The sequence below is a fragment of the Monodelphis domestica genome, chromosome 7, assembly GCF_027887165.1.
Source record: "Monodelphis domestica isolate mMonDom1 chromosome 7, mMonDom1.pri, whole genome shotgun sequence".
Taxonomy (NCBI): domain Eukaryota; kingdom Metazoa; phylum Chordata; class Mammalia; order Didelphimorphia; family Didelphidae; genus Monodelphis; species Monodelphis domestica.
This window is the reverse complement of record NC_077233.1, coordinates 267,768,917-268,922,349: the sequence shown is the minus strand read 5'-3', so window position 1 is coordinate 268,922,349 and position 1,153,433 is coordinate 267,768,917. Positions and strand designations below refer to the sequence as shown.

Below are 1,153,433 nucleotides of genomic sequence, written 5' to 3'. Positions count from 1 at the left end.
TCCCCTATTCCTATATTTTCTGGTGTTTTCATTAGGAAAGGTTGTATTTTGCCAAAGACTTTTCTGCATCTATTGAGATAATCATGTGATTTCTGTTGGTTTGCTTGTTAATATGGTCAACTCTGTGAATGGTTTTCCTGATGTTAAACAAGTCTTGCATTCCAGGTATAAATCCCACCTGGTCAAAGTGAATAATCCTTCTGATGACTTGCTATAGTCTCTTTACTAGTATTTTATTTAAGATTTTTGCATCTTTGTTCATAAAGGATATTCATCTGTAGTTTTATTCTCTGATTTTAGTCTGCCTGACTTTGGAATCAAAAACATATTTGTGTCATAGAAACAATTTGGTAAGATTCCTTCTTTGCTTATTTTGTCAAATAATTTGTATAGTGTTGGGTTTAGTTGTTCTTTAAAAATTTAATAGAATTCACTTGTGTATCCTTAGGGCCTTAGGAATTTTTTCTTAGGGAGTTCCTTGATGATTTGTTTAATTTTTTTTTCTGAGATGAGATTCTTTAATTATTGTATTTTCTCTTTTTTTAATCTAGGCAATTTATACTTTTGTAAATATTCATCCATTTCATCTATTTCACCTAGATTGTCATATTTATTGCCATATAATTGGGCAAAATAGTTCTTAATTACCTTTAATTTCTTCTTTATTATTGATGAGATCACCTTTTTGTTCTTTGATACTGTTTATTTGATTTTCTTCTTTCTTTTTTAAAAATTAGATTAACCAGTACTTTATTTTATTTTTTGAAAGTACCAGTTCCTAGTCATATTTATTAGTTCAATAGTTCTTTAACTTTCAATTTGATTAATTTCTCCTTTAATTTTTAGTATTTTCAATTTAGTTTTTTCTGGGGATTTTTATTTTGTTCTTTTTCTAATTTTTTTAAGTTGCAAGTCCAATTAATTCATCTCCTCCCTCTTCAATTTGTTGCTATAGGCACTCAGTGATATACATTTCCCCCTGAGAATTGCTTTGACTGCATCCCATAGGTTTTAATATGATATCTCCTCATTGTCATTCTCTTTGATGAAGTCTGTGATTGTTTCTATGATTTCTTTTTCTACCCACCAGTTTTGAAAAATCAGATTAGTTTTCAAATAATTTTAGATTTGCCTTTATATGTACACTTGTTAATATAATTTTTATCACATTATGATCTGAAAAAGTTGCATTTATTATTTTTGCTTTTCTGCATTTGTTTGCAATATTTCTATGTTCAAGTACATGATCGATCTTTGTATATGTACCATGTTTTAAAAGAAGGTATATTCCTTTTAATTACTGTCAGTTTTCTCCAAATATCTATTAACTCTAATTTTTCTAGCATTTCATTCACTTCCCTTCTTTCTTATTTATTTCTTGTTTTGATTTATATAGTTCTGAAAGGGGAAGATTGAGATCCCCCACTAGTATGGTCTTATTATCTATTTCATCCTCAAGCTCCTTTAATTTTTCCCTTTAGGAATCTAGATGCCATATCATTTGGTGCATAAATGTTTAGTAATGATATTACTTAATTGTTTATAGTACCCATTAGGAAAATACAATTTCCTTACTTATCCTTTTTAATCAGGTCAGTTTCTACTTTAGTTTTGTCTGGTACCATGATTGCTACTTCTGCTTTTTTTTTATTTTAGATGATGCATACTAAATTCTGCTTCAGCCTTTTACCTTGAATCTGTGTGCCACCCTGCCTCAAATGTGTTTCTTGTAGACAACATATAGTAGGATTCTGGTTTTTAATCCACTCTGATATCCACTTCCAATTTATGGGTGAGTTCATTCCATTCACATTCAGCATTATGTTTACTATCTTTGTATTGTCCTCCATCATATTATCCCATTTAGTTCCTACTCCATTCCCATTTACTCTGTTCCTCCTCACCAATATTTGATTTTTGTCACCCCCCCACTTCCCTCTCCCTTCAATTACCTTGTCTTATTTTGTTTCTATTTCTTTGTAGGGTGATAGAATTCTATACCCCACTGAGTATAATTGTTTTTCCCTCTCTGAGCCACCATGAGAGTAAAATTCAAGCATTGCCCATCACCACCTTTATCCTCTCCTCTCTGTGATTTTTTACATCTCTTTATGTTATATAATTTATCTATTCTATCTCTTCCTTCCCTTTTCTCTCAGTGCAACCCTTTCACCCCTATTTTCATTCCTTTGATTCTTCTTTACTGTTTCTTGGTTTCTCATGAAATCATTAGTTTCTAGATGACTAATTCTCATATTAAAGGCCTGATCTTCCTCTGTCAGTTTTTGGTTCTTCTTTTTCAATTGGCTCATTTCTTCTTGCATCACTTTCATTTCTCCTTGCTTCACTTACATTTCTCTTTCCCACTTTTCCTTTGCCTGTCTTAATTTGTTTTTGATGTCTTTTTTGAATTCTTCCAGAATCTGTGTTCAATCCATATTTTTCTTTTGGACTTTGAGTGTATTTCCTTTGCTTTCATTGTCCCTTTTTGTGTCTGTATATTGTTCCTTGTCTGAAAAATAATCTCTAGTTTTAGGTGCTTTTTTTGGTGTTTGCTTTATTCCTGTCTAATTATAGGTAGGCTTTTGAAGGATGATGAGATGGTCTGAGAGCTGAGAGCTCTGAGAGTCCCTTCTGCTTACTGATTCAATTGAACTTTGAGATGCTGATAGCTTAAAGACATGCCTCAGTCTGTAAACTTTTGATCTCACTCTGATCTTGATCAGGTCAGGGGTGAACAAATTCTAGCCTCAGGCTTAGGCTCAAGTTTTTGTTCTCACTGTGTATTTGATCTAGACAGGCACACATTTAATTGTCCTGTGTTCAAGCTCCTCCCTAAGTTTTAGGCAAAAAGATCAATACTTAGTACTTTGTACTATCAGCCACCCCAAAGTGTGAATTATGTATTTATCCCAATCCCAGACTAGAATTCCTTGGGCTGGTGCTCCAGAATTCTCCACAGGCTTGGAATTTTAAAGAGTATGGGTTGGCTTGTACCACTGTTTGCCGAGGCAGGATCTCAGGGTCTCGATGTTGGTTTGGTCTTAGGTTCCCAAATCTTGGACAGCAGATGTGGGGTAGGGGTGTGTGGCTTGCTCTTGCCTTACTCTTCCTTCCTTGCTATAGCTTCTTGCTGGCTTTGCTCTCCTCTCACCCCAGTGCCCCAGATGTTCTTTGCCTACCTTTTGGATTTTTATTTTCTTGAAAGCTGTTTCACTCTGTCTCCTTGTTGGTTCTTTCACTCCTGTATTTGTTTTGTAGTGATATTTTAATCTTGGTTTGAGAGGATTCTCATGGTGGCACAGAGCTTCTCTGGACTACTCTGTCATCTTGGCTTCACTCCTGGAAGTGTCCTTGATAATTTCTTAAAGATGTTATCTAATCTCTCTCTCTCTCTCTTTTTTTTTTTGGCATGATTCTCAGGTAGTCCAATAATTCATAGATTCTCTCTCTCAGATTGATATTGCAGATCAGTTGTTTTTCCCATGTGACATTTCATATTTTATTATAATTTTTCATACTTTTTGACTTTTTTATTTCTTTACATGTCATGGAATAATTAGCTTCCAAGTGCTCAATTCTACTTTTAAGGCATTATTTTTATTAAGTGAACTTTTGTACCTCCCTTCCCTTTTTCTACACTTTAAAAAATATTTTCCTCAATGGATTTTTGTATTTCTTTTTTCCATATGTCAAATGTTTTCTATTAAGAAGTTCTCTTCATTACATTTTTGCATATATGTGTATATATATATATATATATGTCAAATGGAATATGTATAATTTTGTGCTTCTTTTACTAATTGGCTGGTTCTGCTTTTTAAAGTATTAATTTTATCTGTATTTCTTGTGCCTCATTTATAAAATTATTGACTTTTTTCATGATTTTCCTGTATCACTCTCATTTATTCTTCCAGTTTTTCTTCTGTTTCTTTTATTTGATTTGATTTGAGTTTCTTGATTAAGTCTTTTTGGGCTTAGAAGCAATTCATATTTTTCTTGGAGGCTTTGGATGCAGCTGTATTGACTTTGTTGGCTTCTGAGTTTGTGTTTTGATCTTCCTGTTACCAAAATAACTTTCTCTGTTGAGTTCCTTTTTTTTCTTTTCTCCATATTTTCCAGCCTATTTCTTTTCTTTTAACTTAAAACTATTAAAATTGAACTCTGTAACATTGCTGTGGGTAGTAAATTTCTAGGTTTCAGATTCTTTATACAGCTGCTTCAGAGGTAGCTCTAAGGATCTATAAGCTTTCAGTTCTTCCAAGGTGTATATATATATATATATATATATATATATATATATACATATATATATATATATATATATAGTAACCACAAGCACTCTTTTCTGCCTTGGAACTGTTGTAATATTTATTGGGAAAGGAAATGCAGAATTGGACAACAGGGGGATAATGGAAGGTTTGTATGGGGGTATGGAGGAGTTGAGGGGAGAGAGAGAATAATGCTTGGTGAGGCAAGGGAGGGAGATGCCCCTTGCTGAGAGGAAGCAGCAGGGGTCCAATAAGGACTGTTTGTCCTGAAATGACTGAACCTAAGTTCAGCTCCCTCTATGACCAGAAAGGATAGTCCATTTATCTGACTGTGAATTCAAATAGTATAAAGTGTAATAACCAGTTGGGATTGGAGTTTTTTTCTCAGCTTCAGAGTTGAGGCCAGGTCCTGAGGTTGGAGGAGGGTTCTCCCACTCCTGTCTACTCTATATCAGTTCTGGTTTGTCTAATTCAGAATCTTAGCAGTAGACAGAAAGCAAACAAGAACAGTTCTGACCTTCACAAGTAATTGGGCCTAAATCTTTGGGCTGAACCAAGAAGAGGCACACCACACCAGATTGGACTGAACATGATCCTCTCTCCTCCAATACCAGGAAGGAAGTCCAAACCCTGGCAGGAAGGAAGTGTTAGTCACAAGACCCAACTGCCACTCTCAGTTGCCCCTTCCCTCACCAACTGTCAGTCTTTTTTCCTTTCCACACTTTGAATAGGGGCCCCTGCTCCTCTATGGCCATCAGTGTTTGTGAGTGTTAGTGTTCCTCCTCACCCTAAGAATGTGATGCTGGACTGTGACTTAGGTCTGCATATGGGCAAATGTGACAAGTTTCTTGAACCCAGAGCTAGAAAAGGGATCCCTGTAGTATCCTTTTGAGCAGTTCTCTGACTCCCTTTTCCATCTGTGGCTGAGAGCTTCAGAAGTCACCTAGGTGTGTGGCAGTGGTGAGGCATGTCTTGGCATGCTGCTTAGTGCTTTATATCTACCCTGGTGAAACAGAACTTTTCTGCTAGCCTTCTAAGTTGTTTTGTGCTGAAAAATTATTTCACACTGTCTTTTGGGGATTATGATGCTCATTTATTCATTTTGAGGCATTATATAATATTTTTGAGGGGAATTTTGTAGAGATCAGTTGAGTCTATGTTCCTTCTCCACCATCTTGACTCCACCCTTATAATTATCTGTCATCTGCAACTTGAGATGGGACTTGGACACCACTATTTCTGCAATTTCTATGCCATTAAAACTGACTCTGGCAAATTGGAATAATAGGTTATTTTTTTAAAGTACAGTTGTGTAAAAATAATATTTCACCTTGAATACTTATCCATTTTACATTTTTGTGTCTATGTGATATCCTAAAGTAAATTAAGTTCTTCTTAAGATGAAATAATGAACATAGGTTATTTGCTTCATTATTTTGTTTATCTAGTAATGATTCTTAACACATTTTGTGTTATGAACTTCTTTTTCAGTCCAGTGAAGTATATAGAACCCTTCTCAGAATAATGTTATGTTATGTTATTTTATTTATTTATTTAGTTTTAAAAACCTTAACATCTGTCTTAGAATCAATACTGGATATTGGTTCTAAGGCAGAAGAGTGGTAAGGGTTAGTCAATGGGGGTTGTGACTTGCCTAGGGTCACACAGCTAGGAAATATCTGAGGCCAAGTCTGAACCCAGGACTTCCCATCTCTGCCTGATCCTCAATCCACTAAGTTATCCAGCTGCTTGTTTTTTTTTTTAAACATAATTGATGAAACAATTAATTAAGGTAATTATTTCCCCAATATGTTAAGAATCTCTAACTAAAAGCAGGTCAATACGCACAACATCTTAAGAACATAAAAAAATGAGAATTTGATCTGAATATTGTTCCTTCTCATATTTAAATCATTTGCTCCTCAATAATGATAAGGCAGATTGATAAATTGATTAATTCTTTTGCTTTGTCGTTTGCTTTTTATTTATTGTCTTCTGTTAAACTCAACACTCTTATCACCACTCTTTCCTCAATATCTTTTCTTCTTTTAGTCATTATTTTCCTGGGCTTATTTTTGGTTTCATTGGTACAATTCTCATAATGATTGGAGTAATTTAAAGTAAACTCTGTTTTGGGATTAAACTGAAATATGGCCAAGATATTATTAGCATGATGTTTTCCTAAGACATTAAAGCTATTGATAGATTTAGCTTCAATTTAATCTATAATGAATTTATGATAAAAAATAGATCTGCTAAAGAACAGAAGATGTCATATAGAACTTGATTTTCCAAATAAAAACATTAATTGCAAGTTACTCAAATCTATTTAAATCTATGTAAGCCTCTCTTTTAATCTGATAGAGGAAAATTTACTGAGTAATCTCTAAGGTGTTTTTGAGTTCTACTAAATATAGAAAAATCATGGGGAAGAGATTTAGCATTATTTTATTAAAGAATAAAAGACATTAACGTAAATCACCAAAAGATATATATAGTGATCTTTCAAGATAAAATTTTAGCCTTATTGTCTATGCCTTAAATGTCTTTGTCAGTTTGTATGTATGTGTGTATATATATGTAAATATATATGTGTGTTTTGAAATGAGTATTGTATTGACTTTTCAAATGTACTAAAACCCTTTGAATCATTTTTGTCAACAAAGAATGTACAGTAATGGAAAAGACTTTATATAATAAAAGCAGGAAAATCAATTGAAAATATCTGGAAAAGGAAACATTTTATACATGGATTTTTGTAATCTTCCTTAAAAAGACAATAATGTAGATTAATGTATCCTCTCTGGTCTATGAGAATGTTGTTGGTTTTTCAAAATTATCCCCAAGGAGTAACTTTATAAAATATAGAACAATAAACAATGGTTTTCAATTTTTACACCAGTTTTCTTACTTAAACCAGTTTTCTTTGATGTTCAACTTTTCATTTTCTTTTATTATTTCAGAGTTTGTGTATTATTTGTATTTAATTCCATACATCAATATTAAGAAGAGGGGAAAATGACAAGCATTTATATTATGCCTACTATGTATAAGGTGTTTTAAGTGTTTTAATTTTTTTTTCCCAATTTGATCTTCCCAACAGCTCTACAAGATAGGTGCTGATAATGATCATTTTACAGTTGGGGAATTTGAGACAAATAGAAGTTAAATAATTTGCCCAGATATGCAGGTAGTAAATGTCTCATATTGGATTTGAATGTGTGTTCCTGCCCCCAAGCCCAGCATTGTATCTATTGCACCATCAGTTGCCTGAATAAAATAAATGTACCTTACCTATTTTTTTTTTTTGCATCATCCTAAATATAGGTACCATTAGTTGGGGAACTAAATTGTTCATTGAAATTTTAAAAGTCCAATAGTTACATCCCTAGTAAGATATACTTTGTCTACATCTGTGATTATTAATTAGATAAGCATATTTTTGTTGTAAAGGATATTTCATAATATCCCTAAGTAATTTGCATTAATACGCTATTCTCACTATCATTTTAAAAAATCTGGTGTACTATTCGTTTATGTTATAAGAGTTAGTCTAAGGCTTTTATTTTTGTTTTTTAACTTGATACCATTGGGGTTGTTAATTCTGTGTTTGGTAAGAATCTCACAGAAAAAGTCCAAATGAAAAATAGTAAGTTTTATAAATACAGTAGAACAATGCACACTGAAAATACTAGAAAGATTTTATGTCTCAGCAGTAAGCAGAAGCAGAGACAGTGCAGAGGTATGGTATGAGGCAACCAGTGGCTATGGAACATGAAACATTACCTTTGACTTACTGAGAGAAAGAATATTGAATTTGAAGCCAGTAGATACAAGTTTGAGCTCAAGGCCTGTGATATATGCCTCTGTGAGATTGGACAAACCAATTTACTTTTCTGATACTGTTTCCTCATCTGTAAGATTAGTACTTTGGGCTGCTTCTTTGGGCCTTTCCAACTCTAATTACTATTATAAAATGAATTATTTTTTTTAGTATTCCTACTGTAAGAAGGAAACTTAATTAAGCTGCCCCTCATTTGTATTAGGTTAAGAATCCCTTTAGTTTCATAACTTTAAACTGTAATTTGTGTTAAAAATTTAGTCCCAGGAAAAAGTCTGTGTATATAACCAGATTAAGAATGGAGTGCCAGGATCATTCCTGAACTATAATTTCAAGTGTTTGGATTGTGAAAATAACTTTAAGTGTGTGTATGTGTTATCATATTAACCATAAGCACATTACTATGTTAATCACAAATGTGTCAATTCATTCAGCAGTTTAATTTGGGGAAGCTATTTTGTGCATGATATAGAAGGCCTCCCAGGTGTCTCAGGGCTACCTTGGACTTTCAAACAAAGACCCAGAACCCTTCAGGGCTCTGGATGAGCTCCAGAAGAGACCTCAGAGATTCTCAGAGATCCAGGAAAAAAAAAAGTTGCCAGATCCAGAAATGAGTCACTATTACTCGCATCAAGCAGGATCCTTGATAAGTCTTTAACCCCTTCTCTGTAAATTCCTCTTTTTGCCTTTAAAAACCTGTGAATGTCAATATCCAGTTTTGAACTGGGAGGAAACCTGCAGACCTCTGGCTGTGATTTCTCTGTCACAGGAAAGCCAGATCTTCACCCAGAAGGGTCTCCTAACATCTTATTTTGCACTAATTACTGTGAATAGTATTCATATCCCTTGAACATATTCTCTATAAAGTCCTTTCCTTGTTCTCTCCTTGATTTAGTTGCTGTCTCTATATTCCTAAGGTTCCATATTTTACCCCAAATCTGCTTTGCTTAAAACATGAAATGAATAGCTAATGAGAGAAACAGCTAACACTGTGAGTTTTCTTTGGTTGGCCAAGAAACTGTGAAGCTTCAGAAAAATCCCTTTCCTACAATTACTGGAAGACAATGAGATTGCAGGGGCATTTTTGTGGTGATAATTCATGAAAATAACAGTAGAATAATAGTTCCTGCACTAAATATTATAAAAATTAAACTGTAGCAAAAAAAAATACTTTTCCCCTCTCTAAAACAGAGCATTTTCAGTGTGTGTACATATCAATGTTTATTTCTGTTTTATTATTAATTTTAATTTATTGATGTTTTTATTTTACATACATTTAAAGATTATTCCCCAACTCATGAGAACAGTTATGTAAAACTAATAATATGACTTCATCTGAAAATACATGTAACATTTTACACACACACATACATATGTATATAAATAAATATCATTCCTCTACTTCCTTTTTTTGAAAACAGAAATCTATTTCTCCCATTCCCATCCCCATAGCCACACTGAATAAAGAAATTAAAAGAAAAAATTAACAAATTTTCATGATCAATTTCCCAATAACTATTCTCTGTCTCTCTGTCTCTCTCTCTCATTCTCTCTCTCTCTCTCTCTCATTCTGTCTCTGTCTCTGTCTCTGTCTCTGTCTCTCTGTCTCTGTCTCTGTCTCTGTCTCTGTCTCTGTCTCTCTCTCTCTCTCTCTCTCTCTCTCTCTCTCTCTCTCTCTCTGATGTCACAGTGGATAGAGGGTCAGGCCAGGAGTATGGAACACTGATCCTGAGTTCAAATCTGGCCTCAGACACTTACTAGCTATGTGATCCTGGCAAAGTCACTTAACTATGCTTAACTCAGTTTTCTCATTTATAAAATGAGATTAAGAAGGGAATGGAAAACTCCTCCAATATCTTTACCAAGAAAACTCTGAAAGGGTTTACTAAAAGTAAGGCATGACTAAAAAACAACTAAACAATAGCAAATATACACATATATGTAAACAATTACATATAGAAGTAGTGAATTTTTGAATAAATTTTATACATATAATTATTATATATTACATTTAACTATACAAATAAATTACATACATAATTATGTAACATTTATAAAATTACATAGTTTCCTCATAATTCCATTACCTTTCTATAACAAATAGCATTAGAGAAAGACAGAGACAGAGAGGCAGAAAGAGTCAGAAATTATTTTAAAAGTACAAGGAAAGGATGGCACTATTTTAAGTTTAGACAGTTTAAGAGGTCAGTGATCCAGTTATTGAAAATGCTTATAAAACATCCTACCCCTCCCTATTCTGGTGGTTTCTCTCATCATCCTCAAGGGGAATGTTTTCCCTTTTCACTTCCAGTGTGCCATGAATGGAAGCCGGTGGTGTGAAAGTGAAAGCAAGCTTACTAATTCTTTGCCCACTTAAAAATGATAACTTCTTAATGACTTGTCTCAGGAGGAATGTGGCTCCAAATATTATTATTTTCCTCCCTCTAATGTACAGTACTTTCCATTAAATACACAGTTCAAACTCCCAATAGTTTCCACTGATGAAATACAAAAAGTATGCAATATGCTATCTTGTTCTCTTGCATTCTTCTTTTGACAAAGCACCAAAGGGTGGGGTATGTATTTCTTGTACCTATCAGTGACTACCATGGCATGAAGATTTAGTTGATTCTCTCTGTTTTTAAATTTGTTCCATCAACCAGGATACATGAGAAAACTAATAATAATGACTACTCACTCTAACACCATGTATATAAAAACTGAATCCCATTTACAAGCATACCATTCACAGTATTATAGATTAAAGTCTTATTGAAAGGAAGAAAGCAAAATAGAAACTCTTAAATAAATTAACAGTAGTTACAAAGAGGTATATAAATCTCATAAGTTAGTGTCATTTCCTGAACATTTCAGACTGAAATTCCCCACAACTCATGTCTTTAGAGACTACTCACATCAGATCGAAGGGATGGAATATGGGTACTTTTAATTTAAATTTTATTTTACAAATTAAGATGATTTTTAATATTCATTTTCTGACATTTTGAATTTGTGTTCTCTCCTTCCCTCCCCACTCCTCCTCCTTCTTCCCACCTCAAGAAGGCAGGAAATATGATATAGATTACACATATATTATAATATATCAAATATTTGCATGTTTTGTCATTTTGTAAAACATGTTGAACATTAGAGAAAAGTTCATGAAGGAAACAAAATGAAGAAATATGAATTCAGACACTGTTCCTTCTAAGAAGGTGGATATTCTTTTTCATCACAAGTCCATTGAGTTGTCCTAAATTATTGATAATATTTAAGTAACTTACAGTTTATCATCATGCATTATTGTTGTGAAGGTGTACAATGTTCTCCTGGTTCTGCTTACTTTACTTTGCAGCTCTTTATACAAGTCTTTACAGGTTTTTATTATTTTTCATTTTTTTAGAATCACGTTCTTTCTCATTCCTTATGGCATGAGGTTATTCCAATACAGGCATAGACCACACCTTGTTCACCCATTCCCAAGTTGATGAACATCCCTTCTGTTTCCAGTTCCTAGCTACCATAAAAAGATCTGCTATAAAATTTACATACAGGTAGGTTCTTTTCGCTTGTCTTTTCTTTCTTTGGTATACAGACACAAAAGTGATATTGCTGGGTCAATGAGTAGGCACCCTATTGTGACTCTTTGTTCATGGTTCCAGATTTATCCCCCAGAATGGTTTTATAAATTCACAGCTATAGTAATAGTGTATTAGTGACCCAATCTTTGCACATCTCCTCCAACATTTATCATTTTCCATTATTTCCACATTAGCAAGTCTGAGGTATTGCCTGAGAGTTGTTTATTTGCATTGCTCTAATTAAAAATGATTTGAAGCATTTTTTCATATGAATAAAGATAATGTTAAATTATTTACCTGAAAATTGCCTGTTATCCTTTGACTGTCAATTGGGAAATGCTTTGTGTTTTTATAAATTTCACTCAGTTCTCTCTATGTTTGAGAAATGAAGTCTTCATCAAAAAGTCTTGCTGTCATTTTCTCTCAATTGTTGTTTGCCTTTTAATCTTGATTTCTTTGCTTTTGTTTCTGCAGAACCTTTTACATTAAGGTAGCCAAATTGATCTGTTTTATATCTTATTATATTCTATATGTCTTGTTTTGACTAAATTCTTTCCTTATCCTTAGGTCTGATAGGTAATCAATTTTGTGCTCCCCTAATCTGTTTATGATATAACCTTTTATTTCTAAATCAATTTTGACATTACTTTGGCATATAATGTGAAGTGTTGGTCTATGCCTAATTTCTTCCATAATGTTTTCTAGTTTTCCAAGTATTTTTTTAAACAAATATTTAGTTCTTCTTGAAAAAGCTTAGCTCTTTTATTAAACATTAGGTTACTATGGTCATTTCCCACTATTTATTGAAAGCCTGTTCTATTCCATTAATCTGCCATTCTTATTACATAGCTGGTACCATGTTTTTTATGGTTGCTACTTTATAATATAATTTGAAGTCTGTTATGACTATTCTACCTTAATGTTTTCACTAATTTGCTTAATTTACTAGATTTTTGATCTTTCAATGAATTTTTAAAATTATTTTTTTCTAGATATTTGTCATAATTTTGGGGTAGTTTGATTGCTATGGCTCTGAATAAGTAAATTAGTTTACCAAGCATTGTAATTTTTATATTGGTTCAGTCTACCTATGGGCAAGAGATGTTTTTTTTTTCTTTTTTCCCCCCAGTTATTTAGATCTGACTTCATTTATGTAAAAAGTGTTTTATAGTTGTGGTCATATAGTTCCTGATCATAAAGTCTCTTTTTATTTTTGAAAAATTTATTTAGTCAATTTGTAACATTATTCATTGGTGATAAGAATCATATTCTTTTCCTCCATCCCCTCCCCTAATCCCTTCCCGTAGCCAACACACAATTACATTGGGTTTTACATGTGTCCTTGATCAGAATTAATTTCCATGTTGTTGTTTGCACTAGGATATTCATTTAGAATCTACATCCCCAATCATACCCCCTCGACCCATGTAATCAAGCAGTTGTTTTTCTTCAGTGTTTCTACTCCCACAGTGTTTCCTCTGAATGTGGATAGTGTTTTTTTCTTGTAGATCCTCCGAGTTGTTCAGGATCACTGCATTGCCACTAATGGAGAAATCTCTTGTACCACAATGTATCAGTCTCTGTGTACAATGTTCTCCTGGTTCTGCTCCTCTCACTCTGCATCACTTCCTGGAGGTTGTTCCAGTCTCCATGGAATTCCTCCACTTTATTATTCCTTTTAACACAATAGTATTCCATCACCAACATATACCACAATTTGTTCAGCCATTCCCCAATTGAAGGGTATTCCCTTGTTTTCCAATTTTTTTGCCACCACAAAGAGTGCAGCTATGAATATTTTTGTACAAGTCTTTTTCCTTATTATCTCTTTGGGGTACAAACCCAGCAGTGCTATGGCTGGGTCAAAGGGCAGACAGGTTTTTAGCGCCCTTTGGGCATAGTTCCAAATTGCCCACCAGAATGGTTGGATCAATTCACAACTCCACCAGCAATGCATTAATGTTCGAACTTTGCCACATGCCCTCCAGCACTCATTACTTTCCTTTGATGTCATGTTAGCCAGTCTGCTAGGTATGAGGTGGTACCTCAGAGTTATTTTGATTTTCATCTCTCTGATTATAAGAGACTTAGAACACTTTTTATGTGCTAATTAATAGTTTTAATTTCTTTACCTGAAAATTGCCTATTCTTGTCCATTTATCAATTGGAGAATGGCTTGATTATTTGTACAATTGATTTAGTTCTTTATAAATTTGAGTAACTAGACCTTTGCCAGAGGTTTTTGTTATGAAGATTGTTTCCCAATTTGTTGCTTCCCTTCTAATTTTGGATGTATTGCTTTTGTTTGTACAAAAACTTTTTAATTTGATGCAATCAAAATAATTGATTTTACATTTTGTGATTTTTTTCTAGCTTTTGCTTGGTTTTAAAGTCTTTCCTTTCCCAAAAATCTGACATGTATACTATTCTGTGTTCATCTAATTTGCACATAGTTTCTGTAGAGTCTATGGTTGCTACAGCTGTTGCCACAGGTTCCCCGTATAGCCCCAATTAAATTTTAATCTCTTTCCAGAACTCTTTATTTAATGCAATTTTTATTACCTAATGATATGAAAAAGATGCATTTAATATTTCATTGGCAAATTTCTTAAGAAGATAAAATATAAAAAATTATAGTGGGGAAAAGTTCTTTCCCATATACTACCAAGAAAAATATGTTAAAAAGAGTCTCTCTCTCTCTCTCTCTCTCTCTCTCTCTCTCTCTCTCTCTGTCTGTCTGTCTCTCTCTGTCTCTGTCTCTCTTTCTCTCTCCACATATATGTATATCTATGTATATATCAATGTCTACATATGTATATGTTTGTGTATAAGCCTGTCATATTTTGGATTGGAACCAATTCCAGGGTGGTTCCCGTAAATTGTCATAAAACCAGAAGATACTCCAAAGAAGGACACTGGGTGGGTGACAAGACATCATGAGCTCTAGTATTTAGTGTTTGGAAATCAGATCTCTGCCTTGGATTTTCATAATCAAAGAGTGGGACATTGACCTTTATAAAGGGAAATGGAATCTAGAGCATTGAGGCAGTGTGAAGTAATGTAGGGGATAAAACCAACTCTCAAACTGGACATCTCTACATGGGAACCTTACTGAAGGACTGGGATCAGTGTAAATCCAACATCAAACTATCTTTTAGTTCCATAGCTGAAGATGATATAATTGCATAAATTGGGAATGGACAAGAAGAAAGTTATAGAGAAAGCCAAGAGACAAGTTCATAGTGTACCATAAGAACCCTGAGACAGAATCTTCAGTACTGAGACAGAAGGCGAGGGGCTTAGTAACATCTCCCAAAATGGCAAAGGTGTCCAGACTGCACAAACAGGATTTATCCAAGTTATCCAAGAATGTTGAAGGGAATGGATCATGGATCTAAAATAAAATCTCATTCCAAATTCTGAGGCCAGATACTATTAGTATCATTATTTGTACTTCATTTTATAAAGCAGTTCAGTACATCAAGAATTGATGTCTTGACTTGCATGAGAGTTGGGTTTTAATATGAAGTAGAGTTTCACAAAGTTGTGAACCTCACTTTCTCTTCCAGAGTCATTAAAGTACAGTGGCAAGGCAAAAGTCAGAATGATTGGTGATGGCCCAGGATTCAGTGGAGTTGTAAACAGTCTACAGAGCCTGTTTCAACTGCCTTTAAAGCCACTGGAGCAAATTTTTCACATTAGTTTATTTGGCCAGGGAAGCATTCACCTGTTTAGGGATAGATGCTCCACCTAAGTCAATGATGTTTTGCGCCCCAAAGGTCACCTTTAACCTGGTTTATCCCATTTACTGGGATGATTTACATAGCTATGACCACTGCATATATGTTTTTCAATAAAGCTAGATATATTAATAAACAAAGGAAAATACTAAACACAATGCAAAAATACTGAGTTAACAGAACCCCTAATGGTAAACCCCAAAATGGAGAATAACTGTATGCAGACAAATACATGCTTAGAGGGATGGGTGGGGCATGTAGAACCATTTTGTTCACAAAAACTCCAAGAGCAACAGAAAGAAGTGAAGTAAAATATTAAAAAATAATCAAATTAGAATTGATATAAGGTGCCTGGAGATAAGAAAAAAAAGAAGGGAATTAATGACTAAATAGCAAGTGGAAAATTTAATCAAGTAGTGATTGACCACAAGTAACAGAGTGGGGAAATTAATAAGCCAGTGGGTGTGAAAAGGAAAGATTAGCCCCTTCTCATTAAATGCTTTATCCCTTCTGAGCTTGCCTTCTCAAAAGTAGACTATTAAAAGAAAAATAAAATGAAATAAAATTACGGTATCTTTCCTATACCATGGCATAATATCCAATCAGTAAATTGTTCTATCATTCTGGTTAAGGTCTTTAGTGCTTATGAATAGGTTATTTCATTGACTTTCTGGTTACATCAAATTTTTCTTTTGTTCTCTAGCAAATCTTAATGCATTGCTATTTTAATACCTCATCCTATTTCTTCCTATATTCAATGAGATAAAATTATTACCAATACCATGACAGTATATTTTATTATATCATTTCAAGGAAACTATTTCACATATTCTCAAAAAGCTCATCCTTGGTCCTGAGCCAATTGCTGCCCAGCTCTGTCTTCCTTTCAACCTGCTATCTTCTTGTTTCTTCCTTTAATATATGAGAATATCCTTACTCCATTTCTGATTCTATAATGTTCTCAACCAAGGCACAACACTCCATAGTCTCATACAATATTGTGAACATCCAAGTAAGCATCCAACCAAGAGCACATTATAACTGTTATAAGAGTAAATCAAAAAGCACAGAGTAAATGCAGGGATAACATCAATTTGTAATTATCATCTGTTAGGAACTTTGGGTTTCCATGACCAAAATATTTTTAAACCAAAGATGCCACCTATCAGAATTTTAGTCTTAATCTTAATTGACTAACTCTGGTAAAATACTAGACATTCTGATATTGAACATTTCACTGCTCTATACTTGGTGTTTTATTTCACCCCCTACTGTGCATCCATAGTAGAAACACCATTAAAATAGACACTCATAATGAAGGAACAGTTATTTAGCAATCACATGTACATCATTTAATTTGTCGAAAATAGGCTGAACATCAATTGATATTAGTTTCTATACAGACACAAAATGTCCAACTGGATTGTGTTTTTTCCATCTTCAAAATACCACACCACAATGATATCTAGTCAGTAATACTGTCAATGTTTATTGGAACTATTGCTCCACTTAGTGAAAATACACATTTTCCCAGTATAATATTTCTCAAAATCAAAAATAAATCATTTTGGATGCGATTATTCAGAGGGGTAGTATTTTTGAGATGACTATTGAATATGCATTGCTATTTGATGATTGTATTTTGAAGCATTCCAAAAGATTAGAAATATTTCACAAACTGTTCATTTTTTTTTCATTGTGATCCCTAAATAGATTCCCATTTTTCACCAAACATAAAATAATGTCACTGATTCACTCCATTGCATTTCAGTTATGGCAACATACTTTTTTAAACAAGTAAACACTAGTTTTCATCCATTACATAATTGTTTGACTTTATTAAAAGTTGACTATGAAGAAGAGCTCAATACCCAAGGTTTCAGCAGTTGGTGATTTTTAAAATATTGTCCCCATGTAAATTTCTAAATCCTTTATCCATAAATACTGCATTATAAAGATCTTTGTTATATCATTTTAGAAGAATTGACAGAAAGAGCAAAATGCTGCATCCTTTAATAGGCTATATTCTAACCACCTCAACTTTTTCATCAATTGAGCTGAAGCCTTCTTTGTTAGTTTCCTGCTTTACTTTGAAGAAATCTGCATAATCTAGGGGAATAAAGGACTCATAGACATCAAAAATAGTTCTTTAATCTATTTCATAAAATTTTACTGACTAGGCCAATAGAAAAGATGCTTGATTACCTTGGATTATGACATCTAAGATAGGGACACAATCTGTTTTGTTTCAGTCATTTCTCCCTTTTACTATATATACTGAATAGTCAGTAAATGTATTTAATTAATAGAGTTTAATTAATGAGTGCATTATTTGCATTGTTATCAGCATATTAAATATAATTATGTCCCTGCTCCTTTTCTTATTCTAAAAATATACTAATCTATATTTTAAAATTAAAAGAGGGTAGCATATGACTGTAATAAAATATTAAGTTATGGGCTTGTGATGCTTTTTCTATAGGGTACAATTGACAAATATTACAGTCACTGCACTGCACCGGACTCACAGTAGAATTACAATTACTGCATTTAATGTTTTGACAAGCAGAGAACTTAAGCTAAGGGGGAAATTGTGTTAAGACATCAAGCAGCTTTGATGGCTGCTTGATCAAAGTAAGCTTGTCTCAATGATACAAAGCTCAGGTCATCCAAATTTTTATTATATGAATGGATGGATATTTCTTGATGTCATGGTCAATTACTTGAGAGACCAACATGTGGAAAGTAGCAGCAGCAAGAAAATGGAGAAGTTGATGATTAATAGAAATATAAAGTGTCATTGTCAGTTTAGGATTTACTTACTGAAATTGACAAGGTAATGTAACTCTAAAAAATTTTACAGCTGTAATTTTGATGTTACACCTTCATTAATTCAGTGTGGGAGGACTAATCAATTTTATGACAAGGGAATAGTATGTCCTCGGTATTTTGTGAGCATTTAAAAACACTGTGAATCCAACCCTATGAATACATGCTACCTACCATTTTGTGCAATATTTAGCAATTTCCCCATTTTCTTGCTGTTTCTAGTTTTCAATATGTTGGTCCCTCAAGTAATTGACCATGACATCATGAAATTTCTGTCTGAGACAAACTTACTTTGAGTAAGCATCCATCAAAATGGCTCAGTGTCTTAACATAATTTCCCCCCTTAGCTTAAGTTCTCTGCTTGTCAAAACACTGAGCACAGTAATTGTAATTTGCTTGAGGGTAGAAATATGATAGGCTGAAATTAAAGAACTGTGTTTTTATCAGGTGGATTTAACTGCATAGCTTCACACATATATCATATGTAATGTGATTCATCACTCAAATAATTGTACCCTGCTACCAAAATATATCTCTAGAGTTAGTATGCATCATTCACTTCCATGCACTCTTTTTGATTCAGCCAAATTCTTCTTCTTGATATTTCCTATGCCTGGCATCTCTGTGTCATTGTCCTACTATTGAATGCCTCATGCCTATAATGGACTTTCACCATATCTTTGCTTCTCAGGGTCCCTATTTTTCTTCAAAGATTAGCTCAGTTGCTATCTCCAATAAGACATTTCTTTGTCTTCTAGAATCCTGTCAGTGTTCCTTCTATTTTCATTATTTTAGTGTGCATATGTGTATGCAAGCATATTTCTTTTGATATTTGTTTCTCGTTAAATGTAAGCTCTGTGAGGGTAGAGGCTAATTAATTTTTGTCTTTTTATTCTTATCTCCTATCAGAATCCCTGATAAACAGTTGGTGCTTAATCTGTACTTATTCACTGACAATGGAATCAAATCAAGGCTGGAGGTTACAAAAATTCAGTGAACAGTTCCTAGAAGTCAAAATGGTTAGCTAGTGTTTCACCTTTCCAAATTTGTGAGTCCAAATTTACTGGGCTGAGTAAATTATCAAGGTGAAAAGGTTCAAAGAGGATAACCGAGAACTATAGTGATTTGCCTGTTTAATCATATATTCAGAATGGGCATTGTGAATGTTTTTAAGATTTTCATGATATATTTTCAGATATTCAATTGTTGTCCTCAGTGATCATAAAGGGCATAAAATAGAGAATTGCCCGTTTGCATTTGTAACAGAATTGTAAGGATATATTTACATGCTGTTCATTTGTCTGCTTTATCTTTTGTTGGAGTTTTTTTTTTAGGTTTCTTAATATTTACAAAAATATAAATTGCCTAGACTAACAAAAGAAGAAATAGAACACTTAAACCCTAAGAAAAAATCCCCAGAACTAGATGGATTCACAAGTGAATTCTATCAAACATTCAAAGAACAATTAATCCCAATACTACACAAACTATTTGACAGAATAAGCAAAGAAGGAATCTAACCAAATTCTTTTATGACAAAATTGGTATTGATTCCTAAGCCAGGAAGACCAAAAACAGAGGAAGAAAAACTACAGACCAATATCCTTAATGAACATGGATGCAAAAATCTTAATTAAAATGATAGCAAAGAAACTATATCAAGTCATCACAAAGGTTATTCACTATGACCAGGTAGAATTTATACCAGGAATGCAAAGTTGGTTTAAAATTAGGAAAACCATCCACATAATTGACCATAACAATAACCAAACTAACAGAAATCATATTATCTCAATAGACACAGAAAGAAAGTCTTTGACAAAATACAAACCTCAATCCTATTAAAAAAATTAGAAAGTACAGGAATAGAAGGGCGTCTTCTAAAAATAATAAACAGTATATATCTAAAACCATCAGCAAGTATCATCCAAAATGGGGTTAAGTTAGAGACCTTCCCAATTAGAGCAGGAGTGAAAGAAGGATGCCCATTATCACCACTATTATTTAATATTGTATTAGAAACACTAGCAGTAGATATTAGAAATGCTAGTGGTAGCGATTACAGAACAAAAAGAAATTGGAAGGATAAGGTAGGCAATGAAGAAACTAAACTATTTTCTTTGAAGGTAATACTTAGAGAATCCTAGAAAATCAACAAAAAAGGTAGTAGAAATAATTAATAACATTAGCAGTTGCAGGATATAAAATAAACCTACCCAAATAAATTATCATCATGGCTACATATTTTCAACAAAACTCAACAGCAAGAATTAGAAAGAGAAACTCCACTTAAAATCACACTAGACGAGGCAGGTGGGTGGTTCAGTGGATTGAGAGTCAGGCCTAGAGAGGGGAGATCCGAGGTTCAAATCTGACCTCAGTCACTTCCAAGCTATGTGATCCTGGGCAAGTCACTTAACTCCCATTGCCTAGCCCTTTCCATTCTTCTGCCTTGGAACCAATGCACAGTATTAATTACAAGATGGAAGGTAAGGGTTTTTAAAAAATAAATTACAAAAATCACTCTAAAAAACATAAAATATTTGGGAATTTTTCAGCCAAGACAAACTCAGGAATTATATGAACACAATTACAAAACACTTTTAACACAAATAAAACTAGATCTAAAGCATTGGAAAACTTTAATTGCTCATGATTGGGATGAACTAATATAATAAAAATGACAATCCTACATAAACCAATTTACTTATTCGATGCCATACCTATCAAACAACAACAACGAAAAACTTTTTTAGAGAATTAGAAAAAAATTATTACAAAGTTTATCTGGAAGAACAAAAGAACAAAAATATGAAGGGAAATAATGAAAAAAAAATTGAAGGATGGAGGCCTAGCAGAACCAGATCTTAAACTGTACTATAAAGCAGTGGTCATCAAAACAATATGGTACTGACGTAACAGACAAAACAGTGGATCAATGGAATAGACTAGAGATAAATGGCCTCAATAAGATAATGTTCAATAAATCCAAAAATCCCAGCTTTGGAGACAAGTACTCATTATTCGACAAAAACTGCTGGGGAAATTGGAAAACAATATGGGGAGAATTAGGTTTAGATCCACATCTTACACCCTATAAATTCAAAATGGGTAAATGACTTAAATATAAAGAGGGAAATCATAAGTAAATTAGGTGAATATAGAATAGTGTACTTGTCAGATCTATGGGAAAGGAAGAAATTTAGGACCAAGCAATTGCCTGAGGATATTTAAAAATGCAAAATGAATACTCTTGATTATATTAAATTAAAAAGGGTTTTGTTCAAACAAAACCAATGCAACTAAAATTAGAAGGTAAACAACAAACTTGGAAAAAATTATAACAAAACTCTCTGACAAGTATCTAATTTTCCAAATATATAAGGAATTAACTCAAATGTAAATGAAATCAAGGCATTCTCCAATTGGCAAATGGTCAAAGGATATAAATAGGCAATTTTCAGATGGAGAAATCAAAACTATCAATATTCACATGCAAATATGTTCTAAATCCCTCCCACTTAGAGAATTATAAACCCAAAGAGCTCTGAGCTACCCCTGCACATGTAGCAAATTGGCCAATATGAAAGTAAAGGGAAATAATGAATGTTGGAGGTGATGTGGCAAAATTGGGACACTAATACACTGCTAGTAGAATTGTGAGTTATGCAGGACAATTCCAAGAGACTTCTGAGAAAGAATGCTATCCACATTGAGAGAAAGAACTATGGGAGTAGGAACAAAGAAGGAAAGCATTAGATTTTTCACTGGTTCATATGGATATTGGATATAGGGTTTGTGTTTTTAGAAGATTATTATAAAATTATTAATATGGAAAAATTATTTAGTGATAATACATGCATAACCCTGTGGGATTGCTTGTCAGCTTAGGAGGAGAAAGCAGAGGGTGGATCATGAATCATGTAACCATGAAAAAATATTATAAATAAAAATTAAAAACAAGAAAATGTAACCATGGAAAAATACTTAAATATTTTTTTAAATGTTTCTTAATCAAACTTAGTAGAATCATTAAGCAGTTAGGTAATGTTTGAATGATCTACTATAGTGACCTTTAAGAAAGCAAACTAGAGATTTCTTAGCAGGGAGGCAAGTTAGTTGTGGCAATCGAAAATCAAGCAATGAACGGGTCAAGTCTAGGGAGCCGAGATGAACAGTCTTCCTAGCAGAGATGTAAGATCTAGATGGAGTATGTGCATGAGGTCAATTCCATAAAAGGAAGAGCATCTGGGTCTTGCAGTGCTAAAAGTAGAAGCTGTCTTCTCCATGTTTTCTTCAAGTGTCTGCCTCACTAATAGATAATCTCTAGATGTGCTTTCTCTTCCCATGTGCCTCAGTAGCTTCAACTGTTAAATGAAGATAAACAGGACCTAACTCTGAGGGTTGTTGTGAGGATAAAATGAATAATATATGTAAAGTGCTTAGCGCAGTGCCTAGCACACATTAAGCACTATAGAAATGTGAGGTACTTGTTATTTTTATTAATGAGAACTATATCCTAGTTAACAGAGGAATATTTTGTTACTATTGTTCATCCTATGTCCTTTCAGTAGAATCTTTCTTTTCTTTAGAGCTAATTGTATCAAATGTTTAACTACTAAAGGTGAATGCATCGGTGAGTGTCTGTGACTAGTTAAAGAAAGGTGGACCCACAGCATAATCATAAGAACTTGACCCGTCAGTGTGAGTTGGTAAGTCAGGTTTGTTAGTCCAGAAGAGCTTACATTCTTTAGAATTTGAAGGATACATTCAAGAAAAGTGTAATGTATTGTTTTCTATTCTTCTGCTCTCAGCTTATAAATGGAGAGTTTTCTTTTAAATTTCCTCTACAGGTCAGATTAGATTTTTTGAAATAGCATTTTAAAAAATTTTTGGTGCTTGAATACTTGAGTATTGATAACAGCTCAATTACTTAGGTCCTTATGAATATGGAAGCTGATATAAACAAAATTGTTTCTGCATTCTCAGAATACTGATGGACTTGTAACAACACAGTGTGAAAGGAGAGCCTTTTGACTTCAGGTAGTGGTGTCAACCTCAAAATAGAAATAGATCTTTCAGAATTCATCTTGACTTGAAAAAACTACAAATTAACATGAGCTTTTTTATATCACATTTCTATTTTTTTAAAGCCTCACATTCCATCTTGAAATCCATACTATATATTTGGGTTAGGAAATGGGGGTTGTGACTTGTCTAGTCCCACAGCTAGGAATTTAGGGTTAGGGTTAGGAAGGGTCTGAGGCCAGATTTGAACCCGGGACCTCTCATCTCTAGGCTTGGCTCTCAATCCACTGAGCCACCAAGCTGCTCCCTGTATTTGTTTTGTTAAACATTATGCAATTTTATTTTAATCTGGTTCTGGCCACTGATGCTCAGAAATTTTGAAAGGCTTACTGTCTTGATTTCACAGATTTGAATGATAAAGATACTGAGAATATTCTTCCAGATACTACAGATAATCTGAGATGTAAAATAATGACAAACTGCATGGTATCTTACTAATCCCCCCATCAGAGACCCATACCTTTTAATAAAAGTTTTTGTTTATTTATTTTGTTTTGTTTTGAGACTCAGTGGCTTTCTCTCACTAAGGACTGAAATGCAGCATCCCTTCATGGCTCTATCCCTTTGCTGATGGGCATGAAGCTTTGACCTACTCTGTTTCTGACCAAGGTCAGTTCCTCCCTCCTTAGGCATGAGAGCTAACCATATTGATATTAGACTTAACTGTATACAACTAATAAACTTGAACCCAACTGGAGTCCAGAACTCCATGAATAAAGGGATCTACCATCTTGGGTCTCTCCTTGTAGCAGTGATGGAGGCATATAAGATCAAGTTGAACTCAATAATTTTTTTTAAGTTTACAAAAATGAAAAAAAACAATACTCCACCCAAAATTTGACCTTCCTTACAATATCCCTTATCTGTGTACCCTACCTTCTGCAAATGAGGTAGAAGAAAGTATTTTCTCCTATCTCTATTTGGCAGAAAAGGTTGACTACATCTCTCTCTCCAGGGGAAAAATATTGGCTCTTTGAGATCAAGGACCATGTCTTACATGTCCTTTTTTAATATGAATAGCATCTTATGCTATTCTTAGAATATAGTGTGAGAAGAATAGATATTTAGTTTATTGAACTCAATTTAATTGTGTATACAGACTTGAACTATTATCCATAATATAGAAATCTGCTCAGAACAGAATGCCCTGTGGCACAACCAATGTAAGAATATGACCATTCCACACTCATAGTTGCTTCTGAATTTCTGCTCATATGTTTCATGTTATTTGTCTGAATGTAGAATGTACAACTCTTTAAGGATTGGTATATATAGAAAAAAATCATGATCCTGTTCTCATCTTTATAGCTAATTAATTTGGGTGTAGCATACCGTCTGTGAAGCTCTTTCCTATTTGTTCCTTGGTCAAACACTACTCAAGAGACGTTTTTTTTTAAACCCTTACCTTTCTGTCTTAGAATCAATATTGGGAATTGGTTCTAAGGCAGAAGAGCAGTTAAGGGCTAGGCAATGGGGGGTTGTGATTTGCCCAGGGTCACAAAGCTAGAAAGTGTCTGAGGCCAGATTTGAACCTAGGACCTCCCATCTCTGGGTCTGGCTCTCCACCCACTGAGCCATCCAATGCCCCCTACTCAAGAGACTTTGTTATCATTTGTGTGGGTATGTTTATGTACTATCACAATCTCTTACTCTTTTCTCCATATGTAAAATGTCCTTTTGGGTGAAAAATATTGTCTATGAAAAGCTATGTGTATTTTAAAATGTCAAAATCAAGTAAAACCAGAAAATATTTTTGTTGTTGTTTTGAGTTTTTTTTTTTAACTAACCACTGAAAATAAGACAATATGGTAGGCAATTTGGGGAAATTTTGGGGGCATGGCATTAAGTAGTAGAATTAGAGAACTTTTTTGTCCTGACTCTACCATTTTACTCTCTCTGTGACCTTAGGAAAGTCACTTAATATATTTAATTCTTAATTGTAAAATAAAATAAAGGAAAATTGAACTTGGTGAAACATAGGGTCCTTCAACTTATATAGTCATGATGCCATAAGAAAGTGTCTCTGGCTTTTAAGATCTTATAAAATAGTTGAGGGAAAATTAGTATTTGAATAGTTAAAGCACAGGATTTAATTTAAATAAAAGTTCAAGAGAACTGTCTATATTAAATCAAAAGGTAGCATTGTGGATGGTCATCCATGCGTGACTCTTTGTGAACCCATTTAAGATATTCTTGACAATGATACTGACGTGGTTTGCTGTTTCCTTCTCCAGCTCATTTTACATCTGAGGAAACTGAGGCAAGCAAGGTTAAGTGACTTACTGAGAATCACGCAGCTAGAGTATGGGACTGAATATGAACTCAAAACTTCCTGATTAGACCAAGAATTCTATCTACCTTGCTACTCAGATGCTAAATTAAAGTTACAGAAAATAACAATTAAAAGGTTTAAGAAAAAGTTGTGATATCAAGCCATGCTGCTCAGTAAAGAATTTTATGGTAGAGCTGTGGTTTGCATAGGTTTGTGAAGAAAAGATAAGTTTTGAATAAGTAAAAGGGAAGGAAATAAGAACATATATGTCCTTTTTATTTTGTGCATAAGGAAAATAAGTCAGGAAATTCAATAAACTTCCCCAAAGTCATATAGCAAGTATATGATATAGTTTGAACTCAAATGCTGTTTTGAATAGTTCATAGTTCTGTATACTATATTACATTGAAATCTAAGAAGTCAACTAAATGACTAGATTTTTCTTTTAAATTAAGGATTATTATTTAATCAGGTTTTTCATTTCATGAATCTAGATAGCTGATTTAAAAAAAAATTATATCAGACTTTTTTTTGTTAAATCCTTCTTTGTTAATTTTGGAATTTATTCATTTCTTTCCCTTGAGAATTTTAAAATATTAATTTTATAATCTAACATGTTAGCTATCTCAACTTGACATCTGAAATTTTCAAAAGTTTAATCCAGATAGCAACAAAGAGCTCCAGAGAATGCCATTAGAGACCAGCCTTTGGTTAGCAATGGCTTGTCTATATCAGCAATCTCTTTATATTGTTGTCCAAATTGCTGTGGCTTCACTCAACTGTTTATTCATCATCTGGAATTCAGTCTTATCCACAAATAATATCATGAGAAGTTCTGTCAAACAACCAAATGTTTGCTTAATGAATAAGTGAATGAATGAAAATGACGTTCTAAAATTAAACTTCCATAAAATGGATCCTACCTATCTTTATGCAAAGGTGTAAGTTTGTTATTTGGCTGAGGAGAAATGGAAAGTTCAAATCTGAATATCTGTTTATTTTTGAAACAGATTTTCATGTTTTTTGTGATTTTTCTGGGACAACATATATAATTTCCTTTTAAATTAACTGCCCAGTTAAGATTCTAAGAAATTTTAGTACTTAATTCAATTTTCATGTGAAAATAAATTAGATTTCTCTTTTAAGCATAATTAAAATAATATATTAGAAATTGTTCGTTTACTGTAGAATAAATCTTATTTTAAAAGATTTAAATACTTCTGCAAACTCCATATTTTCGTCTTTTCCATGATCAAATTGTTCAAATGATCTTATCAGTGCTTGTTTCCAATTTATTTTAGGAAGCAAGATTATATGTGGGACTTGATAATTTACAGGAGGCTAAGAGCAAGGATGGCCTTTTGTTACCCAGTCTTAAATATTACAAATGAGGCTGTCAGCTCTATGTCATTAAGTTATAGATCAGGAATTTTGCCTGGGTTTAATGGAGATAACTTGAGCAGGGAGCACGCTGCCTCATGTTGTGAAATTTCTGCCCCTTATTGTAGTACTGATTACTATCAAGAAAAATCACACAAATTATAAATATTATAGATGTGGAATATGATCCCTGACTGCTCAATTCCTTCATCCCAATATAAATTAGATAGTGATTAATGATAAATCAAGATTAGTTGTCACCTAATACATACAGGACCATTTTAAGAACCTATTCTCATGGGATTTAAAATTGCTGACCATTCCCACTCTGTTCTCAATTGGAAATTTACCAGCTTTATTTTGAACTTGTTGATGCCTTGACATGTTGTGCTTACCACTCATGATTTAAAGAGTAATTTGGAAGGCTATTTCTGAGGTCATTTTAGCTTTAATAATCGAAAACTATGCCCTTATGCCTGGAGGGGTGAGAGGTTTTTTTTTTTTGGGGGGGGGAGGGAGGAACAAGTGTACCTTTAATAACAGCTGTTTCTATCTGTTATCCTTGGTATTAAATGATTTTTAAAAATTTAGAGTTAATTTCTTTTCCAATTTTATCTAGACTTTATAAATATAATTGTACAAAGACAGTTTGGCATAGTGGAAAAATACAGACTATGGAATAAGGACAACTTGGCTTAAATCTAGACTTACCCTTAATGTCAATGAAATTTTCACACATCACTTAATCTCTCTCTGCACTTAGTTCCTCCATTTTTAAAATGAAAGAGTTGGACTATGTAATCTCTGAGGTCTTTTATAACCCTAAACATATTTTCTTGTGATGCCTGACTGTACTCCTAGGCTTTGCCTGACCCCTTCATTCAAAATTTTCCAAAGGAGTAGCATTTTGGCTGCTGATGACCAGGAATACAGTAACAATCATTAAAGTAATTTGTCACTACTTCAAGAACTCATGACTTTACCACCAGAGATACATCTTCCACTGAACTACACTGTAATCCTTAAAGAATATAGTAGACAGTCTTTAAGACTTGCTAAAGTTTAAAAAAAAATTCTCTCCAAACTTACCTGTGTAGCTCCAAGCTTAACAAGGTCAATCTTTTATATAATAAATATAGTTTATCACTAGTGCCAAAATTGAAACCTTTCTTGTTTGATAAGACCAGAAAAAAGTGGTCCATTGGGATAGCCTTTGAGAACTCCATGCCATAGTTATATTTGGAATTGAGTAGAAGCTGAATCACTTAACAGCATTTGGCACATAGTAAGTAGTAAATAGTAAATGATTGTTAGAGGAAACATTTATATTGTTTTTAATATGTTTTTTATTTGTTCATATTCTTGATCCTCCCAATAACCTTGTCAGATTGATAATTAAATCTTATCATCTTAATTCCCATTTTATATATAAGGAAACTACTTTCACTAAGTTAAGTAACTTTACCAAAGACAGGCTAAAGGACAGTGTTAAAACTTGACCCTGAGTTGTCTTTTTAAAAATATTTATTAAATGTTTTTTTCATTAATATATAAGTATAATATGCATGATGTGTATTTAATTTAAAAAATAACTGGGTGGCATGGTGGCCTGGAGTCAGAAAAACAAATGAGTTCAAATCTGGCCCCATCTATAAACAGTTTATAGATGTTTGTCCCCTGGAAAATTCTTTAACCCTGTTTGCCTCAGATTCTTCATCTGTAAAATCATTTGGAGAAAAGAAATGGCTAACCATGCCACTATCTTTGTCATGAAAGCAGAAAATGGTGTCATAGAGAGTTGAAAATGACTGAAAAACAAATGAACAACAAAAATTTAATTAACAAGCATTGTTTTTTTTTTAGCTCATTTCTTTTCCTTTCCTGCCCTCTCCCACACAGACACATTGGAGTCTGGGGTGGGGGTTGGGGCAGGAAACTCTGTATTAAATATGTATAATCAAGCAATAAAATTCTCTTACTTGACATGTCCAAAATGTTTTGTCCATCACCTCTCTGAAGATCATTGTAAAACAGGAAAAAAAATTGTTCCCCTCTTTTCATTCACTCCACAGTTTTTAACAGTTCATTCATAGTTTTCAAATATTATTAATTTCAATATGCTCGAGGGGGGAAAAAAACTCCAAACTACTTCTAAGACCAGGCTCTCTAATTGCCAGTGTTCCTCATCTTACCCCCCAAAAAGGGAAATGGGTTAAAGGACCGTCCAACTTTATTCCTCAGTTATGGTTTAACAGAGTGTATAAAAAAGGAAGTAGCAATCATGATATTTCAGAGTTAGAAGTGACTTCAGAGGTTATGCAGGCCAGGAATCATCTCTACAATATACCTAGTGAATGTTTATCTAGTCCTTCAGCTTGAAGATCCCTCGTAGACAGAGCCTACTCAGTGCCTGAAGCAACTCATGCCACTTTTGGATTTCTTGAGTTCATAGGACATTTTCTCTTATATAAAGTCTCGAATGTCTTCTTGCTATTTCTATCCATTTCCTCTAATTTTCCCCTCTGGATCCAAATAGAATAAAGCTATCACCCTTTATATCTGATGACTTTCAAATACTAGAAGAAAAGGAATTCTCATGTCCTCCATAAATTTTCTCTTCTCCAGAATAGGAATACAAAGATCTTTCAGGGGATAGACATGCGGCATGATCCCAAAGCCCATCACATCCTATTTTCCCTCTTTTATAATGTCTCTATTTAGACAATATATTCACTAAAATATGTCATACAGAATTCCAATTATGTACTGAACATGGAATAATAAAGTAGGACTGTCACTTCCAATCCTAGACACTACCCTTCCCTTAACACAGCCTAACACTGAAAATACTTTTTATTTCAGTTGTCATATCACTTTTTACAGTCGTAATCCACTAAATATCCTATTTCTTCTGACAAGACTAGGAGTGTAAAATTGGCACAATTTCTATCACATAGTAGGCACTTATTAAAAATATTTATTAGTTGATTGAAGTAAGGGTAGGAGATAAATTCTCTGATGTTAATGCTTAAGTTTTTGTTTATTCTTGAAAAGTTTACCACTTAGGTCATGGAATTAAATTATTTCAAAGTAAATAAGTTTGCATTATTTGTATAGTTATAAACTATGGCTCACTCTTGAGTGAACCTCACCAGTAAGGACTTCTAAAGAATGGGACAAAAGATATCATTAATAAATTATATGATATATTATGTGTATATGTATATGCTATAGCATGTATGATAAACACATTATTGGACTGATGACATGGCAAGAAAAAGGAATGACAGAGGAATAAAGCATTCTATTATACTGTTGGGAAAAAGTGAAGATCCAGAGAGGAAAAAGTCTATCTAAATTTTTGGATAAACTACCTATGAAGACTTTGTGGAATGATGTGGACATGAGTCACACAGGATGGGCAGGCATGAGTAGAGTTTTATATTATTCATTATTGAAAAGAATTTCTATATCTATGCAATCACAGATTCAGGAAAATCAAAGGTTTTTCCAAGTCAAGGAGGTTTATGTTCTTCCTCGTTCAGGATATATCTTGAATATTGTTTTTGTTTCTGACTGTCACATCTTAGGAAGGACATTGACAAGTTATGACTAATATTCACTAAGGCTAGTGAACTAGTAGCAAAGAATATGAAGTTCAATGATTCCGGCACTTCCTGAGAATTATAGTTATCCAAAATTGGAATGAATTCAGGAGTTAATGAGTTATCTTTTCTGGTGATATTTAAGCAAAGGCTGGTTGACCAAATTGTTCGATGTCTTATAGAGACCATTTTGTGCAGGTTGAGATAAAGATTAGAATAAGTGCCTTCAGACATATCTCCTGACTATGATTTTTTGTGATTATATGATGCTGTGGTATTCCATGTCTCTCTATTACATAGCATCACTAAAAGATTCACATTATCAAAGAAAATGGATTTCTACATAAGCAAGGAGATTGGAATGACTAAAAAACACTTCACAATCTCCCAAATGGCATTCATATTGAATATCTCCATTTTGGACCAAATTCATTGATTATCTATAGCATCTATCCACGATTTTCCAATTGATGGCTAATTTGATGTTTTTCTATTCTGTTGTATCTCATGATGAGCAGTTTTGTTTCTTCATCCCCTCTACTTCTCCAATTCAAATGGCTAGATTCACCTCGGTGCCATTGCTACATATTTCACTGACATAATTACAAATCATTCCAAATATAGTGCAGTTAGTACAATGTGAAGACTCAACACACCTACACAAAGTGAGCAATTGCTTACTCATAAAGAAATCTGATTTGTATAATATTGAGTGTCAACTGTGTTGGTGTTATAAAATTAAATCTATTCATTTTCTTTTAGAGATGATAAGCAAGCTGTATTTGAAGCCTATAAACCACATGAAACCCATCTTATGTAGGATACCATAGTGTTGGCATCCAGCCAGATCTTAGAGGTAGACAAATGTTTAATTAGTCAGCAACTCCTGTAATTTATAGCTATGGTGCAATGAGATCCATAAAAGGTCAGACTGGGTAACATGGTTATAAGGAGAGCTGAATTCACAGAACCCAGGGAGCAGGCACAGAAGTCATATAAAATATTAGTTGAATATAAAATAAAGACCATACAGAGTATTATAGGAGGAAAGCAAAAATAGCAACCAAGAATAAGAACCTTTGGCAAGATGCACTGGAAAACACAACTCTGGACTATTAAGGAATGTTGAGCAATGAGGTATATTGTTCCCTGGATTCTTTTTTGACTGGACATGTTAGTCATACAGAATTTACCATCACAAAAGGGCCACAGAACAAGTCTTTGGTCCTAATGTTTATTCCAAAACCTCCATTTAGCTATCCATGAAAAAAATAAAAGCTTTTCACAAACAACAAACAATAAACATAATGGGATCATCTATTCTCCATATCTTTCAGTTATTTTTGAAATTGTGATGATGTAGTCCACTGTGGAATATCACTAGTGAAGAATTGCAAAGTCCATGAGAAAATAGATAACCAAGGGAATTGTGATCCCCTAAGAAGACATTTACCTTACTCTAGTCAAACAATAATCTTTTCCTATTTTTCCCTAAAATTCTACTAGATAGCTGTCACTTAGTTCCAGATAGTCACAGGGTCTAAAGAATAAGTTTACAAGCAAATAAATGCATAGTACAAGTAGGATAGAATCTGGGACTAGAGGAAAGTTTGAAGATTATTTAATCCTACCTCTTTCTCCATTTAATAGATAAGAAAAATGAAAAATTGTTTTTGTAATGACCACACAGATAATAGATGATTAATAATTTGAACCTTTTCAAATCCAATACTTATATATATATATATATATATGTATTTATATATAAACTACTTATATTTTAGGAAACCTTGAGAGGTAGGTGCTACTATTATCATTTTTATTTGACAGTTAAAGAAATTGAAACAAACATAGACATTTACTAAGTTGGGAAAATAGGTAGGATTTCAACAGATTTTGGCAGATGATAGAGAAAACAGTAAATTTAGACCCAAGGGGCAGGAAAAAATAACATACATTCAGGGAATGGTGAGTTGCCACAAACCAGCTGCATGGCTTTGGCCAATTCATTCACACTTCCAAAAATAAATGATCTCTTTTGCAAATTGAGAGTTGAACTGGATGTTCTTCCAGCTCTGACTTTCTGATTCTATGAAAATCAAACGAGCCTCATGGGAAGATTTTAATTTGGTTGTTAGTTTGAGTTGAGTTGAGAAACAATTGTATGACATTTATGATTTTTTGGAAATATCTCCTGATACTTCCTGAGTAAAATACTGAAACAATTATCTATGAATGTCTGAGCTAACTTAAAACTGGAATTAGTGTGATTGATTTTAACATGAGAAAAATTATTGTGTTACTTGGGAATCCCTCCATGAGGTTCGTGAAGTTGATGTGGGCAAAAACAATTGTATTTTAATTTAAAGGTAATGAAACATAATAGAAAGAGTACTGGCCTGTAGGACACTGGAGGTCTTATCCCACTTTTAATTATTTGCTGTCACCTATGAAAATTGAATATTCTGGGTTTAAATACTTTCATTTTAACATGATGAAATTGAGTTAGATGAGTTTATTTGTTTATCTTTGCCAAACCAAATGTCTGTATCACTAAATATCTAGTAATCCCAAAGTCTGAAAGAAAACATGAGGATCAATTCAAAATATGGCTTGCCAAAGATTTATTTCCCTCTCAGGTTTCTTTTTTTTTTCCTTCTGAAGTTCCCACTCCATCATGGTATATTTATTCCCCAGGTACCCTGTCTTCAAACTTGTTATTTCTTTTAGCTTTCTTTATGGATGCCTTGTTCAGGCACTTCTTCTAACCTGCCCTACACAGATTTCTAAGAAAATTAAATTAAATTAAAAATAATTAGTACAATAAAGGTTACTGTGCCCTGATCTAGATTTTCCAAGAAATTATTAGCATACAGTGATTAAAAGAATTACATTCAACAGCATTCTGATTTTCTGAACAAAAATATTTGAAATTAGACTAAAATTGTATATGCTCTAGATGTCATCTCCAATATAATTACATTTATTCCAATGTGGATTAAAAAAAATTTAGAAACTAAAAATAAAAACTGCAAAATTTTCATATACAGTTGCAGTCTAGAGCTGCGCCTGACCATGTGAAAGTCAAAGTTAATGTCTTTGGGGATTATTTATTCTGTGAAAAATGGTCCAAGCATCAATGCTAATAAGGATGTGAATAAATCTGTATCATCTGAATGCATAAAATCTAAGTAATGGCTAGCAAAATGTCAGTGACATATAAGGATACCTAGTGGATCTATAAAAGGAAGATTTCTGGCATTGTCTTAAGTATCAGCATTCAAAAGGAACTTTGTTGGAAGCAGAAAAAAGGTAGAAAATGTCCTTTCATGTAACAGAATGATAGTAGTCAGTTTTATCGATTATTATATTTGTACAAGTAGGCACTTTTCCAAGACCTCTGGATATCTTTTCAAATTTTAAAAACTAATTAAGACAACATGACATATTTGTCAACTACAGGATATTGTTCCCTAAAGCAGGATAAATTGTCACCATTAAAATTCAGATTCTTCTGGGAGAAAAATGTCTAGAGAATGTGGTACTTTTATATTTCAGAACAATAACATTTTGGGTGTCAAAAGGCTTGATTAATGTTTCTATTATAGTCTATAATTACAATATTTCAAAGTAGGTCAAAATGACTGAAGCACGATTGAACATGTTCAGAATATTTGGTAGCTCTGAGTTACCATGGCTGGTGAAAACATCATAGAATGCTATTTCTATGTTCTCAGATGTGTATTATGCAAAGCTTTCTGCTGGCACTGAACAAACAATCCAACTTTTAAAAATTCCGTTTTCATATTTCACTTATTGTTCATCAAGGCAAGGTATGAAACAAGGGAGGGAGTGTTATATTTGGAGTCAGAGCCTATGGGTTTTACTAGTATTTGATGTCAATTGAGGTTTATGCCAGTCTAGTGGTTCAGGAATGGACAGAACCATTACAGTGCCTTTGGGCCAAAGCTCTGAATTCACAGGAAATGAGAAGCATAAATTCCGTGATATTTAAGCTAAAAATATTGTCACTTATCCGCATGAAAGTAAAAAGACGTCGTTCAAGGACACAGACTTCAGATCCCCTCACTTTCCAAGACCCACAGAACTCTATCCACAGAGAGAGTGCTGGAGCCAGTCAACACAGCAGAGTTGTGCTAGATCCTATGAACAATGTTCCCTGCCCTACACATTGAATGAGCCATGCTTACAGTAAACACTTTTCTCCCAGACACCAACCAGATTACTGCAAGCTATTACATTCCCTCCTGTGGTAATCTAGGGACAGTTTGATATCAAGGATATTAAAACTGTTCTTCCTGGTGAGGCTTCACTGGTTTTAGGGAAGTGATTTCTTATGCTCTGGTCTATTACATTTAATAATTTCCTGTAAGCCTTTTGCAAGTCATTTAGTCTCTCTTGGTTTCAGGTTCCCTTATTTGTTAAATAAAGAAATTGAACTAGATCATATTTAAACTACCCTCCAGCTCCACCATTTAAAGGGACTCTGCTATCAGAGCCCATCATTATTTTTATTATGTTAGTGCACAGATCGGCTCTGCTTAATAGACTACTTTAGTAAATCCTATATAGACTAGGTAGGTCTTTGAGACAATGAAAACTCAAGATCTAGCATGCTATGGTTGGTTGCCATTTTCTTTTAGTTTATATATATATATATATATATATATATATATATATGTATATTTTTACATATAGTATATATGTGTGTGTTTGTGTGTGTGTGTGTGACAGAGAGAGAGAGGAAGAGAGAAATATAGGTATCAATGTGTAATGAGAGTAAGCATATGAGCCTTCCTGATTTTCAGGACCATAAGACTCATCTGGTAGACCATATGGCTTCCTTCTCAGACCTGAAAGACTTTGTATTTTAAGGTGACACACCATCCCCTTAATGCCTTCTAAGCCAGGAAAAACATACCACTCAGAAGATTTTCAAAGCAGATACCCTTTCTTTCTAAATCTCTTCTTCCTTTTTCAAGAATATATGGTGTAAGTTTCTCTTCCTGGGTCTTCCATTGAAGTAGGAAAGGGAGAGTCTCTCTTTTCCCTTGGAATTTATGACAGCTACTTACACATGTCAGTACACACAGTATTTTAGCTAGTTGATCCTGATTTTATGATGGTCTCTTTTGGCTTGTTCTTTTTTTTTTTTCCTGAGAACTTAGGTGACTGAAGAACAATCAGGAAATATGAATTCTGGAGCAGGAAGTTGCTGTTTCTCAGCAGATGCTGGTTTTCCTTCAGGAGTCTTACAACAAATATGCAAATTCTTTGAGATTCTAAGAGGAAGATGGCCCCAGACCCAGGAATGAATGAGTAGAAGACCAACTTTGAGAAAGTCATTGATATGGCACAGAGCCAATATAAAAGTGAAGTATCTACTCAACAGTCCCATTTATTTCTCCATGCTTTAAGTTAAAAATTCTTGGCTGTTACTACATTATGCCTTAAAACTTTACCAATGAATACTAATGAGATTTTTGCATTTTAGGAATTATATATGTGTATCTATAAATATCTGCCCAATTATATAATTAATTGGATTTCTCCCTACTCTCAGTTGGTGAGACCCTAGGTATAAGCTATGCCTTAGCTTTATGAGATTTTCCTAAGACATCTAGGGTAGGAGTTTAAAAAAAAAAAACAACTGAAAACTATAAAGATGAGAAAAAAAAGAACCTAATTCCTTTCACTAATCCTGTATAGTTTTCTCTAGGAATGAATTTGTTACTCACCTAAGACCACAGCTAAAGTCCTTTATTGGAAAAAGGCAAATACCCTCAAACCCCAAAGCCTCAGTGATTCTTTTGTTATAGATGGATCTGAGCCTAAGAAAAACACTCTTAAGTTTTATGACAACTATTTTAATAAAGTTGGCAGTTCGTTTCATAGAAAGAAAACTTAGAATCAATTGTCAATTTCAAATTGGACCTTTATATTTAAATTAGATACTAATAAGTACCAAGATCCTTTGGCAATTATTTTGAATTTCTATTTATTTTTTAAATCACAAAATATTGTGGGGAAGACTACTGATACTTGCGTATCTCTGAGGTTCTTGTTAAATGATATTTGAATACTTTAAGCACACTTAATAGAGCAAAATTCAGGTCTACAAATATCAATAGATTATATCTTCTTTTACAAAAGAATTATTTTGAGTCCCTAATGGTTAATGATCCATGAAAAAAAGCAAAGTAGGAATTTTTATATTCAAAATCTAGAGTAGAAAAAAAAATCACAACTAGATGATCAATTCATATTGGACAAAGAAAATGCAAATTCCATGAATCTGAAGAGTTGAAACTTAATATTTTCCAGATCATATTGGAGAACACAGGCAAAGCTCACAATACAAGGATGCAGTGCAAGATGGGGCTTAGAAGTCCAAAATGCAGAGAAGTCACATCAATATACATTCACACAACATATGATGTTGTTGTTCAGTTGTTTCAGTAGTGTCAGACTCTATAGTGGTTTGCCATTTCCTCATGTAGTTCATTTTATAGATGACGAAACAGAGGGAAATAGGGTTAAGTGATTTGCCCAAGGCAACTTAGCAAGTAAATATCTGTTATGTGATTTGAACTCAAGAAGATGAATCTTCCTTACCCTGGGCCCAGCACTCTACCCAATGTACCACAACAGCATGAATACTGAAAATCAATCTTCAGTAGTTCATATTGGGTCAAGGAAAAGAAGCAGAAACTAGATATCAGTAGGCATGACTCAGGATTTGGAGTTTAAGTTGATTTGAGGTTTCAAGAAAACTAGACATTTTTATCAATGATTTAAGCCAAGGATCTTGAGTTTAATAGCATGCTTCATAAATTTAGGGATGATATTAAAAATAACCTCTATAACAGAATTAGTATCCAACAAATTTTCAAGATGGTAAAAGTGACAAATTACTGACAGCTTCCATGGGATAATTTAAATGACAATTTGGTTTATGAAATTCTGATTTACATATACATTTTCTGGAAGACATATTCTACAGAAGGTGAATTTCACATCTACCAACAAAATCCAAGTATAAATTATGTTATGATCATATAGATTTCCTAGAGAATTTGGTACATAATCAACAGATAAAATATGCTAATTACTAGGATTATGGAAATACCTCCTGAGAAATGGTTTTGCAGTTTGTATTAGAATATTCTCTCTGTGTGCAACTAATCTCTGTAGCCAAAATTTCAAGCAGCTAGTAAGCTAACAATACATGGTCCATAAGCAAAAAATGTTTTGAACTCGTTTTTATTTGAGAATTTCTTCATTTACATACATCGACATTTACATTCTATATTTACAGTGGATTTTTGTTATTTGAAGGAATCTTGGAATAATTTTCTCCTGTGGATGAGAGCTTTCTATATTTTGTATTGCTTCTATTTTCCACATGATCACAAAGATAATATTTACAATAAGTAGAATTTAGTATTGTATGTAAAATATTTTACTAATGACTATCTTTCAAATTTAAAAAGTTAATAAAAATTCTTTTTTTTCTTAGCATTTACTGTTTAAGGAGAAATTATTACTGAAATTCTCATTTCATATTCCTATATTGCACATGATAATAGAGATTATCAAGCTAAATATTTCATGTGGTTTTTAAGCCTTATTGGCTGATCTGCTTAGAATTTATGAAATCATATTGTTTAAAGGAATGGAAAATGCTAGAATTGTATAGTAGATTTAAGGTTTCTGACAAAGAAGTATGCAAATAGTGCTCTGTGTGATCCTCCTCCCCACTTTTTTCTTTTATTCCTTTCCTCTCCTTTTTTTTTAAAGATGGTAAGGGTTTTGATAGAATTCTTTGTAGACAGTGACATGATTGTTAAGTGTCAGAAATGTTCTTTGGCAGTACCCTGAGGGACTGAGTGATCTTATTGAAAATTGAAAGATTAACTCCAAAGAATAAAATATCTATTTTATATGTAATTTTTCATCTATTAGTCATTAAGATATCTTTGGGTGCAAATAATAATTTAGATAACCAGATAACCTTGTTTTCTTCCCTCACCACAAAAAATAAAACATAAGTTCCTTCCTCTGGTTCCAAGAAAATGATGCTCCACATTAGAAATGTATGCTATATTTTCTATGCTATGTTGGCAAATATTCTTTTGAAGATCTAGCTCAATTTCTTTGTGTCTAAAACTCATAATTACATAATGGATGTTATTTGAATTGTAGTGGTTTTTCCTATCAGAGTGAATCTGATGTATGCTAATAGTAACTTTGATGAAAAGATAGCATTTCTGACTTTTATGTAAGAAACTATTGGAACTATGGTTCTTTCCAATTAAATACCCAGAAAGAGGAAAAACAAAGATCAACCCAATTTTCAGTACTCTAGGCTAGGTTATGGAAGGAAAGCATCCCTAGTGCTGGTAGATGCTTCTGCCTGTTGGCTCTGCTAAAAATTAAGTAAACTGTATTTATAGCATTCCCATAATATGCTAGTTTAGCAACCATTGCAAAAAGAAAAATAAAGTCAATCTTATTTAATTGTTATTGATCAAGCCATCCTAGCTTTGTATAATTATTGCTTCCTTTATAAAAATGTCTTTAAGCACTTCATTTTCTTCAATAACCATTTATTTTTATACATAACAATATTATATGTAACATAACTATAATATAGTAATTTGATTTATATGTGTAACAAATTATAATAAATATACTTATCCAAGAAAAACAAATTCTCACATTATGTCCAAAAAACTGTCTCATTCTTTTTTCTTCTTCTCCCTACACCTTTCCCCTCCCCATTAAGGCAGGTAATATGATATAGGTTGTACATATGAGAATATAATACATATTTCCATGTTTGTCATATTGTGAAAGAAAACACATATCCCTTACACTAGGGAAAAATTCATGGAGGGAAGAAAGTGAAGAATGATATGTTTCGATCTGCATTCAGATTCTGTTCCTTTCATGGTCATGGATAACTTTTTTTTTTTGTCACGAGTCCCTTGGAATTGTCCTTGCATTGTTGATAATATTTAAATCACTCACAGTTGATCATGATTCATTATTTTTGTAACTCTGTATAGTGTTCTCCTGGTTTTGCTTCATTTTATATCATATCATAGAAACCTTTCTAGATTTTTTTGTAATCATCTTGTCTGTCATTTCTTAAAGCACAATGGAATTTCATTACTATTCTATAACACAATCTTTTAAGATCATTCTCCAATTGAGAGATATACCTTCAGTTTCCAGTTCTTTTCCACCATGAAAAGAGCTACTATAAACATTTTAGAACCTTAGGAAATAAAACTTAATAGTGATATTACTGTGTCCTGTAAAGATTAAAATTTAGGGAAACTGAGGCAGGTAGAAATTAGTTTCTCTCTGCAAGGAGTATTATATTTTTATGAGGTTTATTGAAGATTAAAATATAAAGAAAACACAAGTAAGAAAAAGCACGTGTCTAGGCCCAGAGAGCCTATTCACAACCACTCACATCTTGCCTCCTAGGTGGAGAGCCGTGTGTGCTCCAAAGCGGAAGTAAAAAGAGAAAAAAAAGAGACCCCACCTATGGAGAGAACCTTTAAATAATATTTTGCTCTTGTCCCAGGTGAGAATTCAGTGAGATTACAAAGCATTCTGGGGAAGTGGAGCAAGGGCTTCTGGGGATTGAAGTCCTGGATTCAAGTCTATTTTTACAGTCCAGATGTGAACACTATTTTATGTAATTCTGTGAACAATTCCAGATTGCTCTCCAGAGTGGTTGGATCTATTTGCAATTTCAACAACAATGTATTAGTGTTCCTATTTTATTACATCCTTTCCAATATTTTTATTTTGCCCTTTTATCATTTTAGCCAAATAGGTATGAAATATCTCATAGTGATTCTGATTTGCATTTCTCTAATCAATAATGGTTTATAACATTTTTCACATAGTTATTTATAGTATTCATTTCTTCATTCATAATTTTTATATTCATATTTTTGACCATTTTTCATTTGGGTAATGACTCATATTCTTATGTTTGACAAAGTTGCTTATATATTTTAGACATGAGACCTCTATTCACTATTCAAGAAATTGTGTTTAAAATATGCCACCTCCCAATTTATTGCTCTTCAAATACTGACTACATTAATTTTACTTGTACATTTTTTACATTTTTTTAATTTAGAATATTTTTTCATGGTCACATGATTCATGATTCCCCCCACACACACTTTTTCCTCCCTCCTCCTGCAGCTGACAAGCAGTTCCACTGGGTTATACATGTATCATTGTTCAAAACTTATTTACATGTTATTCATATTTGTAGTAGGGTGATCTTTTAACATCAAAACCCTAATCATATCCCAGTCCTACTACATGACCGATCACATATTTTCTTGTGCATTTCTGGTTCTACAGTTCTTTCTCTGGATGTGGATAGCATTCTTTCTCATACTTTCATCTCATTTGTCCTGGATCATTGCATTGCTGCTAGTAGAGAAGTCAGTTACAATCATTTGTGCCACAATGTATCAGTCTCTGTGTAGGATGTTCTCCTGGTTCTGCTCCTCTCACTCTGCATCACTTCCTGGAGGTCCTTCCAGTTCACATGGAATTCCTCCAGTTTATTATTCCTTTCAGCACCACCATTCAGATGGAATATTATTCCATCACCATCAGATACCATAATTTATTCAATCATTTCCCAATCAATGGGTACAAACCCAACAGTGCTTTGGCTGAGTCAAAGAGTAGGCATTCTTTTAAAGCCCTTTGGACATTTTACTTGTACTTCTTAATCTATTATAGAATTTTCTCGGGAGTCAAAGTTGAGCTCATTGGCTATAGTTTTTATAATTTCAGAGACTTTATATATGGATTCTAAAAATCAATTTGACAGTTATGACATAATAAAAGGGAAATGCAAGACAATGTTTTAAAAATGATCTGGAAAAATTGGTGGATTGTAAGCTCAATATGATTCAATAATATGATATAATGCTCCAAAAATTAAATTCAAACATGCACCCTGGATTGAAAGAGACAGAGCATTTTGAAATAAGGAAGAGAGCTGTCCTTTGATCTACTCTAATCAGATTACATCTGAAAAATCTTTAATTAGTTCTTGACACCATAGTTTAAAAATGACTTTGGTAGCAGAAGAATGCCCAGAGAAAAGAAACAAAGATGGTCAAGAACTTTAAATCCATGTCACTTAAGAAACCATTGAAGGAACTTCTAATTTTTAGGTTCACTCCTTTGAATCACTATTTGATATTATTTTATTTCCCCTTTATTCAATTCAGATGGTGATTATGTGAAAGATAAATGGTGTCTTGTATCTTCTATAAGACGTTTTGAGGATTTAACATGTAGTTAATTCTTTATTGCTTTCTATTCCCTTCACCATCTTGTTAAATTTAATCAGATTCATAGAAAACAAAAATATTGATTTTTTGGTAGCTCAAGGCACAATGAAATCATTTACAGATTTGCAATCCTAAGTAAGCAACATTGTGTAATTGATGTCAAGTGATAAGAAATAAACTATTTTATATCTATATTTGGAGGTTTGTCACCAATATAAGACAGATTAAATTTGTTCTGAGCATAGGACACATGCCCAAAGAAACACCACACACTCGAGTTTATTGATCTCAATCAGGTATAAGCAACATTACCTTTCCAAATGCATACACTTTAATGTCTTCCAATACATTAGAAATTAAAGGGGGGAATGTAAACTACCCAAAATTTATGAAGAGAAGTTGTTGAGATCATCATTTGATTGAGACCCATATTGTACTAGTAAAAAGAATATTGTCTAGAAATGCATAGCAAAGTTGAATGAGAGAGAGATTAGGTTTCTTTACTTCTTAATTTCAAGCCAAGTTTTCTCTATCAATTATCTTGTCCCAGAAAAAAAACAAACAAACATAACAGGGCTTCATTGTCCTTGTCAGTAACTTTAACTTTCTCTTCAGCATCACTATTTGAGAAAATTCCCTGCTACTATTCTTTACTTCTCTCTCTACTCTCTGTTCATATCATCCTTGACTCTAAATGACACTTTCCTCACTTACAGTGCTTCTAAAGTTCTGGACCTATAATCAAATAGCTTAACTCTGACATTATGCCTGGATGAAGTATTATATTCTCTATTGTGGTTCCACTTATCTCGTTACCTTTACAGAGAACTTCTCCATTTTGGCATATGTATTATCTCTTATTAGAAGGTAAACGCTTTGTGGGCAAGTGAAGTCTTTGCTTTTGTATTTGTATGTTCAAAATTTAGAACTGTACTATGCATTTAGTAAACATTTAAATGCTTTTTTTGTTCATTCAGTGTTTGTCAAATGGGGAGCATTTTGTTCTAAAACCCCTTTACAGCTAAATTATGAAAAGATTCCAACATTTTGATGTTTATCTCATTAAAAAGCTTCATTGAGCTAGGGAGTGCACTGATTTTTATATAAAATTCCATTTTCTGTGTGGGTAGCTGCTAAGTCTTTTGATCTTGTCCAACCAGTGTCAACCAATGATTTAGCATTTAGCTCCTGGGTTTTTTACAACTCGTAATGATAAATCAAGAGATTTCAGGGGCTGTGTTCAGGCAGAGGTCACTACATGTCTGAGACAGAAAGAGATCTTTGTTCAATCTCTTTTATTGTAAATAAATTATTCAATAAACTTCCCTCAGCTATAAGAGATACGCAAATAAAAGACAAAAATACCTCTATTTACTAGTTTTCTTAGAAAATCCTAGAGGATAAAAAAAAATTGAGACAAATAATAGCCTCAGTTAACATATAGGATTCAAAATAAACTCCCCAAAATCAATAGATTTCTTATATAGTAATAACAAATCCAGGGAAGAAGAGTGAAAGATGGATCCCATTCTGAATAAATACAAAATGTATAAAATATCTCTGAATCAGTTTACCAAGGAATGCTCAAGACATGCAGAGATACGTTTATAAAATGCCCCTTAAAAAATAAAGGCTTAGATAGTTCAAGGATTATTCTGTGCTCCTTGTGGAGCCAAGCCAATTAAATGAGTATTTTTCATTTACCTTAACTCAAATAAATTAATAATGTTAATCCTATACCAAACTACAAGGCAAATATTTTATTTAACTACAGAAAATATTTTAAACTTATTTAGCATAATAAAATATCTAGAATATTAAGAAAAATGAAAGATAGAAAGGTAAAATACAACCTCCAGATCTCAAGTTATATATATATATATATATATATATATATATATATATATATATTTGATTAACCTTATCTTCTGTCTTAGAATCAATACTGTGTATTGGTTCCAAGGCAGGAGAGTGTTAAGGGCTAGTTATTAGAAGTTAAGTGGTTTGACCAGGGTCACACATCTAGGAAGTATCTGAGGTCAAATTTGAACCCAGAGCCTCCTAATTCTACCTGGATCTCAATCCACTGAACCACCTAATTACCCCCTCAAATTGTATTATAAAGAATTTTTGTATTTTTTTTTGTATTTGTATTTGTATCACAAAATCTATCAGTGTGTATATAGGAGAGAGAGAGTGGGAGGAGAAAAAGAGAGCGACAGAAAGATAAGTAGACAGCATAATATCTCAATGGAATACAATGGATAAGGAAGATGTTTTTGTTAACTTCCTTAAGCCAATTTTTGATAATCATGGAAACATAAATTAGTTAGGTAAGTACTTCTATGACAAAAATTGCAAAGAAAATTGTGAAGTTTTTTGGCATACATGTTCAGATGATTATCTTGTAGCATACTAAAACAATTTTCAATTTAATGCATAATATGCTAAAAGTCATAAGATAAGATGACTAGAAACAAACTAGGTCATGTGCATATCACAGTTAAGATCGGACAAGGAAAAAGACAGATATGATGAGTAAAAGATTTTGTAAGAGATGATATCTAGCACTTTGAATCTAAAAAAATTGCTTGAATAAAATAAGTTAAAATAATGGTGAATAAGTATGGTAATCATTGATGTGAGAACCCTTTGCCTCAAATATCTCTAATAAAAGCCTAATACACAAGATATACTAAATTAATTAAAGTGTATAGGGTCAAAAAGTCATTCTCTAAAAATTAAATCATCACAGAAAATGACTTAAGAGAAAGGTAAATTATTAATAGTCATATAAAATAATGATTAAATTATTAAAAGAGAACCTGAAATAAAAACAATTCTGAGGTTTTAATAAGCAACTAGAAAGCTGTCAAAGATGACAAAATAGAGTAATAATCAATGTTGAAGGGGTTATGGAAAAACAGACATATTATTATATTGTTGATAGAAATCTGAAATGGTCCTTTGATTCTGTAAAACAATTTGGAATTATGCTAAGAAAATTAATAAAATGGCTGTGCCTCTTTATTTAAATTCCACTGCTAAGCATATACCCAAGAAGGTCAATAATAAACAAGGATGCCAAACTCAAAGTAAAAAATGGTATCATAAAAAACTTAATGAAGTATTAAGCTTTAAGAATATAAGGTTTCAATCTAAGAAGGTTTAACACTCCAATACTACAAATTATGGGGAATAAAAGTCATGAAATGTCCAGGAGATGAATGAGAAGTGTAGGAAGATCTATATGATCTGTTGCATTCCAGAGCTGGGGAAAAATAGTTTTATCTTATTAAATGGACTAGATAAAAAGTAATTAAACATACACAGAGTTTGGTTTATTAATACATTTAATTTATAAACAAAACAAGTAGAGAGTGTGTAGCTCTCTCAGAGGGGAGAGAAGCTTCAAGGTAGGAAGATAGAGACAGGATAGAAGTTTTAGATACCACGAGGGGGATGACGGAGTCAAATTAGAGATATGAGGTGGTCAGAATGAGTCTTTATTAATTATCAATGAGCCACAGCCAAGCTCTGATCAAAGGACCATTCCGAAGGCTTTTACCAGTCCAGAGATCCATATTTAATACCACACAGGTCAGAGAGATGAATAGAGAAAGATTAAAGATGGAGCTTGGCCAGAGGCCAAGCTCCTGCAAGGACAGCCATCAGCTAGCCTGAAAGAGAAGGAGAGAGAGGCGGAGCTTGCTGGGCCATAAATACCCTTTGCTACATAGTACATAGGGATGACCCTCATTGGTTAATGACAAGGCATAGGTGTGGTTTCTCTTAACCAGGCGAGAACAAAGAAACTTGTTTTCCAGCCTAAGCTGGGAGAAGCTGGGGTCAAGGGTCAGAGGCCTTCCCAGCCATGAGCAATACTGAGCATGCTCAAGACTGAGCATGCTCTCTTTTAAGGCAATCTGCACATACCAACTGTTCCCCTTGCCCATAGCTAGGGGTGGACTGCTACAGAGTGAAAGGAGAGAGTAAATCAAAATTGGGGAGTAAATATGTGAAGATAATAGTCTCAAGCAAATAAAATTAATTGTTGAAAATGAATCATAAAGAATATTTAAAAGAGAGAAGCAAAACCAAAGAACCAGAGATCAGTCAGGACTTATTAAAAAGAAGGGTAGAGGAATAAGAGTAGGGCAATTAAATTACAAAATACTATTGATAATCACAGGAGCATCTAAGTGGTACAAAGAATGGTAGTCTTGAAGTCAGAAAGACCTTAGTTCAAATCTGGTCTCAGACTCTCACAATCTATATATAACCCAGTAAATCACTTAGCCCTGTTTGCCTTAGTTTCCTCATCTGCAAAATTACCTGAAGAAGGAAATGTCAAACTACTCCACTATTACTGCCAAGAAAAGCCCAAATGAGGTCATGAAGAGTGAGGCATGAGTGAAAGAACTAATAATTATTCATGAGATCCCTTCTTTATTTCCATTCTCATCTTTGCAAAGGGAGGAGAGCTAGTGAAAAAAAAATAAAAGTTCACATTGAGAAAAATGCAAATCATCAATTTTAAATATGAAAAAGAATGGAAATAAATACATTTGTAAAATGGATGGGGTAGGAAAATGAATTGTAATGTAGAATTTGGCAATACACTGTTTATAAGAAGTATATTTGAAATATTCAATTCATAAGTCATTAAAAATGGAGATGGAAAAAATATTTCAATTCAGACAAATTAACAAAAGCAGGGAGTCAAAGATTGTATCAAGAAAATAAAACAAAAATATAGTTTACAACAATATAATAGAAAGAACATATAAAATGTGTTATAGATAGTGAAAGGTATATCCAAATGTGTATATGTATATGTTTATCTATATATCTCCTATTCATATATACTTACCTGTATCTTATACAGTCATTTCTAGATCATGTCACAAATAAGATAATATTTTAGTCTTAAAGGAAATAGTTAATCCAATTATCACGAGAAGTAAACAAAAATGTTATAATTGGATATTTCAATTTACCCTTCTTAGACACAGACAAAGCTATTCATTCTTTTTAATAAGAAAGAAGTACATGAATGGAATTTTAGAAAGGACCAATCTCTGGAATTTATTGAATGGAAATATAAAATTGTGTGCATGTTCCTAAAATGTTCTTGACAACTTTATAAAAATCTTACTATGTACTACTTAAAAAAAATCTAAATGTAGAAAATCAAACTTTTAATCAGATCTTTTGTTATCATCAAAGAAAATTGCAGTCAATAAGAACCTTTGAAGAAACTTAAGTGAAGATAATTTAGTGCTAAAGAATTAGAGGATCAACAAGCAAATTTTTAAAAATGTAGATGATTTCATCAAAGAAAATGATAGCAATTAGATCATATATATAAAACTTTGGGAATGCAACTAAATCTGACTGCTGGTGAAATTTCAAAATTTTTAAAGGCATTCATAAAAAAAAAGAAAGAATGGCTTAAAAAGTTGAGTAACACCTAAACAAAAATACCTAGATAATTTACAAGTAAAAACTTAAATCAATACAAAAATAGAAATAAAGAATTTAAACAATCAAATCTCAGTGGAAAAACTGATTTTTCTCGATATCAAGGTGAGGTTTTAAAAAAAACTAAGACAACATAATCCTGGTTAACTTTGTGGAACAATAAATGAATTAATTAATTACACCCAAAGAATATGTTCAACAACTGAAAATTAAAAAAAAAAATTAAACCACCAAAAAAGTAAAAAGTTTAAACAAATGCGGGCATTTGATTTTGAGTACATAGAGGTGTCTCTGCAGCAGATTTTAACAGTATTTGTACTGTTATGTCTTATCAGAAAGCATTAATGTGACTGAACTCCATGTGGACAGCCAAACAGACCAGTCCCCCCAGAGGAAGGAACCATTCCATTGCACAGCTGGCATCCCATGCTCAAGGCACAGAAAGGAAGTTAGAAATTAGGACATTAATTAAAACCTATTTCATGGCTAGCACATACTCGTGGATCATATAACTTTTGAATAATGATGGGAAAAACTTTGGATACATTTTACTCCTTGATTTTAAGGTTTTAAATGATAAGGACACTAAAAACTCATGCATGCTGCAAAAAAAAAAAAAAAACATCATGCACTAGTTAAGGCAAACCATCCAAGCAACCTTTAGTTCAAATGTGGAATATTAGGAACTAGAAGTAAAAATTAGTTAAGTGGAAATAAGTATCGTGTATACACACATTTACCTCTTCCTTCTGAATGTATACAGTGCAACAAGAGTGACAGGAATGAAATTACAAACACCAAAACAAACCCAAGGTAGTTGTTGTCCAATTTGATTGGATTTTGATTGACTTTCCATTGCCTATGTATTGTATTTTCTTTTTTTCTTTTAATTTTATTTCATCAAATTATAATATTATTTCTTGGTTACAAGAATCATATTCTTTCCCTCCCTCCCCTAAACCCACCCTTTCCACAGTCAAGGTGCAATTTCATTGGGTATTACGTGTCCTTGATCAGAACCTATTTCCATGTTGTTGATGTTTGCACGAGGATGATCATTTAGTCTACATCCCCAGCCATATCCCCTCGACCCACATATTCAAGCAGTTGTTTTTCTTTGGTGTTTCTACTCTCCCATTTTTTCTTCTGAATGTGGATAGTGCTCTTTCTTGTAGATCCCTCAAAGTTGTTCAGGGTCAGGTTTCTTCTTCCAAATGAACTTTGTTATGGATTTTTTCTAATTCAGTAAAAAAGTTTTTTGGTAGTTCTATGGTAATGGCACTAAATAAGTAAATAATTTTGGGGAGGATGGTCATTTTTATTATGATAGCTCATCCTACCAATGAGTTGTTGATGTTTTTTTCCAATTGTTTAGATCTAGTTTTAGTTGTGTGGGAAAGTGTTTTGTAGTTGTGTTCATATAGTTACTGTGTTTATGTTGGCAGATAGATTCCTACTTATTTTATATTGTCTAGGGTGATTTTAAATGGATTTTCTCTTTCCAATTCTTGCAGCTGAGATATGTTGGAGATATGTAGAAATGCTGATGACTTATGCAGGTTTATTTTGTATCCTGCAACTTTGTTAAAGTTGTTGATTATTTCCACTACCTATTTGGTTGATTCTCTAGGATTCTTTAAGTAGACCATCATATCATCCGCAAAGACTGATAGCTTGTTTTCCTCATTGCCTATTTTAAAACCTTCAATTTCTTTTTCTTCTCTAATTGCTACTGCTAGTGTTTCTAGTACAATGTTAAAAAATAAGAGGTAATAATGAGCAACCTTGTTTCACTCCTGATCTTATTGGGAAGGTTTCCAGTTTATCTCCATTGAAGATGATGTTTGCTGATGGTTTTAGATATATACTATTTATTATTTTTGGGAAAGGCCCTTCTATTCTTATGCTTTCTAGTATTTTCAATAGGAATGGGTGTTGTATTTTATCAAAGGCTTTTTCTGCATCTATTGAGATAATCACATGATTTTTGTTAATTTGCTTGTTAATATGGTCAAATATGTGGATGGTTTTCTTAATATTGAACCATCCTTGCTTTCCTGATATTAATCCTACCTGATCATAGTGAATAACCCTCGTGATCACTTGCTGGACTCTTTTTTGCTAGTATCCTATTTAAGATTTTTGTGTCTTATGTTCATTAAGGAGATTAGTCTGCAGTTTTCTTTCTCCATTTTTGACCTGCCTAGCTTTGGAAACAGTACCATATTTGTGTTGTAAAAGGAATTTGGCAGAACTTCTTCTTTGCTTAATCTGTCAAATAGTTTGTATAATATTGGTATTAATTGTACTTTGAATGTTTGATAGAATTACTTGTGAATCCATCTGGACCTGGGGATTTTTTCTTAGAGAGTTCTTTGATAGCTTGTTCAATTTCTTTTTCTGATATGGGATTATTTGAGAATTTTATTTTTTCTTCTGTTAATCTAGGCAATTTATATTTTTGTAAATATTCATCAGTATCAACTAGATTACCACATTTGTTGCCATATAGTCCATATAGTTGGACAAAATAGTTTTTAATGATTGCCTTAATTTCCTCTTAATTAGAGGTGAGGTCTCCCTTTTCATATTAGATACTGTTAATTTGGTTTTCTTCTTTTCTTTTTTTTAATAGATTGACCACTACACTGCCTATTTTGTTTTTTGTTTTTTTAAAGTACAAGCATCTAGTCTTATTTATTAATTCAATAGGTTTTTCACTTTCAATTTTATTAGTTCTCCCTTAATTTTTAGGATCTATAATTTAGTTTTCATTTGGGGGTTTTTAATTAATTCACTTTTTAATTTTTTAATTTGGATTCCCAATTCATTGAACTCTACCCTCCCTAATTTGTTGATATATGAAATCAAGGATATAAATCCAATAGATTTCAAAAGGATGTCGCATCATTTTCATTTTCTTCAATGAAATTATTGAATGTTTCTATGATTTGATCTTTAACGTATTTTGTAGAATCATATTATTTAATTTCCAATTAATTTTTGAAGTGGCTCTCCATGTACCCTTACCGATTATTATTTTTCTTGTATTATGATCTGAAAAGGTTGCATTTATTATTTCTGCTCTTTTGCCTTTGTTTGCCATGTTTTTATGACCTAGTATGTGGTCAATCTTTGTGAATGTACCATGTGCTCCTGAAAAGAAAGTTTATTCCTTTTTGTCCCTATTTATTTTTCTCCATATATCCATTAACTCTAATTTTTCTAAGATTTCATTCATATCTCTTATCTCTTATTTATTTTTATTTGATTTATCTACATTTGATAGTGGTAGGTTCAGGTCTCCCACTAGTATAGTTTTACTATCTATTTCCTCCTTCAACTCCACTAGTTTCCCCTTTAGAAATTTGGATGCTATCCCATTTGGTGCATATATGTTTATTACTGATATTTCCTCATTTTTCATATTGCCTTTTATCAGGATGTTGTTACCTTCTCTATCCCTTTAAATCATATCTATTTTTACTTTAACTTTGTCAGATATTATGATTGCAACTCTTGCCTTCTTTATAACTGTTGAGGCCCAATAGATTTTACACCAACTTTTAATACCAGCCTTGTGGGTTTCTACCTGCCTCATGTGTGTTTCTTGTAGAAAAGATATGGTATGATTTTGGATTCTAATCCACTCTGCTATTTGTTTTCTTTTTACAGGTGAGTTCATCCCATTCATGTTCAATGTTATGATTGTTATTGTGTATTCCCCAGCCTTTTGATATCCTCTCCAATTCTATCCTTTCTTCTTTTGCTATATCCTTTGAAACCAGTGGTTTGCTTTTAATCAGTCCCCCCAAACCCCACCGTAATATGCTTTCCTTTCTGCTTCCCCTCTTTTTGTTCCCTTCCTATAATTTTTAGGGTCTGTTAAGTTCATTCCCCCCTCTCTTTCCCTCTCTTTTTCTACTCCCTCCCCCTCCTCCACTTAGTTTTCCCTTCTCAGTTTCCCTGTAGGGTAAGATAGAATTTAATACCCAATGAATCTAGATGCTCTTCCCTCTCAGAATTGGTTTAACTGAGAGTAAAGTTTAGGTATTACCTATTAGCACTCTTCCTCTCATTCTTATAATAGTATTCTTCCCTTCCCTTTCCCATGTGCCTCTTTGTGTGGTATAGATTATCCTATTTATCTTATTTCTTTAAGTTTTACTATATAATTACTATAATAATTAATATAATTTTGAGTTACAAATACCATTTTCCCCATATATTGATATAAAAAAATTTGATCTTATTGAAGCACGTAAAGAAGAAAGTTTGAATAAAAACATTTTCCCCTTTTTCCTCTCTTTCTTATTTACCTTTTCATGTTTCTCTTGATATTTGTGTTTTATATGAAATGTTCCACTTAGTTTTGATCTTTTCTCTACAAACACTTGGAAATCTTCCCCTGGAAGTATATAGTCAGTTTTGATGTATAGGTGATCCTTGGTTGAAGATCCAATTCTCTAACCTTTCTGAATATCATTTTCCAAGCTTTGCAGTCCTTTAGTGTGGAAGCTGCCAGGTCTTATGTAATCATGGTTGGTGCTCCTTGATATCTGAATTGTCTCTTTTTGGCTTTTTGTAAATTTTCTCCTTAGCTTGGAAGCTCTTGAACTTGACAATTACATTCTTGTGAGTTGTCTTTTGAGGATTTAGTGTAGAGGGTGTTCTATGAACTCTTTCAATGTCTATTTTGCCCCCTTGTTCAAGAACATCAGGGCAGTTTGCTTGGATAATTTCTTGTAGTATGATGTCCAGATTTCTGTTTATTTCTGGGTTTTCAGGTAGACCAATGATCCTCAAATTGTCTCTCCTTGATCTATTTTCCTAATCCATCATCTTTTCAGTGAGATATTTCATGTTTTCTTCTATTTTGTTAGTCTTTTAACTTAGTTTTATTAATTCTTTCTCTTTTGCAAGATCATTGGTTTCCAATTGCCTGATTCTGGTCTTAAGGCTTGATTTTCTGCTATAATCTTTTGATTTTCGGCTATAATCTTTTGATTTTCCTTTTTGGTTTGGTCTATCCTGCTTTTTGTGGCTTCCAGCTGTTTCTCCAATTAGGAGTTCTTGTCCTTTAAACTGTTATTTTCTTTTTCAACTATTTCCCACTTTTCTTGCCAGAAGTCTTCCATCTTTTTGGTAAGCTCCAATTTAATGTCTTCAAGAGCCTGTGGACAATTTCCATTTTTGGGTGGTTTGGGTACACTTATTTGGATTTCCTGATGTTTTATCTGTAGTCTGGATTTTTCCTCCATAAAAGTTATCCAGGGTCAAGGCATTCTTCTTGTTGTTTTTTTGTTCGTTTTTGTTTTTTGTATTTTTTGGTGTTGGAAAGTTGTTTCTGGGCACTGCTTTCCATTACTATGGTTATTTTTCCTTCCCTTTCCAGTCAGAAATCTGAGTGAGGAGGGTAGAGTCTGTGTATATAGCTAAGGAGCAAGGATTTTTCCTGAGGCCAGTTCTCCAGTTTCTGCAGCTTCTGCTGTTTTCTGCCCTTCTCTGTGCTATCTACCCTTCTTTAGTCTGCTGGGGTTTCAGGTTCATCTGCTCTCAGGGGTAGGTCTTTGGTGGTCTTACTCAGATTCCAAGGACCTAGAGATGCCTCTCACTTGCTCTAGAGGTGCCCCTCACTCACTCACCGATTCTAGTGCACACTGGTTCTGACTTTGGCTCTGTAGATAGGGTGGTGGAGGGCAGATCAGCTTGCATTTTGGTGGAAGCTTTTTCATCCCCTTATGGTGTGGAAATGCCCAAATCCTTTGTACCTTCAATGCTGAGCCCTACTGTAGAGTTTGTAAACCTCAAATTTCCTTAGACTTATAATTGTTGAAAATTTCACCATTGGGATATTTCATACTTGGAAAATTTCTTACTGATAGTCTATTGGAATGGGAACTCCATTGGCATGGGAGGTTCCTTCTCTTCCCTTCTTAAGATTACTTTAGGACAGAAGCCCTTTGCTGAACAATGGAAAGGACTTTGACCTATGCTTAAGCATAGAACAGGAATTTCTTTGAGTCTTGATTGATTTTAGAATTGATACAATGGAGATACTCCACCCTATTCAGTCCTAATAGGATTGAGTAAGGACTGCAGCCTAGATCAAAATTTAATTATTCCAATCTCTACCATACTCAAGTTAACAGGATTTAGAAAGGGCTGTAGCAAAGGAGTAAAGATTTAATCATTTGAAAATTATGACCTTCAACAGACATGTGCAAAAGCCAGAAACCTCTGGGCGGTCCTGGGTTAAGCGAGAGCCTCCATTGACAGGGAAATTGATGAAGAGTGATTGGTAGATGTGAGGACTGAGGGGAGGCAACTTGGATGGTTTCCTTAAAGATAGGAGGGTCTGGAGACTCGAGGAGGGTGGAGTTTTTGGTCGGTGTGGTTCCTGGGCTCTGAGGAAGCTTGCTCTGAAGGAAGCTGAAGGTGGGGGCCTCTGAGACTGTTTCTCCATTTTGGACACGTGAGTAATAGGGACTGATCTCTTTTCTTTGCCCCAGCTATCTAAGGGCTTGGGCCTTTTTGCCCAGCCTAAACAGAAGGGGTATTTAAGCCCTATTACCTTCTCTCCCTTTTTCTCTCTCTCTATCTCTAATTCCTTTCTTACTCCTATTGTAATTAAACTCCAAAAAAGGCTGACGGCTGACTTGAGTTTTTCATTTAGGAATTACATAGCTGATTCCTTGGCGACCTTAAATTAATATATATCAGTCTTTTAAAGTGATTCCCTTGTAACAAGTTCCTTCATTCATATGAATTTGTTTTTCTTTTTTTAAAACTTTTTCAGGTAGTATATATTGTTAGGTGGTGAGGAGAGGAAGAGTCCTGCCTCTAAACTGCTGCCATGTTGACCCAGAAGAGTATAGTGCTTTGTATTGTATTTTCATAAAAAATCCAAGATTTTAAATTTTGTTTGAGAAAATTTTCAGGAAAAGAGGCTAATTCTTTTAATCTAGAGAATGAACTATTTGGAGAAAGATGTCTGCAGAAACCTACACTGCATCAAGAAGATCCATAATAAACTTTGGGGTAAAATCAATTGAATCAAAGGGGGTTGAACATTTATTTTGAATGTATACTCTTATACAAAGGGGACTTCCCCGTAATTGGCTTTTTGTCAATGTGCCTAGAAAAAAGTTGGGTTTTCTTTTTCTCTTATATTTCCCTCTTATCTCTAACTATTGTAGTTTCCTCTTAGAAAGTGTAATATTGTATATACCTGTCGTTAGAAATTTTTTAGGGGTACAACATGATTATGTCAAATGATCACTTCAGGAGACTGGTCTCTCAAATGATCACAGGGGGAGATTTTGAAGATTAAATTAACTCTCCCCTGCCCATTTTTAGATTTAATAACCAAAAGCATATAAACCCTACTCACACTTGAGTAGGGAAGGTCCGTGACCCACATGTGCACTAGTCTAGTGGGTGACAAATCAGAATCAACTGACTGCCCCTGGGCAATACTAAACAAAGCTTTAGCTGTACACATCAAAATGAAGGAAGTCACAGGAAGTGACAAAAAGGAATGATCTCTAAAAATGCCAAGAACTTCCTATGAAGACGCTTTGGTCTTTCATCTTGATCTTGACTTTGGAGGAGTTCAATCTTGAGATATCAGACTGCTTCCCTTTGGACTGAATCTTGGTGAGTGAAAAGAACATGACTCCTTTCCTGTATTTTTGAAGGGACTGACCTCAGGAGAGACCTACCCTCTTGAGAGAGGTTTTCTGAATCCCCAGGTTCTCAGCTCAATGCCAAGGACCTCTGGCTATTGAATAACTAGCCCTGCCTGGTTTGAGACAGGGCTGTAGCAAATTACTTAGTGTGGAGATAAGATATCTTACCCTATACTCTCAATGATTTTCTTACTTTCTCTTCTAAATTTTATAAATAAATTGTTAAAACAAATCTCTTTGGAATTAATTAATTAATTAAAATTCCTGGTGACCCTACTCTTGAATAATCCAGTCAAATCTTTCATAAAAACTCCTCACAATTCTACTCATTACAACTGACACTATTTCAAACATCATAGGGTCATTTAACCTCTGAAGGTTATAACACTATTGTTCTCCAAAAGATTAAAAATCAGATGGATTTTTGCGTGAAAGTTGTTAAAGTATTGAAAGAAAAAATTATATAAATTGTTTGAAGAGACAGAAAAAATAGTTCTACTATATGTGGTAAAAAATACATAGATCACTATTTCAAAAGAATGATGATACAAAAATGTTAAGGTACATCTTAGCAGTTAATCAATACTTATTTCCCATCGAGAGCAATAAATTAAATCCAAGAGAACTTCAAGAACCACTTACCTAAAACACTGTATTCTAGGGATGAGAAAACTGAGGTCAATGGAAGTCATAGGATGTGTCATTCAGAATGAAGATAGTTTCTTACCTTTTCTTTGCATCCCTAGTGACCTAGTAGGTCCTTTGAAATGACTTATTGACTTGATATGACATCCTTTGGCTGTTTGTAAAACGTTGAGTTTGGAAAAGATGACCCTTGAGATAAGAGATACTGAAATACTCAAATGAGATAATAAATCTAAAGCATTTTGCCAACCTGAAAGCATTGCATAAATATTTAATGTTGTTGAGGAGGACGACAATGTTATTATTGTTTTTTAAAAATCCTTACTTTCTGACTTAGAATTGATTTTGAATATCTCTTCCCCAGAAGAAGAGCAATCAGGACTAGGCAACTGGAATTAAGTGACTTGAACAGGGTCACAGAGCTCAGAAGTGTCTAAGGCCAGATTTGAACACAGGACCTTCCATGTCTAGACAAAATACTTTATTCATTGAGCAAACTAGTTGCCCTGACGATGTTATTATTATAATTATTAATTAATTAACTTATAATCACCAAAAATTTAGACTTGTGTTGACTTCATTTTCTTTGCCTTTTCTTACACCTTTGTTAAGCTCAAGAAATTTATATGGAATAATACAGATAGAGTTGGGTAAAAAATAATTACTAGTTCACTGAAAAAATTTACATAATAAACATTTAAATTTCATATGCATTATTGATACTTTCTTATGTCTATACAATCAACCACCAATAAATCAAGCTTATTTATGTGTTTATTTCAGAACTGTATACATATACATACACTTAAATTTTAACAAATTCTTCAAAAACTATTTAGAACTGGCAACAACACAGCCTTGCTTCAAGTACAGTTCTGAGGTATTCTTGAGGTAAAAGATTATTGCGTAACATAGCATACAGCATGCAGTAAAAACATATGGGTGCGGAATTTGTTAAAAACAGAAAAAAATAAATTTAGGTTTTGCTGCCCAAATTCTAGGCTCATTTTAATATAATCACTTGAACTTTTCATGAGTTCAGGAAAGTTAAAATAAGATAGTTGCAATTTAAACAGTATATTTAAATTCTAAAGTTATTGGTAGTAAATAACCTTATATTAATGGAACAAAGGTAGAATTTCTATGTTTTTTATATCATAAAGATATTTCATCACTCTTCAATGCGTAAACTAGTGAAAGGCCTCCTTTCTGTAGGTCATTATTCTGCTGTTAGTAGGAAAAAATGATAACCATAGTTCAAACAATTTTACAAGTTGCTTCTTTTTTTCTTTTCTTGGTGACTGATTACTATTTTATACTAAATTTTACTTTTATCCACAAAAATCTATCTTCTATCTATCAAATCCCCTTCATCACTGAAAAGAATAGAAATCTATTTTAATATATGCATAAACAAAACAAATGCCCACATTGACCATATAAAAAAATATATTTCTCATTCTGCTCCACTTTAAAACACTTGGTAGGTTGCATGCTTCAGTATTTCAGAATCATGACAGGTCATTGCATGGATCATATTGTTTACGTCTTTCAAGTTATTAGAGTATCATTATTATTTTACACATTATTCTGTATTGGTTTATATAACTTCCCAGTTTTCACTGAAATAATACCCTCTATGTTTTTCCCCCTCTTTGGGGTTTTATTGTTACTACTCAGAAATGCTCATATTTTGGTGATTTTATTTTATACACTGCAAGTTTGCTGAAGTTATTAATTATTTTAATTGATTTCTTTCTTCTAGATTTCTCTAAGGGAACTATCATATATCTGAAAACCTAATAATTTTGTTGTCTCATTTCTATTCTTTTGATTTTTTTCTTTTCTTATTTCTGTAGCTAGCATTTAGATCTAAAGAAAATGGTAGTGGTGAAAATAGAATTCTCACTTAATCATTAATATTACTGATAAAGCTTCCAGTTCATCTTTTTATATATAATGTTGCACTGAGTTTTAAATAAATAGTACTTACCATATCAATTAATGATCCATTTATTCATTGTTATATTTTCTATTGTGTGTTTTCTCTATACTAACATTTGTTCTACCTTATCAAAAAACTGTTTTCCCTTGCAAATATTAATATATTTTTTATTTTACTTAAAGTCTATAGATTCATGTTTTTCATAATATTGAATATAAATTGCCTGTCATAGATCCTGCATGTTCATAGTTTATATAATCTTTTGTTTATGTTATATGCTTGTAAATAATATTTTATTTAAATTTTATGTGTTCATTAGGAATATTCTCTATTTTGATTTTCCCTAGCTTAGGTAACAAAAGTATATTTGTATCATAGAAAAAATTTGGTAGGATTCTTTACTGGGATAGGGGGAGGGAGGAAGGAAAGTATTTAATATAATATTGCAATTTGTTATTTTGAATATTTGATTAAATTCATTTAGAAATTCATCTGGTTCAGTTTCCCATTCCCCTTGGGTACTCACTTATAGCTTGCTCAATTTATTTTTCTGATATTTGGTTGTTTAAATATTTCATTTAATGTTCTGCTAATTTAAAGATTTTATATTTTGGAAATTCTTATCCATTAAAATTAAATTATTGACTTTTTTTTAGTATCATTGAGGGAAAATAGTTTCTATTACTTTTATTTTTTCTTTATTTGTTCTGAATTATTCTAAGTAATATTTAATACTCTTTATATGATTTTCCCTTTCATTTAAAAGTCAAATTAGCTAATTGTTAACCTGTTTCTTTGTTGTTTTTTATTAACCAAAAAAAGTTTAGATTTATGTGTTATGTCAGTATCTTGTTTTCCTTGGAATTTTTTACTAATGTTTTCATTTTTAGGATTTCTCTTTAGTTGTTTAATGCTTCTATTGAATATCTAATATGATCATTGATCTTTTCTTTTTTTTTCTTTTTTTTTTACCACTGACCTTTCTGTTGGGAATGCCTGAGATTGTCCTGTTTCATTAAATGTCCATTTCTTCTCCTAAAGAATTATGTACAATTTTGTTAGGTAGGTTAGTTTTGGTTGTAGGCCTTTAGCCTTTGCCTTGTAGAATATCATACCTTCTAATCTTTTTTTTTTTTTAATAAAACCCTTACCTTCTGCTTTAGAGTTAATACTGTGTATTGGCTCCAAGGCAGAAGAGTGGTAAGGGCTGGGCAATGGGGGTTAGGTGACTTGTCCAGGGTCACACAGCTGGGAAGTGTCTGAGGTCAAATTTGAACCTAGGGCCTCCCATCTGTAGGTCTGACTCTCAATCCACTGAGACACCCAACTTCCCCCTTCTAATTTTTTAATATAGAAGCTGCTAGGTCCTGTGTCATCATGATTATAGCTCCACAATATATGTTTTGTTTTTTTTTCTATCTGCTTGTTGTAATTTCTACCTTATCTGTGATTTTTGGAAATTTGTTTTAATAGTCATGGGATTTTTTAAATTTGGACTTCTTTCAGAAGATGATCAGTACATTATTTCAATTTCTAATTTGCTTTTTTATTCTAGAACATCAAGGACAGTTTTCCCTGATAATTTCTTGCAATACTGTGTCCAGGTCTTTTTTTTTTTATCCTTGATATCTTCTCCAGGTCTTTTGAATGTATTTGATTGTTCCCTGTTGTCTCTTTTTCTTCTTTGATAATTTCTATTTCCTTTATTAGGAAGTTATTTTCCTGTTTGAGGGACTGTACATCCTTGTTTAGTGAACTATTTTCTGAAGTTAAGTATTTTCCACTAAACTGTTGATCTTTTTCTTTCATTTTCTTTCTAATTTTTCTTCCAAGTCTCTTATTATTTTTTCCAATCCTTTCTTAATTTTTTTCCAGGGGTTTATTTTTGCCTTGACATCTTTTCATATTTTCCTTTGAAGCTTCACATAGTTTCATTTTTGTACTGATATCTTCTTCTGAACTTGTATATTGATCATTTCTCTTACTGAGATAATTTTCCCATTATTAGGATTTTTCTCTGTCTTTTTCCTTTGGGGGTTATTGTTTCCCTTCTTCTTGTCTATATCCTGGGGTGAAAGGAGTACTGGTTCAATGCTAGTACTGTTTCTCAGATGTTAAGGTCTCAAACTGACCACTCTTCAAAGGTGGCCTGGTAATATGGCATATATTGTACAAATGTTACCATATAATACATATTTCCATATTTATCATATTGTGAAAGAAGGCAATATTCACTTACACTACAAATTTATGAAATAAATTAAGTGAAAAACTGTATGCTTCAATTTACATTCAGATTCTGCCAATTCCTTCTGTGCTGTTGGATCATCATTTTCATGAGTCTCTTGAGGTTGTCCCAAGCCTTACATTGTTGATAATAGTGATATTCCAGACTGAAATCTATTATATCTGACTTTTCAAAAGTTCTATTCAGAATATTAAATTTCTTTTTTAATCTTGTATTATATTTTGTTTTCTATAAAAGGGTATTTAGTTTTTCCTTCAAGTATTTAGATGCTATGCTAATTCCGGAATATATGTTATTTTACATTAATTCATTATCTCCATACTTTTCTGTTTTAGGGAATGAACCAGAGTTTTCATCTTCTAAAAGACATGCTTCTTCAAGAAAGTAAAGCTTTTCTACCTTGGAGAAAATTATATCATCTTTGCTCTTTGTATGGTAAAAAGCCTATGTCACTTCTGTAGCTTCAAATCCACTCACAATGCAATAAATTTCCAGTATTAGGAGTATCTGGACTCAGTTCCAAAAAGCTAAAGGCATGCACAAAACATGTTCTTGCCCAGGCATTTCCCAGGATTTTCTTTGTTAATTTACTCCTAATATGATTATAGACGAATGATACGCAGATAATTATTCAATCAAAAATTGGGATTTTTTCTTAATATTAAATCTAGCATTACAATATACCACTATAATACTGGATATATAATAGGATTACATGCAGAGCATATAGATTTTTTTTCTTAATTTTATTTTCTCCAATTATATGTAAAAACAATTTCCAACATTTAAAAAAGGATGTTAAATCTTGAATTCTCTCCCAATTGAATCCTGCCCTGACGGTAAGATGATGAAAATCTCATATAGATTTTACATGTACAATCATGGAAAAAATTTTCATATTAATTTTTGTGAAAAAGAAATTAAAATAAAAGCATAATAAGGAAGAAAGTAAAAAAAAAATTGCTTTGGTTAGATTCAGACTTCATAAGTTCTCTCATAAGATCCTTTTTATCATGAAACTTTTGGGACTTTTTCAGATCATTGTATTGCTAAGAATAGCTAAATTATTCACAGTTATTTAGTGTACAGAATTCCTGTCACCTGTGCAATGTTCTCCTGATTCTGTTTATTTCACTCTGCTTTAGTTCATGAAAGTCTTTCCAGGTTTTTCTGAGCTCTTCCTGCTCATTTTTTCTTGCAGCACAATATTTTAATACAATCATATATTATAACTTACTCAGCCATCCCCTAACTGGTAGGTATCCCTTCACTTTCAAATCCTTTACCCCTACAAAAAGAGTTGCTGTGTTTTTATACATGCATGTCCCCTACCTCCTTTTTTATTGTTTTGGGATACAACCCTAGTAATGATATTCCTGGGGCAAAGAGTATAGACTGTTCTATAGCCCTGTGGGCATAGGTCCAAATTGCTTTCCAGAATGATTGAATCAGTTTAAAACTTCCCCAGTAGTGCATTAGTGTTTCAGCTTTCCCATGTCCCCCTGAAGTTCTTTTGCTTTCCTTTTTTGTCATAATAGCATAGGAATGGAAGGGGGGTACCTCAGAGTTGTTTTCATTTGCATTTCTATAATTAATAATGACAGATCATTTTTGGAATGATAATAGAGAGCTTTAATTACTTTGTAAGAGAACTTCCTATTCATATCCTTTGACTAAGACTATGACCTGAATCTATATTCAATGTGACAGGAATGTTTCACCCAGAGCCAGAAAAGAGATCGATGTGATCTCCTTCTGAGAAATTGTCCAGCCCACTGCACTGCCTTACTTTCTGTGACTGAGAGTGCCAGAACACTTTGCTGCTGACTCAGCCACCCCCTGTTGCTGCAGTGGGGTCTACTTTAACATGCTGCTTGGAACTCCCCTTCCACTTTGGTGCCATACATCTTTTGTGCCAGCCTTCTAAGGTGTTTTGGGCTGAAAAATTATTCCATCTCGTCTTTTTTGTGTGCTATGCTGCTCCAGAATTTGTATTGAGGCATTATTTTGGAAGGATGATTGGATAGAAATATGTTGAGTCTCTGCACCTTCCCCACTATCTTGACTCTGTCTCCCCTCCACCCAAGGATTTAATTTTTAAAAGTCATTAAACAATAAATTTAAACTGATTAAAGTTGCTTACTTAAGTTAACTTTTACTCTAATTGGGTACACATATAGTAAGCATGAAGAATATGTTCAATCATTTAAAAAGATATATTGGAGGCAGATTATAATATACTTTACAGGTCAAATAACAGTGTTTACATTTCTATTAACATGTGTTGATTAGCCTAACCTAGGTAGCTGGGTAATTTCAGAATTTAAAAAAAAAAATCTTTTCACCTTTCTTTCACGTTTCTACCTATCAGTTCCTAAGTGAGGGAAATTTAGGGAACTGTATGTTGTCTTCTCTGATTTTAGATGAACGGTATGGTTTGTAAATACTAGACCTATGAATCCTAATTCTAAAGTCAAATCCCAAATATACCCTAATATTTATCATTATTTGCTAAATGTAGGGAATGAGGGAGGAAAGCAGTATCTGTCTGTCTCTCTTGTTTTGGTTCTTTCTTTGTGCTTCCTGTGAGGATTGGGTGAGGAGCCATCTTTACCATTGCAAATAGGGATTATGTACCGGGCAGAAGGTATACATCTTGCTCCTTGAATCTGATCCATGGTCTTGAACTATTTCTTCAACGTCCCTATATATGGGTGACTCATTAACGATTGTTAGATGTAAGTTTCTAAGCTCAGAAGCAGCTTTCTGATTTTAGGAGGTTGGGAGCTCCCTAAGTCCTCAGTTGATATAGTCTACACTTTAGGAGGAACCTTAACAATCATTATTGTTATATAGCAGAAGATATCCACCAGTAAATTGGTGAGCCCATTCTGCCAGAAGTCACAGACATTAAGGAATTCGTTTGAGCAGTGGAGGTGAAACGCCAATTCAGCAATCATGCAAATGAGCCATAAATTGACATATTAATTATCAATTTCCTTGGAGAGTATAACTGTAGTTAAAAGTTACTGTGGTTCATTTAATTATAAGGAGTAGGTGGGAAGACTGGCGGATGAACACAGTCCTTGAAGTATCTGCAGACATTCTCTGCCAAGTGCAAATCTAGCTGCTTTCAGATGCCGTCATTGAGAGATTCAAATGATGAGTTCGCAAAAGTCTTTTAAATGGACTGCTGACCTGGAATCTCCTGGCTATACTAAAGGAGCTATCCCTCAGGGCTCTCTTTTCCCTTATGGCTATATTGTGAATTGTGAGATAGAGGAAAGTCAACTACTTTATTGACCTCCTACTCACTACATGTCATCCAGCCCATCAACTTTGTTTCTTTTATGTTTATATTTTGCTTATGTAGCACATTAGACACTTTCCTACCGATTCCCATTCTCCCAGATGAATCTGAAATCAAAAAACAAGAATATATTTCCCTCAGGATGCTAGAAGTACAAATAAGGAATTGAGATGATTCTTTAGGACTTTGGGAGGAAGCCCCCATTGATGTTTCCTCCTTTTCTCCACAAGATTACAGTTGGGAATCATTTAGTCATGTAGCTATTATATATAGATATATGTATATATCTATATATAACCTCTCTTTATATAAGGTTTTTGTATGTATATATATATATACAAAAATATATATGCACAGGGGTAGATATATGTATTTACTAAGAAGGGAAATTAATGAAGCTTAGTACAAAACATTCCCATCACCACCACCTGAAGCCTGTGAGTAAATTATGATAAATACAGGTCCCAGGGGAAATTTCTTTCATGCTGAGAGCACATATTTAATGAAAGGATAATTCATGGCTCTTGTTTATTAGAAGTGTTTTTCTCCCAAACATAGCATCCTAAAGGATGCACCCTTAGACATGATGTAGTTACTTTTCTGGCATCCTTGTGTATCTGTGAATCCACAGTCAGTATTTTCTTGGCAAATTTATTGAACACTTCTTAAAGGGAGAAAATAACTCCTGGTGCCAGAATTCTCATATTCCCTACTAAAGACTTATACTAGAGACCTTAGGTGTAACCAGAAGAAATATTGTGCTAAATACTTTATTTTTTATTGAATTTTATTTTTTCAGTGACATGTGGAAAAAATTTTTGACAAATGCTTTTGCACATTTTGTAATACAGATTCTCTCTGTCCTTCTTCCCCATTCCCTGAGGAGATAAATCATCTAATATAGGTTATACCAGTGTTTTCACATAAAAACATATGTCTATATGATCTATGTCATGACTAAAGATACATATCACATATACAATTTAAAAAACTGATGAGGGAAATAAAGGATGGTGTGCATTGATATGAAATCAGGTTCTAACATTTCCTTTTTTGGCTGTGGATAGCATTTTTTGCTGTTCTGGGTTTTTTTTTTTTTTAATCAGGAGTCTCTTGGGTTTGGTTATCTTGGAACCTTATTTTACTGATAATAGTTTAGACCCATTTGTTACTGTATATACTGTTCTGGTTCTGCTTACTTTGTCTTGCTTCTTTCCATATAAGTCTTTCTAGATATTTCTGATCTCATTCTGTTCATCTTTCTTATGGTATAATAGTTTTCAATTACAATAATATAGTACAGTTTCTTCAATCAGGCACAAATTGATGAACATCCCCTCCATTTCCAATTCTTTGATAATATAAAAAGAGCTGATAAAAATGTTTTTATACAAGTAGATCCTTTTCACCTATCTCTGATATCTTTGGGAAATAGAACTAATAGTAAATGACATTAATTTGTCAGAGGATATGCATAATTTTGTTGTCCTTTGGATGTGGTTCCATATTGATCTCCAGAATGGTTGTATCATTTCACAATTCTACCAACAGTGCATTAGTTTCCCTAATTTCCCAATTTTCATCAAATATGTATACTTTTTTTTTTGTCATATTAGCCAGTCTAATAAGAGGTGGTATTTCAGAGTTGTTTTAATTTCCATCTCACTAATCCATAGAGATTTGGAGCATTTCATCTGAGTATAGTTTTAATTTGTTCATCTGAAAATTGCCTGTTCATATCCTTTGACCACCATTTGAGGAATGCCTTCTATTATAGTACATTTGATTAAATTCTCTATATATTTAAGAATAAGGCCTTTGTCAGAGGCACTTGCTGTAAAATGTCCCCTAGCCCCCACCAATTTGTTCTTTTTCTTCTAATCTTGGTTGCATTGGTTTAATTTTACAGACATTTTCAATTTAATGTAATCATAATTATCCATTTTATCTTTTGGAAGGTTTTCTTTGTCTAAGTTGGTCATAAATTCTTTCCTTAAAGTATAAGTCTGAAAAGTAAATTTTTGCATGTAAACCTAATTTGTTTATGTTATCCCCTTGATTTCTAGAGCAAGTATCCATTTTGACTTTATCTTGTAGTACAGTGTAAGATATTGGCCAATTTCTAGTTTCTGCCATATCATTTTCCAGTTTCCTAGCAGTTTTTGTCAAATAGTGAGTTTTTCTCCCCAATAACTTGGATCTTTGGGTTTGTCAAACACTAGATTCCTGTGATCATTTTCTACTATGTGTTGATTAGCCGACATTCCATTAATCTAGTGTTCTATATTTTAGCTACTACCAGATTATTTGGATTACCACTTTATACTATAGTTTGTGATCTGGCATATTTAAATCTCCTTCCTTCATATATTTTTCATTAATTCTCTATATTGTTGAACTTTTATTCTTCCTGATGAATTTTGTTAATTTTTCTAGTTCTATTAAATAATTTTTGAGTACTTTAGTTGTCATGCAATTGAATAAGTAAATTAATTCAGGTAGGATTGTCATTTTTATATTGTTTTGGCCTGTCCACATGCAATTAATATCTTTACAATTGTTTAGGTTAGGCATTATCTGGGTGAAAAATGTTTGTAATTGTGTTCATAAATTTGCTAGATTTGTTTTGGTAAGTATTTTCCTCAGGATTTTATACTGTCTACAGTTATTTTAAATGGAACTTCCTTTTTCATCTTTCACTTTGAAAATTTTGTTGGTAAGTAGAAATGTTGATGATTTATGTAGACTAAAGTGGCTAATTGTAAAATGTATGCCCTTAATATTTCAGCTTTTCTACATTTGATTATGTCCTATTATATAGTCAATTTTTTTGTGAAAATGCCATAGTCTTCTGAAAAGGTTTGGATTTCTTTCTGTTCCCATTTAGATTTCTCCAGAGATGTCATATCTTACTTTTCCAAAGTTTTATTTATTTTATTTTATAAAGTATTTATTTATCTCTTTAACCTATTTCCCATTTATTTTTTGGTTGGATTTATCCATTTCTTAGAGGAGAAATTTGAAGTCCCCAATAGGAATGCTTTACTGTCTATTTTCTTCTGTAACTCATGGAATTTCTTTAGGAATTCAGTTGCATATTTTTGTTGCATATTTATTGATTTGTTGCATATATTTTTAGTAGATATAGTAATAGTTCATTGTCTATGGTGCCTTTTATCAATCTCTTTTGATTAGGTTAATGATTATTTTTGCTTTGTCTGAGATCATGATTCCTAACCAACCCCCTTTTTTTTTTCTTTCAATTTGGCTGAAGCATACTAGATTCAGCTCTAACTCTTTCCTTTTACACTGTGTGTGTCTCTCTGCTTTAAATGTGTTTTCCATATACAGTATATTGTAGGATTTTGTTTTTAAATTCACTTTACTATCTGTTTCTATTTTATGGATAAGTTCTTACAATTCACATTCACAATTTTGATTACTAATTCTGGGTTTCCCTCCATCTCTCTCTCTTTACTGCCTTTTCCTGTTCACAAGTGTTTTACTTCCTATCACCACCTCCTCTTATTAACTCTCTTTTTTATCCACCCCCCCCCTTCTCTTATTTCCCTTTCCCTCCTACTTCCCCCTAGGTTTGGTAAATTTCAATTACTGGATAAGTGTGAATGTTATTCTCACCTTGAACCAATTGTGATGAAAGTAAAGTTCAATCATTGTCCAATTCCCCTCACCCCCCATTTTCTCCATTGTATTGACATTGTACATCAATTTCTTCTCAACTCTGTGTTGTTGGGGGTTTTTTGTCAAGAATACCTGCAAGTTCTCTATTTCATTAATTATTACTTTTTTCCCCCTCCTGGAACATTATGCTCAGTTTTTCTGTGTATGTGATTCTTATAAGTCATTTGCTTTTCAGAATATCATATTCCATACCTTCCAATAGTAATTTTTTTTTATTGATTATTTATGAAATAGACACTGATGCTTCTTAGGGTTTTTTTTTTTTGATGGTCTAAAGAAGCTAGCTGAGGAAGAGGTGAGACGTTGAAGTCTAAATGAAGTGGCTCCTACTCTCTCTCTCTCTCTCTCTCTCTCTTTCTCTTCCTAGGCTGTGCTATCAAGGTGTGTTATTCAGGAAGTTGGGGTTCCTCTGTTATGAGAGGGTAATGGGAAGATGAAGGAAAGTCCCCCCTATCAGGTTATATAAGGGATACCCAAAAGTCCCCTTACATGATATGGTCTCCTTGACCTTATGCTTCTTGGCACTGCATAATGGTTCTTTTGTTCCCTTCTACTGGAATCAGACATAATCATTGAGCACAGTCCTATAATATTTATAATTAATGGCAGGTTTCCATAGGCTAAAGCTTTGCGATGTTTTAATATTATAACAAATACATATTTTAACTTATATTACTGAAAAATTAAAAAATAAAGAAAATCTTCTCAAAACTCATGATGTGCTTCAAATAAAAAAGAGAAAAAATAAAACTGAAATAATATATTGCTCATGCAATCAAAAACAATAATAAAATGTTTTAAAAATCAAAATTATATAGCTTACAATCATTGACACACTGTGTCAGCTAAGGAAAGTTAGAATACAAAGGTTTCTTATCCAAAAATGATATCCATTTACTTTTTAACTTGGCCATGAACCACGGTGAGGGTACATTATGATTTTCAGAATAAAATAGTAATACAGTAGATAATGCACTTTCAAAAAAGTACCAAAGTCCCCAAAATTCACAATAGCCCAATTAATTACAATAGCAAACAAATCCATTTTCATTAGGATTCACATGAGTCTGCAGTATGACATTTAAAGCTAATGGATACTTGTCACAAGGTTTTTTCAGGTGTTGCATTCTTACAACCTTGTCTGAGATATTTTAAAATATCTATCACTACCATCATTACAAAAATGTTGCAGAGGAGTTTAGAAGAAAAAAAACCAAATAAACAAACCTCTGTACTCTTGATGTTGTGTCTAAAAAATGTCATCAAGAGTCTAGATCATTCTGGTGGAAGGGTAGAGTAAGCAGAAGTGTTAAAAATGAGAGATGCTCCCTCTTAAGAGCCATCCAGGAGTACCAGGCCCTGGTATCAACTTCCCAGATCCTTTGGTATGAGGCTGTTATGTCACATCCATTTACATTTTTACAAATGTGGAGGTGGGGATTATAATAGTGCTTCACTTTAGCTACTAAAATGAACCATTTACCTCTTATTACAAATAACTCAGAGGCAGGCAAAATGATCAGTCAGAGTTGTTGAAAAAAAATTTAAATCATGTCCAAAGACCTCTTAAAATCAATTTAAGATATTTAGCTCATTAAAATTTTCAAAAGTTGTTAGCCAGGTTGAGCCCATCCATCATCTATGTGACAATTAACAAATACAAAATGGAAAAAAAGCTGTTCATGGGCTTTTACAATATATATTATATTTTATAGGGGAAAAGTAACAGAATATATATAATAGTTAAAACACAGTAGATTAAAACAATTCATAGTAACAGAATAGCATTGATCAGATTAATATATGAACTTAAACAACAAAATTAAGTCATAACAAACCATCAACAAAATACAATAAAATACAGAGACTTTCATAAAACAATGGAGTCTGAAAAGGTTTAAAATTTTCACCTCCCAGACTCTTTAAAGTTCCTTTCTCTATCCATTCAGATGCCTTTTGTCAGGGCTCTGGGATTTCCCATTGCGAGGGGAAAAATGAGTTTGGTGAATCTCAAACTGCATAAATCTTAGAGACCGGGCAGGCCCAAATGGCAAAGGGTTTTAGGGAGATGAATTTCTCCCCTGAATCTCAGGCAAGACAGTTGAAATGATTAGTGCACCCATGAATGGTAGAAAATATCCTAAAACTGAAAGCTGTTTGAAATAGGCAAGGTACTGCTCTTTCATAGAATGTGCCATGCTTGCAATTTTTACTTACTATTTGGAAGAGTAACTTCCTTATTCCCTCCCCCTCCCCCCAAGGTCCCCTGCCACATGGAGGCTAATTATTGCCTAGGGAAAGCATGCTCAGGTCTTTTTACCAACTTCCCAGAGAGCAATTCCAAGGACTCTCAGCTTCTTGGCAGCAGCAATCAGCAGCACAAAAAGGATCAGCAACAGGGGCAACTACCAGGTTTGGGGCCTGTTGCTGGGGTTGGTGCAGAGCAGGAGCAGGGGCAACAGCAGGAGGAGGAGAAGGGATTGGGATCAAGAAGGTCAGACGCAGATGGATGGGACAAGCCAGGAGGCTGAATCAGCAGCAGTATCAACCATGCCAGAGGAAGTAGTGGCGAATTAAGGAACATGGTTCAAGCAGATGGGTGAGTGAAGTGTCTTATCTCCTCTTTGCCAAGAGTATCTTGGCTAAAAATAGACTGTCTGGTAGGGAGAGCAACCAGGAAAAAAGTAGGGAAAGAAAAAGGCAGCAGCTCCAAAGAGAGTTCAGAGTTTGTGAGGGAGGGAAGGGGGTAAAAAGCCTTGGCAGGAGAAACATGGCTTAAAAAAATTCATCTAGGCTATCTTAAAAAATTGAGAGGTTCTTCTCTGACTAGTGGTTACCATCATTATAAAAATTTAAATTATATCAATAATAAAAATATTATATTTTAGGAGATTTATTAATGATCATTAGAAATAAGGGAATAAAGAGGATACAAGATAAAGATAACCTGCCCATGGCTGATCAACCCATTTAAAATCCCCTAGCTTAGCTTACCACTGCCACTAAGTTCACTGTCATCAAGCCAAAGAGGTGGGAACCTCCACATCCCTGTCTAATATCCCCTGTCTACAGGAAGTATGTAATGACAGGAAGTCAGAGGGCTCTTGGGAAATGTAGTTCTTTTTTAGGGGGACAGATTTTCAATTATACAATTTTAATGTTAGCAGTAATATTTAGATAATCATAATTATAATTCTAAATAATTAAATTATGTTAACATAAGTGATGATCTTAGTAAGCCTTTTGTGATTATTTTAGTATAAGTTTTAAAATAAGATAACTGCTTGAATATAATTAATCATTGTTAGCTTAAGCCTCAGTTTTTGCCTTAGTCCTCAAAATTGCTATATCGTGCACCCTGAGCAATCATGGTCTTAAACTAGGCTTTTGACTCACTTAGAAGCCTGGTGACACCCCCTTATACATCAGAAGGTTTTTTGCCCACTGTAAAGCCTGGCACCTTCTCCTCATCCTGGTCATCTCAGTATACATTATCCTTGACATCATCAAGCTTAGAAAGTAGAGTTCAGGCTCCTCATTCCCCTCATTGTCCATCAAGTGATTTCTACCCATGAGAAGTATTTCCTGATTACTTCAAGGAATCTACATCTCTCTGTTTTCATCACTGTCTTGGATTCTTGTACTGGTATCAAAGTTGTCTAATTCTTTGGGGTATATAGGAATTCAGTCCTTACAGTGCTCAGGGTCTTTTGGTCTTGACCAGAGGTCTGACTTTGTTGTAAGATGGACCCTCCCTCTTACAATAAACCTATTTCTTTAAGGCTTGGAGACTTGGTTTATCATTTGCATTCCTATGCCTAGAAATTACATAACACAAGTGAACTAATTCAGATTATAGATTAAATTACATTTTTAAAATTCACAAATAACCTGATTGAGGAAGAGGACTTACATGGCACCAAGGAGTAAGAAATAGTTGAAATTCTCCCTTTGATTTCTTATCCAAGGGATATTTAAGGGTATAAGTAGATTTTAACATATCATGAAACAGTTTTTGGTCAAGTGAGGTTAATATTGTCAGGCCTTGAGTTTCAAATAATAAAAGATAATAAAAATGTTAACTAGTTAATATTGATATCAGGGGAATAAGTTAGTCAGGTTTCTGTGTGCAATAGTATTAGAGCCTTGGGCTCCTGAGTGTTATGCTTAGAGAACTGAGAAATATTCATTTCCACCTTGTGGACTTAATTTGCCAGTGAAGTGTTGGACAACTGTATTGGTTTGTGGTACTATCTTATTTTTGTTTTTTTTATACATGGACACTTGGTAGCCAAATATATTCTTAAGCATTTCTTTTGGGTAGAGTAGAGAATGTTTCTACATAATCCTTTGGGAAGACCTCAGATGTTAGTCAAAACTAATCTTCAAATTATGTTCTCTGAGGTTTGGGCATGGGAGTGGGTATTTGGTATGGAAAGCCAAGATGTTCAAGAAAGAGTCTAACTTATCTCTTCAAATGCCAAGATTCTTCAAGGAGCAAACCTAGTCTATGTTTCTTGGTATAGACTTAGCAAGGATTCTTGACTGGAGACAGAATGTGTGTATGACAGTCTCCCTGAGCAATTCTTATAGTAACATTTAAAAGGAACATTTTAGTAATGCCTTTTGTATTTACATCATCTTTTTTCAATATAAATCATAAAGCAAATTTATCCATTATAGTAACTCTATCTCACCTGGCATAGAAGATTCTTTCCTAATGGTTCTCTGACTGTTCTCCAGTACTTGTGCTGGTTGTTTAATTTCCCAGTTTTATTTCCATCTCGTAAACCATTCACATTGTTATTATTTTGTGATAGAGAGAGTCTTCCCTCTTATTTCCACTTACTTTGCTTTGCATCATAAAATTCTCTCTCTATGTCAATGAATATTTGTCAGTTCTAACTGCATGAAAATAATCTACTTTGGTAAACCATAATTTTAGCTACCAATCTTACAGTCACTGTTCAATCATTTTGCTTCAAGTTCTTTGTTACATCAAAGACGATACTAATAGGGTCATTTGGTTGTTATTTTTCATATCAGAATAGAAAATATTTGTATTATGACATAAGATTATTTTTTACAATACACTATTATACCATACTATACCATATAATACAATAAAGTCTGAGTGATAATGTGAAAAGGCCATTAGACATTAGAACACAACTGCCGATTTTTTTTTTGGCTACTAATCATGTATTTAACTATAACCCTCATTAGAAGCCAAGTCATTGCCATAGTTTTATAGATAAAAAAATTGAGGCATCAAGAAGTTAAGTAACTTGCATTGGCTAAGTAACGGAGGTAGAATTCGAACCCAGACTTTCATGATTCCCAGTCCCAAGCTTTATCCACTACAACAAGCTGACTCTCTTCTGGGTCTTACTCTTTTCATCCTTAAAATGCGGGGCTTGGATAAAATAATCTCTAATTTATTTCCAATTTTAAAATTTCATAATTCAGTAAGTTAATTTTTTAAATTACTCTTAAAGCATTCATATCTTAGCAAAGCTCACTTTTTAGAAGAAGGTAATTATTTTTGATGGCACCTATTAACATGCTAGAGAAAGTATAACACAAAAATCATCTCGGTGAAATGATAGAAAGTAAACTTAGAGACATTCCGCTGCCCCCCAAAATATAGGAATATCATACAAACAAAAGTGAGCAAAATAAAGGTGTTTTGATTAAAAGTCCATTAAAGCTCTATATACACATAGTCAAATTCTTTTAGATGAATAGATTAAATTAAGCTTCCCCTTCTTTTTTGATGAATTTAGAAAATAATTAAATAATTTATACACTAGATAAAAACTATTTTTCTGACATACTCTGGTAAGACAATGACAAAAATATTATATTGCATTGTGGACATTGTGTTTTAATATGGACTCTGACAGACAAGACTATCTCTTGAAGAGGAAGACCAGAATTGGCAAGGGAATAAGAGGTCAAATGAATTCTAGCAGAAGAAACTGAAGTTGTTTATAGAAAAGAAAAAGACATGATTTGGGGGCAAGAGGAATTTTATTAGTCTTCAAACTGTTTGAGGACTGTGCCATAAAAAAGTAACTTGAATGTTTTCTTCTGGGCTCCAGAGAATAGGACAAGGAACAGTGGTTAAATATTCTCTAGAGGTTTTAGCTTAACATATTGGGGGGGAAAGGGCTTAATCAATAAGTAATACTGCATTAAGTGCTGACTATTGGCTATATATTCTGAGTATACAAAGTAAAATCAAAAACAATTCTTGCCTTTACTTGAGGACCTTATCTTACTAAGGGAGAGAAAGAATACGAATAAATGTATAATAAAAATTTAACATACATTCACACAAAACAGCATATATTATATATACTATATATCTTATATGGATAGGGATATTTATGATACCTACATATATTACATATATATATTACATGTTACTATATGTGTAATGTTATATATTTCTAGAACATGCACAATACCATATATGCAAATTGTGTATACACATATATCATATATTCGTAGTATATATTATGGTTAATACAAACATTATGTAAACACATACATATATACACATGTCTGTGTATATATAAAATATATTTTTTATTTAGGGAAGAAATTTAGGGAAAACTTAGAAGGGAAAATCAATAAAAGTAGGGGAGATGGAAAAGGCCTCCTACAGGAGATAGCATTTAAGCTTTCTTTGAATCCCCACCACAATACCTCTTTGCTTTTTCATAAATACTTGTTGACTTGACTATTGTTTGTTTAACTAAATATTAAAAGACTCTAGGAATTTTAAGAGGAAATGTTAAGTAATGAATGCATCACTGGCATGGTGGAAATAATGGACAAAACACAGAAACTAGAGATGGGGGTGCCACATTTTAGCAAGTAAACCAGTGTTGTTAGAACTTATACTGGTGAAGGAGAGCAATGTGGCCTAACAATGAAGGCTGTCCAAAATTGAATGGTCAACCTTGAAAAGCAGAGGGTACCTTCCATATTGGATATTTACGATTTATTTTTTCTAAAGTCCTTTCTAACTCAGATCTTATAATTTAGTGAGTTAAGTCAGTTGTATCCCTTTATATTTATGTTTAAATAAAAGTATAAAGTAAGAAATATGTAAGCATTAAGAATAAAATGTCTATGAAAAAACCATCAGATAATTTTGAAGTAGAACCGTACAGAGTTTAGACTTGTAGATAATTTGCAAATTCTAAAGAAGTAATCAATTTAAAATATATTTGCCTTCTAAATTCATTGTTTTTACAAATAAACCTAACATGGAAAAATAAATGCTACTATTGAGATTGTCTTTAGAAAGTTTAATTATTAAGATAATGATAAAGTATCCCTTAATGTGAGATAACATCGTGATAATGACTTAAATGAAATCCAGTAAGCTCTTATAAATGTCAAAATTAACTTAATATAGAGTGAATAACCCTTTTCAATTTGTTATTGTTTTTTCCAATGTGCCAGGAATAATATAACCTGATCAAGCTTATTCATTTAAAATATATGTAGAAAACATGAAATGTTACCCTTAGAGATACAGCCATAGGAGGTTGAGTTCTACCTTCTAAGTTTCCTTTGTATCACATGAGATATAAATGTTTTTGTAATGACAGTGAAACACAGACGAAAGTCTTGTTTTAATATAAAAATGTAGTCTGTAAGCAAAGCAATAAAAAAATCTTTCCTTCTTTTCTTCTTCAAAGAAGCTATATTTTTCTCTTCAGAGAGGTTAATGTTGCAACTACAAAACTAGAGAAGAGATGATTAGACAGTTAAATTAATATAGACAACCTAGTCCAAAACATTATATAGTTCTATATGAGAGCTATTAAATACACGATAGACATTTATATTGCACTTTAAGTTTCCAAAGTACATTAAATCAATTATGTCATTCAATCATTAGATAGTAACTTGGGGATTAATGAAATAAACATAGCATGACTTGAGTTAGAATAATTTGGACAACTTCAAAATCTTTATTGAATGTGTGCTTTATATGGAAATGACAATCATTCTTTAGGATGGTAGCTTCAAAGTTTTCAGTTTTGAGAATGCCTTTCAAGAATTCATATTTATATGTGTATGCATTGTGTATACATATGTATATATACATATGTATATATATATATATATATATATATATATATATATATATATATATACATGGTTCCGGAATAATTAATTTACTATTGATGATATTGTGGAATTATTTACTGCTTATGGTATCATTAAAGAAGTTTTAACATGAATCTCTAAGATCATTATTTTGAACTGATCCCCTAGAAGTTCACAAATTATTAAGTGGTAACCACCTTGAGAGAACAGCAAGCTCCTTTGGTAAATGTACATTTTCTAGTTTAATGTACTGCTTGATGTTAATGATCTGAAGATCACTGAAAAAAATGTATCAAGTTTTGCTTTTCCGTCTTTCATGAAATCTTATATGAAGATAAACATCCTCCAAAACATTTAAGTCTTTTTAATATTTTTCAAAAATGTTTTGTAATGGACATGGACATGGACAAGAAGATTGCTAGATATTTCAAATATTTTAGTTATTTTTAAAAGTATTTCTGTTTCCACATCCTTCTATTGAGTTCAACTTACATTTCAGGCTTCACTGATCATTTGCATTATCTTTTCAAGAAGTATGTAATGTTACATAGGATTATTAAAAAGTTGTTGAGAATACAAGACTCCATTGTAATTTTTTATTATTGATTACAAAAAATAAACATTATTTATAAAATGTCTTATATCAAGGGGGGAGTCAAGATGGCAGCCTAGAGGCAGCAAAAGTTCAGACTTCTGAAAACACTTCCTTACCAATTATAAACTAAATGCTCCTAGGGGACTGAAAATCAAACCTAACAAAAAGACAGAGCCAAGGAACCCTCCTGATGAAATTAATTCAAAAGGTATACCCCCAAAAGCTGGAATTCAAGAACAATCAGGTTAAAGGGGAAGAAAGAAGGAAGGTCCCAGGACCCTTGCCCCACCTAGAGCTCTAAGCCTCCAGTGGCAGCAGGAACCTCCGGGCAGGCAAAGGCTATGGTCAGAAGGGAGTATATTGGGGGCATGGCTGTGCCAGGCTCAGAGCATCAAAGACAAGCAGTGGTTAAGGAGCTAGAGAGGGAGCACAGAGCAGACAGTTGGTCACAGCAGCTGGAGACCCTCCATATTGCTCTAGCCTAACAGGAGGTTTTGGCCTCAGGGTACATCAAGGCCAAACCAGATAAACTTAATCCCATCAAAAGTCTTTAGAGGTCAGGGAAGCTAAAGCTCCAACACCCCTCCCTTACAGACTGCTGGACTTTAATCCAATCAAAGCCTCCAGAGGACTGGGAAGCTCAAGCTCCAACAACCCTCCCCCACAGACTACACTGAGAGATCTGACAAAGCTCCAAGAGGGCAGACTGACAGAAAGCCCCAAACCCCCCCCCCAAAAAAAATGAGAGGAGCAAGAGCACAGATAACTACAGGGAGCAAAGAAGGGGTAAATTTGAGCAAAGAACAGAAAAAGAAAAATGAAATTACAATCAACAGCTTCTCTATAGGCAATGAACAAAGAGAAAACAGAACAGAGAAGGAGGGAACATCAAGCAATAAAACAGAAAACCAAGCGACTTGGATACAGGCTTTGGAAGAACTCAAAATGCAATTCAAAACACACTTAAGAGGGGCTGAAGACAATTGGGAAAAGAAATTAAAAACTAAGATAAGTTATCTGGAAACAGAAAATAGTGTCTTGAAAGCCCAAAGGGCGATAAAACACTATCTGCCCTTTGATCCAGCCATAGCACTGCTGGATTTGTACCCCAAAGAGATAATAAGGAAAAAGACTTGTATAAGAATATTCATAGCTGAGGTCTTTGTGGTGGCCAAAATTTGGAAAATGAGGGGATGCCCTTCAATTGGGGAATGGCTGAACAAATTGTGGTTTATGTTGGTGATGGAATACTATTGTGCTCAAAGGAATAATAAAGTGGAGGAATTCCATGTGAACTGGAACAACCTCCAGGAACTGATGTAGAGTGAGAGGAGGAGAACCAGGAGAACATTGTACACAGAGACTGATACACTGTCCTACAATCAATTGTAATGGACTTCTCCACTAGTGGCAATGCAGTGATCCTGAACAACTTGGAGGAATCTACGAGAAAAAAACACTATCCACATTCAGAGGACAAACTTTGGGAGTAAAAACACAGAAGGAAAACAAGTGCTTGAATACATGGATTGAAGGAATATGGTTGGGGATGTAGATGCTAAATGAACATCCTAATGCAAACATCAACAACATGGAAATAGGTTCTGATCAAGGACACATGTAAAACCCAATGAAATTGTGTGTTAGCTACAGGAAGGGTGGGTGGAGGGGAGGGTGGGAAATAATGTGATAATTGCAACCAAGGAAAAAAATGTTCTAAATTGACCAAATAAATTAATTCAAATTTAAAAAAAACTTCTTATATCCTCTTTTACTATAAAATATTTTTAAATCCGTCAAGATCCTTTGAAATATGTAACAGAACATTGGCCCGTTATTAATAAATATCAAATGAGACATAAAAGAGAGGATACATCCTTACTAAATATATTCACCATGTTACTTAAAAAGATCCAATGCATGGCCTCGGCCAAAGAAAGATTCCCTGTGAATAGTAAGGTTTGAGAAAGTTAGTATAGCCAAATTCTTAGGATCTACTTCTGAAGTTTTGTAATGTTCAATATCCTTGCTTGTTTGTATCTTCCTGAACAATCTTCCTCTACACAGGATACATAGTGGGTCAAAATGTACAGATTAGTAGCAGTCAGAATATTGTGGACTATTCTGCTAATCTCTCAAAAATAAACAAACAAACATAATTAGTTTCAGTTTGTGCTAGCACTGGTGATAGATGATATATCTGGCACACCAAATCCAGGGTTTTGTTCTATTGACACTAACATCCTTGAGAGATTGCAAGTTTACAAGAAAGTAACATAACTGTGATTATACTTTGTTATTCATTCCTCTTGGGGCAAAGTTATAAAGACATTTATTTCAAGCATCTTTAAAAAAATTTCTAGAATATGTTGATTACTTTTGCTCCACTATCTAGGAAAGCTTTGCAGCCACCAACCTCATCATCTCTATATAATTGTGAGTCCAGAAAGGAAAAAATAAAACATAAAGGAATTGATGATGCTCACTGTTGGCAATGAGACTTTGTGACCTCCTTCATGGCCCCGTCATCTTTTCTCAAATATGTTCTTGTAGCCCTCAGCTTTTGCACCACTCAGGCAACATTTTCCATATAAGTACATGTGGTCTGTGTCCATATTTTTCACAGCTAATATAATATAATTCTGTCTTTTTGGCTCTCTCAGAATGGTGATGTCTTTGTTATATAGGGAACTTCTATTTCCTTGTTTCATTACCCTTTTAGGTGTCCATTGGTCTGTATTTTATCAGATTTTCTATGAATCCTTTCATCTGGAACTTGAAATGTAGGGTGGTTTCTCTGCTTTCCCCCCACCCCCCTATTCATCATTCATGAGAAGAAATTTCTGAGGTACATGAAGTTACAGGTCTGAAAGACTGGACATTCTTTTGGACCTTTGCTATTCACTTAAATAATTTAATTTTGTTTTGATTTTTTAACTACCTTAAAATTTCATGATTATTATAGAACTTTATATAGGAATAATCTCTATCTCAAATCAGCCCAATTTAGGAGTTATTTGTCTATTTGGGCCATTCTGATTATTAATTTTTAACTACCTTAAAATTTCATGATTATTATAGAACTTGATATAGGAATAATCTCTATCTCAAATCAGCCCAATTTAGGAGTTATTTGTCTATTTGGGCCATTCTGATTATTAATTTTTTAACTACCTTAAAATTTCATGATTATTATAGAACTTTATATAGGAATAATCTCTATCTCAAATCAGCCCAATTTAGGAGTTATTTGTCTATTTGGGCCATTCTAATTATGTCTACATTTTTGAGAAAGTGCCAGTGCTTTCCATACCAGTCTCATTCGTTGTCTGTCCATGCATGCCAAGAACAAAATTAGCAATACCCCCTTATGCTAAAAAAATTACAAAATGTATAAGTATCATTAATTCCATCAGGTCAAAATCAGAACAATTTGAAATCTTTTATGTGTTTTTGATATATGATGCCAGAATTTCTGTTTTTTAGCCTTTTCAGATTTTTAAATGTAAGTCTTCTGATATTTCCCACCAAACAATTTTATTTCAATCTGATGCCTTCCTACTCTAATTCTTATATAGAAAACATAGCCCAAAATCTTCCCTGAGTTTTCCTTAGAAGGACAAGCATTCAGTCCTGAGAAAATTCCTTTGTTAAGCATGTTTTTGTTATTTTAATAAGATATTAGTTATGTGACATGCTCAAATCTTCTGTCACAAAACACAATACCTATCTGTACAATTTATGGGAAATAAACTTCAAATTATGTACAAGATCTGTTTTGCAACTATAATGGATAAAGCTTTAGCTTTTCTCACAATTAGTATTCCCCTATCTCACAAAGGAAACTAGCCCTCAGACTAGAGATTGGTAGAGCTTTCATATTTGGGTATAGAAAATATGGACTCTTCATCACTCACAGATGAAATATCTGATTCTGCTAGTAAGAATCCTGTCTCAAATTTCCATGTAGATGAGATGATTCCACGTATATAGTGCAGGTATATTTCAATGGCTATACTATTCTATTCCTTCTATTCATTAATGTTGCTTGCCCCCAGTTTTAGAAGATTTACAAAAATAGAAAACAAATAACAATGAATCTATATCATTTGGTTTTTGAGCTCCCATACTCAGAGATTTATGCTCTCTTGCCTCATTCAGATAATTCAAATGAAGTCTCTCCTTTTTGCTCTTTTCATTTTTATCTGTATACCAAGCCAGTTATGATGTATCTCTTTTGAAACTCCATATTCTCAAATAATGAAGCATGAAAACCAGAGCAGTTTTGATCAATCAAATCTTTATCTAGAGTAAGCCAGCATTAGTATTAATAGAAGATATAAATGAATTTTAAAGAAGGAGAACTGTGGGTTTAATTACTGACTTCTTGAGCAGTCAGAGTGGGGAGAGATGCAGGCACTTCTCTGTTGAGTAGCTCTTCTCTTGAATAGAAAGTCAATAATGACTGGTGCTGCAATATGCCAAGTGACTGCGGAAAGCAGAGGAAGTAGTATATAGAGGTCTGGTAGTAGTGCTTAACTATTTGCCTCAATGTACTCAAGTCTCCAGTTTCCTACATGAGCCTCAGCTTTTTCTCTTCACTTGTTTCCTTGAATTACTATTCCATAACTTCTATCTAAAATTGTTGATTCAATTTTTTTTTCTTTTTAATTTAATTTTATTGATTAATTAAGAAAAATTTTCCATGGTTACATGATTTATGTTCTTTCCCTCCCCTCCTCCCACTCCTCTCCCATAGCCAATGTGCACTTCCACTGGGTTTTAGATGTGTCACTGATCAAGACCTATTTCCATATTAGATTCAATTTTTCTTAATAATTTTTTGACATTTTATGTTATCTCCCTCCTTTCCACTCAGCTCCTCTCCCCCAGAAGGTACATAATATGATATAGGTTGCACAAACATTAAATTTATTTCCATGTTCATCATGCCACAATTCCCTTAATATAGAGGAAAATTGATGGAGCAAATAAAGTTAAGATTGGTATACTTCAGTCTTCATTCAGACACCATCAGATCCTTCTTATGGAAGTGGATAGGTGACTCCCTTGGAGTTTTCTTGGATCCCTACATTTCTGATTATCATTCACAGTTGTTCAGCATGCATTATTACTGTTACTGTGTACAATGTTTTCCTAGTTCTTCTCATTTGCAACACTTCATATAAATCTTTCTGGGATTTTTTTGAGATTCTCTTATTCATAATTTCTTATGGCATAATAGTGATCTCTTACAAACATAAACCGCAACTTGCATACCCATAACCCAATTGATGGATATCCCTTCAGTTTCCAATTATTCATCACCACAAAAAGAGCTCATATTAATATTTTTGTACAAATAGGTCCTTTTCCCCTATTTTTTATCTCTTTGGTATATAGATTTAGTTTTGGTTTTGCTGGGTCAAAGTATATACAGAGTTTGATGGCCCTTTGGACAGGTATCCAAATTCCTCTCCATATTGGTTATATCAGTTTCCAGCTTCACCAACAGTGTATTAGTATCCAATTTTTTCCACATTCCTTCTAACATTTATCATTTACCTTTTCTTTTAAACCCAGTTTGAGAAATATAAAGTGGCAGCTCAGAGTTATTTTAATTTGCATTTCCCTAATCAATAGTGATTTGGAGCACTTTTATATGACTCAAGATAGTTTTAATTTTTTCATCTGAGAAAATCTGGTTCACATTCTTTGATCTTTTATCAATTGGGAAATGCTTTGTATTTTCATAAATTTGACTCAGTTCTCTATATATTTGAGAAATGAGGCCTTTGTCAGACACTTGATATAATCCCCCCCTTGCCTCTTATACATTGTTTTTCTTCTAATCTTATTTATATTGGTTTTGTTTGCAGGAAAACTTTTTTGAAAGATTACAAAAGAAGAAAAATTTAGTTGTTAATGGGGTTGTAACAGTAGTAGTAGTAGTAGTAGTAGTAGTAGTAGTAGTCTCTCAGTAACCGAGGATGACGATTGTCTTTGTGCGTTTTCATCTATGGTGTATAGATGAGTGTGCACAAAGACATTTGTGCATGAAGGAGATTTAAGTGGAAAAGTCGATGCACAGAGACAGTCCCACTCTCTCGGTGTTGGAAGCCTGGGTCCATTGACACGAAAAATTGTTAAGTCTGGAGACTTCCTCAGCTGCATTGGATGGCCCTGTTGTCCTTTGTGCTCCAACACGCCCTAAGCACTCCACAGTGCCTTGCTGCATCGCCCTCTCAGCCGTTGAACCTTCTTATTGGTTTCTTCCGCCTGTTCCGCCAAAGCAGTCTTCACATGCTGGGTGAGCAAGGCCCTGGCTCACCAGGGGTCGATGACCCGATGGCTACACTCACAAGGTTTAGCCGGCCTGTCGAAGCTATTGCCCGGGGGTGTGGCCGCTGCCTCATGCTAGCAGCTACTAGGAGCCACAAGTGAGAGCTGGGTGTCAGGTGGGGGTCAGAGGCTGGAGAGCTGCCCTAGGAGGGCAGGACAAGCCCTCCATATCAGAGATATTACCCCTCCCTGAGCACCCCATACACCCCATATATATATACATATACACAAGAATATCTATGAAAACCCTTCTCTAAAGCAGAATACTAGAAACCAAATGGGAACTCAACATGGAGAATTGCTGAACAAAACTTGTCTATACATATAATGGAAAACCACTGAACTTCAAAAAATAGATATTATGGAAGAGTAGTCTCCTGTGAACCAATGCAGAAAGATGAGCAGAACTAGGAGAAATGTATATGATGACCACAGTAATCTAATGGGAAAAAATAAACAACTCTGAACGACTTCAGAATTCTGATCTTTAGAGTGACCAGTAGACATCAAGGGATTGACTATAAAGCATGCCTCACAACACTTGGCAGTGGGTAGATAAACTAGAATAGCAGCAGACAGGCACACTTTTTCGGATATGATTAATATATTGATTAGTTTTTCCTGACTAATTATCTTCATATGTAGGGTTATGCAAGATCTTTCTTTTTGTGAATATTTTACTTATTTTTGTGAGATAGTAAAAGGAAAGTAACTTGAGAAAATATGCATACAGATCTGAGAGGACCTGAAAAAAGCTGGTCCTCAATAGCAAAAGTATTAAGCAATGAAGAAGATAGCTTCAGTGAATTGTTTTCTAGAATCTAACTTACACATTACTTCTTTCTACTTTTAAATTTATGGTTTTACAGCCTGAATCAATTAATTATTTGGAAGACAGTGAATATGTTGGATCTGTCTAATGCATTTGAAATTTGCAAATTTGGTCTTCTACCACCAAAAATAGAATGCAATGACACAGGAAGAAGCCCTCATATGAAATTGAAGTCACATGAGAAACCAAGGAATTATTAAGTAGATGACAAGAGAAAGGGCTTACGGAAGATGAGATGTTGCTGAGGTGGTACTGTTTGTCTTTCATTTTTGAAGAGGTCTAAGGGCATTCCAAGGTGATGTCTTCTTTTTCATGAGAATTGGATTTAAGTGAGGTAGTTGCACAGTTATCAGTCTCGTTCTCACTTCCAGAGTTATTGAAGTTTGGTGAAAAGACAAAAATCAGGACAGCTGTCAATGACCCTCAGATATTTTGGGGTAGACATCTTCCTCACTCACTCATACGTTTGAGACCTGTTAGTTTCCTTCAACTGGTTTAACCAAGTCAGTTTTACCTGGCTATGGTCACTGAACATGCTATAGCTTCTTTGAGCTACAAGTAAGAGTTACGTGTAAGGTAGACAGCAAAGGTGGATGAGAAGCCTTGAAAAGGGCTGGAAACCCCTTACACCAGAGATTCTTGTCCTCCCTGAACACCTCACACACTCCAGGAACACGACAGGACAAAAGAGAAAAGCCTACAGAATTTGGGATCAGGCAGAGCTGAGGAAATCTGCCTACCAAATAGTAGATATATATGGAATTGTGATTTGATTGAAGGAAAGTTCTGATGCTGTAAGTTCATTGGACAAAGGAGCACTATCTTGGATTTGGAGAACTGAGTGGAGAAAGGTTAACTTAATCTCTAATATTATGTATAGCCTGAGAGAAGTTAAGGTCTTCCCAGGCTTCTGGTATATTTCTCTTTAATGACTTTTATGGCTCTTGAGGGAGAAACCCTTTTAGATCCTAGGGAACAGTCCTGAATAATTTTGTATATCCTAGAATTAAAGGAATTGTTTTTCAATGTATGAATATAACACTGTCTCAGAAAAGGGAACAGATTTGAGAAAGTTTACAGATAATAGACTTAGAGCTATTTGCCAGAAAGAATTTGACAATGCTTCAAGAAATCCAGCACTTGCAGAAATGTGGCTTTGTCCAGCAAGAGAGTTGAAAATCCCAGCAGAAAGAAAAGGAGTAATACTACTCAGCAAGTGGTGTATTGTGCTAATTATTCCCTAAGCACACAAAAGATATGAAAATCTATAGCCCATTGTATTCTGTTGCAATAGTGAATGTGCCCCATTATTGAGTTTCTATAGGTCTGTATTCATTCTATCCCATAGAAACTGCATTTAGAAGAGATCAGTCTATAGATGTTTTTTAAATTTTATATATACTTTGATGCCTTCTCCAGTGCAGGGAGGGGAGGGAGGCAGATACCTGAGAACTTTAATGTAACAAACAAATCAAGAAAAAAATTTAGATTATTATTGCTTTGCCTTCTCAGTAAAAGTTGTAGGATCAGTTTAATGAAGTCACCCTGGTTAATTTATTAAGATGGGAAGAATACCAGTTGGGGTTCAGGAGCCACAGTTGTGAGTAGTAAGTATATATATATATATATATTTTCCCCATGCTAGGATTCCTGCAAAGACCCTAAGAATGAATTGTTACATCATAACTTTCACTCCGTTTGGGGGTCACTCTTATCAGCCATTGTCTATACAGTTGGATTGAGTGGCTAGTGTCAAGACATGATGATGAAGTTCAAGATCACACACCCCATCCTAGAATTATCAGTGATGATTTGGAGGGAGGATAGTGAATGGGCCATGAAAAAGATGTTTAAAAAAAGAGAAATATTTTTAAATAGAAAAGAAATTTTAAAAAGATGTAAAAAAGCAGGGAAATGTTTTATTGCCTTGTTCAATTTAATATGCATTTTAAAGTTTGTTTTTATAAAGGGCCTTTAAAAGATTGTATCAACAAGTGATCAATGGGCTAAAGAGTAATGACTAGTGAGATATATGAAAAGGAAAGACTATGAAGAAAAGAAAGGAGGGACTTTATTTAGCTTCCCTGGTTCCCAAGAAACCATATGCTATTAGGGATAAGGATCTGAGTTGGAATTCATGGCAAGAAGCTTTTCTTCAGTTCATGAGAAAGAAAAAAAAAACATTAATTCCACAATATTACATAATTCCTAGAAGTAATGTCACTTGAAAATGCAGCATTTATTTACCTAGAAACAAGTATCTATGGGTATCAAATTCTTCCTATGGAAAAGTCAGAAGTCAACAAATATTTATTTAGTACATATATGTGTCAGATTTTATGCCAAAGATTTATGATATTAAAAAAAAACATACAGTATCTGTCCTCAAGAATCTCATATTCTAATGTGGGGGAAAGCATGAATAAAACTTTACATAAACCATATAAACATCATAAAAAGAAAAAAGCCTCTTCTATATTACTTAGTGATTTCATTAGTTCTTGGGGATATAAATTACAATCTCTGTGCTGATGATTCCTAATCTACTTTTCCTGCTCCAGCCTCTCTTCAGACCTCCCATCTCTCCAAATGCCTTTCAGACATCTTGAATTGGATGTCAGTAGACATATCAAATTTATTATATCTGAAATGAAACTCATTATCTTTCTCCCTATACCTTCCCTTTTACTCAAGAAGGCAACACTATCAGAGGAGGTTCCTCAGGCTCATAATCCAGGAATTATTCTGGATTGCTCATGATTTCTCATTCCCATATTCAAATTGTTGCCAAAACCTCTCAATTTCACCTTTGCAGCATCTCTCAATTATGCCCCTTTCTCTCCTCTGACCCTGATACCTCTCTGATGCAGTCCCTCATCACCTCATGCCTAGACTATTGCAGTAGACTGGTCTTGTCTCTGTCTTCCTCAAGTCATCACTCCAATCTGTCCTCCATGCCAGTCACTAAAGTGATTTTCCTAAAACTCAGGCTGTTTCATGTCACCTTCAGTTAACTCAATAAACTCCAGTGACTTCATATTGTCTCCAAGGGCAAATGCCAAATGCTCTTTTCATCATTCAAAGTCTTTCATAATCTAGCCCTTTTCTATCTTTCCAGTCTTTTTATTACTTATTCCCTGAAATATACTTTTCCACCAGTGACACTAGCCTCCTGGTTGTTCCATTAACAAGATACTCCATCTCTCATCTCCAGGTATTTTCAAGATACTCCATCTCTCATCTCCAGGTATTTTCTGGTTGTTTCCCATGCTTGGAGAACTCCTTTCTCTCTCTCTTCTGACTGTCAAGTTGTTGTTGTTTTTTTTTAAGTCCTAACTAAATTCCTACCAACCAGAAGCCTTCCTTAAGAACAGTGATTTTAGCCTGTTAATTGTGCTCTATTTATCCTGTATGTAGTTTGCTTTGTATAATTCATGTGTATATTGTCTCCCAAATTAGATTGAAAGCTCTTTGAGAACAGAGTCCATATTTTGCATTATTGTATTCATATGATTTAGTACTATGCCTGGTACATTGTAAGCAATTGGTAAATGATGACTGAGTGATTGATTTCAGAGGGTTGCCCTGGTCTGGCTATGGGATATGCTAATCTTCTTGCATAAGATTGAGTTTGAGAGAAACGTATAAAGAAATTAAGGAAACCAGAAGGTAAAGGGGAGAAAGAAGAGCATTCTAAACATGAGAGACAGACAGTGAAAAGGTAAAATTTGGGAAATGGAATGTCATGTTAGGGTTAAAAAAGCAAGAAGTCAAAGTTATTGGATCCTAGAGTATACATATGAGGGTAATGAAGCACAAGAAAACTAAAAGAGACATATTTTAGACCTTGAAATAACCAATAGATTATTTGTTATTTCATTATAGATACTATAGGAAGGGACTAAAGTTTATTAACATGTTCTTTAGTGGCATGGTCAGAAATGGTCTAAGATTGTTATTTTGACAGTTATGTAAAATATGGATTACAATAGGGAAAGACTTGAGACAGGGAGACCAAAAATGAGGCAATTGGAATAATTCAGGTGAGAAGTACTGAGGGTCAGCAACAATGAGGCAGATATGTAAGTAGGGAAAAGAGGACTTGCAAAAGATACTTTGTGAAAGTAGAAATGACAAGACCGAACAAGAAATTTCATATGTCGAGGGAGGAATCAAGGATTCTATTAAGGTTGGTAGTTTTACTGGAAGGATGCTTGTGACCGCAACAGCAATAGGGAAGTCTGGAAAAAGAGGAAGTTTGGTAGGGGAAAGAGAATCAGTACTAACTGGGTATTCTAAGTTTGAGGTGTCTAAAATATAACCAATTTGAAATACCTAAAAGGCAATTGGAAAATGAAAATAGAGCTGAGAAGAAAATAATAGGTCCTGATGAAATGATCAAGTGAGATAATGTAGAAAGAAAAGAAAAGAGGGTCCAGGACAGAGCCTTAGAGGATACCTACAAGTCAATGATCATTATGACCTGAATGAAAATCAAGCAAAGGAAACTCAGAAAGAGTAATCTTTGGTGGAAAGAGAACCCAAATTATAGAGATATCTTGAAAACTAGAGAGGAGAGACTAGTCAGGGTAAGAGAATGACATTATCAAAGACTTGATCAAGAAGGATAAGGATTACAGATAGGAGGTTCAGTGGATTGAAAACCAGGACTAGAGAAGGGAGGTCCTGGGTTCAAATTTGACCTCAATCACTTTCTAGCTGGCTGACTCTGCATGTCATTTAACCTTCATTGCATGGCCCTAACACATTGCCTTGGGACCAATCCACGGTATTGATTGTAAGACAGAAGTTAAGAGTTTAAAAAAAGGGATGAAAATTGAGATAATTAGATTTTGCACTGGTAACTTTAGAGGGAACCATTTCATGTGAAAGATGAGGTCAGAAGTCATATTATAGAAGGTTTTGAATTAAGTTAGAAGAAAGTGGAGATGTCACATTTTGATTTTTTATTTTCCCTTTACTTCCCCCAAAAAATATTTTAGCCTCATGGAGAGTAGAAATATAAGGTCATAGTGAATAAGGAAGGCAGAATTAAGTAAGAGTTATTGTTGTCATTGTTTGGTCTGTGTGTTTTTGGTTTTTATATTGTTATTTGTTCATCATACTGGGAAGATAATGGACACATTGGTAGGCAAAAGCAAAGCATTGAGTAGATAGGGAAGATAAAATAGATGAGAGTGGGCACAATCTGCTAGAAAGGACAGCAGAGAATAGGAACAAGACTCACATAGAGGTACTTGTCTTGGCAAAAGGAAAGGTTTCCCATTCATGTGATATAGGAATAAAAGAAGAGAAAATGAAAGAAGATTTCTAGGTGGTGTCAGATGAAGGAAGAAGAGGGCTCTCTTGAAATGACCTCAATTTTTCACTTAAGAGTAAAAGGGAAGAGAGTCATGTAAGAAGCTTGAGAAGGGATGAAAAAGTTTGGAAAGATTGCTGAGTTGATTTGACAACAGATCTCAGGTGGGTATAAAAAAATGATACCCTACTGCAGTAAGTACCCAATAGAGACAATAAAACTACTTTTAATGGACCCAGGAACCATGTTTTTGTGAACTTCGCTAATTCTGTTCAGCAGCATGTGAATAGCAAATGTCTAAGAGCATCCTTTTTTGCCTTCAAACACAGTAAAGGGAGAACAATTAATCAATTCATCAACTATTCACTTAAAAAGCTTTTTCTAAATGCCTACCATATTCCAAACACTGTGCTAGATGTTATAGATACAAAAAGATAAATTAAACTGTCACTGACCTTAAGGAGTTGTCATTCTATCTATAAGCCAGGAATAGAATAGAGATACATACACTTTCACATCCTTTTTCTTGTTCCATTGTGGGGAGTGGAGGTAGATGGGCTCATAATCCACAGTCCTTTGATTTAACATTTTTTAAAAAGTATTATATTCTGTTCTAAGTAAATTCTTTTACTTCATTGTGATATCAGAAAAGATTTATTCTGTTATCTATAATAGCAGATTTTTGTGTTTGCTGGAGGGAAATTTGGCACTGGTAAAAAGGGATATTTGAAGATAAAAGCCAGAAGGCCAGTGTGGCAGTAATCAAATCACTGGATTAAAAATAAAGTCAATAAAGGTGATTTTCTACCACTTCTATGAATCCATGTTGAATAGATTTTTAAAAAATCTAAGTGTGGCTGTCAGTACAGCTTTAAAGCCTTCTTTATTTGTGGGGTTATATTATACTTAACTTCAAATCTTACTCACTCTCATGACTTCTTCTGATACATCTATTCTCTAAAGACCAAAGTGAACATTCTATCTCCTCTGCCCAGATAAAATTTCTTTTTCTTTTATTCATAATCTCAATTTCCAGTAGAGGAGTTTTATTTTTAGAACGTTCATGCCATAATTAGGTCTTATGCTTTCTGACAGTGTCATGTTTTGCAGATTTTTAAATTTATGACTTTGGTCTGCTTCCTTGAAGGGGCACAAAATAAGAGTCATTACAGTAAGTCCCTGCTGTAGTCATGTCAGCAAGGCATGCGAGTTTTGTGAGTTTAAATGTTTTAAAATATGTGATCTTAATAATAATTTAATGAATAATTCAGTTTTTTGAACTCTGTCTCTTAAAAGGCATCACCTATTCTGAAACAAAGAGATTCTGTCTTCCCTGGTAAAGGGCAGTTATGGAGCACAGTGATGAAAAGTCAGGCAATCTTGTATGATCTTAACTTACACCTAGAAGACACCTTATTGAAGGAGATCCTTTAAAGGTGAATTTTGCTGTACTGAATCTTATATCAGTAAAACTCCAAATCAAGGAGCTACTTTTTACAGAGAGTATTTTCAAGTAATGTTGTGTGCCTCAACTTGGGAAGCAAATAGTTTTATTGATTGCTTTTTAAAAGAGAGAAATTCAGAGCCCCTCTGCAACCATGAAACAGATTGTTATGTAAAGTACATAGCAGTTCCTCCCTTTCAAATCTGAGTCTCCCAAAAAGCTTCTTGAGGAGGTGAGGTTGAGTCCAGAAATTGCTTAGTATTCATTAAAGCAGGGAGCTGTTGAAATCTTTTCCAAAGAGAATTTTAAAAGCACTTGGGATTGTGCCTCCTTATAGAGCCTGACTTTGATCATTTTAGATTTTCAGATAATCTTTTTCTGTACTTTGTATCCCCAAGCTAGTTTTTATTTTGTATGACCCAGGTAAAACATGTTCCAAGAAAATGAGCTGTCTAAAATAACCTCAGATATGGATAAATTAATGTTTGCATTTTGTTTGGAATATATACATAAATATGTATTCCATACACAATCCAAGTAAAATGTTAAGTATATATGTATATACATATATATATATATACATTTCTGTATAGATATAATTTAAAGAAACTTTCAATGGATAGTTTCATGTTAATACAAATGAGGTCATATAAAAAGCCTTTGATAAACTTTCAAAGTACTTTTTATCTTAAAATTGCTGTAGGCAATAAAATATCTATAATAATCTTACTCCTTTAAATAAAACTCTTCAAAATTATGTGATGAACTCATTCTACAACACTTCAATGGATGGATCCAAGATCTCATCTTTGTACTTTCCTCCAGCAATGTAAATTGCAACATCCAGTGTGATTCGCGTCTGTGTCTTCCTTAAATTCCCCTCAAATTTCTTGGGACCTTCCATATTATTATTATTACAGTGTGCTAATGAGACCAGATAGACCACCCAAATAGTATAGTATAGTGGTAGTCTCTCGGTGACCAAGAATGACTATTGTCTTTGTGCAGTTTCATCTACGGTGTACCCTCATGTGGCTTAGGAGTCCAAAGGCTGAGGCGCACAGTTTGTGGCACTTGGGGCCTGGGACTCCAGTTGTTACGGGAGGTGCAGCTGTGACCTGGTGTCGGCGTTCACGCGCAGCGGCAAGACGTCAACGTCGCTCATCTTCAAAGGTGGTGGCGGCATGGTGAATGTGGGTTTGCCAGCTGCTTCTGTCAGAGGCAGCGAGTTCTCGTTGCTTTGGTGTCATGCCAGCCCACTTTAAGTTTGACTTTAGCTGATCCTTGAATCTTCTCTTTGGTCGGCCTTGTTTCCTGAGTCCAGCTGACAGTTCACCATAGAATACCTGTCTTGGTATTCTCTGTGGGTCCATGCGGACCACCAGACCATCGTAGCTGGGTTCGGAGGACCAGGACTTCGATGCTGGTGGAGTTGGCTCTGTCGAGGACTTCCTGGTTGGTGATTCGGTCCTGCCATCGGATCCTCATGACTGACCGGAGGGAGCGTTGGTGGAATTGCTCCAGCTGTTTCATGTGCTTCCAGTACAGTGACCATGTCTCACAACCGTACAGGAGCGAGCTGAGGACCACTGCGTTATACACTTTGAGCTTCGTCGCAGTGCTTACACTGCTGTGTTGGAGAACTTTGGAGTGCAGCCGTCCGAGTGCCTGGCTGGCCTTTTGGATCCTGGCATTAATCTCGTGGTCTAGGGACCCGTCGTTGGCGATGGTGCTGCCCAGGTACTTGAAAGTGTTGACGTTAGAAAGCTGCATGTAGTCGACTGTAATGCACGGCTGGTTGGTTGGCCTCCCTGGTGCAGGTTGGAACAGCACCTCTGTTTTGCTGAGGCTGATAGTCAGGCCAAAAAGTTCTGTTGCGGTGGAGAACCTGTCCACAATGGTTTGAAGATGATTTTCTTGGTGGGCCATGAGAGCACAGTCATCTGCAAAGAGAGCTTCCAGGATGAGTCTCTCTGTTGTCTTTGTTTTTGCAGTCAGGTGGCGAAGGTTGAATAGTGAGGCATCTAGTCAGTATTTGATGTAGACGCCCAGGTCTAGATCCATCAAAGTATGTCGTAATACTTGGGTGAAAAATAGGTTGAATAGCACTGGAGCAAGGACACAGCCTTGTTTCACGCCATTGGAGAGGTTGAAGTGATCAGAAGTCTCTCCACCAGATAGGACTTCCCCTGTCATGTCGACATGAAAGAGCTGGATCAGTTTGAGGAATTTTGCTGGGCAACCGAACTTGCTGAGGATCACCCACAATGCATCCCTGTTCACTGTGTCGAAAGCCTTTGTCAGGTCTATGAAGACAATGTAGAGACTCAGGTTCTGCTCAAGGCATTTTTCCTGCATTTGCCTCACCATGAAGACCATGTCGATGATGCTGTGATCTGGTCAGAAGCCACATTGTGATTCAGGCAGGTTCTGCTCTGAAACAGATGACAGGAGTCTATTGAAAATAACATGGGCGAGGATCTTTCCAGCAGTGGAGAGTAGTGAGATGCCTCTGTAGTTGTCACAGGCTGCTCGTGAGCCTTTGTTCTTGTATAGGGCTATGATGGAGGCATCTCTGAGTTCTGGGGGCATGTCTTCCTCTTCCCATATGCTGGTCAGCACTTTGTGGAACACCTGGAGCTCCTTTCCATTTAAGGCCTTGTACACCTTGGTTGGGATCCCGTCTTTACCGGGTGCCTTGCCTACACTCATTTGTGTAATGGCTTTTTGGACTTCCTCTATTGAAGAAGGGACATCAAGTTGTTAAATGGAGTGGTTTTGGGAGATCTGGTCAAGGGCACTTTGGTCGACTGAAGAGGGTCAGTTGAGAATCTGATTGAAGTGTTCTTTCCACCTGTTGCTAATACCTTTTTTATCTTTTATGAGAGTGTCACAGTCAGTGGATAGCAAGGGAGTGGTAGTGGGTTTTAATGGCCCATAGACAGTCTTGAGGGCACTGAAAAATTGTTTGTAGTTTTTCATATCAGCAAAACGCTGGATTTCTTCTGCCTTTTTTTTCCCACCATTGATCTTGCATCTTCCTGATCTCACACTGCGCCGTGGCTTGGAGAGACTTGAATCTGTCCTTTTTAGGAGCAGAGTTTGGGTTATTTTGCCACTCCATAAAGGCTTTGTTCTTCTTCCTCAATAGGTCTTCAATAGCAGTGTTGTTCTCGTTGAACCAGTCTTGGTGGTTGCATTGTTTTGGGCCTAGGACTACCTTTGATGTTTCCTTCACTACGTCTCTGAGCTGGTTCCATTTCTCAGTTGAGCTTCCAGTGAGTGGTCCCTTGGCAGACAGCCTGTTGTCCAGGCAGGACTGGAATGTTTGCAAATAAGATGGATCTCTAAGACGACTCACCTTGTAAAATGCGCGAACTCTCTGGGCGCATTTTGGATGGCGAGGTGGAATGAGCATTTGAAGAGTCGCTCTAACCAATTGGTGGTCTGTCCAGCATTCAGCTCCTCTCATGGCTCTGGTGATCTTTACATCCTGGATGTCTCGCCAGAGTACAATGATGTAGTCAATGAGATGCCACTGTTTTGATCTTGGGTGCATCCACGTTGTTTTATATTTGTTCGCCATTCTGAACACAGTGTTTGTGATGGTGAGTTCAAACTCTGAACATTTGCTGAGTAGCAGTAGGCCATTGTTCATTTTGCCCACGCCGTGTTTGCCGAGCACTCCTTTCCATCTTTCATGGTCTTGGCCAAAGCGGGCATTGAAGTCTCCCAGTAGTATCAGCTTGTCATTGGTGGGCACTGAGTGCAGGACGGCACTCAGGTCAGAGTAGAAATGCTCGATGGTCCCCTCTGTGCTGGTCAGTGTTGGGGCATATGCGCTGATGATTATGGCATACCAGTCTTTGCTGAGAGGCAAACGGATCTTCATGAGCCTCTCGCTGATGCCCACAGGCAAGTCTGGCAGCTGTTTGAGCAAACTGGTCTTGATGGCCAGGCCAATGCCGTGGATTCTGTCTTCATTTGAGGCTCTACCTTTCCAGAAGAAGGTGTATCCAGGCGTGGGTTTGCTGAGTGATCCCTCTTCTGGTAAGCATGTTTCGCTTAAGGCTGCGATGTTGATGTTATATCGCGCCAGTTCTTTACCGATTAGAGCTGTTCTTCTCTCAGGTCTTGGGGTTTTCTCTCTATCAAGTAATGTCCTGATGTTCCATGCTCCTAGTAGGAGTTTCTTTGTATTTTTTCTTTGATTTCGACCGCTTAAAGGGATGACCCGCCAGCCACGGTGTGCTGACCGGGTGTTTGTAGGGCAGGCAATGTTTGGGACACCTTTTCTAGTCCCCTCCCTTGATTAGGGTGAGCAGTGCTGTCCTAGAGAGGGCTGCTTAGTCTCCCAGGATGCTGCCGAACTTCCCTGCTGCCCACAGGGCCGAGTGACCACTGGTCCGTGGGCCGCCTACGTGCAGGATCGTGACTATAACTGCCAGCGGTCACCTCCACCTGTTGCGTCGTCACTCCCCCATCACCGCAGGTCTTGAAGAGGATGGACAGGGTTAGGATAGATGAGTGTGCACAAAGATACTTGTGCTTGAAGGAGATTTAAGTGGAAAAGTCGGTGCACATCGACAGTCCCACTCTCTCGGCGTTGGAAGCCTGGGTCCAGTGGCACGAAAAATTGTTACATCTGGAGACTTCCTCAGCTGCATTGGATGGCCGTGTTGTCCTTTGTGCTCCAACATGCCCTGAGCACTCCACAGTGCTTTGCTGCGTCGCCCTCTCAGCCGTTGAACCTTCTTATTGGTTTCTTCCGTCAGTTCAGCCGAAGCAGTCTTCACATGCTGGGTGAGCAAAGCCCTGGTTTACCAGGGGTCTATGACCTGATGGCTACCCTCACAAGGTTTGGCCGGCCTGTCGAAGCCATTGCCTGGGGTGTGGCCTCTGCCACATGCTAGCAGCTACTGGGAGCCACAAGTGAGAGCTGGGAATCAGGTGGGGGTCAGAGGTTGGACAGCTGCCCTAGGAGGGCAGGGCAAGCCCTCCATACCAGAGATACTACCCCTCCCTGAGCACCCCATACACCCCGGCACCCCATATACCCCTAATTAATTATAGTGTCTTTCCTCTATTGATTATTTCCTATTCATCCTACACATAGCTTTTTCATATAGAGTTGTTTATGTGCTACCTTCCCCATTAGACTAAGAATTCCTTTTCTTTATATTTCCAGTGCTTGGCACAGTTTTTGTTATATGATGCATGACAACTTAATGTTTATTGATTGGTATCCTTCATTCTTACCACATTACTATATACCTCATGTGTCATTCACATATTTCTTGAAATTTAATTTTGATAATGCTTTTTGTTAAGTTGTCCAAGGAAACATAACTGAAATCTATTTATTCCCTCCCACTATTGTCCTCTTATGATTGTAATTTTGATTGTCTAGAAATTGTTATATTATATGATGCATGGAAATATAGCATTGCCAGAAGATTATTGGTGCTAATTTTTATTTTTAACTGAGAAACATAGTAATAGTAAGAATATTCTAATACAAAATATTCCACGTGAAATCTAGCCTCATTCTTTTTGTTTGATTTTGGAACAAGTTAGCTGTCCATTTGTGGTGCCTGACTAAGGTACTTATATACAATCCTTATTGTACTGTACAAAATCTGAAGATTTACTTATCATTAGATCATCCTCTTGGGGTTTCTGGTATGGATTGATTGTCCCAGTTCTTTTCAGCAGAAATGAATCTCATTGAGGAAATTGTAACATTCAAGGAATTAATGCAATAAGCAATACATTTCCAACAAATAGGAATTTAAAAAAAAAGATCTTGACTTCTATAAAGAATTCTTTTATATGTACTTTGTGGTAGACATCTTCCAAGACAGTGAGCTACTTTTTATTATCAATCAGAGGGTCTTTAAAGTTATGTATATACCACATATCGACAGGAATCTAATATTTGTGGGAGACATCTTGTTTTACGTGTTCTTTTATATTGGTATTTTGTTTCATATTTCCAAATACTATTTTATAGTCCATAACTAATGAGAACAATGGCATCTTCTATTCTCTGCAAATTAAAAAAAACCCCAACATATGAGTTTAAAGATGTGGTCTGCTTTAGAATATAATTCATGAAGACATGCCTTTCTTATATTTTGATTTTGAAAACCCTAAATATATACTTAATTTGTTGATCAGTCATTTCAGTTGTGCCAGTTTTTTGTAACTAACACCATTTGAGGATTTCTTGCCAAAGATTTCTTCCTACAGATCATTTTGATGAGAAAACTGAGACAATAGGGTTAAATGATTTGCTCAGAGTCATATAGATAGTAAGTGTCTGAGGCTGGATTTAAGCTCAGAAATTGATGATTTCCTGACTTCAAACCTTATACTCCATCCGCTATGCCACCCAGCTTCATTCTCATAAAGATATTTTTTGTAGCTCTGAGGTACCACCTGACACCTAGCAGATTGGCTAATATAATAGTAAGGGAAAGTGATAAATGTTGGAGGGGATGTGGCAAAATTGGGACACTAATATAGTGCTGGTGGAGTTGTGAATTAATCCAACCATTCTGTAGGGCAATTTGGTACTATGCCCAAAGGGCTTTAAAAGATGTCTGCCCTTTTATCCAGCACTATAACTGCTAGTTTTGTACCCCAAAGAGTTAATAAGGAAAAAAAAAACATTAAATATTTATAGCTGCACTCTTTGTGGTGACAAAAAATGGAAAATGAGGGTGTGTCCATCGAATGGAGAATCACTGAACAAATTTTGGTGTCTGATGATGATGATGGAATACTTTTCTGATAAAAGGAATAAAGAACTGGAGAAATTCTATGTGAACTGGAAAGACTTCCTGGAATTGCTGCAGAGCAAAAAGAGAAGAACCAGGAGAACATTGCACACAGAGACTGATACACTGTGGCACAATCAAATGTAATAGACTTCTCTACTAGCAGCAATGCAATGATCCAGGACAATCCAGAGGAACTTCTGAGAAAGAACGCTATTCACATCCAGAGAAAGAACTGTGCGAATAGAAATGCAGAAGAAAAACATATGATCAATCATATGGTTCAATGAGGATATTATTGGGGATGTTAACTTTAAATAATCACTCTATTGCAAATATTAATAAAATGGAAATAGGTTTTAAACAATGATACATGTAAAACCCTGTGGAAATACTTGTCAGCTCTGGGAAGGGGGAGAATGGAGGGGTGGGAAAAATTATGAATCATGTAACCAGGGAAAATATTCTAAATAAATGAATAATAAAAAATAATAAAGATTTTTTGTTTCTTTGTTTTTATGTAGAAAAATAAGCATATATGCCAGTAATAATTTTTTTCTGAATCTTCTTTCCCCTCAAGACTTAGTACTGAGTGTGATTTTCTTCCTAATCATTCACTATCTTCACTTCTTTTAGAGCTTTCTAAAATTAGTTTTTGAATTCCCTAAGAACTTTGCAACTTCTAAAATAGGCATTTCCTATATCTCTTTGGAATGATCATGTCCAATATAGTCTTTCCATTTTTACTTTAATTAGAATCATGTCAGTTTCCTGACGGAATGGAAATTAAAGCTATGGCATCTATGATGTTAGATTCCCAGAGTTGGACCACTGCTACTATTGATGAGGAAAATTACATATTTTAGAAACATTGATAGATTTTCCCCTATTTTTGTCTCTCATAATCCTTCAGTTTCTTTTATATTTGTTTCCTTTTTAGGAAGTGATTCCTATATCAGATATAGTTATTGAGCACTCTTGTTGTGCTTAGGAAGAAGGGAGAATGGACAAGATAAAAGAGCAAATTCTACAGGGCTAGGACCCAAAAAAAATGCAACTAATTCACTTTATAGGTAGTAAGAAAGGGTTGGTGATCTTTATTCAAAAAAAAAAAAAACATTAAGGAGTCGGGGAGGCAACTGGGAGGCTCAGTGGATTGATAGCCACACCAAGATACAAGAAGTCATGGGTTCTTATCTGGACTCAGATAATTCCTAGATGTGTCATCTTGGGCAAGTCACTTAATCCCCTTACTACCCCTTACTGCTCCTCTGCCTTGGAATCAATACAGAATATTGATTTTATTACAGAATGTAATGGTTTAAATAAATCAATAAGATGTTCCTGTATCCTGTAAATAAGGTATCAGTAAACATGTCCAAGGTGGGGTGCTTTTCAGTTGCCTTCAAATAAGGCAAATTGTTTGAAATCCTATCTTGTTGGTTAGCTTTCATTTTTAATGATTTCTGTGTCCTATGGAGAAGGTCCTCAAATTGTTCATGAACTTTCTAGATGCATATCCTTATACCATTTATAAAAGTACACATTAATTATATTTCTATTATTTTTCCCATTCTTTGAGTTTTTACTACTCCTGGTGCTCTGAAATGATGTGAACAACAAATATATAGCTCTATGGTGGTCTTATTGTTTATACTTATAATGAATATAGAGATGATAAAATATCCTATGGAATAAGAAGCCTTTTCAGATTAAAGGATCTCAGGTTACAGGAGCCCTAGTGCCCTGAGTCTTCTATCTCCTGCTCAATGTAGCATGCCTCCTAAGGGATGGCTACTAAGGGCCAGGCTGGGCATCTTTCATCTGTCCCAAAGCAACCACTTCCAACTGTGCCAATATAAGGCATTTTCTACCTCTTGTTGCTAGCCAAATCCTCCATCTTAGATATTAATAAACTTTAGTGTAAAGAAGTACAATCCATCTTTCAACTTCAGGTCTCTTATGTCCTGTTCTACCTATCCTTTGAGGGTAGAGGAATAGAGTCCTTCACTTCATGATGAACATTCTTATACATGGTCATTCCCTGCACATCCCAATGATTCCAAATTTCTTCAGATCATCATCCAAAACTTTTAACACTCAACTCCTCATTCCCATGCCATTCAATCTTCCCAAAGTTCCATCTAACTCCGCCCAGTCTTTTTCACTGCGCCTTTTGGAATGCCTGTTCCATAGCCAACAAACTTCCCTTCCTTTAAATCTATTCTCCTACCAATTCCATTTATTAACTTTTCCTATAACTTGGCTATGCTCTTGATGTCACACCCACACTGACCATTCTTTCCAGTACAAACTACACCTTTAATCATTCTCTTCTGCTTACAGGTCAAGTGCAGGGAGTTAGAATACTACCTGCTTCCCATCACCACTTTCAGGTTCTCTCCTTCCTTTTTCACTCAATAACCCCTCTTCTTTTGAGATTCATGTTATCCATATCTATTACCCAATCGAATTCCTGGTAGTGATTTCTTACACCCTCAGGTCACTCCTCTTCCTTCCAGAATGAATGGACAAATAACTCTTCTCAACTATCGCCCTTATATTAGGGGGTTTCAGAATACATACTTATTTTCCCACAAATACCCTGACCATTCAGTTCCTCAATGTACTTTCCTTTTATCAGTTTCTCTTCCATCTAACCTTAGGGACCCTTAACCTAGCCATCATCCACAAATGTATTTATTACCTATTACTTTCAAGAATTCTGAAATCCCTTTATACAAACAGAATCATTTTATTGGCTTTTCACCCCTACCTCTACCTTCCTTTATATAATCATACTCTTCATTCTTGTCATAACCTCCAATCTCTTTACCTTTCAGTTCTCTTCTAGGTTATCTCCTTTGCAGTAATCACACTTTCTTTTTCCCCCCTCTTGCCCAATTTTGTGAATTGGTTCAACTCTATGCTATCCACTTCTCTTGAATCCCTAGCCTCATTATTATTTTGCTGATTATGCCCAGCCCTATTTAAGCTTTATATCACTCCCACTATTTGTTGCCTAGCAACTATACACAGTGTTGAATGAAGGTAGAGAAAATCATGGAACTATTGTGATTGGGTCCTCTACAATTTTAAGATACATAATTTTATCTGAGCCCTTTCCTGTGAGGCAATCCTACTAAATCTTCCTCAATTCACCATTCCACTCGCCACAGTAGCTCTTTTAATTTTTTTTCATCCATCCTCATACCCTCATGCCTCCTCTTCCTCTAACCCTCTCACAGGAGAACTTTGCATCATATTTTACAGAAAAAAAATGAGGCAATATCTTGTGAATTCTCTCTTATCCCTTCTTTCTTACCTCTTATCATTCTGGTACCTACAAATTGCTCCTTCATTTCTATTTCTTACCAATTGTTCTATTTGTTTTATAGCTCCCATTCCATCCCATCTCCTGCAATAGATAAATCCCTCTCTGGAATCCACTCTTTCACTCATTTTTAATGTATCCTACTGCCTAAAAATATGTTCATGTTTCCTTCATCCTGAAAAAATCACTTCATCCTTTTATTCCTGCTAATTATCATCCTTTTTTCTATATATGCTCTTTGTAGTTAAACTCCCTAAAAAGAGTGTCATAATATTCATATTTTCTCTTCTCTCACTCTTTTCTTAACCACTTAAAGTTGGCTTCCAACATTACTATTCCACCAAAATAGCTCTCTCCAAAATTACTAAAGATTTTTTAATTGCCAAATTCAGTGACTTATCTGATGCTTATTTCTTTGTCCCCTTTGCTGAATACTACTTCAAATTATATTCTCTGAAAATAGGTGTCCCTGGGGTTTTGTCCAGGGTCCTCTTATCACTTTTTATCACTCATGAGCTTCAAAAGATTTAATTATCATTTTGACTCTGATGATTCTCACATCTACCTATCCTCCCCTGACTTCTCTGCTGACCTCCCCTCTTTCATATTCAACTGCCTTTCTGACATCTTGAACTGGATTTCCAGTAGATATCGAAAACTCATTATGTTCAAAAAATGTCTTTTCCCTCTAAATCTTTCTCTTTTTTTATTTTCCCATTACTATAAAAAGGAAAAACATTTCTTCAGGCTTATAATCGAGGAGTCATCCTGAGATCCTCACTATCTTTAATCATCCACTTCATATCCAAGTTGTTGAGAAGACCTGCCAATTTCACCTTTTGAATACCCCCCCTTCTCTCCTCTGACACTACTACCACCCTAGTGCAGGACCTAATCACCTCTTTCCTTGATTACTGCAATAACCTGCTGGTGGGTCTGCTCACCTCAAGTCTGTCCCTACTCCAATCCATCTTACATTCAGGCACTAAAGTAATTTCTCCCTAACTCAGGTTTAATTATATCATCTTTCTACTTAATAAACTCCAGTGGTTTCTTAGTGCCAAAGGAGCAAATGTAAAATGCTTTGTTTGACATTCAAAGACTTTCATAAACTAGCCCTCCCTTACCTTTTAAGTCTTTTGTCTTCCTGATTAAAGCATATTCTTCAATCCTGTGACTCCAGCCTCCTGGCTCTTCTTGGAACAAGATACCCTATGTGTCAGTGCTAGGTATTTTCTTTAATTGTCTCTCCCATAATGCAGATATTCTCTTTTCTCCATTCTAACTACTGAAATCCTTGGGTTCTTTCAAATTTCAACCAAAATCTCACCTTTTATGTTATCCCTAACCCCTCTTAATTATATTGCTTTCTCTCTTTTATTTCCTATTTATCTTGTATATAGTTTGCTTTATATATATTGATTTATATGCTCTATTCCCACTGTATTTTGCCTCCTTTTGTATCTTCATTTAGTCCCATGACTGGCACATAGTCAGTACTTAATCAAAGTTGATTGAATTGGAATTTAATTGTTTTTGGACAAAAGATGAAAATGATACGACCAATTTGTATATCAAATTTTCATTTGGCCAAAACTTCCTTATATTATTTTGTTTCCATTTGTAATTGAGGACACCAGTATCAATACTACAATGGTTTCTCCATTACAAGTCAACACAGCCTGGACAAGAATCTTAGTTTCTATAAGATTTAGCTACTAACATAAAATAAATATCTGAGTGAATAATTATATAGGTCAAACATAGATATAAATATGTATGTGTGTACGTATTGTAAATAATAATTATAATATCAAAGGTTCATATGTTAATCTGCTGTTGATTCTCCCTCAGAAATTTTAAGATATTTATATATAACAAATCTATAACAGAACTTATTAATCCTGAGTTTCCAGAGGCATAAGATAAAAACCTAATGATATTTGTGTAATTATTTTTATGACCATTAACTCATTTATTTATTTACTCAACCAATCAATCATTTAGTACTTAATATATGCCAAGCATTGCACTAGAAGCTGGAAAAAAAAAAGAAGCAGTCCCTTCCTTAAGCATCTCTCAGTCCAATAAGGAAAGAAAACACATGCATACAATATAAGCATGTGATACAAAATATGAAACATAAAAACAATGCAAATTTAGCAGGTCAGGGAGCTAGAAGTTTAAAAAAAATCAGAAAAAGTATAATGTAGTATGTGGCACCTGAAAAAACTCAGGAAAGAATCAAGGGATTCTAAGAGAAAGTGATGAGGAAAAGTGCATTCCGGTATACAGGAAAATTTGTTCAAAAGTAAAGACATGGAAGATGGAATGTCATGTTTGAGCAAGAATGAGAATGGGTTTACATTCCACTCGCAAATTTAGAATGCTAATATACGGTGACAAATTTGTCATAAGTATGCTTTTTGCATTTTGTAATCTACCATAAGCAGTTAAATATTTTCCTTCTAATTACCTACTCCTCTTTCTACCTTGATCTCTCAGTAAATATATACCATAATTTTTCTTACTTTTTCATTTAAAAAAATATTTCTAGAATGCAATTTGTTTCTCAAACTGAGTTTTGAGTTAGCAACAATAGCAGATGGAGTCAAGACAATATCTCTTTCTTCCATTCTTTTATGTAAAAATAATCCTTTTGTTCATTAAGACATATGATAACTTTCCCATAAAAGCTTTGATGAAAAATAATGAATTTTGAAATTTTATTCTCATTTATAAATATATATCTAAAAATCTAAAGCACTCCCCATTATCTGAGGTATATTTTGTCAGTGAAAGTAGCACAGAAGAACCGATTAGTTCCACCTGTCAAAATTCCAGTACTTTCCTCCATATGAAAAAGAAAACTTTTTTTGAGGCTAAAGTGAAGAGAAAAGTATACTCTTGTATTACATAGGAAAGTCTGATTTAACAATTTGACTAACTTCACTTGTTTTTAATAATATTTATATATTATATTATTATAGAATATATAATAATATATATAATATTATATATATTATAAATAAAATTTAATAATAAATTATTAAACTTATTAGGTAGACACTATAGTAACCTCAAGGAAACTGCTTGATCTATACTTATTTTGTTGGTTATCTTTGATCTGTAATGATTTTCAAAAAGCAATAAGAATAATTTCTCAAAGCAAAAATAGTTTATCACTTTCTTAAATTCTATGGGAAAATTGTAATGTTATTCTTCCTGCCCTTCACTCTCCTGACTAAAAATATACTTTAGCAATGTTGCTAGTCACTATATATTTTTTCACTACAATAGGAGGTTCTACCATTCTGTTCATTTTAGGCCCATAAGTAAATAGAAAATTCAGGCCAAGAAGAACTAATACATGTCATAGGGAATTTATATTCCATTAAAAACACTTTCATGGGTTGTTTGGAAATGCAAACTATTTTTAATAAAGACAGCATAGGTGTTGAGTTGTTTTTTAATGCAGAATCTATATTTGTAAAGGACCCTACTCCATTGAAAATTTTATGATTACGTCCTCTTAAAAAGAATCAGAATGAGGCAGACAGAACACTGAACATCCTATTCCTTCTTGAGTATAGCTACAAGCTTCTCCACACACATGAGGATTAGAGGGCACATTATCTCTTCCTGGTTCCAAATGAATTTAATAATTATAAATTAATTGATTTGGATCTGAAAAGATCCTTACAATTTGTCTATTTCTTTTTTCCTTGCCTCTACAATGCCTTTTCAATTTGGAGATGAGATATGACCTAGAGACTTTAGATGATCTGCTGGAGACAATGCAGAAAATAAATAGCAGAGTTGGGATTTGAATACAAATTCTAATTTCAAATCCAATTATTAGATCCAGTTCCCTTTTTATTGCCTCAGAGACTCCTTTAAAAAAATATTTTATTTTCTGCTGTTACATGTATAAACAATTTTAACATTCATTTAAAAAAAGTTTTGAGCTCCAAATTTTCTTCCTTCTTATTTTTAGTCTCTTCCTTCCCTCCCACCTTTCTGAGATGGTAAGCAATATGATATAGATTTTAGATGGGTAATCATGTAAAAAATTTCTCATAGTAGTCATTTTGTGGAAAAGATTTTAAAGAAAAAAAGAGAAAAAGGAAAATGAAATATAGTATGTTTCAGTCTGCATTAAGATTCCAGTTCTTTCTCAGAGGGCAGAGGGCATTGCTGTCACTATATACAATGTTCTTCTGGTTCAGCTTATTTGATTTTGCATCAATTCATCTAGATCTTTCCAGATATTTCTGAAATCCTCCTCATAATTTCTTATAGCACGATAACTATCATATGCGACTATTTCTAGGCTCTACCATACCATTTTCCATTTTTCTCAAAAGTCTTTTGTCAAAAAGTGAATTTTGTCCCAAAAAGTTATATCTTTTGATTTACCAAACAGTAAATTATTATGATCAGTTATTACAAGGTTTCGTGACCTAATCTATTGAATTTATCCATAACGCTATTTCTTAGCTAGTATCAGATTTTTTTGATGATTACTGTTTGAGATCTGGTAGTCCCAGACCACTTTCCTTCACATTTTTTTCACTGATTCCTTTAATAGTCTTGATCTTTTGTTCTTCTAGATTAATTTTTAAATTTTTTTCTAGCTCAATAAAATGATTTTGGGCAGTTTCATTGTAAGTCACTGAACAAGTAAATTAATTTAGATAAAATTATACATTTTAAATATTTGCTTAGTCTACCCATGAGTAATTTAATGTTTTTCCAATTCCACAATTGTTTTGTGTTTTACCAAACTGCTCTCCTGACTTTTGTTCAAATTCCTACCAAAAATGTAACCCTTCACAAGTTCCTTGTTTTGTAAACTCCTAAGTGTCTACTATTGATATAAATGTAATTTTTTATCAGACTCATTTTCAAAAAAAGAGGCAACCTGCTTTTCAAGGGACAAATCTGTTTTGAACCCAATTACTAAAAATAGTGACTACTGATTGAAAAGTATGAACATATTTACACACATGAACCTTCCCTTGAAGTTTCCTGCACAATACTCATGATATATTTCTGAATAACTTCCCCCAAATTCAAAAGTCACACTTGGCAGGGGGCAGCTGGGTAGTTCAGTGGATTGGGAGTCAGATCTAGAGATGGGAGGTCCTGGGTTCAAATCTGACCTCAGACATGTCCCAGCTGTGTGACCCTGGGCAAGTCACTTGACCCCCATTGCCTAGCCCTTACCACTCTTCTGCCTTGGAACCAATACAGAGCATTGACTGCAAGACAGAAGGTAAGGGTTTAAAAAAAAGAGTCACATGGACTGAATCATACTCTCTTCCTATTTTTTAGCTCCCATATCAGCTGCATTTGACCAAAACTCTTATCTATCTAGAAGGAATCACCCTATTCCTATTTATAAGATTTCAATAACATAACATAACAACTTGGCTTTTCTAGAAAATACAAGAAACAATAACAAATACTGTAATTTGGCTTTTCTAGAAAATATAAGAAAATACAAATTTGTTTGGTCCTAACAGATGCCCCTTGTTGGTGATCTCTGCTCCTCCTCTCTATTTTTCATCAAAACTGCTGCTCCAGTTCTTATTGTCCATGTACTACATATGGACTTCCCCCAGCGTATGTCTCAGTATACTGTTTACTCTCACGTTAGCCCCCGAGTCTCTTCTTCCTGATTGTTCAGCTCCCAAGTGTTGTTGCTGCTTACAAATCAAGGTCAGTTTCTCCACCAATTTTGTTCCCCATGTGTGTAAATCTAAATAAAAGTAATTTGGTTACCAAGGCAACATATATACTGGGAATACCATTCTTTCAGGTGGGACAGCAATTCTTAATTCTTTTGTGACTGTAGTCTTTATAGAAGAAAGAGGAACTGTCTTATAGAGACATATTGTCTTAATCTTACCCTACAGAATATCTCCTAAGAGACAATCTACAGAAAGAGGAACAGGACAAAAACTGAGAGTCCCCAGGGAATACTTGAGACAATGCTCTCATTCTTTCCATGATTATAATAGACTGGAGATGGGGAGAAAGGATTTACAGAAGTCATCCTGAACTGAATGGAGAGGGGTTGCAATTTTCTGTATTTACCAAAAATAATGATGAGAATTCTCCTTCTACCTTTTGCATTGTATCTCTGCCTCCCAAGAAGACAGAGCATCCATTATAAAACTTATCTTTGTTCTTTAAAGTTTGTTTACATTTCTGTTTAATTGGTATTGACTACTTTAAGACAAAGAGATGCCATTTGTAAGTGGTTTGTTTTCATCCTTAGGAATGGTTTAACTAGGGGGAAAAAAGGCAATGGCATGCCTGGTACAGAAAAAAAAAAGTAGTCATTTTTTAGTCACGACTTTGTGACCACATTTTGAGGTTTTCTTGGCAAAGAGTCTGGAGCAGTTGGCTGTTTCCTTCTCTAGATCATTTTACAGATGAGGAAACTGAGGCAAACAAGGTTAAGTGACTTTCTTAGGGTCATACAGCTATTAAGTGAGACCAGATTTGAAATCATGTAGATGAATCTTCCTGACTCTGTCTAGACCGGACACTCTATCCACTGTACCACCTACCTGCCTTACAGAGAAAAGTAAAGAAAGAGAGACAAATTGGTCTCTCCAGTTGAAATTGTTAAGATATTTTCACCAACTAGGAGCTCTGGCCCTATATTAGAAAGACTAATTGACCTTTTAAAAATATTCTTAAACTTCCTAAGCAGTGTAAAAAAACACATTAATATGGACCATTGATCGTAGGAAATGACTGAACCATGACTAAACAGTGCCATTAGAGGAAGAGACTGAGTAAGCTAGAAACGTCCCTCAGATATACTTAGCAATTGTACTTTTCTCCATTATTTTCTTCCTCCAACTCTTTAAGATTTCTCTTTCTGAGATGATGCAGAGGGAAGCATCTAAAGAACAGAGCATATGCAAAGAGGAGTCTAGTAACTGGGAACAAGTTGATAGGGTCTGAATTCCAAGGATGGGTGCCAATTAAAAGTTGGTATTAAAACTGAAATAAAACCATAACCTATTAAAACCAAACACTTAAACCTTTTTTTACATTTTTAAATATTTATAAGGATACAAGGAGAATTATCCATCCATATTCCTCAATAATTACAGAGGACCTGGATAGTTGAAATGACAAGATGAGTTGATCAATTCAACAAATTAAATATCAACTGATTGAGTCACATAGGAAAGTATTGGAAGTTATTGCATGAAGTGTAATGACATGACAAAGGAGAATAGAATTAGATAAAGAGTCTCAGTCATACCTTGTGGATTTTGTATAAATTATCAAGCAAGTTTGAGACCAGATATTAAAGAGTCTACAATCTAGAGGAGAGAGTGGTTCAGTCCAAGCTTCTGAGAGTCTCTTAGGGAGGAAGAAAAGTTTCTATTTTCCTGACTCTTACTCACAGAAGAAAGCCTGGATAACTTAAAAAGGCTCAGAGTACTTTGTATTTTCCATCAATATTTTTACAAGGAAATACCATGGGAATGCCATGAAAGGGGAAAAAAACCCAAAACCTTTCACGAAACTGTGATATATGTTCCTTTTTGCCACATTTATACCACAAGTTGAGCCAATACATTTAAATCCTTCCTCTAAGATATACTATCTGTAAAACTATAGACATCATCTCAGGACTCCAGGAATATTTGTAAAATTTCAGATTACAAACCATTTCCAATTATAAATTAGATATGAGCTATATGGATTGATAAAATTACCATACTCAGAGTTCCAATACCAATAAAGTCATATTTCTGGATTTTGCTTAAACAAACAAAAAACCTATAAAGAGGTAATAAAATCTTACCTTCATCTTTAAAAATGAAATTATGAAAGTAAAGATATAAACATATCTGAATCTTTACATTCAACACATTTATAATTGGTCAGTCAACAAAACATTATTAAATAGTATTATATGCACTGATGACATTCAAATAAAATACCAACTAAAAGATAAAACATATCCCAGTATATTCAATTCAATAACAAAAAGCATAATGAATAAAAATAAATTATCAGATATGGTTTTTAGATACAACAATGTTAGCTTTCTGAAATCTATAGATACTTTTGGGTAAAAATAGAGAATATAGCTGTAAAAGTATATTTTCTTGCCAAGAAAACCAAGAACTGCTGAGCTCAGTTTCCTATTTGTGAATCAATAAATGCTGCTTTTCCCTTGGCTCAATTATTTGCATTGAGTTGGAACTAAGCTTTCATTTTTAAAAAATTATGAAATAGATTTCCTGAAGAATTTAAAAACAAGCTAAAAAACCATTCCATGAAGAAAAAGAAAACTATGGTATTATTAATGCTTTGAAAACACAAAGGTCATTCCTAAACTTAAATTCTTAATTTTAAGGAGGTAAACAGAGCTCAGACTATGTATAGGTATAGAGATATAAAGATTAGACTTGTGATTTTAATGATATAGGGAATTTTCAGATGAGAAAATTCCTTCTTCCATTTGTAAGTCAAAAACTTATTTGAAATTTATTTAAAAACCTGCCCAGAACCTTGAGGTTAAGTAACTTGCTACAGTTACACAGTAAATGTCAACCTCAAGACTTAAACATATTTTCCTTGGTTTGGAAGACAGCTCTATTCACAGTTCCTAATTATGTGAGGTGTGTGTGTGTGTGTGTGTGTGTGTGTGTGTGTGTGTGTGTGTGTGTGTAGGAAAAAAAGAAGAAATACTGATTTATTATTCTTTAGAAAGATATTTACTTCTAAATCACATTTGATTAGTGAAATGCAAATCAAAATAACTCTGAGGTACCACCTCACACCTAACAGACAGGTCAATATGGCAGCAAAGGAAAATGATAAATGTTGGAGGAGATATGGAAAAATTAGGACACTAATACACTGCTAGTGGAGTTGTGAATTAATCCTACTATTCTACCATTTCGCATCTGAAAATTCCCTATATCGTTAAAATCACAAGTGTAATTTGGGCAATTATGAATTATGCTCAAAGGACTTTAAAAGAATGGCTGCCTTTGATCTAGTCATACCACTAACTAAGTTTGTACCCCAAAGAGATAACAAAAAAAGAGTTGTACAAAAATATCCATAGCCACAATCTTTGTGGTGGCAAAAAATTGGAAAATTGACAAGATGTCCCTCAATTGGAGAATGCTTGAACAAGTTGTGGTATATGAAGGTGATGGAATACTATTGTGCTGTAGCGAATAATGGACTAGAGGATTTCTATATGAACTGGAAGAACCTCCAGGAACTGATGCAGAATGAAAGGAGCAGAATCAGGAGAACATTGGACACAGAATGTGTAACACTATGGAAGGACTAAATGTAATTAATAGACTTTGCTACTAGTAGCAATGTAATGATCTATGACAATTATGAGGGTCTTATATGAAAGAACACTATTGACATCCAGAGAAAGAACTGTGGGAACAGAAAAGCAGACGAAAAACATATGACTTATCACTTGTTTATATGGGTTCATGATTTGGGGTTTTGGTTTTAAAAGACTGTTCTAATGCAAAAATGAATATTATGGAAATAGGTATCAAGTTATAATATTTGGATAACCCAGTGGATTTATTTGTTGGCTCTGGGAGGCGGGAGAAAAATAGAGAAAGAAAATGTATCATGTAAATATGGAAAACATTTTTTAAAAAATTTAATTAAAAAAAAAAGAGATTTACTATTGTCAAGAGAAGCAACCAGAATATGGAAGTCATTAGTATTTTGCTTTTGAAACTTGCATACATTTTCTTCCCACAAATCTTTTTTTATTTCTAATTATTCTTGGTTGGTGAAGTACTAACTGATAATATGAATCTTTGTTGCTATAAAAAGGGATCTAAAAGCACACTAGCCAAAGGGAGTTAAAGCACCTTAAAAGATGATATAGATGGTTGGCTTGGGTTTTATGTATCCTAGTTGGGTTAAGATATCCTCCTCAGAGGCAAAGTGTTAGCCAGAGAGAAAGAGGTTAAATGATGGTTGATTGGGACTTGACTTAATCCATTGGAAGTAAATCCTCTTTCTTCAGGATAAACCTAAACTGTTTCCCCTTTTATGATTCTATTTGATGAATCTGACTCCTTCTCAGATGCTAACATTTATTTGTCTACAGAGAACAAAGATAGGATCAGGAAAGAGATTGAAGAGTTTATAATAGATGATCAGAATGTTCAGTTGTGAGATTTGTTCTTCCTTCTATCTAACCTTCAAGTGCAAAGGACACATTTTAGAGAATGGAGAGAATTCTTCTTTGGGTGAATGGCTTTCTAACAAAGTCCCATCCACTCCTTTATCTTAATCTGGTTTCAAGGGGGTTTGGGTTCCCTGAGAGGTGGTCAATGCTCAGAAAGGTCTTTGGTCTCAGAGGTTTCTTTCACACCAACCACTCCAGGAGAGAACCCAAAGAGAAGTGAGTTCATTGGGCAATTTCTCCTCAGCTCTTCTATGTTCCTTCCTGGAATCCTCCATATTCCTTGCCCTTCCCTGGCTTGGGTTGCTCTTTTCCATGGTGGATCTGACTTTCTCTCTTACAGGTTCCCTAAACTAAAGAACTATCCATGTCCCGTCTTTAGCCCTCCACTAAAGCAGAGGCCAATTTGAATTCTCCTGTCTATGTAAAGGCTTTCTGTGCTGTCTTCACTAAGCTAGTTCACAAGAGGAATGAGTCTAAATATCAGTTAAAGCTCGTGAGAAATCAGGAACTAAGAGCAATTCTATATACCTCAGAGAAATAACTCCTGAGGATAAACTCAGTGGTTCAAATCTGCTCCCTTCTTGGTCTTATTCTTCTTCAAGTGACAGGAAAGATACCTGGACTCTGTAGATCTCAGGTTTGAGAGGGAAATCCTTGGCAGGAGTAAGGTTCACTTCCAAAGCTCCACTGAGGGTCTTGGAGTTCAAGAACAACTCCCCCCTGAGCTGCCAGTTGAATTTCCAGCTCCACCCCTCCTCCAAGATTCTGAGAATCTAGCAAATTCTCTCCTGTCAATCACTGCTCCACCATATTCCATGGTCGTTCCTTGCAAACATATTTCTTCTGTCAAAATATCCTCTCTCTCTCAGTGCCAGAGCTCAAACTACCTGACATTATGTACAAAACCCAGAAAATTCAATGTAAGAGTAAAGAGGACATGGATTCAAGTCCTCCCTCTGACTCATACTTGGCATGTGACCATGAGGAAGTCACTTAATCTCTCATTGTCTCCAATGCACTCTCTATAACCATAAATAAAAGACAAGTTGCTTTTATGTATTAGTAGAAAAAGTTTCCAATGCAAAATTTCTTTAAACTGATGTGAGTACAAGAAAAGTCTCATTTCCTTTACAAAATAAATAAAATAATTGAATTTGGATAAGTAGGATTTCATCAGGCAGAGATATGGATGAGAATGGAGATTCTAGAATAAAGGATACTTACGAGAAAAAGCAAAGGAGTAAAAAAAAAAAGAAGATTTTGGGAAATGAGAACACAACTTTCATAATGTAGATATTTCTTGCAGCTTATAAAAATGAGGGATTATTTCCACAACAAATTAAAGTGTAAACTGCTGAATAAAAACAATCATCCTTTTATGCCAAGAAAACCTCCAAATGATTCCACTATAAACTCTTATGGAGACACAAAAAGCTTCAAAATACCCACCTTGTCAGCTTGATAAGGCTTATGTACATAAAATTGCATCTAATTTGTGGTGGAAATTATATATGTTGTTTTGGGGAGGCTGAAGTTTTCTCCTAGTGATTAAGGATGGGGTGATTGCTGCAAAAAAGCTTTAAGAACTAAACAATAAAGGAAAACATCGTTGATGAGTGCAGACAATATCTGCCAATGAGTAAAGCAATTGAATATGTAATGAGAGATGCATCATCTTAGCTATATAGCACTACAACATTAGTATGAGTGTATACTGTTTGCTGTCCCAGAAGTCTTAGTTCAATTTTATGTTTTAATTGCTTAAAACTCCAATAAGATTTTTGGGACACCTTGTATAATAGCAACCTATTAATCTATGTGTGTATGTGACTATGTATAAGTATATATATATATATATAGAGAGAGAGAGAGACATATATAAATTCATATAAACTATACAATTATGTTTATTCCATATGCCTTTCCCTTCTGACTTTCCCTCCCCCCCTCCACAGGCATATTAAATGTTAATGTTTTTACCAAAGTGATTCTGAAGGTTATGTTGAGGAACTAGAATTAAAAACTTTTTTTCTGAATAGCTTGCACTTCTATCGTGCTTTTTATTTCACAGTTATCTCATTTCATTCTTACCACTTCTTTATGAGTTAGGAAGAAAATCTATTTTTATGAATGTTTTGCAAGAAGAGAAATTAAGGCACTGGTTCTATAGCGATGGAGGTCTCTTCACTCTCCCCTGTCTCTTTGTCTCTGCCTTTTTTCTCTCTTTTTCACATGGAAATATATGTGTATTATGAGCTTGAAGTCAGGAACTCTTTTAAGTTGAATTTCTCCATTTTTACCTGGTTTCTTTGGACTTTTATAGCGCTTCAAGTTGAAGGTGACCTTGCCTTTTGAGTATACTTTGTATTGTTTGTTTTATATCTGCCATTTTTATTCTTCTTTCAAATAATGAAAACTTTATTTGAATAGTTCAATATTTTATATGTAATCAGTCTTTACATACTGTGTGTGTGTATGTGTGTGTATGCATCCACGCCCGCCTGTTTGCTGAAGACGGAGGGCTTAAGGACAAATGGGAAATGAGGTGCCATTTTTATGAACAAGCCCAGTGGACACCCAAGAGCAATATACGCTTCATTCCATTAACCTCAGCTCTGACCCAGAGATATAGCTCTGTAGACAGCCTGTCTTAATTATGGGCCTCCCCTAAGAGCCAAGAGAAAAAGTGCCAAAGTATTCATGCTACTTTTATAAAATACCTACCTTGGGGAACTGCTGAAACTAGATCATTTAATTTTGAATCTGAGGTTGGTGAGGAACTACAGTCATGTCTAAGAAGAGTGTAAGGCCAATTTATATTAACAACATACCCATTCTTTGTTTATTGCAATTTTTCTTAATGAAATGGGAGCTCGATTTCTAAATACAGCTGAATTTCAGAAAGAGGGAGTATTTTTACAAACCAGAGTAAATTAGTTGAACATTTATCTCATCACTAATTATTACTTCCTGCACTATAGAGGCATATTTCTCTTGGGGAAAGTACTACTAGGATAAAAATGTGTATGCCAGTTAGTCATTGGTCTCCCTTACACCAGGGACCTGGTTTAATCTCTGGGAATAGGAGTCCTTTATTTGATACATTAGAGAGAGAAGAGACAGATAATGGGGACCTGTTCATAGGGGACATATATATATATTATATATATATATATTTATATAAACACAGAAAAGAAATACAAATATAAATGCAAAATAAATGTAAAGTCATTGGTGGAGAGAAATACTTACAATTGAGGTAGTCAAATTTGTATTCTTGTAGGAGTTTGATCCTTGAAGATTCCTGGGAGTTCCAAGAAGAGCAGGTAACAAGAGAGAACATTCCTGACCATGGGGGCAGTACCGGGTGATATTGTAGGATTTATTTAGCTTTTTAAAAAAGTAAAAAAGCCAAAGATCTAGTTTTATGGGTCCTGAAGCTTAGAGAAACTGTTTTTAGACTGTTGCATGATAGGATCAATGTAGTATCAATAATCTTATCATGCATAGCAAAGCACAAGCAAATCTTTCCATGCCAGTGACTTTCAGGGACCAGAAAATTCATATGGCAAGACCTAATAGTCAAGAGTTTCAGAAATGGAAAACCAGCATAGCCGGAGATTTATAGAATGAGACCAGATGGAGACATAAATGATAGAGTGTGAAGTTCTGTTTCAGTTGAACAATCAAGGTTGCCCAGACTTTGGAACTTCCTTTCAAAACTTCTGGTTCTATTGTGGGCCCCATTTCTACACCTTCAGGGCAATATGGCATGCTTTTTAAATTTGGTTGAAATGAGGTCTTTCTGACTTTGGACTTTTGCCCTGTAAATATAAGGGGAGTAAGACTGCTCTGTATTACTGTGTATTGACTCAATACCAGCCAAGCAAAGTCAGAAATGAGTTTGTTGATCTTATATGCATGCATATCTTTTCTTTTCCCAGGGGTGGCACTTAAGGCTGGGAGGAGCGGTACCTGGACTCAATAAATGTATTGATTTTTGCTTTTGTTTTTGTTTTTGTTTTTATCTTGGAAAAAACAGGTTTTACATAATTGGAGAATATTTTCCTCCCAAGGAAAGCAGGACTGTCCACTTCTACAGTTTCAGAGCTTAGGGAGTAGCTGAGTTACATGTTCCTATCCTTAGGCTCAGGTCATGCTCAGAATGGAAGAGCCAAAAGGGCTTTTAAGTTTGTCTTTCTCCATGGTACTGAGTAGACAGGGAAGTTGGTCAAGAAATAAGGGGCCTGGGGGCAACTGGGTTGTTCAGTGGATTGAGAGCCAGGTCTAAAGATGGGAGGTCCTGGATTCAGATTTGGCTTCAGACACTTCCTAGCTGTGTGATCCTGGGCAAGTCACTTAACCCCCATTGCATAGCCCTTACCACTCTTCTGTCTTGGAACCAATACATAGGATTGATTCTAAGGTGGAAAGAAAGAAAGAAAGAAAGAAAGAAAGAAAGAAAGAAAGAAAGAAAGAAAGAAAGAAAGAAAGAAAGAAAGAAAGAAAGAAAGAAAGAAAGAAAGAAAGAAAGAAAGAAAGAAAGAAAGAAAGAAAGAAAGAAAGAGAGAAAGAGAGAAAGAGAGAAAGAGAGAAAGAAAGAGAGAAAGAAAGAGAGAAAGAGAGAAAGAAAGGAAAAGAAAGAAAGGAAGGAAGGAAGGAAGGAAGAAAGAAAAGAAAGAAAGAAAGAAAGAAAGAGAGAGAGAGAGAAAGAAACGAAAGAAAGAGAGAGAGAGAGAAAAGAAAAGAAGGGCCTCAGCAATGCATATTACAGATACAGTACACTTTTTAAAAGTGAAATAAAGAAAAGCAATGGTCAGCCTAAAGTGCCTTTAGGTTTGTAACAAGCCATAATTGCACTTAAAAGACAATCAATATGTGATTGACCAAATTGCAGAAGTAGTATCCTTTTCCCAGGGACTTAACTTTGTCTTTGTTTTGTGGTTGTTATTTGTTTTGTTTTGTCCCAATCACTCTGCTACAAGGGAGAAAGCAAAAGTTTAGGACTGAACAACTGAAGAACTCCAGGGCCCCAGTTACTTTATCAGTTTATGATAAATAGCTCTTATGGTATGTGCCTTATGGTTTCTTTCAGAATATGCTCTGTAGTTCAGACTTCAGAGATTGGAATAAGGAAACATATGGAATGCAATGCTCAAGATGAGGCTTGAGCTACTGAGACAATACCCACATGGACTAGAAGCACAGCCCTTGGCATTGTAGCCCAATAAAAGCTAGATTTAAGTTCCACCAGGCACTGATTCCTTAACTGAAAATATCTGTTTGTTTGTTTTTTTAATAGGACTTGGCTGAGAATCTTTTGAGGGATCAGAGGGATGGGGAATAACTTAAAGACTGAGAATAAGATATTTCACTCACTAAGGAAGGGGAAGGTTTTCTTTTTGTTTGTTTGTTTGTTTTGTTTAGTTCTGTTTTGCTTTTGCCAGTCTGTGGCTGTGGTAAATGTTTTTCTTCATTTTTTCTTTGGAAAAAAGTTGATGCTTTTGCCTTTGTTTTATGATCCTTTTCTAGTCCTGTCTTTAGAGAAAACCATTCATTCATTTGGGGGAAAAAAAGAAATGTGAGTGAGCAAAAAATCTGATAATGAAGACTTTCTTTGAAATTGTGTACAGTATTCTGTAAATAGCAGTTCTTCACTTCTCTGCCATAAACAAAGCCTTATATCTCATTATTTCTTCTCTAGGATCTTCATAATTTTTTCAGGTTTATTATTTATTCCCATTCACTGTCTTATTAGTGACCTTTTCATTTATATTGTTGTGATGTCTGTGTCTTGTTCTATTTCTTCTTGATACTTTATCAGTTCATAGAAATATATTTGTCTGAATCCATAGTTAAAATTCTTTGTTAAATAATAATGTTCTATTAACACCATATATTATACTTGCCTTAGAAGCACATATACTAAAAATAGCACAATGCAGAGAGGATTAGCATGGTCCCAGAGAAAGAAAAAAATTCATAAAGTATTCTGTATTATTTTGTTAAGAGTGATTAATAATTTTAAAAAGTCTTATGTCATTTTTTTAGCCTTTCTTAAATCCTTGGACAGGCATTTTATTTCCAATATTTTGTTGTCACTAAAAGTACTACAGTAAGTATTCTGTCTCTAGGAACTGTGTTTATATTTTTTAATTCCTTAACGTATTACTTGGAATTCTAGGTCAAAGAATAGAAGCAATTTAGTCACATTTGTTCCCAAATTCCAATTTGAAATTCAAAATAATTGGTGCATCTCAAACCAAATGGTACATCTGTGTGTTCATTTTCCAAAATTTCTTCCAATATTGTCTGTTCTCATATTTTCCATCTTTTCTAATTGTAGAGTTGTTTTAATAGGCATTTCTTTTTTGTTAAAATAAGTTTTTTTTCTAAATTACATTTCAATGCAACTTTTAATAATCATTTTCTGATATTTTGCATTGCATATTCTCCTTTTCCTTCTTTTTCACCCCTTCCATTTCCCCAAGAAGGCAAATATATGATATTATCATCTAATAACATATTTCCATGCTCATCATATTACTTATACTGGAGAAAACATCAGGTAGAATATAAAAGAATTTTATGTTTCAATTTGCATTCAGACTCTGTTCCTTCTTTGGCAGTGGATGTCCTTAATGTGCATGTTTCTAACTAGTAATGATTTACAGTAACTTTTCACATGATCTTATACCTTGTAACTCTACTTTTGAAACTTGGTCATATCCTATGAACACGTATCTATTGGTATAATTTATTTGTGCCAATTCTATATTTGGGGATCAGACTTAATAAGTAATAAATGACAGAAAAATTCCTACTGTATAGATTCTCTTGTGATTTTATCTTAGTAGATTTGATTTTTGCAAATGATTTTTAAAAATTTAATGAACCCAAAACAGTCTATTTTGTGTTTTATGATCTCTTATGTCTTTATATAGTTCCCCAGACATGGTTAATAAAGATACTTGATCTCATTCTCTTCTAATTTTCTTTTTATGGTGTGACCTTTTAAATTCTGATCACATAGACATTTTAAGATTATCATGGTGGAGTTAAATGGCACAGCAGATAGATAGCTGGATTTGGAGTGAGGAAAAGCTTAGATGAAATTCTTCTTTAAGACACTTAATAGCTTTATGACCCTGGGCAAGTCATTGAACTTCTCAACCCAAGATTCCCTATTTCTATAATTTGGGTGAAATAGCATCATATGGTTATTGTAAGGATCAAGTGATATGTACACATAAAGTATTTGGCAAATTTTACAGTGCTATAAAATTGTTGGTGATTAGTATCAATATTATTATGTATTATTTAATGTTGGTTGATTCCTAACTCCTGCCAAACAGATTTAACATTTTCTTTATTTCTCTTAACAAGTTCTTTGACTAATAATTAATATTATTGGATTTATCAATACCTAGGCAACAATTTTTCATCCCTTCTCTCTCACCTATTAATTTTGTCCAATTGATGTGCTTTTTTTATAATTAGTCAATACTAGGTGGTAGTGAGTAGTGCTACTTTTCAATATACTCTTAATTTTAGTATTCTTATATCTTCTCTATTTGTGTGTCTTACATTATTTTCCTTTAAATTCTTTTGTAAGTGAATTTTCTTATTTTAGCTAATTCTAAAAAGTATCCTCTTGGTAATTTGATTGGTATAGCACTAAAGCTATGAATCAGTTAATGTTGCTGTTATTTTTGTTGTATTGGCACAGCCCAACAATGAGCAGTGATTATCTCTGTAGTTATTTGTACTTCTTTACTCCTATAAATGGTGGCTTTTAACTCTCTTATATGTATTAGTTTTGTCCCTTTTTTTCTTTTTTTGACAACACATATATTTCTTTCATATGGTACTTTATACTGAGGAATATCCTCTATCAATTTTGATCACTTCAAGATCCACAACTTCTAATCTTAGAAATAGAATTCCATTTGTTCCCTCTTTGACACTTTGTTCTCTTCTTTAATTGATATAACTAGCATTTAATATATATCAAATAATGGGGTAAAAAGAATTCTAACTTTACACCTAATCATACTATGAAAAAGTCAAGGGTTTCTCCATTGCAAATAATGCTTACTTTATTTTAGGTAAATACTTTTGGTCATTTCTATTTTATCTTTACATTACTATATTTTTTAGAGTTTTTAACATAAATTAATGCTATATTTTTCTAAAGCTTTTTGTTTCTCTGTTGAATCATGTAGTATATTAATTTATATATGTGCATATATACATGGAAAATGAATGTTTTTAATATACTAATTATTCTTCCCTCTCCAATGTTGAATCATTAAAAAATGAATGCCTGGTATCTCACTTAGTTGCAGCAATTTACTGGATACGCAATACTTTCCTTGCAGTTTTATTTAATTGTCTCAATATCCTCTACTAAGACTGGACTACAATTGCTATTTGCCATTTTGTTTCTTTCTTTTTTGGGTATCAGGTCCATATTAACTTCATGAAAGGATTTACCAGAGCACCATTTCTCTCTAATTTGAAAAATGAATGTTGAATATAGGTTTTTCCTTTCTCTTGTCATTCAGTTATGGCTTGATCTTTGTTTTGTTGAGATTGGGCTTTATACATTCTCTAATTCTTGTTTTGGTAATTTAAATATTTGCATAGAACACCATTTTGCTTGCTTAAAATTATCAATCTTTACTTCTATATAACTGCATTAAGTAATTTCTAATGATTATTTTATTAATTTCTTCTCTATTAATTCACAGTCCATTTAAAAATGGCAATTTCACTTTCTTCTCCTTTTTCCTCATATAGACTTAGAGTTTAGCAATTTTGTTCATCTTTTTTAAAAAGATTAATTCTATCAATTCTCTAGTCTTTTATTTAAAAGTTTCTATTTTTGTACTTTCAAGATCTTTTCTACTGATATTATTATGATTATGTTTCATTTTTTAATCTTTTTTCTTAGTCTTTACATTTTATGTTTTCAGATATATATTTTCTAACTCTTGCTTGGTCTTAAACTCCTTCTTTTTCCATAGATCTGACAGGTATATTACTCTATGTTTACCTAATTTATTTATGATTTCACTCAATATATTTAAGTCATGTACCCATTTTGAATTTATCTTGGTATAGGGTGTAAGATGTTGATCTAAACCTAATGTTCCCCATATTGTTTTCTAGTTTTCCCAGCAGTTTTTGTCAAATAGTGAGTTTTTTTCCCCAAAGCTGGGGTCTTTGGGTTTGTTGAACACTAATTTACTGAGGCCATTTACCCCTAGTCTATTCTATTGATCCTCCTTTCTGTCTCTTAGACAGTACCATATTGTTTTGATGACCACTTCTTTATAGTACTGTTAAAGATCTGGTACTGCTAGGCTCCTATCCTTCACATTTGTTTTCATTATTTCTCTTGATATTCTTGGTCTTTCTTTATTCCATATGAATTTTGTTATAATTTTTTATAATTCCATAACAAAAGTTTTTTGTACTTTGATAGGTATGGCATTGAATAAGTAGATTAATTTGGGCAGGATTTCAATTTTTATTATATTAGCTCATCCTATTCATGAGCAATTAATATTTTTCCAGTTGTTTACATATAGTTTTAATTGTTTGAAAAGTGTTTTATAGTTGTGTTCATGTAATTTCTGTGTTTGTATTGGCAGATAAATTCCTAAATATTTAATATTGTCTAAAGTGATTTTAAATGGAATTTCTCTTTCTAACTCTTGCTAGAGGGATGTGTTAGAAATATATAGAAATGCTGATGATTTATGTGGGTGATATTTTGTACCCTGCAACTTTATTAAAGTTGTTAATTATTTCCACTAGCCTTTCTGTTGATATTTTTTTTTACTATACTTTCTAGTTTTTTCAATAAGAATGGGTATTGTATTTTGTCAAAGGCTTTTTCTGCATCTATTGAGATAATCATATGATTTCTGTTGGTTTGATTATTGATATGATCAATTATGTGGATGGTTTTGCTAATATTAAACCATCCTTGCATTCCTGGTATAAATCCCACTGATCATAGTAAATAATCCTCATGATCACTTGCTGAGTCTTTTCGTTAGTATTCTATTTAAGATTTTTGCATCTATATTCGTTAAGGAGATTGGCCTGTAGTTTTCTTTCTTGGTTTTTCCTATACCTGGCTTTGGAATCAGTACCATATTTGTGCCAGGAAATGAATTTGGCAAAACTTATTCTTTTCTTATTTTGTCAAATAATTTGTATAGTATTGGAATTAGCTGTTCCTTAAATATTTGATAGAATTCACTTGTGAATCCATCTGGCCCTGGGGATTTTTTCTTGGGGAGTTCTTTGATGGCTTTTTCTATTTCTTTTTTGAAAATGGGATTGTTTAAGAATTCTATTTCCACTTTTGTTAATCTAGGCAATTTTTATTTTTTGTAAATGTTCATCCATTTCATCTAGATTGTAATATTTATTGCATATAATTGAGCAAAATAGTTCTTAACAATTGCCTTCATTTCCTCTTCATTAGAGGTGATATTGCCTCTTTCATCTTTGATACTGTATATTTGATTCTCTTCTTTCTTTTTTCATTAGATTAACTAGCACTTTATCTATTTTGTTTGTTTTTAAAAATGCCAGCTACTATTCTTGTTTATTAGTTCAATAGTTCTTTAATTTCAATTTGATTAATTTCCCTTTTAATTTTTAAGATTTCTAAGTTAGTTTTTATTTGAGCATTTTAAATTTGTTCTTTTTCTAAATGTATAAGTTGTAAACTCAATTCATTGACCTACCTCTCTATTTTGTTGGCATAGGTACTCAACAATATGAATTTTCCCCTAAGTACCTCTTTGACTATATCTCATAGGTTTTGATATGATGTCTTCCTATTGTCATTATCTTTAATGAAGTCTGTAATTATTACTATGATTTCTTCTTTGACTCCTTGTTTTGAAAAATTAGATTATTTAGTTTCCAATTAACTTTAAATTTGACTTTCTATGGAACTCTAAATTTGCCTTTCTATTGTTAATTATAATTTTTACTACATTTTGATCTGAAAAAGTGACATTTATTATTTCTGATTTTCTGCATTTGTTTGCAATATTTCTATGCCCTAGTATATAGTCAAGCTGTGTATATGTGCCATCTATTGTTGAGAAGAAGGTAGTTCTAGTTCTAGTTTTGAGAGGGAAGGTTAAGAACCCCCACTGGTATGGTATTATTATCTATTTCCTCCTTTAGCTCCTTTAATTTTTCCTTTAGAAATCTAAATGCTATACCATTTGGTATATACCTGTTTAGTAATGATATTACTTCATTGTTCATAGTACCTTTAATAAAATTTAATTTCCTTCCATATCTCTTTTAATTGAATCAATTTCTCATTTGTCTTTGCCTGGTATCATGATTTCTACTCCTGCTTTTTTTTTTAACCTTTTGGTGATGCATAATAAATTCTGCTCTAGCCTTTTAACTTGAATCTGTGTGTATCACCCTGCCTCAAATGTGTTTCTTGTAAACAACATATAGTAGGATTCTGGTTTTTAATTCACTCTATCTGCTTCTTTTTAATGGTGAGTTCATCCCATTCACATTAAGCACTGTGATTACTAACTGTATATTGCCCTCCTTTTTGTGCCACTGGACACAGGCTTCCAAAGCCAAGAAAATGGGACTGTCTGTGCATCGACTTTTCCACTTAAATCTCCTTCATGCACAAGTGTCTTTGTGCACACTCATCTATCAAAGATGAAAACGCACAAAGACAATCACCATTCTCGGTTACCGAGAGACTACTACTAACTAATTGCCCTCCATCATATTATCCCCTTTAAATACTACTCTATTCCCTTTCACTCTATTCCTCCTTGACAGTATTTTGCTTTTTGTCACCCACCCCTAGTTCCTCCTCCCTTCAATTATCTCTGCTTCCCTTGTCTTGTTCCCCTTCTACTTCTCTGTAGGGTAATATAGAATTCTATGCCCCACTGAGTATACTCATTTTTTCCCTCTCTGAGGCAGTTACAAAGAGAGTAAAGTTTAAGTATTGCCCATCACCACCCTTATCCTCACCTTTCTGTATTGATTTTTTCACCTCTTTATGTTGTATAATTTACCCCATTCTTTCTCTACATTCCCTTTTCTCTCAGTGCAACCCTGTCTTTCATCCCTTGATTGATTTTTTACATCATTCATATGCATACATATCATACATACATTTCATTCCATATTATCACATTTATATATACATCATGTCATATATGTATATCATATATACATCATAACATATATCATATACATCATATTATCATAATAAGCTTAGTTTTCCCCCTCTTTATGAATAAATTCCTTCTATCTTCTCTACTACTGAAAGTAAGTTTTGAGAATTTTAGGAATCCTCTTTCCATGTAGGCATATAAACATTTTTACCTTAATGAGTTCCTTAAAGGTTCTCATTCTTATTCACCTTTCCGGTCTTCTCTTGTGTTTTGTGTTTGGACTTCAATTTTTTTGTTTAAGTCTGGCTTATTCCTCAGGAATGCTTGGAAATCTTCTATCTTATTGAATGACTATTTTTCCCCCTGAAAGAGAATACTCAATTTTGCTGAACTGGTGAATCTGGGTTGTAAGCCCAAATCTTTTGCCTTTCTGAATATCATATCCCATGCCTTCTGATCCTTTATTGCAGAAGTCGCAAGGTCCTGAGTGATCCTAATTGTAGCTCCACAGTATTTAAATTGTTTCTCTCTGGCTGTTGAAAATATTTTTCCTTGGCTTGGTGGCTCTTGAATTTAGTTATTACATTCCTGGAATTTGTCAATTCAGGATTTCTTTCTGGAGGCATTCTGTGAATTCTCTTAATTTAAATTGTATTTTCTTGTTTGAGGAACTCTGGGCAGTTATCTTTGATAATTTCTCATAATATGATATCTAAGGTTTTTTCTTCATCATGCATTTCAGGTAATCCAATAATTCTCAGATTGTCTCTCCTAGATCTGTTTTCTAGGTCAGTTGTTTTTTTTTTTTCAATAAGATATTTTATGTTTTCCTCTGTTTTTTCATTCCTTTGATTCTGCTTTATTGTTCTTGATTTCTCATGAAATCATTAGTTTCTAGATGGTCAAGTCCAATTTCTAAGGCCAGGTTTTCCTGTCAGTTTTTGGTTCTCCTTTTTTAAATTTAATTTTTTAATTTAATAAATAATAATAATAATAATAATTAATAAATTTTTAAAATTTCAATTAAAAATTTATAGTTGGTCTATTCCTCTTGCATCACTTTCATTTCTTCTTGTATTACATTCCTTTCTTCTTGCATCACTTTTATTTCTCTTCCCCACTTTTCCTCTACCTCTAATAATTGAATTTTGAAGTATTTTTTGAGCTCTTCTAGAATCTGTGTCCAATCCATATTTTTCTTTTGGACTTTGGGATTGTATCCTTTGCTTTTGCTGTCCCCTTCTGGGTCTGTACCTTGCTCTTTGTCTCTATAAAATATCTTCAGAATTAAGTGTTTTTTTATTGTGTGCTCATTTTCCCTATCTAATTATAGGTAAGCTACTTTCTGGGAGGCTGGGGAACCCCCTAAAACTTCAGTCCTTTTTTGATGTTATTTTTGACTTATTTTCTGGGTTGTTACTAGTTTACCAGATTGTCTGAGAAACTGAGATCTCTGAAAGTCACCTCCCCCTGCTTATTCAATTGACTCTTGAGATGCCAATACCTTAAAGACTTTTCTCAGGCTTGGGTGTAAGCTTTTGATCTCAGTCTGAAATTGATCAGGTCAGGTGCTGATCAGATTTTTAGCCCTAGGCTTAGGCTCATGTTTTTGGCCTCAAGGTGTTCTTGATTCAAACAGGCATAGCATTGATTGCCCTGTCCTGGAGCTCCACTCTTAGTTTGGGGCAAAAATGATGGGGGGGTCCCTCTGAGAACTGTGTCCTCACCAGAAACTGTGGATTATGTCCTCACTCCAAGCCCAGACTGTGAGTCCTGGCTTTGCTCTGGGCACATTCAGATGGGCCCTCTTCAACCCAGATTGCTTTGGGCTGGGACTCCAGACTTCTCCACTAGTTTGCAATTTCAAGGGGTATTTGTTGGTATGGACCAGTATTTGCCTGACAGGGTCTCAAGATCTGACTTAGCTTGGGCTTAAGTTTAGGAACTGTGTTAGCAGATATTTAGGGCACTGAGGATGTGTGGTTTGCTCTTGGCTTGCCTTTTACTCACTGCTATGCTTCCTGCTAGCTCTACTCCCCTCTCATCTCAGTTGCACAGATGATCTCTGCCTACCTCTTTTTTTTTTTTGAAGGTTATTTTCTTCTGTCACTTTTTGCTTCTTTCACTCCTGTATTTGTTTTGCAGCAATATTTTACTCTTGATTGGAGAGGATTTTCATGGTGAAATGGCTCACTGCTGTCCTAGTTACTCCATCATCGTCCAGACTGGTTATCTCTGAGCTATATACCAGCCTACCAACTTCTTCACTCCCTTGAAAATTGTGTGTCCAATCAAAACTGAGGTCACAGCATCATAATTCAGTTTGATTTTTTTAATGAATTTTAATCATATTTTTTTATTTTTTACTTCACCATAATATCCCATGTATTCTTCTATCCCATTTCCAGAAGGCCATTCCATATAATAAACAGTATGTTTTAGAGAGGAAAAAAAAGGTGAGAAGTCAGTAAAACTAATAAATATATTTAAAAAGTCTAAAAATATGTACAATGTGTAATACTCATGAACCTCTCACCTCCAGGAGGAGGTAGATTGAGAGATGGATGTCTTCTCCTTTTTCTTCCTTTGAATCCCCTTTGGTATTTGGTGTATTGTTTTTTTTTCCATTTACATTGTTGTAGTTACTATCTATATTGTTTCTTGGCTCTGCTTATTTCATCTTTCACTAATTCATATAGGTTTTTCCATCCTTTTATGTATTTATAGCATATTATTACCTGTATCAAAATAATATAACATTATATTAGTGTACTAGGATTTGTTTAGCTATTCACCAACTTTTGGGCACCTACTTGGTTTCTAATTTTTAGCTATCAAAAAAGTGCTACTAAAAATATTTTGTAGTATATAGGCTTTTTTTTTCATTTGTGGCTTTATTGAGCTCTTATCTCCACAAGAAAATTTCTAATTTAAAGGTTATAAATATTTTATTCAGATTATTTGCATATTCCCAATTGCTTTTTAAAATAGTTGTAACTTTTCACAGCTCCATAAACAATGTATTATTTTGTCTATTGTTCTACAACCTCGCCAACACTTAAAATTGCCATTTTTATATTTACCAATTTGTGGGCATTGTGGGCAGCCTCTTGGTTGTTTTTATTTGGATTTCTCTTATTACTATAATTTGGATTTTTTTTTCTGGAATTCCCTCACTTTATCCATTATTTACTGTGTTTTGGCAATTCAATCTTTAGCTCTTTTGCTTCTTTAAAAACCAGCTTGCTCTTCTGTTACTTCTTGGTCCATATGTTGCTGAAGCCTAGCTTGCATAATCTAAACCATAACTTTACTATTGTGTCAGTCAAACACACTTGTTTGTTAATTTAACATTCTTTGGTATTGCCATTCTTTAGGATTGGGATATAAACTAATCTTTTTCCAATCTAGCAGTCACTACTGAATTTTCCAAAATTGCTGCCATTGAGTGCAACACTTTAACAATCATTTTTAAAAGATTTTAAATAATTCAGCTAAAATTCCATCACCTTTACTACCCTTATTTTTAGCAGTTTCTTAAGGCCTATTTGACTTCCTTCTCAAATATGTCTGGCTTTTGATCAGTAGTTAGGCTACCATAGGTATTAGTGATATTAAGATGTTTTTTGTGTAGTTCTTCTGTGTATACTTTCTGCTTTTTCTTAATCTCTTCTACTTCTAAGTCCCCACAATTTTTATCTTTTCTCATGCCCATTTTTGCATGAAATGTTCCTTTGATAGCTCAGATTTTCTTGTAGAGATCTTGTCTTTCCCTTTCTATTGATTTTTTTCAAATTTCTTTTAACTGCTTATTTAAGAAAGCCTTCTTATCTCTCCTTAGTATTCATTGGAATTCTTCATTCATTTGGGGTTTTTTCTCTTTCTCCTTTTCTTTTCTCATTCCCTCTTTCTTTGAATATTTGTAAAACTTCATCAGAAAGACATTTTACTTTCTTGCTTTTCTTTTTCTTTGGGAGGCTTTTTTTTCATACTGTTTCCTATGCAATATTGAGAACCTCTGTCCATAGTTCTTCAGAAGCTCTACCTACCAGATCTAATACCTTAAGTCTATTCTTCATTTCCACTTTATATTCATAGGGGATGCTATTTAGGTCATAGTTTATGGTTGGATGATTTCCCTTACTTTTTTCAATTTAAGTCTAAATTTTCCAATAAGAAGCTCACATCTGAGCCACAGCTAGCTCATTGTCTTCTTTTAACTGGCTGTATAGAGCTTCTCCATCTTTGCCTTCAAAGTATATAATCAATTTGATTTCAATATTGACCATCTGATTATGTCCATATATAGAGTCACCTTTGAGGTTATTGAAAAATAATGTATAATGTTAAGAGAAATCAGGGTCAGGGAGTCTTAGTTTTAAGAGATTTTTAATTATTATTTTTTAAGTTCTGTGTGACTTAGACCATGGAAATAGCTGAAATTGCTTCATCTTTGACATTTAATTTCTTTTTTACAATAAATTGAAAAGTTGTGATCATCAAAAAAAAAGTCTAGCCTGACATTCCAGGTTGAATCCTTAAACAAGATAACCTTAAGTAGACTCACTAGAGAACACAGCGACTGCAAAACCTATCACCCCTCACCCCAACCCTTCCTTTATTTTCTCCATAGATGTGGCAGAAAAAACAACAAGTACTTTTGAAACACCACCTCACTCCAACTTAGGCAGGGCAGAACTACAATACTCACTCACTGAATCAAAATCAGTTTTCTCTCCCAATATTCAAAAATCAATTTGCTGCAGTTTTCTGTCATCTGACTGCTTCTATTTTCCATTTCTCCAAGAGCAAGGCTTTTTCATTCCCTAATATGTATACAGTCTTCAACATAGATTCTTCTTATCATTAGCCTCCTTTTATCAGGATCCTATCCCATGGTCTTGTATTTTTAATTGTCTAGATAAGAGTCTCCTGGAACTGAATGATCTGCTAAGGTATCAAAAGGTAAAAAACAAACAAACAAAAAAACCAACTCATTAAATTTTCTCTATGGGATGAGGAAACATTTTATTTTCAAACATTTCTGTCTCCAAATAATTGAAGTAAGGTTGCCAACAGGGTTGCTGGGATCCTTTTCCATTTGCCTCAAAAGACTTCACTCAGCTCAAGGAGTTTCCCACTTCCTACTACTGCTCTTTGCTAGTCTCATCAAGAGAAAAGACTTCAGATCATATGATCACCCTGTGTAAGATTAACTTCCATTTCTTACTGCATCATTTTCCTACAAAAATGCCCAGCTTTCTGAGAAACAAGAAGTTGTGAAGTGGGACTTCTGGTCTGACCAATTGCCTCCCACCTCCCACCTCCCACTCATATACTTTGGGCCACTCTATGATTTGGATTCCTCTTAGCAGAGAATTGAATTTGAAACTGCCAATACAACAAAACTGTGACATTCTAGTAAGTGCTCATGCCCACAGGAAGGCAAGCAATCCATCTTCGATTGCGGATGTCTTCCTCCCCTGACTCCAGAATAGTATTATTGTCCTATGGTTTAGACTAGCCTTTTGGAAGAAAAGAACATTTGGAATTACTGTATTATATTGTTTCCCAAGGGACTGTCATTTGTCTTATAGCTCGCTTTAATTGCAGAGTACAAAGCCTTTATTTCTTGTTCATCCAAACCATGAAGTGTATCCCTAGATGTTGCTCTGCTCAGGACCAGAAGTTACTTGCTTAATTTTTTTTCCCAACTTAATAAGGCACTTAGCTCAGGATATTCCTCTCCTCCAGTTAGAGGCATATATTCCAGGACCACTAGGTGACTCAATGGATAAAAAGTCAAGCCAAGAATGAGAAAGAACACTATCCACATTCAGAGGAAGAACTGTGGGAATAGAAACACAGAAGAAAAACAATTGCTTGATCACATGGTTTGATGAGAATATGATTGGGGATGTAGACTCTAAACAATCATCCCAGTGCAATTATCAATAATCTGGAAATAGATCTTGCTCATTGACACATGTAAAACCCAGTGGAATTGCATGTTGGCTCGAGGCAGGGGGAGAGGAGAGGGAAAGAGCACAAATCATGTAACCATGGGAAAATATTCTAAATTAATTAAATAAAATTTTTCATTAAAAAAAGTCAGACCAAGAGACAGAAGGTCTTGAATTCAAATTTGACTTTAGACACTTCCCAGCTCTGTTTATATTGGCCAAGTCATTTGACACTAATTGTTTATACTTTACTGCTCTTCTGTCTTGGAACTAATACTTCATATCAATTTTTAAAAAAGGGGAGAGGTTTAGAAAAAAAATTTTTAAATGGGATAGAGTTCAAAATTCTTGAATTTGGAGTAATGGATAATATAATCTGCAGTTTGGTATACCCTGATAATTACAATTTCTTTAGTTAGAAGACCACAATGCTGAATTATACTATCTAGGCAATTCCCTCTTTTAATTATGACAGTAGAGAATAAGAATGTTATTTCTAGATCCTCTTTTTAGGCTCTTCAAAGTGTCACTAATGTCTGTGCTTTCAGGTTCTCTGTGTATTAAAAAAAAAGCTGAAAAGAACTTAAAGTTTCCAATAAAATCCTATAACTAGGGTTGGTCCTCCTAAGTCCTAGAAAGCCAGTACTTTTGGAGAGACAACTCTAGACACTAATGCTCATCTTCAAGGAATCAAGAAGGCACCAAAGAACATGCTCATATCTTCTCTCCAGACATGTAATTAAAGGTCTGAGGCACACACACAAATAAAGCTCCTTAAATTGATCAAGGAACTCCCTTGCTCAATCCACTAATCATTTAAATTCCTTACCATTGTTTAATTTTCTGCTTGGATTTACTATTTCTATTCTTTCTAAATCTTATGAAATTTTAAAGGGCCAGGAATAAGAATAGATGTACAAATAAGGATAGAGACCAGAAATATGATTTTATTGGCATAGGTAAAATTTGATTTGCCAAAACAGATCAACAGATTCTCCTCAATTTATGGTCAGATGGTTGCTTAGGGCTCTGAAAGGACAAGTGACCTGACCAGGGTGTTACAGACAATTGACACTTCAGAATAAGAACTTGAATCCTAGATCTTCTTAGCTTCAAAGCCAACTTTATATCCTATTGCCTCTCATCAGTTTATATTTTATAATATCTACTTATTGGCAATTTGCAGTCTTTTAAATTATTTTTCAAGTTTATAAAATACTCAACACTGATCATCCTTAGGGTGAAGAAGTTTTATGGCATAGCAGCTCCTCAAGACCAACAGAGAAACATTGCAATCAGGGGTGAAAATATCTATTACTTGAGATCATATGCCTCTATTCGCACAGTTCCTAGGGGGCCTACACATTATTGCTTACTTTGTTGATTTTTAAAAATATTTTCAAGGGGGCAGCTGGGTAGCTCAGTAGACTGAGAGCCAGGCCTAGAGATGGGAGGTCCTGGGTTCAAATTTGGCCTCAGACACTTCCCAACTGTGGGACCCTGGGCAAGTCACTTAACCCCCATTGCGTAGCCCTTACTGATCTTCTGCCTTGGAGCCAATACTCCAAGACAGAAGTTAAGGGTTTTTAAAAAATAAAAAAATAAGAAAAAATTAAGAAAAAAATATTTTCATCCAATGATTGACCTGAACAATTTAAACAATCCATCTCGCCCTGACACAGATATATCCTTTCTTGTAAGACAGTTAAAGGAGAGGACTTACTATAAATAGAGCACCTACAAGACTGAATTCAAATCATGCCTTAGACTTCCTAGCTGTGTGTCCCTGAGTGAGCCATTAATCCTCCCTCAGTATCAGTTTTCTCATCTTTTAAACTGAATGATAATAATATCTACCACACAATTCTATTCTGACGATCAAATGATATGACATGTAAAATACTTCACAAACTTCAAAGTGCTATGAAAATGCTATCTATTATTATTACCACTATTATTGTTCTTTACTGCGCAGAAAATCAGAAAATAAGAATAAAAGCAGTCTAAAAGAAATATGTATTTGGTTCAAAAATACATATATACATTAAAAGAAAATTTCCATACCTAGAGAAGAGAGGTCCTGGGTTCAAATTTGGCTTCAGACTAGCTGTGTGACCTCAGCAAGTCACTTAACTCCCATTGCCTACCCTTATTGCTTTTCTGCCTTGAAACCAATACTAAGTATCAATTCTAAGACAAAAGGGAAACATTTTTATTTCATTTTCCACCAATTATATGTAAAAATAGTTTCCAAAGTTAAAAAAAAATCAAATCTTTAATTCTGTTCCTTTCTCTCTTTCCCTCCCACCTAGGCCCCCATAGAGGTGGTAAGGAATCTAATTAGATTTTACATATAGAATAACATAAAACATTTTTCCATATTAATCTTTTTGTGGAAGGAAACTCAAACCAAAAAATAATTATAAATGAAGAAAAAAATGAAAAAAAGTTTGTTTTGATCTGGATTCATATTCCATCAATTCTTTCTCTGGAAACAGGTGGCATTTTTATCATAAGGCCTTTGGGATTCTTTTAGATTACTATATTGCTGAGAATAGCTACATTGTTCATAGTTGTTCATGATAGAGTAATGCTGTCATTCTGTAAAATAGTCTGCTGGTTCTTCTTACTCCACTCTGCTTCAGTTAATGTAAGCCTTTCAAAGTTTTTCTGAGCTCTTATTGCTCATAGTTTCTTACACACAATAGAATTCCTTTATAATCATATATTATAATTTACTCAACCATCCCCTAATTAATAGGTATCCTCTTACTTTCCAATTTTTTGTCCCGACAGAAAACCACTTTAAACATTTTGTATATGTATGTTCTTCCCCTTTTTATTTTTTATCTTCTTGGGATACAAATGCAGTAATGGTAAGGTTAGGTCAAAAGGCATATATATATATATGTTTTATAGTACACATGACCACAGGTCCAAATTGCTCTTCAGAATGGTTGAATTAGTTCATAATTCTCCCCAAAGTGCATTAGTATCTCAACTTTTCCATATCCCTCCAAGTTTTGTCATTTTCCTTTTCTATGGTAAAAATCAATCTGATAGGTATGGCATGGTACCTTAGAAGTGTTTTAATTTGTATTTCCCTAATTAATAATTAGAAAGCATTTTTGCATGAATATAGAGAGCTTTAGTTACATTATCTGAGAACTGCCTGTTCATATCCTTTGACCATAAGAGGTATGGGTTAAAAAAACTTTTTTTAAAAGAAAGAAATTCCAAGAACAATCCACACCTCATTTCTACGACATATGTGTAAGATCAATTGAAGTAGTGACAGGATTTGAGATCAAAACATATGAAAGTCAATTAGAGGAGGTTTGTATGTTTCATGCACACCCACTAAAAAAAGGGACTTTGGAGGGACATGATAGCTGTCTTCAGCCTAGTCACACTCATTGTGTTTCTTCATTTATAAAGTGAGGAAGTTGTTTTAGATGGTTTCTAAAGCCTTTCTGAGGTCCAGATCTATGAAGTAGTCCACTAAAGAATATCTACTACACTTACCTGTGTTGCCCAGTCCTTTGATATATGTAGAAGGTTTTTAGCTTAGTTTTCCCCTCTAGAAATCTCATTTGCTTGAGATACTCTAAAAACTTAAACAAGAGGAAAATGGTGAATATAGGATTTATCCTCTTTTGGTCCACTATTCTGGACTTTCCTGGCTTAGTACTTAGTTACTTGAGAGATTAAGGGTGATCAATGTTGATCTGTTTAAGAATGAAAGTCTCGGAAATTCTGAGGTGAGAATCTTTACAGAGGAAATCCTCCTTGACAGAAACCAATCTATTGGTCTTTTCCATAGATACAATTGACCATGGGTAGTAAACAGTGTGAACACATCCTGATGTGTTCATTGTCACTTCATTGTCATAAATATTGAGAAAAAAAAAATATATATATATATTCAACCTAAATGGATATAAGCAGTATTACATCTAAGTATATGTAAGTTTTCTCTTTCATTATTGTTCCAGCCAATTTAATGATCGCTTACTTATGTTGACCTGTATTATACTTACATTTAATTTTTTTAGTGATTTTAGGCAAGTCACTTTCCATCTCTGAGCTTCTGTTTCACTACTGAGACACCAGTCAAATGTTCAAGGTCTAGTGAAAGGTCATTTAATTTTAGATAAAATAACCTATTTGTGGGCCTATTTAGAAAACTACCTTCCAAACAAATGGAGTATATGCTTATGGAAGAATGAAATATATTTTTAAAAAAGAGAATAAGGCATTATTTCCAATTGGGAGTCCCTAACAAAAACAAAAGGTTAACTTATAGAGTTATAATAAAAAGACCTAGAAACTTCTATCCCAACATGATTACGATCCCATTAAGCTTCCCCAGAAATCCTTACCTCTTCCTGCCTACTTCGTCCCTTCTTATTCTCACCTCCTAAACTCAACTTCTTTTTGATACTCCCAAGGATAGTCTGGACATCTGGTTCTCAATTTTTTTCTATTCTCCTAGTATACCCACCATAACCTAGTCCTTATATACTCTCTCCATTTTATCTTCATATCCCCTCTATCTCAGATCTACCCCTCTATATGCATCAGAAAATAATAGATATATCTGTTAAATACTATTCTGCTGAGCTGTCTCCTCCTCTTGACTATTGATAATCTTCAGGATAACTTGAGAATTTAAGAGAAAAGAGTCAGGTTCATGAACATTCATTCAATAAACATTTATTTATTTTATTTAAGTTAATTTAGTCAATTTAGAACATTATTCCCCTAGTTTAAAGAACTATATTATTTCTGGGGCGGCTGGGTATCTCAGTAGATTGATAATCAGGTGTAGAGACAGGAGGTCCTGGGTTCAAATCTGGCCTCAGACACTTCCCAGCTGTGTGACACCGGGCAAGTCACTTGACCCCCATTGCCTAGCTCTTACCACTCTTCTGCCTTAGAACCAATACACAGTATTGACTACAAGATGGAAGGTGAGTGTTTAAAAAAAAAAGAATTATATTATTTCCATCCCTTCCCTCCCCCGACCCTTCCTGCAGCCGACTGGCAATTTCATTGGGTATTACATGTGTCCATGATCAAAACCTATTTCCATGTTGTTGGAGTGTGCATTAGGATGTTTATTTAGAGTCTACATCCCCAGCCATATCTCCTTGACCCATGTATTCAAGCAGTTGGTTTTTCTTCTGTGTTTCTCCTCCCACAGTTTTTCCTCTGGATGTGGATACTGTTTTTTCTCATAGATCCTTCCAGGTTGTTCAGGATCGCTGCATTGCCAATAATGGAGAAGTCCATTACATTCGATTGTACCACAGTGTATCAGTCTTTGTGTACAATGTTCCCCATAAGGTAAGATCTAAATAGGGTGGAGTAGTTTAAAGTTCACAATCCCCCCTGATTTTGTTAGACTAAGTATCTTCATTGTTAAAATCAGAAAACAACTAAATCCAATCTTCACACCATGTACCCTTACAAATTATTATTTTCATTGCATTGTGATCTGAAAAGGTTGCATTCATTATTTCTTCTCTATTGCACTTGTTTGCAATGTTTTTATGCCCAAATACATGGTCAATTTTTGTGAATGTACCATGTGCTGCTGAAAAGAAGATGCATTCCTTTTTGTCCCTATTTATTTTTCTCCATATATCTACTAAGTCTAATTTTTCTAAGATTTCATTCACTTCTCTTACCTCTTTCGTATTTATTTTTTGATTTGATTTATATAGTTCAGATAGAAGAAGGTTCAGGTCTCCCACTAGTATAGTTTTTCAATCTATTTCATCCTTGAGCTCCACTAGTTTCTCCTTTAGAAATTTGGATGCTGTTCCATTTGGTGCATACATGTGGAGTATGGATATTCCCTCATTGTCTATACTGCCTATTATCAGGATGTAATTACCTTCCCTATCTCTTTTAACTAGATTTATTTTTACTTTAGCTTTGTAAGATATCATGATTGTGACTCCTGTCTCCCTTTTATCAGTTGATGCCCTATATATATATATATATGGCTCCACCCTCTTACTTTGACCCTATGCATATCTACTTTCCTCATGTGTATTTCTTGTAGACAGCATATAGTAGGGTTTTTAGATTTTAATTCACTCTTCTATTTGCTTGAGTTTTATGGATGAGTTCATTCCACTCACATTCAGAGTTATGATTACTAGCTGTCTATTTCCCAGCATTTTGATTTCTACTCCTGGTCCTACCTTTTCTTCTTTCACTATTTCCTTCCACACAAATGTTTTGTTTTTTAATCAGACCCCTAATCCCCACCCTTATTTTATTCTCTTTCTACCCCTCCCTTCTTATTCCCCCTTATTTTCTTTACTGTTCTTTTAAACTACCCCCACCCTCTCCCTCCCTTGTACTGCTTCTGTCCCCACCAGACCATTTGTTATCCTTCTACTTCCCTATAGGGTGCAAAACAATTCTCTGCCCTAATGGATTGGATTGTTCTTTTCTCTTAGGGTCAATTTCAAAGCATGTACGAGTTGAATATTTCGTATCTCCAACCTCTTTACCCTTCCAGTGTATTGATGCTATCCCCCCCTCCCACCCTGAGCTTCTTTGTGACATATAAATTTACCCCCTTCAGTTTCTTTACCCATTTCTATTAGCATTAACCTCTTTTTTAGCTCTAGTTGTATATATAAATATATATATGTGTATATGCATTTATGCATACATATATCTATATACCTATTTATGCATTGTCATTTTATCCTATACAGTTTGTCACTGTTCCCTCTAAGTGTGCTTCTTCTAGCTGCCTGGGTGGTAATAACAATTTTTAAGAGTTACCAATGACCTCTTTTCTTATAGGGATACATATTATTTTAACTTATTGGGTCTCTTAAAAAAAGTTTTTTTGTTTTGTTTTGTCTTGTTTTTCTAGACCCACTGACAACGTAGACAACACAAATAAATAGATACCTATATACAGACTACTAGCTGCCATACTAAAGGTCCATCCTACCCAAATTGATTGATCTAAGGTAGAATTATGTAAATGGTTGAAAGGAGAGCACCCAAATACATTTGCTAAAAGATATTTTGGAAATCCTTAAATACTCTACTAAGAGACTAAAGAGAATAGTTCTCTAATGATATCTACCCTCAGAGTAAACCTACTTTCCCACATCAAAAGTACCATGAAAAATTTGATAGTAAGGTGGAACAGTCACACATTGAGCCAAAGCAGACACTCAGTGCTTTAAGGATGTTCCATAAGAGGCTTAGAAAAAGAAGACATTTTAAAGTACTCTTTTAGCCCTACAAATTGCAGCCCTAAAAAATAAGTGTACCATGGAGTTTGCTCCAGATCTTGAGTAAAAGAAAGTGCCACTTCAAAGTAAGAAAAATAAGAAACTAAAAAATACTCTCAGCCCTACAAATTGCAGTCTTCCAAAATAAATGAACCACTGAGTCTGTTCTAGATGATGAGGGAGAAAAAAGGGCCCTTCTAAAAATTCCAAACTGCTTGGACTTTACAATATTGTAAAAATCCAGGCTATTACAGACATGAAAACTGAGAGTACCATAGAAATCAAGTCCAGAGACCTTTAATAAGAATGAAAAACAAACTTTATATAACATTTCAGTACTACAATAAGTTGGACAATTTCCTCATCATGGTACTAGCTTGCTCTCAGTAGGACCACAGAACCTAATATCCAATTTGCAATTGGGGGCCAGAAACTGCATTTTTTATTGCTACTATGACAAACTTCTTCACCATTAATGATAGTAAAGTTGATTATTCCCATTCTTTTGCTGTTTTTTAGTTTATTTAGTCAATTTAGAACATTATTCCTTGGTTACAATAGTCACATTATTTCCCTCACTTCCCTCCACCCAACCTTCCCACTACCCAAGTGCAATTTCATTGGGTAATTCTTGTGTTCTTGATCAGTACCCATTTCCAGCTTGTTGATGTTTACACTAGGATGTTCATTTAGAGGCTACATCCATAACCATATCCCTTCATTCAATGTATTCAAGCAGTTGTCTTTCTTTGGTGTTTTTGCGCCCATAGTGTTTCCTCTTAATGTGGATAGTGGTTTTGCTCATAGATTCCTCCTAGTTGTTCATGATCACTGCATTACCACTAATGGAGAAGTCCATTACATTCGATTGAACCACAGTGTATCAGTCTCTGTGTATAATGTTTTCCAGGTTCGGCTCCTCTCACTCTGCATCAATTCCTGGAGGTTCTTCCAATCCCCATGTAATTCCTCCACTTTATTATTCCTTTGAGCACAATAGTATTCCATCACCAACATATACCACAATTTGTTCAGCCATTCCCCAATTGAAGGGGAGCCCTTCATTTTCCAATTTTTTTAGCACCACAAAGAGGGCAGCTATGAATATTCTTGTACAAGTCTTTTTCCTTATTTTCTCTTTTGGGTACAAACGCAGCAGTACTATGGCTGGATCAAAGGGCAGAAATTTTTTTATCACCCTTTGAGCATAGTTCTAAATTGCCCTCCAGAATGGTTGGATCAATTCACAACTCCAGCAGCAATGAATTAATGTCCCTACTTTGCCACATTCCCTCCAGCATTCATTACTTTCTTTTGCTGTCATGTTAGCCAATCTGCTAGGTGTGAGGTGATACCTCAGAGTTGTTTTGATATGCATTTTTCTGATCATAAGAGATTTAGAACACTTTTTCATGTGCTTATTAATAGTTTTGATTTCTTTGGCTGAGAACTGCCTATTCATGTCCCTTGCCAATTTTTCAATTAGAGAATGGCTTGATTTTTTGTACAACTGGTTTAGCTCTTTATAAATTTGAGTAATTAGACCTTTGTCAGAGGTTTTTGTTATGAAGATTGTTTCCTACTTTGTTGCTTCCCTTCTAATTTTGGTTGCATTGGTATTGTTTTTACAAAACCTTTTTTAATTTAATTTTTTAATTTGATAATTTAAGTCAAAATTATTGATTTTACATTTTGTGATTTTTTTTCTAGCTCTTGCTTGGTTTTAAAGTCTTTCCTTTCCCAAAGATCTGACAAGTATACTATTCTGTATTCGCCTAATTTGCTTATAGTTTCCTTCTTAATATTCAGGTCATTCACCCATTCTGAGTTTATCTTGGTGTAGGGTGTGAGATGTTGATCCAAACCTAATCTCTCCCTTACTGTCTTCCCAATTTTCCAAGTACTTTTTATCAAAAAATGGGTTTTGGTCCCCCAAACTGGGATCTTTGGGCTTATCATAGAATGTCTTGCTGAAGTCATTTACCCCAAGTCCATTCCAGTGATCCTCCTTTCTGTCTCTTAGTCATTACCAAATTGTTTTGATAACCACTGCTTTATAGTATAGTTTGAGATCTGCAAGTCCTCCTTCCTTTGCTTTTTTTTTTTCATGATTTCTCTGGATATCCTTGATATTTTGTTCTTCCAAATTAACTTTGTCATGTTTTTTCTAATTCAGTAAAAAAAGTTTTTTGGTAGTTCAATGGGAATTGCAGTAAATAAGTAAATTAATTTGGGCAGGGTTGTTATTTTTATTATGTTAGCTCATCCCAACCATGAGCAATCAATGATTTTCTAATTGTTTAGATCTAGTTTTAATTGTGTGGAGAGTGTTTTGTAGTTGTGTTCATTCTTATAGTTCCTGTGTTTCTCTCAGCAGATAGACTCCTAAGTATTTTATATTGTCTAGGGTGGTTTTAAATGGAATTTCTCTTTCTAATTCTTGATGCTGAAATGGGTTGGAGATATATAGAAATGCTAATGACTTATGCCGGTTTATTTTGTATCCTGCAACTTTGCTAAAGTTGTTGATTATTTTGACTAGCTTTTTGGTTGATTCTCTAGGGTTCTTTAAGTAAACCATCATATCATCCCCAGAGAGTGATAGCATGGTCTCCACATTACCAATTCTAATACCTTCAATTTCTTTTTCTTCTCTAATTGCTATTGCTAATGTTTCTAGTACAATGTTAAATAATAGAGGTGATAATGGGCATCCTTGTTTCACTCCTGATCTTATTGGGAAGGCTTCTAGTTTATCCCCATTGCAGATAATGTTTGCTGATGGTTTTAGATATATACTGTTTATTAGTTTCAGGGAAGGCCCTTCTATTCCTAAAGTTTCTAGTGTTTTCAATAGGAATGGGTGTTGTATTTTATCAAAGGATTTTTCTGCATCAATTGAGATAATCATATGAATTTTGGTGGTTTTCTTGTTAATATGGTCAATTATGTGGATGGTTTTCCTATTATTGAACCATCCTTGCATTCTTGGTATGAATCCTAATTAGACTGACTAGTACTTTGTTTATTTTATTTGTTTTTTCAAAGTACCAGCATCTCATCTTATTTATTAAATCAATAGTTCTTTGACTTTCAATTTTATTAATTTTCCTTTGATTTTCAGGATCTCTAATTTAGTCTTCATATGAGGATTTTTAATTTGTTTAGTTTCTAGTTTTGTAATTTGCAAAACCAATTCATTGACCTCTGCCCTCCCTAATTTGTTAATATATGAACTCAAGGATATAAATTTTCCCCTGAGTACTACTTTGGCTGCATCCCATAGGTTATAAAAGAATGTCTCATCCTTGTCATTTTCTTCAATGAGGTTATTAATTGTTTCTTTGATTTGTTCTTTAACTAACTGGTTTTGGAGAATCCTATTGTTTAATTTCCAATTGATTTTTATTTACCTCTCCATGTGTTCTTACTAATTATTATTTTCATTGCATTGTGATCTGAGAAGTTTGCATTTATTATTTCTGCTCTTTTGCACTTGTTTGAAATGCTTTTATACCCTAATACATGGTCAATTTTTGTGAATGTACCATGTGCTGCTGAAAAGAAGATGCATTCCTATTTGTCCCTATTTATTTTTCTCCACATGTCTACTAACTTTAATTTTTCTAAGACTTCATTCACTTCTCTTATGTCTTTCTTATTTATTTTTTTTTGGTATGATGTATCTAGTTCAGATAGAAGAAAATTCACGTCTCCCACTAGTATAGTTTTTCAATCTATTTCATCCTTGAGCTCCACTAGTTTCTCCTTTAGAAATTTGGATGCTGTTCCATTTGGTTCATACATGTGGAGTCCGGATATTTCCTCATTGTCTATACTGTCTTTTATCAGGATGTAATTATCTTCCGTATCTCTTTTAAATAGATTTATTTTTACTTTGGCTTTGTCAGATATCATGATTGTGACTCCTGCCTTCTTTTTATTAGTTGATGTCCAATAGATTTGGCTGCATCCTCTTACTTTGACCCTATGCATATCTACCTTCCTCTTGTGTGTTTCTTGTAGACAGCATATGGTAGCGTTTTAGATTCTAATCCACTCTTGTATTTGCTTGCGTTTTATGGGTGAGTTTCATGAGTTCCCAAGAGTTGTCCTAGATGCTTATATTTCTAATAATAAATTAATTTTTACTTATCATTATACATTATTTAATATATTTTAATTTAATATATTTTTCTTCAATTACATTCAAAATATCTTAACAATTAAAAACAACAATTTTAACAATTATTTTTAATAATTTTGAATTCCAAAGTCTATTTCTCCTTCCCACTCATCCAATCCTACCTGATCATAGTAAATGATTCTTGTAATATATTGCTATAATCCTCTTGCTAGTATTTTAATTAAAATGTTTGCATCGATATTCATTTGGAAGATTCCTCTATTGTTTTTTTTCCTCTCTTTTTAGGTTGGGCTTTTTTCCTGATTGAGATATGAGTACCATATTTGTGTCACAAAAAATAGTATTTCTTCTTTGACTACTTTTCTAAATGGTTTATACAAAATTGGGATTAATTGTTTTGTAAATGGTTCATAGAATTCACTTATGAATCCATCTGCCTCTGAGGATTTTTTCTTCTCTGAAGGCTTGTTTAATTTATTTTTGTAAGATGGCATTACTTAATCTCCTCTTCTGTTTGTCTGTATAGTTTAAATTTTTGTAAATGTTCATCCATTTCACTAAGATTATAAAATTTATTGTCATGGATTTGTGTAAAATAAGTCCTAATAGTTACTTTAATTTCTTCTGCATTAGTGGTGAAATGGCCCTCATCATTTTTCATTTATTAATTTGATTTTCTTTCCTTTATTAAACCAAATTAAACAATTATTTAACTATTTTGTTGGGGTTTTCACAAAACTAATTTTTACCTATATTTATTAGTTCAATGTTTTTTTTTTTTATTTTCAATTGTATTAATCTCCCCTTAGATTTTCAAAATTTCTAATTTGGTGTTTAATTCAGAATTTAAAATTTATTCTTTTTCTTCTTTATTTGCATGCCCAATTCATTGATTTGTTCTTCCCCTAAGTTATTGATGTGATTGTTTAGATATATAAACATTATACTAATTACAGCTTAGGCTATATCCTGATAATTTTGATATTTTGCTTCATTGTTGTCATTCACTTCAATAAAATTACTTATTGTTTCTATTACTTGTCCTTTGACTCACTCATTCTTTAGAGTTAACTTATTTAGTTTCCAATTAATTTTAATCCATTTTTCCATGGTCATTTGTTGAATATAATTTTCATCAGATTATGATATGAAAAAAGACAGTATTTCTCCTTCTCTGAAATTTTTGTTAGGTTTTTAGGCCATAATACATGATCAGTTTTAATTTAAGTGCTGTGCACTGCTGAGATAAAGGCATTTTCTTTCTTATTGCATTCACTTTTCTCCATAGGTCTGTTATATCTAACTTTTTTTAAAAATTCTATTCACCTCTTTAACTTCTTTCTTGTTTATTTTGTTTAGATTTATCTAGTTCTGACAGGTAAAGTTGAGGCCTTCCACTAATATAATTTCACTGTTCTATTTACTCTAATAAGTTATTTACCTTTTTTTTTTAAATTTGGATGCCATACTATTTTGTACATATGTTTAATATTAATGTTACTTCATTATCTGTAGTACTTTTTAGTGTGATAAAATTACTTTTCCTATCACTTTTAATTTTTTAAAATTTAGTTTTGTCTGAAATCATAATTGACACTTTGGATTATTTTTACTTTAACTAAAGTATGATTTTCCTCTAGACTTTTACCTTTAGTTTATGTGTGTCTCACTAATTCAAATGTGTTTCTAATATCCAGTACATTTTAGATTCTGGCTTTTTATTCTGTCCTATTCTCTGCTTTCATTTTATGGGTCAGTTCATACTATTCATGTTTATAATTAGAGTAATTAACTATGTGTTTCTCTCTATACTACTTTTCACATGTTTATTCTTCTCTTTCTCTCTCCTTTCATTCTGTTCTTCCTCACAAGTGCATTGCTTTTGAGCACCTTCTTCCCAAATTTGTCTTTTCTTCTACTGACTCTCCCCAGCCTCCTCTTATCTTGGTCCGTTTTTTAATCCTCTCCCTTATTTCCCTCCATTATAATAGTTCTTTCAGACTTCTTCTTTTGAGATAATTCTCTCCATTATTTTCCTGACTTTGCTCTTCTCCCAGTGCAATCCTTTCTTATCTCTTAATTCTGTTTTTTAATCATCCCATACATTTTAATTCACAACAACTTTGTCAATGTATATTCCTCATAATTGTCCTAATATTGATAAAATTCCTAAGAATTACACGTATTACTTCCTTATATAAGAATACAAAGTCCAATCTTATTGAACCCTTTATAATTTCTCCTTCCTCTTTACTTTCTTATGCTATTCTTGAGACCTATTTAAATGGCAAATTTTCCATGCAGTTCTGGACTTTTCAATAGGACAATAGCATATTCTCAATTTCATTCAATACCTGTTTTCCCTTTGAAAGATTATACTCATTTTTGTGAGTTTTCTTTTATTGTAACCCTATCTCCTTTATCCTCTCCAGTTTCAAACCTCAGTCCATCAGATCCTTTAATATAGAAGTGGCTAAATATTGTATAATCCTCACTGTAGCTCTAAAATATTTGAATTGTTTCTTTCTGGCTGTTCGTAGTATTTTCTCCTTAATCTGAGATCTATGGGACTTATCTGCAATATTCTTGGCATTTTTCAAATTGCAATCTCTTTCTGGAAGTGATTGCTAGATTCTTTCCATTTATATCTAGACCTTTGATTCTAGCATATCAGGAACTATTTTTCTGGTAACTTCTTGAAATATATAATGTCCAGATAATTTTTTGACCATGACTTTGAGATAGTCCAGTAATCTTAAATTATTGTTCCTTGATCTACTTTCCTGATCTGTTGTTATTTCCAATGAAAATTTTAATATTTTCTGCTATTGATTTTCATCATATTGATTTTGTTTCATTGTCACTTGATGACTCATGGAGTCATTAACTTCTTTTTTTAATTCCAATTTTTATGGAATTATTTTCCTCAATGAACTTCAATAACATCTTTTCCATTTTACCACTTCTAAATGTTTTGTTATTGATGATAGTGAACATTTTATTGCTCACCTCTCATCTTAATTCAGCATAGGGGACAGTTCAATAAATTATTTTTTTTCCAGTTTCATTCTTTTTTATTTTCCATTTAAAACATACTCTGTTCACATTAATGCGGATAGTCAAATGAAGCCTGTATCTTTTCCCCTGGATGCCTTCATTGGACCTAGAATCCCCCAACATGCTCATCAAATCAACACCCTTAATCATGGAGTAATATGTGCAGTTACTATCAGCATCCCCACAAGACAAGTATACACTAGTGGGAAGGGATGCATCAAATTCTGGGACATCAGCCACTCAGGAAATAAGAGTCCAATTTCTCAGATGAACTGTCTGGTAAGCAGTCAGTGATGAGTAAAACTCTAATGCCTTTGAAACTAATGGACTTTAACAAAGGAGTATGGGTTGAATAAGTCGTATGAGTGAGTGAAGTAATGTGATGATCATCAAAAGAGACCTACTTCTAATTTTTAAGAAATTTTTTATCTGTAGTGAATTTCTGTATATTCTTTCCCATTTTGTGCACTTCCTTTACCATGCTATTATCTTTTATTTCATGATTTTCCTTCATAATTGTCATTTTTTTTAACAAATTTTCTTCTAACTCTCTTTTGTGATTTTTAAAGTCCTTTTTTTTTATCCTCTTCCAATTCTTTTAGAGCCTGACTCCAATTTACATTTTCTTTGAAGTTTTACTTCTAACCATTTTTTGTTCTCTTCTATCTTTTCACCCTGATCTTCCCTGTCACTATAATAACTTTCTATAATTAGGCTCTTTCTTGGAGTGTTTCTTTTTGTTGTTGTTGCTGTTGTTTATTTTTCTAGTTTGCTATGTTATTTTTCAATGTATGTTAAAGTTGGGCTTGTTCCCAGGTTGAAGAAGGCACTATCCCAAGTTTCTTCTTGTGGGGCTTGGGGCTTTGCTTCTTCAGTACACAAGTTTCAGGGTCTATGCGCTAGTTGTACTGCTGGGAGTCCTCACTGGTGGTTTGAACTAGATGGAGGCCTCAGTGCTTAATTGCATTTTGAAGGACCATGCTCCTTGGCTTGTACAATGGAGGAACTTTGTTGGCTTGCAAAATTGGATTCCTCACTGCTACCTTTCACCATTTGGGGGTCCTTGATGCTAGCTTGCTAAATGGGAGGCCCCACATTCTGATTTGCACAGTGGGGTTACCTCACTGCTTGCTGGTACAGTGGAGAGGGCTTTGTTGCTGGCCTTCATAGGGGAAGCCTTACTGGTAGCCTGAACTGTGTGCAAAATCTTTTGGAAGCTTAGGTCCTATTAAAATATCCTTAATGAAATTTCCTGGGGACGGTGTCTCATGGATAGCTTATAAGGGGTTGAGGCTTTCCTGCTACAATGGTGAAGCTTTTCTCCTGGCTCAAATAGTAGGGGGTCTTGTTGATAGCCTGCACTAAGAAGAGTGCCCTGGTGTAGACATATCCAGTTGAAGCCTCTCTACTGACTTTTCCTGGAGCCTGGATTCCTACCGGTTTCTGTGGGTTGAAGTCTCTCTACTGGGGGTCTCATCCTTCCCCTGCTGGGATGAGGTCTGCCTTTGCTCAGGCTGCCCACTGAGTTCTGTGCTAATTTCCCATCCCAGGGTGACAAATCTTCTACTGACTCTCCAAGTGTTTCTGAGTTGGAAAACTGCTTTACTGCTCCAAAAATCAGTTAAGAGGCTTTGACTTAAAGACAAGAATTTGGGAGAAATCAGGCAAATTTCCCCTTCACTCTGCCATCATGGCACTGCAAGTTCCTATCATTGTATATAATTGCTATTATTATGTACATCATTATGCCAGTCCTGCTCACTTCATTATGCATCACTTCATCAAAATCTTTCCAGTTTTTTTGATCATTTTGTTTGTCATTTCTTATGGCACATTAATATTTCAATTACAATCATATAACAACTTGTTCAGTGTGTGGAGGGGATCTTATTCCCTCCCCCTCCTAGAGGGCCAGCCCAATTCTTCAACATTCCCCACATATCAGAGTTTGTATCAGTGAACTTCAGAACATCAATAAAAAAAAGTAGGTGGGGCATATCTGGGCTTTTTGTGTGGACGGCTGGAGAGAGACCAGTAACAGGGAAGAGGAAGATACTTGGAGGCTAGGCACATGTGGTCTGAGAACTTAAAGTAAAACAGAAACTTTAACTCTGTGCTTATCTACATTTCTATTGAAAAACTTTATGAAAATATTAAATGATATATATTAATTGTACTTATAACATCAGACATTCCCCAACTGATGTATATATCTTCAATTTCCAATTATTTTTATTGGTTTTAATATTTGATACAATTTTTAACAAGTGTTTTCTGACATTTTCTGAACAATTTTCTTTCCCATTCATTCTAAGATAGAAGGTAATATGATATAGGATGGAAATGCATTATCATACAGTTGCATGTATCTATATTCATCATATTGTGAAAGAAGACACACATTGCTTATACTAGAGAAAAACTCATGGAGGAAATAAAGTAAAGAATGGTGTTTTTCAATATTCATTCAGAATCTATAAGTTCCTTCTATGGTGATTCTTTCTATGGTAGCCTTTTTTGTCATAAGTCCCTTGGCATTTTCCTATGTTTAGTTAGAAAATATTGAACCCCTAAAACTACATTATCCAGAATGCTTTTTCCCTTTGTGCACATCTGCATCTTCACATAATTTGCTTATAAGATCTGTAGCTCTGCTCACTCTCTCTCTTCTCTCACAGGGACTGGTTAGTTAGCTTTTTTTCTTTAGTTATTATTAATAAACATTTAAAAATATAATAGTTATTGTATATTAATTTTAATCTTTACACCTGGATCCTTATATTGCTGATAAAAGGTATTTCATTTAGAGCTCATCATCAAATATTATTGCTGTTATTGAATACAATGTTCTCCTGGTTCCGGTCACTTCATTCTACATCATTTCATATGTCTTTCCAGGGTTTATGTGTGAGTGTGTGTGTGTGTGTGTGTGCGTGGGGGTTGATTGTCTTGCAGTTTTCACCACAAAAAAAGCTGCTTTAAATATTGCACTTGGAGGTCATTTTCCCCTATCTTCGATCTCTTTGAGATACAAACTTAATAATGGCTTTTTAGAGATGATATGAGGGTCTACTTAAAGAATCCTAGAGAATCAACCAAAAAGCTAGTCGAAATAATCAACAACTTTAGCAAAGTTGCAGGATACAAAATAAACCTGCATAAGTCATCAGCATTTCTATATATCTCCAACCCATTTCAGAAGCAAGAATTAGAAAGAGAAATTCCATTTAAAATTACCCTAGAAAATATAAAACACTTAGGAGTCTATCTGCTGAGCTAAACACAGGAACTATATAAATGTGGAAAGGAAACTAGGCTGACAGTTGGTGGGGGAAGGGGCATCTGGGAGTGGCAGTTGGGTCTTGGGACTAGCACTTCCTTCCTGCCGGGTGGGACTTCCTTCCTGGTGGTGGAGGAGAGAGGATCTTGTTCAGCCCAGTCTGGTGTGGTGTGTTGATTCTTGGTTCAGCCCGAAGATTCAGGCCCAATCTCTTCTGAAGGTCAGAATTGTTTTTGTTTGCTTTCTGTATACTGCTAAGATTCTGAATTAGACTAAGCAGAACTGATATAGAGTAGATGAGAGTGGGAGAAACCCTCTGCTGGCCTCAACTCTGAAGTTAAGGGAAAAACTCCAATCCCATCTGTTTATTAAACTTTATATTATTTGAATTCACAGTCAGATAAGTGGACTATCTTTTCTGTTCATAGAGAGAGTTGAACTTCAGTTCAGTCATTCCAGGACAAACAGTCCTTATAGGACCCCTGCTGCTTCCTCTCAGCAGGAGGCATCTCTCTCCTTTGCCACACCAAGAAATATTTCCTCTCTCCCCTCAACTCCTCCATACCCCCATACAAACCTCACTTTATCCCCAGTTTTTCATATTGCCCCATATCCTTTCCCAATAAATATTACAGAACACAACTACAAAACACTTTCCACACAATTAAAACTAGATCAAAACAATTGGAAAAACTTTAACTGCTCATAGGTAGGATGAGCTAACATAATAAAATGACCATTCTACCCAAACTTATTTACTTATTTAGTTCCATACCCATTCAACTACCAAAAAACTTTTTTTACTGAATTATAAGAAACCATAATAAAGTTCATTTGGAAGAACAAAAGATCAAGAATATCCAGGGAAATCATGAAAAAAAAATGTGAAGGAAGGAGGCCTTGCAGTCCCAGATCTCAAACTATACTATAAGGCAGTGGTCATCAAAACAAGTTGGTACTAGCTAAGAGACAGAAAGGACGATCAGTGGAATAGACTTGGGGTAAGTGACTTCAGCAAGACAGTCTATGATAAGCCCAAAGATCCCAGCTTTTAGGACCAAAATCCACTATTTGATAAAAACTGCTGGGAAAATTGGAAGACAGTGTGGGAGAGATTGGATTTGGATCAACATCTCATACTGTACACTAAGATAAACTCAGAATGGGTGAATGACTTAAATATAAAGAAGGAAACTATAAGGAAATTAGGTGAATACGGAATAGTATACATGTCAGATCTTTGGGAAAGGAAAGACTTTAAAACCAAGCAAGAGCTAGAAAAAAATCACAAAATGTAAAATCAATAATTTTGACTACATCAAATTAAAAAGGTTTTGTAAAAACAACACCAATGCAACCAAAATTAGAAGGGAAGCAACAAAGTGGGAAACAATCTTCATAACAAAAACCTATGACAAAGGTCTAATTACTCAAATTTATAAAGAACTAAACCAATTATACAAAAAAAAATCAAGCCATTCTCCAGTTGATAAATGGGCAAGGGGCATGAATAAGTAATTTTCAGTTAAAGAAACCAAAAGTATTAATAAGTACATGAAAAGGTGTTCTAAATCTCTTATAATCAGAGAAATAAAAATCAAAACAACTCTGAGGTATCACCTCACACCTGGCAGATTGGCTAACATGACAGAAAAGGAAAGTAATGAATAGAGGGGATGTGGCAAAGTTGGGATATTAATGCATTTTTGCATTAATGGTGGATTTGTGAATTGATCTAACCATTCTGAAGGGCAATTTGGAACTATGCCCAAAGAGTGCTAAAAGACTATCTGCCCTTTGATCCAGCCATAGCACTTTTGGGTTTGTACCCCAAAGAGATAATAAGGAAAAAGACTTGTACAAGAATATTCATAGCTGAGCTCTTTGCAGTGGCAAAAATTTGGAAAATGAGGGGCTGCCCTTCATTTGGGGAATGGCTGACCAAATTGTGGTATATGTTGATGATGGAATACTATTGTACTCAAAGGAATAATTAAGTGGAGGAATTCAATGGGAACTGGAACAACTTCCAGGAATTGATGCAGAGTGAGAGGAGCAGAACCAGGAAAATATTGTACACAGAGACTGATATACTGTGGTACAATCGATTGTAATGGACTTCTCCATTAGTGGCAATGCAGTGATCATGAGCAACTAGGAGGAATTTATGAGAAAAAATACTATCCACATTTAGAGGAAACACTGTGGGAGTAGAAACACAGAAGAAAAACAACTGCCTGATTACATGGGTCAAGGGGATATGACTGGGGATGTAGATTCTAAATGAACATCCTAATGTAAACACCAACAATATGGAAATAGGTGGTTCTAATCAAGGACACAAGTAATACCCAATGAAATTGCGAGTTGGCTGCGGGAAGTGTGGGTGGAGGGGAGGTAGGGAAATAATGTGATTCTTGTAACCAAGGAATAATGTTTTAAATTGACTAAATAAATTAATTTTTTTAAAAAAGAAAGAAAGAACTTGGAATGGCTAAAAATAAAATAATGGCTTTATCGAATCAAAGGGTATACAGTTTGATGGTCCTTTGATTGCTCTCCAGAATGGTTTTTATCATTTCAAAGTCCCACTAACAGTCTATTAGCAGCCCAATTTTACCATATTCTCTCCAACATTTATCCTGTTCCTCCCCATTCCAGATTCACTGTAGACCCCATCTTTCAAACCAAAGACATATCTACAAATAGTCCTTTTTGTTAATCTTTCCAATCATTTTCTCTCTTGTGCTGAAATATGGCTAATCTAGTAACCCTCCAAGGACTCCCTTATGAAGGAAAGTCTTTTTTTTCCAAATTCCATCACTGCCTTTACTTTTTACATTTATCTGTGAAACTACATGAACACAACTGAAATCTCTCTGTTTAACCTTGACTCAGTTCTTTTCTGTAAAAGATCCTGTAAGGAAGCCCCAAATTGAAGTGAGGCCACATTCTGTGACACTGTGATCCCTACTAATATCTTTGAATCTTAAATCATACAAGGTCACCATTCTATTCCGGCAGTTGAGCTCAGTGCTCTAACCCAAGCTTGCCATTTAACCTCAAGGATTTTAGCAAAGAGCTATATTGTTTTTTGTTATGCTTTTGGTGTGCTCTGCAGTCAGTAAATTTGGAAGAACCAAGACTTTCTGAATTGAATTGGAACTGTATTTTCACACATTCATCTCATTTCCACTCTACTAGAGACAATCTAATTTCCTTCAGCTATCTCTAATCAATTGCTCTGTTCTACTAATGCTTATGATATTGATATGATAATTCTATAATTAGTTGCCCTCTTCATATTGATGCTGTCTATTCTTCCCAGTAGGAAAGCTGTGAAAGTCACTTTTGTTGCTGAAATACTGTCCCTTTTCCCTGTTGCTCTTGTATACCTGGCCCTTTTCTTACATAATATAGACATAATAGATATAATGTCTTCTTTTTAGCACCAACACAAGAGCATGAATAATAGAGCTTCAGGATTTTGGAGCACTGCCTCTGGTCTTGTGGTGACTGAATAATCTCTCTGTAACATCTAAGATTCTGCTCAATTAGCCTGAACTTGTTTTTCAACCAAATGTACTACATATACAAAGAGGGAGAGGGAGATGGAGCATAACAATAATATTATAGAAAGGGTATTGTTGTTTCTAAGCATTCACAAAGTACACAGCTTTATCTATAGCAATATACAAGTTGCAGAGAATTTCACAGTGTTCAAAGAGAAAATGTTTCCATCAGAACTCTATCCTAGACATTACCCATTTAAGGTTTTCTATGTTGATTTTATTGAACTACCAAAGTACTTTTGGTTATAATAATTTTAGTAGGTGAGTAGAAATCTATACCACCAGAAGAACTAATCTGTTAGCAATTATTATGTAATTAATCTTTTGAGTGTTTTTTTTTTCCCATCTGGAATCCCAACTAAGTAGAATTGCACTCATCCACACACTCATTTTACCTCTGATTTTGATCATAAAGTTGCCAAATATTTAGAGTTTTACCTTAAATTTTCATACCACACTCCATTGTCTTCAGTCACTTAGACAAACAGAAGGGAAGATAATGTTGAAAATTTGATAACGTTTGATAATACTGTAGAGAAGTGTGTGGCAAAATAAGACTAAACTAGCCATTACCTTAAACTTCAGTCCTTTTACAGCTGTGAAATTCTCCAAACTTCAAACACAAATTATCATACCATGAGCAAGTGTCTGGCAGACTCATGTATTCAACCATGTGAGCCCATCTAAAACAAGAATTAAGAGGACAATTTGAGGTAGCGATTGATTATTATCTTGGACCAAGAGCTACTATAGACTATATAGGAAAATTCAGGACTCGGGAATTTCAAAGAAAATGTCGTGCTGCAATATTCAACATAGATATATGGTCTACATCAATATACCTACCACCAAAAATCCTTTTTATTGCTTTGGTGTTATAGGCATTTCAGATTGTTCTCACAATATTGAGAATGATAAAGTTTGAAGGGAATAAAAACATACTATTTACCTATAGCTCAATCTACAAGAGATCTAAAGCTATGGATTTAAAAAAAAAAACTAGGCTCAATGAACTCCTTAGATTGGGAGAAAAGTTGACGGTTACATTGTCTTAAGCATTCAATTTGTTGATGCCTTGTCCCTGTAGATAACTTCTTGATTCCCTTATCTTTTCTGACTATAAAAAAATTCAACACCATATTCCCATCTTATCTTCCCAATCCTCCTTTAGATTCTCTCTGTATTAGAATAAAATCCTAAATTGCATCTACCATTCCAATTTGAGGACACTTGATGAGGAATGTTTTGCCTTCATGAAAGATTCCTGTTTCTCCTACTAAAAACTTAACCTATTTCTATGTCAAGTAGAAAATAAAGGTTATTCCCCTCTCCAATGAAAACTAGGAAATTACTAACCTACATTTTGATAGCTTCTTGATTATCATTCATGTACTTCTGCTCCTCAACCCCACCTGCCATCCAATGATCTCATAAACTGGGCTTCCTTTTTTTTTTTTTTGCAGGATTCCTGTTATTTGCCATCCAATAGATGGTCAACCTAATATCTGATTTCTATGACATGGCATTATGGAATCAATATTATTAAACAGTATCAGAATTCATGGTAGGAAACAGTATATGTCCTCATTCAGACTAATTCTCAATGTATAACTTAGAAACTGAAGCTGTTGGATTATATTGATTAATGGGAAATCTCCAAGCAATAACACACAACCCAAAATCCTTGCATATAAAATATCAATTTTTGATTATCAACATAATATCTTCACTAAATCAATATTAAAGATCTCCTAAAGCAGTCAGCCTCAACAACTATTGAATCAATCAAAACTCCAGAAACAGTGGATTACATGTACTTAGATTCTCTACTGGAAATCCTTCTTCATTGAATAAATAAATACCTCTGGTATAGGTTGTATTTTTCATCTTACCATATGACTTCTCAACACCAGTAGAAATATACAGCATTTCTTCTTTCCCCAGGATGAGGTAAAGAGTTGAAAAGAATTATGGTAATCTGATCCTTCCCCAAAGGCTAAACAAAAGTCTGAAGTACCGTATACATCTTGAGTACAATATACAACACGAAGCTATTTCATCCTTGCTTGTACACAATGTTAATAGAACCATTTAGAAGATGTACCTAGTACAGAAGATGAATCCTGGTATATGCCAGAAGAACATATTGACAATAATTACACAAGTGGTAAGAAAGATCCCCTCTCTATATGGAACTATTTTGCAACCCATAGTTATCGCACCATTCTTTTCCTTAGCCACAAATCTGAGATATAAGGGAAAGTTTAACAAATCTACATCCTACTCAGAGGTGGGGATACAACTAGTCCAAACTTTAAGATAACTATAAACTATCCAAGAGATCAAAACAGTAATACTCTGTTCAACGCCACCTCAGTCCTTCACAAAAAAATAAATTTTCTTTCAGCATCTAAAATAGTATGACACTAGGTATGATGCTAGTGCAACAAAGTAATACAAAGTGCTGCTTTTATGCCATTAGAAGTGGCTAGATCATTTAGAATAGGAACAAACTCAAAACCATTATCATCAGTTTTCATAATATTTCCCAAGATAAATTGATTTCTATCACCCACTGGAGTTTTTAGCACTAATCAAATATTTCTAGATGAATAAAAATCTTGTGTAAAGGTCTTAAAATGATAGTTATAGCCCTCATTGGAGTGAGCTTCTTATTTTGTTACACAATAAACTTCTTTTCATCATTATATAAGGAGGGGACAAAAACCCAAGATGATCTCTCAAGTTAAAATATCGAATGCAAAGAAAACTTCCAAAAAGCAAGAGAAGGCAGAGTAATTGAAAAACTAAATTAACATAAGCTTTGAATAGTAGAGACTTGGTAATACTAAAAAAGGATAGTTAAAGAGGAATAAATTGAGGAGAAGATCAAAATTCCTTTTTTTGGACACCCTTTCTTAGATTACATAAAAAAATAACAAAAGGATCAAAGTTCCAGGGATAGACCTACAGAGACACTCATATATTGGCTTTAGTATGCTGTTATAATCTCTGTAAAGAGGCTGAGCCTTATAGCCAAAGTCCATTAAAAGCTCAGCTAAACCTTTGTTTGGGGAATCACTTTCCAGTGAGTGGCTCCCTAAGCAAGCTTTGAATAACCTTATTATATGCTTTTCAGCCATTCTCTGAAGTTATTGACCTCTAGGCTATAGACCCAGCTGATGGATAAGATTCCTCCTGGTCTCCTTTGGAGTATAATTTGAGAAATTTGCCAACAACCCTATTGTAACAGCAGCAACTACTGATGGTTAATTGTAGAGAGGGAGGGGACACTCACCACCTTCCTTCCAGAGCCCATCTCTGGACTACAGCCTTTCTTTCAGGAAAACCTGGCCTTCTGGTAAGAGGAAGAGGACTCCCTTTATCTCAGTGTCTGTCTCTCTGCACTACTATTTACTTTAGACTTGCATTGTGTTCACAGAATTCAGATCTCCTGGCCAGGAAGGCTTGGTTTTCTTAGCAATTTACTGATCCTCTTGATCATGTTTCCTGTCTCTGAGAAGTATATTATGAAAATCATTTTCCACTGTGCACCTGGCATCAGAGACATGAACTAATGAATTTGATCTCCCAAAGAAGATTTCAATGCCCATTTCTTAGGTATTGTAGGTTCTAAATCATGCTCAAGGAAAGAACAAATAATAATAACTAACATTTATATACTTCTATGTGCCAGGGACTTGCTAAGTGGTTTATATTTATTTTTGATTTGATCCTCACAATTATGAGAGGTAGGTGATATTATTAAACCCATGAAGCAAAAAGAATATAAGTGACTTGTCCAGGGTCACACAGCTAGTAAGTGTCTGTCTCCAGATCCAGTGCTCTATCCACTGGCCCATGTAGGTACAAGATATTTAGAGTCAATTAGGCAAGTACATTTGTCTGCTATGGTGCAACTGGTATTGCTACTGAGGAAGAATAGGGAAGAAATCCTCCTCTTTTAATTCAATTTCCAACTTGCATCCTTTACTCCAATGCTGCAAGTCCAATGAAGTGAAAATCATAGCAAAGACTTTGGAAAGAGAAGAATACAAAAATGAAATGACAATTTCTCCTAGTTTTAAAAAATAGAAGCAAGGACAAAAATCTGTCCACTTCAAGTCTCAGTCACATTATTTTTTATTCTACCCCTTTCTAAAGATCAGTCCAAAGTAACTAAGTAATCAGGCCAGTAAGGCATATATCCTTCAGTAATAAACTACATGAAATGCATATCCAACTCCAAGGGAATTGCCCTAATTTAATAAATCAATAAACCTCTGAATACTTCTCCATTTAGATTTGAAATTATGACGTGCTAGCTCTAACATTTTTATTTTAATAACTAACATGACAATTTTCACATAATTATGTGTTTATTAAATGTTTAGTGAAATGTTTTTCAGAAATAACCTGTTTCTTTGCTACAAAGGGATTCAGAAAAAGAAAACTTGTGACTCTAACATAGATAAGTTCATAATCATGCATAAAGGAAGGAGATCTAGTTTCTTTTGCTACTAAGATATGTTTGTCAACTTAGCTTGAATAACAAAGGAAAACTGGGTTCGTTATACATGAAAGCAGTTTCAGAACTAGAAAGCAAGTTATTGTGGGACAAAAAGTAATGGACCAAAGATATAGAGACAAGCTGAAGCTTCATAATTTAGGGACTACCTGATATAAATGGAAGAGGGGACAACATAGACTGATGGATCCATTTTGTAAAATACTGAGCAGCTGAAATGGAAGTTTAGACTATAAAAACAATAAAATTCCAAATGAATCAATGAATAGGAGTTTCCAAGATAGAACTGAAGAGTTGTCTGAAATAGGGGAAGAAGTAGCATTGGGGAATAGATGAGGAAGAATTTACTTTAGGAGTTGTGTTTATTTATTTTTATTTAGGGACATTTTTCTGAGACTAGAAAGAAATGGGAGAAAGATTTTGCATCTTTGTTCATTAAGGAGATTGGTCTATAGTCTTCTTTCTCTGTTTTTGACCTACCTGGCTTTGGAATCAGTACCATATTTGTGCCAAAAAGGAATTTGGTAGATCTCCTTCTTTGCTTATCATGTCAAATAGTTTGTATTGTATTGGGATTAGTTGTTCTTTGAATGTTTGCTAGAATTCACTTGTGAATCGTGATTTTTTTCTTGAGGAGGCCTGGGAATTTTTTCTTAGGGGGTTCTTTGATGGCTTGTTCAATTTCTTTTTCTGATATGGGATTATTTAAGTATTCTATTTCTTCTTCTGTTAATCTAGGCAATTTATATTTTTATAAATATTCATCCATATCATCTAGATTGCCATATTTATTGTCATATAATTGGGCAAAATAGTTTTTTAATGATTGCCTTAATTTCCTCTTCATTAGAGGTGAGGTCTTCCTTTTCATCTTTGATACTGTTAATTTGGTTTTCTTCTCTCCTTTGTTGTATTAGATTGACCAGTTCTTTGTCTATTTTATTTGTTTTTTCAAAGTCCCAGTTTCTAGTCTTATTTATTAATTCAGAATTATATCATTTAATGTCTGATTAATTTTTGATTTGACTCTCCATGTACCCTTACTAATTATTATTTTTATTGCATTATGATCTGAAACGGTTGCATTTATTATTTCTGCTTTTTTTGCACTTGTTTGCCATGTTTTTATGCCCTAGTACATGGTCAATCTTTGTGAATGTTCCATGTGCTGCTGAAAAGAAGGTGTATTCATTTTTGTCCCTATTTATATTTCTTCACATATCTATTAACTCTAATTTTTCTAAGATTTCATTCACATCTCTTACCTCTTTATTGTTTATTTTTTTGGTTTAATTTATCTAGATTTGATAGTGGTAAGTTCAGGTCTCCCACTAGTAGAGTTTTACTATCTGTTTCCTCCTTGAGCTCTACCAATTTCTCCTTTATAAATTGGAATGCTATATCATTTGGTGCAAACATGTTGAGTACTGATATTTCCTCATTGTCTATACTGCCTTTTATTAGGATTTAATTATCTTCCCTATCTCTTTTAACTAGATCTATTTTTACTTTGGCTTTATAAGATATCATGATTGTGACTCCTGCCTTCTTTTTCTCAGTTGATGCCCAATAGATTTTGCTCCAGCCTTTTATCTTTACCATGTGTGTGTCTTACATGCCCCATGTATCTTTCTTGTAGACAACATATGGTAGGATTTTGGTTTCTAATCCACTCTGCTATTTGCTTCTGTTTTATGGATGAGTTCATCCCATTAACATGCAGAGTTATGATTACCACCTGTGTATTCACAACATTTTTATTTCATTGCCTAGTTCTGTCCTTTCTTCTTTCACTATTTCCTTCTACACCAGTATTTTGTTTTTAATCAGTCCCCTTAATTCCCATTCTTCTACTTCCCTTTCTACCTCACCCCCTTCTTATTCCTCTCTTAATTTTTCTGTAGGGTCCTTTTAAACTACCCCTCACTCTCTCCCTCCCTTGTATTGCTTCCCTCCCCACCAGTCTGTTTGTTTCCCTTCTACTTCTCTTTAGGGCATGAATCAATTCTTTGCCTCAATGGACCTGATTACTCTTTGACTCTTTTAGTCAATTTCAATGTATGTAAGAATTAAGTATTTCCAGTCCAGTACTTCAAGTGTGTTGGTTTTCTACACAGCTCCTGCCATGTGCTTCTTTATGAAATATAAATTTACCCCATTTTGTCTCTTTTCCTATTTCTTTTAGTATTGGCCTCTTTTTTACCTCTAGTTTTATATATATAAAACTATATTTTTCATCCTATTCAGTTTGTCACTGTTACCTCTAAGTATAATTCTTCTAGCTACCCAGGTGATAATAACAATTTTTAAAAGTTACCAATATCATTTGATTTGAATACAAATCATTTAAACTTATCAGGTCCCTTTAAAAAGGGTTTTTTCCCCTCTTTTTTAATTACCTTTTGGTCATTATCTTGTGTTCTTTGATTGGGCATCAAATTTTCTGTTTAAATCTGGTCTTTTCTTTATGAATGCTAGGAGGTCTTCTGTTTTATTAAATGACCATACTTTCCTCTGCAAGAATATAGTCAATTTTACTGGGTAGTTGATTCTTCATTGTAAACCTAGTTCCCTTTCTTTCCAGAATGTTATATTCCATTCCTTTTGGTCCTTCAGTGTAGATGCAGGCAGCTCCTGTATTATCCTCACTGTGGTTCCATGGTATCTGAATGACTTCTTCTTAGTAGCTTGTAATAGTTTTTCCTTGGTCTGGTTGTTCTTGAATTTGGCTATAACATTCCTGGGCATTGTCAATTGAGGATTAAATACAAGAGGTGATCTGTGGATTCTTTCAATCTCCACTTTTCCCTCTTGCTCTAGAATGTTGGGACGATTTTCTTGGATAATTTCCTGTAGAATGATGTCCAGGCTTTTTCTTTTGTCATGATCTTCCAATAGTTCAAAATTCTTAAATTGTCTCTCCTGAATCTGTTTTCCAGGTCTGACATTTTCTGAATGACATATTTCATATTTTCTGCATTTTTTTTCATTCTTTTGATTTCTCTTTAATGCTTCCTGATGCCTTGTGAAGTCATTTGCTTCTAGTTTTTGGATTCTAGTTTTTAAAGACTGAATTTCATCCTGTGTTTTTTGATCATCCTTCTCCTTCTCCTTCTGGTCTGATTTTCTTTGTAGGTCAACTTTTATCTTCTTTGCCTCATCTTTCATCTTCTGTGCCTTATTTTCAAGCTGGTTAATTTTGAATTTCAAGACACTATCTTCTCATTTTAGTTCAAGTGTCTATATTTCCAGATGACTTATTTTGCTTTTTAAGTTATTTTCCCAGCTGTCTTAAGCCTCTCTGAATTGTTTTTTGAACTATATTTCAGTTCTTCCAAAGACTGTGTTTAATTTGCTGGAGTTTCTGTGTTTTTTCTTGGTGTTCCTTTATCTTCCTCTGTTCCATTTGCTCTTTGTTCATTACTTGGATAGAAGCTGTTGAATATAATTTCTTTTTTGTTGTTGTTTGCTCATATTTTTTCCTTCTTTCCCCCCTCCGCACCCGCCCCCCTGTGTGATTTCCTGTAATCTTGATCCTCTGATTCTGTCCTCTATCTGTGGATTTGGGCTATTCTGTCATGAAGGGACTTCTTCTCTGCTGTGCTGATTGACCAGTTTAGGCTGATGATATTGATGAACCCTGACATCAGATCTTCCCCAGCTGGCAGCAGAATCTGAAAAGGAGTTGGGCTTCCTACCCTGTTATTGAGGTTGTAGCCTGTGGTGGTTACAGCCTTCACCCTTGGAACTTAGTCAGAGGTTCTCAGAGAAGTCTATGGGGGAGGTTGAGCTTCCCTACTCAAGGCTTCTTATCTGCCCTTTTGATAAGATTAAGCCAGGGCAGAGGTGATCTGCATCAGAGATCTGCAAAAGAGCTGGATGTGCCCTGAGGCCAAAATCTCCAGAAAGAGGAGGGACAAGATGGACTGTTTTGGCTGCTGTGACTAGGCTGCCCTTCAGCTTCCTCCTGCCTGTGTTCAATGCCCTGAGCCGGGCACAACTGTGCCAGCAAGGCACTTCCTCCAGATTAACGTCCTTGCCCACCCAGAGATTCCAGCCACCACTGGAAACTCAGCATTGTAGGTAGGAGTGTGGTCCTGGGACCTTTCTTCTTCCTTTCCCTTGAACCCAAGTGTTCAAGAACTCAAGACTTTTTTTCGGGGGGGGGGCATTCCTTTTAAGTTGAACCCATTAGGAGGGTTCCCTAGCTCTTTCCTGTTCTTAGATTTGTTTTTCTGTCCCTCAAAGTACTGTGTTTTGATTGGTATGGAAGAGTTTTCAGAGGTCTGGACTTTAAGGGTAAGATTTCCCAAGAGTTGGCCAGTTGAATATAAGAAGATGGTTCTTGATCCCACAAAGTCACAAAGCTATAGACCGAAAATACTTTAGGATGCAAACTCCTACATGCAAGAGTTTAGAGTATCCTATTTTGGAGGATTTTGAAGGGTGATGCTTTGAGCAATGGAACTAAGTTAATAACAGGGATTAAAAGAATAAAATTAGCCCAAAGGAAACCAAGTAAAGGTTTTTTTTTTCTCTGTTAACTGTTGTTATAATCTATCTCCCTTGCTTACCATTAAGTCTCCCTGTGATTATCCATTGTAAGTTCACTTTAAATACATAAGGTATCATTTGTTGTTATTGGGGAAAAGTGGAAGGAGAACCACAGGAATCCCTGCATTTTTCTCTGCATAAGGGACAAAATTTACAGGAAATAGAAGTAGGGTAAGGGAAATAATTATAGTTTGGAATCTTAAGGAGGCACCAACAGGAGAAAACCTGGGCTTCCTGGTGAAGCAAAGTTATAATAAAAACAAATATTTATAAACTTTCTACTGTGTAGGAAATGTCTGGTCAGAGCTTTGGGACACAAAGATGAAAGTGGCTCAATGGTTGTTCTCAGGAAATTTACAGGTTAGTAGAAGGGAAGTGACAAATAGAGAAATAAATACAATACAAAGTATTCTGTGACATGTACTTGTTCAAAGGTAATTTGAGGAAGAAGAAAAGTGTTGTGTTTTTTTTTTTTTTCAACTGAGAGGGTCAAGGAAAGCTTCATGGAGGAAGTTTCACCTTGAAGGAGAAAAGGATTTCAATAATTCCATATAAGGAGGCAGTGAATCACTGGCATGAGGAATAGCTTGAATGAATTCATAGAGGTGGAAAAGAAAGGACTAAATCTAAGAACATATCAGACTCTAGTTTTGTTCTTAAAATTATGTGGGTTTTTGTTGTGGTGGTGGTGGTTGGAAGAAGTTGAGGGGTTTACGGTTTGTGAAGAGGAATACTATGAAATAATTATAAAGAGAGTGGAACCATCTGACTCTAGAAGCTTCTTGCTTCTTAAGTATAGCAGTCAGTTTTGATCTAAACCAGAAACAGTAGTTTCTAGACTGTGACAGAGTACATTAAAAAAATTGGAAGTAAAGAACCATAAGATCTACAGCTGCAAGGGTATTATCATTCAGTGACTTGTAAAGACAATTTACGAAGGCCATAGGTTGCCTTCTACAGAGAAGCGATATCTTCACTGAATAAATCATAGATCCTTGAAATATCATAGCAAATTTCACATTGAAGTTAATTTAACATGCAATTAACTGCCCCGAAACATAATTTGAACTAATAAGATGATTTCTTAATGAATCAGTCAATAAGGGTAGAATTGGATATGTGTGTACTGTAAATAACCTCAGAAAGTTTATTAGGTAGGGTTCTCACTAATGAGAACAAGAATGCAGTGGACTGGAACTTGTGGCTGCTGCTTCTAGTATCTATCTATGGGTCAATTGACAGGCTTTTCCCCCTGCTTACCTGATAACGCAGAGCAACACTGCAATAGCCCCGACTTTATGAAACAGTGACTACAATTCTAGACTTATTGAGTTGTGGCAGTGAATGCTATAATAGATATTATGTATTACACTAATACCCAAATACATTGACAGTAAAGCATGGGCAAAAGTCACTCCCCCAGAACCGAAAAACTTCTGTGGTGGCCTTTTTGCTATTAAAATGGGAATTTATTGAATTTTTCCACTTAAAAGTTACAAAGTACCAAGAATTATACATTCCACTTTCCAAGTTGTTGTTTTCTTGGGGTTTTTTTGCACTTTAATGGGTATGATGACTTCACAGTCAGGAAGATTTACTTTCTGACAAGCTAATGAGCTCTAAAGTACACAGATACTTTTTAAATTTGCTTTACATTCCACTTCAGTTTTATACACAAAATAAAATGGATTGAAGACCAAAAAAAAATCATTTCCTCTTAAACCAATGAAAGTTTGAAAATGCTACAAAGGCAGAATTAATCAATGTCAGATATCAGCCACGTTGGGGAAGATACTACGGAGTTATGATTCAGAAGTCCAACTCATACATAGCTCTACTGACTACTGGATCTTATCCACTGAAATCCATCAAGGACCCCCCCCTCCACTGTCATTCCTTGAGCTATAATCTTTTTGTTAGGGCCACATTGTAAGTCAATGCCACCTTCTTTCATTATTTGTGTTCTTATAGTTTGTAATGATATAACTATAACTATGACTGTATTATACACATATATATATATATATATATATTTCTGTGGTTAAGGCTGATAAAAAGTTCACAACTCTTTAGGATGCAATAGAAATTCTTAAATAGTGCTCACTTTTACTTTTCACTGACTTCTATTACAAATCCTTTACTAATTAATTTATTTTTATTTTATTTATTTATCAATTCCTTATAATAACCATAAGTTCATTTATGAAATTAAATGACACATTTGGAATATTATTGTACTGCTCTCACTGTGTGCATGTAAAAGAGTTCCAGCTTATTTCCTTCTATTATTTCCTATTTTATCATCAATTCATCACTTTCCTCTTTGTTTCAAATATAGCATCACTTCCAAGTAAATCAATCTTACTCCCAACTTTCATTCAAGCATTAGGTCCACAGAGAATGGCAATTCTCAGATTCAGGTTACTTTGTGGGTCTGACTCCTAAACACTTAGATTTCATGATAATTCAATGGTTCCCTAGTTGATGCAATTGAGGACAGTTAGGTGGCTTAGTGGATAGAATGCTAGACCTGGCATCAGGAAGACTTGCATTCAAATCTGGACTCAGAAAGTAGCTGGCTGACCCTGAGCAAGTCACTTAGCCCTGTTTGCCTCAGGTTTCCTCATCTGTAAAATGAACTGGAGAAGGAAATGTCAAACCACTCTAGTATCTTTGTCAAGAAAACTCCAAATAAGGTCACAAAGAGTCGGATACAACTGAAACAACTGAAAAACAATACAAAGTTGATGCAATTAGCTGAAAGCAAAAGCATAGAAAAGTAATGCAACATTCCAATTATTTCTCTAGGGTTCGATTATATTTATAGAGTTGCTTTCTTCTCAACTTCCGGAGATGGCTCTCTGATAATTGACTTCCAAGCTAGCTAACTCTTGTCTATATTGGCACAAAAGACATTGCCAATCCTTTCGCCCAATCACTGGATCTTCTTGAATGGAGGCCAGCTACTTTTACTAAATGGCATATAATCGTCTCATTTAATAACGAACTTCTTCACAACTCTTAAAGGAGTAATTTTAAAAAATCTTCTTTTTCTTCTAGGAGCTGTAAATAAGTCACTTTTAATCGTTGATCCTATATAATCCAAGAATAGGTCACTTAAAATATATTCCATGTCCTTTTAAAATTCGGAGTGCTAAATTCTAAAAGTTGCAAAATCTTAATACGTCATTGTCTCTGTTACTTGCTCATTACATGCTCTAATGTCTTCTGGTGGGTGATGGCAAAGGGAGGGTATGCTCAAATGATTAGAGATCACTTGATTAATAGCCTCTACCCACCGCTACCAAGGCCACATTTTAAACATAATTCTTATACTTGCTGTTTCCAATGGGAACAGGGCGCATAGGACTTTGGATAAATAGGATCTTATTCTTACTTTATTATGAAATAAAATAATAGAAGGGTGAACCATTCTCTATGAATATAAGTTAAAGGCATTGAGGATGATTAGACTGTAGAAGAAAAGAACACATGGAATAGTTGTCTTCAAATATTTGAGGAATATTTGTACAGCAGGGATTAATAGCTAATATTTAAATAGCACTTTAAGGTTTCCAAATAATTTCACATACTCTGCAATTCAGGCCTAGGATTTTAATAAATAGACACATCCACACACACTGCTCAGCTAACACAAGGTTTAATGATAGCATTACAAAGAAATTTATGAATCAGTCTCATTGCTACCCTTGAGTCTTAATGTTGTTCTGACGGGAAAATAAATCCAAATAACTAACAATTTACATCTTAATTTCAATATAAGCCAACACCAAATGACACGAGGCTCCCAAGGTATCTGTGAATTTACATTAAATCAATCATGCATTTACTAAAGATTTGCTCTCTACATAGGTGCCAGCCTTTGTTCGGTACTGGGAACAGAAATATTAAAAAAAGGAATTATTTCTACTTTCAGGTTTTTATCCTAACGAGGGAAGACAACATGTACATATATAAGTATACAGAGAGAAAAAAATTAAGATGATATCAAGTACTTTAAGATAATATTCTTGGAAGAGATGATGTAAGGGTATAGAGAGACCAGAAAGGGTTTTACATCAAGAATGAAACTTGATTTTAGTCTTGAAGAAAGAGAGGGATGGTCTGAGGTGGAAATGAAGAGGGTTTTATTTCCAGGCATGGGATGAAGGCAATACAAAGACATCTATAAAGGAAAGAGATGGGGTGTCATGTGAAAAGAGCAGAGAAAAAGTGAGTTTGATTAGGTCACAGTGAATTATGTTTATTAGGATTAATTATATTCAAAGAGACTACAAAGTTAGTTTCCAGTTTGTGAAGATTTTTTAAAATTTTTTATCTCTTATCTCCTATCTTAGAATTGATATTAATTATTGATTTTAAAGTGAAGAATGGTAAAGACTAGGCAATTGGGGCTAAGTGGCTGATTCATAAATTTCTTTGTAATGCTATCATTAAACCTGAGCAGTGTCTGAGGTCAGATGTGAATTGTGAAGGTTTTTAAAAGATATCTCATTTACTCATAGGTGATTGCACTCCTTTTAGAATTCTTTGACATCTCCACCATGCTCCTGGGTCAGATGTATGCTGCCTTTTAAGCCATTATGAATTCAATTCGATTCAATTTGAGAGGAATTTGTTAAGCAGCTATATTGTGGCAGGCAGTGTACTAAGCACAAATATGGAAAAGATTCCCAGGAGTCCCAGTTCTCAAAGATCTTTTATAATCTAATGGGGGAATAGCAAACAAAAGGAAGATAAAAGGAGTTGTGGAGAGATGGTATTTCGTGAAGTCAAAAGCAAGCAGAGTTGTTTCTGACGAATGAAATGATGAGCAAATTATGAAGCCTCCACAAAGGACAACTTTAGGAGAATTCCAGCACCCCATTCTCCAGTTTTCCCATCACAAGAGAAAATAAATAAGGCCAGTGGAGAAGATGATCAGTTCACCTTGGGAGAATTAGGAGTGTGGAGGGTAGTAGAGAGCAGGACAATGCCAAAGCTTTCTCCAGATTTCCCTAAATTCTAATTAATCCTAATTTAGGCAGTTGTTCCTTAAAGGAAAGGAGATTTAGAAATAGCTCTCCTAGTCAAGACCTTAGGGCCCTGTTGCTAAGATTTAAAACAGCTGTGTTCTATTTAATTTAAGGAGAAATCAAAATTGTTTTTTACTCACCCAGTCTTGCAGCTGTGTTTTGAAGCTGAGTTAGCTTGTTTAAAAAGACTGACTGATTTGAGCAAGTAATAAAGAAAGGAAAGAAATTTCACAGAAATTTGAGGTTTCTTGTCACAACTGACATTGTAAGCCAAAACTATAAAGGTTTAGACTGTAAATGCCAAATCTGTAAAGGGTTTTGGCCAAAACTGTAAAGGATAATTTTTAGTGTTTTGACTTAAAATCTAAAATAAGTGGTCCCCATGGGAAATTCCCAAATATGAAAATAACCAAGTCAGCTGGGATTTATGGAGATTTTAATTAATAAAGAATGAAGGAATTAAGGGAAGGAGAGAGAGACAGACAGAGAGAGAGAGAAGAGAGAGAGAGAGAGAGAGAGAGAGAGAGAGAGAGAGAGAGAGAGAGAGAGAGAGAGAGAAAGAGAGAGAGAGAGAATAGCCAAGTAGTAGAAAAAGGCCTAGGCCAAAATGGCCTATGCCTGGGCCTAAGGGAGAGCGAGTCAGTCTTTATCACTCACCACAAGATTGTCTCCAAGGAAGCTCCAGTCCTCCACTAAATCTCCTGAACTGAGTTCAGAGTTGAATGCCACACTGAATTCAATTGAGAACTCCATTCAAAATGTCCTCACTTCAACTCCAAACTCCAACTACTAAATTACCTTTTACCCCTTCCTTTCAAAGAAATTTCTCTCATGTCACCTCCCCTAAATTTTCACATCTACCAATCACAGTAGATGCTTTTTCCCACGACTGCCCATTCTTAGTTCTCATCTTCTTTGGTTCTCACCTTCTCTGGTTAGATGAAATCTACTGGGTACTTCACACCTCTTTGTTAAGCTTGCCTTTTGTAAGTTACTTGATCTTTTTGTGATTAATTTAACCTTGGTACTTAGCACCTTTTTGTATTCGATCTAAAAATAGACCTAGCTTAAGGTTCTAGCTTTACTATAAGGTATGAGTTGGGGACTTTCATTGTTCAATCAGGAGTTTTCAACTTTATCTTCCCCTAAGGCACTGTCTGAGTAGGGTGGAGTAAATTCAAAAGTTCTCAATACATTCCTGATCAAGTACCTCTATTGTTAAAAATGGGGAATAACTTGATCAAATCTTCTAAAATAGAGTCTGAATAGTTTTAAGATTCACATGGTATATGATGTAAGTTTAAAAGATGTAAGTCAAATTAAAGTGTACCAAATTTTTCCCAATAATGTATTGAAATCCTTTAGAAATGGATAATTCCTCCCCAAATCATTTCTATTCTAATGTTTATTGGACACAGGGTTGTTGAATGCAATTGCTTGTGATTCATCTTTTTGTAGCCTGTTTCATTCCTTTTTCTTATTTATTTATTTAATTTTTAAAAAATCTTTACTGTCCATCTTGGAGTTAATACTGTGCATTGGCTCCAAGGCAGAAGACTGGTATGGTCTAGGCAATGGGGGTTAAGTGACTTGCCCAGGGTCACACAACTGGGAAGATTTGGACCTAGGACCTCCCATCTCTAGGCCTGACTCTCAGTACACTGAGTCACTCAGCTGCCCCCTTTTCTATTTATTTTTAATCAGTGCCAAGTTGCTTTTTTTTTACACTGATTTATAATGTAATACTTGGTATTTGTGTTCTAAAGTAACACACATATATGTGGAAATTCCCCTGAATCTCCATGGAGGAGATAGAATAAGTCCAAAGATAGGGTCGGTTGTAAATTACATGATTACCTCTCTTGTCCAGAGACACCAAAAACAACAATGCCTCTTATTTTAAGTCATTATCTTTTGTGGGAACACAATCATTCATAAGTATGAAGAATCTTTTGATTCAGCATTACCATTCCATTGTCCTCATTCTTTTCCTTTGGATAATGCCAGAGTACAGGGGCGCCCATTCTTTCTCACAGTAATGATTTCCCTCTCCTATTATGTATAGAAGAATATCTATCATTATCATTTAAGTTAACATATAACTGAGCCAATTTGAGGTTTCTTAGTAAACATACTGGAGTAGTTTTCCATGTCCTTATCCAATTCACTTTACAGATGAGGAAACTGAGGCAAACAAGGTTAAGTGACTTGCTCAGGGCCACAGATCACATATGTAGTAAGTGTTAAAGTCAGATTTGAAATCACAAAGGCAAGTGTTTTTGACTTTAGACTATTCACGGGGCCACCTATTGCCAATGGCCGTGAAGACAGCTGAAGCAGGTGTACTGGAGAGTTCAGAGCTTGGTCAGATATAGAAGACTGAAAGGTCATGCATTGCATCCCAGGCCATTGTCTCGCCACTGGATTTTGGTGACTGGAAGAAAGAGTGAGATTGATGACTTTGTTGAATCCTGCCTTGCTTAAATCAAATTCATCAGCTGTTTTACCCCAGTATCATGATGTCATTGGTCTTCTTTGAAAATGAAGGATGACCTCTTAGACCCAAAGAAATTGTACTAAATAAATAACACAAACCTTTCTGGACCAGCCCAGCACCAGGAGGAGGTTCTTTGCCTTTAAGAGAAAACATTAACTCAGCTTACATGACAAATATTATTTCTACCACATCACACCCTCGAGGGCAAAGTCCTAAAGGTCTCCTAAAAGAACTTTTGCCCCTTAAACATTTTCAATCACAATTACTGTTTAACTCTGGCATTCGAAATGTGAAAACCTACTATGAGTAGCACTTTAGGAAGGACCTAGCATAGGTAAAAGGAAAAAAAAATAAACAGAAAAACTGGGGAAGGGAGGAAGGAATCAATGTAAAGGTCTCTTGAGGTACTGGAGCATCAAGACAGCTAATTATGGAGCAGAGTGAAAACCAGAGATCCTCCATCTCTGTCAAAAGAACTGAATCTCTTTCCAAGGATTTATAATTGCCCTCGCGTCATCGAGGGGATTTTCTTTCTTCTAGGTGAATATTCATACAACAGAGTTATGTAAAGATGATTTTGTTTACCTCCCAAGAATAACAACACTTGGGTCCTCTGAACCTTTTCTGGGAAGCAATTATCTGAAATATGTCAAGGGAATGAGGACATCAGTGATCTCTCTCAAGAATATGAAATTAATTTGAACTCTCTGACAGAGCAGATATCCCAAAACTTGGGCAATTCTATATCGATAGTTGAATGAGTTAAAGAAGGCCAACCAGAAATGTCAAAAAGTGCTGAATTTTTATCAGATAGATCTTCTGTAGGCTGTATCTAGGATAGTGTTGAGAATAGAGATTCTGAGAGGTTTAAAGACCCAACCCGATTAGCCAAGGACATGATTATGATATTGTCATTTAGCATAGAAATTTTCTTGAATTGAGATTGGGGAAAGGGACTAATTTGCCCTTTAGAGTCCTATCAAGGACTACATTGTATAGATGTATATTCTGACAGACACAAAGAGCTTTGTTGGTCAGAATCAGCTGAGGATGCTTCCTCATTTTGGAGGACCGTAAGATGCTGTGAGTAGTGCAAGATGAAATCACAATTTCTATTCCATATTGCGGTGGATTTATTCCTCAATTTGTGTCAGTCTAGTAACATCAACCTAGCTATATAGTTCAGCAGAGAGCATATAATATCTCCTATGGATGCTGACAAACCACACAGGCAATATGCAGTATCAGCAAAATTCCTTTGATGATCTTGATCCCAAATGATAGAGCATTGTACGGTCTTTTTCTCTATAGACTGCAGATCCGTGTTCTCAGTACGATCATGGCCTAATGATGATTTTCTATGCTGGGGCTGAGCAATACCTCCATAGGCTGGGATCTGAGAGCTCCCAATTGTGTCAGGCTAGAGCTATGTAGAAAGTGTAAGCTGTGTTCCAACAATAGTTTTTCAAATGTTTGGAAACAGCATGTTGCTGCTAGTCTTTTCTTCTGCAGACTAAACATCTTCTGTTAATGGTCTCTGTTTCAATTGCTCTCCAGGTTGCCTCTTTCTAGGATTATTTCAGGAATTTTGTCAAGTGGTACATCAGCCAGTGTTGGGTTTGTCTGTAATGTGCCAGACACTTTGCACAGTATTTGATACATTTACCATGATAAAAATGCTAGTTATTGTTGTCATTGATGTTGTTATTATTTTTGTGGTTGACCATTTCTAAACTGATCCAAAAGCATGAGATTCATTGTATGGAGTTGTAAATTTAAAAATTAATATCCAAGTTATATACCAAAAACGTAAAGATGAACATTCATAAAAGGGAAAAGGGAATTGTGGGGAACGTAGTCCAACGGTTCAAGATTCTAATTAATACAGTGTTTGCTGAACCTGGAATCAGGAAGGAGAGTTCAAATCTGGGCTTAGACACTTATTGGATATAAGTTTTGAGAAAAGTAATTTTACCTCTGTTTGCTTCAATTTCCACATTTGTAAAATGAAGGTAATAATAACAATACTACCTCCAAGGATGGTTGTAAAGAAAAAATAAGATAATATCTATAAAGTCCTTAGCACAGTGACTGGCAAATATGAATATAGATTATATTATAATTAATACAATTAATCATAAATAAATCTAATCTTAATAAATTAATTACTAAGGGAGCAGAGATTAGAACATTTTCCTAATTAATTCATGCTTTGCTTTTTGAATGAAATTTAAACAAAATACATTCTGTCTTTTATTTCTCCCTGATGTCATGTTGCTTATTGTTATTATTATTGAAAAGAGATGTTATGAGAATATTCTTCCCATTGTGGAATTGACATTCAATGTGCCTCAATAATTCACTCTCTTCATTGAAACCTCTCTCCCACAGAATCTCAGCATTTGAAAAACCTTAGATATTACCTAGTCCACACCGTTCATTTAAAAACTTGATAATTATAGAAATAGTATATTTGAATGAACTATCTCATCAATGTCTATAGGATATAAAATTAAATCTTTAAGTGTCAATTATCAGGAAATAATTTCCCAGCTCAACTGCAAAATTTGATTGTTAAATTTAGTAATGTTTCATTTAACCTTTCAAGAGAATATCTTGAAATTCCTTTCCTGTGTGTGTGTGTGTGTGTGTGTGTGTGTGTGTGTGTGTGTGTGTGTGTGTGTGTGTGTAGGGGGGGGTTCAATTTCACAGTCTGAAATAGATAAACACTTTTTTGTTTGCTTATTTTGACTTTTAGATGTAGCATTTCTTCAAATGTGAGTGTGACAATGTTGCTATGAAAATATTTTAGGAAGTAGGGAGATTTCCAGGTAATAGTTTGTCATTTCAAATATACTCAGTCTCATCAGTTTTAGCCCCATGCCAGTCATTCTAGCAGTGCACAAACACAAACAACTGCTTTATTCCCTTTGGTTCCTAGCAAAGCGATGGACATTACAGGGATAATATAACAACTCCTTGCTTCACTAACCACCAAGAGGGAGCAGAGATTGGAGCATTTCCCTAATTAACTCATGCTTTGCTTTTTGAATGAAATTTAAACAAAATACATTCTGTATTTTATTTCTCCCTGATGTCATGTTTCTTTTTTTTATTGCTTTGGAAATTACTCTGGATATATGAATCAACATATCCTTCCATGTAAACCATCAGGTCTGTTTATGAGAAAACAAAAAAATCCAGGTTTACTATAAATGTAGTTAGACTCTTAGGGTCTTATGATATATAGCAGAACATTATGGATGGATCTTTCATATAAATAAAGGAGAGTTAATTGATCTAAACTACTGGTTCCTGTATTACACAAGGGCAAAATGTTTAGCACTATGTATATATTATGTGATTCATTTAAAATACATTTGAGTACTAAAAAAAGGTAAAACTTAGCCATTTGAGGATATTGAATAACAGGCTTTCCCTAAGCTTTTCTTAATTAGATCCTGGCTAAATAGGTTTATTAGTAATCATAAAATCAGTCTGTGAAAGTAACTTGTAAACATTTAGAATTTACAATGTAATGAATACTTCAGGATGGATATTACTTTCTACTAAGGACATTGGGCATGTGATGGATATACTACACTATGCTTAATTTGCACCATGAAATATTTTGTTATTGCAAATAGGTTGTTAATGTCAATTTTTAAAGAAAAATATTTCAGCCTGTTGCATGAAAAATAGTTGGCAGACTGTTGCTATTAGTTTCTATGGAGTGTTGAAATAAAAAATGAAACATTATTCTCCATTATCCCCTGTACTAGTGTTACTCTGATATTCATTTAAAGCCTTAAGGTGGCACATTAACAGTTTTCAGGTCACAGGTAATTAGTTCATTTGGTGCAGTAAAGAGTCACATTACAATTGAAAATAATAATAATTTTAACTAAAGTTTACATTGTAAAAAAATATATATATATATATATCTCCTAAAATGTACTGTGCAATAATAAAATAACTTATTAGCCATTTCCATTAAGATTTAAATTTTGCTAATTTTAAGGCATTTTACTTACATAATATGTTTTGACTCACCACATTCTGTTGTTATTTTATTGAGTTTTGTAAAGTATCCCTTAAGTAATTTTATTAACTGAGCATTATAACTGTAATTTATCTTTATAGTATTGTCATTTTCATTATTTTGACACAGCTCAGTCATGAGCACTAAATATTTATTATTATTTTATGAAAATACTACTGATTTTCTGGTGCTTCATTTTTTAGCCTGCAACTTGGCTAAAGTTGTTGCAAATAGTTTGTTGATTGCCTAGAATTTTCTAAGTAAAACATGCTGATAGCTTTTGTCCCATATCTCTCCCCCCTTTTATGACTAATATAGAGAAGATCATCTACAATACAAACAAAATACCTCCATTTCCTTTCCTCTTAATCTTTTCTTTTTGTCCTCCATTCTTATGGACTTGATTTTTTATTCAGTTACTATGTTATAGAAAGCCACATTTTTATCATTTATATTTAGCCATTTATTTTTCACCATGACCATCTGTATGCATTAAGGAGTCATATTATGAATTTGTGAGAAATCAGGAAAATAATAATTTCTTCTGGGGAAAGTTCCTCATATTTGCCATAATAGTCATCACCACCACCACCTTTCCAGAGGAACAACAAATGGTTGTCAAGGCAACACCGAGCTGGGTGCATCACTCTTCCACAACCAGGGATGAGAGTCCTCCATCTCTTCTTAACCATTTTAATTCTAGCTTCTTACCTCATCCTTAAACTCAAACTCCTCTCCCCCAAGTTACTAATATCTTTTAATGACCAACTCTAATGACCTTTTCTCAGACCTTTTTCTTGTTTACTCTTGTGTAGAATTTTGGGGGAGCTTACACCCCCCAGAAATTATTCTAATGAGCCGACAGGAGATTTAGATAAGATGCTAACAGAGAAAATGTAGCTTTATTTGGAGAAAAACGGTAGACAGCAGCAATGGGGGAGTGTGGGAGAGGGGAAAGGAAGGAAAAGGGATTCTGCTCCATGCAAAAATATCCTCTCTCTATGTGGAAGTATGGAAATGTATAATAATATTGATACAAGATTCTCCTCCTCCCCCTCTCCATAACCCTGTGCAAGGTGGGGCTGTGACATTCATAGTCCTGAGCTTGTGATTTTCAACTTTACATACCCCTAAAGACCCCCATGATCAAAAAATCCATGACTATCATAGGATTTCCAGCCAGGGACAGTAAAGATACAACTGAAACTCCCTCTTTCTTCTTATCTTGCCCCTCTTCCTAGAGTTGGCATCTTTTCATGACTAAAGATAAAATCTTCTCAAGGTTTTTGAAAATAGGTAAAGAAAACTAAAAAAAATTATGGGGTGGGGAGGCAATTTTAATCTAAGGGGGTCTTGAAAATTGTCGTTACAAGCCAAATATTACTCTAAGAATTACACACTAAGTCTCATCCCACACACTCTCATAGGCTTTGAAACTAGTAATTGCATTTTCTCCTTTCTGGTTTCTCCTCTAGTTGTTGTTAATAAAACACTGATCTCTCCTGTTTCTTCTCCTACATGTCCGACTGCTCCTTCAGTGTCTACTTCTCAGAATCTTCATCTATAGTGTGCCTGCTAATGACAAGTGTCACCCAAGACTCTTTCTTGGGCCTTATTTTCTTATCCCTGTACATTGTTTTACTTAGGGATGATAACAACTCCCGTGATTTTAATTATCATCTCTATTCCAACAATCCTAATATCTACTTATCCTGCCCCATGCATTCAGCAGACCTCCAATGTCTCACATCCAACTGCCTATTAGAGAGCTCAAACTGGATGTTCTAAAGACTTAAACTCAACATGCCCAGAACTAAATTCATCTTTTCCCCAAAACCCTCTTCTCTACTTAACTTCCCTATTACCCACCAGCATACCATTATCTTCCAGTTCCATAGGCTCATCAAGTGGATGTCTTCCTTGAATCCTTACTTCCTCTAACCTTGCCTCCCTCCCATAGTCAATATGTTGGCAAGTCTTGCAATTTCCTTTGCCTCCTCTAGCACTGCCACCACCCTTGGTGCAAACTCATCCTATTACACCTGGATCACTGAGACAGTCTGCTGTTGCATCTTACTGCTTCAGATTTCTCTGTTCTCTACTTCATGTATGACTGGAAATCTGTTACCCTAAAAACTACATTTCCCAGGAGTCCACTGACTTCCTGTCATTATGTGTTGAGTAGACAAGGGCATATATTGGGTGGATTTCCAGGTCTCGGCCTCTTTGCTTCCTGGGCTGTGATTGTGGTAGAGCATGGGGTTTTGGAACAGGTAGATTAGCTATGGACACATGGTTTTATTTTGTTACCTTTTTATTCCTTTACTTCTAATGATCATTAATACATTTCTTAAAATATACTAATTTAAATTATTGCATATTAATTTAATTTTTATATTTATCCTCCACTTAACTGTCAAATAGTTCTTCCTAAAGCAAAGGCCTGGCCATATCACCCCATCACCCCATTCAACAATATCAAATGACTCATCACTTTCAGTATTAAATTTACAATAATCACCCTGGATCTCATTATCTAAAGGTCAGATATGTTATATTTCATCCTTCCCTGTGTTCTTTGGTACCTTTAAAGAGTCCAAGAGTATCTACTCTCTGCTATTACCTCAAGTTCCCACCAACTGTATTCCCTAACATCAATGATTCATTTTTGTTTAACTGTATAACAAATAGATTAGTTTTTACAGAGGCATATTTATTTCAAAGGCATAGCAAGAACAAATATACAAATATCCTCCCCCTAATACCTTGGAAGGTACATAATCCTCTTTACCTTACCTCAGTTTCTCCAGAGAGAATAAGGATGAGATTTACAATTTATTTTCCCTATAGCATAGTCTTATCTAGCTTCAACTCCACCCCCTCAACTCTGGGCTCAAGCTCCAAAGTCCAGTCTTTTACTTATTGACCCTAGAAACAAAAAAGGGTGACAAAATAAAAGCAACATTCTTACCATGTTTTTCAAGGAAATAGAGAAGAAGGATGTGGCCCTTTCCTACCTACCTTAAGGAATGGTGCCCAGGAGGCAAGTACAAAAGAACTTCACTCCTGGACGCTACTGTGCCTTTGTGATGAACATTTAAAGACAAATCTTTTTGGCTGTGTAGCCAGTGGAAAGAGGCTCTTCTCACCCATAGGGAAACATAGAATATCTTCTCCCAGATTCAGCTTCCTGGTATCTCTTGTAAGGATGATATTAGAAAATAAGTATTGTTTTATTAGTTTAAGGATAAGAAGTAAAGTGGCTGCTTGAGAAAAGAACTGGAGTTTGAAGCCAAGCTGAGAGAGCATGCTAATTTCAACTGCTGACAGTTATAACCATTTTTCTATGTCAATTATTCTCTCTGGCAGTTGGGAGGTGGTCTTTTACAGTTGGCAGAGACTCACACTCAGAGACTCTCTCTCAGGGCTGGAGGAGATAACATCTTTGCCTCTCTGTGTCTGAGGGAAATATCTGATGGAGCTCAGTGTTTTCCTTTCCCAACTTGGGAAACACTATTGAATATCTATTGTGGTTTTATAGATTGTTTAACTCTGAGAAGACCAAAGAAAACCCTGGTCTTTGGTTTAACTTAACTTAACTTGATTCTTGTTGAGACTCAACCAGCTAGCCTTTGCTATTTTATAATTTGAAAGTGAAGTTAAGATTTATTAAGGATAATAGTTGTAGTTTTTATTTAGATAGTATAAATTTGGGTTAGTCAGATCAGGGAGGAGTAGTGTAGCCTGTGAAACACAGGAGAATTGGCTCCTTGTGGAACCTGGCAATTTATTTGGGTGGATTTAGAATCCCTTAAAATTAGAAATCCTTTATTTATCCTTCTACATTACAATAAACATTTTATTTTTATAATAAGAATCTCTTTAGTGTCCTTGTGCCTGATCCTGAAGGGAAGTGCACATTTGAGCTTTACTTCATCACTGAAGATACTTTTGATTACATCTATTTTGTGTAGCTTGCCATTATTATTACTTTTTTTTCATTCATCAGGTGATTTGGGCATGAATTAAAGGCCCATCATATACAAAATTCTTTAACTTTTTTGTTATAATTTCTTTTTTACGTAGGTCATAATATGTAACATAATATAATATTATGTTTTAAATATGTAACAAATAAAATATAATAAATATGCTTATCTGAGAGGAATTTTCATAGTTATTTCTGAAAATCTTTGTCTCATTCTTTTTTGTCCATCCTTCCCATCCTATCCCCTCCCAAGGAAGGCAGGTAATAAGATACAGGTTGTACATATATATTAAAATATGTAATATACATTATAATATACACATATAATAAATATTTCTCTGTTCTTCATGTTGTAAAACAAGACATGTATTGCTTATACTACACAAAAATTCATGGAGGAAATCAAGTGAAAAATGGTATATTTCAATAACTTCATAATCTCTTCCCTTCTTAACTTTCCAGATTTCTTGTCATATACTCCTTTCCACATTTCATATGACCTTAGTGACACTGACCTCCTTCCTATTCACCTCACAACACTCCATTTTCCAACTCTAGCACTTTCACCGGCTCTCTCCAATGCCTGATCCTCCTCATCTCCACCTCTGTTTTCCCTGGTTTCCTTCAAGTCTCAGCTAGTCTCACCTTCTGGAGTAAACCTTTTCCAGTTCCCCTGAATACTAATTGCTTCTTTCATGATCTCCAATTTCTCCATAAAAGAGGATATTGCTTGTATGTCAATGTTTTTTTATTTCCTTCCCCAATAGTCTTAACTCCTTGAGATCATGGGCTATATTTTGCTACTCTTTGTCCTTTGCATAGAGTCTGGAAGATAGCATGTACTTAATAAATGTTAGTTGAAATAACTTGAACAATTCTGTCTTATTTCATCTTTGCATCTCCAGAGCCTTGCACATAGATATCATTTAATCAGTTTGTGGTTGCTGAACTGACATCATGGAATTCTGCTCAGAAATTTGATATATGACTTATAACTTGAACTGAATTATTGTGAAAGCCAAAATAAGAAAGTGGGATTAGCTAAAACAAATGTAATATTGGTAATCCCTCTGCCTCTTCCATTTTTTTTTTTCATTTTCAACACACCATTAGTATCATAGATTTATATCCGGAAGGATTCTTCAAAGCTATTTAATCTACCTCCTCCCTTCATTTTTAGATAAGGAAATTGAAATCAGAAGATCTTAGATAGAAAGCTAAAAGGAACCCCAGAGGGCATCTAGTACAAATCCCTCCTTTTAAAGATGTAGAAATGAAGACCCTGAGGGGATAAGTGACTAGTTCAAGATTTCAGAAGCAGGAAGGGACAGTGCTATTATATGAAACCCAATTACTTTGACTATACATTTAATGTTCCTTTTCCCTACTGTACTATTCTGCTTTGGCAGATATTTCACAGTAGTGAAATTATATATCTTACTAAGTATTGAGATAATTATATATAATAATGTTTAATGTATTTTATAATATATTTAATCTCTTTATCTTTCTACATTATTAGACACGTCATTATTTAAGCCGTGAACTATGAATTACATATATATGCATATAAATGCATTTACCTATTTGTATTATATGTATATATTTTTGTCTATTCCTCTGTATATCTATCTACCTATCTGTCTCTGTCTTTCTGTCTCTATCTATCTATCTATCCACAAACAACCATTAATAAGTGATTGAATGGCTACCAAAAACCATGGAATTTGTAGTTCTCCCTCTTTTTGTAGTAGGAGAGTATTCAAAGTGACAGCAGTTTGAGTAACTGTCAAGGAGATTAATGAGGAAAAAAAAGAAAAAAGCGATCCTCTTCTCATGGCAACAGCAGTACCAATTCTTCCTTTTTTAAACAATGAGAGGGGGCTTCTATCCAAATAGACCAACTAAAAGGCATTTATGACTGTTTTTTTTTTACAGATACTCCGTTAAGTAGCAGGAGAATGAAAAGAAACAAGGCAGGCAGGCTATTCCCCATCCCAGCTTTATTTTCACTTAATTGTGTTTTTAAATTGTATTATGCTATGTAATACATTTGCCAGCATTGATATTATTTCTCACAAATGCCAGTGGCTACACCTGTCTTTAAGTTACCAGGTTTACTTTTGTTTTCAGCAAGTGGGCACATTGGGTGCCACACAAGAGAGAAAAATAATTTCTAGATCAAGTTTGGGAATTAAAAACCCAGACCATTGTCGGAAAGTTGGGAGGGACAAGCACAAGCATTCCATACTCAGAACTTAGAGTTAACATGAATCTGGGATTTATAAAATAAATAAATAAATAAATAAATGTGACATACACATAAACCTAAGTTACATCTCATACATACACAAGCAAGTAAAGCATATATACATACAAAAGTGTTTTGAATGATGCTTGTTCACTGACTATCATCACAGTAACCCTGTGAAGTAGATACTATTACTTCTACCATTTTACCTAACAAAAATAATTTGGAGATATTCCATGAAATATCAAGGAGGTATTTTTTAAATTAAAGGTAAAAATGAAGGAGAACTTTCAACCTCTAACTGTTAGGAGGTACAAACCATTAAAAAAATCTGGTATTGGTTAAAACATAGAAAAGAGTATCAATGGAACAGACTAGATAACAGAGATTTAGAATTAAGGGAACTCAAAAATACAAGATTTGATAAATTTCCCAAGTATAAATTAATTAGGAAAGAATTCTCTAATATGTGAAGAATTTCTAGGGAGAAGAGAAATCATTCAGGTAGAAATTGGATTTAGATTATTATCTTAGATAACATAACAAATTCTTCAAAATGGATACATAATCTAAATATTAATGATCATACTTTAAGAAACATTAAAAGAGAAATAGATCATATATTTATATCAGCTATTGATTGGAGATAACCAAACAAATAATAGTTAATTTAAAAGAATATATACAGATATATGTGTATACACATGTATATCTATATATTCACTTATATATAAACTATATATGTATATATATATATACATATGTACAGTATGTTTCGGTCTACATAGACATTTATAAATGTATATATAATACATGTGTATACACACAAATACCTACCTACCAATACAGATAAATACCTCCAAAATTTAGAGTTCAAGACAACTTTCTAGGACATGGAGGAATTTAGTGCCTTGCACAGATAAGGTAATATTACTGGCATGGTTCAGAGGTGGACTAGGACTGGTGAACTAGGGCTTTGCTCACCCAGAATGCGAAGACTGCTTCAGTGGAACAGGTGGAAGAAACCAATAAGCGTTCAAGTTCAATGGCTGAGATGGCAACGCAGCAAAGCACTGTGGAGTGCTCAGGGCATGTTGAAGCACAAAGGACAACATGGCCATCCAATGCAGCTGAGGAAGTCTCCAGGTGTAAAGACTTTTCGTGCCACTGGACCCAGGCTTCCAACACCGAGAGAGTGGGACTGTCTCTGTGCTCTGACTTTTCCACTTAAATCTCTTTCATGCACAAGTATCTTTGTGCAAATGCACAAAGACAACCTTCATTCTCGGCTTCAGAGAGACTACTACTACTTCAGAGGTGGAATTTGAATGCAGGTATTCATGAGCGCTAATTTACTCTTCCATGATGCTTCTTGTATGTGAATACAAATATGCATATTGACAGATACTTATAATGCAAAGTTTATGTGTATATGTGTATATATACACATATCTCCATACAAATATATGTATTTGTATAATTGATATTGTTGTACTTAATATAGTGCATTAGTCTCAGAGCCAGGAATACCTGAGTCTGAATCCTTTCTCCAATACTTAGTAGTTATTTGACCTTTGGTAAGTCATTTAACTTGTCTGCCTCAGGTTTTCTCATCTGTAAAATGAAGACAATAAAGTCTTTACCTCAAAATGTTGCTGTGACACCAAAGTCAGTCAACAAATACATAATAAGTTTTTTAGGGTCTTCCATAAGAGTTAGGGATACAAAAAAAAAAGGATCAAAAATGTTAGTCTCAGTGTTTAAGGGTTATATGCTCTCATGAGGCAAATCATTTTAAAGAACTATGTACATGTAAGATATATGCTGAAGAGATAGAAAGCAATCTACAAAGACAATCTGAGGAAGGTGATAATGGGGGCAAATTACTGGAGAAATCAGAAAGAGATCTAAAATTGGAAGGAAGAGATAGTAAGGAGAACTTGGCTAAAGATTTAGAGATAAGGAAGAAAAGAGAAGGGGAACATTGTGGAGTGGTCTCATATTTTTTTAGTATGAGGTGAGGGTCCTCATTGAGAGGAAGGGACATGTATATGTAATTGGAAGAATTAAGGTAGAAGAGAAAATTTCGAACAACTATTATGGAGTCAGCAATTAATTAGGGATATATTGAATATTTGCCTTATTGAACTGATGGGCCAATCTATGAAAAGTACTCCACATTTCTTAAAAAATTATTCTCGCTAGTTATTAGATGTGGATATTATCCAAATTGTTCTGATTTTGTTTACTAAGCTGTTTGCTGTGTTATAGTCTTCTGGACACTGTATTATCTCCTTTAGATTAATAGGGAATCATGTAGTTAGTGAGTAATGAACAAATATTTATTGTATTCCCTGAAAAGTCATCACTGGGAATCCAAAGGCATCCTTAAGCTGTAAGTGGGCCAATGTAAACATTTGCAGAACAGTGACATCAAATTGGTTCACACAGAAACTATCAACCAAAAGATCTGGTTGGACAAATTCCTACTAAGTGCCTCTCACTATGCTAAGTGTTGAGGGGACAAGGACAAAAACTGAAATCATCCCTGCTTTCAAAGAACCTACAAATGACTGGAGGAATCAACAGACACATATAAATATAAACAGAGCAAATACCAAAAAAAGAAAATATAGGATAGATAAGAACAATATAATTAGGGAGCATTAAGATGGGATTAACTCTCCCCTGCCCATTTTTAGACTTAATCACCAGAAATTTATGCACCCCACTTTTGCTTAGTCATGGGGAGGTCTGTGACCCACCTGTGCTAAAGTGGGTGATGAATCAAAACCCACTGACTGCCCCTTAGGCAGTCCTAAGCAAAGCTGTAGCTGAAATGGGTTCATGTAAAGTGAAAGGAAGGCACAGGAAGTGACAAAAGGAAAGGTCTTTAAAAGTGGGAGAAACTTCCTGGGACCAGCTTTTTTGCCTTGGAACTTGGTCTTGAAGGAGCTCCTTGGATTGCCCTTTGATCTTCATTTAGGACTAACGTTTGGGTAAGTGAAAAAGGCTGATACCTTTTCCTCAATACCCTTTCCTTGCTTTTCTGGAGGTACTAGCCTCCAGAGAGCCCCCTTGTCTTGGAGGAGGCCACATGACTAAAACCCTTCTTTAGTTAACCTCTGGGCCCCTTTTGCTGGGGCCTCTGAAGTCCTGCCTGGTTCAGACCAGCTGCAGGAATTATCTACTCTCTCTTTGATTTGCTTACTTTCATTCTTTCTCTTTTTGTAAATAAACTACCATAAAAAGCCATTCTGACTTGAGTAATAATTTCCGCAACCACATTTTTATATATTTAGTCCAACCCTTTAATTTTTTAACTCTTATAGGAGAGACAGTTTAAGGAGTTGGGGGAAAGTTTCCTATGGGGGACTGAACTTAAGATACTTGAAGGAAGTAAGGGCTTCTATGAGGGAGAGCAAAACTCAAGGGAAAAGAGTAGCATAAAAACATTCTATGGAAGTCCTTTAGCCAGAGAAGTCGGAATATTTTAACATCATTTTGTAGTTCAGTGTATCTGCTTTGATTGTGTAGCTAGTGGTTTTATAGTTGGATTTTATAAAGTCATTACATGCTTCTTTCAATTTCATGTGCTAAAATCATTGATTCAAGGTTTGGGCAAGGGACTTTTCAGTGGAAGCTAAGGCACATTCAATTTTTATTTATCATCACATATTAAAGCCTAACATACTGCTTTTACAGAATCTTATACAGTATCTCCCAAGGACATCCTAGCTAATTCCAGAAATAGAAGTATGTGTGGTTTTAAATTTAGTTAGCAATATATATATATATATATATATATATATATATATATATATATATATATTACCTCCTACTACCTTCTCTCCTTATTGAAAATAAACAAAACCAAAACATCATAAAATGTGTTCATAGTCAAGGAAAAAAAACCCTCCTATATTGACCCATCCAAAAGTACATGTGTCTAGTTCTAAGAAGCAGAATATTAAGATGAGGCAACATACCTTTCCCAACCCATAGTATATTCAGAAAATACAAATTCAGAGTCTATGGCTGTTCAGGGGAGAATCAGGGAATTTGGCTTATCTCTAATGAAGAGGTGGTAGATAAACCCTTAATTTTTTTTTTCTAAAAAATGTAAGAAATAAAGGATATGTCTGATTAATAGTGAAATAACCAGACTTCATCAGGAATACACCCAAATCTGAAGGCAGAGACAGAAACGGAATCAAGGGCCAAAGTAATATCATTGGAACCAGGAATAAACATGGAAGGTTCAATAGTATACTGGCATGGAACTGTGTTGAGTCAAAAGGCAGATGTACAGTCATAGTACAGTAAAAGGGTTCCTTTCCTTTGTTATGTTCTTTATTCTAAGCTATTTTAGTAGTTAGCTGATTGGGGGAAGGGGGGAGGCTTTTATAACTTATATAGGGCCTTTATAAAGATTTGATGCATTTTTCTTATTTAATACCTTTTGCTTTTATATCATGTTTTTCTCCAAATACATTTCCCCCTCTCCTTTAGCCAATTAATCTTTCTTTTTAGTGAATAAAAGAAAATCAGTTCAGTAAAACGATATCAGCTATTTCTAACAGCATATTAAACATTCCAAACCTCTGGTACTCCACCTTCACAATAAAGGGGGGAGGATGCTTTTTTTCCTCATTGTTTTCCAAAGTCAGACATAGTGATTATAATGACACAGTCTGCAGCTTATTGGGGGGGGGATTTCTCTTTACATTGTTATAGCTGTAGCTTTGATAGAATAATCCCATTAACAGCATTTTAAAGTGTATCAATTGCTCTGCTATAGATATATTAAACTTAAATTTTTCTTGCCATAAGAAATAAGTTATCTTCTGTTATATGGTAGGCCTGAGGGTCCTATTTTGAAAAATAATATATATATATATGTATTTATCAGATCCTATGATAAAAATTACTATATAAATGTTATGTATATGCATATATGCACTAATATACACACATATATATTTAAACTTTTATACATTTTAAATGTAATTTTGATTTTTTTTCTTATGTCAATGTAACTCCTTGTTTTCTCACACTGTCACTGTGGGCTTCTGTTAACTATTCCAGACTTAGCCTTTCAATGGGCCAACAACCACTAAAAAGTGTTGCTTGACAGTCTCCATTATAGACATACTATAGACATTCTATATGGCTAAATAAACCACATCCTTGAAACAAAATAAAACAAAGAAAAAATAATCCAACAGTAAACAACAAGCCACATTTAGTTCCATGTTCCTCTCTGTACCCATCCTCCCCTGTGCACACATGGCACACACTTGCACGCTGATTATAATATGCATTGGTAGGCAAGCTTTGTACCTAGTTGTGATCTCAAATCCTTCTCCACACTTGGCTAGGATGGACCTCAGAGCCTCCTCTTTTCCTCTTTTCAAAGAGTTAGGTTGAACTTGCCAGAGTTTGCATTCTGCCAACATGGTTTTTGAGAAGCAAGTAGTATTTCCATGCCATGATGAGAAATTAGAGTAATCTGTATTGGGAGATTTTCTCTCTGTTCTCATCCATCCTCCAGTCAGCTGTCAAAATAATCTTCCTAAAGCACGTCTGACCAGGTCACTCTGCCACTACTCATCAACTCTAGTGGCTCTCAATTAAATCAAGAACCAAACATGAAATCATCTGTTAGTCTTTTAAAGTACTTTATAACTTGACCTCTTCCTGTCTTTCCAATCTTCTTAGAATTTATTCCTCTTTGCATATTCTTTGATCCATTCATATGGACCTCCTTGATGTTCCTAGTATGATACTCCATCTGCAAACTCATTGCATTTTCACTGGCAATCCTGTATGCCTGGAGCGCTCTCTCCTCATCCATAGTGGATGGCTTTTCTGGCTTCCTTCAAAACCCAGTATCTACAATGTGTCTTTCCAGCTCCCCTAAAAATTACTTCCTTTTTGAATTGTGGGAGTAGAAACATGGAAGAAAAACATTTTCTTGATCACATGGTTTGATGGGGATATGATTGGGAATGCAGATTCCTGGTGCAAATATCAATAATATAGAAATAGGTCTTGATCAATGACACATTTAAAACCCAGTGGAATTGCTCATTGGCTACAGGAGGGGGGGGGAGGAAGGGAGGGAAAGAATATGAATCATGGAACCATGGAAAAATATTCTAGATTAATTAAGTAAAATTTTAATTTTTTTAATTTAAAATTTTTAAATTTTAAATTTTAAATTATATATATTATATATAAATAAAAATTTTAATTTTTTTTAATTTTTAAATTTTAAAATTTAAAAATAATTTAAAATTATTTTTCCTGACAATTATTTCCAATTTTCCTGTCTATTTGTACATTATGTTTTGTTTGTACATCATTACTAGAATATGATTTTCTCCATTAGACTATGAGCTCCTTGAGCACAAAGATTATTTTTGTCCTTTTTTGTATTTTGAGTTTAGCATTGGAGCTGGCCCAGTGTAGTCGCTTAATAAATGATTGTTGATTTGATTTGCATTTTAAAATTAGGCAATAGATTTATTATACATTTCCTGAAAATTAGGATATACAGCTTTTTTTGTTGGACAAACTTTTTTGTTCTTTTTTCCCTAGTCCCTGGTCATGGGAACTATCAAAAATGAAATTGAGTTAAAATAGTTATTGGAGTGTGCTCTAGGAAACATGAGTCTTTTTATCTACAGCTAAAGTTTTGTATGAGGAAATCTTACACTATGGGATGGGGAATGATTCTTGTATGTCTTCAATAGTATGTTCTTTTATTGTTTTTATGTGAGGCTTATGATCTTTTATGATGCTTCAAATTCAGTGGGACAATTAGCCCCAATGCAGCAGCCCCTTGAATGAAAAACATTACAGTTTTCTGGCATTGTAAAGCATTTTTCAGCAATTATATTTTGTCACTTGCTGAGTAATGTTGCATTCAGAAAATGTTTCTCCTTTAAATATTTCATTCTAAAAGCTTATTCTCAAAAATATTTTTTATTACAAAAATAAAATTTGGGAAAATGTTTCTATACAATTTTAACTTCAGATTTAGAATAAAAGTCAATGAAAAATGTGATCTATTCATTTACAGATAATTTTTCATTTCAATGTAATTTTGCATATTAAAATATTATATGGTAAGGTCAAAATGTAGAAACCAATGCCCTTAAAATAGCAAATGTGTGTATATTATAATATATATCTACAACTATATTTAGATCTGTATCTCCATCTATTCCTATTACATATCAGTCTGTCTACTTTATTATAGCTAATCTATTATTAAAATGAATCATATGGGGCTAGACTGAAGGAAAGCTGACCCTGGTCAAGAAAACATCCATTAGTTCATATTTGACACCTTATAGTATTCTAAGTTGCGGCCAAGTTGGCTTAACAATGGAAGGAAGTACTTTATTTTTTTTTTTATTATTCCCCTCTTGCCAGATAAAATCTAAAGGATTTGTTACAAAGAACTAATTTTCTTTTACTTCATTTACAACCTACTTGCTATATACAAGAACCCATATTTTATCTGTCAAGAACCATAGGTTGGCAAACCCCATCACTCCTTTAAGAAAAGACTGTGAGATTCTCAGCCTGATGTGATGACTTCAAATAGTCTTTCTCTTCTCAGTATCATAAATTTCATTTTGTCAAGTCTTTGGAAAGAAAAGGTCATTTCTCAGTTGAATTTAGATAGAAGAAGACACATGAAAAATAAATAGATCATTAATAACATCTCATTGTTTATAACTAGGTAGAAGTTTTTCAGTGAAATTGTACAATTACCAAAAAGTGTAAAATATGACCATTTTCCTTGAGGTTTTTTGAGATAAGTGATTTGATTACTTCATTAAATAATTAAAAGTCACTCAAAAAAAGGAAGAGTTCCCATAGATTCAGATTTCATAAATTCACTGAATAATGAGACTTCAAATCCCACCTACTGTTATTTCTCTTACTACATTCAAGAATTTGGGCAGATCAATTATTCTCTCTATGTCTCAATTTCTTCATTTGTAAAATGAGAAGATGGGACTAGACAACTTCTACGAGAACATCTTTCAACTCTAAGTCTATCAGTCTATGACTACTAGGTAATTTCAATCACTGATAAAGATCAAGAAATTAGGCAGAGTAAGGATCTGGGACAACTCCAAGAGACTCATGACAAAAAGGAAAAAAGACATTTACCATCATAGAAGAATAGATTGACTCTAAATGTAGACTGAAACATATCATTCTTTATTTCCTCCATGAATTTTTCTCTAATATAAGTAATGTCTTTTTTACAACATAGAAATATTTATTATATGATTATATATGTATAACTATGTCATATTTTCTGCTTTCTTATGGATGTGGGAGGAGTGGCAAGGAGGGAAAGAGAATATGAATTGTAAAAAAATCAGAAAACAAATTTTAAAAATTGTATTGACATGAAATCTAAAAAAATTAAAATGTATTATAATGAGAAAAAATAAATTAGGCAGAAAAACAAATGAATATTTCTAGAGTGAATTAACCTAGAAAAGGCAAATAATAAAAAAATGTGACATTTAAAGTTTGCAAAGCACAATGTGTATATATATATGTGTGTGTGTGTGTGTGTATGTGTGTGTTTCTATAAGATTATTTCTTCATATTTATAATCAAAGTCAATGAAAAATGGAATCTGCTCAGATTACAAAAACAATAGATAATAATTCAAACCTCACAACTTTATAAGGAAGGTATTGAAATTTTTATTATTCATATTTCATGAATGAGGAAATGGAAGCTGAGAGTGGTTAAGTCTCTTAACCATAGTCATATGGCTAGAAGATATCAGAGGTCAGATTTGAGCCCAGCTCAAGATAAGAATACTTTTTGCATTTTAATAAACAATAATTTTAAAATGCAAAAATCATTTCTTAGTCCAAAAATCATAAAAAACAAAAAACAACCAAGTGGACTGGGTACAGTCCATGGATAATAATAGTTTGTTAGCCTCTATACTAAACCATGGAAATATAATAATATTTAAAAATGACATTTATATAGTACTTTGAAAATTAAAACAATTTATTACTCTTTTACTTTTATATGATGTTCATTTTGCAATGTTTTCTTTTCCCTCTACCATCCCTTATGATGAAGAATTAAAGAAAAAGAAAATGTTTAGCATACTTAATAAACCACTTGACATACATTCCATGCACATAGGCTCCCACCCTTAGTAAAGATGTTTTCCCTCGGCTTTTTTTCAACTCCATCTCAGCATCAAATCTAGTTTTTGTTTTTAAAAATCTACATTCAGTTTTAGATTTTTGTTCCTTTTATTTTCATGTTTCCCAATATGTATATAATTTTCTTGGTTCTGCTAGCTTCATTCCACACTAGTTTATCTAAGTTTGAATTATTCATGTTTGTCATTTGTATGGTACAGTAACATTCCATTACAGTGTTGTAGGAAAATTCATTGAGCTATGACCCAATCAATGAGCATCTATTTTGTTTGAAGTTATTTACTTTCTACAAATGTGCTGCTATACATTTTTTAAGTATATCTGGAGTCTTTTTACTTCAACCTCATTAGGATATAAAGTTCCAGGGAAACAGGATCTCTGTATAGATATTATTGTGACCTTTTGGCATAATTTAAAATTGCTTTTTCACAGCAGTTGTACCAATTCATATTAGCATTTCAATATTGTTTTAATAAGTCTTTCTTTTTTTAAGTCTATCTCTCTTTAGTCAACCTATCTTTTCACAACCCTTGTAACATCAATGATTTCCATCTTTTCTCACCTTTGCCATTTGGAGAGGTAAGAGGTTAAAACTCAGAATAGTGCCATTTAGAACCACCTCCCAGTGATTTGGATCAATCTTACATGTGGTTATTAATAGTTTACAATACTTGTGAGAATTCTTCACATCCTTGATCATTTGCTCATTGAGAAATGATTCTTCATTTTATAGAGTTGTGTTTTCTTTATATCTTACATATCTGACCTTTAGCTGAGATATTCAACGCTAAGATTTTTTCAAATCATCACTTTTCCTTTTTATCATTAATTCTATTAATGTAAAAGATCTATTTAAATTTCATATAATAATCAATTGTACCTTTTGTGATCTATGCTACACTTGTATTAGATAAAAATCCCCTTCCCATACTCCCCATAACTGTGAATATCTGAGTCTCTTCTATTTTCTTTTTTCTAGCCTTTAATGCTCAGGACACAAATTCATTCTGAATTAGTTTCTGTTCATCATATAAAATACTTTTAATCTTAATTTCTACAAAATGTCTTTCTAATGTTTTTAATTAATCAAGAATTACTCAATAATTGCTTATCGGCTGACAGGCACTAAGACAAAGGTGAAGATAGTCTTTGCTATCATTGAGCTTACAGACTAATGATGGAAGGAAACAATATTACTGTACATGGGCATTAAAAAGCTACGCATAAAGAAAATTCAAAATAACCTCAGGGAGGGAGTCAATATGATTGGGATAAACTAGATAGGCCTCCTAAAGAAGGGTCTGCACTGAGTCTTGAGAAAACCAGATACTAAAATGAGCAGAAGTGAGGAAGGAGAGTGTTCCAGTCATGGTTACTAGACAGCTTAATGTTATAAAAATAGTTGAAACTTATTATATTTTATTATAGTTATATATTATATAATATTTAATATTTATACAATATATAATAATATAATTATATTTACATAATTCATACATTCATTTCATAATACATAAAAAATGTGTGAAGAGCAGCAAATAGGTAGGGCTGAAAGGAAAAAAAAAGTATAGAGAGGAGTAATAAGTTAGAATACTGGTAAAATATGAAAAGGCCAAGTTGAAAAAAAATGTTTTAAATATCAAAGAGGGAATATCTAATCAAAAAGTAGTACAAGGTTATTGGAGTTTTTGACTAATGGGATGACCTGGTTAGATTTACCCTTTAGCATAATCACTTTGGCAATTTTGTGAAGTCTGCATTGGAATAGGTAGAGACCTCAAGGAGGGACATCAAATAGGAATCTTTTAAAATAATTCAGATAAGAAGTGATAAGATCTTGGACTGGGGATATGGCAATATAAATAGCAAGAAGGAAAAATATTCAAGACAAGTAGATATTGAAATAAATGATTTGGCCATTGTTTGATTATTATCAATAATAAGGAAGTAGGTCTTGATCAATAATACATGTAAAACCCAGTGGAATTGGGGGGGGTGAGAGGGAGGGAGGGAAAGAATATGAATCATGTAATCATGGAAAAATATTCTAAATTAATTAATTAAATAAAAATTTTCAACTAAAAAAAGAAAAAGTGGAGATACCCTTTGTATATAGATTTCCCAAAGAATTTCATTGTGAAGAGGAAAAGAGATATGGAATAATATCTAGAGAGATGGAGTCACGTAAGTATTTTCAGCATTGGGAAGACATGGGTGTGCTTAAAAGGAGTAGAGAGGAAACCAGCATATAGAGAGATATTCAAGATAAGAAAGAAAATAGCAATGATATTGAGGAGAATATATTTGAGAAGTTGGAAGGGGATAAGAACAAGGGTACATGTAGAGTGTTAACTCTTCACCTGGGTCTAGTTTGTGGGATGAAATAATAGATGTATTCAGGGAGATGAGAAGATGAAGGGTAAAGGGAGATGATTTCAATTACTCTTGTAAAATTTCAAGTGAGGTTCTCAGCTATGCAGGGTTAAAGAGGTATGCCATGGTACAATTGAGAAGAGATGAGAGGGTAGAAAATGAAAATCATTAAGAAGGAGTAAAAAGGTTATCTTGATGCTGTGAGGATTGAGTTGAAATAAAAAAGCATAAGTTTACAATAAGACACAATTAATATGATTCTCTGGATTCCTCTATCTTCAGTAGCACATAAATAAGAATCAGAGGCAGATAAAATAATCTAGGGTTTGTGTCTGCAAAGCATTAGCACAAGAAGGCAAGAAATCCAAAAGTAATGATGATAGCTAGCATTTATATAGTACTTTGAGCTTTGCAAAACATTTCCAAATATGATCTCATCGTAGCCTCACAACAACCCTGAAAGGTAGGAACTATTAATATATGCATTACAGATGAGGAAATTGAGGCTGAGGGAGGTTTAGTGATTGTCTGCAGTCACACTGCTAATCAGGTCTTCCTTGTCTATATAAGGTTCTAGTGCTATATCCAATGAACCATATCCATTTCTCCAGTTAAATAATATAGAGTAGGGGATAGTGGAGTCTTAGACTTTTACTACGACATCTAAGTTGAGAAGAGTAAGATGTGAGTGTAATCAAAACAAGGGTAATGGCTTGGGAATCTCCTCACATATAAAGCAGTTAGATAGATATCAAGGAGAAGATGAAGAATAAAATTTAAGAGGGGTAATCATAGTTGGAAATTAAATGCTAGAAAATTATGACTAAAGGAATTTCAGAGTTTTCTGACATGATAAAAGAACATTTTATTAAAGATATATTGAACCAACCTTCTGGGTAGCAAAGGTGGAATAGAATAAGAGGTCAATGAAGTTAAGTATACTGAAGAACTGGGAAATTAAGGCATTTGAGAGCATGGCAAGAAATATCTTTGGGTTCCCTAGTATGAAGATAGAAATTGAGGTTCAGAAAGACAATACAAACTAAACATTTTACTTATTGAATAAGGAAAAGGATGATAGATAATAACAGCCATCTAGGTCTGGAAAGGATGATAAAATCTGGCTGGAAGTAAACTCAAAGAAGAGGTTTCTGAGTGACAGCAGCAAAGAGTCTAGAAGTGGATGCAAGAATTATTACAGTTTCCCTACTATTATAAGACCAAATGAGGCACAATCAGTCTTAGGGGAAAAAAAGGTTAATGGTACAGTGTTCTCACTAGGAGTAAATTCTCTGTGAGTGTTAGAGGATGGAAAGATGAAGAGATCTATAATAAAGGGAATTTTGTTAATTATGATTTGGAAATTCAGAGATCACAATGGAAAAATCAAGCAAATCTAGAATAGGATATTATGGGCAATGGGACTGGGAAGTTGTATGGGCATGATAGAAGGAGATATTAATTAGGTTAGTGTAGTTTGTGTTGCAGGGGCTGGTTTTCAGTAGTTGATGGTTCTACATTATTGTGATGCTGGGGAATAAAAGGGAATGGAACTATTCTATTCATTTGAAAAAGAGCTCAGTCATTCTCATATCATTCATTGGAAGAGAGGAGCTCTGCTTAAAGTTAAATGATTCTACTATTCAAGATCACTCTAAGTCTCTTGAGATCACCTATTGATGCTCAACTCCATGGAAAGGAAGCCTTGGCAGGAAGAGGAGAGAGGAGCTGGTGTTGGTATATCTCAGGGTAATAGGAACTCCTCTCATTAGTCATGTAAAAAAAAGATTTTTAACATATAGTAGAAGTATATATAGAATCCAGACCTCAGGGGAGGAAGGAACAGGGACTTACTTTTTCCCTTTTAAGGCACTTCTTGAAGCTTTGCCTTCTGGCAGGCAAGAACAGGGGAAAGATGTTTTCCTGCTGTCCTTTCCAAATAGGGAAATCTTCTATTTTATATATATACATATATATATTTTTACATTTTTATTATTTTTATTAAAGTTGATTAAACAAAGTTATTGAGTTCCATTGCATCTGAGTCTTTCTTAATTGATTTGTTCATTTGATTTACTTTTTAAAAGGAATTATTATTCTCAAAACTTTGTGAGTTAAATACATAGCTAAAGAAAGCCATATTAATTTCCTACTGATGTTTATTTTCTTTTCCTAAATCATCTCCAATTAGGGAAAATTCTCTCAATGGACTTGAATATTTTTACTAATTTCATTCACAAAACATCCCTAAAAGTGGAAAAATCTTGTTATAGTTAGCTGTATATCACACATAGAGGCACACAAGATCAAGTTATTTATCTAAAGTGATACAGTTCATGAATGAGCCTAAAGGAAAAGGATGGGATTAAGGATAATTTTTTTTCAGGTTCTGTCCCTATGAAGGTAAGGTGATATGGGGAAAGGAAATCTTTTCTGGTTATTATGTGTTACATTTAAACAATTCTCTCACTTTGCTGATACATAATTTAAATTTTATTATTTGAAGTAAGTTCAATGATTCTAGACTTTGTTTAAAATTCTTCACCCGCATTTTCTCAAGAATTGATTAATTACAAATTGTTAGACTGGAACCAAAGAGTGGGAACATAAATAGGAAAGCTGTGAACCCATTCTCTTGCTATAAGAAAAGACTCTAACATACTAGAATGTTTTAGGATGTCAAATTCAACTCCAAATCTGCGGTGTCTACTAGAATATAAGATAAAAATGTCGGCTTGGGAAGGCCTGTTGGTTTGATAGCAGAAGTCATCACAAGCATTTTAGAAACTCAGATTATGTACCATTAATGGTATTTCCTTGAAATCAAAGCCTCCTAAAGGCAATTGTTTTCTCCCACGCTAACTGGAGTCTTTTAGTTCCACCCTAGTTATTCCTACAATATGGAACATTGGTGTCCTATCCCACCCACACATTCACAGCACCTGGGACTCCCTGCCCAGGGCTTCATAATTTCCTTCTGATTTCTTTTTCCAGTTCTATTTGATAATCAGACAAAGAAGCAGAGTTAATCTAGGTGTTGCTAGGGGTAATGAAGGATAAACCCATAACAACTATTAGGGTTGATGACTGTTTGGGGAAAATTATTTCTTTCAAGATAGAAGAGTTGCCTTTACCATATGTTATAGGAGGCAAATCACCAGGGGAGAAAAGGCAAGGCAAAACTGAAAATAAAAGTTTTAAATGTAATTTTTATGTTTCCACCCAGACCCATGATTTCCTTCAGTGGGAGAAGTTTTTGGAGGAGAAATACCTTCTACCTATGTTGAAGGCAACTTATCTGTAGAAGTCTAGAGAGTTTCTGGGATATAGAGATGTTGAGTGACTTGTCCAAAGTCACACAGACAGAATGTATTAAAGGCAGGACTTGAATCTAGATCTTCCTAACATGGAGACCAGGTCTCTATCTAATGCTATCTAGGAAACAATGTCATTATTCATCTAAATGTAGACATAAAGATCTTCTTAAATCTAAGGAGCAGGTTTATCTCACAAGAGAAAATAGGGATAGAAAAGAAGGATAAAATCTTAATGTCAAAATAGGGCAGCATCTTGGTTTAAAAAAAAGTTGAAGAGGCAGGGTCAAGATGATGGCATACAGGCAGCAAAAGTTCAGACCTCTGAAAAACCTTTCCTTACCAATTACAAACTAAATGCTCCCAGGGGACTGAAAATCAAACCTAAAAACAAGACAGCAAAGGAACCCTCCTGCTGGACCCCATTCAAAAAGTATACCCTCCAAAAGCCAGAATTTGAGAACACTTGGTGTAAGGGGGAAGGAAGAAGGAAGATCACAGAACACCTACTCTTTCCACCTAGAGTGCTAAGCCTCCAGTGGCAGCCAGAACCATTGGGCAGGCAAAGGTGCTGGTCTGGAGGGAGTACCTTGTGAGCATGGCTATGCTAGGCTCAGAGTGTTAAACACATGTGGTAGAGAAGGAGCTGGTGAGGAAGCACAGAGCCCTCAGCTTAGTCACAGCTGCAGAGACCCTCCATATTTCTCAAGCCTTCCAGGAGGTTTTGGCTTCAGGGCATATCCAGCCTAACCCAGCTGGACTTAATCCCATCAAAAGATTTCAGAGGTCAGGGAAGCTCAATCTCTAACATCCCTTCCCCACAGAATGCACTGAGAAATCTCCTAACAAAGCTCCAAGAGGGGAGACTGACTGAAAACCCGATACCCCCCCCAAAAAAATGACAAATGACAGAAGCAAGAGCACAGACAACTTCAGGAAGTAAAGAAGTGGTAAATATGAGCAAACAACAGAAAAAGAAAAAATAAATTACAATCGACAGCTTCTGTACAGGCAATGAGCAAAGAACAAACGGAACATAAGGGGAGGGATCAACAAACGATAAATCAGAAATCCCAGTGAATTGGATACAGGCTTTGGATGAACTCAAAATGCAATTCAAATCACAATTAAGAAAGTCTGAAGACAATTGTGAAAAGAAGTTAAAAATAAGATAAGTCATCTGGAAACAGAAAATAGTGTCTTGAAAGCCAAAATCAATCAGCTGGAAAATGAGGCAAAGGAGATGAAAGATGAGGCAAAGGAGATGAGAGATGAGGCAAAGAGGATGAAAGATGACCTCCAAAGAAAATCAGACCAGAAGGAGAAGGATGACGAAAAAGCCAGGGATGAAATCCAGTCTTTAAGAACAAGAATAAAACAATTAGAATTAAGTGACCTCACAAGGCAGCAGGACACTATAAAACAAAAACAAAAGAATGAAAAAAAAATTGAGGAAAATATGAAACATCTCATTCACAAAACAGAGGATTTAGAAAATCATTCAAGGAGCGACAATTTAAGAATCATTTGTCTACCAGAAGACCACAACAAAAGAAAAAGCCTGGACATAATACTACAGAAAATTATTCAAGAAAACTTCCCCGATATTCTAGAACAAAAGGGAAAAGTGGAGATTAAAAGAATCCACAGATCACCTCTTGTACTTAATCCCCAACTGACAACACCCAGAAATATTATAGCCCAATTCAAAAACTATCAGACCAAAGAAAAAAATATTAAAAGCTGCAAAGAAGTCATTCAGATACCATGGAACCACAGTGAGGATAACAAAAGATCTGGCTGCATCTAGACTGAAGGACCGAAAGGCATGGAATATGATATTCCAGAAATCAAGGAAACTAGGTCTACAACCAAGAATCAACTACCCAGCATAACTGACTATATTCTTACAGGGGAAAGTATGGTCATTCAACAAAATAGAAGAATTCCAAGAATTTGTAAATAAAAGACCAGACCTGAACATAAAATTTGATCTCCAAGCACAGAACACAAGAGAACCATCAAAAGATAATTTAAAAAGAGGGAAATAAGAAAAACAAAACAAAACAATAACAAAAAACTTTTTTTAAGAGACTCAATAAGTTAAAATGATCTGGATCCCTATAAGAAAAGAGATCAGTGATAACTCTTAAAAACTGTTGTCATCCCCTGGTCAGCTAGAAGAATTACACTTAGAGGGAACACTGACAAACTGTATAGGATGAAATAACAAGACATAAATAGGTATATAGATACATGTATGCAAAAATACATATACATGGATATATATATATATATATATATATATATATACAAATAAAGCTAAAAAAAGAGGTTAATACTAAAATAATTGGGAAAAGAAACAAAAGGGGGTAAATTTATAAGTCACAAAGAAGCTCATGTTGGGAGGGGTTGAACATCAATAAAGTGGAAGGGTAAAGAGGTTGGATACAGGAAATACTCAACTCTTATGTGCATTGAAATTGACCCAAAGAGGGAAGAATAATCCAATCCATTGGAGCAGAGAATAGATTCACACCTTATAGGGGAGTAGAAGGGTAGCAAATGGACTGGTGGGGAGGGAAGCAGTATAAGGGAGGGAGAGGGTGGAGGTAGTTTTAAAAATATTTCAAAGAAAATAAGGGGGGAATAAGCAGAGAGGGGAATGGAAAGGGACATAAAATAAGATTGGGTACTAACTAGGGGGACTGATTAAACAATAACATTGGTGTAGAAGGAAATAGTGAAAGAAGAAAAGGCATAACTAGGAATAGAAATCAAAATGCTGGGAAATACACAGCTGGTATCATAACTCTGAATGTGAATGGAATGAACTCACACATAAAACTCAAGGGAATAGCATAGTGGATTAGAATCCAAACCCTACCATATGCTGTCTACAAGAAACACACCTGAGGAAGGTAGATACGCATAGGGTGAAAGTAAGAGGATGGAGACAAATTTTTTGGTCATCAACTGATAAAAAGAAGAGTCCCAATCATGATATCTGACAAAGCTAAAGTAAAAATAAATCTAGTTAAAAGAGATAGGGAATATTACATCCTGATAATTACATCCTGATAAAAGGCAATATAGACAATGAGGAAATATCTGTACTCCACATGTATGCACCAAATGGCACAGCATCCAAATTTCTAAAGGAGAAACTAGTGGAGCTCAAGGATGAAATAGATTGAAAAACCTTCTTTTCAGTAGCACTTGGTAAATTCACAAAGATAGACCAAGTATTAGGGTATAAATACATTGCAAACCAGTGCAAAAGAGTAGAAATAATTAATGCCACCTTCTCAGATCACAATGCAATGAAAATAACAATTAGTAAGGACTCAAGGAGAGGTAAATCAAAAATCAAATGGAAATTAAACAATATGATTCTCCAAAACTGGTGAGTTAAAGAACAAACCTTAGAAACAATTAATAACTTCATTGAAGAAAATGACAATGATGAGACATCCTTTCACAACCCATGGGATGCAGCCAAAGCAGTACTCAGGGAGAAATTTGTATCAGTTTCATATATTAACAAATTAGGGAGGGCAGAGGGCAATGAATTGAGCATGCAAATTAAAAATCTAGAAAGTGAATAAATTAAAAATCCTCAGATGAAGACTAAATTAGAGATCCTAAAAATCAAAGGATAAATTAATAAAATTGAAAGTCAAAGAACTATTGATTTAATAAATAAGAGTAGAAGCTGGTACTTTGAAAAAACAAATAAAATAGACAAACTACTGGTCAGTTTAATTAAAATAGGAAAGAAGAAAACCAAATTGACAGTATACAAGATGAAATGGGAAACCTCAACTCTAATGAAGAGGAAATTAAGACAATCATTAAAAATTATTATTCCCAATTATATGGCAATAAATATGGCAATCGTGGCAATATGGGTGAAAACTTACAAAAATGTAAATTGCCTAGACTAACAGAAGAAGAAATAGATTACCTAAACAAACCCATATCAGAAAAAGAAATTGAACAAGCCATCCAAGAACTCCCTAAGAAAAAATCCCCAGATCCAGATGGATTCACAAATGACTTCTGTCAAACATTCCATTTAAATCACCCAGACAATATGAAATACTTACAAATCTATCTGCTGATACAAACACAGGAACTATAAAGAACACAACTACAAAACACTCTCAACACAACTAAAACTAGATCTAAACAATTGGAGAAACATTGATGGCTCATGGGTAGGATGAGCTAACATAATAAAAATTACAATCCTGACTGAATTAATTTACTTATTTAGTGCCATACACATTGAACAACCAAAAAACTTTTTTTTACAAAATTAGAAAAAAACATAACAAAGTTCATTTGGAAGAACAAATGATCAAGGATATCCAGGGAAATAATGAAAAAAAAGTACAAAGGAATGTGGCCTTGCAGTCCCATAACTCAAACTATACTATAAAGCAGTGGTCGTCAAAACAATTTGGTACTGGCTAAGAGACAGAAAGGAGGATCAGTGGAATATACTTGGGGTAAGTGACCTCAGCAAGACAATCTATGAGAAACCCAAAGACTTCAGCTTTTGGGACAAAAATCCACTATTTGAGAAAAACTGCTGGGAAAACTGGAAGACAGTGTGGGAAAGATTAGGTTTGGATGAACATCACACACCCTATACCAAGATGAACTCAGAATGGGTGAATGACCTTAATATAAAGAAAGAAACTATAAGAAAATTAGGCAAATACAGAATAGTATACTTGTCAGATCTTTGGGAAAGGAAAGACTTTAAAACCAAGCCAGAACTAGAAAAAAATCACAATATGTAAAATCAATAGTTTTGATTACATCAAATTAAAAAGTTTTTGTAGAAACAAAACTAATGCATCCAAAATTGAAAGGGAAGCAATAAACTGGGAAACAATTCTCATTACAAAAACCTCTGACAAAGGTCTAATTACTCAAATTTATAAAGAACTAAACCAATTGTACAAAAATCAAGCCATTCTCCAATTGATAAATGGGCAAGGGAAATGAATAGGCAATTTTCAGTTAATGAAATCAAAACAATAAATACGCATATGAAAAAGTGCTCTAAATCTCTAATAATCAGAGTAATGCAAATCAAAACAAATCTGAAGTATCACCTCACACCTAGCATATTGGCAAACATGACAGCAATGGAGATAAAAAGGAAATAGACATATACAAAAATATTCATAGCTGTGCTCTTTGTGGTGGCAAAAATTGGAAAATGAGTGGACGCCCTTCAATTGGGGAATAGCTAAACAAATTATGGTATATGTTGGTGATGAAATACTATTGTGCTCAAAGGAATAATAAAGTGGAGGAATTCCATGGGAACTCGAACAACCTCTAGGAATTGATGCAGAGTGAGAGGGCAGAACCAGGAGAACATTGTACACAGAGACTGATACATTATGGTGTATGTATGTATGTATGTAATGGACTTCTCCACTAGTGGCAATTCAGTGACCCTGAATATCTTGGAGGAATCTACAAGAAAACCACTATCCACATTCAGAGGAAACACTGTGGGATTAAAAAGACTGAAGAAAAACAATTGCTTGAATACCTGGGTCGAAAGTATATGGTTGAGGATATAGACTCTAAATGAACTTCCTAGTGCAAACAACATCAATGAAATAGGTTCTGATTAAGGAAACAAGTAATACCCAATGAAATTGAGTCTCAGCTGAGGTAAGGGTGGGTAGAGGGGAGGGAAGGAAATAAAGTGAGTATTGTAACAAAAAAAATTAAATTAAAAATAAAAAAAAATCCAAAATCCTACCATATATTGTCCACAAGCAACAGAGTTGAGATGGGTAGACACAAAAGGTTATAATTAAAGGTTGGAGCAAAACCTATTGGGACTCAACTGATAGAAAGAAGGCAGGACTTTTAATCATGATATCTGACAAAGCCAAAGTAAAAATAGATCTGATTAAAAGGGTTAGGGAAGGTAAATACATCTTGATAATAGGGAGTATAGACAATGAAATATCACTCATCAACATGTATGCACCAAATGGTATAGCATCCAAATTTGTAAAGGAGAAACTGTTGACATTGAAGGAGGAAATGGATAGTAAAACTATTCTAATGGGAGACCTGAACCAACCACTATCAAATTTAGATAAATCAAATAAAAATAAACAAGTAAGAGATAAGAGATATGTATGAAATATTAGAAAAATTAGAGTTAATTGATATATGGAGAAAATAAATAGGGACAAAAAGGAATGCACCTTCTTTTCAGCAGCACATGTTACATTCACAAACATTGACATAAAAACATGGCAAACAAATGCAGAATAGCAAAAATAATAAATGCAACCTTTTCAGATCATAATGCAATGAAAATAATGATCAGTAAGGGTACCTGGAGAGCCACATAAAAAATTAATTGGAAATTAAATAAAATTATTCTATCATATTTTGTTAGTTTGAGAACAAATCATAGAAACAATAATTTCATTGAAGAAATTGACAATGATGTGACATCCTTTCAGACTATCATATCATGCCCCTAAACTTATCTCTAATTACATAGGAAAAATAAGCAAACAACAAAAAAGCACCTAATATTAAAGAATTTTTTATGAAGACAAAGAGCAAAGTACAAACCCAGAAGGGGATAACGAAAGCAAAGTAAACATGCAAAGTCTAAAAGAAAAATGTGGATTGGACACAGATTCTGGAAGAACTCAAAAAATACTTCAAAAACAAATTAAGAGAGGTAGAGGAAAAGTGGGGAAGAGTAATGAAAGTGATGCAAGAAGAAAGGAAAGTAATACAAGAAGAAATGAAAGCAAAGCGAGAAAAAATGGGACAATTGAAAAAAAGGAAAACCAAAAACTGACAGAGGAAAAACAGGCTTTAAAAAATCAAATTTGACCATCTAGAAACTAAAGATTTCAAGAGAAATCAAGAAACAATAAATCAGAATCAAAGAAATGAAAAAAGAGGAAAACATGAAATATCTCATTGAAAAAACAATTGACCTAAAAATAGATCTAGGTGATACAATTTGAGAAATATTGGACAACCTGAAAGCCATGATCAAGAAAAAAATCTTGGACATCATATTCCAAGAAATTATCAGAGATTACTGCCCAGAAATCCTTGAACAAGAAAATGAAATTGAAATTGAAAGAATTCACAGATTACCTCCAGAAAGAAATCCTCAAATGAAAACTTCCAGGAACATAATACCTAAATGCAAGAACCCTTAAGCCAAGGAAAAAATACTTCAAGTAGTCAGAAAGAAACCATTCAAATAACATGGATCTATAATCAGGATCACTTTGGTCATAGTGGCTTCTATATTGGAGGATTGAAAGGCATGGAATCTGATATTCAGTAAGGCAAACGATTTGGTTTTACAACACAAAGTTTCCTATCCAGCAAAACTTAGCATATTCCTTCAGGGGAAAAATGGTCATTCAATAAGATAGAAGATTTCCAAGCATTCCTGAGGAATAAGCGAGACCTAAACAAAAAATTTGAAGTTCATACACAAGAAAGAGAAATTTTAAGGGGCACATGAAGGCCAAAATATTCATATATCTATGTGGAAAGAGAATTTCTTAATTTTCAAAAATTACTCTTAGTAGTAGAGAAGATAGAAGGAATTTACTCAGAAAGAGGGTGGAGAAATAAGCTGATTATGATGATATGATGTATATGTAAATGTGATTATATGGAATGATATGTATTTTGATATGACATAAATGATATTTTTTTTAAAAATCAATCAAGGGCTGAAAGAGAGGATTGAGCTGAGAGAAAAGGGAAGGGAGAGATAGAATTGGGTAATTATATAATATAAAGAAGTGTGAAAAATCATTATAGAGGGAAGGATAAGGGTGGTGATGGGCAATGCTTAAACTTTAATCTCATCATAACTGGCTCAGAGAGGGTTAAGAAAAGAATACTCAATGTGATATAGAATTCTATATTATTGATAGAGAAGTAGAAGGGGAATAAGACAAGGAAAGAAGAAAGCAATTAGAGTGGGAAAGACGAGAGTGTCTAAAAGCAAAGTACTGGTAAGGAAGAACAGAGAGAAAGGGAATAGAGCAGGGTTTAAAGGGGATAATATAATGGAGGGCAATATACAATTACTAATCATAACACTGGATGTGAATGGGATGAACTCACCCACAAAATGCAAGGGGATAGCAGAGTGGATTAAAAACTAGAATCCTACTATGTATTGTTTATAAGAAACACATTTGAGACAGGGTGACACATACAGATTTAAGGTAAAAGGGTAGAGCAGAATTTATTATGCATCATCTAAATTAAAAAAAAAATCAGCAGTAGCAATCATAATATCAGACAAAGCTAAAGTAGAAATGGATGTAATTAAAGAGATGAGGAAGGAAATTACCTTTTGATTAGGGGTACTATCAACAATGAAGTAATATCATTACTATACATTTATGCACCAAATGGTATACATCTAAATTCCTAAAGGAGAAATTAAAGGAGCTTAAGGAGGAAATAGTTAGTAAGACCATACTAGTGGGGGATCTCAACCTTCCTCTTTCAGAACCAGATAAATTGAATCAAAAAATTAATAAGAAATAAGAGAAGTGAATAAAATTATAGAATAATTTGAGTTAATAGATATTTGGAGAAAACTGAACAGGGATAAAAAGTATATACCTTCTTTTCAGCAGTACATGGTATACATACAAAGATTGACCATGTACTAGGACATATAAATATTCCAACTAGTTAACCACATACATATGTATACAGCACCATATGCAACTATCATTCCTTCTTTTGTTACCATTATTTTTATTACTAGTTACTGTGAAGATGTGATTAACTTTCCCCTGTCCGTTTTTAGATTTAATCACAAGAAATGTATACACCCCACTTACACTTGAGTGGGGGGAGGTCTGTGACCCACATGTGCAAAAGTGGGTGATGAAGCAGAAACCACTGACTACCACCTGGGCAGTCCTGGGCAAAACTATAGACTATAATTTGTCCACATAAAAGTAGAGAAAGACACAGGAAGTAACACAAAGAAGCCTTTTTAAAAGGAGTTACAACTTCCTGTGAGGGACTTCTTTATTCTTTGGAGTTCTATGTTTGAATTAGAGGCTGGTGAAGAATCTACTTACTGGACCTGAGGCCTTGGACTTGGACTATTATTAAATCTCTCCCTTTGAAATACCACATGGAGTAGTGAAAAAGGCAAACTCCTTTCCTGGATTCTCTGAAGGCACTAGCCTCAAGAGAGGCCTCCCTTTTTGAGAGAGGCTCTGTGACTGAAGCCCTTGCTTTATTCATCCCCAGGCCCTCTGCTCAAGGCTGAGGCCCCTCTGGTTGAGGACTAATTAGTCCTGCCTGCATTGAGCCAGGGGCAGGAGCAAAATACTTAGTGTGTTAGGTTAGATATCTTGCCCTATCCTCTCTGATTTTCTTACTTTCACTCTTTTGCCTTTTGTAAATAAATTACATTAAAAATCATTTGGAATTAAGTAATTAATTCCTGGTGACCATACTCTTAAATAATTTAGTCCAACCCCTTACAATTTTCTCCCCTCACATTACTCAAAAATTGGCAAAAGAGAGTAAGGAAACTTGGATGTAGCAGGTATTGTTACAATCCATCAAAGGGTTCTGTTGAAGCATTTGGGAAAAAAAATTATGCACACACACACACATACCTTTAGAATGTTGTATGTTCAATAGTTGTGAAGACGAATTTGGTGACACAGATGAGCTAATTCATCTAACTTCCAACTTTGATTTCAAGAAGATGAAAAATGCCGGTAGCCCATTTTGTTTGTGTGAATTTTAGATTTACTCCATCCTGCTTAGTTTAACAAAACAGGAATGTCTACACCCCTACTTAAGGATTAAGTATTAAGAAGGATGGCCTGTGACAGACAAGTGCTAACAAATGACAAATCAGAATCAACTGACAGACCCCTGGGCTGTCCTAAGTCAAACTTAAGCTACCATTGGTACATGTGAGATACAGGAAAGTGATGTGAAATTGGTCTATATATTTGGCATCACTTCCTCTCTCTGGCCTTTTTGCACAGAGAGGTGGCTCTGGCGGCTGTGTGCTGAGGGTCTTGGCATCTTGGTAGGGTGACAGCTACTGTCTGGGTTTGGTGGTGAGTGTCCTTGATACACTACTGGGGAAGCTTAGTAACCTAGTTCAGGTGAGGTGTCTTCTCTGAGCTCCCTTGAAGTTTAGGCTGATTCTTTTCTCCTTTACCTTCCAAAATAGTATTCTCTTAGGAAAGCCTCTAATCGTCTTAAAATACCTTGTGGTGGAGGTCTTTGAACTTCCCCTGTCACAGGCCAGGAGGGAGAAATCCTATACACTTTCCCTCTCTCTTCTCCTTAATTTCTTTTTTTTTTTAAACCCTTACCTTCCATCTTGGAGTCAATACTGTGTATTGGCTCCAAGGCAGAAGAGTGGTAAGGGCTAGGCAATGGGGGTCAAGTGACTTGCCCAGGGTCACACAGTCTTCTCCTTAATTTCTTCCCTTTATATTAATTAAACCAGCATGAAATTTCCAAACTGACTTGGGTATTTTATTTGGGATTCCTTCCCTGGCAACCAATTAAATTTAGATTAAGTAACAACCCTAAAATTTCCCCTTACATTTGGAATAGTCAAAGTTTTAAATAAAGAAATTTGTGTAAGGAAAAAAAAAATATCAGACACATTGATAATCTTCAAAGGAGCATTATTATTTACTATTAATTAATCTGAGGAAACTGTTCATTTTATTGATAAAGCAACTCATCTTACTAAATATCTTTTGTTTTCTCCTTTTTCCTCTCTTAAATACAATGGAGGTTTGGATAGGTTATCACAAGTTCTATAGTCTTTTAAAAGAAGAGCTATTTGTTTTATTGAGTAAAATAAATGTTGGGCAAGTAAACTTCTTTATTATTAAAGTTCATTTTACTTCATTTTTCATATTTTCAATTATTTATTTGGAGTATGTTTGGGTAGAACAATTTCACAAGTAATATTTTGATGATTTTATGAAAATTTGAAGTTACTTTGAAATACTTATTGGAATCCAAAGGGATCATGAATTAGCCATTCAAATCTTTTTGGGCAATTTTGATTTATGAAATTTAGAGAAAAAAATTAGACCTTTTGAAATATATTTTGACATTATAGCTTCCTTCTTTCATTTCTTTTTTAAATTCATTCTTTCCTTCTCATTTCTTTATTTCTTTTCTCCTTCCTTCCCTTCTTCCTTCCTTCTTTCCTAATTCCTTCCTTCTTTCCTTCCTCTCTCCCTTTCTTCTTCTCTTTCTTCCTTCATTTCCTTCTTTCATTCCATCTCCCTCCCTTCCTTCCTAAATCAGGGCCATCATAAATATGTATGCTCTTATTTTTTGCTTTATCTTTCAAAATTGATGAGCTGGCTTGCAATTAGATCCTACATATTTTAAAAGTAATCCTATAAGTTATGTGAAGATAAGAAGTATAAACCAGAGCCTAGTTCACTTCTGAGTATATTTTTGAATCAATCAGGACTTCTTGGTTGATTGATTAAAGTGCTTTTTGAACAAAGTCTAAGTGAAGCAAATATAAATCACTACATTTCATAGGTTCTCTTCATACATAGCCATAAGGAAAAATGTAGTTTTCTTGCATTTTTTTATTTGTTTAAAAAGTACTTACCATGGTAACTTCAGCATTAAATAACCAAAAGATAACAGCCCAAAATATATCAAAGCTTATAAAGAAATACACTCATCAGTACAGAAAGCGCACATCTACAACTTTTTACTGTTTTAGAAAAAAATTATTATATATTTCCCCAATTTAAACATTTATACAACTTTTAAAAATATTTCCTCATTTTTATTTCAAAAATGCTCTTTATTATTAACAGACAAGAGGGGAAAGGTTACAAATTCAGGAAAGGAAGGCCAGCGAAGGGACAACTGGATGGTATGCTATGTTTCAATGCACTTTGGTGCCACCATTTTGTTGTCCCTCTAGGAATGCAGCCAACAATGTACTGTGCTGCTTCTCCAACTATGAACCTGTATAAACTTCAACTACTAATCTAAGTAATTCTCCTATGGGATAGAAATGAACATTTGCTTCCAGATAATGATGTGGTGATATAATAACATGTATAGACAGCTATGTCATTGACAAAAATCCATCTTTACTTTGCAAAATCCTTTCTTAACCATCACAAGTTTTGTGGATAAACTAGCTATGTCTATCATTCACATTGGTATTTTCTTTTCCTTCCCTTTTAAAATTAATGCATTAATTAGGAACCTGATATTTTTGTATATACTTTCAGAGCAACATCAATGTAGATATAATGCCATGAGAAAAACAGCTCAATTCTGAAAGAACAACAATTAAAAAAAAAGATTTTGGTTTTATTCTATCAGAAAAAAAGAACAGAATTGTTAAGACATCAGTGGGATGTAAATATACATTTCCAACTTGTCCTGGTGTGAAGAAACCAAAGATTCTACTTGGCAGGCACAAGGTAAGAGAGTAGGATTGTATAGCACCTCTTCTTTAAGTGGCTTTTGAAATCCAAATGGTAGTAGCATGCAACTCTCTAATCAGTATTGTCTAATTACTATGGAACTATCCCCTTAACAGTGTACTTAAGTTTTTCTCTCATATATTTTTCACATCACAATGAAAATATATTCAGTAATAATTGTTGTCTTTCAGGAAGAGTTGGTTAGCTTTGCAGTAGTATCATGGAGATGGTATAGAAAAGTAAATTTAGTGAAGTATCATATAATATCCTGTCTTGCAATTTTTCAAGAAATAATATTGTGTCATTATATCTTCTTTTCCAAGAAATGTCAAAAGGAATGAAACTCTTTGAATAAGAGAATAAGAGAATATCTAATACAACAGTAAATATATGACTAGAAACAAATCAACATTTAGAAAGGGAAGTAGAGATTTACGTTTTTAAGAGAGAATATTTTTTTTCTCTATATATATGACAAGCAAACTTGTAGATTTCAGGTACAGGCTAAGATATTTTAACAAAAGTCAATCAAAGAGCCATTTTGTGTATCTAGGGCAAATGCTTGTTATATTTCCTTTAGGTACAGGTAGAGAGAGATAGAGCATGAATTTTCAGAGGACTAGGAGATTTATGAATCAGGCAATAAATATAGAATAAAAGTCATATATTCCCTAAGTATTTAGTATCAGGCAGAAATCACAGTTTGTCATTTCTAAAATGAGATAACGAATTTTAATTTAAAAAATCATCACCATATACTGACAATCCATTTCTGCACATTTTGACTCTTCTTATTTTATATCCAACATTATTTTTACACCAACTGAATTAAAAAAAACACTTTTATTCTAAAACAGTCTCATCTCAGTCTAATACTGCATCATATTGGCCATTTTACAAGAAAAACCAACAGGACAATTTTTTGGGGGGTCTACTTGGCTATTATTCACAAGTAGGTGTTCACACTAAACCACTTTTTCCCATTCTATTCTTATGAAGAAGGGACTACTAAAATGAGAATAGAAAAAATATAATTAAAGCAAAGCATTATAGTTCAACTTTGAATTTTATCCTTGAACAAAACTTTTGAATTTCATTTTAAAGAAAGAAGTAGGTCAACAGGTTCATAACAATTCTCCCATTTAAAACCCATATGCATTATACACATTAAATTTCAGGTGTAGAGGAGCACATCGGAACAGTCGGAAACTACCAACAATGAAATTGGTTACAATATCTAATTCACTGTTACATAAAATGCATTTATGATAGCTAAGGAATATATGTCATTGAAAGAGGCCTCCTAGAGCAATCACTGAGACTGAAACATATGCATTAGAAGAGTTCTGCAAATCCATTGCATTTATTTTGAGTGCAAGAGCTTTTTACTTTCTTTTCTTTTTTTTTTTCTTTTTTTGTCCATTGAGAGCCCCTGGCTTAGCAAGAAAGTCAAACTATCATAGTAGCAAATTCAATCATAAGTCCAATCAAAAGAAATATTCTTTCTGATTTTCATTAACTCTATTTTGCACGGTGAGCTCACTTTTCAGGGCAGTCTCAGCACAGTCTTCATTTTCCGCCCTCTTTGCCTCATTTTTTTTGTACAGGCTTTTCTGTTGATAAATCCGTACTGCAATGGCAGTGATGCAAAGCAAGATAAATATGACAACTGCTATCACACCTAGTGGGGGAAAGAGAAAAACAATTCAGAGTCAGTCTCTAAATAATGTCTTTTTCCAAAGAAGATGATTAAATAGAAACTACCCTGAGACTTCATTGATCAGGAAGAGATAAAATTCCTAAGCTTCTACAAAAACCAATAATCTATTTTTTTAAAGCTTTGGAATTCCATGTATTTCAAAAATCATAACACAAGTTATATCATATATTCTATATTGCTTCTGGGACCCATCAAAATCTATGTCACAGTCTTATTTTATGGCTTTAATCTAATCTTGTAAGAATGCATTTGAATATATTTAGATTTCATCATAGACCTTCTTGTCCACATCACTATATTTGAAAACTATATTAATAAAGAGGAATGTTTAAATGATTAGAACATACAAATTTTTAACCACTTATAATAACATAAAAATTAATGAGAAAAAAATGAGAGTGTTTTAGTGGAGTTATTTTCAAATACCTGAATAATGATAGACTTGGAATATATGTAGTGTGATAATATTAAAAAAAAAGATGAATCCTAATTTTAAAAGGATTATAGGCTTCCTCTATAGTTTTTTAAATCATCTAGGAATCTTCTCAAATTGTTCTTTTAGGAAAGAAAAAGAGAAAAAGAAATATATCAAGATTCTGTGAAGTACTGTAAAGATTAAAATTTAGGGGAGAATCAGTCCTTAACTCACGTGACCGCTCTGAAGGAAAGCTGTCTGCGGGCGTCCTCCCTGTCCAAGCTCCTAACACCAACCCCTGTCTCGCTCTCTCCACAGGAAGTGAGTGAATTCCAGAGGCTGTTCCCTACCTCACTTCCTGTGTCTCACAAGTGCCAATGGTTAGCTCTAGCTTGGCTTAGGACAGCCCAGGTGGGCAGTTAGTTATTTCTGATTTGTCATTGACTAGCACATGCCCATGTAGTGTGGGTGTGCACAATTTTTGGGTGCTATACCAAGATGGAGACTTTTAAAATTCACAATCCCCCCTGATGATGATTGGGAGACTAGTCTCCCCAATTGATCACTAAACATAAGCATACTACACCCCAAAAATTTCTAACTGTAAGTGTATACAAAAATTTTTTTTCCACTAAGAGGAAAATTATAATAGTTGTAAATATGGGGAAATAGAGGATAGAGAAAGACAGCAAACCAATGTTTTGCTGGGCGCATTGACAAAAGCCAATTAGGGGGCAGTCCCCTTTGGCATAAGAGTGTACATTAAAACATGTAGTCCCCAAATGAGGCAAAACCAGTCATTAATCCATTGATTCTATATGGTCCATAGTATGGTAAGCTTAGAAATCAATCTACCATCCCCAGTGAGATCAAAGTCACATGTAAATAAGTATATATTAATACAGGAAGCAAGAACTGATATTTCTTGGACCTGGAAAATTCTGTGAAGTAGAACTAATTCTTCATAACCAATAAGCACTATTCATAAAAGTTTTGATTATTCCAATCTGGACTCAGGATTTGCTGACTCAGTCACTATGATTTTTCTTATTAAGATGGGTAAGGTTGATTTCTGTTTTAAATCTAATGTAGTATTCCTGGAGGAATATGATATTCGTAATGTACTCATTCTATTAAATATGAAAAAAATTATTTAGGTTTTAAAGAATTCTAGGTCTTATAAAAAGCAAATACCTTTAAAAGGTTGCCTTTTAAAACAAAAATTAATTTTGAAAGCATATTTTCTATCTCATTTTAATGCTATGAACACTTTCTAAAATTATGTATCTCTAGTTCAAAGATTTTTATTCTGCTATATCACCAATTTTAATTTTAATATAAATGACTTTCAGTTATTGACTGAAATAGGTTAAAACTGAACTGGGACACGTATGGTTTGAGTGGCAATATCAACGCTATCTTACTCAGTCCATTTAGGCCAGGTATATTTAACCTGCATTATGGGGACTTTTTAAATATCTGCATTTTAATATCTTCCTTTTGTTATATATATATTTTATTTAAGGCATTTAAAACTATTATTCTGAAAAAGAGTCCACAGGCTTCACTTGATTGTCAATGTCATGTCATGTCATGTGTCAATGTCATGACACACATAAAAATATAAGAACCCTTGATTTAGTTAAATTCCTTGATCATCTCAAAGAAGCTTATTTTAATGCGTGATTTTGAGGTAGACTAGTGTACTGGAAAGTGACGGATTTGGATTTAGGAGACCTTTCAATCCATTATCAAAAAATTATTATTTTGTGACTCTGGATAAATCATTTAAACTCTCTGACCTTCATTTTCTTTATCTATTAAATGAGAAAGGAAAACATGGACCACCAACCTCAGTGGGGTATTCTGAGAAAACAAACAAACAAACAAAAACAGGATCCTAAGAAGCTAAGTAAATAAAAACAATTGAAGATTCAAATCTACTTCAATGATTTGTTGGAAAATACTTTTCTGAACCTTAAGATACTATAGAAATTAAGGCAGTTAGTCAATGCAGTAAGTGGATAAGGAATTAAGCCTTGAGGCAAGAAGTTAAGATCTGAGTTAAATCCTGCCTCAGACACCTACTAAGTATGATTATGGGCAAGTCACTGAGTTTTCCTCATCAGCAAAATGAGCTGGAGAAGGAAATGGAAAACCACTCTAGTATCTTTATTTAAAAAAACCCAAATGGGCTCATTAAGAGATGGACACAAACAGACAAATACCACCACTATATAAGCTGAAAGTTACAATTATTCTGTTTAGGTAAACTTTTCATTTCATTTTGAATCTAGGCAGTTCCCCTTTTCATATTCCTAGAGCCCAAGAAAACTGATATGTTTGAATTATACTGAGGAAAAATTGTTATGAATTACAGATGGGAAATTCAAGTTAATTATTTATAAATTATTTGAATCAGTAGTTAATGCTATGGTAATGAAAGAGCTAAAGCCATAAAATCTCTTAGGACTAATATTGTGTATTTACTTAGTCTTAGATAAAACCAAATAAAAACAAAATATCAGGTTAATTCATCCATCTCTGTCTTCTTACAGGTCATTTGGTTTTGGTTTTGTTATTCTTTTTTTTTTTTAATAACTGCAGGTTATTTCCCCCACTAAAAGATAGCTGTAGAGAGAATCTAGGCCATGATTATAAACAAGATATCATTAAATGAGATCTTGATTGGTAGTGAGATATATATTTTTTTTAATTGTGTGGAATTAAAAAAAATAAATGACTTTCCTAGCTGAAGATAGTTACTGTTGATGGAGAATCTTCTGAAACAGTTAATGAAATAGAAAAGGTGTTTAAACCTGAAATTAAGCTCATTTCTTACATGAAGAATTCTAGAATCTCAAGAATTCTATAAAACAAAACATAATTAGAATGATAAAGTACTCTTTATCATAAATGTTGCTGAATGTTTAAATAATCTTCACTGATGTCTAGTTTACTAGTCTGGGGGTAAATTTTTAAGGAATGAAATATTCCTTCTGATTGCTCATTTAAAATGTATTTGTTGTTACAAATTTAATTGTCAACTACATGTAAGGGATTGTATTTTGGCATATTTGTTATGAAATGGAAGAAATAATTCTGAATTTGAAATCAGATGATTTGGTTTAAACTCTACTCTAATATTTATTACCTATAGGATTTTGAGCATTTTGGGGTCTCAGTTTCTTAATTTATAGAATTAAAAGATTATATTAGATTAATACTAAAGTCCCTTCCAGCTCTAATTCTATTTTTTTTAAGTTTGAAATTAGTAAACCTCCTCCAGGAGATGTTCCTTCTGTCCTTGAGGCAATTACAGGACTGTAGGAAAAAAAAAAAACAAACACTTCCATAGAAAAAACTGTAAAAAAATCTGAAATTGTCAGTGTGGAAAGGTGTCCAGAAATGAGAAAAAACAACAGCTAATGTGCTTTGTCTTTAATAAATAGCTCATCTAACTCAGTTTTAGTTTTGTGACAAATTTCAAACTGATAATTATACATTTTAAATCTTCAGCAGTGGCTGCAATTTTCAAGGAATTTCAGAAGCAATTACTATATGGCCAATATTACAAATGCCATCTCTATGATTGAACAGATAGAGGACAGTCAATTGGTATGAACTTTAAATTGAACAGCTTAGAGGAAATAATTAATCAGGGACTATGAAAAATGTGTCAAAGATCAAAATATCTATAAAATAAGAGGATGAACTTGAAATGAGTCATTCATGTTGTATGCTGACTGCATGGCTCTTCAGTGATCAATGTTCTCCAGCATTCCCCTCACCCCCATTGCTCAAGGTGCTCTGTATCATATCTACTGCCATATTTAAAGGTAAATATTTAGGATTCCTTTAGGCAATCAACTCCTTATCTGTTAAAATGCTAAGGCCAACCTTTTGTCTTTTATAGAGATTTCTGTGTATAGATCTAGATATTAAACACAAACACACACATATAAAGGAATCAATCATAAAATCTTATTTAGATATAGATGTAAATAGATATCAATTAAATTAAAATTATCATTAATCCCTAGAAACTAATAATACATGTATATACATATATAGACCATAAATTTCTTATATATGCCACATAGAAACATGTATATATTTGTGTGTTTCTATGTGTATATATACATCTACACACACATATACACTGTAAATTTCTTGGTGTGGAACAGTAATTTTAATTAATTGGTATCTATTCTGAAATAACAACAAAAAGGAAATACCAAGTAGTCCAAGAAGAAAAGCTATATTACCCTTTGTTTGCTGACTGGCCATTGACTGGCCATTACAAAAATAACTCTAAAATATAACTTATTCTTACATTTGAAAGTTGATTCTAATTTTTCTTTTCTGCTTTGAAACATAAATTATTTAAAATGTCCAGTTGTGTCCATTCATTGTTCTGTGAGATATAGGATGGTCTTTCATTGGTTCCTTTATTTGGAGTAGAAAGGATCCTTTAAGATGATCTACTCCAACCTCTTCATTTTACCAAGGCACAAGAGCAATCAATGACTTGCCCAAGGAAATAAAATGTCTTTGCAGTTCTATGAAGACTTGAGTATTCAATGGGTCCTATACAGTTGAAATGACTATTTTAAATAATAAGTGACAGAGCAAACAAGTCTCAGTCCTTTGACTCTAAATCCAGCTGTTTTTCTACATTGTAAGACTCTTTGGCCTCATCTAACCTTATGCTTTGTTATTGACTTTTCTGTATAATCAATGTTTGTGCTTTCTAAACAAAGGCAAAGATCTCTAATTAAAAAATGCTGAGAAACCATTCATACACTATAGTGTCAAGTTTTGATTTTCAAACAAGATGAATGAATGGTTCCCTTTAAAATTTGTGCTTTCTATCAACTGATTCAGAAAACCTATGTTTTTCATGAGAGAAATAAGGAAACGAGATATGTGTTCTTATTTCATTTTTGACCCTCATTTTATTTTTGTAGAATGGGAACCCTAATTGTCTAAGAAAAATGCACAGGACCTCAGTATTTCAATAATTCTTTTCTATTTGAATAAAAGCTGTATTTAAGTAAGTGTGGGCTACTCAAACAGCATAAGTAAAAGAACCATAAATCAGATTTTTAGACTTGCAGAATTTGTTGTATTGTCCACCATGCCATTGCTTCCTCTCCAGTAATAGCGAATGTAAACATGTGCTGTTTTGAGTCATTTTCTTTTGATATTATAATTAGACCACAGAGAGGGCATTATTCCTTTTGCAAGGAGGAAAAAAAATAGATTTTAAAATAGATCTTATTGTTTTCTCAATTTGAAATCAAAGCAAAAGACTTTTCCTTTGGGAAAGCCTCTAAACACATGCAAATTCCCATTTTCTTAAACATTAAGGCAGCACAAAATGTGTGCTTTAAATAGCAATTTTATCACAGATTCCATTACTCTTAATATAACCCACTCATAAAAGCAGCAGCATGTCCAGGGAGCCATCGGAATATTTTTTTCCTTAAGCATATGCTGTATGCCTAGGGGTACCTGGTGTCCATTTCCATATTGTAATGTTTTCATTGGATGGCTTTTCAACTATTCTTAAAATGTTCTGCTTCGGCACATTCCTCAACGACTTAGGTCCAACTATTTCTAGAGAAGCTGATATCAAGAAGATATTAGAAAAATAGAAAATAGGAAAACTAATCTGTTGATGACTTGTGATGACAGTGCTTGAAGCTTTTAAAATAAAGTTCTTTGCAGTTCTTTGCATGATGCATCATCACTAATTTAACCCATAACCAAATAGCAATAATGATTAAAATAAAAGGTTTCAAGGAAACTACTGTCATAGTCCCTATTACCTCCAATTATTGCAGAGTCACTTCTGATTGCATTAGCTAAGGGCTCTCCCTCATCTATTGGTCCAGAATGATCTGTAGCAGAAAAAAGGACAGTGACAGAAACAGGAAAATAGGGTTCTTAAATAATTCACACATGTTTGAAATGAGAGCAGAACATCTGGATGAATCAGAGGAAGAATCTCTGTCACGTTAAAGTTTAGAACTTTTCAGTGGAACATTTTCAAAGGAATAAGAAACAAAGAAGATGAAAAGAAGAAGTCTGCAAAACAGAGAGAAAAAGGCCAAATGGAAAACATTTAGAAAAGTAGCCCAGGGTGTCACCCAGTGTAAAGGAATGGCAATGTGAGGAGTGTTGCATACTCAATGGGCAAAATCTTGTCAGGGAACAGAAATAAGGAGAAACATATGCTACCTGCAAATGAATGTGTTGTTTCACTCAGTGGTGATTCAGCTCCAGCTAATGCTCCACAGTTGGACTCGGCTACATGTCCTTTGACAGTGACTGGGGCTGAGCTGGCATGGTACAAAGCAGCTTTCAAAGGAGCAATGTGGTTAAACTGCACAGAAGAGAGACATCCAGTGAACCCCTGAGAGCTGGCTTTCATTGTCTCCTGGTCCACATCACTATTTTCTGTTAATCAGAAGAAACAGAATACATAATTCCAGGGCAAGGCTAGAAAAGTAGGGGGAGGCAAGTCCCCCCAATAGGCACAAAATTAAAATTAGTTACGTATTGGAAGTATTATCCATTGAAAGTGTCACACCTTTATATGCTTGTATACATTTACTTATAAACAATCTATCTGCATATATGCATTCTAAGGAAATAATTTTTAATTTTTACCATGTTGGAAAGTATTCAGAAAATATTGATTAGTTCCACTTGAATGTAAGTGTAGCAATTATGGCTTCTTGTTAATCTTCCATAGTGTTTAGAGTAAAGGTTTTAGCAAAGGAATACTTTTTTTAGGTGAGTAAATGAATTTAAAGATGAAAAGGTATATACTATTATTATTATTATTTATATTTGAATTTTTAAAACCTACCACAGTACCTTTGCATATCATGGGACTTTAATATATGATTGTAGAATCAAATTGAGTTAAAAATAAAAAGATCAGAAAACGATATTAAAGAAGGAATATATTTAGCTTGAAGTTGATAAATTTGAATTGACTTCACTTTCTTCATATAAAGAAAGGATAAATATTCCATGATGGCAACAGGCTGTTTTGTCTTTCAAAATCAGGTGACAGTAAATTTAAATTGCAGAAATGAAAAATCAAGTTAGACACATTGAAAATGTCTGCATAATAAGTTCTGAAATACTTTTCCCTTTCCCCCACAATCTTCAATATATATTTATTGTGAATATATCTGATGTATAGAAAGCAAACACGGAAGGTGAATGGAGTTGTCATCCTTTGGGATTCTTATTAATAAAGCCTCTCAAATTAGTTATTTTTGTTTATTCAAAGTTGTATTTCCACTCTCCTTTTTATTTCATCCATTTTTATAAGAGTTCTTATTTTAGATAAGGGTATCACTGCTATTTATAGAGACACATTGTTCTCCCTTTTCCTTCTGAGATGTAAAGTAATGCTATATATCCTTTCCTTAATTATTTCTATTAATTTGGGTTTGACATCCCTGAGGCCAAAGGAAAAAGTTCAGAACTGATAGGGATTTGATAACTTTGCCCAGAATAATGCTTTAAAATTCTTATTAGTAACCAAAAGGGGTGGTGGGATGGTGGTGGCAGGTATTTCTTAATATAAACATATTATTGTGAAAGCAATTCAATTTTTCCCCCTAATATACTGAATTTTTTCAACATCAAGATTATGCTATGTAATTTGGGGAATTTTTTCAGAATACGAAGGTAATGTAGATCATAATATTCTGGAAAAAGTTTCTTTTTTTCCTAAATTATCAATTTATGAGACCTAAGCTTAGAGTATCAATAAGTAGAGAAATAACTCATTTTCACTTCTTAAGTCAAAAGATCCATCAATTTTTCTTTCTCTCCTAAAAGACTAGTAGAGTGTTGTTTTCATAACATTTTAAATATTAGTTCTTTCCCCATTTTAGGTGCCGTAATAAGTGATGGTTATGTGCACAAAACGTTTGGGATATGTGCTTATTAACAACTTTCTGTAATGACCAAAATATATATAGTGCCTGAATAAGGGACACATGTGCACTCAGGATGGGTCAAGTTCAATAAATTATAGAGCAGATTTATGCCATATGCCTTGGAAAAATTAGCTTCAGTTTATTCTAGTAGAGAAATATAGAAGAAATATAGAAGAAACAGTAAAATGGTAAACTTATCATAAGCACTAGTTTTGCTAATAACTCACAACAAACATTATTAGGAGGTATGGTGTTGCCCCAATATGACCTTGAGGGATTCCTGAAAACAACCTTATAAATAAAATAATATATTTATTCTAAAAGATACCATATTTTCACAATTTTCCTTAATTTTATTTATAGGGAAAAAAGGCATCCAGTCATTATTATATCATACAGTTGCTCCTGCAGTATATAGTAAAGAAGGCAATTAAGTGAGCAGACTATCTATGCTAAAAGGGGGCAATCAAGTAATCTAGTTTTCTATCCTATCACTTGGGAAGTTATGGCAATATTCCTAGAATTTAACCTTCTGCTCTTGAACATGCACAGTGTTAATTAGATATCTAGTACAGTGAGATTCATTTGCTAGAATAAAAGGTCAGGTATTCAAAAGGATGGAGCATAAAGAAAGAGCACTCAGTGTGATGGCCCCAGACTGTTTGACCCTAGGCAATTACCTAGCTCTAACCACTCTTCTGCCTAAGAATTGATACCTAGTATTGATTCTAAGGGATAAGATAAGGGTGTTTTGTTTGTTTGTTTTTTAAATGCAAAGGGACAATAAAAAAGAAAAACAAATAGGCATCAAAAGGAGAGGGGCTGGGTTCTATCAAGTCTCAAAATTTACTAGAAAACATTATTATTAAAACTATCTAGTACTAGTGAGAGTTTATCAGCATCGGTGGTGTCAATGTGGAATCTAGAAGCCTCCAAATTTGTAGCCTAGTAAGATTTGATGACCCCCCCATCCCCCAGTTTAGTTAGTTTAAAGGCTAAAAGTCCCAGTTTTGACCTTGTCACATGAGAGTCTCTCCCTGCAGGGTAAGTCCAACCTCAAGAGTCTCAGACCAGCATAAAGTAGTTTCCTGCTAGATCCACAGTGGTTCCTCACTAGCTTGGTTCAGGATGATGCTTTTTTGATGACAAGATGGTCTAAGTAGGGAGAGAGCTGACAGCATTCAAATCACAGGTTCTTAAAATACTAAAGTCTTAAATATTTTTAAAATAAATCTGAACTTATTCTGGGATAAAAATCAAATGTCGTCAGACCCATGAATTTTTCATAGAAGTCATTAATCATTACTTCACTGACAGGCAGTGCCTACAGGACTAAGGTTACTGCGAAGATTTGTCCAGACAACTTGGTTGCACACTTTCCAGTTACACGGTTATATCATGTAATCCAAATAGAAAAATTAATATGATTCAGTGGAGGATGTTTGACAGACCCTTTATGATCATCTGATAATGGGACAAAACTTAGTGTCTGAATGTAAAAGGAAGTTCCCTCTTTCCTCTAATTATTACTTAGCACCATTGCTATAGAGTTTTCATTAACTCATTCTTTTATCTCCTTGGCTAAACCTTATAGTTAGAACAGGGCTACATCTGCTTCTTTGTCCTTTTGGGGTAGGACAATGAATGAAAGAAGGAAACAAGCATTTCTTTAGCACCGGAATGTGCTGTGTACTTTACAAATATTTTCTCATTTGATCCTCACAACAACCTAGAGACACAGTGATTGGCTTGCCCAGAATTATACATCCAGCAAGTGTTAATAATCAGATTGGAGCTCAGGTTTTCCTGACTCCAGGAACAGAGTTTTAACAATCCTACCATCAAGTGTCACTATGATTTCATAATTCAGGAATAACTGGTAAGAAAATTCCCTGTCATAGTGAGTCAGTATCTTTATTGAAATTTATTGTCTTAGAGACATTTTAAGGGGACTTTGAGAAGTTAGAAGATTTGGCCAAGGTCATATAGCCAAAATGGGTCAGGGATAAAAATTGAAATGATCTGATTCTCAGGTCAGGTTTCTATGCATTATTCCATACTACATCTTTTATATTATTATATTAATAAAAATGTAAGCCTTATCACTTTTCTAAATCCAGCTCTTATAAAACCTTAAAATAGTTAGTTTCATCTTGTGCACTGTTTTTCCTTCTAAAGATATCTTATTATATATATATATGTAATCTATATTGGGGCGGCTCATTTTCTGAACAATAAAGCATTCTCATATTTAACTTAATAGACTTTATTGAATATTTTTCAAAAGAAATATTTTTAAGCCAAATATGTTAGGCTATATCAAAGAAAGTTGACATCAAAATGAAGAGAATTTAGAAACATCCTCAAATGAAATTTCCTACTAATTTTTAAAATAATTTTTCCAATATAAACAAAGTAGCAACATTCAGGGAGCAATATGATACCATGGAAATATTATTGGGTATGGAATCAAAGATCTGGGTTCAAATTCTATTCTCTGATACCTCTCACCTATGTGTCAGTTGGGCATATCACTTAAATACCCGGTTTCTCAATTTTTTACCTGGAAATTGAGGTACAAGATTGCTTCTGAGGTACCTTCTAATCCTTGATCTCAGTGACTGTAATCTGGCATAAGGAAATAAAATGTTTTCCTTTCTCTTTTTTTTTTTGAGTTTAAAAATATTTGGCCTTCCTGAAGTGAAATGTAAGTGAACGATAGCTAGAAAGAGAGAGAAATAAAAAGGGGAAAAGAAAGAAAGAGAGAAAGAGGAAGGAAGGAAGGAAGGAAGGAAGGAAGGAAGGAAGGAAGGAAGGAAGGAAGGAAGGAAGGAAGGAAGGAAGGAAGGAAGGAAGGAAGGAAGGAAGGAAGGAAGGAAGGAAGGAAGGAAGGAAGGAAGGAAGGAAGGAAGGAAGGAAGGAAGGAAGGAAGGAAGGAAGGAAGGAAGGAAGGAAGGAAAGAAAGAAGGAAGGAAGGAAGAAGGAAGGAAGGAAGGAAGGAAGGAAGGAGAGAAGGAGAGAAGGAGAGAAGGAAGAAACAATTGATTTTGATTTCTTTAGAGTAATGGTCCAAAAGCTGTATATTTGGGCAAAAGAATTTCCACAGTTTATAGCTTTAAAGGCAATTCCTCATTATTCTCCATGAGAGATGGTTCAAACCACAGCTAAACCAAAAGATACAAACGCAGCTGTTTTCATGAAGCCCCCTCCAAAATGTGTCATTGTCTTCTTGACAAGCCTGAAAGAAGGTAGAGTGGAACCTCAAGGTTGCTTTGATTTACCTATTTCCAGTTATTTGTATTTTAGCACTAATTGATGATTAGCATTTTTAAACATGGTTAATAGCATGAATATTTTGCTTTGAAACTGCCACTTCAAATCCTTTGACCATTTATCTATTGTGGGATACTTTTGTTGTTGTTTTGTAAATGTTCTTTTACAGTTAAGGTGACTAATACCCCAGGGTCCCTAAGTGATGGAACAGAAAGCATAGTCTTGTCTCCTGGTGTTTAGGCCTTTCATTATATGAAATATCATATCAAAGAGCACCTCAGAAAACAGAATCCAAATCATCTAGATGACTACTTTTTTCTATAAAACTGAAAACAGAGACTTTTTTCTACATGTTTACAGAGAAAAACCCTAGTCAATAATGACTAATAAAATTTTAATGTAAATGATATACTATTCTAACTAAAGTGGTGTTTTTTAGTGTTACTTTTGAAAATAGTGTGGTTTAATCTTAAAATATCCTAAAACAAAACCACTATTTCTAGTCAGATTTGTTATTAGTCAAATATTTACTTTTAAACCTAATTACAGGACTGTGTTTCTGGGAGCCAGGAAGGAGGAATTAGGAGTGCTCTGAGCTTGCCTAACCCACTTCCAGACAGACACAAAATAACTTCAGAATGCCTCAGAATGAATCCTGGAGCAGCAATCCTTCCAAGAGAAGACAAGGGGAAGCAATTCCTCAGACCAGGTCAGCATGGAGGAAAAGCAAGGACAGCCCATATCTCAGTGAGGCAGGAGAGAAAAATATGGTCCAACACAAGTAAACTGAACAATAATAGCAGGTGTCTTCCCAGCATGCCAGAGAGGCTGCCCTTGTGAAGGGCTCACTTAATAATCCAAGAAGAAACTGAGTTTATACCAGGCACTAGATTAGGCCACAGTACAAGCTCTAAGCAATACTTTTCCCACTCCAGGAGCAGAATGAGCTTCAACATATAGGCAAGATTGAAAAAAAAAAAAAAACCTTCCAAAATTAACAAAAGACAAAGAAAAAGCCTGAACCTGGAAAACTATTTCAGCAACAGGGAAGATCAAAAATTCAGCTTCAGAGGAAGAAAACAATGCAAAAATGGAAATGTGTGAATCCTCAAAGGAAAATGTGAAAGTATGTCAGGCCCCAAATTAGCTCCTTGAAGCTCTTCAATATGAAAATTTTAGATGAACAATTAAATACTATATATCATTATATGAAAAAAATGCTCTCAATATTTCTTGATTAAAAAATACAAACCAAAACAACTCTGAGATATCATCTCAAATTGAGTAAAATGATAAAAGAATAAAATGACACATGTTAGAAGAAATGTAAAAAAAATGAGAACATATGCACTGTTGGTGAAACTGAACTGATCCAACCATTTTGGAGAGCAATCTGCAATTATGCACAAAAATTATAAAAATTATGTATATATTTTGATATAGCAATGCTACTATTTAGTTTATTTCCTAAGGTGATCAAGGAAAACAGAAAAGAACATATACATTTATAGAAACTTTCTATGTAGTGGCAAAGAACTAGAAATTGAGGAGAATCAACTAGAGAATAGCTAAACAAGTTGAAGCATATAATTGTGATGAATACCACTGTGCTATAAAAAACGACAAGAAGAAAAATTTAAGAAAAAACATGGAAAAGCCTACATGAAATTATGAAGAGTGAAATGAGCAGAAACAAGAGCATAGTATATATAACAAAAATATTGTCTGAATAATGACTTGTGTATATCTAACTCCAAAGAAAGAACTGATAAATAGAAACAAATTAGACATAGTTATTAAATATGAATGTATTTTTTTGTCAAATGATGCCTTCCCTAGTGGGGAGGAAGTGAAAGGGGAGGGCTGGAGTTACCTGGGAATTTTAAAGTGATAAATTTAAAGTTAAAAATAAAAGAGGATCACAAAAGAAATAACAAGAGAGAAAGAATGAAAAAATATGAGAGGAAAGAAACCTAGAAAAGGAAGTACAAAACCTTAGGCAAAAAAATTGTTCCCTAAACAAATAAAATTGGACAAATGGAAAAATAATGATGCTACAACATGTCAGGAAACAATGAAACAAATTCAAGAGAATGTAAAAATGGAAGAAGAGATGAATTATTTCACTGAAAAAGCAACTGACATAGAATAATAGAGCCAGGAGAGATAATTTAAGAATCAATGGACTACCTGGAAATCATGATTTAAAAAAAACCTAGACACCAAAGTGCAAGAAATAATCAGGGAGAACTGCCCTGATATTTTTAAACTAGAGAGGAAAATATAAATTGACAGTATTCACTGATCACCTACTATAAGAGATCCCAAATTTAAAAATCCTAGAACTATTATAGCCAAATTCTAAAATTTACAGGCCAAGGAGAAAATATTGTAAGCAGCCAGAAAAAAAAAAATATCATGGAGCCACAGTCAGGATTATAGTCAGGGCTTAGCAGCTTCTACATTAAAGGACTGCCAGGCATGGAATATGATATTCTTCAAGACAAAGGATCTATGTCTAAATCTAATAATATGGTCACCAATCATCTTCCACAGTAATACTTTAAACAAAAGTGTTAATTTTATATGTAAAATTATTTCATTTTCACTTCAGTTTGGTAAAATTCCTTTGCAAATCATCATTTGTTCTATAAAACAGAAAACTTAGTGGTTGTTTAGTAGTTTTCATGCATGTCCAACTCTTCTTGACAATACGGGGTTTCTTAAAAGCTATTAGAATGATTTTCCAGTTTCTTCTTTAGCTTAAATAATACCCTCCATTAAGGGGTTTTGAGAAGTAGAGAAAGGAAAAAAAGAAAATTCATTGCAGTAGGTCTCTCCTTTCTCAACATAAGTGAGATGAGGTTTTAATTGTTGTTCAGTCATTTCATATAATTCATGACTCCATTTGGGGTTTTCTTCTAGAATATACTGGATTTGTTTGCCATTTACTTTTCTAGCTCATTTTATAGATGAAGAAACTGAGGCAAAGAGGGTTGACTGGCTTGCCCAGGGTCAAACAGCCTGTATTTAAGGCCAGAATTGAACCAAGAAAGTAGAGTCTTTCTGACTCAAGGCTGGGCACTGTATCTACTTATGCTACCACTATGCTACTTAGCTGCCTAGTAAATTTGTAGAATAATGTAATTCAACATTTCCTCTGTCTGAAGAAAATGAATTCATATGCATAATGCCTGCTGCAGTATCTACACATATTTAATAAAATAAACCTAGTTCTGTTTTTCAGACTTCTGCTTCAATTATTTAACAGTACTGTGCTCATTTAAGCAGTCTCCATTTTGGGTCAGAAAATATAAAGAAAGAGAATAATGACCAGAGTCAAAATACAAGTAGCTGAAAGGGTCAACACTATTCTTTTTTATTTAAATTCCCCCCAAATAAACTAGGTTACTAATAACTACTAACCCAGAAATAAGGAGGAAACTCAGCAGGATGATATCTTATTCTCATTGTCGTGGGTAAATTTCAAGGATGTTTATATTTTCTCTATTCTTAAAAAGTAACTGTGTCCTTAGTGATGAGGATTAGAAAACAAAAAAGGAAAAAAGAAAGAAAGTGAGGCATTCACATTATTATTCTAAAATGATCATTATATTTTTAAGGAATGTAATCAAGGGAATTTGGCAAGAATCAATAAAGGCTTTGAAACTTCTGGAGTGGGTATAAGGATAACAGACTGCAATCACCAAACCTCCATCAGCTATATTTTATTACAAAAAAGCAAGACCTCGGTCACTTCCCAGGGCTTATTCATTAGCAGAAATAAAGCAAACAGATGCTTCTCTTTTTTCTTTTCTTTCATATGCTCTAACCTTAGCTTCAGATGATGGTTTCTAGATTTGGAAACGGATTAATAAATAATCTGTGGTCTTTATACCTCCTTTGATCATAGTTCTTCTTTTTTGGAGGATAAGCAAAATACCACATTTCATTATGTTTGATTGCCAAATGAGAGAGATAAGTGTAAAATTATTTTTAATGGAATGCACTTGCTCATCTTTCAGGAAGCACTTAGCCATGATTACATGTGCACTCTGACAGAAGTATAGTTTCTACCTTGATTGTCACTCACTATATAATTACATCGAAGACAAGGAATTTCTTTCAGGAAGATTAGTGTTTTTTGCTTGAGTAACATGACAGTTTTGATCTGTATTTTGAGGGGAAAAAAAGGTGCTCTTTCTCCTACTTACCTAAAATCTTGCCAAGAACAAGGGATTTGATTGCATTGAATTCTATACCAGACGACAGGGTGACTTGTTCTCTTGCATTCTGGTTAACCTATAAAGTTGTTTTCCAAAAGACAATAACAATAGAATGGATGAAAATTTGTTGATAGAAGAAAAGGAAGTCAAAGAAGACTGAGATGCAAAAATAAACAATGCTACCAAAATAGTTAAATAAAAAAATTCTCAACAGTGAAACATTACAATAGAGAAGAGAGTTTCATAAACAATTCTAGAACAAATACAGGGGACAGATACATGGCTCAATAGATGGAGTCCGGCCTAGAAAGAGTAGTTTCTGGGTTCAAATCTAGCCTTAGTTTCTTCCCTAGTTGTGTGAACATGCATGTCTCTTAACTCTAATTGCCTAGCCCTTCCTTACTGCTATTGTGCCTTGGAACTAATACTTAGTATCATTTATAAACTAGAGGCAAGGATTAAAAAAAAACACACATTGTTAAATTTAATCTTGAGTGAAACATTGTTTTAAGACTATTAATGGATCAGTTGGGTAGGGCAGTGGATCGAGAGCCAGGCCTAGAGACAGGAGGATCTAGGTTCAAATCTGACCTCAGACATTTCCCAGCTGTGTGACACTGGGCAAGTCACTCAATCCCCACTGCCAGCCCTTATCACTCTTCTGCATTGGAACCAATACACAGTATTGATTCCAAGATGGAAGGTAAGGGTTAAAAAAAAAAAGACTTACTTTTTGGGGGAAAGGGAAATTATTGTTCTACTTTAATCCTCCCCCCACCCATGTGCATTATATTGTTTGATAAGTGGTATAATAACAGGTGTAAGATTTTTTGTCTTAAAGATAAAAAAAATTATTTCTCTTAGAATGAAACTTTAAAATCAAACAGTTAAATGTTTTTCTGAGACAATATATAAGTTATGAGTCAGTCCTATTCCATCAGATATCATAAAGTCAATTAGGAAGAAATTGGCTTTTTTAACAAGTTACATATATTTCAGAATTCTTTAAAAATGATTCTTTGTAACAAAATGTCCTTAGTATTTTTGTTCTCATGATCCAATGGGCATATTTCCCTCCATATAGCAATTATTAATTTCACATCCAATAATTTGAAAATATTTCTTCATCAGAGGAAAAAAAAACAAAATACAGGGGGGAAATGACATTTTAATATGAAACACTAATGCCAGTTCAGTTAGGTGGCTCAGTGTATAGAATCATGCTTAGAGATCCTGGGTTCAAATTTGGTCTTAGATATTTCCTAGATATGTGAACCCTTAACTGCAATTGCCTAATACTTATTGGATTGTCTCTTCTGCCTTGAAACATATACTTAGTATTGATACTGAGACAAGGCAAAAGTTTAAAAAAATAAAGCAAAAACAAACACCCATGCCAAGAGATTTCCATTTCTACAGAATAGACTGAATATGATTCTAAATCCTTCAGCTATGAAGATGCTTTGAGTATAAGTTTTTAAAAGATGATTAATTGTTCAATTTTCTTTTAAGTTGTATATTCGGGTGTATCAATCTTTTCAATTTACCTCTACAAAGAGGACACCTTCTTCTCTGTTAATCTTCACATGATGGAGCTGCCCATCAGCCATGTTTTTGAAATTGCTGTTAAAAACATCTGCCTCTTGATGGCTATCTAATTTGTACCTGATCTGCAAACTTCCTAAAGGAACAAAACAAATATACACATATATTAGGACCAATGTTATTTTTGCAGAATAGCATATGCAAAATCTATAATATATTTTTCTTTGTTCCAGAGAACAAAATGCAATTTTAATCTCTTTGGCATAGTTTATTTGGATGTTTCATTTCTCCCTTACACATATTTCATCAAATGTTTTCTCTTCAACCTCAAGCATAAAATTCTCAGATGACCACTTCCTTGTATAGTTACTAATTTATGAAGAGTGCTATCATCAACATTATGAACTTCTGGGTACATTTAAAATGTAAGATTTATCAATGACATTGAGAGTTAGAATTGTGAACTAGATCATCTCTAAAGTCCCTTCCAACTCTGATCTTATGACTAAAAGAGCAGTCAATAATGTCTCCTTCTTATAGTTAACCGATTACTTGTGTTCCCCTAGAAACTTATAAAAATGAAATTTATAAAATATGAAAAATCACTGCACCAAGTTCTAAAGTCCCAACATTCTGAGTAGGAGATTCCATATATACAATTTGGTAAATCAAAATAGCATTCTTAGCAGGATAATGATAATTCTTTTAATTTTCACAAGAAAATTTCCTAAAAATTAGGAATGTGGGTGAAAATCATTCCAGACCACAATTGTAGATTTCAGAATGAAGCCATGTGGAAATGAATAGTTTCAGACCCACTGTACCCTCAAAACCAATACCGCTCATTCACCTGCAGAGAGCCAATTAACTTGCTTCACAGGATACCTTCCCAACTTCAAGTTCTCCCCTGCTCAGTTAAGCTCAGAGCTCAAAAGAAAATATAAAAATTCTTGTTTTCCCTTGTTTTCAATACTCCTATTACCATTAATTCAGGTTTCTTACCCAGCTCACAAATTTGTATGAAGATTTTTTTTTATAGGAGGGTTGGAATGGGCCTATACCTTTATGAGTGAATTGAAGTACTACAATAGAAATTCCCTACAATACTGCAAATTAGGCAGCCCATCTGTCATTTAGAAGTTTAAAGAGTTGCCTAGGCATTTTGTTTGCATCTGAGTTTTCCTGATACCATATATTGTCATCTATCCACTACATTATATTCCCTTTCTTTTTTATGGAATATTTAGCTATAATAAGCAAGGGGGAAAAAACGAGGAGGGGAATTTTAACAAGTAAAAACTCTGGAGGCAAATTTCTCAAGTATATGAAGCTACCATGCATAATTCATAGAGGAAAATATCAAGTCAGGTGCCTATGTTGATCAGAGATTAACCTACCATTTCCCATAACGTCTTAAATGAGACACTTTACTAAGGCTCACTTACAGTCCATGAAAGCAACCTGCCAGTTATAGGTGCCTGGAAGATCCTATAGAAGTTGCAAGGCTAATAGATTCTTACTATACTCAATAAAGAATTTATAGAAAAATTCCTTGTTTAGGAAGTTAAAATACGTCAATACATGACTAGACTAACAGGAAACATGTTAGCCTGAAGCTTTTATGGAACTTTAAAGGTTGACATTTAACAGCCTTAATTTGTCTGATAATAATTAAATGCTATTGAGTGCTGTCACTATTTTTCCAACACAAGAAATAGGCGAGATATCTTTCCGATGTAATGCTCCATGGCACTACTGACATTCTGACTATCGGCAGGCAAGCATCAGGGCTTCAAATTAGTTTTCATTGGTTCTGCATTTGGTTTATGTAGAAAATTATACTTACTTGATGTTATTATGTTAACACCCACATTGCTTTTACTATTCTTTATGAAATATTTGCCAAATGCTACTAGATACGTTATTTTTGAAGAGCTAAAATAATTGAACTCTGATTATTTTTATGCATCAATGAAGAACTTTAATCCTAAAACATAGTTAACATAAAAATATTAAATGATCAAAGATATAATAGGAGAAAGCCACCCTGACTCAATCACTGAAATGATACCTCTATGCGGAAATGAACATGTTGGATATTACCGAAAAAGAAGTCAATGGTTAAAAAGTATTAGTTTAAGAGCATATTTTATGTTTTAGGTGGTATAAGTATTGCACAGATCCTTATTTCTCATTTTCTCATTCAATTTCCTTTTGGCTAATTCTAAAAGGGAACTTACCATTTTTGGCAAGAATAACTGAAAGATATTCTTTATAGAAGGAGCCTACATAAAGTAGCAAGCTTGGAGTCCGTGTTGTTCGAAAGCTAAATGTGATCATTTCTCTGATTAGTGTCATATCACCATGAAATGAAGCAGCATGAGAGCTGGAATTTTTACTTAAGGTATAATATTCTTGAAAATTATAAGCCACTGAGGAGCCAGATCCAAAATATGCAGAAATTTCTGAAATGACAATTAAGTTCCATTATGATACCATGTTAATGATGTATAACATTTTCCATTTTACTATACCTAAAGCATGTCCCCACTATTCCCAAAATACCATGGCATAAATCAATAGCATATTTTATAAATTCAGTATCTTCTCTAGTTGTCAAAATATCTTTATGTTGGTAATACAAATAATACATTTTCCCTTAAAGCATAAATCTGTGAGCACTTATAACAAGGAATAGAACAGAAAACAGTTTTATTTAAAGTCTATTTTCTCTTAGTTCTTTGTTGTTAGTCTGACCTCCTATACAGAACTATTACTGCAAATGTGTCATGTAAAATATGCCAAGAAATTATTGAAAACAGAGGAGGATGGGTCCCCAAATGAAGATGAACTCCTGAAAAATATCTTTTTACATCAAAGCACCTTATGATTTCCATTCCTTTTCTCTCCTTTGTGTTGTAAGAGATCTAAAATTAAGCTAGTCATGGCATCAATCTAAGAGAAGGTGAAATCTATCAAAAAGCATAGAATATGGAGTGGGATTTATTTCTCAAGTAAGATGGAAAACTCATTTGAGAAATCTTCATTTTTTTATTCCCTTAAAAAAAACCTTTAACCTAAAAATAATATATACTATTATGTTAAGCACAAAGAAAAATATCCTTTTTACTTGAATGGGATTTTGGAATAAGGATTATCTGTTGTTTAAGAATAATAATACTTTTCTCTAAATATGATAAATAATCAAGGAAATTATAACTTATAAAATAATTTTATTAGGTAATCTAATCAATTCAGGGTCATCTCCTTATCACCTACACTATGTTTCCTAATATCTAACATAACATTTGGCTGCATAATAACATTTAAATTATAATTGGCAAAAGGGGAATTGGGAATCATTTAGAAAATTAAGATGAACACACGGAGTAGGTACAGTTTAATTTTGCCTTGACTTGAAACTGAACTGTTTAGTATTGGAATATTTTCCTTATTAGTATTTGTTGGCACTTATTTTTTACTTATTTGGAAGAGGTAGAGGAATGGATGATTTTCAGAAGGATAGTTTGTTTGGAAAGCTTTTTACTACTTAATTTCTAAATGCTTCTTTCTTTGGGAATTTTTGGTTGCTTTGGCTTTCTACCTAGCATTAATAAGTGTTCAACAAAGAAATCTATTCCAGTGGAAAACAAGTTCACCTGGTTCCTAACAATTTGGAAAGGTTTCATTTCATTATGGGTTTAGCAAAATGTTGTTTATCAAAAAAGAAACTCATTTGTCCCTCATTTAAATGTAGAGATCTCCAGAATGTTGACTCCTAAGTGTTTTTTTTTTCTTTTGAAGGGTGGTACTGCAATTCTCAGAGGCATAGGGGAAACCATAATGTTTTTAATATTTTCATGAATTTTACATCAAGAATTTTTCTTTGGGGCAATTTTAATAATTATTTCACTATAAGTTCCTTTGTAGCCCTATGTATTTTATTTTATGCATTTAAAAACATTCTGAGAAGAGGGCCATAGTTTTAACCAGAAGGTGATAAAAAAAAAAGGTTAAGAACATCTGACTCATATAGACTCAATCCTCAAAATACTCTTCAGTTTAAAGGGGAAAAAAGAATACCCAATAAATATATAGATACAACCAAAACAGTGAATTTTGCCTTATTCTCTCAATTTTCAATATGGGCTGATAAAAATTTAATACATATATATATATATATATATATATATATATATATATATATATATGATATAAGGATAAAGACAAACCCTAAGATTTCATTGGCAGTGTGAACTCTTAGATTAGGAAATTCCCTCTATGAATAGAAGTTGGTTCTTTTTCTCAAGATGTTGCCTAGAGTACGGAGTAGTCCGGTAATTTGCCCATGATCAGGTGATGTATGTGCCTATGGGAAAATTTGAACCTGATCTTTTGACCATAAAGTCAGTTCTCTGTTCACTAGGCCTTATTGCTTTCTTTTCTATGAGTGATAAACATCTTTATTCATATATATGAAAGAGAAAGAGAGAGGCATAAAGAGAGAGAGACAGAGTGAATCATATATTTGATAGAGCTATTGTCTTTTTTCCCCCTAAAAAATGACTTTGAATTGAGCCTACTGAGAGATACAAAAATAAAATAAAATAAAATAAAATAACAGCAGCTACTCAACACATGCTAAAATGAATGGTCTAAGTATCTCAGTTTTATTCCATATGAATATTTAATGGAAAAAGTATTTAGGCTTTTGGTTGAAATATTTGGTTGGCAAGAAAATAAAAAACACAATGCTTTCTAAATCTTCTCCTATGACTGAAAGTCATTACCACAAATAACAATGATGCTTTTAATGATTTTAAAAGTAGAGAATTGTCAGATGGGGCAAATTGTTAATAACCACATTACTTGAGAGCATCAGCTTTAGCTAGAAAAAGAGATTGCACATATAATCCCCAGAGATACCCATAGGTGATGGATATCACGATTTTACAGCATTAGCCACTGGCTTTTCAAGAATACAGTTGCATTTTTTCCTCATTAAATAAAAATGCCTTCAAAACAGGTATTTTGGAGAAAAGAATTTAGACAGCAAGTAGTAGATTCATTCAAATCAGGACATGGAATGAGTCATTCATCCTAACACAAGACTGCAGTCTTATTTGTCCTGGCATAGTTTCTCCACATATTTTATCCTTATATGTTTATTTTTCATCCTTACCATTCAAACAGAATGGCCCACTGTATGCAGAGAAACTACAATCACAAGAGAATCCGCTGTGCTTTTCTTTACATTTTCCTCCATTGTGGCATAAGTTCCCATAACTACTACAATGACCTGGACACCCTGGGTCCACTCCTGGGGTGATCTTGGCCCTCTCTTCCAAATCCAGGGCTATCCCATTCAACTGTAAAGATCGAATGCACCCCAGAAATCCTTTCTGCCGGGAGGCTGTCCCACCTGAAATTTAAAAAGGGTAAATGAGATAAATTGCTAAGAATTTCACACTTGAAAAATAATGACCACGATAACGTGCCGGTTAAAGGCAGCACAAATGAAAAAATCATTATGATCTGCACCCTTTCAGGGAACACACACCAATTTTTTTCAGTCATTATCAATAAAGATAATACATTAAACCATTTTTGGATAAAGAACTAGTTGATCAAAGGGAAAGAAGTGAGCTTGCTTAATACAAAAATTTGTTTTTTCAGACTTAATGTCAACCTTATTTCCAAAGCATAAGCATAAATAAATATGTGCATATACATACACGCATACAAGAATGTCTGTACACACAGGTAAATCCACCTACCTTTTCATGTTGAAAGACTATTATCTGATGATACTATAGACTGGAAAAAGTGTTTCTGAAGATGCTACTCACCCAGAAATCAATTTTTTAAATACTGATTTGACATAAAGCCTAGTTTTTATATGGAAGATTACTATAGGCTACTGTTAAAATAATTTTATGATGAAGAAAGATTTAAAATTTGAATGACTAGACTAAATAATTTGAAAAATAGGTGTTGCCTCTACATTGATCTTTATGTTATCACTATTTTAAGGAATTTCACTTTTATATTTATTTTTTGATGTGAGAATATGAGACAGCTGAACCACTGCCTTTTGGCCTAATGAAAGACAGAAAGGTTTCAGATCTTCTGAAGAAAAGAAAATTGGCAAAATAAAAAGTATTTTTAATATCTACAATGAATGAATGGGACAATTTCTTGTGCTTAAACAAAAATTCAGTTCATTTCCTCAAAACGAAACAACTGTCCATATGACACAACTAGGTGGCACAGTAGGTAAAATGGAAAGACTTAGAATCTGGAAGTTGTGAATTCAAATTCTGCTTCAGAAACTTATTTCTATGGTCCTGGCTGAGTCATTTTACCTTATTGAGCTTCAGTTTCTTCACCTGGAAAATGGGGATAATAATATCTATTGCAATGGTGATGTGCATCAAATAATATAATATTTATAAAGCCCTGTGCAAACCTTAAGGCAGAGGTGTCAAACCTGCAGACTACAGACCAGATTGTGGCTGGCAAAACTTCCTAGTGCTGCTGAAACAGAATGTAGTGTAACTGGGAAATATTTAACAATATAAATTAAAAAACAAAGCAAGATAGATAACATTGATGTGATTTTCTAAGTCAGTTTGAAGCCATCAGAGAACCATTTTTATTTGAGTTTGACACCACTGCTTTAAAGTGTTATATGTATGGTAGGCATCCTTATTATTCTGTTGTATACCAATAAATACTTTATAACTATGACAAACTGTTTTGATAATCTTATATCACTATTAAGAAAGCATTGATAGGAGTAGCTAGGTAGCACAGTGGATGGAGTGTCAGGACTAAAAAACTGGGAGGACCTGGTTTCAAATCTGACCTCAAAACTAGATATTTGTCCCGGGGAAGTCATTTAAGTCCTTACTTCTTTTCCAAATTACAATGGATACCAAGGCAGAAGTGAAGGGTTAAAATAAAGTGAAACTGATGAAATAATTCTAAAAGAACAATTAGATATCCCTGATAGTTATCCAGTCAAACATTTATTAGCTACCTACTCCATGCCAGGCACCAGAGATGCAAAGAAATGTAAAGATGATCCTTTACTCCCAGAAGCTCAATGTCTAATAGGGGAGTCAAATGCAAGTATGAAAAGCTATGAAGGTCAAATAGGATTTTATATTTGATCTTGTGGGGCAACAGGGAGCCACTGGAGTCTAGTGATTAAGGAGTGACATGATTGGACCTGAGTTTTAGGAAAATCACTTTAGTGGTTTAGCAGAGAATGGACAGGAGTGGGAAAAGACTTGTGCAGCAGAAGCACCAGCAGCCTATTACCATAATTCAGCCATGCCATGAGGGCATGTGCGAGGCTGGTGGAAACTATCAGAGAAAAGAAGGGGACCCTTTCCAGAGATGGCACAAAGGTAGAATTGACAGGCCTTAAACAACAGATTGCACATGGGGAGGTGACAGAGTGAGGAGGGAAAGGTGATGCCCAGTTTGTGAGCTGAGGGGAATTGGAAGAAAGTTTGGAAAGTAGGATTTGGGGAAAGATAATGACTAATCCCAAAGGAAGTCACCTCTCTTCATTAATGGATATGGAATGCTTTTTAATAAACAAGGTAGATGATAATTAATACAACTATAATGAAAACAAATTTGAATATTATAAAATTATAGAACTAGATAATTTTACAGATGAAGAAACAGAAACCCAGGGAAGGTAAGTGACTTACCCAAGCTCACATAGTGGGGATTTTAACCCAATTCCTCTAATTTCAAAGCCAGTCATCTTTCTTTCCAATGGTTTCCAAAGCAATTCAGTATAATAGAAAGAAAACTGCATTTAGAATCTAAGAAAGGTTTTTATTTCCAGCTCCCTTATGTACTTGTTTAGTGACCATAAACAAGTCAGCAGTCTAGTTTAGTTCTTCAAGATATGGGAAAGACTAGAAAATATTTAGTATGTAAATCAAGAAATGTTAATATGTGATACTATCTAGGATAGTAGATACTAGGCAGAAATAGAATAACATTGTTTTAAACTGTTTCAATAGCACTGCCTGTATCTTTTAAATCTCTCTAAGTAGATGGAAATTTCTTGAGGCTATAGAACACATGGTTGTATATTCTAATGAATCTATTATTTCACTGCCTTAATGTGAAGGTTTTTAACACATTTTTTTTGTCAGCGCCCTTTGGCAATCTAGTGAAACCTATGTACCCCTTACCAGAATGTTTTTAAATGCATAAAATAAAATACATAGAATTACAAAGGTAATTAATTTTATTGGAATGCAATGCTCTGTTTCCCTCCCTCCCTCTCTCTCTTTTCCTCCCTCCCTCCCTCCCTCTCCCTCTCCCTCTCTCTCTCTCTTGTTGAAGTTAAGAATCCTTTTTTTTTCCTTTTAGACATTATTTTATTTGGTCATTTTCAAACATTATTCATTAGAAACAAAGATCATTTTCTTTTCCTCCCCGCCTCCCACCACCCCTCCTATAGCTGCTGCACAATTCCACTGGGTATCACATGTGCCCTTGATTCAAACCCATTTCCGTGTTATTGGTATTTTGTTTTAGAGTGTTCATTTAGAGTCTCTCCTCATTCATGTCCCCTTAACCCCTATAGTCAAGCAGTTGCTTATCTTTGGTGTTTTTACTCCCACAATTTGTCTTCTGCTTGTGGATACTGTTTTTTTCTCCTGGATCCCTGCATAATGTTCAGGGACATTGTATTGACACTAATGGAGAAGCCCATCACCTTTGATTGTACCACAGGGTTTCAGTCTCTGTGTACGATGTTCTCCTGGTTCTGCTCCTCTCGCTCTGCATCACTTCCTGGAGGTCGTTCCAGTCTCCATGGAATTCCTCCACTTTATTATTCCTTTGAGCACACTAGTATTCCATCACCAACATACACCACAACTTGTTCATTCCCCAATTGAAGGGCATCCCCTCGTTTTCCAGTTTTTGGCCACCACTAAGAGTGCAGCTATGAATATTCTTGTACAAGTCTTTTTCCTTATTATCTCTTTGGGGTACAAACCCAGCAGTGCTATGGCTGGATCAAAGATCAGACAGTCTTATAGCATCCTTTTGGCATAGTTCCAAATTGCCCTAGAATCCCTTTTCTAATAGTTTAGATTATAATCCATTAATGCCTTTTAGCCTGCATGACTCTTGTTCTCTTCCTCACACAAAAGCTGGCTGTCTATCCAATGTACTAACAAGTCTTCTTTTCCACATTACACATTATAGAGCACATGAGCTGGCCATGAGTATCCCTCGTTTTCCTAGCTAATTGTCTCTCCTCCCTGTCTGGCTGTGCCTATCTATGATGATAACTTTTCCATTACTTTTCCTATTCAATTCCACCTTATTAACATATAGGTTTCTATATGCAATCTGACCATTTATCTCACAGAATCATAGTGTGGTAGTTGTAGGTTTTCTCAGTATACATCTAATTTAGTTTGTAGCTGGAAAGAACTGTCCCCACCCTTTACCATGCCAAAAAATGTCATCTAACCTTTAAATTGGGTGTGTGTGTGGGGAATCCCTCTAGCTCTGGATATAGGTAGTTATTCCACTTTTAGATAACTATAGTTTGGGAGAGTTTTGTTTTCTTATTTTTTCCTTAACTTCAAACTTAAATATAACTCTATATCCACTAATTGCTTCTGGTTCTTCCATCTGGGGTGAAATAGAACAAGGGTAATCCTTTACCTATATGATAGTCTTTTAAATACATAGATGAATATGAACAGATCTCTCCTGAGTTTTCTTTAGGATAAACATGCCCAGTTCTTTTATCTGATCCTTATTTGACATGGAATCAAAGCCCTTTGGTATCATGTTTACCCTTATTTGGACACAAAAACATGTAAATCTGTGGGCCCTCTAGTATTAGGAGAACATTGACAAGCTTTTGGTGTCCAAAGAACTGAACATGACACCCCAAATTATATATGGCAAAGGTAGAGTATATTGAGACGATCACCTTTCTATTCCTAAAACCTATGCTCTATCTTTATGCAGCCTGATATTTTGCATTGACTTTGGAGGGCTATTACAACATACTATTGACTCATATTTAGCATGTATTCCCCTAAAATGTCAGTTCTTCTTAAAAAAGAAAGCCTCTATGTATTCCCTACCTCTTACTTGAAAAACTGGTGTTTGTGTGTGTGTGTGTGTGTGTGTGTGTGTGTGTGTGCGTGTGCACATGTGCAAGACTTGACTTTTAGTCCTACTGAACTTTACATTTTAAGATTTAATCCAATGATTTATTCCAGAGTTGGCATACCATTATGGTCTTAGTTTCAAATTCTGGCCTATTATCCATTTTTGTAGCCTAGCAAACAAAGAATGGTTTTCATAGTTTGATACATATATGTTATAGTTTTTTGTGTGATTTTTAATAGTGTTTTAGTATGATTTGTATAGATTTTTGATGGTTTGATTTAATTTACATATTAAGTCATATAAGTTATTAATTATTAAATATAAATTAGATTTAAAGTTTTACTTAAAAAATCTAAAAGCTATTTTTAGTTTGTGGGCCAAACAATATTGAGAGGTCCACAAGGTCTAGTTTACCAATTATAAATCTAGTTCATAAAATTTGGGGTAAATACATAGTATGCCTTTTACTAACCCCACGCATCCTGTTTATTTTAAAGCCTTTTAAAACAGATTCAGAAGACACAGAGAAAATATATTTGCACTAGCATTTGCTAAGTATATTATATCTTTAGCCAAGAAACTTCTTTGTTCTTTTATTTTGAATCATATTCCAAATATTCAAATACCATTTTTTAGGAATTAAGTTGAAAATATAAGATTATTTAAGCTATAATTATTGTTGCTTAGTCATTGTTCAGCCATGCTCAACTCTTTGTGACCCTTGTTGGAGTTTTCTTGACTAAGATATGAGAGGGGTTTGTCATTTCCTTCTCCAGGTCAATTTAAGATGAGGAAACTAAAGCAAACAGAGTTGAGTGACTTGACCAGATTCACACAGCTAATAAACATCTGAGGCCAGATTTGAATTTAGGTCTTCCTGACTCTAAGCCTGGAGCTCTATCCACTTGTACAACCTAGATGCTACTTAATTAACATTTTTTACAAACTACTATTTTAGTCAACTGTTCACTTCTCAAAATGACTTTTCTATTCTGCATTTCTCATCTTCAGTCAACAACAATCAGGAAAAACACAACCTCTACCCCAGTGGCCTTCTGTTTCTTATCCAGGACTTTATTACCATTGGCAAAAAAATTTTTTTTCTTCTTGGCAGCTTGATGTGTGGCATCATGAGTTAAAGTGAGTAGTTGTCATACACAGAGAATCACTAATTACAATTATTCTTTTTTTTTTATCTTTACTGGATATTTTCTTACTTAAAAACTTATGGGGTTTAGTGATATAATTCATTTGAGGAAAAGTAGTTTCTTCCTCCTCAGAACATCCACCCCCTCCTCTTCATGAAGAGTCTCAAATCTATTTTTAAGATCTAATTATATAGCTCTCCTTCCCCTTCCATTTTTCCTTTCCATTCTTTAACAATCTGCTATGAGATTGTCTCCTCTACATTTCCCCAATGATATCTCACTTCTGTTTCCTTTAGAAACATGTCATTCTCTCTAACAGCTTGGGGTATGGAGGAGTATATGTTGAGTCTCTTTGGAAAGAAATCAACCTACAGATAGAACGCAAATAATAGTCATTTAGCTATGGCAGAAATGCAAACATCACACACTTAATGCTAGTCACTGAACAATTTCCCCACTCTCCACAATGGTTCATATTTTCAACCTTGTTTTCTTTCTTTCTTCCTTCCTTCCTTCCTTCCTTCCTTCCTTCCTTCCTTCCTTCCTTCCTTCCTTCCTTCCTTCCTTCCTTCCTTCCTTTCTTCCTTTCTTTCCTTCTTTCCTTCTTTCCTTCTTTCCTTCTTTCCTTCTTTCTTTCTTTCTTTCTTTCTTTCTTTCTTTCTTTCTTTCTTTCTTTCTTTCTTTCTTTCTTTCTTCCTTCCTTCCTTCCTTCCTTCCTTCCTTTCTTTCCTTAATATCTTCCAGATTTTACTCAATTCTCCTTTACAATATCAGCATTCTACTTTTTGTTTACTACTTCATCCCTCTCTAAGTCACCCACATGATTCTCTTTTTCTTATTTGGATCAAGTCATCTCTTCTCCCACTCCTTTTCTTAAAATTGCCTACTCTAATAGCTACTTAAAATAGTTTCAAGTTATCAGAAGGCCATCAGATAAAGTTATCACTGTTGTTCTATCTTCCCAAAATATCTTGCTTTATTTTAATATATGCAGACATATTTTAACATCTTCTTTGTTGGAAATGTTTTTAATAGTCAATAATTAATAAGTGCAGCATTTTTAAATTTTAGTCTTGGCAGTTTAATTTGTGGGCATATGAGTCAAAGTGAGTAGCAGTCAACCATTTGTTTAAATGTTGAGGTGTTCTCTGTTATTTCTTAACTATATGCCCAGGAAGATGACAAAATTCTCTATTATTATTATTATTATTATTATTATTATTATTATTATGTTGCTTAAACAGATAACTTAGTACCCCTGAGCAGGGAATTACCAATTACTATTTTTTTTCACCTTTAGTAGATGTTTTCCCATTTAAAACTTATGGGGGGGGGGTGAATGATGTAATTCTTTAGAAGAAAAGGAAATGTTCCTTAACTTCAAGGAGCTTAAATTTTCTGAGGAGACATAAAATAATAGATCACAGACTCATAGATAGAGAACTGGAAAAGAACTTTATATGTTTTGCAAAAAAAAATCACTATTTTATATCTTTTGAATGTCATATAATGAGGTCTTAAACTCAAAATATAGAGTGACACATTATTAATGTCACTAATGCCTGCTCCTTTTGGTTCTTTTGACTTCTTGCCTATTTGAGACAGTTGTTTTTGTTTTGTCCGGAAACAGACTTAAAGGAAACAAGAATATTGTAGTTTCATTTCTGTTAATTCTCTCACTGGATGCCTGATAGTCCATAATCAAACCAAACACCTTCATTTTACAGGTGAGGAAATAGACACAGATATATAGGAAGTGATTTGCCAGGGTCCCATGACCAGTAAGTGTCTGAATTGAGATTTGAATATAAAATCCCTTACCTCCAGGTCTAGCATCTTTCTATTGTAACATTGAAACAAGTACAAGAAAATAGGGGATAGGAGTAGTAGTGCACACAAGAGCAACTGAAGAGAGCAGAAAATACTTTATATAGAAACAATCATTGAAGCAAAGTTTTGATAGCAAGAAACAGAATTCTAAGAGGCAGGAGTCAGTAGGAATATTCCAATATAGGAAACAGCTCAACGAAAGGTGGAGAGAAAAAATGGAGTCTTATATGTGAGGAAAAGCAAGAAAATCAGTTTGGATACAGCATAGAGTGAAGGAAGAGTGTGTAATAAGGTTTGAAAGGTGGCTTGAGGGTATGTTGTAATGGAAGTTAAAAGCCAAACAGAGAAGTATCATTTTGATCACAAAGGGAATCGGAATTTTTGGTTTTATTGAGCCAGTGAGTAATCTCCCCAGAACAGCACTTCAGGAAAATCACTTTGTAGTTATGTGTAGGATGGATTAAAGAGAGGATAAATTTGGAGAAGAAATTCCAGAGTAGAGGAGATGAGGATCTTAGTTTCTCTGTGCTGGGAAAAGGATATGGATTCCAAGATTATTGTGTAAGGAAAAATGACAGGTTTTAATAACTGACTAGGTACAAAATAAGTTTTGGGGAACCTTAAATCCCAGAGCTATTTGAAGTTCATAGAGCAAATAGCCATTACCTGCTTTGTAGATTAGTCTTCAGAATTTAAAACTGAGAGGATGATGGAATGCATACCTGAACTGGAATAGTGTTGCCCACATACATCCCAGGCTCAACAGACAAAAATTTAGTTCTCTGAAATGTTCATCCTAAAGGAACTAGCTAGGAAGTTTCTGCTTTTTGTTTTTTTAAGAGATTGATACCTGGGCTGAGAAGAGATCAGAGATTTATAATTTAAGAGGAGAGAACCTGAGGGATAGCTGTTTACTAATAGCAGGCAACAATTCTTATCTTTTCTAAAAGAGTCAAAGATGGAAAAGACCTATGGGCTTTAAGCTCAAAGAGCATGGTAGTACTCAATGTTCTCTTTAAGGAACAGATAGCTAAGGATATCAGTTGAGCCAGAAGCTTAAAGCAGCTGATCAGCATCCAGTGGAAAATTGTCTTCATTTGGCAGAATAGCGTCTGGTGAATACTACACAGCCATCAGAATAATGTACAACAGAGCAGAATTCAGCAAAGATTATAAGGCTAGAAAAAGCAGCCCAGCGGGATTAAAGTAATGAAATCATTAGAAGATATAAGCAGTCAGGCAGAATCAGGGGCATAAATTGACTCCGCCATGCAAGTGCCCTGCCACATGTGTTTCCTCTCTGTGCCTCTCCATGAGTGTACCTTGGATATGTATTGTTTTCATGCTGTGCCCCTCTGTGCTTTTTACATACATATGTATGCCTACTTTTGTCGCTGATATATATATCTGTAAGAGGTCATTCCCCTAGTTCATGGCAGAAATGTTTAGTAGTTATTTGTACCTGGTCCTTGATGAGACTGTTTAGAAAAACAACATTAATTAAAAACCTTTGCTTTGAATTTTATTTCCCATAGCGGACTACTAAACAAAATATTGATGGAAGATCATGAACTATGGTAAACAAACCAAGTAGCTTGAATCTGACGTGATCAGTCTCTGTGTCATCTACTGTTCTTCTTGTTTGATATACATATATAGTTTATTCTTGTAAATATTTTCTTTAGATTGGAAATTATGAGTATGGTTCATAATTAGCATTATGTTATAAATCATTTTGGGGGATAGTGAATATATCTGCTTACAATAAAAAAAAAGAGAGACCATGATTCAAGGTAGATAATGAAATGAGATGGAGTAATATTCTACTTTAATTTTGGAAGATTTTAGATACATCAACTGGGTGCAAAATCCACTCTAAATGTATTCTCTATTTCAATACATATTCATTCAATTAAACAAATATGTATATACTTAGGAATAAAGCTTGTAAGAGAAATAGACTAGAGCACGAGGAATCGAGATTTGTGGAAACTAACAGAAGTTATAAAATAGTATATTTTCTTTATTTAAATACATCCAATCAAAGAGTTAATCAGTCCTTAATCAAGTGTAATCAGTAATTTAATTAAACACCCACATTTTCATTAGATAAAACTTCTGTGAACAAATATGAACATTTAAGTAAGGTGTAAGCTAGGAAAATAAATAAGCTTGATATATTCTCCAAGTTAATAACTTTTTTATTCTAAGGTATTATTCTGCTAAAAACAGATTCAGTAAGTAGAATAGGTATCAGAATTTAATTAAATATATCTGCCTCACTTTTTACCATAAGAGTAGGATAAAATTAAAGTGGAGTTTCATTTTGACCAATTTATTCCTCTTTCTGCTGAGCAATTATATTCATTAATTATTTTAGGAAGTTTTCTCTCAATTATTAATTTATATTATAAAAGTCATATATTAATAAGTTAAATATCTTTGCTTTATGCCATGAAATACTCAGAGAAACAATTACATTTCATAGAGCTGACCATTACTTAATTAATTCATTCACTCAGCAGGCATTTGCTGAGTATCTATTAGGTTCTAAGTACTGGTTGGTGCTGCAAGAAAGAAAAGATGAATATTACTCTTCCTAAACTTAAGAAGTTTATATCTATTTGGGGAGTTAAAACTTATAGTGAAAATGCATTTAAATCAAGGATATAACCCTAATGAGACAATAATACTTCAATATTTAGCATATGATATCTAATAAACAATATAAGCAGTCTGGCACAAGGAACACAAAACTGGCATCAAAGTCAGGGATATTGGAGTTCAAGTGCTACCTCCCATTCATACTGGCAGGGGCAAGGAAGTCAGTTGACAAATCAGAGCCCCAGGCAATTCTCTTAGATTAGGTGTCTATCTGCTTTTGGCATAGGTAGTTTTCTTATTAGTGAATCCTCTATACTAGAGGTGTCAAACACTAGATAACATTCCATAGTGCCATATTGAACCAGATTAAAGTGCAATTGAGAAATATTTAACAAAATAAATAAAAATTCAATAAAACATAGATAACATTACCTTTTTAAAATTAAGTAAATAATGTTGCCTACAGGGATCCTTATATATGAGGAAGGAAAGAAGGAAGGAAGGAAGGAAGGAAGGAAGGAAGGAAGGAAGGAAGGAAGGAAGGAAGGAAGGAAGGAAGGAAGGAAGGAAGGAAGGAAGGAAGGAAGGAAGGAAGGAAGGAAGGAAGGAAGGAAGGAAGGAAGGGGGGAAGAAGGAAAGGAGGGATGAAGGGAGGGAGTAATATTTTGCCTATATATTTTGTATCTATTTTTGTATAAATGCTTTTCCACAACATTTTTTTTTTCACAGAAAACAAGCTCTTTGTGAGAAGAGACTGTTTCATTTTTATCTTTGCATAGTATAGTGTCTGGTACATGTAAGTGTTTAATCACTATGGAATTAAATTTGTAGTAGAGTTGGATAGTTCAACTATTCTTATTTACTTTTCTCTCTTCCTTTATTTCTTCTCTGGGGACATTCCCCCTTTGGTTGACTACTCCAAATATAATTTCTAGTAAGAAGACCCAGACTAGTAAAGATCTCTAGTTAACAATGTTTATAAAGAGAAAGTTCATGTTTAACACAAAGAAAGCTATGTAGATTATTTCAAGGAAAGTTTAAAGCATAATCTTGGGGTCTCTTCATAGAGCATCTCTCCCAAATTCCATGATGCCCATTTAGTCAAAGACATTATGATCCTACAGTCCTACCCTCCCATTTTTGGATTGGTTGTTGTTCTCCCATTCCATATGATTTTTACTTATACTTTATTTTCTTAAGCACCATGTATCAGGAGTTGGTTTCTTCTCTGAGGTCAGACCATTGACTCAATGACATAATTTTAAAGATCAATCTGAGACATTGGCTCATATTCTTTACCATATCAACTTGATGACTTTTGATTTATTCACAGGAGTGATACACACCTCATTAGGGTATGACTTAGCCTTAGGTTTTAGGGTTTATTTAATGACTATTTGTCCATCTCTTTTCTGAGAAGAAGTCCTGGGTTTTGAAGGACTACTCCCTTTCAAGTTCCAATTATATTCACTATAAATAGATGAAAATCATTTCTAGTTATTAGTTTGATAACATACTTTGATTTGCCCAAAATATTACCATCTAACATTTTCATAAATTCAAAGTGTAATTGAAAAGCACTGTGGTAGTGTGGAAAGAGTATGTGCTTTCCAGTCAAAGGTCCTAAATTCAAATTCTTCCTGTTACTTATTACTCCTGTGGCACTGGGTAAGTCACTTACTTTCTCTAATGTCTTCTAATTTTTTTTCCAGATTAGATGTCAATATAATTTTTAATAATCATTTTCTGACATTTTTCAATCCATATTCTCTCCCTCCCTATCACACCTTCCCCTTCCTCAGGAAGGTAAGTTGTATTATATAGCTTGTACATGTGATATTATAGAATACACATTTTCATGTTCATCATGTGAAAAAAGACACATATTACACTCGAGAAATATTCATGAAGGAAATAAAGTGAAGAATGTCATATTGCAATTTGCATTTGGACTTTCTCAGTTCTTTCTATAGCAATAAATTAACTTTTTCATCATAAATCCCTTGAAGCTTCCCTTTATCCTTGCATTGCTGATAATAGTTGAATATTCAAAGTTGATAATCATACTTTATTATTGTTAGTGTGTTCAGTCTTCTATTGGTTCTACTTACTTCACTTTGCAAAACTTCATATATGCCCTGTTTTTTTAACTACTCTGTTTTCTTGCAAGAGGACTAAATAGCTCGTAATGTTCCTTTCAGCTCTATATTTTCAATCTTATATTGTAAACTATTTTGCTAGAGATGAAAAATAACTAAACAATGTCTGGAGCTTAAAGTTTGCTATTATTAAGACTAGTTATGAGACAAAACTTTTATACTGTTGATGTGATTAAACAACTTTTAATTCTTTATATAACAGTCCTGTAAGCTTTAAATATAAATGTTGCCTTGAGTATCTTTGTTCTAATATACTTTCTCAGAAAGTGTTTTCTGATATTATCATAGCATAACTAAAATCTATTTCAAAAAGTATTATATTTCAGAATGCAGTTTGTTGAAGTGACAATTGCACTAGCAAGTAAAAGTTTAACTTCACATAAGACTCAGCTATTATCTTTATTTTTTTTTAAATCCTTACCTTCCATCTTAGAGTCAATACTGTGTATTGGCTCCAAGGCAGAAGAGTGGTAAGGGCTAGGCAATGGGGGTCAAGTGACTTGGCCAGGGTCACACAACTGGGAAGTGTCTGAGGCCACATTTGAACCCAGGACCTCCCATCTCTAGGCCTATCTCTCAATCCACTGAGCTACCCAGCTGCCCCCCTCAGCTATTATCTTCATTGATTGAGAAGAGGAAAGAAGGTAGAGTTCTTTTTATAATGGGAAAAAAAATAATTACTCAAATTTTGTGAGGCACAGAGAAATTAGAAGAGTTATATTAATAGGAAGATGCACAAAGTACAAAGCTTTCATTTATGCATTTCACAAATATATAATAAATGCATACTATGTATCAGGCACTATGATAAACGCTGGGGATACAAAGACAAAAATGAAATAATTAAAAAAAAAGTATTAATTGCCTAAGATGTGCCAGCCACTGTTCTAATGACAATCTATTTTTCTAGAGGACTCATGATGAAATAAAATACCCACCTCCTCATAAAAAGTTGATAAACTGAGACGTCTATTTTGGACATAAGCAGTAGAAATTAATCTGACCATGAATGCTTGGAAAAATAATTTTGTTTCTTTCTTTCTTGGTGTGGCAGAGAAAAGGTGATAGGAAAGGAAGAGAGATTTTCATACATGGAAAAAAAATTTAAAAGGAAGAAAAAGAGACCCATTAGTTTCAAAAAGGGAAGAGAACTAACAGGTGTGCAGGATCAGAAACCTTTTCCATTGGAGGATTCTTCAGGTAAAATACTGGCCAGCTGCTTTTTGAAGTTCTCTTGAAGTACACAACTCACTATCCCTAGACACTACTAGTGAAGGCCTCACCATTCAGAAGTGCCCCAAGGCTACCTCAGGTACAAAGTCTTAATTGAGAAAGTGAGACTGAGGAAAGAGTAGACAAAAAGAAAACACCAACAATATTTTGGAGTTAACAGGAAACAAATCCAGAAGAAAAGATTAATTTCACATCATCTATAAGCAAGTCCTAAAGAAAATCACAAGCATGCTACAAGCTATACTGAAATTCCTATAAGAAATGAAAGAAAAAATTAAAAAGATCTTATCTCTGAAAAAAAGTGTCAGATGCAACAATTAAAATAAGAATTCCACTTAGAAGATGGGAAATCATTCTTTTTATATCTTTTAAACATTATTTTATTTGGTCATTTTCAAACATTATTCATCAGAAACAAAGATCATTTTCTTCCACCACCCGCCCCCACACACAACCCCTTCCAAACGTGATGAATGCTTCCTCTGGATATCACATGTGTCTTCAGTCCAAACTCTTTTCCATGTTGTTGGTATTTGCATTAGAGTGTTCATTTAGAGTCTTCCCTCAATCATATCCCCTCCACCGCTGTAGTCAAACTGTTGCCTTTCCTCGGTGTTTTTACTCCCACCATTTGTCCTCTGCTTGAGGGTAGTGTTTTTTTCTCTTTGATCCCTGTGGGTTGTTCAGGGACACTGCATTGACACTAATGGAGAAGTCCATTACGTTCGATTGTACCATAGTGTATCAGTCTCTGTGTACAATGTTCACTGACTCTGCTCCTTTCACTCTGCATCACTTCCTGGAGGTTGTTCCAATCTCCATGGAATTCCTCCACTTATTATTCCTTTTAGCACAATAGTATTCCATCACCAAAATACACCATAATTTGTTCAGCCATTTCCCAATTGAAGGGGATGCCTCCCCTCATTTTCCAATTTTTGGCCACCACAAAGAGCGCAGCTATGAATATTCTTGTACTAGGCTTTTTCCTTATTATCTCTTTGGGGTACAAACCCAGCAATGCTATGGCTGGATCAAAGGGCAGAGAGTCTTTTAGTGCCCTTTGGGCATAGTTCCAGATTGCCCTCCAGAATGGCTGGATCAATTCACAACTCCACCAGCAATGAATTAATATCCCACCCTTCGTTGAAGACCCAGTTCTCTTGTCTTTCTGAATATCGTGTTCCAGGCTTTGCGGTCTCTTATTGTGTTTGCTGCTAGGTCTTGTGTAATTCTTATTTGTGCTCCTCTGAATCTGAAGTTCCTCTTTTTAGCTCCTTGTAAGATTTTTTCCTTAGCTTGGAAGCTCTTGAATTTGGCCATTACATTCCTGGGGGTTGTCTTTTGGGGATTTGGTATGGAGGATGTTCTATAAACCCTTTCTATTTCTATTTTGCCCCCTTGTTTGAGAATATCAGGGCAATTCTCTTTGATGATTTCTTGTAGTATGGCATCGAAATTTTTGTTAATCTCTGGTTTTTAGGAAGACTAATGATTCTCAAATTGTCTCTCCTTCCTCTGTTTTCCTGGTCTGTCATCTTGTCAGTGAGATATTTTGTTTTCCTCTAATTCATTAATTTTTTTACTTTGCTTCATCAATTCTTGCTGTTTTGCAAGATCATTGGTTTTCATTTGCTCAATTCTGGTCCTTAAGGCCTGGTTTTCTGCTTTAATCTTTTTGCATTCAGCTGTAATTTTTTGGTTCTCTAATATAATTTGTTGGTTTTCTTTTTGAACCATTTCCGACTTCTCTTTCCAGAGGGCTTCAATCTTTCTGATGATAAGTACCATTTGAGACTCTTCCAGGGATTGTGGACAATTTTCATTTTTTTTTTCCAGTTTTGCCTGTTTGAGTTTCGTCCAGTATTTCTTCTGTAGCCTGAGTTTTTCCTCCGTAAAAATTTTTCGAGAGTGACAGCTTTCTTTTTTGATCTCTTGGTGGGATTTTGAGGCTCCTATACACAGTTAGCCATTTTTTTCTGGATGTTTTCAGTTCCCTCTTTAATCAGTAATCAGAGTCTGCTGAGTAGGTTTTTTGTGTATGAAGTTAATGAGCAGGCTCTTGGTTTTCCTCAGTCCTTTGTGGCTTTTCTTGGTACCTTCCTCCAAGGGGCGCTTAGTGTCTGCTCTCTCTTGCCCGCCTGGTTTTCCAGTTCATCTCCTTTTGGGGGTGGGTCCCCTGCAGATCAAGTCAATTCCCAAGGACCCAAAAAACATTCCCTGTTTGTTCCAGAGGGAATTCTGTCTCACTCTCTGGCTCCGGTGGGTGCGCTGGCACTGGGCACCTGATTTCTGCACTCTCTCGCATCTTGAGTTTTTCTGCCTACCTGCCTTCAGGGGCAGGGTACCCCTGTTGTCCTAGTCAGCTCCCAAGGGCACAGAAGTGCCCTCTCCTCACTTCAGAGGTGCCCCTTGGTCATTCGTCTCAGAGTGCACTGGCCCTGGCCCTGGCCTTATAAGTGGGGGTGAGGGAGGATGGATCCACTTATTTGGGTGGAAACCCTTTCCCCCTCTTATGGGCTGGTAAAGCCTTGATCCCACACACCTTTGCCATGCCCCACGCTATAGCTCCTCCCCTCCTCTGATAAAGATTCTTAAGGTTTTTTGGGGTGATCCTTATCGGTGTATGTCGGGGAGAGTGAGTAAGCCACATTTAGCTGGTCGCCATTCTTACCTGGAAGTCTTCTCTGAAATCTTTCTTAAGAAAAATACTCTATAAAAAGCAGAGTACTATAGGTACTCATAACTCCATTAGGCTTTAGTGAATGTCTTTTATACCTAAACTCTTGCAGCAGCTTTTGATTTGTCTTTCTTTCTTTTCTCCTTCCCTTGCCAACTTGTTCTCTATTTTTAATGGTTTATATTTCCCCTAACATTGCTACAATTGTGACATTTCAATTCTCTAAAGATTCTATAGCTCTCCACTGCCTATAGGGTATAATTTAAACAATCTATTTCATTATTCAGAACACTCCATGATTCAACATTGTTGCTCATTTCCCGGATCCAGCTAAACTAGAGTCCAGTAGAAAGATATCTAGAATTTCAAAAAAACACTGTCAATATCTTTGGATCTAAGTTGTAGGGTATTCTTGGTTAGGAATAGCTTAAATTAGATGACTTTTGTGGTTCCTTTCATCTCAGGGTTCTATGATTCTATGATAAAAGTAGCAATTAGGAAATAATGACACCGCCTCCTGAAATAATACAGATGAGTTTGACATTTTCACTTAGAAACAGAGACAAAAAATAGAAATTACTGGATATGGACATCAAATAAACATTGCATTATAAAGGGGGACCATGAAAGGAATGAAGGTAATTCAGATTGGGCTTGGCCAGGAAGACAACATATCAGAGAATAAACTCCTTTGATAAGTTCATATATGTACTCTAAAATGAATATTTATAGTTTCAAAATCAACCACTTTCTGAGAAATCAAATAGGAAAAATAGTTTCTGAAATTCTAGTCAAATATTGTCCTATCACAAGATTTAAAATAACAAAAAATACACTTTTGAGAAAAATGATCACTTAACTATGCTCACACTAACCTCTGACAGTATGTCTGTAATTTTTTTAAATTACATTACTTTCTGCAAATTTATCACCAAAGCTGAAATACATGTATATGCCTAAAATATTTTTCTTTTTATGTGTGAAAAAAATCAGCTTACATAAAGAAAATAAAAGAAAAAGCCCTGTGATAAGTATACTGAGATTCTACTAATAATCACTTTTATCAATGGTACTATTTTACAAATGTATTTACTTTTGTGATAACTCCTGGTAAGGTGCTGACTGGCTATGAACTTCCTCGCCTTCAGAATTTGTTCTCCTTTCTGGTTTAAGAAGAAAAGAAACTAATGCAAGATAAGCCCCTGGAAGAGGGTGGAAGTAATCAAACACCTTTATGGTAGGTGTTTTGGGATTCTCAATGAGAATAAGAAGATATGAAACAAGGGGCAGTGATGCTATGGCAGCAGCACAATATAGTGCCCAGTGACCAATTTCCCTGGAATTGACAACTTCAGTATCATATGACTTAAAAATAAGAAATAAATAGGTGTTATAATCAGTGCAATGCTGAGAGAAAAAAAGATATAATGAAAAAATAGTCCTTACATCCAGCCTCTGTCTTCTATTTAGTTGTATATATATTTTTTTAAATGTTGGATTATGTTTAGCAACTTTTAAATCAATTTTCATAATTATATATGGCAGAATCCATCTCTAAATTGCCAGATGTCCTTTGTATAAAAAAGTGCTGATGTAGGAAAATCTTGGAACACGATATCCTTGTTAGAATTCCTTGTTAGAAATTTAGAGGTTACTTCCTAAGTGAAGATACAATCATGAAATATTTCCTAACAACCCTTCCTATGGGTGGAACTACTAGAAATGTTAGACTCCTCCCTTTTTTACCATAAATCTGCCTCATAGACATGCACCAAATTTAATTCGTAATGCAAAACCTAAATGTGACGAATAAAAATAAAAGATTTGTTCACAAATATTTTCTTTTCTAACAAAGGTCCTTCCTTAAATCAATTTTAATAATGGCATGAATCCTGAAATTTTCTCCTGAGTCTGTAAATATAGGGAAAGGTCAATTACTTAAGCAGTTCAACAGATATACATACTAGATCTTATACTCTTTCATTATTATGCAAAGAAAGTAAATCCTCAAGTCTGTTCTAACACACTGTGCAAACTCTACAATGCCGCTCATCATTTTCTATGCCTTTCTGAAATAATTCGTGCTCCAAACCTTATATTTAACTATAGAATCCAATATTTCCACATTGGACTGTATTGCACTGTTATCATGAAGACAGAATTCTCATCAGGAGCAAATATGTTCTTCGTCTCCTGTTAGACAACACTAGATATAAATCCAATTTTGAAGATTATTTCTTCACAAATCCTTTTCTTCTCTTTTTCCAAAGTGTTTTTGTCATTGTTATCTGAGCTGGGAAATACTTTGGGAACAGCCCTGCTGATATAATATAGAGCTACCTGGGGCAGAGAAAATGATTTGCTGGTACAGGACTATTTCTGATGTCTTAACTTTCCTCAAATATCCTTAGTTAACATTTTTTTTTATTAAGGACTCTGAAACAGGTAATTGAGTTTAATCGACTTTTTAAGTATCACACAATGTCAGATGAAGAACAGATGCCTGACCATTAATTTCTCAGAATGTAGTTTAAATAAAGATTCTATAACATGTTAGTAGCAGCAGCTAGAGTATCTTCTAGAACACAGAACTCGATTTTGAGTTAGGAAAACTTAGATATCAATGCTTTCTAGTTGTGTGACCCTTTTTAAAAGTCACTTAATTACCACATATCTCTACTAACTCAAAATCTTTAGGATTTATCTAAAACATATATATGTAGTGACTTGTTTCAATGACAAGAGTTCCTACACTAGGAGTTCCCCATGCTGACAAAATCACAAATCCTTCTTTTAAAGCAGACAGTATTTTTAAAAAACCTGATGAGCTAAATTCAAAGGACACCATATTATACTGCAATTACATTAGAAAATTAAAAAAGTATAATACTATATGTTTCTGTGAAGCAGATTCTTTAATTTTCCCTTCCATTCTGAAAGGAAGAGTCACAGACCATATTTCCTGGGCTAGTTTAGATCCAAGGGTTTCTGCAGTCCTCCTAGTTCTCTTCCTCTCTCTAAGTTAAAAGGGGAAAGTTTAAAATTCAAGACCTACAGTCAAAACTTGAGCTGCAAATCTTTATCAAAGCCTTAATCTTCCAGAGGAAATTTATGTGAAAACTAAATACCAGTTTTAGGCTCCTACTTGGAGAATTACACAATAATTCATAAAATTAAAGTGTGACTTAACTTCCAGAGAGACTTGTTAAATTCTCAAGCTAAAACAACAGGGTTATACCTGTAGTACAATTTTTAAAATTCAGAGAAAATAATAAATATAGCTAGCAATTATATAGTACTTTAATGGTTCCTAAGCACTTTATAAATATTATTTAATTTTATCCTCATCGTAACTTGTATGAACTACTATTATCTTCATTTAAAAACAAACTAAAGAAAACAGAAGTTGTAACTTTCCCAGATTCACACAGCTAGAAAGCTTCTGAGAGCAGGTTTGAACTCAGAACTTCCTGAGTTAGGATTCAGTGTTCTATTTTTTGTCTTATATCACTATTTCTGTAGATGGCCATTCTTCCATGTACACTCTAATATTGAATAACTATATGCCTACAGCCAAAGTCAACAAACTCAGTTATTAAAAGAGAGAGACAGAGAGAGAGACAGAGATAGAGATAGAGAGAGAGATGGAGACAGAGACAGAGACAGAGAGATAGAGAGAGAGAGAAAGAGAGAGAGAGAGAGAAAGAGAGAGAGAATTAAGCTTACAAATAACCAACAGCACACCAATGGTGGTGGGTATCAAAATGCAGTCTTAGTTGCTAAAGTCACATCTGCCTGCCATGGGCATGGAGACTACAAATGGTAGTCTATTTTCTACCCCATTAAAACAATATCTATTCTGTTTTGCAATTTCTGGCCTTTACTTCCTACTCTGGTCCATTCTCCACTCTCTACTGGCAAGATTTTGAACTTCTCTCCTTCCACTCTTCCTGAAAATAGCCCATAAATACCTGTAAGTTTGCAGGAAGGGTTACATGGCTACGGGATTTAATATGCCTACTCTACTTGGTATGAGAAAATTCGATTGTTTAGGCAATGAAGTCAGGTGCTGATATCAAGAATTTAGTCCAAAGAGTTCACTATTCAATAATAATTGGGCTATTATAATAAGGTGAGAATTATTCCCCTTTCAATGTGGTTTCTAATGGGGTTTATATGTCTGTGTGGGGTGAGCTAGAGAAAAAATAATTTTGAAATCTTCTTTGTAAGCAGGTTGGAATTGAACGTAGTTTATAAAGCATTGTAGGAAAAAAAAATCTTAATGTTCTTCTTCCATTGGGGATTGGGAGAATGAGAGTTAGAAGACTTCCATTACTGGAACTATTGATTGCAATGAACACGGTATTGAATTAATGTTTAGTTAAAGGTAAATTTTCACATATGGGTACAAAGAATAAAGCATTGTATTTAGTTACAAATGTAAATCATGAGTCTAGGAAGGAAAAGGGTACAAAATAAGTTAAGAAAAACCTGAACTGTGTCTACTTGGAACATAATTAATTCCAGCTACCAATTAAAATCAATAGAATGCCATTGTGCTATAAGAAATGGCAAACAAGATGATCACAAAAACATTAAAAAAAAACAATACCTGGAGATACGTATGATAAAGCAATGCAAAGTGAAGTGAGGAGAATCAGGAAACTTGTACACAGTAACAATAAAAATGTGTGATGATCAACTGTGAATGACTTAATAATTATCAACAAAGCAAAGATCTGGGATATCTATAAGGGACTCATGACAAAAAGGAATATCCATTGCTGGAGTAGGAACAGACAAAGTCTGAATGCAAATTGAAACATACCATTCTTTACTTTATTTCCTCCATGATTTTTTCTCTAGTGTAAGCAATATGTGTCTTGTTTCACATGATAAAAAGGAAAATGTGTGTTATATGATAATATATGTACTACTTCTGTCATGCTACCTGCCTTCTTGGAGAAGAGAGGTGAAGGACAGGGAGAAAGTGTAAAGATTAAAATTTAGGGGAGATGGGGAGACTGAGGCAGGTAGAAATTAGTTTCTCTCTGCAAGGAGTATTATATTTTTTTGAATCAGCTTAAATACCTTCTTGATCTCAGCCCAGGTGAGATTACAAGGCATTCTGGGGAAGCGGAGCAAAGGCTCATGGGGATTGTAGTCCTGTATTCGAGTCTATTTTTTACAAAAGCATGGATTGTAAAATATTTTTAAATAGTACTGTCATGTAATCAGGAAAAAATTTAAATGGTAGAATATGTTTTTGTTTTTTTTTTTCTACCTGTGAAATTTTCTGTTTTTGGGGAAAACTCTATGGCATGCATCTACAAGAAGTGGAAGTTTGAGTCTAAAATTTCTACTGACAGCATAACAAGTAGGTGAGAAATAGATGAAGGAGAAGGATGGTTTGTTAAAATAAAAATGATAGGATGCCTCATAGACATACACCAAACAAAATGGGGTAAAATTAATAGTTTGGAATACAATTACAATTTGTCTTTTTATTTTCTTAAACTTAATGCATTTAGTTGGCATAGTGGTTAGTGTTGTGACTGGAGTCAGGATGTTTGAATCTAGTCTCTGACATATATTAGCTCTGTGATCCTGGGCAAGTCACATAACCTTGTCTGCCTCAGTTTCTCATCTGTAAAATGAGTTGGAGAAGGAAATGGCAAACCACTTTGATATCTTTGACAAGGAAAACCTCAAATGAGGTTAAAAAGAATCAGGCACAACTGAAAACTACTCAACAAAAACAACAAATTAATCTTTAACACTTTCCTAAGAGTCACCATTCCTACTTGTACTTCAAAATTCAACTGCACAATAACTCCAAGGAATACTTACCAACAAAAAGCTGGCTGTTGAGCTGCAAAAGGATATGTCCATCAACAGGAGCAGGTTGTGATTTTGTTGGGAACTGATCCACTTGAAGTGATGCTTCTTTAATATTTCTTTCAGCTCTGACATAGTGCCATTGATTGTCATTTAGGTGAGTGGGTGACTGCACCACAACTTCGAATGGTCCATTCCCCACATCAAATGAAAATATCACTTCAGCTGGAGCTAGAAATGGCAGAGATGGTAGTTGTTCATGTTATTTCACATCAATAGGAATTTTGTATCTTAGATCATTAGAGGACTCTAAGTCTATAGAATACCCATTGTACCATGCCTGAGGGGGTTGTGTTTATGGTTCTGGAAAAGCATTCTAGGATAGGAAGTTATCTTTCTTATGAAAAAGTTTGCTTTCAGCAAGGTTGACCTCAGGTTTCATTCATTATTAAAGTTATTCACTTATCATTAGAGTGAATATAAATACTATTCAGTTTTAAGGCAATGGTGCTTTTACTTAAAGGTAATTCATGGAAACTAAAGAAACTTGGCTTCTTATAATTTAAAAGAATTTAATTCATTTAAATGATCTCTAAACAATCCAACACTGGATAATTAATGGTAGGTTACAGCTACATAAAAATTAAAACAATTGATTCATTTAGGTAAAAAAAATATCACTGAATTATTTTAAAATTTTATTTAAAATCAGTTGTTCTGAATTGAATCTTTAGTTCTCTTAATCTGCACCAAGTAGGAATAATGAAAAGGATATATAGCACTTTGCAAGATTGAGATGATTTTCATAGAACATCAAGTGCTGAATGGCAAACTATTTTATTTCCTTTCCTGACTCTAAAATTCATAAAATTTTTGAGTAATAAATGCATGTTTAACAAATGTAAAAGAGAAGGAATGCTTTCAAAATTAGGTTAGTTAATAAGGGGCTGACTTCCCCATAAAGTGGATACCCTAGGTATTTGCTAGTATTTTGAAAGTATGGGACTTACAATGTAGCTCTATCCTTATAAAGTCTTTAATCCCCAGGTTCTCTAAAAATACACCTGATGAAGCTGTAGTCTTAAAAAAAAAAGACACATCTGCGCTAAGTTCTCCATGGAAGGTAGGGAAATGAAGGTATGAAGTCTCAGTATTGAAGGAAGCTGAATTCCAAAATGATCCTGTTCCATCAAAGAAAAGATAAAAGGAAAAATGGAAGACAAAAAGGGAAATGAATTTAAGAATCAAAATAATATAGGTTTTATATTTAATTCACATTTTTGGCATTTTTACTAATGTTATGCATATAATAAAACCACTAGTTCATTTTTCAGAATTCTTAATTTCATGAGCCCATGTCACATTGAATAGCAAAACCAGTGTGACCTTGAACAAACTCCCTGGGCCTCAGTTTCAACATATTGAAAATGAAAGAGTTAAACTAGGTGACCTCTAAAGTCTCTGCAACTTTAAATCTTTTGCTTGTTAATTCTGCTGAAGACCCAACATATGTATAGTAAAAATGTTCAACTAAGTGCTTTTGATACTCATGGGTTTCTTTTTCTTTTAATAAACGTTGTAATTTTCTAGATGAAAATCAATAGCCTAATCTCATTAGATAAGACAAATATAAAAAGTTTCTTTGTTTTTAACCATAATATGAAATTTGTGGTGTGAAGTTTTCCTTTACTATGTACTAAAAACAAAACAAAACAAAACATAAATGATTTAGAAAAATCCCAGGGAATTCTCTGAGGCACATAGAGATTAAACCACTTCATCAGGCTCATATAGGTAGTGTTAAGATATGGAATTTGAAATGAGGGCTTCTTAAATATGAACCCCCCAGTACTCTATCTTCTATTTTATGTTGCCATTATTCGTATTTAATTGAAGCTCAAACAAGAACCTGTTTACTTTTGAATATTTTAAAAATATCCTGAAAATAAAATCCAAAATTGGAAGGAGCCATTTTCATCACTCATGTTGATGTCATGGAATTTTAAAAAAAGACTGTCATGTATTGCCAACTATGACACAAGTGAAATGCATGAAGGGAGGAAAGTAAATTGAAAATATGAAAAATAAACTATGAAATACAAAGTTAATTTGTATTACAATCTAGATAGAGTTTTCTTATTTTTACTTACCCGTTTATTCATTTTTATTGCTGGCTATTTGTGTATTCCTTATTGAGAAAATATTATGGGGAGCTTTACATTTTATCTTTGCATTGTGTTACAAAAGAATATGTTGTAAAGCATTATGATAAAATGCAATACAACAACATAAAATGACGAGTGACATCAGACTTAAAATCCAGCAGATAGATGAGAAGCATTAGCAAAGTAATGAACTGTGGTTCTATATATTGTATAAGGAAGAATGCTGCCAACAAGAAGTTCTAGGGACATCAATTATAAATACAGTTGGTTTAGTTTTAAACAACTCGTTCTCTATATATTCATGACCCCTGTTACAATCCTTCTATTTAAAGGATTTTTAATGGAAAAATCAATGGATTTGTTTTTAAATCAGAAAAAAGTGATGTTAAAATGATTATTCATTTTCTTATAAGAACACATACCTGCATAAAATTAAAATCAATATCCATATTCTACCATTGTAATCTCTTTACAGTTCTTGATATGATGGCAATTTATAGGAATTGTGACTTTTTAATTTGCCAATTTGTTTTTATCTTGGAACTGGATTCAAGATTTAGTTCCTTGTTTTGTTGCCCATTTGTCAATTGGTTTATCAATAAGTATGTATTAATCATCTATTATTTGTTAGGCACTGCAGTAGGTGAAAAGGGTACAAAGACAGAAAACAACTGAAAAAAAATTCCTGCCTTTAAGGAATTTATATTCTATTGGGGCAAGGGAAGGATAATATGTGGATAATGGGAGGGGGAGTAGGAGAGAATCAGAAAAGGCTTCCTGTGGAAGGAGCTACTTGAGCAGAATTTGAAGGAAATGAGTTATTCTAAGAGGGAATAGTGATTGAAATTTCTTTCCAGAAGAGGTATATTGGGATCAAGTTGTCAAGTGCTTTAGAAGCTTAAATAAAAGAGAAGATAGTTGCTAATAAGGGCAATGAAAAGCTGCTAGAGCTTGTTGAATGAAAAGGTCACACCTCTTCTTTTTTTTGAAAATATCTTTGGCAGCCTTGTGGGGAATAGATAGGAGAGAGACAGGTTTTGCAGCAGGAGATCTATTAGGATCCTGTTGAAATGTTCCAGGTGAGAACTGATGAAATCTTGTACTAGTGGGGTGGCCATGGAACTTAAAGAGGAAACAGATGCAAGGAGTATTGTGGCAACTGATTGGATAATAGGTAACATTACAAAGACTCAGAGATAATGGTTTAACTTTGGAACATAGTGAGTTGGAGATGCCTTTATGATACACAGTGTGAAATATCCACTCAACAGTTGGAGATGAACAACTAAATTTCAGGAGAGAGAAGAGCTGGACATATGAGATAGTGAGAAATTAAAAAAATAAATAAAAGGGAATGCTTATGGATGAAATCTTTTGGATAAGATAGGATGGGATTAGATAAAGGGTAAATGTAGATTCTCCATTTTAAAAAAGAATAAAGTAGAGCCTTCATCACTTAAAGGAGTAAAGGAAGAGAGAAAGAGGAAAGACTGAAAGGGGTTTGGAGAAGTAGGGAAGAGAAACAGTTCCTTGGAAATGGTCTCTGTTGTCTCAAAAATTATGAGATAATTTTTTTTTTGTTATTATTCAATTGTTTCAGTCATGTCCCACTCTTAGTGCCCCCACCTGGTGTTTTCTTGGCAAAAATACAGGTGCAATTTGCCATTTCCTTCTGCAACTAATTTTACAGATGAGGAAACTGAGGCAAATAAGGTTAAATATATGCTTAGGGTCATATAGCTGGTCCCTGTGTGGGACAAGATTTGAATTAAGGTCTTCCTGATTCTAGGCCTGACACTCTATCCAGTGTACTACCTAGCTGCTCATGAGATGAGGAAATAGGCTAAAAGGGTGAAGAGATGGAGTTGGGACAGTGATGTTAAATTTAAATAAAAACAGGGGTCACTAATGTGTATGTAAAAATCTTTGCAGGTGCTGCACATTAACTTAGTTCTGAAATGTAATATTATCTATGTTTTATTGTTTTTGTATTTATTTTGTTAAATATTTACCAATTCTATTTTAATCAGGTTCAGACCACACATGTTCTGGGCTACAAGTAGACTGCATTTTTGCAGTGAAAATAGTGAAAAAACTTGAGAAAAGATAAGAAAAGTTTGAAACAATCTCTACGGTGAAGAAGATAAAGAATAATTAGGAGTAGTAAAATAATTGTTTTGTATAAGTGAGGGCCTCCATTAAGATTAGAGAGATAATTTTTTAGTGGACTACATCAGGTCAGTTGTATGCTTTCATCTAGCTCCATTCTATAGATCACGAGTAGAAGTGAATGAAGGAGAAAGGAGGAATAAACTAGTCCTAAAAATCAGAATCCCAGTAGATCTACGGGCCCCAACTCTGTGCTCATATGGCCTGGACTCATGTCTTCGTGTCCTTTGGGAAATCTCCTCCTAGAGGGGAGTCAGGCTCTTTTTATATTCTCTTGATTATCATATTCCCGTCCCAGAGATCTAGAGGAATTTTTCTTAAAGCTTCCACTTGAATCACATCTAGGGCTTTCCCAAAAATAATTCAGTCTGTTCTACAAAGGGACTTAATGACAAATTAAACAGGGCATCGAACTGATACTGATTTCTTCCCCTAAAAAAAGAAATGCTTAAAACAGAAATGATTCATAGAGTGCCCTGACAGATTAAAATATGAAACAGAAAACCATTACACATTATCTTTTTCTGTAGGTTCATACTTAAAATATTGAAAACATGAATCATTTTTTGAAACTACTGAGTTGGTATTTCTTTTTCATCTAAGTTCTTCATTGTCTATTTGAATGAAGCAATTCATTCAAAATCCCTGTCTTATGAAGAGCCAAAGCATGGCTTGGGCTCATTCATTTAGCCATCACCATCTTATCTGAGAAGTAGTTTGTTTCAGAATTGTTGAGAAAATAGCTCCTGGACTCCAGAGTTCTGGACCACTTTACTCTTGAAGTTGCCATCAAGGCTCTATAAAATAGACATCTCAGGATCACTGTTAAATCACCTATACCAAGGAAAAGAAACTCAAAACAGAAGAGGTAACCAGAGGCTTGTGGTTCAGTATCAGGCACATATAAATAGCATAAATTCTTGCTGTCAGAAGCCATGATATAGCATGATATAACATGGCAACCATGGTAGCTGTCAGAGTGTGGGGATTCCCCCACCCCTTGGAGGGACCAATGACAGATTTAAAGATTCCTCATCTATTTGTTTGTCAGATAGACAACTAAATACAAAAGAAGACATTCTCTCTTTCTTTTCCTTCTCAATGGCTAGTCCTCTTTGATGCTGCCTTCTCCAACACCTGCCAATAAATTGTGTATCATGGTATTAATAAGAAATCTGCTTCAAGACCTCAAAGTGTAAGTCCAAAGGGACCAATTTAGTAGTTGTATCACCCCAATGCATATGTCTGTCAATTCCAATTTAAAGCACATAGTGGGGAGGTATATAATCATCACTCACATTACACACTGACCCTAATTAAATATTTTCTTTTTCCAAGGATCCTCTGGGAATGATTTTGGCACTTTTGTCTATATCTTCAATACTGAAAATAGTCTTTGAGAATATGGGAAAGCCATTATCCTTCTACCAATACCTCAGATTAATGAATTTCAATGAAGTCTATGCAGCATAGTTGTTAATGATCACTTCAGTGACATAAAGAATACCATAAAATCTACTAAACAAAGTTATTAGACAACTTTCCAACTTTTATGAGTTCACAGACCAACCTAAGCTGAAAGACCAGAGGATTAGATTCTCCTGAAATACAAAGTTAAATAAATGGTACAAACACCACTTTACAAAGTTCTCATTAAGTAAAATTATATTAAAAAATAAGGAAAAGGAAAGGAAAAATGATTTTTCCTCTTATGAGGAAAGGTGATTCTATAATAAGCTCTCAAAGCTTGTATAACTCTCCTAACAGTAAATAGGACCCTGGGATCAAGAAGAATGGAATCCTTTTTCCCTCAGGCAACAAACAGACATTCTATATAAAACCTTCTCCCATAGTGTGTAAAGGAATCTATATATCTGCCCAGTGGAGGCCTTGCCAATTCATAAGGATAAGTGAGATGGAGGTTAAGACAAACTCTCTACCAAGGTCACTGTAACAAATAGGGTACTCCATTTTTCCCTCAATGGCTCTCTGTAAAATCATAGTCTTGAAAAGGGTGGTCAAAATCGACTAATAATAGAACCAATGGGCTAATTTAAAAAGCAAGTAAGTCTAGATGAACCTCAAATACAAATGGAGCTACCCAAATGGAATTAAGTCCCTATGGGCTTGGAATTGATCACTCTGATCCTGACAAAATTTTCAAATATGTATCCATGTCCTGGGGCAAGGAAGATCCAAGAAGAGGAGTCAGACCATTCTGGAACGCTCTGCTTCATTATATTCCAATTTGAAACCTGAGGAAGACATCTTAAAACTAAGATTTACCTCATAACCACCTCAATGGTTTAACAAAGTTCTTTCTAGGAAGGTATTAAATACACAGACAAGTTTGGTGTGGTATACCAAAACCAAAAATAATTGTAAAGAAAAAAGAATTCTTAAATGTGCAATTACACACATTTTAAACAACAACAAAAACACAACTCAAAATTACTAATTAGAGAACATGTACTTAAGGGGAAGAAAAATGCAGAAGAAATTGGGGGAGGGGAGGGGAGGAGAGAGATATCCTCATTCTTCCTTTGCTGGAAGTTAAAATGAGCAACTAAAAAAATCTGACATATTCCACAGAAAAGGAAGAGGGAAAAATTAAAGTTGCTTCTCTTTTTTCCAGAGTGGGCAGCTCCACCTATTAAATAGTTACTCCTTTTTGAGAGAAACCCCTCCATCATCACAGGAACCAAGTGACCAGTAAGTGGCTTGTTTTCATTATCCCAAGGCATGCTTCTTTCAACATCTACATATTTCCTCAGAAGTGACCTGGACTCCAAATGATTAGAGAGCCTCCCTCTATTATTCACTCCCTACACAGGGTTGGGTTTTCCCAAGGCATGAATATCAATAAGGCAAAAGGGTGAGGGTCTTATAGAGATCAAATCATTACCTACAGGACTGAGAATAAGAAAGGAGGAAAAAGAGGTTAGCCCAAGAGAGTACTGGTATTGGGGGCTCTCTGTTAAGGACATAAAATTAGATTAGTAGATAAAAGGCATAGAGTGTAGAGTGTGATCTAATACAGAGATTTCAAAGTTTTTTACAGTAAAATGGAACTCTTGTGATTTATGGGGAAATCAATGGAGAAACTATCCCTGGAGGTAGTAGAAGCAGACTAGAGCAGTAGGTCATGGGAGATGAAGAAATTGAAGAATTGAAAGATAAGGATTTTTGAGGGAACATTACCTTATTTGTGAAAATTTTAAATAAGGCAGAAGTTGAACCGGGGAAGAAAATTCTGAGCTAAGTACTTAAATCCAGGAGAAATGAGGGAAAATGTCATGTGGGCTAATAGATAATCACTACTAGGATCTCTATTGAAGGTGCAGTGGGGAGTACAGTCTTCTAACTTATCCCACAAGAAAAATAACTTGGTAGAGAAAATCACAGCCAGTTCTAGAGAGGGTGGCTCTGAATGGCATGTTTTTTGAGGAGAGGCAGATGGCTGTGAATACAAGCAGATATAAAGAGATCTCATAGAAGGGGCCTAAAAGGGAAAGGAAGCTAATAATACTTCATTAATCTCATTATTTGGATTTTAACTCATATTTATGATACATTGACATCTCTTTTGGTATTTTGTTAAATTGCTCTTGGAGCAATGTAATGTAAAATGGAACAATGTAAAAATTTTCAAGGACGTAACAAAAGTCTATGTGTTTCAGAAATCAAACATTTCTTTTCATTTTCTTTCCCCCAGCTTTTATAGAAGTTTGCTTTGGGAATATATTATGCTATTTGAATAAGAAAAAAAAAAGTAGCATATACTAAGGAATGAAAGTGAATGCAACACTGTAAAACAGAGTTAACTATATAGCACCTTTACTTTTATGAAGTTATATAAGAGACTGATAAGAGATTTATTAAAAATCCTGACAATTGATCTATTAGTTGTGGAAGAAAACAATCCCAAGTGTGAGACTGTGTAGTAATGGAAATAGCATGGAACTAAAAACTAAGATATCTGGTTTCCATCGCCAAACCTGCCATGGGATGATAGGCAAGTCAATTTGTCTTTCTGATTCTAATACGTAAAATGGAGATCTTAACATTCACCTCTACCCATCCTCCTCTGAAGGAAGCACTTTGAACAGTGCTATATTAAATGTCAAGGGCAGCTAGGTGGAATAGTAGATAGAGCATAAGTCCTAAAGTCAGGAAGATTCATCTACCTGAATTCAAGTCCAGCCTCAGACACTAGCTGTGCAACCGTGAGAATGTCACTCAATGCTGTTTGCCTTGATTTTCTTATCTGTAAAATGAGCTGGAGAAGGAAATGGTAAACCACCCCAGTATCTTTGCCAAGAAAACCCCAAATGGGGCCACAAGGTCTTGGATAAAATGGAAAAATGGCATATTAAATGTGAGATATATTTAGAAGTGAAAATTAGTAACATTAAAATTTCACCAATGTTAAGGAATTGGGAGAAATGAGACTGATAGATGCCAGGGAACTTGGAGATCATCCAATCTCAATTATTCATATTATATTTGAAGGAACAGAAGCCAGGAAAAATCATGACCTTCCCAAAATCAGACAGGAAGTAAGTTACAGGGCCAATATTCAATCTCAAATCTTCTGACTAAAAATTCAGTATATTTTCCATCATAGCACATCCTTTTCGTTAGTCTTAATTAATGAAACTTAGTATCTTTTTCTAAGATAATATAATTTTATTGACTCTATACATTTATAAAAAATTCCTTTTAAAACTTATTACAGAAAAGATGACTGTAAGAGATTTTGTAGCAATGAGTGGATTTATGATTAGCCACCTGATTGCATATAAATCATTGTTCTAAAAGTCCTGGATGGTACTGAAAATAACCTATTTCCTTAAATAATTTAAAGGATTTCTTTGAAATCTTGTTTAAACTACTTGTTTAGTAAACTTTTCTTTTATAGTACAAATATGGTAGGTTTCAGCCCTGCCTCACATATTAATGATCTTAAATTCAGGATAGAATCAGAATAATGAAATTTTATGTAATAAATTATAATTTATATATAATATTTTACATAGCACTTTCAGGTTTGCAAAGGACTTTTACAAGTATTACTTTTTTTTATCCTCATACCAATTCTGGGAAATGGATGATATTATTATCCTCATTTTATAGAAGAAGAAACTGATATGGGCTGAATTTCAATGATTTGCTATGAGTCAAACAGCTAGTAAATATCAGAGCTCACACTGAAACTCAAGTTTTCCTGTTCCAAATGTTATATAATATGGTTGCAGTTGTTAGCAGATGACAAATATTATAAAATACTAGGTTACTTGCAGAAAAAATATTATAGTCATAGTGATCTATTAATACAGATAGGATATAACAGTGCTCTCCAAAATTACTAATTATCTCCTAACAAATCCAATGGTCTTCTCTTTCTCTTCATTCTTCTTAACATCTCTATAGCCTTTGCCAGTTAACCCTCTTCTCCTTAATTCTCTCTTCTTTCTAGGTTTTTGTGACCTCACTCTTTCTTGTTTCTCTTCCTTCATATCTGACTGCTCCTCTTCTGTCCTTTACCAGATTCTCATCCAGGTTATGATCAATAATTATATGAATCCAAGAAAGCTCTGTTCTGTCACAACTTCTCTTATCCCTCTATACAACTTCACTTGATCTCATCAGCTCTCGTGGATTTAAATTTCATCACTGTGTTGATGATTCTGAAATCTACTTATTCAGCCCTATATTATCCTGATCACAAGTCTTACATTTTCCAACTGCATTTCAGACATCTTGAACAGGATATCCAGTAGAAATCTTAAATTTGGACATTCAATATATCCAAAACTGAATTCATTATCATTTCCCCAAATACTAATCCCTTCCAACCCCCACCCCCTTTACTATTAACAGCATCACTATCCTTCCATCTTCTCAGGATCCATCCTTGACTCCTTACTTCCTCACCTTCCACCACGGTCAATCTGTTGACATCCGTGAAATAAAACATGACTCAAAAGTGCTCCATTTTCTCCTCTGATATTGCCACTGCCCTGGCATAGGCACTTATCACCTCATGTTCTAGCTCCTAAAACAGCTAGCTGCTGTTTGTGCCTACATCAAGTCTCTATTACTCCTCCATCCTCCATTCATCCACCATAATGTTTTTTCTCCTAAAGTTCAGGTCTTTTTGCAACTACACTTAATAAACTCCAGTGTCTCCCTATTACCTCCAGGATCAAAGTCTTTCAAAGTTATAACCTGTCTTCCCTCCCCAAACTTTGTAGTTTTCTTATATTTCATACTTCCCCATGTATTCTGCAAACCAGTGTCAATGGCCTCCTTGCTCTTTGATGAACAAGACACTTGATCTCTTGATTCTAGGTATAGTCTTTGGCTTTCTCTCATGCCTGTAATAGTTTTCCTTCTTGCCTCATGCTCCTGATGTCAAGACTCATTCAAAATTCCATTTCCTAAAGGAAACCTTTCTCAATATTGTAGCTCTCAATTTTTTCCTCTGCTAATTATTTCCCACTTGTTCAGCATGTCGTTTCTTTGTACATATGTGTTTGCTTGTGTAGCATCCCAGGTATATTACCATCTTGAAAGTATTTCTGATCCTGCACATTAATTAATATACTTGTGGGTGGACACCTAAGAAGGAGAATTGGGAAATACATGCATGCTCCTCTGATGGTGGTGCTGAGAAAGTTGATGGCATGTGTTCCCAATCTTTTATTGGAGAATCCAGGAATGTGGAGTGGGAGGTAGCTAATGAACATGCGACATGGCATAGGATTTAACATTGGCTCAATTGACAACCATATAATCATAGAGGAGGAAGTTAATCAAACATGTGACCTGCTATGGAATGTGGACTAACAAGGAGGTAGCTAGGACCCTGTGGCAGTTAATGTCCTGCTCAATAATTCTTTTGTCCTTTGGACTGAAGTTTTGGAAATACAATAATGAAGAAGTAACCTGACCATGAGTCTGGTACATGAGCACATAGGTTACAATAGCAATACATCAATAATACTATCGAGATGATAATATATCTGGGATGCTACATCTCGCTATCTCTTCCATTAGACTGTGAGCCCCTAAAAAGCACAGTTTTGCCTTTTTCCTCTCTTTGTGTGCCCAGTACTTAAGACAGTGCCTGACACATATTGTTGTTCATTCATTTCAGTTAGTGTCTGACTCTTTGTGATCCTATTTGGAGTTTTCTTAGGAAACATACTGGAGTAGTTTGCTATTTCCCTTTCCATTCATTTTATAGAGGAGAAAACACACAAACAGGGTGAAAAGTAACTTGCTCAGAATCCCATAGTTAGTAAGTGTCTAAGACCAGACATGAACTCAGGTCTTCCTGTCTCCAGGCCAACCACTCTATCCATTATGACCCATAGCTTCCAGTCATGTAGTTGGTATTCAATAAATGCTCAATGGCTAATGTAGGCCAAATCATGCATCCAGCTGCTCAAAACAGAATTAGAGAAAGAAAAGAGGAAATTTCTTTTTTGTTTTGCTCAAAGAAAGAAAATCTCATTTCTATATCATTTTTCATCTAATACTTTATGTGATTTATGATTTATAATTTATATAATTGATGTTATACTATTTTCATTTCATTGGAAAGTCATATTTTAGATTTTGAAAGAAACTTGGAGAATAAAAAATTTTAAAACCCACTTTTTTGAAAGCTAAATTTCACATTTTTGGATTTTAGGACTATAATATTTCATAGTAGAAAATAATGGACACTCAAATTATTATGCATATAAAAGAATGAAAATCTAGATGAATACAATTTTATACCTAAAGGAAAATGATCATTTTGGTTATGACAATGCTTTATAAAATATACATTATTATCCATGTCAAAATATATAGAGAAGAAAAGATCATTTACTTCTAAGGTTTCAAAGAATGTTCAAAATGTCTATTTTAATTTTGAAATTTGGACTAGAGGGTTAGGAAATATGAGGGAAATGCAGGCACTGAGTATAGTCTAAAAATACTTTTGAACAATGAGACTTTTGAACATTAAAGGATATAAACAAGTAAAAAATTTTCAAAGCAGAAAATTTTTAAAGTTTATTATTATATGTATCAATAAGACTTTAAAATGTTCATCAATGGACTGGCTAGAGAATAAAGTATTTTATTTTTGTCACAGCAATTTTCAAAGATCAACTACCCTGGAGTAAAGGGGTTGCATGATATATGAAAACTAAGGGAAAACTAAAATTGATGAAATCACAAATCCCTAATGTATTGAGGAATGATTTAGTCAATTTTTTTCAGAGCATAAATACACTGATTCTTATAACAGCAGTATCTCATTAAAAATAATTTTAACAGAATTTCTTTATATGAAGTAACATTAAATATAAGCATAATAGTAACAGTAATAAAATTCAAAATAGAAATTATTGCTTAATTTGAAAATCAATGGCTAAAAAGAATGAAGTCATTTGTAGACATTTTTTTTTTAACAACAGACACTTAAAATAAGCCCGGCATGATATATAGAAAATGGTCAGCCCTCTCATAATAAAGCTAAATAAAATCTTTCTCTATGACAAAAATAGTTCATGAGCTATCTCAGAGGAAGATATATTCATGAATGTTTTATTCTTATATTTGCTTCTGAGTTTGCACATAAATATTTAGATACTGTATTAATAGCTAATAAATAAATGTACATTCATTCCATTTGGATTATACATGTATACTCTGGTTTCAAATTCATGTTGAAACAAGTCCTTTATTTTATTACTGCTATTCTTGATTACTCCTACTCCTTTAAGAAACCTACATCCCTAAAATAGCTAGAAAAGAACTTCTGAAGCAAAGTATTTAATTGTCTCCCACTCCACTGAAAGGATCAGCCAAACAAATAAAGAAAAAAAAATGGTTTAAAGACCTTATATTTAGGACTAGAAGATCCCTTAGAGGGCATTTAGTTGACTCCATCATTTTTTGACAAGGAAACTAAAGCAGACAGAATAAATGAACAGAACTTTCCCCCGGGTTATAAAAATGCAAAGTGTGCAAAAATTTTAAATAATGAATTTAATAATATTGTTAAAATTTTAAATGTCTTATAGCTACATGTTGACAGAGTGTGTTCTCCTTCAGCAGTTTAGAAACAACTGAGGTTAGTACTCAGAAAAAAAAACTGAATAAATGGAAGACAGTGCTAATAACACCTATCTATGTCATATATTAATATCATTAAATAATTAAAGCAGAAAGTAAGTCTAAGGGGGAATTAATTACTTTGTATATTATTTTCACATCATGGCATACAAAATTAAATTAACCAATAATGAATTTTAAAGACCTATTATTTCCTAGGGCCATTAACATAGTAAAAGGTCCATTCTATGCTGCTTGTCATCATTATTATGTCTTCTTACTATGTGCCAGGAACTATGCTATGTACTTCACAATTATTATCTCCTAAAAGTTAGAATATCTCATTATATTATATTTTTTTGCAATTTGAAAAGAATTATAGAGTGATGGTCAGAAATGTGGCCTTGAAACTTCTGATACATTCTTCAGATATTACTGAGCAGGTCATTTAATTTCTCAGTGATATAAAAAGCTTTCCAAGAAACTACACACAAATATAGGGGAGATGGCCCCTTACGTGGTGAAGAGATACAAGTATGGTTTTTATACCAATGAAATAACAGGTTCATTCTATATTTCCTTTATTTCCCTTCTCTAAAATTATAATAAATATGTTTAGCACCACATTCATGCTTTTCTCCTCTCATTTATTTATTCTCTCTTAGATTTTTTTTTAAACACTCACCATTCATCGTAAAATCATTACTGGGTACTGGTTCCAAGGCAGAAGTACAGGATAGCTAACTGAGTTAACTGACTTGCTCAGGGTCACACAGCTAGGAAATATTTGGGGCCAGATTAGATCCTTGACCTCCTATCTCCAGGCCTGCCGTTCAATCCATCAAGCCACCTAGCTATCTCCTCCCTTAGATTTTTTCTGATAAAAACTGGCAAGAAATATACTTTCTGGGATATCTAGATATTTTATCATTCAACTTTGTACTCCTGAATACTTCTTGATACAAACTTGAACTTTGGATTTAAACATTCCAAATCTAAAATAATTATTAGAAATTTGATACCACGAGTGTCTTGTAGTGGGTTTTCATTGCAAGAACAATTACAGCTTAGATAGTTCAACTCTAATTTTCCTAAATTCTCAATTTTGAAAATCATGTCATTATAGTGAATTATGGTATTATACTTATTTTAAATACTTTTCCCTTTCAGTTTCCCTTTCAGGCTTCTCATGTATAGTGGAGTTCAAATTCTATTTGGTCTTAGCAAACTGAAGAAAGGCTAATATTGTCCGAGTAACAAAACATGAAGAGAATTGAGTCTGTATTTATAGAAAAATTATTCCATTCTTAGAAAAATAAATTTACACGTATTTTAGAAGGTATAGTTAGTGAATATCCAAAAACAAAATATTTATCAAGACGAAACTGAGAAAGTAATGCTATAACCCTTTCTCCTCCTCTTCCTCTTCCTCCCCACCCTCTCTATGTCTCCTCCTCCTCTTCCTCTCCTCCTTTTTCTTCTCCTCCTTTAGTCTTCCTCCTCCACCTCATTCTTTCCCTTCCTCCTCTTCCTCCTCTTTCTACTCCTCCTTCTTATTCCTCTTCCTCTTCCTTTTCCTTCTCCTTACTCTTCTTCTTGTTTTCCTGCTCTTCCTCTTCCTTATTTTCATGGATCTAGGTTTGTTCCTCTACAGTGCACCATTTTAATATTTAAAAAATATTTTGTTAATGACAAAATGACATTTAACAAATTTTCAGATGACAAAAATGGAATGAGATCTAAAATAATGAATAAGGAAGCAGAATCAAAAAAGTCTTCATACGACTTAATAGAAGCAAATCTAATAAGATACAGTAATTATATCTTACTCTTGGGCTTAAAATAGATATTGTACAAACATAAGATGTATGAGGAATGTAGGAATAGCAGATCATAAGAAAAAAATCTCAAAGATTTTAGTGTTGCCCAATTTCATTTTGAGTCATAAGTGCATGAAGACAGCCAAAAAAGCTAAACTAATATTGACTCCATTAAGAAAGAATCACTGTTGTGAATCTTTCTTAAGAAGATAAAGTTGTAAACTCCTGATGGATCAATGAAAAAGTCCCTAACTCATACTTATAGTAAAGCTAGAACCTTAAGCTAGGTCTGTTTTTAGATCTAATACAAAAAGGTGCTAAGTACCTGTAAAGATTAAATTAATCACTAAAAGGTCAAGCAACTTAACAAAGGTGAGCTTAACAAAAGAGTTGTGAAGTACTCAGAGGATTTAATCTAACCAGAGAAGGTGAGAACCAAAGAGTGATGAGAACTAAGAATGGGCAGTCCTGGGGGAAAAACATCTACTGTGATTGATATATGTGAAAATTTAGGGAAGATGACATAAGAGAAAATTCTCTTTAAAAGGAGCTCTCTGAACTCAGTTCAGGGTTCAGGAGGTCAGAAGGAGTTCAGGAGTTCAGAGGAGGGTCTCTGAACTCAGTTCAGGAGTTGAGGATTTCAGTGAAGTACTGGAGCTTGTTGGGATGATCTTGTGGTGAGTGATAAAGACTGATTTTCTTTTCCTTAAGGCTGAGGCCTAGGCCATTTGGCCAATGGCCCTTTCTACTATTTTCTCTCTTCTCTCTTCTCTCTTCTCTCTCTCTCTCTCTCTCTCTCTCTCTCTCTCTCTCTCTCTCTCTCTCTCTCTCTCTCTCTCTCTCTCTCTCTCTTCCCTAAATTCCTTCATTTGTATTAATTAAAAATCTCCATAAAACCCAGCCTACTTGAGTATTTTCATATTTGGGATATTTCCCATGGCGACCACTTATTTTTAATAGAAACCAAAACACTAAAAATTATCTTTACAATTTGGCTGAACCTTTACAGTTTTGGCAGTTCACAGTCTTGGAAACCCACATTTTTGTGGTTACAATGTACAGAATAAGGAAGGTATATATGAACCTAATTTATCTAGAAGAGATGTTATAAGAAAACCCCAATCTATTTGTTATTTAGAAATTATAGAATGGTTCATTCAGGCTATTAGTTATGAAAACAAAAGGCTATCATCACAGTAGATTTTAACTTATACAAGGAAAATATTAAAACTTTATATTAAACATAGAGGTATAAAAATATGGGACACAAGAAAGAGAAGGAAGAAAATATATCTACTGGGGAAGTTTTCAGACCTCAATCATAACTGTCTTTAGGTTATAACATGAAATTAAATTACAAAGAGCTCCAGTGACTTGATGATTTGCTCTTCTCAAGTTGCCTCTCTAAAGCTCAGGCCCAGTGTTTCTGTTTCTATTTATTACTATTAATGGTAGAAAATTGTGTTTTCCTCTTCTTTAGGACAGTATGATCTGCCATATTTCATTCTCACTCAACTACCCTTGCTAAGACTTGCCATTAGAGAGGTTAGCCATTGGTTAATTAATTCTCTTTGACATAAAGTACTGCAATCTGCTTGGGAATTTGGAGTTTCCTCAATGAAGAAAGTGTGTGACAGAGAGGAAAGGGCACTGCATTTAGAATCAAGGAGCTGATGTTCGAATTCTAGCTTAGCGACAAATGAGCATATCATTTGACACCTATGGGTCTCAGTTCCCTTATCTTTAAATTTTATCTAAAGTGGGAAATGAGCTCATCTTTTAAGTTTCTTTCTTATGCATCTTTTGTAATACTAAAGTTGTTTCATTCTTTTTGAATGATATTTTCACAAGATATATTTTGTATATACTTTTATTGTAAGAAAAGAAATACTTTATATTCATGAGAAAGAAGTGAATGCAAAGAGAACTATCACTGAAATCAGGAAAACATGGGCTCGTTAGGCATCTGATATGTAATTATTATGTAATCATGAGAAGATCATAACCATTTCAGTGTTTCTCATAGCTCTCTATGATCACTAATTACAAATAAATTGTTAATTTACATTGGTCAAGATAGTTTCCTACTCCCTGGAGTTTGATACAACACTGAAATTAGATATGAACTATCTTCAGAAGATGAAATCTCCATTTTACAAATGTCACCACTGAAGTACTATTCTTACTGAAGAGTATTTTAAAATTCTTACTAGTTTTTATATTTTATCTCTTTCTTTTATGATACATTTCTTTAAGCTACTCTGAATTTCAAGTTATTTTACTTGGCTATGCCATTATTACCAGACTAAAGTGGTAGTTATTTCTCTAGATCTTAGATGTTGTCATATTATTTTTATAGAACACAAAGACAAAGTTCTTTTTAAAGAACACAAAGATGACTACTTGAGAAGAAGTAGACCTGTTATGAGGATCAGTAGAACTCAGTTCTCATCTAAGATGGATTATGTTTTGCACAAGAAAAGATTAATTAGGTCATTTTTTAAATCTCTTTTTCATTAGCTATTATTAGGAGACATTTGCTCCTTCTCTATTATCCCATTACTTATATCTTATCTGTTCCAAAAGAACTGATAAAATTATTCTCTCTGGTTAAAATACTATACAAAGAAGCAAAATTATTTTGGTTTCTGTTCATAATTTCCTGATAGATGTAAATTTCTATTTAATTTCTCTTAAGAAATACCAATTCTCTAATTACTGTATCAGCAAGGAAAATATTATCCTGGCATGGAAAACTGTAATTACTTTCCATCATTTTCTGATTAAAACCTCACTTATGGTACACAGGAAGAGAGTTCAAAATAGAGGGAAAATAAGGAAAGGTTGTGAATATTTATATAGTGCCTACTATGTAAAGCAGTGTTCTAAGGCATTACTCACTTGATTTCTCATAACAATTCTGTGAAGTGGGTGCTAATATTAGCCCTATGTTACAGAGTTTAGTGATTTTCACAGGATTACACAACTAGTAATTATATGAGGCCAGATTTGTACTCAGGTCTAACTGACTCCAAGTCTAGTGTTAAACTTTTGTACCTGCCTGAATATATGATACTAGTTCCATGAATATATGACTCTAGGAGATGTGAAAGGTAAATCCAATGTTTTATTAACTCCATTTATTTTATAGAAAGGGGGTCATTTCTATCCTATGCTTTCCCTAAACCACTGAAATCATTGGTTTAAATGACATTTAGATAAGAACTATATTCTCCAAAAGTGACCTCTAAAGCACTATCTCAAAAAACGATTTGAAAATTCTTGGGGCAGCTCTATTATTACCCCTTATTTCACTGTGTACATTTTCTTGCTTGGGATTGTATGTTGCTTACATAATGTGACTGTCACTATTTTCAAAGATTAAATTGCCAGGTATCTCCTCAGATCTCAGATCTTGCCACATTATTTTCAGAGGACATTAGGTTTCAGTGTTCTCTTCAGTTCCATCCACAGTGGATTTGGCCCCTCAGCCATTCAGACTTAATTTTACTTTAACTTATCCCCACTTGACATCTAACACAGAAATTCTATTCTTCTCTGTACTTTCCATTGGCAGATGCATTCATTAACAATAGTCACAGATACTACTAATACCTGCTTCACTTGTCCAGTGACAAGGATGGAAAAAAAATGGACATGCCAAATTTGTTCAAGTACTACAGCATTCTAGCATTAGACAAGCCTTGATGATATAGAGGAATGGAATGAAGGGATAAGCCATTTTTTCAGAGCTTCTTAGTGATCATAGCATTTAAAGAAATATATTTACAGCACTCATGATTTCACTGACTGGTTTGTTCCTAAGGCAGGGCTCCAATTCAAAAATTATAAAATATGCTGTTTTCTGCTTCTAAATATTTTATATCCTTGACATACTGGGTCTGTCAGAATATTAAAATAATTTGATTTTTCCCTCTAAATTAAGAGAATGCTCTGTTCAGAGAGCAAGCACTAGCTTAGCTATTACATTTTCATCAGCTATAGTAGCTTTCTATCTATCTGCTACCATATGCCAGTAACAGAAACACAGAATTGAAAGGAAGATTAGTTTACATCTTTGCTTCAGGCAAGTGAATACCTCCCATATGTATCTCTGACAGATGAGTCTGACTCTATTTTAAAAGCTACATAGTTTCTTAGCAACTCATTTTTAACAATCTCTGTATGTATAGCCTTCTTTAATCCCAAACCTTTTACTTATCAGCCAAAGTCAACATATTGGTCACTGATTTTGTCCTCAGGATTGTATGAATGACATCTGATCATCCTTTTGATGAATAATAAAGTCACCCACTGACTCTTCTTTTATAGTATAGGAAATCTCACAATTTAAATGTACCCAAAAATAGTTTTCCTTATTTTGCAATCATTTATTTATTTAGCCAAGCACCTTGATTTTTTTCATATTTTCTTTCTCCATATTCTTGATGCTTCTCTGGTAAGTGAAGCGCAGAATAAAATCCATATTTGTGCTTGATCTTTTCTTAGTATAATGTCAAAATTATATCTACTTCTGATAAATAATTTCATCATTAAATAAATACAGCATTTCTGTTCCATATTTTTCAAACCATATCTAACTCTGAAAAAATACAAAACAGTAATAATACATAGATTTATATTCTCATACAGATAAACACTAACTTATAGATAAAAAGCAAATTGACTTTAATAAAATGTTATGTTTTTTATAAATAAAATCAATATTTTAGTCATTTGAAAGTCAAGCATTTCCAGAAAGGTACTTCATTTAAGTATTATTTTTCTGAGCTTTCTTCATAATAAATTTAAATTTTAGAAGAAAAAATGTTGAAAAGCAGTTTAAAAATGAGTATATGGATTTACTTTACCATGGAAAAATTTTTTCAGAGTTGCATATCACAAAATAAAAGAGAAAATTATGAGTATTAAGAATTGTGGATGCAAAATTGAAATATAAATTCATTTAATTTGATAAAATTACCATTAGTTTCCAAACTCAACTTGAGCACTAACAGTTGGAAAGTCTCATTTATTTCATCAAAATTTCCAAAGACTTCATGGAAAGTAAAATTTAATAATTCAGGTTTGCTGGTATGAATCATAACCACACGCATTAGAATTGATGAGTTATCCATCTTTTTCTCAATGTCTGAGCAGAGTTAGAATGGCAGCACAGAATCTATTATAGTACAGACACAGTATTTTTAAATGAATAAATGAATGTAAATGAATATTTCAAGTAATTTTTTATTTATAATATTATGTGAATATAATAATATTATATAACTCAAAACTATCCCCAAAGAGATTGCTTTCTATATTTATACTCTATAATTTTCTCTCTTGAGATGAGCACTTATTACATTATAGGGAGGTCTTAAGGATAGATATCTAATTATATGTACAATGTTGGCAATATATGACCATGAAGAACAACAAAACTAAACAAAGGAAAAAAGTCTTCTTGGCAGTACTTACTATCACCTCGGCAAAGTAATGGCCCCAATTTATAAGCTGCTTCAGAGTTTGGTCGGTCTGTATCTGTAATTACTATCTGAGTTACTGGCAGATGTTCTTTATAGGAAAGAAATCCAGTATCATTAGCCCTGAAAAAATGGAGAACACAAAAAGTATACTTAAAATCAGCCTGATTAACATTCATGTCATAGAAAAAAAAGATATTTTCCTTGTATTCTGAAAAAGGAAGAGGTGAATTTGATTACATATACCAGTAAAGGATCAGCAATTACTCACTGGAAGGCTTGTAAACATGATCATATTTTTTAATCAGGGTACCTAAGAGCACAAGGTCTATTTTTCATCTAAATTACTACAGAGTAGTAAGTAGGCAGGCCTAGAAGTGTAGTCATCTATTCAAGTGTGAGATTACATTTTTGACCTAATTAATTAGCTAACTGCTTTCTATAGTTAGACACTGTACAATTATTATTCAATATTTTCACATACAAAAACTATTCTTTACTGACAAATCACCTTATTGGTTAAGAATTAAGTGATTTTAATTCTATTTGACAAATTAATTTTGTTATTTAAAAAAAAAAGTATTTCTTTTACTGTCTTGAAAAGCATAAAGCTGTTCATAGTTTTAATTCTAACATTAACTAGTTAAATGACCTTAAATTATTATCTCTTTGCCCCAGTTTTGTGGATGAAAAGTAAGAGACTTGGAGTAGCTTATCTCAAAGTTTCATTCTAGCACTAAAATTCCAGGATCCTTTAACTAGAAAAACATGAGAAATAACATGTAATGAAATGCTGAAATTATTTTACATAATCAAATATGACTTGATCATAGAATTTAATAAATAAATAAAGTTAATGTGTATCAGGTAGAAAAGTCACATGTGCAAAATCCAAGCAACAATTTTCTTTGCCAAGTGAAGTTCTGCGTTGACAAATTTGAGATAATTCACTTCAGTGGTCTGGGCCAAAGAGAAAGATAATTGAATATGTTTTCAAGATATTTTCATTCTAGTCCTGCTTCAGCCATTAACTTGCTGTGTGGCCTTGGGTGACTCATTTAAAAAAAAATAGAGACAGAATATTAGATTTAGAAAGGTCTTCACAAGCCATATGCTCAAATTCATGGGTCTATCAAAACATAATTTTCAACATACATATCTTCTCTGAATCATTTTCTTCATCTATAAAATGAGGAGAACTGCAAAATGAAATAACTAAGTTGTAAGGTCCCTTCCATCTCTAAATTTATATCATTGTTCTGCCATTCCTACTGTAATTCAGGCCTGTATGACTTTTTGATCCCGTTTGGAGTTTCTTGACAAAGATACTGCAGTAGTTGGCCATTTCTTTTTCATGCTCATTTTACAGATGAGGAACAGTGGCAAATAGATTTAAATGACTTGCCCAAGATCACACAGCTAATAAGCATTTGAGACTGGTTTTGAACTTGCAAAGATGTCTTCTTGATTCCAGTTCATACATTTGCTGTAAGTGGCAATTTATTCTTCAGAAATCCCAGTTAGTACAACCTTTATCACTAATACAACTGTCAATATAACACAGACAGGAACACTCAGAATTCTGAAGCCTGAAAGAAGCTTCTGAAAATAAGTCCTTTATATTTATATTTTATAGCAATGAGTCTAAATACATAACTATTTGGTTATTCCTTTTCTACTTTACATTTAGAGCCAGAGAGACTCTGAGAAAAAGACAAAACAATAAATAAATTCAGATTTCAAAATTAAATTTTTTGGTCAATATGCTCTGATGCCTTATATTAGTATGAAAGCAATCCAGGATTGAGAAGTAATGCAAATAATTCATGGTAATAAAGTGCTTGTAGACACAGCACTTTTCTGGTCAATCCATTAGTTTAGGTAGTGGTACCCAAGGATTTTTCTTTCCACTCAAAAAAAAATAAAATTAAGAGAAGTGACCAAGCAGAGATTTTTTTATTTTTTTATTTTTATTTTTTAAGACAGAGTAAATTTAATTATGTATGGAAATTCAATACCTAATTCATATGTAGGATTAGTTCTCTAGCTAACATCTGCTTTTAATCTACTTTTTACAGCATTATTTATTAAAAAGTAAGTATCATTTGTGGAAGTTACTCCATCATCGTTTTGCTGACCTCATAAAAAGGCATTTGTACTTCCCAGGTTGTTTTTTTGACTAGTGAAGAAAAAAAAAAGTTATGTTTAGGATAGATCAATTCAGATACTTTTTGAACTATTGTAAATCTGCTTCTTGCTTTTCATAATTAATTTAGAATGACTCTGTCTTTCATTCATAGGCTGGTTTGTGGTGGGATGGGAATTGTCCATTAAAAGCAACAAATGTGATTAGAGACTTCAGGATAAACATAGCCACAGTCTAGACACAGATTATTCTTCTCCTCAGCACCCACCAATATAGATCACCTCAAAAGACCAAAAAAGCCAAATTCATAAGAATGAAGGGACTCTACAGTAGGGTGTAGCAATGAAGGTATGTGGGATTTGGGCATTTCCACTCTATAAGGGGGTAAAAAAGCAAATCGATCTACCCTCCCCACCCCTCCTACAGAGCCATAGTCAGAGCCAGTGCTCTCCAGAATAAGCGAGTGAGCAAGGGGCACATCTAGAGTGAGCAAGGGGTCTAGGTCTAGGTCCTTGGGAGCTGACTAAGACCACCAAAAATCTACCCCTGCAAGCAGCTACACCTGAAAACCCAGCAGGCTGAAGAGCACAGACTGTGGGCACTCACAGGAAGCTAACACAGAGAAGGGCAGCAAACAGCAGAAGGTGCAGAGATTTGAGAGCTTGCCTCAGGCAAAATCCTTGCTCAACTCCATACACAGCAAGCCTGCCTATTTCACTCAGATTTTTGACTAAAAAGGGAAGGAAAAACCTCCACAGTGATGGCAAATTGGGCCCAGGAGCTACAACCTCCCTCGACCAAAACAAACAAACAAACAAACAACAAAAACAAAAAACAAGAAGAGGGGGTGGACCCTGGAAATTTTTTACAGAGGGAAAAACCCAGTCTACAGAGGAAATAAAAGAAGAAATTCAAATTAATTCAAAACCCTCCAAAAAAAGGAAATTGTCCACAAGTTCTTGAAGAATTTAAATTGGAGCTTATCAAAAAGATGGAAACCTTCTGGCAAGAAAAGTGGGAAATAGTTCAAAGGGAAGATAACAGTTTAAAGGACAAGAACTCCCAATTGGCAAAAGAGCTGGAAGCCATGTAAAGCAGGATAGACCAAAAGGAAAACAAGTTTTAAAGAACAAAATTAGGCAACTGGAAACAATGAACTTGCAAAACAGCAAGAATTAATAAAGCAAAGTCAAAAGACTGACAAAATAGAAGAAAAAATAAAATGTCTCACTGAGAAGATGACAGATCAGGAAAATAAGGAGAAACAATCTGAGAATCACTGGTCTACCTAAAAATCAAGAAATAAACAGAAATCTTGACATCATAGAAATCATCCAAGGAAACTTCCCTGATGTTCTTGAATAAGGGGGCAAAATAGACATTGGAAAAAGTTCATAGAAGACCCTCTACACTAAATCCTCAAAAGACAACTCCCAGGAATGTAATTGCCAAATTCCAGAGCTTTCAAGATAGGGAGAAAATTCTACAAGAAGCCAAAAAGAGACAATTCAGATACCAAGGAGCATCAATCAGGATCATACAAGACCTGGAAGCTTCCACACTAAAGGACCACAAGGTGGAACATGATATTCAGAAATGCAAGAGAATTGGGTCTTCAACCAAGAATCACTTATCCATCAAAACTGACTATATACTTTTAGGGGAAAGTATGGGTAATCAGAAAAATAGAAGATTTCCAAGTATTTGTAAAGAAAAGACCAGAACTAAGTGGAAAGTTTGATATCCAAATACAAAGATCACATGAAACATGAAAAGGTAAATAAGAAAAAGAGGGAAAGGGGGAAAATGTTCTTTTTTTTCAAACTCTCTTCTTTGAGGGCTAAAATTGGATCAAATTATATATATATTAATATATGGGAAATTGTTATTTGAAACTCTCAAAAATTATATTCACTATTATAATAATTAGAAGAATCATTCACAGGAAGAGATTAGGGCATTAAAGGCTATAAGATGATATGCAAAAAAAGGAGAAGGGAGGGGAGAATCAAAGATGGCACCAAGAGATACCTGAAGAAATAAAATAAATAGGATAATCTTTATCACACAAAGATAAACATGGAACCGGGAGGGGAAGACTACTCTTATAAGAAGGAGAGGAAGAAAGTGCTAATAGGTAATACTTAAACCTTACTTTCAGTGAAATCAATCCTGAGAGGGAAGAACATCTAGATCCATTGGGATCTTGAATTCTATCTTATCATACAGGGAAAGTGAGAAGGGAAAACTAAGGGGGATAGGGGGAAGGGGGTACAAAAAGGGAGGGAAAGAGAGGGGTGAGGGAACTTAACAGACCCCACAAAAACATGAAGGGAACAAAAAGGGAGGGGCCAGAAACTGAATCATTTGAGAGAGGGGATTAGGGGGATTAATTAAAAGTAAACTACTGATTTAAAAGGATATAGCAAAAGGAAAAAGGACAGAACTATGAGAGGATATAAAAATGCTGGGGAATACACAAGTGACAATCATAACTTTTAATGTGAATGGGATGAACTCACCCATTAAATGAAAACAAATAGGATAGTGGATTAGAATCCAAAATCCTACCATATGTTGCCTACAAGAAACACACCTGAGGTGGGTAGATACTCACAAGGTTAGAATTAAAGGTTGGAGCAAAAACTATTGGGTCTCACCTGATAGAAAGAAGGCAGGAGTTGCAATCATGATATCTTACAAAGCCAAAGTACAAATAGATCTGATTAAAAGGCATAAGGAAGATAAATACATCCTGATAAAAGGCAGTATAGACAAAGAGGAAATATCAGTAATCACCATGTATGCACCAAATGGTATAGCTTCCAAATTTCTAATGGAGAAACTAGTGGAATTGAAGGAGGAAACAGATAGTAACACTATACTAGTGGGAGACCTGAATCTCCCACTATCAAATTTAGATAAATCAAATAAAAAAAGAAAAAAGAAAGAGGTAAAAGATGTGAATGAAATCTTAGAAAAAATTTGTATTAAAGAAATATGGAGAAAAATAAATAGGGACAGAAAGAAATGCACCTTTTTTTTCAGTACCACATGGTACATTCACAAGGATTGACCACGTACTAGGTCATACAAACATGGCAAACAAATGCAGAAAAGCAGAACTAATAAAGGCAACCTTTTCAGATCATAATGCAATAAAAATAACGATCAGTAAGGGTACATGGAGAGCCAAATCAAAAATTATTTGGAAAGTACATAATATGATTCTCCAAAATCGATTAGTTAGAAAAGAAATCATAGAAACAATTAATAATTTCATTGAAGAAAACGACAATTATGAGACAACCTTTCAAAATCTATGTGATGGAGCCAAAGCAGTACTCGGGGAAAATTTAAATCCTTGAATTCATATGTTAACAAATTAGGGAGGGCAGAGGTCAATGAATTGGACATGCAAATCAAAAAACTTGAGAGCTAACAAATTAACAATTCCCAGAAGGAAACAAAATCAGAGATCCTAAAAATTAAGGAGAAATTAATAAAATCTAAAGTGAAAGTGCTATTGAACTAATAAATAAGACTAGAAGCTGGTATTTTGAAAAAAATAAACAAAATAGACAAAGTACTTGATCAATCTAATAAATAAAAGGAAAGAAGAAAGCCAAATTAGCAGTATCATAGATGAAAAGGAAGACTTCACCTCCAATGAAGAGGAAATTAAGGCAATCATTAAAAATGATTATGTCCAATCATATGGCAATAAATATGCAAATCTAGGTGATATAGATGAATATTTATAAAAATATAAATTGTATAGATTAACAGAAGAAGAAATAGAATTCTTAAATAACCCCATACTGGAGCAAGAAATTGAACAAGCAATCAAAGAACTCCCTAAGAAAAAATCCCCAGGCCCTGATGGATTCACTAGTGAATTCTATCAAACACTCAAAGAAGAGCTAATCTCAATACTATACAAACTATTTGACATAATAAGCAGAGGGAATTCTACCAAATTCTTTTTATGACACAAACATGGTACTGATTCCAAAGCCAGACAGGTAAAAAATGGAGAAAGAAAACTATAGACCAATCTCCTTAAAGAACACAGATGCAAAAATCTTAAATCGGATACTAGCAAAAGGAGTCCAGCAAGTCATCATGAGGGTTATTCACTATGATCAGGTGAGATTTATACCAGGAAGGAAAACCGTCCACATAGTTGACTGACATATCAACAAGCAAACCAACAAAAATCACATGAATATCTTAATAGACACAGAAAAAGCTTTTGACAAAATACAAGACTCATTCCAATTGAAAACACTAGAAAGTATAGGAATAGAAGGGTCTTCCCTAAAAATAATAAACAGTATTTATCCTGTAAAAATAGACTCAAATCCAGGACTTAAATCCCCACAATTCCTTGCTCCCCTTCCACAAAATGCTTTGTAATCTCACTGAATTCTCACGTGGGCCGAGATTGAGAAGGTATTTAACCTGATTGCAAAGGCTTTTGTGTCTCCTTTTGGACTTCCATTTTGGAGCAGATGCGTCTCTTTCATGATGTGAGGTTATCTTGTCTAGACCTCTGGCCTAGGCATGTGTTTTTTCTTATTCTGTATTTTCTTTAATCATTAACCTTTAATAAACCTCTAAAAATATAATACTCCTTGCAGAGAGAAACTAATTTCTACCTGCCTCAGTTTTCTAATTTTTAACTGTTACAATCCAAAACCATCAGAAAACATCATCTGTAATGGGGATAAACTATATGAATTCCCTGTCAGATCAGGAGTGAAACAAGGATGCCCATTATCACCTCTATTATTTAACATTGTACTAGAAACACTAGCAGTAGCAATTAGAGAAAAAAAGGAAATTGAAGGTATTAAAATTGGCAATGAGGAGACTAACCTATCAATCTTTGTGGATGATATGATGGTCTACTTAAAGAATGCTAGGGAATCAAATAAAAAGCTGGTGGAAATAATCAAGAACTTTAGCAAAGTTGCAGCATTCAAAATAAACAAGCATAAGTCATGAGCATTTCTATAAATCTCCAACACATTTCAGCAGCAAGAATTAGAAAGAGAAATTCCATTTAAAATCACCCTAGATAATATAAAGTACTTAGGAATCTATCTGCCAAGACAAACACAAGAAGTATATGAAGTCAGCTACAAAACACTTTCCACACAATTAAAACTAGATCTAAACAATTGGAAAAACATTAACTGCTCATGGGTAGAATGAGCTAACATAATAAAATTGACCATCCTACCCAAATGTATTTACTTATTTAGTTCCATACCCATTGAACTACCCAATTACTGAATTAGAAAAAATATATAACAAAGTTCATTTGGAAGAAGGAAAGATCAAGTATATCCAGGGAAATAATGAAAAAAAAATGCAAAGGAAGGTGGCCTTGCAGTACCAGATCTCAAACTATACTATAAAGCAGTGGTCATCAAAATAATATGCTATAGGCTAAGAGACAGAAAGGAGGATCAGTGGAATAGACTTGGAGTAAGTGACCTCAGCAAGACAGTCTATGATAAGCCCAAAGATCCCAGTTTTAGGACAAAAAATCCAGTATTTGATAAAAAAAAACTGCTGGGAAAATTTGAAGACAGTGTTGGAAAGATTAGTTTTAGATCAATGCCTCTACACCAAGATAAACTCATAATGGGTGAAAGACTTGAACATAAAGAAGGAAAATATAAGTAAATTATGTAAGCACAGAATAGTATACATGACAGATAGTATACATGTCAGAATAGTATACATATCTTTGGGAAAGGAAAGATTTTAAAACTAAGCAGACAGAAAAAAAGTCACAAAATGAAAAATTAATAATTTTGATTATATCAAATTAAATAGTTTTGTACAAACCAAAACCAATGTAACCAAAATTAGCTGCGAAGTAACAATTTGGGAAACAAGCTTCATAACAAAAACCTCTGACAAAAGTCTAATTGCTCAAATTTACAATGAGCTAAATCAATTGTACAAAAAAATCAAGCCATTCTCCAATTGATAAATGGGCAAAGGACATGAATAGACAAATTTTAGTCAAAGAAATCTAAACTAATAGTAAGCTCATGAAAAAGTGTTCTAAATCTCTTATAATCAGAAAGATGCAAATCAAAACAATTCTGAGGTATCACCTCACAACTAGCAGATTGGCTAACATGACAGCAATGGAATGTAATGAATGCTGCAGGGGATGTGGCAAAGTTGGGACATTAATGCATTGTTGGTGGAGTTGTTAATTGATCCAATCATTCTGGTGGGCAATTTGGAACTATGGCCAAAGGGCGCTACAAGACTGTCTGCCCTTTGATCCAGCCATAACACTGCTGGGTTTGTACCCCAATGAGATAATAAGTAAAAATACACGTACAAGAATATTCATAGCTGCGCTCTTTGTGGTGGCAAAAAATCAGAAATTGAGGGGATGCCCTTAAATCGGGGAATGGCTGAACACATTGTGGTATCTGTTGGTGATATAATAGTTTTGTGCTCAAAGGAATAATAAAGTGGAGGAATTCCATGGGAAATGGAACTACCTACAGGAGGTGATGCAGAACAAAAGGAGCAGAACCAGGAAAACATTGTACACAGAGACTGATACACTGTGGTACAATCGAATGTAATGGACTTCTCATTAGTGGTAGTACAGTGATCCTGAACAACCCAGAGGGATCTATGAGAAAGAAGACTATTCACATTCAGAGGAAAAACAATGGGAGAAACACAGAAGAAAAACAACTCCTTGATTACATTTGTTGAGGGGATATGATTGGAGACATGGACACTAAATGAACACCCCTGTGCAAATATCAACAGCATGGAAATAGGTTCTCATCAAGGACACATGTAATGCCTAGTGGAATTGCATGTCGGCTATGGGAAAGGCAGGAGAAGGGGAGGTAGGAATAGAAAATGATTTTTGTAACCAAGGAATAATGTTTGAATTTGACCAAATTAAAAAAAAAAATAAATGTTTTTAAAACATATCGGGAAAGAAACTTTAGATTGTTCGAATTTCCCCTTGTGGAATATATTCTAATTGCTGGTTTTGGTATTCTTCTCAGGTATTAGTTTCTACTGTCAGACCTTTTTTTTTTTCTTCAGACCTTCCACAGACTCCACAGAAAGTAGAAAAGGATACCAACACCAGCAATTAGAATATATGCCACAATGGGCAATTTGAACAGTCTAAAGAGTCTGTGGCTACATCCCAAAGCATCCTTGAATTCATATGGATAAAATACTCACCACCACCCCCTTTTATTTTAACTAATCTTTGGGTTCCATTGTAATGCCATGTATTTTATTTTATGTGATTAAGAACTTTATTCTGTGATGTAGTTCCTAGGCTTCATGAGACTGATATAGGAATCTATGATACTCCACAAGACTAAGATTCCTCATTTCACAGGGAACCTAAGGATATGTTCCCTTCTCATCCTTGATGATAAAGAACATCAGGAACACTAAGTCTGATTTTTGTTTTGTTTTTCTTCTCCAGCAAGGCCCATTCTGTTCCAAAGCCAGAAGAAGTCTTTGTCACAGACCCTAGATAGTTCCCTATTCTTTTTTTTCCCTATTCATAGTAGGAACATTTACCAAATAATTGATAACTAAGACTCTTGTCCCAAGTGAGCCTAACTCCTTCAGTTTCCTTTTACATGTAGGGGATCACAGAATCAAATGAATCTTGTGCTCTTCCTTCAGATATTTACAGTGCACTTTAAATGTTAATCATAATTTCTTTAGGGGCTCATGTTGTCTTACAGCATACAGTGGCCAACTCTCCCAGGGTTGTCTCCCTCCTTTCCTAATGTCAGTTCCTTGATTGATAATGAATATTTTCTTATGACTAGAAAGTATTTTAAGCTAGAAGTGAACAGGAAGACTGGTCAGAGATCCCAGAGGTTTCAAAAGAAACAGGATTCTTACCTGTTTGACATATCGTCAGAGGACATGGTAGCATCCAAATGAAGTAATTGCTACATATGAAAAGAAACTATTTTAAGAAAAAAATGTATTTTTAAAAATGAATGGTAGAAAGTTACTGAGATACAGAAAATGGTTGCCAAAGCCTGAAGGGGTGTCAGTTTTGAGATGACAGCGAGACACCCTAAGTTTCATTGTGTAAAACTTACATTTTCATTTAAAGTAGTATTGCTTGTAATAAAAGAGAGGATTCTACTAAATTGAGAAATAATTGATATATCACAAATATGTAATTATATGGAAAAGTGAAAGATTTTTGTGAAAATATAAGCCATTGAATAAGAGTAATACCCAATGTGGTGTAGTAAATAGCATGCTTGACAAAAAAGCAACATGGCTTAGTGAACAGACCCTGGGATCAGAAAAACATGGGTTAAAATCCTGTCCAGGACACTATCAGCATTATTCACTAACCTCTCAAAGCTCCAGTTTCCTGATCTACACAATAATGATATTAGTAATCTATAGGGCCTATCCTGTAGGGACATTATGGAAAAATCAAATTATGTAATGAATATAAGAATTTTTTAATATAAGATATTTTTTAAACTCAAAGCAGGATATTTTTAAAACATGGAGGAAATATTTGGAAAATGAATGCAGATATATAAAATATTTCCCATATGTAAAATGGAAATATAAAAATATCCATGGTTGACCTATTGCCTCAAACTTTAATTAATTGGCAAGTAAGAATCTCAACTTTGAATCCTAATGAATATAAAACTGAAGAGTAATTTTCAAAAATCCAAATTTTAAGCTTTAATAACTTAAAACTACACTAATATTTTTGGAACAACAGACATATGTACACATATTCATGCGTATGAATATATATATTTACATACACATATACATGTATCTATAATACCATACATGAATATGTGTATAACTCCATCTCATTATAAAAACATGCATAATGCATAATTTATTATTCAAAAGTGACAAAGTACCATAAATCTTTAATATTCACACTTGAACTTCAAGTTAATTATATTACATTTAATCAAAACTCATGCCTTTAATTTTTTTCAATTTACAATTGTGTACAAATTACTTGGTCTAAGCAATAGGTTTGATATAGTTTCATTTCATAAGAGGAAGAGTCAGTTCAGAATATCTAATCTTGACTATATTGAGCCAAACTGAAGTAGTTCTTATACTTTTAATTAGTTCTATTTGTGGGGTATGGAATTCAATCCATGAACACAGGTGTGTTCTTTTGTTATTAATTTAATTCTGTTGTTGTTAACCATCACTTTTACTTTTAGGTCCTCCTCCATGGAGAGGTGAGTCTAACTCTAGGTAACAGCAGCCTAGAACACCAAAGAACAAAGTGGGTCAGTTAAAGTAAGACTTTTGTTTGTTTGTTTGTTTTTGGTGGTGGTGTTTTTGTTTGTTTGTTTTGTTTGTTGAGACAGATGGTTCAGTGGCTAGACCTCTAGGCCTGGAGTCATAAAGGCCCAAGTTGAAATCTGTCCTCAAACACTTACTATATCTATGAGCCTGAGCAAGTCACTTATTCTCTGTTTTCCTTAATTCACTGGAGAACGAAATGGCAAACCACTCCAATCTTTCCAAGAAAAACTCAGCAACGTACGGTCTATAGGATTTCAAAGAGCAGGACATGACTAAGAAAAACAGCATTTCTTTTAGGAGCACACTTAAATGACTCTTAGAGATATTGCAGTGCTTGCTGGTATGGAGAAATCAAACATTTCAAGAAGTATTCAAGCATACAGTAAGTTACACCAAAATTCAAATTATGGTTGAAAAGAAAAACAATTCCAACAACTGACAAACTGCTCCTCGGGCACAGTCTTATTAATTCTTAGAAAACAATAAATACTATCAGAGATATGGCAGCTGGAGGGGTGGATTTATGTTACTCTATAGAATAATATATATTTCATTAATTTGAAAGATCAGTGAAAAGACCTATAAAATAAAAAAAAAGCTGGGAAAGAAAACAAGTTTTACTAAAGATATTCACTATATAATTCAAGACTATGTCAAAATCATGGTATAAATATATGCAAATGAGCCTATCAGATATGCACATCATCATCAGATAATAAATTATCTACCAAAATAATTTAGAGAATTTTTTCTTCCAGTGGGACTAGAAAATGTATACCTTTTGAATGAATGAAAAAGTCAAATAGGTAGATATGATTAAATGTAGATATACATATAGATATAAATATTGATCCAGATTTATCAAAAATTCCAAAAGGAGATGGAATAATGCAATATCACCAAGAACCATCCCATATGTCATTAAAATTTAAGAAATTTATTTAAAATGTGGAAATAAATATACTTCAATGGCCTGGTATCATTCTTGTTTTAAACCTCACTAAAAACATAGAACATAATTACATATAAACTAGGAATAATGATTGATTCATCGAAAGTACACTTAATGCTTAATGTGACAAAAGATTGCTTCTAGGATAAGAATTAAAAGGTATGTGTTAAAATTATATATGAAAGCTACAAAACCAAATATATATATACACACACATATATATATATAAGATTTTCAAAATACAATTTTGAAAGCAAAAATCAATACATTGATTATCTCATTTTAATGCAGTTAATTTGCATACCCCTGTAGTTTATTTTAATTTATTGAATGTAGTGTTTTTTTCCATATTAACCTCACAAACTAAGAAAATATATTCTTTAAAAAATAAAAGAGCATATTTCATAATAAAATAATATAGTAATCACCATTCATTTCGGTCGGCATCACAGTTGCAGTAATATTGAGAATCAATGCAGTTCCCCTCTAGTCCACAAGTGCATTTTTGAACATCAGGTAAGGAACCTCCCCAATAAGTCTGGGTTTCATTGGTTCTTCCAACCCACCAGCTTAATGGTATTCCATCTAAAAGACAAATAAAAAAAAATCTTCTTTAACCCATTATGAGAAACTTCTATTGATAACCTTTCTTCCTCTCTGTAGAATATTTGTTTTGACTCATCTAATTACTTTAACATAAATGTTATTTTTATGTTTAACCATAACTATGTTTTTAAAGTGTTTAACATAAAAACAATTAATTTAACATAAAATGCATATATGTATATTAAACACAAAACACAGGCAAATAAAAACATGGATACTTTGGAAGTAACATAATCTTAAGTATTAAAGAAAGATATTTCTTTAAGCATAATCAAGTTAATTTTTAAAATATTTCATTATCAAAGATTAAATGATTGTCACAGTTTTATGCTTTCATTGGAAAATGAACAAATCATTCTTAACTCATTCAGGCATGATATTAGAATAATTTATCTTGAACAGTATGCTTATGTGATTTTTTTTAAAAATAGAAATTAAAAAAAAGAGATGCTATCAAATCTAAAGTCAAGGTAATTTATACAGCAAAGCAAAAACCTATTAAAGATTATGAAATACCCATTGAGGAAATTAAATGTTCATGTATAGCAATTTTTCTCATATGTATTCCTAAAGTATGTTTTGTTCACATTAACTTCTTTGTACTGCTTTTGAGAAATGTAAAAAATATGAAGAGAATATTTTTATATAATTAAGGATATGATTATTGGGAGAAATAAAGTCACTAATTGATCCTCTACATGACTGAAGTGAATCTTATTAATTTCATAGCACTGAGAGTATAGTATCTAAGAGCAGAATATGGGTGGCATTTCTTTATTCTGCTCTTGTCAGATCATATAAAAATATGCCAACAGTTTTGAAAGCCTCATTCCAGGAAGGAAAGTGATAACCTGAAGAACACTTTGAGTACTATAACTAAGATTGTGAAGGTACTCAGAACCATAAGAGGATGAAATAAGAAGATTATGTTAAGGAAATGACGATATTTTTCCTGGTTCTAAATGGCATTGGAAAAATTGGAATTAGAAGAAGAGACGAGGAGAAGACTGATAAAAGAAGCAGCACATGTTGAGTTTTTAAAGATGCTCAGAAATCTTAAGAGTCAAGGAGGAAGAGGAAATTCATTCTAGCTAGCAGGATGGGCAGAAAAGTCTGTACAAAATCAAGGAGCCCAGATATGGAAGGAAACGGTGCAATAATATTATGACTGTTTTCTAATCTAAGAGTGGTCATATAACCCTCATAGATGAGAAGTTAAACCTAGAATGTGGTCCAACAGGGAGAAAATAACATCTTTTTTTCATTAAACTTTTGTTTCTTTTGTAATCTTATACATTTTATTTCATTCATTTAAGAAATATTCTTAGGAGTCCATATATTTCTCAAAACTGCCAAAGGACTCCAAGATATTCACACAAAAGATTAAGTAATGCTGTTTTAAACTCTGTTTGGACTGAGTGGAAGTTGGAAGAAGTAAATACACATAAGTAAAACTTCCATAACAATAAGAGTTGATTGAAAATTAAATGGGCTACCTTGGGAGGTATTAAGCAGAAGCTATAGAACCACTTGCAAGGGATACCATAGTTGTGACTCACCTAGAAATATGAATCTAAGGGATCTTTGATGTATTTTTCAGGCCAAACATCGTATGTGTCTCAATAAAAATAGCCAGCATTTATACATTGTATTATACATTTTACTTTATACATTGTTCACAAAATCCTATATATAATTTCATAAAGTTTCCACAATCACTCTCTAAGAGTGGTACTACATGCATGACTGTATCCATTTTACAAGTAACAAAGCTAAGGCTCAAAGAAGTTAACTGACTTTGCCATGGTCCTGCACTAGTGACAGAGACTGTCCCAAAATCTACATTGCTTCTTTCTCCAAGTCTAATATTGTATCCATTGCAGCACCCTGCTGTACTAAGCAAAATTTCTCAGAGCTTATGATGATGGTTCTGTTCTATCTCGTCATTCATTATTTTATCTTCTCCTCAGAGTGTTTACAATTATGTGATAAAAGTTGAATATTGCTTTAACTTGAGAATATTACTCATTAAAACTAACAATGTTCCTAAGAAACCAGAATTGGAAATTCACATAATATGCAGGGAAGGGACATGAAGGCAATTTATCTTCAAAGAAGTGAGAGGCTGAAAGGTGAAAACTGAAGTCATACAAAGTCAAGCCATGAGGGGCAATTAAATCTTCTGGCTCCTCACAGATGTCTGGACATTTTCATGTATTCATTCAAACTCAGAAGTTGTCATCCTTAGGCACCCACTGAGAATTTGGAACGTATCCCAGCTTCTTTCTTAGGTACAGCCACCACTGTTTATTATAACTCAGTGTAAGATAAGACTTCTGCTATGCTGACAATCTCTTAGCTCATAAACATAACACTTCATTCATTACCAGACAACTGCTAGCGCAGCAGGGTGCCGCAAAAAGCACCAAATTCACTTCTGGGAAGAAAAGAATATAAAAGTTTTTACTAGCTGATACTGGCAGTTTTTTTGGTAGGTATCTCCTCCAACCTCTCACATCTCTCCTTCTAAATATGAAAGCTCACCTTGGAGATGGAAGGTGGATAATGGGAGATAATGAAAATATTTAATTGATAATCTGAAAAATATCACTTTAAAAATTAATTACTCAACCATAATAGTTTTATAGTTTAAGAATAAATCAAATCATTATAGCTTCTATATACAATGAACAATTATACGTACAACTATGTTTTTGTGTCTATGGTTCCCAAATTCTCTATAAAGTAGGAATCATGAAAATTGCCTAAAGCATTTTGAAGGACATCATTCACCAGCTGGCTCCATTCACAACATTTGAGAGTACCGGAAGGAATTTAGAGAAAACCAAAAAAAAAAAAAAACTTTGGGAAAGGAATTATCTGGAACAATGTAAATAATGTGTTAGAGAAAGGAAGTAACAACTATAGACAATTGAAAATAGGACAAACAATGCGTGACGTCAGATCAGGATATCTCTGATGATAGTACTTCAGGATAAAGGGGAAATATTGGAATGAGAGGGAAAAAATGAATGCCTAATCATGGTCCAATCAATCTATTAATTTACAGCTCCAGGGAACCACAGGTGATACTTCATTTTACCGATAGGAAATCTGATACCTATAAAAGTGCAGAAATTTGCCCAAGATCTTACCATTAGAGAGTATCAGAGTAAGAGAAGATTCATTGCTCTTTAAACCAGCAAATTTGTATGGCAAATTTGTATAGCCTATATTTGAATATAATATTTTTGTTTTCCTTTTGTGTATTATACCAAAATGTTCTTTCTTCAAAGTACTCCTATACTTTGCTCATTATAGTATCTCCACTTAGACTGTGAGTTCCTTAAATAAGCATGCACTTATGTCCTAAATGTGTAAAACTGATCAAAACACCTCTCTGATTAGCTGGGATTCTAAGACTCATTACTTGAATGGAGAATCTAAAGGTACTTTAAAAGATGTTATGAAAATGACATTTTAAGACTTTTCCCAGTCCCATTTTGCTTCTTCATAATTCAATATAACAAAATGATAGATTCAGATGTTAAGTTCAAGTTCTGTGTATATGTCTGCATATGCATTCAACTGACTTTTAAATGGGAAAGGGCTAGCAATTATTTATTGACCATAGTCCAACAATTCCAATTGATCCTTTGGATTTCTTCTGTTTGTTTCCAGTGTATTCTGGGAGCTGCAATTTGGTGGCAAAAGTTGAAAGAGAATTAATTCCAAGAGGAGCATGGTCAATATAAATTATCTAAAGCAGTCATCAAGACTGCTACACAGATAGTTTCTTCCTAGATTTGAGGGCCCAGGCAAATAAAACCCTTTACTATTGAGTAAATTTCATGATACAGATAAACCTCTAGCTAAAGACATTGCAGTTGTGTTGATAATACCTGGATCCTAACCTAGGCTATGTTTCTGATTAGCTTTGTTATCTTGAATAAAATGATAAACCTTTCTAGAGCTGAGCTGCCCCAAGTATAAAATGAGAGAATAAAAAGGAAATTTCTCATTTGTTTCTTATGTCTAACACTCTATAAACCTATATGAGATTGTATTGAAAATTTTCAGCCAAAGGAACTGGAAATATTGGAATACAGTAATAATATGTAGTTCCTTTTAACAGGTACTTATTAAGCACCTGCTTTGTACAAGGCACTATACATGCTTGGTGCTGGGATTCCAAGACCAAAAGAGCTCTCTCCAAAAACAACAAACAAATCAGAAAATTCCTGTCTTTACATAACTTATTTTTTTTGGTGGGTGCAATAATATGCACACAATTTATGAAATAGGATGAGATCAAGAATGATTAGAGACATCATGAAAAGTATTATAAAGGAGAAGATATTACAACTCAGAATTTAAGGATACTGGGGGATTTAAAAGGCAAGAATGAGGCCAGACATGATGGGTAGTCTGTTCATGAGCATGTAGACAGTAAATAGAATGCTATGAATAAGGGACATAAAATAGGCCTGTTTAGCTAGAATATAAAGAGTATGAAGGGAAATAATGCATAATAGGCCTGAAAATGTGTAGAGGGGCCAGAATATAAAGAGTATTAGATGACAAACTGAGAAATTTGCATTTTTTTCCCTTGAATGAAATAGAAAACTACTACTCAGTGAGTTACTGTGGGGCATTAACATGGTCGGCCTTCTACTTTTGAGAATTCATTTTTATAAAAATAAAAGAGAGAAACATTCATTAAATGCTTACTTTATGCAAAGCACTAATGTAAGGCTGAGCATATAAACAGGAAAATGAGGCATAAAAATGAGCATGTGCTTTATGAACTTGAATTATAATAAGGGAGAGGAGATAGGAAGGTCTAGTTAAAGAATAAATGGAAAAGTCCAATGGTCCTAATGGTCTTTAAAGAGCAAAAAGTAATAATCAGTGGGCCAGGTGGAAAGGAATCTAGTTTGGCAGATGTTTAAAAAGGGGAGGTAATAATAATGAACAAATATATCTTCCTTGTTATCATTTTAATTGACAGAAGGATGTGTATGGTAGAAAAGGGCCTATAGGTAAATATTTCTAATAAGTCAAGGCAAAAAGAATTTATCACATGTTTACCATGTGTCAGGTACTCTGATAAGCAGTTGAGAGAAAAATATAAGCAAAAAGAAAGTCAATCTTTGCCCTTAAGGGAGCTAAAAAGTGGGGCATTAAGAAAGAGTGCTACTGAAATTTTCTTCATGGGGGCATGATGTTGAAGCCTAGAATATTATAGGCATGGACATGAAGGAAGAAGTAGAGGAAGAATCTCAGTTTTATTTAAACCAACCAAAGTAAGATTGGGCATGCATACACACATAGTTTAATGTAAAATACATAAAAATCAATAGAGAAAAAGTAGGAATTGAGGTAAGAAGAATTTAAAAGGAGGAATGGGGGGGGGGATAAAATAATCTTGCTCAAAAACAAAAATAAATGAAACAAACAACAGACTTTCCTGACCCGAAAAGTGTAATCATTAGAAAAAGGAAAGGGACGGAAATATAAAGAGGAGTTTCTGAGTTGTAGAATAATTGAACAAATTATGATATAATGAATGTAATGAAATATTATTGTACCATAAGAAATGATGAAAGAAGTGATTTTAGAGAATTCAAGGATTATGAGATGCAGGAAAATGAGTTATAAGGATAATATTGTGAAGAAAAACAACTCTGAAAATTTAATAACTTTGAGCTAAGCAATGACCAACCACTTCTTTGGAAGATCCATGGCTTGAGAAAGGGGTGATTGGTTCATATAGCAGAAAATGATGCATTTTGGGACATGTATTCTTTGTAGATTAAAAAAATAATAATCATTCCTTTTTTGGTTAATTTTTTTTCTTTTTCTTTATTTCAATTTTTAAATGAGAATGGTGTGGAGGGGTTGAGATATGGAGGAGAATAAATTTTTTAAAATAGTGATGCAAAAAAAAAAAACAGGAAAGAGCACTTATACCTCTCCTTAAAACCTACCAACTTAGAAGCATCAAAAATCTATAGATTACCAGAAATATTTATGAAAACAGCAGCAAAAAATATATGAAGATTACAATTCCCCCTCCAAGCTAGGATTAGATTATAACAAACATGAAGTTAAAAGTCAAGAAATAGGCCAGAAAATGAGCAAACTACCAAAAATTTAATATGACTTTAAGTTTCTATTGTGACTAGGAAGATAAAGACACAAACCCCAAAGAATACAACAATGTCAAAGAAGTTACAAGTAAAGTCTCAAAGAAAAATGGAAATTCCATATAAGTCCAATAAGAATTCCTAGAAGTCCTCAAAAGGATTTTATAAATAAAATGAAAAAGGTACAAGTTGAATTAGGAAAATAAAAGATAATGAAATAATAAAATTTAAAAATTGAATCAACAGCTTAATAAAAAGGCACAAAAATACTGAAGACAAAAAACATCTTTAAAATATATTTGGCCTAATGCAAAACAGACACAAATATACACTGAAAAGATTTCCTTAAAAAGTAGAATTTCCCAAATGGAAAATGAACTACAAGGTTTCAATAAAGAAAATAATTTCCTAAAAATCAGAATTGGGCAGGTGGAAGCTAAGGACTCCATGAGACACAAAGACACAACAAAACAATTTCCTAAGGCTGAAAAAAAAACAGAAAAAAAGAGGAAATATCTCATTGGGGGGAAAAAAACTAACTGGGAAAATATATTGTGAAGAGATACTTTTAGACTTATTGTATAACCTCAAAGTCATCATCAAAAATTATCTCTAAATATAATATTTCAAAAACCTACTGGGGAAATCTGCCCTGATATTCTTGAATATCAGGAATTCTTCAACAATTACTTTCTTAAAGAGCTCTCAAAAAATATTCTACAAACATTAGAAGCAAGTTCCAGAGCTCTCAGGTCAAGGAGAAAATATGGCAAGCAGCCAGAAAGAAACAAATCAAATATTGCACAGTCACATTCAGGATCATGCAAGATTTAGCAGCTTCCACATTAAAAGATCTTGGAATATGATATTCTGGATGGCAAAGAAACTAGGATTACAATAAAAAATAATCTATCTGACTAAACTAAGCATAATCCTTCAGGGGGGAAATGTTATTTAATGAAATAGAGGACATTTAAGAATTCCTGATGAAAAGATTCAATCTGAATATAAAATCTTACTTTAAAATATCAGTCACAAGAGAAGCATAGAAGAGTAGACATGTAAGAAAAATCACAAGAGAATCAATAAGTTTAAACTTTTTATATTCCTATATAGCAATGTTAGTAAGCCTTTTAGAGATTGCATGCAATGCCCCACCTGCCCAGAGACCCCATGACATGTGCAATACACTCCCCCTCTCTGGCCTTATCCCAGACAGAGGAGGAAGTGCTTCCATTGGGCTGCTGGGCAGAGGGGTGGGTGAAGTGAAGACATTTGTGGAGACGGGATGGAGAGTGGCTCAAGAGCTCATTTCCCCTCCCAACTCTGCCATATATGAAGCACTCCCATTAGTCTGCTAGGCAGAGGGGAAGGTGAAGTGAAAAAAAATTGTCAGCATGGAGGAGAGAGAGAAAACAGCTCCCCCAAGTCTCTCTGTCTTTCTAGTAAAGAACTCTGGCAGGCAAAGGCTCACGTGTCCACAGAGAGTGTGCTCTCTGTGTGCTCAGTGTGCCCTCTCTCTCAGGCATGCCATAGATTTGCCATTAGGCCTCTATAGGAAGATTATAATTGTAACTGTTAAGAACATCATCATTGTTAGAGCAGTAAGAAGTAGCATACATTTTTTGAGGGCATGGATCTGAGTTGACTATGATAGGATAATTTAAAACAATAATTATAAAGGTTGAGAAAGCAGGATGCATTGGAAGAACATAGAAAATTATCTTGTATAAAGGCAAAAAGAAGAGCTTTTATAGTGGAGGTAAGGAAGAGAGGGCAATGACTGAACCTTTACTCTTATTAAAATTTGTTTAGAGGAAACTAAGTAGAGTGTAAAAATCTCTTTTCCTACAAGGAAGTAGGAGGGGAAGGTAAATAAAAAAGGGGTAGTGGACTGATAGAAGGCAGGAGAGATTGAAGGAGGAAGTGGTCAGAAGCAATATATATACATATATATATGTATGTATATATATATAGGGAATATATATATATTGGGAATATATATGGGAATATATATATATATATACACACACATATATATATATATATATGGAAGAAAAAGGGTAAAAAGGGAGAGAGAAGCAAAAACAGGGGGGGGGGAATAGAATTTATGGAAATATACAATTAGTAAGAACAAACTATGAATGTGAATTGGATGCTCTCATCCATAAAATGGAAGCAGATAATTGAATGGATTTATAATCATTAATAACAAATGTTATTTACAGGAAACACATAAATCAGAGAAACAAAAGGTAAAAATAAGAGGCTGGAGCAGAAGCCATTATGTAGCATCTGAGGTAAAACAAACAAAGAAATAAAAAATGCAGAAACATCAGTTATAAAATCAAAGTAAAACCAAAAGTTGATTTAATTAAAAGAGATAAACAAAGTAAAATCATTTAGCTAAAATGTCCTATAGACATTGAAATAATATTAATACCAAATATGTATGTGCTGAATGACATAGCTCCCAAATTCTAATAGAAGTTAAATGAATTATAAGAGGAAATTGACAGTAAAAGTATACCATTAGAGGACCTCATCTTTCCCCTCTCAGAACACAATGAATTATATATATTTTTTAAATACGGAGGAAATAAAGAGATAAACAGAATATTTTTAAAAGTTAGATAAGATATACCTCTGGGGGGGAAAACTGAATTTAAATAGATGATGTATTTAATGACCTGAAGTTATAGTTGATGGAGCTTAAAACAGGGAGGTCTTTATATAGAGAGACAGATATAGAGAGAGACAGATAAATTGAAAAATAGAGATCTGTATCTATCTATCTATCTATCTATCTATCTATCTATCTATCTATCTATCTATCTATAGATATAGATATATATAGATATAGATCTATATATATATGTATGTATGTGTGTGTGTTTGTATCTGTATCTTCTATGGTAAATGAAGACTCCTCTTATTATTGGCATTTCATTTTTCTTTAGAAATCTCTTGTAGATTTCTTTATCTTTTATTTTTTTTAATTGCCATAGTCCAATAAACTGAGGAAATCCATTATATTCATGCATGAAAAAGAGATTTAATTAAATATAAAAAATTAGGTCATATGATAAAACATGGGCATAAAAACCTAACAACTAAATGTGGAAACACAGAAATATAAAATGCATCTTTTAAAGTCACAATAAAAATTATTTTCAATATATTAGCATGGGAAAAATAAAGATTATTTGAAAGTAATTTATCTAATCCTAAAGAATGAGTGGGTCAAAGAACAAGTAATAGAAACAATTAATGATTTAATTAAAGGAATGGGCAACTATAAAACCACACACTAAAATCTATTGAATATAGTTAAAGCAGTACATAGGAAGAAGTCATATTTCTAAATGCTTACATCAATAAGCTAAAGGAGCAGATCAATGAACTGGCCATGTAACCAAAAAAAAACTAAAAAAATTAATAGTCAATTAAAGAAAACTTAATATCTTGAAAATCAAAGGAGAAATTAATATAATTGAAAGCAAGAAAACCATTGAATTAATATATAAACTAGAAGCTGGTTTTATAGGGAAAACACAAATAAAACATAAACAATTTATTAATTTGATTTAAGAATAAATAAATTAGATGATCAAATTATCAATATCAAAAATAGAAAGAATGAATTCACCACCAATGATGAAATTAAATCAATTGTTATGAGCACTTTTGCCCATTTATATGCCAATAAATTTGATTATCTAAGGGAAATACATCAATTTTTATATGTACATATGTATATATATATATACATATATATATATATATATGCCAGATTAACAGAAGAGGAAATAGAATACTTAAATAAACCTATATTAGAAAGTGAAATTGAATGTCATCAATGAGTTCCATAAGAAGAAATCCCCAGGACTAAATGGATATACAAGTAAATTCTACCAAACACTAAAAGAGCAACTAATTCTAATGCTACATAAAATATCTGAAAATATAGCTTAAAAAAAGTGTCCTACCAATTTTTTTTAACAAAAAAAATGTGGTGTTGACACTTAAGCCAGGAGGAACAAAAACAATGAAAGAAAACTATAGACTAATTTCCCTAAAGTATATTGATACAAACATTTTAGATAACATATTAACATATATTAGAGCAATATATCATAAAGATCACACATTATGACATGGTGGACTTTATTCCAGGAATTTAGAGCTGGTTCACTATTATGAAAACTATCAGCATAATTGAGAAAACTGTAACAACAGCAAAACATACATATGATTATCTCAGTAAATGCGGAAAAGTCTTTTGACAAAATACAAGTCGTTCCCTTTCAAAATATTAGAAAGCATGGGAATGAATGGAGATTTCATTTAAACAATGTTATAATAATTTAAAACCATAAGCTTGCATTATCTATAATAAAGATAAGCTAGAAACCTTTTCAATAAGATCAACAGTGCAGCAAGAATGCACATCACTACTACTATTATTCAATATTGTTCTAGAAATACTAGCTATAGTGATAAGACAAGAAAAATAAATTAACGGAATTAGATTAGGCAGTGAGGAAATAAAATCATCACTTTTTGCAGATATAATGTTATATTTAGAGAAATCTGGAGAATCAACAAAAAAGTGGAAGTAATTAAGAAAGAGAGGAGAAACAATTTAAGAATCATTAGACTACCAGAAGACCATGACAAAAGGAAAAGCCTGGACATAATACTACAGAAAATTATTAAAAAAAAAAAAAACCTGCCCTGATACTCTAGAATAAGAGGGAAAAGTAGAGGTTGAAAGAATGCACAGATCACCTCCTGTACTTAATCCCCAACTGACAACACGCAGGAATGTTATAGCCAAATTCAAGAATTATCAGGCCAAAGAAAAGATATTACAAGCTACCAAGAAGAAGTCATTCAGATACCACAGAACCACAGGGGGAATAATACAGGATCTGGCACCATCCACACTGAAGGTCCGAAAGGCATGGAATATGATATTCTTGAAAGCAAGGGAACTAGGTCTACAGCCAAGAATCGACTACTCAGCAAAACTGACTATATTCTTACAGGGGAAAGTATGGTCATTCAACAAAATATAAGAATGCCAAGAATTTGTAAAGAAAAGACCAGACTTGAACAGAAAAATTTGATGTCCAAACACAGAATACAAGAGAATCATCTAAAGGTAATTTAAAAAGAGGGGAAAAAGAAAAGCAAAACAAAATAAAACAAACAAACAAAAAAAAAACTCAACACTTTTTTTAAGAGACTCAATAAGTTAAAATGATATGTATCCCTCTTATAAGAAAAGAGGTCATGTGCAACTCTTAAAAACTGATTTTCAATTGGGCAGCTAGAAGAATTACACTTAGAAGAAACAGTGACAAATTGTAGAGGATGAAATGACAAGACATAAATATATATATATATATATATATATATATATATATATATATATAATTTGGGCTAAAAAAAGAGGTTAATACTAAAAGAAATGGGAAAAGAAACAAAAGGGGGTAAATTTATATGTAACAAAGAAGCTCATGGTGGGAAGGGGGAGAACATCAGTACAGTGGAAGGGTAAAGAAGTTGGAGATAGGAAATACTCAACTTTTACATGCATTGAAATTCTCCCAAAGAGGGAAGAACAATCCATTCCATTGGGTCAGAGAATAGATTTGTGCCTGATAAGGGAATAGAACAGTAACAAATGGACTGGTGGTGAGGGAAGCAGAACAACAGAGGGAGAGGGTGGGGGGTAGTTTTAGAAAGACTGCAAGGCAAATAAGGGAGGGGAATAAGAAGGGAGGGGTATAGAAAGGGAAGTAAAACAATGGTGGAAACTAGGGGGATTGACTAAAAACAAACATTGGTGTAGAAGGAAATAGTGAAAGAAGAAAAGGCAGGACTAGGAGTAGAAATCAAAATACTAAGAAATACACAGCTGGTAATCATAACTCTGTGAATGTGAATGGAATTGATTAATAAATCACCTACAAAATGAAAGTGAACAACACAATGAATTAGAATCCAAAAAGCTACCATATGCTGTCTCCAAGAAACACACCTGAGGAAGGTAGATACACATAGGGTGAAAGTAAGAGGATGGAGCCAAATCTATTGGGCATCAACTGATGAAAAGAAGGCAGGAGTCGCAATCATGATATGGCACAAAGCCAAAGTTAGAATAAATCTAGATAAAAGAGATAGGGAAAGCAATTACATCCTGATAAAAGGTACTATTGACAATGAGGAAATATCCATACTCAACATGTATGCACCAAATGGCATAACATACACATTTCTAAAGGAGAAACTAGTAAAGCTCAAGGATGAAATAGATAGAAACTATACCAGTGGGAAACCTGAGCCTGCCTCTATCTGAGTTAGATAAATCAAACCAAAAAATAAATAAGAAAGAGGTAAGAGAAGTAAATGAAATATTGTGAAAATTAGGGTTAGTAGATATATGGAGAAAAATAAATAGGGGAAAAAAAAGGAATACACCTTCTTTTCAGTAGCACGTGGAACATTCATAAAAATTGACCATGTATTAGGGCATAAAAACATTGTAAGCAAGTGAGAAAGAGCAGAAATAATAAATGCAAACTTCTCAGATCACAATGCAATGAAAATAATAATTAGTAAGAGTGCATGGAAAGGTAAAGAAAAAATTAATTGGAAATTAAACAACATGATTCTCCAAAACCAGTTAGTCAAAGAACAAATTATAGAAACAATTAATAACTTCATTGAAGAAAATGACAATGATAAGACATCCTTTCAAAATCTATGAGATGCAGTCAAAGCAGTACTCGGGGAAATTTATATCCTTGAGTTCATATATTAACAAATTAGGGAAAACAGAGGTCAATGAATTGAGCAGGCAAATTAAAAAAACTAGAAAGTGAATAAATGAAAAATCCTCAGATGAAGACTGATTTAGAGATCCTAAAAATGAAAGGAGAAATTAATAAAATTGAAAGTCAAAGAACTATTGATTTAATAAATAAGACTAGAATCAGGTACTTTGAAAAAAAACAAATAAAATAGACAAAGTACTGGTCAGTCTAATTAAGCAAAGGAAAGAAGAAAACCAAATTGACAGTATCCAAGATGAAAAGGGAGACCTCACCCATAAAGAAGAGGAAATTAAGGCAATCATTAAAAACTTTTATGCCCAATTATATGGCAACAAATATGGCAATCTAGGTAATATGGATGAGTACTTACAAAAATATAAATTGTCTAGACTAAGAGAGGAAGAAATAGATTACCTAAACAACCCCATATCGGAAAAAGAATTTTTACAAGCCATCAAAAAACTCCCTAAGAAAAAATTCCCGGGTCCAGATAGATTCACAAATGAATTGTATCAAACATTCAAAGAACAACTAATCCCAATATTATACAAACTATTTGACAGAATAAACTAAGAAGGAGTTTTACCAAATTCCTTTTATGACACAAATATGGTACTGATCCCAAAGCCAGGCAGGTCAAAAACAGAGAAAGAAAAATATATTCCTTAATGAATATAGATGCAAAAATCTTAAATAGGATACTATCAAAAGACTCCAGGAAGTCAGCAAAAGGCTTATTAATTATGACCAGGTAGGAGTCATAACAGGAATGCAAGGATGATTCAATATTAGGAAAACCATCCACATAATTGACTGTATTAACAAGCAAATTGACAAAAAATCACATGATTATCTCAAGAGATGCAGCACAAGCCTTTGATAAAATACACCCATTCCTATTGAAAACACTAGAAAGTATAGGAATAGAAGGGTCTATCCTAAAAATAATAAACAGTATATATCTAAAACCATCAGCAAACATCATCTGCAATGGGGATAAACTAGAAGCCTTCCCAATAAGATCAGCAGTGACAAAAGAATACCCATTATCACCTCTATTATTTAACATTGTACTAGAAACACTAGCAGTAGCAATTAGAGAAAAAAAATAAATTGAAGGTATTAAAATTGGCAGTGAGGAGACCAAGCTATCACTCTTTGCAGATGACATGATGGTCTACTTATAGGATCCTAGAGATTCAACCAAAAAGCTGGTCAAAATAATCAACAACTTTAGCAAAGTTACAGGATACAAAATAAACCTGCATAAGTGATCAGCATTTCTATATATCTCCAACCCATTTTAGCAGCAAGAATTAGAAAGAGAAATTCCATTTAAAATCACCCTAGACAATATAAAATACTTAGGAATCTATCTACTGAGACAAACACAGGAACTATGTGAACAAACTACAAAACACTCTCCACACAATTAAAACTAGATCTAAACAATTGGAAAAACATTGATTGCTCATGGATGGGATGAACTAACATAATAAAAATGACAACCCTACCCAAAGTCATTTACTTTTTTAGTGCCATATCCATTGAACTACTGAAAATCTTTTTTACTGAATTAGAAAAAAACCATAACAAACTGCATTTGGAAGAACAAAGATCAAGGATATCCAGGGAAATCATGAAAAAAAATACAAAGGAAGGAGGACTTGCAGTCCCAGATGTCAAACTATACTATAAAGCAGTGGTCTACAAAACAATTTGGTACTGGCTAAGAGACAGAAAGGAGGATCAGTGGAATAGACTTGGTGTGAATGACCTCAGCAAGAGAGTGTATGATAAGCCTAAAGATCCCAGTTTTGGGGACCCAAACCCACTATTCGATAAAACTGCTGGGAAAATTGGAAGACAGTATGGAAGAGATTAGGTTTGGATCAAAATCTGACACCCTACACCAAGATAAACTCAGAATGGTTGAATGACCTGAACATAAAGAAGGAAACTATAAGCAAATTAGGCAAACACAGAATAGTCTACTTGTCAGATCTTTGGGAAAGGAAAGAAATTAAAACCAAGAAAGAGTTAGAAAAAAATCACAAAATGTAAAATCAATAATTTTGATTACATCAAATTAAAAAGGTTTTGTACAACCAAAACTAATGTATCCAAAATTAGAAGGGAAGCAACAAATTGGGAAACAATCATTATAAAAACCACTGACAAATGTCTAATTACTCAAATTTATAAAGAGCTAAACCAATTGTACAAAAAGTCAATCCATTCTCCAAATGATAAATGGGCAAGGGACATCAATAGGTAATTTTCAGTTAAAGAAATCAAAACTATTAAAAAGCACAGGAAAAAATGTTCTAAATCTCTTATAATCAGAGAAATGCAAATCAAAACAACTACGAGGTATAACCTCACACCTAGCAGATTGACTAACATGACAGCAATGGAATGTAATGAATGCTGTAGGGGATGTGGCGAAGTTGAGATATTAATTTATTGCTGGTGGAGTTGTGAACTAATCCAACCATTATGGAGGACAATTTGGAACTATGCCCAAAGGGCACTAAAAGACTGTCTGCCCTTTGATCCAGCCATAGCACTGCTGGGTTTGTACCCCAAAGAGATAATAAGGGAAAAGTCATGTACAAGAATATTCATAGTTGGGCTCTTTGTGGTGGCAAAAAAATGGAAAATGAGGGGATGCCCTTCAATTGGGGAATGGCTGAACAAATTGTGGTATATGTTGGTGATGGAATACTATTGTGCTCAAAGGAATAATAAAGAGGAGAAATTCCATGGGGACTGGAAGAACCTTCAGGAAGTGAAACTGAATGAGAGGAGCAGAACCAGGAGAACATTGTACACAGAGACTGATACACTGTGGCACAATCGAACATAATGGACTTCTCCATAAGTGGCAATGCAGAGATCCTGAACAACTAGGAGGAATCTATGAGAAAAACCACTATCCACATTCAGAGGAAACACAGTGGGAGTAAAAACACCAAAGAAAAACAACTGCTTCAATACATGGATTGAAGGGATATTGTTGGGGATCTAGACTAAATGAACATCCTAGTGCAAACATCAACAACATGAAAATAGGTTCTGATCAATGGCACACCTAATACCCAATGAAATTGTGTGTGGGCTGAGGGAAAGGTGGGTTGAGGTGATGGAGGGAAATAATGTGATTATTGTAACGAAGGAATAATGTTCTAATTTGACTAAATAAATTAATTCAAATGGAAAAAAAAGAGAGTATGATTTAGGGAGGAGGAGTGTAAAGATTAAAATTTAGGAATATTGGGGAGACTGAGGCAGGTAGAAATTAGTTTCTCTCTGCAAGGAGTATTATATTTTTTAGAGGTTTATTAAAGATTAAGGATTAAAGAAAATACAGGATAAGAGACACGTGTCCAGGCCATAGAGAGTCCTAGACACAACCTCACCTACATTATGAAAAAAAGCCACGCCTGCCCCAAAACGGAAGTCCAAGAGCCCGGACAAGACCTTTGCCACCAGCTTAAATCCTTCCTAGATCTCGGCCCACCTCAGAATTTCCTTGAGATTACAAAGCATTTTTGGGGAAGTGGAGCAAAGGCTTGTGGGGATTGTAGTCCTGTATTCGAGTCTATTATTTACAGGAGGTGATATCAGGAACTGAGAATAGTTAAATGAAGTTTCATTTCCATATCAACTTTCCATTTTTTTCCCAATGCCAGTCACATCACCATAGAACCTACTTTTTCTTAATGGAAAATATAAACTGAAAAAAAATAAAGGTTAGAGAACTATGGCTATCCAAGTTTTATATCTCAAGCAATGAAGGAGTCCATAAAGGATGAAAAAATAGAATGAAAAGGAATGGAATCTCCAGAATCCACAAAGAGGTGAGAGGAGTCATGAAATCAGTGCTGATAAAAAAAAAATCAGTCCTAAGCGGTATATATGTACACTTATTGGGCATTTATATTAGTTATAAACCAGTTCTATTTTCTTATCAGAAAATATTTCTGAGGCTTTTGTTATTGTTATTGTTGTGCTTTTCAAAATGAGTGATCAATTTTCTTGCCAAGAGGTAGAGTCAGCATCATTATATCATCCTTTGTTGGGAAGTCAAGTAAGTGTCTGGAACATGGTAGGGATTTAATAAGTGATAACTGATTTATTTTATTAGAAGTGGAGAGAGGAGCAAAGCAAGTCCTTGTCAGAGGTTATTCTAAACTTAAATAGTTAAGTTGAAATATGATACCACATTTTTTGTTTCCTAAAGAAATACTTTGTTAAAATTTAAATTTAAAGTGATAAAATAAATGAAATATATCTTTGGTGCCCCCAATTGACCTCTTTTTGTGTCTTGTCTCCTTTTTCCCACGGTATTTCCAGTGTCATCTTTGAAAACCCATTGTACATATCACTATTAGAATATACTCCTAGAAAAGGATTTTTCCATTCATAATTTTACCCATCAGTGAAAGGATGAAATAACTAAGTGGCAGAAGTGTTTTACGTTTGGGAAAATTTCCAAGAACCCTGGAATTCATGCTCCATATAGGCAGCTCTTATCCTGCCTATGTGTATTATAAACATGAATATATATTATTATAAATTTCTTTAGAAATTTAACAAAGATTATCTTGAATCTTGTGGCATCATAGTTTTCTGGAGGGTGAATAGGCCTCTTGAGACATGCCATCTGCCAAGATGCAGGTATTGAAATAATAATGAGTGATGACAATTACTTGTAAGTGCCAAATAGCTTTTTGGAGCTTGAATAGTAATGCATTTTCTTGGAGCCAATTTAATTTGTTTGGGGTTAAGGAGGGAAAAAAGTAGTGGTAGCAGGAAGCATAGCACAATGTATAGTTCAACCATGAATATAGTTATACTAGAAAGGTTAGTTTCTCTCCTAGAGTTCAGATCAATCTTCTAGGAAGAGTAGCGTAAGATAGATCTGGGTAGAGGCATGCCATGAATACCAGACTCTCCATTTTGCAGCATATTTGCAGCTAATTTAAGGCTTTATTTAGGTGTAAAGATTGTGAACAGCAATGCCTTGAACCAGAGCCACAATCACTGAGTGCTAGTTACAGTCGTGTGGCTTTTTTTTTTTAATTGCTTCTTAGAATGATTTTAAAACATGTAATTGTTAGCAAATTGATAAGTATATAGCACTCAAACAGCAGGGAATATAAGTCTTGAATTTTTTCCTTCTCGTTTCTCTCCATAAAACAAATGATAATGAAGCCAATACATTAATTGTCTTCAGAAATTTGAACTGGTTGGAATTGAGTGAAGGGAGAAATTTGTTCAAATGAAAATTTCCCAGCTCTTAAAAATAATTTCATGAATGCAACTTCACTCCCTGTTTCATATTTTCAATAAAAATATGAGATATAAAATAATATTCTCCTAACCTGGATCACTAACAAAATAGTAGGACTCTAGTTTCCCTAGGTAGTCAAAGAAAACCCAATTTATTCCTTCTAAGTTACTTAGTCCTTTTAAGAGACACTTCAAGACAAGGAAGGGGATGTTTATTTGAATATGCCAGTGGTTTGAAAGAAGAAAGTAATTTCCCAAATGTACCATTGGGAAAATTGGATATTAAATATTAAAGGAGATTATGTACTTCAGAAAATGTGAAACAAATATTTTAGATTTACTTTTCTTGGTGTCCATGGGACTCTCTTATGGTAAGTTGAGGAAGTTCAAGAAACGAATGCTTTTGATTTTAAATGTTTCCTCCTCTTGATAGTTAATATAACTTTGAAATTTCCTACTTTACGAACAAGAAATGAGTTAGGCATGAGAGTACTGAGTACTGGATGACTGATTTAAAGAAAGTAGTCAGAAGTGGAAGGAAGGGAATGATGTCAAAGACCAAGCTCAGTACTTAAATATTAGTTCCAGAGACTAACTGTAAAAACAATAAACACGTAACAACAGAACCAAAGAAAGTCTAATTTGCTACCAAGAAAGTTTACCTAGACTGTAAGGAACGAAGCTTTTATGTTCAGTTATTGGATAGGGTAGTATTGAGAGAACAATTAAGGTTACAAAGAACCTCATAAAGAATTGACCTTGGTCTTCCTTCCTGAGCAAAGGCCTCTATAACTTCCACAATGAGACCTGTTTGCTAAGTAAACAAGAATCTTGCGAATTAAATGGCACCATGCCATAACCTTAGAAGAATTAAAATCCATAACAGCTAGTTGAATATAGCACATTATGCAACATAATAAGATTCTTCAGCTTTACTCACCTCGCTTATTTAAAAGCCTGGACTTTTTGCAATGGTAAGCAAGCTCCTGTTCACAGTGTTCTGCATGGTTAATTGTAGCCTGGAGCTGTTCGGTATTGGCAGTATACTTGAAAAACACAGTATGAGGGTTTTCTCGATTGGAACTTTTTACTCTGGTGAAGTCTGTACTATTGTGCTGTACGATGGTCCACGCAGTATCTGGAGAAATGCAGAAATAAAGGGAGTATCACTCTGCTGAAAAAGGTTAAAAAAAAACAAAGTAAAAAATCATCTTGATAGGAAACAAATGCTTTGAGCTGTCTAGTAGCCAAGTTAAAATGTAAAGGAATCAGTACACAATTAACACTTGTCCCTTTCAGAGAAATTAGTGTAGTGTGTATTCAATAAGATGGTTTGTAGGGGAAAATTCACTAAGCTAGAAGTGGAGAGCAGATCATTAATTTTTTAGAACAAAAATGGAAACTGTAAAATGTTATTAAATTGCTTTTCTTTCCATTTGTATTTCTTCATTTTACCTGCAAATCTTGCCAGTCATTCACAGTTTATTTTTTCCCAGCATTTTATCTCTATATGTTTATTTTTCTCCATAGTCTGCATTTAAAAATTTTTTAAAAATTTTTATATAGTTATGGGTAGTTAAAGAAGATTTATGCTATTTGTTAGTTGGTTTATACATCTAAGCAGTGAAGTTATAATTTGCACAGGCTGTTCTGGCCCAGCAGTGGTGTGCATAACTATAATTATTGTTCCCAGGGAAGCCAAGGCTAGTGGATTGCTTGAGCTGAGGGATTCTAAGCCACAATAGTGATAAAACCAGTTGCACAGCTGCATTACATCAGTATGATAAGAGGGACCCTCTAGGCTACCTAAAGAGGGGATAACTGGTAGAATTCACAAGTGGCACAGATCAAAACTCCCATACTGAGTGATGGGATATGGCCCATCAGTGGCCATTGCTTTTCTGACCTGTGCAAGGGAGAGCCCACCTGAGAGAAAGCAAGAGCATGAAAGAGAGTCAGTCCATAAAAACAAAGACAGAGGCAGCCAGAGAGAGAGAGAGAGAGAGAGAGAGAGAGAGAGAGAGAGAGAGAGAGAGAGAGAGAGAGAGAGAGAGAGAGAGAGAGAGAGAGGAAAGAGGCAGAAATGGAGATAGAGATAGTAAGATTATGTTCCATGACTAGACATCTATAGATCAGCAATTCTACTAGTGAAATAACACTAAAGAAAAAGAAGATAATCTTAATTTTGTACATCTTTTGGTCATTATGTGTGATAACCATAGTGATCTGAATGTCAGATAGCATCATTTATGTCATTTATCTGTTTTGCCTATCAACTCCATTTATTAAATGAAATATATCCCAAAGAAGGGTTTGGGGACAGAAGTTTTTATATATATTTCCAAAATTCTATTATCATAATATGTAGGAGTTCATCAGGTCTTTTGACACTGTTTTGCTTTTTGACTTTATATTACTGGTATTGAATTTATCTCCTGAAAAATGGATGTGATGAAATGGTACACTTACAAAAAACATAATTTTTTCCAAAATAGAGAGTTAAGGGCCATCTTGAGTAGGATGTTAAAGTAATTGTGTCAGGAAAATGAGTTCATATTCAGCCTCAAACACTTAAAAATCTTATCTGATCATCTGAACAACCTCAGGAAGTAGGTGTTGTGATCCCCCCACTCCATTTTTCAGATGAGGAAACTAAAGTCAAGAAATGTTTAGTGTCTTGTCCAATTAGGAAATGTATAAGGATAAATATGAATCCATGTTTTCCTAACCTGAAATCTATCTACTATCCCACCTCACTGCTTCTAGATATAGGACTATTTGCCTCAGAGAGGTGAAATAATTTTCCTAAGGCTGCACACAGGCACTAGGTACTCTATCCCCAAACCCAGCAGCCTTTCTACTATGTTATGCTTCACCCCTTGGGCATAAGGACTTTTAAATGGCTTGCTATTGTCACCAGTGTATGAATTTTTTAAATTCCCTAGGGACCTCTTTTCTTTTCCCATATGTAGCCTATTTCTACTGCTTGGGCACTCCTAACGAGGGGTCCAGGAAAATCCACTCAGTGACTGATCTTAGTGTTCTAAAACATTGGGAATAAATTTGGTTTAAAATGCCTCTGAGTACACTCTAAATACGTAGATAGATGTAGAAAGATCCTACAGGCAAAATGTGAACTAAAGTGAGCAAAGCAGTACTGAAATCAATAAAGAAAAAGAAAGATTTTTAGATGATTTGGTCCTCTATACTCACCCAAGGAGGCTGAGTGTTTCCATAGCAAAGTTAAATCCTACAGGTTCTTATCCTCATCCTATCTGAACTTGGAATTTTAGTTTAACACTTTGTGGAAAATTACTTAAATTACCCTTTTATTATTTTTGTCTATTGCCTAGTCTGCATTCATCTTCGATGTTTCTTCTATCAAAGGAATGAAGTGTAAAGGGAACCTTGTGAAGTACTGAATTAGGATTTGAAGCTGATCAATTATAATGTCATTTTTTTGTCATCTAGTTCCTTGCTTTGCAGCACACTGGAAGAAAAATGATACACCCGAATAGTTCATATTGGCTGGTGGTCAGTATGATAGATTTACAGTCATGCATGGTTAAAATGTAATAATAGAAAACTTTCTCAAGGAAAGAGAAGGAAAAGGTTGAGTAGACAGCTGTAAGAATACTTTTCTGAAGGTCAGAATAATAAACTGGACACAATCTTTTACTTCCACCTGTGTATACATAGCCAAATCCATTTCTATCATATACCCCTATAATATGAGTATTTCCAAGCCTCAGGCAAGGGCACATAAAATTATTTTATTCTTTCCTAATATTTCTGTGATTTTTACTTTTATACAATCTCAGACCTGAAGGGAATATTACAGATCATCCAATCTAATACTCTCATTTTCTACATAATGGCACTGAAGCCCTAGAGAAAGTTTATCCCCCCAAAAAAAACAAAAACAAAAACAAGAGAGAAATAGAGAATATAATTCATCTCTTATTAAGTATGAAATGTTAGTTGGAAAAAGAGATTATAAATGATCATATCCCTGTTTTATTAAGATCGAATCTATATACTATGGATGAAATCAGATATTGAAATATTACATATGGCCCTTTCTGAGCTACTAAAGGCTTTTTAATGGTCTTTAAACAAAGTATTTTTTCTAGTCAGAGTCCCCAACTCCAAGGATTAGTCAAATAGACACACTATGACTAACAAGACAAATTAACTGAAAGTCACAATTTTATTATTTTGAGCATTTTGTATAAACATGGTCTAGATTCTCAGTTTGTTTCCTCATATATACAGGTGGGAGAATATCTCTTACTTTATAATATATGCTAAAATAGAGAAGTAATATTTAAAGAAAAGAAGTATTGCACCTATCTTGATATCTCAGCCACTTTGAATATAGTTAAGAATAAATAAATAAAAAAGGGGAGTCACTGTAGAGAAAATGCATTTGAGTGCATAAAGTCTATCTCCTGAAAAGTGTATGCTTTACATAGGTGAACTGATACAGATCTTGCTCAGATCCAATGTATTTTTAAATAGTAGTCTAACAAGCCTAGTTAAACCTTTTTTTTCTAAGATCACAACAGATACAAGTAGCATATTAAGGAGAAGTATTGCTAGATCCAGAAACACGGATAACACTACAAAATGACTATTAACAACAAACAAGAAACTGAAATATATGTGTATATACATAAATATATAAAATATACACATTTTTAAATAAACAAGCGCTCAAAAATCATAACAATTTGGAATAATTCAATGTCATGAATAGCCCTATGTGATAAAAATAAGTCATGAGAACATAACTATAATAAAATACAATGTAAAAATTATTTATGTCCATAATGATGCCCCTAGGTCATCAAAGAAAATTAACCTATGTTCAATATACACATTTGAGGAAAAAATAGTCTTATTTAGAAATATTTTTGGCATAATTTTATCATTAAGTTAAATAAGAATTTTAAAGGGAGGGAAAGATAGAAACAAAATATTATGAACAGATAAATAATAAGATTTTTATAATCAGAGTTCATAAATTTAGAAGTATGATTCTTGTTGATGATAGCAAGATCTTGGCAATTTGGGAAAAGTAATCATTCCCCTTAAAACTGTTTGGCCTTTGATGCTAAATGAACCAAGTGAACAAGAGTTGTTTTTGTCTGAATAGGTTAGATTATCAGAAAAATTTTCTATACACTATAAAGAGACTCATTCTTAAAGAGACTCAGTCCACATAAATTCCTTAGATAAAAATTATGGAACAAATTCAATTTAACCACCATGAACTATGTTCAAATACACTTAAAAATATGATCTTATCAACATATACTTATTAGGTTGCAAAAGGATTTTTAAGAACTTCTAGCAAAATGGCAAAAAGTGAGGATGAAACTAAATACAGCTTTTCATTATTGACTTAAAATTATCAGATATGCAACAAATAAAATGAAAGAACTATAAAAGGAAAAATATCTAAGAAAAAATTTCATATGTAAAAACCTCAAAATAAATCAATAGATGGACTACAGAAGTGATTAGTGAAAAACAGTTTCTAATAAAATGAAGAAACACTACAGAGGAGAAACTGCCCAAGGAAGGAAATGATCATACCACAACTATAACTTGAATGAAAAATAAGAAAGAAATAATAATTAGAATCTTCAGAATAGCCATAAATCAAAAAAAGAATAAGGAAATATTTCAAAGAAAAAATGAAGAGATTTGATGGTTTGGGATAAAACTGGACATTCTTAATAATTTAGGAGGTATATTAAAAAAGAATGGCAAGGATAGAAGAAATATAGATTTTAATAAATAAAAGAGCAACCTATCCAAAGATAGCTATCCAAAGATAGCAATATTCGAAGATAACCTAACTTCTCAGTTCATTAATTTACTCATTTTCTATGACATGTTCTTCAAAGATCTTTTTGTCACCAACAAGAGTTAGATTTTCACATTTCTGAATCTTAACTTTCTTAGTCAGATCATAATCTTCTTAATTTTATCATTGCCTATCTTTACAATCTCTAATCCTGTTCTTCAGTCTCTCAGGTCCTTCATCCCTCAGCTCTTTCCCAGGCTATCCTCCCACACTTGCCATATTCCCTTTTGTTTTTTGACTCAGGTGAACCAGCTCAAATCTATTTTATCCTATACTTTAGTTTCACCAGTTTTTCTTTCTAAAACTTAGTCTTGCATTACTCTGAAAATCTATTTCTTTTAGTCCTATTCAAGTACTGCTAAATGGAGATGGAGAAAATCACAAAACTGTACTGATTGGGTACACTAAAGACTGATGATTCTTAATTTAACTAGGCCCTCCCTGAATTGAGGCAATCCTTTTCCACTTTCCTAATTGATTCAGTATTTCAAATCATCACAAAAGGTTTTCCAAAACTTTCATCCATCCCTAAACCTCCATCTCCCCACTCTATCAACTAGAACCCTACCATATACTTTTCTAAAAAAAAGTTCATTTGCCAAGAGCTTCCTTTTCTTCCTTTTACATTACCCAACAATCAGATGTTTTTTCTCACAGTTTTCTCCTTTGCTTCTTTCTTACCTGAAGAGGTGGCTGTTCTTTTTAAGGCATGCACACATAATTCCCATTCCATCCCATGTTCTGCAAATAAACTATCCTCTTTAGTCTACATTTTTTCATGAATCATCAACATCTCCAAGTTGCCTCCTTGCTGCTTACTATCCTATCCAGGTCCAATGTGACTATTAAAAAACCTTATTTCACTATCTTTTTCTATTTAAATTCCTTAGGACATATGTCTATCAATAATGCCTCAACTTCCTTTCCTATCACTTTTTTTCTTAACTCTCTATGATCTGACTTCCAATCTCATTATTCAACTGAAACTGCTCTTTCAAAAATGACCAGTGATATATTGACAAACATAATGTGTGTGTTTTTTCAATCCTTTTCCTTCTCTTTCCACAGTGTCAGTCATCCTCCTTTCCTTGCAAATTCCTTAGTTTTTCTTAGGACTATTCTTTCCCAGTTCTCCTTTTACTTCTCTGACTTTTTTTGTCAGATTTTCATGCAGGTCACCTCCAATGGAGTGTGTTCCACAAATTCTGTCCTCAGTTCTCTTTTTTTGTTTCTCTACCAGCTTGCTCAGTGATTTCATCAATTCTCACAGATTCATTTATCATTTCTATGCAAGTTATTCTCAGATTTATTTCCAGAATCTTAACCTTTTACTGCTGTCTAGTCTCACATCTCCAATTGCCTATTAGAAATTTTGAATTGGAGGTTCTATATTCATCTTCAACTCATCATGCCCAACCTAAACATAAATCTCTCCCTTAACTTCCCCACCCAATATCCTTCTCTTTTCTTAACTTTCTACAAGGAAAAAGTGGAAGGAACTATCCCTAAAGAGCAATGTGGACACACAAGGGTGGAAGACATGATAAAGGGACAGATTCAATGAGAACAAAAGGAGAGCATGTCTCTAATTTCCCTAGTTCCAGAGACAGACAAGTATCTCTTATACAAAACAAGATATAGACTCCAATCCAAGATCCCAGCCTACTCAAAACTCAAAATTATAAAGTTTTAGACAAGAATTGAATTTGCATTAGTAGGAGACTTTGTTGTTACCTGTAGAGGGAAGCAGTATGGGCAATTGCTGAATTTGGATCACTGAACCTGGATCACTGAAATTAAAATATTTTCTAAGTGTTCTAATAAGTAAGGAGGAATGGTAGGGAAGAGATTTAGAAAACGTAATTAACTTTGCCACAATAAATAAATGACTGGGACAGTGTGAAACAATGTCTAATCTCTGTGTCAGGTGAATCTTAACATATATTCATTGTGAGAACTTAGGCTTTAGGAATCAAATGCATACCACTATCTGCTTAGTTACCTAGACTGTAAACCTAGGTGTCACCTCATCTCCTTATTTTCATTTACCCTACATATCCAATTGAGGCAGGACTTGGCAATACACTATATACATACATGCATATAGTGAGACATAGATATAGATATAGGCATAGAAAGATTTAGATAAATAGATAGACAGACAGATAGACAGATGGACAGATGGAATGAAGAACAGACAGATTTATGGATAGACTGACAGATGGATGTATAGATAGTTAGAGAGATAGATTCTCTTCTCTGACATAACCATCACTGTAATTCTCATCACTTTATATTCGGATCCTGGATTATTTCAATAGTCTTCTGCATAATCTCCCTTGCTCAAACACTTCTCCCAGATAGACAATTCTCCACTTAGCTTTAAAAGTAATTTTCCCAAGTCATATATTTGACCATTCTGTTTCCCTACTCAATAAATTGCAATAACTATTAATTTCAGGATAAAAAAATTATATGCTTTTTAAAGATCTTAATAACCTGACCACTGTTCTTATATTTTCAATTTTATTTTACCTTACTTCATCCATGTACTCTCTAATCCTATGACATTAGGCACTTTGGTATTTCTTGAAAAGGACATTCCATCTCCCTTCTCCAATTCTCTTCCCACATTTCCCTCCATCTACCTGTGGTAGAGGAGAAGAACATTACAGAAAATAAAAAGCTTTCTCTCCATGGGGTGGCAGTCAACTACATACAATAACAGTGCTTAGCCAGAGAAATAACAAATAGAGTAAAATTGTGTAGGGTGTCAGTTTCTGTGTGGGGACCCATCAAGCCCGAAGAAAAGGAAATTGTCATCCAGATAAGGCCAGTTTTATTCCCCTAGAAGTCACTTATGAATAGTGTTTGAAGCTGGTGAAAAATTAATTTTTAGCATGGGTAAAGGCTGAAACAGCTTTGAGATCCAGTTTTTGGGAATCTGCCATTTAAAGGGAAGGAATCATAAAGTAAACAAGTAAGGCTAAAATAACAAAAAAATCTTATGAGGAAGAAAGTTCACTTAAAAACCTTATGTGGAAAGTCATAAACTAACAGGGAAGAGATTAATAACTAAAGCAAAGATAGTCCTCAGGACATTTAAAGGACTAAAGTCATCTCAATAAATATTTTAAGACAAAGACGAATCAGCACCTTCCAAGAAAGCATGGAAGATCAGCAATATGTTAAAGAATGTTTCAAGAGATAAATTGAATTATAAAATGCAAAATTTATTTTTCCATACTCAAACTGTTGTCAATGTCCATTAATTTCACCTTTGCAATACTTCTTGAACATGTTCCCTTCTCTCCCCTGCCAATGTTAAATTAGAGGGTTTGCCTGTCTTATTTTTAATATTTTATTTTTATTTTGCTTTTATAACAAATTTCCAAAAAGTTTTCCACAGTTATATGATTCATGTTGTCTCCCTCCTTTCTTCCCTACTGTCTCCCAAGGTTGACAAGCAATTCAATTTTGGTATAGCATATATTATCATGTAAAACACATTTCTATATTATTCCTTTATGTAAGTGATTAATCATTATGAAACCAAAATCCCAAATAATATACCCAAATAAATAAATGATAAATCACATGTTTTCAACCACATTCCTACTCCAACAGTTCTTTCTCTTGAGGTAGATAGCAGTCTTTTTCTTTAAGTCCCTCAGAATTATTCTAGATCATTTTATTGCTATTAGTAACAAAGTCTATCACAGCTGATCATTCCACAATATTTCAGTTATTTTGTATAAAGTTCTGCCTGTCTTAAGTTTCAACCTATCCTCCATTCAGTTGCCAAAATGCTTTCCCTTAAACACAGATCACATCAAGTTACTTCATGAACATCAATGCCTTCGAGTTACTTCTAGAAGTAAAAGCAAAATGCTGTTTGGCATTCAAAACCCTGGCTAACCTAGCCACTTCATAACTTTCCAGTGTTTCTGCATCTTATTCCCAAAAGAACATGTACTCTTTATTCACTGATGTGCTGAGTATTCCTAGAACAAGACACTATCTCTCAGTTCTAGGCATTCTCTCTGGCTGACCAACATACTTAGAACACTCCTTCACTCTAATCATCCTCTTCCCTGGCTTCCTTTAAATGCCCACTAAAATCCTACCTTTTACAGGAAACCTTGCTCAATCCTTCTGAATTCCTCTATTATTGCCTATTTGTCCTGAGTATAGCTCACATTATATATATTTGTTTCCATGTTGTCTGCACTATTCGAGTATAAGCTCTCTGAGTGCTATTGTTGTCTTCTGCCTCTTTTTATATCCCTAGTTCTTAGTTCAGTGCCCATAATAGATGATTGTTTCATTTATTAAGATAAGATAAGAAAATAAAATCTTGAGGGGTGGAGTCAAGATGGCTGTGTAGAGGCAGTGAAAGTTCAGACCTCTGAAAACCCATCCTTACCAAGTACAAACTAAATGCTCTTAGGGGACTGAAAACAAAGCCTAACAATAGGGCAGGGCTAAGGAGTCCTCCTGCTGGACTTAACTTGGAGGGACACTCCCCAAAAGTCTGAATTCGAGAACACTTGGGTTTAAGGGGAAGGAGGAAGGAAGGTCCCAGGCACTCCCCCAACTAGGGCACTGAGCCTCCAGTGGTGGCTAGAACCTTTGGGTAGGCAATGGTGCTAGTCTGGAAGGAGTACCTTGCAGGCAAAGCTATGCCAGGCTCAGAGCTTCAAACAAAGGTGGTGGGGAAGAAGTTGGAGAAATGCAGAGTGGGCAGCCTAGTCACAGCAACCAAGACACTTTGTATTGCCCCCACCCACCCAGGTTTTGGCCACAGGTCAAATCCAGCTTTGCAAGTTCAACTCAGCTGGGCTTAATCTCATCAAGCCTTCAGAAGGCAGGGAAGCTCAAGCTCCAACACCTCTCCCCTACAGACTGCACTGAGAGATTTCCAGCCTAAGCTCCAAGGGTGAAGGCTGATAGCAAAGCCCCAAACCAGAAATCCAGCGCATAATGAAAGGAGCAAGAGTGCAGACAACTACAGGGGGAAAAGAAGGGGCAATATGAGCAAACAACAGAAAAAGAAAAAACAAATTCCAATCAAAAGCTTATATTGAGGCAATGAACAAAGAGTAAATGTAACAAAGGAAGATCAAGGAACAGCAAGCAAAAACACAGAAACTGCAATGAATTGGACAGAGACATTGTAAGAACTCAAAATACAATTCAAAACACAATTAAGAGAGGTTGAAGAAAACTGGGAAAAGAACTTAAAAAGCAAGATAAGTCTTCTGGAAAAAGGAAACAGTGTCTTGAAAGCCAAAATGAATCAGCTTGAAAATGAGGCAAAGGAGATGAAAGAGGACCTCCAAAGAAAATCACACCGGAAGGAGAAGGATGACCAAAAAATCAGGGATGGAATCCAGACTTAAAAATCAGAATACAAATATTAGAAGCAAGTGACAAGGCAGGAAGAAACAAACAAACAAAAAAATCAAAATAATGAAAAAAATTGAGGAAAATATGAAACACCAAATTCACAAAACAGAAGATTTAGAAAATCGTTCTAGGAGAGACAACTTAAGAATCATTGGTCTACCAGAAGACTATAACAAAAGAAAAAGTCAGGACATCATACTACAGGAAATTATCCAAGAAAACTGCCCTGACATTCTAGAACAAGAGCAAAAGTGGAGATTGAAAGAATCCACAGATCACTTCCTTTACTTAATCCCCAACTGATAACACCCAGGGATGTTATAGACAAATTCAAGAACTATCAGACTAGGGAAAAATATTAAAAGCTTCTAAGAAGTCATTCAGATAACATGGAACTACAGTGAGGATAACACAGAATCTGGCTGCATCTATACTGAAGAACCAAAAGATATGGAAAATGATATTCCAGAAAGCAAGTAAACTAGGTTTAAAAGCAAAAATCAACTATCCAGAAAAACTAACTATATTCTTACAGGGGAAGGTATGGTCATTCAACAAAACAGAATAATTCCAATCATTTGTAAAGAAAATACCAGACCTGAACAGAAAATCTGATGCCCAGACACAGAACTCTAGAGAAACATGAAAAAGTAATTAAGAAAGGGGGTTAAAAAAGAAAAACAAAACAAAACAAAACAAAAATTTTAAAGAGACCCTATAAGTTAAAATGATATGTATCACCTATAAGAAAAGAGGACATTTGTAACTCTTAAAAATTGTTATTATAACCTGGGTAGCTAGAAGAATTATACTTAGAGGGAACAGTGACAAACTGTATGCATAAATACATATATATATATATATATATATATATATATATATATAACACTACAGTTTTTTAAAAGAGGTTAATACTTAGAGAAATGGGAAAAGAAACAAAATGGGGTAAATTAATATGTCACAAAGAAGCACAGAGAGGGAGGACATGTGAACATCAATACCCTGAAAGGATAAAGAGGCCAGAGATAGGAAATACTCAACTCTTTCATGCATTGAAATCGACACAAAGAGGGAAGGGCAATCAAATACATTGGAGCAGAGAACTGATTTGCACCCTGTCGGTAAGTAGAAAGGTAACAAACGGACTTCTGGGGATGGAAACAATACAAAAGAGGGAGAGATTGGGGGGGTAGTTTAAAAAGACTGTAAATAAAATAAGAAGGGAATAAGAAAGGAGGGGGGGTGGAAGGGAAGTAAAATAAGGGTGGTTATTAGGGGGATTGATTAAAAACAAACATTGGTGTAGAAGGAAATAGTGAAAGAAGAAAAGGCAAGACTAGGAGTAGAAATCAAAACACTAAGAAATACACAGCTGGTAATCATAACTCTGAATTTGAATGGAATGAACTCACCCAAAAAAGCAAGTGAATAGCAGAGTGGATTAGAATCCCAAACCCTACCATATGCTGTCTATAAGAAACACACATGAGGAAGGTAGACACACATACGGTAGAAATAAAAGAATGGAGTCAAATCTATTGGGCATCAATAGAGAAAAAGAAGGCAGGAGTCACAATCATGATATCTGACAAAACCAAAGTAAAAATAGATCTAGTCAAAAGAAATAGGGAAGGTAATTACATCCTGATAAAAGACAGTATGGACAATGAGGAAATATCGGTACTCAACATGTATGCACCAAATGACATAGCATCCAAATTTCTAGAGGAGAAACTAGTGTACCTCAAATGATGAAATAGAAAAAAAAAACCTATATTAGTGGGAGACCTGAAACTTCCTCTATCAGAACTAGATAGAGCAAACCAAAAAAATAAATAAGAAAGAGCTAAGAGAAGTGAATGAAATCTTAGAAAAAATTAGTTAGTAGATATGTGGAGACGAATAAATAGGGACTAAAAGGAATAAACCTTTTTCAGCAGCACATTCACAAAAATTGACAGTGTACTGGGGCATGAAAACATTGCAAACAAGTGCAAAAGAACAGAAATAATAAATGCAACCTTCTCAGACCACAATGCAAAGAAAATAATAATTAGTAAGTGTACATGGAAAGACAAACCAAAAATTAATTGGAAATTAAACAATGAGATTCTTCAAAAATGGTTAGTTAAAAAACAAATCATAGAATCAATCAATAATTTCATTGAAAAAATAACAATGATGAGACAACCTTTCAAAATCTATGGGATACAGCTAAAGCAGTACTCAGGAGGAAATTTATATCCTTTAGTTCATATATTAACAAATTAGGGAGGGCAGAGATCAATGAATTGGATATGCAAATTAAAAAACTAGAAAGTGAACAAATTAAAAATCCTCAGATGAAGACTAAATTAGAGATTCTAAAAATCAAAGGAGAAATTAATAAAGTTGAAAGTCAATGAACTATTGATTTAATAAATAAAACTAGAAGCTGGTACTTTGAGAAAACAAATAAAATAGACAAGGTACTGGTCAATCTAATTTAAAAAAGGAAAGAAGAAAACCAAATTGATTGTATCCAAGATGTAAAGAGAGACCTCACCTCTAATGAAGAGGAAATTAAGCAATCATTAAAAACTATTATGCCCAAGTATATGGCAGTAAATATGGCAATCTAGGTGATATGGATGACTATTTACAAAAATATAAATTACATAAACTAACAGAGGAAGATTCCTAAACAATCCCATATCAGAAAAAGAATTTGAACAAGCCATCAAAGAATTCCCTAAGAAAAAATCCCCAGGACCAGATGGATTCACAAATGAATTCTATCAAACATTCAAAGAACAACTAATCCCAATATTATACAAACTATTTGACAGAATAAGAAAAGGAGTTCTACCAAATTCTTTTTATGACACAAATATGGTACTGATCCCAAAGCCAGGCAGATCAAAAACAGAGAAAGAACACTATAGACACTATAGACCAATATCCTTAATGAACATAGATACAAAATTCTTAAATAGGATAGTAGCAAAAAGACTCCAGGAAGTCATCACAAGGGTTATTCATTATGACCAGGCAGGACTCACACCAGTAATGCAAGGATGGTCCAATATTAGGAAAACCTTCCACATAATTAACCATATTAACAAACAAACTGACAAAAATCACATGATTATCTTAATAAATATAGAAAAGTCTTTGACACAATACAACATTCATTTCCATTGAAAATACTAGAAAGCATAGGATCAGAAGGTCCATTCCTATATATCTAAAACCATCAGCAAACATCATCTGCAATGGGGATAAACTAAATGCATTCCCAAAAAGATCAGGAGTAAAACAAGGATGCCCATTATCACCTCTATTATTTAACATTGTACCAAAAACAGTAGCAGTAGTAGTTAGACAAGAAAAAGAAATTGAAGCTATCAATCTTTGCAGATGGTGTGATGGTCTACCTAAGAGTCCTAGAGAATCATCTAAAAAGCTAGTCAAAATAATCAACAACTTTAGCAAAGCTTCAGGATACAAAATAAACCCACATAAGTCATCAGCATTTCCAACACATCTCAGCAACCAGAATTAGAAAGAGAAATTCCATTTAAAGTCACCCTAGATAATATAAAATACTTAGGAATCTATCTGCTGAGATAAACACAGGAACTATATGAACACAACTACAAAACACTCTCCACACAATTAAAACTAGATCTAAACAATTGGAAAAACATCAGTTGCTCATGGGTAGGATGAGCTAACATAATAAAAATGACCATCCTACCCAAATTAATTCATGTATTCATTTCCATATCCATTGAACTACCAAAAAGCTTTTTTGCTGAATTAAAAAAATATATAATAAAGTTCATTTGGAAGAACAAAAGATGAAGGATATTTAGGGAAATAATGAAAAAAAAAAACACAAACCAAGGTGGCCTTGCAGTCCCAGATCTCAAACTATACTATAAAGCAGTGGTCATCAAAACAATTTGGTACTGGGTAACAGACAGAAAGGAGGATCAGAGGAAAAGACTTAGGGTAAATGACCTCAGTTAGACCGTCTATGATAAGTCAATAGATTACAGTTTTGGGGACCAAAATCCACTATTTGATAAAAACTGCTGGAAAAATTAGAAGATAGTATGGAAGAGATTAGGTTTAGATCAACATCTCACACCCTACACCAAGATAAACTCAGAATAGGTGAATGATTGAATATAAGAAAGGAAACTCTAAGCAAATTAGGTGAACACCGAATAGTTTACATGCAGACCATTGGGAAAGGAAAGATTTTAAAACCAAGCAAGAACTAGAAAAAAAATCACATAATGTAAAATAAATAATTTTGATTACATAAAATTAAAATGTTTTGGTACAAACAAAACCAGTGTAACCAAAATTAGAAGGGAAACATCAAATAGGGAAACAATCTTCATAACAAAATCCTCTGACAAAGGTCTATGTACTCAAATTTATAAAGAGCTAAATCAATTGTACAAAAAAATCAACCCATTTTCCAATTATTAAATGAGCAAGGGGTATTAATAGGCAATTTTCAGTTAAAGAAATCAAAACTATTAATAAGCACATAAAAAAGTGTTCTAAATGTAAATCAAAACAACTCTGAGGTATCACTTCACACCTAGCAGATTGGCTAACATGACAGCAATGGAATACAATGAATGGTGGAGGGGATGTGGCGAACTCAGGACATTAATTTATTGCTGGTGGAGTTGTGAATTGATCCAACCTGAAGGGCAATTTGGAACTATGCCCAAAGGGTGCTAAAAGACTGTCTGCCCTTTGATTCAGCCATAGTAATGCTGTGTTTATACCCCAGAGATAATAAGGAAAAAGACCTGTGCAAGAATATCTATAGCTGAGCTCTTTGTGGTGGCAAAAATTTGGAAAATGAGGGAATTCCCTTCAATTGGGGAATGGCTGAACAAATTGTGGTATATGTTGGTGACAGAATACTATTGTGCTCAAAGGAATAATAAACAGGAGGAATTCCATGTGAACTGGAATGATCTCCAGTAATTGTTGCAGCATGAAAGGAGCAGAACCAGGAGAACATTGTACACAGAGATTGATACACTGTGACAGAACTAAATGTAATGGAATTCTCCATTAGTGGCAATGCAGTGATCCTGAACAACCCAGAGGGATCTACAAGAAAGAAAACTATCCACATTCAGAAGAAAAACTGTGGGAGTAGAAACACAGAAGAAAAACAACTGCTCGAATACATGGGTCAAGGGGATATGATTGGGGATATAGACTCTAAATGAACATCCTAGTGCAAACATCAACAACATGGAAATAGGTTCTGGTCAAGGACACATGTAAAACCCAGTGGAATTGTGTGCCAGCTACGGGAGGGGTGGAAGAGTGAAGGGAGGGAAAGGATATAATTCTTGTAAGCAGGAATAATGTTCTAAATTGACTAAAATTAAAAAAAAAAGAAAAGAAAATGTTATATTCCATTGCCTAAGTGAAAATGCTTCTAAAGACATATACGGAATTTAAAAGAGGGGCTAGAAAAAATGTATTGTTTATTAGATGCTTTCAAAAAAGCAGACATCAAAATCATGCAAAAGCAAACATTCATAGCATAAAAAGTAAAAACAAACAATATTAGGTTGAAACAAATAAACAACAAACTGGTATCAATAATAAATTTATGTGCTCCAAATATCTTAGCATTTACAAACTGTTGTGAAATTATCTAGAAGGTCCATAGATCAAGATTTTTTAAGCAATTTTAAGGAAAAAGATTACCAGTAAAATAGATCTTCCAGACAAAATGCTGTGAAGTGTGTCATGATACCCAATGTACCAAAAAGATGACAGCAATAGAATATATCCCCAGAAATCTAACATTATATCATGAGACTCTGAGTGAGTCTTTGGATATAATGAACTAAACTATGGGCATTGGACCCTTCATCCACTTCTATCCTTCTCATGTGCCATTATCTCATTTTGATTGTACACTGTTTGTGTCAATGCATCTATGAATAATTGTTATTATGTTAATAAATTCCCAAATATAGTTAGACCCATCTTGAAATGTATCATATATCTCTGCCCTTAGGTACCCTGGAGAGATAATCCTGAAATGTATAATGATTCATTGGGAAGACAAATGTGTCTTCCCATGAATCAGAATTTGCAATTCAACCCCACTTTCTGATTGAGTTAAGATTAAGAATATAATAATATAACACTAAATTCAAAATACTTCAAAGAATAGTCACAGTAAAAATGAATGACTTGCATTGAAAAGATTTTATGGCATGAAATGAAAAGTTCTTAGAACCTGGGTTTTTATTCTCTTTGTGTAGATTATGGGTCCTTTGAGCAGACTAAGGAAGCCTATGAATCCTTTCCCTGAATAATATTCCTAAATATATGTAATAAAATAAAAAGAATATAAAATGATGTCAGAGACTATTGAAAATAACAACTAGGGCAGCTAAGTGACTCAGTGGATTGGGAGTGGCCTGAGAACCAGGCCAAGAGACAGGAGACTCTGGGTTCATATCTGGTGTCTGAACCTGGGCAATTCACTTAAACCCCATGCCTAGCTTTACTGTTCTTAACTTTGGGATTGATACATAGTATTGATTATAAGGCAGATGGTAGGGGATTTTTAAAAGAAAGAAAGGAAGAAACAAAGAAAGAAAAGAAGATTATTTTTTTTTGTAATCCAGATTCACATATACCCTAAAATTTATCCACATATCATTTAGGGTCCACTAATTCCAGATAAAAATATTTTGCCTTAGAAGAAAAAATTTATCATAGAACAAATAGAAAAATAGAAAGAAAACACAAATTAATTGAATGTTTATTACTTATTGATTCTGATTCTTTTATTCAGAATAATTTTATTTTTCTCTCAGAAAACTTTATATTTATTGTTTCTTAGAACATGGAATTTGTAATTATCAACTTATTTAGTCATTTACCAATCAACGGGTCAAGATTTTTCTCAATTGCAATTAGCTATTAGTACCTACCATAACCAAATTACCTTTTCTTTGTCTATTATCTTGTATATAATTATAAAAGTATATGTATTCACATATTCATTCTTTGTCATAAGAATGTAATTTTTTGTAGAAAAGTTTTTGTGTTTGGCACACATTTGATTCTTTAACAAATGATTGTGATTTATGGATGCCCATTTTATTTATAGCTTTTATAATTCTATTTATATAATTTGAGTGTTATAGGAGATTTAGCTTCCAGAAATTTTAACCATTTTTTGTTATTTTCAATATGAATAGCAGGTTGGGTTTCAATGAATTGCTTAGAGATAACTAGATGAGCTAAATGTAAGTAGAAAACTTCTTGGGCATTATGTAAGAAGTAATTCTATATTTAAGTTTGTAAAAGTCTTACTGATTTAACAATAAAAGAAATGATTCCCAATCTGGGAAGAAGTGAAGAAAAGAATAGTTAAAAGAGAAGCAATTTTACGTGTTTCAGATGTTCCTATGTAGAGCAATGATACTAAAACCTGAAGCATAGAGCTCTTAGTTTACCTGAGAACATTAAGTTTACTCCATTGTTTGCTTCTAGGATAGAAGTCTGTAAGTGTGTATCCTTTCCTCCCCTGTTACCCAAATTTATGTATGAATTATGCAAGAGATATTGTGGCATTCTTTCCATATATTGACATTTGTCAAAGAACTTGGACCTTGTCAATATAAATGTAGAATCAATTGAGTTAGTCAGACCAGAGAATAAATATGTTAGGATAAATCCATGAAGGTGTTACATGAGTGTGCTTTTGTAGACAGATTCACAGATATTGAATAAATTTTAACCTATTTTCAGTGTGATTTATCATTCTATCATTTTCTCTTGGTTTCTGTTATAACATATACATTATATACAAATGCTGCATTGATTTTGTATTCTGCTACTTTGCTGATACTATTAACCATCTCAATTACTCCATGGCATAGTATATGTAAGCCATGTGCAAAAAGAAATAATTTTGCTCTTATTTCCAAATGTTTATGCCTTAATTTCATCTTCTTTTTTTTTCTATCATTGACATTTCTTAAACTCCATCAAATGAATGATTATTCTTGTTTTATACATATATGTATTGGAAGAAATTTTAGTGGTTTCCCTTGACCAAAAATGCTAGCTTTTGGTTATTTTTGAAAATTAATATTGAATCGGGACATATTTTTCTCTTTGCTCCCCCTCCCCTGAAAAACAGTTTGCTATTAAGACTGAAACAATTTCTTATCCAAAGCTATGAAATTGGGTTGAATTCTCCCTTTTCTAAAGATCTTTATAAAGAATAATAGGATTTAGGATAGGACCAAGAAGTCACTTCACTCAGTTAAGAGAGGGGGTAATGAAATCAAAAAGGTCTAACTGCCATGCATTAGGCAACCACCATTTTAGACTGCAATGGCTGAGGCACCTGGCAGAATGTGTTGGTGTTTTCCAGGTCTCAGCAAAGGTCCGCTCCTTCCTAAGATGAATATAATAAGAGAAGACTTGATGTCTCTGAGTCCACCTTCTCTGTGGCTGTTCACCAATGAGCAATTTTTTGGGATGCCCAGGGTAGTGAATGAATGATAAAATCATAAGGGGTATATATTGGAATACACACTCTTGCTTGCCCTTCTTTTTTGGCCAAGCTCTCCCTCTCTTGCCCAGCTTATCCTCACTTGGCCTACCTCTGTGCTAGACACATGGGCTATTTGCCCAACTTCAGGTTCTTTGTTGTCCATTCAGACTGCAAAGGGAATCCATTGATGAGTTTAGATTTTCTTGATCAGTGTATTAAGAAATTCATTTTAAAATTAAGAAATAAAAGCCTCTAGAGAATTTCAGCCACTATACTATATATTTGCAAATACATTGCAAATATATACCTATCTATATCTATATAATTAGTATATAAAGAAGACCCTACTTTGCCTATGGTTTTTAGTGTGTTTGGCATAAATGGGCACTGAATTTTGTTATAGGTTTTTTTTTCAATATTTATTAGTATAAGCCTCTGGTCTCTTGCTTGTTTTCTTATGTTAATTATGCTATTTTTTTTTAGTTTTGAGTCATCCAGTTTGGTTTTAGGGAATAACTTTTTTGATATGCTGCCATAAATTTTATTAGGATTTTATTTAGAATTTTTTGTATCAAAACCTATTAATGATATTGGTCTACTGCTTTCTACCATTATTTTATGTGAAAAAACTCACCATATTTTCTTTGCTCTGATTTAGATATTCAGACCATATTCATCTTGTGAGTTTCATAGACTTCATTCTTTCTCATATTGTGAAAATTATTGAGATATTGTACATATTAATTTTTCTTTAAATAGTTGGTAATATAAATGTTGACACGTTCCCTCCCTGCCACCCTTAAGAGCTCTTTTTTGATTTGGTTAGTTTCATATCTTTGTGTTCTATTTGTATAAGATCTTTATAAGCTAATTTGAGCATTTTATAAATTTGATGATTGCAATCCATTTCTAATTCCAAGATTTTATTATATTTAACTCTAGATTTAGATTACTAAAGAAAATATGCTGTTTTATCACCTTGAAAAATAATTCTGGTTGGTTTCTCTGTCTTCAGACTCTCTAGCATTTTAGTCCATTGTACATTCAATTGTCAAATTGGTATTCCTAATGTATAATTCTGACCATATCACCCCCATCTCTATTCAATAAACTTCAGTAGCTACCTATTTTTCTAGCATCAAATATTAAATCCTCTGTTTGTCTTCTAAAGCACTCAGCAATACCTACCCACTTTGTAATCTTCTTATGTCTTTTTCTCCTCCATATGCCGTACAATTCAGTGACATTGGCCTCTTTATTGCTTCTCTTACAATACCCATGATTACTTCACTGTGTATTTTCACTAGTTATCACCATGCCTAGGATTATCTCCTCCCTCATCTCTGACATGTGACTTCCTTAAAATAAACTAAAATCCCATTTTCTGAAAGAAGCTTATCACATTACCCTTGAATCCCAGTCTTCCTTCTGAAATTAATCCCCACTTTATCATGCATATGTTGTTTTACTGTTATGCTATTTTTCAGTTATTTATTATCTTTATGGAATAGTCTTAGCTTCACTCAATATTCAGGAAGCCATTTTGTCTCCATTTAGGAATCTAATTTTTGTTATTGAATTAATATCATCTTGTTAATTCACATAGTCTTCAAGGGAGAATTTAGTTTGTCTTTTTTTTTTTCATTTATAATTTATCTTGGCCCCAGGATATTGATTCTTTTTTAAAGGTAATTTTTGGAGTAATATTCATGTTCATCTTCTTTAATCCTCCTTTTCAGAAGATAGAATGAGGGTTCCCATTCTAACTTTCCTAATAATTTCTTCAAGTTTTTCTTTCTGTTAGATTTATTCAGCAAAGAAAGTAAATTCAGTATCTTTCAATTACTATGATTGTATTTATATTTTTACAGTGTAGTCAGCTTTCCCTTTGTGAACCTCTCTCCCTCTTACATCCCCTAATTTTTGTAATGGTGCAAAACATTTTTATGAAAGTAAAATTTTAAGCAGATATTTTGCTCTAATTAATAATTTTAAAAAATATAATTAACAGGCAATAAATGCAAAGAAATCTTGTCTAAAATCTGTTTATCAGTATGTTTTATCCAATTTTATGCCTTTATCTCACTCTTATTGCAGAACCAGAAAAGAGTTACATAGGATTTTGGCATCTTCTGCACTTAGCTTAATAAGTAGCCATAGAAATAAAATTAATCACCAAGCCAGACTAGTGGTGATGTTTTGTGATGTTTAATTAATCTTTTTCTGGGAAATCAGACTTGGTATACTTTCAAAACCTTTCTAATATGGCAGAACTTTCCAGACCTATATGCTTTCCTGGCTTAACCTTTGAGAAATAAGTTAAAGTTTCTAAAATTCAGGAGATGTATTATGTATGTTTTGAACAAATGAAAACAATGCAGGTAGAATTAGAAGAAAAGTGATGAATTATGAAAATACAGCTAATAAATATCTGATAGAAGTCTAATATTTTAAATCTATGGGGTATTAATATACATTTGAGTCATTTTTCTAATAAAGAGAGTGAGCACATTTTATAGAAATATAAGCTATTAACAATCATTTGAGAATTTATTAAAATTACTTATTAGAGTCATTTGTAAGGAAAGAAATTCTAATTAAAAGAACCCAAAGGTATTGTTTCACATAGATGAAATTGCCAAAGATAGCAATTAACAGGAAATCTCATTTTTGGGTATCTCTCAGAATCTACATTCATTATTTAGTGAAGTTTTGAATAAAAATATGGAAAACAATTTGGAATTACACATAAAATGCATTGAATGATTTGTCTACTTTGACCTAGGCATCCCACTGCTTGGACAATATTCCAGAGAGGTAGTTGACATTTAAAAAGGCCATTTAAAATGAAAGAGGAAATGGGGAGGAACTAAGACAAAGGATTTTGTACATGGCTTCCGAAGGAAGGAAGGAAGGAAGGAAGGAAGGAAGGAAGGAAGGAAGGAAGGAAGGAAGGAAGGAAGGAAGGAAGGAAGACCACATTTTGGAAATATTGATGTAATTGTAATTGTATGTCACTTATGACATAGAAAATAATTTTGAAGAAAGTGAGGACAAAATCAGCTTCTTCACTGTTGCATTGAAATAAATTCTCTTTGTGTTAAAAATAAAAACAAAATATTAAAAAATATGTTGCAAGAAATATAGCCAACTGCTGTCATTGCTTCTGGTGGGAAAAGGGGAATATGACTCAGGAAGAAATTGGAAAGTAAACATTCATAGAAGATTTAACATGTCACATTATGTCTCTAGATGAAGAACTGATCAAGGAGATTCACTCACTATGTTGAATAAAGGCTGACTGATGAAAATATCAGCATCTGCTCTGGGATACACATGGATAAACTAGATACAACATTGTGCCTCTGAAGATCATAGTCAGATTTTTAAAGTGCTGAATTTATTTCACTCATGAAAACAGAAACAGAGATAGGTGAAAAAAAAAGATAAGAGAGAGAGACAGAGGGAAAGAGACAGAGAGGCATACAGAGAAAGAGAAAGAGATGGGGGGGGGTGCAAGGAGACATAATAACTGCAGAGTATGCCTCGTAGTCAAGCAGAATGATACAATTAAATTTTATCAAATTATGCCATCTCTAACGTAACAAACAGATAAATTATTTTAGTTTAAAAAGAAAAGATCAGAAGATATGGGTTCAAACCTTGCCTCTGGTAACCATGAAGATGTCATGTAATCTTTCAATGAAGGCAGGCAAAACTCTACAACTACAAATTACATAAAGGTGCTACTAGGCAGGATTGGAAAGAATTCCACATAGTATTTTCATTCAGGGATCAAGACAAAAGCTTAATTATACACTATGAGTAACATGATCAGTACTTAAGTCCACACCTTGCCTAGCACTTAAAAATATTTTTGTTAGTGTTTACTGTTAGTGTTAGTTTGTTAGTGTTGAATTAATTATAAAGAAGGCACTTCTTACATTTCCTTTCAAAATAAGTCAAAAAAAGTGGGAAAATGGTCACCTTTGCCTCATCCTTGATTTCTTGAGAAATATCCGAGGGTTTCTCTTATTAAAATAGCAAATGTTCTTGATAATATTGGCATTTCATAGAATAATGTATAGAGGGTACAACTGGACCAGAACATTTTGACAAGCTTTTCTCTTCCCTAGAATTCTGTTTCAAGTGTTAGTTTGGTGGTATAGTTATACAACTTCCTAAAACTTCTTTTGAGTTCTGGTTGTTATGACTTTTGAATGAAATTTTGATTATCATTCTGTTCAAAGTACCATAATGATTCTAAAATTAAATTATATTACAGATTTCTTGAAGGGTATTATAGCCCTTTTTGGATGGTTCCCATCTTTCATTAAATTTTTATCAGGATTTGTGAGTTTATTTTCCAAATCTGTTATGGTCCATTTTACAGCTCCTGAAGTGTGTATTAATATTATTATGTTCATTGCTTTAAATGAGTTCTTCCCATTCAATTTTGATTTCAAAATGCCAATAAGTCTCTTTAAAATTTAAAACGATCATTTCTTTGATTTCTTTATGTTTAATAGGTTTTGCCCAAAGTAGTCCAAGATATCCCATATGTTACATTCATCTGTGGTTTAATGAGTTTTAGATCAAAAATAAAGCCTCTGAATGGCCAATATCAAACTTATATATAAAGAATTTTGGACAATACCAGATCTCAAAGTGCATTACAAAATTATAATCACCAAAATAATCTGGTAGTGGCGAAGAAATTGAGTGATAGATCAGTGAAATAGATTGGGAACACAATATCTAGTAAAAAATGACCACAGAAATTTAATATTTGATAAATGAAAAGATCCAAGTTTTTGGGACAGGAACTCACTGACAAAAACTTTTGGGGGAAATGGGAAATGATATGGCAGAAATTGGAGATAGAGTAACATCTAATAACACATATCAAAATAAGGTTAACATGGATACATGGTTTAGACATAAAGGTTGAAACCATAAGCAAATTAATGGAGCCTGGAAGAATTTATCTGACAGATTTATAGATAAAGGAAGAATTTATATCCAGTGAAGAAACAAAGAAAACTAAGGAATTTAATGACTATTTTTCATTATATAAAATGAATAAGGTAAAAATAAAACCAATTCAACTAAGATTACTTAGAGGGAAAGCAAAAAGTTGGGATTTTGTGTTTTTACAATTATCACTGTTAAAAATTTATTTTCTCAAATAAGTAGAGAACTAAATCAAATTTAATTTTTAAACCCTTATCTTCCATCTTGGACTCAATACTGTGTAGTGGTATGAAGGCAGAAGAGCAGTAAGAACTAGGTAATGGGGATTAAGTGACTTCCCCAGGGTCACACAATGAGGAAGTGTCTGAGGCTAGATTTGAACCCAGTTCCACACAGTTGTGGACCTAGTTCTTAGTTCATTGAGCCATCTTATTGCTCCCTAAGTCAAATATATAAAATTATAAATCAATCTTCAATTGGTAAATGTTGAAAGAATATGAACAATATGTTTTCAGATGGAGAAATAAAAGCTATGCATAATTATATAAAAAAAGACTCTAAATCACTCTTGATTGAAGAAACACAGAACATTTGTGTTAGGTTGGCCAATATGACACAAAAAGAAAATGATAAATATTGGAGGGGATGTGAGAAATCAGGACACTATGAACTCTTGGTGTAGTTGTGATCTGATTCAAACATTCTGGAGAGTGATTTGAATCTATATCTAAAGGGCCATGAAACTATGCATAATCTTTTGATCCAACAATAGCACTATGAAGTCTGTAAACCACAGAGATTTAAAAAAGGGAAAAGTACCAATTTATACAAAAAAGATTTATTGTAGCTCTTTTTGTGGTAGTAAAACATTGGAAATTGAAGAATTATTCAACAATTGGACAATGACTGAATAAGTTGTGGGTATATGGCTTTAATGGAATACTGTTGTGCTATAAGAAATGATTATGTAGGGTTATTTCAGAAAAAATCCTGGACTTACATGAACTGATGCAAGTAAAGGGGACAGACTCAAAAGATTATTGTTCATAGTGACAGCAATATTTTTATGAACAAATATAAATAACCTAGTTATTCTCAACCATACCATACTACAAGATAATACTAGAGACCCAAGATGGAAAAGGCCATTTGCCTTCAGAGAAATAGTTTGATGCAGAACAAACCAACCATATTTAACTTACTTTTTTTGTTTGAGATTTCTTTAACAAAATAATTATTATGGAAAAATGTGTTACATAATTACACATGTAAAATCTATACCAAGGAGGCAGTAAGGGATCAAGTTATGCTAAGTTCTACTTAGGAGAGATAGGTGATTATATGTACTTTTTAAAAAGTGTTTTTAAGTATTGACACAAGTACCATAATTATTTTTAACTGTTTCTTCAAGAAGTGGTAGGTTTTATGCCAATTGTTTTTGACATTATTGTATTATTCATGTTTTACTAATAGATAATAGTTTTCCATATTTCTGTCATATATTCTAATGTTTTCACTATCCTTGAGTCTGACTACATTAAGTATATGAAAATATATTTTGGGTATCCTTTTAAAATTACCAAATTAATAATATATTATTCTTTTATACCTTTAGAATTTCTCTGTATAATTTTCTTTTTATTATACTTAATATCCTTTTTCCTTGTGTCTTTTTAAAATGATCGGCCTAGGACAAGAACTTACTATTTGAAAAAAAACTGCTGGACAAAATTGGAAAATGGTATGGGAAAAATTAGGTTTAGATCAACATCTTACACTCTACACCAAGATAAATTAAAAATGGATAAATGACATATATAAAGAGTGATATCATAAATAAATTAGGTGAACATAGAATAGTGGACCTGTCTAATCTGTGAGAAAGGAATTTAAGACCAAGCAAGAGATAGAGAACATTACAAAATGTAAGATGAATGACTTTAATTATATCAAATTAAAAAGGGTTTGTACAAACAAAACCATTGCAATCAAAATTAGAAGGAAAGCAACAAATTAGGAGAACATTTTTATAACAAAACTTTCTGACAACAGTTGAATTTCCCAAATATATAAGAAAATAATTCAAATTTACAAAAAAAAATCAAGCCATTTCCCAATCAATAAATGGTCAAGGGACATGAATAGGCAGTTTTCACATGAGGAAATAAAAACTATAGAAAATCACATGAAAAAGTGTTCTAAATCCCTCCTGATTGGAGAAATGCAAATTAAAACAACTCTGAGGTACCACCTTGCACTTAGCACACTGGCCAATATGGCAGCAAGGGAGAGTAAAGGACTTGTACAAAAATCTTTATAGCCTTGCTCTTTGTGGTAGCAAAAAAATTGGAAAATGAGGAGGTGTCCATTGATTGGGGAATTGCTGAATAAATTGTGGTATCTGATATTGACGGACTATTATTGTGCTGAAAGGAATAATGAACTGGAGGAATCCCATATGATCTGGAAAGACCTCCAAGAATTGATGCAGAGTGAAAGGAGCAGAACCAGGAGAACATTATACACAGAGACTGATACATTATGGCACAATGGAATGTAATAGAGTTTTCTACTGGCATCAATGTAATGACCCAGGACAATTCAGAAGAACTTATGAGAAAGAACATTATCCACATCCAGAGAAAGAAATGTGGGAACAGAAACACAAAAGTAATACATATGATCAATCACATATTTTGATATAGATATGATTAGGGTTTTGATGTTAAAAGATCACTCTATTGCAAATATGAATAACATGGAAATAAGTTCTGAACAGTGATACATATATAATCCAGTGGAGCTGCTTGCTAGCTCCAGGAGGGGGTAGGAAAGAGTGGGAACAGAGAAGGAATCATGAATCATGGAACCATGGAAATATATTCTAAATAAAAAAGGAAAAAAATAATAAAAAATAAAGTAATAATCCTGTGAAATCTTAGTATAATGTCCATAAATTACTAATTGGCCTATTTTTTCAGAGGTCAATGATTTTTTTTATTTCTCTGAAGGCAGATGTATGAAATGTTATGTGATTTTTGTCTATCAAAAAACATAAAGATTAGGCTTACATCAAAGAGGAAATAAGTCAAGCGCCTTACTTGTAACTACTATACCTCTATGGATAATTTGAGCAAATAATTATGATTCTTATCTTGCCCACATTTTTCTTGTTTTGCAGAGGTCTTGGAGTTTTAATCACTTCATTAGGGTAAGTATTCTGTTGTTTGTTACATCAATAGTGCAAAGACTTTTTATTTCTTGATTGATTCAACTTGAGATTTTTTTGTTATGATTGACATCTTTTGAATGTACAGTATTGGAATTCTTAACAAGGATCAATGAAACATAAATGGGTCCATGATTTGGATAGAGGAATAAATATATATCTCAGGAATTCATAGGCTTCATGTGATTCCTTTTCATTACTTTGGCTCCTTGGTTCCTTTAGATTTGTTTTTGTTTTCCAAATTCTTTTCTAAATTTCCTTTTTTGTTGTCTTTTGTTAGAAAATATGGCATTCAAGTTTTCTACTGCATGTGCCAAGTCAATATTGATATAATCCTCCATTGACATTCTACAGATCTTCAATATTTTTAGTCACTTTTACCATCACAACATTTGATATCCTTCCTTAGGGGTAGTCCTGGATAGTTTCATCATTCCTCCTATGGTTTTTATCATGACAATAGCTACTACATTTACTTTTGTATGCAGAGCCTGGAATGTTTTTTATAATTGCTTTCAAATGTTGTGGAAGAATACATTTATTTAATATTGTTAAGTAAAAGCAAGCTTTTTTGAATTATTTTGTTTTTAAAAGTTGATTCCTAGTTATTTTCAGATCATCATATTCAAAAAGTACTTTCCAGAATTCCAGTCCATGTCCATCTCTTTTATAAAATCACATAATATTCTTTATGTTTTTGTCATGTTTTTCATTATTAGGTAGACCATCTGATATTTGCACTAAGGGAACTTTTTGAGAGTGTCATGATTTTCAACCTTACTCCCAACTACATCTATTTTGTTTAGGTAAACAGTTTGTCTGTTTGTTTTTGGATATTCCATATTGGTCAGCATTATACCACAATGTGACTTGGACCTGAGATTGAAACTATTACTTCTGCCTTGTTAGATCTTTTCCAGTATTGCTTTAGGGGTGCTGCATAATGAAAGCATTCATATTATTGTTACCATATAAACTATATTTCAGAGTTGTTGTCCAACTCTGATGTTCTCACAAAATAATTTTGTGAGAGAACTGTTTCCATCTCTACTGTTTTTATCAGTTATATGCAAACCTGCAAATATGTCTTGCAAAAAAAAATTGTGCAAGCTATTTTCTTTACCTACTTTAGTATATCATAAGCTAACTTTGTATTGTTTTTCTCAATGATAATTAGTAGTTCTGATTGATTAAAACCAGATATTCTTGTTATCAGAGCTTTCTCTTCCATATGTCCTCTTTGATGTCTTGACCTTGGCAACTACATTTTAGTTTAAAGTATTGCTGTATTCCTCCTACTGGCATTCTGTGGATTCTATTGATTGATACTTTGACCTGTGTTTCCAGTAAGATCATATAACACAAAGTAGAGTCATAGACTAGACCTGGAAGGCATCTCAAAGGTTACCTAAACTAACCCTTTAATTTACCATGTTAATAAACCGAAATTCCAAAAATTGAAGTGCCTTATCTAAGATAATAAAAATGAAGTTTGGATTCAAGTCCTACTTCAAAGCCAGCTTCCAACATTTCTAGAAATTTTTTTCCATGTCCTTAAATACAAAACCCAACCCCCACACCTCTACACACACACACACACACACACACACACACACACACACACACACACACACACTAGTTTAGTGGTGAGAGTGACAAGGGTCAAAGTTTCTTATACCATTTCTTCATGTTTTATTTTCTAGGCTAATTGTATTTTGTCTTTATTTTAAGAGATTCCATGTATTCTTTTCATTTTAATTTAGCTGTTTATTTTTAATGATTATTTCATTCTTTTTATTTATAATATCTCAATTATTATTCACTGGGTATTCACTCCTTCCTTGCCTTTTACTAATTCCTCATCTAAATTATTTATTCTTCTTAACAGATTTTTTAGACCTCTAGTTTTATCATAATTCCCTTTAGTTATAATCAGTTTCTCAAACAGTTCCAGTCATTCTATTCTTTCTTGTAATTCTAGTTGCAATTATTGAGAATTATTATTTTCTATTAACTACCCCACCCCTCAGCCAAATCATGTTTTGCATTTTACATGTTTTTGTTGTTATTTTGCATCATCTGGTGCATTGCTTGTTATTTTCAGATAACAACAAGGAGCTAGATTTAGATTGTTTTGATCATCCATCTTACCAAAATTCAAATTATGCACTAAGAGAAAAAAGTGTCATGGGTGATAGCAACCAAAGAAATGTATGATCAGAAAAAGTCGTAACTCAATTAAGTGACAAGAGAAAGTGATAAAGAAGTCACCCAAACCCACACATTGTAAAAAGACCCAAAGGAAAAATGTTAGCATATCAAGTAGCATTTTGGAGAAGGATTTTTGCAAGAATGCATATAAAATTTCAAAAGAATAAAAAAGGCAAGGATAGAATTCAGTTTTCATTGATGGAAGTAATAACCTTTTTTGTGTTATTACTGTTCCAATAAAGTATTTTTAGTAGAGGATCAGGAAGAGATATTTGACTATATTCCTGACACATGTCTAATTACCTACAGCCACCTGGTTGCAAATCAAACTAAGATGACAAGGAGGAGAATTGAACTACCACCTCTGAAGTAAAATAATTCCAGTGATATGTCATCTAAAGATTAATAATTATATTCTTCTTATAGGAATCAATGACGTTTTTAGTTCCATAATCTTACAGTTTTTGTAACTTTCCAGAATTTTAGATAACACTGTTAACACAAGAAGCCTTAAGCTCTAATCAAGTATTCCCCTTTGTAGCTAGCACTCAACTGTTGCATATATTTTGCATAGTTATTTTACTATTTCTTTCTCCCACACAGCCTTATTCCCAAAGGAATTTTAACAGCCCTTTTGAAAGAACCATAAAACTTTCACTTAATATTTCACATTGAATACACTTGACTGTGTCTGCTCCTTCATAAATTTAGGTAGGATTTGCCTAATGAGATTTATACTTATTCCTGGACAAAGGAAGGAATAAGTTTTAAAAAATTAAAAAAAAAGATTTACTTCATTTGTCAAAACTCCATCCATAGACAAACAGACAAAGTAATTTTCAGGGAGAAAACAAAATGTGTGTGTGAGTTAGATCACATAAAGATTCTCAAATATCTTTCAATTCAGTTCTATTATAAATGGGTTTGATTGTGGTTGATGTCATTATCTTAGCTGAATCCTCCTGGAGAAGTTACATTTAAATTTTCTTGTGGAACAGAGTTTGAAGTAGAAGCAATACCAGAGAGAAAAAGTTTTAATTCTTCCAGGAGAGCAGGAAAGCAAACCCATTTGTATTTTTATCTTTTATCTTTTCCAGGTATATCAATCATGGAATATGCCAACAGAATTTATTTTTTGATGTCCTAGCCCTCATAGGTTCTCTTGGAGGAAAACAACATTTTCCCCTATTATAAGTATGAGAGCATGAATCTCTTGTTTTCCTAAGTGAAAACACAAAGAGAAGACTCAAAAATTTAATGCAGTTAAACTCAATGTAGTGTCTTAGAACTGCTGGTGATCTTTGAGACTCAGGGGTTTTGCAATGCAAAAAAATATTTACATAATATTACTAGCAAGTTTTAATTTCCAATTCAATATATACTGATAGAATTTCTTTAATCAAAGCTTTTGACATTGATTCACATTAATTTTAAAAGAAATATACAGGTCCTGAGACCAAATATTTTAAAACCACTAGTCTAATGTACAACCTAACTAAATATGTAGTTCACTTTATCCCTTAGAAGTAGATAACATTTTAATATTTCATTTAAATAATTTATTTTTCTTATAACAGAAATATTTGAAAAATACTAAAATTATACTTATGCATCATTTTTCTGACATCTTCAATTAAAAAGAGCAATTCAAATACTATGAAACATGAAAAACAAAAAGTCATTCATTTTGAGTAATCAGAATAAAAATAATACAATTTGTTGAGTAAAGATTATGGATTTTTACTAATACAAAACCATATCAGGTTCTACATATGAGTCTCATTTTCTTTATTTTTTGACAGAATTCTAACAACCTTCACAATCTGATTCAACAAATAGAAAAGAAGTAGCACTTAAGGTAGAAGGGATGATAGAGGCAGTCAGTAATATTAATAACAATAATTGAGAATTGACAAATGGATAATAGTATAAGAAATAAACTATAAAAACATACAAAAAATCTTAGAAAATATAGATATGTTAGCTATCTAGCTGTTTCCACTACTCATGTAAATAACCTGTGAATTCATCATTATTTACAGCACAGGATACCAGGTGATGGTCTTCATGATGAGTTTGTCATCAAAAATAAAAATAATGAATAATATTATGGCATTTTAAAGTTTACAAAATGCATTAAAACATTACTTCATTTTATCTTCACAACAACCATGGGATGTGGGAACTATCATCATTCCCATTTTACAGATTAAAAAATTTGGACAAAGACATGATAAGTGACTTGTCCAAATTTAAATTAAAATCTTTTGATGCCAAGGTCAGGATTGTATCTAGTATGTCACAAAGATGTCTCAGGTTAAAGTTTAACAAAAAGTCTCCATCATTTTGCAGTCATGGAAACCTGGCTCCTTTTAGAAGGCCTGTAATGGCAAGTTTCTTTCTTTCATGCTCACACATTTCAATACCATCACTAAGCAAGCTCTCTATTGATATTCAATCAATTAATTTTAAACTTCTGAACCATATAATTTTCAACTTAATCTCCTGGCTTCCATTTTACTTTTCCTCCTTTCTTCAAGGCATTAAGTACAAGTCTCATGGTCTTTCTTAGTCTAAACACTGTCCTCCTACTCAAAAGTATCAATAGATGTTAAAATTCCCTTCAATGACTTTTGAACTAAGATGGCTGCAGGATAGAAGCAAGGATCTTCTTCTCCTTATAATTGACCCACATAAAGCACCTCAAAAGGAAAAAAAAATCAAAATCCAACAAATGAATGGGCTCCACTTTAGGGTACTGCCTTAAAGGTAGGCAGGGTTTGGGTATTTCCACACTATAAGGTGGTAAAATTACACATAACAAAGTGTAAGCTAATCACCCCTGCCCATATCACCTACCATGCCAGTGCCAGAGTGAGTGCTGGGGCAATCTCTAGGTTCTTGGGGGCTCTCTGAGGGTACCATGGACCTACCCCTGAGGGAAGTAAGTCTTGGAACCCGAAGCTGAGGAACTCAGAGCTTGGACACAGAGATAGAGTAGAGAGGGGCTGACTACAGCAGACACAGAAAAGATGGAAAAATAGCTTTAGGGGAAAAACCAGTCTGTAGCTTTGCCTTCCTTCCTCACTCAGAGTTATGGTTGGGAAGGGAAGAAAAACTAGCACAGCAATGGCCACCATCCCTGAAGACGTACAATCTAAAACTACTTCCCCCCCCCAAACCCTCAATAAGAAAAAGCCTCTCAACCTGGATAATGTTTATGGAGAAAAACAACAGAGAACAGAGGCGATAGCAGAGAGAGACAAACAAGCAAACACATCCAAATTTTCCAAAAAAAATTGAACTTGGTCACGAGCCTTTGAGGAACTCAAAAAGAAATTTAAGAACCAAGAGAGAAAGAAGAAACTTGGCAAGAAAAATGGGAAATAGTACAAAAAGAAAACAAAACTTTCAAAGATAAAATCTCCCACTTGGAAAAAGAAACATAGAAATCACATGAAGCAATAAATAAACTGGAGATCAGATTTGACCAGCTGGCAGCTATGAAAAGTAGGATAGACCACAATGAAAAGGAAAATCAAAAGATCTTAGGAAAAAACCAGTCTTTAAAGACTAGAATTTGGCAAGTAGAAGCTAATGAACTCATAAGATAGCAAGAATTAATAAAGCAAAATCAAAAGAATGATAGATTAGGAAAAAAACACTAAATACCTCATCGAGAAGTTGATTGACTTGGAAAACAGGCCTAGGAGAGATAATTTGTAAATCATAGGTATACCTAAAAACCTGGAAATAAACAGAAACCTTGACATCATACTCTACAAAATTATCCAATAAAATTGCCCTGATATTCTTGAACAAGAGGGTGCAATAGACATTGAAAGAATACATAGGTCACCCTCTACATTAAATCCTCAAAAGAAAACCCCAAGGAATTTTATATTCAAATTCAAGAGCTTCAAAGCTAAGGAGAAAATATTGCATGAAGCCAGAAAGAGACAATTCAGATATCAAGGAACACCAATCAAGATTATACAGTATCTGGCTGCCTCCACACTAAAGGACCACAAATCTTGGAATATGATATTCAAAAGGGCAAGAGAATTGGGTCTACAACCAAGGATCACATACATATCAAAATTGACTATATACTTCCAGGGAAAAGTATGGGCATTTAACAAAAATAGAGGATTTCCAAGTATTCCTAAAGAAAAGACAAGAAATAAATGGAAATCTTGATGTCCAAATCCAAAATTCAAGAGAAATATGAAAAGGTAAACAAGAAAGAGGAAGGAAAATCTTTTTTAAGGACTTCTGTAAGGTGAAATTATTTATATTCCTATATAGAGAAATGATAATTGTCGCTCTCAAAAACTGTTTTCATTATCATAGTAGATAGAACAATTACTCAAAGGCAAAGGTTGGGGAACTAAGTGTTTTAAGATGATATATGTTAAAAAAAAAAGAAGGGGTGGAAATAGAAGATGACACCAAGAGAAACTTAAAGGAAGAAGAAAAATAGGATGATTTATACAACATAAAGAGGTGCATGTGAGGGGAAGGGGAATAATACTATCATAAGAAGGAGAAGAAGAGAGTGGTAATAAGTAGTACTTAAACATTACTCTCAGTGGAATCAATTCTGAGAGGGAAGAGTAGCTAGATTCATTGGGGTATTGAATTCTATCTTACTCTATAGGGAATTTGAGAGGGGGAAACCAAGGTGGGGAGAGCAGTGGAGAGTATCAAAAGGGAGGGGGGAAGAAAATTTAATAAACCTTAAAGGAAAATAAGAGGAGAATAAGAAGGGAGGTGGTGGGAAGTAAAGTAAAATAAGGGTGGGGAATAGGAGGACTGATTAAAAACATTACACTTATGTAGAATGAAATAGTGAAAGAAGAAAGGACAGGATTAAAAGAGGAAATCAAAATGATAGGGAAGACAGGTGGTTGGTAATCATAACTCTGAATGAGAATGGGATAAACACATGTAAAAAGAAGCAAAAAGCGAGAGGATTGGAAACCAAAAACCTAGTATATGTTGTTTACAAGAAACATTGAAGAGGCAGGTAGACACTCACAGGGTAAAGGAAAGAGGCTGGAGCAAAATTTATTGGGCATCAGCTAAGAAAAAGAAGGCAGGAGTTGCAATCATGATATCTGACAAAGGCAAAGTAAAAATAGATCTGAGTAAAAGAGATAGGGAAGGTAATCACATCCTAATAAAAGGCAGTATAGACAATAAATAAATAGCAGTACTCAATATGGATGTACCAAATGGTATAACATCCAGATTTTTAAAGGAGAAACTAGTGTAACTAAAGGAGGCAATAGATAGTAAAACTATACTAGTGGGGGACCTGAATCTTCTTCAGTCAGATCTATATAAATCAAACCAAAAATAAATAAGAAATAGTGAAGATACGTGAATGAAATCTTGGAAAAATTACAGTTAATAGATATGTGGAGAAAAATAAATAGGGACAAAAAGGAATATACCTTCTTTTCAGCAGTACATGGCACATTCACAAAGATTGACCATGTGCTATGTGAATCTTAAAAACTACTCAGACTGTACCTTAGAAGATTTGATTAAGCTATTCCATATTGTAAAAATGGAGGTACTTGATCAAGAATTTATTCAAAACTTTTAAAATTACTCCACCCTACTCAGACAGTGCCTAAGGGGAAGATAAAGTTGTAAACTCCAGATTGAAAATGAAAAGTCCCTAACTCATACCTTATAGTGAAGCCAAACCCTTAAGCTAGGTGGTATTTTTAGATCTAATACAAAAGGTTGCTAAGTACCTATAAAGGTTAAATTAATCACTAAAAGGTCAAGCAACTTACAAAAGGCAAGGTTAACAATAGAGGTGTGAAGTTTTAATCTAACCAGAGAAGGTGAGAACTAAAGAAGATGAGAACTAAGAATGGGCAGTCCTGGGAAAAAATGTCTACTGTGATTGGTAGATGTGAAAATTTAGGGGAGGTGACATAAGAGAAAATTTCTTTAAAAGGAGAATCCAGTTCAGTTTGCAGTAGTTCAGTGTGGAAGTTGAATTGGAGGGGAGTTCAGGCATTCAGAGGAGGACTGGAGCTTCCTTGAGATAATCTTGTGGTGAGTGATAAAGACTGACTTGCTCTCCCTTAGGCTCAGGCCTAGGCCATTTGGCCTAGGCCCTTTCAACTATTTTCTCTTTCTCCCTCTCTGTCTCTCTGACTCTCTGTCTCTCTCTCTCTGTCTCTCTCTCTCTCTGTCTCTCTCTCTCTCTCTCCTTTCCTTAATTCCTTCATTTGTATTAATTAAAATCTCCATAAAACCCAGCTGACTTGGGTATTTTTATCTTTGGGAATTTTCCCATGGTGACCACTTATTTTTAGATTATAAATCAAGTCACTAAAAATTATCTTTACAGTTTGGCCAAAACCTTTACAGTTTTGACAATTCACAGTCTTGACAAACCACATTTTCTCCGTTACAACTAGGGCATAAAAACCATTACAAACAAATGGAAAAAATAGAAATAATAAGTGCAAACTTTTCAGATGATAATGCAAATCAAAAATTAATTGGAAATTAAATAATATTCCCTAAGATTATTTTGTTAAAGAGCAAATCATAGAAACAATTAATAATTCCATTAAAGATAATGAGGATGCATCATAGGAAACTCTATGGGATTCAGTCAAAGCAGTGCTCAAGGAAAAATTTATATCCCTGAGTACATATATCAACAAATCAGAGAGAGAAGAGGTTAATGAATTGGGCATGAAAATTAAAAAAAAAAAACCCTAGAAAAAAAACAAATTAAAAATCCCCCAGAAAAAAATTAAACTGGAAATCTTAAAAATCTAAGATGAAATTAGTAAAATTGAAAGTAAAAGAACTATTGAATTAATAGAAAAGACTAGCAGCTAGTCCTTTGAAAAAAACAATAAAATAAAGTATTAGTTAATCTAATAAAAAAGGAAAGAAGAAAATCAAATAAATAGTATCAAAGATGAAAAGGATGTACTCACATCCAATGAAGAGGAAATTAAGGTAATCATTAAGAATAATTTTGCTCCATTATATGACAATACATATGCTATGTAAGGGATATGGATGAATATTTACCAAAATATATATTATCTAGATTAATTGAAGATTAAATAGAATACTTAAATAAGCCCATCTCAGAAAAAGAAATTGAAGAATCCATCAAAGAACTCCCAAAGAAAAAATCCCTAGAGGCAGATGGAATCACAATACAAATATTATACTAATTCTAAAGCCAGGCTGACCAAAAACAGAAAAAGAAAATTACAGAACAATTTCCTTAATGAACATAGATTATTGATTATTCACTATGATCAGTTGGAATTTATACCAGGAATTCAAGAATGGTTTAGTATTAGGAAAACCATCCACATAATTGATGGTATCAACAACCAAACCAATAGAAATTACATTATCTCAATAGATGCAGAAGAAGCCTTTGACAAAATACAACACTCATTCCTTTTGAAAATACTAAAAAAATATAGGAATAGAAGGGCCTTTCCTAAAAATGATAATCAGTATATATCTAAAACCTTCAGCAAACATCATCTACAATGGAAATGAATTATAAGCCTCCCCAGTAAGATCAGGAGTGAAACAAGAATGCCCAGTATCACCTCTATTATTTAACATTGTACTAGAAACACTGGCAGTTAGCAATTAGAGAAGAAAAAGCAATTGAAAGTATTAAAATAGGCAATAAGAAGATGAAACTATCACTCTTTGCAGATGATATGATGGCCTACTTAAAGAATCCTAGAGAATCAACTAAAAAGTTAGTGGAAATAATCAACAACTTTAGCAAAGTTGTAGGAAACAAAATAAATTCACATACATCATCAGCATATCTATATATTTCCAACACAAATCAGCAAGAGTTAGAAAAAGAAATTCCATTTAAAATCACCCTAGACAATACAAAATACATAGGAATCTATTTACCAAGACAAACACAGGAACTATATGAACACAACTACAAAAAGCTCTCCACACAATTAAAACTAGATCTAAACAACTGGAAAAACATTAATTGTTCATGGGTAGGAGGAACTAACATAATTAAAATCACTATCCTACCCAAATTAATTTACTTCTTCAGTACCATACCTATCAAATTACCAAGAAACATTTTTTACTGAATTAGAAAAAAATACTATAACAAAGTTCATTTTGAAGAACAAAAGGTCAAGAATATCAAAGCAAATAATGAAAAAAAAATTGAAGGATGGGGACCTAGCAGTACCAGATCACAAAATATACTATAAAGCAGTGGTAATCAAAACAATATGATACTGGCTAAGAGACAGAAGAGAGGATCAATGGAATAGACTCTGGGTAAATGACCTCAGCAAGATACTGTACAATAAACCCAAAGACCCTAACTTTGGGGTCAAAAACCATTTGGCAAAAACTGCTGGGAAAATGGAAAATGGTGGGGGAGAGTTTAGGTTTAGATCAACATCTCATACCCTACACCAAGATAAACTCAGAATGGGTTAATGACAAATATAAAGAAACAAAGTAGAAGTAACTTAGGGGAAAGATCTATGGGAAAGAAAAAATTTTAAGACCAAGCAAGAGTTAGAATATATTACAACATGTAAAATGAATAATTTTAATACATTAAATAAAAAAAGTTTTTTAGAAACGAAATCATGCAATCAAAATGAGAAGGGAAGCAACAAATTGGGAAAAATCATTATAACAAAAACCTCTTACAAAGGTCTAATTACTCAAATATAAGGAACTAAATCAATTTTATAAAAATTCAAGCCAATCACCAAAGGATAAATGGGCAAGGGATGTGAATAGGCAATATTCAGATAAAGAAAATCAAGTCTATCAATAACCATATGAAAAAGTGTTCTAAATCTTTTATAATTAGAGAAATTCAAATCAAAACAACTCTGAGGTATCACCCCACACCTAGAAGATTGGCTAACATGACAGCAAAGGAAAGTAATAAATGTTGGAGGGAATGTGGCAAGATTGGGACATTAATGCATTGCTTGTGGAGTTGTGAATTATTCCAACCATTCTGGAGGGTAATTTGGAACTATTTCCAAAGGGCTTTAAATGACTGTCTGCCCTTTGATCTAGCCATATCACTGCTGGGTTTACACCCCAAAGAAATAACACGGAAAAAATTGTGCAAAAATATTCATAGGCACACTCTTTGTGGTGGCAAAAAAAATCAGAAAATGAGGAGATGCCCTTTGACTGGGGAATGGCTGAACAAATTGTGGTATCTATTGGTGATGGAATACTATTATGCCAAAAGGGATAATGAACTGGAGGAATTCCATGTGAACTGGAATGACCTCCAGGAATAAATGCAGAGTGAAAGGACCCAAACCAGGAGAACATTATACACAGAGATGGATAATCTGTGGTACAATTGAATATAATGGACTCCTCTACTAGCAGCAATGCAATGATCCCAGACAATTCTGAGGGACTTATGAGAAAGAACTGTGGGAGTAGAAACACAGAAGAAAAACAACTGCTTGTTCACATGCTTAGATTCAAATATGATTAGGGATCTAGACTCTAAACAATCACTTGTGCAAATATTAATATGAAAATAGGTCTTGTTCAATGACCTATGTAAAACCCAGTGGAATTGCTCATTGTTATAGGAGGGTTGTGGGAGGAGGTAGGGAAAGAAGATGAATCATGTAACCATGGAAAAATATTCTAAATTAATTAAATAAACTTAATTTAAATTCAAATCAAATCAAGGCTTTAGTGCCTTAAAAAATTCCCTTCAACATCCTGAATTCCCAGTTAATCCACTTCTTCAGCTCTGATAGTTTACAGGTTGATTCTACTTCAGCCATTCATTAAGATGATCATACTTTAGATCTGAAAGTAAATGGTATATATTTACACTATCCCAAGGAACAGGCATTTTATATCAGCACTAAGAAATGTTAACTAAAATAATTAGCTCCTTGGAATTCTCTGTCTGTGTATGTGACCAAATAGCCCACCAATTTTAAGAAGTTTCAAATTATTTTTACTTGATAGGCATGAGTGACCTTGAATTCCTTGTTATGGAGTCTTTTTTTAACCCTTCCATCCATTTTTGAATGAAATCATTCCTTCCTGTTTTAGTATCTCATTATTATGTTTCTATCTAGACTAAGGGGATGAATTAATCTCTTCAAATTTTATAATTTGCTTTGGTTTATGTTCCCGTTCTCATAGGATTTTGTTTTCTTTTCCAATTTCACATGACCTGGACCAATGTTTATTCATTTCTATTCTTATTAAAATACACATTCTTTGAAAAACTTAAATGTAAGACAAAATGAAATAAAACCTTCTCTTGTATGAGTAAGCAAAAATTACTGCACTTTCCGTTTTCTTTTTTTTTGCCAATCACAACTTTGCAATTTCTACCTATTTTTCTTGTGTTGTTTCTCTGATTTCACCAAGGTGAAAGTACCTCAAGGGAATTTATACAAGTTGTTTGATCTCTTAGACATAATGCAAAGGAAGGGGTTATTCTCTCACCACTGTCCTTTTCACTCTCGCAGTTAACGTGAGCAATTATGATTGTAACTATTCTACAGAGGTACAATATTTACCAATTTCAAATGAAACCTTAATTTTAATGCTTCAGTCAGTGTATTGCGAAGTCTCCAAGGATATTTATTACTTTGAGATCTTCTTTTTTACTTATCTTGTTTCCCCCACTTGCATTTAAAATTTTCCCAACATTTAAAAAAGAATTTTGAGTTTCAATTTCTCTACCTTTCTTCTTCCCTAACTTGCTGAGGGAGTAAACATTCTAATTTAGCTTTAACATTTGCAATCATGTTAAACAATTTTTCCTATATTAATTCTTTTGTGGAAGGAAACTCAAAGAAAAAATTAAGAAAGTAAAAAAAAAGTTTGCTTTGGATTGGATTCAGAGTCTATCAGTTATTTCTCTAGAAATAGATGCCTTTTCTATCATGAGTCCTTTGGGATTGTTTGGAATTATAAATTATTATATTATATATAGAATAGCTAAGCTAATCAAAGTTGTTCATTGTACAGGATTGTTGTCACTGTGTGCAATGTTCTTTTTGTTTTTCTAACTTACTCTGCTTCTGTTTGTCTTCTTTTTGAGCTCTCCTACTTATCATTTCTTATAGCACAATAATATCCCATTAAAAACATATATAAACTTACTCATCCATCTCCCAAATAATGGGTATTTGCTCACTTACCAATTCATTGCCCCCACAAAAAGAGCTGCTTTAAATTTTTTTGTTCATATAGGGCCTTCATTTTGAGGTTTTTTTGTTTTTTTGTTTGTTTTTTTGGCTTTTTAATTCTTTGAGATACACACTTAGTAGAAGTATTGCTGGGTTAAAGGGTATGTATTGTTTTAAACCCTTTGGGTATAGGTCCAAATTGCTCTCCAGAATATATGATTCTGTACCCAATTTCCCCAAATGGTGCATTGATGCCTCAATTTTCACACATTGTCTTCAAGTTTTGTTATTTTCCTTTTCTGTCAGAATAGTTAATTTGATAGTTATGAAATGGTATCTCAAAGTTGTTTTAATTTGTATTTCTCTAATTAAGTGATAGGGAACTTTTTTTTTTACATTACTATTGAGAGCTTTAATTTGTCAGAGAACTGCCTATTCATATCCATTGATAATTTATCGATTGGGGAATGATTTACCCTTTTAAGACTTAAGAAAATACATTCTTATACATTCAAATAATTTCTCTATTTGAGAAATGAGATCTTCATTAGAGAAATTTATGATTCCTGTGTATTAGTCTCCATCCCATTTTACCTTGTTTAGTTTCTGACCCTAGCACTCCCTAATTTGCTATCTTCTGTACCTTCTTTCTTATACCCCATTCTCCTCATATTTTCCTATGGAATAAGACAGATTTCTAACCCTAATTGATTGTGTATGTTTTTCCCTCATTGAGCTAAATTCTGATGAGAATATGGTTTATATCTGCCCCTCCTCAACTCTGCCATCTTCCCTCCACTGAAAAGGATAACTTACTTCATTCTATAATTTGCTTTTCTCTTCTCTGAATGCATCCCTCTTTTTCATGCCTAAATTTTAATTTATTTTTAGATATCATCCCATCATATTCAACTCAGACCTTTTCCCTATATCTACATATGCTACTTCTAATTGCTCTCACAATGAGAAGTTACAAAAATCACCATCCCATGTAAGTAGGTGAGAAGTTTAACATTACTGAATGCTTTTTTATTTTTCTTTCTCATTTTCCTTCTTATGTTTCTCTTGAATTTTGTGGTTGAGAGTCAAATTATACATTCAGCTCTGATATTTTCATCAGGATTGTTTTCAAAGTCCTCTATTTCACTGAATACCCATTTTTTTCTCCCTGAAAGATTTTAGTCAGTTTTTCTGAGTATGAGATCATAATCATCAAAAGTTTAAAGAACTAACTTGGATAGCATTGAAACTAATAAAAGAAATGTTAAATTGATTTAAAAATGATATAGATATAAGATAATAGTATACTTCAATATTACTCTCTAAGAACTGGACAAATATAGTAGAAAAAAAGAAGACAAAGGACAATATAGACTGGAAACGTACAATACAGAATGTGTAGCAATTGGAAGAAAGAAGTCCAAATAGTCCAGCCATAACAAAGGTTGGGTATGAACCAGTATGGGAAGGAACTCAGTTCAATAAAGCTGGGCTTTTGCAGGTCTAGCCAGAACCTAACTCAATCCAGAGCAAATAGCATTTGAACTGAACATCTGCAAACTTCCACACGGCAGGCCAATAGGCTCAATGTACGACAGAGACAGCAGATTCGACCACAATTGGAATAAAGTACAAGATTGTACTTCCCTCCTCTCCAGGAACAGAGAAAAGTTTCAGTATATAGACATAATCAAGGGAAATAATAATGCCCAAATGAGAAAAAGATAGATAAAAACCCTGACACTCGAAAAACGTTTTAGCCACAGAGATGATGAAAATGAAACCTCACAAGAGGACATCAATACAAAAATGAAAGTGTGTGAAGCCTCAAAGGAAATTGTGAAAGGATTTCAAACCCAAAATGAACTCCTAGAAGAGTTTCAAAAAAGATAGAAAAACAAGACTTGAAGACTTGAAAGAAAAAATTAGAAAAGAAAATGATAGAAAAAAAATCAACAGCTTGGAACAAAAAAATTCCTGAAGAAATAATTTTCTTAAAAAAAAGGAAATAAAATACCTCAAATAGGAAAATAATTCCCTAAGAATGGAAATATAAAGTCTCAAAGAAAAATAAAGGCTCCCTGAAAATTAGAATTGTATAAATGGAATCTAATGATTTAATAAGACAGCAGGAACAAAAAAAAACATTATAAAGAATGAAGAAAATAAAACAAAATTTGACATAGCCCACTGGAAAAAAACAACTGACTTAGAAATAGATTCAGGAGATATAATCTAAAAAACATTGTATTGTTATGATAAAAAATGAACCTGAAAAGTATATTGAAAGACATCATCAATGAAAACTGCACTCTTGTTCTTAAAAGGGGGGGGGGATTCACCCAGAACCTCCTGAAAGAATTCCTAAATTTAAAAATACCAGTACTATTTTAGCTAAATTCCAGAATTCCCAAACCAAGGAGAAAATACTTTAAGCAGAGAAAAAACAATTAAAATATTTTGGTAACATAGTCAAGATTAAATGGAACCTATAAGGTTGTACATTAAAGAATCAGAAGGTATTCAATATGATACTTCACAAGGTAAAGAATCTAGGCATATAATACAAAATAATTTACCCAGAAAAATAGTATAATACTCCAAGGGAAGAAATGGCTATTTGATGAAAGAGAGGACTTCTGGGCATTCCTGAATAAAAGACCAGAGCTAAAAAGAAAATTTGATGATAAAATTTGACACTCAAGAGAAGCATAAAAAGTAAACAGAAAAAAAAAACAAACAAACTCAAGGTTATCAGTGTGGTTAAACAAATCACATCCCTTTATGGGAAAGTAATAAATAGAATACTTAGGATCTCTATGGATCTAGAGATACCTAAAGTTCTTCATATTCTTAAGGTAATCAAGGGAAACAATGGGGCTAGAATTATTATATTACTAGTTAGAAGGTGATAACTAAGATACTTTGGCTATCTATGACACCTGAGGCACCAAAAGTACCTAGGATATTGTAGGTACTGAAGATATTTAAGAACTTATTACTAGGTAACTGAATAAAAGAATATACAGACAAAAAGCAGGGAATAAATTGAATATGATGAAATGATATCAAAAACCAAATGATAAGAAAGAGAACTACACTGGGGAGAGAGAAAAGAAAAGTTGGGGATAAATGATCTCAAAAAAGGAAGCATGAAATAATCAATAGCATAGAAAGGGGTGGCAGGCAATGCTTGAATCTCTTTCATTGAAATTGGCACAAAGTGGGAATATTCAAACTTGGGTATAGAAATTTATCTTATACAATAGGCAAATAAGAAGGGGAGGAAGAACAAAAAATGGAGGCAGATAAAAGGGAGAGGGAATTCAGAGGTGGGTCAACAGAAGCAAAAACATCTGTGAACAAGGAAAGATTGAGAGGAGAGAAAGAGAAGAATAAACTGGATAAATAAGATGAAAGAAAACACACAGTAATCATAATTGAGAATATGAATGTGATGAACTCACTCATAGAATGTAAGAGAATAGAAGAATGGATAAAAGCCAGAATCCCACAGTATACTATCTACATGAGACTAATTTAATGCACATAGAATCAAGGTAAAGGGCTAGAGCAAATCTACTATGTGTAATGTTGTGAATGAGAGAGTGGGAAAGTCTGAAGCAGTGCTGGCTCACAAAGGACTGCAGAACTGTTAATCAAGGAGGACATTCTAAAATGGAATGATGACTGGGGAAGGACAGTTGAGGAGGGAGAGAAAAACTGAAGAAACTTGGTCTCTTGCCCTTGGGACAGAAAGGAGGAAGGACAGAAAGGTCCTGCTCTTTGGTTTCTCCCTACAATATTCAAGTGACTGAATCTTCAAACCTCTTGGCCAATTTCCCAAAATATAGACTCTATTCCACTATCCTCCAACTTGGGAATTATTTTAGGATTAGGGAAACCTCAAACCCTCTCTCCCCTCTAATTCCCTACTGTCCCCTTCTCCTAAATAAACGTCTTTTGTTTAAAGTTATTAAAGAATTATCTGTCTGTTATATCAAAATATTCACTCAAAGCAGATTTCCAGTGATACCAACTGTAGAACTAATTTGACCGTGGAAGGGAGGAGGGAGGTAGGATAGAGAGGAGGAAAGGAGAAGAGGGAGGAGGGAATGAAGGGAGGAAGTGGACAGATCTGATCTTTAATTCATCATCTCCCTCTCAGAGTAATTCCCTAATGCTATCTACATGAGACTAATTTAATGCACATACAATAAAGGTAAAGTGCTAGAGCAAATCTACTATGCTTCAGCTAAAGTTAAAAAAGCAGGGTTAGACCTCCAGGTAAGCATGGCGGCAGTCTAGATGCCACATGCTTCCCCTCCCAAGCACCCAACGAAATAGACTACCTCAAAAGAAGCAGAGAGTGACTGAGGGACACTTCCTGAGTGAGCAAGGGGCACCTCTAGGTCCTTGGGAGCTGACTAGGACTACTGGGGATCTACCCCTGAGAACAGTTACACAGGAAACCTCTGAGCACAGGAGAGCGCAGACAATGGGTGCACTAGGGAACAGCTGAGGCTACAGAGATTCGAGAGCTTGCAAAAGCCTTGCTCTTTAACTCCATAAACAGAGAACCTTCCCATCTCACTCATATTTCTGACTAAAAAGGGAAGGAAAAGCACCACAGTGATAGCTCATTCTTCCCAGGACCAACAGACACCATCCAAGAAAAACAGGAAGAAGACATGGACTCTTAAAAATTTTTACAGAGGGAAAACCAGGCTACAGAGGAAAAAGAGGATGAAATTCAAACAATATCAAAACCTTCTAAAAAATGGAAATTGTCCACAAGCTCTGGAAGAATTCAAATTGAACCTTATCCAAAAGATGGAAGCCTTCTGGCAAGAAAAATGGGAAATAATTCAAAGAGAGAACAACAGTTTGAGAGACAAGAACTCCCAATTGGAGAAAAATCTGGAAGCCCCCAAAAGCAGGGTAGACCAAACTGAAAAGGAAAACCAGTCTTTAAAGACCAGAATTAGGCAAATGGAAGACAATGATCTTGCAAAAGAGCAAGAATTAACTAAGCAAAGTCAAAAGACTGACAAATTAAAAGAAAATCATCTCACTGACAAGATGACAGACCAGGAAAACAGAGGAAGGAGAGACAATTTGAGAATCATTGGTCTACCTGAAAAACCAGAAATAAACAGAAATCTTGACACCATACCATAAGAAATCATCCAAGAAATTTGCCCTGATGTTCTTGAACAAGGGGGGGAAATAGACATTCAAAGAGTTCATAGAACACCTTCTCCACTAAATCTCCAAAAGACAACTCTCAGGAATGTAATTGCAAAATTCCAAAGCTTTCAAGCTAAGGAGAAAATTCTACAAGAAGCCAAAAAGAGACAATTCAGATACCAAGGAGCACCAATCAGTATCACACAAGACCCGGAAGCTTCCACACTAAAGGACCGCAAGGCCTGGAACACGATATTCAGCAAGGGAAGAGAACTGGGTCTTCAACCAAGAATAACCTATCCATCAAAACTGACTATATACTTCCAGGGAAAAGTATGGGCATTCAACTAAATAGAAGATTTCCAAGTATGTGTAAAGAAAAGACCAGAACTCAGTGGAAAGTGTGATATCCAAACACAAAGAGCAAGAAAAACATGAAACAATCAATATGAAAGAAAGGGAAAAGGAGAAAAATGTTTTTTTTTAAATTCAAAAATCTCTTCTATAAGGGCTAAAATTAGATCTATCTATCTATCTATCTATCTATCTATCTATATATGTATATATATATATTAATATATGGGGAAAATGTTATTTGTGACTCTCAAAAATTGTATTCATTATTATAGTAAATAGAAGAATCACTCATAGGGAAAGATTGGGGCATTAAGGGCTATAAGATGATATGAAAAAAAAGGGTGGGAGGGGAAATTGATGATGGTAACAAGAGATACTTGAAGAAATAGAAATAAAATAAATAGAATAATCTTTTTCAAACAAAGAAAAAAATGGGAAGGGGAGGGGAAGAATATTCTTATAAGAAGAAAAGGAAGAGAGTGCTAATAAGTAATACTTAACCCTTACTCTCAGTGAAATCAACTCTGAGAGGGAAGAGCATCTAGATCCATTGGGATCTTTAATTCTATCTTATCCAACAGGGTAAGGGAGAAGGTAAAACTAAGGGGGGGGTAGGTGGAAGGGACTACAAAAAGAGAGGGAAGAAGAGGGGGAAGAAAATTAACAGACCCTAAAAAAACTAAGATGGGAACAAAAAGGGAGGGGACAGAAAGGGACCATATCAAGGGAGGGGATTAGGGGGGACTGATTAAAAGTAAACTACTCATTTAAAAGGATACAGAAAAAGAAGAAAGGACATAACTAGGGGAGGATATCAAAATGCTAGGGAATTCACAAGTGACAATCATAAGTTTGAACATGAATGGGATGAACTCACCCATAAAACATAGACAAATAGGAGAATGGATTAGAATCCAAAATCCTACCATATGTTCTCTACAATAAACACCTGAAGTGGGTAGATACTCACAGGATCAAAATTAAAGGTTGGAGTAAAACCTATTGGGCCTCAACTGACAGAAAAAAGGCAGGAGTTGCAATCATGATATCTGACAAAGCCAAAGTAAAAATAGACCTGATTAAAAGGGATAGAGAAGTTAAATACATCCTGATAAAAGGGAGTATAGACATTGAGGAAATATCACTAATCAACATGTATGCACGAAATGGTATAGCACCCAAATTTCTAATGTAGAAACTAGGAGAATTGAAGGAGGAAATAGATAGTAATACTATACCATTAGGAGACCTGAACATACCACTATCAAATTTAGATAAATCAAATAAAAAAAAATAAGAAAGAGGGAAGAGAAAGTGAATGAAATCTTAGAAAAATTAGAATTAATAGATATATGGAGAAAAATAAATAGGCACAAAAAGAAATACACCTTCTTTTCAGAAGCACACGGTACATTCACAAAGATTGACCATATACTAGGTCATAAAAACATCACATACAAATGCAGAAAAGCAGAAATCATAATTGAAACCTTTTCAGATCATAAAGCAAAAAAATAATTATGATCAGTAAGGTTACATGGAGAGCCAAATCAAAAATAAATTGGAATTAAATAATATGATTCTCCAAAATTGGTTAGTTAGAGAACAAATTATAGAAACAATTAATAACTTCATTGAAGAAAATGACAATGATGAGACATCCTTTCAAAATCTATGAGATGCAGCCAAAGCAGTACTCAGGGGAAAATTTATATTCTTGAGTTCATATATTAACAAATTAGGGAGGGCAGAGATCAATGAATTGGACATGCAAATCAAAAAAACTTGAAAGCAAACAAATTAACCCCCCCCCCCCAGGAAAAAAATAAATTACAGATCCTAAAAATTAAGGGAGAAATTAATAAAATCAAAAGTGATAGAACTATTGAACTAATAAATAAGAATAGAAGCTGGTATTTTGAAAAAAATGAACAAAATAGACAAAGTACTGGTCAATAAAATAAAAAAGGAAAGAAGAAAAGCAAATTAAAAGTATCATAGACAAAAAGGGGAACCTCACCTCCAATGAAGAGGAATTAAGGCAATCATTAAAAACTATTTTGCCCAATTATATGGCAATAAATATGCCAATCTAGGTGATATGGATGAATATTTACAAAAATATGAATTGCCTAGATTAACAGAAGGAGGAATAAAATTCTTAAATAATCCCATATTAGAAAAAGAAATCTAACAGGCCATCAAAGAATTCCCTAAGAAAAAAACCCTGGTGCCTGATGGATTCACAAGTGAATTCTATCAAACAATTAAAAACCAGCTAATCCTAATACTATAAAAACTATTTTACATAATAAGCAAAGAGGCAGTCCTACTAAATTCCTTTTATAACACAAATATGGTACTGATTCCAAAGTTAGGCAGGTCAAAAACGGAGAAAAAAACTACAGGCCAATCTCCTTAATGAACATAGCTGCAAACATCTTAAATAAGATACTACCAAAAAGACTCTAGCAACTGATCAGGAAGGTTATTCACTATGATTAGGTAGGATTTATAACAGGAATGCAAGGATGGTTTAATATTAGGAAAATCATACACATAATTGACTGTATCAACAACCAAAACAACAAAAAATCACATGATTATCTCAATAGATTCAGAAAAAGCCTTTTTCAAAATATAACACCGATTCCTATTGTAAACACTAGAAAGCATAGGAATAGAAGAGTCTTTCCCAAAAATAATAAACAGTATCTATATAAAAACATCAGCCAAAATCATCTGCAATTGGGTTAAACTAGATGCATTCCCAATAAGATCAGGAATGAAACAAGGATACCCATTATCACCTCTATTATTTAACATTGTACTAGAAACAGTAGCAATAGCAATTAGAGAAGAAAAAGAAATTGAGGGTATTAAAATTGGCACTGAGGAGACCAAGCTATCACTCTGTGGATGATAAGATGGTCTACTTAAAGAATCCTAGAAAATCAACTAAAAAGCTTGTCAAAATAATCAACAACTTTAGCAAAGTTGCAGTATACAAAATGAACCAACATAAGTTATCAGCATTTCTATATATCTCCAAAACATTGCAGCAACAGGAATTAGAAAGAGAAATCTCATTCAAAATCACCTTACACAATATAAAATACTTAGGAATCTATCTGCCGTCACAAACACAGGAACTATATGAACACAACTACAAAACACTTTCCATACAACTAAAACTAGATCTGAGCAATTGAAAAACATTAACTGCTCATGGGAAGGATGAGCTAACATAATAAAAATGACCATCCTACACAAACTTATCTATTTATTTAGTGCCATACCCATCAAATTTCCGAAAAACTTTTTTTTTCCTGAAATAGAAAAAACTATAACAAAATTCATTTAAAAGAACAAAAGATCAAGGATATCCAGGGAAATAATGAAATAAAAAATCAAAGGGCGGTGGCATTGCAGTCCCAGATCTCAAACTACACTATAAAGCAGTGGTCATCAAAACAATTTGGTACTGGCTAAGAGACAGAAAGGAGGATCAGTGGAAATGACTTGGGGTAAGTGACCTCAGCAAAACAGTCTATGACAAATCCAAAGATCCCAGTTTTGGGGATAAAAATCCGCTATTCCATAAAAGCTGCTGGGAAAATTGGAAGACAGTGTGGGAGAGATTAGCCTTGGACCAACATCTCACACCCTACACCAATATAAATTCAGAATACGTGGATGATTTCAACATAAAGAAGGAAATTACATGAACACAGAATACTATATGTGTCATATCTTTGGGAAAGAAAGATTTTTACAACCAAGCAAGACTTAGAAAGAGCCACAAAATATAAAATTAATAATTTTGACTACATCAAATTAAAGTTTTTGTACAAACAAAACCAATGTAACCAAAATCAGAAGGGAAATAATAAACTGGGAAACAATCTTCATAACAGAAACCTCTGACAAAGGTCTGATTATTCAAATTTACAAAAAGCTAAACCAATTGTACAAAAACAAAAAGCCATTCTCCAATTGATAAATGGGCAAGGGACATGAAGAGGCAATTTTCAGTTAAAGAAATCAAAACCATTAATAAGCACATGAAAAAGTGTTCTAAATCTCTGATAATTAGAGAGATGCAAATCAAAACAACTCTGAGGTATCACCTCACACCTAACAGATTGGCTAACATGACAGCTGTGGAAAGTAATGAATGCTGGAGGGGATGTGGGAAAGTTGGGACATTAATGCATTGCTGGTTTAGTTGTGAATCGATCCAACCATTCTGGATGGCAATTTGGAACTATGCCCAAAGGGCGCTAAAAGACTGTCTGTCCTTTGATTCAGCCATAGCACTCACTGCTGGGTTTGTACCTCAAAGAAATAATAAGGAAAAAAAAAACATGTACAAAAATATTCATAGCTGCGCTCTTTGTGGTGGCAAAAAAAAAAATGGAAAATGAGTGGATGCCCTTCAATTGGGGAATGGCTGAACAAATTGTAGTATATGTTGGTGATGGAATACTATTGTGTTCAAAAGAATAATAAAGTGGAGGAATTGCATGGGAACTGGAACAAGCTCCAGGAAGTGATGCAGAAGGAAAGGAGCAGAACCAGGAGAACATTGTACACAGAGACTGATACACTGTGGTACAAGCGAATGTAATGGACTTCTCCATTGGTGGTAATGCATTGATCCTGAACAACCCAGAGGGTTATTGGAGAAAAAACACTATCCACATTCAAAGGAAAACTGTGGGAGTAAAAAAACACAAAAGAAAAACATCTACTTAATGACATGGGTTGAAGGGATATGATTGGGGATGTAGACTCTAAATAAACATCCTATTGCAAATACCAACAACATGGAAATGGGTTCTGATCAAGAACACATGCGATACCCAGTGGAACTGCACATCGGCTATGGGAGGGGTGGGGGGAGAGGAGGGAGGAATAGAAAATGATATTTGAAACAAAGGAATAATGTTTGAAATTTACTAAATAAAAAAAAAATTAAAAAGCAGTAGTATCTAATATGAACTCAAACAAAACAAAAGTGAAAACTGACCGAATTAAAAGAAATATGGAAAGAAATTACATACTGAAAAAAGGAACCATAGACAATGAAGTAATATCAATATTAAACATTTTTGTATCAACTGTTATAGCATTCAAGCTCCTAAAAGAGAAAGTTAGAGTTAGAAGAGTTAGAAGAGGAAATGGCCTATCAAACTCTATTAGTAGGGACATTAACTGTCTCCTTTCAGAATTAGAAAATTCAAACCAAAAAATAAACAATAAAAAAATTTAAAAGGTGAATAGAATTTTATAAAAGAATAAAACAACAATGTCCAATCCCCCCATTTGACAAAGTTCTAGATACTAGCAATTGCGATATGAAAAGAAAAATAAAGATATAAATATAGTCAAAGAAGAGAAGAAAACTATCCCTAATGCTGACATGATCATTCATTTAGAAAATTATTATTAATTACAAATAAGCTATTTGTGACAGTTGTTTTAGGAAAGTGTCAGGCTTCAAGTGAACCCCCAAATGTCAAAAGCAGTTTTATGTAATAATAACAAAATCTAAGGGGCAATAATAGAAAGAGAAGTCCTTTTAAAAATTATATAAAAGTGAGGGGGCAGCTGGGTAGTTCAGTGGATTGAGAGCCAGGCCTAGAGACGAGAGGTCCTAGGTTTAAATCTGGCCTCAGACACTTCCCAGATTTCTGACCCTGGGCAAGTCACTTAACCGCCATTGCTTAGCCCTTACCACTCTTCTGCCTTGGAGCCAATACACAGTATTGATTCCAAAAAGGAAGGTAATGGTTTATAATAAAAAAAATAAAAAATATATATAAAAATGTATAAATGTTTGTGATTCAATGTACTACACTACATTCAATGCTTGTGATTATTCAACTAAAATGTGTTCCATGAAAAAAAAAAAGAGCATACACTGCTTAAATGACTTGGCAGACATTCAGTGCTCATGGCTGGCTCATTACAATGTAATAAGAAAAAAAAAACTTTAATACTTTAAATATTTTTCTTTCATCTCATATCTATTTATCTTCTTTCTTGTTCTGAACACTAACTATATCATTTCTCTTTGAGGAGGTAGATGATATTTTTCATCATCAGTCTTTTGGAATCATTGATGACTATTTTATTGATCATAGTTTTACAGCTTTCAAAGTTGTTGCTCTTTATTGTTGCTCTTATTAGTTAAATAGTTAAATTAGTGTTTTTATTGAAGTATTCTGATTTGGACAATTTCATTTTAAAGAGTTAATAAATTTCTACATAATTAGTCCTTTTCATAACACTGATGCTAGAGAATTAATTGTTCTTCTGGTTCTACTTGCCTCAATCTTCATGTCCCTTTGAAATCATGTATTTCCTCAATTTTTTATAGTACACTAGTATACCATAACATTCATATACTACAATTTATTCAATCATTCCTCAGTTGGTGGTATACCTTTAGTTTCTAGGTTTTGATGCTTTGTTTTGTTTGGTTTGTTTGGCAAAATAGATGTATACATTTTTGTATATTTAAGACCATTTCTTACTCATTTGAACTTTCAGAGGTATTGGCCTCTACATGACCTAGTTTGGTCAAAAGGCACTTCCTCTTTAGAAAATATTTCTGTATATAATTACAAATTGCTTCCCAGAATAATTGTATCCAATTTCATATTCAACATCAGTGCCTCAATTGTGCATTTTCCTGTAGCCCTTCCAACATTTATCTTTTTCCTTTTCTGTTGTTATTTTTCATTTATTTGAGTAAGAAATGTGTGAGATAATATCCCAAAATTGCTTTACTTTGTGTTGCTCTAATTAACAGTGATTTGGAGCATATTTTCCAATGGCTATTGATTATTTGAATTTCTTCCCCTGAGAAATGCCTGTTCATATTCTTAGACAGCACATCAAATGAGGATTGGCTATTATTTTTCCTAAATTTTATTAAGTTTCTTATTTTGGAAAGGAACACATTTATCAGATAAACTTGATGCAAAGATTTTCCTCTCAATTAATTCTTTCTTCCTTAATCTTAGTTTTACTGGATTTGTTTGTATAAAGCCTTTTAAAATCTGATATAAACTAAATTATTCATTTATCTACTATAATCTCTTTTATCCTTTGTTTTGTCAGGAACTTTTCTTTTGACAATAACTCTAATAGGTAATCTCCCCCCCCCACACACACACACACATACATTTGTTTAATTTGTTTAAGATGCTACTTTTAATATTTGGGTCACTTAACCTGGTCAAAGTTGATAACATATAAAGTAAAAATATAAGCACAAAGAATACTACTTTTCTTTCCCTGAGGCCTCCTTTTTTCTCATGTCCTTTTAACACTATCCACACTTATGCCCTTTCCCACAAATAAAAATTTTCCATATCCAAAGAGATGATACCTTAAATTATAAATGCTATTATTCTCATGAAAGCATTAGCAAAGAATACAAAAAGGGACGAACATTTTACACATGGTAATAAAGTGTTAGCCCCAAAGAAATGAACTCGCCTTCCTGGATCCTTGATGCATAAGATAATTTTACTTCCCTAAGGAACTTCTGATTCACTTTAAACTGTTAATCTCACTCTGCTAACAATTCCTCCGGCTTGTCAATTTGATCTGACTTGTGAATATTATCACAAGGAGCTGTCTAAATTTTTTCAGTCTCCAAAGGGAATTACTATGATGGCATCTTCCTTTACCTCCAACTGAACTTCTTATTTATCATGAATCTATATAGACATCTATCCAAATGGTTCTTATCAGCTACACAATAAAGATGAACAATTGCTGGGGTTTCTTATGAATTCAAAAAGGGAGATAAAACAAGATAGTGAAATAGGAAGAAGCCCAGATTTCCCCCTAATTCCTCCAGCAATGATCTAAGGAGAATGCTAGACTGACTATTAAAGAATAAATAAAAGGAGTAAACTATGAAGGTCATCTTTTCAGTCTTAGATAGAAATACGATTATAGGCAAGTAACTAAGGCAGAGACTTTATAACAAGGATGGGCTATTACTATGAATTCAGTAACCAATCAAGACTGATTTGGGCCCTAGGCCCACGCCAACAAGAAGTTATCACCCCCTTGGGTTCCAAAACTCCAAATTAGGTCAATTCAAGGAAGATCATGAATTTAGCCATAAACCCAGGACAATAGACGAAGGCAAGAACCCAGTATTAGTGCTAACAGCTCCAAACTAAACCTATAGAGCAGAGAGTTCCAGAGTTGATCATGGACTCATTCCCTGGTCCAGTTCACCAGCTCTAGATTTGGAGTACCAACTGAACACTGACTCAGAAAGCTAAGTCCCCCCAGCACAGGTTTGCCCAGAGAAGATTTTGGACTCAATTCTCCAACACAGAAACTAACTGAGGATTTGGGATCAGTTATAAAGGAAGCAGGATCTCTAACTCAGCCCTGAAAGAGCTCCATGCTATGCCAACCAGATAGCCTAAAGAATTACATTAGAAGAATGATCAAAAAATGAGAAAGAGGTTCCTCTCATAAGGAGAAAGTCATTGCAAAAATCCTACAAGCTTCATCTCAAAGAAAAAGGAAAAAAAAGAAAAAAAACTTACAAGATCAGTTAGAATCACCAGAAGAAACCACACAAGAATTAAAGGAAAATATTTTTTAAATGACATTGGAAATAAAATGAGAATTGGTCAGAAAAGTTGGAGGAGTGCCTAGGAAAAAGAATGAATAGCTTGAACAAAATGTATAAATGTTAGCTAACAGACTCCCTGAAAATTTTAATTGGCCAAACAGAAGCTAATAACTCCAAAAGATGAAATATTTGAAAAATTTTAAAATATTAAAAAAATAAATATCCAATACATAAAATTGCTATAGAAAAAAAGATGGAAGAGAAATATTTTAGGAATCTTTGGACTTCAGTATATGAAAACTATATCAAAACAAAAACCAACAAAAAAAATCATGTGGAATATCACACTTTAGGAAATCATGAAAGAAAACTGTCTAGATTTCATAGAGGACAAAGTGAAAAAGAGATAGAATGTACATAGCATTTAACTCTTGAAAGAAACCTCAAAATGAAAACATCTAAGGACATCATAGCCAAAATATCAGAGCAAAATTCAGGCCAAAGAAATAGTATTGCAAGCTGCCAGAAAGTTAAATACTGAGGAAACAAGTCATGATCATACAAGATTATTAACAACTCTTTCAAAAGGGTAGCATTGAATAAAATATTCCCTAAAGGAAAAGATACAGGCTTACAACAGAGGATGTCTTGAGTATGATTCTATATAGGGTTGGGAGTGGGGGAGAGCACCATTCCTGGTCTGTCACCTTGTCAGTGAGATATTTTATGTTTTCTTCTAATTCATTAATTTTTTGACTTTGCTTTATTGATTCTTGCTTTTTTGCAAGATCATTGGTTTCCAGTTGCTCAATTCTGGTCATTAAGGCTGGTTTTCTGCTTTAATCTTTTGGCATTCAGCTGCAATTTTTTGGTTCTCTAATATAATTTGTTGATTTTCTTTTTGAACTATTTCCCACTTCTCTTTCCAGAGAGTTTCCATCTTTCTGATGATAAGCTCCATTTGAGACTCTTCCAGGGCTTGTAGACAATTTTCTTTCTTTTTTTTTTTTTGGTTTTGCCTTTGTTTGAGTTTCGTCCAGTATTTCCTCTGTAGCCTGGGTTTTTCCTCCTTAAAAATTTTTGAGGGTGATAGCTTTCTTTTTTGATTTCCTGGTGGGGTTTTGAGGCTCCGGTGCACAGTTAGCCATTTTTTTGGATGTTTTCAGTTCCCTCTTTAGTCAAAAATCAGAGTCTGCTGAGTGGGTTTTTTGTGTATGGAGTTAATGAGCAGGCTCTAGATTTTCCTCAGTCCTTTGTGGCTTTTCTAGGTACCTTCCTCCAGGGGATGCTCAGTGTCTTCACTCTCTTTCATGCCTGGTTTTCCAGTTTAGCTACTTTCAGTGGTTGGTCCCCTGCAGACCTAGTTCCAAGGACCCAAAAAACGCTCCCTGTTCATTCCAGAGGCACTCCTTTCTCACTCCCTGGCTCTGGCAGGCTCACTGTCTCTGGGCATCTGAAGTCTGCACTCTCTCATGTCTTGAGTTTTTCTGCCTACCTGCCTTCAGGGGGGAGGTCCCCTGCTGTCCTAGTCAGCTCCTAAGGGTGCAGAAGTGCCCTCTCCCCGCTTCAGAGGGGCCCCTTGCTCATTCATCTCAGCGTGCTCTGGTCCCAGTTCTGGTCCTATAGGTGGGGTTGGGGGAGGGTGGATCAGCGTCCTCACATTTGGGTGGAAGCCCTTTCCCCCATCCCCTGCACCTTCACTGCTGCTCCCCGCTCTACAGAGCCTCTGCTCCTCTGATAAAGATTCTTAAGGTCTTTTGGGGTGATCCTTATCAGTGTATGATGGTGTATGTCGAGGAGGGTGAGTAAGCCACGTTTAGCTGGCCACCATCCTTACCTATAAGTCCAGGAGAGCACCATTCCTGATAAAAAGCTCAAAGCTTAATTGAAACTTCAAAGTAAAAACATGAATAAAGAAAAATATTTTTAAAAGAAAAGACAAGGAAGCATATGAATAATAGTCCAAAAAATAAAGTGTTATCATTTTAATAAGGAGGAGGCATTCATGAAACAATCAGTCCCTAAGAATCATTGCATCAACAATATCAATGTCTCTCAGAAAGAGGAGTTGGAATGTGAAAAATGACAGGGCTGGATGGAATAGGTTCAAATAGTCCCAAATCCTCCAAAATGAAATTCAAACTCTAAATTCCAAATATCACTTAATTCACCTCCTTATGGTGTTCATTTTCCCAGAAATTTCCACAAATGTCCCAGAAGTCCCAATTTCATAATGTCACATGTTAATTGATGTATCCATCTCTGGATGTATCCTCAGGCAACATAGGTTGTATTATTGTTTGTTTCTTGAGTCTTCTTCCACTTCTACACCCTAATCTTCTTTAATTTTTCCTAATCCACTTCAATTATTTTTTATCTTTATTTATTGTTCTTGAATCTCCTGTTCTTTCAATATGAGAATAAAATCTTTATCTGGACTATTTTTTCGCTTTAAATTTTCTTCAATTTCTTAAAACTTCCCCTCTTCAAGATCAAACTATAAATGACTTCATTAGTTCAAATTCCTGTAAGTCACCTATATGATTTATTTCTTATTTAGTTTAAATCCTTTTTCTCTTCTCCCTGGCTTTTTTCAATTCCTCAGTGTCCTTCTCCCTCCACTCTCTACTATAGAAGCCAGAAATAGATAACAAAGAAAGGATATCTTTGAAAGAATAAAAGGAAATCTTCCTAAATATCAAAGATAAAAGGATATAGACATTTCCCAAAAGAATTATAATCCATTAACAAATATATGATAATACCAAATTACTAAAAATAAGAATATTGTTAATTAAAATGTCATGTTTTACCTAACCAAAGAAATCAGAACTTATTAGAGAACCTATCCTATTGTGGAAGGACTATGGGATAGGTTCTTTAATAAGTTCATAATAGATATACAAATTATGTCTCTCCCCTCTTATTTTTGAAGACACATTGAAATTAAATTAAAACCAAAACAACCAATTTAAGAGTCTCTACCCTTTACCCAGAGATCAAAATATGTGGCAAGGAAGTTTTAGACAGATTTAGCATATATTGTAAACCTTAAAATTCCTTAGACTTATAAATGTTGGAAATTTCACCATTGGGAAATTTCATACTTGAAAAATTTCCTATTGATAGTGGGAACTCTATTGGAATGTGAACCCCATTGGCAAGGGAGGTTCCTCCTCCTCCCTTCTTAAGATTACTTTAGGACAGAAACCTTTTGCTGAACAATGGAAAGGGCTGCAGCATAGATCAAAATTTAATTATTCCAATCTCCACCCTACTCAGGGTAACAGGATTTAGGAAGGGCTGTAGCAAAGGATCAAGATTTAATTATTTGAGAATATGACCTTCAACAGACATGTGCAAAGCCACAGACTTCTGGGTGGTCCTGGGTTAAGGTAGAGCCACCATTGGCACAGGGAAGACATGGACAGTGATTGGCAGATGTGAGAACTGAGGGGAGGGAACTTGGATGGTTTCCTTAAAGATAGCAGGGTCTGAGGACTGAAGGTGTGGTTGGTTGGAGAGGTTTTTGCTCTGAGAGGTGGTGCTTTGAGAAGTTTGTTCTGAAGGAAGCTGGAGGTGGAGGCCCCTGAGACGGTTTCTCCATTTTGGTCACGTGAGTGATAGGGACTGATCTCTTTTCTTTGCCTCAGCTATCTAAGGGCTTGGGCCTTTTGGCCCAGCCTAAACAGAAGGGGTATTTAAGCCCTATTCCCTTCTCTCCCCTTTCTTTCCTCTCTCTCTCTCCCTCTCTCTATCTCTAATACCTTTCTTCCTCCTGTTTGTAATTAAACTCCATAAAAGGTTGATTGCTGACTTGAGTTTTCATTTAGGAATTACATAGCTGAATTCCTTGGCGACCTTAAATTAATATATATCAGTCTTTTAAAGTGATTTCCTTGTCACAATACTAAAATAGTCATATCAGTCATTTATATTTTTGTCATAGCAAAGGATTATAAAGAAATGTAAAGCCTCATTTACAAAGGAATTAATGAGTAAATCATGCTATATGACATTAATGTAATATTGTCATAAAAATACAAAAATGAGGAATTCAGAGAAACATGGGAAAACTTATAAGTAATGATTCTTATTGAAAAAGTAGAAACAAAAAAATAAAACCACATATAAGTATCATATATATTTTTTAAAGAAGAGAAAATTAACATAAAACTATATATTGTATGGCAAACAATTTTGGCCACATAGAAAACATTAGAGAATCCATATCTCTTGTTTTATTGGCAACAACATTGTCGTGGGTTTGGGCTATATTGTATACTCTCAGACACAATTCATGTTGAGTAGTTCTTTTTCTTTTTCTTTCTTTCTTTTTTAATACTGAAGGCTCATTGGATTAAAAAAAATGGAAAGAGGCATATAAAAAGGTGTTTGTGTTGGGAGGATGATGCAACAACAAAAGGCAGTAATTAAAATGAAAAGAGATGAAAAGAAATGTCCAGTGAGATCTCTATCCAAAGTGGTAAAAATTGAAAAATAAAATTGTTAGTTGGGAGCAACTAGGTGGCTCAGTGGATAAAGAACCAGGACTAAAGACAAGAGGTCCAGGAATCAAATCTGGCTTTATACGTTTCCTAGTTGTATGACCCTGGACAAATTACTTAACCTCCATTGCCTAGTTCTTATTCTGCCTTAGAAACAAACATAGAATTGATTCTAAGATGGAAAATAAGGATTAAGAAAAAATAGAGTTAATCCTTAAGGAGTATGCTTCATTTAACTATAAAATTAACTTGTAACAAGATCTCAAGTCCCAATTATAAATAAAACAGTATTAACTAAATGTACAACACACAGACACTATACCCTATACATATACATGTATAAAATAATATTATATATATATCTATTATATATATATATAAAACACTATAAGCAGTATATTTTCCTTAGATCTCTTCTCTTGCTCTGGAGTTTCTTATCTTAATTCGAATAAAAGGTCTGAGAGTCTCTGGAGACATTTAGCAGCTTCTTGGCCTGACTCATTTTTTTTCTGCAGCCCACTGCTTTTCAGATGGCTTTGTATTTTCCAAACATCCCCTGTGGCCTGCCAATATTCTTTGTGAATCTGGATTTAACCTTTTTTTTCATTCCCATACTATCAAGGCTGCTCTTTGTCTTCTTTCTTTTATGTTGCTCTGTGATCTATTTGATATCACATTTCTAAATTCAAGTTTATGAGAGCTTAGTAGTTGCTTTCAGAACAATAGACAAAAGACAGCCTGAATTTATTTCAGAATTCCTCTTTCTTCAGTCTGCATTTCCAAAAGTTAGGTTACTCTCAAATCATATCAATTGCTCATATGAAAGACAGACATGTAGAACCATATTCTATCATGAAGATGAACTAATTTGTTATATGATGAAGAATAAAATGATAAATAGTATAAGCCAACACAAAAAGGGATGCTGATGTTTTTTTCCTAAGTTAATTTCTCATAATTTCTTCATAAATGGCTATCAAATTTGTTTCTGTCCATATAAGCTATATAAGTTTTTAATGATTTTCAGCAAGTTTGTAAAACATGTTTGCTATACTAACAATTTGATATAGGCAGTATTTTATCACATATTTTATAGATGAGGAAATTGAATTGCAAAGTACTAGAAAATGTCATATATAGGATTCAAACCTAGATACTTTGATGCCTAGTTCCTTTCATTATAAAATCCCCATTGCTTTTACAAAACAAAGATGGAAAAATCTTTATTTTGAAAATTTTGAAATAGTGTATTGTAAATTACCTCTGGAGTCATATATAAAGAGATAAATGAGTACCTACCATTAAGAAGGTAGTTTTCTTAAGTTTATTAAATAAATGATATTTATTAATATATTTAAGTATATTAATATGCATAGTAATATATATTTATTAACATGTACTTAGGAGGAGAAATTAATTGACTAATCAATCTAAAATATTATGCTTTTATAAATTAAGAAGATATGCAAACTTATTCCTGGATGACCCTAGTGTTTTAATTGATAAAATATATTAAATATGGGAAGGAATTGAGTAGGAGGCAGAGAGTTGAAATACATGTGAGTGCAGGAAATCTTTGACCCTTCAACATTTTCACTGTGTTATGTAAAATCATATCCCCATTGACACATGTGATCAAGCAATTGTTTGTCTTCTGTGTTTCTACTTCGACAGATCTTCCTCTGAATATGGATAGTGTTCTTTCTCTAAAGTGCTCAGAATTGTCCAGGATCATTGCATTGCTACTTATAGAGAAGTCCATTAGGTTCAATTGTAACAGGATGTATCAGTCTCTGCATACAGTGTTCTTTCTCTTGGTTCTGCTCTTTTCACTCTGAATCAATTCCTGGAGGTTATTCCAGTGGACATGGAATTCCTTCTATTCATTGTTTCTTTGATCACAATAGTATTCCATCACGAATATATACCACAATTTGTTCAGGCATTCCACAATTGAAGGGTATCCCTTCATTTTCCAATGTTTTGCCACCACAAAGGGCGCAGCTATATATATTCTTGTACATGTATTTTTCCTTAGTATCTGTTTAGAGTACAAACCCAGAAGTGCTATAGCTGGATCAAAGGGCAGACTGTCTTTTAGCATCCTTTGGGCATAGTTCTAAATTGCCTTCCAGAATGGCTAGATCAATTCAAAACTCAACCAGGAATGCATTAATGTCCCAAATTTGCCACATCCCCTCCAACATTCATTACTTTCCAATGCTGTCATGTTAGCCAATCTGCTAAGTATGAGGTGGTACCTCAGAGTTGTTTTGATTTGTATCTCTCTGATTATAAGGGATTTAGAACACTTTTTCATGTGCGTATTAATAGTTTTGATTTCTTTATCTGAAAATTGCCTATTCATGTCCCTTGCTCATTTATCAATTGGAGAATGGCTTGGTTTTTTGTACAATTGATTTACCTCTTTATGAATTTGAGTAATTAGACCTTTGTCAGAGGTTTTTGTCATGAAGCTTTTCCCCCAATTTGTTGCTTCCCTTTTAATTTTGGTTGTATTGGTTTTGTTTGTACAAAATTTTTTAATTTAATATAATAAAAATTATTTATTTTACATTGTATAATTTTTCTAACTCTTGCTTGGTCTTAAAATCTTTCCTTTCCCAAAGATCTGATAAATATGCTATTTTGTGTTCATCTAATTTACTTATAGTTTCCTTCTTTATATTCAAGTCATTCACCCATTCTGAGTTTATCTTGGTGTAGGGTATAAGGTGTTAATCTAAACCTAATCTCTCCCATAATGTTTTCCAATTTTCCCAGCAGTTTTTGTCAAATAGTGGATTTTGTCCCCAAAACTGGGATCTTTGTGTTTATCATAGACTGTCTTGCTGAGGTCTTTTTCACTGATCCTCCCTTCTGTCTCTTGGCCAGCACCATATTGTTTTGATGGCCACTGCTTTATAATATAAGTTGAGGTCTGGTACTGCTAGGTCACCTTTTTTCACATTTTTTTCAATATTTCCCTTGATATTCTTGATTTTTTGTACTTCCAAATGAACTTTGTTATAGTTTTTTTTTCAAATTCAGTAAAAAAGTTTCTTGTGTTAAATTTTATATAGTTGGACTGAATATTTAATTGGTGGTCACCAGGGATTTAATTTCTAAATCCCAAAATGAATTACTCAAGTAAAATGGAATTTATGGTAGTTTATTTTTATGATGGAGGGAAGATATTAAGGATGAGAGAAAAGTGAAGAGAGAGAGAGCTCTGCTTCCTCAAAGACAAGTAGAAATTCTAAGCCCCAGCCAGGGGAAATGAGTCTCAAGGTGATGGGCCTTTCTTGGAGGTTCACTCCTCCAGAAAGGCAAGGAAACTAAGTTAGCCTTTCACTCACCAAGGTGACCATCTAAAAGGAAAGAAGTCAGAGGTCTCCTGTAGGAGCTCCTCCAGAGGTCCAGTTCCACAGTCAGGTATCTTCACTCGAAGTCTGAGTGTGTCTTCAGTCTATCCTCTGAGTGACTCTTCTTCACTCTAAGCCCAAGTGACTAATCTTGATTCCAGTCCAACACTGAATGACTGATCCTTTGATCTCCTCCATGTTCCTCTGTTTCCTTTACTTAAAGACCTTTTTCTCTTCTGTCACCTCCCCTTAATTTTACATCTACCAGTCACTGCAGACACTCATCTCCAGGACTGCCCATTCAATGTATGAAACCTTTTTTGTAGTTATTTAACACCTTTTTGGTTGGTTAACACCTTTTGTAGTTAAAAAATGGGTAGATCTACTTTAAATACTGAGTTAACACTTTGGGGATTAAAATCTAAAAATAAACAGGGGATTACAATTTAATATTCACAATGTGTCAAGGAAGTTTATCCTCTCCCCCTCCTAAGGAATTTTACCTATCAAACATTCCTGACATACCACCGTTGTGCCAGGGTTGCATCAGTGTTTGTTTTGTATGTGAATAAAAGTTAAGTTTTGGGGCAGAATCGGGAGATCAAGGAGAGAACCAGGGGAGAATTGGAAGGGAAAATGGAGAAGAGACGGAGCAGGCATGTGAGGGGGAAAGAGGAAGAGACTGGAAGACTAGGCACCATGAAGTCAGGTTACTTATAGGAACGTTGTCCACCTTTCCAGTAAACTTTATAAAATATATAAATATGGGTAGAAATATTATTTTAATTCTTATAACAATAAAGGAAGAGCTAAGTATCCTCATTGTTACAATCAGGAGATAGCTAAATCCAATATTCACACTTGGTAGTTTAATAGATTTGTCACTAAGTAAATTAGGTTGGATAGGATTGTCATTTCTATTATATTAGCTCACCCTACCCATGAGCAATAAATGTTTTTCCACTTATTTAGATCTACTTTTAATTTGTGGCTACTGTTTTTAGTTGTGTTCAAATAGTTCCTGTGTTTGTCTTGGCAGATAGATTCCTAAGTATTTTATGTTGTCTATGGTGATTTTAAATGGAATTTCTCTTTCTAACTCCTGCTGCAGAGTTGGTAATATATAGAAATGCTGACGATTTATGTGTGTTTATTTTGTAACCTGCAACATCGCTAAAGTTGTTGATTATTTTCACTAGCTTTTTAGTTGATTCTCTGGGATTATCATATCATCTGCAAAGAGTAATAGCTTGGTCTCCTCATTGCCTATTTTAATACCTTCAATTTTTTTTTCTTCTCTAATTGCTATTGCTAGAGTTTCTAGTGCAATGTTAAATAATAGAGGTTATAATGGGCATCCTTGTTTCATTCCTGATCTTATTGGGAATGTTTCTAATTTTTTTCCCATTTCAGATGATATTTGCTGATGGTTTTAGATATATACTGTGTATTATTCTTAGGAAAGGCCTTTCTATTCCTTTCCTTTCTAGTGTTTTCAATAGTAATGAGTGTTATATTTTGTCAAAGGCTTGTGCTGCATCTCTTGAGATAATCATGTGAATTTTGTTGGTTAGCTTGTTGATATGGTCAATTATGTGGATGGTTTTCCTAATATTAAACCATCCTTGCATTCCTGATATAAATCCCACCTGAGCATAATGAATGACTTTCATGATCACTTGCTGGAGTCTTTTTGATAGTATTTTATTTAATTTTTTTTTTTGCATCTATGTTCATTAAGGAGATTGTTCTATAGTTTTCTTTTTCTGTTTTTGACCTGGTGACATTGGAATCCATACCATATTTTTGTCATAAAAGGAATTTGGTAGAACTTCTTCTTTGAAAATTATGTCAAATAGTTTGTATACTATTGGGATTAGTTGTTCTTCAAATATTTGATAGAATTCACTTGTGAACCATTCAGACCCTAGGGATATTTTTCTTAATGATTACTTTGATGGTTTGTTCAATATATTTTTCTGATATGAGATTATTTAAGTATTCTATACCTTTTTCTGTTAATCTAGGCAATTTGTATTTTGTAAATATTCATCCATATCATCTAGATTGCCATCATTATTAGCATATAATTCAGCAAAATATGTTTTTAATGATTGCCTTAATTTTCTCTTCATTAGAGGTGAGGTCTCCTTTTTAATCTTGGATACTGTTAACTTGGTTTTCTTCTTTCCTTTTTTAAATTAAATTGACCAGTACTTTGTCTAATTTATTTGTTTTTTCCCAAAATATCAGCTTCTAATCCTATTTATTAATTCAATAGTTTTTTCACTTTCATTTTTATTAATTTCTCCTTTAATTTGTAGGATCTCTAATTTAGTTTTCAACTGGGAATTTTTAATTTGTTCCCTTTCAAGTTTTTTGATTTGTTTGTCCAATTCTTTGACCTCTGCCCTCCCTAATTTGTTAATATATGGAATCAAGGATATAAATTTCCCCCTGAGTACTGCTTTGGCTGGATCCCATAGATTTTGAAAGGATGTCTCATCATTGTAATTTTCTTCAATGAAATTATCAATTGTTTCTGTGATTTGTTCTTTAACCTTGTTTGGAGGATCATATTATTTAATTTTCAATTAATTTTTTATTTGGATCTCCTTGTACCATTACTAATTATTATTTTTATTACATCATGAACTGAATGGATTGAATTTATTATTTCTGCTTTTTTCCACTTGTTTGCCATGTTTTTATACCCTAGTACATGGTCAATCTTTGTGAATGTACCATGTGCTGCTGAAAAAAAGGTGTATTCCTTTTGGTCCCTATTTATTTTTCTCCACATATCTATTAACTCTAATTTTTCTAAGATTTAATTCACATCTCTTACATCTTTCTTATTTATTTTTTGGTTTGATTAACTAGATCTGATAGATGAAGGTCCAGGTCTCCCAATAGTATAGTTTTACTATCTATTTCCTGCTGGAGGTCCACTAGTTTCTCCTTTAGAAATTTGGATGCTATGCCATTTGGTGCATACATGTTGATTACTGATATTTCCTCATTGTCTATATTGCCTTTTATCAGAATGTAATTACCTTCCCTATCTCTTTTAATCAGATCTATTTTTACTTGGTTTGCTCTAACCTGCTTTTCATGACTTCCAATTTTTTTTTTAATTTTGGTCTCTAATTCATTTGTCATTTCATTTGATTTCTGAGCCTCTTTCTCTAATTGAAAGTTTCTATCTTTTAAACTGTTGTTTTCTTTTTCAACTATTTCCCACTTTTCTTGCCAATATATTCTTCCATCTTTTTCAAAAGCACTGATTTAAATTCTTCAAAAGCTTGTGGGCAGTTTCCATTTTTTGGAAGGTTTGGATGCATTTATTTGTTTATCCTCTTCTGCTTTTTCCTCTGTAGTCTGGATTTTTCCTCTATCAAATTTATCCAGGTCAAAGCCTTCTTGTTCTCCTTGGTGTTTGGAAGTTGTTTTTACTGGGCATTTTTTGCCATAACTTTGCTGGTTTTTCCTTCCCTTTCTAGTCAGAAATCTAATTGAGGAGGACAGGCTCTCTAAGTATGGAGCTAAGGAGTGAGGTTTTTGCCTGAGGCCACCTCTTCAGTCTCTGGAGCTTCTACTATTTGTAGCCCTTCTCTGTGCTATCTCTACACCCAAGGTCTGTGCTCTTTCACCTGTTGGGGTCTCAAGTCTTGCTGTTCTCAAGGGTCTTTGGTGGTCTTAGTCAGATGCCAAGGACCTAAGGGTACCATTAGGTATATATATATATATATATATATATATATATATACCCCCCATTTACTAATTTATATATATATATATACATATATATATATATATACACCCCCATTTACTAATTTATCATTTCTTTAAAAAGATTTTTTCTTGGCATTGTGGTAGAGGGTCTATAAAGCTTACCGCTAGGGAAGGCTGGTGAATTCTTTGTGCTCAAAAATGTTCATCTACAATATATATATATATATATATATATATCTTATAATTTTAGTTTGAATTCCATTTCTTGTTGTAATATTACTCCATTCTCTTCTCTCATTTTCTAGAACCATAGAAACCCTCTGCATTATTTGAATTGTCTTCTCTTCATATTTTCAGGTCTTTTTATTGGCCCCTTATATTGTTGGCTTTATTCTGAATTTCTAAATAGTGCTTTTCATTATTTTGAACATTATGGCATTCAAGATTTTTTATTTGTCTTATTTGAACACCTATAATCCTTAAATTATCTCCATACTTTATGTCTTCAGTGCCATTAGTTTTGATAATGTATGTTTTCTTTTAACTGTTACCTTTTTATTTTTTATGAGTCAAAGTTTCCTGTACCCCCATTTACTAATTTACTAATAAATATATATATATATAAATATCCCCCATTTACTAATTTATATATATATATATATATATATATATATATATACATATATATATATATATATATATATATATACACCCCCATTTACTAATTTATCATTTCTTTAAAAAGATTTTTTCTTGGCTTTGTGGTAGAGGGCCTATAAAGCTTACCACTAGGGAAGGCTGGTGAATTCTTTGTGCTCAAAAATGTTCATCTACAATAGAGCTCCATTAAAATCCAGTCTAACTGTTGCCTTTACTCAATCAAGTAAGCACCTCAGATGGGAGGATGAGTTTGTGGGGTGGAGCCACCAAGGTGTCTAAGGAAGCGTGAACCAGGATGATCAAAATTTCAGTGCCTAGATCTGGGATCAGACACTGAGTTATACTTCCAGCCAGAGGGACAAGACCCATTCTCATAGGAAAAGAAAAACAAAAAGGTTCTTTATTAACTATTTAATTTGCCCTATTGAAATAATAGCATTTTTAAAATTCTGAATTAAAACTCTATTTTCTGTTTTGAAAGCTAATTTCTGACAAATTCCTCTTTTTTTTCCAGAGCACTTCTGAGGTTTCTTGATGTTCCAGGTTTATGAACTGCCTTCATTTGGTATCCTTGACTAACTTTCCTTCATATTATAACATTTATAACATTTGCTAATTGTATTTTGGTCTTTCGTTGACATTTTACATATATTTACTTCTGATTTTTAGGATCATCTCTATTGTTTTATCTATATGTGCACTGGACTTTTAATATATATTTTTTAATATCTTTGACATTCTGCTCTTATTACTGCCACTAACACTCCTCTCTATTTGTTAGTGTTGCAGAGACCCTGAGGTGAGGCTGTTTACCCAGACTCTTGTCCTAAAGTAACTCTAGGGCAGTGATGATGAACCTTTTAGAGACCTAATGCCACCCCCACCTCCAAAGTCGAAGTAATACAGACTGCCCCAGCATTTTCATGACAGGAAAAAGCACTTCCACTGGATTGTTGGGCAGAGGGGTAGAAGAAGTAAGGAATGTCTCTCAGGCATGTGGAGAGAGGGAAGGGAGTGGCCTAAGTGCTCCACTCCTCTCCAGCTCTGCTGTCTATGAGCTACCCACCTTACCTAGACTGGGGAGAGAGGAAATGCCCTCATTGGGCTGCTTGGAAAAGTGAAGTGAAAAAATGTCTGCAGGCATAGTGGAGAGAGGGAAGGGAGCAGCTCTGCCAGAGTCCCTCTGACTTTCTAGTAAGGAACTCTGGTGGGGGATGGCACATGAGCCCACAGAAAGAGCTTTGCATGCCCTCTTTGGCAAAAATTCCATATATTTGCCACCATGGCAATATGGTATAGGACTGATCCAAGCTAAGACCTTTCCCTGAGACTTGAATCATCTTCCCTTACTGGCTTTGAGAAAATTCATGTTGGAATGTATTATTTATTACCAGCATTTCTATGTAAATCTATCCATTTCCTCAGAAGGCAACCTCTGAAGGTCAGGCAGTTTCTTAAATGTATAACTGAATAAAGTAATTACTGCCAGCCCCACAAGGCATCTACCTGGTCATGGACCTTTGCTTTTTTATTTATCCTACAAACAAAAACCAGTTCAAGGAAAACTTTACACAAATATGCCCTTTTTGTCCTTGCTATTCCCTTCTTCAAAATTTTGGGGGAACTGATCTACAGTTTAACCAGTGAAAGCCTGATTGAGATGGTTTATGTTTTTCTAGCCAAGGAATGCTAGAGGAATCTGGGTTTCATAAACCAGCTAGCTTTCCATTTCATGCCAGAGAGGGGGATATCAGTCATTTTCCCTTACTATAGGGATCTTCTCACTTAAAGAATAGTCCTTCCCATTCCAATGATGAAATAATGGGGGTGGGGTGGCATGGAGGGGAAACTGTGAGCTCTGAGCCTCTTTACTATTCCTCATTAAAATATCCACTAAACAGGATTGCCAAGAGAGTTCCAAATGTACTGTCAAGCCAATCAGAAGGAAGATACCGATCAGTTTAAAAAATCTGTCAGCCTACACTCTGGGTTCTTAGTACAAATGGAGGAAGGTTAATTACTTATCCTTTATTGGTAGTTTACATGCACCTATTAATAAAATGTTGGGAGAAAAATGAGAGAAATGATCTCATTTTATTTAATGGTTAAAAATCCCAATCTCTACTCTTTGTTTTCAGTCAGCCTGATTCTTCCTTCCTGGCTCCTCTTTTCCTTTACACACTTGGTAAATTCAGTGTCTACCAGCATGGGAGAAGAGTGAGGATGTTTATGTAGGATCATTGCTTTAGCCCCACACAAACCTGCAATAGAGCTGGTGTTCACCACCAGTGATGCCTAGAGAGGGCTCTGAATAAGCACTCAGTATCAAAGTTAGGATAAATCATAAGATTAACTTACTGGACGTGTTTTGTGTTGTTATATTGAGGCTTCAGCTCAAATTATTCTATATCTAGGCACAGTAGGTCTATTTGAGGGTTGAGGTTTGCATACAATAGCACATTTGCCATCTTGCTGTTCACATCCTTCCCATCTCACAATAATGGTTCAGATCTATTCTCATGTATTCAGGGAATAGAAACTACCTATTCCCTACTTCTTCTTGGCAGAGAATTTTGTCTCTTCCAAAACTGTTATAATAGAGCTTTGGTACATATCCAGAATATTTAAGATATCTTCTTTCCATATGGAAAGGTTGAAAGCCTATTTCAAGAAACATAGTGATGACATGGGAACGAAGACATGTGTAGACATTTTGAGTCTGCCTCCAATTAGCCTAACAAACATTTGGATGATTTTTAAGTTACTGCATAGCTGAGCCTATTTGTATCTTCAAAAGAGCTTATATATTCCTAAGCTCTTCTTTCTTTCCTTTGTTTGTGTCTGGGAGAGCAAGGTGACTCTTCATTGTTTCCAGTGAGAGAAGCAAGTTATAGGGGAAAGGATTTAAATGTCTTTTTGTTCTTTCTCTTACATTCTCAATTCTGGAAATGGGATCTCCAATCAGGGAATTTTCAGGGTTGAGAGTGTGAGCTCAAGGAATGTTGCTTTCTAGGAATCTAGGAGAGGTGTTACATCTAGGAGAAAATGGATGCTGAATTTGACATGAAATAGTAATTAAGCTAAATTGTGTACCTAAACTTAATCCCCCAATCTCCAGAGACTGAGGTGTCATAGAGATCAAGAGCTGAAGAATAATGTGCTGGGGAATTATGGTAAATGTATGGTTATTCTTACTATACCTGTGAAGTAAATATCTTTTTGTAAAAGTCACCCAGTGTCAAGTAGTTAAGTGGAACTGGAGTGTTAGTCACTGGCCCCCTTACAAATGGGAAGAACACAGTCAGTGGATGTTCTGAATGTTAGCAGAAAGAAAAGATATAGTTCTTGAGTTCTTTAAGGACCCTGGAACCCTGGGGTTTTTGCTCTCTCTCTCTCTCTCTCTCTCTCTCTCTCTCTCTCTCTCTCTCTCTCTCTCTCTCTCTCTCTCTCTCTGTCTCTCTCTCTCTCTCTCTGTCTCTCTCTCCCTTTCTTTCTCTCTCTCTCACTCTCTCTCCCTCCCCCCCTAAGTTTTGAATAAGTATGCCTGGCAGGGGTGGAGTTGGGGAAGAGGAATGCTGTTATCTTTATATGAGGAGAGGACTTCCCTGTTCATTTCCCTCTCACCAGCTTCTTCTTTTAAGGCCTGTAATACATTTCATGTGGCAGACAGGTGTTGTCTGTGCCTGAAAGAACACAATTTGAGACCATTCTCCAAAAATACCAGCTACTCCTAAAGTTCAAGTGCGCTGCTAACTTGTCAAAAAGTCATTTCTATTGTCTTCATATCTTAGCATATGTAAGTTATCTCCACCCACTCACCCCCACTTCCAAAGGAGTTGGAAACCTATAAGGACCACTTTTACTCAGGGTTCATAAGAGAGAGGGAATTTGACAATGCTTTTATACAGAAAGAATACAGTGAATAAATGATATCTCTTCAGTTCAAACTAAAGGAATTCCATACAGCTAAATTACAGGCCAAACTTAATCAACCAGATGGTGATATTAACCTGGCAAAGTAGATTTCTTAATTTTTAATTAATAAGAGGAATTCATGACTCTCTAGGCCACATATCCTACAATAAAATTTCTAAGTAAAAGGGACTATCTTAATCTGGCCTATGAAAAATTCCATCTAGCTGAAGCCTGTGATGACCCAAAGATTACCTTATTGGTATCTTTATCCTGCCCCAGAAACATGTGTTTATCCCCTGTAATAAAAACCCTTGCTATATCAGTGCTCTCCTTATTCAAACTAAAGTCCTTCACAGGCTCTCTCCCATTGTCTTGCTGAGATATTGAAGAATATTTTTTCTGTTACCTATGAACTAAGTGGGAGCATATCTTAAAATCAGTTTTGTAATTTATAATCCCTTTCTCTAATTATACAACTTCTAACTATATTACTCTTCCAATAAAACATTAATTCATTCATAGGGTATCATAAGAGTCAGTAAAGTATTAATTCAGCTTTTTTTCTATTCTTTCATTTAATTCTTTACATGCCCTCAAATGTTTATTCTCATTTCCTTTCTTCTTTTAGAATATCTCTTTATTCTCTTTTCTACCCCTCAGTTCAATGTCTTTTAAAAGTGAATATCCTTGAAAACATAAAATAATTTCTTCCATTATTTAGGATTTTTGTAATTAAAACTAGATGTAAACAATTGGAAAATCATTGATTGCTCATGAGTGGGATGATCTAACATAATAAAAATGACAATCTTAGCCAAATAAATTTACTTATTTAGTGCCATACCCATTGAACTTACCAAAAACCTTTTTTGCTGAATTAGAAAAAAGCAATAAAAATGTTCATTTGGAATAACAAAAGATCAAGGATATCCAGGGAAATCATGAAAAAAAAATGCAAAGGAAGGAGGACTTGTAGTCCCATATGTCAAATTATACTATAAAGCAGTGGTCATCAAAACAATTTGGTACTGATTGAGAGACAGAAAGGAGGTTCAGTGGAATGGACTTGGCGTAATTGATCTCTGCAAGACAGTCTATGATAAGCCCAAAGATCCCAGTTTTGCGACCAAAACTATTTGAGAAAAACTTCTGTGTAAACTGGAAGACAGTATGGGAGAGATTAGGTTTGGATGAACATCACACACCCTATACCAAGATAAACACAGAATAGGTGAATGACCTGAATATAAAGAAGGAAACTATAAACAAATTAGGTGAACACAGAAGAGTATACTTGTCAGATCTTTGGGAAAGGAAAGAATTTAAAACCAAGCAAGAGTTAGAAAAAAAAATCACAAAATGTAAAATCAATAATTTTGATTACATCAAATTAAAAAGTTTCTGTACAAACAAAATCAATGCATCCAAAATTAGAAGGGGAGCAACAAATTGGGAAACAGTCTTCATAAAAAAAAAAACCTCTGACAAAGGTGTAATTACCCATATTTATAAAGAGCTAAACCAATTGTAGAAAAAAATCAGCCATTCTCCAATTGATAAATGTACAAGGGGCATGAATAGGCAATTTTCAGTTAAAGACATCAAAACTATTAATAAGCACATAAAAAAGTGTTCTAAGTCTCTCATAATCAAAGAAATGCAAATCAAAACAACTCTGAGGTATCACCTCACATCTTGCAGATTGGCTAACATGACAGCAAAGAAAAGTAATGAATGCTGGAGGGTATGGCAAAGTCAAGACATTAATGCATTGCTGGTGGAGTTGTGAATTGATCCAACCATTTTGGAGGGCAATCTGGAACTATGCCCAAAGGATGCTAAAAGACTGTCTGCCCTTTGATCCAGCCATAGCACTGCTGGGTTTGTACCTCAAAGAGATAATAAGGAAAAAGACACATACAAAAATATTCATAGCTGTGCTCTTTGTGGTAGCAAAAAATTGGAAAATAAGGGGATGCCCTTCAATTGGGGAATGGTTGGACAAATTGTGTATGTTGGCAATGGAATAATATTGTGCTCAAAGGAATAATAAAGTGGAGGAATTTGACCTATGAAGGTCAATTTAAAAGGTACCTATGAAGGTACCTAGCACCCTTTTGTATTAGATCTAAAAATAGACCTAGCTTAAGGGCTTTTGCCTTACTATATGTATGAGTTAAGTACTTTTTATTGTTCAGTAAGGAGTTTTACAACTTTATCTTCCCCTAAAGTATGCCTAAGTATGGGTGGAGTAATTTTAGAATTCCCACCTTCCTGAGCAAAGTCCCTTCATTGTTTTAAAATGGGGAATGGTCCTAACAAAAAGTTCTAAGGTAGAATCTGAGAGTTTTTAAGATTCACAAGTCTGAGAAATTTTAAGATTCACAAAACAGAGACTGATACATTGTGGTACAATCAAATGTAATGGATTTCTTCTTCAGTGGCAATGCAGTGACCCTGAACAACTTGGAGGAATCATTGAGAAAAACCACTATCCACATTCAGAGGTTACACTGTGGGAGTAAAATCACTGAAGGAAAACAACTGCTTGAATAAATGGATCAAAGGGATATCATTGGGGGTGTAGACTAAATGAACATCCTAGTGCAAACACCAACAACATGGAAATAGGTTCTGGTCAAGGACACAACTAATACCCAATGAAATTGTGTGTTGGCTGCGGGAAGGGTGGGTTAGAGGGGAGGGAGGGAAATAATGTGATTCTTGTAACCAAGGAATAATGTTCTAAATTGACTAAATAAACTAATTCAAATGCAAAAATAAATAAATAAGGCAAATGGTAGCTCAAGACACAGCTATGAACAAACAAATGATGATACCTACAGGCAAATCTTGAAGCACAATCACACAAGGTAAGTTGAATTGAATGTATTTGGCATCCAGACTGGGCTAGAAAATTGGGAAATTGAGTGAAGTCTACAAGTAGTATAATAGCTCAAAGTTATTTCATGACATTTCTTCCTGGTTTAGTGTTTCTGTCAATTTATTTGGGGATTCACTATCTGGGCTTGATATAAATGGTGGGTTTTGATGTTTTTGTTTGAGAGAAGTAATTTATAGAAAAAATGTACATTACCAGTCTTGCACTTCATATAATCTTGCACATATCTATAATACCGAGGAATATTTCAATTTTAAAAATTTAAAAATACTTTGCGTAACTTTGAGTGATAGGACATATTGCAGATTTTCATCAAGTAAAGTAGATCTCCTTTTTCCATGTCTTTGTACAATTCTCAAGGTATGGAATGTATTCTCTCCTTATTCATGAAGCCAATCCTAATCCTATGGAATTAGCTTTTATTTAAATAATTTGTATCTATTTCTATGAATCTTAATTTTTTCTCTGTGTACTCATATACTTTTTGTTTCTTCTATAAAAATGTTTCTTGAGACTATGCATTGCTTCATTCTTTGTATTCTATTCCTTGCCCTTAGCATATTTAATACTAATAAATTTAATAATAATAGTACAAACATTTAATAATTTTTGTACTTTGATTTATTTTTCTACTAATACATACACATTTCTTATTTCCTTGAGTAGAATGAGGTAGAGTGTAATTTCCTAAATTATTTAGTATCTATATGATTTGGGAACACCATTCCATCTCACTGGGCCTAAGTAATCTCATCTGTAAAATGAGAGTATTGGACTAAATGACCTATAAGTTTGATTCCAGACCTAACATTCTAAAATTCAAGGCTGAAAGCATTAAAAAAGTTTTATGAATTCACAGAGACAGATATAATGGATAGAGCACTAGACTTGGAGTCAGATTGATCCCAGTTCAAGTCCTAGCTTATATGCCAATTGCCACCCACAGGGAAGGCAAATCAACCTAACAAGCAGCAAGGAGAGAGATAGGAGACATCAAATGGTAGGAAAGTCAAATGACCACCACAGTTATGCCCATCATTTTCCCTCAGATCCCAGTGGAAACTATTTGGGATCTGCAACTAGAGGGCATTAGGACTAGCAATACTTCTAGCTCAGCATGCACCTCCATAATGCTGGGAAGTAATTTCAGTGGAGATGCCCCCTGTCAACTCTTCTTGTAGTACTACAGCCACAGATACTAACAACCCAGAAAAAACTAATCAAAACAAAACAAAAAGCTCTTGCCTTCAAAGATCTTGGCAGAGTGATATGATTCAACATTACAAACTATTATGATTTTATCAGAAGAAATTACATTTAAGAAGCATTACCATCTGCTTTGCCAAAATGCTGTAAATCCATAATATTAAGAGTTGCAACTAAAAACTTCCCTAAGTAGTGTTTTCCCACTAAAATGTGAACTCTTTGAGAACAGAAATTACACTGCTTTTTTCTACTTGTATCTGCAGCACTGAGAACAATATTTTTCATAGTAAGCCCTTAATCTTTTTTCATTCATTCATTCATTCATTCATTCATTCATTCATTCATTCATAGTTAGGTATATGATTTAATGTCTCTTAGCATCCATTTTTTCAAATCAGGAGTAACAATACTACCTATTCCAGAGAATTTCTGTGAGCATCAAATGAGATTATGTAAAGGTATTTTGTAATGTAAAAATTATGTAAAATGCTTTATGATTCCTAAAATACTAGATATATATTACTTTCGATACTATTCTGGCAGAGGTAAAATAGGTAGCATCCTGAGCTGAATTTTCCAAATTACCTGACCCAGTTTTTATTCTAAGACTTGTGTTCACTTAGTGCTACACTAAAACTAGAAAATCTCTTTAATATTACCTGGCCTCTTATTAATCAAGCCTCAAATAGCATCAAACAGCATTGTACTCGATAAATTATGATTCAGGGTGTAATGAGCAGGCACACAAATAGAACAATGTTCAAAGGAAGCTTATTAACTCACCTGTCATATTGCAGTACACAAGAAAAGGTCTCAGGGGCCCACTTCCATCTGAATCGATATAGTAAAAACCAGAAGTGTTACCTCTGTGTTTATAGGCTTCACAGGATTGCTCATAGATGGCTGTAAAGGAACAGTATTTATTATAAAAGGAATAGAATCTGTTAACATTTTTAATTGCTGCAAAATAATGTTCTAGATTTGAACTACTATGTATACCATATAGTGCCAATTGGGAGAAAATTGCATTGTAGTCATAAACTTCATATTCATAATGAATAAGTAATTATATGTAACTAGAATGGGGAAAAACATAGTAGGATTATATTTTCATCTCATGTAATTTTATTCATTTCAAGCACCAAAGGAGAATGGATTTTCAAAGGTAAAACCCATGTTACTGAATTTCTCAATTAAACCCCCAAATTAAGCAACAAATACTTTCTCTATTATAGTTATGTAATATTAAACTGTACATCTAAATCGCATTACTTTAATGACCATTTCAAAAGCTTTTTTATCATCCAATAATCATAATGTAGTTAGAAAATTAAAAAGTAATTATACTTTCCACTTTTGTAAAAATGATTTAAAGATGAAAAGTATTTTAATTTAAAAGGAACATATTTAAAATGGCAACTTTTATCATTAAAATTTTTAAATGGTTTATAATATTCACTTAAATGTTCTGCTAATGAGGCTTTAAGATATTTTGAATTCAGAAGAAATATTTACATGAAATATAAATTTCCTACTTTATATTCTAATTGATTATTAAATGTTTTGCATTATACAAGCTGTGTGATTAAAAGATAAGGATAACATTTTATTAAGCCTCAACACAAACTTGTATGTAAGAGAATCAGGTTAGATTCTTTGCCCTGTGCATATATGTTATACATACCATATACATATATAACATACATAACATATGTTATACATAACATGTATTATGTTATATATATGTATTATAACATATGTTATGTATCTCCCCCACTCTATACATGAGTATTTTGGTTTTCAAAATAGGCATAAAAAATAATTTATATAATGAAAACTGATATGATCATCTAGAGAAGAAACAAAGTCCCTCTGACAAAATGCTAAAGAAAGATTTAGAATGTTCTGGGGACCAGAGAAAGAACTACTAGATAGTGAAAAATATTTTGAGAGGACTTGTTTTAAGACAGCAAGGAAAAATAGGACTAGGGCATTACATTATAATTAAATCTGACTATTTTAAGAATTTAAAGGCTGTAATTAATAAAGGGTTAATTAAACAACTGTTCAGGTTTTACTGAAAGATTATATCAGGATTGAGGAGTCACAAATGACAGAAAGATGGATTTTTTGAGCTTCATATCAAACATTACAGGTACCGCTGTTTATGAGGAAATACAACTGAGGCTAAATTGGAAGCTCAAAAATAAGCTGTTGGAAATGTAAAAGAGCAGGAGGATAAAATATAATCTCAGAGGGGCAGGACATTAAAGGTGAAGTGAAAAGCAGGAGAGTCACCTGTTTGAGTTTGTTGCTTACTCACAGGAACATCTATACAGCTGAGAGAGGCTAAACTTCTCAGCGTTGCTTGTTATTCTTTCTACAATCCTTTCTGGTTTGAAAGAGCTGATCAGAGAGAAACACAGTTTTCATACCTGTTTTCCTGAAGAGCTAACTGCACAAAGCAGAATACTTTGTTTTTTTGTGTTAGAAGGCTATATGGTCTTATTATTAGCTATAATTTGATAGAGAAAAACACATCAGAGCTCACAGCATATCTGTGCACCCTGACAGTTCTCTATCTTAATGCAAGTACTTGTGACTCAAAAAGAATAATCCTTTTCCAGCACTCTAAAAAAAAAGGTAACTATTTGCTAACATCATTTGTAGCAAAGAGTAGAAGAGAAGTGGCTTTGCATATCTGTAGAACTATGAGATTCAGAAGGGGAGCAGAAAAGTAGTTTTGCCAACAAGTAACATTTGTGGGAGACCATTATCAAAAAAGATCCAGGATATCAAGGATGCTATCAATATTCATGAGGTGTACTTTCCCTACTCCTATATCTCCTTGTTAATTTCATGTAAGTGTGTATATCTTTTGAAGCATACCACTATTAGGTTTATTTCTTAAGGTAATCAAAGAAAAAGACTAAGAAAATAAATGTTCTAAAATATTTATAACAGCTCTCTTTATAATGAGAAGGAACTAGAAATTGAAGGCGTGCCTCTCAATTGGGTAATGGTTAAAGAAGTTGTGGCATAAAAATTTTTTATAGTTTTTTTGTTCTTCCCATCTTTTTTGTTTTTGTATCTTATTCTTTTTTTAAAATTTGCTCAATTTCAAACATTATTCCATGGTTACAAAAATTATATTCTATCCCTCCCTCCCCTCCCCTGTCCTTCCCAGAGCCAATGTGTAATACCACTGGGTTTTACACGTGTCCTTGATCAGAACCTATTTCCATGTTGTTGGTGTTTGCATTAGGATGATTGTTTAGAGTCTACATCCCCAATGATATACCCCTCGAACTATGTAATCAAGCAGTTGTTTTTCTTCCATGTTTTTACGTCCACAGTTTTTCCTATGAATGTGGATAGTGTTCTTTCTCATAGATCCCTCCAGTTGTTCATGATCACTGCATTGCCAATAATGGAAAAGTCCATTACATCCGATTGTACCACAGTGTATCAGTCTCTGTGTACAATGTTCTCCTGGTTCTGCTCCTTTTACTCTGCATCACTTCCTGGAGGTTTTTCCAGTTCCTATAGAATTCCTCCACTTTGTTTTTATTCCTTTGAGCACAATAGTAATCCATCACCAACATGTACCACAATTTGTTCAGCCATTCCCCAATTGAAGGGCATCCTCTCATTTTCCAATTTTTTTTTGCCACCACAAAGAGCACAGCTATGAATATTTTTGTATGTGTCTTTTTCCTTATTATCTCTTTGGGGTACAAACCCAGCAGTACTATGGCTGGATCAAAGGGCAGTCTTTTAGTGCCCTTTGGGCATACTTCCAAATTGCCCTCCATAATGGTTGGATCAATTCACAACTCCACCAGCAATGCATTAATGTCCCAACTTTGCCACATCCTCTCTGCTCGGTGTGAGGTGATACCTCAGAGTTGTTTTGATTTGCATTTCGCTGACTATAAGAGATTTAGAACACTTTTACATATGCTTATTAATAGTTTTGATTTCTTTGGCTGAAAATTGCCTGTTCATGTCCCTTGCCCATTTATCAATTGGAGAATGTCTTGATTTTTTGAACAATTGATTTAGTTCTTTATAAATTTGGGTAATTACACCTTTGTCAGAGGGTGTTTTTATGAAGACAGTTTCCCAATTTGTTGCTTCCCTTCTAATTTTGGTTACATTGGTTTTGTTTGTATAAAACTTTTTAATTTGATGTAATCAAAATTATTGATTTTACATTTTGTGATTTTTTCTAACTCTTGCTTGGTTTAAAAGTCGTTCCTTTCCCAAAGATCTGACAAGTATAGTATTCTGTGTTCACCTAATTTGCTTATAATTGCCTTCTTTATATTCATGTCATTCACCCATTCTGAATTTATCTTGGTGTAGGGTGTGAGGTGTTGATCCATACCTAATCTCTCCCACACTGTCTTCCAATTTTCCCAGCAGTTTTTTTCAAATAGTGGGTTTTTGTCCCCAAAGCTGGGGTCTTTGGGCTTCTCATAGACTGTCTTACTGAAGTCACTCACACCAAGTCTATACCACTGATCCTCCTTTCTGTCTCTTAGCCAGTACCAAATTGTTTTGATGACCACTGCTTTATAGTATAGTTTGACATCTGGGACTGCAAGGCCACCTTCCTTTGTATTTTTTTTTCATTATTTCCTTTGATATCCTTGATCTTTTGTTCTTCCAAATGAAGTTTGTTATGGTTTTTTTTCTAATTCAGTAAAAATGGTTTTTGGTAGTTCGATGGGTATGGCACTAAATCAGTAAATAAGTTTGTGTAGGATAGTCATTTTTATTATGTTAGCTCACCCTACCCATGAGCAGTTAATATTTTTCCAATTGTGTGATCTAGTTTTAATTGTGTGGAAAGTGTTTTGTAATTGTGTTCATATAGTTCCTGTGTTTGTCTCAGCAGATAGATTCCTAAGTATTTTATATTGTCTAGGGTAATTTTGAATGGAATTTCTCTAATTCTTGCTGCTCTGATGTGTTGGAGATATATAGAAAGGCTGATGACTTATGTGGGTTAATTTTATATCCTGGAACTATGCAACTTTGGCATATAATTTTGATGAATTACTACTGCATGTAAAAATGATGAATAGGTGAATTATGGAAACACATGGAAAGACTTGAAATTATGAAAAGTGGAATCAGAAGAACCAAGGGAACATTTTATATGGCAACAAAAATATTGTTTAAAGAATAACTTGTATATTAACCTCTAGAGAAAGAACTGATAAATAGAAATGACAAAGTTTTCTATGTACATATACATGTATATATGTATATATATATATATTTCCTTAAAAATTTTCCTTTTCTAATGTGGGGAGAGGAAGGAAGAAGTTAACTGGATATTTAAATCTAACAAAATCAAAGATATAATTTTTACTGCTTTTATGAAAATGGCAATGATGTTGGTTGAGAATCAGAAGCTAGAGTGGTGAATGGTATGAATATCTCCCTTCTTCCCTCCCTCCCAACCAGGGTTAACTCTAGTAGTCTAAGAAAATATTAAGTTGTAGCCACATGGTCATTTTAATGGCCAGTTCCATTTTGAGGGGAGGAAATAGTTATATGAGGAAGGACAAGAGCAAATGAGCCATCTGTACAGAGATGAAGATGATAAAGGTTCTAGTATTGGATGTCATGCCTATTATTTACAATTCAATTTCTTTCCTATAGGGCTGGTAAAATGTTGGGGAGAGGGAGTCCCCCACTGTGGATACAAGTCGCCACAAATGTACTTCCCATTTAAAGTCAACGTGACATGAATAACTCCTAAACAACCAAAAAGAAAAAAAAGCATTTTCTTAATGACATGCCAAAGGTAGGAATAATCTTGTAATTTACCAAATAGAGTAATTTTCATTGGTTAGAGAGCTATATAGAAAAACTGAAATGGAAAAGGAAAAGAATGAGGAGGTTTGGAAACAAATCAAATGAATGTCATAAAGGTTTAATGATGAAGGATGTCAATTATCTGAACTTCTGCTGGATTTCTTTTTTGCCAAAAGTAGAACACCTGAAACAAGGGGAAATTTGATTATAGATATAATTCTCATGAACAAAGAGTAATGGGATTGTGGAGTGGACAAATAACAATTTTGCAGGAGGAAGTGCCCCCTCTTTTCCAAGATTTGTGATAGAAAAGGGAACAAATTCTAGTTAAATGCTCCATTTGGTGTAAGCAGACAGCATGGTTCAGGGAGAAAATAGATAGGGCCAAAAATGTTGTAGGGTTAAAGACACTCAGAAGGAAGGTATCTCCATCCATCTTGTAAATGTAATTATGCAAACTCAAAGAGAAATATTTCCAATAAGAAAGAATATTGATTTCTCTGAAGAGACCATATGGGTCCACAGGAAAATTTCTAATCAAAATAAATTCAAAAAAGAGATATATTTAGAATATAGAAGACAGGCTAGGGTGAAAAAATAACATAAAAATAGCATCAGGAATACCAAAATTCAGGATGAACTGAGACTAGAAAGGAAAACTAGATTCAAGGGAAATCTTCTGTCATTTCTTCTAATTATATTAGGAGAAATATCAGAATAAAAGAAGAGATCAGATTTTTGCTTAGGATGTTTTTGATGATGATAATTGAAAACAAAAAGAATACAGAACTGCCCAATTTTTAATTTATTTCTATTTACTTTGGGAAAAAATGAAATGACCTTTTACTCTGGTAAATGACAAGATAAAAATAACTAAAAGGAACTTGACAGTCAAGAAAGGAAATATTAATTTCCTCTGGCAATTTCATTGTCTTTGATGAACTCAAGTCACCTGACACAGATGAGTTACTTTTTTGAGTCCTGAAATAACTTGAAACTTACTGTTAGTGACATTTGAAAGATTACAGAAAATGGAAGAACATTTAGAAAAGGGAAAATGTCCCAATTTATTAAAAATGGAAGAGAACAAATCCTGAAAAGTGCATATCAGTGATTATAACATTTACTCCCATGAAAATAATTAATAGATAATTGAAAAAAAATGTTCTTCAACAGTTAGAAAGAAAAGTGAAAAGCACAAATAGACAACAATTTATGACAGCCCACAGCAGATCTATTTCATTTCCATTTTTATAGGATTGGGAAACTAGAGGATAAGGAGAATGTTGTAAATATAGTATCCCTAGTTTTTTAGCAAAAAAAAATTATTTAAATGATACATACACACGTGTGCACACATACACAAACACACACTTTTCTAGAATTTAGAGGTTTTGATTAGGCAGTATTACAACCAGATACGTTCAGACCTGTTTGGATGGCCAAACTCAAGAGAGTAGCTGTTTAGTACCCACTGTTTGATATTTTTTTAGAAGATGTTCAGACTTTTTATCATTTTCTTGTGCAGTTTGGAAATAGATGAAGCAGTTTATTTATTTCCCTGTGGCTTTATAAATGATTATTTTATCTGGTATCCTTTTATATCCTTGTTGGGAATTTATTTAGGGAACTATAATATTTCAGATGTATGTCTTTACTGATCTTTATGATGTTCCTCTTCCTAACTTTTACCAAACCTATTTTGCCTTTTTATTATGAATTCCAGTCCCTCTATCAATCCCTGTTCTTTCAGGCAGCCACCATTGTTTTGTCCTTTTCTTCACCATCTTGACTCTACAATTAACTACATTCTTCTACATCTTGACTCTACTTTATCTGTATCATTGAGTTCTTTTGTCTTATCCAACCATTTCAGTAAGAGAGAATATTTAGATAGATAATAAAATAAAAATTCCTTCTAATATATTTTGCACTACGAGACAGACTCTTCTCCTAATTCTACTTCCTATTCCAAAATCCTTTTAAAGACCTTCCTATATAATCATATTCTGTTTCTGTCCTTCATTGCTTATTATAAATGCTTTTTGCATCGTTACCCAGGTGTAACCTCAAATTTACCCTTTTCGATACTCCTAATAGTTAATCTATTTCCAAGCCTTATTGATTCTACTTCTACAACATATGTCAATTTTTTCTTCTTCTTTATTCCTTTGGCCACTGACCTAGTTTAGGCCTTTATCTCTCCTTACCTGGACAACTGCAATAGATTTTTAATTGGTTTCTCATCTCCAGTCTCTCATTTATCTAATCTATCTTTTTCTTCAGTTAACAAATTAATATCCCTGAAAACTTAGACACATTTCTGACCAAGCCACTTTCTGTACAAAAAATCCTTAGTAGCTGTTATATGAGGTTAATATTGGAGATATTTTTGCTCCTTTTCCCTCATTAATTCTGATAAGAGCAAAGACTTTCTATATATTGAAAATGATTGGTGGCAGATAAATGAAAAAGAACAGGATTTTAAAATGAGATAATTTTGTTGTTGTTCAGTCATTTCAGTCATGTCCAAATCTTTGTGATCCCTTTTGAGGTGGCTTGGCAAAGGTGCTGGAGTGGTTTGCCCTTTCCTTCTCTAGCTCATTTTAAAGATGAGAAAACTGAAGCAGTGTAAGTAACTTTCTAGGACACATAGCCAATAAGTGTCTAAGGCTGATTTTGAACACAGTTCTTCCTGATTCTAGGCTCAACATTCTATCTACTGTTCCACCTGCCTACCCCTCCTTCAAGGGCAATATAAAACTCAGAAATAAAATAGACATCAAAACAAAACAAAAAATTTAGGGCAGCTGGATGTCTCAATGGATAGAGAGCCAGGCCTAGAGATGGGAGGTCCTTCATTCGAATCTGACCTCAAATACGTCCCAACTGTGTGACCCTGGGCAAGTCCCTTGACCCCCATTGCCTAGCCCTTACCACTCTTCTGCTTTGAAATGAATACACAGTATTGACTCCAAGGTAAGGGTTTAAAAAATAATCTTTCCAGATACACCTAATTGTATGTGCTTTCTCCTTCCTGAAGATGATATTTTATTTATCTCTATGTTGACTTTTTAGTTATCTCTATAAGTCTTCCATATTAGAATATAAGGTACATGAGGACAGGGATTTTTTCTCTCTATTTGTTTATTTTCTTTATATTCCCAATCATTTAATTGGTACTTACATATTTGTTTAATTGAATTGAATGCAAGATAAATTAAAAACAAAATAGAATCATTTATGAAAGGAAAATGTTATTTTGTTGCCACTTAATATCTTTATTCATTATTTTCTTTTTGTGAAAAGGAATATTTTCATGATATGTAAAGGATTTATTTTAGTAGCATTTTTCAACTTTCATTGACTATGAAGTTTTTTAAAATGTTCCTCTAAAAAAGATTCATAAAAATAAACAACTTTATTCCTAAGCATGAAGAAATGTGAAATAAAAATGGTTTATAACAAATTGCACAAAATCAATATTGCTTTGATTAAAATACACCTGAATGGATATTTAAAGTGTGTGGATTGGCTTTCCATTTGTTCTTTAATTTTGTACTAGTGGAACAAACCTTTAGATTTATGGTCCCAGTTTAACTGAGTCTGCCAGGGTAGTCTCTACTCAAACCATTATGACTAATCAATTACCTTATTTTGAGAAAATATTTATCTCTCTTTGACATATCTTTCCAATAGCACAATATAGCCAATTCAATTATCAGGTCAAATTTGAGTCACTAAATATATTCTATGTTTATGCTATGACATTTTTTTCATAGGATCATTGAGTTTAAAAACAGGAAAGGAACTTGGAATTTATAACAACTAAGCCCTTTATTTTACAAAGTAGGAAATTAAAGCTTAGTAGTTAAGAGTCATGCCCTGGGGAAGCAGTATTCATTTGCAATATAGTTAGATCACAGGCTCAATGAAATAAATGAATATATTCATCAATATTTATTGAAAGCCTTGTATACAAAAAATGGACCAGATAAGATAGAGGATTTCAGGATCTTCAAGAGAAATGCATGCTTAAAAATAAAAGTGAGAAGTGAAAGTCATAAACAATAAACACTAGACATATTCAATGAAAACAAAGATAACTTGGAATATTAAGGGTCAAGGTATGTTTAATTAAAAAGATAGCATTTAAATTCTTCCTTGAAAGATTGAGGGGATAGAGTGCAAGGGAGAAATATTAAAAGGTATGAAAATGTATCAAGAGGTCTGAGTAGGTGACCATGTCTAAACCTAGATATCTTTTATCACTTTAAACCAGCAATTAATGTATTAAAGTAGAAGACAAAACATAGGAAAAGGAAAGCAATTATTTAAAGGACCACAGAGAAAACAACAGTGAGAATGAGGGGGAGAAAGGAACTCCAGTGTCAAACAAATGAAACAAAAGAAAATGAAAAGAAATATCCAAAAGGAAAGAATAGACTAACAACTACATTCCCCAAAGAGTAACTAAGACAACTGTAAGACCCTGCAGAGTAGTTGAGAATCTCAATAAAAATAATTTATTGAAAGTGAAATTATGCAAACTAGAGTTCTTAAGGAATACAAAAGGAAAATGAATTGATTATTTAGAAAATATTGTGGAAAATAAAAATAAACCAGTGTGTACTCTATAGAAAACAAAAGGCAAGTAAACAGGTAGAAGAAAAAAAATAGAGCAAAATCAAAAGACAGGTAAACCAGAAGAACAAGATGCTGACTTTGAACAGAGAACATGGAATGATTTATCCTTATAATTGCTATACTTCCAGAAAATGCAATGAAACAAATGTCAGAATGCCATATGCCAGAAAATCAAAAGAAAATGGCAAGAAGTACTATATACAGAGAACAAAATGAAAGTCAGTATAATTCACTGAGTGGCAACAGACAGCTTGAATTTTACTCTGAAACATAGCCATTAATTTCAGGACCAATATAAATGAGAAAAAGCTAGTGAGCTGCCAGGAATAAACACACATTTTAAAAAGGCACTAATTAATATCTATCAAGATTTTTCAGTAACTATTATAAAGGAAAATAGATCATAGGGGGCAGCTAGGTAGCTCAGTGGATTGACAGCCAAGCCTAAAGACAGAAGGTCCTAGGTTCAAATCTGGCCTTAGATACTTCCCAGCTGTGTGACCCTGGGCAAGTCACTTAATGCCCATTGCCTAGCCCTTACTGCTCTTCTGCCTTAGAACCAAAACATAATATTGAATCCAATATGGAAGATAAGGATTTTTTTAAAAAGTAAATCATAGGCCAAAAAGATATATACTATCTCCAGTTGCTCTTCAGATATAGTTATATTAAATTACCAAGGGTATATTTTATAAATTTAGACAAAATGTTTTAAAAAAAAATAACATTAAAGAACTGTGAAATAACGGAGAAAGTGCATAATGGAAATAAAATTTTAAAGATAGAAAAGAAGTGGACTTTATATCAGCAATTCAAACTAAATTACAAAGCAGTACTTATTAGGACTATAACAGAGGGAGGAAACACATAAAAGATAACTGGTCTAATAGACTGGATAAATAAGATTTAGCAATTATGGCAAATAGGAATCAAGAATTTGATAAATAAAAGAATACAAATTCCTGGGAAAGGATTCCATTCAAATAGCAATTTTGAGAAAACTTGAAAGGCTTTTGTCAGAAAATTGTCAGAAAATTCCATAAAATACTTAAATAATTTTCATAAAACGATTAAATGCAGACAATGAGAGTTTAAAGATATTTGGATTGGTGACTAAATTTTGAACTCTTATTTTAAATGCACCGAGGAAAGATTTACAGTTATGGCAAAAGTAGGGGAAAAGTGGCCCCAAACATTCTCTGTGTTGTTTTCCTTTATTCCTTATTTAAAGAAATGATCTATACTGTATCTTATAGCACTTTCCTTTGTTACTATATATAAGGTATGTGGTTTAGTGGAATGAGCACAAGATAGAGTCTGAAAAGCTGAGTACAGTCCAAATGCTGACATTAAATGGTAGCTGTGCTCTGCATTTCAGTGTTCTCTATATATTTCTATTATCAATCTAGCCAACTATTTTAAGGAATGAGCTTTGTAAACCTTTAAGGATTATGTAAATTTAGCTACTTTGATGACTGTGAAGAAGCCAATACCTCTCATACCTCTCTAGGATTCCATTATGTCTGTCTGTCTGTCTATCTATCTATCTATCTATCTATCTATCTATCTATCTATCTATCTATCTATCTATCTATCTATCTATCTATCTATCTATCCATCCATCCATCCATCCATCCATCCATCCATCCATCCATCCATCCATCTATCTATCTATCTATCTATCTATCTATCTATCTATCTATCTATCTGTCTGTCTGTCTGTCTGTCTGTCTGTCTGTCTGTCTGTCTGTCTATCTTTCTATCTATCTATCTATCTGTCTGTCTGTCTATCTATCTTTCTATCTATCTATCTGTCTGTATGTATGTATACATACATACACACATATATGATATATCAACTACATCCTAGAACAAGATACAGAGTTAGAAAAATTCTCATAATTAACTTAGTTCAGTCCCTTCAGTTTACAGAAGAGGTACCTGAGATCTAGAGATGTTAATTTGCATGTGATTCCACAAGTGGTCAACAATATTAGAACCAATATTTTAAAATAATAATAACCACATATATAATCGCTCACATTTATTTATCCCTCTAACATTTTTAAATCACCTTACATCTATTATCTATTTTGATCCTAATAACAAGTCTGTGTGGCAAATGTTTTTATTTTAGATAAGTAAACTGAGACTGGGAAATATTGACTAGCCTAGAGTTGCAACAAGTAGCTCTTCTGTCTCTAAATCTACTAGATTTTTTCCTAGTATAACAGGTCATTTTTCTTTCTTGCAATAAAAATGCTTCGTAAACCTTAAAGTACAGTGCATAGTTGAAGATGGTAAATGATAGACAGAAAAATTGATAGATAAAGTATATACATATACAGACATATATAAATAGATAGGTAGGTAGATAAGTAAATAGGTAGAGATGGATGAATGACTTATTGGAAGGAGGGATTTCAACCTATGGAATCCCATGTGGAGAAGTCCTGGTGTGAAAAATCCTTCCACTAACATGCTTCCATACTTCCATACTTCCATACTTCCACTTCCATACTAAATGCTTAGATATTTCATTAGGGGAATTGAGGTATTTAATACCTTGCTCATAAAGCTAACATTTGTCTAAATGAAGAAATGAAACTAAGTTTTTCTGACTGCAGGACTGATCCTGTCTACTATGACAAAACAGTTACCTATGTTGGAAAAGCAAAACAAACAAAAAATAAGTATCACTAGTTCTTAGTATTAGTGTTCAGATTCAATGTTAGACACTACTCTCTGTCTAACTTTGGACAGGTTACTTAATCGCTCTTATCCACAATTTTCTCCTGAAAAATGATGGGGTTGGCTTAGATGAACCTGGGGTATTTTCCAAGTTTAGGCTTATGCCAACTAAATATAAGTTATTAGAATAATAACAATGTGAATCATACTTACATATATATTATTTTTCCCTTTAAGGTTGTAAACGCCTTGATTTCCTAAATTTTATTTTATTTATTGTTGGATTTTCAATGATATCTTGTAGCTACAGATCATAGATTCATAATTATAAGGGACCTCATCTTTCATCTATTCTAAACCCCTTTTTAATAGACTGAACACTAGAGAGATTAAGTGACGTATTAAAGGATACACAAGTAGTAAGAGGAAGAAATGTTTAAAGAAAAAAAGAAAGAATGCATGAATGAATGAATATAAGCAACGACTGACATGCACTTTAAGGTCCAAACAAGAACATATATCTATATATGGGCATATGCACTAACACCCACTAAAAACAGAAATAAATAAATATCATGGGGTTCAGTAGAAGGAGACATTACAGAAAGCAATAGTGATAACCATGGCAATTGGGACACCAACAGGCATAAGCAAATATATTTGACTTACAGGAATGACAAGTAGCTCCCATGTAACCAGTATTTGTACAGTTGCAATAGAAACTGTTCCATGATTGTGAGCATTCACCACCATGTTCACAATAGTTAGGTAAACACCTAAAAGGAGAAGCCAATACAATTACTATCTTCCCATATTCAGTAATCAAAATTAGACTGGCTTTACGGAATATGACTATTCTAATGTGACTCTGAGGGTGACAGTAGTATCATAACCAGTGAAATTAAACATGACTAATGATCATTGGACCTGTCGCTAAGATTTTCTAATCATTTCACTACTCTACATATTAATAGAGTCATCAGAAACCTACTTATTATCATGGACTGGTGTGAGTTGTACTTTCTTCTCTTAGTATCAGAGGATCTCTTTCATAAGTGGCTCAAAGTTAATTGGATATATGACCAGGAATATCAATTGCTCATAGAAAAGAGTATGTCTTTGTTATGTTAAATACGTATATAAATGGTGTTCTTTTGTCAATTACTGCATAATTTGAAGATATAAAGAGAAAAAAAAAGATGATAAAATTCCATACACTAGAGAAGGAAGGGTTAGACTTGGACAAATTACATGGATAATATATCCCAGAGATGGTTAGCATCTTTGTAAATTTAGGAGAAGAGATGAGTAACTCAGATTTCAGAGAGCACTCCTAATAGCTGGGCTTACCCTCCCTGCTGAAATCAGAGCTTTGAAAGTGCTGACTATAATTAAACCAGTTAAACAGGAGAGGTGAGCATCTATTACTCTGAATGACCTCCATAGAAGAAGATTCTTCTATGACCTTTGATCAAATTAAAAGTTTAATTTAGGTTAGCATTCTTGAAATATTGTCACACTTTCTTTTTATATATATTGTAATCCATGGAAGATTAACAGGAGAAAGAAGGATAAAACAAATGAACTTAAAAATGAGAAGTCAATAAATAACAACCAAAAGAACAGTTAAAACACTATTTTGCAGATCTTGAAAATGACTTAATCAGACTGCATTGGGGCATCTGAGAGTAGTTTAAAGTTTTAATCTTTTATGTCTTGTTAATAAATACATTTCTTATTTTATCTATTTTTATAAACTATCAGCTATATTAGTTTTCCTTTACCTCATCAAGAATTTGAATTTTATGAAATAAAAGCAAAACTATTGAACATATTTATAAATATGTGTATATATGCATTTATTTTTACTTATATGTAGGTAATATTTGAATGCTATTGAAATACGAAATGTTACATTTGATTAATAGTTAATAATAAAAGCCAGTATAGTGCTTTAAGGTTTGCAGAGTACTTTACAAATAATGCTTCATTCTATCCTCATTAAAATGCTTAAAGGTAAGCATTATAATTAGACCTATTTTACAGTAAAATAAACCAAGACAGGCAAAGGTTAGATGACTTGCTCAGGGGCACCCTGATAGTATCTGAGGGCAGATTCAAACTCAGGACTTTCTGAGACCAGGTCCAGCACTTTCTCCACTTTAAAGAACCATTTATTTTCACAATAGATGCATTTTCAAATGTATCTACATTTTAAAATATTTCATACATGTCTTTGTATAGCACATGACTCCCTCCATCCCCTATTTTCTGTCTTCTGGCTTTTCAACCTAGTTTTCAATACTTAAAGAGAAAGGGACTTTTATCCACAAATCTCAAGTGATTTATATTATCTTCATTTATATTGATTCCTTCTTTATTCCAATTCATCTTTCTAATGTTTTCCACAAAATGGAAAGCTTAGGTGAAATTAATTAAAATTAACTGAAGTCCTTCAAATCATCACATTAGGAAACAATTAAAAGTACAATTAAACCTGACAGAGCTTTAAAATCTTCTTTCTGTTATAAAAAATGAACTAGACTAAGGGGAAGGGGAATGGGAGTACATAACCAATACATAAAAGAATGGCATGAATCTATATGATTAGTGTCAAAAAGGCTAGATCCATTAAGTTTACTCTAGAGCTCAAAGAAAAATGGCTTCCTTAATGCCATTTAGAACAAGATAGTGAAGAAGGGAGGATAACAACTGAGTGGAAGAATATGGCATCATTATCATCATCATCAATAAGGATAACAATAAAATATTGAGCATTTATTTGATGTTTTAAGGTTAGCAAAACACCTTATATAAATTATTTTATTTGATTGTCACAAAAATACTTGGAGTCTGGTGTTACAATCATCTGTCTTTAGATGAGGAAATTCAGATTCAGAAGTAATTTTTTGAGAATCATGTAGTGCATGAAGTGAGCAGAACATGGAGAACACCACAAAGTAATACCAATATGGTAAGACAATCAACTGTGAATGACTCAACTATTTTCAGCATTATAATGATCCAAATTTCAAAGGGCTCATGATAAAAAATGCAACCCACCTCAAGAGAAAGAACTGGTGAAACCTAAATGATGATCAAGACATACTATTTTTTTCACTTTATTTTATTTTTGCTCTATTTTTTTCATATGACTTATAAGGGAATATTTTTTGTATAGTTGCACTTCACCCTGTTGACTTGGAAAAAATACAGAACTAATAAATATTCAGAAAAATCACTCTTTAATCAAAGAAAAGGGGTTCAATTTAATAGTAGCCCTCCACACAGGAGTGTGCTAACACCCATACAGAGCCTGAGGATTGAACTGATGCTCTGGACACTGACCCTTGGGAGAGCCAAGGGCACTAGATTGACAACTCCAAGGAACAAAAGAATTTGGGGAAGCTATATACCATTTGGGAAACCAAGGGACTAGATATTATGATTGATTGACATTACAATGGTTACAAGGAAATGGGAGTGTTCAAATTATAGTGACAAAATACAATCAAGCTTAGGAAAAGAATCATTGCGAAAGACTAAGGTGTCAGGGAAGAGGCTACTTACAATGGATACTAAAAGAGTGGTCCCTGCCCAGGTGTGGGTCTTCTTGGGAAAGGGTCTCTGATACAAAAGGGTCCATTATTCCATCTGAAACTGCTAGCCTGAGATTCTCAGGTGGATTCTCACAGGAACAGGGAACAAGTACAAACGTTGGCATCTCCAACTTACAATCTACTCCTAAAACTTGTGGTTCATCAGATCTTAATAGGGTACAAGTTTGGGGTTTCTAGATTCCATGTTGACAACCTATATCAAATTGCTTAAGGTCTCAAAGGGAAGAGAGCAGAGGGTGGGAGATGACTCAAAATTAAAAAAAAAAAACATTAAAATTGTTCTATATACACTTGGGAAAAATAAAATACTATTAAAAAATAAAAGTCTGAGTTAGAATGTAAACTCAGATGTTTTTAATTTCAAGACCAGCACTCTATCTCTATGCACTCCATCACCTAGCTGCCTTAATATGACACAGAGAAAATAACATCACTCAGCTCCTATACTGATTCCATCTTCTTTATCAAATAAAATGATTCTTAAAATAAAAAAGGTAGAACAGACATGGCTATGAGGAAATTTAAGCCCAGGTTAGCCAAGCAAATAAGAAAATGCCTGTCTATTTTAGGTGCTATGAAATACAGGCTAGAAGATTTGTCACATATCAAGAAATGAAAGAATCTACAGATATGATTTCTGACTCACTGTGATCATTAAATAATAATAATAATAACAACAAGAAAACAAGAAATATAAAAAAGAGATACGAAATGACTGTAGATGGACAAGTTTCATTGAAACTTTGAAAAAGTAAAGAAATTAGATTCTGAAACAATAGAGCAGTTACTCAAGACAAAACTCCTTGAAAATTCTACAACAGATTAGTAAATGGATAACTCATGAGTACTAAGGAGAAAAAAAAAGATGATGGTAATTAGGATCCAGATTGAGTTCACAGAATAATAGAATCAGGGAATTGAATGGGATTCCAGACACCATCTTGAAGAGAAATGAAGAGAAATAAAGGAAAACATGAATTCAAGTGCTGTTTCTAACACAGAATATTTAAATTTCTTAGTGCCTTTAGTAGCTGTCTAAAGCTATCTAATATTAAGCAAACTTGGCATTTGCTTTACAGTAGGAATTTTCTACAGAGATAAAAATCACAGGTATGATACCCTACCTCTTCCAATTAAAAAAAAAGGCAAGAAAATATTAGTCATGGAGGGCATATATCATTCACTTTTGCAAAACCTTATTTGATGATACTATTGGAACCAGTACATGTGATCGTTGACATGATACAGTTTTTTTTGTGTATATATACACATATATAATATATGTTAATAAAAATACATCTTATTAATTTAGGCCCCTTTTAACAAAATATTTCCTTATAACAATCATAAAAATAGTTACTGTAAATGTTTTTACCTATAATTTATGGAAAGAAAATGAATTCCTGTTATGTGACTTGTCAGTGTCTACACTGCTATTTCTTGCCAGATGTGTAACTCAATCTCAGATCCTTTTACTTGTAGGATGATATACCAAGCTTCCTTCACATAAATCCTAGAAGATGTATAGTATTTTCTATAAGCTTGGGTACATTTAGATTTTTCTCTTTTCTGAGTTGCAAATCAACTTCTCAAATTGTTGCTAAGGGTAAAATGAACCATAATAATTGATAAAGAGAAAGTAGAACTCAATTATTATTTAGTTTTAGTTTTCTCTGTCATGGAGAATGAAGTCAAATAGGGAAGATTTCAATTGTTAGCAGACAGTTCATGTCAAAGATGAGTGAGTCAATAATAAGAAAATTCCTAAAAGGACTTCATTAAAGTAGCCCTAAGGCTCAGTGCAGTTATCATAATATTATCTCCAAACACAAGCATCTAGAAAAGATTATTGTCCAATGGAACATAAGTTTCCACTTGACCTTTGCAAAGTATGTGCACCAACAGATATTTGAGAACATATTTGAACAATAAATGTTTACTTTGTTCATTATTTATTATTGATTTTGATATTGATTGATATTGATAAGAGGATTACTGCATAAAATTTCCTCTATTGTTGAATTTATCTATGCATTTTATTGGAGGAAAGATTTTAATTATGATAATTTTCCTTGTGAAGGAAAAATACTAGTTATTTATTCAATCTGTATTTTTTAAAGTATATATCCTCCTTTGTTAAATACTTTCCCCATTTGTTTAAATCAATCAATGTAGAAAATTATCAATGAAAATTTGTTTCTCATATTTTTATCATAGATACTTTTGAATATGACATCAAGAATACAAAATGTCATGAAACAAGTATTAAAATTGTATGAATATGTAATCAGGGGAATAAATATATATATATATATATATATACATATATATTTAAAGGATTTATCTTGAGGTCAAAGCTTGCCTTAGACACTAGCTGTGACCCTGATCAAGTCACTTAATGCTATTTGTCTCAGTTTCCTCATTTGTAAAACAAACTTGAAAAGGAAATGGTAAGCTACTCCATTATCTTTGTCAAGAAAATTCCAAAAAGTCACAACTATAGCATGTGACTTCTTTCATTTATTAATTCCTTAAATATTTTTTCAATCAAACTCCCCTATCCCTGCATGTATATTCAGGTTCTCATAGTATGAATTTTGATATGGTCTGGATGCTATTAGAATAGAAATTCTGAGAATATCCTGACTACTCTTCTATAATGGATCCTGAATGACACATAAGTTTTAGCTATAGAGTCCACTATGGAACATGGAAAGTCAGTGATCATAGCAGGTCCCATGAAATAATATTTCTTTTGCTTTTGTTGTATGAGATTAAATCGACTCTCATAATTCCCTACTCCTGTAGGTAATCCTGTAGTCTGCCGGTATCTATCATCTCCTCTCTCTCTGTCTCTGTGTGTCTCTCTCTTTCTCTGTATCTCTGTCTGTCTGTCTGTCTCTGTCTATCCACACACTCATACATACATATGTAAATGGATGAACATCCCACAAATTCATATTTATAGATGGGGCAAAAACTGTCATTAAAAACACCCACTGCCCCACTTTGCATTACTCTTCCACCATCATTGCAGAAGTAGAAAATGGCCACAAAAAAACTAGAGGATATTTAGTATTTTCATCTATTCCATAAGTTTCCAAGACCAAAGACATTATTATGAATTACTCTTTGAATAATTAGGTTGGTCTTTCTCCAGAAAACAATCGGTAATCAAGATCACATTTGAACCCTTGAGCTTGTTAAAACCTCTAAGTATTTATTGGTGCTCCACCTATTTTGACTCCAAGGAACCACTATTACATTATTGCTAAACCTCGGTGAGACCGAGAATTGGATATTTTAAAAACAGTATTGGATTCCATATTTATTTTTCTACTTATACACTATCTTGGAGCACAATGATGAACATTTCCTTCCATATATATGGAGTTACCTGATATTCTGACTAGTGTGGCCAGTCATTACCAAGCCAACTAGAGAGCCATAATGAGAAGTGGGCACCAAGGTTCTATGAATATTGTATTGGTGGATTAAAAAAGTCATGATGAGGGAGAACATATTTAGCAGTAGCTGAATACCAACACATACACACACATGCGCACACACATAAACACAGACCACCTCAACTATAGAACCCAATACAATGTTTCTTCATTTCATTCTCTACTTAAATTCCTTAACTCCAATGATTCTGTGGTTTGGAGGTGGGTCTTAAGTAAAAGACAAGTCTGCCTCTTAAAAATTTTTTGACTTTTAATTGTTTATTTTTTGCTTTGTCTCTTAAACCAAAAATTGTCATAGACTATTAATGATAGTTTTTACTAAAAGCACGTATTAAGCAAGGAAGATGCAATTAGGAGATTGGTGAGTGTGTGTGTGTGTGTGTGTGTGTGTGTGTTTGAGAGACAGAGACAGAGGAGAGGGGGGGGGTGAGTGTTCAGAGATGAAAACAAAAAGAGAGAATTGTTGCTTTATTTTTTATAGTACAATATTATGAGCAATGAGTAAGTCGGCAGGAAAAACAAGTAATGAAGATCCAAAAAGTGATTTGGGAGTAGTAGCCTAGTCTATAAAATTTGGTGGCAGGGTCAGGAGGATACAATTCGAGAAGGGGTTATTAGCAAGTAAGAGTGACTTACAGCCCTTGCAGCAGGGTAACTCATTTTTGATAGACATTTATAAATATTATTCCAAAAATTAGATTATAGAAAATATTTATAGTTAATAATTAAATATTTCCTTTACTTTGACTTCATATTAAGTTTGAATTTTTCTTTCAAATGGAAGGAATATTCATTTCTGGGAGAATTATGCTACAATGATATACCTGAATATATTTAACATTGATTCTTATAGAATAGATTACATTTCAAAAATTATTTATATGTATATATATAAATGCAGACATTTATTAATAAAATTATTTGTAACTTGCTAGTCTGTTTAATTTTATTGAGGTTACAAATCATTACTTAAAATATAATTGGTTAAGAAGGGAAAACTTTAATTAGTTTAACTTAAAGGTATATTGTAGTACTTGATATAGCTTGTCCCAAAAGTCTTAATGTAGTTTTAAGTTTCTAAAGCATATATTTACATTAAAAACTTTGGAATATTTTATATTTCCCTCTCCTGAAAAAACTTTTCATACACATATAAAGATATATATGTATATTAACCAAAGATATCAAGTATAAAAGCCTTTTAATTGAAAAGTTCATTTTTTTAAATGAAATTGATTATTATAAGACCTTGAATATCTTCATTTAAAATGTTTCCAAATAATTACCCTTCTGGATACCTGGCTTTGGATACATCTTTTTTTTTTTGCCCCAATATCTTTTATCCTATAGTATGGTACCTTGCTATATAGGTCTATTGAGTCTACTTGAGTACTCTTCTACTATATATGATATAATTTCTCCTTCTGAAGTCCTCAACCTTTATCTAAAGTAGTTACTGTTCTGATTTTCAAAAAAATCTTATTATTGTAGAAAGCATTGCATGAGAGAAGTATGAAGAAGGATAATGATTGAGTGCTGATATGACACATTTACCTCCCTATTATAAATAATCATTAATGGGAATGAAAGGAATCATAATGAACTATATTAATCCTCATGGAATTGTAGTAATATATAAATGTGTGTATATAAAAAGAAAACATCAATAAGGCCTTAATCCCTTCCCCACCTCAAAAATATTTTAATCCAATTTTGGACAACCTTGTATCCTACACTGTTAACATTTTTATCCTCAGTAGATAACAAAATGCCATAATACCTTGTTGGAGGGAAAGATAGAGAAATGGATGAAATATAAGGAAGGAAATAGTTTTACAGAAGAGCTACTAGCCTCATGCCAGGAACCAAATGACAATGGATTCTGGAACTCAGGGAGGGAATTTGAGGGGACACCAACTGGAGCTGGGAGCTCTTGACTTCCTGTCTCTTGAGCTGACTGGAGGCCTTGACTTCCTGTCCCCGGAGCTGAGGAGAGTTAAGAAACCTTATCTCTGTTTGTTCCTACTTGGATAAAACCTACATTGAAGTGAAAGTAAAGTGTTCTTGTCTAAGAAGTACTGTCCTAACTGGGAAGAATGACCCAAAGAAGATCTGTGTACTAGCAAGCCTGGTCTAAGCAAAGACAGAGTCATTATAACACATTGGTCCTAGGAGTGAGGCTTTACTTTACTGAGGGGTACTGAGGATTGGAATAAACCTCAGTATCTCAACATCATTATTATTATAATTATTTCAACCTTTATTATCATTCATTTTATGAACTAGTTATTTATTTTGTTAAGATACTAAAAATATAAGAAAAAACAACAATGTATTGTAACAAAATATTTAAGATTCTCTTATTATATTTGAATTTAATTTAAAATAAATCTTTTTTTATCAAATTGAAGACTATATTCCTATTTTACCTTGCACCAAATGAAAACAAAGACTAGCATTTTTTTTTACTATCTGTGAGATTCATTTGTCTTTACTCAAATACTTGAAAGAGAATCATTTCAAAATATGGATGTAAGATTGCCCTTACCTGTCTATAAGGCCACATAAGTCAATCTGAAGGTCACTGAAATTTCCAAAGATGCTCTGCTGCACCAAAATTAGATCCACAACTTTGTTGCTAATGGAAATATGTCTCATACATCCCTGAAAACCACCAAAAGGATTTTTGCATTCAGAGTCAGAGCTGGTATTAGGACAACCTGAATAGAAAAAAGGAAAAAATAACTGTAGTTGTAGTAGTAGCAGTAGTAGTAGTAGTAATAACAATAGCAGCAGTAACAGAAGGAACAAAAGTAGTCATAATAATATGAGGAGGAGGAGGAAAAGGAGGAACAATAGTAGTCAAAGTAATGAAAATTTATATTTTCATTATATATGAATTATACATATATATGGAAATAATAATTCTATCATACCAAAAACATTATTAGATGAAGTTCATGATAGGAAAGACTAGCTTTTATTTGTAGATTAAATGTTGATAAAAATTATTGGTTTCTAATAACACGTTTCCAAATAAAAGTGCAAGGAGAATAGACTTTCCCAACATTTTAATTATCACATCATGAATTAGAAAATTGGAAAGAAAAGTTTGTGCTAAGATATGGAGGAAGTCAAATCAGAAATGTTCATTTAATTCTGAGAAAAACCTGATTTCTCTTAAAGAGTACATTTTAAAAATTAGTACTTTTTAAAATGAACATGCTGTGTAAGAAATAGAAATTCATTTGCAAGTAGATTTAAAATGAGATTGGCAATTAGAGAATACATTTCTTTTAGAATTTGCAGAAATCACAAAATTTAAAGAAAATGCTACTAAATCAACAATGAAGCCAGATTCCACCTCTAGGTAGTAAACAAAAGTAATTTATAACAAAATAAAATTATATAAGCAACATACTGAATCTCTACAAATATATCATATTTGTATATTAAGAGATCAGTGAATTATGGGATCTGAATAACCAGTTCATGATTAATATGTTCTTTTCTATTTCACAATAATTTTGAATATTCTGTTTTAGGCAATCAAGATTTGTTTCAATACGATCATGATGAGGGAAAGAAATGCAATCAATGAAAATGGAAGTAATATAAAATCAAAAGGATGTTGATGTAGAGTAAAGAGATTATGAAGTAAATATTTCTAATGAAAATTGGATAAAAACAGGGGAAATGGTCATCATTCTTTTTTATATATTTAAAGGTGAAAATGTTTGAAATTATTACTAACTTGGCCTGAAATACAAATCTTAATGGGTTACTATAAATATTCAAATGACATGATTAGTTTCCTTTCCTAACACCCACATTATTCTCTATTTTCCTTCCACAGAAATATCCTTACAAAAATTAAACATAATTTTATTCAGGAAATTCTTAGAAAATAATGTTGAAAACTCTGATGTACTATATAGAATTTTATGTTCAATAGTGTTTTTAATAACCATTATTTAATGTCACTATTAAGTACTTATTATGTATTCATCACTGTGCTAGAAACTAGAAAAACAAATATAAAAAATGAAATATCTCTGCCCTGAAAGAGCTTACATTCTACTGAAGAGAAATAAAATTAATCTCTCTCTCTCTCTCTCTCTCTCTCTCTCTCTCTCTCTCTCTCTCTCTCTCTCTCTCTCTCTCTCTTTCCCTTTCTCTCTTTCTTTATTTCTTTCTCCTCTTTTTTAAAAACCATTTAGAAACTTCTTGATAGGATTATGTGCTTTCTTGGGACTACTTAGAGGATATTTTTTTTGGCAACATTTATTAATTCATTTCTGGACTTGCTCTGGAGGCCAAATTTCCTTATTTTGTTGATATTTTTGGTGTGATTTTTTTTCTGCTAATTCTCAAAGTCATTAATTAAATTTTCTTCCTTCTGAGGTTTCTGATAATTTCAGGCTCTGTTTACCTTATTTTTTCCTATTGATCACTTCCTGACAGTTTCTTTGAGGAAGGTTTCGCTAGGGTTTTATCTTAAAATCATCTCAAACTCCTTCCAAGGTGAGCCACATCAACCTCCATCTGTGTCCCAAGTGACTTGCAAGGGGACAGAATTGATGGTCTCTGGAGGCTAGTCTTTCTGCCTCAGGCTTAATGGGATGCCCCACAACCACGTTGTCTTATTCCAGTTTCCTCTTGTTGTGGCACAGAGTGCTTCTAGGTTACTATTACAGCTTGAGGAATATTCTGTGCTTTATCTTTCTAAAGCACTAAAAAGTGAGATATTCTTTTTGAGTTCCATTTCAAGTCCATGAGTCAGTTTGTGTAGACCTAATTTCATATTTTAAACTTTGGGTTCTTAAGGTCTCACCTTGTGGTAACAGCCAAAATCGTTCTACCTCTTGCCCATAATTCCTATTTTGGGAAGGTTGGAGAACTAATAAAAGTCACAAAAAATATCTTGTTGGGGAGAGGAGGGTATTGGGAGAAGGAACATAGGAATGTGAGCAGGGTAGATTGCAAAGTGTTCTGGGCAGAAAGTTGGATGGGTTATGAACATGACTGAGGGTAGGGTGGATCTACAGGACTGATGATGAAATTTCCTGATCACCTCTCGATGGAGAAATATAGACACAAAAACCACAGAGACAAACATTGTCAGTCATGAAAGACTTTGCTTTACCATTTATATTTCTGGGCAGCTAGGTGGTGCAGTGGTTGGAATCCAGAAGATATCTTCTTGAATTAAAATATATGAGATCAAATTTGATTTCAAGTCTTTATGATTACAGGTCAAAACACTATTCCCTTAGCCACCTAGCTGCCCAGATTGTAACACTAACCAAACGATATTGGTCACAAGTTGAAAGAATGCAAAATATGCTAGCCTACAATACTCTATAAATTATTCTGGTCTCTATTAAACTTCTAACAAAAAATGTAGTGGTGAAATGGAGATATAGAATGTATAAGTTAAGATATAATTAGAAATAAAAGTTGTAAAAAGTATTATAACAGTAAATAGTAAATTTATTTTAAAACTATTTATGAGAAATATTAAATTAACCTAATAACAAATATGCTATATAACAAAATTTAATCAAAATGAAACAATGTTGAGAATTACTTAAATAATATTATATTCGTTAATAGTATTTTAAGTTTTACATTGTATTATAGTATGAAATGAAAAGTTATAGCCTTTATTTCATTCATTCTTTGTATAACAAAGAGAAATAAAGAAGTAATTGTAAACAAACATAAATACCACACTAATTTATTTCTATTTTAGTAATATTTTTTAAACCATTGCCTTTTGTCTTAGAAGGCAGAAGAGTGGTAAGGGCTAGGCAATGGGGGTTAAGTGACTTGCCCAGGGGCACACAGCTTGGAAGTGTTTGAGGCCAGATTTTAACCTAGGACCTCCCTTCTCTAGGCTTCACTCTCAATCCACTTAGCTACCCAGCTGCCCGTTTTTAGTAATATTTTCTGTAAGTTCTTGGGTCATTTTCTTCCATGGCCAATTTCTATATCTTTTATTCTTCTGCATTTAAGTTTCAAATTACTTAAGTAATAAAATTCCATTTAATTGTATTAACTTCAATAGCACCATTGTTCTGGGTTTCAGTTCAAATTCTACATTTTTTGTCAAAGGGAAACAAATATAAAGGAGCACTCGGGAAAATACTGTGAAAAAAAGTTCAAAGATTTCTGTATTTTCTTGTTTTTAATTAATTTTATATTCCTGTCGATCACTATTACAATGAATAGCAATAAGAATTTGGGATTCAGCATTTTCTTAACTATAATAATCTATGATAATGTAGCTCTGTATTTTTTTATTTTCCCAATCATATTTCTAACACAAATAGAAATTTACATTCATAATCAAAACTACTATGCACACTGTAAGTACACTAACCCCATAAAAATTTTAAAATGCATCAAACGTGAAGCAAACTCTGAAAAGCCTCATTACTTATTTCTCCAATTTATATGACTATATGGAAATAGTGGTGATTTTTCAAAATTTACTTCAGAAAATGGGATGAATTTCCAAAAGAAGAAAATATATTGTGGAGTATAATTTTTACTAGAACTCAAAAGTCAATAAATAATGTTAGAATAATAAGAGGTATAGATACTTTCTATTATATGATGCAGGGTCTGTTGTAAAGAAGTTATTTACTCAGTTCATTTTCCTTTCTCCAGATGGCATTTCATTCAAATTATCCTAGAGCAAAAAGATTATGCCCATTACAGACAAAACAAAAACAAATCAAGGAGCTGTCAGTAAAAGCAAAGGGGATTTCAGAAAGGAAAATATAAATCAGAAATGTATATTATGTTCATTTCTTTTAAACTCAATAAACTAAGGAGAACTAAGAGTTAAGAGAGATTCAAGATAGTGATTACATATCTAGCCCATGGGCAGCTCTTAAGGAATATAGTTGATGAAATAAAATAACTGAGTTTTTTCAGCTCTAAGTCTATTTAAAGACCAGGTTCTAAAGCAGGGATATTTTCTATAATTTGAATACGACACGGTCTATTGGTCTCTTAGAAAGAATGCACTGCTCTTGAGAAAATCTGAAAAGTTGAGTACCTCCTGAGGGTACTGGGTAACTTACATTATGCTCTCCAGAAAAGGAAGAGAAAAGAATCAGAAGGTAGTATATGATCATTATTTCACTACTCTGACCAGATTTTATGAATGGAAATGCCATGCTCTAAATTTATAGTGTAATGAGGATTATCTAAATGAAATCATTCCCTTTCAAAGAGAACTTAATGGCAAATGATAATTATTTTCAAATGTGGATGTAAAAGCATTCTACAAACTTCATATGAGAGAAAGTCACTATGCTGAGAGGATAATGAAAACTATAGTTATCATTAAGGTCCTTTTTCAGGATATTTATAAAGCTTTGCTACATCAAAATTTTGTTATTTTCTTATAAATTATCAAAAGGCCAATAGATTAGTACTTCAGTTTGTAACATGCTAGTTCACACTAAAATAGATATATCAATGATGGAAACATCTGAAATTCTTGAGAAATAATTTTCACCTTCGATGTCCCTTGGAGAACTGCAATAGCTACTAGAAAAGCTTTTCTAAAAGAAAAAATATCTCCCAGCATCTCAGTTTCCTTTTCTGTAAAATAACAGATTTGGACTTAATTACCATTAAAGACCCTTTCAGATCTAAATCTATGAATCTAGGTGGAAATCCATAAGCCTGTCAAAGAAATACTACAAATATAGAGAACCATAAAACTTATATTAACTGATACATAATGAAGCAAGTAGAGTCAAACAAACAAACAAATGAATAAAAAAAAAACCCAAGGACTATAAAAATGTTAATGGAAGAACTATGTCATATATCCAAAGTGAATGTTGCAGAATTATAAAAAATTAGGAAAATGAAGAATAAATACAGGACAACATCTTTCCCTCTATTCTTTGCAGAGATGGTATGTCTGTTGATGTGGAATATTGTATTTTCAGATTTTGATTCAATATATTAATCAGTTTTGCCGATTTTTTCTTCTTTTCTTCATCAATAAAAATATTTATTGTATAATATAGAACACCAGCTGTCTCTCCTAGATCCTGATTCTTTCTTTTGCCACCTACAAACACTTCTCCATTACACCTCACACCATATAAATGGCCATCCCTATCACTTTACCTGCCGATTTGAAATGAACCTCTCTTTACCTCCACAGTCTGGTATTTGAAATAGAATATTTATCAATACATTGTTGTTTGTTTCATTGATTCAAGATTTCTGCTATAGTGAGATTTCAGGTGTGGAGGAGAGGTTTTGTTTCTCAACAAATGTTTGCTCAAAAATGTGTGTCTCTGTTTGTGTCTGTCCATATTCTATTCTGTGATATATACTGCCCGTACCAAATTAAGCCACTTATAAGCTCTACAACCCTGAGTAAGTCACTTAAACTGTGTCTGACTCAGTTTCCTATCTGTTAAATGGGTATAGTACCTATCTACCAGTTCTACTGTGAAGATTATATAAGATAATAATTTTGAGGTACTTAGCACAGTGCCTGACACCCAGTAAGTACTCTATAAATGTGGGGAATTTTGGTTGTTTTTCACTTATTCAGTCATGTCCAGCTTTCTGTGATCCTGTGGACTATACCAAAATAGACCTTTCTCACATATGCTATTTTCCAAAGTCTGTCAGAGCTCATTATAAAACTGTTAGCTATCATTATTATTTGAGGTAATAGTTTGTTAGTTTATCGAGATCAGCATTTCAAGAAAATCATTTTGAAAGTGGTAGGAAGGGTGAAATCAAGAGGGGAGAGAATTGCAGAAAGGAGATCTATTAGGAAGCTATTACAATAGTTCACGTGAAAAGTGATGAGGGTCTAAAATAGAGTGATAACTGCATAATTGGATAGGAGTTTAATTTGAGAGACACCATGGAATTACAAAAGACAAGATCTAGCAACTGATTGGATTGAGTAAAAGTGGGAACCTTGGAGATTAGAAGAAAGGTTGCATATTCAATAAAATGGGTAAATTTAGAAGAGTTGTAAATTTGGTGAGATATAAAAGTTCAGTTTTGAACCTACTGAACTTGAGATGTTTACAGGACATATAGCTTGAATTTTCCAAGAGGATGCTGGTGATGAGAAAATTGTACTTTGGAGGAAAACAGGGCTAGAATTATAGATCTGGGAGTAATCCGCACAAAATGATAAATCCTTGTGAGTCAATAGGCCTAGAGAGAGAATATAATAGGATCCAGGACTGGGAAACTTGACATAACTAGGGTTAGAGGATGTGTTGTGAATGCTAATTCAGCACAGGAGTCTGAGAAGGAGTAATGACCCTGAGTAATTACAGGTGACAGCCATAGGTCTAAATGGATAAGATAATTCAGAGATGCCACTACCTATTCAGTGAACCATCTAATATTTTGTTTTAAGGTATACCAACTCCCACAGTCAGCTATCCTTGAAGGAAGATGAAGAATTTCCCACAACTCCACCTACTAAACTTCAGTCTGACCTCTTCAGATGTCTTTAAATATGAGCCTAATGATGTATGAGAATCAATCTGGGATCTAAGCAGAGTGTGAGTATTCAGTACTCTTTATAAATGTTCTATCTGGGCAAGCCAACAAGGAAAACAGGAAGTGTATGAAGGGAATTCTTTAATTCTTTCCCATGATCAAAACACAGAAAAAATTCTGGAAGTTTTTGGCATCAAAGGTCATGGAGAAGAGGAAACAAAGTACAGGTGTATAGTCACTGGATGCTTCAAGTCATCTCATTAAGAAAGTAGTTGTAACCCAATGGACAAGATGATCTGGGGATCTACTATCCTCATCTAAGTATTATTAATAGGCAAAAATAGAGTTTCTGTACTCTCTTTCCTTTTTACTCTTCTCCTGCTAAAATTAGGGATGATAAGCCCATTAATGGATAACAAAAGCATCTCTTACTCTATCTGAATAACCATTTACTCTTTTCCTTTAAAATTGGCACTTTATAAGGGTTAATGGTCAGAAGTAGAGTGCTGAAAGGCTTACTTAAATCTCCCAGTGCTAAGAGAGTCCTTCACCCTGCAGGTCTCTGGGTGAACACAATTGCATCTTTCTTGCAAGATATAAAATCAAAACTCACAGCTTCAATCATTAAATCACAGCTACTCAACTTTTAGCAAACTGGTGTCCTAATTCACCCAGGTTCAAAGGACTGCATCCTAATCCCCTTGGGGCATCTGTCTCCTCCATCCAACAATCACATTAAAAGGTTTCTGGGCACAAAAGTCCTACTGAACTTCCAGGCAGTGTTGCCTCTATTATAAAAACTCCAGCCACAAAAAGCTAACTAGGTCAGGCATAAAATGTGTGGAAGTGGAGTGTGTGGAAGTGTATGAGGGTGGGACCAATCAGGACAAGTCTGGGAATAGTCTTATGAAAGAAGTCTTGAAAGGTAGGTTATAGTCAGATTAGGGAATGTCATAAATGTCAGGCTAAGCAGTTTGTATTTGACTGAGTAGGCAGTGGAGAGCCACTGAAGAAGGTTTTTGAACAGGGAAATGATGTGATTAGGAAGGATGTGATATACTTTAGGAAGATTATTTTCACAACTAAACTGGATCAAAGAAAAGAGAACCTAGAGGCAAACAGATGACTTGGGAGGCTCTAGAAGAGAAGGGAGAAGAGTTTAAATTTGGGTGATGGTCAAAGGAATGGAAATAAAGGGCAGATTTGATCATATACACACAGAGACCACCAAAAGTGAACTGTATTTGATACTAGCACTTAGCATAATAATGAATACAAGAGGTATTTTTATAAATATTGATTCATTTATGCAATAATATTTATTTTTATTTTACTGGGATGGATCTATTTGTTCAGTGTAGAATGAAAATGCAGACTGTTAATATGTATCATAGAGGATTATTCTGGGGGTTCAGGTAGCTAAATAATAAAAATGGATAAATGTGTTGCCTTTCCAGGAAATTGTTAAATTGTCTGATTTAATTAATTGTTGATTATTTAATTAAAATAAATAATGAACTATTAATTATATTTTTAACTCATAGACTCTCGTGATAAAATGGAGGCACAGAGTTCTGAGATTCCCACCTTTGCTTTTCTAAGGATATGTCACTGAGTTAACAAGAGCAAATTGGTATGGGAATATAAGAGTTGTAGTTTGAGAAAAGAAATTAAATGTAATGTACTATGATTACTTACCTTCTTTAAAATTGGATTTGGATATTTAAAAGGCTAGCTTGTGGTTTCTGGATTGTTTTCTATTGCCTTTTCATCATTAGCTGAGTTACCACCACAGAAGCTCAGAAGGAATTTTTGAGGGGAAGAAGGGTGAAACAAAATGGAGCAGATCAAATGGAATAAGAAGTACTTTCCCCACCTCCAATGATTATGAATCCTTCCTTTGACAGGTTTTATAATTTTACATTTAGGGCAGAAACCAACTTTGCATTTTAATCCCTTTCTATTCAGTGATTATTTACTGTTAAAGAAAAAAAGATTTCTTTTTCAGACATAAATATACCTTACACTAGTTAGGCTTTCAGAAAAAATCACTGAAAAAGTAAATTGCTTCCTTTATTGCTGTCTAAAGCACTTGCTAGAATTTTAAAAGCTGATTGCTTGTCTTGGTAACTTCTAAACCCTCTAAGTTGAAATAGTCAGTTAACTTAAACTATTGGTCGGCTGGGTATGGCACTGTTAGAAAAAACAAGTTAGGAAGTGAGAAACCAATCAAAAGACGCTAGAGATATTAGAAATATCATTCAGAAAACTCCCATTTACTGTATCAAGGTTAGTACATAAGATCAGAAAGAAAAAAATGGAAATTCTTTCTATCACAAAATATGTTATTAAAGTTATGAAGAAATGACATAGAGTATGAACCACAAAAAATTAATCCTGCTAAATATAGAGTGAATGTGAATGAGACCATCTGGTAGACATGCATTTTAGGACACATTCCACAATCTTTGTCATCTCACCAAGTCTGTTAATTGTAAGGGCGGTTATTATGTTCACAGAAAGGGAAAAAATATGAACATTCTTTTATTAGTAGAATCTATTTAAAAGACTATCTCAAAATGTTGTCAAGATGAGACATTGTTCAGTTTCCCATATATTCTGGCCATTTCACTCACCTCCAAAATAATAGATGTCTCCAGAATAAATCTGCATTGGCAGCACAAAATGCGGAACTGAAGTCACATCATTATCTATCATTATACTCAGGTGATTTCTTTTAGCAGATAAGAAAATGGAATGCCATTGTCCATTATTTAATTCAACTCCTAGGGGGAAAATGAAATCAGTTACAAAGAAATGTTTATAAACTATGAATCACAATAAGTCTTTCAAAACAATGTGATTGCCTTCCCTCAGTATCTCAGATAAGTATAGCATTAACATCCAGAGAAAGGAGTGGGAGGATATGATTCACATTGAAAGAGAGAAACTGAGCCAAGTGGGAAATCATTGTATTCTGTTTGAAAATGGAGAACATTTTTTCTTCCATTTGTCAGGTCTCCATAGAGGACAAAAAAACAAACTGTCTCAACAATCCCAAATAATTCTAGATAGCCAGAATATTATACTTATCAAGAGATAAAAAATTAGTCAGAAATTCCATAAAAAGGGAATAACAAAAATCATCTACATAATAGCATAGTATAAGGATATATTAAAATCCCCGGATTCATAAATATGATTAGTCTCTTCTTAAACCTGTGTGTTCACGAATTATAAAACTGTTGCAGATCTGTAGTCTTTTTCAGAAGCTGACCTTTGCAGTTACCATCTCACTACCATTCAACTATTATATGTTCAATTCATTGGCATAATTAAAATAGAAGTTTATGAATATGAATTTTAGTGTTTCCTATGTACAAAACTTTATGATAGGTGCTAAGGCTACTGACTAAAATAGCAACAAATGACAGAGAAAAAATGAATGAATAAATGAATATTCCTACCTTTAAAGACCTTACATTCTATCAGGGAAGTATAGCAAGTAAAAAGATAAGGTAATTAGTTGGCACAGTGGTTAGAGTGCTGAACTTGGAGCTAAGAAAACTCTTATTTGTGAGTACAAATCTGACCTCCAACATATATTAGCTGTGTAAGTTAGTGTGCTAGTAAGCTTGTGTAACCTGGGTAAGTCACTATTTGCCTCAGTTCCTCATCTCTAAAAGGAGTTTGAGAAGAAAATAGCAAACCACTCCAGTATCTTTGCCAAGAAACACCCATCCTCCCACCCCTTCAAGGGGCCAAGAAGAGTTGCAAATGACCAAACAGAAATAACAAAAAAAAATAATAATTTTAGGGATAAAAGAGTAGAATGAAGGGCAGCTAAGTGAGTCAATGGATTCAGAGTAGAGCCTGGAGTCAGGAAGATTTGAATTCAAATTTGGCTTCAGATACTGTTACCCTATGCAGCATATAATACTGTTTGCCTCAGTTTCCTCATCTGAAAAGTGATTTGGAGAAAGAAATGTCAAAACACTCTAATGTCTTTGCCAAGAAAACCCCAAATAGTCATGAAGAGTCAGATAAGACTGAAACAACTGAACAACAACAGTAGACTGATAGGATGCAGTTAGGCGGTTCAGGGGATAGAAAGCTCAGCCTAGAAACAGGAAGACCTGAGTTCAAATTTGCCTTAAACACATTAGCTTTGTGACCCAAGACTCTAGGTAAACTACTTAATCTCTGTTGGTCTTAATCTACTGGAATAGGAAATGACAAATCACTCCAGTATCTTTGCCAAGAAAACCCCATGGATAGTATTGGTGTGCTATGGTCCACAGCCAGTCTGACCAAGAAGAATCAGGCACCACTGAAAGACTGAACAATAAGTAAATTGATAAGTATAATTTAGAAGGAATGAATGTGACCTCTGTTTTGGTCACATCCTACCCTAGTTTGGAACACTTTGGTCAAGAGCAAATACTATGTTAAAAGTTGGAAGGTGAATGGTAGACTTCCTTCCCCTACTTTAAAGATTCAAAAAAATTGTTTTTACTCAACATAGAAATACCAGGTTTATATACAATACAACGTGGTTCTCTGTTCTGAACAGTCCCCTTAAGATTCTTTAGTGAAGAGTAGTGAGAAGGGGAACAGAGAATACCCACATATCACAAAGATTTTGTGCTGCCAAACTTTAACTTAGTTATTGTTACTTTAAATATGAAAGCTCTTATTCGTTGAGCAACACTGAAATAACCCTGGAAACACAGGAAATAATCCCAGAAAAGCTAAATCATATCAGTCTTGGCCTTGTCTCTTTAAACAAAATCAGAAGAATGAATGATTAATCCTATGTAGTCCATGAAGAAGCAAAGAAAGGATAGGATGGAGTTAGATTCATGGTTTGCACCAAGACACAAAAAATATAACCTGAGATATCTGGTCAACTCCTTTTACAATGTTCATGGTTACCATTTACAAAAGTATCACCACAAAAATGACTGTAATTTATGTTACAGCATTCATTATAAAGAATAAAGAAACACAGAAATTCTACAAAGAACTCAATACAATGCTCAAGATTAAGTAAATAATGAAGCTTGATATTTAGTGATCTAAATGTAAAGGAAAATAATAAAGATGGTAAGAAATGCATTCAAGAAAAAAGTCTGGAAGAATGAATGAGAGAATATATAAGAACTATTGATCACAGAGAATTATCCTGCCTTTACATTCCGAAAAACCTTAAAAAAAAGGTTTTCTAAATCTTAGACAAGGCAAGCATCAGTTGAGACATAGGTGTCAATGTTGATTATATTTTAATATAAAGGGAAAAAAATAATTATTGAAGTGAAAGTAATCATGGAATCAGCTGTCCCTATAAAATTCAATCATTAAAATTAGTAGACAGGTAGAAGAGATTATAATGAGGAAAAAATATGACACATAATGGAAGCAATTCAATTCTAGGCTATTTAAATAAGTTGGTTGTTGTCCTTCATATACAAGAAGCAAAATAACATCTGAGTCAATGTTTGATTAGACCAATAAAAACTTTGGAAGCCTCTGCCCATATAAATATTTGGGATGGGAAAATGTGACCAGTCTTTCAGAGTTGTACTCTTCACAATCAAAGGGAGGGAGAAATGGTACACACCTTTCTGTTACCAGATAATGGAGCACTCAATGCAGCCTCTGAGAGTAAGAAACAATAAAGTATGGACTGATTATGGGCCACTTGTGGCAATTGGAATTGTTGTGATGTAATCTCAGGCCAATCAGAAAAAGAAAGAAATATGGTGCTCAAGATTTCACTCATTTTATAACCTTTCTCATAGTCAATTGCCTAACTGAAGAAGGCAATCAAACAACTTTGTTAACAGATTTCCACACTTTGTTAATAAACTATGCACAGAAATTTAAGCCTCAATATACTTTTATTAATTTTCATCCTATCATTTGTTGATACTGAAAATGGTGACTTGGCAAATATCACCTCTCAAACTATATGCCTACTTTCCCATCAAGAAAATCTATATAAAGTTTTCATGATGCTAATTTACAAGGATATGCAAATCATTCCTTTTAAACATTTAATTTATTTGTGTATTTGTTACTTTGAAACACCCAGGTATCTTTCTTTCTTCCCTAAACTAGAAAAGGCATCATATGACAGAAAGATATATGTATGTATAAAACTACGTCTTTCTTGTTTCTGTTTATAATATAGTTCTTTCTCTGGAGGTAAACAAAAACAAGTTATTCTTCAAACAATATTTCTGTTGTATAGATATTGTATATAACATTCTCGACTCTGCTCATTTTACTCTTTCTAATTTCATGTAAGTCTTTCCATTTTTTTTAGTTAGTTAACCTAATTGTCATTTTTTAGAGCAAAATCACATTCCATCACAATTATATCCTATAACTAGTTAGCCATTTACACAAGGAATTTTCCCCCCTAAAACACTTAACTTCTATTTAAAATCCATAGTAAGTATTGATACTATGGTAAACGAGTGGTAAGGACTGGGCAATTAGGATTAAATGACTTGCTGAGGGTCACATAGCTAAGAAATGACTGAGTCCTAATTTAAATTCAGGTCTTCTTGACTCCAGATCTGATACTTTATCCACTGAGATACCTAGATTTCCCTATATAAGGCATTCTTGATGAAGTGATTTTAAGAATGGCCTGTTTCAGACAATAATCTATACTGAAATATATTCCCAATTCATATATAAGTGAAAGATGTAGAGACTACAAGGTCTCATAATATGCTTATTGTTTGATTTTTTGTATGTTTGATTCTGTAGATGAAAACTCTGCCCCAATACACTTTTCCAATAAAGCAACTCCCATCTAAACATTGAAATCATTCAAGATTTCTTAAAGGATATACTAGAAATAATCTGGCTCAACAAATTTCTGCTTATAAAAATCAGGGTGTCATGGGACTCTGGGTTTCCCTTTGTACACCCCAAATTATAGAACTGCTTCAGATTAAACTGTAAGCAGGAAAATTTCTTTGTTTCCTTGCATTCTTGTTAATGCTGAGGAAAAGGAGACCCTTGACATCAAAGACTCATGATAAGAAAGACCTCTGAGACAAATGTTCCCCTTGGATTTTTCCCTAGATTCTGAGATGGACACATATATTCTTGTTACACTCTATTAGCATCAGGTGGTAATCAAGGACATATACTTGTCCTCTGTGCTATGCCTAGCCAAACCCTGTGTCTTTGGGACTTAAAACTCCACTCAGACCATGATCAGATAACCAACCTCTCCCAACCCTCCACTTCTGCCTGAACTCCTACCCTTCTCCAGTCATGTTGCACCTGTGGTCAATAGGGTATAAAAAGATCCAGAGTGGATCCCATTGGGTAGGAGTGTCCACACTTGAGCCTGTCTCCTGATCTTTCAACATTACTCTCTAAATTAAAAACTTTCTCTTTTTATTTTTAAGCTAAGTTTTGGAGTATTGCCTTTTTGAAAAGTGACCCCATCCTGAACCCCAGGGGTTCACTTATAGCCCCCCACAACATGGGGACAACAAGGAGTTGGGGGAAGTCATTTATCGAATCCCTATTATGACCCAGGCACTTTGATAAATGCTTAATACATATACTTTAATGCTTAAATAATTCAGTGTGAAATCTCTATTTTATAGCTGAGGAAACTGAAGCTGACAGAGGTTAAGTGAGTTGCCCATATTACACAGCTAGTAGGTGTCTAAAACCAGATTAGAAATCAAGTTATCCTGACTCCAAGACCTGTACTCTATCCACTAAGCACCTAGAAGCTTCAGAATTAGAAGAGGGAGATATCTGTTGCTCATCACTGTGAAAGAAGAGATACAAGGCAGAATCTAAATTAAGAGGAGGTATCCTGTTGATTGTCATGTTCTCTAGGTGTTTTTGTTTCTGGCTGATGTTATTTTGATGGAATTAATCCCCAGAAAATAATAGAGCTTCCAGGAAGAAATTTTTAACTCTTAAGGAGTTAGGTCTAAATATCTATATAGGAAAAACAAATGGAATGAAGAACATCTATTGTTCAAGTTATTACATACATTTAGATAAATAATCTTTTGAACTTATGCTTTTAAGACATAGAGTACAAATGGCGGACATAGTTGATTCCCAATAAGGCTTTTTAAATTAATGGATTAAATCTTTCTCTTAAATCTTTTCTTATCAAAGTTAAAAATGCATGAGCATTCAATATTATATGACTGAAAGATCAAATTTTAGAATAGAAGAGACACTCTACTAGAAATGAAATGTCAAAGACCCTCTGATCCAACCTTTAACTTTCATTTTTTCAGTCATTAAATGAAAATTATTCTATTCCCCAATTCCACCTTTCTTTAAGACTACTATAGTTATAATTTATTTGTTTTTAAAACTCTTTGATGTTGTAGACATGTTCAATACAAGATAAATCCCAGTCTAGAATACTGGAATTACTATCTGCAAAGATTAAAAAAAAATTAAAAGTTCTAACATTGTTTTGATTTGTGAAAAGTAGTGAGGATGAGATGCAAATTAGTACATGGAGAATTTCAAAAAGCTACTTAAATAACTTGTCAGTGTGGGAGTTGTAGCTACTGATAGAGATCACGACCTATCTATTACTTAGGTTTTGAAAGCTGCCAGATTCTTTGAGAAATCAAGAGGCTTACCAATGGTCACAGAGGGTCAGAGGTAGCATCTCAATCAATTTCCCTGACTTGAAGTGTTACATACTCTCCATGATGCCAAAAATGACTTTATTTAAGTTACTTTCATTGAACAAGAATTTTTTGACAGTTAAAACAGGGTTAACTTCAAAATAATCATGAAAAAATATTATGCAATTTCCTCCTTTTTAAGGTTTTAAAATTAGATTAGTTCAGTTGTATCTGAAGAGAAGAGATGATGTCAGTGATCTCTCAATGTCTTCTTCCAGGTCTGTGGTTTGATTACAAAGTATTTTTAAAGTTAAATTTTTTAATAAATTAAGTCATCTCTCTTTCTCTTTCTCTGCTTTCTCTATTCTCTATGTTTGTTTCTCTATCTCTGCCTCTCTTTGTCTCTCTTTCTGTCTCTCTGTCTCTCTTCCTTCCCCCCAAAATAAAACAAAACAAAAACTGAAAGAGAAGTTACTAGCACACTGGGTAGATGCTCTGTGAAGAATTTTGAGGAAAATATGGAAAACAAAAGTGCAGAATAAAAAGATAAAGAATATTTACAACCCATGTTGATTAAGAAGAAAGAATGCAGAATCCACATTTGTCAAATGATGACTCAATCAATGTAAAAGCCTACTAGAGGGAAAATTAGCTTTGTGCAATGAGTATATCAATACAAACTGGTAAAGTTTCTGTAGCTCAAACTTCAGTGGGAAAGCACTGTAGAAAATTATTCCTATATTCTATGGAAGTAAATTTTTATGGCAACAATCATTTTATACATGTGAGGTTAAAGTGTAAGGTCTGGTTAAGAGAAGGCAGAGAAAAAAACAGAAAACCATTAGATTATGGTCAGATAAGGTTTTGGAATTCTTGAACATCAAGGTGTTACATCTGCAGGTGTTGGTACATGATGGTAAGATTAAGAATGCAGCCATTGTTGTGTGTGGCTGAGGTAAGGAAGAGCTAAACCTATATGTGTTTAAATATGAGCAGGAGATATTTTTCATATATTTAGTATTTTTTTGTGTGGTTGGGCAAACTAAACTTTTTTGAGTGACTACAAATCTCTTCCAGGAACCTCTGCAATGTTTTAGGGAACAATGGAATCCACACAATGTCATTCCAACATAGGATCTACAAGACCTTATATTCCCCAGGGAATCTCTTTCTGATGTGAAAATTCTATACTCTATGGCATATAATAAAGTAGCAAAAACATTTGCTGAACAAACATTCCCATATTTTACATCTCACAAGTTTTATGGTCAGGAAGTCTTTAAAGAGGTTTATTTGTAGGACTACAAATCACAAAAAAATCTTGAATAATTTTGCAAACATATTAGATCCATCCAGGTAGTAGTATTGTCTAATCTAATCGAATACTTTCTCAAAATCAGCATTCAAAGAGCAAAACAAGAGGTTATATTTCTATATTTTTCAGTGTATTTTCAAAAGCTAAGGAAGGAGTCAATTGCTGAAAATGCTTGAGAAAGCTGTCTTATTTCTTGTTAAAACCTTCACTTAGGAAACCCTTGATTGATAAAACATGTTTGTTTGGATGATTAATTAGCATATAGAATAGGATTTATACCCTTTTGTTAATATTATTATGGTACATTTTCCCGCCATGGTTTTGGACTCTTCTTCAGACATCTTTTATATTATTCCATTCTGCAACCTCCGATATAGATCTTAACATATATTTGCTTCAGTTTGTCTTCTTTTACCATTCATCTTCTCTTTGGTGTTATTTCTATCTCTTCTATAAGCTAATCTGATACTACAAAAGGTACACATGATATTTCTACTGTTCCTGATGGAGATTTTTAAGATTATTTTCAAAATCTGTATTTCCATTTTTCTTCTAATTCTTTATTCATTTTTCATTTTTCTTGGGATAGCTTTGTGTTTAGTTGATTATATTTCCAAGATAATCAAGATCTATATAAACTACAACTCCAAGGTACTACCTCACACCTAGCATATTGATCAATAATAATAAATGTTGTTGGGGATGTGGCAAAATTGGAACACTAATACATTGCTAGTGGAGTTGTAAATTGATCCAACCATTCTGGAAGGCAATTTGGAATTATGCCCAGAGAGCTTTAAAAGAATGCATGCTCCTTGATCCAGTAATACCATTATACCACTACTAGGTTTATACTTCAAAAAGATAATTAAAAAAAGGATTGTACAAAAATATTCCTAGATGTGCTCTTTGTGCTGGCAAAAAAAATTGGAAAATGAGTGGGTGTCCCTTGATTGGGGAATGACTGAACAAATTGTGGAGTCGTGTGGTGATGAAATGCTATTGTTCTATAAGGAATGATGAAATGGAGGATTTCTATATGAACTATAAAGACCTCCATGAACTGATGTGGAGGGAAGTGAACAGAACCAGGAGGATATTATATGCAGAAAGTGAAACATTATGGAATGATCAAATGTAATTGACTTTGCTACTAATAGCAATGCAATGATCCAAGATAACTCTGAGGAACTCATGAGAAAGAATGCTATCTACATCAAGGGAAAGAACTGTGGGAGTAGAAATGCAGAAGAAAAGCAGATGACTTATCCCTTGTTTATAGGGGCATATGATTTGGGATTTTATTTTTAAAAGATTAGCTCTATTAAAAATGAATAATATGGAAATGGGTATCAAGTGATAACAGCTTTAAAATAACCCAGGGAAATTGCTTGCCAACTCTGGGAATGGGGAGGGAAGAAGGGTTGGAGATAACATGAATCATGTAACCATGGAAGAATATTAAAATTTTTAATTTTTAAAAAGATCTGCTTAAACTGATTTTCCCTTCCATTTCTTCTCTTTGCTTTTTTGAGATTATGCAGCTGATCATTTATCACTAGCCTTTGACTAATTTTACAAATTACTTCATTTGCTAACCTGCTTTTGGCAGCTATCTCTATTTGACAAGTAAATCAGACATTACTGACTACACTCCTTTCTAAGTTGTTTTGATCTCCTTGATTTGGCATTTAATTTACAATGGTTAAACTTCCGGATAAAATTATTATAATCAGGGTGGATGTCACCTATTTTTCTCATTTCTATTTTTTATTTTCAACTAATTGTTTATAATTCAAAGGTTAAGCTATATCAAATGTAAACCATATTTTTTCTTATTCCTAGTCTTTATAAAAAATTCTTAATTAGTTGATGTTCTGACTAAAAATAGAAAGCTGACTCAAGAAAAACTCCCACACAAATAACAAGTCTATTCCTGCCTGCTTATTCCGTAAAACAAAGTGAGTGTTTTATGATGATAAAATTGAGAGGAACAAGCAAAAATCATAACTATGATTCAGGGCTTCATCTAGGAAAAGGCGAAATATACAGTAAACTGTATGATTTGATTTGAAGGTGTCAAGAGATCAGCCATATCATGCACAAGATGGCCAGAAAAAGTTCAAGAAAATCCCTAGTCTAAATATTACTCATTTGGGTCAAGGCACTGTGTCTCTAAGAAACCCTGATAAGGTGAGGCAATATCCCAACCTCTTCCGCCTATTTAGTTTTATTCTCCTTAAAAGTTACTTAAAGCACCCTAGAGAATTGATTAACTCAGGGATTAAAGTCTCCAGTTATTGGCCTCACTTTCTGTTCCTTGGAGTACAAAAAAACTATGAGAAGCTCCATCTTTGATGTTCATTCCTAGAAAACAATAAGCAATTCAGTTAATGGAGCTTTACTCCAATAAATCTACTTGAAATGTCCTCAATATATATTTTTCCTTGCTATGGCTAAATAAATCTCCTTTATTTGACTGCTGAATGACCTACCATTATCTTATTCTTTTCCAATATCAAATATAATCTATCCAGAGACTGACCTGAGTTAGTGTCATCCCACAAGAATTGGTATATTTTTGCAAGATTGAAATAGATCTATCTAATTAATGGGAGGAGTGGACAGTAAAGAAGGTGGGCACTAACTAACCTTCATTCTACTTACAATGTCTCTAGATATGGAATTTGCATATCAGTTTATGCAATTATGCAATTATGCAATTATGCAAATCAGTTATGCAATCACCCCTTGGTTGATTAGAGATGAAAATGTGACCATTGAGCAACAGGAGACTAACATAGCTATGTTCTCTGGCCTTAAAAATGGACTCTGGAATATAATTGCTGCTAGTTATCTTAAAGTCCATCCGCTGAGTCTTCCAGATTGTTAACCGAAGCCTCTTCCACTTTCAATTAGGAGATTTCTTTAGAGATAAGTTTGCCATCAAAGTAACCAGGAGGAACTAAATTTCTGAGGAAATGAAAGAGATTGTCCTCTCACGAGCAAAGGATAAATGCAGAAAATTATGCTCTGCGCTTATTAGGACTGGATGTCTTGGTATTGGTAAAGGTCGACATTATCCTATTGCCTTCAGAGAAGCTTACTGAAAGAAGATGCTCCCCTGTTTAAGGGAATCATATTTATGTATGAAGAGTCTTTGGATTTGAATGAATTATTGTTAATGATCAATGCAGATGAATAAACATTCTTTTATCTTTCAAATTGCATAAAAAAACTGACCAAACCATTTGAGAGTTGGCATGAGGAATCTCAACAATGAGAATAAAATATCCCTGGAATTATTAACTAGTAGAAGGGAAAACACACACCAATGCTCAATACCAGGAGTGGGAGAGGGGAGAGAGGACCAGAATCCAGTATGGGCATAAGGCGATAGAATCAGGCCACAGAAGGGATAGAAAAACAACATTCAGGCCCATGGTGATGCACTACACCCCAGCATGGTACCACAGTAATGGCATTTGTTCTGCTCCAGCCCATAGAGGTAGAAGTTAATAATGCCTTTTAGGGGGTAGCAAGCAGAGACACCGGACCCATCAGTAACAGCTCGTGAGCATCAGGTTCAGGTGGGGATCAGGAGGCAGCAAAGCCATGGTGGTACAAGACAGTTCTCCCACCTCTGTGACAAGATCAGTGACTATGCAGGATGTGGCATCACATTTACTCTTACTGGTGCTCCTACAATATGGAAACTTTTACATTGAAAGATCCACCACCTGCACGTCATGATTTAGACCTTTGACATATTCCTTCCTGGGATTTTCCCATATTTAATCACTCCTTCAAGGAAGCATTATGTTGGTAGCTTTGTTTTTGTTTTACCTTTTTTCCCTTTTTCTTAGTGCTGCCTCTACATGGTTTCTTGAATACCAGAAGACAGTTGACCATTATCATCTATTAAGTAATTTAAGTGGTCAAAGGTTTTCTAGAATAGTGGTGACAAACCCAAATAAAAATGGGACCCAGAAGGGCATGTATTTACTTAGAAAACCACAAATTAGTATTATCTATATTGTATCACATATTTATTTATTTTGTTAAATATCACCCGATTACATTTTAAACTGATTCAGGCCATATTTGTGAGTTTTAAGTCATTAGTTTAAAACTTCTGTTCTATAAGACCTTTGAACATTAACACCAAGAGGAGGAGTACAGTAGAAAGCAACAGTCTTTCCCTTTAACCACGAAAGTTGTTTTTGTTATTTTTTTTACATAAAAGGCCATAAAAGCAAACTTGAAACTTGATTAAATCAAAGGACAGAAGGCTCAAGCTGTTGATGTCACTTCTTGATCTTGTGAGTACAACAAATCCAAGAGGAACTGAATACCCATTTTTTGACATTTGACTAATAGAAAATGTTGGTCATCTAAAACATGGGAATTTTGATCATCTAAGTGAAATCATTTCCTCAGTACATATTAATAATGAATATGATTTTACCCAAGAACCAAGTAAATGTTGCTAAATTTCAAATGACTTATAAATATCTTATTCCTTTAAAACAGGGGTTCTCAACCTTTCTAATGCCGTGACCCTGCAATACAGTTTCTCATGTTGTGGTGACCCCAAACCAAAAAATTATTTTGGTGGCTACTTCAAAACTGTAATTTTGCTACAGTTATGATTCGGAATGTAAATACCTGATATGCATCATGTATTCTCATTGCTACAAATTGAGAGGTTGAGAACCGCTGCTTTAAAATATCAAACAAAAATGACCAAGAAAATGAACTGAGTTGGGATAGAACCAAAACATTTGGCTAATATGAAAATGCTTGTCACACTAAAATTGGATACATTGACAGGGAATATTTAGTGAAAAAAAGGAGAAAGAATCCAAATTGTATTAAGATGTGAAGGAACTTTGTGTTATGCACTATGTAGTCTCTGAAATATGACTAACAATAAATACTGTACATTTTATTATAATTATTCATTTTATTGCTATTGCTGCCACCAGATATTTGATACTTTTGAAATGTGTAAAGTTTGGACAAGGCTGGAAAAATATTCAGTGATATGAGAGTTGATGTTGAATATTTTAAAATTTTATAGACTATTTTTAAATTATTTAAAATTATATTTCAAAAAGCAATATTTTTTCATTAGGAAATTTAGACTGGTTGGTTTATACATTTATTAAAATTTCAAATTAACTTGGGTTCAACATAACACAGCTCAACTTTGATGACTTGGGTTTTTAAAATCTCTAGATTTTAAATGAATAGTAGATGACTAATTTCCATTTTACTATAAAAAGATAAAAATAAACTACCCTTCATCATTAGAAGTATTTTGTTTATAATCAATAAGTACCTCTTCTCCCCCCCCAAAAAAATAATGGTAATGAATTCTGATCAGGGGTAAAAAGTAATATTCTCTGATGTAAATGATCAAATGTTGTACATGTGAAACCTAGATCAAAATTTGTTGCCTAAAGGGTAATAAAGCTGTCCATTCATACTTAATTTAATTAGTCAATTCCTTATTGTGTAATTTACTTTCTCCTGTGACTCTAAAAGCAACATTTCCAAAGCTCATTGTAGCTTAATCCTGAAATATTCTGCTTAGTGAGGAAACAGAAGTTCATCCTCTTAATTATATCTACTTTCTGTATTTACAGACATTTAATGAATTATTTTAGATACTTTATATCAGCTATGAGTGTAAGCATACTAAATTACATGGTGTCAGTGATAAAGTCTGACTATTATGATTTCAAAGTCAGTGGAGATGTTTTGTATATTCTTATGTCTTTCAGTGAATCTATCAAAAATACATGCCAATAAAGTGTTTAGAAATGACACTACCTTCCGAGGGCCTGTTAGAGTGACATTGCACTAAAGCAATTTCATTAACAAGTTTATAATTGGGCTATGATTGAAACTGCTACTGAAGAAGTCAAATACATCACAATAAGCTGTACATCAATGACACACTTACTATGAAAATAACATTTTCAGATGGTGGTCTCAGGAAATCTATTAATAATTAAAATGAAACCGCTTTGATTTATTCCTTTTTCAGACGCACTTATGTAAATTTCTCACAGAATTAACATACCATAAGTAGGTATGACATAGTAGTTGTCACTAAAACTGAATGCAATATTCATATTTAAAAAAATTAAACTCAACCTTCAGTCATTTATAAAGGAGAAACCACAAAATAAGGAAAGAAAAGTGAAGTTGAAGTTTATATTCTTATTTTTTCTTTGTACATTTGTTGCCCTCATTTTTTTATTGCATTTTAACTTCAGAAATTTTACCATTTTGGTTAAAAGGTCATTACAATATTTATTTAGCAAATAGCAGAGATGTGACCTTTAAAACATACTGTAAACATAAGTTTAAAATTAAAATAGTCATTAACTTTTTGTGACCTCTACTATACTACCTCTATTACTTGAATATCATTCCAATTATGCAAACTCCCAATAAACACCCTCAGTTATGAACAATAATCTTATTTCAAATAGAGAGGGCATAAAAGTACTCAGTCAAAGAATTGACCAAAATTGAACATTAATGCTAGACTCTATCATTGGCTTAAGAAGTTATTTGAAAGTCAAAGTCAAATCAAAACACATAAAATCTATGTGGTTTTTTTCCTTGTTGTTCTCTGTTCTGTCCATATGCTCATCTATCTATAAACATTTAACACCTGTAAGGATGATAACTGGGAGGGAATTGGTGACAGGGATTGCTTCATTTTCCTCTTTGTATTCCCAGTGCCGCCTTGCAATACATATTTATTGAATTGAGTGACTGAAACTGGACATTAAATGATCAATATTTATTAAATGCCTAATGTGTGCCTAGCATACTAAATTTTAGTCCTATGCACATAAATTATCTCTAATATTTTCCCAACCATCATTAAGAATATTATGTCCTAAAAAGCAAAAGGCTAGGGAATATAATCAAAGTTGTTGGAAAGCTGTCTTTTAGGTCCCTTCTAATTCTGAATCAATCTATGATTTTATGATCTATTCTTAAAGGTTTTAAGAAAATGCCAGAGAATCACAATAGCAAAACTCCTGTTATAAAAGGGCAAACATCTTTTGAGTATGTTATTAATAAAAATATTTTTAATCAATTAAGTCATAAATTTATTGATCTAATAAGTGTTGAATGCCTATTACGATGAAGAAAATTATCTAGGTCTTCCCTGTTACATTACAAAGGTCAGATAACTATTATAAATATGTCTATTAATTAAAAATAAAATACATTACCTGTTGTGACATCACTCTGTTGTTTTCCTTGTTTGAAGATATTGAGTCTAATTTTTCCATTGTGAAGATAGAGGAGGAGGCTCCCTGTATGCTGATGAAAATTACTGGATAGCAAAAGTCCCATTTTGTTCCAAGTACGAAATTGAAAACTCACAGATATCTCATCCTGCCCAGAGGAGCCATGTAGAGCTAGGTAGCTACCAGAGCCCAGAAAAGTGACTGGGACTGTTTGTGGTTGTGAACAAGAAAATGACACATTTCCCTAAGAACAAAATAAAAGAACAAAGCGGTAAGATTCCATGATGGCATTTCTATCTTAGAAATACATTTTTAATATAAACAATTAATTGGTACTTTAAAAAGTATTTCTGGAGTGCAGATAGATGGCTCAGTGGATTAAAAGCCAGGACTGGGGATAGAAGATGCTGAGTTCAAATATGGCCTTAGATTATTCATAGCTGTGTCACTTCACCCCCATTGCCTAGCACTTACTGCTTTGACTTGGAACCAATGGACAGTATTGATTTTAAGACAGACGGTAAGGGTTTAAATATACATATATGTATATATATATGTTTGTGGGTTTATATATGTATATATATACATGTATATAGCTGTCAACTATCAATGGCATTTCTTCCTTTTTAATTTGCTACTCCTCCCTCACCTCTGAAAAAATAGGAGATTCCCTTTCATTCTTTACTTTATTTCTTTATGAATTTTTCTCTAGAGTAATCAACATGTATATTTGCTGTCTAGGGGAGAGCTACAGGATGGGAAGCATGAAAGAGAAAATGAATCACCAAATGTCAGAAAAAAGTTATTTAAAATTATATCAACAGATAACATAAAAATACGTTTTTAATAAAAGGACTAGGAGAGATATATTGCAGAAGTTTAAACTTGAACAAAGCCAGAGAAATAACTAGCTAAATATAAGGAGAGAGAAAATTCCAGGGATAGGGAACAGACAGTGAATACATTCTGCACAGGGAGATACCTGTGGGAATTAAAAATATGGAAGCCACTGTAACTGGCTAGCAAAATACATGGAGGGGAGTGAGATGTCAGAAAACTGAAAAGTTAGGGAAAGGAGAGCTTATGAGGAGTTTTAAAAGCCAGAAAATTTTACATTTGACCTTCAAAGTAATAGAGAATCACTGAATATTACGAGACCACCAAGACCTAAGCTTTTTAATGAATGAATTTAATAAAAGCATAATTAAATTTTATAATGAAACAATTTCCTTATAGCTTAACATTTAATTTACTGTTTTTTTTTTTACTTTTTTGTGATGTCATGACTGGATTGCAAAATGTTAAAAAAGACCTTTAATTATTTGAAACAAATAAAATTTATAGACACAGATCTGCATTAATTCAAGGAGAATTTGTTAAGCAATTACATGAAAGTTAGTATATTAGGTCTTGGGAATACAAAGACAGAAAAGAATTTTTTTAATTTAAAATTTTATTTTTTATTTTTATTATTTTAAAATTATTTAAATAAAATTTAATTTTATAAAGTGTTAAAACTTTTTTTATAAATTCACATTCTTTTGATGTGAGTCAGGGAGTGAGGTAAGAGACTTCATAGAGAAAGTGTTGGTGGTGAGGAGATAATGAAAGATCTGCCTCTCAGCAGAGGAGCAAGTGATTCTGTCCACACTATGTAGAAGTAGTTCCTGCTACCTTCTTTTTTTTTTTTACTATTATTATAGGGAGGTTCAGGCTGGTGATAAGGGAAAGGGTGTTAAAATGACCACAATGTACAGAAAAAATAAAAAAAAAATATAAAGGGGGAGGGATAAAGAATTGGAGTCTTCACAGAATGCGTTGTAAAGAAGTCAGTGAAGAAAAGGGGCCAGAGGTAGGAAAGTAATAGATGTGAGATATAGTAAAAAATGGAGATGGAATATCTTGTTGAGAGAGAAGCAAGTAGAACAGTTAGACTAGAATGGAGTTTGTATTTGTATGTATAATGCAGAATAACTTCAATTTTGCTTTGAGAGTCTGAATAAATATATCTAATTTTCATAATAAAAGTAATTAAGACATGTATTTTCTAGAATAATAAAATTTGGAATTGGAATTTGTCTTAGGATGGTTAAAAAGTAATATATTTCATAATACTGTTGAATATTATAGTAATTTTTAATTTTTAAACCAAATCTTTGCTTTTCACAGCTCTAATAACTAAAACTTCATGTTCACACAGTGACAATCTCTTCAAGGCTTCATATATGGTTAAAATGCCATTATAGAGCTAAAATTTTAGAACAGGAAGAGATCTCAAGAATCATTTAATCCAAGTGACTCAATTTTCAGGTGAGGAAACTGAGACCTAAGAAGGCCCCGGGATTTGCCTCACAGCACAGTGAATTAGTGGCAAACCAGACAGGAACCAGTCTTCTGACTCTGAGTCCATGATTCTCAGAATAATGTTTCTGCTTTCCTTTGCTAGAATTTTGATATTAAAGTGATAAATGTAGGCCAGACAATAGTGCCACTTTGGGAAAATGTGTAGTCATAACAGTTTAATAATTCCTAATTGATATTAATTTATTGGAAACCACCATACCAAACTGTTAGGTTTATTATCAATGTATTAATGAGTGATACTTGGGGTCACTGTCTGGGAACCTAAGATTATTCTCTAATTGGATTATTAGAAACTAAGGAAAGAATTAAGAAAATTATACAGGCTGAAAAACTGGCCTACTGGGAACAATAACAAAGAAACCCAACAAAACTGCAGCCTATGACATAAAGGAAAATTTAAATCTCTTTTTAGTTCCTTTTTATGTGGAAATGAAGAACCTGTCTCATAAACCATTGTAACAGGGCTGGGCCTGGTTTCTTTTCCCCAGAGTTGTTACCATGGAAACTAGTTAGGTCACTACCAAAAGTTCAGGAAGATACTACACAAAATTTCCCAGGTTCCTGGAGTTTCCTTCTGGACTTAAGAATTATTTGAGTCTTCTTTTATTCCCCAAAAGCTATAGGGAAAAGCAGAGAAAATTTCTGGCAGAGTATGAAACACCTAGGCAACCCACTCTATCACAGAATTACAAAGGGAACCTGATTTCTCCCTCCTTCATTCCATCCTGCAATATGTCCTGGAAATAACCTAAATAATAAGTGGCAATCCAATCTTTGCTCAAAGACTTCTAGGAAAGAAAATATTTAATTCCACCAAACTATACTATTATCGATCACACATTTATATTTTGTCACCAATAGTAATGGGGGTTTGGGTGAAATGTTTTACAAAAATAAAAAATTTTTGTTTTAGTTAGTGAAATGAAAGTTTACAGAGAAATCTGGCTCTCCTTTATAAATTTCAGAAAATATCTAAAAATTGCTCCAGAAAGACCACAGGTACAAAAAATTGAAGGGAAAAATTATACAAGATGTTCACTTTGAAACCAACAGACCTAGAGAGAAAAATCAACAACACAGAAATAAGTGTAAGGTCAGACAATTGGACCATTAGCTGGCAAAAATAGGGGCAGGAATTTTGCTAAAGATCAACCATTTCAAGTTTCTGAAAATGGATCTAAAGGTAATCAGATCATTGGAAAGAGAAGAGGTGGCAGGCTGGAGAAATATGTTTTTAAACCCTTAACTTTTGTCTTAGAATCGATACAAATATCAGTTCCAAAGAAGAACTATAAATGCTAGACAATTGGGGTTAAGTGAATTGCCCAGGGTAACACAGCTAGGAAGTGTCTGAAGTCAGAAATAAACACAGGTTTTCCAAATTTTAAAACTGGCACTCTATCTACTGAGCCCCTTGCTGCCCCTGGACGAATCTTGTTAGTATGAGCTCCAAAAGTCATCAACTTAAAGCCAAATCCAGACTGTCAGACTATAAGTGGAGGCAACAAAAGCCCTAAATTGTAAAACAGAAAGATAAGACATGACCACATATTTCTGGGAGCCACAGAAGTTGATAGGACTATCTTAGTTGCAGTGAACTAGAGACATAGGTTACCGTGCCTAATAAAATTCATACATCACTGGAATTAGTCGAGATTATAGCAAGAGATTAAATCAACTCCCACTTTAGGATCATGTCAGGAGAGGAAACATTGTTGGTATAGAACCAAGAGACCGAGACAGAAACCAGAGACTCCGGTAGAGATAGGCATCTAATATCAATAGCTCAATCAGTATTGGCAAGAGGGGTGACATCCAGATTACAGACATGTAAAGGACCAGAGTTTACCTTATGTACCTGGGAATTAATTATTCTGAATACACAATCTCAAACCAAGAAGTGAGGGTGAAAATATGAAGAAAGTAAAGAAAACTAAAAAGTCAAGAGATAACCACAGGAGAACTGCATGCAAAGCCACAGAGAAAGAAACATAACTTGGGCCTAAGAACCACAAGATGTGTTTGAAACAAGAGATTAAAAATGAAATTATAAATGCAAGAAGATCTTGGACTGGTCCACTTTAAATTTAATGTCATTTTATATTTGGCTCAGTAGGCATAACTGATCCTTTCAGCCAAATGATCAATTTCTTACTTAATATAATTAAAGTGATTCATACCTCACAAATATATCATAAAATATAGAGCATCTGATTTACATTTCTGAAAATTCATTCTTTGTATAGATTGGGGCAGAAGAGAGATACTATCCTTACATGTGTAATTGATAATCTTCTGGAAATAATAATAAGTATTTATATAGCACTTCAGGGTTGCCATAGTACTTTATATGTTATCTCATTTGATATTCATAATACTCAGTGGTAATTATTAATATAACCTCCACTTTAGATGAGGAAACTGAGACTGAGAGAGGTTAAATGACTTGCTCAGGGTCATATAACTATGTCTGAAGCAGGATTTGAAATCAGGTCTTCAGACTCCAAGTACATCACATTATATACTACACCACCTAATAAGTGTTTCTGATGAAGTACATTTAATAAGGGAAAATATTTAACTAAAATCTTGTAAATTTAATAAAAATAACTTTAGACTAAAAAAAATTAAAAAAGAAACAGGAAGGGGAGGGAAAGAGAGGAGGAAAAAAAGAAGAAGAATCTTTTAAGAGTATTCACTAAGCTAGATAACATAGGAAAAATATTCATAGATATTCAGAATATCCAAGAAAAAATGCAATAAAGGCTATTTAAAAAACACAATTTCAGTCATGTATATAATAATTCAGAGTATAGGCAACAAGTAAGATAGAGAAAAGTAAAATTGCCCCCTTACATATTTCTGAGATACGATAGATGGGCAATGAATGAAGGACATTTTCCCCAACAAGTTGTAGGCATTCTTGACACCCTAGGCAACTCCTTATATATATATATATATATATATATATATATATATATATATATATATATATATATATATTTTACTTTTATCATCTCTTCATTGGTACAGGGGATTGTAAGATCTTGGAAGGCACCTAGTATCTTTCCCCCATCCTGGGTCCTGAGCAGTAGGTTACTGGCAACTATAGTGAATACAGTGGAAATTGTGGTGATGATAAAATTTGAAGTAAGAATGAATGAGAAAGAGAAGCCCACAGAGAAACAAACTATAAGAAAAAAGATCCCACTTGACTCTATTCAGTGGAAACACCTGAGCATTAGGGCACTGGTAACTGTAGCAAGTACAGTGGAAACAGTGGTGGTGATAAAAGTAGAAAAATGGATGAAAAGGAAAGAGTTGTCCAATGAGAAACAAATCATCAGAAATAAAACAATCCATTTGGTTATACTCAATGGAACTGAAATATAAAATTTATAATATAAAACTTGCAAATTGGAAAAATTGGCAAAAAAAGGAAAATTGCAAACATCCTGAGGAAACTTACATATTAGTCTCTCATCTGATTATATTTGTTTTATTATTTATTAACTTAGCCCTTTCTCTTTCTGTGGGGGAATAAAGTTACTGTTTCACACATAATTCCAATATGCATTTTGGGAATCTTTTTTATTTCTTTTCCTTCCTGGGGAAAATTCCTTAAGCTAGAACAGAAATGGAATTATTACTCAGAAATTACTCATCTGAGCTCTTGTTCCCCTCCTTCAAACTGTTGTTTTAATTTTTAAAGTCTCAAAATGAATTATAGTGCCACAGAATAAGCAAAAAAAGACAGTGAAAATTTTCCACTAAGACAACTTTGAAGGTCCACAGGAAAAGTCTGTCTTACTGAGGCGAGAATGGAATGCAGTTGACCACAGGCGGCATTGGGCAAGACCCAGTAGAAAAGCCACAAATTCAGGGAAAAGGCAGCTAGCAGTGACCAACATCAGGGACAAAACCGTAATGTGGCCCCATGCCTAGTGGTCAACCAGCAGCAAGGACCTAAGCCCCAGTGCAAGCCAGAAGTAAGGCTTCAGGGCAACTAATTTGGTAGTTCAGTTTCTCGAGCTCTCAATCCATAGATGATAAGGAAGTCAGACAGCTGGTCAGAAGGAAATTACAGGGCTCCTCTTACTGGTACTGAGTGCTGCACTATTACATTATCCTTATGCAGTCATGGGTCAGTGCTCTAGGGCACAAAGGATCACTAGTACACTATAGCCTATGACTACAGAAGATCAGAGATGCTGGTCATAGTTGCAGGACAAAAAAAGAGTTGCTTGTAATATTTTACCAATTAGAGCATAGGCCAAGAGAGCAGTGATTTCATCTACCTGTATATCATTCCACCTTAAAAGAACTAAAAACTTAAAGGCTCCCAGAATTAGTTCTGGAAAAGAAGCAAAAAAGGCCTGAAGCTTGGGTCACTGCCTCTTCTATCCTAGGAACAGAATCCAACTCTTAACATGAAGCTAAAAATCAAAATACAGGCGCAGAAAATGAGCAAATAACAACAAAAAAGAACTTGATTATGGAGTTACTGTGATGACTGAGAAGATCAAGACACAAAACTAGAAGAAAACAAAATCAAAAAGACTATATCCAGAGCCTTAAAGAAAATGGTGAATTGGTCATAGGATGAGCATTAGGGGTAAATTGGGATAAGAAATTAATAAGATGAAAAATCATGAAAAAGAGTCTAAAGTTGGTTAAAGAGGTAAAACAATCAATGAAGAAAATATTGCTTTAAAAACCAGTATGCCCAAACAGCAAAAGAGACACAAAAATCCACTGAAGAGAATTCTTGTAAAGCAGAATTGGCCAAACAGAAAAAGATACACAAAAAATCATGGAAGAAGAGATCTTTAAAAGCAGAATTGGTCTTATTTTTTAAAAAGTACAAAAGCTTAAAAATTCAGCAAGGTCGAAAAAAGGTCGAAAAATTCAGCAACTCCCTTGCTCTCTACCAAATTCCTTTCCAAAAAAAAACTTTAAAATAATGAATTCTAGAACAGCAGGACCCACAAAAGGATAGGGTATTTCCCCAAGTAAACTTAAAGGTTGGCAGGAATGGTCTTCCACCCCAGGGTGAGGAGAATAGATCAGTGTTCCAAGGCAGACAATGTGTCAGCATAGGACTAGAGGGTAACTAATTAGCACAGGTGGTAAGGGAGTTGGGCAACTGGTTAGAAGGCAATTACAGGAGTTCTTTTCCTAGTCCTGGGTGCAGGATTCTATTGTATTTTCCATACACAGATCCAGATCTGCGTTGTAATCCTGACTTCCAGGTCTAGAATGAAGAGAAAGAGTAGCACATTAGCAATTGTAGCCACAAAGGAATTGTGACCCTTGTCACAGTTCCAGGACAAAGAGGAGTGTTTTTGTTACCTCAGAGGCTAGAGCACAAGCCAGGAGAAGTAAAATATTCATCTCCTTAGATCATATCAATTTGGAAAAAATGCAAACTCCCAGAACTAGCTCTGAAATAAGCTACACAAAAAATCTGAACCTTAGTGCAGTGTACTCTCTTAAACAAGAACAACTTTAACAGTTTTTTTTTAATGAAAGGTTAAGGGAAAAGCTGAAAAAATAAGCAAACAACAACAACAACAAAAAGGAGGGATTATAGAAAAAAATTTATGGGCCATGTAAGATCAAAATACAAACTTAGAAAATACAACAAAATAAAAAAATGCTACATCCAAAGTCCCAAAGAAAAATGTGAATTCCTCTCATACCCCAAAAAAAATCTTTGGTAGGGCTCAAAAATATTTTTAAAAGCAAATAAATTAGGTATGGGGACAATTAGTTACAGAAAAAAAAATGCAAGTAAGTCCTGGAAGAAAATAACATCTTAAAAAATAGAATAAACCAAATCGTAAAAGAAGTACAAAAAATCACTGAAGCAAATAAGTTTTTAAAAAGAAGAATTGGTCACTTGGAAAAGGAGGTCCATGGAAGAAAATAATTCATTAAGAATTAAAATTGGATAAATTAAAGCTAATGATTCAATGAGTCATCAAAAAAACAATAACAAAATTGGAAAAAAAAGAAATAATAAATGAAAAAGTGAAAGATTTATTGGGACAACAATTGAATTGGAAAACAGGTTTAAGAGAGATCATTTAAGAATTATTGGACTACCTAGAAACCACAATAAAAAGAAAAAAAAACATCCTATTTACCAGAAGGTAAAATAGACATGGAAACTTTCTTTTTATTTGATTGCTTTGAAATGTATTTACTCCCTGAAAGACACACCAAAATGAAAACTCCCAGGAATGTTAGAGCCAAATTCTAGAACTCTTCAGCCAAGGAAAAAAATATGGCAAGCAGTCAAAAAGAAACAATTAGAGGTTGCATGCTGGGAGCTAGTATGGCAGAGTAAAGGACATTCCACTCCCCTAATCCCTCCATGTATTCAAAAAGAGAAAATAAATTTCCTCAAAACAAAGGAAAGCTGGAAGAACATGTATCACTGGGAACAAAGGAGGGAACACCTTAGATAGCACAGTATCCCCTAGAAGCAGCAGATCTTGGATCAGCCCATGACTCTGCCAAAGGTAATGAAGCTGTAGAACAGGAACAAACCCAGTCAGAGGCACTCCATATAGGTAGGGAAGGCAGAAAACCTTCAAATTCTCATTTGGCCTCAGAGCTCTAGGGCTACAAGGGTGAAGAGAGGGGAAACTAGAGCTACAGTGCCTTTTCTACTCCCACATAGCAGTAGAGCCTTGAAGCTACAGAGAAGCAGAGGCAGAGAACTAGAACCATAGTGAAATAACCTCATCACTCCCACATGGTAGCAGAGTTCCTGAGTCAGTAGAAATCAAGATAGGGGAGTCTGCCCAACCTAGGCCAGTTGACAGGAACAGGGAAGCAGAGGAGAAGGGAACAAACCAGCTAACAAAACAACCAGGGAACTGGTAACATGGGGTACTGAATAAAGAAGGGCAAAAGAGCTGCAAAACTCCCCTAAGAAAAAACCACCTCCTTGACAGATGTACCCTAAGGAACAAAGGGTAGCAAGTAATACCCCAAGTACCAGAGAAGAATAAACTAAAAGCTTGGGGTAGTACACCCTCTGTTCCAGAAACAAGAAGAGCTTCGACAGATAGATAACATAATGGGAGTAACTAGAAAATGAGCACAAGAACATTTTTAATATCTTGTAGCTACAGTCAGAATGACATAAAATGTAGTATTGTCTACATTAAAAAAGAGGGCCTTGATATTCCAGAGTAAAAAGGAGCTAGGATTACAACCAAAAATTGTCTACCCAGCAGGAAAAAATATATATTTTAATAAATTAGAGGACTTTCAAGCATTTGTGATAAAATGATTGGAATGAATGAACAATCTGATTCTTAAATATGAAACTCAAGAAGAGTATAAAAAGGTAATTGGGAAATAGAAATCATAAGGAATTTCATGAGGTTATACTGTCTACATTCCTATATGGGAACATGCTACTTGTAACTCTTAAAAACTTTTTTATGTTTGAAGGACTGTACATGGACATAAAGCACAAGTATAACTTGAGTATAATGGAATCATATTTTAACAAGTAAAGGGGAGATAATGAAGGATAAATATGATGGGATGATATAAAACATAAAATTAAAAGATGAGAAAGAGGGACACACTGGGGAAAAGAAAATGGAGAGATAGAATGGGATAAATTATCTCAGACAAAGGAGGCAGAAAAGACATTTTTATAATGGAGGGAAAGATGGGGATTTGGTAGGCAATGATTGAATCTTACTCTCATTGAAATTGGCTTAAGAGGGAATAACAAACACTCAAATGGAAATAGAAATCTACCTCACCCTACATGGAAGTAGGACGTAAGATCATTAAAAGAAGGGTGTGATAGAAAGGAGGATATTTTTGAGTAGGGACAAGGTGTAAGAGAGAGAGAAGGATAAACAATGGAAAATTTGGATAGAGGGAAATAACAGTAAAATAAAAAGTAACATATTTATAGCAAGTTTCTCTGATAAATACTTTATTTCTCAAATATATGAAGAATTGAGTCAAATTCAGAAGAAACAGAGGTCATTTCCAATTGATCAACAGTCAAAAGATATGAATGGCAACTTTTAGATCAAAGCTATCTATCTTAATATGAAAAATTCTCTAAATCACTGTTAATTAGAAAAATGCAAATTAGAACTACTCTTAGGTACTGTCCCATACCTATCAGATGGGCTAATATGAGAGAAAAGGAAAATAACAAATGTTAGAGAGGAGATGGAAAAACCAGAACACAAAAACACTGGTGGTGGATTTATAAACTGATTTAACTATTCTGGAGAATAATTTAGAACTATGCCCAAAAGTCTATAAAACAGTGATTACCTCTTCACCTAACAATACTACTACTAGCTCATTTCCCCAAACATATTTTTTAAAAAGAAGAAAAGGCTCTATATGTACAAAAATATTTTGAGGTTTTTTTTTAAGGTAACAAAGAATGTGAAATTGAGGGGATACCCACCAATTGGGGAATAGTTGAGGAAATTATGGTCTATGATTTTGGTGGAATACTATTGTGCTGTAAGAAATGACTTTCAGAAAAACCCAAAAAGGCTTACATTAATTAAGGCAAAATGAAGTAAGCAGGATCAGGAGCACAGTGCACAAAGCAACAGCAATATTGTATGATGATCAAATGAAACTGATTTAGCTATTCTCAGCAATACAAAGATCAATGGCACTTCTAAAGGATTTATGATGAAAAATGTTATTCAACTCCAAAGAATAGCCTCAATGCAGATCAAAGCATATTTTATTTCACTTTATTTTTTGTAAATTTTTTTGAGGAGGCAGGGGTTGTGCTTTTTCCCACATTACTAATACGGAAACATGTTTTTCACAAGTACATATTTATAGAATTTCTTATCTTTTCAATGAGGGCATAGTGAAGAAAGTGAGGGAGAAAATCTGAAACTCAATTAAAAATGAATTTTTAAAATTCCTTTAAATGTAATTGGAATAAAATACTAAATTAAAAATTAAAAAAAATATGAGGTTGGATTAGTATTGGAAGCAATGGGAGCCAATTTCTTTGAGGAGTCAAATAGCCACAAAAAGAGGATTAGAGGGATTGGTAAAGATCACCATCCTCTGTGACTTCAGCCTAGCAGAACTTGAATATTTGCAGTGCCAGAGCAATCTTTGAAAATATTTCCCAGTACTTTAACATTTTGAGAAGTGAAATCTTTTATAATTTGTTTTTATTTTAATACATCCCTTTGAAAATGACTATCATACTACTTCTTTAGTGTCTGTACCTCCAGAGTTATTGTCCCCTCTTTGGAACAATTCTTCACTTTGTCATTAACATGACCGCCACATCAATTTCCTTTCTCTTATTTTACCTACCCTTTGCCTTGCTTTAACTAGTTATTTTAATCATGGTGTATTATCAATTTTCTCTTTTTTGCATTCTGCTACCTCTTTTTCTTAGGCGTTCATTCTCCATTTTAAGTTCATCTCTTTCTGCTTCTCTTCTTTCTTCTCCTCCTTCTGTTCTAGTTCATTTCTTTCTCATTTCATTTATCTTAAATTCGTCTAGAGCTGAAGTCCTTCTCATTGTCTTCCTCCACTTAAGATCTTTAATATTTCCCCTCTCTAAGTTTTTCATCGTTATTCAAACACTCCAAATCTTCTTTCTAATTATTTTCCCTTATTCTTTAGCTTAATTCTTTCCCTTGTTCCTCTCAAATAACTTCCCACTGAAGATAAAAATATATTATTAGATTGAATGGAAAAGATAAGAGGAACCATCTTAAATTATTAAAAAAAATAAGGCCTCTTTCCCTTCTCTCACTTTCTATTCATCTCCATGACTTCCCTTTTTTAACTCCCTCATTATACCCTTTTCCCCATTCCCACCCTCCATCCTTTGAAACTCTTACCATGATGTAGATCTGAGGTTTCTGTCTCTTTGCCAAATTAATTATGTTAACTCCATTACAATAAAGATTTTCAAAACACCCATGGAAGTTCTTATGGGAAAATGATACTGATTTTCCAGCTGCTAGAATCCCTCCAAAGCTGAGCTTAGAAAGAAAACAGACATCAAAAAAACCATTTAATAATTTTTCTGACAACTTATTCACAACATAAATAATAAACATTTCAAATAGAGTAGCAAGAATAACAGATTGTCCAGATTTCCATTATTTTGCTTTATGGCTTTTCACTGTTGTTGGATGTGCTCATATCAAACAAAGGTTAAATATGTCAATTAAAGGAGAGATTCATGGGTCTACCAAATGTATATATAAGGGAACTTCTTTAATAACATACATTTTAGGAGTTAGCATAGACTTATAGTCTGATACCAGGCTTTTACTTGATGCAGTTACTTGGTGGATAATGAGTTGGGGGTTGATGTTGCTCATCATATATCAAAGTAATAATAAACCTGATCAGGACAGGGTTATTATATATACACATTTCAGTCTGTGTGTAAAATTGTAGGCTGTTACCCTTTGCCAATCCATTGATAAATTAGTCCTATTTGACTGTGGTAAATTAGACATAGAGCTGAGATGTTCATTTCCTGTATTTGTCAACGCCATTTCAAGCCTCATGAACAATAGAAGTTGTATTTCTGGCTTCCATAAAGATGAGCAACAAAGGACTGGACAGAGAAAATATTACATTTTGATGCAATTTAGGCACCATTGAATAGACAAGCTCAAAAATGCTCTCAGTCCCTTAAAAAAAAAACTAAGAAAATTAATATTAATCATATACTTATTTTTCATTCTTTATCTTATCAAGTAATGTAATTAGGATATGCTATTCAATTCTATGAGTTCTCATAGGTGACTTTATATTGTCAGGAGTTCCCTAAAACATGATGAAATTCCTCATGCTTGATTTAATGCTGGTGAGATTTCCAAAAGCAATTTTAAAAAATATTCTTTTCAATATTGGTTTCTCATCATTTGTGAGATGTTTTCTGAAAATGATATTGTGTCATTGTATGCTTGGATAAGAAAAGATTATCTATACTAATAATGTGCCACAATTCTAGGGAGGAGCCACAATATAATAAAAACTTCTTATTATTTATTGTTATCTAAATAGAAATTTCAGCAAAATTTTTTGCTATGATGAAAGGATAATGCCATAAAATCTTATTTCCTTTTGCTTATTGAATTGAATTTAAATCATGAAGTTTTATTCAATGAAAGGTAATTTTCACACCTCATAATTTAGGTCCAAGTAATTAAATTCTCCCTTTGCATGAAAATGTTGAGTATGTTTATCCACAGTAAAGTTTACTTGTTTATTAAAGTGCTCAATAAGGACAGAATGCCAGTGTTGATCATCCAAGAGGCTGCCCGTTGTGATGTTAATGAGGCTGTTAGTAGAATGCAGTTTAACATCACCTTAGGAGAGATAGAGAAAAAAAAAAACAAACTTCAGACCTTTTGAAAATTACAGTTTCCATGTTGTAATTCGGTATCTATCCTGATGATTGCAATTCCTTGGTTTCTCCACAAACTAAATATTGGTTGACTTGTCTTAAATAAGTCTTAAAAAGGGTAACTTTTAAATTGTGTTGTTTCTACCTTCTTAGATCTTTTCTTATATTCTATGTATTTCTGATATTAAAGAAAAACTTAAACTTTGCTAGAACTTATGCGTAAAGACGCATAGACTTCATTATGCTACTAAACAAGAGGCTTTTGGAGAGATTCAAATTCTCTAAATTATCCAGGCAAAGTAAGGCCTGTAAAAACCCTGGTTCTTCTAGCAGAGAGTTTTAGTACCAAATAGTTCTCTTTCCCAAGTGCTCTCAAACTCATAGCACCAGTCTTCTGGATTTGAATAGTAATACAGAGTAAGACTCCCCATTCTGTCCCCAAGACACCTGGTCCTACTAGATATAGATTACCCTATAAAACCCCACTGGACATTATAGGTTTTGATGTCCCCTTTCCCAGATTCCCCATCAGACCTACTCCTGTTCCATCATCATTAACTTGCCCACTGACTGTATTTCCCCTCATTAAAGATGGCTTCTAACTCTGTGCTTTGTATTGTGGTACTCTAAGCTTCATTGCACTAGTTCTTAGTGTCCCAAATCTCAGCCAAACTACATGAAGACTTTATATAAATTTAAAAAAGTTTTATGATCACCTAATCTTAAGCTGATGACATTACAGTAGTTATATAGATATATTATTATGAAAACCAAAGATCACTTGTTTTTTTTTCCATTATCAAGCTAATTTCAAGTACAAACATAGATAGGAAAAATAAATTCTGGCACATCATAAATATCAAAAGCTTTTAAACTGTTAATGGATGCAAAGATATTTAACAACATGCATGGGGGATCTAGTTATACTGGCGTACTCAGGCACACTGCATGCCTATGATTTTTAACATAAATAATATCTATTGAGCCATATAGTCATATGCTTTCTCATGTTTTTACCTGAATTAATGAATAAGAAGAGTTTTCCTCTTATTAATTCCAGAGTTATATAATCTCCATTTTGTCCTTTTCTGTGGAGCAGAATCCCATCACTTTCCATTGTTTTAAACTTAAAAGAAATGATATCTTTTAAGGGGCTTATGGATTTTTCATCAAATCTATAGAGCAGGAAACTGTTTCCATCAAAATCCACCACTTCAGATCCTGGAGATAAAGATATTAAAAAATAACTTTATTGTTTTTTTCTCTTAATAAAGGTTTATGAAGATATGTGTAGATTCTCCTTAAAGACTATAAAACTATAACCTATATGCTTAGAACTGTGATTTCATCGATATAAGGAAATACTGGTAAAGACATTTCCTTCAAAAATGTAGATCAGCCACTGTTCTAATAAACAAGGCTACTTGGGGGTCAAGTGCTTTACAGAAAAACAAAGGTGGAAATAGAAACATTGTCTTCTTAATTCCAAAGCCAACCTTTCAGATCTTCCATGTTAAAAGGCAGGGAATGGCAATGTGGAATGGACTTGTAATTCCCTTAGGAACTCATTGGTGAGGAAACTCATTCTGCTAATACAGTTTGATGCCTTTTCTTCAGCTTGCAGTTGTACAGAGATGATCATTATTGAGAGATTTCTAAGCCAGTGCATACAAGAGGTTGGACATGAATCTGCACTTTCCTGGTTTCTAAACCTCCCCTTCATGTACAAAGGGACATTGTACCTTTGCCATATATATTATAAGGCAACAAAGACATCATAGTTATCTATTTTATTCCTTGATATCAGGAATTGATGAACCTAAATAAATTATGCAGATGAACATAGAAATGATAATGTAATCTATGCAAAAGGTGATATTTTTCCCTTTTAAACCATTTTATGAATTAAAATGAAATCCATTATCAGAAATCTTACTTTTATATGTGCTAAATTCTCCTGCTAGAGTAATAATTAATTCTTTTTCAGTCAAAGGCTAAAATTGAAAAAAAGGCATAATACATGACAAAAAAATACAAAGGCTTGTTATTTAATACAGTATTAAATGATGTCCTCTGTAATATTTATTGGGAAAGGCAATGGGGGGATTGGAAAAATGGGGGATAATGGGAGGTTTGTATGGGGTATGGAGGAGAGAGGGGAGAGAGGGAAGCATTGCTCGGTGAAGCAAAGGAGAGAGATGCCCCCTGCTGAGAGGAAACAGCAGGGGTCCAATAAGGATTGTTTGTCCTGGAATGACTGAACTGAAGTCAGGTCCCTCTATGCCCAGAAACGATAGTCCACTTATCTGAATTCAGATATTTTAGCAGTAGACAGAAAGCAAACAAGAACAGTTCTAACCTTCAGAAGCCTGTGTCTTCAGGCTGAACCAAGAAGTGCATGCCACTCCAGACTGGGCTGAACAAGCTCTTCCTCCATCACCAGGAAGCAAGAAAAACCCCCGCAGGAAGGAAGTGCTAGTCACAAGATCCAACTGCCACTCCCAAATTGCCCCTTCCCCCACCAAATATTAGTCTAATTTCCTTTCCACACCTCAAAGTATTATGTTGCTCATCCAATGCCAAAAACTAAACTGATAATGAACATTTTAAATAAATAATTTGTTATCATATAAACTGCTATTCTGTGCTACCTGCATACAACTGCATACAACATGACTCTTTTCAAAAGCTTGCTCCAATGGATAACTGATTTTGATTTATGTAAATTGGACTTTTTCAAGACCACTTCATCTATGTATATTCCAAGTTAGAGAAAAATATAATATATATATACATATATATTTAATATCCATTTTTATTCTTAATTCTAAATATTATATCTTATATATTTTCTATTGACTTGTATAAAATATATCTTCTTTATAATGAGTAAAAGTAAAAAAATGTTCTGTCATACTAAGGTCACAAATTAGAAACTTTGCTATTCTTTCAACTTTTAAGTTTCTCATCTAGTAAGTGTCAAGGTCACATATACTAAGTTTACCTCAAAAAGAAAAAAATATCAGACTGATAATATAAAATAACATCTATCAAAATAACTTACATGGATAAAAAAAGATACAAAGGAGCTGATATTAGGTACAGAAGCTCACAGTGCCCTTCACACTTCACAAGTAAAAACGAAAAAAGTAACTGCTTTTGAAAGATACTTTTATAAAATAAATGAAGCTGTACGGGAAAGCCAGTAAAATAGGAAACTATTTTCCAAATGCTTACTGAGATCTTTCCAGTGAATGGAAAGTACTATCTATTTGCCAACCTAGTTTAACTTGGGGAAAAATAGAAAGAAAAGAAAAAGACCTAATTTCAGGTACATGAAATGTATTTAATTCAAATGATCCATCATTTTTAAAAGGAGTCATTTTTATTCACTACCTTTGAAAATCTTGTAAATTTTATAGTCAACCTTTGAAAATTCTAAGGTCTGATTTTTCTGTACCTTATTAATATATTTATATATATTAAATAAGGAGTAGTCACTTAAATGGAATAAATATTATATATTTCATTAAAAGTAGTCTAATTGAATACCTCATTCAACAGAATAAATGTTCATAATGAAAATATATATAAAATACAAATGTAACAGATTTTTATCTCAAGTTCATAGAAGTTCAACGTGCATATGTGTATCCCTCAAAGTAATGGTAATAATATTTATTTTTGATAAAGCCTTTGTAGCAATAAACTATCAATGAAGTTTTCTTTAGGAAATATCTATTCTTTGATTTCTTCTGCCCATTGTTTCTTCTTCTTTAATAGAATTACTCTATAATAGCAATATTCATCTTCTAAGCCATCAAAAGACTTTTCTATGAAGCATTTCCATTAGAGCAAAAAGAGTTACTAAAACATATCATAGGTAATTGAGATCATAAGCTATGACTCCAATAAAATACTATTTTCCTTGAAAATATTACTATTAGTGGCCTATCAAAATGCTTGGACTCAGTCTCAAACCAGATTGCTATAAATTGCTTATAAGCATTTAGACATATGATAATCATCAGATTTGAAAACATCCAGAAGATAAATTGGAAAACCTGTAAAAATCACCCGTAAGTAATACAATGCTGGCAATATAATTATAATAGTTCCATAGTTTTCAGTGTAATGTCATGGAAACTATTTAGAGACAGATGACTGGGATTTAATTCCTATCTCTGACTATGTCAATGGTACTTTGGGCACATTATTGAGTTATCTAATGTTGATAAATTTATTAAATATCACAAATTATAAATAGAGACACAATACTTATTTTCCAAATTCATAAAACTAGTATTTATACTATCTACCTAACAGAATTATTGTTGATAAAGTGCTACATAAATGGACTTCTCATTTATTTTTATTATAAACAATATACAATCTTCATTTTTACTTCACTTTAACATTTTGATGGACATGCAGACATTTCTTGGATTGACTGATATCCTTTTATGTCTTTTCACATACCAGTTTAATCTATAAAACCACAGTCTGGTCTTTTGTAAGCTTACAGGACCTTAAATCCTTGGCAAAATTTAAGGACAAAGTCAGATCATTGTTCTCAGTATCTGAGCTCTACCAGTTCAACACTTAGTTTTGGGTCTGATTTGAGTAGACTACTGATGGCCTCAGACCCGATCAGCCAGCTGGGAAATTCTGTTGGTTCAGAATAACAAACATTTAGGTTTCTCTGCTTTTCTCTGCTTTGTGGGATGGAATTCTGACCCACAAAACTATTATTATTATTTTTTTTTGTAACTTGCTCCTTGCTGGGGACACATCCCAGGGCAGTGACAGCTGCAGCTTGGACTGCCACCCCTAATCATAGGTCTTTTCTTTCATCTGGATCCACATGAAAGTGGATAGTGAGCAAAAGACCTAATAATTGTCACATATTTCTATACCCTGCACTTCACACTCAAGGCCATATAACATATTTTGCCTTAATAAACAATCTCTTCTTATGCTGGAATATTCATTATCTAAGTACTGGCCATAACTCATCTTTCACCCCAAACTCTCAACTTCCAGACTTTTTTCTCTGTCATTTCATCTCTCTGTGCTAACCTGGGAAGGAAAAATGATTCATGGTGATTTTTTTTACTTTTTTCTTGGATTTCCTAACCATGATTCAGTTTAGTGTTTTAACTAGATCTGTTTGAAAGAGTTTTACTGAAGAGAACCCATTGTATTTCTTCCTTCTTTTCCATTTTGACTTTGCTTCTTGGAATTCCTTTTTACTCACAGCTTTATCTTCATTAATTTTAGGGATATAATTTGATGCCTTCAGATCATTGTAATTTCTATGATTATTAGTAATTTTATAATTTTTTCAAATGATTACAGATACTGTTTATTCCATCTTTTTAAGATTTTATTTTCATATGCTTTTTTAAAAGAATAGTTCTTAACTTATGTAGTTTATATTAATTAGTTATCTCATAAAAAGTCAATGCTAATAATTAATATGGTCTAAAAAGATAAGTAGGGACATCATGTTCTACATAAAGGGCACCATAAATAATGAAATGATATCTTTCTGGTTGTTTGGTCATTTTCAGTTATTTGTCATTGCTGTTGCTTTCAATCATATCTGATTCTCTATGACTGTATTTGGGTCTTGGAAAATATACTGTAACGGTTTACCATTTCCTTCTCCAGTTCATTTTACAGATAAAGAAATTGAGGAAAATGAGGTAAAGTGACTTGAACAGGATCACACAGCTAATGCATGTCTGAGGCTACATTTCAACTCAGGAAAATGAATATTTGTAGTTCCAATGTCAGCACTCTAATCATTATGCAATCTAATTGCTGATGAAACAATAGAAATAATGAATATTTTATATACCTGCCTATATAAGCATGTATATTTGTATACATTTGTATACATATTTGTATTTGTATATATTTGTAACCAATCAGCACAGTTCCTGGAACAAAGTAAAAGCTATATGTATATGCTATTTTTATTATTATTATTACTGTTTTTATTACTAAATTGAAAAAAGGGACTATAACAATTGAGAACTACAATATGCCCATTTCTGACCAGAATAAATCTAACAAAAGAAAAATTAAAAAGTTAAGAAAATAAATGTTGGCAAAAGTTAGATAAGAACTACCTCTGATTAATGAATTGAATCAAAATTACAATGACATATTTTATATATTTACACATACATCTATGTGTACATATATGGGTGTGTATGTGTGTCAGTAATCATTTATTAACAACTTAAAGTGTTCCAGATATGATAAACTCTAAGAATACAAAGAATGATGAAGGACCAAGGACATCTCCTGCTCACAAAGCCACAGGCTATTACAGGAGACAACATTGAAACAACCATGTAGAAACCCTCTATCTATAGAATAAACAGGAAATCATAGAAGGGAAGTTGTAGAATTAAGAAGAATTGGAGAAGACTTATTTTAGAATGTGGGAAGACCTGAAGTGGAGATGAAGAGGGAGAGGATTCCAGGAATGAGAGGCGGCCATGAAAATGTCTGGTTTGGAGATAAAGTGTCTCATTCAAAGAATAGAAAGAAAAACAGTGTCACTGGATCACATTGTAGTGAGAAAGGTATAAAGAGATTGGTGAGGTAGAAAGGAGACAGGTTATAAAGGTCTTTAATTGCCCAAAAGAGAGTCTTACTTGATTCTGCATCTGGTGGGAAACTATTAGAGTTCTTTGAATAGTGGAGTGACATAAAATATATCCTATATATTAGAATGATGAACCAGACAGTTGAGCAGAGACTGGGCTAAGGCTTGAGTCAAAGAAGTCAACCAGAAAGCTATTACAATAACTCAATTATTTGGTGATCTGGGCCTGGATCAAGTTAGTAGCAGTGTGAGAAGAAATAAAAAATTTCATATATGAAAGACATTACAAGACAAAAATGAATTTTATATAAGCCAGAAAACCTGACCTCACAGAGAGAATATGCAGAGATAATGTAATGAGCATAAGGCTCAAAAAGCTTTGAAATATTACAGAGCCATAATCAACATAATGATCGACCTTCCAGAGGATCAATTATGAAAAATGTGACTCACCTACTTATCTCTTTACAAAGATGTGATGGAGTAAGTATGCAGAATGAGACATAATTTTTAAAAATTCCAATACAGGAATTTTCTTGACTATGCTTTTTTTATTATATAGAGATTTTTTCTTTTCCCGTGGGGAAGAAAATGGGAGGGAGAGAAAATAATTTTTAACTCAGAAAAAGTAATGATGTTTATAACAATTAAAGGTGCCCTAAGACCTCTAGACTTTAGTCTCCCAAGTCCCAAACACTAACCAAAAAGCCTGAATAACATAGGAAATTTTATACCTCATACCAAACTTAACATAGAAAATAAAACATTGATCAAGAGAGTGCACAAACTGCTGCCAAAAAGACAAAAAGAAGATATAAAAGGGGAAAAAGTCTAAAAATTAAACCAAGAGAAAAAGAAAATATGACTCAGTTAAAATTTTGCCAAAAGAGAGTCCAAATCACATATAATAATTATTAGAACTGGAAAAAAAAAACTTAGAAACCACACTACCAAACTTCTTCAATTTATTCATAAGGAAACAAGCATGTCCTTACTCTCAGAGCAGGGAATAAACCACTATCCACTGCTATTTTTAATATTGAAATTTGACTTTCTTAGGTCTAAAAGGGCCCTGAGCACATTGGCCCTTCTGCAGTACTGAGAAAATAGTTCTCTTAGTCTTTCCAAGGTCCCTGTGCCCTCAAGCTCAACAATCCTAATTTAGACAACTAGTAGCCTCAAAAAGGAGGAACAGGAAGCTGAGCATCCTCCCCATCTGTCTTCCCAAGATCCAGAGTTCATTTCTAGGACCACTGGCATTGAAGACATTCATTCAACTAAGCAAGGTCAGGCCAGGTCTTCCTCTCAGCCACTAAGAGAACTGGATCACAGGTCCTACCAGCCTCAAACTCTGTCTTATCCTACATACCACCTCCTTCTTTGCCTCAGGAATTCACAAAACCTGAGCTTAGAGCCTTAATAGATCTCTTCCTTGCTCTCACTAGCCTCATTATTGCATTCTGTACTGCCCTAACTTTTTGTCTTAGAGGAGTTGAAGTTCTATTTTAGCCTTCTCAATTTCCTGCTTTGGGGTAAATTTCCCATCCTGGGTCAAAGCCTTCTTACCCATATTCTCTTAATCAGTGTTACCTTGTTTATCTAAGTAGCCAGGACAAGTGGAGGGAGGAAATAATGATTTCAATTTTTAAAATGTCTTAGTGTGCCTTTGTAGAGAGATAGGTTTAACTTTTAAAGCCATACAAAATGAATTTCTATTTACAAAACCTCCATTTGCAATTTTACTCTATTATACTCTGTGTGTGAGACAGAAAGAAAACACACAAACACAAAGAGACAGACAGAGAGAGAGACAGAGAGAGACAGAGAGACAGAGAGAGAGAGACAGAGAGACAGAGAGAGAGAGAGAGACAGAGAGAGAGAGAGAAAGAGACAGAGAGAGACAGAGAGAGAGAGACAGAGAGAGACAGAGAGAGAGACAGAGAGAGACAGAGAGAGAGAGATAGATAGGTAGATAGAGAGAGAGAGAGAGAGAGAGAGAGAGAGAGAGAGAGACAGAGAGATTTTTAAATTCTTATTAGGATACAAAGCTATACCTCTGGCTGTCAGTTCTCTTAGGAGTTAAGTTACTATGTCAATTATAGGTGACCTAAATCTAGTTTGCTTAGTATCCTCATCTTATCTCCTCATTTAGAAGAAAGCAAGAGGATAAAGGTGCTTTTTAAAAGATTATAGGTGCTGCTATCACATAATCTCTGTCTTTTTTTAGCCTATGCATCTTAAATAAAGGGCTATTTCTTGTATTATTCAGAGTGGTCCAGAAGTGCTTTCTCTGGCTAGGATTCAGACCTCTGGTATAGAAAATATTCATATAGAAAACAAGGAGGTACTTGTTTATTCTGCAGCCTTGAAGATATATGATTCAGGTCCTTAGTTGTTCACAATCTATATATTCCAGAGATGTGGCATTATCTTTTTGTATTCAAAACTTGGCTCACCATTTTTAACTTTTACATCATTATGATTTACAAGAGAGATGAAAAACTGAGTCTGATATAAGGTGCTCTTTCTCTGAAAATGTAGCCAAATCAGAATAGTCCTTTTAGAGAGGGTCTAGAAGAATTGGTGAGACACTAAAGATACTGTTCTACATAATAATCATTTCATCACAAAGTAGATCATTACATCATAATTTTAGACTTGATAACTTTGAAAAAAGGATACATGCAAACTAACTACTCCATGACATAAAGTCATTATGCAGATAATAAATCCTTTGAAAAAATTTACAAGATTTTATTTATTAGCAAATAATTACAAAGGTTAGTATCTGAACGTATTTATTTGGATGAAATGCACTGAAAGAAAAAGGAAATTTTAATATGTTTTATATTCCAATTGCTATTCAAATTGATGGAATGTTAGACGAGGGTGTAAAGGAATTTTAAAAGTTATCAAATTGAAACTCTTCATTTTATAGAGGAGGAAGCTACAGTCTCAATTAGTAGTGACTTGTACAAGGTCACTTTTGTAGTAAGTATTAAAGTGAGAATTTTAACAGCCCTTTCTGACTCTAAATCCCATATTCTCCTCTAAACAGTGTATTATTTCATCCAACTCCTAACAAGATCACTGTGACTCTTTATATACTACCCAGTATTTTTGAAAACTGAAGGCATGAAAGGTTTTACGTTCAAATGTGTAGCATCAGATACTTCCTAGCTATGTGATTCTGGGCAACTCACTTAACCTCAATTGCCTAGTCATTACCTCTTTTCTGCTTTGGAACTAATATTTAATATCAATTCTAAGACAAAAAAGTAGAGGTTAAAAAACCAAACAAATAAAAACCTGAAGCCATATTCAACAATGAACAAAAGAAATTATAATTTTTAAAACATTCCCCAAAGCAGCAAAACAAAATATGAAAGATTATCTGAAAATATAAACTAGGTGATTATGGAAAATCCATGACCATGATTTCCAGGGGAAATGGTTAAATGGAAGATTACAGAAGAGCTAATTTGATCTTTAATTCAATCCAGTATTAAAGAAGCAAGAAGAGATTCTATTAATCAAAACTAACATTACCTAGTCAAGTACCATGATTTGACTTTCAGAATATTCCAAGCAAGTTAGAGGGATCTAAAAAGTCCAAGAGTTTGAGTGAATTGAAGTTAGTGTTATAGATAGGTGTATTTTAGCACAAAGGCATTTATTTCACAATGTCTCAGGATAAAGAAAATCAAATCCTAGAAATAAACAGTTTTGAATTTAATTAGGAAAAGGTATCCTCTCAAGGTTATGATCAAAGCATCCAGATGATATAACTAGAATTTGCATTAAGGGATAGAGTTTTGTTTTTTTTTGTAATACACATTTATTTTTGTTAACACCTCAAACTTTTTGGTCAAGTTCAGAAGAAGAGATGAAAGGCATGCATTCAGAAGAATCTAGTAAAACTTCTATGATATGCTATGAAGTGAGCAGAAAGAAAAGAACAATTTATGCAATGAGTATAATAACTTAAAAGAAAATAGCTTTGAAAGATTTAAGGACATGGATCAATACAATGACTAATCATAGCTTCAGAATACTGAAAATGAATCATGCCTCCCATCTCTTAGAAGAGAGGAAATGGATGCAAAGTATAGAATAAACCATATATATTTTTCAGACAGAACATATGTGAATGTCTTTTATTATTATATTTATCTATTAAAAGACAAGGCTTCTATTTCAAGGTAAGGGAGTGTGAAGGATAATTTGTGGGTAGTAATGATGTTGGGAAAAGGGGGGAAAATGGTCAGTGAAACATTAAAATAATAAACAGAAGAGAGAAGTTCTGAAGGGGGCATAGATAAATAGAACAATGTGTTACTATTGTATAAATTTAACATATACTCAAAAATACATTTAATCTAACAGAACCTAAAGGTTTTTTTAATGAAACACTTTTATCTGTTCTTTGTATTAAAAAAATTTCTCTTTCTTGATGTTTGTCAATTTCACCAAAAAAGAAAATGTTAAAAAAAAGCTTCAAGAAAAAAAAGAAAATTCCTGACCTCAATAAGGAACATCTGAATAATAGAGAATTAACTTTAATTTGATAGATGATAAATGAGATCTTAGTGAGAAGGACAGTAATCTATTCTATTAATTCCTTTGGCATGCCTCCAAGTATTTAAGTAGAAATATGTCCTTCCAAATAATTGGGGGAGAGAGAGAGAGAGAGAGAGAGAGAGAGAGAGAGAGAGAGAGAGAGAGAGAGAGAGAGAGAGAGAGAGAGAGAGACAGAGAGAGAATAATTAATCCCAGACTGTAGATCAGCAAAGGGGGACATGGGATAGCATACTAGCATACATGCTGAGTCTTTCCTGGCTATTTATGAAGTGAAACTTGGAAAAAAATAACCATTTTGTAACATATTAACATTTATGTTCTACAAATGAATAGAAGCTTGTTTCTGCTTCATTAAAGGAAAATATAAATCAAATCAAGACAATGCTAAGGTTCTCTGTAACAACTATAATAAAGCCACAGCACTGATGTGGAATGTAGGTACTTGAAATCTACATTACTGAATTGGGCTTTTAAGAGATGCAGAGGAAACACTCAAATGGCACTTGAAAAATCAACAGGAAGAAGTTGTTAGACATTTATGCAGTGGCATAAAAGAAAACATTGTAATTTAAAAGATGTTAAGGTATAAAACATCTACATTTGGCACAATAAAAAAGATGATGATGGCATCTAGTGAAATATATATGTACATGGACAGTGGATGACTTTAATAATGCTATTTCAGACTGACTAAAGTAGAGAGTGAAATGAATGCAGCACCTATAAGTGTTCAAGATTACAGTGTCAATGTGACCTAGCACTTATTATACACATGAACGTTGTGGTAAATTATTATTATTATTGTTACTGCTGGTATTATTATATACTATTTAACATTAAGTAGGATAACTAGAGGATTGTGAAGGAATTTTTAATTTATGCTTCCTAACTTAAGGCAAGAGTATAAGAAAAAAGTCTTCCTTTAGAGGATAATCTATTCTTTCTTTGAAGATTGTTATGAAAATAGACTCAAAATTTTTTTCTTATTAAATAATTTGAAAATAAAATTTCAGTAGTTGAGTGGTAGAAAAGGGAGCAGAAATATATAAAGAATCACATAACTGAAAGGCTGTCTAAAAGTATTTGAGTATTTATTGGTCCTCTGAATGCAAGATCCTTGTCCTCTGATCACTGAGGAAATAGAGACTAGTACCTGTTTCATCTAGTAAGTTTTTGATCTACCTCTCAAGTAGGGACAAAACATCACTAGTTCAGAAGAGATTTGTTTATAAAATCTTACAGAGGAGTAAAGTGGAAGATTATTGCATTGTCTCATGAATCAGAGTGAAGCTATTGAAGGAAAATAAGTTTTCATAATGAATGCCAAGAGGCTCAAGACTCATGAGGGCACTTATGCCCTAAATGTATGATGTCTTGGACTAGGCCTACTTCAGGTCAATACTTTGTGTTTAATTGCTATTAGAAAAAAACCTTTGCAGACCACTTGAGTCTAGGGGGCACAGAGATCAGTGTTTGCTAGTAAATATTCCTAATTTCTGTCTCTGGGAACCACTGGGAGGCAAAGAATGAGTGTGAATGTGAATAGGCAAAATATCCCTTTATCTCATATGAAGTATGTGGGTGGTACAATGCCAAGAGTGTAGTGTTTATTGTCATGTGTGCCTGAGTTCAAATACTGCCTTAGAAACTTATTACCTATGTGACCTGAATAAGTAATTTATCCTGTTTCAGAATCAATTTCCTCATCTATAAAATGAGGATAATGTTAGCACCAACCTTGCTGAATTGTCAAAAGGATATAAAATATCATACAATTTAATCTAACTGAGAGAGGAGCTCAACTCTAAGGAGATATAAAAGATGAGCCATGTGCTTAGTATAGGATGGAACCTCTCAACAAGCCTGGGAGAGGAATATGAAAGAGTATCTACCTCCATTGCCATGACCAGTGCCATAAGCAACAACTTGAAGAGAAGAGAATGCCAAGACAAAAGAGAGAAAGAAATTGCCACTACTTTCAGAGAATAGTCATGATGAAAATTCTAGCTCTTTGTTTTCAATTTTGTGTAACATTGTCACTGAACCCATTTCTAGTTCTTATATAACAATACAATGTAATATAATATACTGTAAAAAGCCATTAACTTTGTGTTGACCAAGTGTTCTCAAAAAAGAGAAAATGGATTCTCTAAGATAATGTTCAGTTTATGTGGATGTACTCAAGAGGATAAGAAGGAATAGGACAGTGAGAAATTTAGTGACCTTGTGAGAGAAACAAGTGAATTCATTTTTCAAATAACTGATTTCCTTTGATTTCCTTTACTGGGAACTCGAAAAGAATAAAACACATTTTTATGGATGAGCAGCATTATAATTAACCTAACATAGGGAAAAGTTTAAACTACGTCAATCTAGACTAAATTTGATTCCTTTAAGCAAAGAATGAGCTAAGCAGTGACATAAAGAAGACTGAAATTTTGTAAGATGACTAGAATGTTAGAACTGGAGAGATAGAAAGAGTCATAGCAGTCAACTATGTCAACCCATTTATGAAAGGAATCCTAACCACAAAATACCCAATAATTGATCATCCATCCTTTGCTTCAGAAATTCAAGGTGGGGGTAAGGGGACTTACACCCATTAGTGCAAGCCAAACTACTATAGGAAGCTTCTTAATGTTGGCATTTCCCCCTGATAACACATGTAAATACTACAACTTCTAGTAATTGCTTCTACTCAGTGTAGCCCTCTAAGCCCAAACAGAGGAAATCGTATTCTCCTCCATATGAGAGACTTTTCAATAATAGAACATTTTATTTATTACCAAAAAAAAGCATTTTAAACATCTTAGAGAAAAATGAATGATGGGAAATATTAAAAAGGGAAAATAAAAATAGATTAATGAAAGAAAATTAAGCTCATGATATTAACACAGATGAAATAAGGAACCATTGCCAAAGAGAGGCTGTTGATTTAATCCTTTGGATTAAGTCTTAAATTCCCTGAGGAGAGGTTTTGTGTTGCTTTTAGTTATTGTATTACTAGTGTCTTATATAGCATATAGTGGGAAACTGATAATTTTAAAAGTTTAGTTGAAATGAATTATTTCTGAAATTTTCAGGAGTTATAAAGGTAGAAATACAATTATACATAAGAAATGTCTCACTGTTATGTACACTTTTCCCACAAATTTTCAAGCTTACTTCTTACTGTCTTTATAGTTAATACAACAAACATTTATTAAGCTCCTACTTTGCTCCTACATTAGCATGCCCTCTCCATCTACTCTTGGGCAGGCTATATACTTGACATTTAAAATTCCATCTGTCAGATTTTACCTGCCTCAGGAAGTTGCCCTTGTACAAGTCCTCCTCAGTATGATTATGCTTCTACTCAGCACCTGATACAGACCATAAACTTAGTTTGTGCTATAGTAGTTAGCACTTCTGCAAATGCTATTCCAGTGTTCTCCTGACAATCTATATGTATATAATTTCTCATTCAGTATCTTGTAAGTTCTTTTATGATAGGTTGTATGTTTTTGTTTTTGTTTTTAACATCATTTTCAGGGCTAAAAGAAAATAGAAAATACTCAATAAATTCTTACTCTCTGAGTGAATGAATGAATAAGTAAATGGATGTCCTTGACCACTATAACACATTCATGTCTCTCTTTTTCAGTGATGGGTTTATGTACAAGTAAAGCATGTGGTCATCTACAAAGTCTCTTCTGAAGAATAATGAAAGCCCCACATTAAAAAAAAAGAAAAGGTCATGGCAGGAATTCATAACATGAAAGTGATTGTCTGGGTTAACCATTATTTCTAAAAGATGTGTGTTAAAGAGGTGGAGTCAAGAGGGCTGCATAGAGGCAGCAAAAGTTCAGAGCTCTGAAAACCCTTCCTTACCAATTACAAACTAAATGCTCCTAGGGGACTGAAAATCAAACCTAACAAGACAGAGCCAAGGGACCCTCCTGCTGGACTCAATTCAAAATGCCCCCCCAAAAAGCTTGAATTCAAGAACACTCAGATTTAAGGAGAAGGAAGAAGGAAGGTCCCAAGACCCCTTACCCACCTGGAGTTCTAATCTTCCAGTGGCAGCAGGAACCTCTGGGAGGCCAAAGGAGCTGGTCTGGAGGGAATGCCTTATGGGCAGGGCTGTGCCAGGCTCAGAGTGTCAAACACAGGTGGTGGGGAAGGAACTGGAAAGGGAGCACAGAGTGAGCAGCCTGGTCACAGCTGTGGAGACTCTCCATATTGCTCCAACCTTCCAAGAGGTTTTGCCCTCAGGGCACATCCAGCCCAACCCAGCTGGACTTAATCCCATCAAAGGTCTTCAGAGATCAGAGAAGCTCAAGCTCCAACACCCTTCTCACACAGACAGCACCAAGAGATCTCCTAACAATGCTCCAAGAGGGGAGACTGACAGAAAAACCCAAAACCCCCCAAAAAAAATATGAGAGGAGAAAGAGCACAGACAACTTTAGGAAGTAAAGAAGGGGTAAATATGAGCAAACAACATAAAAAGAAATAATAAATTACAATTGATAGCTTCTATACAGGCAATGAACAAAGAACAAACAGAACAGAGAAGGATGAGGGAACATCAAGCAATAAAACAGAAAACCCAGCAAATTGGATACAGGCTTTGAAAGAACTCAAAATACAATTCAAAACATAATTAAGAGAGGCTGAAGACAATTGGGAAAAGAACTTAAAAACTAAGATAAGTTACCTGGAAAAAGAAAATAGTGTCTTGAAAGCCAAAATCAACTAGCTTGAACATGAGGCAAAGGATATGAAAGATGAGGCAAAGTAGATGAGAGATGAGGTAAAGAAAATGAAAGATGACCTCCAAAAAATTAAAAACAGACCAAAAGGAGAAGGATGACTAAAAAGCCAGGGATGAAATCCAGTCTATAAAAACCAGAATACAACAACTAGAATTAAGTGACTTCACAAGGCAGCAGGACACCATAAAACAAAATCAAAGGAATGAAAACATTGGGTAAAATGTAAAGAGCATCTCATTCAAAAAATAGAAGATTTAGAAAATCGTTCCGGGAGAGACAACTTAAGAATCACTCTTCTACCAGGAGACCATGACAAAAGAAAAAGCCTGGACATCCTACTACAGGAAATTATGGAAGAAAACTGCCCCAATATTCTAGAACAAGAGGGAAAAGTGGAGATTGAAAGAATCCACAGATCACCGCCTGTACTTAATCCCCAACTACCCCAGGAATGTTATAGCCTAATTCAAGAACTATCAGACCAAGGAAATGATATTACAAGCTCCTAAGAAGTCATTCAGATACCACAGAACCACAGTGAGGATAACACAGGATCTGGCTGCATCTACACTGAAGGATCAAAAGGCATGGGATATGATAATCCAGAAAGCAAAGGAATTAGGTCTACAACCAAGAATCAACTACCCAGCAAAACTGACTATATTCTTATAGGAGAAAGTATGGTCATTCAACAAAATAGAAGAATTACAAGAATTTTTAAAGAAAAGACCAGACTTGAACAGGAAATTTGATGTCCAAGCACAGAACTCAAGAGAACCATCAAAAGGTAATTAAAAAAGAACAAAAAAAATGAATAACAAAACAAAACAAAACTTTTTTAAGAGACCCAATAAGTTAAAATGATATGTATCCCTATAAGAAAAGAGGTCATTAGTAACTCTAAAAAACTGTTGTTATCACCTGGACAGCTAGAAGAATTACACTTAGAGGGAACAGTGACAAACTGTATAGGATGAAATGACAAGACATAAATATGCATATAGATATATGTATACATAAATACATGTGTGCATATACATATATATATATACACAACTAGAGCTAAAAAGGTTAATACTAAAAGAAATGAGAAAAGAAACAAAAGGGGGTAAATTTATACATCACAAAGAAGTTCATGGCAGGAGGGAGGGAAACATCAATACACTGGAAGGGTAAAGAAGTTGGAGATAGGAAATACTGTGAATTTCAAAACTACTCAACCCTATTCAAACCATTCTTTAGAACATGGGATTTAGGTATTTCCTGATCAATAACAATAGAGATACTTGGAATAACAGAATCAGGTCTTGGAAACTACAATCTCCACCCTACTCAGTGTAACAAGATTTAGGAAGGGCTGCAGCAAAACTCAAGATTTAAATATTTGAGAATATGGCCTTCAACAGACATGTGCAAAATGGACAGACCTCTGGGTGGTCCTAGGTTAAGCTAGAGCCACCATTGGCACATGTGAGAGACAAGAAGTGAGGTAGAGGACAGCTCAAGAGTTCTGGGGACTTCCTGTGTGGAGGGAGAGAGGGGGTTGGAGCCTGGTGCTTGAAGTGGAGGAGCTCCTTTTGCGTGAGTGATAGGGACTGATCTTTTTTCTTTGCCTCGGCTATCCAGGGCCTTGGGCCTTTGGCTCAGCTTAAGCAGAGTGGGTATTTAAGCCCTATTTCCTTCTCTCCCTTTTCCTTCTCTCTCTCTTTCCCTCTAATACTTTTCTTCCTCCTGTTTGTAATTAAAACACCATAAAAAGGTTGACAGCTGACTTGAGTTTTCATATAGGAATTCCATAGCTGAATTCCTTGGCGACCTTAAATTAATATATATCAGTCTTTTAAAGTGATCTCCATATCACAATACTCAACTCTTATGTAAATTGAAATTGACCCAAAGAGGGAAGAACAATACAATCCATTGGGGCAGAGAATAGATTTAAACCCTATAGGGAAATAGAAGGCTAACACATGGACTGGTGGGGAGAGAAGCAATACAATAGACGGAGAGGGTGGGGGTAGTTTTAGAAAGACTGCAAGGAAAATAATGGGGGGAAGAAGAAGGGAATGGGTAGAAAGGGAATTAAAATGAGGGTGGGAAGTAGAGGGACTGATTAAAAACAAACATTGGTATAGAAGGAAAAAGTGAAAGAAAAAATGCAGCACTACAAGGAGAAATCAAACTGTTGGGAAATACACGGCTAGTGATCATAACTCTGAATGTGAATGGAATGAACTCACCCATAAAATGCAAGCTAATAGCAGAGTGGATTAGAATCCAAAACCCTAACATATGCTGTCTACAAGAAACACACCTGAAGAAGGTAGATACGCATAGGGTGAAAGTAAAAGGATGGAGCCAAATCTATTGGTTATCAACTAATAAAAAGAAGGCAGGAGTCACAATCATGATATCTGACAAAGCCAAAGTAAAAATAAATCTACTTAAAAGAAATAGGAAAGGTAATTATATCCTGATAAAAGGCAGTATAGATAATTAGGAAATATCAGTACTCAACTTGTATGCACCAAATGGCAGAGCATCCAAATTTCTAAAGGAGAAACTAGTGGAGCTCAAGGATGAAATAGACAGAAAAACTATACTAGTGGAAGACCTGAAACTTCATCTATCAGAACTAGATAAATCAAACCAAAAAAATTAATAAGAAGAGGTAAGAGATTGAATGAAATTTTAGAAAATTTAGAGTTAGTGGATATGTGGAGAAAATAAATAGGGACAAAAAGGAATACACCATCTTTTCAGCAGCACATGATACATTCACAAAAATTGACCATGTATTAGGGCATCATTGCAAACAAGTGCAAACAAGCAGAAATAATAAATGCAAACTTCTCAGATCACAATGTAATGAAAATAATAATAGTAAGGGTAAATGGAGAGATAATTAAAAAATTGATTGGAAATTAAACAATACAATTCTCCAAAACCAGTTAGTTAAAGAACAAAGCATAGAAAAAATTAATAACTTCATTGAAGAAAATGACAATGATGAGACATCTTTTCAAAACCAATGGGATGCAGCCAAAGCAGTATTCAAGGGGAAATTTATATCCTTGAGTTCATATATTAACAAACTTGAGAGGGCAGAAGTCAATGAATTGGGCATGCAAATTAAAAAACTAGAAAGTGAAAAAATTAAGAAACCTCAGTTGAAGATTAAATTAGAGGTCCTAAAAATCAAAGGGGTAAATTAAAAACATTGAAATTAAAAGAACTATTGATTTAATAAATAAGACTGGAAGCTGGTACTTTGAAAAAAAAAACAAAACAAATAAAATAGACAAAGTACTGGTCAATCTAATTTAAAAAAGGAAAGAAGAAAACCAAATTGACAGTATCCAAATGAAAAGGGAGACCTCACCTCTAATGAAGAGGAAATTGAGGCAATCATTAAAAACTATTATGACCAATTTTATGGCAACAAATATGGCAATCTAGGTTATATGGATGAATATTTACAAAAATATAAATTGCCTAGACTAACAGAAGAAGAAATAAATTACCTATACAACCCCATGTCAGAAAAAGAAACTGAACAAGCCATCAAAGAATTCCCTATGAAAAAATCCCCAGGTCCAGATGGATTCACAAATGAATTCTATCAAACATTCAAAGAACAACTAATACCAATATTATGCAAACTATTTTACAGAATCAGCAAAGAAGGTGTTCTGCCAAATTCCTTTTATGACGCAAATATGTTACTGATTCCAGAGCTAGGCAGGTCAAAAACAGAGAAATAAAAATATAGACCAATTTCCTTAATGAACATGGATCCAAAAATCTTAAACAGAACACTAGCAAAAAAACTCCAGCAAGTGATCACGAGAGTTATTCATTATGATCAGGTGGGATTTATACCAGGAATGCAAGGATGGTTCAATATTAGAAAAACCATCCACATAATTAACCATATTAACAAGCAAACTGACAAAAAAACACATGCTTATTTCAATAGATGCATAAAAACCTTTGACAAAATACAAAACCCATTCCTATTGAAAACACTAGAAAGTATAAGAATAGAAGGGCCTTTCTTAAAAATGATAAACAGTATATATCTAAAACCATCAGCAAACATCATCTGAAATAGGGATAAACTAGAAGCCTTCCCAATAAGATCAGGAGTGAAACAAGGATGCCCATTATCACTTCTATTATTTAACATTGTACTAGAAACACCAGCTGTAGCAATTAGAGAAGAAGAAAAAAATTGAAGGTTTTAAAATAGACAATGAGGAGACCAAGCTATCATTCTTTGCAGATGATAAAATGGTCTACTTAAAGAGTAAAGAAAATCAACCCAAAACCTAGTCAAAATAATCAACAACTTTAGCAAAGTTGCAGGATACAGAATAAACCCACATACGTCATCAGTATTTCTATATATCACCAACAAATCTCAGCAGCAAGAATTAGAAAGAGAAATTCCATTTAAAATCACCCTAGACAATATAAAATACTTAGGAATCTATCTTCCAAGATAAACACAGGAACTATATGAAACATTCTCCACACAATTAAAACTAGATCTAAACAATTGGGAAAACATTGACTGCTCATGAGTAGGACGAGCTAACATAATAAAAATGACAATCCTACTCAAATTAATTTAAGTATTCAGTGACATACCTATTGAACTACCAAAAAAGCTTTTTTTACTGAATCAGAAAAAATCGTAACAAAATTCATTTGGAAGAACAAAAGATCAGGGATATCCAGGGAAATCATGAAAAAAAAAATGCAAAGGAAGGACTTGCAGTCCTAGATCTCAAACTATACTATAAAGCAGTGGTCATCAAAACAATTTGGTACTGGCTAAGAGACAGAAAGGAGGATCAGTGGAATAGACTTGGGGTAAATGATTTCAGCAGGACAGTCTATGATAAACCCAAAAATCCCAGCTTTTGGGACCAAAATCCACTATTTGATAAAAAACTGCTAGGAAAATTGGAAAACAGTATGAAGAAATTAGGTATGGATCAATATCTCACACCCTACACCAAGATAAATTCAGAATGGGTGAATGACCTGAATATAAATAAGGAAACTATAAGCAAATTAGATGAACACAGATAGTATACATATCAGATCTTTGGGAAAGTAAAGACTTTAAAATCAAGCAAGAGCTAGAAAAAATAACAGAATGTAAAATCAATAATTTTGATTACATCAAATTAAAAAGATTTGTACAAACAAATGAAATTAATCCAAAAGTATAAGGGTAGCAAACAATTGGGAAACAATCTTTGTATCAGAAACTTCTGACAAAGGTCTAATTACTCAAATTTATATAGAACTAAACCAGTTGTACAAAAAAATCCAGCCATTCTCCAATTGATAAATGGCCAAGGGACATGAATAGACAATTTTCAGTTAAAGAAATCAAAACTATTAATAAGCACCTGAAAAATGTTCTAAATCTCTTATAATCAGAGAAATGCAAATCAAAAAGCTCTGAGGTATCACCTCACACCTAGCAGATTGGCTAACATGACAACAAAAGGATATAATGAATTTTGGAGGGGTTGTGGCAAAGTTGGGACATTAATTCATTGCTGGTGGAGCTGTGAATTGATCCAGCCATTCTGGAGGGCAATTTGCAACTATGCCCAAAGGGCGATAAAAGACTGTCTGCCCTTTGATCCAGCCATAACACTGCTGGGTTTGTACCCATAAGAGATAATAGGAAAAATATATGTACAAAAGTATTTATAGCTGTGCTCTTTGTGGTGGCAAAAAATTGGAAAATGAGGGGATGCCCTTCAATTGGGGAATGGCTGAACAAATTGTGGTATGTGTTAGTGATGGAATACTATTGAGCTTAAAGGAATAATAAAGTGGAGGAATTCTATGGAGACTGGAACAACCTCCAGGAAGTGATGCAGAGCGAAAGGAGAAGAACCAGGAAAACATTATACACAGAGACTGATACACTGTGGTACAATCAAATGTAATGGACTTCTCCATTATTGGCAATGCAGTGATCCTGAAAAACTTGGAGGAATCTATGAGAAAAACCAGTATCCACATTCAGAGAAAAAAACTGTGAGAGTAGAAACACAGAAGTAAAACAAGTGCTTGAATATATGGTTCAAGGAGACATGGCTGGGGATGTAGACTCTAAATGAACATCCTAATGCAAACGCCAACAACATGGAAATAGGTTCTGGTCAAGGATACAAGTAATACCCAAAAAGATTATGCATCAGCTGTAGGAAGGGTGGGTGGAGGGGAGGGATGGAAATACTGTGATTATTTGTAACCAAGGAATAATGTTCTGAATTGACTAAATAAATTAATAAAATAAAATAAAATAAAAGATGTCTGTTAAATATAAATATCCAAAGAGCAAGGATTAATGCAGTAACCTATTTACTAAGACATTATTAACAGGGCACAATTTATTGAATCCTGTCTCTTATGCATCAAGTAGAAGGATCCATTTGGAACAGGATAAAGAACAGATACTGAAGATAGCTGGGTGGCTCAGTGGATTGAAAGCTAGATCTAGAGTTGGGAGGTCATAGGTTCAAATCTAGCCTCAGACACTTCCTCACTGTGTGACCCTGGACAAGTCACTTAACTGCCATTCCCTAGCCCTTACCACTCTTCTGCTTTAGAACAAATATTGGTGCTAAGATAGAAGGTAAAGGTTTAAAAAAAAAGAACAGATACTTTTGGTAATATTTAAAAAGAAGAAATGCTTGCTTAAAAGACCATTGTTAGAAAGTCTAAAAAATAGATGACAATGCTCAGAGAAGACAAATTTTGGATAGAGAGTAGTAAGACAAAATGTGAGGAGAAATGAACTAAAGTTTAGGAACCCTCTGTTCTAGTACTGATTCTGACACTATGTACCTTTAGAACCTTGTGTTTATCACCATTCCTCTATGAATCACTTAAATTATTTATGAAATAAGGACTAAATGATCTCTAATATTGCTTCCAAATCTGAAATTCTGCAGTTCTTTGGGAGTGGAACTCTAAGAGCAAATGCTAGGTTTTAAATTAGGAAATTTGAATATGAGTCTTGGATTTGTGTAACCTTGAGTAGTCATTCAACTTTGTTCCTATATTTCCCAACATGTGAGTGAATTGTATTACCATCTTATTTTCCCTACATTACAAAAGTGGTCTTAAGACAATGTGGATGAATGGGCTTTCAAAGTAAAATTCTCATTAAAATACCATATATGTTATTTCAATGATAAAGAATATGATCCCAGTCACGTTGGTAAGGCCCTCAAAAGAAACCACAGCCAACTCAGCAACAGTGGCACATGTGTCCACGATGGAGAAGTAAGAAACACCCAAAGCCTACCAAACATACTCTAATGACCAAAGAAGAACAAAAATGTATCAAAACTCATGCTGGAGAGCAGACCAAGGGAAGAAGGTGTGAAGTAGTGCTTAAGCCCAAAACAGTGTTGAGATATAGTAAGAAGGATTAGTCTCAAGGAAGGGAAGAGTGAAGAAACCTCAGTGGAACTTCGGCAGGGAGAAAAGTAGAAACCAAAGCAACACAGAAAAAGCAGCAGTGGGAGGGTATACCCCTGCAACATATAGTAGGTACAGATGCCAGGCATGACCTAGGACAGGCAGCAGTAGGAGGAACTCAGTCCAACAAGGTCTATCTGCCATAGAACTGAGCAGAATCCAATTCCAACCAGTGTAACTGAAAAGCTGAAAACATTCTCCCAGCTTGGCAGCTTAGCTGACCCCAAGAACAGTACAAGCCCTGGACAGTATATCTCTACCCCAGGAAAAAGATAAACTTCAGCATAAAAACAAAATAAATGGAAAAAGTAACCACCAAAGATCAAAAGGCACAGAAAAAAACCCTGATAAATCTCTCAACAAGAGAGATCACCAAAATATAAGTTCAGAAGAAGACAGTAATACAAAAATGAAAATGTGTGAAGACTCAAAGAAAACAGAAAAAATGTCAACCCCAAAATGAAACCCTAATGGGCAGAGTCAAGATGGTGGTGTAGAGGCAGCAAAAGTTCAGACCTCTGAAAACCCTTCCTTACTGATTACAAACTAAATGCTGCTAAGGGACTGTAAATCAAACCTCACTACAAGACAGAGCCCAGGAATCCTCCTGCTGGACTCAACTTAAAAGGTACACCTCCCAAAAGCCTGAATTTGAGAACACTCGGGTTTAAGGGGAAGGAAGAATAAAGGTCCCAGGCCTCTGCCCCACCTACAGCACTAAGCTTCCAGGGGCAGCTGGAACCTCTGAGATGTCAAGGGTGCTGGTCTAAAGGGAGTACTTTGTGGCCAAAGCTGTGCCAGGTTCAGATCATCAAACACAAGTGGTGGGGAAGGAACTGGAGAAGAAGCACAGAGTGGGCAGCCTAGTTGTAGCAGCAGAGACACTCCATATGCCCCCCCTTTCCAAGGTTTTGGCCTCAGGGCACATCCAGCTCAACCCACTTGGATTTAATCCCATCAAAGTCTTCAGTGTGTAGGGGAGCTCAAGCTCCAACACCCCTCCCCCACAAACTGCATGGAGAGATTTTCTGACTAAGCTCCAAGGATGAAGGCTGACAGAAAAGCCCAAAACCAGAGATCCAACAAAAAAAAAAATAAGAGAAGCAAAGGTGCAGAAACTGCAGGGAATAAAGAAGGGGGTAAATATGAGCAAACAACAGAAAAAATAAAAAATAAATTATAATTGACATATTCTATACAGGCAATGAACAAAGAGCAAATGAAACAGAGAGGATGAGGGAACACCAAGCAAAAAAACAGAAACCCCAGTGAAGTGGATACAGGCTTTTGAAGAACTTAAAATACAATTCAAAACACAATTAAGAGAGGCTGAAGACAACTTGGAAAAAAACTTAAAAAGCAAGATAAGTCATCTGGAAACAGAGGCACTTGAACTAAAAGAAGAAAATAGTGTCTTGAAAGCCAAAATTAATCAGCTTGAAAATGAGAGAAAGGAGATGAAAGCTCAGAAGGAGAAGGATGACCTAAATGAAACCCTAGAAGAGCTCCAAAACCAGACACAAAAACAAATAATAATAAACATAGAAGAAAAATTAGAAAAAAATGATAGGGGATAAAATCAACTGTCTAGAATAAAAACTTACTGAAGAAAAGTTCCATTGAAAAAGGAAATAGAATATTTCATACAGGAAAATTTTATCCAAAGAAAATAAATTCAAAGTCTTAAAGTTGAAAATGTCTCTCTAAAAATTAGGATTGGATAAATGAGATAATAGAATATAATAAAATAAATTCAAAAGAATGAAAAAATAGAAGAAAAATTTAAATCTCTCATTGGAAAAACAACTAATCTGGAAAATAGATCTAGAAGACATAATTTAAGAATTATTGTATTGGCTGAAAGCCATGATCAAAAAATGAATCTGGACACCATACTGAAAGAAATCATCAGGGAAAACTACCTTTATATTCTTGAACAGGAGGAGAATTAGAAAGTGAAAGAATCCACCCATTATATTCTGAAAGAAATTCCAAATTGAAAAATCCTAGGACTATTATAGTCAAATTCTAGAAATCAAACCAAGGAAAAAATACTTCCAACCCCCCCCCCCAAAAAGAAATTCAAATATTATAGAATCACAATAAGGATTACACAGGACCTAGTAGCTTCCACACAAAAGGACTGGAGGGCGTGGGATATGATATTCTGCAATGCAAAGGATCTAGACCTATACCCAAAAATAATCTACCCAACAAAACTGAACATAACACTTCTGGGGAGAAAATGGACATTTAATGAAATAGAAGAATTCTAGGCATTCCTGACGAAATGGCAAGAGTGAAAAAAGAAATTCAGTAATCAAATTCAATACTCAAAAGAAGCATAAAAAGGTCAGTAGAAAAGAACTCAAGGAAATCCTTAGAATTAAGCTAATCACATTCCTGCTTGGGAAAGTAATAACTAGGATACTTAAGATTTCTATAGTAAAATAAACACTTCAAGTTCTTAATATACTTAAAGCAATCAAGGGAAACAAGGGGATTAAACTGATTACATTCCTTACAAGGGAAAATAATACCTAGAATACTAAAAATATGGTATGGTACAAGAGATATTTAAGACTTAAGGTACTATAATGTAATCAAGGGAAACAATGGGATTAAGCCATTTAAATTACTAGAAAGAAGATGAGAACTAAGATGCTTAAGGTATCTATGATATTGTAATCTTGGGGGACTGTCACTCCTTAGATGTAGAAATGAGGGTTGAAGGCAGTGAGGAAAGGGTTGATGAAAATTACTTCCTTCACGACTCTCTCCTGGAGTCCCTGAATTACTTGAGGGAAGTAAAATGGAGATCTCCCCTAGGTGAAGACTTGCCCCTTGGTGGCCCTGCAGGCCCTCAAGGGTGGCAAGGAAGTCTTCTCTACAAGGAAAGGTATGAAGGACCTCAATCCAGATATGTGCTGCTTTGGGGCTCTCACAAGCCTCCTCCTCATGTCTTCTTGAAAACTGGCCACAAGATAAAATACTCTCTAGATGTAAATAAACAAGATTGAATTCACTATCTTATTGTTTATTTGATTTAATTGTTGATTGGGGAAAAGGGGAAGAGGTTAGAGGGATTTTAGGTCAACCTAAATCTTTTTCTAAATAATCTAATTACTGAAGTAAAAGGTTTTCTTGTAGGTAGGGGAGACGTAGAAAAGGGGAGAAAACTGCTCTCTCCATCATTACAATATCCCAGTTTTGATTTTCATGAGTCTTTTGCTAAAATCTCATGCCACGTGTGCACTTTTTCCTATTCTTATCCTATGTTCAATCCCACCAAAATAATAAATTCCTATCTTACTCTATCTAAGATTCTCTTTATCTATGCTAAAAAAGGCATATAGGAAAGTTCTGGGTAGGAAAGGATATAAAACAAATTCCAATCACAATATTGCAATGGGTGAACAATTTTATAACAGCAAATAGGTTTTTCCTCAAACCCAAAGAGTAAATTCAATGTAAAAATACAACAATTTTTCTTATTAATCATTCATTACCTTATGCTAAGCTATATATTTTTCTATTCTAAATATTAACCTAGTTATGTTTAAAAATAATGTTGTTATGTTATTATTTTTTTCAGTTATCTATCTTATTTTTGTTACTATTCATATCCAAAAAATAACAATATATTATAGTCTTATCCTTATGCTATTCCTAAACTATCTAGCTAAAAAAAAATAACTTTTTTCCTAGTCCCTGTTTCTTTTGCTATGCTATTATTTTAATGTGGTGAGTTACTGCACTATTCTATAGGTTAGAATTTTGTTAGTAAGTTTCATCAACCTTTATGCATATTTGATACAAGTATATTTACATATGATACATTTTACAAGGTTTTTCAGTTTTGCATAGACATTTTAGCCCTACAAGGAAATGAAACATGTCCTTGTCAGGTTAAAAGACTCTATAGACTTAGGAAGAATATACATTTATACAATATATACAAATATACATTTTTCACATATGCAATCTTCAGACACTCATTTATTTACACAAGGTCCATGTCTAGAAATCAGTTTTTATGTTGTGTCATGTCTAGTATGTCCTGTTGCATGCACATACTTACCCTGTTTTTGTTGCAAGGTGTCCTTTGTCTAACTAGCTGCCTGTAGGTTCTCTTCTTTCTTGAAGTTAAGTAGTGTTTGCATTTTTATAGTATGATGTTCATTTGTGAGGGTTTTTGTGTGTTTACGCTGCACTAGTCTTACATATATGGTTTCCCTTCTGTCTTTCTCCTTGGACTGTCCTTTTTTGCAAGTTTTAAAGTTCTAATTGGCCATTTTTTTGATAAGTTGATTCATTTCTCATTTGCTTCTATCTTTTGTTCTTTTTCTTCATCTGTGGTAGTCTATTATCTACATGTTGGCTGACAGGATCTTTCCTCTTGCACTGGAACTTAAGATATGAGTGTGATGTGATGCTTATTGGTTTTAGTTACTGGAATTTTCAGTGGTCTTTTGTGTTTTCTTCATTAATTCTCTGGGTTTTGATTTGATTCCATGTTTTGAGTAGTTTGTGAGTATTCCAATTGCTCTGTGTCTATGCTTGGTTTTTGCCATTTTATGTGGGAACAGTGGAATCATGAATCTTTGTTTGCAACTTTTACAGCCAACGGAGAAATGAACAGAACTTCATGTGGACCCAGGTTTTATACTGTTGAGTGAATAGTCTAGTGGAGCCCTTTTGCTATAATGTGCCCATTTCATGCAATTCTTTTAGTCTCTGTTGAATAGCCTGAATATATTTATGTAGTTGGTAATCTGCCCCTAACATATGATACTTATGCAGGTTTTTGTGTTCTCCCATTCCAGATTGTATGACCATATAACATCTCGAATGAAGATAGGTGTCAACTTTGTCCTGAGATGAAACATTACTATTGGCAGAGCTTCTGTCCAGGATAGTTGGTTTCTGTAAAGACTTTCCCAAAATGCGTTTTTATATCTCAAATCTCTCAATCTGGCCTGTGCTTTCAGGATGGCAGACAGTGTGATAATTTCCTTTTATCTCTAGGTTTTTATATACTTCTTGGAGTATATGGTATGTGAAGTGCTTTCCCTTGTCTAAACATAAAGATTGAGGGATCCCAAAACTGGGAATGATCTCTTTCAAAAGGATTTTTATCATGAAAGCTGCATGATTCTTCTTAGCTGGAAAAATTTCTGGCCATCTTGTCAAACAATCTATTATGAGAAGACCATACTTAAACCCTTTGTCATTTGGCATTCATATGTAAACAAGTTGTAAACTCACAAAAGAAATATACACCAATGATTGACCTCCCAAAACCTTGGTTCTGAACACTCCTTAGTTGAACTGTAAACAGATCTTGCATTTTTGACAAACTCTAATACCATAAGAGGAAATTCCAGGAGCTGCCCAAAATCATTTTACACAATCAATGATTGCTTGTGTGCCATGATGCTTTTGTTCATGAATAGCATTGAACACATGGTAATACAAGTCTTTTGGTAAGATGGGACTACCTCTCTTGGAGAACTATATGCCCCTTAGTTGTTTTGCTCCAAGTTTTTCTTTCCAGCTGGAAAAACTATAGAAAATGCAGAAATTTTTAATGAACTTATTTCCACTCTCCAGTTACTTACTGAAGCCCAAGCTGTAGTTCATTGCTCTACCTATAAAGGTGGACATGATCCTCTCTCTAAGGGAAATGACTGGGCAGATGCCACTGCAAAGTTAACAGCTGTAGAAGGATCTAAATTAATTTTAACATTAACAACAACAAATGAGGCAGATTTATCACTTTCCTATACTGAAAAGGAAGTGGAAAAATGGAAGCCACAATTTAAGGCGAAACAGATAAATGGAGTATGGGTATCCTCTGAAGGAAAACCTCTGCTCCCTAGAAGTTTTTTTTTTTATCACCAAATATGCTAATCAGTGCATAAAAATGGTCACTTTGGCACTCAGGGTATTGTAGACTCTGTTAAGATGGCATGGATAGTCCTTGGAATAACTACCATAGCCTCTAAAGTGTGTGCAGCCTATTCCACTTGCCAGGCATATAACCAACCATGCCTAAAGCTGGAATTACAAAGTTTGCCTGGTCATAGTGGACAAGCTGACCAGTTGGCCAGAGGCTTTTCCTAGTGCCCAAGCCATAGCAGCTTTTGTTGCTAAAGTACTTTTAAGAGAAATTATCCCTTGCTTTGGTTGGCCAACACGAATTGATTCAGACAGGGGAACCAATTTTACTGATTCTGTTTTGTACCAGATTTATTCTTGTCTGGGGATCACTCCCCAATTCCATGTTACTCCCCCTATGACTGTACTGGTGATAATACCATTATAAAATTCCATAGAGAAAACTCTTTTCCAAGGAAATGCCATTGGTCCTCATGGGTACTGGGTTTGTCACCAGATCCATTGGAGCTCTGTTTTGTCATTGGCAACAATTCCAGTCCACAGTAATGAGATGTTACCACAGTTTGCAACACAAGGAGGTCACATGTTGTCGAAATGGCCTTTTGCTCCTTTTGCTTTTGTTAATTGTCACATTAATGATGAGTGGACCCCATTGAAATGGTTGCGAGCTGTGTCAGTAACTTGTCAGTAACTTGAAAAATTTGATGAGCTAAAAATCTCAATTGATTTTAAGAGTCTTCAGTAATTTTCAGATATGTAGGAGCACCACTACCTATGACTGATCATATGCCCACCTTTGACTGGTGTGTAAGAAGAGGTAAGGGTCCCTTAAGTTGTAGTAAGTACATGGGAGACAAGGCACAGTGCAAACATACTACTGTATTCCCTAACTCCACATTTATCTGTGTTAGAGTACAGCTTAAAAATGAAATGGTTGGGACATTTAAATACATGAGTTTTATGGCTATTACAATTTCATCCTGGAAGAGGGAGGATTTCCCTTGGGGTTTGGTCACCTCTGGACAGTTCTACATTTGTAACTCCCCAGCTTACTCTACCCTTCCACTAGGATGGAATGGTACTTGTGGTTTAACCTATGGTATTACACCTGTATCCATGCACTATCACAATGCTGGCTGGATACGCAAATTAACAGGCCAAGTTCTAGGTTCTGGGTGGCATTCTAGACCCAAGAGGTCAAGACCAAATTCATTAACTTTTTCATCAACAGGACAGAGGTTTTTCTAGCCTCTCCTGCCAAATTTTGAAATGATGGCAGTAATAGACTCTATTAGGAATATTTCAGTTGTGGTTAAAACATTGGCTCAAGACACAGATCAAGGCATCTCACAAGCCACTAAAGCTATTTCTTATTTACAGGAGCAGATTGACTCCTTAGCAAAAACAATCTTACAAAATCAACTAGTGAACTATATGTTCACTGCCACTTTGGGAGGTACTTGTGCATTTATTAATCAGTCTTGTTTTTCTTATGTAAATAGGTCTGGAGAACCTGTGACAAATATCTATGAGCTTCAAAAGCTTTTTATTTACACACAGAAAAATAGCTATAGAGATTCATGTAAATCCTAATGATAGCTAGTGGACCTTCTCATGGCTGCAAGGAATGGATTTTTTTGCAGTTATCCTTAAATGGGCTCTTATAATTTGGGGGATTTTGGTACTTCTTAGAAGCTATATTAGTTGTTGTACTACTATTTTTAAAAGGCTTTTACCTGGTGAAAAAAATTATGTACACTCACACTGTGGATCCTGGCCAAGTTAAGAGGGATATAAATCTCATTTTTGAGTGAGCACCTTTTGTGTTGTGCCTCTGCTTGGCTAAGTCATTGTCACATGGGATATGAACTGTAAAATTATGATTTTTAAAATTATTTTTTTTCTCTTCTTTATGTTTGTAATGGGATATATGATTTATTTTTATTTTATTTTATTTTATCCTTGGTGATAATTGAAGTACATGACATCAGTATCAATGATTTTTTTTTTCTTGAAGGATATACTTTACAGTTTAAGTTTACAGTATCTATTTGCCCTAGTAACTATGCATACCCAAAGGTTTTAGACTATGGAAACCTGCCATTTACTGATAAATGTTATGGGATTTCATGATTGTGTCTGATTCCAGGAAAAGGGAACAAAAGAGCCACTATACAGTGACAAGTAGCACAAGGTCAAAAAGGATCAAACCCAATCCAGGAAGGATTGTTGAACTTCTATGCCAATACAAAAGGACTTGAACCTAGTGTGAGAATCGAGGTTATGGCACTTGACATATGTTAAGGTGCAGGACTCCCTTGAACCTCACACCATGTGCAATATTTTGAGTCAAATACCTCAGGTTGGCTATCATCCTGGATCCCCCTATCTCTGACAGTAAAGGTAAAATCAGAACAGGGAATGACTTTTCCTATTTGCTGCTGAAACTTAGTCCTTTCTCTCTTATAGTTTGACAATGTTCTGTAGTCCTGGCTGCAAATGGGTATAGTGCTATACTGATGCAATTGTCCTACAGTCTTGTGGGACATAATTCACTTTAATAGAGCCTTGCTGTGATTCAAGAACCTGTTACAGGTTTATTTTTTCTCAAAATTTTATACATGTGAGATTTTTATTTTATTTTTTTATCATTTTTGTACTTAATATTTTTATTTTTGTTTTACATTTTGGGTTTTTTTGGGGTGGTTTATTTTTCTTTTGACAATTGTTTCATAAACTTCATAACTCAGTAATGTATCTCAGGATGATTCTGGTGTTTGTCAACACCCTCCTCAGGGGGGGATTGTGTAATTATCCTAAAATTCAAGATTTAAAAATTTTTGGAGAAATTTCAGGAAAAGAAACTTGCCAACATCCTGAATCAAGAAAGTCTATCCTTTTGGAGAAGGTGCTGGAAAGAAGCCTGCAGAAGCTACACACTGCATCAAAAGATCCAGAATGAACTTTGGGATATAATGAACTGAATTGAAGGGGGTTGAACATACTTATTCTGAATGTAATAGCTTATGCCAAAGGGGACTGCCCCCTAATTGGCATTTTGTCAATGTGGCTATCAATCAATTTTGTAATTTTCTTCTCATATTTCCCTCTCATCTCTAAATATTTTAGCTTCCTCTTAGAACATGCAATATTAAATGTACTTTTAGCTGAAAGGTATTTAGAGGTTTAAAATAGTTATGTTTAAATGATCCATTGGGGAGATTGGTCTCCCAAAAGATCACAGGGGAAAGTGCCAAGGGGATATCATACTCTCCCCCTCTTGAGTAGCCTGACCCGTCCATCAACATTCCCTAACACAGCTATGCCAGGTTTGAGTCCATTATAGACTATACATCAATAAATGAGAGGGGGCAGGGTTTTTCTGGGCTTTTGCCTTCTTGGACAGACATGGGGATGGAGAGAGAGGTGAGAGGGGAGAAAGATAATGGAGGCTAGGCGCAATTGGTTTGACATCTTAGAGTGAGTCAGTGAGATTGAACTTTAGTCTTACTTACCCTTTATAATAAACTTTATATATTTAATAACTGTGTGGTTATATTCATTTAATTCTTACAAAACTCAATGTTTTATAAATTAATGTTAAAAAAATCAACATGTAATTGGGAAATATTTAACGAAATAAAATATATTATAAAAAAGAAGTGTATAATCATGGAAATTACAAATTTCAGAAAAAAATTTACATTTAACAATCTTAAGAAAAATGCATTAAGAACAAATTTAACAGAAAATTTATATTGCTTACCAAGTTATTCATTTTAAAAATTCATATTTGGATTTAGGTTGTTTGCTATTACATCACAAGGTGAAATGTTTATTTCAGCTATAGAGGTTAATTTTCTAAGATTTAATTATCTTAGGATGCCTTGAAGTTGAAAAATTTTCAAAGTGAAAACCCATCTCTATTTATTTAAATTTGAGGTCTAAAAGTAAAGGCTGATAATAACATACAATAAGAGAACAAAGCACAATCAGAACCAAATATTAAATAACTGAAGTTTAGCATGTAGAAAGTAAATAACCTTTTTGATTAAATGAACATGGGGCTATATATTTAGTACTTTCATCTTCAAATTAAAAATGCAAAGGCCTATAAAGTTAAAGTTGAAATACAGAACAAAAAGGCTTTTCATAAAGATCAGGCCTATTTAAATATTTGGGAAACTGCATTCAGATAGCAGTTTGTTTTGTTTTTACTTTTCTAAATTCCACATTGACATATATTTCTCTTAGGTAAATAGGCAAATACTCACTGTACGAGCAACCATATACTTCAATCCGCATGCCAATCCTGCCATTAGGGTTCCAGGCCAAAGGGATGAAACGTAGAAATCTAGCTTTGATGGAATGTTGGAGTTTATAGTATACAACGCTGTCTGCATTTGTGTTTCCTGAAAAACCCTAGAAGAGAATTTTTAAAAAATCAATATATCCATAAAGAACTGCTTTTGTCTAGCTCCCCTGTGCCAATGAATAATGTCTTGTTTTTTTTCTTAATTTAAAATTAAAAAAAAAAACTAGTTTTAATCTATAGGTAAAGAAAAGAAAAGAAAAAGAAAACTATTCTAATCTATAACAATAATGTGAAAACAACTGTTCCAACCATGGATTGGTTGTTATCCAAGGAGATTTCCTTTATTTTGAGGATAGTTTAAATTTGATAATAACAATATTACACTGGTTCTGAACTATGATTCACTCATTATAAGGTAGCTATAGCTTTTAGAAAGTGTTCACCTTACAAATCCTCTTTCCTCATATATAAGTAGGAAAAACATATGTATAAATTACAGACCCACAGAGCAATCAAACAGAAAACATTGGGGAAAATATTTTACTTTATAAAAGAACTCAAGAATAAATTGTAATGTTGTTCCAAAAACTAATATAAATCTTATTATCCTATATAGGTTAAACCAAGTGAAAATTCTTAAATTCTATAATATCAGAATTGAAAAGGATCTTGGGTCAAAGAGTCTGACCCAAACCTGAATAGGAACTTGCTGTGTTCTATACAAGTAGACAAGTTCTCCAGTGAGAGAAAGTGGAGTAGGGATGGGGAAAAGGTAGGGAATACATACACAAACACACACACACACACACACACACACACACACATATATCGAGAGAGAGAGACAGAGACAGAGAGAGAGAGAGAGAGACAGAGACAGAGAGACAGAGAGAGAGAGAGAGAGAGAGAGAGAGAGAGAGAGAGAGAGAGAGAGAGAGAGAGAGAGAGAGAGAAATAACCTACTTTCCAAGTATCAAAGCCAAGAACTTTGATAAGTGATTTTTAAAAATATGATTATATTTGTTCCTCCCACTAGCTTGTGAGGTAGGTGCTATTATCATCCCCTTTTTATACTTGAGGTCTTGAGGCAGAGATGTTGAGTAACTTGTCCAGGATCACACAGTTTATAGGAGTCTGAGACTATATTTGAACTCAGACTTTCTTGACTCCAATCCCAGAACTCTACATTCTTCCAACAGTTTATGTTCCTGAAGCATCCCATTCCACTTATAGTTAGCTCTAATTGTTGCAAAGTTGACACTTTGGAGAAGATAATGAGAGGATAATGCCCCTGAATCATGCTCTCAAAGACTCATCATTTGTAGGAAGAGTCAATAATTCTAGGGATTGCTATTCAGTAATCTTATTACTAGGAAAGAATGAATATATTGTAAGAGTTTATATAAACTTTACAAAGTTTATATAAAGTTTATAAAAACTTTATAAAATATATATCTGGGTAGAAATATTATTTAAAGTTTATTAGAAAGGTTAGACAATTATTCATCTAAGTAACCAGACCATAACGTCCCTAGTCTGCAAGTTCTTCCTCCTTCCTTTTTACCCCTGCCTGCTCTGATCCTGCTTCTTCCTTCTTCATTCTCTTCTCGCTTCTCCCTCTCTCAAGCTCAAAGCCTTGACTTTTATTGACATACAGCATGTCCAGGGACACAAGCCTGGCACAACTACGTTATGGCAGAAATGTTTGATGGACAGGTCAAACTACTCAGGAGGGTGAGGGGATGAGCTTCCTTGTCATCATACCCCCTATGATCCTTTGGGAGACCAGTATTCCCAATGGATCATTTAACTATAACTATCTTATAACTCTAAATACCTTCTAGCTAAAAGTACATACAATTTTGCATTTTTAGAGGAAGTTACAATTGTTAAAGATGATAGTAAAATACAAAAAAAAATGATTGATAATCTCATTGACAAAATGCCAATTAGGGGGCAGTCCCCTTTGGCATAAGAGATTACATTCAGAATAAGTATGTTCAACCCCCTTCAATTCAGTTCATTATATCCATTATATCCAGAAAGTTCATTCTGGATCTTTTGATGCAGTGTGTGGCTTCTTCAGGTATCTTTTTAGCACTTTCTCCAAAAGGATTGGCTTTCTTGATTCAAGATGTTGGCAAGTTTCTTTTCCTGAAATTTCTCCAAAAAAATTTAAATCTTGAATTTTGAGGATAATTACACAATCCCCCCCTAAGGAGGGTGTTGACAAACACCAGAATCATCCTAGGATACATCTCTGAGTTATGAGGTGTATGAAACAATTGTCAAAAGAAAAACAAAGACAAAGACAAACCACCCAAAAAATCCGTAATAAAAGAGTAAAAAAATGAAATTTTGTATAAAAATAAGAAATACAGAAATGATAAAAAATAAAATCAAAATCTGATGTGTATAAAATTCTGAGTAAAAAAATAAACCTGTAACAGGTTCTTGAATCGCAGCAAGGCTCTATTAAAGTGACGTATGTCCCACAAGACTGTAGGACAATTACATCAGTATAGCACTATACTCATTTGCAGCCAGGACTACAGAAAATTGTCTATACTATAAGAGAGAAAGCACTAAATTTCAGCAGCAAATGGGAAAATCATTCCCTGGTCTGATTTTACCTTTACTGTCAGAGATAAGGAGAGCCAGGGTAATAGCCAACCTGAGGTATTTGACTCAGAATATTGCACAGTCCTTTTGTATTGGCATAGAAGTTCAACAATCCTCCCTGGATTGGATTTGATCTTTTTTGACCTTGTGCTACTTGTCACTGTATATTGGCTCTTTTGTTCCCTTCTCCTAGAATTAGGCACAATCATTACACAAAGTCCCATAAAATTTATCAATAAATGACAGGTTTCTATGATCAAAAGTTTTGGGGTATACATATTACTAGGGCTAATATATACTCTAAACTGAAATTATAAACTCTATCCTTCAAGTAAAAAAAAAAAACAAAAAAACATTGATACTGATGTCATGTACTTCAATTATCATCAAGGATAAAATAAAAAATAAATAAATCCAAACTCCCATTAAAAACATAAAGAAGAGAAAAAATAATTTAAAAAATCATAATTTTACAGTTCATATCCCATGTGACAATGACTTAGCCAAGCAGAGGCACAACACAAAAGGTGCTCACTCAAAAATGAGATTTATATCCCTCTTAACTTGGCCAGGATCCACAGTGTGAGTATACATAATTTTTTTCACCAGGTAAAAGCCTTTTAAAAATAGTAGTACAACAACTAATATAGATTCTAAGAAGTACCAAAATCCCCAAAATTATAATTATTTGAGGATAACTGCAAACAAATCAACAATCATTAGGATTCACATGAGTTGCTGTTTGACATCCAAAAAAACCTTTGAAATCATGAATACTTCTTTCAAGTTCTACAGATTTAGCCAATCTTTCAACCTTGGAAGAGATCTTATTAACAAAGTCTATTATTACCATCATTCCAAAATTTGGTAGTAGAGAAACCCAGAGAACCCTCTGTACTGGTGTTACAAATATAAGAAATCAATTTTGAAGCTACTTGGCTTCCCAGGAAAAATTAGTCTTACCTTCTGGAAGAGATTATAACACATCATAGGGTAACTAAGACACTTGGGCACCTCCCTCCCTCATGGTATGAAACTGTAACAGTGTAACAAAACTGTCTCCAATATGTCCCACCCATTTTCACATGGAGTCAAGGACTAAAAACTGAAAATCACTGCAGATATGTCATCCATTACATTTACAATAAATGCAGAGATGGCAAAATACAATGCCATTACACTGTATTTCAACTACAAATGGAGTCTTTCCTCTTGTTACAAACAACTCAATGATTAATCAGAGGTAGGGATGCTCCCAGATATCTGAAAATCTCTTTTAAAGACTCATTAAAATAAATTTAAATTATTAGATAAATAAATTCACAAAACTTGTATACAGGTTGAAACCAATGTGATGGAGTCCATTCATCATTGCATATGTGACAATTAACAAAGGCAAAAAAAAAAGGAAAAAATGTTGCTCATGGGCTTTTACAATGATATTCTTCAGTACAATCATAGGGAGGTACAAATAAAGACAATGTAACAGAATATTTCAATTTTGATAACTCATGAAGTGGTTAACATTAAATTAAATACATCTTGTATTTAGAATTGTGTTACAAAGACCTTCATACTGGGGAGGGCAACAACCTGAAACAGTTAAAATCAACAAGGCAATGAGGTCTGAAAAGGCTTAAAAATTCATCTTCAGACTTTTTGATGTTCCTTCCCCTCTAAAGTAACATCAGTCATCTAAATCCTTTTGTCCACACCTGTAGGGTCCCCCATACTGAGGGGAGTTCCAACACTGAGTACAGATGTTCAGGTGTAAGTTTTTATTTTCCTCATTTGAATAATTATTCCTCCTATTATTATCATTATTCCTGAAACTTTTATTCCTATTTTCCTTATTTCTCTTCTTACAATCCATAATTACATGATCCACTTTTCCACAAAACTAACATGTTAGTGGTTGTTTTGTGGATTCTTATAAGGGAGCTATGATCTCTCCTTCTTTACCTTTCCAAGTGTTTCTGTTAATTCTTTTATTTCTTTCCTCAATGTCTCTACTAAAGTAGCATTTTCTTTATCCTTCTCACCCTGTTTAGAAGTCAATTCCTTTATTTACTTCCTTAATGCTTCCACTAAATCAGTGTTCTCCTTCTCCTTTTCCTTATGTTCCTCAAAAGCAACAACTGCCACCCTTTTCAATTCTTTAAGGTTCATAGTAGGCCAGTTTGGACAGCTAGTCATAAAATAATTTCTAACTACCTTACACCTGTTTTTCACAAATTGTATTCTTATTTGTCTAAGGTCTCGTTCCCTATCAAGATTGAGCTCAATATATCTTCCTCCCAGCTCAATAAGTCTATTCATAAACTGGGAAAGATTTTCAATGTCTTCTTTATTAAGATTTTCAAATTTATTCTATGTACCAGGCCTATCAGAACAAGCTCTCATAGCTTTTAGCAATGCATTTCTGACCTAGAATAGTTATAAATAATCTTGCTCTGAATTTGGGTCTCATTTGGATCTTCAGTTGGCCAATGAGTTGTTCCCTCTCCTTGGGCCTGATTAAAAAGAGGAAGAATCTTATTCCTTTCCCTTTCTATTAGCAAGGTCTGGAGCAAATCTTCCACATCAACCCATGTGGGGTTATATATACACAAAAAATGTTCTCATGCCCATTTATTAACAAGATAGGCTCAGTTTTAAATGAGGGAAACTTTTCTTTTACTGTCTTGATGTCCTATGGAGAAAAAGGTGCATGATGTCTAATGTTTACTAAATCTACATCTGTCATTTGTAGGGACATCCCTTAGAAGGAAAAGATCTTTATTTTAATCATCTGTGGCAACTGCTGCTTGACCTGTGTTCTGGAGATCAATGGAGTGGGTTTTAGTGAGGCTAGTAGGGGAAATGGGTAGGGTGGTGAATGGAGCTGGTCAGCAGCTGGGGAGGCAGAGTGAAAAGATCAGGGATGGGGATGGGGGCATGGTGGAGAGGAACTGGGGAGGGGCTGGGGGCAGGGTGGAGAGGAGGGGGGTGGTACCAGGTAAGAGGTGGAGAGGAATAGGAGGGGTGAGGTCTAGAGGAGTCATAGTAAGGTGGGTGGAAAAAGGGTATGGAAAAGATTTGAAGTAGGGATGGTATAGGTGGGAATAGGGGAGATGGGTAGGCACTGGGTGTGTTAAAGGAGGTAGAGAGGTAGATTGGGGGAAAAGGGAATGGGAGGAGAAGGGGATGAGTGAGGTGTGACAGGGAGAGAAGAGTTCATGTCCTGGTTTGGGTCAGTATGAGGAGAAATCTCCTCACAGGCCAGGTGGGATAATACAGTGTGTTTCTTGCTAGATTTCACTGGAGGAGTTAAGATAGAATGGTTTGGTTCCAAAAAAGAATGGTTTCCTCACTGGAGGGAATGTTCAATTTATCCACATGATATGTGGAACAAAAGCCAGTATTTATAATCTTTGGAATCTTTGTTTTTAATGACTAACTTCAAATCGTTTAAGATCTTGAAGTCAATAGAGCCATATTAAAGGCCAGGTAAAAATATGTCCATCCATGCCTTACAAAGCTTTCTAACTTCTTTCTTTGTCATCCAATTCTCCTTTGGTATTAGCCCAAGAATTAAGACATTTATGCAGGGGTAAATCAGGAGGAATATTTCTTGATTTCCCTTGATTTGTTGCAGTATTTCCCATATTGTCAAGTCTGCATGTCCTATTTAAGCTAGTTTGAGTATTTCTAAATGGTCAGCTTAAACAACGAAAAGTTCCTAAAACATAAAAAAATGGAGACACAAAGTTCTTCAATGTTATTGTGTAAGGCATTAAGAGGAGGTTTAAAATGAAAAGCTAATGTAAAGAAACAGTAATTGTTGTGCAGCAATAGTATAAATAATGAATATATATTTAGTGCAATAATTGTTATTAACAATTAATAACAATATGCATGTGTTGTAATTATCAATTTTGTTATTAATAATTAATAGTGTGCATTTATTATAATTATCATTATTAATAATCAGTCACCACAAACCATAAACAACATGCATGAATCATCAATAATAATCATTAGTAATTAATAATAGTGACTAATAATAGTTATTGAAAATTAATAATTATTGTCATTCATAGTATGATTAATAATATTTTGTTCTAAAATTATTCCTTAATATTGCATGTAATTAATTTGATTTAATGTTGGCTTTGTTCAATTTTAGAAATTTGGTTTTAACTTAAATTCAATATTTTTAATATTTTCTATTAATAATCATTTTTTTAAAATTTATTCAATTTAATATCAATATTTTAGATCACTAGTAACAGGTATTCTTTTTATTTTCTTGTAGTTTTAATTCTCACCAGTAGGTGGCACTACAACTGCATGTAGATTGGAAGGAACTTGCAGGTAGGCCTTTATCTAAAAGCAGTGAGATAAAGGAAGAGAAAGAAAAAAAATTGTGTCTTTTGATATGCTAAAGAAGGCAGGCAGTTTACAAGGTATGTTTGAAGGTGGGGGAGGGAGAGAGAAAATTTAAAGAGAACTTCCTTATAAAAATGCAGTTTCCCCTCTCCCAGAGGTTAGGTAGTGAGGTAGGGAGCTCCTAACCCTAGTCCATAGCTTGGAAGGACCCCAAGGATTAATTTAAAGGGTGTCTCTGTGCAGGTCTGAGCAGTGGGTGTGGCACATGGGAAAGTCAGGCAGACACTGGGCTAGGAAAGACCTGTTGGGTCCTAGTGCCCCTTGATTTAAAACAAAACAAAACAAAACAAAACTGGGAACTGTTTGGGATGGGGGGTGGGGGTCCCATGCACTGGGCTGTGCTGAGCTGAGGAAAGGCAGCTGGCATGGGGAACCCATGTCAGTTTCCCCTGTATCTCACACCTGGGGAGATTGCAGAGGCTGGGAAGAAACAGGAGTATGTTTTTTGTGCCCAGGAAAGTCAGACTGTCATGGGGAGCTCAGGATCCTGCCCCGTCCTCTACTGCCCCACTCTCTTCCAAAATGGTTTGGATTAGGTGGGGTGGGGAACCACATGGGGAGAGTTCTTAATGACCAGGGAGGACAAAAACAGCACTCCCCTGCCTGGGTCCTAAAGACGCCCAGTTCTATTTGGGCAAAAAGCCAGGACATCTGTTTCTACCATCCCAGGGAGGTCCTAACTAATCCACAGCCCAGAAGGACCCCCAGGACTAATTTAAGGGGTGTCTTCATGCTCAGCTCAGTACCTTGCTGAGCAAAGGGACAGTAGGAACCAGTGGTTTCCCTGCCCCGGAAGTCAGAGGCTGAGCTGGGCTGGGTTCCTGTGCTCCAGGCAGGACTCTACTGACCCACCCTTGCTTAAATGGGTGGGGGTGGGGTCACACATGGGAGGGAGGATGAGGAGGGAGTTTTCTCACCAGTCCACCTGGGGATGAGGAGTTAGATGGTTCTGCTTCTCTTTCTCAGCAAGTTTCATTTATGCAGGCAGGCTCAACCGAGTTTCTATTAACCTATGCTGACCTAAACACTTATTTAAAACTTCTCAGAAGAAAATTAAAGGTCCTTTTTTAAATCAAGGTGGTTGACATGTTGTAAGAATTGAAATAATATTTCTACCCAGATACATATTTTATAAAGTTTATTAGTGAGGGTAGACAATTATTCCTCTAAGTGACCTGACCACGTGGTCCCTAGCCTGCCAGTCTCTTCCTCCTTCCCTCTTACCCCTGCCTGCTCTGTTCCTGCTTCTCCCTTCTTCATTCTCATCTCGTTTCTCCCTCTCTCGAGCTCAAAGCCTTGACTTTTATTGAAGTACAGCACGTACAGGGACTCAAACCTGGCACAACTACGTTATGGCAGAAATGTTTGATGGACAGGTCAAGCTACTCAGGAGGGGGAGGGGATGAACTTCCTCAACACAACATGTAATGGAATCATTCTGAGGTACATGCAGAAGGCTGACCTTCATAATTCCATCTCTCTACATGTGTTACCTACCTAAGTACTTTTATTCAACTACAAAAAGCAGCAGTTTTATTGATCCATAGAATATTCAGTAAAACATTAAGCATAAATGAATAATAGCAGGGTAACAATTTGTTCCAGAATCCTTTCTGTGTTGTAAAAAAGAGAATAATATGATAGTGATTATGGAAATAATGACACTAATGAAGATTCAGATCAATTCAAATAATTTCAAGAAATGGGAAAAAATAGGTAACATCATTGCAGGTCACACAAATTGGGGACCTACTGAAGGTCTAACAAGACAATCTTATGGCTAAAATTATATATAATAAATTCCCTATCTTTCCTGAATGCATAGATGATAGATACCTATACTATTATCACAGACCTCTGACTTTAGATTATCCTGGAAAATTAAAAAAATAAATTGTATTTGAACCAGACTAGTATCACAAACCTAACAGTCACCCCAATTTAACTGGCTTCATTCATACAAAAATTTTAAATTATCAATCAATCAATATTTATTAAGCTCCTGCTGTGGGCCAGGCACCACACCAAGTACTGAGCATACCAAAAAAGAAAAAAAAAGACAAAAGACAGTCCTTATGGCAAAGGAGTTTATTGTTTAATGGGAAAGACAAAATGGAAACAAACAAAAGTAGAATAAAAAATAAGGCATAACAAAATCTGTTTCATGGAATAAAAAATTTCCAAAACATAAATATCTAGCAAGAGAAATCAAAATCACATAAGGCACATATCACATATGAAAAAGGCAAGATATATAAAATCCCCATCATGATGCATGCACGTAGACGTGTGTAAAAAGAACATACATCCCACTACCTCTATTCAAATACTACCTATGCAATTGTTCACCAAAAGCTATGTGTAAAAGAATAATAGCAGTATAGCAAATTTTCTGAATTCCATTTTTTAAATTATAATATCAACAACTATAGTAATATGCATTTATATAACATATTATTGTTTGCAAAGAGCTTCATATACATTACATCCTTTGAATTTATAACAACATTGTCAAGTAGATATTTATAAATCCATTTTACAAATGAGGAAACTAAATTTTGGAAAAGTTAAAACACCAAACACATAATAAATGGCAAAGCTGGAATTCAAACCCATATCTTCTGACCCCAGAACCAATGTTCTTTCTATTATGCCACGTATAATTCTCTCTTGACATTAGGTTTAAGGAAGATATAATTAGTAAATGGATGTACTTGCCTTGCTTAACTAAAATGTACTCATATAAAGGATATGAATAGGCAGTTTTCAGAGGAAGAAATCAAAACTCTAGATAATTACATGAAAAAGTGTTCTAAAACCTGTCTGATTAGAGAAATACAAATCAAAATAACTCTCAGGTGCTACATCATACCTAGCAGATTGGCCAATATGACAGCAAAGGAAAATAAGTAAAGGAAAATAATAAATGTTAGAGGGGATGTGGCAAAATTGGGACACTAATACATTGCTAGTGGAATTATGAATTGATCCAAACATTCTAGAAGTCAATTTGGAATTATGCCCAAAAGACTGTAAAAGTTTGTGTGCCCTTTGATCCAGCTTTGTCACTACTGGGTTTGTTCCCCCAAAGAGATAAAAAATGTCTACACAAAAATATTTAAGCTGATCTTTTTGTGGTGGCAAAAAATTGAAAAGCAGGGGTGTCCCTTGATTGGAGTGTAGCTGAACAAATTGTGGTATATGATAGAGATGGAATACTATTGTGCTATAAAGAACTATGAATAGCTTGATCTCTATTTTAACCAGAAAACCCTCCATGAACAGATGTGGAGTGAAATGAACAGAACCAGGAGAATATCATACACTGAAAATGAAAATTGGTGGGATAATCAAACACCATAGGCTCTATTATTAATAACAATGAAATGATTAAGAACAATCCCAGGGAACTTATGAAAAAAAAAAAGCTATCCACATAGAGAGAAAGAACTATGGGAGTAGAAATGTAGATGAAAACCTTATAATTTATCACTTGGTTATATGGATATATGATTTGGGGGTGTGGTTTTAAAAGATTACTCTGTTACAAATATGAATAACATCAAATAGGTTTTGAGTAGTAAGCCATATATAAATCAGTGGGATTGATTGTCGCCTCTGGGAGAAGGAAGAGAAGAGGGGAAGGAGAGAACATGAATCATGTAACCATGAAAAATATTCTAAAATAAATAAAATAATTTGGAAAAAATAAAAAATAAAATAAAATGTACTGACATAAGAACAAGGAAGCCATGAAACTGGTCTTTTTTTTTTTCTCTAAAACTTTGCTTTGGGCAACTGGAGACGCTAGAAAGAAATTGTGAATGTCTCAGTTCTCTGATACTCCCAATAATAGAAAATATCACATCAATTACACAATTTACTGGCAATATGTATTAGTAGGTCCTGGACCAGAAATTACTGGAGAAATAAGTATCAATAGAGGAATAAAAGTTGATTATGAATCATAGCATTGCAGCTTAAGCCTGCCAGAAAAATATAATGCTCTCTGAGGCTACATTGAAAGAAGAATAGTTCAGAACAAAGGAAGTGAGATATACCCCCCTACTACACTGTGCCTGGAGAACACATACATTCTAGGTACTGTATTCAGTCCTTAGAACCACATTATTAGGCTGCCATTTTTAAAACCAAGGCCATGCAGTGAAAGGTAAAAAAAATTCTTGAAAAGTCACAAGATCAGGACCTCTGAGGTCTCTTTATACTTTGAGATTCTGCATTTTTGAAATATTGTCCCACGGGTAACTTAATGAGCAGAAAAGTTATTAATTGATTAATTAAACATTATTAACTAATAAAGTAAGGACATGAAGCGGCTATAGTCCTGAATGAATCATTTCGAATATATGCAGTTAGGAGGCATATTGGGTAAAGGGCAGTAGCTGGAGTAAAAAAGATCTGTGGTTAAATCTTGCCTCCAATATTTACCTGCTCTATGACCTTGGAAATATCACTTCACCTCTTTTATCCTCAGTTTCCTCATTTGTAAAATGGAGATAATAATAGGATCTGCCTCTCAGAGTTATTATAAGGATCAGATGAGATAATCCATGTAAAATGCTTTTCAAACTTTAAATCACTGTCTGCTAGCTGTTTTCATATACATGATTACTAGCCTTTAATGAAATATTGTTTTAGACTTAAGCCAGACTTCACTGGTGTATGGAATGCACAAAGAGGAAAGTCCCTTTATAGCTTATAGTGTTAGGGAGTCAACTGGTACAGAGTGCCCCAGTTTGCAGTTTGGATGTGTTAGAGACTGGATTGAAGGTAGATCTTTTATTTATTTTTTTAATCCTTATGCATCATAGAATTAAAACTGTGTATTGGTTCCAAGGCAGAAGAGTGGTAAGGGTTATATTATGGGGGTTAAGTGACTTGCCCAGGGTCACACAGCAAGGAAGTATCTGAGGTCATATTTGATCCCAGGACCTTCCATCTGTACTAGTGGGGGATCAGGAACCAAAGCTTGAAAGATCCAAGAGAGGGAAGGAACAGATAAATAGAAGCACCACTTCTTCTCCTAGGCAGAGTTGGCCAAGGGAAGGTGAGATTGGATCAAAGCCCAGAGCTGAAAGGTAAAAAAGGAAATCCCCTTCAATCTCTGGTTTATGTTTTCTTCTATGTTATGTTTCCTCTCTGGATATTATCTTGATCTCCTTAGTACATTTGAAGAATGAGATGTTCAGTTCTTCTGAATTAATAAGATCTATTTATTGTTTGGAGATTCAGGATTGGTAGGTTTAGAGAAGAGGGAAAAATAGGAAGTCTAGCTCTATTTCAACCTAAATTCCCTTCAGGGGTTGAGGGCAAAGGTCTGGGAACCTGGGATCCTGAGGACTGTTGAGGAGTCAGGCTAGTGCAGTTTCCTAATATAGAGAGAAACAGCTATTAAAGATATTAATGGAAAATCTTCTTGGGTGGATAGTCTCTTATCTTCCCCAAAGGGAAAAAGTCTCTCTCCAACACTATTGAGGAAAGGTGGTTAATCTGATTTCTTCAGATCCATGAGGGATTGCAGCAGGTTAAGTTTATTGAGTTGCTCTTCTCCCTTTCAGTTCAGAAGGGAAAAAGAACCCCTTTCCAACTGTCCATCTGCTTTTCTTGGCTAGAGATTCTAGCCCCATCCCCCATTGTCAGCCAAGTTCCATTTCCTTCCTGCATGAGGTTTCCTTGTAAATCAAGTCCTTGCAATGCACACTGTATCTCTCTCATCCACACATCAACAGACCCATCTCTCAATCCACTGAGTCACCTAGCTACCATTTGAAGACTAGATCTTAAACTCAATAAAGTTTCCCGAATTTGAGTTTAGTTCTCTATCCATTCATTCATTCATGTTGCCACTCCTTAGAGAAATATAAAACTAAAGAAGAAAAACTATCAGTGTGTTAGAGTGAGAAGCACTGCCATTTGTAATCAAACAATGTGTATTTAAGTTTTACCACCAGGATGGCCTTAGGCTTCTGTTCCTTATTTGTAAAATGTGAGAGTTAAATTTGATGACCTCAAAGTTTTTTTTTGTTTTTTTCCCCCAATTATAACACTACAATCCTATTTGTAATATTCAGATATTTGTAATATCTGAATAATAAATGATAAAGAAGTTCTCTAAGTGGTAGAGAGGATAGAGTGCCTGGCATCAAGAACTAGATATGTGACACTCAGGAAGTCACAACCCTGTTTGCCTCAGTTTCCTCATCTATAAAATGAACCAGAGAAGGAAATGGCAATTTGCTCCAGCTTTTTGCTAAGAAAACCCCAAATGAGATCACAGAGTGTCAGACATGACTGAAAGAACTGAACAAAAAGTAAATGGAAACTATTGTTATAAATATACATAATTTTTAAAAAATTGTTTTTCTTTTTTTTACATGTGAATTTTATAATTTTGAAAGCACATTGAGATAAATAGATTTTCATAGCATAAGTGCTTTTGGACTTAAGTATTTGCTGAAATTATATTCTTTGAAATATGTTTGTGAACTGAAGCATAATGATAAGGCTACATTGCCATAGAAATAATAGATTAAATTTGAATTAAAATATATTTCAAGATTTTAAGTACACTGTGATTGTCTAGGAGATTTCTCTCAAGTAACTTTGTTGATTGATTTTTTTTTTGTCAAAAGACATTTCATGAAGAAAAAAATGTGTTGTCTGGAATGTACCATTTTGTAGTACTTTTACTTAAAGATGACACCTTTTCTCTCCTAGTCAATTGCCATTGCACTCCAAGTGGAATTTGTAGTTTCAGTTTATCTTCTTTTTTGATCCTTAACACAACTGAGGACTATTCCTAATGCTTCACTAGGATCCTGCCATTCCTTCCTCCAAAAACCTTTAATGGTTTCCCTTGTGTACCATCTAGACTAAAGAAGACAAACAAAGCTGAAATAAATAATCTCTCACTTTTACCCTTTCCCATCTGTACTATGCTAACTGGGTACATTGTACATTTATAATGTAAAAAATGCCCTCTCTGAAGCAATGAAATCTTTTTTTTTTTATTCCTTCACAATTTTTCTCTCAAAAAAGCTATTTCCAAACCTTCTGTCATCTCCTAAATCTTCCCATACTTCTTCCACCCCCATCTTTCTCTGATGAGAGCCTTATCCCTTATTTTTACCCAGAAAAATTGAAGCTATTTGATGTAAAGTCCCTTTACTCTATTGAATCATGGTAGTCTTTCCACATACTACCTCTCTTCTAGATTATTTGAAAGACCTTCCCATTAATATCACTGCCTCAGAATTTCTACCACTTGTACACCTTACATAATGTTGCAAATGTAATTTTCCTTAAGTACTGATTCTGACTCTTTCACTTTTCTGTTCCACAAATTCCTGTTGCTCCCTATTCCCTTGAGGATAAAATTTACACTTCTCTGTTTAACTTTTAAAGCCCTTCCCAATTTAGAATTAGCTTGTCTTTTTAGTATACTGCAAATTATACCTCCTCCCAAAGCAGGCAAATTGGTTTTTATATTTTTCCAAAGATAAAGCTCAATCTTCTATCTCTGTGTCTCTGCTCTGTCCGTCTCCATGAATGGAATTGAGACCTTATTCAAGCATATTTTGCAATCTTTCTCTTTCTTAAGCCATAGATCAAGTGTCACTCTCCACATGAAAATTTTCCTCTTTTGAACTTTTTAATTATTTAACCTCTCTCTCTCTCTCTCTCTCTCTCTCTCTCTCTCTCTCTCTCTCTCTCTCTCTCTCTCTCTCTCTCTCTCTCTCTCTCTCATCTCCCTATCTTTCTCTCTCAGAGAAACTGAGATCCTACCTCTGAAACTTACTAGTTGTGTTACCAATGGCAAGTACCTTAAAATTCTGTCAGCCTCAGTTTCTTCCTATGGAAAATGGGGGAAATAACACCTACCTTCCACAGCTATTCTGAGGATTAAATGAAATAACATATGTAAAGTACTTTGCAAACCTTATGCAGAGTTTATAAGCCATATTGACATTTTATCGTCATTGTCATCATCATCATCATCATCATCATCATCATCATCATCATCATCATCATTATTACTAGGTTCCTAGTGCCTGGCACAGTTCTTGGCATATAAAAGCTTAATAAATATATGTGGTTCATTTGCTGATTAAAGTAAATACTGATTCTAGTATTTCAATCTCCCTGACTCTGGTTCCAAGTTACATATCTACTCTTATCTAATATTATGTCTCTTAAAGTAGTGTCCTTTCCAGTAAAACTGTGCTGTTTTTCCCTTTTCCTCTCAACCTTTAATTTACCTGTAGAAATTTCTCACTTACTTAAGCCATTACTGAAAGTGTTACCTACTCCATTAAACTTTTCTAAATGTAAAAATACTCTCCTTTTTCAAATTACTCAAAACACTGACTAGTTCTCATACATACGTATATATATATATGTATATATATATGTACAAATACCAAAATACCCTTTTAACAGGAATATATATATAAACATTATTTTTAACAACGTTTGCATATAAGAACCTTGAAAACAGAACCTGTGCTGTTTGTAGCCTCATTATCTGTAGTGTATCTGGTACAGAGCCTTCACCACTATGTAATTTGGTTTTTGTTTTTGAATGTTTTTGTAGTTCCAACAAAATATTTGTCAATTAGATGTAAAATATTGTGCCTACTATATATCATGAATGTATTATGATAACCACTAGGGATAGAAGAACAAAGAAGGAAAGAAATAGTAATTAAAGTAAATATTATTGCATGTAACATAATTTAGTAGGGAACATGCTGGAGTCAGTTAAGAAAACTTGAGTTGAAATCTTGTGTCATACTAATTATGTGGTCACAAATGAGTAACAGCCTCCTAGAGCCTAGTAGGATCACTAGTGACACTTTATTAATAGTTTTTGATAGGTGTTGTTACAGTGAGTTCTCATACTGGATCAAAATCAAAAATCCTTAACAGATTGACCTAGTATATGCAAAATTGTGTTATAAATTATAGGCTTAAAAATATGCTCATGAAGTTCCTTATTGTCATATCTGGAAGTAGGTCCTAAAAATAAGGAATCAAATGACAGGAAAGTTAGGGTGTAGGAAGAAGGAATCTCTAAAGAAAAATCCAAGGGTATGGGTAATAACTGAATATTTTTCATTCTCTCAATCCTAGCCCTTGATTTTTCTTCAATGATTCAGCCAAAACTTATGATTGCTGGAAAGGCACACTCCATTTCCTCTTTTGATAAACCAAAAGACAATGTAGGCTACAAAGATAGGAGAAAAATAAAAGAACTTGTTGAAATGAGGAAGGTGACCACTCTGACTAGCTAAGCAAAGCAAGTTGTTACTACCAATCAGAGCACATCAAACAATTCATAACGTGGAAAATATATGTGCAGACTATTAAATTCAAGTTTATTGCAGATAATATTATAGAATAGTGTAGTTGATGCTTTCTATTCTTGATATACCAACTGGCTTCAATGGAAAAAAATCAAAACAGAAAATTCCTCTGTATTTTGGTCTTCCAGAATTTTCTCTTATTGATTTAGTTAAAAGGCAATGCATTTTAAGTCTTCCTTTTTATTCTAATACAAAAAGAAGAAAAAAACTTCAAAAGAATATTTAATTTATAACTCATTTCAATTCTGTGCTTGTTACAGACCATTAAGAAGATATAGAATTCCTATAAATTTCTCCTTTTAAATATAATTTAATTTACCATCCATGGTACTATTAAGAGCTCCACTAAAATATCTTATTCTACCTTGAAAATTAAAATGAAAATGCTACTGTGATTACCAGTACACATTCAAATGCCATTCCTCCTTCCCTAAAGAAAATCACTGGATTTGTTATAGATTTTATAATTGATTATTTTTTACTTATCTCAACATCCCATTAATATAGTATTGACCAGGAAATTGATTATCCTTCAGAATGTTTCAAATTACAATTTATTTATCAATTTTGTCACCAATAGTTTTCCCAAATAATGATTTAAAAATTCATATTAAACAGGAAAGCATAATCAACTAGTCTTTCCAAATTAGTTTTCCTCTCCGAAATAAAATACCTTATTATTCTTACCTAACTTTTTAGATTCATAAGCCCATTTTTAGCAATGAAAAGATGTTTCAATGTGCCTAACTATAATACTTTAATATTTAAAATGATAAATATTAAATAATAATTAAAGATTAAATTATATTTAAAATGTTGTTGCAAATAATTTTATGTCTGAAACTAAAAAATTATGCCATTTGGGTATCCCCCACATAATTCTAAGTGTAGATTAAATTAATGTTAATTATATGTAATTTATGAGAATTGACCATCAACAAACTCTAATAACATTTCTGAGATGGAGATTTTAAAAATCCACACAAAATCTGTAGATATTGATCCCTTTATTTTAATCAAGGAAGGTGAATTTTGTTCCTTTTGTTTTGTTTTATTTGTAATATGGGGATTTTATAGCCGAAAGTGCTCAGGATGCAGCTTTATTTCTGTAAACATTAAGAAGGCATGGATAGTGATATGCATGGAATTAAGAATATCACAGAGGCAAATGCCTTAGTAAAAATGATCAAGTTCACATTATACTTCATGCTATTTTACAGTTATGAAAACATGCTATTCAGGTAAGGGGAAAAAAGGTTTAAGTGGCACTTAGTCACTCCTGTCTTGTCAAAGAAAAGTGCATCTCTCACTCATGCTGACATCCTCTTTTCCTAATGAATGATTTTTAAAAGAGTACAAAATGATTGGAAAAGACGGAACTTTAGAACATTCACAAAAGGAAAACTTTTGACAACATGGGAACTTTTCTTTATTCTACTTGTCTTTATTGTACATATTTAAGGGTATATTTATATAAGTACACAGCTGAATATTTTCGCCATGGACAATGTCATAAGACTGAAAAGAAAAATAGCCAAATAGAACATAGTGTCATATAATTTCCTTCTCAGAGAAATAGGCAAGACATGAGGAAAGAAGGAATCCATCTCTCTCCTGTTTTACTTCTCCTTTCTGTTTCTTGGGCGCTCTTTCCATTCAACTACCTTGTAAGCCCCTTGCAGGAGGTAAGCAGAGCAAGCTTAGGAGTTTGGATTTCAGTCCATTCATTTATCAGACTCTGTCCTCTCCCGACCCCCATTCTCTTTCTAAAGACTGTCTCACCCAGTATTTTTACTTTATTCTATCTCAAATTATTTTTACAAAGGCTCATCAAGGAAAAAGAAAAAAAAATTAGAAAAATAAGTGCTTTTACAACATTAGGAAAAATACTTTATCCATTATGTTTAAAGGATCCATAGAAAATGAAATAACTATAAACTATAATAATAGCCAGCATTTATACATCACTTTAAGGTTTGCAAAGCACTTCATCAGTGTTATCTTATGTATCCTCCAACAAACTTGAAAGGTAGCTCCTATTATAATCCTTACTTTATAGATGAGGAAATTGAAATTGGGCCACTTTCTCAGAATCACATAGTAATAACTGTCTGAGATAGAATTTTAACTGAGTTCTTCCTTATTCAAGACTTACTGATTTTTCCATTATGCTACCCACATGTCAAATGTCTAGGGTCTAAGTTCATATTAGAAAAATTAATTTAATTCCCAAAAGGCATTGGCAAAAAATATTACTGTTGTAGGAGATGTTATGATTCTCTCTCAGAGATAAAAAAAAAAAAGATAAAACAGGAAGAGCCTGAACAAAATGTTGGAGAAAGATTTTAAAAACTTAGGATATTTAGGGGCAGCTGGGTAGTTTAGTGGATTGAGAGCCAGGTCTAGAGATGGGAGGTCCTAGGTTCAAATCTGGCCTCAGACACTTCCCAGCTGTGTGACCCTGGGCAAGTCACTTAACCTCCATTGCCTAGCCCTTACCACAGGTAAGGGTTTAATTTAAAAAAAAAAAAAACAAACCTTAGAACATCTGATTGGAAACATTAAAGTACAATGTATACAGAATTCTCAGCACCACCTGGTAACTTTTTATAAATGAATGTGTTGTAGAGGTAGTACATTTATCTACAGTCTATTTTATCCAGTTTTTTCTTTAGAATTTATTTTATCCTGAAAAATATTCATACAGTATTATTCATATTGCTAATTTTTGCCCACATTTTTAATTTTTCAGAAACCCACATCTGTGATTTCAGTCATCCTGAAGTCTTCCCTATGTCTTAGCTCTTGCATCATATTAGTTAACAAGTCTTGTCAATTCTACTTCCAACATAGTGCTCACCTCTGTCCACTTACACAGCCACCATCCCAGTTGAGGCCCTCATCGCTTCTTCTCTGGACTAACTACTTCAATAACATTCTAATTTCCCTGCCTCCAGTGTCTCTTCTTTCCAATCCATTATCTATATAACTCCCTAAAGGATATTTGTAAAACACAGGTCTGATCTTATCATTCTACTGCTTAAGAAGTTCAACTCCATATTCTGTAATGACAAAATGCACATTTTTTCTGTTTTTTTTTAATGTTCATTGTTGAAAACACTTTATAATTTGATTTCAATCTACCTTCCTAGGTTTATTGTGCATTATTCATCTTCATACACTGTCTTCAATCTAAACTGGCTTTTTGTTCTTCCTAATACATTGAGTCAGAGGAAGTGGATCCTGTGAAGATTAAATTGTAATCCCTTCATTGTAACAATGAAGGTACTTAGCTCTTCCTTTATTGGGAATATTGAATTGTAATCCACAATCTATTTTTAGATTTTAATCCTCAAAAGATGATAACTCAGTATTTTAAGTAGATCTACCCATTTTAACCACAAAAAGGTGTTAAGTAACTAGTAACCCAAAAGACATAATCTAACCAAAGAAGGTGTGAACTCAAGAGTGGGCAGCCCTGGAGAAAAGCATCTGCTGTGATTGGTAGATGTGAAATTTAGGGGAGGTGATACAAGAGAAAAAGATCTTTAAAAAGAGAATCAGAGGCCAGAAGAATATATTTGATTCAAGATTCAAGTTGTATGGAGAGATTCTCTCAGATTCGGAGTTGGACTGGAGGAACTGGACCCTGGAGGAACTTGTGGAGGAGACCTCAGACTGCTTTTACTTTTAGATGGTCACCATTGGTGAGTGAAAGGCTGACTTAGTGACCCCACCTTTCTGGAGGCATGAATTTCATTTACTTTTGTAATTCGTTTTGGGGGTGTCCACCTATATAAATAATCAGAGTCCAACCACAATTAAATTTAACAATCCAGATCCCATTTCTGATACTTAGTACTTGGGCAATGTTGGACAAGTCCCTTAAACTTCCTGGGGTTCAGGATCCATATATATATATATATATATATATATATATATATATATATATATATATGATTTGTAGATGTGAATATATATATATATATATATATATATATATATATATATATAATGAAATAGTTGTAGTAGATGGCCTTAGAGTTTTTTCCAGCTTTAAATTTGTAATATTGTAACAGTATTTTTTCTAAAAAGCTTGAACTCATTACCTTGTTACCTTGGGACCCAAGTTGCTAAAGACCTTAAGAATTCTATTTCTTTCCAGTGCAGAAAGAAAGCAACAGGATTGGAACTGGAAGGTGGATTTTTCCATTACAGCATTTATAGTTTGAAAATCTCTCTGGAGAGGAATATGGAGAAGACTTGGAGTGAGAATTGGAGAGAGTAGTAGTAAGTGTAGGAGAATTATCATAAGCATATCTAAGGTACTTTCCAGGGGATTAATAGTAAGCATTCTAGCAACTGGGGCTTATCCCTCTCTATAGATTGAAGCTCAGATGATTAAGAGTAATCATCAGGGAGGGACTAAATTATGGCTACTTGGAGAAAACACTGGATTTACTTCACTAGCTTTTCTTCCTTTTTTTTATTGCCAAGTGCAATGGGCATCAGGATTCATTAAGTGATTCTTTTCTATTTCAAATTTTCCATAACAGCTATTTTCATTTTTTTAAAACAGCAATCTACTAAATAAAGATGAGTTGGTTTTAACTGAATCTTGAATTGTGATTTATTTGGGGGTGCCTTACAAAATATGGGGACTATGGATGATTGAGTACATTAAATTCAACTTGATATGAGACCACTGTCAGAGAATTTTGTGGACTTTATTTGCAGTGTGTTTTTATAAATTTTTAGCATTACAGAGAAAAGAGGTCACATGAAATTGATATTTTTATTCTAGACCATAATCCTCACAAACTAATTATGTTAGTAGAAATTGTGCTAGTAGAAATGTCCATTTGCACAAGGAACTTTTGGGTTTTTCTTCAATTATTAGAGGTAGTAGAAGAAATACAGACTCCAATGGAAGACCATCTTAAGCTGTTCAGAAAAGGGTGTGGTTAATTCAGGCCACTTTTCCAAAGGGAAAGGGGAATGAAAAGTGCTTCATTTTCAAACTGCATTCCTCAGTGACCCTCTGCAGGCAATAACATTTTCCACCTGCCTTTGAAAAATGTTGTCTTTTACTATAGCTGGAATGCATTCCCTCCTCATCTCAGATTCTTAGGATTCCTAGTTCCTTTCACATATCAATTCAAGTGCATCTCTCACAGAAAGCATATAGTGATCCCTGTAACTGTCTTTTGGACATTCATACAACTTTTGTATTTTAATTTTCTGTGCAAGTGTAATTTTCATCCAATAGAATTCAGTTCCCTGAAGGTAGGGACTATTTCATTTTTTTTCTTGCATCTCATTCATCCTTAGCACTGAAAATAGGAACTTAATAAATTTTTTTAAAATTGAATGTTATATAAGAGAATTTGAATGTTTCCCCTCTTTTGTTCAGTTATGGGAAAACCGATGACCCCTTTGAACTATTACAACAAGCTACCCTTTCTTTACAAAAATGATAATCCTTTTCTACCATCAGTAGGGTATAGACCTTTATTTCTGTTTTTTTTGGGGGGGTTGTTTTTTCTTTTTTCCCTCTTTCTTAATTACCTTTTGATGGTTCTTTTCAGTTCTGTGTTTGGGCATCAAATTTTCTGTTCAAGTCTGGTCTTTTCTTTAAAAATGCTTGGAATTCTTCTATTTTGTTAAATGACCATACTTTTTCCTGTAAGAATATAGTCAGTTTTGCTGGGTAATTGATTCTTGGTTGTAGACTTAGTTCCCTTGCTTTCTGGAATATCATATTCCATGTTTTTCGGTCCTTCAGTGTAGATGCAGCCAGTTCCTGCGTTATCCTCACTGTGGTTCCATGGTATCTGAATGACTTCTTCTTAGCAGCTTGTAATATTTTTTCCTTATTCTGATAGTTCTTGAATTTGGCTATAAATTTCCTGGGTGTTGTTAGTTGGGGATTAAGTACAGGAGGTGATCTGTGGATTCTTTCAATCTCCACTTTTCCCTCTTGTTCTAGAATATTGGGGCAGTTTTCTTGGATAATTTCCTGTAGCATAATGTCTAGGCTTTTTCTTTTGTCATGGTCTTCTGGTAGACCGATGATTCTTAAGTTGTTTATCCTGGAATGATTTTCTAAATCTTCTGTTTTGTGAATGAGGTGCTTCATATTTTTCTAAATTTTTTCATTCTTTTGACTTTTTTTCATAGTGTCCTACTGCCTTGTGAAGTTGCTTGTTTCTAGTTGTTGAATTCTGGTTCTTAAAGACTGGATTTCATCCCTGGCTTTTGGTCATTCTTCTCCTTTTGGTCTGATTTTACTTGGAGGTCATCTTTCATCTTCTGTGCCTCATCTTTCATTTTCATTGTCTCATCTTTCATCTTCTTTGCCTCATTTTCAAGCTGGTTGATTTTGGCTTTCAAGAAACTATTTTCTTGTTTTAGTTCAAGTGCCTCTGTTTCCAGATGATTTATCTTGGTTTTTAAGTTCTTTTCCCTCTTGTCTTGAGCCTCTCTTAATTGTGTTTTGAATTGTATTTTGAGTTCTTCCAGAGCCTATATGAAATTCTCTGGGGTTTCTGATTTTTTTGCTTGGTGTTCCCTCATCCTTCTCTGTTCCATTTGTTCTTTGTTCATTGCCTGTATAGAAGCTATCAATTGTAATTTCTTTTTTCTTTTTCTGTTGATTGCTCATATTTACCTCTTCTTTACTCCCTACTGTTGCCTGAGTTCTTTCTCCTCTCATTTTTGGGGGGTTTTGGGCTTTTCTTTCAGTGTTCACCCTTGGAGCTTTGTCAGCAAATCTCTCAGTGCAGTCTGTGGGGAAGGGGTTTTGGAGCTTGAGCTTCCCTGCCCTCTGGAAGTTTTGATGGGATTAAGTCCAGCTGGGTTGCTGGATGTGCCCCGAGGCCAAAACCTCTGGAAAGGGGAGGGGGATATGGTGTGTCTCTGCTCCTGCAACTAGGCTGCCTGCTCTGTGTTCTGCATTTCTTCTCTAATTGCTTCCCCACTGCCTGTGTTGTATGCTCTGAACCTGACACAGCTTTGCCCTCAAGGTACTCCCTCCAGACCAGCACCTTTGCCCGTTTAGAGGTTCCAGCTACCTGGAGGCTTAGAGTTCTAGGTTGGGGAGGGGTCCCAGGACTTTCCTTCTTCCTTCTCCTTAAACCCGAGTGTTCTCAAATTCAGGTTTTTGGGGGCATACATTTTAGGTTGAGTCCAGCAGCAGGGTTCCTTGGCTCTGTCTTGTTGTTAGGTTTATTTTTCAGTTCCCTAGGAGCATTAATTTGTAATTGGCAAGAAAGGGTTTTCAGAGGCCTGAACTTTCGCTGCCTTTATGCCACCATCTTGACTCCACCCCCCTAGACCTTTATTTCTTATTTCCAATAGTAGTAGTAGTTTGTGCCAAATCATTAAATCATTTCACCTAGGTTACAGTATGGTTTATGGCACACATTTGTATGATCTAAGGTTAGCAATTCAGCCAATGTCAATGAAACAAAGTGAAGCTAACTACAGCATAGGTATGATAAATAAATCCTGACTTTCACCTTGCTGACCCTATAATCTAACCAACTGAACTTAACTGACCTAACAGGAGGAAGGCAATGTGGTTTTTAAGGGGAAATCATGTCTGAATTAAATTCTCTAAGGGCAGTATGTGGACAAAAGGGAATTATTGATTGCATTTTAAGCAAGCCCTCAAAAGCCATTGAGAAGGTTATACACCAAAGAGTATTTTAAAATTGAGCTCCAGTGGAATCAGTTTCTTCAGTGATAAAGAACTAGATGGGGAAAAGAAAAAAATACACATACATATGTATATGTAGTGAGTTCCAGTTTTAAAATATTTATAATTGGTCAGGAAAAGGAGTATAGAGTGAAATCTCTAACTCTGAAAGTAATATTATTTTTCTCCAGGTAGCTGAAAAGCCAAATAATCTGAGATAAATTTTAGGAATTCTTCTAATCTGTTATTTTGATTTAAAAATCCTGTTCAAGTGTCTTAGCATATTTGTTAAGATGGACTGAAATTTTCTAATGCTATGTCAATGGGTGCCAAATTCTGCATGTGACTAGAATTATAGAAAATCTTAGATTAATGCACAAGCAACAGACTTATATTTGCTTTCTAAGAACCATCCTAAAATATGTAGTTGGTCCAATTTCATCATCCATATAACAAAGATAATAATGGCATCTATCTCCTAGGGTAGTTGTGAAAACAGAATGAGGTATCATCATCATCATCATCATCATCATCATCAAAAAATGACTAGAGGGGTTAAATGATTTGCCTATTGCTCAAAATTTCTTTCTGGTCACATGAATTCTTGCAGAATTAGAGGATAGATTCAATGGCATTTAAAGTTCCCTCCTAATATTAAATGGAGGATTAATTTTAAGATTCTTCTATGTTTATATAATTTATTTGGAGAAGGTAATATATTTATATAATATAATCTTACTATTATGGAGGACCATAATATATGTTTTTGAGTGAAGCTAACTGAGTGGTACCTACCAATATTGCAGTTTCCAAAAAATAATTCACTTTACCGCCCCCCCCATCCTAGTCCTTTATTTTCTTTTATAAATAAAACACTTATCTTCCATCTTATTATCAATACTGTGTTCTAAGGCAGAACTTTAATATGGGCTAGGCAATGGAACTTAAATGACTTGCCTTGGGTCACACAGGTAGGAAGTGTCTGAAGCCAGATTTAAACCAAGGACTTCCCATCTCAGGGCCTGGCTTTCAATCCACTGAGTCACCTAACCCTCCTCTATATATCTTCTTATTTGAATCTAAAAGTTCACTTTGGGGCAGCCAGGTAACTCAGTAGATAGAGAGCGAGGCCCAGAGACAGGAGGTCCTGGGTTCAAATCTGGCCTCAGACACTTCTTAGCTGTGTGATCCTGGACAAGTCACTTAACTCCCATTGACTAGCCCTTAGTTCTCTTCTGCCTTAGAAGCAATATAAAATATTGATTCTAAGAGGGAATGTAAGAGTTTTTTTTTTTAATTTTAGTTTATAGTTTATAGTATATTTTGACTTATGTAATATTTTAAGATATTGCAAGTTATAATATTAGTTTTAATATTTTAACAATCTGTTTAATCAGTTTCTTCTTTTCTAAATTGCAATTAAAGACATTGTAATTTCAAAAAGAATATATTTTAGATATAATTTTTGCAAAATAGTATTCTATTAGTTAGAGACAATATAGATATAGTTTTTATAAAATGAAAAGTACTATGTAAGTAGAAGAAGAGGAAAAAAGGATATAATTATGGCTGAGTTGTTAGTTTGGGTTTAGGTGCAATGAAATAACTACTAATGGGGAAAAATCTTTTGGAACTGGGCAAGGAAAACAAATATTAATGTGTTCATACTTTCATTTAAAATTTTTTAAAATAGAAATAGTATTGATTTTCATTTGTCATTGTTGCCTATAGTTTCTCCCATGGGTGGCTCATTTCTCAGTGGGTCTCCTTATGTATGGAAACCTTTGGCTGTTCAAATTTCTGTTACCTTTAAAAATAGCCTCTCCCTTAGGACATTTGCTCTAATTGGTTTGGATCTGTATGCTTCATTAGTAACCTCTGCTACTGCTAGTCAACTACAAAGAGCATAAAGATATCATTAATTGAGAAATTTAAACAGTAGGAGTGCCTAGAGAGTGAGAGGTTAGTCATTTTCTATCCTCTTTTAATCGTCCATGAACTTCTCTGAGGCTAGTCATTTACATATATTCTAAATACAAAAATAGGTTTTAAATAATCTTATTCTTAATTGTGTTTTTAACCATTCCTACATGCCTCCTTGAGAAGTGGTTTACTTTTTATTATCTCTCTTTTTCCCCCCTTTCCTTCATATGGATAGTCCCAGGACTTTTCATTATCTTCATTATAACATCAATCATCATCATCATCATCATCACTATCATCTATTAAAGTAAATTATTAATAAGATTAAAGATAGTAGAGATTAATTTAAAGTCCTTTGAAAAAGAGAAATATTTAAGGGGATTAGGATAGGCAACGGTTTATGTGACACAAGCATTATTTTTCTTTGTAGCAAATGAGTAAGAATTAGCAGTGAAAAAAATGCTAAGGAAACCTAGGATATCATTAAGTGTTCTGTATTTGAATATTTTTTTACCTATGTCCTCAAGGGTACTATTCCATTCCATTCCATAATATAACCAGAAAATTATAGGCCTCTAAAGAGCATCTATATATTTCCAGAAAAAGTATGGCCATGATGTTTTCAAAAATCTATTTATCTAATTTTCTTTTCTCCAGGAAAAATATCTCCAATTCCCTCAATTAGTTTTCCAATAGTATAGTTAATATTCACTTTACCAACCTGATTTTTCTCCTCTAGATGCAAATATTTTGTCTTTCTAAAATGTGGTACCTAGGGGGCAGCTGGGTAGCTCAGTGGATTGAGAACCAGGCCTAGAGATGGGAGGTCCTGAGTTCAAATCTGACCTCAGCCACTTCCTAGCTGTGTGACCCTGGGCAAGTCACTTGACCCCCATTGCCTAGCCCTTTCCACTCTTCTTCCTTGGAGCCAATACACAGTATGGACTCCAAGACGGAAGGTTAGGATTTTAAAAAATAATAAAATAAATAATAAAATAAAATAAAATGTGGTACCTAGTCCTAAATATAGTAATCTATATATGAGGGTTTCTTAACATTTTATGTGTGTGTGTGTTTGTGTATATAATAGACAGGTCTGGTGAAAGCCTAAAGATATCTTCTTATATTCCCTTTTGAATCCATAAAATTGTATGTATGCATAATTACAAAGGAAATCAATTATATTGAAATAAAGGTATGTCTTCCCCTTCTACTCCATCCAAGTCCTTGGATCCCATGAAATCTAACCATGATCCCTAAATTTCTAACTTCTACATGCCATTTTACCAGTGCATAGTATAATGGGACTATCACTTCCACTATTATTCAATGTCCTGGGGTTTATTAACTTTATGGGGCTTTACCATTAACTCTTACTTATCTGCCAAAAAAGAAACTTCTTTTCACACAGAATGTTGTCTAATTTCATCTCCTCGGGTATTTATCATCATTAACGTACTGTAAGTTAATTTCTACTAGATTTGCTCTTATTAATCAAAGATGAGCTACACAAGTTATAGAAAGCCTGGTAGGCAATAGAAAGTGAAGTAAGAATCAAAGCAAAAATGTCCTAAAACAACAGATAGAAAAAAAAAGATTCCATCTAAACTATCAAGGGCAATATAAAATAGTAAGGAATCTACCTACCAAAACAAACCCAGGAACTATATAAATTTAAATAAAATACTTTTCAAACTAATGAAGTCAGATCTAAATAACTAGAAAAAATATTAAATGTTCATGAATGGGTCAAGCAAACGTAATGAAAATAACAATTCTATCTAAACTAATATATACTATATATATATATATATATATATATATATATATATATATATATACCACATATATACCAATATATACCAATCAAATCCTCCCCTGCTCAAATTTTATAGAGATAAAAAACTACATAACAAAATTCATCTGGAAGAACAAGAGGTCAAGATTATAAAGGGAATCAATGGCGGGGGGGGTAACTGTTAATGTAGGTGACCTAGGAATATAAAAATCTAAGACTACTACAAAGAATCATCGAAACAATTTGGAACTGGCTAAGAAATAGAGTGGCAGATCAGTGGAATGGACTAGATACGCAAAGCCGATATAATAAGTGGCCATAGTCATTTAGTGTTTGATAAATCAAAAGATCCAACATTTTGGTACAAGCATTTCACCTTGACAAAAATTGTTAGGAAAATTGGAAAATGATATAGCTGAGAGTGAGAACAGATCAACATCTCATGCCATATACCAAGATAAGTTCAACATGAGTATATGATTTAGATATAAAGTGCAATACCATAAATAAATTAGAGGAGCACTCCCTGTCATATCTATGAATAAAAGGAGATTGTAGGATGAAACAAGACATAGAGAACATTTATAAAATATAAATTGGATGATTTGGGATATATTAAGTTAAATAGGTTCTGTACAAACAAAACAACATGTGACCAAGGTTAGAAGGAAAGCAGAAAGCTACAGTAAAATTTTTGCAGCAAGTATCTATTTTAAAGGACTAATTTTCAAATATATAGAGAACTAAGTCAAATTTATGAAATAAAAGTCGTTCTTCAATTGATAAATGGTCAAAGGATATGAACAGTCAGTTTCAGATGAAGAAATCAAAGTCATTTATAGTAATCTGAAAAAAATGTTCTACATATCTTATAATTAGAGAAGTGTAGACTAAAACAGTTCTGAGGTACCACCACACACCTATCAGATTGACTAACATGACAGAAAATGAAAATTATAAATATTGGAAACATGCTAGAAAATTAGGACACTAATATACATTTTGTGAACTTCAAAGCTGATCTAACTATTCCAGAGAGCAATTTGAAACGAAGCTTAAAGGGATCTAAAACTGTTCATATCCTTAGACTCAAAAATATCATTACTAGGTCTGTATCCCAAAGAGATAAAAAAAGGCGAGGGAAGGAACTAGATGTACAAAAATACTTACTATAATTTTTTTTGTAGTAGCAAAGAATTGGAAATTGAGGGGCCATCCACCAATTGGGGAGTGGATGAACAAGTCGTAGAGTATGACTGAGAGAATACTATATGTTCTATATAGTATATGTTCTATGTTCTATACGTTCTATAAGAAATGATAAGGAATATGATTTCAAAAAAAATCTGGAAAGACAAACTGAGGCAAAGTTTAGAGAGCAGAACTGGCAGAACATTATGGAGGGTGACAGAAATATTTCTTAATGAATAACTGTAAATGATCTAGCTATTTTCATCAATTCAATGATCCAAGATAATCCCAGAAACTCATAATAAAAAGATGCATTCTGCTCTCTGAGAAAGAAATGATGGAGTCTTAATGATAACTGAATATTATTCTATTTCATTTTCTTTCTTTCTCTTTTTTTTCACTTGAAATCTCTTCTACAAAATGAGTAATATGGAAAACTGTTTTACATGATTATACATGTAATCTATATTAGATTGCTTACTTTATCAGGGAAGGAGAAGGGACAGAATTTGGAATTCATAACTTTAAAAAATGCAGATTAAAAAGTTTCACATAAAATAGGGCAAAAATAAAATATTTTTAAAAAGTCAGTTCCTGTCAATTTTCTAACCATCTCCTCTTCTTCCTCCATGAGCATTAATTCCTCATTGTGAGACAGCTGGTGTTGAAATGTATCAAGGGGTTGAGAGGGAGATATATTTTTGCTGTGCAGAAAAAAGGGGAAATTCTCTTTCTGAGATACTAGTATAGTACTTAAATTTTCCAGTGTACTATTATAGGAATTTACCTATGCATGTACTTACTTAGGAATTATGAGGAAGAATTAAGTGAACAAAGAATGTGTATACTACAATACTTCCAAGTATTCCTTACAATAGTGTCTCAGTATCTCTTTAGATAGTATCATGTGTTGTCAAAATAAAATCATCTGGTGACCAATCCTTTATTGAGAGATCTCTCTGAATTTAGCTAAGCTTGCCCTTGCCATGTAACAGATATATATATATATATATATATATATATATATATATATATATATATATATATATATATATATATATATCATCCATCACCAAGCCCACCCATACTGTAATTTTTCAGCTTGGTAGATAGAACTTGCCAAAATTTGCCTGCCATTAGGATGCTATTCTAGAAAGTATGTCTCCATGCCAAGAAGAGACTTCAGAATAGGTTTTTAGTGGTGGAAACTGAGGATTATAAGTTTTACCTTCCTCTTAAAAACACAACAACTGGAGTTGTGATTTAATTAGTGTAGGGAAATTCTATTGGGTAAACTTCAGCATATGCTCTGCAACTTTTAGGGAGATGAGGGCAATGGGAGCTTAGTCTACTTAGCCCTGGTCACCCAGGTAGGATGTATGATAGGTAGATCTTAAAACTACATCTTCCTAACTGAGGTTTGCTCTCTTTTGGTCAGCAATGACTGCCTTTCTTCTGATATCTTACATTTTATTTACTTACAAATACAGCACAAAATAGTCCTGTAGTTGATATTGGGATCTTCAAATACAATTTTTATTTTGTGGTAGGGCCAATAAGTTTTCAATTGGAAAATGTCTTGAAGTACAGCAAAAGTCAGTGGGAAAAATATGAACACTTTGACTTCTCAAATACATTTTCAGAAGCACGTGCAAAGCCAAAATAGAACAAAGGATAAGTTGCTTTCAAAGACTTCGATTTTGGAAGTCTTAAAATGAAAGTGTTCTATTAATATTTACAATAGTTACTCAACCTGATACTTAGCCTATGGGTTACATGACAAGCTGTCACAAATTTATGGAAGATTACTCCATGGGGAGAGAATTGGTTTTGGCCTCTGAAAGAATAGATTACTGAGGCATTATATCCCACAGAGGATAATCATTGCAATGACTTTGTAAACCATCCATTGCTTTTTACTGAATGGCTACTTTGTATTTGACACTAGCACAGATAATGAATATTATGTTGATTTTTTACATAGTATCGTGCAAATACAACCTTGTAATCCACTTGAATACATACATGATGTGGCTCTACGAATAACAGACACATTTTTGGAGCAGGAAGCTTGGAGATAATCTAATCCTTTCTGTCAGATGACCTAACTGAGCTTAAATATCAAGGTGATCCTTCTCAGAGTGGTCAGAATTTCAAATTTCTCTCCCTTCCCAAAGTTCAGAGTTCGAATAGAAAGTGGAGAAGCAGGACAATAATAATGATAATGATGATGATGACGATGATGATGATGATATGTGAGCTGAAGAATTTAATGCTATCTAATATATGAAGAAGTTAGTAGTGCAGGTCAACATAATAAATATTCATCATCAGAGCCAAGCCTAAGAAAAGTCCTTGAGGTACAAGGAGGGTTTCAGGGCTATAAGGACTAATTCTTTTTTAACTCAGATCCCTTCTTTCAACTTGTTTCGTGTTTGTTTCTAGAGTAAAAGACTGACACACATTCAACCTTAGGATCTCTGCTTTAACATCACAGGCCTCTTCTCCATTCTCAAGTTAATGGCCTTTGGCTCATGCATCCCTCTTGGTCTGGTTGTAGCAATAGATAATCTGTTCCTCTCCCTTCTGCAGAATACCATAGGGCTGAGAGGATTTAAGGCATTGATCAAGGAGGCCCCAATTATTGCTTTCTGTTTCCTCTGCCTTGGCCATTAGTGCTTTCCACAGTCATGGCCTACTGCTCCAGTTAACCCCCACAAATCTCAGGTCCCCTTGGGATACAAGGTTAATGTAACAGTAATGTGCAGTCAGGTTTACAGCAGAGCTAGCAGAAATGAAACTTCAAAACAGGCTCTGTTGCTGACTTATATACATAGGAAGATGACTGAAGACCTCGATTCTAAATTCAGTTCATTGTACCATTTAAGGACTTATTTAGGCATTTATTATGGTCACTGGAACTGTTATCAATGAGAGACAAAAACCAAAGAGAGAGCTTCATAAGAGACTGTGTCATAAAATTATAAAGGGATGAATATTACAGACTAACTATGAGCGAACGAGTGATTAATTCAAAAAACAAAAAATACATATTGCTTAAAGTTGTGCTGAGCATTTGGAAAACTTCATTAAATTTGGGTTAGGTCCAACTGAAGAGGCCATTCCAGCATATTTTAGGTCTTGTAGTCTCTTGATAAATTTGTTACTTTAATTCTGAAGGCAGAGGAATCGGTCTTGATGGCCTAGTTCAGAGAAAGATTGGCAACTAGAAGTCCCAAGGGTCCAGAAATGGTAGCAAAAATGTTAATTTCGACTTTGGAATAACTCAAAGGAATTTACAAAAGAAACCAAATTGAAATCATAGAATAAGAAGGGTTGTTAGACATTATATAGTTCTGCACTTTCAATTTCCATATGAGGAAACTGGGTTCTACTTCAGGCGAAGTGAAGTGACTTGCCCAAACTTACCTTGATGCTTAGAGGCTGAGTTTGTGTTTCAGATGAAATAATAACAACAATAACTAGCATTTACATAAAGTTTTAAGATTTATACTGCATTTTACAAATATTATCTCATTTTAGTTTCACTACAGCCTGCTGAAATAAGTGCTATTGTTATTCCTATTAAAATAATAAAACAGAGTCAAAAGGGGGGTTACACAGATAGTAAATACCTTAGAGTGGCTTTGAATTCAGATCTTCCTGACTCCAGGTCAAGCGACTATTCAGTTTCCTTTGTAATGATAGTTTATATGATCCAAGTTTTACAAAGGATTTTAAATAACTAACTGAAGTCATGTTTGATAGTACCAACCTGGAGTCACTGAGTTCAAATCTAGACATTTATTAGCTAGCTATTTGACCCTTAGTAAATCACAAGCTGCCTGCCTCAGTTTCCTCATATGTAAAATAGGGATAGCACCTACTACCTTTCACAATTGTTATAAGGATCAAGTGAGATAATATTTCCTAAAGCCCTTACCACAATTCCGGCTACATCCTGAGTAATGACATTTTTATCAATACTTATTTGAATAATTCAAAGGCTTTATGATATCAGTATAATATATGGACATAATAAAATTAACATTCCCATTTTTGACACTAAACACAAGATTTTCACATTCTTTAAATGTGTTCTGCATACCTAGAACTTGAAGAAAATCAGTTAACATGTGTTTTACTTCTCTAGATGATTCATTGAGTAACCTTAAACATATAACAATATCTTTTCCACAATTTTCTCAATTAGGAGAATGAATAATGATGCTTCAAGGATTAACATATTGGAAAATTCCACTCAGAGTCACAGATTTATAAGGGACCTCACTGAGCTTGTAGTTCAGCCCATACTCAAATGGAATCCTCACTGTGATGTTAAGAATAAGTGGCTTTACAGAATCGGGTGGAAGATATTAAATAAGTGTAGAAGGTACCACCACTTCCCAAGGCTGTCTCTTCCTCTTTTGGGCAGTTCTAATTGTTACAAGGTTTTTCTGATATTGAGCTTCAATTTGTCTCTTCACAACTTCCACCCAATATTTTTTGTTTTGCCCTCTGGGACCAAATAGAACAAGTTAATCCTTCTTCCACATGACAACGCTTTGGATACTTGAAAAACCATTATGTTATCACCTCTGAATCTTCTTTCCTTTAGGCTAAGCATTTCCAGTTTCTTCAACAAATTCTCATAGGACATGATCTCAAGGTATTTCATTGTCTTAGTTGTAGGCTTATCGGTGTCCTTAAAAATCTGATGCTCAGAATTGAACATAGCACTCCAGAGATGGTATCATATGCAGCATATGGAAGGACTACTACTTCCTTTTTTTCCTAGAAGGTATGCCTCTTTTAATAGAGATCAAGAAAATATTCAAGGTTCTGCCTGCTTTAGGATAATGGTTACTCACAATTAACTTGAAATCTACTACTCTGCTTCTGAGACCTTTTTAATTAATTAATTTTAATTAATTTATTTAAAAAAACCCTTACTTTTCATCTTAGAATCAATACTGTGCATTATTTCCAGAGCAGAAGAGTGGTAATGGCTAGGCAATGAGGGTTAAGTGACTTGCCCAGGGTCACAAAGCTAGGAAGTGTCTGAGGCCAAATTTGAATCTAGAACCTCTCATCTCTAGGCCTGGCTGTCAATCCACTGAGCCATTCAGCTGCCTCCTCAGATATTAAAAAAAAAATTGTGTTTAATCATATCTTCCCCATACTGTACTTTTGAAATTTATTTTTAAAACAATTCTATGTTTTCATTTATTTTTATTGAATTATAGCATATTAAATCCTAAAAAAAGTACTCTGACCTTTTAATATATTTTTGGATCTTGACCATTCTGTGTGTTAGCTATCACTTCCTTCTTAATGTTATTGGCTTTCTCCAAAGCATTGTTTAAAATGTCCAACAACTTGGGTCTGAGCATAAATGCCTAGAATGTTTCTCTTGGTGTCCTCTTTTCAATCTGGCTTTGAAACAATAACAATCTTTTGAGTACAGTCATTCAAACATTTCCAAATTCCTACAAGTGTATCATCATTCAGTCCATATTTATCTATCTTTTGTAAAAAAAAATGTAATATTTTGTCAATTGTTTTGCTAAAATCTGTATGTCTAAACTATTCACCGTATGTGCTCATTTAGTAGCCATTAAAAAGAAGAGGTTAAACGTGGAAATGATAAAATGATGCTAGGTCCTGACAATGTCTGTTCCTTTGGCAGATATCTTCATGAACCATCTTTTTTATTATGAATATAGAATTTTTCTAATAATCAAAGTCATGCTGCTGACTCATAGAAATTAGTTTAGACACTCTCTTTGTCTCTGTCTCCCTCTCAAATCAGGACAACTTTTGTGTTTCTCTGGCCCTGTGGGATCTTTCCTGATTTCTTCAATCTTTTAAATATTGCTAACCCATAGTAGCTCATATTCAAATCTGACACTTCTCTCTGGCCTGGAGGATGCCATTTATCTGGGTCAGGACATATAAATTTACAAAGAATTTTTCATTATTTCTTTTTTATTGTGGGCATAAACTCTTTATCTATTTTTATCTTATAATTTCCAGGTCAAAGGTCATTTCCCTTGGTAATAAAAACAAATAAAGTATGAATTCACCAATTTTATTCTGTTTTCAGTAATATCATATCTTCTACCCCCAAGCAATACTCCTTTCTCTTCTTTTATGTTCTTTTATTCCTCAACATAAAAAAACCCCTTAAAATCAAAAACTTTTTTTCCTCTCTTATCTTTAACTTCCCTCATGAGACTCAGGTTGTTTTGCACTTTAACAATCCTTTAGTAATCTTATTTTTACAGAACCCTTTTGCACTCTTGCTCATCCTGTCACCTACCCTTGCCTCCATCTTTTATACATATATCCTCTGAAGCTAAGTAGGTTTTTGCATCCGTATCATCTTCCGGCAGCTTTCACTTTTCTTCCTCTTGGAAATAGTTTCTTTTTATATCTTAAGGATTTCAGTCTTGAAAGTTCTCCAATGCTCTTGGGTTGACTTGACATGTAGATTTTAGTCCATGGGGTTTTACCTGTCTTTTTTCTGAATGCTTTGAAATACTTTAGGGTATAAATGAGTCAATATTTAGCTTTTTTCTCCTCAATAAAAAATTTTAGGAGGAAAAAATTCTTTCTAAAGTTTTTTTTTCTTAATTTTGATCATGAGTAATTAGTTTCTATATGATGGTGAGATTTAGTATAGAATTTTATAGAATAAAATTAAAGTACAGAATACAGAATTGTGGATTCTTCCATTTTTGAAAGATGACACAATAAAGTCAAGATCCTATTAGTTATTTTGCTTTTGGCAGAAAGAGAAGTCCCTCAAACATGTTAATAATTGAAGTCTTGTATCATTGCTATTAGAGAAGGAAATGGCAAATTACTATAGTATTATTGCCAAGAAAACCCCAAATGGGATCAAAAAGAGTCAGACAAGGAAGAAACAACCAAGCAACAACAAAAATCATTATTATATCCTGCCTCCAAACTAAACTTTTGATCTATTTCCCAAGCTTCTCATCTATTTCATCTTTCCTCCCAGCTGATCTATAGAAAATTTGAATAATAAAAATAATCTGTTATTTTTACCCAAATGTTCTTACTTTACCCTGTGGTTCCTGAATTTCCTCTAGATATAAGATGACTTAAGATTTACTTAAGACATAAGAAGTATATGAGAAGAAAATCTACCAAACTTCTTTTATAAAATGTGCTTTCTTCATATGTAATATTATCCCTACACACACACAAACACACACCCTTTTGTCAATTCTCTTTCTCTTACATAAGGAATAAAAATCAAGGGCCATTTCTTAATCATTTATTCTGATACCACCAAGTCTCAGTGATAATTAAAAGGTAAAATTTACTTCTTCACGAGTCCCTTGTGTGTGTGCGTGTGTGTGTGTGTGTGTGTGTGTGTGTGTGTGTGTGTTCTTTGATAGTTGATCCCTCTGTCATTACTATCAAATGGACAAATCTCTACTCCTGAATAGGGAATGACCACTGCCAACTTCTGTTCATTTCTTCCCCTATATAATAATAGATTATCTTGAAACTACTGCCTCATTAGTTGGTGAAGAAAAAGTTTATTTCTCTTTTGAGTATAAATTTCCTCCTCTTCAGAAATACCTTCAAAAATAATAAAAAATAGAAATACCTTGAAATTTATTTTTTATTTTCTAAGTGTACAATTGGAATTATTCTTCCCTTTTTCTTCTTTATGGCATTTCCTGGCTTTCTGATATCATGACAAGAACTGTTTTCTTTCCTCCATCTCAGTGCCTTTTCTCAGTACATCTTTTTTTTTTTAACTGTCTAATTGTCCTCCATAGCCAGAAACATGAAGTATTTTTTGAATCCCCTTCTCCTTCTTGAGGATACATCAGTCCACCACACTTGAAAGCCAGATAGTGGTAACTTAGCTCTGGCAGAAATACATTTACGTACTCAATGTGAGTAACTCTAAAGTTCACCCCACGTTCCATGTGACTTTATTTTATTTTGTTTTTATTGTTATTTTTGTATATAAGGTTTTTGCACCTCACCCCTAAGCACACCACTGAAAACTTTTATGTCACTATTAAGGGCAGCTAGGTGATGCAGTAGAGTATATAATAGCCAGGAGTCAGAAAACCTGGATTCCAATCTGGTCTCTATGACCCTGTGCAAGTCACTTAACTTCTGTTTGTTATAGTTTCCTCATCTGAAAAAGAGGAGTTTAATAGCAACTACTTCCAATGGTTGTTGTGAGGATCAAATGAGATAATAATTATAAAACATTTAGCATAGTGTCTGGCACTATACAAATAATATTAACTATTATTGATATCACTTAATAATTTTTTTTAAACCCTTACCTTCCATCTTGGAGTCAATACTGTGTATTGGCTCCAAGGCAGAAGAGTGGTAAGGGCTAGGCAATGGGGGTCAAGTGACTTGCCCAGGGTCACACAGCTGGGAAGTGGCTCAGGCCAGATTTGAACCTAGGACCTCCCGTCTCTAGGACTGGCTCTCAATCCACTGAGCTACCCAGCTGCCCCCATACCACTTAATAATTGACAGCTAAACCCAACTTCTTTTATTTAAACACAACTTTCCCTCTCATTGCAACCACCTGTCTTTTTCCACTAATTCATCAGCTCACCAATCTATTTTACCAGTTTACTTTAGCCAACAATTTGTTTACCTTTTCTTTATCCTGTCCTGCCAGCTAACTTCTTTTTTCCTACCTTCTAAGGTCATCCTTGAGTATTTCTCTCATGATTTCTACTCCTTAATTCTTAATTCTCTTTAAGTTTCCTTGGTTAAATGCCTTCTCTTTCCATTTCTTTCATAGAAAGCAGAATTAGAATTTTAAATTAGATTTTGTCTCAAATTCATTTTCTGGTATTCCTCACAATGACAAAATACTCATACATTTTTCTTATCCATATTCAGTTCATATTCTCCTCTTTTCTCACTGCTTTTCCACAACCTTGCCCAGTGAAAGTTAAAAGTAAATCAAGCGAGTCAGTGAGGTGTTTAAATTATACTTAGAAGTGTTTTATAAATATTTAGTATCACTTTTATTTAGTACTTAAAACTTTTTTCTTTTATGTAATGCAAAACATCTGTTTTAGAGTAAGCATTCAAAGTTTTCTTTACCAACATATAGTGGTCAATTCATCTGTGATCAATAGTTTAAACCATTATTTTAACATGGGCAATGATCTAATAATAAGTTATACTGCTTCTGGTTTTGACAATGGTGTGGTATCTACATTGATTAGTGAAGAAATTATAGAATTAGTATGCTCTCTCAAGCCAGAATTAAGAATCATTTCTAGCATCATTTGCTTAGATTTGGAAATTTAGCATGCAGAGTATCACTCTGGCATATTTTGATGAGACATTTTTAATTAGCTGGTAGAAATCAGCAATATTGATCTATTAATATTCAGAAGTCACATTTTGAACTTTGGTTACAATGCAAACAGTAAAAGCCACGATGTACAGTTCTTATCAATTAGCTTATATTGGACCCCACTATTTTTAACATCCTACAAAATAAATTTCTAAACTACTAAGCTTTTAGAAATCTATGAAAGTGGAAGATATTTGAAAATAAGAATTGTTGAAAGCATAATCTCATTCAGGGCAAGTACTATGTCAATTATTTCACTGTATTCAAAGTCTTGTTCTGCCTAGATACTATTTCAAAACACTTATCTAAGGGGAAGCTTGTTGGTTAGATTGTGAGTCTGGTCTGAAGATCGGAAGTCCTAGTTTCAATTCTGACCTCAACCACTTCGTAGCTATATTATACAATGGTTAAGTGACTTGCCCAGTGTCATACAGCTAGGGAGTGTCTGAAACCGGATTTGAACCTAGGACTTCCCATCTCTAGGCCTGGTTCTCAATTCACTGAGTTATCTAGTTGTCCCCTCAATAAGCACTTTTTAAATTCCTGCTGTGCCAGGCACTATACTAGGCACTGTAGGTACGAAAACAATTTTCATTTGAATTTCCTATATGTCTTCAACTGATTACTGGTCTTATATTCCCACCTGTTCTTTGATAGGTTTCCTGGGACTGGGTATGTCTCTATTATCCCCCAAATCTCTCTAAATCAAAACATCCCTTTCCATTTATGTCATAACTCAATTCTTTCACAAAATTCTTTTAAAGATTACTTAAAAATCTGCCTGACTGTGGGAGGGTCTATAATCTTGATTCCGTTACCCAAGTTACCACATAGCCTAGTCTAAGCCTTATGAAAAAAGCAACAGACAGGTCAGACCTCTTTTTAATAATAGGGAGAAGGTGTTGTAAGGGAAAATAGGAAACCAAGGGATCAGGAGGCAAGAGTACTGCTAAATAGGCAGGGAGGGCCAGAGAAGTACAATATAATTTTCTTAGAAATTTTCTTAGAAATTAATAGGGTACAATTACTTGTGAATTCCTTATTTAATAATTTTTACCTTTTTATTAAATTTTATAATCTTCTGTGTTGATTAAAATGAATGGTTGTAGAAATAGCCAGGTGACTCAGTGGATATGGAATCAGGCCCAGAGATAGGAACTGCTCGGTTCAAATCTGGCCTCAGACATTTCCTAGTTGGGTTACTGGGCAAGTCCCTTAACCCTCATTGCCCAGCCCTTACTGATCTTCTACCTTTGAGCCACAGTACTGATTCAAAAATGGAAGGTAAGGGTTTAGAAAAATGATTTAATGGTTGCAGAGGAAACCAGGTCTCACTAATATACTCCAGCAAAGATTGAAAAAGAGCATGAAAATGAATTATCATATTAAGAAATCTAAAGAATAATTACAATAATTCCAATCATCTAGCACAAGACATATATAAAGACAGCTGGAAGTTTAGGGGCAAAGGGAAAGGGATTCCATCAGAAAAGCCAGCTGGAAGTCTGAAAGCAAAGGTCAGAAATCCTCTAAAGATACTTTTGAGCCCTGCAATATTTTGAATATGGTGACAAGCCAACCAGATTCAGTCAATAAAGGTCTGTAGTGCAGTACTTTGAACCAATGCTCTAAAGAGACACTCCAATGATTCCTGAACAGTGTCTCAGGATGAGTCTAGAAAATCTAGAGGGTGTTAAAACCTATAACCACTAAAAATCAAAGGTTAAGTAGAGACCAAGAGCAAGAACCCAGGAAATGGATGTATATATCAAATGGAGACATCACCCAATTCAAGAATGCAAAGAGTCTGGTCCAGAAAATCAGGAAAATATCTTAAATGGGACGAGTAATTATCAAAATTAATTGATAATGGAGGGTATCTAGGTAGCACAGTGGATAGAATACCAGGTCTGGAGTTGGTAAGTCATTGGTTCAAATCTGGCATTAGACTTGTCTAACTGGGTGACACTGGGTAAGTCACCTAATTCCAACTGCCTTCCTTCTGTTCTGTTTTACAATTAGAATTTAACCCAAGAAGTTAAGGGTGTTTAAATTTTTAATTGGTTACAGTTAATAATAGTGTTTTGATGAATGAAAAAATTGGGTAAAAAATATCTAAAAACAAATGAAGACAGTACTTGGTCTTCAATAAATACACGTAACCTAAATACCGAGGTAAAGATTTAATATTCAAAAGATTGCTCAGAAAATTATACAGTAATCTGTTAGAAATTAAATTTAGATCAGCATCACATAATTTATACCACAATAACCTTGAAACAGATCTAGATATAAAAGAACATATAAAATAATTCAGAGAACCAGAGAAGGAGATAGTGACATGGGTGGAAGTAATTTGGGGGAGTTAATTTTCAGATGACTGAAATGACAGAATGGAGCTAGGTTATGAAGGGCATTGAATACAAATTTTCTCATACTGGCAATAAGACATCCCAGGAGTTTACAGAGTAGGAAGGTGACATGATCAGACTCGTGCTAACAAGTTTGGTTATACTTATTTACAGTTTACTTTAATTCAATTTTTTAAAATAAAAAAGCTATTACTAACTTCAAAAAAATTAAAAAGGGACTATTCTGAGTTCTGGGAATATAAAGGAAAAAATGAAGCATTTCTTAGTCTCAAGGAATTCACATTTTATTGTAAATATGAAAAATTTGCAATGTAGAGAACATCCAATTCATCTAGTCTGCATTACCTCACTAAGAAAACAAACATAAACTAAAAAACATAGATCTATGACTACTAGAGTAACAAAATGATCAATAAATCATATCTTGTCCATTGACTACCTCATTAAAACCTTTCAGTTTCAATCTATTTGACCCAATATATGACCTCTACTTTACAGATTTCTCTAATCCCTCCCTCCAATCTCATATTACTGGTTTGATTCAAAGTCCTCTAATCTATATTTTGTTGAAACTTGACTAAGTAGACTAAATGAATCTATAACAGCTTAGACCTTAGCTTTGACAGTTTCTACAAGAACATATAGCCTTGAAAGAGAAACAAATAAACAAGCACTATCATTTAATATTTGATAGGTATTCATGTTAACTTTTATAATTGTAATAAATAATAATACTATGGTGCTATATTTGATTGGTAATTGATAACTAACAGATCAGGCAGTTATCTTCTTTCTTCTGTTTACCCTCCCTTCCTCCCATTTCCTCCCTCTCTTCAGCCTCCCTTTCCTCCCTCTCTTCAGCCTCCCTTTCCTCCCCTCTCCCTTTTCTTTTACTTCTTCTTTCTAAATCACTTAGGGTGAGTTTATGATGTTTTGAATGAAATACTCTTTCTCTTCTTTATCTTAAGTAAGAAGTTTATTTGGGGAAGACCAGAAAGATAGAGAATGGAGGTAAGAGGGTTGAGGATTTCCCTAACACTACAGTGAGTCTTATGTTGGAGGATGTCGGGATATGGTTCAAATTGAGAGAAATGTCTGATAGGTTCAGAGATTCAGTCACTATCACCAACAGAGCAAGTCAGAGAGATGTCTGGACTTTTGTCCTTCTTTCTTCTGCCTTTAAAGTCACCAAACCACCTCCTGTCTGTCTTCCAGGTTAAAAGACATAACCCTTCAATTTGTCTGTTCCTTTCCTTCAAACTGCTCCTCCTGGTAAAATTCCAAATAGAACCTTCCTTTGACTGACAGGTCATCAGCCTCTGCTTCTGCCGTTTTCATGCTTCCCAATTTCTCTCCTCCACAGTATCCTTTCCTTGGAGTTGAACAATTGCACAAAAAATTTATAGAAAATATATTCTACAGCAAAACATGTTAAATTGTCCAAAGATGCTACTCTATGACAATCAAATCATTGCTAAGACCAGAAACATTTCCTTCTAACAACCACAAGTTGAGAATGTTTGCGTTAGTTTTTCTTCCTTTCCAAATAAACATGCTTTTTTCCCTCAGCATTTGAAGCAAACACAAATGTTCAACCTTCTCAGAGAAAGCGACTTAGCAGTTATGCTATGACAGCCACTCCATTCATAATTATACTTTCCCATCATATTGTTGTGGTTTATCTTAACGTGTGTTTGAGAAAGAATTAATGTGAGTAGTGGTGGGAGGAAATTGCTATTGTTTTTATAAAAATAACCCACCAATTACAAGTGTTGCTGACAATGATGTTAAAAAGAGTTGATAATTTATCCAGGACGTAGACACGTGTTTCAAAATCTGTCAATTCAAGTAACAGTAATTCTAAAGCTGTGCTAGCACATTTTGTCTTAAAAAAATACATTAAGATGTCATTCTTGGTACTAATTGCTAAAGTCATCAGTATTTTAGATGAAAGTAAACCTGCCCACCTCCCCAAAATCATCGAGCTCCCCCATACCATTGTGAAAGTTACAGAGGTTGTTTTCATAACTTATATCAGATGATCATAGAGGGAAATGGGGTCAAGATCAATGTGACAAAGTATTAGAGTTTGGGCCACCAGGTAGAACAAAGTTGTGGAATTCCAGACTATGGGATTGGTTAGGATCTGATGACCAGGGACAGGCCACAGGCTTTTTCCAAGCCAAGATCAGTATCTGGAAGTTAAAAGGAAAATTGATAGCCATACCACATAGAATGACAATATAACAAGGCAATCTTAAATCGATGGGTATAGTATTTAACTTGTTATATAACATTGTTAAATGTGGTGGGGGCTAGTGAATGCTCTGGGATTTATATGGCCCAAGAGGGCAGATTCACATTTTGGCACAAACACATTAGAAGAAACTGAGGCTAATGATAAAAATATAATAAAGAAAATTTTCATAATAAATGAAAAAAGAACTACTTGCCAGTATTATAGGAGTAATATTTTCACCCTTCTTTCCATGCAAATTAGGCTAATTTCTCCTTAACATTTTTAGGACATTTTTGGAGTCTTAGTTGGCTTAGAGAACTAAGGGCTCATTCTGTGAACTTACCTTCTTTAGTATCTATATACAAAGCAAGTCATGAGGAGTTAGAGGTGCTTTCAGATGTTTGAGTGCTGAATCTCAATGGTATCTTTGATCAGATGAATTGATTTGCGGGGTTCTCAATGCCTATCCTTATTGAACATACAGTCTCTTGTTATGTCTAATGAATCTCCTTTTGTTAACTATTGAAAGGTCTATGCATATTTCATTTTGTTCCAATATCAGAATAAACTACCAGGATCAGCACAGTCTGGACAACTATTGTAGTCAGCAAAATTACAATCCATGAATCCTCTACCTCTTGAGTGTTTGGAGTATAGAGGTCCCACAATTGAGAAAATCTATGTAAAACGTTATGGCCCTCCCTTTATACCAGAGAAGAGGTCTGAGTTTTTTCTTTTTCTTTTATGAGTACTTTTATGGTACTTTATATGCATTTATGTGTTACTAAACTTTTTAAGCTATCTGTGCATTTCTGGTCTTTGTGTGTCATCTGCTGGCTTTTGTATTCTTTTTGCAAACTTTAACTTTTTTTAACTTATTTTAACTTAAAAAAATAAATTGTGTATATTTGTAGTATTAAAAGAAAACTATGTTGCCATGAAAAAGGACTTTACATATATTTTATGCATTTCTGGGTTTCTAAGCTTTTTCTGTGTTATCTGCTGTCCTTCAGGTATTGTCTAAAACTCCTGCAAAACTCGCCCCAAATTTTCAATTAATTTTTATCCCTACCCATGACATATTGAACCCCCAATGGGGAAAGTTTCTGTGTGAAAGGGATACCTGAATAATGACTATGTTAAAGTGGAAGGTGGGTAGTGCCAAGGAAGGTGAGTGCAGAACACTCTTCATGTTCCTAGTGGTAGCTTTGGTGCAGCCTCTATAATTTTGCTTACTGTGAATTATACCCTGGGAGATGACATTAAATTGCCTTTAGACATTCAGCAAGAAGAAAAGAATGTTAAGTATTATTTTTTATCTTTAAAGACTATAAGTTGGAAGATAATTGCACTAACCTAGGTTTTAGGACCTTCTTTTTTATTCAATTTTCTAGCCTAGGAATTTAAGTCTTCTCCAAGTTCTAGAGGAGGATCCATTCAGAACTCATTTAACATTCAATGCCTTCTAGGACTGAATTTTTGGCAGTGGAGAAAGATATTTTTCCCTTCATTAGAAAAAGATAAATTCAAAATGTTTTTCGAAAGCATGAGAAGATAGTTAGGGCCCAGCAATAATAGCCCCAGCAGAGCTCCTGTGAAACACAGAAGGGCAGTGCTACTATAGGCTTACAGAAACATTCTGCATAGGGAAAAGTATGCCATGGAGGGCTTTCAGCGGAGTGTGGCAGGGCAATGGCAGTGCAATAGTGTGGCCAGGTCTAAAGCTATATTCTTCTCCAGAATATTGCTGAATTGCTCAGGACATAGTGGTAGCTGTTGTCCTGCTCAAGCATTGGGGAGAGTAAGTGACACCGACTTAAGTGGCAGAAACATACAGAAGCAGACAGTGGGTAAAGAAAAGGGTCCCAACATCAGCTGACCACGTATTGGTTTCCGAAAATCTTGGCAAAAGAGTGGTCAGGCCCATTGCTCATGATTATGTAAAAGTCATTGACTTCTCTACTTTGTTGCCAACAAAATGACCAGCAATTATAAAATACCTACCCAAGAAGGGCTTAGAGGTTTGAAGAGTGTATTTTTGGATGGGAACTTGCTTTCTGGTGGTAATTACCCAGTGAATGCATCTAGATATCCTTTTCCACAACAAGGACTATCCTAAAAGCCCCAGAGGGACATAGTAGACTTGTTCTGGGTGGCCTATGGGAAACTCCTTCATAGAAGATGTTTAAGTGGTCCCTCAGTTTATGTGAGTAACATTGCTATCTGAAAATATTTAACTTTCTGCCCTTTATTAGTTTGCATACTGAAAATCAGGCTGATCTCTGGGTTATTTTTTTCCAAAGGAAGGATTCAAGGGTTTTTTGTTTGTTTGTTTTGTTAATTATCTTATATGTTCTTTGATGTTTAGGCTCAGCATTGTACAATATGCTATTTTAGAGGCAAATCAATTTACCTTGCCCTTGGAAATTCTATTTTTTCCCTTTGATTTCTTGTATCCATGGAACAAAAGTAGATGTCTTCAAACAATGATTGAATGACCATTTGTGGTAGAGAAGACTCTTTTAAAATTATAGATTGGACTTAATGACCTTTGAAGGCCATTCCATCTCTGAAATTCTATGATTCTATTTTAGACTCTATTTGATATGACTAAATTATGCAAACATGCTAATTTTATATTATACTAAATGTATTTAATTATGACTTTGTGTGATCTAAGATGAATATGTATTTCTGAAAACTTAAAAAGCTTTAGATTTATTGCAAATTAAACTAGGCTATGATTACAAGGCAACTTTGTTATATATCACTATTACTCTCCCACCTCCACATACACACTAAAATTCCACTCTGATGTCTCAACCAAACAAAGAAATGACTAGATTAATGAAAGCTATGCATGAAGTGAAAGCTCTAGACATCCTATGAAGAAGAAAATTCTTTTAAGCAAAGGCTCTGCAACAGACTCAATGAATTTTGTCTAAAAACAAGCCTCAGTAAATTGATAAAAGTTCATCAGCAGAAGCCTGGCTTTAGATGATCATTTTATGGGTCTATCAAACAACAAATACCATACATTCAGAAATAGATGGGTTGTAGTTTACATTGGTTAGAGGGAATCCATAGTCCAATGAGATCGAGGATCTCTGAAATAATAGTTTTACTTAGTTTTGCATCTCTTGGCTGCCAGGGTATACCTAGAGAAAATAAATTTCTTTATAAGTTTAAACAATAATTGGCATAGGAAAAAAAAACAAATTCTGCAACTTCTAGAACTTAGGAGTGAGAACCATTTGTACTAAAATAAAGAAATTAAAATGTGAGATGGAGTTCTGACATTATCTATTGTGAATAGTTTATAATACTAAATCTTAACAGAGATTCTACTTATCTTAATATATAACTAGTCATATATCAGGGTCAAATACAGCAATGAGCAATTAAATTATTGTTATTGATACATGAGGAGAATGATAATGATGATAGTATAAAGAAATAATATTTTTAAACTGGTCATCATTCTAAATAAAATCAGTTTAATTTGATTCACTTAGTTTGCAATAAAAATCAATTTAGGTTTGTTACAACTATAATAATTATACCCAGTCTAGATGTTTTCACTTTTTAAATAGTCATTTCCAAAAACATTAATTGCAAACGTACTATTTGCAAGAACAAGTTAAAATCTGGGATTTAAAAGCAACAACAACAACAACAGTCTTCCCTCAAAAAGCTTATATTCACTAGCATTAGACTAAGTTATAGTATCATCTTTATTAATGTGATGCAAGACTTGGCATTAAGATAGATTCATTCTTTCTAAAACCTCAAAAATAGCCTGGGGTATATTTGTGTGTATAAAATATTCAGAACATCCTTTAAAGTAGGGACAATATTATCTTCTCTATTCAATAGAATAGAAAATTGAGCTACTGTTTAAATAACTTGCCCCAAATCAGCTAACAAAAGAAGGATGGTTTCCTGACTCCCATTTCAATCTGTCATTTGACAGATAGAATAACCTCCCTTTGTTGGAAAGTGACTAAACACAAAAGCTAAGTTAAAAATAGTTTCTATTATACAAAGGGGAAAATTATGCTCTTTAATCTAAATAAGTTTGGCTTGAAGTGCAATATTATTCAAAGATTCCAACAATTATAAGCATCCTTATATCTGAATGTTTAGCAAACCAAATCAGAAATACTCTGCCACTCTCTTATGTATATGTAAATTTGAGAAAAGATGATTATTCTTGTGCTTTTTAGGTGTTTTGAAATCTGACCTAGAATATATGTTTGTGTATATATGTACCTATACACCTTTCCCTTCTTCCCTGCTGTTGTGTTATTTTGTTTTTCTTCCTGGCTATCTCTATGATGTGAATAAATGTGCTGATCTTAAAAAAATAACGTAAGTTGAAAGACATAAAATTTTTCTAGTTTAATGCAGGTTTTTTTTTTTCAGATGGGTTAAGTTTGGATTGACATTTTCTTCTCCCCTTGAACCCTTTTAGACACTGTTAATGGTTGTGCTATTTTTACAGTTGCCACAGCTTTACAGACTGATCCCAAAAGGTATTTCAACACAGTTTGAACTAGGCTGTATTACATTTGCACCTAGTTTCCCTTTAGAGAACATTTAATGATTAGTATAAAGGTCAGGTATTGTCCCCAGTATTTTCTTCTCTAGTTAGATACTCCTACCTCCATCACATTGGTTCATCTTTCTTCCTTTTGACTGAATATGAACACAAGATATTTATATTTATTATAAAAGAAAGAATTAGAAAGTGAGATAGCTAATGATGTCAATTTCAGAGACATATAAAGGAATTTTATACTATTTGGATACTTATTATGTAGTTACAAGAGACATGGAATATTTCTAGTTGTTTTTTTGGGGGGAAGCTGGCTCCCCACTGATGAAACGGTCTCCCTCGCCATATTATCTGGTTCACACTGAACCTTTATTCATTCTCCTCAGCTCACTGGCTTGGGCGCAGGAGTTGGAATGCTCCTTACCCCCCATTGCCACTTTCAAATTCTCTCCTACCTCCATTGAGGTTCATGATATTTACATCTACTACTCAATGAAGATTCTGGTAGCTATTATCTCTTGGCCTCCAGGTCACTTCCATTCCTTGTTTAATGAGATCAATATTCACAATTTTTCTCTTCTCCCTAAATCCTGTCCTCTTACTTGGGTATTTCAATATAAATATTGGCTCTCCTTCAAATACATTAACAATTCAGTGCCTCAACCTACTCACTTCCCATAAGCAACTCTTCCAAAGAACCTCAGCAATATACATATATGGGAATACTTTTGATCTTTTCCCACCCACAAATGTACCACTTCTGTGTTTAAAAATTCCAGAAACACTTATCTGATCATATATTGTCTTTAAACCTTTTCCTCTGCCTTCCCTTATGAAACCCCACTCTCCCCTCACTGTACTGACCTCCAATCCCTTGACCTTCTCAGTTCTCTTTCAAGGCATTTCCCTTGTGCTAGCCACTCTCCTATTTCATTTTGGCTCCTTGGTGAACCAATTCAACTTTACAGTCAAGTTCTCCTAACTTGAATCCTTAGCCTCATTATCATATCAGCAATTGTACCCAGCCTAACCTCAGCCCTGGATCACTTCACCAATTGCTGCCTTTACTCTTACACATGTGCTATTTAATGAAGATGGAGAAAATCATTCAATAGTTCTGCCTGGGTCCACAACAAATTTATGTTACACAATCTTAACTGAGCCTTTATTGCTACTAGGCAATTCTACTATACTTCCCTTAGCAACTCATTATCCCATTCTCCATTTTTCATCTCTCTTCAAACTTCCCAATGTTTCTTCCTTCTCATGTTCTCTTAGCTGAGAAACTTGACTCATATGTTACAGAAAAAAAAGTGAGTCCATTAAGTTTGAAACTTCCTGTTCTCTATTTCTCATCTCTTATCAGTCAGGCACCTATTTCCTTCTTCATCCCTATTATTTTGTATGATGAAGTGATCCTATGATATCATCTACTCCACAACTCTATAGTCCCATCTTCAGTAATTTTCAATCTTTCCCTGACTTATGTCAGTGACTTATTCTCTACTGCTTACACACATGTTTGTGTTTTTTCCTCCTAAAAACAAAACAAAACAAAATCTGATTAGATCCTTCCAACCTATTATTGTCTAATATCTCTTTTGCCCTTTTTTTCTAAATTCCTCAAAAAGACTATCTACAGTAGATACCTTTATTTTCTCCCTCTCACTTTCCTTTTAATCCCTTTAAAATCCATGTTCCAGATTTTTCACTACACTGAAACTGCTCTCTAAAAAGGTACCAGTGATATCTAACTGCCAAATATAATAACTTTTTCCTCAATCCTCTTTCTTGCTCCTTGACCTTACTACAACCACTGGCATTTTGATTGCTCTCTTCTACTTGATACTCCCTTCTCTAGGGATTTCTGATAATATTTCATCCTGGTTCAAGTCCCAACCACTCTTTGTGTCTCTTTTGTGCATCCTCTTCCATACCATGCATTCTAACTGTATATATTTCTCAGGACTCCCTTCTTCTCTCCTTTTATACAACTTCATTTAGTGATGTAATTTAGTGACCTATGTTCTCATGGATTTAACTGTTCTCTTTTGATCTTGTTTTATTGTTTCTTGAAGTTTCATGGAGTAATTAGCTTCCACTTGCTCAATTCTAATTTTGTATGAACTATTTACTTCAGTGGATTTTTATACATTTTTTTTTACATTTGGCCAATTCTGCTCTGTAAGGAGATTTTCTTTGCTCAATTTTTGTGCCTTTTCCCCTTACCATTTGACTTATTCTGTTTTTAAGGTGTTACTTATTCAGTATTTTCTGTGCCTTATTTACCAAACTATTGACTTTCTTACCCCATGAGTTTCTTGTATCACTCTCATTTCTTTTCCCAATTTTCTTTCAAATCTTAAAATACTTTTTTTAGCTCTTCCTTTGCCTGAGGTAAATTCACATTTTTCTTTGAAGTTTCCATGTAGATTCTTTGATTTTTGTTGTCTTCTTTGATCTTCCATATCACTGTAGTAACTTTTTTTCAATTTTTATTATATTTTTCTTTTCCAGATTATACATAGATACAATTTTAGATAACTGTTTTCTGACATTTTGTGATCTATGTTTTCTAGCTCCCCAATATGACAGGAAATATAATACAGTGCTATTGACTAATACATATTTTTATGTTCATCATGTAAAAGAAGACATATCTTACTTTTACAGGAAAAAGGCATTAAGAAAATAAAGTGAAAATGGCATGCTTCAATCTGCAGTGAGATTTCATCAATTTCTTCTATGATGGTGGATAACTTTTTTCATCATGAGTATCTTGTAATTATCTTGGATTCTTGCATTGCTGATAATATTTAAATCATTTACAGCTGATCAGCATACATTATTGCTATTACAATGGACAATATTTTCCTGTTTCTCCTTACTGTACCTTGCATCACTTTATATACATCTTTCTAGTTTTTTAATGACCATTCTATTTATCATTTCTTATGGCACAATAATATTCCAGTACAATCAAATGCCACAGCTTGTTCAGCTATTCTCTAATTGAGAGACATACGCTCACATTCTAATTCTTTGTCTTCCCAAAAAAGAGCTGCTACATAGTAACTTTCTATGGTCAGGTTATTGGTTGTTGTTGTTTGCTCAGTTCCCCAATCTATTTCTTGACTTCTCACCTTATGTTAAAGTTGTACTGTGTTCTTGAGATGGAGGGGGCATAGTCCTAAACTTCAGGTTTTTCAAAATGCTGTTTTCAGAGCTAGCTCTGGAACTCTACAAACTCTCAGTTCTGCCCTGGAAATGTGACCATGATACCTTGTCCTGTGACTGTGACTGAATTATGCATGAGCAAAGCAAGAGTCATGCTGCTTCTTGAGACAGTAAAAGTGCTCTGTCACCTTCAGCTGAACATTTGTCTGATGGCCTTACCATCTGCAGACTAAGAGCTCCAGAAGGCACTGAAACTGACTCAATCACCCTTCAAGCCTGCTGCTGGCTAAGCCTGCACTACTAGTCTGTGCTCCTCTCTCACCTCAATGAAATAGACATTTCCTGGTAACTTTCTAAGTTGTCTTCAGAAGAAAATTTGTTTCACTCCATCCTTTTGTTGGTTCCACCACTCCAAAATTTATTTTGAGGAGTTATTTTAATGTTATTTGGAGGTAAATTTGGGAGAGCTCAGGTAAATCCCTTTCTTTATTTCACTGTCTTGACTCTGACCTTCTTAGTTAATATCTATGTGTCTATGTCGATCTCATCTCTTCCTATTCTGTCTCAATCTTTCCACCAACTTCCAATTTTACATCTCACTTTCCTTTTAGACACCTCTAACTGGATGTTCAGTAGACATCTTAAACTCAATATGCCCCAAACAGAACTCATTTTCTTTCTCCCAAATCCTTCCACAGCCCTTACAATCCCTATTACAATTGAGAATAACACTATGTTCCCAGTACCTCAGGCTTGTAACCTATAAGTCATCCCTGTAGAAAAGTAATGTTGAATTGTGATATTCTGAAATTATTTTCTCTTTAAGTTTCTCAGGGTCAGCTTGAAACTACCTATGGCCAAACTTGAGGCCACTCCCAAGTGTCCCCCACAAGGCTATTAAATTGGGTTGGGACCTTCTCCTTTTGTCTTAAGATCTTAAAAGTATGAAAGACTAAAGGCTGGATTATCCTGGTGAGGCTTGCCATGGCACTCTTGTCATCCTTTGTGGTGAGTTAATGAGGAAGGAGTCAAGGTCTACCTCCTCTTGAAATATCTACCAATAGGGATTATCAAGGATGGTCCACAGGTTGATCTGTCAGATCATAAAGAGGACCTAACTCCATTTACAAATGACAGGTAGGATTCACTCTTTTTAGCAGAACGGGGCAAGTGAAAAGTATACATTATTTGTTGATGGAAATTCCTTCCCCCCATGAATAAACAATATTAATTTTGGAGAAATAGTCTTATATTCTTTATTGGTTAAAATATGAATGCTACATCCTGAACTCCTCACGAACTCTTATCCCACATATACAATATGTTCCCCAGACCTATAGATTTTACTTTTGCAACTTTTGTCTCTCAGTATCCTTCCTTCTCTCCTCCAACACTACTACTACTATCATGTCACTTATGTACTATTGCAATAGCCTGCTGGTGAATCTATTTGCCTCAAGTCTTTCTCCATTCTTACCTAACCTCCATTCAGTCATCAAAATGATTTTTCTAGAATACAGTACTCATCATGTCTCCTCACTCCCTAATCCCATCAAATTATGGGATTCCCAATTGATTACAGAATAAAATAAAGAAAATGCTATTTGATACTCCAAGATCTTCCTAACCCTAGCCCCTTTTTTACCTTTCCAATCTTCTTACTTATTCTGCCCAACTTATCCATTGTTCCAATAACACTGGTCCTCTTGCTGTTACAAGGAATAAGATATAAAATCCTTCAGCTCAAGATATTTTCTTTGTCCGCGCCCCAGACCTACAATGCTTTCTGTCCTTTTTTTTTCTAGCTACTGACTTCCCACTAAAATCCCATCCTTGTAGCCATCCACAACCCTTGTATGTTCCTTGGTAGCAGTGATTGTCTTTTTGCTTCTTTTTTTTTACCTGCAGAACTTAGCAAAGTATCTGACACAGTAGCAGACACTTAATAAATAATTATTGATTGATATGCAAAAAAGTTAATAATCCTGAAGTTCAGTGAACCTCCCTGTTCACTTTTGTTATTTTTTTCTTTCAAAATTACTCTGGAGCCTTTCAGAAAGTGTTACATTTCTTTGATGCCAATGTATGCGAGTGTAGAATTGGTTTTGCTTACAAAGTAGAAAGTTTCTGTGAAAGACTGTCAATAAAGACGTTTATAATCAATCCTGATGAGATCACTCCTGGAATATCATTTTCTCAGAGGCATATTTTAGATCGCTAGATAGTATTTAGAGAAGAGTAACCAAGTAGGATGCTAAAGATGTCATTTTATGAGTAATGGTTATAAAAGTGGGGATATTTATCCTGACTAGTAAAGATATAGTATAATAACTATATTCTAATATTTTAGGGATTAACATGCAGAGTGGCATTGGGTTTTTTCCTGCTTCTTGTCAAAGTATCCAAATAGGTTCAGTAGGAGAATCAGTGGAAGTTAGAGACAATTAGCAATTACCCTGAAGTGGAATGGGTTGCTTAGGAAGATAATGGATTTCATCTCACCAAAGACGTTAAAACATAGGATAGGGGAAGCTAGGTCACTCATTGAATTGAAAGTTAGGCCTAGATATGGGAGATCCTGGGTTCAAATCTGACCTCAGACACTTTCTAGCTGTATAACCATCATCAAGTCAATTAACCCCCATTGCCCAGTCCTTGTCGCTCTTCTGCCTTGGGACTTATACACCACATTGACTCTAAGACAGAAGGCAAGAGTTTAAAAGAAAAACAGGATAGATGATTAGTTCCTGGGAGAATTGCCAAAGGGAATTTTGATCAGATTGGATAGATGACCTTTTAGTTTCTTTCCAATTTTGAGAATCTAATTCTGTAAACACATTTTCCAACATTTTAAAGCTTTCATTACAAAAATTTTCAAAGTTTATTTTGTATGTTCTATTAGATTTCATAGAATCCTAGGTAAAGATGCAATGATCCCCCAATTTATAATTTTACTTATATAAACTTCTATTAAACACATTTTATGAAGCACCCAAATACTGAAATTCCTCACATTTCTGCATTTAATGAAATAATCATCTCTTAAATATTCTTCTTTAATATTATAATTATGTTGGTTCTTATACTAATATTTAACTTTTTAGCTCTCATATAAATCCAGTTGGACTGTAGTGGTAGGTACATTATTGGTAGGTAGGGGATGCTATATTTTTAAACATACATTTGAATTTAAAAGCTTTTAATTTCTTATCCTTCCTATGTAGTATCTTATTACCATAGTTACATTATTTTATTCTTAGAGGTAATGTTAGATCCATGTGGTTATCTTTGCTGCTCATTATAACTGCTTTGCAGTTTATATTAGACACAAAAGTTTTGAGTTTAATCATACTGTTCTGAATTACTAGTTAGGAAAATATCTAACACATAGGCAGAGGTTGGCATCTACTCATATTTACCTATCTATCTCAAGTCTCTGTTGTTGAAACTGAATTCAAGTTGATGTTTTGGTTATTGGGGTAATAGCATAGTAGATAATATCATCTTTGGACAGAATGGCATCGAAAGATGAATTGTGGGAAAAAGTATAAGATTTTTTAGGGACCCTCCTTTGTCCTTATTTATTAAATATGTAGCTGGTATAATCCTGGGTTTTCTGCTCTAAGTTTCTTTAGATGGCCTTTGTGATATCACTCAACTCTATCAAAACTCATTCTTGGCTGTTCTTTTTCCACTTTATTAATTGTCTTTGAGAATTCAATTCTTGTCAGTTGCCCTGTACCCTTTTCTGTTTCCTTCCAATACATTAAGAAAGTTAAGAAAGACTCAAGAACTGACTCAAATATTACTGGAGGGAAACCTGAGAATAAGGGGGAGAGAGGTGACTTTCTCTCCCCATGAAGAAGAGAACTTGTCACTATAAGCCTCTTCAATAATATCCTTCATAGAACCCAGCAGTCAAGGCTGAGGTCAACCTTAGAGGAGGAGAAGACTCCATTCCCTTTATCACCCTTTCCCCCCTTATCACAAATCTCTCCCATTTTACCCTCTATTACACTACTCTCCAAACAACTTTGATATAACACTTCAAAAATAAATTCTGGAGTGGCGAAACCCACAAAAGGATGAGGTGAAATAATTTTTCAGCCCAAGAAAACATATAGTTGATAGGAAATGTCTGTAAGACCAGACTGGTAGTAGACTATAGAACAGTGTAACAGAGTATGTCACTGTGAAGAATGAATCAAGCTCTCTTTGTCTATCAATCAGCAACTTTTAAGATAATTAATCAGAAATGTAAGTACCGCTACTTAGTACCTTACCATTCACTAAGTATGAGAATCCACAAGTCACTTACTAGAGTGGGAGACAACTCCAGAGGCCACTGCCCCACCCTTGGGAGTGACATCACTTCCTGCCCCTTCCCCACTTTACTGGAACCAATTGCAGTCTTTCACTTTGCCTAGAACTGCCCAGGGGATGGTCAGTGGCCTCTGGGGTTGTCACCCTCTCTAGCAAGTGACCTGTGAATTCTCATACTTAGTAACTGGTAAGGTACTAAGTAGGGGTACTTAAGTTTTTGATTAACCTAAAAGTTTTTGATTGATAGACAACAAGAGTTTGATTCACTCTTCACAGCACCCTTGGTAAATCAATGCATGGCTTAGGGGCATTTGAATTAGCAGCAACACCTTAAGGAGCTCTCAGCTCACTTAAAAAGGTAGGTCAGATAGCTGGTCAGATGGAGAGTACAAATATGCTAGGCACTATGATCAGGGTCCCCTTCTCCCTTGTGGCCATAAGCTTTTTTTGTGCTAGTGCTTCTGAGTTTGTTTTTTTGGTCATAGTTTCAGGACAGAAAAGAGGGCTTGTGTTGTTTACAGACCAAGTATGATCCAGAACAGTATTAAACACATCTCTCCTTAGATCATACTACCTTCGAAGAACTGAAAACTTAAAAATCTCCAGCAATATCTCTAAAAGCAGTTATTCAAAGAAGCTGAAACGAGGGGGAATGCTACTTATACCATAGGAAAAAGAATTCAACATTAACAGTTATTTTTTAAAGTTAAAAGTCAAGAAAATGACTGGAAAAATGACAAAACAACAAAAAAGTCATCTTTAAAAGTTATTTTAATAATAGAGAAGACCAAAAACTAAACTTAGAAGAAAACAGCAAAATCTAAATCTCTTTATCCATAGCCTCAAAGAAAGTTGTGAATTGGTTTTAAGACCAAAAAGAATTCCTGGAGGAGCTAAAAAAGGATTTTGAAAATCAGATAGGCTAAATAGGAGAAAAATTGGAAAAAGAAATGAGAGTAATATTAAAAAAATTCATGGAAATTAAGAGCTTGATAAAGGAAGCACATAAATGTTGAAGAAAATAATACCTTAAAAATAGACCAATTGGCAAAAGAAACACAAAAATCTATTGGAGTGAAGAACTTTTTAAAAAGTAGAATTGGCCAAATGTAAAATAAGGTACAAAAAACTCACTGAAGAACATAATTCCTTAAAAATTAGAATTGGGAAAGTAGAAACCAATGACTCCATGAGACATCAAGAAACAATAAAGCAAAATCAAAAGAACAAAAACTATTTAAAAATGTGAAAATTTCATTAGAAAAAATATTTATGTAGAAAATAGGTTGAGGAAATACAATTTAAGAATTATTTTATTGAACTATCTGAAAGCTATAGTAAAAAATGCACCTAGTTATTATCTTTCAAGAAATTATCATGAAAAAATACCCTGAAAGACTCTTTCAATCATCCAAAATGAAAATTCTCAGGAAAATTATAGGCAAATTACAGAACTCCCAAGTCAAGGAGAAAATTCTACAAATAGCCTAAAAGGAAAAAAATATCATGGAGACATAGTCAGGATAGCATAAGATTTAGCAATTTCTACATTGAAATATCAAAAGGCTTGGAATATAATCTTCTAGAAGGCAAGCAAACTAGGATTATGATCAAGAAACATTTACCCAACAAAAGTATTATCCTTCAGAAGTGTTAAAAGGAAACAAGAACAAGTTCTGCACTTTCTGCCACTGTGTTAGAATAAGCAACAGTGGGAATATCAAGAGAGAAGAAATTGTCAAGACTGACAGTTTGTGGGGGAAGGGGAAACTGGGAGTGGCAGTTGGGTCTTGGGACTAGCACTTCCTTCCTGCCGAGTTTACTTCCTTCCTGGGGTTGGAGGTGGGAGGAGGGTTGTCTTCTCAGTCTGGATTAGGAGTGTTTCTACTCAGTTCAGCCCAAAGACACAGGCCCAACCAGCCCTGAAAGTTAGAACTGTTCTTGTTGCTATCTATCTACTGCTAAGATTCTGAAGTTGACAAAATTAGCACAGAGGATGGGAGTGGGAGAAACCCTCCACCAGCCTGTGAGGCCTGGCCTCAGCTCTGAAGCTGAATAAAACCTCCAACCTTATTTAGGGACATCCCTTAGCCCTCTTTCCTGTTACCTCTCCAATCCAAACTGGTTATTAAACTTCATCTTATTTGAGTTTTCAGTCAGATAAGTGGACTATTTTTTTTCTGGGACAGAGAGGGAGCTGGACATCAGTTCAGTCATTTAATGACAAACAGTCCTTATCAGACCCCTGCTGCTTCCTCTTGGCAGAGGTCATCACTCTCCTTTGCCGCACCAAGCAATATTCCTCTCTCCACTCAACTCCTCCATACCCTGCTACAAACGTTCTTTATCCTCCATTTTTCCAATCCCCTCAATTCTTTTGCCAGTAAATGTTACAGAAGAAAAAATGGGCATTCATTGAAATCAAGATTTTTCAAGCATTCCTGATGAAAAGAACAGAACTGAATAGAAATTTGGTTTTCAAATACAAGACACTAGAAAAGAATAAAAAGGTAAACAGGAAAGAGAAATCAAAAGGGATTCAATATGATTAAACTTTTTTCAGTCTTACATGGGAAGACAATACTTATAACTCCTAAATATTTTATCATTATTAGGACAATTAGAGGGAATATATACAAAGAGAGAAAGGGTATGAATTTAATATGATGAGATGAAATCTTAAAAAAAGTTAAGGGTTGAAAAGTAGGAATGCAATGGGAAAAGGGGGAAAGGTAAAAAGTAGGGAATTTTATCACTTTAAAAAATATAAGAAGGCAATTTTACAGTGGAGGGAGATGGAATTGGCAGAAAGAGGGAAGAATATACTCATTCAGGTATAGAAATCTATCATATCATACAGAAAAAATAGAAAGAGAAGGGGATAATATAAGGAGAGGAGCAAGGATTGTAAGAAGTAAAACAATTTTGAGGATGGAGAGAATGAAAAAAGAGAGTGAGTAGTATAAATGGGAAAAACAGGATAGAGGGTTATACATAGTAATTATAAGTGAAAAAATTATAAATTTCTCTAATAAAGGCTTCATTTTTAAAATACATGAATGCATTTTATATAATTAAATGTAGAAGAATAAAAGTTTTACCCTAATTGAAATATGATCATTGGATATGAACTGGTAGTTTTCAAACACAATAATCAATCTATCTATAGTAAAGTGGAAAAAAGCCCCCTCTAAATCATTATTGATTAGAAAGCTGAAATAATAATTGACACGTACCAGAATGGCTATTATGACAGGAGAGCAAAACAGCAAAGGTTGGAGTAGTTGTGGAAAAATTGAGACACTAATGAATTGTTGGGGTACTTGTAAACTGATTAAACTGTTCTGGAGAATTTGGAACCATGTCCCAAAGAATAGAATATATATGCTATATGACTCAGTTTTTATTACTAGATCAGTGTTCCAAAGATAAAAAACACAAAGGAAAAGAACTATATATATACAAAAATATTTATGACAACTCTTTTTATGGTGGCAAGGAATTGGAAAGTGAGGAAAAGCTCATTAATTGGGGAATGGCTGAATAACTTGTAGTATACAATAATTAATGTTCTATAAGAAATCAGAGTCAGGATAATTTCAAAAAACTTGGAAAGACTTGTATTAACTGATGTATAATAAGTTAAACAGAACCTGGAGAACATTGTTCACCATAATGGCAATATCATAAAGAACTATTGTGAATGACTTAGCTATTCTAAATAATACAATGATCCAAGACATTCCCAAAGGACTTAAAATCAAAAATGCCATCTGCCTCCAGAGAAAGAAGTGATGGTGTCTGAATCCAGACAAAAGCATACTGTATTTTACTTTATTTCTCCACTTTTTTGTATGTTTTAAATGACCACACATGTAAAACCCATATTGGATTGCTTATTGTCACAAAGTACCAATATCAAATAGATCAAAAATAAAGGAAAAGGACCTATTTGTACAAAAATAGTTATAACAGTTCTTTTTATGGTGCCAAAGAACTGGAAACTGAAGGGCAGTCCATAAATTGGTAGATGGCTTAACAAGTTATAGTATATTATTGTAATGGAGTACTATTGTGTCAAAAGAAATGATAAACAAGACAATCACAAAATCATCTGGAAAACTTACGTGAACTGATGTAAAGTGAAGTGAGCAGAGTCAGGAGAACAGAGTACACAAAATTCTTACTATCCCAGTGAGTGGGGAGTAGCAGAGGGAGGAAAAGAATTCCAGGCTCTAAGTTTAGCAGAAAAAAATATTAAAAACTATTTTCATGTGAAACTAGGGAAAAAAGAAAATATATTTTAAATAAATAAAAGAAAATGAAGGATGAATAAAAACATGAGACCTGAAGCCCTTGATTGTAAATCCTGGAAAGCCTGTTGCATAATCTCACCATACCTCATTCTTATCTCCTTTATATGTCCTGTGTAGCTAAGAAGATTTTTTTTTTATTACTACTAATTAATCTGATCTACTTTAGTCGGGGATGTGTTGATAATATTTAACAACAGATTCTCCCAAAAATGTATAATTCATTTTTAAATGTAATGCAATGTATTAACACTTTCTTCAATCACTTTCTTAAGTCAAGACGAGACACTGGGAAACTACTACTGTACGACTCTTTATTTTAAAATGTAATAACTCATTGACCCTATAAAAGTAGACAAGCAAGTCAGTTAAGATCAAGGATTGCAATTTGAAAATGTCAGTATAAACAATTAACAAAATAAGAAATCAAGTCCTGAATTGTGGTATTTGCAAATTTCTAAAGGTGAAAATGCTCTCACTGAAAACAGAATAATCAGTTCTTTTGAAGGAAGCAGGTATGAACTAGCTTCAACCCATCTTTAACTTTATATTTAAATTAACTAATCTTTTGATCTTCAGTGACTTTTGATTCTGGTCTTCCTTTTTATTATTAATTTTTATTTTTTCCAGATTACTTGTTGGCTCAATTTTCAATAATTATTTTCCTGAAATTTTGTGATCTATGTTCTCTCTCCCTCCCAGCCTTTCTCCTTCAGCTCTTCTTTTTTTGATATTGTTTATCTTCTGGTTTAGGAATGACTTCCACCTGCTTTTTCCTTGATACTAGATAATTCCCTATGTACTTTGAGAACAAAATGCTAAAAATTCTGACCATGACTCACAGATAAATCTTCATAAATTAAATTGTATCATATCAAACAAATTCTGTGGCAATGTATAACAGTTATTTATGCTAACAATACCCAACAATATATACAAATAGATATCATATTACTATGATTGGAAAGTTATATCTGAAACAAACAAAAAAACTAGTATTCTTTGTAATATGAAAACACTGGAAGATGTCCCAATAAATATAGGAATAAAGCAAAGATGATCTTTTAGCTGATTATTATTTGACATAGTTCTATAAGTTCTAAGCATAGCAGACAAGATAAATTAAAATAAAATTAAAATTAAAATTTTCGTAAAAGAAGATAAAACTATCGTGATCTGTAGATAATTTGATGATTTACTTAGAAAATCCAGAGAATTAGTCGATAAACCAATTTTTAAAAAGTAGCTTCATTAGAATATTGGCATTATGAAAACTCATAAAACATCAACACTTCTGTAGAGCAAGCAAAATTCACTTCCTTGAATGGTATGTACTTGAGGATCTTAATTATTGTCATTGGTTTCATCTGAATTCTTTTTAATTTAAAAGTGGTCTTCTTGAGCAGATTCCCAAAACTGAATACAATACTCCAGGTGTCATTTGATGTACAAAATAGTTTGGGACTATCACTTTCTTATTACTAGATAATATGTACCCCTTTTAATGCAATCAAAATTGGAATGAGTTTCTTCTGTCATATCATAGTAGGTATGCACAGGGAGCTTTCAGTCCAATAAAAAGGTCCTTTTATAACAACAAACTTGATGTCTAATCATGTTTCCCATCTTATATTTGTGAAGTTGATTTTTTAAAAATCTGTTTTAAGATTTCGTCTCTACCAACCAAATTTAATTCTTACTAAGAACCAGCCCAGTTTTCTAGATTGTTTCTAGATTTGTGTGTCTGCTATATCAAAAAGGCAGTATAACTTAGGTGATAGAAGGCCACATTTGGTTTCAGGAACATGATAGTTCAGTTCTCATTTCCTTCCCAACCTATGTGATCAGAAGTACATCATATAACCTTTCTCTGCTCTATACGATATTCTAAAACTACAGGTTAAAATAAGCTGTCAACCCACACTAATGAAAAACATTTCCTTACTAGGTTTCCCCCACAATGTTAAAATCATAGTTCTATACAAAACAAACAAACCTTTCCCTAAATACCTGTTTTTATAAGTTATTTTATAAATGCTTCTTGAATTGAAATAAATTTCTTTCATCCACTGAGAGAGTAAAAGAATAATTCAAAAGGCAGTTAATGTTGCTATAGCAATTAGGTTATATACAGAAAAGCTGATGCATTGCTCCCTTTTCCCCCTTTTAATATTTTTTCCTATCTTTTTTCTTTGCATGACTATCATCTCTGGAATAATCCATCTCTCAGGAGGAAAAAAATTTAAAAAATTGATAGACGCTTTCTTCCTTCCTTCTTTCCCTCCTTCCCTTTTTCCTTCCTTCCTTCCTTCTCTTTCTTCTCTCTCTCTCTTGTTCTTTCTTTCTCTCTTTCTCCTCTTCCTTCTTTCTTTCTTCTGCCATTTTTCTCCTTTTCTAACTTCTACATCCTCTTCCCTTTTACTTCTCATCTTTCCTCTTATACTTCACACACTACTTTTTAGAATGGGATATTATCTCTCCATATTTTAAGATTTAATTCTGAAGACAGAATTAGACATGGTCAAAACTAAAATATTCAAGAGAATTAAGTATTGATGTATGGTAGCAAAAGAAGGAGAAAACTAAAAATGGAAGGATGGGAGATGGTAACTCTTGACCTTCATTTCTCACTTTTCCATATTGCACTCATTCATAATTACCTTTAACATCCCACAAATAAACTCACACTGGGGGGATTAGAATGCTAAAAATGTTAGAGCTAAAAATCATGAGTTCAGTTGTTTTTCAGTCTGACATTTTGTGACCTCATTTGTGGTTTTCTTGACAAAGATATTGGAGTATTTGTTCATTTCGTTCTCCAGTTAATTTTATAGACTTGAAAGGGAGACAAACAGCATTAAGTGACTTTCTAGGGTCATATAGCTAGTAAATATTTGAGTCCATATTTGAATTCAGGAAGATTCATCTTCCCGATTCCATGCCTAGTATTCTATCTACTGTATTACTTAACTGCCCATATACATCCCCATCTACCCTTACTTGAGAGCAACTTAACTATAACTATAGTGAGTACTTTTCCTTGTGAAAGCATTCAGTCATTTAACTATAACCCATATTTTCAATTGCTGTATTAGAAACTTTTTTTTATTTCCTAAAAAAAGAAGTCTTAAGAGGGTAGTATGCTTTTGTATAAATGGAGATTTTGAACCTTTGACTTCATTCCCCAGAAGTCCTTAGTATTTCCCAAAATTCCCTATAATCTCTCCACACTGGCAAGATCACGTTATTGGTATTTAACTGAATGTAACTCCTCCCACAAGCTCTCTTTTTTTTCATGCAACCAGGCTGAGTTCAAGTACTTCCTTTTACTTTAGTTATTATTAATAAAACTTTAAAAACATGATACTTAGTTATTGATTATTCATTTTAATCTTTACACTTTTTATCATTTATTTGAAACCTGAATATATCTTGAAAGTCTTAATACTACAATGGTAATTTCAGTTTTACTTGCATCTCAAATAATGAGCTATAATGCCTAAATATAGCCAGCACTACTAACTGTTATGTGTACTTTTTTGGAAGCATCATTATTTCCAAATCCTTTTAGCATTTCTACTGCTAATGGCAGTTTGCTTGGTCCCCATAATGCTATTCTTCTAAGCAACCCAGGAGCTCAGCATGGGTAGATATGTGACTTGCCCTCTTAATTGTGGCTCTAGGATAACCATTGAGAAGTTCAAGCAGAATAGGGACTTTTTATGATTCGTTTATCTTCTGATACCCATTTACCTTGCAGCTCTTTGCAGAATTCCCCTGTCAGGCAGTACCCTGGGCAGTCATTTTTCAACCATTCACTTTCTCCTCAGGGACACCTAATCAAAACTGAACTATCTATCACCAGCTTCATTGAGCTCACGCCTCAATCTTTAGAGATAATGAGTTTATTTGCATTTGGAATGCATTATATGATATTTTTGCAGAAGACTTACCATCCTAATTATGTTTTCCTTAGGTGAATATAAATGCACTGGAGAATTTTGATGGCAGCAGTAACTGAATTTTGTATAAATCTCATGGATGTCAGTTATAGATTCTATGGAAATATTGTATAAAACTTAAATAGCATAGTGCTCTCATAGTTTTGATAACTGATAATGAGAACAATATGATCAATTTTTCTTTCCCATAATTTCAGTGAATTAGTCTCATCAGCAGAATACCTAACAAAGTTATCCATCTCCCCTCAAAAAGGGTTAAAGAAAGGAGTGGTTGGAGTGATGAGAAAATTTGCATTTCAGGTCTAAATGTGTCCATTTTATAGCAAGCAATAGTTTACCACAGTGCCATAATTAGGACTAGCAAAGGATTGCTCTGGGCAGCTAAATTTAGTGTCAAATTTAAAAGTTACTCAAAGCATCTGCAGTCTCTTCAATACATAGAACAAATAAGTTATAGATTAGTTGGCAAGATTTAGTTAAAATAAAAAACTGTGAATGACCAACCGGGATTGGTAACCCTTCATCCTTTTCCAACAAGTTCTTATCTTTGGTTATTCCATTTTCTTTCCCTACATTAACTGTAGGTGATTTATACTCATACTTCTCTGAGCAGTGGTTTTATCCCCAATAATCTTAATATTGGAAATTTGCAAGAACACCCCATTTTAATACTATATTTCTTTATTCCATGTGACTAGCCACCTTTAATAACTTAGTCAAAAGAATCACTGATTTACTTTAAGGTTCTTTGTATAATCCTGGCTTTCACTTGTTACTTGCTTTAAAATATTTTGATTATATATTTCTTACCCACACTAATGAAATATAAAGTTTATACTATTTTTATGCTCATGATCAGAAGTCTTTGAATGTAATTTGGTTCTAGATTTTTCTTTCATGGAGAATATAAACTAACACCTAATTTCAGTATTTTGTTCTTAAATAGTCAAATTTCATAAGATGACCCTTAGTTTGCTATGAAAACTCTTCATTTCATCTTATCACAGTAGTTTTTAAAGTCTGGTTTCCTAGGTGAATGAATCTTAAAAAATGTGATGGACTATGGTATTAGTTATTTATCATTATTTTAAAGATAGATGAATGAAATGTATATGCTAAATTCATCAAATGAATATTTATAAGTATTACAAAATTCTTGAGGAGTGTGTAACTGGGCTTTTGACAAAAATTTCCATATGCCCTAATTCTATACAGTACCTTTGTTTTACCATTAATGTCTTTTGAAAATTAAGATAGTTTTTTTTTTAAGAGTGACTGTCCTCCCCTAGAAGTATCCTTCTGTTAGGTAGTGTGCTAATATAATAATTCATTTAAAGAAAATGTATTGCCAGGAATTACATTAACTAATTTATACCACCTTTTAAGTGAATAACTGCAATATAATGACTTTTTCTCCTATGTCATGAAGTTCTAAAACTTCTCAAGAATATGTTAGTCTTTTTCTTTTTAGAAATTATTCAATTAAGGTGATGCCAACTACATTTGAAGGTATCTTTTAACATTTTAATTACTTTATTCTTTGAGAAAGTCTTGAGGGGTTTGTAGCTGTTGGTCTGAGTCTTACCTTCCAGTTACACTTGGAATAGTAAATAGATTGGCTGCCCTAAGTATGATTGGCTACTGTTCTCCTCACAGAGATAGCCTGAGGGCTTGGCATGTTATCCTTTTCTAATGTTCGCCAGCCCCCATTTTAGTGCTCTTCTCATTCAATATTAGATATCAATTAATCAGCCAAACTTAATTAGTTAAAGATATTTTCTAACCTGATGTAATTAAAATATCTGGTTCAAAAACAACCCCAAGAGGTAGTCTTCCACAAATATATACAGAATAAAGGGAATAGTGAGTTTCAGCTTAGAGAGTTCATGTGGCAAAGGCATAAACTCAAATGTTGCATGCTGCAAGCCCTTTTCTTCCTTTCATAAAGTTCTCATGCAGTTCACTATACTATGACTTCCTATAATGCTTATATAATTTTGAATGTCTTTTTAGTAATGGTCCAATTTGACCTCAGTTATCTTAGCAGACTTGTTCTTCAGTCACTGTCACTCTAGGAATACTATTAGGAAGCTCATAAAAAGTCCAAAGTCTTCTGAACTTTCAAAATTCTCAACATCACCCTTTGGATGAGTGGGAAAGATTTGGAGAGGAGGGGAGATGAATAATATTAATCTATCCCCATCAACAATCAATTCCTTATGAATGTCTTGGATGGAATTATTTTCTATACTTTGTGGATACAGCATCAGAATTCCAGATTCCAGCCCTATAGAACATGAACTGACTCTTCAAACAAATCAGATTTATTTCCTACATATAATTTCTATTTTATCCAATAGTAAGATGATTTTCATTACTTCTAAATTGACTAAAACATTTCACAGCTAGTTTAACAACTTTTATTGATTGATTCAATGGAGGGGGATATTACTCTCCTAATAAGATGTCAGAGTGTAGAGCTATCTTATTAGTTACATTACATGTGGTAGGATTATTGATTGATTCAATTGACTTCCACTCATATATTATTTATTTATAGCCATTATGTATAACACATAAATAATTTCTGTCTCCAGACCAGTCTTTTAGATTTTTCTGTGGCTCAGGCAACAAGTCCTATACCTGAAGTTGATCTACCCCAGTCTATATTACAATCCTCTTGGAAGATAGATAAAGACTGTGTTTTGGATGAAAAGGTCAGGAGTCACACTAGAGACCTTGTACTTGATAATTACTCGTCTTCTCAGTTCCACCTATCCAAGAGAATGACAATTAGGAAACAACATATCAAAATCTATGGGATGCAGCGAAAGCAGTACTCAGGGGAAAATTTATATTCCTGAGTGCATATATGAAGAAATCAGAGTGGGAAGAGGTCAATGAACTGGGCATGCAACTTACAAAACTGGGAAAAAACAAATTAAAAAACTTCAGATAAAAACTAAATTGGAAATCCTAAAAATCAAAGGAGAAATTAATAAAATTGAAATCAAAAGAACTATTATACTAATAAATAGGACTAGGAGTTGGTACCTAAAATAACAAATAAAAGAGATAAAGTACTGATTAATGTAATCAAAAGAAAGAAAGAAGAAAATCAAATTAATAGTATCAAAGATGAAAAGTGTGAATTTTAAAAGTACTCCACCCTACTCAAACCATACTTTAGAAGATCTGATTTATCTATCTCCTGATTAGTAACAATGGAGATACTTGGTTTAACAGAATCAAGTTTGGGGAACTTTACATTTCTCCACCCTACTTAATTTAACAAGGTCAGGAATGTCTTCACTATACTCAAGGATTAAGTATTTGAGAAAATGGCCTTCAAAGGACAAGTGCAGAAACAGAGGACAGACCCCTGGACTGTCCTAACTCAAGCTAAGCTAACATTGGTACAGATGAGATGCAGGAAAATGATGTAAAACCATCTATATAGGGCAAGTCACTTGCTCTCTTCAGCCTCTCTTCACTGAGAGGTGTCTCTGGCTGGCAGCGTGCTAAGCATTCTGACATCTTGGCATGGTGGCAGCTATTTATCTGGGTTTTGGCAGTGAGTTTTCCCTTGAGCTAATTCAGGTTCAGGCATCTTGGCTCAGCCCTCTTGGAGTTTAAGCCAATTCCTTCCTCTTTTTCTCTCCAAAATCTTACCTTGTAGAGCCTTTAATCTTCCCACCCAGCACAAGCCAGGTAGGAGAAATCCTACACCCTTTCCCTTCTCCCTTCTTTTTAAATTTCTTTCCACTATATTAATTAAATCACCATAAATTTCCAGACTGACTTGGGTAAATTTTTTTTGTTATTTGGGACATCCATGGTGGCCAATAATTAATATAGTTTAGGTCACAACACTAAAATTATCCTTTACAAAAGGAAGACCTCACCCATAATGAAGAGGAAATTAAAGTAATTATTAAGAGCTATTTTGTCCAATTATATGGCAATAAATATTACATTTTAGGTGAAATGGGTGAATATTTACACAAACATAACCTGCCTCAATTAACAAAAAAGGAAATAGAATACTTAAACAATCCCATCTCAGAAAAAGAAATTGAATGAGCCATCAAAGAACTCTCTAAGAAAAAAAAAATAACCCAGGCCGAGATGGATTCACAAGTAATTTCTATTAAATATTTGAAGAACAAATAATGCTTATATTATACAAACTATTTGACAAACTAAACAACCAAATTATTTTTATGACACAAATATGGTACTGATTATAAAGCCAGCCAGACCAAAAACAGAGAAAAAAAAAACAAAAACTACAGACCAATCTCCTTAATGAACATAGATCTAAAAATCTTTTTAAAAAATGCTAGCAAAAATTCTCCAGCAAGTTGTCACAAGGATTATTCACTATGATCAGGTGGGATTTATACCAAGAATACAAGGATGGTTTAATATTAGAAAAACCATCCATATAATTTACTATATCAATAATCAAACCAATAGAAATCACATGATTATCTCAATAGATGCTGAAAAAGCCTTTGTCAAAATGCAATGCCCATTCCCATTGAAAATAGTAGAAAGTATAAGAATAGATGGGCCATTCCTAAAAATAATAAACATTATGTATTTAAAACCATCAGGAAGCAACATTTGCAATGGGAATAAATTAGAAGCCTTCCTAATAAGATCAGGAGTGAAGCAAGGATGCCCATTATTACCTCTATTATTTACATGGTACTAAAAACACCAGGGGTAGCAATTAGAGAAGAAAATGAAATTGAAATGATTAAATCAGGCAAGGAGGAGACCAAAGTATCATTCTTTGCAGATGATATAATGATATATTTAAATAATTCTAGAAAAGTAATTAAGAGACTAATGGAAATAATTAACAATTTTAACAAAGTTGCAGGGTACAAAATAAAATTACATAAATCATCAGCATTTCTATATATTTCCAACAAAACTCTGAGCAGAAGTTAAAAAGGGAAACTACATTTAAAACCACCCTTGAAAATATAAAATATTTAGGAATCTACTGGACAAGACAAATGAAGAAATTATATGAACACAACTACAAAATACTTTCCACACAAAACTAGTTCTAAATAATTGAAAAAAAAATTAATTTCTCATAGGACAAGCTAATAAAATGAAAATGACAATCCCACCTAAATTTAATTTATTTATTCAATGCCATATCTATCAAACTACCAACAAACTTTTTTTTTATTGAATTAGAAAATTTTTTAACAAAATTCATTTGGAAGAAAAAAGCTCCAGAATATCAAGGGAACTAATGAAAAAAAAAACTACAAAGGAAGGAAGCCTTGCAGTCCCAGATTTCAAACTGTACTATAAAGCAGAGATCATCAAAACAATATGGTAATGGCTAAGAGACAGAAGTGTGGATCAATGGAATAGACTTGGGGTAAATGACTTTAGCAAGAGAGTGTACATTAAACCCAAAGCCCACCTTTAGGGACAAGAACCCACTATTTGACAGAAATTGCTATGAAAATTGGAAAACAGTATGGGAGAGATTCAGTTTAAATCAATATCTCACACCCTACACCAAGATTAATGCGGAATGGTATAAGGATGATATTAGAAAATAAGTATTGTTTTATTAGTTTAGAGATAAGAAGAAAAGTGGCTGGCTTGAGAAAAGAACTGGAGTTTGAAGCAGAGCTGAGAGAGCATGTTAATTTCAGATGTGACAGTTATAACCATTTTTTTCTATGTCAATTATTCTCTCTGGAAGTTGGGAGTTGGTCTCTGGCAGTTGGCAGAGAAACACACTCTGAGACTCTCTCTCAGGGCTGAAGAAGGTAACATTTTTGCTCCTCTCTTTCTATCAGAGGGAAAGATCTGAAGGAGCTCAGTGTTTTCCTTTGCCAACATGGGAAACACTATTGAATATCTATTGTGATTTTTATAGATTGTTTAACACTGAGAAGACCAAAGAAAAAACCTGGTCTTTGGTTTGTACTCTGAGACGTAATAGATTCAGAGTCCTAACTGGATTCTTGTTGAGACTCAACCAACTAGCCTTTGCTATTTTATAATTTGAATGCTAAGTAAAGATTTATAATGACAATAGAGGTAGTGTTATTTCGATAGTATAAATTTGGGTTAGTCAGATCAGGGAAGATTAGGGTAGCCTGTGAAACACAGGAGAAGCAGTTCCTTGCAGAACCTGGGAGTTTATTTGGGTGGTAAATCCCTTAGAATTAGAAATTGTTTATTTATTCTTATATATTTCAATAAATACTTTATTTTTATGAGTCTCTTTAGCATCCTTGCGCCCGACCCTAAAGGGAAGTTCACATTTGAGATTCACTTCATCACTGAGGATACTTTTGATTACATCTATCAAAAATATCCAAATAATTTTAAGCCTATATTGGAACAGTCTTGAACAATTTTTCTATCTACATTTTGTGTAGCTCATCATTATTTTTTTTTATTTTTACAATGGGTGAATGACTTAAATATAAAGAAGGAAACTATAAGTAAATTAGGTGAACACAGAATAGTATACCTGTCAGATCTATGGAAAAGGAAAGATTTTAAGACTAAGCAAGAGATATAGAATATTACAAAGTATAAAATGAGTAATTTTTATACATTAAATTAAAAAGATTTTGTACAACCAAAATCAATGAAACCAAAATTAGAAGGGAAGCAAGAAATTGGGGAAAATCTGTGTTACAAAAACCTCTGACAAAGATCTAATTACTCAAATATATAAGAAACTAAATCAATTGTATAAGAAATCAAGCCATTCCCCAATTGATAAATGGTCAAGGGACATGAATAGGCAGTTTTCAGATAAAGAAATCAAAACTATCAATAAGCATATGAAAATGTGTTCTAAAACTCTCATAATTAGAGCAATGCAAATCAAAACAACTCTGAGGTACCACCCTACACCTAGCAGATTGGCTAATATGACAGCAAAGGAAAATAATAAATATTGGAGCAGTTATGACAAGATTGGGACACTGATGTATTGCTGGTGGAGTTTTGAATTCATATAACCATTCTGGATGCCAATTTGGAACTATACCCAAAGGGCTTTAAAAGTCCGCCTGCCTTTTGATCTAGCAATATCACTATTGATTTTGTAAACCAAAAAGATAATAAGGAAAAATACTTGTACAAAAATATTGATAGACATCCTCTTTTTGTTGGCAAAAAGTTGAAAAGTGAGGGGGTGTCATTCTATTAGGGAATGGCTGAACAAGTTGTTTTATCTATTGGTGCTGGAATAATGTTGTGCAAAAAGGAATAATGGAGTGGAGGAATTTCATATGAACTGTAATGACCTCCAGGAATTGATGCAGAGTGAAAGGAGAATAACCAGGAGAACATTATACACAGAAACTGATACACTGTGGCACAATCAAATGTAATGGACTTCTCTACTAGCATGAATTCAATGATCCAGGACAATATGGAGGGAATTATGAGAAACAACACTATCTACATCCAGAGAAAGCATTATGAGAATAGAAACACAGAAGAAACATATAAACAATCAAATGGTTTCATGGTTATATGATTGGGGATTTTAACCTTAAATGATCACTCTATTGTAAATATTAATAATATGGAAACAGGTTTTGAACAATGATACATATATATAACTCAGTGGAATTGCTTGTCACGTCCAACAGAGGTTAGGGAAGATAGGAGGGATAGAACGTGAATCATGTAACCATGGAAAAATATTCTCAATTAATTAATTAAAAAGAAAATTACTAAATAAATAAAAGAAAATTGAAAAACCTTTATTATTAAGTAATTGAAGTAATATTCAATGTTCCTGGGTGGATTATGACAATATAATAAACATTTCAATAAAAGAAATATAATTTAATATTTTAGTAGTATATACCTTATAAAAAGCAAAGAATCTCCCAAATTTCAGAGCTATCTAGAGCTATTTTCCCAAGAGATTAAAAAAGCTTCCTTTCTAGACTACCCCTAAACAGTGGTGATATTTTGGAATGAGTTTTATAAATTTAGCAAATATGATGTCATTAAGAAGTGATGGTGAGGGGAATAATTCAAGTTGTAAAACTATGTTATGAGGCTATATAATTAATACCTTTTGGGACTGGATAAAATAAAAGTAGATCTGTGAAACAGAATAGATAAGGAAGAATTATAAATAACCTTTTTCAAGCACTGTTTACCAGAATTTAAAACAATAAAAATTTCTAAAAAATTTGACAAAATTGAGGATTAGGCAAAATTCTTGGTCAATATAGCACAATAAATTAAAAAGAAATATATGATATAGATAAAAGGTCATATCATATCATAATCAATTTTAGAAAAGAATCAGATCAGTTATCTTTCATAGTTATGTGTATGGGATGAAATTTCAATGAAACAATGGACTGAATTAATTACAAAACATAAAATAAACAATTATGATTATATGAAATTAAAAAGGTTTTTCTTAAGCAAAATAATTTATCTCTGTAAAAAGGAATTCTTTAATTTCTTTAATTTAATGGGGGACCTGGAGGTCCTCTTACCATAGACATATATAGGGATTAACCAACCCATAGTGACTGGATGTAGGAACCAGGGAGGCTCTTGCTGAGTCATTGTCAGTTGCTGGGTTGTCAGTAGTTGACAGTTAAGGCAAGCAGCTGGTCAGTCAGTTTTGGACAGTTAGAACTGGCAGCTGTGGGGAAAATGGCTGGAAGTTGGCTGCCGGGTGTGAGTTATTCATTGGGGTTTGGTTGCTGGTAGTGTGGTTCGCATTTAATTGCTGGAATGGAAAGGTGGATCTGAGCTTACTGAGAGGGCTTTTTTATTTAATTTTTAAAATTTATTTTTTTGTAAAATTTTATTTAAATAGTTGATTTAGAGTACTTTCCCATGGTTACAAGAATCATGATCTTTCCTTCCTCAGCCCCCAGCCCCTCCTGTAGCTGATATGCAATTCCACTGGGTTTTATATGTGTCCTTGATCAAGACTTATTTCTATATTATTGATATTTGCACTAAGATGATCATTTAGAGTCTATATACCCAATCATATCCCCATTTCCCCATGTGATCAAACAGTAACTTTTCTTCTGTGTTTTTACTCCCACAGTTCTTCCTCTGGATGTGGATAGCGTTCTTTCTCATAAATCCTCAGAATTGTCCTGGGTCTACTAGCATTGTTGCTAGTAGAAAAGTCCATTACAGTCAACTGTACCACAGTATATTAGTCTCTGGGTATAATGTTCTCCTGGTTCTGCTCCTCTCGCTCTGCATCACTTCCTGGAGGTTGTTCCAGTCTCCATGGAATTCCTCCACTTTATTATTCCTTTTAGCACTATAGTATTCCATCACCAACACATACCACAGTTTGTTCAGCCATTCCCCAATTGAAGGGCATCCCCTCATTTTCCAATTTTTGGCCACCACAAAGAGCGCAGCTATGAATATTCTTGTACAGGTCTTTTTCCTTATTACTAAGAGGGCTTTGGGCTTTAGCTTTTAGAGGGCTTTTTGTCTCTGGGATCTTCAGAGAACAGGAGGTCTGTCTCATAGGCAAGGATCTGCTATCAGTTGCCTACTGACTGTTGGGCTGCTATAGAAAACTGATTGAAGTAGTCAGTGAGTGGTGGCTATCTATTATTTTAGGAAGTTGGTGAGATAGTGAATAATTTATAAGTAGAATAGAGTAGGCCTAGTATGTCAGGCAGAAGAACCTGTCCTGAGAAGATCAAGATAGTTTTAGGAAATTTTAAGTAGTTATTAGGAATTTTAGGTATATTTCACAGGGTATAAGATTAATAATCTCCCTTTCCTCTTTTCTATCTTTCCCTCCTCTACTATAGTCGTTTGCTATCTCTATTTTAACTAAACTCAATTGTTAATTGTTAAAAACTGCTAGAAGTTTTCTTTTCTCTGGTTTAAAGGGATAATATTAATTTAAAACTCAACTATATTCTCATTAAAACTTAAATTATTAAAAGCCGCTCTCTTATTTTGTCAAAACCCTTATTTTAACTCTTAAATCTCTATTAAACAAATGTGACCTGCTAAAGAAAATATATGAAATAAATCTCTTGAGGGAACTGCTATTAAATATATATTAACAATCACAGACATATTGCTCTTTGTTAACCAATACAAATAGTATCAAAAGAGGAAATACAAATTATTAACAATTATATGAATGCCTCATATCATTAATGAAGAACAATGCAAATCAAAACAATATTGAATTTCATCTCACACCGAATAGTCAATGTTGAAGAGATTATATGATGAACACATTAATGTATTGTCTGGAGAAAGGTGAATTAGTCCACTCATTCTGGAAATCAGGTTGAAATTATGCAAATAAAGTAACTAAACTTTCTGGATCCTTTACTCCAATGATTTTACCGCTAGACATGTACCTTAAGGAGTTAACTAATAAAAATAAAAGTCTCATGTATCTCAAATTATTTGTAACAGCACTTTTGAAATAACAAAGAACTGAAAACAAAATAGATAATCATTAAGGAAATGAATAAATATTATATATGCACATAATGGAATATTATTAGGTGTAATAATATGATGAATACAAAGAATCATGGGAAAGCTTGTATGAATTGATGAAAAGTAGAACAAGTAAAACCAGAAAAAATAATATTCCCTATTATTATAACAATAAGATCAAAATAATTGAAAATGAATACTTTGAAATTTTGATAACTAAGCTATACTCTCAAGAAGAGATACAAAAAGACATTTATTCCAGCTTCTTTATATAGGAACAGGCCTATTCTGTTGAACATTTTGTTTATTCTCTCATAATAATAATATCACTATTATTATTTTGCACCATCTAACTAGGTGATCTCATTTTGCCTCCCTGGGTGTCTCTATACCGAAAATTCCATATAGACTCTAAAGAGTCACTATAGTGCAAATATCAATAATATGGAAATAGGTCTTGATCCAATGGAATTGTGCATTGGCTATGGGAGGGGGATGGAAGGATGGGAGGGAAAGAGCATGAATCATGTAACCATGGAAAATTTTTCTTAATCAATAAAAAAGTTAAAAAAATAAAAAAATACAGAAAATCCCAGCTCTATATATATCATGTGCTAGCCTCTCTCCTGAGCCAATTCTACACCATTAAACCTCTAGATCCATAGGTATTTCAAACTCAACATATATAAAACAGAAATAATTATTTTTCTCTTGATAAAACTCACTAATTTTCTGAATTTCCCTGTTCATCTTGAGGTAACCATTTGTGTAACTAGTGAGGCTATTTTGAGGCATGACTATTATTGGGTAATCATTTTCTGGTTACCCAGATTCATAACTCACTCTCATTCAATCATATACCCAATGGGTTGTCAAATCTTGCCATTTCAATGTCTTTCTCTTGCATGTTTCCTACCTTTTCCATTCACTCAGACACCAAAATTAAATCAAGCCTTCATCATCCTAGTTTCCCTGACTCAAGTTTATTCTTGTTCTACTCCATTAGCCACAAAGCTGCCAAAAGGAATTTTCCTAAAAAGTTGGCCACTGTCAACTCTTGCCTGATTCAGGGAACTCCACTGGCCCAATAGTTACTCCATGATCCAATGGAATCTCATCTTTTTGGCATTTGAAGTCCTATATAGCCTGAGACCTACTCCTGTTTCCAATTTTCTTAACATAGTACTTCCCTTACACACTGTCATTCAACAATACAAGCCTACTTGGTGTTCCATCTCCTATCTCACTGCTTTTCCATTGGCTGTCTCCCATGTCTATTAGGCTTTCCCTCTCCACATCTGGTTCTTAAAAATCTGTGGTTACCATCAAGACTCAGGTGACCAACCTCCATAAGGAGCTTTGTTCTGGTCTCCTGGATACTTTAATGCCTTCCCCTCTAAAATTGGGTCATATCCATTTTGTATGTATTTTGGATATACTTAATTTATGTACATTTTCTCATTAGATTTTAAGGTAGGTGATACAGTTGGTAGAACCCTGGATCTGGAGTCAGAAAAAAACATGAGTTCAAACCTGTCCTCAAATGCTCACAGACCATTTAACCTTTGTTTGCCTCAGTTTCCTTATCTGTTAAGTGTGATTAATAATAGCACTTACCTAGCAAGGTTATGATGAAGGTCAAGTGAAGCAATATTTAGAAAGTATTTTGAAAATTTTAAAGTTCTATTTAATGTTAGCTGTTATTATTATTATTGTTTTTATTATAGCTAGTATGAGTCTCCTTGATGACAAGAACTACAGTTTTTTGATTCCTTGGAGTTTAGTACAATGCCTTGCACAAAGTGAACACTTGATCAATGCTTGTTAATTGACTAATATCTCTGGCCTTGAGACTACATTGATATTTTCAGCTTTAATTTCATAGCTCAATAAATCAATTAAAATCCCTAAATATTAACCAAATGGTTAACTTTATATATATATATATATATTTTTTTTTTCTGGATGATACTTGTTTTATCCTGCTTTTTAGCATTTTAGCTACTTGAATGTTACATTTATGTGATAAATAAAGGACATGTTAAAAGAAAAATATGGAAAATTTCTCATGATATGTTGAAAAGAGAAGCAGAGAGAGTTTAAAGAGCAGGCTAACATTTCAACCCTGACACTTAATAGCTGTGTGAACTTAAACTAACCATTTAGGCTTTGGGTACTTCAATCTTCTTACCTGTAAAATGAGAATTCAATAACACTTGTACCACTCACCTCCCTGGGTTGCAATGTAGGCAAAGTGTTTTGTAAATTGTCAAGAGTTATATAAATGTCAATTATTATTATCTTTCTCATAGGATTGTTATGAAAGAAGCAATTTGTAAAGTGGAAATTGCTACATAAATGAGAGTAATCATTATTATAACATTTTGTTCTCCAGATCAAACCCAACATATTAGGCCACGATGATAGCTAGTATTAAAATTAATTAATAAAATAGAGAATTCATTATTTCAAGGAATAGTTTTAAACTAATTGTAGCCTTTTGCATCTTCTATAAATTCAATGAATATTAAAATGTGGTAAGTTACAGATTTATAATCCATTCTGTCTTACAAATCAGACTGATTAAAAATTATTATGCACACAGCTGTCAAGCATAGGTTAGCATTGTAGTCATATTAAACGATGGCTATATCTTATAGGATTTCCTTAGGCAATCTAGTCAAAGAGTCTTAGGAGTTACCAATGCAGATAATTTAGGAATATCATTAGAAATGGGACATGGGAGGTTAAGTATACACACCTTATGATTTCCTAAATTTGTATAACTCATTCCAACATATCACCACTTTCTGGGGCACTCTAAAAGGGGAAAATAGCTCTGGATATTTCTGAAATTCTGGAGATTCTTTTCCTTTGTCTAAAGATATAGAAAATAAAAATCTAGAAATCTGAAACAGACTTAAGAATTTTGGTCCTCAGATACAATTCCATGCCAGATACAAAGCCAAAGTAAGGCCCTCCAAACTCTATTCACATTTTCCATTGACGAACACAGTCCTGATCACATCTATACAAATGATTTCTAATTCCATATTTCCAGCCTTTATCTCTCCACTTACTTTGGAGTTTAACATGAAGAACTGCTCATATAGAATCTTAAATTCAATAGGTTCAAAATTGATTTTATCTTACTCATGACCTATTTCTTATTTCACTATTTATGTCAAGGATATCAACGATTGTCAGGTTTGCCATGGCCAAAATCTTGGTGTTGTCTTTGACAATTTCCCTCTAATTTTTCATATATCACATACGAGTTTTAGTCAAGGCTAAGACAAAATCCATTTTCAAAATATCTAGTGTCTACTTACCTATTCCTACTATAACCACTCTAGTAAGACCCCTTCTCAACCTTTTAGGGATATTCTGACAACTCCTTAATAGATTTTTTTTTTCCATCCAATTGTTTCTAATTCAGTTACTTCTTTTTCTTCCTTAGGGCTTTGCTCAAAAATCTTCAGTGACTCCCCATTGCCTATAAAGTTAAGTTCAAACCCGTTTTACTAGTCATTCAAAGCATATTTCTAGCATAAAATCATCTCACTCTACGAAATTTTCTAGCCCAGATGGACTAATTTCTATCATCTGGGCACACACTCTAGTTTCTCTCCTTTGTGCTTCTGCTCTTTTATATGATTAGAATATGATTCCCTTTATTCAAAAGTCACATCCTTATTTATCCTTTAAAGTCCAATTGAAATGTCATTTTCTTCACAAAACTTATCAAATATCTCCAGTTGGTAACCTTTACTATCAGATTTTAAATAGAGTTTTTCTCTATATCTCTTAATTCATTTATAATGTAACATAGGGTATTCTAATTATTTTTGTATGTCATATTTCTACTATATTTTACGCTCCATGAAGGCAGAAAATGTGCCTTTGTATCTTCCCCTGGCACTTATCTCAATGACATCTACACATTATAAATGTTTAATAATCATTCAATTTGAATTTTAATTACTAAATAATATCTGTGGAGTGGGGGCAGCTAGATTGTGCAGTGGCTAGATCATTGGGCTTGGAATCAGGAAGACTCATCTTCATAAGTTCAAATCTGGTCTCAGATTCTTACTGACCCTGGACAAATTACTTAACCATGTTTTCTTCAGTAACTCATTAGTAAAATGATCTAGAGAAAGTAATGGTAAACCACCCCAATATTTGGGCAAAGAAAATCACAAAATTGGGTCACAAAGAGTTGAACACAACTGAAACGACTCAATAACACTAGTGTTACTACTACTAGACAAAAATTCCAAGAGTATCATTTTAAGAGACTTGATTCCTTTGAAGAAATTGATGGTGGTCATTGTGGTCTATTAAAAGTTGATAATATTTGTATGATTGAAAATCTGTTACCCTAAAAAAGAACTACATATCCCAAGAGCCCACTGACTTCCTGTCATTATGTACTTCCTGTAGACAGAGGATAAAGGGTGTGGGCTTTGGAGGCTCCCTCTCTCTGATGTAGAATCAGCATTGATGGTGGTGAGTGGGGTTGACTAAAAAATGCCTAACCAGCCATGGGCACATGGCCTTTTTTTTTGTATCTTCCTTATTCCTTGATTTCTAATGATCATTAATAAATCTCTTAAAATATAATGCTATTATTGAGATTTAATTTTAACTTTTATATATTCAATAAACAATTATCTTCTATTAATAGCTAGGAAGCACAGTTAAAAGAGCTCCAGGTCTGGAGTGTGGAGGACCTGAGTTCAAATTTGACCTCAGAAACTTCGTAGCTGTGTGACTGGGCAAATCACTTAACCCTGTTTGTTTAGCCCTTGTCCTTATGTATTAAAGTTTTTACCAAGATGTAAAGAAAGGGTTTAAAAAAAAACAATCAAACAAGCATTAAAAAGTATCTTCTTAGCAAATGTAGCCTGCCCAAGACTGGAGTTATTTAGATGTTGAATAGTGACAAAGTTATGTGAAAGAGATTAGGAATAAATGACAATGGATAATGGAGGGAAGAAATGGTTCCTAAAATGACAGAAGAAGGTAATGCAAAAGGTTAAGAAAGTTCATGAAGCCAAAAGATAGAGCCACCAAAATTAGCCAATGGTTACTAGATGAGAAAGGAAGATTGTGAAGATGGTGAAACAAGCATCAAAAGAAAGTAGAGGTAACTTCAATGACTTTCTTATTGCACTGGTTTAGAGTGTGTAACGTCTCTCAATTATATGGAGGAGAGTTTTTGTAAAACATCCATTTTTTAACTGGAAAAACAGCAGCAGCACTAGCAACTCACCATTTTAGTTATTTCCCAAGCACACAGTGGCTGTACCATTGATAGTTACAAGCATCACCAAGGCCCTCAAATATTTATAACCTGTCTGGGTACACATTGTACTGTTCTAAGCACCACCCAGAGTGACTCAAACATTAAACTAAGTAGAGGCAGAAGTAAGCTTCAGGGAAGAAGTATCTTTTTCCCCCCCCAAATAACCCATTGGTGGATTCTTTTTTACAAAAGAGATATTCCTAATTGCACTGTTTCAAATTTGTTTCTTAGTCACCTTAATGTTACAATTTGTCTTCAACTGCTTTTCCTCCTACACTAAAGCAAACTAAAGTATGCTGTGACTGTATTTTAGTCAAATAATTTGGATTATTTTCTAAAAAGGGGCTGAAAATGTTTAATGTACAAAAAAGTAAAATTCTCCCAAGACCTTTAATAGAACTCAAAAAGGATTTTAAATCTACCTTCTCCCTCTAATCTCATTCCACCTTTTAAAACAGAAGTCTGGAAGGTTCATCACCAGGCTCCAATTGTAAATTTGAATTTATTACTGAAATTACAGTTATCATCAAAAATATAAAATTCATATTCAGATTTAGTTGGGTTTTTTGTTTTTGTTTTTAGTTAAGAACTGCTCTCCTGCTGCCATTTCCCAAGAAGAAGCAGAAAACAATTTCTGTTCAAGTAGCTATTCCTCATCAGCAGAGGGTTTTAAAAGCGAGTTATAGCCATAATACACCACCAGAATGTTCCTACAAGCACATAAAGTTCCTGCTATGTCAAAATCCCCACACTACTGAAGAATCCTATGCCAACCTGAGTTAAGCCTGGGTTGACTGGAAATCTCACAAGATTACTCTCTTTCCCTGTCATTCCATGCTGAGCAAAATTCATTGATCTGCCACCGGCATTATTAGAATTAATATCAATAAAAAAACCAAACTCTGAGAAACTAAATCACTAATAGTGTTTCCAGAAAATGGATAACGAGATGTTTCTTTTTATGGAGAACAATGGGGGAAGATTATCACAAATACTGTCAGATACTAGTGGCTATTTAGGCTTAACATTTTTTTTTTCTTTTTATGAGAGTGTTTTGAAAAAAAGGGTGGCAAAATGTTCTGGTTAAAGGAACTGTGTTCACATCCCACTTTTGATATATATTCTCTATGTGTTCTTTGTCAAGTTAATTAACCTCTCAGTTTCTTGGAAAAGTCTTTAAGTCTATTAAGTTGAAAAAAAAGTTGTTTCCAATCTTTTGTCATAGAGCTAGTATCCTCACTGGGAAGTTCCTTTATCCATTGAAATCAGGCCCCCTTTCCACATCCCCATTTATTTGTTTATCTCTTTTTTTATTAATAGAATATATTTATAAATGTCTCAGCCCCTTCTTCCCCTCCCTGAATCACAGAAGGTCTATCACCATTTAAATAAAAAAGAGGAAGGAGTCAAATTTTTTCAAAGGCTTTGACTTGATGTATACATCCTTAGTTTTGCTACTGTGACTTCTTTTCTCCTACTAATTTGGATAGAAGAACAAAGTAATTTTGAAATAATGAAACTGGAGAATATAACCCATAAGGCTTCAGATATTTTTTGAATGAACAGTATTTACATGGATGATGACTAAGTGTAGTTTAGCTACTACAAATTAAACAGGATGACACATGGTATATCTAGGTTTAGGACAGAGAATACTCTACAATGAAAATGCAAGATTACCTAATCAGGAAATGGTTTGAAAAAAATTGAATGGCTTAAAAGTGGTTCTGTTCTATGTTCAAAGGTTCTGGTGCCTGGGGCAAAGAATGTCTTTCTGAAAATAAAAACTCTTTCTAACCAAGCCTCTGAAACACACACACACACACACACACACACACACACACACACACACACACACACACACACACACTCACTTCTCTGTAGGGAGGGTTTTCTCCTCTTTGTAAGATCCCCCCACTCCTTTGCCTTCCCCAAGAAAGATAACTGGATATTTTTGGGTAAAGTTCTGAATGCACTACTTAAAAACAAACAAAAACAAAACAAAAGCCTTTGTGATTTACACCAAAAGAAAATAGCAGAGTCCATTCTTCCTATAAAGAAAAAAGAATATCTAACTTAATAATACATGTGAAGCCAGAAAGAAACAGCAAGTAAATTTATAATTTAATGACCAATGGCATATAATCTGGTAGCAAACAATAGTAACTATGGAACCAACAGCAATGGCAAGCAGCAAATTATGCAAGATGAAAGGAATAGCTGGTGGAGTCTATACATACAACAGGAACTGCATGCCTTATGAGATAAGCAAGTTGACCCTGTGCCTGGAGCAAGATGAATCAGCAGAAGATATTAGCAATATTTCAATGTCAGACTTGTGGGTTGTTCTTCTGCCCATGTGCCTTGATCATACAAGTTGGTATGCATCAAATGCATGGCCTTACAAGCATTCCCTCTATGTATCCCTCTCAAGACATGTCCCTTGCATCTATGCACCCAACCCAATAATATGATTTGAATTCATGGGGCATTATGCCCAATGTTTAGGGGGGAAATTTTATCAGTAACATTTCATGCTATTTCATTAAATGCTTCTTCTTTGAATTAGTTCTGTCCTCTAACTAATAAAGGCTAAAAAAAATAAAATGAGGCATAAGCACTACTGTTTTGAATGATTATGGATTTAGAGACTATCTTATCTGGGTACTTATGTGAAGGAATAAAAATATGACTAGGGAAGAAGGCACCGGGTATTTTACTTCCTACAAGGGATGACAGATTTTTGAATTGGGGGAAAAGATAGTATTATCTAAAAATGAGTTTTATGGAACATAAAAAACATCCATTTTTTTTCATTAACCTCAAGACAATATTGAATAGACAAAGATGATACAAATTTGGAAAAGTTGGGATTATTTCATTTTTTACTTTGTGTCATTAAAGCCCAGAAGAGTGCCTGTAACTTAGTAGGTGCTTAATCAATACTTATTGATTAACTAATGGAAGACAAAATGGTAGAGGATTAAGAATCCATTGATTGGGGGCAGCTGGATAGCTCAGTGGATTGAGAGCCAGGCCTAGAGATGGGAGGTCTTAGGTTTAAATCTGACCTCAGCCACTTCCCAGCTGTGTGACCCTGGGCAAGTCACTTGACCCCCATTACCTAGCGCTTACCACTCTTCTGCCTTGGAGCCAATATACAGTATTGACTCCAAGACGAAAGGTAAGGGTTTAAAAAAAAAAAAGAATCCATTGATTAAGTAGGGAATTGGTAGTGAAAGGACCACCTTTGAAACTTGGGGCTAGGATTAATGAGCTATTTGACCTTAGGCAGCCATTACAGCCTCTCAGATTCAGGCTTTTTATTTGTTCATTCGTGGGGGGGTGGGGGAACAGGTGGAGGAAGTACCTGAATGCAAGACTTTACTTTATTCTCATTTAATTTCATCTTCTTAAATTTACTTATGGCTTGATCTTTCAAAGATTATTTTTAATTCTGACTCTGTCTGCAATGGTTTCAGGTATTTCTCCAAGTTTTCTGTCATTTACAAATATGATTAGTACACTCTTTAGCTGCCTTTATTCAGGTCATTGATAAAAATAGCCAATAACAAAGGATCAAGCATAGATCCCTTGAGCCCTCCTCTGGACATTGACATTGAACACTTCAACAATTATTATTTGAATTTAGACATCCAACCAGTTCTGAATCCATCTATAATCATATTATTAAGTAATATATCTCTCTCTAGCTTCTCCATAAGAATTTATTTTTTGCTTAAATCGAGGTAAACTACACACACATTTCCCAAATCTACTAATTTAGTAATCTTGTCAAAAATTGAAATCAAATGGATACAACACTGAGGTACCACCTCACATCCATCAGATTAGCCAATATGGCAATAAAGAAAAGTGGTAAATGTTGGAGGGAATCTGGCAAAATTGGGGCATTAATAATGCACTGTTTGTGGAACTTTGAAATTATCCAACCATTCTGGATGACATTTTGGAATTATATCCAAGGGGCTATAAAACTGTGCCTACCCTTTCATTTGGCAATGCCAATCCTGGGTCTGTGTCCCAAAGTAATAATAAAAAAGGGGAAAGGATCTATTTGTACAAAAATGTTTATAGGTGCTCTTTTTGTCATGGTAAAGAAATAGAATAGAGTCCATCAACTGGTGAATGAGTGAACAAATTACAGTACATGTTGGTAATGGAATATTATTGAGCTAAAGAAATGATAAGCAAGATTATTTCAGAAAAAGGTGGAAAGTTCTGTGGGAATTGATGCAGAGTGAAATAAGCAGAACTGAGAAAACATTGTACAAAATAACAATATTGGATGATGATTATCTGTGAAAACATTGCTACTCTCAGCAATACAAGAATCTGGGGCAACCGTGAAAGACTATCTATCTCCTGAGAAAGAACTGTTGAAGTAGTCTTTAACATCAGTGTATTTTTGGTTTTAAATATTATGGTTTTGGTTATATAAGGCTTTACACTTAAAACAATGACCAATATGTAAGTGTTTTCTTTGACAACAAGAAATGGAAAAAATGGAAATTGAGTTAGTCTAATCTGAAGAATCTTTGCATTCACTGCTTCATTTTCTTGATGTTCACTAGTTACCTTTTAATGATCACTCAGAACATTTCCATGTATGAAAAATAAACTCATTGATCTATAATTTGCAGACTTTCTTTTCATCTCTCTTTTTTCCCCAAAAAATGTCAGCAATGTATTTTTTCCTAGTCTTATGCTACCACTCTCATTTTTCTTGATCTTTCTCTGACTGGAGAATCTAAGAGTGAAACAGTGAACTATTCCAAAAACCTTTCTTTTTTATAAAGGGGTCACTTTTCAGGTAACTTTCCTTTTTTGAACAACAATTTGATATCAATTTCATGGTATATCATGGTATCACCAAGTATCCTTGTTCCCTCTCTCCATTTCAGGTTTCTTTTGTGTATATCTTCTCACTTAGATTTTAAACTCATTAAGGGCAAGAAATGTCTTTCTTTTCTTATTATTTGTATCCCTGTTGCTTAGAACAATGTCTAGTACATGTTAAGGGCTTAACAAATATTTATTGAATTGAATTGAATTTCAGATATCAGTGACTATGTCTAAGCAATAACAATGGCTAGTTCTTTCTGGATGTGGGTCACCTGGACCAAATAAATGGAAATTATCAAGGGTACTTATGCATTATTTTACTACCTTCTTATTTATATTGGGAACAATTCTCTGTTAACTGTGTCATCTCTGGAATAAATGTTATTTTCAATTGCAGAGAAAAAAAGAAAGAAAATAAGTATTAAGCAATTTTGCCTCCTTTCTGTTATCTTCTGAGTCATCTTAAACTGAAGTCCCATAATTTCTTCAATCCCTCCCTGTCTTTTCTCCTCTCAACATAGTTTAAAAGCAAAATAAAACAAACAAAACAAAACCTCTTTCCCCTCTTAGCTTTCCTTGCCAGCCTGTTTATTCTGCGCTTTAGATTTCTTGACACTTTTTACAGGATTTTGTCATGCTAGCTATTTTACCAATTCTCTGGGTCCTGGACACAGTTCTTTTTTTTTTCTTTCTAAAATCTTTATTGTTTGGTAAATTCCATATTTATACAGATAGATCTGTTCAAATAAATGAAATTTTTAAAAAATAATCTGAATTGTGTATTTTTCTATCTTTGGAAGTTTATTCTTAAACATTTCCCAAATCTCCTATTCCATATTCCCAAGATTACTTTATTTGGGAGATCCTATCTATATATTTTTTCTCAATTTTTTGAAGTGTTTTTTTTCCTCCAAATCTACATATTAAATTAGTCTCAGATTTCTTCTCTCTATTTCAAATTCTAAGAGGGAATGCTCACTTTCCCCCATATTTTCTATCATTCTGCCCCTACAACATATTAGTACAAATCAGATCCCAAATAGAATTTCTCTTTGTTGTTTATTCCACCTTTTAATGGGTGATATTATCTTTGAAAAAAGTGTAACACTAATTTTACAAGGAAACCTGAGACTCTCTTCACTTACTCTTCCCTTCCCTTGGGAAAAATTAGTCTTATGATCTTGGGCTCACCCTCTGCTGAACTACACTCAAATGGTTTATTCCTCCAAGAGAAATCTAAGAGAGTTTCAATTTCAGATTTTAAAGTTATGTTTGTGAAAGCCATATTGCCATTTACATAATTAAACGGTCTTAAGACTTCATCATAGCCTCTGATGGAGAAATGTAGAGTGTTAGGGTAGAGAGTTTTTAAACTACAAAATCCCTCAGGGCCATCCCTACATGGACATTTTGATCTCAAATCATGACAAAAGGAAGTGACTCATTTATAAAATGAGATTCAGGTTTACAAAATTCTACTAACAGTGGCAGATATTGACATGAGAGGTAGCTTTTTGTTGTTGGTGTTGTTTTTTGCACTTTATTCCCAGCCCCTTCTTCTTAAACAGTGGAAGAGGGGGGAGAAGGAAGGAGAAAAAAAATAATTCCCCTCAGACAAGGGGAATGGGTTTTGGATGACACTGGCCACTCCAGAGGGAGCCAGTATGCTTTCTACTTCATTCAGCAGTTTCTGGCTTGGTAAGACCTTTCACCCTATTCTTCTGGTGCCCTGAACTTGATGTGGATGCCATGCCCTCTTTAAGAAAGCTTTCAACAGTCAAAAAAAAAAAGAACACTATCCCAAAGCAGTTATTGAATTCCCTGGAAGCCTGTAAAGCTACACATCATAAATTATTGGCTATTCTGCTTCTATCAGAGAAAAAGACCAAGACAGAGATATGGAGAAAGGAAGAGGAAGAGAGTATTAGCCCTACTTAACGTATTGAAAAATAAACTCCCCCAACAAATTTATTTCTACACATAAGAAAGCCTAAACATAAAAAGTAATACTATAAGCATCTATTAACAGAACAAGAGATTCAGTAACAATTTAGAACTACTGATGTGATGTTCAAGGGAGGACGATATTCAAGCTTTATTAGCACATAAAACAGTCTGTGAGATTGCTGGCTATACATTTTACATTTTACTTCAGTTCTGCACTATCACACTACTCCAAATTTGAACTTCCTCTAAACTTACGAATGAGCAGTCAAAATTTCCAAGTCAGTCGCCCTTAAAACTGCTATTGTCAACTACTCCCATGTCTGCTACAACGGATTGTTTCCTCCATCAACTGCAACCAAATACGTTTCTCCTTGGATCTAGGATTCAGGATTTTTCATCACTATGTAACTTACAATCTTGGATAGGTCCCCCTGCAAGCTGATATTTTGTTACCCACTCTGTAAAAGAAATACAAATCAGAAAAGGCTATTGGGGTCCAGGCACAGGGTTGCCTAGTTAAATTTATGTTCCATTTAAGCCTTGTCACAGGAGAGTGGTGGTAGACATAGTAATAGCAGAGGGGCAGGTATTATCCTTTAAAGAAAAATAAAAACAGAGAACATATCATTTACTACATGAGAGTCACAACTAAGAGAACAACAAGCTAGACACTGTCTTCCTCTAATTGCTGTGGTACCCACATCCTTTGCCTGGGCAGTGGTGTACCAAGAAGCAACTCAGGATTTATCACATGTGGTGGCTTTCTACCAAGAATTTCCCCATCTCCTATGAAGGAAGGGGTAGATTTCCCCTATCTTGAGGATATGATCAGCTCAGGGATCTGAGTTGTGCCTTCTTTGATACAACTTTTGGGATACTTAATGTCATAAAAATACTCCTGTTGAGTTAGGACCCTTTGAGTTTGGTGACATAGTAGTCAGGTCCACCAACACATGACACTGCATCATACTAAAGTGTTGAGTCCTTTCAGTAATGGGTCATCAAATGGAACAAAGCAGCCAGAAAGTCTGTCATTCTCCAAAAGCCCTAACAATGAGTCACCATTTTCTTGGAGTCTCTAGGAATCTCTAAGAGAGCTATGGGCTTATATTTCTTTTAAGAGCCCCTATGGGGCCATTCACCTTCATTACCTGGAAGAAATGATTTGTTAGATCTTCAATACAGATCGCATTCATAAACATCAGTGTTACTAGCTCATTCTGTCCCACCAAAAGCCAAAAGGAGGGGGCTAGGATTCTTATTGTCCAAACCTACTCTTGTAGAGATTCCAAAACTATGAAGTGATCTGGGAGCCAAGTTATTTTTTTTCCTATTGATGCAATTTACTACCTGTCCCAAGTGGCTTGTATGCCTAAACTTTGTTCAGTCTGCAACAAAAACAATTGAGGGAGGACTCTGAGCTAAGAATTATTTATTAAAGGGACCTGATCCTCTTCAATGAATAGGACCTCAGAACTTCCTTATGATCGAGACACTCCCCAACATCCACCACAGCACTGTTTTATAATGCTTGATATCCAGATGATATAGGTATTACTCAGTAAAACACAAAAATCTTATTGGTTAATAGACTTATACTTTGACTTTCCAGGTAGACCAGAGAAGATGCATCTATATAGGTGATCACAGGATGGACATGGTAAAAGTCATCTCCACTGACTAAGTAGTCATAGGATGAATATCATTGAATATTAGGCAATGGAGGAGGGTCACAAAGGATTGAGGAACATTTAAAATAAAGGACTTTCCACATTATGATGATACTTCTGTTATGCTAGCCTTGGGGTATGTCCAGCAGCCTCTCTGAGGACCAGGGTCTGTCTGCCCAGATGTAACATCACGGTCAGATAAATGAGATGAGATACACTGTGCATTCAGCCCATGTACACAGACGTCACACACAGTGCTCTGCCATGGTATCATGGTATGTTTGTTATATAGGTTTTTGGTACACACATATAATCAATTCTATACGTATGTGACATTCTACAGTTTGATTGGATATTATCAAATCACCTAAACAACACTCTTGTGATGTTACTACAACAAAGGATTATGTGATCATTTACTAGGTTTCTACAACACTCTGTGATAGATATGATGAATGTGACTAAGTAGGTTCATACTCCTTGAGCTGCTGAGAGGATCATTGTGCTTTTGGTCAGCTTTCACTATCCATCATAATTGCTTGGGAGATGAACAACAAAACATATTCATATCTAGGTGTGAGGACTTTAGGCAGACCAATTTGGGGTTTTCCTCAATTTACAAGTTCTGTTTTTTTATTTTACTTTGAGATGCCTAGTGACATAGCTTGGCTTCTGTTCCAACAAATTCATTCAAATGTGGTAACTGTAGGACAAGATTCATTATGTTATAGGGCCTTGGAGCGTATCTTGTGCTTGAGAAAGGAGGGGTCATGGGCAGTAATATTTGGGCTTTTACTCTGTAATTGCAATCTTTTGGGGGTAATAACCTAGGGGGCTTAAAGTAGGGCATATATTTATTGATCCTATAAGTATTTGCTCTCATGTTATTTATCCGATATTGGGGAGAGAATAATAATCATAACAAGTTGACTAGTGGGGAAAATTTTGGGAAAGAAGTCACAAAGGAGGATCACAAAGGGGCCCTCATTCTGGGGTCTGCTTTGCTGATCTTCCTTCCTCGGACCATGACCTTGTCAAGTTGTTGGGGTATGATGGCCTCCAGCATGCCAGATTTGAATAATTAGGCTCAGAATAGAAGTCTGGAGGTCCTCTCACCCATGCTAAAATTTATTACTCATTAGATCAAAAAGAGGGAGGCTAAGCAAAGACACTTAACTAAGATCTAATATAAGAAAGAATCAGAATCTACTTAAACTGAACTAATTATCTCTAAACTTATATGTATTAATATATTAGTTGATTAAATTACCTATCCAAATGTTTATTAATGGGGGATTCTAAAAGAAATAATACTTCCCCTAAGAAATTACACTAAACTAAATAATACTGATTAGGAATAAAAAGTAGGGAATGGACCAATAAACCAATCATTTCTTATGACCTTACTTCTCACAAAGGCAGAATAGGAGTATATTACATGATAACTGGTGAAATAAATGATGTAATTGTAAAGGAGATAAATTTATCAATAATAGGACCTCTGATTTGATCCATTTTCACACACTACTTTTTTTTTACCCTTTAAGAACATCCATAAACCCACTAAACTCATGCCATAGCTCATTGGAGGTAGAAAACTTGTCTAAAAAATAGTGGGATTTGATGGCCAAATTCCTTCTTTAAAGATGATTCAGTGGTGGCCTAATATCTTTGCCACATTGATTTATAAAGACTGTCTATATGTCCCAGTTTCCTTGCTTATCATTATCTATTTTGGTTTACTTGCTATTTTTCTGATGCAAGGACAAGAAAGTTATTCCCAAAGTAACTTTACCAGTGTCCTTGGGACCCTATTTCTGTAACTCCTTAAACCTTCATAAAATAAATATGCGCCTTTTCCTGCTTGTGATTTTGTCTCTGTGGGAACTTAAGCTGATAAAGCTATTGCTGAAGTGTAGCACAGTAGCTCCCTAGGGATCTCTTTCCATTGCTGCAGCAATTTTTTTTCTTCACTCACACTTTTAAAAAAATCACATTAAATACTAAAAATGTTTATGGCTCCAAAAGGAAGAAAAATCTCTTCTGTTCAAATGATTAACAGGAACATTAAGTGAATACAAAATAAAAGAAAGGAGTTCAAATTCAAATAACAATTCCATTTAGGGCACAAATCAAATTTGATTCATTTTGGCCTTCAGCTGTCTGTTTTATAAAAGTGGCTCTGTGGGATAAGTCCTGAGTACATCTTTCCCCCTCTTGTCTTCTTCCTTTCCTGTTCTCAACTACTTCTGGACAAATGCCCTGACACTTGAAACTTGTCCAAAATATGACTCTTCCAAAGTACCCCAAGGATTTTTCTACGGGAACATTTGTGAAGGAGATAATATGCAGATAATACTATAAAGAGAGTGTTTGGGACAATACATATTCAAATGTATGACACATGAGGATAATCAGGAATACGGATGCAGTACAACCCATATGGTTCAAGTCCCAGTTCATTTGAAAAATATCTTTCCCTGGCAGTATTCACACAGGATGTCAGTTGGATAGGTTAGTCTCAGTGTGTGTGCCAACCCCTGTAATACATTCCAGAAGAGACATGACTAGGTTATAAAATGAATCACCCTTTATTGGCCACACACATACAAAAAAATGTCCCTGAGGGAACATTTCTAATATTAAAATAGCACCATTCGTACATATGATTACTTAGATAATCAAAAAGCATCTATTAAATCCATGTTCATTTGTTGAATTGTTTTATATTCTATACACATAAAACTGCAGCCATAATCTTTGTTTCCTGGAACCTAAGAATCTAAAATGAATAATCAAAGTCAAGGGTTCTTAACTTTTGTTTTGTCATGAACTCCTCTCCAGGATGAATGATCCTATAAACCCTTTCTCAGAATAATGATTTTAAATGTGAAAAATTAATTGAATTACAAAATAAGCTAATTATATTGAAATATAGATGTAAAACCATTTTTTAACCCTTACCTCCCATCTTGGAATGAATATTGTGGATTGGTTCCAAGGCAGAAGAGTGCTAAGGGCTAGGCAATGGGGGTTAAGTGACTTGCCCAGGATCACACAGCTAGGAAATGTTTGAGGCCACATTTGAACCCAGGACCTCCCATCTCTGGGTCTGACTCTCAATCCACTGAGCTACCTAGCTGACCCCATAAAAGTATTTTTAAAAGAAGTCCAAACACCCTAGTTTAGAGATAGCAAAACTTTTAGAGACCAAATGCCCAAACTAATGCATGTGAACCCCTGTCTTACCATAGAGAGGGAAGGGAGGAAGCACTTCTCTTGGACTGCTGGACAGAGGGGCAAGTGATGAGAGAAATGTCCTCAGGTGAGCATAGAGAGGGGGAAAGGAGCAGCCCCCTCCAGCACAAGTGCCATAGGTTTGCCAACACAGCCCTGGCTCAATAAAAATCCTAATATATCTATAAATGAATACGTTTATGATAAACCATTTTTAAAAACAAGCCAATAATACATTAACATATAGAAATTAAGGACAGGAAAAGGGAGAAATCCAAAGTAGAAAGTAAACATATACTTTGTATAATAGTGATACCTGGGGAAGGCGGGGAATGGAAGATTTCTCAGTGTAATAAGATTATTGTCAGAAAAGCTATTTGTTTTCATTCGTTCAGTTTGGGACTTTTAAAATTGTTTGTGTGTGTTTATGTATTTGTGTGATAGAGCCCTTTCATGGTCAGTTAAAACCTATGAAAACCATAGATCAATGTTCTTTAAATACATAAAACAAAATTTATAAATACAAAACATACAAAAGAAACCAATTATACTGAAAAAATCAAAATATTTAAAAAAGAAATTTACAGACATCAGGTGAAGAACTCCAGATATGTCTTCCTACGCTTGAACCTTCTATATAGTCATATGATTTCTACTATTGATCCTTATCTTCTTATTAGTGCCACATACCTGATATTTTCCCCATACTTTTCTGTACATAATATGCCATTTTAATACTATCATTCAAGCTGACTCTGAAGACTTATTTGTTCTTAACCTGAAATCTGACTAAATAGGAATTTTGTAGTAATGACTACAAGGAGGGGGAAGGAAGGAATTATTTAGTATCAATAGAAAATGAGAGTCCAAGGTGTCTTATCAATGTCTTTGAAGCAGAGATTGAAGTTAGAAGGAATGAAGTCAGAGGAACTAGCAAGAGGAGATATAATCATGAACTGGGTTCAAGTTTGTGAATGGAAAAAAGGGGATGGATGTAGACATGTGACAGAAGAATAATAAACAGAGTTTAAATGATCCCTCCAGAGTTAAAGAATCACAAAACATTCACAAAATACTTTATTTTTTAGAGGGTAAATATATTTCTCATACAAGAATAATTCTCAATAAATGACAAATTCCCATACTATTATTTCAGATCTCAAAATAGCCTGGAGAACTCAATCAATAAACTGAATTGGAACTAACTGGACCACTATCCTAGAATTTTTTTAAAGCACTGTTCAGCATTATTCCAACTTAATTTTGATTTAGAAAACAAACAAAAAACTTAAGAATGTCTTCAATAAATGGTGGTATCCAAAATATCCATAATCTCTGACATATATACATACACATATATATATATACATAAAAGATTTTCCATATGTATACATATTTATATGGAAAAAGCTTTCAAATTATAATAACTTGGAAAAGAACATCAAGATTATATGGGGCCAGGATTAAGTAAATGTCATCCCTATTGTACTATGTGTTCCTTCAGTGGTACTAAGAATCCTTTCAGTAATTCCACAGAGGATAAGCTTACATCATCATACTTTTATTCAACCACAAAAATAGCAACTTTATGTATCTGTGCACTGAATATAAACAATAGCAGTATCATAATTCATCTTTACCTAAAACCCTACACAAGAATGAGATATAATAATCATGACAACAATTCTTTCAAAATCCAACCTATGTCCATGTCAAGGGGAAAGACAATGTCAGCAAAGCAAAGGGATGCTGATGAGATGGATGTATTTTGGGACCTTCTTTGGGAACTTTGGAAACTTGGGAAGAGAAAAGGCTTCTTCTATAAGATATAATTTTAGCTGGGATTAGAAGGAAGATAGGAGGTGGGCAATCAATAAAAAAGTTCAGAGTTGTATGATGAAATGTCTTGTTTTAGGAACATCAAGGAGGTCAATGTCATTGGTTTACCCAATATGAGAGTCTGGTTTAAGAAGGCTGGAAAGGTAGGAAGTGACTAAGTTCTGAAGACCATTAAAAGTGAAAGGATTTCATATTTGATCATGAAATGTTAGGAATTTACTGAATGGGGTGATATAGTCAGACACACACTTAAAGAAGTTCACTTTTGTAACTAGAGGATGGATTAGAGAGGGGAGGAATTATAGAGAAGCAAATAAATGAGTAAACTTCTGCAATAGTCCAGGCATAAGATAAGAAGTCTTGGACCAGTGTGTGGGGCAATGTCAGAAGAGTATGTATAAGAGATATTACAAACCTAGTACTGGCAGAATTTGACAATTAATTGGGTATGGGTACTAAGGAGAAGGAATGAAAATTAAAGGATAACATTTAAGTATTCAGCCTCAGTAACTTTTAAGTATATGGTAGTACTTTAGAAAGACAGAAGAGTTTGGGGGGAAATAATGAATATAGTTTTGTATTTGTTGAACTTAATATAACTAACAGAAAACTGAGGATGGGAGACTTACACTCAAGAGAAGGGTTAGGACTAGAAAAATAAATCTGAGAACTACCTGCATAGAAATATTTAAATCTATAGGAACTGACACTGTTGCCAGGCAAAAGAACAAAGAAGGAGAAGAAACAAGGGCCCAGGATAGAGGCTTGGAAAGAAGAGAAGAAAATATAAATTGTAAATCCTCTACCAGAATACAATATTCTCTTAACAAATATTTCACAACAATAATAAAAAAGAAATCAATGTCTATTATAGACCTTCAAGAGATCCTTAAGAAACAAGAAGACATTCAATGTATCAAAAGTGAAATGAAATACATAAAATAAGAAATTAAGAATGAATAAAGACCATAATTTAGAGCTCTCCTGACAAATTTTAAAAACTTAATCAAAGCATTTGAAGAAAAATGAATTCATATAGGAGCTGAGCATATTTGAGAAACAGAAATACTGAAACATAACAAATCTGCAAAAGACAAAAATGAGGTCAAGAAAAATATTCAGTATATACCGTAAGTTTTCAGGATATGAGATAATTTGAGAATCATAAATCTCTCCCTTAACTATTATAATTTTTTTAGGAATCTGAATTCCATAATGCAATATAGAAACACTTTCTAGAGCTCCTGGATACAGAAAGTATCCTGCTAATATACTTAAATTATTTTTTTGTTAATTTATTGGATCTTATATCAAAGGCAACTTTGATCATTGAATATGCTAATTTCTTCAATTGAATTTTCTTGTCTTATTATTGTGGTTATCTTTTCTATGCCATATAAAATAATAGTGGTGATAATGGACATTTTTGCTTTACCTGTGATTCTCTTGGAAAAGTATTGAGTTTCTCTATTACAGAACATTCTAGCAATTGCTTTTAAGTAGAAGCTTCTCATCATATTAAGGAAAAGTTGATTTATTTTTATATGTTTGGAGTGTGTAACATAAGAAGATTTATTTATTAAAAGTTTTTCTCCTTTTATTACTTTTTATGAAATTTACTATTTTTGTTATTACTATGGTGAATCATGCTGGTAATACTCCTAACAATTAATTAACCTTTCAGTCCTGTTATAAATGGAATCTGTTTGTACTGTTTAATAATTCTTTAACATATTGATGCAGACTTTTGATTACATTTTATTCAATATGAGCATATATTAAAGATTATGCCAAAAGTTTTAGGTCTGATATGTATTAGTACCATATTGTATTCTTACAGTTTAAGTAATAAATTGTCATTATTTTTATATAGAATATATATATATATATATATACATATATATATATATCATACAGTGGAGTTTTTTCTTAATTGTCTATCTAATTAATTTTCATATGTATCTGGTCTTAGGTTTTCCCATCTTTGGTAGTTCATGAATGGATTTGGGGGCAGTTATGTGGCTCAGTGGATTAAAAGCCAGACCTGGAGATGGAAGGTACTAGTTTAAAATCTGACCTCAGGCACTTCCCAGCTGTGTGACCCTGGGCAAGTCACTTAATCCCCATTGCCTAGCTCTTACTGGTCTTCTGCCTTGGAACTAATACACAGTATTGATTTAAAGATGGAAGGTAAGGTTTTATTTTTAATAAATGGCTTATTCCTTTTTATTTTTTAAAATTGGTATTAAAATCATACTTATTATGTAGTCATTATATATTTTTGATAAATAATTTTCTGTTTCATTTAACTTACCAGTTTTGTTGTCAAGTAATTCAATATACATTCTAATAGTTTCCTTTTATTTTTTCATCTGTTGTGAATTATTTTTCATTTCTAATTTTAATAACTGATTTTTCTCATTTTACCAATTTAGCAGATCATCTATTTTATTACTATTATTTTTTTAAGTTTCCAGTTTAATTTGTCAATACAATGCTTCTACTACCACTCATTTACATATCTCTCTCAGTAAGTCAATAATAATATAAATCATCATTTATCTTTAAGATTTGAATATCCTACTAAAAAAAGAATGTAAGCTTCTTTTTAGAAGAGACTTTCATTTTGTCCTTGTATCTCCAATGCCTAGCACAGTGCTTGGCATCTAAAAGGAACTCAATTTATATTGTTGATTAATTTATTCAATTCTAGATTCTTACAATATGTTGAGCTAAGTGTGATGAGAAATTGTGATGAAAAATGATAATAAGAGGTATTGAATATTTCATGCTTGGTTACTTGTAAGACATTAAAAAATATAATATCCTTCTAGTAGTATTTTATTGAATGTTTTTAAAAATGGTCTTTTTTTGTAATAAAAGACTTATAGAATCTCAGAATTAAAAGGTCCTTCTTTTCAATGGGAGGATCCACCAAAACATATCATCCAACTTTTCCTCAAAAGACATGGAGGCAATCCATTATGTTTTTAATAGGTCAAATAATTAGTATGTCTTTGTTGATATCAAACCAAAATATGTTTCTTTGCAATTTCTTAACATTGTCCATTGTTTTGCCCTCTGGAACCAAGAAGAAGTATAATTCCCATTCTATATGATAGACCTTCAGATTCAGAAAATTCTAGATTATTTCTCACCCCACCTACTACAAACTCAGTTCAAATCTAAACATCTCCATTTCCTTCAAGTAGTCTTGAACTGGTATGCTCTTGAGTCCTTTCATCAATCATCCTGGTAGCCTTATTCCAGATTATCAATAGATTTCTAAAATATGGTTCCCCAAAGTGAACATAACACTTTAGATGTAGTCTGACCCAGGAAGAGAACATTGAGATTTTTCTACCTCATCTGGAAATGATGGTTCTTTTATGATGCCAAATCCTGTTCCCATAATGAAATGGGGAGGGGGGGGGTGAGCAATGTGGTTGAACCCAAATTCTTTATTATAGCTAGTGGCCAACAAGTTTAGGTCACATATAAATTTAACTTTTATGACTGCCATATTGCAGTATTAGGAATAATCTAAAATCAGGTAGTAAGCAGATAGCACCTGGACAAGAATAAATAAAATAAGACAACTTCCTGCTAGAAAACCTGAATATGTTTCCTTTCAAAAAAACAACACAATTTTTTTTGCACAATCTTGTTACAAAAACGTGGAATCATTAAATGGTTAATGACAATTAAAGCATATGGTTGGGTGGGGATAACAAATTGCTTATTTTTCTCTCAGACAGTAATTTAGACCCAGAGAAATGCATTTGATTTTATTTGGGCTTTCGAAAAGTCACAGATATATCTTGGAGTGAAACCAAAAGGATGAAAGGTATATTTAAAAGTAAGCTGACTGAAAAGGCTAACTGAACTAGATTTCTCCAGCCAAATAAAGTGTGATTTCCAGCACAATAAAGCATGATCACTCTCAAGTAGTATTTATTAAGCATCCCTACTTTCCTGGTAATTTTCTACAGGAATACACAAAGGAATTCTATCTGAAGAGGATAATAATAAATTATTCAGTGATCTCACTGAAGAAAGTACAGCCTTTCATTACTGCTTAAGGATAAATGTTAACTAAATAGCTAGAAAAACCTCTTAATTTGTTGGAATACAAATTTTAGTCTAAACATCACTGTAGACAAAGGTTGAAAATAGGAATAGAAATTTTTAAACTTACTCTGATCTGTGTATGTCATGAGATCATTTAAAATATTTCTGAACCTAAAGAAAAGCCTACCATTTTAGAAAACTGTGCAGTAGTACTAGGTAATCATCTTCAAAAAGGTCAGAGAACTCATATATAAAAGAAAAGCAAAAAAAAAATTCTCTGAAGATAGAGAATGCCAACCCCAGTTTTTATTCAAAATGTCTCCCTTAGATAGCAATAAAAGAAGTTTTGAAAGGTGAATGTAGCTTAAATAAATCTCTAAAGCTTCACAGAACTGCTGATATAAATTGATCCTGAAATGATCTTTCCACAGTGCCATAGTACTATGAAAAGAGAACTAACTGAAGCCATAGGACCTGGGATCAGATGCTGTCTCTGCCATTGTATTTAATTCTGTGAAGGATCATGAGTAGATCATATAATCACCCTAAACTTCAATTTCCTACTCTGAAAAATAAGAATGTTAAAACATATGAAAGATAAGGTCCCTTCCCCTATGACCTTATTTTACTGTTCAAGGAACAGAATCACTAGTAGCATGAATAAAAAGAAAATTTCATAAGTGAATTATATACTGGATTAATATGTTTTACACTTAGTGTATAGTCTAAGATTTTAATCTATTTAGTTCATTTTAAAACCATATATATGGGGCATCTGGGTGGTTCAGTGTATTGAGAGCCAGGTCTAGCGATGAGAAGTCCTGGGTTCAAATTTGACCTCAGACACTTCCTAGCTGTATGACCCTGGGCAAGTCAATTAACCCCCATTGCCTCTTCTGCTTTGGAACCAATACACAGTATTGATTCTAAGATGGAAAGTAAGAGTTTAAAAAAAAACATATACATAAGACAGGTCTTGTATATATCTCCCTAACTGTGTTAGGTTTAGAGTCAGTAAGATCGAAATTCAAATCTTGCCTGATGCATTTTTTAGCTATGTGATCCTGGGAAAATCAAATGACTTCTCTGTTTCTTGGTTTAAATTTGAGATGATAAGTATGAATTTAGATGATTAAGATAATGAATGTAAAATGATTATGAATCTTAAAGTCCTAAATGACTTCTTCTTGTTCAGTCATGGCCAACTCTTTGTGACCCCATGAATTATTGTCCATGAGGTTTCCTTGGCAGAGATACTGGAGTGGTTGGCCTTCTCCTTCTCTGTGGGTCCCCATTTAATAGATGAGGAAGTGAGACAAATAGGGCAGAAGTGACTTGCCCAAGGTCACATAGCTATTAAGTATCTGAGGTTATATTTGAACTTGAATCTTCCAGATTCTAGGTTCAGCACTCTTTCCACTCTTTGCGTATCCTAGCGGTTCATATAAATTCTAGCTATTATTATTATTATTATTAGAAAGAAATCTAGTAGATATGAAAAGTGAATTATTTTCCAAGAAGAGTTCAATACATTTACAATTTTGCCATGTTTTTCTCAAAATGTATCTATTATTTTGCAATCAGGCAGCTTAAAAGACGTTTACCATGTTGTCCTCTACAAATTATTTTAGAATATTACAGATAAATATTTACTTAAGTTGACTCAAATGAGTGTTAAAAATCTTTTCCTTTACTTTTGTAAGATGACATTTCTACTTATGTGGCTTATAGAATTGAAAGTCCCATCAATCACTGCAATGATAGCTCAAATCCTTTGTGACAAGTAGCACTTGGTATGAGTGTGTGTGATTGCATTATGCCCCTGAAGACTTCTATCCTCATTCCAAGTGAGTAGAAATTGGGAGAATAAGAAAATGAGCTCTTAAAACATTATAGAAATAGAGCAAATATTTTGCTCTGAAAACAGGTACTACTACTAATTCATTTTTTTAATGGAGAATTTTTTTTTGGTAAATCTAGAAAGAAAAAGAAACATCAAATGCTAATACACAGTGTTCACATGCTTCTTTAGAGATCTTCTTTAATAACCACCTTTTCCCTGTAAGGCATGATCTAACCCTTGTCATTTGTGAGAACAAGACAGCAAAATATTTAAAGGATTAATGTAGGTAAGAAGCCATGGCTTGAGATTCTAATGCAGATTTAACTTAAATTTCTAAGTCATTGATCTTTTCATGTACTAGGTAAAATGTCCTTCACTCCATTTTCAGAATTTCTAAGAAATATTGCTCAGTGTTTTGTTTAAATGGGTTGTTGTTAGGCTGTATTTTCATTTATTTGTTACTGGTCTGAAACCATTGAGGAATGCTCCAGTGGAAGAGAGGTAAATTCAATTAACTATCTACCAAACATTTTATAGAATTAAAATGGAGGTAGTAGGAAAAGAGTGGAAAATAGTATTCATGAAGGGATTCCATTATCCATTGTAAATATAAGCCTAGTTTTAACAAAACAAAACAAAACAAACTGACTTCTTACTCAATGAATGTGTTTTATATTGTGTTCTCCTTGAAAGAAAACATTTTTGTTAAGTGTATATTCCATAAATTTTTCTTGAATGTAGGTCACATATTAAATAGCATATGTTAAGAGATTTTTATTAATTTCTCCTTTTTTTATATTTAAGAGGAAAAGGAGCAATAATATTTTCCAGTAAGAGACCCCCTGCTGTGCATGTTGAGAGTTGGTCACAGTGAGAAAGGTGTGGTGGAGTGTGGTTTTTGTAAGTTACAGACCATTGGAAAGTACTTTTTGCTTCTGAGTCTCCTGGGGAAAGGAGTGTGTGACTCCCTCTCTCTGGTTGGAGACAGCGAAACAGAAGAAGACTTTATCAGCCTTATTGATAATTGACAACTTGGGTAGATAGGTAGTTAGATAGTGGTTATATTATCAGATAGAGAGAGTAGAGAAGAATAGGTAAGGGCTTCAGCCTAGCAGAAGACACTGCTCTCTGAGGCAGATAGATGTAGGGTTTTCTAGAACAATTTAGTAAGGATTGGGATCTTTAGTATAGTAATAATCTATTATAAGATTACTTTCACTTTCCTCCTATTTCCTATCCATATTTCCTAATAACAAACTAATTTTTTTGCATTTAATGAACTGTACACTCACTTTTGATCAAACTTCTCCCCCTCCAAAAAAATTTAACCCTTCACTTTGCTATAATAAAGAGATTGCATCCAATGGTAAATGAAGTTGAACAAAATAAATAAGTGAAAAAGCAGAAAACAACTACTAACCTGAAAGCTCAATGAAAACAGAAAATGTGTCTTCTTAGCATATTGGATTAATGGAAGGCCATTGTATTGATTAGAGTTCTTACAGTTTTCAAAGTTGTTTGTTTTTATACTTTTATTATTATTGTATGGTCTTCCTGGTTCTGTAGATTTCCTTCTTAATCAGTTTATATTAGTCTTCATAATAGTTTTTATAATAGTTTTTATGAATTGTTCTTTTGGATTTGCTCACTTAAATCTGCATCTGTTCTGACTCTGAAATCTTTTTTTTCTCTTTTGCTAAGGCACAAAAATATTTTCCATTATTCTTTCAGTTTTTTTTTTTTTTATCAGCCAAGACTGATTCTCCCTCACCTCTTTTGGAATATCTTTGGCAAAGATGCTGGAGTGATTTGCCATTTCTTATTCCAGCTCATTTTAAAAATAAGAAAACAGGCAAACAACATGAAGTGACTTCCCCAGGTTCTCATAGATAGTGTCATATTTAACTCAGGTCTTTCTATATCCAGATCCATCACTCTATCCACTGCACCACTTTGTTTTTAACAGGGAACATGTAAGAAAGCCAACAATATTGATGGAAAAGGAGATTTAAGGATTAACCTTGATAACTGAAAGTCAGATATAACTACTTTGGAAATATTCAAAGAATTCTCCTTTTAGGAGTTTATAAACTCAACTTTTCTATTGAATAGCAAAAGTATTTTGAGTAGTGGATGTTATTTAATAGGCATTTCTCATATGCTATTTCACAAAAATAAAACATTCCTTTAAACCCAATAGCTGTGTAATGAACTATAAATAACTGTCTTCTTTGCAATATTTAAGTATAGTAGAGTAAAGTACTACTCATGTAGGAGAAAATTATACCTTTATGGCTATCACCCAGTAAAATAAATATAAAAAGCAATACCATTGAAATATACTTAAACTGGTTTTACATATAGATTAAAACAACTTAGTCTTTTGCTAAATATGTGTAGTACTCATTGATTAAATCCATTCTCTCAATATAAAATATGGAAAGGCCAAAATCTTAAAATGAATAAGTGATATAAAACTTTTATGGGGATCCTTTTTTTTCTCTTCATTAAAAATGGAAACTTATTTATGAATAGAATATGTCCAATAAATCAGTAATGCCATTATCCTAGGACAATGGAAAGATATCACATTGATAGGGCTAACTTACTGAAGTTTTCCTATTCAAAAATAAATTTCAATGAATATAAAATATACACATATTAAATAGTTTATAAAAATGAGAAGTGGCCATTTTGATATAATTAGTTTTCATTGTTTGCTATATTATATCACTAATGATATTTTTAATATTTATGTCTAGAGTATTAAATATTTCACTTTTCAAAAATACATTTTAAAAGAAAAAATGTGACATTTCTAACCTGGTGTTTTTTGTTGTTTATTTGTTTTTTGTTGTTTTTTTTTAACCAGAACATGAAAAGCTCCCTAGTTCTTCTGACATTACTCCAAATTCTATTGATGACATAATGGATTAATGGTGTGCCTTCACCCCTGACTACTGTCATTTTGGAAACTGATGACAAACAACATAAACTTTACTCTCTTGTCAAATGGAGTCCTTCAAATGACTGAAAATTACTCCCATGCTTCCTGTCTCCTCTTATTTAGGTTAAATGTTCATAAAATGATAGGATGATGGACAATGTAGTTGGGAAGAACCTTAAAATGATCATGCCCAAACCCCTTTCTTTACAGAGGAGGAAACACAAACAAAGAAAAGTTAATTGTCTTACCCAAAGTCATTTAGTAATAAATAACAGTCAAAGGGCATATTCTTTCAATTACTGTATGATTTCAACTGATACTTATTAGGTATAACTTTTTGTCTCCTCTCTACTGTATTTACCTTAATCTGGATATTCTCTGATGAACTTTATGCCTCCCACTATGTATTTATTTAGGAGAACCAAACTCAGATCAGTAATTGAAGGCTTCAGAAAAAAAAAAAAGATTTGTGTCTATTATGAGTGAGAAAGGGGAGTTGATAATAATTAACTCTACAAAAATGGAATTGGTTGTCTCTTGGAATGAATATTTGGTCAAATGAGGTTCTCAAGCAGAGCTTCCCATGCAAAGAATACACTTTCTCTTCCCTGCTGCTTCTTAGAATCTTTTTTTTTTGTATTTTATTTTATTTTTTTAAACCCTCCCTTTTTTCTTATCTAATTGAAAATGTATATTTAATTAAGTAATTTAGAATATTTTTCCAGGGTTATGTGACATGTTCTTTCCTTCTCCTTCCCCCTCCTTCATAGCCGACTCACAATTCCACTGGGTTTTAAATGTATCATTCATTGATCAAGACCTATTTCCTTATTATTGATACTTGCACCAGGATGATCATTTAGAGTGGCAGGATTATTTTTTTTAATTTAAATTAATTTATTTATTCAATTTATAGCATTATTTCTTGGTTACAAGAATCATATTTTTCCCTCTCTCTCCTACACCCACCCTTCCCATAAATGATGCCCAGTGTGTCCTTGATCAAAACCTATTAACATGTTGTTGGTGTTTGCATTAGGATGTTCATTTAGAGTAGATATCCCCAACCATATTATTCAAGTAGTTGTTTTTCTTCTGTGTTTCTGCTCCCACAGTTTTTCCTCTGAATGTGGATGGTGTTTTTTCTCCTAGACCCTTCCAAGTTGTTCAGGATCACTGCATTACCACTAATGGTGAAGTTCATTACATTCTACTGTAACACACTGTATCAGTTTCTGTGTACAATGTTCTCTTGTTTCTGCTCCTTTCTCTCTGCATCAATGCCTGGAGGTTGTTTCAGTTCCCATGGAATTCGTCCAATTCATTATTCCTTTTAGCACAATAGTATTGCATCACCAACATATACCACAATTTGTTCAGCCATTCCCCAATTGAAGGGCATCCCCTCATTTTCCAATTTTTGGCCACCACAAAGAGCGCAGCTATGAATATTTTTGTACAAGTCTTTTTCCTTATGATCTCTTTGGGGTACAAGTCCAGCAGTGCTATGGCTGGATCAAAGGGCCGACAGTCCTTTATCACCCTTTGGGCATAGTTCCAAATTGCCCTCCAGAATGGCTGGATCAATTGACAACTCCACCAGCAATGTATTAATGTCTCAACTTTGCCACATCCCCTCCAGCATTCATTACTTTCCTTTGCTGTCATGTTAGCCAATCTGTTAGGTGTGAGGTGATACCTCAGAGTTGTTTTGATTTGCATCTCTCTGATTATAAGAGATTTAGAACACTTCTTCATGTGCTTATTAATAGTTTTGATTTCTTTAACTGAAAATTGCCTATTCGTGTCCCTTGCCCAATTATCAATTACAGAATGGCTTGATTTTTGTACAATGTGTTTAGCTCTTTATAAATTTGAATAATGAGACCTTTGTCAGAGGTTTTTGTTATGAAGATTGTTCCCCAGTTGGTTACTTCCTTTCTAATTTTGATTGCATTGGTTTGTTTGTACAAAAACTTTTTTAATTTGATGTAATCAAATTATTGATTTTATATTTTGTGATTTTTTTTCTAGCCCTTGCTAGAAAAGTCATTTAAAGTCATCCCTTTCCCAAAGATCTGACATGCATACTATTCTGTGTTCACCTAATTTACTTATAGTTTCCTTCTTTATATTCAGTCATTCACCTTTTCTGAGTTTATCTTGGTATAGGGTGTGAGATGTTGATCCAAACCTAATCTCTCCCACACTGTCTTCCAATTTTCCCAGAAGTTTTTATCAAATCGTGGATTTTGGTCCCAAAAGCTGGGATCTTTGGGCTTATCATTGACTGTCTTGCTGAGTTCACTTACCCCAAGTCTAATCCACTGATCCTCCTTTCTGTCTCTTAGCAGTACCAAATTGTTTTGATGACCACTGATTTATAGTATAGTTTGAGATCTGGGACTGCAAGTCCTACTTCATTTGCAGTTTTTTTTCAAGATTTCCCTGGATATCCTTGATCTTGTATTCTTCCAAATGAACTTTGTTATGGGTTTTTTTCTAATTCAGAAAAAAAATGGTTTTTTTGGTAATTCAATGGGTATGGCAGAGAATACTTAAATTAATTTCGGTAGGATTGTAATTTTTATTATTTTATCTTATCCAACTGATGTGCAATCAATGTTTTTCCAATTGTTTAGATCTAGTTTTAATTGTGTCGAGAGTGTTTTGTAGTTGTGTTCATATAGTTCCTGTGTTTGTCTCAGCAGATAGATTCCTAAGTATTTTATATTGTCTAGGGTGATTTTTAAATGGAATTTCTCTTTCTAATTCTTGCTGCTGAGATGTCTTGGAGATATATAGAAATGCTGATTACTTATGTGGGTTTATTTTGTATACTGAAACTGCTAGTTGTTAATTATTTCCAATAGCTTTTTGGTTGATTCTCTAGGATTCTTTAAGTAGACCATCATGTCATCTGCAAAGAGTGACAGCTTGGTATCCTCATTGCCTATTTTAATACCTTCAATTTCTTTTTCTTGTCTAATTACTACTGCTAGTGTTTCTAATACAATGTTAAATAATAGAGGTGATAAATGGGCATCCTTGTTTCACTCCTGATCTTATTGGAAGACTTCTAGTTTATCCCCATTGCAGATGATGTTTGCTGATGGTTTTAGATATATACTGTTTATTATTTTTAGGAAAGGAGCTTCTATTCCTATACTTTCTAGTGTTTTCAATATGAATGAGTGTTATATTTGGTCAAAGGCTTTTTCTGCATCTATTGAGATAATCATGTGGTTTTTGTCAGTTTGCTAGTTAATATGGTCAATTATGTGGATGGTTTTCCTAATATTGATCCATCCTTGCATTCCAGCTATGAATCCTACCTGGTCATAGAGGATAACCCTCGTGATTATTTGCTGGAGTCTTTTTGCTATTATCCTAATTAAGACTTTTGCATCTATGTTCATTAAGGAGATTGGCCTACTGTTTTCTTTCTCTGTTTTTGACTAGCCTGGCTTTGGAATCAGTACCATATTTGTGTTGTAAAAGGAATTTCATAGAACTCCTTCTTTGCTTATTCTTTGAATGTTTGACAGAATTCATTTGTGAATCCATCTGGACCTGAGGATTTTTTCTTAGGGAGTTCTTTTTCTGATATGGGGTTGTTTAGGTAGTCTATTTCTTCCTCTGTTAGTCAAGGTAATTCCTTTTTTATATTGTATTATATATTTATATTTTTGTAAATATTCATCCATATCACCTAGATTACCATATTTATTGCCATATAGTTGGGCACAATAGTTTTTAATGATTGCCTTAATTTCCTCTTCAATAGAGGTGAGGCCTCCCTTTTCATCTTGGATACTGTCAATTTGGTTTATTTCTTTCCTTTTTATAATTAGATTGACCAGTACTTTCTCTATTTTATTTATTTTTTCAAAATACCAGCTTCTAGTCTTATTTATTAAATCAATACTTCTTTGATTTTCAATTTTATTAATTTCTTCTTTGATTTTTTATGATCTCTAATTTAGTCTTCATCTGAGGATTTTTAATTTGTTCACTCTCTAGTTTTTTTCTTAATTTGCATGCCCAATTCATTGACCTCTGCCCTCTCTAATTTGTTAATATCTGAACTCAAGTATATAAATTTCCACCTAAGTACTGCTTTAGCTGCATCCCATAGATTATGAAAGGATTTCTCATTATTGAAATTTTCTTCAATGAAGCTATTAATTGTTTCTATGGTTTGTTCTTTAACTAACCAATTCTGGAAAATCGTATTGTTTAATTTCCAATTAATTTTTGCTTTGCCTCTCCATGTACCCTTACTAATTATTATTTTCATTGCATTGTGATCTGAGCAGGTTGCCTTTATTATTTCTGCTCTTTTGCACTTGTTTGCAATGTTTTTATGCCCTAGTACATGGTCAATTTTTGTGAATGTATCATATGCTGCTGAAAAGAAGGTGTATTCCTTTTTGTCCCTATTTATTTTTCTCCACATATCTTCTAACTCTAATTTTTTCCAAGATTTCATTCACTTCTCTTATATCTTTCTCATTTATTTTTTTGGTTTGATTTATCTATTTCTGATAGAGAAAGTTTCAGCTCCCTCACTAGTAGAGTTTTTCTAGTTATTGTATCCTTGAGCTCCACTAGTTTATCTTTTAGAAATATGTATGCTATGCCATTTAGTGCATACATTTTGAGTACTGATATTCCCTCATTGTGTATACTGCCTTTTATTAGTATGTAATTACCTTCCCTATCTCTTTTACCTAGATTTATTTTTACTTTGGCTTTGTCAGATATCATGATTGCAACTCCTAGTTTCTCTTTATCAATTGATGCCCAATATATTTGATTCCATCCTCTTACTTTGACTATATGCGTATCTACCTTCCCCATGTGTATTTCTTGTAGGCAGTATATAGTTGGGTTTTGGTTTCTAATCCAGTCTCCTAATTGCTTGCATTTTATGGGTGAGTTCATTCCATTCACATTCAGAGTGATGATTACCAGCCGGGTATTTCCCAGCATTTTGATTTCTACTCCTGGTCCTGCCTTTTCTTCTTTCTCTATTTCCTTTTCCACTAATGTTTTGTTTTTATTTAGTCCCCCTAATTCCCACCTTTATTTTACTTCCCTTTCTATCCCCCTCCCTTCTTATTTTCCTCTTATTTTTTTACAGTCTTTTTATAATACTCCCACCCTCTCCCTCCCTTGTATTGCTTCCCTCCCCACCAGTCCATTTGTTACCCCTCTACTTCCCTATAGGCCGTAAATCAATTCTTTGCCCCAATGTATTTGATTGTTCTTCCCCCTTTGAGTCAATTTCAATATGCATAAGAATTGAGAATTTCCTATATCCAACCTCTTTACCCTTCCAGTGTATTGATGTTCTCCCCTCTCCTGCCATGAGCTTCTTTGTGAAATATAACCTTTTTTTTGTTTCTTTTCCCATTTCTTTTAGCATTTACCTCTTTTTTAGCTCTAGCTGTGTGTATATATATATATATATATATATACACACATATGTATGCATTTATGCATAAATATATCTATATACATATTTACATCTTGGCATTTCATCCTATACAGTTTGGTCAGTTTTGCTGGGTAATTGATTCTTGGTTGTAGACCTACTTCCATTGCTTTCTAAAATATATTCCATACCTTTTGGTCCTCCATTGTGGATGCAGCCAGATCCTGTGTTGTCCTCACTGTGGTTCCATGGTATCTGAATGACTTCTTCTTAGCAGCTTGTAATATTTTTTCTTGGGTCTGATAGTTCTTGAATTTGGCTATAACATTCCTGAGTATTGTTAGTTGGGGGTTAAGTACAGGAGGTGATCTGTGGATTCTTTCAATCTCTACTGTTCCCTCTTGTTCTAGAATATTGGGGCAGTTTTCTTGGATAATTTCCTGTAGTATCCTGTCCAGGCTTTTTCTTTTGTCATGGTCTTCTGGTAGACCAATGATTCTTAAGTTGTCTCTCCTAGAACAATTTTCTAAATCGTCTTTTTTGTGAATGAGCTGCTTCATATTTCCCTCAATTTTTTCATTCTTTTGTTTTTGCTTTATAGTGTCCTGCTGCCTTGCTTCTAGTTGTTGTATTCTGGATATTAAAGATTGGATTTATTCCCTGGCTTTTTGGTCATCCTTCTCCTTTTCTGATTTTCTTTGGAGGACATCTTTCATCTTCTGTGCCTCATCTTTCATTTTCTTTGCCTCATCTTTCATCTTCTTTGAATCATCTTTCATCTCCTTTGCCTCATTTTCAAGCTGATTAATTTTGGCTTTCAAGACACTTTTCTGTTTCCAGATGACTTATCTTACTTTTAAGTTCTTTTCCCTGTAGTCTTCAGCCTCTATTAATTGTATTTTGAATTGTATTTTGAGTTCTTCCAAAGGCTGTATCCAATTCATTGGGTTTTCTGTTTTATTGCTTAATCTTTCCTACCCCTTTTCTGTTCCATTTGCTCTTTGTTCATTGCCTGTATAGAAGCTATTGATTGTAATTTCTTTTTTTTCTTTTTCTCTTGTTTGCTCATATATTACTCCCTGCAGTTGCCAGTGCTTTTGCTCTTCTCATTGTGTGTGTGTGTGTGTGTGTGTGTGTGTGTGTGTGTGTGTGTGTGTGTGTATTTGGGCTTTTCTGTCAGCCTTTACCCTTGGAGTTTTGTCAGCAAATCTCTCAGTACAATCTGTGGGGGAGAGTTGTTGGAGCTTGATTTTACCTGAGCTCTGGAGGCCTTGATGGGATTAAGTACAGCTGAGTTGCAGAGCTGGATGTGCCCTGAGGCCAAAACTTCAGGGGGAGGCAATATGGAGTGTCTCCACTGCTGCAACTAGGCTGCCTGCTCTGAGCTTTACACTTCTCTAACTGCTTTTCCACCACCTTTTTGATGCTCTGAGTCTGGCACAGCTTTGCTTGTAAGCTACTCCCTCCAGTCCAGCACCCCTGCCCACCCAGAGGTTTCAACTACCACTGGACGTTTAGCGCTCTAGGTGGAGGAGGGGTCCCAGGACATTTGTTCTTTTTTCCCCTTAGACTGGAATGTTCTTGAATTCCAGCTTTTGGGGGTATACCTTTTAAGTTGAGTCCAGCAGGAGGGTTCCTTGGCTCTGTCTTGTTGTTAGGTTTGATTTTCAGTCCCCAAAGAGCATTTAGTTTGTAATTGGTAAGGAAGGGTTTTCAACGGTATGAACTTTCACTGCCACTACTCTGCCATCTTGACTCTGCCTCCTTCTGAGAATCTTTTGCTCAAAGCCTTTCCTGGTTTAATTAGTGCCCAATCCCTCCTGGAATTTCTTTGTATTTTCTTGCTTGTGTACACATTGAATCCTTTTCCTCTCCATCCTTATTGACAGCAACATACATGCAAATATTAGCTCATTGAACCAGAGATTGTTTCATCTTTCTCATTTTCTCTTGGTGACTAGTACAATGTCTTTCAAAAGGAGTAGAGTCAACCTCAGAGTGAAGAAATCTTGGGTTAAGTCTTATATCTCATATACACTAGCTTTTTGCCTCTGGGAAAGTCACATCTCAGTATTCTAATCATCATATAAATTGCAGATAAGGTACTGATATGAATTAAGACAGGTTCCTCCCAGGGGTTATTTATATTAAAGAAATTAAATATCCAGGTTCTGTGCAAGAGCAGGAGCTTGCAGGCTTGTAATCTTGCTGGGGTAGGGAAATCTCAGTAAGGAAACTTCCCTCTGTCCAGGCAGATCAACATCTATTCTGCAAATAATATTTTTAGAGACTTGTTTGAGGAAATGAGAGGTTATATGACTTGTACAAAGTCAGACCGTTCATTAACGTAAGAGATAGGTATTAAGGCCAAGTCTTCATAAATCCAAGGTTGGCACTCCAGTAGTCTCTATGCTATGCAGCTTCTCCTTTCATGTAATACGCAATTAATATATATTTGCTGACTTATTGAATAGATGAATAAAAAAAAAAGGATTTATTATGTACTTCCTACCTTGCCAACTATCTTTGTTCTAGAAATACACTTTAAAAAGCCCCTGCTCTCAAGGAGGGGGTCCCTTTTCTCTAACTGGTAGAAACAAAGCATGGAAAGAAAATTAAGCTGCAGGTCAAATTGAAAGACCTAGAAGTCCCGAAGGTTCAGAATTGGGCTGGTTGATGTGGTCTGGATGTCTTCAAAATACACAAGTAGTACAAATAACAGATACGTTCCATCTGGGTGACATTAATAGGTAATGGTAGAGAAAATGATAAGACTTGGGGGGGGGTCTTCTATCTCATTAGGTGAAATAAAATTTTGGATTCTGTTATGGGAATTTTTTTTTTACATTTAACTAATTTTGTTATTTGGGATCCAGAGACTGTAACTTTCAGTTAACTAAAATTCTGTCTTCTGCTAATATTAAATTCACGTGACCAAAACCTGATTATAAGAGTACTAATACTAAGGAAAGAATGTTTGACATTCCTTTGATAAAATCCAAAGGAGAGTCAGAGTACCCTAAAGTGATTTAGTTATGTTATCTCCCCTAACTAACTTTGTAAGGAAGAATTTCCCTGATGTTAGTGGTCATGATTATCTTGGTGATAGATAAATCTTATCCCTCAATCACCCTATTTTGGGTATCCTCTAAATAGAATTCAATATATATAACCTCTCATAGTTTACCTATAAACTCTGTTTAACTGTTCAACTTTTATGAAATTGAAGGAAGCATAAGATTATAAAGCTGGCTAACTTTTATGGAATGTACAAATTTGCAATATGTAAAGCATCCTTTCTCTGTCATTTTGACATGATTTTGTCCATAAGAGGCTTTGTTAAAATGCTAACCTTTGGATTTAAATTTTTGCTTGTTTGAAATCTGAAAAAAATGGTTAAATATAATGATAAAATGAAGTTGGTTTTCTTACTCCTCCAATTTTTTTCACTGGAGTGGATCAATTTTGAGAGCAATCACTTACCACATGGACTCAAAAAGAAATTATTTCTCCTACAACAACTCCTATTTCATCTAATACTTCTGAAGTCAACAGCTCAAGCCAGGTGGATATCTCACTCGCTGTGGTGCCACCAACCAGCCATCAGGATGTTAGCTCATGAATGCTTAAATTTGGGAAAGGAGAGAGACAAGGAAGGCAAGGCTTTTCATTTTTGGTTAAACATGAAAACTTATTGAGGACATTATGGAGGAGATTCATTACTTCAGCAGAGATTGGATTAGATAGCCTTTGAGATCTCTTCTATTTCTAATTCTAAACCTTGATCACATTAGAGGGATAGGAAACCATCCCACCATAACATAAGAAACTTTTAGAAATCAAAGCAATTTGGTAAGCTATTTCAATATATTCTGAAATAAGGATTTCCTGTCCCTCTATAATATATTCAAATGATTTATGCTGTGATGAAATTTGCCAGTGGTTCAAAAATCTCCTTTCACTGGCTATAGTTATAAATAAATTATCTTCATCACTAAGATATGCCAACAAATGCTTATAGAATCTATATAATCTCAAAAGAATGATTGATATTATTATTACACTAAAATGGAAGAAAATATTGTACTAATAGCCATAATTTTTCATGAAAAGAGGAAGCTCAGAAATGAATAATGGAAGCACTAGAATGCAAGAAGAAATTCAGCAATGAAGTAAATTTTAAACAAATTATACAAAAAGGAATTAAACAAAACAAGTTTTATATGAATGTAAGAAAGATAGAAATTATGTGGCATAGAAATGTAATATGGTACAGGAAGATGGAAAAGAAAGGGAAGCATTCTGAAGAAATGATAACAGTAAAAGCATTGGATTTTAAGAATTTAGCACTAATCTATATCAAATCTCTCATTTTAGCATGAGTAGCTCAGTAAGGTTAAGTGACTTTTTTGAGGTCACATAGAACAATCAGGATTCAAAGCCAAGTCATATGACTACAAATCTAGGCTGTATTTCCTTGCATCACAGTAGTCTCTATTATCAAGAAAACATGAATTGCATATTTCTGATATATAAATTCTTCATCTGAAAATATGACAATAAACTCGAGAGATTGAGCTGGCTCCTTCAGAATTCTCAGCATAGACATCTTAGACTGATAATATATATATATATATATATATATATATATTATAATATATATAATAGAATTTGTGATTCCTCAAAAAATATAACTAAGCAACCCTATTCCTAAATTCCTTATTTCTGTTGAGACCACAACCATCCTTTTATTCATATGGTCCTTACTAACTGAATGATTTGTAGATTGTGTCCAAAAAAGCAATGTAGAATCCAACAAACTCCTAAATTTCTAGACTCCCAATTTAAAATTATCTTCCTAGGCATAGTAAACCTCAAAGACCAACTCGAAAAAAATTACAAATGGAATCATCATAGAGCCTAATATTCTATATGGTTCATTCATAATTGAAGCAAAGACAAGAAAGAATCATTACTTTTCACCAACCTAGTCAATATTTCTGCTTTTATTTTGACTATCTTTTATCTGCAAACTCTCTTGCTTCGTAACAAGTTTGAAAGGTCTAAGAACTCTGATTATATGATAAATAACCAACCATAATTCCAGAGATAAATTATATATATATATATATGTATATATATATATAAATTATATACTACCCACTTTTTGATGGAAAAGTTAGTTAGACACAAGATAAAAAAACATACCTAATATTTGAATTTATTATATTTGCTATGTATATTTGCTATGATGTTTTATTTGTACCCTTTTTTAAAGCAGGGGGGATTGTTTAAGGGTTAAAAAGGAGGATACGCTTAGAATTGCTAAAAGAAAAAGGAAAGAAAGAATGATGTAGGCAGGAAAAGAGGGAAGGAGAAGAGGGAAGGAAAGAAGGCTGAGAGAAAAGAGGAAGAAAAGAAGGCCGGAAGGAAGCAAGAAAGGAAGGAATGAAGGAAGAAGGAGGGAAGGAAGGCAGGAAGGAAGAAAAGCAGGAAGGCATGCAGGAAGGAGAAGAAAGAAAAATTTTTTTTTTCAGTTGCTAACAATATACAAATAAATCTAATTTTTAAAACTGTACTTTTTGAGCCACCTCAGCAGTGGCAGGGGCAGCAGCAGCTACCTAAGCAGCAATAGATCAAGGCAAGATGGAAAAGTAAGAAACACCTGAAGCCTGCCCACCACCCTCCAAATGACCAGAGAAGAACAAAAGTGACTCAAAATAAATTCTGAAGTGGCAGATCCAACAGAAGAAAGGGAATAGGAGTATTCTAGCCCAAAATAATATTGAGATCCAGCAAGTAAGAGTCATCTCACTGATTTATGTGGAGAAAGTGCTTAATAGCCTCAGTAAAATTCTGACACAATATAGGGAAAGCAATCAAAGAAAGAACCACTGCCACAGCCCAGCCTCCCCAAGATAAGAGTGGAAACCAAATACAATACAGAACTAGCAACAATGGAAGGAAAGTGGCCCGACATAAACCAGCCAGAACAGAGGCTGAGTGTGACCCAGAGCAGGCAAAAATGGGAGTAATTCACCTGAAAGAGGTCCAGACTCCTTAGGATTAAGCAGAACCCAAATCAAACTAGCTGAACTGAACGACTGTGTGTTTCCAAACGGCAGGACAACCAGCGACCACTACAGAGTGCTCAATCTGAGACCCAGACAGCTGAGCCAACCTCAGACACAGTATAAGCACTGGACAGTTAGGAATAGAGGTTAGCTTCATCATAAAGACAAAATCAAAGGAAAAAATAACCCTAAATGAATAAAAAACAGAGAAAATGCCCAATGCTAGAAAAAAGTATCTCAACAAAAGATATGACCAAAAAATAACTAAAAATAGTATAGCAATTCAAAAATGAAAATGTGTGAATCCTCAAAGAAAAATATGTAAGGATATCAAAGACAAAATGAAGTCCTATAAAAGCTCCAAAAAGGTATAGGAAAACAAGTAGTAAGAAATAAAAAAAATTAGGAAAGGAAATGACAGAAAAAAAATCAATAGCTTAGTACAAAAACTTACTAATTGATAGTCCCCTAAAAAGAAATACAATACCTCAAACAGGAAAATAATTCCTTAAGAAAGAAAATATAAGGCCTCAAAGGAGAAAATGACTCCCTAAAATTAGAATTGGACAAATGGAAGCTAACAACTTCATTAGACAGCAGGAAATAATAAAACAAATTTTAAAAATCATAAAATCAGAGAAAATTTGAACTCTTGCTAAAAAAAAAATTGGAGGGGGTGGGGCAGAAACCCCTACATTTTATGAAACTTATTAAAGTTTAAAAATATGTAATTTTAAAATAAATTCTTAACTTTGAGTTTATTCCTATTTTTCTAAAACATTTCAAACTTTTACATTCTTTTACCTTTTAGACTGTTCATATTCTGATATTTCAAATTTTGAATGTTTTTAAAGCTTATGTATCTCAAATTAAAGAACATACACTGTTGACAGATATAAACAAAATATTTCTTTTTTTTCTTACCTTTGGAAAGCTTAATCAGGAATGTTTTTCAATAGTGGAATTTACATTTGATACTATGTATAAAACAAAGTTAGCATAGAGTAGTAGATAGAAAGCCTTCAATTTCTGCTTGTTATACATTCTGGCTAGATGAGCCTGATCAATTAATTTAGAATCTCCATGTCCCTAGACTAACGTTTTATTTTTTCAGAATTGTTGCTGTTCTGCTTGAAGATAGCATCCTTATCAAACGTTTCTAATGCCAATTAAATCATTGGTTTACAGTAACCTTCTTCACCCAGGTTTGGGGTGGGAGAAAAAAGCTTAAATAAGAATGAAATTTCCAAAATTAAGTCATTCAAAAAGAGAAAAAAAGGAAAAAATATGATTTTTGTAAACTTTTATTATCAATGAGGCCAAAGGGATATGGAATTTTACTCTGTTAGAAGGAGAGACCAAGGGTTCATGGGAAGTAAGAGCCACTAAGGAATGAGGGAAGCCTGGGAAATTTTCAGCATCACAGAAATGAAGTGGAAAACCACAAAAACATGAAAGTAATCAGTCAATTACAAGAGATTCATACTGCTGTCTAGAGAAGAATATAGTCATGAGGAGTTGGGATTTTGTCTTGCTTACTGACATGCTTAAGGATTGACCTGCCAAGAAAGAATTTGGTGTAGCAGTGGGACCAGTGAATTTATTCTGTCTCTTCTCTGCCTTACTGATACCTCACAAACTAACACTGCTTAGTCTTAAATCTTGTTTATTTGCTGTCTATATTTTATAATGGTTTTTGTCTCTAGATAAAGGTAAGCTGATTTTTATTACATTCGGGGCATCTATTTATTCAGGGGTATATCAGGACAAATAGCTCTTAACCTGGACCATAATATCACTCTCTCTCTCTCTCTCTCTCTCTCTCTCTCTCTCTCTCTCTCTCTCTCTCTCTCTCTCTCTCTCTTTCTCTCTCTGTCTGTCTCTCCTTCCTTCCCCTGCCATCTCTCTTTTAGTCTCTCAAAGACCAGTTTCTATTACATTAATTATCTAGTCTCTAGAAATCTAAAATATTACATGCTGTTGTGAAAATATAAAAGTCCATCCGAGGTCAATTAATTTATTTAGGATGTGATCCTTGTAGGTACTACAGAATTCATTCAACTCCGTTTTAAGGCCAGTATTACCCTAGTCCCTATCAACTGTTTCAAAATATCCTTTAATGAATATTATATTTATGGAAGAGATTAGTAATTTTTACCAATGTCATTAGAAGAACTGTATATGGTAGTATAGATCAAAATTAGTCAAAATTATAGTCAAAATTAGTCATTATTGATATATAGATTTGAATAAGGCAGAAGTGTGAAACATACTGCTACTAACACTCCCAAATGACAAGGCCAGCAAACCAGATATAATTGGGACAAATTTAACAAAATAAATAAATAATTTATTAAAACATAGTAATGTTAATATGCGGTTTTCTTAGTCAAAATGTGGCTCATAGGGATCCTTGTGTAAATTTTAGAAGCCCCTTTTTTCTATTTGAGTTTGAAATCACTTGTATCAAGATTCTGTAACTTCTGATTGAAAGGATCCTGAAGCTTCTGACCTTATACAGTAGGTAGCACAACCCTGTTTAGAGACATTCCTAGGTAAGACATGTAGACAGCACAAGTTCTGTCACTAAGGCACTAGGCTCATCAAAGTTACACTATTTTATTATAAAATGTCTTTATTTCCCCCCCCCCCCCATTATTCTTTCTCCCACCAATGCAATTAACTCTTTAGGCACAGGAAAAGAACTACTTTAGGAAACTAGTTTAGAGCCACTGAATATCCTTTATTCTTTCTGATACTTGCAGACAACCTCACATAACAAGTTTTGTCCTTTTATGCCTGTAACTCATTTGTCTGGGAGCCTTGATTTTTTTCTTTTTCACACTCATACTGGCCAACATATTGGGGGGGGGGATGGTAATAATGGCTATTATCTAAATAACACTTTAAGATTTTCAATTTGCTTTATAGATGTTATTCCATTTTTGCCTAATAGCAGCCCTGAAAGTCAAGTTCTATTAGAAAAAAATATAGGCAGAGGTTAAATAACTTTTCAATAGTCACACAATTAATATGTATCTGAGTTCCTGTTTCAATTTCAGTTTTCCTGATTTCAAGTCCAATGCTTTATCCATTGCATCATCTAGCTAAGACTAGGGGGTAAAAATTCATAGTAGCATATTCATCTGCTATCAAATAACACATATGATTATCATTGTAAAATTAAAATTACAATTAAAAGTTAATGGTAAAGAACCTCTGCCATGGGATGAGTTGGAGGGGGGAGCACATTTTGATTTCTATTCACTAGTGTAATGGACTCGAAACATTCTGGCTTCCCAGATTCTTGAATCTTTGCTTTTTTGCTTTTTAAAGTTAGCATACCCCTGAACTTTTCTTGACTTCCTGAATATTGGGCATTCATTATCTATTATGACCCACAAGGCTGGGACAATCCTAGCCTAACCAGATTTGTAGGACTCCAGGTTCATTTCCTTTGTGGACCTCAGATACATTAATTTAATATCTGAATCCCACATAATCACTTTATATTCTACTGCTATTCCTGATCCAGGAAGGTATTTCCTATGGAAAAAATTCAATGGTGATTTTTTTTTCACTAGAATTATGATCCTTAAATCTAAATGGGAGCGGGGGGGAGTAAGGGTTCAATGAAGTTGTCTACTTTGAGACTAACAATACTAAATTACAGTACTTTAAGAACCAAATAGGATATTAGTAGCCTTCTAGTATATGCCACCAAAAGGGGGGAAGGAATTCCTACTATAATAATATAACAGATAACAGTCATTGTCCAGGCTCTGCTTGAAAACTTCTAAGAAGGATGAAAATCTATCATCTCTTAGAGTATTCCATCCCTTTCAACTTTTGGAGAGTGAGTTGTTAGTGTGAAGATTGGATTTAGCTATCTCCTGATTGTAACAATGAAGATACTTAGCTCTTCCTTATAGTGAAGCTAGAATTGTAAGCTACAATCTATTTTTAGATTTTAACTTTGTAAAGGTATTAAATAACTACAAAAGGTGAACTTAACAAAAGAGGAGCTAAGTAATGCAAAAAATATATATAATCTAACCAGAGAAGGTGAGAACTAAGGAGTGGGCAGTACTGGAGAAAATCTAACCAAAGAAGGTGAGAAGTAAAGAATGGGCAGTCCTGGAGAAAAGTGTCTGCTGTGATTGCTAGATGTGAAAATTTAGAGGAAGTTACACAAGAGAAAAATGTCTTTAGAGGGGGAAAAAAAGACTGAATAGGACACAGTCAGTCACCCAGGCTTGGAGTGAAGGATGGAAGAGCTACTGGAAGACCAACACCTAGACTTCTTTTAGACTTGTTAATGTTGATGAGTGAAAAGCTAACTTAGTGACTCCACCTTTCTGGAGGTGTGAAGTCTCCAGAAAAAGCCCATCTTCTTTAGACTCTCTTCCCCTGGCTGGGGCTTAAAAATTCTAACTTATATCAGAAGAAGCCAGAGTTGTTTTTTTTTCTCTCTCTCATTCCTTAATATCTTCTTTCTATTGTAAACATTGTAAATAAACTACCATAAATATAATTTACTTTAGTAATTCATGTTTTATTTAGAAATTAAATCCCTGGAAACCACCTAATAATATATTTCAGAGACCAACCACAATTAATTTTAACATTAGGAACATTTCCACCTGATGTGAAGTCTAAACTGCCCTTTTTGAAACTTCTACCCACTCCTTCTTGCTCTGCTCTCTGCTGCTTAAAAAGAAGTCTAATCCTTCCTCCATAAGACTTCCATTTGTAGTCTTGAACACAAGTGTCACGTGTTCTTATTTCCACGGTAACCATGCCAAATCATTCAATAGGTCTCTTATGTCAGGAACTCATGTCCTGCTAGTAGGCATAGGATGTTTAGGAAATACTAGAACCTCTCAGAGGGTTGGTTTCCTCTCTTCCTGTCCACCTGCCACCCAGTTCTTACCTGTGGCTCCAAGAAGCTATAGCAAATGCACTGACTACATCCTGATTAAACTGTGAGTACAGATGGAATAAACCATCATTGAGTTACTCTTTGAGTATTAAAGAAAACAACCAACCATGCAAGGTTCTTCATCATTATAGTTGTCTTCTGGAAACTTTCTAGATTATTAATATCTTCTTAAACCATGGCACTAAGAACTGGACACTATAATCCAAATGAAGTATGTCCATGGTCTAGTATAGAAGAGCTGGCTACTATCATCCTTTTCTTTGAATATATGCTCTTATTAATATAATCCAAGATCGTGTGTGTGTGTGTGTGTGTGTGTGTGTGTGTGTGTGTGTGTGTGTGTGTGTGTGGGCACTGGAAAGGTTTACAAGGACAGAGTAGATCACATCTCTCTATTGACACACAGTTAGCTTTCAATTTACTAAATCTCCCAGATTTTACAAGATTAATTTTTTATGTCCAAATACAACACTTAATAATTATCCCAATTAGGTTTCATTTTATTAAATTGACTTCAATATTATGCCCTATCAAGATCATTGTTTGGTTTTGGATTCTGACTTTGTTATTTGGTATGTTAACTGACTGTCTTTTTTTTTTGTTATTTGAAAATGTGATGAATCTACCATCTATTTCCTTTTCTTTTTGTTTATTTATTTTTACATTCCTCTATATGTTTTAATAGTTATTTTCTGACATTTTGCAATCCATGTTTTCTCCCTTGCTAACATCCCTCACTTCTACCCAAGATGACAGGCAATATGATACAGATTATATAATATATATATAATATATATATGTTATCATAAAATATACATTTTATTCTCCTCATGTTTTGAAAGAAAACATTATAACACTGAAGAAAAATTCATAAAGAAAATAAAGTGAAGATTAGTATGCTTCAATCTGTATTCAGATTGTTAGTTCCTTCTATGACACTGACCACCATTAATTCCTTTGAATTGGGTAACTGAGCTGCTCAGATAACTCATAATAACTTATCCAAGTAATTTACCATTTATTTCGAGAATTTTTCAACTTGCATAGTTTATAAAATTAATTTTTGAATTGGTATTTTTTTGAGAAATGACTCCCCCTTGGAGCCCCAAAACTTTTTTATTTCAAAGCTCAGTCACCCCCAGGCTATTGTAAGGGTTAAATGTAGGAGTTTGACAAAATGAGAAGAGCAGTTTAATAAAAATTTTGTTTAATTTAGAAAGAAGTATAGATGGAAAGATAGAAAAGAGAAAAATAGAGATTATTTATCTTATATCCTATAAATCTACCTAAACTAAGTCTCACTATTAAATAATTCCTAATAACTACCTAAAATTTCCTAGTACTATCTCTGTCTTCTCAGGAGAGGTTCTTCTGCCTGTCACACTAGTCCTAATCTACTCTATCTGTAAAATATTCTCCAATTTACTAACTCCTACTCTATTCTATCTTAAAATATTCTTTAATTAACCAGCTAACTGCCAGCAGCCCCTTGACTGAGTGCCAGACCTCCTGCCTCTAGAGATCCTAGAGGCAAAAAGTCCTTTCCCTCAGTGACTGCTTCCTTTTATCTCCTCACTGACCAACCACCATTTTACCACCTTCCTGCCAGAAAGCAGTTCCTACTTCCTCTCCTCAGTGTTCTGGTCTCCTTGGGAATCTTCAACTCTGACTCACTGCTCACTGAACCTGTGGGTTCTCTGATCCACTGAGAAACCCTGCTCTCTCAACTCTTCAACTAGACAAAGGGAGAGATTAAGAAAATCCCTATAACACTAAGAAACTGGATTGGTTCCTCTCTTCTTTAGAATTTTTATCTTTGTTAAACTCAACAGAGTTAAAAGAATATCAATGGGCTAGTTTTTGTTGAAGGCAGGGTGGAGACCTGCTCCATATTCATCTGTAAGTAAGAACTCTTTTAGGTGATAAATCAGTCAGCTCTAATTGCCTTGGTGGTCCATCCACTTGGTGAGGAGAAAAGGGTGTATTGGAGTCATCCTGAGACAATCCTCTTCTTATAATGAAGTGATGAGAGAGGAGTTGAGATCTCTGGGACCACTTCCTGAATGGCTATTTTGCAATCAGAGATGTTCAGGGGAGAGATTGGACAATGACATAAGCACTGATTTATATTGGCTTGAATAACAGGAAGTCTTTCTCTCTTGTCTTGCCCAACCTAATTGCTCACAATCCCTTGGACTCTGGCCTTCTGCCTGATCAAGCTCTGTGATGTTTTTTTCAGATTGTGAGGCAGTTCACTACCTAGTTAGAAATCTTGAGCAGTCAATTAATACATTAGCTAAAATTTACCAAAATGGAATCCCAGGATCAAATTCATTTTGTAAAATTGCCTGCATCTTTTCTTATTATTCTCAAAACTGGCAGTTAATGCTCTTCAAGACTACTATTTGGTTAGCAAGTTAAGAGCTTTTCATAATGAATCTCAGTTCAATCTGGAAGAATCTAAAATGGATTGGTTTTGGCTTAATGGTAAACCTTAAAACAATAGACAGACTGGTGTGTTTGAACCTACCATGGTTGAAATTAAAAGGCTGAAAGTTCTAACATAAGCTATAGTTATCATACTTCTAACTGAAGATTTCATTAAGTGGTATCTAGGAAGTAAAGATGATAAAAAGGAAAAAGTTATGAAGATGAAGTTCACTCGAGAGCTTTTCAAGTTTACTTAGATATTTTTATTTCTTAGAATATTATTGATGCATTTCAATCTGCATCATTTTGTTTTGAATTTACTCTGTAGACATTAAAAATATAACTTGTCATATCAAGACATGAATTTTTATGAGGGAGATGAAAGAAAAAATAAACCTCTTTTCCTCTGTTATTAAAATATGGTTATATATGTATATACATATACATAATATATATAGTATGAGTAGTCAAGATACAAAAATTATGGTAATATTTGCTGACAAAAATGATAGAGTAAATATGATAAATATGGTATATGTATGGAAAATAAATATTATACATAGAACATATAATGAATATAGCACATAAATCATGATTATGGCAGATAAAACAGATCCAAGCACAAATCCCTACAGTATTCTGCTGGAGATTTCCTGCCACTGTGACATTAAACTATTCACAAATCTTTTTTGAATCTGGTTATTCAACCAATTCAGAATAGATCTGCTTTTATTATCATCTAAACCATATTGCTCCATCCTTCTTCCCCCTAAATCGTAAGAGATACTTTTTCAAAAAATTTGCTAAAATCTAAGTAAATTATATCCATGGCACCATCAACTAATTTAGTAATATCATCAAAAAAGAAAATGAGGTTAGTGTAGCATGACCTATTGGTAGAACCTCATCTAATAGTTTAGTAATACTGTCAAAAACAGGAAATGAGTTTGGTCTTCCATGACCCATTGGATGGAAAGCTCATAAATAGAAGAACAAAGAGGAAAGACCAAAAAAAAAAAAAAGAAGAAGATAATTAAGAAGACAAAACAGAGAAATGAAATGTCCTTTGCATAGGAGGAAATTAGTAAAAGAACAGAGTGATGAGAAAAGGGGAGATAATTTTGAAATCAGAATTTGAATGTAACAGATTATAAAAGAGAAAGCTGTTAAAGACACTTAAATGTTTTCATGTTATTATGACCCAAGAATGTTAATAAAAATGTAGTTTAGAAAAACATCAGTTGGAAGGAAAAGAGGAAGAGTGAAAGAGAGAAATCAATAACGAATTTGAACATTCTAATGAAAATGATTATCAATATGTTAACTATCCTCCATGTAAATTAATGGATTTTAAATATTGAGTAAAAGGGGTGGAGAAAAGAAGATTGGTATATATTTCAGTGTTTCATGAAGAGGAATATTTTCTTACCTTGGAAACCAAGATGAAAATAAGTTTAATGGTGAAAGAGTGAAAGGAGTGAAAAAAAAAGAGTTAACTGTGAGGTGAAAGGAGTGAAAATTTAAAATAACTCAGTCTTTTTGATGCATAAAAGATGAATACCGAAAGGGATTGAATAGGGACAAGAAATGGAAGGTAGATTAAAGGGGTGAACATTTTACAAAAAAAGAAAAAAAGGTTGAAGATTGAGGGGGAAATATTTGTAAAATCAAATCTATTTAGATATCAATGTAAATGACAAATATTGTACTAATTTTCTTTGAAATATTTGTAGAGGAATGAGTTTGAAAAGAAACCATTCTTGATAAAAGAAAAGCAACCATTTAAAATATCAAATCATCTGTTGTCAAAAGTAATACTCAAATATCAAAAGAAAATCAGACTATATAAGAGAAGACTGACATAGTGATATGTAATGACAGGATTCAGTGTAGCTTGGGTTGGGGGAATTAGACCCTGAGAAAAAGGGCAGATACAGACTACTCAAGGCATGAGTTCATAAGGATACAAAATTATATATTGCTTATCCATATGACTTAGGGTCTGAGAAGATGGGGGGAAAGTGGGCATTTACAAATCTAAACTATATAGCAGTAACCATTAAAATCATTTGACACAGAAAAAGTAAAATGGTAAGTAGAAAACTGATCATTGGAATAGATCAGATAAACAAGGCAGGAACAATTGCATATGTAAATGTAATGATTCAGGAACCCATCAACACAAACTACTGTGGTATAGACACTCCTACCTGATAAGAAAAAAATAAAAAAAACCCTTCTGTGAAAACTGGAAGAATTTGGATGAAAATGGATTTAGCCCAACATCATCTAAACCAACTCATTCAACATAGTTATTCATGAGCTAAATCTTGTATCTATTTTCATAGTGCATCTACTATATGTCTTTTTATCCCAACTCATAGAACCATCACCCCAATTCAGTCCTTCATTATTCTCACTTGGACTATTACAATAGCTTTCTAATTATTTAGTCTCGCTAACTCATCCTTTATCACTCTAATCCATCCTCTACAGAACTGCCGAAATGTTTTTATTTTTCCTAAAATGCAGGTCTGATTAAATAATCTCTCAACTTAGTAAATTTAAATGGCACCCTATTACTTCTATGAACTTTTCTGCATGTCATTTAAAACTTTCATAACCTAATATTGGCTTACCTTTCCAACTATTCTTACACTCTCCTAATCTACTTGTAACCAATAATCTTACCATTCTTGGCTACTTGCTCTTCCCTGACACCTGACCCTATGTGTTTTATCTCTGTCTATATGCACTTAATGTTTCAAGTGACTAGAATTCTTTCCCTTTTCACCAGTGTCTCCTAGTTTCCATGACTTAAATAGCTTTAAATCTCACCTTCTGTAAAAGGTCTTTCTCACTGTTATCCCAAACCTTTTAATGCATTTCCTCCTCATATTTCCTTCTACTTACTATGTACATATTTTGTATGCAGCTTGTTATTTATATATTATCTCACTTATTACAGTGTGAGCTTCTTAAGGGCATGGGTGTTCTTTGCCTTTCTTTGCATCCCCAGCACATAGAATACTTGCTAGCACATAGTAAGAGCTTAATAAAAAATATTGATTGATGGACAATATTGAAGAAAATCTAATTTATGTTCCCATAGTCTATATTTCTTCATTTTATTGCCACAAATTCCTGTTTTTTTTTTTTTTTTGGTAATACTTTTAGATGGAAGGCAGATTCTAAATACTTAATAAATGTTTTTTGATTCTTTTACTGACTTCAAAGTAAAATTGATCTTTTAACTTTTCTGCCCTCTATATTTAATCTTGCTTTTGTAAGGGTTAAAAAATAAGAGTTCAACAAAAGTGAGGAGAGCAGTTGAATAAAAAACACTTAGTTTAATTTGAAAGAAGTAAAGATAAAAAATAGAAAAAGTAGAGAGACTATTATCCTTATATCCTATGACTATACCTAAAATTCCTAATACAATCTAAATTTCTAATAACCTACCTCTAACTGTCTTTTGAAGACAGTTTCTTCTTGCCTGGCAAACAACTGGCCTACTCTAACCTACTTTATATAAGATTCACTAACTACGTAACTCCCTAAATAATCTATAGCTACTCAATCTTTCGATCGGTTTTCTATCGCCCAACTGGCAGTAGCCACCTGCCAGTCACTCTTGCCTCAGAAACAGACCTCTTGTTCTCGAGAGATCCAGAGGCAAAAGCCCCTAAATGTCAGCACTGATTCCTTTGCTCTGTCCTGGTCAACCTCGTAAAAGAATCTTCAGCACTGGTTCACTGACACCTTTCAGTTTTGATTGACTTAGATCTGCCTCTTAAGGAGACAGAGGGAGAGATAAAAAAAAAAATCCCTTTAACACATTCTAAAAACAAACAGAATAAATCTAATACCTCCTTTATATAAATGCCTTCCTTATTACAACTAGGGTAAAGTATAAAATCTTAGGTTTAATTCTTCAAAACTTAGTCCTTTCCAGACTTTCAGTATCTTTAAACTTTATTCCACATGGTATACTCTGAGATCCAATAGCACTGGCCTCATTGTTTGTTCTTTGTATTCTTTGTACATAACACCTACATCTTAGTACTCTAGAAATTTTTCCTATCTTCCAATCCAGGAACTCTATCCCTTCTTATCTCTCCATTCTGGCTTCCTTGGATTTTGTAAAAGGGAATTCTTTAATTTCTTTAATTTAATGGGGTACCTGGAGGCCCTCTTACCTTGAGATGTGTAGATGTGTAGGGATTAATCAGCCCACAGTGACAGGAAGTAGGAACCGATAAGCCTCCTATTGAGCAAGCATCAGTTGCTGGCTGTCAGTTGCTGACAGTGGGTGAGTCAGTTGCTGATGGGGTTGGCAGTTGTGGGGAAGTTGGCTGCTGGGTGTGAGTTAGTCGTGAGTTAGTCCTTGGGGGTTGGTTGCTAGAAGTATGGGTTGGCATTTAGTTGCTGGAATATAAAGGCGGGTCTGAACTTACTGAGAGGGCTTTTGGCTTTAGCCTTTAAAAGGCTTTTTGCCTCTGGGATCTCAAGAAAGCAGGTCTGTCTCATAGACAAGGATCTGCTATCAGTTGGCTACTGACAGTTTGGCTGCTATTGAAAACTGATTGAAGGAGTGAGTGAGTGATAGCTGTTTATTATTTTAGGGAGTTAGCTAGTCAGTGAATAATTTACAGATAGAGTAGATTAGATTAGGTCAGGGTTGTTCTAGGCAGAAGAAACTATCCTCAAAAGAAAGTTAAAGGTAGTATTGGGAATTTTAAGCAGTATTAGACATTTTAGGTATATTTATAGGTTATAATATTAGTAATCTCTTTCATCTTTTCTATCTTTCTATATTCTCTTACTATCTCTATTTTAATTAAACAAAATTGTTAGAACTTGCTAGAAGTTTTCTTTTCTATGGCTTAAGGGGATAATATTAATTTATAATTCTACTCTATTATCATTAAAACTTAAATTATTAAAAGCTGCTCTCTTATTTTGTCAAAACCCCTATTTTAGCCCTTACACTTTCTTTAACTATCAGTCAAATTTTCATCTCTATTAGTCCTTAAACTTAGTGCCTTTCCTGAGATTATCTTTAATTTATTATGCTACCTGTCTTGTTTGTCATAGTTGTTTGCAAATTGCTTCAATCATTACACTGTGAACTGCTTGTGAGAGACTATTTTTGATTTGTTGTTAAGCCTTGGCTTTCAACTTATTTTCTTATATAACATCTCCAGAGCCAAGCATAGAAGCTGTCACATTATAGACTCTTAATAAAGGCTTTTTAACTGATTGGCTCTCTTTCAAGTACATTACAACATTATGTTATTTGACCATAAACTGCCCATTCTGAAACTTTTTTTCCAGATTTATACATACTCATTTCCTTTAAGAGTTCATATAGAATAGATCTAAGGAACTTACTGTTTGTAATGACAATGATTGATTCTCATCCCCTTGTATATATATATTATTATTTTTTCAATCTAATTTAAGAAAAAATGGCAACTCAAGAAAAGAACGAGTATAGATTAACAATAAGTACTTTGTGTGGTTTTATAATGGTAGAAGGTAATTCTAGAAAAGAAAAATTGAGGAAGTAATTTCTAGAAGAAGAACCTTCTACCAATATGTTAGCTCTTTTTCTTCTGAAGTATCATTCTGGAGAACTACCTAGAATACTAAAAGGTTAAGTAACTCACCCAGGATCACATATCACTATGTAACTTTGACTTTCTCTTCTGGATAATCTCCAACCTATAAATAGTATTCTAAACTTCAATACCCAGAAATAAATAAAGTACTTCATTTGTGCACTTCTAAAATACAGACCCAAAGGAGTTTTCAATAATAACATCACTAATAAAATAGAGATGAAATAACAAATACATAAATAGATGAACAAATATATGAAGAAATGAACAAACATACAAATGAATAAATAAATTGATTAATAGTAAATAAATAGATGGTATTGGATTAGATGACCTCAAAGGTTCCTTCCAGCTCTAAGTCTATGATACCCCTGAATATTATTCTAATTTTTAGATAAATATGTTGAGGTAGGCATGAATTCAGATGTTGCTGCTGATTATTAAGTAAAAACCTAAATAATCGTTGTATACAACTAGTAATAAAAACAAAGACCCATATTTGAATTGAAAGCCATAAGGCACTCACTGCTATTATTTACTGTTGAAATGTAAAGCAAGAATAGAGGTAGATTTTAAAATATATAATTATTTTTAAAATTCATATTTCTCCAAATTCTTAATCCTAGCATTTAGTATAGTGGTAAAATAAATTTAAAAAATATGGGAGTATATCTCTTTATTAGTTTTAAATACATGTTCCCCTTTTCTATAACAAACAAGTTATTATGTTTCTTTCCAACATTGAAAGAATTAAAATTTTTCACTTTATTTTTTAAAAAGAAAAAATATTCACAGTGCTAAAGTTCAATGATTTCCTTGCTTAGGATCTAAAAATATGTAAACCATTGACACTTCCAGTTCATCTTAAATTTATTTTAATCATCTTTTTTATCACTTAAACAGGGTTATATTTTGATTGTTAACCAAAACCCAAATGGTAAACATTTGTCTGTGAGGGAGCAGACACAGAGAGTGACATGAAAATGTGACTTGAAGAATCATAAAATATTTATACATATTACTGTGATTGTGGTTTATACTCACTAGAATGTTCTAAAAATAACCATGCATTTCTATATTTTTTGAAAATATTTAGTCTATCTATTTTACAAAGATTATTAAATCTTAGATTTACAAATTTTTAAACATATTTTGTTAACTATATTCCAATATAATTGGTTTATTTTACAATCCTTTGATTTTTATCCTATTCATTAAAATACCTGATTCTCAAATGAGACTGTTTAAAATATAAACTCTGATCACAAAAAATTCTTCCAAATCACTAAAAAAAAAAGATTAAAGCAATTTTGTAATATTATCTGATAGCAAATTCACAAAGATGGAAAAAGATGGAAGGACTCAATGTTGGACATGTTATACAGGGATATGAATACCCTCATCAACTGCTAAGGGAGCTGTGCTTTAATCCAAATATTCTGGAAAACAATTTGAGATCATATAAGCATAGTTACCGGTTGATTATGCCCTAAAATCCGATGGTCCTATTATTGAATCACTAACTACAAGAATTCAATGACAGAAAAATCCTATCTATGCTAACAAATTTTATTAACAATATTTGTAATAGCAAAAATAGTTTGCTATTACTTGAGACAATATTTGATTCAGAAAAATATGTACATAATATACAGAAAGTATTATTTTTTTCATTTAGGGCATCTTTCTTTCCTTCTATTCCTATATTTCATTCATTAGTTTAGTAGTTATGAATCAAGGCAGGGTGATGCAATGTATAGAGTGTCTCTTAGTCCAGGAATCTCTGGTTCTCATCTTGTACATAGTAACTTTATGACTATGGATGAATTACTTAGTCTTTCAGTATCCTAGCTAGCTCTCCAATACTATTCTTTGGAAGAAAAGGAACTAACATATTGGTGGTGGGTTCTTCCTCTCCTAGGAATTACTTCCCCAATTTTTCTATTTTGGAATCAGTCTATCATTAAATATTTCACAGAACATAGTTTCTCCTTTTCTTGAGTCACCATTTTTTATTAAATAGAATACGCAAATCATTAAAATAAGAGTTTATATGTCATAATAGTATATATAAATAATAGTATACATACACTTGGAAAAGTATAAACTTTGAAAATTAGTAGAGAGAGTGAATATATGTGTGTGGTTGTATATAGATAAATATATATATATATATATATATATATATAATACATTTTCCAATTGATATTTATCCTACTTTTTAAACTATTTTTCTTTTTTTCCTAAAAATTCCTCTTTGCTCAAATAAACCTCCCTTTTCTCCTTCTTTTTTGTGCTTGCTCACTAACCACAAACTTTCAGGAGGAAATAGCTGACATTTTCCCTCTACATTCTTTTCCCCATTAGAGAGTGGCTTTAGTTGTAAGCATTAACAAAAGCCTTTTTGAAGACAAAATAAGAAAAATAGAAGAGCAATGACCTTGTTTGCCGAGAGTAAAACAGAACATCAAAGAGGAGAAAATAATTATGGGCAACTGTTCTGCTCATGCTTTTTAAAATAAACTAAGTTTTATCTTTCTAAGATTCTTCTCTCAAGAACGATATTGCCTCCCTATTATTCCACCAGGAAAAAAAAAATCTGATAAACCTCAGGAAAGAATTGCTTCTTTAATATCTCAGAGCTCTAGTTTCATCAGGGTTGACATCCCCTCCTCCTGTACAAGATTACAATCTTTCTGTGCCTTAGAAGATAGTTTCCCCCCAAAAAATTAAATCAACTGATCACTTCAGAGATTAGACTTTCTGAACTTAGTTTAGTTGGGTCTGTATTAACAGGTAAATAATTCATCAATAGGTTTTTGTTAAAATCTCCCCCCATCCCATCCCGCCACTACTTTCAGGAATTTACCTCAGAGCTTTTTCTCTGTTGGGCAGGCAATTGGTAGCCTTGTGGTTAGAATTCTAAATCTTGAATCAGGAAAACTTGAGTTCAAATCTAGACTGATGTACTCCCTACCTGTATGACCCTGGGCAAGTTAGTTAACCGGTACTTGTCTTGATTTCCTCAATTATAAGGTGAAGATAACAATAACATATACCTCAAAGGGTTATTATAAAGATAAAAGGAGATAATATTTGTTAAAATACTCATTATGCTGCCTAGCACATAGTAAGTACAATATAAAGATTTATCCCCTTCCCTGGGATAGTCATGTCTATTCTATGTCAAAGTAAGATTTTGGTTCAATGGGCCAATATGCAGTGGAGTAAGATATTATTAATTTTTTCCAAACATCTCATCCTTTTTTTTTAATATGCTATCAACAGAAAGTAAGGGAGAAGTTTCCATGGAAATTTACTTAACTTCCACTTGAGGAAAATCTGTGTTAAAAAAGAGAGGAGAAACTATTGAAAAGAAACAAAACCTAGATCTATAAAACAAATGTATGCATTTGAAGAGGGTGAATTTGGATCTTTGAGAGGAAAAAAACCTCAATAATCAGTTCATGTTGTATACTAAAGATTTTTAAAGAGTTATAGACTTCAGGAAGCACAAAACCAATTTTAGTAGCCCCCTGCCCTCCACCAAAAAAAAAAAAAAAAGATTTCATTTTGTCTAATCAGAAGATATTTCCTAGAGTACCTAACAGAAATACAATTGTCATACTGGTAATTCAGTTCAACAATTTTTCCTGAAGTACCTACCATGTTTTAGGAACTGTGTGAGCTTAATGGTAAGAAAAGAATAAAATTCGTGAAAACAATTCTTGTTCTTCAAGGACTTACACTCTACTGGGGAGGAGCAATACACACACAAAAAAGGAATCCAAAAACAAAGATATGAAATTCAAGGTAATTGGAAGAGGGCGGGGCAGGTAATTATTTATGTTGGAGGCAGCATGAGTTACCTTTAGAAATGAGCTAGAGATTCCACCACACTGAGGTGAAGAAGGAAGGAGAAGAATCCAATATTTATAAAAACTATAAATTACTACCCACTTTTTTTGATTAATGTAGAAATGACTGACAATAGTAAAAGGAAGCTAGAATGCATAGTTATTGGCTTTAAAAGTCCAGGCAGAAACTGCTAACATGTTAAAGTATTATTCTAATTAAAGCTTATATTTGGAAGAGATAGGAGGGTATGAATAGTGGGCAGAACTATGGAGATGATTTCAATTAAATATGGATTTGTTGGTTAGACTTTTTCTTTATATGCATTAACTGCATAATGAGATAAAAAATAAAAGAAACTATTTCTAAATTTTTTCTAAAACAAAAACAACTCGTTTAGTGGTGTCCCTTTCTGTGACCCCATTTGAGGTTATCTTCGGAAAGATGATGAGTGGCTTGATATTTTCTTCTCCAGCTCGTTTTACAGGAAACTGAGGCATACAGTGTTAAGTGACTGACCCAGGGTTACATATCCAGTAAGTGACTGAAACCAGATTTAAGTTGATTACAAAGATGAGACTTCCTGACTCCAAATATACCACTTTACCCACTGTGCCATCTAGTTGTCTCAAAAAAAAAAAAATCATGACCTAAGATGAAGTTTGATTATTGGGAATTAAATCTGGCTTATAACTTGCATTTAAGAAAAATACCATTAAGGACCTTTAACTTGCTCTTACTTCCTATTAACCTTAACCAAGAGTTTCAAGGTTGCTTTTACCCTTCTCTCAGAAAACTGTGGGGCTTTTCATATTATGTCATGATGCCCTTGACTTTGACCTATTATCCCAGCTGTTCCTGCCACTTTTAAACCTAAAAAAGCACAGGTAAGCTTTAGACCTTGAAGTTATTAATCCTTTCCAATAACCTTATCTCTTTCCCAGTTATGATACTTGGGCTCCATGGGAGAAAAGCTCTCTATCTAGAGTTTTTGCACAGTTTATCTGAACTGAAGAAATCTTAATCGTTATGATGACAATTAGGCTTTCTTCTCTCATGTAACCAGAAGGAAATCAGCTAATTTATAATTTTAACATTCATTGTTACCTTTTCAGTCTTATGTTATTTGATCCAGTCAAATGGGGATTTGGATTTTTTTTGATCTTCACATATGGTTTTTCTTTTCTCATTACCATATATTTTTACATTTTGTCCTTCATGCCTTGGAATGCAGTCCTTCCTGAACGCTATCTCTTAGAATTCTTAGTTTCTTTAAAAGTTCAGCTCAAAACCCACCTTCTACAGGAGATCCTTTGCTTATCCCTTTAAATATTAGTTCATTGAATAAAACTAATCCTATTTTGCATATGCTTATTCTTTATTCCTTTATGTCTTATGTTATCTCCATCTAAAGAATAGAAATTAGTTATTTAGGGACAATTATTTAATTCGCTATAACCAAGAGGATTTTTCACGTGGGTTAAAATAAAATTTCTTCCTTTATGTATTGAACCTAAGTTTCAGAGTCTAAAAGAGTACCTTTTATGTAAGGATTGGTAGAGAAAAAAAATTTCTGGTCACGAAGCTCACTTTACTATAAAAGTTGGTACTTTCTTTGAGTCTTAGAGAACTGTCTGAAGTACAGGGAAATTCTAGACTTAAATAGCTATTATATGTTAGAAGCCAGAAAAGAACCCAGGTTTTCCTGGCTAACTGTATTCACCTCATCATGCTATCTGATACATAATAGACAATAAATCTTATTATCTAATTTACTTAAAAAAAAACCCTTACTTTCTATCTTAGAACCTATACTGAGTATTGGTTCTAAGATAGAAGGGTAGTAAGAGCTAGGCAATGGAGGTTAAGTGGCTTGTCCAGGGTCATACAGCAAGGTGTCTGAGGGCAGATTTGAACCCAGCACCTCCAGTCTCTAGGCCTAGCTCTCAATCTATTGAGCCACTTAGTTTCCCCATTTAATTTACTTTTAACCCACTTTCTTGTTAATGTTTAATCACCTCTTAATAAAGGAACTCAAAACCTCTCAGAATGGTATTCCATTAAAGGCCCCTTTTAAATATTTTTTTTTTGGCATTACATGCCAAAATAATTTTTAGTATTTGTTTTCTGACATTTGCAATCCATGTACTCTTCTTCCCTCCTGTCCATTCCTATCCCTAAGAAGAGAAGTAATATGATGCATTTTGAACATATTTTACCATGTAAAAAACTTTCCATGTTAGTCATGTTGTGAAACAAAACATATATTGTTTACACTAGAGAAAAATTCAGGGAAGAAATTAAGTGAAGAATGGTATTCAGACTCTATTGGTTCCTTCCATGGCAGTGGATATCCTTTTTCATGATGAATCTCTGTCACTTGCCCTGGATCTTGCCTTATTAATAATAGTTAAGTCATTCACAACTTATCATCATATATTATTATTGTTACTATGTACAGCATTCTCCTCATTCTGTTTACTTCATTTTGCATCACTTCATATAAGTCCAGAGTTTTTTGTGATCATCTTCTTAGTCATTTCATAGGACAAAATAGTGTTCCTTTACAAGCATAAAGCACAGTTTGTTCAGCCATTCCCCATTCCTTCAGTTTCAGGGTTTTTTGCCACCACAAAAAGAGCTGGTGCATATTTATAAATTATAGATATATATGCATTGAATTACACATAGGTTCATTTCCTTTATCTATAATATCATTGGCATACAGAACTAGTAGTGGTATTGCTGGGTCAAAGGACTCACTTTGATGATACTTTGAACATGGTTCCAGATTGTTCTCCAGAATGGTAGTATCAGTTCACAGTTTAACCAACAGAGTTTTAGTGTCCCAATTTTTCCACATCTCCCCCAACATTTATCATTTTGCTTTTTTGGTCATGTTAGTCAGTCTGGTAAGTATGAGGTGGTACCCCAGAGTTGTTTTAATTCACATTTTTTAATTAGTCGTGATATTGAATATTTTTTCATGGGACTAAAGATAGTTTTAATTTCTTCATCTTGATTCATTTTCAGCCTGTTTATATTCTTTGACCATTTTGTTGTCCATTGGGGAATGCTTTAAAAGGCCTTTATGTCTGAAAAATTTAAAATAAATGACAACTTAGAAAAATCTAAGAAAAAGGAAACTTCGTTGTAATCTAAGTTCCCAAATCCATTGATAGAGGATTCTCTCCTCATTGGTAGAGATCAGTGCCCTAAGCCTTAAGGAGTAACATCACAGAGTTGACTAGAGCATGAAAGAGGAACTATTTCATTTTCTTCAAGTATCTGAATTTGCTTCAAATCTCTTCACCTTTCCAGTAGTTCTGGTTTCTAGCTTCAAGAGAGAAAATGGATTCTACCAACCCAACTCCAGGTTGCTGAAGGAAAAGTCTCTGGAAAGAAGCTAGCATCTGAGGAGCTATCAGTCTCCATCATGTCCCTGATCTGGCTGGCTACACTAGAGACTTCAAGGAACTTTTCCTTGGGTGAGATCTCTAGCATTCTCTCTCTCAGCTAATCTGAGTTACTTTGCTCTGTAATGGGTGGGTTAAAAGAAGGGTCCAAAACTAACTAACTAACTAACTCTCTCTGACTCTCTGTCTCTCTGTCTCTCTGTCTCTCTCTCTCTCTCTCTGTCTCTGGCTCTGTCTCTCTCTCTCTGTCTCTCTGTCTCTCTGTCTCTCTGTCTCTGTCTCTCTCTGTCTCTGTCTCTGTCTCTCTCTCTCTGTCTCTCTGTCTCTCTGTCTGTCTGTCTTATATATATATATATATATATATATATATATATATATATATATATATATATATATATATATACAGGTTTATTTAGCTAAAGGGAAGAGGGGAAAATGGGAATTAGGGAATAACTAACTCTTAACCCCAAAAGAGATTAAAATCCTTATACCTTCTATAATTATTCTAAACCAAATTCTTAAATTAGTAATTGGTGGGGGGGTGGTAGGAACAAGGACCAGGGCCAGAGAATCTCACAACCAGGAGTCCTCTTTGAGTCAAGCAGTAGCCCCAGTATTAGCTCTGTTGAAATCCACTTGATAGCAGCAGCACTGGCAGCAACAGCAGTAAGGATGGGCAGAATATCAAGAAACCCAAAGAAGAGAGAATCACTGGCTCTCTGGGTCCACCCTAGAAATACCAAGCAGAAGCCTCTTGGCATTCCTGACTGCTAGGGAAAAGCAACAGCCTCTCTCTCTTCCAGAGGAGTCCACCAGCTGCTCCCAGAAACTGCCTATGTATTCCATTCTCCAGCTCCTGAGAGTTCTGTGTGGAATGTTGGTTTGCAGGATCTCTTGCTGTCACCTTGCTCTTGCCAAAATCCCTTACTACAACTTTAACTGAAAAATTCCTCCCCACCCTCCATTTTCTATGTATATTATCTGTGATTTCTATTTTACTCTTGAATTGGATAAATGTTTTTCTTTGTTCATTGATAGGTGTTGTTCTTTGTGGACTTATTATTTGGTTGGAAGGGAATCAAGACTTGGTTCTAAAGCTTGAGGTTCTCCTTTCCACAAAAAGTATTCAGTGATTATGGGTTATCCTGAGTTTGGAAACCACATCTCCTGGACCCATGTTGGCAAACCTATGGCACAGGTGCTGGAGGAGGCTGCTCCTCAATCTCTCTCCACACACACTAAAAGATATCTCATATCACCTGCCCCTTTGCCCAGAAGCCCAATGGGAGCACTTCTTCCCTGCATTGTCAGGGGCAAGGTGGTGCAGTTTGGGCACACAGTCTCTAAGGTCTCTAAAAGTTTCACCATCACTGTCCTAGACTAACAATATTTAAGGAAACAAATACATAAATTTATAATCCTATTTGTAAGCATAGGAGAGTGATCAAGCTTCTAGTTCCAATCTCTTGTTTTTCTTCTGGTCAGGGAATCAAATCTCCCTTGATGAATAGTAAGGTAGAGGTTGGGGGTTGGGGGTAGAAAGAAGAGTCTAGAGATGTTTAATTCTACCTCCCTTCAAGTTATATGTCTTACTATATGTCAGGACAACCCTCATTACATAAGGATTATGTTTCATTGTTTTGTTGTTGTTGTTGTTGTTGGAAACTAATGCTTAACAGGATGGTGAAATGAATAGAGTATTGAGCCTGGAGTCAGGAAGATCTGAATTCAAATTTGACCTCAGATCCTTACTAGCTCTGTAACCATAGACAAGTGACTTTACCTTGCTTGCATCAATTTCCTCATATATTAAATGAGCTGGAGAAAGAAATGGCCAACCACTCCAGTATTTTTGCCAAGGAAAACTTCCAAAAGGTCAGGAAGAATTGAACAAGACTAAAATGACTAAACAAAAAATGCTTCTTAGATTTTTTTTTGCCATATCCTATCTTCAAGGTAAATTGCTTTTGCTTGTAGATAGTTTAAATATTCTTTCCACCTTTCTGGCTTTTTTATTTTCCTCAAATGTTTTCTGATGCATCAGTGCATCATTGCATTATTTCTGCTGTCCTATATTTTTATTGATTTCTTTTAAAAACTGCTTTCCAGGCCCATTTCAATAATCCTTCAAAAATGAGTTACCTCCTATAATAAAATATTTTAAAAATGGAAAAAATAATTCAGCAAAGCCATCCAACAAATGGAATATAGTGGACCATATTTGACAGTATAGTATGAGAATACTATAATAGATCTTGCCTTCTGAAATGATAGGATTAAAGTTCTAATAGTCTCTTTTTTCAAAAATTCTATTTACATTGTTAAAATTTTCTTCCTTCATTTGTAAACCTTCAATTTTCTTTTTTAAAGCTTGATTCTTTTCTTCATCTTTTTCTAGATGTTTATTTTGAAATTTATAGACATCTCTCTTTTTTAAAAGATCTTACTTTCTTACTAAGAATTCTAAGACAGAAGGGCAAGGCCTGGTAAAATGTAGGATCACATAACTAAGAATTGTTTGAGGACTGATTTGCACCTACCACTACTCAACTCCAGGCCTGGTGCTCTCTCTACTGTGATACCATGGTGCCCCTGATTTCCCCAACATCTCAACCATTCTGAGGCTTTCTGCAATTGTTTCCATATTGTTTCTGTGAATATGGTTATAGTTATTATAAGACTATCATATTTTCTGGAGATTTTGCCTTGGAATCATATTATTTCCTTTCTATCTGAAGATATTTTCTGTTTTTATTCCTTTATTAAACCACACATAGATTTTCTGTTGGCTTTTCCTCATGAGATTTATTTCTTTTACTTCTTTTACTTTATTTACTGTATATCTTGTACTTTTGAGGTGAAGACAGAAATTAGACAATTCTACTTATTCAACTTTCATGCCATTATTCCAGGAGTAGAATTCTATGTGTCTTGCTAACAAATTCTATATAATTAGTTTCAGCATTTTTTTCCTAAATTGTGGGGTCTATGGATTAAAAAAATATATTTTTATAACTACATTTCTATAAAAATAATACCCTTTATGATATATTGTGTTTTTCATCTTATGCATTTATAAACTTAAAAAAATCTTTATTATTGTTCAGTCATTATTTAGTAATGTCTGATTCTTCATAACTTCATGGACCATATTACCCATGAGGTTTTCTTTGCTAAGGTACTGGAGTGCACTGGCATTTCCTACTCTTGTATTAAGGCAAAAAGAGACTAAGTGACTTGACCAGAATCACACAGCTATCAAGTCTCTAAGGCTGGATTTGAACTCTGGTCTTCCTAACTCTAGGACCAGTATTCTATCCACTGTGCAACCTAGCTAGTGACTCACCCAGGGTTACACAGCTAGTAAATGATGGAGATCAAATTTGAATTCACGAAGATAAGCCATCTAGCTGCTTATAAACAATTTATAGGGGTTTATAAGTTTCAACATATTGCCAAAGTAGTTTAAGAACCCTTGTTGTAGACTATAAAGATGTTTCTTGATTCTATTATCCAAAGTATTAACTATTATGTCTAGTTATTTGGCACTCATAAATACAATATGCATGTCCTCTATTCTTTCATTATTAATAAACACATTGAATAGATTTCAGTTAAAGAAAGAGCTCTGTAGTACTCTTATTTATACTTACTCCAAGTTGATGTTTATCCTTGGATTAATCATCCAATCTTCTAATTCACTTAATTAAAGGCAAGTTAGGAACTGTCAATATAATGGTTTTTTCCCATTACATACAGCACAATGGCTTAATAAATATTGGTTGTTATTTGATTTCAAGTCATTCAATTCATATCTCTCCAGTTTACCTACAAGAATATTGTGATATATTTTATCAACTGACTTAATTAAGTACAGGTGATCATTGTTCATCAAATTTTCCTGACCCAATAAGAGAATTCTGTAAACAAATCTAAAATTTCACCTGTTCTTTGGGAGACAAGGGAAACGAAACAAATGAGCACATATAAACAATATACACAAAATGATTAACATAATGATAAATGCTTTAGAGAAGGGGAATTATAAATTCCGAAAAGCTATGATTTGCCTCTATTTTTTCATTTCTTATTCACTTTTCAATCCATTGTAATCTGATTTCTGATTCCATCACTCATCTAAAATTGTTTTCTCTAAGATGACCAACAGTGTCACTTCTAAAATAAATGGCATTCTTTCAATCCCTAACCTTCTTAACTTTTCTTCAGCATTTGACATTGTTGATCTCTTCTGGTCCCTCCAATTTTTTTACTCTGTAAGTCTATTATACTGAATATTTCATATATTCAGACATTTTTCACAGAAACACCCTTGCATTATTTTTAAGTGTGACTAATTTCTATGGTAAGAAGCGATTTTTCCCTTCTACTACAATTTTTAAAAACTTAGCCCTGTCCCTACTCACTTCAAAGACATTATCAATAAAGAAACCTTTTTTTAGAAAAGGAACTATTTGATAAGCACTATTTTGGCAAGGTAGTCAGAAATCTATTTCAAATAAGCAGCAATATTATTCGCCAATACTGCTCCTGGGAAGCTTCTACTCTAAGCCAATATTTTTCTCAACTTTTAGTAGAGGTTGTTTTTTTTTTTTTAACATGCCTAGAATGCAGGCAGCTTTCCCATCTAATATACTGCCCTAATGCTTAGAAAGATTGAAATTTTTCTTCCAGTAATTCTTATCACCTTGAGAGTTTTTATACTATGATAAGAAATAGCCTTTAAAATATCTATTTAAATGCCTCATTCCCCATTTGCAAAATTTATAAAGCATTTGGTTATCATATTTATTGTGTCATAGGTTTAAATATAAAATTATTAACTTCAGATATTGCTATCCTGACAGATTGAAAATGGCATCAAATATTTTTGACTAGACAGGTTATTTTTTATTTTGTCATCTTATTAGCAACTAAAAATAGAAACATTCCTAATATAAAGAATCAATAAATCTCTAAACCATTATAAATGCTATAACTCAGAATCACCGTGCATTCTGTAGCTTATCATAGAATTCTGGCTATGCATGGTTCCTTTTCAGTTTTCTAAAACATACTCAGTGATTTGCATGGATTTTTCAGCCCCTGCTTTGTCCTACACAGTCATATTTATTCATCTTCAAAAATGTGTAAAACTATAAATTTTGTACCTTCAAAAGTTTTCTGTATTTAAAATTCTTTGAAATAGTGCATAATGGATGTATTGTTCCCCACCCCAACCCCCCATGTCCTTCTTTGTTATCTTCAGTTAAGAATAGGATTTCATTAACATTAGAAATAGAATAAAAAATATTAGACCAAAAGAGGACTTTGAAAAATAACTAGTTTAATCCTCTCACTTTATAGATGAAGAAACTGGGGAAGAAAGTTTAAACAAGTAGCCAATGTTCATGCAGCTATTTAGTGACAGGGCAATAAACTAGAATCCATGTTATCTGATTCCTACCACATTATACCTCCTTTTTAAAAAGCTTATTTATTTAATTAATTAATTTAGAATATTTTTCCATGGTTACATGATTCATGTTCATTCCCTCCTCTCCTCCCACCTGCCTCCCATAGCCAATGAGCAATTCAACTGGGTTTTACATGTGTCATTGATCAAGATTTATTTCCCTATTATTTGTATTTGCACTAGGGTGATCATTTAGAGTCATATCCCCATTGAACAATGTGATCAAGCAGTAGTTTTTCTTCTGTGTTTCTGCTCCCACAGTTCCTTCTCTGGATGTGGATAGTGTTCTTTCTCATAAGTTCCTCAGAAATATATTAGATTGTACCACAGTGTATCAGTCTCTGTTTACAATGTTCTCCTGGTTCTGTTCATTTCAATCTGCCTCAGTTCCTGGAGGTCTTTTAAGTTCACATGGAATTCCTCCAGTTTATTATTCCTTTTAATGCAATAGGATTCCATCACCAACAGATACCACAATTTGTTCAGTCATTCCCCAATCGAAGGTCATCCCTTCATTTTCCAATTTGCCACCACAAAGAACATAGCTATAAATATTTTTGTACAAGTATTTTTCCTTATGATCTCTTTGGGGTATAAACTCAGAAGTGGTATGGCTGGATCAAAGGGCAGGCAGTCTTTTAAAGACCTTTGGGTATAGTTCCAAATTGCCTTCTTTACCTCCTTTTTAATTCTTATTTTTTTCCAAATTAAATTAAAGGATCCTATATATATATTTAGTAATGTCTTGAACAGAGCAATTGCTCATTAAATGTTGAATGAGTTAATGAGTGATTGTTAACATATTCCCACTCTCCAATCCCTCAGCCAAAAACATCCTTAATTATTTATGTCAGACCTACTTTATCATGGACTCATGAATCTGAGGACTTCCAAAGTAATCCAATCTAATGAAGATGGCCTCAAGAATTATTGTCAGATTTCAACTTTCCCCAACAGCTAAAATCATCCAAGTATACTGAATTCAAAATAGCACCTTTTTTATTGACCAACATGTCTATAGATTGTGACATACTTAGGGATAGCAAAGAAATCAGTAGGCAGTTTGTTCACAATAAAAGAACTGTGAACCCATATTTGTGTTAAATTTATGGACCAGGACAATCTTCCTGCTTTTAACTTTCCTCTTCTATTAAATAAGTTTGGGTTATGCAGTCCTCAAGGTTCTGTCCAGCATAGTTGGGCTATGATTCTCGTAGAACAAGTTAACACAGATGTAAACTTAAAAATGACATTAGAGTCCATGTAGTCTATTTCCCTTATTCTTATTTAAGAGGAAAGCAACTTGCCCAGTGTCATATAATTTGGTTATTTTTTTTTAGCTCTAAATGCAAGGTCTTTCCAGGAACTTCTTGTCAAACATATCTTAAAAATTGCTTGTAGCTCTCATAATTATGAGTATTAAATGCATTTTCAAATGATATTTTAAAAGTATTAAACTACCATACTGAGCAAATATAATATATAATTATATATATATTACTTGTTATTATACATAATGTTATAATATTTCTGTTTGTTTATATTGTATTATAATATTATATATGTATATAATCATAAGCAAAGCCATATAAGTATTAATCATTAAACTACTGAATTATTCAGGTATACTTTTTTCTCATCTTTGTTTTATTTACTCTTAGAGTAGGAAAGGCATCTTAAAAAATAGAACATTTAAAATATATATATATATATATATATAAAGAATCTTGATGTCATATATTGGGTTCATGTATGAAAAAAGTCATAGCAAAGAAGGAGTAAATATTGGAGAACTACAAAATATCAAAGAAAAACATTCTAATGCATGAAAAATTAAGAGAAAAAAAATTTATCCTACGAAATCCAGGTTTGAAGAAGAAATGTTCTTTTATTATGTCTCTATCTTGTTTCACTTGATGGATATGACCAACATGAATGTATGGGCAGGAAGGGAATAATCTTTAAGTATGTTCTAATTTAAAAGGTTCAAATGGACAAGTACAATATTGGTTATTAAACCAAACAATAAAGATATTTTAGAACCTTGCAAAATGGCAAACAATAGAATGGTGAAATGTAAACATCCTTGACCAGGAGTCTGCTTCTGATACTTCATAGCTACATGACCTTAAATTGGTCATCTAATCCCTCTTTGCCTCAGTTTCTCCATCTATAAAACATTTATGATGATACTCGCTTTGCTTTCCTCAGAGGATTGTTTGATTGTTTTGTCTTTGTGCAACTGAAAGTATTGTGTAAGCATGAATTATTATTATTTCATTCCTTTGAACATTTATTCCTTTCAATGGCCATAAGAAGATCCTATATAAGGAGAAGATGACATGATTTGGACCTTGAAGGGAGCTAGGGATATATTTCTTGGCATATACTAACATAGTATAATATTTATTCATATTATATATTATATTATACATGTTATTCATGTTATTATATATATTTTTCTATTTGTTTTATATTATATTGTACTATTATCTATGTACATAATCATATATAAACCTACATAAGGTTAGCTTGTAGAAAGATCATAATCAGTATCATAATTGTTTTGGTTTGCTGGTTTGTGTTGTTATAATAGGAATTTGGTGAGGAATGAACAAGTAGGAAACATAAAATATTCAGATTTATTGGTTGGGAAGGGGAGTAATTTTCCTAACCTCTGTTCCTTCCTCTACCTCCCCCAACTCCCAGATGGCAAGGAATATGATAAAGTTTGTACATGCTTTATCATGCAATACATTTTTCCCCATCCATCATATTGTGAAAAAAAAGACACATATCTCTTGGAGTAGAGTAGAGAAAAAAAAAATCATGATTGTTTTCTTTGTTTTTTAGACAGATTAGCAAGTTCCTGGAAAGGGCAGCATGAAAGGAGTCAGAGAAATTTACTCAAATCAAATCTCTTAACACTGACTATGGCTTCTGGTAAGTCACAGCATCTCAGTTTCATCATATATTAATAGTGTTAGCCTGGGTGACCTCCGAAGTTCCTTACAGCTAAGGGTGTACTCATAAATGTTAAATGATCAGGTCTAAAAAGCAGAATATATAAGCGGGGCATAATTTTAATTATTATTATTTTTTAAGAAGTCTTACTTTATGTCTTAGAATCAACACTAAGTATTGGTTCCAAGAGAAAAAAAGTGGTAAGGATTAGGTAATAGGGATTGAGTGACTTTGCCCAGGGTAACACAGCTAGGAAGTAAGTGTCTGAGGTCAAATTCAAACTCAGGACCTCCCATGTCTATGACTGGCTCACTATCCACAGAACCATTTAGTTTCCACAACATTTGAAATTGTAAACTGAATTATTAACATTTCCTCCATTACTTTCTTAAGTCTAACCAATCAACAAAACTATAAACCAAGTCCTGATTTGTAACACTTGCTAATTTTCATGGTGTAAATTTTAACAATTGGCTTTCCAGTGCCAATTCCAAAACACTCTTTCTAGCTCTCTAGCCATGATTCCGTGATTTCTGGTGACTAGAAAGAGCTAATGCACGTCTCAAGATTAACCTATGGAAGAAACATAATTCTAAAAAATTCACTATTTTCATGACACCCTTTTACACAAAATATAAACAATAGCAACACTTTAAGTACTATGTGATATAAATGACAAATGCAACCTTTAATCAGTTTTTCTTTGTTTTTGCTCCTGCAGTCAGACTGCAAACCTTTGCATAATTACATAATTAGAGCTCTTAAATTTGAAGGTCCTCAAGACCATTTATGTGAGCTTTATTTGGCCTCTAATTACACATTTACAGGTATATTACAATTAGTAATGTCCATAAAGAAATTCATAGGAGAACTATCAGTAGTTTATATATTGTGTGTTTAAAATAAGGCCTAATAATTGAGTCTTATCACTGCTTAATTTGGAAGTTATTAAAACAAATTTTAATTAATATGCTATGAAAACAAATAGCAATCTCACTTCAAAAACTTTCAGGTGGATGAGGAAAGTATTAAAAATAACTGCTAATATTTTGAAGTAGCAAAATGTCACAAAACACAAATTCATTTCCTGATCAACACACTAGACCAAAACATAACTACAACCAAATATGCAGAATTAGAGCAGAGTTCCATGATGATAAAACATGAGACATCAATTATCTCATAACCCTGAAGGTAAAGATTTCAAGACCAGAAATTTTTTACTCAGAAGCAAAGCTAATTTAGTTTATCTCTACTAAGTTCTTTCCTGACTTAGTCATCAATTATTCTAGTCATCAATTATTTTTGTCGGGTATGGGAAAGGAACAGAATGGAAGAATAATGATTAATATAATTGAAATTAATATAGTATAATTAATACAATTGGAGAGGAAGGTAGCATAAGTATAGAGATAATTATTCTATATGTTGAGAAAAATAGCAATATCTAAGTTCTCTTTTATATCAATTTCCATTCATTCATTTAATAAATAGATATTAAATCACTAGATGAGAGGAATGCCTTGTATGTGGCTTTTTGGATATGTTAGTAAACTGGTATATTGGAAGAGCACTGAATTTGATGTCAGAAGCCATAGTTTCAAATCCTGGACTCATTGTTTGTGATCACCAAGTCCTTTGGCATTCTCTCAGCCTCATTTTCCACATCCTTAAAAACAAAATGTTTCCTAGGTGCCTTTTGATTTGAGATTCAAATATAAATAAGACCCAGTTCACAAGATCATTCATTTGAGCAGGAAGGGATGTTAGATATTATTTATTTCTCTTCCCCATTTCTCCTTGAACAGATTAGGGAACTGCAGCTCAGAGAGATTGATCTGAATTCAAGTACTTTGGCTCCAAATCCAATGTTTTTGTTGTTTTTGGTGTGACAGGTAGACAAATAAATAAAATGAGAATTAGAATATAATTATGAGTTGAAAATGCTTCTTTATTTGGATACCTACATAACAACCTTACAGTTTAGAAAGAAAATATACTAACATAGAGGACTAATTAAATTACAGTACAACTTAAAAGTGCTGTCTTTTAGCCAAACTTTTATGATTCATTTGAGATGAATATCTTTCTCAAAAATGATTAATATACCCTAAGAGTGTCTTTAGGAACAATGGAAAACTACAGGTCTGCTCCCCCAAAAAATCCTATTGAGATAAATGAGCTTGATCTAAATATTTTTAAGGCTTGGAATTAATCTTACCAAACACAGAAAGAACAAAAATCAGATTTATTTACTTCACAGGATTGTGATGAGCATTAATGAGATAATATGTCTTGGTTAAGGTATAAACAACTCACCTTTTTGAAGTGGTTTAATTTGTTCAAGCCTTAGAGAATTATTTACTGCACTATCTTGTAGAGAAAGGAGAAGTAATTTTTACATGAGAGAATCCCAAGACTGCTAAATATCTTATCAGATCATTTAAAGTCTGATCTACTTATTTTAGAGGACATCTCCTAAATTGCCCAAGCCATAAAATTTTCCTCCTTTTTAAAAGCTTAAATGTTATTGATATTATTAGTTCTCCCATTATCTTTATTTCCAAAGAAACATTACCCTCCTCTTCCCATAGCCCTGTCAGTGCTATCCATTGTAACAAAAGATAAAAAAAAAACAACTAGACAGACAAAAAATACATTTAAATCAACCAAAGCATCAACTGTGACAGACAATATCATAGGGGATACTCAAAACCTCTCATCTCACCCTTTGCAAAGAGGGAAGTTTTCTCATTTCTTTTCTGTGATCACCCTTAGGTGGACTAACCTGAAAGTCAGCTTCAAACTCTTTGGGAAGAAGCATAAAAGCATCTTTCTGTTGCTTCTGAGATCTCAAAGTTTCCTAAATCGCAATGGAACTTAAAAACTGATTTCCTTATAGATTGTTTTAACCTTAGCTCTACAAAGCATGTTCTTTTAGGAAAATAATTACTTCACATGAAGTTATCATTAAGCAAAACTAGTAAGCAATTGCCATCAATAGTCATAATCTGAAGAGGGGCTTTTGTAGAAAAGATGCTGGCCTCCCTACCAACTTGAAAAACCTGCTGGTCCCAAAGAAGACAAGCCAACCCACTGAAGAAGTAAGCCCTGCTGAGAGACAAGAATCAGGTGGCAGGGGGCACCACCACCACTTGACTATAATGCCTCTCAGGGGCTTGAACTCAAGAGTCTTTGGGAGAGCCACATTTCTAACCCAGTGTCAAGTGGTTGAATACCGATATTATCAGTGAAAAATATATAAAAGAAGAATCATTACTTTCTCCTTGACTGCTGCACCCTAAACGTTTTGTGCCCTTATTAGAATGTAAGCTCCTGGAGGGCAGAGACTCTTATTTTCCTTTTTATGATGAGCACAGTGCTTTGTACATTATAAGTGATTAAAAATTCTTTATTCATATATTAATCTGATTCCTTTCTTTCTAACGTGTGGAACTGTTTCTAGGACATACATATCTCTTCCTTTTCAGATCAGTGGAATTATTTTTCTCAGTGTCTTCATAATTTCCTAATTGAGTGCTTCTTGTTCTTCCTAGGCTGATATCTCTCTCAAAGTTTTCAGGTTTTTGGAATCCTTCCTATCTTTACTCTGAAATCTTCAAGATGTGTTCTCCTAAAATCTAGGATGCTTCCCAGCTTTCTCTTCTTTATCAGACATTTTGGGAAGGAGCAGTGTCTTTAACTGATGAATCAACAACCATTTATAAGGCACTTATATCACAAGTTCTATGCTTGGCATTGGAGACAACAAACATGAAGAAGAAACATTACCTAACCTCAGGGTACTTGAGGGAAACAACATATACATATATTAGTAAATACACATATATAATCTATATCATATTACCTGTTGACTCGGAGAAAGGACAGAGGAAGGGAAGGAGAAAATATTAATCTCAAAATGTCAGAAAAAATTATTAAAAATTGTACCCACATAAAAAGAATGGAAAATAGCCCTCTTATACAATAACATGCATAACTGAATATAATAATGCAGATGAAGTCTGTTTGGAGGAAGAGTATACTGGGACTATTAACTCCCCAATTCCCTCCAATTCTAGAAGCTTGATTCTAAACCAAGCAAGATCACATTAGATTTTTTTGCTGCCACATCATACTTCTGACTAACACTGAGCATTTAGCCAATATGACTAGATTTTTTCAAAACAATGGTTGGCTATCCATGCCTTCCTCCATTTTATACTATCTTATACTTGTGAAATTGATTTTGTGTGTGTATGTGTGCAATGTACAAGTTTTCATATTTAGTCCTACTTAATTTCATCTTATTACCATGGTCATATTCTTTTATTCAGGCTTATTCCCTTGTCTGCGATGCTTTCCTTTTCCATGTTTCAGAAACCCTAGTTCAATATCTGGTTCGCAAACTCTACATTTATTTTCTTTTTCTCAATTGGTATTTTGTAGTATACACTGATGATAGCATCTCTTCTGATATTTACTATAATTTTCTTTATCATGATCAATCATCTTTTGGTTCCTGGCTTTTCTCATATGAGTATGCTTTCATGATCAACAATGTCACTTTTTGCAGTCATATTCTACTAAGGTTTTCATCATGCTTCAGTATACTACTGAGGTTTCGTTGGTTGTTGGGTTTTTTCCCCCCTACCTTTCAATTTGTGTATAGATGATCTTCAAAGTGTATGGATTTTATTACTGGCTTCTCTCTTGCATTTTGTCTTCTATGAATTTCTGGGTATTTCTAAATTTATCTTTCATACATACTATTTTCTATTCTATTTACCTTAGTATATATACATAGACAATTTTCATGTCCCCCTTTTCTTTTCAGATTAAAGACCTTTTGATTAGTTTTAAAAGCCAGCCCCTGGCCAAATATATCCTTGCCAGCTTTTTTAGGTGACCTCCATCCCTGGTTAGGAGCCTGTCATTCACATATTTTAAGCTGTGGTTGAGAAATCTGTATCCTATTCTCAGGTATATTTTTCTTAATCAGCTATTCTTTTCCTAATTTTGCTTCTCTCTCTTGAATCTCTGGTCACTAAACTACAATTTCCCTACTAGCTATCAAGTAGAAAATTAAGCTTATAAAGTAATTTAATCTAGGGTACTCATGACTATTACCCCTAGTCTATTATTCCTCACAGGGATATTTGCATATTTCAAATTGGAGGGCTAGAGGTTACTATATCTTAAATAAAGAAATTAAATTCAAGTGATAGAAATTTAGATTTTCAGATGGGAAAATAACAGGGGGGTAGAGATATTATTTTATAGAGGAACCTTTCCATTGTCCTTTAAATATAACCATGTAGTCTGTCTTCCATAGAGGCTAGTTTTGTTCATAATTACCCAAAGCACTTAGTAGAGGGATGTGTAAATAGAGGGCTCTCAGTTAATGTTTTCTGACTGAAAGTAAGAGCATTTAAATGCAAATCCAAATGGCTTTTATCTAACAAAAATGTGTTGAATTCCTTAATTGTAATTACTGTACTTAATATGTGCATGGGTGTGTTTTTCTGTATCTTAAGAATGAAAATGGGAAAAGGATAAGAGATTTAAGAGGAACTATAGTATAAAGATTGGTTTATTTGAATAAGATTCCAAATGATAAATACATATATTTTACATATTGCTATTAAATATGCATTTTCATTAAAATCTCATATACATATTTATACATACAAATATATATACATATATGTGTATATAATATAAAACCAAAATTTGACCCAATCTCAACAAAGCCTGATGCTTTACTTATTTACTCAAAAAAATTAAAGAAGAGGAAGAACCATAATAAAAAAGTAGTCTTTTCTAAGATTTACATTAAACTGAATGCAGATTTCCTATATTTTTTCTTTTCATCAAATTTTGGGATTAAAACTGCTACTATTGAGAAGTTGTTGAAATAATCATAGAAGGAAGCAACTAAGCAAAAATGAAAAAGTCTAATTAGTCACTTCAAAAATTGATGTGTAGGATATATTCTCTTTTGAGAAATGTGATTCATTTCCAATTGAAACCACATGGCTAAATTTTTAGAAAAATATGCTTCTTTTAAATAGTAATGATGATATTGAAATTAGGAGAAAAATGTTTTGATTTTTTCTAATTTCTTCTAATCATAGGAAAAATGGATTCATAGAATTCATAATATCAAAACGGATTACGGTTCCTTGAAGTCTACAAGACATAAAAGTCTACATATCTGAGAACTAAAAGCATATGTTTCAAAAAATTCAAAATCACAATTCCATACTTTTAGCTAGGGTACACGAGAGGGTAATGATATCAACAACAATAAAACTGGTCTTCACCATGCCCATTCTCTACTGGATTTGCTGTAACCCTTTAACTTTGAAAAAGGATCTTTAATATCCTACAAGCCAGATTTGTTTGAAAATTAGTAGTAAGGGGGAAAAGTTTAGCTTTTATGAAATCCTGAGTCCTATCTCAAAGCCATATTTAATATTTGAAGAATTATCTAATTAATTCAAGCCATTATGATATTCCTCATCTCTGGAATTATCTCACATTTATAGTTAATGGCTTACAATCTAGAACTTAAAAATATTTCATCCTATTTCATAAGCATATACTTTGTTTCTCTGTGAGATTACAAACTCCTCAGGATAAAGACAGTATATACACAACTGTATACACACACACACACACACACACACACACACACACACATATATATATATTTCATATATATATACACACACACACACCTCCTTTAAATCCTTCCCAGTGTCTACTACTGTTCAGCTTATCTAACAAATGATTCATGAATTTCTTTATTTCTTCCTTGCTACTGTGACATCCCAAAAGAGATCACCAGAGTGGAAGGATTAGAAAATAGAATTCACTGCAAAGGTGAATTCTACTGTGACAGTTGCACCAAATTTAATTCTATTTCTTCCCTTATGATTAAAATTTAAAAAATATGTATTAAAATATTATTTGGGCAAGTACTATATTGAGCAAGATCTTAAAGGAGATGATAATATTAATAGCTTAAAATATTTATATATCTATGTACTCTTGTTTAATCCTCACAACAACCCTTTAAAGTGAGTATTACTATTGATTCCATTTTGTAAATGAGGCAACTGAGAGATTAAATGACTTGTCTACACAACTAGTCTGTGAGGTAGTATTCAAGCTGACTTCTTTATTTCAATTTCTCTATTTATTATATTATGGTAACTATACCAAAGATGAACAAGAAATAGTCTCTGCCTTAAAAGCATAATTATTGCAGGAATAATAAAATTAAACACTTAAATAAGGATACAGGGAAGAATTTTTCTTGCTGTATTGGAATTTCAAACAAAATTTGTAGCTGTTTAGAGGGAGAAAAATTACATCTGATTACTGGATTGAGAAATAATTCATTCTGGAGGTATAACATTTGACACAAGTCTTGAAGAATACACAAATCAGATTGCAAGAGCTATTTGTAGGATGAGTGCATTCTATTCAGTGCACAAGGAACAGAGTTGGGAAACTGAGGGTTAGTTCACAGAATCACAGAGTTTTGAAATTGAAAAGGATTACAGAGATCATTTAGTATGAAAAACACAGTCATCAGTAGTTGATATATTGGGAAAAGAAAGTAGACATTAGATTATAGAAGGTCTTGAATGTCAATCTTAGAGTTTTAATCTCATTTGGTTTTTAGTTGGAAGCCAAAAATGTTACTAAGTAGCAGAATAATATGAATCCAGTATCTTAATGTTCAGATATTTTAGGAATTCTGTTCTTCTGTCCAACTTCTATTTTTTTATTAAAAGCTCTACTATTCTCCCACTTAAACAGATTCATAACCTAAAAGTCAACTGAATTTTGCATGTTTACTATCTCTGAGAAATTTCCAATATCCATCTTTTCTCTCCACTTATACTGCTATCATCCTAATTGAGGTGTTTAATATATCAAATGAGTATAATGTTATGAGCATTTACATATATGAGATTTAAAAAAAATTGTTGATCTTCAGAGTTTGAAATATTACATATAAAATAAATTAATTATCATCCTAAAAAAATTAGGATAATAAACCAGGGTTATTGCCAAGGATAAGTAACAGCATAAGAGGACAAGGGTATTTTAGAGTGGAGGGGAATGTGTAGTTGAATGGTTTAACCATGGGTTTGAAATTTGGGCAGGAAGAAAGTGAACTCAGATTTGAAAGGAGCAGAAAGGTCATTGATTTCAGCCACTTCACATCTAGCAGAAATATAATCAAAGCACTGAATGAATCCTCTCTCCCCATCTCAGTCACTTTTTCATATATTCAAATAATTCTCATAGTTCAAAGAAAACTCATAAATTTCTTAAGTCTAAAGAAGTTCCTCCTACTTCCAATTAAGACCAAGTATGAAAAAATGACTAAATGCATGAGAACAAGAATTCAATATCCTTTTTGTATTAACCTTATAAAGACTTGAAGGAAGTTGTTAAGTCATATATATATATATATATCATAAATATTCACATATGTATGTATATATTTTCTTCTTTGGCCCATAGTGTTTTTTTAACCATGTATATAATATTTCTACTCTATAATTCTCTATCCATCTGTGTATCTCTCCCTTGAATGCCCCAGGCTTTCCTCATTTCATTTATTACCCAGTAACTACCTAACAATGTTCAGCACTTTTCCTGCTTATGCCTGAAATTTATTCATGGAAGAAAAGTTATAGCCAATCCACTTGCAGTCTGTTCCCAGTAGCATCTCTGTTCTGGAATTGGTACCTATTTCTTTAAAGAAAAGGGGGAAAAAATCTCAAATACCAAATTGAACATAGTTTTTTACACTAAAACTGAAATGCGTTTTTAAAGCTTCCTTTTCAGCTTCTTCAAATGGATTTTACCCAGAATGTTCTTGGAACAGCTGTCTCCCTCACATAAAGAACCTGCACAGTAGGAAAAATACACTTTAATTTTAAGTTGTCAATGCATCCTGAATAACAACTCCCATCTTGAATTCATAAGAGATATAACCTTTTAAATTAGAGTTCTGATGAGTTTTTAATGAAAACAGTAAAGCCCTAATTATTGCAGAAAGTACAGATTAGGGAAAAAATTATGGTCCTTTAAGACATGACTGAATCTAAATTCCTAAGCACCTGGTTGTTATTTACTGATAAAAGCAATTAGGAAAGAAACCTGGTGCCATGCTCTGCTAGATTGATGGCTGCCAGGGGAAAAAAAAAACACACCATCACCAAAAAAAAAAAAGATGTGTTTCCCACAACGGCAGTGCCATCTGGGTGCAGCTGTCACAAAACAACATCAATGAGGACCAATTGCAGTTTGAGTCACATGCTGATGTTTACACATGGATGACACAAATTATTTCCTCAAATAGACTGGGTAAACTTCTATAATGCCAGGCCACAAGATGAAACATCATGAGGATAGTTCACTTTAAAAATGGCTTATTTCATATTACAAAATGTAGACTTTTTATATTATACAATTTTAAAAGTTTTTTTTGAGGGTGAGGGGGTAGTGAATTCCCCTTCCCTCCATATATCATGGCCTGAGGTATGGATATCAATATATGTTTCGGTACATGTATGATATATATGTTTATTGTATAGTTTATATGTATATGCATATGCATATTTATATACATTTATTTTGGGCATTTTGCTAGACATAAAATTCAACAATTTTCTGTCTAAGGTGCTATATTATATATTACTTCAAAATTATACTCCAAAACTTCTTTGTGACATAGACAGGATCCATGGTTATCAAAGGTTATGACAAGAGAATGTGTCCTACCATTCTGGAAAGAGTCTAGAGATAAGGGACTATGTCTCTAGTCTGAATATAGAACTATGGAACAAGACTTATTATGATCACTGAACTCTAGCAATTTTTTTAGCCTGATTATCTCCAGAAACAATCTAAAAATTATGAAAACTTCATATGTATCCATGAAGGTCTATCCATTCTGATGCACTATTAAATCCTTGACATAGTCAAATTAAATTATTTTCCAAAGTATATTGCTAATATCAATGTAATAGAAATATAATGGACCTGGAGTTAAAATAAGCAACATATATCGATGACATTTCTATTATATGTATATGCAAGACTGTGATGTTAGTACTGAAATGTGGTGGTTTTACTGTACTTGATTGAAAAAATTGTTATAAAATAGCTTTTTTTCCATTTTCTCACCATTTTTCTTCTACTTGTAGTCTTCCATTCTTAGATATCCTTTGCATGATTTTGCTCACCAAAATTTCTTTGAATTCTCCCTTACTTCTGCTTTATGAGATATAGCTTCTACGAATCCATCCTACTTTTGCACAAGATTTTACAAATGCTTGTATATTTTAATCAGGTATTGCTTTTGGCAGCCATCTCATCATGCACATTGCCTGGATTGGAGTCCCAGGTGTGCTTTCAGTAGTTATGAACCTGAAAAAGGCCTTTAATTTGTATAAGTCTTTATTTTCTCATTTATGAATTAGGGATGATCATTTTAAAAGTACTGACCTCATAGGCTTTCTGTGAAGATGAAACAATGATATACTTTTGCATTTTAAAAATGTACTCTTTTTATTCTCACATACCTAACAAACATTATCAGGCATGAATTTTCCATATACAAAATGATCAGAAAAGAAAATTGCATTATATCCTATGCAATTCTATTACACAGAACTTTTTTTTTCAAAGAATGTATTAAATTTAACACTCCCTTCCTTGTTTATGTCTCTTTCTGGACTTCCTTCAGCTTTATTTTGCACATTCTTAAATGGTTAATTGGAATTTTAAAAAAATCCTTCTTTTTTGCAACACTATCACCACTCTCCATTTTTCTCTATAACTTACCCCTTCCACAAATTAAAAAAAATGTATATATATTATATATAAATATGTGTGTACACACACAAACATATATATATGTATATATATATATACTTGTTTTTAATAAATGTGATAAAGCAAAAATAACTGGAAGTCACTTTACAGTTTTTTAAGGAAGTGGAAAATAGGAAGAAGAGAGTTAGGAAAAGACAAAAAGTGAAAAAGAATAAGGAGTCAATAAAATGAATAGTTATAAGTGGTGAGAAAATATATAAGAAAGTGAAAAGAGAAAAGAGAAGAAGTCATAGGGTAATAAAGAGAAGAAAAAGAAACAAAAGATAGAGGAAGGATGGGAAAGGAAAGGAGAGGAGAGAAGAAATAGTCTTAATGTTTTAGCAATCCTTGTTAAAGCTCTTTGATCCAACAAATGAATAGTGATCACCACTCTTCAATAATGAGATATACATACTCCAGTGAGTATGTCTGAAGACTATCAATTACATTTGGGATAAGGGTGTCTAGGGACTGGGATGGATATGGATAAGAGAGGAAACTATGTTAGCCACAAATGCCTCATTCTCCAAATTACCAAAACTGAAAAAAACAAAGGAAATTTCAGAGAGCAAAGAGAAGTGGAATTGACCCATGTAAACTGGGGATAGATAGAATAGTGCTCTAGGAATACTTCTTTAAAGATCTCCCCACCTTCAGTCCTAGAGAAGTTAGATCTAACTCATTCCTTCTATCATTATCTTTCTTTAGCCTTCCCTTCAATTCAAAGGGCAAATCTTAAAAGTTATCCATATACAGAAGATAGTACCCTCTAGCATGGGATTTGAGAAAAGCTAGATTAATCCTCTTCCAAAATATTTTCCCAACACTGCTCATAACACTCATATTCTGTTTTAACTCTGAAGTTCTGGATCTGGCCAAGAAATATGTATCCGTTCTAATGAACTAAATTTTGGGAATGTCCAATTAACTGAACATCATATAGCCTGCATAAAAAACAGTCTTCATCCATTTTTTTCTACGTACATTAGCCTAAATATTTTAATAAAGGCTAGGCAATGGGAGTTCAGGGACTATAGGAAGTGTCTGAGACCAGATTTGACACGAGAACTGTCCATCTCTGGACTTGAAAAATGTTCTTTTAACTGTTAATTATGTTCTTTTGTCAATCCTCATACTTCTTGACTTCTTGTGTAGCCTTTCATACTGTTTTCATGCTTTCATACATTTCTTAAAATTCTTTTTTCCCTATGTTTCTATGACACTACTCTATCCTAGATCACTTCCTTTCTGATGACTCCTTGTCTCCTTTGAAGAATCAGTGTTCACAAGATACTTGTTAATGGTAGATGTCCTCTGAGTATCTTTTCTGCATCATTTTCTTCCTCTTTATCATTTTACTTGGTGTTCTTATCAACTCACACAGATTCAATTCTTCCTGTGCTAACAATTCTGAGATGTACTTATCCAGCCCTAATTTCTCTCAGAAACTCCTTCTCAAATGTATATCCTATAGAGATCTTAAACTTAACATGTAGAAACCTAAACTTATTATCTTTGTCTGAATTCATTATATTTACCCTCAAACCCACCCCCATTTCAAACGTCCTATTACTACCAAGGGCACCATGATCCTCTACTCACCCAAGTTCTTTATCTAGGAGTTATCCTCAAGTCATTTTCTCTTACTCACACATCCAATATGCTGTTGAGCCCTGTTAATTTTATCTTCATAACATCTCTCATATATGCCTTGTCTCCTCCACCATTCTGGGAGGTGCTTTTATTACCTTATGTCTAAATTATCATAATAGTCTGCTAGTTGTTCTCCCTATCTCAAGGCTTTCCACAATCCTGTCTCTCCTCCATTTGGCTTTCAAATTTATGTCCCTAAAATAGAAATCTAAGCATGTTACTGCCATCTTTACTCATTCAATAAACTGCAATTACTCCTTATCATCTTTAGGATCTAATATAAAGTCTTCTGTCATTCAAAGCCCTTCATAACATCACCCTTTCTAGCCTATCTAATCTTTTAACACCCTACTTTCTCCAATGTACTCAACAGTCCAATGATGTTGGCCTCCTTGTTATTCTTTGCACAAAACACTCATTCCATTTCATGAATCTAGGCATTTTCACTGGCTATTATTCACTCCTAGAATGTTCTCTCTTCTCATCTGTGCAACCTACATTCCCTGTCTTGCTTCAACTCCCATTTAAATAATTATATCAAGAGGTGACATTGTTGGTAAACTTTTACAACTTCCCCTTGATAATATTTTCCAAAAAAATAATATAACTGTTAAGTTTGTGCTGCTCACAGTTGCTATATCTCTATTTGTCAAGGTGATTATACATATGCTGGCTCAGGTTTTTATGTTTTGTTTTTTGTTTTATTTCATTGTCCTTATTGATTTACAATTAGGGATTTCTTTTCCTAATTAAACTTACTGAGGACATGATCATAGTATATATTGTTATTTTTTAAAAATTATTTCCTATTTTTAATTAGCATCTTTATTTTTAAAACCAGGTTAGAGTTTCAATTTCATGCTATATCTTCTCCCTTGTGCCCTGTTTTCTTCCTTTTAGCTTTGTATTGATTTTCATCATGGCTCTAACAAGTGAACAGCTTAGTTGACACAGAGGCTGACGTGGAATGACCTCCTATCAGTAACAACTCTGAGTAAAAAAATAAACTTGATGTTTAAGATGTGATTTTATGCTCTGTATGGTTGGTATCTCTACATTTCTTCTTGAAGAAAGTATTCATGATTTTATTTATGAATTTTTTTTTAAATCTACATACTTCTGGATAGTCCACATGCTTTTGGTTTCTTTTTATTCATAATGCTAAAATATTTTTGGCCATTCTCCTCATGCAAATCTTTACATTTCTGTGCTTCATATTAAAGTATGTATTGATTTAATTTGGAGGTTTTTATTGAGTTCTTCAGGTAATTTTTCATTTACTTTCTCAAACTGCAAAATATTTCTGATGAATTGAAATTATTTTCAGTGAAGGTCTTTAGCAAATCCTTGTATTGAATGTCATACTTGGAGATGAATTAAATATCTCATAAAATTATATTTTTTTGCCTTGGATACATCACAAACAAAATCAGCAAATTCATTCATTTTTTTCTACAAGAAAAATCTATGAGATGCTCTTCTTTTTGGTTGTAACTTACTATAACATTATTTTTTGGTTTCATTTAATGATGAGAAATTCAGGATCAATAATTTTATTTCTATACTGTGGAAAGGAAACTAAAACAAGTTCTTGATTTTCTGCCACTGTGTTGGAACAATGGGAATATTAGACAGAAGAAATTGACAAGACTGACATTTGGTGGGGGAAGGGGCAACTGGTAGTGGCACTTGGTCTTGTGACTAGCACTTCCTTCCTAGCCTTGGAATGGAGGAGTTTTTTCTCTTCTTTGTCTCCGGATAGAAGTGCCTTTATTTTCTTTAGCCTGAAGAGACAGGCCCAACCAGATCTGAAGGTCAGAACTTTTTTGTTGTTTGCTGTCTACTGCTATTATTTTGAAATTAAGAAAACTAGCATAGATATAGCATAGACAGGAATAAGAGAAGTCCTCCACCAGCCTGTGAGGCCTGGCCTCATCTCCAAAGCTGAGAAAGACTCAAACCTTATCTGGGGAAATCCCTCTTCCCTGATACCACTATTAAAATTTATCTTATTTGAATATCTCAGTCAGATAAGTGTACTATCTTTTCAGGGGACATAGAGGGAGCTGAACCTCAGGACAGTCATTCAACTATAAATGGTCCTTATTGGACCCCTGCTGGGCGACCAAAATCTGGGGAAAGGCTCATCTCTCAGGAGGGTCCATGTTACCATCTTTCCCTGTAAATATTGCAATACTACACATTTCCTTACCCTTAAATATTAAATTGACCTACCCTTCCAGAAAGAATCTTATGCTGGAGATCAGCAATTAATCAATGTATAAGAACAATTGTTTCTTTGGTCAACATGAAAGATTACCCTCAATCATTTTCCAATAGGTCACTGGACAAAAATCTCAAATTTAGGGCATAGCACAGGTTATAGAACAATGCCTGGAACCTAGTAGATTTCATAAATAACAAACACTTAATAAATGCTTGTTGACTTAAAAAATAAATTAATGTTGAAAGATAGCTTAAAAGAGGATGTTTATTTATACCCTCTGCCTCCTTTCCAACCTTTCTGTTGCCATCATTTTTAGTTGCAGAAAAGTGGTATGTAGGTGGCACAGTGATTGAGCCTGGATTCAGGAAGACCAGAGCTTCAGTCTTGCCTTAAGGACTTACTAACTGTTTGATTTTAAACAAATGACTCAACATCTCTTAGACTCAGTTTCCTCATCTGAAAAAAAAAGAATATAATAACAGAAGCTACTTTTATGGGTTATAGGGCTAAAAGGTGACATCTGAAAAGAATATTGCATACTTAAAAGTGGTATAAAAATTATAGTGATTATAATAGTAGCTAGTTAGTGAAGTGGAGAGAACTCCATGTATGGATTCAGAAAGATTTGAATTCAAATCCATCCTCAGATATTTATTAGTTGTATGACTCTGGGCAATATTTTAATCTCTTTCTGCCTCAGTTACTTCAACTGTAAAATGAAATGTATATCACTTGCTTCTCAGAGTTGTTGTGAGGATCAAATGAAATAGTATTTATAATGTGCTTATCTCAGTACCGGGCACATAGGGGGCATTAAATAAATACTCATTCCTCTACCTCCTTTCTCCATCTCTTTCTTTAGAAGTGAGACTCATTTTTAATTTTATTTATTTTCGTCTCTTTCATAGGTTAACATAATGAAATAATTCATAACCATGTAGCCATTTTAGTAGAAAGGAAGCTTGCTATCTTTAAAATGGTCATAAAAATCAGATAAAGTATATTGCTGAGATCATGTGTCAGGTTTTTCTACTATGTACTAAGATCTCAACAGAGTTTGTGGTCTCTTGGCATCACTGCAAATATTTGTGGTCTTCTACATGCATAAAGCATAGGATATAGACTTGGAAAAATCTTAGGCTGAATTAATATATAATAATTAATTATTAAGTGTGAAAGAAGAGAGTCACAATACAGTCTGTTCTAAGCAGACAATATCTGCATTTCTGACTTCAATCCTGGGTGTCAAAATCTAAAATGGGAAAGGTCTGAGAGTAGCCTTTTGGCTTTGTTTTGTTTTTGATGTCGAGTACCATTACTTTTTATGAGTTATCAATCCATTTCTCATACATCAATATACATAATAGAGAAGTACACCAGCTTCATGTTAAGGATGGGAAAGATGCAGGTGACTCATTTTTCCTCCTATCATAAAACTAACCCTTTCAAATTAGCTGCATGAAAAAAGAAAACTAACATGAAAAGCAGAGAAGAAAGATAAGGAAGAAGAGGTGGGCAGAACTATATTATCACTGATAAGATTTTCAAAAAAATTTTGAGTCATCTAAGACTTTACTATAGCTTAGTTTGACACTACATTTAATTATAATAGTCTTTGGAATAGGATACTCAATATATGAAAAAAATAAGCCATAGAGAGATAAATATGGTGATTAAGATAATAAAAGGCATACTATTTTCATTAATAAAAATATTAATATTGAATGTAATAAAAAGCAATCTCTTTGGTTAATTAATGTTGAGTTAGTTCTTTTCATATTATAAATAGGAACCTAAGAGAAGGGTAGGGATTTGACTAAAATATGTAATTTATTGTTAATAACAGTTCAGGATACTTTAAGATTGGAAAGTAGCCAATCTTTATTAAGCCCATATTTTAAAGAATTTCTCAGCATAATTCCAGTAATTATCAACTATCTATGTCTACATCAATAAGAGTAAAAATAATTCTGGTAAGAAAACATTCGACAGAACACCTAGATGAATGCACAAAATGATAATTACATATCAGCTAAATCATAAAATTTTAATAGTAATTTTCTACATTTTAACCTGCTAACATTCTTTTGAAAGAATAACTAAAACACATAAAAGGACACAGAGAGGATATAATTTAGATTCTGAACCAACTTTGTTGAATATTTTTCAAAAAAATTTTAAATGAAATCTTCAACCCAATGGTGAGAAAATCAGATAAGGACTCTACAATGTTCATCATGTCACTTATAAGAACTTGCTGCCCAAGTGTCCTTGTAATAATGTTAAATTTAATATTCTTTTAAATGAAGTATATATAATAGAAATTTGCCTATTCATATGTAATTTTACTTCTCATATATTGAAATGTTCCTGTTCATTGATATTTGTTGCATTGCAAATTTTTTAAAGTAAATTTAAATGATCTTAGGCAAGAAAATTAATCTGTATGGGACACAGCTTCTTATAAATTAGTAGATTAGACTTGAATTTCTTCATTTCTTAAGTTCTATGGCTTTAGGATTCTAAGTCTAAACATTATATTTTGGAACTCAAGTTTTTCAAAATGAAGTCATTTGGTTGGAGAAGAAAATAAAGAAACAGAAAATTAGAGAAAAAAACACTATCCTCTCCCTTTGGTGCCCTTATTCTGCATTGTCTATGTCCAAAAGTATATTCCAAATTCTGCACTCTTAACTCCAACATCTGAACTTTAAATTTTCTACATAGCTTTGGTTGCATCAACAGAGTTGCCATTCCTCTATTTCATTAAAGATTTATTTTTCCCCTTGAAGGATATCACTTTTTTTTTCCCTCCTGGGTAAAGTATTCTTAGCTATAAGCATATCCTTTTCCTTCTGGAATATTCTATTCCAAGCTACACAGTTCTTTATAATAGTAGCTGCTAAATTGCTTGTACTCCTGACTGGCTACCTGGTACTTAAATGCATTCTGTCTGGATAATCTCAATATGTCTTTTTTTTCCCTTTTTGACCTGGAAGTTTAGAGTTTTGGTATGATCTTACTTGGAGTTTTCATTTTCGAGATTTCTTAAGGAGATGATGGGTAGTTTCTTTCTATTTCCACTTTGTCTCTGATTCTAAGGAACTTGGATAATTTTAAGTTTTCTTGAAACAATGTTTAGGTTTCATTATGTTATTATTATTATTATTATTATTATTATTATTATTATTATTATTATGCTTCCACAGGCATTAGAGGTAAGGTATAAGGGATGAATGGAGTTTTTAGGGAGAACTAACACCATTGATATGAGAGTTTTGCAAGCCCATTTAAGAGAAGCCAAAGCATGTATAGTGGCCATATCCTTTCACAAAACCATTTCTTCAGATGGACTAAAGAAATTTTAGTGTAGCCAACAGATTCAAAACCATCAATGAGTTAGGGTGATGTCTACCCCAACTTGTGAAGGCTTCCTCTATGGAATAAGCAGATGAAAATAATTTCCTCCAATGGCCATAAAGGCAGGTAAAACAGATATTGTGGAGCACTTAGGGCTTAGTCAAATATCAGAGATGCCAAGGTCATCCAATGTATCTCAGATCATTTCCAGTTGTCTTGATGTTTGTCTTGTCAATGGACTTCAATGGCTTTGAAAGAGAAACTGAGATTGAGGACTTTGTGGAACTGCCTCACTAGTCTAATTAAGAGCAAGTCAAGACCGCCTCATGATGTCATTGGTCCTCTGAAAATAATGGAAAAACAACATTGCTGTCCTATTGGTCAGACTTCAGAAGTTTTGAGTGGGTATGAGCAACATGAGATTGTTGCTGGATAAGCAAAGTGTTCTACTTGACAGATTTGCATGCTCCCTTTGATCTTGAATTCCTGGTCTAGATTTTCCTCTGAATAATTCAGAATCCATTAGAACTAGCACCCTTGTGCCCCTACGATCTGGGCTGCACTACTGATACTTGCTTCTGAAATTTCTCCTTCTTAGTATACAGCACAAAGCTGGTAATTTCTCCTTAATCCATCATATCACTAATGAGCACAGGTCCTTTTCTCAGGCCACGCTGAATTTATAACCCAGAACTGGTTAATAGTTGACAAAGCAGCTGCCAGATGGAATCTGTTTCCATTACAGAGCTCAGGTATATATTTGGGAGCTTCTCTTGCCCTCATGACCAGCTTCAACGTAGGCAAAAGTACTCTGGATAGCTTCTCCTGGAGAAGCATCATTCCCAGTGTCCACAGACCTTTCTGTTTGTCTGTCTTTGTCAACATAAGTTAGAGAAAATGACTAACTGTAACATATTGCATTTTCCCATTCAGATCCAGTCATATATATTATTTATATACATTTGGAAGAGATTTGCTTTTTTTTTTTTTGGTTGGGCTAGGGAAGTACCTAGATGAGTTCTTACCTTTACTTATCTTTTGGATCTACTCCATCCAGTGTGTTTTGCTGAACTTACATTGACTTTCTCTATGTGTTTATACTCATCTATATACACAAGTAACCACATTGCCTATCAATATCTATCTATCTATCTATCTATCTATTTATCTATCTATCTATCTATCTATCTATCTATCTATCTATCTATCTATCTATCTATCTATCAATTTCTCTATCAATCTGTCTGCCTATCTGTCTAATCACATTGAAGAACAACATGGTTATGTATAAGTAATATAAATAAATTATTAGTATTTTAAATATTAATAAACTTGTGATACAAAAATGTTATGTAGTTAGTATATAATTTTATACATAAGCAAAGATACGACTAATCTATACATGCTTATAGACATATGAATACATTTTCCATATAAGTGTAATCATACACATAAAATTTATAAACACATAATATATGCATATATTCATGTATGTGAGTAAATACATGTGAATATGTATACATATGTCTTACTTATATCTGTACATGTTATTTTCCCCAAAAAAGGTAAGACCCTTGTAGTCAGGAATGATTCCATTTTTATCTTTCATCCTCAACATCTAGTTGAATATTTACTAGAAGGTAGATGCTTCATAAATCTTTATGAAAGGATTGATCAGATATAATTGCTTTGTCTCACTTTTTGTTCCTTTACTGTTCTTAGACACTAATTAATTTAATTTAGGTTTTATCCAGTAATGAGAAATAATGAGTCATTTAACTTAAAGTAAAAAAATTAAAAAAAAAACATTAATGGGCATATACAGGGTTCTTATCTGCTTCAAATAATGTTAGTTTTTGCAGGAGGCTTTCAAACAGGATAGAATTGTCTGTAAATCAAGAGAAATTGACGATCACAGATTAATCATAGAATAGATGCCAAGTCTCCCTATCAGAGTATTATAAATGTTACTAATAATTTTGCTTTCTTTGCTTCCTCTTTTTATTTCAAAAGAGGAAAATTAGATATATGCAAGATAATTATAGATTAAATGAAATCTTAAATTTCAATCTTTTTACAGTGAGAATGAAAACATTTCTCCTTTACTCCATCAAACCTATTCCAAATTTCTTTCTCCTATAAGGTATATTTTTTTCTCTAATTAATCTCTACACCTGATATGAGAAAGTCTGCCTTATCCTTTTAAAAGAACTTTACCATATTCCTTCAGAATATGGCATTTTAATGATAGACTACACACACTCAAATATATATATTATGTATACATATACATATATACATGCACATGTGTATCCATATAAACAAAAACAAACAAATATAGTTTTAAACAGATGTCCAATATTCTTTCCATGGAATGCTTCACACAGTATAGTTTTAAATGTCATGGTCATTATTGGGCACAGATGCTTTTACTCTTCTTATTCAATAAGATGTAAATAATTTTGCTGCAATTATTCATTAAGCAGGATGACTATAAAAGAGCAAAAACTGTTGGTGACATTTTATTTTTGATCTCAAAGAATCCCAGGAGAATTTCTTCTGAATTTCTAAATAAGGTCTTTAAAAAAAATTAAAGGGTAGAGTGAAACACTGTCAGCTCTCATTGTGGCAGCACCTACATTGCTCTACATGTCACAAAGAATTGGATTTTTCCTTTACATTTCTTTGAAATGTTCAGTGTATTTAATAATTCTCAAACAACACCAAGGGAAATAAAAGTAAAGCATTTATATTACTAATGTAACATTATACCGAGGCAAAGCTAGGCTATCATTTTACCAAATAAAACACAAAAGAAATTTCACATGATTTTTTTTCTTCCTCAGATCTCAATGATATTTAATGGAATAATGAATGGTATATGTTTCCCTTCGGTTAGATCAGACAGACGTAAAATTATATTTTACCTTTACTTATTCAATAAATAATAATGTATAATGCATTTGAAAATCTAGAATCTACCTTACTTCCAATTGGAAACCATTTTATAGTAATTCTGAAAATTGCATTTCTTTACTTGAGATATATATATATATATATACATATATATATATATATACATATACATGTGTGTATATATAGTAAGTTGGCAGCAACATGAACAATTGCTAGAATTTGTGTTCTGAACGATTTAGTCTCTGTTATTATAAAAACATACCCAGATGCTTTCTTCTTGACGATATTGCTTCCAATTCCTTCCACTGTCACTAAACATCAGAAGGTAGCTTGTTACCCAGTCAGAACTCCCATATCCACCTTGGGTAGCAATAGCAGTGATTTCCATTCTTTCACTAAGATCAACCTGTAGCCACTGGTATTTATTTGACATGAGTGGAGTCCAGCCACCAGCTCCTTTTGTGAGGAGAAATACAAGAAAATTACATAATGAATTCATATTAGTGGAAACAAGTTTCATAGCTATATACAGACATGAAACATAAACAATTCTTATTTTCATAAATCAAGGTGAAGTATTTATTAATTTCTAGGATTGGACTGAAAAATCATGAATTCAGTTTAAATATCAAGACTAAGTCAATGACAAAAAAGAGTAAAAATCTAAACGACCTTATACTTTTATTTTTTAGGTTGCACAGATCTTGACACACTAACTCACCAAGTTATTGTTGGAACTATGAATCAGTATAACCATTTAAAAAGAAATTTGTAATTAAGAGAACAAAGTAAAGCATATGCTTTGCCTCCAGAGATTTCACTATTATTCTTAGGATACATGAAGAAAGCCATTTGTAAAAAGCAAGCCTATAAATATATCAGCATCATTATGGAATCATTTTTTAGACATACCAAGGAATTAGAAACAAAATAAAAGCCCATCGCCTAGGGAATGACCAAGCAGATTATGATACATGAAAATACTATTATATTTTTAAGATATAAGAAATTATGAATAGAGAAAAGCATGGAAACATTTACATGTACTAATGCAGAGTGAAGTATAGAGGGCCAAGGAAATGACATAGATAATGACTAGAAAAATGTAAATATAAAGAAAAAACACCATAAAGGAAATTATAGTGAATATTGCAATATTTCAAAGAATAAACATAGCACCAAAGAAGAGATAAAAAAAAAAAAGATATCCCATAATTTAATTCTATGATGATAAGGGCCTAAACAAGGAAAGTATATTTGACTAAAAGGAAGAAATTACTTGAAATTGAATTTTGCAAGGTTTACTTTATTTAAAAAAAACTACTGAATAAAACAAAATTCATAGTATATTCAATGCCTTGAGAAACTGAGCTCTTAGCAAACTCTCCAAGATCTATTTGATTTCATATTTACTTGGGCAATGTCTTTTTAAGTCAAATTAAGAATCTTAATCATAAGAAATGTCATCATGAATTTCAGCCTTAACACAAACAAACCTCACCCTAATTCCTTTTTAGTTATTCTCTCAATAATGGTGGTTCAGAATACAAGAATGTATTAATTATTTTTCATTAGCATTTTGACTTCCTTTCAAATCAATAGAGTATAATTAAGAGGAATATGTTTAGAGAAGCTATTGAGGAAAAAAAAGATTCAGTGTGCTTCTTCTGTGCTAACTTTGGGCCATCAGTTCACATCAGGAGAAAAATGAACCCCTGAATACTGGCTTTTCCCAGCATCTCTCACAGTTACAACTACAGCACTTTGAACTAACTTTAAACATTTGCAGTTAATTGACCTTGAACATTTCTCATTTCTTACCTGTGGTGCAGAGGTTCTGCTAGTGTGCAAACTGTGCTGTCTTATTAAGTAGGTACAGTGATAAAGTAATGAAACTCTTCAGAATCTCCTTAGGCATGCCAATTAATTTCTATAGGATGATACAGCCACAGGGAATAATAAAAATCCTGTAGGGCTTTAGGCCCATGTGCATATATTCATTCTTTGTGTGTGCATATGTGTGTATGCTGGCTGTTCTGTAGCCTTGTTCCAGATGTAAAAGAATGAACATTGTCAAGTAAAATCCTTGTATTCGCATTACCAAAGTTTGATTGTTCAGGGATTTTATTTATATATTATTTCTTTTGTTTAAGCAGCATTCTGTCTCCTGAAGCAGCCTTTATCTGTTCAGAGACTTTACTAGGTGCATGAATACCTCTGGGAGCAGCTGGGAATGTTTTGCAGTCATTCCTCTCCTCTACTCACCAGTCACGGTTGTTGAATCCAGAAAACAAAGGCACAGTGAGGAATTTCTATGCTCAACAATTCTTTCTCCCCTTTTCTCCCCTGCTCATTTCTACCTTCACATCCTGCACTTTAATTTTTTTTAATTTTATTGAATTAGTTAATTTAGAACGTTATTGCTCGGTTACAAGAATGATATTCTTTACCTCCCCTCCCCTTCCCCTTCCCATAGCTGAGGTGCAATTCTACTGGGTTTCCCATGTGTCCTTGATCAAAACCTATTTCCATGTTGTTGATGTTTGCACTAGGATTATCATTTAGAGTCTCCATCCCCAATCATATCCCCCTCAACCCCTGTAATCAAGCAGTTGTTTTTCTTCTGTGTTTCTACTCCCACAGTTTTTCCTCTGGATGTGAATAGTGCTCTTTCTCATAGATCCCTCCAGGTTGTTCAGGATCACTGCTTTGCCATTAATGGAGAAGTCCATTACATTTTATTGTACCACAGTGCATCAGTTCTCCATCAGTGTATAATGTTCGCTTGGTTCTGCTCCTCTCACTCTGTATTAATTCCTGGAGGTCATTCCAGTTCCCATGGAATTCCTCCACTTTATTATTCCTTTGAGCACAATAATATTCCATCACCAACATATACCACAATGTGTTCAGCCATTCCCCAATTGAAGGGCATCCCCTCATTTTCCAATTTTTTACCACCTCAAATAGCACAGCTATGAATATTCTTGTATAAGTCTTTTTCCTTACTATCTCTTTGAGGTACAAACCCAGCAGTGCTATGGATGGGTCAAAGGGCAGACAGTCTTTTACCGCCCTTTGGGCATAGTTTAAAATTGCCCTCCAGAATGGTTGGATCAATTCACAACTCCACCAGCAATGCATTAATGTCCCAATTTTGCCACATCCCCTCCAACATTCATTACTTTCCTTTGGTGTCATGTTATCCAATCTGCTAGGTGTGAAGTGATACCTCAGAGTTGTTTTGATTTGAATCTCTCTGATTATAAGAGATTTAGAACACATTTTCATGTGTTTATTAATAATTTTGATTACTTTAACTGAAAATTACCTATTCATGTCCCTTGCCCATTTATCAATTGGGGAATAGCATGATTTTTTATACAATTGATTTAGCTCTTTACAAATTTGAGTAATTAGACCCTTGTCAGATGTTTTTGTTATGAAGACTTTTTCACAACTTGTTGGTTCCCTTCTAACTTTGGTTGCATTGTTTTTATTTGTACAAAACCCTTTTTAATTTAATGTAATCAAAATTATTTATATTACATTTTGTGATTTTTTCTAACTCTTGCTTGGTATTAAAATTTTTCCTTTCCAAAAAATCTGACATGCATACTATTCTGTGTTCACCCAATTTACTTATAGTTTCCTTCTTTTTATTCAAGTCATTCACTCATTTTGAGTTTATCTTGGTGTAGGGTATGAGATGTTGATCCAAACCCAATCTCTCCCATACTGTCTTCCAATTTTCCTAGCAGTTTTTATCAAATCTTGGATTTTTGTCCCAAAAGCTGGGATATTTGCACTTATTATAGACTGCCTTGTTGAGGTCACTTACCCCAAGTCTATTCCACTGATCCTCCTTTCTCTCTCTTAGCCAGTACCATATTGTTTTGATGACCACTGCTTACCCCATATCAGAAAAAGAAATTGAACAAGCCATCAAAGAACTCCCTAAGATAAAATCCCCAGGACCAGTTGGATTCATAAATGAATACTATCAAACATTCAAAGAATAACTAATCCCAATATTATACAAACTATTTGACAGAATAAGCAAATAAGGAGTTCTACTAAATTCCTTTCATGATACAAATATGGTTTGGATTCCAAAGCCAGGGAAGTCAAAAACAGAAAAATAAAACTATAGACCAATCTCCTTAATGAACATAGATGCAAAAATCTTAAATAGAATACTAGCAAAAAACTCCAGCAAGTGATCAGAAGGATTATTCATTATGATCAGGTGGGATTTATACCAGGAATGCAAAGATGGTTCAATATTAGGAAAACCATTCACTTAATTGACAATATTAAAAAGCAAACCAACAAAAACCACATGATTATCTCAATATATGCAGAAAAAGTCTTTGACAAAAATACAACACTCATTCCAATTGAAAACACTAGAAAGCATAGCAATAGAAGCACCTTTCCTAAAAAATAAACAACAGTATATATCTAAAACCATCAGCAAACATTATCTGCAATGGGGATAAACTAGAAGTCTTTCCAATAAGGTCATGAGTGAAAAAAGGATGCTCATTATCAGATCTATTATTTAACATTGTATTATCAGTAGCAATTAGAGAAGAAAAAGAAATTGAAGGTTTTAAAATAGGCAATGAGGAGACCAAGCTATCACTCTTTGCAGATGATTTAATGGTCTACTTAAAAAATCCTAGAGAATCAATTAAAAAACTAGTAGAAATAATCAACAACTTTAGCAAAGTGGCAGGATACAAAATATACCCACAAAAGTCATCAGTATTTCTATATATCGCCAACACATCTCAGTAGCAAGAATTAAAAAGAGAAATTCCACTTAAAATCACCCTAGACAACATCTATCTGCCAAGGCAAACACAGGAAATATATGAACACACATAAAAAACACTCTCTACACAATTAAAACTAGATCTAAACAACTGGAAAAACATTGATTGCTCATGGGTAGGTTGAGCTAACATAATAAAAATGACAATCCTACCCAAACTAATTTACTTATTTAGTGCCACACCCATTGAAATACCAAAAAAACTTGTTTTTACTGAATTAGAAAAAAAAACCATAGCAAAGTTCATTTGGAAGAACAAAAGGATCAAGGATATCCTGCACTTTATTTTAACAAAACTAACCCCATACAAAAATTTACTGGAACAAAATATAGTGGAATGATTTTTTTGCCTCCACTCCATTCTACATTATCCTTGGAAAGAAGAAGTATTTTTTAATTGTCACTCAAAATTTGTGTCATGAATGTAAACTGTTTTGTGAGTCTTAAAGTGCAATATTGCTATTATTTATGTTAGTCATAGAAAACATGTTGTTCAGCTGTTTCATTCATTACCACCTCTTTATGACCTTCACTGGGATTTTCTTGGCAAAGATACTAGAATGGCTTTCCATTTCCTTCTCCAGCTTATTTTATAGATGAGGAAACTGAGGCAAAAAGGGTTACATTGATATGCCGGTACTGGTTTCCCCTGTATACTCCCAAAACCTCAGAGGTATCCCAGGTCAAAGAGTACTTTTAAAGAATTCCTTTTCCTTGTACATGCAACACTTGAGCCAGAAAAACCATATGTTAAGGAGTTTGGTTCTGAGAGACACTCCCTTTCATCTCTCCCCTAACTTTTTGATGAGTACAAATATGCACCTCCCAGTTTGCTTCTGATAAGTAACCATTTGTATGTCAGATATCAAATCATCCAGTGAAATGGGCAATCCACCCTCCTCTGCCTTCGAGGTATAGCACATTACCCCCACCCCTTTCCAGTCCCTGTTGTTAAAAATGTATAAGAATCCTAAAATCCATCTCTTCTAGGAGACAGTGTTTTTACCTGCACCTGCTTCCCAGCCCTTCTACGCAATAATTCAACTTGCATTCAACTTAATAAATTTCTCTATTTCTAAAGATAATCCCCAGACCCTGTCATTCTTGAGGGAGCACCATTTCTGGCCCAGGTTAATCTCTACCTCCCCCACAACAAAGTGACTTGCTCAGAGTCACCCAGCTAGTAAATGTCAGACAGAATTTGAATTCAGGCTTTCCATACTCCAGATCTGGCACTCTAGGCACTGCCCTACCTCACCATGTAGGAGATAAGAGATTTGGCTGAAAGAGTGAGCAGATAGAATGGGACAGTGATGTTAAACTTAAATAGAAGCAGGGATCTTAAATTTGCGCATAAAGATCTTTGGAGATTACCCATTAACTTACTTCTAAAAGATAATATCTATATTTTGTTACATTTTTATTTTGTTAAATATTTGCCAGTTATATTTTTTATCTGGGTCAGGCTGCATTTGTATTATCCATTACAACCTACCTACAGGCAATTTTACACTACGGGGAAAGAAATTTGAAAAAAAAAGACAAGAAAATTTAGAATGGCCTCTGGGGTGAAGAGGATAAAAATTATTTGGAAGTAATAAAATAATTGTTTTGTTGAAGTGAGGGCCTCCATTAAGATTAGAGAGCATTAATTTTTAATGGACTCAGTTCAGTTGCATGTTTTTCTCTAGCTACACTGAACAGAACATGAGTAGGAGTGAGACCTTTATTAGAGTGAAACTTGTGATATAGATAGCTAGAAGAATAATTACTTCTTAGAATTTATCATAAAATAATAAATGTAATAATGATACTCATTACTGTCATGGAATAATAGATGAAAAAGATAACTTTGGAATCAGGAAAATATCAACTAAAGTCCTGCCTCTGCCATAGATTGCTCTGTGACTCTGTTGACAAATCAACTTCTCAATGCCCCAGACAGTTTTTTAAAACAATATGTTACATAAAAGATCAATTTATATTAATATTGAGATTTTCATTTCTAGAAATTCCATATAGTAGTGATATCACAAGTCTGGGTTAATTAATAATACTAATTAATATTCAATTAGCACATTTTATTTTTGAAAATTATTTTACTAATATTTGCTCATTTCATTTTCATAATTTTATAAAATTGGTATTATTATAATATCCATTTTGGTGATATGGAATTGGTAGTTTAAAGAAAAAGAAGAGAGAATAACAACAAATGAATTAAAGTAATGAAATCATGTTGGGAAATGAGTCATAAGTACTAGGAGGTAGGAAAAAAAAGTATCTATGAATATTCCTCTTCCTTTAAAGTTAATTTTATGCCAATTCATATGGATATACTTACCTAATCTTCCTCTCTGTTCTTCAAACCATCTTGCATTTATGTTTGTATAATTACCAATCTATCCACCCTCTACAATAGAGTATACATTTGTCAAGAGCAAGCATTCTTTCCCTTTTGTCTTTGAAACCCTGGGACCTAGTTTCTGGTAGGTACATAATAAATAGAAGGTGAGCGTGATAATAAATGTATATCCCAGACTGAATTGCCTGCCAGCACCAGGATAGAGAAAAGAAGGGAGGGACATAAGTTTGAATATATAACTTAGAAAAACTTGTGTGGAAATGTATTACATATTACTGGTAAAAAATAATGAAATATAAAATGCTAAAATAAATACACGTTGACTTTCAAAGATGAAAACGTATGTTACATCACTATTATTTTTAGCATCTCTTAGATTATTTGAGCTACCTTGCCCAAATTGTCAAAATGGGTGGTGACTATTAAATATCTGGTTTTTACTGAAGAAGGTTGGGCAGAAGAGGGAGAAAAAGGACATGACCTGAAAGAGGAGATGAAGAAGGAGCCGTCAAGAAGGCAAAAATGAGAAGAGTGAAAGAGAGGGAAGAGGGAGGGTGGGGAAGGGGGAAAGGGGAAAGGAAGGGGAAGAAAAGGAAGGAAAGGGAAACCAGGAAAGGGATGGGGAAAGGGAGTAGGGAAGGGATCTGGGAAAGGAAAGGAGAGGGGGGAAAGGGAAGAGGAGATGAAATGAGAAAGAATAGGAGGAGACAAGTGAGTAGGAGGACTTTGGAACTGGGTCAGGAATAGATATTGGAGAGATGGGAATCCAAGAGGACTAAAAAAGGTTAAAGAAAGTGAGGCCAATGAGCTGAAAGAAAGGAATTGATTGAAGGATAAAATTAAAATAGGTTAAAAAAAGAGGATGGAATTATTTAAGTAAGGAACTGAGAATAAAGAAAAGACGAAGTAGAAGACAAAAAATCCGAGTTGAAGAGGAAAAAGGAGGAGAATGTCTCAAGGGAAAGGTAAGGGTAGATAGAAACTAAACTAACAGACAAAAAAACATTTATCACCTAATATGTTCCAAGAACTACTCTAGATATTGAACATACACATAAACAATAGCAAAAAAGCAGAGACAGCTCCTCCCCTCAAGAAATTCACATTCCATCTGACAAGGCAAGTAATATATATTATTAAGACAAAGTTATAGATTAAAAACATAAAAGAAAGAAAGAAAAACAGATATGGTCATCATGATTGTAATGAAATGATAAAATATGTGAGCCTCCCTCAAAAGCTTGCCATCCTGGTTTTCCAAAGGACATAGTAATATGGAATTGGAAATATATATATATATATATATATATATACATATAATTGGAAAATAAAATACTGAGGCACTCATAGCAAGTCTGGAAAGCAAACTTTTCTGTGACCTACTTAGAGACCAAGTTGTATTTCTGTCTTAATTAAATGAGTGATAGTTACTCAAAAACACATGCTGGTCTTCCTTCTAGAAAAAGAGGTTACCAGTTAGCTCCTTTGCCTTTCCATGTTCTATGTTATGGAGAATGAGTAATTTTTGGAGATAGAATCTGGGTTTCAAATCCTCCATCTCTTGCTTCTGTGTACAACTTATTTAACTTCTCTTGGCCTCAATTTCCTCATTTGTAAAATTGAAAGACTGGACTAGCTAGCCTTTAAGGTCTATTCCATTGAAGTTTTGCTTACTCTCTATGTGCCTGCACACACACATGCATACATATAAACACTTAATTCAAACAAAAAGTAAAAGACCGAAGAAGCAGAGAGGAATCCTAATCTGTACTGTGTTGGAGGAATGTCATAGAGAGGAGACAGGGATGAAGAACTTCTGGCAGTAAATAAAGATATAGTTCTTCCTGAAGAGTAGGGACTTAAAATCTGTTAAGGAATCAGCTCGTTATCTTTCAAGAAAAGATGTGCGTTCATAGATGCTATCTGAGGAGAAATGAGTCATTAAGTACCTGGGGAAAGAGAGAGGACTGGTGAAGCAGCTGTTTGTTAACTAGATGCCAAAAATAAAGAGATTTGCTACTTATCTGAGATTTGACAGAGAATCTGCCAACACTTCTGAAAATGAAACTGGAAAAAAAGATTGTTAAGTATCCATGGGCAAACAGAAAATGTGTCAGAGGCAGAATCTGAACCCAGATCTACCTAAGAAAAAGAGGAACAAGTAAATGCTCTCTTCCACCAAGCAACCTTTTAAATAAAGTTACCATGTCCTTCACAGGGCTAGACACCCACAGTTCCTTAGGCACTTCTACATATGGGATGGCCGTTTGGTCACCACAGTCACCATTAGAGAAGCATTCCTTGGATAGGACCCAGAAACTTCCTCTATAGGAATAACTTGCCTTTTTAAATTCAACAGTACTTATAACACAGTCTTTGTATGTTGAGTAAATACTTAATAAATGTCTTTCATTCATTTATGATCTGGAGGCACTCTTTGCCCTCATAAAGATGCTCCCTAACTTATCAATATCTTTCCTAAAATTTGGCACTTACCACTTAACATAATACTACATATGTCATTCGATCAGTATATAATACAGGGAAATTAATCTTTTATTAGTCATAGGTCCTAAAATTTTAAAGCTAGATGTTGAGGGTGTGCTAATAAATGTTTAAAAATGTATTCACGGAAAACTCAGGACACACTATTTTCTACTTCATTTTCATAAGTCCAGGAAATCAACAAAAAAATAAATCAAGCCATCATTTGTTATATTTTCTGATTTCTGAAGTATAAATGATCATGTTGAAAATTTAATAAACAACTCATGTGTGTTCCATTTTGAACTAGACTCAATATTCTCCTAGCTGGAAGGGAATTTAGAAGCCAGAGAATCCAATCTCTCATCTTATAGATGGGGAAACTAAGGCACAGAAAGTTTAATGACTTTCTCCTTTGAATGAGGGAGAATGTGAATTCAGGTCTTCCTAAGTATTTCTTGTACTTTATCCATGATAGGACCTTGTTGCTGGTGCTGAGCCCATAGCAGGCTGAAATTGCATTAGCTTAACATACCTTAATACTCCATTATCTTCTTTAGCCTCCATATCACTATAGAGCCATATTGCAGACCCTTAAAAACATAGGCATTTTCCAATGCACATGCTCTGTTCATCTTGGACATGTGGAATTAATTTTTTTAATGGCATTTAACGTTATATTTATCTCTATCAAATTGGATCTTATTAAATTTGGCACAATATTCTAGAATATAAATATTTTTTTATGAATCCAGATTCTATCCTCTAGTAGCTTGGCTATTCCTCTGAGATATGAATCATCTGCAAATTTAATAACATATCATTTATGCTTCTAACCAAGTAATGTGTTAGTCAGGAACAAGTCAAGCAATGTTCTCAGGGAAACTTTACTGGAGACTTTCAAAATTGGTATCAAACCATTATCAATGAATAATGATCAAGAAATCCAAAGAGAATCATTTGTAATCATTTTCATTCAATCCAGGACTGTGCAAAACTATAGACACAAATTGCAAATGCTAGAATAAGTGTCCTACCAGTAAAGCTAACATGAAACAAGTCAGAAACCCAAAGAAGTAGGGATAGGGAGCAGACCAGAAATTTCCTGGGAGGACAGAACTTACCGACAATCCTTAAGCAGAGACAGACAACTGAAGACCATTTTGGGGGACCAGTCTACTAGACTGAAATCTGCCAATACTATGAGCACTGACAAAATGAGGGTGGTAGAATATATGAGAAATAGGCCAGGAAATTGAGTCCAGGGCCCAATAGGACTTAATTACTCAATCTAAGACAATAGAAGAGAATGGTATCTGGCCCAAGAGCAAAAGCTTCAAATAAGGAGCTGGTATTGGAAATAGGAGTAAAAAGAAGACAATGCCAAATATTAAAAAAGAAATACTATTAGTCAAGAAATATCCAAAAGGTCTGATTGAAAGTAGCCTCACTTCAACTACATTTAAAACCTCATAGAAGGGAAAAACCTTGTCCCAATGACTACAAAAGTAGCTGGAGAGAACAAAGAAATATGAGTGAAAAAAGTGATTCTTGAAGAAAGAATTAGGAGAATAAATAAGAATAATGGATATCATTTAAAATTTTTTACAGGTATTATCTCATTATATTCTCACAAAAACTTCAAGAAGAAGATTCTATTTGTATCTTTATTTAACAGCTGAGGAAATTTAAGCTGAGATAAACAGAAGTTAAGTGATTTGCCCAGGGATCACACATCTAGCAAGCATCTAAATCTAGATTTGAACTCCTGACTCCAAGTCTAATGTACTGTGTCACCTAGCTTACCCTTAATATGACTTAGAACAGAAAGTGGAAATCCTTGTCCAAGTAATTGGTTCTCTAAATGTTAGAAAAAAATCAAACAGAATTTGAATACACAAGACAATAAATAAATATCAGAACAAAATCAAAGGACTGAAAAAAGAGAAGAAAAATAAAGTTTTAATCAAAAATTATTTTTACATTTTTATAAAAAATAACTGACCTAGAAAACAGGTCAAGGAAAGACAGGTAAAGAATTATCAAATTCCAGTGAAATAATTACAAATAGCATGATATTAACCATTATTATAATATTTTTCAAGAAAGCAAGAATGAAAATAACATTTTATTAGAACCAGAAGACAAAGTGAAGAAAAGATAGAATTTATCAATTACCTCCTGAAAGAAACACAAAAATAAAACTTCCAAGAATGTCAAAGACAAAATGAAATAGATTTTGGAAATCCAATTCCATTCAAAGGAAAAATACTTTAAATATCCAGAGACAAAGAATTCAAATACTATGGAACTACAGCCAGTATGGCATAAGGCTTGGCAGCATCTTCTACGAAGAAGAAAAAGTATTGGAATATGGTTTCTCCAAGTACAAAACACGGAAGTAATTTATCAAAAAAATATCTGACATTACATACAATGTTTCATGCCATTATTCCCCCACCTTTGCAAAGAAAGAAGGGAAGTACCTTCTCATATCTTTACTATGGGAGCCAACCTGGTTACATTTTCAGGGAATTCCGTTTTTATTGTTTTTCTCTTATTCCTTCCAATCAATCAATCAATATTTTAAGCACCTCCTGTGTTCCAAGCACTGTGATAAGTACTCATGATACAAAAAGAGACAAAAGACATTTTCTGACCTGAAAGAGTTTCCATGAGGGAGACAACTTACCAAAAAACATACAACGAAAGTTATATTAAAGGATCAATAAGAAAGAATTAATAGAAGAAAGGTGCTACAGTTAAGAGGTGTTAGGGAAGACCTCTTGGAGACAGTTGGATTTTAATTGGGACTTATTGGAGCATAGGAGGGAGAGCATTCCAGGGATGAGGGATAGCCAGAAAGAATGAATGGAGTCAATATGGAGTATCTTATTCATGGAACAGCCAGGACACCAATGACATCAGATCAAAGAGTAACTGTTGGGAAATAAAGTTTAAGATTGGAAAGATAGGAAAGGGCTAGATTATGAAGAACTTCAAATGTTAAACCGAGAAAATTATGTTTTTTTTTTTTGTTTTATCACACTGAACATTTTGCTTCCTTTATTTTGCTTCTTTCAATTTGAATCAGTTTAAGTCTTTTTATACTTTTTAGTTTCTGTGTTTTTCTTATTTATACTGCTGTAATATTACATAGCATTTATTTTATTACACGTTTAATTCCCAACTGATGAATAGCCACTTTATTTCTTAGATTTTATAAAAATTTTCTTCTGTAAGCATTTTGGGGTGTGACAATCTGGTGTATATACCTAGCAATAGCACATCTGGGTTTAAGGGTATGAACACTTTAACCTCTTGCTTTCCATCATTCCGAACTCTGTATGTGTGTGTGTGTGTGTGTGTGTGTGTGTGTGTGTGTGTGTGTGTGTGTGTATTGCTTGTGTATTTTGAATATAAGACTTTTGTGAGAGATATTTGATTACAAAAGATTTCCCCAGTTGGCTTTTAAATACATTAGTTATACTTATGTAAGAAAAATTGCCCAGTGAGAATTCAGCAAAAATAAAGATTTGTAAGGACTCAAAGAGAGAAATGATAACATGGAAAGGAGAAAAAGGTTTTAGATGCAAAGTAGAGAATCTTCAATATCCAGAGCCAGAAAGACAATGAAGTTGATTCCCTGGCATAGACTATGATCCTACCCTTGTCCTTAGCCTTTTATCCATATAAGATGAAACAATCATGGCTGGGTGCTTAAAAACACATGAATTCAAATCCAGCCTCAGACACTTCCCATCTGTGTGAACTTGGGCAAGTCACTTAACTTCTGATTGCCTGACAAAAGGATCCATTGAATTCTGGAGAAGGAAATCACAAACCACTCTAGTATCCTTGTCAAGAAAACCCTATCAATAATTGTGTTCCATGGGATCATGAAGAGTTGAACAGAACTGAGCAACTGAACAACAAATATATAAATGTATATATATATATATATATAAATTATGTAACTAGATATTTATACATATACATATAATTATATGTACATATGTATATGAATGATTGCCCAAGGAGAAAAGTGAAGAGAAATGATTGAAGTGAAACATATTACCCTAACAGTAACATGGAATGACTTACTGAGGGAATGAAAGGAAGAAAAAAAAGGAAGAATTTGTTGAAAAAAGCAGGTCTTCTACCAGCTCCTCCTTGTAAGTGACAGTCTCAGAACTGAGGCTGTGAGGGATGCAAAAGGAAAAATATTCTTCCTGCCTTCATAGTTTAGATCTGTCATCCTAGTTGAAAGAGTTTTGTAACACTCTTACTTAAAAGAACAAGCTCATCCATCAGACTAGCTAACATGACAAAAAAGAAAATTATAAATGTTGAAGGGCATATGGAATAATCTGGGCACTAATGTACTACTGATGGAACTGAAAACTGGTAACAATCATTCTGGAGAGCAATCTAAAAACATCCCAAAGAGACAAAAGATAGGGGGAAAGAACCTACCTGTACAAAAATGTTTTATAGCAGCTTTTTGTTGTAGCAAAGACCTGGGAACTTAAGGATTGTCGATTGGAGAATGGCTGAACAAGTTGTGGTATGACTATAGTGGAATACTGTTGTGTCATAAGAAATGAAAAACGGTGATCACTAATAAATCTGGAAAGACTTGGATGAAGTGATGCAAAGTGAAGTCAGTAGAACCAGAAGAATGTTGTACAAGTCAAAAAAAAAGAATATCCATCACCAAAGAAAGAGCATATGGAGTCTGAATAAAAATGGAAATTTTATTCCTCTATGAATTTTTTTTCTAGCATAAGCAATATGTATCTTCTTTCACAATATGATGAACATGGAAATATGTATTCTCTGATAATATATGTACAGACTATATATCATAGCCTTCTTGGGGAGGGGGGAAGAGGTGTGAGGGAGAAAGAGAAATGGTACAAAACATCAGAAAATGAATATAGTGATTCCTCACTTATCATGGGAATTTAGAGACCCCACCCCCATGATGGGTGAAAGTCCACGAAGTACAGTCACTGAGCCAATCAGCATCCAGGATACAGAACTCTGCACTGTGGTTGGTTGACTTTCATTCCATCAGCCAATAGTGTGCCACATATAATCTCATGTTGGCAAACTTGGACAAGCGGTATTTCTGTACTGTATTTTCATTGTGTACTGTATGGTATTCATCCACAAAATTCGGCAACATAGCAAAAACTCTGTAATACAGAATTATATATATATATATATATATATATATATATTTAAACCTACAATACAATGAAGTCACGATAACTGAACTGCAATATAGCGAGGAATGACTGTATATAAAAATTCTATTTACATGTAATCTGGAAAAAATAAAACAATTATTCTAATAATTAAAAAGAGCATTTGAATACATGAGCTGAGGACTGAAGGGGGCCACCCAAGAGTAAGACCAGAGATCAACAGAGTCAGCATAGGTGCTATACCTTGAGAAAAATCTAGTGGCCAATCATCCTGCCTACTATAGCCAGTGGCAGAGTAGGCTTCCCAGTCCCTTCTTGCTGGCCTTTGCCTGGCCCACTCTTGCAGAAGTGCATGACCCTCTCCAGCAGAAGGATAGACCGACCAATTGTTAATATATGCACAAAGTGTACAGCCCAGCTTCATCCAGTGGCATCAAAGCCCTGGTAAGGAGTCAGCACAGTCACTAAATGACCTATACAATTTTCAGAAATTTCTCTCGAGAAAGAACATCAAGGCTTTAGTGTTATAGTAACCTTGACCACATATGTTCTTCTTGCACAAGCACCTCAATTATACTGCTACAGTACTTTAGGTTCATGATCACTCTGCCTCCCTCAGGACTCAGTTTATTAGTGGGTGAGTGGGAGAGAGACCCTTATATTGTGGGAAATACTCTGTAACTACTTCTATTGCTATGACATTTAAGTAAAAGTCTCTGCCAACAAATTATCTGAATCTATGAATGAATGTTTTAGGAAGCATACTGGTATAAACTTGAGAGATAGCATTTTGGAGGACAGTCAACCACAGATTTACCACTAGAACTCTAAAAATTCCACTGAGAACTTAATCTATTGGTAGTACTGATGATGAGAGAGTGATCCTCAGGAGTATGTTATGCAAAAAAAAAAAATATATATATATATATATTTATATATGTTTTTTATGATAGATGATTCCTTATTTGGTTAAGAATATACACTATTTCCTTTATATGAAATTTACCTTATCTAATTTACTTCTATTGTTTTAACATTCTATTCACATGTTGATTTTGAGTTTATTGCAGTATATAGTGTAAGCCTGTGGTGGCAAACCTATGGTATGCATGCCAGAAAAGACACACAGAACCCTCTCTGTGGATAAGCATGTAGTCACTCATCAGAGTTTGTTACTAGAAAGCCAGAGAGACTTGGAGCTGACCTGCTCCCCTTCTCCTCTCCACACACCTAAGGATACTTTTTCACATGACCCACCCCTCTACCCAGCAGCCCAATGGGAGCAGTTCTTCCTTCCTTTGTCTGGTGGTGGTGGTAGCACTCTGAGGAGGGGTGACACACAGCATTTGGTCTCTAAAAAGTTTGCCATCACTGGCTTAAGTTGTTATTCTAAAACTAATTCAGCAATTCTGCTTTACATTTTTTCCCAAAATTTATTTTAAACGGAGTGGAGGAGTCTTCTACAGGTAATTTGTGTTTTCAGGCTTGTTGATTATTGGATTAAATTCAACTTTTCCCCCTGTATAGTCTGTTAAAAAAATCCAGCCCCAAATTGGTTTAATTGCAGAATATAGCTTATTTGAGATTTTATATCCCCAGAACAAAGCATTGTTTCTGGCATGTAGTTGTTACTTTGTAAATGCTTATTGATTTCAGTTGCAAGGTGAATTTGGTGACAATATTTTGACAAGTTTCTCCTTGGATTTGTTCATAATCTTGTCTAAAAATGTAAGTAAATATATGTTCTCAATTTATCATTACATACAAGTTTTTCAACAACAGTATCTTAGCTAATTTTACTCAAGTTTTCTTTCTTTTTCTGTTTTTTTTTTTCCTCTTTAAAACAAACTGACCACCAAATCATTGGCCCTCTTTTGGATACTTGTCAGATAAATGTTTCTGTAGCCTTTTATGGTGTTTAAATTAATAGCAAAAAAAACTACACTCATCTTCCCTCTCAGATACTACATTGACTTTTCTGAAGAGTTGCTTTTCCTTGGAATTGGAAATGAAAAATATTAAAACAATGCATTTAGCACATTATTTGGCACAACGTGGGTAGATAATGTTTTTTGTTCAAATGAATGACTGTCCAAGATTTTTCAGCTTTATATAGATTTCAGCCAATAGTGCATAAAGTTTTGAATACAAGAAATGTAAGTTTTGTTCACATTGTTCCTCATTACTAGAATACGTCCCCAAAGTTCTTTTCCATCTATTGAAGTTCCTTCCTTTCTTCAAGTTCCAATTAAAGGGTTGTACATGCCCATACCCAATCAGGGACAACTAAGTCAGAAAGTGATGTAGGTCACACTGATGACTCAGAGAGATTTCAGGGCTGAATGTGGAAAGGGAATTCATAGCACCACTTTAAAAGTCAAGAAACTCTTCCCCCCTGGGAGAGGAAGGGATCAATTATGTTTGAAAATGAACTATCAAAAAGGGCTTCAAGATCAAAAAGGAAAGGGAAGGGGGAAAACACACTATATAGGTATATTCATAAACCTAGCTACCACTGAGAGTAGTTAAAATATGAGAAGAGAAACAGCCATCGTACAGCCAAGAAATTTTTCAAGAAAGAACCCTTCAGTAAAATATAGACCATAAGATTCTGATGAGGACTGAGATCATGGGAAGGTGGCAGAGTAAAAGGTTTCCTAAGGGCAGTTCCCTCCCCCCCTTAATATCATCAAATATCATTAATAAAATAATAAAATTTAATAAATATTTAAAATGATATTTTTTAATTAAGCAAAAAGAAAAAATAAGTATAAAAAGAGAGCTTTACAAAAAAAAATTTTTAAACCCTTACCTTCTGTCTTGGAGCCAATACACAGTATTGGCTCCAAGGCAGAAGAGTGGTAAGGACAATCAAAGGAAGATAGTCATCTCAGAACCCTAGGTGGGGTCATTGGATGTTTTTAGTCTCAGAGTTAGAAAAACAACAAGGGAGTTCCCTTGACAATAGTTCACCTGGGTTTCTGGGGCACAGTGCCCATGTCAACTTGACCCCCATTGCCTAGCCCTTAACAGCAAGTAAACAGTCAGAGCAGGGTCTGGAGGAAACTCAACTCCAAAGATTTTTAGGAGCATTACTCTTTGACCTAGGCAATTTTCCTTTGACACTTTCATGGCTATTCTCTGGAGCCTAGGCTAGTTGAGAAAAACCAGTTACTGAGATTTCAAAGAGTGCTATTTGGAGTCATCCTGCAGCAGTGAGTTAGCTAGCCATGTTCACTTCAATCTGGGGTTCTGAGTGAATATAAAATAGGAAACAAGGGTTGGGGCAGGGACAGAAGAGTCATGTTTTCTTCTGAAGAGAAAATGTTTCTACTCCTGTTTTTTAGGTGGCCAATGAAAACATAAAGCAGAGAAGGCGTGGGGATCAAAAAGAAGAGAACAAAATTTTTATATAGTCAAATGATAATGAATAGTGCTACTGTGCCTCAAGAAATGATGAGCATGTTACTTAAAAAATACATGTCTTACCCTTTTCATTCAACAACTATTATTTCACAATTACACTTAATAATATTTTTCAACATATATTTTCAAGAATTATAAGATCCAAATTGTCTTTCCCTCTCCCTTCTCTAGCCCTTCTTGAACATGGTAATAAATTTGATCTGGATTATCCATGAGTGATCATGCAAAGCATATTTCCATACTGGTCCCTGTTGCAAAAGAGTATTCATATGAAACCTAAACCTCAAAATAACAACCCAAATAAACTAAAGTGAAAAATAGTATGGCTTGATCTGTGCTCTAACTATGACAGTTGTTTCTCTGGAGACAGATAAGATTCTTTGTCATAAATCCTCCAGAATTGTCCTGCATCAGTGTGCTCATGATAATAGTCTTTCACAGTCAATCATCATACTATTACTGCATATAATGTTCTTCTGGTTCTCTTTACTTCATTATGCTTCAGTTAAAGTAGATCTTGCAGGCCTTTTCTGAAATCATCCTGCCCATCATTTCTTATAGAGCAATACCATTCCACAAAAATTATATACCACAATTTATTCAGCCATTCTCCATGGATGGACATACCCTCAATTTTCAAGTCTTTGCCACCACAAAACAGCTGCTATAGATATTTTTTGGCAGTGAGGTCCTTCCCCACCCCTTTTTTTTCATCTCTTCGGGGAAATGGTACTGGATAAAAGGGTATATTTTTATATATCCATTTTCCCATGCATGGATGTGATTAATTTAATGACACTGAGTCCCTTGAGTTTTTTTGTTTTATCTTGTTGTGATTCTTTTGAGGATAAGATTTGATCATGAATTTTCTCTTTAGCTCTAACTATTTAATCAGGAATATCTAGAATTCCTCTTTTTCATTAAATATTCATTTCTTCCCTTGAAGTATTATGTTTAATTTTGCTGGGTAGGTGATTTTTGATTATAGGCCTAGATCCTTTGCCTTGAAGCATATCACATTCCATGCAGTCCAATTTTTTAATGTAGTAGCTGTGTAATCCTAATTCTGGCTCCATAATTTTTTTTGTTTGTATTTTCTCCTTGATATGAGACTTAAGTAATTTGGTTTTGATAGTCCTGGGATTGTTCAATTTGCGATTTCTTTCAGATGATTCAGGACAACTCCAGAGCCTCATGACAATAAAAAAAGATATCCCCCGCCATAGGAGTAGCAGATGGAATCTGAATACAAATTGAAACATACCATTTTTCACTTTATTTTTTTCTAATATAAGCAATAGATATCTTGTTTCATACGACAAATAGGGAAATATAAATTATATGATTATAAGTATAAGCATATATATATAAAACCTAAATCATATGGCCTATCTTCTTGGAGAGGGGAGAATGATAAGGGTGGAGGGAAAAACTTTTTTTTAATTTTATTAGTTTCTTGTTAAATATGATGGTTTTGAAAAGCAGTAGGGTTAATTATATATCAAAAAAGAAATAAAGAAAAGAACATTGATGAATCATTTAAAATGCAAATAAGAAAGCAAAAAAAAGTGCAGAATGGGACAGGAAAAATAGTGTTGGAATCACCATGCTAAATAAGAAATATATATGTTTTCAAAGCTCCCTGTAGTGGAAATTTAACAGTTTTATCTGTGGTGTGTAAGAGAGAGAAATCTGGAAACTTTGGGAATAAGCATGGAAGAATTGTAAGAATCCTGCAAGCAGCAAAGGGGGGATGGACAAAAAGGAACTTGAAACCTTGGAGGGAGAGAAGAAGCTGATCCAGGCAGTTGAAACCCACTCCTGGCTGAGAGTACCAGAGCAGAGGGGTTTGACTCTGACTGAATCTCCAAGTCAGTGATCTCTCTCCCTGAATTCCTGATCCCAGATCCTCCCAAATCCCAGCCAATGGACAAGCATTTCTGTTAGGTGTTCTGTGTTGTTGTTGGTCTTTGAATCTGAAAAGCTTCAGGTTGGTTAAGGCTTTCAAATTCATAGTAATAAAAGAATTTTTTAATAAAAAAGAAAAAACAAAAGGACAAATAGAAATAAATAAAACAGAGTTTTATATATACACATATTTTTGTCAAATCATGCTTTCTGTAATGGGGAGAGGATAGAAAAAGGGAGTTAATTGAATATATTAATATAACAAATAAATAAATGTCAATTTAAATAAGAGATAGTGAATGATGCAGCTATAGAGTGAAGGGTCTCCACAGTGACAGTGATCTTTATTTATTACCTTGAATTTCTATCCCTTTGTGCCCTTCCTTCCCCCCACTAATGGACTTACTGACTAGGGTAGACAGTCATATTATCAGCTACTATAAGTCATTGTTCTGGGTTATGGTACCAATTCTCATGAAGGAGAAGGAAGTGATCAAATATCTAAGAAAGCACAGATCACTACGAATAGAGTAGTGTTCAAAGGTTCAAAGTGATAATTGGATAACATTGAAAGGGTTTACAAGTGAAGAAAAAATAAGTAACAAAATTAGGTCTTGCCAGACTAGCAATAAAAAGTACTTCCTGTTCCACCCTTCTGTCTTCATCAAGAATTAGAATACCTGGGAACACATTTTAAGGAATAGTAGAAAGTAAAAAAAAGGGGATAGAAGGTAGAAAACCATTTAATGGTAAGAGACATTACAAATTACTATCATTGATGTAGATAAATAGATGATAGGAGTGAACAGGAAAGATTAAGTACAGTATTTGTATCTGAGTAGGAAAAGGAAAAGGTTAAACAAAGAAAATTGAGAGAAACTGGTAAGAAAAAGAACAAATTAGGGGTTTGTTTTTAGGCAGACCAAACTGAGTTGAAGTAAAAGGTATCTGTTGAAGATTAGTGAACCTTAAGTAAAATAACAGATACTAAATATAGATAGATTTTTAAAGAGGAAGTATCTTAGCATATGACTTTGTATAAGTACATGCATGTAAGTGTATCTTTATCCATATACATATCAGTAAGTCATGTTTCTCCTCAAATATTCACGTTTATAATGTTAACACAATGGAGGTGATGGAAGCCAGTTTAAACCATTTCCTAAATGAATTAAGTTCATATCTGTAATTAAATACAAATTATACAGTCCCTATAGTTACTCTTTGTTGATTAAGTCAAGAACCTCTTAAAGCTTTAACACAACCCTGGCAACACAAAGATGATATGAGTTAATCCAACATTAGCATCACAACTAGATCAACATTTATTCAGATTAGTCATAATCTAATTTTGTTAATGGAGAATTTTTATTTATAATGATAATTCTAGATTGGTTAAAATGCTGACAACATTCATCACAATTGTAAAGGTTAAGATAAATATGTGACACATATAGTTGTATGATTTTGTCTATAAAGTTTAACAGGAAGTACCTGTAATAGAGACTGAATGAATTAAAATAAAATTCATGACACCTACAATATTTTAACATGCTATCTAACATAAATCCATATTGTATGTAAGTATACATTTTGTCACCAGAAGCCTGCCCCTTGATATTGACGTGGGCACTGTACCCCCAGAAAACCAGGCAAACTTATCAAGGAAAACTCCCTTGTGCCCTAACATCCTCGTGACTCTGAGCCTAAAAACACCCAATGACCCCCCTAAGATCCTGAGATGACTACCTTTGATCATCCTCTAGATTTAAGATGGACAGAAAGATGCACCTTCAGGCCACACCTCGATCCTATCAGACATCTGTTTGTCTCCTAAAACTAAGGAAACTTTATGTCCCCAGGCAGACCCCAGTATGATCACCCCACCTCATGCCTGGGAGACTAACACTCTGTTGTAAAAAGTATAAAATCCCCAGAACTGATGTTATCTGGGGGGAACAACCTTTCCATTCATGCTGTCCTCCCAGGAACTGCTCCCCATCTTGCTGTTCCACCTTGCTATCCTCCTAGCCATTCTCAACCTTACTCCCTAAATTAATAAATTTCTCTTTTTGTTTTTAAGTTAAGTTTTGGAGTCTTGCATTCTTGCAAAAAGTATCCTTCCTGAACCCCAGGGGTACACATCTGAACCCCATAACAATATCACATGCCATGGTGGAATGAATAAAGTCATAAATATCTGGGTTTAAATATATATCTCAAATAGTTAGAAGCTATGTCATCCTGGACAAATCTATTAATCTTTTCATACTTGGGTCTATAAAAGAGAGATAACAATTAGTAGTATACAATATTGTCAGGAATGTGAAATTATATATTTAAAATGCTTCTGGAAACCTTAAGTCCCTTCAAATTATTTTAATTATGATTATATTATGAAAAATATCTTTGTTAGTTGAATATTTTATGGTTAAGAGACAATGACACAATTATAACTCAGGGTTTTTAAATAGAGAGGGCATAAGTCTTAAAAGAAAGTCAGATTTCCTACATTAGCAATCTAATGATGCATCATCAATATAATATGATGAAAATTTCCAATCTCCTTGCAATAGTAGTAATAATATTATGTTTCTGTGGGCAAATGTTCACATATCTATTGATAAGCTATGAATGGTAGACCAAACTGGAAAACTGAATTCAGTGTTTTTTCTCAATTTTATTAAGGTTGGTTAAATTCTATTTCCACAATTAAGCATAAGAAAATGAAATTATAATTTCTCAACTTGAACAGTTTTGAATAAAAAATATTTTAGTATTTCAAATAGCTTTCCTATATCATAAAACAACTTTTCCCACACTTAATTCAATCTCCTTGCTGTTCACAAGATTTAAAAAAGTCTTCTACAGCACCACAATTCAAAATTGTCAATTCTGTGACATTCTGCTTTCCTTATAATCCAAATCTCAAAATCATACTTATTGCAACTATAAAAAACATAGCTATGTTTTTGTAAGAAAATGTTTTGTTTGTTTATTTGTTTCAATTTTTAGAATGCTGTCCAGATTTGACAACGCTTACCTTCCAAGAAGCAAGTGTCTTTTAATTTAATCATCCTATTCACTGTCTGCAATGATCTTTGAGCCCAGGAATATAACATTGCTGACATTACTTCCATTTATGCTGATTCTATTTGCCAGAAAGTGATGGGACCAGTTGAAAAGATTTTAAATTTTTTTTTCATTAAAATTCAAGCCATCTTTTACACTTTCATCTTGCACTCTCTATGAGTACAACCAATCAGTTGTTACATATTTGGCTCTAATTGTTGCTTCTTGACCAATATACAGCTTCCTCAGGAAACAAGTAAGATGATTTGGCATTCATTCTCATCTCTGAAGACTTGCCACATTTTATTGTGATCCTTACATTCAAAGGTTTTTTTATGTAGTCAAAGAAACAAAAGTAGATGTCTTTCTTTCTCCATAATCTAGCAAATGTTGGCAATTTGCTCTCTAATTCCTCTGTTTCTTTGAAAACCATCTTGCTCTTCTGATATTTCTCAGTTAACATACCTCTAAAATCCTAACTTGAATCTTAAGTATAACCTTATTGGCATGTGAAATTAGGCAATTATTTATTCATTTAAACATTTTGGCATTATCTTTCTTTAGGATTAATAAACAAACTGATTTTTTTTCAATCCAATGGCTACTGTTGAGATTTCCAAATTTGTTAGCATATTATGTGAACCATTTTGACAGCATCAACTTTTAAGATTTTAGATAGCTCAACTAGAATCCCTTCATTTTCACCAGCCTTGTGAACTATATTTCCCAAGGTCTACTTCATACTCCAAAATGTCTTTTTAGATGAGTAATAATATCATTATTATTGGTGCTGTTAAGAGATTTCTTGTATAGTTCTATGCATTCTATGTATATAAGATGAGTCACCTCATCTTAATCTCTTATGCTTCTATTAAGTCCTTATTTTTTTGTGGTTTTATGTCCATTTTTGCATGAAAATCTCCATAAGAGAACTCTCATTTTTTACCATTTTATTTTCTTTCTATTTCTTTGTATTATTTATTTAAGAAAACTTTATCTCTCATTACAGTTGTCTGGAATCTTGTCATCAATTGGGTACATCTATCCCTTTATTTTTTGCTTTCCTTCATCCCATGGCTATTAATAAAGTCTCATCAGACAGCCATTTTACTTCCTTGTTCTTTTCCTCTGGAATTTTTTGTTTTTATTGTTCTTGCTGCCTCAGGTAAAATATTGCACACATTCTATAATTCTTCAGGCATCTTTTCTACCAGATGTAATCTTTAAAATCTATGAATTACCTCTCCTTCATATTCATCTAGGATATTATTTAGGTAACACCTATATGATCTAATGACTTTCTCTATTTTCTTCAAATTAAGTTTTTGTTTTCCAATAAGAATTTCATGATCCAAGCCATAGTCACCTCCAAGTCTTATGTTAACTGACAGTATAGAGCTGCTTCATCTTTGGTTGAAAAGTATTGTAAGAATTTAAAAATTTAGGCTTCTATACTAATATGAGAATTACATAGTAATATTGTGGTCACCAATTTAAAGATATAACTAAAGCCAAAATGAGTTTTAGTAGCTTTTATTTACAAAGAAATGGAAAGAATGAAAGTGAAAAAATGTAAGAAGAAGGTAGAGAATTATCTAGCCTATCACCCTAAGCACTGCTCTTGTATGGGGCTCAGCCCTGGAAGGGCATCACCATGTTCCTTGTCCCCACATGGATTTTCTGGTAATTTTCAGCCAAAAGTCCAGTGGTGTCCTCAGCAAAGGTTCTACCAATGCAGCCTTCTCCAGGAAAGGAAGTCCTCTCTGGAACCGATCTCTCCAGAAGTCAGGAAATGAAGGTCAGCTACTCACCCACCCAAGGTGGAATCCCCAACACCAAAGTCCAAAGGAGAAGATCCAGGAGCAATCCTCCAAGAAGCAGTCCAAGAGCCAAAGTCTCAGCTTGAAGTGAAGCCAAAGACCTGAAGTCCAGAGTCCCAAGACAAAGTCCCAAAGGAGAAGCTCCAAAAGCCAAAGTTGAAGTCCCTTGGACAGGAAGTTCAGGACTTTTTATAGTCCTTTTTCCATGTCACTTCCTGTCCCTTCCTCCACTTTACAGGAATTAATAGCAATCTTTCAAGTTGCATAGCACTGCCAAGGGGTAGGGAAGTGGCCTCTGGAGTTGTCACTCAATTTAGCAACTGTCCTGTAAACACTCTTACTTAGTGTTAAGTAGGGGTGCTTAAGTTTTTGATGGATTAACTTAAAAATTGGTGATTGATAGGCAAAGAAAGTTTCATTCACTCTTCACAATATATAATCATTCAGATTTTGATATTGATTAGTAGGTGATGTCCATGTGTTGAGTTACCATTGGGGTTGTTGGAAAGAGTGTTGGCTATGATCATGAGTCATCTTGACAAACCTCTTTTAGTCTCTGCTATACTTCATTTTGTATTACAATGTAAAAAATGTGCCTATTATTCTAATTATCTTTTTATTTCCTATTTTATCATTCCAATTCCATATGTTGAATATGATATATTTTGGGGGAGGGTATGTCTAGAATGGACTTACTGGACCCTGTAGAAATGACTCATTTTGATCTCTTCAATATCAATGGTTAGAGAACAATCTTGCATTTCTGTGATATTGAATGATTTACCTTGAATTCAAATAGGTACTAATCTTTTATTTTTGAGATTATACCCCAGGAATACATTTTCCACCATTTTTATTGACTATTAGGGATACTTTATTTCTTTTAAGAGATTCTTCCCCACAATAGTATATGTAATGATCACTGAATTAATTTACCCATTCCCATCTATTTAAGTTCACTGACATCCAAGAAGTTAATGTTTAATCTTTCCATTCAATCTTGAACACATCGAGCTTATCTTGGTTCATAAAGTTTACCTTTAAGGTTCCTAAGCAATATTGATATTTACTGCATCTTACTTTCCTTTTGTGACCATACATATTCAAAGTTTAACTTCCTTTCAACTTTCACTGTGTCTTCATTAAAATTATATTGTAAACTTGTAGTTTTCATCTTTTCCCCAGTAATTTACTGGACACCTTTCAACCTCAGGGGCTTATCTTCCAGTGTCATATATCTTATCATTTTAATACTGTCAACAATGGGTCTTTTTGTCAAAGATACTAGATTGTTTTACCATTTTCATTTCTAGTGTATCACCCAGAATAGCATACCTCATTGTTTCATTGAGACATACAAGCCCCTCTGCCTTAGCAAGTCTGTGATATTGGAAAGGATAATTGAATTAGATTATTTCTAATTATTACTTATTATTACTAATTATTACTTATAAGAGTGGTAAGGGCTAGGCAATAGGGGTGAAATGACTTGCCCAGGGTCACACAGCTAGGAAGTGTCTGAGGCCGGAGTTGAACCTAGGACCTTCTGTCTCTAGGCCTGGCTCTCAATCCACTGAGCCACCCAGCTAACCCCAATTCCATTTTATTTTGATAATTACAGCTATGTAGAATAATTTGAGTTCTGAAACTTCCTTTTTCATTAAATATTATATAATAAAAATTCATTATATGCTGTCTATGTGTCTTATACTGCTCTAACTCCTGGGGATTACATATGAGAAAAATACAGTCACTGCCCTCAAGAAGCTTATCATCTAATGGGGAAAGAAAATACATCAGAAGAATCTTATTTATTGTAGTAATGGAAGTGAGGAGAGCATCAAAGGGTAGGCTCAATGGTATGAGGTCGGCGAAGACTAAATCAAATACAGCAGCTGGAAGAAGCAAATTTCTAGATATTTATTATTTCATTGAAGATATTAGACAGTTAATTCTAAATTTAAAAAAAAATTGTTCATAGCTCTATTCAGAGCTTTCAGGAACTATTGTAATTTTTATTATGATGTCAAGATGCAACCATTAGTAATGCATTTTGCATAAATTATTATTTCATTCTTTAAAAGGAATTTTGTAATTGTATTTATGTCATGTTTGTTGGCTATTGTCCTATATACTCAAAAAGAGCCAAAATGATTGTATTGTGGTCAACATAACAATGTTTCTGTCTGCAGCTGACCAACACATCTACTAAATGTCAGGCACAAATATGTATGAGCATTTTGGATGAAATATTTTTTAATTATTCATCTCATATTTCTTTTGAGCTACTGTAATTGTGCTTTGCTTATAGAGCATAGTGCCTTCTTTGATGTTGGCATGCCATGCAGAATAGTCCTGTTCCAGTGTCTCCTATGTCTCACAATTAATACCAAAATTCTTCAGAGAAACATTTAGGGTATCTTTTTAATGCTTCTTTCCTCCACAACATAGTCTGTTAGGCAAACATTTGGCATTTAAACAATGTGCAAGCCAATCAGACATACTCTCTCTAGTAGGGTTGGAATGCTTGGCAGTTCAGCTCAAGAAACAACCTCAGTGTCTAGTACCTTATCTTGTCAGGTGATCTTCAGAATCTTCCTAAGACAATCCAAATGGAAGTAATCCAGTTTTATGGAACAGTATGATATACTGTCCAGGCTGTCCAGGCAAACAACAATGAGCTTAGCACAAGCACACTACAGCTTTTCATTTTGTTGAGTACTGTAAAAGCACTTCTCTCCCACACTTTCTTTCAGATTCTTTCAAATAGAGCTAGCTCTGGCAATGCATACATCAACTTCATCATCTATATGGACATGCCTGGTACTGGCTAGTGAAGAATCTGTTTTCTTCCTATTCATGTCAGGTTAAAATTAGCACAAGTAACAGAGAACTGATCCATCTCTATTGCATATCAGACTCAGTATACAGTCTGTCAGTCATCTGCAAACAGAAAGTCACACACCAATGCTTTCTCCATTTTAGTATTGGCTTGTAGCCTTCTCATATTAAGTAAATTACTGTCAGTGTAGCTACTACATAGTGTCAAAACTTGTATATATTAAAAAATGGAAATACTTGTTTATAACCCCTATTTGCTTTAATTCCATCTTCATTGGTGGTATATTGATACTTTTTCATCTTTAAAGCTAGGGATTTGGTTTCTTGCTCTCTTTTTTAAACTGAGATTAAGAAATGGTTAATCAATATTGTTGATTTTTTTTTTCATAAAACCAGCAGAATGGCTTATCTATCACTAAGAAGGAATCATTTAACATCATTAACACTAAAGCACAGGGGGCAGCTGGGTAGCTCAGTGGATTGAGAGCCAGGCCTAGAGACCGGAGGTCCTAGGTTCAAATCTGGCCTCAGACACTTCCCAGCTGTGTGACCTTGGGCAAGTCACTTAACCCCCATTGCCTAGCCCTTACCACTCTTCTGCCTTGGAGTCAATTGCCTCCAAGATGGAAGGTAAGGGTTTAAAAAAAAAAAAACTAAAGCACAAATGGAGCTTAGATGCAAGATAACAACCTCAAGTACTTCTATGATGTCTTGGAGGCTATTTATTGGCCAGAGACTTGTGATTCAGTTAAGGGTATATAAATATATAAATGATGTAGTATCTTAGGAGTGGATCCTTTAGGAAACTGAATGATCCTCTATCCTATTGTTTTCTCTGAATCTCTCTGAGGGTACTAGTCCCCCATATACCCACCTGAGACTTGCAGGAGAACTAACTCTGAGATACAAATAATCCAAACATGGTTTCTGGATAGAAAACATGATTTAGGGAGCATAAATACTCAGCAAAAGTCTTGCTTTAACATGGATCATACATACTATGAAGGTAATTATGCAATTCTGAGAGGTTGTACTATCAGAACAAGTTTCACTGGGTATGACCAAGATGCAAAGACATGGTTGTGTAAAGAGTATGATTCTGGCAACATATTGTGTCTTCTACCTAAGGATCAATATAGCTAAATATGTTTTTTCAATGAGAAATTTAATGTTTTCTTCTCTTTTTTCATTCCTTTTATTTGTTTTGTTATTAATTGATGTCTTTTGAAATTATTAGCTTCTTCTTGCCCATTTCTAGTCTTTAAAGACTGATTTTCATCCACAATCTTTTCATTCCCCTCTTCCAGTTAGTTTATTATACTTTCCATGGTGCTCTTTTTATTACTGGACTTTTTTACCTGTTCATCCAGCAGGTCAATTCTGGTTTGTCAATTCTGGTTTTTATTATGCTTATTACTTCACTTGATTTTTGTGTCTCTCTTTCCATTTAACCAATTTTGTCTTTCAACATTGTTTTTGCATTATTTTAATTTCTTTTCACCACTTTTCTTCCCATTTTTTCTCTCTGTCTTACTTGGTTATTGAACTTTTTTAGTTCCTCCAGATCTTGATATTCCATTTTTTGGAGGGTTTACATGTGTTTGCTTGTTTCTCATCCTTTCTTGTTGCTTCCATTTTTTGCTCTTTTTCACCATAGAAATTTTCCAGGGTCAAGAGTTTTCTGTGCTCTTTTTACTCTGTTTCCCTCTGGGAGTCCATAAGTGGCTAGTCATTTCTATCTTAGCTTCTGGCTTACAGGTGTTGCATTTTGACTACATTCATTGCCCTGTCAGAGGCCCAAGTGAGCCTAGTGCTATGGAGTTCTGATCTTCACTTCCAGGGCCAAGGATTTTAAGGGGGTAGGTCTGGAGTACTTTTTTTGTTGGTCTAGCATGCTTTGCAATATTTATACTTATATTTATACACTATAAATGAGTTATACTTTGTTTTTTCTCTATCTATTAATCAATTAGTTTAGCTTTTATTGTTTTGTGTTTAATATAAATATGTAAATTATTTTCCTAATATTGAATCATCCCTATATCCAGGGTATAAATTCAACTTAATTAGGGAAAAATTTTAAATAATGTATTTTTATAGTCTTTTTTTTTCTAAAATAGTGCTAGGATAGTGCTTAATGTTTGTTTGTTTTTACATCTGTATCCATTAATTATATTCATATAAGGTTCTTTCTATCTTTCCGTAGTTGAAGTATTAGGATCACATGAATTTACTAAAAGTAATTTAGTATAATGATCATTGGATTTTTTAAAATATGTAGTATCATTATTAACTGCTTTTTAAATATTTAAGAAACATTATCTGTAAACCCATTTGGACCAGATGTTTCCTCTCTGAGTTTCTTTTTAGCTTATTCAGTGTCATTATTTGGAACTCAAGCAAAATCTCTGTCTCATCTTCTTTTACTTTGGCTGTGTTCTATTTTGTAAGTCATTCTTTTTCTTTTATATTTGTGAAAAGTAGCTTCTGATCATTCATATATTCTCAGCTTGTAACTTATTGCCAAAGTATTTTATATTCTGAATTAATCCTAGAATGAACACTATTTCAAACTAAATAATTTTTTTAGCATTATATATAAACATCAGAAAATATAGGAATCAAGGCTACTTGATAAAAACATCAGACTCTATAGCACTTTCAATGGGATAGACTCCATATGCCTCTCTGTGTTCCCTACAAAGAAGCTCATATTATTCCAATTCCAATAATACTATCCCCATATAACTTAAATGTTTTCATGAATAAAAGAAACTATGATCCATTTCCCAAAAATTACTTTTATCCCTAATAACTGCACAGTAGAGATTTCTGGACCAAGATGACCTCAGGGTAGAAGGAACTTCATGACTCTTCCTACTATTGATCACAACAAAGCATCTCAAAAGGACAAAAAATAACATCAGAGGAGGAAAGGGGCTCTACTGTAGGGCGCAGCCTTGAAGGTAAACAGGGATTGAGAATTTCTAGTCTGTAAGGGGGTAAAATAACACCTACCAAAGTGCAAGCTGATCACCCTGCCCTGCACCACCTATCATACCAGAGATAGAGTGAAGCCTGGGGCAATCTCTAAATTCTTGGGAGCTGGCTGAGGGCACCACAGTCTTACTTCTGAGCATAGTGCAAAGCCTTGGCTGTGAGACTTGGAACCTGTGGAGCTTGGAAGCAGAGATAACACAGAGACAGCAAGCCTACCCACAACAGCTTGGTGGAACCTTAAAAAATATATCATCATGGCAAAACCACTCTGTAGTTCTCTACACAGAGTACTGCCTTCCCTCCTAACTCAGACTTCTGGCTGAGAAGGGAAGATAAAATTAACACAGCAATGGCCACTAACACCAAAGAACTACAATCCAGAAATACAAAAAAAGCAGGATACAACAGTAGGAAGCCTCTGCCATTGGATAACTTCTTTGGAGAAAAGGAGAGGACAGAGGTGACATCAAAGAATGATAAAAAAGCAAACACATCCAAACTTTCCCCCCCAAAATGGAAATTGGTCAAAAACTCTTGAGGAACTCAGATTAGAGTTCAAGAACCAAGTAAGAAAGATGGAGGGACATAGCAGAGTGGATTAGGAACCAAAATCTTATCATATGTTGTCTACAAGAAACACACATGAGGCAGGTAGACACACACGCACACATGCCCAATTCATTGCATGCCCAATTCATTGAAGTCTACTCTCTCTGACTCATTGATATATGCACAATTTAGTTTGAAATTAAATAATATAGTTCTCCAAAATTGGTTGATTAAAGAACAAATCATAAAAACAATAATTTCATTGAAGAGAATGACAATGAGGAGACATCACATCATAATCTATGGGATACAGTCAAAGCAGCACTCAAGGGAAAATTTATATCCCTGAGTACTTATATCAACAAATCAGAGAGGGAAGAGGTCAATGAATTGGGCATGCAAATAAAAAATAAAATAAAAAAAACTAGATGGAAAACAAATTAAAATTAAAAAATTAAAAATTCCCAGATAAAAACTAAATTGGAAATCCTAAAAATTAAAAGAGAAATTAATAAAATCAAAGTAAATTAACTATTGAATTAGTAAATAAGACTAAGAGCTGGTACTTTGAAAAAATAAAGCAATGGTTAATATAATGAAATGGTTAATATAATGAAAAAGGAAAGAAGAAAACCAAATTAACAGTATCAAAGATGAAGGGTGACCTCAGCTCTAATGAAGAGGAAATTAAGGAAATTATTAAGAACTATCTCACACAATTATATAGCCAAAAATATGGTAATCTAGGTGATATGGGTGAATATTTACAAAAATATAAACTGCCTAGATTAACAGAAGAGGAAATAGAATACTTAAATAATCCCATATCAGAGACAGAAATCAAACAAGCCATCAAAGAACTCCCTAAGAAAAAATCCCCAGGACCAGATGGATTCACAAGTGAATCTCTCTCTCTCTCTCTCTCTCTCTCTCTCTCTCTCTCTCTCTCTCTCTCTCTCTCTCTCTCTCTCTGTCTCTGTTTGCCTCTCTATCTCTCACACACAAATACACACATGCACTCTAACATATATATATATATATATATATATATATATATATATATATAATTTTCTTTGGGAAGAAAATTAGAGACTTTATTCCACTTGAATGAAATAACAAAGGAAACCAAATGCATTACTCATAAAAATATACTTTTTAAAAATATTTTCATTTGGAAATATAGGATACTATTTGCTATTCTAGGATATTTTAAGATAGTCTGATTTAGATACAGAATAAAAGTATGTGAATTCTCAAAACCTCATAATACTGAGCTTTTGAGGTGTCATAGCTCTGAATTGGATTATAAAACTAGCACATTTGATTTGAAAGTGTGGAGGGAGCAATATCATCTAGAAGTGTTTACCAGTTGCTTGCAAGCCTACTCATCTGAAAAAATTAACTTTAAAAGGTAATTAGAAAGCAATGAATGCTTTCCTTCCACAGAGGAATGAAATGGCTAACAGCCATGTCAGCACTGATGTTATCAGCCTCAGGCAGTAAGCAGAGTTAGGTTTGATGAATATCTGGAAGAGAGAGGACTATAACCATAACTGGTTATTTAATCAATGGTATCATCTTCTTAGTTTCTGACTTTATTCAGTACTCTTGAAAAATTTATAGTGTCTTTACATGTTGTATAAAGAGCAAAGATTTCTGTAATCTCTGACCAATATTCATTATCTTCTGTTGGGTCTCCCATTAAGTATATCTATGATTCACTTCTTATTAATTTATAATTTATATTTCCTTATTTTATACATGTGCTATATTTAACCTCTGATTTAGTTATATTTTTGCTTATTATGTTTAGAAACAATTTTGTTCTTCTCCAAGACAAAATTATTGTTACAATTCTAAACAATTTACTAATATGAATTTCTATCAAAGATTTTCTGATTTGTTAAGGGATCTTGGTGATCAGGTTGTTGAATCAGAACTAAGAAAGAATCTCTATTACAAGACATCTGGCAAGTGGTCATTTGGACTTTGTTTAAAAACTTTAGGGATTGGGCACCCACCTGGTCAGTAACTCAGAAGTAGCCTTATTGCATTTTTTTCATAGCTTTATTTTTTCAAATGGGAAATTAATATTAAACTGTAACTCTCTGGTCCCCCCCAAAAGCCTTTTGATATTAAAGTTTGATTTTAGGCCTAAAAATAAATCTGTCTCTCCCTGAGACTATGTTGAGTCCTCTTTTGTTTTGTCTAGATCTTTTATCTTTCTTAGACTTAAAGGGATTATGGGAAATCCCAAGTGGCCATTTGACACACTAAAATAAATGAAGTAATTAAATCAGTTAGGCAGATGATGTGCTGGGAAGACTGCATGTCCACTAGGCTACCATGCAGTAAGGAGGAAAAACATCTTGGTATACAGAAGAACCACCACTTCATGGGAAGTTCCAATGAGAAACCTCTTAGGATGTCTTTGAGAGGGACTAGATAATGATGACAGAAGAGCTATATCTTGGCTTGAAAGACCAGAAGTCAGACTTTTTGCTTATTGATCCATCCTCTCCTACTTGGCCTCACAGGTTCTCTCTTGGAAGCATGTATCTAACACCTTGAACTTAGGCCAAGTCTCTTCTAGGTCTGGGAGATTCTCACCCAGCTACAAATTCTATGTAGTCTGTTCTGGACAGTAGAGAGTACTTGGCTAGACAGATTACAGTGAGCAGTCAGATTAATATTTTAAAATTTAAAAAAATACCACTTCCAGAGAATTTCATTTGTTAGGTTGGGAAGTTTTTTTTTTTCCTTGACATCAAATTTAGGTTTGCTTCTCTGAACCTGCCAGTTCTGCTCTCTGTGGCCAAACAAAAGACATCTAGTGACACTTTCACAATACAACCCTTCAAATATGTGATAACGACCTATATTCTACCCACCGAATTTTTTCCAGAATAAAAATGCCAAATTCCTTCAGTCAATCTTCTTTGGGGCACTATGCAGTTCATAAATAATCTAAATTAAATGTGAAATTAGATAAGAAGCCCAGTAGAATGTGATCTTGAAGGAAGGACATATTTTTCCCTTTCTTTGCATTTTCAGTGCTTAGCACAGTGCCATCCATTCACTAATAGCTAATAAATAAGTACTCATTAGCTGTGATGCTTAAAACAGATCATGGTTCATCATATATTGTCAGAGCAGGCCAGACAATAAAAGGATGATTAAGGACACTTTTGTTAGTCCTGCAAACTATGTCTCTTAACACAATACCTAATTGAATAATCTTTTTTTTTTCCTGCTAGGTAATATTATTCATTTATATTGAACTAATTACTTATTAAAAAATCTGAGTTCTGTTCAAAGTGCTATTTCCCTCACCTTATGCTTCTGAAATTGATTTTTTGAATGGAAATGTTGTTCTTCTTAAAGGGGGTGCAATTGGGATTAGTATAGTTATACACTTGTTGATGTCAGATAATGGAGCATTTGTAGCCTTCCATACCAGTCTGTTTCCTAAGATTTACAGAAAATGTTATCATTAAGTCCTTTATGCAACAAACTACATAGGACAGTAAATTTTGCCACTAGGTAGTGGTTCACTCAAGGCACTAGCCAAGTAGGTTTTTTTTTTTTTTTCATTAAGAAACTAGTGCATATTGGTAGGATTTGGCAAGAGCTGCAACATTTTTTTTATTTTATTTAGTCAATTTAAAACAGTATTCCTTGGTTACAAGAATCATATTGTTTCTCTCTGTTCTCCCCACCACTTCATGTAGCCAAAGTGCAATTCCACTGGGTTTTACATATGTCCTTGATTAAAACCTATTTCCATGTTGTTGATGTTTGCACTAGAGTCATTTAGTCTACATTCCTAATCATATCCCTCTCAACCCATTTAATGAAGCAGTTGTTTTGTATTGTTTTATTTTCTGTATTTCTACTCCCACAGTTTTTCCTCTGAATGTGAATAGTGGTTTTTCTCATAGATCCCTCCAAGTTGTTCAGATCACTGCATTGACACTAATGGAGAAGTTCATTACATTCAATTGTGCCACAATATATCAGTCTCTGTGTACAATGTTCTCCTGGTTCTGCTCCTCTCACTCTGCATTAATTCCTGGAGGTTGTTCCAGTCCCCATGGAATTCCTCCAGTTCATTGTTCCTTTGAGAACAATAGTATTCCATCACCAACACATACCATAATGTGTTCAGTCATTCCCCAATTGAAAGGCATCCCCTCATTTTCCAATGTTTTTCCACCACAAAGAGCGCAGCTATGAATATTCTTGTACAAGTCTTTTTCCTTATTATCTCTTTGGGGTACAAACCCAGCAGTGCTTTGGCTGAATCAAAGGGCAGACAGTCTTTTAGCATCCTTTGGGCATAGTTCCAAATTGCCCTCCAGAATGTTTGGATCAATTCACAACTCCGCCAGCAATGCATTAATGTCCCAACTTTGCCACATCCCTTCCAACATTTATTACTTTCCTTGGCTCTCATGTTAGCCAATCTGCTGGGTGTGAAGTGGTGGTATCTCAGAGCTATTTTGATTTGCTTCTCTCTGATTATAAGAGGTTTAGAACATTTTTAATGTGCTTATTAATAGTTTTGATTACTTTAACTGAAAATTATCTATTGATGTCCCTTGTCCATTTATCAATTGGGGAATGGCTTGATTTTTTGTACAATTGATTTAGCTCTAAGAACTGCAACATTTCTAAACCTCTCCATAGATATCTGCAATAGGCTCCCATACTACTTTCCCTCATGCCATCTCAGCTCTGCAGAAATCATGGCATGATGCCAATCAGATTCAAAATTCTTCTACGATTATAGGAAGAAAATGAAAAATAACTCTGTAATGAAAATTATACAAATTGTAATTTGGATTTCAATTCTCATCCCACAAAAATCCCTTCTCAGTGTACTAAACTTATTTAGAAGACTTAAACAATTTAATATTCAGTGATTATGTGATTAATAAGTCATGGTTATATATTAATAATTTTAAATGTAATATAAAAACAATTTAAAATGTAGAATAATAAAATGATATAGAAATGGCTACTTCTGTTGTTCTTCACACTGTTCCTCTTGACTACTCACATCATTTCCTAGGCACTGGGAGAATAAGAATTTATGTAAATAAACAACAAACTTATACAAAAAGAGAAAACGGAGGGATATTACAAAAGGTGGCATCAGTTACTTGGCCATATTTCCTCAATGACAGAGTTTTTCTAGCAGTGCTGGCCTTTCTCTAGACCCCTGGTTGAAGTAGTCCCAATAAGGGAACATAATAAAATTGAAGAAGATAAAACAGATAAAAAACCCTGACAACATTTTTTAGGGAACAGACCTGGCTTCTCTCCCCCAGGAAGTTGAGCTGTTTATGCAGACAGCAGACCAGTCTTTACTTAGCTTGGTGGTGAGAATTAGAAAGGGCAGGAAGACAAAGAAATTTCAGGACTATCAAAGAGTTCAGGATGGAAGCAAGATAACATATGGTTAAATAGGGCTAGGTGACTTAATGAATGGATGTGAAAATAAACACCCCTAAATAACATAAATCTGAGGATTGTCTCCTCATCTCCAACCCCACATTCCTTTGTCAGTGATAAGGTTTTGTTTAAGAACCTATGTGTAAAAAGAAATAACTTTGTACCTTGTAACCCTATATAAACTGTTCCAAAATGTTAGAGCGATGTAGCTTCCACTAGGGAAGTATATCACAGCTGGTAGATTCTTTATTTGTTCTTTTATTAATAAATCGTGGTTAAAAAAAATAAAAATAAAATAAAAAAATTTTAAAAATCGTGGTTCCAATAGTTGAAATTCTGGGTGTTTGAATTCACTTTGTGAAGTGCACCACTTCATGGTCTCTACTTATAATAAAAACCTATCTCTCCTCCGGGTCTTTGCTATAGAATTTATCCCAATTCACCCTTCCTTGAATCAAGCTCAGTCTGGAATGGCAGTAGCCATTCAGATTCAGCAACCAGAAAATATCTATAGCTCTCCCACCATGTAGAATGCTTCCAGACTTAAAGTCTCTCTGACCCCTTCTAGATGCAAAAAAAAAAAAAATCATATAATGATAAACTAGAATCTTTCCAACATGAGTCAGGCAATCAAAAAGCATTAAGTACCTTCTATATGGTAGGTATTTTGCTAAGTACTAAAGATACAAAGAAAGACCAAAATATCCCTGCCTCTAGGAATTCACAATCTAATAGACAAAAAAAAACATGCAAAGAAATATATACAATAAATTTAATCCAATATAAATAGAAAATAATCAACAGAGGAAAGGCACTGAAATTAAGAGGGATTTGGCAAAGATTTACGGTAGAAGGTAAAATTTGAGTTGGGACTTTAAGGAAACCCAGAGTAAGAAAACAATAAAATCAAGATAATCTGAAATTGTACAACTGGGTATATTTAAAATCTTTTCCATTGTTGTATTGAACTATTTTTGACAGTCAGCATTATCAAGTAATCAAAGATTTAGAGCTAGAATCTTAGAAGCCATCTAGTTCAATTACTTTCTTTTTTAGATAAGGAAACTGACACCTAGAGAAGTTAAATGAGTTGTCCAATGTTACCCAGGGAGTAAGTATAAGATATTATGAATACTTGTTAAAAGCCTACTAAATGTCATCTTATTAGATTTTGTCAAATGTTCTAACCTAGTTCAAGCTAATTTTAGATACTGTCTGTCATGTAGTTTAACTATCTCTCCTAATTTGATCTACATATTTCATAAGGAGTTGATTTATGCCTTATCAAAGTCACTGAAAAAAACCCCCACAGTACATAATATAGGACCAAGTATACATCTCTGGGCCATAAATTAATAGGCTTCCTTTTCCTCATTTGTAAAATAAGCAGATTGATTTATAGGACCTCAGAAAATCCCTTTATTTCTATATTGATGCTCCATGATCCTTTGGCATCAAACCAGTAATTGATATTTTTTTTTGTTTTGTCCATCCAATTAGTTCTATCTATCTAGCTGTACTATCGTCTACACCCTATGTCTCTATCATTCCCATAAGAGGCTCATGATACACCATCAAATGCTATCCTCAGATATAACTAAATTTTATCTATAGTTTTTCATTATTTTACTAGTTTAACTCTGCTTGAAAAAAAGGAGGTAAGACTATTATAACTGTTGGTATGATTTTATTAGATGAAAGAAACATAATGCTTATCTTTGAAAAGTACTCTTATACTTGTGAATAAGCCACAAAATCTTTAATTATAGTCATCTATAATATGAGTGAAAAAAAAGTATTGTTTATATGTTTTTAATGGAACAAAAGGCATAATTATTATACCACTTCTCCAGCTGCCTTGTGTATTTGCTGTGCACATTCCTGTAAATAATAAACCTTATTATAAGATTGTTATAGTGGCATTTAATTAACAAAGCAGAATGTTATACTTTCCTCTGCTGTCTATATCTTTTTCATAGACTTTCCTTCCCAAACCTCAGGAAAAGATATTTATTAGATAAAAGTATCATTTATTCCATATACATTTGAAACTCCACAAGGGATTTAATAATTCCTTTTTCTCTCTGAGAGTTGTTCATTCCACCAAAGTTTCCTTTATTGTTAGAAACAATATCTAAGCACTGCCAGCCATATTCTTTAGTTTACTGATGAAAAGTGAGTTGACTTGACCAGGGAAAGGAAGAATCTTTCTGGTGCTTATTTTTATTATTATCAGCACATCACTATGGATGGTAAGATCTTCCACATATTCCTTTCTACAATTGACTGAAGAGATTCATGGAAGAGCTACATAACCACTTTAAAGAGTTTGGCCTCATCATCCATACAGTAAAAACCAAGCAAATTAGCAAATGTCTATTAAACAAATTTAAACCTGCTTTTGGACACTATAGGATTTGTCTGATAGCATGAATATCTTTAGTAAATAGTAGGAAATAGACAATGATGTAGTACCAGACTTAAACAGGAAGAAATGAATAGACTGTATTGCTCTGAGTAAAAGTTGAAACTTCCCGAGATTTCCATGAAAGAAACATTCTATCTTTTAAATATTAATATTTTATCTATATTCACAAATTGTAGTGTGATACAAAATACCATGAGAATAGACTGAAACAATATATAATTAACAAGAAATCAGATGAAGAAAAGGAATAAAGGACATCGTTAATACAACAGCAAAAGAGGATTGACTGGTTATGTGGCAAGAAAAAGGAATGATAAATGGACAGGCAGAATTATATATTCATTAGGATCCTCAAGATTTGATAGAATTGCTGAGATGAACTTTTGGAAAAAGATGAATAAGAATTTCATTAGATAAGCAGTGATAGAGGGATTTGTGATCTTTGTTGTTGCCAGGAACTGCTTAATTAATGCAATCACAATTTTTTTGAATATTTTTGAGTATTTAATGTCAATACTCACTAAGAAACCTATATAAAGAGACTTTACACGCAATTTGAACAAAATAGTTTGTTTCGTACCCAAGAGAGTAGCAGTTGAAGAATTAAAAACTCTGAGAAAAGAAAAGGAGCTACTATACAAATTTTGCTGGAATCATGACAAAAAGAAGGAGTTAACAGATGGGACATAAATTAAAAATTAAAAATAAAATCCTTTAACAAAAGGAATTAGAAAAAGCAGAATATACTGGGGCTATTAGCAACAATATAAGTGTAAACAATTCTATATATGTCAAATCACTCTGAAGGTGTCCCTGTGTTAAAAAAATGAAAAGGAATTGATGTTTATAATAACCCTGAATAAAGAATAAAGTCTTCAATTTTTGTCAGTACACACTATTTAAGAAGTCAGAGATGTAATACAAGCCAAACAAAACACTTAAAATGAAGTGAAGGTGAGAAGGAAGCCCAAGGCAAGGATTTGCCTAAATTCTCGCAAATTTCCCTATAAAGGATGTTAAAATAAATCCTTAAAATGAATCCTGAAGTGGTAAAACCAATGGACTGGGTAAAACAATATTCCATACCAAAACAACTTAGAAAGTTGACACTTAGGAAAGGTCTATCTCATTGAGGTGAGAGGGGAACAGACTCCAGGGAAGTTGAATCAATGTGGGCTGTGTTCTGAAAAGTGGCAACAGGCTTTGAAAACAACTGAATAGGTTGCAATAGCTTCTAGATCTCTCAGTCCACATAGAAAAAGGAGGTCAGACAATTGGTCAAAAAGAGATTATAAGGGATTTTTTTTTTTTCTGGCACTGGGAGCAGGATTGTGTTACACTGCCAAGATGTGGCTCCGGTTCCCAGTGTCAGGGTGAAAAAAATCACTAGCAGAAGCAGATACCCTGGATATAATTCCAGGGCAAAAAAAAAAATGTGCTTTTGGATGCTCAAGGGCCAGAGGGCAGATCAGAAGAGCAGTAACAAACCTCTCCCTCCATTCCACTTTGGAAGAAATGAAAACTTAGAAATAACCAGAACTATCTTTGAAAATAGCAGCATGAAAAACCTGACATTTGAAACAATGCTCTTTCACCACAGGTATAAAGTCCAATTTTAACATTTTCAAAGTCAAAGAAAGAGGCTTGAAAAATGAACAAACAACAACCACAAAGAATAAGAGTATAAAAAGTTACTGTGGTAACAGAGAAAAACAAAGTATACATTCAGAAGACAATCAGGTCAAAATAACTATCTGCAAAACGTAAAAAAAAAAAAGATGCAAATTGGTCTCAGATTGAAACAGAAGAACTTAAAAATGATTTAAACAACCAAATGAGAGATTGAGGAGAAAATAGGAAAAGAAGTGAGACTGAAGCAAAAAAATCATGAAGAAAGAATTAACAGCTCTGTGAAAGAGGCACATAAAATAATTAAGAATATATTTAAGAAAATAATATCTTAAAAAAGCAAAATCTGCCAATCTGAAAGCATATACAAAAATTCACTGATGATAAGAAATCCTTAAAAAGAATTGGCAACATTGAAAAAGATGTACAAAAATACACTGTAGAGAAGAGCTCTTTAAAAAAGTAAAATTGGCCAAATAGAAAAGGAGATAATATAATTCATTGTAGAAAATAATTTCTTAAAAATTAGAATTCTCTAGAAGCTAATGACTCCACGAGACATCAAAGAAATAATTGTTAAAAAAATCAAAAGAATTAAAAAGAAGAAAAAATGTGAAATATTTCATTAGAGAAACAACTAATGGGGGAAATTAATGCAAGAGAGAAAAATTAATAATTATTGGACACTTAAAAGCCATGATTAAAAAAATAGTCTATATATTATCTTTCAAGAAATCATCAAACTGTCCTGATATCCTAGACATAGAAGGTAAAATAGAAATTGAAAGAATCCACCAATAACCTCCTGAAAGAGATCTCAAAATTGAACTCCTAAGAACATAATAACCAAATTCCAGAGCTCTCAAGTCATAAAGAAAATACTTCAAGAAGTAAGAAAGAGACAATTCAAATAAAGTATAGTTGTGAATTTTATATATGAATTTTAAAACTACTCCACCCTACTCAGACCATACTTTAGAAGATTTGATTTAGCTATCTCCTGGTTGTAACAATGAAGACACTCTCTTTAACAGAATCAGGAATGTCTCCTAGTACTTTACATTACTCCACCCTATTTAGACATACTTTAGGGGAATATAAAGTTGTAATCTCCTGATTGAACAATGAAGGTACTTAACTCATACCTCATAGTGAAGCTAGAACTTTAAGCTAGGTCTATTTTCATACTCATGCATGTATGTGTTTGTGAGTGCCTATGTGAGTGAAGCAAGGCAACAGCTTTCCCTTACCCTATGGGAAGTAGGAGAGTGGATAGTGTGATACAGATGAAAGATGCAAACAGCAGTACAAAAGAATGTTTATAAGTTTGATTGAAGCTCCGATTGGAATTAGAGCTAGAATGTTGGAGTCTGGGTTATTAAACTCCAATGTGTTTAATGTAATTTTGTGTAATTGCTTTGGACCAATTGAAATGGAGAAAATTTCCTCCTTGTATAAAATACTGTAGCTTAAGATTTTTTGTGATAATGGTTGTAAAACTTCAAAAAGCTTCTCACAGAAGCTTGGGAACTTATGTTCTGGTTTTTGTCTACATTGTATCTCTAATGTATTTCTTAAATTAGAATTTCTCTAATAATGATTTTAAATGTTAGCCACTAATGTCTAAAATTGTATTAACTGTTGATTCCCCCAAAGCTGAAAATATAGAAGTTGTGATCTAGGTATCAGAATCTCCAGAAGGGGAAAAAAATCAGGATTCATGACATTATATGTTAGCATTTTCCTTTTAAGTGTTTTCAGTTCCTTTTTGGCATTATAGGAGTTATTTTTTTAATTATATCAGTAATGGGAATGCATTTTTATTCTGTTTTAACTCTTTTGATTTGAATGTTGTGATTTACAAAATTTTAAGCTATTACTTATTCTGTCTAGAGAACAAAAGAGTTTTCTGATTAACATTTATATGTTCTGCTATGCCAAAGGGCTTTAAAAGACTGCTTGCCCTTTGATCCAGCCATACCACTGCTGAGTTTATACCCCAAAGAAATAATAAAGAAAAAGACTTGTACAAATTATAGTCACTCTCTTTGTGGTGGCAAAAAACTGGAAAATGAGGGGATGCCCTTCAATTGGGGAATGGCTGAATGAATTGTGGTATATGTTGGTGATGGAATACTATTGTGCTCAAAGGAATAAAGAACTGGAGAAATTCCATGTGAACTGAAACGACCTCCAGGAAATGATGCAGAGTGAAAGGAGCAGAACCAGGAGAACTGTATACATAGAGAAGGATACACTGTGGCATAATTGAATGTAATGGACTTCTCTACTACCAGCAGTGCAATGATCTAAGACATTTCTGAGGGATTTATGAGAAAGAACATCCAGAGAAAGAACTGTGGGAGTAGAAACACAGGAGAAAAACAACTGCTTGATCATATGGTTCAATGGGGATATAATTGGGGATGTAGACTTTAAATGATCACTCTAGTACAAATATCAATAATATGGAAATAGGTCTTGATCAATAACACATGTAAAACCCAGTGGAACTGCGGTTGGGAAAGAACATGAATCATGTAAATATGGAAAAATTTTCTTAAGTAATCAATAAAATAAAATTTTAAAATGAAAAAAAAAGCATTTATATGTTCTGGAGTATAAGAAAATTAATTTGAGTTTGATAAACTGCAGATGTTACTGGTTACTGCAAACGGAAAAGAAACATTTAGGAAAATACTTTGTGGCTAATGGCAAAAAACCCTGAGAGTTTTAACTGATCAACCAAGTTCCTCTTGGTAGTAGCTTCTGCCTTACACCAAAAGAGACAGATTTGAAATATAGATGATGCAAATGTAAACTTTTCTTGGAGCCACAGGTGAGAGTGGGATTAAAAAAAAAGAGAGAGAACTAAATCACAACCATTGGAGTGTTAACTATTACGACAGTTTTTTCCTAGAGAAAAGTGGTACTACCCTGAAACTGAAGGAGGAATTAATCTAAGATACCTGTACTCAGAATCTTACAGCTAGATGGAAAATACTTCACCAAGTCTCAAAAGACTACTAAATTAAGCTAAGTATTCTTTTTGCTCTCCCTTTGATCATCCTTTTATTTTTTCCTGAATCAGTTATAGAACTTGTCATTTTTATTTTCCCTTGGGAACTCTAGAGGTACCTTACTCTGATTCAGGTCCCTTTTAACTGGCAGAAATCTTGTCCTGTCATCTAACTAGAGTAGGAAAAGTTCATCTGTTAGATTTTATTTTTTATTACATTATATTTATATTTAATTAATTAAATTTAAATTTTAAATAACATATTTTTATTTTTATTAATTTTTATCATTTTATATAATATAATTTTTAAATAATTTATTATATAATTATATATAATACATTAGATAATGCATGTTTGTTATTATATAATTTTATATAATTTTATAAATTTTATAAATTTTAATAAATTAAATTATTATATTTTATTAATTTAATTAAAAATAAAAAGATAATTAAAACAAATTTTCCAGAGTACTTTTTAAAGTTTTAATAACTTATCATATACTTGTTATCTATGCAGAATTGCAGAATGTAATTATTTTTCAATCTGATAAGAAAATTTAGGAAAGAATAGTGGAGCTTGATTTTTATGGATATAACTGTTAGCAACAGGAAATACTTGTATTTAACCCCAAACATGATTGTAGAGAACTGCCATTTAAAGTTAAATTGTATGGGAATATAATTAGAATAAATACTATAGAGCAAATTGATTGGTGATGCAAGCAGTCCTATGGGGTGTCTGGATAACTGCAGGTATAATTCCAAATTATGAGAAAGCTGTAAGGGTGCTCTGCTGAATTTCCTAGAAAGAAAGATCAGTTTTATATCTGGCAGGTTTTATACACAGCTGTGCATCATTGCCAACTTATACTTTGCATTTATACTTCAAATTAGGGGGGGCACTTCTCCCTTATTTTAGTTATGTCTCTCTTTTCTCCTGTTATAGAAAGTTTTCTATGATCATGAAAGGTAAAAAGATAGACATGCTAATTGACATGGGCACTGTACCCCAGAAACCCAGGCGAACTATCGTCAAGGCAACTCTTGTTGTTTTCCTGACTCTGAGCCTAAAAACATGCAATGACCCCACCTAGGGTCCTGAGATGACTATCTTCCTTTGATCGTCCTCTAGATGGTCAGAAAGATGCACCTTCAGACCACACCTCGATCCTATGGGACATCTGTTTGTCCCCTAAAACCAAGGAATCTTTATGTCCCCAGGCAGTCCCCAGTATGATCACCCCACCTCATGCCTGAGTGACTAACTGTTGTGAAGAATGTATAAAATCCCCAGAACTGATGTCATCTGGGGGACAGCCTCTCCATCCATGCTGTCCTCTTGGGGGAACAGCCATTCCTTTCATGCTATCCTCCCAGGGAACTGCTCCTCATCTTGCTGTTCTACCTTGCTATCCTCCTGGCCACTCTCAACATTACTTTCTAAATTAATAAATCTCTTTGTTTTTAAGTTAAATTTTGGAGTCATTGCATGCTTGCAAAAGGCATCCTTCCCGAACCCCAAGGGTATCCTTTCTACACCCATAACACTAATGTTGATATATATATATATATATATATATTAAAGATTCAGTTAATATAGAAATTTTAGCCTTTCAAGTGTCAATTTTGTTTATAGACCCCTCCAAGGTTGCCCCTGTTCCTTGGAAACTTGTCTTAAGGGAAATTCCAGACTGACCCTGTCTTAGACTGAACAATATATCTTAAAGTTCCTGATGATCTCAGTTTAGACAGAATTAGTAGATGTAACCAAATCTTAAGTAACCTTTTGTTTTAGAAGTTGTTCCCATGGTATCAGAGGCCTCTATCAGGACTTCCAGCCCTAGGCTGTAATCATCCTAGTGTCCATTGTAAAGCATCAACCTCTCTCAGGTCTCCTCCTTCCTTTATGTCCATTGTCAAGCCAATCAATTGAGACTTTCTGTAAGATATTCCCCAAAAGGTATATAAGACCCCAAGTGTTTCAGCTCTATGTGGAATCTCCCTTTGAGATGCTTTTCCCCCAGAGTTTATTCCCTGAATCCCAGAGTTTTGTCTCTGTGTAGTATCTAGCACTTGACCCAGTGTAGTGACCTACACTGTAGAGCATTGGCTTTCTTGTCTGGATTCCAAAGACTTGTTCATTCTGACTGCTTTAGTGGTTCTATGTTTTCCTAAGGCTGACACAAACAGTCAAATAAATGAATAATGAGTTTTAATTATCAATAAGAAAAAATGACCTATTATCTTGTTACCATTCATTTGGATGTGGTGTTTTAATTTACTATTATTTAACATATAGAGAGAACATATCCTGAAAGTGCTCAAGAGTCAAAGGAATCATAAATAAAAGTTAAAATACTGGTTAATGTGAGTGAAATATCTTGTTCATTTGAGAAAGGTTATGGGTGTTGAATAAGCAGTTAAAGTGAATTAAAAGATACTGTTTTTAGATCCTAAGCATATCATTCTCCAGGAAGGGCAAGTAAGAATGTTGAATTTAAGGGAAGTAAGAAGTATAATTTTAATTTTAAAATTCAATTTATATATTTGAGAATTTTTGAACTTTAATTTTAAAATTGTTTTGAAATTGAAACTGTCATGCAAGCATTTCTAATATTGTTTTGGGTTTTATAATAAGCTAATTAGATATTTATTTCGTATTAGCTGTTATTTTTATTTTCCACAAATGGTGTGGTCATTTCCAGGTTTACAAACCTTGATAAACCCATCATATGGATTTTTTCTTTTTTGCTTTTATATTTCTATATTTTACTTCATATAAATGGATTTTAACAGAAATAGTAAATTGTTAAAAGCTAACTAATGAGGTTAATTTTAATATTGTTCAAAGCACCAGTACCAAATAATTTTTAAGAACCAACAGAACATTTTGAACAGGTCCAAATTTCTGAAAGTCTACTGTGATTGACAGAATAATTTAGTCCTAAATGTATGTATGAGCAAATATCTGAAGAGTCAATCAGTTTCTATTAGAGAATTTGGCTACAGATTTCTCATGTTTTATTTCCAGCAACAAAACCCTTCAAGAACCTGACAATTGCAAAGGAGACTTCTACAAAAGAAGGACACTGGAGCCTACATCTGGACCTATAGAACTTGAAATACGTTATAGACTGTGGGAAGTGGGGTAGTTTTATATTAAGGATTTGCCAAACACAGAGTGCCCTTCTTCTGGTTAATTGTCAATACATGGCTGCAGATGGAGAGTGCCCCCAGACGCCAATTGTCCATACTTAGGTCCCTTGTGTCCCTTCTACCATTGATAACATGGTCAGACTTTCTTGGGCACACTGTCCTTTGTCCCTTGTTATGGTCAGTGGAGGATCACTGTGTCTAGAAAGGGAAAAAGACAACCTTGTTTTATGAAACTCCAAATTTACCTTAGTCCCAAGAACACTAGCCTTCAAGACACTCCCAGAATAACCTTTATCCTAGAGGGAACAATAAGCCATCAAGCACCCATTAAACACCCTGAATAAGAATGATTATTATTATTATCATCATCATGAGTTATTCAAGTTAAATACCCCTTTTTGTTTCTTGGTTTCTCTTATTGTATTTGGGCCTCTCTCAGATAAACTTCAAGCTACAATCTCTTTCCCAAGCCTCTATGAAACTACTCAGTTGTTTCTCTGGTTATATTCTCTAAAGAGTATATAAGATCCCAAGTTCTTTATGACATGGGCATTGTACCCCCAGAAACTCAGGCAAACTATTATCAGGGAAACTCCCTTGCTCCCTTACATCCTCATGACTCTGAGCCTAAAAACATCCAATCACAGCTTTAGGGTCGTGAGATGATAGATCCTATCAGGCTACATCTCAGATATCTGTTTGTTTCCTAAAACTATGGAATCTTTATGTCTCCAGTCAAACCCCAGTCAGATGACCACCCCACCACACCAAATGCCTGAGTGATTAGCACTCTAGAGTCCTGTCCACACCATGACATAGCATCTGTTGTAAAGAGTATAAAATCCTCAGAACTGATGTTGTCTGGAGGACAGCCTTTCCATCCATGCTGTCCTCACAGGGGAAACAGCCTTTCCATTCATGCTGTCCTCACAGGGGAAACAGCCTTTCCATTCATGCTGTCCTCCCAAGGAACTGCTTCCCATCTTGCTGTTCCACCTTGGTATCCTTCTGGCCATTCTCAACATTACTTTCTAAATTAATAAATTTCTCTTTCTGTTTTCAAGCAAAGTTTTGGAGTCTTGTATTCTTGCAAAAGGTATCCTTCCCGAACCCCAGGGGTAACACCTCTGCACCCCACAACACTTTTGTTCATTGGAAATTCCCATGATGGAGATTCCCATTTGTGGTACATTTTCCCAGAGACATCCTTCCCAAAGTCTCAAAGTTATCTCGGTGTGGTATTGGTTTCTATGCACATGACTGTATATAGTTTTAAGAAATCTATTACCCTTGTCTTAATTAAATACTTGTTCTTTTGTAACTACTTTGGTGGTTCTGTGTTTTCCCAGAAATATATATATATATATATATATATATATATATATATGCAAAGTTATATATGTATACATGCAGAGAGAAAGAAAGAAAACTGAGTAAAATGTATAATAAAATTCATTCCTCAATTGCTAAATATCACTTTATCATTCAAATTCAATTTATCAATGTCAGAGGATATAAATGGGCAGTTTTCAGAAAAAGAATCAAAAACAAATTGATATGACAAAACCCTCTAAATCACCACTGATTACAGAAACACAACTTAAAATAACTGAGGTACCTCATCACAGCTATCAGATTGGCTAATATGACAAAAATGGAAAGTGATAAATGTTGGACAGGATACGGAAAAATTGGGAAACTAATGTACTCTTGATAGAGTTGTGAATTGGTTCAACCATTCTTGATAGCAATTGGGAACTATGCAGAATGTCCTTTGATCCACTTTGATATTACTACTAGGATTGTATTCCAAAGAGATGCTTTAAAAAAGAGAAAAAGGAAAAGAACCAAAAGACAAAAATATTCATAGTAGATACTTTTCTAGTGGCAAAGAACTGAAAATTGAATTAATACTCATTTATTAGGGACTTCTAAACAAGTTGTAGAATATGAATGTACTGGAATACTATTGTGCTATGTAAGAAAATTCTTCTTGAAAAACCTAGAAAGATTTAACATGAACTGATGCAAAGTGAAATGGACAGAACCAGGAAAAAAAACATTACACAATAACAGTAATATTGCATGTTGATCATCTGTGAATGACTTAGCTATTCTCAGCAATACAATGAATTAAGCCAATCCTTTTTTTTAATATTTGTCTGTATATTTATTGCGATGTTTATTTTTTCCCCATTTGAATTAGTTTATTTAGTCAATTTGGAACAATATTCCCCTTGGTTACAATAATGAGATTATTTCCCTCCCACCCCTCCACCCACCCTTCCCACAGCCAATGCACAATTTCATTGGGTATTACTTGTGTCCTTGATCAGAACCTATTTCCATGTTGTAGATGTTTGTACTAGGATGTTCATTTACTCTATATCCCCAACCATATCCCTTCGATCCATGTATTCAAGCAGTTGTTTTCCTTTGGAGATTTTACTCCTACAGTGTTTCCTCTGAATGTGGATAGTGGTTTTTCTTGTAGATTCCTCCAAGTTCTTCAGGGTCACTACTTTGCCACTAATGTAGAAGTTCATTGAATTCGATTGTACCACAGTATATCAGTCTCTGTGTATAATGTTTTCCTGGTTCTGCTCCCCTCACTTGTGCATCAATTCCTGGAGGTTGTTCCAGGCCCCATGGAATTCCTCTATTTGATTATTCCTTTGAGCACAATAATATTAAATCACCAATATATACCAGAGTTTGTTCAGCCATTGCCCAAATAAAGTACAGCTTTTCCAATTTTTTTGTCACCACAAAGAGAGCAGCTATGAATATTATTGTACATCACTTTTTCCTTATTATATAACCCCTGGGGGTACAAACCCAGCAGTCCTATGGCTGGATCAAAGGGCAGACATTCTTTTAGTGCCCATAGGGCATAGTTCCAAATTGCCCTCCAGAATCATTGGATCAATTCACAACTCCACCATCAATGCATTAATATCCCAACTTTGCCACATCCCCTCCAGCATTCATTACTTTCTTTTGCTGTCATGTTAGCCAATCTGCTAGGTGTGAGGTGACACCTCAGAGTTGTTTTGATTTGCATTTCTCTGGTTATAAGAGATTTAGAACAATTTTTCATGTGCTTATTAATAGTTTTGATTTCTTTAACTGAAAACTGCCTATCCATGTCCCTTGCCCATTTATCAATTGGAGAATGGCTTGATTTTTTGTACAATTGGCTTAGCTCTTTATAAATTTGAGTAATTAGACCTTTGTTAGAGGTTTTTGTAATGAAGATTGCTTCCCAATTTGTTGCTTCCCTTCTAATTTTGCATGTAATAGTTGTTTGTATAAAACCTTTTTTAATTTGATGTAACCAAAATTATTAATTTTACATTTTGTGATTTTTTCTAGCTCTTACTTGGTTTTAAAGTCTTTCCTTTCCCATAGATCTGACGAGTAGACTAATCTGTTTTCACCTAATAGTTTCCTTCTTTATATTCAGGTCATTCACCCATTCTGAGTTTATCTTGGTGTAGGGTGTGAGATATTGATCCAAACTTAATCTCTCCCATATTGTCTTCCAATTTTCCCAGCAGTTTTTAACAAATAGTGGGTTATGGTCCCCAAAACTGGGATCTTTGGGCTTATCATAAACTGTCTTGCTGAGGTCATTTACCCCAAGTCTATTCCACCGATCCTCCTTTCTGTCTCTTTGCCAGTACCAAATTGTTTTGATGATCACTCCTTTATAGTATAGTTTGAGATCTAGGACTGCAAGTCCTACTTCATTTGCATTTCCCCCCATGATTTCCCTGCATATACTTGATCTTTTTTTCTTCCAAATTAACTTTGTTAGGTTTTTTTTTTCTAATTCAGTAAAAATGTTTTTGGTAGTTCAATGGGTATGGCACTGAATAAGTAAATTAATTTGGGTAGAATTGTCCTTTTTATTATGTTACATCATCCCACCCATGAACAATCAATGTTTTTCAAATGATTTAGATCTAGTTTTAATTGTGTGGAGAGTTTTTTGTAGTTGTGTCATATAGTTCCTGTGTTTGTCTCAGCAGATAGATTCCTAAGTATTTTATATTGTCTAGGGTGATTTTAAATGCAATTTCTCTTTCTAATTCTTACTGCTGGGAAGTGTTGGGGATGTATAGAAATGCTAATGACTTATGTGAGTTCATTTTGTATCCTGAAAATTTGCTAAAGTTGTTGATTATTTCGACTAGCTTTTTGGTTGATTCTCTAGGATTCTTTAAGTAGACCATCATGTCATCCACAAAATTTGATAGCTTGGTCTTCTCATTACCAATTTTAATACCTTCAATTTTTTTTTCTTCTCTAATTGCTACTGCTAGTGTTTCTAGTACAACGTTAAATAATAGAGGTGATTATGGGCATCCTTTTTTCACTCCTGATCTTATTGGGAAGGCTTCTAGTTTATCCCCATTGCAGATGATGTTGGCTGATGGTTTTAGATATATACTGTTTATTAATTTTAGGAAAGGCCCTTCTATTTGTATACTTTCTAGTGTTTTCAATAGGAATGAGTGTTGTATTTTATCAAAGCCTTTTTCTGCATCTATTGAGATAATCATGTGGTTTTTGTTGGTTTGCTTGTTAATATGGTCAATTATGTGGATGGTTTTCCTAATACTGAACCATCCTTGCATTACTGGTATGAATCCTACCTGGTCATATGTAAAATGGTGATTTGAAACCTAGACTTCAATCCCCAGAAGTCCTTGGTATTTCCCAGAATTCCCTATAATCTCACATGAGTCTCCTCCTGGGCAAGATCACAATGAGTATTTAACTGACTCTCTGCCTCACAAGTCTTTCGGCCATTGAAATGATGCAGTAAGTAAGCTATGCACAGGAACTCTGAATGGGCTAATCAGCCCTAGGCACATTGTTTTCTTATTTTGTATTTCTTTATTCCTTGATTTCTAATAATCTTTAATAAACTACATAAAATATAATATTTCTATTACTAGAGACTAATTAAAGTTTTACAGTTTTGGCAACCACAAGATTTGCATGAGAACTTCTCAATTTTTTTTTTAATGAGATAGTCTAGTTAATGTTTTTTTAACCACATTTCTCCAAGGCTTTTCAGCAAAGCTCCTTGACTCAGCTTGTTCCTGTTGCCTGCTTGCCTGTTTGCCTGCTATCCACTCAAGCCTGCATTCATAAGCTATGGACCTGCTTGACCCAGATTGCTCTCCCAATCTCACCGTGCCCAGGCTCAGCCCCAGCAACTCCAGCCTCTGAGCCAGATTGCTCATCACCTCAGGCCTAGCTCCAGGTCCCAGGCTGCTAGTAGCTGCCCCTTGTGTCTTTGGAATCAAAAACCATCTAGTAAAAATGGGGGTGACATTTTGTTAGGCTACAATTAGCCTCCACGTGGCAGGGGACCAAAGGAGGGGGCAACGAGGAGAAGGAAGAGACTTTTCCAAACAGGAAGTTGATTACAATCATGACCTATTTCAAAGAATATCTTTTGAGTGCTCTGATTCTGTTATATATCTCACTTGAGATTCAGGGGAGAAATTCATCTCCCTGAAAATCTTTAGCCCAATTTGAGATTCCTAAAACCCACCCTCCCTATGGGGTGGGCCAGTTTAGTGGCTTAGTGGATTGAGAGCCAGGCCTAGAGATGGGAGGTTCTGGGTTCTAATCTGGCCATGGACATATCCTGGCTGTGTGACCCTGGGCAAGTCACTTTAACCCCATTGCCTAACCCTTACCAATCTTCTGCCTTCTGACAATAGGCATCTAAATGGATAAAACAAAACAAAACCAAAAGAAGCAAGGGACTTTAAAGACTGGAGGTTATATTTTTAAGGCATTTCAGACTCCAAGGTTTTATAAAAATCTCTGTATTTTATTGCATTTTGCTGATTGTTTTGTTTAAGATTTAATTTTGTTGGTTTTAAGTCCATATATTAATGTATTCAACACTATTCTGTTACACTGAATCATTTTAATGTACTGGGTTTTAACTACTGTTAAATTCCTTTGCTTTTCCCCTATAACTATACTGAACAATGTAAATTGTCACATAGAGGATATATGGGCTTCATCAGAACTGGTTAAAATTGTATAACAACCTTTGAAAAATTTAATGAGATAGATATCTCAAATTGATTTTAAAGGGTCTTTAGACATGATTTTTAGAATTTTTTCCCCAACAACTCTGATAATTTTACCTGTTTCTAACAGGAGGTAAAGTCCATTTTAGTCACTGAAGTGAAATACAATTATAACTCCCACCTCCCACATTTATAAAAATGTGAAAGGATGGGACATGACAGTCTCATACCAAACGAGCTGGGAAGTTAATCCCAGGGCATTTTACCCCTGTATGACTCCCAAAAGAGGAGCATCTCTCATTTATAACTCTTCAGTTGACTTTACTTCCACCAGAATAATCTCTAGATATCTTGATGTTGACCTTGACCCAAATGAGTTTTACTTTGTTTAAAAATATGTTTTCCAAGGTTGAAACATTGCTACACCCAAGAATCTTGTGACAAATACCCATTTTCTTTAAATGTCATATAGCAGTTTCATGTAAAATATGATAGTGGGTTTGTTTGCTATTGTAATTAATTGGGCTATTGAGAATTTTGGGAACACTGATTCCTACATATTTGTACTACTGTTCTTTATTAAAAAAAAAAACTGTTACCTTGTGAAATTAATTTGCTTGCATTCACAGTGGATCATGACCAGGTATGAAGAGGAAATGCATTTCATTTTTGGTGAGAAACCTTGCATTCTATATTTCTTTAGCTGACACAGTGTTTTGATGATTATAAGCTATATTTTTGAATTTTGAAACTCTTTTATTATTATATTTTTCTTGCATGTGCAATATACTATTTTGGTTTTTTAGTTTTTCTCTCCTTTTTATATTTGAAGCACATGTCACCAGTATTAATATTTTCTTTAACTTTTTCTGATTTTGTAGTAATATAAGTTTAAAATATATTTGCTATAAAGCCAATGCATGCCCCAAAAAGCTTGAAACTATAAAAATGATGCCACTAATTGTTTTAAAAAAAAGGAGCACAGGCTTAACCTGAATGGTGCCAATTGAGCACAAGGTCAGAGACCAACCAATTCCAAAGTGGTTGATGAAAATTTTGAGCCATAACATGAGGACTTGAACCTAGTGTGAGACTCGAGGTTGCGATGCTTGACATGCATTAAGACATAGTCCTTCCTTGTATCCACATTCTTTGTGAAAATACTTACAGATAAATATCTCAAATTTGGCTCTTACCTGGCTAGTATAATCTAGTTCCTATTCTGTCTTTCATAATGTGGCAACTTTCTGTAGTCCTGGCTACTGACTGGGTAAATGTCTCATTGCTTATATCATTTTAATTGGGCCCTGATTCAAGGACCTGTTATAGATTTATTTTTCCTTTACTTAGAATTTTTACACATAAGATTTTGATAGTCTATATTTCATCCAGAAATTATATTTTTTATTTGGATTTATTTTTATGTTTTTTGATTTCTCTTATTAATTGATTCATATACCTCATAACTCAGCCATGCATCCCTAAATGATCCCTGTGTTTTTTAATCACCCCCTTCAGGGGGGGAATGTAAAATTATTATTATTTTAAATTGCAAAGTTTAAATTCCTTGAGAGAGTAATTTTAGGTTAAGAATCATGCTACCTCTCCAAATCCAGAAACTGAATTGTTTGGAGAAGACACCATGAAGATGTTGCCACAGACTACAAGCTGAAAGAGAAGATCCAGAATGCTTTGGGTGTGGTTGATTGAATATTTATTTGAATATATATTTTCATGCCAAAGGGGACTGCATTCTAACTGGGTTTTTGTCAATGCACCTAGAAATCATTGGTTTTGTTCTCTTTTCCTCTTATCCTCAAATTATTGTAATTTCAAAGTTGGTATGTTTACATGACCCAGAGGAGAGACAAGTATTCCTCGGGCCTCAGGAGGGTTGGAAAATGGAGATTTAAACCCTAGACTTCAATCCCCATAAGTTCTTGGTATTTCCCAGAATTCCCTAAAATCTCACATGAGCCTCCCCCTGGGTGAGATAAGAATGATTATTTAACTGGCTCTCTGCCTCATACACATCTCTCAGCCATTGAAATGATGTAGTAAGTAAGCTAAGCGCGGGCACTCTTAATAAGGTAATCAGCCCTAGGCACGTGGTTTTCTTATTTTGTGTTTCTTTATTCCTTGATTTTTAATAATTTTCAATAAACCTCATAAAATATAATATTTCTATTATCACAGATTAATTTAATTAATAACCCTTGTGATGACTTGCTGGAGTCTTTTTGCTAGTATCCTATTTAAGATTTCTGCCTCTATATTCATTAAGGATTTTGGGCTATAGATTTCTTTCTCTGTTTTTGACCTGCCTAGCTTTGGGATCAGTACCATATTTGCATCATAAAATGAATTTGGAAAAACTCCTTCTTTGCTTATTCTGGGAAATAGTTTGTCTAATATTGGGATTAGTTGTTCTCTTAATGTTTGATAGAATTCATTTGTGAATCCATCTGGACCTGGGGATATTTTTTCTTAGGGAGTTCTTTGATGGCTTGTTCAATTTCTTTTTCTGATACAGGGTTGTTTAGGTGTTCTATCTATTTCTCTGTTAGTCTAGGCAATTTATATTTTTGTAAGTATTCATCCATATCACCTTGATTGCCATATCTATTGCCATATAATTGGGCATAATAGTTTTTAATGATTGCTTTAATTTCCTCTTTATTAGAGATGAGGTCTCTCTTTACATATTGGATACTGTCAATTTGGTTTTCTTCTTTCCTTTTTTTTTTAACTAGACTGACCAGTACTTTGTCTCTTTTATTTGTTTATTCAAAGTACCAGCTTTTAGTCTTATTTATTAAATCAATAGTTCATTGATATTCAATTTTATTAATTTCTCCTTTTTTTTGGATCTCTAATTTAGACTTCATCTGAGGATTTTTAATTTGTTCACTTTCTGGTTTTTTAATTTGCATGTCCAATTCATTGACCTCTGCCCTCCCTAATTTGTTAATATATCAACTCAAGGATATACATTTCCCCCTGTGTACTGCTTTGCCTACATCCCATAGGTTTTGAAAGAATGTCTCATCATTGTCATTTTCATCAATGAAATTATTAATTGTTTCTATGATTTGTTCTTTAACCAGTTTTGGAGAATCATATTATTTAATTTCCAATTAATTATTGATTTACCTCTCCATGTACCCTTACTCATTATTATTTTCATTGCATTGTGGTCTGAGAAGGTTGCATTTATTATTTCTGCTCTTTTGCACTTGTTTGCAATGTTTTTATGCCCCAATACATGGTCAATTTTTGTGAATGTACCATGTGCTGCTGAAAAGAAGGTGTATTGCTTTTTGTCACTATTTATTTTTCTCCACATATCCACTAACTCTAAATTTTTTAAGATTTCATTCACTTCTCTTACCTCTTTCTTATTTATTTTTTGGTTTTATTTATCTAGTTCTGATACAGGAAGGTTCAGGTCTCCCACTAGTATAGTGTACCTATCTATTTCATCCTTGAGATCCACTAGTTTCTCCTTTAGAAATTTGGATGCTATGCAATTTGGTGCATACATGTTCAGTACTTATATTTCATCATTGTCTATACTGCCTTTTATCAGGATGTAATTACCTTTCCTATCTCTTTTAACTAGATTTCTTTTTACTTTGGCTTTGTCAGATACCATGATTGCAACTCCTGCCTTCTTTTTATCATTTGATGCACAATTGATTTGGCTCCATCCTCTTAATTTCACCCTATGCATATCTACCTTCCTCATGTGTGTTTCTTGTAGATAGCATAAGTTAGGGTTTTGGATTCTAATCTACTCTGCTATTTGCTTGCATTTTATGGGTGAGTTCATTCTATTCACATTCAGAGTTATGATTACTACCTGTGTATTTCCCAGCATTTTGATTTCTACTCCTGGTCCTGCCTTTTCTTCTTTCACTATTTCCTTCTACACAAATGTTCATTTTTAATCAATCCCCCTAGTTCCCACCCTTATTTTACTTCCCCTTCTACCCCCTATCTTCTTATCCCCACCTTATTTTCCTAAACTATCCCCCACCCTATCCCTCCATTGTATTGCTTCTGTCCCCACCAGTGTGTTTGTTACCCTTCTACTCCCCTATAAGGTGCAAATCTATTCTCTGCCCCAATGGATTGGATTATTCTTCCCTCTTTGGGTCAATTTCAATGCATGTAAGAGTTGTGTATTTCCTATCTCCAACCTCTTTACCCTTCCAGTGTATTGATGTTCTCCCCCCCTCCCGCCATGACCTTCTTTGTGACATATAAATTTACCCCCTTTTGTTTGTTTTCCTATTTCATTTAGTGTTAACCTATTTTTTTAGCTCTAGTTGTGTATATATATATACCTGAATATGCATTTATGCATTCATATATATATATATATATATATATATATATATATATATATACCTATTTATGTCTTGTCATTTATTCCTATACAGTCTGTCACTGTTCCCTCTAAGTGTAATTATTCTAGCTGCCCAGTTGATAATACCAATTTTTAAGAGTTACCAATGACCTCTTTTGTTATAGCAATACATATCATTTTAACTTATTGAGTCTCTTTTAAAAGAAAAGGTTCTTTTTGTTTTGTTTTGTTTTGTTTTTCTTTTTTTCCCTCTTTTTAAATTACCTTTTGATGACTCTCTTGAGTTCTGTGCTTGGGCATCAAATTTTCTGTTCTGGTCTGGTCTTTTCTTTACAAATTCTTCGAATTCTTCTATTTTGTTGAATGACCATACTTTTTCCTGTAAGAATATAGTCAGTTTTGTTGGGTAATTGATTCTTGGTTGTAGACCTATTTCCCTTGCCTTCCAGAATATTATATACCATGACTTTCAGTCCTTCATTGTGGATTCAGCCAGATCCTGAATTATCCTCACTGTGGTTCTGTGGTATCTGAATGACTTCATCTTGGCAGCTTGTAATATCTTTTCTTTGGTCTGATAGTTTTTGAATTTGGCTATAATGTTCCTAGGTGTTTTCAGTTGGGGATTAAGTAAAGGAGGTAATCTGTGGATTCTTTCAGTCTCCACTTTTCTCTCTTGTTCTAGAATATGAGAGCAGTTTTCTTGTATAATTTCCTGTAGTATGATGTCCAGGCTTTTTCTTTTGTCATGGTCTTCTGGTAGACCAGGGATTCTTAAATTTTCTCTCTTCTAATGATTTTCTAAATCCTCTGCTTTGTGAATGAGATGCTTCATATTTTACTCAATTTTTTCATTCTTTTGGTTTTGTTTTATAGTGTCTTGCTGCCTTGTGAAGTCACTTAATTCTAGTTGTATTCTGATTCTTAAAAACTGAATTTCATCCCTTGTTTTTTGGTCATCCTTCTCCTTCTTGTATGATTTTCTTTGGAGGTCATCTTTCATCCTCTTTTCCTCATATCTCATCTCCTTTGCCTCATCTTTCATCTTCTTTAACTCATCTTTCATCTCCTTTGCCTCACTTTCAAGCTGGTTGATTTTGGCTTTCAAAACTCTATTTTCTGTTTCCAGATGATTTATCTTAGATTTTCAATTCTTTTCCCAATTGTCTTCAGCCTCTCTTAATTGTGTTTTGAATTTCATTTTGAGTTCTTCCAAAGCCTGTATCCAATTTCCTTGGATTTCTGTTTTATTACTTGCCTCCTCCTCTGTTTCATTTGCTCTTATTTCTTTGCCTGTACAGAAACTGTCAATCATCATTTCTTTCTTCTTTTTCTGTTATTTGCTCATATTTACCCTTCCTTTACTCCCTGTATTTCTCTGTGCTCTTGCTCCTATCATTGTTTTGTTTTTGGGACTTTCTGTCAGTCTCCCTTCTTTGAACTTTGTCAGATCTCTCAGTGCAGTCTATGGGGGATGAGTGTTGGAGTATGAGGTTCCCTGTCCTCTGGAGACTTGTGATTGGATTAAAGTCCAGCAGTCAGTTAAGGAGGGGTGTTGAAGCTTGGGTTTCCCTGAGCTCTGAAGACTTTGGATCTGATTAAGTTCAGCTAGGTTGGGTTGGATGTCCTCTGAGGCCAAAACCTCCTGGAAATCTAGAGCAATGGGGAGGGTCTCAGCTGCTCTGACCAGGCTGCCAGCTCTGCTCCCCCTCTCTGGCTCTTTCCCTGCCACCTGTGTTCAATGCTCTGAGCCTGGCATAGCTCTGCCCTCAATGTATACCTTCCAGACCAGCACCTTTGCCCGCCCAGAGATTCCTGCTGCCCCTGGATGCTTAGTGCTCTAGGTGGGGGTGGGGGGAGATGGGTCCTGGGACCTTCCTTCTGCCTTCCCCTTAAACCCTAGTGTTCTCAGATTCTAGCTTTTGGAGGGTGTACATTTTGAATGGAGTCCAGCAGCAGGGTTCCTTGGCTCTGTCTTGTTGTTAGGTTTGATTTTCAGTGCCCTAGGAGCATTCAGTTTGTGATAAGTAAGGAACCGTTATTAGAGGTCTGGACTTTTGTTGCTTCTACGCCTCCATCTTGACTCCGCCCACTGATCTAAGCCAATCCTGAAAGAATTATGGTGAAAAATACTATCCATCCAAAATTGGGGCACTAATGCACTGCTAGTGGAATTATTAATTGGTTCAACCATTCTGGAGGGCAATTTGGAATTATGCACAAAGGGCTTTAAAAGGATGCCTACTCTTTGATTCAGCCATACCACTGCTGGGCTTGTACCCCAAAGAAAAAATAGTTGTATAAAATATTTATAGCTGCCCTCTTTGTGGTGGCAAATGAGGGTGTGCACATTGATTGGGTAATGGCTGAATAAATTGTGGTATCTGATGAAGATTGAATAGCATTGTACTGAAAGGAATAAAGAACTGAAGAGATTCCATGTGAACTGGAACAATCTCTAAGAACTGATACATGGTTAAAAGTAAAAAGAGCAGACCCAGGAGAACATTCTACACAGAAACTGAATCACTGTGGCAGAATCAAATGTAATAGACTTTTCTACTAGTAGCAAGGGAATGACCCAGGACAATCCAGCAGAACTTAGGAGAAAGAATGCTGCCACATCCAGAGAAAGAACTGTTGAAATGGAAATGCATCAGAAAAATATGTGATTGGTTTTGTAATGCAATAGGGAGATGATTGGGGTTATGATGTTAAAGGATTACTCTACTAGAGATATGAATAACATAGAAATAGGTTTTGAACAATGATACTTATATAACACAGTGGAACTGCTTGTTGACTTCAGGAGGCAGGAAGAAAGCAGGGTGGGGGAATGAGAGTGGTTGGGGGGGTGACAGGGTTGTGGGAGGAAGAGGAGGGGGAAATCATGCATCATATAACCCTGGGAAAATATTCTAAATTAAAAAAAAATACTATCCACTTCCAGGGAAAGATTTGAAGTCTGAATGTAGGTTGAAGTATACTTTTAAAAATTATTTTTTTTGTGGGGGGTGGAGAGGATATCTGTGATTTCTTTCAAAACATGACTAATATGGAAATATGCTGTTTGTTTTTTTATATTTTTATATTATATTTTTATATTTTATCTATTATATATATTTATATATTTTTTTGTTTTTATATTTTTCCATTTTCTTTCCCTTCCCTCTTCTCTCCCAGAGCCAATAAGCAATTCCACTAGGTATACAAAAGTTACTACTTGATACCTATTTCCATATTATTTATTTTTGTAAAAGAACAATCTTTTGAAACTAAAACCCCAAATCATGTACCCATATAAATAAGAGAAGTTGTATGTTTTTTCTTCTGCCATTTTACTTTCACAGTTTTTTTAGATGTGGATAGCATTCTTCCTCATAAGTCCCTCTGGATTGTTCTGGATCATTGCATAGCTACTAGTAGCAAAGTTCATTACTTTCAATCATTCCACAGTGTTTCACTTTCTGTGTACAATGTTCTCTTGGTTCTGCTCATTTCACTCTGCATCAGTTCATGGCAGTTCTTCTAGTTCATATAGAAATCCTCCAGTTCATCATTCCTTATAGCAAAATAGTATTCCATTACCATTATATACCACAATATGTTCAGCCATTCCCTGATCGAGGAACAACCCATCATTTTCCATTTTTTTGTGACCACAAAGAGTGTGTCTATGAATATTTTTGTACAGCCCTTTTTTATTATCTTTTTGGGATACAAACCTAGTAGTGATTGGTATTTCTGGATGAAAGGGCAGGCATTCTTTTAAAGTCCTTTGGCTTAATTACAAATTGCCTTCCAGAATGCTTGGATCAATTCAGAATGCCACTAGCAGTGTATTAGTGTCCCAATTTTGCCACATCCCCTCCAAAATCTATTACTTACCTTTGCTACCATATTGGCCAGTCTGCTAGGTGTGATGTAGTAGCTCAGAGTATTTTTGATTTGCCTTTCTCTAATCAGGAGGTATTTAGAACACTTTTTCATGGATTCAATGTTAATTTTGATTTCTTCATCTGAAAATTGCCTATTCAATCCTTTGACCATTTGTCAATTGATGAATGGCTTGATATCTTTTAGATTTGACTTAGCTGCTTATATATTTGGGAAATCAAACCTTTATCAGAGAATTTGTTATAAAATGTCCCTGCAGTTTGTTAATTCTTTTCTAATTTTGATTGCATTGGTTTTGTTGTACAAAGCCTTTTTAATTTAATATAATCAAAATTATTCCTTTTTACATTTTTTGTAATATTCTCGCTCTCTTGCTTGGTCTTAAATTCCTTCCTTTTCCACAGATTTGACCAATATACTGTTCTATGACCACCTAATTTATTTATGAATTTATCTTGGTAGAGAGTGTAAGATATTGATCTAAACCCAATTTTTCCCATAATGTTTTACAGTTTCCCCAGCAGTTTTTGTCAAATAGTGAGTTCTTTTTCCAAAATCTGGGATATATGTAGAAATATGTTTTGATTGACTGCACATACATAGCATGTCGAATGTCTTGTCATTTCAATGAGAGAGGAGAGCAGTAGGAAAGGAAAGAATTTGGTACTCAAAAAAAAAGAAAACAAATGTAAAAAAAGTTTACATATATTTGGGGAAATTTTAAAATGAGATAGAGGGAAATAGAGAAATTCATTCTTTATTATTGTTTTATTTTAAATAAATTTTGACAAATATATAAGTATCTATTTTGTATAAGCAACACTATTTTTTTTGCTACCAATAATTTACATAGAATAAAATTATTTTCCACAGAGTACAAGTGAAGCATTAAGATTCACTTTTAAATATCTAAGGAAGGTCATAAATACTTTTTGAACCATGAATGGCTACTGAATATAATAAAGTACTGAATAAAGAAATAATTAAGGTTAAGTCTTTATAGCATCAAACATTGTAGGAGAGCAATAATAATAATCTTATCCAATCTTCCAACTATCGACACTTTACTCATCTTTAAAGATTCAAGTCAAGCTCCTTATTTCATGAAGCTTTCAACAATCAATACAGTACTATTGATTCCTTCTCGAAATTCTTATTGAAGTTAGAGTATACTTCTTAAGACAGGATTATGTGCTGGGTTGAATTTTCCTATTTCACTAATTCTAAAACCTATTATGTGAATATTCTTTGTTGTTTGAATGATTTCTCTAATACATTGAAAGTGTGATAAATGAAGGAAGTGCAATATATGTCTCTTTTTTTCCCCTAATATTTAACAGATTGATGAACATCTACTAAACTGGGAATATAAATACTGTCTAGCTGGTAGCACATTTGATGAAATTGTAAGATTGGAGATCTGATTCTATTTTTATTTTCTTTCATCTTTTTGTTCAGCTTTATTGATTTTGGATAGAATATCAGAAATAAAAATAGATTAGAATTCATAAGGTGTAGCTTCTGTAACTAACTGCAATTAACTTGCTGTATGCCTGAGTATTTCAATTTTAGTCAGGCAAACAGGTTTTTCTTGCTGTTATTGATATAATCACTTTCTGTAAAATTTGAATTTGACATTGGATGATTTTCTCTGTCCTTCAATAATGTGTCTATATTATGTATGTGCACATGCATGTATGTGTAAGAGGAGATAGGGACATCTTTAATTTTAATAAAAATCCTATGAATTGGATTTCGTGAGTTTTATTTACTTCAGTAATATAACTTAAAAAAAGAAAACCTTTACCTACTGTCTTAGAATCAATACTAAATATTGGTTCAGAAGCAGAATTATGACATGGACTAGACAAATGGTGTTAATTAACCATCCCAAGGTCACATAGCTAGGCAGTATCTGAGGCCAGAGTTGAATTTAGGACTTCCTTTTTCAAGGTTTGATTCTCAATCCACTCAGCTACCAACCTTCCTCCATCCCTAACTTAACTTTAATGTAGAGGGTGTTCTATGAACTCTGTCAATGTCTATTTTTCCCTCTTGCTCAAGAACATCAGTGTAGATTTCTTGGATAATTTCTTGTAGTATGATGTCAAAGTTTCTGTTTATTTCTGGGTTTTCAGATAGACCAGTGATTCTCAAATTATCTCTTCTTGACCTGTTTTCTTGGTCAGTCATTTTCTCAGTGAGATATTTCATATTTCCTTCTTTTTTGTCAATCTTTTAATTTTGCTTTATTAATTCTTCCTGTTTTGTGAGATCATTGGGCTTCTAACTGTCCAATTCTGTTCTTTAAAGACTGGTTTTCTGCCATAATCTTTTGATTTTCCTTTTTGTTTTGGTCTATCCTGCTTTTCATGGTTTCCAAAGGTTTAATTTTGGTCGCTAATTTATTTTTCATTTCATTTGATTTCTGGGATGCTTTCTCCAATTAGGAGTTCCTGTCTTTTAAAATGTGATTTTCTTTTTGAACTATTTCCCACTTTTCTTGCCAATATTCTTCCATTTTCTTGATAAGCTCTGATTTAAATTCTTCAAGAGCTTGTGGCCAATTTCCATTGTTTTTGGAAGGTTTGCATGCATTTATTTGAACATCCTCTTCTGCTATTTCCTCTGTAGTCTAGATTTTCCTCTATAAAATTTATCCAGGGTCAAAGTCTTCTACAAAGATAATTTTAGGGTTGTGAGTTAATCTAAATTAATTTGGTTGCCAGAGAAAAATCCCAAATAAAATACCCAAGTCAGTTTGGAAATTTATAGTGATTTTAATTAATATAGAGGGAAGGAATTAAGGAGAAGAGAGAGAAGAGGGTATAGCATTTCTCCCACCTGGTCTGTGCCAGAGGGAGTTCAAAGACCTCCACCATAAGGTCTTTGAAGAAGATTAGAGGCTTTTCTAAGAGGTTAGTGTTTGGAAGGTAAAGGAGAAAAGAATCACCTTAACTCCGAGAGAGCTCAGTGAAGATGCCTCACCTGAACTAGGCTACTAAGCTTCTCCCAGTTTAGTATCAAGGAAAACTCATCGCCAAAACTGGACAATAGCTGCCACCATGGCAAGATGCTGAAACGCTCAGCAAGCTGCTGCCAGAGCCACCTCTCCACCAAAAGAGGTCATAGAGAGAGGAAGTGATATGAAATATATAGACAGTTTTTACATCACTTTCCTGCATCGCACATGTACTAATGGTAGCTTAACCTTGACTTAGGACTGCCCAGGGGTCTGTCAGTTGTTTCTGATTTGGCATTTGCTAGCACATGTCTGTCATGGGCTATCCTCCTAAATACTTAATCCTTAAGTATGGGTATAGACATTCCTGTTTTTTGTTAGACTAAGTAGGGTGGAGTAACCTAACATTCACACTTCTTCTTGTTCTTGGTGTTGGGAAGTTGATATTTTTGCCATCACTATTCTGGTTTTTCCTTCATTTCCAGTCAAATGTCTGAGTAAGACGGTAGACTCTCTGTACGTGGAACTAAGGAGTGTTTTTTGCCTAAAGCCACCTCTTGAGATTTCACAGCTTTTACTGTTTGCAGCACTTCTCTGCACTATCTCCATGCCTGAGCTCTGCTTTCTTCTACCTTTTGGGGTCTCAAGTCTAGCTGCTATAAGGGGTAGGCCTTTGGTGGTTTTAGTCAGCTGCGAAGGACCTAGATGTGCTCCTGGCTCGCTCACTGATTCTAGCATGTGCTGGCTCTGTATCTAGTGCACTGGCTAAGTAGGTGGGGTGGGGGAGAGTAGATCAGCTTGACTTTTGGTGGAAGCTATTTTACCCCCTTTTAGTGTGGAAATGGACAAATCCCACATACCTTCAATGCTGTGTCCTACTGTGGACTCCCTTCATTCATATGTATTCAGTTTTTTTTTTGTCCTTTTGAGGTAGTCTATATGGGTAGGTGTTGAGGAGAGGTAGATTCCTGTGTCTAAGCTGTAGCCACATTTACCTGGAAGTCCTAACTTAACTTTAAGAAGAAGAATGCAAGTTCATTTTTGCTCTTGTGCTCACAGAATTTAGCACAGTTACTCGTATATCTAAATCATATGCTTAATAAAATTTCATTAAATTTAATTATGGTAAACCTGTAAGCCAATAATAGAGAAGATAGATATGACTTTGAGTTATGTTTAGCACAAATTCAATAGACTCATGTCTTATAGATGAAGTGTTAGAGACTAAGGAAGAGTGAACCACATAGGGTAAGTTTTATTTTATGTTCTATTAGTTGAAAATTTATATAACTCCTGTCCCAAAGCCCATTGGTATGGAATTCTCCTTACGGGAAGAGATAATTGTTCTATCCTTTGAAAGGGGCAGAACAAAAGTTGATAAAAGGCAGAAAACGGTTCAGTCTTTCAGGACTTTTCAGGTACAGTACCCTCTAGGACTGACCAAACTTAAAATCTTCGTTAAGCATTGTCATTTTGGTCACCTCTAGATTCCAAATTCCAATGAAAAACTGGAAGAGGTCAACCACACTTCAATGTTGCTGAAGGAAAAGACTCTGAAAACACATGAGAGGCACTAGCTGGCTTTATTCTGTCCTTATTTCTAGCTTGTTACTTTAGAGAGTGAGGAAAGTTGCTTCTTGGGTGAGATCCAGTAGCCTCTCTTCTGTTATAGTTAAAATGAAATCATGAGGTAGCTAGTAGCTTTAGTAGCTTTGTAGCATCAAAGTAGTGATAGTAAAGAGAGGGAAATGTAGGAAAAGGGTAGAGAGTAGCTTAGATTACTACCCTATTTGCTGTTTGATGGATTGAAGCTCGCCATCAACAGAGGTTTTTTCAGGTTCCAAGGTTCATTCAGAAGAGAGCCAACTGGCTCTTGGTTTCACCTTATAAGCAGTTTTCTCCATCCACTAGCTCTGCCATTTAATATCTCAGGAACCAATCATAGTTCCTTAATTTGCCTGGCACCACCCATTACCCCCAGTGGGGTAATGCTGTGGAATCAGTTTCCTCTCTCATTGGTTTCAACTTCCTTTCTCTGAGGGTTTGTCTATACATGTACATCTCAATGGTAAATGATCTCCTAAGCAACATAATGAGGAGGGAAATTCCTTTCCCACACTTCCTTGAGCTGTTACTTCACCCCCAATGAGAGTTCTTTCATTATATTGTTTTGTATATATTCTCCAATGTATACCTTCACTAATTTCTGTTTTAATATGATATAAATAGATTTCTTCATTATTCTCTATGTGCATTCATTGTGAAATTGGCATTAAGTAACAGTTCAAGCCTTAGATAGAGTGGGAATATCACTCTTCTCAAAAATGACAAAGAAATCTAAAGTTAGATGGAGGCTGATCTTATCATCTTGATGAACAATATTAAAAACAACAAATATGTAGAGGTACATATTTGTTATACACGTTAGCTTAAATTTTCTCAAGGAAGTTTTTTATGTCAAGAGAGAAAAGTAAACACTATGGCCCTGATGTATCCAGACATTCCAACATTTACTGGAATATCAACACTGATTGGAACTAATTCTAGTCTTTTCAAAATTCTAGTACTCAAACAACAAGCTGATTAACACTTACCCAGGAAAATCTGGTTAATGGATGTGATATGGGAGTACATGTTTCTCCTAGACATCCCTAAACCCCCAGAAAGTATCCCAGGTCAGAGAGTACATGAAGAATTCATTTTCCCTTGCACGCCTAGAGTTCTGAGGGAAGGTGACATTGAGTTGAGAGAAATATCCCCTCTGTCCTCTCCTCTCATTTTTTATATTTTTATTTTTTATAATGTTTGTTAACATATCTCTGCCCTCCAACACCTTGTTTCCTCTCAGATAATCCTGGAATTTACCCACATGGGGCCCTCCCTACCCAAGTTCTCCATAAACACTTTGAAGACCAATCCATCTGAGCCTGCCAAACCCAGTAGCCAAAGCCCATCAGTTCAGGGGTGTATGTTGGCAATTCTTCTCCATAGAGCTGGCAAGTTAATGAAAGGCATGTTGACTGGGGCCCCAGAGCTCAAGGGTATGACTCTGGCCAGCTGCCATGCTGACCAACTCCTCCTCCATGATGAGCTAGATTCAGAGATTGTTTGACCTCATGGTAGACATCCTCCTTGACCTTCTCCAGTTCCTTCCCAGCTTTCCCAACAGCATGGTTGACCCCTTGGCCAAACTTCTCTACCTCCTTTCCAGGCTGCCCAAAATCATGGTTGACCTCTTGGTTAAGCTTGTCCACTTTCTTCCCAGCCTGCCCAGCTGCCTGATTCACATTATGGATGCCCTTGCCATCAAAAATGTCTTTCCCAGCTATGTTGAGCCCATGGTTGGTGCCTTTGATCACTTTGTTTGCCTCCTTTCCTGCCTGCCCAGCAACATGATTAACTACAGAGGCCAATTTGTCCAGACCATGATTGATCCCTTAGATACCTTTGTTAACCTCTCTGATAGCCTCTTTCCCAGTGTTGTCAAGTCTCTTTCCCAATGTTGTCAAGAACTGATAACTCTTTCTACTTCTCTGCCAGTTTGAGTGATCCCATGGTTTAAGCTCTCTAGGGCCTTGCCCAACTCCCTTTCAGCATTGCTCAACCCATGGTTGATGCCTTCCATGGTCTTCCCAAAGGGGTTGTTTTCAGCTGTCCTACAAGGCAAAGGACCCCAAAGAAGCAGGAAGCAGCAGTAGATTAAGGTGGCAGGATGCATGTTGGTTTGCTTTGGGGACTGCAAAGAGCCTCTCCCCTCATTTTTGATGAGCACAGATAGGCACCTCCCAATTTGTTGCTTCAAATAATATATCCCAAATATCTGATTATCTCCTAAAATGGACAATTCATCCCCTCTTGACTTTGAGGCATAGGGCATAATCACATGACCTATCTTGGATCCCAGAGTTCCAAAAAACATCATTTCATCATCCTACCATCACCCTTCCCCTCTGTCTCATGACATATCACTCCACCATCATCCCATCTCTAGTCATGTAGGCCCTGTTGACAGGCAGTTTAAGTTTCCCAAAGTCCATCTCATCTGGGAGGCAGTATTCCACCTTCTCTAGCCTCCCTCAGTCAAATGACTTAATGATTCAACTTATTTTCAATTTAACAAAATTTTCCTTTATTTTGAAGCTAATTATTGGAGTTGTCATTCCTGACAATGGAACTCATCCAGATCCAGGGTTTTACTTCAAAATACCTCATCAGATGCATGTTACTCATTCCTATTCAATATATAAGCCTAGAGAAAAATAGGCCCAAAATATACAGACCTAAAAGGAATGAACTAAAGTGAGTTTGATATTTTATGTGTAAAATACTCAAAAAATATTATTTGTTTTTAAGAAATCTTGCTTTCCTGAAAACTTAAAAATAAAAAAAAACAACTAGAACTTAAGGCACTGTTAGATGGATAAACTATATTTTGACACTTTGTGTTCCCTTTTCCCTCTACTTCACATTTTTTTTTCTTTTGCTAAAAGGATCAAGTCGTGGATTACTGCTCACTCCTGGTAATTTCTAGTTGCCATTTCTTTTCTTCTGGAGTTAGTGATTTGTGGGAAGACTATGATGTCTGGGACTCTCTATATTTGTAATTAATTTTCTCTACCTTAAGCCATAGATCTGTATTTTATGATCCCTCCTTTTTTAAGTTCAAGCAACTATCTTTCAAATGTCCAAGATCCCCTTCTTTGATTCTGGATATTCTCTGTTACATCTAGTATAGAGTTCTCAGATTGTCTTTAGCTTCAATTTACATCCTCCCAAGTTCCCTGATATCCTTATCATTTAAAGTTATAACACTATTTTGAATCATTCCTCATCGATAAAGAGGAAACCCTTGTGTTTCTTAAGTGTTATTTAAGTATCAGTTATTTTAACTTACCTTCTCAAACTTTAGCAGAATATAAACTATTTAAGGACAAATTTTTTTTTAAAATGTACCCCAAGTTCTTAATAGAAAACCTGGCAGGGGGCAGCTGGGTGGCTCAGTGGATTGAGAGTCAGGACTAGAGATGGGAGGTCCTAGGTTCAAAGCTAGCCTCAGACACTTCCCAGCTGTGTGACCCTGGGCAAGTCACTTGACCCCCATTGCCTAGCCCTTACCACTCTTCTGCCTTGGAGCCAATACACATTCCGACTCCAAGATGGAAGGTAAGGGTTTAGAAAAAAAAAGAAAAGAAAAGAACACCTGGCAAATTGTAGTCAGTTAATGGTTTTGAATTGATTGGGCAATAGTAATAGATTTTTTTGTGATTTTCTTTTGCCATTATATCATCTATATCTTCCTCTACCACCAACTTCCAGAAATCCATACTTTATTCAAAGTGTTAAATACATGTTTGTTGAATTGAAATAAATCATGCTTCCTTCAAATTCTTATTTGCCTTTCCTGGACCCTGTAGCTTGTGGGTATGATGATAATAATAGGAATATTCTGAATTCAATCATCAGTTCAAATTTTTGTTCTTTTCTGCTTCGAGTCTTCATGATGAATGGCTCTTGTTCATAGAAGGGGAGGTGGTGTAAGTTAATCTTATACTTCAGCTCTTAGAGTATAATTTTGCATCTACTTGACAATTCAATACATTGAATAGGATATACTGTGACTTTTACACTCTGTAAAGATATGCTATGACACAGCAAATGTGCATGTAGTTGGTTTAATAGTCAGTCAATAAATACTTAACACCTACTATGTGTCAGTTACTTTATCAGATTCTCATTATACAAATGAAGCTAAAAGACAGTTTTTCATCTTGATGAATTCATAAATTATTTACCAACCTTACTTCTACAGTTATATACTTTAAGAACATTGCAAATATCTATCTAATCCTATCTAATCTATCTAACCCTAATCCCAATTTAGAGAAGTTGCTTGGACTAGATAAATAAGATGTTTCAACTTTAGGAAAGGTCTGATGTTTTTTCATCCCATTAATCTTGATTTTAGTTAAATCTCTTCTCAATTACAGTTTTTCCTGGAAGGTTCATGGACCTGAAGCCAAGGGAGACCTAGGCATCACGCATAACTCTAAAAAATATTGACCATGTAAATAAACATGGATGTTCATATAATTTCTCCGAGTCTCACTTTCCTGCCCCATGAAGTAGGGAAAACACCTATCATACTACTAAGGCCACAAGATTATTGTGAAAAAAACACACATGTGTCTTAAAGGGTAAATAGGTGCTCCCTAATACCAACATTCATTCTGATTTGAACAAGTTAGATAAAACAGCTATGAAGGAGAATAGTTGAACAAATGAATGAAGAGATAGAAACAAATCAAATACATTAAAATGTTCATGCTAAAGTCAACTGAAGTGTTTACTAGCACATAGTCCTCCACTTTCTTTCTTTAAATCAAAGCTAACAATCATTATGTTAGTTATTCTGTGGGTGGCTAAGCAATTATTCTCTGCAATCATTGAATGTGCATCCTGTCAGAATACTTAGGCTATAGTGATTCAAAACACTTTAGTTGTTCTCTAATGGTTGTAATTTTGAAACTGTAGATACCTTTTTCTTCAAACTTCTATGTTTAAAAAGATGGAAAAAGCTCTTTCTGTGGAAATGTTTTGTTCAATCTAAAATAGCTTTCAAAGTAACTAGAAGACTTCTTTTAGAAGGAATTGGTTACATTAAACAACTGAAGAAAAGTCATTCCAAATCTCAGTATGGCAACCTCTTTGATCTTGGAAACTTTGGAAGGGATTTCACATTTCATGAAAAGAACAAAAACTTTACATGCTCATCTTTCTTTTTACCACAATTCCAAGAATTTTGATTTTCTGATGTTCTCTTGATACTAAGTTCAACAGAGAATAAGAAAGGAGAAAGCTATTAAATATATCAAGGCTGGCTTTATCAGAAATTTACAAAGAACTGTCCTATTCATGCCAAAGTAAGGAGCTAGTTGTAGTTCAAGCATCAGGAAGCAGTTAGGAAATCTTGGACTTTTAAACTCCTTTGAGCCATCCTAGTTGTCCGAAGTGTTTGGCTTGAAGTTCATTTGCCCAAGTGAAATAAGAAAAGGAAATCTGTATGTAACTCAGGTTCACAACATTAGAGCCATCCAGGTGCTGGTTTTTGTTAAATATACCTCCACAATATCTCCCATATCACTTACCTTTTCCATATCACTCTAACTCAATTGCAAATCACCTTAATTTGAGACTATTAAAACAGGATCCTAACTATTCTACTCTAATCTCCTACTCTCTCCACTCTCCTTTTATTTCCTCCAAAATTGATAAATTAATATTCCTAAACCACAGGTCTGATGTTATTACCTCCTTTTTCAAAATCTTTAGAAGCTTCTTATTCTTTCTAAGATAAAGTATATAGATTTTCTGTCTGACTGTTTCTCATACATAATATTCCATCATCCAACTGCATGTTCAGATTGGTGGTTCCTCAGTACTGGAATGCTCACCCTTCTAACTTGGCAGTGAAGTAATTTGGAAGCCTTAACTTTTTACAAGCTAACATCTACATGCACATAAAATCTGCATAAGAAGACTGACAATGATCCAACCCATCAGGCAACATGAGAAGAGGGATTCCAGAAGAGTAGTAAGTATATGCATCCACACAACATACTTAGTACACAAACAAAAATCACACTGATATTAGGGGCTGCTTGGTAATTAAGTACAGTCCACATAAAAAAGTTGTATATGTGTAAATAATTCTCTGGTGGAATTCATACAGGCAAAAAGGGATAATGATCTTTCTGTCTGGATGACTTAAAAAAATAGAGGATATGTGAACATATATATATATACATATATATTTAATATGTATGTATTATATGTAATATTTATATAGGAAACACGTGTGTACATATGTAATTTACTAATGATCTAATAAACTAATGTAGGATAGTACAGGACTAACATATTAACCTGTAACAGACCAGGAGAGAATAGTGAGGAAGAAAAGGGGAATTTGGGATCATAGTGACATAGCACTAGGGAGAGAATACTCTATAGAAATAGCATATAGTTGGAGGTTATAAAGGTGTTACATTGCAATCAAGCATTAGGAATATAAAGTATAAGAAACTTATTGCTATTTAAAAGTTATATGTTACAATGCATTTGGCATAGAGAGTCTTAATATCTATTGTTACAAACATTGTTGAAAACCCAAAAGAAATTGTTACTCTGTATAAAATCTTTATATCATAAATTCAATTTACACACATTTTCCCACACCCAGTTCTTAGCTTAGAACAGGTTTAACTATAGCTCAGATAAGGTTAAGCTAAGATTTGTTATTTTCGGAGGGGGAAATTAGAGAGGAATAGCAAATAGAATAAATAGTTTAGATTTCCAGGTAAACATGGCAGCAGTCTAGACACAGAACTCTTCCTCTCCTCACCACCTACAGATACAGACTACCTCAAAAAGCCCCAAACACCCAAATTCATATGAACGAAGGGACTCTACAGTAGTGCACAGAATTGAAGATACATGGGATTTGGGCATTTCCACAGCATAAGAGGGTAAAAAAGCTTCCACCAAAAGGCGAGCTGATCCACCCTTCCACACCCCACCTATAGAGCCAGAGTCAGAGCCAGTGCTCTAGAATCAGTAAATGAGTGGGGGGCACCTCTCGGTCCTTGGCAGCTGACTGAGACCACTGAGGACCTACCCCTGAGAGCAGCTAGACCTGAGGCCCCAGCAAGCCGAGGAGTGCAGAACATGGGCTCTGGCAGCTAGATATCACAGAGCGAGGCAGCAAACAGCAGAAGCTGCAGAGACTCAAGAGCGGGCCTCAGTCAAAATCCTGCTCCTTAGCTCCATACACAGAAAGCCTGCCCATCTCACTCAGATTTCTAACTGGAAAGGGAAGGGAAAACCACCACAGTAATGGCAAACAGAGCCCAGGAACAACAAACTTCCCAACACCAAGAAAAACAAGAAGGGGTTGATCCTGGATAATTTTTACAGAGGAAAAACTCAGGATACAGAGGAAATAGAAGAAGAAATAAAAATAAATGCACCAAAACCTTAAAAAAATGGAAATTTTTCACAAGCTCCTGAAAAATTTAAATTGGAGCTTATCAAAAAGATGGAAGTCTTCTGGAAAGCAAAGTAGGAAATAGATAAAAAAGAAAATAACAGTTTAAAGAATAAGAACTACCAATTAGAGAAACAGCTGGAAGCCACAAAGAGCAGGATAGACCAAATGAAAAGGAAAACCAGTTCTTAAAGACCAGAAATAGGCAATTAGAAGCCAATGATCTTGCAAAACAGCAAGAAGTGATAAAGTCAAAAGATTGACAAAATAGAAGAAAACATAAAATATTTTACTGAAAAAATGATGGATCAGGAAAACAAATCATGAAGAGACAATTTGAGAATCATTGGTTTAACTGAAAAGTCAGAAATAAACAGACATCTTGACATCATACTACAATAAATCATCCAAGAAAACTCCCCTGATATTCTTGAACAAGGGGGCAAAATGGACATTGAAAGAGTTCATAGAACATCCTCTACACTAAATCCTCAAAAGACAACTCTCAGGAATGTAATTGCCAAATTCAAGAGCTTCAGAGCTAAGGAGAACATTTTACAAGAAGTCAAAAAGAGACAATTCAGATATCAAGGAGCACCAATCAGAATTACACAAGATCTGCCAGTGTCCACACTAAAAGACCACAAGGCTGGGAATAGGATATTCAGAAAGGCAAGAGAATTGAGTATTCAACTGAGGATCACCTATCCATCAAAACTGACTATATACTTCCAGGGGAAAGTATGGGCATTCAACAAAATAGAATATTTCCAAGTAATTTTATAGAAAAGACCAGAACTAAGTGGAAAGTTTGATATCCAAACACAAGGATCAAGAGAAACATGAAAAGGTAAATAAGAAAGAAAGGGAAAAGGGGAAAATGTTTTTTATTCAAACTTTCTTCTTTAAGGGCTTCAATAAGATCAAATTGTTTATATTAATATGTGGAAAATGTTATTTGTAACTCTCAAGAATTATGTTCACTATTATAGTAATTAGAGGAATCTTTAACAGGAAGAGATTGGTGTAATAAGAGCTATAAGATGATATGCAAAAAAAATAAAAAGGGAGGGGGGAATAGAAGATGGTACCAAGAGATCCTTGGGGAAATAAAATAAATATGATAATCTTTATCACACAAACATACACATGGGAATTGGAGTGGAGGAATACTCTTATAAGAAGGACAGGTAGAGAGTGATAATAGTAATACTTAAACTTTACTCTTAGTGAAATCCATTCTGAGAGCGAAGAGCATCTAGATCCATTGGGGTATAGGATTCTATCTTACTCTACAGGGAAAGTGAGAAGGGAAAACCAAGGAGCAGAGTTGGTCTGGGAGTACAAAAAGGTAGGGAAAGGGTGGGGAGAGGGAACTTACAAATCATAAAAAAAAAATTAGAAGGAATAAAAAAGGAGGGGGTGAAAAAGGAAGCATAATAAGGGGCTGTATTAGGGGGACTGATTAAAAACAAACCACCAATTTAAAAGGATATAGTGAAAGAAGAAAGGGCAGAAATTGGAGAGGTTATCAAAATGTTGGGGAATACAGAGGTGGCAATCAAACTTTGAACGTGAATGGGATGAACTCACCCACAAAACAAAAACAAATAGGAGAATGGATTAGAAATAAAAATTCTACCAAATGTTTTCTACAAGAAACACACTTGAAGCAGGTAGACACTCACAAGATTAGAATTAAAGGTTGGAGCAAAACTTATTGGACCTCAACTGATATAAAGAAGGCAGGAGTTGCAATCATGATATCTGACAAAGCCAAAGTAAAAAGAGATCTTATTAAAAGGGAGAGGGAAGGTAACTACATCCTGATAAAAGGCAGCATAGACAATGAGGAAATATCAGTAATCAATATGTATGCACCAAATGGTATAGCATCCAAATTTCTAAAGTAGAAACTAGTGGAGTTGAAGGAGGGAATAGATAGTAAAACTATACTAGTGGGAGACCTAAACTTACCACTATCAAATAAAAAATAAATAAGAAAGAGGTAAAAGATGTGAATGAAATCTTAGAAAAATCAAAGTTAATAGATATATGAAGAAATATAAATAGGGACAAAAAGGAATACACCTTCTTTTCAGCAGTACATGGTGCATTCACAAAGATTGACCATGTACTAGGGCATAAAACATGGCAAACAAATGCAGAAAAGCAGAAATAATAAATGCAACCTTTTCAGATCATAATGCAATAAAATAATAATCAGTAAGGGTACATGGAGAGGCAAATCAAAAATTAATTAAAAATTAAATAATATGATTCTCCAAATTTTGTTAGAAAACAAATCATAGAAACAATTAATAATTTCATTGAATAAAATGACAATGATGAGACATCCTTTCAAAATCTATGGGATGCAGCCAAAGAAGTACTCAAGGGGAAATTTATCCTTGAGTTCATATAGTAACAAATTAGAGAGGGCAGAGGAGAATGAATTGGACATGCAAATCAAAAACTTTAAAGCGAACAAATCAAAAATCCCCAGATGAAAACTAAATTAGAGTTCCTAAAAATTAAGGGAGAAATTAATAAAATCAAACGTGAAAAAAACTATTGAACTAATGAATAAGACTAGAAACTGGTATATTTCAAAACCAAAGTCAACTAAGTACCGGTCAATGTAATAAAAAAAAGAAAGAAGAAGTCAAAATTAATAACATCATAGATGAAAAGGGAGCCCTCACCTCCAATGAAGAGGAAATTAAGGCAATCTTTAAAAACTATTTTGCCCAATTAGATGACAACAAATTTGGCAATCTGGGTGATATGGATGAATATTTACAAAAATATAAATTGCCTAGATTAACAGAAGAAGAAATAGAATTCATAAATAATATCATGTCAGGAAAAAAAAATTGAACAAGCCATCAAAGAACTACCTAAGAAAAAATCACCAGGGCATGATGGGTTCAAAAGTGAATTCTATCAAAATTCAAATAACAACTAATCCCAATATTATACAAACTATTTGACATAAGCAAAGAAGGAATTCTACCAAATTCAGACAAAAATGTTGTACTGATTCCAAAGCCAAGCAGGTCAAAAACAGAGAAATAAAACTATAGACCAATTTCCTTAATGAACATGGATCCAAAAATCTTAAACAGAACACTAGCAAAAAAACTCCAGCAAGTGATCATGAGAGTTATTCATTATGATCAGGTGGGATTTATACCAGGAATGCAAGGATGGTTTAATATTAGGAAAACCATCCACATAATTGACCCTATCAACAAGCAAACTGACAAAAACCACATGATTATCTCAATAGATGCAGAAAAAGCCTTTGACAAAATACAACACCCATTCCTATTTAAAATACTAGAAAGCATAGGAATAGAAGGTCCTTTCTGAAAAATAATAAACACTATTTATCTAAAACCATCAGCAAACAACATCTGCAATGCGGATAAACTGGATGCATTCCTGATAAGGTCAGGAGTCAAACATGGATGCCCATTATCACTTCTATTATTTAACATTGTACTAGAAACACTAGCAGTAGCAATTAAGAAGAAAAAGAAATTGAAGGTATTAAAATTGGCAATGAGTAGACCAAGCTATAACTTTGTGGATGACATGATGATCTACTTAAAGAATCCTAGAGAATCAACTAAAAAGCTAGTTGAAATAATCAACAACTTTAGCAAATTTGCAGGATACAAAATAAACCCACATAAGTCATCAGCATTTCTATATATCTCCAACATATCTCAGCAGCAAGAATTAGAAAGAGAAATTCATTTTAAAATCACCCTAGACAATATAAAAATCTTGGGAATCTATCTGCTGAGACAAACACAGGAAATATATGAACACAATTACAAAACACTTTCCACACAATTAAAACTAGATCTAAACAAATGGAAAAACAATAACTGCTCATGGGTAGTACAAGCTAACATAATAAAAATGACCATTCTATCCAAACTTATTTACTTATTTACTGCCATATTCATCAAACTACCAAAAACCTTTTATACTGAATTAGAAAAAAAACAAACAAACATAAAGTTCATTTGGATGAACAAAAGATCAAGGATATCCAGGGAAATAACGAAAAAAAAAATGCGAAGGAAGGTGGCCTAGCAGTACCAGATCTTAAACTATACTATAAAACAGTGGTCATCAAAACAACATGGTACTGGCTAAGAGACAGAAAGGAGGATCAGTGGAATAGACTTGGGGTAAGTGACCTCAGCAAGACAGTCTATGATAAGCCCAAAGATCCCAACTTTTAGGACCCAAATCCACTATTTGATAAAAACTGCTGGGAAAATTAGAAGACCATATGGCAGTGATTAGGTTTATTTCAACATCTCACATCCTACAGAAAGATAAACTCAGAATGGGTGAATGTCTTGAACATAAAGAAGGAAACTATAAGTAAATTAGGTGAACACAGAATAGTATATATGTCAGATCTTTGGGAAACGAAAGATTTAAAAACCAAACAAGAGATAGAAAAAAATCACAAAATGTAAAATAATAATTTTGATTACATCAAGTTAAAAAGGTTTTGTATAAACAAAACCAATGCAACCAAAATCAGAAGGGAAGTAACAAACTGGGAAACAATATTAATAACAAAAACCTCTGACAAAGGTCTAATTGCTCAAATTTATAAAGAGCTAAATCAATTGTATAAAAAAATCAAGCCATTCTCCAATTAATAAATGGGCAAGGGACATGAATAGGCAATTTTCAGTTAAAGAAATCAAAACTATTAATAAGCACATGAAAAAGTGTTCTAAAACTCTTATAATCAGAGAGATGCAAATCAAAACACCTCTGAGGTATCACCTCACACCTAGCAGATTGGCTAACATGACATATAGGGAAAATAATGAATGCTGGAGGGGATGTGGCAACATTGGGACATTAATTCATTGCTGGTGGAGTTGTGAATTGATACAACCATTCTGGAGGGCAATTTGAAACTATGCTCAAAGGCCACTAAAAAACTGTCTGCCCTTTGACCTAGCCATATCACTGCTGGGTTTGTAACCCAAAGAGATAACAAGAAAAAGGACATGTACAAGAATATTCATAGTTATGTTCTTTGTGGTGGCCAAAAATTGGAAAATGAGGGGATGCCCTTCATTTTGGGAATGGATGAACAAATCGTGGCATATGTTGGTGATGGAATACTATTGTACTCAAAGGAATAATAAACTTGAAGAATTCCATGGGAACTGGAACGACCTCCAAGAAGTGATGCACAGTGAGAGGAGCAGAACCAAGAGAACATTGTACACAGAGACTAATATACTGTGGTACAATCGAATGTAATGGACTTCTCCATTAGTTGTAATGCAGTGGTCCAGAAGAACCCAGAGAGATTTATGAGAAAGAACACTATCCACATTCAGAGGAAAACCTGTGGGATTAGAAACACAGAAGAAAAACAACTGCTTGACTATATGGGACAAGGGTATATGATTGAGAATATAGACTCCAAATGAACATCTTAGTGCAAACATCAACAACCTCAGACATTTACTAGCTATGTAATGGTGTGAACGTCACTGAGCCTTTCTGTACCTTTGCTTCCTCAAATTGAGGATACTAATAACATTTCCCTTACAGGGTTATTTGATGCAAAGAACAGATAGCTCATGTAAGATGTTTAACAAACCTTAAAACATATAAAAGCTGACTATTACTATTATTATTATTAATATTATTTCTTTAAGTGAGACAGGGGAAGGAAGTTGCTACAGAATGGAAAGGCAGATATCATAATCTGCTTAAAAAGATAACAATAAAACATAAGAAGATTCCCCCCCACCCCATACAATTAAAATCAACAAGAAACATTTCATGGGATGGTTTGGCATTCTTCTGATTCTTGTGGTAAACCAAAGAAATACCATGAAATTATTGTAACTTATGAGTCAACATATATTACTAAGGACCAAAAAAATACAGAAAGCTTAAGGAAAAACTAAAGAGATTCCAATTTAAATCAATATATACTTGAACATTCTAAGCATGATGGATATGGGAAGGATATAAAAAATGTTGGAAAACAAGACTAAGGGAAACGAAAAAAATTTGCTAAATGCCTATAGAAGATATAGAACCAAATCTCTGTATCATAAAAACATATTAAGAACAGCATCAAGAAACATTGAATGCAGTCTTTGCCAAATAATATAAAAACTTAAATTAATATCTTTTTTTTAATATATTTTATTTGATCATTTCCAAGCATTATTCGTTAAAGACATAGATCATTTTCTTTTCCTCCCCCCCCCCACCCCCCATAGCCGACGCGTAAGTCCACTGGGCATTAGATGTTTTCTTGATTTGAACCCATTGCTTTGTTGATAGTATTTGCATTAGAGTGTTCATTTAGAGTCTATCCTCTGTCATGTCCCCTCAACCTCTGTATTCAGGCAGTTGCTTTTTCTCGGTGTTTCCACTCCCATAGTTTATCCTTTGCTTATGAATGGTGTTTTTTTTCTCCTGGGTCCCTGCAAGTTGTTCAGGGACATTACACCACCACCAATGGAGAAGTCCATTACGTTCGATGATACCACAGTGTGTTTGTCTCTGTGTACAATGTTCTCCTGGTTCTGCTCCTCTCGCTCTGCATCACTTCCTGGAGGTTGTTCCAGTCTCCATGGAACTTCTCCACTTTATTATTCCTTTTAGCACAATAGTACTCCATCACCAACATATACCACAGTTTGTTCAGCCATTCCCCAATTGATGGGCATCCCCTCGTTTTCCAGTTTTGGGCCACCACAAAGAGCGCGGCTATGAATATTTTTGTACAAGTCTTTGTGTCCATTATCTCTTTGGGGTACAGACCCAGCAGTGCTATGGCTGGGTCAAAGGGTAGATATTCTTTTAGCACCCTTTGGGCATAGTTCCAAATTGCCCTCCAGAATGGTTGGATCAGTTCACAGCTCCACCAGCAATGAATTAATGTCCCTATTAAATTAATATCTTAATACATAGGAAATGATTCATTACTAACATTAGATACTTTGTCAAATCAGCCATCTGGGTAGTCAGACCACTAACTTCTTAGAGCAAACATCAAAATGAATATCAAGTTTATAAAAAATAAAAATTTGAGAGACAAGAAACACAAGTGTGACATTCATCTCTATACATACTATTATACTTTTTCTAAGGAAGTTTAATTGATATAAATTAATTATGGCAATTAAGAGCTCAAATTGTTTTAGAAACAGTCTCAGCCAACATTTATCTCCTTGCCAAGAGAAATATGGCAAAACTAGTTTCAAATCTAATCTTATTAATAGCTTACAGAGGAAAATATTGCATGATTTTAAGTAATATAAAACAAGGAAGTGAAGTATAGGAAAAACAGAAAGCTTGGTGAGACCCAACAACTGCCATGGTATTTAAAGGCAAACCTGAAAGAAAGAAAAGGAACAAATGTAATATGGGAAAGAATTATAAATCAGTCCATAAAGAACTTTTTGATCAGTAAATGAAAGTAGAGGCTCCACATTGGGGTTTTAACATTAGAGTCCCTGATGTGAAGTTTAAGGAAGTAAAAATATGTAAAAAAAAAACACAAAAAATAAAAAATAGGAGGAACATCTGGATTAAAAGAAATATTCACAGATAGCATATCTCCATGCTGTAAGTGATGCAGTTTAGAGGGAACTGAAGGATTCATTCTCAAGGTAAAACTAGATGGATGAATGAATGAATGGTCATATATTAATTAAACTCTCACTATGTGCTGAGTGATATATCAAGCTATATTTGAGCTAAAAATCAACACCAAGTGGGAAGGAAGGAAGGAAACAAAAAAGGAAGGAAGGAAAGAAAAAAGGAAAGAAAGAGGAAAGGAACAAAGAAAGAAATAAAGGAAAGAAAAGGAACAAATGAAGGAAGAAAAAAGGAAATTATGGAGTTTTTGTTGATTTATTTTTCCTCCAGATCAGTGATTTAATTGTTAAAGAAAATTAGTTTTATTATGGAGATGTACAATTACTCCACACTTTATAATCTGAGTTCAAGTATTAAGTAATCTGGCCTGGGTCACAAAATTATATATCAGAGATGAAAATTGAAAGTAGTTTTAACTTATTCCATGGCAAACTCTCTATCCTTTATAGTTTTCTACTACCAATATCTTTCTATTTGGGGAGAGAAGTAGGAAGTGAATGATGGTGGTAGGAGGTTGGAAGTGTAGTAGTTTGGAGGGACTAAAGCAAAAGATATGATTTAATTGCAGCTCCCAATGTGCATATAAATGCACATAAGTATTTGTGGTATGATTTATTGTCTTAAGAGAACTGACTTATGAAATGATTCTTATATTTACTATCTGAAAAAAAAGTGTAATTAATCTGTCTGATGAAGGAAGCACACTATAGTAGAAGAGATATGGATTCAGAAAACCTTGGTTGAAATTTTGACTCTACAACCCACTACTTGTATGGCATTAGTCAAATTATTTATACTCTATGAACTTAGTTTCCTCAAATTAGAGTGTTAGACTAGTCTTCTAAGTTCCTACAGTCTTTTCTAGTTCTAAATCTATATTTTTATGAGCCTATTCAAATAAGATTCATAAAATATTAAAGATCATCATTCCTTTGTAATCTAAGAATTTACCATTCAAAATTTGCCTGTTCAAAGTCACACAGGCTTTGCTGGGCAGACTGATTCACTTAGAATTTGAAAGGTATTTCCTTTCTACTCTAGAAGGGGCAAAAATTTATCTAATTTTTGCTGTTAACTGAACCTCATGTTGACTCAATTTTTTTTAGTTATTTTAAAGATTCCCTTCCCTAGTCTTGCCTCCTATTTTTGTTTTTGCTATATAGAATATGCTGATATTTAAGAGTTGATTTGGTATCTTGCTTAACTGCATAATAGCATTAGTAAGATTAATTAAATTTAAAAGGTTTGCTAGCCAGCGGTCACTAACTAGCAGAATTAGGATCTGAAAGCAGACCATTGGCCTCTAAATATAGTCTTTGTTACACTATTAATCACATTGTCTCTTCTTAATGATCCATATAGTTCACTTATCTGTAACATTCACATTTTCTTTTATGATAGATAAAATGGCTGTAGAGAATATAGAACAATTTAAATAGCAATAACTATGCACTAGACAACTGAAAGAATTAGTATGATGTGCAATAGAAGACATATAATTCTGAAAATAAAGATATTCATTTTACAGGAAATAAAAGTGAGGGACAGTGAAATAGTTCCCCCCTCATATGTTTTTTAATATTAGTAGCAAATTTAATATTAAAAGCTCTGGATCTTAAGTCGAATCATTTAGTATACTATCCTCTGAATCTGCATTATGGTTTAAAGGATGGGACACTGGACTTGAAAGCCTTATTTTCAGTTCCAGTTTCTTGTGTGAATTTAATCAACTTGCTTAGCTTCTGGGAGCCATATCTAGAAAAATGAATGTAAACCTTCTCATGTCCATTTCTATGTCATAGAAATTGACAATACATCTGAAAGTGCTTTCAAACATGTTATAAAGAATGAAACATATAAATTATCATTATTTACTTCACTGTATTATAGTTCAAAAATTATCATAGTTCAAAATTAATTTTATACTTTCAGAATACTTTAAGGGAATCAAAATGATATTGTGTCAGATTATTTTTTCATCTTTAGAAACAATTTCTAAGTTTACAGTTTCTTTTTAAGCAACCTGTCATGATGAAAGAATATTTGTAACTAGAATGGGAAGCAATTGATTAAGTAACAAAGAGAATTACTTTTTTCATTTTAGATCTTGATCTTATATTAAATACTTCCAAACATTTTTATTATTATTATTATTATGAATAAAATACAGTTAAGAATAAACTTAAAGCAAAAAGTGCTCCTCATTTAAGGCTAATCATGAGAAAAAACACTTTTTTTCTGTGAACATTAAATAGATATTTGTTTTATGATTCATTTGTAAAGTATTTAAAATGTCAATATACACACTAGTCTTCAATCTATTCGTAGATCCTAGAGAACATAAAATATTTATTAACTCATGTCTTTATTTCGCCTTCTTAAGACAAATCACAGACACTATAATCTTGTTATTAATTGCAGTCAAATCTGATTTTCTATTTGTAATAAGTGATTCCAATTTATTCCAGAAGGCAGCTACAGAAATATATATGTGTTAGGAATGAAGGTGAGATGAGCAGCCGATGACTTGTTAGTCATATACAGATTCCTCTGGTTGGTTCCAGCCTAAATTGATGCTTGAGAACCTACTTCTGAAAGTGCATGAGGAGATAGAATGGAAGGGCCCCACTGTCCATTTAAGAGGGTATTCTAAGTGCATGCCACCTGTATGAGGAAATTATTCCAGAAAAGCTAAAAGAAGGGCCTTGCTCTTCAACTCTATATAAACTGAAAATATTCTGTGAAAATTTCAAAGGGCTACTGCAGATAGAGGTAGGTGTGGGTCCAAAAATCCACCAATAGGTCAAATCTCTCTAGTTCCATTTTGTGTGTGTGTGTGTGTGTGTGTGTGTGTGTCCCTGGACAGAGCAAAGTGAGGGAATTGTATCACAGGTTCAGAGCCATAGGCACAGGCCCAAGGACAATCAAGTCACTGGAGAAACACCAAATAAGGTTATTCTTAAAGAGGACAATATAGCAAGGTCATAGAAAAGATAGTAAATAAATACAGACATGTTTTTCTGAGCATCTTTGAATTCCCTCTTTTCCTGGTCATTGATGTCTAGTTGTCTCTTCATTTTCTGTTATATTGCTAGAAGACTCTGAGTTTAGAAGCTGTTGATGGGGAGAGAGCAGCAGATATTTGCTACTTGTGTATAAGGCCCCATTAGGGATGCCACTCCATGCTGATCTGAGTGTAGTAGCAAAAGGAGAGACAAATCCTTGAGAAATGCAGTGACTTGAGCAATGTGGAACTAGCAGAAAGGACAGAACCTGGTAATGTTGTAGCAAAGACTAATCTGAACAAAATTTGCAGCTGCTATGAAAACCCTCAGTTTTTGTGGACATTTGAATGGAAAATAAATCTATTTTTTTCTAATTGCTTGCTAAATCAGTCTTTGAAAATTTTATATCTGTATTCCCATCTCTTATCCTTTCCTCTTATATATAGGATGAGAAAAGGTGATAGAGGAAGGAATAAATTGGACAATTTTCTCTTTACTGTTTTACTATGCAAAAGTTTCACTTACAATCAGATAACCATTAAAAAAGACAATCATTTTAATCCATGAATGAAATTGATGGAGCAAGGGATATATCTTTCCCTAAATATGAGGTTGGGATTTGAGAGCAGAGATGAACAATTTTCTTCTGGAAAGTATTCGATACAGTATTATATCCCTTCTGTGAAAATGAATCTAAGATGAGTGCCAAGGAGTCATGAGGCATGTGAGTTGAAATGTTGTATCCTCATTAGGTGTTGGTAGACTGAGATGCCTCTCCTGAGTAGTGAAGATACTGTGACCTATGGGGAAACCAGTGTACATGAACAATGAATGCTCTTAAATCAAATCATTAGACCAGTAGCCTGAAGATTTTGTCACATGGGGGACAAAATATGTACCACACTCTCAATGGCAGGCTGCTTTTATTGTATTGTAAGTGGCAGAAAGCAGGACAGGGAATGAGCTGTAGGTTGCTATTGTTTCTACAGCAGCATGAAGTATACACACCACCTGTCACCCATTAATTTATATAACCATCAGCAAGAATCATTCTCATTCTAAGTTCATACTTAAGCAAAATATCAACCTTAATGAATTTTATTTGCATTTTAATGAAGTTGGAGGGGCACCCATTTTAATTATCTTTTGCTATCAACTTGCATGATTAGGAATTCATCTTTTTGTTTGTTTGTTTTGTGTTTTGTCTTTTGCCCTCCTCCCTCCTAATGCCCAAGCAATATCCACAAAGGAAACTAAATTAAGATTAATTTGTGGGAGGCAAGAGATTATTTTCAGTATTTTGACATCCCTCATGAATTCAAGATCATAGTATGGAAAGATAAGAAACCAAATTATCCTTTCATTAGTAACCAAGCCAAAAAGTAAATGGACCAGTCTGGTGAATAAATAAGACATTAAGGCCAGTATCTTGGGGTGCCCAGTGACCTTAGATCTAAAGAAGGAGAAGGCAGAAGACAAGTAATCTTCTAATTAGACAACCCACTGCTTTTAATGTATGGGAGAGGAAGGTGTCATGAAAAAAGCTGAGATAATTGCTAATGCCCAACACATCAGGGAGAGATTAGAAGAAAGCAACTGTTTAAAATAATTAATTACATTCTGCTATTGGGAAATGAGTGAATTGCTTCCTTTTTGGAGGAATATTAATGCATTCATGCCACTTGTGTGCCATTTGGCAAATTACTTCTTCTAATGCACTAAATGATACTCTAGAATTAATGCACCTCCAAAAAAACAAGTGATTCACTCCACTCTTGCCAAGAGGATGAGGCTCAAATTGTCCATGAAAAATTTTATAGCTGAAGACACACACTCCCAATTGTAGCACAAACCTCACAAACACATATGTATGAAGTTCAAGACCAGAGACATATTAATGGAATCACACATTTCTCTCCCTCTAATTATGCTTTCAAAATCAAAATTTCACCAGTTCATATTTCAAAATAATACACATATCACTTAAATTACCTGAAAAGCCTATTGTATTTTACTAAATACAGTTATTATTATATTACCGAGTTTTCAAAGTATGATCTTAGTAGGGAAAAACAAGAGATTTTACATATTGTTGACTAGGTCCCTGAAGCAATAGCCTAATCTATACTAACGTATTCTTCACTTATTTTGTGCACTTAGGAAATCATGGAAGTTTATATACACACATACATGTGCCAAACTAAACAAAGAAAAGAAGTCTAGTATTATTGTTCATCAAACACGTAGAAAATGTCCTCAAATATAAGAAGACTACTCTAACGGGGATAAACCAAGCAAAACAAAACATTATTTGTTTCTTTCTATCTAGTGTTTGGAAACCTTAGATGTGACCCCCCAAAAATGGAATAGGATATTATTTCACACTTGTCCATTTCTTTGTTTGTTTCACATGAAAGCTATTGTAAAAGCCCTGTTTTCTCTTGAGAGTAGACTTTGAAGTTGAGATTTAAAAACACAAAAAAACTCTTCATTAAAGAAAATGTCCATAAAAAGAAAATACTTCCCATCAATAAATGACTGGACTAAATGTAGTTCTTAGATATGCCAATTATGTCATGGATTATAAAATTCTTTCTATAGAAGTGTAATTTGGTAATGTAATTGCCTTTGATATAATACTTGCATATAATCACACATATAAATCCACTAAATTTCTGGAAACTGGTTTATGCCTATATGCCTGTGCATATTTGTATGGAATAGACATGCGTTGTATATGTATGTGTATATGTGAGACTGATGCAGTCAGACATAGAAATAAATATATCTCAAAAGACTTCCAAATTGAATCTGAGAGCAGCACCCAGGCAAGATGACCTACCTACTAGAGTGTTTATGCTAGGGTTGTCAGAATGCATAAGACTTTCTAACCCCTGGCTTCTGTTTCCCTTTAGAAGCCAGTGCTACTGACAGAGTGGTGTGGAGATTTCCTTTTGAGAACCTGATGCATTTCAATGAGAGCTAATCAAGTGATCTTGACTTAATGATGTTAGGTTCCCAATGGAAAAAAGACACAAATGTCTAATGCTACAGATAACATTTTTTTTTAAGTCTAAGCATTGAACAAACAAGCAAATACACAAAAATTAGTCAATAGTGAATATAGTGTGTACCCCATGTAAGAAAATCAAAAGCCATTGACTCATAATTCTCAAATTTTAAGAGTCTCCTTGGACATGATATTAGGTTGGATATAGGACCACAATAAAGTTTGAGTTCTCTCTTCAATAGGCTATGTTACCTAGCTGCCCTAAATGTGTAGAAAAGATAGATAGCAAATTAGTAGTAACTTCAGAGGGAAAGCAGTGGCAATTTGGGTGAAAGGGATGAGGTTAGAGACCAGAAAAATGCTCTTACAGAGTAAGTCTTAAAGGTAGACAGAACAATTAGAAAGTAAAGGTGATTCCTGGTGAGGGGGGTATCCAGAGAAAAGACATAGAGTCTGAAGATCAATTGCCTAATAGAAGGGAAAGTTAGAAGGCTGGTAAACATGATGGGTATGCAGGTGGGTATTTGGTCAGGCTTGTGTTTTAAAAGGAAGATCACTTTGGCACCTGACTGGACTGGAGTGGAGAGAAAAAAAAAGTTGTGGTTAGATCAATAGAAAGAGAACCAGGATCAAGCAGTGTCAGTATCCAAAGAGAGGAGACACTATTAAGGAAAAGTTGGTCATCAACAATATTAAAAGGTGTAGGAAGGACAAAATGAATGAGGTCAAGAGAAAAGTCTATATAATTTGGCATTTAAAAGATCATTGGTAACTGAAGAAAGAAGTGTCAATTAAATGATGTCAGAAGTTATATTTTTTAACCCTTACCTTCTGTCTTAGAATCAATACTATGTACTGGTTCCAAGGCAGAAGAGCAGTAAGAGCTAGGCAATAAGAGTTATGTGACTTGCCCAGAGTCACACAGCTAGGGAGTATCTGAGGCCAAATCTGAGCCCAGGATCTCCTGACTCTAGGCCTGGCTCTCAATCCATTGAACCACCCAGCTGCCTCTTGAACAATATTTTGAATCAAATGTGAGGCTACATTTACTTTTATAGTTCTCAATAATTTAGCTGAGAAATGAAGGAGAGAAATAGGATGATAGCTGGTAGGGATAATAGGATCAAATAACATTTTATTGCCATTGTTTTATTTTGTTTCAAAAATAAAAGGAGACTTGTCTGTGTTTGTAGATAGCAGGAGAAAGATATCTAAATGAGTCAAGATTAGGAATATACAAGCACTAGGTTAAGAAAGAAAGTGAACCAAATTTCCCTTAAGAAAATGAGAATTATGTGGATTCACTATAGATCATCTAACAATAACAAGAAGATTCCAGAAATTAGAAGAAAAAAATAGAATTTTTTGAAGAAAAAGCTGAAATAAAAGAGGTAAATCAAATATTTAAGCAAAATTAAAAACAAACAAAAAGAATGGTAACAACTGAGTAGAAAATGGAGAAACTCCCTAAAGAAGAGATAAAGATGGAGTCAGAGGAAGATTGGGAATTGAAAAAAAATGGCATAATAGAAGTCAGTAACATTAAAAGTATATTTGAATTCTAGGCAAACTATAGGTATTGCCCCTGAAGGGACATTTCTTCTGTCCCACCTCCACCCCACCCCAGAGTTACAGATTGCTTTTGTGGATAATGTATTTATGATTTTAAATTTCTATCTTTCTTTTTGAAATATCACTGGGTGCCAAATCATTTTTGAGCCACACTGTGATTTCTTGGTATTTTAATTTGTTCTTTTCTGTTTGCTAGAAGCATTTTATCCTTCAACATCTATAAACTCTAAATATTAACTAAGACATTTTTGAAAATTTTTGTTCTGGCTTTTCCTTTAAGAAGTGATTTTCACTTTGCCATTTGTCAGATTTACATCCATTCATTAGTGGTTTATTGAAATATGCTAAAACCAGGATGTCATGTACATATTTGGAATTTTCTTGGGGAAGATACTAGATTGGTTTGTCATTACCATCTCCAGCTAATTTTACAACTGAAGAAACTGAAGCAAACAGACTTCCCTGGGACTTATAGCTACTGTCTGACATGGTTTGAACTAGGGAAGATGAATATTCTTGACTCCAGAACTAGTATTCTATCCATAGCACTATCTTGATGCCTTCAATCATTTATACTTGTCCTTTATAATATATATAAATCTAAATCTAAAAATCTCATTCTTCATTTTGTCCAGGAATTCAAATTGATCCTTTAGTCAAAATATGTTTTTCTTTATGGCTTTCTATCATCTGTACATTTAAGAAGTATGCATGTGCCATTTATGCTATCATCAGGATCACTAATAAAACATAAATACTTATGAAATTTATGATAATTAGCTATTGGATTCTGTTTCCTTGATCACCTCAAATAATGGTTTCCAATTATCTGGTAGCCAAATGCTCCTTTTAATAATAAAAACGCCAAACAAAAAAACAATGTTCTTTCATTTTCATAAATCTATTATGTACAAATACTTTTCCCAGAATATATGTATTTGTTCTAGTAAAATAAAACTAAGATTTAAAATATTTTTTATATCACACAAATATTAACATGTAATAAATATAAAATGAATCATTGCCATGCTGCTTTCCCTGTCAAAGTGTAATTAAGAAATGGAAGGTACCTTAGGATGTAGTTAGGACCCATCAAATTCACAAAAGCATTTCTTAGAGATAAGAAAGGGGATTCATCCCACATATGGGCAATGACCACTTTCTTTGATGTAATCAGTCATGACCACTCACTTGTGTAATGCTGGTAAACTATATTATTTTTATTTTGTTCTTTTTTGTGCATGGAAAAATGTATTCCACCCTCAATTTTGGGTCTTCTGGCTAGAGGGAAGGCCATTTGACCCATCCTTTATTAATAGACTGCATGCTCCTATTAATAAATGAGATCTTCTTTGAGGAAAAAAAAGAAATGGAAGGGACCTTTGAAGGTACCTAATCAGATGTCCTATTTCTATATTTTAAGAAATTAAAGTTGGAAAAGTTGACATTTTTCTAAAGTCATATCCGTATTAAACAGGACAATCAGATTTTGAAAAGTTTTCCTTTGACTTCAAATATATCCTTAGTCCCTATCAAATCACATTGCCTCCCAAAGGTGGAAAGTGAGAGGAAGGATGCTCAAGAAAGAAGGCTGTAATTGTTAAACCTGGATGAGAATATTTTGGATATTGGAACTCAGAATGAGGTAAAAGCAAAATTCCTCGGATATCACTTTCTTCTCCATTCCTTCAGACATAGATTGGAGTCTTTCAATGGTTAAAGGGAACATGGTACATCCACTATCCACACTCTTGTCTTGTAGATTGTCCATAGGTTTCCCTGCCTTGAAATAGGATTGCCCTATTGTAAAATGATAGCATCTTTGAGGCACTCAAATCTTCCACTATTTTGATGCCTTTCTGGTAACAAAGAATTACCCACAGGTGATGTTGGAATGATGAAAAAGGGATGGGGACTGGGGACAATTATGTGGCTTGGCAGAGTGAGAGCCAGACCTACAGAGAGAATTCTTGGTTCAAATCTGTCCTCATATACTTCCAAAATCTATGACCCTGGGCACTTTACCCCCATTGCCTAGACCATATACCTCTTTGGCCTGGGAACCAAAACACAGTATTGTAAGAGCTTAAAAGAAAAAGAAAAGACAGAAAAGAAAAGAATAGGAAAAAGAATAGGCAACTTGTTCTTTTTTTCTTCACAGTGTTGAGCATATCACTTGTGATATGGAATGGTTCCTAAACTTTTGACATTCTATGTCAGTTAAAGTGAATTCACAGGGTCTGTCTTGCATTTTTCTTAAAATTGTATTCATTGCATTTTTTTCATTAAATAAAATTGGTACTAAATATTTGTAATAAAATATTTTGTTGTAGCAAATAATTGGGAAAAAAGTAGATTTGGGGGAAATGACTAAATAAATTGTGGTAAATGAATGTAACAAAGCAATAAATGATGAGGGTAGCTGTGAACCCCTTTTGGGTACATTTTCCTTATTGGCACTAGTTTTGGCAGTTTTCATGCTCATGGGAACATATGATACCTCAGTGCTATGAGTTGTTACTCCCATTATAATTTATGAACCCTTATTGATATGGTTTCCATTAATAGTCAGAAGGTTCAGTTAGTTCTTACTCAAGTGACATAGCAAGAACCATTGATTAAAAATAATTTCCCACAAGGAAACTTGGAGAATACTTTCCCATGAATAAACATAGAGTCTAGGTCAGAGACAGTGGATATAAATTTAAAGTGATACTGTGGCATATGTTTAGGGAATATATGTAGCCAAGGCAACATACAGTGCCAGCACCAAGATCTTCATGTAATTTCTTTCCCCAGAAAGTCCTTTCAGAGTTCATTTTGGTCGGGGGTGTCAGATTGATGAGTTGCTCTCTTATTCAGTTAGGTTTTTCCCCAAGCCAATTATGTTCTTCACAGGACAGATGAGTTGATCCATTGAGTTTCCTCAGTTTACTCTTGGATGAGCATCTGCAAACTATCACTTCCATCTGCAGGCTCAGCTGAGTATTATTGCATTTTGTTAGCTTGGATGCTATTGTACTCTTTCAGAATAGGTAGAGGCTCAGCAAAGTATTGATACAAGTAACTATACTTCAGTTTCTTTTATGCTTTGCATCATAGGTTTTTTACTTTTCAGTAAGGACAACGGAGAGTTATAGTCAGTGTATCATATTTTGAAATTCTAGCATCTAAGTTGAATTCTCTCAGTAAAGTCTTCACTCCCAGTAATATTACCTCTTCTCACTCCTAGTAAACTCCAGATTTTATGTAAGTGAGTGGGTGGAGTCCAAGATACTAATAATCTGTATCCTGCAACAAGTTTCCTGACCTAGCCTCAGAATACAAAGGAAGGGATTATTTTTTTAGAACAGAAAGGGCCTCAACCTTACAGTTTATATTTTCTGTCCTTATCCCTTACAACTTTTAACTTTGCTGGTCTAAAAAAGAACATCCTCACATGAACAATTTAAAGATATATAGGATGATTTATATGAAATCATAAAGTAGGAAATAGAATGTGGAAAATGAAATACACAGTCAGTAAAAGAAAGGTTAATAAAATAAAACTGAATTGAGAAATCATAATAAAAAAAGTTTGACCTGAAGGAGTAAAAAATGTGTTCTCTAACTTCTTTGCAAATATGAGACTGTTGGAAAGAAAAGTGATTTTCAGTTTTAAGTTTCCATTCTTTTTCTCTTTTTTAATTCTCTCTTATGAGATAGCTTGCTAAATAGAATCAAAAGATTTTCACAAATTAAGATGATATAAAATATAAGGTATATATAAAATATTTTAGTGTATATTTATGTTGAATTAGTTTAAAAATATTCAACATTTTTTTAAAACCCTTACCTTCTGTCTTAGAGTCAATACTGTGTATTGGCTCCAAGGCAGAAGAGTGGTAAGGGCTAGGCAATGGGGGTCAAGTGACTTGCCCAGGGTCACACAGCTGGGAAGTATCTGAGGCCAGATTTGAACCTAGGACTTCCCATCTTTAGGCCTGGTTCTCAATCCACTGAGCCACCCAGCTGCTCCCAATATTCAACATTTTGTCCTTAGTTTTATGTTCTCTCCCAACTGATGTATATTTATTCTTGGTCTCCTCACAGTATATCCCACAGTTTGTGAAACTCTGTCTTTATATACTACAAAGAGATGACAGAAAGAAGAAAAGGATCCTTGTTACATAAATATTGATAGTTCTTTTTATGATGATGAAGGAAATTAAATGGCTGTCCATTAATGAGAGAATGGCTGAACTAATAATGATATGTACATGAGTTATAAGAAATTATGAAAGGAATAATTTCAGAGAAATATGGAAAGACTCATATGAACTGATTCAGAGAGAAGTGAGCAGAACCAGGAGAATAATCCCTGAAATAACAAGAACATTTTAAAGACAAATAACGTAAGAAAGCTTTAAAAATTCTGATTAATGTGATGACTAACTATGATTCCAAAGAACCAATGATGAAACATACCTCTTGACAGAGCAATGATGAACTCAGGGTAAAGACTGAGAAATATATGCATAGTTTTTGGATATGGCAAATTAAAGTGATCAACAAATATTAAGTAATTACTTAATTGTGAAGAAAAAGCTAGAAAGAAAAGAGTGAGACAGAAAGAGAAAAAGAGACAAAAACTGAGAAACAGAGAAGATAGACAAAAAGAATATTTACTCCTGGCAGCAATACAACTGCAAGGTAAATTTTGATGATGTCCTTCTTTAGTGGGCTGACATTATAAACAATACCAGTACTATTTCTTTTGTAGTTTGATGCATACATGTTTTGCACTGCATTTATATGTGAGCCCACAGCTATGTTGTGTTCCCAATGTAATTTAGCAGAATAAATATTTGTTAACCTCAATATAGTGTTTCATTCTAGAGATACAGAAATCATTATTATCAGAGTCCTTAACCTCAAGGATCTTATATCTAATGGCAGAGGAGGGAGAAGGGAAATAGAATAGGTACATGGCTAATAGGCAGCTAAGTGATGCAATGAATAAAGTGCTGGTCATACAATCAAGAAGATCTGAGCTGAACCCTAGCCTTAAATACTCAATAGCCATGTGGTCCTGGAAAAATCCTCAAACTCTGCCTCAGTTTTCTTATCTGTAAGATGGAAATAACAATATTACCTTCCTTCTAGAGTGAGGTGATGTCTGCAATGTGTTTTGCAAACCTTAAGATCCTCTAAAAATATTAGTTGTCATTGTTGTAAACATGTTACAAAGAACAGTGTGATAAGAGCAAAGGAGAAATCCAAAGTTTTCCAGGAAAATTAGAAAAGGGAGAAGTTCCTGTGAATTTGTATAGAGTTAAGTTTTCTGCCTTTTCTAAAGACTGTTGCTAGCACTTCCACTAAAAGATAGCAATTCATTTGTATCCCAAGCATACCCACACACAATTAGCCAAACTTCCACAGGGGCAAGGTAGATTAATATATACAGGATAATCCTAATGGAGCATATACACATTTTTATATCCTATTCCTTCAAGAGTCAATGTTAAGAGTGAACAAATCAACCAAATAAGAACTGAGTAAACAAAGATTTTTTACTCTAAGGACCCCCCCTAATATTCATACATCTAAAAGATCTATTTTATTTCTTCAGCAATCTAGTTCTAAATTAAACCAAGGGGTGTGTAAGTAGTCATGTATCATGTATTCATAATAATGATACACTTGTGGTAACTGGGATTGTTGCCACAGCAATTAAAAACCTTAATTTTTAAAACATTGTAACCCAACTTGGCAGAAACAAAGAGATGTAAACAGTATTTAAATTTGTAAGTGAACATTCTGACCAGGTTTTGAAATGTTAATGATATTCCCACTAATCTTATGCCTCACTTTCCCCAAGTATGGCCATAATAAAAATGGCAGCTCTTTTAAATCAGAAAAGTTATACTTGAATCTAAATTTTCAAAACGGGCACATTCTAATAAGCCTATTCTCTCATTCTACCTAGATTTAAATATTTCATGGAATATAGCATTTTATCTTTGAAATTCTTATGATTTTGAAAAATAGCAACATAGTGATTGAAAATAGAGAAATGCAGCACAAATCAATAAAAGAATAGAAAGGAAACTTACCATCTCTTCTGTTAAGCCTTGCAAACCCAGGACTATGACTGCTAGATAGCTCTGAGGAACAACTGAAGGATGACTGAGGCAAAGCTGAAACCAGCTGATCATCACAATTATCTGTAAGGGAATAGCACCTGGTTAGAATTAATGCATAGAATTTTGGGGTTTTATTGGAATGCAAAGATAAAGAAAGCAAGAGAAATCATCTAGCCTTCCTGAAGATTTCAAAAAGCCCTTTCCTAATCAATGTTTTTGTCTCTTTTGTGATCTCAATGCTACTTAAACACAATAATAACATTTTATTGGTTAACATTTCATCCCATCTCTCTAAGTTTCCTCTATTATCTATCTTGAATTTTTTAATTCCCTAAATTCTTCTGTTAAGGTTGATAAGACAATATTGATGACTTATCTAAGTTCTAGAGCTTCTGTTTATGGAAACTGGTACTGACATCTGCCTTTTTAGTTTAAATACCAGTAACAAATAGAACTGACCTAGGTAGACATGTGTTTCTTGCACTGTCAAAAGGGAAATCTAATGATGCTCAATTACAAACAACTACAAAAATGCTAGCATGTAGCTCTTTAAACTACATGGAAACCAGAGTTGATTGGTCTAGTATTGCATGTGTAGCAAAAGTAAAAGAGGCATCAAAACATCAGTGAGCCATTATTAGCATGCAGGTCTCCAGTTTTCCATAGAAAAGTGCATAGTATTTCAGAAAAGGAACTAACAGCAGTTCACAATCAATGGTGCATAAGCAAGCAGGTTCTAATCAATAACTTGGATGTTAAATCCCTCTTCACCACAATTACTATACAGGGCATGTATTCATTCTCCATTTATTTTTGCAAAGTATAAATTGAGAATCAATACCAGTTCTACTTTTAGCTGAAGGAGAACTGACTTAAACACCAGAAAAAGCGTACAAATGTCCTTTCTGTACTGTAATGGCACTGCTGTCTGAAAAAATGAAAAAGTAAGCAAAATATATACCATTTGGAAGGAAGAAAAATATTATAAAATGGAAACTCTTTTGGGGGTCAGGAACACATCATTTATATAGTAAGTTTTAGAAAAGCCCTAGAGTCGAAGTGCCATTTTCTTGGTATCCAAGAGTCAGCTTATAATAAAATGCCATACTTTTTTTAAGTTACATTTTACCTTCGAAAAACAAAAACAAAAAAACCTATATAAACTACACAGACACTATTCACAAGCAATTTCTCACACACATAAACACACACACACATATACACATATATATGATCTGTGAGTGTGTGTGCGTGCACAGAAACATGATGAGTTTGAGTTTTAGACTTGGACTCAGGAAGCACTAGAGGATCATCTAACTAAAACACATACTTACAGTTTAAATCCAGGCCAGTCAAAGGTAATTTTCTATGCCTAAATTACAAAAATGGTAATATTCTGAGCTGGATATGCTTCCTCAGTGTTAATATGTTAATATTCTATTCTCTTTACATTGCATGATTGACTTCTCTGATTGAACTGGACATGCAGTTTAGGATTGGCTGGCTGAACAAGTGACCACACTGCAGGAAGATCCTTAAAAACCTGAGCTCCTTAACTGGGTAGTCAGTTAACTCATGAATCAACTTTTGATTGGAAACACTGACTGACCCCTGAGAATGAACCAGAGAGTGGGAAGGAGCAAGTAAAAGAGAAGGCAATTTTCTCTCCTCATCCCCAACCCCACCTCCAATCTCTATTGGCTAGAGAATTTAGAGCAGATCTATCCAATGAGTAAGAGTATCTGTATCCAAACAGAATATGGATACATTCTAGAGACTGATATGGTTAAAAAGAGGCAGTGATGGACCAGCTAATGGCTCTGGAATGGGATTCTGGCAGTAAAAAAGAGATCTGGCCATGGACTCAAAAGGAATAGAGCTACTGTTGGTGGCTGAAATTCCAGCTGAGGAGAGTGATAGATTATGAATATTCAGATGTATAACCCATGCTACATGGGAGATATACATAGAGAGTTAGCATCTGAGAGATCAAAAGCTCCTTGAGGGGAGGGAATGTTTTTTTTTTCATTTCTTTTTGCCTCTTTTCCGTATCCCCCCGCATTTAGAATGGTTATTGCTTGATTAATTTGTGTGAGCAATTCATAAGATTAAAAGAACAACTGAGCCCTACAATACTAAGTGTGTGAGTAGGTGGTATTGTATGGCTGCTGTTCTAATTCTTTGCCCAGACTGTTTACTGGGGTATGGCCATTGTACGTGCTACAGTTTCTTGGAGGTATAGGGGAGAACTGAGTGAGAAATGCATACAAAGGGTAGATGAGGAGACCTGAAAAGGTCTTGACAAGCCCTCAGACATCTTAGTTTTCTCTGCACATGATGTTCTCTTCACCTGGCAAGTAAGTTGCTTAAGATGGTTGTAGGACATGCTTCCTAACACCATCAGCTCGTTTGAAACATGGACCAGTCAAAATACTTATAGTGATGCTGAGGTAGCAGTAATCCCATCTCCTTGTCCAATCATAACCTAGAAGAGGCTTATTCCACTCTATAAAAAACTGGACACAGGTTGAAAAAAGGGTAGATTTCCCAAAGCTTGCCTCATTAGAAATAAAATCTTTTTAACTTGCTAAATTTTCCCATTTATTCAGGACAAAGGCATGAACAAAGCTTTCTTTTAACATAGGGGTTTTACAAAAAATGATTTTTATTTTTATTTAGTCATATTAGAACATTATTCCTTGGTTACAAGAATTGTATTCTTTCCCTCCCTGCACTCCACCTCAACCTTCTCATAGCTGACCAACAATTCCCATGGGTATTACAGGTGTTCTTGATCAGAACCTATTTCCATGTTATTGGTGTTTCCACTAGGATGTTCATTTAGAGTCTACATCCCCAATCATATCCCATGAAATCAAGCAGTTGTTTTTCTTTGGAGTTTCTACTCCCACATTTTTTCCTCTGATTGTGGATAGTGTTCTTTCTCGTGGATTCTTCTGAGTTGTTCATGATCATTGCATTGCCACTAATGGAGAAGTCCATTAAATTCGATTGTACCACAGTGTGTCAATGTCTGTGTATAATGTTCTCCTGGTTCTGCTCCTCTCACTCTGCATCAATTCCTGTAGGTCATTCCAGTTCACATGGAATTCCTCCAGTTTATTATTCCTTTGAGCACAATAGTATTCCATCACCAACATATACCACAATTTATTCAGCCATTCCCCAATTGAAGGGCATCGCCTCATTTTCCAATTTTTTGCCACCACAAAGAGCCCAACTATGGATATTCTTGTACATGACTTTTTCCTTATTATCTCTTTGGGGTAAACCCAACAGTGCTATGGCTGGATCAAAGGACAGACGGTCTTTTTAGTACCCTTTGGGCATAGTTCCAAATTGTCCTCCAGAATGGTTGGATCAGTTCACAACTCCACCAGCAATGCATTAATGTCCCAACTTTGCCACATCCCCTCCAGCATTCATTACTTTCCTTTGCTGTCATGTTAGCCAATCTGCTAGGATGAGGCGATACCTCAGAGTTGTGTTGATTCACATCTCTCTTATTATAAGAGATTTAGAACACTTTTTCATGTGATTATTAATCATTCTGATTTCTTTAACTGAAAATTGCCTATTGATGTCCCTTGTCCATTTATCAAATGGAGAATGGCTTGATTATTTTTCAAATGATTTAGTTCTTTATATATTTGAGTAATTAGACCTTTATCAGAGGTTTTTGTTATGAAGATTTTCTCCCAATTTGTTGCTTCCCTCCTAATTTTGATTGCAATGGTTTTGTTTGTAGACAAACTTTTTAATTTGATACAATCAAAATTATTTATTTTATATTTTGTGATTTTTTCTAACTCCTGTCTGGTTTAAAAACCATTCTTTCCCCAAAGATTTGACATGTATACTATTCTGTGTTCACTTACAGTTTCCTTCTTTATATTCAAGTCATTCACCCATTCTGAGTTTATCTTGGTGGAAGGTGTGAGATGTTGATCCAAAACTAATCTCTCCCACATTGCCTTCCATTTTTCCCAGCAGTTTTTATCAAATAGTGGATTTTGGTCCCCACACCTGAGATCTTTGGGCTTATCATAGACTGTCTTGCTGAGGTCACTTACCCCAAGTCTATTCCACTGATCCTACTTTCTGTTTCAAGCAAGAACCATATTGTTTTGATGACCACTGCTTTATAGTATAGTTTGAGATCTGGGACTGCAAGTCCTCCTTCATTTGCATTTGCATTTTCCTCCATCCCTGGATATACTTGATCTTTTTTTCTTCCAAATGAACTTTGTTATGTTTTTTTTTTCTAATTCAGTAAAAATGTTTCTGATAGTTCAATGGGTATGGCACTGAATAAGTAAATTAATTTGGGTAGGATTGTCCTTTTTATTATGTTAGCTTGCCCTACCCATGATAAATTAATGTTTTTCCAATTATTTAGATCTAGTTTTAATTGTGTCGAAAGTGTTTTGTAGTTGGGTTCATATAGTTCCCGTTTTTGTGTCAGCAGATAGATTCCTAAGTATGTTTTATTGTCTAAGGTGATTTTAAATGGAATTTCACTTTCTAATTCTTGCTGCTGGGATGTGTTGGAAATATATAGAAATGCTGATGATTTATGAGGGATTATTTTGTATCCTGCAACTTTGCTAAAGTTGTTGATTATTTCTATTAGCTTTTTAGTTGATTCTCAAGCATTCTTTAAGTAGACCTTCAAATCATCCACAAAAAGTGATAGCTTGGTCTCCTCATTGCCTATTTCAATACCTTCAATTTCTTTTTCTTTGCTTATTGCTTGTAAAGATTAAAATTTAGGGGATATGGGGAGACTGAGGCAGGTAGAAATTAGTTTCTCTCTGCAAGGAGTATTATATTTTTTAGAGGTTTATTGAAGATTAAGGATTAAAGAAAATACAGAATAAGAAACCCGTGTCCAGGCCATAGAGTGGCCTAGACACAACCTCACCTACATTATGAAAAAAAGCCAGGCCTGCCCCAAAACAGAAGTCCAAGAGTCTATTTTTTACATACTACGCCTACTGTTTTTAGTACAATGTTAAATGATAGAGGTGATAAAGGGCATCCTTGTTTCACTCCTGATCTTATTGGAATGTCTTCTAGTTTATCCCTATTACAGATGATGTTTGTTGATGGTTTTAGGTATATACTGTTTATTCTTTTTATGAAAGGCCCTTCTATTCTTATACTTTCTAGTGTTTTCAATAGGAATAAGTGGTGTATGTTGTCAAAGGCTTCTTCTGCATCTATTGAGAAAATCTTGTGAATTTTGTTGGTTTGCTTGTTAATATTGTCAATGATGTGGATCTTTTTCCTAATATTGAATCATCCCTGCATCCCTGGTATAAATCCTACTTGATCATGGTGAATAACCCTCCTTATTACTTGCTGGAGTCTTTTTGCTAGTATCCTCTTTAAGATTTTTGCATCTATGTTCAGTAAGTAGATTGGCATATAGTTTTCTTTCTCTGTTTTTGACCTGCCTGGCTTTGGAATCAGTACCATATTTGTGTCATAAAAGCAATTTGATAGAACTCCTTCTTTTCTTATTCTGTCAAATAGTTTGTATAAAATCAGGATATTGAATATTTGATAGATTTAATTTGTGAATCCATCTGGTCCTGGTCATTTTTTCTTAGGGAGTTCTATGATGGCTTGTTCAGTTTCATTTTCTGCTATGGTATTATTTAGGTATTCTATTTCTTCCTCTGTTAGTCTAGGCAATTTATATTTTTGTAAATATTCCTCCATATCACCTAGATTGCCATATTTATTGCCATAAAATTGGGCATAATAATTTTTAATGTTTGCCTTAATTTCCTCTTCATTAGGGGTGAGTTCTCCATTTTCATCTTGGATACGGTCAGTTTGGTTTTCTTCTTTCCTTTTTTAAACTAGATTGACCAGTACTTTATCTATTTTATTTGTTTTTTCAAAGTACCAGCTTCTAGTCTTATTAATTAAATTAATTTTATTAATTTCTCCTTTGATTTTTTTATGATTTCTAATTTAGTCTTCATTTAAAGATTTTTTAAATTTGTTCACGTTCTAGTTTTTAAATTTGTATGCCCAATTCATTGACCTCTGCCCTCCCTAATTTGTTCATATATGAACTCCAGGATATAAATTTCCCCCTGAGTATTGTTTTGGCTTCATCCCATAGATTTTGAAAGGATGTCTCATCTTTATAATTTTCATTTATGAAATTATTAATTGTTTCAATGATTTGTTCTTTAACCAATTTTGGATAATCGTATTGTTTAATTTCCAATTAATTTTTTATTTGCCTCTCCATGTAACCTTACTAATCATTAATTTCATTGCATTGAAGTCTGAGAAGGTTGCATACCTTTTAAGTTGAGTCCAGCAGGAAGGTTTCTTAGCTCTGTCCTGTTGTTAGATTTGGTTTTCAGTCCCGTAGGAGAATTTGGTTTTTAATTGTTGAGAAATGGTTTTCAGAGGTCTGAACTTTTGCTGCCTCTATGCCGCCATCTTGACTATAAATGATGTTTTAAGAAATAAATTCCCCCCAATATGTGCAGGGGTAGAAGCTACACTCTTGGAATAAATGAAGTAATACAAATTCAATTTTGGAAACAGGTCAGAGAGGGAATGATGCTTCCCTTCCTCTGCTTGTCAGATTCCCTTCACTGGTTGTCTTCATTCATTAGAATGTGAGCTCCTGAAAAGCCGAGATTGTCTTACTTTCTTGTTTTTGTAGCCCCCAAATTTTACACAATGTTAGGCACATCATAGTCATTTATAAACATTATGTGAATATACTTATATATAAATAGTTCATACAACACTTGCAATATATTTACACATATCACATGCATATTTGTTTTTCCCTATTTAAGCTAATATAGTCAAAGTAAAATGAATGTTTACATGTATTCTCTAATAATTTCATCCTGTACTACTTTCTAGTAATGAACTTCATATTTCCATATACATATACTTAAATATTCAGAACATTAATTGACTGGATGAAATTTTGAAGGATCATTTAGTGCTAATCTTAAGACCTTAAAACACTGAAATGCTTGATAGGTTATTATTCTGTTTATCTTAGAAAATATTAAAGGGTAGAGATGGCATATTTTTCTTTGTTAGTTTTTTTCAGTGAATTGTCAACTTCCTGGTAAAAAGTCATTTTTTGTGTAGTGAGAACTAGTTATTTTGAATTTAATCACTGAAATTGTAAACAAGCCAGCTTGTAAACAAATTGCTGAACAACTGAATAAATATAGTACTTTAAAGATGTTTTGATTAGGATTGTGCTGTATTAGGCTGGATTTGGATAGTCTGAGAAGACTATTATTTGAAGAAGAATTATCTAAACTATATTTTCACAAAGTTTAAATCCAGAGATTCTTTCCAAACTTTGATTATTTCCTTTGAGGCCATCATGCTCCTTTTACTTTTTATTCATATATTCATTCATCTATTGATCTATTTTTATCTTCAGGATAAGTTCTTCATCCCCTTTCAAACAGATCTCATATATGTGTGGAATTCATCACAATTTCAATCCAGTTGCCAGATTCTTTTTCTTCTTAAGTTGTAAACTGAAAATCTGATTGTTTACATATAACTTTTTAAAGAAAACATATCTATTCAGTGTGTTATCTTATAGCAGATGGGGAAATGACTAAAGAAGAAAGAAATTTGAATATTCTCTTTTCAATACAAATTGTTTGCCTTGTAAATTTCTTTTCACACATATTTTCTTAAAGAATGGTTCTCAAACTAGACTATACATATATATTTAATATATATATTATATAAACAAATATATATGTACATTTGATTCTTCCAAATAATATTTTCAATCCATATAGAATATTGCCTTCATTCCTAGTCCTCATCAAAAGAAATGTTAAAACAAGTATAGTTATAGATGAACTCCATTCTTAGCAAAGATTTTGCATTCAATTGAGCTATTCTTCATCTAAATAAGTAAGTAAATCATTGCATTTTCAGTGAACCTATTTTTCCCCAACTGCAATTGGTAATAGTATATCAGTGATTCATTCAATATTGGTTGTTTTTGTTTTCTCTGTGCAGGAGAATTGAAAAATATACTTTCTCTGCTATGTGTTAACAAAATTAAGTAATCAGGTTTGAGTGGATTCAATATCATCACAATTAAACATGAATATTTATACTGAAATTGAAACAAGCTGGAACTATTTAACACTTGCCTTAGTTTTTGTAGTATGGGTAATTTTATTATATCCTGGGTAATTCCTCAGCTACTTTTACATTTTTTGGTCTATATTACAATTTATTTTATTTTCAAAAAAACCTTACCTTCTGTCTTACAATCAATACTGTGTATTGGTTCCAAAGCAGAAAAGTGGTAAAGGCTAAGTAATGGGGGTTAAGTAGCTTGCCTATTGTCACACAGCTGGGAAGTGTCTGAGGCCAGATTTGAAATAGGATCCCCTGTCTCTAGGCCTGGCTCTCAATCCATTGAGCCACCCAGATGTCCCCCACATTGCAGTTTAGAAAAATTTAAGGTAAGACTGAAGATATTATAGAGCCAAGATTTGGAGATCAGTAACCCTAACTCCTTTTTTCTTTTCTTTAAATTAACTTTTATAGCTATCTTCTATTTCTTGTATCACCATAGTTATTCTACCCTCTACTCCTCCCTGAGAGTTTTCCTATATAACTAGTATTTTTAGGGAAGAAAAAGATCACCACAACTGATAATGAAACATCTAAAATATTGCACAACTATAGATTTCCCACCTCCACAAAGGTATGGATTAGGCGTGTCTTCTCATATCTCATCTGGATTCTATACTGGATCTTCATAATTTTGTTATTTTTACTTTTAAATTTTTATTTTTTCCAATTATACATAACCATTTTTAATATTAATTTTAAAAATGAGTCCTAAATTCCTCTCTGTCTCTTCTTGTAACCTCTTCCTGTGAAACAGGGGTGAAGGATGAGATAATGGCTCAAGGTAGTCCAGTGTTATGAGATGAGAAAGAGAGGAGAAGAAAACTCTCTGTAAATATCCCTGATTTTTTTTTTCCTGTAAAATATGAGGCCAATTTCCCGGCAGGGAGAGTGAAAGGAGAGGAAGTGATGGAAGGATGGAAAGGTATCAAAGAGTCAAGGTGAAGAATGTGATAGTGAGTTGATAAGAGATGAGTATAGTAGAATAGCCTAGCATTAATGAGGATGTATGCGAGATTATGCAACATAAATTTTTATTTGATCCAGCCAGAATAATTGGCATTTAGTAGCAAACTTGTAGGAACAAAAGAGGTGAATGACAGGAGTGATCCAAAGATGAGGTTCCTACATAATTGATGTTATGATAAAGGGGCTGGGAATTCAAAGGAGGAGGACAGTTTAGAGTGTAATTGGATCACTAAAAAGTAGAATGGGAAAAGAAGAAAATGTAGCTTTTGCAAGGGAAATGGATTGGGAGAAAATTGAGAAGTCAAGGTTTGGAAGACACAGTATAGACAAAAATAGGGTTTTTTAAGGGAAGACAGAAAGTTGGAAAGTCATGGTGACACTAGGGAACAGTGTATAAGGTCTCATTGAAGTTACAAAGTCACTAAGTTTATAAAAGGGCATTTTAGATCTTATTTAAGCAATATTAAATTTCACATACAGATTAAACCTAAAAATCCACCTTAATGGGAGCTGCCATCTCATACGATTAAAACTAGCCTTTGTGTGGTCTCTAATTGACTAATGAAAAGAATGCAGTCAAACCTTGGCACACCATCGTTTCAGAACTGGTTGGATTTATTATTTGACATATTTTGATGAGAAAAAAATTGTCATGGTATTCAGTATTGTTTGCCATTTGACATGCTTGCTAAAACCTATTGGCATCTCAATCTCAGTAAGCGAATGACTGTTCCAGTGAAAACATGTTATCATGTGTTAGTTCAGGGGCAGAAAGAAGAGCTCAATACCGAGAAGCTACAAAAACTTCAAAGGGAGAAGCAACAGCTGGGGGCAGGTAGTTTTCTTATATATTTTTTTATTTTTTGGAGGTAGAGACCATTTAATTCATCTTTGAATTCCTTGTACTGGTGAGTTCACAATTAGCATTCTGCAAAATGCATGCTGTAGGCCATGCTGTAAATGAAAGTGACTGGTTATATAACTTCTGGTAGATCACAAAGATTTAGTCAAGAATTATTTACCAGGAGCTCTGCTCAATCTATATGTAAAAATCATATGTAAAAATTATATGAGAAGGAGGGAAAGGAAGATGTCCTTACTTCATTAAACAAGGAATGTGTACAAAATGGGGGGAAGTCAAAAATTGTGTTGAAAAATATCACCCTGATAAAACTCTAACAATCTGAATTGCAAATTTGTTTAAAGACCAGCTCATTTTCCATTTTAGAGGAAATGCAGACAAAAACAAATATCATTGGATAGGTTTCTTCTGAAGTACACCCCTGGTGAATCTCAAGCAGGGTGCAGTGGTGATAAGGGACTGAAAAGAGAAATAGAATGAACTATAGAAGGACAATTACTCTCATACTATGGAAAGGGACAATAATATTTCTCCTCCTCACCATCCCCTGAGGCTATAAACTCCTCTCAATACAGCTAAAATTAAATTAAAATAATTTCATCTAATCTAATTTTTTTTATTATGTCTTTAATAATGCTTATTTAGGAAAATACAACTCAATGCATATAATGCTTTATAAAATTTGGGTTTTCTGTGTCTAAAATGAATGAATTCATTTTGTATTATTCCTTATAGAAAAAAAATTAGTATTTGACCTTATCTCTGTAGCTAATTATTGACAAGTATTAAGGTACCCCTGTAAAAGGATTAAAAACACAAGTTTAGAGCTAAAAATGGATCATTAAGATCATCTAATCCAATCCTTTATTTTTCAGTTGAGTTTAGAATATACTTGAATATCTTTCTCTGTCTCTGGCTGTATATGTATGGATATATATTATATCCACATATAATATATATATACATATATATATCCTATTATTTAATAACTCTGTCTTTGGTCTGAGAATTGGATTGAAAAATTCATTGTGTTTGAATCAAGGGTGGTAGTACTCTGGCAGATTTCTTCCCCCTTGGGATACATAGGCTAATCAATTCAATTCAATAAACATTTAATAATGCATAATTTATGTAAGTCTCTGTACTAATTAGTTGCCGAGGCTGCAAAGACAAAAACAAAATACTCCTTGCTTTCATGGAGCTCACATTCCATTGGGGAAATCAAAAAAGATGGATTATTAGAGCTAAAAGTAAATTTAGTGCTTATATAGCTGAACTCAATCAATTTATAGACAAAGATGAAATATTATGGAAAGGAATGTAAACACTTCAGGCTCATATAGCATATTTCAGAGGTATAACTATTCCATAGGATGTGCTGGTAAGTGTTTAATAACTGTCAAGAAAGAAAAAGGAAGGAGGGAAGGAAGGAAAGAGGGAAAGAAGGAAGGAAAGAGGGAAGGAAGAAAGGAAGGAGGAAAAGAAGGAATGAAGGAGAAAAGGAAGGAAGAAAAGAAGGAAGTAAAGAAAGAAGGAACTGATATAGGGCTACAGGCTTCCCCTGGACACCCCAAAACTCAAGAGGTATCTGAGGTAAAAAAAATACACAAGAAATTCCTTTTCTTGCATCCCTACATAATGTAGGCTGAAGGAAGATGACTTTGAATGACATAAATCCTCTGATAAAAAGGAATTTCTAAGAGAGGCATTCCCTTTCACCTCTCCCTTAGCTTTTTGAGGAGGACAGATATGCATCTCCCAGTTTGCTTCTGATAAGCATCTTCTGGAATCTCAGATATCTCATCATACCCTGAACTTCAGAGTCAATTCTCCTTTGTCTTCGAGGCACAACACATCACTCCATCAACCCATCTCTTGTCATGTAGTCCATGTTGTCAAAAGGGTATAAGAATCCTAAACCCCATCTCATCAGTGAGGTAGTGTTTTACCTTTACTTGTCTCCCACCCTTTCAACTTGCATTCAACCTAATACATTTCTCTCTTTTTAAAGAGAGTTGTTGGAGCCTGTCATTTTTGAGGGGACATTTTTCCTGACTCCAGGTCTTATCTCAAGCTCAAGGAAGGAAAGAAGAAAGGAAGGAAGAAGAGAAAGGAGGAAAAGAAAAATGTATTCAAGGCACATTTTTAAGTTTTAATCTGCATTATTATTTTTCTATCACTTTTTACATCAAAAAAGCCATAAAACAATAAATCAAATTTTGTTTTGTACCCTTTGCTGATTTTCAATGTGAAAATGCTCACTTTTAAAATTTAACAATCAGTGTTCTTGAGTTGGTACAAGCTTTCTCCAGCACACTCCTAATATATCTGTCCTTCAAAATTGAGTTGTCGTTTAGCATGACATCACAGCTTTCAAGAGTTGAATGTGAGAATCACTGGGTCAAACACTGTCCCTTTCTCCAAAAAGTGATGCCTAATTCCTACATCCTCCTTAGCCCTAAGATACATTAGAAAACAAGGAAGGTAATTTTGTCATATATCTGACAATATGCCAATGCCAAGCCTTGGGGCTCTCTGTGTGTATGTTAAATAATTCAATCAAATTATAGAAAGATCCAATTTTTTTCTCTTTGAGAAAACTATTGCAGATATAGAATAATAAATTTCAACATTTGCATTGTGAATAGTGTTGAAATGAGCCAATTAAAACAGCTTCTTAATTCAGAAAGAAATGATTCAGTCTATCTCCTTCATGTTATAATGTAATCAAAATTATTCATTTTGCAGCTTGTAAAGTTATCTATTTCTTGTTTGGTCATAAATTCTTCCCTTTTCCATAGATCTGACAGGTAAACTATTCGATGTTCCCCTAATTTACTTATAATGCTACTCTTTATGTTTAAATCATATACCCATTTTGACCTTATCTTGGCATAGGATGTGAGGTAAACCTAATTTTTGCCGTACTGTTTTCTAATTTTCCCAGCAGTTTTTATGAAATAGTGAATTCTTATCCCCAAAGCTTGGATCTTTGGGATTATCAAACACTAAATTGCTGAGGTCTTTTACCCCATGTCCATTGTATTGATCTACCCCTTCTATCTTTTAGCCAGTATCATATTGTTTCGATTATCACTGCTTTATAGTGCAGTTTAAGATCTGGTACTGCTAGCCAACATACTTCACATTTCTTTTTTCCATTAGTTCCCTTGATACTGTTGATCTTTTGTTCTTCCAGATTAATTTTATTATTTTTTCTAGTTCTCTAAAATGTTTTGGTATTTTGATTGGTCTGGCACTGGATAAGTAAATTACTTTCGGTAGGATTGTCATTTTTATTACATTAGCTTGGTCTACTAATGAGCAATTAATGTTTTTCCAATTGTTTAGTGTGTGAAAAGTGTTTTTTAATTTTGTTCATATATTTCCTGCTTATGTCTTGGCAAATACATTCCCCAAGTATTTTATATTGCCTAGAGTGATTTTAAATGGAGTTTCACTTTCTAATATTTGCTGCTGAACTTTGTTGGACATATATAGAAAGGCTTATGATTTATGGGGACACCATCATATCATCAGCAAAGAGTGATAGTTTAGTTTCCTTATTGCTTACTTTAATTCCTTCAATTTCTTTTTCTTCTTTAATTGCTAAAGCTACCATTTCTAGTACAATTAAAAAATAGCAGTTATAATGGGCACCCTTGCTTCACCCCTGATTGTATTAGGAGGGCTTATAACATCCCCAGTGAAGATGATCCTTGCTGGTGGTTTTAAATAAATACTGCTTATTATTTTAAGGAAAGACCCTCTTATTCCTCTGCTTTCTGGTGTTTTCAGTAGGAATGGGTGCTATATTTAGTCGAAGGCTTTTTCTGCATCTATTGAGAGAATCATGTGATTTCTTTTAGTTTGATTATAGATATGGTCAATTATATGATAGTTTTCCTATTTTAATAGCCTTTCATTCCTGATATAAACCCCACCTAATGAATAATTTCTGTGATGACTTACTGTAGACTCTTTGCTAGTATTTTATTTTATATTTTTGAGTCAATGTAAGGAAACCGGCCTGTAATTTTCTTTTTCTGTTGTTAGTCTTCTTGGCTTAGGTATTAGCATGATATTTGTGTCTTAAAAAGAATTTGTTAGGACTCCTTTGTAGCTTATTTTGCCAAATAATTTGTATAGTATTAGTATTAATTGTTGTTTAAATGAGAATTCACTTGTAATCCATCTGACCCAGGGAATTTTTTTCTCCATTGATGGCTTGTTCAATCTCTTTGTCTAAAGTGGTATTATATAAGTATTATATTTCTATTTTGTTAATCTAGGCAATTTACATTTTTTAAAATATCTATCAATTTTACCTAGATTATCAGATTTATTCTCATATAAATATTTAAAATACTTCCTAATAATTGCTTTAATTTCCTCTTCCTTAGAAGTGAAATCACCCCATTTCATTTTTTTTAAACCCTTACCTTCCATCTTGGAGTCAAAACTGTGTATTGGCTCCAAGGCAGAAGAATGGTAAAGGCTAAGCAATGGGGGTTAAGTCACTTGCCCAGGGTCACATAGCTGGGAAGTGTCTGAGACCAGATTTGAACCTAGGACCTCCCGTCTCTAGGCCTGATTCTCAATCCACTGAGCAACCCAGCTTCCCCCTCACTTTTCATTTTTGATACTGGTAATTTGATACTCTTCCTTCTTTTTCTTTTTTGATCAAATCAGCCAACACTCTTAATTGTTTTTTAATAGAACCAGCTCTTTATTTTATTTATTAGTTCAAGAATTATTTTACTTTGAGTTTTATTTTTTCCTTTGATTTTTTTAGGGTTTCTAATTTAATCTTTAATTGGAGATTTTTAATTTGTTCTTTTTTTCTAGTTTTTTTTTAATTGTATGCCTAATTCATCGGTCTACCTTTTCTCTATTTTGTTGATATAATTATTTAACAATATAAATTTTCCCGAGTACTACTTTGACCATATCCCATAAATTCTTATATGTTGTCTTCTCATTGTCATTCTCTTAATGAAATCAGTTATTGTTTCTATGATTTATTCTTTGACCCATTACTTTTGAAGATTTTGATTATTGTTTACAATTAATTTTAATTTGCATTTTCATGGACCCTTCTTGATTATAATTTTTATTTCTTCATGTTACAGAAGAGGAAACAAAGTGCCATAGATGTGAATGGCTCACCCCAAATTGCTGGGAGCCATCAGGCCACCATGTCTTGACAGAGTCATGCACAGTAGCTAAGGAAGCCACAGAGTGGCCCTTGGCAAGGTGTGATTGCCCACTCAGTCCCCCTTGCACAACCTCTCTCATAAGCATCTCTTACCTAAGGAATTGAAAAGATTATTATTCCCCCTAGTCCCAGAAGGAATAATGCAAGAGCAAGATAACTGTACCCTAATTCTCAAAAACATCACCAAAAGATCAGACCTTCAAATCCAACCATAAAAGACTTTAATGGGTTAATTTTTACTTAGTCTGATAATCCTCAGTAAAATCACAGCTACAGGCCAATCCCAGAACTTTCCCACTCACAGAAACCTATTCTCATGAAGCCAACACACAAATCAATCACAAAGGCCCATACAAGATGTACAGGTACATCAAGCTTCAATATGCCTCAGTGACTTGACTTCGCAAACCAGTAACTTGCCATTGAGAAACTCCCTAGTAAACCCTGAAAATGACTAGTCTAATATTAAATCTGAATTGTGTTCCCAGTACCTCTTGGCCTCAATGATATGATTGCTGAATTGTCTTTTAAGAACTTCTGATTAATTATTCCATTTTATTAAAATAATAAGTAAATTTCCTTGATTGTTTGTAAGCTAAAAATTCCTCACAGGGTAGTGAGAAAATTAAGCTACCTGTGATGAAATAATTTATCTTGTGTGTAACCTTTATGATGTCAAGAATCTGTAATCACAATACAAGAATATAGAATGTTAATCAAGTGATTTGTTAAAAGTTAATGTATCACTTTTCCAATTTTTTCCATTTAGACATATGTGTTAGGTAATGTATCTATGTGCCAAGAAAATGGATATAAAAATAAATATCAAGTCTGAGGATGGCAGAGAAGCTATCAGATGGAAAGCATTCCCATGGCTGTAAATATTTGTTGTCTTCCATTTGTTTTTTTTTTTTTGACTGATTGTTCGCCACCTGTCAGGAACCCCTGAGGCTGGACCTTGTCTGTGGCACCACATCACACAGCTAGCTAATGTCATAGATGATCCGGGGACCCCAGATCTCTCAGTTTATAGGCTTATATTTTTCTTCCCATACCAGTGGTTTTCAAGATGTCTTTTTTCATCTCACAATAACCATTGCAGTCAGAAACTGCCCTACTTGTATGAAACAAAGGAAGATTCCTAGGCTCTCAAAGCTATAGACCTGTTGCCCAAGCCTTAGTATTCCAGTTATTTAAAACCCCCAAAGACTTAGTTAGATTGTTTTGTTAAACAGTGAGCTCTTTTTATCTCAAACTGATAAAAGATTTTGACATTTAGTAATGGACATCTTCTTGGCACATTTAAAACTTCTTCACTTGTGATAACATTCTGCAATTACATTAGCTGTCTGGTTAAAAGTTTTCTATCTCCAGAACCCTATCTTACAAAATATACTTGACACCTTTCTTCTAAAGAATTTTTTAAACTTATACATCTCTAGATTGTGTCATAATTTTTTTATAGTTGGTGCCATCTTTGTTTTTATTTAGGAATGGCAAGATCAATACCAATGTATAGGAGGTTGGTTTTTTATGGCATTTTCACCCTCTCCTACCCTCCATGACATATGTGTACCTTTTCTAATCAGACATTTAAGGAAATAATAGTAATTCCTAGGTAGTGGTAATGCTTCCACCAGGAAGCCATGGAATATGTTATGGCAGCATTATGTGGGCAAAATATAATGAAAGGTTATCTGTACCAGGAAGAAGAGATGGAAATGCCCTCTAATTAGCATTCTCCAGAATGTTATGCCCTTTTACAATTAACCTCCACTAAGTAGAAAACACTGCGAATAAAAGAATAATTAGTTTCTTTTTCTAAATATGATTTCCCTGTCATTATTAACTGAAGAATGCTTTCAGAAACTCAACCAAAATTTGCCCACAAATTCAAAATATCAAAAAGGTGCCAATATATGTCACCACATGTCACTCTGTGATATAGTAAAGCTAAAGAAAAAAAACATTTTTGAAGTATGCCAGGGAATGTAGTTTGCAGAAGTGCATCCCCCTTTTTGCTGAATAAACTACATATATATTTGATAGATTGCTAACCCACTGTGATGTTAATGAGAAGACCTTGGTTTAGAGACAACCATTGGCTTTCAGAAAGCCAGCTTATAGACTTAACAGGTTGAAGAGTTAGCCCGATTAACCTCTGGGGAAGGAGGGAAATGGAGAAGCAGTTAACTGCACAGCCAGAGGCTGATTGAATTTAGAGGTATAATAGCAGCTATTTAAAGTTCAGATGTAAGAAAATGGAAACTCCCCAAAATGAATGACCAAAAGCAAACAAGATGAAGGATAATACTGTGTGAAAGAAAAACAAATGCTGATTAAATATAATAAAATAATACCCTAAGGCTATAAGAGTCAAAACACAGGTTGAGATATGATGATATGGTCCTATCAACCACATTGCAATTGCCTTATTTCCAATATACTGTAGCCAAGGAAAAGAATAAATAGAATCCACTGAGTTTTATTACCAATAAAATAAAGAAATGTGCTGCATTTTCAAAATAGGAAGTACTTTGTATGGCATATATCTGAACAGATTTACTGTAAGTATAACTCTTCAAAGAGGGAATAAAGTGGCACCATTTCCTTATTATAAAGCACAGAATTCTATAGTATATTTATTTTAAAAGATAATTTATACAGTTCTCTAAAATATTCTAAGTATGAAACATATCAAAAGTATTTATCTCAAATAATTATTTTACTGAGGAATAGAAATGAGTTTGATTTATGCATTTCCTGTTGATTTTGAATGACAACTAGAGAAGAGCCTCAAATCTACAGCACATTAAAATTGATTAAAAGAACTGGGAGTATTATGCCTAGAGAAGAGAAGACTCTGACAGGATGTGAGAAGTATCCTCAAATATTTGAAGTAATGTCATATGACAGGGGTTAGACATTTTATTCTAACTCTGAAATCTTTTGATTTTGTGAAAATACTTAATATTAATTTGGATAGCTGAAGTAAAATCATGATGTTCAATTGTATCTAGCTAATGTAAAATATTTAAACTAGTTAGAAGCTTATTCATATTATTTCAAAGTAATTTTGTGCCCTTTTAATTTTCTAAAATAAATCATGCAATATCTTCTGAGTTCAAGTAAATAAAGTCCCCTTCTCCCCAAAATATGGTGGGTTTTCTGTTGAGGCCCAATTAATTTAATAAAATTCAACTTAGAAAAATATAGTTATATACATATTTCATGAAGAGCATTATATTAGATTCTGTGATAGATTATTAAGTTTGGATAAGACTAATCCTTGTCCTAAAGAAAGTTCAAGTCAAATGATAGATAAAACATGACATAAATAAAAAATAAAATAAACACATGAAATAAAATTACAACATTTTAAAGCATTAGTTATTGTAAACATGTTATGTAAAGTCTGGAGATGTGTGATGATGTCTGACTGTGGTATTTATGTTATTTACACTTCATGGAAGAGGTAATGTTCAAATGAGAATTTAAGGAAAAAATAGGAAACCAGTAGGCAGATTAGGAGGTAGAAGATATATCAAGAAGAGGGAAGATTCCATTCATTGAACACAGTGTGAAAAAAAATAAGGAGAGAAGAAAGTTAAGTATTAAACATTTTAAAAACACAGAACTTTCCAGTCTGACTAAAGTATACTATATATGATATATGACTTGAAGTATGAATATAAAAGACTGGAAATGTGTGGTATTATCAGATTGCATAAGTTACCCAATATCTGATGAAGAATTTTAAGCTTTACTTTCTAAGGAATAGGCAAATATTAGAGTTTTTAAATAGAAAAATGTCATAAAAACTTCTATGTGTTAGGGGGAAGAGTCCATGGAGTATGTCCTCTGGCTCTAATGGGAAAGCATTTGTCTTTACTCAGTTCTAAAAGACTTGTACATGATGGAGAGGATGGGGTCCTCCTCCTGTGGATGGGTATATGCTCAGGCTTCTTGCTATAGTGCATGTGCAACCAAAGACTTCAGGTAATCCTCATTCCTTGGGGCTGCATCAAAGTGGAATAAATCATTCAGCCTAGAACAGGTATTGAATCAATTGATCTTAAGAGGAGGTGTTCTCCCCCTCCTCTTCCTCCTGTTCTCTTTTTGGAATTTGTCACATGAAGCTTAGCCATCTTCTTTCTTAGCTTTGAGAAACGTAGTGGGAGAAGAATCTACTCTTCTTTGAAAAAAGAAAGTTGAGTGTATACATATAATTGATATACATATATATATATAGAGAGAGTATATTTATGATACAACATATTTGTCTCAGCTAGACATGTCTGAAACTAAGGATATGAAGTCTTAGTTTTTTGGGTATTTTTCTGCTTTGCTTTTTGCACAGTGATCCTGAAATGGTCATTCTAACTATGCTGGCAACTTCCTTAATTCAATCAATTAATTAATAAACATTACCAAGTAAATGCTAAGTTCCAGACTTTATGACAAGCACTGGAATTTAAGAACTATTTGATCTTGCTGATTGTTCAGCAGGAATCAATCTCTGCAATAACTTTTCAGAGGAGAAGATGACCACAGCCATGAAAGAACTAAGCAAACCCAAATTACATCTACACTGTCATTGTCTATGCCTTTCCTTGGAAATTGTTAGCCATGTACTTTGTATATATCTCAAATGTTCAAATTTGCTTGTTTGAATATTGATTCCTCATTGCAATGTAAACTTCTCAAAGGCAGGGACCACGTTTTTGCTTTTTATTCAATCACCAACAATTAACTTGGTGTCTGATATATAGCAATTGCTTAATAAATGTTCATTGACAGTGATATAGGCTCAGAATTGAACAGGAGAAAGTGAGCAACTTATACCGCTTTTTGGAAATTGAACAATACTTTTAATGATCCCAAGATTCTTACTAAACTGAAGCCCATAAAGGAGAAAATAAATGGTTTATCCATGACCATGTATCAGTTCGGTTACAAAGACTAAGAACTTCTCAACTGAAAAACGGGATTCTTAATAGCATCTACCTCAGAGGGTTGTTATGAGGATCAAATGAAATATTTGTAAAGCAATTAGCACAGTGCTTAGTATTAGTAGACTCTTAACAAATGCTTTTTTCTTTCCAGTTTTTTCCCTTTCCTTCTCAATTTTTAAGGTATTATATTGAGTCTGGGCAGAGAGATCTAGGACCAGAAATCTAGAAGTTAATATTGTTGATGGAGAAGAGGACATGTCAGAATCATGTCAAGGATCTAAAAAAATATCCTTTAGGGTTTGTTTTTGTGTTCATTCATTTCAGTTCTGTCTGACTCTTTGTGACCCCACTTGGGGTACAGCAATGCATCCTGACTGGCAATCAGTAAGGCTGTGAAGCAGCTCTCCTTTCTGGTGTCAAGAATCCTCCTTTGATTCTTGAACTCCTGCACGTGGCTGTGGTATGAGAAGAAGTTTCTTAGATAGATAATGTCGGATATCCTATTTTGATCAGAGTGTAAGAGCGATGTCTACACCCACATGGGTTCCACCTGCAACCATTGCTTAGGCACAGATGGTCTACATTTCAGCCTTGGTCCAATACATGAAGGCCCTGGAACCATTCAGTACTCACCACTCAAAGCCTAGCATCTTCACAATTTAGGTTGCATTAGCCAAAATATTTGCAGTAGTTCCCACATTGGAATTTCCTTTTCTGCTTCTTAAAAACAGATGGTGGTCTCCCACACTGACTTGCGTTTCTCCTTAGGGTCCTGGCCATCAGCCCTGGCACCTGACTCAGACTGGCTGTAAGTACTATAGCGTTTCAAGTGGCAGGAGGAAGAAGACTAGAGAATGGGTGTAGCTGAAACAGTTGAAGGAGATGCAGGAGTACTCTACAGGAGGACGCTACTTCATCCCTGCAATTGATGGCAGTGTTCAGTTCCTAAGACCAAGAGCTATTTTGGCCTTGGGTACTTCTGTCATTGTAGCGCCTGCCCATGCTGTGAGAGAGTGGCGGAAGTTGGAGGAAGTGCTGAGAGGGTGGGGTCATTCCCCTCCCCCCCCATCCCCCTGCCTTTTGCTGGTGTTGCTGTCCAACATGCTGATGCAGGGTTCTGCCAGTCTTGAGCGGCAAAGGCATCCAGTGCGGAGACTCTGAAGGTCTGTGATGTCCTTCAGAATGAGAATAACCACGGGATCCTTCCCCTTAGTTGGCAGTGTGAAGGACTTAGACGTCTCGGCGTTGTGTCTTCCTGACATTCTCATCCACGAGGCTAATCAAAGGACTGAAGAAATTGTTCCCCAACAGAAAATTGGAGAGCAAGACTGCGTCAGTTTGAGTTAACTTGTTAACTCCTCTTGAAGGATGGATGCTTGAAGCCACTCACATGACAGCTATTCCTTCTTCTGCACTCACCACTGGGGAGGTCTATGGGGCTGGAAACGATTGTGCTGACTGGGGGATTCTGAGGGCCCTTCTCATCTCCTCCACCTCAGAGGCAGAAGCCTCTCCTTGAGCTTCTGATTGGCTGGCGGTTCTCCCCTTGCACTATCAGAGGGCCATCTCCCAGAACATTCAGGCCAGCCCTGAGAGTGCCAGGGCTGGGGTCGAAGAACTGTGGGCGTGCATGGGCTTGGTGGTCCCTGAGTAGTCCCACCGCAGAGTAACCTAATTAAATGACTTGCACTGGGGCTGGCAAAGGGAACAACTTCCTCTCAGCTGCCATCTCTATCAGTATTTCCTTCTCTAAAAGTAGTCTAAGGATGGAGCTAGGGGGCCTGCAACCCACTCCCTTTCCCTTCCCTCCTCCCCCAACGTTTTCTTAGATGGAGATCCAGTTCTCTATCCCCTGTACCACTGAGCTGCCCCTAAAATTATATCTGCATGGACAGGGAATAAAAAAGGACTTCCCATGAGGCTCACAGGAATTCTATCACTACCGTCATCCTGAAAGACTTTTATAAATATTAATTGTCAAAAGAAAGGCGAAGTGAGATAGGAAGTAGGAGATGATGTTTGTAAGAACAAAACCCCAAATCTGAAATAGTTTTAGAAAGAAATTTTAGGTTAATAGATAAGGTAGAGTGAGAGGGAAAGGGGGTGTGACTTTCCTTTCTTCTACCAAATTACCTAGTAAATTTTTACTAAAAATTACTTCAGAATTTAGGTTTTCTGTTTTATTTTTTCTCTTAAACAATATGGAATCAGCTGTAGAATTTCCTGGCTGTTATATGAAGTCAAATATAGAGGATATCCACAATCATGGAAGATAAGTAAGTCTCAATGATTTTAAGATTGTATATAGGCTGTGACAGAGGGTTTGCACTCAAGGAAGAGTGGCAGCCTGAAGGGTTGATGGATCTGGGGGAAGGGCCCTAGGAGGTCTGGAATTTTGAGAACCCAGATTCTGACTGGGTTTCAGTTAGATCTCTCTCAGCCTTGAGAAGCTTAGGAGGGAAGTGTGGTCAAGTCTTTCTCCTAGGGAGATACCTTTTCCTCTCCTGGTGATAGGGCATCTTCCCCCCCCCCCCCCATAATAGCCAACTGAAGTGATAGCTGAAGAAGACATTTGAGCCTCTGTCAAACTTATCACACAGCTTCTGGTGCCTTGAATCTGAACTGTGGCCAGGGGTCAAAGAACAGGACCAGTCAACCTGACTCTCAGGGGGCTCAGGCTGCCTAGGGTAGTTAGTTAAAGGACACCTTCCCTCACTTTTCTCACCAATTCCCTTTCTGCCAGCCATTTCTTTGTGTTACCCTAGCTGACTTAGTTTATAATAAAGTTGTTGTCTTTCCCCAAAGTGACTCAAGTGTGAGTGGGACTGCTTGAGGGAGAGGGTAATCTCCCTGAGAAGAAACCTTTAGGCTCTAGTAGTGGAGAAAAGTCAAGAACCAGTTTGTGAGAGCAGCCATAGCTTAAGGAGGAAAGGCTGAAGGGGGAAACTACTCATTCCCTCTCTCTTTCTCTCTCTCTGAGCCAACTTTAAACATCAGCTGCCTCTCCTGGATCCTGCTTTCCTTGGGAAATCTCTATTCCTCCTCTATCCCCTTTACCACCAACTAAATTCCTCCATTACAGACAGGATTGACTAATATCACATCAAACATAGCAGGAACCTGGGAAGTCTCTTAGGGTTCAGTTTTAATGCAGTCCTCCAGGCTACAACTCTGGGTGTCTAGAAAATTAAGGGGCAGTTATTGGCTTTTGTCCAGAAGAAGGCTCAGATATGGTTAAAATTAGCTCAAGCCACCCTAGGAAGGTAGATGAATAATTCCCTTTATTTGATCACTCAAAGGCTAGGTAAATTGCTGTTAAAAACAACAACAACAACAAATGGTTGAAATTAGGCCAGAGGTCCTTTGCTAGAGCTATTTTTCTTTTTTTTTTTAATTTCTCTTCTGATTTTTCTCCTTAGCTTTGCCTGGATATTTGTTCTGTGATTGAACAGTAGATGCCCAGATATCCTGGTGAATATGGACATTAGTTCTATACTCATTCACCTAAGATGATACAAGGTTATTTTCTAAAAATTTATTTATTTTTATATTTATATTTATATATATTTTTATATATATTTATTTATATAAAAATATATATATTTATATATATATATTTATATATATTTTTATATTTATATTTATATATATAAAATAATGAATTTAGAATATTTTTCCATGGTTACAAAATTCATGTTCTTTCCCTGCCCTCTCTCAAACCCCTCCCATAGCCAATGCACAATCCCTCTGGGTTTTACATGTGTCATTGATCAAGACCTATTTCCATACAATTAATATTTTCTCTAGAGTTATCATTGAGTCTACATGCCCAATAATATCCCCATCCACCCCTCTGATCAAGCAGTTGTTTTTCTTCTGTCTTTCTATTCCCACAGTTTTTCTTCTGAATGTAGATAGCATTCTTTCTCATGAGTCCCTCAGAATTGTCCTTGATCATTGTATTGCTGCTAGTAGAGAAGTCCATTACATTCCATTGTACCACAGTGTATCAGTCTTTGTGAACAATGTTCTCCTGGTTCTGCTCCTCTCTCTCTGCATCAATTCCTAGAGGTCATTCCAGTTCACATGGAATTCTTCCAGTTCACTATTCCTTTGAGCACAATAGTATTCCATCACCAATATATACCACAATTTGTTCAGCCATTCCCCTATTGAAGGACACCCCCTCATTTTCCAATTTTTGCCACCATAGAGAGCACAGCTATGAATATTTTGGTACAAGTCTCTTTCATTATGCTCACTTTAGAATACAAACCCAGCAGTGCTATGGCTGGATCAAAGGGTAGGCAGTCTTGAATGACCCAAGGTTATTGAGACAATCTTAAATTTAGCAGACAGTGAGATGAGATTTCATTGGAAAATCTACTTCAGAACTTCTCTATTGTGCTTTAATTATTATGTATCTTAGAGACCATATAGCCATGATGGCAAACCTATGCCATGTGTGCCAAAAAGGGTATAACAGAGCCCTCTCTTTGGGCATACCTGTAGTCACCCACCAGAGTTCATTCAGAGGGAGTCAGGTTGGAGTTGTTTCTTTCCCCCCCTCTCAATGTATCTGAGGAGATTCCTCACTTCCCCCACCCCTCTGTCCAGCAGCCCAATAGGAACACTTCCTCCCTTCTCCATCTGGGGTAAAGGGAAACCAGGGAGGTGAAGGGGGATGGGGGCAGGGCCCAGCATGCCATCTCTAAAATGTTTGCCATCACTGCCTTATAGGAATATCTAGTCATCCATAAAGACTGCTGGAAGAAAGCACAAAAAGGCAGCTTAGAAGTAAGGGGAAGGCTCATAAAGTAACAAACCTAAAACAGCTTTCCCAACTACATATATTATTAAGCAGAGAATAAAAACTGTAAGATACTTTCTCTTTCTCTGCCTACAGAACCAGGCTAGGTTTAAGATTACAGAGATGAAAACAGACATGAAAAGGAAGGAAATCTTTTTTTCTAATTTGTAGAAATTTATGGCATTTTAAACTAATTAGAGACTAAATTTGTAGCTGAAATGTAATGTCCTTACTGTACATTACCAAATTATGGTTTGAAGATTTTTGTAAGTGCTAAAAAACAGCTTAGTGGATTTTAGAGGTTTGCAGATAGGATTAAAATTAAGTGCAAACAGTAGAAGCCTCTCTCCCATTCCTGGAAAGGCAATAAATTGTTGAAGTAGGAAGTATTTCATGTATTAGTGAAAAAGCTGGGTTTAAATGATGCAACTGAATTTGATGGATTAGGCAAATTAGTAGCAAAGTTACATAAACTGAAATAGATTATCAAATTTCAGAAGAAAAAAATTAACAATTAATTCTGCATGAGGAAAAAATATTGAAAGAAGGTATGTCAGTAGAAATAAAAGACGAGTGGAACCTTAACGTAAGGTGGAGTCCCTTTAAACTGACAGTGTGTAGGGAAGGTAACATAATATAAATGGTTTGGAGTTTTGGGAAGAGAGGTTTTAGGGAGATTTTTTATCTCATTGAGATAAGTTTATAATAAACTTTTTGGAAAAAATACCTTTTAGTATTTTCAGATATAATAATTTATTGTGTTATATAACATGCATATTATTTACAAAACATTAAATTTTCAACATGAAATTACTTAAGCACAAAATACTGCAATTCTGTCTGTAAAGAACAATTAGAGGGCACGTCCCAATCTTTACAGTCTTAGGGGCTACAAGAAGAGGGGCATGATAATATGATACTCTCACCATGAATTTTTGAAAATGAGCTAACTGAAAGCTCTGTAATTTGTGGTGCTGGCAGCTACTGGTCCTTGGAAAGATTGAGATTTTAAATATTTCAGATATAGATCCAAATTTGGTTTGATTCAAGTTTGTTCTGAAACAAAATTATAATGTAGTCTCATTTAAAATAAATTAATTGTGTGAAATCAGAATTTAATGTACAATGTACTTGACCTATGGCATTGGGTTGAAATACTTGGAATTTGGATGGATCAGGAAGCCCTGAGTTCAAATCTGATCTCAGACACTTTATTAGCTGTGTGACCCTGAGCAAATCACTCCACTTTCATTTGCATTTGTTTCCTTGTCTATAAAATGGTTTGAAAAGAGCTCCAACCTCCGAAGGTTGTTGTGAGGATTAAATGTGAAAGTAATTTTGAAGTTCTTAGTACAATGCCTGGTATACAGTAAGCCACCATATAAATGTTAGCTAATATTATTTTTATTACATAGAATTACTCTACACTGATTTTTGAATGCAATTGATAGATAATGCCAAATCTTCAAATAATGATTTTCCCTCTTAAGAGGATTTGGCAATGCATTCAAATGAACTGATATTATTTGAATAGCAAAAAAGATTTGTGTTATGTCTTCAAAATTCCATAATATTGTTTTATGTTATTTTGGGTTTCTTTTTCTTCTATTATTTTTTGGGAAATCATTGAATAAAAATGTTATTAATTTGAAAAATGATACCTAGGTTATTATATCTGGGTTGCAAATTATATCCTTAGAGAAGTAACTTCTCTTAGAAACTGGATGCTATTAGATTATGAATTTAGGGGACAAAGAATATGGTCATAAAATTTATAACTTTTAAGTATTTAAATGGTTATGTTTTGCTTCAAAAGAGATGATAATAACTTACTGTTTTTTTTTGGAGGAAGTACCATATATCTTTTCAATTGTTCTTACCTGTGAGGTTCCTTGAAACTTTGTTTTTGAGCACAGTTATAAAATCTTTTCCTCTCTGAGAGAAGCTACTGATAATAGGTTGTGAAGTTGTAAAGTACTTACAAGTTGCTTTTACTAAAGAGTGAGTTTTGTCTATAATTTAACCATTATGAAAATGATGAAATTATAACTTATTAATAAATAATATATATGTTGCATTTTTGAGACAACATAGTAATAATAGAATTTAGACTTAAGGACTTTCTTTTTACTAAGGATTTTTTTCTGGAGTTTTGAGTAGAATGTATTAATTTATGTACGAAATTCCAGAATGAAATTATTTTTAATTCCTAATGATTTCTACTTCAGGATAGAAGTAGAACTAGAAAAGATAAATATAACCTTTTATATGCTTACATGGGCTTATCTGTCCTTATATGTTATTGTGTTATTACAATCATCTAAGAAAAAAAAATACCGACCTAACTCTAAGCAATGATTAGTGAAATTTTACTATTTGAAGTAAAGTCTTTTCAGTCTGTGATTTGGTATTATTCTGAGTTTTGATTTCAGATATGACCTGGAATTATCATTAAGCCAATAGCCCACCTTTAAAAGGAAAAGCCAAGTGTGACTCAAAGGTTGTGTGATCAGAGAATTGATACAAGTGGACGTCTATGCCTGGGAAACTTTAAGAGACACCTCTGCATAGACAAAAGTAGGATCCCTCCTGCAATGGTTTCCTCATTGTGCTATTTCATTTATGAAGAAGAAAATTTCCCAGATGATTAATTCTGAGCCTGGTTATGATATTCTGTGAATATTCTAGAATTTTGTTGTGTGTCTGTTACTTATGACTCTTATTTGGAATCAAATAGAGCTAAGTGAATTTTTTTGCTCTATTATTCTTGGATAAAATAGTCTAACCATATTGATTTCTCAAAGCTTACTTTTCCATTAAATTAAAAAAAAAGTGCATCTTTATTCTATTCCTCTTTTTGAGGATGCATGTATCTTTTTATCATCCTGAAAGAATGTTACTTTAAGCAACTAATATTACAGAGAGTATTCTAAGAATTCATTTTTTACCTTGTTGTTTAGTATAGAAAGTTGACCATAAATTCAGATTAAAAGCAGTAAGATCTTTCATACTTGTGACTTGTGTCCTATTATAATAATTCAGGAATGTTTTAGAATTAACTGATTAATTAATAATTATTGCAATGCCAAAAATTTCCACAGTTCCCCTTTCCCTGATTATAAAAAATGGCTATGAAAAGAAAAAGGGCGAACATACTTATAACAAAATCAAATATGTCATTTCATGGGCACAGACCAAACATTCCTCCTGCAATTTTTAATTTAATGAAAACCTGTTTTTTGGATTTAATAAAATATTCAACTGATCTGATCAAAATTTGTTTGATAAAATAATAATTTTAGTTGCTTGACATTCCTCAAGCCAAAAGGAATTTTGAGCTTCCTATGATGATTTAGTTATTTGTCAGCCATCCTACATAACAGTGTAAGGGAGGAATTCCATAACTATGAATTTTCTTGGTTATATTGGTGATATATAAATATTCCCTCTCAATCAATCCATTGTGAATATTCTAAATGGAGTTTAATCTCCAACATGATTTAGCTTACCTGTAGAATATTTTTAAGGTGGTTCGTCTCCATAAGTGATGTATGAAGTTATGACTGCTGAATTATGTTTAATTTTTATGGTATTAAAGGAAATATATGATTATGCTTTTTAGTGATACTCATGATCATAGTGCACTTGTTTCCTAGTATAAATGTAAGTTAAGTGCCTTGACTTACAGCACTTGACACTTACTCAAATAGTTCCTTTTGATATGAGACATTGGGAAAAGTCTGTTACTAATCTGACCTTTATCTCTCCTTAAAGAAATTTTATCAAGTTCCATATGAGATAAGTAGGGAGAGCACCACTGATTCAGATTATATTGATGAAGCCCCTTTGAAACCATAGCCCAGTTTTTGCTTCAGTAATTATGCTTCTGGTGAACTGAGAATGTTTGGTTTAAATAATCTTAAGAGAGGGAAATTGTGAGTTTTAATATATTATTTAAATTTATCAATTATAATACTGTTTTAATCCCACTAGAGACAGTTTGAACCCAGAATATTATCCTGACCTCAGTACCTTTTCAGGAATGCTAGAGAAGGTTACAGGGGATTTTGAGTTTCCTGCGATACTTAATTCACATAAAACATTCTTTTTTAGGGTCTTCATATGCAACTATTATTTGGGGTTGTACAACTCATGTACAACTCATTTTAGATGTGGAAACTGAGACAAACAGGGTTAAATGGCTTGTCCAAGGTCACACAGCTAATAGTTGTCTGAGGCCATATTTAAACACAGGAAAATGAGTATTTCTTGACTTTGGGCCTTACACTTTATCCACTGTGCCACCTAGCTGCTCTTTGAATTCCAATGAATCCTCCATTTGTTGTGCATATGAAGACAAGAGAATAATAAACTTTTGAAGATCAGTTGATGAAATATCATATCAATAATCAATAATCAACCAACATTCAATTATTAATATATCTATGAAAATTTTTACACTGACTGTTCTGGTGGGGTATCTCAACTTGAGGTGATATAATTTTCTCTTAGATACAGATATCTACATTATGCTGACTTTTATTCCTTCACTGTTTGTTAGCAATTTACATCTAAATCTGTTGCACATATACCTGATTTTCCTATTTTAAACTGATATATTAGCACCACTTTCAGAAAAGAGACTAGAAGCAAGTTGGCTTAGTGAGAGGTTGTGGAATAATCAACAAGCATTTATTAAGTGTCTACAATGTGCTAGGTATTGAGCTAAGAACTGAGGATACAAAGAAAAGTAAAAGTGTCCATGAGAAGCTCACAACCTGATGTTGGAGATGGCTTGCAAGCAACCATATATAGCTGTCTGGTTGCAAGTCCTGCATACAGGAACTAATTAATAAAGGACGGCACTAGAATTAAGGTGGAGAAGGAGGAGCTTCCCATAGATGGTGGTATTTTGGCAGAGAATTCAAAGAAGTTATGGAAGCCAGAAGGCTGTATCATAGCCCAGCTCCCTATTGTTATAACAGAATTTTAAGAAATTCACAAAATTTTGAAAACTGAATGAAAGTGTATCTATTGGGACAACTTAGTATATGATAATAATGGAATGCTATTTTATGCCATAAAACTTGATAGACAAAATGGTCATGAAACAAACTTTGAAAGATTTCTATTATATTCATTTTTCATATAGTAATTTTCAAAACTATCTGGTACTGACTAAGAGACAGAAAGGTATATCAGTGGATCAGAACATACAATAAAGAGAAGCAAAATATTAAAGCAATCTTGTATTTGACAAAATCATAGATCTAGGTTGTGGGGAATAGAAATCATTGTTTAGTAAAAATTGCCAGGATAATTGAAAATTAGTTTGGCTGAAACTAAGACCAATATATTACACCATTCACTTAGATAAGATCAAAATGGATATATGATATAGGCAAAAAAGAGATACCATAAGTAAATTAGAAGAATAGGGAACATGCTACTCATCAGAATTATGGATAGGAAAGAAAACTATGAGTCATGAACAGATGGAGAACATTGTGAAATATTAAATGGATAATTTTGAGTACATTAAATTAAAATGTTTTGTAAAAGTAAAATAATTATTGTCAAGATCAGAAGAAAAGCAGAAAATTGGTGGAAAATGTTAGAGACAGCCTCTCAGATAGAGGTCTCATATCTAAAATATATAGTAAACTTGGTCATATTTTTAAGAATAAGACCCTTCCCCTAATTGATAAATGGGCAAAAGATTTGAACAATTTTCAGATGAGGAAAACAAAGCCTTATATAAGTATGTGAAAAAATATGTTCTAAATCATTACTTATAAGAGAAATGAAAACCAAAACAATGCTGAGTTACCACTTCATAAAAATCAGATTAGCTTACAATGACAAAAGGTCAAAATGACAAATGTTGGAGTAAATGTGGAAAAAATAGGAACACTACTGCACTGTAGGTAGAGATGTGAACTTATCCAACCATTTTGGAGAGCAATTTGGAATTACACCAAAAGAGTTACAAAATTGGTGTATACCATTTTCTCAAGGAGATAAAGGAAAGAGGGAAAAGCCCATATTTTACAAAATATTTATCAGTATTCTTTGTGTTGGAAAAGAATTGGAAACCAAGGGGATGCCCATCAAATGAAGAATGGCTGAACAAATTGTGTTATATTGTTGTGATGGAATACTACTATGCCATAAGAATTGATGAAAAGACTGATTTCAAAAAAAGAACTACAAATGATAATGAACAGTGAAATGAGTAGAACCAAGAGAACATTATATACAGCCACTGTAGTAATTCTGAAAGAATAAACTGTGAATGTTACCTCCAGAAAGTGAAGACAAATATGTGAAATGAAAGGCTTAATTCATATATACATGTTGGTTGTGTTGATGATATTTGTTTGTAATCCAGAGATACTGGGGAGGGGCTGGGACACTAGTGGACAGAATTTATTATGTAAATATGAAGAAAAGTAAGCTAAACAAAAGAGATTTGTGGTTGACATTCGTGTACTCTCTTCTTTTTCTTTGTATATAAAAAATGCTTGTTTTAAAATTTGGAATAAAAAAAATAAAGTAAGGAAAGTAATGTGAGCAGAACTAGGAGAATATTCCATACATCAACAACAATAATATATAATGAACAACTGTGAATGACCTTAAATGACATCAGAAATGCAAGATAATTCCAAGAATTAATCTCTTGGGTACAATGTAATCTAAAGCTTGATTTCTCTTGCTTATATGAATTAAAAATTTTTTTGGATGTGATCTGTTAATGAAACTTTGTTTTTTGATTGGTCTTGAATTTGAGAGAACTAATTGACTAATGTACACAAGGCTGAGCTTATTAGACAAGTTTTTTTTTTTTTTAAGATTCTGATTGATGTTTCTTGCAATGCAGCTTTGGTATATAGCCAACACTTTCAATGGCCCCAGAACAGGTGGCTATATTATCTGGAATGAGGAGTTGGGAGGCCAATAATGGGTAGTTTATCATAGTTAGCTTACAGGGGACATAAATGCAGTAACCTTGGGAGGAAACCATTATCTCAGGGCAGGCAAACTGCCCAGTTCTTTTTAATAACATTCTTGGCACCACTTCTCTTGAACTCATTTGTAAGGTACAGCAACCTATCCATGCTCTACCATGCAACTCAACATTGTCCATTGTCCTCAGTTGTAATTCTTGGGAATTTCTATTATTCCATATTTTATAACAATAAAGCACCAGGAGAAAAATAATGGTTGTAAAACAATAGGATTTTTTTGAACAGGAAGATTCAGTTAAACTTTTTAACATGTACAATTTCTGAAAAGCAATTCAGGTCACTGTCATACTATTTAATTCTTGGACCTGATCACTATAGATTTAAAGTACCATCCAAGATATATATACAACTGAAAAAAGATTTGCTTGAGTTTCCTTTCCAATTGGAAATCATAATCTAGGAGTTTAGCATTACTTATCCATCTAACCATTCCTATTTAATAATTTATTTGTGTGTACGCATATGTTTGTGTTTCCTTTTGGGGTATGATAATCTGAACATCATTTAGTGATTATGAGTTTCATTATGGCCTTTATATAGGATCTTATTTATTTACTTGGTCTGGATGTCATCAATATTACAATCTAATCTACAAATAATAGCTTTTAGTGGACTCATTCATGTAGGGAATCCTTCTTCTATTTGGACTTTGAGTTGGACATTCTCTTTAATGGTAGAAAATGCATTTGACAAGATCACCTGTCCTTATTTTATGTCTCATTTTGTAATAGCCAAAAAAATCACCAAAATATATATTTTTGTGATTACAGATATTTCAAGAATAGGTGAAACATTTTGATGTATATGTTAAAGGCACTTCATGCCAAATGAGGACTTTTGTGGCATTATGAAGATAATATGTAAAGTAGGATATGGGTCAGCAGTTAGTCACATTTTCTAAGTTTCCTTTTTTTTTGACAAATAAGATTCCTTATTTTTCCTGTGTCTAATATTCTTTTTTCTCAGATATCTTGAAAATTCATCTCTTAGTGCCCTCAAATTAGTTTATCTCCAGAATAGGCCAACTCCACACATTTGGTGTTACCCAATTATTTTTCTCATAAGTTTTTCTTTACTTCTATTTCTATTTCCATATGTAGTGCATTGAGAACAATGATGATAGAGAAGTCCAAATGGTATTAAAATTTGTTGTCATTGATGGGGAACAAATGTTTAGTATAAATATCTTTGCATATTTTGGGGCATATTCTGTCTGCTTGTTTTCTTTCTTCTTAATTTATTCAATAGAATGTAAATTCATTGAGGAATTCAAGTTTAATTTTTGTACTTTTTTTTTAGAGGGTATTACATCTCTTTGTACATAGTGAGTCTTTAATGAACATTTATTTAATATGGAAGCTTACAATAAATTGTGTCAGGATTATATGATTTAATTAGGTCTTCACTCTTTTTTTCTTATGCCCCCATTTCTTTTATATACGATATGAAGATAGAGTGCTCATAATTTTCTGCTGTATTCTAAATAAGTTGATATTCTAAAAGAGTACTGACCTTAGCTGCAATTTTCCTCTTGGCAAGATCAAATGTTTGTTGAATGAAATATTGTCTAGGTTTTTTAATTAATTTGTTGTATAATTGAATTAAAATAAATTGAATTTCCTCAGGAAATGTTGGTAATCTGTACATGTCAAGTTTTTAATCCAATTTTTCTTCAACCATTTAATTAAAAAAGATTAGATTGGAATTGTCTCATTCCATTCTATGTTTTATTCATTTTTTTAAAATTGCTTATATCATCTTTGATATAATAAATTTGTTGTCTGCACATCAAAAGTAGATTATTTGATGACTCTAAAACCACAAGCAGGCATGTCCTTTCTTATACAATATAATAATTTAGTTTTAATAGTATTATTTGTTCATCTTTATGTTCAGGAGACATGGTCTCTTGCCCTGAAATTTATGCTTTTCTAATCTGGTAAAACCTACTACAGCTTTTGCTCTGTAGGCTTAGCCTTTGTGGACCTCTAGGTTACTTTCATGATATAAGGCATTGGAGCATTGGAGATATATTTTTTAAGTTTTTTTTCCCATATATCACTACAAATTCTTTTGTTGACAAACTATTGAAAATTATAAATTCCAATTATAAAAATATTATATAGTAATAATAAATTATCAATTTTGTAATCATGGAGAGTGAATTTATAACCAGAAATTCAAGATATTTAATGAAACAACTTAGAAAATTTTGATAGCTTCAAAGTAAAAGATTTGTAGGAACAACTTGAAGGCTAGAATAAGAAAGCACAAATAAGAAAATATTTTTGTTTATTAATTCTCATAAAAGTATGGCTTCCAAAATCTATTGGTAATTTATATAACATGTTAGGAATGAGGAAGAAAACTTTTAGTAGATGAATGGTTTAAATATTGGAATAAAAAGTTTTCTAAGTAAGTATCAACCACCATCAGAATATTATTCAAAAATAATAGCACAATGAAAATTAAAACAACTCTGTGGTATCACCTCACATTATCAATTTAGAAGAGATAATTAGAGATAATTTAATTCAATGTAAAAATGATGGAAGATAGGACACTATTTGTGTAATTTATGATAACTAGAAAGCTGGAAATTATACTCAATTAATGGGCAATGGATAAACATATATATATATAACATTTTAAAGAAATACTTTAACTTTAAACAAATAAATATCATTAATATTGCCCTACTTTAAGGAAATTACACATGCAAACCTGTAAAATAAGACTTTAATCAAGTAACATAGAACTAAAAATCAGATTTAGGAGAATATACATAACTATAATAATATAAAGTAATACTTGAAAGCAATAAATTTTAAGTCAAAGGCAGCAGACACCAAATTATTAAATTTAAATTAAATAGAAGTAGAAAGCTGCACTCAGAATCAGGAAGAACAGAGTTCAAATCCTAACTGTGACACCTACTGAGTAGGTGATGCTATATGAGTCAATTAACACTTCATTATGCCCAGTAACTGTTACTTGTGGAGTAGCTATATATCTATATTGATAGTTTGGGTTTCTCTCCAGGGTATTTCCTATCCTAATGAGATCAGAGGTTTAATCAAATGGGAAATAAATAATAATAATAATAAAACCTAACAGTAGAAAGTGACAGAATCTATAAATCATTAATCATTATTAGACAATTTTGCTTATATGTATTGGGGAAAATCATTATATGTCTTGTGTCAAAACAGAAGATACTGACACAACATAATACAAATAAATTAAAATTAAAATTAAAATTAAAAGTCCCAGATCTGTCGTTTATTGTTCTGATTAATTCATGCAAGTCACTTCTTTCTCCATGCCCCAATTTTCTCATAAGTCAAATAAGAAAGTAAGAATAGATGATTTCTGAGACACTTTCCAGTTCAATGTCTATTATTTTCTTATGTTATGAAAGTACAGAATATATTATTATTTGATTGAAACTCTGCCTAGATTATGTTAACTAAGAAAATAGAAAGAGGCAGATAGATGGATAGGGAGACAGACAGAGAGAGAGATAGATAAATAGAGTGATAGATAGATGGGTAGATAGATAGATAGATAGATAGATAGATAGATAGATAGATAGATGATAGATAGATAGATAGATAGATAGAAAAAATAGATAGAAAGAGGGATAGATAGATTGGATGGATAGATGCATTGATACATCCATACTTGCATAGATACCTGTATATACACACTTTAAAATGATAGAGGTAGTATTACTAAATAATTAGTCTGAAAAAAAAATCCAGCACGGAAAAATAATGATACAGGGGCCACTGAGGTAGCATACACTCATAAATGAAGGTTTCTGGAAAAGACAGTCTCAATGGCTCTGGCTTTTTTTATCCATTATGGTCTTTGTCACTTCTCTCCTGAAAAGAACCCTGTGAGTAATGAGCCTGCAACAAGCTGAGTCACTGAAAATTCAGAGGGATAAGCTCAGATTTGTGCTTTATTTTAACATTTTGTTTGTTGGATCTTAGAGAATTTTAATCAACCTCTGAACATATTTCTTTGTGAACTAAGAAATCTTCCTCTTGCAACTTGTTCATTACTATCTTGGGTCCTATTCAACTCAAGATATCCTGACAAAGTAATTAGTTTCACTGAACCTACAGAGAAAATATGAATCATTGTTTTAATTCCAGCATCCATGTTCTAGCGTCCATGAGGGCAACCTTTATATCAGTAAATATCTGAATAGAATTAAGGCCACCTGGGGGTACTTTCATCTGAAATATTACATTCAGAGTCAAGTTCATATATAATACCTCTGCCACAAACTAGGTTTAACATTGGGCAAACAACTTCATTTCAGTTTCCTAATCTTTAAAATTGGAGGTTGGTCTAGAAAATCTTATGATTTCTTATGACTATACCTCCCTATATGTCTATCCATGAAGAACAAAGGCAAGTTTTTAATTGCCTTTCCTGCTTTTTTGTTGTTGATTGTCAAGAGGTTGCTAAAGCTTCAGAAGGTATTTTTGACTCTAGGCACTAATTCAAGTTCATTCAGTAAACATTAATGGTACAGATACCACGTACTGTGTTCCTGATTCTTATACACCTACTTCTGTCTTCCAAGGTTACTGTGTTCAACTGGAAGTAAGGCTCCTAAAAAAGGACCTTAGTATCTGGAGACACTAGATGACAATGAGTCTCCACTCATGCTATTCCTTTACCAACCTTTGAAAGGCCAACACTGGTCCAATGTTGTCAAGGTCTTATATTCATTTTAAATTTAATAAATCTATGTACTTAAACTTCTTTTGGTCAATGTTTGGGATATGAATAAAGTATTTCAAGGTTTCACTTTGCTTATCTCTATAAGGCAATGCTTTATAAACTCACATATTGACTTTAAATATGGTTTGGTTCCCTCATTTTGTGACTGGTGAGTTTCAGAGCTTGGAAGGGTCGGATGACTAACTCAAGTTCACAAATGTGCTATCAAAAGTAGATCATAAAGCCAAATCCTTAGGCTCAAAATCTAGTGCTCTTTTAATGATAATTCTCCAAACATTTTGACTATATGTTCAACACTATATGTTTAACTGAGCTTGAATGTGAATATTTACTTACAAGTTATATTCATGTAGTACCCTACTAATAATTGATACATTTTGAGACATAAAAAATGGACATTTTTTAAAAGTTGGGGAAAAGATGAAATAATATTTAGGCATACACAGGAATTTGTTGAGTTGAAGAATTATATAATTTTATATGACTTTTATTATTATTTATTATGACCTTTGCTTTAAGAAAATAACTCTTCTAGCTATGAGGAAGATGAATTGAAGAGGGGAAAAATGTGAAGTAGGAAGTTTTATTAGGAGACTCATTAATAGTGGAGACAATAGGTAATGAGAGTCTGAACTAGGGTGGTGACTTTGTGGTATAGAAAAAGGGATATAATTTGGAGGTAGAAACAAGTCTTTATAGACCTTTAGTTATGTGAGAAAAGGAAGAATAAGAAACAAAGATGGCACAGGTTATGAGATTTGGTGACCAGAAGGGAGATGATTCTATAGGAAAAAAAATAAAGATGTTTGTGGAGGGCATGAGTTTGAGGTAAAATATAATGAGTTCTGCAATCTATTGCAACCCATTTATGTTTGCACATCCTGTGAGACTCACTCTGTCCCAACCAAAACAAAAGTAAAGAGAAAAATGTTTCTTTTGTTTGTCTGTTTTATGATGTCTGCTCTCGGAGGGGTATCTACCAAAGCCAAGAGGCTATAAGTGCTGGTGGAGATCACAGAACTTTCTCAGTGGAACCTATGTTGATGCTGCTATTTAGGTTTATAAGTAATGACATTTAGTTTATAAGTGACCAGAGGAACTGACTTCTCATGACCTCTCTGAAGGAGGGAGAGTTGAGCTTGCCAAGGAAGGAAGGGGGCAGTGTGGAAGTGACAATATTTAGATATTGTTGTACAGAAGAAAAGCCCTATGACTGATTAGGATAAAGAGGATAGGAGGTGACTAACCCCTCCCACATTTTAGAATTGTAGCTCTGCCCCCTCATTGAAAACAACTACAATAAGTGAACTCTGTGGTACCCTCTGGTTTTACCATCTTTTAACTAAATAAGTGTTTTGGGAGGTCAGAAAAAGAAAGGATGAATATAAGTTACAAAAATGATATTAGTGCTGTGAAAATGGAATAAACAATATTCTTGCTAATTTGGATAAGCTCCCTTTCTATCTGTAAAGATTAAAATTAATATATAATAACTAAATGTTATATTTTATAAAGTTTTATTAATAATAACTAAAGCGAAAGAACTGCCTGAATTCAGCCTGGTTGCAGGTCACAGAGGAGCATGGGAGGAGCATGCATCCACTTAAATACCAATAATGTGATCTTGCCAACATGGAGATGCAGGAGAGATTATAGGGAATTTTGGGAAATTCTAAGGACTTCAGGGGAATTAAGTCAAAGGTTCAAGATCTCCATTTATACATATACAGATCCAAGTACTGATGAAGCAACTTGGAAAAGAGAAGTGACCATACTGGACACAGAAGAGGCCCCATCTCAGATCCACAGTGCAGGTGACCCCCAGAGTTCCCCAATGTAGCAGCTCCTGAGATGTCCTGATAAGAAAAGCCCGTTTCATGAACTTGCCCAAAGCCCTATAGCTCCTAGCCCCGAGGGCCCTTCATGCTAGTTTGTTCAAATGATCCAATCCCTACTTGTGTTTCAAATGACTCAAAACCTATCTGCTATACCCTCCCCACATTCTGTCACTGCCCCTTTTGTGGAAGTCCCCTTCTTAAGGCATCCATGTAAAAGGCCACTCTGATCTCATCATGGGAAGCCAGTTTCTCTTGCAAACTCCTTTACTCAATAATGGATTAATGATAACTTCTGTTGTCCTTTTTTGTTTTTACCAGTACATTGAGTTACTGATCCTTTGATATTTAAATTTCAGATTTTTTTAATAAGATTAGGCCTGGTCATCTTGAGAACAACATAGCATTTCCCCCTTAAGAGTGGCTACAACTTATAGGATGCATGTATAGAAACCATTTTTATAAAACCAGATGTGATGGTTTTGAGGCCATCATGACAGTTTTCACTTAGTAAAGGCTATAAACTTATAGAACATACTCATGTAAGATTTAAACTAATGTCAACTCCTTTAAGTATTATATTTTATAAAGTTTATTATTTAACAAAATAGAACCACGTGACTAAGTTTTTATACAGGCTCAAAAAGCCCAAAGCTGCAACAGGAAGAGAGCAAGAGACAGAACTCCACAGAATTTATATCCTGCCTACATCAACATGTAAGGATAGGAAGAGAGTGGGGTAATGGAAATTGTAGGGGGTTTTTTGGGTAACAGATTCAAATTACACACTCATGGGAAAATACTGACAATAACATTTTCTGAAAGTCATTATAGCTATATCCCCCAAATAATATTTTGTCGACCAGCAGATGGATTTTCTCTCTGCTAGACAACCCCCCACTGAAATATTTTGACCTAACCTCTAATTTGTAACTGGGCCAGGTTCAGTACAGTCATCCAAAAATCAGACTATGAGAATTCTACCTTCAGAAAGGCACTTTGGAGCACATCCTTCCTGCCAACAGAAGTACACCTTCCTGGACCCCTGCCTTCCTGCTGAATGAATCCATGCCTCTGTGCTCCCTGATGCAAGGCTACTCTCATTTGACTTAAACCATATGTTAGTGTGTATGCCTGAATTGTATATTGAATCACATTTTCCTCTCTCCCCTTCCCTCTCCTCCTCATTGCTTGCAATAAAACATTAAATTGACTTCCTGGTAAACATGGCAGCAGTGTAGACCCAGGACTCTTCCTCTCCTCACCACTCACCAACATAGACTACTTCGAAAGGCCAAAAGAAAAACCCTAAATTCATATGAACAAAGGGACTCTACAGTAGGGCAGTATTGAAGGTATGTGGGATTTGGGCAATTCCACACTAGGGGATGAAATAGCTTCCACCAAAATGCAAGCTGTTCAACCCTCCCCCACCCTACCTATGAAGCCAGAGTCAGAGCCAGTGCACTAGAATCAGTGAGTGAGCAAGGGGCACCTGTAGAGTGAGTGATGGGCACCTCTAAGTCTTTGGCAGCTGACTAAGACCACCAAAGACCTACCCCTAAGAGAAGCTAGACCTGAGACTTCAGCAGGTGGGAGAGTGTAAACCTTGAGTTCCTGCACAGAGATAGCATAATAGAAGGGCAGTAAACAGTAGAAGCTGCAGAGACTTAAGAGGTAACCTCAGGCAAAAACCACACTCCTTTGTGCTATACACCAAGAGCCTGCTCTCCTCACTCAGACTTCGCACTGTAAAGGGAAGGAAAAACCACCATAGTGATGGCAAACAAGTCCCAGGAAAAACAACTTCCCCAAACCAAGAAAAACAAGAAGAAAGCATTGACCCTGGATAATTTTTATGTAGGAAAAATTCAGACTACTGAGGAAATAGCAGAAGAGGACATACAAATAAATGCATCCAAACCTTCAACCCCAAAATGGAAATTGGCCAAAACCTCTTGAAGAATTTAAATTGGAGCTTATCAAAAAGATGGAAGGATTTTGGCAATAAAAGTGGGAAATAGTTAAAAAAAGATAATAACATTTTAAAGGATATAAACTCCCAATTGCAGAAACATTTGGAAGCCAGGAAAAACAGGATAGACCAAACTAAAAAAGAAAATCAAAAGATTATAGTGGATAACCAATCCTTAAAGACAAGAATTAGGCAATTGGAAGCCAATGACCTTGCAAAACAGCAAGAATTAATAAAGCAGACTTCCGGTTAAGATGGCGGCTTAGAGAAAGCTGAAGTTCAGATCTCCGGAAAACCCTTCCCGACCGATCTCAAACTAGAAGCTCCTAAGGCGCCGAAATTCAAAACGATCAACAGCACAGACCCTGGGAACCCTCCTCCTGGACCTGGACCCGGTTCAAAAGGTACGGCTCCCCTTAAAAGCCAGAACCCGAGATCCCTCGGACCTCAGGGGTAGGAGCGCAGAGTCCAAGGCTCCCGGAAGCGGCAGCCGCGCCGGGCTCAGAGAGCAGGGTCTGAGGAACAACAACCCTCAGGGTCTTCTACCCAAGTCCCAGTCCGGGTGAAAGTTACTGCCTGGGGCTTCCGCTGCAAAGAGCCTGTCAGTCAAAGAGCCGATAGGTCCGGGTGAAAGTTACTGCCTGGGGCCTCCGCTGCAGAGAGCTGGTCAAAACAACAGCAACCCTCAGGGCGGGCAAGACAGCCTCACGGGCTGGATCCTGCTATCCAAGTCTCAGTGAAAGTCTGTGCTCTTGGAGCTTGGGGAAGCGGCAGCCCATCCCCCCGCAGGCCGACGAAACAGCCTCACGGCCAGGGATTCTGAAGGCAACTTCCGGAAATTGAGCCAGGGGGAGAGTGTGGCCTCGTGGTCCGACCCTTCCATTCCAGTTCCAGTGAGGCATATTCAGTTTAACCCAGGGAACGCTCATAGAACCAACATCTGCCCAGGACTAAAGCCTCTGATCACCAGACAAAGACAAGAAAAGCCAATCCTCCACGTTCAGAGATGACAAACTCCACAGAAGCACAGAAGCCCCAAAATACCAAGAAAAATAAGAAGACAGGGGCGACTCTGGACACATTCTATGGAGCCAAAATACAAAATACAGAGCAGATAGAAGAAGATATACAAGAAAATTCTCCAAAATCTTCCAAAGGAAATAGAAACTCTCCACAAACCCATGAAGAATTTGAATCAGAAAGGACCAAAAAGATGGAAGCCCTCTGGGAGGAAAAGTGGGAAATGATGCAAAAGAAATTCACGCATCTACAAAACCAGTTTGACCAAACTGTAAAAGAAAACCAGGCTTTAAAGCAAGAACTAATAAAGCAAAGCCAAAACACCAAGAAATTAGAAGAGAACATAAAATATCTCACCGACAAGGTGATAGATCTGGAAAACAGGGGGAGAAGAGAAAATTTAAGAATAATTGGACTCCCAGAAAAGCCAGAAATAAACACCAAACTGGACATGGTGATACAAGATATAATCAAAGAAAATTGCCCAGAGATTCTAGAACAAGGGGGCAATACATCCACTGACAGAGCTCACAGAACACCTTCTACACTAAACCCCCAAAAGACAACTCCCAGGAATGTAATTGCCAAATTCCAAAGCTATCAAACAAAAGAAAAAATCCTACAGGAAGCCAGAAAAAGACAATTTAGATATAAAGGAATGCCAATCAGGGTCACACAAGACCTTGCAAGTTCTACGCTGAATGATCGTAAGGCATGGAACATGATCTTCAGAAAGGCAAGAGAGCTGGGTCTCCAACCAAGAATCAGCTACCCAGCAAAACTGACTATATACTTCCAAGGGAAAGTATGGGCATTCAACAAAATAGAAGACTTCCAACTTTTTGCAAAGAAAAGACCAGAGCTCTGTGGAAAGTTTGATACCGAAAATCAAAGAGCAAGGAATACCTGAAAAGGTAAATATTAAGGAAAGGGGAAAAATGTTATCTTCTTCTTTTACTCAAACTCTCTTCTATAAGGACTACATTTATATCAACCTATGTATACTAATATGTGGGGAAAATGTAATGTATAAATAGGGGGTAAAGAAAGACCAAATAGAATAATGGTTCTCACACAAAGATTCACAGGGGAAGGGGAGGGGAAGAAAACTCCTATAAGAAGGAGAGGAAGAGAGGGGGGGGGGGTTTACTTAAACCTCAATCTCAGGGAAATCAACTCTGAGAGGGAAAAACATCCAGATCCATTGGGATCTTGAATTCTATCTTACCCAACAAGGGTAAGGAGAAGGGAAAACCAAGGGGGGGAGGGGGAGAGGGAGAACAAAAAGGGAGGGAAAGAGAGGGGGGAGGGGGAGGGAACAAAAAGGGAGGGACTAAAAAGGGAAACATCAAGGGAGGGGACAAGGGGGACTGATTCAAAGTAAATCACTGGACTAAAAGGTAGAGCCGAAGAAGAAAAGGTTAGAATTAGGGAAGGCAATCAAAATGCCAGGGAGTCCACAAATGACAATCATAACTTTGAACGTGAATGGGATGAACTCACCCATAAAACGTAGACGAATAGCTGAATGGATTAGAATCCAAAACCCTACCATATGTTGTCTTCAAGAAACACACATGAGGCGGGTTGACACCCACAAGGTCAGAATTAAAGGATGGAGTAAGACCTTCTGGGCCTCAACTGATAGAAAGAAGGCAGGAGTGGTAATCATGATATCTGATAAAGCCAATGCAAAAATAGACCTGATCAAAAGGGATAGGGAAGGTAATTATATTTTGTTAAAAGGGACTCTAGACAATGAGGAAATATCATTAATCAACATGTATGCACCAAATAATATAGCACCCAAATTTCTAATGGAGAAACTAGGAGAATTGAAGGAAGAAATAGACAATAAAACCATACTAGTGGGAGACTTAAACCAACCATTATCAAATTTAGATAAATCAAATCAAAAAATAAATAAGAAAGAGGTAAAAGAAGTGAATGAAATCTTAGAAAAATTAGAATTAATAGACATATGGAGAAAAATAAATAGGGATAAAAAGGAATACACCTTCTTCTCAGCACCACATGGCACATTCACAAAAATTGACCATACATTAGGTCACAGAAACATAGCACACAAATGCAAAAAAGCAGAAATAATGAATGCAGCCTTCTCAGATCACAAGGCAATAAAAATAATGATTAGTAATGGTACATGGAAAACCAAATCTAAAACCAATTGGAAATTAAACAATATGATACTCCAAAACCGTTTAGCTAAAGAAGAAATCATAGAAACAATTAATAATTTCATCAAGGAAAATGACAATGGCGAAACATCCTTTCAAACCTTTTGGGATGCAGCCAAAGCGGTAATCAGAGGCAAATTCATATCCCTGAAAGCTCATATTAACAAACAAGGGAGAGCAGAGATCAATCAATTGGAAATGCAATTGAAAAAACTCGAAAGCGATCAAATTAAAAACCCCCAGCAGAAAACCAAATTAGAAATCCTAAAAATTAAGGGAGAAATTAATAAAATCGAAAGTGATAGAACTATTGATTTAATAAATAAGACAAGAAGCTGGTACTTTGAAAAAACAAACAAAATAGACAAAGTACTGGTCAATCTAATTAAAAAAAGGAAGGAAGAAAAGCAAATTCACAGCATTAAAGATGAAAAGGGGGACAGCACCTCCAATGAGGAGGAAATTAAGGCAATCATTAGAAATTACTTTGCCCAATTATATGGCAATAAATACACCAATTTAGGAGAAATGGATGAATATATACAAAAATACAAACTGCCTAGACTAACAGAAGAGGAAATAGAATTCTTAAATAATCCCATATCAGAAATTGAAATCCATCAAGCCATCAAAGAACTTCCTAAGAAAAAATCCCCAGGGCCTGATGGATTCACCTGTGAATTCTATCAAACATTCAGAGAACAGTTAACCCCAATACTATACAAACTATTTGACATAATAAGCAAAGAGGGAGTTCTACCAAACTCCTTTTACGACACAAACATGGTACTGATTCCAAAACCAGGCAGGTCAAAAACAGAGAAAGAAAACTATAGACCAATCTCCCTAATGAATATAGATGCAAAAATTTTAAATAGGATACTAGCAAAAAGACTCCAGCAAGTGATCAGAAGGATCATTCACCATGATCAAGTAGGATTCATACCAGGGATGCAGGGCTGGTTCAACATTAGGAAAACCATCCACATAATTGACCACATCAACAAGCAAACTAGCAAGAACCACATGATTATCTCAATAGATGCAGAAAAAGCCTTTGATAAAATACAACACCCATTCCTATTAAAAACACTAGAAAGCATAGGAATAGAAGGGTCATTCCTAAAAATAATAAACAGTATATATCTAAAACCAACAGCTAATATCATCTGCAATGGGGATAAACTAGATGCATTCCCAATAAGATCAGGAGTGAAACAAGGATGCCCATTATCACCTCTACTATTTGACATTGTACTAGAAACACTAGCAGTAGCAATTAGAGAAGATAAAGAAATTGAAGGCATCAGAATAGGCAAGGAGGAGACCAAGTTATCACTCTTTGTGGATGACATGATGGTCTACTTAAAGAATCCTAGAGATTCAACCAAAAAGCTAATTGAAATAATCAACAACTTTAGCAAAGTTGCAGGATACAAAATAAACCCACATAAATCATCAGCTTTTCTATATATCTCCAACACAGCTCAGCAGCAAGAACTAGAAAGAGAAATCCCATTCAAAATCACCTTAGACAAAATAAAATACCTAGGAATCTATCTCCCAAGACAAACACAGGAACTATATGAACACAACTACAAAACACTCGCCACACAACTAAAACTAGACTTGAACAATTGGAAAAACATTAACTGCTCATGGATAGGACGAGCCAATATAATAAAAATGACCATCCTACCCAAACTTATTTATCTATTTAGTGCCATACCCATTGAACTACCAAAATACTTCTTCACTGATTTAGAAAAAACCATAACAAAGTTCATTTGGAAGAACAAAAGATCAAGGATATCCAGGGAAATAATGAAAAAAAAACACATATGATGGGGGCCTTGCAGTCCCAGACCTCAAACTATATTACAAAGCAGCAGTCATCAAAACAATTTGGTACTGGCTAAGAAACAGAAAGGAAGATCAGTGGAATAGACTGGGGGAAAACGACCTCAGCAAGACAGTATACGATAAACCCAAAGATCCCAGCTTTTGGGACAAAAATCCACTATTCGATAAAAACTGCTGGGAAAATTGGAAGACAGTGTGGGAGAGACTAGGAATAGATCAACACCTCACACCCTACACCAAGATAAATTCAAAATGGGTGAGTGACTTAAACATAAAGAAGGAAACCATAAGTAAATTGGGTAAACACAGAATAGTATACATGTCAGACCTTTGGGAGGGGAAAGGCTTTAAAACCAAGCAAGATATAGAAAGAATCACAAAATGTAAAATAAATAATTTTGACTACATCAAACTAAAAAGCTTTTGTACAAACAAAACCAATATAACTAAAATCAGAAGGGAAACAACAAATTGGGAAAAAATCTTCATAGAAACCTCTGACAAAGGTTTAATTACTCATATTTATAATGAGCTAAATCAATTGTACAAAAAATCAAGCCATTCTCCAATTGATAAATGGGCAAGGGAAATGGATAGGCAGTTCTCAGATAAAGAAATCAAAACTATTAACAAGCACATGAAGAAGTGTTCTACATCTCTTATAATCAGAGAGATGCAAATCAAAACAACTCTGAGGTATCACCTCACACCTAGCAGATTGACTAACATAACAGCAAAGGAAAGTAATGAATGCTGGAGGGGATGCAGCAAAGTGGGGACATTAATTCATTGCTGGTGGAGTTGTGAACTGATCCAACCATTCTGGAGGGCAATTTGGAACTATGCCCAAAGGGCGACAAAAGAATATCTACCCTTTGACCCAGCCATAGCACTGCTGGGTCTGTACCCCAAAGAGATAATGGACACAAAGACTTGTACAAAAATATTCATAGCTGCGCTCTTTGTGGTGGCCCAAAACTGGAAAACGAGGGGATGCCCATCAATTGGGGAATGGCTGAACAAACTGTGGTATATGTTGGTGATGGAATACTATTGTGCTCAAAGGAATAATAAAGTGGAGAAGTTCCATGGAGACTGGAACAACCTCCAGGAAGTGATGCAGAGCGAGAGGAGCAGAACCAGGAGAACATTGTACACAGAGACTAATACACTGTGGTATAATCGAACGTAATGGACTTCTCCATTAGGGGCGGTGTAATGTCCCTGAACAAATTTCAGGGATCCAGGAGAAAAAAAACACCATTCATAAGCAAAGGATAAACTATGGGAGTGGAAACACCGAGAAAAAGCAACTGCCTGAATACAGAGGTTGAGGGGACATGACAGAGGATAGATTTTAAATGAACACTCTAATGCAAATACTATCAACAAAGCAATGGGTTCAAATCAAGAAAACATCTAATGCCCAGTGGACTTACGCGTCGGCTGGGGGGTGGGGGGGAGGAAAAGAAAATGATCTATGTCTTTAACGAATAATGCTTGGAAATGATCAAATAAAATATATTATAAAAAAAAAAGAATTAATAAAGCAAAGTCAAAAGTCTGACAAAATAGAAGAAACCATAATAAATCTCACTGATAAGATGATAGATCAGGAAAATTCGTCTTGGAGAGACAATTTGAAAATCATTGGTCTACCTGAAAACCCAGAAATAAACAGAAACCTTGACATCATACTACAAGAAATTATCCAAGAAAACTGCCCTGATATTCTTGAATGAAGGGGCAAAATAGACATTGAAAAAATTAATAGAACACCCTCTACGCTAAATCCTCAAAAGACAATCACAAGGAATGTAAATGCCAAATTCAAGAGCTTCCAAGCTAAGAAGAAAATTTTACAAGAAGCCAAAAAGAGACAATTCAGATATCAAGGAGCACCAATCAGGATCACACAAGATCTGGCAGCTTCCACACTAAAGGACCACAAGGCTGGGAATAGGATATTTAGAAAGGCAAGAGAATTGAATCAAGGATCATCTACCCATCAAAACTGACTACATACTTCCAGGGGAAAGTATGGTCATTCAACAAAATAGAAGAAGATTTCCAAGTATTTGTAAAGAAAAGGTAAATAAGAAAGGGGGGAGGAGAAAATGTTTTTATTTAAATTTTCTTCTTTAAGGGCTTAAATAAGATCAAATTGTTTATATTAATATATGGAAAATGTTATTTGTAACTCTCAAAAATTATATTCACTATTATAGTAATTGAAAGAATCATTCACAGGGAGAGATTGGGGTAATAAGTGGTATAAGAGGATATGCAAAAAGAGAGAAAGGGAGGGGGAATAGAAGATGACACCAAGAGAAACTTGAAGGAATAAGATAAATAGTATAACCTATATCACACAAGGAGGTACATGGGAAGGGGAGGGGAAGAATACTGTTATAAGAAGGAGAAGAAGAAAGTGTTAATACGTAATACTTAAACCTTACTCTCAGTAAAATTAATTCTGAGAGGGAAGAGCATCTAGATCCATTGGGGTATTGGATTCTATCTTACCTTATAGGGAAATTGAGAAGGGAAAACTAAGGATGGGAGTGGGGCTGGGAGTACAAAAAGGGAGGGAAAGGCAGGGGGGACTTAACAGACCCTAAAACAATAAGAAGGGAATAAAAAAGGAGGGGGTAAAAAGGGAAGCATAATAAGTGTGGGTATTAGGGGGACTGATTAAAAACAAACCACCATCCTTTTATAGGGGAACTATGATAATCTGAGCCCAGTAAAAAAGCAAGGGTCAATAGAAAACCTTCCATCCTCTCAGGAAGGACTCTCTTCTGCCAGAGTATTGTCTCAAAACAATTGGTGCTCTAAGCAGATTCAAAACGTAGATCTTGGTGGAAACTTAGATTGGCACTTAGATCACTAAGAAAAGTTAATAAGACACTGACATTATTTCTCATGTGATAGAATATATGTTGGTATTGGGATACAAACTAATCTGTAGTAATTTATTACAGATAGTATAGTTTTAAACTGAGTTATCTGAAAACAGTTTCCTTCTTTGTTTAAAGGATAAGAGGAAAGTAATATGAAAACAAAAATTAAAAGTGGATCAAATTGCATGGAATTATGAAATGTTGATATAATAGTCACATTTCTATATAATTACTTCAAATATTTTATAAAAGGTAAGAATGGTCATAATACTTGTAAAATGACAAAATCTTGAAAAATGAATCAAGGAATATCTTTGAATAAATGAGATGAACAAAAAATAAGGTTATGATTTTTAAGAAGAATGCTAATTTCACATACAAATGTAATTGATCTGTATTTTAAAGAACATAAAGTCAGATATTTTTGGGCATAGCCTATCTACAGACTAAGTTAGTAGGGATGTGGGATGTCTTTCTCTTTGAAACAAAAGTCTCTTTATATCTAATTATCAGGTTAAATGCCTGTCATTCTGTTACTGGCTTACTATGCAATAGATTTTAGTTTAATTAATTCCTTTTTAGCTAAAATAAAAGGTCTCAATTTCTACCACATAATTGAGAGGAAAGAAATCAAAGTGGAATGAGATGCATTTGATAAAATTATGGAGTTTCTTTTGAAGCCTTATTATATAATTCCTTATTACCAGTATCTATAAAACTGAAGTGCCTGTAGGTAGCTTTGTGGCTCACTGGATTGGCAACCAGGTCTAGATAAAGGAGATCTTGGGTTCAATTCCTAGCTGTGGGACCCTGGGAAAATCACATATTCCCTTTGCCTAGCCCTTACTATACTTCTGCCTTCCACCCAATTGGTTCTAAGATGGAAGATAAGGGTTTAAAAAATGATGTGCCAAAGATGCATGAAAAGCCCTGAAAAAGACTCAGCAAGCTCTTAAATCAGAGATGCTGGTCCTCTGAGATAACCTCATATGACCTAGACAGGAAATATTCTCAGGCCATCACTAGGTGCCTTTATTTTTGTCCTGCTAGTGAACTTCAGTGACGCTGGAAGAGAGAATGAGGCAGACAACTTTGCACAACTCTGCCACATTTAAATCTAATTCAAGCATAAATAAAAATATCACCTTCATGATATCAGTCCTATAAAAATTAAGGATGAACAACAAACACAACTGATGCATCTACATTAGATATTCCCTTAAAACAACATTCTTTGATAAAATAGATCATAAGCTTCTATTAAAAAAGTAGAATGGTGCTTTCCCTTATTTTCTTCATTAAAATAATACAGAACTAGAAGTTCCATGAGAAAGAATCTCTGGTGTGGAACCTCTCTAACAGGTACATAAAAAGGGAATCCAAATAAAACCTGACCAAGCCCCACAATATATCCCTTTCTGCTCTATTTACCAACCTGGCATTCATACTTGAATTCTGGGAACTGAATGGGTGTCTGCTACCTTCAAAGGAAGCCCTATATTCTTGTACTTTTATTATATAGTGTAGACACACAGGCTGGTTTACTTCTTTTTAAATGGTAACTTAGTTGACAAAATTAATTCTCAGGAAAAGGTATTTACTAAACCATTGCCTCTCCAACTCAGAAATCTTAGGTATATTGGCATGTCATCTCTAATATACATCTCTCTGACATGGCCATTATCCTTATATACACCATTACCATGTCACCCCTGAACTATTGCAATAACCTTCTGTTTGGTCCCATCGTCTCAAACCTTTTTCCACTCCATTCCATCTTTCATTGAGCTGTCAAATTAATATTCCTTGAATGAACATTAATGGCATTATATCACTATTTATTAAAATCCATTGTCTAACTATTACCTCTAGAAATAAATATAAATTCTTTTGGGCACTCAAAGCCCTTTATAATCTTCTCCACCTGCAGTTTTTTTTTACCTTGCAATTCTCTTCTCCCTACTTCAAATACATACTTTATGATGCAATATCACTGGTCTCTTTTGCTTTTTTTAGCAAATAATCTCCCAATTCCAAATTTTCACTTCTTGTCCCTCATTCCTGAAATATTTTCTCTTATATTCACATCCTAGCTTTCTTGTCTTCTTCTGAGCCTCAGTTAAAGTCCCACATTCTAAAGAAATACAAACATATATACATATACAAATATGCACATTTATCTATAGATCTATCGATCTATCTCAGCCTATCTCTATTTGTGTTCATTCATCTCTCTGTCTGTCTGTCTGTCTGTCTCTCTCTCTCGCTTGTGCACACACACACACACACACATAATTGTCAGTAATTTACTATCCCATTTGTCTGGAAACTTCTTAAGAACAGATTCCACGCACCTTTATTTTTCCCCCTTTCCTTTGTGTCTCTAGCACTTAGGACAATGACAGGCAAATAGTAATCCCTTTATATGTATTTGATATCCTCTTGACTAACTCAGGGGAACATTGTGAAAAAATATTCAGCATAACAATTTTCTATATGAATGTGGAAACCATAAATATGTGATATAAATAAGCAGAATAATTATAATATATACAATATAGAATGAGGTATATTAAACATTAAGTATATTAAATATTTTATATCATTATTTTATGAAATTGAGGCTGCAATAATAATCAAGAAAAAGTCAAAAGCTGATTGAAAAGACAAGAAGACCTGAATTCAAGTTTAAAAGAACTTTTAGCACAGTAAAATAATTAAAATATTTATTTAAATTTTTATCCATATTGTGTTACTTAATTTATATTTATTTTATTATCTAAAATTATCACAATATTCTGACCTTTTCCACCATAAAGTATTTTATAATTAAAGAAAATCTTGCCTCTTGCAGATATTCTCTGTATAACTCTGAGCAAATTACTTTTTCTCTACGAATTAGTCTGGACAGCTCTTTTAATAAAGAGCATTTCCTTACTATTGAATTCACTATAACAATGAAATCATAGGTCCCCAGTTTCTGGGTTGCCATGGCAAAAAATATTCTCATCATAAGACGGCCAGCCAACAGTTGATTTATCTCTTTGTGCTCATTTATTTTGGTCCTTGGTGGGTGGAGGCAGGAGGAAAGACTTCTTTTGTTGTTAGGGTCACACTAACATGATCGCACTTGACAAAGCACAAAGCTTGTATTCCACTAGCATAACCTTCAAGAAACAAGAATTACTTTGAATGTGAATGGAATGAATTCACCCACAAAACAAAAACATATATCAAAATGGATGAAAAACCAAAACGTGACAATATATTATTTATAAGAAACACACTTAAAAATGGGAGCCATAAAATAAAGTAAAAATGAAGAGCTAGAGAAGAACATACTATGCCTCAGCTGAGATAAAGAAATGAGATGTAGCATTTGTAATCTCTAACAAAGTTAAAGCTAAAATTGATATAATCAGAAGGGATAAACAGAAAAAACTGTATTATGTTAAAAGCATTATTATGAAGAATTATCAGTATCAAAACCAAGTATTACAGCATCTGGATATTTAAAGGAATAGCTAAATGAGTTACATATGGAAATAGATAACAAAATGAGAATATTGGGAGACTTCAATTTTCCCATCTCAGAACTAAATTAATTTAATGAAAAATAAGAAAAAAGTCAAGGAAATGAATAATATCTTAGACAAGTGAAATGCTAGATATCTACATGAAAGTGAATAAGAAGAGGATGAAGTATGCTTTTTTCTCAGTGGTACATATTATCTTTGCAAAAATTGACCATGTTTTTAGGCACAAAACCATTATAGTTAAATGTAGAAAGTCAGAAATAATAAATCCACACTTTTCAGTGCTTAATGCAATTAATAATTGTATATAATAAGGGACCATAGAAACACAGAGTGGGTTAAAGAATAAGTCATAGGAATAATAATTAGTTTCATTAAAGAAAATTATAATAATGAGAAAACAAATAAAAACCTATGAGATATAGAAAAAGCAGTAATTAGAGGAAAATGTATACCTTGTAATCTTTATATTAACAAAATAGAGGGGAAAATAAAGATCAATAAATTGGGAATGCAATTAAAAAAACCTAGAATTAAAAAATATTAAAAATCCTCAGCTGAACCTCAAATTAGAAATTCTAAAATCTAAATTAAATGTCATATCAATAAAGTTGAATATATGAAAATCATTGAATTAATAAATGAATCTTGATTTTGGTTTTATGAAAAAAAGAGTGAAAAAACAACAAAAACAAAAAAACAAAAGAAGCAGCAGCATAGTATACAGAAATCATTTTGGCCTTATAACCAAGGTTTGGATACTGGTCCTGACACATTTGTTTATTTGATCAGAACCAAGCCACTTCATGTTTCATCTCCCTTACCTGTAAAAGGTTGATAATTTTACTTGTGCTACCTATTTCACAGAATTGTGGTTAGAAAGTGGCTTAAAGCATTTAGGAAATAAAAGATGTGGCTATTTTTATTTTTTGAGAAAAGTAACAACAGCAGGAAGAAAGAATATACAACTGAACCACAATTCGGTTCTATAAGCATTTTTCAAAGTACTTTTAATGTGCCAAGTTCTAGATTACAAAGTAAAACATTGAAATAATCCTTGTCCTCAAGGCCTTGGCTGGTACAGTGGATAGAGTATAAAACCTCCAGTAAGGAGGATCTGAATTAAAATTCTGACTCAGACACTAGCTGTGTGACCTTGGGCAAATCACTTGATTTTTCTCTACCTCAATACTAATCTGTAAAATGGGATAATAATACCATCCACCTTCCCTACCAAGGGAAAAATTCTAATGAAAAACAAACAAATATATGAAGGAATCATAAGTCTAGGGAGAAAAAGGAATAGGTTTTTGTAGGTCAGAGATGGGAAAGATGAGAGGGTTGTTATGAAGATAAAATGAGATAATTTAATATGTCACATTTGCTTTGCAAATCTTAAAGTAACCTATTAGCTATCATTACTGGGGAGAAAGAACATGTATGCATGTACACCAATGTGGAATATGTACAAAGTGGACAGTAAAACAAATAGTTTAAAAGAAAAACAAACAGAAATCACCTCCACAGAACAGTGAGGCATCAATAGGACTGAATGGAGGGATGCTCCAGATGCTCCTCTTTGTACATAACATTGAGCTGATTGCCTCAAACATTTTACCATTTCAAATTCTAATAGAAGTGATCTATAAGTAATCCAAAGAATTTGTCTTATTCCTGCAAAAGGAAAGACCAAATGCATAAAGTCTATTATCAAGATTATAAGAATTATTTTATTTGACTGAGATTTTGAAGAAGTATGTATATCTGATCTAGACAGTATTGGACAATGATCAGGCCCAGAGTAGGAAAGGGTGGAAAGTGGACGGATGATTTTTGGAAAGCTGCAATCTTTTATACTGACTCTAGCTTTCCATAAAAGCAATGGCTAATCATTCCAGTACAGACCTTTTATCTGTTTTCCTAATGTCAGCAAAACCTATAAATACTTCCTCCTCAGAAGAATTTAGCATGAGTATTACATAGAAGTTACTGGAATGATACAGAATATATATAAGAGAACTATAACATATAAGCAATGAGAATCTGTGGGAATGAATAGACATAAAAAGTATGAGAAAGGAATTGTATTTGAGAAAAGGAAAATGGGTGGATCATGTGGCAAGAGTAAAAGATGGTAAATAGACAGCCAGAGGACATGTTCATGAAGTTGTGAGAAAGTCACTGAATTAGGCGCTTACTCTACGGTGAAGCCATCAATTAGAAATGTGCAAGATGAGAAAAAATGAATGGGTTGCCATCTGCATCACAGATACAGTTGAGCATTTTTATTTTTATATAACATGCATATATATATATATAAACATTTAATCTCTGAGTACCCTAGACAATTCTCTAAAACTATAATTTATAGATTAGCCATCACTAGATCAGTAAAGGACAATTCCACACCAGGAGATCTCAATTTCAAAAAAATCACAAGGATATTGTGACAAAAAACTCCAAAATATTAATGAAATATTTGTACAAAAAATCTCTGAGTGTAAATATCATAACCAATTTTTAAGCAAGTGATAAAAGAAATACTAGTAGAATGTGAAGATGTTTAGGAGAGTGTGGGGTGGATCTAGTGAACACAAATTACTATACTAGAAAGCAGATTTTATATGCTATTAGCTATCTGTTGATGCTTAAAAAGAATTTCAAGGCTGTCATTGGTACTCACTAACAGCATGAAAGAACAATTAACTTATTTATTTCTGGGCAAGTTGTTAAGAATGCCAACTATTGACTAATTCTGCATTTCAGATTGTCTGAGTTAAGAAAATATTGTTTTTTATTGGGGGAAAATAAACATTACATCACTCTTCACTCCCATTTATTTTTGCTGTGGTTATATTTTTTCCCTGCAAAAAGAAATGCAGAAGTCAGTTTTTTTAATGTACTAACTTTTTATTCCAAAATGAGCATAAAAACGTAGCAAAAACAAGTTATGCAATGTGTTGATTCTTTTGGAGGGCCAATTTTATACTACACAAAGAATGCCATATTGGCTTGCCTACTTAATGAGGTTTGCCTTATAGTCAATTGTGCCATTGATGCCTCTGAGCAGTCAACTGAAAGCCTTACTTAATGCAAAAGCAAAAGAGTCATGAGTTTCACTGGATACGGCAGAAAGAAATATTATTGAAAAAGATGTCCTCTACTTTCACATTTCCCATGTTAGGATTACTTGATCAATACTGAAGTCTATGATAATTAGATACCATATTTCAGCCATTAAAAATGAAATGTAGTTTAAATATATAAAATATTTTATCCTTTTATTAAATACATTTTAATTCTTCAGAAATCATTCCAAATGGTTTTCATATGATTCTTAGTGGAGTGATGAAGTGAGTGGGAGAACCGAATTAGTGCCAATTCAATGAAAACTTTTTATCCATCAATATCGAGTATTTCAACTTGTTGATGAATCAATATTTGGCTTTCTTGAAAAAATGTAGAGAATGGGATTTTTTCATTTCTTCTCTCTTCCTCCCTTTTAAAGTGAAGTGATTAAATCTGAAGACCTCAAATGTTTCCAAGTAATAAGGATTTTTCATATATATTTTAAAATATGAGATTTACTTTGAACTATTATATTTTTCTCAATAGAGAAAAATACGTGGCTATACAAGAAGAGATGAGGAAAACTTTGATTTGATTATCTCAAACTGACATCTGTAAAGTGGGGGTCATAAGGAATCAGCAGAGTGTTTATACATAATGCTAATGTCTGGGTGTTCAATTAACCAGGAATGGAAATAGGTTACATCTTGACCTCCTTCTTTGCCAATAGTAAGTTTTATTTTGATCACAATCACATTTACCCTCAACCCTTTAAACCTCTAATTCTTATCCTGTTTCTGTGTAAGGTCCCAACCTTTCTGCTTCTTCATTAATTATCTATACCTTCCAGGACAACCTGGCACTAATGGCAGCTACGCAGCTGCCACTGGGACACACACAGACACAGACAGACATGTAGTTACACACTGTTTTGGCATATTTATCACCACTCAATTCACTGGGTTGTAGGATCAGTTCTGTGATCTGAGGCAGTGATTCAATTATAGACGTATTTTCATATTAGTTGGAACAGAATAAACACATTAGATAAATAGTTATAAATATGCTGCTACATACCTCATAAATATGATCACATTATGTTTCCTGAATCCATATCTCTTCCAGACTTCTCTATTTCTGTTCAGGGAAATCTAATTCTTTGTGTCACCCATATTCATCCTTAGTTTATCTGCTCCTCCCTTTCACTCATCCTACATTCTAGCTCAGATTCAATTTTTATTGCTTCTCTTTCTGTAATTCTTTAATTTGTTGCCTTCTCTACATTTATAGAACTTTTATTTCAATTGAGGCCTTCCTCACCTCTGGCCCATTCAGTTGATATGGACTTCTAATTGTTGGGCCAATTTCAGCTCCCTCCACTCTTATTCATCTATCATAAACGTGTCAAAGTAATTTGTCAAAGTACATGCTGGATCATTTTTCTCAATATACTTCATTGGCTTTCGATTAACTCCAGGCTCAAATATATACTATACTCTTCTGGTTGACATTCAAAGCCATTTATAACCTGTCTACAGCATATCTTTTTAGTGATATTACATATTCATACACCTAAACTGCCCTGCTTGCTTCACTAGTCGCATGTAAATATATAACTAAGACTCCAAAATGTGAATAGGAAATTAAGCAATGATGCCTTCCATTAAGCCGATTCACATAAAGAAAGAGAAACTGATTCATTCTTGGTGATTTACCTATCAACCCTGATATTGGGAAAGTTGAGGACAGTGGACTTCCTAAGTTCAGGAGTTCAGATCATCAGGAGGCCAATTAATTAGGAGTCTTTATTAAATTTCATTCCAATTATGAAATCTACACGAAGGGAGGGTCAAGACTGCCTAAGGATGGGTGAATAAGCCCAGGTCAGAAACAGAGCAAATCAAATGTTCCCTGAGAGTGAGTGGGAGGCTAAAACCCATGAATGGCTGCTACTTTCAGTCTGACTAAGATAAGGAGAGTGATTGATTTACTTGGGAAATTTTCTGCTGATTGAAATCAAAGAAAATTCACTTGTGCTTATATTTAACTATGTTGTAAATGTCTATACAGATAGAAATATAAATCCTGAATAATATCTGTTATGCTTATTCATTATATTATATTTTATTACATTTAACATATCAATATTTTATATTTAAATTTATTTTATATATAAATTCTCAGTCTAAAAAAGAGTTTTGTCTATATTTATTATAGCTGAATAAAAATAAAAATGTTTTATTTATATGGATATGCCACAAAAATTGGAAGCTATAGATCCAAACCAATTTATTTCATATAATAATAGCTTCCTCTTCCTTATATTCATAAAAATATTCATAAAATTCTTGCATGAAATGATTTCATGTTGCAAGTTCCAGTTATTATTGAGTGAAATATATGTGAACTAAGTTTATATGTGGAAAGTGATAGTCTCCCCTAAATATTTAGACCTCTTATAGAAAGTGAAGAATTCTAAGAAAACTATGACATTGTCTTGTCTTAAATACTCATCAAACACAACATAACTTGTGATTTGTGGATGGTCTAGATAGGCAAATATACATATGTTTCTATAAATTCTGCATAATTTGACAACCCTAGTATGCCTGATAAAGGTCTTTAAAACATAAGGTGTGGTTCAATGGCATATCACAGCATATGTAAGCTTCAGATTCATGCAGCAACATGATATTATATCAAGGAAACCTTAAGAGATAGTCTATTAAGAAATGTCATGCCAGCTGGCAGATTTCAAGGAATATCTGAGCTATGGAAGCTTTTGTAAGATAGGGGGAAATAGCTTCAGCTTTCTTGACTTGCATGATATAACCTGGGTAAAATGATAAGATGGTCACCCTCTGGAATAAAAATCTAAATCCTTGGTAAAAGGCATCTATGAGTATTATTTTGAGGTGTGACCACATTAATAAAATCTGTAGCTCCACGACACTCTTTATTTTGGTGTGAGACTAATAACTAACTTTTCTAGTATCTGGTGATCATTACACTGTAACATGCTTTTTGAGAAGAATTTGTGATATAAATTGAATAATAATATGATTATTTACTTTAATATGATAGTAGGAAGGCTAGATATTGGACATGGTCTATCTTCAGTAGGTGAATAGCAATAGTACAAATGATATAACTAAGAAGTTAATAAATAATAAATAATTATTATAATTTCATATCATATCATATTATATTATAATAATATATTATTAAATATTATATAATATATAAAAACAAATAAATAATAAATAATAAAGAAGTTAATAAACTAAGAAGTTAATGCTGATTCATATTAATATGAACTGGTTCTTTCTTAAGACTCTCTGGGGATGCTTTTGTGACAAAATTAGAGAAAGCTTCTCCATTAAACATACACAGTGCCCTGGGTAACTTACTGTTGATCAGTATCACCTGGATGATCATTAAAATGATGAAGAATTCTTGGCTGCCACAACATCTTTGGCAATGGGTCAGACACAACAATTCTGCAGAAGGTATCTGGTATCTGGCATCTTTACTGATTACTGACAAGCCACAATGAGCTATCTTGCTTCTTGCCATCATTTATAAATACTGATACAAATGCTGAAATATTTGGAGGTATCTTGCCATTTACATTCTGAATACCGAAAAACTCTACTCTACTATTGGCAAAGTACCTGGAACATAGTAGGTATATAACAAATATTTATTGATTCATTGATCATTTAAGTTATCATGGATCATCTAATGTCAAGCAACATGAACAGCTATGACAATTCCTAAATTTATTTCATATGAATTTTAAATGACCTACTCTCTCAAAGCAGCTCATTTCAGAGCCATCAATAGGTTCAAATCTCTCTCTAGCCATTTACAAACAGTGTGACTTTGGGAAAGTCCTTAGCTAATTCAACTGTGAAATTAAGTGACTTGTATTCTTAGGTTTCTTCTATATTTAAGTTTACCATTTTTGATACTATGTTCCTTCCTTTTTGTGAAACCTGTATTTTAATACTGATCCTTCAACCACAGTATTGGTTTATTATTCTGATACTAAGAAGAGTTTAGGGTTTCGTATATCCAATCTGAAAATATAAAATGTTAATTACATAGAAATAGAAAATAATATTTTCAAATATTATGATAATTTAAAAGTCAGCGCAGTATATTATAATCAGAAACAGAGCCAACTTGTACTGGTTTATGAGGGCTGTTTGTTAATATTTCAGTATGAGAATTTATACTTCAGAAATTAGCAGAGCCTATAAAACAATTTTAAGATCATTATCTAGTCTAAATAAAGTGATGGAAAAAATGTTAATGCATATTCCCCCACCCAAAGAACTGGTTGTTAAACACTCATCAACCTACCATTGATTAGAGTTTATCATAGTTTAACAGTACTAGCATATGGCATGGATTGCAAGACATATTAGATATAGGGAGATCAGGTAAGATATCTTTGTAATAATTCTTGGTTGGGTGATTAAAAGAATCACTAGATGGGGATATGAGGAAAGGAATAGATGTATTAGTCATTGGATAAAAATGCTTGGGAGAACTTAGTAATTTGGGACAAAAAGAAATATCATTTGGCTGGGATAACATCTTCTAGGGACCTTGACACAAAGGTTGTGCTCATTTTTCTCTAAAATCAGGTAAATCATCCCACATACTTGACTGAAATTTGGGATAAGAATACAGATATTACTATGGTTTTTCATTATAAAAACATAAAAGATTTAGTTCAAATATGGATATGATTTCATTGGCATATGCCTTTTGAACCAAAAGAAAATCCCTCTAAATGAAACTCAAAATTTCTCTTACATAAAAGAGAACTGAGAAGCTAACTGATTTGTTGAGCATCACACAACTTGTATGGAATAAGGGAAGCAACTGAACCTTTGTTTCTTGATTTCAAGACCAGGTATTCATTTACTATAGATGCTGCCTTTGCAATATTATTTACTATTAAGTAACCTTATTTAGGTTGAAACATAGATAACCTATAACCTATTTTGTTACCATTTTAATGTAAACTTTTCTTTTCTTTTTTTTAACAGCAATAGTGAGTCTGTAGATCCAGACGAGCCTAATGCCTGGCCCCAAAGAGAAAGAATTAAAGGTAATTTAAAGTACTGACTTCTTTGGCCTTAGTAATTTGGGATATAAAAATATCATTGATAAAACATGAATTGATTTTGGTGGGAAGTTAGAGTTTAGCTGTTGTCTATTATATTTTTAAGTTGTGAGCCTAACAATAGAAAGAAGCTCTGGCTCTTTAAGAATAATATTTCTGGATCTTTGCCAGATGAAGAATAGAAAATTTATTAGAGTTCATTAGCATGACAATCCCTGGATAAATCCCAGTTTCACCTTGGAACTTGGGTAATCTAAAAATAGGATGCTATAGATTTGAGCTCTAACCCAGAAGATGAATCATCATGTGAGTGTTTTTGTTTTTTGTTTTTGTAAAGAAGAAAAAACACCCCATGGTTCTTTAATAGACTTCTAAATGTAAAGAATTTAAAGAAAAAAATCTCATTCCAGATTTTTTCTTCCAAAATTACTCTTATTGAACTGAGCCAAAATTCCGTATTCTAGTATAATCAAATAGCATGCAAAACTGAAATACCTTAATTTGGCTTAAGGATTGTAATAGCAAAGGAAATTAGCATAAAACTCAACCTAGACATGTTCAAAATAAATGTGAATAATGATTCTGATTATCAATTCAATCCACAGGGCATGGAAGAAGAGGTGCTGATGGGGAAGAGGTGGGGTGGAGGGGCCACAATTTCTATTAGTTTTGAAATTTGTAGCTCACATTTGTGGCCAAATCATTACTTTGAATTGTTCTTGAGGTTAAATTTAAGCTATAGAATTGTATGTTCTAAATAATGAAATCCAAATGGCAGAGAAGTGTTTTTTGGAGTAAGTACTTGTCAAATAAAATAGTTCTACTAATGACCTGTCACTACTTTTATACTACTGGGAAAATTATGAATAAAACTCAAAGAACATAGTTTTTCCATGCTAAAATATTACTCAATGGAAACCTTACTATGCCTCATTTCGACAATCTTCTCAGGACATTTTTGTGGAAGTACTGTCTATTTTTTCAGGGCCTTGTTGAAAAGAAGAATAAATATTACTCATAGATCCTATCTCTCCAATTCCCTTATAGCAGGGGATATTTAGAATAAAATGCAAAAAATTAGATGGTGACTATAGTCATTTACCAGAATTGAATGAGATCTATTTTCTGTACTAAATCTTAAAAGGCTCAAAACACACTAAGAAAACCAAAGTCCACAATGCATCAAAATCACGTTTGGTTTATCAATCTATGGAGCATAATCTATCAGTTACAGTTCAATAGAAACGGCTCATATATTCCATTCATGAAGTCTAATCATGTTCCTGTTTCATCAACTGAATTTATCAACAAAGAAAAGAGGAGATGGATGGGTTTGTTCTATAAATTATTAGTAAAGCTAGATCAATTAACTTGGCAGTATCTATTGTGCTAGAGCTAGCCAAAAAGGGATTAGTACCTTTTATGACAGAATACAATAATTTGTAGAGACTGATACATTATTAGTTCATGTTCCAGACAAGATTTTAAACAAGATGAGAAGGCATCTATAAGTTGTAAAGTGTATAGTTGGAGGGAATAAGCACATAAAGGAAGTCATAGACCCGATAGATTACAAAAGGACCTGAGATGATCTGTTATGTTGAAGGTTTCTAAGCTCTAAATTTGCTAGTATTAACATTTAAGGGTCTGTAAGTTTCTTACTCCTCTACTTATAGTTATCATCCTTAGTTGTAACATAAACAGATGACAAATTTTATTTTAGTCTTTAGCCACTGACAATTAAAGTTCTTTACATTCCGGAAAATATGTGAATTGTTTCATGTTATCTGAACAAAAGCCACATAATCAACTTTTAATTAGGTAGAATATTGTCATCCAAGTTTCTTTTCTGAAACTCTTGCTTTAAGATGCTGATGAAGTCTAATCTTACATGCCTTCTGTATAGAATGATGTAAGGAGGAACTGGTTGATATTAACAGAAAGACTATTGACTTCATTTCCAGCACTATTTCTATCATTTAGTGACTATGTGGCTTGGAAAAAGCTACTTTATCACTGAGAGTCATTTTTCTCACCTGATAAAATAAGGGTGCTAATTAATTATATAAAGGTTTTTTTTTTATGTCTTAAACTTCCCAATTCACTTCTATTACAAATTTCTCTATTTCAAGCAGAGGCACCACCATTGTTCCAGTGTCTTTATTGCATAATCTTGATGTTATTCTAATTCTACCTTTACGTATTCCAACCCCTTCTATCAATTTGGGCAACTACCACTTTGGTTCAGGTGGCCGTCATCATTCATCGAAATTATTGCAATAGATTCCTAACTGGTCTCCCTGCTTCAAATCTTTCATCACTCTGGTGTATCCAAAAAAGTGCTACCAAATTAATTTAACTTAACCACAAATCCTCTGACCTCTCACCCCCATCACTTAACCAATTTCAATGGTTTCCTACTGTCTCCAGGATGAAATATAAACTGTGATCAGCTTTTATAGTCTTATACAGTATGGATACAATCTATTACTTTTTAGCATCATTGGGCATTATTTTCCCTCCTAGACTATGCTGCCCAGCCAAATTTTCCATGTCTTTGTTCCACATACAGAAGTCTCCTGTCTCCATGCCTCTGTACTATCCATTTTTCATGCCTAGAAAGTGTCCCTTTTTTGATTTAGACTTGGGGGAGATGTTATGAGGGTCCCAAGCGAGGGGGATCCCAGCCTCCATTGAGCCTCCATTGGAAACAAGAATCGGCACACTGGCCACAAGCAACACTGCTGGGAAGGGGGGGAAGGGGAGCTGCATTCGGTAATGTGGAAGGGACAGGCTAGAACCACCTGAAAACAAGAGCACTCAGTCCACAAATTTAGCACAAATTTGATAGGTCATGCAGCAAAAAAGATTACAAAGACAAAGAACATCTCCTTCCCCGTTTGCTCCTAAGGGAAAGCACAAAAGAGTACAGTACACAGTCTGGTCTACTCATAGTTTCTTTGAGGGTGAGGGCAAGTCAGGAATAGCTGAGTCCTGTGCTTCTGGAAGAGGTATGTGTCCACGGTTGGTCACGGTTAGGTCCCTATTGTTGAAATGACTCCAGGATTGATGTGTACAGGCATACAAGCCTTTTTAAGTCCAACTCAGTCAGTTGTTGCCTTCCTGGCAGCCTCTGTACTAGAAGTCGCTGCAGCTCTGTTTCTCAGGGATATAGAACCGCCTCAAGGTGAAGTTTCGACAAGTCCCAATTTCCTTGGGCATCTTGTAGGCAACTTTTGATGATTCTCTTCAGTTCTGTACTTGGACATTGAATTTTCTGTTCAGGTCTAGTTTTTTTTCTTTAAAAATGCTTGGAATTCTTCTATTTTGTTGAATGACCATACTTTCCCCTGTAAGAATATAGTCAGTTTTGCTGGACAGTTGATTCTTGGTTGTAGACCTAGTTCCCTTGCTTTCCAGAATATCATATTCCATGCCTTTTGGTCTTTCAGTGTAGATGCATCCAGATCCTGTGTTATCCTCACTGTTGTTTCATGGTATCTGAATTACTTCTTTTTAGTAGCTTGTAATACGTTTTCTTTGGTCTGATAGTTCTTGAATTTGACTATAACCTTCCTAGGTGTTGTCATTTGGGGATTAAGTATAGGGGGTGATCTGTGGATTCTTTCAATCTCCACTTTTCCCTCTTGTTCTAGACTTTTGGGGCAGTTTTCTTGGATAATTTCCTGTAGTATGATGTCCAGGTTTTTCTTTTGTCATGGTCTTCTGGTAGACCAATGATTCTTAAGTTGTATCTCCTCTAATGATTTTCTAAATCCTCTGTTTCGTGAATGAGATGCTTCATATTTTCCTCAATTTTTTCATTCTTTTGATTTTGTCTTATAGTGCCCTGCTGCCTTGTGAAGCCACTTGATTCTAGTTGTATTCTGGTTCTTAAAGACTGGATTTCATCCCTGGCTTTTTGGTCATCCTCCTTCTGGTCTGATTTTCTTTGGAGGTCATCTTTCATCCTCTTTACCTCATCTTTCATCTCCTTTGCCTTATTTTCAAGCTGGTTGATTTTGGCTTTTAAGACAATTTTTTCCCCTCATTTTAGTTGATGTGCCTCTGTTTCCAGATGACTTATCTTAGTTTTTAAGTTCTTTTCCCAATTGTTTTCAGCCTCTCTTAATTGTCTTTTGAATTGTATTTTGAGTTCTTCCAAAGCCTTTATCCAATTTGCTGGGTTTTCTGTTTTATTGCTTGGTCTTCCCTCCTCCTCTGTTCCAGTTGCTCTTTGTTCATTGCCTGTATAGAAGCTATGGATTGTAATTTCTTTTTTCTTTTTCTGTTGTTTGTTCATATTTACCCCTTCTTTACTCCCTGCAGTTTTCTGTGCTCTTGCTCATCTCATTTTTTTTTTTTGGTTTTGGGCTTTTCTGTCAGCCTTCCCTCTTGGAGTTTTGTCAGCAAATCTCACTGTTTGCGTGTTATATTCATATACAAACATAAACATGTGTAGGTATGTAGATATACCAACATATATGTGTCATGATACTTAAATTGAATGTATTTCATATATAGTTGTTGCCCCTCCCCCAATTATAATGCCAGCTCTTTATATGAATTTTTGCATTTTGAGGGGATTTTTTGTTCAAAATCTGTTTGTAGGCACTTAAAAATTTTTTGATTGACAGATAAATTCCTTTTTTAGGAACTTTTTTTTCCCCAGAACTCAGAGCTTCATCTTATTGAATCTGAAAGGAGTATAAGAGTCTTTTATTTGAACAATATAAGGAGAGGCAGACAGAGACAGAGAGAGAGAGAGAGAGAGAGACTGAATAAATGCTAATTAGAACTAGACCTCATTGCCTTGTTCATCTGGGAATTAACACATTATCTAGATCTTTGTTCAGACATCCTTCTGTAAGTTTCCTTTATGTACACCATTGTGCCAAGAAGCAGAGGTGGTTCACTATGCTATTGCTACATCCATTTCTTTAACATCCTGACCGAGTGATTTGAGGTGTATTAATCTCAATGGATTGAGATCAAGGACAGGAAGACCAATAGTAGCCAATCAGTAGCCAATAGCGGTATTTCCTGGGAGACATGTGGCAAGGTACATCTAGATACCGAGTAGTGAGAATAAGGTATGCCCTTGATTTGGTGAATTCAAACTACATATTTCCATTTGGCTGGAACCAGTCACTATATTTTACATAGTTATAATGATGAATAGAGCAACATCAAATGCATTCAACCACATCAGGGTATTCATCATTTGTACTAATCAGCTGGAGCATTCTTTTGGAAAATGATGGTCCCAATGAGTGTTCCTTGATTTTTAATTCTGCATTCTACTTTAAGTAAATATTCTTCTCTTTATTCTGATATCATGAAATTTATTTCCAAGATTATTTTGTGGCTATCCATCATAAATGGAGGCTGATGAATTATAAATAGCAAAAGATGATTATCTGGAGTAGATAAAAATTGTCTAGGTGATATATATGAACATATATATCTTTGTCTATAGTTATCTATATCTTTATAGATAGACATACATATGTTCACATATATGTATATATGTACATACACACATATAGAGAGACTTTTAAAGTTTTTCAGATATTCTATATATTTCCTTCTCTTATACCAGCAATAGCATAACCAGAAAGGCAAGCCTAATATCATTGTCCAGATTTTAGTGACTCATCCAAGATCAACATTCACTAACAACAAAACAATTTAAAAAAATAATGTGTGGAAAATATCTTATGCATAGCAATGAAGATATAATAGAGAAAATCCATGATGAAGTACATGATAAAGTTTACAGGATAAGAAAAAAAAATCCAAGACAGAAACCAGTAGTAAAATTAAGCCCATGTGCAAAATCTAAAAATGTTGGCAACAAGACAGAAGAGATAGAGGCCCCAATAGAAAGAGGCAAATTTGGCCTCACAATTATTCATTAGCCTTGGAGGGGTGAAACCTCTGACTGAAGTATGGTTCTGGAAGAGTATGCTTTACTCAAAAGAAACAGGTTAGGTAAAAAGAGTGGGGAGATAGGTAATACATTAGAAGATATACATTTGTAAGGAAGTTAGGGAAGAAATGTTGACTTTGAGACTACAAGGTACTGAATAATTAAATGAATATGTATGAGTTAGACTTGGACTGAATCTTGGAATTCACGTAGTACAATATCATAATCTTACAAATGAGGAAATAGTTTCAGAAAGATATTTTTAAAATTATGAAAAGATAAGAAATGGTGGAGATTGAAGGAGATCCAGAACAATTAACATTTTAACATCAATACAAAAGATGAATAATTCTGAGTGCTTTTATAAACTTGTGAAGAATGAGATAAGCATGCATGATAGAAAATAAAACCACATCAAAACGTCAGTATTTCTCTATATTACCAATAAAATCCAACAGCAAGAGATTGAGAAATAACATTTAAAATAACTATAGACAATACAAAATATCTGGCAGTCCACCTGCCAAGACAAATCCGGGAACTATATATTTATAAACTCTAGACACTTTCCACAGAATTAAGATCAGATCTAAACAACTAGAAAAAATTGCTTATGGATAGACTCAGTGAATATAACAAAAATGACAATTCCACATAAATTAATTTACTTCTTCAGTACCATATCAATTAATATACCCCAAAATTATTTAATAGAGCTGGAAAAAAACAATAATAACATTCGTCTGGATGAACAACAGGCCAATAAAATAAAGGAAATTAATGAAAAATATGAAGGAAAGTGGCTTAGCTGTACTAAATATCAAGCTGTATTTTAAAGTGGAAACCGTCAAAACAAACTGATATTGGCTATGAAACAAAATAGAGGGTCACTGGGATAGATTAGGCACTCACTCAAAGTAGTAAATGATCATAGTAATCTGGTTTTGCAAACCCAAAGATCCAAGCATTTGACAAAAGATTTTGATAAAAAAAAAAACAAAAAAAACAAAAAAACTTCTATGGCAGAAACTAGGCACAGACCAACAACTCAGAAGAAGCTTTATTTAAACAAAAGCAACCTGAGGAGTCCCCTCCTCACCCCCCAATTAATTACCCACTTTCACTTCTACTATCCCCATTCACCACCCTCATTCATAAAAGAGCGAGTCCCCTCATAGGCATGTCATTGGTCCTTATATAAACCAATCCCATGCCTGGAAAAAAATGTGTGTGTGTGTGTGTGAGTGTGTGTGTGTGTGTGTGTGTGTGTGTGTGTGTGTGAAAATGTCCCCTCCCTAGCATGGGATTGGTCCAATTCAAGACCAATTATACATAGCCCCTCCCCCAGCATGTGATTGATCCATTTAAGACCAATCCGAAACCAGGAAGTAGGAAGGGGGGGACACAAGCTGGGGGATGCAGTTTCCTGGGCTACAACATTTTGAAACTTACAACCTCATCACATCTATTAGACAGAGAAGGAAAATGATAAATGTCTAAGGGGATTTGAGTAAACTGAGTCACTCTTAGTTGATGGAGTTGTGAATTTATTCATTCATTCTGAAAGGGAATTTGGAACTAAATTGAAAGGGCTATTACTATGAACATACTCTTTGATCCAGTAACACCACTATTAGATCTTGATCCCAAAGAGATTCCCCCAGCCTCTGAAAAGCAAAAGGCCTTATGCATGCAAAAATATTTATAGTTCCTCTTTTTGTGGTGGTTATATGTTTTATTATTTTTAATATATTAAACATGTGTTAAAGGAAATGATGAGCAGGATGCTTTCTGAAAAAACAAAATAAAACAAAAAAACAACAACCCTGTAATGATTTAGATGAACTGATTCACAGTGAAGTGAGAAAAACTAGAATGCTGTATACAGTAATAGCAATATTATATAATGATTGACCGTGAACAACTTAGCTATTCTTAGCAACTCTATGATCCAAAATTATTCCAAGGGACTCATGATGAAAAGTGTTATCTATCTCCAGATAAAGAGCTGATGGAGTTTGAATGCAGACCTAATTATACTATTTTCCCTTTCTTTTTTTTCAAGATTTTTTTATCTGCCTTCCACAACATAATGACTACAGAAATATGGTCTTCATGATTACACATGTATAACCAATATAAAATTGCTTGTCTTTTCTTTGAGAGAGTAGGGGTAAGAGGGAAGGAGAGAATTTGGAATTCAAATAAAATATTTTTACATATAATTGGGAAAATATTATTTAAAAAAAGATATGAGTGAAATCTTGTGAAACTTTTTTTTTTCTCAAAATTTGAAAAGTAAGATCTGTAGAACTTCAGAAATCTAAAGTCATAGAATGACGGCAACAGAGATGGAACTAGAATCCTCCTATTGAAATTCTTTTTACACACAATGCTGTATTTTGATAGGTCAGAATTTTAACCCAATATTGGAGAAAATCAGGTTATTATTTTGACATCTATATTTTCATGTAAATTTGAGATGTTTTAAAGAAAACATTGAGCAAAATGTATTATTTTCTTCATTTTAAACAAATTAATAGCAAATAAATATACTTTGTGAATAAAAATAAAGGAACTTACAACAAATCCTGAATTGACACCAAATAAATAGTTTTTGGAAAATATGTAGTCTAGTTTCAAAAATTCAAGTTTTAATTTTATTCACTGGCAATTATTTTCTTGTTTAATTCAACAAAGCATTCAACAAATTCAACAAAGCATTACTATAGTATTTATATTGTTGTTTAATGTAATTATTAGCTAAAGTTGTTTAAATTTAAATAATTACAGTACCCTAAAAAATTGGGCCCTCGCCAAAGTAATTTCCATAAAACAATCATTTCATTTAACTGCTCATGTTTATTCAAAATTATAGGCCATTACTGTTTCAACACTGGTAAATTTAATCATTTAAAAAAGGTTTATATATATCGAGGGAATGCAAAATTTGATTGCTACAAAGTAAAGCAGTGTAATCTCAGGCTTCTCATTAAATAAATTTATATGAACAGAATGACTATAGTAGGTAATGCATTCATAATTGAATTTATATAAAGACAACTGATGATTCCAGAGGAAAAAAATCTACCTGTACTAGCTGGTGGTTTCAATCTCTCTATTTAGTATATAAAGTAATTATAATGTATACAATACCAAGCAGTTATGAAACTGAAAGGGCCACTCTTCCAAATAACCGGTGAGATTAAAAACCCACAAATGCTCTAAAGCTTACAAAATAACACTACAATATGCTTTTCTCTTTGAATAAAGGTAAACCTGTATTTGAGGGCCCAAAATATGTCTGAACTTACAGTTACTTTATAAAATATTAACCACCTAATAAGATGAAGGGAGTTACTTCATTGGTTAAATAGGAAAAAACAATTTTACTTTGCATATATGTTTTATACTATATATTTAAAATTATCTGCTAAAACTCAATATTTATATAGTTTAAAAATATTAGGAATATTTTAAAAAATGTTCTTCTGTAAAACAATACTTTAAAAATTTGTTCAAACTTTCCCTCAATAAAAGCTTTTGAATCCAATAATAATCTCCAAGTTGATGTTTCAAGATAATTAAACAATTCACAGCTTGGATCATTTATGAACAAAAGTGCTGTGTGTAAAGCATATAGTCTTTTTCCAAGTGATCAAATATTCCTTTCTTTTACTGTACTTATCATTTTAGAAAACAATCTAGCTGCCACTATTTTTTCCAACTGATAAAGTTTCTTCCTTCTTCTAAACATAAAGGAATCTGTTGGAAGTAGTAACTGTTTCCAATCGACAAAAGCTCTTGTTTTCACTATAGCTATAATCATTTCAGAAACAACTTTAGTCTCTACAGTTGAATAGATATTAACAGCAGGAATTAAATTGCTTTAAGTAAATCAGCACTGGAATTTTCATTCTTCTTTTATTATATTCTTGATAGCCTGGAGCATCCAAAAGAAAACATTATTCTATAGGATAGAAAATATCAGGTGAAAAATATCTGAATACACACATACACACACACACACACATGTCGTCGTTTGGCTTCTAGAGTAAAACGACTGTTATTGCTTTTTAATCTTCAATCCAAAATATGAAAATCTTCAAGTTAAAACACATGTTTTTATTTGATTTGACTCATATAAAGAAGCAATAGGCAATGGATTTTTCCTAAAGATCAATACACACTCTGTTCTATATTTTCTGTGGTAGCACTAACATTTTATTGCCCAAGTAAAAACATATTTTGTAATTATCTTTAAAAAAAAAGAAAAAAAGTCTTTATTTGTAATACAATGTGCCCTGACTTCTTCATTTCTTCATAGCTTTAAGCTCCATTAAGATAATAAAAAACATCACATAATGGTAAGAAGTCAGATTTAAAGTCAGGAAGTCCTGGGTATACCCATACATACCATCTGAGTGACTATGAGAAAGTTATTTGACCTCTTAGGATTCTAACCAAATGCCACAAGGGCATCTTTCTTTTGCTGCTCACCCTTACTTTTCCTTTGTCCTCTCTCTTGACCATAAACCACTTAGAACCAATGGGACAGAGCAACTAAGAAAAGTGATGTTATAGATCACTTCACTGGGATATACTGGGAGTCACAAACTCTAATCCTCCAGTAAGATAGAAGACCATCAAGTTTTATTATCTGCTACTTTTTCCTAATATTATCTTCCTAATATAAATGCATATATACCTGCCATGTCATGGATACATCAAAATAGGTGACATTTTTTTTTTACAAAATGAAAGTAATTCATTGGAAAAATTAAAAAAAATCCTTGATGCATATGAAGAATACAAAAGACTGGGTGGTGGCAATTGCCTTGCTGTTATAAAGTTAGATCTACTTAGTTCTGACTCTCTTAAGAAAATTGAAACAGAATTGTTTAGAAAGGGACAGTAATTAAAAATAATGCTATAACATGGCTCATTATCACAGGGATTCAGACATATTAGAGGTTAACTCTTATTACCCAAAGCATAATTATGTACAATAAAAATGGGAGATCTTTGCCCAAACTGGAACTCTTATTTACTCTGTAAACAAGTAATTTAAACTAAACTATTTGTTGCTCAGTTTCCTCATCTATACTTCAATACCTCTCAGTCCTATTCTAGTGCCAAATTAATGATCCTATGATCTTATATATAATATACAGGTTTTTTCTTTTCTTCCCTGCAAAGATACAGAATGATGGAGTATCTTCTTACTTGTTCTCACAGTTTTTTGACCCCTACCTCTAGCTTCACATTATCTGTTTTACTATTTGTGAATGGTTCTATTTTAATTCCTTTCATTTTCTAATTTCCAAATGTCTTTATGAAATTCAATAGGTATTATTTAGTAAAAATATAACTGTTGTAATGAAACTTCAAAAGAAAACAAACCTTTTAAAAGTCTTTCAAGGCATGTAATATATTTTCTTTTCTTTCTTTAAGTCTGTATCTTGATGTTATTTCTATTTTAATTGTTTCTTCTTGATTGACTTTAACTTTAATTAGTGTAACTTGTAGAAATAAACATAAATGTATTTGCTAACCTTATGAAATATTTTTGGACTAGAGGTATAACATTCTCAGTTTAGTTTAACTCTCTTTTAGGGAAACTCCTTCTATTATTGGAAACCAACAACTTTTCTGCATTTTATAGGCCTAGAGAATTGTTCGAGAATCTGAAAGGTTCAAGGACCTGTTCACCATCATCCATTTAATATATGTCTTGGGTGAAATGTGAACCTAAAACATGCATCCTTACCCTCAGAAGAAGGAATTGCCAATGTTTATTTAGTGAGTCAGGACTCAGAGTGAGTTTTCTAGAGCATAATTATTGAACACGATATTTTTTTGTACTAACAAAAAATATTTTAGCACTTGTTTTTACAGGAGCTTAATATTCAAATAATGATGTTTCAAACAACCAGAGTTAAAGAATCCTCAGGAATATATCTGGATATTCCTAAGGAAACTACTTTTCATCTTAATTAAATAGATTAGGATGTTTTAGCATGCCTTAATAAGCAAACAAATGCCATTTAAATATGATTGTTATCTCTACAGAAAAATTTGTGTTTATGACTTTTTAAAAATGATGTGTTTCTCTGCCCACATTATTTAGGAGCAATGAAGTAAGATCATAATAGAAAATATGCATTGTCAGCATGATTGGAAGAACCTAAAGTCAGACATGCTTAATGAGTTAGTCCAGGGTATCTTATTAATTGCAGAGGACAGGAATAGCATAGAGAGCCAAAGGAAAATTCAATGTCCACATTGTTAATCTAAGTGCAATCAGAATTATTGAAAACATATGGAAAGGCCATCAGTTTTGTTGTTGTTGTTAAAATGATTTACCAATAAGAAATGAGACAATAATAAGATTTAATCATATCCTAGAGGCTGTTGGCTTTTAGGTCTTGGGTTTATGTCTCCCATTTCAAATGGATCACATATTTGGATGAGAAGACTTTCTTTTCTTTTTTTTTTCTATCTTCCTCAGTTTGTGAAAAAAAAGGAAAGTACTATAGAATGCAAAGTATTTTTTGACAGACTTGATATGTAACTACTTGCATTTTCCTTGGTCTAAATACCCCAACTATCTTTTTTTTAAAATCTTCCTTCCTTCCTTCCTTCCTTCCTTCCTTCCTTCCTTCCTTCCTTCCTTCCTTCCTTCCTTCCTTCCTTCCTTCCTTCCTTCCTTCCTTCCTTCCTTCCTTCCTTCCTTCCTCCCTCCCTCCCTCCCTCCCTCCCTCCCTCCCTCCCTCCCTCTCTCTCTCTCTCTCTCTCTCTCTCTCTCTCTCTCTCTCTCTCTCTCTCTCTCTCTCTGCCTCTCTCTGTTTCTTTCTCCTCCTCTCTCACTTCTAAACTTATCATTAAGAACAGATAATGAATTAATACTCACAATTTTGTCTAAAAGGAAAGTCTATATATAAAATAAGAATTCAGTTATCAATTAAAAAAAAAACATTAGGGCCTCAAAGAAGAAGTCAAAGTTTAGGATCAGTGACCAATAAGACTTGCTGGGAATGAATGAGAAGAAATTGGCTCTGTTAACTTTGAAATGATGTTGACTGTGGAGAATAAGGAGCAACAGAAATCAGAAAGGCAAAAATGGTTGGATTGAATTATTTATGTTTGGCTGATTGGATAAATTCAGAGTTAAATGAGGTTACTCTAAGGGCCATGGATGTGGTAGGCATAAGAACAAAGCTAACAAGGTGAATTTATGTGTATTGTTAATATAGCTAGCCTTTGTCCTTACCCTCCAAAAACCCATAATACACGCACACACACAGTCATACGAAAACACTTACACAAACAATATTTTTTGTAAACTCAGACAGAAACAATTTCCAACTTCAGACTATATACTACAAAGAAATACCTTTTTTCAAGAAGCCATGCATAGAAATAGCTTCCAACTTTATAGAATATATATTATGAAGTATTTATTTTATATACATCTATATATGTGCTAAGCAATAAATATTAATGTATACAATTTATAAACATAATATATAAAGTTAGAAACATTGATTTCTTTCATTAATCTATTTAAGGTTCTATATAATCTATCTTTTTATCTCTACATATCTGTTACTCTATTTAGTTATCTACCACCTGTCTACTCATAATTTTAGGGACTGAATGTGTGAATTTGTTGGTACAGGGAACTTTATCAATGTAGGTCAGCATCTTTTCTACAACCTATAGTCTTATGTGGTTGCTGAGACATTAAGTGATTTGCCCAGGATCACAAAATCAGTTTTCCCTGGCTTTCAGACTGGTTATCTAAATATTATACAATTGTCTTCACACCCATACACACATATCCCTGCACAAACACATAGAGGAAGCAATCATTAATATAAAATTATGAAACAGTTAACAAATTAACAATTTTGCACCAAGAGATGTCAAAAGTCTATAATCTCCTACTCATCCTATCTCTAAAAAGTTACAATAACTTGAAAATAGATTTTGCAGTCTGAATATCTTTGCATCTTTTCAAGTTCCATAGTCTACCTCAGTTCCCACATAGCCACATATCCGTCTTTTCCCCTTTTCCATCTTTTTTAGAGTTTTGAAGTTGGCATTGATATGAAATTGGATAAAATTTCTCAGAAGTAAATCAGTAAACTACATCAAAGAGGCAAAATATGCCTGCATCATCCTTAGATACATTATCTGGAGGTGGGAAAAAAGAGAAATATTGTGTCTTTCTCAAACACATGACTACTATTTCCCAAATAGTTCAGGATCCCATTTCTACATACCAGTTTAAGGGTAGCACCAAATATTACTACAGAAGATATAACCAGGACAACCATGCTCTGAGGGTATTTATAAGCTTTTTTGGGACTCCTTAAATGAGCAGCAAAGGGAATTCCCATATTGTTTTTATTTTCAGTACCTTATAATTCTGTTAATTGTTCCTTAGATTAGTTATGTATTGTCCAACTTTTCAACACAGCAAATTTGTAAGTACAGTTAAAGTGAGATCATTGAGAAGATGCTACCACATAAAAACATAGAAGCTGCTAAAGCCTTTCAATTGTATGTGAAGTGGAACTATAGTTATAGTCTTTAGACAGTCCTGAAGGCAACTTTTTAGATGTCATAATGACCCTTATCATCCAAGGATCATCATATATTCAGGTAATATCATGTTTGGTGATTGTAATAATTTCCTTGCACTGTTGGTATAAGTTCTTTTAACTCCATAGGCATTATATTTCCTTTAGGAACCTACATTATTAGCACTGTAGGCATTTATTTAAAACAAATGATAATATTTTCCTTTCCTCCATTGCCCATTCCTATTTTAGTAGTGGGCATAGGAATTGCTGAGAAAGGGAAACCAAGATTTAATATGAAAATATGTGAAGACTTTTAAAAGTTATTCTAACATGAAATTTCATTCTTAATAATGCACTCATCTTTTCTTCATTGATGACATTTCTGTTCCCAGGTCAGGAAAAAATATATCAAAGCAATTTCTATACTGTTATCTTCGTTCTAGTTATCATCCTCATCTTATGCTTCCTGAAAACTGATGTTACTAAGAAACCAAACAATAATATAATATGCAAAATGTTGCCTTACCCTATGCAAAATCGGCCATGTGATATTTTTTTTAACATTTCCACACCTTGTTACCACCACGCTCCTTAAATTTAGGTATAGTGATTGCTTTTATATTAATTTCATTCGTTAATCTATTTAAGGTTTTAGTATAGAATCTATCATTATCCATCTCCCTACATTAATGAAATAGAACCAAATATTGTAACAAATAAGTATAAAGTAAATGAAATTCACATATTAGCTGTTCCTGGAACCGTTCATAATATTTTATACTTTGGTTTTGACTCCATTAAATATAATTCCTCTTCCAATATGAGTGATTACATAAGATTTCATTATCATGATGATCTCACTTTTTGAGAATCAACATTACAACTACATCAAATACCTCCTCCCTCTGAAGGGCTAGAAGATATAGCAGTAAACTCTTCCCCAAATTGCATTTTGTAGAAGTCTTAGAACTTTCCAAGTAACTCTTTGAATTTCATGAACATGTCTGCTTGCTTTCTACTTCATGGATCATCATGCGTCTTTTAGAATACCTTTTCTGTGTGTGTTTTTCTTCCCATTATATTGTAAACTCCTAAAGCTTCTTTTCTTTTATGTATAAAAAATGATATGAAACATCTAACTAAAACCAGCAGCAAGTATTATTTTTAATGGGGATAAGCTTGAAACCATCCCAGTAAGATCAAAAGTGATACAAGGATGTTCATTATCACCAAGATTATTTAATACAGTGTCAGAAATGCTAGCAATAGCAGTAAGAGATGAAAAGGAATTGAAGGAATCAGAATGGGTAAAGAGATAATAAAACTCTTTTTGACTATGATATGATGATCTATATGGAAAATCCTATAGATTCAAATAAAATGTTAGTTGAAACTATCCATAATTTTAGAAAAATAGCAGAAAATAAACCCACAGAAAACATAAACATTTTTATGTCTCTAACAAAATCCTGAGAAAAGAGATAGAGATACCCCATTTAAAACAACCTTAGAAAGAACAAAATACCAAGGAGTTTATTGGCCAAAACAAACACAGGGACAATTATAATTATAAAAATGCTCTTTACACAAATAAAATTATATTTAAATAATTTGAGAAATTTTAATTGTTCATGGGTGGGCAGAGTCAATGTAATTAAAATGACAATTCTACCTATACCACCTAAGTTACAAAAATGTTTTATCAATCTAGAAAAAAATAACAATTCATTTGGAAGATTAATAGGTTAATGTTATAAATGAAATAATGACAAAAATGTAAAGGAAATAGGTCTAGTGGTACCAGGTTCAAATTATATTATCAAACTGGTACTGGCTGAAAATTTGAAAAGGAGGTCAGTGGAACAGAACAGACATAGAACAAACAGCAATAACAGATTATAGTAACCTTATCTTTGATAATCATATAGATCTGTGTTTTGGGGTTAAAAACTCACTATTTGGCAAAAAATGCTGGAACAATTGGAAAGTAGTTTGGCAGGGACTAGGTATATATTAATATATTACACCATTTACTAAAAATAAGATAAAAATGTATATGACCTAGACATAAAAGGAGATATCATAAGTAAATTAGAAGAATAAGCCACACACTAGTTATCAGAATTATTGATAGATGAAGAATTTATGTATGAACAAGAAACTAAGAGCATTGTGAGACTCAAAATGGATTCTTCTGATTACATTAACTTTAAAATAAATATGTGTACAAATAAAATTGGTGTAGCCAAAATTAGAAGGAAAACATAAAATTGAGAAAATATTTAATATACAATTTCTTGGAGATCTCATATCTAGAATATAGAGATCTTTTTCAAATTGATAAGAATGAGCCATCCCCCAATTAGCAAAAGGCAAAAGGTATAAACAGATAATTTATGGTAAGGAAATCATAGCCATTTATAGGCATATGAAAAATTCTCTCAATTACCATTGATTGGAGAAATGTGAATCAAAATAATTCTGAAATATCTCACACCTATTATATCAGCTAAAATGATAAATGAGCAAAATTTTAAATGGAAGGTGATATGGGAAAATGGGGACCCTGATATATTGTTGGTAGAGATGTGAATTCATCCAGCCATTTTGGAAAGCAATTCAGAATTATGAACAGTTATTAAACAACATATACCCTTGGGTCTCTTTCCCAAAGAGATCAGGAAAAAGGAAAACAACCTACATACTGCAATGTCTTTTTGTAGTGGCAGAGAACTAAAGATTCAGGGAGTGTTCATCAATTGGGAAATGGCTGGACACAATGGAGTACAGGATTGTGATGGAATATTACTGCACTGTAAGAAATGATAAGCAGGCTAGTTTTTTTTTTAAAGGAAAGATCTACATGAAGTAATGAAGAGTAAAGAGTAAGACATTATAACAGGCATTGAATTAATGTTAAGGAATAACTTTTGAATGACCACTTTCAGAGAATGAACTGAAAAAACAGAAACAAGAAATATATATTAAAAATAATAACAGGTAGCATTTCTATAAAGCTTTCCAAATCTAGAGATTGCAAATCACCTTCCAAATATCTCATTTTTATCCTCACAATATCCCTGAAGAAATATGTGTTTTTACTATTCCCATTTCACAAATGAGGAAAGTGAAGTTGGGAGGTGTTAAGTGTCTTCCCTAAGTGGCAGAGTATTCTTTGGTTTTGGGGTTTTGTTGACCTATTTTCTTCCATTTATCAACTTTTCTATTTTCTAACCTGTAGCAAAGAGTTTTTATGACGACTTTGTACAATAGTTTGCAAACTGTTACTACATATATATTTAATATAAATACACATGTGTATGTGCATACATGCATGATATTTCTATTTATAGGAATGTTGATTCTCTTTTCCTTGAGATTTTTGACATTTTACTATTCTGAATTAATATTGTATTTTTTATTCTATAAATTTATCTTTTGTTAGTTTGATTAGGATAGCACCGAAACTATATTATTTTAGATTATATTGTACTATTTATCACATTGATATATCACAATTACAAGTGATGACTACTCCAATTATGTCTTCCTTCATTTCTCTAAAAAGTTTATGTAGTTAGTTGTAATCACATACATTGTATGCTTATTAGGTTGGTTCTTATATATTATATACAATCAATGGTTATTCTGAATTAAATCTTCTACCTCTTCTAGGAATTATTGGGGATATGTAAAAAGGCTGCAGGACTTTTGTCAGTTTGTTTTAAATCTTTACTACTTAAATTAAGATAATATTCATTTCATTTAATGTTTACCGAGTTCTTTTCTCTATGTAAGCAATTATGTCTACAAAAGCAATAATTTTAGTTATTTTTATATTCTTTTTTCTATGAATTTCTTTAGCTTATATTATTACAATGGCTTCCATTTCTAGAACTAAATCAAATAACAATGGTCATAGTGGATATTCTTGTTTCACCACTGATTTTATTGAAAAGATTACTAGCATTTCTTCATTGCAATAAATCTAGCTCTTGTAGTTAACTAGGTAGTGGCTGCTGATTGTTTATTTCATTTTGTTTTATATGCCATTTCTATCTTAGAGAGATATTTCCTTATGTCTGTGCATGTGAGTGATTATTGTTGTTTTTTAATTTTGTTTATTAAAAAATGAATGTCAAATTTAGTGAAAAAGATTTTTGTGCATATTTTGATATAATCATGTAATTTTTAAATTTAAATTAATGCAATGAACACAGTTAGTCTTGCATGATCCCTTTGTTCTTTCTCCCTCTCATGGAATCAGTGGGGTGAGGGAGGTATGGATTCACCTACTTCATTTAAAAAGGAATAGCTTTTTTCTTTCTGTAAACCTAGTTTTATTACAACTAATTGTCCTGTGATGGTTATAGGAACTTTCAACTATGTCTTCTGTAGATTAGATAAATCTCAACTAGATAAAATTAAAATTAGACCTCTGAATCTTTGTTCTGTTTTGTGCTCCTTCCCTGAGCATTGGAGACAATGTTTAGATACATAAGACTATATTTGTAATCAATTCTGTGTATTTGACAGGTCCAGAGGTCTTGGTTTCTTTGTTCTGAGATGATTGGATGCATTGGGAATTTCTGTAATAAAGAAAATTCCACCAATAGGGAAAGAGTTCAGTTTTTGACTTGGCTTACCAGATGACATGGGTATGGAAGGGATTATTTGGATGATGTAGAGCAGAGATGAAATGTGAAACTATTCAATAACAAATGATATGCTTTATTTTTTTAATACCTTTAAGTTTCAATCCTTTAAGAGGGTATAACTATAATTATATGCTATTACTGTTGCTTTTAAAAAAATTCCCTGTAATTATGTGCTTATCTTCTATGCTTATCATTTTGGTTTGAGGGAAAAATAAATATTAACTGGATGAAATCTGATATACTTTATAAATCTAGCAATTTCTACTTCCTCTTTTGAGGAAATCCTAGACATGAGCCAAGATTAATTATTAAGGAATTTTTTTCCTGATTCATAGGGAAAAGAATTCGAGGAACTAAGATATATAAAAATTATTTCTTTTTGTTAATAAAACTCCTGTGGGACTGACTATTTTAGTGATTTCAAAAGTCCAGAGCAGAGGGAACCAAAAAAGGAAATAGGAAGAGGGTGCATTAGATCTGTCTAGCAGCATCAGTTCAAATAGAATTGAAAAAAAATGGATATTGGTTGACTGAGAAATGGATACACACTATTTGTATTGTAAATGAATACAATGTAATAATTTGGAGAATTAATTATAAATATGAAATATCTGTTTTAAATTGGTAAATTCATATGAACTAATGCAATGTGTGAGTAGAAGCTAAATAATATACAAATAATAACCTCTTAAGTGAAAATAAGAGTAAATATAGTTGGAATTAAGTAATTTTAAAAAATGAAGTTCCTTGTAAAGATATTATAAAGTAGGCTATCCCTTCTTTCCTGTGATCTCCTAAAGAGAGTTGGATGACTAATTTGACAGAACATGGTATATATTATCAGATTAGGCCATTATACCCATTGTATTTTTAAAACAAAACAAAACAAACAAACAAAAAGCCCCATTTACCTTATGTCTTAAAATCAATGCTAAGTATCAGTTTCAAGGCAGAAGGGAAGTAAGGCTAGGCAATTGAGGTTAAGAGACTTGCCCAGAGTCACACAGCTAGGAAGTGTTTGAGTCCGGATTTGAATCCAGCATATTCTGTCTCCAGATTTTGCTCTTTATCTACTGAACCACCAACAGTCCCTGTAGCTAGTGTATTTTGACTAATTATGAAATTTGTGTATTTCTATAGGTGTTCATATGTATTGTAGTTTGGGCAGTGACTAGAGGAATATATACTTAGGTTCTTATCATTTCTGCCAAAAGAATCTTTATATTTGAAGGGGAAAAGAAAAAGGCAAAATAGCCAAAGATAAATGAGGGGTGAATTCTAGCTTATTTAAAAATTTTTCATCAATTTTTTTCCTTCCTTCCCTTTTTAAAATATCATTGTTCTTTCTGTTCACTATTACAAACAAAAGATATCTTCCTTGTAAAAACTTACAATAGTATTTTATTATTCCAAGACACTTTTCTACAAATAACTAATCATTAAGTTCTTCTCTAGCCAATAATTTTCTTAAGACCCAAAATCATTTTCCTCATGCCAAATCCCTTTATTGTTCTGATAACAAAACCATTTCTGAGTGAGCTGTTTTCTGGAAGTTCCTCATGACATATTACTGGAAAGCTCTGTTTCCATTTAGAATATGCACAAGAATTCTGACCTGTTCTGGTCTGTTCATCTACTAATAAAAAAGGAACTTTTTTAGTTAGCTGTTAAATCAGAACAAAGAGGCATTCCAAAAAAATCCTCTTTCTTGGCTATGATGGAGGAATAACTTACTATAAACCTTTGGATGGGAAGAGAAGAAATGATCCTTTTTGCTCAGGATAACTCAAGACCTATGAATACTTTACACCAATGTAGCTTGCCTCTTTGTATTTGTTATTTAATTGCTCTAGTTGATGTAGCTAAGACTTTATGAGCTTCAAAAGGTTGAATCAGCAGAAGTTTAGTGGCAAGAATAAATTGTAGAATCGTAGACAAGAATGGCCCTGAGGATCAGCTAGGCCCTATCCCAACACTTGTTTGACCCTGATGCTAGGATGACCTACATGAAAAAACAAATACATAAGTGGATGAATAAGTATGAACAAATATGCAACAATCAATTATCAAATATTTGATACTGATCCTGATGATGATGGAGGTAGTTGGGGTCAGGGGATAAATGCTTTATAACAATTTATTTGAGTGCTCTTTTCTCAGAGATTGAGGTAGGATAGGAAAAAGGAATCACTAGGTACTAAAAGGAAATGTTTCTTATTCTGTTCTTGATAGGTTTTCTTAGTAAATACCCCTCTGTAACAGATAATTGATGTTAATTGATTAAATCAATCTGGATTGCTAATCACTGGGGAGAACCCAGCAGAATGAGGAAACTAGAGAGAGCATTAAGGAACATCTCCACTATTTCTAAGAGGTAACAAAATCCTCAGAGGGGAGATATTGCTTGCTCTGATTTCATTAATATAATTGGGAATTGGGATTCAGACTCTCAGAATCTGGAGGTGCCCAAATATACCATTTTATAAGCTGTCTCCAGTTCTAAAGTTTTAAGAAGATTGTGTTTATCTTAAAAGCATACCAGGGAACAAGAATGTGGCAAGCGATAGCAGGACTGGTAGCTAGATCTCCTACTCTGTGTGTAGGTATTCTGGCTTAGTGGGTAAATGAAGAATTTAATATTTGCCCTTATATAGGAGATTTAATGAAAGAATGTCCATTGATGAGCATGGATGGTGCTATTAGACTTAGCTCCCTCCACCACCAAGGGCTTATCTGCACTTGATCTAGAAGTATATATTAATATTATATTTTACATTGTTTATGGCTTCTTATAAAGTTTATTATTTGTAGAAACTTGTGCCTGCCTGGAAATGTATCAGTATAATAATATTATATAAGCTGTTAATGCTTTGGAAACTTTCAAATAGGATTACTGCCTACTCTTTTTGCTTTAGCTGCTAAAGCAAGGATGTGTTTCTAAAAAAGAGGAAAATATCTCTTCCTAAATCTTTATCCATTGCTCTCTTTAATCACACCTTTCAAGGATTTAGTTTCTGTTGGATTTACTTTTATATAAAAAGGGAAATTGTTTATAAGTAATAATAATAATAGTAATAGTAAGCAATTGGGGGACAAGTCATTTGAAAGGAAACAAATGGCCGAACTATCTTTGATGAGGAATAGAATTGACTTCTGACTTTTAGTTCAGCCCTCTGGAGAAAGGATAAAAAATGCCAGGAATTACTGAACTAGGCTCTCCTAATATGGAAAAACTAGGTCTCCATGGGCTAGGATTTCGTTCAGCTCCTTTCATAATTAAGGAGAATCTCTTTGTTCTGGATTCAGGTATGCAGTTGGGATCAAGGTCTGTCCTGGAAAAATTGGACTCTAATTAGACTGAAGCTGGGCTCCTTGTTCCTAAATTCATTGGATCATTAACAATCTTCCCATCTCCTCTCCTCTGTTCTAGTGTAAAAGTTTACTTATACTTAAATTTTGTTGCATACCTCACATCAGAGGTGCTAATCATCCCTGAACACTCCATAGAGCCTCTCATGTGAGGGCTTGCCCAGACTTTTTCAGGACTGCTCATCCACCTTTGGTTTCCACCTTCACCCAACTTTCACCTGTGGTTCCAAGAAGTTATAGCATATAAAAGAGCTACATCCCAGTAAAACTACTTCCAGCAGACAGGCTAAACCAGATTGAGGATAATTGACAAGCCTCAAACCCATCCTTGAGTTAGAGAGATGTCTGATGTCTCTCCCCCCAGCTAAGTGAGTGGAAGAGAACAATTTGTTTCAATGACTATGAAGGTAAGTGAAGTAGGTGCTGTGAGGTGTTTGGAGGCTGATCAGACATAAAATATGCCAAGGTCATCCGTGGCATCCTGGGCCACCACCAGTCATCCTCACTTTCATCTTGCCATTGGATTTGCATGATTCTGGAAGACAGAATGAGCCTGAAAACTTCATGAAACTCTGATTCACTTAAATTGAATTCATGGGCAAATTAAAACATCATTCCATTATGTCATTGAATCTCTTCAAAACTGAAGAAGAAGCAACAACAACAAAAGCAATCTCACACCTAGGGTTTCCTCTGGATTGGAGAGAATAGTAAGAGTATATAAAATGATTTAGGTATAAGGAAGTTAATTTATTCTTGCCTACAAAAGAAATGCCAAACACAAAAGACTCAATACTCATGAACAAAACAATTTGAAACAGTCTTCAGTAACATAATTGAATACTATGACTCCAATCTTCTGAGAGGCTGATATTTAAAACTTGTCAGAGCATTAAATTATTTTAAAGGACTGATTATTTGGCACTTTACATTTCACTGCAATTTATGTTATCCATGAAAGTTCTGCTACATATATACTGACAAAAGAAGCCAGACTGGGTTCAATGCTAGTCTTAATCTTGGCACATAATAACTGCTTAATAAATGCTTGATGACTTGACTATATTTTCCAGTGCAAAAAATTTTCTCTGCTGCCAGCCAGCTCCAATATGATGCTCTCAAGGGACTTGATTTCTCTTGAATTTGCAAAATTTCCTTCTAGCCTAGTCCTGTCTACCCAAAGAAGGTATTGAAGTATCTAAATAGGAAAGAAAAAGACAATCAGGAATGAAGGTGAAAACTTTCTAGTTGAATCCATATGGGAAAGAGATTACATAGGAAAAGAATACCACTGATCCTAACCCTTTTATAAGGAGTTTAAAAACTATATATATATGCATATATATAATGACAAAATAATTATATGCCTATGTATGTATATATGTGTATGTATGTATATATACCTGACACCTAGGAGAGACAAAATAAGAAAGTGGATTGGAAATTATTTCTCCTCTTAACCTATATAGTGCCCTGTCCATTTGTTGCTATCAGTTTCTGGGGGATGACCAAGAAAACACATAGGGTTTGTCATATAATATCAAAATCTCATTTTTTTTCACTTTTCAAACTGGCCACAACATGGTCAGATGTAGCCAGAGAGGTGATCATATCTCACTTGCTCAAATGCTAATCAGCCATGGTTGACTGGAAACAAGCAGGACACTTTTGAGAATATGACAAAGCATGGCCCTTGTTAGTCTATCTTGATCATGTAATAGAGAAAAAATGCAAAGTTGCTCCTCCTATAATCTCAGAATTTCTCATCAGTTCTTGATCAGAGCAAATTAACCCAAAGTTGCCTACTTTATCATAAAAAGCCAAAAAGGAGTTAACAGGGGAAACGGTAGTATCCTGGTCATCGTGAAAGAGATTCCAATTTTGCCTCTTTCTATTCCTTGGTTGCTAAATACTCTTTTTCTGTTTACTCCATCTTGGAAATCACCAGATAGTCAAAAATAATACCAAAGCTGTGAAATTGAAGATAGTGTTCAGTTGAGTTCTTTGTCTCCATAGTGGTATTTATAACACAGGTATGCTATATTTAGTGCTTTCAGACTTCTAAAAAAACTTTATATAATTATGGTTTTGTTTAATCAGAAAAATGAAGCAAGTGACATTAATATTATTATATTACAGTTAAAGAAACTGAGTAATAGAAATCATATGACAGCTTCTGGGTTATATGACTAGTACCTATATAAATCATTCAAATTTAGGTTTTCTTGATTCCAAATCCAGTGTGCATGCTGTATAAATAAGTGTTTCAAGCATTTTATGTTTTATCGGTCATTTGATTCATATAATGTTCATGTATAGGTATCATTTAAAGATCGTATACCTGAATAAACTGAAGTTTAGAGTTAAGTGACTCCATTGTCTCATGACTTATAAGATTCAAAGGTAAAATTTAACTCTAACCATCATTCTAGTTCCCAAAATGACCACCCTCTCCTATATGCAATGCTGCCAAAAATATCACTTTGGAGAGCACATATTTATTTTTGTGGTCAATTAAATTTTATATTCTAGTAAAGTCTTAATGTCTTCAGGTGGCCTTTATTTTTAAGGTGAAGGAAAGTCTTGTCATCTCTCTGGTATTAGAACAAAAACTTTTGTAATCTTTTCTTCTATTATTCATTCTCAGGAGCTACCATAACATTTCCTGTGTGCAAATGAGTGACTAGAAATTTCAAACTCTGTCTCCATGTTGGAACAAAAGTCCCAGAAGAACCTCAAATGACTTCTCCAAACTTTTAACCACATCCTCAGAATTCCTTAGAGTAGGTATTTATTTATTTACTTATTTATTTGTTCATTTATTTATTTATTTGTTTGTTTGTTTATTTATTTTTGGCTTGGGGATTTGTGAATTTGATTTTAAAAATAGATTTGGTAGTTGTTTTTATAACATTTTCTGTTTGACCTTAATACTATCACCATAATTACCTCATATTGAGCCTACGGAACAATATGGTGGTCTTCAAATTTAACTTATATTCTTTCTTTTTAGCACTAGTTGGTTTAGTTTAAGTGAAGAGTTCTGAGTATAGACACACACACACGAGCTCTGAGTCCCCATTTAGGAAAAAATTCACAACACATAGGCTGAAGTTGAATTATCTAAATTTAATACGAATCTTTGTGAAACTGACCTTTTTATACCTGAAGCAAGATTCACTTTATTGGGAACACTAAAATAACAAACTAACATATTATAGCATTTGTGGTCAGACTGCAGTTGGGAGGGACAGCTGAGAAAAGAGCTAACATATTTTGGGACTCCCCTCACACTGCATCTTCCTCCTCTACTAAGCATAGAGGCAAGAATGTTTTCTTTTTAAATCATAGTCTCCTCCTTTGAAGATGCTACATTTATGTCTTCCATTGACTCCATGCTCTAAGTTCTTTGTCTTGTGATTGTCTGGTTGACTAAGGTAATCCTTCCTGTGAGGACAATGGTTCCTTTTTTGATTCTTGCTTTCTAGGTCTAGTGTACAGGGCCCAACCTAAGAAGAAAAGGGTCATATACAATTAATAATCATAATTTTGAATGTGAATGGAATGCACTTAATCAAAAACTGGAAGTAAGTAGCCAAATGGATTACAAATTAGAATCATCAATACATTGTTTACAAGAAATAAATTTGAAATAGAAAGACACAGATTTAAAATAAATGTCCTGGGAGGCTTTCCTTACTATGAGATTCTTATGTCCTACAAGCTCATTGAATAACGTCTGCATGTGTGATACATATCCCAAATAACCAAACTGTAGTCCTTAGCTTCTCCCCCCCCCCACCTTGGGTCCTTTCTCTGTGCCCTATTTACTTTTATTTTGACTATAATTTTAGATTACCCTAATTGAGTTGGGCAGGGGACCAGAATGAAAGAACATAGGAAGCAACCAAATTCTCCCAAAGTTCCCTTCTGAACCATTTTAAAATGATACCTCAAATCAAATTCTGAAGTGACAGAGCCAACAGAAAGTTGGGCTGAGACACTTTTTCAGCCCCAACTTAACATGTGAGGAGGAAATCTATGAAAATAGGGTGGGAGCTGGGCCAGAGCCAAAATGGAAGCAACAGAAAACTGGAGTGACTTAGTAGCAGCTAAAGCTGAAACCCCTCTCACAATCTTCCCAAATAAATCTTTAAGAAATACTTCAAAATGACAGGAGTCAAAAACCAACAGGAGAATGGGGTGAGGGTGCTCTCCCACTGAACACAACTTGAAAGGTAGGCAGAGAGAATCAATTTTCATGATATAAAGGGGAACCAGAAGCCTGCACTGAGACCAGGAAGTCCATGTTGCTAGTCCCTTTCAAGCCTGTGTGGGTGTGAGGATTTAGCCCTAGGGCCAAATAGCTTCCAATGCTGAGCCCTACAAACCAGAAGCAGAGAAAGAATCAGTCTTTCAGAATTTCCAGTCCATGGGCAAAGAAAAGAGGCTGGGGAAATAAGCAAACAGAAAAAATAAAAACCCTAGAAAATTTCTATGCCAAAAAAGAACAAAACACAATTAAAGTAAGGGGTTAGAATAGAATCTATTATGCTTCATCAAAAGTAAAAAAAAAAGCAAGTCTATAACAATAATGATTCTCAGACAAAGCAAAAGCAGAAATAGACCTCATTAAAAACATAAGCAGATAAATTACTTTTTATGAAACGGTATCATGGAAAATATATTACTAGTGAGAAAGAGAAGCTCAATAAATTGGGCATGGAGCTAAAAATATGGACATGAAACTTTAAAAAGAAAAAATCTCTAGTTAAAAATTAAAATAGAAATCCTAAATATTAAGGGAGATTAATAAATATGAAAGTAATTAGAGAAATTAGTGAATATTTTAAAATTATATATTTGCCTATTTTAATAGAAGGAAATAAAATAATTAAATAATCTTGTTTTAGAAAAAGAGGTTGATCAAATTCTTCAATGAACTCCCTAAGGGGAAAAAAATCCCAGAGTCAGATACATTTATAAGTGAATTCCACTAAATATTTAAGGAATAATTAATTCCTTTATTATTTCATCTATTTGAAATAAAAGGTAAGGAGTCCTATCAAAATCTTTTTATGACACAAATATAGTTAGTTTTGATAAATAAACCAGTGAGAGAGCAAAACAGAGAAAGAAAATTATAGACTAACTTTCTAATGAATATTGATGCAAAAAAAAATTTAAATCACTTACTAATAGATTACCTCAAAATGCTACAAAGATCATATGCCATGATAAGATGGAATTATTCCAGGAATGCAGGACTGATATTACTAAAATATCAGCATGATTGACCATATCAAAAATAAAAATAAGGAAATTATATAATTTTATCAATAGATTAAAAAAGGCATTTGACAAATTACAATACTGATTGCTTTTAAAAACACTAAAAGGAATATGAATAAGTAGAGCCTTTCTTAAAATAAGTAGTATCTAAATAAAACCAAGTGCAAGCTCTAGTTATAATATAAATAACCTAGAAACCTTAAGATCAGGAAAGAAGAAAACATGACCATTATCACCACTATTATTCAATATTTATTAGAAATACTATCTGTAATCAAAAAGTAATTGAAGGAATTAAAATAGGCAATAATGAAACAAAAACTATTATTCTTTATAGAGGAAATGATGGTATGTAAAACCCTAGAAAATCAACTTAAAACAAGTTGAAGCAATTAATAACTTTAATAAAGTTGGAAGATGTAAAAGATGTAAAATAATCTCATGCAAATCATCAGCCTTTCCTTAATTCTACCAACAAAATTCAGCAGAGAGATACAGAGAAATTCCATTAAAATAACTGCTAACATTATAAAATACTCAGGAATCATCCTGCCAAGACAAACCCAGGAACTACATGAACACAATTGCAAAATATTTTTTCACACAAATACAGATCTAAATGATTGGAGGAAAAACGTGTCTATTGTTTCATCCTAGGTCTAGGTTTGAGAATGTTAGGTCAGTGAACAACCAAGTTTAATGAAAAAAACAAATCCTGATGTTACTCAGAGCTCAATCATAAATAACAGATGGGGTGTATTTCCAAAGAAATTGTTAGAGGAATAGCAAGGATGACTCTGTAGAAAGGAAGAATAAGCATCAATCTATTATGTAAGCTAAATAGGATTTGAAAAGTACTTTTTAATAAAAATATATTCATTTCAAATCTGCTACTATGTCAGATCTTTCCATAGTAGTCATTTAATGCTTTCATTTTGTTGTCATTATTGTTCAAGTTTATCTGATTCTTTATGACTTATGAATCATAGCACACTGATACTATCCATGGAATTTTCTTGGCAAAGATACTGAAGAAGTTTGCCATTTTCTTCACCAGTGGATTAATGTAAACCAAACTCAGGTCTTCCTGACTCCAGATCAAGCACTCTGTCCATGGAGTCATCTACCTGCCTCTAAGTTCTTTCATGTAAGGTCTTTTAAAAATATATTTTCTATCGAAGTAAAATGAGACCAATGACAAATTGTTAACATTATTAAAATGAACAAATTAATGAAATTACCTATAGGTTCACCTTTCAAGGTTCCAAGAAAATGGAACACTGGAATCATCGAGATATAGAAAAACAAAAGAAATATCTTAAGCATAGATAAATCTTGGAATGATGTTCAGGGCTACCAAAGAGAAACAAGGCCCTTGTTTGGGATAGATAAAAAGGAGACTAAGATCAAAGCCCAATTTAATACCACAATTTTACACAATATTTGAATTGAGGAAGAGGCATGTTTATGGAAATGGATGCTAAAAACTACAAAATACCTGCAGAGTTAGCTGTATCAAGCTAAAGAATAGTATCTCTGGGGTAGGAGAGATTTAGAGTCAGAAGTCTTGGCTAGAAATAATCACTTGTCATTTGGTACCTGCATAACTTAAAAACATTTTCAATTTCAAACTTTGATTTCTCTCCTCTCTAACATAAAGAGAATAGGAAAAAAGTTTCCTATATTTCCTTCAGTGTAACCCTGTGAGATTTTGTTATTTTATGCATTTCTGCCATTATGTCAAAATAAATGACCTTTCATGTGGTTTTTAAAAAGTTTTCATTCAGAAAAATCTGGAAAATTTTAGATGAGCATTAGCAAAGGGAAGTGAGCAGAACCAGAAGAAGAGTGTATTCAGTAGCAGAACTATTAAAATGATCAACTGTGAAGGAATAAACTATTTTCAGACCGCTAGAGACTAGGACAGATTCCATCCTGTTTACTGGTTTGGGACAGTCAGAACTGCAGGAACTTATTCAACTTACCATTCATGTTTTGGTTAGCAAGACTTTTAACTTCTCTGAATCCTTTTTTTTTTATTTTTTAGTTTAGGTTTCGTTTATTAAGTGAGGGGACTTTTTGGACAAAAATGCTAAATATGTTTGTTTCAGTCTTATAAATCGATGACAAGGGACAGAGAGAAATCTAGAAAGAGCAAAGTTTTTATTTTTTATCATTAGTGGCTGATTTTGCTGGCAGATCAATTAGGATGAAGTGGAAAAGTACTACCTGATTGTACCAGTCTGGCATATAAATTTTTCATAAATTACTCCTAGGGGAAAAAACAAAAATAAAAATAAAACAAAACATAAAAAGGCAAATAATGGCTAGTGAGCAGACTACCAGAAGAGTGTGTGTGTGTGTGTGTGTGTGTGTGTGTGTGTGTGTGGGATGGTCAGGGAGACTATGAGGGGAAAATGCCAACAGGAAATCAGGCCATAATGATGAAGGCTGAAACACTCAAAGCCTGCCAACCACCCTCCAAATGACCAAAGAAGAACAAAAACTCCTCATAATTACTACTGAACAGACCCAGAGCAAACACAAAAAAGAGTGAGACAGTGAGTGGTCTGACCCAGAACAATATGGAGAGACAGCAAAGAGGACTCCTATCACTAGAGTATGAGGAAAGGGTGCTGAAAAGCCTCAGCAGAGATCAAACTGGACACAAAGGAAACTGCAGAGGAAAGAGAACAATTGGTTTGGTCCAGCCTCAGCATGGTACAAATGGAAACCAATGAAATGCAGTGCAAGCAGAAGTGGAAGGAAAATTCTCCTGCAAAGTCCAACTATAAAAGAGGCTCATAAACCAGCTCAGACAGCAAAGAGAGGAGCTGAGCCCGACCAGGTTCAGCCTCAACAAGATTGGGCAGAACCCAGTTCCAAACAGCTGATTTCTACAGCTACAAACCACCACACAGCAGGCCAACCAGGTTGTCTCTTCAGTGCTCAATCTGAGACCAAAACAGCTGAGCCAATGCCAGGCATTGTGCCAGTGCAAGACAGCACTTCCTTCACCCCAGGAACAGAGATAAGCTTCAACCCTTTACTCTGTGATCTCAATCAGAGCAAATGTGCAAATTAACTCAATTAAAAGGAGAAAGAAAGAGAATATGTATTGCTTAAAGAGACTATAGATGATGAAGTAACATCAATATTAAGCATATATGAACCAAATTGCATAGTATCCACATTTCTAAAGGAGAAACTACATGAGATAAAAGAGGAAATAGACAATAAATCTAGACAGACTAATAGAATTAGATAAACCAAACCTGAAATATATAATTAAGGTGCAAAAATTATAGAAAAATTATACTTGGTAGATATCTAGAGAAAACTGAAGGGGAATAAGAAGAAATGTATCTTTTTTTCTTTGTAGTATGTTTCACCTTCATTAAAGTTGATCTTATAATAGGACATAAAAGTCTCACAACTAAATGAGGGAGAGCAGAAATTTTATATGCATCTTTTTCAGACTATAAGGCTATCAAAATTACACTGAAAAAGGCTACAAAGAAAAAGTAAATATTAATTGGAAATTAATATTAGCCTTATTATTATTAAAATAATAATAATAATAATAAATAATAAATAAATTAAATTAAATAGCCTTATCCTAAAGAATGAGTGGGTCAAAGAGCAAAGCATAGAAACAACCAACAATTTCATTAAAGAGAATGACAACAAGGAGATAACATATCAAAAATTTGGAATGCAGCCAAAGCAGTTTTTATATCTCTAAATTCTTACATTATGAAAACAGAGAAATTGCAGATCAATGAATTGAGTATGCAACTAAAAATCAAATAAATACAAATTAAAAATCCCCAAGTAAAACAGCAAATTAGAAAAGAGAAATTAATAAAATAGAATGTAAGAAAACCATTTAATTAATAAATAAGACAAGGAGTTTAATTTAATGAAAAAGGTAAAACCTATAAACAATTGATTAATTTTATAAAAAAAAAGAAAGAAAAGCAAATTACCAGTGTTATAAATGAGGATGACATTACAAGCAATAAAGAGAAAATTAAAGCAATTATTAGGAGATGCTGCCAAAAAATCTGATAATCTAAGTGAAATAGATGAATATTTAAAGAAATCTAAAATGCCCACATTAACAGAATATTCACCCAATAATCCCATCCAAAAAATTGTTCAAAGCAAAATTCACCTACACAACAAATACTCAAAATTGGATATCCAGCCTTTGTTTTCATTTCTCCAAAGAAGAACTCCTAAGCTTTTAAGGCATTCTACTTTTGAATAGTCTAAAATTTGGGGAAGATCTTTTTTGTTTTTGTTTTTCCTGACAACTAGCCTAAATTGGCCTTGCAACTTCAAAACACTTTTTTGGTCCTACCCTCTGGACTCAAAAAATCAATTCCATTCTCTTGTCTACATGATATCCTTTTGAATATTTGTAAAAATAATATTATTGTCTGTTATTCTGAAGTTAGACACAGATGTGACATTTCTATACAAAGAACACAATAGGATAAAAATGAAATTAGAAATCTATTATATACAAATTTTTACAGTATATAAAAACTATTTCAAAGCTATCCTACTTTTCAGAGTCTCTCTGAATTTCTTTCATTTTTTTAAAATATATTTTATTTGATCATTTCCAAGCATTATTCGTTAAAGACATAGATCATTTTCTTTTCCTCCCCCCCACCCCCCATAGCCGACTCGTAAGTCCACTGGGCATTAGATGTTTTCTTGATTTGAACCCATTGCTTTGTTGATAGTATTTGCATTAGAGTGTTCATTTAGAGTCTATCCTCTGTCATGTCCCCTCAACCTCTGTATTCAGGCAGTTGCTTTTTCTCGGTGTTTCCACTCCCATAGTTTATCCTTTGCTTATGAATGGTGTTTTTTTCTCCTGGATCCCTGCAAGTTGTTCAGGGACATTACACCGCCACTAATGGAGAAGTCCATTACGTTCAATTATACCACAGTGTATTAGTCTCTGTGTACAATGTTCTCCTGGTTCTGCTCCTCTCGCTCTGCATCACTTCCTGGAGGTTGTTCCAGTCTCCATGGAACTTCTCCACTTTATTATTCCTTTTAGCACAATAGTACTCCATCACCAACATATACCACAGTTTGTTCAGCCATTCCCCAATTGATGGGCATCCCCTCGTTTTCCAGTTTTGGGCCACCACAAAGAGCGCAGCTATGAATATTTTTGTACAAGTCTTTGTGTCCATTATCTCTTTGGGGTACAGACCCAGCAGTGCTATGGCTGGATCAAAGGGTAGATATTCTTTTGTCGCCCTTTGGGCATAGTTCCAAATTGCCCTCCAGAATGGTTGGATCAGTTCACAACTCCACCAGCAATGAATTAATGTCCCTACTTTGCCACATCCCCTCCAGCATTCATTACTTTCCTTTGCTGTTATGTTAGCCAATCTGCTAGGTGTGAGGTGATACCTCAGAGTTGTTTTGATTTGCATCTCTCTGATTATAAGAGATGTAGAACACTTCTTCATGTGCTTGTTAATAGTTTTGATTTCTTTATCTGAGAACTGCCTATCCATTTCCCTTGCCCATTTATCAATTGGAGAATGGCTTGATTTTTTGTACAATTGATTTAGCTCATTATAAATATGAGTGATTAAACCTTTGTCAGAGGTTTCTATGAAAATTTTTTCCCAATTTGTTGTTTCCCTTCTGATTTTAGTTATATTGGTTTTGTTTGTACAAAAGCTTTTTAGTTTGATGTAGTCAAAATTATTTATTTTACATTTTGTGATTCTTTCTATATCTTGCTTGGTTTTAAAGCCTTTCCCCTCCCAAAGGTCTGACATGTATACTATTCTGTGTTTACCCAATTTACTTATGGTTTCCTTCTTTATGTTTAAGTCATTCACCCATTTTGAATTTATCTTGGTGTAGGGTGTGAGGTGTTGATCTATTCCTAGTCTCTCCCACACTGTCTTCCAATTTTCCCAGCAGTTTTTATCGAATAGTGGATTTTTGTCCCAAAAGCTGGGATCTTTGGGTTTATCGTAGACTGTCTTGCTGAGGTCGCTTTCCCCCAGTCTATTCCACTGATCTTCCTTTCTGTTTCTTAGCCAGTACCAAATTGTTTTGATGACTGCTGCTTTGTAATATAGTTTTAGGTCAGGGACTGCAAGGCCCCCATCATATGTGTTTTTTTTTTCATTATTTCCCTGGATATCCTTGATCTTTTGTTCTTCCAAATGAACTTTGTTATGGTTTTTTCTAAATCAGTGAAGAAGTATTTTGGTAGTTCAATGGGTATGGCACTAAATAGATAAATAAGTTTGGGTAGGATGGTCATTTTTATTATATTGGCTCGTCCTATCCATGAGCAGTTAATGTTTTTTCATTTGTTCAAGTCTAGTTTTAGTTGTGTGGCGAGTGTTTTGTAGTTGTGTTCATATAGTTCCTGTGTTTGTCTTGGGAGATAGATTCCTAGGTATTTTATTTTGTCTAAGGTGATTTTGAATGGGATTTCTCTTTCTAGTTCTTGCTGCTGAACTGTGTTGGAGATATATAGAAAAGCTGATGATTTATGTGGGTTTATTTTGTATCCTGCAACTTTGCTAAAGTTGTTGATTATTTCAATTAGCTTTTTGGTTGAATCTCTAGGATTCTTTAAGTAGACCACCATGTCATCCGCAAAGAGTGATAACTTGGTCTCCTCCTTGCCTATTTTGATGCCTTCAATTCCTTTATCTTCTCTAATTGCTACTGCTAGTGTTTCTAGTACAATGTCAAATAGTAGAGGTGATAATGGGCATCCTTGTTTCACTCCTGATCTTATTGGGAATGCATCTAGTTTATCCCCATTGCAGATGATATTAGCTGTTGGTTTTAGATATATACTGTTTATTATTATTAGGAATGACCCTTCTATTCCTATGCTTTCTAGTGTTTTTAATAGGAATGGGTGTTGTATTTTATCAAAGGCTTTTTCTGCATCTATTGAGATAATCATGTGGTTCTTGCTAGTTTGCTTGTTGATGTGGTCCATTATGTGAATGGTTTTCCTAATGTTGAACCAGCCCTGCATCCCTGGTATGATTCCTACTTGATCATGGTGAATGATCCTTCTGATCACTTGCTGGAGTCTTTTTGCTAGTATCCTATTTAAGATTTTTGCATCTATATTCATTAGGGAGATTGGCCTATAGTTTTCTTTCTCTGTTTTTGACCTGCCTGGTTTTGGAATCAGTACCATGTTTGTGTCATAAAAGGAGTTTGGTAGAACTCCCTCTTTGCTTATTATGTCAAATAGTTTGTATAGTATTGGGATTAACTGTTCTCTGAATGTTTGATAGAATTCACAGGTGAATCCATCAGGCCCTGGGGATTTTTTCTTAGGAAGTTCTTTGATGGCTTGATGGATTTCAATTTCTGATATGGGATTATTTAAGAATTCTATTTCCTCTTCTGTTAGTCTAGGCAGTTTGTATTTTTGTATATATTCATCCATTTCTCCTAAATTGGTGTATTTATTGCCATATAATTGGGCAAAGTAATTTCTAATGATTGCCTTAATTTCCTCCTCATTGGAGGTGCTGTCCCCCTTTTCATCTTTAATGCTGTGAATTTGCTTTTCTTCCTTCCTTTTTTTAATTAGATTGACCAGTACTTTGTCTATTTTGTTTGTTTTTTCAAAGTACCAGCTTCTTGTCTTATTTATTAAATCAATAGTTCTATCACTTTCGATTTTATTAATTTCTCCCTTAATTTTTAGGATTTCTAATTTGGTTTTCTGCTGGGGGTTTTTAATTTGATCGCTTTCGAGTTTTTTCAATTGCATTTCCAATTGATTGATCTCTGCTCTCCCTTGTTTGTTAATATAAGCTTTCAGGGATATGAATTTGCCTCTGAATACCTCTTTGGCTGCATCCCAAAAGGTTTGAAAGGATGTTTCGCCATTGTCATTTTCCTTGATGAAATTATTAATTGTTTCTATGATTTCTTCTTTAACTAAATGGTTTTGGAGTATCATATTGTTTAATTTCCAATTGGTTTTAGATTTGGTTTTCCATGTACTATTACTAATCATTATTTTTATTGCCTTGTGATCTGAGAAGGCTGCATTCATTATTTCTGCTTTTTTGCATTTGTGTGCTATGTTTCTGTGACCTAATGTATGGTCAATTTTTGTGAATGTGCCATGTGGTGCTGAGAAGAAGGTGTATTCCTTTTTATCCCTATTTATTTTTCTCCATATGTCTATTAATTCTAATTTTTCTAAGATTTCATTCACTTCTTTTACCTCTTTCTTATTTATTTTTTGATTTGATTTATCTAAATTTGATAATGGTTGGTTTAAGTCTCCCACTAGTATGGTTTTATTGTCTATTTCTTCCTTCAATTCTCCTAGTTTCTCCATTAGAAATTTGGGTGCTATATTATTTGGTGCATACATGTTGATTAATGATATTTCCTCGTTGTCTAGAGTCCCTTTTAACAAAATATAATTCCCTTCCCTATCCCTTTTGATCAGGTCTATTTTTGCATTGGCTTTATCAGATATCATGATTACCACTCCTGCCTTCTTTCTATCAGTTGAGGCCCAGAAGGTCTTACTCCATCCTTTAATTTCTTTCATTTTCAATGCATTTATTTTATCTTTATTAAGTCCTTTCCTCCCTTCCCCACAGCATGTAAGGCATCATCTGGCAAACTATTATGCTTAAAACAATCCAAAAATGGATCCTCTGTTTTTGTCTTTACTTTGGTTCCAAAGCAAAATAGCCAAAAGGGTGAGGCAATTGGTATTAAGTGACTTGCCCAGGGTCACACTGCTAAGAATTGTATAAAGCCAAATTTGAATCCAGGATCTCTCATATTTTGTCTTGTCTCTCTATTCACACTATCCTTTCTTTCCACCGAGCCACCTAGCTTCCACATAACCCTTTAAATATTAGAAGACACACATATTTTGTTTTCTTTCTGAGCCTTTTCTCTAAGGTATGCAGTTTGTTCAAATATTCCTAATAACACTGATTAAAGGCCATTGATCATCCTGTTTAGCCTCCTATAGAAACCCTCTAGCTCATCAATTTCTTTTTTTTTTTTTTTAACTAACACACACAGAATAAAATGCAAAATTTTAGAAGAGTTCTGACCATGGTGGATATCTCAGTGCAAATAGATATTCTAAACTCATATAAGATAGAAATCTTCTAAGCAATCAACACTTACTTTATTCAGGCATAGTAAAAAGAATTCTTCACTAAATCTACAACAGAACTGCTTCATGTTGTAAAATCATATAAAAAAGACAAAATGAATTGTTTGCTGGAAAATATCAGAGGACCCATATCAAATACCTGAGATCTCTGAGAGAACATAACTCTGAAAACACACATTAAAAGTGCTTGCAAAAGCTTGACTAGTTCTACAGCCTGATATAACTGTTTGCCAAAATCTAAATTTCATTCAGTATAAAGGGGGACTGCTGTTTAAATATATGATAGGAGGGGATATTTATTTATTTATTGAGACTCATAAGAAGAATAATGGTACCCTGCAGGCATGACCAAATGGATTCATTTCCAAAATACTTTTGGTTTGGACTAATTTAATTTCAGTTTTTTTTTTCAGTCATGTCTGGTTCTTTATGATTGCATTTGTGGTTTTCTTAGCACCTATACCTGCAGAGTTTTGACATTTCCTTCTTCAGTTCATTTTACAGATGACTACATTGAGGCAAAGAAGGTTAAATGACTTGCCCATCGTGATGTTGCTAAAAAGGTGTTTGAGCCCACATTTGAATTCAAGAAGATGAGTATTTCTGAGCCAACTACCCACTATGTCAAATCTGTTATTAAATAGTACTCTAGCACAGAAATAACTTTGGACTCTTGAATAATTAATAGATCATGTAAGAGTTCAAGCAATTGGGAGAGGCCCCATTGTTCACCCCATGTCAAAAAACTAATCTCCACTACCTTAAAAACATCTTTTCATGTTTGGATACCAAAGAGTTTGCATGATATATGGAGATTAAATGTGAAGGCCTCACATTCATTTTGGGAAGATGTGAACCCCTTGGCAAAACTATTTTTCTTGGAAAGATAAATAGACAAAAGAATGGAGAACATGTCAGCCTGATCGATGAGCACCACTTTCTGGAACAACCCATAGATAAAGAAATATCAACTGTTACCCCTGGAAAGAAAATGCCCTTATGCATGCTAGATGTACTTGTAAGGGGAATGAAGCCTTTGCATTGTAGATCTGAATTCTACAGGTCTTACATTATGAACCAGAAATGAAACACAGGAAGAAAGTTATCTCAGATCCTCATAAAGAGTGAGAAAGACCTTCTTCCCTTATTTATGAACTTATCCCATTCAGGTTGATAATACACTGCTATCCTCTACAAGGACTCTCAATTTAACATCATAGTTCATTTATTCTATGAGAGAAAAATGAGAAAATAACTGTACAATATATGAAAGTTTGGGAAATAATATACTTAGGAACAATAACTAATTGTATCTGTGTTACATCAAGTGGGCTTGAAGTGTCTTAAAGTAGTAGTTGGTGTGAATAGGAAGGTGGGGTGTCAATATTGTTTCAAACAAACCTGTATCTCTTCAAAATATTAGCAGTATTTTGCAAATGCTTACTGTATCTAGTACCTACACATTTCAATTATCCATGAAGCCAATGTAGAAGTTGACAGGCATATAGAAGTAAATCATAATAATGAACATCCCATGAATACCTGCTTCCCAAGTTTATAAGTATATTCCAGAAATTTTTACTTTGGAGATTTTCCAGTAGTTACAGAATGGGAAGAGTGAATGAGGCAAAAGCTTATCAAGAAGACAACATGTTTTCACTCTCAGCAACTACTCAAAATATACAGCTCTTTGACTCTAGAAATCACTCTAGAAATGACAAAGATGATCCTTTCATCTTGATGAGAAACCTCTGAAACAAGTGGGAGAAATATCTACTAATGTGCAGCCTCATAGACCAGGTTAGCTTTCTCATGGACTATCTTAATTTTGACTATAAAAGGTATCAAAACCATTCCTGACACAATTCCCACAAGAATACTAAGGTTTCAACTATTGATGTGTGTTCTTGGTGTCATATGCACAAAAGCAAACACACAAGGAGTCAGGAATTCCTTAGGCTTCTGATCAGTGAATTGCTGTGGTCAAAAGAGGAAAGGAAACTGAGCCCAACTGAATTAATTCTGGATGTTTCTGAATACTTTTTCTAAATTATAGATAAATAAATTAATTTTGGAAACTCTTAGATTGTCTATGATTTTTTTTTTTTATTTCAATCTAATCCCAAAGGTGAAAAACAAAACAAAACATCAAAATGACCCAAATCAAGCCTGGTCTATAATACACACCAAAGATGTCAATGACTTCATCACATATGTTTCACTGACAATGGAACAGAAAAAGAAATTGAAATATGTAAATAGATGTAAACAATTAGACACTAAAGAAGAGAATCCATTCAGAACTCCATGCCAAGAAAGCCATAGACAATTTTAAGACTACCACTCAATGTAGTTCTGAGTGCTGAAATTACATAGTAGGTGTTATAAAATGCCTATGGCAAAGGAAAACAAAAAGACTGCTTTCATCTGTCCATGTAGATTTGGTAAATTTAAGTGTATTTCTCAAAGAGTCTTGGGAACATCTGCCTATTCCAATAATAGGGAGAGAACAATTGGAGACATGAATGCTCTAAGAGCCCTGACAAACCTTGATTGTCTAGTTATCTTTGGTATCCTAGTGTAAGAAAATGAAATAAGATTGCTGATCGTGTTGGATGAAGTAGATAAAATATGTTAAATATAGTAATTGGCATGAACCAAATTTTCAGAACCATTGCCAAATGTTTGTATCAGATGGTGACTCAGAAAGGTGAGCACACTGACAATATGAAGGTAGGAGTTCTCCTGAATTGGTCATAAACACAGAGCATTCAGTATCTAAGTACTTTTCTAGCATTTGATGGCATTTGTCACAAATCCATTAAGAAAAAACTTTTTGACATTAAACCACTGAATTGTATGATTTGCACTTGCATCATTAAAGAGAACCAAAAACACCAATGCAGGAAATTGTGAATTAATACCACAAAGCCATTTGGAGATCAATGGAAGGGCTAATATAAAATACCTTCTGAAAACTAAGTCATCTGCTTTTTGCCTTTATTAGTGCTGGCATCTGCCAATCAAAAATCCTATCATTATTCTCATAGATGTTGACCTGGAGAGTCTATGAGTCATTCTATTTCTAAGAATCATAGAACTGATTGCATTATATAGCACAAAACATGGAAAGTGAAACTCTATCAGAACTTCAAGTTAGAGTTCTTAACTTTGAAGTGTTCTGTCACTTAAAAATTAAAGACACTGTGTATGGAGCTGAATTTCAAGTAGAAACTAAACTTAAGCTCATTGACTTAATTCTTACCACTGACAAATTAGACATTACATTATAGAGTTGGGTAGAAACCCTAAATAATTATAAATTTAGCATTCTCTGGAAGTCAAGGAGGATCAAAATGGATGTAGATTGAAAAAAATGGATAAGTGAATATATAAAAACGATTAATTCTTATTATATGATAAGCTCTGGAGACACAGATGTCTTTACAGAGAGTTGCATCTGGACGTTGCAATTTGCACTTTCTTCCTATTATTCTTTAGGTAGTGTATTGAAATGTGATCTCTTTGTTGTTTTTATTTTATATTCTGTTCCTTTTGAGTTATGAAGTTATTATTTAATATGTATTTGAAACAACCATGTTTACTATGTGAGTCATTAAATATTTTTGGAAAAAGTAAATATTGAATTCTTAATTGTGTTTTTTCATTCAATTTTTTTATTAATTGCTATAGTTACCATTTTTAGAGTTATATAAAATAATAATGATAATAATAAAAATCTTTGCTTTTCTTAATCTCATTGGAAAAATCCTTAGTGTCTTTCCATTTCAAATAATGCTAAATCTTGATTTCAGATACCATTTGTCATATTTTGAAAAATCAAATTATGTATTTGTCTTAATGCTTTTAAAATAATTGGTTATCATATTTTGACAAAATTTTCCCTATATTTGTATCTTTTACTTTCAATTTAATTATCATTTAGCTATTATAAAACCTATGTAGTGTGAAGATTAAATTAACTCTCCCCTGCCCATTTTTAGATTTAATAACCAAAAGTATATACACTCCACTCACGATTGAGTGGGGGAGGTCTGTGATCTACATGTGTGATAGTGGGTGATGAATCAGAATTGACTGACTGTCTCCTGGGCAATCCTAAGTGAAACTTTAGCTGTAATTGATCCATGTCAAATGAAGGAAGTCACAGGAATTGACAAAAAATGGTCTTTAAAAATGCCAAGAAACTTCCTGTTCTTCCTTCTCTCTTCTCTCTTTAACCTGACTTTGGAGGAGCTTGGGATTGACATCTCAGACTGCTTCCCTTTGGACTGACACATGGTGATTGAAAAAGGCTGACTCCTTTCCTAGATTTTCTGAAGAGACTAGCCTCAGGAGAGACCTACCCTCTTGAGAGAGGTTCCCTGCATCCCCAGATCCTCTGTTCAAGGCCGAGGCCCCTCCAGCTGATGCCTAACCAGCTCTGCCTGGGTTGAGCCAGGACAAGAGCAAAATACTCAGTTTGTAGGTTAGATATCTTGCCTATTCTCTCTGATTTTTCTTACTTTCACTCTTTCTATATTTTATAAATCAATTGTTAAATAAATCTCTTTGGAATTAATTAAATCCCTGGTGACCTTATTCTTAAATAATCCAGTCCAAACTTTTATAATAACCCCTTGCATTTCTATGCAAACCAGTAGCCAGATAAATTCTAAGCTGAATGTTTAGGCATAATATAATTTTATTATTATATATAATTTTAAGACTAAGAGAGAGAGAGAGAAAGAGAGAGAGAGAAAGAGAGAGAGAGAGAGAGAGAGAGAGAGAGAGAGAGAGAGAGAGAGAGAGAGAGAGAGAGAGAGAGAGAGAGAGAGAGATTTAAAAAAGAGATAAAATCCTCTAGTCTAGGGAGGTCAAAATTTTGATCAATGAGTGAGAATTGATTTGGGATTGCCTTTGCTAGGATAATGTGGAAAAGTGGTACCAAATTATATAAACCTAGCATATGACATTGGGATTCAATTTTTCCTAAAAGCAATTAATAAGTCCATTAGAAGCATGCTACATATGGTATAAGCAAAGTCTTGGTTTAGGCGTTTTTATTAATGAAATGCTAGTAGTATACTTGGTAAGCTTTTTTGAGGTTAATTCATTCTCTTTGAAGGAAGAGAGAGTTCAAAGAAAGTAATGTACCCTTTCCCATTCAACACCTTGCTCTTAAGATTGGCATCTCTGTTTGTCTCTTTTTAAGCACCACTGAATGCCTGCAGCATCTTAAACAAAATATGGATAGATAGCAATATTTGTTTTCTAGCTTTGGTGATAATAGTATACTTGAAAGCATTTTTTAAGTTTGTATCTCTAGGATTTAGTAGGGTGCCTCACACAGCCTAAGTGTTTAATAAATGCTTGTTGACTAATTGTCTGAAGAGACTCTAGATTTAGGATTTATGAAGATTAAAGTCATAAATATCTTCAGAAGTAATGTTAGAAATACTGTAATTAGATTCTAAATCAGTTTAGATAGTAAAATGTTAAGTGACTAGGGTTGGCAAGAGGCCTAGAGAGTCTAGGCATAGACTCCTGTCTTCTAAGCATGAAGACAACAAATAATTCAAAGTTTAAGCTTTCAGTAGCAAAGAATTCCAAACTACTACTTGTCAATGAAGCAGAATGTTCTTGAGGAGGCACATGATTCTTAGAGAAGTTCTAAGAGGAATTCCACATATAATTTTAATTTTTCTGACACTTCTATCACTCTATTGCAGGCCTTCATCATCTCACCTGTACTACAATATCAGTTTTATTTTTTCCCCCTTACCTTAATATTTTCCCTGTTCCAGTTCATCTACCACTTAATCATTTCTTCTTCCTACTCATTCAATAAATCAAAAGGCTCCCCTTTGCCTCTAGAACCAAATATAGAACCCTTTGTTTACCTTCCAATCTTTTTAAACCTTATTCCTCTTCACACACACTGTGATCCAAGGACAATGGACTCTGCTTTTATTCACAGAAAATCCTCCATCTCCTTATGTACCAGCTATCTGATGTTCTTGGAATTCTGTCTCTCCTCATCTCTGCCTCCTAGCTTGCCTGACTTTTTTCAGAACCCAGTTAAGTCACATCTGAAAGATGCCTTTCCCGATCCCCTCAATGCTAGTTCTTTCCCTCTAAAATGATCTCCAATTTATGTTCTCTGTAATTCAGTTTTACAGTTGTTTTCATGCTGTCTCTCCCATTATATCATGAGCCCATTAAGATAGGGATCATCATTTGCCTTTCTTCATATCTCTTGTGCTTAGCACAGTGACCAGTACTTAGTAGGTATTTAACAAACCTTTGTTGATGATTTGTTGAGTCTTTCAAAGCAATGGATTTGATCATAAAAATTTACATTTGTATGTTTTAAGATTTACATAGTGCTCACAATAACCTTGTGGAATGAGTAAAGTAGAAATCAAGAAAGTGAATTTTATTTAAAGTTTTCTTTACCTTTTCCATGTTCATTGGTGTTCATTTATCTCTTTTAAACATGTAATATTAATATTAAAGATTTTCTGTTTTGCAAGACTTAGTTCTACAGTCATATATTGATTAATTTGTGATATTTGAGGGAAAGGATTTCATTCTTTTCTTTGCATCACAAAAATCTAATAAAAAGATTTTCTCTAGTCTTAGTATTTGGGGGTATTTTGCATTTCATTGGAAAATATGAAACCATTTAGCAGCTGTTGCAGTAGACTAAAGGCACAAGGTCCTAAAGGTCTATATAATTGTGGAAAATATGCTTGAGACATTCACCCCATGTCAGTGATGGCAGATATATTGGTATGTCTATACAGCTTTCTTATATCCAACTTTTCTGCTAGCTTTAATCCTCTTATATTTGCTGATGATCAAAGAGAGACGATCAGGCTAGATTAAAGCTTCCTCAGCTATAGTTAGATACTTGATTCATGAATTTTATTTTTTACCATATTTATTCTGCTAAATTTCCTATAGTTGTGGGTAAAAATAAAGTAATATCCCATTATATTAGAAGATGGGGACTGGACTTGTGATTTCACATTATCCTAAAGAAGAAAAATATCATTCTCTCTTTTTTATAAAAAGTTGCATCTATCATAATGAAATTGATTTTTTAACAGGCAAAACACAAGTGTATGTAAAGGAGCATTATCCTTCAAGGTATTGAATTTATTCACAAGGTAGACATCCATTTCAATAATGATTCCACTCCTAATATATGCACATATGCATGCACATAAAAATAACAAAATGAAGATCAGAACAATTTGTTTAAGGCAATGGAAGTAGTTGAAGCAAGTGCTGTGGAGTCTCTAGAGTTTGGTCAGATGCCAGAGGTTCCAAGATCCTGAGCCTTGCACCCTGAGCCATCTCTGGTCATTCTGACTTTTGTTTTGCCTCTGGACTTTGATGACTGGAAGAAACAGTGAGGCTGACAACTATATGCAGTTCTACCTCACTTAAATCTAATTCACAAGCAAGTCAAGACATCACCCTATGATATCAATTGTTTCCTTTGAAAAAGAAAGAACAAACACACACAATATATATATATATACACATGCATACATATATGTGTGCATGTGTACACATCTCTTTATATATGTATATATAATCCTGTAGTAGTAGTCTCTTGGTAACCAAGGATGATGATTGTCTTTGTGCATTCTCATCTATGATATAATCCTGTCACGTACTATTATTATCAATCCTGGTTTATGAGCCCAAAAGAAAATTAATATTAGATATTTTGTACACATGCCTTGTTTTGTTTCCTGCATTAGCTAGTTTTATTTTATTTATTGAAAGGATGCTCAGTGGTGACATGGTCCAATTTATTCATGAAAGGAATATCAACTTTAATACTGTTAGTGCTAATACACATATACAAATAATACATGCATATATGCATATGCACACACATACACACATATCTGTGTGTATACATTTGGAGCATGTTTTGCATATTACAGTCAACATTGCCTTATGAACCACATAAGACAAAAAGTTTGATATATTTTGCATTCATACCTTATTTTGTTTTCTATCATATTAGTCAATATGATCACCCACTTATTTATGCAACTTCACAGAATAATGGAATTTGTGAGTTGGAAGGGACCTTATTAGCAACCCAGTCCAACCTATGAACATTTCACTTTTGATCTGACAAGCCACTTGACTTTTGATGACTTTCGACTATCGACTTAAACATGAATTTTTTTTTACCACTTTCAAATATCAAATCAACTTTCAACAGATGACTTTCTAGTAGTATGAATATATAAAGATTCTGCCACATGAGATGAAGGAAATTTCAAAAGATAAGATTCAAAAACTGTATGAACAATGGCAATATTGTTGGCTCCTTTGAAAGCTGAGCCAGTGATCTCTCAGATGGGAGGGTCCTTCTGTCTAAGTGTGACGACCTGGTCAAATAATGGATGAGAGGCACTGTATGCTCAATCCTGTGTCAGGAATCACAAAGTGCTCTGTCATGGCATAGGGGTTGGTTTATTTTATAGGTTCAGTGAGTACATACTTTCTTGGTACACATTGTTCAACATACATGTTTCCATAGAACTTAATAACAGATGAGAAGCCTAAGGAGATAGTCAATGAAATATTATTGCTACAACAGAAATGGAGATAAATGACATGAGTACAGTGATTTGGAGGTAAGTCCCTCTTGACCTAGGGGATAACCATTTAGGAGAATCTGTTACTTTTGGTCAGCTTTCACAATCAATCATAATTACTTAGGTTATGGGTAACAAAACATTTTATAGCTAGGTAGAAAGTTTGAGGGTATTTTAATGACAGACCAGATTTAGGGTTTTCCTCAATTTACAAGTTCTATTTTTCTTGTGTTATTTTAAGGCACCTGGCAATGTTGCCTGGCTTCTGTCCACAAACAGATTCAGTGGAGTATGTCCTATAGAGCTGCTCTTGAAGGTGATTGATGTTATTGGCTTGCCTAGCTTGTAATGGAAGTGAAAGTAACTCTGTAGAGTGGGAAAGAAGGGGGATAATGGGTAATAACCTTTATTTTTTTTTAATTTTATTTAGTGAATTTCAAACATTATTCCTTGGTTACAAAAATCATATTCTATTCCTGCCTCCTGTCCCCCTGCCCATCCCCTTGCCGATGTGCAATTCCACTGGGTATTACATGTGTACTTGATCAGAACCTATTTCCATGCTGTTGATGTTTGCACTAGGATGTTCATTTAGGGTATATATCCCAATCGTAGCCTCCTCCACCCATGTAATCAAGCAGTTGCTTTTCATCCGTGTTTTTACTCCCACAGTTTTCCCTCTGAATGTGGATAGTGTTCTTTCTCATAGATCCCTTCGGGTTGTTCATGATCACTGCATTGCCACTAATTATATTACATTTGATTGTATCACAATGTATCAGTATCTGTGTACAATGTTCTCCTGGTTCTGCTCCTTTCACTCTGCATCATTTCCTGGAGGTTGTTCTAGTTCCCATGGAATTCCTCCACTTTATTATTTCTTTGAGCACAATAGTATTTCATCACCAACATATACCACAAATTGTTCAGCCATTCCCCAATTGAAGGGCATTCCCTCATTTTCTAATTTTTTGCCATCACAAAGAGCACAGCTATGAATATTCTTGTACATGCATTTTTCGTTATTATCTCTTTTGGGTGCAAAACCGGCAGTGCTATGGCTGGATCAAAGGGCAGACAGTCAAAGGCTTTTTCTGCATCTATTGAGATAATCATGTGATTTTTGTCAGCTTGCTTGTCTAGATGGTCAATTATGTGGATATTGAACCATCCTTGCATTTCTGGAATAAATCCCACCTGATCACAGTGAATAACCCTTCTGATCACTTGCTGGAGTCTTTTTGCTACTATCCTATTTAAGATTTTTGCATCTGTGTTCATTAAGGAGATTGGTCTGTAGTTTTCTTTCTCTGCTTTTGACCTGCCTGGATTTGGAATCAGTACCATATTTGTGTCATAAAAGGAATTTGGTAGAACTTCCTCTTTGCTTATTATGTCAAAGAGTTTGTATAGTATTGGGATTAGCTGTTCTTTGAATGTTTGATAGAATTCAGTTGTGAATCCATCGGTCCCTGGGGATTTTTTTCTTAGGGAGTTTTTTGATGGCTTGTTCAATTTCTCTTTCTGATATGGGATCATTTAAGAATTCTATTTCTTCTTCTGTTAATGTAGGCTGTTCATATTTTTTGTAAATATTGATCCATATCACCTAGATTGGCATATATATTGCCATATAATTGGGCAAAATAGTTTTTAATTATTGCCTTAATTTCCTCTTCATTGGAGGTGAGGTCTCTCTTTTCATCTATCATAGTGTTAATTTGGTTGTCTTCTTTCCTTTTTTTATTAGATTGACCAGTACTTTGTCTACTTTGTTTTTTTTTTCCTCCAAATACTAGCTTCTAGTCTTATTTATTAGTTCAATTGTTCTTTCCCTTTTGATTTTATTAAACTCTCCCTTAATTTTTAGGATCTCTAATTTAGTTTTCTTCTGGGGATTTTTAATTTATTTGCTTTCAAGTTTTTTGATTTGCATGTCCAATTCATTGACCTCTGCCCTCCCTAATTTGTTAAATATGAACTCAAGGAGGTAATAATCTTTAGGTTTTAATTCTTATAATTTAATCTTTTAGTTTAATAATCTGGGGGGGGGTTAAGGTGGGATATGTCTTAACCCTATGAGTATTTGCTCTCATATTATTTTTCCTGTATTGGGGAGAGAACATTAATCATAACAATTCCATTAGAGAGAGTAGTCACACAGGGTCACACAGTTCCATGGGTGCCTTATTTTTCCAGAAAGTTGGTTTGCAACTATGGAACTTACAAGTGAGGATGTCAGACAGTGTGGGCTTGATGGCTTCCCACATGGATCATTTTAATCTTGCCATGAAATAACTACTTTGAAGAGTAGGATTTTCATTTTTAAGCCTAAATTCTCATACTACCCATGTAAATCATGTTAATTTATGGAGTTTGCAAATGTTGCTATGGGAAAATTTATTGTAAATGAATTAAAAATTCTTAGAATACTCAACAAAAAGATACAAACTGAGGGTTTACAAAAATATATATAGTATCATAGATTTAGAGGAAGATGATACCTCAAAGAGGAAGTTCAACTCCATTGTTTTGAGGATGAGGAAAATAGGATCCAGAGAGTTTCTCACTCCTGAAAAATTTCACAAACAGTAAATATCTAAGATGAAATTTGATCAACAATCTGCTAACTATATCATTCTCTTTTGCCTATCATTTGCCCCATATGAAAATTCTGTATTTTCTGTATAAACAAGGCTTACCTTGGAGCAAGTTCAAATTAGCTCAAGAGAGTCAATTGTTAATTTTTCAACGTATGTGATTTTTACTTTGGGAGTAAACAAATTTATATATCAGGGCTTAGTTTTCTGACCTGTTGCTTATCCAGGTTTAAAAAAGTGATGAGAAAATGTTAATAATGCAAATTAAGCTTTAATGTACCTTTGTACATTTAATTGAGAACTAGATATTAAACGTTTTCTACAATACCCTTCATATATCAAGAATTGAGCTAGACTCTGAATAAATTACTACAAAAGAGTAACTCCACACTGTATATACAATTCTCTTTGACTATACAAAAAAAGAAAGAAAAATAAAACAGAGAAACAAAAAAAAAAACAAGCTAGAGTATTAGGTATAAGTTGGGAATAAGTATCATTTGGGTGGGTGAGAATCAAGGTTCATGGAGACAAAATTTCTAAAAAATGTTAATCTTCTCAGAAAATGTGGAAAAGAGAGATAAGGTACTAGAAAGAATCTGATGTAATAGAAAATGTCCTATTCTAAGAATCAGGGACCTAGTTACCAGTCACAACTCAACATATACACTTGGAAAAATCACAACTTTCTGGTTAACATGTTACCCATCTTTTAAATGAAATAATTTAGCTAAAGAATCTCTGAAGTCCCTTGCAGTTTTATACTTCTGTGGTTCAGAATTGTTCTAATTGGAAAGATTAAAGTTAGCCAATATCTAAAGACGACTGTTTCCTACTCATTTTTGTTGTTTCAAGTCTCAAAGTAGCAAGATTAGCAGGACAAATAGATAAAAGCTATGGGGTCATTTCAAAGTGTAAAACTTCTAGAGACTTGAGATACAAATTGATAAAAGGTTAAATGTGCTTTAGCATGAAAAATGGTATATAAACAAGGCAGTGAATATTAAAATTCCCCTAAATTGCATGTGCATGCTTGCACATGTGTTTTATTGTTACTTTAATAATTTCATTACCCATAATACTTCTATAGTCCAATGTGATTAATATTTAGACTAATATTTTGACAAATTTATTATTGCATTATTATTGCTCAAACTTCACCCCCATTCCTCCCCCCCAAAAATGATACCTTGATTAGCAATCTCTAGACTTTAGTAATCTGTACCTAGAAAGACTTGACTACTTAATTTAACATCACCACCCCATCTGGTGGCTGTTTTGGGTAGATTAACTAAATGGGTTTGCAATATAGTTTAGCTGATCAATTCTATTCCTATTATACTTGCAATATTTAAATATTTAATTTTGTAGGGGGAATCTCCCTTGGGCATTCATACCCACTCATAATTCCTGAAATTGACTGGCTTGGTCTTTTCATAAGCAATGAACAACTAATTTACTGGCAGTTCCCTAATAAGACTAAACTATGATTATGACGTAGTCATAAAATCAAAGAACAAGAGATGTAAGGAAACTCAGATGTCATCTAGTTCAATGCCTTCATTTTACAGATGAAGAAACTGAGAGCTAAGGAGGTTAAATGATTTGCTCAAAGGCCCACAGGTACTCAGTATCAGATGCAGGCACTGAACATTGGCCCTCTGGCTTCAAAACCTTTGCTCTTCCCATTGTGTTAGTAAATTGGTAATGCACAAATGTTAAGCTTACTGAAATATGGCCTTGATCTCCCAAAGGATTATACAAATTTAACTACATAATAGTCTAGTTGTACCTTTCAGCTGGTGATCACTATTTTGTATGGTTTCTGATTTTGAAATGTGACTTGTCTGAAGCTGATCTTACCTCCAGAGATATGCCCCCTGAAGTATGAAAAATATACCCAAAAGTCGCAAAAGAAAACTAAGAGAAGAACATCAGTGGAGGCAAAGGAGTGTCCTACCACTTCAATTCTAGTTTCCTAATTGGACTCTTTCTGTCTCTTTGTCTTTCTCAATTCTTTGATAATGAATTTATTAATTGATATTGATATAAAAATGTAAATGAAAGTTAACAAACAGAAAAAATGTGCCAATAGTGAAGTCTTTGTAATAAAATATATAGTATAAAGCTATATGAGTATATGTTGGAGGTGAGGAATGAGACAGAAGGTTCTAGTTTTCTCATCCCTGAGTGAAAAAAAAAAACCTACTCATCTACTATTTCTGGTGCTTTTTCTATCTCTTCTGAGATTCCATGAGATCAAAAAGTTATTTTCCTTGATAAGAAATCTTGCTGCAGTACCAGAATACTAAAGTGAAAAGTCACAGAAATTAAGGAGTAGTCAGACTTTTGCTCACCACTCTAGTCAAATTTAAAAAGGAAGAGGTAAAAAATGAAATTAAGAGGTAACGTAACTTATGTTGCCAAGAATTTTTGGAAATTTGTCAGAAGTAGACAAGTGGAAAAAAATGGGCTCATTCTTTGAAGAAAATTAATTTGTAGTAATGCCTTGTTTCTGTGCATAATTTAGGGCTTTGATTTCATAAGACTTTTGACTTTTATCAAAGGAAAAGGACACATCTGGGAGGATGCTTAGTGACTGGATGATCTGGGAATGCTTGATTACTACTATTAGATACCTGATTTGTTGCCCAAGTAAAAATATAGATAAAAGATTTAAAACAACCCTAAGGAGAGAATAAATAAATACCTTAAAATTATGCTTCTAGATACATACAAAAAATAACAACCCATGGAAGATGGAGGTAGGATGAAAATGAGGAGAAGAAAGACCAGCGTGGGTGGCTTTATGTACAATTCCCCTGATTGTAATAAATTAAAAACCTGGAGTAAGAATGTAGTAGAGCCTGGTTAGGAAAGAAGACTCTTCTTGACCCAACATTATCAGGACCTGAGGGCATACACCAAGAAAACCATACATTAGGATATAGAGATAATAAAGAGATTCCTATGCCCTGGCTCATAAGTGACCTTGATTTTTCTACAATCCAAATCAGCAGTGTTTTCTCCATTTGTTAGATAGGTAGCTTATAAATGTATTATAACTGAGGGAACATGGTGAGAATTTATCTCACCATGGCAGTGGACCTCTACTTTAAAATCTCATTTGCCCCAAATTTGCTACACTAAGTACTGGTATAATTTCTATAGAAATTCTCCACTGAAGGTGTTGGTGCTATTCATGTTGACTGGGCAGAGTGGAAGCTAGTAGTTTCTAGAGCCTTAAGAAGTATATTGTTGCCACTTGAAATAGAAAAGGGTAATCTGAGTAACTATTTCTTGTTGAAATAGAAAAATAATCTGTGTGAAACTATTACTCTTTGCTCCAGTGACTGATGCACTCTGACTTACAACTAGAGAACTGCTGTTGGTATGGGGATACACCTGATGGTATTTAGTTACAATGGAGGTAGAGGTACTACAGAGATAGGATGAGATACTGCCACAGGGATGCTGCCACAGGGGATTGCCCTAGATAAATACAGGGGAATGCCCTGGGGTTTGTCTACTGATCCCTACTGATGTCTGATGGATCAGTACATCTTTCTAACCTCCTCCCCTCTTCATTTCCTTCCTTCTCCAACTCTCTCCTTCCTGCCTCCCTCTCCTCCCAGTCCTTCTTGAAGCCTTTGGCTTCTTCCCTCCCCACTGAGTGAACTATAAAGATACTCTTTTTTCTTTTCCTTTTCAAGTCAAGGGGTTTATTGGGAAAATAGGATAGGAAACTGATGTAAGAGGGATGAGGATGTCCCTAATCTAAAATGGGGGAGAATTGAGGGTTTGAGAAAGTAGTCCAGTCACAACAGAGTCTCTAAGACAGTTAGAGAGATTGAGGATAACAGCTGTTTAAAATCTTCTTTCTTCTTCACAAAGCCAGCAAGGTCTCTCAGCTTAACCACAGAGAAAAACAAAGTTAAAAATCTCTCCTTCAGCCTGGATTTCCTCCAACTGTTGGTCAGTCAAATCTCAGAGAGAGACAGAATCAGATCCTACTTTGGTCAAATAACTCAAAGTCAAGCCATGCCCCCCAAGGGTCCTTTCAGCCAGCTTCCACTCCCCAAGAGAGGGAAACAAAGTCCAAAGTTTCTCCCCTGGTCAGCTTCAACTGCCCAGAGCCAGAGAGACAGAGCCAAAGTCCCAAGTTTCTTCCCCTGGCCACTCAACTGCCTCTCCTCCTAGGAACATTCTGTTTGGAATGTTGATTGACAGACAGGTCCCCAGCCTTGACTCTTGCATCTTGGCTTGTCCTACAAAATCTCTCTCTCTCTTCATGTCTCTATCACACACTCTTTATTTAGTAGTAAGGGACAGTGATGAAGCTAAATCCTCCTAATTGGAAGAGTAAGAGACTAAGAATGAAATCTTTGAGATAATGTAAATATTTACATTGTTCATGTGCCACCATCAGTGGCATAACTAAATGGGCAGGTATGTATTAGTATATATGAAAGTTCTGATGTAGAAGATTATATATATATATATATATGTATATATATATGTGTGTGTGTGTATATATATATGTATATGTGTAAATATATATGCATGTACATAGATATATATGCAACAATTACAAAGGCTTGTCATTTGGCCATTTGGATGTCCCATGTTAATATCCACCAAAATCATCACACCACAATTAGGGGCACAATATCAAAGTTGACAAATTTAAATGATCTTTACCACTACTGCTATTATGAGTACTGCCACAAATTCCACCATTACCACTGCTACTACTACTATTACTACAGCTGCTGCTACTATTGCTATTATTACTGTAATTATTACTACTCCTGCTCTGAATAATAACTAGCATCATTAGGTTATTTAAAAGATTTTCAAAGCATCTTACATATGATACTCATTTGATATTCACAACTCTAGAAATTAGGTTTTATTATTCACCTTATTTTATAAAAGATGAAAATGAGACAAAGGACAAATGACTTGCCCAGTGTCACACAACTAATAAAAATCTACAGACAGATTTGAATTGAGGCCTTTCTGATTCAAAATTCAGTGCTCCATCTACTGTACCACATAACTGCATATGTGTTACATTTGATACTTGATATTATTATTATTAATAACCCATCAGCATTTGGTTCAAACTCTATTTGCTTAGGAATAAATAGGTATTGAATTAAGGGATGAAATAATAAATAAAAAAAACATAGCTATCATAAGTCTTAAATGTTTACATCCCCCCCCCTCCCGGTTTTTCTCCTTCCCTTTCTTTTGGAGCACTCAGTTCAACAATCACTATGCATCATGATCATTAGTTAGCAGTAGAATTCTCTTTGACATTAACAGTCATGCACAGTAGGATAAAATATTGGCTACATAAAGCTTATTCTTTCACAATTTGTGGCAGCAGAAGAAATAGGAAGTATAACTAGACTGTGAAATTTTAGGTGAAATAACATAATGATATTTCCACGTAATAGCCAAATGGTATACCAAATTCGAAGGCATACAAGTTCGTAAGCTTGGATTGAAAGAGTCATAGTTGGAAGAAAGTTCAGAGGCCAACTCAAAGATGAATGTATTACCCACCATAATATACTCAGAAAGCAGTCTGAGAGAACTCAGTCTACTTTTGTATAGTTTCAATTTTTAGAAAGACTTTTCTCACATAAAACCTAAATCTATTTCTTTACAACAATTAACTATTCAAGTTCTCCAAGTCCATGGAGAACAGGTCTAAAATATGGGCTTATATGACTAGGAGTGGAAATCAAAATGCTGGGAAATACACAGCTGGTAATCATAACTCTGAACGTGAATGGAATGAACTCACCCATGAAAAGCAAGTGAATAGCAGAGTGGATTAGAATGAAACCCACATGAGGAAGGCAGATATGCATAGGGTAAAAGTAAGAAGATGGAGCCAAATATATTGGGCCTCAGCTGATTAAAGGAAGGCAGGAGTGGCAATCATGATATATGAAAAAGCCAAAGTAAAAATAGATCTAGTTAAAAGAGATAGAGAAGATAATTACATCCTGATAAAAGGCAGTATTGACAATGAGAAAATATCAGTACTGAACATATGTGCAACAAATGGCATAGCATCCAAATTTCTAAAGGAGAAATACAGGAGTTCAAGGATGAAATAGATAGAAAAACTATTGTAGTGGGAGATCTGAACCTTCCTCTATCTGAACTAGGTAAATCAAACCAAAAAATAAATAAGAAAGAGGTGAGGGAAGCAAATGAAATCTTAGAAAAAGTAGTTAGTAGACATGTGGAGAAAAATAGAGACAAAAAGTAATACACCTTCTTTCCAGCAGCACATGGTACATTCACAAAAAAAATGACCATGTATTAGGGAACAAAAACATGGCAAACAAGTACAAAAGGGCAGAAATAATAAATACAACCTTGCCAGACCACAATGCAATGAAAATAATGTAAGGGTACATGGAGAGATAAATAAAAAATTAATTGGAAATTAAACAATATGATTCTCCAAAACCAGCTAGTTATAGAACAAATCATAGAAACAATTAATAATTTCATTGAAGAAAATGACAATGGTGAGATATCCTTTCAAAACCTATGGGATGAAGCCAAAGCAGTACTCAGGGGGAAATTTATATCCTTGAGTTCAGATATTAACAAATTAGAGAGGGCAGAGGTCAATGATTTGGGAATGTAAATTAAAAAAAACTAGAAAGTGAACATATTAAAAATCCTCAGATGAAGACTAAATTAGAGATCCTAGAAATCAAGGGAGAAATTAAGAAAATTGAAAGTCAAAGAACTATCGATTTAGTAATTAAGACTAGAAGCTAGTACTTTGAAAAAAAACAAATGAAATAGACAAAGTACTGGTCAATTTAATTAAAAAAAAAGGAAAGAAGAAAACCAAATTGACAGTATCCAAGATGAAAAGGGAGACTTCATCTCTAATGAAGAGGAAATTAAGGCAATCATTAAAAGTCATTATGCCCAATTATATGGCAACAAATATGGCAATCTAGGTGATATGGATGGATATTTACAAAAATATAAATTGCTTAGACTAACAGAGGAAGAAATAGATTACCTAAAATACTACATATCAGAAAATGAAATTGAACAAACCATCAAAGAACTCCCTAAGAAAAAATTCCCAGGTCCAGATGGATTCACAAATCTATTCTATCAAACATTCAAAGAACATCTAATCCCAATATTATACAAACTATTTGACAGAATAGGGAAAGAAGGAGTTCTACCAAATTCCTTTTATGATACAAATATAGTACTGATTCTAAAGCCAGGCAGGTCAAGAACTAAGAAAGAAAACTATAGATGATTCTCCTTAATGAATATAGATGCAAAAATTTTAAATAGGTTATAAGCAAAAAGACTCCGGCAAGTGATCATGAGGGTTAATCACTATGACTCAGTAGGATTCATACCAAGAATGCAAGGATGGTTCAATATTAGGAAAACCATCCATATAATTGACCATATCAACAAGGAAACAGAGAAAAATCACATAATTATCTCAATAGATGCAGAAAATGCTTTTGACAAAATATAATATTCATTCCTCCTGCAAACACTTGAAAGCATAGAAATAGAAGGGCCTTTTGTAAAAATAATAAACAATATATATCTAAAACCATCAGCAAACATCATCTTCAATGGGGATAAACTAGAAGCCTTAATAATAAGATCAGGAGTGAAACAAGAATGCCCATGATCACCTCTATTTTTTAACATTGTTCTAGAAACATTAGCAATAGCAATTAAAGAAGAAAAAGAAATTGAAGGTATTAAAATAGGCAAGGAGGAGACCAAGTTGTCACTCTTTGCAGATGATATGATGGTCTACTTAAATATTCCTAGAGAATAAACCAAAAAGCTATTCAAAATAATCAACAACTTTAGCAAAGTTGCAGGATACAAAATAAACCCACATAAGTCATCAGCATTTCTATATATCTCCAACACATTGCAGCAACAAGAATTAGAAAGAGAAATTCCATTTAAAATAACCCTAGACAATATAAAATACTTAGGAATCTATCTGCCGAGACAAACACAGGATCTATATGAAAACAGCTACAAAACACTCTCCAAACAATTAAAACAAGATTGAAACAATTGGTGAAACAACCATTGCTCATGGGTAGTATTAGCTAACATTATAAAAATGGCAATCCTACACTAATTAATTTACTTATTTAATGCCATACCCATTGAAATACCAAAAAATATTTTTACTGAATTAGAAAAAAAAGTATAACAAAGTTCATTTGGAAGAACAAAAGATCAAGGATATCCAGGGAAATCATGAAAAAAAAATGCAAAGGAAGGAGAACTTTCAGTCCCAGATCCCAAACTATACTATAAAGCAGTTATCATCAAAACAATTTGGTACTGGTTAAGAGACAGAAAGGAGGATCAGTGGAATATACTTGGGGTAAGTGACCTCAGCAAGACAGTCTATAATAAGCCCAAAGATCCCAGATTTTGGCACTAAAATCCAATATTTGATAAAAACTCCTTGGAAAATTGGAATACAGTATGGGAAAGATTAGGTTTGGTTTAACATCTCACAACCTACACCAAGATAAACTCAGAATGTGTGAATGACTTGAATATAAGTAAGGAAACTACAAGCAAATTATGTGAACACAGAATAGTATACATGTTAGATCTTTGGGAAAGGAAAGACTTTAAAATGAAGCAAGACTTAGAAAAAATCACAAAATGTAAAATCAATAATTTTGATTACATCAAATTTAAAAGGTTTTCTACAAACAAAAGCAATGCAACCAAAATCAGAAGAGAAGCAACCAACTGAGAAACAATCTTCATAACAAAAACACCTGACAAAGTTCTAATTAATCAAATTTATAAAGGGCTAAACTAACTGTACAAAATATCACACCATTCTCCAATTGATTAATGGGCAAGGGACATCAATAGGCAATTTTCAGTTAAAGAAATCACAACTACTAATAAGCACATGGAAAAGTGTTCTAAATCTCTGATAATCAGAGAGATGCAAATCAAAACAACTCTCAGGTATCACCTCACACCTAGCAGATTGGCTAACATGACAGCTATGGAAAGTATTGAATGCTGGAGGGGATGTGGCAAAGTGGGGACATTAATTCATTGCTGGTGGAGTTGTGAATTGATCCAACCATTCTGTAGGGCAATTTGGAACTATGCCCAAAGAACACTAAAAGACTGCCTGATCCTTGATTCAGTCATAGCACTGCTGGCTTTGAACCCAAAAGAGATAATAAGGAAAATGACTTGTACAAGAATATTCAGAGCTGAGCTCTTTGTGGTGTCAAAAAATTGGAAAATGAGGGGATGCCCTTCATTGGGTAAGGCTGAATAAATTGTTGGTGATGGAATACTATTGTCTTCAAAGGAATAATAAAGTGGAAGAATCCCATGAGAATTGGAACAACCTCCCGGAATTGATGCTGAGTGAGAGGAGCAGAAACAGGAGAACATTGTGCACAGAGACTGATACATTGTGGTACAATTGAATGTAATGGACTTCTCCATTAGGGGAAATGCAGTGATCTGAACAACTTGGAGTGATCTATAAGAAAAAACACTATCCACTTTCAGAGGAAAAACTGTGGGAGTAGAAAAATAGAAGAAAAAACAACTGCTTGAATACATGGGTCGAGGGGATATGGCTGGGGATAGAGACTCTAAATGAACATCCTAATGCAAACACCAATAACATGGAAATAGGTTTTGATCAAGGACACATGTAATACCCAGCAAAATTGTGTGTCATCTATGGGAACGGTTGGGGTTAGGAAGAGGGTTTCCCCTCTTTCCTAATATGATTCTTGTAACCAAGTAAGAATGTTCTAAATTGACTAAATAAATTAATTTAAATTAAAAAAAGTCCAATGATATCAAGAGGGTGATGTTTTGATTTGCATGCAAGGCACATTTAAATCATTAACTCCATTCTTTTTTCCAGAGTCTTTGAAGTCCAGTGTTTGTTGATGGTGTGGGTTGTAATGGTTAAATTTGGCATCTTTAATGTCTGACCAAGCTCTAGATACTACATAGATCTTCCTTTAGACACTTTCATGGCTGTTTAAACAAATTGTTTTCATCTTCCTGTGCCACCTGGCAAAGTCTTCACATGCTTAGAGTAGACCTTTCCCTCCCTACCTTATCCCTATGGATTTGAGGCGCCTGTTGGTTATCTTCAACCTGTCAGAACCTGTCTGTCAGGGTATGGCTACTGCACATGCTACAGTTTCCTGAAGCCACAGGTGAGAATTGGGTGTGAAGTGGACACCAATGGTCCATGAGCAACCCCAGAAAGGGCTCAGCAAGCTCTCATACCAGTGGACACCTTAATAAGGGAGAATTCAATTAATGGATAAATAGATAAATAAACTCAGTCAGATCTCAATGTACTCAGCATTAATACACAGCCACACATATTTTATACAAACCCACACCCACATATAATATATATTTATAAATGTATATATATATATATATGTGTGTATATATATAATACATGCATATTATATATACATTCTGCAGGTAGGATTCATATATTAAATTTAGTCAATGGGGATCTTATCTCACCTAGTTATTTTCTGTTTAGTTTAGTTCTATCACCAGGACTTCACTCAGGTGTCTGACTATCATTTTCTTATTAGGTAAATACTCAAAGCATGACAAGAACTGTGTTAACAAGTGCTCAAAGCACAATGATTGAAAGGATTGATTTATGTGCTATCTTGGACTATAACAGGACCATAAAAACTCTGTTCTATAATGGGTCAGTGAGTCTGTTCATCCAACCATCACAGGCTTATAAGACACCTGACCTCCAGACTTCAGCAATCAGATGCTGTCCACAGTTCCAGAGATAAGCAGATGGGAGTACAGAAAGCAGCTGCATAGTAATTCTGGCTGAGGACTCCCTGAGTTAATACCAGCACAGGCTCAAACATTAATACACTTGATAATACTCATGTTGTATATTGCATGGTAATATAGCATATAATATATGAAAATAAATGCTCATATACTGTGTCTACATCTATTTCTCACATGTACAAAATATATAAAGATTCCCAGAATCTTAGTACAATTTTATACTATTACAGATTAAGACATTTGGGATATTTACAGATACATATTTATATATTTAATTTATATACCTGTGAGGAGTTCATTCATTCCCTTTTAAAGTATAAATCTTTGGGAGTTAAAAAACGAAAACACAATTTTCTGACTCAAAAAGAAAGAATCCATTGCAAGGATGACTTTCCTAGTCACTTCAGTATCTTAGTGAGAACAGTGCCAGAGATATAAAGAACCTAGAAAATCTGAGGAAATGATATAAAATAGTCTGAAAATATGTGAAATGTCTGGTAGTAATAGATATTAATAAATGAGTGTTTTAGAAACATATATCTCAGGACATGTATTTTGCAGAAATAAGAATTTGAAATAACTTTCCAAGAAAAAATTAACACAAAATAATACTTTGTTAGAAAAAGAAACTTTCTGAAAATTTGGGTTAATCTACGTAACATATATTATTTTCTCTCCATTTCTCAACTGCAAATTTGTTAGCAGAAAAAAGAGAACTGATTTAACTGATTTAAGGTTGAAAGATGTAAGGAAATAGATGACTAGAGTCAGGAGAAAAAGATCTATACCAAAAATCAAGAAACTTGGGTTTTAGTCTCTGCCAGTTAAAATAATTGAATGTGCTTGGCTGCAATTTAATTTCTCTGTTTCAGGATACTTATCTAAAGAATGAAATAATGCTACCTGCTCAGTTTTCCAGGGCTGCGATCAAGTCAATGAATCAGCAAACTAGCATTTATTAAATGCCTGCTAGGTACGAATGAGGCACTGGGCTAAGAACTCGAGATAAGTCGAAAAGCAAAAGACAGTACTTGGTTTAGAGGAGTTTTCAATCTAATGGAGATATAATGAATGCAACTGTGTAGAATCACAGAGATTCAGAATAGGAAGAGATCATAGGAGTCAACCATTTTAACTTCTCTTGAAATTGAAAGCAGAAATAATTAAGAAAATAGACATACAATAATCTTGGAAGATAGGTAATATTTTCATCCTCATTTTATATATGCAGTAACTGAAGGAGACAGTGTGGCTATAGGTAGCAAGTGTCTGAGTCAGAATATGAACCCAGGTCTACTTGAATCCAGGGATAATTATCCATGATATCACTGAGCTGCTAAATGCTACATAGTAATATCTCATCTTCCCATTTTTTATGACATTTTGATAGAAATGTTTCTGAGAAAAATCACTATCCTAATACCTAAACAAAGGCATATTTAATTTTCTATTGACTACTCTATGGCCAGATGAAATGATTGAATTGTGGTTAATTTAAAATGTAAGCTTTGTAATCTTACCCTTTGAAAGCTAACTGAAAATATCTGTACTATCAATTTAGTTGGACTTTTTCACATGTGATTAAAAGGACCTCATCTTCTATTATAGAATTGATACTAAACAGGTTTCAAGGCAGACGAATAGTAAGGACTCAGTAACTGGGAATAAATGACTTGTCCATGGTCACATAGCTAAACGAGTCTGAGGTCATATTTGAAACAAAGACCTCTTTTCTCAAAGACTGACTCTCTATCCATTGAGTCACCTAATTACCTCTCACATGTGATTTTTATCTTTTTTTTTGCTCAGTTTCTGTATTTTGAAAGCTTTCCATTTCAAATAGAAAAATGAGTATTTTGTAGAACAATATGGGTTAAAATCATCGTTCCTAAATTATTATTAAGCAATGTTACATCTGTTTGTGTGAATTATTTTTCACTCTGTGAGAATGCCCTCATTCACATACATTTTATTGGGAGAATTCTGCAGGCTATATTAAGTTCTATATTTGTAGTAGCGCAATCTGTCAACTGTCAGTCCATGAAAGATAGTGAACTTCTGATATATAATTTTAGCCATAAGGTCATGTATTGCTATATATTTGGTAGATGCTATTTTCTTTTTACTTCCTCTAGTGATATATTGGACAGTTGCTACCATTTCCTTATATAATCTGTATTGATCACAAAGTCCAAGCTGCTCAAGTGTAATCCACTTATAATTTCAAGGCAATGACCTGATCTCAAATTTCCATCCTAAACACGTCCATTTCCACAAACAAATCTGAGTGATTCAGTCATTTGTTCTATGCCTTCTAGTCAATGTAATGTTGGCAGAGTTTGCCCATGTACGTACTATTCATTTCAAACTTGGATTGTAGCCTTTTCTTTAGATTTCCCTGAAGATAAGACAGATAAAAAGGACATAGGCACTTACTATATCCATCTTAACCAGAAATTTAACCATTGTAAATTAATTACCAAAGAAAAGAGATTAAAGGGGCCCAGAAAATGACTTAGTAATCTAATGGAGACAATTGCATTTCAAAGGCAACAATGTGTTAGAAAATAAGGTTGTTTACAAAATTATTAAGATAGATGAGGAATGATTATGAACATCATCTTTTAAAAATAAAGAACATAATTTCTTTTTTCTTTTAGATTTTAAACATTATTTTATATGGACAATTTCAAACATTACTCTGTGGATACAAAAATCATTTTCTTTTCCTCCGTCCCCTCCTACCACCCCTACTATAGCCGACATACAATTCCACTGGGTATTGCATGTATCCTTGATCCAAACAAATTTCCATGTTGTTGGTATTTGTAATAGGATGTTCATTTAGAGTTTACATCCACAAACATATCACTTTGATCCCTATAGTCAAGCAGTTGTATTTCTTCTGTGTTTCTACACCCACAGTTTTTCCTCTGAATGGGTATAATGCTTTTTCTCCTAGATTCCTACAAGGTGATCAGGATCACTGCATTGCCACTAGTGGAGAAGTCTATTACATTCAATTGTACCACAGTATATCACTCTCTGTATACAATGTTCTCCTGGTTCTGCTCCTCTCGCTCTGCATCACTTCCTGGAGGTCGTTCCAGTCTCCATGGAATTCCTCCACTTTATTATTCCTTTGAGCACAACAGTATTCCATCACCAACATATAACACAATTTGTTCAGCCATTCCCCAATTGAAGGGCATCCCCTCATTTTCCAATTTTTTTCCACCACAAAGAGTGCAGCTATGAATATTCTTGTACAAGTCTTTTTCTCCATTATCTCTTTGGGGTACAAACCCAGCAGTGCTATGGCTGGATCAAAGGTCAGGCAGTCTTTTAGCATTCTTTGGGAATAGTTCCAAATTTCCCCCTGGAATATTTAGATCAATTCATAACTCCACCAGCAATGAATTAATGTCCCGACTTTGCCACATCTCCTCCAGCATTCATTACTTTCCATAACTGTCATGTGAGCCAATCTGCTAGGTGTGAGATGATACCTCAGAGTTATTTTGTTTTGATTTGCATCTCTCTGATTATCAGAGATTTAGAACACTTTTTCATGTTCTTGTTAATAGTTGTGATTTCTTTAACTGAAAATTGCCTATTCATGTCCCTTGCCCATTTAACAATTGGAGAATGGCATGATTTTTTGTACAATTGATTTAGATCCTTGTAAATTTGAATAATTAAACCTTTGTTAGAGGTTTTTCTTATGAAGATTGTTTCCCAATTTGTTGTTTCTCTTCTGATTTTGGTTACATTGGCTTTGTTGTACAAAACCTTTTTAATTTGATGTAATCAAAATTATTGATTTTACATTTTGTGATTTTTTTCTAGTCTTGCTTCATTTTAGTCTTTCCTTTCCCAAAGGTCTAACATGTATACTATTCTGTGTTCACATAATTTACTTATTGTTTCCTTCTTTCCATTCAAGTCATTTACCCATTCTCAGTTTATCTTGGTGTAGGCTGTAAGGTGTTGATCCAAACCTAATCTTTCCCACACTGTCTTCCAATTTTCCCAGCAGTTTTTATCAAATAGTGGATTTTAGTGCCAAAAGCTGGGATCTTTGGGCTTATCATAGACTGTTTTGCTGAGATCACTTACCCCAAGTCTATTTCATTGATTATCCTTTCTGTCTCTTGAGGACAGTCAGAAGAACCTCTCTCTGGAGAAGGATGGCTGGCTGAACTGGTGTCACTAGAATCCTTGCTTGTACAGATCTTGTGGTGAGTGATTAAGGACTGGCTGATCTTTCTTTTAGGGCCTAGTCCTGGGTTGGCCAGGACTGGCCAGGGCTGGCTTATCCCTTTCTCATTATTCCCTCTTTTTCTCTCTTTCTCTCTTTATTTAATTCCTCATTTGTATGAATAAAAATCTCTATAAACCCAGTTGACTTGGGTATATTTTAATAATTGGGAATATTTCCCTGGCGACCACCTTATATTTGATTTAAAACAAGACACTGTCTTGAAAACATATTTTCTGCAGTCGCAATTTACTCATCCACTCTTTTATCTACTACAATTTAAGTCTTCCACTATTATAATCACTACAGTTTATGACAACCAACTATTTTATCTTTTACACCATTCATGTTCAAAGTTATGATTGTCACTTTTGAATTCCCTAGCATTCATTTTGATATCCTCTCCTACTTCTGTCCTTTCTTCTTTTGCTATATCCTTTTAACCCAGTGGTTTAATTTTAGTCAATCCCCCTATTGCCCTCACTTAATATGATTCCCTTTCTTGCCCCTCTCTTTTTTGTTCCTTGTTTTTTTAGGGTCTGTTAAGTTCCCTCCCCCCTCTCCTTCCATCCATTTTTTTGTGCTCCCTCTTCCCTTCTTCCTTACCCTTTAGGATAAAATACACTTCAAGATCTCAATGGGTCTAGATGCTCTTCCCTCTCAGAATTTATTTCACTGAGAGTAATGTTTGAGTATTACCTATTAGCACTCTCTTCCTCTCCCTCTCATTAGAATGTTCTTCCCCTCCCCTTCCCATGTGTATCTTTGTGTGACAAAGATTATTCTATTTATTTTATTTTTTCAAGTATCTCTTGGTACCATCATCAATTCCCCCCATACCCTTTATCTTTTTTTGCATATCATTTTATAGCCCTAAATGCCCCAATCTTTTCTTATGAATGATTCCTTTATTTACTATAATAATGAAAATATTTTTGAGAGTTACAAATAACATTTTCCCATCTATAAATTAATATAATTGATCTAATTGTATCCTTTAAGAAGAGAGTTTGAATAAAAAAAGTTTTCTTCTTTTCCCTTTCTTATTTACCTTTTCATGTTTCTCTTGACCTTTGTGTTTTGATATCAAACTTTCCCCTTAGTTCTGGTCTTTTCTTTACAAATACTTGGAAATCTATTTTGTTGAATGTCCTTAATTTCCCCTGGAAGTATATAGTAAGTTTTTATGGATAGGTGATTCTTGGTTGAAGACCCAGTTCTCTTGCCTTTCTGAATATCGTGTTCCAGGCCTTGTGGTCCTTTAGTATGGAATCTGGCAGGTCTTGTGTGATCTTAATTGCTGCTCCTTGGTATCTGACTTGCCTCTTTTTGGCTGCTTATAGAATTTTCTCCTTAGTTTGAAAGCTCTGGAATTTGGCAATTACATTTCTGGGAGTTGTTTTTTGGGGATTTAGTATAGAGGGTGTCCTATGAACTCTTTCAATGTCTAATTATCCCCGTTGTTCAAGAACTTTAGGGTGGTTTTCTTGGATGATCTCTTGTAGTATAATGTCAAGGTTTCTCTTTATTTCTGGATTTTCTGTTACTCCAATGATTCGCAAATTGTCTCTCCTTTCTCTGTCACCTTGTCAGTGAGATATTTTATGTTTTCTTCTATTTTGTCAGTCTTTTGACTTTGCTTTATTAATTCTTGCTGTTTTGCAAGATTATTTGTTTCCAGTTGCTCAATTCTCGTCCTTTAGCCCTTGTTTTCTGTTATAATCTTTTGGTTTTCTATTTTATTCTTTTGGTATTCAGTTATTATTTCTTAATTTTTTGAAACATTTCCCATTTGTTTTGCCAGAAATCTTCCATCTTTTTGATAACCTCCAATTGAAATTCTTTGAGGGCTTGTGGACAATTTCTGTTATTTTTAAGAAGGTTTTCCTTTGTTTAAATTTTGTCCAGTATTTCCTCTGTAAGCTGGGGTTTTCCTCCATAAATTTCTAGAGGGTCACTGTCTTTTTTATCATTTTTTTGGGTTGGATTTTGAGGCTCCTGTGCACAGTTATACATCTCCATTTATATCTTTCCTTCCCTTTTTTAGTCAGAAATCTGAGTGAGCTGGGCAGGTTCTCTGTGTATTGAGTTAAAGAGTGAGGAATTTACCTGAGGCAAGCTCTTGAATCTCTGCAGTCCTTTGAAGCTCTTCTCTGTGCTACCTTCCCAGGGGTGTCCAAGGTCTGCGCTCCCCTGCCCGCCTGGGTTTCTGGTCTACCTGCTTTCAGGGGTAGGTCCCCGGTAGTCCTAGTCAGCTCCCAAGGACCTAGGGGTGGCCCTTTCTCCATCTAGATATGCTCCTCACTCACTTGCTAGTTCTGGTGGGCATGCTGGCTCTGAGCACCTAAGGTCTGTGCTCACTTATGCCCGTTGGAGTTTCCTGTCTAGCTGCTTTAGGTCCCCGGCGGTCCTAGTCAGCTCCCAAGGACCTCTGGGTGCCCCTTGTTCACTCTAGGGGTGCCCCTCACTCACTTGCTGGTTCTGGTGTGCTCTGGCTCTGGCTCTGCCTCCTTTGTTGGGGTGGGGGAGGGTGGATTGGCTTGCATTTTGGTGGAAGTTTTTTCACTCTCTTATAGTTTGGGAATGCCCCAATCCCACGTACCTTCAATACTGAACCCTACTGTACAGTTCCTCCCTTCTTCTGAAAATGGATTTTTAATATCTTTTGAGGTTGTCTTTCTCGGTGTGTGCTGGGGAGAGGAAGTGTCCCACCTCTAGACTGCTGCCATGCTTACCTGGAAGTCTAAAGAGCATAATTTCAAAACAGCTCTAAAAAGCTTAAACATGGTAGTAAACCTCACTAAGTAAAGCTATCTTAGGGAAATTCAATGATGATAATTAAAGGAGAAGTATATGCATAAGGAAAATTTTAAAGTTTTAGAAAAAAATTCATGAATTTTTATTTCTAACATGAGCAATAGACTTGTCATGCTTGAACCCTAAAAGGAGTTATAGCAGAGGTAGAAATTACAGTAAAGGGAATAAAGACAAATTCTTAATTTGATTAAGTATACATAAAAGAGATGAATGAAATAATGATTGAACAAATGAGTAAAACATTAAAGACTTTCTGTACTGTACTAAGCACTGGGTATACAAACAATAAAATAAGATAATTAGTAACATCAGTACTAGAGGTGACATTTCTTAAACAAACATAATAGTAAGGGAACCAAATTGCATTTCAATGTAAAAGAAATGAAGAAGAGGAAGAGAGCAAAAATATGGAAACACATTGTAGACCTTATTCATTATAAAATGCAATTGGTAGCATCAATATGCACATATCTCTTTCTAAAATATACGAAATCTTTAACATAGTCAACTGTACTCAAATTGAGAGTATTTTGATAAAAGATTTAATAGAGATAAAACAGGCTTTCATAAACAATAATCAGTAGTGTACAAGTTCATAGCTAACTGAAAGATGTAGGAGAAAGCAAAATCCCAATGTGCATATTGTTGCTTATGAAAATGCATTTGACTCTTTAGAATACTACATTCCTTACAGACTCTTTCACATTAAAATATCTTTATCACATACATTAAAGTCATTCTACAACCTTGGAAACTATAAAGACTAAAACAACACTCTTCAGTGACCCCATTCATCTCAAGCCATAGGGTGAAGCAGAAAAGTGACATATATGCTCACCAAAGTCTTTCATCATTTTGTTGCAGCACTTCCAGCATTAAGACCAGGTCAAAAAGGGATTCTTTGTGTGTGTGTGTGCCTTTGAATCACATTATGTGGATTGAATCAAACCCCAGAACATTTCAAGCACTCCTGAAAGAGAACTATCATAATCCAAAGCATTTTGACTTGTACTTCAATATAAAGAAAGCCAATGGATGAAGAATGTCTATTGCTCAAAATTTAACATACATTTGTATGATGTCATATGGAGCCAATCAATTTATTTTGTGGAGAGAGACAAGTACAATTGAGTAGTTAATTGCAACTAGTTTTAGTTTAAGGATGGGAGTAGGACCTCTGATTTAATTGAAGTGAGGAAATTTCTTCCACTTATTAAAACCAGCCATTTATCTATAATTTTTAATCTTAGAACAATGAGAGTCACATGATTTGCATAGTCATATAGTCAGTTTGTTAAAGAGAGGATTTTAACTTATATTTTCCTTGACTTCAAAGCTATTTATCTATGTACAGTATCATATTGTCTTTTTAAAAGTCATACTAAAGTTTAATTTCTATATTTTATGAATTGTTTTCATCCTTTATCTTTAATATATCCCTGCCACATTTACTTTTTTCAATATGGACTTGGAATCCCCCCTCAAACCAAGGAAAGGGTTCTAATACTGATTTCTGATTATTATAGTACCAGATAGACAGCATCTTCTTTTTTCCCTGAGGGAGATATAAGTTATAGTAAACTCTTGAGCTAGAGTTGGAACTCTATTCTGTTATAATGTTCTGAAGAGAACTGAGAAAAAAGGCTTTTTTTCAGTTTTAAAGAGAAAGGGAGGGAAGGAGACTCTGCTGAGTGAGAAAGAAGCAAGTGGGATTTTTGGATGTACAGACATATGGAGCACATGTGTTTCAATGGAAATTAAGACTATGGTATTGAGTTGGCTTCCTGAAGAGTCAAACTAACTTTGGTTATAAAACCCCCTTGATGAGATATATAATTGAACTACTTCTTAACTAAATTCATGAGAAAAAGACAGGGAATTATAACAGTTTGACCTTCTATCATTTTCTACTACCTCTCTACATAGATGTCAGACATTTGCACCAAATTTCTGTTTTTCAAGGATTTTTAAAACACTTGATTAATCTATATGATTGAAAGTGCATTACCCATAAGTGAAATAAGCCCAAATTCTGATATATCTTTTTTTTATTGTGAATACAATTTATCCACAAGTGTTGCACCCCTTCCGCTTCTTTGCATCACAGGAGACATCATCCAAGAGACAGACATGTTCATACAAATTATCTTCCACATTTTCAACTTTTGGTTCACTTTCTGAAGATAACATTCAAAATTTATTCTTCAATAATTAAATCTGCAATGGGAAGAGCCAAGATGGCAGAGAACATAAAAAAATCCATCTAATCTTTACCAAATTACACTTAGAAAATAGATATAACATCACAAAACAAATTCTGGGTCAGTAAAACCCATAATTTTTCAGCTTAAAACAACTGAGAATGCTGACATAAAAGATCTAGTGCAGTATGGTGGAAGTGGAGCTCAAAGTAGCATATCAAGACTGGATCAGGGTTAGAGTCAAGATAGAGGCAGCAAACTTTCAGACCTCTGAAAACCCTTCCTTACTGATTGCAAACTAAGTGTTCCTAGGGGACTGAAAATCAAAGGTTTTGGGCCCAGAGCACATCCAGCAACCCAGCCAGACTTAATCCCATCAAAGTCTCCAGAGGACAGGGAAGCTCAAGCTCCAAAACCCCTTCCCCACAGACTGCACTGAGAGATTTACTGACAAAACTCCAAGGGTGAAGGCTGACATCAAAGCCCAAAACCACAAAAAATGAGAGGAGAAAGAACTCAGGCAACAGCAGGGAGTAAAAAGGGGGTAAATATGAACAAACAACATAAAAAGAAAAAAGAAATTACAATTGACAGCTTCTATACAATGAACAAAGAGCAAATGGAACAGAGAAGGAAGAGGGAACTCCAAGCAAAAAAGAAAAAAGAAAAGAAAAAAGAAAACCCAGTGAATTGGATAAAGGCCCTGGAAGAACTCAAAATACAATTCAAAACATAATTAAGAGAGGCTGAAGACAACTTTAAAAGCAAGATAAGTCATATGGAAACAGAAAACCATGTCTTGAAAGCCAAAATTAATCAGCTTGAAAATGAGGCAAAGGAGATGAAAGAGGTGGCAAAGAAGATGAAAGATGAAGCAAAGAGGATGAAAGACAGTCTCCAAAGTTAATCAGACCAGAAGGAGAAGGATGACCAAAAAGTCAGAAATGAAATCCAGTCTTTAAGAACCAGAATGCAATTAAAAACAAGTGAATTCACAAAACATCAGGACACTATAAAACAAAATCAAAAGAATGAAAAAAATTGAGGAAAATATGAAGAATCTCATTCACAAAACAGAAGATTTAGAAAATTGTTCCAGGAGAGACAATTTAAGAATCATTGGTCTTCTAGAAGACCATGACAAAAGAAAAAGCTTGGACAATGTACTATAGGAAATTATCCAAGAAAACTGCCCTGATATTGTAGAACAAGAGGGAAAGTCATTCAGATACCATGTAACCACAGTGAGGATAACACAGGATCTGGTTGCATCTACACTGAAGGACCAAAAGGCATGGGATAAAATATGTATCCCTATAACAAAAGAGGTCATTGGTAACTCTTAAAAATTGTTATTATGACCTAGGCATGTAGAAGAATTACACTTAGAGGGAACCGTGACAAACTGTATAGGATGAAATGCTAAGACATAAAAATGTATATAGATATAGTATGCATAAATACATATATATGTATATGTATATACATATAAAACTAGAGACAAAAAGAAATTAATACTAAAAGAAATGGGAAAAGAAATAAAGAGGGGTAAATTTATGTCATAAAGAAGTAAAAATAGTCTCAAAAATCCAATGAAGAGAAGAATTTCTTTAAAAACAGAATTGGCCAAAAGAAAAAAAAAAAAGATATATAAAAATGTACTGAAGAGAACTTAAAGTCAGATTTGGCCACTTAAAAAAATGAGATCCAAAAATTCACAGAAGAAAAAACTCTTTAAAAAGTAGAACTGCCCAGATGTAAAAGAAGGTACAAAAAAGCTCACTAAATGAAACCATACCTTAAAAATTAAAAATAGCAAATGGATTGGAAGCTAATGACTCCTTGAGACTTAAAAAATAATCAAACAACATTCAAAGAATAAAAAAAAATATTTTTTAAAAAAATTGGAACATTGAAAATAACAACTCTACTAGAAAATAAATCGAAGAGAGACAACCTAAGAATTATTTGACATCCAAAAAGTCATAATAAAAAAATAGTTTAGACATCATCTTCAAGAAATAATCAAAAGGGTAAGGTGGAGTCAAGATGGCAGTGTGCAGGCAGCAAAAGTTCAGACCTCTGAAAACCTTTCCTTACCAATTACAAACTAAATGCTCTTAGGGGACTGAAAATCAAACCTAACAATAAGACAGAGCCAAGGAACCATCCTGCTGGACTCAACTAAAAAGGTAATCCCCCAAAAGCAGGAATTCAAGGACACGTGGGTGTAAGGTGTAATTAAAGTTCTCTGTAGTCATATAAAAATATTCTAAATCACTATTAATTATACAAATGCAAATTAAAAGAACTCTGAGGTAACACCCAAAGCTATCAGATTGGCTATTGTAACAGAAAGGAAAACAACAAAATTGGATGAAGTGTTGGAATATTGAGATATGAATTCTCTATTAGGGGAGATGTGAACTGATTCAAATATTCTGGAGGGTAATTTGTACCTATGCTGAAAGAATTTTAATCAATACACACTCATTGATCCTGCAATCAATTCCAGTATGAGGTATATATCACAAACATATAAAAAAACAGAAAGAGGTCAAGATGTATAAAAATTAAAACAACTTTTTCTATGGAAGCAAAGAATGGGAAAGTGAGGGGATATCCATCAATTGGGGAATGGTTGAATATGTTATAATATATGAGTGTAATGAAAGACTACACAGAAGACTTACATGGAAAGACTTACATAACTGAAGCAAAGTGAAATGAGCAGAACCAGGAAAACATTGTAAACAGGGACAGGAATATTGTACAATGAACAACTGTGAATGACTTAGTTATTCTCAGTTATACAATGATCCCTAAAGATTCATGATAAAAAATGCCATCTGCTTCCAGAGAAGTAACTGATAGAGTTTGAATCAAGAGTAAAATAAACTTTTTTCACTTTCTTGATTTTTTCGTTTCCTTCTACAAGAAGATCAATGTAAAAATGTTTTACATGTAAAATTTATATGAAACTTCTTACCATGTCTGGAGATGGGAGAGGGGAGGCAGAGAATTTGAAATTCAAAGTTCTTTTTTTAAAATGTTGGAAACCATTTTTACAAGTAATTGGGGAAAAAGTAAAATTCAAAACTGAAAAAAATATTAAATCTGTAGTTGTGTATAATGCTCTCTTGGCTATGCATTTGCTATTCATTATCCCATATAGTTCTTCCCAAGTTTTATTAAAATTTTGCCATTTCTTATGGTATAGTAGTATTCCATCACAATCAGATACCTAAATTGCTTTATCCACTCTCCCAAATTATTGATATCCCGTCAATTTCCAGTTCTATGCCACCACAAATAGAACTGCTTTAAATATATTAGAACATATAGGTTCATTTCCTTTGCTCATCATAATTTCTTTGTAACACATACTTGCATTTCAATTATGTCCAAATAGGGTGAAGGGAATGGCCATTGAAAATACCAATTACTGACTTATTATACATAGGATAAAAAAATCTTTGGAGGATAAACTTTCTATTCAGAATGCCAGAATTGTCTAGCTAGCTCCTGTGCCAACTGTGAGACAATTTTTTTCATTGTTTTTATATTGCTCATAACTTTTAATAAACTCCAAAACAGTGGAGTTTATTTAATATTTAATAATATTTCAAGTCTATCTTAGAATACAAGTGTGTTAAACAAGTCCCAGCTTCTAAAATCTCATTTTTTTCACCTGGTTGCACTACTTTGGGATTACTCTAACTTTTCCATCATGCTCCACTAAGCTTATTATTGGAATAATTTCATCATTTTTCAAGATATCATCAGCTTTGATACTTCACCTTATCACTCTCTTTAGCCTCTTTGATTCAAAGATAGGGCCATCAACTCCAATCTTGCCCTTAAGAAAACTGCTCACCTCAGGTCAGACATCTCATCTCTCTCCACTGATTGACCTTTTCACCCTACTCTGTCAGTCACCTTCCCCCTCTTCCATTTCTTTTTTCTTTTTGCATGTGGTCTTCTTTCATTATAGTTTAAGTTCTTTGAGGGCAGAACATGTATTTCTTTCTTCACATTTTTATTACCAGTACTAAACACAGTGCCTGGCATATATTTGATACTTAATAAGTATTTAAAAACTATTAATTAATGAAGTAAAATACTGGATAGATATCGAGTAAAATCACTTTTTCCTAAAAAAAATTTGAAAAACTGTGAAGTCTAGAAGGTGTCTGATTTGAATCCTTAAATGGGAAGGAAAAAGAACAACAACTTTTTCTTACTTCCATTTTAACTTCTTACCTCAAACCCTACAAATATTTTAGGTAGTAATTTAACCTGCAGAACACACTCCAAAAATGAAACAACCTAAACAAATGGGTACTTCTCATTTTCATATTTGTCAGTGTCATGGCCTCATGAAATAATTTAATAAAACACACACAACATGTATTTAGTTCAGATATATTGGCAATCTTCACTTAATAGGAATGGAATCTACCTAGCATGATAATAAACATCAGCTATTAGTATAGTCAAAATATAGGAAAAAGACAATATAATTACTTTCTAGCCTCCAGTTCTTTGCACATTTACAAGGGATAATCAAATCTCTTGTAGGGTATTTGAGCTGGTATAGTGCTTATGAATAAAGCAATTTTCAGGACATGAGGCACTGTATGTAACTCCTATGAACACTCCATTATGACCTAGATATGGCATGAGTGTAATAGAAGAATTCTGTAGTTGATGCTTTGCCTCTAATTGGATGTAATTAGTTCTTTATTTTCCTTGTTTGAAAAATCCCTGCACTCTGCTCCCCTGCTTTTATCCCAGGGGAACTTTTCCAAATAGCTATCACACCAGATTCCATCTTGGTAGTGGTAACATCATGGGCCTTTCCCCTTCCCTCTAGACTGTCACAAATCAGAACTTCTAATTAAAAATAATAATAATGCTTATTATTTGGAATGAAACAACCCACATGATAAATTATGCATATACACACAAATGAAAAGATTATATTTTTGTCAGTTCCACTAAATCTGGTTTAGTGGGAAAATGTTGAAAACCCATGCATTTCTACTTATTAGGAAAACAGTATTTGTTTCTTTTACCATTTTAAAAAATTCATAACATTTGCTCCTTTTTTCATCTTGAGTTCCAAATTCTCTCCCTTCCAGTTCCTTGCACATTTACAAGGAATATTCAAATCCTAAAACAACCAGGGTTAGGATTAGGAACAGAAATAAAAAAGATAGGGAGTCCTTTTATACATGAAGTAATTCTTGATTTTCTCTATGTACTACTGCTTTCCCCTCAGAAATTACCTTTTCTAAGTTGTATATGTACTTGTTTATGAATGTGTATTTTTGTCACTATTACACAGTGAGCTAGGTGCACAGTGGATTAAGATCCTCCCTCATTCACTTACTGGAACAATAAACTTAGTTAAGTCACTTAAAGTCTATGTGCTTTAGTTTCATCTTCTGGAAAATAGAGATGATATAAAAAATTATTTCATGATCTTGTAAAGTCTAAATGTGTAAATATATGTAAAATAATTTGTAAAGCTTAAATACCTAGATAAATATTTTATTATTAATAATGTTATTTTGACTCCTTTGTCTTTGTATTGCAGCGCACAATTCTTGGCACATAGCTTTCTATATGTATAGGTATGTGTGTGTATATATATACATGTAATATATCTATATATTTACTTAATAAAGGTTTTCTTTTTATTGATTCTACAGGAGTATTGAGGAATGAACTTTATTAATTTTAAAAAGGTAGCTCACTCAAATACATTGACAATTTAGTCAAATTTATTTGCTCTGAGTTGTAGAAAATTCTTATCTTTCCTGAGATTTCTTTGGCTTTTTTAAATTAAGAGAGAAATATAAAAGGAAGCTTTTTTTCCCTTCATATTTCATTTTCAAGCTCATTCCAACTCTACAAGGGTTTATACTTGTAGAGTATAAATAATATAAATATGGCAAGGTATTCTATAGAGCTGCCTCTTTATTGTTTTCCCCCCTTATTTAACCTGGATAACCCATCCTTGCATTTCACCCTCATCCAATCAACATCTGACAATGATGCTCATGGACAGTGACTTATGGTCTGCTAAACATCTTCATGGGGAAACACACACACACACAATGCTTTTTAGCTCTCAGCTAAGAGTTACCAATCAGGAAAGAAGGCAGAGCTACCTGAAAGGAATGTGTATGAGTATGATGATTCAGCTGCTCTAAATTACATTCATTTTTCTCACCTCACCAGTCTATAGACTAAATCTCCCTCATTACATCAGTACTATATGGGAGAAATGCTGAGAAAGATAGAAACATTTATCAATAATCCAGTAAGGTAGCTGAGCTGAGCTTGGGATATCACCCAGGATATTTGAGGTTCAAAAATATTTTAATTCAATTTAACAATTTTTAGGGTCCCACTACAGAGGAAGTACTCAGGTACTGGGATTAAATGGAATAAGAATAACACACAATCCCTACTCTTACTAGGAAAGTACAGCACCTACACTAATAGTGATAATCTAAATTAGATGCTCATAATTAAATAAGACAGACAATTATGAGGGTTTGGACAACATGAGAATGGGGCAGGGGGGAGACACAGGGAGAGATTCAGGGCCCAGAGGTTTTGTTTGTGAGAAAGCTAGTGCAAGTGCACTTCTTGGGGGACATGGGGAAAAAAGGAAATTGTGGTCAGATATAGGAACCTGGAAACTGTATATTGATTATAAAATGTCTGTACCTAAAATATCCCATCAAATGTTTGTCAGCAAGACAGATACATGGGGTTCCTAAATAATGTTGGCTCATATTTCCATTGGATATTCAGGTTTAATAAAGTATCTTCATCCAATGAGTTAAGTAGTAAGGTCATTATCATAATACACATTTTACAGTTAGAAATAGATACCTCTCAAGATTATGTGACAAATCCAAAGTGTCATAGTTATAATCATCAGAGGAAGGATTTGAACTGATAACTGTTCCTGTTCTCATCATACCACATTGCATACCATACTGACCATATCATATAAATTCTGATTAGTCATTTGGAAATGTTGAATCAGTTAAACTTTCAATAATATGAGGCTGTAAAGATGGTTTAGTCAAGATATTAAGCCTCTCATGTCACAGATACTATTTATTAAACCTCTGAATGATACGACTTTAAAATATATATCCAGAATAAATTACATTTCTGCTTAACTACAGACTTCAAATAGTCAATGGAAATTCAAAAAAGTTACAGAAGTATATTAAATTGTTACAAAATATGAAGATTTCAGACAAAGCAAAAAAACTGAAATAAAAGATGAGTTTAACAATGAACTCATAACACATATCTAGGCAGTTGTAAAATCTATTGATAATAGCAATAGAAAATGAAACTGGAGAAAAAAAATTATAAAATTTAACTATTAATGCTTCCTTCAATTTGTTGAAAATATAGTAATGATAATACACTTTGCCATATTATGAATCATTTTTCTTCCAAAATTAAAAAAATAATTTTCAGGTAGGGGATACTTTGCATCAATTCAGCTATAAAAATCCTGAGGTTTTTTAAATTATTATTTCACATTATTTAACCTTAAGCAATCAATTGAAAACCATCACATAAACTAAATGTGAAGATTTTCAGACAATTGTTAGTCAAAATATGTACAGCATATGCATGTACATACACATATATATGTTGTTGTTCCATCATTTCAATGGTACCCAACTCGTAACCCCATTTGAGGAGTTTTCTAGGCAAGGAAATTGGAATTATTTCTCATTTCCTTCTCTAGCTCATTTTTTAAACTCTTGCCTTTTAAAATAATACTAAATATTGATTCTAAGGCAGAAGAGTAGTAAAGACTAGGGAAATAGGGTCAAGTGACTTGCTCATGGTCACACAGTTAGGAAATATCTGAGACCAAAATTGAATCGAGGTCTTTCCAACTCCTGACCTGATTTTCTATACATTGTGTCACCTATATGCCACATTCTCAAGATCATCGTACAGATGAGAAAACTGAGGCAAGCAGGGTTAAGGGATTTGCCTAGGATAACACAACTAGTAAGTGACTGAGGCTGGATTTGATCTCAAGTCTTAAAGACTTCAGGCCCAGCATTCCATCCTCTAAGCCACCTAGCTGCCCACATCTTTATGAACATTTTAAGCAAATATAGCATACACAAATCTTTATGTTATATCTTTTACATCACTGAAATTTACTGTTTAGTCTATTTAAGAGGTGGTATCAATTAGAATTCAGGTACTTGATATGCCCAAATGACTGGCATATCAGAAAAGATTGAGAGTGTTTCTCCTTTACATGCTACAAATTAAGGTTGTAAGATTCTGTCGGTCAAAAGAAAATATTTGGAGTTGGTTGTGCATCTTCTTCTATTTAGAACTCTTTGATCTAAAATTCTAATTCCAGTTTCTAGCAGCCCTTGGGACTTTGTATTCCTGAAGAGGTGGGTAGAGACTTTCAGCTAATTTTGGTTTGCATAAGCCCCAGTGTTGGAGTTTTAACTCAGTGCAACGATATGCCTCTCATTATTCTACACACACCATTTCTATCCTTTTGTGTAGTCTTTCCCCTCTTTAGGTTTTAAGATGCTTCAGGACAGGGTCTGCTTAGCACAGTGCCTAGCACGTAGTAGGTACTTAAAAAGTGTTTATTGAATTGAATCTAAAAGCAGTTAGACCTGACATCAGGAAAACTGGAGTTCAGATTTGGCCTCAGACAAATACTAGCTGTGGAATCCTGGACAAATCAATTTCATTTGCCTCAATATCCTCATCTGTAAAATAGATTTAACTTTAGTACCTATTGCCAAGAATTGTTGTGAGGAGTAAATGGGATAACATTTGTAAAGCACCTAGCATGATTCTCGGTACATCATAGGTGCTCAATAAATATTTTGAAATAAAACATACCTAAAATTGTCTTTTGTCTAGTGGAGATAGTGTAATTGTCTTTACTCACATGGATCCTGATCTCCTCTTACCTCAAGGAGAGGATTTGCCTCATGGCTTAGAGAGAATCTAACAAATGTTTTCATTAATTCCTCCTTTATTGCCCAGTTTCTATCCTTTAACTTTCCATATTTTGGTATATCTATCTATCTATCTATCTATCTATCTATCTATCTATCTATCTATCTATCTAAAAGAGTGGATGTCAGAAGCAGAAAGGTAATACCTCATAGAGGGGAGGAAGACTGAGATTACACATTACCTACAAGTTAAATCCCAATTGTATTTCAACCAACTAAACAAAATACTTATCAGTCCGCAATTTTTGAGTATCTACCATGTACTAAGAATTATGGAAAGATGCCAAGAGGTGATATAAAACAAAGCAGAGCCAATCTCCTCTCTAATAGGCATAATAATTAGGCAATAGAAAAAGGGAGGTGAAAATAACACATAAAGTTTTATATACGGCAAAATAAATAATTTGTGGAGTAGTGCTTTTCTAATATGTAACTGCATAGTAAGCATGAATAAACCTACATATTGTATATATATATATATATAGCATGAAAATATTTTCAAATATTATAATTAGAATATCTAGATAATAATAGTATCTATAGCTTTTAAGATCTGTAAAATACTACATAAATATTATTTCATTTGATTCTCACAATATCCTTGAAGGTAAGTGCTATTATTACCCATATTTTAAGGATGTGGAAACTTAGGCAAATGAATGATAAAAGATAGATAGATGGATGGAATTGAAAATCAAAATTACAGTACCACAAATATCTCCCATAAAATGCATAAGAATTACCTACTGAAATCAGGTTTTGATTGGTTCAATAACACTTTCAATACAAGATTTATTTTTTCAGAAAAGATTACTTAGAGATGATAAAATGATGTTTAAAATTTATATTGCAATTCAATATAATTGTTGTGTTATACCATTCAATTTGCTCATTCTATCAAATATCAGATCCAATGGACTTGTCAAATCAGAATGTTCCAACTTTCTAAAATGACTCCTACTTTACAGAAAGTGAGTTAATGTAGATATTGGTAATATATAAGAATTATGATCCAACTAAGTTCTATTTAATATAATTATTGTACTCAATCAAAAAATAATCCATGAGTGGACTCCATACAAAACCAGTGATGAGAACTTTATTCTATTAGTCACAAAGGAATAAAAGAATAGAGGAAATGTTTTAGAAGATTTTTCCTAAACTAGTCATTGTTGGGGTTGGAGGAGGACAAGGTGGGAGAAAAACCTACCCAATTTGTACCAATGAGTCTAAATTGTTTAAGCTTATCTTAAGGTACAGAAGACAATGCAGAAAAGACAAAACACTATTGAAATTTAATATAAAATATGTGTACATTCTAATTCACATAGATAATATGGTATCTGTTAATATTTTAAACTGTGATACCTGGCCAGAGTTCATCATGATCTATTAAAAAATCTTACAGAATGTTTTCAATTTTAAAAGAATCATTTAAGTTATATATTTTGGATTTTAAATTAATCATCTTTTTGTTCCAACTTCGTATTTAATTTATAAGCTATGATACTTCATTCTATTTCAAATTATCTAAAGATTTCTTATCAGAATTAAACAATCATAGTGTAGTACTAGACAATTGACTGATTGAACAACAACAACAACAAAAAACACACAAACTTAAGCTGTTATATGTCTATCAAAGAGAACCAAATTTGGGGGCTTCTAAGTCTGCATTGAAGAAAGTGTTTTTTTTAAATCATTTTTTGGTTATTTTTACTGTGTACAAACCTAAGAAAATGTGACATTTCTAAATTTTATCATATAATGAGTCAACTTTATAAATGTACTTAAAAATTCACATATAGAAATATCATTCAGGCCAAAAAATAGATTACAGGTCAGCTAGTCAACCATTTCATTTTAGAGATACTGAAGATTGGGAAAATTAAGGAAATTGTCTATTTAGTAAGTGGCATACTTGTAACTTTAAGTCAGCACTTTTTATTCCAAGTTTTATATTGTTCCTGTTGCTATTTGCATCCTTCCTTCACACAATATGAAACCTAGAAAATATAAACATATTTTGGAATGTTTAAAATGTTTAAGAATCATCAAGTTTTAAAATAGGTTTCTAGTATATGCATGTGTGTGTATACACATTGGCATGTAGATGTATGCATATTTATGCATATGCCTTTCCTTTATCAGTTAAATTTAAGAAGAATGGAAGATCCTTAAACTCTTACCTGCCAAACTCTGTCTAAAGTACCTCTCTCAAATTAAGTTGCCCTCATAACTAAAATAATTGCTGCTCCTCTGTACCTGTTGTGTCTATAAAGCAAGTCCTTTAAAAGAATTAATTTAGACTTTATTTCCTGGTGAAGAGACTGACTTACAAAGGTCATCTAGAATAACAGTAAAGTGTGGAGTGTTCTTGGCACTTGTATTGTACTTTACTAGAAAATGAATTATCAAGAGATGGTGATGAAATGATGTTATTCTTCTAGTTTAGCAGAATCTAAACAATTCAACAACAGGCATCTTTCATCACTCAGTTTCTCACTCTGCCAAAAACCCAGGCTGGGGACTATTCTGAAATCACTACCAAGGAGCAGACAAACTTATGCTGCTTATTGGTGGCTTACAGTACAATATCTTTGACCCCTAGCTCATAAAACAAGTCTTCAATTAGCTCCTCACTCCAATAGTATGCTCTCCCTGAATGGGAAATTTATCTGGTATTTCTTGATATTCAGGTGTCTAGTAATTGATAACTAAGGAGACGTATAGACCAGCAGAGCCTAGTATTCTCTTGTTTCACAATTTGAGTACTACCTAAGGAAATAGGTGATGTTAATTAAAAAATCTCTTAAGGATTCAGCCAAGATGTCACTGCAAATGCAATGGACTCCAACAAGATAAAGACAATGAAGATCTTTGGCAACAATCTCTAATTAATGCTAAAATAACAAGTATTTTCAGATTCAGTCAAATAGTTCAAGTGACCTACCTAAGACCATTTAGTACACTAGATTAGAAAATTATTCACATTCATCCAGTAGCAAACTGTAAAAATTGCCTACAAAATAAATGATGATTTCAAAATGTTCCTCTGGATATTACTATCTGATGTCAAAAATATAAATGTAAGTTATATTTGCTGTGAAACTATAATGAATATGACTTAGCAATACAGATAAATTTAAATATTTGACCTGCTGCTCTTAATATTTTATCCCTTAAAATCTCATTTTAAAAGTCTTAATTTTACCCATTTCCATTTCTTCATTACACAGGAGGTTACAGAAACAAATACCTATTCTGTGAGTTAGAAATAAGCAATATCTTATTATAGAATACTACCAAGTAATGAGACATACTTAATAAAAAAAGTAATTAGAGCTACAACCCAGCTGATATATTTTATACTTTTTTTTCTTTTCCTCTGTGATTTAAAACCCTAGAGGTAGTTTTCATCATTGCTCTATTAAATAGGTATGGTATTTAAATAATAATTCTGTAGTTACTAATTTAAAACTACTTAAAATGTCAAAAGTTTCCAGGCTTCAATCACTTTTCAAATTATTGCACTGAAAGTACTCATTAACTGGAACATAAACAGGATCATTTTTACCTCCTGTTTTATGCCACTTTTCCCATTTTATTACTAGAGTAACTGTTTCTCATGAACCATGAAGAGAATTCATTGTGAAAAAAACAAAAGGCATGCTCTATTTCTCTCCAGAATATCGGTTTTACTACAGTTACCTATGACTAGGCTAATGTGAAAAGATTACTGAGTGTTATTTGATGATGCTTTTGTATCTACCAGAAACCCAGGAATCACTGGAAAAGCAGGATTTCAGCTTTCTTGAGATTTACCCAAAATTGTGCATTCCAGAAGTGGATTTCCTATAGGATGGCATACTAACTTTTGCCATTTCAGTTCCACCAATTTGTCTGTATTTAGGGTAGAAAGAAAGTATGAGTGAGTCAAAAATATTGAAAATGAAACAAGCAACTCACCTCATGACAGAGAAGATAAACTTAGAATCCAGAAAAAGATATTCAATTTTAGGCATGGCTAATGTGAAAAATTGTTTTATAAGCTATGTTTTGTCAAGTTAGGTATGGATGGCTATCATTCCTTTTTTAATGGGTGTATTGAGACAGACAGTATTTTTAAAAATATCATTTGAAAAATTAAAGAAAACACCATTTTAACAAATAAGAAAATAAGTTATTAAAATACAGGATAAAACAATACCCAGGCAGGACAATCATAATTCCATAACTAACCTCTCAATGAAGGCAAAATGTAGTTAGACTTTAGAAAAGTTGTTATTTTAGATCTAAAATATCTACTGTGTTCCTGTTAGGGCATTCAAAGCAATTAAAAAAATTTAATCACATGAAAGAACTCTACTTGTACTAAATACATCATCCATGGCCAAAAAGCATCAGACAAGAGGAGTCTAAAAGGGCAATTCTCACTTAGCTAATATAAAATTAAACCTATAGTTTCTGAGGACTGAAAAAAAATCATTTCATATACTAGCTATTTCCCACCAATCTCTGGATCTTCAAAATGTTCATGTTTACATTTTTAACCCTTGTAGTTTCTAAGTATAGTCTTTTACTTGAAATATGTTTCTTATTTGAAAAGTGCATCCATCACATTAACTTTCTACTTAACCCACTCTTCATCAGAATCAACTGAAGTTTGTATTTCTAATATAACTAATGAAAATGTATGCAATTCTCATCAACTTCCTATGTTTTTTTTTCCTTTTTTCCCCAAGTGAAATCTGAAACAAGGCAGACTTTTATCTTCTATTCAGGGTTCTTCTGATTAGTTAACATAGGAAAATATTAAAAAAAAAAAAACACAGTCCACAGTGTTTTTTGTTTTGTTCAATTAATGGTGGATTCTTTATTAGAATTAAGTCCTATGAATGGTAGTATGTATTTCTAAAAGTGAAAATTCAGTAATCATCCATGGCCATTAATTATCCTTATATGCTATGCAAAGGTGTCCTTGCCACAAGCTATTTCCTTGTTTGAATGAGTTAAACTAATTCATCCAGAACCCATAATTATCTAACTGTTAGTTAACTCATATGTAACTCTTCTTGAAACTATTTGAAGATTTTTGAGAAAGTAAATTATGAAAACAAAAGAATATCAACTCTGCGTAAACATTTTAAACTAAGTAATGACTAAGTAAGAGTAGTATTATCCAGTGCTTTACTAATTAAAATCCTCAAGTTCATTTATACATTTCCTCAATAAAATCTGAAACTATATTGGAATATATGGAGTTAATGTATGGTAGATGGACATAGTTCTTTTTCATACTTCTTGTATTGATTTTATCCCTTTTGTGTATATCTATACTTAACATTTTTAGAAAGAAAAACAAAGAAATGTAAGAGATATATGATAATGACTCTGTGGATTAAATTTCAGTTAACTTTAGGCTATATGGTAACTCCCTATTCATCCACTATTTCATATGTTAAAGTTTATTACTCTATTATACATCAATTTGGGTAACTGTTTAATCTAAAAGAGAAAAACAATTATAAATGAGAGAAATGGGAGACATTCAGGAAAACTGCCAATTGATGATAAAAACTAATTTTTAAAAGCTGAGATGACCATAAAGAAATGATTTTATAAGGAATACAATCAATATGCCTTACTCAATTTGGCATGTTTTAAATTCATCTGTGGAGGTTAAATTTCATTACATTATATTCAATGGATCAACTCTAGGTATTTGTCATAGTCAAATTTTTAAAATATTTTTTATTACTTGAAATAAATACACAGTTGTCTTGAGCTCAGAATTACTTTTTGACACAGTAATTTTTTCCAATGAAATTTGGCCTGAATCATAAAAAAAGTTTATGAGGTTTACTTGTAGTATTACATACTGAAAACTTTACCAGATTACTGAAATAGTTACTTAAATGAAATGATAGTAGTATAAAATGCTTTTTAAAATATTCAACCCTTTTAAAGTCTGTTGTAAGGGATTTTCCTAGATAAAATTTTATGATAAAAGTTGCAATGTAGGCAGAATGTAACTAATGGCAACTCTTAGAAATATAATGTAATATTTAATTCTATAAGATCATAGTTTTAAGATTTTCAGAACTTTAGACATGCATGACCCAATAATTCAACAAGAAGCAAAAACAATGGCAAATAGAATATTCATTAATAATCAATCAAATATCTATGATATAAAACATTTTCAACCTAATCCACATTTATTGAGAAGCCTTAAATGAAATGATATAAATATTTAATGATAAATTGGATATTCACAATTGCATTTTATCCTGATATCCAAGTTCACAAAATATGGCAATTTCTCAACACAGTTATGCATAAATGCATGCATATATATATGTATGTATGTATGTTTGGATGGATAGATATGTGTACATACATATAGATGCACACATATTTAGACTTTTTTGATTACATAGACATAGGCATTGTAGATAAGGAAACATTTTTCTGTTAATGAAGATTAATATCTTTTTGGTTGAACTTAGGACATTTGCTGTGTTGGTCATTGACAGCTTAAGAGACTTGGTTGGGGTCCCATAGTCAATATATATGTAAGAGAAGACTTATACAAAACTATTCCCAATATTGTCTATCTCTCTATCCACTACCCCATATTCTTCATTTTAAATCTAAGAAAAATTTAAATCATCCTAATGACAGTGTCAATTACTGATAGAACATACTACTAAAGATCACATCTGACCAAATAGTAGCTATAAATATTAATCAATGGATTTTTAAAATTCTTCCATTATTTACAGTCTGTTCTTTCTGTGCTTGGTGATGTCCAAAATTAACAATCTTAAATTTTATGAAAGATAAAGAGAATGATGACTGGTTTTAAAATAGATGTTAGGTATTAGTCTTATCTTCACAGTCTATCCAGTAATATTTGGTGTTGACATACATGGACATGGATCAGAAGGGGTGTTATCTCTCTAACAAATACAATAGAGCCACAATCTTGTATCACAACTTCTCCAACTGAGTCCCTGGATGCAGGATTTATCTATAGGATATAATTTTTCTCAGATAATAGAAATCAATAGTGTTGGCCAAGTATAAAAAGTTCAAAAGAGAAAACTGGTTGCTTGGTTCATTGCTTTTAAATTATGTTACTACAGTTAACTTAAAACAATCTATCATCATATTTTATCTTAAAAATGACAGTAAGAAAAATTTGTAAAAAATAGACATGAATATTGTAATTTTAAATATAGAATGTACTTTTTGTCTATCCTCCAAAAGCCTTTTAACTTAATTTATTCCACTAGACTAATCAGATTAGTTTACATTTTAATAAAATGTGCATAATTACAGAGTAGCAAAATTATTGAGGAAAATTTCACCCTTTACCCCTGTGACATCATTTCTTGTGACCTAGTTTTACATAAGCAGTCCACAGGCTATTTTTGAGAGTGGGTGATTGATTTACTCAGAGAGAAACATCTGTAAATACAGTAAGAAAAACAACAGCAGAAACAGCAATGTATTCACAAAGAGAAAAACAAAATATTTGAAGGGAAACTTTCTTTGATTCTGTATATATAAATTCGCATATATACCCATATTTGCTTGGCAGGATTTTATAATCCATTATTAAAGATATACATATGTATACATGCATGCCTACATAGAATAGCATAGCTGGTCCATTTTTATGTACATTTTCATGTCTACACATATAACAACTGGATTCATGTTGTATGTGTGCCTATGTATGGGTGCACATAGACATCCATGAAAACACACATCCATGCTTGTATACACATGCATATATGTGCATATGTGAATAGCATCAAAGGAAATTTACAGTGAGGTATAAATACATCTGAATTTACATATTATATGTTTTATATATATATATATATATATATTTATGGATGTATAGATGGAAAGATAGGCATGCATGACTGTCATTCAGGAGTTCATTTATACTCAATTTGCTCTATAAACTCTTTTATGCATAAATGTAAGTATGTAGATAAAAATATACACATATACCAATGCACACATGTATGTAGAACTACCCATTTTCCATAGCTATCAGGTAGGTGAACATATACTATTATATTTGACATACTTTCTTTAATGTGGTCTGAGAATATATATGGAGATAGATAGATAGATAGATAGATAGATAGATAGATAGATAGATAGATAGATAGCACTCCTTATGGATGATATAAGAATTATTTAACTTGCTAAATAATTTTCTTCCCCAAAGCAGGATTTTGTATGTTTTTAAAATATAGATCATTTTGTTATCTATTCTTTTGCAAAATTCTCTCCTTGATGGTAAAACTTTATTGTTATTATAAGTTAGAAACCCTCAATTCAGAAAAAAATTAAAATTGCTCAATGAACTTACTTTTAAAAAGTTTTAAAACTGAATTTTCCAAAGTCTAGATATTTTTAGCTTTTACTTTGGCCTCCCTCAACAATCACCTTCAAAACATACAGGATAAAAGATAATTAGTCCAAATGAGCTGATTTACAGTGTCCTAATAGATTTGCTTATCATAATCACTGCTACAAATAATGTAAAATTAAATTTAATTACTATGTTCACTTTTGTAGCTAAAATAATATTTAGTAGCATTCCTGGTGCTGTAAGAACACTTATTAACATCTAGATGTACATGGTGACTAAATAGTTCAAACTTTGATCATTATAGTATAAGTTTTAATGGCTAGACTTAATACAGCTCCCATAAATGTATTCAAACCAAGATAAGTAAATTACATTCCTTTCTGAGAAAAAATACTTTTTTATTTTATTTGGACAGCCAGAAGAGACTAAACCTAAGCACGTTTGGGGGCATGTTCCTTTTCAAAAAGATATCTGTCCTCTACATTAAGAAATTGAGATGAGCATCACTCCTTTATAAAAAAAAATTGAGAGAAACAGAGAGGAGAGAGATACTTTACTAATTTTTTTGTCTTGTTCTCTTGTATATGTAATAAAAAAAAGTGAGACAGAGAAACAAAGATAATCATTTGTCAATACAGTCTAATCACATCTCTTATAAGGAAGGTAGGACAGGACGGTGCTTCTACTTCTTTAAAGGGAAGAACTATTTTTGAAGTCGTGTTTCTTAAATTGTAAGAGTGACCTCTAGTGCCTTACTTCTTTGTTATACTTCGGCAGTTCTATGCTGCAATGCTTTGCTTTTTTCCCTTTTTTCTTTTTTTAGCAATTCATTTAGTTTTTAACAGACTATGTAATGACAATGAAGGTGGGACCCAAGTGTCATCATCATGTGTAAATAAATGAAGTTTCCCAGTTTCTGGAGTACTCCCAGAATTAAATTTGAGTCTTAAAAATACCATGGCAGTTGCCTACAAGAGTTAAATGTTCATTTTTTGCCCTGATATATACACTAGAGCATTGAACGAGCTACCATTACTGAATGACAACACAAGATCATTGTGGTAATTTCTTATAAGTGATTGTCTTGTGCTCATAGTTTCATTTATGATTCTCCCCTTGTGGTACCTTCCCAAAATCGTCAGTATTGTAAAATGTTGAGTTACTCCAAACTTACTAGTTAACTGTTTAGTTCTTTCTCCAAAACTGTCCCCTGGCTACACTGCAGTCATGTAATTCCTGAGCATTCCTACTAGCACTTTCCTGAAAGAGCCAATCACTCACACATTGGGGGGAGGGTGAAAGAGAATTATGGGAACTAGGATTTCAAAGAAAAAAGAATGATTATATTTTTATTATTTTAAGGTTTGAGCAAATTGATACTGAAAATCCTAGTCTTGAGATTATTAACATTTCAATAAGGAAGAGGATATTTGGCTTACTTTGGACTGCAAATGATTAAAAAAGAAACCTTGAATTAACTTTTTGAAAATTAAAAAAAAATTAACACACTGAGTTGTGCCAAGTTTTTCTGAAAAGTATTTTTTTAGATTAAATTCATATCACTGTTATTCTAATAGGGGAGCTTTTAAAGTGTTTACACTTAATCTATATAAATATAACCATAAATCATCAATAAACAAGGTACTTGATGACAGACTCAAAAAGTACATCCCCAAAATGTAATTTTCATCATGGCCTGGATTATCAGCTAAATTTCTTTCCTTTATATTAAAAAAAAAAGAAAAACTTTTTACTACTAGAAATGAGACCCCCTATCTCAAGTATACTTTTGTAGCCAACAAAGCTCAATCTCCAATGTTTGGGTTTTCTTACATGTGTTTTTATCCTAATCTATAGAATAAATCAATTATTAGTGTCCAACTATAAGTCCAAGGATGCAGACAAATACCAGTCTACAAGATTATAACCTGCTAAACATCCTGGCTGGTGCAGTATACTATAAAGTCTGCCAGTTATTTTCTATTGGACATAATCCCGACAAAATCCACTAGTCCCCAAAAGGAATAAATGAAGGCATTTGCATACTAGTACCTGGTTAAGAAGCTAATTTCAGATTTTACTAGAAGTTGACATTTCTCAATGGATATTTAAAGGAAACAGAGTAAATAGCATGCCTACAGACAAAAAGTATAAAAATACAGTGCATATTTTAGACTAGAGATCTGTGGTGGTGGTGGTGGTGTGGTGGTGGTGGTGGTGGTGATTGTAAATAGATTTCTTTTTCAGGGTTATCATTTAAACAGAAGATTTACAAGCATTTGATTTCCAGAACATATTCTGAATTTCTAACAAAAATAATAATTAAGAAAATAAATACTTAACCCCAAAGTTTTTCAGATAGCCTGAAGTTTTAAAAATCATTTGTTTTACTTACATGCATTTCCTGCTACTACTGGGCTCCAATTTTGAATAGATAACAGAAACAGGAGCTTGAGGAAGGCTTCAGTGACAGAATCCATGTTCATATTCATTGAGGCACCCAAAGAACCAGAGTATTAGGAAGCAGCTGCTCTCTTCAGTCCTATTTTTGTTCCTCTTCTCTCTGCTTCCGTCGTCCTCGTCTCTCTCCTTCTCCCTTTTTTCCTCTCTCTCTCCCTCTCTCTCTCTCTCTCTCACTAAAGGCTTCTCAGAGCCCAGACTGATCAGTCAAATGCACCCTGCATCCTCTCAAACATGCATACACACCTCCAAACCTGCTCCCCATTCCCTACCCCTCCCTGACAGCAGCAATCCCTGAAGAGCAGCAGCAAAAAAATCTCTCTTCCAATTTCTCAGAATCACTCAGGGCTAAACTGCTAGACTACTCTGTACAGCTTGGTTACTGAAGCTTCACGTTCATAATGTGTCCTGGACACCCCTTGTGGTGACAGGTAGGAAATGTGAGTCTATGATGAAAGCCAGACAATGAGATACAGCAGCCTGCACATTGGCATCGATATAGGCTCTCGCTGCTGTTTTTGCTCCCTCTGTGCTCCATTCATCATAATGAACACTTTGGGGGTGGGGAGAGGAAAGGATTGGGGAGGAGGAATGAACTATTCCTGATTCAGTAGCTGATCTTCATCTTTCCTCCTTTTAATTGGCAGAGTATTTCAAAGTACTGCAGCTTGGAAAAGCAATACATTATATCCTGAAGATATTTAATGTTAATTCTGGTGGCATACAGGTAAAACCGCCCTGTGTATCACTTCAAAAGATTCAGTTAGGAAAAAAGAATCTAACTATCCTCAAGGAAAATAAAAAGTGTTTAGGGAGCTTTAAAAATGTTTTCTTCATATAAGAAGTGTCAGCATTTTTTATTATATAAATTCCTGTTAGGAGAATAGAGTCATTCTTGGAAGAGATCTTTAAAAGCATAAAATATTGACCTGGCTGCTACTTTTGCTGTTTTGTTTCAGGATGGGGAATGTCTACTTGATTTAATAAAATAGCTTTAATTTGATCAAAGCAAATTTCTAAAATATCTGGTTACTCTGGAAATATAAAAACGCTCCCCTCAAATTTTTAATAAAGATTTTTAAAAGGCAAAAAAAATTACAGGAAGGGAAAATATAAATAGAAGTACAATGTAAAAGAATTCCAAAAAATGCAAGGTTCCTTAGTTCTAGACTATTCCATTTTTCTTTGCCTCACAATGAGTGCCTTTCAATAAAGACTTGTTGAATTCAATGATATAAAAACAGATGTTCAAAGGTTTTATGGGTGGAGAAGCAAATTCAGTCAAAAGATAAAAAAGTTTGATAGAAATGTTAATGTGATCATGATTCTCCTCTATGTGCTAACCAAATGGTGGAGATGTTTGACAGCCTATCACCAACCATTAAATAAGAGATGCATAGCAACTTCCTGACTATACAATGAGGATACTAAATAAATAGAATGATGTTATAGAGAAGAAATGAGAGTTCTTTTTGGTACCTTCCCTTATAAAGAGAATATATAGTGGACTTTGGTGCACACATAGTTTCATCAGTTTGTCAGTTCCTTCAACTAATACAGATTATAAAATGCTCTGTCTTCTCATTCTGCATAATTCTTATCCTTCTTACCTCAATAAATCCTCACTAGAGAGCCAGTCCTGGTGCTTTTTTTAAAAAACATTCTAGCAATAATAACATTCCATGTAGAATAACCTCTTTTAAATGAGTGTTTAGATACTTTGGAATGATAGCACTTGATACTTTCCCCCCTATTGATGTGATCTCAGACACTTCTGGGCACCCCCAAGTGATTATAGATTGGAATACATCTCAATCATTAAAATGAGCCCCCCATTAAAAATGGAGTGCAACAGTAGTAAGAAAAATCAGAGGAAATGAGAATATGAATGATTTGAGAATGTCAGTTGTATACTCAATACTGCAGGGATAGATAAGGAACTAAGAAATGTGCCTTTCATCTGTGATGTTGAAATCTGGGAAACAGGTCTTCGCAAAGACCCAGGGATACATATTGGAAAAAAAAAGACTTCAAATATGCAATGTATTAAATTAAAAAGCATTGCTACATAATGAAAAGAGAACTGAATAAAGAAATGTGTGTTTTCTCTTTCGAGTAACTGAAACTTATTTCCCACATGGTAGGTTTATTGGTGTACTACATGAAATCAAATAGACTCAGACTCTAAATCGTCCACTGTGCACATCCAGAAAAACACCTGAATCATTGGTGGAAGACTTGGGCATTTACATTTGATCAAGAAAATGGTGTTAACAACTTTAATAGTCTTTCTGGTAGCTCTTCATATATCAGAAATAAGATAGAGTAACAAGATATCCTGGAGATTTTGAACTCTTGCCATTGATGCTCAGACTATGTGTTGATCATAGCATATGAATGCAAATAAGACTGTAACTCATTAAAATTTGTAGGCATTCAATCAGCCTGATCAACTTCTAGTTCAGACTTGAAGAGGGATTGCAAATAAATTTATAATTAAGTATGGTAATTTTATATCAATCAATCAACAAACATTTATTAAGAATGTACTATATGCCAAGCACTTTGCTGGGCTCTGGGAATACAAAGACAAATGTTAAGATAGTTCCTGCCCTCAGGGGTCTAACATTTTAGCTGAGGGATATAATGTATTTACATATACATATATAATAAAAATAAGGTGATTGGGGAGGAAATAGGTATTAAAATCCAGGGTGATTGCAGAAAATTGGCTCTTTTACTGAGATTTGAAGCATAGCTGAAGAGGATGCAATCTAGTCACAGGGGACAGCTGGAGCATAGGCAAGAAGACAGAAGATCAAGAGATGCATTTGAGGAATGGCATGAAGCAAATTTTGATGAACCATAATATATATGGTTAAAAATAATGTATAATAGGTCTGAAAAGATAGATTGGAGCCAGACTATCAAGGGCTTTAAATGACATATGGAGGAATTTAATACCCCATAATAATAGCTAGCATTTATATAGCACTTTCGATGTTCAGGCATTGTGCTAGATTCTTTACATTTATTATATCTTTTCATTCTCATAACTCAGAGAATTCCCATTTAAAGGAAAATAAAACTGAGGCAAAAGTTAAATGATTTACCCATGGTCACACAGAGAGGATGTAAGGCTGGATTTGAAATCAAGTCTTCCTGACTCTCTATGTCTGGACCTTTATCCACTGCACAGTAATAGAGAGCTACTGAAAATATTTTGAATAGATGAGTGACATAGTCAGTTTTGTTCTTTAGGAAAAAAGAACTTGGCATTTGGGCGAAGAATAAAGAAGGGAGTTACTTGAGCCTAGGAGACACTTTTGGAAATCATGGCAATAGTTCAGGAAAGAAGTGATGAGAATAAACTAAGGTTGTTGGGTGAGTATAGAGAAGGGGATGATTAAAAAAGTGCAATGGAGACAGAGACCAAGCTGTTAAATAGAAGCAACACAATGTGGCAATTTAGTCTATACATGGGAAGAATGAGAATAAAGAGTTAAGGATGATGCAGAAATTGCTTACCTCTTAAATAGAAGAAAGGTGGTGATCTCAACAGAAAGAAAGAAATTGACAAAGCAAATAAATTTGAGGGAAAAGATCATATGTTCTATATTGGACAAGTTGATTTTGAATTGTTTATGGGTCAATCCAAATGCCAAAAGGGCATTTGGTGAAGTAGAACTAGAGTTTAGGACTAGAATGGGGAAAATAGGCCTAGAAATCATGAGCAAAGAGATAATTAAACTTGTGTGAGTTAACAAGGTCACTGACAAAAAATGTGTAGATAGAGAATAGTCTCCAAATGAAGCTTTGGGGTATTTCTACACTTAGGCATAACTTTTTATTTCCTTATTTCCTTACCTTCAATCCAATTTGCCTTGTTCAATTTGGGAATGTTCTTTAGAGTTATTTAAACTGCTAATTTCGATGAGATGACAAAAAAAAAAAAGCTTAATCTTAGGCAAATTTACTTTTTCTTTTTTCAGAAAGGAAAATTGTGGAATAGAATGTTTTAATTACTTGGCCAAAGTCACACAGCTAGTTAGTACAACCTGGTACTGATAATGTACATTAGGATCTCACATCAATTACCTCTGATTAAGGTAACATAGTATGTCTGCAGATTACAGGAAATTGCTTCATCTCAATGCTTCTCTTATTCTTGTACTCATTTGTCCATCTCTAAGGAGCTTGATCTTTATCCTCATCACAACCTCTAGTTTCTCCATTCACACACATACACACACACACACACACAATACATGCTTATAGCTCTCTCCTTTCTTATAATTTCTTGCTTCATCATCTCATATGTTTATGTTGTATTGGACCATAAATATGAATGGAAATTGTCCAAGGAAGATTTATACATAATTGTATTATTTGTGTTTTGCTCATATATACATGTACAGAAAGATAATAAAGAAGAAGTGTAAAAGCTTTTCACAACAAAAATGAAAAGATAGAGAAGAAAAATAAATCAACAATTATTAATTGGTATTTTCTTGATGGGGTGTGATTGCCAATATCATTAGGCTAAGTATATAGGATGTGAGTTACTACTTCTGAAAGTTTTAAGCTTGTCTACAAAATTAATGTATACAAAACAGTATGAGATAGATAGATAGATAGATAGATAGATAGATGACAGACAGATAGATACATAAAGATATATACATATATATCCATTATGCCATCAGCATTATTCAGTAATCTTTTTATTCATCATTTGTTACTTTTCAGAACAAGTATGCTGAATCCTCTTTCTCTGATTCTTAAAAGATGACCTATATCACTATTTTATTATGGCTGATAATATTTTTTTTCTGAATTATTTTAATTTCCTTGCTTTTCATCTCAATTTTTCCCATATCTTTACTTTATTCTTGCCTCTTTCTTGATGGCTAAACTTTAAAATCTTCTTGAAATTTATATTAAAAATATTCAAAACCAAGCTCTTTTTCCTTTCCTGTTTCTAGAATTTTGTACTTATTTCAATATAAAAGCAGTGCTTTTTTTTCCTTGCCAGAGCTAACACTATTAATTTAGGAACATGAATCCATTCACTCACATGTCTTCCAGGCTTTAATTACATCCATCATACATTCTCAGGAAATCATCATCTATTTCTTTCACTATCTGATTATGTATAGGTATTTCTAGTACTTAGAAACTATTATTTTTCAGAACGAAAAGTGAATGTTTGCCTGTAAGATATACAATACACATGGATATATTTATGTATGTATGTATTTGTGTTTATATTTACACACATGTGTTTGTGTATAGTATATATGTATACTTATGCATATGTCCTTTATTATAGGGACCTCTTGAATTATGGCTTCCTTCCTTGTTTTTTGTTTTGTTTTGTTTTGTTTTGTTTTGTGTAGTAAATATCTAGAAGAGCAGAATTGTACTTAGAGCTTCCAGTTCACCAACAACTCACAGCATGATATGTTGTCATCTAGGTTCTGGCTCTATTATTTCACTGAAACTTCCCTTTTAAAAGTTGTATATGACTGTATAATTTTAAAACCTAAATATATTTTTATAGTCATTATACTCCAGATTTGGAGGATAATATTTAAAATTGTTAGCCCATTCCTCTATTTTTATCATGTTCTCTTCTGTGATAACATATGCATCTAGCTTTCTTCCTACTGCTAATGATTTCTTACCATGGCCAATGTGGTGAGGATAGAAATTCACAAACATACACAAAGACAACATCCCAAATCGATAAGGAGATGACATCTGTTTTTGTTTCTAGATCTTGAAGAAATTTCTTGAAAAAATGGATATTTATAATTTTTTTTTACTTTTAATCACAGTCATTTTTGAAAATAAATTATTTTTATGCAAAATTCAACTCTCTCATCTATCAATAAAAACAATTAAGAAGGCATTCTTAACTTGGGTTCCAAAGATAGAATTCAGGGGTTAGTGCAATTTAATGGGGACAGGGGCTTGGGGTGATAATTTTTTTTACTAATTTCTAACTGAAATTTAGTATGTCTTTCAATAATGTTTTTTATAATATTATTCTTCCAGAGTCCATAGGCCTGAAAAGTCTGTTGAAAGGAGATGGGAAATATATACAACAATCCATCCTAATGGACCATGTGTTTTTTACATGAGAATGAAGGTATTTTTAATTTTCTTAAATATAAGTTTGATTGGTTTTCTAATTATTAAGATTTCAGATTCATTTTATTGATCTTTACATTCACATTGTTTCAATATTTAAATAATTTTTATTTTCATTCTTCCATGAACTTATGTAAATATCCCCATATTTTCTTGAAATTTTTATCATTCACTTTTTTCTTATTGCACCATACATTTATAAGGCATAGATTTTTCAGCCATTCCCCTACTACACTAGTACATGCCTTGAATCAATTTTTTAAACAAGAAAAGTGCTGTTATTAATATTTTGGAATATATTACACCTATCTCTGTCTTTTTTATTATAAAAATAGTCAATGGTGAGATCCTTGATTAAAGGGGAGCACATATGGCACTTTTTAAAAACCCTATTCCATACTAAATTTGCAGGATTAGATTAATTTCTGTCAACCTATAATGTTTTGTGTTGCCTAACTTCCCATACATTTCCAAAAATGAACATGCACTTTTTAAAAATTGTTTTGCTTTTTTAAAAATGATTTTTCATCATCAATGGGAAATTTGGACTTGAGTTAATTTTCTGTCTTTTCAGTATTAGTATTTGAAGAATATTTTCAAAGTGGTACTTGAATTTTTCAATTCTTCTAAAAGAATGCCCCTACATATACTTTGACCACTTATCTAAAGGTCAATTATTATACAAATTAAATATCTATGTCAACTGCTTATGCATAAGAATTAAAAAGTGATATTTTATGAAAATATCTTTTCCCATTAAATGTTTTTCTACTTTCATTTCCCCACCTTATTAGCTTTAACTCATTTTTAAAAGTGCAATAAAACTGTTTATTTTGACTTTATTATCTTCATTCTTCCTTGTTTGGCTAAGCATAATCCTCCTGCCATGGAGATAGAAGGCCCTTGCTCTTACTCTATTTTAGTTTAGTTTTGTTAATGCTATTTTTAAGTGTGCCTGTAATAGTCATTTTTTGGTTCAGTGTGGTATATAGTGTAAAATTAATATGAATCAACATTTTAATAAATGACTTTCCTTTTTTAAGTAACTTTTTTTTGGTCAAAAAGTTAAGTAATTTAGTATGCTTATAAACCACAAACCTATTATTTACAGTTATTCCTATAACTGATCAGTTCTACTCCATCTATTTTTTGTGATTTTAATGTGTATCAAATAGTAATTATGACTACAAAATAATGGTTTTTCATAGATATATTTAAAATAAAATTTTATGTTAACAGTTCCTCCTTTATTCTGTAAAGAGTCTGTTATTGTATTTTGTAGTCTATAATTTGTAATTGTATTTTATAACATTTGTACCTGGCTGGATATGAAGTGGAAGGTAAGCCAAAAGGGAAAACCAAAATGTTCCTTTCTCTGGTTCCAGTTTTGAACTATGGGCATTTCTAGGAATGGTCATACCTTTCCTTTTGTTCCTCAAGGCAATTCAAATTCCCTGTCATCTCACTTTGACTTTTCATTCAGAGAATGTTTTATGTGCATGAATGGGAAGCACACATACACACACACAAAACACAACAACAACAACAACAACAAAAACCTAGATCCATTTTAATTCCAAACTGGAGGAATTTTATTTAATATCAGTAAAATATTTTTGGCTGCTGTCTCCAACCAACAGAACTATAATTTTTGGACCAGGGATTGAAACATAGATCTCTATATCTGAAAACTAAACACTTTTCCTCCTTCCTGTGGGTCTTGTTTTCAATTAACATGGATAAATCAAAGGCAATTAAATAATTTTAACTATAATGCACTAGCACTGAAAACTATATAAAACAGGAAAACAGATCTTTAAAGAACAGAGAATTCTAGGTTGTACATCTGTCCACTTAGATAAAAAGTAAATTTGAAAGACAATAATTTCCTTTACCAGCTTTCAAAATCTTCAGCTAAAAGAGAGTTTACTAATGATCCCTGAAATTTTACTAACCCTTGTTTTCCTCTGTCCCATAGCTCTCACCCAACAATACTGTAGTCAGGCATCCTTTCCTTCCTTCCTTTACTCAAAATTTCTGTCCTATCACTGAAAATGATTTCTGAAGTATTCCCCCATTTTTTTCTAGATAGGCCTGAGAAAAGACAACTCTTTCCTTTAAAATATCTCTAAGTAAACATGAAACCACCTTTCATCTCTAAAGTTCATCACACTCAAAGAAACATTGTTTTTGTAAATCAGTTCTCAAATATTTTTATGACTTTAGTGTTTATACTGAATACACTGCATCTTGTAATCGTTTCTTCATTGTTTTGTTTCTTTATGGGTTTTTTCTTTCCTTTTAGTAGTATATAAATATGGTGGTTTGGGGAATTTGGGGGGGGGTTATGTGTGAATTTACTTTATCTTATCAACTCAAACTATTACTTATCTCCATTATTCTTTGATGATGATTCTTTGGGGCTAAGTATATCAATACAAAACCTGAAAATATGAATGATTTTTTTCTTATTTGTTGTTTTTAACCTTTAATTCTGTTTTCATATTTTACATTAAATAAAGTATCTGGATAGGAGACATTCATGTTTTACTTCTATTGTACTTGAATATTTTACATTGTTTATATATTACAAAAGTTGTTAGCTTTGGGTCATATGCTTTTGATTATATTAATGAAGAGGCATTATACACATATGCTTAAAAAGAACAAAAAACAACATATATTAGAAATACATTATATCAAATCTTTTTTAATCACCTGCAGCTGTTGATATAATCCTACAAATCTACAGCCCATCATACAACTGATTACATGAATAATTTCCTTAATATTCAATCACCCTTATATTCATGGTATAAATCCAGCTTGGTCATAATTAATCATTGTCTCCATAGAATACTAGAGTCTACTAGCAAGGATTTTATTTTTCTGGTCAATGTTTCATTTTGATAGTTTATATTTCACTTTATCTGCTTTGTCTTTTGGGTTTTAGTATCAATGCCCAGTTTGTTTAATAAAATAAATTTGGGCTTCCAAATTGAAATAATCATTGTATTAATTGTTCTCTTAATATTTTATATAATTTATGAATTTATGTTGTCTTGGGTACTTCCCATTCTTTGGCTGTTCATATGTAGATAGTTTCCTATATTTGTTTCAGAGATTAGGATGCTTAAATCCTCTGATTTTGTATTCTTAGTTTGGAAATACTTTTTTGTAGATATTCATTGACTTTCTTTGAATTTTTGTTTTTTTGCCAATAAAATTGCTTGTGGAAATTTATGAAAATTTTATTTTATTTTATTTTTGTTATGGATTTGTCTTCCTTTTATATGTGATTTTAATTTTATTTTTATTTATTTTATTTGTTTTTGTTTTCCTCTTTCTTTTTTCTTATTCAGGTTAGCCAACAATAAGCTAATAATTTATGAATCCTTTAAGACATTTTTTAAAAGCTCTGAATTTTTTTGATATTGTTATAAATTCTTTAAGCTTTTTTTCCCAAGTTCTCTCTAATTTTAAAATTTTCTTCTTTTCCCCTTTTTTGTTTTGTTAATTTGCCATTTAAACTGTATACTCTATTGATACTTTTTTGTTAACCAAAATTCTCAGTTATAATTGTTTCTGTTCTTTTATGTCTCACAAATTTGAAATGTTATCCTCTTATAATATCAAAATAATACTTTATTATTTCTTTGATTTATTATTTGATCATTTTAGGGTTTGGTATAGTTTAATTTACTTGCCATATTGGTATGTGTCTTTTGAATATATTTATTATTATTTTGTTCCCCTAAATTATATAAAACACATTTATTTTTGTAGCTTTTTACTTTTGTTTATGACTGAATTATAAATATTTAAAATAAATACAATATGAAATGCTGAGGCAAACATATTTCCTTTAACATTTCACTTCATATATTTAGGAAAGGTGAAACAAATCCAGTTTTCCAAACGTTCTTTTTAGAAATTTTTCCTATATTTTTCTTTTCACTTTTTTACTTTAAGAAAATACTAAACTATACAATTATTATTGTTATTTTTTGGTAAATTGCCCAGATTTTTCTTTACAAAATTAGATACTTACTATTTCATTTCATCCACATACATTTAATCAGGATTTTAAAAAAATGTCCATGTTGCACTTATACACAATGTTACCTCTTATTTAGCTCTTTACACCAATTCATTTCATTGTTTATATGAAATCACAATTACATTTTCTGATGTTTTAGTAACACCTAAGGCATAAAACATTTTGTTTCATTTTCTCCATTTTCATGTTACATCTAAATGTTTTTATTTTATTGACATATTTTGTTTTTATATCACATTAGTTTTTGAATATGCCCTCCCTTCATCCTCTACTCAGCAAGCCGTCTCTTATAACCAATTTCTTAAAAAGTCTATATATTTTAATCCGAATCAGTTAGGAAATCATATCAGTACTTATTTGTTCCTCCACATATTGAAGGGTGAACTTATAATTGAGGAAATTCAGACCTTATTAGCTGTTTTGCATTTGTCATAGAGAGAGGGAAGGCATCAGCAAATGCCTGAGAATTGAAGTGTTCTCTCACTACTATATCATGCCTTTATGACAGGCTTTTGGTCTGTTTCTCAAGCTCCTAATCTATTTCTATGGATGGTCTCCAATGACAAAATCACTTTATTTTTCCCTTCACTGACCTTCACATCAAAACTCTATTTTATCCCTCCTTCCTGGTTTCTGGATTTTCCTACATGACTATAACTTACTATAGATATCCTATCCCCAATTTTAACTCTACTATTTTTAATAAAGTAAACCCACCCAGAGTGATAGTTTCCTGACAAGTAACGTCCCAAAATGTCTTTGCCATGTCTATGAAGACAAATTTACTTTCTGTATTAGGACTTCTTTTTAGTTTGTTTGTTTATTTCATTCATGTATAAATATTTAAGGCCCAGAGTTTTATGATTGTATCTCTTGTTCTGACCCTTTTGAATGTTTAGGCATTTCAAATGCTATTTTCTTTCCTTCATCACAGCTACTCTGCACAGCATCTATCTGTGAATATTGATGTTGTTTTCTCCCTACTATTTTTAATTTAATGTAGTTTTTAATAGATTTAAATGGATTAATATAGCAAATAAATTCTCTGATCATTTATTTGCCATGCCTATATTTTAATCCATGACTCAGAAGTACAAATCCCTTTTTAAGAACTCTAAGTATTCATCTCTAAAATCACTTTTCCCCTCTTTGGCATCCCTCATTCATGTAAAAAACACTGACTTCATTATCCACCTCTAATCCAACTTCTCTCTCCCATACTTCCTAATTAATATCAATCTTCCAAGTCACCTAGCTTTATAATCTCAGTGTCTTCTTCTCCTTACTATTCCATACTGCATATAAAATCAGTTGTCAAATCATTTCTACCAAGGAAGTCCCTTCTTGTGACTCATATCAATAAATCTATTCTCCCTTGGAGTATTACAGTAGTCCTCTGGATCTTCTCCTTGACTAAAGTCTATGCCTATGCCAATCCATCCTCCATCCAGTGTCAAAAGCGATTTTTAAAAATAAAGACCTATTTGACCATGCCATTTCTCTCTTCCCCTCAATAAATTCCCCTGGTTCCCTTTAATCAAATGTAAAATCCTCTGTTTATCAGTTTTAGCACCTCATCGTTCCTTTCTACCTTTCCAGTCTTTATACATTTTATTCTCCTTCATATATGCTACAACGCAACGACATGCCTACTTGCTGTTCTTTGAGTATGACAGTCCTGAATTATTTCCTGGATTTTTCCTTGATTTTCTGTCTCCATCTTGATATATATTCTCTGGAGAGGCTTGAAGTGCTTTGTTTCCTCACTTCTGCCTCTTAGCTCCCCTAAGTTTTGTCTAGTCTTGAAGACTGATGTGACTGATAAGGGAAAGGGACTCTCCTCTTTCAGCCTCTTGCTGGAATGGAAACGTTAAGAGTTAATTTCCCTACTTCCCTTCTCCTTCCTCCCTAACTAGTTAATTTAGAAAATATCCTTGTTTTAGTGGTCTGTACATAACAAAGCACTATCCCACTGGCATCATACTGGCTCATTGTCTCAAATGATATATAAATTGGAGCCCTGAGAGGCTGTATGTTTTTACTATTGCTGAGTTTTTTCCCTTTTCACTGCAGGCATGGAGGCTACACATAAAGTCTTTTCCTGCCAGCAGCTGTTTTCCCCCTCCTTTGTGAGTAACAATAAAGTTTGCTAAAGCTCTCTCTGTGTGGGATGAAACTTTTCCTCCAAACTTCTCTGTACTTCAGCTTGCTTGAAATTGTACTTTTCGAAGGAGGCTTTTTGCCCTTCAGAGGGGAAGCTTGTACTTGAAATGACCTTCTATCTATTCTGTCCATATAATTCATACTTGTTTATTTCCACATTTCCCCCCATTAGAACCTGAACTCCTTGAGGACAGGGACAGTTTATTTTTAATTTTTGGTATCTAGAGTCCATAGCGCAAAACCTGACCTAATGAAAGTTAGATAAATAACTTCTTGATTTATTTATTGATGGGCAAAAGAGACAAAAATAAAACATAAATCTAGGGTCTTTCTTCACTTCATTGAGCCAAACTTCCTTACTTTTTGATACCATTTTTAAGATTTCTTCTGGCAGTATCATTTGTGCTGACATGGATTACCAAAGGTGGGGAGGTTTCATTTGTTTTAATAAATCTTTGAAGATTCAGTCTTATGAATTGAATGCCTGACCTCACCGGAAACTCTCATTATAAGATTATCAGAGATCTATTTCCATACTTCTGAGCATAGAATCATCAGCTACTACTGCTTTCTTCTTCAGACTTTTTTGCTAGATAAACTCTCACCTCATAGATTTTGTGACTACACTACAGAATTCTATAAAGCAGAGCATTTCAAAATGTTGCCCAGAAACCACTAGAGGTCCCCAAGCCTCTTTCAGGGGGTTGCTGAGTTCAAAACTATTTTCATAAAAATATGAAGATGTAATTTGCCTATTAAAATACTTTTTTCTTTTTAAAGATACTTTTACTATTACATACCTATAGAATGTTGAATTCTCTTCATATACTTTAGTGAAAACAATGTAATACAATGACTTAATATGAAAAAATACAGGAAAATCCAGCTGTCTTAAGTTAGACAGTAATGAGATTTGCAAAAATACGTTTAAAATTGCTGTTTTCAATTTTTTGGAGTTGAAAATTATTTTTAAATAAAATTATGATTCATTCTAATATATAATTAAATATACATAAAACATTTATCGGTTTGAATTTCTAATATGGTTAGTATTAATAGGAATTCCACATAAACAAAATTCTTTGTTGTTCTTAATAATTTTAAGAGTGTAAAGGGGTCCTTAAACAAACAAAAAGTTTAAGACCTGCTGCTCTAAAACAGTGTTTTTCAAAGTTGAGGCTGTAACCCAATTGCAGAAGGTATATAATTTTAAAAAATTAGGAATAAGTACAGAGTTAAAATTATACTCTCCCTGTAAAGCTTACCATGGGCCTTTCTCCCAATATAATTCCACTGACATCTATCCCTCAATATTCCCTCATGCCATCTCCTTCCTTTTGTATTTGACTTCCCAACCCTTACATGTCTCAACCAGCTCTTAGACAGTCGTGTCAATTGAACATACTAGCTATTAGCTAGGGACCTGTATGAGTAGCTTTGTAAATGCGATTGAGGATTGGTGGTGCTGGTAGGGTGAATATCAACCTCTACCATGTCCCTGGATCATCCCCCTGGCTACAGAGCTAATCTTCTCAGAGGATGAACTTAGGACTCCAGGAGAGTAACTGACCAGTTAGAGCCCCACCATATACCTTTTTTTTAGTTTAATGGGATGGAATGAGTAACAGGGGGGAAAAAACCTAGTATGAGTAGATTGTGATCTGAATGTACACATTTACATTATCTTTATTACTACTACTACCCTTCCAAATGTATCCTTTATTTTAAACAACAACAATAATAATAAACAATAACATCAGCAATAATGACAGTACTTCAACATTTTCAAAATGCTTCATAGATATGATCTTGTTTCATCCTCATAATAATATTGGAGGTAGATGTTATAATTTTCCTTGTATTACAGATGAGAAACTGAGGCTTATAGATATCATGCAACTTGCCCAGGGTTACACAAATCGTAAATGTCTAAAATGGGATGAGAATTTAGGTTTGTTTGATTCCTTGTACAGTGTTCTATCATCTGTACCACCTAGCTGCCATCATTCTTCACCAACATCTTTATAGCCACTAAATTCAAAACATTGTTGCTATCTTCTCCTCATGATCCTTCACTCCACAGATTCGATCAGTTGATAAATCTCATAGTTTTTATTTCTGCAGCATCTCCCATTGCTATCTTCGTCCTTCTACTGTACTACTTTAGTACCTCTGGCCTCAAATTTCTTACATATTCAATTTATTCTCCATTGCTACAAAAGTAAAAGTTTAGCTTAGGCACTCCCGAAAAAGTACATTTTTGACATATTCATAGGAATACAAAAAAAGAATTTGATATAAATACATGAATTTCCAAGGCATATTATTTTTAAATAAATCATAATTCTTCGTAGTTTTAAAATCTCCCTGCTTCTCTGTGTTTCCTTCAAAACATATTTTTCTTGTCTTTACAATATTTTAACAACCCTTGTATTTTGTGATCAGTATTGCTACACTCCTCTAGACTCTCTCTTGTATTAAAAAAATGAAAACACAAGAGGGAAAAATACAAAAAGAATACCTTGTAACAAATAATCATATTTAAGACAAAAGAATCCACACAGTATCCATTTCCCAAAAATATATCTCCTTCTGTATCTTGAATCCATCATATCTCTAGTGGCCAATGAATGGCATGTTCTTTCCTAAGTCCCCTGGATATATGACAAATTATTGCATTGGACAGAGGTCTTACATCTTTCTCATTCTATTCTTATTTTAACAGTTATTCTTCTTTTCTATTTTTTTTAGATGAACGGTCCAGCTTACTTTATTCTACATCAATTTACTATCTATGATTCTTCAAAACCTCTTATGATGAAATATTCTTTTGCCTTCAAATACCATGACTCCTTCAGTCATTTCCAGTTGATTGCCCCTCTTTTAGATTCTTTTTATTTGCTTTTTTACCCCCATTTTAATCCTCATTTTAAGATCAAGAAAGATTTTGTGCCTGAAACTTTTCACTTCTTCCTCCTGTCCTCCTTTTTTGTTGTTCCCCACTCCCCACCATCTTGGCTGATTTCCCATTCATTTTGACATATTTCTTTACCAAATTGCTTATTTATACAGTCCATACATTTAATATTTCTCTGTTGCCTCTTTGCTAGCATGTTTTCCTCCATGTTTGTATGTTCTTCATCTCAAACATATAGATTATGAAAAAGTGAATTCTACCCTCTTATTCCTTTCTAAATTAGTATATTCATTTTACTCTACTTTTTCTTTCCCCTCTTAAAATCCTTGGAAAAGAACAATCCATTTCCTCATATTTATTTATTTATTTGTTAGTTTGTGTGTGTATTTATTTATTTAACTTTGAATATCTTTGGATAGCATTCAAATTATAATGGAACACTTGTTTCTTCTGCCACCATTAGAATGGTAGACTAGGACACAACAGAGGCATTTTCTTTCTATGTTTCTCTTAGATCTTTTTTCCCATTTCAAAATTCCTACTTTGCTCCTGTCTTTTCATCAGAAATGTTTGAAAATCTTCTATTTCATAAAAGGTCCAGTTTAACCATATTTCAGGATTATATTCAGTTTTCCTAAATAAGTTATTTGTATCTATAAATTTCAATTGTTTCATATATCACTGCTATCATTGCTTATCTCTTCTCTCTTTCATGGCAAATTCCTTGAAAAATCATCTGAAAATACTTCTTTCCCTTTCTTTTCTCTTAACTCCCTTTATACTATACAGACTAGACTCTGACCTCATCATTGTCTAAAGCTACCTATTAACTCTTAATTGACAAATCTAATGCCTTCCATCTCAAATCATCTTTTTTTTCATAATTTCTCTGTGGCCTTTGACATTTTTGACTTCCTCCCTAAATTCATACCTGCTCCTCCTTCACTATGTCTATCAACAATATTTCTATCCTTCTAGTTGTCCAGCTTTGTGATCTTAAGATCATTCTTGTTTCATTCCCTTCAATTGCCTCTTTCAGTTTCTAAGCATTGTGATTTTAACTTCATTACACACCTTGCATCTGTTTCATTTTCTCTTTTATGGTTGCCACATTAGCCTAGGTCATATTTACCATATCATCTTGCAATTGAATTGGATAAGAATTCACTAATTGGTAAGTATATTTCTAGTCTCTCCTATTCAATATATTTTTCACATAGATATCTACCCAAACAATATATAAACACTGAAACTATTAATTCCTTCATCAAAAATGCTTCTCTTTCTCCATATTACCTATAGTTAAAATAGAAAACAAAAGGAATCTTTATCCTCTGTTAAACCTTAAGACAGGTGCTATATTTCTCATGATTCTTCAGCTAATTAGGTTATCTGTCCAAAAAAGAAAAATGAAAAATGTTGGAGAGGATGTGGAGAAATAGTGACACTAATGCACTGTTGATGGAAATATAAACTGACACAAACCTTCTGAAGAGCAATGGAGCATTACCTAAAGGGTAACACCCAGAAATACCAGTAGTAGTTCTGTATCTCAAAGACATTGAAGGTAAAGGGAAAATACATACCTGTGAAAACATTTGTATTAGCTCTTTTTGTGAGGGCAAAGAATTGGAAACTAAAGGTATGTCCATCAATTGGGAAATGGCTGAAGAAGTTATGGAATATGATTATACTGACATACTAGTGTGCAATAAGAAATGACAAATAAGATAATGAAAAAAACATGGTAAGACTGATGAAATTATGAAAAGTGAAGAAAGGAGAATACTTTACACAGTAACAACAGTAGCATATGATGACCAACTGTGAATGTCTTAACAATTATCTAAGGCAAATATGTAGGACAGCACCAAAGGATGAAAGAATATCCACTACCATAGAAGGAACAGATGTAGTCCAAATGCAGTTTGAAGAATACCATTCTTCATTTTATTTTCTCCATGAATTTTTCTTTACTATGAGCAATATTTGTGTCATTTCCCAACATGATAAACATGGAAATATATATTGAATGATTATATATATATATGTATTTATATATTAAGTAATAAACAATATATACACTACTATATATGTATACATATACAAGCTATATCACATTACCTGCTTTCTTGGGTAGGGGGAAAGGATGGGGGGAAAGTGAGAACAAGGAGAGAACATAAAATGACAGAAAAGTATTTAAAACTTAAAAAATAAAAATAATAATTTTAAGTCTATTACCTCTCCTGTTTATTTTGTATTTACTTATATAAAAGGATGTGCTAGTAAATGCTTAACAATGAGTTTCTTTGGATAAATATGTATAACACACTTTTAAAGTTAATCTGCTTTATTGAAATTTCCCCATTACTTCTTCAAGTCTAAACAATCAACAAAACAAAAAAAATCATGCCATTATTTGTGGCATTTACTGTTTTTTTAATTTTAATTTTAGAAGTGTAAATACATTAGAAATTTCAGAATCTAGAGACAGTAAGAACTGGCTAGAACACTGAATAGGTGTAAACTTTATTTTCTTCTCAAGTATAATTTGAATCTTTTGAGGACTAGGATTTTTAAATTTTATCCTTGTATGCTTAAGATACCATGATTGACAAATATGAGGTACTTAAAAATATTTGCCAACTCTATTGCTACTATATTATCACTTATTGTCCCCACCAAAAAGTGATATATTCATACTCAGCACTTTCACAAGTCTTTGATTTCTTCTTTCTCATGCTTTCATATCCAATTATGTTTTAGTTTTTAGTGTTTATGTCATCATACTACCATAATTTCAAGCACTTTAGAGCCAGGACCATTGTTTTATTTTCTATTTATCTTTCTCTAAATAACTAGCAAGGACAATGTGTAGAGTACATTAGAGAACAGCACTTCGCATGAAGATGATGGTTTAATGTACTACCTTAGATGTCTACTTGCTATGTGACACTAGGCAATTTATTTAAATGCTGAATACTTTTCTGCATTTTAAAATGGCTCTGAACCTTGGGAGACTACATCTCCCACTTCCTTTGTGGGAGGTGTCTGAGAAAGTATAAAAGAAGAGAGGTGAGGTTTTTCATGCCTTTTCTGCAGAAGCACCTTTTCTGGAGGCGAGGCCTTTGCTGGGAGAAAGGCTTTGGTCCCTGCATAGCTGCTGTAGAGCAAATGTTCTTTAGCCTTTCCCAAACCTTTCTTTTCTGGCATAAATAAACCTATCTAGCGATCCCTAGAAACTGGTTTGATTTAATTTAAATCCCTAGCCATAATTATAGCCAAAAAGAAAAGCCTGGTCAATTTTCCCTATTGGAGGAGGGGGGGGGACCCCTAGCTACCTTCCCTTTCTTTCCCTATCTTTTCCCTCCATTTTCACCATCAACACTTTATACTCCAAGATGATTAAACTATATAGAAAATGATCATTTGTATTGGTAAAGAGTTTCCCCTTTGGAAATTTTCCATATCAATGAAATCACCATGCTTGGTTTATAGTTTCTGCTTCATATTTGTTAAAAAGAAATCTTTTTTTTCATGTCAAATAATATTTCTACTAAGGTGTCATTGTATTAGAAATCCCACCAAAAATCCAAAAGTAGATTTGTAAATTTTTTGAATGCATTTTTTAAACCCTTACCTTCCATCTTGGAGTCAATACTATGTATCGGCTCCAAGGCAGAAGAGTGGTAAGGGCTAGGCAGTGGGGGTTAAGTGACTTACCCAGGGTCACACAGCTGGGAAGTATCTGAGGCCAGATTTGAACCTAGGACCTCCCATCTCTAGGCTTGACTCTTAATCCACTACACCACCCAGATGCCCCCTGAATGTGTAAAAAATGGATTTGAACTCTGGACTTCAATCCCCAGAAGCCCTTGTTCCACTTCCCCAGAATGCTTTGTAACCTCACCTGGGCCAAGAACGAGATGGGGTATTTAACCTGATTGCAAAGGCTTTTGGATCTCTTTACTTCCTGTCTCTGCTGGCAAACAGACTGTCTCATGATGTGAGTGAAATTTTGGGTGGGCCGCATGGCCCACTTGTCACATACCTTTTCTTACTTGTATATTCTTAAATTCTCAACCTTTAATAAGCCTCTAAAATATGATACTCCTTGCAGAGAGAAACTAATTTCTACCTGCCTCAGTTCCCCCCTAAATTTTTAACTGTTACAAATGCATGTTTTAATGCTTATTCAAACTTGAACAAAATTATTTTAGCAATTTTTATGATTTCTGTTTACTTTATATATAAAACTATAATTAAAATATGAGTGAAAATGGAAAGCACTGACATCATACTTAGGGTTATGCTATATAAATATGAGAGAGAAAGACAAAAAGGATAGAAAGAAATCATTTTAAGTTAAACTTGGATGGTTTTAATTTTATAGTGCTAGAGGGACTAAAACAGGTTTTTATTACCATTTAATTACCATTATCACAACTATAGTTTTCCTCATGAAACAGCTATAACATAGGGTGAGTGTTCCATCAATAGTGAAATCTGGTGACTCAAATAGATTTGAGAAAAGAAAATCCATGTTGGACTGGAATTTCATATCATAAACCAATTTAATTGAAACTTAATTTTATTCTCATTTTAGCTAACACTTAAAAAACCCTATTTAATTATATTTTTGGCATTTTGGAAAATTGCAGACTATTTTATTTCACTTTGAATTAAAAGTTGAAAGTAGGGTTATTACTAAACTTTCAGAATCTAAATGAGTAAGTTTTGCTAAGTGAATACAATAGCTTTTCTAGATGTGATAAAAGTGAAAGGTGGTAGTCAAAGGGTTTAGGGGAATGGTTTTAGTAGAAACACTTTTCCCTGAAACATTTAAAGGTTTCAACAGTTAATTTAAAATAAGATATTCCAGGGGGCTGATTCAAGATGGCAGCTAAGTAGTAGCAAAAACTGAAACTACTATTCCTTAAGACTCCTTCCAAACCAATCTATAAAAATGACTCGAAACAAGAAGAATAAAAAATAATAGCAAGATGGAGATGGGGCCCTCCTGTAGAAAATGCCTTGACCAGTGGCAGAGTTGATTTTTATGTGATAAGGGGGAACTAGAAGTAAAAAAGCACACAGAGAAGTGCTGGCCAACCACCCACCAATAGCCTCCCAGCCTAGGTATGGGGCAACTTTGGGATTACAAGACCCTGCCTACACCAACAACATAGGATCCTATCCCCCACACTGACCTCTTGAAGTTCCACACCCTGGAACTACACTGCAGTGAGGTCCATAGTGCTTGGCCTTTTCAAATTTACATTGTGGTGAAGACCTATCCCCAGGCCAAAATAGCTCAGAGGATCGAGTCCTATAAGTCATCAGCAGAGGAGACAGAATCATCAGCTTTCAGACCTCCCAGTCCACAGGTAAAACAAGATAGGGAAAATGAGAAAACAGTAAAAAACAAAACAAAACAAAACAAAAACATAACCAAAGAAAATTTCTATAGTGACAAAAAGCAAAGCACAGAGTCAATTGAGGATGGTGAAATTCAAGCAACTACATGCAAAACTTCAAAGAAAAATGGGAATTAGTCTCAGCACTAGAAGAACTCAGAGGAATTTAAAAATCAAATAAGGCAGGTAAAAGGAAAATGGGGAAAATAATTGAAATTAATGCAAAAAAAGTTTAAAAAGCAAAATTCATCAACTGGAAAAAAAGAGGCATGGAAATTCAATAAAGAAAAGAGTTCTATGAAAAGTACAATGGAACAAAATGGGAAAGGAGAATTACAAAGTCATGAAAGGAATTCATTCTTTAAAAATTAGAATTAGGCAAATAGAAGCAAAGGACTTCATGAGACACCAAGAAACAATAAAACAAAATCAAAAGAAAAAAAAAGAAGAAAATATGAAATATATCATAAAAAAAACAACAAAATAAAACAACTGACCTGGAAAATAGATCCAAGAGATATAATTTAGGAATTATTGGACTCCCTGAAAGTCAAGTTTATTACAAAATATTATCAAATAAAACTTGCTTTAGTATTATTGAACAAGATAGGGAAAGAGAAATTGAAATAATACACCTATCGCCTCCTGAAAAAGATGTAAAGTTAAAAAAAATAGTAAAACATTTAAATTAGGTCGATACAAAGAAAGTAATGGTAAAGGGCTAAAACATTATCTATTATGCTCCAGGTAAAGGTAAAAAAGACAGGAGTACTAATTATGATTTCATACAAAACAAAAGTAAAAACTGATCTAATTAAAGAAGATAAGGAAAGAAATTTCATCTTGATAAAAAGTTTCATAGACAAGGAAGTAATATAAATATTATACATTTATGCATTACAGCTAATGGCATAGCATCCAGATTCCTGAAGGAGCAACTAAATGAATTACAAGAGGAAATAGAATATTAATTACATTAGTAGGGAAAAATAACCTTCTCTTTAATAATTAGATAAAACAAACCAAAAAATAAATAAGAAATAAATTAAGAAGGAAGATGTGTGGTGGTCATATGTGGGAGTCTGGTGATGCATGATTGGGTCTGAGGGACATTGTAGTCATGGAGGGAAAGAGTAAGTCTGCTAGGGAGACTAGAAGTTAGAGAAAGAGAATGATATAAGAAGGAAGGACAAGAAAGACTGAGGCCCGCATGCCTGAGAAGGACCAAGAAGAAGCATCATGGCACCATAACTGGGGCTATGATCTTTGTTTATTATGAAAAAGAGAAAGACTTTTATAGTGAGTAAAATATGAAGCTCTGCAACATTCTTGGGGGGAGGTACTTTCCCAAAGGATAATGTTTATGAAAATGACTTCAAACATGAATGTTACCAGGGTTGCTATTACAGGCATAAACAAGTTGAAAAATAAGTTATTGCTAATCTGTTCTTAGGGAAAGGCAGGTTTGGTCCTTTCAATTATGATGCTACAAGGATTTCTTTGCTTTTCAGAGTGAGGGGGAACTCAAGGTTTAATGATGACTTTTCGTCAAGAACAGCAGCACTTTTGTGTGAGAGACTTGGGCCTTACCAGCAATCCCAGGAAAGCAGGGCTGCTTTTCTCAGTGTGTCTCACAAAAATGGAATTTTTTTAAAGTTGTTTTTGATAGAACACTGGAAAAACTGAATGAGAACAGAAAGAATTATACCTTTTGCTCAGCAGTTCATAACACCTTCATAAAAATCTGATCATATAATGGAATGTAAAAATCTTACAACCAAATGTAGCAAAGCAGAAATACTAAATGTATCTTTTTCAGACTAAAATACTATAAAAATTACCCTCAAAAGTGGCTTCAAGAAAAAAAGTAAAAATTAAAAGATAAGTAAACTTATTTTAAAGAATGAGTGGTTCAAGGAATTATAGAAATAATCAATAATATCAGCAGAGAAAGACAAGGGTCTTTCTCTTTTTATGTGGGGTGAGGGAGAGATAAACCATTGCTTAATTTGATCCTATTTATTATGCTTCTTCCTATATTCTACAATGTAGAACTGTTATCTTTCAGTTCCCAAAACATTCCATCTTCCATATCCATGTCTTGCACCTACCATATTCCACACAAGGAATCTGTTCCCTCCTTTTCAAAGACTTTCTTCCATTACTTCCTTTCCCATACTGAGCTCGTCTTCATTAAAATTTCAAATATCTTATACAAGAAACAACATTTTAAATCTCCCTTACTCTACACTTTTACAGTTGATTTAATTTTAAAACAAGTGTAAGGCTTTGCACTTAGCTCATATAGAATTTCAAAATATTAATGTTAACCCATTTATTCAAGCTGCTTAAGGACTTTTGTTTTAGTCTTAGTGGTATTATCTACTAGGCTGGAGTTCTATTAAAAAAAGGGCAAAAGATAATTTTGATTTTTTTTTACTTAGCAAACCCAATAGATTTTCTTACTAATGAATATTTTACTTTCTAAATATTAGCAAATCATAAGTTTAGAAATGTATTTTATGTAACATAATAATTTTGTAGCACAAGAAATGTCAAACATACACACACACATACACACACACACACACACACACACACAAACACACACAAACCAGGCAATACCTACATTAGTTAATACAAAATGAAGTGACCAGAATCATAACAATGTTGTACACAGTAGCAACAATAAAGTGTGATTATCAACTCTGAATGGCTTAATTATAGGATGACTCCAAGGGACCCATGATGGAAAAGGCTAGCTACTGATCTAGAAGGAACTTATAATGTATGAATACAGATTCAAGAATGCAATTCATCATTTTATTTCCTCTATGAATTTTTTCTACTGTAAGAGATATGCGTCTTCTTTCACAACATGATGAACCTGGAAATCTGTATTGTATAATAATATGTGTACAACCTATATCATATTTTCTGGCATCATGAAATAGGAGAAGGAGTGAGAGGGAGAGATAGAACATTGATCAAAAAAGTCAGAAGATGACTATTGAAAATAATATTAGTATGTAATCTGGAAAAAAATTAAATGACAAACAATAACAAAAAACAAACTTTGATCTTAGTCTTTATTTGAGGTGTTCATAAAATTCACTGGAACACTTTTTCCACTTAATATATAGCATTAATTGTCACCATTGCCCATATTCAGCCTTCTTCCCAATTCTCTTTCTCCATAGTTCCTAAAAATTACTCTCAGGTGGAGTCAAGATGGTGGTGTAGAGGCAATGAAAGTTCATACATCTGAAAACCCTTCCTTACCGATTAAAAACTAAATGCTCCTAGGGGACTGAAAACCATACCCAACAATAGGACAGAGCTAAGTAACCCTCCTGCTGGACTCAAATAAAAGGTATGCCCCTCAAAAGCCTGAATTTGAGAACACTCTGGATTAAGGGGAAGGAAGAAGGAAGGTCCAAGGACCCCTCCCCTGCTTAGAGCTCTGAGCCTCTAGCTGTAGCTGGAACCTTGGGGCAGGCAAGGGCATTAGTCTGGAGGGAGTACCTTGCAGGCAAAGCCATGTCAAGCTCAGAAATTCAAACACAGGCAGTGGGGAAACAGTTAGAGAAGAAGCATAGAGCTAGCAACCTAATTGCAACATCAGAGACAATCCATATTCCCCCCCCTCCCCTGTCCACTCTTCCCTTGTTTTAAGGTTGTGGCCTCAGGGCACATCCAGCTCTGCAAATTCAACTCAGCTGGGATTGATCTCATCAAGCCTTCAGAGGGCAGAGAAGCTCAAGTTCCAACACCCCTTCATCACAGACTGCTCTGAGAGATTTGCTGACTAAGCTCCAAGGGTGAAGGGTGACAGAAAAGCCCCAAACTACAGATCCAGCACATAATTAGAGGAGCAAAAGTGCAGACAACTCCAGGGGGAAAAATGGGAAATATAAGCAAACCCCATAAAAAGAAAAAAGAAATTATAATCGACAGCTTCTATCCAGGCAATGAACAAAGAGAAAATGGAACAAAGGAGGATAAAAGAACACCAAGAAAAAACACAGAAACTCCAGAGAATTGGACACAGGCTTTGGAAGAACTCAAAATACAATTCAAAAAACAATTAAGAGAGGTTAAAGACAACTGGGAAAAGAACTTAAAAAGCAAGATAAGTCATCTGGAAACAGAAAACAGTGTCTTGCTAGCCAAATTTAATCATCTTGAAAATGAGGCAAATGAGATGAAAGATGACCTCCAAAGACAATCAGACCAGAAGGAGAAGGATGACCAAAAAGTCAGGGATGAAACCAGAATACAACAATTAGAAGCAAGTGACTTCACAAGGCAGCAGGACACTATAAAACAAACCCAAAAGAATGAAAAAAAAATTGAGGAAAATATGAAACACCTCATTCACAAAACAGAAGATTTAGAAAATCATTCCAGGAGAGACAACTTAAGAATCACTGGTCTACCAGAAGAACATGACAAAAGAAAAAGCCTGGACAACATCCTACAGAAAATTTTCCAAGAAAACTACCCCAATATTCTAGAACAAGATGGAAAAGTGGAGATCGAAAGAATCCACAGATAAACTCCTGTACTTAATCCACAACTGACAACACCCAGGAATGTTATAGCCAATTCAAGAACTATCAGACCAAGGAAAAAATATTACAAGCTTCTAAGAAGAAGTCATTCAGATACCATGGAACTACAGTGAGGATAACACAGGATCTGGCTACATCTACACTGAAGGACTGAAAGTCATGGAATATGATATTCCAGAAAGCAAGGGATCTAGGTCTATAACCAAGAATCAACTACCCAGTAAAACTGACTATATTCCTACAGGGGAAAGTATTGTCACTTAACAAAATAGAAGAATTCCAAGCATTTGTAAAGAAAAGACCAGACCTGAAGAGAAAATTCTATGCCCAAACCCATAACTCAAAAGAATCATCAAAAGGTAATTAAGAAAGAGTGGGGGAAAAAACATTTTAAGAGATTCAATAAGTTAAAATAATATGTATCCCTATAAGAAAAGAGGTCATTGGTAATTCTAAAAAATTGTTATTGTCACCTGGGCAGCTAGAAGAATTACACTTAGAGGGAAATCAAGTCAAGATGCCATCAGACTCTTTGATTTTAACAAAAGTGAACTCCCAAAATAAATGGCTATTTATCATATCTTTTTGTAACCTCTATTGGATGATTTAGTGAGGTAGTCACCTGAATATTTCTACAATGACGACAAATTTGATTCCCTCTTAATTAAGGAAATACAAAGATATTCTTTGGTGAAAGATATCAATTTAAAGGATTAAAAAATGTAAAATAAGGCACTTGAGCTGATCCATGAAAAGAGCAAAAGATTCTAAGAATAAGTAGAGGAAGTGGATAGATTAGTTATATCTGGACTTCAGGGATTAAACAAATAAATTCATAGGAACAGACTATTGGACAAAAGTCCTGGAAGTAAATAGTAATAGCAAATTTCATTTAGGAAAGCAGATAATTGACATCAAGAAAGTATACTATTTATCAAGAAATGGTTATCCTGAAGGATAAGAAATACATAGCTTCTAGACAAAAGAGTCTATAAATTGACAAATATAATTCCAGGTACAGGGTTCTGACATCATGTTTTACTGGTCTAACTATGTGGCCTGATGTTTAAGGGTGAAGATTTTCCCTAGGAAACTGGGGGATATAGAATATTTATGACTTCATTACAAAATGAGTGAGTAAAAAAAGCATTTATTGTTTGCTATATTCTAAGTATTATTCTGAATGCTGAAGATACAACAGAATAACTAAGACAGTTCCTGATCTCAAGGATAATCACAGGCTTGGAGTTAGTTCCTTGGTAAGGAATAAAATACAGTTCAATGGTTGAACAAATCAAAAAATCTGTAAGTGCTTTGGATGAAAGGGAGAAGCTGGTAGCAAGTGAAGGGGCATCCTAACATTGCATAGGCAAATCAAATGACAGTGCTGAGAGGGATACAAAATGTATAGGGAGGAGGTATGGTAAAGGTTGGATGGCCTTAGGAGACTGTTATATGGTAGAACATAAGACCTTATGGCTGTCCATGTTACCAAATAGAACAGAGCTATTGACTTCTATCTCATTTAAAGAGTGTGAGAAAATTAAATAGTAAGGAAAAATAGCATCTTCGATGTTGATGGCTATTTTTAGTCCTTGTTCCTCTTAGATAGTTTTGGGAATATACTAAAGTTGGAGGAAGTGGTGAAGAAGGGTACCAGGATGGAATAAAAAAATCTCTCAATAATAGCAAGGTTTATTTATTTATTTGGTTGTTTTAAAATATTCTGTAGTCCAGGATGGGTTCTGATACTACCTGGGACCAAAAGATGAGGTGGTGAGCAGGGGATGGAGAAGACAAGAAGTGAACTTAATTTACTTTTATAAAAAAGATTTAAAAGAGTATCAGACATAGCAGGATAACATAGGGAGACAATAAGTAGAAAGAAGAGACAGAATCAAGTTACTGGAACTGATATACGAAGTCAAGAAAGAGCCAACAATAAGGCTGATGAATCCAAGCTACCATGCTACGCAGGTCTAGGAGATCTTATATTTCCCCTTCAAATGGATCCCAAAGGGGTAATTTAAGTGATCTCAGCTGTGTAATGGGAGGGAGGCTGGCACATAAAGCCATGCTAGTCATTATATTGTTTATATTGTGTGCATAGGCCAAAAGTTTCACTCCTTATCCTCTTCCCAGTTATTTTCTCTTGAGAATTTCCAGGCACCTTCTCCACTATTGTTCCTCTTTTTTGTCATACGTAAACTACATAAAATCCATTTTTGCAATTTTATACTGATGTATCTCTCTTCTGATTTATCTCTCTTCCACACAAATTTTAGTTTAAAATCCACTTTATGTAATCTCAGGATCCCTTGATTAACTCATTCTTTGATTTTTTTTTGTGAAATGTGCTCCATTCTTAAGTAATACCTATCATTCTGTTGGAGATCTTCATGTAGAAAATCAATTTTTTTGATCATATCTCTGCAGGAAGCTGTTCACTCCCTTTAATCGACTTTTTCTTCCATAGTCAGAAGCCTTCACTGGAGGAAGAAGTTGACACACCTCCTTTTCCTGTAAAGGATATTAAAGTCTCCAGAAACATATGCCAATTTCCCCACTCTCTACCTCTTGACTGAATTCTTTGCTCACATAAAGAATCATCAGAAATAGGAATTAGGCAATGGATTTGCAATTTTGATAAAATTAGTTATTATTCCATTCCATCCATATCTTTGAATATATGTTCCAAGAAGATAGCAAATAAAAACAAAACATGACACAATAGTTAATGAAAATAAGACTTCAAGGCAAGCTTTGAAACTGTCACAAGTGACAATTATTTTGACAGGAATGAACATATGAAAGTCACTCAAGAATAAGGTTTCCAAATTTATCATTAAAATAGATTTGGGGAAGTTTCACCCATGCCAACTCTTTTGGTTATGAAAGAAATAGGGAATTAGCTTGTGACATAATTCACAACTCCACTGCAGATCTACACACAAATCCTAGTTTTGACAAAGGTTTGAAGAAGACTAGAATGGAATAGTTGGAAAGAAGGATGGCTTCTATAAAATATAATCCTTGATTATTGTGGAAAATCAATCTCCTTGTGTATATTTCAAGGGAAAAGATATGCCCTAGCACCTGAAATTTGGAGTGAATATCTCAACTTGTTCATTCTCTGGAGGAATGGCTTAAGGGCATGAACAGAATTCATTGCTATTGTAAATCCAATATATAAATTTGCTATATCAGAGTAGAAAGCTCCAAAAGTCACAAGACAGCTATCTGAATTTTAGATTAGTCCATTTAGTAAATGTCAAGTAATGTGAATTAAACCTGGCCATTCCCCAGTGGGAGAGATAGTAGCAAGTAAAGACATTGAATATTTGCTATGGATACACATTGTTTATTATATCCAGGTTCTCAGAGAAACTCTCCACTAGCAAAGATAATTAGGGATTCTTATTATTTAAGTATTTCCTAGAAACCAAAGCCCTTGTGAAATTACTGTTATTTCTTTATCATCTTATAAATACTGTCAAAATGCACTAGAGACTCATTAAAACCAAATGATTTATATACTATATGAGTAAAATTCTTTGTTGAAACCTTTACTAATTAGGTCCTTTATATTGCAAATTCTAGGCTCATTCTATCACTTTAGGCTAGAGATAGTAGTATTAATTGACTGAAAATCACAAACAGAAGAATAATGTATGAATGACTGAAGATTATTTGTGACATTACATTTTTATTATAATTGAGGAAGGTCTTGTCTAACTAGACATGAATAAGTATTAGATTTATAATTTCATTAATATAGGGAACCCCCATATAAGAAAACTACTTCCATCAGTGCAGAGTTGTATCTTCCCTACAACTTAACATTTTAGCCAATTGCCTAGAGAACAGACAACATTAACTAACTTTTCCAGGATCATATAATCATTCTGTGCCCAAGGACAAAAATTAAAGAAGCATTTCTTCCTATTTCTGAGTCCAACCTTCAATCTAGAAGGTCACACTACTTTTTATTACTATATTGCCTCAAATAAAAATACAAATGGAGTTCTGAGGGTAAAGCCAGGATGGTGGAGTGAAACAAAACAACTCTGTATCACCACAAGAGTCCTACCTAACCAAATTTAAAATATCACCACAAAATGAATACAGGAGTAAAAAACTAATAAGGAGACAGAGTGAAACAACTATCAAGAAAAGAAAAACTGAAAAGGTAGCCAGAGAACATCTGGGGTAATGGGGGGTGAGAGGAGAGCAGAGCCAGCAAAAGGCTGTAGCAAGGAGGGAAGAGCAATCCAAGAGCAACCCCCCACCCCCACCCCACATCTGCTATCCCAGGTTCATCAACTAATCCCATTCCAACATTCATACCCTAAGATCCTACCTGGGCAAATAGTGGTACAAGCCAACCCACACCCCTTGGAATTTCAAATATGTGGAGATGTCCAGAATTCAAGGACAGGGAAGTTTGGGCTGAAGGGGGCTTACCTCTGTTGGACCACAGTGAAGCTAGGAATCCCTGTCTAGGCTTGGGATAAGAACATAGTTCACACTTTGGGGTGAGAACACAGTTCACAGAACCCCACCCCATCCTTTTTACCCAAAACTAAGGGTAGAGCTCCAGTAGAGGTTAATCTAAGTATGCTTGATTGGGTCAAGTAAACATTGAGATAAAAAAATTGAGCCTAAGCCTAGGGATAGAACTTGATCGGCCTCTGACCTGATCAGGCAAGTCTTTAAGCTATTAGCATCCCAGGAGTCAATTGAATCAGCAGAAGGAGGGAATTCTAAGAGGTCTCAGCCCTTAGATCATCACATCATTCTCTAAGAACTGAAATGGGTTAAAAACCCAGAAAATAAGCTAAAAAGAGCATCAAGGAAGGACTTAAACTTAAGAGGGCACCACAATTTCCCAGAAAACAGAGCCTACCTATAATTATATAAGAAAAATGAGCAAACAATAAAAACGGCACACCACTCTACATTTTTTTATGTAGACAAAGAGCAAGGTACAGACAAAGGAGAAGACAGTGAGAGCAAAGGGAACACATGCAAAGTCCAAAAGAAAAATATGAGTTTGACACAAATTATCAAAGATGTCAAAGAAGACTTCAAAAACCAGTTAAGAGAGGCAGAGAAAAAGTGGTAAAGAGAAATGAAAATGATGCACAGAGAAAGGAAAGTGATGCAAGAAGAAATGGGCCAATTGAGAAAAAGGAGAACCAAAAACTGATAGAGGAAAATCATGCCTTAAAAAACAGAATTGACCATCTAGAAACTAATGATGTCATGAGAAAGATGAAACAATAAAACAGAATCAAAGGAATAAAAAAGAGAGGAAAATATGGAATATCTTATTGAAAAAACAATTGTCCTAGAAAATAGATGTAGGAGAGACAATTTGAGAATTATTGGACTACATGAAAGTCATGATTAAGAAAAAATTTTGGACATTGGAATATAAGAAAATTATCAAGCTGCCCAGCAATCCTTGAACAAGAAAATAAAATTGAAATAGAAAGAATTCACAGATTTCACCAACAAATCATCAAATGGCAACTTCTAGGAATGTAATAGCTAAATTCAAGAGCCACCAAGCTAAGGAGAAAATCCTTCAAATAGCAGAAAGAAACTTCAAATAGCATGGAGATACAATCAGGATCACATAGGACCTACTAGATCTTAAACTGTAGTATAAAGCAATGATCATAAAAGCAATATTGCACTGGCTAAGTGACAGAAGGGTGGATTAATTGGAACAGATTAAGGGTAAATGACCTCAGCAAGCTAGTGTTTGATAAACCCAAAGATCCCAGTTTTTGAGGCAAGAACTCAATATTTGAGAAAAACTGCTGGGGCAATTAGGCTAAATTTATCCAAAGATTTCTCTGAAATAGTCCTTGCTTCTGGGCTCATGCCTGGAAACTCATGCCAGGTACACTTTTTTTTTCAATATGCAAAGTCTTTTATTCAAAGTTTTGTAAAGTTAAGACTTATGATGACCTTAATGTATACCATCCCTATTATCAAGAGGAATGGCAGGTTCAAACTCATCCAGAGCTATGGCATTATTTATAGAGTTCTGTAGGCACTTTAGAAGTGAAGCTTAGCTTCAAAATACAAACACTGAGGGTTTGGCTCAACCTTTTAATATAAAAAATTCATTGATGTACAAAAAACCCTAAAATGTGACACGAGAACATATGAAAACCTACTGAAAAGAGGGGGGGGGGATTTCCTTTTTCACAATCCCCATTTTGATTCTTTGGGAGACCAGCATGTTAAATCCCCTCACTTGGGTATTGTAGGAGATTAACATGGCAGGTCTCCTCAATGAATCATTCTAAATATATAGCCTTTACAGTTAAAGATTCTTTCACTAGAGGTGTATAAAATACTGCACTTTACATAAAGGGAATTATAAAAATTTGGGAGATGAAAAGGAAAAAAAAGAAAATGGAGAAATAAATAAAATGAAGTAATTGATAGACACATTGAAAAAAGTCAATTAGGAGGAAATCCTATAATGTATGAGTTTACATTCAGAATAAATGATAGATTCCACCCCCTTCAGTTTAGTGCATTATATTCCAAACTTGGATCTGAATATGTTGAAGCAGTATGTGATTTCTGTAAGCATCACTTTCCTGCTTTAGGGCATTAGCAATTTTCTTTTCCTGAAATTACTTAAAAAATGTGAAATGGAGAGTGAAGAGGAGGAGTCAAAATGTCAGCGTAGAGGCAGTGAAAGTCCAGACCTCTGAAAACCCTTCCTTACCAATTACAAACTAAATGCTCCTAGGTGAATGAAAATCAAACCTGACAACAAGACAGAGCCAAGGAACCCTCCTGCTAGACTCAATTCAAAAGGTACACCCATCAAAAGCCAGAATTTGAGAATACACAGGTTTAAGGGGAAGGAAGAAGGAAAGTTCCAGGACCCCTCCCCCACTTAGAGAGCTAAGCCTCCAGCAGCAGCAGGAATATCTGAGTGGACAAAGGAGCTGGTCTGGAGGGAGTACCTTGTGGGAAGTGCTGTGCCAGTCTCAGAACTTCAAACACAGGCATTGGGGAAGCAGTAAAATAAGGAGTCCAGAGAGGACTGCCTAGTTGCATCAGCAGTGGTCCTCAATATTGCTCCCCTCTTCCAGGAGGTTTTGGCCTCAGGGCACATCCAACCCAAAGTAGCTAGACATAATCCCATCAAAATCTTCAGAGGGCAGGGAAGCTCAAGCTCCAGACTGCACTGAGAGATTTGCTGACAAAACTCCAAGAGGAAGGCTGACAGAAAAGCCCAAAACAAAAAAAAAGAGAGAGAGAGAGAGAGGATCAAGAGCTCAGACAATTGCAGGGAGTAAAGAAGGGGAACATATGAACAAACAACAGAAAAAGAAAAAAGAAATTACAATCCACAGCTACTATACAGGCAACAAAGAGCAAACAGAATAGAGAAGGAGGAGGGGACACTAAGTGATAAAAGAGAAAACCCAGCAAATTGGATACAGGCTTTGGAAGAACTCAAAGTACAATTCAAAACACAATTAAGAGAGGCTGAAGACAACTGGGAAAAGAACTTAAAAAGTAAGATAAGTCATCTGGAAATAGAAATGATCAGCTTGAAAATGAGGCAAAGGAGATGAAATATCAGAAGGAGAAGTATAGCCAAAAATCCAGGGAAGAAATCCAGCCTTTAAAAGCCAGAATACAACAACTAGAATCAAGTGACTTCATAAGGCAGCAGGACACTCTAAAACAAAATCAAAAGAATGAAAAAATTGAGGAAAATATGAAGCACCTCATTCAAAAAAGAGAAGATTTAGAAAATTGTCCCAGGAGAGACAACTTAAGAATCACTGGTCTACGAGAAGACCATGACAAAAGGAAAAGCCTGGGCATCATACTATAGGAAATTTTCCAAGAAAACTGCCCTGATATTCTAGAACAAGAGGGAAAATTAGAGATTGAAAGAATCCACAGATCAGCTCCTGTACTTAATCCACAACTGACAACACCCAGGAATGTTATAGCCAAATTGAAAAACTATCAGACCAAGGAAAAATATTACAAGCTGCTAAGAAGAAGTCATTCAGACACCATGGAACCACAGTGAGGATAACAAAGGATCTGGCTGCATCTATACTGAAGGACCAAAAGGCATGGAATATGATATTACAGAAAGCAAGGGAACTAGATTTACAAAAAAGAATCAACTATCCAGCAAAGCTGACTAAATTCTCATAGGGGAAAGTATGGCCATTTAAGAAAATAGAAGAATTCCAAGCATTTGCAAAGAAAAGACCAGACCTGAACAGAAAATTCTATGTCCAAGCACAGCACTCAAGAGATTCATCAAAAGGTAATTTATAAAGAGGGAAAAAGAAAACAAAAACAAAAAAAACCCCCAAAAAACTCAACTTTTTTTAAGAGACTCAATAAGTTAAAATTATATCTATCCCTATAAAAAAGATGATATTGGTAACTCTAAAAATTGTTCTTATCACCTGGGCAGCTAGAAGAATTACACTAAGAGTGAACAGTGACAGACTGTATAGGATGAAATGCCAAGACATAAATATGTATATAGATATGTATATGTATAAAGGGTAAAGAGGTTAGAGATAGGAAATACCCAAGTCCTATGTGCATTGAATTTGACTCAAAGAGAGAAGAACAATCCAGTCCATTGGGGCAGAGAATTGATTTACACCCTATAGGGAAGTAGAAGGGTAAAAAAGAGACTGGTGGGGAGGGAAGCATAACAAGGGAGAGAGAGTTTAAAGGGGTATTATTAAAAGACTGTAAAGAAAATAAGAGGGGAATAAGAAGGGAGGGGGAGTAGAAAGGGAAGTAAACTAAGTGTACGAATTAGGGGGACAGATTAAAAACAAAACATTGGTGTAGAAAGAAATAGTGAAAGAAGAAAAGGCAGGAATAGGAGTGATAGGCAAATTGCTGGGAAATACACAGCTGGTAATCATAACTCTGAATGTGAATGGAATGAACTCACCCATTAAAAGCAAGTGAATAGTAGAGTAGATTCGACTCCAAAAGCCTACATATGCTGTCTACAAGAAACACACATGAGGAAGGTAGACATGCATAGAGTAAAAGTAAGAGGATGGAGCCAAATCTATTGGGCATCCACTGATAAAAAGAAGGTAGGAGTTGCAATCATGATATCTGATAAAGCCAAAGTAAAATTAGATCAAGTTAAAAGAGATAGGGAAGGTAATTACACACTGATAAAAAGCAGTATAGACAATGAGGAAATATCAATACTCACCATGTATGCACCAAATGGCATAGCATCCAAATTTCTCAAGGAGTTCAAGGATGTAATAGATAGAAAAACAGTACTAGTTGGGGACCTGAAACTTCCTATATCAGAACTAGAATAATCGAACCAAAAAATAAATAAGAAAGATGTAAGAGAAGTGAATGAAATCTTAGAAAAATTAGAGTTAGTAGATATATGGAGAAAAGTAAATGGGAAAAAAAGGAATACACCTTCTTTTCAGCAGCATATGGTACATTCACAGAGGTTGACCATGTACTACTAGGGCATAAAAACATTGCAAATAAGTACAAAAGTGCAGAAATAATAAATGCAACCTTTTCAGATCACAATGCAGTGAAAATAATAATTAGAAAGGTTACATGGAGAAGCAAACCAAAAATTAATTGGAAACTAAACAATATGATTCTCCAAAAATGGTTAGTTATAGAACAAATCAGAGAAACAATTAATAATTTCATTGAAGAAAAGGACAATGATGCGACATCCTTTCAAAATCTATGGTATGCAGCCAAAGCAGTACTCAGGGGGAAATTTATATCCTTGAGTTCATATATTAACAAATTAAGGAAAGCAGAGTTCAATGAATTGAGCATGCAAATAAAAAAAAAAAAACTAGAAACTGAACAAATTAAAAATCCTCAGATGAAGACTCAATTAGAGATCCTAAAAATCAAAGGAAAAATTAATAACATTGAAAGTCAAAGAACTATTAATTTAATAAATAAGACTAGAAGCTGGTACTTTGAAAAAAAATAAAACAGATGAAGTACTGGTCAATCTAATCAAAAAAAAAGGAAAGGAGAACACCAAATTGATAGTATCCAAGATGAAAAGGGAGACCTCACATCTAATGAAGAGGCTATTAAGGCTATCATTAAAAATTATTATGCCCAATTATATGGCAACAAATATGGCAATTGTTACAGATAAAAGAGTGGTTGCCTTAAATTGTGACCATGAAAATATGGTTTCATGATTGTGAATTGTCAAAACTATAAAGATAATTTTTAATGTCTTGGTTTTATATTAAAAATAAAGTGGTCACCATGGGAAAATCCCCAAAATGTTAAATATACCCAAGTCAGCTGGGTATTATGGAGATTTTAATTAATACAAATATAGGAATTAAGGCTTAGCCATAAGAGAGAGATCGGTCAGTCTTTTATCAACTCACCGCAAGATCCTTCCAAGCAAAACTCTAGTGTTCAGAGAGACCCTCCAGTATATCACAGGAATCTCCACTTCAGCTTCCAAGTGTGAATTAATTTCAGCCACCAAGAGAGAGACCAGCCTCCAATTCAGCTCCATAGCTGAATTAAGTTCAGAGGCCTTCTGACCTCCTTTTAAAGAGAATTTTTCCTATGTCACCTCCCCTAAGTTTTCACTTCTACCAATCACAGTAGATGTTTTCACAGGACTGAACATTCTTAATTCACATCTTTAGTTCTCAATTTCTCTGGGTAGACTAAAACTTCACACCTCTTTTGTTAAGCTTGTCCATTGCAAGTTTGCAAGTTGCCTGACATTTTAGTGATTAATGTGACCTTCATTGGCACTTAGCACCTTTTTGTATTAGATCTAAAAATAGACCCAACTTAAGGGTTTTAGCTTTACTTTAAGTATGGGTTAAGTACTTTTCATTGTTCAGTAAGGAGTTTCCAACTTTAATTTCCCTAAAGTATGCCTAAGTATGGGTGGAGTAATGTTAGAATTCCCACCTACATTCCTGACTAAATAAAGTCCCTTCATTGAAAAATAAGGGGATAGCAGCCTTAACCAAAAATGTTCTGAGGTAGAGTCTGAAAATTTTTAAGATTCACAAGTCTGAGAAATTTTAAGATTCACACAATATAGGTGATATGGATGAATATTTACAAAAATATAAATTTCCTAGGCTAACAGAGGAAGAATTAGATAACCTAAACAACCACATATCAGAAAAAGAAATTGAACAAGCCATCAAACAACTCACTAAGAAAAAATCCCCAGATCCAGATGGGATTCACAAATGAATTTTATCAAACATTCAAAGAACAACTAATCCCAATATTATAGAAACTATTTGACAGAATACACAAAGGAGTTCTACTAAGTTCATTTTATGATGCAAATATGGTACTGATTACAAAGCTAGGCAGTCAGACAGAGAAAGTAAACTATAGACCAATCTCCTTAATGAACATAGATGCAAAAATCTTAATTAGGATACTAGCAAAAAGACTTCAGAAAGTCATCAGGATGGTTATTCACTATGACCAGGTAAGATTCATACCAGGAATGCAAGGATATTAGGAATATTAGGAAAACCAACCACATAATAACAAGCAAACCGACAAATATCACAGAATCATTGCAATAGATGTAGAAAAAGCCTTTGACAAAATACAACACCAATTCTTATTGAAAACACTAGAAAGCATAGGAAAAGAAGAGCCTTTCCTAAAAATAATAAACAGTATATATCTAAAACTATCAGCAAACATCATCTGCAATGGGGACAAACTTGAAGCCTTACCAATAAGATCAGGAGTAAAACAAGGATGTCAATTATCACCTCTATTATTTAACATTGTACTAGAAACATTAGCTGTAGCAATTAGAGAAGAAAAAAAAATGAAGGTTTTAAAATAGGCAATGAGGAGAACAAGCTATCACTCTTTGAAGATAATATGATGGCCTACTTAGAAAACCCCAGAGAATCAACCAAAAAGCTAGTTGAAATAATTAACAACTTTAGCAAAGGTGCAGGATACAAAATAAATCCACATAAGTCATCAGGATTTCTATATATATCCAACACATCTCAGCAGCAAGAATTAGAAAGAGAAATTCCATTTAAAATCACCATAGACAATATAAAATACTTAGGAATCTGTCTGCTGAGACAAACATAGGAAGTATATGAACACAATTACAAAACACTCTCCACAAAATTAAAACTAGATCTAAACAATAGGAAAACATCAACTGCTCATGGGTAGGATGAGCTAACATAATAAAAATGACCATCCTACCCAAATTAATTTACTTACAAACAGCAGATACAATGTTTTGTGACAGGGTAGTCACTCAGTGTCAGTAGAGAATGCTCGTTTTACATGTGAGCTATAAATACGAGTCTTTTTCTCTAATTTTGATAACTATTTGAGTAATTTGCTGTAAATTATTTATATATACATCATGTCTCCTTTATTTAAGATTGCTTTAAATAGACTTGTTCACTATGAGAATGGGAAAAGACTGAAATAGTTATAAGATAATCTGAGGATCATATTTTCTTCCAATATCAAACCTGAACTGAGAGGGTTAAACTTAGTGCTGCCTCTGCTACCATTTAATTATTCTAAAACCAAACTCTCAAAGGTAGAAATAATAAAGCTTTTGGTCCACTCTATCAGACTATGAGCCTAACCTAACCTTGTAAAAATAAATTACGGGGAACCCTCTCTGGTTAAAGATCAGGCTTTATTGTGACAGAGAAATCACATGGCCAGAAGTCTGTAAGTTTCCTCCCAATTCAAAATCTCAGACCCTGACCATTGACATTCATAGATTATTAAGGGCAAAAAGAGAAACTTACAGAATGGGGGGTGAAGACTTATAGGGATCAGTCTTGATGTGAGTAATAGTGACTTATAGATCATGGACAAGTTAAGGCATTTTTGAACAGGGCTTCTTTATAGGTCACTCTGATGTAATACATTCCAACCCCTACAAGCCCCCTATGGGAACTTGACCTCCAAGATTCTAGCCCTCTAAGGGCTTCTTTCCTCTATGACTTTGGGTAACCTTCAAGTCCCTTTAGCCTCTTATGCAAATTAGTTTGATATAAAGTACATTATAAAGTAGCTTGCAGGCACAGACTCTTGTCTGGGACTATATTCTTACTACAAATTACATAGCTACAAGGAATCAAACTAAAGGGATTTTTAAGCTGATACAAACGAGGGGCAGTTTATTAAGTTTCCTTCTTGCATCCTAACTTAAATTCCTGCCTTTCTAAGAGCAGCAAGTTTTAAAATTTCATAGTATTCCTTTTGTTACATTAAATTTAAAGATGTTTCTGCTGCTGTTGTTTTTTATTATTACTACATGAATGTTTTATTGATAAATCAAAGGTTACTATATAATACTGATTGATTTTGATTTTTTTAATTATTTCCTTTTCAAATTCAAGAAATTTTCCTTTAGTGTATGTACTTAATTGAAGAAATGTGACCCACTTTTGATCATTTTTATAATAATTCAATGAAAATAATGTTAAAAATGTTAAACAATGTATTTTAATTTGATGAGCTGTACTTTACTTATTCTTTTTCATCTTCTATTCATACAAAAATTAATCATAAAACATGAAATTCACACCATTCCTTAAATCCTCTCTGACTTCATATAGTTTTATGAAATAGAATTCCTAAATCCATGACTAGATAGCTCTCAAAACAGTTTTACTATAATTTTACTGCTGAGCTTTAGTCTCCTTAGGAATGTAATGAAAATTCCTTTAATTTAACTTTGCAGAACAATCTGCCTAATTTAAATCCTAAGTATAATATTTTTTAATTGTGATAGGCTTTTTTGTCATTATAGAAGTTTTGTACTTGGTTTCTGGGAACTGCATGAAAATACTAGTTTCATGAGTTTAGACTTATATCCCTCCACCAAAAACCTACTCAGATGCTTCCTTATGGCATATATAGGAAATTTATTACAACGGGAGTTCTGGTTGGTTTTAGAAAGCTCAAAAGCCTTTGAATATGGTGCAATCAAAAGAAGACCAATCTAGAATTTTTTTTGAGATACTCCTGATCATAAGTGTAAAGATTAAAATTTAGGGAAGATGGGGAGACTGAGGCAGGTAGAAATTAGTTTCTCTCTGCAAGGAGTATTATATTTTTTAGAGGTTTATTAAAGGTTAAAGATTAAAGAATATACAAGTAAGAAACATGTGAGATTACAAGGCATTCTGGGGAAGTGGAGCAAAGGCTCGTGGGGATTGTAGTCCTGTATTCGAGTCTATTTTTTACATAAGTCAGTTTCTAGGTTTTGATTAGTGTTAACATGTGAAACAATTTACTTGGTAAATGCGATATGGGAAATTGTTTTAGTGAAGAATATATCTACACTGAAGAAATCATAGATGTTTTGAAGTAAGAAAGTAAGACACGAACATATCTATTCAAGGTCAGCAAATGAATTTATCAACATCACATTAAAAGAGAGTTTCTTTATTGGTGCAATGAAAGCCCCAAAATAGTAATTTTATTCACATTAATGGCTTTCACTGCTTTGCTATTCTAATGCTCCTTGTTATGCAAAGGTAATCTTTGATTTTCTTGGACCATATTAGTTGAGGAAAAATCTGTCAGGATTTATCTTGGGAAGGGTAAACCCAGCAAGAGGCTGAGTCTATCATCTAGGGACTAAGAATAGTTAAGTTTGGAGAAGCTAATTATCAAGGGTTAGTTGCCAAGTAAATTTTAAGCTGTAGCAATTAATTAAATCATCTGGTAAAGAATGAAGTACTTTATGATATATATCAATGGAAGTAGTCCAGTGGATGTCTAATGCAAAACCAGAACTTTTAAGTGTAGTTGCAGGAATCAATGTTGGAAAAAAAAATCTTCTCCCCCATTGGAGACCAGAGGTAATGCTATGGTGGGGAAAGGCAAAAAAGACATTCTTTTATTTGAAGGCTAAAAGAATAATAATTACCAGGAATTAGAACTAGAGTATTGTATCTCAAATAGCTTACATTTCATCTCTTTTGATTAATAGAAGTGTAATGGAACTCAAATTCCAAACAGAACAAATCACGTGTGGGACTATTTGTAGTCGATGTTACCGGAATCCTTTTCCTTTTTTTTCCTTCACAGTAAAAGAGAAAACAGATACAAAAACTTCTTTCATTCTAGTTCTCATGACATATTAGATTTGTTGCAACATTGTCAGCAAACAAATCTGTACTTTTTCATTGAAAGGTAGGGATGTAATTAGAGCTCCAACATTAAGGCAGCAACAACAGGAACATCTAATTTTCAAACCTCTGAGATTAAGCTATCCTGACTCAGTTTTCTGAGCTGGGCTACTTTGCAAAGTTCAATTCACCATTGAAACAGCTTCAGGGACAAGAAAGAGGTTTTCTTTCCATTTTAGTGAATGGAGAATGAAAAGTTAATTAGAGGTGAATAGTTTCTTTGTCAAATTCTTCAAATAATATTTCTTTTATGTCTAAATTAGATGAATGGTTTGCTCAGTTGCAGGTCTAATGGGGCTCTATAAGGGACAGAATCATAAGGATCCTAAAGTTAATCCTGAATATCTTGTAGCCTCCTCTTATCAGTATTGCATTGAAAGGTGGTTCAATCCCAGGTTTTATATGGGAATAAAAATAAAAGCCAATTTCTGGCCATTGTTGATTAAATTAAGCATAATATCAATCATTCACATATCTATAGCATTTTATGAAGACTGATTTCCCATATGGCATGCATTTGATTGATACTCATGAATATGCCAGAAAATATTCAACAATTAGCTCTCCAGAGATTTAAGTTTATTATGTATTATTACATTTTCTCCATTACATTTTCATCTACACAGTCAACAAAATAACAATTCAAACCCTTTTTGTAGCTTTTGCTATTTTCTGAGCTATAAATGCTCATATTGAAATTTGTACATTTGACTTTCCAAGCTGGTTTCAGCTAGCTCTATCATGCCCTTACTATGGCTAACTTGGAAGTTAAATAGTATATTATTATTGTTGTTGTTGTTATTTTAGGGATGAGGAAACTGATATTTTAAGATCTTAAATGATTTGCCCAAAGTGACATAGGAAAGTCATAGGTTATCTGCTATTTAGACTCAAGTGCTCTACCTCTAAATTCAGGACTCTTTCGCCTATATCAGATTGCCTAAAAGTAAATGCTAATCAGATCTCTCTTATACATAGGCAGAATGGATAATATTTCTATGGTGAGATTTTGGAGCTTTTAGAAAGTTCTTTTTTCACCTCTCTCCCCTCAAGCAAACAACAATTCTACCTTCTTATTTACTGATACTGGGTCTAAAGTAAAGACTTACATTACATAGAAATAAGACTAAAAGTACATATTTTACTCCATGGGAAAAGGCCAACAGAGTATTAAATAAATTTTAATGCATACTTGGCCAAAATCAGATCTTTCCCTGAGATATAGTTTTGAATATACAAAGGTGGCTATGGTTTGCTTTGAAAAAAGCATAGAGACAAGAAAAAAGGAAGTCCTTTTTTTAATATTTACTTTATTATTTACATGCAGCTATAACTTTTAACAAACAGTTTCTGACACTTTGTGATGCATTTTCTCTTTCTCTTCCCTCCTCTCTCCCCAAGAGGATAGGTACTATGATATATATTATACATGTGCTGTCATGCCATACATATTTCCATCTTCATCAGGTTGTGAAAAAAGATACATATTGGAATAGAATGTCCTACAAGGAGGAGAGAAAAGTTTGGGGAATGGGGGAAGATATAAATACATACATATATATCTATGAAATCTGTATATAACATATATGTGCATAAATATAAATGTGTGTGTGTATATATATATATATATAGAGAGAGAGAGAGAGAGAGAGAGAAAAAACAGAGAGACAGAGACAGACACAAAGAAAGAAGAGCAAAAATTTGTTAAGTTCCTACTATGTCCCAGAAATTGTACCAATAATTTTATAAATAGTCTCATTTGATATTGTAAAAATTAAATTATATATTCTAATAATAAATTATTACTTTTATGAGGTTTATTAAGGATCATTAGAAATCAAGGAATAAAGAGGATACCAAATAAAAAAAAATATGTGCCCATGACTGGTTAGCCATTTCAGCCATCCCCATCTTACCATCATCTCTGCTGATGCTACACCATGCAAGAAGAGAGGATGTGGGAGGCATTACTGCCAGTTAAATACCAATAACATGATATCGCCAATTTGGAGATGCAGGAGAGATTATAGGAAATTCTAGGAAATACCAAGGGCTTCTGGAAAATGAAGTCTAGGGTACAAAATCTTCATTTATACAATATTCATAGCATTTCTTGGAGGTAGGTATTGTTATCCCAGTTTTACAGTTGAGGAAACTGAAATAAACAGAGGATATGTGACTTTCTCAATGTCTCACAACTAGTAAGTGTTTGAAGCAAGATTTAATCTAGTATAATTCCTTCAATTTTTATCACTTACATATAGCTCATACTATTTCACTTACCCTAAGTGTGATTTTTGCTATGTGGATAGAATCTTCCAGCCTTAAAATATCTGATGGTCCACCTCTATTAAGAAAAAAAAGATAGCTAGAGAATGCTATTCCTGATAAGTGTGCACAGAGTTCATGGAGCTATTATGACAAAAAATTTTAGGTCCCTTGGATTTAGTGGTCATTCAGTTGATCTAAGCATTAAGAAACCATTTTCTTTGAGAAGGAAAGAAATTTATAAGTTGACAACATTAGGAAACTTTTGATCTCCTTACATTTTTGTTTTAGAACTCATGACATTATCATAACAAAGTTCAATTTCTTAGGATAATGAAGCAGAAATAATTTTGGCCTTGAGCAGGTCCAGGGAAAGTAAAAAAAAAAAAGAAAGAAAACCCACCCACCAGATCTACAAATCTGCTTCACACAGCATGTGCCAGGTTTGTTTGCTGTCCTGCCTTAAAGTGGCCTAGGGAAGCAATTCCTCAATTCCTGTGTAGAAAGCTATTGTTAGAGAACAGTAAGAACATTGTAGGATTAATCTCCTACTGGAAAGACTAGTAATTACTTTTACTAACACTGTAAGAGAGCCATCTAGTAGCTGGAAACAAGAATGCAGTTGGTAGAAGTTTCCTTTACCATCAGCACATTTTTCTTTTGATAAGATTCCTAAATCATGGAGGTGGAGGTGGGAGGATATTGTGAGTGAAGCCATTTCATCTAGATGGTTTACATTGCATAGCAAATTCAGGTTCAAGTTTATGCAAAGATTTGAATTTCCAAATATAGTCTTTGCAAAAAAAAAAAAAAGCACACAGAAGCCAATTTTCTTTCCTGTCTTACCTTAAAATATGTGCATTCATTTTTCATATCATAAAGCAACAAGGGAGGAAAAAGCCTGTTTGCTCATACAAAGTGTAACCAACTCAATGAAGTTCCCAACTGAGCTTCTTGTAGTTAAATTGGTAAGTGTATGCATTGTCTAACCCTGCCAGGGTGATGGATAAAAATGTTAACTTATATGTGCAGTGACATAATATTGATATTTAAATTAAGATGAGTCCAGAGGTTTGAACTCTAATGCTAATTTGTTTAGGATGAAAAGGATCATTGTATCATAGATTTAGAACAGGAAATCACTTTTATTACCTTATAAGTCATCCATTGTCCCCCACCCCTGGCTCCATTTCACAGAAGAGGATATGCAAACGCACAGACATATACTAAATGCCATGTACTCTAAATATCAGAAACAGGAACCACACCTAAGTGTTCGGCCTATTGTTTTTTCCTCTCTTACAATTTTGCAACAGAAATCAAGAAATGTTTTGAGCCTGTAAAAATAAACTTTCCAACAACAATAGAGAAGACCAAAAAGGATTATAGATGTTGAACTGAAAGGGATATAAAGAGAGGCCACTGAACCTCATGACTTAATTTTACAACTGAGGAAAAAAAAGTGAGAAAGGATATGATTTTCCCAGTGTCCCCAAACTTGTAACTCTCTAACTAAAAACAAAACAAAACTCAGGTTTATCTGACAAAAAGTTCAGTTCTCTCTATTTCAAAAAGAAAAAAAAAACAATAATACTTAACTTTTAAATATTGATGTTATTGACATGAATTTATATATATATATATATATATATATATATTTAATATGCCTAAATGGCTGAAAAAAATTTTTAAATATGTTGATGATCTGTTATATTTGGGTTAGCTTTGGAAGTCATTTTTCAAGAACTTATAAATTATATTTAACATTGAAGTATCAGACACATGGGCTCTTGATCAGATCTTTCACCTTTTGGCCTGAGTTATACAAGGAAAATTCAATTTTTCCAACTAAGCACTTCTCAGTACTAATTCATTGTCATATCTAATTCACTATCATATCAATCTCATTATTAATTTTGTTTAAAATGCTTTACTTTTTAATTCTTTGATTCTTTTGCCAAGGTCAAAACAGACAATTTTTGATTTTGGTCCCAACATAAAGTCCCATAGTAACTTCCCATGCTTGTGAGCTTCCATTTTTGGATATGTGTTACGTTTGCATGTATCTTCTGCAAAAAAGGGACAGATACCTATAGGATTAAAATTTGAACATGACATTTAAAACCACATACTTTTAGACAAATTTTATTCTATGATAAAAGCAATATTCTATGATAGAGGAATTTTGATAAACCTACAGACATAATCCCATAGAGAATATAAGGAAATCACTACTGGCATCTGTTTTTATCAAAATTAGCTACTTGAATGTTAAATAACTCTATCACTCTTGCATCTACAGAACTGTAACAAGCTGAGTGTTTGTATAGCTATACAATAGAAGCTGGGTCTTCATCTCTCTTATACTTTCTATTAAATGCCTATAAATCCAAGCCCTGTCAGGGGAAGAAGATTACACAATGACAAAGATTTATTTTCTTAATGAGAGAACAATGAAAACTGATGATGAGCTTCAAAGGGATGTACTATTTTGTGTAAGATCAGAAAGCACTGCTATTTTATATGGAAAAGTAATCTATAGTAACCATAGGTACCATGGAAAAGAAAATGTCATTCCAAATTCCTGGAACTGTTTAACCAATTACAGGTTACAATAAAGGTTGTTGTTATTGTGTTCTGAAAACTCATACTTATTGTCCTCTGGGTTGTTTTTTTTTTTTTATTTTAAACATTATTTTATTTGATCATTTCCAAACATTATTCACTGGAAACAAAGATCATTTTCTTTTGCTCCCCTCCCCCTCCCACCACCTTTCCCTCTCCCATAGCCGATGCACTATTCCACTGGTTATCACATGTGTTCTTGTCTTGAACCCATTTCACTGTTGTTGGAATTTGCATTAGAGTGTTCATTTAGAGTCTCTCCTCAGTCATATCCCCTCCAACCCTGTAGTCAAGCAGTTGCTTTTCATTGGTGTTTTTGCTCCCACAGTTTATCCTCTGCTTGTGGATAGTATTTTTTAGATCCCTGCAGATTGTTCAGGATCACTGCATTACCACTAATGGAGAGGTCCATCACCTTCGATTGTACCACAGTGTATCAGTCTCTGTGTACAATGTTTTCCTGGTTCTGCTCCTTTCGCTCTGCATCACTTCCTGGAGGTTGTTCCAGTCTCCATGGAATTCCTCTTCTTTATTATTCCTTTTAGCACAATAGTATTCCATCACAAACATATACCACAATTTGTTCAGCCATTCCCCAATTGATGGGCATCCCCTCGTTTTCCAATTTTTGGCCACCACAAAGAGTGCAGCTATGAATACTCTTGTACAAGTCTTTTTCCTTATTATCTCTTTGGGGTACAAACCCAGCAGTGTTATAGCTGGATCAATGGACAGACAGTCTTTTATCACCCTTTGGGCATAGTTCCAAATTGCCCTCCAGAATGGCTGGATCAATTCACAACTCCACCAGCAATGAATTAGTGTCCCCACTTTGCCACATCCCCTCCAGCATTCATTACTTTCCATAGCTGTCATGTTAGCCAATCTGCTAGGTGTGAGGTGATACCTCAGAGTTGTTTTGATTTGCATCTCTCTGATTATAAGAGATGTAGAGCACTTTTTCATGTGCTTATTAATAGTTTTGATTTCTTTGGCTGAGAACTGCCTGTTCATGTCCCTTGCCCATTTGTCAATTGGAGAATGGCTTGATTTTTTTGTACAATTGATTTAGTTCTTTGTAAATTTGAGTAATTAAACCTTTCTCAGAGGTTTTTATGAAGATTGTTTCCCAATTTGTTGCTACCCTTCTGATTTTGGTTACATTGGTTTTGTTTGTACAAAAACTTTTTAATTTGATGTAATCCAGATTATTTATTTTGCATTTTGTAACTCTTTCTAATTCTTGCTAGGTTTTGAAGTCTTTCCCTTCCCAAAGGTCTGACACATATACTATTCTGTGTTCACCTAATTTTCTTATAGTTTCCTTCTTTATGTTCAAGTCATTCACCCATTTTCAATTTATCTTGGTGTAGGGTGTGATGTGTTGATCTAAACCTAATCTTTCCCACACTGTCCTCCAATTTTCCCAGCAGTTTTTATGAAATAGTGGATTTTTGTCCCAAAAGCTGGGATCTTTGGGTTTGTCATATACTGTCTTGCTGAGGTTGCTTGCCCCCAGTCTATTCCACTGATCCTCTTTTCTGTCTCTTAGCCAGTACCAAATTGTTCTGATGACTGCTGCTTTGTAATATAGTCTGAGATCTGGGACTGCAAGACCCCCTTCCTTTATATTTTATTTTCATTATTTCCCTGGATATCCTTGATCTTTTGTTCTTCCAAATGAACTTTGTTATGGTTTTTTCTAAATCAGTAAAAAAAATTTTGGAAGTTCCATGGGTATGGCACTAAATAGATAGATGAGTTTGGGTAGGATGGTCATTTTTATTATATTGGTTCGTCCTACCCATGAGCAGTTAATGTTCTTCCAATTGTTCAAGTCTAGTTTTAGTTGTGTGGAAAGTGTTTTGTAGTTGTGTTCATATAGATCCTGTGTTTGTCTCGGGAGATAGATTCCTAAGTATTTTATTTTGTCTAAGGTAATTTTGAATGGGATTTCTCTTTCTAGTTCTTGCTGCTGAGCTGTGTTGGAATTATATAGAAATGCTGGTGACTTATGTGGGTTTATTTTGTATCCTGCAACTTTGCTAAAGTTGTTGATTATTTCAATTAGCTTTTTGGTTGAATCTCTAGGATTCTTTAAGTAGACCATCATGTCATCTGCAAAGAGTGATAATTTGGTCTCCTCCTTGCCTATTTTAATGCCTTCAATTTCTTTTTCTTCTCTAATTGCTACTGCTAGTGTTTCTAATACAATGTCAAATAGTAGAGGTGATAATGGGCATTCTTGTTTCACCCCTGATCTTAATGGGAATGGATTTAGTTTATCCCCATTGCAGATGATATTAGTTGATGGCTTTAGAAATATACTGTTTATTATTTTTAGGAATGACCCTTCTATTCCTATGCTTTCTAGTGTTTTTAGTAGGAATGGGTGTTGTATTTTATCAAAGGCTTTTCTGCATCTATTGAGATAATCATGTGGTTCTTGTTGGCTTAGTTGTTGATGTGGTCAATTATGTGGATAGTTTTCCTAATATTGAACCAGCCCTGCATCCCTGGTATAAATCCTACTTGATTATGGTGGATGACCCTTCTGATCATTTGCTGGAGTCTTTTTGCTAGTATCCTATTTAAGATTTTTGCATCTATATTCATTAGGGAGATTGGTCTATAGTTTTCTTTCTCTGTTTTTGGCCTGCCTGGCTTTGGAATTAGTACCATGTTTGTGTCATAAAAGGAGTTTGGTAGAACTCCCTCTTTGCTTATTATGTCAAATAGTTTGTATAGTATTGGAGTTAGCTGTTCTTTGAATGTTTGATAGAATTCACTGGTGAATCCATCAGGGCCGGGGGATTTTTTCTTAGAAAGTTTTTTGATGGCCTGTTGAATTTCTTTTTCTGATATGGGATTATTTAAGAAAACTATTTCTTCTTCTGTTAGTCTAGGCAATTTATATTTTTGTAAATACTCATCCATATCACCTAGGTTGGTGTATTTATTGCCATATAGTTGGGCAAAGTAGTTTTTAATGATTGCCTTTATTTCCTCTTCATTGGAGGTGAGATCCCCCTTTTCATCCTTGATGCTGTTAATGTCCTCTGGGGGGTTTTTAAAGTAAAGAGGTCATACTGAAATGAGCTTACCTGATGGAAATTCATCTGCCTTTCTGGCATAGCTCATGCTCTAGTTTTCTCATAGGTGTGTGTCATTTGAATCTTCAAAGAGCAAGTGCTACCTTGAATTCTATGAGTAATCATGTAGAACTGCACTTCTAATATTATAGCTGCAAAGTCCTACCACTATGTTTCCTATTAAAAACCAGTAGTAGAGCCAATTAGCTCTTAACAAATCCATTTACTTAAATGGCACAGTAATAACAGTCACTATAAAGTATTCTCTCTATAAGGCTGAGGCACAAATATGCACAGTTTTCCTGAGAAAATGGGCTATAACTTGGGGTGCCATGACAGTAGGGCATATATGTATGAACTTAATGTAAAAAGGCAGCTCAAAATTGTTCAACAGACTGTATAACCTTTCCCTCTAGCCATCACACAACTTCCCTTAAGAATAGTATTTCTGTGTCAAGATAGCAGAGTAGCATGGAAAGCTCAAACCCCTCTTGGAATCCTCTAATACTAACCTTAAAATAACACCTTAGAATGAATTCTGTAGTGACAGAACCAATAAAGGGGAAGAGTGATGTAACTCCTCCACAAAAACAACTTAAAAGGTAGGTATAGGTCTATTTCACAGTTTTGAAAGGAGAAAGCAACTGGAAGCAGCTGAAGCAAAGCCAGGCACCCAGGAATTAAAGCCACTCCCCACCCCAGGTCTCCAGGTTATCAACCTGGGCACAAACCAACTTTGAGGCCCTGAGAACCTGTCTAAGTCAATAGCAAGGCACACCATGATTATCCCTTGAAAGTTCCAGGCTCTAGTTCAAGATTGCAGTGAGGTCCCAAACTCCATCCCAGGATGGTCCACAGTGCACCAGGTTGCTGTAAGCTCATAGAATATACTTAGAAAAACTAAGTATATTCTTCAGGAGGAAAAATTGTTATTTAATAAAACAAAAGATTTCCAAGCATTCCTGATGAAAAGATGAAACTAAAAAAAGAAAATTTGATTTTCAAACACAAGACTCAAGAGATGCATAAAAAGGTAAAAAAAAGAGAGTAGATGGAGGGGAATAAGATGGAGGTTAGGAGGGAAATAATATAAGTGAAGGAGAATTATGGAGGGTGATTAGAAGCACAACACTTTGGAGGAGGGACAGAGTGAAAGGACAGAAAAAGAGAACTATAATATAAATGATAATCCTACCTATAATAATTTACTTATGCAGTACAATATCAATCACTCTACCAAAAACTATTTTATAGAACTAGAAAAAAATAACAAAATTAATCTTGAAGAATAAAAGTTCTAGAGTATTATGGAACTAATGAAAAAAGTGGAGGATGGTAGCCTAGCTATATCAGATCTTAAACTCTACTATAAAGCAGTAATCATTAAAATAATCTGGTACTGGCTAAGAACTAGTTGGGTGAATCAATGAAATATATTAGGGATAAATGACTTCAGCATTCTAGTGTTTGGTAAATCCAAAGATCCCAGCTTTTGGGATAAGAACTCACTATTTGACAAAAACTGCTGGAAAAATTGGAAAATTGCAAAAATTAGATTAAGATCAATTTCTCACACCCAATACTAAGTTAAGACCAAAATGGGTATATGATTCAAACATAATGAGTAATATGATAAGAAAATTCAGAGAACATAGAATACCTTACCAGTCAAATAACATGGAAAAGGAAATAATTTATGACCAAACCAGAGATAGGGAAATTATAAGATATGAAATGAATAATTTTGAATATATTAAATTCAAAAATTTTTATAGAAACAAAACTAATACAACCAAGATTTGAAGGGAAACAGCAAATTGGAAACAACTTTTATAACATTTTTTTCTGATGAAGGTTTCATTTCTCAAATATATAAAGAACTAGGTCAAATATGCTTATTTATTTTTAATTTTCATTTAGAATATTTTTCCATGGTTACATGAATCATGATAATCTCCCCCAATGTCCCCCCTCCCAAAATGATAACTTAGTCTCCTCATTGCCTATTTTAAAACCATTAATTTCTTTTTATTCTCTAATTGTGACTGCTAGTGTTTCTAGTTATCATGTTAAATAATAGAGGCAAAAATGGACTTCCTTGTTTCACTCCTGTATTATTGGGAAGGCTTCTAATTTATTTCAATTGCAAATGATGCTTGCTGATGGTTTTAAATATATACTGTTTATTATTTTTATTCTATTTCTTCTTCTATTAATCTAGGCAATTTATATTTTTGTTAATATTCCTCCATATCACCTAGGTTGCCATTTTTATTGCCATAAAATTGGGCAAAATAGTTTTAATGATTGCCTTAATTTCCTCTTCATTGAAGGTGAGGTCTCCTTTCTCATTTTTTATGCTGTTAATTTGATTTTCTTCTTTCCTTTTCTTTCATTAGATTAATCAATACTTTATTTTATTTGATTTTTCAAAGTACCAGCTTCTAGTCTTATTTATTAATTCAATAGTTCTTTCACTTACAATTTTATTAATTTCCACTTTAATTTTTAGGAATTCTAATTCAGTTTTTGTCTGGCAATTTGTCATTCATTCTCTTTCTCATTTTTTAATTTGCATGCCCAAATCATTGACTTCTGCCCTCTCTATTTTGTTGGTTTAGGCATAAATTCCCCCCCCTCCCCGAATACTGCTTTGGCTGAATTCCATATATTTTGATATGATGTCTCATCATTGTTATTCTCTTCAATGAAATTATTAACTGTTTCTATGACTTGTTCTATAACTAACCAATTTTGGAGAATCATGTTATTTAATTTCCAATTAATTTTTGGTTTGCCTCTCCATGTACCATTGTTAATTATTATTTTATTGCATTATGATCTGAAAAGTTTGCATTTATTATTTCTGCATTTTTGCATTTGTTTAATGTGTTTTTATGCCCTAGTATATGTTCAGTCTTTGTGAATGTACCATGTGCTGCTGAAAAGAAGGTGTATTCCTTTTTCCCCTAATTTATTTTTCTCCATATATCTATTAACTCCAATTTCTAAGATTTCATTCTCATCTCTTACCTCTTTCTTTTTTAATTTTTTTGTTTGATTTATCTAGATGTGATAGAGGAAGGTTCAGGAAACAATTTCAGAAAACTTATGGGGAAATTTATTATTATGTGTAATTTGTAAAATAAAATATCTTTATCAAAAAAATAGCATCTCGGCTAAGTTAGTTGTTATTCCCTATCATAGCCTTTCTTACCTATTTACAGGAGTTCTACTTCTTGTAGCTGCTTACTTTGTCACCTAAAAGTCTTTATCTGCATCTCTCCCAAATGCATCCCTACTGCCTGATAAATATAATCTCTCCGATTTGCACAATAGCCCATCTTCAAAGGTACATGGTTGATATTGGAGAAACAACAAGAAGAGACATTCCATATTTTCCCCTATAGTGGTCAACACCACAAGTAACTCTTGGCTTACAAGCACCCACTCAAGCTAAAAAATTGCCCATATATAATGTATATGTTTAAAGTCTCCAAAGTACTGGGGAGTGTATACATTTGGCCAATCCTATTCTTGCTTTTTAAAATTCAGAATATCTTATAAAGTTATTACCTTGTTACACATTGTTAGTATATTAAAATCTCATCATATCTGACTACTTTCTGTGCTGACCTCAAGTGACTGGAGGCAATGTGGATACTGTTCCAATTCTGTTAAACAAATATGAAAAAAATGTACATTCAATTGTATTCAGGAATGAGAGACTATGAGCCTTTCACACAAGTATAATGGAGAAGTCACCAATGAGGGCTCAGTCCTTAGGACATATGTGAAATTCCCTTTCTGATGTCAGTTCACAAAACTGAAGCTTGATTATCTGCCTTCTATCTACAAGTGATGAAAAGGTTAATGACTTGAAATGATAAGGGGATCTTTATTTAGCTTTAGAGTTTAGTGTCTTCATCAGGGCTTTTGACTTTGAAGACAATTAGAAAACATTTTGTTATGACCTAGTCTCTCAGTCTCTTAAAGAGTATAAGGAGCATCACTAAATTTCCACATTTTGAAATTACAAGAGTATTACACATACCCTAAAGGCAGACCCCTCTTGGGGAAATTAGAATAAGTTCTTCCCTACTTCATTTTTTTCCCTTCAGTCATACTCCCATTTTCCTAGTCACCAACACTACATATCCTCAAAAAACATCTTCAATTTTCTAATTGTGGTTGAAATTACTTGGTTTTTTTTTAAATTCTACAGGTAGCAAGTTGTATTGATTGCTGTAACAATATCTACATTTCGGGACTTCCGGTTAAGATGGCGGCTTAGAGAAAGCTGAAGTTCAGATCTCCGGAAAACCCTTCCCTACCGATCTCAAACTAGAAGCTCCTAAGGCGCCGAAATTCAAAACGATCAACAGCACAGACCCTGGGAACTCTCCTCCTGGACCTGGACCCGGATCAAAAGGTACGGCTCCCCTTAAAAGTCAGAACCCGAGATCCCTCGGACCTCAGGGGTAGGAGCGCAGAATCCAAGGCTCCAGGAAAAGGCAGCCGCACCGGGCTCAGAGAGCAGGGTCTGAGGAACAACAACCCTCAGGGTCTTCTACCCAAGTCCCAGTCCGGGTGAAAGTTACTGCCTAGGGCTTCCGCCGCAAAGAGCCGGTCGGTCAAAGAGCCTGTCGGTCCGGGTGAAAGTTACTGCCTGGGGCCTCCGCTGCAGAGAGCTGGTCAAAACAACAGCAACCCTCAGGGCGGGCAAGACAGCCTCACGGGCTGGATCCTGCTATCCAAGTCTCAGTGAAAGTCTGTGCTCTCGGAGCTTGGGGAAGCGGCAGCCCATCCCCCCACAGGCCAACGAAACAGCCTCACGGCCAGGGATTCTGAAGGCAACTTCTGGAAATCGAGCCAGGGGGAGAGTGTGGCCTCGTGGTCCGACCCTTCCATTCCAGTTCCAGTGAGGCATATTCAGTTTAACCCAGGGAACGCTCATAGAACCAACATCTGCCCAGGACTAAAGCCTCTGATCACCAGACAAAGACAAGAAAAGCCAATCCTCCACGTTCAGAGATGACAAACTCCACAGAAGCACAGAAGCCCCAAAATACCAAGAAAAATAAGAAGAAAGGGGCGACTCTGGACACATTCTATGGAGCCAAAATACAAAATACAGAGCAGATAGAAGAAGATATACAAGAAAATTCTCCAAAATCTTCCAAAGGAAATAGAAACTCTCCACAAACCCATGAAGAATTTGAATCAGAAAGGACCAAAAGATGGAAGCCCTCTGGGAGGAAAAGTGGGAAATGATGCAAAAGAAATTCACGCATCTACAAAACCAGTTTGACCAAACTGTAAAAGAAAACCAGGCTTTAAAGCAAGAACTAATAAAGCAAAGCCAAAACACCAAGAAATTAGAAGAGAACATAAAATATCTCACCGACAAGGTGATAGATCTGGAAAACAGGGGGAGAAGAGAAAATTTAAGAATAATTGGACTCCCAGAAAAGCCAGAAATAAACACCAAACTGGACATGGTGATACAAGATATAATCAAAGAAAATTGCCCAGAGATTCTAGAACAAGGGGGCAATACATCCACTGACAGAGCTCACAGAACACCTTCTACACTAAACCCCCAAAAGACAACTCCCAGGAATGTAATTGCCAAATTCCAAAGCTATCAAACAAAAGAAAAAATCCTACAGGAAGCCAGAAAAAGACAATTTAGATATAAAGGAATGCCAATCAGGGTCACACAAGACCTTGCAAGTTCTACGCTGAATGATCGTAAGGCATGGAACATGATCTTCAGAAAGGCAAGAGAGCTGGGTCTCCAACCAAGAATCAGCTACCCAGCAAAACTGACTATATACTTCCAAGGGAAAGTATGGGCATTCAACAAAATAGAAGACTTCCAACTTTTTGCAAAGAAAAGACCAGAGCTCTGTGGAAAGTTTGATACCGAAAATCAAAGAGCAAGGAATACCTGAAAAGGTAAATATTAAGGAAAGGGGAAAAATGTTATCTTCTTTTACTCAAACTCTCTTCTATAAGGACTACATTTATATCAACCTATGTATACTAATATGTGGGGAAAATGTAATGTATAAATAGGGGGTAAAGAAAGACCAAATAGAATAATGGTTCTCACACAAAGATTCACAGGGGAAGGGGAGGGGAAGAAAACTCCTATAAGAAGGAGAGGAAGAGAGGGGGGGGGTTTACTTAAACCTCAATCTCAGGGAAATCAACTCTGAGAGGGAAAAACATCCAGATCCATTGGGATCTTGAATTCTATCTTACCCAACAAGGGTAAGGAGAAGGGAAAACCAAGGGGGGGGAGGGGGAGAGGGAGAACAAAAAGGGAGGGAAAGAGAGGGGGGAGGGGGAGGGAACAAAAAGGGAGGGACTAAAAAGGGAAACATCAAGGGAGGGGACAAGGGGGACTGATTCAAAGTAAATCACTGGACTAAAAGGTAGAGCCGAAGAAGAAAAGGTTAGAATTAGGGAAGGCAATCAAAATGCCAGGGAGTCCACAAATGACAATCATAACTTTGAACGTGAATGGGATGAACTCACCCATAAAACATAGACGAATAGCTGAATGGATTAGAATCCAAAACCCTACCATATGTTGTCTTCAAGAAACACACATGAGGCGGGTTGACACCCACAAGGTCAGAATTAAAGGATGGAGTAAGACCTTCTGGGCCTCAACTGATAGAAAGAAGGCAGGAGTGGTAATCATGATATCTGATAAAGCCAATGCAAAAATAGACCTGATCAAAAGGGATAGGGAAGGTAATTATATTTTGTTAAAAGGGACTCTAGACAATGAGGAAATATCATTAATCAACATGTATGCACCAAATAATATAGCACCCAAATTTCTAATGGAGAAACTAGGAGAATTGAAGGAAGAAATAGACAATAAAACCATACTAGTGGGAGACTTAAACCAACCATTATCAAATTTAGATAAATCAAATCAAAAAATAAATAAGAAAGAGGTAAAAGAAGTGAATGAAATCTTAGAAAAATTAGAATTAATAGACATATGGAGAAAAATAAATAGGGATAAAAAGGAATACACCTTCTTCTCAGCACCACATGGCACATTCACAAAAATTGACCATACATTAGGTCACAGAAACATAGCACACAAATGCAAAAAAGCAGAAATAATGAATGCAGCCTTCTCAGATCACAAGGCAATAAAAATAATGATTAGTAATGGTACATGGAAAACCAAATCTAAAACCAATTGGAAATTAAACAATATGATACTCCAAAACCGTTTAGCTAAAGAAGAAATCATAGAAACAATTAATAATTTCATCAAGGAAAATGACAATGGCGAAACATCCTTTCAAACCTTTTGGGATGCAGCCAAAGCGGTAATCAGAGGCAAATTCATATCCCTGAAAGCTCATATTAACAAACAAGGGAGAGCAGAGATCAATCAATTGGAAATGCAATTGAAAAAACTCGAAAGCGATCAAATTAAAAACCCCCAGCAGAAAACCAAATTAGAAATCCTAAAAATTAAGGGAGAAATTAATAAAATCGAAAGTGATAGAACTATTGATTTAATAAATAAGACAAGAAGCTGGTACTTTGAAAAAACAAACAAAATAGACAAAGTACTGGTCAATCTAATTAAAAAAAGGAAGGAAGAAAAGCAAATTCACAGCATTAAAGATGAAAAGGGGGACAGCACCTCCAATGAGGAGGAAATTAAGGCAATCATTAGAAATTACTTTGCCCAATTATATGGCAATAAATACACCAATTTAGGAGAAATGGATGAATATATACAAAAATACAAACTGCCTAGACTAACAGAAGAGGAAATAGAATTCTTAAATAATCCCATATCAGAAATTGAAATCCATCAAGCCATCAAAGAACTTCCTAAGAAAAAATCCCCAGGGCCTGATGGATTCACCTGTGAATTCTATCAAACATTCAGAGAACAGTTAACCCCAATACTATACAAACTATTTGACATAATAAGCAAAGAGGGAGTTCTACCAAACTCCTTTTACGACACAAACATGGTACTGATTCCAAAACCAGGCAGGTCAAAAACAGAGAAAGAAAACTATAGACCAATCTCCCTAATGAATATAGATGCAAAAATTTTAAATAGGATACTAGCAAAAAGACTCCAGCAAGTGATCAGAAGGATCATTCACCATGATCAAGTAGGATTCATACCAGGGATGCAGGGCTGGTTCAACATTAGGAAAACCATCCACATAATTGACCACATCAACAAGCAAACTAGCAAGAACCACATGATTATCTCAATAGATGCAGAAAAAGCCTTTGATAAAATACAACACCCATTCCTATTAAAAACACTAGAAAGCATAGGAATAGAAGGGTCATTCCTAAAAATAATAAACAGTATATATCTAAAACCAACAGCTAATATCATCTGCAATGGGGATAAACTAGATGCATTCCCAATAAGATCAGGAGTGAAACAAGGATGCCCATTATCACCTCTACTATTTGACATTGTACTAGAAACACTAGCAGTAGCAATTAGAGAAGATAAAGAAATTGAAGGCATCAGAATAGGCAAGGAGGAGACCAAGTTATCACTCTTTGCGGATGACATGATGGTCTACTTAAAGAATCCTAGAGATTCAACCAAAAAGCTAATTGAAATAATCAACAACTTTAGCAAAGTTGCAGGATACAAAATAAACCCACATAAATCATCAGCTTTTCTATATATCTCCAACACAGCTCAGCAGCAAGAACTAGAAAGAGAAATCCCATTCAAAATCACCTTAGACAAAATAAAATACCTAGGAATCTATCTCCCAAGACAAACACAGGAACTATATGAACACAACTACAAAACACTCGCCACACAACTAAAACTAGACTTGAACAATTGGAAAAACATTAACTGCTCATGGATAGGACGAGCCAATATAATAAAAATGACCATCCTACCCAAACTTATTTATCTATTTAGTGCCATACCCATTGAACTACCAAAATACTTCTTCACTGATTTAGAAAAAACCATAACAAAGTTCATTTGGAAGAACAAAAGATCAAGGATATCCAGGGAAATAATGAAAAAAAACACATATGATGGGGGCCTTGCAGTCCCAGACCTCAAACTATATTACAAAGCAGCAGTCATCCAAACAATTTGGTACTGGCTAAGAAACAGAAAGGAAGATCAGTGGAATAGACTGGGGGAAAACGACCTCAGCAAGACAGTATACGATAAACCCAAAGATCCCAGCTTTTGGGACAAAAATCCACTATTCGATAAAAACTGCTGGGAAAATTGGAAGACAGTGTGGGAGAGACTAGGAATAGATCAACACCTCACACCCTACACCAAGATAAATTCACAATGGGTGAGTGACTTAAACATAAAGAAGGAAACCATAAGTAAATTGGGTAAACACAGAATAGTATACATGTCAGACCTTTGGGAGGGGAAAGGCTTTAAAACCAAGCAAGATATAGAAAGAATCACAAAATGTAAAATAAATAATTTTGACTACATCAAACTAAAAAGCTTTTGTACAAACAAAACCAATATAACTAAAATCAGAAGGGAAACAACAAATTGGGAAAAAATCTTCATAGAAACCTCTGACAAAGGTTTAATTACTCATATTTATAATGAGCTAAATCAATTGTACAAAAAATCAAGCCATTCTCCAATTGATAAATGGGCAAGGGAAATGGATAGGCAGTTCTCAGATAAAGAAATCAAAACTATTAACAAGCACATGAAGAAGTGTTCTACATCTCTTATAATCAGAGAGATTCAAATCAAAACAACTCTGAGGTATCACCTCACACCTAGCAGATTGGCTAACATAACAGCAAAGGAAAGTAATGAATGCTGGAGGGGATGTGGCAAAGTAGGGACATTAATTCATTGCTGGTGGAGTTGTGAACTGATCCAACCATTCTGGAGGGCAATTTGGAACTATGCCCAAAGGGCGACAAAAGAATATCTACCCTTTGACCCAGCCATAGCACTGCTGGGTCTGTACCCCAAAGAGATAATGGACACAAAGACTTGTACAAAAATATTCATAGCTGCGCTCTTTGTGGTGGCCCAAAACTGGAAAACGAGGGGATGCCCATCAATTGGGGAATGGCTGAACAAACTGTGGTATATGTTGGTGATGGAATACTATTGTGCTCAAAGGAATAATAAAGTGGAGAAGTTCCATGGAGACTGGAACAATCTCCAGGAAGTGATGCAGAGCGAGAGGAGCAGAACCAGGAGAACATTGTACACAGAGACTAATACACTGTGGTATAATCGAACGTAATGGACTTCTCCATTAGGGGCGGTGTAATGTCCCTGAACAACTTTCAGGGATCCAGGAGAAAAAAAACACCATTCATAAGCAAAGGATAAACTATGGGAGTGGAAACACCGAGAAAAAGCAACTGCCTGAATACAGAGGTTGAGGGGACATGACAGAGAATAGACTTTAAATGAACACTCTAATGCAAATACTATCAACAAAGCAATGGGTTCAAATCAAGAAAACATCTAATGCCCAGTGGACTTACGCGTCGGCTATGGGGGGTGGGGGGGAGGAAAAGAAAATGATCTATGTCTTTAACGAATAATGCTTGGAAATGATCAAATAAAATATATTAAAAAAAAAAACAATATCTACATTTCCCCTCCAAAAGAACAATAATTTAATATCAAGGAGCAAAGTAGAAAATGAATAACAATTTAACAAAAGTGAGTCTAACAGGATCCACAGAGCATGTATAAAGTTACCCTGCCTGCTTCGGAATAGGAATAAAGGCTTCAGGTATTATGTGTATGTACTTCTCCCGAAGCTCTTGCTAGCTAGCATCATGAAAAACTCCTCAGAAATGGTAGTTATAGTAGGAGAATTCATTTTGTTTAACTTGAGCCTGAGCCTATAACTCATTGTTTATTCTGTATTGTATTTCCTTTCCTAAGAATAGGTAACTTAACTATCTCATATTAAACTTGTTATGCACTAAAACCTTCTGATATTTGGACATCTTTGAAAAATCCAGGTGCATAAGCATATGTTTACCTTCTTGCTTAACTGTTTTTTTTTTTTTCTGGGCACGACAGTGCAATTTTTTAAGCCTTGCTACAGAGAAGGCTGAGGCTGATGGATTATTTGAGCTTTGGGGTTCTGAGCCTCAGTGGGTTAAGCTGATTAGCTGTCCACACTAAGTCCAGAATCAATATACTAAACCCCAGAGAAAAGAGAGATAATAAGGGCACCAGGTTCCCCAAAGGGAGTTGAACAGGCCTAGGTGAGAAAGAGTTACTGAGCTCTGAGAAGTAGTGGTATTGGCCTCGAGTGGCTACTAAACTTCTAATCTGGTTGAGAAAGGGACATTTGATCTCAGGGCAAAAAAAAGAGGGGAAGGGTAGTTGATATCCACATGTTATATTTTACATTTATATCTATTCAATTTAATCTTTTTAGATTCCGCCTAAATATCAAATATGTTGAGATCTTTTTTCGTTGTGGACTCTAATTCAGTTAGTTATCCCCCCAATTTTGTATGATCTGCAAATTTGATTATTATGCTACCTATGCCATATATATCTTAATTGAAATCACTAATAATATTGTGAAGCATCACAGAGTCAAATAAAGATTCTTGAGGGTATTCCATTGGATACTTTCTCCCATGTTGATATTGAACAATTCACAACTCCCTTTTGAGTCCAACCATTAAATCAGTTCTGAACATGTGTTTATTTTATCATCTAATCTAAATCTCTTCACTTTCTCCATGATAATATGAGGAAATATTTTAAGAAAAAATGTACATTAATCCAGACAAAAGATACCTGCCACATTCACTTTATACAGTGGTTCAGTAATACTTTACAAAATAAAAAAGAAAGAAAATGAAATAAGTTTAATCTGAAATATGTTGTTTTTGATGAAGACATGTTTTTGTGTTCGTTCCCTATCTCTTTAGTGATCTGTACAAGAATTTGATGTCATTGGTCTTTAGACTGCATTCTCTTTCATTTTTTTTAAACTGAAGAAAATTATTTCCTTCTCCAATGTAAAGTACATTTTCCATATTAGGTTAATTTTCATTGACTTTATCTAAACAATAACACCTGTAAGTTCTTTTTATAAATTAAGGCTTTAGCTTAACTGGACAGGTGAATTGATTTTAATACAACTAGCTGCTATCTCACTAGTTCTTTATTTACCTTGGTATCAGTTGTCTATCAGTTTTTTTCCCGACTTTTCCAAAGCAAAGTTCATTTTCTTTGGTAGGTATAATAGAGGCCAAATAAGAATTAGGTATCTTCATTGCCTCTCTTTTTCTCTTTCAAGAAAAAGAAGAAAGGGAGGAGAAGAAGGAAAAAGTAGGAAGAAAGGAAGAAAGGGAGGAAGGAAGGAAGGGAAGAAGGAAGGAAGGAAGGAAGGAAGGAAGGAAGGAAGGAAGGAAGGAAGGAAGGAAGGAAGGAAGGAAGGAAGGAAGGAAGGAAGGAAAGAAGGAAGGAAGGCGGGAGGACTATGGAGGAAGGAAAAGGAAAACATTATTTTGGTTTTGTTCTTAGATTTTATTCATAATCTCAGCTCATGCTGACCTTCAGCACTCCTGGCTCCTACTTTACAAGGATAATGCTATGTTCATATATTCATTTCATAGTATCCTGACTTCTATTTTTGAACATGTCTTTTTTAACTGAAATAGGGTTAGTAAGTTGTCTACTTATCAATACTACTGTCATTCAAAAGATCCACTGCAGAGAAAGAATTGTTGGAGTCATATTTCTCATCAGTGTCTTTTCAGTTTTATTTTGAGGTTTTGGTTATGTATGAGTGTGGTCTTACAACAATGACCAGTATGGAAGTGTGCTTTGCATGACAATAAAAAAGAAAAATCCAATGTTTTTTTTTCCCCTTCACTAGAATTATTTTTTTCAGAATTTTACATTTAAGCATTGCTGGGTTTGGTTTCCCTATACATTCTGCTATTTTTCATTTTATTGGATTATTTTTTCCATTTAAATTTGAAGTTTTAAGTATTAGATTCTGTTTTTATTGTTATTTTAGTTTTTACTGTTTTTCTTCATTTACCCTTTTTGTTTCTTTATCATTGTTTAATATACAGTCTATAGATCAATTATTGCAAATAATGATTCCATAAAGTGATATAATTATGCATATTCATACTATGCATTTCCATTGGGCTGGAAACAATGAAAATTTTTACACAATTTTATGTTGAATAGTACAAATTTCAATATATATCATCAGTTCATGAGATTCACTGTTTTTCTGTCCCCTTTTTTAAAACTGATACTTTGTCCCTGTCATGTATATTGTTTAAACGACCTAGACAAAAATCCATTTAAAAAGCCTTTCTCCTCTCCATTTTCCTACTTTTGCCTCAATTTGAAGGTTTTATTTAAATGAATGAATTCTCTATTATTTATTTTCCCCTTTCAATTATATATCTTTTGATTTCATCTCCTTTTCTCTTCCCTCTTATTTAAATGGTCAGTTAAAAATCACCTTCTCTTCAACTTAAGCTTGTTTTTGTTTATTGTTTTTTTTTTTGTTCTATTCACTGAGTTATTTTTCTTTCCTTCCACTTAATCCTGCCTTTGTTGGTCTCATAGTTTGCCTTTATTTATTCTTGATTTTGTTTTCTCTATGTTCCTAATTGGTTTAAAAAGCTACTGAAGTACTGTTTTGAATTCCCTATTTTAATATTTTAAAAATATTATTACCTTTATACATATTGCCACATTCTCCCTTTCTTCTACTATGATTCATTCTTAGAAATATTACATTGTGAGGCAATCAATGTCAAGTGGGAGTAGTTCATCATGATATCAATTGCTGTGAATCCTAAAAACCCTGACTTAGTTCTAACTTAGTTCTAATTTCTTCACTATGATCAATAACCTTTCTAAGTTACCTACCATTTCATCATTGAAACTTTTACACATCAGTTTTGGGTGTCATCTCTTCCTCTGAATGCTCACATATTTTCTACTGGCATAGAATAGTATGTAATAGAGACAAAGCTTTCTCTTAAAGAATTGGACTGTTGAGGCATTACAACGGCCTCTCCCAATGTTGGAGTCCCTTTCTTCCACCATGGGCATAAGTGCTATTCAGAAGAATAACTTCCTCTTTTGTGGGATAAGGTCCATCCTTCTAGTACCAAAAAATTAAATTCTTCACTTCTGCTGACTTACACTTATTCCTATAACATTTCTTTTTGCCAAGAGATAAGAGAAATCACTACTGTACCATTCTTTGCCCATAGACTAGTTAGAAGAATTAAATTAAATTAAGTAAATAAAAAATCAAATGAATTAATTTTCCTTTGCATTGTTTTATCCTTGGAGAAAATTTGTTTTAAAACTTTATATCTTTTTTCTCAGAAAAATCACAATAACATCTAGTTGTATTATGGCCATTTCAGATTAAAACTTGATATAGAAACAATATTTATCATGTACACAAATTGTTATTTGTTTGTTTTCCCCTGTAAGTCAGGGAAGCTGTCTTTGAGATTCTTTTGGTTCCATGAAGTTAAGACCCAAATTATAGAGCTTTCCACTTGACAATTTCCCTTTCATAAAGGCTGGATGAATTTCCCTAGAATACAGGAAAAGTGTCCCAGAGAGTTGATTCTTCTACTTCACACATTAAATATTAGTTATTCCTATTCAACTGGCAGATAATATTATTTGAAACTTCTATTAGTTTGACCAAAGTTTTGTTTTTTTGGGTACTTTAATAAAATCTGAGTCTATAAAAATTTTGTCATGCATTCAAATGTCCATCATATCAATGAGAGATACAAACAGCTTCTGCAAGGTAATATTGTGGTAGAAGAAATGATAAAATGGTTAGGTATTATGGAAGGCATGGCCTAGAAAGATGGATAGTGCTTCCCAGGAATAGAAGTTCTTAGGTTCAAAGAATTGTGCTAGTGACATGATATCAGAAGAGATAAGCAATGATAAAAAAAATAAAGAACAGGACTAAAACATCATCTCCCCTCCTTAACCCCCCAAAATTGTTCTAAAACATTTTGAAGTACCTTAACACTACAGAGAACTAGGAATACTTGTAATAAATTATAGGATTTCATATTTTTTAGAAATTCTATAAAATTTGGCTAGGAATAAATCAAATCTTTAAAATCTTAAATTTAGTATTTCCTTAATTATGAAGATAAGAACAAGTTTTATTATGAGAAGAGATGCATAGGCTTTACCACATAGCCAACAGAATCTATGACACAAAAGCTTAGAAAATGCTAAAAGGTATAAAGGATGAGAAAGGAGATAGAAAGAAAAGCATACTCCATTATAAAAGGCATTGTAAATTATTATAATTAAAGAAGATTGCTAGAAGAGATGGGAGCAAAGGAAGAGGGAGGAATAGTTATTAAATTCCTTATTAGTCTGTAAAAAGGAAAGAAGTATTGAGCCAACGAAAGAGAGAGGGAAGAATAGTAAAAGTAAACCCAAAGGATTGGAGATTGAGCAGGGATCAGATTCAGATCACTATATACTCATACTCCATGTCCATTAAAGATATTAAATTCTACATGTCAAAAACCTGCCTCATTACATTTCCCCTAAATTTTCCTTATTTCTCTATTACTGTAGATTTTAGTAGTAAATACATAGTACATACATAGATTTAGTAATATGGTAGTAATACTTAAGTAATGCCATCCAACCAATCTTTCAAGTTCATAGCTAGACGTTGTTCATCCTTTAGAGGTATAAGATAGTTATGTTTCAATGATCAATTGGGGAGACTAGTTTTGGGTGTCATCTCTCACAGGGGACAATTGTGTAATTAGAATCTGTTAGCCTAAAAACTACAATTCCCAGTACCCCACTGTCCTCACATTACATGCTAAAGTAGTTTGGTTATAAATTTGGTGTAGCCCTGCCTCTTGCTCTCATCTTCCTGTTGGGGCTTTGGTGGAGAGGGTTTTTTAAACAGGCAAGGACAACTTAGTTATTAAGAACTTAGGTCCTAATTTTGTTAGATTATTAGTTGTTTTTTTTTTACTTGTATTTCCTTTTTATTCCTTCTACTTCAAGTGATTATTAATAGGCTTCTTAAAATATAATTCCTGAAGTATTGGATATTAATTTAAATCCTACATTCCCTAAATGTAAATCTGGCCATATCATTCCTTTACTCAATAAATTCCAGTGGACCTCGATTGCCTCCAGAGTTAGATACACAATTCTCTAACAATCAAAACATTTTATAACTGGATCCTCCCTTACCTCTCCAGTATCCTTCTATCTTGTTCTACACCATGTTCTTGAACCACTGACACTAGTTTCAAGACTTTATACCCTCTCTCAGCTCCAGGCATTTTCTTTGGCTCCTCCTGACGTTTGAAATGGTCCCTTAACTTTTCTCAGTTTGTTGGTCTTCATGTTATCCTTTAAGTTCCCAAGCAAAATCTTATGTTCTGCATAAAATTTCTTTCCAGTTTCTTTCTCTTATTTACTCTCTGTTTATTTTGTATTTGGCTTGGTAACATATTTTGTCAATTTGTTTATTGTCTATACCATTAGATTCTAAGCTCCTTAAGAGCATGAACTACCTTTACATCCCAGGTCTTCTTCCTTAATCCTATCTTCACTAGTAGGCACTTAATAAATCTTTATTGATTAGTTATAATCAACACAAATGGCAATTGCTGTGTTGACTTAAATAAGAGCCATATATGTATACTAATAGGAAGGAGATAAGGGCAAGCAGAGTGCAACCACTATCTCTACCTTCCCTCAGACTGATTGAGATAGCATTGGACCCTAAGCCCAAAAGCTTTGAGAGTAATAGTGACCCTCCCCACCTTGTTTCAAATATGAGATTGGCAACCATCATTAAGGGAAGTAATCAATATATATCCATTTACCTTGCTACCAATAATAACTACTACTGACCAAATGCTATCATCACACTGGTAAGACCAAGAATCCTGAGATTAGTAGTAACTTCACCCCAAATCACAAGATTTGTTTCTATATCAGCCTCTATAGCTGTAATCTCTGTAGCCACAAATACTGAAAACTGGGAAAATAATGTTCTTGACACCAAAGTCCATGGCACTGTCAAATGGTTCTACATCAAATGGATATGCTCATCAGTACAAATAACATTAAAAATATACATTAATATTTGTTTTGCTACTACACAATAATGATTTTTTTTGCCTCATATCTGAATTGTATTTGTGCTATCTTCTTCAACAGAATTTGAGCTCCTTATAAGCAAAGGAAATGTTATTATTTTTCAATTTCTATCACATAATATAGCATAGTGTTTTGTATGTAGTAAGGGGTTAGTAAATTACTTTTCATTTATTCATTCTTCTGGCATATATGTGCACATATATGTTCAAACAGACAAATATTTTATATATATATATATATATATATATGTGTGTGTGCATATGTGCTTATGTGTAGATGTCTAGGTAATATATTGCAATTTCTTTTCATGTCATTCTGTCGGTACTTGGGGGATTTTTGTTAACCTCTGGCACAATAATTCTATAACTTTAGTATTTCAGATGGTGGCAGCAAAACATGCAGAACACTAAGTAAAAAAACTGAATTAAATTCACTAGTAAAATTATTTATATTGTAAGATATATTCTAAAAATGTTTTTAATGTAGATAAGTTAATCCTCGAAATTTTCTAATTTTACTATTTTAAATAATACATATGTTCATACATATATGTTTGTTTTATATGTGTGAATATACACATAATACACACAAATACATAAACAGACAGATCAATTGATCGATAGAGAGATAAGCAGTTAGACAGAAATAGATAGAAAGCAGACAGGGACTGATAGAGAGATAGATAGATAGATAGATAGATAGATAGATAGATAGATAGATAGACAGCAGACAGATGCCATGCTCTTCACAGAAGAAAAGGTATAGAGGAATTTAGCTATATTAAATGACATTGTAGACATTTGGTGTATAGAAATATATATATGCATATATATTTATATATATACATATACTTATAGAATCTGCATATGCCATATATTCATGGTTTAGTATGTTTTAATAATCAGCAAATAAAATAATTATATTCTTTCTTTCTTTGCTCTAATGCTGGTCAAAGATTGACCCTTCCTTGTAGTTACTGTAATGGAGATTTATTGGTGGTCCTGAAGTATCTCACTCTAAATAGAGAAGAATTTCTTTTTTATTTTAATTTTTTAGTCAATTTAGAAAATTATTTCTTGGATACAAGAATCATATTCTTTCCCTCCCTTCCCTCCCCCCACCCTTCCTGTAGCCAATGTGCAATTCCACTGGGTATTACATGAGTCTTTGATCAAAACTTATTTCCATGTTCTTGATGTTTGCGCTAGGATATTCATTTAGAGTCTATAATCCCAATCATATCCCCTTGACTCATAAAATCAAGGAGTTGTTTTTCTTTGGTGTTTCTACTCCCAGTTTTTCCTCTGAATGTGGATAGTGTTCTTTCCCATAGATCCCTGCAAATTGTTCGGGATCACTGCATTGCCACTAATGGAGAAGTCCATTATATTCTATTATACCGCAGTGTATCAGTCTCTGTGTACAATGTTCTCCTGGTTCCACTCCTTTTGTTATACATCAGTTCCTGGAAGTCATTCTAGTTCACATGGAATTCCTTTAGTTTATTATTCCTTTGAGAACAATAGTATTCCATCACTAACATATACCACAATTTGTTCAGCCATTCCCCAATCCCTTCATTTTCCAATTTTTTGCTAACACAAAAAGCAGAGCTATAAATATTCTTGTACAAGTCTTTTTCCTTATTAACTCTTTGGGGTAAAAGCCCAACAGTGCTATGGCTGGATCAAAGGGCAGACAGTCTTTTAGTGTCCTTTGGGCATAGTTCCAAATTGCCCTCCAGATGGTTGGATCAATTCACAACTTCACCAGCAATGCATTAATGTCCAGACTTTTCCACATCCCCTCCAGCATTCATTACTTTCCATAGCTGTCATGTTAGTCAATCTGCTAGGTGTGAGGTGATATCTCAGAGTTCTTTTTATTTGCATCTCCCTGATTATAAGAGATTTAGAAAACTTTTTCATGTGCTTATTAATAGTTTGGGTTTCTTTAACTGAAAATTGCCTATTCATGTCCATTACCCTGTCATCAATTGGAGAATGGCTTGATTTTTTGTACAATTGGTTTAGCTCTTTATAAATTTGAGTAATTATACCGTTGTCAGAGGTTTTTCTTATAAAGATTGTTTCTCAATTTGACTAGTCATCCCTCTTTGAGGCAATTTCAATACACATAAGAATAGAGTGTTTCCTATCTCCAACCTCCCATCATGCTCTTCTTTGTGACATACAGATTTACCCTCTTTTATTTCTTTTCCCATTTCTCTTAGTATTAACCTCTTTTTTTAACTCTAGTTGTATATATAAAATGAAAAATTTGATTATACATATATATACTTATGTATACATATATCTATATACATATTTATGTCTTGGCATTTCATCCTACACAGTTTGTCACTGTATACTCCAAGTATAATTCTTCTAGCTACACAGGTGATAATAACAATTTTAAAGAGTTACCAATGACCTTTTTTTCTTATACGGATACATGTCATTTTAACTTATTGTGTCTCTTAAAGAAAAGCTTTATGTTTTGTTTTGTTTTTGTCCCCCTCCCCCTCTCTTTCTTAATTACCTTTTGATGATTCTTTTGAATTTGGTGTTTGGGCATAGAATTTTCTGTCAAGGTAAGGTCTTTTCTTTACAAATGCTTGGAATTCTTCAATTGTGTTAAATGACCATACTTTCCCTCGTAAGAATATAGTCAGTTTTGATTATCCCCAATGAGGGCAGAGTCATGATGATGGAGTAGAGGCAGCAAAGGTTCAGACCTCTGAAAACCCTTCCTTAATAATTGCAATCTAAACGCTCCTAGGGGACTGCAAATCAAAACTACAACACGACAGAGCCAAGGAACTCTCCTTATGGACTCAATTTAAAAATAGAACCCCCCAAACCCAGAATTTGAGAACACTCAGAATTAAGGGGAAGGGAGAAGGAAGGTCCCAGTAACCCTACCTGCCAAGAATGCCAAGCCTCCAGCAGCAGCTGGAAAAGCTGCACAGGGAAAGGTGCTGGTCTGGAGGGAGTACCTTGAGGGCAAAGTTGTGCCAGCTTCAGAGCATTGAACAACAGTGGTGGGGAAGGAGTAAAAAGAAGGAGTCCAGGGCAGGCAGCCTACTTGCAACAGTGGTGACCCTCCATATTGCTCCCCCCTTCCAGGAGGTTTTGACATCAGGTCACATCAGCCCAACCCAGCAGGACTTTATCCCATCAAAAGTCTTCAGAGCAAAGGGAAGTTCAAGCTCCAAAACACCTACCCACAGAGTGCACTGAGAAACAGACTGACAAAACTCTAAGAGGGAAGACTGACAGAAAATCCCAAAAACAAACCAAAAAATGAAAGGAGCAAAAGCACAGACAACAGCAAGGAGTAAAGAGGGGGTAAATATGAGCAAACAACAGAAAAAGAAAAAAAGAAAGTATAATCCACAGCTTCTACATATGAAAGGAACAAAGAGCAAATGGAATAGAAGAGTAGGGAACACCAAGCAATAAAAGAGAAAACCCAGCAAATTGGACATAGGCTTTGGGAGAACTAAAAATACAATTCAAAACACAATTAAAAGAGGCTGAAAACAATTGGTAAAAGAATTTAAAAACCAAGATAAGTATCTGTAAACAGAGGCACTTGAAATAAAATGAAAAAAGAGTGTCTTGAAAGCCAAAATCAACCAGCTTGAAAATGAGGCAAAGGAGATGCAATGAAGCAAAAGATGAGAAAATAAGATAAAAGATGAGGCAAAGAAGATGAAAGATGAGGTAAAGAGGATGAAGGATCATCTCCAAGGAAAATCAGATCAGAAGGAGAAGGATGACCAAAAAGCCAGGGATGGAATCCAGTCTTTAAGAACAAGGATACAACAACTAGAATCAAGACACGTCACAAGGCAGCAAGACACTATAAAACAAAATCTAAACAATGAAAAAATTAAGGAAAATATGAAGCATATCATCCACAAAACAGAAGATTTAGAAAATTGTTCCAGGAGACACAACTTAAGAATCACTGGTCTAGCAGAAGACCATGACAAATGGAAAAACCTGGACATCATACTATAGGAAACTATCCAATAAAACATCCCTAATATTCTAGAACAAGAGGGAAAAGTGGAGATTGAAAGAAACCACAGATCACCTCCTGCACTTAATCCCCAACTGACAACATCCAGGAATGTTATAGCCAAATTCAAGAACTATCAGACCAAAGAAAAAATGTTAAAAGCTGCCAAGAAGTCATTCAGATACCATGTAACCACAGTGAGGATAACACAGGATCTGGCTGCATTTACACTGAAGGACCAAAAGACATGGAAAAGAAAAGAAAACAAGGGAATTATGTCTACAACCAAGAACTAACTACCCAGCAACTCTGACTATATTCTTACAGGGGAAAGTATGGTCATTTAACAAAGTAGAAGAATTCCAAGCTTTTGTAAAGAAATGTCCAGACCTTAACAGAAAATCTGATGCCCAAACACAGAATTCAAGAGAATCACCAAAGGGTAAATAAAAAAAAGGGAAAAAAGAGAAACAAAACAACAAAAAAAGAACTTTTTAAGAGACCCAATAAGTTAAAATGATATGTATCCCTATAAGAAAAGAGGTCATTGGTAACCCTTAAAAAAGTGTTATTATTACCTGGGCTGCTAGAAGAAGTACACTTTGAGGGAACTTTGACAAACTGTACATGATTAAATGATAAGACATAAATATGTATATAGATATATGTATGAATACATACATATATATTTGTACATATATATGTGTATGTATATATATTATATATAATTAGCGCTAAAAAGGGGGGTTAATCCTATAAAACTAGCACTAAAAAGGGGGGTTAATCCTATAAAACTAGCACTAAAAAGGGGAGTTAATCCTAAAAGAAATGGGAAAAGAAACTGAAGGGGGTATATTTATATGTCAAAAAGAAACACATGGAGGGAAGGGGGGAGAATATCAATATACTGAAAGGATAAAGAGACTGGAAAGAGGAAATACTCATCTCTTATGTGCTTTGAAATTGACCCAGAGGGAAGAACAATCCAATCCATTAGGGCAGAGAATTGATTTGCTTCCTATAGGGAAGTAGAAGGTTAATAAATTGAGGGAAGCAGTGAAAGGGAGGGAGAGTGTGGAGGGGTAGTGAAAGACTAGGAGTAGAAATTTAAATGCTGGGAAATACACAGCTTGTAATCATAACTCTGAATGTGAATGGAAAGAATTCACCCATAAAACACAAGTGAATAACAGAGTGGATTAGAAACCAAAACCCTCCCATATGTTGTCTACAAGAAACATACATGAGGAAGGTAGATACGCAGAGTGTCAAAGTAAGAGGATGGAGCCATATTATCTATTGGGCATCAACTGATAAAAAGAAGTCAGGAGTCGCAATCATATCTGACAAAGCCAAAGTAAAAATAGATCTGATTAAAAGGGATAACGGAGGTAATTACATCCTGATAAAAGGCAATATAGAAAATGAAAAATTATCAGTACTCAACATGTATGCACCAAATGGCATAGCTTCTAAATTTCTAAAGGAGAAACTAGTGGAGCTCAGGATGAAATAGATAGAAAAACTATACTAGTAGGAGACCTTAACCTACCTCTATCAGAACTAGATTAATCAAATCAAAAACTAAATGAGAAAGAAGTACGAGAAGTGAATGAAATCTTAGAAAAATTAGAGTTAGTAGATATGTGGAGAAAAATAGGGACAAAAAGAACTACACCTTTTTTTCAGCAGTATATGGTTGTATTAGGGAATAAAAACAATGCAAACATGTGCAAAAGAGCAGAAATAAGAAATGCAACCTTCTTCATAATGCAATGAAAATATATTTTGTAAGAGTACATGGAGAGGCAAATAAAAATTAATTGGAAATTAAACAATATGATTCTCCAAAATCAATTAGTTAATGAACAAATCATAGAAACAATTGATAATGTCATTAAATAAAATGACAATAATGAGACATCCTTTCAAAACCTATAGAATACAGCCAATGCAATACTCAGGGAAATTCACATCCATGAGTTCATATACTAATAAATGAATTGGGCATGCAAATTAAAAACACTAGAACGTGAGCAAATTAAAAATCCTCAGATGAAGATGAAATTAGAGATCTTAAAAATCAAAGGAGAAATTAATAAAATTAAAAGTGAAAGAACTAATGATTTAATAAATAAAACTAGAAGCTAGAAGCTGGTACTTTTAAAAAACAAATAAAATAGAAAAAAGTACTGGTCAATCTAATTTAAAAAAGGAAAGATGAATACCAAATTGACAGTATCCAACATGAAAAGGAAGACCTCATTTCTAAAGAAGATGAAATAAAGGCAATCATTAAAAACTATTAGGCCCAATTATATGGCATCAAATATGCCAATCTAGGTGATATGGTTGAATATTTACAAAAATATAAATTGCCTAGACTAACAGAAGTAGATTGCATAAACAATCCTATATCAGAAAAAGAAATTGAACAAACCATCAAAGAATTCTCTATGAAAAAATCCCCAGTTCCAGAGGGATTCACAAATGAATTCTATTAAACATTCAAAGAACAACTCATCCTAATAGTATACAAAATATTTGACAGAATAAGGAAAGAAGGAGTTCTACCAAATTATTTTTACAATACAAATATGGTACTGATTCCAAAGCCAGGCAGGTCAAACACGGAGAAAGAAAACTACAGATCAATCTCCTTAATAAATATAAATGCAAAAATCTTAAACAGAATACTAGCAACAACAACAACAACAGCAACAACAACAAAAACTCCAGAAAGTCATCACAAGAGTTATTCATTATGATTAGGTGGGGTTCATACCAGGAATGCAAGGATGGTTTAATATTAGGAAAACCATCCACATAATTGAATATATTAACAAGCAAACCAACAAAAATCACAATTTTCTCAATAGATGCAGAAAAAGCCTTTGACCAAATACAACACCCATTCTTATTGAAAGCACTAGAAAGCATAAGAATAGAAGGGCATTTCCTCAAAATGATAAACAATATACATCTAAAATCATTAGCAAACATCATATGCAGTGTAGATAAACTAGAAGCCTTCCCAATAACATCAGGAGTGAAACAAGGATGCTCATTATCATGTCTATTATTTAACATTGTACTAGAAATACTAGCAGTAGCCATTAGAGAAGAAAAAGAAATTGAAGGTATTAAAATAGGCAATGAGGAAACCAAGCTATCACTCTGTGTAGAAGATGTGATGGTCTCCTTGAAGTCCTAGAGAATTAACCAAAAAGCTAGTCAAAATAATCAACAACTTTAGGAAATTTGCAGGATTCAAAATAAGCCCACACAAGTCATCAGCATTTCTATATATTTCTAACACATCTCATCAGCAAGAATTAGAAAGATAAATCTCATTTAAAATCACCCTAAACAATAAAAAAATACTTAAGAACTTATCTTCTGAGACAAACATAGGACTACTACAATATCTACTCATCTACTCAACATCTACAACATTTGTAGTGGAACACCACTACAAATCACTCTCCACACAAAACTATATCTAAACAATAGGAAAAGCATGGATTGCTTATAGGTAGGATCAGCTAACATAATAAAAATGACCATCCTACCCAAATTAATTTACTTATTCAGTGCCCTACCAATTGAACTACCAAAAAACATTTTTACTGAATTAGAAAAAAAAACATAAAAATGTTCAACTGGAAGAACAAAAGATCAAGGATATCCAGGGAAATTATGAAAAAAAAAATATGAAGAAAGGAGGACTTGCAGTCCCAGATCTCAAACTATACTATAGACCACTGGTCATCAAAAGAATTTGTTACAGGATAAAAGACAGAGAAGAGGACCAGTGCAATAGACTTGTGCTAAGTGACCTTAGCAAGACAATGTATGATACGCCCAAATAACTCAGCATTTGGGACCAAAATGAAATATTTGATAAAAACTGCTGGGAAAATTGGATGATAGTATGGGAGAGATTCAGTTTGGATCAATATCTCACACTCAACACCAAGATAAACTCAGAAAGGGTGAATGAAAGAAACTATGAGCAAATTAGGTGAACAAAGAATAGTATACATATCAGATCTTAGGGAATGGAAAGGCTTTAAAACCAAGCAAGAGCTAGGAAAAAAAAACACAAAATATAAAATCAATAATTTTGATTACATCCAATTAAAATTTTTGTACAAACAAAACCAATGTAACCAGAATTAGAAGGGAAGCAACCAATTGGGAAACAATCTTCATAATAAAAACCCCTGACAATGGTCTAATTAGATAAATTTATAAAGAGCTAAAACAACTGTACTAAAAATCAAGCCATTCTCCAAATGATAAATGGGCAAGGGGTATGAATAGTCAATTTTTAGTTAAAGAAATTAAAACTACTAATATGCACATGAAAAAGTATTCTAAATGTCTTATAATCAGAGAAATGAAAATCAAGCAACTCTGAGGTATCACCTCACACTTAGCAGATTGGTTAACATGACAGCTATTGAAAGTAATGAATGCTGGAGGGAATGTAGGAAAGTCAGGACATTAATGCATTGCTTTTGAAGTTGTGAGTTAATCCAACCATTCTGGAGGGCAATTTGGAACTATGCTCAAAGGGCACTAAAACACTGCCTACCCTTTGATCCAGCCATAGCACTGCTGGGTTTGTACCTCAAAGAGATAATAAGAAAAAAGACACGTATAAGAATATTCATACCTGCGCTCTTTGTGGTGCCAAAATTTTGAAATTGTGGAGATGTCTTTCAATTGTGGAATGGCTGAACAAATTGTGGTATATGTTAGTGATGGAATACTATTGTGCTCAAAGGAATAATGAAGTGGCAGAATTCCACAGGGATTGGAATGACCTCCAGGAATTGATGCAGAGCAAAAGGAGCAGAACTAGGAGAACATTGTTCACAGACTGATACACTGTGGTACAATTGAATGTAATGGACTTCTCCATTATCTGAACAACTTGGAGCAATCTACAAGAAAAAACACTATCCACATTCAGAGGAAATCTGTGGTTGTAGAAACACCAAAGATAAACAACTGTTTCAATACATGGGTTGAGGGGATATGGTTGGAGACGTAGACTCTAAATCAAGATCCTAATGCAGATACCAACAACATGGAAATAGTTCTTGATCAAGGACATACATATATATGTAATACCCAATGAAATTGTGTGTTGGCTATGGGAAGGGTGGGAGAAGGGGATGGAGAGAAATAATATAATTATTGTAACCAAGTAATAATGTTCTAAATTGACTAAGTAAATTAACTTAAACTAGCAAAAAAATAAATTCATTATCCCCATTCCAAAAAAAAAAAGTCAATTTTGCTGAGTTGTTGATTCTTGGTTGTAGACCTAGTTCCCTTGTTTTCTGGAATATCATATTCTATTCCTTTTGGTCTTCAGTGTAGATGCAGCCAGATTTTGTGTTATCCTCACTGTGGTTCTTGGTATCTGAATGACTTCTTCTCAGCAGCTTGTAATATTTTTTTTCCTTGTTCTGGTAGTTCTTCAATAATTTTGGCTATAGCATTTTGGGGTGTTGTCAGTTGGGGATTAAGTACAGGAGGTGATCAGTGGATTCTTTCAATTTCCACTTTGCTCTCTTGTTATAGAATATTGGGGCAGTTTTCTTAGATAATTTCCTGTATTATGATGTCCAGGCTTTTCTTTTATTATGTTCCTCTGGTAGACCAATGATTTTTAAGTTGCCTCTCCTGGAAAGATTTTCTAAATCTTCTGTTTTGTAAATGAGGTGCTTTATATTTTCCTCAATTTTCTTATACTTTTGATTTTGTTTTATAGTGTCCTGCTGCCTTGTGAAGTCACTTGCTTCTAATTGTTGTATACTGGTTTTTAAAGCCTGGATTTCATCCCTGGCTTTTTGGTCATTCTTCTCTTTCTGGTATGATTTTCTTTGGACATCCTCTTTCATCTCCTTTGTTTAATTTTCAAGCTGATTAATTTGGCTTTCCAGACACTGTTTTCTGTTTCCAGATGACTTATCTTGCTTTTTAATTTATTTTCCCAGTTGTCTTAGGCCTCCCTTAATTGTGTTTTGAATTGTATTTTGAGTTCTTTCAAAGCCTGAATCCAATTTGCAAGAGTTGGTTTTTTTTTGTTTTTTGTTTTTTTTTTTTGCTTGGTGTTCCTTCATCTTCCTCTGTTCCATTAGCTCTTTGTTCATTGCCTGGATACAAGCTGTCTATTGTAATTTCTTTTTCTTTTTCTGTTGTTTGCTCATATTTACCCCTTATTTACTCCCTATAGTTGCCTTTGCTCTTGCTTCTCTCATTTTGTGTTGGATATGTGGTTTTGGTCTTTTCTGTCAGCCTTCCCCCTTGAAGCTTAGTCAGCAAATCTCAGAGAACTCTGGGGGAAGGGTTTTGGAACTTGAGCTTCCTGGCCCTCTGAGGGCTAGATGAGGTTAAGTACAGCTGAGAGCTGAATGTGCCCTGAGGTCAAAACCCCATGAAGGAGGGTGTGGCAATATGGAGTGTCTCTGCTGCTGCAACTAGACTTTCTGTTCTGAGCTTCTTCTCAAACTGATTCCCCACCACCTGTGTTTGACGTTCTGAGCCTGGCACAGCTTTGCCCAGAAGGTACTCCCTCCACACCAGCACCCTTGCCTGCCCAGGGGTTCCATCCACCACTGGGGGCTTAGTGCTATAGGTGGGGGAGGAGTCCTGGGATCTTCCTTCTTCCTGCCCCTTTAACCCAGAGAGTTCTCAAAGTCAGGCTTTTGGGGGGGAATACCTTTGAAGTTGAATCCAGCAGGAGGGTTCCTTGGCTCTTTCCTGTTGTTACATTTTGTTTTCAGTCCTCTAGGGGAATTTAGTTATTAATCAGTATGGAAGGGCCTTCAGAGATCTGACCTTTTGTTGCCTCTAACCTGCCATCTTGACTCTGCCTCTAGAGAAGAATTTCTAAATTCTTCGCAAGTTCCTAAATCTGTTTAAATTTAAAGAATTTTTATTAAGAAGCTGTAGTCATATGCAACTGAATGGAACAGTACACAATACACTTTGGAGCATATTATTGGACCAGATGAGAGTGAAGGAAAGTAAAAACCTAAGTAGTTAAGGAGGAAAATAAGAAGGATATGAATGGGTTACTTTTCAGAAGACAAACCCAAGTTATCAATGTCATAAAAACACTCTAAATAATTATCAGTTAGTTAAATACAAAATAAAATATCACTAAGCTACTATCTCACAGTCATCAAATTGGCAAACTTGACAAGAAAGTAAAATGACAAATGTTAGAGGCAATGTGAAAAAATGGGGATATTAATGCACTGTTGGTAGAGTTGTGTACTGGTCTAACTATTGAGAAGAATGATTTTGAACTTAATCTACAAGAGTTATAAAACTGTGTATACACTTTGATAAAGCAATAGCACTATTAGGCCTGTATCCTAAAGAGATGAAAGAAAAGAGAAAAAGACTTATTTGTATGAACATATTTATAGTAACTTTTTTTTTGTGGTGGCAAAGAATGGAAAATTGAAGGGATGCCTATTAATTGGGGAATGACCAAACAAGTTATCGTATATGAAAGTAATGGAATACTATTGTGCTTAAAGAAATGTCAACCAGGATAGTTTCAGAAAACCTAGGACTTATTTATATGAACTGATGTAAAATGAAGCAAGAAGAATGAGAATGTTGTAACATATTACAGTAATATTGTAAAAAACAATTAAATGTGAATTACAGATACTTTGATTAAGACAATGATCCAAGATAATTCCAAAGAGCACATAATGAAAAATGTTATTTACCTCCAGGGATAGAACTGATGAATTTGAGGCAGAATGAAATTTACTTTTTAAAACTTTATTTATGAATTTTTAAACTAAAATTTTTGTATGTGAATGTGAGCACAGTGAATTTCTATTAATAGATTTTTAATGCTGCATAATAGCTATATCTGTTTGAATCACAGCTTATACGTGTTTCTTTTAAACCCAATGAATCTAAGAAACTAGTATAGGAACAGGCTAAAGAGTTAAATTATATGGAATTTTTAATGGCTTCTTTCAAATCCCATTAAAAATATGATCATATATAAGAAGCTTTGCCTAATTCCCCTTTAATCTAGTGTCTTCCCTCTGTTAATACTCTCCAATTTAACCTGTTCATAGGTTATCTGTGTATAGTTCTGTACGTGCTATCTCTGCATTAGACTGAAAAGTCATTTAAGCAGGGTCTTCTGCTTCTCTTTAAATACCTCTAGTAATTAGCGCAAAGCTTGGCACATAGTAGACACTTAAATGTCTATTAACTTATTGACTAACTGACAAACCATGGCATTGAAGCACTGTAGATTGTTTTTAACCTTTCTTGGTATCGATTGAGAGTGCTTCATACTGACAAATTTGCTTGGCCTTAGAAGTTCTTGAGGTTGAAGAGGCTCCCATAAGCCTTTCTCAGTACTCTTAATAAGACATAAGCCCCCTATGGGTTCTCTTTCTCATGAGGTCCACTATAATCAAGATACAATTCCTTTTCTTCCCAAGCTCCACTAAAGATATATTATGAATTGAAAATGGAAAATTAAATTCTACCTGTAAAAATGGGTACTTTTATTACAATGTTCCTAGAAATCATTGGAAGTTAGAGATTATTTTTTATTTAAAGTTCCATATTAAAAATGTAAAATATCACTATTAGAATTACTTTGATAGATAACATCTATCTTTAAGAATGAAAATAAAATGGTAAAAATATATGGACTCAATTATAACTTACTGCTTTTAGATACTTTGAGGGTAGAACAATATATTCTGAAAGAGAGAAAACCTCCAAAAGAGTGAGTTTACATGTATGTTACAATATGAAAATAAAAATAATTTTATATGCCTTTTTAGAAGCCTTGTAGTATATATTTAGACAAAAGTGGTGGCCAGTGGAGATCATTGCTTTTCAAAATAATATTTTATTTTTCCAATTAAAAGTAAAAAGAATTTTTAACATTCATCTTTTTAAAAAACCTATGTTCCAAATCTCTTTTCCCACCTCTCTGTGATAGTAAGCATTCTAATATAGATTTTATTCATGAAATCATATAAAACATTTTTTCATATTAGTCATTTTCTGGAAGAATTGAGAAGAAGAACAACAAGAAAATTAGAAATAAGGAAGGAAGGAAAGATGGAAGAAATGAAGGAGGGAAGGAAGGAAGGATTTATTTAATTAATTAATTTAGAATATATCTCATGGTTACATGATTCATGTTCTTTCCTTCCCTGCCCCTTCCTGGAGCCAACTGGATTTTACATGTATCATTGTTCAAAACTTAATACCATATCATTAATATTTTCAATAGATTGATCATTTAAAACCAATATCCCCAATCATATACCCATTGAACCATGTGATCAGTCATATGTTTTTCTTCTATGTTTCTACTTCATTGAGGATGACATTCTTTTTCATAAGTCCCTCAGAATTGTCCTGGATCATTGCATTGCTTCTAGTAGAGAAGTCCATTACATTTGATTGTACCACAATATATGTCTCTTTGTACAATGTTCTGTTCTATGTACAATGTCCTAATTCTGCTCTGTATCAATTCCTGGAGGACTTGCCCATTCATATGGAATTCCTCAGTTGATTATTCCTTTCAGTAAAATAGTATTTCATCACATCAGATACCATAATTTGTTAAGCTATTCCCTAATCAATGGACACACCCCATTTTCTAGTTTTTTGCCACTACAAAGAGTATGGCTATGAATATTTTTGTGCATGAATTTTTATATATTATCTCTTTGGAGTACAAACCCAGCAGTGGCACGGCTGGATCAAAGGGCAGGCAATCTTTTAAAGCCCTTTGGGCATAGTTCCAAATCACCTTCCAGAATGTTTGAATCAACTCATAACTCCAACAGCAATTGCATTGGTATCCTAATTTTGCCACATCCCCTCCAACATTTATTACTTTCCTTTGCTGTCAAATTGGCCAATCTGCCAGGTGTGAAGTGGTGACTCAGAGTTGTTTTCATTTGGATTTCTCTAATTATGAGAGATTTAGAACACTTTTTCATGTGCTTATTGATAGTTTTGATTTCTTTATCTGAAAATTGCCTATTCATGTCCCTTGCCCATCTATCTATTGAGGAATGGCTTGATTTTTTGTACAATTGATTTTGCTCCATATAAATATGAGTAATTAGACCTTTGTAAGAAGTTTTTGTTAAGAAGATTTTTTCCCAAATTGCTGCTTCCTTTCTAATTGTTTAGTCAATTTAGAACATTATTCCTTGGTTACGAAGAATCTTATCAGAAGACTCTGACTGGAAGAGGAGTTAGTTGTCTCTTTGGTTTCAGGAAGCCAAAGACAGAAGGTGGGAAAAAGAATTTCTCCTGAGGGTTACCCACTTTTCCTGCTGGTGACTGGAAATCTTTCCCCCCAACACTTCCCAATTGTAGGGACTTTCCGAAGAGAAACCTGAGCTGACTATACCTCAGCTCCTATTGCCCAGGTGTGAGTCAACCTGACTTTCTCTCAGGGGTCTCAGGCTTTCAAGGCCTGAGTTCCCCCCAAACTCGAGAAGAGAGGGGAAAGGGTATAGATAGAGACAGATACCCCCTTTCCACACTTTCCTTTTCCCATTCTTCCCTCCTAGTTATTCCTTTTGTGTTATTTGATTGAGTTGACATTAAAAGTTATCTGTTCCCCAAGCTGAGTGTGAGTGAAAAGATCAAGGGAAGACCCTTTGGCCTCAAGTAATGAGGGGGCCTCCTCTCTTTCCCATTCTCTATACTGAAAGAGTGAATCCCCTTTAGAATACAAACTAAACCTTCCCTTTATAATGCAGGTGGCACCCTCAAAAACTTTCAATTCAGTGTCACTGTCCCCTAACTCATATTTCTTACAAAATTCTTCATAACTACTAACTCCTTTAATATACAGTATTTCTTCTCCTGATAAAGAGTTTTCTATGTCTTCAATTGCTTCATCTGAATCAGAATCAGAAAAAAAAATTGTTTGTTCTGAATTCAGGTGTTCAATATACCAATTTGTGTCCCATTCATCTAAATCTTTGTGACCTTTACCACAGAGCTTGATGTACTCATAGGGTTCTTGTTCTTCATCACTGTTTTGGTCAACTATTATTGTACCATTTGGTACTGTATTATCTGGGTCTGAGTCTGACTCTTGTTCACTGACTTCTGCACTCTCCAGGTATTTCATTAGATTTTGTTCAGTGATATGTTATCATTCTGTATCAGGTTTTGTTAACTTGTTTTTTTTTTCTTGGTCTGACCCTATTTTAGTAATTTCTATATTTATCAATTCTTTTTCTAGCTGTTGCCCAGTAATATGCTCTAATTCTGTGTTATTTGGTGACAAATTTGATTTACTGCTTCCTGTGGAGCTGCTATTATGTACTAGAGTTGTAAAGGATAATCTTAGTGTTGTGATCTAAACTATATAAATTATTGGTTGCCATGGGATATCCCAAACTAAAAAAAATGCCCAAGTCAGGTGGAAATTTATGGTGATTTAATTAATAGAGCTGGAAAGGGTGTAGGATTTCTCCCACCTGGCTTGTGCCAGGGGGAAGATTAGATGCTCTAGGAAGAAAAAGTTTTGGAGAGTAAAGGAGGAAGGAATCAGCCTGAAATCCAAGAGGGCTCTGCCAAGATGCCTGAACCTGAATTAGCTCAAGGGAAAACTCACCATCAAAACCCAGACAAATAGCTGCCATCATGCCGAGATGTCAGAATGCTTAGCACACTGCCATCCAGAGCCACATATCTGGGGAAAAGAGACAGACAAGAGGAAGCCCCGCAGGAAAAAAAGAAACAAAAAAAAACTACCTCCCTTTCCTGTGTCTCCTCTGAACCAATCATAGCTTAAGCTTGACTTAAGACAGCCCAGGGGTCTGTTAACTATTTCTAATTTGTCAATTTCTCCATCAAAGGCCATCCTCCTTAATACTCAATCTTCAAGCATGGTTACAGACATTCCCGATTTTGCTAGACAAAGTAGGGTGTAATAATGTAGAGTTCCTAAGACATCCCTGATTTTGTTAGACTAAGAAACCTCATTGTTGCAAATCAGGATATTGCTAACTCCAATCTTCACACAGTGCACAGGTTCTACCATATATTTTGGATCAGGTACTTATTTATCTACTCCCTCTTGTGAATCAGTTGACATGGAAACAATTCCCTCTCTGGTGGTATCATTATCCTCTTTACTTTCTTGCCCCATGGTTTGTAATGCACATGTATAACTAGTAGATGTTTCAGGTTTTACAGATGTTATAGTGTAATATACCATCCCTTATTCAGTTATTATTCAGTTAATCATCCTCATACAATCCACTATTATTAACTACCTCTGTATCCCTTTGGACCACTGCTGACTGTGAGCTAACAGCTTGATCAGAGGAAAGGTTTGTGTTTGTGTTAATTTCAATTTGAGAACTGCTTGGTGATGTTTCATTATCAAAGACTCTTCTGTTCCCACTCCCTTAGATTGTTTTGCAGTCTCTGGTTCAGGGAATAGACAGTCATTGGAATTTTGCTAAATCCATTCCCTGGACTGGTATCTTTGAGTATTATAGGATTTTGTGGATAAAAGTCTTTGACTTTTGGGTTTAAGTTAGTTCTGCCCTCATTTGTCTTTCTTTCCCCTCTTAGATGTGTAAAGGTATCAGCTTCAATGTCTCTGGCAACAATGTCTCATTTGGCTACTTTGTCAGAATGATCTGGATACTTAAATTGTTGTTTTAAAGATTTGCTAGACCTGTTTGATTTTCCACTCCCTACACCCATTCTGCAAGCTAAGAAATTTTCTAAAAAAGATTTTAATCTGTTCCTTACCTTTCTCCATGCAGTTCTGTGTGCCCATGTATTGTGAACCATAAATGTCATGTTTCATGTCTGCTAGTAGTTGTGTAATTTCTCTCTCCATCTCAATTATAGATTTCTGTTTTGTACTTAAGTTGCTTCCTTGGCATCTTGACCAACTATCTGTTTCTCTACCACTAAAAATATAAAATTTTATTTTTCCTTTCTACCATCTGCCCCTTTGTACTTTATCCTTATGCCCTCATGTTTCCTCCCTGGGGTACATTTCAAATTCATATCTTTTTATACTAGATAATTCTAGAGCCTGGCATCATGCAGTATAATGATTATTTCTTGCTACAACTTCTGAATAATGGGGGTTTGCTCCAGAAGCTATGGCTGCTTCCATGGATTTTAGGTCTGGGGTCTCCTATTCTCTAAGTCTGCAGTGAGAGAAACACTGCTTGCTATTAGAGCCCTGCCTCCCATAGTTTTTGTTATTATATACTTTAGCCTGATAAAATGCATTTTGACCTTTGCCATCTCTCTTATTTTGGCCCTGTTCATAGAGGCTTCATTGGGAAATTTCTTACTATGTGTCCTTGATGAGAACATAAAAAGTATGTCCTGGTGTCTTTTTGCACCCATTGTTGACATTGTGGTGTCTCTCTATACTGTGTGGTTTGTCTGTTAAATGTCTTAATTGTAGCCAAATTCTTTAACTCCTCTAATTCTTTTTGCCTGAATATTTCAGAGGTCTCTTGGAGCTTTTTCTTTAGATCATTCTTTTCTTTTTCCCGATTTACTTTGTTATCATGGAAATATGTGGCAGTGTCCCTAAATTTGTTAAGTGAGATGATATCAAACTTAGGGCAATAGTTCCTGAAGAAATCCCTCAAGTGCTTATCATAGTCCTTGAGAAACTGTCTTCTCATATGTGCCTCTGATTCTTTTGAATCAGGGTTAAAGCCCAATAGTCCCTCAGTTTTTTCAATAAGGCGATCAATAAATATACTTGGGTATTCATTTTCTTCTTGGGATAATTTGTCAAATTTTCCCCATGCTTTGGGTCTTTCTGATAATTGCTTCATTCCCTGAAATAGATACTCATGGCATTTTCTTAGATAAGTCATTGATCTTGGATTAGAAAAATTCAGATCCTAAAAAACTTCTGGCTTCTTTGTGAGTGAGAAATCTTTTCTAGTTTGCTCAATAAAGATTTTATGTTCCTGGGGTATAAAAAGTTCAGGTAAAAGAATTTCTACATCTTCAAAATCTGGTTCACAGAGATGAAATGCTCTTTTTAGGTCTTTAATTACAAAATGAGGCTCTAATAAAAGTTTAGGCATGTGTTTACGTAAAGATTCTAAGTCATGGGTGGTGAATGAATTATGAACCTTTGCAGGTAAGATGCCAGAGTTATCAGTGACCTTAGCTATATCATGCAAAGGCATAATCTTTTGAACCTTTGATGCATTTGCAAGATTGTTAGCAGATGCATTAGTTGGTGACTTTCTATTTTGTGCCTGTATGTTATTGGCAAGGTCATTTCCTCCATTGCCTCTAATGGTGTCCCAGTATTAGTATTAGTAACTACATCATCCTTATTAGTCTGTCATCATTTCCCTTCCCCATGCCTTGTTTTCTCTGCATGTAATCCTGGCATATCTCAGTTATAATAGGGATCTGACCAAACAATTCCTCTAATCTATTATCGATCACTAGAGCATGTACAGTTTTCTCTTGGAAGATCAGGTTGACACCAGATTTGATATTCTTTAAGATGTTAGTAACTGCCACTAATACGACATAGATTTGGGGTATGATTTACCAGAGGAAATTCACATCTAGATAATTCTTTGGTAACAGTGTCCATCCCATAGTCATATTGGTTAATGTCCCCAGAGCATTGTCTATCATCCCTGATACTGTATTATAAATGATATAGTAGCCCCAATAAATTGCAATAATTCCTACCACAGCAGACCATAGTATTATATTAGTTGTAACATGTTTCCCATTAGATCTTTTCTAGGCTCTAACTGCCAGGAGTTAACAGTTACAAAATGGTTGTTGTCCCCACAAGTTTGTTTTTAACCAGGATTTAAGATGGCTAGATCCTATAAGCAGACAATCCTAGTACAGCCTCTCTTTTACAATTGTCTCTCTACCTCAGTTTTGTAACTGAACAGAGTGGCAATTGGTAACCCATTTGTACTCCCCCCCCACCCCAGGAATCAAGGTGTTTTTGATCCTGTATGGAAACTGCTAGGCAGAGCCAGTGACAAAGACTGCTCACCTCAGGAGTTGTAATTGACAACAAACCACAACTGACAGTTGATGAGAGTTGGTGACAGTTAGTCACTAAAGATTTTTTTTAATAAGTAGGGTTTTTTTAAATCTAGGGTGCCATCTTTATTATAAAGAAGGTTAAGTTGTAACAGAGGGGTTTGATGGCATTCAGTAGAGAGAGTGGGAAACAGAGGAGACACCCCTTCTCAAAACAGGGTACAGGGGAGACAGCTGATGTTTCTCATTGGCTCAGAGAGAGGAGATTGGGTTTGAAAATTTTATCCCTTTTGCCTTCCCTCCTTAGCTAAATCTGCTCTCTCCAATTTGCTCTTGTCCCTCTTGTCCCACCTTCACTAATCGAGACCAAAGGGTCTCCCCTTGATCTTTTCACTCACACTCAGCATGGGGAACAGATAACTTTTTTTTTAGTTAATTTATTTAGTCAATTTAAAACATTATTTTTTGGTTACAAGAAACACATTATTTCACTTCCTCCACTCCACCTACCGTTCCCACAGTCAATGCACAATTTCATTGGGCATTACTTGTGTCCCTTATCAGAATCTATTTCCATGTTGTTGGTGTTTGCACCAAGATGTTCATTTAGGGTCCACATCCCCAGTCATATCCCCTCGAGTTGTTTTTCTTCTGTATTTCTACTCCCACAGTTTTTCCTCTGAATGTGAATAGTGGTTTTTCTCATAAATCCATCTAGGTTGTTCAACATCACTGTAGTGCCACTACTGAAGAAATCCATTACATTTCATTGTACAGCACTGTAAGGGTCTCAATGTACATTGTTCTCCTGGTTCTGCCCCTTTCACTCGGCATCACTTCCTGGAGGTTATTCCAGTTCCCATGGAATTCCACTACTTTATTATTCCTTTGAGCACAATAGTATTACATCACCAACATATACCAAAATTTGTTTAGCCATTCTCCAATTGAAGGGAATCCCCTCATTTCCAATTTTTTTGCCACCACAAAGAACGCAGTTATGAATATTCTTGTACATGTCTTTTGACTTATTATCTCTTTAGGGTATAAACTAATCAGTGCTATGGCTGGATCAAAGGACAGACAGTCTTTATGTGCCCTTTGGGCATAGCTCCAAATTACCCTCCAGAATGGTTGGATCCATTCACAACTCCACCAGCAATGCATTAATGTCCCAACTTTGTCACATCACCTCCAGCATTCATTACTTTCTTTTACTATCATGTTAGCCAATCTGCTAGGTCTGAGGTGATACCTCAGAGTTGTTTTGATTTACCTTTCTCTGATTATAAGAGATTTAGAACATTTTTTCATGTGCTTATTAATAGTTTTAATTTCTTTAACTGAAAATTACCTATTCATGTCCTTTGCCCAAATTTATCAATTGGAGAATGGCTTGATTTTTTGTATAATTGGTTTAGTACTTTATAAATTTGGGTAATTAGGCCTTTGCCAGAGGTTTTTGTTATGAATATTTTTCCCCAATTTGTTGCTTCCCTTCTAATTTTGGTTGCATTAATTTTGTTTGTACAAAAACTTTTTAATTGGGTGTAATCAAAATTATTGATTTTATATTTTGTGATTTTTTTCTAACTCTTGCTTGGTTTTAAAGTCTTTCCTTTCCCAAAGATCTGACACATATATTATTCTGTGTTCACCTAATTTGCTTATAGTTTCCTTCTTTAATTCAGGTCATTCACCCATTGTGAGTTTATCTTGGTTGTATGGTGTGAGATGTTGATCCAAACATAATCTTTCCCATGCTGTCTTCCAATTTTCCAGCAGTTTTTATCAAATTGTGGGATTTGGTCCCCAAAATTGGGATCTTTGGACTTATAATAGATTGTCTTGCTGAGGTCATTTTACACCGTCTATTCCACTGATTCTCCCTTTGTCTCTTAGCCAGTAAAAATATTATTTTGAAGACCACTGCTGTATAGTATAATTTGAGATCTGGGAATGCAAGTCACCCTTCCTTCCCATTTTTTTCATGATTTCCCAGATATCCTTGATCTGTTGCTCCTACAAATGGAATTGGTTATGGGTTTTTCTAATTCATTAAAAATGTTTTTTGGTAGTTCAATGAGTATAGCACTAAATAAGTTAATTAATTTGAGTAGAATTGTCATTTTTATTATGTTAGCTGATCGTACCCATGAGCAAACAATTTTTCTCCAATTGTTTAGATCTAGTTTTAATTGTGTGGAGAGTGTTTTATAGTTGTGTTCATATAATTCCTGTGTTTGTTTTGAAAGATAGATTCCTAAATACTTTATATTGCCTAGGGTGATTTTAAATGTAATTTCTCTTTCTAATTCTTGCTGCTGAGATGTGTTGGAAATATATAGAAATGTTGATGACATATGTGGATTTATTTTGTATCCTGCACCTTTGCTAAAGTTGTTGATCATTTCAACTAGCTTTTTGGTTGATTCTCTGGGATTCTTTCAGAAGACTATCACATCATCTGTAAAGAGTGATAGCTTGGTCTCCCCATTGCCTATTTTAATACCTTCAATTTCTTTTTCTTCTCTAATCACTATAGCTAGTGGTTCTAGTACAATGTTAAGTAATAGAGGTGATAATGGGCATCCTTTTCTCACTCCTGATGTTACTGGGAAGGCTTCTAGTATATCCCCATTGAAGATGATGTTTGCTGATGGTTTTGATATATACTGCTTATTATTTTTAGGAAAGGCCCTTCTATTCCTATACTTTCTAGTGTTTTCAATAGGAATGGGTGTTGTATTTTGTCAAAGGCTTTTTCTGTATCTATTGAGATAATCATGTGATTTTTGTCGATTTGTTTGTTATTATGGTCAATTATGTAGATGGTTTTGCTAATACTGAACCATACTTGCATTCCTGGTATAAAACCAACTTGCTCATAATGAATAACCCTCAAAATAACTTGCTGCAGTCTTTTTGCTAGTATCCTATTTAAGATTTTTGCATCTATATACATTAAGGAGATTGGTCTATAGTTTTATTTCCCTGTTTTTGACCAGCCTGGCTTTGGAATCGGTAACATATTTGTGTTGTTAAAAGAATTTGGTAGAACTCCCTTGCTTATTCTGTCAAATAGTCTGTATAATATTGGGATTAGTTGCTCTTTGAATTTTTTTTTTCAAAGTACCAGCATCTCATCTTATTTTTTAAATCAATAGTTCTTTGACTCTCAATTTAATTAATTTCTCCTTTGATTTTTAGGATCTCTAATTAAGTCTTTATCTGAGGATTTTTAATTTGTTCACTTTCTAGTTTTTTTAATTTGCATGCCCAATTCATTGAACTTTGCCATCTCTAGTTTGTTAATATATGAACTCAAGGATATAAATTTACTCCTGAGTACTGCTTTGGCTACATCCCATAGGTTTTGGAACGTTGTCTCATCATTGTCATTTTCTTCAATGGAATTATTGATTGTTTCTATGATTTGTTCTTTAACTAATCAATTTTGGAGAATTGTATTGTTTAATGTCCAGTTAATTTTTGATTTGCCTCTCTGTGTACCCTTACTAATTATTAGTTTCATTGCATTGTGATCTGAGAAGTTTGTATTTATTATTTCTGCTCTATTTCACTTGTTTGCAATGTTTTTATGTCCTAATACCTGGGCAATTTCTGTGAATGTACCATGTGCTGCTGAAACGAAGGTGTATTCCTTTTTGTCCCTATTTATTTTTCTCCACATATCTACTAACTCTAATTTTTCTAAGATTTCATTCACTTCTCTTCCCTCTTTCTTATTTATTTTATGGTTTGAATTATCTAGTTCAGATAGAGGAAGGTCCAGGTCTCCCACTATATAGTTTTTCTATTTATTTCATCCTTGAGCTCCACTAGTTTCTCCTTTAGAAATTTTGATGCTCTGCCATTTGGTGCATACATGCTGAGTACTGATATTTCCTCATTGTCTCTACTAGTTTTTACCAGGATATAATTACCTTCCCTATCCCTTTTAATCAGATCTATTTTTACTTTGGCTTTGTCAGATATCATGATTGCAACTCCTGCCTTCCTTTTATCAGTTGAAGCCCACTAGATATGGCTCCATCCTCTTACTTTTACTCTATGCGTGTCTACTTTCCTCTTGTGTGTTTCTAGTAGACAGCATATGTAGGCTTTTGGAATCAAATCCACTCTGCTATTCTCTTGCTTTTAATGGGTGAGTTCATTCCATTCACATTCAGAGTTATGATGAACAACTGTGTATTTCCCAGCATTTTGATTTCTACTCCTTGTCCTGACTTTTCTTCTTTCACTATTTCCTTCTACACCAGTGTTTTCTTGTATAATCAGTTAGCCTAATCCCCACCCTTATTTAAATTCCCTTTCTTCCCCCTACCTCTTTCTTCCCCCCTTATTTTCTTTACAGTCATTTTAAACTACCCACTACCCTCTATCTCCCTTGTACCTCTTCCCTCCTCACCAGTCCTTTTCTTACACTTCTACTCCCTATTGGTTGCAAATCAATTCTCTGCCCTAATAAATTGGATTTTTCTTCCCTCTTTTTTGGTCAATTTCAATGCATGTACTAGTTGAGCATTTTAACCTCTTTACCCTTCCAGTGTATTGATGTTCTCCTCACTCCTGCCATGTGCTTCTTTGTTACATATAAATATACCCCCTTCAGGTTCTTTTCCAATTTATTTCAGTATTAACCTCTTTTTTAGCTCAGTTGTGTGTTTATAAATATATGTACATATACATATAAATACATATATATATGTATTTATGCATACATATATCTAAATACCTATTTATGTCTTGTCATTTCATCCTATACAGTTTTTCACTCTTCCCTCTATGTGTACTTCTTCTAGCTGCCCGGGTTATAATAACATTTTTTAAGAGTTACTAATGACCTCTTTTCTAATAGGGATACATATCATTTTAATTTATCAGGTCTCTTATAAAAATGTTTTTTTTTTTCTGCTTTGTTTTGTTTTTCTTTTTTCCCTCTTTTTTAATTACCTTTTGATGATTTTCTTGAGTTCTGTACTTGGGCATCAAATTTTCTGTTCAGGTCTGGTCTTTTCTTTACAAATGCTTGGAATTCTTCTATTTTGTTAAATGACCATGCTTTCCCCTGTATGAATATAGTCAGTTTTGCTGGGTAGGTGATTCTTAGTTGTACACTTAGTTCACTTCCATTCCAGGATATCATATTCCATACCTTTTGGTCTCTCAGTGTAGATGCAGCCAAATCTTTTGTTATACTCACTGTGGTTCCATGGTATATGAATGACTTCTTAGCAGCTTGTAGTATTTTTTCCTTGATCTGATAGTTCTTGAATTTGGCTATAACATTCTTGGGTGTTGTCAGTTGGGGATTAAGTATATGAGGTGATCTGTGGATTTTTTCAACCTCTACTTTCCCCTCTTGTTCTAGACTTTTGGGGCAGTTTTCTTGGATAATTTCCTATACTATGATGTCCAGGCTTTTTCTTTTGCCATAGTCTTCTGGTAGGCCAATGATTCTTAAGTTGTGTCTCCTGGGACAATTTCCTAAATCTTCTGTTTTGTGAATGATTTGCTTCATATTTTCCTCAATTTTTTAATTCATTAAATTTTGTTTTATAGTGTCCTACTGCCTTGTTAAGTCTCTTGATTTAAGTTGTATTCTGGTTCTTAAAGACTGGATTTCATCCCTGACTTTTTGGTCATCCTTTTCCTTCTGGTCTGATTTACTTTGGAGATCATCTTTCATCCTCTTTACCTCATCTTTCATCTTCTCTGCCTCATCTTTCATCTCCTTTGCCTCACTTTCCAGCTGGTTGATTTTGGCTCTCAGGACACTATTTTCTCATTTTAGTTCAAGTGCCTCTGTTTCCAGATGGCTCATCTTAGTTTTTAAATTCTTTTCCCAATTATCTTCAGCCTCTCTTAATTGTGTTTTGTATTATATTTTTAGTTCCTCCAAAGCCTGTGTCCAATTTGCTATGATTTCTGTTTTACTGTTTGGTATTTCCTCCTGCTCTGTTCCATTTGCTCTTTGTTCATTGCCTGTATAGAAGCTGTTGATTGCAATTTATTTTTTCTTTGTCTGTTGTTTGCTCATATTTGCCCCTTCTTTTCCCCCTGTAGTTGCCACCAAGGAAAGGAACTTATAAATGCATTTTAACAAAAATAAACAAGTTATTACTGTGTAGTTGAAATTCTGTACTCCAGAACTACATTCCCCAGAATTCTTTTAGTATTTCCCAGAATTCCTTTCCTCTGCATCTTCACATAATCCCTCAGTTTCTTTTTACCTGCTAAATGGACTGGAAAATGCTCTTTCTCTCTCTCTCACCTTAATTCCCTTTACTTCAAGTCATTATTATTAATATATCTTATAAAATAATACTTGGAATACTTGAATATTTAATTTTAATTTTACATTACTCTTTAAAAATCACTATAAGTTATATAGAATAATATATTCTCTCAGACTAATGAACTGCTTATTGACTATATTTTCAGACTGATGGTTTTAATGATCTTTCAAAACATTCTTATTCTTACTTTTTACAATTGATATAAATTAAAAAATCCCAGACATATGGGAGATTTTATCATAATCAAATAATAGAATTTTGAAGTTGGAAGGGATATCAGAAGCAACTTAACCCAACCAATATACAAATGGAATCTATACTCTAGGTGCTAGTTGTTCTTGCCAACAGGAGCATTTACTATACCTTGTCATGTAAAGGAATTTCTATCCATTGAAATTTTATACTTATACTAGAGTCTAGCATAAGTAAAAGTAATTGTCTTATTTTTGAACAATTGAATACCTTCAAGAAAGAGTAACCTTCCTCCTATCAAGGCAGTCCATGCCACTTTTAGAGACCTCCAATTTTAGGACTTTACCATTCTTAAACTCATTCCTAATTTGCTTATTTGCAATCATTTATTCCTGTTATAATTTCTTAAGCTAAATATAACAAAATGAATCTCTCTTCCACATGAAAAAACTTTCAAATATTTGAAATAGATCAGGTTTCCCTGATCTTCTCTTAGCCAGGGGTAAACATGTACAGTTCCTTCAAATGATTCTTATGACAGTGGATCAAGATCTTTCACCAGATTGGTTACCTTCCTGTAGAGACTTTCCAACTAATCAGTTTCCTCCATAAATGTTGTCGTCGGGTGCTAAACATAGTGTTCTAGATCAAGTCTGACAAAAGCTGATTACAATTTGACTATTATTTCTGTTCCTAGATGTTATGACCTTCATGAAAAGAACTTTGTATTCTTAGTAAAATAGCATTTTCCAAAATAATAGCAATAACAATGGTTAGGATCTCTCTCTCTCTCTCTCTCTCTCTCTCTCTCTCTCTCTCTATATATATATATATATATATATATATATATATATATATATATATATATATATATTTATATATATATATATATATATATATATATTTAACTATATACCATAATCTCAACAATAGATATTCCACTTGATTTTTTTTACCAATGAATGCATCTACCAAATTCTTATCAGCATATCAGTATTTATAGACCTTCAATAGGCTTTTTAATTTTTCTGGGCATCATCATGTAACCAGAACAATGATATCTGCCAACAGGAGCATTTAGAATACCTTGTCATGTAAAGGAAGTTCTATCCATTGAAATTCTTCAAGAACAGAAATGAATTCTCCAGGGCAAAACTCCAGCTTTTCTCACTCCTTTGATATTAATGATCACAATATAGTTGTCAAACAAAGTTATTGCTTTATATAATAATGAATATATTGTATATCTTATTGTGTGACTCTAATAGTATTTTCATAATTTAATATGAGAGTCACCCAGAGGTTAATATATCAGTTTGGTAGATATGTGTAGGCCAAGATGTATTACAAAATAGAAATTTGGAAAATTATTAGTCAAGTGTCCAGAATGAAAAAGCTAGTTATGAGAGGAGTCACGTTATGAGAGTAAAGGATCACCAATAGAAAAATCCATATTTCTCACTAGTATTCTCATGGAATTAGGACCAAAAAAGTAAATATCCCAGCATCTTTGGTGAACTTTCAATTTTCAGATTTAGTAGACAGCATGCACAAGAGTCATATAGAGTGAGAGGCATGGATGAGTTAATATTTGCATTGCTGGAGTAAATAAATGCCTAAGTCAATGAACTCAGAAATCCATTTGAGTATTTTGAGAATTGGTTAATAATTTACAATGCCTTTAGACTTACATAAATGACCCTTCATAGGGAGACTTTTACATAATTATGCTTGAATAACTCCAGCATCTTGAAATGGCTAATACAAGCAACATTATATCTTCATATTAGGCAAACTATGGATTTTTGCTTGACTTGCGTATATTGGATAGTTATAAAAGTTTATGTAAGGTAAAAATAAAACAAAACCTAAACAAGACTCCTAATTCACTAAATCATAGGTTTAACAAATAAAAGTGTATTTCCCTTTCGTCTCCCCTTTCTTTTTCCTCTTATTTTCTTCTTTTACCTTCTCTTCCTTTTCTTTCTCTTCCTAATCCCTTCCCTTTTTCATCATGAACTCTTTGAAGAACTACCTTTAAAAACAACACACAAAAAAGTAAGCTGTGTCCATATAGAAGCGTTAAAAGCATCATACATTTAATTAAATTCAACAAACTATACCAAACACTGAAAGGCAGCAACAATACTTCAATATATTTTGGAAATAAAAATATGAAGAATTATAGGGATTAAACACATACTGCATATTAATAAATATAATGATAATTTGGAATATAATGAAACAAATTTTTAAATAAAGTACAAGATGAGAGAGAGAGTTTATAAAATATTTCAAACAACCAAGAGAACTTTAATAGCAGGCATGTAAAACTGTCCATTTTAGTCAGGTAAAATGGCCATAATGAATACATTGAGGTTAGAAAGAACAGAATATAAATTTTTTCTTTTGTTTTTTTTTTTTAGAATGTAAATTTCTATCCGGATAATTCATATGACACTTTTAAAACCATCATTTTTTTTAAAGTCTCCATTTTAGCGAATGACATTTCAGGCCTTTCCTTTTATTTCTGAATGCTAAACATTCGTAGTGATATCTTGAAGAACATGAGTCAGTTCAGAAACAACCAGGCACATATTTTATCAAATGTTCCTAAATTCTAAAATTTTGATTCACATCACATTCATCATTTGCCTATTAAATTCTATTTTTCAAATTACTTGAAGCTAATGATAATGTAGTCTATAGATCTTCAAAGATTCTAACAGGGAAGTGCCAGAAAGAAAAAAAATAGAATGATAAATTTTGGAATAATAAATATTGTAATTTCATCCAAATGGAGGGAAAAAATTGGAGTATATAGCTAAAGATGGTTTATTCATGAGATGTGAATGTGTGTGTGTGTGTGTGTGAAATATCAGGATAAATCTTTTTATTTAAGAGGACAATTGGATAACTTAGAAAATTTAAATAAACACACTAACAAATGTGACTTTCTCGTTGCCCAAAAAACATAGAGAAGTTTAATAAGAATCAACTCTTAAATTCCATTGGATTAATTATACTTTGAAATTAGAAGAAAATAATGTTAACTCATCATTGTTTAATTATCTTCATGAAAATATTGTTTTGCATATTTTACTGAATAGTATATTTAAGTGATGGGTATCATTCACCTATAAAAGAGAGGTTTCTTTTCAGTTTTATTTCTCTATCTCTGAACCAAGAGAAAAACACTCTGTGACTAGAATAATATTAGTTTCTGTGAAAAAAGAAAACCAAAGAAAAAGTTAATCCCTTCATATTGTTTCTGGTTTTACTAGATCTTGCTTTAATTTAAAATCAATTCACAGTCTGTTGGAACGAGTAGTGTTCAATTAAATGGGAACAATTAGACAAATGGTATTTGAATGTACAGATGTGCTGAACTATCTACTGGTTGTAAAGATGCATTAGAATAAAAACCTTAGATTTCTGGATAGCTTTTAATGTTGGACAGTCTAACAAAAAGAATGTTTTAAAAGTTTGTACTTGATGTTACATTTATTAGTTTATGGCACTGTGTAATTCCATAAAATTCAGATTGTTGATTGGTAGGTTTCAATAACATTATAGTCTTGGTAAAGCAGTATTATTATTCAAGATGTTGAGAAAACATGAGAGATAATTCCATTTTTATCATCTCCAAATGGTAAACATCAAATCAAAAATAAAATGGGCAAAAATATTCAGTACACTTGCCAGGATGCCCATTATCACCTCTATTATTTAACATTGTACTAGAAACATTAGCTGTAACAAATAGAGAAGAAAAAGAAATTGAAGGTATTAAAATAGGCAATGAGGAGACCAAGGTATCACTCTTTGCAGATGATCTGATGGTCTACTGAAAGAACCCCAGAGAAACAAATAAAAAAGCAAGTCGAAATAATCAACAACTTTAGCAAATTTGCAGGATACAAAATAAACCCACGTAAGTCATCAGCATTTCCTTATATCTCCAACACATCTCAGCAGTAAGAATTAGAAAAAGAAATTCCATTTAAAATCACATTAGACAAACACATTCCACACAATTAAAACTAGACCTAAATAATAGGAAAAACATTGAGTTCTCATGGGTAGTATGAGCTAACATAATAAAAATGACCATCCTACCCAAATTAATTTACTTATTTAGTGCCATACCCATTGAACTACCAAAAAACTTTTTTTTTACTGAATTAGAAAAAAAAACCATAACAAAGTTCATGTGGAAGAAGAAAATTTAAGGATATTCAGGGAAATCATGGAAAAAATGTGAAGGAAGGAGATCTTCCACTCCCGGATCTCAAACTATGCTATAAAGCAGTGGTCATGAAAGCAATGTGGTACTGGCTAAGAGACAAAAAGGAGGATCTTTGGAGTAGACTTGGGTTAAGTGACCTCACCAAGACAGTCTATGGCAAGCCCAAAGATCTCAGATTTGGGGACAAAATCCCACTATTTGATAAAAACTGCAGAGAAAATTGGAAGATAGTATGGGAGAGATTCGTTTTGGATCAATATCTCACACTGTACACCAAGATAAACTCAGAATGAGTTAATGACTTGAATATAAAGAAGGAAAGTATAAGCAAATTAGGTGAACACAGAATAGTACACATATCAGATGTTTGGGAATGGAAAGATTTTAAAACCAACCAAGAGCTAGAAAAAAAATCACAAAATGTAAAATCAATATTTTGATTACATCAAATTAAGAAGTTTTGTACAAACAAAATGAGTACAACCAAAATTAGAAGGGAAGCAACAAATTGGGAAACAATCTTCATAACAAAAATCCTCTGACAAAGTCTAATTACTCAAATTTATAAAGAGCTATATCAATTGTACAAAAAAATCAAGCCATTCTTCAATTGATGATTGGGTTAGGGACATGAATAGGCAATTTTCAGTTAAAGAAATCATGTGTTATTAATTAGCACATGAAAAAGTGTTCTAACTCTCTTATTATCAGGGAGATGCAAATCAAAAGTACTGTGAGGTATCACCTCATGCCTAGCAGATTGGCTAACATGACAGCAAGGGAAAGTAATGCATGCTGGAGGGGATGTGGCAAAGTCAGGACATTAAAACATTGCTGGTGGAGTTGTGACTTAATCTCACTATTCTGGAAGGCAATTTGGAACTATGCCTAAAGTGCGCTAAAAGACTGTCTGCCCTTTGATCCAGCCAAAGCACTGCTGGGTTTGTACCCCAAAGAGATAATAAGGAAAATGACATGTACAAAAATATTCATAGCTGCGCTCTTTGTAGTGGCAAAAAAATTGGAAAATGAAGGGATGCCTTCAATTGTGGAATGGCTGAATAAATTGTGGTATATGTTGGTGATGTAATACTATTTTGCTCAAAGGGGTAATAAAGTGGAGGAATTCCATGGGAACTGTAATGACCTGCAGGAATTGATGCAGAATGAGAGGAGCAGAACCAGGAGAACTTTGTACACAGAGACCAATCCACACTGTGGTACAATCGAATGTAATGGACCTCTCCATTAGTGGCAATACAGTGATCCTAAAAACCTTGTAGGAATCTATAAGAAAACGTATTATCCACATTCAGAGAAAAAACTGTTGGATTAGAAACAGAAGAAAAACAATTGCTTGAATACATGGGTCAAGGGGATATGACTGGGGATGTAGACTAAATGAACATCCTAATGCAAACACCAACAACATGTAAATAGGTTCTGATCAAGGACACATGTAATACCCAGTGGAATTGCACATTGGCTGCTGGGTGGGGTGAGGGGAGGGAGGGAGATAATGTGATTCTTGTAACCAAGGAATAATGTTCTAAATTGAATAAATAAATTAATTAATTGAAAAACTGTAAAAAAAATAGAGAACTGAAAGATACATTTATGAACAACAACAAAGTATCTTACCACAGTCTCCTCTTCACAATAACACAGATCGTCTCAATACTTCAGGACCAAATGTGATCATAATTTTAAAGTCTTTAGCTTATTGCCTGCCACATTTAATAATATGTTACATACATTCTTTCCTTCCCCTTTCCCAGCTCAAAGGCAATCTCTTCTGTTTTCCTCGTAAGTTTTTTGAACTGAGTATATACATATATTGTACACATATAAACATACAGACATAAATATTATAGACATATCTATCTCACTAGATATATACATATACATGTATACATACAAACACACATACATATATATATATATATATATATATATATATATATAGAGAGAGAGAGAGAGAGAGAGAGAGAGAGAGAGAGAGAGAGAAAGAGAGAGAGAGAGAGAGAGAGAGTAACTTTTGGTTTATTCAATTCACATGAGTCCAGAGAATAGCTATTTTTCCTTTCTATATTCAGTACACTCTGCTATTTACTTGCGTTTTTTGGGTGAGTTCATTACATTCACATTCAGAGTTATGATTACCAGCTGTGTATTTCCAGCATTTTGATTTTTACTCCTAGTCCTGACTTTTCTTCTTTCACTATTTCTTCCTAAACCAATGTTTTGTTATTACTCAGACCCCCTAATTCCCACCCTTATTTTATTTCCCTTTCTACCCCCCTCCCTTCTTATTCCCCCTTATTTTCTTTACAGTCTTTTAAAACTACTCCCACCCTCTTCCTCCCTTTGTACTGCTTCCCTCCCCACAATTCCATTTGTTAATCTTCTATTTCCCTATAGGGCACAAATCAATTTTCTGCTCCAATGGATTGGATTGTTCTTCCCTCTTTGAGACAATTTCAGTGCATGTAAGAGTTGAATATTTCCTATCTCCAACCTTTTTACCCTTCCAGTGTATTGATGATCTCTCTCCTCCCACCATGAGCTTGTTTGTAACATATAAATTTACCCCCTTTGTTTCTTTCCCCATTTCTTTTAATATTAACCTTTATTTTACCTCTAGATGTGTATATATATGTATATATATATATATATACACACACACAAACATATATTCATGTATACATATATCTATATACATATTTATGTCTTGTCATTTCATCCTATATAGTTTGTCACTGTTCCTACTAAGTATAATTCTTTTAGCTGCCCAGGTGACAATAACAATTGTTTAAGAGTTACAAATGACCTTTTTGCTTATAGGGATATATATCATTTTAACTTATTGAGTCTCTTAAATTTTTTCTTTTGTTTTGTTTTTCTTTTTTCCCTCTTTTTTAATTACCTTTTGATGCTTCTCTTGAGTTCTGTGCTTGGACATCCAATTTTCTGTTCAGGTCTGGTCTTTTCTTTGCAAATTCTTGGAATTCTTCTATTTTGTTGAATGACCATATTTTCCCCTGTAAGAATATAGTCAGTTTTACTGGGTAGTTGATTCTTGATTGTAGACCTAGTTCTCTTGTTTTCTGGAATATCATATGCCATGCCTTTTGGTCCTTCAGTGTGGATGCAGCCAGATCCTGCATTATGTTCACTGTGGTTCCATGATATCTGAATGACTTCTTCTTGGCAGCTTGTAATATCTTTTCCTTGGTCTGATAGTTCTTGAATGTGGCTATAATATTCCTGGGTGTTGTCAGTTCAGGATTAAGTACAGGAGGTGATCTGTGGATCCTTTCAATCCCCACTTTTCTCTGTTGTTCTAGAATATTGGGGCAATTTTCTTGAATGATTTCCTGTAGTATTGTGTCCAGGCTTTTTCTTTTGTTATGGTCTTCTGGTAGACCATTGATTCTTAAATTGTCTCTCCTCAAATGATTTTCTAAATCCTCTTTTTTTTTGTGAATGAAATGCTTCATATTTTCCTTAACTTTTTCATTCTTTTTGTTTTGTTTTATCATGTCCTGCTGCCTTGTGAGGTCACTTAATTCTAGCTGTTGTATTCTGGTTCTTAAAAATTGGATTCCAAACCTGGCTTTTTGGTCATCCTTCTCTTTCTGGTCTGAATTTCTTTGGAGGTCATCTTTCATCTCCTTTGCCTCATTTTCCCCTGATTAATTTTGGCTTTCAAGACACTGTTTTCTGTTTCCAGATGACTTATCTTGCTGTTAAAGTTGTCTTTCGCCTATCTTAATTGTGTTTTGAATTGTATTTTGAGTTCTTCCAAAGCCTGTAACCAATTAGCTGGGATTTCTGATTTGTTTGCTGATCCCTCCCCCTCTGTTCCGTTCACTGTATAGAGACTATCTCTTATAATTTCTGTCTTCTTTTTCTGTTGTTTGCTCATATCCACCCCCTTTTTTACTTCCCTTATTTGTCTGTGTTCTTGTTTCTCTCACTTTTTGGTTTTGGGGGCTTCTGTTAGTCTCCCCTCTTAGAGCTTTGACCAAAGATCTCTCAGTGCAGTCTCTGGTGGAGGGTTGTTGGGGGTTTGAGCTTCCCTTCCTCTGAAAGCTTTTGATTGGATTAAAGCCCAGCAGTCAATGAGGAAGGAGTGTGGAGCCTGGACTTCCTGGAGTTCTGAAGACTTTTGATAAGATTAAGTTCAGCTTTGTTGGGCTGTGTGTGCTCTGAGGCCAACACCTCCTGTAAGGCTGGGGCAAATATGGAAGATCTCCACTGCTCTGGCCAGGCTGTCAGCACTATGTTCCCTCTCTAGCTCCTTCCTTGCCATCTGTGTTTGATGCTCTGTCTTGGCACAGCCCTGCCCACAAGGTACTCCCTCCAGACCAGCACCTTTGCCACCCAGAACTTCCCACTGCCCCTGGAGACTCAGTGCTCTAGGTGGGTGGGGTGGAGAGGTCCTGGGACCTTCCTTCTGCCTTCCAATTAAACCCGAGTTTTCTCAGTTTCAGGCTTTGGGAGGGTGCCATACCTTTTGAATTGAGTCCAGCAGTAGCATTTCTTGGCTCTGTCTTGTTGTTAGGTTTGATTTTCAGTCCCCCAGGAGCATTCAGTTTGTGATCGTTAAGGTAGGGTATTCAGAGGTCTGAACTTCTGCTCCTTTGAGGCTGCCATCTTGACTCCACTTCTCCCTTCTCTCTTTTCCAGTGACTGCTATAAGACATGGGATCATGCCTTTGGCCACGTTATCCAGTTGAGAACTATAATAAGCTACCAGTCTAAAATTGGGTCCTAAGGCTTGTGCTAGGATGCTTGAAGCTAGCCCCTGATTTTCATGAAAATAAACAGATGGAATTCTTGTCATAGTCAAGGATACCTAAGACTAGTGCTGTTAAGATTGATTCCTTAAGTTTTGCTAGGGTTTTAAAATATTCTTTATTTTATTTTCAGTGCTTCTGGGACAATTTTTCTTGTAAGATCTTTAAGACTTTCAGTTATGTGACTGTATCCTAGAATCCACTGTCTGCAGACCCCTGTCATTCCAAGAATCACTCTCAGTTGCCTTTTTGTCTTTGGCACACTGAGTTTTTGGATGTCATTGATTCTTTTCTTGTATATTTGCCTCATATCCTTTTACAATATAAAACCAAGATATTCTATTTTGGGTAGACACCACTGTAATTTTGGCTTTGAAACTTTGTGGTCTCTTTTATATAGTTTTATGTAGTTCACATAGGAGTCTAGTGCTATCCCAGAGCCATTCACTGTGGGGCTAGCTAAAAGAATGTCATCCACAAAATGGATTAGGGTACTATCTTTAAACATGATTGATTTTAGATATTGCTTCAAAATTTGTTAGACCAAGCTTGCTGACTCATACCACCCTTGTGGCAAATGAGTTCATGTTATCTGAGTTCTTTGTCAGGTGAAAGCAAATATTTTTTGGCTGTCTTCATGTATAGGGATTGAAAAATAGACTGAACAGAGATCTACCATTGTGTAATATCATGCTTTGTTAATAATTTCAGATAAAATTTTTGCAGTACTTGGCACTACAGAATGTGACTTCATGATGAAATCATTTATTGCCCTTAGATCTGATATGAATCTCCATGACATTTTGCCTTGGTTGTCTGGCTTTGTTTTCTTGATAGACATACTGGACGTGTTGTACTCAAATATAAAATATTATTATATTTTAGTTTATCAAGCTTTCAATGATTGGTTTTATGCATTTGATGGCTTCTTTACTCAGTTTGTACAGAGGTAATCATGGTGGTGTTTCTTCCCTAGTCCTGACTCTCACTGGTATCGCACATTTCAATAACTCAATGTGTGTGGGTTGAGTCAATTCTTAGTCAACCATCATTTAATCTCTCTCTTAGATTAGCACTCTGCCTCTGGGGAAGACACCTTAACCCAGGTAGGTTATATAAAACCCTAGCCAAGTCTATACCATATTTTATGGTGTTTAACTCCCTTTTCCCAGTATTCCTTAGAATCCCCTTTTACAATAAAAAGGTAATTAAAGTAATTATTAAGAATTATTTCATGTAATTATATGGCAATAAATATGGCAATCTAGATGATATGAATGATTATTTACAAAAATATAAATTTCCTCATTAACAAAAGAAGAAATAGAATACCTAAACAACCCCATATCAGAAAAAGAAACCAAACAAGTCATCAAAGAACTCACTAAGAAAAAATCCGCAGGACCAGATGGATTTGCAAGCAAATTCTATCAAACTATCAAAGAATAACTAATCCCAATACAATACAACTTATTTGATATAATAAGCAAAGAAGGAGTTCTACCAAATTGCTTTTATGACACAAATAGGGAACTGATTCCAAAGCCAGATAGATCAAAAACAGAGAAAGAGAACTACAGACCAATCTCCTTAAAGAACATAGATGCAAAAATCTTAAATAAAATACTAGTAAAAAGACTCCAGGAAGTGATCACAAGGATTATTCACTAGGATCAGGTGGGATTTATACCAGGAATGCAAGGAGAGTTTAATATTGGGAAAAGCATTCACATAATTGACCATATCAAGAACCAAACCAACAGAAATCACATGATTATCTCAATACATGCAGAAAAAGTTTTTGACAACATACAACACTCATTCCTATTGGAAACATTAGAAAGTATAGGAATAGAAGGGTGATTCCTCAAAGTAATAATCATTATATAATTAAAACCATCCACAAGTATCATCTGCAATGGGGACAAGTCAGAAGCCTTCCCAATAATATCAGGAATGAAGCAAGAATGTCCATTATAACCTCTATTATTTAATTTGTTCTAAAAGCACTAGTGATAACAATTAATTAAGAAAAACATATTTAAGGGATTAAAGTAGGCAAATATGAAACTGAACTATCACTCTTTGCAGATGATATGATAATATACTTAAAGAACCCCAGAAAATCAACTAAAATACTAGTGGAAAATAATTAACAACTTTTGCAAAGTTGCATGATACAAGATAAACCCAGATAAATCATCAACATTTCTATATATATATTTCCAACACATTTCAGAAGCAAGAGTTAGAAATAGAAACTCCATTTAAAATCACTTTAGACAATATAAAATATTTAGGAATACATCTTCCAAGAAAAATATAGGAATTATAAGAATACAACTACATTTTTCACACACTTTAAAACAAGATCTAAATCATTGGGAAAAAAACATTAATTGCTTATGGGTAGGATGAGCTAACATAATAAAAATGATAATTTTACCCAAATTTATCTACTTATTCAGTGTCAAACTTATCAAAGTACCAAAAAACCTTTTTTTAGATTTAGAAAAATTGTAGCAAACTTCATCTGGAAGAACAAGACAACAATAACATCAAAGGAAATAAAGAAAAAAGTGAAGAATGGGGGCTTAGCATTACCAGAGCAGTGGGATAGCCCTGCGGTAAATTATCTCAGCAAGATATCTTGCTCCAATTCATTATTCCTTTAAGCACAACCATATTCCATCACCAATAGATACCACAATTTGTTCAGCCATTCCCCAATCTAAAGGCATCCCCTCATTTTCCAATTTTTTGCCATCACAAAGAACACAGCTATGCTTATTCTTGTATAAGTCTTTCTCTTTATTATATCTTTGGGATATAAACCCAGTAGTGGTATGGCTGGATTAATGGGCAGGCAGTCTTTTGAAGTCTTTGCTCATTTATTGGAGGAATTCCACATGAACTGGAATGATCTCCATGGATTGATGCAGAGTGAAAGGAGCAGAACCAGGAGAACATTGTACACAAAGATGGATACACTGTGGCACAATCAAATGTTATGGACTTCTCTACTAGGACATCTCTACTAGGAATCCAGGAAAGTTCTGAGGGACTCATGAGAAAGAACACTATCCACATCCAGAGAAAGAACTGTGGGAGTAGGAACACAGAAGAAAATCAACTGCTTGATCATATGGTTTGATGGGCATATGATTGGGATGTAGATTCTATACAATTACTCTAGTGTAAATATTAATAATATGGAAATAGTTCTTGATTAATGAAACATATAAAACCCATTGAAATAGCACATTGGCTATGGGAGAGGAGTGGTAGGAGGGGAGAGAAAAACATGATTCATGTAACCAGGGAAAAATATATGGCATCCCCAACAAAAATGACACCTTTCTTCAATCTATTTAGGTGTGAATATTGTTTGAACCCCATGACACTTTGTTGAAATCTCATTTTATAATCATTATTGAGCCAAGCATATTAGCATATAAGAAAAAAGCTCTGATTCTGTTCATATGTTCAGATTTATTCTCTCTCTCTCTCTCTTGATCTATTAGAGCCTAATGAGCGGGAGAAGAGCCCCAAAGGTTCAGATCAGGGGCCAAGGGTCACTTAGGTAGGAATGAGAAAGAAAAGTCCAGATAAATTAGAATCTTTTGGTGTCAGAAGGACTTCAGAGCTGATTACTACTGCAGCAACGTTTATTGAATAGGGGAAGGGTTTATAAAGGAGAAAACCACAGGAATGAAGGCTCAGGAAGCATGAGTACATGTGAGGTTCAACAAGTTCATTGTTAAATGGGTACCAAAACATATTCTGTCATAAGATAGTTGATCAGGTCATCTGTGCCACTTCCTAAGATATTTAGTCTACTGGGATAGGGAAGATATTCACATTCCAAACTTTGTCCTTAGACCTAGAATACTATTTCCAAAGTTTAGGCCTTTGCCTAATTTCTTAGACCCCAAACTTGGTTAGTTTATGTCATCTGTCTCTCTCATCTCTCTCTCTCTCTCTCTCTCTCTCTCTCTCTCTCTCTCTGTGTGTGTGTGTGTGTGTGTGTGTGTGTGTCTCTCTCTGTCTCTCTCTCTCTCTCTCTCACACACACACAGACACACACACACACACACACACATATATATGTAGTCACATACTTCTCTGGGCTTCTGTTTAATCAGTTTGAAAATAATGATAATGTTGGTTAATGTTGGGCATCTATATATAGCCTCTGTAGTCTGTCTTAGCAATAAATAGATGATCTGTCAATCAGTGGAGTATATTTCCTGCATTATGGTGAAACATGGTACTCATATTTTGAAAATTCAACATAATTTGATGTGCAATAAAATTGAATCCAGTAGAGACGTGCTTTATGAAAGTGCTTATATTATCCTGAAAATTTATTCTTTTGCATGATATAATGATTCATATAAATATATGTATATATCACACATGTACACATAATTGTTCTACATATATATGCCTATATATGTCTATGCCTATCTTATGGCTGTCTACTTCCCCACATATCTTTTGTCCATATATGTACATATATCCATTTGCCTGATATTTTATTAGAATTTTATATTCTTTAACATAAGGGGTAAAATGTCTTCTGTGAGAATGTAACACTGCTCTGCACAAACTATAAACATCACCTACCCCTTCTCTCTGGTCCATTCTCATTATATAATAATTGGTTACTCTGAAAAATTCCATCATCAACTGAAATTAAAAAAAAAAACTATAAGAAAAAATATATGATGTATTTGTCACTTTTAACATTGAAGAGAATAGTGTTTTTTAAAGAAAATATTTATAATGGAACCTGAAATATGCAACCTTTGTTTTCATTATTAAAAAGCAATAACATAACATTTTACAAGACTTAAAATTAGACAATGGTGTGTATTCTAATGTTAAAAAAAGTTATTGTGCTTCCAATACCTTTAATATTAAATTATATAATTAAAAATTCTTAATGAACACTCATGGCCTTAAAAATATTTTTAAAATTGAAATGTTCTAATTAAAAAAAATAGGTGGAGTCAACATGGCGGCATAGAGGCAGTGAAAGTTAGGACCTCTGAAAACCCTTCCTTACCAATTACAAACTAAATGCCTGTAGGGCACTAAAAATCAAACCTAACAATAGAAAAGAGCCAAGGAACCATTCTGTTGAACTCAACTTAAAAGGTACACTCCCCAAAAGCCAGAATTTGAAAACACTCTGGTTTAAGGGGAAGACAGATGGAAGGTCCCAGGACCCTCCTCCACCTAAAGCACCGTGCCTCCAGTGGTAGCTGGAACCTTTCAGAGGGCAAGGGTGCTAGTCTGGAGGAAGTACCTTGCATGCAAAGCTGTGCGAGGCTCAGAGCTTCAAACACAGGTGGTGGAGAAGCATATGGAGAAGAAGCTCAGAATGGACAACCTACTTGCAGCAGCAGACACACTACATATTGCCCACCCCTCCCAAGTTTTTGACTTTAGGGCACATCCAGCTCTGTAACTAAGCTGGGGTTAATCTCATCAAAGCTTTCAGAGGGCCAGGAAGCTCAAGCTCCAACACCCCTCCCGCAAAGACTGAGCTGAGAGATTTTCTAACTAATCTCCAAGGTGGGAAGGCTGACAGAAAAGCCTAAAACCACATATCCAACACAAAATTAAAGAAGCAATAGCTTGGGCAACTACTGGGAGTAAAGAAGGGGTAAATATGAGAAAAAAACAGAAAAAGAAAAAAGAAATTACAATCGACAGCTTCTATCCAGGCAATAAACAAAGAGCAAATGGAACAGAGGAGGATGAGGAATACCAAGCAAAAAAACCAGAAACTCCAGTGAATTGGATACAGGCTTTGGAAGAACAAAAAATAGTATTCAAAACACAATTAAGAGAGGCAGAGGACAACTGGGAAAAGAACTTAAAAAGCAAGATAACTCATCTGGAAACAGAAAACAGTGTCTTGAAAGTCAAAATTAGTCAACTTGAAAATGAGGCAAAGAAGATGAAAGATTAGAAGGAGGATGACCAAAAACCCAGGGATGAAATCTAGTCTTTATAAACCAGAATAAAACAATTAGAAGAAAGTGACTTCACAAGGTAGCAGGAAACTATAAGACAAAATTAAAAGAATGAAAAAATTGAGGTAAATAGGAAGACCTCATTCACAAAACAGAAGATTTAGAAAATCATTCCAGGACAGACAACTTAAAAATCATTGGTCTACAAAAATACAATGAAAAAGAAAAAGTATGGACATCATCCTAAAGGAATTTATTCAGGAAAACTGCCCTGATATTCTAGAACAAGAGGGAAAAGTGGAGATTGAAAGAATCCACAGATCACCTCTTGTACTTAATCCCCAACTGAAAACACACAGGAATGTTATAGCCAAATTCAAGAACTATCAGACCAAAGACACCATGGAACTACAGTGAGGATAATACAGGATCTGGCTGCATCTACAATGATGGACTGAAAGGCATTGAATATGATATTCCAGAAAGCACGGGAACTAGGCCTACAACCAAGAATCAACTCCCCAGCAAAACCAACTATATTATTACAGGGGAACATATGGTCATGTAACAAAAAAGAAGAATTGCAAGAATTTGTAAAGAAAAGAGGAGACCTGAACAGAAAATCTGATGCCCAAACACAGAACTCAAGAGAATCATCCAAAGGTAATTAAGAGTGTAAAAATAACAAGAAAAACAAAAAAAAAACTTTTTAAAGAGACTCAATATGTTAAAATGATATGTATCCCTATAAGAAAACAGGTCATTGGTAACTCTTAAAAATTGTTATTATCATCTGGGTAGCTAAAATAATTATACTTAGAGGTACAGTGACAAACTGTATAGGATGAAATGCCAAGACATAAATATCTATATAGTTATATATATATATATATATATATATATATATATGCATAAATACATATGTATGTATATATATACATGTATATATATGCATATATATATACAGATAGAGCTAAAAAGTGGTTAACACTAAAAAATGGGAAAAGAAACAAAATGGGATAAATTTACTTGTCACAAAGAAGCACAAGGTGGGAGAGGGGGAGAACATCAATACACTGGAAGTGTAAAGAGCTTGGAGAAAGGAAATACTCAGTTCCTCTGTGAATTGAAATTGACTCAAAGAGTGAAGAACAATCAAATATATTGGGGCAGAGAATTGATTTTTGCCCTACTGGGAAGTAGAAGAGTAACAAATGGACTGGTGGGGAGGGAAGCATTACAAGTGAGGGAGAGGTTGGGGGGTAATTTAGAAAGACTGTAAAGAAAATAACAGGGGAATAAGAAGGGGGGTAGAAAGGGAAGTAAAATAAGGGTGGGAATTAGGGGGACTGGTTAAAAACAAAACTGGTGTAGAAGGAAATAGTGAAAGAAGAAAAGGCAGGACTAAGTGTTGAAATCAAAATGCTAGGAAATACACAGCTTGTGATCATAAATCTGAATGTGAATGGACTGAACTCACCCATAAAATACAAGTGAATACCAGAGTGGATTAGAAACCAAAACCCTACCATATGCTGTCTACAAGAAACATACATGAGGAAGGTAGACACACATAGTTTAAAAGTAAGAGGTTGGAGTCAAATCTATTGGGCATCAACTGATAAAAAGTAGACAGGAGTCTCAATCATGATATCTGACAAAGACAAAATAAAATTAGATCTAGTCAAACGAGATAGGGAAGGTATTTATATCCTGATAAAATGCAGTATAGACAATGAGGAAATATCAGTACTCAACAAGTATGCACAAAATGGCATAGCATCCAAATTTCTAAAGGAGACACTAGTGGAGTTCAAGGATGAAATAGATAGAAAAAGTATACTAGTGGGAGACTTGAACCAACCACTATTAAATTTAGATAAATCAAACCAAAAAATAAATAAGAAAGAGGTAAGGGAAGTAAAAAAAATTAGAGAAATAAGAGAAGAAGGAAAAATATAGTAGATATGTGGAGAAAAATGAATAGGGACAAAATCAAATATACCTTCTTTTTAGGAGCACATGGTACATTCACAAAAATTGACCATGTACTAGGGCATAAAACATGGCAAACAAGTGCAAAAGAGCAGAAATAATAAATGCAACCTTGTCAGATCACAATGCAATGAAAATAATAATTAGAAAGGGTACATGGAGAGGCAAATCAAAAATTAACTGAAAATTAAACAATCTAGTTCTCCAAAATTGGTTAGTTAAAGAACAAATGATAGAAATAATAACTTCATTGAAGAAATGACAATGATGAGACATCTTTTCAAAATCTATGGGATGCAGCCAAAACAGAACTCTGAGGGAAATTCATATCCTCAAGTTCATATATTAACAAATTAGAGAGACTAGAGGTCAATGAATTTGGCATGCAAATTAAAAAAAACAACAACTAGAAAGTGAACAGATTAAAAATCCCCAGACGAAGACTAAATTAGAGATCCTAAAAATCAAATGAGAAATTAATAAAATTGAAAGCCAAAGAACTATTGATTTAATAAATAAGACTAGAAGCTGGTACTTTCAAAAAACAAATAAAACAGACAAATTACTGGTCAATCTAATTAAAAAAAGGAAATAAGAACACCAAATTGATAGCATCCAAAATGAAAGGAGATATTACCTTTAATGAAGAGTAAATTAATACAATAATTAAAAATTATTATGGCCAATTTTATGGAAATAAATATGTCAATCTAGGTGAAATGGATGAATATTTATAAAAATATAAATTTCTTAGACTAACAGAGGAAGAAATAGATTATCTAAATAACCCCACATCAAAAAAAGAAATTGAACAATCCATCAAAGCACTCCCTAAGAAAAAATCCCCAGGTCCAGATGGATTCACAAATGAATTCTATCAAATATTCAAAGAACAACTAATTCCAATATACAAACTATTTCATAGAATAAGCTAAAAAGGAGTTCTACCAAATTCCTTTAACAACACAAATATGGTACTGATTCCAAAGCCAGGCAGGTCAAAAACTGAGAATGAAAACTATAGATCAATACCTTTAATGAATATAGATGCAAAACAGTTAATTAGGATACTAGCAAAAAGATTCCTGCAAATGATGATGGGGGTAATTCACTATGTTCAGGTAGGATTCATACCAGGAATGCAAGGATGGTTCAATATTAGGAAAATCATTCACATAATTGAATATATTAACAAGCAAACCTACAACAATCATATGATTATCTCAATAGATACAGAAAAAACCTTTGACAATATACAACATTTATTCCTATTGAAAATATTAGAAAGCATAGGAATCGAAGGGTCTTTCCTATAAATAATAAACAGTATTTATCTAAAACCTTCAGCAAACATCCTCTGAAATAGGGATAAACTAGAAGCCTTCCCAATAAGATCAGGAGTGAAACAAGGATATCCAATATCAACTCTATTAACATTCTAATAGAAAGAGTAGCAGTAGCAATTAGAGAAGAAAAAGAAATTGAAGGTATTAATATAGGCAATGAGGAGACTAAGCTATCACTCTTTGCAGATGATATGATGGTCTACTTAAAGAATCCTAGATAATCAACTAAAAAGTTAGTGGAAATAATTAACAACTTTTTTGTTGTTGTTGTTTTTTAATTTATTTTTTTAACCCTTACCTTCCTTCTGTGCCAATACTGTGGTTGGCTCCAAGGCAGAAGAGTGGTAAGGGCTAGGCAATGGGGGTCAAGTGACTTGCCCAGGGTCACACAACTGGGAAGTGTCTGAGGTCAGATTTGAACCTAGGACCTCCCCTCTCAAGGTCTGACTCTCAATCCACTGAGATACCCAGCTGCCCCCTAATCAACAGCTTTAGTAAAGTTGCAGGATACAAAATAAACCCAATTAAGTCATCAGCATTTCTATATATCTCCAATACATCTGAGAAGCCAGAATTAGAAAAACTAATTCCATTTAAAATCACCTTAGAAAAACACTCTCCTCACAATTAAAACTATATTTAAATAATAGGAAAAACATTGATTGCTCATTGGTTGGACAAGCTAACACGATAAAAATGACCATCCCACCCAAATTAATTACTTATTTAGTGCCATACTCATTGAACTACTAAAAAGCTTTTTTACTGAATTAGAAAAACCATAAGAAAGTTCATTTGGAAGAACAAAAGATCAAGGATACCCTGGGAAATAATGAAAAAAATACAAAGGAAGTTGACCTTGCAGTACCAGATCTGACACTATATTATAAAGCAGTGGTCATCAAAACAATATGGTACTGGCTAAGAGACAGGAAAGAGGATCAGTGGACTAGACTTGGGGTAAGTGACCTCAGCAACACAGTCTATTATAAGACCAAATAACCCAGCTTTTGGGACCAAAATCCACTATCTGATAAATTAAAAAAAAATTCTGGGAAAATTGGAAGACAGTATGGGAGAGATTATGTTTGGATCAACATCTCACATCCTCAGCCAATATAAACTCAGAATGTGTGAATGACTTGAATAAAAAGAAGGAAACTATAAGCAAATTAGATGATTACAGAATAGTACAGTTGTCCGATCTTTGGGAAAGGAAAGATTTTTTTAAATTATATTTTATTTGATCATTTCCAAGCATTATTCATTAAAGACATAGATAATTTTCTTTTCCTCCCCCCCAACCCCCCACCACCCATAGCCGACGCGCAAATCCACTGGGCATTACATGTTTTCTTGATTTGAACCCATTGCCATGTTGATAATATTTGCATTAGAGTGTTCATTTAGAGTCTCTCCTCTGTCGTGTCCCTTCAACCATTGTATTCAGGCAGTTGCTTTTCCTCGGTGTTTCCACTCCCATAGTTTATCCTTTGCTTATGAATAGTGTTTTTTTCTCCTAGATCCCTGCAAATTGTTCAGGGACATTACACCACCACTAATGGAGAAGTCCATTACATTCGATTATACCACAGTGTATTAGTCTCTGTGTACAATGTTCTCCTGGTCCTGCTCCTCTCGCTCTGCATCAGTTCCTGGAGGTTGTTCCAGTCTCCATGGAATTCCTCCACTTTATTATTCCTTTTAGCACAATAGTATTCCATCACCAACATATACCACAATTTGTTCAGCCATTCCCCAATTGATGGGCATCCCCTCGTTTTCCAGTTTTTGGCCACCACAAAGAACGCAGCTATGAATATTTTTGTACAAGTCTTTGTGTCCATTATCTCTTTGGGTACAGACTCAGCAGTGCTATGGCTGGATCAAAGGGTAGATATTCTTTTGTCGCCCTTTGGGCATAGTTCCAAATTGCCCTCAAGAATGGTCGGATCAGTTCACAACTCCACCAGCAATGAATTAATGTCCCTACTTTGCCACATCCCCTCCAGCATTCATTACTTTCCTTTGCTATTATGTTAGCCAATCTGCTAGGTGTGAGGTGATACCTCAGAGTTGTTTTGATTTGCATCTCTCTGATTATAAGAGATTTAGAACACTTCTTCATGTGCTTGTTAATAGTTTTGATTTCTTTATCAGAGAACTGCCTATCCATGTCCCTTGCCCATTTATCAATTGGAGAATGGCTTGATTTTTTGTACAATTGATTTAGCTCTTTATAAATATGAGTAATTAAACCTTTGTCAGAGGTTTCTATGAAGATTTTTTCCCCAATTTGTTGTTTCCCTTCTGATTTTAGTTATATTGGTTTTGTTTGTACAAAAGCTTTTTAGTTTGATGTAGTCAAAATTATTTATTTTACATTTTGTGATTCTTTCTATGTCTTGCTTGGTTTTAAAGCCTTTCCCCTCCCAAAGGTCTGACATGTATACTATTCTGTGTTTACCCAATTTACTTATGGTTTCCTTCTTTATGTTTAAGTCACTCACCCATTTTGAATTTATCTTGGTGTAGGGTGTGAGGTGTTGATCTATTCCTAGTCTCTCCCATACTGTCTTCCAATTTTCCCAGCAGTTTTTATCGAATAGTGGATTTTTGTCCCAAAATCTAGGATCCCTGGGTTTATCGTATACAGTTTTGCTGAGGTCGCTTTCCCCCAGTCTATTCCACTGATCTTCCTTTCTGTTTCTTAGCCAGTACCAAATTGTTTGGATGACTGCTGCTTTGTAATATAGTTTAAGGTCAGGGACTGCAAGGCCCCCATCATATGTGTTTTTTTTCATTATTTCCCTGGATATCCTTGATCTTTTGTTCTTCCAAATGAACTTTGTTATGGTTTTTTCTAAACCAGTGAAGAAGTATTTTGGTAGTTCAATGGGTATGGCACTAAATAGATAAATAAGTTTGGGTAGGATGGTCATTTTTATTATATTGGCTCGTCCTATCCATGAGCAGTTAATGTTTTTCCAATTGTTCAAATCTAGTTTTAGTTGTGTGGAGAGTGTTTTGTAGTTGTATTCATATAGATCCTGTGTTTGTCTCCGGAGGTAGATTCCTAGGTATTTTATTTTGTCTAAGGTGATTTTGAATGGGATTTCTCTTTCTAGTTTTTGCTGCTGAGCTGTGTTGGAGATATATAGAAAAGCTGATGATTTATGTGGGTTTATTTTGTATCCTGCAACTTTGCTAAAGTTGTTGATTATTTCAATTAGCTTTTTGGTTGAATCTCTAGGATTCTTTAAGTAGACCATCATGTCATCTGCAAAGAGTGATAACTTGGTCTCCTCCTTGCCTATTTTGATGCCTTCAATTTATTTTTCTTCTCTAATTGCTACTGCTAGTGTTTCTAGTACAATGTCAAATAGTGGAGGTGATAATGGGCATCCTTGTTTCACTCCTGATCTTATTGGGAATGCATCTACTTTATCCCCATTGCAGATGATATTAGCTGATGGTTTTAGATATATACTGTTTATTATTTTTAAGAATGATCCTTCTATTCCTATGCTTTCTAGTGTTTTTAATAGGAATGGGTGTTGTATTTTATCAAATGCTTTTTCTGCATCTATTGAGATAATCATGTGGTTCTTGTTGGTTTGCTTGTTGATGTGGTCAATTATGTGGATGGTTATCCTAATGTTGAACCAGCCCTGCATCCCTGGTATAAATCCTACTTGATCATGGTGAATGATCCTTCTGATCACTTGCTGGAGTCTTTTTGCTAGTATCCTATTTAAGATTTTTGCATCTATATTCATTAGGGAGATTGGTCTATAGTTTTCTTTCTCTGTTTTTGACCTGCCTAGTTTTGGAATCAGTACCATGTTTGTGTCGTAAAAGGAGTTTGGTAGAACTCCCTCTTTGCTTATTATGACAAATAGTTTGTATAGTATTGGGATTAACTGTTCTCTGAATGTTTGATAGAATTCACTGGTGAATCCATCAGGACCTGGGGATTTTTTCTTAGGAAGTTCTTTGATGGCTTGTTGGATTTCAGTTTCTGATATGGGATTATTTAAGAATTCTATTTCCTCTTCTGTTAGTCTATGCAGTTTGTATTTTTGTATATATTCATCCATATCTCCTAAATTGGTGTATTTATTGCCATATAATTGGGCAAAGTAATTTCTAATGATTGCCTTAATTTCCTCTTCATCGGAGGTGCTGTCCCCCTTTTGATCTTTAATGCTGTTAATTTGCTTTCCTTCCTTCCTTTTTTTAATTAGATTGACCAGTACTTTGTCTATTTTGTTTGTTTTTTCAAAGTACCAGCTTCTTGTCTTGTTTATTAAATCAATAGTTCTATCACTTTTGATTTTATTAATTTCTCCCTTAATTTTTAGGATTTCTAGTTTGGTTTTCTGCTGGGGGTTTTAATTTGATCGCTTTCGAGTTTTTTCATTTGCATTTCCAATTGATTGATCTCTGCTCTCCCTAGTTTGTTAATATAAGCATTCAGGGATATGAATTTACCTCTGATTACCGCTTTGGCTGCATCCCAAAAGGTTTGAAAGGATGTCTCGCCATTGTCATTTTCCTCGATGAAATTTTTAATTGTTTCTATGATTTCTTCTTTAACTAAATGGTTTTGGAGTATCATATTGTTTAATTTCCAATTGGTTTTAGATTTGGTTTTCCATGTACCATTACTAATCATTATTTTTATTGCCTTGTGATCTGAGAAGGCTGCATTCATTATTTCTGCTTTTCTGCATTTGTGTGCTATGTTTCTGTGACCTAATGTATGGTCAATTTTTATGAATGTGCCATGTGGTGCTGAGAAGAAGGTGTATTCCTTTTTATCCCTATTTATTTTTCTCCATATGTCTATTAATTCTAATTTTTCTAAGATTTCATTCACTTCTTTTACCTCTTTCTTATTTATTTTTTTATTTGATTTATCTAAATTTGATAATGGTTGGTTTAAGTCTCCCACTAATATGGTTTTACTGTCTATTTCTTCCTTCAATTCTCCTAGTTTCTCCATTAGAAATTTGGGTGCTATATTATTTGGTGCATACATGTTGATTAATGATATTTCCTCATTGTCTAAAGTCCCTTTTAACAAAATATAATTCCCTTCCCTATCCCTTTTGATCGGGTCTATTTTTGCATTGGCTTTATCAGATATCATGATTACCACTCCTGCCTTCTTTCTGTCAGTTGAGGCCCAGAAGGTTTTACTCCATCCTTTAATTCTGACCTTGTGGGTGTCAACCCGCCTCATGTGTGTTTCTTGAAGACAACATATGGTAGGGTTTTGGATTCTAATCCATTCTGCTATTCGTCTACATTTTATGGGTGAGTTCATCCCATTCACGTTCAAGGTTATGATTGTCATTTGTGGACTCCCTGGCATTTTGATAGCCTTCCCTAATTCTAACCTTTTCTTCTTTGGCTCTACCTTTTAGTCCAGTGATTTACTTTGAATCAGTCTCCCTTCTCCCCTCCCTTGATGTTTCCCTTTTTAGTCCCTCTCTTTTTGTTCCCTCCCCCTCCCCCCTCTCTTTCCCTCCCTTTTTGTTTTCCCTCTCCCCCTCCCCACCTTGGTTTTCCCTTCTCCCTACCCTTGTTGGGTAAGATAGAATTCAAGATCCCAATGCATCTGGATGTTTTTCCCTCTCAGAGTTGATTTCCCTGAGATTAAGGTTTAAGTAAAAAAAACCCTCTCTTCCTCTCATTCTTATAGGAGTTTTCTTCCCCTCCCCTTCCCATGTGAATCTTTGTGTGAAAAAGATTATTCTATTTGGTCTTTCTTTACCCCCTATTTATACATTACATTTTCCCCACATGTTAGTATACGTAGATTGATAGAGATGTAGTCCTTATAGAAGAGTGTTTGAGTAAAAGAAGAAAACATTTTTCCCCTTTCCTTAATATTTACCTTTTCAGGTATTCCTTGCTCTTTGTTTTTCGGTATCAAACTTTCCACAGAGCTCTGGTCTTTTCTTTGCAAAGAGTTGGAAGTCTTCTATTTTGTTGAATGCCCATACTTTCCCTTGGAAGTATATAGTCAGTTTTGCTGGGTAGCTGATTCTTGGTTGAAGACCCAGCTCTCTTGCCTTTCTGAAGATCATGTTCCATGCCTTACGATTATTCAGAGTAGAACTTGCAAGGTCTTGTGTGACCCTGATTGGCATTCCTTTATATCTAAATTGTCTTTTTCTGGCTTCCTGTAGGATTTTTTCTTTTGTTTGAGAGCTTTGGAATTTGGCAATTACATTCCTGGGAGTTGTCTTTTGGGGGTTTAGTGTAGAAGGTGATCTGTGAGCTCTGTCAGTGGCTGTATTACCCCCTTGTTCTAGAATCTCTGGGCAATTTTCTTTGATTATATCTTGTATCACGATGGCGAGTTTGGAGTTTATTTCTGGCTTTTCTGGAAGTCCAATTATTCTTAAATTATCTATTCTCCCTCTATTTTCCAGATCTGTCACCTTGTCGGTGAGATATTTTATGTTCTCTTCTAATTTCTTGGTATTTTGCCTTTGCTTTATTAATTCTTGCCCTTTTACACGATCGTTGTCTTCCAGCTGCCTGATTCTGGCCTTTAAAGCCTGGTTTTCCTTTTCAGTTTGGTCACACCGGTTTTGTAGATGCGTGAATTTCTTTTGCATTATTTCCCACTTTTCCTCCCAGAAGGCTTCCATCTTTTTGGTCATTTCTGATTCAAATTCTTCATGTGTTTGTGGAGAGTTTCCATTTCCTTTGGAAGGTTTCGGAGCATTTTCTTGCATATCGTCTTCTATCTCTGCTGTATTTTGTATTTCGGTTCCACAGAATGTGTCCAAAGTTGCCCCTTTCTTCTTATTTTTCTTGGGATTTTGGGGCTTCTGTGCTTCTGTGGAGTTTGCCATCTCTGAATGGGGAGGATTAGCTTTTCTTATCTGTGTCTGGTGTTCAGAGGCTTTAGTCCTGGGCAGATTGTCGGTTCTATAAGCTTTCCCTGGGTTAAATTGAGTATGGGCAATAACTTTCACTGGAACTGGAATGGAAGGTTCGGACCAGGGGGCCACACTCTCCCCCGGTTCTCTCTGCTTCCCTGCTGCTAAGGTGCCTGCTCCACTGGACTGGGTTGGGTTGCTTTCCGGAAGTTGCCTTCAGAATAGCTGGCCATGAGGCTGTTTTGTCGGCCCTGAGGGTTGCTGTTGTTTCAGACGACCCTGCTCTCTGAGCGGGGGAACTCCACGGGCAGTGACTTTCACTGAGACTCCGATAGAAGGATCCAGCCCATGAGGCTGTCTTGCCCGCCCTGAGGGTTGCTGTTATTTCAGATGACCCTGCTCTCTGCCAGGTATGGGCTGTGGCTTCCCGGAGCTGAGGGCAGTGACTTTCACTGGGACTCAGATAGAAGGCCCTGAGGGTTGCTGTTGTTTCAGGTGACCCTGCTCTCTGAGCGGGGCGGGGCTGCGGCTTCCCGGAGCCTTGGACTCTGCGCTCCTACCCCTTAGGTCCGAGTGATCTCGGGTTCTGGCTTTTGAGGGGGGCCATACCTTTTGATCCAGGTCCAGGTCCAGGAGGAGGATTCCCAGGGTCTGTGCTATTGATTGTTTTGAATTTTGGCGCCTTAGGAGCTTATAGTTTGAGGGTCGGGAAGGGTTTTCCAGAGATCTGAACTTTAGCTTTCTCTAAGCCGCCATCTTGACCGGAAGTCCCTAAAGCGAAAGGAAAGATTTTAAGATCAAACAAGAGTTAGAAAAAAATCACAAAATGTAAAATCAATAATTTTGATTACATCAAATTAAAAACATTTTGTACAAACAAAACCAATGCAACCAAAATTAGAAGGGAAGCAAAAATTGGGAAAGAATCTTCATAACAAAAAGAAAACCTCTGTTAAAGGTCTAATTTTTCATATTCATGAAGAGCTAAACCAATTTTACAAAAAATCAAGCCATTCTCCAATTGATACATTTGGGCAAGGGACATGAATAGGCAATTCTCAGTTAAAGAAATCAAAACAATTAATAAGCAAATGAAAAAGTATTCTAAATCTCTTATAATCAGAGAGATGCAAATCAAAACAACTCTGAAGTATCACCTCACACCTAGCAGATTTGGCTAACATGACATATAGGGAAAATAATGAATGCTGGAGGGGATGTGGCAATGTTGGGACAATAATTCATTGCTGGTGGAGTTGTGAATTGATCCAACTATTCTGGAGGGCAATTTGGAACTATACCCAAAGGGTGCTAAAAGACTCTCTGCCTTTTGACCCAGCCATAGCACTGCTGGGTTTGTATCTATATGAGATAATAAGGAAAAATTCATGTACAAGAATATTTATAGCTGCGCTCTTTGGGGTGGCAAAGAATTGGAAAATGAGGGGATGCCCTTCAATTGGGAAATGGCTGAACAAATTGTGGTATATGCTGGTGATGGAATACTATTGTGTTCAAAGGAATAATAAAGTGGGAGAATTCCATGAGAACTGGAACAACCTCCAGGACGTTCTGCAGAGGGAAAGGAGTAGAACCAAGAGACCATTGTATACAGAGAGTGATTCACTGTGGTACAATCAAATATAATGGACTTCTCCATTAGTGGCAATGCAATGATCCTGAACAACTCTGACGGATTTAAGAGAAAGAACACTATTCACATTCAGAGGATAAATTGTGGGAGTAAAAACACAGAAGAAAAACAACTGCTTGATTACATGGGTTAAGGGGATATGACTGGGGATGTAGAACCTAAATGATCATCCTAATGCAAACACCAACAACATGGAAATAGGTTTTGATCAAAGTTCACATGCAAAATCCAGTGGAATTGTGGGTCATCTAGGGGAATGGTGGGTGGAGAGAAGGGAGGGAAAGAATATGATTCTTGTAACCAATGAATAATGTTCTAAATTGACTAAATAAATAAATTACAATAAAATAGAACTCCCCCAAAATAAAAAAAACCCAAACAAATTAAAGTAATAATATTTATTATTTAAAATACCACCACAACTTTAGTAGCCATTTACTTTATATTTATTTAGGATAAAATATCATTAGAAAATACTATAATTGGTCCATAAAAAAGGTTTGATAAAATAACCAAAAATAAGCTAGACAAGTTAAAAGGGATGAACTACTGACAGAAAGCTGCTAATTATCTCTGAATACACAATAAGAGAATTCACTGAACAAGGTTCATGTTTTAATGGGCTGATTATTGGAATTATATGTAAATTAAAGTTGTATGTTTAAAAATAAATTTGAGAGTAAACAAAAATGAAAGAGAAGTACTTGTTGATAATCGTATCTTTTACTTAGTTCAAATTCAAGCATCAACAAAGAAAATTTAAATTCACTTCGAATTGCCTTTCCACCTTTCAGCCTCCTGTGCCAAAACACATATCTGAGGGAAAAATCTAGTCACTAAACTTTAAAGGTAATGAGTGGAAAGAAGGGAAGAGCTGTTACACATACACAAACACACACACACATCAATAGACCTACCTCAATTAAAATCCCACTTACTTTCTGGCAAATAAAAGAAAAGGAAAAAAAAGAAAGGATAACATCACTAGATCTAGTGGGGAAAATGTCCTAACTCTTAACTTTGTAAAAAAAAATGCTACTTTCAAGTGGTGGTGTGATTGACCTCCTTTGGCATTTGATAATCCTAAGTTACTTCTTGAAATAAATTTCCACTTTTCCCCCAATATCCTTCCATTTTTGCTATATGTCTGTGAAGCATAGAATTAAACATTCCACCTAAAATTGCAATTTTAGGTCATCCAATGGACAATGATGAGGTAAATTAATAGGCTACAAGATAGTACAATGAATTATTGAGAAATAAAGAAATTCTATAATAAATACATCACATTTGATATGGAACAAATTATATATAATTAAAATATAGTATCATGTCAATACTGTATCCTTACTTAAAATGTTTGTTTCCCAAGTTTTGCCCCTCCCCAGAAATCCAAATATTGTTGTGCCCTCACTCTAGTGTTTATTGTCTGTTTTCTCTTCTTTCTGGTGTGGAAAGATATATCTGACTTAGTAGGATTGTGGTCAGATAGAATACAGCTTAAATTATTTTCTTATACCAGTTCTCTGACAGAAAATGAATTCAACTGGTTCATTTACTACTGCCTATAAACATACCCATATCTTCCCCATCCTGAAAACAAACAAACACTCTCATTAATCCTTTGATCCATCCTAAATATCTTCTCTTTGTAGGTAAGCTCCTTGACATGACTGTCTACAATAAGGGCCTTCACTTTTTCTCTTCTCTCTTATTACTCTGAAATCTGGCTTCTGGCTTCATTCCATCAACACTGCTCTCTCCAATGTTATTATGATCTCAGTTACAAAATCCAGTACCCTTTTCTCAATCCACATTCTCCTTTAATAATGTTGATCACTTTCCTCTGATACTCTCTCCTCTCTAAGCTTTCAGAACACTATTCTTTCCTGCTTTTCTTCCTATGTTTCTTCTCTGCCTTCTTTACTCTATTGTCCTCCAGATCATACTTTCTTATCAAAGATGTCTCTCAGGATTCTTTCCTGAGCACTCTTGTTTTCTTGCTTTGTGCTACTTCATTTGGTGATTTCATCAACTCCCATGGATTTAATTATTATATATGTACTGATGATTCTCAGATCTCCTATTCTTCTCCAATCCCTCTGTTGACCTCCAATCTCACACTTCCAATTGCCTTTCACAGATCTTTGAACTGGATGTCCAACAACATAATAAACTCATTTTGTCCAAAACATAATCCTTCTTTCTCACTAAATCTTTCCATATTCTACCTCCCCTATTAATGTAGAGGAAAACACTATCCCTCCAGTTTCTCACACTCACAATTCTTGTCTTTCATACACACATACACACATTGAGTTTATTGATAAGGATTGTTGATTTCAGCTTTGTGATATCTCCCCAACATGTCCCCTTTCTCCTTTGCCACTGACATTGCACTAATGCAGGACATTATCACCTGAATTATCTCAACAACCTGCAAGTGGATCTGCTTACTTCAATTCATCCTTCATTTAGCCATAAAAGTTTTCCCCCCTTAAAATTCAGGTTAGATCATGTTACCACCCCCCACTCAATAAACTTCCTCTAAGAGAAAAGACAAAATGTTTTCTTTAATATTCAAAACCTTGCTGCTATCTTTCTAGGCTTCTTATACCTTATTGCCTAACTGTTTCATGAATGAGATACTGTATCTCTTGACACCCACCAGGCATTCTCTTTTATCCTCCAGAGCTGGAATACATAACTGCTCATTCTCTGCTACTAAAACTACTGTCCTCCCTGACTTTAAGTAACAATTAAAATCTTTCAAAAGGAAGCCTTCTATAACATTTCTTAATTTCAGTGCCTTCCCTCTGTTAGTTATTCTCTATTTATCCCATATATCCCTTGCTTTATGTATACTTTTTTGCATGTTGTCTTCTGGATTAGATTATAAAATCATTGAGGGTAGAGACACATTTTCTTTATGCCTCTTTTGTATTCCTAATGCTTAGGAAAAACCCTGGCACATAGTAGGTGCTTAGTAAATGTTTATTAATTGCTTGATTTTTTTGTTCCTATTCTACCTGAGTCCACTTTCCTTTCTGTACCTTCTTCAATCCCTAGACTGACTCTTGAGGATGGATAATGGAAGAGTAAAGGAAGAGTATTCTGTGACAATAATGTGAACAATTCTCCAAGAAATCTTTACAGTTGAGTCTCTTCTCCACCTTTATTTCATTTCTTCTACTAGCTACTTCTTTCTTCCTTTGTTGTGTTAAGTTTAATCAAAATTATATTTATTGTTCCTCTACTACTTTCCTGCTCTGTGTGTATATTTTTACATTCCCCACCTCCATCCTTCTTCTTAACTATTAGGGTTGCTTTGATTAATGGGATTCACTTCATCCTGATAGTGTTCTTTGCTCTGATCATCTAAAGAAATTAACTTCAAAAGTAAAGTGCGCCAAATTTCAGTAGCCAAGTAGCCATGAGACTCACAGGACTGATCGCTGCCACCACAGGAATTTAAAGATAGGAGAATTAGAATAAAAGCACACCTAGCAATAAAACTTCTACCTACCTTAGGTGCAATGGCTCGAAGGAAATTTTCAAAGGGATTAATTCCAAACAGGTGACTAAAATGAGTAATTATAAGAGTCTCAACTATACCAATATAAGATTGTGAGAAAGGAGGTAGAATTAAGAGTAATGAGCTTCTGCTTTGGTCTTTACCTTTGAAAAATATCTTGTGGTAGATACCTTATCATTGGAATTTTTTTTATTTGAGCACTTTTGATTTTTCTTTAATTATTTTATTTTATTTCTGTTGGAGAAGAAACAGAAGAATAAAAAAAAGCTGATTTGAGATTAAAAAAAAAAGAAGTATAAATGGATCCTCTAGTGAGTTTGAAGTATTTTGACCAGGGAAATAGGGCAAAGGGTAAAGTATACCACGACTTCCTATTTGTAATTTAGAAAAAAAAAAACTGAGAAAAAACCCCCACAGAACCTGATACTATAGTATTTCAGGAATGACACTGGAACAAATTAAATTATAATTAGGAAAGATATAAAAGGGTCAAGGAGCATTATGGAATAAAACCTGGAGAGATCAAGAACCAAGGAAAATTAGGTAACAGAATTGAAAGGATAGAATGAGAAAAGATAAAGGGAAGATCATGAGCAATTCAAGGCACAGAATATAATTACAAGTAAATAAAATGGATTAGAAAGTTAAACAAATTGGTAGAGTGGAATGCTGAAGAACCATCTGGTAAAATAGACTGGATCTTGGTATAAGAATAAAGGGAAGATAGAGGTGGCTGTAAAGTTGTTGCATTTAAGGAGAATAAGTGGAATAGTCACCAATTTATTTAGGGGTGACAACTGATTATAAAAGAAGTCTTCATTAGGTTCTTGAAGTTGATATGTAAATATCCATAGTTCATGTTTTAGAAAATGGTCAAAAATGTCAATCCTTCCAGAGAGACAGAAAAATGTAAAGTACATTGAAGAAAAGGAAGACATGTTCTTTTTTTATTAGGAAATTAGATAGTAGGAGAGTTTTGCATAAGAGAACAAGGATATGGGAAAAGAATTGCAAAACGAAGCCTAGAAATTGTGATACAAATGGTTAAAGGATATGAATAGACAATTTTCAGCTGAAGAAATAAAAATTATCTTTGGTCATATGAAAATGCTCCAAATCACTATTTATTAAAGAAATGCAAATTAAAACAAATTTGAGGTACCATCTCACACCTATCAGACTGGGAAACAATCAAAAAGGAAAATGACAAATGTTGGAGAGCACCTGGAAAAAAATAGGACACACACATACACACACACACACTATTGGTGGGATTATGAACTGTGTGAAGCTTGATATTTCCTTTCAAGACTCAACACAGTTCTCATCTTGAAGAGAACTTTGTGTAAATCTTGAAATTTCTCAGACTTGTGAATGTTAAAAATTTCCACGTTGAGGAATCCTCCATTGGAACAAATTCCCTACTGGGAAACATTCCCCATTTTGATGTGAGAACTGGCCAGGATCAGAAATGGGAGGACCTCTACTCCACCCATACTTAAGACTGCTTTAGGGGAGAAAACTCCTTGCTATGGGAGGACCTCTATTCCACCCGTACTTAAGACTGCTTTAGGGGAACTTTATATAATTCAAAGTTGTATAACCTATTATCCCCTATATTACTATAAAAATAGTCACTGACTAAAAGAGAATCTTGGAAATTTACATATTTTTAAGCAAAATGATATAAAGTTTTCATCAGGGGAGGAAAAAATAAGTTAAATCTCTCCAGAAGTGGGAAGGATAAAATATAATTGGAAAAATGAGATAGAAGAGTAAGAGAGGAGGAGAAGGGTTTTATATTTTATTATTCATGAGATTATTCTCTCATAATAGAAAAAATGTAGAATTGAGAAAAAAGAGCAAGGAACTTGAATTTCACATCTGGTCCTATAAGGCTGTGCTACTTTGGAGACTTCAGTTGACTCCTTCCTAATACAAGAAAGTGGGACGAGATGATCTTATATTCCCTTATAGGTTATTTTTGGGGGTAGTTATGAAATATTTGTTCAATAACACTCCTGTAGTCTCTTACTTTTTAACAAACACTGTACTTTATTAATTTCTCAGAAAAAAATTCTAAAAGTCTTAATTAAATGTTCATATTAAATTGACTCCCACATCTTAAAGAGAAGACTTTGTTCCACTACTAATAAATAATCCCCGAATTTGTTATATTCATTGTGAGGTAAGTAATTTAGGGGTTTAATAAATAGTTTTCCTAATGTTAATGTAATTTTTAGAAAAATCTATATTTCAAATGGAAGCATTTTATCTATTATTTCCTTAAGTTATAATTTATGTTAATGCATATGACTAAATTTGAAGGTCTATCAGTGAAAATTCCATTTATTTTAATGTTTTGACATGAAAGCTCCCCAACTCCAAGCTCCAGATCTCTTTTTATTGCTATTTGGACACAATATCTATGAAGAGAATCATTATGTAATCTGTAAATTGCTATTTGTATGTGAGTTTTCTTTTTAATTGTTGTTACTGTTATTGCTATTTATAATAAAAAAATTTTTTAAAAGGATCTTTCACAATGTAACTTCCAAAAATTATTTCTCAGGAAAGAACACAAATTTGGGATCCATCCTTCTTCTGTTATACAATTTCTTTCAAGCTTAATAGGGCATAAATGAATTTGCCCCATTCCATTACTACTTTTTCTACTTTCAGCTTGATCTACCATTTTTTCAACCTTTAATTTTGCATCTCTACAAATATGGAAATTTTGAATCTTTGTAGATTGGTATATGGTGCTGAATGAAAAGTGTTATTATGAGTTCCTCTGAAAGTAATCAGCCCAGGAGATATCCATATTCACACTTTGAGACTTACACTTTACTACCAAGAACTCTTTCTAAGCAATGATTCAAACAGTAATGCTATGTAATCTCAATTGGTCCTTTATTGCAACAAGACGATTCTCTTATTCTTCCCTAAGGGATTTTCTAACACACTCCTCATGGAGACAATGTCTGGCCTTCTCTTCTCTCCTCAAACATACTACAAAATTACCACCCCATCTATCTCCCTCAGCCAAGGACTTCAACTTTACTGAGAAAATAGAGGCCTTCTTGAGCAATATTCTCTTCTTCTAATCTGTGATAAAGTGGCTCTCTCCTTTTACCCAATTTTTGAAATAGTCATATTCTCTGCATGTAACTCTAATCCCATGACCTCCATTCCAATCTGTCTGTCTCTGTTTGTCTCTCCATCTTTCTCTTTTATTTTCAATTCTCTTTATTGGTTGCTTCCCTTTAACATACCAATATGCTTGTCTCTACCATTCCCAAAAAGAAAAAGAAAAGCTTAATAGACCCTACTGTCTCCTAAATTAATAATTTTATGTGTCTCATTTTTCATGGCACATATATATGTATATATGTATATATTTACATATACAAAGATACAAAACACATATACATAGGTATATATACATAGGTATATATATATATACTCCATTTATGTGTTTATATAAGCATATATATGGAGAGAGAGATAGAAAAAACAAAGGAAAAGCCCATTTAGTCCAGGAGATTTCAATGCATCTCCTTTCACTCATTTCTCAAACTTTTGACTTCTAACCTCAGCACTCAAATGAAATCAGTCTTTTCAGTGACACCAATCATTCCCTAATCATGAAAAGTGTAGATTCTTTCTCCGTTCTCATTTTTCTAGTCCTCATTGCAGTTTTGACAGGATTGATTGCTCTCTTCTAGTTATTCTTTTTTTTCCCTCTCAGTTGTTGTGATATTGTTTTGATAATTCTGCCTGCCTGACCATTGCTTCTAAATCTTTGCTAATTTATGATCCATACCATTTTCACTCATGGATATACTCTAAGGATTTGAAATTCTAATTTCTTTCTCCATTCTCTCTTTAGCTCCTCATCATCTCCATGATTATAATTAACTATTTGTATGCAAATGATTTTCAAATCTTTACATCAAGCTCTTTCTGTATCCTGAGTTCCAATCACAAACTTTTACCTATGTATTATGTATTTGTAACTGTTCCAAAGGTATCTCAAACTCACCATGTCCAAAATAAAAACCATTATCCTTTCCCCTGACCTGTCAAATCTGTCTCACTTCTGACCTTCTATATTACTGTTGAAAACACCACCACATATCCAGGTTTTGAACTTTTTTAACCTCAGCATTATTCTTGATGCCTCACTCTCACCCACACATGAGCCAAATGTTATTTCTACTTACTCAATACCTTTCACATTTATACCTCTTTCTCTGCCTTCACAAACACCACCCTAATACCCGTACACTGCATATTTGAATGATCTTCTATTTGGTCTCCCTGACTCAAGACTCTCTCCTTTCTGATTCATGTTTCATATAGCTAATAATTTTTTTCTCCTGTAGTATAGTTTTATGTCACTCCTCTACTTAACAAATTCCACTTGCTCTTCCTATTACCGCTAGGATAAAATTAAAACTTCTGGGGCTTTAAAGTCCTTGATAACCAGGTTCCTTATGTACTACTCCCTTTTTGCACTTATCATCTAGTCAAATTGGCTCCTTACTATTCTTCAAGCATAATATTTCATCTCTGACCAATGCATTGTATTCCATCTTTCCTGACTGAAATGTATTCCAATCTCATTTGTAATACCTCTTAGAAGCCTTTGTTTCCATGAACATTCTGCTCATATTATTACTTTTCATATGAACCATTCCTGATCCTCCCAATAAATTTGGCTTATGATTATTTTGCTTGTATTTTATATATACTAATTCATATATGAATTTTCTCCCTGGTATGAGGTAAACTACTTTAGGTGGAAGATCATGTTCACTTACGCCTTTGCAAACTGATATCTCAAAATGACAGGCACATTGTACTTTTCTTATAAATCTTGTTAATTAATTAAATAAAATGAAATTTCTTTCTCACATTAAAGTTAGCTTTTTGTTAGTTAATCACAAATTTTGTAGAGATAATCCATGGAAATGCAGAAAAACTTCTAAAAATAATTAAGCATTTGACAACTGTTTAATAAGCATTTTTTTGTGTTATTTGCCTCCTGGAAAATTTAGAATCTATTCAGAGTCTGTTGTAATAAGTAGCAGTTAATTAAGTACGAACAATTATACAAATGGTGTATTCTAAACTAAATAAGTGCCAAACTACCAGATGGTAATGCAACTGCATTTCTTCTTATATGAAAGCGCTTGAATGTTATAAGTCTACAGACTAGTCTAATTTCAGGTGAATTTCCTACATGAGGTGTGGGGCAAAACTCTAGATTTATTAAGTAATATTCACTATCTGACAAAAAATGCGTATCAGATGCATTAATTGCGATAAAATGCAATGAGATTTTTCATTTTTAAAGTATCTTTCATAATAGTGGAACATGAATATTGTAACATTTGGCTTTAAGCCAGTGATCCAGGGATGTTTAAGCATTGACTCATCACATTTCAAATCATCATCCTGCATCCTTTTTCCTCAGCAAACTTTTCTAAAAATGATTGCAACAACAACAAAAATGGAGCAAACAGGAGAAATTAGCAAGCATAAAATATTCAGGCAATGTTTCACTAGGTTAGTTAAAACTTTTTGGGGACTTTGTTCACATTTCGTACTTAATACATAAAGCAGCCAAATGAATATTGTACAGAATAATACTTGTAAAAAGTGGTTATAATAAAATTATAGTGTTATTTTTACATTCATGTCATTGTATTAATATATCATATTATGACTTTTCTATTTTTTTCTCATTACACTCACTTCTCAGTCTGAAACAGCTATTCTTGGATCTTAACACAATATTTCAATAAATAAATGCGAGAAAAAGTATAATTAAAACAATGTTATAGATATATTAATACTTGGTTTAAGAAAGTACAAATCATAGAAGTATTTAAAATGTATGATAACATCACTGTCAAATACTGGAAATCTGTGCTTCTTTTTAAAGCAAAGGCTTGTTTTTCATATTTTTATCAAAATAATCAAGAAAAGCATTTTATTAGAGAGTAAATGTAAGTCAGATTTATCTGCGACCACAGGGTTAATGAAGTAAAACTCAGATGAGAACTTAGAGGTCATTTAATACATTTTTAAAATTTTATAAACAATGAACCTGAGGTCAAAGTAATTAAATATGCCAGAACTTATATATCTATTAGTAGGAAGCAAAATTTTCAAGCTTAGATCTTCTGACTCTTTATATTATACATCTCATTTCTCCCAATTGAACTTGTTTTCTCATAAATTAATAGATTTGCTGGAAAACTAATATATTTATGTTACCAATCCCCAAGGAGAATCATGAGATTATATCATGAAGGCTAAATTCAGAATATATTAATATGAATTTGTTTTGTTTTGTTGATAGTGTCAGAAAACTTATGAAGAAATGTGGTTATTTTGGTGATGAATTGACTTAGTGAATTTTTTAAATACATATTCATTATTTTTAAATCATTTCCTTCCCTTTTGAATCAACTTTACAAAATAAATATACAGGAGTCCATAATCAAATGTTAAGGACAATCATTGGACTAAAATCAGTTTTTAATTGTTTTATTTTTTCCCATGTTTATGTGTTTTTATTTTATTATGAACTCAATAATTAATAGGAATTCTTGCATATGAAATGAAGAATAAAAACTCTTACTTATGACACTCAAAAAGTTTATCAATCCCTTAATTAAATCTTCAAATTTATTTATTTTACATCCCTAACAGAAAACAATTTAAAAGTACATTAACAGAAATGAGAAATCAAATTAAGTTATTTAAGTAATATGTACTTTACAACTATAATTAGTTGCCTTTATTTATAATAGGTGGATAAAAGAGAATGTTGTAGTATTGTTTTAATTACCTATGAAATTTTATGATTAAAATGATTAGAAATAATAAGGGAGAGGAGGTTATTGAGGGGAAAAATAACCATATTGTATTAAAATGAAAACTATTAAATAAATCAAGGAAAATTTCTGATACATAAAATGTCATTAATATTTGGCATATATCAATATTAAATACATGCTCACATTCCATAATAATAAATAAATGTATAAAGGGAATGTTAAGTAATTTGACAAAATTATATAAAATCAATAGGGGGAGATTTCAAAACTGCACTAAAAGAATATTAAAAAATATAAATAAGATAAAATTACAGACTGTAATTAGAAAGATGGAGAAACTTGGTTTGAAAAAGAAATTTGAAGAGAAGATAGAGGGTTTCCTTTTTTTCAGATATATTTGAAGCTTTCACAAAATTGAACTACATATTTCCTTGTTTGACAAACTATGGTCCAAAGGCTAAATCCAGCCACCCACCTGTTTTTATATTGCTGTCCAGTCAAGAAAATGAAAAAAAAAATCCTTAGCTTCCTCCAGCCTGTATAAAAGTAGCAGAGTTGGATTTGACCTGAAGGCTCTAGTTTCCAGATCTTGTACTAAGTCAGAGAATTATAATCTACAAAGTAACAATCAATAAAGAAAATGTAACAAACCTAATCCTATGTCATGATTAAAATGTTCTCTTACTATAATGTCTATTTTGAAAACAACAAATTTGCAAATGGTGGTATTAAATTAGGGGTAATAAACTTTCAAATGAACCATATCAAATTTTATGGTATTCAACAAAAGTAGTACTCAAGAGGCAAAAACTACTAAATAATTCAAATTTTAAAATACATTTTATTGATATCATTGGGGAAGTATTTATTTTTTTAATAGTTTTATTCTTTTCAGTAAGCAAAAATATATCTTTTTCCCTCCCTCTGCACTCTTTGAAAATGAAGGAAAAATGCAAAACCTTTCAAACATATATATTCAAACAAAACAAATGATTGCATTGGCCATGTCCAGGAGGAGAAAAAAATGTATATACATATGCACATATATACATATGCATACATACTTATATGTATGCATATGCATTGATATGTATATTTCAAACACATGTATACACACACACACACACACACACACACATATATATATATATATATATATTTACCTAAGATGGAGGTCTCTATGTCTCCTACCACATAGATGGGGGTAACCTCCTTTAATAGGTTGCCTTTATCTTTAATATGGGTGAGCCTGAGAAGATTGCTCTTGTCAAGCCAAGCTGGGATCTCTGTATGTGTTTCTGTACTATGAGTTTTTCACCTCTTTATCATAAGACTTTTAGAATTGTGAGTGGTCTTTGTATTGATCAGAGTTCATAATTTTTTCAATGTTTTTTTTGTTGTTTTACAATATTGAGGTATTGTAAAATTGTTTTCTCTTGGTTCTATTATTTTCATACTGCATCAGTTCACAAAAAATTTCCAAAGATTCTCTAAAACCATCTCCTTCATTATTTCTTTTTTTTCAATGTTTTCTTTCTTTATGAATTAAAATGTTTAGTCAATATATAACATTATTCCTTGGTTACCAGAATCATATTATTTCCCTCCCTCCCCTCACCCAACTTTCTCCCAGCCAACACTCAATTTCATTGAGTATTACATGTGTCCTTGATCAGAACATATTTCCATGTTGTTGGTATTTGCATTAGCATGTTCATTTAGAGTCTACATCCCCAGCCATCCCCTCGACCCATGTGTTCAAGCAGTTGTTTTTCTTCTGTGTTTCTACTCCCACAGTTTTTCCTCTGAGTGTGGATAGTTTTTTTCTCCTAGATTCTGACAAGTTGTTCAGGATCACTGCATTGCCACTAATGGAGAAATCCATTATATTCGATTGTACCACAGTGTATCACTCTCTGTATACAATGGTCTCCTGGTTCTTCTCCTTTCCCCCTACATCAATTCTTGGAGGTCATTCCAGTTCCCATGGAAATTCTCAATTTTATTATTCCTTTGAACACAATATTATTTCATCAACAACATATACCACAATTTGTTCAGCCATTCCCCAATTGAAGGGCATCACCTCATTTTCCATTTTTTTACTGCCACAAAGAGCACAGCTATGAATATTTTTGTATATGTCATTTTTCTTATTATTTCATTGGGGGTACAAACCCAGCAGTACTATGGCTGGATTAAAGGGCAGATAATCTTTTAGTGCCCTTTGGGCATAGTTCCAAATTACCCTCCAGAATGGTTGGATCAATTCACAACTCCACCAGCAATGCATTAATGTCCAAACCATGCCACATCCCCTCCAGCATTCATTACTTTCTCTTGCTGTCATGTTAGCCAATCTCCTACATGTGAGGTGATACCTCAGAGTTGTTTTGATTTTCATTTCTCTGATTGTAAGAGATTTACAACACTTTTTATATGCTTATTAATAGTTTTGATTTCTTTAACTAAAAATTGCCTATTCATGTCCCTTGCCCATTAACCAATTGGAGAATGGCTTGATTTTTTGTACAATTAATTTAGTTCTTTATAAATTTGAGTTATTAGACCTTAGTCAGAGGATTTTTATGAAGATTCTTTCCCAATTTGTTGTTTCCCTTCTAATTTTGCTTGCATTTGTTTTGTTTGTACAAAACCTTTTTAATTTGATGTAATCAAAATTATTGATTTCATATTTTGTGATAGTTTTCTAGCTCTGACTTTGTTTTAAAGTCTTTCCTTTCCCAAAGATCTGACATGTATACTATTCTATGTTCACTTAATTTGCTTATAGTTTCCTTCTTTACATTCAAGTCATTCACCCATTCTGAGTTTATCTTGGTGTAGATTGTAAGATGTTGATCCAAATCTAATCTCTCCCACACTGTCTTCAAATTTCCCCAGCAATTTTTATAAAATAGTGGATTTTGGTCCCAGAAGCTGGGATCTTTGGGCTTTTCATAGACTGTCTTGCTGAGGTCACTTAACCGAAGTCTGTTCCACTGATACTTCTTTCTGTTTCTTATCCAGTACCAAATTGTTTTCATGACCACTGCTTTATAGTATAGTTTAAGATAAGGGACTGCAAGTCCTCCTTCATTAGCATTTTTTTTCATGATTTCCCTGCCTATCCTTGATCTTTTGTTTTTCCAAATGAAGTTTGTTATCATTTTTCTAATTCAGAAAAATGTTTTTTGGTAGTTCAATGGGTATGGCACTAAATAAGTAAAATTTAATTTGGGTAGGATGGTCATTTTTATTATATTAGTTCATCCTATCCATGAGCAATCAATGTTTTTCCAATTGCTTAGATATAGTTTTAATTGTGTGGAGAGTGTTTTGTAGTTGTGTTCATTTAGTTCCTGTGTTTGTCTCAGCAGATAGATTCCTAAGTATCTTATATTGTCTATGGTTTTTAAATGGATTTTAAATGGAATTTTTCTTTCTAATTCTTGCTGCTGAAATGTGTTAGAGATATATAGAAATCCTGATGTCTTATGTGGGTTTAAGTGATAATGGACATCCTTGTTTCACTCCTGGTCTTATTGGGAAGGACTCTAGTTTGTCCCCATTTTGGATGATGTTTCCTGATGGTTTTAGATATTTACTCTTTATTATTTTTAGAAAAGGTCCTTCTATTCCTATGCTTTCAAATATTTTCAATAGGAATGGGTGCTGTATTTTACCAATGGCATTTTCTGCATCTATTGAATTAATCATGTGATTTTTGTCAGTTTCCGTGTTAATATTGTCAATTATGTGGATGGTATTCCTAATTTTGAACCATCCTTGCATTCCTGGTATGAATCCTACCTGGCCATAGTGAATAACCCTCGTGATCACTTGCTGGAGTCCTTTTGCTAGTATCCTATTTAAGATTTTTGCATCTATATTCATTAAGGAGATTGGTCTATAGTTTTCTTTCTCTGTTTTTGACCTGCCTGCCTTTGGAATCAGTAGCATATTTGGGTTGTTAAAGGAATTTGGTAGACCTCCTTTTTTGCATATTTTTTCAAGTAGTTTGTATAATATTAGGATTAGTTTTTCTTTGAGTGTTTTATATAATTCATTTGTGAATCCATCTGGACCTAGGGATTTTTTTCAGGGAGTTCTTTGATGGCTTGTTCAATTTCTTTTCCTGATAATGGGGTTGTTTAGGTAGACTACTTTTTCCTCTGTTAGTCTAGGCAATTTATATTTTTGTAAATATTCATCTATATCACATAGATTGCCATATTTATTACCATATAATTGGGCATAATAATTGTAATAATTGCCTTAATTTCTTTTTAATTACAGGTAATGTCTCCCTTTTCATCTTGGATACTATCAATTTGGTTTTCTTCTTTGATTTTTTTGATTAGCTTGACCAGTACTTTGTCTATTTTATTTCTTTATTCAAAATACCAACTTCTAGTCTTATTCATTAAATCAATAGTTCTTTGACTTTCAATTTTAGTAATTTCTCCTTTGATTTTCAGGATCTCCAAATTTGTCTTTATCTGGGGATTTTTAATTTGTTCACTTTCTTGTTTTTTTTTTAATTTGAATGCCCAATTCATTGACCTCCGTCCTCTTTAATTTCTTAATATATTAACTCAAGAATATGAATTTCCCTATGAGTACTGCTTTGCCTGCATCACATAGATTTTGAAAAGAATTCTCATCATGGTCATTTTCTTCAATGAAGTTATTAATTGGTTCTATGATTTGTTCTTTAACCAATTCTGGAGAATCCCAGTGTTTAATTTCCAAGTAATTTTTGATTTTCCTCTCCAGCTACCCTTACTAATTATTATTTTCATTTCATTGTAATCTGAGAAGGTTGCATTTATTATTTCTGCTCTTTGGCACTTGTTTGCAATGTTTTTGTGCCCTAGTACATGGTCAATCTTTGTGAGTGTACCATGTGCTGCTGAAAAGAAGGTGTATTCCTTTTTGTCCATATTTATTTTTCTTCACATACCTACTAACTCTAATTTTTCTAAGATTTCACTTTTCTTACCTCTTTCTCATTCATTTTTTGGTTTGATTTATCTACTTCTGATAGAGGAAGGTTCAGTTCTCCCACTAATATAGTTTTTCTATCTAGTGCATCCTTGATCTCCACGAGTTTCTCCTTTAGAAATTTGGATCATATGCCATATGGTGAATATATTTTGAGTACTGATATTTCCTCATTGTCTATACTGCCTTTTATCAGAATGTAATTACCTTCCCTATCTCTTTTAACTATTTTTACTTTACTTTGTCAGATATGATTGTGATTCCTGCCTTCTTTTCCTCAGTTGATGCCCAATAGATTTGGATACATCCTCTTACTTTTACCCTATGTGTGTCTACCTTCCTCATGTGTGTTTCTTGTAGACAGCATATGGTAGGGTTTTGGTTTCTAATCCACTCTGCTATTCACTTGTGTTTTATGGGTGAGTTCATTTTATTAACATTCAGAATTATGATTACCATGTCTTTCCCAGCATTTTGATTTCTATTCCTAGTCTTACTTTTCTTCTTTCACTATTTCCTTCTACACCAATGTATTTTTTAATCAGTCCCCCTAATTCCCACCCTTATTTAACTTCCTTTTCTAACCCCTCCCTTCTTATTCCCCTTTTATTTTCTTTACAGTCTATTTAACTCCCCACCACCCTTTCCCTCCTTTGCATTGCTTCCCTCCCCACCAGTCTGTTTGTTACACTTCTACCTCCCTATATGGTGCAAATCAATTTTCTGCCCCAATGGATTGGATTTTTTTTCCCTCATTGAGTCAATTTCAATGGATGTAAGAGTTGAGTATTTCCTCTCTCCAAACTTTTTCCCCTTCTAGTGTATTGATGTTCTCCCCGCTACTTCCGTTAATTTTCTTTTGACATATAAATTTACCCACTTTTGTTTCTTTTTCCATTTCATTTAGTATTAACCTATTTTAAAGCTCTAGTTGTTTATAAATATACACACATATATGTATTTATGCATTTACATACATATTTATGTCGTATTATTTCATCCCATACACTTTGTCACTGTTCCCTCTAAGTATAATTCTCCTAGCTTCCCAGGTGATAATAACAATTTTTAAGAGTTACCAATTACCTCTTTTCTTATAGAGATAAATATCCTTTTAACTTATTGAGTCTCTTAAATTTGTTTTGTTTTGTTTTGTTTTTCTTTTTTCCCTCTTTTTTAATTACGATTTGATGATTCTCTTGAGTTCTGTGCTTGGGCACAGATTTTCTGTTCAGGTCTGGTCTTTTCTTTACAAATGCTTGGAATCATTCCATTTTGTTAAATGACCATACTTCCTCCTCTCAGAATACAGTCAGTTTTGCTGGGTAGTTGATCCTTGGTTGTAGACCGTGTTCCCTTTCTTTCTGGAATATCATATTCCATGCCTTTTGGTCCTTCACTATAGATGGAGCCAGATTCTTTGTTATCCTGACTGTGGTTCCATGGTATCTGAATGATTTCTACTTAGATGCTTGTAATATTTTCCCCTTGGTATGATAGTTCTTGAATTTGGCTATAAAATTGCTGGGTGTTGTCAATTGGAAATAAGTATAGGAGGTGATCTGTGGATTCTTTCAATTTCCAGTTTCCCCCTCTTGTTATAGAATATTGGGGTAGTTTATTGGATAATTTCCTGTAGTATGATGTCCAGGATTTTCTTTTGTCATGGTCTTCTGGTAGACCAATGATTCTTAAGTTGCGTCCCCTGGAATAATTTTCTAAATCTTCTGTTTTGTGAATGGGATGCTTCATATTTTCCAAAATATTTGCATTCTTTTGATTTTGTTTTATAGTGTCCTGCTGCCTTGTGAAGTAATTTGCTTCTAATTGTTGTAGTCTTGTTCTTAAAGACTAGATTTCATCTCTGGATTTTTGGTCATCCTTCTCCTTCTGCTCTGATTTTATTTGAAGGTCATCTTTCATCCTCTTTGTCTCATCTTTCATCCCCTTTGCCTCATTTTCAAGCTGATTGATTTTGGCTTTCAAGACACTGCTTTCTGTTTCTAGATGACTTATCTTGCTTTTAAAGTGGTCTTAAGCCTCTCCTAATTGTGTTTTGAATTGTATTTTGAGTTCCTCCAGAGCCTGAATCTAATTTGCTGGGTTTTCTGTTTTTTTTTTTCCTTGCAGTTCCCTCATCCTTCTCTGTTCCATTTGTTCTGTGTTCATTGGCTGTATCGAACTGTTGATTGTAGTTTCTTTTTTCTTTTTCTGTTGTTTGCTCATATTTATCCCTTATTTACTCAATGCAGTTGCCTGAGCTCTTGCTCCTCTCTTTTTTTGGGATTTGGGCTTTTTTTCTGCTTTCACCCTTGGAGTTTTGTCAGTAAATCTCTCAGTTAAGTATATGAGTGAGGGGTGTTGAAGCTTGAGCTTCTTTACCCTTTATAAGCTTTGATTGGATTAAGTCTGGCTGGGTTGCTATGGATGTTCCCTGAGAGGAAAACATTGGAAAGGGGGTAGGGAGATATGGAATGCCACTGCTGCTGCAACTATGCCCCTTGCTCTGTGCTCTGTATTTCTCCTCTATCTCCTTCCCCACTGCCTGTGTTGGACACTCTGAGCCTGGCACAGCTTTGCCAACAAGGTACTACCTCCAGATGAGTACCTTTGTCTGTCTAGAGGTTCCAGCTGCCTCTGGAGACTTTATGCTCTAGGTGGAGAAGCTGTCCTGAGACTTCCTTCTTTCTTCCCCTTAAATCAGAGTGTTCTCAAATTCTGGCTTTTGGGGCATACCTTTAATTTGAGTCCAGCAGGAGGGTTCCTTGGCTCTGTCTTGTTGTTAGGTTTGATTTTCATTCCCATAGGAGCATTTAGTTTGCAATTGGTAAGAACGGGTGTTCAGAGGTCTGAACATTTGCTGCCTCTACACCGCCATCTTGACTCCACCTAAATACTTCTATTAAGAAGATAGAGAAACAGAAAATGAGTGAGTTTGATTTATAGTTTCAAGGATTTAATTTAATTTATAAATTTATACACTAAAGGACAAATAGGTGACACAGTGGATAAATTACTAAGCTTTTGACTATTTATTATTTGGGGAATGACCTGTGTTCTCATACATTGAGGAATGAGGACTTTATTAGAACAATCAGTTATAATTTTTGTACCATTGTGATTACTATATATTATCTTCTAGAATATCAAGTCCCAGGCCCTCCAGTCCATTAATTTAGAACAAGCTAAAATTTATATTATCCTGACTATGATTTCACAATACTTGAATTATTTCTTTTTAATTCCTTAAAATAGCTTCTTCTTGATCCAAGAGGTTTGGGATTGAGCTTTAATATTTCTGGGAGCTACCTTTTTGAGATCTTTTTCAGATGATTGGGAGATTCTTACTATTTTCACTTTAATATCTGCTTCTAAAATATTATGAAAGTTTTGTGGATAATTTATTGAAAGGTGATGCCTAAGCTCTTTTTTGAGTCATAGTTTTCAGACAGTCCAATAATTCTTAAATGATCTTGGATTTATTTTCCATGTCAGTTGTTTATCCAATTCAATATTTCACATTTTCTTCTATGTTTTTATTGTTTGACTTTGTTTCTTGATTTCTCATTGTAATAATTAAAATGGTTGAGTGTCATAAACTGTAGTGATTAAAATTGTGGAAGACTTAAATTGTTGTAGATAAAGAGTGGATGTAAATTGTGAGTAAATTTGACCTCAGAAAATATGTTTCACTACAGTGTCTTGTTTTTACATCAAATATAAGGTGGTCGCCAGGGAAATGTTCCCAATTATGAATATACCCAAGTCAACTGTGTTTTATAGAGATTTAATTAATTACAATGAGGAATTAAAGAAAGAGAGAAAGAGTAAAAAAGGAATAAGTATGAAAGGCCTTAAGCCAACATGGCCTAGACCTGAGTCTTAAGAGAGAGATCAGTCAGTCCTTAATCACTCACCACAAGATCTTTCCAAGCAAGGATTCTAGTTACACCAGGCCTGCATCATCTCAGCTGCCTCCAGCAGCTCCATCCTCAATCTGAATGTTTCAGATAGTCCCTTGAGCTCCTATCTGAGCTCCTATTTAAAGGGCATTTTCTCCTATGTCACCTCCCCTAAGTCCTTATATCTACCAATCACAGTAGACGTTTTTCAAAGGACAGACCATTCTTTGTTCACACATGAGTAGACTAATCTTTTGAGTAATTCACACCTGAGTAGACTAGAATCTCTGAGTAAGTTTTCACCTCTTTGCTCCTTGTAAGTTCACAAGTTGCTTGACGTTTATAGGTACTTAGCACCCTTTTTGTATTAGTCCTAAAATAGGCATGGCTTAAGTATGGGTTTAAGTACTTTTCATTGTTCAGAAAAGAGTTTACAACTTTATCTTCCCCTAGGGCAGACTTAAGTAGGTGAGTTCTCACATTCCTGATCTAAGTAGAGTTCACTGCCCAAATGGGGAATGGTCTCAATCCAATCTTATGAAGTAGGGTCTGGGAATTTTTAAGGTTCACATCATGGAGTCACTACTTTCCACTTACTCAATTTTAATTTTTAAGGAATGATTTTCTTAATTGGACTTTTGTATCGCCTTTTCCATTTGACCACATCTACTTTTTAAAAAAGTTCCTTTTCCTTTGTGAATTTTTGTTCCCCTTTTTCCATGTAGCCAATCCTGCCTTTTAAAGAGTTCTCTTCATTGCATTTTTTTATTTGGCAAATTCTACTTTTTAGAAAGTTATTTTGGTTGAATTTATATACTGCTACTTCCAATTGTCCTATTCTGTTTTTTTTTAAAGTATTAACTTCAATGTTTTTTATCTTCTTCACTAAGCTATTACCTCTTTTTTATGATTTTCTTGTGTTACCCTCATTTCCTTTCCCAATTTTTCTTCTACCTCTATTATTTTTTAAATTTATTTTTTGGGCTCTTCCATTAATCCCCTTGAGATTGAGACCAATTCATATTGCCTTTTGAGAATGAATACAGTAGTATTGAATTTGTTGTTCTCTCTCCAGTTTTATTCTTCCCTGTCATCAAAATAACTTTCTATGTTGAATTTCTTTTTTTGTTGTTTTCCCATTTTCCCATAATTTTCTTGTCTTTTATGTAAAAATGATTATAGATGGGCTCCATTCCTGTGAACAATTGTGAAACTGACTTCAGAGCTAGCTCTGGGGATCTATAAGTTTTTAGTCCTTCCAATGTCCTGTGATTTAAGGAAAGGTATATTTAATTATCTCCTTGCCTGTGCTCTGATCTGTGAGTAAACAAAAGTATTATCATCCACCTTGAAACTCTGACCAGGGTCTTTGCTCTCCTGAGAATACAAGTTTGGGTGTGTGTGCTAGTTCTCTTTTTGCTTTGGAACCTCAAGCTAGGAATATAACCTGGATCTGCATTTGAACAATATAACAGTCTTGCACCTAGAGTCAGCAAAGTGACTCATGTAATCTTTTATCTGAGCAGTTGTCTGATCTCCCTAAGTATTATAATTGAAATTAATCTTCAAGATTTACATTAAATTACACTTAATTATGTGTTAAGGAGAAAGATAAAAAGAAAAAAAAAGATTACCAGGTCATCAATCAACTACTCTAAACTCCTATCAAACAACTTCTTCAGTCCTAGATTTAGTCCATATTATAAGCAGTGGCTTGGCAAAGTCAATATTAGAGACTGCTGGGCAGAATTAGGATAGTTCTCCCTAAGGATGCAGCAAGTACCAAGAAAAAGAGTTCTCTATCCCTCCACACCCCCCCCCCAAAAAAAAACCAAAAGACATTACACCTACTTTACTTGCTCATTGGGCAAACTGGGTCACAAGTTCCGATTTCCAGATATGTAACCACACCATACAGGGATCTCTGCCATTCCATTCAGGAAGTCAGGGCTTCAGTTGGCTGTGAAGTCTTCATCCTCCTTTGAGTTGGAGGTTCTTTCTTAATGTGCATGTGCACAGTTCTTTCTTTAATATTCATGTGCTGGGTAAGGGTTATAATTTTTGTTAATATCACACATTGCCAACTATGGCTGAGAATTCTGAAAGCCTTTGCTGCCAATTCAGCCACCCTCAAAGCCTGTGCTGACTCACTGAGGTGAATCCCACCTTGACCCCACTAGTCTGGTATCCACTTCCATCCCAAAATGACAGATCTTTTGTGGTGGTCTTCTAAGATATTTTAGGCTCAAAATAGTTTTTTTTTCTGTCCTCTTGGGTTTCTGCCACTTTAGAATTCACTTTGAGACATTATTTTAACTTTGTTTTGGGTTTGGTAGAGAACACCTAGATTTTTTTACCTTCTATGCCATCTTTGCTCTACCACTCCTGCTTACCATTTCTTATAGTAGAGTTTCATTCCATTGCAACCATACACAAATCTTGTCCAGTTGTCCAGTTATTTCTCAATTGATAGGTCCTTTCCTCTTTTTGGGGGGATACAAATCTAGTATAGGTATTACAGGATCAAAGTACATGCACAGTTTTAGAGCCCTATAGGCATAGCTGCAAATTACACTCCAGAATGATTAAATTGTGTCACAACTCCACCAATAATGCATTAATGTTCCAATTTTCCTACATCCTTTCCAACATTCATTATTTTCTGTCATATTGGTCAATCTGAAGGTGTGAAGTGGTAATTCAAAGTTATTTTAATATGCATTTCTTTATTAAAGAGTGATTTAGAGCATTTTTCACATAACTATAGCTTTAATTTCTTCATCTGAAAATTGCCTGCTTACATCATTTGACCATTTATCAATTGGATAATGATTTCTATTTTTTATAAATTTGATTCATTTCTCTTGAAATTTGAGAAATGAGATTTTTGTCAGAGATACTTGCTGAAAAATTTTTCTCCACTTTCTAATTTCCTTCTCTTTTTTTGCATTAGTTTTGTTTGAATAGAAACATTTAATTTTAGTATAATCAAAATTATCCATTTTAAATCCTACAATGCTCTCTATCTCTTGTTTGGTCATAAATTCTTCCTTTACCTATAGCTATGACAGGTAAAGTATTCTATGCTGCCCTATTTTGCTTATGGTATTGCCTTTTATTTCTAAATCATGTAACCAAATTAACCATATGTTGGTATACAGTACAAAATGATTAGTCAATTTCCAGTGTCTTCCATTAGGTTTTCTAACTTCCTCACGAGTTTTTGTAAAATAGTGTGTGCTTGTCCCAGTACTATTTTGAAAATTACCACTTTGTAAAACATCTTGAGATCTGGTATTGATAGAACACATTCCTTCATTTTTTTCCAGTGATGCCGTTGATATCATTGTTTAATTATCCTTCCAGATGAATTTTGTCATTACTTTTGCTAGCTGTATAAAATAATTTTTGAGACAATTGTTTGGTTTGGCACTAAAAATAGACTAATTTGGGTACAATTGTTATTTTTATTACATTGGTTTGGCCTATTCATAAGGAATTCCTATTTTTCTAATTGTTTAGATCTGACTTTATTTGTATGAAAAATCTTTTTTAAAATTAGTTCATTTGCTACCTGGGTTTGTCTTGGCAGGTATACTCCCAAGTATTTCATATTATCTACTATAAATTTAAATGGGATACCTTTTTTTTTCTATCTCTTGCTTCTGGCCTTTGTTGGTAAAATATAGAAATGCTGATATGTATTTATTTTATATCCTGCAATTCTGATGAAGTTGTTAATGGTTCTTATTATTTTTGGTTGATTCTCTAGAATTCACTAAGTATAATATAATATTATCTGCAAAGAGTTATACTTTTGTTTCTTCTTTGCCTATTCTAATTCCTTCACTTTTTTTCTCATTGCTATAATTAGAATTTTTTAGTGCAATGTTTAATAATAGAGGTGATAATTGACATATTTATTTACTTCTACTCTTATTGGGGATTAAAATATTATTAATAAATATATTTTAATGTTAATCAACTAGGTAAAATTGTCACCTTGGAAGTTTATAAAAATATAAAATATCAGAATTGGTTCACTCAAAGGAAAATAGTTACTTCAGTAAACTAATTTCAGCAAAAGGAATGAACAAGTCATGTATCCTGGTACATATAAACACACCAAGAGCAGAAAAATTCAATTTGAGTTCTATCAGATAAATGAAGAGCAAAATATATTTATAATTCGAAAGAAAAGGTTAAATAAAATACTGAAAGACTGAAATAAAAATACTTAAAATATTCCCTATGGACAATTAAAATATTATTTTGATTACAAAGATATTTCACTGTTATGTAAATAATGCCATAAAAGCACAATGATAGTAAGAAAAATAACAATCATACTGTTACAAAGTTTTAGATAAGTATTTTGTTAAAACATTCATTTTTAGTCACAAAACTAAGTCATGGAACACATTTTTTAACCTTAATATTCTCAGTGTAATACTTACCCATATTAATCTCCTAGAATTAGGGCCAGCTATTACATTTCACCTCTTCCCAAGGTTCTCCATTACAATTTAGGCAGTTTTGTGTATGTATGCCATCCTGAAATGTCTCTAGCCAATAATAATGTTTTTCTTTCATTTTTTAGACATCTACACCTTGATTCCATTTTATTAAAAACATACCCATCACCTTTTACAAATAAGTATTCACTTCAAATGTATGATCATAAATATTGATAATATTTTGATAATAAATATAATATTTATAAAATAAATGAAATATAATAACTTTTCTCTAATAATTGGGGCTTAATCCTTTATCATCACCTTTCATATAGCCTAAGTCTTCATGGAAGGGAAATGGATTAGGTGCAGAGCTGAAGTCATTTATCATATAGTATACTCTAAAACTCCAAAATTTCTCCCTGGCTTTCCAGGTCTTTCATACCTGCCTGACAAGCTACAACATCATGACTGGAATATTGTTACTAAGGTTCCTGGCTTGAATTCCCATGTCTGGTAGAATCACTGCCAGCATCTGAAACTGAGAAAGATGAATGAAATAAAGAAAGTACATCCTTCCCAATTCAGTTCCTGGCCCCTGCATCATGAATGAACAGTGTATGACTTTTACCAGAGTGTGTAGGAAAGAAAGAGACTGTAGCAGCCTGATAGTTTTAAAGACATAATCTACTCTGACTGTATAGTCAAGTGAAAAAGCCTACTTCTACCTGTGTGTCAAGAGAATGCAGAGAAGCCAGGTGCCTCCATGATAGATTATAAAAGCATGTTCAAAGGCCTCATTGCAACACCAAACCAAGAGCTTGAATTATTTGTCAAAAGGAAGCATTATAGACACCCCCAACAAGGACAGTGTTTAACCTGGTAGGCCCATTTTTTTCACTGTTACTATTAACACTGTTATGGAAATGCTAATATTTGTAACAAGGAAAGGGGGAAAATAGACAATAATTACAGGCAAATTAAGCCTTAAACAATTTCTACTTGCACATTATATTATATTGTTTTTAGAAAAAAACATTAATAAATTAAATGAAAAATGATTGTTGCAAAATGACAGGGCATTAGTTAATGAACAAGATTCATTACTATTCTCTAGATTACTGATGGACAAATATAACTTATGATTAAAATGTATCAAATATTTTCAGATTAACCTATCAAACTAAACTTTTATGAAGTTGATGATGATGACAGTGATGAAAGAAATTATGTTGTACTATACATTTCACAAAATCTTTTATAATTATATCATTTTAACCTCACAAAATCCCTGGGAGGGAAGTGCTATAGTTTCTTCCCATTTTACAGAGAAGGAAACTGACGAATATAGAGGTAAAATGAATTGCCAACAATCACGGAGGTAAAATGAACCTGAGGCTGGACTTCAGTTGATTCAGATCTTCTTGTCTTTGAATCCAGTGTTTTCTTTTCTATGCTGCTTATCTGTCTCTGAAAACAATCTTAATAGAGATAATAATAAATAATTGGGTTCTATGGTGATAACATACCAATAAAGTAAAAGCAGAAATATAACTCTAATCAAGTAACTGATTTAATTCTATACCAATCAAAATAATGATTATATACTTCTTAGAATAAGGCAAAATATTCACAAACTATATATAATGATATCATTTATGTACACTTTCAGTGTGTAAAGTGCTTTCCCCACAATATTAAATGAAATTATTATTCACATTAGACATATGGAAGAACTGAGACTTTGATAAGTTGAGTTTACCAATCATAAGTCTTTTGAGAAGTTTCTAATACAGAATGCAAACCCAAGTTTTCTCACTCCAAGTGAAATATATCATTATACTATTGCTTGAATATTTGGAAAAAATGTAAAAAATGCATTATGTGGGAAAAGGGAAGAAGAATGGGAAATGAATTAAAAGATACAACATGGCAACAAATTTATTTAATATTGGATAAATGTATGAAATAATTTTAGAATAGATTACATAATTTATTTTATTTTATTTTAAGTTTATATTTTAATTAATTAATTTAGAATATCTTTCCATGGTTACATGATTCAAGTTCTTTCCCTCCCTTCCTCCTAGTCCCCTCCAATAGCAAAAGTGCAACTTCAATGGATTATACATGTGTCATTGATCAAGACCTATTTCCATATTACTAATATTTGCACTAGGTCTACATTTTTAGGGTCTACATTTCCAATCATATCCCCAATGAAACATATGATCAAGAAATTGCTTTTCTTCTGTGTTTCTGCTCGCACAATTCTTTCTCTGCATGTGGATAGTGTTCTTTTCCATAAGTTCCTCAGAATTGTTCTGTATCATTGCATTGCTGCTAGTAGAGAAGTCCATTACATTCAATTGTACCACAGTGTATCAGTCCCTGTAAACAATGTTCCCCTGGTTCTGCCCCTTTCACTCTGCATTAATTTCTGAAGGTCATTGGAGTAACACATGGAATTTTTCAAGTTCTTTATTCCTTTGAGCACAATAGTATTCCATCAACAACAGATATCACAATTTGTTCAGCCATTCCCCAATCAAAGGACATCCCCTCATTTTCCAATTTATTTTTGTTACCAAAAAGAGCACAGCTATGAATATTTTGGTACAAGTCTTCTTCCTTATTATCTCTTTGGGTATAAAAACAGCAGTGGTATGGCTGAATCAAAGGGCAGACAGTCTTTTAAAGCTCTTTTAGGATAGTTCCAAATTGCTTTCCAGATTGGTTGGGATCAATTCACAATGCCACCAGCAATGCATTAATGTCCCAATTTTGCCACATCCCCTCCAAGATTTATTGATTTCCTTTGCTATAAGATTTAGAACACTTTTTCACATGCTTATTGATAGTTTTGATTTCTTTATCTGAAAATTGGTGTGTTTTATAATTGTCTTCATATATTCCTTGGGTTTATCTTGGCAGGTAGACTCCCGAGTATTTTATATTCTCTGCTTTTTTAAAAAGTGAAATCAATCTATCTCCTCCTGCTGGATTTTGTTGTAGGGTATGTAAACACTGATGATTTATGTGTCTTTATATTATATTCTGCAACTTTGCTAAACTTGTTAATTATTTCAACTAGGTTTTTTTTTAATTGATTGTCAAGAATTTACTAAGTATATCATCATATCATCTGCAAAGAGTGATAGTTCCATTTCCCTATAGCCTGTTTTGATTCCTTCAATTTAATTTTCTTCTCTTATTATAGTTAGCATTTCTAGTGCAATATTTAAGGTGACAGTGGATATCACTGCTTTATCTTTGACCTTATTGAGAAGATTTCATTTTTATCCCTGTTATAGTTAATATTTGCTCCTGGTCTTAAATAAATACTATTTTTCATTTTAGGAAAGGTTATATTTATTCTTTTGCTTTGTAGTGTTTTTAATAGGAATGACTGTTATATTTTATCAAATGATTTTCTTTTATCTATTGACATTGAGATATCAATTTTGTTGGCTTTGCTATTGGTATGGTCAACTATGCAAAGAGATTTCTTTTTAAACTTAATTTACCATTTTGATACAATTTTAATAATCACTTTCTAAAATTTTATTATATTTTATTTTCCCCCAATCACATGTAAAACAGTTTTCAACTTTTTGAAAATAATTTTGAGATTCAAATTATATCCCTCCCTCTCCCCTTTCCCCCTAATTAGACTGAAAGAAATCTGATATAGATTTTATATGAGCAATCATTTAAATGTTTTTTTTTTCCATACTAATCTTTTTGTGGAAGGAAACTTGAAGAAATAATTAAAGTTAAGAAAGTTGCTTTATTCTCCATTCAGACTCCATTAATTCTTTCTCTGGAAGCAAATAGAATGTTTTATCATTAGTCTGTTGGGATCTGTTTTGGATTATTGCTAAGAATAAGCATAAGGTAAGAATAGCTAAGTTATTCATAGTTGTTAATTGAAAAATATTCTAGTGACTCCATACAATGTTCTCCTGGTTCTTCTTTATGTCACTTTGCTTCAATTTTTATGAATTTTTTCTAGGTTTTTCTGAGCTCCTCCTGTTTGTCATTCCTTGAAATATAATTATATGTCATAACTTATTCAGTCATTCCCCAACTGATGGGTATCCTCTCATTCAAATTCTTTGATACTCCAAAACTGAGCAGCTTTAAAATATTTGTTGCACATAGAGGCCCTTCCCCTTTTAATTTTTTATAACTTTGGGATAGAAATCTATTAGTGGTATTGTTGAGCCAAAGAGTATGTCCTATTTTATAGTCCTTCTGGCATTGCAAATAGCTATCTAATTATTTTAGAAATGACCCCACAATGCATTAGTGCCTCAATTTTCCAACATCACTTCAAGTTTTAGCTTTCTGACATTTTATAACCCAAATCTCTCACTCATTTCTACCCCTGCTCTTTTCTCTAGTTGTCAGATGTTATAAAGTTTATACCTTGCTATTGTACAGTATAAATTTCTATGTTCACATTTTGAAAGAAAGCATAAATTGCTTACACTAGAATAAAATTAATGGCTGAAATAAAACAAAGAATAGTATGTTTTAATCTATATTCAGACACTCTCAGCTCCTTCCATGGTAGAGGACAACCTTTTTCATCATGAGTCCCATGAGGTTATCCTGGATCTATGCATTTGCTCATATCAACTAAGGATACTTTTCTTAATATTTTGTCAGCCCTGTATTCCTCATACAAATCCCACCCGGTCATTGTGTGTCATCTTTGTGATGTTATTCAGCTCTTTGTGATCCCATGGACAATAGCTATTCATGAAATTTTCTTGGCAAGAATACTAGAGAAGTTTGTCATTCTCTTCTCTAGTTTATCTAGTGAATCTTTCTTTTCAGGCAATCAGAGGTTATGTGACTTACCCAGGGTCAAATAGTTAGGAATAATATGAGAATGGTTTTGAACTTAGATCTTCCTTACTTCAGGACAAGGATTCTGTCTCCTAGTAATAGAGAATTAAATAAATTACCCACAGTCAACACATTTATGAAGTTTTTGAGGCTGTATTTCAACTCAGGTCTCTGTCCCGAGGCCCAGTGCTCTTGCCCTGAACTACAGTTGCCTTCATTGATCTTTGTGATATATTAACATAATAATCTTCTTGATAATGTAATATTTATAATTTTTTCACTGGTATTCATTAGGGAAAAGTTACTGAAGTTTTGTCTCTATTTTTGTTCTCCCTAGTTTAAGTTTCAGTAACATATTTATTTGTGTCATACAGAGAAATTGGTAGAATTCCTTCTTTTTTTTTGTTAGTTCACTTAATATTGAGATTATTTCTTAAATGTATGGTATAATTCACATATTAACCCTCATGGCCCCAGGGATTTTTTCTAAGGGAGCTCATTAATGGCTTGTCCAAGTTGTTCCAGGTTTTTTTTTTTTCTTTCAGTATTTTGACTTTGTTTTAACTTGTTTCTTGAAAGTCTCATGAAGTCAACCACTTCCAGTTGCCCAATTCTAGGTTTTACAGAATTATTTTTTTTAGTGAGCTTTTTAAAACCTCCTTTTCCATTTGATCAATTCTGTTTTCAAAATGAATTTTTGTATTTTTGTCCATTTGGCCAATTCTGTTTTTTAAAGTGTTATTCCTTTAGTATTTTGTATATTTGTTTGACAAGGGTTTTTTAAAATAATTTTTTCTTTCACTTTCATTTCTTTTCCTAATTTTTAATTTATAATTTTTATTTAGAAAATATTTTTATTCTTCCAAAATTGGGGGGCAAGGTTGTATCAAAGTCCCTTTATTCTTTTTCCTTTGAAGTGTTCTTTGTAGTTGTTTTCACATTATTGTCTTCTATTGTAATTTTAATTGAGTCTTTAAGGAAGTGAGGAAACTAAAAAAGGGCATACATTCCTAGCATCTGAGAGCCAGTGTCATGGGGCCAAAGATAGTTTTGTTTTTCAGGAATAATAAGGAGGCCAAATCCTGGCTCTGTTACTGATTGCCAGTTGTTTATTTTATTAATGGAAAAATGTAAATTCTTTTACTATCTCCTCTCTTCTCATGTTTACACATTTTTGTCAATTATAATTGTGAAAGATATCTCATTTTCTTCTATTTTAATTGATGTGAAATTTTGTATTCCAGTAAAGTATTTATTTTTATCTTATAATAATATTTTCGTAACATTCTCATTTATATTAAATTTCTGCTCACTTAGTTTCAAGTTTCCTCAAAAAATTTTAATCTTTCTCTTGTTATGTTCTTATTTTTAAACTTTGGATGACTATTTCTATTTTCTTTAGATGCTTATTTATAGAGTTTGTTTTACTGATATTTAAAAATATATATTTTAATAAGATAAAGTTGGATGACTATCAGATAAATCAACAAACTTTTGTTAAGCACCAACTATATGTCAGACATTCTCTTAGATTCTGAGGACACAAAGATAAAAATAAAACAGATATCTTACACTTTATAAAAGAAGACATTTATAAGAATATACAGAATAAATATATAAAGAACATATGCATAAATAATATGGCTAAATATAGGTTATGTGGAGAAAAATAATTAAATTTCATGGGAATCAGGAATGGAATTTTGAAGGTGGTAATTCAGATATACTTTTGAAGGAAGTGTATGTTTCTATGAAGGAAAGGGGAAGAAGGAAATTAATCTCAGGTGAGATTGTGACCAAAATATAAAGAATTATCATGAGGTGTGAAGCTAAATTGGGAGAATAGAAACTCAGGTGAATTCTTCCCACATTCCCTTCCAAATAGCTTTTAAAATGCTTTAGTTCAAATTTTGAAGCGGCAGAACCAAATAAAGTTATAGAAAGATATTTCCCACCTAAGACAATTTAGGAGAGCCATGGAATAGCCAGGCTAGAAGTAGAAATTGAAAGTGGCAGGAGCACCAGTGATGGGATTTTAAGGCAGTTGCAACAGCAATAGCCAAAGCAGTCTGCTTCAGGAAATCCCAGTCCAGAGATAAGGGGTAGGATGACTTGATAAGAAAGAGATTAGAGGGAAAGGTTTGTTAGCATTAGATTCAGCTCCTGATGACTGGCAATTCTATTACCCACACAGTCTCAGGATCTAGAAGAATGCTAGAACTTGTGACTTCCAGAGAGCATGGGACCTAAAACTAGTTCCAGAATCAAGAGGAGCATTAGTACTTGCAGCTATGAGGGAGCCGAGAACCTTCCTGGGTAATATCAGAGGGCTCTCAGGAAAGTAATAATTCTACTTATATTCCATTTCATTCTACTTAATTCTACTTCAAACCATGTTTGAAGGAGAGAAAAGTTACAGACTATCAGGACTAAATACAAAAGCAGTAGCATGAAAAAGGCTGGAGCTTGACTGATTGGCTTTCCATACCTAGGTGAGCAAAGCGCAACTTGAACAAAAATTTCCAGATAAAGAAAAAGGGTGGTAAATTAAGCAAGAAACTGTTTCTTGTGCAGGAGGAAGAGATTGGTAGAATTGGGATATTTTCTTACAGAAAGGAAGCATAAAAGGAAGAACGTGTTTAGTGGCAGCCAGTTTAAATCTCACTCTGATGGGAATAGATTCAAAGAACGGAAAATACACACACAAACACACATAACTGGATATAGGAATTTATATTACCTTATAGGGAAACAGGAAGAGAAGAGGATAAGAGACTTAGGAATATGAAAAGGAAGGAGAGAATGATCAGAAACAAAAGTCTTTTTTAAAGGGACAGCATAAAAAGTAGGCAGACAATGAGAGGACAATGGAATGGAGGGAAAATACTTTTTCATTATTAACTTGAATAAGATGGACTGATCCATGTAATGGCAGAAGCTAGAGTATATTGGAAACCAGAATCTAACAATAATTTGTGTACAAGACAATCATTTGAAACAGAGACAGAGATATGAAATGAAGGACTGGAGAAGAATTTTCAGGTGGAAGGGGCAATCATGATTTTAGACTAGGCAAGAGGAAAATTTGACCTATGTAGTCAAGGAATACCTCCTCTTTTCTTTATTTGTATTTGCCTAAGATAAAGTTGTGGACTTACTTATCTTTGCTTCAGACAAAGATAAGGATTGACACCTTCGCCCATCTTGGGACCAAGGATGGAATGTAAACAAGAAGGCTGCAGGATAAAATTTATGAAGGGCTAATTGCGATTAGGTGGGCGCCTATCCCCTCGTCTGTCTCCTTCCCCTTTGTTTGTATTTGCATTAATGGAAGAATGTAGGCTGACCTTCACCTTGACTATCCCTTGATCAAGATTAGGGTTTCTGGAATGTAGAGTTGTACATCCTGTAGGTTTTTTGTCTAAGTAGTCTTTGCCTATAAAAGTTCTGTGTGAAGCAAATAAAATTGGCACTATTTCTCTCTTTTCATATAGTGTCCATCTCTTCTTTTGTTACTCTTCATTTTTCGTTACCCCAAACAGGATGTCACAGGACTGGCCGACCCTGTGGATGAGTCTTGTAAGCCATAGAGTCTTACAGACCTACTTTAAAGTGATTATTAGAGAAAAGTTGCCAGCAATAATGAACTTATATTTTAAAAATTATAGCAATTTTCTCTGAAAAGGGCATCATTTCACAAATGGAGAATTGAGCCAATTTATAAATAATTGTTCAAAGGATATGAACAGGCAGTTTCCAAGAAGTCATAGCTATCTAGTAATATGCACTAAATCATTATTTATTAGGGAAAAGCAAATTAAAAGAACTCTGAGGCACCATTTCATATCTAATAGATATGGCAAATGCTGGAGGAGATGTGAGAAAATAGGTACATTAATGAATTGCTGTTGGAATAGTAAACTGTCCCAACCATTCTGGAGAATAATTTTGAACTATGATAAAGAGCTATAAAATCACTTATACACTTTAATCTAGCATACTTCTACTAGGTCTCTAAACCATAGATATCAAAGAAAAATTAAACCTAGATGTATAAAAATATTTATATGAGCTCCTTTTGTGGTAGTAAAGAATTAGAAATGACAAGGGTACTTACCAATTGGGAAATGGCTTGATAACTTAAGGTAGATGATTGTGAAGGAGTATTATTATGCTGTGAAATGATAAGAAAGGTAATTTCAGAAAAAAAGATCAATTTAATTGATACAAAGTGAAGTAAGGAAAATTGGTGATGTTATTATGCACAGTGGTAACAGTAATGTTTTAACAAGGTTAAGTTGTGATTAATAGAGTGATTCAAGAAAATTGCAGATAGTTCACGCTGGAACAATGCTATAGACCTCCAGAGTAACAAATGATGAACTCTGAGTGCAAATTGAAATATGATATTATTGGAGGATGGGTTAACATAACCATATGTGCATATGCACATATCTTTTGCATGATTTCACATGAATAATTGATAAATGCTTTTTTGTCTTGGTGAGTGAGACAGATATGACAGGGAAAGAATTGAACTCAAGATTTAAAAAAAATGTCTTCAATTCAATAGCCTTCATTCAGAATTTCTCTGATTATTTTTCTCTCTTTAACTCTGTAAATGGTGTCTGAGCAGCTATACTTATGTAAACTTTTCATGTTTAACTTCCATATTTTTAAGTACTTTAAGTTATTTTAAATCTATTTATTCACATAATTTCTTTTTTAAGTTTGGGTAACATTTAAAAAAATAAATGATATAAATAAGAGGTTAGAAATTGATCACTTAATTTCCCCAAGATCATAGCAAGACTCATGTAATAGGAGAACAATTCATGTATTTTCAGGGGAAAATATATATATTCAAAAGTATGATTTAATTTTAAAGAAATATATGTAACTTTTAAATTAAATAATACAATGGTGGGCAAACACCCTAAAATTTGCTGAAAGAATTCAAACTCAGCTAAATATTGAATAAGAAATGTTTCTCTGACATAAAACTTATCATAATTCAGCTATAGATTTCATAGGTACATAGCAAATAGAAATTTTCAGGACTTGGAACCAGATAATCTTCTTTGCTCACAACAAATTCTTATTATATAAAAACAAAAGCAAATCCTCCTTTTATCTTTCCCAAGTTATTCCAGCACAATATTTGAGTAGTGAAGAATAGCATATTTCTTTACTATATTAGAAACTTTTTCACAGACTGTATTATGACTTTTTCTAGATTTCAATGTCAATATATTGGCATTCATCTCCTAGTAAAATCTTGACACACATGAACATTCTTCAGGTTATCAACCAACTTAATATGCCAATTTGGTTTCAGAGAAACCTAAAGTCACTTAAAGAAACTTTTAAATGCAAAATATGGGAAAATAACAATTTCCTTAAGACAATATTTATCATTTATGCTTTGATTTTTTCCTGTGTAAACAATGACTCTTAAACAATGTACAAACTCTTCTAATCCCCGCTTATATAGTCTTTCTGGATTCACTTTATGTGAATGCCTTCCTCTATTGATTACCTCCAATTTATCCTTGTAGACACTTTTTTCGCATGAAGTTATTTGCATGTTAATTTTTTTTTCAAATAGACTCTAAGTTCCTTGAGAAATGGGATTGTCTTTTGTTTTCCTTTGAACAATACTTGATAAACAGTTGTTGTTTAATAAAGTTTTAAAAAGTATTTTCATTAAAAATTCAGAAACTTTAAGGATTTAATGATTTTCATCTATCTAATTTTCTTAAATATTTAAAAAATTAGTAAAAAAAGGGACAGTTCAAGTATTTTGTTTTTATGGGGGCAAGAAACTTTTCTATTTTTTATAGTCACAAACTGCATATTTTATTCTGGATTGCTATCATGTCATTGATCACAAGAGACACTAGCAAGTGGTGAGGATGAATGAGTTTAAATGCATCATACCTATCAGGAAACAAACAAAAAAATTAAAGTAAAAATTGATGTGTTAGCAGAATCACCTCATATATAAAGAAATGCATTGAAAAATTATTATCTGATCGGAATTGACAATGAACATATCTATTTACCTCTTACTTGACAACTTTTTTCATTCAATATTTTAGTGTCAAAGAGAGCAATGGCATATGATTCAATCACATAAACCACAACTGTATTTTCTCTTTGGGCCATCAAATGAGAGATTGATAGCATGCTTTAAGCTTAACCTTTAAAACTGCTGAAAAAAAGAGATCATGTTCAAAAATACATGTGTGCTGATATTTGATGAACAAAAACACCAGTTGAGGTCTTAGTTCAGTAAGTAACCTTTCTAAAGAAGAAAAAAAGATAAAAAAGTTCATCAACTTTTCATTCATTGGATTGTCCCCCTTCTACTTTGTTTTGTTCAGTTTAATTTGTTAATCAGAATGGCAAATGTCTCTTTTCTAGACAAAAAACTTGGACATTTTTCTTTTAGGTATGAATTTAAGGATTTTATTTCCCTATGGAGAAAATGTTACAGAAGGATCTTTGGCTCTAGGATGATGAGATATCTTGATGTGTGATATTATATTGAAGCAACTTGTTGCCATCACAGAATTAACTTTACCAAGATATAGGCTAATTGACCAAATTCTGTAGCTCAGTGATATATTTTTTAAAAGATCTGTTCACAATTTATATTAAGCACCATTATGGAGTTATGTTTTCTTTAAAAATCTTTTCCACTAAAATTCACTTTTTTCTCTGTCAGTCATAACCATCCTTCACATCACCAATATTTGACCATCAGTGTCACCCTTTATTCTTCTGTCTTCATTACTTTTCATACATAATCAATTATTGTCAAAACTTATTGATTCTATTCTCAACACGTTTCTTGCTTCTCTTTCCTTCTTTCCGATAAAATAAGCATCACCTTGTCACCTCTTGACTGAATTATTGCAATAGTTTTCAATGGATGTCTCCATATATCTATTAAAATCATCTTCTCAAATATATCTGAATATGTTAGTTTCTTCCTCATTAAGTAGCTCATTATTGTCTTCAGGATAAAAATATTTCTGTCATTATAATACTGCAAAGTTTGGATCCTGACATTTTTGCTATTATTTTACATTTTTTGGTCTTTTTCACTAGAAATAACATTTACTATGAATATTTCTCACTTGTTTTTTGTCTTAACATTATTCTTGTTTTATATTTTTCTTAAATAAGTAATTATTTATTCCTCCTAATAATTCCTTTTGTTTGTTTAGTAAGGGAAAAAGTTGTTTTCTAATAAAAGTACATTATCTTAACTTGGAATTTACTTAGTTAAGTGGCATTTGATATGTTCAGTCAACTTTTGATTAAAGGGAATTAGAAATTTGTTAGAGAGTGTGGTTTTTGAAAAAGCAAGACATTTCAGAATGGTAAATAAATTTAAAAATAGATTTTAAAATGAATTTAATTTAGAAAAAAGAGGCACTAAAATAATTAGAACAAGAATAATTTAATTCATTCTGAAGAGTGTTCTAAAATATGGCTTAATTGGAGGAACATTTGGCAGAAGAGAATAAAAAAGCAAAATAATTAAAATATTGTATGAATTTAATATGTCAAAGGAATGGACTTTGAAGATTGTAAGGAAAGAGGTATGTATAAAAATATGTATTATTAAAAACATTCAATGAGAATTTTTTAAACACCTGTTCTGTGTTGTATACTTTTTTAAGTACTAAAAATACAATGTCAAATACTAAACAATCTATCTTGTTAAAAAGGTTACATTCTAATGGTATAGGTAGTATGTACACATATAGGTAAAACACAAGATAGATTGACTTCAAAAAGGGAGAGCTACAGAAGTTGGACATATCAGGAAACACCATTCAAAGAAGGTGACATTTGAATTAAATGATGAAGGAAACCAAGAATTTCAGGCAGAAGTGAGGATAAAGAAAACACAAGGTTTTGGATACAACAGTTATTAAGACAATGAGATGGGAGATGCACTGTATTTTTTTTTTTTGTGAAGAATAGCAAAGAGTTCAGAAAGGAAATATATAATAATATTATAAACATAGACTAGTCTGGGTTTTGAATAGCTTTATATGATAGAGGAATTTATATTTGTTTATAAATATAATATAGAACACCTTGAATTTAATATGGGTTGCTGGTCAGGTAAATAGTATAATTGTTGTATAGAGGATAAATTGGAATGAGGAGAGATTTGAGTCAGGCAGAGCAAATAAGGAACTATGGTAATAGTGCAAGTAAGAGATAATGAGAGTCTGAACTAGCTGGTTATTTTTTAACAAAAAATATTCATTACTTGCATCAAAATTCATAGGTATATTCCTCTCTTCCTTGCACTAGAAAAGGCATTAGTTCACTAAAATACTGTATGAATAAACTATGTTGTTAATATTTCTATTCTTCAGTTCTTTCCCTCTGAGTGGAAATTCACAAGTTATTCTTCAAACATTAATTCTGGTACCTTGTATAATGTCCTCTTTGTTCCACTAATTTTGTTTTTCATTATTTTATGCAGATATTTCCATTTAAAAAATTAACCTATTCATTATTTCTTAAGGCATAATAGTATTCTATCACAGTCATATGTCACAACCTGTCTAGCCATTCCTCAAATGAAGGGCATTCCCTCAATTACCATTTCTTTGCCACCACAAAAAGAATGGCGATAAATATTTTAGAACATATAAGTTGTTTTCCTTTTCCTTTGATCATATTGGGTAATAGACCCAACAATGGTATTACTAGGTCTAAAGGAATGCCCAGTTTTGTAACTCTCTAAGTATAATTTCAGATTGCTTTCCAAAATGGTTGGATCAGTTCATAGTTCCACTACAGTGTATTAGTGCCCATATTTTCCCACATCCATTCCAATACTTGTCTTTTTGTCCTTTTATAATTTTAGTCAATCTGATAGGTGTGAGATGGTACCTCAAAATTATTTTGATTTGTATTTCCCCAATCAGTAATGATTTAGAACCTTTTTTCATATGGCTTTATATGGCTTTACTTCATACAAAAATGGTTTGTTAATTTCTTTCTTACTTAGGTCATTTGCCCCTAGTCTATTCCATTGATCCACCCTTGTGTCTCTTAGTCAGTACCATATTGTCTTAATGACCACTGCTTTATAGTACAGTTTAAAATCTGATACTGCTAGGCCCCCATGATTCACATTTTTTTTCATTATTCCCCTTGATTATTCTTGATATTTTGTTCTTCCAGGTGACCTCTGTTATAATATTTTTGTAATTCTTTAAAAAAAGGTTTTTGTTAATTTGGTAGGTATGGCACTGAATAAGTAGATTAATTATGGTAGGATTATCATTTTTACTATATTAGCTCATTCAACCCAGGAACAGTTAATGTTTTTCCAGTTATTTAGATCTAGTTTTAATTGTGTAAATAGTGTTTTGTAGTTGTGTTCATATAATTCCTGTTTTTTTTTTTGGCAGATAGATTCCTAAATACTTTATATTTTCTAGAGTGATTTTAAATGGGGCTTCTCTTTATAATTTATGCTGCTGAGTTTTGTTGGAAATATATAGAAATGCTGATGATTTATGTGTATTTATCTTATAACCCACAACTTTCATAAAGTTATTAATTATTTCCACTAGCCCTTTAGATTTTCAGGGATTCTTTATGTATACTATCATATCATCTGCAAAGAGAGTCTCTTCACTGCCTACTTTAATCCCTTCAATTTCTTTTTCTTCTCTAACTGATTCTGCTAGTGTTGCTTTTACAATATTGAATAAAAGAGGCAATAATGGACATCCTTGATTCACTCATGATCTTATTGGGAAGTCTTCTAACTTGTTCCCATTGCAGATGATCCTTGCTGATGGTTTTAAATATATACTGTTTATTGTTTTGAGGAATGACCATTATGTTCCTATACTTTCTAGTGTTTTCAATAGGAATGGGTGTTGTATTTTGTCAAAGACTTTTTCTGCATCTATTGAGATAATCATATAATTTCTGTTGGTTTGATTATTGATATGGCCAATTATGTAGATGGTTTTCCTAATATTAAACCATGCTAAGGATGCTCATTTTCTCATCTTTTCTCACTGATCAAACTTGGTTATTCTTATTCCAGAATCATTCAAGAATCTTTAATTTCTTCTTTGTTTCATTTTCTATTTAAGATGTTCAAGGCTTTAGGTATTTTGGTTTTGTGGAACTCTTATTCAGTTCATTTAAAGTTTCCTATTCCTATCTGAACAATAGCCCTTTAAAATGGAAATATGACATCAAAAGTAATGTGGAAAAGGGATTGATTGACCTTGTAATTATTTGGTTTGAATTTTGGCTTTATTAATTCTTTGATGGTTATATTTCTTATTCCTTTTCCTCATTTGGAATATAAGCTCCTTGAGAACAGAGATATCTTGCTTTAAAAATATTTCATGCCAATAACTTATGCAGTATCTGAAACTTAGCTGGTGATTAATGATGTTTATGAATTGATTGTGATATAATAATATAAAATATATGTTTTAATCATTATTATCAAACATAATTAACATTTGTCAGTAAATTATAGTTCACGATAAAATATGACTTCTTTGATGATTTAAGGTTTCATTATGCTTTTAGATATTTTATCTTATTTAATCCTCACAACAGACCTATATGGTAAATACTATAATTAGTATTATCTATTTTTAAAAAGAATGACAATGAGTATGAGAGAGGTCCATTTTCCCAGGGTCAGATATGTCAAAGTGTCCGAGGAAATTAGAACTCAGATGATCTTGATTCTAAATTCATCAGTAAGTGTCCAAATAGGCAAGAAAAAAGCACATATTCACAAAAAAGTTTTTTTTTCTTCACAAATAATTGTAAAAGAAGTTAATAATAAAAATAACTGTAAAGAACAATTACACTCAAATAATCACGAGGTTATCCTGAATATTATAGGGTCACGAAACCCCATTATAACACTGATGGGCTCATCAGTCATTAAAATATTATTCCTATTATTCATAATTTTTTTTTATTAAACAAGAAATCTTATTCTATCCCATGAATAAAACTAGGTTAAGTTTTCTTCCTGCCTCAGCTTTCCCAAAATTTTAATCTTTATAATGGGAAGTTAAGAGGGACCAATTATTGACTCAACAAATATCAAACAGGAAGCACAACAATAATGGGAATTTCCTGAATACAGAATGGTGTTAGTGAAGCAGGTAAGAAGCAGGAAAACTTAAATAGAGTCAGAGGGTACCTCTTTGGCCAGGCAGAGCAATGAGAAAAATCAATATTATAGAACTCTCTGAGGCAAAGAAGTTGTAAGCACTTTTCTCACTCCAATCTACTGGAGTCCAATTATAGGCAAGGTCATAAATGAGATGACCCAGCAAGAACTGTGGTGTAAGTGATTGTAGGAAGCCACTCTTGCTGCTATGCCAGGGGAGTTTTTGGCAATGTGTCAACTAGGGGTTTAGTAGACACTATCCTTCAGAGACATAAGGGTTTCCTTTTTTCTGCAAACAGTTTGGACTTGTATTGTTTACGTCCTTCTGCTTCAAGTATGGCCCAAGGGTCTAGGTCAGTGGTATGGGATAAAGGAAAGTTCTACTTATGGATATCCATATTCCCAGAGAGAGAAGGATTCCTTTGGTTGAGGATGGATAGGGATACCATTATCCATGTAATGGCAGAGACAACAAGTACTAGCCTGAACTGATCCCCGTAGGCAGAAGTGTTGATGAAAAAAAATTATAGCTTCCATTAAGTCTAGCAGGTGTCTCATTAAATGTTTTTGTGACAACTTCTTTTTTTTTCATTATACACGTGTACCTAGGGAGGAGGAAATGTCTTCACAAGTAAAATAAAGTATTAATTTCTCATGGCATACATACATAATATTTTTTTTGCCATGCTGAGAAGAAAAGCCACTTTTTTCTATCAGAGATTACAGTAAAAGAGGGGGGAGTAGGTAATAATGCCAAGGGCTTATGAGATATGTACAAGAGGAGAAGAGAGGATTTATAATGAATTGATTTGCTTTTTTATGGTAATTATTTTTGTTATAATACTTCTTAATTTTTCCAGATTACATATAAATACATTTTTAAATATTCCCTTTCTCATATTTTGTTCTCTCTTCCATCTCTCTCCCTTCCCTAAAAAGGTGCGTAATATGATATGAAAAAAATGGTGGACTTTCTTCTCAGTAAGGTGTATCCTTCTACTTATTCCTAATCCCATTCCCTTGTCTTCTCCGAAAAATCACTCTCACATTTTGTTATTAGAGGACAGGAAAAAGACTATAGTTAGATGTAAAAATCAACCTTCTAATCCCATATCATCAACTAAAAGCATGCTTGCAGGAAATTTCAAAGAGAATATCCTATTGATATTACAAATTTAGTGTCTAAATCTGAACTCATTAACCTTTCCACTTAGCCCATCTATCTGAAAGATTTTCTTATTTCTATTGAGGTCACCACAATCCTGCAGTCATCGATGTTAGCAATCTCAGAGAAAAACACAAATAATCAGTAGTTCTTGATTTGTATACTAAATTAGTTGATAAGTTCTGTCCATTTTAATGTAACAATATTTCTCACACCTATCTCCTTGTTATTACAGTGTTATTCTTAATGCTAATCCACAGAAAGTACTATCTCTGCCTCTTTGTATTTGTACATTTAACTTCTGATTGTAATATTCTTCTCCCTCAACTTTGTGTCTTAACATTGCTAGTTTTCTTACAAAGGCAAATAAAAGGACATCTTCTTTGTTCATTTATTTCTGATGCCCCCAAGTATTAGTGCCTCCCCACCTTCCCTCTCAAAAATATGTTTTCATTTATTTTGTTTACATATTTTGTATACCTGCATATGCATATGGTTTCTCTCTAGCAGAATGTCAGTTCCTTAAGAGATTAGACAGTTTTACTTAATATTTGGATATTCAATATGTAGCACAGAGCCTAGTATATATTAGATTCCTTTATCATTATTATTACTATAAGTTATTATTTAATTAAGAATATTTTTCCATGTTTCCATGATTCATGTTATTTTCCTCCCCTCCTCCGACCCCCCTCCAATAGCCAATTAGCAATTCCACTGGGTTTTATATGTGTCATTGATCAAGATCAATTTTGATATTATTAACATTTGCATTAGGTTAATTGTTTAGAGTCTATATCCCCAGTCATATCCCCATCAACGCATGTGGTCAAGAACTTGTTTTTCTTCTGTGTTTCTATTCCCACAGTTCTTTCTCTGGATGTGGATAGCATTCTTTCTCATAAGTAAGTCCCTCAGAAATGTCTTGGATAGTGCATTGCTAGTAGAAGCGAGGTCTATTATATTTGATTGAGCCACAGTGTGTCAATCTCTCTGTGTAATGTTATCCTGGTTCTGCTCCTTTCACTCTGCATCAGTTCCTGGAGGTCTTTCCAATTCACATGGAATTCCTGTAGTTCATTATTCCTTTTAAGACAATAGTATTCCATCACCAACAGATACCACAATTTGTCTAGTCATTCCCCAATTAAATGGTATTCCTTCATTCTCCAGTTTTTTGCCACTACTAAGAGCAGAGCTATGAATATATTTGTACAAGTCTTTTTCCTTATCATCTCTTTGGCATATAAAACCATCAGTTGTATGGCTGGTTCAAAGGACCAGCAGGCTTTTAGTGCCCTTTGGGCATAGTTCCAAATTGCCATCCAGAATGGCTGGATCAATTCACAATTCCACCAGCAGTGCATTAATGTCCGTATTTTACCATATCACCTCCAACATTTATTACATTCCTTTGCTGTCATGTTAACCAATCTGCTAGGATGAGGTGATACCTCAGAGTTGTTTTGATTTGCATTTCTTGGATTATAAGAAAGTTAGAACACTTTTTCATGTGCTTATTGATAGTTTTGATTTCGTTATCTAAAAACTGCCTGTTCATGTCCTTGTCCATTTATCAGTTGGGCAATGGCTTGATTTTTTTTTTTGTACAATTGATTAAGTTCCTCATAAATTTGAATAACTAGACCTTTGTCAGAGGTTTTTGTTGTAAAGATTATTTCTCAATTTGTTGCTTCCCTTCTAATTTTGGTTGCATTGGTTTCATTTGCACAAATCCTTTGTAATTTAATGCAATCAATTTATTTTTAATTTTGTAATATTTGGTATTTCTTGTTTGACCTTAAAATCGTTCCTTTCCCATAGATCTGACAGGTAAACTATTTTATGTTCACCTAATATATAATCATTTCTGCCGGGGACATCTACGGAGTCACAATAGGGGACAGTTTAGAACTGTTGGGGGACAGCTTAGAGCTGTTGGAGAACAGCTATGGAGTCACAAGAAAGAAAGAGTGGAACATTATCAAAGAGGGATAAGGAACGTTTATTGTAAGCAGAACACCAGATTTAAAGCTCTTCTCGAGAGACACAATCTATCCTCCCTAATCCTCCCCAGAGTGTGAATAGGGGAGTTAACCTATTCCCAGGAGATCTTGGAACTGTTCATGCAGCCTTGAACTGAGATTACTATGTTTTTGTGTACTCAGCAGGAATGGTATATCACAAACACCTGGGAAGAGGAATTCCATTCCATGAAGTCATGAAAGGTTCACTGCACATTTCTTTCTTTATATTTAAGTCATTCACCCATTCCAAATTTATCTTCGTGTAAGGTGTGAGATGTTGATCTAAACTTAATCTCTCCCATACTGTTTTCTAATTTTCCCAACAGTTTTTGTTAAAAAGTGGATTTTTTCCTCAAAAGCTGGGATTTGGGAATTTATCATACACTATCTTGCTGAGGTCTTTTACCACAAGTCTATTCCACTAATCCTCCCTTCTCTCTCTTAGTCAGTACCATATTGTTTTGATGACCACTGCTTTATAGATCAGTTGAAGATATGGTACTGCTAGGGCCACATCCACATTTTTTTCATTATTTTCCTTGATATTCTTCATCTTTTATACTTCAAAATCAATATATATTAGATTCTTTTTAAAAAAAAATTATTTGCTCAATTTCAAACATTATTCCTTGGTTACAACAAATATATTCCATTCCTCCCTCCTGTCTCCCCTCCCTTTTTATAGCAGATGCACAATTTCACTGGGTATAACATGTGTCCTTGATCACAACCTATTTCCATGCTGTTGATGTTTGTACTAGGTTGTTCATTTAGGGTCTATATCCCCAATCCTATCCCCCTCGATCCATGTAAACAAGCAGTTGTGTTTTTCTTCGGTGTTTTTACTCCCACAGTTTTTCCTCTGAATGTGGACAGTGCTCTTTCTCATAGATCCCTTCAGGTTGTTCATGATCACTGCTTTGCCACTAATGGAGAAATCTATTACATTCTATTTTACCACACTGTATCAGTCCATGTGTACAATGTTCTGATTCTGCTCTTTTCAATCTGTATCACTTCCTGAAGGTTGTTCCAGTTCCCATTGAATTCCTCCACTTTATTATTCCTTTTTGCACAATAGTATTCCATCACCAACATATACCACAATTTGTTCAGCCATTCCCCAATTGATGGGCATCCCCTCATTTTCCAATTTTTTGTTACCACAGAGAGTGCAGCTATGAATATTCTTGTACAAGTCTTTTTCCTTATTAGCTCTTTGGGGTACAAACTCAGCAGTGCTATGGCTGGATCAAAGGGCAGACAGTCTTTTGGTGCCCTTTGGGCATAGCTCCAAATTGCCCTCCAGAATGGTTGGATCAGTTCACAACTCTACCAGCAATGCATTAATGTCCCCACTTTGCCACATCCCCTCCAGCATTCATTACTTTCCATAGCTGTCATGTTAGCCAATCAGCTAGCTGTGAGGTGATACCTCAGAGTTGTTTGGATTTGCATTTCTCTGATTATAAGAGATTTAGAACACTTTTTTATGTGCTTATTAATACTTTTGATTTCTTTGACTGAAAATTGCCTATTCATGTCCCTTGCCCATTTTTCAATTGGAGAATGGCTTGATTTTGTTGTATAATTGACTTAGTTCTTTGTAAATTTGAGTAATTAGACCTTTGTCAGAGGTTTTTGTTATGAAGATTGTTTCCCAATTTTTTACTTACCTTCTAATTTTGGTTATATTCAGTTTTGCTTGTATAAAAGCGTTTTAATTTGATGTAATCAAAATTATTTTTTTTTACATTTTGTGACTTTTTCTAAGTCTTGCTTGGTTTTAAAACCTTTACTTTCCGAAAGTTCTGACAGGTGTACTATTCTGTGTTCACCTAATTTACTTATAGTTTCCTTCTTTATGTTCAAGTCATTCACCTATTCTGAGTTTATCTTGGTGTAGGGTATGAGGTGTTGATCCAAACCAAATCTCTCCCATACTGTCTTCCAATTTTTCCAGCAGATTTTATCAAATATTGGATTTTTGTCCCCAAAGCTGGGATCTTTGGGCTTGTCATATACTGTCTTGCTGAGGTCACTTACCCCAAGTCTATTCCACTGATCCTCCTTCTGTCTCTTAGCCAGTACCATATTGTTTTGATGCCTACTTCTTTATAGTATAGTTTTAGATCTGGGACTGCAAGGCCACCTTCCTTTGCATTTTTTTAATGATTTACCTGGATATCCTTGATCTTTTGTTCTTCCAAATGAACTTTGTTATGGTTTGTTCTAATTCAGTAAAAATAGGTTTTTGGTAGTTCAATGGATATAGCCCTAAATAAGTAAATTAATTTGGATAGGATGATCATTTTTATTATATTAGCTCATCCTATCCATGAGCAATCAATGTTTTTCCAGTTGTTTAGATCTAGTTTTAATTGTATGGAGATTTTCTTTTGTAGTTGTGTTCATATAGTTCCTGTGTTTGTCTCAGCAGATACATTCCTAAATATTTTCTAATGTCTCGCTGATTTTAAATGGAATTTCTCTTTCTAATTCTTGCTGCTGAGATATGTTGGAGATATATAGAAATGGTGATGACTTTGTGTTTTTATTTTGTATCCTGCAACTTTGCTAAAGTCGTTGATTATTTCCACTAACTTTTTGCTTGATTCTCCAGGATTCTTTAAGTAGACCATCATATCATTTGCAAAGAGTCATAGCTTGGTCTCCTCATTGCCAATTTTAATGCCTTCGATTTCTTTTTCTTCTCTAATTGCTACTGCTAGTGTTTCTAGTACAATGTTAAATAATAGAGGTGATAATGGGCATCCTTGTTTCACTCTTGATATTATTTGGAAGGTTTCTAGTTTATTTCCAATGCAGAGGATGTTTGCTGATGTTTTTAGATAAATACTGTTTATTATTTTTAGGAAAAACCCTTCTATACCTATTCTTTCTTGTATTTTCAATAGGAATGAGTGTTGTATTTTGTCAAAGGCTTTTTCTATGTCTAATGAGAAAAACATGTGATTTTTGTTGGTTTACTTGTTGATAGGGTCAATTATGTGGATGGTATGCTCCTAAGGATTTAGAGGTGCCCCTCACTCAGTCATTCTGGTGCTCGCTGTCTGACTCTGACTCTGTAGGTGGGATGGGGGAGGGTAGATCAGCCCTTGGTATTGGTGGGAGCTTTTTCACCCCCTTATCATGTGGTTATGCCCAAATCCCATGTACCTTCAATGCTGCGCCCTACTGTAGAATCCCTTCGCTTTTTTGAATTTTTTTTTGGTCTTTTGAGGTAGTCTATATCAATGGGTGCTAAGGAGAGGATGAGTCTTGCATCTAGACTGCCTTCATGTTTACCTGGAATGTTATATATATTAGATTCTTAATAAATGCAAGACAAGAAGGCAACAAGTATTTTTAAGCACTTACAATATGCTAGGCACTGGAATTCATATTCAAATGAAAATAATCAACCTCTGCATTCATGGAATTTAAAGTCAGTAGGGAAAAGAAACACAGAAAAAGAACAGGAGGGATTGGGAGGAGAGAAAAGTTTTCTATACTGGAACAGAATGTCAGAGCCTGAAAGTCAGAAAGAAGACCAGGAAGGTAATAAATGTAAGATAGTCTGGCTCTTTCCCAAAAATTGAGACAATGGGATGAACTTACTAATGGGACAAGAGATGGCAGAGGTGATTATAATTACAATGATAATTATGATTGTGATCATGATAATGTTTGAAATTCATTTTTAATAACATGGAGAAAGAACTAATTAATTTACTTTATAATTCTTCAGGGTCTATAATGACCCAAACCAAAATAATAATGTAACAATATAATATGTTTTACAGTGTGTCGACTGAATAATAGGAGAGTTGGTGATGTAGATAGTAAGATGGTTTGCAGCTGTATTTGAGTCACTATGCAACCAATGTTCCAGTTTTCCAATAACATTGAGCTTTTTATTCATTAGAGCAACACAGCCACATCCCCAAACAATGTAGAATATGAAATATAATCAGCTTTTAATCTCTCCAGAAATTCAAGGAAAAATCCCTTGATAGTTTGGTACCCTGATACTAGGAATATGTGAGAAAGAGGTGTCTGTAATGAATGAATCCAGTTTAGGGCAGTTTTCTGTCGTCCCCTGTGCAATAATGCCTCTCAAAGTACTATGAAAATGTAATCAAACAGAAAAAGTAAACCAACAAGGAATGTGACTGTGTTTAAATTGCTGGTGACACTTCTTAATACAGAAGGGAAAATGGCATCATTGTTTTTTTTACCCTAACTTTGATGATGCCATATATCAATACCATCACTTCTAGTAGTAATTTTTGCAATAATTCCATTTTAGTCTGCTTTTGCAAATGGACACAGTCTATTCTTCCCATGGTAACTCTGCCTAACTTGCTCTAATGCAAATCTTTGGAGTGGAAATTGTGGAAGGAAACAAGCTATAACATAATCTATTAAGAAGAGCAGTGGACTGTATGTTCAGAGACCTAGTTTCAATTTTCCATTAACTTCCTATATACCTCTAGGGATTCCAAATAATCCATGACATTTTATATGGCTTAAGTGCTTTCCTTCCTTCCTGCTTTCTTGCTTTCCTCCCTCCCTTCATTCCACAAATATTAATAAAAATTAGTTTCTTCAAGGAACATTAATGAGTTCTCTGTAGAATGTAAAAAATAATAAAATATGTTTCTTGCCTTCAAGGAGCTTTTAGAGTAGAAAAGGAAGTAAAGCACATACAGAACACTAATACAAATTCATATGTGATGAGTGTAGTGTCATATGAAAGCTACAAAATGCTATATTAGCTTAAAAGAGGGGGAAATTACTTCTAAATGGTGATCAAGGAAAGTTCCTTCATTAAGGACCTGACATTTGGGCTGAATTTCATCAAACAGGATTATGAATGGAAGGAAAGTAAAAGTGGGAAAACATCTTGATAAAAGGCACAGAATAATAAAAGGAAATGTACAGAAAAGTTAGTGTTCTACAGAATATGTGTTTGGAGAGAGTAGTTGAGACCATGTTATAGACAATTTTAAGTGAGAGATTTGGGGATTGGAGCTCTATACAGTATGTTGTAGGGAACAATTAAATATTTTTAATTTTGCTCATATAATTAGAGCCAAATTTTAAGAAAATTCAGAAAATTTTTATAAATTAAACCAGTAAAAAGAGAAAAATAGAGATGGGATAATAAGCTAAAAATGATTTTAATGGACAAGAAATCAGAGATATGAAAAAAGAATCATGATAGAAAAATAACTGGGAACTTTACACACTCTATAGGGAAGGGGAATAATATGGGGAGAAAAAGAAGTTATTCAAATGTGACCACAAAATTTTGAGTCTACATGATTGGAAGAATGATTGAGTCATTAAGGGAAATTGGAAAAGCAAAAGAAGATTTATTTGCAGATGACAAATCCAATTTAATATATATTGAACTTAAATTCTTTAGTAAATGTACAAGTAAAGCTGTCCAACAAAAATTTGGAAATGTAGATCTTAAGATAAGGAGAAAAGAAAGGAATTGAATTACAGGTTTAGAAATTATCCTCAATGAAATGCTGGTGAAGACACTAGCATGGATGATGTTTAATGGAAAAGATAATATGCAGAGATAAAAGCTAGAAAAAATTCTTAAATATAAAATCTTCTTAGTAAAGTTGTTAGATAAATGAATAAGTAAACTGTTCAAAGTTTGAAAGTACTTGATAAGAGATTATTTGGTCAATTTCAATTTTAACAGAAGAAAAAACAGAACAGATGATACCAAGACTTTGCTCTAGGATTAGGAAAACTATCCACATAATTGACCATACCAATAATCAAACCAACAGAAATCACATAATTATCTCAAAAGATGCAGAAAAAGCCTTTGACAAAATATAACACCCATTCCTATTGAAAACACTAGAAAGTATAGGAATAGAAGGGTCATTCCTCAAAATAACAAACAGTATATATTTAAAACTATCAGCAAGGATCATTTGCAATGAGGACAAGTTAGAAAGATTCACAATAAGATCATGAGTGAAGCAAGGATGCCCATTATTGCCTCTTTTATTCAATATTGTAATAGAAACACTAGCAGTAGCAATTAGAGAAGAAAAAGAAATTGAAGGGATTATTTTAGGCACTGAGGAGACTAAACAATCACTCTTTGCAGATGATATGACGGTATACTTAAAGAATCCCAGAAAATCAACTAAAAGGCTAGTGGGAGTAATGAACAACTTTAGGAAAGTTGCAGATTACAAGATAAACACACATAAGCCATCAGCATTTCTATATATTTTCAACAAAACTCAGTAGCAAGAGTTAGAAAGAGAAACTCCATTGAAAACCACTCTAGAGGTACCCACCTCACACCTAGCCAATTGACTAACATGAAAGCAAAGGAAAGTAATAAATGTTGGAGGTGATGTTGCAAAATCGGGACATTAATGCATTGTTTTTGGAGTTGTGAATCTATCCAGTCATTATGGAAGGCAATTTGGAACTATGCCCAAAGGGCTTTAAAAGACTATCTGTCCTTTGATCCAGCCATACCATTGCTGGCTTTATACTCCAAAGAGATAATAAGGGAAAAGACTTGTACAAAAATATTTATAGCCACTCTTTGTGGTGGAAAAAAAAACTGGAAAATGAGAGGCTGTCCTTTGATTAGGGAATTGCTGAACAAATTGTGGCATATGTTGGTTATGGAATACTATTGAGCTAAAAGAAATAATTAACTGGAGGAATTCCATGTGAACGGGAATGACCTCCAGGAATTGATGCAGAACAGAACTAGGAGAACATTGTACAAAAAAGACTGATATATTGTGGTACAATAAAATGTAATGGACTTCTCTACTAGCAGCAATGCAATGATCCAGGATAATTCTGAGGGACTTATAAGAAAGAAAGCTATCCACATCCAGAGAAAGAACAGTGGGACTAGAAACACCAAAGAAAAACAACTACTTGATCACATAGGTTGATGGGGATATGATTGGGGGCGTAGACTCTAAATGATCAACCTAATAAAAATATTAATAATATGGAAATTGGTTTTGATTAATGAAACATGTAAAACCCAGTTGAATTGAGTGTTGGCTATGGAAGGGGTGAAAGGAGGGAAGAGAAAGAACATGAATCTTGAAACCATGGAAAATATTCTTAATTAGTTAATTAATTTTTAAGGATTAAAAAAATAAAATAAAATGACTCTAGACAATGTAAAATATTTAGGAATCTATCTGCCAAAACAAACACAGGAATTATATGAACACAACTACAAAACACTTTTCACACAATTAAATCTAGATCTAAACAATTGGAAAAATATTAACTTCTCCTGGGTAGGATGAACTAATATAATAAAAATGACAACCCTACCCAAATTAATCTTCTTATTCTGTGCCATACCTATCAAATTACAAAAAAAAAAGTTTATAGAATCAGAAAAAAATTATAATAAAGTTTATCTGGAAGAAGAAAATATCAAGAATATCAAGGGAAATAATGAAAAAAAAAGTGAAGGATGGGGACCTAGCAGTACCAGAACTTAACTTGTACTATAAAGCAGTGGTCATCAAAACAAATCAGTGGAATAGACTAAGGGTAAATGACCTCAGTAAGCTATTGTTTGATAATCCCAAAGACCCTAGTTTTGGGTAAAAGAATTCACTATTTGACAAAAACTGCTGGGAAAATTGGAAAACAATTCAGGGGAAATTAGGTTTAGATCAGCATCTTACAACCTATACCAAGATAAATTCAAAAGGGGTAAATAACAAGTATAAAGAGTGAAATCATAAATAAATTAGGTGAACATAGAATAGTATATCTTTCAGATCTGTGGGAAAGGAAGGAATTTAAGACCAAGCAAGGGATAGAGAACATTGCAAAATGTAAAATGAAGGACTTTGATTATATAACAATGCAACCAAAATTAGAAGGAAAGCAAGAAACTGGAGGAATGTTTTTATAATAAAACTCTCTGACAAACGTTTAATCTCATAAATATATATATATGGAACTAAGTCAAATGTTCAAGAAATCAAGCCATTCCTCAATTGACAAATGGTCAAGCAACAGAAATCAAACTTATCAATGAGCTCATGGAAAGGTTCTGAATCTCTCATAATTAGAGAAATGCAAATGAAAATAACTCTGAGGTACCACCTCATACCTAGTAGACTGGCCAATATGGTGGCAAAGGAAATTGATAAATGTTGGATGGGATGTTGTAAAATTGGGACACTAATACAATATTGGTGGAGTTGTGAATTGGTCTAACCATTCTGAAGGGCATTTTGGAACCATGCACAAAGGGCTTTAAGTGATCATCTACCCTTTGTATCCCATGGAACTTATGAGAAAGAATGCTATCCACATGGATTGAAATAACTGTGTAACCATAAATGCATTAGAAAATTTATGATCAACCACATAGTTCAATAGGGATATGAGTATAGTTTTGACATTAAAAATCACTCTATTGCAAATATTAATAACATGTTAATAGGTTTTCAAAAATGGTATGTGTATAAGCCAATAGAATTGCTAGTCAGATCCAGGAGGGGAAAATATTGTGAAAAATCATAAATCATGCAACCATGAAAACATATTCTAAATAAAACCAAATGAACAATTAATTTAAAAATTGAGTAAAAAATTTCATTTCCTTTTATCGAGTTTTACAATATATAGAAAAAATCATCATGAAGTTTAATGTATGTATATGTGGTATAAAATCATTAAATACTATATACAATAAAAAATAAATTATTGTATCATGAAGTGGCAAACTAAGATTTGCATCAGTAATAAAATATGTTCAATCACTTTGGTTATACTAAATTAAAAAAACAAATGGCTTTTATTATTTATGGCAAAGTAATTTTCATATATTCAAATATATATTAATTTGTTTTATTCTCCCTTGACTGATGGTCTACCCCACCTAGAGTGCTAAGCTTCCAGCTATAGCTGGAGCCTCTGGGTGAGCAAAGCTGCTGGTCTGGTGGGAGTACCTTGAGTGCAAAGGTGTGCCAAGCTCAGAGGGCCCAACACAGGCAGTGGGGAAGCAGATAGAGAAATACAGAGCACAGAGCAAGAAGCATAGTTATAGCACCAGAGACAACCCCCAAAAACCCTCTCCCAGAGAATAAGGTAATTAAAAAAGAGGTACAAAACAAAAACAAAAAAATTAAGAGACTCAGTAAGTTAAAATGATATGTATCCCTATAAAAAGGAGGTTATTGGTAACTCTTAAAAAGTGTTGTTATCACCTGGGCAGCTAGAAAAATTACATTTAGAGGAAACAGTGACAATCTGTATGGGATGAAAGGACAAGACATAAATAGGTATATAGATATATGCATACATAAATATATATACACATGTGAATAGAGACCTGATCGAGGATAGAGTCAAGATAGCTGCCTAGAAGGAGCAGAAGTTCAGACCTATGAATACCCTTCCTTACAGATCACAAACTGAATGCTCCTAGGGAACTGCAAATCAAAATTAACAAGATAGAGCCAAGAAACCCTCCTGCTGGACTTAATTCAAAAGGTAAGCCCTCCAAAAAACCGGAATCTGAGAACACTTGGGATTAAGGGGAAGACAGAAGGAAGGTCCCAGGACCTATCCCCCTTCCCACCTTGGCTTTGTATCTTGTGGGCAGGGCTGTGCCAAGTTTAGAGTGTCCAACACAGATGGTGGGGAAGGAGGTAGAGAGGGATCATAGACCTGCCAACCTGGCCAGAGCTGTGTAGATCCTCCATATTCGCTCCAGCCTCTCAGGAGGTTTTGGACTCAGAGCACACCCAGCCCAACTAAGCTGAACTTAATCCCATCAAAAGTCTCCAGGACTCAGGGAAGCCCAAGCTCCATACCCATCCTCATTGACTGTTGAACTTTAATCCAATTAAAAGCCTCCTGAGGACAGGGAAGCTCAAACCCCCAACAACCCTCCCCCAGAGACTACACAGAGAGATCTCCTGTTAAAGCTCCAAGAGGGGAGACTGACAGAAGCCCCCCAAAACCAAAAAAAAATGAGAGGAGCAAGAGCACAGACAAATACGGAGAGGAAAGCAATGGTGAATGTGAGCAAAAACAGAAAAAGAAGAAACTACAATACACAGCTTCTATTCAGCAAACTGAACAAAGAGGGAGAGATCAGCAAATGATAAATCAGAAATCCCAGTGAATTGGATACAGGCTGTGGAAGAACTCAAAACACAATTAAGCGAGGCTGAAGACAATTGGGAAAAGAACTTAAAAATTAAGATAAATCATCTGGAAACAGAGGCACTTTAACTAAAATGAGAAAATAGTGTCTTGAAAGCCAAAATCAACAAGCTGGAAAATGAGGCAAAAGAAATGAAAGATGAGGCAAAGAAGATAAAAGATGAGACAAAGGAGATGAAATACGAGGTAAAGAGGATGAAAGATGACCTTCAAAGAAAATCAGACAAGAAGGAACATGATGACCAAAAAGCCAGGGATGAAATCCACTCTTTAAGAACCAGAATACAACAACTGGAATTAAGTGACCTTACAAGGCAGCAGGACATTATAAAACAAAACAAAAAGAATGAAAAAAATTGAGGAATATATGAAGCATCTCATTCACAAAACAAACAATTTAGAAAATTGTTTGAAAAGAAACAATTTAAGAATCATTGGTCTACCAGAAGACCATGACAAAAGAAAAATCCTGGAAATAACACTTCAGAAAATTGTTCAGGAAAACTGACCCAATATCCTAGAAAAAGAGGGAAAAATGGAGATTGAAAGAATCCACAGATCACCTCCTGTATTTAATCCCCAACTGACAACACCAAGGAATGTTAAAGCCAAATTCAAAAACTATCAGACCAAAGAAAAGATATTACAAGCTTCCAAGAAGAATTCGTTCAGATATCATGGAACCACAGTGAGGATAACACAGGATTTGGCTGCATCTACACTGAAGGACATGGAATATAACATTCTGGAAAGCAAGGGAACTAGGTCTACAACCAAGAATCAACTACCCAGCAAAACTGCCTATTTTCTTACAGGGAAAGTATGATCATTCAACACAATAGAACAATTCCAAGCATTTGTAAAGAAAAGACCAGACCTGAACAGAAAATTTGATGTCCAATTACAGAACTCAAGAGAATCATCAAAATGTAATTTAAAAAGAGGGGAAAAAGAAAAACAAAACAAAATAACAAAAACAATTTTTTAAGAGAACCAATAAGTTAAAATATCTATCCCTATAAGAAAACAGGTCATTGGTAACTCTTAAAAACTGTTGCTATCATCTGGGCAGCTAGAAGAATTAAACTAGAATTAAACTTAGAGGGAACAGTGTTAAACTGTATAGGATGCAATATATACACATGTGTGTGTATTTACAAATATATATATATATATATATATGTATATGTATATACAATTAGAGCTAAAAAAAGAAGTAAATACTAAAAGAAATGGGAAAAGAAACAAATAGTGGTATTTATCACAAAGAAGCTCATGGTGGGAGGGGGGAGAATATCAATATACTGGAAGGGTAAAGAGGTTGGAGATAGGAAATACTCAACTGTTACATGCTTTAAAATTGACCCAAAGAGGGAAGAACAATTCAATCCATTGGGGCAGAGAATAGACTTGCGCCCTATAAAGAACACTATCCACATTCAGAGGAAAAACTGTGGTAGTAGAAATACAGAAGATAAACCACTGCTTGAATACATCGGTGGAGGGAATATGGCTGGGGATGTAGACTCTAAAAGAACATCCTAATGCAAACACCAACAATATGTAAATATGTTCTGATCAAGGACACATGTAATACCCAGTGAAATTATGTGTTGACTTTGGAAAGAATGGGGCAAGGAGAGGGAGGGAAATAATGTGATTCTTGTAACCAAGGAATAATGTTATAAATTGACTAAATAAATTAATTTTAAAAATATATATGCATAACAGACTTTTATGTTAAATCTGAATAAGTAATATTTTATCCTACAACCTTATTAAATTTATATAAACAACAAAACAATAAATTAAGCCCTTATTGATAGAATTTGCTCATTTTGAATGTGTAATTTTTTTTCATTTTTCATTTTTTATTTAATTAATTATTTTAGAATATTTTCCATGATTCTGTGATTCATGGTGTTTTCCTTTCTCCCCCTCCTGATCTGATGAGCAATTCCACTAGGTTTTATATATATATATATATATATATAAAAATATATATATATATATATATATATTTGTGCAAAACCTGTTTCTATGTTATTCATATTTGTAATAGAATGATCATTTAAAGTCAACATCCCCAATCATATACCCATTGAATCATGTGATTAATTACATGTTTTTCTTCTGCATTTTTATTCCTACAGTTCTTTCTCTGGATGTGGATAGTATTCCTTCTCATAAGTCCCTCAGAATTGTCCTGAATCATTGCATTGCTGCTAGTAGAGAAGTCCATTACATTCCATTTTGCCTCAGTTTATCTGTCTCTGTGTATAGTGTTTTCATTGTTTTACTCCTTTCACTCTGCATCAATTCCTGGAGGTCATTCCAGTTCACATGGAATTCCTCCAGTTTATTATTCCTTTCAGCACAATAGTATTTCATCACCTTCAGATACCGTAATTTATTCAGCCATTCCCTTATTGATGGACATCCCCTCATTTTCCTTCTTTTTGCTAACACAAAGAGTGTGGCTTCTCATATTGAATATCAAAGAAATCTCATGAAGGAGTTCAAGCTGCCACTAACACATCTCAACAAATAAACCCAAAGAGAGCTTTCATTAAATCTTATTGTAATTATATTATCCCTAGTTATTTTCACAAGAGGAAGGTTAGAATTATTATCAGAAATCTTCCTCAAACAGGTACAATTAACTCCCTGACATGCTTCAAGACTGACCTCATTTTAAAGACCTTCCAACAGTTAATGCTTTTCCTCTATGATAATAATCTCTTATTTACCTATTATATAGTATCTATGTGTATAATTTTTTGTGTTCTTTCCCTCAGTAGAATGTAAGCTCCTTGAAGATAGGAATCGTTGCCTTTGTTTTCCCCAGCAATCATTAAAGTGCCTTAGACATTGGAGGTTCTTAATAAATTCATTTTGACCAATTTATAACTCTATCAAGAATGAATTAACATGCCCATCTTTTTCCTGTATGTTCAGGATCGACAGACATTCAAGGCACCAATTGGCCATGAGCCTCCCCTCTGTATGAGCTTTCTTCAGGTTGTGTTCTATTCTAAGTGCCCACAAGAGCTACTCTCACCTAAGGATTTAACCTTATTTCTGTGACCCAACAAGATGGAGAACACTTCAGGAATTGTCGGTCAGATTTTAAAATGAAAGACTTATTAGTGTTAACTTGGGGGTAGGGAGGGTGGCATGTCTTTAGATCTTATTGAGGAGGAAGGAGTTTTAAGGAATTGGAGGTAAGGGTCATGCACAGAATGACCACAGACTCCTGTGCCTTTCCCTTTATTGTTACCTCTGCTAATCTAATGAGCATGAGAATCAGGGTTCTTGCATTTTTCTAATATTATTAGTAAGCTTTTCTTTCATTCTGATAAATAATAGAGAGTTACATAGATCAGTACCATGTTTGAGAGAGTAATTAGCAACTTTTGGATTTCCATATTTTTAAAATGGAAATAAAATAATGATTCAAAGCTTTATGAATTTTCCAGATGATCTTTATCTTATCAACTATCTAAGACTACTTTTTAGGTGTTTTTCTTTGGAACAAAGTAATCTCTGTCCAGAGTAATAATGATTTTAGTTCAAACTGCAATAAACTGAAAAAAAAAAAAGATTTTTGATATTGCTTAATGGCCCTTAGAGTATTAAATAATTCATAATTCCCTGACTTGGATTAAAGAACTGCTCTTTTGTTCATATTCCCATTAAGAGTCATTTGATTTGTTTGTTGTCAGTGTGGAGCTCACTTTTGTGTGTGTGTGTGTTTACACTTTGATTTCTTTCATGTATTTGTCAAGGATACCTGTCAATATTTTGCTTATTGTAAATTCAGAGAAACAGGATTTGAATGGTATTTTATATGTATAAATGAAATTATCATTGATTAATACTTCAGAAAAGGGAGGGTTCTATTTTGTGTATTTTCACCAAAATATATTTCTGGTTATTGTTTTTTTTTACTTTATTATTAAAAAATTGAATATGTTGGGTATAAAGTATTCCTATAGGCCTATTTAAGAATTTTGAAACACATTAATTAAGACTATAAAGATTTATTCCAGATTTAAAATCTAATTAATCATTAGACAGCAATGAAATGATACTATAGCAGTTATAAAGGATAAATGTTGCTCTCACATTTATAACAAAACACAGAGGAATCTCACTTAACTATGGGATCAAAGTATAAACAAAAAATATGAAACACCTCTATCTATACTAATGAAGTTATATAAATGCAACCCTCTCAAATATGTATATTGTATATTGTCAGCTGTGCATTTGCCTAAACTTAGTAATGGCACTTGGTAATATCCATAGTTGACAATGTGCATTACATTTATTTTGTTATCCGCATAGTATACTGAGAGCTCAGAAATGTAAGAGATGATACTCAATGTATATTTGGAAGTAAAACCTTAGTAATTATTGAATAGAAATGAGCTCTATAATTGTGTAGTTTATGGGAGAGTTGTCTACAGGTAACTAGCCATAACAAATTAGCGAAACTCCCTTATTGTCTTTAGCAGCTATAGTAACATTATCTGAGGCTAAAATGGCAGTAGACAGCATCAGCCCCTGGAGCAAAGGAAAAAATGGTACCTAGCTTCAGAGGCATTCGTGCTAACATTCCAAGCACTCACATTGAGTAAGGCTCATGCTCTCCTCATTAGTTTGCAGTATTTTATAAATTCTTATTACTGGGTTTTGTGTAATTTGAATTTGTTACCCTAAAAATTACAATCCCCAGTACAACCAAGATCCCAGGCAAAACTATGATTTCCAGCACCCTACTCTCTTCCTGTTGTTAGGTGCTGATGTAGATAGGAGATAAATTCAGTGGAGTTCCATTTCTCTATCTCTTTTTCCTTCCTGTTGACAGCTTTGGTGGAACAGGGATTTTTGAGCAGGTATAAAACTTAGTCATGTACTTCCATTTTTTTCAGATAATAAACTTTATAAAAATAATACTTAAAGTATTGCACATTAATTTAAATCTTACAATAGTTCATTTACTCCTTCATGAGTCATCCAAGTCCATCGGCAAAACAAAAGTCAGGATGATTGGAGAAGGCCTGGGATATAATGGATTACTTTGATGTCATCAATATCTAATCTAGTTTAGTCTAAGCATTACACATCACCTGTTTTTCTGCATTTATGACCATTAGGACAAAGTGTTCTCATCCACCCATTCTACTGGAGGAGGACTCCTCATTTATATCTAAGACATCCTTCTAACTCAGTAATGCGTTTAAGACCTTTCAGTTACCTTCAAACTGGTTTAGCCCACCAACAACAATGCTTTATCAGAGTGTGGCTGCTGAAAATGCTACATTTTATTTTAGCCAAAAGTCAGATGTGAGTGGCAAGTGGTCACCAGAAGAGGAAAGCCATAAAAGGGTCTCAGCAATCATTCATACTGAAGGTACTAATCTTCTCCAAACACCTGTACACCATAGTACATAGCATGAGCTTAATAAACTGATTGATTTCATTTACTGACTACAGTTTTTTCTAAGCAATTAGGAATTCCTTGAGCATCTGTCTCTCTTCAGTAGCATAGTTGTGACAACAGCCATCAAATCCTAAAAACAACTTTAATTATCAAAAGCTCTGTGTTTGTGACCAATTCAGTTGTGCTTCTTTCTTCTCTGGGTCAGTCACATACATTATTGAGATATCATGTGAACCACATTTTTAACAAAAGCTTTGCAAAACTGACACTTGCCAACTGATAGTTTTAGGCTAGTTTTCTTCAGCCAATTCAATTATTTAACAAGACTTTCTTCATATTCATTCCTTCTATTTCCATAGCTAATGAAATCATCTAGGTTTATTCATACTTCTAAGTGTTTAGATTAAAATTCTTTGGGAAATATATTAATTTATAATAATTGATTATTAATGAAAAGTGGATCAAAGAAATATAAGTCACATAGCCACAAAGCTAGTCATCTAGCTAATCTGAGTTTGCTGATCACCTTGTATCTCCATTTACTGATGCTATTTGGCCAGAATAGATCTGTAAACTTCCTTGATCCATAATTTACAACCTGAATCTCCATGACATTACTTTTTCTTGGTCTCCCTGATTGTAAAGAACTGCCTCAGTCTTGGTCAGAGGCTAGTCTTCTGTACATTGGACAAGAGGAAGCATTTTCTGAGACTCCAGCAGCCATATGGAACAAGAGGCAAGCATCTTTCAGGATGACAGAGAGCCATAGGGTTCTGGTGTCCTTTTAGGGTGCACATGCATCTTCCTTATACAGATAAGTCTCAGTTCTTTCTCTTAATCTAATTAAAGGATGGGAGTGAAACTGAAAAGGATTTTCAAACTCAAATGGAAAATTTCCTTTCAATTCAAATTAATCTCCCTGCAACTCTTTGCCATTTGGGCCTGCCCAATTTGAGATTCCTAAAATACATGTTTGCCCTTGATATGGGATATTCCACAATACTGACAAAAGGAATCCCAATGGATAAAAAAATAAAAATAAAAACAAACTTTAAAGATAATGGAGGTTATATTTTTAAGACTTTTTTAGACTCCAATGTTTTATAAAAATCTCTGTATTGTAAAAATCAGCATTTTGATGATTGTTTTGTTTAAGATTTAATTTTGTGGTTTTAAATTCATATATTAATGTATTCAATACTATTATGTTATACTGAATCATTTTAATGGACTGGGTTTTAACTACTGTTATATTCTACTGTTATATTCTGTTGCTTTTCCCCTATAACTATACTGAACAAATATTATTGAATAATCTCATATATAAAAAAGCCTTTTTTTCTATTTTGACTTTGTAACTTGTCACATAGAGGATGGATGAACTTCATCAAAACTGGTTACATTTGTATAACAACCTTTGGAAAATTTAATGAGCTAAATGTCTCAAATTGATTTTAAGGGGTCTTTAGACATTATTTTTAGATTTCTTTCAACAACTGATCATTTTGACTGCCTCTAAGAGGAGGTAAGGTCCATTTCAGTAGCTGAAGTAAAATACAATTATAATCCCCCCTCCCACATTTATAAAAGTGTGAATGGATGGGGGCATCACTGTCTCATACCAAAGGAGCCGGGAAGTTAATCCCAGGGCATGGTACCCCTGGACGGCTCCCAAAAGAGGAGTATCTCTCATTTATAACTCTTCAGCTCACTTTATCCTTTTACCAGAATGGTCTATAGATTCTGGGTAACATGTATAGATCCAACATCAATAGTACAGAGGTTTGTTTTGTTTTTTTCTAGTCTCCTCTGCCACATTTTTGTAATGATGGCAGTAATAGAATTTAAAAAATCTCAGCCAAGGTTGAAAGATTTGCTATGTCTCTAAAAATTGTGAAAAATATCCATCAGTTTATAGGGTTTTTTTTTTTTTCTGTCACATAGCAGACTTATATGACATATGATAGTGAGTTTGTTTACTATTGTCTTAAATGGGCTATTATAACTTTGGGGATTTTGATACTTTTTGAATGTGCATTACCTGTTGTGCTACTGTTCTTTATAAAAAAAAAAACCTGTTACTTTGTGAAAATCATTTGCTTGTACTCATGGATCATGGCCGGGTATGAAGAGAAAATGGATCTCATTTTTGGTGAGAAACTTTTGTATTTTACATTTCCTTAGCAGGCAGAGTGTGTCAATGATTATAAGCTATGTATTTTTTATTTTTAAAAACTCTTTTATTATTATATTTTTATTGCATGTGCAATATAGTATCTGAATTTTATGTTTTCTCCACTGTCACAAATATTAAGAAGATTTTAACTTTTTTTTAATTTTGCAGAAATATAAGTTTAAAATATATTTGCTATAATGTCAATGAATGCCCCCAAAGCTTGAGACTATAAAAACAATGCCATTTGTTGTTTAAAAAGTATGGCACTTTGATTAATGATTCTATCTGATTCCAGAACAAGAGAATACAAAAAGAGCCATTGCACAGTGCCAAAGAAACACAAAGGCAAAACTGCATAGTGCCAGTCGAGCACAAGGTCAAAGAGAACAACCAATCCTGATGGGGTTGATGAAAAATTTGACCCATGACAAGAGGACTTAAACGTGTTTGGGATTTGAGGTTGCGGCTATTTAACATGTGTTAAAGGCAGGTCTTCCTTGTTCCACATTCTACCAAGTATCTCAAATTTGGCTCCTACTTGGCTCCTAAAATTTAGTCCCTTTTCTTCTTTCATAGTGTGACAAACTTTCTGTAGTTCTGGCTACTGATTGGGTAAATGTATCATTGCTTAAATCATTTTAATTGGATCTTGATTCAAGGACCTGTTATAGATTTATTTTTTCCTTTACTTAGAATTTTTACACACAAGACTTTGATAGTCTATATTTCATCCAGAAATTATCTTTTTTATTTGGATTTTTTTGAAGTTTTTGATTTCCCTTGCCAATTGATTCATATACCTCATAAATCAGCCATGCATCCCTAAGTGATCCCTGTGTTTTTCAATCACCCTCTTCAGGGGGAAATGTATAATTTTTATTATTTTATTTTCAAAGTCTAAATTCCTTTTGAAAGTAATTTTAGGTTAAGAAACATGCTACCTCTCCAAATCCAGAAAATGAACTGTTTGGAGAAGACACCATAAAGATGTCTCCACAGACCACACACTGAACCAGAAGATCCAGAGTGAAGTTTGGGATGTGGTGATCTGAAGTGTGTGGGGTTTGAATACATTTGTTTTGTATGCATACTCTTATGTGGAAGGGGACTGCCTCCAAATGGCTTTTTGACAATGTGCCTAGCAATTATTGGTTTTGTTCTCTTTTCCTCTTATCCTCAAATTATCGTAATTTCAAAGTTGATATGTTTATAAGACCCACTGGAGAAACTAGTCTTTCTCGGTTCTCAGGGGTGGATGTATAAATGGAGATTTTGAACCCTAGACTTCATTCCCCAGAAGTCCTTAGTATTTCCCATAATTCCCTATAATCTCTCCTTAGTCTCCACTTTGGCGAGATCACAATTTATATATAACTGGAAATAACGTCTCCCATGCTCTCTTCCTTTTCAAATGATGTAGCAAGTATAGTGGTAACCTAAGTGCAGGGATTTTAAATGGGCTAATCAGCCATGGGCACATGGTTTTTACTTTGTATTGTCTTTGTTCCTTGATTTCTAATGATCCTTAATAAACTTCATAAAATATAATATTTTTATTATTAGAGATATAATTTAATTTTTACACATCCCACATCTTACTCATGAAATTTGGATACTCCTCTATTCTAACTGAAATTCAATCTCAAATAAGTTCTTTCATTCATCTTGTTCTAGGGAGTCACCAATGTCAAATTCCTCAGGATCTATTTTTCAATTAGGAAAGTCAATGTTCTTGTGATATTTCTTGACAATACATGTTTACTTCAGCATAATCTGTATTGATTTTCAAAATTTTAAGTTAATGGGTATCAGATTGCTGTTTGCAGTATCTTGCCAGTTTTATGAATAGGCCAAAATTGGTCTTAATCCAGGCTGGCATTCAAATGGTGGTTGGTAAATCTAGATATAAAAGAACCAAGGTAGTCTATAGACTGTAAATGCATTTTCTTCAAATGTATCTCATAGAATATTACTAGAATATAATGGAAACTTAAGATTCACTGTCCTGGTCAAACATTGCATTCAATATGTACCATAATTTCTGAGTTCAGTCCACTGAGCCCCATCTATTAATCAAACAATCATTCAGTTAACTGCAAACATTTATGAAGAACCTACAATGGACCAGGCTGTTCCAGAAAAGGGGATGAGAATACAAAAGATGAAAACCTAAACTGTTCTCGTATAGCTTAAATTCTAACAGGAGAGACAAGACCTGAATATATACACCCATATAAATACAGCATAATAAATATAAAGAGAATAAATTCAAGTTAATTAAATTCAGGGTGTTTAGGGAAGGAAAGCAAAAGAGGGGAGCATTAGTAGTTTGGAAGCTTGGGAAAGGCTTCATATATAGGTGGTGCTAATATTCTTAATAAATAAAAGCATTATTCATATTCATTAACTCATCAATTCAATATATCCTATAATAATATTAAGACTATTTTATGTAATCATATCTTTGTAGCAACAGATTAAATATAGAAGAAGGAATTCCCTCAATGAAACTAAAACTAACATTGAAACAAAATAAAAATCACTTTCTAAAAGAGCATTTTAAAATTGCAAAAAAGAATTACATCACTTCAAAGATATCTAACTTGATTAATTGACAAGGTCTGGTCACATCAGGGTTTAAGAATTAGAAATCCTTCTAGGGTATTGTAATATTATTGTACTGCAGTGTCATAGTCACAGCTCCTGCTAGGAGTCCTCTTCTCAGAAACTTGTTTTGATCCAGGAATTTCATTATTAATCAGTTCCTTTTCTCTTTTTCTCTCAAATGAATAAAATTATGATATTCTCTCCTCATTATCAAAACCTTCTGAAGGAGAACTATATTTGAATGTCTTTAAGGTCATAAGGACCATATTCCCTATTCACTCTCTTCCTTGTTCATAAAAGATTAATGCTTTCCATTCTTTTTAATACTGATTTTTCCAAGTTCCATGTCACCAAAATTGTTGAATTCTTGGAAAATTTCTCTTGAACTTCCTGTATTTAATTTTGGAACCTCATATTTCTATGATAACAGCACATTAAAAACAACCTGTATGTTTCAGAAAAAGGATAATCTAGTAAAAATATTAAATGGGCTGATTTCATAAGAGCACAGAAAGAAAAAATTCCTTTATTTCTATCTTATCAAATTAGACAAGAAGCATTTATTAAGCTTCTACTACATGCCAGGTACTGTCCTGAGTGCTGGGGACACAAATAAAGGGAGTGTCCAGATAGGGAAGAGAAGAAAGTGATGTCAGAATGAGGATAATGGCTTGAGATAATACTGAATTTTGGAGTGATGGGAAATCACAATGAAGGTGAATAATCTATCAGCTTCAATTACTCTGTACTTGGTGCATAATAACCTTTTTATATATTAGAATTGGAAATGAAGAAGTTTTAAAAAAAGACCTAACTAACCCATAATTTTGCTTTTCACCTCATATACTACATTTGATAATTGCCTTCCATACTGTATACCTCTTCTTGTCCATGATTTTATGATTCAACTTTCATACATAGATATACATTTGCTAGCATTAACATGATTATGAATTTTTAAGAAAATATGTTTTATCTACAAATTTTCATTTGATTTTTATATGGAAATGGGAAAAAATGAGGGTGAAAAAGATAATTTTTTCCTTGACTAAGTAAAGGCTGTGAATTAAAATGGGATTTTATACTTTCCCTTTCTCAATTTCTGAGTAATAAGCTAATGATATTGTTATAATGGTACTCATGCCCCATTGTACTAACCTGTCAATAACATTCTCCATGCATATATGATAATTTCCTCATGTCAAAATGTACTTTGTTGCACTTAAATGTCAGACTGAAATGAGATGATATTGTACAGTGCTGAATATTCACTAGTGGAGCAGAATGAGCTATTGTGTTTTTAATAACTTTTCATTTACCAAATACCACCTGCTCATCAGCCAGTTTAGCTGAAGGAATGAACCCAAAGGAGAGCACTTATCTGTGAATACATCTAATGGAAAGTTTAATATCCAATTTCTTGAAGTTTTGACATATCCTAATCTACTATTCCACTACTTACTTTTATTTTATGATTATTTTATAGGATGTAGCTATAGAACAATTTGACAAAATTTTCAGATAATGAGCATAAAAAAGGAAAATGTTTAAGAGCAAATATTGTTCTCTGCTTTGCAAATGAGCTCTAAATATTGTTTCCTCATCAGTAAAATAAGAGAATAGACAGTCTGCTATAAATTCCATTGTGTTCAGAAATTTTCGGTTCTTTGATCACAGTACCTCATGATCCTTTAATTTCCTCACATGTCTTTCTGTATAATGTATATGTATATATACATATTTACATGTATGTACAAAGGTATATATAGAGATATATTTCCAAAGAAGTCAATCTTGTGATGTTCTTGTTTCTTTCATTCCATTAAGTCAAAGTACAAAAATTGTAACAAAGCAAAGATTAATAAAATGTATATGTATCTATATGTATCTTTATATACATATATAACATATTTATTCATTTATATGTACATGCACACATCATTAACTAAAAGCTATAAAGAACGCATTATCATAAAAAGGTCAGTGGAAAAATGGAGGTTAAATCAAATTCTCAGGGCAATGGTATTATTGATTTAGTAGTATATCTTAATGAGTTTTTAACTATAACTATTTTTCCATTTTTTATGTTGCTATATAAAATGATACGATTTCCTGTCTTGACTATTAGAAACATTTCATTTGAAAGTAAATTTAGAGGAAAAAAGAAGGAATCACTTAATAAGCCTTTTATTCATTCAGACTGAACTATTCCATTATCTAGTATGTGTATGGCTTTGGAGTAAGACCCAGTCATGAAGAGCATTATATTAAATAAAAACAAAATAATTTGCCATTGTTGTTAACATATATTTGCTGATTCTTGACAGCCTGCATGCATGAATTAATTTTCATTTTTCACATTTGCCATATCCATGTAATGAGAAAATTTCCAGTTATATTTCTCTTATTTTTTTCTAAACAAATAAGGTTCATTTATAAATTTGCTTAGACTTCTGCTAAAATCAGAATGAGGAATTATGAGACAACAACTGAAAATAGTACAACCTAGAGTTGAAACTCACATTTATTATTCTTTTTTTTAAACCCTTACCTTCTGTCTTAGAATCAATACTATTTATTCATTCCAAGGCAGAAGGGTGGCAAAGACATGGTAATTAAGTGACTTGCTCAGAGTCAGACAGCTAGTAAGTTTCTGAGACCAGATTTGAGCCTAGGATCTCTCATCTCTAGACCTAGCTCACAATCCAATGAGCAACCCACCTGCTCCCATTATTCTTTTTGAAAGACCTTGAGTTTTTTTTTTCCATAGTATTACAATATGCTTGTCTCATTTTAAAATGTAATCCAATATATGTTAGAAGTTAAATAAGAATAGTTATCTCACAACTAAAGAAAGTTTAATGGCATCCAGAACTCATTTAAACATAGTCATTTATCCATTATGAGTTTTTAATAATTCACTTTTCCTTTTAAAAGTATTATTGCTCAACAGTACATTCACTAAAGACACTGTGATTACTTGCTTGCAGAACACTGTATTTTCATGTCTTTGTTTCTATTTTCTCAGCAAGTTAATTGACAGCTTTCCTTATGTCCTCTGATACACATTCTCTCATATAAACAGGTAATTATTTTTTTTTGCTATATATTTGGCTACAAATTAAACCATCAAAATCTCATATGTCACTATATTCTAGAGAGTAATCAATATTCTTTGATGTAATCTGAGTTGCTTTTCGCTGTTAAAGTTATTTGTTAATATAATAAAAAGTGTAGATTATATTTATATTCCCTGAGGCAGTAGATAATCCCATTATCTAAAAGTTGAAATGTTTATTTTTATGCACTCAAAATATTCATGCTTATCCATTTACTCTAAAAATAATTTATTGTTAATAAGAAACTACAGAGTTCAATTATTACATTCTTTCAGGAATAGAAAAAAACATACTCCTGGTAGCATGCAAGCATTCTATTTTAATATTTTCTACAATTCATGGTAACATGAATTTTCAATATGTGGCAGTGTACTACTGACTGTCAGAAATCCATTGTACAAGATATTGTGGTCCATTTCCATGCTAGAGTTACAAATTTTGGTAATCAATTATATCCTCAGAAACAATTCTTAGAAAGCTTGTATTTCTTCAGTTTCATTAAATTTTATATACCCAAATCGTTACAATTCATTATACATGGCACTAAATATAGAAAGAAATCAAATAGAATTGAATTTTCAAATATAGTTCAAATTCACTTACCTATCATTATCTCTTTTATGGTTTAAGCAAAGAGTATCTGTAATTCCAGGCTTAATTTCCATTCTCCTCATCCATATGTTGTGTCGGTCAATATATAAGCTAATTTTTTTTCTGTTAGCATGAGAAAAAACATGTAGCTAAAAAGATTAATTTTCTTCACAGAAAATATATCATAGTTTCAAATCAAATATAAATAACATTAGGTGATCCATTTTGGGGATCTGACAATCGATACATTTAGACTCCAAATTATCTACACATGAAAGGATATATAAAACAAATTGCACACCTACCAAATGTTTTTATTCTCAATCTTATTTTTTAATCTTCAAGACTAAGTACATAATTACAGATTGCTTTAAGTTTAAGATCCTAAAAATTAGCAAATTAATTCCCTCTTGTGACCCCTTTCACTTTATGAATAAGAAAGCAGACTAAAAAATGGGGCTTGCTAATGGTCACACAACTAGTAAGAATCAGCACCAAAACTTGAGTCCATGTCTGAATCTTATTTAGTTTTCTTTTATTTATAAGTTGCTGCATTGTTATTGTACTTGTCCACTTCTCCTTGCCTTAACTAACCTCAAAGTATGTCCCTTATGCACTTGGAAATCTGATTTTTGTCATACCTCTCTCTGAAGTTTAGCCCTAATCCTTGTCTGTCTAGACATTCTACTCTATTGCTACTGATATAATTAGCTATCTTTGAATGGCATTGTGTGGCTTTGATAAGATTCTTTTATAATATAATGAACATTAACTATAAATTCATAAAATACAAGAAAATGCATCTCTTTCCTGATATCATTATGCTCTTCTCCAGATTACAGATTTTCAAAACAAGTCATTTAATTTTTGTTTACATTTTGTTTGATTCTAAATTTTCTAATAACCAACTTCAAAGAATTTTAAAATTCATTGAGTCACTTTGTAAGGAACCCCACTCCAGCAAAGTATCAGGTGTTCCTTCTTTCAACTTATGGTCTCATCTTTACTAATGTAATATAGGCCAAAATATAGGCCAAAAGCAATAAAAATGCTTGTACAGAAGGGACATCAAAATCAATATCTACTTCTGGTTTTTACTAGTCAGGATTGCAGACAGAACAGGGAAAAAGTAAAGAATTTGAGTCAAATAAGGACATGACTTGTAAATATGATTCCATTTCACCTAGATCATAAGATTTATTGTCATACGATTGGGTGAAACAGTTCCTAATAATTGCCTCAATTTCCTCTTCATAAGAGGTGAAATCATCCTTTTCATTTTTGATATTGATCATTTGATTCTCTTCTTTCTTTTATTAGACTGAATTAACAAATATTTTATCTATTTTACTTGTGGTTTTCCCCCTAGGACAAATTCATACTCTTTTTTATTAGTTCTATAGTGCTTTTATTTTCAATTTTATTAATTTCTCCTTTGATTTGTTAGGACTTCCAATTTAGTCTTTAATTGAAGATTTCTAAATCTTCTTTTTCTAGTTTATTTCGTTGCATACACAATTCATTTCTCTCTTTTTTGATATCAGCACTGACTGATAAAATTTTCCCCTGAGTACTGTTTTGACTGTATCCCATCAATTTGATATGTTGCCCCTTAATTTTTATTCTTTTCAATGAAATCAGTAACTGTTTCTATGATTTGTTTTTGACCCACCAGTTTTGAAAAATTAGATTACTTAGTTTCTAAATAATTTTAAATTTGCCTCTCTTTGAACTCTTATTGATTATGTTTATTGCATTATGATCTGAAAAAGTTGCACTTATTAATTCTGCTTCTCTGCATATGGTTGTGATGTATTTATTCCCTCGTAAAAGGTCAATCTTTGTATATGTGTCACTTGCAGCAGAAAAACTCTATCCCTTTTTATCCCTATTGAATTTTCTACAGATATCTATTAACTAACTTTTCTAAATTTTCTTTCACTTGCCTTACTTCTTTTTCTTCTTTTCAGGAATCCTTGGAAATCTTCTGTTTTATTAAATTATCATACCTTCCTCTGATAGAATATAGTCAGTTTTGATGGGTAGGTGATTCTTTGTGGTAAACCCAGTTTCTTTGTCTTCAGGAATATCATATTCCAAGTCTTCTGGTCCCTCATTGTGGAAGTTTCCAGAGCCTGTTAAATAATGAGTGAGGTTCCATATCTGAATTGTTTCTTTCTGGCTTCTTATAATATATACATCTTGAGATGGAAAGTCTTCAACTTGTTGAGAAAACTCCCGGGAGTTGTCATTTGGGAATTTATTGCAGGAAGTGATCTGTGGATTCTTTTAATATATATTTTGCCCTCTTTTTAAAGAATATCAGGGCAGTTTCTTGAATAATTTTTTGTAATATGATTTCTAGGATTTTCTTGCTCATGATTTTCAGGTAGTCTAATAATTCTTAAATTGATTCTCTTGTATCTATTTTCCAGGTCAGTTGTTTTTTTCAATAAGATAGTTCATATTTTCTTCTATTTTTTTAAACTTTTAATTTTGTTTTATTGTTTCTTAATGTCTTGTGAAACCATTAGCTTCTATTTGCCCAAATCTAATTTTAAAGACTGAATTTCTTCCATGACCTTTTGATCTTCCTTTTCTATTTGGTCCATTTTTGTTTTCATGGCACTCCTTTCTTTATTGAAGTTTTTGCCACTTTATTTTTTTTTTTTGAGTAGATCAATTTTTTAAAAGAAACTTTTTTTCTGCATTGAATTTTTGTGCCTCTTTTTCTTTAAGGTCAATTCTGTTTTTTTTTTTAACTTTTTCTTCATTGGATTTTTGTGTCTTTGCTTTTCAAGTGGACTAATTTTACTTTTAAAGCTGTTATTTTCTTTCTGCATCATTTTCATTTATTTTTCCCCTTTTCTTCAACCTCTTATTTGATTTTTTAATTCCTTTTTGAGTTTTTCCAGAGCTTGTGATCAATTTCTATGTTTTTTTTCATGGTTTTGTGTGTTTTTACTTGGATCTCACCATCTCTTGTTGGTTCTCTTTTTTTGCTTTTTTTTTCCCCTGTAGAAATTTTTAAGGGTCAAGAGGATTTTTGACTGCTTTTTGATCATTTTCCTGCCAGTATATGGGCAATCTGCAAGTTGCTGGCCAATTCTGTCTTAGCTTCTGGCTTGCAGTGTTTTGCCCTGAGGCTATATTCACTGCTTCTTTGGAGACTTGAGAGTGCCCAGCGGTATGGACCTCTGTACCTCAATGCCAGTGTCTGGGACTTCAAGGGGTGAGTCTGAAGTGCTCTTTTGTTGATGTAGCCACATCCTGGTTCTGAATCTGGAATCCCCCCTGGTTGGGTATGGTGATTGGACTACACTCTTCTCTTTGCAGTTTTTCTTCTGGTTCAATAATATATTTTGAAAATCATCTCTCTTTTCCTATCTTTCACATTGTATTCAGTGGGAGAGCCATCTCATTTGTCCTGCTTTGATACCTGTCCTTTTCAGGCTCCTCTTAAAGATTAGTTTGGTGGGATAGCCAGAGTAGTTTCATAATTTTGCTATTACTACTTGGCTTCACTCCTCTTCATTGCTAATTATAATAATATATAACAAATATATAATAATATATATGATAAAATTCACAAAGAACTTTTCGTATCAAGTTCTCACCCTTAATCCTCCTCTGAGATAGTAAGCAATTTGATATATATTTCATATATGAAAAATCATGTAAAATAGTTCTCTATATTAGTCCTTTTGTGTAAGGAAATACCAATAAAACAAATTAAGGAAAAAAATGAATTTCCTTTGCTTGGATTTTAGATTCAATCAGTTCTTTCTATGGAAGTAGATGGCATTTTTTAAAATCATAAATCTTTTGGGATTATTTTGGATCATTATATTGCTGAGAATAGCAGTTATTCACAGTTTTACATTTTACAGTATTCCTGCAACTGTGTATAGTATTCTGCTGATTCTATTTAATTTGCTCTGCTTCAGTTCATGTATTTCCAGGTTTTTCTGAACTCCCCCTGCTTGTTATTTCTTATGGAACAAGAATATTCCATTATAATCATATATGATAAGTTACTTAGTCATTACCCAATTGATGGATGTTCCCTCACTTTCCAATTCTTTCCTCCTGGGGAGGGGGGGAATTGCTTTAAATATTTCTTGCACATATAAGTCCTTCCTCTTTACATTTTTGCTCTTTGGAATACAAACCTTATGTAATGGTATTGATAGGTAAAAAGGTAGGTATTGATTAATAGCCCTTTGGGCATAGGTCCAAATTGTTTTCCAGAATGGTTGAGTCAGTTCAGAACTCCCTCAACAGTATATTATTATGTCAGTTTTCCCATGCACCCTCCAAGTTTTCTCACATTACTTTTCTGTCATAATATCTAATGTGATAAGTTGAGGGTGGTACCTTGTAGCTATTTTAATTCATATTTCTCTAATTAATTGTGATTTTGACCATTTTAATTACTATAAAGAGTTTAAATACTTTCTCTGAAAATTCCCTTTTCATATCCTTTAATCATCTATCAGCTGGGGAATAACATGTATTCTTACAAATTCAACTCTTTTCCCTATGTATTTGAGAAATTGTTTTTATTAGAAAGACATGCATTTTTCTGCACCATTTTGATTACTATGGACTAATTTCCATGCCCTTTCCCTTTAGTTTCTGACCACCACATCCCCCAGTTTCCCCCTTTTTTATCAGCTCTAATCCCTTTCTTGTATCTCCTCCCTCTCCTACTTTTCTGTAGGGCAAGATAGACTTCTATATTCTAATATTGTATATGTTTTTGCCTAATTGAACCAATTCTAAAATTGTTCATTTTTAAATCATATTATAGTTTTTTGAAGGGTAATTTGTTAGGTATCAGTTGGGTTTGTGTACTTTCTTTGCCATCTTATTTCTTCCCACCCAAGTAGAAATTTCAAGAAATTGTTGATAAATCATCCATATTAATTAGAAACAGAAACAAAGTGAAAATAAAAAGAACCCTCCAGTCACACAAAATTAAAGCACCCAAGGATGTATAACCAATATTCAGAGGTTCTGGGTAAAAGAAAAAAATTTTAAAGTAGCAGAAATTATTGAGTGCTAACAAGCCACAGTATGTACCTCATCTTCACATGGCACTTAGCAATAAAATATCAAATGAGAAGACAATTTGGAATTTAATATTTCAAAAGTCTAACGATCAAATTTACAAAAAACAAAAATTTACCCCAGAAAACTGTAAAATAATTAGCTAAATTGGTAATTAAATTATATATCAAATAGAGGATTTCTATATATTCCTTATAAAAAGACTAATGTTGAAAAGAAAATTTGAAAGGCAAATGAATGAAGGCATCAAAGCAGATATAAAAAAGTTCTATTTGGGTATTTCTAAGGGACTATAAAGAAAGGACTATTTACATTTTTTAGGGATAGAAGAAATAAATATCCTTTCAGGACTATAATTTCCTCAGCATTTATTGAGGGAATAAGATAAAATAATTTGACTATGATTTTGTTATTTTTATGATCCTAATAGAAGAAAGGGAAAATGGAGAAGACTTACTATCAGAAATGATTTTTGGAACTTGAAAGGAATATAGAAATATGGAGGAAAGTGAAAACATTAATTTTTTATTTAACATTTTTTTATTTGGTTAATTTCAAACATTATTCCTTGGTTACAAGATTCATTTTCTCTTCATCCCTCCCCTCCCCCATCAATCCCATAGCCAACATACAATTACACTGGGTATTATATGTGTCCTTGATCAGAACCCATTTCTATGTTGTTGGTGTTTGCAATAGGATCTTAATTTAGTCACTTGTGAATTCTCTAGCATTTTGATATCCTCTCCTAGTTCTGTCCTTTCTTCTTTTGCTATATTCTTTTAAACCAGTGGTTTACTTTTGATCAATCCCCCTTAATCCCCTCCCTTAATATGCTTCCTTTTATGGTCCCTCCCTTTTTGTTCCCTTCTTGTTTTTTTAGAGTCTGTTGAGTTCCCTCCCCCTCTCCTTCCTTTCCTTTTTGTACTCCTTACTCCCTATCTCCCTTAGTTTTCCCTTCTCACTTACCATGTAGGATAAGATAGAATTCAAGATCCCAATGGATACAGATGCTCTTCCCTCTCAGAATTGATTTCACTGGGAGTAAGGTTTAAGTATTATATATTATCATTCTCTTCCTCTCCTTCCTATAAGAGTATTCTTCCCCTCCCCTTCCCATGTGTATCTTTGTGTGATAAAGATTATCCTAGTTATTTTATTTCTTCAAGTATCTCTTGATACCATCTTCAATTACCCAATCCCTTTTTATTTTTTGCATATCATCTAATTGCCCTTAATGCCCTAATCTTTTCCTATGAGTGTTTCTTCTAATTACTATAATAATGAATACAATTTTTGAGAGTTACAAATAACAGTTTCCCCATATATTAATATATGTATAATTTGATCTAATTGTAGCCCTTAAAGAAGAGAGTTTGAATTAAAAAAAAATTTCTCCCTTTCTCTCTCTTATTTACCTTTTCATGTTTCTCTTGATCTTTGTGTTTGGATATCAAACTTTCCACTTAGTTCTGGTCTTTTCTTTACAAATACTTGGAAATCTTCTATTTTGTTGAATTCTCATACTTTCCCCTGACTATATATAGTCAGTTTTGATGGATAGGTGATTCTTGGTTGAAGACCCAGTTCTCTTGCCTTTCTGAATATTGTGTTCCAGGCCTTGTGGTCATTTATTGTGGAAGCTGGCAGGCATTGTGTGATCCTGATTGGTGCTCCTTTGAATCTGAATTGTATCTTTTTGGCTTCTTGTAGAATTTTCTCCTTAGCTTGAAAGCTAAATGGAATTTGACAATTACATTCCTGGGAGTTGTCTTTTAGGTATTTAGTGTAGAGGGTGTTCTATGAACTCTTTCAATGTCTATTTTGCCTCCTTGTTCAAGAACATCAGGGCAGTTTTCTTGGATGATTTCTTGTAATACGATGTCATGATTGCTGTTTATTTCTGGCTTTTCTGGTAGACCAATAATTCTCAAATTTTCTCGATGTGACCTGTTTTCATGATCTGTCATCTTGTCAGTGAGATATTTTATGTTTTCTTCTATTTTGTCAGTCTTTTTACTTTGCTCTATTAATTCTTACTTTTTTGCAAGATCATTGGTTTTCAGTTGCCCAACTCTGGTCCTTAAGGCCTAGTTTTCTGTCATAATCTTTTGGTTTTCTGCTTTAATCTTTTGAATTTCCTTTTTTGATTTGGTCTATCCTGCTTTTTGTGGCTTCCATCTGTTTCTCCAATTGGGAGTTCTTGTCCCTCAAACTGTTATTTTCTTTTTGAAATATATCCCACTTTTCTTGCCAGAAGGCTTCCATCGTTTGGATAAGGTCCAATTTAAATTCTTCAAGAGCTTGTGGACAATTTCCATTTTTTGGAAGGAAATTGTTTGAATTTCCTCCTGTATTTTCTCTGTAGCCTGGATTTTTCCTCTGTAAAAATTTTTGACGGTCAATGCCTTTTTCTTTTTTTGTGGTGGATGGAGGTTGTGGTTCCTGGGTGCAATTTGCCATCACTATTGGGGTTTTTCCTTCCATTTTTAGTCATATATCTGAGTGAGATGGGCAGGCTCTCTGTGTATGGAGTCAAGGAGCAAGGATTTTGCCTGAGGAAAGCTTTTGGATCTCAGCAGCTTCTGCTCATTGCTCTCTTCTCTGTGCCTCCTTGCTGAGAGAACCCACGGTCTGTGCTCCCCAGGCCATTGGGGTTTCAGGTGTAGCTGCTCTCAGGGGTGGGTCCTTGGTATTTTTAGTCAGCTCCCAAGGATCTAAAGGTGCCCCTTGCTCAGTCCAGAGGTGTCCTTTGCTCACTCACTGATTGTGATGCTCCCTGGCTCTGACTCTGACTCTATAGGTGGGGTGGGGGAGGGCAGATCAGCTCACGTTTGGGTGGGAGCTTTTTCACCCCCTTATAGTATGGAAATGCCCCAAATCCCATGTACCTTCAAGGCTGTGCCCTACTGTAGAGTCCCTTCGTTCTTATGAAAATGATTTTTTAGGGTCTTTTGAGGTAGTCTATATCAGTAGGTCTGAGGAGAGGAAGTGTCTTGCATCTAGTCTGCCACCATGCTTACCTGGAAGTTCTCAAAAACATTAATTTTTATGACTCATTTTGATCTGATCTGAATAATGGAAGGAAAATTGATCTGATCTGGATAATGGAAGGTAAATTAAATATACACATAATTTGAGGTATTAATATGTTAAATTCATCAGAAGGACATAAGAACTGAAAAATAAGAAATGGAAGATTAAAGGGAAAGGCAAATTTATAAAGATACAATTTTAAACAAAATAAACTTCAACCCTGAATAATAGGGAGTAGAGGGAGAAATAAAAGAAAGTCAAAAGTCAATGAAGGCTAAAAACCTCCAGTTTTTGATCAAGTGAGTGGAAGAGAAGACGGACAGTGGAATGGAAGCAAATCAAATCAATTATTAGTCATGAATTTTGAGCACATTTATTTTCACCATATTCTATTCACTGTAAATAGTAGAGTAAGGTAAAAGATAAATGGTTTACAAATAACAAATATGCACTCCTGTCAAACTCTCCAATGAAATTTCCTTTTAAGAAATATTTTCAAAATATTTGAATTGAATAAAATGGGAAAAATGATTAAACTTATTAGTTGTGAGATCTGAAAAGAAATATTAATAGATTCTGACCAGAATGATAAATGAAAATACATCAATCACTCAGCATTGTACTATGATATATTAAAATTATAATAAACAATTTAAAAAGTGAAATGACACAAATGATACTACTATAGATTATTGAGGATAAACATGTCATAACAACATGGAAAAACTAAGAATCATGAACCTCATGTGGAATTATTTATTAAAATAAATGAGGATAGCAGTACTAGATATATACAATATTAGTTCACAATTTCAGATGAAATCATCTGCTTTCCAATTCTATTTTGAATAGAAATATACTCATCTTGTTGTTATTTAAATATAGAAAATATAAAATTAAAAGTAATGAGACATTTAAAACAAACAAATACATGCAATGCACATTGTATCCCTCAAATTAGATTTATTGTAATGGCAATGCATTCCATCATTGCAATTCTTGCTTTGAATGAATAGCACTTATATCTGTTTTTGATCATGAATCATGTGCTGCTTTGCAGTATCTTCAATGAAGTATTATTTAGAGTCTTATATTGTTATTTATCTTTTTATTAATTTTCCCTTCTCTCCACACACAGACAATAAACTTCTTGAAAGAAGAGAATGTTTATTATAACTCTTTGCCTCCTCCATGACAATTAGCACAGTACCTTACAAACAGTAGCTACACAATAAATATTAGTTACTGCTATTTTGTCATTATTGTGGAAGCACAATTCAGTGAGTATTCAGTAATCTGGCAGTATTTGTGTATATCCCCTTATATAATGTGCTTCTCTTATAAAAGAGAGCTATACATTTATAAAAGTAAATCTATTCAAATACTTTACAAACTTCTGCCAGATTAAAGGACAATGTGTCACTTTATGAAATAATTGCTTGAGAATAACAATGAGGTAAATTCAGGCTTTAATGGTACCATGTCCTTAAAAGCGAGAATCAGAAAACAGTTATAATTCATCATAGCATTATGTCTTAACTTCAGGGGATTTTTTTACTGATGTCATAATAACTGATAAATTATTTTTGAAGAACGTCATCCCCATGTAAGTTATTAGCTAGAGAATAAAGTGCAATAATTGGGAAATATCTACAGTTTTCTACCTTATTACATTGTTCTTCATAAAGAAAGGTTAAATTATATGAAAAGAAATAGTTCTGTAGACATGTTTTTTGAGTCTGCCATATTTTCCTCATATTGATTCAGATTTACTAGAGGCAAGTTGATGAAGTACTAACATAATTTTGAATGCTGCTGTTGAAGATGTGTAAATTTTCATTTACCATCTAAGTAACATTCATAAAATAGATAAATTTAAGAAAACAGAAGTCTTCTGATACTACAAGAAATAACATCATGGAAACAAGATAAATTGTCTAAGAATATACTATGCTGATAATGTAAGGCTTTTAATTTGGTATTTATTTGCTTAAATATGTTCTTTTTCTGAAATTCAGCTTTGGTGTCTGGTTTAGTTCCCCCTCCTCCTCCAGCACAGTGTATAGCTTATTTGGATACTATTAAAAGTAATCACTCTTCCCCACCAATTTATAATTTTTATTCAAACATGGCACCTTATATAACTTAGCCATGACTGAATGATCAGCATTAAGTCCCTCCAATTATTTAACACTCCCACCACTAATGGAACAGAAAACATACCTCATATGCTGATGTGGCAAAGATCTACATAACTTTCAGTCAGCACCAAACTTGAAAATGAAGAAATTCAGAGCTAAAAGTAGAGTAATTGCATATAATTCAACAAAATAAGAAGATGCAACATCTGAATAAAGTAAAAAAGTCCCACGAATTCACACCATAAAACCTGAATGCTTAGAACTCTCATTAAGTGCCATCCCTGACTTTTAAAGATGCTGGGGACAAAGTAGATACAAACTAATAGACGTCGTTTTGAGATTCCAACTTTCTCTCAAGAAACTCTAATTACTATAGTGACTGTGCTCAGATATATCTGTCAAAATACCTTATAAAATGTAACAGACATACCATATGCCCTGTGCATAAAATAAAGAGACAGAAGAAAATATAGAAATGAACAGGCTAAATATGTTTGGTCAGGAGTAAATGATGACTATGGTCAGAGTCACAGGGAAGAAGGGAGGGATCTGGGAGAAGAGGGATTAGAAAACCAACTGGGGGTATTCTTCCTCAGTGTTTACTCAAGGAAGGGACCTAGATCACTTTCTTGTATATCCTTCAATAAGAGGTCAGTAAGTATCAGCAACACAATGACCCAGGAAATTCCAAAGGAACTTATGAGAAAGAATGCTATCTACAATCAGAGAAAGAACTATGGGAACAGAAATGACAAAGGAAGACATGATTAATCACACAGTTCAATAGGGTTAGGATTTTGATGTAAAAGATCACTTTACTACAAATATGAATAACATGGAAATAGATGTTGAACAATGATACATATAGTACTCAGTGCAATGGCATATCTGCTCTGGGGCAGGGTAGAGGGAAGAGGAGGGGAGGAAAATCTTGAATCATATAACCATGGGAAAATATTCTAAATTTAAAAAGTATAGTTACAAAAAAAAGAGACCAGTAAGGAATCTCTGGAGCCCATCCTCATGGGTCTCCATAGAAGGGAGGTTAGACCAACATTTACAATGGCAATAACAGGAAGCGGATTGAAGAAGGGGTTGCAGTCCAGAATTTAAGAATCTTTAAAGGCATAAGGGACAATGAGGAAAAAATAAGGAAAATTTACTATTGCATACATATATAGGGACATATGACATTATATAAATGTATAATAATATATGATATTACATTGTAAGTATTGCATTAAAATTATCTTAAATTGTTTGGAAGGGGAGATCTAATGAGGAGCAAAGTCACTTAAAATATTCTGGGAAAGGACATAAGAAAACATAAATACTAAATAATAATATAGTTTATACTATATATATATATAATATTTTTATCTACATACATATATGCATATAATCAGAGGGAAAAGTGAGGGAAATTTTTAGAATATTCACTTAGTAGTGAAAGAAGAGGATCATATCAGGAAAGAAATTCATAATTAATTATATAAAAGAAATTAAAAGTTAAAGCAAAATCAACAAACTTGGTACTGAGTAAGCAAATGGAAGTGAAGGAAGGAGAAGGGTCTATGGAAATAAATTTGCAATGAATATAAGTGAATTATAGGTATAAAATATTGGCTTAAAATGGAAAAAAACAAAAAAGTAGATATTAAATGAATAGAAGACAAACCTAACAATCAAAACTTTTAATAGTTAATAGATTAAAAGTTAATATCTTAATTAGTATAACAAATCAAAAGTGATAGAATGGAAAGAAAAACAAAACCTAACAGTCTGAGACCAAAGTAAAAAAGAATCTCAGAAAAAATGAAAATTTGGGGGAAAATTTTCTAGCAAGTATCTCCAACAAAAGCCTGATTTCTCAACTATATAGATAACTAGGCAGAAGAAATCCAATGTTCTGCATAGTCATTCTCGGTCACCTAGAGACTACCACTATAGACAACTGAATCAAATTTGTAAGAACACAAAGCATTCCCCAATTGACAAAGGGTCAAAGATATGAATATGCAAATTAAAACAATCTTTAGTCATGAAAATATACTTCAAATCACTATTAACTAGAGAAATGCAAATTAACACAACTCCAAAGTCCCACCTCACATCTGTCAGACTGGCTAATATGACAAAAAATGGACAATTATAAATGTTGGAGGGGATGTGGGAAAAGATGGAACATTAATACACTGGGTTATAAACTAATTGAACCATTCTGGAGAGCAACTTGGAACTCTGACCAAAGGGCCATAAGATGGTGCATACTTTTTGATCCAGAAATACCAATACCTCATCTGTGTCCCCAAAAGATAGGGGAAAAGGACCTACTTCTACAAAAATACTATTAGCAGGTTTATTGTTGTTATTATTATGTCACATACTTGGAAACTGAAGTTTTCTATCATTTGGGGATTGTCTGAACAAGTTGTAGTATATGATTGTAGTGGAGTGACACTGTTATAAGAAATGATGAGCAAGGTAATCTCTGTCTGTCTGTCTTTCTCCCTCCGTCCCTCTCTCTTCCTTTCTCCCCCCCTTCCCCCACATCTCTCTCTCTCTCTCTCTCTCTCTCTCTCTCTCTCTCTCTCTCTCTCTCTCTCTCTCTCTCTCTCTCTCATACACATACACACACGACTTATATGAAGTGATGCAAGGTGAAGTAAACTGAACAAGGAGAATGTTGGACACAACAGTAATAATATAGATTGATCAACTGTGAATTACTTCACTATTATCAGGAATGCAAGAATCAGGACAAATCTAAGTCATTTATGACCAAAAAAGACTATCCACTTGCATAGAAGAAACAGAGTCTGAAATGTAGATAGAATCATACCATTCTTTACTTTATTTCCTCCATGAATTTTTCTTTACTGTAATATGTCATCTTTGACAACATGATAAATGTTGAAATATGTATTGTATGATAACATATATATATATATATATATATATATATAATCTATATCATATTACCTGTCTCCTTGGGGAGCGGTAAGGGTAAGAGAGAGTGAGAGAAAAAGAATCACAAAATATCAGAAAATGACTATTAAAATTGTGCTGACATGTAACAAAAATTAAAAAAAAATACATTTTAAAAGTCAAGTCTTTTTTTTAAAGCATAAATGTCCTTAATAATTTCTTAACTGGGAAACGTAATGACTTTTTTTCAGTGCTCCTCCTTCTTGACCAGTGTGTAGCATTTGACACTCTTGAACTCCTCCATCTATTATCATATTCCTATGGCCTTCATGACCCACAAACTATCTCCTATACATGTATATGCCCCAGATCTCTGTCCTAGTCTCTTGTCTTTCTCTATACTCTTTCTTGGTCATCTCAAAGACTTCAATTTGTTCAATTGTTATATCTATACATAATCTCTATGAATTGTCTCCAAATATATACATATATATTTATATATATATATATATATATATATATATATATATATATTCAGTCTGAAATCCCTCCTAAAGTATAATCTCACACCACAAACTACCCACTGGACATTTCTCCTTGGATATCTCATAGATATCTCAAGCTCACATTGAAAATTTATCTTTTCATTTCTTACATAAACTAAATATTTTTGTCTTAATTTAACTGTATTGGTTGAGGCTACCATCATTTTTTCAGACGTCATAGTTCATATCCTCAGAGTTATCTTTGATCTCCACTCTCCTTTACTCTTTATATATAATTTGGCAAGTCAATAAAGTAGCTATTATGAAATGCTTACTATGTGTCAGGAACTGGTGTTAAGCGCTGGAGATAAAATTGTTTTTTTTTATTTCTGATGGAAATTTCTTTCTTCTGTTTTCAGCTTAAACCTTCTATTAGATTTTCAAGATCCTACACACATTCAAGAAATTCTTGTTGATTCTATTTTCGGAACCTTTATTTAAAGGAATAACTTCGGCATTTGTCCCCTCTTCTTCACTAGCATAAGCAGTAGCCTAGTTCAAATCCTCCTCACCTCTCTCTCTCACTTTTATAGTCACTATTGATTCCTATTGGTCTGATTCCTTCCATTTACTGACCCCCTTATTTTATACACCAAACAACCCACAAACTGATTTTAGCTAAACCATAGATATGACCACTTATTTCCCCTACTTAAAATAAAATATAAATTTCACATCCTCTCCCCCCCTCCCTCATCTCTGCCTCTGTCTCTGTCTGTCTCTCTCTCTGACTCTCTCTTTTCACACCCATGTACACATTTAAATCCTTATATCACCTGCCTCTAACCTATTATTTCAGACTAATTTATTATAATTTGTCTTCACCATCATCATTCCAATGTAATAGTCTATTCATAATATTTTGTTTTTCACTAGCTACCTTCTATACCTTGAAAAATTTCTATTTTCACCTCCATTAACTGGACTTCTAGTTCTTTTCAAGTGTCAATATAAGGGCCACTTTAAACATGAGAATTATTAGTGCTCCTCTCCCAGAATTATTTTATATTTAATTTATAGATCCAAGTACCTTTTGTTTCCCCAATAGAATATAATTTCATCGCAAACAAGTGCAGTGTATCTAATATTTAACATAGTACCTTGTTTCATAAGCATTTAGCATATGAATTTAAGAAAATATTCATATATATTTAACAGAAAGCTTTCTGAATTGAATAAAACTAAACTGATTATATGATTATAAATACAATTCGCCTCAGTTGTTGATGTGCCATTTATAATATTTTGATACCCTTTAGCAATGAATATTATTTTTCTAATTTCTCTAAATAATATTGAATGACTTAGAGAAGGCATCCAAATCACCTCTCTCTTGCCTCAATCTACAGAAATACATTCATACTTTTCCCTTCTTAATATCCCTTCTATTTTCCATACTTTTGATAAATTTTCATTTTTCTCATCTTAGATCTTTGAGACATTTATTCCATTTACTCAAGAAAGATTTCATTCTATCTGGTAACTGGAGAAAATAGTATATTCCACTTGCCCATTCACTTTTCCTCTAAGATATAAACAAAATTGAATTTTGGACATACATAGCTTATAATACATGGTACTGGAAGAGAAACAAATCCTTTGTACAAATCACAACAAAATTTTATTTGACTATCATAATCCTTTAAGCAAATTCCATAGTTTTTTTTTTATTTCTTTTGTTAACAGTTAAAAATCATTGCTATGCTAAATTGCCTATTTGTTGAGGCCACTACAGGGAGCTCCATAGACCTTATTTGACTTGGCAATTTATCCCTAGCTATTTTACTTTCCTTGACACTGACCTCCATAAACCCACTTGTATCTGAAAGATTAATTTATTTCACACTGTGGAACAGAAAATACACATTTACATAATACAAAACTGAACTATGTTATGAGATTGAACATTTTCTCTTCAACTTACTTTTCAGTACAGAATAAAACTTTTCAGTGGAAGATCTTAATTTGTTCCATTTAAGAAAGCTTAGGACTTTCAGAGAAGTCATTACTTTCAAATTACATTTCTAGCATTTCAATAACTATAATAATGTATTTTAGGACAATTATAATTATTGTATTATTTATATGAATTTTATTTTCTTCTGCTGAAGTCCCACTAAGATGCCTCATCATAATCTCAAGATTACCTCTAGCATCTCCAAGTCTATACCAATAGTGTACAAGATTTGGCATATTTGAGTGTGAAGAAAAAGCTTAAAATCCAAGCCCAGTCACTTGAAAGTATATGTCTTATTCTAGGATGCAGCTAGAGTGTTTGTGGATGACCTTTAGTTTTCTCACTAGGAAATAATTTTTCAACATTTATAATTCATGAATAATATATACTGTATTAAAGACCTTTGGGTTTATGATCTTCTTTGGTAAAGTAAGAAGACAAAAGGATAAATTATATTCTTTTGATATATTGAATTATTATTTTATTAAAGAGAGGACAATATTGGAGGTTAAAACTTGTTGATATCATATAAATTCTACTCTTTACTGAGCATTTATTTCTTTTCTAAATTGGGTCTATTTAGTTGTTAACTGTTATTATCTATAAAGTGCCCTAAAGAGATCATAGTAGTTAATAATATAATCAAAACAAGTGATTTAAAGTTTTATAAATATGTATACACACATATATGAACTAAATATCATTTAATACATGAATTATTTATAGAAACATTATTTTGCTCTTAAATTGACACTAATTTTATAAGATAGCTTATTCCATTAAAATAATTTAGCAATTAAACAATGAATTATTTTTAGAGATAGCCTATAATTATAAATATTAATATATAAATATTTAAATGAATAAAGACATCTGCACAGTTTCTTATTATACATATATAATAAACACTGATAGAGGAAAAGAAGGGTTTTCTATTAATTAAGAGTTTTTAAGCAAATATTGAATATTTGACAGACATTTGGATTCTTGTTAATGTATATCAGATTGGACAAGATAGAATCTATTTCCCCCAAACTGATTAAGTCTTATCCATTGTTTTTTTTTCTATTATGATTATTATTATATTATTCATTTATCTGAAAAATGTTATTTCTACATGTTATTTTGAAAATTTTAATTAAGTTAATTAATTTAGGATATTTTCCCACACTTACATAACTCATGTTCTTTCCCTCCCATCCTCGTTCCCCACTCCCAGAACCAATGAAAAATGCCACTGGGTTTTACATGTATCAATGTTCAAAACCTATTTCCTTATTATTACTAATTCCAATGGAGTGATTATTTAAAATCAACATCTAAAATCATACCCTTATCAAATGATATCATCAATTCTATGTTTTTCTTCTGTGTTTCTATTCCCACAGTTATTTCTCTGAATGTGGATAACATTCCTCAGAATTGTCCTGAATCATTGCATTGCTGTTAGTAGAGAAGTCCATTATGTTTGATTGGGCTACAGTGTATCAGTCTCTGTGTACAACATTCTCCTGGTTCTGCTCATTTTGTTCTACATCAATTCCTGGAGGTCTTTCCTAGTCATATAGAATTGCTCCAGTTCAATATGCCTTTCAGCACGATAGTATTCCATCACCATCAGATACCACAATTTGTTCAGTCATTTCCCAATTGATGGAAACCCCCTTATTTTCCAATTTTTGCCACCACAAAGAGCACAGTTATGAATATTTTACAGTGGTATGGCTAGATCAAAGGGCAGACAGTCTTTTAAAACCCTTTGGGCATAGTTCCCAAATTGCTCTCCAGAATGTTTGGACCAATTCACAATTGCACCAGCAGTGTATTATTGTCCCAATTTTGCCACATCTTCTATAACACTTATTACTTTCCTTTGCTGCCATATTGTCCATTATGCTATGTGTAAGATACCTTATAGTTATTTTAATTTGCATTTCTCTAACCAGGATGAATTTAGAACACTTTTTAATGTGCTTATTAATAATAATTTTTTTTATTTCTTTGTGTGAAAACTGTCTATTCATATTCATTGACCATTTGTTGAATGGGAAATGACTTTATTTTTTGTAAATTTGATGTAGTTCCATAAATATTTGGGAAATTAAATATTTGTCAGAGAGTTTTGTTATAAAAATATTCTCCCAGTTTGTTGTTTTCCTTCTAATTTTGTTTACATTGGATTTATTTGTAGAAAAAACTTTTAATTTAATATAATCAAAGTCATTCATTTTGTTTTGCAATATTCTGTATCTCTTGCTTGATCTAAAATTCCTTTCCCACAGATCTGAAAAGTATACTATTCTATGATTGCCTAATTTATTTATGGCTTCATTCTTTATATTTAAATTGTTTACTTATTTTAAATTTATCTTGGTATAAGGTGTCAGATATTAATCTAAACCTACTTGTTCCCATACTGTTTTCCAATTTTCCCAGCAGGTTTTGTCAAATAGTGAGTTCTTGTCCAAAAAGATCTTTGGGTTATTCAAACACTAACTTGCTGAGGTCATTTGCCCCTAATATATTCCATTGATCCTCCCTTCTGTCTCTTAGCTAGTACCATATTGTTATGATGACAACTGCTTTATAGTACTGTGTAAGATCTGGTACTGTTAGGTACCCATACATCAGATTTGTTTTTCATTATTTCCCTTGATATTCTTGATCTTTTGTTCTTTCAGATGTACTTTGTTATAATTTTTTCATAATTCTATAAAAAAGTTTTTTAGTAGTTTGATAAGTATGGCACTGAATAAATAGACTAATTTGGGTAGGATTATTATTTTTATTATATTAGCTTGTTCTACCCATGAGCAATTAATATCTTTCCAATTGTTTAGATCTAGGTTTACTTGCCTGAAAAATATTTCGCAGTTTTGTTCATATAGTTCCCATGTTTGTCTTGGAAGATAGATTACTAAATATTTTATATTGTCTAGAAAGATTTTAAGTTGAGTTTCTCTTTCTAACTTCTGCTACTGAATTTTGTTGGAAATATATAGAAATGCTGATGATTTATATGGGTTTATTGTGTACCCTGCAACTTTTCTATAGTTGTTAAGTATTTCCACTAGGCTTTTAGTTGATTTTCTAGGATTCTTTAAATATACAATCACATCATCTGCAGAGACTGATAGTTTAGTCTCCTCATTGCCTATTTTAATACCTTCAATTACTTTTTCTTCTCTAATTGCTACTGCTAGCATTTCTAGTGCAATATTGAATAATAGAGGTGATAATGGGCATCCTTGATTCACTCCTGATCTTATTTGGGAAGGCCTCTAACTTGTCCCCATTGGAGATGATATTTGCTATAGTATTAGATATATATACTATTTATTATTTTGAGGAATGGCCTGTCTATTCTTATACTTTCTAATGTTTTCAATAGGAATGAGTGTTGTATTTTGTCAAAGGCTTTTTCTGCATCTGTTGAGATAACCATCTTGTTTCTGGTAGGTTAGTTATTAATATGTTCAATTATGTGGATAGTTTTCCTAATGTTAATTCATCCTTATATTTCTAGTATAAACCCCACCTGGTCATACTGGATAATCCTCTAATTCCCTTTCTACTTCTCTGTGGGGTAAGATACAATTCTATACTCCACTGAGTGGGGTAGGATAAAATTATATACCCTGCTGAACATACTGAGCCCTTTACAATGAGAGTAATGTTTAAAAATTGTCCATCAGTACCCTTATTCTCCTCTCTCTATAATCATTTTTCACACCTCTTTATGTTATATAATTTATCCTTTTCTATTTCCCTCTTCCCATTTCCATCAGTGAAACCCTCTCAGCACTTGATTAATTTTTTACATATCATTCATATGCATACATATCATATCATACATACATATCATTCCATATCATCACATTTACATATACATCATATCATCATAATCAGCTTACTTCTTCACCGTCTTTCTGAGTAAATTCCTTCTATCTTCTCTACTACTCAGAGTAACTTTTGTGAATTACAGAAATCCTCTTTCTAAGTAGACATATGAACATTTTGACCTTGATGATTCCCTTAAATTTTCTCTTTCTGATTTTCCTTTTTGGACTTCTGTCTTATGCTTGGACTTCACATTTTTGTTGATGTCTGGCTTAATTCTCAGAAATGCCTGGAGATCTTCTATCTTCTTGAATGTTAGTTTTTCCCCTGAAGGAATTTACTCATTTTTTTCTGGATAGGTGACTGGATTATAATACCAAATCTTTTGCCTTCCTGAATATAATATTCCACATCCTTTGATCCTTTAATGTAGAAGCCTCAAGTTCCTGTGTGATCCTGATTGTAGCTCCATAGTATTGGAATGGTTTCTTTCTGACTGCTTGAAGTAATTTTTCATTGACTTGGTGGCTCTTGGATTTAGCTACTATATTTCTGGAAGTTGTCATTTGAGGATTTCTTTCTGAAGGTGATCTGTGAATTCTTTCAATTTCAATTTTATTTTCTTGTTTGTGGATTTCTGGACAATTATCTTTAATAATTCCTTATAATATGATATCCAAGTTTTTTTCTTGATCATGGCTATCAGGTAGTCCAATAATTATCAGATTCATCTCTCCTAGATCTATTTTCTATATTAGTTGTTTTTTTTTAAAAAAGATATTTCTTTTTTCTCCATTTTTTCATTTCTTTTATTCTGCTTGTTTCTTGATTTCTCATGACATATTTAATTTATGAATGATCAATTCTGATTTTCAAGGTCTGATTTTCCTGTCAGTTTTTGGTTATCCTTTTCAACTGGCCTATTTCTTCTTGTATCACTTTCCTTTCTTCTTACAGCATTTTCATTTCCATTTACCACTTTTCCTCTATCTTTCCTAGTTGGTTTTTGAAGTCCTTTTTGAGTTCTTTCAGGATCTGTGTTGAATCCATTTTTTTTCTTAGGGTATGTTTCCTTTGTTTTCACTGTCCCCTTCTGTGTCTGTATTTTGCTCTTTTTCGCCATAAAAATTATTTAGTTAGGTACTCCTTTTGTTGTTTGCTCATTTTTCCTATCAAATCATAGATAGGCTTGGGGGGGATAATGTGCTGGTCTGTGTGTCTCAGAGCTTAGTGCTCTGAGAACCCTCTACCCCTGCTGATTCAATTGGCCCTTGTGATGCTAATAGCATAAAGACTTTCCTTGGGCTTGGGTGCAAGCTTATGAACTTACCCTGATCTTGATCAGTTCTGGGATCTAACAAATTCTAGCTTCAATCTCAAGTTTTTTCTTTCACTGTGTACATGATCAAATCAGGCACACCCTTGATTATCCTGTTTTGGAACTCTGACCTTGAGCTTTAGGCAAAAAGATCAGTACTTAGTACTCAGTACTATCATCCACCCAAAAGTTTGAATTAAGTCCTTGTCCCCAGCCCAGACTAGAGTCCCCTGGGCTGTAGTTCCAGACTTCTCCACAGGTTTAAAATTTCAAGAAGTATGGGTTAGTTTGTACCTGTTTGCTCAGGCAGGGTCCCAGGATCTGGATGATGGTTGGGAATAGATTTTCAAACCTTGGAAAGCAGATATAGGGCAGGGGGTGGGGGTATGTGGATTGATCTTGGCTTTAGCTTCCCTTCTTGTTATATCTTCTTGCTGGGTTTACTCTCCTCTCACCACAGATAGTCAGAGAGAGAAAAGAAAGAGAGTGATTGAATTCTGTGCACCAAAGTTCAAAAACTTTTAAAAAGTCACATGGCAACTAAATCCTAGAATTAAAATCAGAATTCAGTAGTCCAAAGTTCTAAGCTATGTCCTCATACTTCCTATAACCATTGTTATTGATGTTGTTGTTCATATCTAAAGTTATTAAATTCAACATGATCCATTGTGACTGAATGAAATTCACCTAAACATAATGCAATATAAGACAATTCTTCAATGTCATTTTCCTTCAAATCTATTAATAAAATGTTTGATTAACCATCATCTAAGCAAGCTTTTCTAATTAGCAAGTAGCATTATCATAAGAGGCAAGTTAAATTTTAAGGTAATGGGCAATAAAGGTATTTTATCCTTATTACCCCATAAAATATGCCTATTTTCTTGAAAATACTGAGCTTTAGAGAAAATAAACTTGTTAAAAGACATCTTTAAACTTTTTCTAAAATTACCTTTTAAATACTATCAAGAATCACTGTATTTCATTATCAGAATAAGGAATGCAAATTTTTCATGTCTGACTTTCTTACATTTCTTGAGTTTCCTCAATAATGCTAGAAATGAAAGGAAATTATTTCATGAAAATTTTGCTTTTTAGTAAAATGCATGTTCTCATAGAATGAATATTGTTTCTCTGTAATTTTAAAATCCAAATTGCAAGAACAGAAGCTATATTAATATTTTCAAGTATATCTGCATATTTAGAAATAATATCTGTCTTACCTAGAGTCAGGATTTTAATTAGTACAAAATTCTGCTAGTATTAACTCCCTATAATAACCTTTCCCTTTTTGAATGAAGCAATACTCATAAAGGTTACTAATGATTTTCAAATTCCCTAATACCTCCTAGCCACCATATCCTAGGGTCTTTTATATTTTGACACTCTTGACCTTTTTGAAACACTCTACTTCATTGATTATGTTATAATTATGTTATTCTCATTCTCTCTGGCTCTGTCTTTTTCTCTTCCCTTTCCCTTTTCCCAGTAACTAAATGTATTTCTTCTCTATTTATGCATTCTTTGATGAATTCATTTCCTCTCAGTGTTTCAAGTGACTTCTCTATATTGATGACTTTCATAACTGTCTGCACTCCTCTGCCTTTCTCCTGCACTTCACTCCTGTAATTACTATGGCTTATTGTGAAATATTAAATAATGTATAGTGTGTAGTATGTTGACCTTAGAGATAGGAAGATTTGGGTTCAAATCTTACTATATATAGTTACTTTGTGTTTTATTATCTTAGATTCAGATTCTTGGCAATAAAATGTGTATTAAAATATAATATACCTCACAGAATTGTAAAATAATTCAAATGGTACACTTAAAGTCCCTTGAAAATTTTAAAGCATGTTACGATGATTAAGATCATTTATGTCCTCATGTATTTGGAGGAGTTAAATATGAATATTCTTGTTGAAATTCATGAATTATTTAAAATGTCAATAAAATATTTTTGTTAATGAAAAAATATAGGGTATAAGTTCATATTATGAAAGCATCCTTAAGTGAGAGGAGTAACACATAAAAATAGCAATGATATACTGTATCTCATCTTGATTCAAAATTATTTTGATTTCTTCAGCTAGGTTTCTAATTTATTATTTGAAGTAATTTCATGCAAGGAAACATGGTAATTGTTAAAATTTGATATGGTGGTATTTATCAATATTTTTATTAGTTAATTATAAAAATATTCATTAGAAATAATGCACAACAGTTATACTAGTGAAAAGATATAATTCTAATACATTATATATACAGATAAACATTATTCATATACAAATATCAACTTCCAAGGAATATTTTAATGTCTGAATTTTCACTAGTGATTAATTTTTTGTTAATTTATAAGAAATTATTTCTTCTTATAATTCTAGCTAGTATTGCCTGTTTTAGCATGCATTTATTTAAATATTTTTTAGTTTTAGTTTAGTTTTCTTTTTATTTTTCAGTAATTTCTACCATTTGTTTGTGAAATCTACATTGATTTCTGAAACCAAGCTTTTCCAATAGAAATTCTCCAATTTTTGGTATGAAAATCAAGATATTCAATCACTATGATCATCATAAAGCCCTTAATTTCTGCATACAATTTTTGTCTCAGGTATTTATTAGAAGCATAGTAATATATTATTGATTGAGTTCAGATGGATATTGCATATGAAGTACCAATTAATTCTATTTCAAGAGAAGAAACAGATTTTTAATGTGCTTTTTTGTGGAGCCATATAACTTGATATCATATATATATATATTAAATGATCAAAAACATGTATTACAAATTACACTCTTTAACTTAGATGTGATATTCAAAAAATTAATAATAGCGTTAAATGATTTAATGGTAGGCAGAATTACAGAAGAATAAATCTGCCTTCTTGGAAGATGTAATGAAAACAAACAAAAAAAATGTTGACATATTATTTGTTGCATATATTTTAATTGAAACCTATTAAATAATTAATTTAGAATATTTCTTCCATGGTTAAATGATTCATGTTCTTCCCCTCCTCTCCCAAACCCTCCGTAGCCAACATACAATTTGACTGGATTTTACTTGTGTCATTGTGTGATCAAGACCTATTTCTATATTCTTGATAATTACATCAAGGTGATCATTTAGAGTCTACATCCCCAGTCATATCCCCATCAACACATGTGACCACACAGTTGTTTTTCTTCTGTGTTTCTATTCCCACAATTCTCCCTCTGAATGTGGATAGTGTTCTTTCTCATAAGTCCCTCAGAATTGTCCTGCATCATTGCATTACTGCTAGTAGAGAAGACTATTACATTCGATGTACCACAGTGTATCAGTCTCTATGTATAATGTTCTCCTGCTTCTGCTCCTTTCACTCTGCATCAATTCCTGGAGGTCACTCCAGTTCACATCAAATTCCTTCAGTTCATTATTCCTTTGAGCACAATAGTATTCCATCACCAATAGATACCACAATTTCTTCGGTCATTCCACATTTGAAGGGTGTCCCCACTTTTTCCAAAAATTTGCCATCAAAAAGAGCGTAGCTATAAATATTTTTGTACAAGTCTTTGTCCCTATGATTTCTTTGGGGTATAAACCCAGCAGTGGTATGGTTGGATCAAAGGGCAGACAGTCTTTTAATGCCCTTTTGGCATAGTTCCAAATTGCCATCCAGAATGGCTGAATCAATTCACAACTTCCAATGCATTAAAGTGACAATTTTACAACATCTCCTCCAACAATTATTACTTTCCTTTGCTGTCATGTTAGCTAATCTGCTGTGAACAAGGTGGTACCTCAGAGTTGTTTTCATTTGCAATTCTCTAATTATAAGACATTTAGAACACTTTTTCCTGTGTTTATTAATAGTTTTGATTTCTTTAACTGAAAATTGCCTATTTATGTCCCTTGATCATCTATCAATTGGGGAATGGCTTGCTTTTTTGTGTTCATAATTGATTTAGCTCCTTATATATTTTAGTAATTAGATGTTTGTCAGAATTTTTTATGAAGATTTTTTCCTAATTTGTTGCTTCCCTTCTAATTTTCATTGCATTGGTTTTGTTTCCACAAAACCTTTTTAATTTAAAGTTGTCAAAATTAATAATATTACATTTTGTAATTTTTTCTAATTCTTGTTTGGTCTTAAAATCTTTTCTTTATAAAATATCTGACAAGTAGACTATTCTGTGTTTACCTAAATTACTTATAGTTTCTTTTTTATATTTAAGTCATTTACCCATTCTGAATTTATGTTGGTGTAGGATGTGAGATGTTGTTCTAAACCTAATCTGTCCCATACGATTTTCTAATTTTCCTAGCAGTTTTTGTCAAATAGTGGATTTTTGTCTCAAAATCTGGAATCTTTGGGTTTATCATAGACTGTCTTGATGAGGTCACTTAGCCCAAGACAATTCCATTGATTCTACCTTTTGTCTTTTAGCCAGTACCATATTGCTTTGATGATCACTGCTTTGTAGTACAATTTAAGGTCTGGTACTGCTACACCACCTTCCTTCACATTTTTTTTTCATTATTTCCCTTGATATTATTTATCTTCTGGTCTTCCAAATTAACTTTATTATAGTTTTTTTATTTAGTAAAATATTCTTGGTTATTTGATGTGTATGGCACTAAATAAGTAAATTATTTTGGGTAGAAAGGTCATTTTTATTATGTTAGCTTCTCCTACCCATGAGGAATCCATGATTTTCTAATTGTTTACATGTAGATTTTATTGTGGAAAATATTTTGTAGTTGGGTTCATATAATTCCTGTGTTTGTCTTGGCAGATAGATTCCTAAGTATTTCATATTTTATAGAGTGATGTTAAATGGAGTTTCTCTTTCTAACTACTACTGCCTGATTTTGTTGGAAATATATAGAAATGCTGATGACTTTTGTGGGTTTATTTTGTGTTATACTTTGTAAAAGTACTTGATTATTTCCACTAGCTTTTTAGTTTATTCTCTAGGGTTCATCATATCATCTTCAAAGAATAATATCTTGGTCTCCTTATTGCCTATTTGAATACTTTTAATTTCTTTATCTTCTCTAATTGCTACTGCTAGCATTTCTAGTACAATGTCAAATAGTAGAGGTGATAATGGGCATCCTTGTTTCACTCCTGATCTTATTGGGAATGCATCCAGTTTATCCCCATTGCAGATGATATTAGCTGTTGGTTTTAGATATATACTGTTTATTATTTTTAGGAATGACCCTTCTATTCCTATGCTTTCTAGTGTTTTTAATAGGAATGGGTGTTGTATTTTGTCAAAGGCTTTTTCTGTATCTATTGAGATACTCAGGTGGTTTTTGTTGGTTTTATAGTTGATATGGTTAATTATATGGATGGTTTTCCTAATATTGAACCATCCTTGCATTCTTGGTATAAATACAACCTTTACAAAATTAATAACCCTCATGATCACTTGCTGGAATCTTTTTGTTATTATTCTATTTAAGATTTTTGCATATATGTTCTATTAAGAAGATTGGTCTGTAGTTTTCTTTCTCTGTTTTTGATCTACCTGACTTTAGAATTAGTCCCATATTTGTGTCATGAAAAGAATTTTGTAGAACTATGTCTTTGCTTATTAAGTAATATAGTTTGTATAATATTGGGATTAGTTGTTCTTTGAATGTTTGGTAGAATTGCCTTGTGACTCCATCAGGCACTGGGGATTATTTCTTAGGAAGTTCTTTGATTACTTGTTCAATTTATTTTTCTAATACAGGATTATTTACATATTCTATTTCTTCTGTAATTCTAGGCCATTTATATTTTTGTAAATATTCATCCATATCACCTAGATTGCCATATTTATTGCCGCATATGCTTAGACAAAATAGTTTTATATGATAGTCTTAATTTCCTCTTCATTAGAGATGAGGTCTCCCTTTTAAGCTTTGATACTGTTAATTTGATTTTCTTCTTTCCTTTTTTAATAGATTTACCAGCATTTTATCAATTTATTTGTTTTCTTTCAAAATACCAGTTTCTAGTCTTATTTATTAATTTGATAGTTCTTTTACTTTTGATTTTATTAATTACTCCATTAATTTTTAGGTTCTCTAATTTGTTTTCATTTGGGAATTTTTAATTTGTTCACTTTCTAGTTTTTTTTAAATTTACATGCCCAATTCATTGACCTCTGCTATACCCTAATGTTTTAATAGACATTCTCAAGCATATAAATTTCCCCCTGAATGCTGCTTTGGCTGCATGCCATAGATTTTGATGTCTTATATTGTGATTCCCTTAAATGAAATTATTGTTTTCATGATTTGTTCTTTAACTAACCAATTGGGTAGTATCATATTATTTAGTTTCCAATTAATTTTTATTTGCCTCTCCAGGTACCCTTAATAATTATTATATTTATTGCATTATGATCTGAAATGTTTGCATTTATTATTTCTGCTCTTTTGTACTTGTTTGCCATGTTTTTATGCCCTATTACATGTTCAATCATTGTGAATGTATCATGTGTTGCTGAAAAGAAAGTGTATTCCTTTTTGTCTCTTTTTCTCGACATATCTATTAACTCTAATTTTTCTAAGATTTCATTCACAATCGCTAAACTATTATTTATTTTTTGGTTTGATTTATCTAGATCTGATAGAGGAAGGTTCAGGTCTTCCACTAGTATTGTTTTGCTATCTATTTCTTCCTTGAACTCCACTAGTTTCTCCTTTAGAAATCTGGATAATATACCATTTGGTGTATATATGTTGAGTACTGATATTTCTTCTTTGTCTATACTGTCTTTTATCAGGATATAATTACCTTCCCTATCTCTTTTAATTAGATATATTTTACTTTGGCTTTGTCAGATATCATGATTGAGACTCCTGCCTTCTTTTTCTGAGTGGATTCCAATAGATTTTGCTACAGCCATTTACCTTTATGCTGTGTGTTTCTACCTGCCTCATGTGGGTTTCTTGTAGACAAAATATGGTAGAGCTTTGATTTCTAATCCACTATGCTATTTGCTTCCAATTTATGGGTCATTTCATCCCATTTTCATTCTGTTATGATTACCATCTGTGTATTTCCCAACATTTTGCTTTCCCTCTCCTAGTCCTGTCCTTTCTTCTTTAACTATTTCCTTTTAAAACAGCATTTTGTTTTTAATCAGTCCCCAAATCCCCACCCTTATTTTACATCATTTTCTCCTCCATTCCTTCTTATTGTCCTCATTTTTCTTAGGGGTCTTGTTAAACTACTCCCCATACTCTCCCTCCTTTGTACTGCTTTCATCCCCACGTGTCCTTTGTTACCCTTCTACTTCTCTATAAGGCATGAATCAATTCTCTGCCCCAATAGAACTGATTATTCTTCCCTCTTTGAGTCATTTTCAATGCACATAAGAATTAAGTATTTCCTATATCCAACCTCTTTATCCTTCCAGTTTATTGGTGTCCCCCATTCCCAACATGAGCTTCCCTATGAAATATAAATTTACCCCATTTTGTCTCTTTTCCCATTTCTCTTAATATTATCCTATTTTCACCTCTTGTTATATATATATATATATATATATATATATATATATATATATATATATATATATATATATATATATACATTTCATCCTATACAGCTTGTCACTCTTCCCTCTAAGTATATTTCTTTTAGCTATGCAGGTGATAATAATTTTTAAGAGTTACCAATATCTTTTCTTATAGGAATACAAATCATTTGAACTCATTGGATCCCCTAAAAAGGTAGGGTTTTTTGTTCCTTTTTTTTCCTCTTTCTTAATGACCTTTTGGTTATTCTCTTGAGTTCTGTGTTTGGGCATCAAATTTTCTGTTTAAGTATGGTCTTTTCTTTATGGATGCTTGGGAGTCTTCTATTTTTGTTAAATGGCCATACTTTCCTCAGCAAGAATATAGTCAGTTTTGCTGTGTAGTTGATTTTGGTTGTAGACTCAGTTCCCTTACTTTCTGGAATATCATATTCCATGCCTTCTGGTCCTTCAGTGTAGATGCAGTAAGGTCCTGCGTTATCCTCACTGTACTTCCATGGTATCTGAATGACTTCTTAGCAGCTTGTAATATTTTTTCCCTTTTTCTGGTAGTTCTTGAATTTGGCTATAACATTCCTGGGAATGGTCAGTTGGGAATTAAAAGCTGGAATGATCTCCACTTTTCCCTCTTTTTCAAGAATGTTGGGGAAGTTTTCTTGGATACTTTCCTGTATGATGATGTCCAGGCTTTTTCTTTTGTCTTGATCTTCTGGTAATCTAATAATTCTTAAATTGTCTCTTCTGCATCTGTTTTCAAGGTCTGGGTTTTGTCAGTGATGTATTTCATATTTTCCTCAATTTTTTCATTCTTCATTTTCATTTTATAGACTCTTACTGCCTTGTGAAGTCATTTGCTTCTAGTTGTTGGATTCTAATTTTTAAAGACTGAATTTCATACCTAGCTTTTTAGTCATCCTTCTCCTTCTCTTCTGATTTTATTTGTAAGTCATCTTTCACCTTCTTTGCCTTATTTTCAAGCTGGTCAATTCTATCTTTCAAGATAGTATTTTCTGTTTACAGATGACTTATTTTGCTTTTTAAGTTCTTTTCACAATTATTTTCAGCATCTGTTAATTATTTTTGAAACTGTGTTTTGAGTTCTTCCAAAGCTTGTAGCCTGTGTCCATTTCACTGGAGTTTCTGTGTTTTGCTTGATGTTCCTTGATCATCCTCTGTTCCATTTACTCTTTTTTCTTTACCTGTATAGAAGCTGTTGATTATAATTTTTGTCTTTTTCTGTTGTTTACTCCTATTTTTTTGCTTCTCTCCCCCACTATAATTTTCTGTAATCTTAATCTTCTGAGTTTTGCTGGATCTATTTGTAATATTCTGTCCTGAAAGTGCTTCTTCTCTTCTCTGATGATTGACTAGGTTAGGCTAATGGTATTAATAAGACCTAAAGTCAAATATTCCCCAGCTGACAGCAGAAGTTGAAGGTCTATGTAAAGGTATGGAGGCTAAAGGGATATAGACTTCCCACCCTATTATCAGGGTATTCTCTCATGATTATAGCCTTCACCTTTAGAGCTTAATCAGCAAGGCTCTCAGTGGAATCAGTGGGGGAGATATGTTGAAGATTGAGTTATCCTGTCCTCTGAAGGTTTCTTATCTGCTCTATTGATAATATTAAGTCTTGATGAGTTGATGTTTGAAGCTGGATTTGTCTTGAGGCCTGTGAACCTTTAAAATTCTCAGACCCTACTTCATAAGGTTTGGTTAATACTCTTATATTTACTATAGTTTATGACTTCCCCTATTTTAATTATTACAGGCCAAAACCTTGAGAAAAGGGAAGGGCAAAATGGAGTGTTTTGGATGCAACTAGGATGCCCTTTCTGAGATTTTTCTCCAGCTGCCTCCATGCTGTCTGTGTTCAACATCCTAAGCCTGGCACATCTGTGGCAGTAAGCTACTCCCTCCAGACTAGAGCTCTTGTCTACCTAAAGATTCCAGGAACCCCTGGAGACTCAGCACAGTAGGTGGGGTAAGGGTCCTGGGACCTTTCTTCTTCCTTTCTCTTGAACCCAAGAGTCCAAGAATGCAGGCTTTTTTTGGGCATATCTTTTAAATTTAATCCAGCAGGAGGGTCCCTCATCTCTGTCCTGTTTTCAGATTTGGTTTTCTGTCCTCTCAAAGCACTTTGTTTTTGATTGGTGTGGAAGAGTTTTGAGAGAAGTGTGGATTTTGCTGCATCTAAGCAGTCACAATCCCAGAATCACCTGCAGTCCTATCTGTAAACTTTCTGTTCATATGCATTGACCATTTATCAATTGGGAAATGACTTGTAGTTTTATCAATTTGACTCAGTTCTCTATATGTTTTAGAAATGAGGTCTTTTTCAGAGAAATTTGTTATACAATGTTTTTTTTTCAGTTTATTTCCCTTCTAATATTGGATGAACTGATTTTGCTTGTATAAAACCTTTTTAATTTAATATAATCAAAATTTTCTCTTTTATGGTTCATGATGCAATTTATTGTTGAACTATTCTTATAATATTATTAAATTAAATCTAAGAAAACCTACCTACACAAAGTTAGAATCAAATTTGGTAGTATTCACTGTAATATATAATCTGTAATTGCATGTTTTACAATATCAACCATTAATTTTCATTGTCTAGGCAAAGAATTAATTAAAAATTTTACCAAGATTTTGTTATGTTGATATGTTTCTCATTCCATGTCTTTGTTCAAGCTCTTTTTATTCAGAATTTCCTAGGTAATTGTTGATAACTTGGTCAGAAACATTTGGAACTCTGATGGTAGAAGAATTTCGCATAAAATTTGCAAGAAGCTGTGGCTGTCTATAGATAGGAAGGGCATTTTTTAAGTTGTCAATATCCTTTTCATATTCTTCATGGGTTAGCAATTTCTTGAGAAGCTTCATTTCTTCAAGGATGGACTCATGAAAAGCTTCAGAATTTTAAATATAAAGTTATTTGAATCTCTTTCCTTAGCAAGTTTCTGTTTCTTATTTCTCTGAACCTATTTTTGTGGTTGAACTAATACAGTAACTGATGAAAAGGGCCCCACATAAGCTGATCATGTTTACTGTGTCCCACAATGTTTCTAGCTGCTACTCATGATGGAGGTGGCAGCAGAGCAGTCATATCTTGCTTACTTCCCAAGTCACACTATTAAACTCACTCTGTTCCTACCAAGGGCAGAGTCAGACTATATTTATATAGGTTACTTAAACTCTTAGATGTCATTTTGATTTCTGGTGTGAAATGCCAGCTTAATCCTCATTTTTGCCATACTTCTTCCCAGTTTTTTAACTTTGTTGATATGGTTTCTATTGATTAGTGAATCCTTATCACAATAATCCTGGATCTTATATTTCTCAAAAGTTGTGATAAAAGATATTTTTGATTTTGAATATACTTGTTATTTCCACTAAAAATTTTATCCATTTTAACCAGCATTAAATATTTTAAGTTACTAATCTCATATATGATAGTTTATTTAGAAGTTATTTAATGTTGGAAACTCTGCCTTTCCATTTATATTATTTATTTTTTCCAGAAATTCATAACCTTTTGTTCTCTTTCCATATTAATTCTATTTAATTATACTTTGGTTTTTGAATTCATGAATTATCTTAGGTAGTATTAACATGTTTTTATTTCATATTGTCTAAGTCTGTCTCTATTAATTAATATCTTTCCAAGTATTTAGCTTTGAATTTACTGGTTTTCAATAATTGTGTGTTTCAAGTGGTATTTGATCATAATGATTCAACTTATATAATTCTTTAAATCTCTTCAGTGGTTTGAATACAGAATGCTAAGAAAAATGAAAATGGAGTTTTGGCTATTCATTGCATGATGATTTAAAAAGGAAAAAAAAAAGTCCACATTACAAATAGCTCAAAGGCCAATGAAAAATCTAGAATTTTTTTTTTACTACCTCATATTAACAGTTATAACTGTCCAAAAAATTATATTAAAATACAACACTAAGTATGTTTTTCTACACATTGGAATGGATTAATCATGTACAGGTTATGACAATAAGTGTTTAATCTGAAATCCAAAATGGTAATGATGGGATTTTAAATTTTTTATTTATTTTATTCCAGTAATAAATCTACACATAAGTTTTCCAAGGTTACATGATTCATGTTGTCTCCTTCTTCTCTTCTCTGCCCCCTCCCATAGTTGACAAATAATTCCACTGTAACCATGAGATTTTAAAGAAAGCAGAATAAGCATGAAGATTGGATTCTAGCATATATATTGGATTCTTCAAAAGAAATTTTGTGTATTGAAATTGACAAGAATAGGACAGGAAAAGAAATTACGAATGGATTTGGAACTGTACTAATGGAGAGAAGCAAATAGTAGAATGAAATTCTAGATCTATAAAACACTGACATCTTTTATTTGACTTTTTAATGTGAAATTGGTTAAAGATATTAACATCTTCTCTAAGTCAATTTCCTATTCTAAAAAAGAAAACAAATGAAAATTAAAAGAGTGTGATAGTGGGAGTATAGTTGAAATTTTACTGTAGTATTTTGATTTTTTTAAATACACTTAATAAAATAAGTGTGCAATGTTTGGGGATAATAATACTTGAAAATATACTCTAATTCAGAACTTTAATAGAACTTTATAGCTATATAAATCAGGCTCCTTGCTTTGGGTTTTATACTTTTATGATTCCAAGATAAACATAACTACTATATCTTATATAATCATGGTTCATTTATTTATTAAACTCATCTTACCATTCACTCTTTAAGATGTCTACATTAGTATTTATATAGTTTATTGCTTTTTTACTAACTAAATATATTTTCCCAAAATACTTTATAGAAACTTTAGCTAAAAGGAGTAGTACATGGTTTTGAGAAACCAAAAACTATTAACTACCATGTGTGAAGTGCTATTTCCTCATAAGAGTTATATTTTTCCCTTGCCATTGCAAAAAATTGCAATTGCTTAGCTGTTAGAGGTCATATAGTCAGCACTGTTTTCTTGAAGCACTATGAAGATGTACATGCAGAAGAGAATCCCACCTCTCCTAACTATTCTTTTAACAGATGGTTAACAATTTTCTTACACCCTACCTCTATTCTCTCCTCTGATTCCCCATTCCCAACTGCCAAAAAGTTTGGAAACCTTTTAATGAGTAACTGAAGACCCTGAAGATTTATGCTTTACAGCCTTGTGTGAAGGGGTGCTTGGAACAGATAAATACATTAAACATTTTATAGGACTTAGTCATCCATCTTAAGTTGCATAAGTCATGCTTGCACAATTGACAAAAACTACTGGTTCTGAAAATGGAAGCATTTGGCAGAGGGGTGGGAGGAGACACCAGGGAAACATCATTCAGGAAGCATATGTTTAGTGATACTGAGATGGTAGCTGATGTGTAAAGATTTACAAAAAAACTGCAATGCAGATACAGCCTGGTAGTGTAAACTGCTAAGTCATTGGACCATGTACTGATTGAGCGAATGTGGAGAATCTTATTCAGACCAAGTGGGAAATTATATTCACATAATTGGTCTGCTCCACTTTTGTGGAACTAGTTCCACATTTGTTTACAATTATATTTATCTTTCTTTCTCAAATTTCCATCATAACCTGGGTCACTTCTGTACTTCAGGAACTTTATACCCTGGCATTTTGTTAGTGAGAAAAAATATGACTTGCTGAGGTGCTGACTCAAATGACTTCTTAAGTGACACTAGGTAAAAAGAACTTCAGTGTGCACCCAGCACAGTCATTGCCAGCCAAGGCTTCTTGGAAGCAGGGACTATTAATGTCTTATTGACTGTTGTTTTTTTATTTCAGTTACTGAAGAGATGTCAGGAATTCTTTGATGTTTCAGTGTGTGTATATAATAGATAGATTGAAAACCTGAATTATTTTTCCTCTAAAGAAGCAAATACCTGGGGCAGTATCGCAATCCTTGAAGACTAAGTGGTTTCTTTTTTATTCCTAATTGACTACCCTTGCAGTCCTAAATATTTATAACAAATTTGACCTGATGCTAATGTGGGACAATTTTTAGACTTCTTTGTTTTTTAATGGTTCAGGATGTCATCTTTTTCTTATCCTTTTTAAAATTCAAAAACTTTCATTAAGGTTTTATGCATACTTGTTAAGGAAAATTCATATATTCATTTATTTAATCATTCAATAAATACTTACTGAATACTTATTAAATATGAAGCACTCTGCCATATGCTAAGGATATGAAGGAAAAAATGTAAAACAGTTCCTGTACTCAAAGACATATACTCTTTAGAAATACAAACTAAAAAGCAACCAGTAAATATAAGATAATGAATTAGTCAAAGTCTTTATTAAGCAAAGATTATGTTCAATGCACAATCCTAATCTGAAAAGGAAGAGAATACTAACCAGCTTTCTATAGGAAGTGACAGCAAAATTAAACCTTGAAAGATAAGTAAATGATCAAAGAAGAAAAGAGTCAGAGAGAGCATTATAAGAATAGAGAGAAAAACTTTGCAAAAGCATAGGGATTAGATCTAGAATTTCACGTCAGGGTTACAGAAAGTATATGAGAGAAAATCTAACCATGTGTAAATGCAAATAACCTCTTAATGAAGCCAAATTCATTCATTCAATTACAGTTTTAAAAAATGATTATTCTTTTACAATGATTATTTTCTAAGGATACTGTGAAGACTTACATGCTTGCTACACATCCTCGAATACTTCATTGTATAGTATGGGTATAGGACTTGTGGAAGAATCAGACACACACACACATTTTTTCCTATCAAGTAAGCCATTCCGTGATATATTAATTATCTTTGGATAATAACTGCCTAGTAAACTAAAACTGTGAAGATTGGATTTAGCTATTTCCTGATTTTAACAATGAAGATACTTAGTTTAACAAAATCAGGAATGTCTTGTGAACATCAAATTACTCCACCCTACTTAGACTGTACTTTAGGGGAAGATAAAGTTGTAATCTCCTGATTGAAAAATGAAGGTAATTAGCTGTTACCTTATAGTGAAACCTAGAACTTTAAGTTAAGTCTAATTTAAGATCTTACTACAAAAAGGTGTTAAGTAACTATAAAGGTTAACTTTATAACTATAAAGGTTAAATTAATCACAAAAAAAGGTTAAGTAACTCACAAAAGGTGAACATAACAAAGAAGTGTTAAGTAACTCTAAAGCTATAACCTAATCAAAGGAGATGAGAACTAAAGAATGGGCATTTAGAGGAGAGGAAACAAGGGTGAAAGGTGTGTGTGTGTGTGTGTGTGTGTATATATATATATATATATATATAGTTCATTTCCTCTCTCTGGTACCTTTTGAGGTGGAGATTTGGCTGAGAGCAGTGTGCTGTGCCTTTTGGCATCTTAGCATTGCTACAAGCTATTGTCCAGTTTGGTGGTGAGTTTCTGGCTGAGTTTCCCTCCTTTACTTTTCCAACTTTATCCTCTTAGAAGTCTCTAATCTTCTTCAAAGACCTAGATGTGGGAATTTTAAACTCCCCCTGGCATAGACCAGGCAGGAGAAATCCTATATCCTCTTTCCTCCTTCTCTTTAAATTCCTTCCCTCTCTATTAAATGAATTACCATAAATTTCCAGGCTGACTTGGGTTTTTTATTTGGGATTTCCCCTGGTGGCCAATTAAATCTAGATTTTAAGTCACAAACCTAAAATTATCTTCACAAAACAACAATGTATCTGAAAAGTAAGTTCTAAATACAAGTTTTAGGTGTCTAAAGAAATCCACATTGAAAGCCTGAGATGGTCTTTCTGAGTAAATAATAAATTTTAAATGGATATCATGGTCTTTGAATTTGTTTATTTAATTCCTAACTTTTCAGCCTAGTACCTTATTCTATTCTCATTCTCAAGTGGATGGACAAAGTAAATTTATGTGCTGTCTGATTTATTTATTGATAGCACTACAGAGATCTTTAGAAGAATATTATTTAATTTGGCTTCTAAGGTAGAGAAATCAAATTAAAAAATAGAAGCAAAAAATCTTTCAAAATAGGCAGGTTATTTTCAGTTTTCTGCTGCATAGTGCATCATTTCTTTGCTTTAAAAGGGCTAAAAGAGAATCAACTGTTTTACAGGTTTTAAAGAACCACATCTTCTTTCTTATCACAACACATCGTATCTGTACAATATCTTGACTATATTTTATTCCCTTGGTTATGAGGCTCTTTTCTTTCTAAATTAGATGATATTCATTGAGATCAAGTAATTTCTTCTCTGCATTCTCTGTTCTGAAATACCATCATTCAACACTGTCATGCTTCCTTAGAATGTCCAGTAAATCTGTATTTAATGTACATTTATTATCATTAGTAATGATCTTCTTCTGCAAAGTAATACCTTAATATTTCATGAAGTTATCTTTGGTTCTCAAAGACTATATGTCATTTACACTAACTAGTAACTGACTAATAACTAATTATTATTGCTCTGTGAATCAGTTTAAAAGCACCAAATGTTATTCCACTGCCATTTGTTCTCTGTTTGAAAACTGCATTTTCCTCAATGATATTTTGCTTTTCCACCTTCTCTCTTTTCTGTAATTTATTTTTTATGTTTTATGCTATTTTTTCATTTTTATGTAGAAATTATTTTTGACAGTTTTTTGAGATTTTAAAATTCAGATTTTTCTCCCTTTCCATCATCCCTACCAAAGCAACAAATAGTCTATTAGTTATAACCATACTTTCATGTAATTCATATATCCATATTGCTCACATTATGCTAGAAGCCATATCACACAGAGAATAGAAATCTCATAAAGTATATAGAGTGGAAGATGACATGTGTTGATTTGCACACAGATTTTAATAGTTCATTCTTTGATGATAGATAGGCTTTACCTCATGTGGCACTTGTGGTTAGCTTGGGAATTTGCTTTCCTGATAATATTTTAGTACTTCACAGTTGATCATTTTATAATGTTTCTATTATCAAATACATTGTTCTGATTCTGATTACTTAACTTTACATCAATTCATATTAGTCCTTCCAAGTTTTATTTTTTTCTGAATTCTTCTTGTTCATCGTAATAATACTCCATTACAACTGTATCTCACAATTTGTTCATTAATTCCCTAAATGATATATGATCAATCCCACAATTCCATTTATTTGCTACTACAAAAGGAAGTGTTAAAATTATATTGTGTAAAGGAAGGTCATTTTCCCTTATCTAAATTCTTTTGGGATACAGATCCAAGAGTGGTATTTCTGGGTCAAAGGGTATGTGTAATTTTGTGGTCCTTTGAGTCTGGCTTCCTCCAGAATTGTTGCATTGGTTCACAGTTCCACTAACAGTCTGTTAGTGTCCCAATTTTCCCAAATCCCTTCCAACATTTGTTAATCATTTACCTTTTTGGTAATGTCAGCCAATCTGTTAGATGTGAGGTGGTATCTTAGAGTTGTTTTAAAAAGAATTTCTCTAGTTAATAGTGATTTGGAGCATTTTTTCATATGATTATGGATAGTTTTATTCTCTTCCTCTGTGAAATGCCTATTCATATCTTTTGACCATTTCTTGATGAGGGAATGTTTTATAGTAATATAAATTTGACTTAGTTCTACATATTTGAGAAATTAAGGTTTTTATCAATGACAGTTGCTATATTTTTTTCCAAAAATTTGTTGTTTCTCTTCTAATCTTGGTGACTGATTTTATTTGTGCAAAAACCTTTAAATTTAAATTAAAACACTTATTTATTTCATTTTTAGGTTTTCTTTTTTTTTTGGTCATAAAGTCTTTCCTTATCTATAAGTCTAAAAGGTAAACTTTTCCACATTCCTTTAATTTATTTATGATATTACCATCTTTTAAATTAAAATATATTATTTTCCCAATTACATGTAATAATTTTTCATGTATATTTTCTGAAATTGTAAGATTCAAATTGTCTCTTCTTTCTCTCTCTCATTTCAGAGATCATAGCCAATTTGATCTGGATTATACATGCATTATCATGCAAAACATACTTCTATATACTGATATAAAAACCAACCCACCAAAAAACCACAAAATTAATGTGAAAATAGTATTGTATGATCTTTATCTGATTCCAACATTTTTTCTCAATAGTGTTTCCTATAATAAGTCCTTCCAAATTTTCCCAGATTCATGGTATTGTTGAAAGTAGCTAAGTCTTTCACAACTGATATTGCTGTTACTATGTACAATGTTCTCCTGGTTCCATTTATTTCACTCTATATCAGTTCATGTAGATATTTCCAGCTTTTTCTGGAATAATTCTGCTTATAATTTCATATTCACACAGCAGTATTCCATCAGCAACATATATCATAATTTGTTCAGCCATTACCCAAATGATGGCTGCCATCTGATTTTCCAATTCTTTGCCACCACATAAAGAGGTGCTGTAGATATTTTTGTATGAACATATCATTTTTCCTTTTTTATGATCTCTTTGAGATACAGGATAAAATGGTATACATAGTTTATAGGTTCTCAAGCATAAATCCAAATTGTTCTCCAGAATGTTTGAATCAGGTCACAAAGACACCAACAATGTATTATTCTTCCAATTTTACCACATCTTCTCCAACTTTTATCAATTTAATTTACTGTTATACAGACCAATCTGATAGATGTGAGTTGGTTCCTCAGAGTCATTTTAATTTGTATTACTCTATTCATATGATTGATAGCTTTGATTTATTCATCACAAAGTGCTTGCTCAAATATTTAGATTATTTTTTAATTGAAAAATGACTTGTATTCTAATAAATTTCACTTACTTCTATATAAATTTGAGATATTGGACCTTAATAAGAGAAATGTATTAATGAAAAAAGTATCAGTTTATTTTTTCCTCCTAAGTTTTATTTCATTGGTTATTTTATTTATACCAAACCTTTTTAATTTAACATAATCAAAATTATTCATTTTACCTCTTAATATGTTCTTTATCTCTTATTTGGCCATAAATTCTTCCCTTCTCCCTTAATTTGCCAGATAGAATATTCTATGTTCCCCTAATTTATTTATTGCATCACTCTTTATATCTAAATCATATATCTTGGTATAGAGGGTGTGATATTGGTCAAGTCCTACTTTCTGCCATACTGTTTTCTAGGTTTTTATTAAATAGTGAATTCTTATCCCAAAATCTAGGTTCTGTAGCTTTATCCACACTAGATTTTTAAAGTCATTTACCTCTGTATATATCCCATTCATCCCTAATTGTATTTCTTTGCTAGGTGAAATTTTTTTGATGATTACTACTTTATAGTAAAGTTTGAGATCTGGTACTGGTAGGCCACCTTCTTTCACATATTTTAATTGATTCCCTTGATATTTTTGATCATTTATTCTTCTAGATGAAGTTTTTTTTTTTTGTCTAGTTCTACGAAGTAATATTTTAGTAATTGGATTAGTATGGTACTGAATGAGTCAATTAATTTAGGTACAATTGTCATTTTTATTGTATTAGCTCAAACTACTCATGAGAAATTAATGTTTTTTTTTCAATTTTTAGATCTGATTTTATTTGTGCAATGAGATTTGAAATTATGTTCATATAATATTTTAATGGAATTTCTCTTTCTCACTGTTGGTTTTTGTTGCTGGTAAATGGAAATACTGATGATTTATGTAGGTTTAATTTTTACCCTGTGACTTTGTTGAAGTTGTTAATTATTTCTATTATTTTGGGGGGTGATTCTCTAGGATTTTTACAGTGCCATCATATTGTACACAAAAATGTTTCCTCATTGCCTATTCTAATTCTTTCAATGTCCTTTTCTGCTTACTGTTACGATGAACATTCCTAGTACAATATTAAATAAAAGCAGTGATAATGGGCATCCTTGTTTTACCCCTAATCTTCTTCGGAAGTTTGTCTCCATTACAGATAATGCTTGCTGATGGTTTTTGAAAAGTGCCATTTATCACTTGAAGTAAGGTTCCCTTTATTCCAGTGTGTTCTAATTTTTATAAGGAATATGTTTTGTATTTTGTCAAGTGTTTTTTTTCTGCATCTATTGAAATTGTTTTAATAGAATTTGGATTCAGATCCTTAGATTTTAGTAGTTTATTAGAATTACTTGGATATGTAGAAAAAGAGAGAGAGAGAGAGAAATGGAGAAAAAGGGGGCCTAATCTGGCTACTCAAAAGGCTTCTCCAGTAGTACCTCCAGGAGGGAAGTTCCTTGGCAGAATACCAGAGACAGAGTGAGAAAGAAATTCCTACTTAACCCTTTTTATAACATCCTGGCTCCCCCATTGTCCTGTCTTTCTCCTCTGGGTCAGGCTCAAGATCAACCAGGTAGTTGACAGTAGATGGTGTCACTTGCATGACCCCAGAAAGAGAGAAAAGGACAAATTTCCTTTGCACAAAATAATCATGTAATATATGCTTATGGTTTTCCTAATATTGAACTACCTCTGAATTCCTGGCATGAAAGTTACCTGATCATGGGTTATTATTCCTCTGATGAAATATTATAATCTCCTTACCAGTATTTTATTTAAATTTTTTTCACTAAAATTCATTAGGGCTATTTTTCTATGCTTTTCTTTGTATTAAATCTCTTCCTGTTGTAGGCATCAATACCATGTTTTCCATAAACAATTTGAATGATTCCCTCTTCTTCTATTTTTTCTTTCTTAAATTTGTCTAGTTCTGAGAGGAGAATATTAAAGTTGGTTACAATTGTTGTTTTGGTACCTATTTCAATCTGTATCTCATTTTGCTTTTTCTTTAAAAATCTTGGTGGTATAACACTTGGTGCATACAGGTCTTATATTGATAATGTTTTATTATCCATAGTAAACCCCTTCCAATGTAACATATGAAAACCTTATTACTGAACTTATTTCTTCTGTCCAACTCCCTGAAGCCATAGCTGTCATTCACTGCTGTGCAGATATAGGTGTGTCTCTAGTCTACAGGGGAAACAGCCAAGCAGATATTGAAGCCAAATTAGAAGCCTTAGAAGGACCTGAATTAATTATGCCACTAACAATTACTGAAGATTTGGATCTATCCATTTCCTATAATGACAAGGAAGTAGAAAAATGGAAGCAAAAATTTAAAGCAAAACAGATTAATGGAGTATGGATATCATCAGATGGCAAACTCTTGTTCCATAGAGCTTTGTATAAACAGATTTGTCACTCCATCCATTAACATGGTCATTTCAGTACCCAAGGCATTGTAGACTCTGTTAAAAGTGTATGGATAGCACCTAGAATAACTATAATTGCCTCCAAAGTATATATAGCCTGTCCTACATGCCAGGCCTTTAATCAACGCAGCTTTTGAGGAGAAGCCTTGGGTGGACATCCTTTCACTTACACACCATTTGAGCACTAACAAAATGATTTTATCTCTATGCCAATAGCTAGACAGTATAAATTTTGTCAGGTCATAGTCAATCAGTTGACCAGGTGGCCTGAAGAATTTCCTACCGCCTTTTCCACAGTGGCTTTTGTTACCAAAGTTCTTTTGAAAGAAGTTATTCCTCATTTTGGCTTGCCAGCTTTTATTGATTTGGGTAAAGGAACCCATTTTACTGATTTGGTCTTATCTCAAATTTATTCATGTTTGGGGATAACTCCAAATTTCCATATACATCATCCACATTGCTCCAGCCAAATTGAAAGAATGAATAAAGAACTTAAAACTATTATTGGAAATTGTGGAGACTCATTTAAAATGGCTCAAATACTACCTCTGGCCCTATATTATCTCAGAAGCACACCCAGAGTTGATTTACACATCTCACCATTTGGGATGCTATTTGGACATATTTGGACAACCTATTCAGGCACAACCATTTGCCCCTGCCTATAGCTGACTCTTAGGAGGGGATACAACCATTGCTACATATATCATACAATTACAAACAAAATTGCGAGAACTCCACAACTCTGGAGCTGCTATTCAGGAAGGACTCATAGACTTCTCACTTCATCATTTAAACCCAGGTGATAGTGTGGACATAAAGAATTTCAAAAGTACTGGGTTGACTGAATCTGTTTATGATAGACCATTCCAAGTCCTACTGATTACACCAACAGTCATAAAAATTGAAGAGAGGGTTTCATGAATTCATTGTAGCCATGTAAAACGAGTACCTTCTGTTGATAATAAATAATTGCTTATACTGATTATATTTGACTATTGATTGTGATGAGACTTCTTTATTACTGGATTTGTACTATGTTGTTGCACTTTATTTGATTGATCCTTGTATTTGAAGAAATTAATCTTGTAGGGCAACACATATACTACCTCAAAGAACAAAATCTATATTAGTGACCTATATTGACTTGATGTGCCTTTTGTAAAATATATACCTTTTCTATTTTTTTCTATTTTCTTGAATATATTATTGATTTATCTTTCTCATTTGCACTCACATTGTTTTATCTAACTCATTTGCAGTCACACTGATGATCATGGCTAGTCAAAGAAGAAATGAATCTTATTTTTTGAAAACTAGCCACTATAGTTTTCCTCTGTAATTGTGAAATATACATATTTTAAATATTTTTGTTTTTTTCATGATGAAAATGACATAATTTTTAAAACTTATTTTTATTTTTTTGGTTACAATACTCACTTTATTTCCCTCCCTCCCCTCCATCCACCCTTCCTGCAGCAAATGCTCAATTTCATTGGATATTACTTGTGTCCTTGGTCAGAACCTATTTCCATGATGTTGTTTGCACTAGGATGTTCATTTAGAGTCTACATCCCCAACCATATCCCTTTGACCCGTGTATTCAAGCAGTTGTTTTTCTTTGGTAGTTTTACTCCCACAGTGTTTCCTCTGAATGAGGATAGTTTTTTTTTTTTCTCATACATTCCTCCAAGTTGTTCAGGATCACTGCATTACTACTAATGGAGAAGCCAATTACATTCAACTGTACCACAGTGTATCAGTCTCTGTGTACAATGTTTTCCTACTTCTGCTCCTGTCACTCTGCATCAATTCCTGAAGGTTGTTCCAGTCCCCAGGAAATTCCTCCACTTTACTATTCCTTTGAACACAATAGTATTCCATCACCAACATATACCACAATTTGTTCATCCATTCCCCAATTGAAGGGCATCCCCTCATTTTCCAATTTTTTTTTTTGCCACCACAAAGAGCACAGCTATGTATTTTTTGTAAATGTATTTTTCCTTATCTCTTTGGGGTACAAACCCAGCAGTGCTATAGCTGAATCAAAGGGCAGATAGTCTTTTAGTGCCCTTTGAACATAGTTCCAAATTGCCCTCCAGAATAGTTGGATCAATTCACAACTCCACCAGCAATGCTTTAATGTCCCAATTTTGCCACACCTGCTCCAGCATTCATTACTTTCCTTTGCTGTTATGTTATCCAATCTGCTAGGTGTGCGGTGATATCTTAGTGTTGTTTTAATTTGCATCTCTCTGATTATAAGAGATTTTAAACACTTTTTCATGTGCTTATAAATAGTTTTGATTTCTTTAACTGAAAATTGCCTGTTTATGTCCCTTGCCCATTAATCAATTGGAGAATGGCTTGATTTTTTTGTACAATTGGTTTAGTTCTTTATAAATTTGAGTAATTAGACCTTTGTCAGAGGTTTTTGTAATGAAGATTGTTCCCCATTTTGTTGTTTCCCTTCTAATTTTGGATGCATTAGTTATGTTTGTACAAAAACTTTTTAATTTCATGTAATCAAAATTATTTATTTTACAATTTGTAATTTTTTTCTAGCTCTTGTTTGGTTTTAAAGTCTTTCCTTTCCCAAAGATCTGACAAGTATACTATTCTGTGTTTGCCTAATTTGCTTATAGTTTCGATCTTTATATTCAGGTCATTCACCCATTCTGAGTTCATCTTGGTATCGGGTGTGAAATTTGATACAAACATAATTTCTCCCATAATATCTTCCAATTTTCCAAGCAGTTTTTATCAAATAGTGGATTTTGGTTCCAAAATCTTGGATCTTTGGGCTTATCATTGACTGTCTAGGTGAGGTTATTTACCCCAAGTCTATTCCACTGATCCTCATTTCTGTCTCTTAGCAAGTACCAAATTGCTTTGATGACCAGTGCTTTAGAGTATAGTTTGAGATCTGGGACGGCAAGTCCTCCTTCCATTGCATTTTTTTCATGATTTCCCTGGATATCTTTGATCTTTTGTTCTACCAAATAAACTTCATTATGATTTTTTTTTCTAACTCAGTAAAAAAAAAAATTTGTAAAAAAAATTTGATGGGTATGGCACTAAATAAGTGAATTAATCTGGGTAGGATTGCCATTTTTATTATGTTAGTTCATCCTACCCATGAGCAATCAATGTTTCTCCTATTGTTTAGATCTAGTTTTAATTGTGTGGAGAGTGTTTTGTAGTTGTATTCATGTAGTTCCTGTGTTTGTCTCGGCAGATAGATTCCTAGTATTTTATATTGCCTAGAGTGATTTTTAAATGGAATTTCTCTTTCTAATTCTTACTGCTGAAATGGGTTGGAGATATATAGAAATGCTGATGACTTACATGGGTTTATTTTGTATCCTTTGACTTTGATAAAGTTGTTGATTGTTTTGACTAGTTTTTGCTTGATTTTCTAGGATTCTTTGAGTAGACCATCATATTATCTGCAAAGAGTGATAGCTTGGTGTCCTCATTGCCAATTTTAATACCTTCAATTTCTTTTTCTTCTCTAATTGCCACTTCTAGTGTTTCTAGTTCAATGGTAAATAATAGATGTGATAATGGGCATCCTTGTTTCACTCCTGACCTTATTGGGAAAGCTTCTAATTTATTCCCATTGCAAATGATGTTTGCTGATGGTTTTAGATGTATACTGTTTATAATTTTTAGTAAAGGCCATTCTATTGCTATACTTTCTAGTGTTTTCAATAGGAATGGTGTTGTATTTTAAAAAGGCTTTTCCTTCATCAATTGAGATAATCATGTGATTTTTGTAACTTTGCTGATTAATATGGTCAATTATGTGGATGGTTTTCCTAATACTGAACCATCCTTGCATTCCTGGTATAAATCATACCTGGTTATAGTGAATAACATTTGTGATGACTTGCTGGAGTCTTTTTGCTAGTATCCTATTTAAGATTTTTGCATCTATATTCATTAGGGAGATTGGTCTATAGTTTTTTTTCTCTGTTTTTGACCTGCCTATTTTTGGGGTCAGTACCATATTTGTGTCCCAAAATGAATTTGATAGAATTCCTTCTTTGATTATTCTGTCAAATAGTTTGTATAATATTGGGGTTAGTTCTTCTTTTAATGTTTTATAGAATTCATTTGTGAATCCATCTGGACCTGGGGATTGCTTCTTAGGGAGTTCTTTGATGGCCTGTTCAATTTCTTTTTCTGATATGGGGTTGTTTAGGTAATCTATTTCTTCCTCTGTTAGTCTAGGCTATATATGTTTTTGTAGGTATTCATAAATGTCACCTAGATAGCCATATTTATTGCCATATAATTGGTCATAATAGTTTTTAATGATTGCCTAAATGTCCTCTTCATTAGAGGTAATGTTTCCCTTTTTATCTTGGTTACTGTCAATTTGGTTTTCTTCTTTCCTTTTTTTAATTAGACTGACCAGTATTTTGTCTATTTTATTTGTTTTTTGAAAGTAACAGATTCTAGTCTTATTTATTAAATCAATAGTTCTTTGACTTTCAATTTTATTAATTTCTCCTTTGATTTTTAGTATCTCTAATTTAGTCTTCATCTGAGGATTTTTAATTTGTTCACTTTCTAATTTTTTAATTTGCATGACCAATTCATTGACCTCTACTATCCCTAATTTTTAATATATGAACTCAAGGATATAAATTTCCCCCTGAGTACTGCTTTGGCTGCATCCCATAAGTTTTGAAAGGATTTCTCATCATTTTCATTTTCTTCAATGAAATTATTAATTGTTTCTATGATTTTTTCTTTGACTAACATGTTTTGGAGAATTGTATTGTTTGATTTCCAATTAATTTTTGATTTACCTCTCCATGTACCCTTACTAATTATTATTTTCATTGACTTGTGATCTGAGAAGGTTGCATTTATTATTTCTGCTCTTTTGCCCTTTTTTGCAATGTTTTTATGCCCTAATACATGGTCAATTTTTGTAAATGTGCCATGTGCTGCAGAAAAGAAGATGTATTCCTTTTTGTCCCTATTTATTTTTCTCCACATGTCTACTAACTCTAATTTTTCTAAGATTTCATTTACTTCTCTTACCTCTTTTTTATTTATTTTTTGGTTTGATTTATTGAGTTCATATAGAGGAAGGTTCAGGTCTCCCAGTAGTATAGTTTTTCTATTTTTTTTCATCCTTGAGCTCCACTAGTTTCTCCTTTAGAAATTTGGATCCAATGCCATTTGGTGCATACATGTTCAGTACTGATATTTCCTCATTGCCTTCACTGCCTTTTACTAGGATGTAATTACATTCCCTATCTCTTTTAACTAGATTTATTTTTACTTTGGCTTTGTCAGATATCATGATTGCAACTCCTGCCTTCTTTTTATTAGTTGATGCCCAATAGATTTGGCTCCATCCTCTTACTGTCACCCTATGTGTATCTACCTTCCTCATGTGTGTTTCTTATAGACTGCATATGGTAGGGTTTGGGATTCTAGTCCACTCTGCCATTCGCTTGCATTTTATGGGTGTGTTCATTCCATTCACATTCAGAGTTATGATTTCTAATTGTGTATTTCCAAGCATTTTGATTTCTACTCCTGGTCTTGCCTTTTATTCTTTCACCATTTTCTTCTACACCAATGTTTGTTTTTAATAAGTCCCCCTAATTCCCTCCCTTATTTTACTGCCCTTTCTACTCCCATCCCTTCTTATCCCCCCCCTAATTTTATATACAGTCTTTTTAAAACTATCCCCCACCCTTTTCCTCCATTATACTGCTTCCCTCCCCACCAGTCCTTTTGTTACCATTGTACTCCCCTATAGGGCATGAATCTCTTCTCTGCCCCAATGATTGGATCATTCTTCCCTCTTTGTGTCAATTGCAATGCACGTAAGAGTTGAGTATTTCCTGTCTCAAACCATTTTACCCTTCCAGTGTATTGATGTTCTCCCCCCTCCAACCATAAGCTTCTTTGTTATGTACAGATTTACCCCCTTTTGTTTCTTTTCCTGTTTCTTTTAGTATTAACCTCTTTTTAGCTCTAGTTGTACATATATATATATATATATATATATATATATAGTAAACCTTAAAATTTCTTAGACTAATGAATTTTGGAAATTTCCCCAGGGGGAAATCTCATACTGGAAAAATTTCCTACTGATAGTAAGAACTCTATTGAAATGTGAAAACCCTTGGCATGGGAGGGTCCTTCTCCTCCCTACTTAAGACTACTTTAGGACAGAAACCTTTTGCTAAACAATGGAAAGGGTTTTGACCTATGTTTAAGCATAGAACAGGAAGTTCTTTGAGTCATGATTGATTTTAGAATTTATACAATAGAGATACTTGGAATAACAGAACCAGGTCTTGGAAAATACAATCTCCACCCTACTTAGAGTAACAGGATTTAGGAAGGGCTGCAGCAAGGATCAAGATTTAATTATTTGAGAATATGACCTACAACAGATATGTGCAAAGGAAACAGACCTCTGGGGGGGGGTCCTGGGTTAAGCTAGAGCCACCATTGGCACAGGGGAGACATTGACAGTGATTGGTAGATGTGAGAACTGAGGGGAGGGGACTGAGATGGTGGTCCTTAAAGATAGCGGGGTCTGAGGAGAGAGGGGGAGAGCTCCTGGAGAGGTCTTGAAGGAGGCTGTGGAAGGAGAACTCAGAAGGAGTCAGGAGGAGAATTCTTTGGAACATTTCTTGAAAGGAGGCTCTCTTGAAGGTGGAGCCTGAGGTTGGCATGAGAAGCCTTACCTAGAGAGATCTTGGGTGAGTGATAAAACCAACTGACTGATTTATTCATTCTTATTCCTTTCTTACTTTCTCTCTTTTTCTATTGATTAATCAGTGTATTATAAATTAAATTTCTCTATAAAACCCAGTTGGCTTGGGCATATTCATAAATTGGGAATATATTCCCTGGTGACCATCTTATATTTATATAAAACCAAGACACAGTGGAAAACATATTTCAGCAGTCATAATTGTTATATATTTCCCTTGCTCCCAAAACATTTTAATTATCACAATATATATAGGTATATGTATTTATGCATAAATATTTCTATATACCTATTTATGTCTTGTTATTTCACCCTATTCTGTTTGTCACCATTCCCTCTAAGTATAATTCTTCTAGCTGCGCAGGTGATAACAACAGTTTTTATGAGTTACCAATGACCTCTTTTTTTTTAGGGATACATATCATTTTAACTTATTGAGTCTCTTAAAATTTTTTTTAATTTTGTTTTCCCCCCTCTTCTTAATTGCCTTTTGATGGTTCTCTTGAATTCTGTGCTTGGACATCAAATTTTCTATTTAGGTCTTGTCTTTTCTTTACGAATGCTTGGAATACTTCTATTGTGTTGAAATGCTTGGAATTCTTCTATTGTGTTGAATGACAATACTCTCCCCTGTAGAATATAGTCAGTTTTGCTGGGTAGTTGATTCTTGGTTGTAGACCTAGTTCCCTTGCTTTCTGGAATATCATATTCTATGCCTTTTGGTCCTTCAGGGTAGATGCAGCCAGATCCTGTGTTATCCTCACTGTGGTTCCATAGTATCTGAATGACTTTTTCTTGGCATCTTGTAATATTTTTTTCTTTGGTCTGATAGTTCTTGAATTTGGTTATAACATTCCTGAGTGTTTTCAGTTGGGGATTCAGTACACGAGGTGATCTGTGGATTCTTTTGATCTCCTCTTTTCCCTCTTGTTCTAGAATATCAGGGCAGTTTTCTTCAATAATTTCCTGTAGTATTATCCAGGCTTTTTCTTTTTTCATGGTCTCCTGGTAGACCAATTATTCTTAAATTGTCTCTTCTCCTTGATTGATTCTCTAAATCTTCTGTTTTGTGAATGGGATGTTTCATATTTTCCTCAATTTTTTCTTTCTTTTGGTTTTGTTTTATAGTGTCCTGCTGCCTTGTGAGGTCACTTAAATTTAATTGTATTCTGGTTCTTAAAGCCTGGATTTCATCCCTGGATTTTTGGTCATCCTAATCCTTCTGGTCTGATTTTCTTTAGAGGTAATCTTTCATCCTCTTTTTCTCATCTTTCATCTCCTTTGCTTCATTTTCAAGCTGGTTGATTTTGGCTTTCAAGACACTATTTTCTGTTCCTATATGACTTATCTTAGTTTTTAAGTTCTTTTCCCAATTGTCTTCAGCCTCTCTTATTTGTGTCTTGAATTGCATTTTCAGTTCTTCCAAAGCCTGTATCTAATTCCCAGGGTGTTCTGATTCATTCTTTGCTGATTCCTCCCCATCTAATTCATTCACTCTTTGTTCATTCCCTGTACAGAAGCTGTGTATTGTATTCTTTCTTCTTTTTACTTTGTTTGCTAATATTTACCCCTTCTTTGCTCCCCATATTTGTCTGTGAACTTGCTCCTGTCATTTTTTTTGGTTTTGGGGGTTTCTATCAGTCTCCCTTCTTGGAGCTTTGACAGAAGGTCTGTTCCTGCAGTCTGTGGGGAAGGGTTGTTGTAGTTTGAGCTTCCCTGTACTCTGGAGGCTTTTAATTGGATTAAATTAAAATCCAGCAGTTTGTGAGGGAGGGTTGTTGGAGTTTGGGCTTCCCTGACCTCTGAAGATTTTTGATGGGATTAAGTTCAGCTGGGTTGGGATGAGGCCAAAACCTCCTGGAAGGCTGGAGCAGCCAGCTCTGTCCAGGCTGCCAGGTATGCACTACCTCTCCAGCTCCATCCCTGCCACATGTGTTCGGTGCTCTGAGCCTGGCACAGCCCTGCCCACATGGTACACCCTCCAGACCAGTGCCTTTTCCTGCCCAGAGGTTCCCACTGCCACTGGAGGCTTAGCACTCTAGTTTGTTTGTGGGGAAGGGTCCTGGGACTTTCCTTCTGCCTTCCTCTTAAACCTCAGGGTGCTCAGATTTGGCTTTTGGTGGGCATACCTTTTGGATTGAGTCCAGCAGGAGGGTTCCTTGGCTCTGTCTTGTTGTTAGGTTTATTTTTCAGTCTCTAAGGAGCAGTCAGTTTGTGATAGGTGAGGACGGTTTTTCAGAGGTCTGAATTTCTGTTGCTTCTAAGCCACCATCTTGACTCTTGCCTCCTATTTTTTTCTTCCTACATGTGCCATATGATATTTGATTTTTTTATTTCTTATTTTTTGCCATTGAGGCATGTCACCAGTATTGAAAAGTTTTCTTTAACTGTTTTGTTTTTCTCAATATAATAACCTAAGATGTAAATTTGTCTAACATATAAAAGCATACCCCAAAAGTTTTGGACTATGGCAACCTGCCTCTAGTTATTTAAATATTATGAGACTTTTGCTCAATGAATATATCTAATCCAAGAAGAAACAGACCACAAAAAAGCATGAAAGGTAAAAGAAACCAAACTAATCCTGCAGGGATTGATGACATTCTGCTAACAAAAAGAGCTTCATGACTTGATCATGTGTGAGACTCGAGCTTGTGACTGTTTAACATGGGTTAAATGCAGGACTTCCTTGTACCACACTCTGTAGCAAGTACATAATATCAATTGTTCTGGCTCCATTATCCCAGGAAGTAGAGTAAAGGGTCAAAACAGGGAATTCTAGTTCTTGTTTTTCTTGAGATCTAATCTCTTTTTCTATTTTCTTTCATGATGTGACAACTTACTGTAGTTCAGGCTGCTAAACTTGGGTAGTGAGTGATTGTCATTGCACTCTTATGAGATATGGATTGCTACAAGAACCTGTTGTTATTTGTGAATTTTTTTTCTTTTTTCCTTCTCAGAATTTTTCAGTTTTTTTAAAAATATTATTTATTTCACTTAATGTTTATTTTTAAAATTTCTTTAAATTCTTTGATGTTGTTGATACTTGATTCATATACCTTATGACTTGACCATGTATCCCTGTGTGATTCCTATGTGTATCCTTGTATCCTTCTCAGAGCGGCAATGTATTATTATTTTCTTTGGGGAGACTATGTTGTAAACTTTGATTTGGATTTGAGCCTAATTTAGAACAAAAGACTACCTCCCAGAATCCAGAAGGCAAACCTTTTGGAGAAAGATGCTGTAAAAATTAAAATTAGTTTCTAGTAATAAAAGTGTTATATTTTATGAGGTTTATTAAATATTAAGAAATAAAAGAAAATACGAAATAAGAAGCATGTGGCTAGGAGGGCTGAAAGGCTCATTCACACCCAGTCACCCTACATCTTGCCTGCCTGATAGAGAGAGCCACCTGTCCCTAGAAGCGGAAGCTGGGAGAGTGAAAAGAATGCGGATTCAGTTTAAAAACCACTCTCTCCTCACTGCCCAGGTGATGACCTCACCTGGGATTATGGGGAACCCTGGGAGTTACCAAGGACTCCTGGGAGTTGAAGTCTGGGGTTCAAATATCCACTTTTACATATCTCCATTTTTACATATCTCCATTTGATCCTGTTGGGGAAAAGATTTTCCCCAAAAGGATCATGAAAACATAATCAACTTAAAGATTACAATAATTTGAGGTTAAGATGAATAAAGAACAAAACCAATAATCGCTAGATGCATTGACAAAAAAAAAACAGTTAGGGGGCAGTCCCCTTTGGCATGAAAGTATACATACAAATAAATGTTTAATCAACCAGACCCAAAGTTCATTCTTGATCTTCTTGTGCAGCTTGTGGTCTGGAGGCTTCTTCATGGTGTCTTCTTCAACAGTTCAGTTTCTGGATTTGAAGAGGTAGCATGTTTCTTGACCTAAAATTCTTCTCAGAAGGAATTTAAACTTTTCAATTTAAAATAATAATATTTTTACATTTCCCCATGAAGAGGGGATTGAAAAACACATGATCACCTAGGGATGCATGGCTGAGTTATGAGGTATATGAATCATTTTGACAAGAGAAATTAAAAAGCCACAAGAAAAATCCAAATAAAAAATAAAATTTCTGGATGAAAATATAGACTATCAAAGTCTTAAGTGTGAAAATTCCAAGTAAAGGAAAAGTAAATCTATAACGGGTCCTTAAATCAGGGTCCAATTAAAACGATCTAAGCAATAATGCATTTTCGCAGTCAATAGCCAGGACATACACATGTGGTGTATGGGGTGTTCAGGGAGGAGTAATATCTCTGGTATGGAGGGCTTGTCATGCCGTTCTAGGGCAGCTCTCCAGCCTCTGACCCCCACCTGACACCCAGCTCTCACTTGTGGCTCCTAGTAGCTGCTAGCATGTGGCAGTGGCCACACCCCGGTCAACGGCTTCAACAGGCTTGCTAAACCTTGTAAGAGTAGCCATCAGGTGGTAGACCCCTGGTGAACCAGGGCCTTGCTCACCCAGCATGTGAAGACTGCTTCGGCTGAACAGATGGAAGAAACCAATAAGAAGATTCAACGGCTGAGATGGCGACACAGCAAAGCACTGTGGAGTGCTTAGGGCATGTTGGAGCACAAAAGACAACACAGCCATTCAATGCAGCTGAGGAAGTCTCCAAGTATAACAACTTTTCATGCCACTGGACCCAGGCTTACAGCGCCGAGAGAGTGGGACTGTCTATGTGCATTGACTTTTCCACTTAAATCTCCTTCACACACAAGTGTCTTTGTGCACACTCATCTATCATAGATGAAAAAGCACAAAGACAATCATCATCCTAGGTTACCGAGAGACTACTACTACTACTAGCCAGGACTATAGAAAGTTTGCCACACTATGAAAGACAGAAAAGGGACTAGATTATAGGAGCTAGGTAGGAGCCAACTTTGGGATACTTGTATGTAAATATTTTCAGAGTGAGTGAATGTGGATACAAGGAAGGCCTTCATCTTAATGTATGTTAATCATAGCAGTCTTGAGTCTTCACACTAGGTTCAAGGTCCTTGTATTGGCTTAAAAGTGCATCAATCCATCCTGAATTTGTTTATCTTTGGCCCTGTGTAATGGCTCTTTTGTATATCTTGTCCTGGAATTGGACAGAATCATTAAGCAAAGTCCCATATTTTTTTAAACAATTAGTGGCATCATTTTTATAGTCTTAAGCTTTTGGGGCATGCATTGACATTATAGCAAATGTATTTTAAACTTATGTTACTGCTAAATCAAGAGTTAAATAAAGCCTTAATAATGGTGACATGCGCTTCAAATATAAAAAGGAGAGAAAAAATTCTACAATAGTATATTGCACATACAAGAAAAATATAATAAAAGAGTTTTAAGAATAAAAATATACCCTATAATTATTGACAAACTGTGTCATCTAAGAAAATATAGAATACAAGGCTTTCTAACCAAAAATGAGATCCATTTCCTCTTCATATCTGTCCATGATCCACTGTGAATTTCACAAGGTAACAGTTTTGTTTTTTTTTAATAAAGAACAGTAGTATAAATATGTAGATATCTTTATCCTCAAAATTCTCAATAGCCCAATTAATTACAATAACAAACAAAGACACTATCATATTTCACATAAGTTGCTGTATGGCATTTTTAAAAAGCCTATTAACTGAGGGATATTTGTCACAATTTTTACAAACATAGCAAATCTTTCAACCTTGGTAAACATATTTTTAAACAAAGTAAAACTCATTTTGGGTTAGAACATCATCAAAAAATCTAGATATAATTCTGGTGGAAGTTAAGTAATGAGCTGAAGAGCTATAAATGATGCTCCCCTTTGGGGGGGGGCTTTTTAGGGTACAATGCCATGGGATTAACTGCCCAGCTTTCATTCACATTTTTATAAATGTTGAAGGTGGAGGTTATAATTGTATTTTACTTCAGCTACTAAAATGGGCTTTCCATTGTGGTAGGGGCAGGCAAAATGACCAGAGATTGTTAAGAAAATTTCTAAAAATAATGTCTAAAGAACCCTTAAAAGCCATTGAGATATTTAGCACATTAAATTTTCCAAAGGTTGTTATAGCAATTTTCTGATGGAGTCCATCTATCCTCTATGTGACAATTTACAAAGTCAAAAATAGAAAAGCTGTTTTTATATGGGCCTACTCAATGATGTTTGTTCATTATAGTTATAGGGGGAAAGCAACAGAATCTAACAGTAGTTAAAACCCAGTACATTAAACTGATTCAGTGTAACAGAGTAGTATTGAATGCAGTAATATATGAACTTAAATCACAAAGTTAAATCTTAAACAAAACAATCAGCCAAATGCAATAGAATACAGAGATTTTTATAGAACATGGAGTCTGAAATGCCTGAAAATATAACCTCCAGTCTCTAAAGTTCCTTGAATTTTTTATTCATTTAGATGCCTATTGTCAGAAGGCAGAAGATTGGTAAGTGGTAGGCAATGGGGATTAGGGGACCCATCCAGGGCCACACCGCCAGGAAGTGTCTGAGGCCAGATTTCAACCAAAGACCTCTAGGATTGGCTCTCAATTCACCAAGCAGCTGAGCTGCTTCCCCATAGTGAGGAATCTCAAATTTGTCTAAAGAGTTGCAGGAAGCTGAATTTTTTCCCTGGCACTTAGGTGATATAAATGAAAGAATCAATATAGTCAAAAGATATCCTCTTAAATTAACCATGCTTTAAGTTCGGGTTTGGAAAAGCCTCTTCCTTCTTTTCTTTCTTTCTCCCTCCCTGTGATCCCCTGCCCCCAGTCCACGTGGAGGCTGATTGTAGCCTAAGGGAAAATTATCCCCATTTTTTTAACCAGATGGTAGAAGTGAGTCTTGGGCCTGGAATGATGAGCGATCTGCTCTGAGGCCAGGGTTGTGGGGCCAGGATCAGCTGGACCAGGTGAGCAAGAGAGAGGCAAGGAGCAGGAGCCAGAGCCAGAGCAGGCAGCAGGGAGTGGGCAGGACTCAGACCAGCTGAGCAATCTGAATCAAACAGGTCCAGATTACAGGCAACAGTAGCCAGGTCAGAAGGGCTGGGACCAGGTGAGGGATATTGAAGCAAGAAAGTTCAAAGAGGATGGCTGCAGGCCAGAGCTGATCAAGACAGTTTTCTAAAAAAGCATCTTGGAGAATCATGGCTTGGAAATCATTATCAAGCTATCTTTTTTTTTTTTTTAATTTTGAGTTCTCATCCAATCAAGTGGTTGCTAAAACTGTAAAAATTAAAATTAGTTTCTAGTAATAAAAGTATTATATTTTTATGAAGTTTATTAAAGATTAAGAAATAAAAGAAAATACGAAATAAGAAGCATGTGGCTAGGAGGGCCGAAAGGCCCATTCATGCCCAGTCACTCTACATCTTGCCTGCCTGATAGAGAGAGCCACCTGTCCCTAGAAGTGGAAGCTGAGAGAGTGAGAAGAAGGTGGAGTTAGTTTAAAAACCCCTCTTTCCTCCCAGTCCAGGTGATGATCTCACCTGGGATTATGGGGAACTCTGGGAGCTACCAAGGACTCCTGGGAATTGAAGTCCAGGGTTCAAATCTCCATTTTTACAGTGCCATGAAGATGCCTGCAGAGACTACATGATGTACCAGAAGATCCAGAGTAAACTTTGAGATGTGGCAAATTTGAACTTTGGGGCATGTTGAATGCATTTGTTTTGAATATACACTCTTATGCCAAAGAGGACTTCCCCCTAATTGTTTATTTTTTGTCAATACACCTATTCTTAGTTTCCTTCCTTTTCTGTTTTGTTTTCCTCTTATCCCCAAATTGTAATTTCCTTTAAAAAAAACTACAAAATTTGTATATAACTCTAGTTCAAGTTACAAGTTAGTTATGTTTTCATGATCCACTAGAGAGACTGGCCTCCAAAAGCATCACATGGGAGGAAGTATTAATTAGAATCATGAACACTTGGACTACATTTTCCACAATTCTTTTTTCCCTTTAGTGTATGTGTGCCATTACATTGATTTGGTATTTAGTTTTGGTTCTCTTTACCCACACCCTCTTGTCCATGTGGAAGGCTGAGGGAGCTCTCTTGGTTTCTCTAGCCTTTTACTTTCCCTTTGCTACAAGTTAAATTTAATAAATATTATTAAATATAATACTTGGAATAGTGAATATTAATTTTTAAAATTTATAATCTCTTTCAATTATATTCATTTAGCCCCAAATCTGTCAGGTTATTCTGTCTGCTCTGTCCTTCCTCATTATTTGTCCCCTTTTTCCTTTATTTCTGACCTATCCCTCCTCAGATGTCCAACTTCATTTGACTAATAATTCTCCTATTCACATTCCCTCTCCAAAATGCACAGTTATCCTCTCCCCTTGCTCTCCTAGTTCCAGATTGACCCACCTTCCCAAAGGTCACTCCCTTTTCCCTTTATCCTTACCTTTTAGTTATTTTTTTTATTTTTTTTTTATTTTTTTTTAATGTTAGCATATGCGTTCCTTTTATTTCCCTTTACTCCCATGATGCCATGAGGCCACCTCCTTTTCCAACCTATATTTCTTATTTTAAAGAAGTTTTTTATTTTTTAAAATTCTGAACTTAACACCCTTCCCTCTCCTAGCAAATGAACATTTCCATATACAAATATAATGAGAATCTGGCTCATTCATTCACAGACTATTGACTTATTCTGCTGTTTGGCTTGTTTTCCATGCGGACTAAGTGAGAGAGCTAAGTAGAACAGAAAAGAGGGTTATGTGTGAAACCGCAAATCTTTGTTACATACAGCTTGCTTTTAATTTTTAATTTTTTATTTATTTATTTATTTTTTTTAATATATTTTATTTGATCATTTCCAAGCATTATTCGTTAAAGATCATTTTCTTTTCCTCCCCCCCACCCCCCATAGCCGACGCGTAAGTCCACTGGGCATTAGATGTTTTCTTGATTTGAACCCATTGCTTTGTTGATAGTATTTGCACTAGAGTGTTCATTTAGAGTCTGTCCTCTGTCATGTCCCCTCAACCTCTGTATTCAGGCAGTTGCTTTTCCTCGGTGTTTCCACTCCCATAGTTTATCCTTTGCTTATGAATGGTGTTTTTTTCTCCTGGATCCCTGCAAGTTGTTCAGGGACATTACACCGCCACTAATGGAGAAGTCCATTACGTTTGATTATACCACAGTGTATTAGTCTCTGTGTACAATGTTCTCCTGGTTCTGCTCCTCTCGCTCTGCATCACTTCCTGGAGGTTGTTCCAGTCTCCATGGAACTTCTCCACTTTATTATTCCTTTTAGCACAATAGTACTCCATCACCAACATATACCACAGTTTGTTCAGCCATTCCCCAATTGAAGGGCATCCCCTCGTTTTCCAGTTTTGGGCCACCACAAAGAGCGCAGCTATGAATATTTTTGTACAAGTCTTTTTGTCCATTATCTCTTTGGGGTACAGACCCAGCAGTGCTATGGCTGGGTCAAAGGGTAGATATTCTTTTGTCGCCCTTTGGGCATAGCTCCAAATTGCCCTCCAGAATGGTTGGATCAATTCACAACTCCACCAGCAATGAATCAATGTCCCTACTTTGCCACATCCCCTCCAGCATTCATTACTTTCCTTTGCTGTAATGTTAGCCAATCTGCTAGGTGTGAGGTGATACCTCAGAGTTGTTTTGATTTGCATCTCTCTGATTATAAGAGATGTAGAGCACTTCTTCATGTGCTTGTTAATAGTTTTGATTTCTTTATCTGAGAACTGCCTATCCATGTCCCTTGCCCATTTATCAATTGGAGAATGGCTTGATTTTTTGTACAATTGATTTAGCTCTTTATAAATTTGGGTAATTAAACCTTTGTCAGAGGTTTCTATGAAGATTTTTTTCCAAATTTGTTGTTTCCCTTCTGATTTTAGTTATATTGGTTTTGTTTGTACAAAAGCTTTTTAGTTTGATGTAGTCAAAATTATTTATTTTACATTTTGTGATTCTTTCTATATCTTGCTTGGTTTTAAAGCCTTTCCCCTCCCAAAGGTCTGACATGTATACTATTCTGTGTTTACCCAATTTACTTATGGTTTCCTTCTTTATGTTTAAGTCACTCACCCATTTTGAATTTATCTTGGTGTAGGGTGTGAGGTGTTGATCTATTCCTAGTCTCTCCCATACTGTCTTCCAATTTTCCCAGCAGTTTTTATCGAATAGTGGATTTTTGTCCCAAAAGCTGGGATCTTTGGGTTTATCGTATACTGTCTTGCTGAGGTCGCTTTCCCCCAGTCTATTCCACTGATCTTCCTTTCTGTTTCTTAGCGAGTACCAAATTGTTTTGATGACTGCTGCTTTGTAATATAGTTTTAGGTCAGGGACTGCAAGGCCCCCATCGTATGTGTTTTTTTTTTTTCATTATTTCCCTGGATATCCTTGATCTTTTGTTCTTCCAAATGAATTTTGTTATGGTTTTTTCTAAATCAGTGAAGAAGTATTTTGGTAGTTCAATGGGTATGGCACTAAATAGATAAATAAGTTTGGGTAGGATGGTCATTTTTATTATATTGGCTCGTCCTATCCATGAGCAGTTAATGTCTTTCCATTTGTTCAGGTCTAGTTTTAGTTGTGTGGAGAGTGTTTTGTAGTTGTGTTCATATAGTTCCTGTGTTTGTCTTGGGAGATAGATTCCTAGGTATTTTATTTTGTCTAAGGTGATTTTGAATGGGATTTCTCTTTCTAGTTCTTGCTGCTGAGCTTTGTTGGAGATATATAGAAAAGCTGATGATTTATGTGGGTTTATTTTGTATCCTGCAACTTTGCTAAAGTTGTTGATTATTTCAATTAGCTTTTTGGTTGAATCTCTAGGATTCTTTAAGTAGACCATCATGTCATCCGCAAAGAGTGATAACTTGGTCTCCTCCTTGCCTATTTTGATGCCTTCAATTTCTTTATCTTCTCTAATTGCTACTGCTAGTGTTTCTAGTACAATGTCAAATAGTAGGGGTGATAATGGGCATCCTTGTTTCACTCCTGATCTTATTGGGAATGCATCTAGTTTATCCCCATTGCAGATGATATTAGCTGTTGGTTTTAGATATATACTGTTTATTATTTTTAGGAATGACCCTTCTTTCCTATGCTTTCTAGTGTTTTTAATAGGAATGGGTGTTGTATTTTATCAAAGGCTTTTTCTGCATCTATTGAGATAATCATGTGGTTCTTGCTAGTTTGCTTGTTGATGTGGTCAATTATGTGGATGGTTTTCCTAATATTGAACCAGCCCTGCATCCCTGGTATGAATCCTACTTGATCATGGTGAATGATCCTTCTGATCACTTGCTGGAGTATTTTTGCTAGTATCCTATTTAAGATTTTTGCATCTATATTCATTAGGGAGATTGGCCTATAGTTTTCTTTCTCTGTTTTTAACCTGCCTGGTTTTGGAATCAGTACCATGTTTGTGTCGTAAAAGGAGTTTGGTAGAACTCCCTCTTTGCTTATTATGTCAAATAGTTTGTATAGTATTGGGGTTAACTGTTCTCTGAATGTTTGATAGAATTCACAGGTGAATCCATCAGGCCCTGGGGATTTTTTCTTAGGAAGTTCTTTGATGGCTTGATGGATTTCAATTTCTGATATGGGATTATTTAAGAATTCTATTTCCTCTTCTGTTAGTCTAGGCAGTTTGTATTTTTGTATATATTCATCCATTTCTCCTAAATTGGTGTATTTGTTGCCATATAATTGGGCAAAGTAATTTCTAATGATTGCCTTAATTTCCTCCTCATTGGAGGTGCTGTCCCCCTTTTCATCTTTAATGCTGTGAATTTGCTTTTCTTCCTTCCTTTTTTTAATTAGATTGACCAGTACTTTGTCTATTTTGTTTGTTTTTTCAAAGTACCAGCTTCTTGTCTTATTTATTAAATCAATAGTTCTATCACTTTCGATTTTATTAATTTCTCCCTTAATTTTTAGGATTTCTAATTTGGTTTTCTGCTGGGGGTTTTTAATTTGATCGCTTTCGAGTTTTTTCAATTGCATTTCCAATTGATTGATCTCTGCTCTCCCTTGTTTGTTAATATAAGCTTTCAGGGATATGAATTTGCCTCTGATTACCGCTTTGGCTGCATCCCAAAAGGTTTGAAAGGATGTTTCACCATTGTCATTTTCCTTGATGAAATTATTAATTGTTTCTATGATTTCTTCTTTAACTAAACGGTTTTGGAGTATCATATTGTTTAATTTCCAATTGGTTTTAGATTTGGTTTTCCATGTACCATTACTAATCATTATTTTTATTGCCTTGTGATCTGAGAAGGCTGCATTCATTATTTCTGCTTTTTTGCATTTGTGTGCTATGTTTCTGTGACCTAATGTATGGTCAATTTTTGTGAATGTGCCATGTGGTGCTGAGAAGAAGGTGTATTCCTTTTTATCCCTATTTATTTTTCTCCATATGTCTATTAATTCTAATTTTTCTAAGATTTCATTCACTTCTTTTACCTCTTTCTTATTTATTTTTTGATTTGATTTATCTAAATTTGATAATGGTTGGTTTAAATCTCCCACTAGTATGGTTTTATTGTCTATTTCTTCCTTCAATTCTCCTAGTTTCTCCATTAGAAATTTGGGTGCTATATTATTTGGTGCATACATGTTGATTAATGATATTTCCTCGTTGTCTAGAGTCCCTTTTAACAAAATATAATTACCTTCCCTATCCCTTTTGATCAGGTCTATTTTTGCATTGGCTTTGTCAGATATCATGATTACCACTCCTGCCTTCTTTCTATCAGTTGAGGCCCAGAAGGTCTTACTCCATCCTTTAATTCTGACCTTGTGGGTGTCAACCCGCCTCATGTGTGTTTCTTGAAGACAACATATGGTAGGGTTTTGGATTCTAATCCATTCTGCTATTCGTCTATGTTTTATGGGTGAGTTCATCCCATTCATGTTCAAAGTTATGATTGTCATTTGTGGACTCCCTGGCATTTTGATTGCCTTCCCTAATTCTAACCTTTTCTTCTTCGGCTCTACCTTTTAGTCCAGTGATTTACTTTGAATCAGTGCCCCTTGTCCCCTCCCTTGATGTTTCCCTTTTTAGTCCCTCCCTTTTTCTTCCCTCCCCCTCCCCCCTCTCTTTCCCTCCCTTTTTGTTCTCCCTCTCCCCCTCCCCCCCTCGGTTTTCCCTTCTCCTTACCCTTGTTGGGTAAGATAGAATTCAAGATCCCAATGGATCTGGATGTTTTTCCCTCTCAGAGTTGATTTCCCTGAGATTGAGGTTTAAGTAAACCCCCCCCCCTCTCTTCCTCTCCTTCTTTTAGGAGTTTTCTTCCCCTCCCCTTCCCATGTTAATCTTTGTGTGAGAACCATTATTCTATTTGGTCTTTCTTTACCCCCTATTTATACATTACATTTTCCCCACATATTAGCATACATAGATTGATATAAATGTGGTCCTTATAGAAGAGAGTTTGAGTAAAAGAAGAAGATAACATTTTTCCCCTTTCCTTAATATTTACCTTTTCAGGTATTCCTTGCTCTTTGATTTTCGGTATCAAACTTTCCACAGAGCTCTGGTCTTTTCTTTGCAAAAAGTTGGAAGTCTTCTATTTTGTTGAATGCCCATACTTTCCCCTGGAAGTATATAGTCAGTTTTGCTGGGTAGCTGATTCTTGGTTGGAGACCCAGCTCTCTTGCCTTTCTGAAGATCATGTTCCATGCCTTACGATCATTCAGAGTAGAACTTGCAAGGTCTTGTGTGACCCTGATTGGCATTCCTTTATATCTAAATTGTCTTTTTCTGGCTTCCTGTAGGATTTTTTCTTTTGTTTGATAGCTTTGGAATTTGGCAATTACATTCCTGGGAGTTGTCTTTTGGGGGTTTAGTGTAGAAGGTGTTCTGTGAGCTCTGTCAGTGGCTGTATTGCCCCCTTGTTCTAGAATCTCTGGGCAATTTTCTTTGATTATATCTTGTATCACCATGTCCAGTTTGCTGTTTATTTCTGGCTTTTCTGGGAGTCCAATTATTCTTAAATTTTCTCTTCTCCCTCTATTTTCCAGATCTATCACCTTGTCGGTGAGATATTTTATGTTCTCTTCTAATTTCTTGGTGTTTTGGCTTTGCTTTATTAGTTCTTGCTTTAAAGCCTGGTTTTCTTTTACAGTTTGGTCAAACTGGTTTTGTAGATGCATGAATTTCTTTTGCATTATTTCCCACTTTTCCTCCCAGAGGGCTTCTATCTTTTTGGTCATTTCTGATTCAAATTCTTCATGGGTTTGTGGAGAGTTTCTATTTCCTTTGGAAGATTTTGGAGAATTTTCTTGTATATCTTCTTCTATCTGCTCTGTATTTTGTATTTTGGCTCCATAGAATGTGTCCAAAGTCGCCCCTTTCTTCTTATTTTTCTTGGTATTTTGGGGCTTCTGTGCTTCTGTGGAGTTTGTCATCTCTGAATGTGGAGGATTAGCTTTTCTTATCTCTGGTGATCCGAGGCTTTAGTCCTGGGCAGATGTTGGTTCTAAGAGCTTTCCCTAGGTTAAACTGAATATGCCTCACTGGAACTGGAATGGAAGGGTCGGACCACGAGGCCACACTCTCCCCCCGGCTCGCTTTCAGGAAGTTGCCTTCAGAATCGCTGGCCGTGAGGCTGTTTCCTCGGCCTGCAGGGGGGATGGGCTGCAGCTTTCCCAAGCTCTAGGGCAAGGACTTTCACTGAGACTTGGATAGCAGGATCCAGCCCGTGAGGCTGTCTTGCCCGCCCTGAGGGTTGCTGTTGTTTCGACCAGCTCTCTGCAGCGGAAGCCCCGGGTAGAAAGCCCTGAGGGTTCTGCTCTCTGAGCCCGGCCGGGCTGCGGCTTCCGGGAGCCTTGGACTCTGCGCTCCTACCCCTGAGGTCCGAGTGATCTCGGGTTCTGGCTTTTGAGGGGAGCCGTACCTTTTGAACCGGGTCCAGGTCCAGGAGGAGGGTTCCCAGGGTCTGTGCTGTTGATCGTTTTGAATTTCGGCGCCTTAGGAGCTTATATTTTGAGATCGGTCGGGAAGGGTTTTCCGGAGATCTGAGCTTTAGCTTTCTCTAAGCCGCCATCTTAACCGGAAGTCTTGTCTCTACAGCTTGCCTTTAAAAAAAAGTAAGAAATTCAACATGTTATTTGAAACACTGTCCTGCTCATATGTGTTTCCTTCTTATCTTCCTTCTGTTCTCTTATGTATATTTTAGTATTTTAAAAATGCTTTGATGTCCCTATTTTTTCTTTCCCTTCCTTCCTTCCTTCCTTTTAGTTATTATTCTAGCCAGCTTTCTCAAAATTCCTTTTTTTAATCTCTCAGTTATGCCTTCCTTCTTTTTGATTCTCTTATCCCTTCACCTTAAATTCTATGGCTTGGTATGTAATTCCTCCTAGACATCTCTCCCTTTCTTCCATTTTCTTATCTCCTTGTCCTCCTTTTACTTCCCAGTTCTTTCCTTATCCCATCCCTTTCTGTCATGTTTCTCAATACATTAAGAACCTTTTTTTTACCCTTCTTATTGTGTATTGTTCTCTCTTCATCCCAGCTTAACACAATAGGAACTCAGGAACTTCAGGAAAGCTAATAATTAAATCTATTGCTCTGGATTTTTCTGGAGTCCATAGGTTCCTATTGTGTTTATGTTCGTTATCTCAGGTTTCAGGATATTGTGCGTATGTGTGTGTACATGTGTGTTTTTCTGGATTCTATTTAGTTGTTGCAGTCTTTTATAATGCAGAGTCAGATGCACTCCTATCCCAGCTCAAGCCTCAGACTGACTGACCTCAGGTGCTGTAACCAGATTCTGAGGGCAGTTCTACTTCAAATGCAAACAGCCAGTCTTTCTTCCTCTGTGGAAACAACCAGTACTCCATTCCCCTGGGAGTGACCAAAGCTGACCCATACCAGGTCTTCAACAACCACATTCACCAGTTTGTGCTCCTACTTTATTCCTCCTTTCTCATTGCTATAGCCCTGAACAAATTAGGTATCCTGTCTAAATTCCTCCACTCCACAAAGTCCCTCATTTGTTAGCAATGAGGCTTGAATTCATGCCTGTAGGGCCTGCCACCAACTAACATTGAGGTTTCGACTCCTTCAGTCCCCAAGCTGTAGGCCAGCCTGGGTCTCCTGAGCTCAGGCTATTGCAAACATAGCTATTCCCAGAATTTTCCACCAGTCAGAGTCTAGTAGTATTCTTGGAGATACAGTTTTCCCAGCTCAGCAAACATGATGAATTTGCTCATTCTGCCTGACAGGGATGTTTGTTGATTCCCTCTGTTTGTCCTGTCCTGATACTACCGTCTAAGACTGAGGGACTGAAGTCAGGGAAATTATAAACTTATCTCACTAGTTGTCTTTGACCCTGGCTCCAGTATCCACTAAAAGATCATATATCTGATCCCCTATAGTTATAGAAACATAGGGTTCAGTGCTCTTTGGAGGTTGGAAGGTTTCATGAACTCGTGCAAGCATATGTCACAAAGGAAACATCCACTAGGACCTGATCTTCTTTCATTAGGCCTATAGATATTGTTATTTCTTGGCTATCCAGATTTCAGAGCAGCTACTGCTTTTACCTCCTTAATCTCACATATGCTTGGGAAACCAAAAAATATAACATAAAGGATGTACAACATGTACTCTCACATGAATAATAAAATTGTTCATAACATGTCTGAGGATGTGTTTACATTAACCAGTAATGTAGAATTATTAACACTACAGGTGGTATTACAGTGTCCAAGAAGCATACAATATATAAGATGTTACAAATTACACAAAATTACAAAAATATTTTTTCAAAATGGCCACTCCAAGATGGTCACCCTAAGATGGTCACCAGGAGAACTTGGTGGAGTTAAAATGGCTCCTTTAGGCAAGCCAAATCCCCAGAATTCCATTAGGCCTTCTCTCTGAGTTCCTGTCAGCTAAGAGAGGTTTTAGAATGTTGGCTCAACTGAAATTTCCCCTAAGTACATTCATTACATTTAACTTGCAATTAAACAGACAATTAATAATAATAAATAAACAAAACTAATCAGCTCTGCCAATTGTTATGAAGGGATCTTTGAGGGGAAGAAATAAGAGGTAAACATATATATGCATATATATATATATAATTTATTAATGGGGAAATGAAATAGGAATGAGGGTAACCAGGAGAAGGGAAATTTCTTATCCCCAAAACTAATTCCCCTTAATAACTATCCTATTGACTAACTTCCTAAGCCAAATAAATTAAGTCCCCCATTAATAGTATCTCACAAAGTTGAGTCCAAGATGGGTCAAAATCCAAAAGGAAAGATAACAGCTCCCAGTTAGGTAGATTAATCTTCCTTTTATTCTCCAGTCCAGCTGACCTGCACTCTGTAATCCCTCTCAAAAGCTGATGTCTTCCAAGGACCAGTGGAATCTTTCATAGTTGAAACTGTAGCTACCAGCCATATTTACCTCTGCTCCAGAAGGAAAACTGTTATCAGTTGGGACAAACCTCCCCCAGTCTCCCTGCCTGGAATCTTGACCCAGGGTCCCATGTGATTCAGTGTCACATGTCTCTGTCAATCGAAATGTAGTCTTTACCTTAATACATGGTGCTTCCTTTACAAAGCTGTTGATTCTTTTTTCCCATGATTTTCCTATATCACTCATTTTTTCTTAATATTTTTATCTCTATTTTTTGATCTTTGGAATCCTTTTTTGAGTTCATCTAATAATTCTTTTAGGGCTTGAAGCCAATCCATATTTTTCTTGAAAGCTTTGGATGTAATAGTATTGACTTTGATTTCTTCTTTTGAGTTTGTTTTCATCTTCTATGTCACCAACATAATATTTCACATTGAATTTCTTTTTTTGTTTGCTTGATCATTTTCCAGACTTTTTTTTTTCTTTTAAATTAAATATTTTAAAAATTGGGCTCTATATGTATGCTGAAAGGAGCATTGTTCTAATTTTCAGATTCTTTGTGCAACATTTTTCAGAACTAGTTCTGGGGATCTATAAACTTTCAGTTGTTATAAGGTGGTATGATGTAAGAAGAGATGTGATTAATATTTTCCTTCATGATTCCCTGCTCTGTGAGCAGCCATAATCACTCTTTTGCACCTTGGAACTGTGACTAGCAACTCCTGCTATTCTATGGCCATAATACTTTGTATGTACTAGTGTTCCTTCTTTCCCTGTGATTGAGATCAGAACAGTCACTTGGGTCTAGGTATAGTCTATGTAACAAGAATCTTGCAGTCAGGGAAGAAAAAGAACTTCTGAAATCCCCTTCTGAAAAGCTGTCTACCCCTGTTACCATTTATGGCTAAGAGTTCTAGACACCTTCCTTGATCATTCAGCCACCCTTCAGGCTTTTTGCTGGAGTGAGGCTTGCCTTTGCATGATGTTTTGAACTCAACTTCTACCTAGGTGCAACAGATCCTCCATGCCAGCCTTTTCAGTTATTTTGGGTTAAAAATTATTGTGCTCCCTTTTTGTTTGGTGGGCTATGTTGCTCCAAAATTTGTTTTGAGGCATTCTATCATACTATTTTGGAGAGTCATCTGGTAAAGATCAGTCTGTGTATCTTCTCTGCCATCTTGTCTACACCCCCTGATCATTTTTTAATGGCTCATACTTCATTACTTTTGAGGCAAGAAAAAATATAATAATTATTATATATTCTTATAACATATAAGAAAACCTAATGGATAATATAGAATCTGAATGCATGATGATATTCCAGTATTTTCATGAATACAATAATGATGGCAAAATATCCCTTAGGAATTTTTATAAAGGGTATCCTAGTAACAGACTTTAGCTTAATATTGAAAATAAGGTCTCATTGACAACAAAATAACTCCAACCTTTTTCCATTCTCTCAGAAAGAGAAAAAATGACTTCACTTAGATACTAATCTGAGGCATACTTTTTATGCAAAAAAAGTATGAGATGAATTCTGAATTCTAAACCTGTTGGCTATGTTACTTGGTTTATCATGAACCTCTGAGCTGGGAAACTAAAGAATTTTTAGTGATAAGGAGACAAATGGGGGAGAGTGTAATTTTCGAAGCTAGAATTACCAATTGTATTTTGTACATTGATTTTTGAAGTTCAAAACATATACAAAGGATTTAGGTGTTTATACTTACAATTAATATAAAAGAATTGTGCCAATATATGCCTAAGAAACAAAGAGTGAATTAAAAAAAGATATTTTTATTAAAACATTCTAAAATATCTCTAAAAGGAATAAAGGAGAACTAAGGAGTCAGTAAAAAATGAGCTCAATTTATGCCACTGACAGATGCCAACTGGACTTCAATGAATATTATAATCTCACAATCTCAAAGGTAAATAAAGTTTTCTATATGAAAACCTCAAGATATGTCTTCCTTTTTATAACCATAGTGAGGAAAGGCAGTAATTTAGTTGGAATTTAGGTTGAATTGTGGAAAATTTATTATATTTTCTTTTAAAAAATAACTTAAGTCACACAAGTCATATGAATGTCACTTGGTAAGCATTTTCTCCAGAAACAGAAGAAATCATGTGGCATATTTCTTAATACATTTATAAAATTTCTTCCATGGAATATGTTTTACTAGGGTAAGTTGTGGTACTTGATTGATGACTTCCCAGTACTATCGATATTTTTGTCTTTAAGATTGCAAGGTAGATCTTTACAAAATGGGTATAGAAAAAAAATATGATATTAAAAATTCTATGTATCTATAATGATGATAGCATAGGCATCATTGAAGAAAAACTGTCTACAAAATGTTTGCTATAAATAAAAAGGCTTTTCATACTGACCAATGAACATATTTTGAATCTCTTCTAAAGATATAGAGCAACTCATGTTTAAATCACTGGCTATTCATTGGAGTGTAAGAACATTAGAAAGATAACAACGTTCGAGCTGTGAAAAACTTTAAAAATCTAACAAGATTTTATTTGATCACACAGTTAATAAGAATTCATTATAGTTTATTGAGTAGGGAGGGAGATGAGAAGACCTTTACTTCAAGAAAATATTTTGGCAGCTCTGGGAAAGATGGCTTGAACGAGGGGGAAAATAATCTGAGAAAATATTTGCTTGGTCCTTGCAGTAGCCTTTACAAATATAATCTCTTCCATAGGGCATATCAGTTTACTTAAAACCTATATTTTTCTCATCTTCTCATTCTGATATTTTTTCCTCCAAACAATCCATAATTTTCCCACACTGCCCTACTTGAGTCTCCTGATATATGGTGCTCTCTCTCTCTCTCTCTCTCTCCTTTCTTTAAACAATCCTAAATTTCATCCTCTCTCTGGAATCTCTTTCTTCACACAACCACCTATGAAAATACTTTCCTAAAAGAAATAGATCAACTACCAACTTTGGCAGGAGATCTTCACTGACCCTCCCCACCCCACCTCTCAAGCTCTTAATGCATTCACAATGAAGATTGTTTTCCATGAATACATGTTGCCTTCAACAAACTGGGTACATTCATTTTGCTTTAATCCCTGGTATTTAGTAATTAAGTAATTAATTGTACACCATCTTATCTCTACTCACATGATATCCTTTTCTTTATTATTGCTTTACAGAATCATTGTTTTCCATTTATTAACTGGATTATTGGTGTTTAATATTAAATCAATAACATGGGAACTTTGGCCACACATCTCCATAGCCATATCCTGAGGTACAGCTTGTGCTCATGACACTTAGCAAGCAAAGTGATTTGGAGGGGAAGTGACTCTAATTGGGGTATCTGAATATTTAACATCTCTCGTGTTGATAGGTTTTTACCCTTTTATATGTTTTTTTCTTTTTTTTAATCTAATAGATTCAGTTTTAGTTATTCTTTTTCTGAGATCGATCTATCTATCTATCTATCTATCTATCTATCTATCTATCTATCTATCTATCCATCTACCTTCATTTTTTCACTGAGGATTTGGGGGTTGTAAATATTATGAAAAAATCTGCCATCATGTTGATGACACTATTTGCAATAATAAATGTTTTATTGAAGCCGATCATTTTCCAGTGTATCTTCTTGCCTTGTCTGCATGCAACCCAAATATGAAGAAGTTCAAATGAGCTAAAAATAGAAAGGATAATGATAAGGGTTATTTAAAATGATATTCATTGATTGTCTACTGTATGACAAGCACTGCATGAAGCACTGATATATAATTAGGATTTGAACTTCAGAATTCTCTTTCCCAGCTTCCCATGTTCCTTCTCACATAATGTGGCTTTGTAGGGAGGATATAAGTTTTGAGTACCCCATTTCTCTCTTTCTTTTTCCCTGATCACAGCTGGGAAAGTGGGCTTTATGGTAGCCAGGAGAATCTACACACATCGGTTTACTTTTTGTTAGATAATTAGGTTTGAACTTCTATTTCTTTAGTTTATTTTCTTTCTACTTCAAGTGATTATTAACAAACTTTATAAAATATAATACTTGGAGTTGTTGAATATTATTTTAAATTTTACACTAGGAATATGATTAATGAACAGAAAGTCCCTAACTTCAAGGAGATTACCTTCAAATGAGAGAAAACCCCACAAAACCAGGCAAAAAACATAAGAATGGGAACAGAATTACTTTTTCAATGGAGTTAAAATCATTTATAACAGCAAATGCAGAGTAGAATGAAATGGAAAATCTAATTTCTGCCTCTCAATAAAAGAAGGCAATGAGAGGTGTTTGGTGGTACCTTATAGCCTTCCAAATAGAGGGGATAGGAAATGGAGATAGGTGGTGTCATTCAAAGAATGAACTAACATTAGTGATGAGATTAGAGATGATAAGTTTACCAGAGAGGTTCACCTTATTTCTAGAGTTGAAAGCAGACATTTAAGCCATTGGCCATATTTGAAAAATACATGTCTTTGTGAACTGATGAGAGTAATTTGGAATTATGCCCAAAGGACTATTAAACAATGCATATCCTTTGATCTAGTATTGCCAGTACTGTGTCAGGGAAAGACAATAAAAAGTGTGTGAGGGGGAGAGACTTGTGCAAAAATATTTATAGCTGCTTGTTTTTGTCATGGCAAAGAATTGGAAATAAAAGGGATGACCATCAATTGGAGAATGACTGAATAAATTGTGGAATATGATGGTGATGGAATATTGTGCAGTAAGAAATGATAAAAAGTATGATTTCATAAAGAGCTAGAAAGATTTACATAAACGGATGCAAAATAAAATAAGTAAAATCAGAAGAACATTGTAAACAGTAATAGCAGTATTGTGGAATGATCAGTTGTGATGGACTTAGCTACTTTCAGTAATACAATGATCCAGGATAATTCACAGGGACTCATAATAAAGAATATTATCCACCCACAGAGAAAGAATTTTTGGAGTCAGCATGTAAATCAAATCATATGATTTTTTCAATTGTTTATTTGGATTTGTGGGTTTACTTATAAAAATTAACAATATGGAAATATGTTTTGCATGATAATACATGTATATCCTAGACTGATTTGACTTCTAACATTGGGAGGGGGTTACGGAAGTGAGAGAGATAAATTTGTTCATATAACTTAGGAAAACTTGTGAGGAAATTGGTTATTACATGTAATTGATAAAAATAAAATAAATGCCAAGAAAATAGCAAACTTTTGTTCAAAAAACACTAAAAAACTGTTAACATTATTTCCTCTATTTGGCAAAGACACTATTTGGAGACTGCTAAACTGAAGTAAAAAAGAAATTTAGTAAAAATGATCATAATGTTCAAAAAATAAAATAAATGAAAAAAATACTTTATCTTCTTCCATACTTATCTTCATTACTTCTTCCAAAAGAAAGCAATTATTTTGTTATCAATCTATTGAAGCCAGTATTTATCAATGCAATAATCAAATTTCTATTTTCTGATGTTGTTTGATTCTACATAACTTTGATCCTTTTATAAATTATTCCTTTGCTTCTACTTATTTTATTTCAGTTCAGAAGCATAATCAAATCCCTAAAGTTTCATTTGCGGCACAACAATAGACGTTTACAATCTCTTATCAAAAGTTGTTCAGCTATTCTTTCATCTATGTAAAATAACATTTTTTTTAGTCTTATACTGTGACAAAAAGTGATATCATGAATATTTTGGTATATATGAATAATCTCTTTTGCTCTTTGACATTATTGGAGTGTATATATGAGTGTATGTATATATATATATATATGTTTCTGTGTATATATACATTAATTTCTACTGAAACATTTCAGTAAAAATTAAAAGTTATACCTTGCCATATGTGCTCTCACTTTATATATGTGTATGTATGCATAAAATATGATATATTATATGTCATATGATTATATATCCTATATATGTATATTTATATAAAAGATCTTTGCTCAAACAATATTGACTTTTTATTAAAATTTTAGGTGTACTTTAAAATTATGTTTCAAAAAAAATTGTGCTTTTAACAACTTTTCCAATAATGTATTAGTATTATTGAGTTCAAATATAGCCTTCTGGAATATCATATTCCATGTCTTTTAGTTTTTTTCATTTAGAATTTTCTATGTCCTAGGTAATTCTGACTGAATCTTCAGGATATTTGAATTGTTTTTGTTCTCATGCTTGTAGCATTTTCACCCTGACCTATAATTTCTATAACTTGGCTATAATAGTACAAGAATTGTTAATTTTGGGATCTTTTCCTTGGGATTGTCAGTGGATTCTTTCAATTTCTATTTTCATCTATTGTTTCAAAACATTAAGTCCATTCTCCCTGATAAATTATTAAAAAAAATTTTAACCTTTTCCTTCTGTGTAAGAATTGATACTCTATATTGGTAAGGCAGAAGAGTGGTAAGGGCTAAGCAATGGGGGTTAAGTGACTTGCCCAGGACTTCCCATCTGTGGGCCGGGCTTTCAATCCACTAAGCCACCTAGCTACCCCTCCATGACAAAATTATTTTTAATGTTGTATCTACATTTTTTGTTGTTGTTGTTGTTCATAGCTTTCAGACAGTCTAGCAATTTTTAGTTTATCTCTCCTGGATCTGTTTTCCAGATCTGTTCCTTTTTTAATAAGATATTTCACATTTTCTTCTATCTTTTGAATGTATTTTTTTTTGTTTGTTTTATGGAGTCATTAGCCACCTCATTTTTAAGGATCTAGTTTCTTCTTTGAGGGTTTCTATTTTCTTTTTTAGAAAGTTATTTTCTTTTTTGAGATTTTATATTTCATTTTTTTTAGAGATTTATTTTCTTCAGTGAGGTTTTATTCTAATCTTTTTACTTTTTCTATCATTTTTCTTTTCTATTTTTTCTTTTATGTCTCTTATTTGTTTTGTGATCCTCTTGGATCTCTTCTATAAGTTTATTTGGGAACTAACATACTTTTACATTTGCCTTTGGGGGTTTCAACATTTCTGTTTTGGTACTGCTATCCCCTTGTGAGTTTACATTTTGATCTTCCCTCTTACTGAACTAAATGTCCAAGTTCATGCCCCTTCTTCATCTTTTGCTTATTTTGGAGCAGTTTTCATGATTTTGCTTATATATTGAAACTCACTACTTTTGGGGCAGAGGTATTATTGTGGTAATTTCTTGTGAAATACATTCTTGGGTTATAAAGAAGTGCACATTCTAGTTCATAGTGTCCTATGAGATTCATTTCTAAAATCCCATGAATACTGAATTTTTTTCTTTATTTTTTATTAATTAGTAACATTAATAATTAAAATTTTTAGTCTTGAGTAGCATTAGGTTGAGCTCACATATCAAAGGGATTAATTACAATTTTGCTCTAGAGTTTAATACTACTGAACTTAAATTTATATATGTATATATACATTTAATTGACATATATTTACATATATATGCACATATACATATACACATATATGTACATACACATGTATTTGTCTCTCTATATATATGTACACATACAGCTGTGTATATGACATTTATATAGTTTGCACTATGTTCCAGACCTCACAATAATTATTTATTTTATTCTCAGAACAAATCACAGATAGAGACAGACATAAACACACAAACACAGAAACACAGACAGAAAAAGAGAGGGATTATCTGTATTTTAAGGTCTCTAATAACAATGTAACAAGACATTATTTATCAAACTAGAAAACATAATGATTAAAAGGTCATTTAGAGGAGCAAAGCAAAAAAACAAAAAAACAAAAAAACCCTGAAATCAAATAAATATATGTGTATATTTCTGTATGTTTATGATTGGTTGGTTGTTTATTTTTCCACAGGAAGACTACCAAAATCACATCATTGGCAATGTCTTTTGATTCTCTGTATATAAATTGGATTTAAGTCAAGTAGAGATAGCTCTCAGTTCTAGTCATTCAAATCCAATAGCATTGGTAAGATAAAAATCAAGATGATTGATGATGGTTCAGGATTCATTGTAGAACCTTGACTTCTATGTGTGGCCAAGCTCTAAGTATCTTAAAGCATATATTTCAACTGCCTTCATGGCTATTGGAGTAAATTCCACCAGAGAAGTCTTCATGTACTCAGGAAAATATCTGCTAACTCGCCAATGTGTTTGAGGACTGCCAATGATGTTCAATATAGTTACAAAATAATTTACTATGGTTTGTTACTGCACATGCTATAACTCCTTGAAACCACCAGAGAGCTAAGTGATGATTAGACATCAAAGGAAGAAAGTAGCCCAGAAAAAGGCTTAACAAGCCCTCACTTCAGAGTTACTAGTCGTACCTGAACATAGTGCATATATTCATATTTAGATACATGAACTGTAATATAATCTGTCTAGATAAAGTATAGATTACTATCTATATTTTACCATATCTAAACTAAAGATATATATATATATAATTTCTAGTGATAAAATTTTAAAGAATCCTTTAAATATAGATACATATATAGCTATATCTATATATATAGATCTCTGTATACTTATACATAGATATTATAAATACACAGAAAAGGCATTAGTAGGAATATAAATAAAAAGAAAAATATTTCATTATAATCATTTTAGGAGGGGAAATTCCTTTAACTTTAGTTAATGGCATAATTATGACTGAATAGAATTATCTTATGAATTATTTTATTTTGCCTGTTCTTAAAAATAGTATCTTGATATTATATTTTTCTGTATGTAATGTACTTATTAATATTTTGAATAATTAGTAATTATATTCAGGAACATATTTTTCACAAAATCCTGAAAAGGATCATTGAAAAATAATTATACTCATAAGACTATACAGTAAAATCATAACTTGATTTTCTATTTCACACTCAACCTTTGAATGTTTCTACTTTGTTAAAAAAATTGATTCATGTAAATGTATTCTCAGCCTTTTAAACACATTGTTTTCCTAATGATTTTCCTTTTGCTATTCCAAACATATTTAAAATGTATATTTTGTACTCTTCATGATATCATCTTTCAGCACTGATATCAATGGGAATATATACTCAATTTATCTTAAATTTGAAAAAAGATGAATGTAAAATAATTCATCACTTTATACCAAAAATTAACTCTGAAACAAAACCACCATTTCCTATTCATCAAATGAATTAATTTAGTTATCTCATTGTTTTTTGTTATTATCTTATATGAATACTCCCATGAATCCACTGAATTTGCAAATATCGTGAACAAAATTGTGTTCTCAGGAAACCCTAAGATTTAAAATCCTTGCTACTGTGGATGAGAGAGGTACAGAATGTATTGCAAGGACTTGATTTATAAGGAAACCTTATGCAGTAAGAAAATGGAACTTTGCTTGCAATGGGGGGGGGGGTGGAACTAGAAACTCTAGCCAAGAATAGCAGATGGACAGTTGGAAAACGGTCCTTTTTCTCCTCTGAACTGAAAGGGAGAACATCTTGCTGAGTTTAACCTGCTATGATCCCTCATTGATCTGAAGAAGTCAAATTAGCCATCCTTCCTCAGTAGTGTTGGATAGAGATGTTTTCCCTTTGGGGAAGATAAGAGACTATCCACCCAAGAAGATTTTTCATTGATATCTTCAATAGCTGTATCTCCACGTATTAGGAAATTATACAAGACTCCACAATTTCATCAGGGACTCAGGTCCCCAGACCTAAGCCCTCAACCCCTGAAGGGAATTTAGTTTGAAATAGAATTAGGGACTTCCTATTTTTCCTACTTTCCTAAACCTACCATTCCTGAATCTCCAAACAATAGACCTTATTAATTCAGAAGAACTGAACATCTCATTCTTCAAAGGTACTAAGGGGATCAATATAATACTCATCCAGGGAAGAAAAGAGAAACCAGAGACTGAAGGGAATTTCCTCTTTATCTTTCAGCTCTGGACATTGATTCAATCTAACCTTCTCTTGACAGTTCTGCCTGGGAGGGTAAATGGTGCTTCTATTTATCTGTTCCCTCCCTCTCTTGGACCTTTCAAGATTTGGTTCCTGATTACTCACTAGTACACTACCTATAATTCAACAGTGAAATTCTGACTTCAGCAATTTTTGGCTTGAATAATAAAGCTTTAGGATTTTAAAATATTAATATTTTTTCAAGTTTTATATTATGAAAGGAGTTTAAATAAATAATAATAAATTTACCCAAACTTTTTAATAGCCCCTATCATGTTGGGCATATTAATGATGACTATAAAAATCAGTATAGTTTCTTTCCTACACAACATATGTACAATTTAATGGAATTAACATTTTAATATATTAAAAATTTAGGTGTTGAACAGTAAGCAAATCCCTTTAACAAATTGATTTGTATTATTCCCTTTCAAATTTCACAGGATATGATGCCTATATGAAAAAAAAATGTTTAATCTAATGTTAGAAATAAGGTAAACATATTTTTTAAAAATTATACAGTCTAGGCAGATTTCCAGGTTAACTTAGCTGCAGTGTAGAGGCAGGACTAATCCTCTCTTCATCACCTATTAATATAGACTACCTCAAAAGGACAAAAAAAGTTCACATGGACGAAGGGACTCCACGGTAGGGCACAGTATTTAAGGTATGCGGCATTTCCACACTATAAGGGGGTAAAATAGCCTCCACCAAAATAGAAGCCAATCAACCCTCTCCCACCCCACCTACAGAGCCAGAGTCAGAGCCAGAGCATTCTAAAATCAATGAGCTAGAAAGAGGCACCTCTAGGTCCTTGGCAGCTGACCAAGACTACCAAGGACCTACCCATGAGAACAGCTAGACCTGAGACCCCAGAAGGCTGAAGTGAGTGGACCTTGGGCAAGGAGATAGTTCATAGAAGGGTATTAAACAGTAGAAGCTGGGGAGACTTCAGAGGTAGCCTCTGGCAAAAACCTTGCTCCGTGGCTCTATACACAGAGAGCATCCCTCCTCACTCAGACTTCTGACTGGAAAGGGAAGGAAAACCCAGCATATTTATGGCAAGAAATGCCCAAGAAAAACAACTTCAAAAAATCAAGAAGAACAAGAAGAAGGCATTGACCCTGGATAATTTTATGGAGAAAAAAATCCAGATTGCAGAGGAAATAACTGAAGATGACAAACAAGTAAACACATCCAAACTTTCCCCCCAAAATATGGACATTGGCAACAAGCTCTTGAAGAATTTAAATCAGAGATTAAGAGAAAGATGGAAGAGTTTTCATAAGAAAAGTGGGAAATAGTTCAAAAAGAAAATAACAGTTTAAAATACATAAATTCCCAATTGGAGACCAAAATTAAACAGCTGGAAAGTCATAAAAGCAGGATAGACTAAACAGAAAAGGGAAATGAAAATATTATAGCATAAAACCAGTCTTAAAAGTCCTGAATTGGACAATTGGAAGCCAATGATCTCACAAAACAGCAAGAATTAATAAAGCAAAACCAAAAGACTGACAAAATAAAAGGAAACATGAAATTTCTCATTGAGAAAACAAATGATTTGGAAAACAAATAAAAAAGACAACTTGAAAATCATTGGTCTACCTGAAAACCCAGAAATGAAAAGAAATTTTTACATTTTACAAGAAATTATCCAAAAAATTTTCTGATGTTTTTGAACAAAAGGGCAAAATAGACATTGAAATATTTTGTAGAACACCTTCTACACTAAATCCTCAAAAGACAACCCCAAGGAATGTAATTACTAAATTCAAGAGCTTCCAAGATAAGGAGAAATTTTACAAGAAGCCTAAAAGAGACAATTCAGATATGAAGGAGCACCAATCATGATAAAATTAAAAAAAAAAGATCTGGCAGCTTCCACAGTAAAGGAACCCAATTCTTGGAATATGATATTCAGGAAGGCAAGAGAATTTGGTTTTCAACCAAGGATTGCCTACCCTCAAAATTGAATATATATTTCTAGGAAAAATTATAGATATTAAACAAAATAGATTTCCAAGTATTTGTAAAGAAAAGACCGGAACTAAGTGGAAAGTTTGATATCCAAACACAAAGATCGAGAGAAACATGAAAAGGTAAATATCAAAGAGAAGGGGAAGAAAAAAAATAATTTTCTTCTTTAAGAGCTTCAATGAGATCAAATTGTTCATATTAACATATGGGAAGATGTTATTTGTAACTCTCAAAAATTATATTCATTATTATAGTAATTAGAAGAATCATTCATAGGTAGAGATTGGGGTAATAAGTGGTCTAAGATGATATGAAAAATGGAGAGGAATAAAAGATGGCACAAAAGAGAAACTTGAAGGAATAAGATAAATAGGATAATCTCTATCACACAAACACGTGCATGGGAAGGAGAGGGGAAGAATACTTAAGAAGTATTATAAGAAGAAGAGGAAGAGAGGTAATACTTAATAGGTAATACTTAAACATTACTTTCAGTGAAATCCATTCTGAGAGGAAAGAACATCTAGATACATTGGGATATAGAATTCAATCTTACCTACAAGGAAAGTGAGAAGGGAAAAAACCAAGGTGGGGGGGACTGGGGTGGTGAGTACAAAAAGAGAGGGAAACAGAAGGTGGAAGGAACTTAATAGACCTTAAAATAAGAAGTAGGGAACAAAATGGGAGGGGGAAGAAAGGGAAGTATAACAAGGTGGGGATAAGGAGAGCTGATTAAAGGACAACCACTGCTTTAAAATGATCTATCAATATAGAAGAAAGGGAAGCAATTGAAGAGGATATCAAAATGTTGGGGAAAACACAAGTGGCAATCATAACTCAGAACATGAATGGAATGAACTCATCCATAAAATTAAAACAAACAGCAGAGTGAATTAGAAATCAAAATCCTACCATATTTTGACTACAAGAAACATACATGAGGAAGGTAGACACTCATAAGGTTACCATTAAAGTTTGGAGCAAAATCTATTGGGCCTCAACTGAGAGAAAGAAGGAAGTAGTTGCAATCATGATATCAGACAAAGACAAAATAAAAATAGATCTGATTAAAAAAATAAAATAATAATTGATAAAAGGCAGTAAAGACATGAGGAAATATCAGTAATCAACATGTATGCACCAAGTGGTACAGCATCCAGATTTCTAAAGGAGAAACTAGTTGAGTTGAATGAGGAAATTGATAGTAAAACTATATGAGTGGGAAACCTGAACATTCCTATATCAGATCTAGATAAATCAAGCCAAAAGATAAATAACTAAAAGGTAAGAACTATGAATAAAATCTTAGAAAAATTAGACTTAAAAATATGTGGGAAGAAAACCAAATTGACAGTATCCAAGGTGAAAAGGAAAACCTCACCTCTAATGAAGAGGGAATTAAGTTAATCATTAAAAACTATTAAGCCCAATAGTATGGCAACAAAAATGGCTATCTAGGTGATATTTATGAATACCTACAAAAACATATATTGCCTAGACTAACAGAGGAAGAAATAGATTACCTAAACAAACCCATATCAGGATAAGAAATTGAACAAGCCATCAAAGAACTCCCTAAAAAAATCCCCAGGTTCAGATGGATTCACAAATGAATTCTATCAAACATTCAAAGAACAACTAACCCCAATATTATACAGACTATTTGACAGAATAAGCAAAGAAGGAGTTCTACCAAATTCCTTTCATGAAACAAAAATGGTACTGATCCCAAAGCCAGGCAGGTCAAAAACAGAGAAAGAAAACTATAGCCCAATCTCCTTAATGAATATAGATGCAAAAATCTTAAATAGGATACTAGCAAAAAGACTTCAGCAAGACATCACAAGGGTTTTTCACTACAACCAGGTAGGATTCACACCAGGAATGCAAAGATGGTTCAATATTAGGAAAACCATCCACATAATTGACCATATTAACAAGCAAATTGACAAAAATGACATGATTATCTCAAAACTTTTGGAAAAACCTTTGATAAAATGCAATATCCATTTCTATTGAAAACATTAGAAAACATGGAAATTAAAGGGCCTTTCCTAAAAATAATAGTTTATATCTAAAATCATCAGCAAACATCATCTGCAATGGGGATAAACTAGAAGCCTTCCCAATAAGATCAAGAGTATAACAAGGATGCCCATTATCACCTCTATTATTTAACATTGTACTTGAAACACTAGCAGTAGCAATTAGAGAAGAAAAGGAAATTGAAGGTATTAAAATTGTTAATGAGGAGACCAAGCTATCACTCTTTGTAGATGATATGATGGTCTACTTAAAGAATCCTAGAGAATCAACCAAAAAGTTAGTTGAAATATTCAACAACTTTAGCAAAGTCTCAGCATACAAATAAACCCGCATAAATCATTAGTATCTCTATATATTTCCAACACATTTCAGAATCAAGAATTAGAAAGAGAAATTCCATTTAAAATCACCCTAGACAATATAAAATACTTGGGAATCTATCTGCCAAGACAAACACAGGAACTATATGAACACAACTACAAAACACTCTCCACACAATTAAAACTAGATCTAAACAATTGGAAAAACATCAACTGCTCATGGGTAGGACAAGTTAACATAATAAAAATTACCATCCTACCCAAATTAATTACTTATTTAGTGCCATACCCACTGAACTACCAAAAAACTTTTTTACTGAATTAGAAAAAAAACATAACAAAGTTCATTTGGACAGACAAAATATCAAGAATATCCAGGGAAGTCATGAAAAAAAAATGCAAAGGAAGGAGGACTTGTAGTTGCAGATCTCAAACTATACTATAAAGCAGTGATCATCAGAACAATATGGTACTGGCTAAGAGATAGAAAGAAGGATCAGTGGAATAGACTTTGGGAAAGTGACCTCAGCAAGACAGTCTATGATGACCCCAAAGATCCCCTATTTGAAAAAAACTGCTGGAAAAATTGGAAGACAGTATGGGAGAGATTAGTTTGGATCAACATCTCACACCCTACACCAAGATAAACTCAGAATGGGTGAATGACCTGAATATAAATAAGGAAATTATAAGCAAAATAGGCAAACATGGAATAGTACACTTGTCAGATCTTTGGGAAAGGAAAGACTTTAAAACCAAGGAAGAGTGAGAAAAAATCATAAAATGTAAAATCAATAATTTTGATGACATCCAATTAAAAAGTTTTTTGTACAAACAAAACTAATGCTTCCAAAATTAGAAGGGAAGCAACCAATTGGGAAATAATCTTCATTACAAAAACCTCTAAGTTCTAATTACTCAAATTTATATAGAGCTAAACTAATTGTACAAAAAATATCAAGCCATTCTCTAATTGATAAATGGGTAAGGGACAGTAACAGGCAATTTTAAGTTAAAGAAATCAAAAGTATTAATAAGCACATGAAAAAGTATTCTAAATCTCTGATAATCAGAGAAATGCAAATCCAAACAACTTTGAGATATCACCTCATACCTAGCAGCTTGGCTAACATGAAAGCAAAGGAAAGCAATGAATGCTGGAGGGGATGTGGCAAAGTTGGGACATTAATGCATTGTTGGTGGAGTTGTGAATTGATCCAACCATTTTTGAAGGCAATTTGGAACTATACCCAAAAGGCAATAAAAGACTGTCCTTTGATCCAGTCATAGCACTGCTGGGTTTGTACCCCAATGAAATAATAAGGAAAAGACATATACAAAAATATTCATAGCTATGCTCTTTGTGGTGGCAAAAATTGGAAAATGAGGGGATGCCCTTCAATTGAGGAATGACTGAACAAATTGTGGCATATATTGGTATTGTGCTCAAAGGAATAATAAAGTGGAGGAATTCCATGGGAACTGGAACAACCTCCAGAAATTGATGCAGAGTGAGAGGAGCAGAACCAGGAAAACTTTGTACACAGAAACTGATACACTATGGTTCAATCAAATGTAACGGACTCCTCCACTAGTGGCAGTGCTGCGTTCCTGAACAACTTGGAAGAATCTACAATAAAAACCACTATCCACATTCAGAGGAAACACTATGCGAGTAAAAAACACCAAAGGAAAACAACTGCTTGAATAAATGGATTGAAGGGATATGGTTGGGCATGTAGTCTCTAAATGAACATCCTAGTGAAAACATAAAACAACTTGGGAATAGGTTCTGATCAAGGACACAAGTAATACCCAATGAACTTGTGTGTTGGCTGTGGGAAGAGGGGGTGAAGGGGAGGGTGGGAAATAATGTGATTATTGTAACAAAGGAATAATGTTCTAAGTTGACTAAATAAACTAATTCAAATGAAAAAATAAAAATAAAATAAAAAATGTGGAGAAAATAAATATAAACAAAAAGAATACACCTTTTCAGTAGCACTTGGTACATTCACAAAAATTGACCATGTACTAAGGAATAAAACATGGCAAACAAGTCCAAAAGTGCCAAAATAATAAATGCAAACTTTTTAAAGCATAATGCAGTAAATTAATAATTAGTAAGCATACAGGGAGAGGCAAATAAAAATTAATTGGGAATTAAATAATATGATTCTGCAAAACCATTTAGTTAAAGAACAAATCATAGAAACATATAATAATTTCATTGAAGAAAATGACAATGATAAGACATCCTTTCAAAATCTATAGGATGTAGCCTTAGGGAAAATTTATATACTTGAGTTCATATATTAATGAATTAGGGAGGGCAGAGGTCAATGAATTGGGCATAGAAATTAAACTTGAAAGGGAACAAATTTAAAATTCCCCAATGAAAACTAAATAAGAGATCCTAAAAATTAAAGGAGAAATTAATAAAAGCAAAAGAATTATTGAATTAATGAATAAGACAAAAAAACTTGTATTTTGAAAAAACAAATAAAATAGACAAAGTATTGGTCAATCTAATAAAAAAGGAAAGAAAAATAAATTAACCATATTAAAGATAAAAAGGGAGACTTCAACTCTAATGAAGAGGAAATTAAGACAATCATTAAAAAATATTTTGCCCAATTATATGGCAATAAATATGGCTATCTAAGTGATATGGATGAATATTTTTAAAAAATATAAATTGCCTAGATTAATAGAAGAAATGAAATACTTAAATAATCCCATATCAGAAAAAAATTGAACAAACCATCAATGAACGTACTAAGAAAAAATCTCCAGGCCCTGATGGCTTCATAATTGAATTCTATCAAACATTCAAAGGACAACTAACCCCAATACCATACAAACTATGTGACATAATAAGCAAAGAAGGAATTCTACCAAATTCATTTTATGATACAAATATGATATTGATTCCAAAGCCAGGTAGGTCAAAAACAGAGAAAGAAAACTATTGACCAATCTCCTTAACGAACATAGATACAAAAATCTTAAATAGAATAATAGCAAAAAGATTCCAGCAAGTGATGACAATGGTTATTACTTATGATCAGGTGGGATTTATACCAGGAATTCAAGGATGGTTCTACATTAGGAAAACCATCCACATATTTGACCATATCAGCAAGCAGACCAATAAAAATCACATAATTATTTCAATAGATGCAGAAAAAGCTTTTGACAAAATACAACATTCATTCCTATTGAAAACACTAAAAAGTATAGGAATAGAAGGGCCTTTTCCAAAACTATTAAACAGCATTTATCTATAACTATCAGGAAGTATCATCTGCAATGGAGATAAATTATATGCATTCTGAATAAGATCAGGAGTGAAACAAGGATGCCCATTATCACCTGTATTATTTAACATTGTACTAAAAACACTAGCAGTAGCAATTAGATAAGAAAAAAAAAATGAATGTGTTAAAATAGGTAATGAGGAGACCAAGCTATCACTCTTTGCAGATGATATAATCCTAGAGAATCAACTAAAAAGCTAGTGAAAATAATCAACAACTTTAGCAAAGTTTCAGGATACAAAATAAACCAACATAAATCATCAGCATTTCAATATATTTCCAACACATCTCAGCAGCCAGAGTTAGAAAGAGAAATTCCATTTAAAAATCACCCTAGACAATGTAAAATATTTAGGAATATATTAATGAAATCAAACACAGGAAATATTTGAAAACAAATATAAAACACTTTCCACACAATTAAAAGTAGATCTAAATAATTGGAAAGTCATTAATTGCTTATGAGTAGGAAGTGCTAACATAATAAAAATGCCAATCCTACCCAAAATAATTTACTTATTTAGTGCCATACCCATCAAACTGCCAGAAAATGTTTTTACTGCATTAAAAAATAAATGTAACAAAGTTCATTTAGATGAACAAAAGATCAAGGATATCAAAGGAAATAATGAAAAAAAATGTGAAAAAAGGTGGCCTATCAGTTCCAGATCTCACACTATACTACAAAGAAGTGTTCATCAAAACAATATGGTACTGGCTAAGAGACAGAAGGGAGGATCAGTGGAATAGTCTTGGGTAAGTGACCTCAGCAAGACAGTCTATGATGAACCCAAACATCCCAGATTTAGGACAAAAATTCAGTATTTGACAAAAATTGCTGAGAATACTGGAAAACATTATGGGAAAAATTAGTTTTTAGATCAACATCTCTTATCCTACACCAAGATAAACTCAGAATGGGTAAATGACTTGAATATAAAGAAGGAAAGTATAAGTAAATTAGGTGGACACAGACTAGTATACTTGTCAGATCTTTGGGAAAGATTTTAGGTCCAAGAAAGAGTTAGAAAAATTGCTAAATGTAAAAATAATAACTTTTATTACATTAAATTAAAAAGGTTTTGTGCAAACTAAACCAATGCAACCAAAATTAAAAGGGAAGCAACAAATTGGTAAAAAATATTCATAACAAAAACACTCTGACAAAAGAATAATTACTTTAATATAAAAAGAACTTAATCAATTGTACAAAAAAAGAAGCCATTTTCCAATCGATAAATGGGCAAAGACATGATTAGGAAATTTTCAAATAAAGAAAGCAAAACTATCATTGAACATATGAAAAAGTATTCTAAATCTCTTATAATTAGAAAAATGCAAATCAAAACAACTCTGAGGTACCACCTTATACCTAGCAGATTGGCTAACATGACAGCAAAGGAAAGTAATAAATGTTGGAGGGGATATGGAAAAATTGGGACATTATTACATTGCTGGTGGAGTGGTGAATTGATCTAGCCAGTGTGGATGGCAATTTCCGAGTATGACCAATGGATCCTAAAAGTCTGCTTACCCTTTGATCCAGCCATAGCACTGCTGGGTTTGTACCCTAAAGAGATAATAAGGTAGAAGACTTATACCAAAATATTCATAACTGTGATCTTTGTGGTGGAAATAACTGGAAAATGAGTGAATACCCTTCAGTTTGGGAATGGCTGAAGAAGTTATGGCATCTATTGGTGATGAAATACTATTTTGCTCAAATGAATAATGAACTGGAGGAATTCCATGCGAACTGGAATGACCTCCAGGAATTGATGCAGAATGAAAGAAGCAGAACCAGGGGAAAAATGTACACAGAGACAATTGAATGGTACAATCGAATGTAATGGTCTTCTCTACTAGCAGCAATGCTAGTAGATCAAAGACAATTCTGAGGACCTGTGAGAAAGAATGCTATCTACATTCAGATGAAGAACTGTGGGAATAGAAACACAGAAGAAAAACAACTGCTTGATCACAAGGTTTGTTATGGATGTGATTGGGGATATAGTTTCTAAATTATCACCCTAGTGCAAAGATTAATGGCATGGAAATGGTACTTGATCAATGACACATGTATAACCCAGAGGAATTGCATTTTGGTTATGGGAGGGGGTTTAGGAGAGGGCAGAGAAAGAACATGAATCTTGTAACAATGGAAAAATATTCTAAATTAATTAAATCCTCAAAATAAATAAATAAATAAATAAATAATGCAGCTTATGTCACTTGTTCAAGGTCACAACACTTAGATATAAATAATAGAAGTAGGATTCAAATACTACACCTCCATTTACAATGGTTTTTATTTGCTATATTGTTGTAATTTAAAAGATTTACTTACCCCCACTCCTAGAATGATGATGTTGAGGAGGAGGCAGAGAAAAAAAAAACGAGAAAGAGAAAAGTAGGAGAAAGAGGATAAAAAGGAGGAGAAGATAAAAAGGAGAGAGAGGAGGAAGAGGTTGATGCAGTGTTTGGTGCCAAATCCACAGACAGCTAAACCTCAGTTCAAATTCAGCTTTATTTAATCAGTGGCTATGTGAGCCTGGCCAAACCATTTCATTTCTGACTTCCGCAGTTTTCTAAATTTCAAAATGGGAATAATAAGAGCATCTAAGCTTCAGGGTTATTCTGAAGATAAAATGAAAAAAAAATTTACATTTGTAAATCATCTTGCAAATCTTAAGGTGATAAATAAATGTTAGTGATTAGTAGCAGCAGCCTCAGCAGCAATAGCAGAAACAACAGCACTAAGAGTAGTATAAGTAAGAATTCAAATTGTCATTTGACTTCCTCTTCACATCTCCTTCCTACACTTATTAGATTGGCCAATATGATAGCATAGAAAATGATAAGTGTTGAGGGGGGGGAATTGTGAAAAATTGAGATACTAATACACTCTTGGAAGATCTGTGAATTAATATAACCTTTCTGGAGAGCAATTTGGAACATTAAATAAAGGATCATAAATCTACATGTACCCTTAGATCCAATAATAACACTGCTAGATCTGTACCACAAAGAGATCAAAGATAAGGGTGAAGGACCTACTAGTACTATATAAATACAACAGCTCTTTTCTGGTAGAAAAGAATTGGAAACTAAGGATACCCATCAATTGGGAATGACTGAAGAAATTATGGCATATGAATATAATTAATTTCTATTTTACCAGAAGTAATTAAGAACATGATGATCATGAAAAAAACTGGGAGGAACTTTACAAAGTGATGGAAAGTCAACTGAGCAGAACTGGCAGTACAATGTGTACAGCAACAGCAATAATATGAAATGATCAATTGTGAATGACTAAATCATTATCAGCAATAGAAGAATCCAAGAAAACTCCAAGGAATTCATGACAAAAGAGGCTATCCACCACCAAAATAACTGACAGAGTTTGAATATGGATTGAAGAACACCATTCTTTACTTTATTTCCTCCATGATTTTTTCTCTATTGTAAATGGCATATGACTTCTTTCCGAAAAAGATGAACATGGAAATAAATGTGTTGTGTGATAACACCCATATCATATTATCTCTTATATTGGGGAGGAGAAAGGAGTGGTAAGGAGGTAGAAAATAATGATTATTAAAAATTTAAATAAAATGTAAAAATTGAGTTATATTTCCTAATTGCTAACATTAAGAAAAAAATTAAAATTAGATTTCCTGAATTAAAAAAAAAACAGTTTTACTCATAAACTTAAAATTGTCAAAAGTCCTAAATTATTTTCTCTAGATTATTTTCATTCAGTCACTTTTTTCACTTTAATTATTACTATCAAAAATTAATTATATGGATAAAATAAAATGTTTTAAATCTGATTTTGATTTTAAAGTTATAATTTCTTTATTAAACTACTTGTTTTTATTTTATAATTCTTGGAGGAATTAAGTCAGATGAATTTTTTTTGGCTTTTATCTATGAAGAGATTTATTATGTTGGCTGGAAAATACTATATTTAAATGTTTCTTGTGTATGATCTAATTTTCCTTTAAATTTTATAAGCAGGGAGAAAACTAAATTCTACCTAATGACAGTATGGTTGTAACACTTCCTTTCATCAGATTAATTTGTTGATATTTAGATTTATCCCACAATGAAATAGGAATAGGTTAATATTACAAAAGTGGGAAAATGAGTTATCTTTGTTAAATCACATCAATCTATATGGGGGGGTGGCTACTGTTAAAGTTCATATAAACATAATTCTTCATGGTCAAAAATATTTGTATATTTTTAAGGTTAAGATGTCTATGAATGTACCTAAAGTAATTTATTTGGTTATTCTTTGAGTTTTTTTCTGAGAATATCTACTCAATGATTATGCTAGTAAGTTTGAAGTATAATATTTTAATACTTTCTTTTTCTTTCAAGTTGCATTGCTACCTTTTTCCTATGGAAGCAGTTGCTAAGCCATGAAGTAACTTTTGATAGTTATGCTTTCATATGGTCAATAATTTCTTTTTAATGAGTTTATTGAGCAATAATTTTCCAAGCTGATACATTATGTTTTGAATAACAGATTTCAAATATTTTAAAGTAATTTATCATTTTTTCCTTATGAGATCAATAAGAAAGAGTGCTATACATTTTTCCCCATTCCTCATTTACTTTCAGCCACCAGCACCAAATAAAAACAAAGAGTAATTATGTGCCAGATTTAGAGAAACTGCTGTTGACTGTACAAAACAAATAAAGGTCAAATGCCTAAAAGAATCATAAGCAAAAACAAACATCAATGCTAAATATAAATATTATTTAAATCATTAAATGCAAAATTATCATTAAATTTATCATTAAAATAAATAAAAACTATTGTTTATTGACAAAAAATTTTCCTACTAAAATATACGTGTCAAATTTAACATCATAAAATGATGAAGGAAAAATTGATAAAAATTGGCAATACATGATATAAAAACTAATTAATAGTCAGAAATGTGAATAGTTATTTCCCTGAGATGAACAAATTTCATACAAAGTTTAAAAAAGAAAGAAAAATATAAATTGAGGGAATTTCAGGAATATTAATGTTAAAT

At 33.8% G+C, this 1,153,433-nt stretch overlaps 1 protein-coding gene across 2 annotated transcripts; it reads right to left on the bottom strand.

Moving 5' to 3' along the window:
* Nucleotides 1-202,956: 202,956 nt before the first annotated feature.
* On the bottom strand, nucleotides 202,957-880,162 carry CNTNAP4 (contactin associated protein family member 4). 2 transcript variants are annotated; one of them, XM_007497949.3, is made up of 24 exons: nucleotides 879,612-880,162; nucleotides 730,952-731,062; nucleotides 636,303-636,496; nucleotides 473,120-473,267; nucleotides 440,481-440,684; nucleotides 439,241-439,425; nucleotides 437,938-438,081; nucleotides 425,669-425,930; nucleotides 411,086-411,235; nucleotides 401,485-401,656; nucleotides 392,519-392,625; nucleotides 379,463-379,582; nucleotides 303,697-303,894; nucleotides 284,287-284,443; nucleotides 271,405-271,532; nucleotides 251,663-251,833; nucleotides 250,665-250,883; nucleotides 228,167-228,406; nucleotides 225,225-225,449; nucleotides 222,987-223,120; nucleotides 221,428-221,515; nucleotides 212,217-212,435; nucleotides 211,805-211,876; nucleotides 202,957-205,516 (listed from the first exon to the last, which is right to left on the bottom strand). In XM_007497949.3, exons 1-24 carry the CDS (start codon nucleotides 879,706-879,708, stop codon nucleotides 205,323-205,325), a joined length of 3,939 nt encoding a protein of 1,312 aa, XP_007498011.1. In that variant the 5' UTR covers nucleotides 879,709-880,162; the 3' UTR covers nucleotides 202,957-205,322. The 2 variants fall into 2 exon arrangements, with proteins under 2 accessions (XP_007498011.1, XP_007498012.1); XM_007497950.3 differs by lacking the exon at nucleotides 211,805-211,876 and having other exon boundaries at nucleotides 879,612-880,042.
* Between the last annotated feature and the right edge of the window lie 273,271 nt (nucleotides 880,163-1,153,433).

What these genes read in the sequence shown, in the direction of transcription:
- CNTNAP4 (XM_007497949.3), bottom strand. Translation starts at nt 879,708, where the DNA reads ATGAATATGAACATGGATTCTGTCACTGAAGCCTTCCTCAAGCTCCTG. An exon ending in AGTAGTAGCAGGAAATGCAT is followed by an intron (nt 731,063 to 879,611) that starts GTAAGTAAAACA and finishes ATTCCCTTACAG; the next exon opens with ATAATTGTGATGATCAGCTG. An exon ending in CAACAGCCAGCTTTTTGTTG is followed by an intron (nt 228,407 to 250,664) that starts GTAAGTATTCCT and finishes TTTAAATTTCAG; the next exon opens with GTGGGACAGCCTCCCGGCAG.